Source organism: Panthera pardus, unplaced genomic scaffold (assembly GCF_024362965.1).
Source record: "Panthera pardus isolate Hobbes unplaced genomic scaffold, ASM2436296v1 HiC_scaffold_11, whole genome shotgun sequence".
Taxonomy (NCBI): Eukaryota; Metazoa; Chordata; class Mammalia; order Carnivora; family Felidae; genus Panthera; species Panthera pardus.
Genome location: NW_026526666.1, coordinates 101,172,109 through 102,168,851, shown reverse-complemented (window position 1 = coordinate 102,168,851; position 996,743 = coordinate 101,172,109). Strand labels below are relative to the sequence as shown.

At 49.6% G+C, this 996,743-nt stretch overlaps 4 protein-coding genes, 8 long non-coding RNA genes and 1 other non-coding gene across 21 annotated transcripts; 8 read left to right on the top strand and 5 right to left on the bottom strand.

The window, feature by feature from the left end:
• The first annotated feature begins 18,453 nt into the window (after positions 1-18,453).
• On the top strand, positions 18,454-23,935 carry LOC128775913 (uncharacterized). The gene is made up of 2 exons (XR_008420896.1): positions 18,454-18,825; positions 21,658-23,935. It is a non-coding gene; the product is annotated as an uncharacterized LOC128775913 (long non-coding RNA).
• Positions 20,096-21,438, top strand: LOC109274033 (uncharacterized). Of its 2 annotated transcripts, XR_002083392.2 has the most exons (3): positions 20,096-20,393; positions 20,930-21,045; positions 21,259-21,438. It is a non-coding gene; the product is annotated as an uncharacterized LOC109274033 (long non-coding RNA). The 2 variants fall into 2 exon arrangements; XR_002083390.2 differs by lacking the exon at positions 20,096-20,393 and having other exon boundaries at positions 20,747-21,045.
• Positions 23,936-36,563: 12,628 nt separating the features above from the next.
• Positions 36,564-888,493, top strand: CAMTA1 (calmodulin binding transcription activator 1). Of its 8 annotated transcripts, none has more exons than XM_053899026.1 (25): positions 36,564-36,847; positions 52,863-52,926; positions 65,640-65,709; positions 70,728-70,846; positions 323,887-323,954; positions 458,651-458,786; positions 640,505-640,576; positions 781,355-781,508; positions 796,446-796,586; positions 798,111-799,957; positions 804,264-804,390; positions 809,721-809,855; positions 857,645-857,796; positions 860,118-860,314; positions 860,691-860,769; positions 860,951-861,266; positions 861,703-862,226; positions 867,255-867,442; positions 867,915-868,161; positions 868,992-869,063; positions 870,844-870,864; positions 872,315-872,508; positions 873,286-873,360; positions 879,856-879,926; positions 885,184-888,493. In XM_053899026.1, exons 1-25 carry the CDS (start codon positions 36,579-36,581, stop codon positions 885,186-885,188), a joined length of 5,343 nt encoding a protein of 1,780 aa, XP_053755001.1. In that variant the 5' UTR covers positions 36,564-36,578; the 3' UTR covers positions 885,189-888,493. The 8 variants fall into 8 exon arrangements, with proteins under 8 accessions (XP_053755001.1, XP_053755003.1, XP_053755007.1 ...); XM_053899028.1 differs by lacking the exon at positions 879,856-879,926 and adding an exon at positions 875,910-875,940; XM_053899032.1 differs by lacking the exon at positions 879,856-879,926 and having other exon boundaries at positions 862,042-862,226.
• Positions 452,253-452,359, top strand: LOC128775951 (U6 spliceosomal RNA). The gene has a single exon (XR_008420929.1). It is a non-coding gene; the product is annotated as a U6 spliceosomal RNA (small nuclear RNA).
• On the bottom strand, positions 637,986-641,398 carry LOC128775914 (uncharacterized). The gene is made up of 2 exons (XR_008420897.1): positions 640,546-641,398; positions 637,986-638,330 (listed from the first exon to the last, which is right to left on the bottom strand). It is a non-coding gene; the product is annotated as an uncharacterized LOC128775914 (long non-coding RNA).
• Positions 662,623-666,227, bottom strand: LOC109274036 (uncharacterized). The gene is made up of 3 exons (XR_002083398.2): positions 665,258-666,227; positions 664,352-664,560; positions 662,623-664,256 (listed from the first exon to the last, which is right to left on the bottom strand). It is a non-coding gene; the product is annotated as an uncharacterized LOC109274036 (long non-coding RNA).
• Positions 666,917-674,155, bottom strand: LOC109274038 (uncharacterized). The gene is made up of 3 exons (XR_002083401.2): positions 674,047-674,155; positions 667,967-668,086; positions 666,917-667,239 (listed from the first exon to the last, which is right to left on the bottom strand). It is a non-coding gene; the product is annotated as an uncharacterized LOC109274038 (long non-coding RNA).
• LOC128775915 (uncharacterized) lies at positions 836,621-844,141 on the top strand. Its single transcript, XR_008420898.1, has 2 exons — positions 836,621-836,835; positions 838,763-844,141. It is a non-coding gene; the product is annotated as an uncharacterized LOC128775915 (long non-coding RNA).
• Positions 888,494-888,659: 166 nt separating the features above from the next.
• On the bottom strand, positions 888,660-890,127 carry LOC109274035 (uncharacterized). The gene is made up of 2 exons (XR_008420895.1): positions 889,977-890,127; positions 888,660-888,848 (listed from the first exon to the last, which is right to left on the bottom strand). It is a non-coding gene; the product is annotated as an uncharacterized LOC109274035 (long non-coding RNA).
• A 28-nt stretch (positions 890,128-890,155) lies between these two features.
• VAMP3 (vesicle associated membrane protein 3) lies at positions 890,156-899,404 on the top strand. Its single transcript, XM_019461263.2, has 5 exons — positions 890,156-890,283; positions 892,485-892,566; positions 895,515-895,673; positions 896,460-896,511; positions 897,571-899,404. Coding segments are annotated over exons 1-5 (315 nt in total). The 5' UTR covers positions 890,156-890,281; the 3' UTR covers positions 897,591-899,404.
• Positions 899,405-904,810: 5,406 nt separating this feature from the next.
• On the top strand, positions 904,811-964,623 carry PER3 (period circadian regulator 3). The gene is given in 24 exon segments (XM_053899025.1): positions 904,811-904,893; positions 905,125-905,509; positions 905,934-906,079; positions 907,410-907,525; positions 908,970-909,171; positions 913,727-913,775; positions 917,603-917,745; positions 919,554-919,632; positions 921,198-921,304; positions 921,558-921,714; positions 926,189-926,294; positions 927,251-927,379; positions 927,814-927,940; positions 938,859-938,991; positions 939,452-939,558; positions 939,780-939,953; positions 941,817-941,832; positions 945,453-945,667; positions 946,078-946,203; positions 946,206-946,717; positions 948,318-948,405; positions 959,381-959,564; positions 960,588-960,738; positions 962,112-964,623. Coding segments are annotated over 23 exon segments (3,330 nt in total). The 5' UTR covers positions 904,811-904,893; positions 905,125-905,330; the 3' UTR covers positions 962,196-964,623.
• A 795-nt stretch (positions 964,624-965,418) lies between these two features.
• UTS2 (urotensin 2) lies at positions 965,419-970,909 on the bottom strand. Its single transcript, XM_019461265.2, has 4 exons — positions 970,774-970,909; positions 968,066-968,173; positions 966,542-966,585; positions 965,419-965,691 (listed from the first exon to the last, which is right to left on the bottom strand). The coding sequence occupies exons 1-4, from the start codon at positions 970,871-970,873 to the stop codon at positions 965,572-965,574; spliced, it is 372 nt and encodes a 123-aa protein (XP_019316810.2). The 5' UTR covers positions 970,874-970,909; the 3' UTR covers positions 965,419-965,571.
• A 10,883-nt stretch (positions 970,910-981,792) lies between these two features.
• Positions 981,793-985,618, top strand: LOC109274041 (uncharacterized). The gene is made up of 2 exons (XR_002083403.2): positions 981,793-981,915; positions 983,658-985,618. It is a non-coding gene; the product is annotated as an uncharacterized LOC109274041 (long non-coding RNA).
• Positions 985,619-996,743: the final 11,125 nt, after the last annotated feature.

Here is a 996,743-nt window from a genome sequence, read left to right as displayed (position 1 = left end):
AATATTTCCATCTCACGCTGGCTCAGAGCATCCATTTCGAACGTGGTTTAAGCTTTGGGGACACTTCCCTCAGAGAAGGAGGAGTCTGGGGACTCTGAATCATTTCCTTCCTCTCCCTATCATCGCACCACAGGGTAATCACTTGCTCACCTGTCTTGTCCCCTCCCCCGAGGCCACACCGAGGTCCTTGAGAGGACCGGCCGCCCATAGCGTCCCCAAAGCCTGGCAGAGTGCTCGGCTTGGAGTTCTCGGTGCGTGTTGAATGAAGGAAGGGCTCTTTTCTTGTATGTCTCTCCTCTTAGCTGAAAAGTGCAGTTAAATCTAAGATCCTTGTTTGAAGCAGGACTCCTCTGGTTGTGAGAAAAACCTACTGAGCGAATAGAGGAGAAGAACGAGGAGGGCTGGCGAGGCTGGGCAATGCCGCCAGAGGCTGGACTGCCCTCAGGCCCTCGGGAGCAGGACTCTGTGGGCTTCACTCTGGGGCTCCGCCAGGCTACTCGGGTCCTCCGTTCCCCCACTCTCCTGCTTCTCACCTTTTGCTCAAGATCTCTACCCTATGGCTTCTGCTGGACCCGGATCTTGTTCATGATTTTGGTAGCACGAGACCCTCCGTGGCCTCCCTGACTTCTTTTCATGTTGTAATGTTTAAACTTCAGTTTTGAACATTAACTGGTCCTCCTTCTCTCTGAGTCCTATGGTTTCTTCCTTCAAATGCCCAGAGCAACAATCTGTTCTAATCCATCTTTCTATACAGGTCAATGTATAACCGGTCAGTTGTTGGTCCTCAGGTTGGGGCACCCGTGTCCCAAATAGATATGGCTCGAGGTCAATGTCATATGCTAGAGAACATGGCAGCTCATGACAGCTTTCACCAAGGAATGTGGGCAGGGCACTGGTGCGGTCGTGTGGATTTGTCTCTGCAACACCCAGCGCAGCAGCAAGGTGGTCTGGGGGCTGAGCTCAGCTGGATGGGGAGGGGGCTGTAGAGCCCCCTTTCTTGCTAGTTCTTGGTCAAAGAGTCCAAGGTTGGGTCGGTGCACGGCATGTTGTGCACAGTTGGGGGGGGCCCCGATGTGCAGCCATTCTTGCTTCCAACCTGAGGATGATGTCATTGCCCAAGAGGGCAGAACCCAGAGCAAGGCAGGGAAACTGAGTCACAGCCAGTGCATTAGGGACGTCCTGAAGCCCAAGCTTTCTCTTGACTCTCAGTCATGGCACCCCGTCCATTTCCTTGTTGCTTAAGCCAGTTTGCTTTGGGTGTTTGTACTTTGCAGCTGGAAGCACACGGCAGGGGGATGAGGGGGAGGGGGGCATGGGAGAAAATGGGTGGTACCTATGCCTCAAATGGTAAATTCTAAATCTCCGCAGGAGCAGGGCTACTTACACAGGCTGCTGACCCGGGCAGTCACAGAGCGTCCTGGGCTTGGCTTAATGTTCTGTGGTTGCCATCTTCAAACTCTTAAAAATTAAAAAAAAAAAATTTTTTTTAATGTTTACTCATTTTCATGGTACTTAACACATTCGCTCATCATCACTGATCCACATAAGTTTTTTAATTAATGTTTTTCTCTTTTTGAAATTTTAATGTTTATTTATTTTTAAGAGAGACAGAGACAGAGCATGAGCTGGGGAGGGGCAGAGAGAGAGGGAGACACAGCATCCGAAGCGGGCTCCAGGCTCCAATCTGTCAGCACAGAGCCCGACACGGGGCTCGAACTCACGAACCGCAAGATCATGACCTGAGCCGAAGTCGGACGTTTAACCGACTGAGCTACCCAGGTGCCCCAAAATTCCTAAAAATGTTTAAATGGGGCCTGTACCAGCCCCACAAATTATATTAGCCAGTTCTGGGCAGGCGATACAACGAATGGAAAAGGAGTTGTAAACTGGAAAGCACTATACAAAACATTCTTTTTATTATGTATGAGCCTCCTGTCCTTCCTCCCAGGGACAACAGCGACTGTGTGGACCTCCTAGGTCCAGTGACCGGTCTTCCTGCCAGGAAACCTCCTGTTCGACAACCCTACTCTCTGCTGCCAGGCCCCCGATCACCTGCAGGGGCGGTGGGTGGGCTCAGACCCTCTGGGCTCCCATGGGAATATGGAGAGAAAGGTCGGCAACGATTGCTGATAGAAATTTCTTTTCCATTTCTAGAAGTTTGGGGAAGCGTATGGCCAAACATGAACTGATTGTTTAGCTGCTAAACAAACAAGCAAACATATACACACATGCACACGTGCACAATTGCACACGCACGTGCACACACGCACACACGCACACACACATTAGCTTTGCTGGGCCTGCATTAAGTCACCTGCCCTGTGTACAATCTTCCCCCGCCCTTCGGTGACCTATGTTGAACCCACAGGCCGAACCGTCCTGTCCCACCCTCCGTGTGTGCACATACGTGTGTGTGCTCACGTGTCTGAGGTCAGAGGATTGGCTGACTGGCCCAGCCTGCCCTTTCATCCTGCTGATGTTGTTACTGAGCGAGTGTTACTTTGGAGATAATTAATGCGCCCCATTTTAGTGCAAAAATATACCTTGTCTCAGGTCACATGACAAATGTAACCATAAAAAGTTTAAAATGCTATTATTTAAAATTTATTTTCTCGTAAAAAAACGGTTCCTGAAATGATCATAATTTGAATAACTTACTCCATAGTTATGATCCATTACACCCTGGCCCGGGTCCAGGTTTGGTAATCCGGGAGCCGCGTGCGATCTCAAGGGCTGCGGCCACGGTCTCCATCATCAAGTCCTTCCTGGGAGGCTCAGTTCTGTGTCTGCCCCTTTTTGCATCAGCCTGAAACTCAAGCTGCACATCATCCATTTTATACTCTTTCCTCCCCACCCTAAAATGGCATTTCTTTGTGAAATTATTGTGGAGGTATAGAGATTTTTACAAAGTGGGCTTTAATCCTTAGGTGAAAGGAAAGTGCGTGATGCTGGCTGGAACCCTCAGGACTGAGGTCCTCTTTGCCCTTCATCTGTGATTCTAAAGCCTTCGCTTTGGGGATCCTTCTCCGCCAAGCTTGTCTGACCTCTAGGCATCGGAGGTGCTTGGAAGCAGGAAGTCCAGGGTCACCACTTAGTAATGACCTCCATGCTCCTGGCCAGGCTGGGGGTGGAACATGAGCGTCCCCCACCCCCACCAACAGCTGCAGCTGGCTGAGTGCCTGGCACCGTGCTAGGAGCTGCTTACGCAGTTTCGTGGATCTTTACAAACTTCCTGTGGAAAAGCGTATTTGTTTGCTATGATTTTACTGCATATTTGGTGGCCTAAAACAACACCAGGTTGTTGTCTTACAGTTCTGGAGGAAATGGGTTGTGTGGGGTTAAAATCAAGGTGTGGACAGACTTCTGTTCCTTCCTGAGGCCCTGGGGGCGGGGAGTGGGAGAGTCCATTTTCTTCCTTTTCCTTCCCTTTTCAGCTTCTAGAGCCTGCCTGCATCCCTTAGCTTGTGGGTCCTGTCTCCATCCTCCGAGCCAGGAGCATAGCACCTTCAAATCTCTCTCCCTGACCTCTACTGTCCTCACTGTGTCTTCTTGTCTGACTGAGCCTCCTGTCTCCCTCTTAAGACTGGGGATGACTTTGGAGCTACCTGGATAATCCAGGACCTTCTCCATAAGTCAAGGTTTATTTATTATTTTGAAAATGTTTATTTATTTTGAGAGAGAGGGAGAGCGAGCAAGCAAAGGAGAGGCAGAGAGACAGAGAGAGAGAGAGAGAGAGAGAATCCGAAGCAGGCTCCACACCATCAGCATGGAGCCCGATGTGGGACTCGAACCCACGAACTGTGAGATCATGACCTGAGCCAAAATCAAGAGTCGGATGTTTAGCCGACTGAGCCACCCAGGCGCCCCAAGCCACAGTCTTTAACCACAGCTGGGAACACCCTTTAGCCATGTAAGGTCCCACAGTCTCAGGTTCTGGGGATTAGGATACCTACTTCTTTGGGGGCCATTGTGCTGTCTACCACAGAAAGGTATCATTATTCGCCCCATCTTATTTTATTTTATTAAAAAAATATTTTTAGTCTTTATTTATTTTTGAGAGAGAGAGAGAGAGAGACGGAGTGAGAGCAGGGGATGAACAGAGAGAGAGGGAGACACAGAATCCGAAGCAGGCTCCAGGCTCCGAGCCGTCAGCACAGAGCCAGACGCGGGGCTCGAACCCACGAACCGTGAGATCGTGACCTGAGCCGAAGTCGGACGCTCAACCGACTGAGCCACCCAGGCGCCCCCCTCACCCCATTTTATAGATAAGGAAACTGAGGCTCAGAATGGCTTGCCCAGGGTCACGCAGCTGAGGTAGAACATCTGGGGCTTGAACCCCTCTGTCACACTCCTCGACTTTCCCATTCGGATCAGCATGTACCCTCTCTGCAGTGACACTCTTCCCCTAGTGGATAGTGGGTGCTTGCACCCTCCAAACCCACAGGGGTCCCGGGCAGTGCCTACGCCGAGGGAAATTCTCACATGTGCTGGATACAAAATCATGGGCCTTCGGCTCCAATGCCGACCTGCACGGACAAGGTCAGGATTTAGAAAACATTCACCTTCCAAAGCAGGAGCTCACCACACCTGAGTAACCCGCCGCCATTAGCTTCACCCCCCCCCCCCCCAACCTCGCCCCTGTTTGCTCTCTCTGCCTGGTGGCCGTTCGTTTCATTCTCGGTCCCTGAGCCAGCAGCGGCCGCATACCTGAGCACTTGTTAGAAGTCAGGATCTCTGGCCCCGCTCAGACCTGCTGAATCAGAGCTGCGTTTTAACCAGCTCCCCCCGCTGAACACAGGCAGACTGAAGTTTGAGAAGCGCGGGTCTCCAGGGCCAGACCCCTTTTGGGCCACCCCCTCACACACCTTCATTTCCTTCCCACCCACCCCCTGTGCAGGTGTCTGGGGCTTGGACTCCAGCAGCTTGGAGGAAGCATCGGGGAAACGTCTGTGTTGCTCTTTCTGTCTCAGCTTCACCGCCTGGCAGGGCTCAGCGAACCCTGCAGCTGGGTGGGAGCGGGGACTGCGGCCGGCATGCCAGTTGTGGGGGGCACTCGTCCTGCACCTCCTCTCTCCTGGGCAGTGGCTCCGGGCAGCTGGCTGGGGCAGCGCTGGGCGCCTGGTCCCTCCTCCTGCGCCCCAGCCTCTCGAGAGGCGAGGGGAAGGTGTGAAATGACTTTGACCTTGGTGTCTAGTCCTATCCCTCGCGCTCTGAAAGTGCCTCTTCTATGTGTTGGCCTGGTACGTTCTGAGCGCTGTGGAGTTTTGGCAGGGTGTCCGATAAGTATTTTTAGTTCCTTCCTCCTTAATGTTTGCCAGAAAACCACAGTCATTACTCATGAGCAGGAAAAATTTCTTCCCTCCAGGTCTCCAGAAGAGTTTGGGTCTGCCCTCCGATGCCCACGGAGGGTCCCCCCACCCTGGCTTCTAAAGCTGCCTCTGAGATCAGCATGAAGCTAACACCTAGCAGAAAGCACAACGCCGTGCTATTTTTTTTTTTTTTTTGCTAGAATGAGCCTTAACTTAACGTATTTTTGAAAATCGTAGTAAATATATGTAACGTAAAAATGACCATTCTAACCATTTTAAGTGTATGCAGTTGGCATGAAGTACATTCAGAATGTGGTGCAGTCATCACCACCGTCCGTCTCCGGAACTTTCTCACCCTCCCAAATTGAAACTCCGTTCCTGTGAAACGCTAACCCCCTGCCCCCGTCCCCCAGCCTCTGGCGCCCGCCCTTCTTCTCTCTGTGTCTGTGAGTCTGACTCCCCGAGGGACCCCACAGCGTGGATCCCACCGTATTTATCCTCCTGTGGCCGGCACTTTCCAGTGAGTAAGTGTTTTCAAGGTTCATCCACGTCCAGCATCCTAAGCTTTTAAATGAATCACTCATCTAATAAGATAATGCTAAATGAAAGCACAACTCCATTTTTTGTTTTAAGCAGTTTCTTTCTTTCTTTCTTTTTTTTTTACAATTATTTATTTTTGAGAAACAGAGAGACAAAGCGTGAGCGGGGGAGGGGCAGAGAGAGAAGGAGACACAGAATCCGAAGCAGGCTCCTGGCTCCAAGCAAGCGGTCAGCATAGAGCCCGATGTGAGGCCAGAACGCACGAACTGTGAGATCATGACCTGAGCCGAAGTCGGACGCTCAACCGACTGAGCCACCCGGGCGCCTCTAAGCAAATAGTTTCTGATCAGCCCTCAAGCGTGTCTGCTAACACAGGGCAGCTCTGCGTTTAGAAAAGGGATAGCAAACGAGGAGGATGCCAGACGCAGACCACCCTTGGGCTCCTTCGTGGGAATGGTCTGGGGAAAGCTGGCTTGGCCCCATCAAAGTCTACAGGATTAGGGCTCAGATCTTTCCACAAATGCCAGGATGCCAATTACCTCTGCCAAGGGGAAAGTGTCTGAATCCTCAGCGTCTTCAATTCTGGTTCCCTGTGTGGATCTTATTTTAATGGCAGTACCTTCCAGACCACAAGGGACAAGGCTCCCTCAGAAAAATCTCACCATTGGTGGAGGGATAATGGCCCTAAGGATCTAGTTCAGTAAACACAGGATTCTTTGTGATGCACTTTCCAAATGAAGCGCACACTTTGGGATTAATTAAACTCTTTTCTAGCTGCCTGCCAGGGTAACCTTTCTTTTATGCTTCTTAGGGGGGCACACGATGTAAAAAGTCAAATCTATTATGTTCATGACTCGGAGGGAAAGATCTGGGACAAAATTACCTTACACTCTGTTATGTTTTTTTTTTTTTTTTCCCGCCCCAGAGTGTGGGATCAAATGGAGAACTCTCTGAGCTGTGTGGTAGCTGAACAACAGGTTTGACCCAGAAGAAGAGTGACTTGGAATGAAAGCCATAGAGACCACCGGTGACAGTGTGAACCCCCAATTTGCTGGCACACTTGGGGGCTGTTCAAGAGATACGCAAAAGTGGAGCGCTAGCTGCTTGAGCCACAGCCACGTTCTTGTTCCAATCTGGCTGCGATTCTGATGCATGACATTTAATTAATTTTACAGTTAATTCTTTTCACTGTTCCTTCTTTGATGGTGTCACTCTCTGATCTCTCAGCTGGTTGGGAAAAGTGTGTATCAGTCATTACCCTTGCTGGAGCCCAGACAGGGTCATCTGGCCGCAGCGGGAGGCCGCAAGGAGCAACAGCAGGTGTGCAGCAGAGACAAGATTTCAGCACGAGGACGGTTCCTGGAAGAAGCTTGGTCCAGAAGCTCCACCTCCGTGTCCCATGAGTACCTTGCAAAGCTTCCCTTTCCCTGGCCTCGATCTCCAAGAGCTTTGAAAAAAAATGCTTGCATTTTTAAGATTTTTTTCTGTTGTGTCAAAATCACACACACACACGCACATGCACACAGCAACAAATAAGTAGAAAAGAGATAATGTGGCAAAGCAGCTTTCTTCTCCAACACTTCCCAGCCCTCTCCCAAAAGTGACTTTACATTCCTTGTTTTAATTCTTCCAGAGCTTCCTGTGCTGTGCTAGGGTCACACCTCTACTGTTTGATTTATCAATTTGGGGCTCTTACCTTTTGACTCCTAACTGGAAAGATAAGGCTTTAGTTCATCATTTTCCCTTTGCTGTCTTCTTTTTTTTTTTTTTTAAAGTTTATTTATTTTGAGAGAGAGAGAGAGAGAGAGAGCGAGCACATGAGCAGGTGTGCACACACACACACACACACACGCACGCACACAGGGGAGGGGCACAGAGAGAGAGGGACAACATCCCAAGCAGCTGACAGCACAGAGCCCGACATGGGACTCGACCTCACGAACCGAGAGATTAAGGCTTGAGCCAAAATCAAGAGCAGGACGCTTAACCGACTGAGCCACTCAGGTGCTCCCCCCTTCTGTCTTTTATGTTTATAACTGCTTTCTTGAGCTAGCATTCACATACCATAAAATTTACCCTGTTTAAGTGCGCAGTTGAGTGGATTCTTAGCGTGCTCACAAAGTTGTGCAACCACGTTTAAAGCCGGAACATTTTGTCCCCCGCGAAGAACCCCCATATCCATTAGCAGTCAGCCCTCATTCTTCCCTCCTCCCAGCCCCTGGCAACTGCTCATTTCTCCACATCCTCACCAACACAAGATATTTTTGTCTGTCTTTTTTCTCATGGTCATTCCAGTGGATGTGAAGTGGTTTGTGACTGTGGTTTTTGTCTTGTATTTTCCCTAATTACTAATGATTCCGAGTGTCTTTTCGTGAGTTTACTGGCCATTCATAGATCTTCTTTGAAGAAATGTCTATGCAAGTCTTTTGTCTTTTTAAATTGGATTACTTGTTTATTGTTGAGGTGGCAGAATTCCTTATGTATTCTGAGTAACTAGATCCTTATCAGATATATGATTTGCAAATATTTTTTTCCCTACTTTGCGGGTTGTCTTTTCACTTTCTTGATGGTGTCCTTTGAATCACAAATATTTTACATTTTCACAGTGACTGATGCATCTATTTTTTGTTGTTATTGTTCATATTTTTGGTGTCATATCTGAGAAATCATTGCCTAATCCAAGGTCAGGAAGACGTACTCCTACATTTTCTTCTAAGATTTTTATAGTCTCAGCTCTTGCGTTTAGGTCTGTGGGGGATTGTGTTGAATCTGTGGGCCGGTTTGGGGAGTTGCCATTTTCACGGTTAATTCTTCTAGTCCATAAACAAGGACTCCATCTTTTTCAGTCTTCCTTAATTTCTTGCAATAATATTCTGTGGCTTTCAGCTTTTGATGTCGTTGTGAGTGGAATTGTTAATTTCATTTTCAGATTGTTCATTGTTAGTGTATGAAAATATAATTGATTTTTATATATTGATTTTGTATCCTGCAGCCTTGTTGATCTTGTTTACTGGTTCTGATAGTGTGTGTGTGTGTGTGTGTGTGTGTGTGTGTGTGTATGTGTATGTGTGTGTTCCTTAGAATTTCCTATATATAAGAGCATAACATCTGTGAATTGTTTTACTTCTGTTTTCCCAAACTAGATGCTTTTTTTTTTTTTTTTTTTTTGCCTAATTGCCCTGCATAGAACTTTTCGTTCCATATTGAATAGAAATGGTGAGAATGGTCATCCTTGGGGCTCCTGGGTGGCTCAGTCGGTTAAGAGTCTGACTCTGGCTCAGGTCATGATCTCATGGTTCATGAGTTCGAGCCCCGCATGGGGCTCTGTGCCGATGGTGCAGAGCCTGCTTGGGATTCTCTCTTTCTCCCTCTATCTCTGCCCCTTCCCTCACTTGCTCTCTCTCTTTCAAAATAAATGAACCAAACCAATTCGACAATAAACTTCATATTAAAAAAATAATAAATGAACCAAAAAAAAAAAAAAAAAAGAGAAGAAGAAGAAGAAGAAAGAATAGCCACCCTTGTCTTATGCTGATCGTAGAGGGGAAGTGTTCAGTTTTTCATCATGAAGTATGCTGTTAACTGTGGGCTTTATATAGATACCTTCATCAGGTTGAGGAAGTTTCCTTCTTTTCCTAGTTTGTTAAGTGCTAGTAATGTGATGGAGTATTGAATTCGGTTAAGGCTTCTTCTGTGTCTATTGAAGTGATTATGTAGTTTTGTCCTTTACTCTATTTTTTTATTAAAAAATTTTTTTTAATGTTTTATTTGTTTTTGAGAGACAGAGAGAGACAGAGCATGAGCTGGGGAAGGGCAGAGAGAGAGGAAGACACAGGATCTGAAGCAGGCTCCAGGCTCTGAGCTGTCAGCACAGAGCCCAATGCAGGGCTCAAACTCAGGAACCATGAGATCATGACCTGAGCCAAAGTTGGACATTCAACCAACCGAGCCACCCAGGCACCCCTGTCCTTTACTCTGTTAACATGGTATATGACATTGGTTGATTTTCATATGTTAAACCAACAGTGCATTTCTGGGAGAAATCCCACATGGTCATATAATCCTTTTTATATGTTGCTGGATTTTATTTGTTAATATTTTGTCGAGGATTTTTGCATTTATCTTCGAAAAGGATGTTGGTATGTGATTTTGGGGGTGATACATTTACCCAGTTTTGGTATCAGGGAATGCTTGTCTCAGAATGGGTTGGGAACTCTTTCCCTCTTGCTTTATTTTTGGGAAGGGTTTGTGAAGGATTGGTATTAATTATTGTTTAAACATTTGGTGTAACTCACCAGTGAAGCCATGTAGGTCGGCTTGTAGGGGTGGTGGGGGGTAGTTTTTGATTACTAATTTAGTCTCTTATAGGTCTGTTCATATTTTCTATTTCTTCTTGAGTCCCTCCTTGAGTTTTCCCTCTTCTCTTAATGTTTGACATTTACATTACTATTAAATCTTCTAAAAGCCATTTTCCTAACTTTAAATAATGGGCTTATGTCTTGATTTCTTGTGTATCAACTGTCCATAATTTCGTTTGATCTTTCACTTTGTCAGGTAAGGATATTTATACCCACCCTTTCCTTCCTCCTTCCTTGTTACAACTATTAACTACATTTCACAACATCAAAGTTGGTAATATTTGCATTCTGACAACACAACCAAATCTTGGATGCTATGTCTACAGTTTGAATTGAAAGGCTAAAAGCCAATGAATGGCTTTACATTAAAACGACATCCCCGGGCATGTTTGATGCTAAGAGCAAACTCTGTGCCATTTTCCCAAATATTTAAAAAAAATCATATGTTATATTCCATGGACGACTTAAATTTATGACACATCTTGCTTGCTTCTTTTTCATACTTTCTGTTGTTTTTCCCTGAAGGTCTAATTGCCTGCCCTTCTCTCTTTCTTTCTTTCGAGTGTGTGACTTGTCTTCACCCTACTCTCAACTCCTTTTCAAGCTCTCAGTTATTCCATTTATTTTCACCAGAGATCTTCTTCCTGGAGCTCCCTGCTTTCCTGCTCCGAACCGGATGGTTGCTTGCTAGATTCCCAGCAGCTTTTGAAAGCAGTTTTCTGCTCCAGCCCTAACCATTTGGACCTCCTTCTCTTTGCCAGGTAATGTCAGCTCCTCTGATCTCTGCCTCTTCCCTCCTTCCTAGTTAAGCCCTTCCTGAATCATTTCTTCCTCTGATTTTTCATCCTGTCACCATGGAACTTTGCTCTAACTTGGTTTTCCTGTCTCTAAAAGGAAAAGTCTAGATCTTTCTAGAATATAACTTCAGCAGAATTTAGAAGAAGGAAATGAGCTCATATTGAAAATCTGCCTCAGAATGCCCAGGAGAAAGAGGCGTGACACAAAATCAAGGAATTGATTTCATTGTTAATTTCTTGTGACTTTTTCCCTGCTTTTGACTAATTATCCATCCTGCAGGCTAGATTAATTTTTGAATTTAATATCATTGTATAGCGTTCAATCAGAAAAAGGGATAATCAAGGTTAAAATTGTTATACAATTAAGTCATAGGTTTCCTTTCCTCCTAAAATGGAAATATTCAGAATTTACTTCTTTAACATTAAAATTAAGCCCGGTATTGATAAGTCTATCAGCAAGTTTTTGAGGAAGATCATTTAATGTATAATCCTTGCTGAGTACTTATTAAACATAAGACTGCCTACTTTACTGGGCAGAATTTGTATTTGAATCAGGTGCTTCACTGGAAATTTTTTGGCTAACTTCAACACGTTTTTTAAAAGGGAGAAACAAATTGGGTGTGCAACTCTTCTTTGTAAGAAGACGGAGAAATCATTTTATTATGAGCAGTACATCAAGAAATCAAGCTTACACCTATGAGCTGTAGGGGTAGGCTGAGTGGACACTCCAATTCTGACAGACCTCATGGTATCTCGCTTCATATTATAAAGCAAATGGCAGTGATTCAAGTTTTTCAGCTTGCATGAAAAATTCAGGCCCGAAACAAATTAAGGTAAACTGGAGAACATCAAAATCATATAGAAATTAAGATATTCGAGACCACATGGGACTTTCAAGATTTTTGCAAGGTACTTTTGCCTTCGTCAACACAAACCTTTGGGCAACCATTAGATCAGACGTGCAAGTATAAGGAAAATTGCCAACTCGTAAAATGTTTTCCTTGCGTGCCAATCCCTCACGTGGCAAACAAGGGGGCAAATCTTATCTTTTGCCACCTTCCCGGCCAAAACAGTTAAAAGTTCTAGGCAGGTGGGTCAGTTGCTGTTTGTGAAGCCGATTTGAACAGATGCCATCCCAGAGATAACGCAGGTCACTTAGGACTTGAAATTGACACAGTGTAGGTTTCCCCCCTTAATTTATAGTGCAATAAAAGCAGTGATAAATGTAGGTGCACTCCACCCTTGCAAAGAGTTACCATTTTTACGATTTTGACAAGTTCACACTCCTGGCTTTACCCTCACACTGTCCTAGGTTCAAGTATTTAATATTTAACCATCTGTATTCTATAAATAATAGATGTGCCTGTCTTCACAACTGAATATCAGCAGCAGATTTTATTGTTGACAAGAGTGATAATGTTCTTTCGCCTTCTTAACTTTCTATATTACCGTTAATTTTCCCTTTGTGGCACAGAGTTGAGGGAGGGGCTGGGTCATTCGGCAGGAAAATGAGCAGTTATAATGCAGTTGAAACTGAGCACCAGAGGAAGCTTGGATAACCCCACAGCCATTTCAGTGCTTTGACATCACAGACTCAAGCACGGGTCTCGTGGAAACGGAAGGCACCCCAGCCGTCATCCACCGCCTCCCCACTATAGGGAGGCAACCCAGAGTTTCATGTAACACATGCTGGGCTCAAGCTTACTAAGCGTAAAGAAGATTCTGTGGGACAGTCGACGGTGAAGGAATTTGGTCAAGGTCATATGGCTGATATTGGAAGAATGGATGAAATTCAGTTCACTTCAATAAATGGTTGGACACTATTGGGAACAAAATCTTGACTTTGCAGAAGTTTAGATCATATGATCTCCCCTGCTGAAAATCCTACAAATAGAGCTTCTACTACATATAGAATAAAACCCAAACTCCTCCTCAGGGGGCCCAACAAGTACACTTCAGTTCCGGCTCCCAAGCTCATTCTCTCCTCAGGGCAATTGCACAGACTATTCCGTGTGCCTGATATGCATTTCTTCCAGAGAGTCAAAGCTCCGGTCCATCCGCTGTCCTGCACACCCAGGGAGGTCTTCCCTGTCCCATTTCCCTGATTTGTTGACTTTCGGAGCACCTGTCACATAGCACACCACCTTGTTTTTTCTTTTGTTGTCCATCTTGCTCTGTAAGGGCAGGACATGGTCTCTGTCCTTTCCCACCGTACCCTTAGGGCCAAGAACAGTGCCCGAGCTCGCACAGAAACACAAATATTGTGGGGTCAATGAATGACAACACAGAGAGGCAACCTTTCTGAGAGCAATCACGATGCTGTGGGATGGTGATGCCCATTCAGCCTTCAAGGCCCATCTTGGTCAGCCCTCTCCTGTAAGGTGGCCCTGGGGTCCTCCATGGAGGTGATCTCTCCTTTGTTCTCCCCAGCACTTAGTGTGATATTCCTTGGAATACTTATGACGTAAAACCATTTGGCGACTTTGATAGTTAATTTTATGTGTCAGCTTGACTGGGCCAGGGTGTGCCCAGATTCTACATTATTTCTGGTAGTGTCTGGGGCGGGGGCAGGCGTATTTCCAAGTGACAAGAGCATTTGAATGGGAGGACTCAGGAACACAGGTTCATTCCTCAGTGTGGGTGTGAGCCATCATCCCTGGAAGGCTGGAATAGAATCAAAGGCAGAGCAGGGAGGCCTTCGCCCCTTTTTGCTTCCCACCTGCCTGCTTCAGTTGGGACTGCTGATTTCATCATTTCCATTGCTTGCACTGGGATTTAAACCATCAGATCCCTCATTCTCAGGCCTTTGGACTCAGTCTGAATTACACCACTGGCTTTCCTGAGTCACCAGCTTGTGGAAAGCAGATCATATGACTTCTCAGTTTCCAGAATCACATGAGCCAATTCCCATAATAAATCTCTGTCTTGGGGCACCTGGGTGGCTCAGTCAGTTAAGCGTCTGACTCTTAGTTTTGGCTCAGGTCATGATCTCATGTGCTTGAGTTCTAGCCCCGTGTAGGGCTCTTCACTGACAGCGTGGAGTCTGCTTGGAATTCTCTGTCTCCCTCTCTCTCCGCCCCTCCCCCATTCGCACTGTCTCTGTCGCTCTCAAAATAAATAAATAAATAAATAAATAAATAAATAAATAAATAAATTTAAAGAAAAATAAAGAAAGAAAATGACTGCCTGGACAGACACCCGCTGCAGATCTATAAGCAATAGAGAGCAGAGGGTAACTGTTGTGCCTTCCATTTGTATGAAATATCTAGCATTTTATTTTTTCATAATTTTTTTAATGTTTATTGATATGAGAGAGAGAGAGAGAGACAGAGTGTGAGCAGGAGAGGGGCAGAGAGAGAGGGAGACACAGAATCCGAAGCAGGCTCCAGGCTCTGAGCTGTCAGCACAGAACCTGACGCGGGGCTTGAACCCACGAACCGCGAGATCATGACCTGAGCCAGAGTCGGATGCTCAACGGACTGAGCCACCCGGGTGCCCCGGAAATATCTTGCATTTTAAAATAGAGTTTATTTTTAAGTAATCTCTATGCCCAACATGGGGCTCGAACTCACAATCCCGAGGTCAAGAGTCACATGCTCTACCAACTGAGCCAGTCAGGTGCCCCTGAAATAGCTTTCATTTTCCAAAGACCTTGTACAGATACTCTGTGACATTCACGACAGGTCACGGTGTGCCACAGTAGGCACCATGCACGTTTTCGGACGAGGAAACCGAAGCTCACAGAAGCCATGTGACTTGCCCAGTGCCGCTGTGTCATTTTGGCTGAGTCAGGCCATTGGTCCGGGCCCCTTTCTCGGATGCGCCCAAGTTGCAAAGCGGTGCTGGGAACAGTAAGGGAAACCAAGGACTTCTGTCGATACCCAATCCTGATGGCCCAAGAGGAGTTTGGAAGCAGACTCCCTCGAATTTTCTCTCCATTTCCTTTCCAGTCTTGCACATTTACTGCTAACTATGTGATGGTTTGAAGAATTGCACTTGGTGGAGGTTCCAGCCTGTCTTGTTAGATAATCCTCTGTAGCATTTCATGGTGTCTTTGGGGAGGCCCGGGTGCAAAGCGGGCAGGTGCTCTCGGCCAGGGTCGTGCAGGTGCAGGGCCGGTGTCTCTCTTGCTTCCCCCTCTTCCTGGGTCTGGCTTTGGGTGCCCTTTCGGCTCGCTGCTGGGGGCATGCTGGGAGGGACAACACTGTCCCCGAGCATCAACATTTTAGGCTCTGGGAGGCTCATCCACATCGCCCCTAGGTATGGGCGGAACCAGAACCGGGGCCAGCCTCAATTTGTCCCTTGATGAGGAAGAGCTCTGGCAGAGGCCTCCCCCCACCTCTTCCCAAAGCTGGTCATAACTCAGGACTGTTTTTACCTACAGAAAGTATTCGCTGAGGAATGGCATGGAAAACGAGGGAATTTTCCCCTTGCCTTTGACACAGACTTTCCGTGTGCGCTGGGACAGGCTGACTCTCCTTCCCATGCAGGGCTTCTGGCTCCGGAAGGTGGGAAATAATCCGGTGACTTGTCTCATCAGGCCGGTAGGAAAATATACACCAAATCAACGCTGACTCAGCACCTACTGCTCATATAAAATTCCTGGCATAGCTGTTTTCCTTCAAAACCCAAGAACGTATCAGCGAATGGTAAGACAGTCGTGTTAGATGGATGGGCCAGCAGACTGAGGGACTGTAAAAAGGGATAGGAACCCCACCCCACCCCCGCCGTGGTTCTGAACCTCTTTTTGGTAAACTTGGCGGGGTCTCCCGGATTGCTGTAAGGACTCAAACTTCTATTACAACGAAGAAATAGGACCATTTGTTATGCGTTGCAGACTGCAAGGTAGGCTGGGTTACCAGGGTTTCCCCTATACCCTATTTAGAAAGAGCGGTACATGAGAAGGTGCTAGCCAAAAGAACAGTTGGTTTTATCCCGATCACGCAAACATTGAACAAGTGAGCCTCATGTTTGACTAGTGTTTGAAAAACAACATCATTTGGCATTTTTACCACTGTTTTCCTCTGCAGAGAAACTTTGTAACTGGCAAAAGGTTTCAACATTGCCCCGCGTACAGGGAGGGATTGGAGAAGTCATCTGGTTGTGTTAGGCTTGCCAGAGCAACTGGGCACAGAGGTGTGCATGTGTGTGTGTGTGTGTGTGTGTGTGTGTGTGGTTGAGTGCCCATGACAAAATGCCTGGATGTGGTCCCCGCTGCTTACATGTGAGCATCTTAAATAAGCAGAGACCATCTATAAAGAAAACTCCAGATAGGGAACCCGGAAGCTAAAGGCATAAAGAAAAGTCTCTCTCTTCTCATTCCGACTTCCCGGTGTCTACCCCTCCCGAAGGCAGGGATTAAAGGGGGGGGGGTGTGGTCGTCTGGAAAATGCTTCTCAAGCCTCAGCTCCCCTCAGAATCATCTGGGGAAGGGGCACCTATGTGGCTCAGTCAGTGAAGCGTCCGCCTTTTGGTTTCGGCTCAGGTCATGATCTTGCTGTTTGTGGGTTTGAGCCTCACATTGGGCTCTGCATTGACAGCATAGAGCCTGCTTGGGATCCTCTGTCTCCTCTCTCTCTCTCTCTGCCCCTCCCCTGCTCGTGTGTTCCCTCTCTCTCTCAAAGTAAATAAATAAACTTTACAAAAATATATTTAAAAAAAATCACCTGTGGGGGGGTTTGTTAAGACACAGAGCACTGGGCTCCTCTTTTCTAGGACTTTCTGACTTTGTGGGTCTCGAATAGTACCCCAGGATCTGCATTTCTCCCAGTTTCCCAGAAAATTTTGGACGCAGCTTATCCAGGGACCCCCACCTTGAGGACCACGGGTCCAGAGGTGTGCCCTGCCAGAAAAGGGCGTGCATTACTCACTCGGGGACACACCCATTGCTAACACCCCTGACTTCTCAGTACTCTGAGGGTAGGCAGGTTTTTACAGAACCGTCCATGTTTAACAAAGAAACGTGGAAATCAATCTTTTACTCTCCTGACGCGTATGCCACATCGATGGTGACTCTGATAACCAAGAAATGACAGGGCTGTGATTTGGCTGCATTCTGGTTCTCTAAGAAAAGGAACGGGCTACCCGATCAGTCACATCTTATTCTTAAATTATTAACATTTGTAACAGGTTCATTCTCCACCTGGCAGAATAGATGGAAAGTAAACTCTGGGTTACGAGTTTTGCCACGTAGTAGAGAAACTCCAAGTTCACATGTCTTAGGTGGAGCGTTTGGGATGGTGTTGGGAAGGAGCTAGTGGGGCCAAAGTCCTAATGTTGGTAGCAAAGCCACACCGTCAGATCTGCTTGCTCACGTCTTTAAACTCTGAGCACATCTCCCACTGTTTTCCTGTGCTCACTCAAGTGCAACAGTTTACCCTCTTGTTCTTCCTCCAATCCACAAGGGAGGTGCCTGCCTCAGGGCCTTTGCACTGACTCTCCCTCCTGCCTGGGATGCTCTTCCCCCAGAGACCCACAGGGCTCTTCCTCACCTGCTTCGATTTTTGCTCAAATATCACCCTGAGGCTTGCTTTCCCCGATTGCCCTTTTGGAAATTGAAATTCCATTCCTCACTCGTGCTCTCTCTTTTCCCTGTTTCTGGACTTTTTTTTTTTTTCCTATAGCATTAACACTATCTCACATATATACTTAACTTTTAAACTTTGTTATCCGTCTCCCGCTGCAAGAATGTTAAAATCCACAAGCAGAAAGGCCCTTCCGTGCCTTGCTTCAGGGAATGCAACATGGCAGGTGCTAATGAACAATGTGTTGAGTGAATTCTGATGTCAAGTGTAAGGGTAGGTGGACCGTGGCACGGGAGCATCGGGAAGACCGCACGGGGGAGGAGGAGGGGATCGAACATAAGTCTGCGGAGGGGAGGTGCTAGAAAGCGCATTCCCCTTGTTGGTCTCAGCCAGTAAGGAGCCGCACGTGGGCTCGGACACCCCAGGAAACATGTGCACTGGTATGGTTTTCTCTTTCTCTGTATTTTCTCTTTTTCCCTCCCCTTCTTCAGGTAGGTAGCTGGCTGTGCATTTCATTGCCTCTGACAAGCTCTGGGACTGGCAGATTGTGGGGGGAGCTGCAAGATGCTGGCCCTTGTTTCTGAAAGCCTGAACCGTAAGAAAACTGAAGGGTGCTCACAACGGAGGGGAAGGGGAGGAGCAGGCTGGCTTGGAAGAGGCCAGAGGGTCCCTCGAAGTGGGCACGGACAGCCTCCCCCTCCTACCTCGGCACCAGCAGCGATCCTGGAGCCCAGGCCTGGCCAAGGGAGCAGAGAAGTCCAGGGAGGGCTGAGAATGCGCCCCCCACTCCTTAGCCGCCACCCCACCTTTCTGCCGCCTTCTATGGGCGCCTTGTCAGAGTCTTCCTGTCCTATGCTCTCTCATTTGGCTTCTGCCCTTTTGCCTTCCCAGACGCCGCGCGCGTCGAAATCCCTGGTGACTGCCAGGCTGGACTCACACCCATCCCGTAACTGGATGTTTTTGTTGCGGTGGCAAAACACATGTGACGTGAAATCTGCCATGTGAACCAGCAGTTCAGGGGACAAGTACATCCTCATTGCTGAGCAGCCGTCCCACCGTCCACCTGCAGAACTTTCTTTCTCACGTTTCCCAACTGGAACTGCCTCCGTGAAACACTAATGCCCCAGGCTCACCCCCCGCCTTGTATTTACACAACCTCTGTTCCACTTTCTGTCTCCGCGAACTCGACTACTCCAGGGGCCTCACGGAAGTGGAATCGTACCGTATTTGTTCTTGTGTGACTGGTTTATTTGAGACTTCGCATATCGTCTTCAAGATGCGTTCGTGCGGCAGCAAGGTCAGAACTTCCTTCCTTTTTAGAGCTGAATGACATCTCACTGCGCGAATACCACGGTTTGGTTATCCCTTCATCCAGGGATGGACATTTGGGTCGCTTTTACCTCTCGCTATTGTGAATGATGTTTCTACAAACGTGTGTGTACGAATACGCGAGTCTCTGCCTTGAGGTCTTCAGGGTGTATGCCTGAGTGTAGAAGCGCTGGGTCATATGGTCATTCTATGCTTCATTGTTTCAGGAATCGCCACACTGTTTCCCCAGCAAGAGCCATCCTCCAAGCCCCCTAGCAGCGCCCAGGGCTCCAATTCCTCTATCCCATCCTGACACTTGTTACTCTGTTGTATTTTATTTTGCTTTCGATGGTAGTCGTCCTAGTGGGTGTGAATTGGTTCTGACTTGGCTTCTCTGTGGCCTTCTTCGATTCCTCCTTCTCTTTTCTGCTTTTATGGTTGTTTTTTTCTTTCTTTCTTTCTTTTTTTTTTTTTTGCTCAGTCTCCAATCCAATCACTTCATCAATGTTAGCATTGCCCAGGGCTGCATCCAAGGTGTCTCACCCTGAATATTCACAAACTTCATATATTCATTACTCTATATATTCATGTACCCAAATACTCTGTATAACTCATATGGTTCATATAGCCACATATTCATGTAACTCACATAGTTCATATACTCATATACTCCACGTAACTCTGATGACTATCATCTGAAGAACGATAACGAATTAATTTAAAAATAGGAACTGTGGCTTTTAAAAACCATGCGTTTTACAAACAGGTACTCCATATATGTTTTGAAAAGTCAGGTCATACAGGAAGGTTCATGGTGAGAGGTCTCCTTCCCATCCCTGTCTCCCAGTCCCCCAGGTCTTTATCTCCGAGGTAACCCCGTCACGGGTTTCCTTGTATGACTCCAAAGTGTGCTTGGCATTCACGAGCATTTATAAATACCCACACGCCCCCTGCTTTTTTTTAAACAAATGGTAACACCTTGTTCTGCACCTGGATTTTTTCACTTGGTAATATATCTTGGCAATTGTTCCCTATCAGTGCCTGGAGAGCGGCCTCATACATCTTCATGGCATACTAGCAACTGCTCCAACACCCCCCGCCCCACCCCAGTACCCGGGACGACAGAAACACATAGGCAGCAGCAAGGACACATTTTATTTGAAATCTTCCTGTTTTATTTGCGTTTCATGCCACTTTTTTTGTTCTGCTTCCTAATGCATCTGTGCTTATTTTAATATAACGATCGTATTTTAAAACAGATGCTCTGGAAAGATGGACTTGTTTATTCTGAGATTTATACACCTCGGCAGGCACATGTAGCCGGTTGGACACATAAACATGACGCTGCGAGATCGTCACAGTGATACTGTGAGGCAGGCAGGGCAGGGACGATCGGGCCCCTCCTGCAGATGAGGGGGCCCTCAGCAACGTCGAGACACCTGCCAGGCAATAGTCTGCATGGGCAGAGCCAGGAGGCCACCGGCACCTGCTCACATAGCATGCTGCCTCTCAGGACGAAAGAAGAGAGGAAGGAAACCAGGATCTTAAAAGACAAAAGTACTTCAGGGTTTACACTGAAGGGATACTTGCATAACATGTTTTGGATGAAAGGCCTGGAGAATGTAGTCCCAGCTAACAGGGCAGGAAAGGAGACCAGCGCTCTTTTGCGTTAAGAAGCACCAACGTGTTGGGGACGCCTGGGTGACTCAGTCCGTGAAGTGTCCAACTGCGGCTCAGGTCATGGTCTTACAGTTCGTGAGTTCAAGCCCCATATCAGGGTTTTTGCTGTCAGCACAGAGCCCGTTTCAGATCCCCGCACCCTCTCTCTGTCCACCCCCTGCTGTGCTCTCTCTCTCTCTCTCAAATATCAATAGACATTTTAAAAAGTAAGTAAATAAAAAAAAAAAAGATTGGTACCTTGAAGCCCTAACCCTTGGTGCCTCAGCATGTGACTGTATTTGGAGACAGGACCTTGTAAAGGGTGGTTCTATTAAAATGAGCTCAACAGGGTGGGTCCTAATTGAGTAGGACCAGCTTCCTTCTAAGAAGTGGAAATTGGGACTCACAGAGACACCAAGAGTGCTTGTGTGCAGAGGGAAGATCTTGCAAGGGCACACTGGAGGAGACAGCCATCTGCAAACCAGAGAGAGAGGCCTCAGAGGCACCAAACCTGCCGACCCCTGCTCTGTGACATCCAGCCTCCAGAACTGTGAGAAAGTAACTTTCTGTTATGTAAGCCCCACCCTGTCGATGGCACAGGGTTATGGCTGCTGGAGCAGATTAGCACAGCATCCACTCAAGGGTTACCTTTCCTGCCTCTCTGTGTGAATTTCCTGCTCCCGAAACAATGTGGTTCCTCTGGATAGGGCTGGGCTATTCATTCATTCATTCACTCATTCTTCATTCATTATTTATTGCTCAGGTCCCTGAGCAACGGGATGTGACGAGCCCCTGTTATCCTGGACCTCCCCACTAGTCTCCCATCTCCAGAACAATCCGCGTTCCAGCTTCCTCCCCGGGTGAGACACTATGAACATGTACCAGGGAACAGGGGGAAGGAGGTGACATGAAAAGTAAAGGAAATGTCCCAGATGGATCCAAATGTTTGTTTGTTTGTGTTTGCGTTCCCGTGGAAGTGTCTCTTGTAGATTGCCTTGCTGAACATGGGTGTGGAGGACAAAGTGGCTGAGGTGGGATCACGGTTCGGCTTCTTCTCATTTCGAAAGTGGTTCAAAGCGCCCAGCTCGGCCAGTTTGGAGGCTGGGAGCCCTGACAACGCTCACAGCTATTAATTTCCTTGCGTGTGTTTGTGTGTCTCCAGAAACCACCCAGATTCAGAGAAGAGCTAGGATTCCCCCGGCACTGGTGAGGATCGTTTCGGCTGCTGGCGGAGGAGACGAGGGGTAAGACGGGACGGCCGACCTGTGGGTCAGCCTCTCTCGCCAACGGGGGTCCCACCAGCTTCCCAGGCCCTTTGTGCCACTGGGCGCCAGAAAGAGCTGGCGTCACTGCAAAGCCCGGCCGTGACTCATCCACCTCCCCAACTCCGCTCTTAAAATGCGCTCTCTGGACTTTTCCAGGAAAGCCTGAGTGGCTCATTGCAGACACCCATCATTAACGTGCCTTTCACGCTTCTTAATTCCCTCCCGGGCTCTAACCATCATTGCAAACACGAGCAGGGGATTCTTCTCAGAGAAAGACATTCATCATGACTGTACCCAACCTCCGTCTCCAATGCAGGAATTACGGCAATCGCCAGTGGGGAAAGGGAGCCAACAGGTATTTTTAAAGAGGCTCTATCCACTGGAGGATCGAAAAGAAAATATCCCCTTTGAGCATTTAGTCACACACATCAAAGGAAACAACACTTTCAATCTTCATTTGCATCGTACAGGCATTAGATGTGGTCCAGTTACACCGAGCTCCGCTTGGAAAGGCAGAAGTGCCAGTCCTTTCCAAGCCTTGACGGAGACAGAGAGAAAATGCAGCCAGGCAAATAATACATCACCCTGCCAAGGCATTTTCCATTTTTAAAAGGACAGAACAATTTTACATTATTTCTGGAGCCTCTTTGCAGCAAATATCCCTTGACATTTATTCTAGCACCCTGGCCGGCTGGCCTAAAAGCCTGGCTGCTCTCGGCCTGCTGTTCCTGTGTGCCGGGCACCGCATTCTGCCTCTTGGGCTTGAAGCTCCAGACGTGAGAAGGGCAAGTGGCCCGGGTTTTTGAGCACAGGCAGGAGGAGGTTGGCTCTGCAGGAGGGGCCTGCGAAGGCTCCAGCCTGGTGGCAAGATCATGGCGTTTCGGGTCACTCGAAGGCAGTGAATGGAGAACCAGCATTCAGGGCTCAGAGCCTCCGGGTTGAAACCCCACGAGGCAGGCTTGGGGTTTGTCACAGATAAAACAATGAAGTGTGCTTGCACTTGAGGGGGAGGCCCCTTGGGGAAGTGGAGAACGGCCACGAGCTCTAGAATAATTAGCACCAAATGACTTCTAGTTAGGGTGACAAATGAGCACATTTTCCAGATCCGGAGAATCAGGACTGGGCTATTTATTAGGTGAAATTTTCCCAACCGTTTTTCTCTTCAAAAAAAAAAAAAAAAAAAAACAAACTTTTTTTAACGTGTATTTATTTTTGAGAGAGTTGGAGCACAAGTGGGGGTGGGGCAGAGAGAGAGGGAGACACAGCATCCGAGGCTCCAGGCTCTGAGTTGTTAGCACAGAGCCCGACCTGGAGTCCGAACTCACAAACCGGCTCATGACCTGAGCTGAAGTCGGATGCCCAAACGACTGAGCCACCCAGGCGCCCCTGTTTTTCTTTTTTTAAAAAATTTTCTTACGTTTATTTTTATTTTTGAGAGAGAGACAGAGTGCAAGTGGGGGAGGGGCAGAGAGAGGAAGACACCAAATCCAAAGCAGGCTCCAGTCTTTGAGCTGTCAGCCCAGAGCCCGATGCAGGGCTCGAACTCACAAGCTGTGAGATCGTGACCCGAGCCGAAGTCAGACGCTCCACTGACTGAGCCCCCCAGACGCCCCCAAACTGTTGTTTTCTAAGGTGGTTTGTGGTCCACTCCTTGCCAAGTGTGAGGTCCTTTGTCAGAGGGCGAACTGTGGATTTTATTGTTTCGAATCCTCAGTCCCGGCTGGCCTGAAAAATCTCAGGGTGCTGAATGATTAATTCCAACCTGCCCTAGAAAACGTTAGTCAGCTGGCAAAAGGAAATAGCCCAACACGAAGGCAAAAAGAGCAAATTGACTTTATCTGTGAGTGATTATGTTTGACAAGATGAAAAAGAAAGAAATCTTTTGTCACAGAAGAAAATTGTGCTGTGAGAAATCTTTGCCCAGGTCTTGAGGCTCTGCTTTACAGTTTGAATTAAAATGGAAGTAATCCCAGCACCGCCCCCCACCCCCAACACCAACAGAGAACAGAGAAACAAAACTTCATTTTTCTACGTTTACTATCGCAGAGTTTTAGAAGCCACATCAGGAGTTCCGGGTCTACTCCAGAGCAGCACTTCCATTAACCAGCAAATTCTCTTTCGAGAAACCTATGTTTGAATTGCTATTTACTACTAAAAGTTTAATTTTTCCTCTAAGTATTTGTCACACATGCAGTCAAATTCTTTGTGGGTGGGAGAGCAAGGCAGATGGGACTCCTCTCCAATGAGAAAGAAGAGCCAATTTTCACTCTGAAAAGGGCGAAGAGATCAGGACTGTTAGAATCATCCTTCTGATTTAGCATTTATCTTGTACCCACGGCATCACAGTCTGCTTAGAATCGGAAAGAAGGCGTCGCCGGCAGGGAAACAAACTGTTTTGGCTCAATCTATGACTCAAATTTTACTGCTTACATTTTTTTCCTTCACTAATTAAAAACAAAATTAACCTTCTTTTTTAAAAATTCCAAATATGGGGCTCCTGGGTGGCTCAGTCGGTTGAGCGTCCGACTTTGGCTCAGGTCGTGATCTCTCACGGTTCACGGGTTGGAGTCCCGCGTCGGGCTCTGTGCTGACAGCTCAGAGACTGGAGCCTGCTTTGGATTCGGTGTCTTCCTCTCTCTGCCCCTTCCCTGCTCATGCTCTGTCTCTGTCTTTCAAAAATGAATAAACGTTAAAAAAATTTAAAAAAATTCCAAATGCTTTTTGTCTTTTAAGCAAACTTCTCCCTGATATCCATGAGGTTAACTACCTCAGCTCTTTCAACTCTTTGCCCAAATGTCAATTAAAAAAATTTTGTTAATGTTTATTTATTTTTGAGAGAGAGAGAAAGAGAGAGAGAGAGAGAGAGAGAGAGAGAGAGAGAGCGAGAGAGCAGGGGAGGGGCAGAGAGAGAGGGAGACACAGAATCCGAAGCAGGCTCTAGGCTCCGTGCTGTCAGCACAGAGCCCGATGCGGGGGCTCAAACTCACGGAGTGTGAGATCATGACCTGAGAGGAAGTCGGACACTAAAGTGACTGAGCCATCCAGGTGCCCCTGAATGTCAATTTTTAAAAATGTATGTATGTATGTATGTATGTATGTAATCTCTGCACCCAGCATGGGGCTCAAACCCATAACCCTGAGATCAAGAGTCCCATGCCCCGCCGACTGAGCCAGGCAGACTCCCCACTCGTCCTGCCAAGGTCAAGTTCACGATGATATCTACCCTGACTCTTTCTGTCAGCACCCTGATCTAACCTGCTGAGCTAATTGGCCTTTGACGCTTTCTGTCAGCACCCTGATCTAACCTGCTGAGCTAATTGGCCTTTGACCTGACCATTTCTATTTCAAACTACATCTCCCCAACTCTGGTCCTCCTGATCCCCTCTGACCTGCTCCACTTTTTTTTTTTTCTGTACCATTTATGGACTTCTCACATACTATAGATTTTCTTTATTATGTTTATTGCCTTCCCTAGAAGGTGAGCATCAGGAAAGCAGAAATATGTGTTTTCTGTTCAGTGATGTACTTTCATTGCACTGAATGGTGCCTGTCACTTAGTAGGTGCTCAATAAATGTGGAATCACAGGAACAGGAAAGGTTGTCCAAGATTTGGAAATGAGCAAGATTGTCCTTTTAGCAAAGCATTGGGCATTGCCTGGGGGCCCTCTGGGGAGGGTGTGATTCTACCGGAGTGAGCACCTTCATAAAAAAATGTTTATTTTGAGAGGGGGAGAGGGGCAGAGAGAGAGAGAGAGAGAGAGTCCCAAGCAGGCTCCCCACCATCAGCACAGAGCCCAGTGTGGGGTTCTATTCCACGAACCGTGAGATCATGACCTGAGGCTGAGATCAAGAGTCAGATACTTAACTGACTGAGCCACCCAGGCACCCCTGGAGTGAACACATTTAACTGCCTTTCTGTGGACCTGGTAGGAGCAGAAATCTGTGAAGAAATACAGAAGATTCTTACCCGTAGACACAACTGAGTTCTGCCCTCAGGAAAACATGCCACTTCATTGCGCCATAGGATATGAACCACTTTTGCATCTTGGACCACGCATTCCTGCTTGCCTATAAATATACTTCTCTTCTTCAAATTCTTCTTCCAACTGGTGTCAGTATCTTACTGGTCCCCCCCTAACCTAAGGAGCTAGAGACAATTCTCAACACGCACTCACTGTATCTTTGTGTGAGGGTCATAATTTTTTTTAAAGCTTATTTATTTTGAGAGAGAGAGAGAGAGAGAGAGAGAGAGAGAACTGGGGAAGCCAGAGAGAGAGGGAGACAGAGTATCCCAAGCAGGCTCAGCATTGTCAGCTCAGAGCCTGATGTGGGGCTCGATCTCACGGACCATGAGATCATGACCTGAGCTGAAACCAAGAGTTGAATGCTTAAGTGACTGAGCCGCCCAGGCGCCCAGAGAGTCATGATTTTTATAAGCTTTTTGAAAATGATGAGTAAGAGAGTAAATTAGACTCCCAATGCCCTAGGAAACCTTCATCAGTCCCATGGTCTTAGATGCCATTGAACGCTGATTGCCTCCCCGATTTGTATCTCCAGCCACAACCTCTCTGTGTCTCACGTGCATATATCCAGTCGCCTTCTTGATGTCTCCGCCTGGATATCTGATATGCATTCAGAATTAACATGTCCTAAATGGAATTCTGGATGCCTCTCCTAAACTTGCCTCTCCCCAATCTTTAAGTGGCAACACTTACCAACTCAATTGCTGAGGCCAATATCCTAGGAGCCAAACCTTGGCCCAAAGCACTTCTTTCCTTTATCCTTCACATCCTATGCTTTAGCAAAACCCAAGCAATATCTCTACCTTCAATACATATTCCAAATCCACCTCTCTCTTAAGTCCCCCATCTTGGTCTATGACCTGCCTCCTGTTTTTGTAAATAAAGTTCATTTGGAACATAGCCATGGCCATTTGTTTAGATATTGTCTGTAGTTGCTTTTGCATGGCCACAGCAGGTGTAACAGTTGAGTAGTTATGACAGAGATTACAGGGTTTGCAAAGCTTAAATATTTACTATCTGGTCCTTTATTGAAAAAAAATGTTTTTTTGCTAACCCTTGGACTGAACAATGGCCTCCAAAGATATCAGGTCATAATCCCTGGAACCTGTAAATGTTACCTTATTTCGAAAAAGGGTCTTTGCCAACATGGTTAAGGATCTTGAGATGGATGGGGTGCCTGGGTGGCCCAGTTGGTTAAGTGACCCACTCTTGATTTTGGTTCAGGTTATGATCTCATGGTTCGGGAGTTCAAGCCCTGCATTTGGCTCTGTTCTGACAGCATGGAGCCTGCTTGGGATTCTTTCCCTCTCTCCTCTCTCTCCCTCCTTTTCATGTTCTCTTTGTCTCTCAAAATAAACGAATAAACAAACAAACTTTACAAAAAGGATCTTAAGATGAGTGAGATGGTCCTGGATTATCTGGGTGGTCTCTAAATGCCATTATAACTGTCCTTTTAAGAGAGAGGCAGAGGGAGATTCTGTTTGTCTGTCTGTCTGTCTGTCTGTCTCTCTCTCACACACACACACACACACACACACACACACACACACGAGAACAATGTGGAGATGAGGCAGAGAGAGTTTTGAAGATGCTGGCCTTGAAGATTGGAGTGATGTGGCCATCAGCCAGTTAGAAGCTGGAAGAGGCAAGGAATGGATTTTCCCTGGAGCATTCAGAGGGAGCACAGCCCTGCCAACACCTTAAATTTGGCCCAATGTAACAGATTTTGGACTTTTGGCCTCCAGAATTGTAAAAGAATAAATTTCTGTTGTTCTAAATCACTAAGGTAATTTGTTACAGCAGCCACAGGAAACTAATACACCTTGTTTGAGCCACCATCAGATCCTGACTGTAATAATCGCCTGCTGAGTGTCTCTGCTTCCTCTCTTACGCCCTTAGAGCCTATTCACCTCATGTCAGAGTGATTTAGTTATTTAATTTTTTAAAAAATGTTTATTTTTGAGAGACAGAGCACGAGCGGGGGAGGGGCAGAGAGTGAGGGAGACAGAATCCGAAGCAGGCTCCAGGCTCCAAGCTGTGAGCACAGAGCCCAACGCAGGACTTGAACCCATGGGAGATCACGACCTGAGCCGAAGTCAGGACGCCCAACCGACTGAGCCACCCAGGTGCCCCAGAGTGATTTTTTTTAAAACACCACTGAAGTATACTCCCAGCTCAGTACCCTCCATAGACTTTGTAGGACCCTCAGAATAAAGTCCAAACCTTTTACCATGGATTCAAAGTCCTGTGGGATCTGGCCTCAGATTCCTCTTTGGATTCAAGTCCTGCACTCTTCCCGAATGGCCTCATTGCAGTCTCTGTGACACACCAGGCGTGCATTTGCCACAGGGCTTTTGCACCTTTGGTTTCTTCTGCCTGGGATGTTCTTCTACCTGGTAACTGCATGGCTCACTCTTACTTTCTTCAGGGACATCGCCCTGTCTAAAACAGCACCCTCTTGTCCTACTTCATTTTTCTGTAAGCATCTATCATTCTCTAACCTTTGATCATGTATTTGCTTATCATCTGTCTTTCCTCCCTCGGTGCCAGCTCCATGAAGGCAGGGATTTTGTCTGTTTTGTTCACTGCTGTACCCCCACACCTAGAATCAGTAGCTGGTATATCGTAGGCACCCAATAAATATTTGTTGGGTAGATGCACATGGTAAGAAAGACTTAAACCATATCAAATGAAGAGTAAGCCATATTTCTTTTTTCTGTTTTACTCGCAAAGGAAAATTTAGGTAGTATTTAGGTTTCTTGTTATCCTTCCAGAAATGTTTTCTGTACATGCTAGAATATGTGCAATATTCTGTGTACCATAGATGTTATGATTGTGTAGTATGAGAGCAGTATACATCATGCCCTGTGTCTTGCTTTGTTCCAATTCAACAGCTAAGCTGGAGAAACTTACATGGCAGCACCCTTTATTTATTTATTTATTTATTTATTTATTTATTTATTTAGAGAGAGCATGAGCACAAGCTGGGGAGAGGGGCAGAGGGAGACAGAGAAGAGAGACAGAGAGAATTCCAAGCAGGCTCCACGCTCAGCATGGCGTCCCCCACGGGGCTCGATCCCACGAAACTGGGATCATGATCTGATACAAAATCAAGAGTGGGACGTCCAACTGACTGAGCCACCCGTACACTGCTACCCCCATCTTTTTAATGGCTGCATAATATCCCACAGCTTAATACTTAAAGAAAAATAAATTGCTGACTTCATTTGAAAAATGGAGAAGTTCACGACAGTTAAATGCCTTTGAGTCCATGCTGTGTTTATGGGCTCTGGTAGATGGCAGCAGGCTGATTTTTCTTGGGTGCGCCTCAGTGCCCATCAGAGACAACAGTACTGATAGGTAATCAGCAGCTTTCTCCTTCAGGTGTTTTGACAGGTCACTTTATTTTCAACAACTAATTAAAGTTTCCTTGGAAGACTGAAAGGCAAAATAAATTACAATGGAAAGTGTTGAGGCAAATAAGAAAACAAACAAAACCTAGGAACCTTCCAGATACTCTCACCAGCCTTCAGTGGTGGCCAGAGGGTGATGAGCAGCCCTACTGTCTCTATTTGCCTCCTGGAACCATACAAATAGACAATGAATGTGTAAGTGGGGGTTGCAGGACAGATACTAAGTACTTTCGCCCCTCCCTCCAATTAGACTGCTGCCCACAAGTCCTTGCTCTACAGAGAGTCTGGGGGCCCCACTGATATCTCACTGGGTTCCAGAAAGCAGAGGTAGCTTCCTGGTCTCCTAAGTCTGTTAGCTTCTGAAGTCGTTAAGTTCTTTGCGTATGTACCCTTCTGAACCAGCAAAGCCTGTCTCTTTAACCATTTCCCTCTTTAAAAAAAAGTAGCCATTTCTTTGATCCTGAGTTCAAATTCAATAACAATGGATTAGGTTGTAATACCAGAAAGCTCAAGAAGGAGGGAAGAGACTTTAGTTTGAATGAATGAATGAATGAATGAATTTAGAAGATTTTATTTTTTACTTAAAAATTTTTTTTAATGTTTATTTTTGAGGGAGGGAAGGGGCAGAGAGAGAGAGGGAGACACAGAATCCGAAGCAGGCTCCAGCTGTCAGCACAGAGCCTGACTCGGGGCTCAAACTCATGAACCGTGAGATCATGACCTGAGCCGAAGTCAGATACTTAACCGACTGAACCACCCAGGCACCCCTAAAAGATTTTATTTTTAAGTAACGTCTACACCCAATGTGGGGCTCGAACGTACAACTGCAAGATCAAGAGTCACATGCTCCACCGACTGAGCCAGACAGGTGCCCTAAGACTCTCGTTTTAAAGGGAAAGTCCAGAAAAAACTGGATTGATTTTTTAAGTAGGGCATGAAGATGACAGACATCCTGTCAAAGGCACTTAGCTGTTAAGTCCAAGGAGGGTCCGTGGAGAGCGGGTGCACTCAGGCCTGTTTTATGCAATAGCTGGGTGATGTGGAAAGGTCCCCCCCTGCCCCCCGCCGCCAACTTTTATTTAAATTCTAGTTAGTTGTGGGAAGGTTTTACAATTAAAGCTGTCGTTTAGATAACATCTCTTGGAACCACTATCACAAGGATAATGTTCTATTCTGGGTTCTAATACTAAAAGGAAAACAAACCCACCAGAAGTGGTGTGGTTGGTCCTTAGCCTTAGAGATCCGGTCCCTGCTGACTTGGCTGCACTTTGGTAAAGGAAATAAAAAGAAAATGTTCAAAATTTCAACAGATTCTTTGTCCACAGAACAGGACTTTTATGTTCAAATTACATTTCAAATGAGCTGAAATTTAGCCCTACTAGGCCTAAAGAGCTCATTATGTGTGGACTGACAAGCCTGTACTTTGCTCACCGAGAGCAGACTTTTCGAGATGACAACGGCTGACATTCTGTGCGTGGAGGCAGGCAGGTTGTAGAAAGGAGGAAAGATGGGGGTTTGCAGGATTGGAAAAACGGGATATCTAGGGAAAGGTTTGTTCTGCTAAAGCTCACAAGTTTTCATTATGTTTTGTCTTAAAAAGGCAAGGGGGTACGGGATCTCTTGTATTTTTTCTTACAACTGCTTGCAAAGCTGTAGTGATCTCGAAATAAAAAAGAATAATTAAAGAGAAAGCAAGGGGAGAAACTTTTTTGGAAGTAGAACTTTAGGACAGTACTACTTTGAACAATGTAGCCCTTCCAAAGCTAAGGAGTCATGGGTAGAACAACTCAACTCTTCCTTGTCCTGGGTTGGGAAAGAGTGAGCAGGAGTCTTTAAGCCTCTGAAGTGGGTTCAGTATATGCTTTCCTGTGTCAAATCCAGTAACTTCCAGTTTAAGGAAGCAAGTCCTGCCACTCTTAGCATAATACATTCTAGTTCTATCCACATTGTTGCAAATGGCAAGATTTCATTCTTTTTGATTGCTGAGTAATACTCCATTGTGTGTGTGTGTATATATATATATATATACACACACACACACATATATATATACACACACATATATATACACACACACATATATATACATATATATATATATATACACACATATATATATGTGTGTATACACATATATACATACATACCATAACTGCTTTACCCATTCATCTGTCAATGGACATTTGGGCTCTTTCCATACATTGCCTATTGTCGATAGTGCTGCTATAAACATTGGGGTGCATGTGACCCTTCAAAACAGCACACCTGTATCCTTTAGATAAATAACAGTAGTGCAATTGCTGGGTCGTAGGGTAGTTCTATTTTTAATTTTTTGAGGAACCTCCATACTGTTTTCCAGAGTGGCTGCACCAGTTTGCATTCCCACCAGCGGTGCAAAAGAGATCCTCTTTCTCCCCATCCTCGCCAACATCTGTTGTTGCTTTAGTTGTTAATTTTAGCCATTCTGACTGGTGTGAGGTGGTATCTCATTGTGGTTTTGATTTGCCTTTCTGTGTTGATGAGTGATATTGAGCATCTTTTCACGTGTCCGTTAGCCATTTGAATGTCTTCTTTGGAAAAGAGTCTATTCATGCCTTTTGCCCATTTCTTCACTGTATGATTTTTTGGGTGTTGAGTTTGATAAGTTCTTTATAGATTTTGGATACTAATCCTTTATCTGATATGTCCTTTGAAAATATCTTCTCCCATTCTGTTGGTTGCCTTTTAGTTTTGCTGATTGTTTCCTTCACCGTGTGGAAGCTTTTAATTTTGATGAGGTCCCAGTAGTTCATTTTTGCTTTTGTTTCCCTTGCCTCTGGAGACGTGTTGAGTAAGAAGTTGCTGTGGCCGAGGTCAAAGAGGTTTTTGCCTGCTTTCTCCTCTAGGATTTTGATGGCTTCCTGTCTTACGTTTAGGTGTTTCATCCATTTTGAGTTTATTTTTATGCATGGTGTAAGAAAGTGGTCCAGTTTCAATCTTCTGCATGTCTCTGTCCAGGTTTCCCAACACCATTTGCTGAGGAGACTGTCTTTATTTCATTGGCTATTCTTCTCCTGCTTTGTTAAAGATTAGTTGGCCATATGTTTGTGGGTCCATTTCTGGGTTCTCTATTCAATTCCACTGATGTAAGTGTCTGTTTTTGTGCCAGTACCATACTGTCTTGATGATTACAACTTTGTAATACACCCTGAAGTCTGGAATTGTGATGCCTCCAGCTTTGGTTTTCTTTTTCAAGATTTCTTTGGCTATTCGGGGTCTTTTCTGGTTCCATACAAGTTTTAGGATTGTTTGTTGTGGCTCTATGGAGACTCCTGGTGTTATTTTGATAGGGATTGCATTGAATATGTAGATTGCTTTGGGCGTGTTGACATTTTGACAATACTTGTTCTTCCTATCCATGAGCATGGAATATTTTTCCATTTTTTAGTGTCTTCTTCAATTTCTTTCATAAGCTTTCTATAGTTTTCAGTGTATAGATTTTCCTCCTCTTTGGTTGGGTTTATTCCTAGGTATTTTATGGTTTTTGGTGCAATTGTAAATGGGATCGATTCCTTGATTTCTCTTTCTGCTGCTTCATTATTGGTGTATAGAAATGCAACCAATTTCTGTGCATTGATTTTATATCCCGAGACTTTGATGAATTTATGGATCTGTTCTAGCAGCTTTTCGGTGGACTCTTTTGGGTTTTCCATATAGAGTATCATGTTGTCTGCAAAGAGTGAAAGTTTGACTTCCTGCTTGCCAATTTGGATGTCTTTTATTTCTTTTTGTCGTCTGATTCCTGAGGCTAGGACTTCCAATACTATGTTCAAGTCCTGGCACTCTTATCTTCATCACCTGTCACGATACACAATCACTGTAATTATGCTGACCAGGAAAGAACACTCTTTTAGAATGTTTTTTGAGATGAGAAAGCGATCATTTAATATTCCCCTTATTTACCTATGTTCATCTGTTCCTGGACAGTAGAATTCTTTCCTTGAAGAACATTGGGGCCAAAATGGGCAAGGATTCATAGGGTAGGGTGTCCAGCATTTCTCCCGACTCCTCTCCTTTATAAATGGGCTCATTTAGCCACTTTCTAAATGACTTCCCAGACTGGAAATGCCCACCTCTTGGTAACCTCTCAAGCAAAGACAAACACCAGCTGTTATGGACTGAATATTTTTGTCCCTCCCCACCCCCCAGTTTGTATGTTGGAGCCTGCCAGTCATGTGATGGTATTAAGATGTGGGGCTTTGGGGAGATGATGAGGATTGGATGAAGCTATGAAGGTGGGGCCCCATGATAGCATTAGTGCCCTTTTAAGAGTCATGAGGGGACTTGCTTCCCCTCTCTGGTTTCCACAGTGGGAGGAGGCACCCTGATCTCAGACCTCTAATCTGTGGGAAATCAATTTCAGTTGTTACAAGCCACTGTTCCTGGTCCCTTGTTACAGCAGCCTGAAGTCACCTAGACAACAGCACAGCCAACCAGCCACAGCCTACCCCCGACATCTCATCCTCTGGGCCAGCCGTTCTCAAACCCATTGATCTCGGATCTCTTTACACTCTGAAACAAATTATTAAGGACCCCAAAGAGCTTTCTGTTTGTGATATGTTTATTTATCACGTATATACTCTACAGCAATTTAAAAAAAATTTATGAGCTCGTTAAAAAAAATAAACCATTACATGTGAACATACATATTTTTTAGTAACTAAGTTTTCCAAAATGAAAAAGTTAGTGATAAGAGCAGCATTGTTTTATGGTTCTGCAAATCTCTTTAATATGTCACTTAATAAGAGACAACTAGATTCTCCTAGCTGCTTCTGCCCTCAGTCTGTTTTGACGTCATGTATTATGTGACTTCTGGAAAACACTGTACGTGTGTAAGAGACTGACGTAGTATTGTTAGGAAGAAAGTTTTGACCTTGTCGACCCACAGAAAGAGTCCCGAGGATCCCCTCACTTCCCCAGGTTTCCAGGTTGCAGTTTGAAAACTGCCATTTCTGCCCGAGTCTAAGAAGCTTCCCCACAGGTGCTTTCTGCTATGACAGCCTTGCTTATTTCAAGTTCTGGTGACATTCATGACCTCCGTGTCGTCCCCACTGCAGCTTGACTTGTGACCTGTTGTTTGTGTTTGTTAGCCCCTGCTAGGCTGTGAGACCTGTGGAGGGAGACGCCCAACTTTATTCACCTTTACATCCTCAGAACCTAACAGTGTCTGGCCTCCATTAGGCACTGGATAAAATCCTGTTTTAATTTCAATACATGTTTCAATTATAAAAGCTGTATAGTTAGGACCATGTTATAGACAACAGAGACAATTAAAAAACAACCCCATTCCTCATCACCTGAATGTTATTTCTTTAGTGTATTTTGTATTAACCTTTTTACAAAATCCAGTTGTTTTTTTTTTTTTTTAACTAGAAACACATCATATGATAAATGAACAGTTTCCCCCTCACCTAGCAATGGGTAAGCTATTCTGAGGTCTGTGACTACCATAATGCTCCATTGTGCGGATATAAAACAATGTACTTACTACAAAATACCCAACATTATTAGCATGTTTAGGATGCTTCCAAGTTTTTGTTGTAATAAATACAGTGATCCTATGAAGAATACCTTCACACATATAGCTTTTTTGGCATTTAGTGTTATTTCCTTAGAATAGATTCCCAGAAGTAAGATTACTGGGTCAACAGATGCAGACGTTTTTTATGGCTTTTAATACGTACGGTAAAATTGCTTTTCAAAAGGGTTATACTAATTTTCAATGCCACCAGCACTTTTAAGGACGTTTCACTACTCAAATCGTCAACATAGGTACTATTAAGAATGCCGATCGATAAAATATTGCACCCTAGTTGTTAAATTTTTGCATTTTTTTGAGGTTCATAAAATTAAGGTTTGTTGAAGAACGAGTGTCTAATACAAAGCATTCTTTTGGGACATCTTTATTCCTGGCAAACTTAAATTTTTACTTGTGAACACTACAAGAACGCATGTTAGGCTTGGCACAGAATTCACTTTGGCAGTCAAATCCGAACGTCAAAATTCTCGAACGAGGACCTTTCGCTGATTCTGCTAGTCGTCTTCAACGGTAGGAAGGGGAAAAAAACCTAACATCTGAGGAATGAAATGTTCCCACTGCAAGCCACGCAAGATCCACACAGAGGGGTTGGAGCTCTGCTTTCCATTCAACTTTTCTTCCTTTTTCTCTTAAACTTGGAGGGCTCAGCCCTTTCTTTGTTTCCGGTATCACCTGCCCACGTGCGCCAGTGCCGATTTCCCTGGGAGGGGGCACTCCGGACCCCGCCACCCCCGGTGGCGCCGGTCCCCCGCGTGCGCACAGCCCTCCGGAGCGGCCGCGGCGGCGCGCGTGTCCCCCGCGGGGTGCTCCTGACCTGTTTCCAGGCTGGCCTCCCACCCCGCACGCAGCGCGGGCGCTGGAACATTCGCTGCGAAGAACCACGACCCTACACCCAGGACCGAAGGAAACTTGGCCTGCCTCGCCCTCCGGGCGGGCGCGCCGCGGCGTAGCGCTCCTCCAAGGTTTCCTTCGGCGGCCTCATCCTGGGACAGGCAGTTATGAGTCATCGGCTCTGTGGGTCACATGGCCAACGTGACCAAAATAAAGTTTCAGTATTTTAAGCCGCCAGAAAGGGGGACAACGGAGCGCACCGGGGGTGGGGAACGGAAGGCGGGCACCGGCGGGCACGGGCGGACCGGGCACCCGCGCGAGGGGCCGCGGCTGCGCGGGCGCCCGGGCGTGGGGGGGGGGGGGAGGGGCGGAGCGCCGGGGGGGGGGGAGGGGAAGGGGCGGGGTTTGGCGGGAGGCGCGCCCCTCCCCCACGGCCGGCAGCGACGCCCGGGCTCCCGGGCCGACCGGGCTCCGGAGCGCGGCGCCCGGCCGACCCCGGCCCCGAGGCCCCGGGCCGCGGTGTCCCCCGGCAGCGGCAGGCCGCGGGATTCCGGAGATCCCGCCGCGTCCTCCACTGCCACCGGGACCCCACGCGCCGGCAGCGGCTTCCCCGGGAACGTCCTTCAGCCCCGGGAGCACGCGGGAAAAGCCCCAGCGCGCCAATGAGAGAGCGCCTTCCTCCTGACGGTCACGCTCGGGGGCGGGGCTTCCCTTCGCCGCTCCCGAGTTCCGGGAACCCCCTTTGATTGGTCTGGACGGCCTGGGAAACACTGTAGTAACGCCCAATCAAAGCGCCACGTCTCGGCCTCGAGGAAATATTCGGTGTCGGCCGGGTCCTGACTGGGCAGTTCTTTCCGACTCTGACCACTGGGAAGCTTTGTTTAGGTCCGGAAGGCGGGCTTTCCTGGGAGTGGGTGGGGAGGGGGCGTTGATTCTTGACCAATCCTTTCATTCCGTTGGGTGGTGACCAGCCAATGGGCCGGGCGGATAGGACGCTCCTCCCGGAGAGTAGTGAGACCCCTGGTGCGGGGCGATTGGTGGCGGGCACTATGAGTGGCAGCCGCGCGGCCCAACGGGCGCAGTGCGTGGGCCGCGGGGCGGGGCCAGGGCGGGTGCGCGGCGGCGGCGGGGTGGCTGGGCCGGCGGCGGCGGCGGTACGAGGCGCGCGCTCGGGGTCCCGGTCGCGAGGAGGAGGAGGATGTGGCGCGCGGAGGGGAAATGGCTGCCGAAAACAAGCCGGAAGGTAAGAGCCGGCGCGTGAGGGGCCGGGGGCGGCGCGGCGGGCGGCGGGACCCGGCCCCGCCGGACATCCCGGGCATCGGCGGCGCCGGGCGGGAGCGCGGGGGCGCGGCGGCGGCGGGCGGGCGGGCGCCCCGGGCCGGGGAGGGGGCGGCGGGTGGGGGGGCGGAGCGCGGCCGGGTCCTGAGGTGACTCGCCGGGCGGCGGAGCGCGGCGCCGCACACCCCCACCCGGGGGCGGGCTGGGGCCGGAGGGGCGGGGGGCCGGCGGGCGGGGGCCGGGCCCAGCGAGGAGGAGGAGCCGGCGGAGGGAGGGCCGGCGCCTCCCCCACCCGGACCGGGCATCCCCGCCGCTCCCGGGCCCGCGGCGCGGCCCCCCGCCCCCCGCGCCGGGCCCGGTGGGGGCCGCGGGGCGGAAAGTTTATCCGCCTCGGGCCCCCTCCGGCCCCGCGCCCCGCTGCCCCGGGCCGGTCCCTGTCGGGGGCACGGTCGGCGCTCAGCCCCGCCGCCCCTGGCTCTCGGGCGGCAGGGCCAGGCGGACTCCGTCCAGCATCACCCTCGAGCCCCGTGGGCGCCTCCCAGAGCCGGCGGGGGTCCCCGTGCTTCTCCCCGCCAGGGGGACCCCCTCCTGCTGAGCGTCCCCGGGCCGAAGGGCCTCGTGTGACCCCTCCCCCTTCCCTTCGTGGGAAGGGGGCCTGCGCAGCATCCCCGCCCCTAGCAGTCGTTCCCATCCTACTCCTGCCCTTGCACCCCTCGCAGCCAGGAGGGTGGGGTCTCCGTTTCTATGGCAAGTGAGGATCTCCATACTCCCTTGCCCTTTACCTTCTGTGACCCTGATCCTTCTTTGGCAGAGGGGTCTGTCTCAACCTCTCATCTTCTCTGGAAGCTTTTGGGGCCTCTGCACACCGTCTAGTGACCCTTTTGCCAGGACAAGGGGACTCGGGCTCCCCATGTTCTTCTTCCCTCCTCACCCAGTGGGTAGTGGGGGCCTGTGCAAGCTCTGAAGTCATTTCTAAATAGGAAAGCAGATACTTCTTACAGATTATGCATACTCTCTGCTCACTTTCCTGGGTTAGGGTGAGCTCATTTCCTGAATACCCTTTGAGTTGCCCTCTTTTTCCTAGGGGAGAAACTGGACGTTCCAGAGCTCCTTTCCCCATTTGGCTGTCTCCCCTAGCGTGTTCTCTCTCCTCAGAGTTTCTTGTGTGGGTGTTGGTGGGGGCCCGGGATCAGATGTAGGGCAGGGCTTCCATTGTGCCTGGTACCTGAGTAAGAAGGGGTCACGGTGATTACTCCTCTGTGTCTGAGCAGAACCAGGTCTGTTTTTGCTTCCGGCTTACTCTTGCCTCCTAGGCGGGGGCAGCGTTCACCAGTTGACACCACCCCACCCGCAACATGGTCACGTGCCCTTGTTTTTTGGCGGTCCCATTACTATCTTCTGTGCAGTAAGAACCTGACTGTGCATTCTACGTTCAAGAGTTTTTGAACCTTCCCTGGAAATAAACTTCCCATTTCTTTTTCAGGAGAGCCCATATCCTTGCGGCTTCGGTTTCCCCGTCAGCCATATTTAGTGAGCCTGTTACCTTGACTTTTTCTGATTTTTCTTAAATTGTATTCATGTTGGCTGGGTAAGAAGAAGCCATATGCCTTCCCATCTAGAAAAGGGAGTGTAGACACTCATGTCGCCCACGTGCCATTCGGGAAGGGTTGCTAGTGTGCTTCTTGTTGTACTAGAACCTTCCTTTGGCCTCGTGTTGTCTCTCATGGGATCTGAACTTTTTTTTTTTTTTTTTTTGATCTTGTAGCTTTCAGGTGAAGGGGAAATTTGGATGCTTTCTATTTTTTTACTGCTCTGGTTCTCTTTTGGCGAAAAACATGATGCCATGCATTTTTTGTACGTACACACGTGTAGGTATGCATTCAGACAAAGTCACATCTGCTACGTGTACGCGGTAAGTTGGAAGGGTTAGATGGCTAGCTGTGCGTTCTGCGTGTAGGTGGGGACCTTGATGTGTACAGATAGGGACATAAGGTACTGTTGTCGGTGACTCTCTAACCTTAGAAGAATCAGAAAACTCACTGATAAATGGCCAGTTCTTACCACTCTTGCATCTGTCATTTGTACTGTATGGAGTAAGCAGAATGGCATCCTGAGCGTTCACCAGGTCCCCGAGTGCATGAAGTGTACAGTGCTTGCTGGTGCACACCAGAACTTGGGCGTTCTGCATTTAGGGGTAGTATCCTCTGCCTGATTCTTCGTAGGGTGAAAGGTTCTCATCTTGATCTCTTCACTGCTGTGTAGGGGAAAGAGATTTCGTGTATTTGGGGCATTGAGAGGAGGGGGTGAGAATATGTGTTTCTGTGACAGAACTAGGAATGAGCAGCCGTAAATATGTCGCTGTTTTATTTTGGCCATTTAAATAATTGAGAGAGGTTGTGCCCATTAGGAAAAGGTACCTTTGGGAAGGCCCGTGACACTTCATCATCGGGTGGGAGGGACTGTTGTCCATGTTTGTCCTGAGTATCACAGTCTGCCCATTTGGCTCTGGGGCAGGGCGATGGTGGAGCCGCCTCTGGGGCCCCCGGTCCCTTCCCTCCCTGAGCTGGGAATGGCTGCTGGCTGCTGTCACTCAGCAGCAAAGTCTCACTTTTTGACAGGCTTAGTGTGGAGCCTGATCCTCCCCAACAAGCTCTGTCAGACTCTGAGCATTTGGACCTTTAAGCGTTTTTCTCGCAAGGACACTCTCCCTGCCCGGGTTACTGAGGAAGGAGGCAGGGTGATCTGGAAGATTGGGCCAGCGCTAGGCTTTGGCTTCGAGACTTTGCCCTTCAGCTCACATGGAGTTACCCGGTGGGCACAATACCCGCTGCCCCAAAGTAGCACTTTTTACCTCCATTTCCAGTTTTTTAAAGAAGTTCTCATGCTGTTGTCATTCTGTCTGTATTTATACTCAGCTTGATGGAATTGTGTATTTTTAGGGTGTGGTATTAACGAGCCTTGGAAAGCGAGAGTTGAGTGCCTGCTGTAGATGTTGGGGTGTGCCCAGGAGAGTGAGCGTTCCCATCTCACTTCCAGTGGTGGGTCCCTTCCTGTCCTGCCTACCACCTGCCTTCCCAGGTCTCCTGCTAATCGGGGTGCTCCGTACTGCGGGCAGTGGAAGGAACACGGTAAGGGTTGGAGGAGCACACTTGAGGTTAGTGTGTAAAGTTGGGCTCTTTGAGTTCAAATGCAGTTGTGCTCTGTGTCGCTCGTCCCCTTAGATGATGGGGAATCCACTTTTCCCTTACTCTGCCAGCGGACAGTGTTCTCTTGCAGCTAGTCAGGCTAGATGGGTTCCCTGAAGGACTTTTCCTTCTCACATCTTCTTGTTAGAACATCCCTCTGTCCTCCCCCTCAGCCCTGCCCCCCAGCTCTTCGGACAAGGTTGGGTGGTTCATGGGACATCTCTTCCCTTGTCTTCCTGAAGACTTACCTTGCTGTTAAATGTCGGGTTTCTCCATCTCCTCATTCGGTGGATTTGGAGTGCGGGTGCGTGTATAGCATTCTCCGCTCAAGGTCAGATTGGTTCGGATTTTCCTTTCCAAAAGAGTAGGGTTGCTCTTGTGTGTTCCTGGAGATGTATTCAGACGTCCTGCTTACCTGTGTTTTTCCATCTTGTTAGTTTTAGGCTTTTTCTCTAAAATAGCCAGTTCTTTAGTGTCAGGTGGTGATATTTTAATTCTCTGTTTATGCTGGGTCTTGCCCATGTGCCTGGTGGGATTAGACTTTTTTTCTGATTTTGAGGGAGCCCATTTTGTAGGTTAACTTTTTTTTTTTTTTTTTTTTTAACTCTTCCTTCATTGCTTCGGGCCATTCTTCATTTCCCATTTCCCTAGGTTCCCTAGGTTCCGGGAAATACTCGTCGTGTGCAGTTGTACTTCTTCCTGATTTCCTTATGGAAAAAGCAACAGAAGGTGATTCTCCTGCTCTCTTTCTTTCCCCTCGTGGTTGTGTCTGTTGCCTCCTTTGTGGGACCTTTGAATTTGTCCTTTGCAGAGGAGTTGTTTTTGCATCCATGTTCCCATCACTGAGTGCGTGCATTCTGGAGACATTCACTGAGCTTCAGGGATCTGTGGGTTATGTGACTGTGCTTGAGACCTTTTAGTATGAATGACATTTCAATGAGTCTTGTGTTTATCTTTTTCTATATTCTTTCAAGGAATTCTTTTCTGGGTTTTCATTGTTTGGATTGTAGTCTTACAAAAATATACTCTGAATAGTGTACTATCCCCCAGAACTCTTACCCGCTCCCTGCAGGAGTGGGGGTGTGGGAGAGGGTGGAGGGCAGCTTTCCCTCAGACTGTGTGCAGGGTATGTGTGGAAAAAAGTGAGGCCAGTCTTCTTTTTAAATGGGTAGGCGTAACTTTTTGGTCACTTAGATACATGGTTGGTGGGAATGCTTGTTTAACACTTGAACAGCAGCCTACCCAGTATAGTATAGAACATACTAGGTCTTGTATAGTGCAGGAAATCAAATGCATCCTTTGTGGAAAGAAGGGGCAGAAAACTAATTTCCTCTTATGACTGACTGGTATCCTTCATGTCCTCAGATGGTAAGAACTGTATGAGATGCTGTTACACTTTTGCTGCCAGAACGTGTTCTATGTAAATTTAATGCTCAATCGTGGTGGCCATTCTTAGGCTAGATACCTGGTATAAATTACCAGGTTTGCTTGTTTTGCGACTTTCCTTGTTTGTTTCGTGACTTCGAATATTTTATACTTTTTTGAATAGTACTTTTATTTGTGTCTTGTCTTTAAAAAAATTTTTTTTTAATGTTTATTTTTGAGAGAGAGAGAGAGAGAGAGAGACAGAGCGTGAGCGGGGGAGGGGCAGAGAGAGAGGGAGACACAGAATCCGAAGCAGGCTCCAGGTTCTGAGCTGTCAGTACAGAGCTGGATGCAGGGCTCGAACCTACAAGCTGTGAGATCATGACCTGAGCTGAAGTGTGATGCCTAAACCGACTGAGCCACCCAGGTGCCCCTTTTGCGTAAATAGTAGTCTCTGATTGTTTTTGGATGTAGGTTTGGTATACAGAATGATGACAGTAATAACAAAGAAGTAACCTGACGTGCACTTTTTTTCCATTCTATATTAAATCAGATTTCCCCTTTACAATGTCTGTAGAAACCAGTTCTGCTGGTATTTCACTCTTAAGAACTCTTGTTTAGGGTTGTTGTGTGTGGTTTGGCAGTGTCCTTTATTCACGTGAATATGTGACTGAAGAATTTTTGAGGTGACAGGTGATGTGTGTTTCCATTATAACAGATCATTTTCTAAAGTGTTCTGTATCTTCTAGAATCACTTACCATGCCAGTTTTTGACGTTCTAGATGACCTAAGGCCTACCTCCCTTTCCTTCCCACGTGAAGAAGTTTCCTTATTGCCCTTGTCATTGTCATAAAGAGGTATTTGCAGATCTGCTGTATTTGTAGCCTTTCGGTTTTTAGTTAAGGGGGGCGCCCACCATTCCTCTCATCCTGTAGCGAGAGGCAGTATCCCTTCTGTCTCCCGAGGGACAGAGGGATAAAACGGGCTTCAGGCCACAAGGCTGGGGTGGTAGTAGTATTTGTAAGTGGAGACCGAGCCCGGGTGAAACACTGTGTCCTTCTGGCGTCTGGGACTCCTCACGTAGGATTTTGGAAGCTTGTTTTTGCTGCGTTTAGCCAGCTTCCTTCTGTCTCTTTGGCTTGGTAATGGTAACATTCTTTGGGCAGAGCCAACAAGTATACTACGTTTGGGACCTTCCTTCACAAGGCGGTGGGGTCTTCTCACGTTACTGTCATGCTGGCTATGGTCCTTGGTGTGTTGAGGGGTGAGAGTCGGAAGTGTTCTTGTGCTCTGCTTCCTTGGCCACGTAACACGAATCGGGCCGCGTGGTCATTCACTCTCTTTCCCAGGGTACAGTGTGTCATCTGTCATTCTCTTTCTTCTTCTTTTCTGTTTTCTTTTCCTTTTTTGCACCCCAGATCAGGTTCAGGATACAGGTTGACCAGACACTATCCAATCCCCGTATTTTGTGCCGTCCTCGGATGTAGTGCCCTTCTCCTGTGATTAAGATGCGTTGCCATTCTGTCAGACGCGTGCTCGTCTTCCATTCCGTGATATTTGTCCCGTATTGGTAAGGAGAGTGTTTTTCTGTATCTACTGAGAATGGACACCAGTCCCTGATTTTTCATATGGTGGGACAGAGTTAAAGGTGGTGTTGTTTTCCCCCCATCAGTATGCTGGCTGTGTATTTCTCAGGTTGCGTTGCATCTTTCTGCTTTGAGCGCCATTGCTTGTAGAAGGTCATGGGCCTCCTTGTGTAAAGATTGGTAATGCTTCCTGAGCGTTTTTTAGCTCATTACCCTGGACTAAAAAAGAAATATTATGTACCCCACTGCAAAGAGAAGCCAAGTGTCAGCCACATTACTTTCCACTTAAAAAAAAAAAATTCTTTTTTTTAGACGATTGTTTACTTTCAGCTGATGGACGTGTCATAAGATGGAATGACCGGAGGTGTTTTTTGAATAGTTCTTCTACATTCACCCCAGTATTTTGCTCCAGTAGAGTTGCATGTTCTCTTATACACGAGTCCTTTCCCCCTTTTTGGAAAAGTGCAGTCACATTTTATTTATTTTTTTTCCGATTTAGCCAAGCCCTGCAAGTCACATAATGTGTCCCTGCCTGAGACTTCGCAGAAAGGCTGGGGGGAGGATGCGCAGGAGTGGGGCTGTGTTCCTCGCTCTGCTGTGTGCAGTGTGGTCTTGTAGTTACCAGGGGACAGAGTAGCATACTTTGAAAGAGATGTTTGGATCTGAGTTCTTAATGGTTTTAAACTTCTTACTGCTTGGAGACTAATTGAGTAGCATTACTCTCACCACGAATTTCACTTCTAATGTCATCTGAAGTATCTCCCCCTACCTTCTCTGAAAAGAAAAAAAAAGTCCCCAAACAGCAATTATAACAAAACCCCAAAAGCGAACCGCGAAGGCGGGCTCCGACTGTCCCTATTCTGCAGTTCAGTCACCAGTTCGCACGTGTTGCTTAATTGATACTTTTTATGTGTACAGTATTCACTGGGGGGGACATGTGAAAAGCCTTTGGAACACATAGCATTCGGTCATCTAGCGGACCCCGCATCGTGTCTTTTCGTTTCTCCTTCTAGGTTACCACAAGGTAAGATTGTGTATTGAGTTTCTTAAAAACACTTGCAAAGTGGGTTGTTTTTCCTCCTTCGTTTCTATCTAACCATTGGAGTGAAAACTGGGGTTTGCTTCTCATAAGAATAGTAAGTTACCGTGTTCCTACTTTCATGTTCAGCATCTGCGAGAAAACGGGGAGTCAGCTCCCAGTAATGGCCGTGCGACTAGTCAGGACTCAGACTTTCTCTCTGTAGCCTGTACGTTATTGTGGAGGTGATTTATATACTTTAAGCTAAATCTGGTGTCTGTAACGCGTGATAAACCAGATGTTTAAGTTTATTTAATCTTTTTTACAGTATGCATTTAACAAGATGTATCTGTGTGTTTTATTAGAATTATACGCAGATACAACCAGAGGTAGTCCTGCAACTAAAAACAAAGAGAAAAACAAAGCCTTTCTTTCTAGTTTTGAAAAACAGGTGTTATCTGTTTTCCTTCATTGGGCTTGATTGAGATTGCCAGGACGCATTTCTGAAGATACAGTAATACGGTCCAGAATTAATATTTTTGAAATTTAGATTTGGTTTTTAATCCTTGTCTGAAAAGTTATTTCTGAGGATGTACGTGTACGTGCCCCATTGGTTGTCTGGGGCACTTGGACATCGAACCATTTGGAAGCCATAAAAAGAGATTGGTATGAAGTGTGAAATTATCAAGTAGAAAAAAGATGCAACAGTGAAGAAAATAGCCATTTATTATTGAAGCTAATCTAAAGTGGTGATTGGGAGTGTAAAGTCAGATAATCTGAGGAAGAATGGAATGCTGGTGGGGTTACCACGTTGAAAGTGGCTCACATAGCTATTGTCTAAAGGACACTCCCCAACATGGAGATGCTTGGAAGATAAAGAAGCCTATGGGATTGATTATTTTAAAATGTTAAGTGTTTCTTCTCTTTTTGAAAAGTAATTGGAATAAAATAACCCTTCTTAGTGAAGAAAATGTAAACTTTAATGGAAGTTCAGAATGAAATATTTAAAAAGTGAACATAAAAGATAAGGATTTTTTATTGCAAATCCACAAGGGGGTAGTGATGTTCTATCAAAGATATTTGTGGTGGAAATGTGAGATGATCTCTTCGAACGTTTTAGATTTACAGATAAAACCGGTATGTTTGCATTTTAACTTAATAAGATCTTCTTTTTAAAATGTTTATTGGCAAAATTGTTTATTGCTTAAATTAAAAAAAAAAAATCCCACTTTGGGTGAATGGCTATTTAAGCCGTATGAATGGTAAAGAAGAGACGATGTCCTTGTGTTGGGCTCTGGAGCAAGGTTACCAGGGATTCTGGGGGTCGCTGATTTTCTAAGGATGCAATAATCTTAAATTTCCTGGGAAGCATTGGGCATCTAGGAACCAGTTCCTTAAGTGTCCTTCGTGAAAGGATTTTAGGAAATTGTGTCTAAACTTTACAGAAGTTTGTATCGCGGGTTGTATTTTCAGCCCTGGCAAGAGATGAAAAATGTGAACAGTCCACACCACCAGCCGCTTTTAATAGTTCTAAGTAAATCAAATTTTTATAATCTCTTTTTTTATTAGTTTATATTACATCATTAGATAAAAGCATTTTTTTCCCCTTGCGCATAAAAACTCCAGTAGCTTGCCTGAGGTCCTTGAGTCCCACCCCATTGTATTCAGACTTGCTTAAAATTAGGTGGGGTATGTGTGGCAGTGCCAGGTCGTTTTCAGGAAGAACTAAAACTGTACTATGTGCTCTTTTTTTGAACGTGATGGCATGTGGTAGGAGGAAGATTGAAGGTGGGAATAGGACTATATGCTACTTATTTAGAGATGCACTAACTGTATCTTTAAAAAATACTGCTTTTAACGGTACCATGAAACAGTTCCATGGTTTAGGAGTTACGCTTGTTGGTGGCATACGCATCGTGTATTTTTCATTTTTGGTCTCAGGAAAAGGTTAATCCAGCCTCTTCTCTTTCTCTTTTTTTTTTTTCCACCCTCCCGGTTCTGAGCCAGGGCCTTTTTTCTGTTTTATCTCCTTTACTAAATGGCTGGCGATTTACCATCCCAAAAGCAACACTGTTTCTTCACCGACTACCCTGAGCTCTGCCGGGAGCTGAACTATGACGTCAGCACTTTCATTCATGAATTTGCTCTTCTATCTCTCTTTTCTCCTTCTGTATTCCTGAACTGACTTCTGGCACAGGCACAAATCAGTTTACCATTAGTCAGCCCATAAATCAGCGATAAAAGGTAAAACAAAAGATAAGATACTGGGGTTGTTTCGATGGAGCTCTAGTTGCTCACGCTGATTTGCATCAGTGTCGTTTGGACAGGGTTTCTGGCGAAACAGATTGAAACCTAAAAACAGTCCGTTTGATGACTTCATGATTTTGCCGACTGAGCGGTGTTGCACGCATATTGACGCCACGGCTTTGCTCCTCCGTGAAGTTCAGAGCCCTCTGCTGCAGTTCCTTTGTCATAAAGTCGCATTTTGGTTGCAGTTTGACTAAAGTGGAGGAGCTCCTGTAAATTTGGAGAGGTGAGGCCTGGCTATTAGGTTATGTTCCACACAAATTGCCTTTGGAACGCATTTGGATTTCTTTCTTTTTTGGGGGGGCGGGGCATTGTGTTGGCCTTGAAATATTTTCAATAACTGTTGCTTGAGACTTCTGTTTTCAGGAGGTGGTAGTTAACTGTCCTGTAAGGAGCGTGCTGCCCCCCCACTTGCTGCTGCCCGTGTCTGAGCAGGTTTTCTGTCCCTCCCTCCCCACCCCCCCCCCCCCCCCCCGCCCCTCAGCTGGGTGGCGCAGCCCCCTCCAGGGCCCTCTCTGTAGCCCTGAACACCCGTTTCTCCTGCAGGGAGGTCACTGCAGGGAGGTCACTGCTTGTAATTTAGTACTGCGTGAGAGCAGTTCTGGAAGAAATCTTATTTGGAGTTTTCCTCTGCAGGGCCGAGTTTGAGGCTGAGCCTCCGGCGTGTGGCATCTTTCAAGCCTCCCGTAGTTGATGAATGGTGAGCTTTAAAAAAGTTCATTTTCTCTGCTTTCTCGGGGGTGTGTTGACTTTCTAGATATTTAATTGCCAAGAAACATTTAGAGATAAAGTGTGTTATATTTAGAAATCATTTTAGCGCAGCTACAATTTATGATGAGAGTAGACGATTCGAACTGCAGCCATTTTGATTGATAGCCAGTGTTGCTCCTGAGATGACTTTTTAAACCTCCTGGCAACTCAGAGACACCGTCTCCTCCCGTCCTGAGTGAAACGAGAGCTTCGCGTTCCTTTCGTTCCCCAGAGAAGCGTGTGGTCTCTCACTTCGCTTTGCCCTCCAGCTGGGTGCTCTGTGAACAAAAATACGAGCAAGTAGATGTGAATAAGCATTGGAAGATGACTTATTGGAAGCATTGGACGATGATGTTTGTTATTTTCTCTAAGAACTAAGGCATTTTAAAATTGTTTAAACGTAACTTCTAGGAAGGAACCTAATTGTAAATACTACCGAAGAAAGGAATATTGAGTGGTGGAGGGTCTCTGTGAACATTTGCTCACTTTCAGAACTGTGTTCCACTTCAGATTTATGAAGAGTTACGGGTTTTGATCTCGGATGGCAAAACATTGGGAAGATTTGCTGTGGTTTTGTCATCTGACCCAAACAGTGTAATATTCGTCCTCTGGTCTTGAAGGCTTAGGTTTCCTACGTGGCTTTTAGCATAAGCCCACTGTGACCCCTGCTCCTGCTCCTCTCTCTTAGAGCCAGGAACCTGGCAGGTAGGACCCAAGGACTCCAGCTGGCGGTGTATTTGCTGCCGTCCTTGCTGCCATGTCTGTATGCCACGTGCTAGAAGCCTCTTCCCTGGGCCTCTGCAGCCTTCTCTTCTTACCAGATTCTTCTTCATCACTCTTGGTTCTGGCCCACTTCCCGTCCTGCTTTCCCTCGACTTTGGGTCTTGTGTACTGAGTTAGTTGGTGATAATTTTGAGATGATTCATGTGTTGGGTAAAGGGTTGTCCTAGTGATGACCTCTGAAGTTCCTTCGCATCCTCACTTAGGATGGACAGAAAGTGAAATTGAATGTATGGAATATGTTTTATGGCTCCTTTGCTGGTTTGCAGCTCTTCTGTGTAACTTCGTCTCTTCTTTTTGAGGTACTTGCTCCAGGTCAAGAATTAGTATTTTTGGCTCAAGCTGTGCAGGAGGAGTTTGAACTATAGTTACTGACGTCCTTCTTCCAGGTGTACGAAGAGGACTTAACTTTTTAGGTCTAACACCTGTCATGAGTATTTACTTTAAAAGATGTGAAACATTATTAAAGTTGTTAAAGATGCACAGCACAGAGATGTTCCCTGTGCCACGTTTCAGCTCTTTATTCTGATGTGGAGGAGAGCTCCCAGTGGTGGAGAAACAGACTGACATATTGTATGAGTACAGATGAAGATGTGGCTGCTAACCTCAGACTTTTTGTGTTTAAGGTAGTCTTACTTATATTCATTTAGTTGTGTTTTCTGGAGTTGGTTGATACAACGTTTGTGAGTATGTATAGATTGCTAGTAGTTCAGTAAATAGGACTCTTCCTATTAAACTCGTGGATTTGGGGTGCCTGGGTGGCTCAGTCAGTTAAGTGTCTGACTTGATTTCGGCTCGGGTTATGATCTCACAGTTCATGAGATCGAGCCCCACGTTGGGCTCTGCACTGACAGCACAGAGCCTGCTTGGGATTCTCTGTCTCCTTCTCTCTTTGCTTCTCCGCCCACTTATACTCTCTCTCTCTCTCACAAAATAAATAAATAAACATTAAACAAAAAACCTCGTGGATTGGGGAGTTAGTTTCACTAACTGATCATGTAGGATCTTCTCTTGGGCATGCTCCCCCATATGCTACAGATACGGCATTTGGAGAGGCCTTGAATGTAATTTGTATTTTAAACTTTTTTTCATATTCAAAGGTACTGAGGGGAACGTTCAAGTTTCTGGTCTTCTTGTCAACATTCTTTGCCCTATCCTTTCTGTCTCTGCTGTTAAGAAATGTGCTGGTCGGATCATTTGCTTTGACAGAGTTTCTGATGGAGGTTTCTTCCTGATTTAATTTTATCGATAGATGCCATTGTGCTTAAAGAGAAAGCTAACCATGAGCCGAAGGTGGTGCGTGGGCACCCAACATTTTTGAAGTACTTGTTTTTCTTCCTAGGGGTCCTCCAGAAATTGACCATAGATTGCTTGGCCAGATTCAAGGTCCAGAGATTTATTCCAGGCATCCTGGGAGGCAAGGCACATCAGTCTTTCTCCACTGAATCTGATTATTCTACATGTGACCCATTGCCGCCTGTCCAGGTGTCTTCTGATGCAAATCTGGTGATAGTGGCAACCTTTCTAACTGGCTGAGTATCCTTGACAGCTGTTATCTATCCTGTCCAGGTATTTTTAGTCTCTAGCCTCTGTGGCCACGTCTAGAGGAACCGAGGATGAATTTAGCTGCTCTGGGGCTGCTCCAAGCTGTTGGATGTTCTCGGCTACCTGCCTCACCAGCCTGCTCAGTACCACCTCAGTGAGGTTCTTTGCCCTTATCATTTGATGAAGGAGCATAAACAGAAATCACCTGTTTAAATTTTTTTTTTTCAACGTTTTTTATTTATTTTTGGGACAGAGAGAGACAGAGCATGAACGGGGGAGGGGCAGAGAGAGAGGGAGACACAGAATCGGAAACAGGCTCCAGGCTCCGAGCCATCAGCCCAGAGCCCGACGCGGGGCTCGAACTCACGGACCGCGAGATCGTGACCGGGCTGAAGTCAGACGCTTAACCGACTGTGCCACCCAGGCGCCCCAGAAATCACCTGTTTAATAAGAATGGAAAATTCCTGATTTTCAGGATGCTTTTCAAAATAAACAGTAGCGGGGTGCTTGGGTGGCTCCGCCGGTTAAGAGTGTGACTCTTGATTTCGGCTCAGGTTATGATCTCCTGGTTGGTGAGGTCGAGCCCCATGTTGGGCTCCGCACTGACAGCGATTGGGATTCTCTGTCTCCCTTGCCCTGTGCTCCTCCCCTCTGCGTGTGCATGCGCACGCTTTCTCTCTCAAAATAAATAAACTTGAAAACACCCAGACAGGGGTGCCTGGGTGGCTCAGTCGGTTGAACGTCTGACTTTGGCTCAGGTCATAATCTCACAGTTTGTGAGTTCGAGCCCCGTGGTGGGCTCTGTTGTCAGTGCAGAGCCCACTTCGGATCCTCTGTCTGCCCTTCTGCTCCTCCTCTCTCTCTCTCTCTCTCTCTCTCTCTCTCTCAAAAATAAATAAAAAACATTAAAAAAAAAAAAACCCCAAAATAAAAACAAACAACGGTGAGTGACGACGTCGTACAACAATGAATGTGCTTAATGCCCCATATCGTATACTCAAAGTTATTTGGTAAATTTTGTGTTCTGTATATTTTACCACACACTGCAGATGGATTCAAAACCTAATGGAAAGAGTAGCTATAAGGTCTTAATAAATATTTGACAATATTTTTATTACCCCAAGGTGAGAGATTGTGCCTTAAATAGTGTGTCAAAATCTCTCGCACGCAAACGTGCACCATAAATAAATGATGGTCGTCAGGCCCTGAGGTTTATTTCTATAAGAAAGTAGATGCTATGACACTTGAGGTCGGGGAGAGTAACAGGCCCTACTTTAGTGAGAGCAGTTTTTAAAAATTAAAAAAAAATTTTTTTTAATGTTTGTTTATTTTTGACAGTGCGCGAGAGAGACAGCATGAGTGGGGGAGGGTCAGAGAGAGGGAGACACAGAATCCGAAGCAGGCTCCAGGCTCTGAGCTGTCAGCGCAGAGCCCGACGCGGGGCTCGAACTCATGGACCGTGAGATCATGACCTGAGCTGAAGTCGGACGCTCGGCCGACTGAGCCACCCAGGCGCCCCTTAGTTAGAGCGGTTTTGATGGCAAGGGACACAAGCCATTCAGGTTGGTTCGGTGACGGTGGTTTATGTAGAAGAAGAGCTCGAAGCACTCTCCAGCCTCCCAGGACACACTGAAGTGCAGCTAGACGGTCTGGGAACTGCACCCGGAGACTCTGAGATAGTAGACTTTTCCTCTAGAGACGCCTTGGGCTGAGCTGGGGTCTCTTCTGTGACACCACATGTCCCAGCTCTGCTGTTACCTGTGTTTCTCCTTGCAGATGAGATTTCTTTACTGCTGTGTGGCTTCCTCGTTCCACCGTAGCCTGCCACGGCCCCCGGCGTGGCTCCTGTATATCCTCGCTCTGGTCCCGGTGCTCGCCATTGAATGGCTCTGGCCCCGAAGGCTCGTATTTAGAATACTCCAGACAATTGGACTGACTCCTCTCGGCCAGGTGTTCATCCTGGTCTAGTCGACAGCGAAGGAGGGTTGGTTACGGTCCATGGACCTGCTGACCGTTCAGAGGGGGCAGAGGGAATCGTGTGAGAAGGGTCCGGTAGCGTGGGGTCTTGGCATCTTATACTCTGCCTCCGATAGTGCGAGAGAAGGATTGACTCCACAGTGGACTTACGTTCGGTTGCTCTAGGGAGTAAACTGCAGAGGAAGTGTTCACTGTAGCTACAGGTAGGAGGCCAGGTGTCCTTGGCCGGCCAGCCTAGGTGTGCACAGAGTAAGTCAGCAGTGTGAATGAGTGACTGCCCCAGGGCTTGTGCTCTGAGCGTTGGTGATGCAGGCAGGACACGCTGGAACGAGATGGTCTCTGCAGTGTTTGCCGTGTGTGGTTCTCAGGTAGAAGAAGGCAGTTTGGGGATGCCGTTGGCATCTGAGGTTTTCCACAGTTAGGATACTTGGGTGGGTTTCCTTAATTTTCTTGTTGCTGTGGAACTTGGTAGGTTGGAAACACACATCCTAAGTAAGAAGAGGTGGTGTGCGGTGAAGAAAACAGCAGACAGCCTCTGTTGAAGTGCATGTGGCCATGGGTAGGCGCGTTGTTTGGCTTTTCCTTGGTATGTCCTTGCCTCTACTCTGGTTTTTCTTGATTTTACAGGGTAGGCAGGTGGAGGTAGGTGAAAGGCCAGTAGATTGGGGGTACTGTGTAAAGGGCTAATCGTCTGCACAATGAATTTTCTGAATACACAGCACTTTAGTGATTGATGTTTTGTAGTGGTGACCCTCGAGCATATGGAGAAAAGCAACATTTAGTGTGTTCTGCTTAACAAGAGAGTAAAGAATATAACAGTTTAAAGAAACACAACCAACCATCAAAGTGGTTTTTAGGAGTTAAAGCGATTAGATACATTAGATACATTTCTTTTGTAGTAACAGCTTTATTGAGATGTAATTCATATACCATAAAATTCAGCTTTTAAGATATACAATTCAGTGGCTTTTATTATATTCACACAGTTGTGCAACTCTCACTACTGTCTAATTCCAGAATGTCTTCCTCACTCCCAAAAGAAACCCCTACCCGTTAGTAGCCACTCTGTGTTCCTCCCTCCTCCCAGCTCTAGGCCATCAGTAATCTACTTTACGTATTTGCCTTTTCTGGACATTTCTTAGAAATGGAATCCTACGATGGGTGGCCTTTTGTGACAGGCTTCTTTCCCTAAGCAAAATGGTTTCAAGGTTCATCTGTATTGTAGTATGTATCAGAACTTTAGTCCTTTTATGGGGAGTAATCCTGTACTATATAGATACGCTACATTTTGTTTATGCATCAATTGATGGGCATTTGAGTTATTTCTACTTTTTGGCTATTGTGAATAATTTCGCTGTGAACATTTGTGTACAGGTTTTTGTGTGGACATGTTTTCAGTTTTCTTGGGTATATACCCAGGAGTGGAATTACAGGGTCATGTGGTAACTCTGTGTTTAACTTTTTCAGGAACTGCCAGACTGTTTTCCAAAGTGGCTGCATCATATTACATTGCCGCCAGCAATGTTTGAAGGTTCTAATTTCTTCACATTGTTGCTAATACTTGTTATTATCTGTCTTTTTGATTATAGCCATTCTTGTGGATGTGGAGTCGTATCTTACTGTGGTTTTGATTTGCATTTCCCTAATGACTGGTGATGCCGATCATCTTTTCCTGTGCTTAGTGGCCACTTGTGTGTCTGCCTTGGAGAAATGTCTGTTGAAGTCCTCTGTCCATTTTTGAATTATTTGTTGTTTGGCTGTTGGGTTGTAGCTGTTCTTTGTATATACTGGATATCAGTCCTTTATCAGATGTGCGATGTGCAGATGTTTTCTCCCATTCTATGGATTGTTTTTTCATTTTCTTGATAGTGGCCTTTGAAGCACAAAAGCTTTAAGTTTCAAGTTCAATTTATCTGTTTTTTGTTGCTTGTGCTTCTGCTGTCATAAGCAAGAAACTACTGCCTAATCCAAGGTCATGAAGATTTATACCTATGTTTTCTTAAAAAAATTTTTTTTAACATTTATTCATTTTTGAGAGTGAGAGAGACAGAGCGTGAGCAGGGGAGGGGCAGAGAGAGAGGGAGACACAGAATCAGAAGCAGGCTCCAGGCTCCGAGCTGTCAGCACAGGGCCCGACATGGGGCTCGACCTCACGGACTGCAAAATCATGACCTGAGCCGAAGTCGGATGCTCAACCGACTGAGCCACCCAGACGCCCTGTATACCTGTGTTTTCTTAAAAGAGGTTTGTAGTCTGAGCTCTTACATGTAGGTCTCTGATTCATTTTGAGTTAATTTTTGTAATTTTGTGACATATGTAGGCTGCCAACTTCACTCTTTTGTACGTGGATATCCAGTTGTCCCAGCCCCATTTGTTGAAAAGAGCATACTTTCTCCATTTTAGGTTTCTTGAGATCCTTGTCAAAAATCAATTTGCCATGAGTATGTGGGTTTAATTTTGGAGTCTCAATTCTGATCCATTGATGTGTATATCTCCCCTTACACCAATACCACACTGTCTTGAATACTGGGTAAGTTATAGTTAACTCTGCAGTTATGTTTTGAAATTGGGCAGTGTCTCTCTCCCAACCCTGTTCTTCTCTTTCAAAATGGTTCTGGCTGTTCTGAGTCCCTTGAATTTCCATATGAATATTAGGATTGGCTTGTCAGTTTCTACAAAAAAGGCAGTTTTGATATCAATAGGGATTATGTTAAATCTGTGGATCAACTTGGGGAGGTTAAATCCTTTTTATGAATCCGGATCTGCTGTTTGCTTTGGGAACGACTGGTAACTCAAGCAGCCAAGCATCTTACCTTAAAAGGAATATTGTTGTTTTAATTTATTAATATAGTAGGCTGCTTTGGTTGAAACACTGTAGTTCACTTTTAGGCTGGAATTGGACTTCCCAGGTTCCAAGAGAGCGAATAGCTATTCGTATATCCTGTAGTTTGGCTTGTGGTGTGTGTTCTTCTGACGTGAAAGTTTGCTGGTAGCATGCTGGTTTGCAAAACGTGATATTCTGCTTAACACTGGTTCTGATTAATAAAGAATTAACAGATTCCACGTATGAGTATTTAATTATCAAAGAGAATGCGTTACTATGAAATTGTGATGTTAAAATTCATGTAATTGTTATTGTCAGATGTGTCAGAAGAGAGTTTAGGGTCTTGTATTCCTGTGGGGGCCCTGTGACTACCAGTTATTGTTAATACCCTAAAGTCGGGTCATTTACGTGACAAGTAGTAATAAAGTGCCAGGCACAGAGAAGGACAGACGCTGCCCCTGTCCTCATGGAGCTGACTGGGAAACTGACAGTAAAAGTGCCACGTGCCACGCAGGGCTCTGTGTCGTGAAGGCGAGTTCGTGATGAAGGGATTGACTGACCCTGTGGGGCTGGGGGAGGCCTCTTGAGCTGAGCTCTGAAGCAAAGTGGGAATTAATGGAGAGAAGAGTGAGGAAAATGTTTCAGGTAATCGGATGAGCTGGTTAGTGAGATGTGCGGGGATGCTCTGGCTATAGTCTGGCTTTTTAAAGCTTCTGAGAAAAAGGATGTGAAGTGACGACTTCACATGGCTCTGGTCTTTACTCTGCCCCTTAAGTGCCCTGTGACTTTGCACACGTAACTTTTCTGAGCTTATTTACTTAATGTCTTTTAATCTTATGAAGCAGTGCATAACATTTTTACTTAGAGGTATTTCTATGAAAACGTAAATCTAGGCTTTTGATTGATTGTATTTATAGAATTCAAAAGGAATTACTTTTTCATGATCTCCCATGGTTGGTTACTTAGGAATGCAGTACTGGTAAACTGAATATTTTCCTGAACATTTTTCCTAGTCTTTGGAATTGGGATTCACTTCAGTTCATACACACCCCAGAAGCTTCCAGTCTACAGAGCAGCAGATATGGATGTGACTCATTCAAGGCAGGTCATAGAAAATGCTTTCAGCAGGCAGTGGGGGGACCTGAGAAGACTTCTTAAAGGAGGTGGAATTTGACCTGGCATCACTGGTTTGCAAACATGGTAGTTGGAGGAGAAATTCCAAGCAGAGGGAATGGAACAAAGAAAGGCGCAGAGCCAGGAGGGTACAAGGTGGCTGGAATTCTGGGCGCATGTGGGTAGATGAGCCTGGAGAAGTAGGTAGGGGTCAGGTTGCAAGGGGCTCGGAAAGTCAAGACCGAGGAGTCTGGATTTTATTTTGTCTGCTCTGGGACAGAGGCATTTAGAGCCTTATTATTTTTCCTTAGCATAGGAGTGGGATTGACTGGATAAAGTCACTTCTCCTTGAAGGTGCTAAGAAGGGCCACCTGCTTACGTCTCCAGCTTCTTCTCCATTCTCCAGCCGTGTTGAATTTTTCTAGATTCCGATTGGCAGGAGCACCATGCTTTCTCTTGGTTTTAGGCCTTGTACCTTGCCACTGCCTCCGCTTAGAAGGCGCACCTCCCTCTAGAACACATGCGTACATCCCCTTACGTGTGCTCTGCTTTACTGACGCTCCTTGTCCTCTGGGCTTCACTCTAAATGAGACTTGTCCAAGAAGCCTTGTTGACCTTGCCTCTCTTTTCAGACTGGAACGTATGCCCTTCCTGTGTGCACCCACAGCACTTTATGGTTTTCCACGTTCAGGCATATTTAAGTTTGTATGGGAGTTGCTTGTTTATTTCTTTTTCTCCCTCCATTAGGTGTACAATCTAGAGTCAGAGACTTGAGTACCTGGCGCTTAGGATGGGCTTAGTAAATGTTTGTTGGTTGAATGAGTGAATGAACGAAGATGAGGGACTGGAGTAGGGAGGAAAAAGCTTCTGGCAAGAATGTGTGTAGAAGTGGATTGGATAAAGGAGTGAGCGTGACTGAGTCTGTGTGTGTGAGAGAGAGACAGTGTCGTGGGCCTTGAAGGATGAGCATAGTTGAAGATGACTCCTAGCTTTTGAACCTCCACAGCTGAGGTTAGGGAAGGCTGCTAACCGGGATAGGCAGTCCAGGAGGATGTGTTTTGGAGACTGGATGCAAATGTGTCGGTTGTCTTTTAGACTTAATACCTGTACAATATGGCATTCCAAATATGGGTCAGAAATTAGGGGAGTCATTCTTGTCCCTGTGTTTTTTTCTTTTTCATTGGGCACTTTCAGAGGTCAAGTGGGCTGTGGTGATGGGAGTCCTTAGAGAGTAGCCTCGTTGGCACAGGGCAGGGTGGGAGCAGGGTAGTGAGTAGACCTGGAGGGGTAAATAGAGATACGTTTGCAGGGCCTCTGGTAGAGCATGCAAGCTTCATGAAAGTAGGGACCTTGTTTGTCTTGTTTATTGTTAATATCTCTGCCCAGAACAGTGCCAGTTGGTTGAATGAATGAATCAGCTCAAAAGAATTGGAAGACCTAGTAGTGAGTAAAATTGTCATGGGAGAAGAGAAGGGGCATGAGAATGGAAATGTGTCACCAGAGAGCAGAGGACCAGTGGACACTGAGAAAGAATGGTCAGGGGTAGTAGAATAAGAATATAAATGCAGAGGGTTGCAAGGAGGTTATCAGTTGTGATGCTGCAGAGAGTTTGGGCAGAATGAAGACTGAGAAGAAGCTATTGATTTTGTCAGTTTGGTAGTGAGTTGAGAGAATGAAAAAGAGGTGGTAGGAGGGCAGATAATTCCTTCAAGGACTGTGGTGATAAGTGCAGAGTGCTGGTGAACACGGTAGTGACATGATGATTGAAGTCTCTGCTGAGAAGAGAGGTCACTGGAACTGTGGGTGTGCTTGTTATGGGTTGCTGCTGTAACAGTTACCATGTACTTAGTGGCTTAGAACAGGATACTGTTATTATCTGATCCTGTGGGTCAGGAGTTTAGTTAGGGCTTTGCTAGGTTCTCTGCTTCAGGGCCTCACAAGCCTGCAGCCAAGGTGTTTAGCCAGGGCCGGGGTCTCATTTGAAGGCTCAACTGGGGAACGATATTCTTCCAAGCTCACGCAGTTCGAAGGAGTCACTTCTCTGTGGGTGGTTGGACTGAGGGCCTCAGTTCCCGGCCTCACGGGCCCCTCCAGCACGGCAGCCCGCGTCGTCACAGCCAGCAAGGGAGAGAGTCTGCGGGCAAGACAGAAGGCACGACCTGTATCACCTGATGATGGAAGTGACATCCTGTGACCTGTGCCATGTCCTGTAGGGCGGGAGCAGGTCACTAGGTCCGGCGCATACCCACGGGGAGGAGTTACACAAGGGTGTCTTAAGTGTTGACATCAAGAGATGGGGTCATGGAGCATCCACTCATAGAGTTTGTCTTCACAGAAGAGAGGGACGATGGCAGTGGAAGGCATAGGACTGTTCTTCAGAAAGAGACCCTGTAGGATGCAAATGACAGAATGGAAACTTTTAAAGAGGGAAGTTTTGGAGGTGAAGTTCCAGGTGAGGGTTCAGATCTAGTCGCGTTGGTGACATTTCTCAGGCAACCTTCCCTGGCCTCTTTCTTCGTCCCCTGACAAGGTGAGCAGGTGCCTCTTGAAGTGCTCATTCCTGTTAAACCAGTTAACAGACTGTATTATAATTGCCATTGACAAACCCTTCTGCCTTGCTAAAATTGAATTATGTACCAGCAAATTTTTGGTCAGTGGATATATCTGTCTTGTTTGCCTTAGGATGTTGGTGAGGACCCAATGAGGTAATTGCTGTGCAGGTATTTTTTTGAATGTAAACTGGTGTGCAAACAAAGGTATTAAATTGTATGTCCTCTCCCTTGCTCCCACGTTCAGTAGAAAATGTGGACTTTAATGTACATTTTACTTGTTAACGTGGGTTTATTATGTTGTACCTAAGTTGTTGAACTGGGCTTTATTTAATACGGTGCTATTTTTAGGGCCTTTTGAGTAGTGTTTGCTTTTATGATGAGTGACCCCAAACTGCTGCACCTTTCAAGCCCTTGTATCCAGTTTTTATTGTGTGTAAAAAAAAAAAAAAAAAAATCTGTTCTTGCTGTCCCTTGTCACTCTTGCTTCTCCCGACCTGTCAATTGCTAGCTGTCCTTTCTCCTTCTGATTTGTTTCTGATCTTCCGTGGGCTTGGCAACCTGATAATTAAGCTTATTAGAACTGTGAGTAGTTTAATAGTAATCAAGCTTAGGAATACGGATCAGAGAGTCCTCCTCACAGTGAAGTATGGGAGCTTTTGTGCGTGGACTTTGTAAAAAATCTGTTTTGGCCTCGGAGCATGTCTTGGCTTCCTTCCTGGCTCTGGCTGTGTGTGGATTAGGTGAGGTTCCCACATAGTCTGGTTCCATCCGGGGGAGTGCGGCTGCCATTTTCTTGGCCTATGCCTCATTGCTGTGTTACGAGACACGGTGTCATTCTCCCCTTTAGTTTTGATGAGGTTTTAGTCCTTGGGCAGTAGCAAGTAGTGACAGGTGATGGGTGGTCTGTAGTTCACGGACCAGAAAATGTTTGAGAAGCCCAGAAAATCTTCCCACCAGATCAACGTCTAGGCCTGTGTGGTAGCCTGGCAATATCCTTGTTAGCCTTTTCCTTCAGGATGCTGAGCTCCCAGCCCAGGTACTCGATATTCCTGGATCTCCCTCAGTGTCCGCACTTGCTTTGGCTTTTCTGTCAGACTGCCTTGTCTACTTGCTCTGCCGGAACTTCCGCGCTGTGTCTTCGTGGAGCAGTGTTCTGCCATCATCGGGGAGAGAGCCTTGGAGCTCTTCTGGAGACCGCATGGGCGTGTGTGGGAAGACCTGCTCCTGGGTCTTGCTCTGCTCCTTTTTGGCCAATGGCCTTGTCAAGCGTCTACCCGTGCTGTGGTGTCTCCCTTTCTAGAACAGGCGTCATGTCTGCTCTGCTACCTGCTGGGACCAAAATAGGATTTTAGGTATGAAAGTGCTTGTTACGTGTGCAGAGTATCAACTAGAATGCCTAGGGGCGCCTGGGTGGCTCAGTCGGGTAAGCGTCCGACTTCGGCTCAGGTCATGATCTCATGGTTCGTGAGTTAGAGCCCTGCATCGGGCTCCCTGTGTCAGCAAAGAGCCTGGAGCCTGCATCGGATTCTGTGCCTCCCGCTCTCTTTGCCCCTCCCCACTCGTGTTTTTGTCTCTCTTCCTCTCTCAAAAATAAACAAACGTTGAAAAAATAAAAAAACCCAAACAGAACGCCTAGTTTATCGGGCTGATTTTGTTGATATTTTATAGTGCTCTGTCTTTGAAGAGTTAAAAACCATTGTTATCATTAGTGCTAGTAATAAGTGCAAGGAAAACAATGTAATTTTAAATTTCATATAGTTTCTCTCCGGATGTGTTCTGCTAGAATCTATTTGTGCAAATGTGGACATTTAATAAGTGCTCTTTGATTATTTTCAGAATATTGAGTATACTGGCTTCCTAGCCAAATTAAATTTATGAAAATTCTAATGATACTGTGATTCATATCTAGAAAGAATAATTTTTTTTTCATTCTGAAATCACTTTAAATACGCTTTACATGAATCTCTGGTAATAGCGAATCAATTAATGTGATTTCTCAGGTCATAAATCAGGCTTGATATATTGTTCCTCTGTAAGCTTCTTAGGACTTCAGCTGTTTTGTGGTCTGTTTTAGCTAGTTGTTTGCTTTTGAACTCAATTCTGGGTGTTGAACTCAATTTGAGAGCCTAAAATGGTTTGTGCCCCAATTACCTTGGAGGTTACCACTTCACTTTTTTATTGAGCCTGCCTTGGTAGTAGGGAGTCAACCACCTATCAGCCGGTTTTCCTTTTAACTTGAGTACATACTTTAATTTTGTCTCTGTCCCATAGGAATGTTGGGAAGGTTATTATAGTAGTGCCTATGGTATATTTTAAACTTCTTGAAAAGAGGTAATATGTGAGCACAAAATATTTTTGTACTGTACCGCCTAATTTCTTTCTCCACTAACCTTTTGTGGTTCAGAAAGAAAAAGGATAAAGTTACTTGTGTTTAGGGGTACACTCTCAGAGATCATTAGCCCGATTTTACGGAGCGTCTCCAGAGCATGCCTTCGCCAGACCTCGTGTTCCTTTTTGTTCAGCAGTCCTGTGCTCTCGCCAGAAATGTTAGCATTGGGCCTCTTGGTGTCTTGTGAACGCTGTTGAGTATTTTTACCCCTTAGTTCTTCTGAGTTGGTCTAAAGTAGCTTTTGTCTTACTGCTTGCTTGTTATGGGACCAGAGGATGGGTGGCTACTCAGGGCAGCATTAGGGGAGGGAGAGAGGGTCTTAAAAAGGCCGATGGCCACAGTAGATCCCACCCACACCATCATAAGACATGGGGCCACTCTCTTTTCTTTTCCACAAGCTTCTGGGAATGTCATTCATCTGGGAATTCAACAGACATTTGCGCTTCTGTTGTGTGTTAGACATTAAGTATTAAGTACTGGAGATACCGGGACGAAGGAGCCTGACATCCCTTTAAGGATGCCCTTGAGATCATCTTGTTTTGAGTATGTTAGAAAAATATTTGTCAGAGAAGAAAAGCTACTAGATTGGTTTTAGATGCTGGATAGCCTTAGGGATTGAAGGTGGAGTTGTAGGTTAACAGAAGACATTTCTGAAAGGAGTGATTCTTCTGTAATTAAAAACACACACACACACAAATGGCATTGTTCAAGGGACTGGTAGCTGATCAAGAAATCCATCTCCTCTTCCTGGGCAGGTAGCCAGACCACATTTCCCAGCCTCTCTTGCAATTAGGCGTGGCTTTGTGGCCAAGTCTAGCCAATGGAACGAGAGCAGGGAAGTGTGCCACTTCCAGGCCTGGCCCGTAAAACCCTCCAGGCATGGTCATCCGGGCGCTTGCCCTCTTTGCTGGCTGAGGCAGAAGAGCCCAGTGACCTGGGAGGGCGCCTGCGGCGGGATGGAAGGAGCCCGGGTGCCAGAGCCGCTGCTGGTAGGGGAGCCCTCTACTGATCAGGAACACCCGTTTTGGACTTTACACCAGCAAGAAGTAAATATTTATAGTCTTTGAGCCATGGTACAGTTTGCTCTGAGTAGCCTCCCTAACTGATCTAGGCGTACTGCCTGGAACGCTAGGCAACACTGGTGAGTTGAGCAAAGGTGCTGAGAACTTCGGACTCCGCTTTCCTTTCCATTACTTGTATGTCATGTTATGTGAAATGACCAGCTAATTTGCAGAATTGATGTGAGTCATGCTAAAATATGTGGCAAAAGTTTTTTAATGTATCGTTTCTAATTGATGCAAGTGGTTTATTGCGTTCAGTGTGGCCTCTCTCCTTTGATTTAATGAGCTGTGTGGGGCCTCAGCTGGCTTTAAAGGGACTCTATGGAGACTTAAATATTCTGAGTCCTTATTTCAAAGAACTTTAAATACAGTTTTCATCATGCAACTTCTCTGTTCAAAAGCCTGTAATCACTTCTTATATAGCATTTTGCTTAATTTATTCCAGCATCCAAAAAGTATGTGTCACACCCTGACCTAGGTTCTCTCAAGGGAGCCCATGCCTCCAAAGACCTTGTGCTTGGTACACAGAGAGTTACTGAGTTTCTGTACTGCCACCATCTGCTCATTTTAGCCCTTAATAAATCATGTATTATTTTTTCATTACATTTTTTTAGCATCATCTGCAACTTGATAGAGTACTTTCTGAAGTCAGGGAGTACATTTTATAGAGCTTCTGTGTCTCCCCTCTTGGGTACTTCTGGAGATGCCGGACACTATCCCTGTAGTTTCTTTTAATTGTCTTGCTTGGATTTACTGGAATGGTTTTTTATTATAGTTTGTGTTAACAGACAGGCATGCTTTTTTAGTCTGTTGGGAATTCATAGAATTCTGGAGGAACGTTAGGACTGGAAGGATCTTTTCAAGCCAATTGCTGATCTTTTAGACCATCTGCTTCCTGATACTCAAGGTATGGCCCTGAATCATGGCATGGGCATTGCCTGGGGGCCTCTTAGAAGCACAGTGTCACAGGGCCACACTCAGACCTGTGAATCAGAACCTGCATTTTAACAAGGCCCTCAGGTGACCTGCGTGCACGTTAGAGTTGGAGATGCTCTGTTGAAGGTCAACCCCCTTTTTGCTCCTGAGGAAGCTGATTAAAGTAGCGAGTTGCCCAGAGTCACATTGCTGGTTTATCTCAGTGGTTCCCATCCTTGCATACATCTTGGGATCACTTGGGAACCTTCAGAAAATACTGATGCCTAGGTCCCAGCCCTACATGTTCCAACGTAACCTGGTCAGGGTTACAGCCTGTGTATCAGCATTCAGAAACTCTCCCTGGACTACCGACATGCAGTCATGCTAAGAGCCGCTCATCTGGTTGTTGAGAGAAGCCAGCTTTCTTGATGCTTCAGTCAAGGAGGCCTTGTACTCCACGTGTGGATGCACGTTCAGAAATGGTGTTTTCCCTACCTGATTTCTCACTGTAGCACACCATCCATTTTATACCCATGACATTTACCCCACTACCCCCCCTCCCCCCCCTTCCCCCACGGGCTGGTACCCCACAAGGGTAGGACCTTTGTCTTTGTCTGTCTTGTTCACTGCTAGGTCCCAGCTCCTAGGACCATGTCTGGTACACATTAGGTGCTCCTTTAATAATTGTAGAACAAGTAGAAGGAGTTACAGAGAGGGAAACGCGGGCTGCTCGGATGGCACCGGCAAGGCTGCCTAACTCGGTCATTGGAAGGCTTCTTGACGGTTGAGCTGGAGTCAGCCAGGAAGGGCAGCATGGAGACGGGCAGCTGAGGGCGGACTTGGACCCAGATCTGTCTGCCCTTGAACTTGTGGTTTTGCACGTAGAGCATTGTCCTGGGGACAGAGAGGCCAGCTGTTTGCGTTGGACCTCAGCAGTTTGTGGGACTGGGATACAGTCAGACCCTCAGACTGGTGCTCCTTCCTCCCAGAGCCACCTCTGGCTTTGTGCTGTGAACAGGCTTTAGAAATCCTTGTAAGGGTCCGTGGAATGAAAGTGCCTCGCCTGGAGTCTGGCCTGTGGGTCTTCAGTGTCAGGTAGCCATTGCTCATGGAAGTTTTCTTGTGATTTAGCTTCTTTCCCTTGAGCACCCAGCGTTTTTGAGGATAGAATGACTTGATTTCACTCTCAGTGTTTGTGAAGGAGTTTCTTTTCTGGTTAACTATTAAGACTTCATTATGCCAGTGCTGAGGAGAAATCATGGTTGACTGTTCGTGGTATTTCTGTTACTTTTTCCTTTTTTAGTGTTTAATTTTTCTTATTAGGTATTTGGTACATTTTACTGCTCATTTACCTATTGTCGAACTTTGAAGTTAGGTGCATGTAAAAGCCCTTTTTTATGAAGCCATTCATTAGTGCATCCCACTGTACGTTAGTAATTTTTGGGTCTTTTGACACTCAGACCGTTGTTAAGATGTCTTGTTAAGTGTAAACTTATACTATCTGTTTTTGGTAACAGGAAGCCAGAAAATGTTAAGCTTTGAATGTAAGGCATTCTTTTTAACATCATAAAATTTCAAGTTTCCGTTCTGAAACGACATTAAGATGAGAGGTTGTGTTATGTGGTTAGAAGGCTGTGGCTGGCGGCTCTTGCAGACGTTACTCGAAGTCAGACTGCTGCTGGCTTTTACATCAGCCACTCCTTATAATGCCCCGTAGTTCCACAGTCACAGTCACGGGAAGAGATGAATTTTGGTTTTTCCAAAGGATGCGTGAATTCTGAGCTTAGTTGATAGTGTATGGGGAGAATCCCTGTGTTACCACAGGTTGCTAATCAGTAGGTACCATTGTTGATTAAATCAAACAGAGGAAGGGACGGTAAAAGTCCTGGATCGAGAATTTTCTAGAAACAGTAAAGTAGGGAGCTGATACTTATTCTGTTTGCTAGCAGTCACACTGTGGAGAAAGACCTCATCTCTGGTGAAGCATTTGATCATTGGTATAAGGAGAGAAATTGAAAATTCATAGAGGTCAAGTTTAGTCAGATTTCAACGCTCTCTTTGGCCCCCCCACAATTCAGGCAACTGGTCAGTTCTTAGAAAGTGTTAACATTGTTACAGATTATTCTTACTAAACACAGAAACAATAGCGCTTCATATTTGTGTCGTAGTTTTGAATTTAAAGCACTTTTGTACGCATCACCCCGTGTAAGTTTCCCGGGCAACCCTGCGAGAGAGGTGAGAGGCTCCGTCACTGCCCTTTGTGATGAGGTCATGCAGATGTTAGTTTACTTTCCCAAGGGTAGCTGGTAAGTGAGAGAACTGAGCTTTTCACATTTTAAATATAAAATGTTAAGGGTGGTTGCTGAACTTATAAACTGTCCTTGGTTTTCTAAGTATATAAATATGTGGTTTATAATGCAGGATGAATAATCTAAAAACTTATTTAATACTGTAACTGAAGAAGGATATTTTTAGGGCCGAAATAATTGACTGGCAAGACTCACAGAAATTTTTTCCTTTTCAAAAAGTTACTGTTATATAGTTTTTCTTACATGAAAACTGTAATTTTATCTACATGAAGCAGCCTGAGAGCAGAGACCTGGTCTTCCAACTTCCTCCTGACTCACTGCACCTGCCACACTGTTAGTTGGACTCCTTAGGTCCTTCCAAATGAGTTGGGGGTCGGGCTCACTGTTGGGAGATGGTTCGCATTGTAGCTGCAAAACGAATATGGCATTGGTTCTTCTTAGCAAACGTTTCCTGTCTGTGCAGCACATATGGTCCCTATTAAAAAAATTATACACATAGTGTGTGCTCACCAGCCTGTATCTTTTTTTACACACGTGTAATTTAAATTTTGAAACACTCTTAAGCCTACAGAAAAATTGCAGGTGTAGTGCAAAAGAGCTCTTTTCCCCCTGAACTGTGTGAGAATAAGTTGCTGATGCGTTTCATCATCCTCAAATACTTGCTTCTGTATTTTCTGCAAATGAGCGCATTCTCCTCTGTAACCACTATGTAGTGATCAAAATCAGGAAATTAACACTGGGACATTTCTACCCTCTGATCCTCAGATGCTCCTGCAGCTGTGCCAGGTGACCCTGCAGTGACCTTTGTAGAGAAAGGTCCAGTCCGAACCCTGGTCCATACTGTGTTGTCTCCTCAGACCCCTTTGCTACAGAACAGTTCTCAGTCCTTTCTGACTCTATGACCTTGACACTCTTGAAGATTACAGGCCAGTCATTTTGTGGAATGTTCCTCAATTTGGATTTGTTTGATGTTTCCTCATGATTAGATTCAGGTTTTGCATCTTTGGCAGGAATATCACAGAAGAGCCAGTATATATCTTTTTCAAAGATTAGTTTTACATTTTATTTTCTGTTTCCTTAGAGCGTTTCCCAAAGTGTATTCTGCGGAACTAGCACCTACTGTGTTCTCAACACCGTGCCACCTCTAGAAGGTAGGATTCGAAAAGCTTTTGACTTACAGGAAGGGGTGGGCTTGGCAGTGAGAGTGATTCCATCCTCGTAGTGCAGTGGAAATAGCCTGTGACCAGGCCTCGGGAGACCTGGGTTCTGCCTTTAACTTGCTGTGTGATCTTAGATGAGTTACTTAATCCTTCTGGGGGTAGCAAAACAGTACTCCCTTCGTAAAGTTTCTGTGGGGGTTCAAAAAGGCAAAGGGTTTAATCACATGGGAAATTCAAAACACTCTGCAAATGTTAGATACTAATACAACAGTTTTAGAATTCTAGTGTCCATTTCCCGTGACTTCGAGTAGCCGTGTGCTACTGTGGGAAAAGCCACACTGAGTCACTTACTAGCTGCGGCTCCTGGGCAAGCTAATCTGAACCTCGGGTTCTTCATCTGGAAAATGGGAGTAATTATGCCCTGGTGGGTCATTGTGGAAATTAAATGAGAGAACACAATGTAAAATTCTTTCTGACGTAGAGTCCCACAAATGTTTACTTCTGAATAAATAGTAGAAAATAAGTTTATTTGATCACATGTAGCTCAAATTGAAATGAAATGAAATGGAATGGAATGAAGCAGGAGAGAATGCCCCAGAACCCAAATTGAAGCAGTCGATTGCAAACCTCCTGTGCTCCCACTTTATCGGCCTCCGTTCGCATATTTTTAAATGGAAAATGTAAATGCAGCTGAATAGTGAGAAGTTTATTGAACCCGAGTTAGGAGTTGACCTAAACCTGGACCAGAGATTTTGGTAGTGTGATTGACAGGGAGAGGGTAAATCTGGGCCGCCTAAAAAAAGAAAGGGTAAGATGTGATGATCACACACTCGAAGAAGAGGAATGGGGTTGTTAAATAGCAACATTAGGTATGTTTTCTTCAAAACAAAACAAAACAAAACAAAACAAAACAAAACTTTATTGTTCTTTTTCAACTTTAGAAAGTCTTTTGGATAATTACAACTGAGTTCAGTTCATTTTGGAGAATTTCTTTTAGAGAGATATCATACCGATGCTTGGCACATAATTAAGCACATTGGTGCTTAATTAATATTTATTTTGGATGAGTAATGATTTGAAGGTCTTAGGTTACTAACGGTGGTGAGCGCTGTGCTGACTTGAATATAACAATGTGTGCTTATGTTTTCCGGAATCAGTTCCTTTCCTACTAATTAAATCTAAGCACATAATAATTAGAGCAGAACAGAAACATTGTAGAGCTTCCTTTTAATTTTACCACTCCAAGTTGTTGATCAAATATATTCCCAATAAGATTTAGGAATTGGGTTCACTGTTATACCAACTAATTTTGAACAGTTTGGTCTAGAGGTTGAGAGATTAATCATAATCAACTTGATTGAATAACTGTTCATAATTATTCACCAGAATTATTTAATTTTTATTAATTATGAATCAAAATAACATGGATGTTATCATTTCCAGGTTAGAGTTAATGTAGTTACAATTTCCCTTGCAGAAGCCAAAATGTGTTCCAAGGAGAGAGTTCAAATACATATCTTTGGAAAGGATTTGGTGATGTGACTTTGAGCTTTTAGAAATAAAACATGAAAACAAGAATTCCACTTTTTGCCTAATTAAGCGAATGAGCATTTTCGCACATTTTAGAGAGTTTTAGTTAAATTATACTGTGCCTCTAAAATTATTGTTTGGAAAATATTTGAAGGTTGTCTGGAAAAGATGGTTCACTCTCTAGAATTATAGCTGTCAGCCAGGCACATCATCTGTCAATTTCAAGAGCTTCACTAGTTATTTTTATTGTGAAGTAGGTTAGAAAATTATTTTGCGAAGTCATATATCATACACGCATATTTTGCCAGATAATGATAATGAAATGTTGTACCGTATTTGGTTGACACTTCCATTTTGCAGTGTCAAAGTTTAACGATTTGGATTAAATGCTGAGATGGAGCTGAAACCGGTGTAAACCTTACTTTTACCGTTAACTCAAGATTCTGTTACAGTCTTAGTACTGACATGGAGATTTGAAAACTGGCACATGTATTTATCTAATTATTGTATCCTGCATAGGCATTCCAAACACACTAAAAAGCCGCTTTTAATTGAAAAACACAGTTATACAGTTTAGCCACGCGAGCAGTTCTTTTCCTGTAAAAGCAGTTACTCTTCATCACACTCTAACCGGAAAAAACGAAATTTGAAAATATGAGTTTCAAGATTCTGCCTATTTGAGTTCCTAATATTCTTTACCCAGTATTAAAATTGCCATCTTCATAATGCACAGTGGGAAAATTTACCCATTGTTGTGTTTCTAAAAAACATCCAATTTATATTCGGCATGAACCTAAAATTCTGGAAATAGCACAGTTTAAAAACTGATTAAGGGGAACCCATTGGCCTGTCATACTCCTCTTCCTTTTGAACCCATGGCTGCACATCCCCATAAAATGCTATATTTGGAATCATGATTGAGACAGTGCTTACACAGCCATTCTTCTTTTCCTCTTTAAAAGCCTTTGGGCCGATTCACCGCTGCCTGATTTGGTATCAGAGTGGAAGACAGAAGCGTCTTCTGTGGCAGTTAGTTGTGCTGTTGAGAAGAGTATCTCTTTTCTCTCATCCCACGTGTATGCACACACACGTGTGTATACCTATATGTGTGGATGGACACACATGGACACGCAGGCAGCAGCACACACCTGTCTGTGTGTACATGCATATGTATACACATAGGTAGGAGCGTGCACACACACACACACACACACTCATATGTTTTATAGCCACAGGACAGCTGAGTCCCTCAAGGAGACTTAAAAGAATAGATAAGTAACATCAGGTTGTGATCACAAACATAAAAATAGAAGCCGGGGTTTAATACTATGTTCATTATTGTTCAGAATTATCCTTTAAATAATAGTTTTCTCAGAGATACGACTAGTCCCATACAGTTCAGAGTAAGCCTGCTGATTGAGCACTGAGGGTAGTACTGTTTGCATAAAAGGCATCCGATAAATGGGGACTATTTGAATTGAGTATAGATTTTAGAATTTCACTTCTGCTTTCAGAATTGTACACATCATGGGAGATTTTTTTAGAAAACGAGAATAAAACCACTTTAGGGGAAGAGAGAAGGGAGGTGAAGGCTCATGTGATTTGGTATTCTGCGCTTTAAAGTTTTATGGCCCGTGGTGCCTCCCTCGGGAGGATGAAGTGCAGGGAGCATGCATAGCATTACACCGGTTTATAGTGGGTAATTAATACAGAACTTTCTATGAACATCCTCTCAGTCGAACACTTCGCTTTCTGATTTCATAGCAAGATTTTTTTAAAGTTTTATTTTGCTCTTAAAATTTTGGATTCTTAAAAGCCGTCAGCTTTTAAGTTTTTCAAGCTTTTATACTGCTTATAGAAATAGAGGATTGGGCATTATAATTCAATTGGTTGTGTAGTTCATGGACCAAAAAAGATTTAGCACGCTAAAATTCTCTTAAGTTCCTCCCTTTAAAATATTTCCATGTGATGTAGTAAATTTTTTCAAATTCTTTCTGTGCCCAATATTTTTCTGTTAAGATCTTTTCCTTGAGAAGAAATGTCTTAATCAGATGAAAAATGTTTGGAGAGGATCTTATTGTGACGGTGGAGAGTTTTTTATTCTTTTATGGTTTTGACGTGTTCAAAAAATAGGCTATGCTAAACAGAATTACGGGAAATGACTGGAAAAATATATTGTTGTATTTCACTTTTAATATTATTAACTAGTTCCTGTATGCCTATATAAAGTTTTTTAGTTGTAAGGCATTTAAATTTATTGAATGACAGTAAATTTCCTAGGGATTTATGCCTGGAGGAGAATTGGAGATTACTTAATTCTCCTTGATTTAGAAAACCGATGATATTAAGTAACTTACCCAAGGTCACACAATTAGAAAGTAGCAGAACTGGGTCAGAATTCTGGACTCTTGATTTGGAGTTCAGTTTATACCATTTAGTATCAGAATAAGTTATTTTAACTATGACTTTCTGGAGCAAATTCAGTCTTTAGTATTTTAATGTATTGCTCCTAGTACCTGGTTATGCATTGCACTCTTTGGATATTGGGGCTTCCATTTTGCATTAAAAAAACAAAAAACAAAAAACAGAAACCAGACTGGGTGATTTGAAACTTTGACCTAAATGTGCCAGAATGGGCAAGAAATTTTGAGCCAGGCGAAGAGACTTTTGTTACGGGAATGAAACAAGAAATGATCTGTGAATGAATGAATGAATGAATGAATGAAATAATACATAAAGGAAATGATCTCTTCTAAGTATCCGGGAGACTGATTATCAGATAGTCAGACATACCGTCTTGTCTGAAAGTAATGAACTTTTCTATCACTGATTTAGAAGAGTTACTTTTTGATGAAAGACATTAATTAAATAGATATGTATATGTAAATCAAGTTAATTAAGATGGTATGTTTCCAGATTTAGGCTAGAAGGACCAGCCTCTGTATTTACCTAGGTAGCTAACTGTAGCTTAGAGTGTTTATGTTGATAAGATTTGTAATTTGCTTTTGAAAGGATAAGTCTCATTTGTATTCAAGGGGATGAAGTAGTATTAGTTTATGAATAAAATAGTCATATTTTATTCTAATTCCTCTTCCCTAAAACACTTAAAACTTTTTCAACTGGTTAGTAGAGGTTTTCAGGGTTTTGTGAGGTTAACTCCTTTTGCAATTTGGATGTACTTCATGGAAACCTGGTGGGAGAACCTTTAAAAGTAATGTTCTGGTTATGGGCAGCTGCTGGGATATTCCCTGTTCTTCGCTTGTCACAGAGCAAAAGCTCGATCTTACGTTAGAGCCTCTTGACCAGATTCCTGCTGCCACCTATCTGATCAGTGTGTAAATGAGCGTTGCTAACCAAGAGGGATGGTGCTCTTGGTCTCACGGTGACCAAACTAAGCTGCCATTTCTGACCTTGCCAGTATACTTAAAAGGAGATTTTCTCTATTATTTTCTCTGAATCTATTGTTTTCTTCTTTATAGATGATCATGGGAACAGCAATAGTAGTCATGTAAAAATCTTTTTACCGAAAAAGCTGCTTGAATGTCTGCCGAAATGTTCAAGTTTACCCAAAGAGAGGCACCGTTGGAACACTAATGAGGTAGATAAATTTCTATTTTTAGGGGTATAATTATATTAAGGGCACAATTGTTAGGTCATTTTGCATAGTACTACTTTTTATTAGCTTTAAAATCAAAATACTGAACTAGGAAGTTGTAAATGAGAAGACTATTTTATCTGGGTTTAACAGAAACCAACATGTTTCTTGAACGGTCTCTAATCTGCTTGGCTTGTGTTGAAAAATACAACGTGCACGCTGACTTACTAAGTAAGGTAGCACGAGCTACTGTGTTTGTGTTTTCTTGCATTTTGGCGGCTTTTGCATTTGGTGGTTAACTCTGCTTGCATCTCAGTTAAACACTAGTTCTTATGTCGTCATGAGTTAATAAAGATACAGCCCCAGTGTTCCATGGAACATGCAGTGTCTTGACAATGTGAAGTTTCTGTGGGAAGGGCAGGTTTCTTATTAGCAAAACAGCTCCCAGTCCTCTGTGATGAAGGGTTTGCATGGAGAATTAATGGGTTTACCTTAATGATAGGAATTCTTATTGAGAACGGAGGCCGTATGGTAGATTGTATATTTGGCATCCAATTAGAAGATTTGGTAAAGGAGAATGAATGAAAGGATCTTCTCGGATGAGGTTTCTCTTTTTGGTGAATCTTGTCTGGGAGTCTTGATATTAGGCATGGATCCCTTTGTCATCTTTCTTATTTTGAAATCCGAGTATTTCAATTTAGGCAGGGTAATACCCATTCGTTGTTACTGGATGAGAGCTGGGTATGTGTCCGTCAGTTTGGGAATTCTGTTCCTTTGATTCAGATGGCTGTGATTACTCGTTTTCCAACCTTGTTCTAAGTCAGGTTGTGTTGCTGGTTCGGCGTTCACTTCCAAGTTAAGTTAAATACGCACCCTCTGTATTGGGCTCTCGGTTTTGTTAAAAGACATAAGACAAATAGTGCTGCCTGTTTACCTTATTTTTGCAAGATTATTTTGCTCTAACTTCTTGACCTAGAGTGCTTTTAGTTTTGAGTTTTAAGAGGTTCTGTGGGTGAGAGTCTCTCTACTTACTCCAGTTTACAGATTTAAATACTCGCTAGACCCTCATAGCTTTGTTTCCTTGTCTCCACTGATTTTAAATTTCTTTTGAGGTACGTATATTTTGATTATTTGCATAAATTATATTTCCCCCTTAGACAGAATACTGTTACCTTGACAAACATTAGCCAGTTTAGAGGCCTGTTGTTTTAACCAGTCATTGATTAACTATTGTAAACGTGAAAACGAAGTAAATATGCTGAAAATTAGTCTTAATCATAGATCATTACTCTCTAAACAAAATAGTATGATTTGGGAACTGTTCAGTAGGTCATAACTAGGTCATGAATTATTTAAAACCTCAGTATGTTTCTTAGTTTTCCCTGCAACATGGATCTGCTACCATGCCATTATACATTATCTCCAGTTTATTTAGAAATGAAATAAAACATGTAATCGGTATGTATTTCTTCCATATTATGTTTTACGTGAAATTGGCAATTTATTTTTAATTACGTTTTGAAATTATATTTGAAACCAGAGCCAGCAAGTGCTTAATTAAAATTCGTGGTCTTAAGGGTCTTCTGAAGGTGGAGTCACGGTAGTCGAAGCCCACTTGGTAGACTGGATCTGTGCACAGGCCTTCCCTTTCATGTTTATTTACCTCCGGTGGTTGACACATTCCACTCGACTCTTACTTCAGATCCGTTATAAAATACCTAACAAACAATTTTTGTCGAGGATGAGCTTAAAAGGAAAATACAGAGCTCTTCTGTATTTCCTTCTAGGACGCCGGCCCCCATTGCTCCTCGGAGACCACAGTGTTGTGAAAGTCCGCGTCTAGTGGGGAGACCATGGTCCCCTCTCTGGCGAAACATACACCTGGGGGCTCTGAGACCCGTGGATGGTTCACGCACGCTGTCACTGCTGCTGAAAACACCAGTGAACAAAGCGTGGTCCCAAGGGTGGCTGGAGGCAGCAGGGGTGGCTCAGCCCACAGGGGTCAAGGCGCGCACTCTCTTCCCTCGTGACCCATTGTTCTCTCAGTTCTGTGTCAGCTCAACACCGACAAACACTCTTACGAGAGAACGGACTGTAAAGGTTGGCCCATATTTCATTTCAATGCAGAGGACATTGGCTTTCTTTCTTGTTTATTTTTGGCTTTGGGAAAAATAGGGGAATCTTGGAGTGACAGCTGAAGTCTTAGGAGTCCTTGATTCTGCAGTGTTATGTGGGGATGGTAACCTGCCTTTTTTTTTTTTTTTTTAACTGGCTTAGCTGATAGGAACAAAACAGTCAGTACTAGTGTTAAAGCACTTCCTTCTTTGATTTAGCTGGGTACTGGCATTTCCCCATGCTCTTCAGCCTGCCAGCCTGCACGCTGACACTGGACCCGATGGAGGTGTACTTTGTGGACTTGACTCTCATTGGGGCTGTAGGCCCTGTGTACGGCAGAGGCACGCTTAGTCAGAATTGCCCGTGGGGCCTCTCGAGTCGCTCATAAAGTGTAGCCATCCTGCCATTAGCAGGGGCCCGTTTCCCTCTGGGGTTGGAATAGGTTGCTGTGTTTTGGTGGAGGACTCCGTGAAGAAGCTTGTATTTAGGAGTGGTATTGTACAAAAACTGCTTTAGATCCCCCTTGCCTGGGATGAAGCGCCCCCACTGGGAGAGGCTGGAGGGAGGGAGAGTGGCGGAGAGCATGGCCGATCCCTGTTTTCCAAGTCCCTGCGCGGCCCGTGTGCACGGCAGCCTGGTGGCCGGAGTTGCCTGTACCAGGTGTCTCTGTCGCCCGCGCTTGCTCTCTGCTGGGTGTGTGCAGTGCACGTCCTGGGCGTGATGGGACTCCTCCGTACTTTTGAGAGATTCCTTTACTCACGTCGGTGTTGCAATATTGGTGATTATTTGAGCAAACCCAACTTCTGTACTGTGTGCTGTGTATTTGTTGCGAGAGGGAGAGTAAGGTTGTGCCCATTCAGATGTTGCCATTTATCGAGCCTGTGTTTCCTTGCTGGTGGCTGGCACCGTGTGTAATTATTTCTAAGCCGTATGATAACATTACAAGATACGCAGTATTTCCTTTTACCGTTGAGGGTATGTTGGTAAAAAGTGGTTGACTAATTTGGTCAAGATAGCACACTTGCAAGGGCCCATCTCTCTCCGAGCTTAATTTCTTGTATATTGTTTACCAATTCGTAGGAATGTTCATTCTATTGTGTGTTGTCTTGGCTTTTAATCAAAGACCCATAACTCTTAACCACATTAGTGTACTTGGCAAATCCATTCTGTAATTTACTTTTGGAGTAAAAAGAGTTAACATAGGATTCATCTTGTGGGTTCATGTGCAAATATTTGTGAAGTGAAAGTCACTAAAAAGGAAGACTACCAGAAGGTAGGGAGGTCCAACTAAGCTACTTTAACCTTTCTTACTGCATTGGAATAGGTAAAAGCTCCTGCCCTTCTTGAATGTTACTTGCGATTGCAAATCAAATGTTGTGTCTAAAAGCAAATCCGTTTTGGACTATGCTTTCTCAGCCACACACACCCTTTGCTCAGGTTCTTGCAGGTGACAGAGGAGGGATGATGATGATGATGATGATGGTGGCAGTAATTATGGCAACCAGCATTGAGCCAGCATCTATCGTGTGCGAGGCACTGGCGGGTCCTTGATGTGAATCATCGCATTTACTCCTTGAATTCATCCTGTGAGGCAGGTTATGTGGTTATCCTTATGGTATCGATGAGGAGATTTGAGCCACAGAGACGTTAAGTAATGTGCCCAAGAGTGGTGGACTTGGGAATTTAACCTTGCAGCCTGCTTTCAGAGCCTGTTCTGTCTACAGTTGGGTCCCAAAGAATAATTTCAAATAGACTTTCTCAAGATCTTGCGAGCTGTTTAGTGACTTCTAATCTTCTTGTTTTATAAAATTGTTTGGCTTCTTTCTTTACTTACATCTTTAAGTATTATATATAAACTCAATGTGTGTTTGTATGAAGTTTTTTTTGTTTTTTTTTTAAATAGCACCCCTTTCCTAGGGAAGTAGTTTTGATTCTTTTTTTTTAAAATTTTTTTTTTCAACGTTTATTTATTTTTGGGACAGAGAGAGACAGAGCATGAATGGGGGAGGGACAGAGAGAGGGAGACACAGAATCGGAAACAGGCTCCAGGCTCTGAGCCATCAGCCCAGAGCCTGACGCGGGGCTCGAACTCACGGACCATGAGATCGTGACCTGGCTGAAGTCGGACGCTTAACCGACTGCGCCACCCAGGCGCCCCATGATTCTTAATGAATATTAATATGTAGGCTCCGGATAATGGAAAAAAATATTAGAAGTAGAAATTTTGAATCTGTGTGTAACTTGAGGGTTAGGTTTGATTTTTATATCCAGGGCAGGAGAGAAGGAATGCATTTAAACAGAGCAAATTTGTTAAAGAACCAGCTCTTTTTTCGTAATCAGTTTTGGTATTCACATCTTCATTAGGTGCGCTATTATAAGGTTTCTACATTTTAAGTTAATATTTTTAAGGCCCAGAGCCAGAAATAATTATGCTAATGTAACTTTCTGATCGCACAAATGACTATTCGTAATTACACATATTGGTACTCTGTGTATGTTGTCCAGACTGAAATTTCTTTTGTTTAGTCATTAATTAGCTGTTTGACTTAAAATATAACTACTGCATCCCCCCCCCACCCCGCCGCCCGTCGCTGGATCTGGATTTCAGATGGCATTCTTCCAAAGCCAAACTAATGCCACACCAACAAACCTTTTATAATGAGAATGTTCTCCTTAAATGTTCAAACCGCTTTTGCTTGCTACTATTTTTGAACTATTAATGCTCTTTCTTTTGTTTTTCCTCTAATGCAGAGTTTCTCTAGAGTAAGCAAAGTAGAGTTCTAGTTTGTACTGATCTTAAAGTTGCATCGAAGGTTTTTTAGTTGGTGGTAGCTTCAGAGATCTTCATATAAAATGCGTCTTCTTTAATCCTAAAATGTCTGTAGAGAGCCTATAGCTACAGACTGGTGCATTCTAACTCAGGCCAAGGAACCTGAGGGTCCCTTTATAGGGAGAGAGTGACACTTTTAAGTCCTGAGTATTTTTTGTTTCTTTCAATTTTTTATATTCAGGTCAGGAAAATGGGCTTTAAGACTGAGGTTTATGATCTTCTACTTCATTTCAGTTGTTTTGTTTTAATTAGAAGCCACCTTTTCAAAATTCCTTTGCTCATTTTTTTTGTGTTCGCATATATTCTTGAGTATTTTTTGTATTTTAATTTTTCTTTTGTATACCTTATAGAATCATACATTTAGGGCTGTAATTTTTGCAATGATTGGTTTTCCTAGTGAATATATATGTTGTCTTTTTGAAACATAGATCCACATTTTGGGGGGGGGGGATCATTGAGCACCCTTCAGACTTCCATGATGGGAGCTCAAAGGAAAAGCATTAGCCTTAGGAAAGTGAGTGAGGTATTGATCGATCAGAAAGCTAGTTAACCTGAGCTTGGCCTTTGTTTTGTGTAGCTTTTGGCTGTGAGAACAGTTCAAATGTTCTCAGGTTATTCTCTGAGGCCAGGCAGGGCCCTCCTGGTTAATATGCAGATAGGCAAGTGCAGATGTGACCATGACAGAGAGTGAAGTTTTAAGAGGGAAGCCATTGAATTTTGAATACAATGTATGGCATCAGATGTCAAATTAAATGTGACAATTTTGTAGCAGTTGGGCTAACTATAATTCCTCTGTTTAACTTAGTAGTATGAGGTGAGATGAATGGATACCAGAATCCAAATGAGCGTGCAAATCAGACAGCCTGTATCAGTTTAGCATTGGGAGTAGCAGAGGGAGATTGGATGTACTGAAATGCTGGGGGCAGATGTCCTTCCACATCGGTGGGGCACGACAGGTGAGGAGAGGTCAAAGCAGGCGGGTTTGGCTCTGAGGAACGGCAGGAGAAGCAGCTCTTCCATGCAGAGAGTTAGAGTAATGTTTATGATATTTGGACAAGATGTTAAAGAAGTTTTTTTTAAAGGAAGGAAATTCCTGCAGACCTACCTTAGTTTTCATCCAAATGATTTTATTATATAATATGATTTCAAAATGTAGCATTTAGGAGAATACTTGGCTCATAGTCTGTACAATAAATATTTGTTGAATGAATGAAATGGGTAGAAACGCAAAAAACTCAGTATAAATTTGTGAACTCTTGGAGTTCTTATGCAGATACAAAACTCATATATATACATATGTGTGTGTATATATATATACGTATATATATATATATATATATATATACGTATATATATACATATGTACACACACACACACAAAGTCTCTTGCAACATGAATGTAAGAGTGAGTGTTCTCAGGCAGGGTCTTTTGAATTTGGCACGTGGCACTATCATGTGCCCTGCAGTGACCCCATCCCTCTCTCCGTTGAACTATTTAGAAACTGATTTTTGCTCAGCAAGCATTTCTAGAAGTCTCTTGTTAGGCCTTGGTACAAATACATGATTTAGTCTGAAGTTCACTTCTGCTTTTTCTCATTAGCCTGAGAACATCTTAAATGGCTACCCAGGCAGTTGTAATCATAGACCACGAACTTGAGCAGTGGATCTGTGTGGTAGAAAGATTTTTTTTTTTTAATGTTTTATTTATTTTTGAGACAGAGAGAGACAGAGCATGAGCAGGGGAGGGGCAGAGAGAGGAGGAAACACAGAATCTGAAGCAGGCTCCAGGCTCTGAACTGTCAGCACAGAGCCCGACGCGGGACTTGAACTCGCAAACCGCAAGATCATGACCTGAGCCAAAGTCGGATGCTTAACCAACTGAGCCACCCAGGCGCCCCGAGATTTTTTTGGTAATGTTTCTTAATTTATTTTTGAGACAGAGAGAGACAAAGCGTGAGCAGGGGAGGGGCAGAGAGAGAGCGAGACACAGAATCGGAAGCAGGCTCCAGGCTCTGAGCTGTCAGCACAGCGCCCGATGTGGGGCTTGAACTCACAAACCGCGAGATCATGACCTGAGCCGAAGTCGGACGCTTAACCGACTGAGCCACCCAGGCGCCCCAGAAAAATTGGTTTTTAGGTTTTATTTTTTTCAGGTTATATTAAATTAAGATGTGGAATGAAAACTTTCGTAGTGAACTCAAGGACCACTGATACCTGGAAAGGGTACAGAACTGACAGTCAGGAACTGGTTCTATCTAGTCTAGTCTTGACTCTGCCACCTGTCAGCTGAGTGCTGGGTGAGCCACCTGCTTGGCCTCTATTCAGTCTTCACGAACGTGCTAAGTCACCTTCTAGGATATGTTGCAAGCCCAGTTCTCCAGTTTTGGAGGCTCAGTCACTGTTGCTTTCAGAGTTGTTTGGGAGTGGAGGACGTTTAAGGCAGGCTTGGGTCCAGCTGGGGTATGTGTTTATTTATTTTTTACTGTTAATCATCCTTTATTTTTAAAACATATGGTTCAGTGACTTTTACTTTTTTAACTTATTTTTTAAAATGTTTTGGGGCACCTGGGTGGCTCAGTTGGTTGGGTGTCCGGCTTCAGCTCGGGTCATGATCTCACAATCTGTGAGTTCGAGCCCCGTGTCGGGCTCTGTGCTGACGGCTCGGAGCCTGGAGCCTGCTGTGGATTCTGTGTCTCCCTCTCTGTCTGCCCCTCCCCTGCTCATGCTCTGTCTCTCTCTGTCTCAAAAATGAATAAAAAAACAAACAAACAAAAAAAAAACATTTAAAATGTTTTTATTTATTTTGAGAGGGAGAATGTGCACTTACGCACACACGTGCATGCACGCAAGCTGGGGAGGGGCAGAGAGAGGGAGAGAGAGAGAATGCCAAGCAGGTTCTGCGCTGTCAGCACAGAGACCAACACGGGGCTCCATCTCACAAACCCTGAGATCATGACCTGAGGCGAAATCAAGAGCCGGACACTTAACTGACTGAGCCACCCAGGCGCCCTGGTTCAGAGGTTTTTAGTATAGTATATACACAGTTGTGCAACAGTCACCACCATGTAATTCTGTAACATTTTCATCACCCCAACAGCTTAGGGGTTTTCCATCTCCCTGGACTTAGTGGAGTCGCACCCTCAAGGTTCTTCTTTGGTATCTCCTCCCAAGCTTTGATACCTGTCTGGCACTGGAGCTGAAATTTGAATAGATTGTCCTTTTGCACAGGTCTTAACACAGAGCTGTTTCCTGAGATTGTTTTTAGAATGTTCAAGTACCAGTGAGGATCCAGTTGGGGCCATGTTTTTCTGAGGGAAGAAGAGGGCTTGAGTAGAGTTTTCAGTTGCATTGAAACTCTGTATACTCTGTGCACTCCCAGCAGTGGGTCTCATGGGGATAAACTGCCCGGTGCTATGTAGTAATGGTGATGACTTCCCATAAGGGAAGCTGAGTCCTGCTGGAAAACCAGCTGAGATGGAAAAGGGAAGGATACATGGAGAGGTGGGCATTCTTTTTAGCTCCGTGGTATTCAAGCTGAGCTGGCATCAGAATCACCTGGGGGGCTTGTTAAAAACACAGATTGCTTGGCTCCACCCCCAGTTTCTGCTCCAGTAGGTTCGGGGTGGGGCTTAAGAATGTGCATTTCTAACAAGTTCAGGGTAGAAACTTAACCTAGATGAAGAATCTCAGCCCCCTAGAAGTGTATTCTGATTAATTTCACTTGCCTTGAGTCCCAGCTCTGCTGCCCTTATACCACTCAGATATATTTTGGTATACTTTGGCTTCATGGGATACAATTGAGCTTTCTAGAATCTTTTTCTCTTGTACCTAGAAGTAAGAGAATGCAGTTTGTGTTTTGGTATTTATCTAAAGCGTCTGTTAATATCTTCCTATATAACATAGGAAGCCCTTTTGAAGTACAGCTGGTCAGGGGGGCCTGAGGGGCTCCGTCGGTTAAACATCTGACTTTCGGTTAAGCATCTGACTTTGGCTCAGGTCATGACCTCGTGGTTGGTGGGTTCGAGCCCTGTACCGGGCTCTGTGTTGGTGGTATGGAGCCTACTTGGGATTCTCTGTCTCCCCCACTCTCTCTCTGCCCCTTCCCCACTTGCACTCTCTCTCAAAATAAACAAATAAACTAAAAAAAAAAAAAAAGTACGGGTGGCCGTAGGAGTTATGTGGAGGCATATTCTAATTTTTGTGACCTTGTTCTGAAGAGGTAGCTTGAAGGATCATCTCCACTCTCTTTCTTTCCCATCTCCATTTGGCCCAAATAGCTGGAAACAGCAGATCCCTAAAGCTGAATCTCATAACACCTACTTACCTACCTGTCTGTCCACCTTCCAGTCTTTTTAATACTACCTACCAAATGTTTCTAATGATAAATTCTGTATTCTTGGTGATTATGAAGTTCTGTTGAAGATTTTAAGAGAAGTTCCTAAAATATAACCTAAGTTTTCCAATTTTAATGCTTTTAGAAAGCTGGAAAAAAAGGAAAAAGAAAAAAACACACAAAGAAATCCTTTCTAGATGGCTGAGAAACCACAGATGGGCTGGGGTGGATGTGATGAAGATACATTTGTGTTTGGGAGAGTGTTTTCTCTGTAGGGGAGAGTATTATGGGCAGGATGTGTGGATTTCTTGAGGCTTTCTCATATGCTTTCGTGCTTGTGTGTTCTCTGGTCTGGTGAAGGGTGTAGAGTTGAAATAAATGTGAAACTCAACCAACCTGTTGTTTATACCTGGGGAGAAAGGAGGAGAGGGGAAAGGGGCTGCGGCTCTGGGGAGTTGGGCAGGACTGAGCAGGGGTGCGTGTGCACATCTAGGTGGAATTCTGAGTTCTTAACCTTGAGTTCATTCTTTTTGGATTCCCAAGGAGTTTCTGGGGAAAAAAAGAGAAGGTTCCATGTCCAAGAAAACAGGAAGCTGAGAGGTAGCTTGACCTGGTCTAGAAAGTAGAGCCTCTTGTGCTTGAAGTCAGAGGGAGCTTATGATGGAGGGCATGGCCACCAGAGATGTTGCAACAGGAGCCCTTGAACCCAGGCCACCCATTCTACCTTTTCTGTTATGAAAAAAAAATGTTTCTAAATTAAGGTTTAAATTTTTTTAGAGCAGTTTCAGGTTCATAGCAGATTGAGAGGAAGGCACAGGGAGTTTTCTCATGTAACAACCCCTGCCCGCAAACATGAATAGCCTCCCCAACTACCAGTGCCCCCCACCAGAGTGGTACCTCTCTTACAACTGACATACCATCATCACCCAGAGTCCCTCGTTCCCATTATGGTGCACTCTTGGTGTGAAAATGTCATTTCATGGCTTGGTAGCTCATTTCTTTTTAGTGATGACTAATATTCCAATGTCTGGTTGGACCATGGTTTGTCTGTTGATGTACTAAAGGCCATCTTAGTTGCTTCTAAGTTTTGGCAATTGTGAATAAAGCTGGTATAAACATCCGCAGGGTTTTGTGTGGACATAAGTTTTCAACTCCTTGGAGTGTGGTGGCTGGGTCCTATGGTAAGAGTATGATTAGTTTTATGAGAGACTGTCAAACTGTCTTCCAAAGTGCCTGTCCTGTTGGCCTTCCCAGCAACACTGAGAGCTCCTGTTGTTCTTTGTCTTTCCGGCATTTGGTGGTGTTGGTGTTCTGGATTTCGGCTGTTCTAATAGGTGTGTAAAGGTATCTCCTTGTTTTAATTTGCATTTCCCTGATGACTGATACATGGAGCATCTTTTCACATGCTTGTTTGTCATCTATATCTCTTCTTTGGTCTGTTAAAATCTTTAGCCCATTTTTTAATCAGGTTGTTTGCTTTCTTACTGTTGAGTGTTACGAATTCTCTGTATATTTCGGAGAGTTATCCTTTATGAGATGTGCTTTTGCAAATATTTTCTTCCAGTCGTTCTCTTGACTTTGTCTTTCACAGGACAAAGATTTCAATTTTTTTTAAGTCCAGCTTAACAGTTACTTCTTTCATGGGTCCTGGTGGATCGTGCCTTTGGTGTAGTAACGCTATGCCCAAGGGCATCAAGGTTTTCTCCTGTGTTATTTTCTAGGGGTTTTATAGTTTTGCATTTCACATTTAGGTCTGGAATCACTTTACTTGATTTTTTGTGAAGGATGTATGATCTAGATTCTTTTTTTTCCATTTGCCTTTTTAAAAAATTATTTATCTTTTATTTTTTTATTTTTAATTTAAATTCGTGTTAGTTAACATAGTGTAGTATTGGTTTCAGGAGTAGAATTAATGATTCATCTCTTACATATGACACCCAGTGCTCATCCCAATAAGTGCTCTCCTAATGCCCATCCGTCACCCATGTAGCCCACCTCCACCCGCCCCCCCTTTCCTCCGTCGACCCTCAGTTTGTCTCTGTAATTAAGAGCCTCTTTGGTTTGCCTCCCTCTCTTTTTTATCTTACTTTGTTTTTCCTTCCCTTCCCCTATGTTCATCTGTTTTGTTCCTTAAATTCCACCTACAAGCCAACACCATTTGTTGAAAAGACTATCTTTGCTCCATTGTATTGCTTTTGCTCTTTTGTCAAAGATGAGTTGACTGTATTCATGTGGGTCTATTTCTGGGTTCTCTGTTTACATTGATTTGTCTATTTTGGCAATACCACACTGTTTTTTGTGTTTTTTTTTTTTTTAAGTTTGTTTATTTTGAGAGAGACAGGATGAGCGGGTGAGAGGCAGAGAAAGAGAGGGAGAGGGAGAATCCTAAGCAGGCTCCTTGCTCTGAGTGCAGAGCCCAATGTGGGGCTTGATCTCACGAGATCATGACCTGAGCTAAAATCAAGAATCTGGACACTTAACCGTTGGAGCCACCCAGGCACCACCCACCCTGACTTTGATCTTGTCCTTCAGTATTGACTTGGCTATTCTGGGTCTTTTGCCTCTCTGTATAAACTTTAGAATCATTTTGTTGCTGGGATTTAGATTGGGATTACATTGGATCTGTAGATCAAGTTTAAAAGAATGGACATCTTGAAAACAAATCTCCGTATCTGTGTATATGGACTATGTCTCCGTTTATTTACATAATTATTTGATTTTATTCATCAGAGTTTTATAGTTTTTTTCATACAGACCTAGTATGTATTTTGTTGGATTCATGCATAGTTATTTCACTTTTGGGGGGAGGAGGTGCTAATATTGTATTTTAAAATTCAAATTCCTCTTGTTCATTACTGGTATATAGGAAGGTGGTGGACTTTGTATAATTGCTTACTAGTTCTAGGGTTTTTCAAAAGGCCTAACATCTGCAGAGCAGACACCTGTCCTGTTTACTGATGGATCCATAGAACTTAAAACAGTGGCACATAGTGGGTCTTCAGTGACCAAAAGCCTTTGGAAAAAGAGGGACCATTATTCTGTGTGTAACTCATGCGTGAAGTAGTTCCCTTTTAAAGAAAGGGTGGGTAGCACTTCAGGAAAGGGGGAAAGTCCCAACAGAAGGTTAAGGACAGAGTGAGAGAGGCCACACCCTCTTCACGTTCCTGGTCCCGGACAGGACGAATTCAGAGAAGCTGGCCAAGAAGAAAGCTATCCTGTTGGAAGCTGCATTCTTATTTAGAAAGGGCTTCAAAAGCTGCTTTCTCAGAAAGAGCAGGGGAAAAAACACTTAAATATATTTACCTTTTTAAACGTTAAGAAAGGTTTGAAAGGGACAGTGCCATTTGCTTCCCATTTCTGAGAAAGGATACATTAAAAAAGCTTGAAATTAAGCAGGATCTATAAAATTGAGGTCAGAGTAGAGTCATTTCCCATTTTTCCTGTGTTTAAACCATGTAGCGACAGCACACCTTTCCTGGCATCAGAAGACAGTTGTTAATGTGAATGCTAGAATGCTAGAATTTTACTTTATTTTTGTGCTGTTGAACAACATTTCGACTTCCTAATTCTAATTTTAAGAATTAGTTTTGTTAGATGCTTTAGTCATTATTAATTACAATTTTTGTATTTATGCATTTTCCCGTAATTTTTAACAATCAATTTCTCAAGCAATTCAGAGAACCTGCCGTGGGGTGATTATGTATTTTTTGTTTTGCGAATGAAGATGGTATGAGACCTAAGTGTTCTAGAATTAGCATGTAACATCGTCTCATAGACTGTATAATTCACTTCTTATTGTGTGTTGTCCGGCTGCCCCTGCTAGACTATAAGGTCTAGGTGGATGGGAGTCTTCCTCTGCCCTGTTTACTGGATCCAAAGAGTTTAAAACAGCGCGTGGCACATCGTGGGTGTTCAGTGACCAACTGACACGGTTTATACTTCGTCTCTGAACTATCCAGCCTGGGCTGCTATTGCTGATTGGTAGTGACAAACACATCCATGGGAGTTACCCCTGAAAAAGTTCTGACATGGAAGAGAAGAGCAGAAAGTGTGCTGCCTGTGTGCGAGCTCCAGTTCCCAAACCCATGGAAGGAAGGAGTAAGGCAGGCACACTCAGTTCTTTATCTCAAACTCAGCAGTGAGATAAGTCACTCCTGTCCAGGGTGGGAGCAGGGTTGAGGTGGGAAGCCAAGTCTCTGCTTTGTGGAGTCGCTCTTGCCTTATGGAAAATGAAACTGGAGAGAGGGACAACCCACTCACCACCACCTCCCTGCCGTCGGTTCCCACAGCACGTGGCACAGTTAGAGAGGTGGGCAGATCTCCCCAAAGTCTACCATCCGGAAGAAACAGTTGATTTTTGGGGGCACCTGGACGGCTCGGTCGGTTGAGCGTCCAACTTCGGCTCAGGTCATGATCTCGTGGTCCGTGAGCTTGAGCCCCACGTCAGGCTCACTGCTGTCAGCCTGTCAACGCACAGCCTGCTTCACATCCTCTGTCTTCCTCTCTCTGCCTCTCCCCTGCATGCACTTTCCCAATAAATAAATATTAAAAAAAAAAGAAAAGAAAAGAAACAGTTGACTTTTTGATAGATGTCTCCTCAGACATTTTTCTGTGCTGATGTAGCTGTATATTATATTTATTAACTCAGAATAGATATACTGTGTATGTAGTTTTGTAATCTGGCTTTTTCTTGCTATGTTGTATGTATCTTAGGACTTTGACAGTGATCCACAGCATCATATTTACTGACTGCATAGTAGTATTCCATTGCATTTTATGCTCTCATTTATGCTTAGCAATGTTTTTGAGGGCCTCATGTGTGCCATGCACTGGTTGAAGATGATGAGGATAACAGACAGATAAGTTAGTGTTCTCATGGAGTTTAGAAGGAAAGGCAATGCCCAAGTAGACAAGTAGATAAGAATTTCAGAGAGTGCCTAGAAGAAAATACAGCAGGATACTGAGGTATGAGTACTTTACTTGGGTGGTTTGACTTTCTTTCCCCCCTTTTTTTTTTTTTTTAATTTTTTTAAAGTTTATTTAATTTTGGGGGGGGGGGAGGGGCAGAAAGAGAGGGAGAGATAGAATCCCAAGCAGGCTTGCACTGTCAGCACAGAGCATGATGTGGGGCTTGAGCTCACGAACCGTGAGATCGTGACCTGAGCCGAAACCAAGAGTCAGACGCCCAGCCGACTGAGCCACCCAGGCTCCCCAGTGGCGGTTTGACTTTGTTAGGAAGTGACCTTTGAACTGAGACCCGAATGATAAAAGAGGGCTTGCTGCTTGAGGACCTAGGAGAAGAATGTTTTAGACACAGGGAGTAGCAAGGCCTGGAGGCAGAAATGCATTTGGTTTGAGGAACAATAAAAAAGACCTCCTGGCTGGAGCAGAGTGAGCCTCTGGAAGGTGAGATAGGGTAGGCAGGGGCTAGCTCTCAGTGTCTGGTAGGCAGAAAGACTTGGAATTTTATTTTAAGAGTAACAGTAAGTCACTGGAGGATAAGCTCTCGGGAAGTGAGTGACATAATATGGATTTTTTTTTATTTTCAAAGTGTTTCTCTGGCTGCCCTGTGGCCAACAGGGGAAGCAGAGAGACCAGTGAGGAGGCTGTCGTAATAACTGGTGATCTTGGGAAGAGGATAGGTTGAAAAGTGGGATGCGTTTTGGAGGTGGAGGTGTTAGGACTCATGGGACTGGACATAGGAGGTAGGAGAAAGGAGAAGTCGAGAACGATCGCCAGTGTGTGGCCTCAGCCACGACCTCCTTGCTGGTGTTCATAACAGAGACAAAGGAGACAAACAGAGACAAAGGAGACAAACAGAGACAAAGGTGAAGGGAGGGTAGGGCTGGACGCATTGATTCTGCGATGGCTGTCAGACCCTGAAGTGGCCTGTGTCTGGGAGTGAGAGAGAGGAGTCCTGTCTGGAGATACAAATTGGAGAGCCATTAGACTAGATGAGATCCCCCTGGGGGCAAACGATATTTAGGAGAAGGGATGAGATAAGCCCTGAGTGGAGCGGGAGGCAGCAGAGCCGGCGGAGTCGTGGTAAACCACACAAGTGTGCGGCGGAAGCCCCGGGAAGAATGGGTTTCAAGGAGGGTGTAGCAGTTTCCTTTTTGCTGCTGTAACAAATTACCACAAACTTGGCAGCTTAAAACAGCCCACCTTTATTATCTTAGAGTTCTGTAGGTCAGACGTTCGCCGCTGGGCTCACTGGGCTAAAATCGAGGTGGAGACAGGGTTGCGCTCCCTTCTGTAGGTGCTAGAGGAGAATCTGTTTCCTGGCCTGATCTACTTTCTAGAGGCCGCTCACATTCCTTGGCTGTGGCCCCTTCCTCCGTCTTCGGAGCCATCAACCTAGCGTGTCTCTGACCCTGCTTCCGTTGCCATGCGCCTCTCTCTGACTCTGACCTCCCCTGCGTCCTGCTTCCAGTTTTAGGGACTCTAATGATTACATTGGTTCCATCGGATAATTCAGGATAATCTCCCGGTTTTTAAGCTCAGCTGATTAGCAGTCTTAATTCTTAATTCCACCTGCAACTTTGCCATGTTCACACAACATATTTCCAGGTTCTGGGGATTAGGATGTGGCTATCTTTGCTGGACCACTAATCTTCCTACTGCAGAGGGTATAATCAGAGGCCACTGAGAAGTTGAGTAAAATGAGGATGAAGTCACCATTGGGTTTGGGCCCCTGGAGGCTCTTAGTAACCCCGACGAGTGGTTTCAGCAGCGTGGTGGGCACCGAGGCCCGATGGAATGGGAGGACTCAGGGCAAATGGGTGAGGATGTGGGGGCTGCAAGTGTTAGTGACTCTTGGTGGGAGTTTTGCTGCGAAGGAAAGGGAGTTGTGGTTCATTTTACAAGGCAAGCACAGAGCCCAGCGCCAGGAGAGTGAAGTGGGGGCCGTCTTCGGTGCAGAGATTCAGGGAAGACCTCTAAGGAAGGGGCCGAGTCTAGTGTCAGCTGGAATGGCTTCCCTGAGCCAGGAACCTAGAGCAAGACCAAGAAACAGTTTATAGAGTTGGAGATACCCAGAGAAAGAATTGACATGGTTATTTACAATAAAGCAGAGTGTACTGATGACTCATCTGGATGCCCCCAGGTCCGTGGACAGAACTTTTGCCAGCAGCCACTACAGGGTCCCCACCCACCACCTTGTCACATGCTGTCACCATCCTGTCGGTGGTTGGCCAGATCTCTGAAGTCCAGGTAGAACATCTGCCTTTTATTCCCTGGGGACCTGCTGTGGTCTGGCCACAACTCGGTGCCACGGTGGAGAGTGCGTCCTGCATACGGCACAGAGCTCAGCCCTTTCCTGCCTCGGTTTTTCCTTCACTTCATTGCGTTTTAAAACAGTCATACACAGCAGTATTTATGGAATGCTAGGATCTGGGCACAATAGGCATGAACCGAACGGATCCCTGCCTTGTGGAGCTCACGTTCTAGACGACCCATCTCATAACTGACAGGTGCATCCAAAGCTGTCATTTCCAGGAGGCAAGGCACTGAGTTTATGTGCTCCACTCTTCTGGGGCCCTCGGAGGTCACTTGCCAGCCAGCTGGTGGACCGTCCGTGGTCACTTGCCAGCGGGCCAGCATTTCCTGCCGTTGGCAGAGCTCCTCTCCTCACCCACAGCTGCCCACAGTTCCCCTCACTTCCCTAGCGTGTGACCTTCGTGCCGCTCACACGCCCTCCTCCGAGGGGCCTTCCCTGCACCTTATCTGCGTGTGTCCTCTTTTCCCTTCTTGTTTTCCCATCCAGCTCAAACTCCATACTCCATAGTCCATAGTCACTCTCCTACAGATGCCCTTAACTTTCCTGCCCTTCTCTCCTGCTATCACACCCAACTGGACAAATCCCTGTTCCCAGTGAACCCTACCTATCTCTTGGCTTGTGTGTGCCCACACCCAAGCAGCTCAGTGTTGCCAGAGAAAAACAGGATAAAGAATCAGACTTCTGTCTCTGTTAATTCTGATTACCAAGTGAGCACTTCTCACCACCCACAGTTTTCTAGGATTCTCCACCAGCCCAGCCTGTTCCGGCTTCATGACCACTTCATACTTTCTGCGTGTTTCTCACTAGACCAACACCCCCGCCTCTCAGCTGCTGAGCTGCTTCTCCGGATCTTTCCACCATTAAACCGTGTTTCCTTCCCTCTGTCAGAGGCCAGTCTGGTCACAGGAGGTCTGGACGCCAACCCCTCTCTCCTGCAAAGGGCTTGAGTCCGGCAGTCATCCTGCATTCTCCTGCATCCTTGGTCCCTCCATTTTACCAGATCGTCCAGATTAATGTCCACAAAATCCAGCTTCCCTTTCCATCAACAGCCCCGTTTTTAAATCCTCCACGTTAAAATTTCTCAAGCAAGCGATCCGCTTATTTCCTCTACATTCTGACTTTCCAGCTACTCTTCAGTTCCTGCCTACACCCTCCACCGCTGCTCCAGTGAAACTGCCCGTCTTTTCCAATATCATACAAGTCGCCAAACCCGGCAGACGCTCTGTAGCCTCTTAACAGCTTTCAACATCGGTGCCCTTCCTTCCCCAGACGCTTCTCTGTGCTCGCGATCGAGCGTCTTCTGGGGTGCACTTTCCTCTAGGGCCACTGCCTCTCAGCCCCCAGGCACCTCTTTCTTCTCATCCAGCCTGTCAAGGGTCAGCTTCCCCCAGGCTCTGCCCTGCAGTCTCTGTTCACACGCTGCGCTGTCTCATCTAGCGATGAGTATTCTCATCTAGCGATGCAGCTCAAGATACCACGTATGTCCCAAGTTATAGGCCCCGACTTTTCCTCAGACACCTACTCAGATGCTTATAGGCACCTCAGGCAACTTGTCCAGAGCCGAACTCTGGATCTTTCCCCAAATCTGCTGCCCCTGTAGTAGTCTTTATTTTTACTCGCTCTCACCCCCTGAGATCACCAGGCCTTACCGACTCACCCCCCGCCCAGGGGTTTCTTGGGGGTTTTTTTTGTAGCAGAGTAAAGAAGCCAGTGGATACTTTCTCAGAACGATGTTTTATTTTTATTTTTTTAAATGTTTATTTCTGAGAGAGAGAGAGAGTGCATGCGTGTGAGCGAGTGGGGGAGGGACAGAGGATCTGAAGCGGGCTCCATGCTGACAGCAGTGAGCCTGACATGGGACTCGAACTCACAAACCATGAGATCACGACCTGAGCTGAAGTTGGATGTTTAACTGACTGAGCCACCCAGGTGCCCCCTCAGAATGATGTTTTTAAAGCAAACCATTTCTGGGATTACAAAGGAAACCAATGTACTGAAATAGTTATCAAAGTCTTAATATATCACAGATGTGATTTGTGGCAGGACAACATATGTACTTCTTAAATGTTCTTAAATAACAAGATCTAGTGGTGGGTCGGTAACTACCATAAATTTGAAGAAATGATAAACCCAAGTGCTACTTTGGATCACGACATGGGTGATTGGGATGAAAACCATCTGCGATTTACAAGTCACAGGTGCAGCCTGTGTTGCTGAGGTTTGCTGCTCTTCTCACAGTTAGACACGATACTGCATTTCACTTGGAGTTTAGGGAAATGAGGATGTAGTTCTCTCATCCCAGCTCATGAGCCCGGTTCCGTCTTCACTGTGACCCTTCCGTTTTCCCAGCGCTGCCATCACCGCTGCTTTCCTGGACCCCACAGGAGCCTCCCGTGTGCCTCCCTTGCCTCTGTTTTGAATCTCCTCCGGTTCATTCTCCCCACAGCAGTCAGAGTTACCCTCTTAAAATAGAAAATGCGAATCGAATCATGTTTTTCCTAGCTTTACACTCTGCAGGGGCTTTCCACTGTGTTCTGGATAGAAATTTAAACACGTTAAGATGGCCGACCTGCTCCCTGCTCCCTGCTCCGCCTCGCCGCCCCCTCTCTCCAGCCTCATCTCAGGCCCGCATCCCCGCTTTGGTTGAGCTTCAGCCATGTTCTTCCAGCTCTTCGGTTGTGCCTTGCTCTTCTCACTGCAGGACCACGGAGTGTGCTGTTTCTGTCCTTTGTTTCACACTGTGTGTGACCATGTTACCATGCGCGTAGTGCCTTTAAACACCATACAGTTCCTGTCTCGTAGTTTTTGTGGGTCCACTGTCCGGGCAAGGCCTAGCCGGGGCCTCTGCTCTAAGGTCTCCTGAGGCTGCATTCAGGGTTTTGGTCAGGATTCTCATCTGAGGGCTTGATTGTGGAAGGATCCTCTTCCTGGCTAATGGGATTGTTGGCAGCATTCAGTTCCTGGTGAGCTGTTGGACTGCGGGCCTCAGTTTTTTGCTGGTTAGCAGCTAAAGACGGCTGTCGGCTCCTCGTTACTTGTGCCTTCCTAACATGGCTATTTGGCTCAAAGGCGGCAAGGGAGAGACCGTCCTAATGCTGTAGTCTTAACTGATGTTATCACACGTGTGATCAGCTGCGTCCCATCATGTGGTTGTGTTCTGTTGCTTAGAAGCAACTCTCGGGCCCCCAGGTGGGTCCTCCTGCCCACACTCAAAGGGAAGAAGTTTACAGTGGAGGCCAGGATGGCGGGAGCCATCCTAGAGCTCGCTGGTCACGCCGCTCCCACGTCACCCTCCAACCCCGGCATGTATCCTTGAAAGAAGAAACAAAATTTCCACGTGCCTCTCTCCAGAGGACTGCCTCTCAGACAGAATGCCCTGTGGTCACGGTGCACCATGCCACCCATGACGTGTCAGAGCTGAGTCTCCCTCTTTGCAAATGTAGACTCAGCTCCTGTGTGCCCTGTGTTTCTCAGTTGAATACTAGTACTTTGGGACGGGAAGGTCTGGCAGTTCTCAAACCTAAAAAATGTCTTTATAACAGCTGAACCATTTTTTTCAAACATAAACTTGTGGGGAACCTAAATGTAGAAAATAGACGAAAGTAGAGATGGTTTGGGTGAAGCTGGGCAGCAGGACTGCACTCTGCCTGGTCGGGCTTCTAGCCTCTACAGGCAGCTGCCACAGTGAGGCCTGGGAGCCCAGGGTGTCGGAAGCAAGTTAGAGCGTGTCGGACCAGACCCGTGGCTCAGGAAACTGATGCCCAGAGGGCTGGAGACCGAGTTAGCGCAGACCAGACACGTTCATTTTCTGGGCCAGTGGCCCTCACATGGGGCTGGCACTGACACTTTAAAGGGTATTTAGAAATAGGGGGGAGCGCTTTTTGGGTGTCATGGTGAGTGTATATGTGGGTCTTCTCTGCTTCTGTGCAAAATGGTAAAAATGCCCTCATGGAGAAGCTCAGACAAACTGGTCCCTGCTCTTTCTCCCAGTGCTCTTTATGGTGGTGGTTCTCACCCCTGGCTGAATATGAGAGTCATCTGGACAGCTTTTTAAATATATCAGGGCCTGGGTCCCCCCCCTCCCCCCCACTCCCCGTCCAATTAAATAGAGGTCTCTGGGATGAGCCCCAGGCTGGGGATTTTTAAAAGCTCCCTGGGAGAGTCTAAGTGCAGCCAGGGTTGAGAATCACCACCTCAACTGTACTGTTGACTGCTTTCAGAAGAAGCCTTCGTTGTAATTAAACACACTGTGGTTAAAAGTAAGCAGAAGGAAATCTGGAGGGGAACATTTGTAATAGTCAAGTGGACTTTATGAAATGTGCAATTACATTATTAGAACACAGATCATTGGGACCAGCTGACACTCCTGAATTTGGACTAAGACTCAAGCAGTGGATAACATTCAGAGTCTGGTATCTGTTTGGACAGAGGTGATCTGTTTCTGTTTTTCCTGTCGCCTTCTTTATCCTTTTTCTTTTCTGAATATTTTAGCCTAATGTGATGAAGCATTTGCTTGTAACAAATTATTCTTTCTACTTTTCTTCCCATAGCCCATCTCCATCAGTTAGCTACTGTTCTCTGTCTATACCGAAAGGCTCTTCAGTGTGCCATTTTCCATCTAATCCCAGAGCACTGTGACAGTGAGCCTTCCAGATAAAGTGCCCACCCAGCCAGTTTGGAAAGACACCATATTTTATAAGATGATCAGTTTTTGAGAAACTTCGATTGTCAGAAGACTGATGTTGTTGGCTTCGTCAGGGAAAGATCTGGAAAAAAGATCCAAGAGGTTAGTTCAAACCTTATGTAGGGAGTTCTCAGGGTAGGTACTACCTACTGATGGTCTCTCGTAATTGTTCCATTGCGGGCAGTCTTACTGGTATGAGAGTAAGTACAGCCATCTGCACTGTATATTTCCACATTTCCTTCACTGTACTGTTCATCTCTGACACTGACATAAGTGCACCATGACAACAAATTAGTATGGCTTTCAAAATACTTTACTAATATGTAGTGAAGATTAATCTCACTTGGCTTTCTTTTACCAAAATAGTTGTTTTCCTTCAAACCCACTCATTAATTTTCAGTTTTCTTACTGTTTGATTTTTTTTTTTTTTTTTTTTTTTTTTTTTGCATTATTCCTCTTTACCACTAAATTATCTACTTGTGATTTTCTGTGAATTGATGCTGGTGTTATTGGTTTAGCCCTGTATCTTCTCTTTCTTTCATGAGATTGCATTGGAAATACAATTTAGTCTTCAGCCAGGTTGACTTCTTTAGTTTTTGGAATGTGGACTGGAAACGTTATGTGTGTGTGAATAACTGTTACATGTATGTTATGTACGTGTATGTGTGTTCTGTGCACATGGGTATTATTACATATATGTGTATGGGTCAGTGTTTATGTCTGTGTATGTAGGTAAATGTTATATGTATGTGTACATGCCTGTGTTCTATTTATGTGGGTAAATTTTATAGGTCTGTGTGTATATATTCTGTGTATATGGATGAATGTTTACATGTATGTGCTATGTATGTGGGTAAATGTTAATAGGTGTGATGTATGCGTGTGTAACGTGTTCCCTGTGTGTGGCCGAATGTTATATGTGTGTGTGTGTATGTGTGTGTGCTATGTATGAGGATTAGGTATGGTTTGAAGAGCGCTCTTGGTACAAGTTGTTTATTATACGATGCTAAGGTTATACGAGGTGGCTGGATCTGGCAGCCTCCTCTTCTCCTGTTGAGTGCACCTCCAGCACCCTGTGCCTCCAGGATGATCCTACTTACTTTTTTTTTTCCAGGTTTTTTTTTTTTTTTTAATGTTTATTCATTTTTGAGAGACGGAGACACAGTGCGAGCGGGGGAGGGGCAGAGAGAGAGGGAGACCCGGAATCCGAAGCAGGCTCCAGGCTCTGAGCTGTCGGCACAGAGCCCGACGCAGGGCTCGAACCCACAGGCTGTGAGATCGTGACCTGAGCTGAAGTGGGGTGCTCGACCGACTCAGCCACCCAGGCTCCCTGTGATCCTACTTACTTTTTAAGAATGGTTTGGAGGATCCCAGGAGTTAACAGATAAAACAGCTAATAACATAATACGTTATAAAACATTAGTTCAGTTGCTTGTATGTAAAGTAAATAAATACTAAATAAAATACAAAAAGCACTTAACTTTATGTAAAATGAAAGGTTGAAATGTTGGATTACGTTGGAAGAACTGTTTATCAAAAGACACCAGCAAGTACATGAAAAGTCAGGCCATAGACTAGGGTTGGCCAACAGAGGCCTGTAATCAGAATATTTTGAGGAAAAGACTGACAAACCCAATAGAAAATGGGCCAGAGACTTGAACGGGCACTTCACAGATGGTCAGCATACATAGGTCCTCAACAGTCATTGGGGAAAAAGTAACTAAATCCGTGGCACCGTGCCATCATACGCCCAAATGACTAAGTTAAAAACAGCATCAGGTGCTGGGAGGGAACAGAGCAGTGGGAACTTTCGTACACTGATGAAGGTCATCTATGTTAGTGTTGGAAAACTAGAATTACCTATCAGAGTGCAAGACATGCACGCCACGTGTCTCGGCAGCTCTCCTGCTTATGCACATTCCCAGCCGAAACGCGCGTATGTATACCAAAGATACATACAAGAACGTTCTCAGGAGTGTGATTCCAGATTCCCCAAAACCAGAAATAGCCCAAATGCTCACCAACAACAGAATGGAAACATTAATTGTGTTATATTCATATAATGTAAAATTGTGCAGCAATGAAAATGAATGAGCTTATTCTATATTCAGGCAGTGGATAGCTCGCAAAGTATGGTATGAAGGAAACCAGACTCTCAGATTATATTGTATATATTGTATGCTTCTGGATACAAGTTCAAAACATTTCAGAAGCAGGAAAATGAACTTACAGGTTGGATGTCAGAAGTAGGTACCTTTGGAGAGTAGGGGAGCCAGTAATGTTCTGTTTTTGATTATGGATGTGATACGTGTACACGGACACATACAAATACACTTGTGATTTGTGTTTTTTTTTGTTTGTATATAATAGTTTGATAAAAAGTTTGTTGAAATGGCATATAGTATAAAATAGGTTATTAAAGAACAATGAGAAATGAGCAAAATACAGCTCCATGCGGTGGCAGGGAAGAATCTCAAAATGTAATGTTTGATTCTATTTGTGTGAAGTTTGAAAAGAGCCAGTGCTCAGCCAGTGTCAAGGAAGACACGTAACTCTGGGCGCCAGTCAGGGCAGCAGAAGCACCATGAGTGTTACGGAATAAGGGATTTATTTGTTGGAAGAATAGACTGTATGCACCTGTGGGAGAAGCTAGAGCAGGAAGAGCCCAGAGGGAGAATTAGGTTAGAGAAGCATCGAGAAGCCCCTCCTGAATCTCTGGGTTGGGGGTCAGGGGCAGCCTGCAGGGTGCTGGGAAGCCAGGCAGGAAATGCTGTCACCTCTGGCCAGCTGCTGCCTGGCATGTAGGGGTAGGTGGAGCCGGAGGGGGGGCCGGGAAGTTCAGGAGGCAGAGTGTCTTTTCTTGGTCATCAGGGCTAGCCATTGGGGAACAAAGCTAGTGTCAGAAGAGGAAGCACGTAGACAAGCTGGAATCCTCTGGCCCCCGTTTCTGTCTGCCCCCACTTTCTGAGAGCTGAGGCTGTTCCGCTTCCACCTTTTAAATCTCAGGCGGACTCAGAGAGGGATCCTGGGAAAGTCCAGCTTGACCAAATCAATAGAGGTTTGTACGGCCACAGCGATGTTTGCACAACCTTGTGAATATCCTAAAATACTCTTTATCGTATGTGAATGAATGATATCTCTGTAAAGCTGATATTTAAACAAAGACTGTGATAGGTTGGAAATCCCAAAGAAAAGCAAGGGAATAATGAGGCCAAAAATCAGGGTAGTAGTTACCTTTGGGAGAGAAAGGAGATTTTGGAGATTAGGAACTCTTTCTTGCTACGGGTGGGGCTTCCACAAGTGTTTGCTTCACGAGTGCTCAGTCTTCCGTGGGTACGTGTGGCAACACACACACACAGGAGACGGAAATTCACAGCCAAGTGCAGTAGGTGGGGAGTCTGCGGTTTATCAAGTTGTGGGGGCTCAGTGTGCTCTAGTCTTTGATTTCTAGCTTTTTAATGATTAGAAGATGTTAAGGTGGATGATTTAAATGTCCCGGCTTGGGATCTGGAAGTCTGAGGGTAGTCGTCCGCGTCCGTGTAACAGTGAGGCGTTATTCCCAGGGATGCAGGGGTGGGCATCGAGGCCTCCAGGGCTCCTGAAACATCCATGAGTAAGTTTTGAAAATAGGCTAATGGGATATTTCTATCACTTTTTACCGCATATGTTTGATTTTAAAATTTCAACTAATATTTCTTTGTACTTAAAGTAAGCATTCGTAACAAATCTGTTTTGATAATGAAAATCAAAACATTCTCATCATCTAAAACTTACTTTATCTACTTTTTCATTTTACATGGAGCCATTTTTTTTATTTGAATGTTTGTTATGGTTCTTTTTATCCTCTTTGTAATGAGGAAGCAATTGCCCAAATAAAGAAAGCTCTGCAGCTTTCCTGCCTGGGGCTGTAGTTGTACCAGAGTGAGGAAATGGGCGTGAAGGTTTTTACAGAAGTTCAGAAACAAAGAGTATCTTGTACCCTTCCTTTGTAAAGGCCAGATAATTTTCTGCTGTAGTTATGTAGACTTTTAGCTTTATGTTCTTTTGGTGTAAGGCATACATAGCCAGTTTTTTGGATGACCCATTTTAACTCCTTAACTAACAGAAGTCCCCTAACCATTATTTCTACGTGGGTTAAATTTCTTTCTTCTTCTTCTTTTTCTTTTAAAGTTTATTTATTTTGAGAGACAGAGATTTTGCGTGTGTGAACAGCAGGAGGGACAGAGAGAGGGGAGAGAATCCGAAGCAGGCTCCTTGCTGTCAGTGCGCAGCGCCCTGTGGGACTTAAACTCACAAACCGTGAGATTATGACCTGACCTGAAATCCAAGAGTCGGCCCGACGAAGCCACTCAGGTGCCCCTAAATTTCTAATATAGAACCTTGTTACTGTTACTTATAGTGCCTCTGGACTATCTGCAAAACTTCAGTGATACATTTGTTAAATAATGAGACTCTTAGGGTTTTATTTTGAATCAAATGTCACTCTATAGTTTTCCATTAAAGAAATAACATTTTTGGTGGGGGGCCTGGGTGGCTCAGTTGGTTGGCATCTGACTCGTGATCTCTGCGTAGGTCTTGATCTCAGGGTCATGAGTTTAAGTCCTGTGTTGGGCTCTGCCCTGGGTGTGGAGCCTACTTAAAAAACAACAACAACAGCAACACTTTGGGTAATTTCTCTAAGCTAGTTAGTTGAGCATTTTGTCTGTTAATCTGTTTGTTCAGCGATCATTTTGAGTGCCAGTTGTGTGCCCCAAACTCTGAGATAAGTCTAGCCATTTGGAAGGAAGGGAAAGGTGGTCACAGTCATGTAGAAAGACATCGATAAAAAGTAATTGCAGTATGGTGCAATAAAGCATATAATGAAATTATGAAGTATGTATGTACAAGGTAAATTTGAGGCATATAAATGGTGGCCGTTGTATAAAAAGTGCAGATGAAGTTTTGAAGATGATTAGGAGTTTGCTAGGCAACGAGAATCAGCAAGAAAACTTTCCAGGCAGAAGGAACTACTTGTGTAAAGGAGTGAAAGCAGGAGTGACGTGGGTGATCAGGAATGGCTGGCACAGGGTTTGAGGAGAGTGATGGAGGCGGTAAGGTTAGAGAGACTAGTGGCAGCCAGCTCACAGAAAGCCTCGTGTGACGCTGGGTTTACGTTTTTATCTCATAAGTAGTAGGGATCCACTGAGAGATTTTAATCAGAAAAGTAAAATGATCAGGTTTTCATTTTATACAGCCACTCCTTGGACAGTTTAGAGAATGGTTTGGAGGGAAGCTGGAAATCTGGGGAGGAATCCATACCAGGGATAATGAAGACCTATTTCTAGGCAATGGCAGTAGAGAAGGAACTGACCTAGAATCAGTAGGATTTGTCGTGATCTCTGAGATGTGACGGCGAAGCAGAGGAGAAGTGACTAAGACTGTAGTTTGAATGATAGTGGTACTGTAGATAATGGAATATGGAGAGAAGAGCAAGTTTCAAGACATTGAACTTAATATTTGTAGAGTTGTGCTTAGAGCATCTGTGGAACATCTAGATAAGAGATCCTAGAAGGCAGTTGTGTATAGGTCTGGGTGCTCGGGAGAGAGCTTGAAGAAACTGATGTTATAGGTGACACGTCCCAAGGAGAGTACGGAGAATCAGGAAAGGGGGGGGGTTTGAGAAATGAACCATTTTCCCTCATCCTGTCTGGAAAGTAAGAGAATGAGGGGAATAGGAAGGAAATTGAGCTTATGAAGGAGACTCAGAAGGAATAGCTGGAGAGGAAGGGAACTGGGAGGATCACAGAAAGCAAGGGAGGACAGCGTAGCAAGGAGAATGAGCAGGAGGGATCAGCAGTACCACACTGCAAAGAAAACTCGTATAAATATTAAGAAAATATTTTTTAATTTTTGTGTGATTGAGATATCATCTAGAGGAGGAAATGGAGGGTTATTTATGTAAATGGAATTTGGACAATTGGCTTACCAATTAAAAGATAGATAAGGTTAGGTCTGTCCCTTATACCTGATACAAAATGACTCTAAAAATTAGATGTAAAAAATAGAGATAATAAAAATACTAGCCCCCTGTTGGACTCCGTGCTGACAGCGCGGAGCCTGCTTGGGATTCTCTCTCTCCTTTCTCTCTGCTCCTCCTCCTGCATGCTCTGTCTCATCTCTCAAAATAAATAAACATTAAAAAGATAAAAATACTAGAAGAAAATATGGGTCCATATTTACACAGTGTTCAGTGTTCTTAATGACACCAAAATTAGGAAAAGGCTATAAATTGGACTGCATATAAATTCACCATTTCTGTGTGCTAAAAATACTGTAAAATTAAAATATAAATGGCAAACTGGGAGAAATATTTGCCACATATTTGACAGTGGTTTAATATCCTTAATATATAGAAGATCTGTTAATAAAATGAGTAACCAGAGATAACTGGTTAAGCAGTTAGTCATTCAAGTGGATTTATCTCTACTTCCTTCCAAAAGTTTGATAAAATGATAGAAGAGAATCACAAGAGGTATAAACTCCCAAAGATAGAAAATATGGGAGTGGAGAAATGGTAGATTAAGTGGTTTGACCCTCTTTCTTCCAAGTAGAAAAGCTGGACATAACTTACGAAGGTAATGGGGAGCTAGAAGATGGTGAAGATTTATTTGTGAGGCCAAGATCTGTGGGAGGAGGGCAGCTAATAGATATGCGACCAGATTTGAATCTATTTCTGCCCTAGAGGAACTTGCTAATTCAAGAAGAGGCAGGCAAACAAGAAGCTGAAAAACTGAACAGAAATTTTGATGGACTCAAGGGATTGGAGGGTGGAGGACAAAAATGATACTTTGAAACAGATCAGGGAGGAGGGACCCTGGAAAACTTCTTAGGCTGTGAGCCGAGGTCTCAAAGGCCTGCATGCTAGGAATAGCAGTCTCTCAGAAGTGCTGAAGTTTAACTTCAAATCCTCTTTTAATTTTTGACTGGATCAAGGTGATCTTGATAGAAATAAATGTAAATCCTTTCTGGAAGAAGATAACATTACCCAGAACCTCACATGATATCTGCATTTATTTACAACTGGCACTCATCCGATAGATGAGATTTTGACACTTTGGCTGAAACCAAGAGAAACAACAGACTGTGGAAGAGGAGCCACAGGGTTCCAGATAATGACATTTTAGAAAAGGGTGATATACATAATATGTTTAAAGAAATGAAAGACAAGGGGCGCCTGGGTAGCTCTGTTGGTTGAGCTTCCGACTTGGGCTCAGGTCATGATCTCGCTGTCTGTGAGTTCAAGCCCCGCGTTGGGCTCTGTGCTGACAGCTCGGAGTCTGGAGCCTGTTTCAGATTCTGTGTCTCCCTTTCTCTCTGCCCCTCTCCCACTCATGCTCTGTCTCTGTCAAAAATAAATAAACATTAAAAAAATAAAAATAAATAGAAATCAAAGACAAGATGAAGAATCAGGGAACAGGAAATTTTAAAAAAAGGAAAAAAAAAGATAGAACCAGATGTAAATTCTAGATTGAAGGATTATAACTGAATTGAAATTCAGAGGTTAATTGATGGACTTAACAGTAGATTAGTAGTAGCGATAAATTGAAAAGAAATATTCAGAACGATGAGAAATATGGAGAAAGATGGATAGGAAATACATCAGAGAATGTATGTATGATGCGAGTCAGTGAAAATGTTGAATGAGCACGTATTTGAAATCCAGTAAGAGAGGAAGGAGGAATGGTACAGAAGCAGCATTTGGAGAGAGAATGGCCGAGAATTGTCTATAACAGACAAAAGCATCGGATCACAAATTCAAGAAATACCGTAGACCCTAAGCTAGATAGATAAATTCAGATAAAATCTCGCTGAAACATAAGATTGCTGAAAACCAGAGATAACAAGAAAATCTTAAAAGTAGCCACAGAAAAATCACATATTACATTCAAAAGAGCAGTAAGACTGACAGCTAATTTCTCAAAAGCAGCAGAAGTCAAAGACGACGGAATATTTTAGAAATACAAACAAGAAGGTGAACTGCTGGCCTAGAATTCTATACCCAGCAAAAAACCTTTTAAAAGTGAAGACAAAATACCATCTTTTCTTTATCAACAAAAAATGGAAAGAAGTGATCCCACCAGACCTGCACTGGAGGAAGTAATAGTGAAGATTTTTCTTTAGGCAGAAAGAAAATGATCCTGCATGAGAGCTTTAAGGTGCAGGCAAAATGAAGAACAAAGCAAGGGTGGATGCAAATGAATCGATGTATAGGACAGCAGTAGTGTCTTGCATGGTTTATGATATACATAGAATTAAATATATATAGTAATGGCATATAAGTTGTGGGGATGTAAATAGTTAGCAGCGTGTGGTTGTGCATTGTCCAGGAGGTGGCAAAAATATTAATTTACTTAAGACTGATAAATCAAGGATGCATGTTGTAATCTCTAGATGTTCGTTAAAAGAATAGTAAGAGAATATATACCTACCAGACTGACAGAAGGGAAATAGAGAGGAGGAGGAGTTGTCATCAAGTAAAACTTGGTTAATCCAAAAGGAGGCAGGAAGACAGAAGAAGGAACATAGAACATTTGGGACAGACAGGGAGCAAACAGTAAGAAGGTAAATTTAAACCTGTGATATTAGTAATTATATGAAAGAAAAATGAACTAAAGTTTTCATTTAAAATACAAAAATTGACAGAGCAGTTTAAAAAATAAAGTGGAGCATAACTTCATGCTGCTTACAAGGATGCAGATAGGTAGAAAGTGAAATAGTAGAAGAGGATGTATCACTGAGACACTATCTGAAAGGAAGCTTGATTAGGTTAATAAAGTAGAACTTCAGGCAGAGAAGCATTGCTAGGGAGAAGGAGAGACATTTCATAATGATAAAATAGTTAGCTCAACAGATCTGCATCTGTATGTACCTGAAAATAAAGTCTCAACCAACATATGCAAGGCAAAAATTGACAAAATTAACAAAGAATAGACAAATCCAAAATCACAGTGGGAAATTTTAATGCTTTTTATTAACTGATAAAGAATCAGGGTATAAAATATCTCAATTACACAATTAAAAACTTGAGTTAATTGATCTTACTGGGTTTACCAGTAGATTACACCCGGTGGGACAGAGAACAAGTAATCTGAAATAATAAATATTAAAAGTGAATAAAATGAAATATGAAATAAATAGGACACTGCATCCAATATCTAGAAACTGTATGTATTTTTTATACAGTCATGGAACATTTATCAAAATTGCTGATCCCCAAAGTAATTCTTGACAGATTTCAAAAGGTTGAAATCAGACTTATAAAGATAGGCTTCCTGTTTGAAAAATCAGTATAAATCACCAAGTTAATAAAGTAAAGCAGAAAAATAATGTGATAATGTCAATAGATACAAAAATTGCTTTTGATAAAATTGAGCATCCATTTAAAATGAAATCCTAGAACACATCATGACTAAATTGTAACAGTCCTTAATTTGATAGAGATTATGTAGCAAACATCATGTTTAATAGTGAAATGTTGAAAATTTTCTTTCTGAGCCTGGGGAAGAAATTAAGTTACTTTTACTGTTACCATTTTTAATCATTATTTTACTAGAAGTCCTACTTAGTTTAATAAGACCAGAAAAATAAAAAGCACAAGTGTCTGAAGGTAAAGAATAAAACTGATTTTGTAGATGACATAATTGTGTACGAAGAAAATCCAGAATATTTCCTTATAAGTTAATTATGATTAATAAATAAGGTTGCAAGATTTAAGGTAATGCTGGACACAGTCTCAATTTTATATACCAACAACTAACAAAATGTAATAAAAATATCACTTGAAATAACAGCAAACTTTTCAGAATTAATCTGTAGAAACATGAGGTATCTATACAGAAAACAAATATTGAGAAAAGTTAAAGATCTAAATAGAGAGATATACCATGTTCATGGATTAGAAGACTCAATATTGTAAGATGTTGATTCTTCTCAAATTCATCTATGCATTAAATTTTTTTTTTTAGTTTTATTTATTATTTTTTAGGGGGGGGGGCGGCAGAGGGAGAGAGAGAATCCTAAGCAGGCTCCATGCTCTGTGTGGAGCCTGACAGGGGGCTCAATTCCATGACCTTGGGATCCTGACCTGAGCTGATACAGAGTCAGACACTTATCCAGCTGAGTCGCCCAGGTGCCCTCATCTATGCATTTAATATGATACCATTGAAAATGCCAGCAGTTTTTTTTTTTTTTTTTTTTTTTGGTGGAACTTGACAAACTGATGTTAAAGTATACATGGAAATGTAAACAGCAAGGAATCGCCAGAATAATTTTGAAGAACACCCTGAGCAGACTTACTGTCCTGAATAGTGGGACTGATTATCAAGCTATGGTAATGAAAAGAATGTTGTGTAGACAGGTAGATCAAATGACCAAACGAGTTCAGATACAGATCTGCTTGATCTGGAAATTTGATTTATTGCACAGGAGGCACTCCTGAATAGTAGAGAAAGGACAGTCTTTTGAATAGATGGTAATCTAGATATTCATGTGGGAAAGAAATGTGATGCCTGACCGTACAAACATACAAATTAATTCCAAATCCATATCAGTCTGGATCCAGTCAGGAAAGAGAAGTCAAACAGTAAGTTGAAAGAAAAAGTTTACTATGAAGAATTTTTAACTGTAACAGGGAATTGAAGTAACCAGAGATGGGCTAGCAAGAAGTAAAGAGAACTTGAAAGCTAAGAGTAGCAGATAGGTAGAGCTGCTGCTGCCTCTAGGGCTGAGAGAGAGAGCTCCCAGGGGAAAGGCCCCTGGCCCCCAGGAATGAGACCCGGACCTTGTCCTGAGGACACGCTGTGGCTTACCGCAAGGCCGAGAGGTGGCCGAGGTGGCTGTTGGCATCGTGCTGGTGGAGCTTGGTAGGAATCTATCCTCTGGGACTTGGCAGAAATGGCTCTCTAGTACATCCTAGGAAAGCTTTTTTGTGGGGAGCTGTCTTACTGGGGGTACCCTGCTGCAAATTCGCCCAAGGTGGCAGTGCCGGGGGAAGCTGCTGGCCGCCAGGCGTTGCTGGCCTCTGTGTGCCACATTGTCTGGAGGCCAGAGAAGCTGCTGGCTGGGTGCTGGGAACTGCACGTGCTGCAGGAACTGGATGTTGGAGAAGCCACCCGTGTTGCAGTGCTTAAGTGAAAACATCTGGAAGGCTGTATAGATCAAGATGCCAAGATGATGCCGGTGTTTTTTTCCCCTTGGCAAATAAGATTATGGTGTCTCCCCTTCTTTGTATGCGTTCAGCATTTATTTAATACATGTTGTTAACCATTCTCTCCATGCCAGACATAGAAATGTGCTTGTTACCAGATAGTTGAGTAGACAAAATAGACACTGAAGCCTAGTAGGATAGCTCGCCATTCTGTCAGGCAGGAGCTCCTCCTGAATCAGGCACTGCTCCAGTCCCTGGGGATGGGTGTATACAGTGGTGATAGAGACACCCTTTGCCTTCAAAGGGAAACAGCCATTTAAGCAAATAGTCATAAGAATATGCACATATTTACAAAGTCGAATAAAGGGGTAATGAAGGGAAAGTGCAGGCTGCCATAGGAGAGGAGGGTCTAATTTAGATTGGAAGCCGGGAAGACTTTCTTACGAAGTGATATTTTGTTCTTTTCATGACTTGAGACAGGAGAATGAGGAAGAGTTAGCTTGATGAGGTCAGTGATCAGAGAGGAGGTTCTGGACTGAGGGCAGAAGAGCCCTGGGGTGTGTGAAGAAGTGGGCAGGGAGGCAGGGAGTGGCTGGGGACGAGACAAGTTCGAGCCCCCAGGCCCCCAGGCCCCCAGGCCCCCAGGTCCCTAGGTGGAGTGCAGACCACAGCATACTGCAGCTCTGTAATTGCTGTAACTTGAAGCTTGGCTGTAAAGTGGAAGGTGGGGGTAGGGTGTAGAGCCGGGAACCTTGTGTTTTGTTTTACAGAGGTTGGGAGGGGGGGGGACAAGTGATTTGTGTTGGGAGGGAGAGACCATAGAGAGAAGGCAGTCAGGTAAACAAATATTGGAATGTCTTACACCAGGCAGTATTCTCCACTCTTGGAATACACATGAAACCAAAAAAGAAATCTGTCTTCAGGGGGCTTACATTCTAATGGAGAAGACTGAACGTAAACAAAGTAAGGTGCTAAATGTATTGTAAAAAGGAAAACAAATAGAACCTATTAACGGGGAGATATAGGAGCTGAGGTAGGGTGGGCAGTGGGATGTAATTTTAAGTGGTACGGGCAGCATTGATGGATTGGATGTCACTGGAATGCAGGATACACCAGGGCAGAGATTTTTGTTTTATTCACTGCTGTACCCCTAGAGGTTGGAGTGGTGCGCGGCGCATAGTAGGTGCTCAGTAAATGTGTGAACGATGAATGAGACAGGATCCTGGGGATCGGAAGGAAGGAGTTGCGGAAAAACTCAGTCCTCCTGTGTCCCCCTAAAATGCTCACACCCCGGCCATGCTCCTAGCGCTTCTGACACTGGATGTCGGAGGGGTTCTCTGCAGCACCAGCTGGGTGTCCTACAGTTGAACTCCATTCTGAAGCTGTGTACCTGGAGATAGCATCAGATACCTCCGGTTAAAGGCTCAGCCCCACGAGACCACTCCCATCTCCTCTGATGCCAGTGGCAAGTCCAGGTTCTCACCTGTACTTCTGATGGGCCACAGATCTGAGGTTCCCATGACCCCCTCCTCGGCTTTGATTAATTTGCTAGAGCGGTTCACAGAACTCAGGAGAGTTCTTGTAGAAAGGAAAACTTATGTCTATCAGTTTATTAAAGGACATGATAAGTTTTTTTTTTTTTTTAACCTTTATTTATTTTTGAGAGACAGAGAAACAGAGTGTGAGCAGGGGAGGGGCAGAGAGAGAGGGAGACGCAGAATCCGAAGGAGGCTTCAGGCTCTGAGCTGTCAGCACAGAGCCCGACACGGGGCTCAGACTCATGAACCACAAGTTCATGACCTGAGCCGAAATCGGATGCTCAATCGACTGAGCCCCCCGGGTTCCCCTATTAAAGGACACGCTAAAGGATACAGGTGAATCGCCAGATGAAGAGATACATAGGGCAAGGTCTGGGAGGGTCCGGAGCTTCTGTCCCTGTGGAGGTGGGGTAGGTCACCTGCCACGTATGGATGTATTTGCCAGCCTGGAAGCTCCCTGAACCCCATACTGTTGGGGATTTGTGGAGGCTTCCTCGTTATCAGTTGTTAACTCCATTTCCAGCCCCTGTTCCCTCTCTGGAGGGTGGGGTGGGGCTAAAAATTCCAAGCTTCTGATCGTGGCTTGGTTTTTCTGGTGACCAGCCACCTTTCAGGAACCATCCAGGAGGCAATGTGAAGTTGCCTCATAAGAACAAAAGGTGCTTCAAGTGCTCTTGTCGTTTAGGATAGACAAGGATTTTAGGAGCCCTGTGTCACAGATAGGGTTGAATACCAAATATCGGAACAAAAGAATCTTATCATTTAGGAAAATTATAAGGGTTTGGGAGCTTTGTGACATGCATGGGGCCAGAGACTAACATACATTTTCTATTATCTCACATTGAGGGGCCAAGACGAGATTAGTCGTGGATGAAGATACACTGTAGGGAGGGTCTGCATATTGTAGGGGTATTATTGCTGATACCCCCAGTTCAGATTCCAGCAGTCACCCCTTAACTGTGGTTTGCTGTTTGCGGTATCACCTAACACACAATCGGATGTGGTCTGGTAGCAGATGATCCTCCTCCTGACATTGTCAGAGGTCAGTAGTAGCCAAACGCTCTGTCATGGTGCCTATGTCGTTCCTCTCACTTTATGTCATGATGTCGGCATTTTGTCATCTTACATCGTCACAGCAAGAAGGGTGAGCACAGTACAGTAAGAGATTTTGAGAGAAAGGCCACATTCACGTAACTTTTATTGCAGTATATTGTTACAGTTCAATTTTATTAGTTATTAATCTCTTAACGTATATATTAAGCATTATCAGAGTACATATACATAGGAAAAAACACAGTCTGTAGAGGGCTCAGTTCTCTCTGTGGTTTCAGGCATCCACTGAGGGTGTTCCTCGCAGATAAGGGGGGACTACTGTAAATTATATTCGCTTTTAGAGGATTTAACTATATTTTTAGAGGGCTTAATTATATTTTGAATTCTTTGAGTTAACTTTGTTTCATGACATTAGTTTTGTCCACTGTGTGTTTCTCAGTTATATTAATAATAATTTACATATCTCCTCATCCTCCGGGGTATTACCCAGGTGAAAGGTGGCTGTTTCTAGTAATTTAAAAATCAAATTGGTAGTATATATTGATTTATATATTGAAATTCTTTTACAACCTGTCTTGCTCCCTTAAAGCGGTGGTGCTGGCGGTGTGTGTGTGTGTGTGTGTGTGTGTGTGTGTGTGCGCGTGTGTGCGGTGGCAGTTTTATGCCAGTTAAACCAGTTTAGCTAGAGTTCAACTGCAGCGCTTATGTATTGAGTTTAAAGTTACACTCCTTGCCGTTATTCTTCCGATCAGTTAACTGGACCCATCCTTCAGTGAGTGTTTCATGTAGCCTTTGCTAAGTTTCGCCTTGTGATGATCTTTTGTTTGCTTGAAATCGTATTGACAGACCATAGCGCCTTCTTCTCATTTAGGTATGCATGAAGATTGCCCTTTATTTGTCAAGTCTTAGGCTTTTTATTTGAAGATTCCAATGCCATATATAATGTTGTCGTAGCTCAAGAAGATGTAACTTCTGACTGATAAGTGTAGGGCATTCCTTTGTTGAAAAGAATTTGATACAGATGTTTTAAGACCATTCGGTCATAGCTGGAAGCTGGCTTATATTCAGAGGACTGTGAATGAGGAACAGGGAGCATACTAAATCGCCTACATCCTTTTTGCCATAGGTAATCTACCCCTCCCAATGAAATCACTTTATTAGATTTCTATTATAAATGTATACAAACATATATTTAATTACAAAGATAATCAGTGATCATTGGAAGCATGCTAACAACAAAGGAGTGTAGAGATTAAAAATTGAAACTTTTTCTTAAAATTTACACCTCAGGAGATAACCATTGTCAACAATTTGATTTATATCCTTCCCTGAACATTAAAGGTGCATATGTAAATCACGTATGAGTGTGTAATGAATATGTATACATATGTGTGTGTGTGTTTACGTGTATATGTATACGTGAGAACATACATCCCCCTTCTGCCTACACACACACAGGAGGAATCACGCATGCCTCTTGCCTGACCATTCTTTTGCCCATGCCACTGTCTCTTGTGCTCATTTCCCACGCCAGAGCCGTAGCCAGGGATGTTTTGTAAAAATTTAAAGCAATCCCTTATGGATTGTCCCAGCATTTGGCTCATGTAATCAGTGATGCACTTAACATTCTTGTTCTCATATTTTTGCACACTTCTCCAGTTATTTCCATAGGAGAGAGGCCTGCCAGTAGAGTTATTCATCCGAGAGTGTAAACATTTGTCATGTGCCCTCTAGAAAGGCTGTACCAATTTGTAATCTCAGTAGTTGAGTATGAGTGTCCATTTCTTCAAACCCTAACCAACACTTGGTTTTAAAATTCTTCTCTCAGGTGAAAAATTACATGTCTGTTAATTTGCATTTCTTTGTATGTTCCTAAGATTTGGCATGTTTTGGCTACTTGTATTACTTTTTTGACTTGTCTGATCATTCTTCTGCCCTTTTCTTCATCTTTTTCTTTCTGATTTCTTCGTTTTTCTGTAAACAAGTGTGTGTATCATTTTTCCGTGGCTAGTCACCTGTAATTCAGTCTTAATTTTCTGAACTCGTTATACATCCCCTGGCAGTCCTATGTGTCATGCACTCATGACTCTTTCTGGCCTTGATAGTGTGCCTGGGACAGTCTCCCCACCCCAGTTACGTAGTGTTTTCCCTAGATTTTCTTCCCTGTTTTGTGCTTTTATACTTAGATGTTTGATACAAATAAATGTATTCTGTAAATGGGTAGATAGGTTGAGGTAGATCGCTAATTTCATCCCCCCCATGCATGCTTATTATTGAATACCTGAGCCTTTCATACTGATTGAAATGTTGCCTGATTACCTTGTGCTAAGTTTCCACAAGCACGTGGTTCTTTATCTTGATGCCCCCTGTTCATTGATCTCTTTAGTGTGTCTTCATCAGAACCACACTGTGTGCTCTTCTTTCCTTACACACTTACTTAATTTTGATCAGTCTGATGTATCATGAATATTATTACTCGTATCTGTTCTGAGAGATCTTTCAGAAACTGGAGTGTGGCTTCATTGGCTTCTCTGAATGATCTGAACACCAGTTTCTGTAAGCTGAGGTCATAATCTCTTTTTGCTTTTGGCAGCAAATGTTGTGGGTTGATGAAGAAAATGAATTAAAGCGACTTTTCTTGCCCCTGAGAGTAGAATTGAAATGATCGCTAACCTTCATTTCTCTAGCTGTTGATTCCCAGCTTTCCTCCCATCTGGGAACACATCCAAAAATAATAGTATTTCCAGGGTATGCTGGGTTAGTGGTTGAGTTCTCTTGAGGTCACAGCCCACCGGGCAGGGCTCTGGGTGGCCTGGGCCCCTTGCAGAGCCTGAAGGGCTCAGTGCCTGTTACCCGTGTATCATGGGTGGCATGTCATGAGGGAGTGCTGACCTAGGTTAAGGTGTTCCAGCGTTAAGTAGTTTTCATCATAGGTCATCATAGCTTCATATGGATTCACCATTCTGAGAGCCAGACTTGTTTTTAAAACATTTTAATCATGGTAGATATATAGAACATAAGATGTATCATCTTAGCTCCATTTTTAAGTATACAGTTCTTTGGCATTACCTATATTCACATTGTTGTGTACCTGTCCCCAGCATCTAGCTCCTGAACTCTTTCCTCTTGTGGAACTGAAACTCTGTTCCCATTAAAAAAAAATTTTTTTTTTAAATGTTTTATTTATTTTTGAGACACAGCGTGAGCACGGGAGGGGCAGAGAGAGAGGGAGACACAGAATCCGAAGCAGACTCCAGGCTCTGAGCTGTCAGCACAGAGCCCGACGCGGGGCTCGAACTCACGAACCGTGAGATCATGACCTGAGCCAAAGTCGGACGCTTCACCGACTGAGCCACCCAGGCGCCCCCCTCTGTTCCCATTAAACAGTAACTCCCATTCTCTCCTGCCCCCCAGCCTCTAGCAAACCTCTGTTCCCCTCTCTGTCTCTGTGAATTTGACTACTAAGGTCTTCATAGAAGTGGAATGATGCAATATTTGTCTTTTTGTGTCCAGCTTGTTTCACTCAGTATAACGTTCTCAAGGTTCATCCATGTTGTAGCAGGTGTCAGAACGTCCTTCCTTTTTATAGGCTGAGTGATACTCTGTTACGTACACACTGCACCTAATTTCTCCATCCGTCCGCTGATGGACACCTGGCTTGCCTCCACCGTTGGGTGTTGTGATTATATTGCTGTGAACAGGGTGTGCAGATCTGAGAGCCAGACTTCTTAGAAGAGTTGTCTTTCCCCAACTTTTTGCCTCTGATTCAAATACTCCAGTCTGATTTTAGCTTCCATTATTCTGCTGAAACTTCTTTCTTAGATCACCAGTAATCTCAGAGTTGTTTAATATAAGGAGCATTTTTTGGGCTTATCCGATTAGGTTTCTCAGATGTAGTCAAGCAAGCTGAACACGCCTTTTCCCTTGGCCTCTGGGATGGTGTCTGCTCCTGGCTTTCCTCCCACGTGCTGGTTTTTGTTCTTGATCTCTACTCAGCATCTGAAGGTGGAATTTCCTTGGGGCTTGAAAGTAGACCTTTCCTGTGTGACTGTTAAGTGTGGATTATTTCTGGGAATCTGAGGGCCTTTACATCTTGATTTCCATTCTTTATCTCAGTGACACCTCCCTGCCTGCCCCCGCCTGTCCATTCCACAGATTCGGGCCCCTCCAGGCTCCTGTTTGGTTTTGAGCCCAGTGCTCTCTGCCGAGCTCCACGCCAGAGCTGCCTACCTGATGTCTCTGCTGGAGGGTCTGACGAGCTTCTGCTTCGTGTGTCTGAAAAAGAATTGATTGTCTTCCTCTCTGTCTCTCCTGTCTCAATAAAGGGCTCCAGTCAGACCTGGGGCAGGGGGGCAGTTTTAAAATAAACTTCTACAGTCTCACAATAGGTTTAGATGTGCAGAAAAGTTGCAAGAATATTTCAGAGGGTTTCTGTGTACCCCCTGCTCAGTTTCTCTCTTAACGTTACTTTGGTACACTGGTCCCATCCAATCTGTACTGATGCATTATTATAAACTAAACTCCACCCATTATCCAGATTACCTTGGTTTTCCCCTAAAGTCCGTTTCTGTTCCAGGACTCCATCCAGGATGCCACATTACATTCACTCAGGTCTCCGTAGGCTCCTCTGGACTGTGACAGCTTCTCAGACTTTCCTTGTTTTTGTTGTCCTTGACAGATCACATATTTTGTATGTCCTTCAGTTGGGTTTGTCTGCTCTTTTCCTCACCACTAGGCTGGGGTTATGGGTTTGGGGAAGGCAGACCCCAGAAGTACACTGCTATCCTCGTCACGTCCTATCAAGGGTGCCTGCTCTCAACATGACTCATCATTGACGGTGTTAACCTTGATCACCTAGCTGAGGTGGTGTTGATCAGGTTTCTCCTCTGTGCGTTACTATTTTTCCCCCTCAGAGGCCATTTTGCCTCCTCTTCCTCCTTTTACTCCACACTGAATCCATACCTACTGGTTCTGTTTGCAGGTAAATTTCCTTTCTGTCCAAATCACTTTTTATAGCCACCACTGCCATCTAAGCCACCATCACCTGGGCCCAGACTGCTTTGAGGGATCTCCTGGCTCCTGTCCCTGCTTGTACCCTTGCCTCCTCCCGACCCAGTCTCCACCCAGATACCAGAGTGGTCTTTTAAACATGCAGCAGGGTTACAGTACCCCTTTTCTCAGTCCTCTAGTTGATTTCCTGTTGTACTGGAGATGTCATCCCAACTACTCAACATGGTCTGTGAGGCCTGTGCGATCTGTCACCCTCCAGCCTCCGGCCAAGCCCCTCTCCCCTTGATTCCTGTTCCGTCCCCTGTTTCTTTTCCCTGAGTCCCTCCTTCTGCACTGTCAGCTGCTTCCTGCTCTGCTGCCTTTTACATGTCACTTCCGCTGCTTAAAAGATGGTTACTCTCCACCTTGTCCTTCGCATCTCTGCTGTATGTTATTTCCTTAGGGGAAACTTGCAGGCCCCCTTGAGAGCTGCAGGGACACCCCTGCAGGGGTCTGCACACGGCCTTGCACTCCTTCACTCTGCATGGTGCCCTGTGTGTGGGAGTCCTCACTCGCAGGCTGAGGCCTCTCTGCCCTTCACTGTGTGCCCCTGGCACCTCTTGTACTGAGCCTGCCCCAGAGTTAGGTACTCAGTAAGTATTTGTTGAATAAATGGATCTGTCTTCTATTAAAATTAAAAAAAAAATTTTTTTTTTTTATGTTTATTCATTTTTGAAAGACAGAGAGACAGAGCACAAGCAGGGGTGGGGTGGAGAGAGAGGGGCACACAGAATCTGAAGCAGGCTCCAGGCTCTGAGCTGTCAGCACAGAGTGCGATGTGGGGCTCGAACTCACGAACCGCGAGATCATGACCTGAGCCGAACTCAGACGCTCAACCAACTGAGCCACCCAGAAGCCCCTAAAAAAATTTTTTTTTACTGTTTATTTTTGACAGAGAGAGACCGAGTGTGAGCGGGGGAGGGGCAGAGAGAGACAGGGAGACACAGAATCCCAAGTAGGCTCCAGGCTCCAAGCTGTCTGGCCCAGAGCCAGACATGGGGCTCAAGCCCACGAACTGTGAGATCATGAGCTGATCCAAAGTTGTATGCTTAACCAACTGAGCCACCCAGGCACCCCAAGATCTGTCATTTATTTACAATAGTGGGTAGAACTGCAGAGTGGTTATGTTCCTTTTTTCAAACATGCAAATATGCAAATAAGGCTTTGAATTTAATGCTGTCATTCCACTGCTGTAAATCCTATCTGTATCCTTTAATATTTTTTAATGTTTATTTTTATTTGAGAGAGAGACAGAGACAGAGAGACAGTGCATGAGCTGGGGAGGAGCAGAGAGTGACCAGAATCTGATGCTGGCTCCAGGCTCTGAGCTGTCAACACAGAGCCCAATGCGGGGCTCGAACCTACTGGCCATGAAATATGACCTGATCTGAAGTTGGATGCTTAACCAACTGAGCCACCCGGGTGCCCCCCTACCTGTATCCTTTTGCATTTTGTAAGGTCCTGTGATGGGTACAGCAGTGGATCTGGAAGCATGTATTCACCTGAAGGACCTACCTATTCATTTATTGCCTTAACTAACATGTGCAGAGCCCTGGACAGGGTAGGGCCAGTGGGAACCTTCCATACCCTCTGGTGCTAAGTCATGGAGTAGGGCAGATCTGGACAGATTGTAGTTTGAATTCCAGCTCTACCTTTTTAAGGTCTATATCTTGAACTTAACCTTTTCCGCCTGCAGAAATGGGAACAGCATTGTAAACCTTGGAAAGAATGAGATAAGAAAAAGGATATAAGATGATCAGGATCATAATCGTTGCAATCACACAGCTAATGTTGATTGCTTTGTAGGTCCTAAGCACTATGCTAAGCAGTTCATATTACTTACTGTCATTCTCACAGTAACCCTATGAAGTGGGGGTGTCATTATCTTCGTGTTGTCAATGAAGAGAGTGAGACTCAGTGAAAATTTAAACAATTTGTCCAAGGTCATGGAAGTAGTAAGTGGTAGAACTGTTACTGGAAGCTAGAACCACGTGACCTGGTTTCAGAGCCCGGGAAGGACTGACTTCGCTGTGTCTTGTGAAGCCACCGACCTTTCAGTGTAGCTTCTTCATTCTTTTGGGTTTTAAAGACTTTTTAGGGATCAGTTGGCATTTTAAAAATGTTAATAGTTTTGGGAGGGAGGACTGCCTTAAAGCTGTTATCAGCTGGAATTTGTTCCTTGACTGTCCACTTTGGCAGCTCTGACATGGTGACTGACACCTGCCTGTAGGAGGCAGGTCATGTGTGGGGCTGGAGGGGGTGGTTGGACCTACCTGGGCCCTGTTTCTTACAGCGATGATTGTGACTGTTCTGGTCCGACTCTCCTGGTGCTTTTACCAAAACTGCAGTCTGTGTAGTTCCTTGTTTGATGCACTGGGTTGTAATCTCCCTGTGACAGGACTTGGGAAACCATTTTTACAAATGACTTGGTTTAAATAAATAAGACTTACTGAGTTTGAAGTCTGAGCATCAGTGAAAAGAGGAGAAGGCAAAGGTCGGAGTCTCAATGATCCTGATTATTGTGCAGGAAGCCATGGAGCAGTTAAAGGGAGCGCGGGCATGCGCGATCAGTAAACTGAGGAACAAGTAAGATACAAGTAAGGTACACAGTGGACCAGCCTGTTTCCCTTTTGTTTTATTTCTTATAAATTTGTATTTGGGGGAATTTGGCATATGTTGTGTTGCTCTTTTTCCCTAGTGGGATAGTATCAGAAAGGAATGGGTGTTGGCTACGGCAAGTTGACATAAATTTCAAATCTGAAGAAAAAAAATGTGAGAATATTTGGTGAATTTACGTGTCATTTGCAAAGCTAGGAGTATGTCTAAAGCTGATTTCATCATTTTGGAGAAACGGTCAGAGTTCTCTGATTTTCCATTTAGAAAATGTGGTTCTAGAGTTGGGGTCCAGCGGCTCAGCAATAAGTGGTTCCCCCACACTCCCCCTTGGCTCTCAGCCTTCTCTGCACGGGGGCCACAGCACGGCCATGTGGCTCAAAGGGTGTAGGGGTGGGCAGAGTCTCTGTCTTGCATGCCCCCCTCATTCTTAAGTGGCTTTTTCGAGGTTTAATTGGCATGTAATAAATGGCACGGACTTAAGTGTGCAGTGAAGGGTGTGCACGTGCCCACACCGCACGGCCCTGCTCCACCGTAATGAACATATTCATCACTCTGAAGAGTTCCTGGGGGCTCTTTGCTGTCCCTTCCTCCCACGCTCTTCATTCTTTCCTGAAACCTTTGAAGCCGTTGGGGGGGGAGGTGGGTGGGAATGACATTGTTGAGGGTAAAATCATAGGTAGAAAGTATTTTAACCTGTAGTTTTGGCTTTTATTTTCTTTCTGAGGACTAGTGGAAGTAAGGTGATGATCGTAGGCATCGGTTGCTCTGTCACTGATAGAAAGTTTGGAGAAAAAGACACACAAATCTCTTTGAACAGACTATCTTTGAGAAGCTTGGCAGAGCTGTATTTCCGGAGAAGTTGAAGAAATGGTAGAGATGGTGACTGTTGTCCGAAGGGCACAGAAGACCAAATGCTGTCTGTTCTCTTAGTTTCTCAATAGATGGTGTTTCTAACAAACCCTGTCATGGAAAGGCGGTAGGAATATAATCCCCTCTTAACTGAAGGATATACTTCGCTTAAGTGCATTTTATTTCAGTCTGTTTTATTGAATGACATGTGGGTGATTTATTTCCTTGTATTTATAGGTAAAGATTTGTTTTTTGTTTTTGTTTTGGCTCACACTGGAAACTTTTGGCTGGCCATTTCTCTTTTTCATCTCTGAACATACGTGCTGAGGTTAGTTTCTGTTGTAGAAAGCATTGTACTGTTGAGTTACTAGACATTTTGTAAAGCAGTAGTAAGATAGGGCTGTACTGTCATTTGTTGCCAGCTGTCTCCTAGCATCCTGACTCTGCATTTTCTTGGCTCTTTATTTTTCATTTCTTTTTGGTTCTTCCATGTGTTTTATTTTGTAAGTAATATGCTTGAGGTGAAAATGGCAGCATTTGTGTTATGATTTAATTAACCTCATTAGAAATGATGTTCTTTGTCCTGTGTTTATTTCGTTGAGAAACGAGCCAATTCTCTGTGCCTATAAATGCTGGCTGGTCCTTGGCAAAAATAAGTAAATAAGTAAAAATTAACTAGAATACAAAGTGTGTTGGAAAACATGTCCCTCTAAAAAGTGGTCCAGACATTGAGAGCTTAATTAATATGGGTGAGGGTTTCCCTGCAAAAAGTATTCTTCACCAGAACTCTGATGACCTGATGGTCTTATGAAAATGAAGCTTGGTGGTTTATTTATTTATTTTTTTTGATGTTATTACTCTGCACTATGGCAGCATAGTTTTCCAGTTTATGGATGTCTTTTTTTTTTTTTTTTTTTTTAAATATTTATTTATTTTTGAGAGTGAAAGAGACAGCACTAGCAGGGAAGGGGCAGATAGAGAAGGAGACACAGAGTCTGAAGCAGGCTCCAGGCTCCTGGCTGTCAGCACAGAGCCTGATGTGGGCCTCGAACTCACGAGCCGTGATATCATGACCTGAGCTGAAGTTGTCCGTTTAACTGACTGAGCACCCAGGCCCCCCGAGTTTTCCAGTTTAGATTGAGGATAGCGTACATGTTAGTTATACCCCTGAAGTTTTAGGAGGTAGTAGGATTTTTGAGCATTTGTTGTTGAATTCAGTTACTGGTAATCATTTTGGAAGGGAACTGTCTTGCAGTAGATGAGCCCTCTGTGTACCCTTTGGTGGAAAAATGCCAATTCTACCAACGAGAGATTTGTTTTGGGTTGAAGAAGCCCCCTTAGTCTTTGCATGCACCGGTTTCTATAAATTCAGTCCATTTGTTGTCAGCCAGTAAACGGCCTCAGGGAAGAAAAGGGGGTTCCTGGAGGAGATCTGAGGATGGTAATTGGTTCCCGAGCCACTCTGTCTGGGGTCCAGGAAGGGGGCTGGGAAAACCTTTCTATCCATCAGGTTTTGGCTTGGGCCAGTCCTTTGAACAAAAAATAAAAAGCTACTCGGGCCCCATAGCTTCTGGAATTCTGAGCCAACCTGTCGCTTCACCAGATTTCAGGTCCAGTAGACAATTGCCAGATTGTTTCTGTGGGAAAATGTCTGTGTGTTCCAGGTGCCTGTCTCAGCAAAGGGGCTCTGGTGACAATGTGTGCCCTGCCCCTGAGCCTTCCTTTTACCCATGAAAGTATGTTCCAGGACCCTTGGGTACTAGGGATGTGCTGACTCCTGGTGGCCTTTATTCTCCTCTACCCCAATTAAAATCATTTGAAAAACATTAGCTAAAGTCCTTCATAGATCTCTTGAATCACCCAGAATTTTATTTATTGGCACAAACTTATTCAGAGCCGCTTGTTTGTCAGAGCTTGCAAGTATTTAGCTGGGGAGAGTTCTGTTTGTGTTTGTTACTTAGGCTGTGATCGTATCTGTGGTATGATCTGTGGGAAAGTGCTTGGTTGTAGCGAGAGCAGTTCCTTGCTCCTGGGCGTCTGTCATGTTGGAATGGGTTGGTGTGTCTGCAGCTTTGGCAGGGCTTAAACTGGTAGAAAATTTGGGCTAACATATTTTTGTGAGTTGGTGAATTTTAGAAGTGATTTAGAAGACTTTAGAAAAAGTCTCTATAAGGACTCCATCCTCTAGTTTTAAGAGGAAATTAGTTAATAAATGCACGTGTCTTGGTGATGAAGGGTTAGATGCAGATACTTGATCAGAGTAGATACACTTTTTGTCACTTTATTTATTTAAAATATTTTTTTAACGTTTATTTTTATTTTTGAGACAGAGGGAGACAGAGCATGAATGGGGGAGGGTCAGAGAGAGAGGGAGACACAGCATCTGAAACAGGCTGCAGGCTCTGAGCTGTCAGCACAGAGCCCGATGCGGGGCTCGAACTCAGGGACCGCGAGATCATGACCTGAGCCGAAGTCGGACACTCAACCGACTGAGCCACCCAGGCGCCCCACTTTATTTATTTTTTATTTATTTATTTTTAGAGAGAGAGAGAGAGCAAGGGAGGGGCAGAGAGAGAGAAAGAGAGACTCCCAAGCACGCTTCGAGGTGTCAGCACAGAGTCCGACCCAGGGCTGGAGTTGAACGCTTGAACTGCGAGATCATGACCTGACCTGAGCCCCAGTTGGAAGCTTAACTGACTGAGCCACCCAAGCTCCCCACTTATTTTTGTCATTTTAATAGATCTTTTAGTAAAACAAACTTGACACCGCTGGCTTCTAGCCTTCTCCCGCAAACCTGAGCACCAGCCCCTGGAACAACACACGCCTGTGTTTGATAGGCTATCGATTCCTGCTGCAGGGCTCCCAGTCGCCTGCATGCCTCCCAGCAGCAAATACATATGTGACAGACTTTCCATGAGATGAGCATTCCAGAGAAATGAAATGCTAGTTTACTTTTCAGTAGCTATGGAACTTAAAAAAATCGTGTTTTTAGAATCGTGGCCTTAAGGCACTAACACACCGGTATCTGGTGCATGCGGCTCTCTGCACGTCCTTTGTAACAGAATCTAATCGGGGGAACCGAAATCTGATGTTTATGGCGTTTGTTTAGTTATTGATTGCTCTCAGCCATCAGAAAGCATAAGCCGTTCCTTTTGATAAAATCCTTTCGGGCAGTTGTCTGTATTTTAATACGTAAGTGTCTTTGGAATTTGATTTGAACAAGGTAAACTCAGAGTGTCAGATACTGTGGGGTGCAGTGCAACTAGGGGCCTGGAAGGAGGGCGGTGCTGACATCAGGCCCTTTGTGGCTCCCCACGGAGCCTGTCACTTACCCTGGAGCCACTGCTTGCACCGCCTGCTAGAGCCTGCTGTCCAGGAGGTGCTGTGGACTGTGGGTCCTGAAATCAGGGAGTGTTCCCTGTTAGAGAGCAGGCGATCTCGATCATGGTTGTGTTCGCTTCCTTCAGTAGCGACAGGAGTATGGGAATTACTCGCTGTAAGTGTTAATTGTCATGCTTGCTGTTGCCGCGAAGTAGGTTTGTGGTGACTCAGGTGGTAGCCGCGTGTTGCCAAACAGAACCTTAGCCCTTCCTGTCCTTTTTAAAGCCGATGGTTCTAATCTGTTAATGAGGAAGATGAGTAAATAATAACAAAAAATTGAAGCCTAACCTGTCAGGTACTTTTTTTTCACTGTCAGATACTTCTCTTGTCCAGCTTCTACTAATTCTGTGTAAATGCATTAGAACTAGCAAGTTATTTTGCCTAAAATGTGTTTTCTCCCCTCGGTGCAGTGAAAGTTGAATGTGAGAACAGATCTTAATAGATGGAGTTGCACAGTTTATTTCATCATGTATCACTTTATTGCTATCTTCTAGAACATTGTTACACTAAATGTTCCAATAATGGAAATTTTATGCAGCTACTTCAAATGAAACAAATTTGCAAAAACTCAATTTTGGAACTCATTCCTTGAGGAGAGGAAAAAACCTCACCACACTGCGACCAAATTAGATTTCCGATCTATTGGCAACTTCTCAAACACTGTAATTTCCAGAAAACAGGGCACGGGGTCCAGTGGAAATGTCGGTACTTCACAGTCACCTAGGATCGGAGATGGTTGGGGTTTTGATGTTACACGGTTAAATGTCTGCAAAAATTTTGTTGGTAACAGGTAATTGAAATTTGGTTTTGTGCCTACATAAAAATGGCTCTACACAGAATCAGGAATGACTTGTGTTCAATTACAGGGGAGTCTTCTTTTCAAGAACTTGATTTTAAATTCTCAGAGATACTAGTTTTACTTACTAGAGCTCCTTTGTTTTGCAGAGATCATGATGCAGCCGTCCTTTTGGATTTCTTTTTAATAATGTGTGACCCTTCACCTTTGATCCCCTGACCTGCATTACCTTGGTAACCATTTCATTTTTTAATTTAATTTCATTTTTTAATTTTGGTGTACAAGCTGTAACATTTCATCTCTCAAAGTGTAACACGCTGATTTCCTCAAATAGAGATACCCCTTTGAGCGATAAATTTGCAAAATGCTGTCTTCATTTTCTGTATTAAAATTCATTTCAGTTTTTAAAATAAAGTGTAATCTGTGTTTTCATCCTTTTAAAATTTAAGTTTAGTGAGTGCCTCTCCCCGTACAATATTATCTCCTTTTCTATTCATGTTTTGCAATAGCTAAGTTAACTCGGTGATCACACATAACTCACATACGCAGCAACCAGCCACCACCTCCTCGCTCCACATAACACCCCTTCCCCATCAGCACATACCCCACCCTTTGCAGATTACCTCCTCTGTCTTTCAGAAATAGTGGCGACTTGAATTTACTAGTCTTAGTTGCCACAGTCTACAACCTCAGATTACATTTTATGTTCTCAAGTATTATTGGGTCAGAAAATGAGCCCCTTAGTTCCATGTATGGGCTAGAAGATAAGAAAGTCGTCTTTTTCCCAAAATGTACCTTTCCCCTCCTTTAATACTTATGTCATTATTTGAGGCGTAAGTTGAGAACAAGCAACATTTTTAACATGATCAGAAATGTCCTTTTGTCTCTGCTGAAGCCTGGGTGGTCAGCTGCAGTGGTCTGTATACCTGATTGCTTTATGACATATGCTATTTGGTGACTGTTGTTCAGACATTTTTAACTGTATTCTGTTTTTCAGAAAATTCTTACTCAGAAGCAAAACAAACCAAAGTCTAAAAATAAAAGTCAAACTTGAGTTAATTCTTTGAACTGGCAGGATATTCCTAAGAAATCAAGTTCCAAAAAAAAAAAAAAAAAAAAAAAAATCATGTGAAATTTCTTAGCCTGGCCTGCTGAAACACAGATTATTTTTTAAGTGTCTCATTATTTTATTCTCTAACATTTAATGCTGATGCTTTAATTGCACACAGCTGAAGCTGCTAAATGAGCACTGAAATGGATTTAAGTCCTCTCTGAGCTTTGTTGATACCTATAAAAGTTTATGTCATTCATTAGAACCACAAATTAAAATTAGTTGTAGTGAGCTGTTCATTGGAGATTGGAACTCTCATGAACACTTCTTCAGGCTTACTGGCTTGGTTTTGTCTGTTATACTTACTTACATACCTGTAAAACTGCCTGTGACCTTGGCTGTCTTTTCACAGAATTGCAAAATACCAGAGCTGAGAAATATAAATCTTGTGATTACAAAGCCAGGAAGTGCATGGAATGAATGTCCCAATAGTTGTGAGCAACTTACTTGTCGCCTTGCATTTTAAGGTGGTGTTGTTGTTTTTAAATGAGAATGCTTTCAAAGTTGTGTAGGAATGTTTTCCAGATCCTACCCATTACTCGTTCCTCTGAGGTGACATCCTTCCCGCACCGCAGGAGTTGTGCCCGCCTGGAGTTTACCCCACGGAGACTCTCAGGGCTGAAAGGGGCCGTGTGGCCCTCACAGCCACCCAGCCCCTGTGGGGAGCGGGCTGCTGGTCCCCAGAGGGTCACATGCTCCCTGTTGACAGAATCAGGGCCTCTTGACCTCTTCCCCGTAGGCTGCCATGTCTCCTAGAGACAGTCGGATAGTTTATTCATAAGTCCAGTAGGAGCTGGAGAGGCATACGTAGGTGCCCAAGAGAAATGCTTTTATTGTGATATTTTGTTTTGCAATTAGGTCAGTTAGATTTTCTTTAAAGTTTTCTGCTAAGTGCATTTTAAGATAACTTAATTTTTCAAAGAGAGCTAGTGTATGGACATGTTTATGATTTATTTTTAATAAGCGCTTATTTGCTTAGTATTTAGGAATTCTAGTAAGTTATAAGCCGCACGGATGTGGTTTTTTAAAGCATGATTAGAGAAGACTCTAGTCTGGAAGTCAGAAAAACCTGCTTTTGACTAGCAGGGTATGTGGATGTGCCGTTCTTATCTTTTAAGGTAGTTCTCCAACACTAAAGAACGGGAGTAGAAAGACCTCAGAGACTTTGATGTGATGTTATTAAAAACAGTGAAATCAGTTGTTCGGCTTAACGGTGTAGGAGTTTCTGAAACATTCTGTGGATTCTACTTCAGTTTCCTTTTATGTGAAATGTAGATGTTGTTATGTCTCCTACTTGCTTTTTAGGGTTGTTGGCAGGATAAATGAAACACTGTATGCTGGCCGCACTGGGAATGCGGGAGGAAGGTGCTTTGAAGTTAAACTTCATCCTGTGGCTGTCCCGTTGGCCGCAGCCATCGTCATGCTGAGAGGCGGGTGGAGTGGATTCTGTACTGAGTGGCCGGGAGCACGGGCTCTGGGGCAACCCAGGTTGCCTTGGGTCCAGTGCCACTTCCCACCTGGGTCCCTTAGGGTGGTTTGACCTGTCTGTGCCTCAGTTTCCTCCTCTTTGAAATGGAGATGGTAGGAGTAGCTACCTACTCGGAGGGTCATGATGCATCTCTGGGGAGTCGATGTCTGCACAGTACTTAGAGCAGGGGTGGCGGGCAGGGTGGCAGTGGCTGTGGCGTCCAGGCCAGATTCTGCGCGCCAGGAGAACCCCAGGCAGGATGGGGTTTCAGTGACACGGAATTCTGAGGGGAGCACACACCTTGCAGGAAGCGAAGCTTCAGAGAGCTTCCCCGTTAGTCTTCTGACTGAGAGAGCTGGACGTGCTCCCAGGGAGGGGAGCCGGGACGGGCCACTTACGGTTATGAGGCGCCTCTAAAGCAGGTGCCGGTTCAGGTGCGTAAAGGTACCTCTGGGCCCCTGACCTTTAGGAAGAAAAGTTTAGATGATTCAGAGCACTTAAGCCTTTGTTGATAGGTCCCTTTGTGTTCGCGGTTTTTGGCTGTGGAGATGCAAGAAAAGAGACCCCTCATCTTTCACTTAGTTTGGCACGGATTCCTTCTCCTTTGGCTTCGACAAGCTGTCCGGTGTGCTCGCAAGGAGTCGGAAAGCCGTATGAGGCTTCAGTGCTTCCTTCTAAGTCGAAAAAGTGGAGGAAGTCACTGTTTGGGGGCGGCGGGGGGGGGGGTGTCACATGTATTTTCGGGTCATTTCCATGCATTTTAATCATCTACATTTTTCTGAGGTGGGTGATGGTTTGCACCAGAGAACACGGATGCTCAGGCGGTTGGATCCGCCTTCACGGGTCATCCTCCTTGGCAATCACAGAACAGGGACTTCAATCCAGGTGCTGTCCTTCTCCTGGCACCTGCTTCCTTGGGTTTCCTGGCAAACGTGGCTGCACCCTGACCGGAAATAGTTCCGCTGTTTGGTCACAGGGGACTCAGCAGTGTGCATTACTGTCCCTCAGCCATCAGCAGCCCTGCCTCCGCCAGGCCTCCGGTGACCTGCCTCCACCATTGCCAGGAAGGCTCCGTCATCTGTGTGGTCCTCACAGGGGCTCCCCAGCAGTGGCTTCCATTCCATCTTGGCTGCACATCCAGGATCACTCGTTAGCTTTGTAAAGTATGGAGCCCTGGCCGTGTCCCAGCCTCCGATCTGGCCTTTCTAGCCGAGAGCCATTGATCGCTGGGTTCAGCAAGCTAGGGAGTTTATGTTACAGACGGAAAATAATGTAAACTATTTGTGCACGTATAGACCCATGCTTCCAGAACAGGGCCCAGTGCTCTTCTATAGTTAGCTATTTTGTAAGTTAAATGGGCCTTTGTGGGCCAATTTAGTAATTCAGCCGTCTGTAATCAGCACCCTTTCTGTGGGAAAAGTCCCAGCCGTCCACTCCACAGACTGTAGTTTTCTGGAAGTGGGCGTCTGACCAGCCCCAAAACCAGGTTTGAAGTTAATCACGGAACTGAATGCAGTTAGGGGGCTCTGCCTTCTTCCTCTCTCACTTCTCCTTTTTTCTCCCATTTTGTATCTTTATTTTCCCCTCCTTTCCTCTGGCTCCCGACTCCTCCTCCTCCTGTCCTTCCTCTTTTTTTTTTTTCTTCTCCATCCATCGTCCACATGCCTCTGGGCGTTTCTGTCGTCAGACGGCAAAGCACTGGCAGTCGTCCAGGGGGCGTAGCACCAAGTAGGTGTTCACATCGACATTCCTTAATTTGTCTTCACATCGATCTTTCTGAGGAGTAGGCACTACCCTTCATTAGCCTGAACACGGTCAGCTTTTGTGATTCACCGAGTAGGACAGGATGTGGGATACTAGGATGGACTTGACCGTTGTCGAGGCACCGGTATCAGGCTTTCAGTGTATCTGCTGCATAGTTTCCAGAGCTGGACATGAGCGGATTCCACAGGCGGAGCGCTCTGAGGGCGAGCAGCGGGCCTCCTCGTGGCCCCCGTCCGGCCGCTGAGGAGCCGTTCTGATGGAGATTAGCCCTTCTCCAGGCATCGAGGAGGCCAGGGAACGCTTGGGACAAGGATGAGATGTTCCTGCCATTCCTCAGTGGCCGTTGGCCGCCGCCAGAGAGGGGCTAGTGAAAGAGAGGCGGTGGCGGTGCGGCTGCACCGTCAGGAAGTCACGGGAAACCTCTCCTGTTAGTTCTCGTCTGTGCTTCTGGTTTCCCTGCGAAACGGGCCACGGTTACCGTGGCTCCGTGTGACGTGCCTCGGAACCATAGGATTTAGAGCAGACTTGCCACTCTCCTCATGAATCTTTCCCCTGGGTCACCAGTACACGGCGTGAGGACGGACACATAGCACGTCCGCCCGCCTCAGGACTGCGGTGAGTCGGGGTCGATAGTCCAGTGCTTTTGCTCTCATCTGCGCTGATCCTTTTAAACACTTGACCCCTCTTCGCCCTTCACTTTTCCAAGGAGAATCCTGAGTGTTTCACTTCTCTCGTTATGGTGGCAAGGGGACGGGCGGGGAGGGCTGGAACTCTGGGCTGGGCCGTTTGACCCGGCACCCCCTGCCCGTGTGATGCCACAGCGTCCGGCCCCGGGGCTCGCGCATAGTAGACGCTCAGCAAACACTCACTCCTTCTGTTCTCATTAGCGCAGGTAATTAAGAGCAGGAGCTGATAGACTGCACGTATCTGTGCAGAGATATATCTGTAATTAAAGTTTTAATTAAAGAAACACCAGACCAGGCAGATGGTTCTTATGCCTGCATCCTGTAAACCAGGCAGTCATGGCTTTTCGATCTTGCAAACAAGCAAAGCAGAGACCCGCATCACTCGTGGACGGCACCGGAGGGGAGGGGTACTCTTCTTAACCAGCCATAATCTAATCTTGGCAGTACTCTGTGTGATGCCAAATCCAGGGATGATCGTTGCAGTTTGAAATGGAAATACAATACATCAAAGTTCTGTCCCTACCAAAGCTTTTAAGCCTCCAGTCAAGGGCATTACCACAGCCCAGCTGGTATATCACAAGGCATGTGGTTTTGTGCTAGATCACAAAAGCTGACAAAGGGTTATGTAGGATCGTCAGCTAAATACAGTATTAAATTAGAGTGCTATCATCCTGAGCTTTCGGGTTTTGCCACCGTATAGCAGTGCAGCATTGGGATACGGGACGTGTGCCTGCCTGGCTCGTGCAGGCCCTCTGTGTTGTTTATGTCACAGTGACCTTAATGGCCAAGTGCAGAATTTAAAAAGCACGACAGCCACTGGGGATAACCGAAAAAAACTTACCTCGGGTCTTATCACTTAGAAAAACCTCTGCCCAGGGAGCCCCATTCGTTTGTTCAGGTCGGGCCACTGTCAGTAGGAGGCCCGAGCAGTGCAGAGAAGAGGCTTTGGGAGGTCCATGCCAGTTCACCTTGACCTCTTGGGATGCATCCTCTTGTTAGCCCCCAGTTTCTTGCCCTTCCTCGTATCGTTCGCCCATAATGCTCGTCTGGCATTGCTGCGCTGCCCGTAGGGTTCTGCAGCTGAATTATATGCCAGCCGATAAAGGTGTGTTTTTACCGCCTACGTCTCCTCACGTTTGTCTGTTTGGTAGAACCACTGGCTGAAGATGTTTGCTTTCCATCTCGCGGTGAAACATGGTAGTTTTGAGGGTTAGGAGAGTTGTTTCTACTTTGCTTAACTATAGGTGACCTTATCCCTGTTTCTTTTACTTACTTATTATTTTTTTAATGTTTATTTATTTACAGAGAGAGCGAGAGTGTGCACGAGCAGGGGAGGGGCAGAGAGAGAGAGAGGGAAAGAGAGAAACCTAAGCAGGCTCTGTGCTCAGTGTAGAGCCTGACGGGGACTTGACGTCACGAACCATGAGATCATGGCCTGAACTGAAATCAAGAGTCGGAGGCTTAACCTGGTGAGCCACCCAGTCACTCCAACCCCTATTTCTTTGAAAGGAAGTAGGGCTCTCACCTGAAAAAATTCGTGTCATACTAGGATGTATAGGTATCTTCATATCAAAGACTGTGTCACAAAATAGTAGAAACCAGAACTACTTTATTTATTTATTTTTTTAACGTTTTATTTACTTATTTTGAGGGAGGGAGAGAGAGGGAGAGAGAGTGAGCAAGCAGGGGAGGGCAGAAAGAGAGGGAAAGAGAGAAAGGATCCCAAGCAGGCTCCATGCTACCAGCATAGAGCCCAACGTGGGGCTCAAACCCACAAACTGTGAGATCATGACCTGAGCTGAAACCAACTCAGCCACCCAGGCACCCCAACCCAGGAGTACTTTTTAACTCATCTTCATACCATCTGTAAATCAGAACTCAGTAATTCTAGCAGAAGTGCCAAATCCACGGACCTGTGATGCACGCTGTGAGTAGCGCATGTGTCTGACAGGTAGAGATGTTTTCACCACCTTTTTGCTTGGGGAAGACTTTCGCTATTTGGCAAGATAGTCTTTGTTTCTAGAAAAAGCCAGTTGGGGGCGCCTAGGTGGCTCAGTCGGTTAAGCGTCCGACTTCAGCTCAGGTCATGATCTCGAGGTTTGTGAGTTTGAGCCCCGCGTCAGGCTCTGTGCTGACAGCTCAGAGCCTGGAGCCTGCTTCGGATTCTCTGTCTCTGTCTCTCTCTCTCTCTCTCTCTCTGACTCTCCCTCTCTCTCTCTCTGTCCCTCCCCCACTTGTGCACTCACACGATCTCTCTCTCCAAAGTAAATAAATACACATTAAAGAAAAAATGAAGCCAGTTAAATGTAAGCTTTGAATAAATGGTCTTTGATGCTTGCGTCCAGGAATTCTCTTGGGACCTATATATATATATATATATATATATATATATATATATATATATATATATATATATATATATATATAGAACTGTGCTCCTAGGTAGTAAGGTGCCATTTCATATGCAGAGTTTGAACCTGACCGGCTGTGAAATCTGTTTATTGTCTCATTTGGCTGGAGATGTGAGCATGTAACCCAGGCGTATGCAGCACAGCGTGTAGGAGGCTTCCCGGGAGGTGACGTGTTGCTACCCCGAGGTCGGCAGGGGTGCCTTCCTTCGGGGTCTCGGTTGTTGTCTCCCCACTTCCTCAAACATACCCGCCTGGAGTAGGAGATTATCCATTTCATTCTGTGGTGGGTTTGAAGAGAGCTTTTGCTCTCCCTGGTTTCAGTGTATGGCTGGAGCAGGGGGTAGAGTGTTGTCTACCCTCAAATGACTTAAACTCAAACGCTCATTTGCTGAGTATATATTGTATTGAATGTCCGGTAGCAGATGCCGTCCTCGTCACCAGGAATAACCAGGAATAACCAGGAATAACCAGTAAACGAAAGAAGGCCATTTACCTCAAAAAGCTTATTTTCTGGTTGGAGGGAGCTGTCACAACCAATAAATAAACAAAAAAACAAGCAATGGGACACTTGGATGGCTCAGTCAGTTAAGGGTCTGACTCTTTGACTTCAGCTCAGTTCATGATCTCATGGTTTGTGGGATTGAACCCGTGTTGGGCTCTGCACTGACAGTGTGGAGCCTACTTGGGATTCTCTCTCTCCCTGTCTCTCTGCCCCTCCCCTGCTCGCGCTCTCTCTCCCCCTCTCTTTCAAAATAAATAAACGTGAAAAAATTTTAAATGGTGAAAATGGCAAATTAAAAAAAACAAGTACCAGTAATTGATTGATTATATGTACCTGTTATTACATTTATTGGCTATTTACTCCTCAGAACACCGAGGAAGTGGGTGCTCTTGTTATCCTCGTTTTGCAGGGGAGGAAACCGAGGTACAGAGTGGTGACTATAACCACCCAGTGTCACGTAGCAGGACGTGGTGCTGTGGGTCTTTCCCCCCAGGTAACCTGCCTGCTGGTTTCATGCTCTTACACACCCTGTGACTTTCTCTTTTAAAAAACGGCCTATTGTGTTTATTTCTACATAAACCATGGAAACGTTGATGACAGTAAGTGTGATGAGGAGCCGGGAAGCAAAGTAAACCATTTAGAGGGTTCCTGGATGTCGGCCCGGGTGGGTGCATGTGTGTGCTATTTAGCAAGTGTGACTTGAGCAGGTGTCTTTCTTGTACGGTGATTTGAAGGAAGTGACACAGTGATCCAGGTAGTATCTGGAGTAAGACTGTTCCAAACAGCAGAAGCAAAGGCCTGAAGGTGGATGTGAGTTCGGCAGGAGCAGGAGAGAAGCCGGGAGAATAGCGAGGAAGCCAGTGTGGTCACACTGAGGAGGGTTGGAGCAGAGGAAGACGAGGTAGCCAGGAGCTGGATCCCGCAGGGCCTGACAGGTCATGGTAATAAAGTCTTTTGATTTTAGTGAATGAGAAAGGAAGGCATCTGAGAATTTTGGAGCAGGGAGACGACCTGATGTAAAGGATCACTCTGAATGTAGCGCAGAGAACAGTCTAGGGCGGGGGTTGGCAAATGGCCACCCGCAGGCCAAATCCAGCCAGCCACCTGTTTTGTGCAGCCCGCAAAACTAAGATGCTTTTTACATTTCTAAATGGTTGAAAAAAATAAGGTGAATAATAATAATTTGTGATACATGAGCATTCTGTGTAATTCAAATTTCAGTGTCCATTTGAGTTCTAGTTTTACTGGAATCGAGCCACGCTCATTCGTTTGCATATTGTCTGAGTCTGCTTTTGAGCTGCAACAGCCAAGTTGAGTGGTTGCGACGGAGACCATCTGGCCCACAAAGCCTAAAATATTTACTATCTGGCCCTTTAAGAAAAAGTTTGCAGCTCCCTGGTTTAGGGTGGTAGGAATGGAAATAAGGAGACCAGTGAGACCGTCCAGGGCTGAGGGTGGCCTGGACGAGGGTGTTGAGAAGCGGTCAGATGCTGGATGTGTTTCAGAGGAAGAGCTGACAGGTTGTGTGCAAATATGAGGAGTCGGGGTTGATGCCAATGTTTTTGCACTGAGCAGCTGGAAGAATGCAGTTTCTCTTTGCTGAGATTGGGAAGCCCGTGGGAGCTGCAGGTTGGGGAGAAAGGGTGAGGAGAAAGCAAGAGTTGTGTTTTGGACGTGTTAATTCCAGGATGCCAAGTGGAGGTGTTGACTAGGGAGTCACATAGAGGAGTTGTAATCTAGAGGAGGAGAGGCCTAGGCTCAAGCCAGACTTTGCAGTCTTTGCAGCATATAGAAGGTTCTTACAGCTCTGGGACATGTGAAATCCTGAAGGGGGTATGGGTAGGGAGAGGTGTTCAAACACGGAGCGCTGGGGTGTTAAGAGGAGGAAAGAGAAGGAAGCAAAGGAGAATGGAAAGGAACAACCAGAGAAGGAAAACAGGAGAGTGGGGTCTCCTGGAAGAATGTGTTTCAAAGCAGAGTGATCATCGATGTCAGATGCTGCTAAAGGTCAGGTCAGATGCAGACTGAGAATTGACCGTGGCTCTAGCGGCATGGAGGTCATCGGTGACTTTGATCAGAGCTGGTGGAGTGAAGTGGGGAGACAAAAGCCCGATTCTAGCTGGCTGGAGCGAAAACGGGAAGGACAGGAAGCAGACAGAGCTGGTGCCTTCAAAGAGTTCTGCTTTCTGCTGCCTAGATGCAGGCTGTGAGAGGGCAGAAAGGAGGATTGAGCCCAGGGTTGGGATTTTGCCGGGGGAGTATCCTGGTGGGGAAGGGGCAAGGGGGCTGAGTGCTGGGGTGATGATGGACCCCGTGCTCTAAGCTAGGCGGGTAGCAGAAGGGAAGCAAGAGGGAAATGAGGGCAGCAGGAGGCCATGGCGTCAGTGGGATTCAAGGAGTAGGATCAGGAATGGTTGGAGTTGGGGCGCCTGGGTGGCTCAGTCGGTTAAGCGTCCGACTTCAGCTCAGGTCACGATCTCGTGGTCCGTGAGTTCGAGCCCCGCGTCGGGCTCTGGGCTGATGGCTCAGAGCCTGGAGCCTGCTTCCGATTCTGTGTCTCCCTCTCTCTCTGCCCCTCCCCCGTTCATGCTGTGTCTCTCTCTGTCTCAAAAATAAATAAACATAAAAAAAAAAATTTTAAAAAAGGAATGGTTGGAGTAGAGATAGTCAACTAGAGGGATGCTTGCATTTGATATGGAAGGGGTACAGTTTGGGTTAACATCAAGGCCTAGGGCAGTGCAGTCCAAGAGAAGTATAATGTGAGCCATGCGTGTAATTGTTAATGTTTTAGAAGCCATATTTGAAAAATAAAAAGAAATGAAATTAATTTCAGTGATACATATTTATATTATTTTTTATTTATATTTAATGAATATAAAACTTATTGAGATATTTTACATTTATTTTGTACTGAGTCTTTGAAATCCGATATGGATTTTATACTTCCAGCACCTCTTCATTCAGACCCGACACAATTTCAAGTGCTCGGTATCCACACCTGGCTCACGGCCACCATCTCGAACAGGTTGGGGATGACCTTGGGGAAGTACGGTTCAAGGTTATTAGACAGGAATGGGTCAAGGAACAGGCCAGTGTTTAGGAAGAAGGATTGTCTACATGGATCTGAAACTGCTTATGACTCCTGATGAGAGTAACAGAGGTTGGAGAGGCAGAAGGGGGGTGCTGTGGCTGTTACTAGAATCTGTACCTCAGTGGCCGCGGCTGTAACCTTCCCCCACCAAGGAGCATTTCCTGACCCTGATCCTGCCCTGCTTCTCAAAGCATCTGTGAGGTTCTGAGGGATCGTTCTTGCCTCATTTCGAATCCAGGTGGTACCTCCTTGGAATCAAGATTTCTGAGTCACAGTAAAATATCAGAACACAAAACCATAATTTTGACAAGTTCTTCCCAAAATGGCAGCTTTTCACTTGGTTTTTATTTTCATCCAGAAGGCTTTTCGTTGAGTCGCTAATGAAAATGTTAACTCCATGTGGGCAACTCATTACAGTCGTTTTTTTGCCCCCAGGAAAAAAGTATCCTTTGGAATTTTATCTTTATTTTGTCCTATCTTTTAGATTTCGATCTTTATTTTGGCATAAACCTCGACTACCTCAAATTCGGCTCATTTATACTTCATCCTAAATGTATTTGAATTCCTACAGAAGCCAGCATTTAGTAGCTTCGAGGCGGTCCCATGTGGTGCAGGGAGCAGCATACAAGCCCTGCCTGTCCTCACCCGATGCTTTTGAAAGGGTGGGCACGGTCAGCCTTTTACCACGCAGTAGATTTTTACATGTCTGGTCCCCGTGCACGCTCTTTGTCTTACCTGTATACACAGAATAACTTCTGCAGATAAGTTCGTATATTTGGCTTTGATCCACAGTGTGTCTTTAAAGATTAGTAAAAAGTGATGATGAGGTCAGAAGCTGTTTTTTTTTTTTTTTAGAATCAAACTAGTTTGAAAGGGTGAACAGGAATGCCTCCTGTGCTCACGTGCTCTTGCCGCTTTCCATACCCACAACGAGCCCCAGGGAAAGAGGTGCCCAGACTCCCTCAGTCTGGGCCTAAATGACTTCGGATCCAATTTTGTTTGTTTCCTCTTCTGTTAAGATTAACAACAGCAACAACAAAAATCCTACCAGTCCCCATATTCAGGAAGAGTCTGGAGCCATGTAGTTGTCAATTTCTTGTTCTTGGATGGCTTCTGTTTTGAAGGAGTAATTGCTTGTTCATTTCGTGTGAACTAATGTCAGGAGAATGTGGGCTGTAGTTAGTTAACATCCAGACTTTGGTAATCCCATAAGAGTGTCCTAGAGTCCACTTGGTCACTAACTGTGCACCCTCTTAAAAATAATGTCCTTTTGGCGCCATTGTGTTCATGTAAGAGAAAACTCAGTAAACACAATTTAGTGATAATGAAAGCTTCTTATGTAAGTTTTCTTAAACTCTCTTTATTCTAATTAAAATGTTTCCATCTAATGGGAAAGTGGGTGAATATCAAGAACTGGAAATTAAGCAAGAAATTTAAAGAACATTGATGGCTTTATTGCAATTTGTTTGGAGGTTTTGCTCTCCACTAAATGGTGTTTTGCCTATAAAGTCACTCCTTCACGTGTAAATCTTTATGACGAATGGCCTGGAATTTCAACAAAAGAAGAGCGATTTTATGATGCCACGTGTAAATGATAACACATGTTATATAAGAGAACCAAAGCGTTAGCTTTTAAAAAGCATTGTTAGTGTGATTACTTAATTCGGTCCACACACAATGTTGGGTTTCTTGGAAAGTGAAGGTCAGTGTGTCTAGGAGACTAGGAGACTGAGCATTTTGACATTTGTTCATTGTTTCTTACTTAGATCTGGGTCACTAGCATGCTCTTGTTATAATTCTTGCCTCAAAAAAACCCCAAAGCATAACATTTAAACTTGTACTTTATTCCTTCAGAAATTCACTGCTGTCACTGAAACTTGATCCAGTGTGGCCAGCATAACCCTAACGAAAGCAGATGCTTGGCCTGCAGTGGGCAAGCACTTGGCCTCCCTTGGCCTCCCTTGGCCTCCCTTGGCCTCAGGGTGCATAGAACTCCCATGCATGCCAGCTCTCTGTAGGCTTCTCTGTGTTGTCATTTGGATTTGCCTTTACTAATAAAGTATTCACGAACTGCAGACACCCATCTCTGCATGTCGCTGTAGGTGGAGGGAGGTATTCATGGGCGAATACAACCTGCCTCGCCGGCTCCCTGCCACCGTCCTCCTTCTCTGCTCCTCCCTTCCTGGTTTTGTGCCTGGCAGACAGGGTCTTTCTGGAGGCCAGCCTGGATGTCACTTCTCCATACACCCTTTCTGCATGGCCTGTCCTGCTGGCTTCCTTTTAATGAGCCCTTCTTTCCGTGTCTGTCTGAGGACCCTTGTCACAGCATATTGTAACTTGTCTCTTTATTGGTGTTTTGAATCCCCTAAACTGTGAGCTCTTCGGGGCAGGTGTGAGGCCTCACCTGTTTCTCTTTCCCCAGAGCCCAGCCCAGCCTGTGTGTGTGGCTGAGTAAAGGAATATGGGTGGATGAAAGGGGAGGGTTCAGTGAGGTAATGTACCTCCAAGCCAAAATGGTAAACTTAATCATTGTTTTTTGGGGAAGGGAATAAATATACTGTGTTGGTTTATATAGGTCTGAAGATTTAGGTAGCAGAAAGCACATGTGCACAGGTCAAGGAAGTCAGAAGCTGCGGTCTGATTCCACAGAGACAGTCCTGATTCATGTTAAAGAACGTAGTTTGCATTTGGTTTTTTTTTTTTAATTTTTTTTTTTTAATGTTTATTTATTTTTGAGACAGAGACAGAGCATGAATGGGGGAGGGTCAGAGAGAGAGGGAGACACAGAATCCGAAGCAGGCTCCAGGCTCTGAGCTGTCAGCACACAGCCCGACGCGGGGCTCGAACTCACGGACCAGGAGATCATGACCTGAGCCGAAGTCGGACGCTTAACCGACTGAGCCACCCAGGTGCCCCCGTAATTTGCATTTGATCGCCTCAAAACCTTCAGTTTGTTGTTCTGGTGTCTTAATTAACTGATTATTTAACTGAGTAACAACTAGGGAAGTAGATCATAAATGTGAGGACTTTCCTTGTAAGAAGCTCACTGCTCTTTTTTTCCATGATGTGTCCTTTCTAGCACCATCCTCTTGGCCCGTGAAGCCGACCTGCCTCTCTGCACTGGACACATGCTTGAGTATGTTGGCTCTTTCATAAGTACCTGGCTCCATGGGAATTCACTAGTTACGCTTCTACTCAGTCGATGAGAGGTTTGGTTTGGGAATCATCCCCAAAGTAGAAAAACAACGCAGCATCACAACCCTTCCCCTGCCACGGGCTCACACCTTGCCCTCAAAGACTCATTAGCATGGTGTTCAGTGTTTTACCCCAAATCACTCACTTTATGGTTCTTCCCCTCCAGTAGTACCTAAGCAAGGGGAGGGGAGTGAGATCAGAAAGAACAGACCTCCTGTGGCTTCCTTCGGCGTCAGTATGCGTTTGGTGGTTTCAGGGCCACTGTGGAAGTCACCTGTAGCTTATTAGGATCTTCCATAATTAAGGAAATGTTGGTTCTACTCCTCATTCAGTATCGCTTCGAAATACGGCATTCCTGTAGCACATGACGCCGTTTGAAAGTAACGAGTGTTGGTGCTGGGGATGAAATCCGAGGGGTCCACCTTCTCGGGCCTGTGCTTCACCGGATGGTGTCTAGCAGGGGAGCCTCTCGAAGCATTGTGTTCTGTTGCGTCAATGTGTACTTAGACACGCTAATCTGAATTAGAGAGCTGATTGTACATAATGACTCCTTGGGGATGCTATGTTAGAAAAAAAGAAAACAAAAACTTGAGTAGTTTACTGAATATGCATAGTCAGTAAAAAAATTCTTCTAAAATTAGTGTTAATTGAATCTCAACCTTGATCATTTTGAACCGTTAATTTTTAATTTGATCCTTTAAAAAACTCCTGTGGCCTCTTAAAGATACATCCTGCAACCGATAAAAGTTATGTTGTGAGGATTGTATAAAGGCTGATTGTAAAAGGCCCACTTTTGAGTTACCGTAGGGAAGTGAGTCACTTGTGTGTGTATGTATGTGGTACATTTATATGTGTCCACGTACATGCGGGCGTTGAATGTATCATGTAGTTTGGCTTTATTCAGATGTGTGTGCGTGTGTGGTGCATTTATATGTGTACATACACATACATTTTATGTATTGTAGTTTGTCCCAATTCAGCTGTGTGTGTGGGGTACATTTCTACATGTACACACACGTGTGTGTTTAGTGTATACTGTAGTTTGTCTTTATTCAGACGTCTCCTTCTCTCTCTGCCTCTGGAAATGGGGCACATTTTCTTCAGTTAAAAACAGAAATAGAAGCGATGGTCTTGACCCATTTTACACTTATTTATTTCAGGCTCTCGCCACACACTTGTTCATGGGCGCTGCAAGAGGAGGGACCCACAGAGCTGGAGCCGGGAGGGCTGGCACATTGGACCGAGGGCTGGCAGAACTCTTAGGGGGATCTTGCCATCCCACAACCCCATGTCTGGCTCCAGGAGAATTCCGTTAGTGAAGTGATTGCGCTTAAAACCCAAAATTAACTCGAACTGAATGTTACTGAAAATGAAATAGATTAAAGTGCCCCGCTCCTGCTTCATCCGCAGTCATTATGAAGGAGATCCACCGTCTGACCTAGCTTTGGGAGAGCGGGTCTGTATCCACATGCCCCCTGGTCACAGAGGTCTCCGTGATCATCCTCATGCCCAGATGCCACTCTCGATCCCCTTCACAAGCTTCTCTTTTTATAAGAGCACTCACCTCCAGAGCAGTGATACAGTTACGTGTTGGTCACTGTCTTGTCTCCTACGAGAATGGAAGCGCCACGAGGGCAGGACCTCCATCCTGTTCATCCTCGTGTTTCCAGGGCCTGGCACCGTGTACAGTCTAAATAAATGCTGCTGAGTGAATGAATGGATCAACTGGCATTGCATCCTTTCTGAATGTTTCCTTTTAATTTGTCTTTTACATATAACTTTTAAAAATGATAAACAGTGAAACTTGGTAAATGTAAAAAATTTGTTGTGATTGCAATGAGTGGCACAGCATGTTTATGAGATGCCAGAGAGAATCAGGACTTTAGAATTCGGAATTACACATTCATTCTCTGTTCCGGTATCCATGCCTCCTGATGAAGACGTAGAGGACAGAGGTGTAGGAGAGACGTGAGTCACATCTCTGGAATACAGTCACACCTCAGAGATCTTGCAGTTCTGGTTCCAGATCATTGCAATAAAACGAGTATCACAACAAAGCGGGTCCAATGAATGTTTCTGTTTCTGGTGCACATAAAAGTTAAGTTCACTCTATACTGTGGTCTCCTAAATGCATAATAGCCTTGTGTCTAAAAAAAAAACGTACGTGTCTTAATTACAGAATACTGCTGAAAAATGCTAACCATCATTTGAACTTGTAGCAAATCATAATCCCTTTGCTGGTCCTGGAGGGTCTTGCCTCGATGTCATGGCTGCTGACTGATCAGAGTGGTGGTTGCTGAAGGTTGGGGTGGCTGTGGCAATTTCTTAAGAAAACGGTGAAGTTTGCTGCGTTGATTAACTCTTTCTTTCATGACTGATTTTCTCTAGCATGTGATGCTGTTTGATAGCATTTTACCCACAGTAGAGCCTTTTTCACAAATAGAGTCAGTCCCCTCAAACTCTGCCACTGCTTTGTCGACTAAGTTTATGGAATGTTCTAGATCCTTTGTTGTCATTTCAACAGTCTTCACCAGGAGCAGATTCCATCTCAAGAGGCTCGTCTCTGAGAAGCAGCCCCGCATCTGTTCAGGTTGTATCCTGCGATGGCAGCCATTCAGTCCCATCTTCAGGCTCCACTTCCAATTCCAGTTCTCTTGCTGTTTCCACCACATCTGCAGTGACTTCCTGTACTGGAGTCTTGAACACCCACAGTCATCCATGAGGGTGGGAGTACGCTTCTTCCAGACTCTTGCTCACGTTGATATTTTGATTTCTTGTTCCAAGGAATCGTGAATGCTTTTTAATGACCTCTAGAAAGGTAAATCCTTTCCGGAGATTTTCAGTTTACTTTGCCCAGATCCATCAGAGGAATCACTGCTTATGGCAGTGATGGCCTTATGAAATGTATTTCTTAAATTACAAGTCTTGAAAGTCAAAATTACTCAGGATGGGCTGCAGGATGGATGTGGTGTTAGCAGGCATGGAAACAACATTAATCCCATCATCCCATCAGAGCTCTTGGGTGACCACGTGCATTGTCAACGAACAGTACTACTTAGAAAGGGATCTTTTTTCCCCCAGCAGTAGTTCTCAACAGGGAGCTTAAAATATTCAGCAAACCATGTTGTAAACAGATGTGCTGTCACCCAGGCTTTGTTGTTCCATTTATAGGGCACAGGCAGAGTAAATTTAGCAGAGTTCTTTGGGGCCCTGGAATTTTCACAATGGTAAATGAGCATTGGCTTCAACTTAAAATCACTAGCTGCGTTAGCCCTTAACAAGGGAGTCAGCCTGTCCTTTGAAGCTTTGAAGCCAGGCATTGACTTCTCCTCTCTAGCTATGAAAGCCCTTGACGACAGCCGCTGTTGCGTGTGGCCGCCTTCGTGAATTCTACATCGGCTCCTGTGGCTTCACCTTGTGTTTTCACGTCACGGAGACAGCTTTCCTTAAACTTCACGAACTAATCTCTGCCGGCCTCAGACTCTGCTTCTGCGGCTTCCTGGCGTCTCTCGGCCTTCAAGAATTGAAGAGAGTTGGGCTTGCTCCAGATTAGGCTTGGCTTAAGGGAATGTCGAGGCTGGTTTGATCTTCTATCCAGACCACTCAGACTTTCTCCATGTCGGCAAGAAGGCTGTCTGGCTCTCGTATCAGTCCTATGTTCACTGGAGAAGCACTTTTAATTTCCTTCGAGAACTCTCCTTTGAACTCACCACTTGGCTGTTTGGCGCAAGAGGCCTGGCTTTCGACCTGTCTCGGTTTCCAATGCGCTTTCCTCGCTGAGCTTGGTCGTTTCTGGCTTTTGATTTAAAGTGAGGGGTGTAGGACTCTTCCTGTCACTTGCACACTTAGAGGCCATCGTAGGGTTATTAGTTGGCCTCATTTCAATCCTGTCAGGTCTCCGGGGCCAGGGAAGCCTGAGGAGAGGGAGAGAGACGGGGCAGCGGCCGGTCAGTGGAGCAGTCAGGACACGCGCGACATTTATCAGTTAAGTCTGCCGTCTTACGTGGATGTGGTTCCTGGCGTCCCAAAGTAATGACAACCGTAACATCAAAGATCGCTGACCACAGATCACTATGAAAATATGCTAAGGGAAAAGTTGGAAATACGGTGAGAATGACCCAGATGTGACCCAGAGGCCTGAAGTGAGCAAATGGTGTTGGTGCCGACGGGCATGCTCGGCACAGGGTGGCCACAGACCTCCAGTTTGTAAAAACTCAGGTCCTGTGAATCACGGTAAAGCAATAAAACAAGCTCTCCTTTATTTTAATACCAAGATGTCTAGTGAGAGTCTAGAAAGAAGCATTGAGAAATAAAAAATAGAGAGTAGACATATTTAACTTTTCTTAATGTTTAATAATTTAAAATTGTAGATTTTGGCATCAAGTAAATAAGAGAAACCAAAATATTTCCTAGATCAGAGAGGCAGGAACGAAGGCATAGAGGGAGCTTGGAGGCAGTTATTCAGATGGTACTAACAAAAGTGCTTTTGTTCCAGAATACCTAGACGTCGCAGCTGCTCTGTCTTTGTTCCTTGTGTGCTGGCACAGTCCAGAATACCCACGTGTTCTTGAAACCTTGGAGGAGGATTGTTGGTTTTGTTTTTAACACAAAGGTCAAAAACAGAATCTGAAACGGATGTGACGTAGGCCGTGTGTCACGAGTTTACGGGGGCACTAACTTGTAACGAATTGTGTAAAGAACCAAAACTTCTCGGGGTGATGCATTGCGTTTGTCAACTTTTCTTCATCTCATTGGGAAGTTCAGTTATTTCTTGGACGCTGAAAGAATCCACTAAAACCAGGAAAACCAAAAACCCGGTCGAGCTGGAATTCTGTTTCACCTAGAGAAGCAACCAACGTTTCTGATCGAATCAGTAAATATGTTTCACTTCCTTTTAAATAAAGTGTGAAAAGCCAAGAGCAGATTTTTATGTACCACAAAGCAAAACAAAAAAACCTTTCAGGGCATAATGCATTTTCATTAAACTTCCCGCTGAACTATTTTGATTATGTCATGTCATCCTCCCCATGGAAGTATGAGAAGTGTGAATTCTGGGGTGAAGAAATAATTGCAGAAGGTGGTTAATGAGGCAGAACTCACAAATCTGCATTTATAGTTTTGTGGGCAAATAAATCATCAGTGGAGGATACAAATGTAAAGAAAAATTCTTGATTGCGTTCAAGAAATGCAAGGTTGAACTTTTTACGAAAATAGAATTTTGCAGCCTCTCAAAGGAATGTTGTAAGTATGAAATAAGTATAATGTGCTCAGAATAGCAACCCAGGGCACAGTGAGCCCAAGCAAATGTGTGCTCTTTATTTCTTAGAAGGATTTTAGTAAAAAAGACTAAATCATATTTGAATCATGCATAATAAACTGCTGTAATTTAATGTGGTGAATGTCCACTTTAACTCCGTCCAGAGCAGCTTTAAAAGCAAGGTGGATCCAGAGATGTTTTTCTTGGGGCTCTTGGGCGCGACGTGCATAAGCCGCCGGGATGGGTGACCCACACGACAGCCCCAGAGCCGAGAGAAGCAGGAGCAAGTGTGTAACTCTCACTTTTATTTTGAAATCTATTATTTTCATAAATCTGAAGATTTGGTTGACTTATTTTTTTTAGCACACCCTGTTGCCGTGTGTGTACCCCTAAGTTTTATGGAATTAAATGGAGATTTATGACAGGCGAATGCTCAAAGCCACTGTCCAAATTATATACCCAGCCCTTCATTGCTTTGAAATCCAGCTTTCGTTCAACATTCCTGCAGTTTAAAATGTGACCTAAGTGTTTCAAGAGTGATTCCATGAGTTAGTGCCCTCTGGTGGCACGCAGAGGACATCAGGCTGAGAGGGATGACCCGTGAGCCTTCAGATAGCTCTTGAGGAGGGGCCGCCTCGTAACTGCTTGTTTTCTTTCTTTTTTATTTTCAGTTATTTATGAGAGAGCGATATATATGTGAGAGTTATATATGAGAGAGAGAGAGAGAGCGAGCATGTGCGGGCAAGTGGGAGAGAGGCAGAGGGGGAGAGAGAGAATTTTAAGCGGGTTCCAGGCCCAGCACACAGCCCGACATGGGGCTCGAACTCACGAACCGTGAGACGATGACCAGAGCTGAAATCAGGAGTCGGATGCTTAACTGACGGAACCCCCCAGGTGCCCCGTAACTGGTTCTTTTCTGAGTGGGTTTTGAAAAGGCCCATGGTGGTTGGTTTGTGCCTGTCTGTCACTTACTGTTCACGTGTCGGGTGCTTGGCAGTGGCCTCCTCCGGTAAGGCGTGGCCCGGGGGGTTGACTGGGAACAGCTAAGTTTACACGGAGTCGTCTTTAGCAGCGTAGGTTATGATGCATTTCTGGGTGAGAGGACTTTCAGGCGAACTCACTGTGAGGTTTACCAACGTTGAGATTCTCCTAGGGGGATGCATCTCTTAATTTGCCTTTTGGAGAGGGGACCGTGTCACTTGGTGTTTTGCTGGCCTTTGGCTGACTCACTGGTACCACTCGAGACAAACCTGGCCGGTGGGTTAGAAGTCAGTGGGCCCTCCTCGTCCATTTTAATCCTCCCTAGAGGGCAGCCCCGCCTTTCCCACCTGGGTCCTTCGGCCACGCTGGGTTCCTCGTCGGGCGTTGGGGTCAGGCAGACCAGGTGTAGCATCCCACCTCCACCTCTGAAAAGCTGTGGGACCCTGGGACAGTGGCTCCATCTTTTAGGAGTTTCTTTAGCCGTGAAATAGTGCTGCTGCTGCTTCGAACCTACTGTCAGGAGATAGTTGTGGCGTGGAAATGAGTTTCTATGTGAGAAAGTCTTAAACTCTGTGCAGGTTGCTATCACGTAACATGTTCCTTTCTTTCTCTTCCCCCAAAGCAAGCTCCTTCCCTCCCTTTTAATGGAAAAGATAATTTAAAAGATAAACTTTTAATCTTGGAGTAATTTTAGAGTATCAGCTAAGTTGCAGAGGTGGCACAGAGGTCGCGTGTTCCCCGTATCTGGTTTCTCCTGCGAGCCTCGCTTTGACACTCTTGAGTTTTCCTGATAACTTTTCATATATGATCCCTGTGAACTTTGATCACATTTGGCTTGAAGTGCCAATTGAGCACGTGGCTAAGGCTGAGATGTTTGCCTCGAGTCTCTGAATTCCACTGTAGATGTGGCCTTTGCTTCTAGATCATCCTTCTGTTTTTACTTTGGTCCCTGTCTGTGGCCACTGGACACTAGAGTGGTCTTTGATCTTCCAGGATCTTAACACCTAAATAGTTCCCTGTTTAACGAGCTGTGCACCCACAGGGGAGAAGAGGCAGGCGGTTGGTGTCGGTATGTCACCGAGACGCGTTGACACTCTGAGCCACGTCTCCCACCGTCACAGTTTACATCAAGGTAGAGGCATGTCCATTTCCCAGAAGACTCCCAAATTCCAACAACTCTTCTTACATTTAGAAATACAGAAAGAACTGACTAGACTTTCTAATTAAAAGCCCACCGGCTGGTTTTAATATAGACACAGCCTATATTTAGCATATGAAAACTAGTAGCCGCTCACGTCATACAGGCCTTTACAGTTTAAGAAAATGATTTCACAGACACGTCTCATTTAGTTGCTTAACCACCCCGAGAGATAGGCAGGGAGGGCTTTGTCACTCCCTTTTCATGAAACTGGGTAAAGTCAGGGAGGCCAGGGGGGGACCTGACGGAGGCCACCTAGGAAGAGTGAGAACCCGAGGGCATTAGAGCCTTTCTGCAGGCTGCTGAACCCCTCTCGCCCAGACCCTCCCCCAGCACTCCTGCAGTAATGTGGCTTTGGAAATGCTTTTTTCCCTCCTTTATGTTGGCTAAATTCTACCCCAGTTAGCCTATTTGTGTTTCTAACACGCACAACGCTTTTTCTGATGCCTAATTGACAATTTTCATATTTTGCTTCAACCCAGATCCTTCCTGGATGTGATCAGATCAGCATTGTTAGGCTTGATTTAACAGAATCTCCCCATCCCGTGCCTTCAGGGGCAGTCCCTGTCTGTGCAGAGAGCGAGCATCCTCAGGCTCTGGTGTACCTGTAGCCCCCCTCTGAGGTGGCGTCCTGTTTGTGATCTTGGGGCTGCTTATCTTGCTGGAGGTAACCTTGGCATTCAAGACACATGGGACGTTTTTGTTTTTACAAGAGCCATGGAGATATTTGAGCAACAAGACGATATAGTTTGAAGCAGTAGTCAACGGACCAGGTTCTTGAAAAGCCAACAGTACATATTATTTAAACATTTAGATCTAATCAGAAAATAGAAATGAGTCTCCTAAGAAGAAAATTTGGCAGATATGGTGGGAGTAGATGCTTTTATATAAATTCTAATTTCTGTTTCTGTGGTATAAAATTTAATTTTGTTGTCATTTGGGTTTTGGTTAGGTCTCTATTTCTAACAGCACCTCGTTTAACCTCTCTGACGCCATGAGTTTAGAGGAACCCAGGTGCTGGTGGCTGTGGTGGCAGTCACTCCTGGGCAGTTAAGTCTCACCACTTTGGGGACTTTGGTGGGTAGTTTTTCTTTTGTGTTGTCGTTGTTTTAATCAATAACCGAGACCAAACTACAAAGCCAAAGTCAGATTAATTCTTACGAATTAAGATATATTTTAATCTTTTCAAGTTCTAAGAGTCTCATTAAAGAAGCGTCTTTGAGTGGTTGTGGTGCTCCCCTACAGCAGTTCCAGACGTCACGTGGGAGAAATCTTTGCTGTTGTTTTGGTTGTCCTCTTGAACTTGGCGCTTTTGAGGGCGTAGTAAGACAGATGGGGCTGTCCAGCTGGACAGAGAGCTTGGGTGATCCTCGATCTGAGGTCGTCGTCCCTGCTGATACGTTAGCAGGATTTAAGATGAAGTTTTAGCTTTGTGGGCACGTCGTGGGGGAGTGGACTGTCACACCCGGCCATGTCCCATCGGGGGAGTGCCGTGGGACCAGATCCCGAGAAGGTTAGACTGGGGGCTGCAGGGCTTTCCCCTGCTGATGGACTTGGCTGTGGGTCGCCCGAGATGCTTACCACTCATCCTTCTCTGTGAGTGGTGGGTCTGTAACCTGGGCCGCTGGTCTGAGAAGGGGACGTTTTGTGTTCACTCGTGGTTTTCTGACATTGACTAGAAAGAAGAGTGAGACTTTGGTTGTATAATTTACAATAATGACCAAAAACATTAAGCCCGCCCCCCACAAACCATCCCGTCATCCAAATATTTATTCTGATTATAAGTTTCTTTCAGCCATAGGGCACTTCTTTCCTTGTCTCTCTCCGTTCTCTTTTCTTTCCCCACCAGATAGATTTACAGTGAAAAATCAGACAGGCTCCCGTCTTTGCATGTTGAAAGTTAAGATCCGTGCCCAGAGGCACCTCATGCTAAACTCAGGGAAGGAAGTGGAGAACTGGGGCAGTTGTTTATTCGAAGGCTGTGGTTGCGACATACGAATGAGCCCATCTTTTTAATACCCACCCATCTGTCTGGGGCTGAAACTGCCATTTGGAGTAGGTTTTGTATCTTAAGTTCAATTTCCAGAACCACCCGTTCGCAGTGAATGCGAAGTTGCCGGGAAGTTTGTTTCAGAGATGATGCCACCCTCTATTTCTGTGAGCCCAATAAAAATAGCATGGAATAAAATTTAATTATGCTATACTGAATATTTCATGTGGAATTAAGGGGCAAGAGTTGCCTTTACAAAGCATTAAGTTTGGAAAGAATAAAGGCTTTGCAGGTTCTTAGGAAGATACTATAATTAAAAGATTTGCTCAAATGTATTTTTCCCTTTTTGAAGAGTTTAAAGAAATCCCTCCCTCCCTTCCTAAATTGATTACCTCTCAGACATCAGCCCAGCTTGGCAGTAAATGTGGGGAAGCCGCTGTTGCTCTGCTGATTTGACGGCTTCTTTCTGTTAAATGTGAAATAGGTTTTTAATCTTCTGATTTAGATGTTTAATAGAAAGTAAATGTTTGACTTGCTTTGGTTTTGGCTGAACCTGTATTTAAATCCACACAAACAGTTTGAATAAAGTGAAAACATCACTGGACTAGCTATTTTAAACATTTCAGGATGTAAGAATGCTAAATGGGGTTCCCTTTTAAAAATAGAAATGGCTGCTTGCATTTACATAATTACTGCTAACTAGCACAACATTTTAAATGGTGACAAACTCCGGGTAGAAAAAGTATCTGTTTAAAAAAGCCTGGTAAAAGGAAGCTGAAATGCTCTGTGAGCAGCTGCTTCAGATGGAGGGAGGGCCTTTGCAAAGCCAGGAAAATGAAACCTTTCAGTAGGGAGGGTGATGTCACGGGAGGAGGCAGGTAGCTCAGGCGGCCGCTTATAGACGCGCGTCAGCTGTCCCTTCGGCCGAACTTAACAGACCTTGCAGTCGGAAGCAGGGTTGTAAGTATTCGTCTCCAAATCGGCTTCCCAGTTTTAGAGAAGGTACAGTGTTCTCTGTCCACTGTAGTCTGGGGAGGTCGAAGTTCAGTGTCGGTGAAAAGAGCGTGGAAGGATATTTGTGAGAATAAAGACCAGTGATGCCTCGTACGAGTTGAGCAGTACATCAAGGCAGAAGCTCAGGCGTGTCCTTGATTCTGCCCTTTTTTCTCTGCCAGACGTGGAATCCACCTGTAAGTTCTTTCCTCCTTCTAAGGTGGATCCTGCTGTAGTCCTCTCTACAGGTACCTCCAGAGTCCAGGCTGCCCTCGTTTTCTTTGCCCGCACATCCATCACCCCTTCCTGTTTGGACTCCTGTCGCCAGTCTTGCTCCCTGTGCAGGGGCCAGGGTGATCTAGTAAAGAGATAACTGGGGTGAGCTCACTAGCTTGCTTAAAAACCCTACAGTGACCCTCTACCCATTTGGAGTACCCACATGGAGCGCCATGTGTTCTGCTCTCTGCCGTGCTCGGTCTCTACCGTTTGCTTTTCCTTCTGGACACATCGACCCTTCCCGTAGTTGGAACACACCAGGCGTGCTTCTTTGCATGAGCAGTTTCCTCTACGTGGAGTGCTGTCCCCTCCTACCCCACGTTTGTGTGCTGGCTTCTCCATGCCACTCAGGTCTTAACCTCAGACGTCGTCTCCTCGGGGAGGCCCTTCCCAGACAGCCAACCCCTAGTAGCTCTGTCACCTGGTTATTTACTTATTTTTTTCATAGCCTGTATTACGGTCTGAAATTTTCTGTTTCTTCCTTTCCCTTTTCCTGGTCTCCTCCCCGCCCTACTGGGATGTGAGCTCTTTTAGGGCAGGGACCTTGTCCGTCTCTCCAGCTGTAGTCTCAGCAGCTACAAGGGCCCGTGAACGTACAGATTGTCACTGATTGCAGGAGAGGAGCCCTGGAGAGCTCTCCTGTCCAAGGAGAAGGCCAGTCTGGTGGGACTGGGCACCTAGGAGGCCAGTCCTGACGTCCTTGTCCCCGGGTGGTTTTGGGAGCTGTTTGGGAAACACCTCTCTAAACCGTGCACTTTGTCATCGGAAGTTGACATTTGGGAGATTCAGAGAATGGCTGTATTTAAACAGAATCAGCCCGTGTCCCAAGACGTTCAGGGCCCTCACTCGCATGGCTCCCTGAGTGAGATGGAAAGTCATTGTCCCCAGTGTCCTTGGTTCAGTGGGAGCCCAGCAGTAATGGTTTTCCTCCTGGCCCGGGGAGGGGCACAGCACTGCCGGACTTTGCCAGAGACTGAATTTGAATTCCCCCACACCCGCTTGAGAACCAGACCTCATTTTCTGTGGTTGCTCCTGTGGCATCTTTCTTATGAGCACTTTCTATGTTCAACATTCATTCTGGGGTTAAGGACAGATCTCCTAAGGCACCAGTGTTTGCAGAAGTCTAGACTTTGGTGAGTAGCTTCTAGCTTGCTTGGTTTTCCTCTTGGCTGTACCTCAGATTTTTAGGAGGAAAATGTAGGGAGGCTACGGATACCTGGGAAGTTGATGAGAGAAGTAGTTCATTGAACCTTGCGTGTTCAGCTTTCTTAGAGAAGAAAAGAATCTCATTTCCAACTCGTGGCATCTCAGACATCATCTGCCACTGAAGCCGTCTGTCAGAGTATTTCCTTTGGTCTCAGATATGCCAGCTGGGGACTGGGTTGTAGACCTCGGGAGACCTGTCTGCTTAGCAAACGCTCCCCTGTGCAACTTTCCATTCTTGCCGCTGTCTTTACCGGGTCGTTATTACAGTGTTGGATTGTTGTAGTAAAAACACTAACTTCTCAGTGATTTTATCGTGAAATGGACCTTCTTACAACTGAGACCGAGGGACAGAGCGCTTGAGCTGGAGCTTTTACATTGCTTCTGATTGAGCATCAGCTCATTAGATTGGAATTAAGCGAATCCCTTCTTCTCGTGTGTGACTGGAGCGTAGTGCCACCCACACAAGGTACCTTGACGGCCTGGTCCCCCGCCTGCCTGGCTAGAGAACAGGCTTGAGCTGGAGGGAACAAACAGAATGAGGCCAGGCAGAGTCCAGAAAGGGCCTGGCCTGCTCAAGAGTGACATGTGTGAAATGGAGGTGGCAAGACAGGGCTGGAAAAGAGGTTTGGACCTGTTTACGGAGGGTCCCGTACGTAAGACGTGGGCAGCCACAGCAGGGCAACCACGGCACAACCCGTGCTGCCGAGCTGGTGGACCGGCGCATGCGTGGGAGAAGGTACCAGTCATTGGTTTCCTAGTTACTGCAACTCATAAGCCTGTCTTTGCTGGGAGCCATTTTCCTCCAGAACAGACCCTGTGAGAGGCTACCTCGTACCCCTGAATTGTATCACTTTTCTGATTGGGCCCTTTTGGTCGATTGCTTTTGAAGTTAAGGTGCTGGCTTAGTCAGCTGAATATTCTAAACATACTCCCATACATCTCTGGCTGCTAGTGGCCAGTGTTGCTGGTAAGTATTTGAAGAGTGGTGACTTTCCCACGTGAATTATTAGAAATCCGCGTGTGCAGCCACATGACAGTGTGCGTGACACCCACTCGGTGTAGATGGTGGTCGTTATTTAATTGTTTGGGAATGAAAGAGGGTGCCCCAGTCCAGCCCGGGGAAGCGAGGTTGCCCCTCTGGAAGGGCATCCTGTCTGTGCTTTACTGGCACCAGCGTGTCAGCAAGGGAAAAGCGCCCATTTACTATCGCTCCCGTCTCCTTTCCCAGCCTTAAAAAAGCAAGAAGGGTAACCTGCCCACAAACTGCTTGGTTTTCTTTTTCTGGTCTTTCTTTCACGGCCAAGGTATTTGCAGAAACTTCTGGCCAACAGGCTGTCCATAACTTCCCTCTGCATTGCAGACCATTGCTAGTGGTACCTGAAGAGCCCCACAAATCCAGTTGTTGCCCTGGGAAAGTTGAGATTCCAGTGGTTCACCCGCTGAAGCTCAGTTTTAAATTCCTTGCTGATGGTGTTGGACTCATTCAGTGTTTCGAGTTGGTTGAGAAACTTAAATATTTGTTAAATTTCATTGTGTCCTGACTTAGAGAAAACTAATTACTATGTATACTTTATAAGATTCACGTTTTGCCCCTTCCTTGGGTTGTAGTGATGGCAGGAGAGGCTTATACATTATGTCCTTTAGCAGACAAGTTAAAGCTTGTAGATGGTGAGAGAAGGCGCTAGGAGTTGGGAGTGGTCCCCCCCCCGGGTGGCACTGGGCTTGTGAGCCAGCCCCTCAGGATGGTACACACAGTCTCCAGGGAAGAGTGTGGGAAAGACACTGGAAAGGGATTTTCCTGACTCTCGTCTCAAGTGGAATCTCCTTTTTTGCTTCAGCTGGCCAAGCTTAGCTGGCTCAGCCGGCCTGATTCCCAGAAGGACTTCTAAGCCTCTCGTCACATAGCAGACCTCCAAATAGGCACCTGGTTGACATGGATCCCCTGGTTTGTTTGAACTGTCCTCTTTGTAATGGAGAAGCGGTTGACCTGGACCGGGCACCAAGGTCCTCCTGCCTTCCATCCCCTTCCTGTGCCTGGGTGCCCACAGCTTGCCCTCACCTGGATCTGTAGGGCCAACCGGGTAGTCCTATAGGGCCCGTGAGGTCATCGGCACCGTGGGTGCTTCTCCGGGGTCAGGGAGCGTTTGCTGTCACCACGGAAGGGTGCCCAGCGTGCATATCCATCTGCGACGCACCCCGGATGATGAATAATAATCACAGCAATATGATGGCTGAGAGGCAGACTCCAGCCAGCCTGTGCTGGGTTCTAGTGTTTTCCTGATGGATGGAGCCTATTCTGGGAAGCAGCTTATTGTCTCACGTGAACAGGCTTTCGAAAATAAATGACTGCTTTCTTAATATTTTGAATCATTTTCTTCAGCACATGTTTTGTAGCTGTGGTTTGAAAGCTTGCCAAATATATGCCTTCGCACAACTCCCTGTAGGGCTGGATATACAACCAGACCAAACAGTGTGATTTAAGGTTGAACATAATTGGGAACTCAGCAATCACTTGCCTTGCATTTGATAGAATGGCAGCAGAGTGCTCTGGAGTTATTTCTCCGTTAAAAAATTATATATATATATATAACACACACACACACACACACACACACACACACTCATATGTGGTTTCACCACCTCCTGATAAAGAAGTCGTGTCGGAAACCACTGGCCGGAAACAGTAGTGTGAAAATTTTTACTTGGCTTTTGTGATGGAGGCAGGAACAAGCTTCAAACTGATCCTAGCAGTCGATCCCACAGATGTGCCTGTGGACCTTAGTCAAATTACAGAAAGTTACGGGACGGAGAAAAATCAGATGGTGGCAGAAGTACATTTTATTTTTTTATTTTTTTTATTTTTTAATTTTTTTTTAATGTTTATTTATTTTTGAGACAGAGAGAGACAGAGCATGAGCGGGGGAGGGTCAGAGAGAGAGGGAGACACAGAATCTGAAGCAGGCTCCAGGCTCTGAGCTGTCAGCACAGAGTCCGACGTGGGGCTCGAACTCACGGACCGTGAGATCATGACCTGAGCTGAAGTCGGACGCTTAGCCGACCGAACTACCCAGGCGCCCCCAGAAGTACATTTTATTTTTTTATTTTTTATTATTATTATTTTTTTAATTTTAACGTTTATTTATTTTTGAGACAGAGAGAGACAGAGCATGAACAGGGGAGGGCAGAGAGAGAGGGAGACACAGAATCCGAAACAGGCTCCAGGCTCTGAGCTGTCAGCACAGAGCCCGACGTGGGGCTCGAACTCACGGACCGCGAGATCATGACCTGAGCTGAAGTCGGACGCTTAGCCGACCGAACTACCCAGGCGCCCCTTTTTAATTGTTTTAAATGTTTATTTTTGAGAGAGAGAGACAGACAGAGCACGAGCAGGGGAGGAGCAGAGAGGGAGGGAGACACAGAATCCGAAGCAGGCTCCAGGCTCCGAGCTGTCCGCACAGAGCCCGACGCGGGGCTCGAACTCAGGGACTGTGAGATCATGACCTGAGCCGAGGTCGGATGATTAACTGACGGAGCCACCCAGGCGCCCCCAGAAGTACATTTTAAACGCAAGCCCCTGTCAAGACTTTCATCAGGTGATCTGTTCCTTGTTTCTGTGTACTTCAGTAATTGAGCCATGAACTTGGAGAACTTGGTGCTGCCTCCCCGTTAAACCAGGGGCTTTGGGTGTTGCATTGCAGGCCCTGTTTCGTGTTTGGTATTGTCGGACTGTCGGTGTCCTGTAATTGAGACCTTTTCGTGTGCCTCTTGTGCGCCGGGAAAAATGCTATTTGCAGCCCCACTTCCCGGAGCTCTTTCAAAGACGGAATCGAGTACCCTTTGAAAAGTCACAGGTGGAACCCCAAGTCTGCTGACCAGGCCGGGAGAGGGCGTACTGGCAGCGGGCTGCGGGGACTCTCCGGATGACAGAGGGTGGAGACGCACGGGAAGGCCGCTTCCCTCCCTGGCCCACTGGCTCCTTCGGGCGAGCCGTCAGCCCTGGCGCCGTGCCGGAGGAGGTGTGTGGGGAGGGGAGCTGTGTCTGTCACTGCCTCTGTGGTCCCCTGATTGGGACTCCGCCACCCCTTGTAAGAGGGTATGAGGTCAAAATGCTGTCCTCTGAACTTGTGCAGTTAAAGGGAGTTTCTTGCAGGTTCCCCCCGACACCCCCCCTCCCCCCCTCCGAAAGTTTGGGCACTTTCTAATCATTGAAAGGCACCTATCTTCTAGAGTCTCAGTCAGGTTAACCTAACTCCAGAAGTTAACTTTTATTTGTAAACAGTATGATTATGAAAAAGATCCACCTATAAGAATATGTGAATTCAACAAGATACAAGATCCAGAGTCAACTGTATTTCTGTATAGGAGCAAAAGGCGGCATTAAAAAATTAGTGCCATCGGCAGTAGCTTTAGAAACACCCAGTACAAAACACCAAGAATGCGTGTCCGACTTCTGCCCCAAAAGCCGGCACGTGGGGCTGAGGGAAGCGAGAGATGCCCTGAGCGGATGGAGGCCGTACTGTGGCCTGAAAGACTCGCTGTTGTTAAGATGCCTGCCTGTTTTCCCGAAGTTGAAGTAGGGATGCGGCACCATCCTAGTCAAAATGTAGACAAGGTGATCGTAAGGTTTACGTGGAAATGCAGAGGACCTAGAATAAGCCAAATCGGTGTTAAAAAAGAAAAATACTACAAGATTTCATTGTCCGGTTTTCTTGGAAGTCAGAAAAGCTTCTTATAAAGCTACAAGAATCAGTCCGTGGGGTATTGCAAAGAGATAGACACACAGAGCAGTGGGGCAGAAGAGAGAGGCCAGAAATAGACCCACACGTACAGGGGTAGTTGATTTTTGACAAGGGCACAAGGCAATTCATTGGAGAAAGGACGGTCTTTTAAACAAATGGCAATCGGAACCACTGGACATCCGTGTAAACAACATGAACCTTGGCCCGTACCTGGTCCCATGTACAAAAATTAACTCAGAATGGAAGATAGATCTAAGTTTAGAGTCTAACACATTTATAAAACTTCTAGAAGAAAACACAGGAGAAAGTTTTTGTGACTCTGGAATAAGCAGAGATTATTTACATACTAAAAGCACAATCTATGAGAGAAAACATATTTTCGTACTTTATCAAAATTTTAAACGTTCTGTTCTTCTGGGGCGCCTGGGTGGCTCAGTCAGTCGAGCGTCCGACTTTGGCTCAGGTCATGATCTCTCGGCTGGTGAGTTTGAGCCCTGCGTCGGACTCTGTGCTGACAGCCTGGAGCCTGCTTCAGATTCTGTTTCGCCCTCGCTATCTGCCCCTCCCCTGCTCATGTGCACTCTCTCTCCCTCAAATATAAATAAACATTAAAAAAAATATAAAAAACACACAAAAGTTCTGTTCTTCCAAAGATACTGATAAGAGAATGATACTGTAGGCCACAGACGGGGAGGATGTGTATGCACGGCATATGTCTAATAAAGAACTCGCATCCTGAATGTATGAAGAACATTTAAAACTCAGTACCGTGAGTCCTTAAAATGGCCAACCTAAAAACCTGCAAGAGATTTGAGTCGACACGTTCAGATACACAGATGGCAGCTGAGCATGTGAAATACATTCCCCACCCGGCCTCCTGACTGGGGCTCCCGTTTGAGAAATGAAGGTAAAAGCTGCGGTGAGATACTAGTCTACACCTATTAGAATGTTTTCCAAACAACAGAAACCTTGGTAGTTCCAGCCCTCCTACCTTGCCGGTGGGAGTGCAGAACGATGCAGACGTTTTGGAAAGAAATTTGGTAGTTTTCTCTAAATCTGCACTTAGAAGTCTTCAATCCGTACTTCCAGTCTGACCCAGAAGTTTCACTTGGAGGCATTTACCTAAGAGAATGAGAGGCTGTGTCCTTACAAAAGCTTGTGTGTGAGCAGTGGCTTTATCCATGACACCCCAGAGTGGGAAACCCAGCGTCGCTCCACGGTCACAGTGCTCCATGAGCTCGATGGAGCACTACTCAGCAGTGGGAAGAAGCAAACTGACACGGGGTGGATGAATCCCGCTTGCCTAATGCTTAGTGAAAAGAAAGCGACTCAGAAGGCTGCATACCGCCTGATGCCGTGTATAGGACATTCTGGAAGAGGTACAAGTACGTGGAAAGAGAACAGCTCAGTGGTTGCTGGGGCTGGAAGTGGGGCCGAGTTGACTACGGACGGGCAAAGGGAACTTTCCTGTGTCTTGATGACATGGTCGTGGTTGCACAACTGTACATGTTTGTCAGAATATATAGACCGGGACTCTTAGAACGGGTCTTTCACGAGAGAAGGTCTATGAATGGCCGGTTAACATGTGGAGAGGTGCTCAACACCCCTGGCCTCGGAAGGGAGGCACAGATTCACACCGTTAGGTGCCATGTCGTACGTTGCTGGTGGGTGCATGACACGGCACAGCTTCTTTGGACACCCGTGTGGCATTTAGTATGAAATTGAACATCTGTGTTGTGAACCGGCAGTTCCGCCCTTGAGTATTTTTACCTTAGAGAAATGAAAATGCAGTAATCCTCCCTTACTCGAGGATTGCTTTCTGCAGTTTCAGTTACTGGGAACAGATGACCCTCGTCATCTGACGCTTACATCAGAGGGTCAGTAGTAGCCTAACACGTTGTCCCCTGCCCACACCATTCACCTCCTTCATCTCCCATCATCCCAGGAAGAAGGGGGAGTACAGTGAGAGGGAGACCACAGTCCCCTTTTATTACAGTATATTGTTATAATCGTTCTATTTTCTTAGTTATTGTTGTCAATCTCTTAGTGTGCCTGATGTACACACTTTATCACAGGTATGTATTTATAGGAAAAAACATAGTGTATGTCAGGTTCAGTACTGTCCATGGTTTCAGGCATCCACCGGGGATCTTGAAACGAATCTCCCGGGGATAAGGGGGTGCTTCCGGATATGTTCACAAAAAGACTTGTACAAGAATGTTTACATAAAGCCCCAAACTGGAAAGAGCCCCAGCACCCGTCTTCTGAAAAATGGATGAACACATTGTTATCACGGCGGAGTACTCCTGAACAGTAAAAAGAGTGAAGTGCTGATAACAACCGTATGGTTGGATCTCGAGAACAAAAGAAGTACGTACTTTATGAAACCAATCTGTGGTGATGGACAATAGTTCATGAGTGCACAGCGTGGGGGAAGGAACTGGAAAGAAAGCAAGGAAACTTTGTAGGGTGATGGAAGAACCCTAACCCCCAACGTAGGGTGTGATTGTGTGGGCACATGTAATCATTAAGACGTTAAACAGATTCAGATCCGTACATTTTATTGGATGTTAATTATACTGAATAAAATTCTCTAAACTCTGTTTTATAGACATGTTATTGAATCCTTTTTTTTTACACTACTGTTTCTGTTTGGTCATCATTGCGTGCATTTTGCATAGCACACATTTCTGTGTGGTCCGTGTTGTTGACATGATGTGGTATCCCGCTGGTGTGGGGGGAAAGGTTCAGCTTCCGACTGCATGGTTTGACAGGCTCAGAGCTTCAGAATGTCAAAGACACAGGTAAGTAACCCCATGTTTTTTGGCTCTGTGTCCTGCAGGATCTGCTTTTATTTACCAGCTCACCATTTATCGGCCCTCAGTGTGGAGGAGAACTTGAAGACTTCCCACGTGCCTTCCTCATAAGGAGCCCCGTCTGGAAGCTAATGTGGCTGGAATCACAGCCCTGTGGGCTGAGCTGGATGCGTGGAACTAGGGGTTGGAAAAGAGCTCTAGCTCGCTTCAGACATCGGGGCTCTTGCTTTGGTCTTTCTTCTCTTGTTCCACTCTCCGTGGGCAGTGTCGTCTGTGGGCATGGTTTCTACCATCACCAGTCTGTTGATAATTCCAAGATGACCTGTGGCTTGTGCTCTTCTTCCAGGGCAGAAGTATCTGAATATCCCTTTGTATTGTTCTCCTCTCTGCTCATAAATGTGCCGTTACTCACATTTTGTATAAAGTTTCTCTCAAGCCTTTCCTGCAACTCTTTCTGCGTTTCCCCTCCCACCTCTCGTCAACCACAGAAGTTGGGCACCCCCACCCCCATCCCGTTCAGTAGACTCTCATGTTGGGGTTCACCGAGGATGCTTATTACTAACTCCTGTGGCCAGGTTTCCATCTTCATCCTTCCTAGGATCAACATTCGTTGAAGTTGACTTTCTTTTTCTTCTTGGAAAAAAAGAAGCCTTTCTCTCCCTTGGCTGCGGACACATTTCTCTCCTGCTTTGCTGCCCAGCCCTTGCTGTCCTCCTGGCCATCTTTTGAGATTTCAGTGCCGCAGATTTGTGTCCTTGGCCCTCTTTTCCTCCGTAAAAGAACTCTGGCCTGTGTTGTGTTCCGATGGCTTAGATGTCCACTTCTACACCCATGGCAGGCACCACATCTGGGTCGTTAGGCCCTACCCCTCTCTTGAGTTTCACGTCACGTACCGAACACTTCAAAGTCACTGCATCCCAAGCCAGATCTATCATTTTACCCCTACTGATCCTTTGTTTTGGGGTGTCCCCTGAGACCACTGGCTCAGGCTCGTGGCTCTCGCATCTTCCTTGATGCCCGCTGGTGCTCCCTGGAATCTGAATGGCAGGTTCTGTCTGTCTTTTCTGTCTCTCCCAACCAACTACTGCCCCACGAGGTCATGGCCCTCATAACCCCTGGACTATTCCTGGGTCTCCCTGCCTTGATCTCCCTTTCCCTACAAACCACTTGTGCCTTCATCCGAAGGCAGTTACTGCTATTCTTCAGGATAAAGCCTCAGCTCCTTAGGATGACGTCATTCCTGCACCTGGGTAGTGGGAACATCCATAAGTTAAATTCTCCCTCCTCTCTGTATTGTCCCCGTACCTCAGCAGAATGACTCGTTCCCTCTTCTGGGTTTGTGTGGCGCTTCGCATATTTCTTTCTTAGTTTGTGAATGTGTCTGTCTCTCCACATTGGGGATCCTACCTGGATCTCTCACGTGTGTGCTCTGGTGCCAGACAGCCTTTCTATCCCTGCCCTGGACCTGTGGGCCCACACACTCTCCCTGCTCCTCCAGGTGCCCCAGGGGAGGCGGGGCTGAATGCCGACGCTCTGGCCACAGGAGCCCGTTCCCTGCTTGGGAGTGTGGGCCGAAATGGCCCACGGTTTCTTCGGACCGGCCAGGAGGGACCACTCTGTGATCTGGAAGCTGTCCAGTGCTGTGCCAAGAAGAGGGATTTCCTCTTCCATGTCCTGTCCAAATGGTTCTGGTGATCTGGCTCTCCCAGGGCTCTCCTGTTCCTGGGGAGGGGTGGGAGGAAGGCGGGGAGAAGCCTACGGCCTAGGGTCTTTCTACAGGAGACGGAGCTGCCGGGCGCCTAGTGGAGGACCGTGTCTGCCGTGCCGGATACGCGCGCTGTGTCTGGGCTGCTGATGCTGATTGTAGATGGCAAAAAGGCTGATCCAGCCTCCTCACTCCCAGCAGGGCTGTGGGTGGGCGGCGATCCCTCTGCTGACCTTAAATCAAGTGGCATGTGGACCCAGAGCAGAGGCTTTATTCTGGACCGGTTCTACCCCACTGACACAGAAAAAAAGGGTGGCGGCAGGTGCCGCAGGCGGGGCGGGAGACGTGCCAGGGACGGCGGCCATGGGGACGGCAGAGTTGGGCATCTTTAATTGATGCCTTTAATAATTACTGTTTAAGCAACAGAAGGCAAAGTGAGATTGCTTCAAAGGCAAATCACAGCAGCACGAGTTTTGGGAAGTTGGCTCAGAAATCCATGCATCCCGTCGCTGCTCTGTGGCTGTTATTTAAATATATTTTTTATTTAATTTTCCCTCCCCCTCACTTTGAGTGCAGCAGTCATTTCCCTAAAGGGAGTGAGAGAGGAAGGTGCTGTAGGAAATACTCTCCTGCAGTTGTTATTTGCCTGGGGCCAGTGCAAGTTTCTTCGGCAAATCAAAATACTCCTTTTAGCGGAGTTGAAAACCTTGCTGCCTGAGCCGCTGCGGGCAGCTGAGGACCCACCTGGGAGGCAGTTGCTGGTGCCGTCTGTGCCTGTGACACGGCCTTGCTGTTGTCCAGCAGGGTCCCTTGGGTCTGAAGAGGAAATGGAGATCCAGGGTCAAGATAGACTTCAGTTTCGGGCCTCGATATTTAAATATTTGTGATTTGTCTGTTCTAATTGCTTTTCAGTTTGTTTGCTTTTTAAAAATCCGGTGTGTGGTTTCCACTGTGTCCTTGAATTGGTGAGACAGTAAGAGTTCTAGGGTGTCCTGGAGCTCGAGCAGCATCGTCAACAGTCACTATTTGCTGAGTCGCCAGACATCTGGGCTCTGGGACAGATACAGGGACGTGGTCCCCGGCCTGCAGGGACTCTTGTTGTCAGGGCACACGACAGGCTGGCCCTGCAGGCTCGGCGGCCCCCTCGTACCTTCCCACATCCCCATGTTTCTGGGAGGGGTGCAGAGATTTCAAAGGACAAGAGTCCGTCTCGGCAGCGTGGTTAAGGAGCTCTTCCTGAGCAAGGCGGGGCCGCAGAAGGGAACTGAGGGGGTCCTGGCTTCCTTCCAAAGAGCCGCGCTGGGACCCTCATGCCAGGGCACCTTCCAGGGCTCACGCCTCCTGCTGTACAGCGAACTTGCACTGTCCCTGGGTTTGACAGTCCCTTCCTGGTGAGACACCGAAGGGTCTGTGAGGCCAGCCCAACAGGGCGGTGTGGGTAGCCACCCTAGGGGCTGGAGCCGTCCTTTTGTCTGGGCAGAGGGAGCTGGGAGTGTCCTCAACTGCCCCAGGGCTGCCCTCGGGCACGTGGGTCCTTGCTTGTCCAGCTCTCCTGGGGACAGGCTGAGCGGCCAGCCCCTCTGCTCAGACCCCGTCACGCTTCCAGTAAAGTCCAGAGACCGCCGGTAACCTCCAGGCCTCAGGTGGTCTGGCTCACAGCTCCCCCGTACCCCGTGCCTGTGTACTTCGTGTTCCTTCTCCCTGGAACCCCAGACTCTTCTCACCCGTTTCTCCCCTCAGCTGTGCTCAGATGCACCGTTCGCGTGGCTTCTGCCCCCACCCTCTCTGACGAGCACCCTCACTCTCTGCCTGCTGCTGCCGCCGTGTACCCTCTGTCTCCCCTGTGGCAGGAAGAAGGGGCTTTTGCCGTCTCCATTACTGTGGCCCCTGGCCCTCCAAGCCCGGTGCAGAGTGGGCACCCGTGCCCGCCGACGATGCCCCGCCGCCCTGGTTGGCGTGCAGACCAATGGCCAGGCCTTCTACCCACAGCTTATCTGTTTCCTGGCACAGGAGACGCTGTTCACTGCTCATTGCAGCTGCTAAGCTAGAATATTCAAGAAGCATATTTAAAGTAAAAGTTTAGTGTGTTTTTCCCAAGAAAAGGTTTTAGTGTCAGCAATTTGGCAACTGACTCACCTCCTGATTCTCCTCCATAAATCCAGGCCTCTCAGGACAGTGGCCCTGTCCCCCTGCTCCAGATTTGGCATGGGGTTCATAATTGTGAACCATAGTCCTCAGTCATTTCATTTTCTTGGGGTGGAGAATCGGAAGGTGGACATAAAATTTAAAAAAATACACTGATTCAACGTTGCCAAAATCCTGTTTATGAGGCGCTGGGGGTCCGGTATCGTGAGAGCAAACTGCACAGCTGGCTGGGGCCTGTGTGCCAAGGTGTCCCTTGCTTTGCAAGCCACCCGCCCCCGCACTGCTCAGTGGGACAGTCTTCGCCCGGCTCTGAGTGTGCAGTTTTTCACAGGAGTCGTTATTGATAGGTAAGTGTGCAATAGTAATTTAGCCAGATTCCGTCATTTTCAGAATCGCACATGAGCATTGAGAAATCATTACTGAAACTGCTCAATCAATTTAAATTTAATTAAAAGGCGTTGAATCAAAAAATAACATGGTAAAGTACAATAATAACCACAGGCATCCTGGTCATTTTAGATCATAATCCTTTTCCCATTTTTTCAATGGAGGCAGGTAGGATTAAGCAGGCTGACTCACCACATTCTTTTTTACTCCTCAGGAAAACAAAGATTGCCTTGCCTTAGGAGAAAACTCAATTTATTTGTCTGCTTTGGTCATCTGAAATGTTAGATGCAGACTGGAGAATTCTTGGGACTTTTAATAATTTAGAGGAAAGGGCACACGAAGTAAAGTCACCTAATATTCTGTATTTGGATAGAGTATTTCTGAATTAATTCAAAAAACACGTGAAAGGTCAGTTTCGCCTCCTGTTCTGGCTGCGTTTGGAAAAAAACCCTAGAGCTGTTCTTTCTAAGCAAAATCATAGTTGTTTCATTCCGGGGCACTCCCCAAAAAACAACACACAAGGAAATGCTCCTGGCCCCTTAGGGTGGGTTGGGAATAGGCATCATCTGGAAATTCGTAGCCAGAAAAAGGCCCATCTCCGGGCCGCTGGGTCTCGAGGGATCTCCAGCGGCGGGGTGTCGGGGGGTTTGTCAGGTGAATGGGGTCTCCACCCTGAGGTGAGCCCCAGAGCAGACCCTGGGGCTGGTTGACCTGTCTAAGGGGTTGGGCTCTACGTGGCAGAGGCGTACATGTGTGGGAGAGGGAGAGAGCCCGTGGGGTGGAGAAGGTTCTAGTCTAAAAAGCTGGTGAGGCTGGAGTGATCTCTGAGTATGAGCAGGTAAGCTTAATCCGTGTGCACAAAAAGACTTGTGAAAACCACCCCTCAGTGAACTTTCCAGGTCCTGTTTTTCAGGCTCAGCTCTTGAGAGGGTGGCACTAACCTAGCACCTTTCTCGTGCAAGCAGCCTAGACCAACCCCCGACCCATGGCCTCTCTCAGTGCGCCATGGTGGATTCTGCAGCGGTCCCATTTTGGCCTTTGGCCTTACCTGAACATTGATGAGATCGTGGGGTCCACAGGCCCTTGCTGCACACGTGCCTTGTGTTACCTGTTGGAGGGCCCAGGTGGTTGTGTAGTGGCTGAAGGGGTCACTTTGTTTATATTCCCTATGTGGGGTCATAAGTAAGTTTACAACCCAGATGGTTCCAAAGCTGCCATGGCTTTCCAGAGGTGACCTCTGGGTAGGAAAGAAGAGCTGCAATCTCAGAACTCCAGGATGGCAACTTTTCCCCCCTGGCTGCCTTCCAGCTTCTGCATGGGTCATCGCCTGGGTGGCCCAAAACCTGTGTGTGTCTCTTTTGAGCCAGGCCAGAGCATCACTCTGCAGGGTTAACCCTCTCTATGAAATGTTTCTGCAACATCCAAGGTTTGCAAGAAAAAGCAAGCTTTTTTTTTTTTTTTTTTTTTTTTTGCAATGCTGGGCTTGTTTTTTTGAAGGGAAAATGCTAATATGACTTGATGTGTGCTTGAGCTGTTGAAAACAGCTCTCTGCATGCCTTGTGTGCCTCCGACATGTCACGATTTGGGAAGGTCATCACGTCCTCACAGCCCATCTTGTGCCTTCTGTGTTTACAGAGCGCAGCAAACAGGGTCAGGAACCCCTGCTGAATGTCGAATGAGGAGATACTTAAAAGAGGGAGGTGGGTTCTCCTGTCACCTACTAGGTCTCTGTGTGGGAAACTGTGGTTGCCGAATCTGAGGTGCTCTGGGCCTGGCCCCTGGGCCGCCGGCCTTTCCAGCGCTGGCTTCCGGCTGCTCGGAACCTTCTGCTGGGAGCACTTTGTAATTGCCCAACAGTGAGGAAATTGAAGTGGCGGGCGAGGCGCGGACCTGAAGGGAGCTGTGTGTCCCCATTGCTGTCCTCCAGGATGTCATGCTAAATTGCTGTACATCTGCTAATGAGGAGACAAGGCGTTACCTTCCGTTTGGAGCAGCTGCATTAATTACATCCTCGCAGACATCCCCTGTGCCTACCACTCCTGGCCAGCTTCCTGTGCTTTAAATTAATAGACCAAATTAGAGGGAATTGGGGAGGGTGTCCCTGGAGGCCAGATGCCCTCTGCTCCCTGGATGTGGATGATGACTCCTGCTCAGGACCAGGACCTGCGGGCCAGCTCTGTGAGGCGGTCCTAGGAGGGAGTTGAGGAGCCCAGGAGGCCACTTTGTATGAAGGTGCCCTATTTGAGCTGGAGAGGACACTGCCTGTTGTCATTTCCTTTGACTTTTCATGCCAGTCGTCCTGCCCGTTGGCAATTCTTGTCCATCCGGAGAAGGAGACATGAGTAACAAGTCTAGAAACCAGAGAACAAAGGCCCTCTGCTCGGTGTCTTCACAGGTGTCCTGTTGTCTCCAGGTACCACAGGGGCGGCCAGGCCCCTCCCTTTGCTGTGCCCCTGCCTCCAGCGGCCGGGGGAGGCAGGTGAGTCCGTGGTCCTGAGCTGCTGAAGGCAGTTAACTTCCCTGAGCGTTTTCGTCTGGAAAGTGGGCACAGTGGCCCTGCCTCTTCGGTCTGTCGTGAACATAAATTCACAGCTTCATTATTTCCCTCCACTTCCTTGTTTGAGGTCTGCATGCTCCCTGCCCTGAGCTGGGCGTCAGGCTCATTCCTGGCACACACTGGGAGCCTGGTACATATTTGTTGAGCAAATGAATGAGGCAACGATTTGCACAATGATGGCTAAGGACATCCCATCCCCCGTCTTCCTCATTTCCTGCCCCCCACCGCCGATGGCCCAGATTTCAGAATGCCCGGGTTGGTGGGGGGCTGTACTGTGCCAGGCCTGGAGAGCTGAGCCGTATGAGCCTGGCTTAAGAAGAGTAAGGAAGGTTTTGCCTCCTTCAGCTCAACAGGTTGGCTCTCGATCCCAGATTAGCAGGTTTCGCAGGAGGCACCCAGAAGTCTTGCACTCTTGAGTTCATTGTGTCGTAGCCATAGCCCTGAAGGTCAAGTCCTTTCTGACTGGCTGCCTCAGGATACTTAGCAGGCCGGCAGGGTAAGCAGCAGTTGTGTCCCCATTTGTTTCTGAATGAGACATGATTCCCAAGAAGTCACCAAGTGTGAAAACGTGTGTTGTCTTGCTAATGGGACACTAATGAAATATTAAAGCGTGTCTCTCTTCCTGTCTCCTGGGGGCCACTCTGGCCTCTTGACTTTAGTTATCTTTACATAAAGAGCCCCCGGGAATTAACATTTCTTAGTACTTTTCAGAATAACCTTGGTATTTCTGCTGCCATAGGAGAGAAACTTATAATGTACATTCGATGAGTGGCTGCCCTGAGGCTCTCTCCCTCTGCATGGCTGTGGGGGCTCGGGGGCAGGGAGGGGGGGGGAGGGGGGATATCCCTGGGGAGGGTTCTTCTGGTGGTTCTACCAGGGGCTTGTCTCCCCCCACCCAGGCTGACCCCTTCTTTCACCTTCCATATATCCCACCTCTGCCTCCTTTTCTTTTTTCTTTTCTTTTCTTTTCTTTTCTTTTCTTTTCTTTTCTTTTCTTTTCTTTTCTTTTCTTTTCTTTTCTTTTCTTTTCTTTTCTTTTCAAGTTTATTTGTTTATTTTGAGAGAGTGAGAGTGGGAGAGGGGCAGAGAGACAGAGAATGGGATTCTGCTTGGGAGTGCAGAGCCCAACTTGGGGCTTGAACTCAGGAGCCGAGGGATCATGACCTGAGCTGAGATCAAGAGTCTCTTAACCGACTGAGCCACCCAGGTGCCCCCTGCCTCCTTTTCAATAGAAGACTCGACCCCAGTTCATGGGGGATACTCTGTCCTAGCTGCTCTGGACTGAACCAGGCCCACTGCTGGTCATCACGCGTGTGTCACAGAATCCTCCCAACTACCCAATTGGGCAGCTGGGGAGGTGTTTCTGTTCCCACTTTGCAGGGGAGCAAGTTTGGGTTCAGTGGGGTTGTGTGGTCTGTCTGTGGTACGGCCCTGGTAAATCACAGAGGCGGGATCTGAACCCAGCCCAAGTGCCATGAGTGCCAATGCCTGGGCTCAGAGCCACCTCCTGTCCCCAGCCACAGACCCGACCTCCCCGGGTGGCCATCAGTGCTGTGGCCTTGAGTGAGTCACCTTCAGGTGCCCTCTATGAAGGGACCCAGGTGCGGTCCTTCCTCTCATGTATGTGAACACTCCTGAGGACAAAGTGCACTGAGGACAAGGACAGGTTTCAGGGACTAGTTTCTCCCGTCGTGCTCTAGATCTGTGCTGTCACCTTTGCCGCGGCTGCCATTGCTTGGCCCCGCTCCCCCGCCTACCCTGCCCCCGGCCTGGGTGCCGGGAGGGTCGAATGAGCCACCCCGTGTGGCTGCGTGCTCCCCTCTCACACCCGTACTCCTGTGACTTCCACATGCCGGTCACCGGCTCCGTCAGGTGGTTCAGTGCTCTGCTGAGGGGCCTGTGGAGTCCTGCTTCTATGGTTGCCCATCCCTCCAGCTGCATTGGGGTGCCCTCCCCAGAAGAGTGCTGTCATAGCACGGGAGTCATCCTGCCTGGCCCCCGAGAGCTCTTGGCCAGGCCCTGACCCCTGCTTCGTGTACCTTGCTTCCCTCCCTCCCTCCCCCGACCTCAGCTTCTTCCACCCGAGACGCAGATGGGCTTCTTCCTGGAAGCTTTCTGGCAATCAGCTGGGTTTTTTTGCACTGAAGTTTGCACTCTTCTCTTCCCGAGTGTTTGTTCATGGCTGAGCATTTCTGTGCCGGGCCAGGCTGTGCACTCAGTGCCCGGGCCGGCAGAGGAGAGAGGTGGTGGGGAGAGGACCAGGGGGAGCTCACAAAGGAGCTGGTGTGGCGCTGGGCTCCGAAGGCGGAGTGGGCTGTTTGAGAGAGAGGGATGAGGGCCTCCCTGGTGGGAGAGGCAGCGCCAATGTGGGCATGGGAGCAGGCAAGGATGGATACGGAGGCACATGAATAGTCCATTTTGCCCGAGGCATGGGGCTCGTCGGCATTCTGAGAAGGAGGCAGAGAGGCCGTAGGAGGGCGAGGGTCTCTGCCCACATGGTCTCATACCGCTTTTGGGGTGCTAAGCATAAGAACATTTCTGAGGGGTTCAGAACTGCCTCCCCCAGTTGAATGTAGGTTGCACAAAGGGTCCACGTCTGACCTTCTCACTGACCTTCTCTCTGATGTTAAGACAGCGCCCGATATATATGCAGGTGCTGCATAGAAGCTCATGGATGAGTGGGTATGCGCGTGAGTGAAGGTGAAGTCGCACACACAGCTACACAACGCCCCAGCTGGTGGCTGCCCACGGCCATTGTGGCCCCTGAGCGGTGGGCAGGCTGTCTGGCCACTGTCTACCCTTTCTCAGGTTCTGGTCCCAGACAGGCCCGTGGGGGGCGCTGGCACACGGGTGCCGTTGGGTCACGGACCTTTCCCTCTTTGAGATGCAGCCAGCTTAGACTCGGCTGGAAGAGTTGGGGCTTTTAGCTCATCAGGTCTGAGGAAATGGGGAGCCCGTGGTGTCAGCGGCCACAAAGTCTGGGGCACGGTTCCGCCCTCTCTCCTCTCCCCAGGAACACATTCTTGTCTCCATCTCACCAGCTTTTTATCTTAATTTACGAGCCTGCTGTAGCACCAATGAAGACATACTGTACTGCTGAAAAAAACACAGTGGAATTCTAATTCTGTACGATGCAGAAGCATGCCTTTGGCTGGCCCTGCTTCAGAAATAAGAGAAGCAGGAGACACGGCCTTGCTCCCACTTTCTGGGCTTGTCAGGGGCTTCATCCTGGCGGCCTCTCATTGGCCTGGGGCTTAATTAAGGCTTCTGATTTCGTTTTCAATTCATTATTTTTTGAAAAAAGAAAAGCTGCTTTAATGGAAGCTTTTAAAATCCCAGAGCTTTGGATTTCTCTACTTTGTCAGGCAAAAGTGGATTCATTTAAGTAGTTTTGTAAAAAAAAAAAAAAGAAAGAAAATGCATATATTTATGAAGATTTCAAAAATTAGATGTTTTACTCCTTCCACTCCAGGAACCTTGGAAAATAATTTTTGCAATGGGGTATGTGCATTCACTCAGCCAAGAAATACAGCAATTTTATAAGATCTCTGAATTTCTGTTTCATCATTCGGTCTGTCCAGTCCTCGTGGGGACTTGGCCTTGAACTCCTTCCCCACCCGGCCTCCTGACTGGGGCTCCCCTTTGAGAAGTTTCACAGAGAGGTGAAGAAGAACAACCCAGTGGGAAGAGTTTTGGTAGAGCCAAATAAACCTTAATTTTCCAGATGGGAGAGACCAGTGCAGCCTGCAAGGAAAGGGAGGGGTCAGAGAAGTGGTCTAAAAGGAGAGGCTTGCTGGAGGAGGGTCTGCAGGGTGGAGCAGGGCCAGGGTCAGGGTCAGGAGGAGGCGCCCAGGAGGTCCACATGGTGAATCACGAGAGAAGCAGCAGCTGGCCTCTGGCCACCAGCTTCAGCGGCCATGGCGACCTGGCATGGTTGGAGCCACGGGTTTGAGAAGGAAGATGGAGTCAGTGATGTTCACGGTCGCTAAGAAAGGGAGCATCCAGCCCTGCTGCTGACCAAGCCTGGGGTCTGGAGGCAGGGATGGCCCCTGGCTACTCCCAGACCCTCTGCCCTACAACCGAAGGTCTGATCCCACCCTTAGGCCCGCTCCAGACGCTGGCACCGGACTGGTCGCTGGTCTGTGCGTTCCGACTCTTCGGGTGTGGGTCCTTCACGCTGGACGTGGGCAGTGGAGCCCCAGGGTCTCCAGGGCACGCCCCGTGAACACCTCCTCTCCCCAGATCCAGATGCCTCGGAGAGGTCAGGAGGGGAGCCAGGGCACACAATGTCTGTGTTCTTCCTCTGCGCTTCTCCCTGCCCCGGGGGGAATCCTCCTGGCTGGACCGCATCCGGTTCCCCCAGCTGTCAGCACAGAGCCTGGGCCTTCCCCAGACCTCACAGAGCAAAGAGCCCATCCATTTTCCAAGCAAGGACGCTAAGAGAGGTGGCCAAATTGAGTTAGGAGTGCCAGGAATCCAGATCTGCGCGCAGCGCCGAGTTCCTGTAAGGCCCGCCCTGCCCCTGAATTACAGCTGCTTTGGAGCGTCTGCAGGGAAGCCGGGCAGCTCTCACCCTGCCTTTCACAATGGCTTGATTTACAGGCCCGCATGTTGGCTGCACACTTCACATCAATTCTCTCTCCTTCTTTAAACTTTTAAGCCTTTGCCTTATGAACGAGGCCACTGGTTTTCTGGGTTCCCTGTGCTTTTATGAGGCTGTTTCCTTTCTTCTTTCCTGGTTTCTCCATAAACCTGTTCTGAACAGGTCTTGCTCTGTGCGAGACCATGGCAGGCTCCCCAGGGGTGCAGAGATAAAGTCGGGGAGGTTGCATTCTCAGGAGGGATGGGAAGAAGCCCAGTGGCCAGATAAGTTCTCTGCTCGGTGCAGCTGCTGAGAAGCTGTGTGACAGAATCTTACTCTATGCCGACGCCGTGGGAGGTGCTGGGGCCGCCGTGGGGACCGAGGCCGGCGTGGACCCTGAGCTCACCCTGGGGGGAAGGGAGAGCTGTGTCAAGAGGTAGGAGGGCAGGGTCACAGGCTGCTCCCGGAGCCCACAGCAGAGAACCACAGGTGTGGTTCGGGTTGGGTGCATCAGGGAAGTTTCTCTGAGCGAGTGACATTTAAGCTGACACTTGGGGGACAGCTTAGCCAGCTGAAGGGGGCTGAGAGAGGGAAGATTGTTCGAGGCAGGGGGAGCTGCCCCGTGAAGCTGTGTCCAGGGAGCACGGCGTGTCCAACAACTGCAGGAAGGCCGACGAGTGTGCGCCTTGGGGAGCGAGGGCGACGTCTGCCCGGGATGGGGCTGGGGCTGTCTGTAGGTGCCCGGGGGGTGCAGAGCCCGGTCAGCTGTGGTGGAGCGTTTACGTGACACGCCTAGGAAAGCCCTGGAGGGCCCAGGGGCGGCTGACAAGAGCCCTCGGAGGGAAGGCCAGGCTGGATGCATGGAGAGCTGTTTAGAGACTGTGAACTAGCTGTGATCAGGTGACCGTTGGGCCAAAATGGGGCAGTAGAGCTGGAGTGACAGGTCCGGAGGTTGTTAAGGAAAGGAATCTGTGGGAGCTGGTCATCGATTGGAAATGGTGGATGAGGCCAGAGAGGAGTCAGTGGCGGCTCCAGGGCTTCTGTGCTGGCCAGCTGGGCCGGAGGAGACCAGATTGGGCCGCGCAGGGCCCAGGGGAGTACAGAAGACTGCAGTCAGAGGCCCCCAGGAGACACCCGTGAACAGTGGGGTCTAAGAGCGTGAAACTCAGATGGGTCTGGAGAACATGGGTTTGGGAGTCCTCAGCGGCTGAAGCCCTGGAGATGGATGGAAACCCCAAGGGGGAAATGGAGCGAGAGGGAAGACAGCCTTGCAGAGCCCCAGAAGGCACAGCACTTAAAGGCAGTTCAGAGGCAGGGCCACAAAGTAGGATCAGGGAGGTCTTCATCAAGGAGACATTTGCACACCTTTGTGGTGTTGAACCATGGCGGTTCCTAGCGGGTGGAGACCATGGGCGGCTGGGGAAGACGGTCCTAGTCACTGGACTAGCACGCAAGGCACAGAAGGAGGGAAGCCTCTGTCGGCCTGGGACCTGGGCTACGTGGGGCCCCGCGTGCCGAGGCCTTGGGCCTTGCTCTCTTGGCTCTAACTTTCCTGCCGTGGCTCCCAGTGCCGAAGGCCTTCTTGGCTTCTGTTTGCTAAGTTAGGTGATTATTCTCAGCAGCCCTGACGCTGAAGAGCAAAAACACGTTGAAGAAGGAGAAAGCTTTCACCCAATCCCGAGCTGCTACTGGAGAGTACTGCGGAAGAATAATATTTTTTTAATCTAAGAGAACTTTACATTTATGCCTGACTGAAGCTCAGACCACATTTGTCCTGGGAGCCAATGGGAAGGCCGGGTTTGGGTAATCTATGCAAAGGCCCCTCAGCTGCCCTGCATCCATCATCCCAAGTGACAGAATTTACATCATTAATCATCGGCGGTAATAGAAAAGTCATTGGAATAGAATGTTGTCACAGGATAAATGTCTCCCAATTGCATAGAAATGTCTGGGCTTTACTGTACTGTTTGTGCTCAAGAAATACTGTGGCTTCACGACGGTATTTATCTGGCATCGGGAAACGATCAGCGCTCACCGGCCGTGCCCCGCAGCCTCTGCCGGGGAGGCCCAGGGGCATTGCACACACCCCTGTGCCCACACAGGGGCTGGGCGGAGGGCGGGGGCCGGGCTCTTGGGTGCCCTTTGGCGGACAGTGGGGGAAGCCAGATAGGCTCAGGTTCAGGGACCCCACCGTGTTACCCCACGAGGTTTCCCTGAGCTGCAGAGATCTCCACCCTCCTCCGTGGCCTCGGACTGCTTGCTGCAGAGGAGACAAGGCCGAGACTGTGGCCCAGCCTCGCCCCGGAGCTGTGGTGGCTCCAGAGGACCGCAGGCCGCAGGGAGGCCAGGTGAGACCCCGCGAGCCAGAAGCCAATGAACGAAACATTTCAGGCCGCTTCACCATTTTAGAAATGAAGTCCACAGCATTTTTTGGCTGGCGTCTTTCTGTTCCGTGACCTGAAAACACTCCGTTTTTGGAAAGTGCAGATCTGCTGACACCTTTTTCCGGAGGTTTGTTGTGTTTCTGTGGCGAGCTGCCCTGCCTCGGACGGGCCAGATGCTGCTGGAAGAGGCACTCGGCTCATGAAGCCAGGCGCTCCGTGCTGGGGTCTGGAGGGGTTGTTTCTGCCCGAGCCTCAAGCTCTCCACCTGCTCGGTGGCCCCGGGGCCTGGTGGGGCCCAGCAGGAGGAGTGGGTGACGGAAGTGGAAGCCGGGGCAGGCCAGCCCGAGGCTGGTGCCTTCGGGGACTGGTTTGCGGCAGCCTGTGAAGGACCTGTCACATGACCCACGAGCTGGGTGAAAGCAGAGCCAGGTGTCTGAGCTGATAAGCCCTGGCAGGGCTTTGTAGAGTGTGTCTGGTGTGAGAAGAGGTAGCTCCCTCTTCTCTGTAGGGAATTTCATAAATCACGGCCTATCAGATGCAGAAGTGATCTGAGGCCAGCTAGCCAGGTGGGTTCCCTGACGTTGGCCGTCCCAGACGGGTTCATATTTTAAAAACCTATAATTCGACCAGTGAGGCCATTAAAAGCCAATCACCAGCGACTCGATCTTCATTTCGTAGAAGGAAGAATATTTTAACACCACTAACAGAAGAAGGATGTGATTTCAGGATAAAGAATATTTCTTCGGATGGAATGAATTTTTACCTTTAGGAAGAATTTGTTCTACTGTACTTGTTCTTGGTTTTTTCTTCTTTTTTCTCTCTTTTTTTTAAAGGCTGACAAAAATCGGTTCCTGGTCCCCAATTCCCTCACTTCCGACGAGTAAGGCCCCACAGCCAGCGAGGTCTGTGTATCGTCCCAGCAGTCTGGTTTCATACCAGATCACAGATGAGGCAGAACCATCTCTTGTTATCACTTCCACCGGTTCTGCAGGCTGGCTGGGCGTCACCAGGTGGCTCTCGTTTGGGGTCTCGTGCCATAGTGTCGTTGCAGCCAGAGGGCAGCCAGGCGCCTCATCCCGGGTCTGGGAAGATGCAAATTGCTAGGCACACCAGTGGGGGCTCCTTGGGCTCCCCTCGCCAACCATGGTCTCCATGGCAACTTCTAGACAACCAGATCACACGTGGGCACCGGAGGTGCGTGTCCTGAGAGAACTAGGTGGACCCTTGCAAGAGCCATTATTTCAAGCAGAGGGGACTTACACTCCTGATGGGAGGGATCCAACGGCTTTGCAGACATGTTTTGAAAGCAGTGCATGGCTCCCCATCTCCCTGGAAAGCTGGGTTTTAATCTGGGGCGCTGGGATCTTGGGAGACCCCCTCCCCTTCTTTTAAAAAAAATCTTTTTTTAACGTTTATTTATTTTTTTGAGACAGAGACAGAGCATGAACGGGGGAGGGTCAGAGAGAGAGGGAGACACAGAATCTGAAGCAGGCTCCAGGCTCTGAGCGGTCAGCACAGAGCCCGACGCGGGGCTCAAACCCACGGACCGAGAGATCATGACCTGAGCCGAAGTCGGACGCTTAGCCGACTGAGCCACCCAGGTGCCCCCCCCCTCCCCTTCTTAACGTGTTTCCGGAACAAGTCAGGTGGAGGATAAAGCAGGTGGCTCTCTGGTGATGGGTGAGCGAGCTCTGCCTGCTGGTCCCTGCTTGTCCTTCCCTGGAGTAATAAATTCCATAGGTAAGGTAGATGCCATCAAATGAGTATCAATTAAGCTCTTTTATGATCATAACCAAGATGATGAATTAAAGTCAATCTAGAGAAATAACTGGTAAAGGAGACTTCAGGAATCAGGCGTGACCCCAAGCACGCACTCACTCTAAGAAGGCAGGCTTCGGGGCTGGTTGAGCACCTGCTGTGGGCAAAACACTGGACTAGTACGTGGGGGTCCAGTGGTGTGCCCAGGCGGGGCAAGTACAGTCCATGGTCAGATTGGGAATGTCCCTGCGTCACCCCATCAGCACCAGAGTGCAGGAGGGGCTCTGCTTGGTGTGGCTAGTGGGCTAGCTGGCTCACTCAGAGGTGCTCTGGAGTTCCCCCCTATTTCAGGAGGTTTAATGTAAGGGTCCTGAGAAGGGGAGGAGGGATAACAGGCCATCCCCACCAGCCACACCCCCCCCCCCGTGGGATGGCCCATGGCCCGGTCCTCAGCATGGCGCTGGGAGCCCTCACTGGTCTCTGTCACAAGGCCCGGACTGTTCGAGGTCGAAGGTGTGAAATGGGGCAGGGAAATAGGTTTCAACCAGCCTGGGAAGGGTCTCGTATGCAAGAAGTGGGCGACTACACGGTTGCTCCCCGTGGTGATGAGCTGGCCCCCTGGGGTGTGTGTAGGGTCAGCTGGGGCCGGAAGAAGAGTGGGAGCACATGCCAGTCATTGGCTTCCTGGTGACCGGAAACCAGGGGCCTCCCCGTGGGTCTGGCCCAGCATCCTGCCCCCATGGTGGTCCAGGCTTCCCTGCTGCCAGCTACCTTCTCTCCTCCTCTGGCCGCCCAGCTTCTGTGTGAAGCCTCCTTGAGCGTCCCTCACCTCCGCCCCACTGGCTGTGTCTGCCCCACATGCCTCCCTCCCTGTGTGGCAGAACCCTGGAGACTTTGATGCTTTGAAATGTCTGAGGGAAACTTCTGGTTCCCGCAGGGTGACAAGCCCCATCCCTGCGGGGCCTCCAGAGCTGGCCCTTCTCTGTATTTCCTGTGGTTCTTTGGGAAAATCGAGCAGGGAGGCTTTGCATTTCTGCTCTGCCCACAGCCCCTCTGAGAACATTCTTCTGGAGCAGTGGGTCGGCTACGGACCCTCAGGACCCCCAGGACCCCCTGGCCAGACACCCACCAGTGGCTCTGCTGCGGGTGCCCATTCATAGATAGTGATGGAGCACCTGTCATGTGCCAGTCACTCTTCTCTGTCCTAGGGACAGAGCAGTGGACAGCCACTCTTCCCTTCCCCATAGGACTGCCCAGAAGGACTGTTCCTTCTCTGAGTTGGCCAGATCTGCCGGGTTTGGTGGGTAATTGTTTTATGCCACAGCTGCTGCCAAAAGGAAGGGGGAAAATGAGTTCCCTAAGGTATAGAATTCATCAGAAACAGGGACTCTCTCCATTGTGACCAGACAGACTGGCCTGCAGCCTCTCAAATGAAGGGGTGACCTGCCCGCCTGTAATCGGTAACAGTGCTTCGAACACAGTCTAAGTCAGGCCTGGCCACACAGGCACAAACCTGTGCATCTGATCAATGTTGATTTATCATGTGCCAGGCCCCGTTCTGGGGATTGGGTGTGAGTAGTGGGCCCAGAGGGAGCTTTGCTTCCAGCTGGGGAGCTGGGGAGATGTGTGAAAAAGCCAGCTGCTGGGGAGGGGAGTGGGTCGGGGAGAGCTAAGTGACACTTAGCTAGAGAGCCTGGAGTCGGGGCCTGTCCCCCTCCAGAGCTGGGACACGGGCTCGACGGCGGTCACCTGCCCGCCACCCTGGCCCTCTGAAGTGCGGGAAGGTAGCTGGGGACCGCCCCTCCCGGGCTGGCTTCTCCCTCCTTCAGCACCTGGGTGTCGACTCTGTTTTTCTGATGTGGGTGCCTGTGAGAAGGGGATATATATTTAGGCTCTTCTGTACTTTCCGTGGTAACAGGCGCTTTATTCCTGGTGAAGAATGAGGAAAATAGGTCGGCTGTATTTACTAAGAAGCGCGTTCCAGCTTCTTTTCCGAGGCTATTTATAAACTTTAAAAAATGTGAGCTAAGTTTTTACATCTTATTGGAAGCCAGAGCGCCTATGAATACCCTTTCTATTACTATACCGGGGAGTCTAGCCCTTCGGAACTGAAATGATTCGAGCAGGGCAGATAGAAATCTTGCAAATAGTGATTCTGATGAACTCTGGCAGCCTGGGTTTGCTTCTTAGTCCAACTTCTCTGGGCGTTTTCTTCATGTAACACAGTCTAGCATGCTTGGGTGTGGTGGGGGCCCTGCACGGCACTGCAAATATCAGACCCAGGCCATGCTGGGCCCTTGGTGGCCACAGCCGGAGGGCAGGGTGGGCTCCCGAAGCCTGAGGACTTGGGGAAGCCATTTCGGAACCTGCTTCTTGCGTTCCTCTGTGGAACGGGGCCACTGGGCTGCTCCGAGGCAGGTCCTGCTGGCTCAGCCCACCGCTCCCTTTCTCCCTCATCCCTCACCTCCGATGCCTTGCCCGGTATGTCATGGGGTCACATGGTCACTCACATGTGCCTCTGTGCAGAGAACAGGTAGTTCTTTCTAAGTGGCCTGAGCTGGCTTGTGAGAGAGGAGGGTAGGGTCCTGGATTTGGGGTTCACTCTAGTGAGTTTACTCAAATGGCTTGCCGCAGCCCCTTGCGTTACTGTCTCTGCCTGGCTGTGTTGGGTCCACGTTCATTCTTTCTGAGTGTCTCTCAGAGGCTCCCTCTGTACCCTGGGGTATGGGGAGTGGTGTGTCCTTGGGACCTGGTAGGAGCTGAGGGCGAAGGTCCCTTCTGCAGGGAGCTGCACTGTTGAGCCCCAGGAGCACTGACTTTGGAGGAGGACTCCTCATAGGTCTTAATCTTCTCCAAAGGGGCCTTTCCATCCTGACCATCAGAGGCCTCGGCCTTTCTGCATCCTCTCAGCAAGGCATTCAGCTGTCCTTAGCTGATCTGTCCCCTCGGGGACGGTGCGTGGGGGAAGGGGCAGGCTGTGGACACTGCTCCCCTCACCAGCTGTATAGCCGTGGGGACCTTCCTTCCCCTCTGTGCCCCGCCTCCAACAGATGTCATGTTGACAATAAAAGTCATAAGAATATAATTGTGATGACAGTCGCCTCTGACTGACCACTCATTCTGTGGCAGGCCGTGGTCTGCACTTCTGCAGCCAGCCGGTCACTTAGTACAACACCTGATGTGTTCGGTGGCAATGACTACTCGTTATTGTCCATCCACCTGCTCTGTGTTGGGCCAGGTCACTCCCCCCACTCCCCGGAGCAGAAGTTCCCAAACTTTCTTGGTTCTTGGCCCCCCAAGTGCCTCAGTGTTTCCCTGGGCCGCAAGAAATAGCTCACAGTTCTGCTTATTAAGTAGTTAGATCCAAAAACCGTAATAAATATTTGTGTCCTTAACAACTTAATAGCTGCTTGAAAATATAGTACTCATAATTTTTTTATTTCATTCTTAAATAACCATATTAGTTACTAATGGAGTACGTGCCCATCGGGTGCTGGACAACTTCAGATCCTCGAATTGGACTGGGTGCCACCACCCTTGTTCTATACGGATTTTGTGAGGCACTTGCCTTTTTTTTTTTTTTTTTTAATTCATGCTAGTTAACATATAGGATAGTCTTGGCTTCAGGAGCAGGACCCAGTGATTTACCTCTTACATATGACACCCAGTGCTCATCCCAACAAGTGCCCTCCTTAATGCCCATCACCCATTTAGCCCATCCCCCCCCCCACCTCCCCTCCAGCAACCCTCAGTTTGTTCTCTGTATTTAAGAGTCTCTTATGGTTTGCCTCCCTCTCTGTTTTTATTGTATTTTTCCTTCCCTTCCCCTATGTTCATGTGTTGTGTTTCTTAAATTCCACATATGAGTGAAATCATATATTTGTCTTTCTCTGACTTATTTTGCTTAGCATAATACCCTCTAGTTCCATCCACATGGTTGCAAATGGCAAGGTTTCATTCTTCTCGATCGCCAAGTAGTCCATTATATCCATTGTGTATAAACCACACTTTCTTTATCCTTTCATCAGTCAGTGGACATCTGGGCTCTTTCCATACTTTGGCTATTGCTGATAGCATTGCTATAAACATTGGGGTGCATGTGCCCCTTCCAATCAGCATTTCTGTATCCTTTGGATAAATACCTAGCAGAGCAATTGCTGGCTCGTAGGGTAGCTCTATTTTTAATTTTTTGAGGAACCTCCATACTGTTTTCCAGAGTGGCTGCCCCAGTTTGCATTCCCACCAGGCTGTTGTCTCTGCAAGCACTGGAAACCCAGGTCTGCAATGAAATCACTTGCTCAAAAGGGATGTAGGGTGATCTGTGGGGGGAACTGGAAACCACCCCAAGCTATAGTTCCAACAGTGTCTGCCAGATACTTAGTATTGCCCAGTACCTGGAGATATCCTGTTGGCCTTCTGGGAGTTTACTGCGGCTCCCCAGGGTGCCTCGGTGCACACTTTGGGAACCACATTTCTAGAACCTGTGACTTTCTTCAGATCATTAGCCCTCAGGCCCTCAGAGTCCTACATACCTCTCTGGGGGTGGTGTGGAGAGAGGCTGAGGATGTCACGTCCCACCTTCTTCCTCTGCCTCCCCCCCCCCCCCCCCCCACCTCTCAGGATAGGCAGGGGTGGGTCCCACACTCTTGCTCCCTCTGCTCCTGTTCTCCTGCCTTGGGCAGCAGCTGTGGGGGGCGGGGGGGGGGGTGCGCTATGGAAAGGCATCGTCTCCATGCTCATGGAAGGACCTGATGATCTGCATCCTCCAGGATATGAATTCAGAAAACCCTCCCTCTCAACAAAATGCTTTCCAGTCTGTGGCCATGCTGCTGATACTAACAAAAACTACCCTTGCCATTCAGAGCCGACACTCGTTTTGGTGGGTACGTGGTCTCGGCCTGAAATACCGAAATCTGTTGCTTCAGTGGGCAGGGAGCCCCCCAAACTGCTAGATTTACAAACAGGGAGTCTGAAAACGTTTTTAAGTTGCTCTGCCCACTGTGCAAGTATCAGACCGGGAACCAGAGGTTCTTCAGCAGGCACCTGTGTCTTAGGTACAGACCGATTATAAACCCAGGTGGGCAGGGCCATGTTGTGGTAAACAGGTGCTTCACCCCAAGGCCTTTGTTTCTTCTCTTCTGGTCCTCACACAGCCTTCTTTTCTACCTTTGCTCTCCTCTGAACCCTCCTGAGGGAAGAGTTCATTACCTCTGTCTGCCCTGGGAAGATGCCTCTGGCTGTCTTGTTCCCAGACAGGCCTTTACCCGTGGTTCCAGCCGCGTGCCACTGCACTGTCTCTTCCTCACTGGCCCTCTGTCTGTCTGGTCTAAGATCTTACCCCAGGACCTTTGCACTTGCCACCCCCCCCTCCTCTCCCCACCCCTACCTGGGACCCTCTGTCTTTTGCCATTCCCATGGCTGGCCCCAGCTTATCTTCCAGGTCTCATTTCACACGTCACTTTTCAAAAAGGCCGTCCGTGAGGACCTTGTCTCAAGAAGACCCCCAGGCCAACTGTTTACTCCTACCAGCCTTTTGAACACGAGCTCTATGCAGGCATAGGCTCTGTCGGCACCTGTGTCTGTATTGTTCACTGTTGTTTTGTCCACACCACCTCTCGGGCCTGGCCCATCAGGGGCACCGAGCAGGCACATCTTGCTGAGTGAATGTTTTCACATAGCCGTGTATTTGTTTTTTTTAATGGGAGGGACTTACAGGATCACCCACTTTTAATTTTGCCAAGGAGGACTTAGAAAAAGTCTAGTGTGTATCATTAACATTTCCTGAAAGAAAAGTTGGAAGGATATATAGTCTCACAATAACGGACAGTTCTTTAACTGGAGTAAATTTAGCTTTTATTGACAGTGTGCTGCATTGTCCTTTTTCTCATCTCGTGGAGGATGGATGAAAACCCTCATGAAAGACGGAAGTCCATCAGTGAGCACCTGGGGGATGCCACGTCCACCCCTTGTGGACCTCAGCGACCACCCCCACGCTGCTTTCATCTAGCTCTCATGGCGTGTGTATCTCCTTCACCAAGTTGTAAACTCCCTGCTGGGTGAAACCACTTTTAGACTTAAGCTGACTTTGCACTTGCTTCAAATGCCCTCGTCGACCCCTGGAGACTTCCAGATTCTGCCCAGATGCTCTCTCCAGAAGGTTTGTGGGACAGGCCTCACTTTCTCTCGCTCCAGATACCCTGTGACGTTGTCCTCCTCTGTCTGCACACCTGTCTCCTGGGTGGGGGGCGAGCTCCCCAGGACAAGGTGCAGGTCTCCCTCCCTCTTGTAGCTGGGGCCTGGTGGACTGTGTTCCTCACTGTGTGTGCACTGATTTAGTACGTGGAAGGATGACCTGGCGGTGACCACATACAAGTGTGTAGCAGGGACTGACCTCAGGCCACAGTCCAGGGATCCGTGACACAGAGCTTTCTCCCTCTCCCTCTCCCTCCCCCCACCCTCTCTAACTGAATTTAATTGCTATTTCAATCCTTCATTCCACCAGGCCACAGGAACATAATCTCACTTAGTTCTGGGGGTTCTAAGTCAATTTAAAGCTTCCCTTAATCCATTACTGGGTCTGTTGGTATGAGAGGAGGGCATGCAGGCCACGGGGGCCTCAGTTGCCTCGGGTCCCTGGCTGGCACCCCACACGGATCGCTGCTGTGCCTCTGACCCCATGCAAGGCCTCTTTAGGGCCAGGTCCTTTTCAGCTTCTTCTGCACCCCTTTTGGGTGGGTGAGGAACCCTTGCCTGCCCTGTGCCTCCAGCAGCCATCTCTGTTCTTTGGGGCGCAGGGTGAATGCTGTCAGCTCCCCTTGAGGGAAGAGGCCCCTGTAGGAAGTGTGGGCCTCTGTGAGGTTCTTGCTTCACCCCTCACCAGGGCGGGGAGGAGGTGGGATCTGTGCCCCACATGTCCAGCCCTCACTGTCCCTCCAGCTTGGCTTTGGGCAGGAAGAGATCCCCGCAGTGGGGGGGGGGGGGTACCCTGCCCCTCTTATGCATATGTCTAGGCCTTGGCTTCTGAAACCCAGAAGTCGTGGCTTTGATTCTTTGATTCTCCGTTCCACATAGCAGCCCTTTCCCCGGGCATAGATGCCCTCAGTCTGGTCAGAGTAAAAGGCTGCAAGAAATGGGGGTGAAGAGAAGCCTGTAGTCCCACCTCCGACTGCTGCAGGTGAAGGTTCTGATCTGGGCTCTTGCATGTGTGTGGGAAGGGCTTCTAGGAGGCCTGAGGAAGGGGAGAGGGTGGGGGCTCAGAACCCACGGGGAGCTTGCCATTAAAGCGTGTCCCAGTAAATACGGCTTTCCAGCTTACTTGTTCATTTGTGTGTTTGTATTTACTCAAAACTTTCAGTTTTAGAGGGAATACAGGAGCAGTGAGGAAAAGTAAGGAAATAGAGAAAAGCAGATAGAGTCCGAGTCATTTATCTCAGCCCCCGGAGACCTCTTTATATCTCGGTGTATGTCTCTACAGATAGTGTAGTGATACAGGTAGAGATAATTCTAGCATGAAATGTGGCTCACGCTGACTGAGTGCTTACAATGTGCCAGGCAGCCTTCTAAGAATCTAAGAAGATGTAATTTTGTTAAATCATAACAACTCCTTGCAGTGGATGATACTATTATCCTTCTGTTACAGGTGAGGAAACCGAGGCACAGAGCACTCGTGTAATTTGCTCAGTCAGCTCAGTCAGCTGGGAGCCTGGCTGTGTGCTCACCTCGCACACCTGAACGGGTCTAGCTTATGGCTACGATAGAGAACAGCCAGGGTTCCCGTCCTAATTTCCTTCAGGAGAGTAACCCTATCTCTCTGTGTGTCCTCAGGGCTCGGAACACCCGTTTACTGAACGAGTGAGTGAATGAACGAATGAACGAACGAGACGGGATGTTTTGAATTCTAACGCAAGCTCTTTCACTAGTCAAGGGCAAATCACTGTTCCTTCTGTGGATGTGTTTTCTTTTCTCTCCTGGGCTCGTGGCACCTGCACATCCTGGGCCTCCTTGCACAGCCGCGGGGGCACCGTTCACATGCCGGTCTCTGTCTACAAGCAGTGTCATTGAGCCGTAATTGACATAGGCTACACTGTACATATTGAGGATGTTCAACTCGGTGGGTTTTGGCATCACCATCGCTAACTCAAGAGAGTCAGCGTGTCCGGCCCCGACTCTAGAAGTGTCTTCCGAGCTCCTTCGTAATCCCTCCCTCTGGGCCCGCCCCGCCTCCCGCCCCCAGGCAGCCGCTGTTCTGCTTTCTGTCACTAGCGTTAGTTTGCATTTTCGGGAGTTTTACATAATTGGAATCGTACAGTCTGTACTCTTTTTTTGGTCTGCCTCCTTTCACTCTGCACGATTACTTTGTGACTCATCCGTGTTGCGTGTGTCAGTTCATTTCTTTTTATTGCTGAGTAGTGTTCCACTGTGTGGATATGACAAAATTCGTCCATTCACCTGTTGATGGACTTTTGGGTTGTTTCCAGATTTTGACTGTTAAAAAGCTGCTATGAACATTTGTGTACAGATCTTTGTAAGGACATATGCTTTCTTTTCTCTTGAGTGAATACCTAGGAGTGGAATGGCCAGATCCTACAAAAGCTGCTAACCTGCTTTTCAGAGTGGTTGCCCCATTTTACATTCCCGCCGTCAGGGTCTGAGAGTTCCAGGTCCTCTGCGCTCTCCCCGGCCTTTTGCGTGGTCATTCATTTTAATTTTGGCCGTTCTGCTAGGTATGAGGTTGCACCTGGTTGTGGTTTCAATGTACATTTCCCTAATAACTAATGACCTCCATATACTTACTGGCCTCCTCTGTATCATCCTGGTGAAATGTCTGTTCAAATCCTTTGTCCCTTTCAAAAAAAAAATTGGGTTATTTGTGTTCTGATTATTGAGTTTTGACAGTGCTTTATATATGTTCCGGGTAGTCCTTTAGCAGACAAATGTTTCACAAAGATTTTCTTCCAGCCTGTGGCTTCTCTGCTCATTCTCTTAGCACTACCTTTTGAGGACCTGGAGTGAATTTTGATGAAGTGCAATTTGTATATACTTTTGTTTTGAAAGATGGTACTTTTGGTGTCATGTCTTTGCCTAATAGAGGGCCGTAAGTACTTTCCCTTATGTTTTCTTCCAAAGTGTTACAGGCTTTACACTTGGGTCTTTACCCCATTTTGAGTTAATTTTTGTATATGGCATGAGGTAGGAGGTAAGGCCCACTTTAATTTTTGTTGCCTGTAGATGGCTAGTCATTCCAGCACTATTTGTTGAAAAGCCTCCCCCTTTCTTCACTGAATTGCCTTTTGCTGCTTCATAAAAATCATTTGTCCGTATACATGAGGGTCTGTTTCTGGACTCTGTTCTGTTTTGTGGTTCCGGCTGTCTATCTCTACGCCAGCGCCGTGCTGTCTTGACTACTATAGCTTTATAACAAGTCTCGAAACCCTTTGAATCAAAGTAGAATCAGCTCTCTGACTTTATTCTTCTCTTTCAGATTGTTTTGGATACTCTGGGTCCTTGGCGTTCCCATATGGGTTTTAGAATTGGCTCTCCGATTTCTGAAACAAAGCCTGCTGGGATTGAGATTGGGATCCAGCCTCAGATTGTATTCTCTGTGGGTCCTCTGTTCTGGAGTTGTCACCTGGCAGCACCCCACACCAGGCAGCTGCGGGGTCGAACGGGTGACTGGATGAGAAGGCGCTCATAGTCAGTAAAAGGAGAGGATATTTGTATTTATAATTGGAGGCCCTTTGCATTGACCTTAGGGTGTTGGGATTTGGGTGTTTTTTTTTTGTTTTGTTTTGTTTTGTTTTTTGTTTTTTTGGCTGAGCCCAGGTCCCTGCTGAGGAAGGCAGAGCTGACAAATTCAAACATGCTTGTGGAAGTTTCCATTGCTCATGATCTTGGGTCAAGGCTTGGCAAGGAAGCTGCCCTTCCTTCAGGAAAGTGTGAGTGGAGCTCTTTTTCTTTATTCTGCCTGAGTCATCTGCCTTTGGCCTTAGGGCTTGAGGTTCTACAGGTGTGAACGCATGTTGACCCTGTGTGGAGCCTCAGGTGACCCTGATAGTGGGCACTGGGCAAGGCTTTCCTTTCCAGAACATTCCTTGGAGAAGGAAAGAGAAGAAGGCTTGGCTACTTGTGGCCCTGCCTGGGCTGGTCATGTGTCTGTGTGTGCTCCTGACCGTTAATGTGTGCCGTGGAGTCCCTCACCTCCTTCCAGGGGTGCTTTGTGGCTGGCAGGAGCCGTCTGAGACCCCACGGCAGGTGCCCTGGCTTCACCCAGACCTGCTTTTCAGTGAAGGTATTTTGCAAGAGATATGTTGTCAGAGAGGAAGGAAAGGCTCTGAAGAAACTCTGATGTGCCTTTTCAGTGGGCTTTTCTGAGGACCGCTCACTGGAGGCCGCCGCTGGGGAGAAGGGGCTGTTAAATTGTCAAAATAAAAAGTCAACCAAACTCCTTAGGCCAATCGAAAGCACTTAACTCAGACGACAGGCAACAAAGACACCAGATTTCCCTTCAGTGGGTTACAGGGGTGGGGTGGGGTGAGGGGAGAAGGCTATTGAGGAATTTGAAGAACGGAGGAAAAGTTTTTAAAATATGGGAATATACCTAGTCAATAATACATTAAATTTGGGATTCATAAAAAGAAATAGTGGTGAAAATCTCCCCAAATAAGTTTTTATTCTAGAATTTGATGACAAATCTCCTGGAGCACTGGTTATCCCGTAGGTGTGGTATTCTGAAATACAACCCGAGGCATATATATTGTCAAATAATAAAGTATTATGAAACCAATCAGCTGTGAGCTCCCCACTTGGCAGTTTGGAAGTAAAACCCTTTCTCCTTTACAAGGCCAAGTGACTCTTAATTCCTCCCGGGAGATTTCACGTTCAAATGTGTTCACTGCCAGCTGACAAAAGAGGCGAGTCCAGATTTATTACCCTGGCACCTGCAGCAAAAAAATGACGGATGATGAAAATATATTTAATTATCATTCCATGCCACATCCCTGCCTGCTCCAGTCGCGGGGCTGCAGCTGTTGGCACACACTTTATTTTAAAGTCAATGTGCTTATCTGGAGCGAAGGCTGCTCTCCCTGAGTAAATTGACTTGTGGGAGGAAGGGAATGGCGATCTCCTCTAGACCCAGCTGAACAAATGCAGATTTGTATTCCGCGTGCCTGCTTTAATTGTCTAATCCGCCCCACATCATATTAGCTTTGGGATTTGGCTTTTGTAAAGAAAACATTTGCAAGAAGTAAACTTTTCCGTGGCCTTTCTGAGCTGAAATGAATAATTTTCCTTCCTGGATTGCAAAATGCCACCTGACGGTGGACGCTCACGTTTCTGCCGTGGCCGTGGAAATCACCGTTGGTTGCATCTCAGAGGGGAAGGGCCCTAGATAGCCCCTCGCTGGGCCTTCTCTGTCACCAGGTGGGGACCCCGCAGACCCTAGAGGGCGGGCTCGGGGCCTCAGCGGTTCCTGGTGTGGAAGCCGCTGTGTTTTTGTGACCTGGGGCTGTGGGCCTTCTGGCCGCTCGGGGTGATGAGCGTCAGCCTGGAGGATGACCCCACAAAACTGCCCTCCTAGTTGTCTTGCATTAAAACCTTCTGGAAAGCAAAACCCTGGACAGAGCAGCGGCGCTCTGACTCGGCAGAGTGCATTGGATTTCGTGGAGTGAAGGCCGTGGGGAGTCTGCCCTGGCCGCTGGGAGTCTGTGCCGTCAGCTCGCGCCTAAGATGATGCAGTTTTCAACAAAAATAGCCCAGATAATAGGCAGTATCTAATGTGGCAATTTTCCTGCTGTATCTCTTCTTATCAGCAGAAGCCACTCGATGTTTTGTATACGGTGGGATTTAGTACAAAGTGATGGAATTTCCACTGCAAGTAAAATACAATAACTGGCTTAGCAGTTGGGATCCAGGGAGCGATGATGCTGAGTGTTTCTGAAGGTGCCGGGTGCTGCCGGTGGCCGGAGGCGGATGCCTGTGGATGGGGCGGAGGGGATGAGGTTTCTGTGAATGTGAGCTGGCACGGGGAGGGGCTCATTTCCTCTGACCTTCCCTTTGATGAATAAGGATGCACGATCGCATCTGCTGAGGCTGCAGGACCTGGGGCTTGGGGGAGGAAGGAGAGCTCTGGCTTACGGGTTGGGGCGGTGAGCAGAGCTCGCTGCAAGGTGTTGCCTGCAACCCAGAGAGAGGGCTCTGCCTCCATCACGGCCACCACGGTCTCCGCGATGGCATCGCCACATTCGTCATCACACCGGGCCCTTGGCTGAGTCCGCCGAAGTCATCCTCTCCTTTAATCACGCCCTGCCCCGCCCTCCCAACCCCCGGGTAGATATTATTCTGTCTGTTTTGCAGATGAGGAGACCCGAGTTCAGCGAGTGGCGGAGCTGGGCCCCGGAGCTCGCTCTCTCAGTCACACCTAATACGTGTACACATACATTTAATTTTGTAGGGGTAAAGGAAGGAGTGAGAAAGCCAACTCTGTTCTTACCCAGGAAACAGTTTGAGGATGTCAGCAGTCTCGAGTTTGAAGACTAGTACTCAGGGATTCCTCTTCTCAAGTGGCTGACACCCTCTCAACATCGGGGACCAGGGCCCCTGAGACGACCGAGAGCTTCAAGGGGTCCCAGACGATTTGCTGCAGGGTCCCGGCCGCGGGACCAGGGCAGGGTTGCAGCTGGCTGCAGGGTGCCTCCGGGGACGTGTGGCCTCTGCTCCGTCCTGGCAGCACTGGGGCCACTGCCACTGGGGTAGGATGGGGACGGGGCCTCGCAGGCTTCGCTGGCAGGCCTTGGGCACAGACACTCAGCCATGCCATCCTCCCAGGTCTCCTGAGAGGTCCCCCGCCACCCCTCACAACCAGTGTGGTCCTGACCTTTGTACTTCCGGTCTTTCGTGCCCTCCTCTGGCACCCAGCGGCCCACTGGGGCCCTAGGTTTGATGCCTGACTGTGGTGCCGGCTGGCCGGGGTTGCATGCAGCCACACACACTCCCCGCTCTGCCGCCACAGCCCCATACTCACGGCAGGATCTTGGGGCTTCCCCTGGCTCCCCGCGACCCCTGGGCCTGCCTGCTCTGAGTCTCTCAGTGAAGAGCTTTCAGCAAACAGTAACAAACAGAGTCTGCTGCATGCCAGGGAGCTGTGGTGGCCGGCCGCCGTGTGCACGCGTGTCATTACCAGACCCGGGGGCCATCAGGACTTGAGGTCACTGCCAGAGGAGCAGGTGTCTCCCACGTGGGTCATATCAAAGGTCGAGGTGATGAGCCACGTCACCACTAGCTTTTCAGGGAAACTATGGGCAAAGAAATTAATACCAATTTTATTTCCAAGTGAGGCTGATGACTCTCTTTCTGCATTAATTTTTATTAAGCATTTTACGTATTATTCCAAAGCCACAGAGTGTGCACAGACAGTTTAGAACACATTATGGGCTGTGCGTTTTGTAATTATCATATGGCCTTAGTCCAGAATGTAGAAGAGAAAATAAACACGATTGTTTCCCGATGGAAGGGAATCACCATGGTGATGTGTGTGTGGGTGTCGGAGCCAACAGCCGCAGGCTGGGCTCAGGACCCAGCGCCACCCCCCCCCCCCACCCCCCCGCAGGGAATGTGGAGCTAGCCCCCTCCTGGGGCAGTACCTGCCCCCTCCCAGCCCCCCGCCCCCGCCCCCGCGGGAAGGCCCTCCCGCCTGGCCCTCTGCTGTCTACGACTCTGATTCTCTGTCACTGGACACACTGTACTGGCTGCTCAGGCCTCCCCTCAGGGAAGCCTTGCTACCTGCCCAAAGCAGGGTAATCCTGCTCACTCTGGATCACTTCACCAGGTTTCGTTTTCAAACCTTGGCCCTCACGTACTCTCCGAGGGTTTTTCTTCGTACTTGTCTCCTCACTCGCACGTGGGCTCCAGGGGATCAGGAAGCTTACCTGCTCCTCCCAGGGTCTCTGACGAACAGTGCGCAGCGTGCAGCAGGCGTGCAACGAATATTTGTTGAGTGTGTGGGTGGATGGCGGAGTAAGTGTCTCCTCCCCTGAACCGTGAGTTCCTCAAGGGCAGGGAGCAGCCCCACATTGGCCATGTGGCCAGTGCCAAACATCCCGGTGGCTTCACCTACGTCTCTGTGGGGCCTTCGACATTCCAACCGGAAGGTGGGACAGAGGCCTGTTCGGGGCCTGTGCTGGCCTAGGGGCTGTGGTTGCTGAGTATAAAGAAGGGATGGGCTTTCTGGGGAGCCAAGGGTCCAGAACGAGTAACAATCCAAGGTCTCCAGAGGCAGTGGAACTCAGGGGTTTGACAGTAGGCTGTGGATCATGGCAGGGAGGACAGAGAAGGCCACAGCAGGTGTCCACTCTGCAAGTGTCACTATCGGTTTTGTCTCCCTCGTCAGTCACCGTCATCACTCCTGCCTGCCAGGGGCATCTGTGGGACATCCTGATGAGTGGGAGTGGTTTGTCTCACTCTCCTGCTGTGGGGCCTACTGGGCCAGTGAGTGCAGGGTGGGGAGAATTCCAGAGCCTTCTCCTGCATCCATCCCCTGCTGCCTCTCTGGGTGCATCCTTCCAGGGGGTGTCTCACAACTGTATGGGGGCTCCCAGGAGCCCCTCCCAAGCTGGCGTCCGTTGGTGTCCATGGACACTGGGCGCGGGTGTGTGTGAAGCCACAGGATGCCTTTGGGAGACCGTGGTGTCCCCACGAGAAAGATGCCTGCCAGCCCCTAGGCCCTCCCGGATTGCACACGTGCCCAGCTCTCCAGCAGCTCTTCCCTGACCCCCATCCCTCAGGGATCAGATGCTGGTGTCCATTCCATACCTGGAGAGAGTACAGGGACTTGGTGCCTTCATGTGGCTCCCCTCGAAGCTGACCCTGAGGCACAGATTTGGTGCTTTTTGGAAGGTGAGCAGGTATCATTGAGCTCAGAGATGGTGGGAGCACAGCACAGAGCAGCTCCAGTGGGGGGATGACAAAGCCAGGGCATTGGTCCACCAGCTCATGTCTCTCCTAGGCTGAGAGCCACTCCTAGGGCGTTAGTGGCCCGGCACTTGCGGGCAGGCCTGCAGGCCGACCGAGCCCAGTCTGAGAGCGGTGATCGGAGGCTCAGAGTGGTCTGTGGGTGACCCCCTGATGGGTGGAGGCAATCCTGGTGGGCCACATGGCTCTGTAACCTTGCCCAGCCAGGAGATGCCTGGGATGGGCCAGAAGCCAGGCGTGGCCATTCTGTACGTGGCCAGGGCTCTCTCCCAAGACTCCAGACGGAGAGCAGGGAGGCTTGCATCATGGTAAATTCATGCCACTAGAGAGCCTGAAGAGGCGGGAGGCATGCGAATGAGCGAGGGCAGAAGCCAGCCTCACGGCCACAGGGTGCAGATGGGGCCGTGCTGCCCTCCTGGGGGCCTTATCCACGCGGTTCAGCGTGTGAATCCGTGGCTGCACGGAAGTCTGCCTCTGTGCCCTGATTCTCTGTTCACCTGTGTGTGTGTGTGTGTGTGTGTGTGTGTGTGTGTGTGTGTGTTTTAAAGAAATCTCATTTTACAAATGGTCTTCTGCATATTACTGTGCAACTCACCGTGCTTACACCCTGTTTCATAATTGGCCCATACAATACACCCTGTTCAGAATTTTTAATCAATTCTGGCAAGTTGCCCCGGCAATTTAAATAAAAAGTATATAAATGAATTTAGTATTTTCATATTACAGTGACATTAGCCTTATATATGTACTTAGCGATTTCATGCAGTATTACAATTTTATAAAATATTCCTCCTCATTTGGCTGGTGGATAAACCTCAGAGTTAAAACCAGGGGCTCTTTGTGCAACCAGCAGAGAAGGGGGTGAGCTCAGAAGGCAGAGTGCAGTCTGTAGGCTGTACCGTCCCCAGAGGCCCAACGGCTGCCCCTTTCCCAGTGATGCCAGCCTGCCCACCTGGCGTGGGGCCGCAGGGGGCAGGTGCTGCGTGTGCTGGTAGGTGGACGACAACTGGGTGGTCTCGGGCCCGTCCTGCCTCAGAGTCACGCCGACGGCCAGACTCCACCAGGGACGCTGCCAGGAAGCACCTAAGCGGCCTGCTCCGCGCTGGCCGGGCCCGAGATGCGCCCCGCGGCAGACCGAGAACGTTAATGCAGGGGGCCCGGCCCTCCCACCTTCCGGTAATTTCCGCGGAGGCCCTCCGTGTGCTGGGCAATGTGCTGACCACTCTGCAGGTGTTAGTCCTTGTCAAGGTCACAGTGACCTGTCCGTGGCCGATGCAGTGGCTCGTCCACGTGTCACTTGACCCTCCAGAGCACTTGACACAGCTGATTCCTCCCTCCCCGCCGGAGTAGCAGCGGCCCTGCCTGGCCAGCAGGTTTCCTCTCGCCTTGCTGGCGGCCACTCCCTGGTCTCCTCTGGGGGCCTCAGGGCTCAGCTCTGGCCCCCTTCTCTCCCGCTGACTCCCTCTGGGCCGCCACACACTGAAACGTGGCTGCTCCCAAGGTGGAGGGAAAGAGGCCAGGGGACATCGAACGCAGGTGACACCTACCTGCGGAGGGCACCTCTTCAGACTCAGCCCGGCAGCCAGGGTGACTCTTTTGTTAACGTTGTGTTTAATTGTGGAAAAATACGTGTCATGTAAAAGTTACCATTTTAAGTGTGCAGCTCGGTGGCGTTGAGTACTTTCGCCTTGTTGTGCGGCCACCCCCGCCATCCGTCTTCAGAACTTTCCCATCTTGCAAAACTGGGGGGCTGCCGCCGTGGAACACTAAGTCCCCTCCCCTCCCCCAGCCTCCACACCCACTGTTCCACTTTCTGCCTCTGAATTTGACTCCTCTCTGTTCGTCATATAAGTAGGATCTCTCGGTGTTGGTCTTCTTGTGACTGGTTTATATCCCTGAGCGTAATAGTGTCCTCACTGTTCATCCATTTGTAGCAGGTGTGAGAATTTCCTTCCCCTTTAAGGCCAAATAACAGTCCATTGCATGGATCTACCACATCTGGCTTATCTATCAATGAACGCTTGGCTTGTTTCCACCATTTGGCTGTTGTGAATAATGTTCTGTGAACATGGGTTGTACAGATATGGAGTGATTCTTTTAAGACAAGTCAGACCATTGGGGCACCTGGGTGGCTCAGTTGGTTAAGCTTTGGACTCTTGGTTTCAGCTCAGGCCAGGATCTCACGGTGTCGTGAGTTTGAGCCCTGTGTCTGGCTCTGCACTGGCAGGGCGGAGCCTGCCTGGGATTCTCCGTCTCCCTCTCTTTGCCCTGCTTCTGCTCATACTATCTCTGTCTCTTTCAAAATAAATAAACTTAAAAAAAAACAACACAACGAAACAAGTCAGACCATGACAGTCCTCTGCTCAGCTGTGGCCTTCTAATTCTTGCTGAGGAGCCCATGCCCCATATATGAGGGCACGTGAGGACCCATCTGGCCTGCCTCTCTTACACCATCCTCTGTCCACGGTGGCCTGAAGCCACAATGAGCTCTCCTTTCTTCCTGAAACACACGGGCTCACTCCTGCCTTGTGGCCCAGGCACGGGCTGTTCTCTCTGTGCCCTCTGCCTAGGGCACTCTTCCCTGAGAGCTTCTTGGCTTCCTCGGGCATCTCCCTCAAGTCTTTGTTCCAATGACACACCCGCCCTGATCACCCTGCTTCATGTTGTGTCATACACCCCTCCTCTGCACTTCAGATCCTCCTGGCCCACATAAAATAGCATTTATCACCTTCTACCATACGACATGATTTACTTCATTATGTTAATTTTCTGTCTCCTACTCTCAGGGGAGAGGGATCTTTTCTGTTTTATTCACTGATGTTTCCTGAGCACCTAGAACAGTGCTTCGGACATCATAGGTACTCAATAAATACTTGTCGAATGAATACGTGCTTCCTTTTTTGGAAACAGCTTTATCGTGATATAATTCATATAGCACATGGCTCACTCATTAGTCATGGTTCAGTAGGTTTAGCATAGTCACACAGTGGTGTAACCACCAGCACTGCCGGTGTTTGGACACTTCCATCCAAAAGAAACCTCCAAAGAAACCCTTTAGCTGTCGCTCCCCAATCTCCCTGGCCCCATGTTCTATCTGTATAGATTATGCTATCCTGGACATGTCACAGAAATGGAGTCATATAACGTATGGTCTTCTGTGACAGGCTTCTTTCCCTTAGCATAATGTTTTCAAGGCTCATCCTTGTTGTATTATAGCCTGTTTCAATGCTTCATTCCTTCCTGTTGCTGGATATATCATATTTTGTTTATCATTCATCAGTTGTGGACGTTTGGGTTGTTTCCACTTTTTGACTATTATGAATAATGCTGCTGTGAGCATTCATGCACAATCTTGGTTTGTGTGGACATATGTTTTCATCTCTCTTGGGTATATAGCTAGGGGTGGAATTGCTGGGTCATGGGCAACTCTATGTTTAACCATTTGAGGAGCTGCCAGATTGCTTTACGTTCCTGCCAGCTGTATAAGAGAATTCCAGTTTCTCTACATCCTCACCAATGTTATCTTTCTTTGTGATTATAGTCATCCTGTTGGGTGTGCGGTTTTGATTTACATTTCTCTGATGATTAGTGATTTTGAACATCTTCCATTTGCATATTTGTATGTCTTACATTCGATTATCTTTTTTTTAAAGAACTGTCTATTCAGATCCTTTGCTCATTTTTAAAAAATCCATTTATTTTGAGAGACAGAGAGAGAGAGAACACGAGCATGAGTGGGGGAGGGGCAGAGAGAGAGGGAGAGAGGGGATCCTAAACAGGCTCTGTGCTGTTAGCGTGGAGCCCAGCATGGGGCTAGAACTCACAAACCATGAGATCATGACCCGAGCCCAACTCAAGAGTTGGACACTTAACCAAGTGAGCCACCCAAGCGCCCCTCCTTTGCTCATTTTTAATTTTAAATTTTCATTAAAATTTTAAATTTTAAATTAACTTATTTGTCTCGTATTACATTTAGGCCTTTGATCCATTTTGAGTTATTTTTGTATATGGTGTGAGGTAGGAGTCCAACTTCATTCTTTTGTGGATATCTGGTTGCCTTAGCACTATTTGTTGAAAAGACTATTCTTTCCCCATTGAATGATCTTGGCACCCGTGTTGAAAGTCAATTGACCATAAATGGGAGGGTTTGTTTCTGCACTCTCTGTTCTATTCCATTGATCTATCGATCTATCTTTCCGCCAGTACCACACTGTCGTGCTTACTATAGCTTTGTAGTAAATTTCCAAATTGGAAAGTATGATACTTCCAACTTCGTTCTTCTTTTTCAAGATTGTCTTGGCTATTCTGAATTCCTCTATTTCCATATGAATTTTAGAATCAGCTTGTTAATTTCTGCAAAGAAGCCACTTGGGATTTTGATACAAATTGTGTTGAATTTGTAGATCAGTTTGGGGGAATATTGTCATCTTAACACTGTTGAGTCTTCTGAGCCATGAGCATGGATGTCTGTTTATTTAGATCTTCTTTAATGCCTTTCAACAGTGTTCTGTAGTTTTCAGAGTATACATTTTGTACTACTTTTGTTGAATTTATTCGTAAGTATTTTATCCTTTTTGATGCTATCACAAATGGAACTGTGTTTTTAATTTCATTTTTGGACTTGTTCATTGCAAGTGTATAGAAATGCAATTGATTTTTGTATATTGATCCTGTGTCCTGCAACCTTGCTGAACTTGTTTATTAGTTCTATTGTTTTGTTTTTTTTCCCTGTATGTTGATTCCTTAGGATTTCCTATATCTGAGAGCATCTCATCTGCAAACAGAGATAGTTTTACTTCTCACTTTCCAATCTGGATGTCTTTTATTTTATTTTCTAGCCTAATTTCCCTGGCTAGAACCTCAGTAAAACATTGAATGGAAGGAATAAATGAATATTAATTAATGCTCACATCACTCCAGTATAGTAATGATAATGCTTATTCTCATTTGACAGATAGGCAAACTGAGGCTTTAGAGAGATTAAGAAAATTGAGGTTACACAGCTGACAAGTGATAGAGCTGTGGGACTGGCCCAGAATTGCTCCCTATAGTTCACTTGTTAGAGTCCTTTCTCATCCAGTTGTGTCATCCCTGTATATGGTGGCCACTTGGAGACAGACCAGGGCCAACCTGGCTGATGACATTCACATGGTTCAATAACAAGCTTCTCTCACTAAGCTCCTCTCTGTGTGCTGGGTACTCCCCATAGGTACCGGTATAGGCCAGACAGCAAAATGGAAACTGTAATATTTATACATCCTACTGAAGGCTTCCTCTTCTAGTATGTCACTTCAGTTTCTAGCTGCCCTGGTAGATAGCAGGGATGAGTCTTAGTGTTCCCGTTTTACTGATGAGACCTGGTACTCAGAAAGCTCGGGCGACTTGCCTGGGCCCTGGGAAATGTTGGTATGGTAGGGGTGGGGTGGGATGTCCTGTGGATTGAACATCTTCCATGTGCCGGACACTATGCTGAACGCTTTACATACAATGTTCTATTTAATCCTCACTCAATATCACTACTTGCTATTGCTCAGAAAATTGATGGTTACAGGGGCTAAGTGGCTCCGTGCACGCCTCTCATAAATAGCGGGATCTCCCCTCAAACCCAGGCGTTTGACCCCAGAAATTGTACCTGCTGTTTCTGCACCAGAAGACCTGAAATGATTAAGGAAATTCATTAAAGGGAAACAAACATGGAAAAAGCAGGATCCCCAGAAGGCCAGCCTTGCCAGGTTTCATCACTTCTGGAGACGCGGCCCCTTGCTGTGGCACCTTTTCTCCCCTCCCCCCTTTGGCCTAGCTGCTGTCGAGAGAGGCTGGATAATCTTGCAGGGAAAAGCAGAGACCTGTTCACACAAACTCCGGCCTTTTCTGAGAGAAGTCTGACTAATCCAGTCCCTGTGACTAATCCACTCCCCGACTTTATCTTTAGAACTGATGATTAACCGAAATGGGTTAAGTCCTTCCCATTTCAGCCCCGCACCTGGGTGTTTCCTGCAGGGGGCGGGTCGGGGTGCGGTGGGGATCTGTGACCCGTTGGGGTCCCAACGGTTCCGGCAGGCAGGGCTGGGGCTGGGTCCCATGTGGCACCACAGCCTCTTCTGCTGGCATCGCGGGTGATCCCTTCTGGATGCTCGGGGCAGTGCCAGCTACCATGGGGACAGGTGTATGGAGGGTGGTCCCCTCTGTAGAGACCTCGTGGACGGTGCTGTGGGTGGGAGTTCTGGGGAGAGGAGGCTGCCTCTTCGTGACTTTCCTTTCCCACTTTATTCCAAGAGGCAACCTTTTGCTCCCAGATCATAGAACTCCCTGAAGGGAGGGACAGAGTTGCCGAAGCCGGTAAGTGCTGTAGCGCAGTGAGGTGCCGCTGGCGGCCTCTCCAGCCCGCCCTGCAGACCCTGCTGTCTGGAGCCCTAGATCGGGGCGGGCAGAGCCTGGATGTTGCAGTCCGAGCCCTGACAGCCTGCTCTCTGTATGACCTCTAGCACATGATTTAGTATTTTCCATCCACAATTTTCTCATTTTAGAGCTCACTTAGTCCAAGCTCATTTTTCAAAAGAGGGCACTGAATTTTGGAATTATCCCCGAGGCCACACAGAGGGAAGGGCAGCGACGCGTGCCGATCGCATGTACATCAGGCATCTGGTTCTCACCACCAGCCTCTGAAAGGCTAGTGCGACCCTTTTCCACTTGACGGGCACAGTTCCTCTGCTGAGACCACATGGCAGAAACGTGGCAGAGCCGGACCGGAACCCATGTGTGCCTGACTCCAGGCCCCACAAAGCCAAAAAATGGATGAGTCCTTGGACCTTTCTGCTGGCTGGCTCTCAGCTTAGCCATGGGCCATTGCCTCTTGAATGCTGAGCCGGGGCCTCATCTGCGCAGGGGTGGGGGACAGCGTTGGCTGTGGGAGCCTAGGGAGGAGGAAGTGAGGAGGGGATGACCTTCTGCTCCCAGACTACCAGACTCCCTTTGCATATAAGCCTAATTGCTAAGAGGATTCTGGGGCCCGTGGAGGCTGTCAGCTCCTGTGACATCTTGGCAGCCTCCTATCTTGATGGGGTCTTATGTATTATATATTTAAGTTACAGGTAGTGAGGTATTTCCTTGGATTCCGAGGCTGAGAGCTTTGGGACTTTGAACAGTGAAAAAGGAACCCAGTGCCTCCCGAGCCAGGCTTTGTCCAAACTGCATATTGGAATAGACTGTGGGGACAGCGGCCCCCAAGTCTCAGTGACTTGAAACAGCAGCCGGTGACCTGGCACTTTTGCCTCCGGCTCGCTGCAGGTGGGCAGGGGCTGGGCTCGTCGGGGCCACTCTGGGGGTGCCGGCTGATGGAGCATTCCCTCCCTCAAGCATGTTGGTCACTATGCGGGAGGGAAAGCAAGAGCCTTGGGGTCCTAACCTGGGTATTAAATGTTTCGGCCAGAAGTGATGTGCTACCTCGAAGCTCACTGGCCACACAGAACCAGTCCCAGGGCCTGCGCTGCCCCGCCCCCCCCCCCGCCCACCAGGGTAGAACAGAGGGGCAGTCCTGCCACATGCTGCCAGGGGGGAGAGTGGGTCCCAGCAGCGATCACAGTGGAGGAGGGGAAGGTGGGGTCAGAGCTCTTCAAGGTGGAGGGAGGGGTTTCCTGCCGTGGGGTCGTCCAGCAAGCAGGGGCGTCTAGCGGTGCCCCCGAGGCCCGTGCTGACTCCTGCAGGCTCCGCGCTGCCTCCGCTGGGGGAGGGCCTACAAACAGGGACCTGGCCTTTATCCCGGAGCAGAAGGAAGAGGCTACAGAGCCATCTTCATCTTCTTTTGCCTTATGGCCGTGGGCTGGGAGTTGCAGACACTTTTTCTGGAGCTGGTTCGGGGTCCGGAGTCCTGATAGGGCCCAAGGACAAGGCCCCAGAGGAGGGAAGTGTGTTTGTTCCCATGTTTCTGTGGGGCCAAACAGGCGACGGGCTTGGGAGTCAGAATGTAAACAGGAGTGTGACAGCTGCCTGTAGCGGAGGCTGCAGGGCCCGGACCTGGATCAGACGGGCCCATCCGTCTGTCAGTCCATCCATCCATTACTGAAAGTTAACTTTGCATCTTACTAACTGTGTGCCTTTAGGTAAGTCACTTGACCTCTCTGAGCCTTGGCTTTCTCATCTCTACATTCTGGGGCCTATTCCCTACCTTGGAGGGGGATTGTGAGGATTCGGTGTGATATGCACAGAAATCCCCGAAATCGACCTGGCACACACTGGATGCAGTGGATTCCGGTTGAAGGAACAAATGTCAGTTTTCTGGCCTGTGAAATGGGTGTCATGAGAGGCGTCTTTACCTCACGGGACTGTTAGGAAGACCGAAAGAGACAATCTCTGCAAAGCCCCAGCCTGGTGTAGGCACTTGGGGGAACTTAATCTCCTCCAGAGCCCTCACTGGGCCTTCCTGGGCCCGTCCTTCCGAACTGTGGCCCCGGCAGAGAGTGTAGCCCCGTCCTGGGAACCGCCTCTTCCCCTGTTGCAAGCCTGGGAGGGTCCAGGGTGAGGGTGTCTTGCAAGCCGCGGAGTGCCAGTGGCGGTGGAACGATGTCATTGCCCGTGTCCAGGCTGGCTTCTCCCCCCCACCCCCCCCGCCCCCGTAGCACTCTGCTGCTCTCCTGAACCACCTGTCCAGCCTCTTTCCAGCGGACCCCCACTGCTGTGCGCACCCTCTGGTGCCTTCTGTCTGTGGGGACAGCTGTACAGAAAAGGAAAACCCGGGGCGTCGGAGTGGAGTGGCTCACTCAGTTAAATGTCTGACTCCTGAGCTCAGCTCAGGTCTTAATCTCAGGGTCATGAGTTCAAGCCCAGCACCGGGCTCCACGCTGGGAGTGAAGCCTACTTAAAAAAAGAAAAAGAAAAGGAAAACGTAGCATGGGGCTGTTTAGGTGTCTCTGGCATCAAATGGGATAAGATGGTGAGTTTTCTTTGGGAAGGAATATCATTTAAATATTTATTTTACCATAATCAAGCCCTATTAGAAAAATAATTATTCATGGCAGAGAATTTAGAAAATACAGAAAAGAATTTGGAGGAAAATGGGGGTCACCCCCAGATCTCCCCTCCCAGAGGCCACAACTGTTGACCTTAGGGTGTTTCCCTCCAGCCCCCTCCTGTCTAGACATGCATTTATTTCATCTCATAAAACTGGGGTCACATTTTTGGTAGCCTACTTTTTAATTGAACAACCTATTGCGAGCTTGTCCCCTAGTCATTAAATGTTCTTTGCAAACACGACTTTTAATGTTTGCCTAATAGCCCATCCTGTGGCCGCCCCATTGTTTTCTCTCTACATCGCTGTTCTAGCTTCTAGGAATTCAGCATACGTTCCCTATTTGGAGTTGCGCCTGTCTGAGAGGGAGAAAGATTCTAGAAACTGTCAAGAACGGTCTCCCTTTGCCATGCTTGTGGCTGGCCCTTAGGGGCTGTGCAGAGACCCGGAGAATGTGGAGGGGCCGGGGTCCAGCCTTGGGAATTTGGTCAAGACCTCAGCGGTCTATGTCACGTGTCCTCAGTCCCTGGCCCTGCACAGCAGCCTCTTCCTCAGGCAAGCCACTCTCTGCCCTGGCAGGGGCACCGTCACCATCACACCCGGAGGCTGTGGCTTCACAGACTACATGCCTGGAGAACCAGATCCCTCCCAGTGACAAGTCCTTCCTGGCTCAGGGCCCACTGCCTCATGGGGGACAGGCTCAGGACCTAAGCCTGTGCCCAACGGTGCCCACAGGGAGCCAGCTTGCTCTGGAATTTCCCATCTCCCTGACCTTGGAATCCACTTTTCTTACCTCCTTGTCACCTCCTTATGCCCAGAGTCTGCTTTGATTGAGGAACTCTCTAATACAAGATGGAAAAAACCCAAGGGTATGAAAGTCACTGCACTTTATAGCCTTTTAAGGGCCTTTTAAAAACAATGTTCATTCAATTTTTTTCTTTTTTTTTTTTTTTTTATGAGCTTTTTGGTACACACAGTGCATAATCCCACATAAAATGGCTGAGCATTATACTGGCATAAAAACCCAGCGCTGATGTGAAAGTCCGTGAAGATACGGGCTGGCTTCTGAGGGAGAAGCTCCGGTCCTCCGGTTCTGAGGATGTTCTGGATTTCAGGGCCGAGGCTTGCCCTCACTGACCTCGGCGGTTGGGGCCTTGGGGTGGGAGGCCCAGGCCCTTTCCTGGGGAATGACGCCGATGCGGCTTGAACCCTGACCTGCAGAGTCAGCCACACACACTGTATTTATCGTACTTGTCTATTTTCTCATCATTTCATGGAAAGTCAGCTAGCCAGGGAGAGCCAGTCTCATGTTGCAGCTTTTTGAATGTCAATTTGACGGCTGACCAGTGCATAGGCCGGAAAGGGGTGATGTCTGTCTGTAGAGGTGCTGGGCGCCATGTGGGTAGATGAGTACCGGCTTGGTCCCGGGCCCCAGATGGTCGTGGGTTGGAGGGCATTTACTTGGTGCCCAGTGCAGGGGAGAAGGGGTCTCCCACTCATGTCCAAGGTGGGATGTGGGTGGGGGGAGCCCCAGTGCTATTTGTCCTCAGACCCCTGACTCTCTATGTATTCTCATAAACCACAGCTCTGTCTTACCTGTGCCGACATTTCGTTACCCAAAGTGGATCCCCCACATCACCTCTCGAACCCCCCAGTGAGTATTTTGTGACAGGTATGTTGTTGGATTCTGAGGTCTGAGTTTTGCTTTGCAGAATAGGAACGGGAGTTCTGTTCATGGCAGGGCCGCTGTGTGCCCGGCCTGTATCTGGTACAGAGCAGCGGCCCGGCGGTGGGGACTCTACCAATGAGTCTGTGAGAAACAGAGACATTATGTCACTCGTCCAATGCCACACAGGTGACAGGCTCTGAGCTCGGCAGCCGAGCCCCTAAGGAACATGAGCCTCTTTCAAAGTCCAGCGGGGCCCCCAGGCAGCTGGGAGCTGGAACAGCACCAGCGGGCACCTGTTTCTGAGCACATGGGGCTGGGACTGTGCCACCTTCTGTCTCTTTGCCTGGAGCAGGGCGGTTCCTGGCTAGGGTGGGCTTCAGGGAGCAGGCTCCTGGGCTCCGACCCTGCCCTTTCTCCATCTGCACGTGCTTTCCTGGTCGCTGTTTCGATGCCTCTTCACTTCATGGTCTTTATTTTCCTCCGCTACAAGGGCTTTGTGTTTATTGATTGTTGTCTCCAGACCTTCAATTTTTCTCTGCGGCTCCGGCAATCTGGAAATGAGTCTTCCAGCCTCGTTAGCCACCGGATTCTGCAGAGCATCCGACCTTTCCCTAATCAGCTCCCACTAATCATGGCCAGTGGCTTTGAGTGAGCTGGGGTGGGGGGGGGGGCAGGGTGGACAGTACCCACGGGACCTCCCCAGGGGTAGATGACACCAGGCACCAGGCACTGCACATCTTTCCACCTCTTCTGTCATCTCCATGCCTCCTCTGACCTGGGGTCCAAAAGCACCTGTGCCTTCACATGTTGGGGGGGGCTGCCCTGGTTCAGAGTCAGACACGGGGGTGGGGAGAGAAGCTGTTGCTCATTGGCAGCCCCGGGCCAGGTCCAGATGGCACACGGGATGGGGCCGGGGCTTCGGGGTCAGCTAGATCTGGGTGGGGGCCTGGCCTTGTGGCCCCAGATGAGCCACTTAGTTTCTCTAGACCCTGGGGAGAGTCAGAGCCCCTGGAGGTGCTGCTGCTGTGGGGGTGGCCTTCAGGATTACATTCTTGTCACTGTGGTCATGCAGTGGGAACTGGCTTCTCCAAGGGCCCTGCCTGGACCACGTGTGTCTCCAACCCTTGTTCCACGTCGGGATCGTGCCTCCTTGAGCCCTTCCATGCTCTGATTGGGGCCTGAGGCTTCCTGTTTGGCTGCTTGTGGGGCAGAAGTGGTTTGGGTTGGGTGGAGCTTGGCTGCCAGGACTGTGGGCTCTCACCTCGGTGGCCAGAGGGAGAAGACCAGAGCACTCTGAAAGGTTTGCTCCAGGGGGGTCTTTCTGTGCAAATAATCTTGCGGGCAACAGCCAGGAGGGAAGCCACGCATCAGAGGAAGCAGGGTTCAGTGCTGCTTCTGTCGTTTCCCCCCCTCCCTGTGCAGCAGCATCTTCTGGTATTTCCTGTTTGAGAAGGTGCTGCAGCGGGGTCTCATTTGGGGACCCACAGCGCGTGTGGCTTGAGCACCCACTCCGTTCCAGGCACTCTACCTGGAGCTCCCCACCCCCCAAGTCCAGAACCATCCTGGGTCTTGCCGAGTTCTGGCTCTCACAGGCCTGCCAGTGCCCCAGACCTGGCAGGAATTTGGGAGGCAGGCGGGACTCCACCCCTCACCTCTGCCAGGTGCTCACTCAGGTGCACACCGCGGTCAACCTGAGGGCCTGCCGGGTCAGCGTGGGCTCTCCGGGGTCCCAGGTGACGTTCCTCCCTCTGCCTTGCCCGGTCCACAGTGTTTTAGCGCTCCCTTTGGCTGGCCCTCCTCCTGCTCTGTTTACCGTTCGCTGTTAACAGCAGTAATTACAGTACAGTTGTGAGATGAAAACATGACTAAATTATGACACTGCTTGTGTAACAATCTCTTAAAACTGACTCAGAAGGCAACAGCTGCACAATCAGGCCATAAATTCTCCTAAATGAACTTGTCGGTGGCAACGGTACCTGTGTGGCAGTGCTGTGCGCGAGATAACTAGGCTGTAATGGGCTTGGAGAGGGAGCACCAAGGATGGCCTCGTAAAGAAGGAAACTTTGTTCTTTGTCATGAACCACTTGTTCTCTTATAAAAACAAAGGGCCCAGTGTTGGCCCATTAACTCCCTCTGTGTCGGGGACCTGACGGCAGAGCATCCGCGTGACAGGCTGACGTCAGGGATCCTGTCCTGCCCGAGGCGTGGCCTTCTATGAGTCCAGGCGGGGGCAGCGCGCCAGGGGTGGGGTGGGGATTAAGTCATTAGTAAGTAGCGTCCAGTGAGGGTGGCCTTGGAGGGGCCCAGGGGTCCTTCTGCCGTCCTCCAGGGCGGGCCAGCACGGTCTGCCCCTCTTCAGCTCAACGCACGCAAAGACGAGATCCGAGGCAGGACACGGTGGGTGTGGGCCTGGGAAGCCTCGAAGCCACACGTGGCTGGGTGGAGTTGACAGAGGCTTGCTTCCAGCTCGCTCTCTGGAAGAAAACCAGAAGTGTACCAGAAGTCCCAGAAGAAGGACAGAGACTGGTAGGTAGGTTGTTAAATGTGTTTGCCACCTGCCCCGCTGTTGGCAGCCTGACGGGGTGACGCTTTCTCCGGGGGGCCCTGATGCCCCTCTGCAGACCAGCACTCAGCACTGTACTTCCTGCCTGTTGCTGCCAAAACAGATGACCACAGACTTGCGGCTTAAAACAACACGGGTGTATTATCTTACAGCTCCCAAGTCAGAAGTCTGACACCGGTCTCAGTGGGCTAACATCAAGGCGTGGGCAGGGCGGCTTCTAGGAAGGGCGTGGATTCCTTGCCTGCGGGCCCTTCTCCATGTTCAAGGCCAGCAATGGCCGGTGGAGTCCTTCTCACCTCATGGCTCTCTGACCCACTCTTCTGCCTTCTTTCTCTTCCATTCTTGAGGACTTGTGTGGATGACACTGGGCACATCCAGGTGGTCTTCCCGTCTCAGGATCAGCCGATCAGCAACCTTCACTGCATCTGTAGTCTTGCTTCCCTTTTGCCACGTGACATGACACATTCACAGGTTCTGAGGATTGGGACGTGGGCATCTTCAGATCTTCAGGGGGACGTTACTTGCCTGACCAGAGGCAGGTGAGGAGCAGGGTGGTGGGCAGGCCTGACCTTTGTCACCTCTGAGCGAGGCACAGGCGGGGCTCAGACTTGAGGAGGGATTGTTGAGCTGGTCCTACGGGAAACGAGAAAGAGAAGGAAGCCTGGCTGGATCGATAGCATGGCCTGTCCGGGCAGGTGACAAGCCCCACCCCGATGATGGGGCTTGTGGTTTCTAGGAACTCCAGATCAGAGACAGTGTGGACTTGTGGGAACAGAACCCGGGAGCAGACTGTTGGAATCTTCCTGAACGCAAATCACAGATGGGGGTTGTCAGCGCTAACCTGTCCCTCCTAGACCACCTCCCCAGAGGAGGTGCAAATCAGGAAGCTAGCCTTAAAAGACGGAGTTCAGTGCTAACAATTTTCAAAATAAATGAACAACACGCAAAACCCAGACATCGCACAGACCCTTTGGCAGGGGGCGCGCTAACGTTCTCCATTTGGGGACTGCAAAGCCTTTCACCCATAGCCCGGACCAACCGGCCGCCTCCACCCTTTCCCACTGCGGCCTGGATAGGAGGCAGCTGGAGTCCCTCTTCGACAGCTTTTTCGTGATGATTTGCAGGCATCTCCCTGGACCTGTCCGCACAACGGATTTTTGGAGCGCGTCCTCAGGGACCTCCAGCTCCAGGCCTATTACTGAAGTCCGTCACCCAGAAAATCTGTTGACGGAACCGTTCTCTCTGAACTGCAAGCAAATTGGGAAATTTGAATGTGATGCAATAAGCCTGCAATAAAACAGAGCCTCCAAGAAGTGCACGGAGTGTGTCCCCTCCCAGCCCCAGTCCACCGCGCCTCTGCCTCTTCCTGAGCTGTCATCCTCGAGGGTGGCCACATACAGTATTTATTTTTTTTAATTAAGCCGTGTTGCTGTGTGGCTCACCCTCCACAGATGCCTTATAAGTTGCTGGGAGTTTTTATTTTTTTTAAGCAGATAGTAAAATTAAGCAGTTATTAGTATTCACGAAAAATGCTCGTGGCAGGCTTTGCACACGTAATGAGAAGCCACCTGCAGTTCAAAGCAGTACTTGATAATGCTGTAATTAGATTTGAGATGCAAAAAAGCTCATTAAAATTAAATAACATATTTGTCACTGTTTTAAGAGGTACAGATTGCCTAGGACCATGCTGGTCTCTTGACCTTGAGTATTTTGGTGGAGTCCTTGCTGCCAACAATGGGAAAATAACATCAGCAATTCTGCAGAGAGTCCTGAAAACATGTTCATCCTTGGTTCGGTTTGTGCTGGAAAAAATTATATAGATATCCAGGGGAAATTACAGATTTGTACACAGTGTGTTCTGGGAGAAAAGGGTGACCAGAATCCCCTTCAAACAGGCATTTGAAGTAACGCTAAGGAGAGACGAGTGTGTGGGGCGGGTGGGGGGTCCCCACAGGACGTGGGGGCATTGTGACGGGGTCTGCAGACAGTGGGTGGGGGAAGGGGGGACCATCGGGCACTGCTGCTCACCTGTCGGGCCCCCCAGGGCTCTGAGAGCCAGACTCGTGGCGGTACGTACCAGTGAGATGTGCCCTGGACTCCAGCAGGTCACAGTCTGGTCTGGGAGGCAAGGCGCAGAAAAGTCAGGTGCCAGGAAAGGGAGCATAGGTAATAAAAGAAGCTAATGCTTACCGAGAGCGTCTCGCATACCAGGTATGAAGTGCGGGTTGTGCATTATCTTAGTAATCCTCTCCATTGGGCCCACTGTCGCCTAGATGCTGTTGTGAAAACCTCACGTCTCTGGGTCATTTCATCCCCACAGCAACTCTGTCATTCCATTTTATGGATGTGGCAACTGAGGCCTGAGAAATTAAATAACCAGCCCCAGGTCACCAGGTAGTTTGTGGCGGAGCTGGGATGAAGCTGTGGCCTTGACAGATACTCTGTGTTCCTTCTCTCTTGAAACCTGTAACGCATGCTGCGAAAGTAGGATGTGATTGAAAAGCAATCGTGATTATTGTCGTTCTCGGAGGAAGGAAATGCAAGTTGCATTCAAGACGTGGAGACTGGGGGAGTTCGCCTGGACAGAGCTCTTACCTGGAGGTGAGCGGACACCTGGACATGGGAAAAGACAGCAGTTTATACACAGAGGCCTGGCCCCGCATCCAGGGAGAGTCTGGGCTCTCACAGCCTGGGGGAGCCGAGGCCCTGTCTGTCCTTGTCCCGGGGGCAGGGAGCCTGTGGGAAGTCAGCCTGTGGCCGACTGCCCTTCCCCCGGTGGCTGGATTGATTTCCGAGGCCGATTCTCTTGGCACCCGGTCCAGATTTAGTTGTGTGGAGAGCTCGTCTTTCAAAGTCCAGCTCAAATGTCACCTCCTCTGCAAAGACTCCCCCAGCCCCTGAAGCAAAATTAATCACCCCTCCTCTGTGTTCCCACAGCACTGTGTTGATACCTCCAGAATAGTCTTATCACATCGGACTCGGATTTATGTGTTTATGGGTCTCTCTCCCCAGCTGACAGGGACTTCTGGAGGGCAGGTTCCCTGCCTCTCTGCCTTCGTGTCCTTGCACCTGGGGCAACGGGTGCATGCAGTGGGTGCTCGATAAATGATGAATGAGTAAATGACGGACTGTTAGGGGATTGCATTTGATTTAATTCAGCAGATACTTACAGAGCACTTATGACATGGAGGTCTTCCCTGGAGCCCTTCACATACCTAAATGAACACACTTAGTCTCCGTGACGGCCCTCTGAGATCTGTTATTACCTCCATTTTACAGGTGAGGAAACTGAGGCCCAGAGAAGTTTTGTAATTTCTCCATCTCATGCAGCTAGCAAGTGGTAGAGCCCGGATTTTAAATCCCGGGTAGTCAAGGGTGGACACAGCTGCAGAACGCAGCCTTACAGATAAGTCCATTCTGATTGTGAGTAGTGATTCTTACTAGGGGAATCTCTGGCATTAATTCTTTTTTCACTTTTTTTTTTTAACTTGTCTGAGTTTAGGAAGGTTTGGAAAAAGTGTTTGGGCTGTGATGCAGTGAAGTTTCCTTCGTTGTAAGCCCCAGAACCCAACTCTAGCTACATTAAGCAAAAGTGGATTGTACTGCAGCTTGCGGAGTGGACCCACTGGCCGGAAGAGCTCTGGGGAGCGGGGACCCAGGCAGCAGGAGCCAAAGGGCGGGCTTGCCGGTGCGCCTACCCATCTCTAGTCTTCCTGTCACCCCATCCCCCCCCCCCCCCCAGGTTCCTTGGCCCCGTGATCCATTGCCATCCTGACTGTGCAGTGAACAGGGCGAAGACCCACACAAAACGGGGGGCTGCTGAGACTGTGACTGAGGGTGGGTGCTGGTGGGCAAGAAGGTCTTCCAGACTTTGCCAGAAGCTGCCCGTTTGCTTGCTGCGAGTCGCTGCTCTTCAGGCACTTTCGGTCGCCTGGCCACCTACCCTCCCTCCCCCCCACGGTGCCCACTCCCTATGGTCATGGCGGCTGAGGAGCACGAGGGCTCCAGGCTCACAGGCATGTGTCCTTGAGACCTATTTCTGGAGTTGGGGGTGGGGTGAGCAGGATGATTCTTCCTGAAAGGAATATTCACTGGCAGTGACCTTTCTCAGGTTTTTAACATTTTGAGGGGATTGATTGAATTGATCCAAGCCCATTCATCCTGGGCCTCCAAGGGACAGGAGTACCACAGGCCAGCCCAGCTTGGAGGTTTGGACACAGGCATGAACTGGGGTTAAGACTGTCCCTCTCACTGGGATGGCACCAGACTCTAGAACAGGGACGTGGGGGCTGGCTGGGTGTCCCCGGAGAGAGGGGCAGGCAGAGAGGACCTTTCTCAAGGTCACTGTGGGTTGTTGCCCTGGTACAAGGCAGGGTGGGGGCCCTTCTTACTTGGCGGGGGTTGGGAGAGCAGGTGGCTGGGCATGGCTCCCCAGCAGCCAGTCCAGCGTCTTCCGGAATGGGAATCATCTTGCCTTTTTTGTTTTGTTTTGTTTTGTGAGATCCAAGCCCTCAGCCTCAGTTGGCCCTCTCCATTGTCCCACTGAGGCACCTCCCCCGGCCTGCCCTGGGCTCCGGGGTGTTTCTCTGCGGTGTCTGCTATACTGAGCGTCCGCTATACGGAGCATCAGCGTCTCCTGGTCTGATGGCCTCCACGCCTCTCCCAGGCACTCTTATGTATTCAGTACACAAATACGCTCACACAGGCGTTTGTCTGCTCGGTGTTGGGCACACAGCACAGTGGGAACAGGGCACACAGGGTCTCTGCTCGGACACAGCCGGGTGCCACCTTCTCCCCCATTGTCTGCCTGGCAGCCCCTCCCCAAACCCTCTTCTGAGGCCGCCTCACTTCGCTCGGCCAAGGTCAGCTCTCCCTGGCTGGTAGGTGGGCCTGGATGTGAGCGTCTTAGGTCCCAGGCCCAGGAGCGGGTACAGGGGCGCCTGCCCCCTCCCCGCCTGTGCGGTCCGCGCTTCTCCTCCCCTTCGGCCGGTCCGTCAGGGCCCGGCCCCTCCCTCCCTCTTTGCCCCGCCCCTTCTGTGGGGTCCTGCCCCCCCCCCCCCCCCCCCCCCCCGACCCTGCCGGGCCCCTCCCTCTCTCCGGCGCCGCCCCTCCCGCCCCCCTCCCCTCCGCCGGCGCCCCCATCACGCCCGCAGGAGACGGCGTGATTTATAAGGCAGCCTGAGCGGTGACCTATAAACCCTTTTCTTCAGAGGGTGCCTGTTCTCGGATTAAATGCCTCTGAAAGAAGCCTCTGCCTCAGAAGTGTCATGTAGAATGTTTCCGCTGACGGAGAACATGACCTTTAAAACCCCCAGTAAAGGAATCAGAGCTGCCAGGAGGAGAAGAATGGGGCAAGGGGGCGCTGTACTGGGCTCCACCTGCCCGCGGGGTTGAGGAGCCCCCGACCGGGTTGGGGGGGGTGCCGCGGACCCCGGCCGGGTGTAGGGGCCCCGGGGCGCCGGCGGGCCCTTTGGGGATGGGACGCAGCGACTTGTACCCTGACGGTCACCAGTCCCGGGTGGGGGTGGGGGAATCGAGCGAGCGGAAACGTGCCCACCGCGATCTGGGCCCCTGATGGCTTTAGTAGGGAGAGAGGGTCGCCCGGGGGACGGGGAGATGCTTGCAAAGGCGGGGTGCGGGAGACTGCCCCGGGTAGGGCGCGATGTCCCGATTCCCCGGGCGGGGGCACTGCATCTGCCCGTGCGGTGTGTTCCCCCTGCACGTCTCAGAGCCTGGAGCATCACTGTACCCACGTTTCATCAGAGACTTCAGGTCTGTGTTGCTTGGGCAGAAAACGTGGTGGTCCTGACCGCTTTTCCTCCCCTGTTGGCATCCCTGTACTCTTGGCAGTGGCCGCTCGTGGGTCCACAAAGGCAGTTTACACTAAGGAGGCTGCATTTTCTCATCTTGCTGCTCCCATTGGCAAAGGGTCATAAATAGGAAGGTGACCGACTCACCCACTCCTTTCTACATATTTGTAAGGCACCGTTTTGCTTTGGTCCCTGTGCAGTGCATGGAGGGGTGGCTGGATTCTTCTCTCCAAGGGACCCCTTGGTGGGAGCAGCCAGTGTGTCTTGCTTGTGGGATGCCACCAGGAATTCTCTGGAAGGAGGATTAGAAGGCTTCTGCAGAGATAAGTCCATTGTAGGACTGCAGGCCTTTGTGGCTGAAAGCAGGGGACGGCCTTCCATCATGTCATCTTGTGTCAGGGCTCTGGGAGGGGAGGCCGGGTCAGCTGGGGGAAGGAGTTGTCTCCTATTGGAGAGGTTTGAGGCCTCTTCCAAGGATCTCAGAGTGGCAGGTGGAGATTTATTTGTGTTCTCACACAGGGAGAGTTTTGGAGACCTGCCCACTCCTCTCTGACCTGGGTGCACGGTGCTGGGCTGGAAGAGAGGCAGACTTCATTCACCACCAAGGCACAGAAAGGCAGGGTCTAGCTGGGAGGGCCTGGCTGTGCCCTTTCCTGTGGGATGAATGTGACATTTAGTGCTTTGGGAAAAGCAGCATGATGTGTGTGTGGTGTGTGTGTGTGTGTGTCTGTGTGCATGCATGCCTACGTGTGTTCGAGTGCCCTTGTGTGCGTGCCCCTGTGTACTTGTGTGTGTGTGTGTGTGTGTTCATATGTCCTTGCATGAGAGTGTGTGTGTGTGTGTGTGTGTGTGTGTGTATGGCACGGAGCCACGTCTAACCCGGGGAACAGAGGTGTTCTGTTGTTATAAATAAGGCTGATTTTTATATTCCCACTTGAGCAGGGAGTGCAACCAGCAGACCAAAGGTAATGCATTTCAGCCGCCCGTTGGGGAAGGTAAATGTGGTTTATAAGCCCCTTTAGCTCAGAGGGGGCTGGGCAGTGGAGGCAGCTGAAGCAAGGCGCGCTCCAGATGGAGGGAGGGGACAGGTTGGCGATTGTGTGCCCTGGTTTCTCTAAAGGAAAAAAAATGACGTGCCGCCTGTTAGCTAATCAACAGTGAGGAGAAAGTCCTGACAACAAGTAAAGAAAACTTAGCTGGCAGTAAAATAAGGGACTTTTTATGGTGGTTTTTATGGGAACATTTTCACTTTGGGAGTTATTAGAGTTAGTGCCGGTTGTGACAAAAGCCGCATTTGCATATCGCCCGTGATGGAGGCTGGATGGAGCCTGAATGCGGCATTAACTGCATATCAGAGACCCTTTCAGAAGCCAAACAGGATGACATTTATTGCAAGCTCGATGCCGCGTGTCTGGCATTAGTTACTGCTTGTTGTGTCCTGTGGAATGTAGATTTTCCGTCTTGGGATCTTCCTGGGACTTGTCGCGGCAGCTTCCTGTGTCAAGAGCAAGCTAGAACTTTTGGAGTTGGGGAGGGTCGGGGCGGGGAGTGGGGCAGCCCCCAGAGAGGCTCTGCGGGGTCACCCTCTGCCTAGGCGCCTGTTGGAGGCTGACTTGGGGGACACTGCCATTCCAAGATTCAGGCCCCATTCCAGGAGAAACAGGAATTTCTCCCAAATGCTTTTTTTTTTTTTCTTTTTTAAATTGAGATTTAATTCACATACCATACGATTCAACTCCTTTAAAATGCACAACTCAAGGAGCACCTGGGTGGTTCAGTTGGTTGAGCCTCTGACTTTGGCTCAGGTCATGATTTCACAGTTTGTGGATTTGAGCCCCACGTGGGGCTCTGTGTTGACAGCTCAGAGCCTGGACCCTGCTTGAGTTCTGCGTCTCCCTCTCTCTCTGCCCCTCCCCTGCTCACACTCTGTCTCTATCTCTCAAAAATTAATAAACTTAAAAAAAATAAAAAAAAAAAGCACAACTCAATGGTTTTTAGTGTATTCACAAAATTGTGCTGCCATCACCACAGTTAATTGTGGAAGGTTTTCATCATCCCCAAAAGAAACCCTTCATTCCTTGGCCATCACCCCAAACCCCTGACCCCTTCCAGCCCTAAAAGACTGCTAACCCACCTTCTGTCTCTATGGATTTGCCTACTCTGGACATTTCATATCTATGGAGTCATACGCATGGCCTTTGTGTCTCATCTCTGTCACTCAGCATCATGTTCTCAAGGTGCATCCACATTGTAGCATGGCCGTGCATCTGTCACTCCTTCTTATGGCCAAGTAATATTCCGCTGTATGGGTGGAGCACATTTTGCTGGTTTTCATTAGTAGATTTCCTCCACGTTTAAAATCTCTTTTGGATCTCTATTGGAACAAACTCTTGAGTTTTCCTGATGGAAAATGGAGTTCTAGATGGAGGAAGAAGTGGAGGTTGTGAGGAGACCCTGGGTGGCAGGTCCTGTTGAAAAGACAGAGGTGATCCTTTGCCTTCTGGCCTGTTGAGGGGCTCACTCAGTGCGAGGTCAGTTGCCTCTGACCCGGAATTGATGTTGGGTCCCGGGGGCACTTCGCTGGTCTTCTTTCTGTATCCAAGGGGACCCTCGGCCTCTCGGAGGATTTTCTGAGGAACGTCAGTGTGGCGAGGGCTCTGGAGCAGCCTGGATTGGGGGCGTGGAATGATTATGTGTTCCTGCCTCCTCTCCACAGAGTCTAGCCATGCCGCACTGGGTAACCATCAATCTGAAGGTCTAGGCTGAGTCTGCTAAGAAGAGGCAGCGATTATGCACTTCAGAGATGGTCTGTCTTCTGCTGATGGCAGAGGGTGATTCCAGGGGAGGCACAGTGGGCTTCTGCTGGCCCAGAGTTAGTGGGGTGTCTCCCCCCACTAATCTTACAGAGATGCAGCGTGTAAGGGGTGGGGTCTTTGGTGTAAAGACAGAACGTCCTATTTTTTCCTCTCCCAGAAAGTCAGTGGGATCCCTCCGTGACTCAGCTCTGAGTCTTAATTATGCTGCTATGTAAATATTTCTGAGGTCTCTTGGTTTTCTCAGTTGGCATTATATCACCGTTAATAACTAGAGGGCACATTATAAATATGCAAACTCATAATAATGCATTAACTCGAAGAACATCGACGAATTGCCAAACTGAGCCTGAAGCACTGGGCAGCTTTCTGTCTTCACTGCTGAGACCACCCCCATCGCCTGAGTCATGGAGTCCAAGAATTCCCTTGGCTCACCCTGCCCCAGATGGCACCTTTAGGAGCGGCCCATTGCCTGCTTTGGGTGCTGAGCAAACTGCTTTCAGCCTGGCCCTGGACGTGTTCCCCCGGATCCCAAACTCTCCTGAGAGTGTCCTGGCTTACACCCTGCTTCCGTCTGTGCTGGGACAAGATTGGCTGAGAGACTGCCCTTGCCCTTCTCCCATCCTTGGCTAGGTTGGAAAGATCAAAGCCACTGCTTTGGTTCCCATCCCAGCTCCCCACTGGTGAACGTGGCCTTGGGAAGTCATGTCAGCTCCTTTGTCTGAAATTCATTAATTTGACAAGTATTTACTGCATACCTACTTCATGCCAGATGATGTGCTGGGCAGTGCAGATGGTCCTTGCCGTCCTGCAGCTGATGGTCTGCTGGGGTAGAGAGGCAAGCAGGCAGTGATAGGAATACGATCGACGTGTGGATTAGAAGCATAGGGGGTGACTACAGCACCTGTTTAGGATATTTAATCTAGTCCTGGTGGGTCAGGGAAAAGTCTCATGTGAAGGGCTAAGTCGAGACCTGAGGATGAGTTGTGGAGACACCCTGGCAAGGGGAGGTGGCGGATAGAGAGTAGAGATGGAGAGTGGGGTACAGGGAAGAGTGTGCGAGGCAGGGGGAACAGAATGTGAAGTGGCTTCGAGGAGAGAATGCAGGGTGTGAGTGTGGCCGCAGGATGGAGCAGGTGGCAGAGAGGTGTGGGAAGGTGGGCTATAGAGGCAAGCCAAGGTCAGCCTTCAAGGGCCTTGTCCATCTGCCCAGGTTGGGGGGGGATACATAAAGGATTTATTCCGAATGAGAGAGGAGCCACTGCGGAGGGCCGCCCTCTTGCCTTAGAGAAGCTCCTGGCTGTATGTCGGTGAGTGGGTCAAAGGGGACAAGAATGGGAGCTGAGATACATGGGGGTGGGGACAGGGGTCCTTGCTTGACCACCCTGAGCATTCACAGCGAGGGCTAAGCTAGTGGCTTCATCCACTGCCAAGTGCACCGTTCCCATTAACCTGCGCCACGCTAAATTAGGCAGCTTATGGACAGGATGCAGGTTACGGGCCGGAACTTGGAGTCTGGGCAGGAAGCAGGTGGTGTGTGTGGTGTTTGGAGGCAGCAGCCAGACGCATGTGACCTCGGGCTCGGCGCTGCAGAGGTGAGGTGGCCCGGTGGGGGGTGCGTCGGGCCTGGCAGGCAGAGTTCTGGATTCCGGGTGCTGTGTCGTGACTCCCCCCACCACCTGGCTGGGCTCCTCACCTGCAAACAAGGGTAATCACACCTGCTTTGTGACTGGGCTGGGGCCACGTGATGTGCTGGGCAGAAGCGGCCCCCGCCTGGGACAAGCTTTGGAGGGCCGACTGCGGACAGATGGGCTTGTTCTAGCTCTGGGCGCCCGTTCTGCCTCAGCGTGCTCAGCCATCACACGGCCACTTGCCTTCTGCGTTTCTTCGGGGGCCGACGCGGCAGGAGAGTGTGCGCTCTTTTGGTCTTCCTGTTTATGAGGCAAAGGTGGGACGGGTATTTATTGGCCTTAAAAACCACCCTAGGCCCACGGTTTCGGCTTCATCTGCATTTTTCCGCATTAGATGTGGACCATAGTTAGAGCTATTTTAAACTTTCTATTTTGAAATCATTATAAAATCACAGGAAGTTTTCAAGATGGCACAGAGAGGCCCCGTGTGCCTTTGGCCCAGCTGCCCCGGTGGCTGATGTCAGCCAGCTGTACCGCCAGGTCACAACGGTGGTACCGTGTGGGTATGTGGTCACTTTGCGGCACATGTATGGATCCGTGTGACCCCCACTGCGGTCAGGATCTGGACCTGGCTCCCCAACACAAAGCTCTCCCACCACCCTGCTCTGTCACTGCGCTCCCTGTCGTCTCAAACCCCAGGTGACCACTGGTTTGTGCTGCATCTCTGTAAGATTATTGTTATTATTTTGAAAAGTTTTTTCATTTATTTTGAGAGAGAGAAACAGAGAGAGAATTCCCAGCAGGGTCCAAGCTGTCAGCACAGAGCCCAATGTGGGGCTTGAACTCGTGAACCGTGAGATCATGACTTGAACCGAGATCAACAGTCGGATGCTTAACCGATGAGCCACTCAGGTGCCCCTAAGATTATTTTCAATTAAGTTATGAATTTATTTATTTGTGTTATAGTGATATATGATAATCTTCCAGAAATTTAGGAACATGAACAGAAAAATAGCCCCATTATTCTGCTGTGCTCAGACAGCCACCATCTCCATTTCACTGTACGTCCTCTGTGCCTGTTTTCAAACATACACAAATATTTAATATATTTGTAATCCTTTTCTGAAAGTTTATTTATTTATTTTGAGAGACAGAGAGAGAGAGAGAGAGAGAGAGAGCGCACATGTACTGAAGCAGGGGAGGGGCAGAGAGAGAGAGAGAGAGAGGGAGAAGGAGAGAGAATCCCAAGCAGGCTGTGCACTGTCAGCTCAGAGCCCCATGAGGACCTTGAACCCATGCACTGTGAGATCATGACCTGAGCTGAGATCAAGAGTTGGACGCTTAACTGACTGAAGCACCCAGGGGCCCCGACATACTTAGAATCCTAACATACGTGGGGTTCCATACCCTGCTTTTCTGCCTGACCCACCATGCACGTCCTCCATATGCATTGGACAGAGTGAGGTTGAGCCATATCCCAGGGAGTGGAATGGGGCAAGGCTGGGCAGGGAACCGGGCGTCAGTGATGAGGCTGTGGGGGCCTCCGCAGGCCTCCCTGCTGTCCTCGTGAGGGCCACAAAGCCCCTTTGCTTTCTAGGGCAGCCCAGCTGCCCGTCATCCGGGGGCTGACTCGCCTGTTCTAGGACTGTCACCGAACATAAAGCAGAAATGGAGAAAACCTTGAAAGTCATTAATAGAGCGGGCACATGAAGTTCCCGAAGAAGAAAAGCATGTAATGGGTCCTCTGTCTTTCCTCATCCTCCTGACTCTGTGAGTAATTCCGTGTGGGTGTCTGGGGTGGGAGGATTTATAGCAACGCCTCTTTTGCCGGAGTGTTGCGATTCCTCCTTTGTGGCATCGTGCTTATGAAAAGGTAATCAAATAGCAGAATGTGCGATCGTATCCACATCCACTTCGTATCTTTCTGCTGCAACTTTAATTAGGATTGCAAGTAAATAGAAAACACAAAACTTGAAATTGTAACATCCCGAAGAGTTTGTACGCGTGTCGGCGGTGGGTGGGTGGCGGTTCTCTTCCTTCCACTCTTACTACAGATTTTACGCTGTTGTCTGCTACGCTGCACGGCGGCAGGAGCACCTTCTGGGTAGATGTGTAACCGAGGAAGAGATCCACAGGCAGGCCTGTTCTTAAAAAGGTGTTTGATAACTTTTACATCTTTGCTGCATTAGAGCTGATTTGGTGCGGGATAATGGTGTTTGTGGCCAGGATGAAAACACCCATGACCATTCTCTGTCATTATGAGGTGAATGAGGGGCACTGATCTCCTGCTCTCTGAAGAAGAAAGGAAGAAAGGAGAGGACAGGACAGGGCTGCCTTGGAGAAGTAGGTGGGCTTGTCCGCGCGGGCTCCAGGGTGTCCTGATGGCACCATCGCTGCCACCCAGGCGTGACTCAGCCTGCTCTGCCATTAGTGCCGACTTGCCACCTGCTGCCCCCAGCTTCCTGGTGGAGCTGCTGGCTGCTCTTTCCAGGGGACACTTTTATATGTCCCGGATAGGCTGAGGGCAAGAGGCGGGTCCTCCTGGCGACGGGTGCAGAAGGGCAGGGCTCTGCAGAGACAGCTCTGATGCTGCCCCATTCCTTGCCTTGTCAAGAGGGAGAAAAGCAGGAGGGGCACAGTCAGGGCTCTGGGATGTGTGCAGTGAGGACTCCACGAGGAGCATAGTGAGGGCTCCATGAGGAGTACAGTGAGGGCTCCAGGAGGGGCACAGTGAGGGCTCCAGGAGGAACATAGTGAGGGCTTCCGGAGGAGCACAGTGAGGGCCTTAGGAGGAGCACAGTGAGGGCTCCAGGAGATGTGCAGTGAGGGTTCCAGGAGGAGCACAGTGAGGGCTCCAGGAAGAGCAGGGTGAGGGCTCCATGAGGAGCGGGGTGAGGGCTCCAGGAGGAGCCGGGTCAGGGCTCCGGGAGGAACATGGTGAGGACTCCAGGAGATGCACAGTGAGGGCTCCAGGAGGGGCACAGTGAGGGCTCCCGGAGGGGTACAGTGAGGGCTCCAGGAGGGACACAGTGAGGGCTTCAGGAGGGATGCAGTGAGGGCTTCAGGTGGGGTGCAGCGAGGGCTCCAGGAGGAGCAGAGTGAGGGGTCCAGGAGGAGCATTTTGCTGGATATCTCCTGTGCCTCCTCTGTACCTCTCGACAAGGACCATCTGTGGGGAGGACGTTTGCTAAGGTGGGGTCCTGTGCAGAGAAGGAGGTGACCGCTCCAGTGCTCTGATTTCTAGAATGTCTAAAGAGTGTAGGCTTCCGTAGATTGCAGGGAAGAATAATAAGCAATTTGAAAGAAAATCCTACGTGTACTCTTAGTGACACATCTGGTCATTTGTCTTTAATAAGGATAAAAAAGCCTTGTTTAAGACATTTACTCATGCCCTTGAGTAAATTAATATTGATTTGACGTTCGACAAGGGTTTGAATTTTTACTTTTCCTGCATTTGGAGCAAGGATCCATGGTTAGTAAGCACTTTCTTGTGCCAGCGTCTGCAACGAGCCTTTATTCATTCCATCTGATTCCTCTGGGTGCCCGCTGTGTGCCTGACTGCTCTTGTTGGAATTAGGGTGGCTAACCAGGTGGCCCTGCCTTCATCGAGCTGATATTCTGAGGCAAATGCTGTCAGGGGGAAGAGGGGAGTCCTGCCCAGCTGTCTTATGGGCTGGCGATTGGCCAGCGAAATTTTGATTAAAGGGCCTGCCTTAGTGCATTTGGGTTACTATAACAAAGTACCGTTGACTGAGTGGCTTGTAAACAACAGATGTTTATTTCTCACTATTCTAAAAGCTGGGAAGTTTCTCTCTGGGACCCCTTTATAAGGGCACTCATCCTGTTCATGAGGGCACTGCCCTCATGACCTAATCACTCCCAAAGCTCCCCCGCCCCCCTGCAATACAGTCACACCAGGGGTTAGGATTTCAACATGTGAATTTTGGGGGGACACAAACATTCAGACTATCACAGGGGCTGAAATTGGAGGGCAGAAGCGGGCAGGCTAGACTTCAATCTCTGTATCCTCACACAGTCTTGACATTGGGCACATTTCTTAGCCTGTCTGGTCTCCTCCCCTGCCGGACCACACCTAGCTTACAGCGTTGTGTTCTCAAACACTCAGTCATGTCTGGACCGTGGCAGTCACTTACGAGTGACGGCTGTTCCTGTGGCCGGAGTGAATGAGGATTCACTTCCTTTTACTTCTCCTGTGGCCGGTGGGAAGCCTGAGCTGGACATTCTGCCTGCCACACCTGGGACATCTGGCTGGGGAAGGAACTTCCCCTTTTCCAAAGCTCAGAGCTGAAATGAACTCCCCAGGTCTCGCTTGAAATCCGGTGGTCCCCAAATCCAGCTTGCAGCTGTGGTTGATTTTTGTGGGGTTCGCATTATTAAAACCTGGCCTAGAAATGGCATTCTGGTCCGAAGAAAGAAGCTGGAGCTAATGGGGTCCCCAGCATAGTACACAGAGCGACTCAGGACCCTGCGGCTTGGTTTGGGCTCTTCTGATGGGGAGCTCGTCTGTAATATATATTGTTCTTCATGCCAGGAGCCGCAAGCATCTCAGGTGGGGGACCAGGAGAAGAGGGGTCGGGTAACAGGAGGGGAACACAGGAGCCAAGAATCCAATTTTTCATATGGTAACAAAACAATACAGTTGTGTATTCCCATAATATCCCTTCAGTTTCTTGGGGTCTGAGTTGCATCTATTTTTAAAAACCCTTGGACCAATAATTCTGCTTTATGCAGACCAACTGGAGGGTCTCTGGCTTGGAGATTTAACGTAAAATAAACCCTAAATGGGGTGGTACACAGCACGGCGGCCAGCAGTTGTAGGCAAGTAATTTTTTTTAAAACAAGCTGAGAGAATGATGGAAATAGTCGCCGTGTTGGGTTTTGTCCCAGAGCGAAGGCTTTCTGGGAGCTGGGAGTTGGTCAGTGGCTGGGGAGATGGAAAGGGTAAACTTGTCTGATGTCCTCCTGTCTGCGCTCCGTGCCAGCAGACGTCTTGCTGGGGCTCTGGAAGGCAGGCGGCTCCCAGCGGGAAGACTTTGAGGAAGCTGGACTCCTTTCATGTGGCTGGATGTCTTGGAGAATACTCTAGGCATCAGAACTGTGGTTTCTTGGCACTTTGGAACTGGTCACAGAAGGCTGAAGTTTGGCAAAGAAGTGCTGTGTTTTGCAGATTTGTCTGAAGCAGGACTGGGGCTGATTGTGGAGCCACATCAGATTGGAATATTTTTCTGTGTCAATCTCTCGTGAGTTTAGAGCCCCACATTTTGCTGTCCACAACCTATATGGTTCTGGAAAAGCTGCTTTCACTGAGATCCATAGCCATCTGCCTAAACCCTGGCAACTGAAATGATGTGTCCCTGGGACCCCTGCCTACAGGGCTCCCAGCCATAGTCTGTCCTCAGGATCGTCTTAATCTTCTAAGAGTTCAATGTCATTAATCAGCAAGTCATTAGTGAGCGCCTTACCTTTTGTTCCAATAGCTCTGTTAAGAGTAGCAAGAATCTTGCTCATTCATTGATAATAGGGTATCCACTCTCTTCTGTTCCCAGCCTTTTTTCTTGAACATTCTATTAGAAGTTGGTCCCAAATCTGGAGTTCTCAGGGCTCCCCACTCTGGGGCGGTATGAGAGTCCAGAAGAGCCCCCTGTGCCTGGCTGCCATGGCTTGCCTAGGTCTGCCAAGGCCAGCAGAGGCCCCTGGGCGTTGGGTGGCCCCACACTTGGCCAAGACACAAGCCTTGTTTAGGCGTCTGGTGTTCACAGATATCTCCCCTCCGTCTGAAGTCCTGCTACCTCAGAGTTGCTGTGTCCCATCAAGCTCAGGTCCCTGCACCCTGAGACCCTCCACCTGTGTCCTCTTCAGACCATGGAAGAGCCAATGTCCCCGGGGCCAGGCCTGCTCTGAATAGCCCCCAGCTCTCTCCCATCTCAGGAGTCAGCTTAGAGACTTTAGAAATACAAAGCTCTCTGTCCCAGGATATTCCTTCAGGGCAACTTCTCCAGCCAACTTCTCCCAGCCCTGAAACATAAGAGAGTTATTAACTTCCCTGTGGGGGTAAGTAATAATTAAAAAAAAATCATCCATCCATCCAACAAATACCGAGTATGTGTTGGAATAAATAAAAGGCTTACCATCTTCTTGGGAGAAGGGGAAAATACCTTTCTTTCACTTCTGAGGAGTCTACAAGATACAAGTTGATTTTTCAACAGATTATCCTGATATTAAATTCTCAATAAATCAGCCTGCTGCACACGGCTCTCCTTGTGAAGGAGGCGCCATCACTGTTTTCCAGGGGACACTGTGGGACCGAGGTGAAGCGTCACACAGTCAATGGAGCTGGAAGTGGTCCCGGGTCTTCCAAAGCCAACTCCAGCACTCACTGCACCCACCACCCATCGTGTGACCTTTGGAGAAGTACAGAACATTGTCCCTGCCCTTGGGGGGCTTGGGGTCTTCTCAAGAGGAGCAAGGCTAACACCCGAAGAGTTTAGTAAGAAAATTAAGGAGCAAGAGAGTGGTATGGTTTGCATCACTACACTGTGATCGTCCTTTTGCTTGCTTTTCTGTTTGTTTGTTTTTCATTAGACTGCGGGGGCCTCGGGAGCAGGGACTGTATCTTGTTTGCTCCCGGATGCCCGGTAGTGCAAAGTCGTTTGTTGGATACTTGCACGAATGAATGAATGCTGTAGGAATTTGAGAAGCTGGACCTTGAGGGTGGGTATTCGTAGTTAGGCTGAAGGGAGTGACAAACACTGGCTCAGGCTGGTGGGCAGTATGGTGGGTGAGAAGGGAGGGGTCCTGATTGAGCGTAAAAACAGCTTTATTGAGATAGAATTCATACACGATATATTTCATCCATTTAGGGGGTACAACTCAGTGGTTTTCAATGTAGTCAGAGTTGTGCAGTCTTCACTGCCTTCAACCTTAGAACATATTCATCCCCCAAGAAGAAACCTACACACCTCACCTGTCATTCCAAAGCCCCCATTTTCCCGCAGCCCCTGGCAATATGGAACATTTCACGTAAGTGGAATCCTACAACGTGTGACCTTTCGTGCCTGGCTTCTTCCACTTAGCACAGTGTTTCCAAGGTGGGTCCATGTTGTAGCGTGCATCAGGGTTTCCTAACTCTGTTGCTGAATGACACTCCCTGGCGTGGATACGGACCGGAGCATCTGGAACGCAGCTCGCGTTAGGCTCCGGGATGTCTAAACTGAAGCTATTGGAGCAGGAGTTTGACCTAATCAAATGGGAGTTTTGAGAAGCTCAGTCGGACAGCAGAATCAGATGATACGGGGGTGTCTGGAGGCACAGATGAGCACGGAGCTTTTCTTGGGTTTCTTGGTAGGAGGTGAGGACAGTCAGGACCAGGGAACGAGAAAGAGAAGCATGTGTGGAAGGGACCTAGGAGGGAGATGTGCATTTTTGGCTGGGATGCTGGGGCCTGGGGCATGAACTGTGTGGTGTTGGATGAGAAAGGGAGAGGTGAGTCTCTACTTACACCCCACCTTTTGCAGATGGCATGGTGCAGGGTTCAGTTGGCTGGAGGGCTGTGGGAGGACCTGAGAGACAAAGGCTCCTCTTTTAAGGAAAATACCTTTGAGAGGACAGATGTGCCTGAAAGTCAGGTCCTTTGGCACAGGTAGCACAGGTGTGAATCGGGAGCCAAGCTCTCCCCGCGGGATGGATGGATGAGCCGTATACAGGCAGAGAAGAAAGAAGGGAATATCCAGATCCAAGCAGGCAAGTAGCAGGACAGGGGCACCGGATGGGAGAAAGGTAGTGCGGGTCTGGCCCTAGGTTGGCATCAGCAACCCGCAGAGAACATCGGAGAACAAGCCAGGCAGGCAGGTATCAACATGACAGAGGAGTACAGCCTATTCTATGCGCCGAGCACTGGGCTGACTTTTTTTATGTTACTCTTTACGACAACCCACAGACAGGTTTTATTCTTATTGCTACTTTACTAATATTTAGAAAAAATAAGAGTTTACCCTCAATCACACATCTGAAAAAGTTTTCATTTGGGCGGAAACAGAAGGAAGTAACAATTACAACATGTTTTAGACTGGACAGACGTATCGCATCACTCAACTTACTTCTAGAAATGAGATTTCAGTTCAACAAACACTAATGGAGGGCTGGGTGTTTGGGATACAAAGTCACGTAGGACACACCCCTGACCCCAGGAGTGTCCCTGACAAGCAGAGCACGGACACACTTACACACGCATGTCTGCCCGTGTCTCTCCGTGGCTCCGTCTTTCTGGAGCCGCTCGTTGAACTGGTGTATTCAATGCACTAGCAGGAGTTGACCTGGGACACACGTTCCCTCTCCCAGCTGGTGGGGTGGGCGTCTGAAAGCGTGGAGCGAGGCCCGGGACCCGGCGGTCCGGAGCATCTGGAGGAGGGTGTGCGGTAGGCAGGGTGGGGACAAGCAGGAAAAGAGCTAGAGTGTGATGGACTCACAACGTGGTAGGGCAGCATCTGTCTCCTCGGAGGAGGTTTCTGGAAAACTCCCTGCCTCCCCCCACCCCTGCGCCCCCAAAATGCCCCAGGCCACCTCCCCAGCTCCCAGCCTGCTTCTAGAGGGCAGGGCCATTCAATTCTGCGTGGAGGCGCTAAATGGGTTTCCAACAGCTCCAGAGAAAGAGATCCATTTAAACTGCGGGTCCTGGGGAGGAGGCTCAGGAAGAGGAGCCCTCATGGAGTTCCTGCATTTTGCAGCCTTCTGGAACAAGAGCAGCTTTTAGAATTTCAAGCCACAATTTGTATTCAAATGAAGGTCATTTGAAAGGTGTAACATAGTAAACAGCCATTATTTCATTTTGATGGTGGCACTAAAATTATAGTGTTGGTTGAATTATTTTAGTGTAGGACCATTACCATCTTCCTAAAACACTTAGAGGGGTTCTTAGAACGCTGCTCCAATCCTAAAATTAGAAGAAAATTAAAAATCACAAAGCTGTGGTGGTGGTGGTATAATTTGGGGGAGAGGACCCCTGGGGTGTGGGACACTTTCTCTGTCCTGCTCACACACCCACTGTGTGCTCCTGGCACAGCACAGCTGTGGGAAGGGTCCTCTAAGTGCCTGTGAAGAAGGGGGTGTTGTAGTGCTTTGAATTGTGGGCCATAAAGGAGCAGCCCTCTCCCCCCCCCCCCCCCCAGTCACTCAAGTCCTCAAAATCCCACTCCTGGGACTTTACTCCCTTGGGCTTTTCTTCCAGAGGAACACCCTTGATGTGATGGGAGCCCCTTGGAGAGGCAGCTTTTGAACCCCTTCTGCTGTCTTTCTGCCAGGAGCACTCGCTGGAGAAGGGCAGTCCCTTGGCTCACCTGCAGTGGTGCTGAGGGCTGGCCCATCAGGTGCCTGCAAGTTCAGGGTGGGATCCAGGGCGGCTGCTCTCTTCTCCGCTGATGGGCTGTCGCCATAGGCTGAAGAGATGGGTCCCTTTTGGAACTTGTTGCAGTGGCACCAGAAATCGGGAGTGTGTAGAAAGGCAGACCCAGGAGAGGGTTCGGGTCTTCCTACTTCATGGAGCACATCTAGAAACAGAGGCCCCAGAGTGATGTGACTCCCCTAAGATCCTCAGCCTGGAATCTTGGGCTTCCTCTGCTGTCACTGGCTGTGTGTTCCGAATTTCCGCTCCTCTATGCGAAACCCTTCAAGTCACTTGTTTGCAGAAATCAGGATCCTTTGGGTTCCGGGTGAATAATACAGTGCATATGGGGTGCCACCTCAGTGGCTTTGGGACAACACCTTACAAACAAACACATGGATAGTTCTGCAGCACAACATACGAATGTTCACACTAAGTGGGGTGAATAAGGACTAGAAGCTGTGTCAGCTCAGGTTAAGTCTTGCCACTACATGGTGCCAAATTTAAGAAAAACCCTTGGGATTTCCTAAGTCTTTTGGATTTGAGAAATTTCCAAGAACAGACAGGGCCATGTCTCCTAGCAATGCGTGCTCCTCGAGAAGAAGTTGAAAGGTTCAAAATAGTACCCTTAGAAGGAGATGGCGATTGCTCCCAATTTTACTGATTTGTAGACTTAAAAGAAGTTTATTTTATTAAGATAGAATTGATATGTAACATTATATTAGCTTCAGGTGTACAACATAATGATTCGATACTTGCACGTACTGCAAAATGATCACCACAGTTAAGTCTGGTTAACATTTGTCACTAGACAGAGTTGCAAAGCTTTTTTTCTTGTGGTGAGGACTTTTAAGATCTCTTAGCAACTTTCAGGGCACCTGGGTGGCTCAGTCGCTTGAGTGTTTAACTCTTGACTTGGGCTCAGATCATGATCTCGTTGTTTGTGGGTGTGAGCCCCGCGTCGGGCTCTGCGTTGACAATGCGGAGACTGCTTGGGATTTTCTCTCTCTTCCTCTCTCCCTGCCTTTCTCTCTCTCTCCCTCAATCAATCAATCAATCAATCAATCAATCAACGAACTTTAAAAAATAAGATCTCTTGGGGTGCCTGGGTGGCTCAGTCGGTTAAGTGACTTTGGCTCAGGTCATGATCTCACAGCTCGTGAGTTTGAACCCTGTGTTGGGCTCTGTGCTGACAGCTCAGAGCCTGGAGCCTGCTTCGGATTCTGTGTCTCCCTCTCTCTCTGCCCCTGCCCACTCATGCTCTGTCTGTCTCTGTCCATCTCTGTCTGTCTCTGTCTTTCAAAAATAAATAAACATTAAAAAAAATTTTAAAAAGATCTCTTAGCAACTTTCAAATATGCACTACGGTACCATTAACTGGAGTCACCATAGTGTACATGACATCCCTGTGACATCTATTTCATAGCTGGAAGTTTGTGCCCCGCGACCCCCTCCACCCATTTTGCCCACCCCTCACCCCCCCGCCCCCCACCACTGTCAGGAACCAACCAGCCTGCTCTCTGTCTCTGTGCGCTTGGTTGGCTGGTTGTTTGTTTTTTTTAGATTCCACATGGAACCAAGTTCTAGACTTTTGCCTGTGTATTTTCACATAGCTGGATTCTTCCTCTGTACAATTTTGTACTTTACTTTTCTCACTTCGTGTTACATAAGAAACACTTTTCTATGTTTCTGAACACTGAAGCCTTTTTGATGGTTACACAGTTGCTAGAAGCCCGTGTCTCAACTCTCAGCCTGGAGCTTTTCTCCCACCAGCACACGCTGCCTCTCCACCAGTCAGACTGTAAGCCACCCCCAGGGCCCCCCCAGCACCCGGGAGCCCCTGGGAATGGCTCCCGCCGAGACCTCCAGGAGCCTTGTGGGGCAGGGGGAGCAGTCTTCTGGGCAGAGCTGAGGGGCTGTTTCCAGGATGTTTCCTGTTCTGTGCGGGCCACAGGTCCCGGAGAGGTGACTGTGCGTTTGTCCACGCTGTGGAGGGCGGGAGAAGAGGCAGAGTGGGTGTCTGCATCAGAGCCCCCACGCGGGTGGGAGGCACAGCCCTTGAAGCAAGTATTTCCTGCCCGCACTTGACACTCAAGAGCCCCTTCTTTTGCTCCCTTAGTGTCCCAAGCTCCCATGACCCAGGGTCCCTGCTCAGAACTGCCACCAACATCACCCTGGCACCAGCTCCTTGTCCCCAGGAAGGTGACAGAGAGTGGCCCCAGGCTTTAGGTCCTTGAGGCCACTGGTGAGGTCCTCTGGCCACTCACCTTCACCCAAGGGACCTCCTTCAACTCTCTGGGCAGTGGCCCTGGGGCATGTGCTAGCCCTGGGAGTTGCTGGGGTGGGGAGAGACAGGGGCGGCCCCTGCCTCAGTGGTGCTCTGCCTCCCTCTCCTGCACAGATTTGCCTTCTGACTTGGGCTTGGTGGGAAGCAGGCCATTGGAGATGACCGATCCTGCTTTCAGGTTTCCTGTCACACTCCCATGAGATGGGGGCATGGGGTAGAGGTAGTGATTTTGGACTATGTGACCTTGAAGTCCTTTCTGGGTTGGGGGGGGGGGGCTCTGAGCTGCCCTGTTTATACTTTTCTAGATGGTTCTTGGGGTTTGGGAACAGCCACTAGGGCTTACCGAATGTACTGGGTGTGGGTCCTGTTTGCTGTCTTTATCCCATGTTACTGTCCCCGAGGAAGGTTGTGCAAGTGTGAGTTCCAGGAAGAAACCCAGAGTGTGTGTGGGGAACCTGCATTCCCAGAAACTCTTCCCATTGATGCTGTGTTCTTAGAACAATAATTGTTATCGTAAAGGGCTAGGTTTTGGGGCCTGTGTAACCCCTCAGCCTTGTCCCACCCTTCCCTCCACCACATTCCAGAATGCCGGCTGCCTTTCAGTTCCAAGTCCTCGGGTACATACTTCCTCTGTTTTCCCTGCCTCACCTGCTTGCTAACTCTTGCTAAGTCTCAGCTTAAGTCCCAACCCTCCAAACCTACCAGGCACCTCTGTCACTATCTGTCATCACACTCATGCTTTTCCTTTGTAATATTTATCACAACTTGTCTTTATAGATTTATTTTAGTGTTTTGTTTTATTTCATATTTATTTTCTCTACAAAGCTTCATGGAGACAAGTTCCACAACTAATTTGTTCAGTACTATAGCCAAGTGACTGGCATATGGTAGGCAGTCAATACATAGATCTGTTGGATGGGTGGATGAATGAATGGATGGGTGGATGGATGGATGAATAGGTGAATAGATGGGTAGAAGGGTGGATGGATGGATGGATGGATGGATGGATGGATGGATGGATAGATGGATGGGTAGATGGATAGATGAATAAGCGAATAGATGGGTGGAAGGATGGATGGATGGATGGATGGATGGATGGATGGATGGATGGATGGATAGATGGATGGGTAGGTGGATGGATGGGTAGATGGGTGGTTGAGTGAATGGATGGGTAGATGGGTGAGTAGTTGGATGAGAAGTTGGGTGGGGGGAACTACTTTTGGGGCATTCCATGAAAATTAAGCTAAGAATCTCAAAATGTCCCTAGGCTCACACTATATTAGCCAACTATATTCTGACTCTTTTGTCACAAGTATGGAAAAATTCAAGCCAGCTTGAGAAACAAGGGAAATTATTGTGAGGGTATAGGAATGTCTCATGGGGAAAACCAAGCTCAGGTAGCAACTGGAACAGGGAATGGGAAGGCCATCCAGACTCTTTGTCCAACTTGTGCCTCTCTGCCCATTGCACTGTTTTCTCTCGGCAGACTGGCTTGGTTCTGTCCTCCGTTGTGTGGTGGAACACTGGTGGCCTCAGTGCTGAGTTTACATGTTATCAGGTCAGCCACATGAAGAGGTGACTGGCAGGCCCTTCAATCCAATCCCAGATTCCTAGGGAAGAGAGTCCAGAGTCATTACTCCTGGGGGGACCAGGGTCACACATTTGGACTGCTTGGGCATACCCTGGTGATGTGTAGGTGTCAGTTCCCAGAGAAAGGGATCGTGGTACCTAACACACTGGTTTTACTTAGCCTATCCTGTGCATCTTGTTTCCAGTTTTGGCTGAAGGTCTCGTCCATCCATTTGACCAGCACCCGGTCCTATGCGTTAGGTCCTGGGCCTAGAATCCTGCACTGATTATAAGGCTCTCCCCTCAGCTGCCAGCCCAGGAAACTTGCCCATGTGGAGCTCTGAGCACAGGGGAGTGGGGCTCGCCTGCAGAGCTGAGATCAGCTCTGCCAGGCCTTCCTGGTTTGGGGGAGAGGATGGTCGCCATAGCTGTAGTGGCCCCCCAGTACAAGTGTCATGGGTTTTCCCAAGTGAGATGCTCCTGGGGTACATCAGACACCCACCACAAAACAGGAAGGAGCCAGCGTCTGAGCTCTTCAGATGAGTCCTGCTCTTCTCCCGCACTCCAGTTCTACAACAGGCAGCGTGCTGCCATTTCAGACTAGAAATTTTCTCCGTGAAAAGAAGGAAACCTCTTTATGCACTTTTGCGATGCAGAGTCTAATTTAGGTTTCAATAAGGGAAGGGACCATTATATCACCCTACTTCAGTGCTTCTTGTCATTACGTTATATTTTTAAAAATACTTTCATCGGGGGCCCTATATACACTTACAATCTCTCTGCATTTATTTTCCTTAAGAACACATATAATAAAACTCAAAGTTAATAGCATGAAAATAATTTCTACAATAACAGTTGTAGCAAATCTTAGAATTGCCAGGGTGAAGGTGGCTAGACAGAGTGAGGCAATTACGTCTATTATTAGCAGTGCACGGGAAGGATTGATGTACAGTGGGCTGCGTGTAAGCAGAAGCCTCCAGACGTGAACTACATTTTAATAGTGAAATTCTCATAGATTATAACTCCCTTCATTAACATTTTCACACATCGCTGACTAACAAATGAGGAGAGAGGCCTTCTGCATGCCCAGATTTATCACGCTCCGGATGCTCTCTGCACCTCTGTGTATGGGCAGGAGCTTCATCTTCTAACCTCTGACTACTGGAGGATTAACTCTTCCCGGGCCGACCTGTTTCCTTCAGGAATGGGAGAACATTCTGGAAACACAGGTTCTGCACTTTCGGACTTTGAAGAGGCTGGGCGTGGGTCCAGGCTTGCTGGGACTTTCTCTGCATCCCCTGGCAGCACCTGCAGGTGGCTGCTCGAGGGTGGAGGGTCTGAGGGGAACGGGCATCCTGCCGCGGACCACCTCTTAATAAACCAGCGCTGCTCAGGTTCTCGAGTCACCCCCCTGGGGTGGGGTGTGCTCTCCGCATGAGGGAACGGCCGGTGGGGAGAGTCTAGATCTCTTAGCAAGAGGGGTAAAGCGGCCTTCTGTCCCAGCCGAGGCGGAGCACGCAGTCCGAGATGTGACAGAGGGAGTTGAGGAGGGCTCACTGGGCAGAGCGGGTCTCAGAGAGGAAAGCGGACCCTTTGGGCACGGTCAGGGTGGACAGGCTGCCCGTGTGCACAGCCTTGCCCCGGGAGAGGCCGAATGTTTACAAAGGACTTGGACGCCACAGTGCCTCCTGATTTGAGAGAGACAATATGGAGGCAGGGACAGTGTTCTTAGGTTGCTCACCAACAGCCCTCCGCAGATGCGTACAAACCGAGGTGAGGGCTGGGGCATGCAGAGAAAGGCTGTGTGTGGTCACCCCGTGAACCGGGAGGCTTCCTGGAAGGGTCCGCAGGTACAGGGATCCCAGGAAGGTGGTCCCCTGCCTGGCACCAGGTAGGCTGGAAGAATGCCAGGGATGCAAATTCATGCACAGAGAACAGCTCCCCGCCGACAGAGCAGTGGGGGTGAGTTTTCAGCCCAACTTCCGGTGGAAGTACCCCTGCCGCTTTCTTTTGGGACATGAGCTCTTGGTGTCTCTGGTGCCAGTATTTATAAACTGGCTCTTGGGCCGATTTTGTGATTTGACTTGGCCCATGATGGCATCTGAGAGCCCTGGGGTCAGTTCGCTCCCAGTGTTCTTTTGTGTGTCTCTTGGGGTGAGTGTTTTGATAAACTTTTCAAAGATGATTTGACCAAGGCATTCTTGGCCCTGTCTGCACATCGTCCTCACCTAGGGGAACTTTGGAAAACTACTCGTGCCAGGGCCCATCCTCAGAGACTTTATTTTAAACGATCTGGGGAGGGGCTCAGTCTCCCTAAATGATTCTAAGGTGCAACCCAGATTGAGGACCCAGAGACCTTTCAGGCTGGAGACCTGGCCTCAGGTGATTTAGCTGGAAGAACACAGGTCCGATCAGAACAAACAAGTAAGCTGTGGACAAAAGGCCATCTGCCTGTAAAGGCCCTCACGCTTCCTTTCTCTCCTTTGACAACCTGCAGATATTCATGGCCGTGACGCAGCGCGGGGTGCACGGGACCAATTCCTCTAGGTCATTATGAAAAAGGCCCACCTAGCCCTTGGTGCCGGGAATCCAGGTTCCCCTCTTCCCGTCACTCCTTCCTTCCCGCTTGCGTTCTCAGCCTGTGCCACGTGGTACCCACCCCAGCCTCACGGTCCCTGGACGAGCGTCCTGTGGAGCAGGAGCTGGCTTCTGTGAGCTTTGATCTCCCCCCTGCAACTGTGGGGCTCAGCCGCCCTGCTTGAGTCCAGTGCTGCACCATCAGCAGGGGCTGCTCTGTCTCCCATCCCTCCTCTCTGGGAACATTATCCCTTAACTAAAATCAATAGGCCCAGGACATGCTTGGAATCTGGAAGCTAATCGCTCACAAGCTCCATTTTCCTGTCAGGGTGCTCCTAGCGGCCATCCTGGGCGGGGTGGTGGGGGCTCGGAGACCCTGCTGGGACAAGGGCCGGGGTGCTCTGAAGGCCGGTGCTGGGCTTCCTTCCCTGAACAGGGCTCCATCCTGCATCCTGGCTCCCCATCAAGTGTTAAGGAGCACAGGAGCCAAACCTAATGAAAACCCAGCCTCATTTTGCATAATCAGGCGCTACTGAAATGATCCTTTCAGTGCTGCACGTTGCAAATTAACAATCTGACTTATATACAATAAAAACCCGAGTATTGTACCAAGCGATACTTCTTAGGTGGTGGATACACAGATGGAAATTCATTTAATGAACTACAAGTCCCCAAATGGATCCTAAACTTCTTGTAATTACCCTGGAAAAAACCCCAGTAGAAACCGAAAAAAGCTTTTTGTGTTCCTCCACCCATGCTTCATGGCAGCCAGCATCCTCCAACTTTAAGGTGGCCTTGTAGGACACGAGTATCTTCGCGTGAAGAGTTCTCCGGGGCCTGGCCAGCAGTCGGGCTGGGCCGCATGCGAGTTAGCCGATTCCATGCCCCCCCCCACCTCCAGATTCTGAAAATAGCGTGATTTTCGAAGACTGTGGCGCGGAGCAAAATGTGACTCAAATGGTATTGTGAAAAGCTTCACCCACAACCCTCACGTCAGCCCCCGAACGGTCTGGCTGGCTGCCCGTAGGATCCGGGAGATCTGGTCTTTGAGGCAATGAGCTGAAAGGATCTGGCCATCCTAGGCGGGCGACCCAAACCTCGTGCTGGTAGTTTTCCTTGAAAGATGTTGTCTCAGCGTGGGAGGCCATCAGGAGCTTTCACTAGGCCACCAGTTGAGCCGGGAGGGGCAGGGGGACAGAGGGTTGGAGCCAAGGACCAGCCCTCCGGTGAGCCCTCCCCCACCTCCTGCCGGCAGAGGCTTGGTGCAGGGGGAGCCACGCAGGATGAGGGGCTTCTTCGGGGGGGGGGGGGGCTGGGAGCGGATGTGTCACCCACCAGGAGTGCCACACTCCATGAGTATCAGAACCTGTTCCATATTTATTATGGGCAACAATTTGACTAACGGAGAATTTAGATTAATAACATTCAGGCCGGAGAAGTAATTTCCTTTGAGAAAGCGATTTACATGCACTCTGCCAGAAAGAGCCGTCACTGCTCTCTTGTCGTGTCAGCTCAAATAATGAAGTTGAAAATAACACGGGGGGTTAATAGGTCCAGCTTATCTCCTTAGAACTGAAAAGGAAGATTTACAGTGTGGAGGCTGTTTTGCATATTTTCACTGGGAATTGAAAGGTTTTCTCCCCAAACAAGATTTATGAGAACCCGTGGCTCAAGGTATCTGCACTGTTACTGCTCCTAAGTGAGGCAGTAAACCTCTTCATTTCGGTGGGTGCCCTCCGGCTTGAAACAGAGCATCACGCTGGCCGGGGCTCCGCGTGGCGAGCGGGTGCCGCTGCGGGGTTTACTCCGAAAGCAGAGCCATCTGCCTTTGACTCTGGACTGCCGCGTCATGTGTTTGCCAGGAGGTCGAAGCGTTGAAAAATGTATTTTGTCATCGTTTGGTGGCCTGCCCTGGTCTGGAAGAACATAGGGGCACAGAGCGACGCAGGGGCGAAGCAGGGCGTGGGAGTCAGAGCGCAGTAGGACTGCAGGATTCCAGGCAGGAAGTGAACGGAGGAGGGCCGGCCAGCTCTGTGCCAGCTTCCCAACTGGCTTTGCCGGGAGGCCCACCTGGCCGCTCCTGGTGACGTCTCTTTGGCCACCTCGCTCTGCAGGGAGCGAGCGCTGGAAGGGGTCGTCTTTCACCCAGTACTCCCTTGCCCCTGGTAAAAACCCAGCCGTGCTGTTTAGGGACAAAGGGAGAAGGGGTATGGGTCTGCCACCATCAGTGTTTAGCACAAATGCTTGCTGCATTTATTTTGAATGCTTCTTGTTTTCTGTTAAATGCATCCGAGTGGTAAAATTCCCCTTAAGCGCTGCTGACACCGTATCCCACAATTGCTTTGCTTTTACCCCCGATGCCGTGTTGTGAAAAAGCAAACGTTGAAAGAATTGTTGCTAACATCCTTGTATCTGTCCCTTGGACATTTTGCCACGTTTGCTTCACCACAATATCTGTTCGTGTGCGTGTTCATCGGTCCATCTTAGGTTTTGGTGACTTTCATGGCAAATTGCAGAGAAGAGTGTGTTACCTTAAATAGTGCAGAATGCATATTGTGAGCTGTTTATTTACTTTTAAGGGAAAATTTGTATATAGTGAAATGCATAATTTTAAGAGTACCATGTAATAAGTTTTGACAAATGTGTACACTTAATGTAATCCAAATTCCTATTAAGATACATTTTTTTATTAAACATTTTTTCTTTAATGTTTATTTATTTTTGAGAGAGAGGGAGAGACAGAGCACAAGCAGGGGGAGGGCCAGAGAGAGAGGGGGACACAGAATCCCCAGCAGACTCCAGGCTCTGAGCTGTCAACACAGAGCCCGATGTGGGACTTGAACCCATGAACTGTGAGATATGACCCGAGCCGAAGTTGGACACTTAACTGACTGAGCCAGCCAGGCACCCCTAAGACACAGACATTTTAATCACCCCAGAAGCTTCCTTTTTGCCTCCTCCTAGCCAATGCCCCCCTCCCACCGACCACCCTTGTTGGGATTTTTCTCACCATACATTATTTCTGCTGGTTCTAGAACTGCACATAAATGAATCCATATATAATGTGTACTCTTTTGGGCAAGGCTTCCTTCAGTTGGCATGTTTTTGAGATTCATCTGTTGTTGCAAGTGTCAGTAGTTCCCCCCCCCCCCCCCCCTTTCTATTGATGAGTAGTATTCTATTGTATGAATGTACCAGAATTTGTTTATGCATTTGTTAATGGACATCTGGTGTGTTTCCAGTTTTTGGCTGTTATGAATAAAATTCCTGTGAATATTTTGTACAAGTCTTTTTTGGGGAAGTGTGTTTTTATATCTCTGGAATAAATGCCTAGGAGAGAATTGTTGGGTGCTATTTTTGTCTTTTAAGGGAAACCGACAGATTTTTTTCCTAAAGCGATCACACTATTTCACATTTCTGCCAACAATGTATGATGATTCTAGCTGCTTCACATACTCACCAACATTTAACATTGTCAGTCTTCCTAATTTTAGCCATCCTAGTGGGCGTGTAGTGAATCTCCCTGTGGTTTTAATTTACATTTCCCTGATGACTAATGGTTTTTTTTTCATGTGCTTATTGGCCATTCATGTATCTTCCTTGATGAAATGTCTGTTCCAGTCTTTTTCCCATTAAAAAATTTGGGTTTCCTTTTTATTATTGGCTTGTAGAAGTACTTTGTGTAGTCTGGATACAAGTCCTTTCTCAGCCATATGTTTTGAAAATATCTTCTCCTAGTTTGTGGCCTGGTTATTCATTTTTATAATGGCATCTTTTGGGGAGCAGAAGTTTTAAATTTTGCTGAAGTTTAATTTATCACTCCCCCCCCCCCCCCACTTTCATGGCTATTGCTGTCCTCTCTAAAAAACCTTTGCTTATTACTACCTTGTTGTGAAGATATTCTCCCGTTTCCTTTTGGAAGCTATTTTATAATTTTAGCTTGTAAATGGTCTGCTTTCCGTATTAAATTAATTTTGTGTATGGTGTAAGGCAGGAGACAATACTTCTGAATTTCTACATTGCTGTCCGGTCGTGCCAGCACTGTTGAAAAGACTTTCCTTTCCTCATTGGGTTGTTTTGGTACCTTTGCCCAGCCAATATCGGTTGAGTCCGTAAGAGTGGGTCTAATCTGTCTCTACGTTAGCACCTCACTGTCTTGATTGCTGTAGCCTTTTAGTGACTCTTAAAGGCAGTCGTCCGGCTGAATTGTTCTTCACAGTACCTTTGGCTCTTCTGTTTTCTTTGCATCTCCCACTTGAACTGTACAATCGGCTTGTCAATCTCTACAAAAAAAATATGCTGCAGGTATTTTCAATGGAAGAGTGTTAAAAGATATAGATCAATTTGGAGACAATTGCCATCTTTAAAATATTGACTCTTCCAATCTATAAATATGGAATATCTCTTCATTTAGGTCTTTAATTTTTCCCTCAGCAATGTTTTATAGTTTTTAGCGCAGAGGTTTTGCACATCATTTGTTAACGTGTTCCTAGGTATTTTATGGTTTTTGGACGCTATTGTTAAAATCTCCAATTCAGGTAATAGCTTTCTTTCTTTCTTTCTTTCTTTCTTTTCTTTCTTTCTTTTCTTTCTTTCAGTTTTGCTTCTTATTTTTAAAGTCCTGTTATCGAGCATATTCTTATTTATTTATTTATTTATTTATTATTTTATTTTTAGAGAGAAAGAGTGTGAGCAGGGAGGGGCAGAGGAAGAGAGAGAGAGAGAGAGAGAGACAGAGAGAGAGAGAATCTTTTTCTTTTTTTTAAATTTTATTGTTAACTTAACAGGTTGGTGTTCTTCCTGGTTTGCATTTTTATTTTCTTTTAACATTTTTATTTATTTTTGAGACAGAGAGAGAGACAGAGCATGAACAGGGGAGGGGCAGAGAGAGAGGGAGACACAGAATCCAAAGCAGGCTCCAGGCTCCGAGCTGTCAGCACAGAGCCCAACGTGGGGCTCGAACTCACGGACCGCAAGATCATGACCTGGGCCGAAGTCGGACGCCCAGCCGACTGAGCCACCCAGGCGCCCCTTGAGAGAGAATCTTAAATAGGTCCCATGCTCAGTGCAGAGACTGACTCAGGGCTCAATCTCATGACCCTGGGATCATGACCTGAGCTGAAAATCAAGAGTTGGACGTTGAACCGGCTGTTCACCCCGGGCTCCCCAGCATATTCCTATTTACGATTGTAATGTCTCCCAGATTAATTACCCCACTTATCATTATGGAATGTTCCAGTTTTGGTAACGCTCTTTATCTTGAAGACAACTTTATATACCCACTTCAGCTTTTTTATGCTGAGAATTTGCATGACATTTCTTTTCTCACGTATTACTTTCTTTGACTTTATATTTGAAGTATGCTTCACGTAGATAGCATATACGACTATTTTATAGACAGTTAGGTCTTGGTTTTTTAAACTATTCTGACAACATCTACTTTTTAATTGGAGTCTTTATTCTATTTACATTTAATGTAATTATGGATATGGTTGGATTTAGGTCTACCATGTTGATATTTGATTTCTGTTTTTTCATTTTTTTTTTTATTGCTCTTTGGGTTAATTAACTATTTTTAAGGAATTTCCATTTAATTTCCCTATTGGCTTTTTAGCTTTGCTCTTTGCATGTTTTGCATTTTTTGGTGGTTGCACTAGGGAATATAATATATATTTTGAACTTTTTATAGTCTACTTATAGTTAGTATTTGTACCACTTCATGTGAATTATAAAAACTTACAGCTATGTACCTTCACTTCTTCATGCTATACTTGTTATATGTATTATATCTATGTATGCTGCAAGCCCCATAATACTTTTTTTTTTTTTTTTTTTTGCTTTAAGCAGTCACATGTTACTTTGGAAAATAAGAGAATAAAATGATATCTTTTATAGTCATCCACATTCCTGAGGATCTTCATTCCTTTCTGAAATCAGAGTTCCCATTTATATCACTTCCCTTCAGCCTGAAGAATTTAATTTTTTTTCATAAGGAATACTTTTCTGCTGGTGAGTTTTCTTGTATTTTATTTTATGTTTTTAGAGTGAGAGAGAGCACGAGTGGGGGAGGAGGCAGGGAGAGAGAGAGAGAGAGAGAGAGAGAGAGAGAGAGAGAGAGAGAAAATGAATCTTAAGCAGGCCCCACACTCAGCATGGAGTCCCATGCAGGGCTCGATCCTATGACCCTGGATCATGACCTGAGCCGAACTCAAGAGTCAGATGCCCAGCCCAGATGAGCCACCCTGGCGCCCTGTATTTTATTTTTCTCAATGTGCCTTTATTTGTCTTTGATATTGGTGGATCTCTTCATTGTGTATAGAATTCTTGGCTGACAGTATTTCTTTTTAGCACATTAAAGTTGATGTTCTCTCTTCTGGTTGATTGTTTCGATAAGAAGTTATTCAGCATTTATTTATTTATCTACTTTATCTAATGTGTTGTTTGTATCTGGCTGTCTTCAGGATTTTCTCTTAATCTTTGGTGTTATTCACTTTGACCATGACGTGTCTAGGTATTTTTGACTATGTTTTGTTTATCTTGTTTGGTGTTTGCTGAGCTTCGTGAATCCGAAAATCTATGTCTTTCAACATACTTGGGAAAATGTTGTCCGTTATTCCTTCAAATATTTTTTCTGCCCTATTTTTATTCTCTTCTTCTGGGGCTCCAATTATATGTATATTTGACCTTGCATTATTTTCCCACTTTTTGAAACCATTTTTGTTTTTCAGATAGAACAGGATTATCAGTCTCGGCATGATTGACATTTGGGGCCAGATCGTTATTTGTTGCCTGTGGGAAAGGTTTCCTGTGCATGTAGGACATTAGCAGAGTATCCTTCACCTCTACCACTAGATGCCAGTGGCATAGCCTCCAATTTGTGACAATCCAAAGTGTCTGCAGACATTTCTAAATGTCCCTTGGGGGATGAAATCACCTCCAGTTGAAAATTAGGGAGATAAATCAGCAGAAATTGTCCAGTCTTCAGGTTCACTAACTCTTTCTTCTGTTATCTCCAATTTAGTGAATATATTTTGATATTTTGTTTTTCAGTTATAGAAATTTCATTTGGCTCTTTTTTTGTGGTTTTACCTTTCTACTGAGATGACCCATCTGTTTATTCATTACAAAGGCATTTTCCTTTCCTCACTTGAGCACAGCTATATTAGCCCCTTTAAAATCTCTGTCTTCTAATTTCAACAGTGTCTTAAAATGTAGGCCTTACTATTATTCAGGTATGGTGAGACCAACAGGTTGGAAAATGGTAGCCATTGAAAATGTAATTTGTTACTCATAGTTCTCAAGAACATGGGGTACAGCATGTCAGAGTGGGCCAAACAGGGAGGCACAGCGCTATTTTGGAGGCAGAAGGAATGAGGGGAAAATGTGGACAAGAGCCTTTACTGTGCTTTTTCAGGGAAGGACAAGGGAAGGCAGGGTAAGCAGGGATAAGATTGGCTAGTTTGGATAATTTCTGTGGGCTCTAGGGTGTAGGGACTGTCCCCAGGTGTCTAGTAGCTGGCCCTGGGGTGACTGGGGCACGGGGATCATGGTCTGTTTCTAAGAGGCTTGTGAGAGCCCAACAAAAGAGATGATTGGGACTTGGGCTTCAGGTTGGTTGGCTTGAATATGAAAGGTGCACTCCTTGTTGAAGCCGTTGTCTCCATTTAGGAATGAGATGTGTGTGTGTGGGGGGGGGGGGGGCGCAGTTTCTTCCAGTGTCACAAGGCCTCAAGATGTCAGAGCATCAGAATAAAAAGACTTGCTTTTTGTTTATCCAACATTTGTGTCATCTGAGAGTTAGTCCACACTGATTGTCTTTTCTCTTGAGTCTGGGCCCCATTTTCCTGCTCATATATTTTGTAATTTGGGATTGTATTCTGGATCTTGTGGATGATATGTTGGAGGGACTGGGATTCTGTTATGTTTTTCTTTTCTTTTTAAAAAATTTTTAAATCTTTATTTATTTTGGAGAGAGAGAGAGAGAGAGAGAGAGAGAGAGAGAGAGAGAGACAGAGTGTGAGCAGGGGAGGAACAGAGAGAGAGGGAGACATAGAATCCAAGGCAGGCTCCAGGCTCAGAGCTGTCAGCACAGAGCCTGACGCGGGGCTCAAACTCACGAACCACAAGATCATGACCTGAGCCGAAGGCAGACGCCCAACCGACTGAACCACCCAGGCGCCCCATGTTATGTTTTTCTAAACAACATTGAGCCTTTGTTTAGTACACTTTGCTGAATTCAAACTCCAAGCTGTCTCTGCTGTGTTGGGCGGCAGAGATCTCTGTCCAGGTCTTACAGCGTTAGTGGGGCTGCTGGGAGTCAGCTCCGTGCACATGAAATTCAGGGGTCTGCTGGAGATTTGGGCAGAATTTATACACAGAATTTGGAATGCTTGCTTTGTAGTTCTCTCCTTTTTGGGATTTCCTCTTTCATTTTCTAGCTACTGTGGTCACCTGCACTCTGTCCTCTGATTCTACAACCAATGAGACTGAAAGCTTCTCTCTGAATATTAACTGCTCTATGACAGGGGTCGGCCTCAAGCAAAAAGCTATAAAAAACAGAAATGCTCAGAAACTCACCCAGCGCCATCATCTTCTTCTAGGTGCCCAAACTTCTCCACTTTTTGCCTGCTTTTTGTCTTTGTCTGGTGTCTTCAGATTAAAAATATAGAGAGTTTAAAGGTGGAGGGTTGATCCAACGTGAGCTACTCCACCATTACCGGAAGTGGAATTTCTGGTATCCCATAAAATTTGACATATTGTGATTTTACTCAGTGTTCCAAGTATTTTAAATTTCGCCCACAATTTTTCCTTTAACAAGGAGCAACAGAATGTTTTTTACTTCCCAGGTGTTTGGATTTGCAATCAATCCTTTTATTAATATTTAACATTTTTATTATGTTATGGTCTCAAACATAGTATGTATAACATCGATTGTTTGGCCCTTCCTGAATCTTCCTTTCCAGACTAGTGCCTGTTTAACTTTTGGGAAGGATTTTTGTGTGCTCAGAAAGGATGTGTATTCTCTGCTGGGTGAGTTCTGAGTATATTTATTAGTTCAACTTTAATAAATCTCTTTATTTTTGTATATTGCTTTTCATGTGTCTGGGCCATCAATTTCCGAGAGGGGTGTGTTAAAGTCTCCAACCAAATCTCTTGCTTTATTTATTTCCCTTTGTAGCTCTGGTAGCTGTTACTCTGCATTTTTTTGAGGCCACATTCTTAGGTGTGTATCTTCTCACGATCATTATATCATCTTGAGTTATTGTTCCTTTCAGAAGCAGCTACTATTCCTCTCTCTCTCTTATCTGTCCTTTGGCACTCTGCGCATGCTTCTAGCGTGAGGTGTTTACGTCTCTCTTTAATTCGGGGAGGTTCTTGGTTATTAGTTCTTCATTAGTTTCCCCCCTCCGTTTATGTCTCTGCTCTTCTGGGGCTCTTAGAATGTGGATGTCGGCAGGTCTGCTTCTGCTCCTCATGTTGCCTATCACTTATCTACTCAAAAGATATTTCCCGGGGCGCCTGGGTGGCTCAGTCGGTTGAACATCCAACTCCTGATTTTGGCTCCGATCATGATCCCAGGGTCATGGGATTGAGCCCTGCATGGGGCTCTGTGCTGACAGCTCGGAGCGTGCTTGGGATTCTCTCTCTCTGCCCCTCTCCCCTGCTCTCTCTCTCTCAAGTAATAATAATAAAAATGTAGAACTGTCTTTATATAAAAAAACCATTTCCCATCTTTTTATCTGTTTTTGGTGCTTTCCAGGGAAGTTTCCTGATGTGATCTTCCAGCTCACAAAATGATTCTTTAGCTAGTTGTTGAATGTTTTATTTTGGGAATAAAATACGGCAAGCCTGACACTCTGACCACTTTCAGCCCCTCATTTGAATCCAGAGGTAGGGGTGGGGCTTTGAGTACTCTTGGCCCCGCCCCCAGCTCACCTGTGCCCTGGCCACCACTCTCCACCCTTTGTCGTCAGTCGACATGAGGAGCCTGGACTCCCAGGGCCCCTTCCCACCTTCCCGGTGTCCTCCCATCTTGTTTGGAGTCCACTCCCATCCTCTTCCCCTGTCACCACTTACTAGAAACTGCATTTTATTTCTTTATCTAATTTTGTGTCTCTCCTGCCAGAACGTAAGGGCCAGGCAGGTAGTGCCTTCTGTTTGTTTTGTGCTCTTGTATTTCCCCAGCATCCAGCACAGTGTCTGGCATGTAGTAGATGTTCAATAAACATTTGCTAAGTGAACCAATGATTACACTGTATTCTTATTTCGCCTATTATTAATATTGTTGTTACTTTGTAAGAGCTCCCTTTTATTGGACATCTTCTTTGTTCCAGAAACTGTGCTAGGATCTTTACATTCATGGTATTATTTAAATTAATTTATTTCTGTATGTTTTTATGGTGGTAAAATATACTTAATATAAAAGTTATTGTTTTAACCCTTCTAAAGTGGACAGTTCATTGACACAAAACCCTTGCAGGTTACTGTGCAGCCATCGCTAGCCTCCATCTCCAGACCTTTTTCATCTTCCTGAGCGGAAACTCTGTCCCCATTAAACTAAAGTTTTATGTGTTTCATACCCAGTGTTTCCAGTTGGTTCTTCTTTACAATTGCCTGTTCCTACTTTATATTCCCAATTATCTTCCCTTATCTCCTTGAAGATATTTTTTTGCTTACTTTGGATTCTTGTTGTGTTTTATCTATTAATTCTGTTTTATGGACAGATACAGGGTGTCTGTCGTCTTTCTTCAGCAGGGTGGCTGCTCTCCTGAGAAGTCTTGCTATTTTTCCCTGGGAGCCACAGCTGTCTTGACACCTGGGAGAAAGGTCATGCCCAGACCCACACTTGGGCTCTTCCTGGGGAGTTTTGGAGAATGGGCAGGGGCAGGGGTGCTTACAGGGTAGACAACTTGGATGTTAGTCTGGGCTTGATCATATCCTGATTTTAGGTGCCCCTGGCTTCCCCACTGGCCAGCCTGACTCTGACAGCTCTTTTGTGAGAGCTGTTAGCCTTTGCTGCAACCCCCTTGCCCATGGGGTGGAGTGCTTGGGGGCCCCCCCGGCCCGTTCCCATTGTCACAGCCTTCCCACCTTCTCCAGGTCCTGCCATCAAAGCTGGTACTGGGTGAGGGGCTGGTGCTTCTGCTCCTTGGCGGTTCTGACTCTAGTGACGGGGTGGGAAGGGACCATCCAGGGCAAGATGGAGTAGAGACACGGGCCACTGGAAAGTTCCCTTGCAGCCCTGCTTATTATGGAGCTGGCTCCTCTCCCACTGCCCAGTCCTGCAGATCCCTGCATGGGGATCTGCGTCTCTCTTTTCCTAAGAACTTCACAGTGTCTGCCTCTTGCTCGGGGACGTCTCCAAAGCATGGAGAGCCAGTACCTGTGTCAGCTCCCCTCTTGTGAGCTTCCTGTCTCTGCAGGTGCTTTGCTCTGACAGTTGCTGGGCAGGAATGTTGGCTTCAAGTGGCTGTGCTTGGGGGGCAGTTGCAGAGGAGGGACAGTGATGAATTGAGGAGCACGTTTTGTGGGGGAGGGACCCAGAGCAGGCCGGGCCTAAGGGGTTCAATCCTGCCAGAGAGCAGAGGGCTGGGCAGGTGCCTGGAGGCCCTTCCCTTGGGGCCTCTGCCCATGGGGACTTGAGGTTCTGGGTTATGTGGCTTCTCTTGGCTGTGACCTTGGGTGTGTCTGACCCGTTAACTACATGAGTTTACTTTCAAATTCGTTTCTTCTCTTTCGCACCCTTATCTGTTAACCTCCCCCATTCCTGCTCCTTCTGTTGCCTCGTGGGCTGCCAGAGACCCTGGTTCTCTGCTCGTGTTGTAAAGTGGTGAGGCTTGTTTCAGAAAGAGAGTGTGTGGGAAGCCACAGACATGTTTTTATAGAATTCCAGTGTCTTTGGGCAGGAAGGGACTTTGGAAGTGACAGGTCTCATTGATTTCAGATGATCTTATATTTGACTCACTAATGACCCATTTAAGGGACCCAGATCCCATGCCCATAGAAACCCCCACGCCCCCACTTTCTTTTAGCTGCACACTTAAATATTTAGTCATTTGTCGTTATATTTGTAGTTTCTTTTCTTTTTTTAACGTTAATTTATTTTTGAGAGAGAGAGAGTGTGAGCTGGGGAGGGGCGGAGAGAAAGGGGGACAGAGGATCTGAAGCAGCCTCTGCGTTGACAGCCGAGAGCCTAACGCAGGGCTGGAACTCATGAACTGCAAGAATATAACCTGAGTTGAAGTCGGATGCTTAACCGACTGAGCCACTGGGCACCCCACATTTGTAGTTTCTTTAAGAAAATATTTTTAATGTGTATTTAATTTTGAGAGAGAGACAGAGACAGAGGGCAAGTGGGGGAGGGGCAGAGAGAGAGAGAGAGGGAGACACAGAATCTGAAGCAGGCTTTAGGCTCTGAACTGTCAGCACAGAGCCTGACGCGGGGCTTGAACACACGAACCGTGAGATCATGACCTGCGCCTAAGTTGGATGCTTAACCAACTGAGCCACCCAGGTGCCCCAGTTTCTTTAAGTTTTAAGGACCTGAATATCGGAGGAATAGAGTAGGCAAAAAATTTGGCTGGAAGTCCTCAGTTGTGAAAGCCTCGTGTCTCTGCGGCACTGCCCACTGTCCCCTAATCGTGGACTCTCAACCCCACAAGTATGGGATTTTGTCTTTTGTTCACCGCTAGCTCCCCCAGCTCCTGGGACGGTGTTCTCGGTACGTATTTGCTGACTGAACAAATGACATAGTTAGTAACCCTACTCTGGACCTCTCCTCTGGGCTCCAACCTGAGCTTGAACACATTTGGAGCTGGAGAGCTCACCTCCGGGCAAGGTGACCTGCCTGCCATTTCTGAGTGGGATGCGTACTTAGAAAGTTCTTGTGTCTGTTGAGCTTAGATTATTCCCCCTGAATATACGTTCTTCTTGCTTCTGTCCTCTAGAACCACAGCGAATACCATGCATTCCTCTTGTCCGTGACAGTCCCTCTTCTGCCGTTGAAGACCGTCACGGTGGGCAGCCTGGGGCGCCTCTCACAAGTGTTCCCTGTTCTTCCCATCTTCTTCATAGGGCTTGACGTCGATACTCTCCTCCATCTTAATTGACCTCCACTGAGGGAGATCTTGTTTTCACGAGTGCTTGTAAATGCGGTAGCCAGACCAGCACTAAACCACGAGCGTGGCGGCTGATCAGAGCAGAGTAATGGTGCTGCTGCTTTCCTTGCAAGAGTGCAGCCAAATTAATACCTTTAAAGTTTGCTTAACTAAACCCCTTTTCCAACGGACTCTCTCCCTGGTTCTGGACTCTAGCCAGGAGAGGCTTTGAACCTAAGTGCAGGCTCAACCCCTCAGCAAGGTAGGGGATAAAAAGGAGCTGGGCTGGGACTCAGGGGACCCGCCCACACTATGGACTGGCGATCCAATGGTCACGATCCAATGAAACAGCCCAGTGTGAAAGTGCTTTAAAAACCATAAAGATGTCTAAGGCCCCCTGTTATTGTGCTGTAGCTGGCTTATTCTATTGAAAACCCATTGAAGTCTGTTTGAATTGTGCTCAGCCCTCCAGAATATCAGCATCCTTCTCTAAGTTGTTATTCACAGGATGTCCTAGGACCTTTCTACGACTTTGTGAAGCCATTGATAGAAATGTCGCACATGATAGGACTGAGGGCAAAGCCCGTCGCAAACCACTGGAGGCCTCTACCCACTGGATGATAGTAGCACTCACCTTCAGCTGTGACGACCAAAAAATGTTTCTAGACATTGCCAAATGCTCCTTGGGTAGGTGGCCAGGGGGAGTGCTCTGGTGAAAAACCATTGGTCTAACTAAAGGAGAGAAGGGCAGAAATATTTAGAACAGTGATACCTACCATCACCACCACCACCAGATTTTCTGAACTTAGCTTCAGTATATGTTTGCTGTTCTATTTGTATTTTGCAAAGATTTGTACTAAAATGAGTTCATATGCTTTGATTTTGCTCTGTCAGCATAGAGCAATGTGGTCTAAAAGCATGTTTGGTGCCTGAGTGTGAGCAGGGGCTGGGGGGAAAGCAGGTTGGGAATAATCCCTGGGGCTTAGATAGCTGGTAAGGGGTGGTCCGTGACAGAAAGTGCGGAATTAGACATGTGTCTTCGGGAAGACATCGATGGACTCCCAGATCTAGTCCACGCATGCCTGGAGCAGAGGTGCCTTGGGGCTTTATTACTGTGGTTGGGGGCAGCAAAACCAAACAGAGGGGGGTTTTCTAAGTTTCTTTGGTATTAAGTAATCACTCATACAGGTGGGTTGGCGGTCAGATGAGGCCACACAGGTACTTTGTTCAGAAGTTATTATTTCCATTTGAAAGGGTAATAATTTTCATACAGCAGTCAGAACAAACTCATGTTGCCACAGGTTGAGGAGAATAATGGAGACCCTCCAGTTTTACCAGAGTACCTGGTTTATGCCCTGGGAGGTAATAGCAGTTGAGAGCAGTTGAGAGAGGTGAGTCAGAGCCCGTCATTTCCTGTCAAACAAGAGATTATTCATCATTATTATTTTTATTTTGGAAATTAACTCCCCAAAGGGGCCAGGCTGTGCTATGCTTCTCTAAGGGATACTCCCACTTTAAAATGTAAGCTGTTTTGAGATGATCAGAGCACAAGAACGCATCCGGTTACAGAGAATGATTTCCCTAGCTTTTCCTGAAATAAAAAATAGCCCGACGTGCTTAGGAAATGGGAATTATGGTGGACACTACATTATTTTCTAGATGGATCACCTTATAAACTAAAGCCCCGTCATCCAGTTAATGGTGAAAAATTGTCTTTTTGAAGAGAATAATTGCCAAAGAGCAGAGAGGCCGAGTCTGATCTTTTCTTCAACAAGAGGGGTCTGACATCAATTGTATTTGGACTCTGTGTGAGGCAGCGGGACCTCAGCTGGAGAGCTCGGGTGGGGAATCCAAAACCGGGCTGGGAGGGAGAGGCAGCCGCCTTGCACGGACTTCTGGAATGGGACCTGAGGGCTTGGCCGGTCAGCTGGACAGAGCTCAGGTGGTCCCATCTTATGGCTAGGACGTGCTCATGAGCCCACGGAGCCTTCAGAGATGTTATTTGTGGGGCGCCTGAGTGGTTCAGTTGGTTAAGCGTCCGTCTCTTGATTTCAGCTCAGGTCATGATCTCACGGTTCATGAGTTCGAGCCCTGCGTCAGGCTCTGTGCTGACAGGGTGGAGCCTGCTTGGGATTCTGTCTCTCTTGCTCTCTGCTCCTCCCCCGCTTGCTCTCTCTCTCTCTCTCTCTCTCTCAAAATAAATAAAAATAGACTTAAGAAAAAAAAGAAATGTTGTTTGCTTTAAAAACTTTTTTTTATTAAATATAATTTATTGTCAAATTGGTTTCCATACAACACCCAGTGCTCATCCCAACAGGTGCCCTCTGCTTTAAAAAAATTTTTAAGTCTTTCTATTGTGATGTGAAGCACATCTACAAAAAAGTGACCTAAACAAAACGTTGCAGGTCAGTGAAAGTGTGAAAGCCGTCTGTTTCAGGAATATGACGTGCCAATGCCCCAGAAGCCCATTCCTCCACCCTCCCATCCTCAAAGACAATCACGATCCTGACTTCCAGCACTGTAACTTAGCTTTGCCTGTTTTCTCAGTTTTTGACTTCGAGAAGTTTAAACCTATATAGAAATTGCAAGAAGAGTCGTGGTCACCTGTCCACCCTTCACCTACACGGACCGATTGTAACCATTTTACCACGTCTCCCTTTTCTTACCTGAGAAATTGTTAGATACCAACCTCAGAGCCAGGCTTTTGGGTCAGATTCAGACTGGTTTGTATTCAGGCCAGTTTTCCAGATTACTCTATTACAGGTACCGCATTTGTCAAAACCTGACCAATGCGAAGTGCCCGTTGGAAGGCTCCTGGCCAAAGGAAGAGGGTGGGGTCTCTTTGGAGCCTCTGGGGGGCCAGGTTCAGTTATCTGGGAAAATGACCAATCAAGCCATCCATCAGTTAATTCGTTAAACTCTTCCTCTCTTTCTTTTTCTCCTTTCTTCTCCCTTTGAACAAATATTTTCTGAACTCTAGGATCATCTGTGCTAGGTGCTGGGGTACGCTGATTGGCAAATGGGTCTCTGGTCTTTGCCTTCACGGATCGTATCTGCTGGGTGTGAGGGAAAGCCTGGTCGATACGCAGATAATGACAAAAAGTGGTGTGTAGGAGGGACAGGATGGAGGGGAGGGCACAAACCCTGTCTCCGGGGGCCAGGGAAGCTTCCTACAGGCAGGGATCTCAAAACAGAAGGAGGAGACCCTGATGTGGACTGAATGGTGTCCCCCCAATTCAACGTTGAAGCTCTAATTGCCAGTATATCAGGGGGTGGGGCCTTTGGGAGGTGACCAGGGTTAGGTGGGGTCCTGAGGGTGGAGTCCTCACGAGGAGGACTTCTAAGAAGGGCAAGAGGCTGGAGTTTCCTCCTCTGCCACGTGAGGACACAGCGAGAGGGCAGCTGTCTGCAAGTCAGGAAGAGAGCTTCACCAGACCCTGAAACCTGCCGAACCTTGAGCTTGAATCTTCCAGTCTCCAGAACCGTGAGCAGTTTCTCTTGTTTGAGCTACTCAGTCTATGGTGTTTTGTTATAGCAGCCTGAGCAGTCTAAGCCTGACAGCGTCATGCAGGAAAGAAAGGGGGAAAAGATGTTTCCAGCGAGGGCTACCAAGAGTCCTATGTACGCAGGGTCCTGTTAGCCCACCGGGTGGGTTAAGCACACAACCATTCACAGAATCCATGCAACAGAGCACGGGGTCTGGAGGGGCGCAGCCCGGTGAGCAGCGGATGGTGCGGGACAGAGGGGGGCAGGGTGTGTGCTGCAGGAAGAGCTCAGGGGGACCCGGGGGACTGAGGGGGAACAGTGGCTGGTTGGCCGGCAGCATTTGGAAGGATGGGGAGTGGGGGTCATGCCAGGGCTGTGTTCTGGGCTTAGCTAGACTTGGAGAAGAACTGGGGACTGTTTCTTAGTCCAGGCCATGGTATTTGGGCTTGGAAACTCCCCAGATTTAAATCTAGTCTTGCCTCAGGCAGCGGGAGGTCTTCTGATTCTCCTGACTCTGTTCTTAAAACCTTGCATGGTGAGATCTAGTGAGCAAAGAGATCATTAAGAACAGAGTTTACTTGTTCTGGTTATAGGCTAACATATGCTTATTACAGAAAAGTCCAAGAGTTACGGAAAAGTAGAAAAGAGAAAGAAAATAAATGATGGTATTTTACCAGAGTGTAGTATTGGTTTTAGAAATTCTGTTGAATGGAAGGTGGCAGGCTTTATTACTTTTATTGTTTATCTGGTGAACTCAACAACAAAACCCTTTACTCCTTTCAGAATTATCCTGAGGTCCAGGCATCGAAAATTAGTTTAGTACTTACCAGGAAAATGATGATGCAGCAGCTCACCCAACCCTGAGGCAAACTTGGGAACGTAGTTGAGGGGGATGAGATAGTGGTGACCTTCTCCAAAGCTGGATGAGGCGTCCCTTGAGCCGCCACTGGTGCTGGGCAGCTGCCCATCACCTGTCACAGAGAGGGTCTGCACCTGACACGTCCGGGCTCACCTCCACAGCTGAGGGCAGGACTCGGTCTCCATCTGGGTCACAAGACCTCTCTTTCCTTCGTCACCTGCACGCACATTCCGTAATTTCTCATTTAACCTCTTCGTGAAGTCAAACTGGAAACACTGTACTAATTTTTAGGTTGTTTTCTTTTTCCTGGTTGGAGGACTTATCTATTTACAGATGGTCCCTGACTTCTGGTGGTTCCACTTTATGATGGTGTGAAAGTGATACGCATCTCCTAGAAACTGTACTTGGAAGTTTGAATCTTGAGCTTTTCCGGGGCTGGCGATACGCCTTACGATCCTCTCTCGTCATGCTGCCGGGTGGCGGCAGCGGGCTCCCAGTCAGCTGCACGGTCTGGAGGGTGAGCGGCCGATACACTGACAACCACCGCTTGTCAGTTTCAGTAGTGTGTCCAGTAAGTTACATGAGCGAGCCAACTCTGTATTATCAAATAGGCTTCGTGGTAGGTGATCTTGCCCAACTGTAGGCTGATGTAAGTGTTAGGAGCACGGTTGAGGGAGGCGGGGCTGAGCCCTGGTGTTCGCGAAGTTAGGTGTATTAAATGCATTCTCAACTTACAGTATTTTCAACTTATGATGGGTTTATTAGGATGTAATCCCGTTGTAAGTCAAAGATCTGTACTTTGGTTTACACCCTGTTTGCTTCCAGGAAGGATTTGTGATGGCTTATAGTAAAATTCACTTTTCCGACCAGGCTGCCAGATAGAAGTAAAAAAATTAAAAAAAAAAAAAACCCTCATATTCATAACATTATTAAAATAGGCTTTATACATTTAGCTACAAGAGCTTGGTAGTCAGGGGCAGGACGGCAAGTGGCTATTGGGGTGCGTAAGTATTTGTTTGGAAGGAAAAGACCAACTCTTAGATGAGGACCACTCTTTCGCTAAATCCTTCAAGGAGCTAATCGCACAGGATCTTACTTGGACATGGGTTAGAGAAAGGGCCTCGTTGTCCCAGTGGCCTCGGGCCCCCGTACTTAGGGCAGGTGACAGCAGTTAAAAGGCTTAGACATGTGAGCGCTTCCGCTCTTAATCCAATCTGAGTTCTAACAGAAGAGGACTCAAGAAGTGAGGGTCTGACGTGGGGACCCTGCTAGGGACGCCAGTCTACTGAGTGGCCCGTGGCCAGTGGCCGAGCTGACGCAGCTTCCTGTCTAGTCGGGGAGATGGAACATCACTCCTGGCTCCTTTCCTTGCCTCAACCCTCCCAAGGCTATTCCCACTTCCCACAGGAAATAGTTGAAACTCCTTAGGACTCCTTTCACGGTCCTAAAGATCTGGTCTCAGTTTACCTTCCTGCATTTAGCTCCAACCCACCTCCTCCCGCCCCACCCTTTACAGCTTCCTTCAGGCCACCTGCTGCTTCCCGAATTCCTGCTGCCTCGGGATGCCTGGCTCTGCCTGGTGACAGGTGCTGCCTCTTCCGGGAAGGCCCCTTGGGGCTCCCAGCATCCTGCCTCTTAGAGCACTGATCTCACCTGCCTACAGTTCTCTGAGATCATCTGCGGACCCTCCTTACAGGGTAACCAGCTCTGTGAAGGGAGAGAGACCAGTGGCTCATTTCACGTGCACCCCACCCTCCAAGGCCTTCGCGCGTAAGTACTTCATGCTTGTTGATTCAAGGAACTTACAAAACACCTAGCGTTTGTAAGACCTGGCCAACAGCATCCTGCGCAGTCAGTATACGTGGTCCTGTGTGCGGAAGGGCACCTAGAGCAGCAGAAGGCGGGCCTGGGGTGAGAACGCTTCCTCACTTGGGAGCGGGACAGGACAGCCGTGCAGGGAACATGTGCAGCTCTGCCTCCATCTTGGCAGTGGGATTCGGAGCGCAGGGGTGATTGGGGGCTGACTTTGTGGTCACTGCTGTCTGGGGCACTCTGCCGGGCAGAGAGGGATGTGGAAAGGGAGCCAACGTCTTAAGAAACCTTAATTCCTGTCTGGGGCCTCAGATTTGTTCTGGCGAGATGCTCCTAGAACCACACCTGGGGGTACAAGTGTGGGGTAAGTGACTCAGAGGAACCGTATGTGGCTAATGAGACAAGGCAGAGAGAACTCTGGGCAGCGGCTGTCAGCGGAGGTGTGAGTGGGCCCTCATGGTGACAGGAGTGTGATGGGGACAGAGGCAGTCATGGCGCCTTGCACACGGCATGTGCATCGAAGCTGCGTGGCTTGCTGGTTTCTTGTTCTCATCGACATGAACAGGCTACCAGGTGGGAGAATCTGGGAGAATCTGGGCAGGCCAGCCGTGAGTTTGGCTTTGCCAGAAGCTTTCTGGAGAAGGGAGGAGTTGGGTCTGGGCAGCTAGTGAGCCCAGGTGGCTGGGCCTCCAGCACCTTCTGCAGAGGACTCTTCCTGGGACCAGGGGAGCACTTCTCACCCCATGTCTATGCCAGATTGGTAGAACTTTTGCAAGTTGATGGCTTCATCTCGATTGTTAAATTTCACAAGACACCGGGACCCCTCACAAGCGGCTCTAAAGGAATTAGATTGCTAATAAATGCAAACTGTAAAATATTCATTTAAGATGATTATTTCATATTATTAGGTAGAATTAACTTTCTGCTCTCTTATGGTAGAATCCATAACTATCTGAGCTATTTAGTGAATGAAATATTTAACCTGATCTGTATGCTTTAAGTGACCTAAGGATAAATGTTATGTTTTTGGTGCTGGAGACAAAAACCAAGGGAAACAGATGCTTTAGGCCTCCTGCCAGCCTTCCTGGGTGAGGAGCCCTTGGGAGGCTCTGGCACTTTCCGCCCCTCCCCGTTGGGTCAGCAGGGGCTCTCATCCACTGGTCCTTGGCAAGGGAGCCCAGGGGCATGTCTCCTTCCTGTGTTTCTGCCTTTTCCCCAGTGGCAGCAGCTCCCGGGTGGCAGAGAATCGAGGGAGCCGGAAGGTTGCTTTTGAGCTATGTGACCTTGCTTGAGGTCACATTCCTGACCAGGTCTCAGCCTCCCCATCCACAGTGGGGCCGTGGAGATCCCTGGGTACAGTGTAGCCTGTGGAGTGCAGCACAGGAGGGGCAGCCCTTGGAATTCTCTGCCCCAGGACAGGGTCACAGGGGCCATTCCCGCGGAATTCAGAGCTCCCTGGACTCTCTGGGTGGCTCAGTTTCTCCTGCCTTTTTCTGGGCTGGCTTTGCTCTTTCCCCTTCTTTTCCCCTTTTCTTCCTTCCACCTGCCCCATCCCCTTCTGTCCCAGCTCTGCACCCAGCCCAAGGGAGGAGGCTTGGCCAGGACTGACTAAGGGAACTCTCCTGTGTCCCCTCCTCACCCTTGAGCTCTCAGAACCCAGACAGCTCTGGGATAGAGCCAGGTTGGTGTCCCCAGGGCCTGGTGGGAAGGAAGCTGGGCGGGGGGGGGGGGGGGGCTGGGGGGACTGGCCATGAGGAGCAAGGAAGCTCTGTGGCCTTTTTGGGGCAGGCTGCTCTGTCTGCAGGGACAGGCCAGAGCTCTGGCATCTGCATGTGCTCGTGCAGGGAGGGAGAGGGTGAGGGAGAAAGGAAATGACAGAAGCAAGCTTGCAGGTGACAAACTGGTCAACGGAACCTACCCTTCCCTTTCCCTGGGGTCCGTGAGCTCCGCCTTTCCTGTCATGGTACCAGCTGATTGTAGCAGAGTTACCTAGGTGGCTTGATGAAGCGGATTTGGGGGCCTTGCCCCTGGGGTTTGGATGCACAGCTCTAGTCGTAGGGCCTGGAGTTAGCACTGGCCCCAGCCCTCTGCCCCCAGGGGCTGGGGAGGGCACCTCTGTTTGCCTCTCAGTGCACTGCAGGCTCGTACCGGGACCCCTGGGCTCGTTCAGCCTCAGTGTTCGGGCTGGGAGGTGTCTCCTTCGGGTTTGAGGGGCAGCAGTTAGGATGGCTGCCTTTCTCGCCCGCTTCCCTCCTGTATGGACGGGTAGGAAACTTGGCACCCAAGTCCTCTTGGGGGCTATTTGGTTCCAAGACCGGGGTCCAGCCCGTGGCCTGAGGAAAGCCCCTGCCTGTCCCTCTCTGTGCTTCTGTGTCCCTGGCTGAGGGGCTCACTGACTGCTTCCCGCCTCTGCGTTTCGTTTTCTACACCGTCCACATGGTCCAGGCTGCCAGACACATTTTGCTGCCGGGCACCTGTCCCTGGAGGTGGCCGGCCGCAGCCTCAGGAAGGAGCAACCTTCATGCTGTGCTGGAGGCTCTGGAACCCGCCCCTCCAGGAAGCTGGGGGTGAGCCTGTCAGCTACACCTGCCCCCCGCTGCGCTGCACGGAGCCGGGACCCCTGATCCGGGCTGAGCTCACTCACGAGCTTGCCTCGAGGCTAAGACAGGGGCCACCACTCAGCTGGTTGGCGCAGACCCTCTGAGCCACCTCTGACTGACGGGTCTGCCTTTCACCCAGGGCTGAAGGTGTAGGTGCTGGGTGAGCTCTGGGACTTCTGCTTTCTCTGGGTCTGTCCCGGGGCAGACGTCCTCGGGTATAACCGTGAACCGCTGGCCTGCCCCTGGGAGGCTCTCAGGATCTTGGGAAAGCTGAGGTGCAGGTAACGGAGAGGATCTGGCTGCAGAGGCCGCCAGGGAGTGTGGGAATTAGGGCCCGCCTCTGGCTCCCTGGCCTGCGCAGGTCTTGCGTCCAAGCTCAGGCCCGTCAGCTCTTGCCTGCAGGTTGCCTGAGCTCCACTCTGCTTGGCAGACGTGGGCCCCGGGCACCACCTCCTCCAGGAGCCCCCTGGACACTCCCAGGTTGGGTGAGCCCTGAGGGTGCCAGGAAACCCTTTCTGGAAACAGCCTGCCTGCCTCCTGATTTTGTTAGCTTAGCTGTTTGACAAGTGGACCCTGGAGCGGGAAAGACCCAAGTTCAGATCTCGTCTCGCCTGCTTGCTACTGGGTGGCATGAGTCCCTGTTTCGTTGTCTCTAAAATGGAAAGTGATACTGGGCCCAAGAGTCCACGAGACAGCGCATGGAAGGCACAGATGATCTGTGGGTGTTCCTGGACCCCATGCCCACCAGCCTCCTTTCTACACCTTTCTGAGTGGTTAGAATTGTTGCTAACGGCGTCTTGCACTTGGCCTCCCAATCAGCTTCTCTTCCATTTCAGCCAAACCCTCTGGGTGGAGTGAGCAGTGGACAGAGCTCAGTGGCACCTGTGACGTGGTCAGTGGCTGGGCTCGGTCGTCATGTGGACGTCTGGGTCCAGGTGTAGGTGTTGTCCGATTCTGATTGTTGGGGCAAAAATTCTAACCCCAAACATCTCAACAGCTGTCCGTTTGGACACCTCCTGGTTTGGTACCACTGTGGTGTGTGGGAGCTCCTTCCTGATTTCTGCCTTGGCCCCGTCGCTTCAGAAGGAAGCCACCACAGACTTGGCGGCTCGTCTTACTAACGGTGTGGTTGCCTTGGGATTACATGTTCCAGTTTGGATTGGTTAGTTTGCTGTGAACTCTTCAGATGCTGCCATTGCCTGTAGAAGAAGCTTCTGGAGCTCCCCTCATGGCCTGCAGACCCCTTCCTGCCTTCCCAGCATCATCGCTGACCACTCCCATGGCTCTCTGCTCTGCAGGTACCTGGGCCTTCTCTCAGTACCGTGCACGTGCCTGGTTCCTTCCCATCACTCAGGTCTCCTCCTCAGGAGGTGACCCGGGCACTCACTTTTTTTTTAAGTAGGCTTTGTGCCGGCCCGGAGCCCAATGTGGAGCTCGAATTCACGACCCTGAGATCAAGACCGGGGCCAAGATCTACAGGCGGGCGCTTAACTGAGCCGCCCCACGACCTCTACGCTCTTTACGGAAGCCCCTCCCCCAGCTTGGAGCTGGCTTCCGTCCTTTATGACATTTATTGCAATTCGTAGCTCTTTTATTTTTTTTGTTCCTTTCCTATCTGGCCCACGTCCCCCACTGGAATGTAAGCTCTTTGAGGTCCTGTCCCTCGGCGGCTGGCAGGTGGAGACACTCATTAATACACGTTGTCTGTGACTTTGTCCTCACCGGTAGCGACACACCTCCGAGCTCCCTGGTGGCCCTGGGACTGCAGATCACTGATGCCCAGGGGCCTGTTCCCGTCCTCGTCCTTCCTCGCTCCCTCCCTCCTGGACTGTCACCAGTCCCTCTCCCGACCCAGGCCCCGTTCTCACTTCATCGCACTCCCTCGGTGAAATTGCAACCCCGGTTAAGTCAGCTCTCGGCCGTGGGGAGCTGCCGTGGGGCTGGAGAGGGAGCCGCCAGCGCCCGGGGCTCCACGGCCACGGTTCTGTGACCCCGCCCCACGGCCCTTGTGGTCCCCCGTCCGCTCTTCTCCCTCCTCGAGCCTCCGGCGCCGCCTGCCCTCCCTTGGCTGACGACCTTGCTAGGCAGAGATCGTAACAGAGAACTTCTCAGGCTCCTTCTGCCAAACGGTCCAGCTCCTGCACCTGTGCCCGTGAACGACCTTCTTTGCGGTTACCGGGAGGCCTTGGCTCTGTCCTCCGCGGCTGTTCCTGATCCCGGTCCCCCGCCTCCCCGAGCGTCTATTTCTCTCCCTTTCCCGGATCTTCCCGGCAGCATTCAGACACGCCACCACTTCTTCCGCCTTAAAAATATCCCTCTCGGTGTGGGGAGTCGGAGCCCTCGTGCACCGTTGGTGGGGATGTAAAATGGTACAGCTGCTGCGGAAAACAGCGTGACTGCTCCCCGGCAAATTAAAAATAGAATGACCATATGATCCCTCAGTTCCACTCCTGGGTTCACACCCGAGAGAGCTGAAAGCAACGTCTTGAGAGATACTTGCACACGCGTGTTCGCAGCGGCGCTGTTCACAATCGCCGGAGTCACCTGGGATGAACGGATAAGCCACACGTGGCCTAACCACACAGTGGAATATCACTCCGCCTTAAAAAGGAAGGAGATCCCAACCCGGACGAGCCTGGAGGACGTGATGCTAAGTGAGATAAGCCAGTCACAGAAAGACGGGAGCTGCCTGGGCTGCAGAGGAGTCAAGACCATAGGGCAGAAAGTACAACGATGTTGTGGGCGGCTGCCCGGGGGAAGGAGAGGGCGTTAGTGTTTCCCAGGGACAGAGTTTCCGTTGGGGGACGATGCGGAAGTCCCGGAGACGGGCGGCGGCGAGGTCGCACAGCGTTGCGAACGTCCTTCATGCCGCTCAAAAGGTGAACATGGTAGGTTGTGTTGTGCGTATTTTGCCACAATAAAAAACGTGAAAAGTAGTATCCAGAAATTCGGGAAGTTTAGAATGGTGTGAAGGAGAAGTAAGAGCCGCCCCTCCAGCCACCTGCCGGGAGGGCTGCCGAGACCGTCACCGTGCGCCCGGACTGTCACCCCGGCACCGGCCACCCACCGTCAGTCCTGACCTCCTGCCCCGCCCGGGCGCCCGGCTCCCCCTCCCTGCCGCGCCGGCCCGGCTTCCCTCCGCTACTGTTCTTGCGGTTTCCGCTGCCCGCTCTGCTCGCCCCCTGCTCCGAGTTTCCTGGCCCCAGCTCTGTCCGTGGGTTCCCTGTTTGCCGCTCACGCTTCTAAATGGAACCCCTGCCTAGGGGCCCGTGGCCCGGGCTTCCCTCCAGAGCCCCAGACTCGCCTTTCCAGCCACTCCTCTGATGCCTGCACGGGTCAGCGGCCCAAACCCAGCCAGCTGCTCTTGCCTCTCCCCAGACCCCAGCTTCTGACCCGCTTTCCTGCCACCTTCATCCTCCCGGCGTCTCAGGCCGGAAGCCTCATGATGGTCTTTGAGCCGCCCTTCCGTCTCCACGTAGCCCGTCAGTGCACACACCCTGTCCGCTCTCCCTTCGAAACATGGGCATCCCGCTGCCTCTAACGTGCCCGCCTCCCCAGCGCCCTCACGCACCTGCCCCTGCGCCGCTGCCCTGGCCTTCTCGCTTTCCCCACGCCAGCAGCCAGGGCGCTTCCGCAAGATGAGGGCCACTCCGTGCTCAGACCCTCCGTGGCTCCCGCGGCACCAAGAGCGAGAGGACACCCCCTTCCAGGAACCGCCCGCTGCCTCTCTGGGCCTGCGGCCCTGTTGCTCTCCTCCCCGCCCTCTGCTCCACCGAGGCTGCCGAGCCCCCTCTTCCTGCATGGGGGCACCCCCACACCCAGCGTGGCTATTTGCTTTGGCCACCCTTCCTTTTCTGGCTTCTGGAAATGCTCTTCCCCAACTCTCGCATTGCCAGCTCCCACTTTCCTTTAGTGGCTTAACAGGAGACCGTGTTTCATTATCTGCAGAATGAGAAAATACAGTCCGGTTCCACCAGACCGCACGTGGAAAACTCATAGGACAGGACCTGGCTGAGACTCGATGCTCTTCCCACGCGAGCTGGTCTCGATTGTTCCTCCCCATTGTCACCTCTTCAGGGAGCCGCCAGTGAGGGTTCCAGCCCCTCCCCTCACACACCTCCCATCCCCATCCCGCGTTCTCGGCACCATCACTGGGCACTGTCACTAAGAAACCACAGGTGGCAGGTGCTCACTTACCCGGCGTTATTTTCTTCCTCCCCATTAGAACGGAAGTTCCACGAGCACAGCGATCCTCGTTTTTTCGTCTTTTCCCGTCAGTGTGTCCCAGCACCTAGAGCACTGGCTTCCATGCACCAGGTGCTTGATGAACACTCGAATGCATTTACTGGGCTGTGAGCATCTGAGCAAAGGCATGGAAATAAGATAATATACAGTGTGGTTTAGGATCCAGCTGACATTTTGGTGGTTCCTGGAGGGCCCAGTTTTGAGGGGGAGACTAGAAATGCAGCCTTCAATCAGGTTGTCTTTTTTTTTTTTTAAGTTCTATTGTTTAAAAAAATATTTTTAAAATTTATTTTGAAAGAGAGAGGGGGAGAGAGAGCGCGTGGAGGAGGGGCAGAGAGAGAGACAGAGAATCCCAAGCAGGGTCCGCACTGTCAGCACAGAGCCCGATGCGGAGCTCGGTCTCACGAACCCTGAGATCATGACCTGAGCCGAAATCAAGAGTCGCACCCTTAACCGACTGAGCCACCCAGGCGCCCCTTTTGTAAAAAAAAGTTGTGGTAAAATGTACAAAACATTAAATCTCCCATTTTAACCATTTTCAAGTATACAGGTGGGTGGTATTAAGTACATTCACCACCATCCTTCCTCAGAACTTTATTACCCCAAACTGAAACTCTGTCCACACTAAGCGCTACTTGTCACGCCCCCCCGCCCCCCCACTGCCAGGCCCCAGTAATCGCTATTCTGCTTTCTGTGTCTATGAATTTGTCTATTCTAGGTACCTTTCTAAATGGAATCATAGAATATTCGTCTTTTTTTTTCCTGGTCTAGCCCGTTTCACTAAGCACAATGTCTTCAAGGTTCACCCACATTGTGGCTCGCGTCAGAATATCCTTCCTTTTTAAGGCCCAATAATATTTCATCGTATGGATATGTCGCTTTGTGTTTATCCATTTACATTCGTCTGTCCGTGGACCGTTTGGGTTTTTCCACCTTTTGTCTGTTGTGAATAATGCTTCTCTGAACGTTGCCTACAGATGTCTGCTTGGGTCCCTGCTTTCAGTTCTTTTGGGTTTATACCCAGAAGTAGGATTGCTGGGTCCTACGGTAGTTCTGTTTAGTTTTTCAGGGAAGAGTTGTACTGTTTTCCAGAGCGGCTGCACCATTTTACGTTCCTTCAGGCAACGTGCAAGGGTTCCCGTTGTTCCGCATCCTCACCAACACTTGTTACTTTCTGGGTTTTTTTGTTTGCTTGTTTGTTTTGATAATAACCACCCTAATGCATGTGAAGTGGTGTCTCACTGTGGTCTTGATTTGCATTTCCCTGATGCCTAGTGATGCCGAGCGTCTTTTCCTGTGCTTGCTGGCCATCTGTATCACACTGTGGAAATGACTATTCAAGTCCTTTGCCCAGTTTTGAATGGAGTTGTTTGTTTCGTCGTTGCTGAGTTGGAGGAAGTTTCGAATGAGCCTGGTCTGCCCGTGAGGCTAAGGAGCCGTGTTGTCTCCTGGGGAGCACGGAGAGATGTGGAAGGCTTCTGAGCAAGTGGGGCTTCTCGGGGTGGTAACATGGGGACGGAGTGGGCCAGGGAGATACTTGAGGGAGAGACGGTGTTGGATGGTGGGCAGGAGGGCCTGGCTGAGGGCGACGACGAAGGGAGCACCCCAGCTAGGGCCGCATCCCAGACAGCTCCGCCAGCCTGGGTGTGGCGTGGAGGAGGAGGCCAAGGGGAGGGCTTCCTGGAGCCCCCGGGGGCTTCCCCACCATCCGATGAGCCCCGGGGCATCCTGGGATGATAACAGAACTGCCTGCCCTCGAGTGAGTCACCGGGACTAAACAGCTCCATCGCTTCATCCCACTGGTGCACAACGACCCCGGGAGGTAGGCCCGGCCATCCTCACCTCAAGTGCAGGTGAGCGGTGTGGCCCAGAGGTGTTCCGCACCCGGCTGCGGATAACCCAGGTGCTCAGAGTTGGACTCTGGGCTCCCCGACTTGCCGCCTCCTCCGCGTGGACAGGGCCTTTCACATCTTGTTAGTTCTTTGTACGTTCTTGGCGGGAAGGGAGAGGATGTCCTTGCAATTCTCGGCTTCCAAGAGCTGGCAGAACTTTTGCCTCTACTCCTCCAGGCCCCAACCACCTCCTGATGCTGCTGTCCTCCTCCCCGAGACTCCTCTTATTTAAAGCCCAGACCGCAAACAGCCGGCTGAAAGCGACCTCCAAAGTCAGGCACAGGAGGCCTGGCAGGACGGCTGCTGCCGCCAGAGTCGAGGCCGTGACCTTGGAACATAGAAACCCAGCGCATTTGCTTGTCCTAAAAATACAGCTCTTAAAATAGACCCGTCCGCGTGGGAGCCGGGAGCCTGCCCAACACGCAGGTTCTGTGGGGCCGCCCTGCCCAGGGTACAGGGCCTGCCGGGCAGCTGCGCCCTCAGAAGGCTCCCGGGGCTGGCACCCTCGGCCCTGTCCCCACGGCGAGGCAGGCCCGGGTTTGGCTCCCAGATGCGCAAGTTCGGAGGTGCCCCCTCCGGCCCTTGTTCTTGAAACCCCAGCCTCTACCTGCTCCTAGGCGGCACAAGGAAATCTGAGTTGAAGTGGAGCCCGGGGCCTGGCCTTGGAAAAGCTGCAAACAACAGTTTGTGTTTTGGGTGTGAGGCTATAAATAGCCCAGGAGGCCTGAGGGGGTTGGAGATTGAGTCAACTGTGAACGAGCAGGAGACAGCCTCCTTTTCCCGGGAATCCCAACGCCCTCTAGAAATGTGAGCTCATCTTTGCTCCCTGCACCAGCTAGCCCCGCAGTGACAGAGCTGGTGGCTGTAGGGACCCGCCCTGCGGTAACTAAAGCCCGACAATGGCACCTAGAGATATCCCAGCTGCCCTTTTACTTATATCTATTTATTTATGTTTAATGTTTATTTATTTTTGAGAGAGACGGAGCGTGAGCGGAGGAGGGGTAGAGAGAAGGAGACATGGCATCCGAAGCGGGCTCCAGGCCCCGAGCTGTCAGCACAGAGCCCGGTGCGGGGCTCGAACTTACGAACGGCGAGATCACGACCTGAGCCCAAGTCAGATGCTTAACCCCCAGGCACCCCCAGCTGCCATTTTAATGCAGCAAGACAGTGTGTGAGCTCTGTTCCTTGTCCCCCAGCCTTGAATTACTTCTGGTCACTCAACATTTGACTCAGTTCTCAAAAGGAACCATGTTCTGTTCGATGCCATTTCCAGGATCCTTGGAATAGGTGGGACCGGGCCAGGTTGGGTGGGCTGGAGATCACACATTCTGTGTGAGACTCACGACCTGGGGAAGCCCGGGCCTTCGTGGTCGTGTCTGGGGCTCTTCACTTGGCACTTGTGGACAGTCTGAGGGCCCGGTGTGCCCAGGGTGGGGGTCAGGGAGTTTAGGGATGTCTGACGATCATTTGCATGATTAGGTCTCTTTGTCTTCCGGAGAAAGCATATGGATGGAGCTTTCCCTCAGATTCTTGAAGGCTCCCTGACCGAGCAACCGCACACTAAATGTACATTTTGTTCCCATCTCTGACCGCCTCTGATCCTGTTCTTCCAAGTGAAGACACTGTAAAAGTTCTAGGATAGAATTCTGTCTCAGCACAGACGCCAGGAATTTGGAAGTCTCCGTTCCTAGTGCCGCACTGGGTTTTGCTGGGTGGACCGGCACCTTGGAATGTGCAAGCCCGCAAAGAGGCTCTCATCTCCTATCCCCGTGAGTGCGTTGTCCTCACGGCATGATAACTGTTTCTCTGGACGGAGTGGAGGTGGTCAGACTCCAGGCCCTGGCTGGGTTTCTCACTGCATCTCCCCTGTCCCTCCTGCCACATTCCTCGCCGCCCGCAGAACCAGCCCCTTCCCGATGGTCTGCGACACAGCCCCACCCGGCACCTTTGCCTGGCTTGTTCTCTGCCTGAAAGGTTCCACTGGCCCCCCGGCCGCCGCCCCAATCCTGGCAGCCTTCAGTGTCTGATGAGATGTCCTCCCAGGGACCTGCAGCCTCTTCTCTGATGCACACGGTGTTCCTTGTTTTCAATTTAAAACATTTTTATATTATTTTTATTTTTTATTTGAGAGAGAGTGAGTAGGGGAAAGGGGCAGGGAGAGAGAGAGAGAGAGAGAGAGAGAGAACGAGTGAGAGAGAGAATCGCCAGCAGGCTCCATGCTTAGTGGAGCCCGACGCCGGGCTCGATCTCAGAAACCATGAGATCGTGACCTGAGCCGAAATAGATGTGCAACCGACTGAGCCACCCAGACAACACAAACTATTTTAGTTTTTTAAATGTTCATACTGTAAAATTGTGGGTTTTTTTGGGGGGGTATGCATTTCTATGAACTTTAGCAGATACATTAGGTACAGAACAGCTCCATCACCCAAAATACTCCCTGGTGTTGCCCCTTGGGCCCCTTCCTGCTCTCGCCTGACCCACACAGCCACTGAGCTGCTCTCCGACGCTGTGATCTGTCCTTCTCGAGAATGTTCCTTGAGCCTGGCTTCTTCACTCTGCCTAGTGCCTCTGACACTCATCCAAGTTGTGCACATCAGTAGCTGGTTCCTTCTGTTGCTGGTATGGATCCATTCCCACAGCGCTTTCTTTGCGTCCTGTCTCGGTGAACTTTACCTTCTTTTGTCCTATGTCACTGGAGCAGGATGGCAGGGTCAGTGCCTGGTTTGTTTTTATAACCTTCCAAGCGTGATGCAAACAGTAGGCATTCGGCCGTCCAGTGGTGGAATGAGCTGCAGGGAGTGACATGAATGTGAAATTGATTCTACAGAACTTTGGCATTTCCTCTGTCCTCAATAAATCTCTACTAAACATAACCGTCAGGTTCCTGAATTAAAGCAATTGATACCCCCTGCTTCCTGTTAGTAGGGAGATGGGAGAAAAGAAATCAGGGTAACCTGTGACCAGGATTTCCTCCTAGCTGTGCACCCACTTTTCCTGTCTCTCCTCGATACATACCCCCTAGGCTGTGACCAGGGTCCCCGTGCATCCTTTAGCAGTTCACACGTCGAGGGAAAATGCTGTACTCTCGGAAGGTCCCGAACAGGCCTGAGACCCCGTGGTTGGCTCTCTGACCCTCCCCGGGGCAGGTAGGCACAGCAACGGAATGAAGTGGGCTCGGCCCGGAAACGGGGATGATGTGCTATGGTCTCACCCTGCCATTCCCAGCTCTGTGACCTCACGGAGGTTGCCCCCACCTCTGGTCTTTCGTTTCTTCATTCTGAACACATCTGCTAAATGATGAAGCTGAAACACATGTTTCAGCTCTTCAACAATGTGACTTTGTGACCGGGTGATCTCGGTGCCCACGTTTCTGTGGATATACCAACACAAGCAGGGGGGCTTTCGTTTACTGTAAAATAGAAGTTCCCTGCTTATTAAAGTGCATAGGCTCCCCTAGCAAGTATTTATTAGGTGCCCCCATGTGTCACTTTGAACTTGAGAGTTTTAATGTTTGCAAGATTTGAAAACACTGTCTGATGTCTTCCTGTTTGTTCTTTAAATGAAGAGAGGGCAGGAAACAGTAGGTCTGTGTTGTCGTGACCCCGTCTAATTTCTATGGGTCATTCTTTTTTCTTCTGCCTCCTTTTCTGGGGTCACCAGATTCAGGCTGGTGTCCTACAGATGAATGTCCAAGTGCCCCAGAAACGTGGGCTAGCGTGGATGGCGCCCGGGGCCACCCCTGCCCGCCCTCCGCGCACTGTTCACTTTGCCCCCCAGCAGAAGGGCTGAGGGAGGAATTGCTTTCCTCCAGAAGGGATCTGGTACAGAGGTGGATGCAGCGAGGTCCCTCCCGGGAACCACTGGGCTTGCTCCTCCCGGCCTTGATCGCTGAGGCAGTCTCGGGACCACCCTCTGTTGAGGATTCCTACAATAGCCCCTCTTTTTTGCTCTGCCCTCAATGGTTCCTGAGGCCCCACATTCATCACTCTCTGGTCCTCCTGCCCCCCCCCCCCCCCCCGCTCCAGGCCCTGTCAGCTCACACAGGTGGTGGGTGGAGCTGGGCTGTTCTCAGCCAGCTCCCTGCTCCTAGATCAGAAAGCGCCTCCATTGAGCAAACTTTTTTAAGGCCTCAAGTGGGGTTAGCACAAAAGACGTCATGGAGGCAACGAATAAGACCCAACCGAAGCCAACAAGAGAGGCGTGGACCTGCCTCTGGTTAACGGTGCTTGTGGCATGGAGAGGACAGGCGTTTTTCTGTCCCTAGTGGGCTTGCCCTGAGGAGGGACAGCATTTTACCATTATCTTTATCCCAGAAAGAACAGGTAGGGATGAGATTCGTGTAGGACTCTCTTTTCCCCATCTGGAAAACTCCATGGCAATTTTACAAACGTTCTCTATCCTTCTAACCCTCCCCTCCCCACCCAAATTTATACTGCCAATTATACGAGACTAGCAAAAGGAAACTCTCTGCGGAAAATGCTGGTTTTATAGATACCTTCTCAATAGCTAACATATGGTCTCAATAACAAACAGTAGACCCCACCCCCTTCCAGCCCCGGAACCATGGTCATCACAGAGCATGCACATGCGAGGGAAGATTTATTTCCTGTCGTTGGGGTCAATACCATTTTTGGAGCCGTTTCTTGTTTTTAATGCCCATCCTTTTCCTGCCCAGTTCTTAAAGCTTCTAGTCTCTTCTGGCATCATTTTACCCTGACAGAAGCCAGCTCTCTGTCTTGACCCCGTGCTCTGGCTCTGTTGTCTGTGCTCAGCATCAGAGAGGCAGTCTGGGGACCCAGAAGAGAGGGCACTGGGGATGCGGAAAGACTGTCCCTCCTGGGACCAGAGCGTCTGTTCCAATTCTGGCTCTGTGGGCCGCCGCCCTGGCATGGAGGCTGTGGCGGGCTGAGCGGATGCTGGCATGCCTCTGGTGCCCTGGCCGTGAGGTGGGCCTGGTCCGGGAGCGGTCCGGTAACGCTTCAGAGCCGCTGACGTCTCATGTGACTTCAGCGCAGTCCTGCTCCTGTGCCAGGGCCCAGTTGGGTTCTCAGGAGTCAGCCTGCCTCGAGACAGAGACAGGTTGGACAAACCTCCTGAAGGGTCTTTCTGGTCCAAGCCTTTGCTGTCAACTTGGACAGTTTCTGTAAAGCCAGCTGGTGACATTTGGGAACAGTTCCCTCTGAACAACGGCCTGCTTGTTGGCTAGCAAGGCCTTCCAAAGGAGTGAATTCGGCCTGGGGGTGGGATTAGGCTTTGTGTGTAAATTGTACAAGGTACCCTGTGTGTGAGCGGAGAGTGGCCAGGGCAGCCATGCGGGGCAGGGTGGGGGACAAAGCCCCAAACTGAGGAGTGAAGTTTAGAGGGGAGCCCCTCTTGGAAGAACTCTGGATCCGCACCAGAAGCCCCCTCAGCTCCCCAGAGGGGATAGTGTCTCACAGTCAGGGATGCCGTAGGGCCCTCGGGGTACAAGACATCAGCCCCGTACATGGTAGACGGTAAGCCAGTCGGCTTGTTCTGCTACTATGTAAGCTCAGTAAAAATTTCCATCGAGATAGAACACGAGGGTGCAGAAGACTGTGGACCCTTTGCCTTTGGCCCTGAAACCAAGCTCTGTCTTGGAGAAACCCACTGATGTGTCCTTGCCCCTGCGGCCAGCCCCTTCTCTGCTGGCTCTGCTCCCCGGGACCCTCCCTAACTCCACTGTTTTGCAACAGTCTGAAAATCAACGGCTCCCTTTCCTCCGCTTTCCCAAGCATGGGGCTTGTGATTCCAGAAACAAATTAGGCCCAAACCCCAGAGTGGTGGGCGTTGATGGCTTCTCGTTCAGGGGACTCTTTGGGGGTTGGCGTGACTGGCTGCCAGCTATTTGAGGAGAGCCGTGATGGCAGGATCAGCTGCTGAATGACTTTCCGTCTTTCAGAGGAGGCAGTTCTGTTCTGAGTTCTGAAGGAGAGCGAGTTGGAGCCTGTTAGGGCTGGGAGTATATTCCAAAATGTATACGGGCAAAAACTAAGTAGATGAAGAAAAAATTTTCTATCACCGGGTGCCCAAGGCTTAGGAGTTAGGGCCCTCTAAGGGCACTGGGGTGTGCGCCCTGCATCTGTCGCAGTGCTGGGGCTTGGTCTTGAGCGGTGTCCTGAGGCAGCATGACGGTCCGGGCCAGACGCAGTGCCGTCGACAGGCGGGGCCGACCCAAGCAGCGGGCAGTGGCGGGGGCGTCCTCCCCTGTCGGGGCCTGAGCTTGGAGCTTGCTTTCACAGGCTGTCACACAGAGCTGGGTGGATCTCCTCCTTTGTGCTCAGCCCTCCCCTGTCCCTGCACCAGCTTCTTGGATTCTGGGCTCAGGCCATGGGTGTTGCATCCTGAGGAGGCGTGGGACGCCCGGGGCCTGGCCACCGTCCACTCTTACCCCTTCCCTGTGCTTAGGGCTCAAGAGCAAGCCCACGGACCGCCCAGATGCCAGCCGTCTTGGCCGACGCAGACCAGACGGTGTCGGCAATCAAGCCCTTGCCAGGTGGAATCACTCCGTGTTTACGGGGGTAGTTTCCGAACGTGGCCGTGATGAATTGTGCTGTAGCAGGGCCTTGACAATGAAAAATGGGGCCACGCGATGGGGCGCGACGGCGCGGGGTCCCCGCTGAGCTGCAGCCCCGCACCTGAGTGGGGCATCTTGAGCCACTGGGGGCAGTGGGTGCCTCCCTCGGCTCCCAGAGAGGAAGTGGACAGATGTGCACTTCTGTCCTCAGCTCCTCTCTTGTCTCTGTTCCTTGCACACACACGCTTTGTCTCAGTTTTTCCCTCTGTCTCTCCAGGCCATAACGTGGCCATCAAACACCTGCTCTCCTGCTCTCTTGTTTTCCCTGTGTGTGTGTGTGCTCTCTCCCCCTTCCTTTCCATTTCTCTTTCTGCTCCTTCCTTATTAGATTTTTGTGTCGTAATCCAACCCTACCTGTGGGACAGAGTGAGCAGGGACACGAGGGACCTTTTGGGGATGACGGATATGTTCTCTGTCTCGATTTGGTGACGGTTTCACAGGTGTAGACGTGCGTCAGAACTGATCAGTCGCACACCACGGTGCATGCAGTTTTACTGTATGTCAGTTCTACGTCAGTAAAGCTGTTTTTGAAAACCTCACTCATTTGCAGTGGGAGGGCAGTGAGGGTATGTTTTTGAATATTTGGCTTTTAGAAAAGCCTGTATTCTGTTTCCCTGTAAACTAGAAGGAAGCTAAAACCCAGCCTGGGGCAATTTATTTCTGCGGTTCGGGTGCTCTAACATCATTATTAGCAGCATCAACAACTGCTGTGTTTGGCAAACGGTTTAATTCTGCGTGACAAGGCTGAGAAATAGCTCTTGTGTTTGTCCCCAGAGACTCAGGGGAAGTGAAGTGACCCACCCGGGGCCACAAGGTCCATCGCAAGGTCCTGCATCACTCCAGGTCTCCAGAGTGTGACCTCTCCTTCACCACCAGTCATGGGATGGGACAAAAGTGCAACTTAGAACAATTACCAGAGGGTGTTGGAAATTGCCTGGCACCTACCCTTGAGATTTTTTTAAATTATTTAAATTCAAGTTAGTTAACTTGAATTTAATTCACGTGTAGTTAGTTTCAGGAGTGATTCATCCTTACATATGACACCCAGTGCTCATCCTAACCAGTGCCCTCCTTAATGCCCATCACCCGTCTAGCCCCTCCCCCCACAACACCCCACCAGCAACCCTCAGTTCATTCTCTGTATTTAAGAGTCTCTTATGGTTTGCCTCCCTCTCTGTTTTTATCTAATTTTTCCTTCCCTTCCCCTAGGTTCATGTGTTGTGTTTCTTAAAGTCCTCATATGAGTGAAGTCATATATTTGTCTTTCTCTGACTAATTTCGCTTAGCATAATACCCTCCAGTTCCATCCACATGGTTGCAAATGGCAAGGTTTCATTCTTTTTCATCGCTGAATAGTATTCCATTATATATATGTGTGTGTGTGTGTGTGTGTGTGTGTGTGTGTGTGTGTGTGTATATATATATATACACCACATCTTCTTTATCCATTCATCAGTCGATGGACATTTGGGCTCTTTCCATACTTTGGCTATTGCTGGTAGTGTTGCTATAAATATTGGGGTGCATGTGCCCCTTTGAATCAGCATTTTTGTATCCTTTGGGTAAATACCTAGCGGTGCAATTGCTGAGTCGTAGGGTAGTTCTATTTTTAATTTTTAAGGAACCTCCATACCGTTTTCCAGAGTGGCTGCACCAGTTTGCATTCCCACCAGCAGTGAAAGAGGGTTCCCCTTTCTCCACACCCTCGCCAACATCTGTCGTTGCCTGAGTTGTTAACGTGAGCCATTCTGACAGGTGTGAGGTGGTATCTCATCGTGGTTTTGATTTGTATTTCCCTGATGAGGAGTGACGTTGAGCATCTTTTCATGTGTTGGTTGGCCATCTGGATGTCTTCTTTGGAGAAGTATCTATTCATGTCTTTTGCCCATTTCTTCCCTGGATTATTGGTTTTTTGGGTGTTGAGTTTGATAAGTTCTTTATAGATTTTGGACACTAACCCTTGATCTGATGTCACCTACTCTTGAGATTTGGTTTGAGTTTAAAGAGAAGATGGTCCCCTTCTCTTGCTCACAGGTATCACCTGTTTGCCTCTCCCTGCCATGTCCCCATTTCCAGCAACGTGCCGTCTGTGCTAGGGGGCAGACTCCTTATTATCCTTTCTGTCCACTGACTGGCTGGCTGAGGCCTACAGAGAGGGCCTAGAATGGCCCTGATGAGCACGGGGGAGCCCCACTGTGTGGCTGGTTGTGGAACAAGGGGAGTGGGCCTTTTATCTTGATTTGACCTCCCTAATCGGTCTAGGGTGACACAAAACAGCCTCTCTTTAAAAAAGTCAGATCTGGTCAGATCTTGGTTTCCAGGTTTTTGGAACATCCAGGCAAAATTGTCTTGGCAGCTTCTGAAGTCCTAGGAATGTAAGTTGGCCCCAAATGCTGGGTGGCATTTTTTTTTTTTTTTTTGCCATTTTCTCTATCGGATTGGATGATACTTACTGGCCACATGCCTGAGGCATTTGAAGAAGGGCTAGCTAGGGTCTATGGTTTGGCATGTTCTTGGTGAATATTGGGCAAGAGTCTAGTCCCTCAGGGTGGAGGGATGCAGGTGACTTATAGTCAAGACAGACTGCCTCTGTGGGACTCGCCCCTCCAACTCTATTCTCAGATAAAGGTTGGGTTAGAAACCATTATAGCACAACAGCCTAATTCCAAGGAGAGATGGGGCAGTTTGTGGGTGCCAGCGATGAAGAGGAGATTTGGGCTTGGAGCTGAGTTTTCGGGGTTCTCACAGGTCCCAGGAAGATGGGGCTCCACCTCCTGCATGAAACTGGGGGCAAGAAGGGGCCGTCCTTTCTGTCAGTGAAAACTGGAAAGATTCTGCCCATCGGCCCAGGGGCATAGTGTGCCCCCACCCCCAAGCTACAGCTATTACCAGAGTCTCCTGCGAGATAGAGGGATACCAAGCCTACAGTGTATATAGATGTGAGAACAAATCGTGCACTGTCCGTGCAGGGCAGAAACGCTGAGCTGAGAACCTAACATAAAGTTTGGTCCAGACCTAGTGAGACCCTTGAGCTTTGTCAGGTGTGAATGTAAAACTGCCCTGTGGGGATTATTCCTCAGCATAGGGCAGGCATGAGACTCCCATGGAAGGAAGAATGGCGGGCTCCCAGTGAAGATAAGCTCTTAGACAAGGGTTATAAGGCAAAGAAGAAAATCTGCCGCCACAAGAGATAATCCACAGATGCCATGAAAGGAGGAGTCACGTGTCAGGAACCACAGATCACAGAGCAGTCTGAGAAGGATGTTAGACCACATATATTTAAAATGTTTGAAGAGATGGAGTAAGAAATAAAATCCACAAGAACTTGAATATGAGATAACGGGGGAATTTTCAAAAAAGAATCAATTAGATGTTCTAGAAATAAAAATATCTAGACTGAAAAAAAAGAGCCCTCCCCCAAAGAAACCAATTCCTGATAGGCAGGGCGAACAGATAGATACATGGCTAAAGAGAGAGCAAAGCATATTGTCACATCCTGAGGAGGTCATCCAGACGCTGGCTCAGGAAGGTTCAGATAGTGTCTGTGGATGACAAGGTCCAGCTTGTATCTAATGGGGTCTCAGAAGGAGAAGACAGAATGAGAGGGAGGTGTACGTGGGAGAAATATAGCTGGAGGAATAAGGAAAGACACAAACCCTCCTATTGAAAATGAACACGGGGTCCCCAGCGGAATAAATAAAAGCACAGATTCACATGTGGACAGATCATGGTGGAACGAGTGAACACCAGAGATTAAGGAGGTATTTCAACCCCCGCCCAGGAAAACAGCCACAGTAAGATCTCACTAATTTGGATAAATATAAAATGGGGAAACCGCAGGACAGGGGCTGCTTTCTAGGGAAATTACAGGGAAAAACGTGCTTCAAATGCTGGCCTTTGGAAGCAGAAGGGTCCTTGTGTGTCTGCGCCTGGTGCTCTGTGAGGTATTGTTTCCTGATGTGTTGCTGGTGTGGTGTCTGCCCCGTGAATACCTTTCGGGGAGAAACCTTCAAATCTGGGCTGTGGGCCTGGGATCCCCTTGACAGGTGCTGCCGAGAACGAAAATGTGATCATTCCAGGGTGCTTACCTCCTATTAATAAAGGAAAAAAAAGCAAACTAAATTAATCTTGGGAAGTAAAGTGCCATATGAATCAGCTTTCCTCACTCTGAAAATAACTTGCAAAGAATTTATAGATCCCCTAAGTTCTGCTGATTTTTTATATTGTTTACTTTCCCCTCCAAAATATCAAATAACTCACAGGTGGTGGGTATGGTGGCTACATGGATAATTTGCAATGAGAAATGGACAGCAAGAGAAATTTCCTTCTAGGGGGTCAGTGCTAGGGTGACTCCCTAAGACTAATGGTGTTGGATTAATAACCCGGGTCTGCTTCAATATTCATAGCCTGTTCCCTCTGAAGGCTGGGATATTTCCCACTTTTATGTCCTGCACAAAACTGTAAAGCAAAGATGGTTTCATTGCAGCTCTGTGCGTAATGAGATGCGCGAGAGCCGCTCCTGGCCATTAATCAGCGTTTGGGGGAGGCTTCTGGAAGCCTGACCTATTGCCGCGGCAGCTGATCTGAATGCAATGACTTTCCCCTGTGGGAGTCGATGCCGCAGGACCCGAGAGCTGGCTCCCGAGGCCCGGGGGTCCTGGCCGTGCTGTTGTGCTGACGTTCCAACCTTTAGCTGGCACAGGCGAATAGCGGGGGTCTCTTAAACCGAGGGACCACGGGGTGTTGTGCTAATGTGCAGTTTGCAGTATAGCCGCCTGCTTCTGGGGTCACCTCGTCAGCCCCTCTGGCCGCAGTGGGGTGGGGGTGTTCGAGGAGGAGGGGCACGGCTGCGTTTGCCAGGAATTGGAGCGTGTCTCCGTGCGGGGCTCTGGGCTAGGTGCTGGGGGGACACGTAAAGAATTAAGACATTGCCTCTGCCTTCAAGGTGCTCCCAGGGGAGTGGGAAGAGCAGACACCCAGACAGATGATTTCAGTGGAGCAGACTGGTGAAGTGATAGGGATCTGATCAACGCCCAGATGACCACTGCTTACCCGCCGTGAAACTCGGGGGTGGCAGAGGGGGACTGGCTTTGGGAAGGCTTCCTGGAGAAGTGGCATTGGAGCCAAATGGAAGGAGTAAGTGGGATTTGACCGGGGACGGGTGAGGGGGGGACCACGGGGGCAAAGGCCCAGAAGGGAGACATGCCGTCACAGCAAGCACGTGGCTGGTGGGGGCATATTCGTGCTACTCTCGTGTTTACATTTAGGCAGGCGTGTGTGGCACCACCAATGCGTGATTCCGGGGAATGGATCTTGGGGGACAGGAAACTGGATGGAGCGGGGACAGCAGTTCCAGGTTTCTTGCTGCCCTGAGGCTCCTCTTGCCAGAGTTCAGGTATAAGCGAGAACCAGATAATTAGTTTCGAAGGGTTTTAGGGACCTTCACGGGTGGTTTCCAATAACGGAGGAGGAGGGCATCTCTCCAACTTGTGACCCAGCAATTAAGGTTTGCTCGGGGTCCACCTTCTCTGCCACAGACCTTTCCCGGCCACCTCGATAGGTCTTATCCCTGTGCTGGTGGCTTTCTCTGAGAGGTAGCAGAACTGAGTTTGGGGTGGATCCTTGGTCTTGGGATTCCTTTGAGCTGTGGCTGGTGAAGGTTGGTGCTTTAGGAAGTTTCCAACTTCTGAAGCCTAGAAAAGGGGGTGGGGGGAAAACAGCCCAAGGGCAAGGCTGCAGCATTTTCTTTCCCAGCGCTTGGGGATAAAGTAAAAATCAAACAAAACCCCCCACCTCTCCTGTTTGTATTTGGACACACACACCTCACTCACTAGCTGCTGGGAGTCATGATAACATCGTGAATATCAGCATTAAGAGGCTGCTTTGAGGATCAATGGCAATACTCGTGCTGCATTTAAACACCAGCAATTAAGGCTGAAGACTGAAAGCACCACCCCAGGGAGCCCCACTGGACCTGGGGGAGGGGACGAGTTGAGCCTTTGTCATATATTTCAGTGGCCTGCAGATCCATATATGCCAGGTTACATTTTCTTGTCTGTTCTTTAAATCTCGGTGCTCGCATGGGCCCATATTTTCAGTGCACTCAGTCAGCCTGGTGTTTTTGGTGGCAGATGTGGTGACTCTGTGGCTTTTGATTTGTTCCCTTTGGTGGTAAGGCCTGGATGTACATTTCCCATCGACCAGAGATACTCTTTAGCCTTTCTCTTCCTGACACTTTTCTGGGTCCAGGTTTATGGCAGAAACGAAGCTGGAGAGAAGTGTGTAATGTGGGGCAGCAGCCAGGGACACGGCTGTCAGGCATTGCGGGGTCCTCCTTCTGGAATTGCCAGGATTGGTGCCCGCGGCGAGGTGGAGATGGGGGGTCCGGGTGGTGGGGCTGGTGGTCATAGTGAATCTTCGGCCGGAAATCGCGGCATGAGCCAGTGAGAGCCGCCAACCACACTGAGCCCTTTGCTCTTCCAACCTGAGACGCTGTCTGAGACACAACTGTCCCCTCCAGCCACATCCCATCCCTCTTCATTCCGGCTCCTGTCCAGGAATCTGAGTCCCACTCTTCAGGCCGTCCTTCCTTCCAGCGTTTCTATAGTCATCCTAACCCTTGGCCGTCATGCCTGGCTCCGGACAGCCTGGAGCACTTGTCCGTGGACATCCCCACGGGGCTCCAAGAGGCACTCAGGTACAGACATTCCTTGCTTTGTGTCCCCACCCATCCCTCCGCCCCCGGCTTGGAGGTCCATGGTCTTCTTGCCCTTTTGCGTCCAGGGCATCGCGTGCTAACTTTTGTGTGCTGAGTGAGTGTTTGGGCTGTTGGGGGTGAAGAAACGTGCGCTCATGTTCCTTCTGGCTTGGCCCTCAAAGTCCTGAAGGTAGGAGTTTTAATAGCTTTAAAGAACCCCGAACAAATTAAAGACTGAATGCCTAGCTCCCAATCTCTCCCCCTCCTAGGTCCGGCTGACAACCCGCACTCCACCCACGTTTCCCCAAAACTTAAAAAAAGGCCTCTGTCCTAAGATCTGGGGACTGAACACTAGCTCAAAGCCAGAGGACTTCTCCTGGAGCCTCAAGACTTGGAGGAAACAGCTATCTGGAGCTTGATCTCTCCTTGCATAACATGGCAGGGGGCGGGGGGCACATCCCTGCCCTTATCCACTGTATGCACACATCAAGCCCCATAGAATTTTTTTATGTAAAAATTGATGAGGGTGACAACAATGTCAGTGCAACCTGAGCACTAAGCACCGTGGATTACAGGGTGGGTTATTACCACGGTTATTCATTCTTTCACCCATTCGGCAAATACTTACTGGCTTTCTGCCATGATGTCCCAGGTTCTGCTCTAGATTTTGGGGTATGGGAGGACAGACCTAAACCTCACAATCTAATGGGGCAGAAAGAGACAATACATGAATGCTACGAGCCGTGTTCTTAGGCAAGTGTGGAGAAGGACAGTAGAACAGAGGAAAAGGACAGCAGATCATGGCCGTTTTCAGAGAAATTTGAATGTGGGAGGTGTTATTGGTTTGGAATCAGATCTAGATAAAAACCTGACTCCATCTTCTAGAGCAACTAATTTAACCCCCTGAAACCTCAGTCCCTGTGTCCATCACATGTGAAGGGTATTCATTTTCCAAGGCTGTTGTGTACCAAGGATTTCATTTTGAGGAAACGGCCCGCATGCAGTAGGACTTAATACACGGGAGCCTTCGTTGCTACTTTGATCATCATTACTGTTACTCTAAAATCAAGAGCTCTATTAATTGTCTGTGTTGAACAGTCTGTGGCTTAGCTTAGACTCTTCTAGTGATTTTGCAAACATTTAGAAACATCTTTTTTTTTGCATAGCCCACGACTGAGCAATCAACTTCTCTAGAGCAATGGCTCTTGAGCTTTTTGTTTTAGGAGGTCTTCACACTCTTAAGAGATTATTGAGGACCTCCAAAGTTATCTTTTGTTCATGGATGAAATCTATAATATTTAATGCATTAGAAAGAAAAACAAGTTATTAAAATCTGTATTCATTAAAACAACAATAATAAACTCATTTCATGTTCACATAAATAACATGTTATTTAATGAAAAGTAACTATATTTTCCAACACCAACAAAATTTAGTGAGAGGAATAACATTATTTTATAGTTTTGCAAATTTATTCCAGCTTCATGAAAGACTATTGAATTCTTATATCTTTTTCTGCGTTCAATCTGTTACATTTGAAATGTATGACGAGATTTAGCCTTATATAGATATGTAATTTAAAAGAGGAAGAAGTTTTTTAACTGCCTTTTCAGAGAATTGTGAATATTCTTCTTTGATACTATACCAAAACTTGACAAGTGGTACTTTTTAGATGTTAATTACAGAGTGGAATCTGAAACTCTATCACTGAATGATTTTTGTACTCTGCTACATTAAAATCCATTGGCCTATACTTTTTCTGAGGGGGGCTATCTTTTAATTTTTTAAAAATGTTTATTTATTTTTGAGAGAGAGAGAGAGAGAGAGAGAGAGAGAGAGAGAGAGAGAGAGAACGAATGGGGGAGGGGCAGAGAGAGAGACTCAGGCTCCAGGCTCTGGGCTGTCAGCACAGAGCCCAATGCTGGGCTGGAACTCACAAACTGTAGATCATGACCTGAACTGAAGTCGGATGCTTAACCAGCTGAGCCACCCAGGCAGAGGCGGGCTATCTTTTAACATGGGTCTTTGAAAAGATCGACCCAGGCATGGTTTTGTAAAATTACAGTGGTCATTCTGAAAATATTGTTTCACTGAGCTATGCAGATCTTCCAGAAGTTGGCGTAATTCATTATACAGTACACAAAAGTTTACCTTTGTTGATATCACTACTGATGGGGGTCATTAGCAAAGTCTTTGTTTTGCAAGCTGTCAAGTTCACAGTGGTGAATGCAAGTTTTCCCAGATTCTCATTTTTACTTGAAAATTCCAGTTTTGTCTTTGGCAGCATATATAGTGAGTAGAAGTGAGTCTTACTATGTTCATTTAAAAAAGTCTGTCAAATGCTTGTTTGTTGTTAATTTCTAATTTTTTCCCAATATGGTCAGAGAACATACTTGTAGGACTTAACTCATTAAATACTTTTGAATTTATCGAGACCTGTTGCATGGCTCAGAATATGATCTACCCTGGTATGTTCAGTGTGCGCTTGAAAGCAATGTGCATCCTGCTGTCGTTAGTGGGGATGTTCCACAAATGTGAACTGAGTCAGGCTGGTTGATAGTGTTGTGCAAGTCTTCTATATACTTACTGTTTTTATGTCTACTTGTTTTCCCAACTAAGGGAGGAGTATAGAAATCCCTAACTAAAATTGTGGATTTGTCCATTTCTCCTTTCATTTCTATTAGTTTTTGCTTCATAGATATGTGTTAAATCTCTCTTGTTTGGTGCCTAAACTTTATTTATTTATTTATTTATTTATTTATTTATTTATTTATTGGCTACTGGATGTTTTCATTTTATTTATTTAAAAATTTTTATTTGAGTATAGTTGACACACGATGTTAGAAGATATTTGCAAATGATCTGTCTCATCGGGGTTAATATCCAAAATATATAAAGAACTTATACAACAACATCAAAAAAACCAAAACTGAAACAACTCAATTAAAAAATGGGTTAAGGACCCGAATAGACATTTTTCCAAAGAAGGCAGGTAGATGCCCCTCAGACCCATGAAAAGGTGCCTAAACATTTATGACTATAATGTCCTTTTGATTAAATGATGCATTTATTATTGTGAAATGAGCCTTTATACCCCTGGTAGTATTTTTTGTTGTTGTTGTTCTGAAATACTTTGTGCGATAGTCAAACCAGATTTCTTTTGATTAGTGTTGGCGTGGTATGGCTCCTTCCATTCATTTGTTTTTAGTCTACTCTTCATCTTTATGTTTAAAGTGGGCACCTTGTAGACAGTATATAGTTGAATCTTGCTTTGAGACCCAGTCTTAAAATCTCTGTCTTTTATTGGAAGTATTTAGACTATTTATATTTAATGTGATTATCACTATGTTTGGGTTTCCACTTGATTTCTGTTTTTTCCATCTGCTGTTTATTTCCCTTTTCTTTTTTTCCTACCTTCTGTTGAATTAACTGAGAGTGTTTTTTCATTATTGCATCTCATTTGCCTTGTTGGCTTGTTAGCTATAACTCTTTGTTATTTTGGTGGTTGTTTTAGTGTTCTTAGTACACATCTTTCACTTACCACAGTGCACTAACCATGGCATATATAGTGTAAGGAGCATATGATAGTATAGTTCCATTTCTCCCTTCAATCCTTTTCCCATTCTTCTCATACATTTTCTTTAAATATCTTATAAACCCCCAAGTTCATTGTCATTATTTTTGCTTTAAATAGTTGATTGTCTTTTAAAGAGATTTAAGCAATATAAAGGCATTTATATTTATCCACATATTTACTGTTTCTGGTGTTCTCATTTCCTTCTGTAGATAGAGGTTTCTGTCTGGTATCATTTTCCTTCTGCCTGAATGGCTGCCCTCAACATTTCACGTTTGTGCATGTCTGCTGGTCATGGGTTCGTTCAGCTTTTGTAGCTCTGAGAAAAGTCTTTATTTTTGAACGACATTTTCTTTTTTTTTTTTTAATTTTTATTTATTTATTTAAAAAAAAAATTTTTTTTTAACATTTATTTATTTTTGAGACAGAGAGAGACAGAGCATGAACGGGGGAGGGGCAGAGAGAGAGGGAGACACAGAATCAGAAGCAGGCTCCAGGCTCTGAGCCATCAGCCCAGAGCCCGACGACGCGGGGCTCGAACCCACGGACCGTGAGATCGTGACCTGAGCTGAAGTCGGACGCTCAACCGACTGAGCCACCCAGGCGCCCCTTGAACGACATTTTCATTGGGGGAAGAATTCTAGGTTGATAGTTTTTCCTTTCAGAACTTTACAGTGGGTGCTCTATGCCTTCTGGCTCATTTGCCTTGTTTCTGGTGAAAGATCTGCAGGTCCCCATGTCTTTGTTTCTCCGTGTACAATGTGTCCTTTTTCTGTGGCTGTTTTTAAGATTTTATCTTTGTCACTAGTTTTAAGCAAGTTGATTATAATGTGCCTTGGTATAGTTTTCTTCTTTGGTGTGTGCGTGTGCTTGGGCTCATCAAGCTTCTTGGATCTGTGGATTTATAATTTTTAGTAAATTGTGATATTTTTGGCCATTATTTTTTCAAAATTCCTTCTGTACCTTCTCCTTTATGAACCTTATGCATATTAAACTGCTTGGAGTTGTCACTGATGCTCTGTTCATTTTTTCTTCTCTCTCTCATTTTGGATAATTTTTATTGTCACGTCTTTAAGTTCACTAATAACTTCTTTGGAGATATCTAATTTTCTGTGAATCCTGTCCAGTGTGTTTTTCATCTCATATTGCATCTTAGGTTTTCACTGTAGTTTTCTTCCTTAGAAGTTTTACTTGGGTCTGTTTAAAATCTCCATGCCTCTCCCTAATGTGTTCAATCTAATCTAATTTTTTCATTGTATAATTTTTGGTTTTGTTGTGGTTGATTTTTCTTTTCATTATGAGTAATGTTTTCTTGCTTCTTTACATGGTTGGAAAATTTCTGTTTGCTCCCAGACATATGAATTTCACCTTGTTGGGTAGTGCATACATTTTCATTTCTATAAATATTCTTGAGCTTTGCCTGGGAGCTTTGTTAGGCGATCCACAACAGCCTTGAGTCTAGGGCTAATTTTTCCCCATGCCTGAGGTAAAATTCTACTAAAGACTCTACTCCGTGCCCTAGATATTATGTTTTTCACTCTTGTTGGTGCGAATAGGCCTTTATCTAGGCCCAAGTGTGGATGATGGCAACTGTTATAATTCTTTTGGGTGCTTCATTACATGACCTCAGATAGTTTCCTCACATGTATGCACTGATCTATATTTATCTGAATACTTGTGGGGGGGAGCCTCTGTATAATTCTGGAGTTCTCTGTGTGGCTTCCTCTGGTACTCTGCCCCGTGACCTTCTCCTGCCTTGGCCTCCTTGGATTCCTAGTCCTTCTCTCCAACTCAGGGAAGTTGCCGGGCTCTGCCTGGGTCCCCTTCACGTGCTATGGCCTGTCGACTTTCTAGTAAGCAGCGTGAGCAGCCGCGGGTCTCCGTTTGCTTACTTCCCTTCTCTCAGGGATCGTTGTCCTTCATTGCCTGATGTCCAATGTCTAGAAAACTGGTGTCTCCTATATGTTGCCCAGCTTTGTCCCCGCAGGAGGGTATAGCCAACCACTGCTATTCCATCTTGGCCAGAAGAAGTCTTGCCAAATACGCAAGTTTGAATAACCGTGGTTTGTCAGTCATTGCTTCAAGTAAAAATGGAGTTCCATGGGACAAGTAGCTAGTTTAGCTCAACAATCACACATATCTTTTCTCCAAGACAGTCATCTTACATACTGTAGTTGGCAGCAGAAATACTTTAGGTATACTTCCATTTTGTCACACAGAATACTGGAAAGACATAAAACCAAAGACCGAGGTTTTGGAAGTAACCCAAGTGCTCATCAGTAGATGAATAAAGAAGATATTTCATATATATATGTGTGTGTGTGTGTGTGTGTATATATATATATATATATATATATGATGGAATATATGGAATATATGAAATATATGGATTTATATATATGTGTGTGTGTATGTGTATATATATATATATATATATATATATATATATATATATATATGATGGAATACTACTCAGCAATAAAAAAGAATGAGATCTTGTTATGGGCAACAATATGGATGGATCTAAAGGGTATTAGGCTAAGTGAAGTAAGTCAGACAGAGAAAGATAAATATCATACATATACCATGTTCCACTCATGTGGAATTTAACAAACAAAACAAATGAACAAGCAAAGAAAAAAGAGGCATATAAAAACCCAGATTTTCAAATACAGAAAATAAACTGGCGGTTGCCAGAGGGGAGGTGCATAGGGGGATGAGTGAGATCGATAAAGGGAATTAAGAGGTACAAACTTCTAGTTACAAAATAAATAAGTCACAGACATGGAAAGCCCAGCATAGGGAATATAGTCAATAAGATGGTAATAACATTAGTTGGTGACAGATACTTATCGTGGTTAGCACTGAGTAATGTATAGAAGTGTTGAATTATTATGTTGTACACCTGAAACTAATATAACACTGTATGTTAATTATACTTCAATGAAAAAAGAAAAAAGAAAACCCATCATTTTTTACTGTTTCATTAAGGAATTCTTAAGTAAAGCTGGGGTGTGTTTCAGCAAGTGCACGCTGATGAGGAATATGACTGCTAGTATAGTTCCTTGCTACTGCCTTTATCTGTACTGAGGCCCCAACAGTTTCACCCATTACTTTTGCTCTGGCAGTACAGATGTCAACACAGTGAAAAAACGCAAGTAAAGTTCTTAGTATTTGACCTCACAGTCCCCTAGAAGGGTCTTGGGGGTGTCCCAAGGGTCCACAGACTGTACTTTGAGAACTGTTACCTCTGCAGACAGTCTTGTACCTGTGTATGGAGATATACGTACGTACAAGAATGTTCTTTGTAGCCTTGTTGACACTAATACAAATTTGAAAACAGTTAAGTGGTCATGGGCGGTAGAATGGATGAATGGATTGTAGTATATTTACATCATGAAAACTATGTAGCAATTAGCATGAATAAACTGAATCTATATGTATCTATGTGTATAAAGATCAAAACAACTGAGTAGGAAAAGAAGACAGATTGCAGAAAGAGATGTCCTGTGTGATACCATTTATATAAACTTAAAATGTAATGTGTTCAGGGATACCTACATATGGTTTATAGGAAATAAAAACGAAGTGGAAACTCGTGGCTGCCTCTTGGAGGGAAGAGAGCGAGATGCGCTAGGTGGCCAGAACCCTAGTTATATCTCTAATTCTTAGTTTTCATTGCTAAGAAATAAATCTGATGTCAGACAGAGGACATCAGCAGGGCAGGAAAACTTGAAAGCGCGGTTGGTTGGCAGGGAGGTTTTTGTGATATTCTCTAGTTTGGGGAAAGTTTGAAATTCTTCAGTCATCATCGTCATCCTCCTCATGGAGAAACACACAAAGAGATGTGTCAACACATCTTGTTCCGTGGGAACAAGGCCCGGTGAGTGCTAGCTGGCAAAGTCACCATGGGGTTATCTTGGTGCCAGCAGCTGTCATTCACCAGGACTCGACCGAGCGTCACGTTCAGCTTCACGATCAGCTTCACGATCACCTATGAAATGGGATTATCGTCCTAATTCTGCAGCTGAGACCAGTGGCATTCTGAAATATGCAACTCACCCGAGGTCACGCGATTGGTCTGTTGTGAAGTCACGGTGGGAATCCAGGTCTTCTGGGTTCCAGGTCTACGCTTTGCCCCGTCTACAGATGGCTGAGGGGATTGGCATTTCACGCGAAGTTATTCTGTCTCTATTTCCCCTTAGGCTCTTCTTCTTCCAACCCCCTCCCCCCACCCCACACACATTTTTTTTTTTTTTGTAGTTTGTTATGTTTCTACTAAGTGAACCAGCTCGATCAATTACATTGTGTTTGTTGCTATAGCAACAATAATGCGGCAGTGTTATTGGGTATTATTACTGTTTGGTTGCGTTGTGAGATTCAGCCGGACTGGTGCCCTGCTATTTGCAGAGGGCTCTTTCCAGTGGCTGCAGCTTTCTTGTCTTTGAAGCTGACTGCATCACGGCTGTGCTTTGCTTGGTGATGAGGCCTTGGAAGTTTGGGGCCGGTACTGCTGCTGCCTGCTCTAGAAGCCTCGATCAATTTTGTGATGGGATCATTTGTAGTGTTTTCGGTGACAAAACAAAAGAAACTTTGGAGGTTGTTGACAGTAATATCCCACCGACACATCAAGCGTTGTCTAAAGATTTATTTGAGTTAATTGAGTCGATGATGGAAAGAGATGATATACATACTCGTGTACTTTCTTCCACTTGCGGCTGTCTGATCAAGAAAAACGGAGGCAGTATCCTTGAGATTACATTAATGCATCTGGGAAGACGGGTTGAGGATTTATAGAGTTTAAAAATACAAGTTTGAGCGTTTTGGAGGTGTGTTTACCTGCCAGCGTTTCTGCAGAAGCCGGAGAGGGTCTGTGCTGCAGAGAGGCGGTTACATTAGCACGGAGAGAATCCCGCGTGGAGGCTCCGCGTGAAGGTGGATCGTTACACCTTCCCCGGTGCCGCTGCGCTAATTAACGAGGCATTCATTCCCTGCCGAAGCCTTTGTGCTGCTTTCTCTGCGTGCTGGGGTCTTCGCATCTGTCTTCATGTATCTGGAAATATGGACAGCGTTTTCTTTACGTTTTAGATGAATTTGAAAACCACAACACAGTGGCTCTCAAACACTGTTGGTGGGGATATATGTTGGTTTGATCTTTTTGGCTATCACCTGTAAGCATGGTGGTGAAAAGTACCAGCTCTGGAGTCAGACTGCCGCTTTCTGGCTGTAGGTCCTTGGGCAAGTCATTTAATCTCTCTGTGCCTCAGTTTCCTCAACTGTAAAGTGAGGCTACATAATTGGTGATTAAGTACCTACTGAATGAGGTCATTGGGAGTTGGAGAGACGGTGCGTGGCAAGTGCTCACAACGGTGCCTGCAGAGAAACCTGCAGAGGTGTTAGCTCTCGTTGTTACACGGCAGAAGTGAAACGTGTGTTCTCTCTGACACAGCGACTCCACGTTTAGGAATTCATCCTATGGAAAAGCTGTCATGAGCATTCAGAGACATATTTACACGGACGTTCTCTACAGCACTGTCAGGTAACCTAAGTGTCCATCAGTGAGGGATCGGTTAGCCATAACGTGGAATCTCATGTAGCTGTTAAAAGGGATAAAGAGATTTGAAGGTATTTGCGTGGAAAGAGATTGAGGCCATCGTATTAAATTAAATTTCTTTTTGCCGCTTCAGTGTGAAAATCTTAAACAGCCAATAAAGTTGAAAGAACTTTGCAGTGAAAGCCATCTCCTCACCAGCTAGCTTCCACCGCGAACGCTGTACCCTGCTTGTTCCATCACGTATCCACTCCCCCAGTCAGCCAGCCTGCTTGACATTTCGATTCAGAGAAAGTTGCAGACATCAGGACACTGCCCTCCAAATACTTCAGCATGCGTGTACTGATTAGAGTCCGTTATTTGTTTACAGTTCTTTTGAAAAATTAGTTTTGTAACGAGGCAGGTAGTATATGAACGCGTTTATGCAGTCAACAAAGATGTTTCTATATGTGGGTCTACGTGGACTTAGCAAAGCACTTTTGGACTTAGCAAAGCACTTTTGCTGGTCATCTGTTAGCAGCAGCATTACTGAGCCGCGTACTCTGACTTACAGAGTTTGAACTCTACCATTTCACATAGCGCTGGAGCATGGCATTGTGGTTCCTCCTCCTCCTCCTCCTTCCTCCTCTGCTCCCCCCCTCCCCATCATCATCCTCCTCGTCAAACATAGTTATAGAAAGCTTCTCTTGTAAAGGTACAACATACTCAGGCAACCCCCACATTTCCTGCAACACAAGGAACAAAAAGGGGGGACTTTCCTCATTGTAGACACTTGTGTTGTCCTTAATGAAGTCTGGGGTCCTTTCTGGTACCTTCGTATGAGGACCCCGAATCAAAACTCGTCGCACTTCTGTAAACATCTGCACTGTCATGTAAGAGCCTGATTTTAATGAAATATTGAAACACAAATGGAGATTTGTGGAAGATGTGTGGGTATGTGGGGTGATTTATCTCAAGGGGCGTTTTCTTCTGTGAAAGGCGTGAAGCTAATTGGCATGTGTCACCTTGGCTAATGGGACTCGCTTTAAAGTCTGAAACCAAAGTTCTAAAAGGCAGAAAGATGAGGCTCTTAGTTAGATTTGTCGCAATTAGGTATCCAAGTGCTTAAACCCACTTGATAATTTTCTCTTCACGTCTGTGGGCTGTGGAGTGTGGGAGGAAAAATGGGGAACCATAGGGGAGTGGGGGGTGTGAATGCAGACCTATATATAATTTACTTTCCTGGAAAGATACATAGTCAAGTCATTTCAATCGCTTTTTTTCTGGGGGCGTGTATCCTAAAGATCCTGCTTGGATTTGGGTGGCGTCCATTAGAAGTGGCAAAAACATTTTTTTTTTTTTTTTATGGAGGAATTCAGGAATTTTTAGAGCTTTGCACTGCATGTTTTTCAATATGTTAAGTGCTATCAGAGGGTTTGGATACTTCAATCTTCTTTAAATAAATGGATTTTACAATTGCAAAGTGGTGACTTACTCTTTTTTTGGGTTGCAACTCACAATAGCTCTACCTTTTAAGTGAAATTTTAGACACGGTGGGTTCCAAAATGCTAACTGTGAATTTTTTTTGGCTTTTAGCATTTTGGAATAGAGTTTAAAGTTTCAGAAGCAGCCAGCATATTTCAATTTAATCTACTGCTGCTGTATTGTCTCTTGTTGATAGCATAATGCCAGGGCCACAGAGATGTTTTCACGATGTAAATAATTTGTGTATTATAAGTTGTCTAAACACGGCGTGTGTGTGATAGGCTGCCATAAAATTGCCTGGATATGGTTTTACATGACGGACTGTAATCGTTGCTTTAGACTCATTAGAGCCCGGTATGTAAATAATCCGCATTTAAAATTGTCTTCAATGTGCTTAGACAATGGATGTGACTCCCTCCTCCAGATTCGTTAATTCCATCACGAATTCACAGTTTACAGCTGCCGAAGCCGTCAGCCTGGTCTGTCTCACACTGGTCTTCAGCAGTCCGCTTTGCCCATCTCGCAGATGTGTTTGTGAATAGGTATCGGGGTTCGCCCTGTTGGGTCGGGAACACAGCCAGGTAGAGCGCAGATTAAAATCTGGACCCTGTGACTTTCTGCCTCTCCCTTCCATCTCTCTCCGTGTTTTATAAAGACAGGGACAAGTGGGAGCAGGGACATGGAGGTCCCTCATGTGGCGCCCCAGGGTTTGGAGGAGATGAGAGGAAGCTGAAAAAAGTATTCCTTACTTAAGAAGTTGCCCCTGACGCCTGGGTGGCTCAGTTGGTGACGCGCCGACTTCAGCTCAGGTCATGATCTCACGGTCCGTGAGTTCGAGCCCAGCGTCGGGCTCTGTGCTGACAGCTCGGAGCCTGGAGCCTGCTTCCCATTCTGTGTCTCCCTCTCTCTCTGCCCCTCCCCCGCTCATGCTCTGTCTCTGTCTCTCTCTCAAAAATAAATAAACATGAAAAAAAAAAAAAAAGAAAAGAGGTTGCCTCTGAGCCAGCACGGGCAATAGCATCTCAGATACTCTGCTCATTTTATGCACACACCCTGGCTGGATTGGGAGTTAGCTCTCTGACCACAGGCCGGCCTGTCTGCCTTCTTCTCTGCTTCCTTTCTGGATGAGTAGAGACTGTCTGGTTAGACTTGTGGAGGCCCCGGGGTGTGGGGGCTACCAGTCCGTGCCCATCTATTGTTTAGGAGGGCCGGTTAAGCTCTCTCTTTGCAACACACACACAACATAACATAAATCAGAGCCAGGATCTTTTAACATTTACAGTTTTAAATGAAATTCCTGTTGAGAGTCTCTTAAGCTAGATTTATATCTGATTTTGCATTGAACTGTGTCGTTATGTGGGGCTGAGAAACTCTTACGAAATTAAGCATAATGCGAAAACATGCTGAAAAGACAGTTCTGTAGAAATGTGAAGCATTATTATGTTATAGAATATTGGAGTGAAGAAATATGCATAAAGGCCCGATTACCATGGACATTTTCCTTTTAATGATCCTTGTACAATCCTTGGCAGAAAGGTTTGCTGACGTCTTCTTGCAGATAGAGGAAAATTGAGATAATATTGATATCCTACATCCCTTTTGAGTTCCAGAGAATACCAGGATAGCAGACCAGTCTGTTTTCATGTTCCGAACAGAGGCCCAGCCTGTCCAAACTGATGCTTGCAGGGAACTTGGGAGAATCTGTTGATTTGTGTTTGGGGATTTGGCTGAAACCTACACGCCATGGATGGACCAGGAGGTTGAAACAACATATGGCAAGGTGAACTTTTGGATGCTCTGACCTGGAAGCTTCTAGAGGCTACTAGATTGGATGACTCGGAGGTCGTTTGGTCCTCTTCTCTGAAGAGTTTTTAGGATTGCAAAGCATCTGTCTGGGGTGGTTATGGGTGGTTAATAGGAGACTCTTAGCTTGGGCTAAGGTTCCCTGCTCTCTAGCCAGGGGCAGGGCTGTATTCCACGTACCCACCATACTCCACCCACAGGGCGCCCTACTCAGCTTTGGTTCCGATGGAAGATTCCACCTGCCTCATCTCACCCCTCACCTGGGCTACCTTGGCCCCTTGGCAGAAGCCCAGTTCCCCATCTTGTTCCTGGCAGACCTTCTTTTGGCCGGTGACTCTGGTGGGGAAAGAGAGCAATGTTTCCCTTCCTCCCGGACTCAGTCCGCAGTCTCCGTCTGCTGGTAAGAGGCCCAGAGCAGCCGGAGCAGGGCTGGCTGGTGGCACTGAGGTCACAAGCCTTCTAGAAACCCTCCCTCCCTGTGGACCTGCTAGTAGTTCCCCTGGCAGGGTTGCAACTTTTCCAAAAATCCTTCCTGAGCCTGTGCCCTCTAAGCCTGGCGTTGAGATGCCACCTGCTGTGGGGGGAGGGGAACAGAGGCTGAGCCGCACCCGGGCTGGAGCTCAGGCACCTCTCGCATTTGTGCTGGGTTAGACTCAGGTGACAGCTCACACCTTCGGCGGGGCTGGCGGCAGCTCTCAACCCTCACTCCTCTTTCTCCTGCTCTTCTTGGAAGCTCTGAAAGCACCTCAAGGCGTTTGTTACTTGAAATTAAGCAATTGAAGTCTAATTTGGGCCTGCAATGCCCCATTCTTGGCCACCAGAGGTCACTGTAATAAGGTGGAAAGCAGGTGTTTTAGAGAGTCTTAAGTTAGTAGTTGGCTCAAAAAAAGAAAATGAGCCCAAACCAAACAAAATCCCCCCGGTTTTCTAACTGGCCCAGGCGTGCAGTGTGCTCTGGGGTGTGGACCTACAGCCCTGCTTTCTTTTCACCTGGTCCGCCCCCCTGCGAAGCCTGGCAGGACCAGGGCAGGCGGCTGCTTGGGGCGTGCTCGGCTCTCCTCCCGCCCCGTCCACCACACGTCCTGAGCTTCATCCTCCGAGTCCATTTCTTGCCGCAGTCTTGGGGTTAGGCTCCCTGAGGAGTGCGCGTGCGTGCACCTGCGCGTGTGCTTCCCCCTCTGTAACCTGGAGTCAGGAACAGCACTTCCTCCTAGGCTTGTTTGGCATCAAAAAGAGACGATGCAGAAAACTCAGCGCTCGGCTCACAGCTAGTGCTTGAAAAACGTCAGCCATAATAACACTCTTGTCGGGGCGGGGGACCACCCGTGGAAGCGTCTACACCCCAAAGCGCGGCTTCAACGGTGTGCCGGGGGGTCGTGGTTCTCCCCTCCCTGCCCTCTCTGGCCATCCTCTCTAGATGTTGATGTTGTCGGGCGAAAGTCAGAATCGCCTGCCTTTGTTGGCGGCGGGGTCTGAGTGTGCGTTCCAGGGTAGGTGTTTCGTGCCTGGTGGGCGGCTGGCAGGAGAACCTCAGAGCTTTCGGTGGGAGGTTGGGGGGCCCGCACTTGGCAGACACTTGGGTCCTCTGGCTGCAGGCTTTGTGAGGTTTCTCCTGCACTCGCTGCTTTTCCAGCTCCGATGCCCGAGTTGCCCGAACACAGTGAAATTAGAGATGCGTGTGGATCCCTGCAAGTAGCGAGGCAGCACGGGGGGAGGGCGGTTTTGGATGCAGGTGCTCACATTCCTCCCTGGGAACATTTGGAGGATATATGGGTCTTGGGGAAGGTGAATGCATTACCTGGGTCCTCTGGAGGGCCGTTTGGGCTGCCAGCGGAGGAGGTCAGGAGCAGTGATCTACAGGACATGCTGCTGCCATCCGCCTTCAGCAGTAATTTCCCCTGGATGTCTCTGCGGAGGTGCCACACGCACACACGCGCGCGCGCACACACACACACACCCACGGAAAATCACTAGGGCCGCAGAGCCTGCAAGCTGGCAGCACGGACGGTGGGGCTGCAGCTGCTGGGCCTGTGATCCCAAGCCCACGGACTGGCCACAGGGCCTTACCCTGCCTGGCCAGGAAGGCGGGGAGACCCAGAGAGACAGAGCAGTGCTGTTGGGGGACCCTGCTGTTGCAGCGTGTGCCTTCTGGCGTGACGGGTGGCACGAGCGTCATGGGCTTCAGCCGGCCCAGAGAGACCTGAAGCTGGAAAGGCACAGGCGTGATTCGCCAGTGGTGACGGGCCTCCCGTGCACAGGTGCTGCAGCGGGTTCTGAGAGAGGAGGGCGCTCGCCGACCTTGAAGACGTGCCATTTAGAGCCCGGAAGAGCTGGAGGCAGGCAGTTCTTGGCCCTCCCTCGGCTCCCTGGGTGACCTTCTAAAGCATCAGCCCTTTGCTCGCTTTGGAGAGGGCGCTTGACCCTGGGTGTCATCCTGTTACATCCCGCCTGGTGCGTCTTTCCTCCCAGTTGCTCCTCGTCTCTTCCCCCCCTCGCCCTCCCCTCCCCTCCCCTCCCCTCCCCTCCCCTCCCCTCCCCTGCGTCTTCTTTCCCCTTCCTGTCTGCCAGCCATATCTCCTGTCCCTGTGTCATCCTGCCATTTGGACTTAACAACAAAAGCCTCAGGGGCACCCGGGTGGCCCAGTTGGTTAAGCGTCCGACTCTTGGTTTCAGCTCAGGTCGTGGTCTCATGGTTCGTGGGTGTCAGCTCTGCTCAGGTCACCATCTCGCGGTTGGGGAGTTGGAGCCCCGCATTGGGCTCTGCACTGATGGCAGAGCCTGCTTGGGGTTCTCTCTCTGTCCCTCTCTCTCTGCCCCCCCCCACCCCCTCTCAAAATGAATAAAAAGGCAAAGCAAAGCAAAGCGAAAGCCCCCAAACCATACATGTGAGGACCGCCTACACAGGTCCTGGAGTTTCTGGAAGCAGCCCTCTTTGTAAGCCCAGTGAATAAATCTCTTCAATTGGTGATAACTCCTGCATGAGGAGACCTTGCAAAGTATAGCTCATGCCCCAAAACTCTGCACAGATGAGTCTATCCTGTTTTTAACTCTGTGCCAGACGCCGAGCAAATGTTTTATATGCTTATCTCTTTAATCCTCCTAAAACCCCAAGAAGCCAGTACTAATGCCATCCCCATTCTGTAGATGCAAAACAGAAGTTCAGAGCATTTAAAAGATAACTTGTCTGAGGTCACCCAGCTGGAAGGTGGCTGAACAGCGAAGCCTGTGCTCTCCACCCACTCGGACACGTTACCTCTGGGGACAGTGGCCAGCCTCTCCTGGGAAGGTCCGCGGCTGTCACCAGCCACACCTGCCTGTCTGACTCCCGTCTGCTGTAGTTGGAAACGTCTTTCCCGCTCCTGCTGCCCTCTGCTGAAACAGAAACAGCTGGTCTCCATCTTGCATGAAATCCCTTTCATGTATGTCTGACTAGTCATCACGTTACCTCCCCCTACCCCCCCCAGGCCAGCCTAGAACTCGTTAAACTTTTAAATATATATCTACATCTGAAAGACTGTTTTTATTCCATTAGAACCACTCCATGCTGACTCCAGATGCCCTTGAGGGAAGAGGGTTTCTGGAAAGGGAACTAGAATGTGACTGTTATTACTGAGTCCTGGTTCTTTCAATCCGAGGTATGAAATTGGCTTTTCGAGCACACGGTGCCCGTGGAGCTGAATAAAACGACGTGAGCGGATTCCAGGAGTCTCCTCTTTGAAGATGTCCTCTAAGATCTGCTCTTGGATTGTGTGGCTGATAAGGGCTGGGGGTTACCACGGCCCTACCTGCTACTACTAATCTCTTCCCATCAGAACATGTACATCCAGAGGCCTCAAATATGCCTGACTGAGACTTTTCCATACAGAAGACAGTGTTAATCAGGGCGTGTGGCAGTGATTTGCTGCTTTTAAACCTGAGTAAGAGAAGAGACAAGATTCAATGAATGGCTTAGATGCTTCTGTTCCTTCCCAAACTGCCTTTCCAGGTGCTCAGAACCCAGCTTCTCTGAAAGGCCTGGGTTCTTCCAGTGGGGCGCCTTGGTGGGGAGGAGACCCCTCGGTGAGGATCTCTGACCTCTGACCTCTCTTGGCAGAAGTACACAGAAAGTCCAATTTCAGATATGCTTCTGCATGTAAATAGCAGTATTACTTTTAAATTGAAAATTTCATTTTTCCTGCCTTGTGTGTAAGCAAATAATTGAAACCTAATTTACTTTATTTAATAAGCCAGCAGCCAATGTGGAAAAGCCCACACTGATAAAATCTTGGGGGCATTGTTTACAGCCTCCCAGATTTTTCTGGCTGGCTTGGTAGGGTCTGAGCATGTCCTGTAGCGACAGGAGGCCAGGCCAGGAGAGCCCCCCTGCCCCCGCCCCCACCCCAGTCCCCTGAGAACTCCCAGGTGGCCTCCCAGGTGCACGAGGCATCACTTACAAGGTTAGTGACCACCACACGGGAACTGTCCTCGCGTGGTTCTCAGCGTGGGAGCTGGTGGGGCTCCAGGAGCTCACGGGGAAGGGCCACAGAGTCCTGGAGCCGTACGGCTTCGCTCACGTGTCCCTGGCACGGAACTGATGTCCTCATTCTGCAGACATTCTTGAGTGCCTGCCTCTCTGCTGGCCAGATGGAGACGCACTGTTTTCCCCTCGAAGAGCTCATGGTCAAGTGGGAGAGACACTGGGAGACAGGAGAGAGTGACTGATTCCCTTTGAGAAGGAGTGTGGGATGGGGCAGGGCTGTGCATCTCGGACTCACACAGGACTGGTTTTGGAACACTGCTCTTTTCACTTAGTAGACCTGTGTCACCTTGGTAAATAACTTCTTGGAGCCTTGGTCTCCTCATCTGTGAAGAATGCACATAGCGATGCTTTTCTCCCCGGGGTTGGCATATGGAGCATCTGAAAAAGCAAACGCACAACCACCATGGGACGTTGCCCATCACAGCCCCTGGCCCGGGGTGGGAGTGCACGTCCCTCTCCCCTTTGAAGTTACGGGTGGCCTGGTTTTGGCGGGTGCCGGATGAGCAGAAGTGGCTTGTGTCTCTTCTGGGCAGAAGCTTCAAGAGCTAGTATGTGGTTTGCTACGTCCCCTTCCCCCTACTTGACAACAAGTTCACGTAAGGAAGTCCACGTAAGGTGGCACTTCTGTCTGCCTGGGTCCCTGAGTGGCCACAAGGCACAGAGCACCCCCGCCCCCGCCGCCCTTCCCCCACTGTGCTTTGGATGTGTGATGTGAGCGAGAAGCAGATCCTGTGTTTCAAGCCACTGAAATTTTAAGGTTGATCGTCACTGCAGGGTAACTTGGCACGGCCTGACTAAACGTTCGAGACGATCCATTTTCTCCCTTCAGTGAGAAGGTAAAGGTTACACTCAAGCCCGCTCTCCGGTCAGGACCCAGCACTTTCCAGGGGCACGAGGAGGAAAGGCAACTGCCCGTGGGGGACTCAGCACACCTGCAGGGCGGCGCCCCTGGCTCTGGAGAGCGGATGCCCATCTCCTCTGCGTGTTCCTCCTCTTCTCTCTTCCTTTCTTTCCCCTCTCTCGTTCTCCGCGCTCCACCCCTGTCTCCTCCCCTCCAGCATCTGCCTCCATTCTCTTCTCTTGCCAGGTGTCCCGGGGCTCAGTGACCCTGGGTCCCCAGCACGGTTGCCTGCCTTGGGACGTTGCAGGCTCACCTCTCCTGTGCCCCGAGCCTCTCACCACCGCCCCTCTCTCAGAGGTGACCAGGCTTAGAGAGGGAAGCACGGTCTGTGTGGGGATGGCAGGAAGGTGGCAGCCCACTGGGCAGGAGGCATGTTTGAGGGGTGTCCGCTCCGGGAACTGAGCTCTTGTGACCTGGGTAGATGCCATATACACCCTGGAATTTGCACTCCTGGGTGACTTTTGGTGGTTTTTGGTGACAGAGGTTTTAGGCTCTCCCTCACCCCTGCCGTCCAGTTCGTCCCTGGCTAGCAAGTTGGGGAATCCCGGGCTAAGTCACCCTGAGAGTGGGGAAGGTGGCCGGTCACGGCGGTACAGCTTGTCCGGGGCCGGGGACACAGAGAGGGTTTTTGGGGAGGGAGGGAGTCTTCCCGGCCTAGTGAGGATAAAGACTTTGGCTGGATGGCACGCAGAGCTGTGCTTTATTAAGAAAATAATACAATCACAGTAGGAGCGGAGCCTATTAATTATCATGACAAGGAGAAATTTTTGAGTGTGGGGAAAAGGGAAGAGAGAGAGTCACTCCAAGTAAAATAACACCGCACTTGGAAAGTCCAGGTAATTACTCGAGTGAGGCCAGCGCTAACTAGATAGTCACAGCGGGAGTCATTTGAAAAACAAAATACAATTAAAAGTTTAATATTTGATGGAATTAGTAAACTAAGACTTGCAGGAATGGGTCTTCTCGGGGGAGGGGAGAGTCTTCGGTGTGCTTCGGTGCAGCCTCGTGGCCAGGGCGTGGTGAGCCCTGCTCCTGCGTGGAGGGGCTCTTTCCAGGCCACCGGTGGGTTCTCACCGGCTTCGAGCTCTGTGAGGAAAGCAGTGATTCCCGCCCCCCACCCCCACCCCCCGGGCTCTCTGAGCGTCCCCCCAGCAAGTTCTTGCCTTCCTCTTGCCCTCTCAGCTGCTCCCGAGTCACAAGGCGGCCGGTTCGCTTGTCGCTGGGACGCTGGCTTGCCTCACGCACGGGCATATGTCCCGTGGGTGCGTGCACTTGCCGTCCTCGAACGGGCCCGTGTCTTCCTAGGGGTTTGGCCAGTTGAAGCTGAGCTTTGCGATAAGGCCTTCCCCAAATGCATTTGAAAGTGTTCACAGGACTTTTGAGACTTTGCGATGATCCATCAGCCTGTGTTGCAAATCTCCTCCAGCTTTAGGAATTAGCTTAAAATTAAAGTTACGGAGAGGCCAAATCTCCCTAGACCCGAGCTGACTCAGGAACGTGCAACGCGTGGCTTCATTTTAACCAGCGGCTCCCTGACATCGTACGCGAGGAGACTGTCCTCGAATGTCAGTTGGCTAATTTGACACCCCAAATCAGCCATCCTCCCGACTAGCAAGCACAGCACATTTGGAGTGTGTGTGTGTGTGGGGGGGGGGGGGGGGGCGGTCACACGTGCCCTGAGTGTTGGTTTCGAGTCTTGGCCTAAGCTGAAGATCCAGACGGGCTCAATGTCAACAGTCCAGAGGAAGGCTGTCTGGTCAGAAGGGCCAGTGTGCCATGAACCTGATGCTGAGGAGGCTGATTTAGGAAGGCCCGGCCCTCTGCTGGGTGCCCCCCAGCACCTCCACACAGGTCTTCGGTTCTGGGCCGTGTGATGACGCATCCCACAGTCACCCTTACACTCCATCTTTATTTCGTGTCCCTGGTTTTCAAAGAAACAGTTAACAGCCAATAAGATGCGATTGGCTTTTCAAAGTGTTTACTTATCTCATGAATGTTTATTAAGCACTTAGTGTGGGCCAGGTGCTGTCCTGGGCGCTGGGACACAGCCGTTAAAACAGTCACAGACCTTTGCCTTCCTGGAGTTTATATTCTAGCACGAGGAGGGGTTCAGGCAGTCGACAGGATGAGTAGGTGAGCTTGGGGATGTCTCAGAGGGTGGCCTGTGCCCTGAGAGGAGGTGAAGGGGTCGGGGGTACAGAGCATAGGAGAAGGGCAGCCGGGAAGGCTACATACTGTTTGGGGGGAGCCCCAGGAAGGGAGGGAGTGAGCCGGGCAGACATCTGGGGACTGACGGAGTAGCAGGTGCAGTGTCCCCGAGGGGGTCGTGCCTGGCAGCTTCAGAAGGGCAGCAGGGATTGGGAGGCTGGAGCTGGGTGAATGGGAGAGGGGAACGTGGAGGGACAACTGTGAGATCAGAGAAGGAACAGGATGGGCCGTGTGGGACTCTGGCTCCCTGGCGGTGGAGGAACGGGGTAGGACCGGAGCCTCCCTGTCTCATCTTACAGGGGAGATAGGACAGGACTCTGTCCCCCGGATCCTGATTTGGAAGCACAACCCCGTGGAGTTTGTCTTCAACTCAAAGACATAGTGGCCATGCTGCCCATGATTTGGGGGCATGATTTGGTTCCCTGTGCTCAAGAGACCGGCCCTCGAGTCAACTCTTTCTGTTTTGGTTGGTGAGGTGCTGGCACGAGGTGCCCAGAGACACGGAGAACAATGCCAGCGTGGGGATGGGACGGTTGGGTGGGAGGCCGATACTGCACCTTGGCTCCAAAAGTTTTCTCTGGTTGCCTATGAGCAGAAAATCTCAGAACTCAGAAGGGCGACTCCCCCTTCGTTCCGAACGCCGTGGGCTGGTGGGGAGTAGGCCAGGTGCTCTTGGTGATGGCACTGATGCAGGCTCGAAGGTGACCCGGTGAACCTCCAGCCCCAGAGAGAAGGGAGATCGCCCACCGTCCCTCCTGTCTCAGGGGACGCTTCCAAACCGATCCTTCTGCTCAATCCTGTGTCTGTGTGGGGCTGAAGGGCAGAGCTGGGGTTTGGCCCTCCTGCCCCGGGTCACTCCAAGCTGCAGGCTCACTTCAGGTGCCCAGCCTGGGGGTTCAAGGTGGTTGGTGATGAGCTTGGGGACTCAGTTGGTGTTTGCTCTTTGAGGGAATGTCCTTTCTGAGGAAGACTCGCCTTGCCAGGATGGACTCAGAACATTCCTGAAACAGAGGCTGCTCCCTTTGGGTCCCTCTTCATTCTAATAGGTGGCCCCTTGGTGCTCCCAAATTGCCCTCTGTCCCCAGACTCTGATCCCCACGCAGCTCGGTGCACCCCCTTTTCTGACCGCATGTCCCCACTCCCACACCTCCTGGAACTTTCTGCTGTGCTCTCCGGAACTTGCGAGCTCCCCACCGCTGGCGCCCCCTTCCCCCCTGTGGGGGCCTCTAGCTCTCTCTCGTCCTGCAGCAGCTGCACCTCCGTCCTCCATGCCTCTTCCACATCACTGCCCCTCCCCCACTCCGTCCTTAGATGGTCCTGTTCCCCAGCACGCCTGGGGGTCATCCGGGGTCACTCTACCCCCCACTCGGCAGTGCCAGGCCTCTCCCGTCGTCGTGTGGTGTTTTCACGTCTACCGGTGATGATGTCCTCCCTCCCCAGGGCTGCTCCTCCTCCTCCCTGACTCACTCCGGCGCGGGGATCTAGCATCCCTGACCGCCACCACCGTGACCGCCATGTTCCGCACGCCCGTTCTCCTCGCCCCCACCGTGCTCTGCCACGCCAGCTCTCCCCACCCAGGGGTCCTGGTCACCCCTGTCATGGCCTCACACTCCTCCTAACTCCGCTCAGATGCCCCTCCATCTGGTCCCTCAGCCTGTCCCACTCCTCTGCCCCTAAGGGAACCTCAGGGCCTTTAGTTCCTCACCACCAACCTCAAGTACATTCACGCTGCGGCCACCTCCTACGTGCTCCCCTCCCCCCCTCCTCCCCTCCCTTGCCCTTCCCACTCCTGCTCCCCCTCCCCTCCCCTCCCTTCCCCTTCCCACTCCTGCTCCCCCCTCCCCTCCCTACTCCTCTCCTCTCCTCCCCTCCCCTCTCCTCCAGCCTCCCTCCCTCCTGCCTGCCCCCTCACCAGGAGGGGAGGCATTCAGAACACTACCCACCCAGCTGCTCCCACTCCCAGAACTGAGGTGGTGGGGGTGTGGGGGGCAGTTTAGGGGCAGAGGAGTAGGGTGGGCCCAGAGCAGGAGGGGATTAGGTGTAAGGAGGCCCGGACCTTGGCCAAGCACGTCTGATGAGGTGACAGGCCGAGGGACTGGTTGGGGACGGCACAGAGTGATTTGCTGGGGCAGTTGGAAGGATGGGCTGGTCATGCTTTTCTCTGAGGACACCTTCACTGAACTCGACCCTGTTGTTCTGCCCTTGTCCTTCCTCCCTCCCACATGGCCGTGTCCTCTCCTGCCTTTCTTCTCCTTGCTTCCCCCTTCCCTGGTTCTTTGCCATCAGCACCCACATATGCTCCCATCATTAAAAAACACCCTCTAGACTCGTTTCTGCCTCCAGCTCTGACTCCATTTGTGCTGTCCCCTTTACATCAAACCTTCCGAGGGCCAAGTTCTATACTCACCGCCTCCAATTCTGCCGCCTCCTTGTGTTTACACACGAGAGCACGTGTCAGCAGCCTCTCACCAGCCTTTCTGTTGTGCGTCCGCCTGCTTGACCCCTGCTTTCCTCTAGTATGTTCTCAACACAGCTGTGCGAGGGATCTTGTTAGAACACATCCTTGCTCACAGCCTTCCCGTGGTCCCCTTCTCACTAGAGATGGACCGGTGTCTACTACAACCAAGGCCTGATGGGACCTTCCCACACATGTCCCTCTGAGCTCACCGCTCTCCTCTCCACCTTGCTCACTCCACTTCAGAGATGCAGGCCTCTTTGCCACTTCTCACCGCAGGGCCTTTGCACGGGCTGTTCTTGCCTGCAATGGTCTCCCCCCAACAAGTATCTGTGTAGCTCCCTCTCACTCCCACAGAGAGGGATTTCTATCTGTTTTGCTGTATCCCCAGCACCTACAATAGGGCCTGACAGATGGTTGGTGCTCAGTGCATATTTGTGGAATGAATGAATGAATGAATGAATGAATACTGCTGGCTCCTGATGGGATGGCTCTCAGCAATGCAGCATCTGGCACAGTCCCCTCCTGTGGGCCCTGCTAGCCTCTGTCCTCCCTGGCCTTGGAGAGGTCTTCCCTGCTGGCCATGTGTTCCCACCGCCTTGGCTGTGGGGAGTCCCTGGGGGGTCCCTGTGCTTGCTGTGTCGCCAGCTGTCCACCCTCCCCACTGAGTGAGTGACTGCTGGTGCACGACCTGCTTCCTTTCCTGCTCTTCTCACCCCAAGCTTATGCGGTGAGCTGGGGCTCTCCTGCTGATTCATAGATGGTGCCCACATGAGTCCTGTCCACCCCGCCAGGCAGAAGGGCGGGAGGGGAGGCCACTGACCTGCATCTCTTGGTTCCTACAGCAAAGAGTGCTCCTCCCCGGGTTTCTCTGAGTTTGAGGTCCACTGGCAAGACCGGTGGGCGATCTCGGGGCCAGATGACGTCACGTACACATTCGTCTTCTACTTCTTCCTTTCCCCTGATTTGTCAGAAGCAACCAATGGGGCCACATGGCAGCTTCTCTCCACTTGAAGACGGGCTGAGTTGGACCTGCGGTGGGGGGAGGGAGGGGTGGTGCCAGGCCTCTTGGAGAGCCCACCCCAGGCACAGGCCCAGCCCCTGCGTGGGCCCCAGGTCAGGCCAACGTAGACTCCAGTCCCTACGCTACCGGTTCCTAGTTCTGTGAGGCGGGAAAAGGCAGCCTCTCTGGCCTCCGTGTTCTCATCTGTCGAATGGGGTAGTGACAGCACCTAGCCTGTTGGGTGGTGTGAGAGTGGATGGGAATGTGTGATTAGTATTACCTCGTAGCTCTTCTTATTTTAGGCAAAGCCCTAGACTTAAGAACCAGACACTTCCCCTTACAATGGCGTTAGAAACCTCAAAGCCCTGGGACGGTTCTGCTCTGCCTTTCAGTGGCTCCGGCGGGACTCAGTGTCCCTGAGCACCCCCTTCCTCGGGGATGAAATGAGGCACAGATGAGAGAACAATCGAGAAGGGGCTCTGAACTCCAATACACCACACACACATTAGGGACTGTTGGTATCTATCACTACCTACCTGCACAGCACACATTCATCGTGCCCTTGTTTCGCATGCCGTGGGAGGTGGCGGCCACCCCACGTGGACACCTGCTGCGTGGTGGCCCACCGCCCCGTGACACCTGTATCCGGATGGCTCCATCTTTATCCAGGGGCTGCGGCGGCTTCACGGGGGAGGCCGGTGTCCCCCATTGGCAGACCCCAGGCCGCTCGCTTAGTCTGTTCCACCCTGGGCTTCACCTGCCTGGACCCACTCAGGCACTCAGAGGCTATGTGCTTTGGTCTCTGCCATCAGTCCTCATTGGAAGGATGTCGGGGCTCAACAACCCCAGTGGGGATCAACTTCTGGTCTGAGGTGCCTTCCTGGGGAGCCCTCCAACTCCGGTCATGTCCCTCCTCCTCACTCCATATAAGGGGGACCGTTTTCCTTTGCCCCCATGGTTCGTGTCCCTCCGGCCAATGTCTGCATGATCCCATGTGGATTCTGCACCTCCTACAAAGCTTCGGTGAGCGTCTGAGGTGAATATTAACACACAAAGATGCAGAGCTGGTCCCTGGGGCCCAGAGGCTGCCCAGGGGTGTCAGCTCAGGGGCCTTTGGGTCACATATCTTCAGTATCGTTCTTCACCTGGGGACAGCCAGGAAATGGCATTTCACAGACATGCAGGGTTTGGTGACCTCTTTTGATGTTACGGAGGTGCTTTTGAATATCTACATTTATGGTTTCGGTAATTTATTTTTAACCGCTCGAGTAACTGAACCTGCAATTAGAACGCACTGCCGCCAGGGGGGGAAGGGGAGTGTGATCTGACCTATTTGCTTGAGCTGTGTATGATTATCTGAAAGGCGTTGTGCAGGAATGTCTTTTCCAGCTTTTTAAATTTTTTTAAATAAAAAAAGTACTCTGTGAAAACAGCCAGCCACACACACGAAATACTGCAGAACACCAGACGTAAGCTCTCATGGGCGGCCGGACTGAGCCCACGTTTACTGAACGCCTTTCAAATGCAGGCCCTTCATCGGTGCTGGGGATGAAGCTGTGGGGTGGTGTGGCCTCTTTGCTGAGGGAGGAGCTCAGAGTCTGTGGACGGGGAGGCAGATCTCCGAGGAGCACCTGACAGGTGCTGGAAAGGAGGTGGGAGCAGGGGAGGGGCTTGGAGAAGGGCCTGCGGTGCCAGGAGAGGCCTGGGGAACCGGAGCCCTGTGATCTTTAGGGCAGTGGACCCCGGCAGGTGTGTGTCCTTCCCTCCCAAAGCTATAGGACCAGGAGAGCAAATCCTGCCCTTCTTGGAGGTTCCACGGCCGGGGGTGGTGGGAGTCTCAGTCTCTCTCCTTTTGCCCACCAGGCCGGAGACAGGCTCTGCGCTCTGGGCTCCTGACCCTCTTCTGCTCTTTGCAATTCAAGGTCCTTCTGGAAGTTCGCCTGTTGGGAAGATGAAGGCAATCCCCATTTTCGCCCTTGAGTTTCTCGGCTGGGAAATGGAAATGTGTGCCCGGGGCTCCCTGCCCCAGTTCCCTAGCATCTTGCACTGCGTGTAAACCCTCTCACACACTGGCTGCTTTAGCAGGAGTGGTCCTGGGGATCGATCTTTGAAAGAGCTTATATCTCTGCCAGAACAAAGTGTTTAGAAAGGCCAACTTTACAGGTATTTAAACACAGATTTCAAGTGGATTTTACGATACCTCTATGCAGCAGGCTCGGCAAATCTCGGGTTGGCGGGATGGCTCTGGCTGCATTCAGGCTGTGCTCTGCTTAGGCCACGTCTCCCCTCCTCCAGGAGAAGGGGCCAGGATTCCAGGGGCTGCCTTAGGTGCTTGGGAAGGCGTCCAGCTGCCACTGGACTAATCTGACCCGGGAGGGTGAGATCCCGTCCGGGTCAAGGGCAGGGCTGTAGTTTTGTTGACACTTGCATGAGGCTTTTCTTGAAACCATCTTGGCAGATTGTTCTGGTAACATCCCGACTGAAATACAGATGAGGGTTTAGTGTAGTGGGTCCCCCGACTCTGGTATAGTCACACTTGTCATTAGTCCTGCATTGAGGCCTCTACTCTGACCATAAAGCCTTCCCCTCTGAGTTGGAGCAGACCCAGTGACCTCTCAGAGCCGGGACTAGGTGGAGGGTTTCCTGCGGGAGGATATGCCTTCACTGGACCCCGGAGCCCGGAAGCCCAGCCAGGGCAGGCCGTTTGGTCGTGGCAGAAGTGGGAGGAACAAGGGCGGCTCTCCACTCCAGAGGCAGGGAGGGGACACTTCCAGCAAGATCAGGCTTTCTTGGAGGTGACCCCCTGCTGAGGTCGGCATCGTCCAGGGTATGATTCCATGAGCTTGGCTGATATTCCCTGTGGGGTGTCCCTGCAGGGGAGTGTCCCCCACCCCTCCCCCTCACACCGGGTGGAAACAGCCCTACAGTCACCCAGCTCTGCCTGCCTGGGCCGCTTCCTCTGGGATTGCCCCGTGTTGTGATCCCTCTGGAGTGGCCCAGAAGAGATGTCCCCCGACCCCGATCTGCAGCTCCCTGCCCTCTTGTCTCTGCGGCTGGGAGAGAGAGTTTCTGGCCTTGCTGATTTATTTCACACTCAGCCTGTGCTCCTTGGCCAGGGGTGGTCGGGGTTTTCTCGTTTCTGTCCCAGGCCTGATCTTTTGCCAGGAAAAGGGGAGGAAGACACCCAGGCATGGGCCCCTGGCCTGCCTGGACAGCCCCCCGCCCGGAAGGCTTGCTTCTGGGTGGGCAGAAGCTAAACAGAGATGGCCCTACTGCCTGGAGCGAGCTTGGAGATCACATGATCACGCGGTCCTTCTGCTAGTGGTGATGCCCGGCAGAGGTTTGTGGAGTAAATGAATAGGCAGAGGATGAGTGAGCGATGTTGAGCGAGTAGAGAGGTGACAGGTGCATCTGTGGTTGTTGGGGTGCTGCCGGTGACGGGACCCCTGGAACTGGGCTCTCCTTTTCAGATGTGACGTCTGGACAGATAGAATCACCCAAGTTCTAAGGGTCTGAAGGTAGAGGCTAGGGCTTATGAAAATCCCCTCTTTTCCTTAACTTAGTGTAATTCAGATGTCATCGTGGCTCCCTGGTAGGCTAAGAAGTATTTCCGGTAAATCAGACAGTTTCTAATGGCTAAAGCTATTGTAGAGAATGGCACGTGCTCTCCACCTCTTTCCTGTTGGGTGCTCCAGGCCATGTCTGGAGGCTCTGTAAGCTGTGTTCTTCTAGACTCAGGGCATGAGTTCACGGGCCGGGGAGTTACACACCTGGGTCCTCCCGGGCCTCCCTGGGCGTCCAGCATCGCCACTCTCTTCCTGTGCTCTCGTCGTCAGCGCCTGGACCTCCCCGGGTGCCCCCAGCATCCTCTCTGTCTCACCTGTCCCACCCCTGGAGGTGGCTCTCTCTAGACAGACTTGGGAGGGGCCCCGGTGAGCTCCTTGCTTCCTTACTGACCCCAGAGACTTGAGTGTGGTTCTGTTTAAGATGCCATCAAGTAGGTGGTGGGGTGGAAGGGGCGATGTTGGCAGACCCAGAAGAATTTAAGAAATCTTCTGGGTTGGTTAGCACCCTGACGCCCTGTGTTCACTCTTCCTCAAATGGCAGCTCGTTTCTTCCTGTTTTATTCTCAGGGGAACTTCTTCCCGGTCCTTATGCCTGATGCGATCCGAGTGGAATCGTGTGTGTTGAGGAGGACTGAAAACAGAATATAATGAGTGGACTTTATTGAGCTTTCCGTTGTTCTGGGCACTTATGCTTAGTGCTTTAAAAATGCGATTGGATCTAAATCTCTCAAAAACACTAAGAAGCAGATGCTATTATTACCCCTTTTAGACCAGCCGCCCGAGGCCCAGGTGACAGCAAATACACTGAAGAACCAGGGTTTGAATCTGAGTCATGGGCCCTCAGCCTGCAGCTGCCCCCAGACCAGGCTCCAGGGCCCCCCCGGACTGTTCGCATACCTCCCATGGGCATAGTCTGTGGTGCCCACGCATTTTCAGTGGAAAATTTGTGAGCCGGGAACCTTAAGATTGTGGATTCCCTTTCTAGGGGGCTGTGCTCGTCTGCTTGGACAGCCATAGCAAAGTACCCCAGACTGTGCGGCTTAACCCACAGAAGTTTATTTTCTGATAGACCCGGAGCCTGGAAATCTAAGGTCAGGTGCGGGCAGGTTGGGTCTCTCCTGAGGCCTCTCTCCTTGGCTCGCAGATGGCCGCTACTTGCCGGGTCGTCACGTGGTCTTTCCTCCCCACACACATCCCTGGTGTCTCTCTCTCCTGAGGACACCGGCCCAGTTGGATTGGAGCCCACGGATATGACCTTGTTTTACCTTAACCACCTGTTTGAAGGCCCCATCTCCAAATGCAGTTACACGCTGAGGTTCTGGGGGTCAAGACTTCAACATGTGAGTTTTGGGAGGACAGGGGCCTTCTGCTTCACATTGGCGGGGTCTCCTTGGGGTGACCACCTTTCTACCTGGGGTGCCCACCTTTCTACCTGGGGTGCCCACCTTTCTACCTGGGGTGCGCGTGTCTCCAGACGCCAGGGGAGACCAGCGAGCTGCAGGTCATGGGCACGCTGGAGGTGGTTACGGCCCCAAGCCCTCATGCCCCTCGATTTTATGTTCCATCCAAAACAGCATACATTTGCTCCAGACTGTGGAAAGTTTTGTGGCCTCTTGTATAATACAAGACAAGCCTTCTGCATTGAAATTGTTCGAGAATTGGGTTCCAATTTCCCAGGAGCACGTAAAGTGTTGCCAGAAAAGCAGAATTGTTGGAGATTTATGTCGGTTTTTCTGACATAAGGAAGATTTCCTTTTGTTTCTTGGAACTGACTGGAGTATGCTTGCCAAAAGAGCGGCCTCAGAAGGAGCAGATCATTTTCTCTTGTTCTTCCTTCTTCTTTTTTTATTCCCTCTCAATTTATTTTCAGGTCAGAGCTTCATGAGGTCGCTGAGGCTGTGAAATCTGACAGACTCACCATCTGAGCAAACAGACTGTCCAGGAACAGGTTTTATTTGGCTCACCGAGGCGATGTGACAGTCTGGGAAAATCCCCAGTCTTTCCATTTTGTCTTTGCCTGGAAGAGTTTGGTTCAGTTCAGCAAATATTAATTGAGTGACTCCTTTGTGCCAGGTATGATGTCAGGTGCCAAGGCTGTAAAACTGGGTAAAATCCAGTCCTGTCCTGAGCAGGGCAGACGTGTAAACACTCACATATTCTCAAGGTGCCTCCCACACGGCCCAGAATGTACTTTTGGCTCACAGGCTAGGAACCTATCGAAACAATTTTGTAACTATCGATAAAGAAGGTGCCACTCGAGCTCCCTGAGGGCCCCTGCTGCCCTGGCCTGTGTCCGTTCTGAGTAGTGGTGTCTGTGCCAGAGCATTTGGTAAATATTTTGAACGTCACCCTGTGGAGGGCACGTGGATAGGAGGGGTTGAGTTGAGTGCTAGGTGCTGGGAAAAGTGTTTTGGAGGAGGTGAAGGCTAGGTCAGATCTTGAGTAGAAGTGGAAAAGATAGGTTGGGGAGGGTAGGAGGAAGGCCATTCTAAGTAGGTGACATAGGCTGTGCAAAGGCTCTGAGGCAGTAAGTGGCATGGCGGGCTTTGCGTGGTGCTGACTGAGCGGGGGCGGGGCAGAGACAGAAGCACCGGTCTGGAGGGTGGGGATGGGGTGGGTGCAGCGCCGGGGCAGGGGGTGATAGTTGGGTAGAGGATAGCGCTGGGAGAAGGACCTGGAAAGAAGAGCCCCATCCAGATAACACAGGGGTTTGAATGTCATGCCACAGCACCAGGGGCCATGAGGATGAGTGAGGAAAGGGTTTATTGTGACGATTTATATGGTCCCATTATGTTTTCAGAAGTTTTTTGTTTTTCTTTATGTTTACTTATTTTGGGGGGGGGGCGCAGAGAGAGGGAGACACAGAATTTGAAGCAGTTTCCAGGTTCTGAGCTGTCAGCGTCAGAGCCCGACGTGGGGCTCGAACTCACGAGTCGTGAGATCATGACCTGAGCTGAAGTTGACGCTTAACCGACTGAGCCACCCAGGTGCCCGTTGCATTTTTAAAATGCATACATTTTAATATTCTACCTTGTTCCAGAAAGGATTTAGGTTCCTGACACCTAGCTAATGTTCAATAAATAGTTGTGTAACAGATTATATATCTAAGGTAAATGACAAAGAAACACATAATACAGTCAGTCAGTTAAACACTTTTGGTGCAAAAAGTGAGGAAAGGAAGAGAAGAGGCAGGACTAAATCGTGGAGTGCATGACACGAAACCGTCTATCAGATGCAGTGATAAGGTCTGCACATCCAGGGACAGGGGAGATGCCATGGTTGAGAGTCAAGTGAGGGTGTGTGGAAAGGACCAGGGAAGGCTGCAGGAGGAGGCTCATGCCCAGGCTGTGTGGTGGCAGGCGTGTCGGCCCAGGTGTGAAGGGCAGGCTCTGGAAAGCCCGGCACCTGTGCCCTGAGGCTGGCAGGTGTGTGAGTTTCTCATGGCTGCTCTAACCAATCCCATAAGCTGGGCAGCTTAAAGCAACAGACGTTCGTTCCCTCACACTTCCAGAGGCCGGGGTCCACAAGCAAGGTGCCCGCGGGGCCAGCACATGGAGACTTGCCTCTTCTTCCTCCTCAATCTTGGGGAAGGCGGCCGATTCTTAGCGTTCCCTCCCTGTAGCTGTGTCCCTCCGGTCTCTGCCTCCGCGGTCTCCTCCCCGTGCATCTGTCTTTACATGGCCGGACGTGTTGGGATAGCTGTCCCGTCTGGAGGGCCCACCCCACCCCATTACGACCTTGCCTTAACTTGATGACATCTGCAAAGACCCTGTTTCCAAATATGCTCATATTCCCAAGTACCAGGGCAGGACCTGAGCATATCTTTGGGGGGACATGATTCAAGCCTCAACAGATCTGGTCTGGAAGTGCCGGCAGAAAGAAAGTTAAAAGGACATCTGTACAGCAAGGCCTCTCAGACACGTCCGTGTGCTGAGGCACAGCCTCCCCAGGGGGGTATTATCTGGAGCATTTCACTAACTTGCTTGACCACAAGCACCTTTCCACCTGCCCGCACCCCCGCCCCATCCCCATCGCTCTCCCGTTATTTTGGGAGAACATCTGTGGAGAGCATGTTCTGGGGCGCGTACCTTCGAAGACGCTGGTTTAGCGCACGGCAGACCGGAGGCAGGGGCAGGCAGAACCTTCCCACTCTTGCAGTGAAAGACTTCCTCTGAAGAAATATCGCTGCATGACCCCCTCCTCCCTTTTTGTGGTTTTGAAGCTATTTTGGACCTGAAATGCATCCTGGCTCTAATTTGCATTTGCGTTTGGATTTAAAGCAGTAGACGTTTTCTTCTCATAAAGGACAGCAAGTTGTAGACGCAAACTGGGAGCCAGTGCAGCAGTCAAAGCTTTTGGGCTCCCGTGGTGTGTCTGGCCTCCTGCTACCGAGGGGCAGCAAACACGATGGTGGGTCCGCCAGGGACATTTTCTGCCTCTTTGCGGTTGGTATTGTAGTGACGGAGGGAGGAAAGTAAACCCGTGCATCAGTTAGCTCGGCTGCTGTAACAAATACCATGAAACAGGCAGCTTAGACGAGACGTGTATTTCTCCCAGTTCTCAAGGCCGGGAAGCCCAGGTTCAAGGTGCCGGCCAGTTTGGGTTTTGATGAGAGCCTGTGTGCTGGCCTGCCTGCCTTCCCGCTGTGTCCTCCCACGGCAGGGAGAGCTCTTATCAAGCCACGAATCCCATCATGAGGGAGACGCTTCAAGAGCTCACCTGACCCTCGTCACTTCCCAAACACCATCACAGGGGGAGCTAGGACTTCAACATGAACTTGTTGGGGATGCAGTTCAGCCCATAGCCATCAGTGAATAGAGAGAGTTAAGACCCTGTCCTTGGTGAGAAGTGCTGGGGAAGGGAGTAGCGGTCTGGGGAGGATGCTGTGGGGACCAGTCCCTGAGGAGCTGGGATGGGAAAGGGCTCTTTGTGGTCTGGGGCCTAGGGAGGGCTGGCTGCTGGAACCCTGAGATCCCAGAGGGGGAGGCGGTGCCACCAGGGGCGGGGTGGGAGGGGGGGAGTAGCGGGGATCGCTGAGACGTGGCAGGATGTGCTCAGGGGCAAGCAGGTGTTGAGCAGATGAGACCAGAGGGGCCTGGCAGTGGCCATGAGGGGCAGGGCACAGCTCTGAGACACCCCTTAGAGCGAGAACCAAAGAATTTGTGGGTTTTCAACTTGAGTAACCAGGCCATGAGCAGTGCAGTGTGTCAAGAGGGTGAAGCAGAGGAGAAACAGGTCTAAGGAGGCAAAACAAAGTGAGGCAAAACTATTTTCGACATGTGAAAAGTGAGATGTTTATTATACGTCCAAGGAGGCAGTTGGATACAGGAATCCAGAGCTCAGAAAGTAAGCTTCTCCATCAACAAGTAGCTGGCGTTCCCAGCCATGAGCCCGGCGAGGCTGCCCCGGGAGGGTGTGGGCGTGGGAGCGAGGAGGGCAGGCAGCGTCCTGCAGGGCTCGTCCCCCGGGTCGGGAGATGGGAGGAGATGGGGACAGCAGGGGTGAGGGGAAGGGCCGGCGGGCATGGGAACTTGGGTCAGCTCCATGCAAGGCCACTGGGAAGCTGACGTGGGAAAGAGGCCGCACTGGGTTTGGTGGTCTGCAGGTTGACCGTGGAGAAGTTTCGTGGTAATACGGAGGAGACAGAAGCAGTGGGAGTGGAATAAACCAGCCAAGAGGGTCGGAGGGAGGAGGGGAGGGGAATTTGGATCGATGGATGGTGCAGAAGGAAGAAAACTTGAGAAGGTGAGAGAAGATGAGGTGCAGGGCAGACTTGAGGGGCCCGACGTGCTTCGGGCACGGTGCTTGCCCGCGGCAACAAGAGGGAGGGCATCAGCTCATTGGGAGGGATCCAGGAGAGAGAGTGGGCTGGTGGTCACGTGGAAGTCCTAAGTCTGAATGTGGAAGAGACCAAGCAGGAAAATCTCTTCTCTTCCAACCTGGCGATGGCTTTTCCTCCTTTCAGAGAGCAGGTGGCCTCAGTCAGGCATGTTTTTGTGTCCACCCTCTGCTACACTGGAAAGTGTGGCAGTACTGAGATTGAGTAAGGAGCAGAGACGAACGTAGGATTTGCTCGACCTCGTCGAGGGTGTCTGCCCTGGCTGGAGCGACTCGGCGTCACGTGTCTTGGAGGAAGAAAGGAAGCCTGTAGCGCCCATCACAGGACAGGCTGGCGTTTGTGGGAGAGGCCGAGGCCACTGACCTTGACTTCACTCTGGTTCGGGTTGTACCTGCTGGCTTCCTGTCCAGCCCGTTTCTGGGCCCCACCGTTGCCTGGGGTCCTCTCTCTCTCTCTCTGGCCTTTTGCTGCGCCCCAAATGCATCCTTCTTCCCAGCTGGTCCCTCTTCACCCTGGGGGTGACAGCCTCACCAGCGTTGTCCTTGGCTCCACCCCCCGCGTCTCGTCTTGGGAGGGCTTCTGTGAGCCTCCCCGGGTGCTCCTGAACATGGAAGGCAGGTCTGTCTGTGTGTGCACACTCACTTTTTATTGAAAAACAGGGCATGTTACTGGAAATAGTTGGGACAGACTTTTCTGGTCTCTCAGCAACACTTTGACTCAGTTGTCTGTAGACCCGACTTTACTGCTTTCAAGGTAAACATGCGTACTTTTGGTACACAGCTCCAGTTACCTCTACAAACGCTTCCCACTGTCTGGTTGGTTGGGGTAGAATTAGCATCGGACTGCATGTGCAGGAAGTTGACCCTGAAGTCCTAGTTTAAAAAAAAAAAAAGAGCAAACGAGTTAAAGGTCCATTTGTCCACTTCAATAAACGGTTGCGTTCTTTGGAAATCTTGATGCTGACAACATCTGGGGCCACATGGCAGTCACCTTCCCAAATGGCCACGTTAGCCCGGCGAGGTCTCCGGGTGAACATCCGGGGCTGGGGTGCACCTGAATAATAGGTGAAATTAAGAGAAAGCAAGTTTTAGCTCCTTGCTGGACTGAATTGTCATCTGGGAAGTGACATGGGTTCACAGTTTAGGGGGACACATCAGTGTCCTTTACCTTCGTGATCGTATTTGCTGCCCTGATTCCCTGAGACCTGACGGGGGGTTTGAGTGTTCTCTATTCTACTTCCAGACAGTACCTTGATTACTTCCAGCATTCTTTCATTCCTTTATCAAATATTTGAGTGTCTGCTGCATGCCGGGCCCTGTGCAACTCACAAAGGAAACGGGAAGAACAACGTGGGCAAAGTCCCCTGCTTATGTGTGCGTATATTTTAGCTGCTTAATGCCAAACGTCGGTTTCACCAGGAGGGGCCACTCTTGATTGTTTGCTCACCAGCAGCCCCCTCTTCTTTCTTGCCAACAGGTGTCCGTGGCCAGATTCTTCTGGAGAGGCCAGGTCGGGAGTAAAACTGGGTCAGTCTAACCCATCAGGCCAAGTGGTTGGGTTAGGGGCATCGTGTGACTTAGTCATCGCCAGTGGGGTGTATAGGAGTGCCCGCAGAAATTTCCGACTCTTTCAGGGGGGAGTGAGAGTTCTCTCTTCTGGGGCACCTGGGTGTCTCAGTTGGTTGAGTGTTTGACTCTTGGTTTTGGCTCTGGTCATGATGTTACAGTTTGTGAGTTCTAGCCCCACATCAGACTCTATGCTGACAGCACAGAATCTGTTGGGATTTTCTCTCTCCCTCTCTCTTTGCCCCTCCCTTTCTCTCCCTCTCTCTCAAAAATTAATGAACAAACATCAAAAAAAAAAAAAAAAAAAAAGAATTCTCTCTTCTGGGTGTTGGGGATGTGAGGATTGGAGAGAGCTGCTGTGACCCCGAGGTCAGGGTGTCCGAGCCAAAAGAACAAACACTGGGTCCTGACGATGTCATTGATGTCACCTGTCCCTCTAACCTCTTGGGATGTGAGATAATACATTTTCCTTCTTGTTTAAGGCTGAGGTTCGATTTTCTGTAATCTTGCAGCCAGAAGTATCCTTGTTGATTCAGACCCTTCACTCCTCTCTCCACACACTGTCAACGTCAGCCGCGTTGTAACCCTTTCCAAGGTTCCCTGTGTGGTACTCAGTTTTGCGCACAAGCACTTTCTTCCCTAAACTGCCAGATGCTCGGGAGAATCTCTGCTTCTGTCTTCCATTTATTTGCTCTCTCCAGCATAGCACCCGCCTCGCCTAGTGTTCTGCATGGAGTAGGTTATCAGTAAGTGCTTATAGGGTTGAGTTGGAGGTTTGACGACAGGACTTTAAATTTAGTGAGTGCCCATGGGCTTCCGAGAAATGACGGAAAGCTGATCAGTGGCCTGAGGGGAGGATGGGCTGATCAAGGCAGGTACGACTGGGCCAGGCTGGTGGCAGTGGGGATGAAAGGGCCTCGAGGGACGTGCCGGCGAAAATCCATCATGCGTCCTCAGCTCTGTTTTTTATTGGAAAATCCATTTATAAATAATCTGGACAAATAAAGTAAAAGGCACTTTATTGGGATTCAGAGAAATTCATGGGTACGGAACATTGGTCCAAGGTGGCTCCCCAGTTCCTCTCCACCACAGGGGACCCTCCTGGCCGCCCCAGGCACTGCCCCGAGATGGAGTCTCTTATTTCGTAGCATGCTGGGCGTGACTGTCTTCTTCTTTTTACATACCTAGCATGTGTGGGGTGTTTTGGCTGAGTGGAATTATCGCCCTGTTTTCATGGAGATAACTCACGGCGAGGGAGGACAGACCCTCTGTGTTGTCCCTCATCGTTTTCTTGCCAGAGAACCCCTGGTGCTGTGGGCCTGCCCCCTGTACAGCCGTGAAGCAGGAAAGGCGGGTTTCAGACCCCCACTGTCCTCCCGGGGCCCTGCTGGGCCCCCAGCGTCCTATGGGTATCTTCCCATTTCATGTAACGTCTTTATTTTATGAGTGTTCCCTTGACCCAAAGGCACCTGGGGAAGGCTGTCAACATGAGCCCCGAAGGAGTGGTCGTCGTTTGCCAAGCGCCTGCTCTGTGCCACGCGCCGTGCAGAGGGCCTCCACGCTTCGTCTCCCCTCGGCCTCACGGAGACCCTCTGAGGACAGGAAGGAGACTCTGCGATGTTCAGGGGCTGCCCAGGGTCACCTAGCCTGGGAGCCATGGGGCCGGCATCAGAATCTGCGGTTTTCTTTTTTGGAGCCTCACTTCCTTCCACGGGGATCGCAGGGACCATATTTTCCAAACCAAAAATTGGATGCAGACTGCCTGGCACAGAGTAAGGAGGCAATAAATAGTTGTCGAAGGCGCAAACAAATGAACCGGCTCACGGGCCAGCCAGGAGGATAGATCGTGCACCGGTGGCCGGGGGGAGCAGCCAAGGAGAGCCTGGCCAGCAGTGTTGCTGGGGACGCGGGGAAAGGGGCCGGCGGCCGGGCACTCGCACCCGGCTGCCGGACCGGGTGGTTTTGCCAGGCCAGCCACGTCTGGAGCTGAGTGAGACTCCAGACTTACTCTGGGCCCAGCTTGGGAAGATATCACACGGTACAAAATAAAATTAAACAGTATTAACCACAGGCCCAAATTGCACCTATATTTTAAAAAGCATCGTGCAGCTGAGACTTATAAAGCCTCGCGCCAGCGTGAGGCCGTCTTGCTTAATGAGAGCCTCTGCCGCTTCCTGCTCGCTTCCCCGGCCTCCCCCGGTCTTGCTCGTTCATCCTCTTGTGACGCTCTTGCTCCTTGGGGCCGGAGCGCGGCTCCCTGGGAGGATGTGCCTTTTGCTCTCTGGAGGAAGAGGGCTGTGCTGCAGGCGGGGCCTGGAAGCGCCTGGAAGCATCTGGAACCTCCAGCTCCGGGGTGTGACAGCTTCAGGGGCTGCAGGCACACTGCTTCCTGTGTCAACAAAAAGGAAGAGCAGAATCAGTGCGGCTCACATGGGGGGATTCTCACGAAGGCTCCGCGGGCTCTCTGATGTCACGGCCAGGAAGCTTCTGGAAGGGAGATGTGTGTGTTGCGCCAGATTTTCTAGACTTTCGTGAAAGAGCACGGATATTAAGTAGCCACTCCTGGCCTTATTTCAGCTTCCTCTTTAAACCATGTTGGGTTCTGAAGTAAATAATTTTCGTTCAGTAACGTGGTTTCCCTCACTTGAGACATGGGTGTGAGTCCGGTCACTGCTGGCTCCCTGTTGCTCTAGAGGGAGCCTCTGGGGTCCTTCATTTCCCTTTCCTTGGGCTTTGCACAGCAGATGCCTTTTGAGAACCTGGCTTTATCTCTGATATTCAGATCACACCTAGTGTGCGCCAGGGCTGGCCACAAAAGCAGTGGTCAGCACAGACCCAGGCCTGGACCCAGACCCCTGTCTCTACGCTGGCCCCAGTGCATCCATCACTGGGCAGTGGCACTCTCTGTTGGTGGCAGGAGGGGGACAAGGAGAAGTGTCTTCCCCCTGTCGCCTCCACCCTCAGGCCATTTTGTACCCCAAACACAGAAATCGTCTGTGTCTGTGTGTGTTTTAATTCCAGAAAAATCACTCAGGCACGGTAGAGACTTGGTAAGTAACTTGCTTTGGTGCAAGAGAATGGGGAGCAGATGTGCTTTCTTTGGCTCTGAGCACCCAGGTGAGACGCACCTCAGAAGGGGAGGACTGCCCGGTGTGTGTGTCTCTGGACGAGAGGAGGTTTAGAGAGGGACAGTCCGAGCTCCAGGCTGTGGCCGGAGTGACTCGTGCTCCCACACAGAGGCACCTGGGCTGGCTGAGCACGAGAAGGGAGGGCACGTCAGTCAGAGCCCACAGGCCCATGGCTCGTGCAGGAGTGTGGGGTGGGATGGTGCCCCCCTTCCTTTCCCCTCTTCGAGCAAGGTCACCAATGACAGATGAACAGGAGTTGGCGAAGGTGGGTTGGGTGGGATTTGGACGTGTCTCTGCTGACCTTGATGGGGCCGTGTCCCTCCTATTTGTAATCTTGGGCTAGAACAACTGACAAATGGTCTGATAGGAAACAAAGCAAACAATAGACTCACTTGAAAGATACAGTGAATAGAATTTAATTGAATTTTTTTTTTTTTTTTGGTACAGACATTGATTTGACCCTGTAAGATGTAGAGAGTAAATCATTAGGAGAATTAGTATACATTAAAATGTGGTTTATTATCATGGAACTTTTATTGTGCTTGTAGTCGTGTTTTTAATTATTATTTTAATGACTTTCTGTATTTCAAATCGTGATGAATCTATTTTATTTTTAAAAATAAACGGACTGTAGTTTTACAAGGTGATGTGTAGTGTAGAGCTGTTGATGAGTCTTCCTCCTCCATTAATGAGAACGAACGTATTACAAAGACTGAAAATGGACCGATTTACACACTTAAAAAAAAGCCAATTAATATGTAACCATTAAACACAAATGCTGTAGATTGGTCTCACTATCTTATCTATTCTCTGGGCTCCTATTGGATTATGCAGAGATTGACTTTTTAAGCCCAATAAGTGACAGAAGCTCTAAAAGTGGAAGTGCCTAGGACCAATTAAAGCAAAGGATTTGGGACGTAATGTGGTGCAAATACCCTATACGTATCATCCTGCCTGGGGTTGTCATTAAATGAGCAGTGAGGTTGGAGGTGACGGTCAATGCAGTCTCTGGGGGATGAAACTGAGGCTTGTGGATCTGTTGGTAGGATCAGGGTTTTGGGCTGTTTCTCTGGTGGTAAAGATGGACTTGTGCTGGCCCATCTGCCTTGCACCTTCTGAGCTTTCTCGAGGTCAAGGGTAAATCCTTGTTACATGCTTGCCGGGACTTTGTATGCAGCCTGGTCTACCTGGGGATCAGCTCCCTGACCACTCTGTCAACACTGAACTCATCCACACTGCATTACACATCGCACGGTATGAATGTCATGATCACATGTCCTAAATTTTCTAGTACAAATCTCTTATTTCAAGTATTTGGTCCTATTAGCCACATGGGGGCTCACACCGACTTTCTCCCTGGCTGCATCCTGGTTGGATGTTTCTGACTTTGCAAGGTTGTCAGGCAACATGTCTTGGCAACCAGGGGCAGGAGAATGTGGATGGGATGTGTGTGGGCTCTGGAGACACAAGGTCAAGGTCTGAAACCTGCCGCCAGAATTTATTAGCCAGATGGCTTTGAACAGGCTTATTTGTTTGTTTGCTTGTTCATTCAATAAATATTTATTGAATCTGGGTCAAGCGTGTTCTAGGAGCTGTGATCAAAATGGAGAAAAATCTCTGCATTTGAGTGGGGGTGGTATTAAGGATCAGAGAGGGACAATGAAAAAGACAGTATAGTAGCATGCATAGTATATTGCAGAAGATCAGTTGGAATATATACCATGGGAAGAAGTCACGTGGGTGAGGAGGACAAGGAGTGCATAATGGGATGTTGCTATTTTATATAGTGATTAGGGAAGGCCTTACTGATGAGGGGACATTTGAGTTGAGACCCAGAGGAAATGAGGAAATGAACCCAGTGGAATTCTGAGAGAAGAGTCTCCTCTAGGTTCAGGGAAATGCAAATGCAAAGGCCCTGGGGCAGGAGCATGCTGATCTGTCCAGGAAGTAGTGAGGGAGCAGCATGGCTGCAGCAGAGTGGTAGGGAATAGATCAGAGAGGGAGTGGGGCCGGATCATGCAGCGCTGGTTGACTGATGTCAGGACCTTGGCTTTGTCTCTGAGTGAAGTGGGAGCCATCTTAAAGGAAGCCCTTCATTGGTATAAACCAAGATACCAACTAAGAGGCTATTGTTGTCCTCCGGTGGGAGGTGCTGGCAGCTGGAACCAAGGAAGGTGAGAGAAGTGTTGGTTTTTGGACATGTTTTGAAAGTAGAATGAACATTTGCACGTGGATTTGTGAGCAGAAGTGACAAGGAGGGCTCTCAGGTGTTTTTTCTGGAGCTGCTGGAAGAGATGGGGAAACTATGAGAGAAGGAAGTTTTTGTGTGGGTGGGGAGGGGCGTTCAAGAGTTCACATGTGAGGCATGTGAAGTTTAATACACCTAGCAGGTATTCAGGTGGAGTTATTTAATAGGAAGCTGGATATATGAGTCTGGAGTTCAGGGTAGAAGTCCAGACTGAAAGTATAAATTTTGGGATAGATAGTCAATGTGGAAATGATGTTTGGAGCTGAGTGACATCACCATCAGGTCACAGGGGCAGGGGGAGGGGGGAGATGGATGAGAGGTCCAGGGACTGAACTGTGGAGCATTTCAGCGTTTAGAGGGCAGGATGAAGAGGAACGGGTGAACAATATTGAGACTAAGAGCCAGAGAAGCAGAAGAAAGACCAAGAGAGAGAGAGAGAGAGATGTGGTCTGAGAGACTGAGTGAAGAGAGTGTTTCCACAAGGAAGGAGCTGATTGGGCAAGTGAGAAGGCTCAGAATTACCACTGGTTTGGGCAGGGTGGAAGCCATTGGTGATGAGTGTTGTCTTGGTAGAATGGTGGGCAGAAGACGTGATAGGAGCGGGCCTAAGAAAGGGTGAGAGGAGAGATGTGGGAAGCAGCTAGTCTGGGCACTCTTTAAAGAGAGTCTGCCCTGAAGGGAAGCATAGGATGAAACGGTAATGCTGCTTTTTAAAAATTTCAGCTTCCTTGTCTGTAAGAAGGGACAATGGTAATACCTGCATCATAGAGCTGTTGGGAAAGATTAAAGGAGGTGTTGTTGGACTCCCAGTGCTTGGCACGTGGTAGGGCTCCTAGATGTTTGCAAGTGCCATTACCAGGCCTCTGTGGCTGAGGTGTGGGCAGGGGGACTCTAGCTGGTGTGTCTGCATCTGAGATTGTTTCAGATAATCTCTGTTACTTTGCCCTCTTGGGGTTGGGTGGAAATCAAAAGTTCAGGTAAATTCCCCATTTTCAGCAGTTGTGAAGTGTCACAGGAAGATCATAAAGTCAGGAGCACCTTAGTCTTGCTAAGTGGTTGGCTTACCTGCGTGAAATGGAACGTGTTGCTTTGCTCACTCCTACATTGTTTTATCGCCTGCTTTGCAGAATGGCACATTTTAAGATGAAAGCCATTTGGACTCTGAGCTAGAGTCTCTGAAGTATAGGTTTTTCTTTTCTGATTATAAAAAACACATACTAATTGTAGAAAAAATTGGAAAGTTGAAGGAAATGTACAAAAGAGAATTTTATCTAAGACCTTACACCCAAATCCAACCGCTGTTAGCATTTTAGTAATTTTTCTTCCAATATTTTTATGAACTCTTTTAAAACATAATTGAGATTGTTATAGTGCTTAATGTGTAAAACACATCTGAAATTGTATACCGTTACATAGCTTTGTTCCTTGGTTTTTCTCCTCAATATTGTATTTTAGGCATTAAATTCTCATGCATGTTTTTAATGGCTGTGTAGTATGAAATCTTTGAGTTTACAACCTTAAACATATATCAAAGTAAGTGATAATAATAGTTAACCCTTATATTGAATTCCAGGCTTGGTTTTAAGTATTTGGCATAAATTAACTCATTCAATCCTCATTGCCACCTTCTGACACAGGTACAGCCATTGTTCCCAGTTTACAGTAAAGCCTTTAATGCTGAGCTAAAGCCTTTTGTCGAGTGTAAGGGCCACAGATGAGAGAGCTGACAGTGAAACAGCCAGTGTTGCTGTGTTCGCCATGCAGCTGCCTTCTTTTTGAAACCCCTGAAGTGTAGAGGTGGGAGACATGCCTTATACTTCAGCAATCCCAGCAATTTGGGTAACTCGTGTGAAAACATCAAAAGTCTTTCCCCTTCCTTTCCCTTCAAATCTCTTAGTACATTTTGGTCTTCTATTTCTTTCTTTCTCTTGATTTGCATCCTGTGTTCTTTCCTAACACTGCTTCTTAGTTGCAGCTTCCATCAGAATTCCTGGGAACAGGAGCTTCATGTTCAAGAATGGAAAGAAACAACTGTACCCTAGAGCAGTGATTTCCCAAGTTTGTCCTTGACATCCAGAAATACATTTCATGTCATGACCCAGAACACACACACACACATTCATTTGTGATGAAATGCCTGAACAGAAGTTTTAAGGAACAAAGCTACCTGTGGTATACTCTGATATTTTTCATTCCATTCCCCTCTACTCCACTCCATCCATTCCATTCTGCTGTACTCCATAGGATTCTATTCTACTTCACTCCATTCCACTCTACTTCATTCCATTCCATTCCATTCCATTCCATTCCATTCCATTCCATTCCATTCATTCCATTCCATTCCATCCATTCCATTCCATTCCATTCCATTCCATTCCATTCCATTCATTCCATTCATTCCATTCCATTCCATCCATTCCATTCCATTCCATTCCATTCCATTCATTCCATTCCATAGATTGATCTAGAACTCACTAATGGGTTAATGGTTTATGACATGCAATAAGACATTGCTGTCCTGAAACACAAGGTTGGTTCAGAACCAAGGACAGCAGCCCTTTACTCTCCTTTCCCTGCCATCCCATCTTGGTTTTTTATCCTGACTCCTCCAGCTTGCGTTGACTTGCCTCTTTCTGGACTTCCCATAGCCCACATTGGATCTTAGTGGTCTCAGTCCCACGCCACTTTCTGTGTCGGTTTCTAGACTTTCAAGATCATAAGCTTTTTTTGTTTGTTTAATGTTTTATTTATTTTTGAGAGAGAGAGAGAGAGAGAGAGAGAGAGAGAGAGAGAACGAACGAGCAGGGGAGGGGCAGAGAGAGAGGGAAACACAGAATCCATGAATCCACAAAGCAGGCTCCAGGCTCTGAGCTGTCAGCACAGAGCCTGATGTGGGACTCGAACCCGTGAACCACGAGATCATGACCTGAGCTGAAGTCAGACACTTAACCGACTAAGCCACCCAGGTGCCCCAAGATCATAAGCTTTTTGAAGAGAGGGCCTAGGTCTTCTCAATGGCTTCTACCCCCCATAATGACCGACCCAGATTTCCAAGGAATTAATGGAGCTCAACAAATGAAGATTAAAATATTGCATCAAGGCTGATCCCTTGGGGGTGCATCTGGCTTCAGACCCACTGGGAATGACTTTGTAGACCATTATCACATTGGACAGTGAAGGCCTCCCTTTACTGGAATCCTTTTCCTTTTCATGTGACCACAAAAAACGGCGATTTCAGTCCTTTTCCTGATATTGCCATATTATGACCCTTTGAAAAGTAAGCTCCCTTTTAATAAAACTTTGACATTATGTGCATCATCACATCACAAGCTCCTCAGAAAGATATATTTGATTGACCATGTTTTCTGCCCTACGGCTCATACTGCTCTTCAAATGACACAATATGATGCTTTTGGACTCCTTATCATTCGTCTTACTGCTTGATGTTATCAAGAAACAAGAGAAGGGGAAGATCTCTTTTTTCCTTCTAAAGCAATCTGAAGTTCTGAAGGTAGGGCCCACTTGGTCAAAGGGAAGCCTGATCCAGACTTGTCAGTGGTCAGTTTTTGGATTCCACTTCCATTTGTAGTTTTAATTAAGGCCTTATGTGGACCTATGCTCGTGCCTGTGGGAATAAAGTCTGCATGATTGATTGGTAATATCTGCAGGTCGGAGCCTGGTCCTGCTCTGCTTTCCCAAAGGGATTCCTGCTGAAGCAGCGTAGCAGTGGGCCTTTTGGGTTGAGTGTCAGCCAGGGAGGCTATGCTCATGCATGTATTAACGTCTTCCGAGACCAGACTCAACTGCTCTTCAAAGCAGAGTAGAACAATTACCTCTAGAAAATTCATGAATTCTCCTCCTGTTTACTCTTCAATTCCAAAAGCTCAAAGCTGGGGTGCTTGCTTGCCATGTGGGATTCATGATCACAGGTGTTAGCAAATGGAGGTGGTGACTAAGCTTAACTTCTTTTATGAAGGCGGGTTATGAAATCCAAACACTATTGAAATCCAAACACCTTTCATCTATTAATGGCCACCAGTGGCCTATAATCAAGTCACACTCTGTTAGCTACACAATTAACTTGTTTGTTTGAAGTGTGAATTAAGGATTTGAGGCATTTGCTAATTAATCTTACTTGTTCCCTCCTTTAGCTGAAATCCCTGTATTTTCCAAATTCAGGCGATTCTGGAGTTTAAGGACAGATATTTGTTGACTCAATTTGCTTCCTACATGAAATGAGCTTGTTTTGCTTTTGCACAGATGGAAAGAAGTAGGCTCTCAAGCCTTCCTTCCCCACTGGACTCTTCCTTAATTTCCTTCTCAGTTCTGTAACTTATGGCAAGTGCCTCCTCCTTGCTGCAGTTCTAATGGCTCTCTCAGCTTGAGTGTCATACCCCTCCTATGGGAGCAGAGGCGAGCGCTGGAGTCTCCCCCTTTGCCTGCCTCCTTTGATTCTCTCTTTGTTTGTGGCTCTCTTCTGGAACGAGTTTCCTTTGTAGATAATGGGATTCCATTATGGGGTGTTAGGGCTGCTCTGGAACTGTCGGCTGTGAGGGAAGATAGGAGGTTTTGATCAATGGTTTCTGCTTGTATCTTGGATGTGTTAATTTTAAGATGGCTTGCTTCTGTTTTTATTAGTTTTATTGGATTTGGGGTGGGGGAGGGGTTAGGATGAGTGTTAGTGTTTGTTCTGCAAGGAAATTTAGTTGTTCAGAGTTAAGTGGCTCTGCTTTGCTTGGAGGCAGAAAGGGCCAAGAACAAGTCAAAATGCTCACCTCTACTCTGTCCCTATAGGCACTGGAACCATTGTCTGCTACCTTCACATCCTTTTCTGACTCTTTTGAATGATTTAAGACCCACCCATTTCCAAAGGGCTCTGTTGGTTAATGTTGGAGCAGAGGTAGATATTTTAGTGCTGTGAGTAGGGTTATTTATTGGTAGGAAGAGAACACACACACGCACACACGCACATATACATACCCTGATATAAATTCCTGATTTTCATAGCTAGGGATTCAGAATTTATCTTAAAGAGAGGTGGCTACACAGAGACCAGCAGATGCAGGATATTTTTACATAGCTTGTCCCTTGTCCCTAGTTCTTAATGGGAGTTGGCAGTGTGTGGCTGTCAGTGACACTTTCTGTGCAGATAGAATCCTGCCAAGGTTGAAAAAGAAGCCAAATTCTTGCAACACTGCTTCTGTTTTATATTCAGGTTTATATCACTATTCTGGAAGGACTTATAACAACAATCTGTGCTCTTTTAGGCTCTTCTGATTCTTGAACTGAATCTGTCAGATCAGCAAGTCTATATCTTCATCCAAGGGTAGAAGTGTAGGGTGGGTGCTGTTAAAACAGAATCAGGATTCAGTTGTTCCCGGACATTATCTTTCCCTCCCACTTTTTGATATTGGAGAAAGCCCGGGTCCCCATAGCCTTTAGGTAATGTCTCTCTGAGGCAACAATGGTACCCTTGAAGTTTGAACCCTGTCTATGTCCTTTATTCAAAGATTGCTGCTATCTCAAAGAATAAAGTGAAAATCTAAAAATCTAAAAATTCATGGCAAGACTTTTGCTGCTGTCCATGATGGAGTAACTGGGAGCAGACTTGTCCTCTTGCCATAAACAATATAAAACTGGACAAAATACATGGAATCATATTTTCAGATGTTATGCAATAGTCAGGGTAGGACTTTGGTTCCCAAGAGGATATTATTAGTCCTACAACCGCTTGGTATTTCTGCTTGGAGGCATTTCAAATGTGATTTGAGGGAGGTTATCCCAAGCAGGGTATATGCATCTTTCTGAGTTGAGGAGACACATATCAGAGTTTGGGGAGATTGAGATGGCCAGATATCAGAAGGTAGAATGTCACAGAGGAGAAAAACCTTATGGAGAAAGTGCTCCAGAAATCTGCATGCGTCTTCTGGAAGTTTCTACTGGATATTGAACTGTTAGAATTCCACAAGGTTGAGCTAATAGCACCTAAGGCTATAAGATGAAAAATTCCCAGAGCTCACACAGGACTGGGAGGTGTTCAAATTCTGACCAGCCAAACTGGGCAAATGGGACATGTAGTACAGAAGGGAAAAAAATAATAGTGGGGCTAAGACATTTCTAGAATAAGAGGTACTGTAGACCCACCTAAGATTAAGAGTAAGTCTTCAGAGGATCAGGTTGATGTACAAGTAACTCAAATGCCTGTCAGAGCAAAGCCTAACACTCTTTAAAGATGTAACGGCTGACAGTTTTCCAAATTTGATGAAAATTATAAACCCAGTGATCCAAGAAGCTCAACACACCCCAAACAAGATAAATACAAAGAAAACCGCAGCAAGGCACACTGTAATCAAATTGCTTCAAATCAGTGATAAAGAGGAAATCTTAAAGTCAACCAGAGGCTGGGGGAAGACCCATTACAGTAGAGAAAAATAAGAATTTATGCAGATTTCTCATCAGAAACCATGCAAACCAGAAGACAGTGGAGTAAAATCTCTTATGTGCTGAAAGAGAAAAAGACCTGTCAGCCTGGAATGCTATATTCAGTGAAATTATCCTTAAAAAAAGAAAGTGAACTAAAGATGCTTTCCAGTAGACACACACACACACACACACACACACACACACACACACGGATGCACACACACACAGACTCAGACATATACACACAGACACACGCACATCAGAGAATTCATTGCTTGCAGACCTGTAAGAAATGTTAAAGGAAGGTCATGTGAGGAAGGATGACAGCAGGTGAACACTGGGAGCTATACAAAACAACATGGAATGCTAAAAATGGTAAACCGTATAGGTAAATATAAGATATTTTTCTTCACTATTAATTTCTTTGAAAGGTAACCAATTGCTTAAATCACTGCATTGGGGGTCTAGAACGTATCTGGAAGTAAAGTCTATGACAGCGGACAATACCAAGAATGAAAGAAGGGGCAAAGTGGAAGTACACTGTTTAGGTTTGCAATTTACGTGAGTATACCTAGTGTTATTTGAAGGCAGATTCTGTTAAGTTAAAGATGCATAACGTAAATCATCGAGCAACCACAAATGAAACAGAGGCAAACCTAATAAGACAATATGGAGATAAAATGGAATACTAAAAAAAAAAAAAAAAAAAAAATCAGTTAATCCAACAGAAGGCAAAAAAAAAAAAAAAAAAGAGGAAAAAGGAACAAAGAACAAATGGAACAAACAGGAAGCACATAGCATGGCTGTAAATTTAGCCCCAACCACATTGATAATTACACTAAATACAGTCTAAACATTCCCAAAAGAAAGCAGACAAGTTGGAGTAGACGCAGATTTCTTAAAGTGAGCAAGAAAAAAATGATAAATTGAACTACCCAAGTTAAAAACTTCTGCTCTTTGAAATATATCTTTAAGAAAATGAAAAAGTAGACCAGAGATGGGAAGAAAACACTCATAAACCTTATTATCAAACCTTATTATGAAGGACTCCTATCCAAAATACAAAATGAACCATTATAATTCAGCAATGAAAAGACACACAACCCTATTAAAAATTGGGCGAAAATTAGGGGCGCCTGGGTGGCTCAGTCGGTTAAACGTCCGACTTCAGCTCAGGTCACGATCTCGCGGTCCGTGAGTTCGAGCCCCGCGTCAGGCTCTGGGCTGATGGCTCAGAGCCTGGAGCTTGCTTCTGATTCTGTGTCTCCCTCTCTCTCTGCCCCTCCCCCGTTCATGCTGTGTCTCTCTCTGTCTCAAAAATAAAATAAACGTTAAAAAAAAATTAAAAAAAAATAAAAAATTGGGCGAAAATTAAAACAGACTTTCCAAAAGAAAATATACACAGGGTCAATAAGCACATGAAAAAAAAATGTTACATATCATTATTTATTGGGCAAAAGCAAGTTGAAACTGCACTGAGATAGCCATATATGCTCTCCAGTGGCTAAAATTGGAAACATGGACGGTGCCAAGTGTTGACACGGAGGTGCAGCAGCTTTAATTTGCACGCATTCCTGATGGAAATATAAAATAGAGCAACCCCTTCGGGAACCAGTTTGGCAGTTTCATACTTACCATATGACCAAGCAATTCCATGCCCTAAGTTTTTACCAAAGAGAAATGGAGACACATGCCCACACAAAGACTTGCGAACGAATATTAATTCCTTATGAATTTTTATTCATAACAGCTCACAAATGGGTACAACACAAATGTCCATCAACATTTGAATGAATAGGCAAATTATGACAAACCTATACAGTGGAATAATATTTTGCAATAAAAAGGAATGGATTACTACTGATACACACAACAGGAATCAATCTCAGGAACATTATCTCAAATGAAAGAAGCCAGACACAAAAAGAATACATACCGTATGATTTCATTTACATAGAATTCTAGAGCAGGCAAAACTAATCTCTAATGACAGAAGGCAGATCAATGGTTGCTTTGAGGCTGGAGGTATGATGGAGATGGACTGAAAAGGGGTATGAAAGAAATTTCATGGTGCCAGAAACATTTTCTATCTTAAATGTGGTGGGAGATACATAATATATTTGTTAGCATTTATTGAACCATACATTTAAAATGAATTGAAACGGTCTGATCATGAAATGGATGGAGGTCACCCAAATAGACATTTTTTTCAAAGAAAACATACCCATGACCAACAGTCACACGAAAAGATGCTCAACATCACTCATCATCAGGGAAACGCAAATCAAAACTGAAACGAGATGTTACCTCACACCGGTCAGAATGGCTAATATCAAAAAGAAAAGAAATAACAAATGTTGGCGAGGATGTGGACAAGAGAGAACCCTCATGCACCATTGGTGGGAATGAAAATTGGTGCAGCCGCTGTGGAAAATGCTATGGAACTTCCTCAAAAAGTTAAAAACAGAAGTACCCTATTACCCAGTCATTCCACTTTCGGGTATTGACCTGAGGAAAACAGAAAGACTGATAAGAAAAGATATATGCACCCCTACATTTATCACAGTACTATTTATAATAGCCAGGATATGGAAACAATCCAATAGCCAGGATATGTCCATCCATAGATGAAAGGATAAGGAAGAGGTGGTGAATATATATAGTGGAATATTACTCAGCCATAAAAAGAATGAAATACCACCATTTACAACCACATGGATGGACCTAGAGGTTACTATACTAAGTGAAATAAGTCAGAGAAAGACAAATACCATATGATTACACTTGTATATGGAATCTAAGAAACGAAACCAATGAAAAACAAACAAACAAACAAACAAACAAACAGAAACATACTCAAATCCAGAGAATAAACTCGTGGTTGCCAGAGGGGAGAGGTGTGGGGAGGATGGGCAAAGTGGATGAACGGGATTAAGAAGTAAGGACTTCCAGTTATGAAATAAATAAGTCACAGAGATGAAATGTTACAACATAGGGAGTATAGTCAATAATATTGTAATAACTTTAGATGGTAGGTGGTAACTATATAAACTTACCATGGTGAGCACTGCATAATGTATATAAATGTCGAATCGCTATACTCCATACCTGAAATTAATATAACATTGTATGTCAACTAAACTTCAATTAAAAAAATAAAATATATTGCCATAGAAAAACATCAGAAGGAATTTCTACAAAAATGAATGAATGAATGAATAAATAAGTTGCATTTTACTGTATGTAAATTATACCTCAGTGGAGCCGATTAAAGACCTTTTAGACCAGTGATCTACTGTGTACTTAGAGTCTGCATATATTACACCATGAAATGCAGTTGTGTTGTCCCATAGTTCAGGTGAGGAAATGTCAAGTCACTTGACCCAAATCACAAAGTCAGAGGGAGATGGAGAGCGACTTTTTCCCAGTCTGCAAGAAACTCTTATCTTCCGCAAAAGGCGGATGAGCTATTTTCACAACTTAAGGGCACACATCATTCCATTGCCTTTCAAACTACCGTGGGGCTGGAGTCTGGGAGACTTGGTACAGAGTTCTCACCGGGACTTGAATATGTCCCCCAACACATCCTTCTTCTCCTTTAGGTGTCTTTTCATTTCCCTATGCTTTTTAGTATGTCTTCTGTGATGACACAGCAGTGAGGTTATCAGTATCCTCAGGGAGGTGGATGATTCTTTTATCAGCCAGGGTCCAGTCAGGACATAGAAACCACATTAGTTATTCGAGCAGGGGACATTTAATAGAAAGAATTGTTAACTAGGAAAGGGTCGTTGACTACCAACAGGGATAAAGACAATTCTGAGGATTGTGGAAGTGCCAGGTGCTTCTGGGACAACGACCTGTGCGTTGAGGAAGAGTAGACCATAAAAAATCTAAGGACTAGAAGAGTTCCTTCCACCCCATGGGCTGAAATTCAGACCTTTTCAGAGCACCCGGCCGACGTAGGAACATGCTGGCTGCTAACGGTGTAGGCTGTAGCTGGTCTGCAGAGGTGGCTCGGTGTTGCTTGAGGGCTTTGGGAGGACCAGAGCGGCAGGCTGCCAGCAAGGGAAGGCGCTGTGGGGTGTCGCTGGGGCTCCTGGGCTCCTGCTGTGAATAATAGTGATGCTGACAATCATAGTGACAGAGGGCAGAGACCAGAAGGGAGACATCTTGCCACCGTCATCTTGCATGGTGGCTTCGTGCTCTCTACTGACGAAGCTGAACATTTCGCTAGGCTGGCCCAGGAGAAATGTTTACAGGGCCCATTGTCAGTGTCATAAAGCAGGACAAATAAGGGTGCAGTTGGAGCCAAAGGATAATCAATTGACAACTGGCACAATATTGAGATAGAAGGTGGGGCAACCTCGGGTCCAGATTAATCAGCAAATATTGTATTGAGGGGCAATGACTGCTCTAGCCAGCATATCTCTCTCCTAAAATCTATCGCTCGAAATGTATTTCTTTCTGGATAACCTAGATGATTTATGTCTCACAATCCACTTCATTTTCGATGCCAGAAACCTCCGAGCAGGAGGCCCAAAGTCATGTGCCTGCAAGGTCCGAGCAGATGTTGTGAGCGGAGAGAGCCAGCCAGGTGGGGAAGGCGGCCGTCTGAGAGCTCTCGCCCTTCCAAAGGGGCAGCTGCTCCTCAGCTCCAACCAGCGATGCTGCAGGAACGTGGCCCGGAGCAGCCAGATCTTATTTTTCAAGAGAAGCTGGCAATGGCCACCTCCCCATCCTGGAGTGCCAGCAAATATACCGAACGGGAACAAATTCCGTGGGCATCCACACCGGCGCTTCTCTCGGGGCTTCCTGTCCTTTGGAGACGCCCTCCCTGCCTTGTTTGCTCCAGCCAATTGGCTTTCAAGCCCACTTACTTCACTTCTGAAAACATTCAACTTCGCTCCACTTTTCCACTCCCGCATTGTAGTTCAGGGTCCCAGCCTGTCCTCTCTGCCACCGCACCGTCCGAGTGCTCTCCTTGTGCCTCCCCTGCGCACGAAGGCTCTTGACGGCTCCCCTGGCTCTTGTGGAGAAAACTCCGTTCACTGGTGGTCTTCATTCCCCCCCGGTCTGGTGCCTCCTTACCCTTCCAGCTTTGGGTTCTGTCACTCCCTGCGCCCTGCGGATTCTCCCTACTTCCCGTTAATCCAAGTTCCCCAAACACATGTGCTTCTCCCAGCTCCCTGCTCTCGCACTTGTGGTTTCCTTTCCCTCACGCCTTTACCATGTCCGCCCGGCAGCCCCCTACTCACTCTTCAAGACCCAGTTTACATGTTAGCTCCTTGGCGAAACCTCCATTTCTCTTCTCAGCATGGACACATGATCTGTGCTGCTCGTGTGGCCTCACCGTCTGTGTCGTGGGCACACAGTAGCCCTGGATCCTGCAGCCCCCCTGTCTTCCCAGCTGTATTTCTCAGGATCATTACTCCCATGTCTGTATCATTAGGGCACCACCTTGCGTGGTGCCTGGTGTATAGTAGGTGCTCAATGATTCACCAAATGATTGAACCAATGAGTGGACAATGAAACTAATCAAACACTCGGTGGCTTGCTTCTGCACCGAATCTCTCTCGGAATATTTTTGTGATGGCTCATTGTCTCTGCTCAGATTGGCACTTTTTAAAAATGTTTACTCATTTTTTGAGAGAGAGAGAGAGAGAGAGAGAGAGAGAGAGAGAGAGGCAGGGAGGGAGACACAGAATCTGAAGCAGGCTCCAGGCTCCGAGCTGTCACCATAGAGCCCGACGCGGGGCTCAAACCCGTGGACTGTGAGATCATGACCTAAGCTGAAGTCGGACACTTAACTGACTGAGTCACCCAGGTGCCCCTTGCATTGGCACTTTGATGGCCATAACCGGGCTTTACCACATCTAAATAAGGCAGCCAACTGGTCCAGGCTTTATTGCAGAAGTCTGGGATGTTAGGAATTTATCCTGAATTGCTACTTACCATTTTGTGGAAAGTCCTCCAGATGTCTTTGGATCCCTGAGATCTTAATCACCACCTTTCTCATAAAGTGTCAGTGTAGGGCTATGCTACCACTCATACATAAATATATATATATATATATATATATATATATATATATATATATATATATATACATACCATTATTCTATATGCTAGTTGTTTATAAGAGCTGGTCATTTTGAAAGCATGATTCAGGGTGGTGTTTTTGATTTGTGGGTAGGGACCCAGAGCATCCTGTAGAGGGAGTTGGCTTGGCCAGCTGGCTGCTTGGGAGGTACATCAGTGGATGGGGACAGGGATGTATGGAGAAAGGGCATTGCACTGTTGGACCCAGGGTCAGAATATTTGTCATGAAGAAGGAGACCCACCAGCTTTATGCATGGGGAGCCCTGCAGGTGAGAGATGCCCCTAGGAGGGGGTTACGGAATGGTTATTTATTTAAATTAAGGCCAATTATTTTTTGTGAAGTGCAGTGAGCAGTGGGTTCTGGGAAAATGTGCCTCCACTGTAAACATGTTGGTTAGAAGTCATTAATATGACATTCACACATCCCTAATAAAGTACATAACACAGAGATCTGGCACCATTGAAATACCCAGAGGACATTAAGTATGAGTCTTAAAACCAAGAGTATTGGAAACAAGATATTTTTACTTCTCGTTTGGGAGTAATATAATTGCATTTTGTGGCTCCAGCAGATGCTGGGGCCAGCTGCTAGGAGAGTCCTGGCTTCCCCTCCCCGCCCCCCCCCCCCAGCTTTGGTCCCTTACAGATAAAACCCTTGTGCAGAACTCTCATAAAAAACAAACTTTAAAAATTATCACTTGGTTGAAGATTCATTTTTTTGGTGTGCAAAATATCTGAGATTATGTAGACCACAGATATTTTTATTGCTTGGATTCGGGAGTATAAAAAAACCCACATCTCGATACAGTTTGTTGTTTTTGTCTATTTAATTTGTCCCAAGAGGCACCAAAGACCCCTTGAGACTGACCCTACTCTCTCCCAGACACTGTACCCGTGCCTTGAAGACAGATCGAGGGCGGACTGTCCCCGGGAGATCTGAGGGCAGCTTCACACGACATTGTTGAAGGGGAGGCCGGTTCCTCTGGGCTGGATGATTCTGTGGGGTCTCTGCAGCAGGAGGGAGGCTCCTTCTGGAGAGGGAATGGAAGTAACAGCCAGCTTGGGCTGAGAGAAGGAGTGAATTCAGCCTCTCAGAGAATCCCGCGTCGTCTCCCCAGCAGATGCGGCTTCCCCGCACGCCGGAGGCAGGACGCGGCTCCTCACCTCTGGGGTGGGCCTGTGGGGCCGAGCCCTGCTTCAGGAAAGTGTTTGCTGTGGCTGCCTCCGCATTCACGCCCGGGTTCCAGGTCTGGCTTTAGGAGGCATATTGTTTTTTGCAGATTCCTCTGATATCCGTATCCGGGGCAGCATGTCCAGTGTGGCAGCCGCACGTGGCCGTCAAGCGCTTGAAAGATGGTCGTTCCAAACTGAGCTGGGCCGTAGTGGAAAATGCACACCAGAGCTTGAGAACTCAGTATGAAAAAGAGTGCCAAGTAGCTCGTGACTACTTTCTCGAAATTGGCGAGATCATAATCATTTGGAGCTCCTGGGTTAAAATGGACAACGTGTTGACAAAATATATGATTAAAATTAATTTCTCCCGTTTGTTTCTGCTTTTTTGAAAACGTAGCCTCTGGGAATTTTGAAGTCGTGCCCATGGCTCGCTCGCCTTTGTGGCTCGTGTTCTGTTTCTAGCGGACAGGGCTGTTGGGGTGCTGGCGGCCTGGCCGGGGGCTGCCTCTCGGGCTGTGGTGCTCTGCGCTGAGCAGAACGTTTCTGTAGCGCCTCTGCACACAGGGCCCCCGAGCCTCCGTGGCACCTGTGCCTTTGTCCCTTCACCTCCACAACCTCCACGGCTCCGACGTGGGCTCTTTCTGTCTGCGTCCTTTAGAAGAAACTGGGCGTTCTTTCATCCCACCGCCGCCAGGTCTGCAGTTGGCTCTGGATACAGAATTGTTTGGGACCCTAAGGTGTGGTCAGAGCTGAGACTCAGACCCTCCCCAGATGCTGCAAAGCCGGGAAGAGAGAACCACCAGGGGCGAACATGCGAGCAGCAGCAGGGACTGTGTGCTGGGAGGCCAGGAGTGGTGAGCCATTACTGAGAAGGTCACGGAAGCTGGAGTTCATTGGAGTGAAGCAGCAGGGAGGACTCCCTGGAGGAGGTGGGCTGTGAACAGGGCCAGGCAGGTGGCACGGGGGCTGAGGTGGGAAGGGCGAGAAGAGCCAGTCTCAGGGAAGCCGCTGCGGGTGACCGCAGCCTGCTGGCCACAGAGAGGGGCTTTGTGGTCCTCCATCAGACCCCATCAGCCCCGGGGGGCAGGCAGGCCTGGCCTTGCCTGGTGATCGGACGGTGAGTGGTCAGCGTGCCTTCGGTGGTGGAGATTCACGACCCCACGGCGGGGACGAGGCAGCGTCGCCAAGTGCGGGGCTCTGCCACCCCTGGGCCCCGCCCTCGCTGCCCCCCCTGGAAGGGGCTGGGTCAGTGCTTAGGGGAGGGGCCCGCCCACCTTCCTGGTCTGCAGGGACGGGACCTGGTGCCGGGCAGACGCAGGGGCCCGTGGGACTCAATGGCAGCCTGTTCCCCGAGCCCCTGCCACACACGGACGCCACACCTTGGCGGCAGCTTTTGTTTGAACGTCCAAAGGACAAAGTGAACATTTAAAACCTGCAAGCTGGACAGTCTTTGCTTTGGAGCCTGCAGTGAGCTCCCTCATCTTGACAGCCGGCTCATTCTTCTCAGCGATGCTGCAGCACCGAGGCTCCAAGAAGAAGGTAACACCAAGGGAGCCAGGAGGCTGGAGAAAGCCTGTGGGTGCAAGTCCACGGCAGTGGTGCTGGCACCTTCTGCATTCCAGTGCCACACCTCGCTGGATGTCTGCACCTTCTTCTTGATCTTTTCTTTTTTTCAATTTTTTTAATGTTTATTTTTGAGAGAGAGAGAGAGAGACAGAGAGAGATAGAGAACATGAGTGGGGGAGGGGCAGAGAGCAAGAGGGAGTCACAGAACCCGAAACAGCTTCCAGGCTCTGAGTGGTCGGCAGAGCCCGACACAGGGCTCGAATTCACAATCCTCGAGATCATGACCTGGGCCGAAGTCGGACCGACTGAGCCACCAGGCACCCCTTGTTCTTTTTTTTTTTTTTAGCCCCTAGGCACTTAGTACATTCACAGTTTGGGGTAACCTTCACCACTATTTAGTTCTGGACAACTTTGTCCCCGCAAAAGGAAACTGCATACCCAGTAGCAGTCACCCCTCATTCTTCTCTTCGTCCAGCCCCTGGCAGCTGCCAATCCTATGGATCTGTCTGTCCTGAACATTTAACACCAATGGAATCCTACAATATGTGGCCTTTTCCCCTGGCTTCTTTCCCTCAGCAAGTTTTCAAGGTTCATCCGTGTATCAGACCTTTATTCCTTTTTATGACTGAACAGCCTTCTGCGGTGTGGACGTCTCACATTTTGTTTATCCATCCATATTGTGATGGACGCTGGGGTGCTCCCACCTTTTGGTGATCGTGCATAATGCTGCTTTGAACATTCATGTATACAATTTCATTTGAGCTCCTGTTTTCACTTCTCTGGGGCAAGCTCTCTTCTTGGTGAGTGCTCCGTGAATTTCCTGGGCCAGATTTGAGTTTGAGAGCCAACGAGACCATGCACGCACCGTGAGTGAGGAGCCCTGGTTCCCAGCTTGGCTCAGCCACAGATGTTGACCTTGGGGAAGTCCCTTCCCTTCTCTGTGCCTTAGTTTCCTGCTCTGTAACAATGAGGTAGACCGTATCTGTTTCCACTTGCCTAGGTTGATGGAGCTTTGAGGAAAGAGGGAAAGGCCAGATAGTTGGGCTGAAGATCTTTTTTTTTTAAACCTCTTTCCTCAGCTTTGAATGTCTCTCTTCTCGCCTGTTGGCTTTCTCTGCATTGTAAGATATTTTAAGTCAATAGTGTCTGAATATAAGGGATTCTCACTGTCAATGAAGTATAGATGGTCCCCTGAATCATACAAGGGTTTTGGGTGGAAATGAACCTGATCGTGCTGGAAGGAGAGAATCCCACTGATGGATGTTCAGCCTGGCTTCCCCTGGTCCTCCGAAGGGTGGTGGGGCTGTGAAGTGCCTTCAGGTCATTGGGGAGCAGGAGGCTGGAAACCATGTTGGAGAAAACGTGACTCTCCGCATGCAGGCTTCCTTTTTTCCTGAGCACATCGTAAGAAATTCAGAACAGCAGTGGAGAGTGTAGGCTCTGGAACCATTCCACATTGGTTTGGGTTCTCGTTCCACAGAGACTAGCCATGTGACCTCGGGCAAGCCACTTAACTGCTCGGTGCCTCAGTTTTCTGACCTATAAAATGGGTATGGTTCCTGCTTCATGGTTTGTTATGAAGGTTAAGTGAGGTTCTCCCCCACAAAGTCCTAGAGAAGTACCTGGCCTCAGACATCATTCTACTAACGTTAGCCATTGTGATGATAGTAACGATGCTGCTGACGAGAAGCCTCTGTTTCCCCCCCAAACCATCCCCTGCCCTGGACGAGCTGACTGTCCTTACTCTGAATTTTGATGGTTCTTTCTTTGCTCTACACTCTTTAGCACCTACTATTCTGTGCACTTCTTTGGCATATGCACATCCATTTCCCCAAGATGTTCTTAGCTTTGGGACAGTGAGTCTGCCCCCATGGTCTTCCCATTTGGTGATGAGGTGGACCAAGACCTGGGCCAGGGAAATGGGCTATGCCACTAGGCAGCATGGGACTGGGAGTAGACAGGTAACTCAGACACGCCCAGTCCAGCTGGAAGCCAGACAGCAACACGGTGACATTCGTTGGTGGCTGAGTTCAGCTCCAGTGCCTGGCCACTTGAGCACCACAGAGACAAGTACCTGGGTCTAGGCATTCAGTTTCCTTTGCTCAGAAAGGCTAACCTTAAGTGGGACGAATGCTCCACCAAGGGGCTCTGTGTGGGAGGTACTGTTGTCTTGGGGTGGAGGAAGCAGTGGCCTGTGCTCAAAGGTAGTTCATAAATCACTGTGACTTCCTATGGCTTGGCTTGCTTGCACAGCAGCTCAGTAGACCTGAGATGGTCTACACAGAGCCCCCGCTGGGTCTGGCTACAGACTTGACTGGACAGGTGACTCTGTAATGGTGCTGATGCTGCCCCATCATGTTGACTTATCTCTGTCATCTACCTGACCATGAGTTCTTCAAGAGTAGGCTTGAGGGGGCTCCCACGTGGCTCAGTCGGTTAAGCGTCCGACTGTTGATTTTGGCTCAGGTCGTGATCTCCTGGTTCATAGGATCAAGCCCCAACTTGGGTTCTGTGCTGATACTGCAGAGCCTACTTGGGATTCTCTCTCTCCCTGTCTCTCTGCCCCTCCTCAACTTGTGCTCTCTCTCTCTCTTTCAAAATAAATAAACAAATAAATAAATAAATATATTTTTTTTGAAGAGCAGGGTTCAGAGTGGTCTTGTTCACTGGTGCACAACAGATGCTCAGTAAATATTTGTAGAGTAAATGTTGAAGGCAATAAGTGGTCCAAGGAGTTTATTTCTTTGAAGGACAGTAGCAGTAGGGGCAGCCCTGCCAGATTGGGGTGAGTGTTGGCCAAGGGATGTTCACGAAGGTCTTCTTTGGGTGTCTGGATCTGTGGAACACTGTGGTAAGTCTCCAGGTGGTTGGGATGCACCGTGCCCCCATCCCTTCTGGGCCAGTAGGGGGCACTTAGCTCTCAGCATGATCCTGGGTAAGGACGTGGATCCCAGGGGTATTCCAGTTGGCGCAGGCTATTTTTCTAGATGCCAAGTTTTCTGAAATTCAGGTAGTTGGGCTGATGCTCATAAGCGGTTCAATTTATCCATTCATTGACTCCGGCCACTGTCTGCTCTCCGTGTTTTATGAAACCAAGTGGACACCCATAGATAAATGGAGGGGTCAGCTCCAACTAATTCTCAACAGTCCCTGTGATGCTATCATTCCTGCGGGCATAGGGGGTGGAGAAGGATGGAAGGTGTACATCGATGAAGGTAAGTCCAGCAGTGCTGGCAGCTTCCAAGCTGGACCATTTTGGTACCTGCTACCTCATCAGGGGCCTCTAGATGGGCAGCTCACATCATGTCGATCTTATGATGATAATAATGGTAGCTGTGGTTCTGGGGCATTGCTATATGCTAGTCAGTGTATTAAGAATTGTTGCTTCATGAGGTGGTATTACCTCAGTTTCATAGAAAACTGCTTCTACAGGGTAAGCAACGTTCTCAAGATCAGACAGCTAACAAGTGTCAGAGCCAGCACCCAAAGCCAGGTCTGTGTGCTTCCGTAGCTTAACTACAGCACACCTTCCTCCTGTGGCTTGCAGCTAATTAAAGCCAGGTAAAGGTTTACTTAGGAATTGCTGCGTTTTGCTGTTTTTAAGCTATCGCTTCACCTAGTAATAAACCCATACAGACACACAACACACTCAGAAGTTGTGCACACAGACACACGTCCTCACTTCTACATGCACGTTTATTTCCATCATGCCCCCCCCCTTTCTTCCTTCCCTCCCATCTCCCCACCCGTCCATCCATCTGCCTAATAAACGTTTGTCAGGACACTGTTAGGTCCTGGGGATACATCAGTGATGACATATTCCTTGCCCTTGAGGAGCTCATGATCCAGTGGGGGATGCTATTCAAGTAAACAAGTAATTAGGATGCCAAGCGATAAATCATATGCAATGGAGGATGGTGTGGTGCCATGGGAGAGCACGGGATGGGCAACCGACCCTGCCGTGAATAGTTAGGAGGGCCAAAGGGAGTGGTGTTTGCTCTGGTGAGGCCTCATAGGTGTTTTCTAAGGAGAGGAAGTGGAGCATGGAACAGAGCAGGCTCAGAGATGGGAGAGAAGCACGTGCTGGTTGGTCAGTGTCTTTAGCTGCCCTCAATGACAAGAACATGGGCAATGAGGCAGCTCTCTTTTGTCCATGGGTTTCCACTTCCCAGGTGCTTGGTGAAAGGTCCAGGTTTCCAGAGCGAGGTGGTGTGGACTCTGGTTCACCAGTCACTGGCCACCTGGTGGTAGTGGCTGATGTCCATGATCTATGAGACCCTGATCTCCACCTGAGTCTGTGGCCTTCAAACCGCATGCCGTGGGTGACGTTTTCTACTTTAACCTGCTCTGCTAACAGTTTTGTTGAGTCTTTTCTTTTTCTTCAAGGGTGGGTTCAGCATCTCTGGTCACAGGTGTCAGCCCCGTTATATCCAGGCCCAGAGGAGGCTAACTACAGAGGAAGGGTGCGAGCCTCTGGCTGGCTGGGCTGTTGCATCATCACGAGCCCTCTGGGAACCCTGGCTGCAGAGAAATTCGAGATGAAGACTCCCTCTCTGCATGTTTTCATTGTCGAGGGCCGCAGCTCCGTGCTGTCTCATCACCAAGATCAAGGGAAATGTGTACTAGTCCAGCCTTAATTTAACTTCCAATCCCTGCCAATTTCATGTTAGCAGATCTGTTTGGAGCTGGAAGTAATGGGCCATATCATGCCCCAGAGCCAGAGCAATGACTTATGTTGATGTCACCCACTGGCTTTTTATGGAAATTATTAATAAATCAGTAATTCTATCTGCAGTGATGTTGTTGTGTTTATAAATATTTAATTTACCTTTAGGTGCCCACATTTTCTCCATCTTTGCCTTAAACTCTGCTGACATAGCTCTTCTCTCTGAAGCGCGGCTCAATAGATTAAGTTATCAGTAGAGGGAAAGGTTAACCTCTCTCTCTCTTTCTCTGGCATATGGCTTTATCTTTTCTTTTTAATCTTTGTGTGATTTGGCTCGGGGCTGGGGGTGGGGGTGGGAATCAAGCTGAGAGAACCTGACGTCTCTCGTGACAATGATGAAAGATTAGTACGGCTTCGGAAGGAGGCAGACGAAACTTTCCAATGATGACCTTGTATGAGTGCAGACCTGTTGTTGGGCATGTGTTTGTCCCTCCTTCAAATTAATGACATTCAGTATCTGAAATGGTGTCTGATGTTTCGCTCCCACAGAGAAATATCTTTGTCCTTGTCACCGACTCATCTTTTGAAACCCAGTGCTTTGATTATTATTGTATGGCAGGTTGAATGGAAAGGGCTTAACGAAATCAAAATAGAAGCACCATCCGAGTCAAGTGTTTTCCAGCAGAGATGGGGGAGGGGGGGCAGCCTCGCCAGGGAGGCAGCAGCTGGGAAGCAACAAGAACTTTCTTACCTCTCAGGAGCCGATGTGAGCTAATTGTTGTTATTATTTTTTTATTCTTCTGTTGCAGGAAATTGCAGCTTATTTAATAACATTTGAGAAACACGAAGAATGGCTAACCACATCCCCTAAGACAAGGTAACGTCCCAGATCTTGCAGTTTTTCGACTATGTACAGTGAGTGGATTGATTTTCATTGATTACCTGGTTTGGCCAGTCAGTTCACGGGCAAGTTGAACATACCCCGTTGCCTTTGGTAGCTCGTGACACTGAGGTCTCGTTAATTGACCTAAGATCGTGGCAGTGGGACGCAACCGGCTAAAAGCACGGCTGCCGTCAGACAGAGTTGGAACTTTTAACCTGATGGCTGAACGCCGTGTCCCCCCAGCCGGCGGCTTTGAAGGCCTCGGCAGGCGGGAACATCAGGGGAAGTTTATTTTGGGAAAGTGCCCACCTGCCACCAGTGTTCTCTAGAAACTCGCTCTCTGAAAGGGAAACTACCTTAACTGTCCACTCTCATCTCAACGTGTCTTACAAACTGAGAGTCGAGCTATTCTTGGCGGTGGTAAGAAGATCTCCCAGATCAGAAGCAATGACTAGGTTTGCAGTGTGTTGCGTAGTAAATGTGCTTGAACCTACCGACTGCCACAGACGCCGAACTTCCTCGCCACTTGGGGACGGGGAATTGGTGGAGACTCAGCTGCTCTGTGTTCTGCAGCACAGGTGATAACTGCTTTGTGGAGAACAGTGAAGTTGGGGCGCCGGGTCTGTTTAAAAGGCAGGCTCTTCTTTCCTGCTCTCTCAGTTTTTCTTTTTGGTACGTTACAGTGTAGAGCTTTGGGAATATGTGGCCACCAGCTGCCACCCCTGGTCCATCAGCGGTGACGGGGCCAGGCGTTTGTCAGAGTGATGAGCGTTAGCCAGAGTGTGGCTCACACGGTGGCTGGGCTCTGGGTTCGGCTGAAGAGGCAGAAGACTCAGTCTGTTTCACTTTGGGCAGAAGCACCAGATTCTGCAGGAAAGTTAACAGACCAGGGAAAGGGGCAGAGGTGTGTCCTCTGTCCCCTCGGCCGGTTCCTTGATATTCTTGTTTCTGAGCCATGGAGGAAAGAGGGTCTTATCCTCTAGAACGTTTACTCATTCTAGAAGGTACTTTAAGCTATTACTTTATTAGGATTGGGTTTTACCGCTTAGCATCATTTAGATGAGGACAAAAATGCCCATTTCGGAGGAGGTTAGAGGATGCAGAGGGGAGAGGTTAGTTCTGAGATTCGTGTCTCCACAGGTGGGGTTAGAAGTTGGCTCTGACTTTTTTTTTCCTCACCTTTCAGCCTGAATCCCCCTGCAGGATGTCCTCAACTGCTCAGCTTTCTGGGGCTGTGATTTCCTTTGCTATAAAATTAAATGGTTTGCATCAGTCAGCTTTTGCTGGGATCATGCTATCTGAGAAATAATCTCCAAACTTAGTGACTTGGAACAACAGACTTTTTTTTTTTTTTTTTCCTACGTATGGGTCTGTGGGTTGGCTGTGGCCTTGGTTGGGTTTAGGACGGCTCCATGTGTTCTTCTGTTCCAGGCCCCGGGCTGAGGAAGCATCCGCAGTCTGGGACGTATGGTCATGGGGTGTGGCAGAGCCTTGAAAGCCTAAGGCAATCCATGCGGGCAGACTGACGATCTCTGTTGGGTGTGGTATCATACATCACGGATCCCTGAGCCGAGGCCATTCCCATGGCCAAGCCCGATAAGAACAGGGTCAGGGAGGACATCCTTGCATGGAGCGTGGGTGGGGGCAGAGAGGAGACTGAACGGGGCACAGTCTACTGTTTGGTGAGCATAGTCGTGTCCCCAGCTGTGGAAAGCTGGGAACGCTCATCTATCCTTTCTTCTGGGGGCATCTTTTGGGCAGACATTCCCAAACTTGAGAGGGCACCGGAATCAGCCGGAGAGCTTGCTAAAATCCATGCGCTAGGACCCAATCCCCAGTTTCTGACTCCATAGCCCTGGTGTGGGGCCTGGGGACCTGTTACTTGTAACAGGCTGCCAGGTGATGGGATGCAGCCAGTCTGGGGCCCCACTTTGAGAAGCACTGCCCTAGTTTCTTTGGCGCGGGGAAGGAAGCCTGTCCGATTTCTGTCTCCGCACCGTTTCCTGACCCCAAACAGTGCCCTCATCTCAAGCAGCCTGCAGCTTCCCTGCGCGCCCTTCATTCCTCAGCGAAACCCTCCTTGAACGTAAGTGGAAGGAAAGAAAGAGCTTCTCTTTAGCCAGAGAGTGAGATCCTCTGGAACGCGTCCCGGGCCAGACGTCTGATTTCAGATCCACAGACACGTGCTGTGCTTCAGAACACCCTGTGACGGCAGATCAGTAGAACATTTCAAGCAGGGAGTTTGCCTCGTGCTTCAGCCTTCGGAGTTTGGGTTTCAGTTGAGAAGTGACTGTCACTCACGGCCGTGCCTGACTCACTTGACTTTCTGGAGTATAAATAGAGCCAGGAGACTTCCCATCCCCAGGCACACGGGGCGTGCATGCTGCAGGGAGGGAATGTGGGTTTCAGTTATTGACAAATTCGGCTTTGAGTCCTGGCCCTATCACTCAGTCACTTGGTGACTTTTAGAAAGTCATTTTAGCCCCTCATTAAAAGCTCCACTTTCCTTCTTCACGTGCGAAATGGAGTCGATGGTGGTCCTGTCATCACTGGGCCATCACGAGGATCTCATGGGCTCATGTTCGTGATCCCGCCTGCCGTGAGCCTCAGTGTCGATGCACAGGGACATCACTGTCCCTCTTGTCTGCGAGGGGTGCTCCCCGGGCCTGCTGGAGGCCACAACTTCAGGAGACATCTGGCAGCATTTCTCCGGGCTTTGGAAAGATGAATTTATTTCCTAAAGGCAGAGGGTGCAGACAGAACGTTTCCTATTAGTATTATAATCTCCACTCCGTGTTTACACTTGAAAGCTTCTCGTCCCAGGAGGAGGAAGAGTTGCTGTGGTTGTTGGAGGACTTTCCTAAATTAGTTGTTGAGTTGAGTTTGGATCCCCCCCCTCCCATCTCCAGTATTGAAATTAATTGGTGCAGTTAACTGCTGAGTTCATACAAACCGGCCTCCTGGTACTGAGGAATTAATGACACCAATACTCCGCTGAATGAGAAGGCAATGCAACTTCTGTTTGCCACCGCGGCCGCCACTGCTAATTCCATTTTAGAAAATTAATAAAAATGAATTGCACCACTGACATTTATAGAGTTTCCTAATAAAATGATACATTGTTTGTGTGGAGGAATCCCTATTAAATTAATTGTTGTAATCAGTTCACATATAGATGTTGGTATAGGAGCTGCACGGGGACCCGCTCCCTGTCTCCGTGGCTCGCCGACGGCTGGGGGTTATAAATATAGCCCTTGCTTCGATCCTGCCCTAATTACAGAGAAGGTCCCAGGAGCCCCGCTCACCTGTTTCGTAATGAGGTGTGCTACAAGGAGGCTCCCAGGGTTGGGGGCCTCGGGGGTGGCAGCGGCACGGCGACAGGGTTGAGCGTTGAATGTTTAAACAGCCCATATTGTATTATCAGCAACTGGGACCTTCTGGAAATGGCAGTTTGAAAAATCACCCTTCAGGACGTCTTTATTTGGCACTTGCTGTGTGCTCAGCACTATAATAATTCCATTTGGAGGCCCCGGGGAACGCCGCACTCCCCACCCCACCAGGTGAATTCGGAGTCTTGGAGTGAAGAGCCTCCTCCCTCGGTCTAGAATGTTCTTCCAGCTCCTCCTTCTGGCCTTGATTTGGTGTCACTTTCTCTGTGAGGTCTCCCCTGAACACACTATTTAAAATCACACCCCTCCCATTCAGCCAGACCTCCTTTCCTTTCTTCTTGTTTTATGTCTCTCTAGAGCACTTACCACCATCTGACACACGATGTGTCTCACCTAGTTATTTGTTTAATTCATTTATCCGTGAACTGACCTCCTCTCGCCCAAAATGAAAATACCGCGATGTGCCGGTGTGTTCATGGGGTAGCCCTAGGGCCTGGAACAGCGCCAGACACACGGCAGGAGCTCAGCGAACATTTGTGGCGTGAACGAGAGAGGCAGAAGACGCATCTGAGCGTGTGAAGGAAGAGATCTGGGTGTTCTCTGTTCTATTTTTGTCTTCTGTGTCTCCCCAGGACCAGCTAATTGACCTAGTGCTGTGCTTTTAAGTCCTTTCGCAGCTCCGCCAGGCAGCGAGATGCAGAGAGGGTACGTGGGCTGTCCAAGGTGGCACAGCAAATGTTAGACCTGGAACTGGAGCCCAGGGTTATCGCACTGCAAAGCTCGTGATCTTGGCTTCTCTGCAGTACCGCCGTGTGGGTGTGGGGTTTGAAGAAGGTCCAGTAAATAGCTGTGCTACATCCTCCCACCTCCCATCTCCAAGAATCCTGAGCCACCTGGGAGAACCAGGCACCAGGCAAAGCCTTCTTTTGTTGGCGAGTGTGGTAAGGTGGTTCAGCCAGGTGTGTTTCTGTATTGCCCTCCTGAGTCGGATTTTGACTCCCCCCCCCACCCCCCCGCATAGTGCAGAGTGCAGAGTCGAGCAGGGCACAGGGAGGCAGGCTGCAAAATTTAGCAATCCCAAGAATTTATTGCTTTTCCCCCGGGAGGCATGCACCTTCCCTGGAAGCCGGGGACATGCAGATCTCAAGCTGGAATTGGAAGAATTCCCTCCCAGGAATCCTGTGTACACCAGTTAGAAGGAGGCTGGAAGATGCTATTAATTACCTAATTAATTAATTAGATTTATATAGATAGCACCTAACACTGAAGCACTAAAGGTCTAGTAATAGAATTTTCCTATAATGAGCACTAAATGCCTCTTGGTCAATAAGCAGTAAAACAGCCAAGTACGGAGGGCGTCTGGAAGGAAAGGCGAAGAAAAGCGAGACCTGAGTTTCGAGAGCATCCAAGTGACCCCAAGTGAGTCACCCCCACCCTCCCTCTCTGTTCTCTCTGGACCCTGCCTGTCCGGTGCTTCTTGTGTTCCTGGTGAAGGCTGGGCAGGAGGGGGACACCAGGTCCTCGGGGCTCTGTTCTTTCTCACCGCGTCCTCCCTCCCAGGACTCTTGTTCCCCGGATGGAATTAGCCAGTGACTCTGCCAGGATCCCAGACTGTAATCCGCGTCCTCATTCGCCCACGTTCAGCCCTCACCTCACCCCCGGTGTCACGCTTGGATTAGGGAGCCGCCCTCACTGCTCTTCCCTCTCTGGCTGGACCCCTTTCTCCGCACCAGCTGCCCTACGGTCACCTTTGTTGCATCACTGTGCCCCTCAAACACCCCAGAGACTTCCTCTGAGGTGAGTCCCTCTCCAGTGTCCCGTTTAAGGTCATTCTTGTACCTCAGCCCTTCTTCCTCAGTATTTCCCTTTGACTCCCACCTCGAAGAACCTACTACTGTTAGGGGGCTGCTTCCTGCTCTCCAAACACATCTTCCGTGTCCCCCTACTTTTGCCTTCAGTTCTCGAACCCTCCGTATCCCGCCCAGTCTGCCTGTCCTTCGTGTGTTACCTCTTTCCAGGAGCCCTCCCCAAACACACCAGCCTGTGGTGAGCCCTCTTTGCCATCAGCCTCCGTGGCCCACATTCACTGTTTCGTTGACTGTTGGACCGTTTAACTGTCCCCCGTATGTAAGTCTCGCCTCCCCATGACAGATGCGGCAACGTGGCTGACGCTTGAGGACACCTGCTCGCTGGAAAGCGCCAGTCACGGGAGGACAATATGGTGGGGTCCACGCTGCGGGGTCCCCCAGGGAGTCAGACTCAGACACAGAGAGAAGCCCCCACCGGGGGCTGGGGGCCGGGGGGGTGGGGACTTCGTGTTTCAGGGGGACAGAGTTTCAGTTTGGGAGGATGAACAAGTTCTGGAGACGACGGTGGTGATGGCTGCACGACACGGCGAGCGTACTTAATGCTGCTGCACCGCACCCTTAAAAGTGGTAAAAACGGTAAACTTTATGTTACTTGTATTTGACAACGATCAAACAAAAGATTCTCACGGCTACTTCTATAGGTCTTTCTGTGCCCAGTTGGGCAGAGCGGGGGTCAGGGATTGGCTCTGTGTGTGTGTGTGTGTGTGTGTGTGTGTGTGTGTGTGTGTGTAGGCAGTTCCACTGGAGGATGGAGTCTGAGAGGGCGGCCCTTCTACCTGCATCATTTCAAGGACTGTTCTTTGCAGCTGCAAAGAAAAAAATAAACCGGGTCAGCAGTCATTTCGATGTGGTGACCTTTGCATTCTGCTGAATTGGGGACCTGCTATCAAATTAACATAATGATGTGTCATGTTACATCCATCGCAGTATTTGCCTAACGTATTGAGCAAATCCTTGGCGAAGTGCAAACTCCCGTCATTAACCAAAGAGCAAGTATAGTGTGAGCGAGTTCGCGGGTGTGGCGTCTGCTGGCTGAGGACCCGTGAGCGGCCGCATCGCCCCTGGACCTTCCCCGGAAGGCATCTGCCTCGGGGTCCTGTAGTGTTGATACCTTTCCCAACGAGGCAGGGAGTTAGCCGTGACCTGGATCCCGACAAAGTGTCTGGTGTCTCGGCGGTGGTGGGGAAATCCCTAGCCTCCGTGTCGAGGCGGGTCTGCCCCAGATTCCAGTTCATTATCAAGGATCACAGATGGCAGAGGAGACGGTGCAGGAGGGGCCAGCCGACGCCACCTCTCTGGACTCGCCGTGTGTGTCCCCGTGCCCTCCCTGGGAGCTTTCCAGCGCTGCCCTCTCTGGGGGCGGGGGGGGTGGGGGCATGTGTCCTCATCTGTGCTTAGCAGCTTGTTGAAATGGCACCAGCAGCCAAGCCGGCTCGCATCAAGTCTCTCCTCACTTCAGGAACCAGGGGAGCAAGTCCTGGGCCTCCTCCGGGAGGAGCCGAGAGAGGGAGTGGACGTTTATGTCTCCCCGTCTCCCTGGGCCGTGCAGCTGCCAGCTCCTGGTTCCCGCCTCCACTTTCTTTCCCTAGTTTTATTTTTATCAAACATACCCGTGCGCATAGTTTAAGAAGTCAAACGGTCCTGAAGGGCTTGTGCGAAGAAACAGCAGACCTCTGCCCTGCAGCTCAACCCTGCGTCCCCGGAGTGATCACTTGAGATTCTTTCAGTTCTGAAATTTACCTCTGGACTCCTTGATGTGTTATTCTGCTGTTTCTTGCTTTGTCAAGTTTCGATGGTTATCTTTTGACTTCCTCGTATGCTCAACGAGGATTTAGTTCTCTCTCTGACGCTCTGGTTTTCCTTACCTGGAGGAAGGGCTTGGGCTGTGGGATTCTGAGATTCAGCATCTCTGGATGCCGACGTCTGGAGGTAACAGCCGGGTTCTCCCGGATGCTGCCTGGTGGTCTGAGCTGGCTTGGCTGCCAGTGATCTGGGAACCAGGCAGGGAAGGGGCTTGGAATGTCACTGTTAATTAGTTAATTCTCCTGGCTTACATCTTGTTTCCTGCCTTTCCTCTGCAGCCTTCAAGTGTGGAGTCTTTCAGGGTCTCTTTCTCCAGAGAATGAATGTGTCTCCACTAGGGGCAGAGGCCAGGTGGTTGCCTGGTCACTCGGGGTAGACGGAGGGTCCTGAGAGGGGCTGACTGCTCCCTGCACAGACCTCTCCTTGCCTCCCACCTCATTTCAAACCTCTGTCATGTCTGGCACCTAATTCTTACAATGTACCAGTCTTTCTGGGCTCTGCAGACAAGTGGACTTGTTCCCAGGGTCCCTCTGGGGCACGTGGCTTCTACTCTGCTGGAACGCGTTGACATCTCTGTTCGCTCCCATCTCTGCTCCTGTCACCCTGTCCTTGCGGGTCTGCCCCTGTTTGCCTTCCCCGCTGGTTGGCCCTGCATATCTACTGGCCCCATTTCTGCTGCTCTCGCTCACGCTGTCTTATGTGCTGTTTTTCTCTTTATCTCGTTTACAGGCAGAAAAGCCTTGCAATGCAGTTTTGAGGTTTCTAAACGCACAACCTGCTCAGGGCCCAGGAAATCCCATTCCCAAGATGCACACACCCCTTGTGTGCGAGGTTGCACCCCAAAGGCGTGCTGACACCACACCTCCAAGATTCACCTCCTCGCCTTCTTCAACATACCACCCTTGGTTTAGAGCCTTTCCTGGGCACAAGGGGCATGGCATGGCCTCTCCCTGGGCAGAGTTTCGAGGGCTTCGGGGACTGCTGGGGGGCCATCTGGTATGCCATGCATGTCACCTGACCATGTGTCTCGGTGCCTTCTACCTCTACATGGTTATGAAAGTGTCTTCCTTGGCTTGTGCAGAAGTCTTACAAGGCAGGTGCTGTCATCAGGGCCCCCGCGGTGCAAGCTGAGGTGCCGGGCCACCTGTGGGGACTGCCAGGAGGCTCCTGCCGGCGTGTCTAGGCAGGACGGCCGGGCAGCGGTGACGGTTTCAGTCTTGCTGGCATTGTGCTCACGCACACCGATGGCATCTCCGCTCCGTGTCGGTGCCCAGTTCCTGCGATCTTGTTTCGTTCCTGCTCCCGCCAGTTCTTTCTCACTGTCTTCATTCCCTTCCTGGATTTGGAAAATGAGGACTGTCTGGTATTTCTGTAATGGGCCCGGGCTGGTGTCTGTGGTGTTTCCTCCAGATCAATTCTGATCTAAGAAATCGTTGCTGGCTGCAGGGAAAGGGAGCTGCCCGCGCGCCTAGCGGCACCGCGAGGTGGGAAGGTATGTTCTCGGGAGAGGCCATTCTTTGCAATTCATGGTCTTTTGCACAATGAGTAATTCCCGAATTAGCCGGGTATTCTGGGCTGGAGATCCTTCCACTGTTCTCAGTCTGGTTAGGAGCTATTACTGTCTTTGCTGTTCTTAGATTTCCCACAGTCCTTTATTATGGGGCTTAAAAAAAATTGAAAATAACCAAAAACAAAGGGAGAAAAGTTTCCCTGGTTCTCCAGCTCTACTGAACATCCCACATTCCATGTGAGCTTTTGCTTTGTGTGGTGTGTGTGCTTACAGGCATGCACACGTGTACACGCACAGACATGGTACACACACGCACACCTGTAGGCACACGCACACGTATGCACATTCACAGGTGCAGGTACACACGCACGTACACATAATAACACATCTGTGGACATACATATAGACAGACACACACAGACATGTGTATGTACAGACACACGTCTACACGTGCACACCTGCAGAAACACACACACGTACTTATGCGTGCAACATATACAAATACACAACCCCCACCTACACGCAGGTACGTGTACAGACACACACACATGCACCCTGTCCTTCTCATTGTTCTCTTTTGTAAGAACAGTATTTCTGGGGAAAATTTCCTTCTTTTCATTCGATGATTTAATAAGATGGGACGAAATAAATAAAATTTCTCCTAAAAGAAGAAATAAATTTTTCTGTGGTGGCTGTCCTGACCTTGCCTGGTAGGGAACTTACATTGATTGAGCTGCTCAGTTTCAGGGGACACCGGGTGTGAAAGGGACACAGGCCCAGGGTGGGGGCAGTGGACAAGAGGTGGGGGCGGGGGTCCTGAATGAGCCGAGGGGGCAGCCCTCACCGCTGCCAGGCCATGTTGTGATTCGCATCAGCGGCCTAACGAGGTCTGTAGGAATTTGGGAGTAGGTGTTGGTGGGAATCCTTCAGGCACAGGAAACGTTTTGCCTGTGGCAGATCCGTGTGGATGGATTTGTGTGTAAAAGGGCAGTTGGCGCCTGGCTAGGGTGGAGGGAAGTCAGACCACTGCCAGGTTTAAGGGGAACGTTGTGGAGAAAGGCAGTGAAATTAGGGAAAAAACAAAACTGTGTGCAGTGACGTAGGAGAGAAACCAAATGAGGCACGTCCGCTTCTGTCTAGGAGCACAGCCCAGCCCGCCTGGAAATGTGCCCTTTCTATGTATTTCTCCACAGGCAGACCCGTGGCCCCCCTGCCCCCTTGTCACCGGCTCACTGTGATCAGTCCCGTCCACCAACTTTGGGGGGTGCTGCCCCCCGATCTGGGGCTTGAAGGGGCTCCACTGGAAGACACATGGTCTCCCGTGGAGCTACGAGTGAGCCCTTTTGCTCCTGAACCACACCACACCACACTACGTTGCCACCCCATGTCATTGTCGGTCTGCTTCTGTTCGTGTGTTTATTCGGTGAATACTTTTGGATCGCCCTCGGTGTGCCGGGCGCTGGGCTGGGCTCTGGGGATGTGGCAGTGGATAAGACAGATAACGTGAAAGGGTGGCAGTTTGGAGGAGCTACGAGGGACGAGTGTGGTGAAGGGCTGTCCCTTCAGGGTGGAGAGGTGATGAGTGGGCTGCCTTCCAGAAAGGCCAAACTTTGGGCAGAGACCGGATGGATGAGTGTGTGTGTGTGTGTGTGTGTGTGTGTGTGTGTGTGTGTGCGTGTTGGGGGTGGTGTTATGGGAGTGTGAGCCTGGACAGAAAGTCCTTGCCCCAGAGGTAGTGAGGGTGGGGAGAGCAGAGAGCCCAGTGGTGGTGCTGGAGGGGCAGGTGGGGCTGAGGTTGGGGAGGGCCGTGGAGACCAGGCAAAGATTTGGGGATAATGCGGGACCCTGCGGGAACTCCTGGGGGAGGGTTTTGAGCAGGGCAGGTAAATGAGCAGATACCATTAACAGCCTCACCCTGGTTGCCCTGGAAGTGGAGAATGAACGGGAAAGGCAAGAAAGGAAGTGCAGAGAAACGGCAGCTCTCACTTGCCTCTGAAAGTACCCATTTTAGTGATGGAAAGACCGTCTATCAGAAGGTGCCAGATCCTGTTAGCCATATCCACTTGGAAAGAGCAGTATGATCTGGTCTGACGAGTTTAGAGAGTCAGAAGGACCCTCAGCTGCTCTGAGTGAATTGGGGGCTCAGTAGCTCAGAGCCCAAAGCTTTGCTTCCCTTACAATATCTGTAGCTCAGCACCGGCTGCTGTCACAAACCCCCTTGTCCCTCGGTCCCCCTGCCTTCTGCGTTCCTCCTTACCTTCCTCCCTCCTCTTCAGATTGGGGTCCTGACTGAGGCTCCAGGGGAGGCCATGGGCTCCCGGGGCTTTGCTGGGTGTGATAGCTTCACGTTCGAAAAATATTGATGACAACGTGATAGTGACGATGACAGAGGGAGCACACGGGGAAATGTTCTCTTGAAACAGTTGCCAAACTTGGAGCTCTTTTTGGCTGTGGTAGAGAATTCCAAGCTGAGAAGGAGATCCACCCTTCAACTTTATGTGTAAGTGGTTTGGTTCTGCTCATTGTAGAAAACTTGCAGCCTTAACTCCTCTATCCTATTAGCTTATGTCTGGAATCATCCACAGTTCCCCCGTTTCTCCAGTGCCACAGGGTCTGCAAGGGAACGTCAGAGTTTTGCAGTTTATTAATTTTGCATTAAATAATTAATAGTAAAGTTAATTGATGAATTATTCAATTTTCAGGTAAAATGGGATGATAAATATTCATAACTTATTTTATTAAGGGAATTTCCATTTCATATGCCATTAAATCTAGATTAACGAAGGCTGATTTCAAACAAAGATTGAAAACAATTGTGCTTTGGAATTAATTTACTAAGTTAAGGTCATTGCTTAGTGAGTTTACCCCCTGCCAGAAAGTTAGGGCTTCATCACCTGGATAAGTGTCTGAATTCACAGAAGTAACACTGCCATTAGGTTAGGAACATTCCGCGGGTCCGCTGGGGATTTCTCCTACAGCATTACCAGTTTCTGATGGGCACAGAGAGGAGCGCAGTGAAGTGTGGGTGCAGAGAGAGCAGATCTGAGGTCCCTTCCAGGCAGCATCTGGCTGTTGCCGTGAGCTGTTTGTTGTTTGTTCAGGAACTACAGCACAGTTTAATATGAGCCCAAACCAAATGTGATGAAGGGTGTACATTCTGGTAAATGACTGGTAAACGCATGCATCTCGAAGTCGATTTTAGGAGAACTGGGTTTTCCCGTGGAGTCTTCAGAGGTTTGTGCTGTGACTTCTTATCTATTGATGCTCTCAACCAACGGTTGACTGCAGCTTCCGTTTTTATTTGTGTTTTCTAGCGATCTGATTTCTTGTAGACTTGGTTGGGGCCCACGCATGAAACTGCTTCGAGCATCGATTCACAGACCAGCACTGAAGGCTTCTCAGTACCTCATAGGCTGTCATAACTTCAAATTGGGGACCTCAAGCCTTGTGACAGCCCTGCAAAGTGGGGAGTGCCTGCAGGCTACAGATGGACAGAGCGAGGGAGAGAGGGACAGAAAAAACAGAGAGAAAGGGAAGGGGGGAGTGGGAAAGAGAGAGCACAAGTCCTTCTCTCTTTTGCCTTGTCACCTCCCCTCTGCTCAAGGTTGAGGAAACAGAGTCTTAGTGATTGTGGTACCCGCCCGGGGTCACTCGGCGTAAAGGCGCAGATGTGGAGACCATGGCCCGGGTCCTTCTGACTCAGATTTGAGTGCTTTTTTTCAACCTCAGCACCTTAGTACTGTAAAGTAATTTTTTTAACCACCCTGAGTAGTGGAGCACTTGGGAGTATTTTTAACCCGATGGAACAGTTTTCTCTGCATCACCAAGCGTTCATTATAATTTTCCAGCAAAACTTGTTTGCTCTGAAGAAGTTGATCCTACAGTAAGCCTTCATTTCAGAGGAGAGCATTTGATGTTACATCTCATGAACCTGCTGTCCTAAAAATTATCCCTAATTGGCTTGGAAAGTGGCTTCCAACAGGCAGATGGCTTAATATCTCTACTTTCTGGTTGTGGCTCTGGGAGGCTCCAGGGTTCTTTCTGGTTCGGGATAGTGGTCTTGTTAACTTGGTGGGTAAGATCCTATTGCTAACATGCGGGTTGAAGTCCTGCCTCAGGGAGATGGTGTGGAAACCGCCAGGGGCAGCCTGTCTCATCAGGGATGTTGGATGGCAGGTGGGGCAGGGCAGGGGTTGTTGAAATGCAATTCTACAATGTCTAGCATTCATCAACAAGCCTTTATTGAGTGCCCGCTGTGTGCATAGGTTTGTACTGGGCACTGTGTGGTTACAAAGGCAGTGGAAAACATGGCCTCTAATCCAATTGGAGAGATAAGTCATGCATATCTGAGATAACTGGAGAGTAATTCCCAGACGGCACACACAGGAGAGCCTCGTGTACGTGTGTGCGCGCACGCATGTGCTCATGCACCCACAGAGCTGTAGGAGGAATGCAAAACGGGGCCAAGATCAATTGGATTCAATTGATTTAATTGGGAAAAACAGCACAGCAACATTTGTAAGGGTGAATTTCAAGCAGAAAACCGTGAACTTTGGTGTGTGTGTTGGGGGGGGGGGATGGTGCACCCTGATGGTGGACAGGAGGACAACACTTGGACTTTGCTCATCCTGAAACCACGGAGAGAGCAGATTAATTGGTGGCTTTGGCATAAGTGATTGGAAGGCTCTAGAGGCCATGGAACGCACTCCGATGGAAGGAAAGCCCTGAAAGAATAGCTTCATGGAGGGAAGGGATGCCACTGAGATGTCTTCATTTGTGTTCAGTCTGTGGGAAGCTTGGTGGAGGCCGAATATGGAGGTGACGCTGCCCACAAAACTGAGGAGTTGCTCTGGAGGACACAGCCGCGCCCCCTTGATGGAGTGTCTGTGTGGGCACCGGGAGGTTAGAAGGCCTTCCCAAGCTGGGATTCACACCCATCTAAGTCGGAAGCCTCTGTTTTTTTCCTCTGCTCCCGCACAACCCACAGGACTGTGAGCTGAACCATTTGCAAGGTGACCCTGGTGGGCCACTGGGATCCCACCGGCTTCTTCATATACTTGAGAGCCGTTCTTATCAACTGGGGATGGTTTTGGCGTTCCTATTCCCCTTCCCCCTGGGAGTTTTGACAATACGTGGAGGTGTAAATATGTTACATATTGGTGGGCACAATGGGAGGAAGCATTGCTACTGGCATCTCCTGGTAGAGGCTGCTGACGCTGGTAGACATCCTGTAGTGTGCAGGGCAGTGCCTGCCAGCAGAGAATTATGTAGCCCTCCATGTCAGCAGTGCTGAGGTTGAGAAACCCCGACATCAGTGAAGAGAAGGCATGCTGAAGTGCGTGGTAGCCATGAGCCAGACTGGATCTGAATCCCAGTTCTGCCACTTATTAGCGGCAGGTCACCTACCCCCATGCCTCGGTTTTCTCATCCGTATGATGGGAATTATGACAGTACCTACTGTTGTGGGGAGTAACTGAGTGAAGCATGTAGGACACAGTGTTGGTGTCTTTAGTATGATTACCTTGCCAGGAATCTATTCACAACACAGTCCCATATGGCCCTGGGCTCTGTACACACATAGGCAAGTTGTTCCCTGCTTCTGTTTTTGTGCTTGCATGGAATGATTGCCTGAAGACTCCTGTCATTCTCAACTACCAATAACGATCCTTGGGATAGACAAGTTTCTGAGAGGAGAGAGTATTACTGGAGTTCATAGCACAACATTCAACAGAGAAGGGCATTTTAAATGGGAGGTGGTTGCCAGGAGAGTTAGAGTTACACAGGAGGCCAAACTCAGAGCCCCAAACTCATTGATTATTTGTGCAAAAGGTGTTTATTGAGCACTAAGGTAGTTACCTATTGCTGTGTAACAAATTACCTCAAACTTGGTGGCTGAAAATAATAAATATTTATCATTTCTGTGGGTCAGCAATGCAGGACAGCTTAGCTGTATGCCTCTGCCTCAGGGCCTCTCACAGGGCTGCAGCTGGGGTGTCAGTGGGGGCTGCAGACTCATCTGAAGACTCGAGTGTGGCAGGATTCACTTCCAAGCTCAGGCATATAGTTTTTGGAGGATTTGGTTTTTCATTGGCTTTGGGCCAAAGGCTCAGCTCCTCCTCGGCTATCAGCCAAAGCCACCCTAGTCCCTTGCTACATGGGACCAAAATGGCAAAGCTTCCAAAATGGCAGCATGCTTCATCAAGTAGAGCGGGTGAGCAAGACCAAAGCCAGAGTCTCTTTGGAATCTGATCTCATAAATGACATCCCATCACTTATGTTGAACTCTGCTTCTTAGAAGTGAGCTACTAGGTCCATTTCACTTGGGGGAAGGCATCACACAAGGGAATGAATTCCAGGAGGCAGGGATCACCAGGGACTAACTGAGATGCTGCCTACCACAATCACGTATCACACGGAGACCAATAAGAAAGGCGTAGTGTGACTAGGGAGCTAATCATGACCTTAACACTCAATTTCTGCGTGACCTTGGGAAAAGTGCTTTTGCCTCTCTGGGACCCAGTTTCCTTCTTCTTAAAATGGCTGAATTGGGTTCAGGGATGGCTAATATGTGTGATCCATCCTTGAATCCGATTCAGCTGTTTGAAGGAGCAGGGCAGGTATTACTAATCATGACTCCATATTCTTGAGAGCTAGATTTAGCCTCAGAAGCCTTCTTACCATGACCCTCATTTCGGCAGGCCACTACTAGTGATGGTGACGTCCATTGCCATCACCCAGTGATACAAAAAGGATACTCTGTGGTAATGGCACTGCAGACCGCCCGTCAAGATGTTGCAGTATTTTAAGCAGGGAAGTGGGCTTTCCTCCCATTAGCCAGAGTGAGGATGCTGACTGCTTAGTGTTTGGGAACAATGGGAGGCCCGGCCCCTCTGCTGCCCGGTCCTCCCTTCTCATGTGACACCCGGACTCCAGGTAAGGGATGCGGAGAGGACACCAGCTGAGGTGCCTTGGGGTCTGAGACCCAGGGTGGGGTTGGCTGGGCCCAGCCTTTTCATTGGTGTGGTGGGCGTCTGTGGCTCCTCGTGGGGGCAGATCTGGCCTCAGTGACTCTCATGCCTATGGTAGCCTGGAAAGGGAGCACAGGTCATTCTGGAAATGAGCTCGAGGTGGCCTGCGGTGTTTCTCCATTCAATTTATCTGACTTCCAAGTGATTCATTCTGTTCCTTCCTGGAACATGCTCCTGGGCTCCAGGTGTTGGCTTAATTTCCCTCTGAGATCTTGCTACCACCCATTCATTGCTTCCGGCAGCTGCTGGGGCATTCTGTTAACAAGGAGCAGAGCACATTTTCTGGGCCATGTAACCCTTTATCCCAACCCATTAGAATTTTCAGCCCCCCCCCCCGCCCCTTATTTTAAAGTTTCTTTTCCTGAAGGGCTGGAATGTTCAGAGGCAGTTTAATAGACATCGATTTGCAATGATTTTTAGGCACTGTGCTTCAGGAGAGCCGAGAAGCCAATAATTAATCCTTTCAACAGCTCATCCCTTTTGTTTTAAAATGACCTAATGGCGGCATTGCTTGAGCAGAGGCCGGGCCAGCCTGACCCAGTTCAGATCCGTGCCTTCTGCACCATTCAAATCAGCCCGCTATGAATTATTCAGCCCTTCTGCAGGGGCATGTGGGTCCTCTTGTTGTAATATTTAATCAGCAACCTGGAGACCAGTGCCGTTTTTACAGACAGCTGCTGCTCACTTGTGGCAGATGAATGGGTGTTCTTAGAAGGGCTGGACCCCCACCTTTTCAAGGAGGTTGGTTTGTCCTCTGATCCCAGAGGGACAGTGCTGATGATCCTTGGGGCCTCTCCGTGCTCCCACTGGGGTGGTCTTCCTTCCGCGCCAGCATGCAGCGACTCTGGGCCCCTCCCAACCTAGGGACTCTTGGGTGACCGCTGTCCCCACGCACATCCCTTCTGTAGTAGTGACCTATCGCCTCCAGAACAAATCACCACCATCTTGTGGCTTAAAACAACACATTCATCATCCCACAGTTCTGTAGGTCAGATGTGCAACACGGTCTCCCTGGGCTAAAACCCAGGTGTCAGCAAGGCTGTGCTCCTTCTGGAGGCCGCCCTGAGGGGAGTCTGTTTCCCCGCTTGCCCCGGCTGCTGGAGGCATCTGTGGGTATCTGCCAGCGGCCCTTTCCTCCATCTTAAGAGCCAGCCTTGTGGCAGCGCTCCGACCCTGTCTCTGCTCTCCTCTCTGCCTCCCTCTTCCACTTTTAAGGATCCCTGTGACTGCATATGGTCCACCCAGATGATCCAGGCAACTCACCCCCATCAAGGTCAGCAGACCAAGGTCAGGTTCCACCTGCAACCTTAACTCCCCCTTGCCACATAGCCCCATGCACTGACAGGTTTCTGGGATGGGGACATGGTCGTCTTTGAGGAACAGTGTTCTGCCTCCCACACCTACGTTGCCCTGACTCTATTGTTCCTGGCTTGCAGGAAATTTCTATTGCAAAGAAAGCCTCGAAGAGCTCCCCTGAGTAGGCAGGCTAGTGTGATTTCAAGAGTGGGGGCTTGGGAGACAGAGCTGGGGCCCATTTTAACTTTCCCATCTGTGAGCTAGAGAACAGTGTTGGACATGCGATAGCTAATGACCAGTGGACAAGCTGCTTCAGCTCTCTGAGCCCAGTTGTTTGTCCTGTAAAATGGGTTTATTTATGAAGACCCATCTGCAGGGTTATTGCAGAGGCTGAATGAGATAATATGAAAGGTGATCCGGAGATGGGGCCATTGCTGCCATCATCACAGCTATCTGTCTGTAGTCTGAGTGTGTGGGCACCTCTCTGCTGGGAGGTTTGTATCTTGTTAACGGCAGCCTGGACCCTGCATGGGGACGGCTGTGCGGGGTTGCTTGGGGGCGTCTGTATGACTCAGAGCGGGTGCGTCTACCATGCAGAACTGCCGGTTGCTGGCTCCCTTTGCCCGGCTCTCGAGTCTGGCTTCTTTCAGACCTTGTCTTACTTTTAGGATCTGGGGCCGTGTGTCCCTCCGGGCACTGATGGACTGGCCTTTTCTTTGTCTCTCTCAAGGTACCTGTCGATCATCTCGATAATGGCCACCTTTGCGTTTAGTTCTGTCGCACTCCTCACGGGCCCCTTGGTTGGTGCACTGACTTGGTCCCTCCTGCTTTTTCCACCGGACTCCCAGCTCACCCCAGGAAGGTGTAGCGTCAGCAAGAGAAGCTGCAACTTTCTGAAATGCAATGTGTGCAAATAAATTATTCAGTGAACCTCAGTCTAACTTTATTAAGGCCGGAGCCATCCTTTTCTGTCAGAAGCCACGGATGGGGGCAGGAGCCACGGGAAGCCCTGGCACTTGATGGCTTGGGGTGCCAGGGGGATGGCGCTGGCTGTGGGCTGAGCACCTGCGAGTGGGCTCCAGCTGGGGGTTCCTGGGGGGCCTCGTGCTCAAACGCTCCCCCGTGGCCCCTTTAACAAGCTGGGGCTGCCTGGGGGAGAGAGGAGCCGGACGAAGGGCAGTCCTGACCTGAACCTCTGGGTCTGGAGAAGAGAGGATCCGGGGCAGGGACGGCTTCAGGTCAGAGCATCAGGAGGACGGAGAGAGGAGGAGGGTTGCAGGCAGACGTCCAGCCCGGAGAGCACGGCAGCACGTGTGTGTTCGTGGTGTTTCGCGTCGTAATAAAGTTAGGGCGTCTGTGGCATTTTAAATGCTCTCCAGATTAATTCATATTCTAACATGGTAATGAGGAAGCAGCTTTTGTCCAAGAGGTGAGATATGCAAAAATAACCTTTAAGTTTCTCATAATTAACCTTTAATGATATTCTCTCGCTTTAGCAATATATTTTATGCTACAAAAATGTAATAGACAGAAAGAAGTGACTGCTTCTTGCATCCAGATGCCTGGCAGAAGTGAAGTCACGTAGATGTAGGAGTTTCTACTTCTCAGTACTTTTGCTCACGCTAGCTGGGAGGGTGAAATGGTGACATAAACAGAGGAGCCCTTTGCCTTGTGGCCAGATGGGCCTGTCTTTTGCCCAGTCCACGACACTGTTTCCGCTCTTCGCTTCTGGTTCTTCCTCCTTACAGCCTCTCTCACCGTGGCCGTAACCAACCAACATGCCCAGTGCAGGGACCTTTCCTCCGTCCTCATTCGCCTTGACTTACGCAGTATTTGACCCCATGGACTGATTGACCGTCTGTCAAAATCCTCTCTAGTTAATTCTGGGGAGCATCTAATGCATGCCAAGTGCTATGAATAAGGCTCTTATCAACCCTCGGATCTCAGATCTAGCGGGGGCGGCACACCCCCAGACCACAGTGACTGAGGGGCAGGACAGTGTGGTGATGGAGGTGAGCGGGAGGTGGGTGGGGAGAGTCCCAGAGGGGGTGGTCACAGAAGGCTCCTCTGCTCAGTGCCAATTGTTGTCTGTATCAGTCAGGGCTCTCCAGAGACAGAGCCAGTAGGGTGTGTGTGTGTGTGTGTGTGTGTGTGTGTGTGTGTAAAGAGATTTATTATAAGGAATTGGCTCATGTAACTATGGAGGCTGACAAGTTCCAAGACCCGTAGTCGGTGAGCTGGGGAGAGCAATGTGTTTTACTCAGTCTGCTGTTTCAAATGTTAATTTCAGCCAAACATGTCCTTGCGGACACGCTCAAAATATTGTGTGGACAGCCATCTGGGAGTGCCATGGCGCAGGCAAGTTTCATGTTCAGTTAACCTCTGTAGACCCTCCTCTCAGAGCACTCTTTCCCGTCACATTTGCTGGCCCTTCCCTCCGTATTTTGTTCCTTGTCTTCTGCTCCCATGTCTTCAACCATCGTCTCTGGCGACTGACTTCCAGGGCTTGGCTCCTGACCCAGCTGGGTTGAGTCATTAATCAGCTAATTCGTAAAAATTACTTAAAGGGAGGTATTGACTTACCAATCTTTTGACTTGGGGTCAAGGTGTTTTTGGCTTTCCCCAGTGAGGAGCCTGCTGTTTGTGGGTGAGTTCAATCGTCTTTGACAGATCACCTGCGATTTCCAGTTTAGATTTCTTCAGAGTGGAGGGGCGACTGAAGGACACATGTGAAGCAGTCTGGGTACAAAATCCTTCTAGAGTTTTCTGACCACCCCACCAATATCTTATAGCTGAATCGGTCCCCTCTAACTTGGCAGATTCTTCAAACAACTTACTTCTACTGAATCTTTCTAAGTTGACTTACTTTTCACAGAAAAAACCATCTTTCTTTTTATTCTCGTGTTTCGTTATTCTGCACGTGATGAAAAGTATAGTCAGCACGAACGGGCTTGGAAATAAACGTCGCTGACTCTCAGTACACATGCAGGGTCAACTGATGGGTCAGGAAATGCACGGCACCCCAGAGCATAGTTCCTTCCTGTGGGAAACGAGCCGACAGATGATCCGCGACTGGGGGCGGGGTGGGGTGGGGGGGTTGCTACCTTGTGACATCTGCCGATTTCCACTGGCATAAACACTCCCACCATGCTGGTCTCAGTGTGCAGGTGGTTTCACCTGCTAGATCAGAGCCCCCTGAAAGGTAGCGACTGGCTCTCCTGAGTGGGCACGAAATGACTTCACACACCGTCCACTGCCCTTCGGTCCTGGGCAGGCGATGGGTTTTAGGCATCGGGCCAATCAAGGGAGCTTTCACTGTGCCTAAAAATCAGCATATCTCAGCCCTTATCATCTTCACTCAGTCACCAGCCCCCACCTCGTGTTTATGACCCCCGGTTGCCCCCTTCTTCATGGTGGGCTCTCCTCTAGGCTCTTTGTGCCGCTGTTTTGTTTTCCATCACCCCTACTGGGCCCGCCCTCCTCAGATGGCCCTTCGCGCTTTCCTGCCTCTTTACTCTTCTGACAACACTCCTCTGTTCTGTGTCCCAGCCCCTGAGGGTCCTAGTAGGCAGTTGGCTGATTAATTTAACAGCATTTTCGGCCAAGGCGTTGGCTTAAAAAAGCTTGATGTACTTTCGGGCCTGGATGGCCGGCTGACTCACATAGGTGAGTCAGGCCCTGGGGCATCACTCAAATCTCCCTGTGCCAGCAAGTGTCTCCACTGATGGATACATCCATCTCTGATTGCTTGGAACCCATTTTCGGAATCTTTCCACTCTGCCTCCAGTCACATGGAAGGTCCTAGGGCTTCCTAGTTCAGGAACAGGATAGAGTCAGAATTAGACCTCAAATTCTTGACATCCCACTTAGGGCTCTGACGCTTTTGATTCTAATCAAAAGGTGGTTTTTGGAATCAGAAATGTTGATGCCTGTGTATCCACACATTGTTTGACAGTTTTTCTTGTGGGAAAAAATGCATGTTGCCGTGTGTTAGGTAAATGGCCCTTTATTCGCTTTTGCAAACGTGCACTAAACATCAGAAGTGGAGGCTTTGGTTTGGTCGCACCAGAACCATCTGTATGTCAGGGACGGAGGCGGGAGACCTTGACTGAAGAGCTAACGTGAGGGAGAACCTGCTATTCAGGCTTGCTGAATACAGGCCCATTTGTATAACAAGCTGTATTTGTTAGGAGATGAGCTGACTTCAGAAGCTGATTTTTATGCCGAAGAGCAGAGAGTGGCATGTGTAATGAACAGAGTTTATCTTTGTGTGGAATGAGAAATAATTTGCTAAGCCAGTAACTTCTGTATTTCCCAGATACCCATGCAGTTCACACACAGCCTGGGGTCTGGAGTGCAGGAGATCACCTTACCTGACAGAGCTCTTAAAGGATCCCTGATGTCAGTTCAAATTTCAGAAATTAAAGTGTTAAATGCTTTCTGTTTTCTCTATGTCCCCCACCCCCAAATCAGTCAAGAGCTGCCATGGCACTTCCCAAACCCCACCTTTAGGTCAAGCTTTTGTGTGGGACCCCAAGCTGGGACCCCGAGGAAGACCAGTGCGATGGGTACTGGAGGTGCCGTTCAGAGACAAACATGTACAGACCCACAGCACTAAACATGAGAGACAAACCACCAGAGCTCTGACCTCTTCACTCCTGCTCTCCTTTCCAGACCTAATCCTTGGAAGAGCATGGCAATTGACGGAGGCACCATTATTTATGTCCTGCCATGTTTGGGTCCTGGAAAGTTAACATGGTGAATCCCTGAGCGCAAAACATAGGAGAACATGCTTGCTATTGGCAAGAAATGTTGCTGTCATTACATCACCCCGAGGTCTGTCTTCTGGACTCATCGGTGGCTACGGTAGACAGTGGTTTCTGCAGCAGGAAGAAGGGGGCTCCGGAGAGGCCCCTTGATTGCCAGAGCTGACATTGTGAAGCTCCACCTTTGGAGAATGAGGGCATCCGATGTCATACACAACAGTAATGAAAGATAAAGCTGCTGTTCACTGGGTCCTGGCAGCCTTTCTTACCCGGGGTTCCATGAGAGGCTTAAGCCATACAGAAAATGATGTGTGCGGCTTTTTCTCAATTCTTTCAAGGACTGTACTAGCTAGTACCATTCTGATGCCCAGGCGGGAAGGAAATTTCTTATGCTCTGCAGGTGCCTGTGGGCACCAAGGCTTGACCCTTCAGGGAACCCTCATTGAGAATAGCTGACTTAAAGAATGCTAACCCCTTTTTATGCTTTGTCTCATTTCATCTTTATCGTCACCCGTTGAGATAGGTGTGATTTTCATTACCATTTTACAGGTGAAAAACTGAGGCTTGGTGACAGAGAGTAATGTACTTATCTGAGATCACAGATAGTAAATGGCAGACCAGGAATCAGAACCCAGATCTGTCTGACTCCGTGTCAGTTATCTGCTGCTGCGTCACGCATGACCACGCACGTAGCGGCTCACCAAAGCACACGCTAGTTTCTGTGAGCAACCGGAGAAAGGCATTGCTTAGCTGAGTCCTCTGCGCTGGGGTCTCTTGTGGGGCCACAGTCTCATATGGTGGCTCAGCCGGGGCCGGTCTGCTTCCAAGCTCGTGCCGTCGTTGTCAGGATTCAATTCCTCACAGGCTTGTGGGCAGAATCCCTCAGCTCCTTGACACTGGGCCACTCTGGGAGGGCTGCTGGCTTTGTCAGAGCATGACAGTTAGGAAAGAGTCTTCTGGCAAGACAGGGGTTGCGACTTTAGGTGAGTGAACCATCACCTTTGCTGTGTTAGGAGTTAGAGGCGAAGCACACCTCCTCACACTCAAGGGGAGGGGGTCACACGAGGGTGACCCCCCCACGAGGCAGGGGTAACTGGGGACATTGGAGACTCTGTCCACCACAGAGTCTAGAACCGTGCCCAGGCCCTGCCACCCGCTCTGTGGAGTGGAGAAGACCCGACTGGAGATAGTTTGGAGATGCCCCATCTGGGTCCAGAGATTTAATTGAACTGTCTGCTCTCAGGTGATATGGTTTCCATTGTTTTCTATCAGGAACAGAATTAAAATCTCAGAGCCACACTTTTGATTAATGTATGAGATGCAATATTGCACATTTCATAAAATTATCTTTCAAAGAAAGTGAATCTGCTTCCAGGAGAGATGTCAAGGGCATGGGTTGTTTTGCAGACACCCTCTTGCTTTTGGCAGCTGAGGAAAGCTGGCGATTCTGCCAGAAGTGTCAAGTTCCAGACGGCTCCTAAGGACCTCGTGTCCACAATTGGAGGGAAAAATCCTTCAAGAGAAGCCACGTCCATCACAGTGCCCGGAGAATCGGGTGCAGCGGAAGCAAAGGTCTGTGTGCATTTCTGTGCCACTGAGTCACTCTGGCTTTGTTCCTGGGGCTGGCCCAGGCCTGAGTTTAAGCGGAAAAGAGCAGGCTGAGCTACGTTTGTAAAGAGACCCACTGGGGACTCAGTAGGACATCCTGGCAGATACTGTAGAGAGACATGAAAAATAAGCAATGATTTCCCACACGCAGTTGGTGAATAAGGTGGGTTAAATAAAGTTCCAGCAATGTTAGAAATTAGATGTTCCCATTAATGGAATGTTCTGGTTACTAGAGATCAACATTTTCCCCACAGAAACGGTCAGTGTTGAATGAATTCAAAAACTCTTAGAGTCACGAGCATATTTCATGGGAGAAAATGTGCATGAGGGCCAGGATAATCGACCATTAATTCACTTCTTTCTGATAATTCACTGGCACTGGTGGGTATGTCCTTATTGCTGGATGATTTTGGAGTCTCCCAAAGTACTCTGCTGGGTTACTGGATTGTTAGGTCCAGTCGGTCCTGCAGGGGCCACAAGATTGAAGAACAAGACACAATCCTTCTCTTCCACTCTGCTGGCTGGGGTGGGGCAGTGTTGACAAAGCACCACAACTGAGCAGCTGACATGATGGGAATTCATTGTCTCACAGTTTGGAGGCCAGAAGTCTGGCTCCCTCCAAGGCTTTAAGGGGAATCCATTCCCTGCTTCTCTCCTGGCCACTGGTGCCCTCAGGCATTCCTTGGCTTCTCTCCATCCATCCATCCATCCGTCCATCCATCCATTTTTCCATCTGATGCTGATTGAGCCTCTCTCTGTGTTCTAGATGCCCAGAATGGACAGGATCTGTCCCTGTGACAGGAAAGGTCAGAGTGATTGAGCGTCAGCCAGATGGGGTGGGTTTCCCAGTGGAGATGGGAGGGCTGGTGTGTTCATTCTGGAAGCCCTTCTCAGGCAGACTTCCTGTATCTGGTTGTTGGTCCTCAAACTTGGCGAACAATCCACAGTGGAGGGCGGGGTGCATGTCAGCTCACTCTTTGGGAGTCACTCTGTGTCCCTGAGTCTTGGGGAATTTGATGGGGTGAGAGGCTCCATCTAGGAGGTGCTGCATTTGTCCTTGGTATCCTGCATGATGTCCGCCTTCTCCTTGGGGACAAGGCTTGTCCTCTAGCTTGTCAGGCACTTACCTCGCTCCTCAGGATGGCTCCAGGGAAGGACCTGTGGGAATGCCAGCTGGCGGAGCAGGAAGCTGTGGGAGACCATTTCAGGAAAGGCTATGGAGAGCGTTCTGGTCTCCAGAGTGGCCAAGGGGGTGTGGAAGGGAGGGCCTTTCTCTTTCTTCCTCTCCACCTAGCTCTCCTTATGGAGACGTCCCTCCCTTCCCCATGAAGGGCGTAGAAAGTTCCTTCTTGTTTCTGTCCAAGACAGGTTTCAGGAGGATATCTAAAGTGAACGGCTGGTAGAAGGTTTGGTTTCTTCTCTCAGAGGCTTTTGTTTGAGAATATCGTTTAGAGCTTGATGCTGAAAAGAAGACCACCCAGGTTGCCCCTTCTTCAGCCCCACCACCTTCCCCTTTGTGAAGCCAGAGCTTGGCACCATTTGGAGTGCCCTCCACCCTCCATCACTCCTGCCTCAACCCTCGTCCCAGCTGGTCTCCCTCCCCCCCTCCCCGCCCCATGCCAGCCACTGTCCCCAAGTTGCCAGGGCGATTCTGTAAAAGTGCAAGTCTGACCATTGCACTTTTTTGTCAAGACCCAGTGTGGCTGCCAGCTCTTCCCAGAGTGGAACTTGAGACCCCAGCAAGTCTCGTACAGCTCAGCCCTAGCCTGTTCCCCACCCCCGGCACTGTGTGATGGTTAGAGGCTGTGTTAGTTTCGTAGGGCAGTGTTGACAAAGCACCGCAACTGAGCTGCTGACACGATGGGAATTCATTGTCTCACAGTTTGGAGGCCAGAAGTCTGGCTCCCTCCAAGGCTTTAAGGGGAATCCATTCCCTGCTCCTCTCCTGGCCACTGGTGCCCTCAGGCATTCCTTGGCTTCTATCCATCCATCCATCCATCCATCCATCCGTCCATCCATCCATTTTTCCATCTGATGCTGATTGAGCCTCTCTCTGTGTTCTAGATGCCCAGAATGGACAGGATCTGTCCCTGTGACAGGAAAGGTCAGAGTGATTGAGCGTCAGCCAGATGGATACTGTATTCAAGGTTAGCATAGAGTCCCATGGTGGCACATATGGTGGCCACTTGCCCATCCCAGATGCCTTCCTAGAGCCGGTGACATCTAAGCTGAGATCCCAAGGAGGGGCAGGGAGTTGTCCAGGCTAGTGGGAAGGGGAGGAGGGTGAGGGGCATTTCAGGTGGGAAGTTGCATTGAAAGGTATAGGCGCTCGAGAGCCAGCCTGAGGTGACTGGGGGGCACGGGGTTCAGTAGGACCAGAAGATAGGGTTAGAGGGGGTAGAGGTTGAGAGAACAGGCCCTGGAAGGCCTCATATGTCACGCAAGCTAAGGAATTTCAGCTTCAGCCCAAACAGGTCACGTGGGAGAAGTTCCAGGCAACCCTCCTCCCCTCCCTCCCTCCCAAAGCCCGGCCAATCCACAGACGCTGGACAAATGCCTTCCTGTCTTGTGGCCAGCTGGTCTTGAGGCCAACTCAGCCTGGGAGGCCGGCACAGGTTTCCCCACCCACTCCTCCAGACCCCTCCCCAAGTTGATCTGCCACGGGCCTCTGTTCAGGCAGCTAATGACACAGAGTGGTGTTTAATTCTGAACTCTGCAAACTTAAAAGATTAAATAATGGATTTTGTGATCCGCTGAGCTCTTTCCCGGATAGAATGATAAGATGTCAATTGGAGAAATTTAAATATTGATGGGATTTAACTTTGTATTGATTGGGCAGTGACATATTTTGAATAATGATTCGCATTAAAAATACAAGGATTCATATTGATCATGCAGTATCTGGCTATATTAAAATAATTGAGTAATCCTTAGAACTTGGTATGCTTTAAAAAATTTGTTTCTTCTAATAGCTAAAGACCCAACCAATGCATAACTTTGCAACGAATATTTGAAATCCCCACCTCTCTCTTCTGTTGCCCTGCAGGGTTGCTATTTTCAAGGCTCTGGGCAGTCTGTGCTCTTGGAGGGCCCCGTATGCAGGAATGTAGGAGCCAGTGGATGTGGGAACCCCAGGGGAATTCTCAGACTGTTCAGCTTTTCCTAGGCGTCTGCATCTCTGGGGGTGAAGGAAAGGCCAGAGGGAGTTTGGGGTTATTCTGTTTTTCGTTTTTGTTGAGCTTGAATCTGTTCCCTTGGGATCTGAGATGGGTCTTCAACCGCTGGGCCCAGGGGCTTTGCTCATATTCCTTGAAATCACCCTCGCCCTTCTTGTTGTGACTTTGGCCATGGTGTCTTAAAATTCCCGGCCTGTCTTTTGTCTTTTGCTTGTGGTCCCTGATTCTGCCCCCCCCCCCCCCCCCCCCGCTTCCGCTTCCCGGGACTCTCACAGAGGCTCAAGAATCAAGCATTTAACAGAAGAGCACTACCATGTGCTGGTATTGATTACGTGCCCGTCACTTTGCTAGACTATGTTCATCCATTCTTCATTCATTCATTCAACACATATTTATTAAACTTGAACTCTGTGCCAAGCATGCCCTTACGGAACTTACAGCCCAAAGGGGAAACAGACATTGAACAAATTATTTACACAAATAGTTTACGCATGACTCAATTAGTTTGAGAGGCTGTGAAGGAAACAGGCACAGAGACTCAGCCTAGTGTGGGGTGGTGCGCAGGAAAGAGCTAGCTTAGTGAGCCCACTGGGCACCCTCAGACAGGCTTGCTTGCGGCGTTGGTTCTTGGCTGGTGTCTGGGAAGTGGATTGGGAAGCAGTTCTCTGTTCGGGCATAAAAATTACCTTAAATGGTAAGAGTGGCTCACTGTGCCTGAACCGTTTGTACAAACAGTGTGGTTCATGCTGAGCACCTGGTTTCCTTCCTGGGTCTGGGATTTTGATGTGTGTGAGGCAGAGGACCGGCCTCCGATGAAGCCTGGGTGCTGAGACTGCGATGAGCTTCCCTGGAGGACGACACTTTGATGTGTGGTTACAACCTGCCTCTGGAGGAGCTAAGTGTGTCCCGAGTGTGGAATTGAGTGTGGGCTCCACTGGGAGCGCACCCTTGGAAGCTTGTCCCTAGTTTTCCCCAGACTTCACCCCCACACACCTCTCCCTTTGCTGATTTTTCTTTGCATCTTTTTGTTGAAAGGAAGCTTAGCTGTGAATATGTTGGATCCTCTGAGCCCACAAACTCGGAGTGGTCTTAGAATCCCCGAACAGAGGGAGTCAGGGAAGACCTCCTGAAGAGGGGACATTTAGCAAAGACCTTGAGGAACAGTAGGGGTGAGACGGTGTGTTGGAAAGCACCGTGGGCAAACTCGAGGGCTTGTGCAAAGGCCCTGAGGTAGGAACTGAAACAGGTTAGTGTGGATAGAGGTGCTCCCTGGAGGATACAATGCGACACGGGCCCGGAGACGGACGTATAAAATCCTAGGTTATGGTGGACCTTTTAGCCACATTACAGAATTTGGACTTTACCCTATTTCTGATTCTACAGCAACCCTACAGAATAGAAAAGATTAGCCCCATTTTTAAAAGTTTATTTATTTTGAGAGAGAGAGCAGGGGAGGTGCAGGGAAAGAGAATCCTTGGGGGCTCAATCCCACGACCATGAGATCATGACCTAGGCTGAAATCAAGAGTCAGAGGCTTAACTGACTGAGCCGCCCAGGCTCAGTCCCATTTTATTTATTTTATTTTTATTTATTTTTATTTATTTTTTTTACTTTTTATTATTTATTTATTTATTTATTTATTTATTTATTTATTTATATAGTTTATTGTCAAATTGGTTTCCATACGACACCCAGTGCTCATCCCAACAGGTGGCCTCTTCAATGCCCATCACCCTCTTTCCCCTCTCTCCCACCCCCCATCAACCCTCAGTTTGTTCTCAGTATTTAAGAGTCTCTTATGGTTTGCCTGCCTCCCTCTCTGTAACTTCCCCCCCCTCCTCCCCCATGGTCTTCTATTAAGTTTCTCAGGATCCACATATGAGTGAAAACATACGGTATCTGTCTTTCTCTGCCTGACTTATTTCACTTAGCATAATAAATTCCATCCACATTGCTACAAAGGGTCAGATTTCATTCTTTCTCATTGCCAAGTAGTATTCCATTGTATATATAAACCGCATCTTCTTTATCCATTCGTCAGTTGATGGACATTTAGGCTCTTTCCATAAGTTGGCTATTGGTGAAAGTGCTGCTATAAACATTGGGGCACAAGTGCCCCTCTGCATCAGCACTCCTGGATCCCTTGGGTAAATTCCTAGCAGTGCTATTGCTGGGTCATAGGGTAGTTCTATTTTTAATTTTTTGAGGAACCCCCACACTGTTTTCCAGAGCGGCCGCACCAGTTTGCGTTCCCACCAACAGTGCAAGAGGGTTCCCATTTCTCCACATCCTCTCCAGCATCTATAGTCTCCTGATTTGTGCCTTTTAGCCACTCTGACCGGCGTGAGGTGGTATCTCAGTGTGGTTTTGATTTTTATTTCCCTGATGAGGAGTGATGTTGAGCATCTTTTCATGTGCCTGTTGGCCATCTGGATGTCTTCTTTGGAAAAGTGTCTATTCATGTATTTTGCCCATTTCTTCACTGGATTATTTGTTTTTCAGGTGTGGAGTTTGGTGAGTTCTTTATAGATTTTGGATACTAGCCCTTTATCTGATATGTCATTTGCAAATAACTTTTCCCATTCCACAGTCCCATTTTATAAAGGTAAAGAAGATAAGATCACTTGCCTGGCCTCCCACAGCCACTATATGACAGAGCATGTCATGAATTTAGGTCTGTCTGGCTTCTAGAAAGCTTGGGTTCTCTCTGTTGGATCTTGGTACAGACAAGGGCAGGCCTTGAGTCTTTCTGGGGAAAGTTACTGAGAACAGTTAAGCCAGATTTCTGTTTTCTCTCCTTTCCCTCTGGATCTACGGTATCTCTAGGGCTCATTGCTTTGGAAGAGTACTGTGCAAAGTCACCTTTGGGGTGGGGAAGAGATTTGGGACCAAGAAAGTCCTGTCCCCAATGTGATAGGGTGTCTATGCTGGAATGCCAACTGGGTAAGGCTTCTGCTTCATGCGATGTTCTTAATACCTTTGTGCCTCAGTTTCTGTATCTGCAAAATGGGGATAATAATAGTGCCTAATCAATAGGCTTGTTCATTTACAGTTCCACTGAAGTGTAATAGATAAACAACAAACTGTACATGTTTCAAGTACACAGTTGGATAAGTTTTGACATATGTATATACCATGTGAACATTACCACAGTCAATATAATGAAAATATCCACCACTCAGAAGGTTTCCTTGTGCCCTTTTATAATCAGTCTTTCCTGTCCCTTTCCTATCTCCGGACAAACATTTATATGTGTCACTAGATTAGTTTACATTTTCTAGAACTTTATATAAATTGTACTTTTTTAGATCTGGCTTCTTATGCTCAACAAAGTCGTTATTTTGGTATTCATTCATGTTGTTGCACGTATCAACATGCAGTATCATCGTTTCTATACTGCACACCTGAAGCTAATATATAACGCTGTATGTTAACTCTACTGGAATTAAGATGAAAACTTAATAAAAAAGTTATTGAGCTGTATCCTGTTTTATAGATGTACCACAATATTCTTCCTATCTCTTCACCTGTTGCTGTGCAGGTTTGTTTCTAACTTTTGGCTATTACAAATAAAATTGCTATGAACATTCATGCACAGGTTTTTGTGTGGACATACGCTTTTGTTTCTTTTGGGTAAATACCAGAAGCGGGGTGGTTGGATGGCATAGTAGACATGTGTTTAATGTCATAAGAAACCACCAAACTGGTTTCCAAAGTAGCTGTATCATTTCACATTCCCACCAGCAGTGTGTGAGTTCCACTTGGTCTGCATCCTTGCCAACCCTTGGTATGGTCAGCTTATTTATTTACTTAAACTTTTTTCCTTTCTTTTTATCTCATCTACTGGCTGTGTCGTTGCATCCCTAATGATGATGTTGATCCTCTTTTCACGCACCTAGTTGTCACCCAGACACTTTCTGTGTATATTCAGACGTTTTGCCCATTTACAATTAGATCGTGTTCCTATTATTGCGTTGCTGGAGTTCTTTATATATTGTAGATAACAAGTTATCTGTTGGATACACGTTTTACAAATATTTTTCTCTTAGCCTGTGACTTGCCTTTTTATTTTCATCACAGGATCATTTGAAGATACGAAGTTTTAAATTTAGATGAAATCAAATTTGTTGACCATTTTGTGGCTCTTGCTTTTGTGTTATATTTAAGAAATCTTCATCAAATCCAAGATCATTAAGATTTTCCTCTGTTTTCTTCTAGAAGTTTTATAGTTTACATCTCATGTTTATTTAGGTCTATCATCTTTTCCAGGTACTTTCGTATGTGGTGTGAGATGAGGGTAAACGTTCTTTTCTTTTTCCCCACTGTGGCCACCTGATTGTTTCAACACTACTTGTTGAAATGGTCATCCTTTTCTCTTTGAACTATGTTGGTCCCTTTGCTGAAAATCAGTTGACCATGTAGGGTCTTTTCCTAAACTTTCTATTCTGTTCCATTTTTTTCAAATGTCTGTATTTGTGTCAATACCATACTTTATTAATACGGCTCTACATGTATCTTCAAATCAGGTGGTATAAGTATTCCAATTTTGTTTATTTCCTAAGTTATTCTGGCTTTTCTGAGTAATTTTCATTTCCATGTACATTTTAGAATAAGTTTATCAAATTCTACAGAGAGCCTGCTAGGATTTTGATTAGAATTGCACTGAATGCGTAAATTTAGAAAGAATCAGCGACTTAATAATACCCCGTTTTCCTTTCCGTGAACATATCTCTCTGTTTATGTTTTCTTTGATTTCTTTGAGCAGTGTTTTATAGTTTTCACTGTACAGGTTTTGCACATATTTTGGTCATATTTATTCCTGTATTTAATATTTTTTGATGCTATTGTAAATGGAATTAAAAAAATTTAACTTTCTGTTGTTGATGCTAATGTATAGACATACAACTGATTTTTGCACACTCCCCTTGTATCCTGAAAACTTACTAGCCTTGTCTTTTAGCTCTGTTCGTTCTATTTTTTAATTGATTCCATAGTATTTTCTCCCTAAACAATCATTGTCTTCAGGGAGTTAAAACAAGTTTTATTTTTTCTTAATCCAATCTGTATGCCCTCAATTCTTTCTCTTGCCTTATTGCAATGGCTAGAAAATAAATATTGAAGCAGAAATCCCTGTGTCATTCTCCATACTGGCCAGGAAATCATGCAGTCTTTTATCACGTATATGAACGTCAGGTTGAGGCAGTTCCCTTCTATTTTAGTTTTCTGAGAGTATTTTGGGAGAGTAGATTGACTTATAATTTTGTTTCCCCTGCTTCTCACTTTCGTTCCCAGACCACTGTCATCCTGTCTTCCTTGCAAACTCTCCTTCCATGCTTCCAAGATCCTACCGTCCCATATCCTTCCTTCTTGGCAATCTGTACAGATCCCCTGAGTTGCTCTCTCTCTCATTCCTTGGAGATTCTGAAGCACATGGCTCACTGTCTCTTTCCAACACCACAGGCGTGATAATTCTTGGTGATTTTAATATCCATGTAGAGATCCTTTCAAAACCCAGGAGTATTAGCTACGGTAAGTAATGCTCTCTGCTCTTACAAACAAACCTCAACATCTCAGCGGCGTAATTTACCGGAAGACAATTTCTTGCTTATGCCACATCCCACACACCTCCCTGATACCCACCTTGTAAATCCAGCTTTGTGCCTTCTGGAGGCTTGTATCTAAGCAGCCCAGCGTGGCTGGAGAAGAACACACACCAGGGCTAACTGGTTTCATTTTGTATCTACGGTCCCTCCCCAGGCCTTAGTGCTCCCCGGAGATTCTGTACGTGACTCTGTTCGTACCTGTGCCCGACTGTGTCAGCTTCCTCCCCTCTCTCTCAGCACCCCTGCTTGCTCTTCAGTCTTTCCTCCTACTTCCCTGGAGAACAGAATGAATCAGACGTGCCCATCAGCCCATCCACCTGTGTCTGTGTCCAGCCTCCCTCCGGTCCCCTCCGACAACCCGTCTGTGCTCCTCCGGGTGGGCTGGATCCCATTCCTTCCCCCTGCTCAAGGGCCCTGTTCCTGTACTTGTTCCCTCTCTGTTGTTCAACCTGTTTTCCTCTGTCAGATCATTCCTATCACCCTGAAACTGTCTGTAGTATCTCTTAACTATTTTCCCTTTTTTGTTTAAAGTTTATTTATTTATTTAAAAGGGGAGGGACGGAGAGAGAGGGAGAGAGGGAATCCCAAGCAAGGCTCCGCACTGTCAGCGCAGAGCCCGACGCGGGGCTCGAGCCCACGGACCATGAGATCATGACCTGAGCTGAAACGAAGAGTCCAATGCTTAACCTAGAGCCCCATATAGTATCTTTTATTAAAACAAGTGCCTCCTTGCAGCCACTGTCTCTGGGCTCCCCCTGCAGCAGACAGCTTGCACTGCCTTCTCATCCGTTCCTTCCAGCTCCTCCCCTCTGCTTTCTTGTAAGCTCAGCCAGGCTTTTGTCTACTTGGCTCCACCCGAAAACCCCTTGTTAAGGACCCCACATCCAGGGGCACCTGGGGAACTCAGTCCGTTGAGCGTCCGACTTCGGCTCAGGTCACGATGTCACGGTTCTTGAGTTCCGGCCCCGCGTCGGGCTCTGTGCTGATGCCTCGGAGCCTGGAACCTACTTCGGATTCTGTGTCTTTCTCTCCCTCTGCCCCTCCCCCACTCACGCTCTCTCTCTGTCTCTCAAAAATAAACAAATGTTACAAAAAAATTTGAAGAAAAGGACACATCCAGCGGCCGAGTCTCCGTCCTCACCTTGCCGGCCTCTCAGGGGAACTGGACGTACCTGCTCAGCTCTTCCTCCAGAAACCACTCACTCCGGTGCCCCTGCGGCTCCTTTCCCATCTCCCTTGAGCGTCTCCGTGTCTCCGCAACCCCTGATGCCAGGGTGCCCAGCGCTCAGTTACCATATTCCCCGTTCCCTGCCCAAACGCTCCCTGGCGAGCCCCTCCAGGCCCTCAGCTTTATGTGCCATCCTCGTGCTGGTGACCCCAAATTTATCATTCTGGCCCCGACTCCACTCGTCACTTCCTAAAATGTTCACACCCTGAGACTTCCCACCTCCGGAAACGGCAACTCCAGTGTGCCTGGTGCGTGCGAGTCGCCCCGGACCCCTTTCTCTTCCTTTTCCCTCATCTAACCCATCAGCAGTCCTGCTGGCTCTGGATCCGGAGCCTAAGACATCTTCAGAGCCGTGACTCCTTTCGCTGTCGTCCACACCACCCTCACCTTCCTCCGGCACTACCACCGGAGCCCACTTCCAGGGCATCTGCTGCTGCTCTGAAGCCCCCCACCACGCCGCTGCTACTCAAGGGTCACCCAGTCCCGGCTGTCGCGGCCTCTGCGAACTCCTCTCCTTCGTGTCCTCTCTGCTGCGGCCTCGCTGCGTAAATGCCCCACGCGTGCCCCTGCCCCTGGGCTGCTGCTCGCTGTTTTCCCTGCTCGGGATGCTCTCCCCCCAGACGTCCTGGTAGCCCCCTCCCTCCCTTCCTCCACGTGTCTCCCAAGCGTCACCTTCTCAGGGCAGTTGTCCTTGACCACGCTACCTAAAATAGCACCCTCGTCCTTCCTCTCCTCTTCCTTCCCCGCCTACCGCCTGGCTCTGGATTTGCAGTACCGCCTGTGGCCCCTCGGAGAATCCAGGGGCAGGCGTTCTGACTCCTTGTTCAGTGCTCTGCCTCCTGGTGCCTCGAGAAGGGCCCACGCTGCCGTGGGAACCCCGTAGATCATTTCTAGAATGAATAAATTTCAACCCGTGTCCTCGATTAATAAACAAAAATTCCACGTCCTCCTTTAATATTAATTTAATTTTGGAAATTAAATGCAATGACTGAAAGGGAATAAAATCGCTCAAAATTTGAATCTGCATTTTTATCATTAATAACGATTATAAAAAATTTATGCAAATTTTAAAGATTCAAACTGTACAGAAATGCATAATAAAAAGTGAAAGAGGATCCCTTCCACATTTTCTCCCATTACTGTTTCTTCCCATAACACCTTCCCCAGTTCTACACCTCTGTCGACAGTTTTGTGTACATCGTGTGTCTGTGTGGATCACACGCACACACACACACGAACTTTTTTTTAACGGTATCTTGTCCTTACCATATAGCTTTTTTTTTTTCCACCTAAAAATGTACCAAAGATATTTTCCTTTGCTGATACCTCGAGACCTTCTGCGACTGTCTGACGCCCAGGGCTCTGTTTTTCCCCTTCCCTCCCTCCAGGGGCATGAACCACTTGTTAAGATTGCTGCTTATTCTTTCTGATTGCCAGGTAGTATTCCGTTGCATATATAATCCACATCTTCTTTATGAAATCCTGCCATCTGCAGCAACGTGGATGGAGCTGGAGGGTATTATGCAAAATGAAATAAGTCGGTTAGAGCAAGACAGATATCGTATGTTTTCACTCATGTGTGCAACTTGAGAAACTTAACAAAAGACCATGGGGCAGGGGAAGGAGAAAAAAACAGTTACAAACAGAGAGGGAGGGAGGGAGGGAGGCAAACCATAAGAGACTCTTAAATACAGAGAACGAACTGAGGGTTGAGTGGGTGGGGGCGCGGGGGGGAGAGGGGGAGAATGGGGGATGGGCATTGAGGAGGGCACCTGTTGGGATGAGCTCTGGGCGTTGTATGTAAGTGATGAATCATGGGAATCTACCCCCAAAACCAAGAGCACACTGTATACACTATATGTTAGCTAACTTGACAATAAACTATATTAAAAAAAAAAAAATCACTGTTGAAAAGTCCCTCCCTGGAAAGCCTGGAATCTCTGAATCGAGTGTGACATTTCCCACTTCAGGACCTTCCTGGCACTTTTCCCCATTGGTCTTCTGCCTATAGCGTGGCTACTTACTTCCCTGAGTCATTAGAGTACAAGTTCCCCGGGGACCAGGCAGCGGGTATTTTCTGTATTTTTGTATCTTCTGTAGCTATGGGCTCAGTAGACCATTGGATGGATGAATGGGTGGGGAAGTGGAAAATGAAAAAAGTAGCTTCTCTTCCATTTTTTTTTTTTTCCTGACTCAAATACACCTTGAAACGTTTCATAACACAAACCTTGCAGATTTGCTGGCTGGGCCATGAGCTCCCTTACTTTAGTCCATCAGGCTGAGACTGCTGGCGTGCTCAGCCATGGTGTGTGTAGCATTTTTAGAAACATACAGCAGTAACAATAACGGTAAAAAATTACTTTTACCACTTAATCGCGTGCTACTCTGTATGAGCACTGCGCTTAAATACTTTACGCACATTGTCATCTTTAATTTTCCACAGTCTCTATGAATTAGATACCATTATTATTTCCATTTTGTAGAATAGGCTCAGAAAGGTGAAGGCACCAGCTCAAGAATGCACAGCTCCCTGGTGACAGAGGCAGGATTCGAACCAGGGCTGTCTGAGCCACAGCCCAACCTTGCACCTCTCCGATGGAGAACCAGGTTTGCGTGGAATTGTTTCTTCCTGTTAGAGTGGATGGCCTCTCTGATTGCAGAGAACAACCCCCCTGTGATTTCTAGGTTACTCTGGCTACTTTTTTTCCCTGAGAAAGTAGTTCTTTGATGTGCACGTAAAACTAGTAGTGAAAAGGCTCCCCAGAAAAACCAACTCTACCCCCGCCTCCAAGAAAAAAATTCCCAGCGTGGCTCTAACAGTGTCAGCCTCAGCTCCCTGGCTACTTGATTTCCATGGCCACCTTTCTGCCTTAGCAAAGAGAAGATGAGCTGAGGAGTTAGACCCAGGAGAATAAACACTTAGGTCCCAAGTGGTTTGTTCTCTGAGCAGTAAACACTTTGGACAGCATCATCAACTGTTCGTCAGACTCTGGGTTCTACAAAGCTGAGTTTAAAAGGAAAAAAAAAAAGCTATCTGCAGAGATTTTGTTAAAGTTCCACTTGGTTAGCATGCTTGCAATTCACACTGTAACAAAGCTTTAATATAATTAAATTTTAAATTCCATGTAGAATCTAGTGGGTAGGCAGATGTACCGGTATGTTAAACTTTATGTCGCTTGAAAATGGTTTTCAAGTACATCAGAGGGAGACCATCCAGCTGTAAAATTATCTGCTTTATGATGCCACATCACAGCTCTGATCTTTTTCTTTTAATTAAAAATGCACCTTAAAGTTGAACCACCCCCACTCTCTGCTACCTTCTTGCCTCTTTCTTAAAATATAGCAACAGATGATGAAGTGGCACGAGCGTTCCGTGAACCTTTGGGGATGTTTACGCAGGAAATCACTTTTCCATTAAACATTAATTTTGTGGCTGTTGAGCTGGGCTCGGGCCCTCTCCGGGCCAGAGGGTAGCCTTCAGGTACCTGCTGTTGTCCAGCTGTGAGGCCTTTGGCTGATCACGCCTTCCAACCTCTGGTAGCAGTTCCATGAATGGAGAGAGTAATAGAACTTCCCGAAGGTCCTGAGCTTGCCAACGTGTGGACAGCCTTAGAAGGCGTCTACCCTCAGAGTGGCCTGTCAGGGTCCCTCATAGGACCCTTTGCTCGTGCTCCGCCCCCACCCCCCCCACCCCCCCAAAAAAAGCCTTTCTGTGACTTTCCGATGTCTGATTTTTTTCTGTGAAAAGTTATCCCTTTAATTTCAGAGATGTTAATTACATAGATGTTTCATTCTCTGTTAAAATACAGACCACCTACAGACAAGTGGTTGGTCATCAGCCATTGACCCCTTGATATGGCTAAAGCTCCCAGATCCTTCACAGAAGACCATAAAGATGGTGGACATTGGTACGTAGGTAATGGCCTTTGCAGGGAGAAAAGGACACAGAAGGGCAGACTGGGGGCCGGAATCCTCCCCAAGCCTGGTTCTGGTGGTAGCTAATTAACAGCTGTAAATACACTCAGTGTTACTTTTTAAATGAGATCAGTCTTATAACACACCTATGATAGAGCCTTGTACACTGCAAGCCCTGAATAAATATTGGCTATTATTGAGATTATGAATATTTTATTCTTCTAATTATAATCAGATCCTGGTAGGGCCTCTTAAGGATCCTTCTGGAACCTACCAACAGGCAGAAAGAAAGGAAACAAGCAATGCCTTGCATGGCCCGGGAGAGCTGTCAGCCATCAGACAGGGCTGGTAACAGAGGGGTCATCACGAGATCTCCTAGCCGAGAAGGCGCTGCCGTAGATGCACAGTGAGCGGAGGTGGAGATGGTTTCCTGGACCCTCCACCCCGTTCTCTCTGATAGCCTGGCTGCTTCCCTTCATTCCAGCTCGCTCTGTGTCAGCAAGGGCCCGGCTAAGCCTCAGGAGGTGGCTGTTCCTTGCAGCCCCTGCTAATTGCTGGGGTGGCTGCCCCGGTGCCCTTGCTGTCTTAGCCCTACTGACCGCCCTCCCAGACTGTAGGCAGAATGGCTGACCATACAGGGTCTCCTTGGATGTTAAAGAACCTTCTGGTTTGCAGGGGCCTCTCTGCTTTCTCACACCCCTACCGGGCATCTGTACCGTCCACACCCTGTTGCAAGACATGTGCTTCCTTCCCTTGCACTGGGATGTGGCTGTGACGATGCTCTCGGAGAGCAGCGGTCTGGGCGCCGCAGCCCTCTAGGCACCGGGGGTTTGTGGGAGGTTTTCTAAGAGGGGGTTGGACTTGGAAGAAAGGGATTCTGCTCAGAGCTCCGTGTGGAATGGCTTCCTCTGGGGGCACAGGAGAAGCCAGCTTCCCCTTCCTCCTGGGACTTTCAGTTGACTGGCCTGGGAAACAGCCCACATGCATATGAATCCGGGGTAGGTGGTGGGTGCATAATCCACAGCTCGGGCCGTAATGTCACAGATGCTTCCAGAAACAGCCAGGCTTCCTGGAAGACGTGGAACCTGAGACTGGGGAGGAGGAGGCCGGTGAGGCCCAGGTGGGGAGCCTCGCTGACTCAGTGTTGTGGGCCAGCCTCATGCACGGTGCTGAGTTTGGGGCTGGGGCGGCCACCGTTGGAGGAGAGAGTCGACACAAGGCCAGCTGATGTTGGTGACAGGCTCGTGTCTCCCTTTGACTGACAATGGACAGGATGGGACGTGGTGACCAGGCTACCTTGTAGCTCTTCTCACGCTTGCTGCCGTCTTGACCGAGGTGTCGTGTGGCTGCCCTTGTCGGGAGGTGGGTGACTTCAGGGTATAGTGACAGGAAGAGGGCCTGGCCCAGCGTGGCCTGCAGCTCTCTGATCACAGGCAAGTGACACCCCCTCCCTGGGCTTCAGGCTCCTTCCCTGGAAAATAAAGGGCTCAGACAGCTGTTTTCAAGGTCCCGTCAGGCCACACATTGTGGATTCTGATTTTGGTGTTTTCATTTTTGCACTGGACTCGGTTTCCCTGGTGTAAGATCCACATGGGAGGTGTGGGTCTAGATCCCTGTCTCTCAGGTGGCCGGAAAAGAAGATGGGCTGCTCATATGACAGTGTGTTGGCCCCTCCAGGGGCTGCGGGGAGGAGCGCCAGGCCAGAGCTCGTGGAACCTCGTAGCTTCCCTTCAGAGAAGGGCCTGGGTGTGGGCTCTGAGGCCCACAGCCCCCCCGGGAGGGGGTGTCAGTGGCAAGGTGATAGGGGCCGTGACCCAGATGCGTTCCAGGGAGGGATGCTGTTGAGAGCCACGCCCTTGGACTGTTGAGTAAGAGATGTCAGTCTCCACTCTAATCGTTATTACATAGTTTGAGTATCAGTCTCATCCTCGAGTGTTAGTCTCCATGAGAAGCAGAAACCTTCCTTGAGACGCTGCCAGATATTCCGCAGTTAGCATCGTTCGGAGCCCCTTCAGATGTGCGAAAGCAGAATCAATTACACTCCGCTCACCTCATCCAGCTCCTGAATGTCAACAGTTGGCTTCCTCCAACTGCTTCTCTGGACGGAACTGGATTTTCTGGTCTGATTATTTCGTTGGCGTGGGATTTCCTATTGGCTCCTTGGGGGGACCCTTTCCTGCGGCTACCTGTCAGCTCCCTTCCACGGCCACAGCCCCCATCGCCAGGCAACAGTGAGACTCTTTTCCTAAAGGAAGCAAGATGCCCTGGGTGTCAACTCGCCCAGTGTCGTCACCCTCTCCCGAGAAGTCCTCACGGAGCAATGACTGCACAGACCTGAAGAGGGGTAGCCCCAGCTGCGAGGCAGACACCCCCTTCCCAAAGATAAGACAAAAGGGTGTTTTTGGTCACCCTGAAATACTGACTCTTAGAGATGTAGATAAAGCAACTCAGATGTCGACGTACGTTACTTCCACTAAATTAGTTGTGTGAATATGTAGAAAATTATACGTATATGAACTAAGTTCTTTGTGGAAATGTGGCTTTTCCGTTCTTGAGTTGTGCGAAATGGTTTTTATTCACACTCTGCATGTGCATGTTACCTGATCTCCCTGAATGTGAGCCTTCTCATCTACACGGCAGATAGGACACGCTTCTGCTGTTTGAGGCACCCCGTGTTTTGAATCTAGGCACGGTGCTATCCTGGACACGTTATCCCGCCTGTCTGTGTCAGCTCAAGGCCATCACAACGTACCTCGGCCTGGGCATGGCCAACCACAGACACTTATTCCCTCACAGATCTGGAGGCTGGAAGTCCAAGATCAGGATGCTGGCAGGGTCAGGTGCCTCTCTTCCTGGCTTATAGATGGCTGCCTTCTTGCAACGTCCTTGGGAGAGAGATCTTGTGAGGCCACAGCCCCATTGGATTGGGACCCTACCCTGATGACCTCCCTTAACCTTACTTACCCCCTAAAAGCCCTACCTCCAAACACAGTCACGCTGGGGGCTTGGAGACTTTGACATGTGATTTTAGGGGGGGAAATAGTTTAGTCCACAGCGCCAGGCTGTGAGGCTGATAGATACAACATGAGGTGGGATTCTTACATTTGCCTTGTGGTTGCTGTGGTCTCTGTATTGTAAGGACTCACTCTTGTTGCAAGAGCTGTTCACAAGGCTCATTTGTACAGACGTTAGAGCTTGTAATTGTGAAGTCACATCACTCAGAGTAATTCCTAAAACTGTGATGCATTTGTTCGTTACCTTTTCCAGTTTCTACCAGTTCCATCTGATGACCTCTGTGAGCATCCCAAACTAGTATCGACTGAGGCCGCAGCAAATGTGTCTCCTCCAAATAGTACTTCCTTACTCAAAGCAGAGCAACCGTGAATGTCCCCTGTCATTTGAACAACTGGAAGTTGTCAGCTAGAAGTTGGTCACTTGTACCTCATGACAAACCACGAGGTGACCCCTCGCTTATTTGTCCCATTTCACAAATGTAGAGCGAGACGTGGGACGGCTGGGCCCCTGGTTACAGCTGTGCGGCTAGACTTGAACCTGGATGGATTCTCTTTCTGCCAGAGCCGTGTCCTTTTTGTCACATCCCTGGGCTCTCGGGGGCAAGTGATGGGAGGAGAGAGGGGGGTCCATGACATGGCTGAGACCTTCCAGGGGCTGAGTTTCAAAGACAGCCCTTTGTCAGGGCCCTTCTTGCCAAATCTCCTAAGAATCCACGTTTGCCCCCAGAGGCAAGGATGCGTCCTCCCCGCTGGGGCCAGCCCTGGACCAGCCCTGGGCCCCCTGCCTTTCCTTTCCTGGGCTCCAGGCAGGGAACGCCCCTTTCTCTGCTCCTCCGTGGCTTATGTGGGGCTCCGGGTCCTCCATCTTGCCTTAAGTAAGAATTTTAGTGGGCCGCCAGCTTTTTCCTCCACTGTGTTTATGGAAACCACTAAAAACTTCAAAAAAAGGTTTCATTCAATGTGAGATTCTGTCTTTGAAGAAATTTGTTTAATAGCGCAGGGAAAATTGGGCTCTCAATACGGGAGGAGCAGGTTTTCCCTGTGACTCAGACAGGCGGTGCGGCTGGAGAAGGGAGTGCTGGCTGGTGAAGCCGGCGGGGGTCGCAAGGAGGGCGATGGACACAGGGTGGGGCCGGGCCCAAGCGAAGGGCTCCCCAGGGAAGGCAGGGTGACAGGAAAGGACCGGCTCAGTGTCCGCTGAGCGTGGGGAGGAGGCTGGAGCCAGAGGCTGGGCCGCCAGGATGGGGTGGTAGTGATCCACGGGTTTGTGACCCCCAAGGGGTCAGGGATCTCAGTCACTGGGGCACCTGCAAGCCCTACACCTGCGTGCGGCCAGCCATCTGACGGTGGCTTCCTGGCTGGGTGTGTGACGTGTCTGATTAAGTAGAAGGAGATGCGGCTGTTAGGGGGAACTGGAGTGTGGTATGGTGCTTTGTGGTGTAGAGGAAAGAGCTCTGGATTAGCACAGTCCTGGGTTCAAATTCCCCTCTGCTGCTTTGGAGCTGTATGACCTGTGCCAGTTGCCTGATTGTCCTGACTGCCAGCCTCTGTCACGCAGAGGAGACAGTACCTACCCCTGGACTGATGCGTGCAGGGGTGTCGCTTCCATTTCCCGAGCTCATAGTGTGCGCGTGGCATGGCGCCATGTGCCTGAATCGGCTCCTTTTCTTTACATGAGATGTTTCTAAAGACCCTGCTGCTCAGTGAGGGCAGCCCCTTCTCCACCCCCAGGAGAACTGGCCGGCAGGTTATTCCAGAAGCAGCCCACGGGCCCGCCTCCCTTGTGGCTGTGCGGATCGCCCGGGGCCTGGGAATATTAGATGTTCACTTTCACAGCCGTGGCAGGGGAAGGCCCACGTGCAAAACGCGTGGACAGATAAGGACGAGTGGGAGGGTTATCTTTCAATTAAGAAGGGCGGTAATTCTTCCCGCCAGGAGTCTCGTCCGGGAATATCCGTTTCACTGGTTTGGTGAGGAGCTGTGTGGATGCCGCCTGGCAGGTTGCTGGCCTCCGTGGCCTTCCTTTCCCTCCAGGCTGGGCGCCCACAGCATTCTGAAGGTTCCTCCTGGAGCGAGCCCCAAGCAGGGCCCCGGGCATCTGTCCCTGGGTTCAGAGGCCTGTCCTGCGTCGTGGGGCTGGATCCCCCCTGGACTGCTAGAAGGAGGGGTGGCTGAGGTGTCAGGTGCTGGGGGAAGGGTGGGCATCCCCCCCCCCCCGCCAACCCCAGCAGGGACCCAGGGGGCTTCTTTTTCTCCAGATGTCAGTCCTACTTATTTTCCTTCCTTTTTAAAAATTAAAACTTTACTTCCTTAAAGCAGTTTTAGCTTCACAGTAAAAGTGAGGGAAGGTACAGGGAGTTTCCATATTCCGCCGCCCACCATACACAGCCTTCCGGGTTACCAACATCCCCACCAGAATGGGACTTTCCTTACAGCTGATGAACTTGTGTTGACACGGGGGCCACACTTGGTGTTGGACCTCCTGTGGCTTTGGGCGAATGTATAATTGGCAGGGACCCATCACTGTCGTGTCATGCAGAGTATTTGCACTGCCCTGAAGTTCCTCTGTGCTTGGCCTGTTCATTCCTCTCCCCCTCCCCCAAACTCCTGGCAACCACTGATCCTTTTACTGTCTCCATAGTTGTGCTTTTTCCAGAATGTCACACGGTTGGAATCCTATATACTAGGTGGCCTTTTCAGAGTGGCTCTTTTCACTTAGTAGTGAGCATATATGTTTCTTCCATGTCTTTTCATGGCTTGGTGGCTCATTTCTTGTTGGCCCTGGATCATCTTCCATTGTCTGGATGGACCACCGTTTATCTGTCACCTGCCGAAGCACATCTTGGTTTCTTCCAAGTTGGGAGATTATGAATGAAGCTGCCATCAACATCCATGTGCCAGTTTTTGTGCGGACACAGGGTTTCAACTCCTCGGAGTAAATACCAAGGAGTGTGATTGCCGGGTCGTATGGTAAGAGCATGTTTAGGCCTGAAAGAAACCACCTGTCTCCCACAGTGGCCGCACCATGGCACATCCCACCAGCCATGAGTGAGGGTTCCGGCTGTTCTGCATCGTCCCAGTGTTTGCTGTTGTCGGTGTTCTGGGTTTCGGCCGTTCTAATAGGTGCGTAGTGCTGTCTCGTTGTTGTTTTAATTTGCATTTTCCTGATGACACGTGACATGGAGCGTTTTCTGATACGCTTACTTGCCATCTGCGTGTCTTCTTTGATGAGGCACGTTCCCTGCCTCTTCCGCTCACCCCCTGTAGGCCTGGCATCTGCACTCACTACCAGGCATCCTGGCCTATCAGAGGCCGGAGTGGGTCCGATCCCAGCTTTGCCACCTTCCGGGTGTGCAGCCAGCCCGCCTGTTCAGTCCTGGGACACCCAGAAGTCCAGCATGTCACCTGGTCACCAGGTTCTAGCTCCTACCTCTAGGCCTCTGAGTGTGGCTGTCCCTGAGGTGGTCCCTACATAGCACAGAGCCGCAGACATGGCCGCACTTCTCTCTTGTCCAGCCCACTGTTGGGACATCTGGTCACTTGCTTCATTGCCCAGCTTGACTGTGGGTCCCCAAGGTCAGAGCCTGGCTTGCTGTGCCCAGGTCCCAGTGTCTGCTCAGGGCCAAGCACAGACAGGGACACAGAATTGTTTGTTGCCTTGTCCACAGATGTCAGAGGACATGTGTGCCCTGTGTGCACGTCTCTGAGGAACAGGAGGGACGGAAGTGGCCGGTGCTCTTGAGCACTTCTCCTGATGGCCTGGTACCTCCACATGTCACTGGCCCTGCCAGCTGCCCAGAGATTGGGATGGGGCAGGGGCTCCTCTGGGGACTTGGGGTGGGGCAAGGTGATGCATGGGTCCCTTCTTGCTGGTCCCCAGCCAAGCCACAGTTGGGCTGAGAGGTTCAGCTTTCCCTACAGGAAACTGGAGTCCCTGGTGCCTCTGGTCTGGGCTTGGAAGAGGCAGGGCCTCCTGGGGGAGGGAGTGTTTGCGTCTGAACACATTGGCCTTTGTTTCTGAGCAGCAGAAGGGCTCCCTGGCAGAGAGGACAGTGGCCAACAAGCTGGAACCTAGAAGTGTCTGACCCTGAAAACAGGCTCCTGGGGCAACATGGTCAGGGCCGGACACCTCCCACCGAGTGAATCTGTTCATTCTCCGCCTCCCTATTGCGATCAAATGTAGCAGGAGAAATGCTTTCCCCTCTGCAGCCCTTAGCTGTAGAAATACTTCAGCCCAGGGCGATAGTTTGGTCACTTCACCTCTGTGTGGTCTAGGGCCAGCTGCTTAACCTCTCTGGGCCTGGAATCATAATAACTGTCTCCTAGGTCTGTTTGGAATATCAAATGAGTTAATGTCCGTGAAGGCAGAGTGTCAGTAACATGGGTTATTTCTTCTTTGGGTCTGAATCCCAGGCTAGATTTCCCAGCTGGTCTCAGACCCAGTGGGTGCTTAGTTCTCAAGGGATGGCTGTTCCTGAGCTTTGGGGGGAAGGGACGCATCCAGGCTAATTCCCAGAATAACTTGTGCCTGGGCAGGTGGCCAGCAGGTCACAGCCAGGCCAGAGGTGCTGACGGTGCCCATGTGAGAGGAGGCGGGGAGACGGAGACGGATAGCAGGCAGCCCTTATGGGGCTAGAAATCTTGACAACAGTTCACCGGATAATGGTAGATCCTTCATTCCTTGGCTGTTCTCCAGGGCTTGTGATGCCAGGTGAGCTTCCGTATCGTTCATTTCATTGTTGGGAGAGGGATCGCCCATGAGTCAAACGGGGAAACCGAGACTCGAGACATTCACTTGAACCAGGAGATGGTGGTGCCAGACTCCGGCAGCCGGACGGTTCTTACCCAGCAGTGCGGCAGCCTCTCCAGAGAAGTCCTCCTTTGATGCTGTCAGGCGGGGGAGGGGGCGACCGTGAACTCCGAGCGCTGTCCAAGGTCCGCGAGGAGGAAGGAGATGTAGGCCGAGTGCTGGGGCCTCCCCCAGACCCCGGAAGCCGCCCGCCTCCTTCATGGCTGACCGCAGTCTTGCCTGGGAGGCCCTGGCTGGCTTTGCATGTTGGCCCAGACAGACAGGTGGACACGGCGCCCATGGGGACTGGCTGGAAGCGGTTCACTGGGCAGGAACAGAGAGGCTTATCCAAGTGGAGGATGGCAGAGGGGAAGTCATGTAGCCATAGCGCATAACGAAGGAACGAACATCCCTGCTTCCTGCATTGTAGGGGACCGCGTCAGATCAGGCAGCGGAGATGTGTTCCTCGAGGGCACGAAAACCCTGCACCTGAGCTCCTCAACCTTGGTGCCATGGGTGTCCTGGGTGGATAAGTCTTTGCAGTGGGGGCTGCCCTGTGCCCTGCAGGTATCTAGCAGCATCCTTGGTCCCTTCCCGCTAGATGCCAGTAGCACCCACCCTCATGCCTAGCTGGGACCCCCAAAAGTGTCCCAGACATTGCCCACTATCCCCTGTGGGGGGCGGGGGGGCGGGAGGGGAGAAACACTGCCCTACACAGTGCAAAGATCCAGATTCCTAGCATTTGGGGCACTGAATATTGGCATGTGCAAAAGTGTCGGATGTGGAGCCCAGATGCTGGGGTCGGGGTCATTCCTTTTGGATGCTCCGAGGGAAATGGCCTGGCTTGAGTCTTGGTGGGATGTGCAAGGGGGAAGTTTGTTTTCTTTCCGATATTGTCACTGCTATCTGGTGCTGCAGACAGGCTTGGAAAGGACTCTTTCGTTTCGCCCGAGCAAAGCAAGCAGGCATTGTGTGCTGTTCATATATTGATTGACTCATCAAATGATCTGCCTCAGCTGCCTGCATTTGTTTATAGGGTGAAAATTAATGCCACAGATGTTTACTGTATAATAGGATTTGAAATCTGTTGTGGGGAGCAACCGTTGAAACCATTGGGCCAAGAATGAGAAAAACGCTCCAGCATAAAGGAGGATTTGGTTCACTAAGTAACACACGGTTCTTGCTGTCAGATGCTAACGAGAAACACGGGCCTCCTCTCTCCCTTTTGGCCAGCACTGGCTGCCACGTCAGTCTCCTTGGCTTTCTTCTGCACCGTGCTTTGATGTGGCCCCTTCTAACGTGTTTCCATTATTGAGAGAGCTTCTCCCACAAGGGAGCACCCCAGCCTCATCATTCATCATTAGCACGGGTGCAGGCCTGGGCCCACCTGTTCTCTTTCTGTTCCTCTCTTTCCAATGGGCGGCGAGCAGCTCTTACTGCCCAACGGGGCTGTCTGGACCTTGGGTGTGTGAGGATCACCCTGGTGATGCCCCCTCTGGGCTCTGGCCATGTCCCTGCTCTGTGTTGTTTGAACCCAGATCTCTGGATATTACTGTCCTCTAAGATGTGAGCTCCTCTGTCTTACCAGAGCATCTAAACCGCAAAACAGAGAGAGCTATGGAGTTGCAGTCGATTTCAAGGGCTTTTGTCATGGATCAGGGCAGATGGGGACCCCAGTGCTTTCTTAGTGGACTTTCCCCCCTTCCTCCTCCGGCTTTGGGGAGAGTCTCCCAGCCCGGAACGTCGTGGGTTGCTGGTGCTGTGCGGGTGACCACTGGAGAAAGGGAACCTCCTTTCTGGAAAGGCTTCTTCACATGGGCTCAGGAGCACACACTTCATTTGTATTTTCCCTTATGTTTTTTCTCTTCAACTGGCTCTGATTGGATTCACTACAGATTAACATTTTCCATTATACGTTATAATGTGTTTTTTTAAAACCAAATCTCCCTGCACAGATTGCTGTCTTTATAATATAGGAATTATTTCTCAGTCACTTTAAAAGTCCTGCTTCATTAGCTTGGTGACTGTTTGGTAATTTGCAAAGTCACTTTCACAAGTTTTAATACTGCCCGGTTGAGAATCACAGTCATAAATGTATTAGATCTTAATAGTGTTATGATTCTGTCTGAAGTGAAAAAAAATTAGAATCAGTAATTAGCTCTGACCTCCACACGAGCCTACGCTGTGCGGGAGATGGTGTCCATTATGCCATCAAAGCGGCCAGAATCTTCCGGTGAGGCCTTGGAGCCCTTGGTCTGGGCTCTTTGCAGCAACACAAATGTGCATCTCCCCCTTCCTCCTTTGAGTGGCTCAGAGCCCTTCCTTCCATGTAAAGCATCTTCTAGACTCGGCCCTCCAGGGGAGTACGCAGGGGAAGTGTGGCTTCCAGCCTCCGGCCAACAGACACGTTGAAGCCCCCAAACTCAGGCTCCCGCTCCAGCTTTCATTTTTGACAGGTGGTGCTACCCACTGGGAGGATGGGTCCAGAGGCTTCCGTTTGGAATTTTGCTTTTGGTGTTGACACTTTTCTCCATCTTTCCATGTCGAGGCCACGCCTGAGTGGTGCTGAGAGAGGGGACAGTTGACGAGGGCGGTGATGTGGGTCCCTGCTCTGAGTTTCTGAGCCCCGGGCAGGGAGGTGGGGTGGGGTGCTCCGCGCCTGGGCAGGTCTTCTCTCTGCTTCAAGGTCAGCAGTGCCTCTGCCTACCTGGAGGTCTCTCGGGTCCCGGCTGGCTGCAAAGCCCGAGACCAGCTCCCGCTCAGGAGACAGGCTGGGTGGGTTGGGAGGAACTGAAGCCTCATGCTGCTTTGTCATGTTTCGTTTGCCCTGATTAATTTCTGTGCGAGCCAGAGGGAGTGGTGCTCACCCCCAGCCTCTCACAGATGTTGCAGGCCAAGGTTTTCTGGCCAAATCGATTTTGACATTTTGATAAGAACCCATTCGCCGCATTCTGTATTTTGAATCTTTGACTCTAAGCTGTTCTGAAAACCAGCTGTGAACCTAAATCTTGTTTGTAAAATCTGCATACTGCATCAGCAGCAGAAACTGCAAGAGCCCCGAGGTCATTTCATAGACACTTGAAGCGAGTTAGGCAGGATGGGTGATATTGGATCGAGGTAGTTTATCAGACTTCTGCCGCGGGAGGCACCGCGAGAGATGCATAATGAATGTCTCGAACCAACTTGTGTCTCTTGCGGTGTTTGGAATGCAAAAAAAAAAAAAAAAAAAAAAGAAAAAAAAAGTAGAGCTTTAATGGAAATATTTTGTATTCATGAAAAAGACAAAGTCCCTGCTCTTAGGAAACTTGGTTGCAGAGTAAAACTGGGCATTTGCACCAGGAGCCGGGAACCTTTCTCGCCTGGTTGAAGGAATAAAATGAAAAATGGGATTAGAAGCATGTTAGGCCACTGTTTGAAAGGCACACACCTTCCGTCCAGCTTGAGCTTCTCCTTCACAAGCGATATTTGAGCGAGAGAGAGAGGAGTGATTGGCCGCCATCGCCATCAGGGAGTGAGGCTCTGTCTCTCACTCCATCCTGGGTGACCCTTGGAGGAAATCACGTGACCTAAAGGAGGGAAGCAGTGTGCAAGGAGAAAGTCTTGGGCCAGGAGGGAGGGGAGGGGGCCGGAGGTGATGATGGACCAGCGCTCCTGTCTTCTCTCCCTTCTGGTAGACATTCCACGTGATGCATTTGATGGGTGGGAGGGAGTGAAGCCCCCCAGCTTCTATCCCCAGCCGGCCTCTTGCACAAGGGCACTGCTACTTCTTGGTCTTGGGCTCTATGACCATCTTCCTCTTCTCTTGGTTTGGGGTCCGCCCGTGTGAGAGGGAAGGATTCTGGGTCTGAGGTGCATTTCATGATTGGCAATGCATGTGCCACAGAAGGCTGGAGTTACAGGAAGCACCTAAGAAAGTGGTGTTGTGACATGTGACATGGCACTGGGAGCCACTGGCCCTGAGCTTCTGTAATGGCCCCACCACTGGCTTCCCATATGGCCCTGAGCACAGCAGATCCCTCCTGGGGGCATCACATGTCCCAGATGTGCCTGGAGGTGTTGGGCTAGAAGATTAGCAAGGGCGCTGGAGATTGCATTCACGAGCAAGTGAGCCCTTGCTTTCCCGCCACACAGACGTGCGTCGTCTTTATGTGGAGTGAGGTTGGGCTCATGGGAAGTCCTTTAAACCTCCTGTAGGAGAGAGCAGTGCAAAATGCAGGGACTGCGGGCATCCAGATCCACTTATGTAGTTTAGGGGCACCCTTTCCCGGAGTCAGAAGATGAACGGACCAAACCCAGGAGTAACCCCCCACCTGAAACTCCTGTTGGTGGGTGTTGCGGGTCCACAGCCTGGCGCTGCCCAGCTCCAGGCTGCACGTCTCCCTGGTCCAGTTTCCATTCATTTCTCCATTCATTCAGTTCCACAGGTATTAAGCACCACTTGTAGGTCTAGCTCTGTGCCAAAAAGGAGATGCAAAGATGAATAAGAGATTGTCTCTGTCTTTAAGGAGCTCACGGTCGAGAGGAGGAGGCAGATGCATCACTGGTTCTTTGTAAGATATTGTGGGAAGGAAGAAATATGTATGTGGGGATGGAGAGAAAGGTGCCCAGCTGGCTTGGGGCCAGAAAGGGCTTGTCGATAAGGAGGTGACAGCTGAGCCGAATTCCCTTTAGCCTGAGCATCCTTTGACCCACACTGAGCAGTAGCTGAACCACAGATAGCACAGGGCACCGGCCTTGTTTGTGAGAGGCTGAACCAGGCCCCACAGTGAATACAAAATAGCGTAAGGTGTTTTTCACAAGTTGCCCACAGCTTAGCCAAGCCCGATTGGGCTTTCTCGTCCCAAGACCAAGGCGATCTCAAAGTATCTGCACCAAGCGTAACTGCTGCCCTTTGGGTGGTTTTATGGCCAGTGTCTACTTTCATGGCAAGGAGAACTTTCACAATCTTCAGATTATCTGGACCAAGTCATATTTTCAACACCGTGAAGACAGCACTACCTCTATTGTCTGCATTATTCTTTCTTGGTGAGACCATGACTGCCATTCACTAGTTTCTCTTACTATTGCCATTGGCTTATGAACCTGCAGGAACCATGAGAGAGGAGAGAGGCGTTTAAAGCAAAAATTCTCAATCATCTCCTTCGTTTTTGAGAGAACCATGAGTCAGAAAGAATTGCTACACAGAAAAAAAGTATTTGATAAAAATTAACACAAATTAATGATAAAAACTTTAAGCAAGTTAGAGGTAGAAAAGTCCCTTTCTCAGTGAGATGAAAGGTAAGCATAACTGTCAGAAATTTATAGTCCAGGGGATGCAAATGAAAACCACAGGTATACAATGCACCAACCACCTGGTTAGCCTTAAAGAAAAATGAAGTTATCAAAACTTGGCGAGTTTGGGGAATAATAGGAAGGGTCATACATTGTTGGTGGGTATACAAAGTGGAATGGCCAACTCTAGAAGAAAATTGGCATGTTCTTACTAGCTAAACGAAATACATGTCTACCCTATAACTCAGCAACTCCTCTCTTGGATATTTACCAAAAGAAATGAAGATGTATGTTCACAAAAACACTTGCATAAGAATGTGGTTGGCAGTTTTGTTCATAATAACTCAAGACAGAAAGCAACTCAGGTGTCTACCAACACGTGAATGGATAAAGACAGGTGTATTCACACAGTGGAATGATACTTGGCAATAAAAAAGGACAAGTTGCTGATATATAGCACATCATGGATGAATCTCAAAAACATCATGCTGAGTGAAAGAAGACAGACACAAAAGAGTGTGTATTTATGTGTCATTTACACGAAGATGTAGATTGGGCAAAACTAACCTATGGTGAAAAAAAATTCACAGTAGTGGTTGCCTCTGTTGTGGGTGATGGTGTCTGCAGTTTTACTGGGAAGGGACATGGGAGAACTTTCTTGGGTTATAATAGTGTCCTATATGACAGATGTTTGGGTTACAAAGATAGGTGCATTTGTCAAAATTCATCCTGTGATGCAATGGCGATCTGTGCATTTATTTTACTCTGTAAATGTTCCCTGAAACAAAAACACAAAGAACACCTGCAAACAAATATTGAACTTTAGTTAATGACATACCTGAAGAAGGAGAGTAATGTCTGTATTACTTTGAAATGCATCAGAAAATAAAATAGATCGGGGTATGCATAGAAGGATGGCCTGATGGACATAGAAGGTGGAAAAACTATAGGAAAATGTTCATTGTAGGAGACAAGTGGTGAGAAAGAGGGTTTTCTTTGTGAAATTCTTTCAGCTTTTCTGTATGATAGTTTTCATACTAAAATGGCAGAACTAAGCCAAACTAAGCAAAGTATCTTTCATGGATTCATACATATCTGGTTAAATCAGATAAAAAATGAAGGGAGTTTTAAGCACAAACATCGGGATAGTGGTTGCCTTTCTGGTTGGGCTTTTGAGAATGGGCTGAAGGAAAGGGCCACCATGGCTTTGTGTGGAATGTTCTAGTTTTTAAGTTGGGGGTGAGGTGGGGGTGGGTTAATGGGTCTTTTACTTAAGCTTTGTAATTTACACATACATAACATATCCTTTTATGTGTTAAGGATTACATAACAAAATTTTTTAAAAATTTTGTAAGGCTCTGAAAAAAGTTTGTTTTTAAGGAAAATAGTGAAATCTTAGAGGCAGGTGAGTTCAGTTTTAAATTGGTTTTAAATAGTTTGGGTCCAAGAAGGGCTGCATTCACTTCCAGGGTGAGCGGGAGTTCAGGGGAAGGAAGTGTTTTATGATTATATAGCAGGAATCCCACATGGGGTACAAGGTGATGTTTCCACAATTTTAGAAAGTGGCTTTCAAATTTTGACTTTATTTGGTTGCAAAAATTCAAAGTGATGGGTATATTCAGTATGCTTATTATTTTTTAAAAATTTGAATCCTATGTTTGAATCCTATATTTGAATTCCTATGTTTAGTTAACATATAGTGTAATAATGATTTCAGGAATAGAAACCAGTGATTCATCATTTACTTATAATACCCAGTGCTCATCCCAACAAGTGTCCTCTTTAATACCCCTTGCCCGTTTAGCCCATCCCCCCCCCCACCTCCCCTCCACCAACCCTCAGTTTGGTCTCTGTATTTAAGAGTCTCTTATTATTTGCCTCCCTCTCTGTTTTTATCTTATTTTTGCTTCCCTTCCCCTATGTTCATCTGTTTTGTTTCTTAAATTCCACATATGACTGAAATCATACGATATTTGTCTTTATCTGACTGACTTATTTTGCTTAGCATAATATACTCCAGTTCTATTCACGTTGTTGCAAATGGCGAGATTTCACTTCTTTTGATTGCCAAGTAGTTTTCCATTGTGTATATATGTATATATATATATATATACACACATATGTATATATACATGTATACACACACCACATCTTCTTTATTCATTCATCAGTTGATGGAAATTTGGGCTCTTTCCATATTTTGGCTATTGTTGATAGTGTTTCTATAAACATTGGGGTGCCTGTGTCCTTTGAATCAGCACTCCTGTATCCTTTGGGTAAATACCTAGTAGTGCAATTGCTGGGTCGTAGGGTAGTTCTATTTTTGATTTTTTGAGAAACCTCCGTACTGTTTTACAGAGTGACTGCACCAGTTTGCATTCCCACCAACAGTGCAAGAGGGTTCCCATTTCTCTTCATCCTTGGCAACATCTATTGTTTCTGGAGTTGTTAATTTTAGTCATTCTGACAGGTGTGAGGTGGTATCTCATTGTGGTTTCATTTGTATTTCCCTGATGATGAGTAATGTTGAGCATCTTATCATGTGTCTGTTGGCCATCTGGATGTCTTCTTTGGAAAAGTGTCTATTCATGTCTTTTGCCTGTTTCTTCACTGGATTATTTGTTCTATGGGTGTTAAGTTTGATAAGTTCTTTTTAGATTTTGCGTACTAACCCTTTATCTGATATGTCATATACAAATATCTTCTCCCATTCCATCGGTTGCCTTTTAGTTTTGCTGATTGTTTCCTTTGCTGTGCAGAAGCTTTTTATCTTGATGAGGTCCCAGTAGTTCATTTTTGCTTTTGTTTCCCTTGCCTCTGGAGATGTGTCAAGTAAGAAGTTGCTGTGGCTGAGGTCAAAGAGGTTGTTGCCTGCTCTCTCCTCTAGGATTTTGATGGCTCCTTGTCTTACATTTAGGTCTTTCATCCATTTGGAGTTTATTTTATGGATGGTGGAAGAAAGTGGTCCAGGTTCATTCTTCTGCATGTCGCTGCCCGGTTTTCCCGACACCATTTGCTGAAGAGGTTGTCTTTTTACCATTGGCTATTCTTTTCCTGCTTTGTCAAAGATTAGTTGGCCATATGTTTGTGGATCCATTTCTGGGTTCTCTATTCTGTTCCATTGATCTATGTGTCTGTTTTTGTTTCAGTACCATGCTGTCTTGATGATTACAGTTTTGTAATACAGCTTGAAATCCAAGATTGTGATGCCTGCAGATTTGTTTTTCTTTTTCAACATTACTTTGGCTATCTGAGGTCTTTTCTGGTTCCATACAAAGTTTAGAATTGTTTGTTCTAGCTCTGTGAAGAATGCTGGTGTTATTTTGATAGGGATTGCAGTATGCTTATTTTTAAATGTTAGTGGAAAAATCTAGAAACCGATATAGCTGGGATTCAAACTCTGGTAAGTCAGACCTCAAATCCAATGACCTTTTCTCCTCACTCTCAGTAGGTGATCTCACTTCCTACTTCTCCAACCAAAACAGAAGACACGAATTAGTATTTTTATAATCTTTGGACAAATACTTAGGAGTGCAATTGCTGGGTGGTAGGGTCGTTCTATTTTTGACTTTTTGAGGAAGCTCCATACTGATCTCCAGAGCGGCTGAACCAGTTTGCACCCCCACCAACAGTGCACGAGGGTTCCCTTTTGTCCACATCCTCACCAACATCTGTTGTTTCCTGAGTTGTTAATTTTAGTCACTCTGACAGGTGTGAGGTTGTACCTCATCATGGGTTTGATTTGTGTTTCCCTGATAATCAATGATGTTGAGCACCTTTTCATGTGTCTGTTGGCCATCTGGATGTCTTCTTCTGGATAAATGTGGGGATGGCCTTGCCTCCCTGTGCCTCCTTCATGGTGTTGTTTCCTAAAGATGAAAAAGGTCTGTATTCCTATAGTGCTCAGAATGGTGCCTGGCACATGGCACAAATTGAGTAAATGTGAGCTATTACTTTTACTTTGCTGACTTAACTCTACCCATTATGCCTCCTTTCTATATCACCTATAAAATTTATATATAATCTCACCCTCCACTTCTGCCCCTCACCCAGGTGTCTTGAAGTCATTTCCCATCGGCTCTGTCTATCCTGTGGCCCCTGAAAGTGTTCCTACCAATGGCTTCCTGGTTTCTCAGTCCTCATATCTCGGGATACCTCTCTGAACCACATTTATTTCTTCAGATAGACGCCCTCTGGCTTCCCTCCTAACTCTCACTGCCTTCTCTCTTAATCTTATCTTATGCCTGCCTATCCCTTAAAGGTTGGTGGCCCTCAAGACTTGGCCCCACTCTCTGTTTTCCTTATTCAAAAAACTTTACTTGGGGAATTTCATCTGCGTTTGTGGCTTTGATTCCAGTGATGACAGCCAAGTCCTCATGCACAGCCCAGTAGCTCTCCTGGCTGTCAGAACACTGGTCAGTCTGTGGGACTGTGGACACTTCTGCCCGGATGCCCTGTGCTTGTTCCCCTGCCTGGGGAGGTACACTCACCCGAGTTCTGTCACAGGGTATGGTGCCACCCTTGAGTTCTTGTTTCTCAGCTCCCACATCCATCGGTCACCACTGGTGTCAGCTCTACCTGCTGATGCCTGGGGTGAGAGCTTTCTCTCTGTCCTTGCTGCACTCCTCCTGGTTCGGGCGTCCACCGTCTCCCTCCTGGAGGTAGGGAGCCTTATTCTTCTTCTCCCTGTTCCTTCTCTTGTCCTCCTTCAATCCATTCTCTCTACCCCAACCAGAAGAACTTCCTGAACCTCAATTTTGGTGATGGCAACCCCTACTTAAAACATCATAGGACCTCCCTGCTACTCCTTAACAAGATCCACAAGACAGTGCCTAGTCTGGTCCCAGGCTGCCATCCAGCCCCTTCTCCCACCGTCCCTTCTGTCGTTCAGGTCCTCGAACTGCCATGCACTCTTTCCCAGCAGACTTTCCATCTTGTTCTTTCTTCCTGAGACACTCCTTCTCTCCCTGTCCACTTGGATGCCTCCCCCATCCTCCAGTGCTCAGCTAAGCTGCCACTTCCCCTAGGAAGCCTCCTCTGATCTCTTGCCTTCATTCATGCAACAATACTCATTGAGTGCTTACTCCATCCAGGCGCTGAGGATGGAGTCCCAAGGAAGAGAGGCAAGGCTCTTACCCTCACAGAGCTGACCTCTCTTGGGGGGAAAGACAGTAAGTGAATACATGATCAATATTGTAGGTTCCAGCTGTGATAATGGCATTGAAGAATGTAGAACAGGTGATGCAATGCAAGGTCAGAAACATCAAAGGATCTGCTCCTGGTGACATATGGGATTTTACCTGAAGGAGTTGAAGAAAGCAGTCATGTGAAGGTCAGAGGGAAGGACAGCAGGCAGAAGAAACAAGTCAGGAGGCCCCAAGAGGGGGCCTCTCGATCTGTTTAAGGAGTAAAAAGAAGACCGGGGTTTCTGGGGCAGAGCGAGCCCCGGGGAGAGCGGGAAGGTATCAGGCCCCCGTGACTCACTGGGGGAAGACCACTCGTCTCTTGTAGGTCACAGGAAGGAGCTTGGATTTTATGTTTAGTGCAGTGGAAGCCATTGGAGGGTTTTAACCAAGGGAGTGATACAACCTGATACAGGTTTCAAAGAAAGTAACAACCACATTGAGACAATTCGCATGCAGTATAATCCGCCCATTTGAAGTGCACAAGTCAACGATTTTTAGTGTGCTCACAGAGTGGTACAGCTACCACTACAGTCAATTTTAGAACCATGATCAGTGTTCATTACCCTAAAAAGAAACCCTGTACCCATGAGCAGTCCCTCTCCATTTGCCCCCGACCCCTCCAGCCCAAGACAGTCAGGGACGTACTGTCTCTCTGTATAGACCTTTTCTGGGCATTTTAGATAAATTAAATGATACAGCCTGTAGTCTCTCGCGACTGGCCTCTTGCTCTTAGCATAGTGTTTTCAAGGTTACTAACATTGTAGCAGGTATCAGCATTTCATACCTTTTATGGCCAAATAATATTCCACTGTATGGATAGACCACACCGTGCTGGTCCATTGTCAGCTGATGGACGTTTGGGTTGTTTCCACTTTTGGCTTCTGTGAACGTTCAGTTCATGTACAGGCTTTTCCACGGACATATGTTTCCCGTTCTCTTGGGCACATACGTAGGAGTGAAATTGCTGGTTCGTGTGGCAAGTCTGCATCCAGTCTTTTGAGGAACTGTCGGACTGTTTTCTAGAGCGGCTGCACCATTTTCTTTCCACACCAGGGATTTAGTCTGAAAGGTTTAAAATGTTCAGTTCTGTCCCGCCGTGGAGAATGGGTTAGGGGAAAGAGTAGCCGCAGAAAGCCCTGTCGGGAGGTGGCTGCAGGACTCCGAGGGGGAAGAGCTGGTCCTCTGCTGTGGGGTTTTGTGCTGGAGACGCAGGCAGGTGGACAGGTCAGGGTGCATCTTGGAGGTGTTGCCGGGAGGGCCCCTGGGGCGATGTGTGCAGGGAGGGCGGGGTGGGTCAGGAGGGCTTTCCAAGGTAGGAGGGTGGGGGTGTGTGCCACCTGGCGAGGTCAGGGGGACTGGGATGTAAGCCAGGTGCCCTCCTGAGCATAAATTAAGTTTCAAACGCCTGCTGGGCTTTCCCAGAAGAGGCAGGGAGAAGGTATGGGTACAGGAGCACCCAGGCTAGGGCTGCAGAGTCACATTTGGGACCATCAGCTTAGAGATATATTTAAAGTCTGAGGATGTTACTTAACCTGCAGAGGGAGTGAAGGCAGAGAAGTGGGTCTAGGATTGAGCAGCGGAGTATTCCAGCATCCACTGCGGGAACCTGAAAATGACCTCCAGTGAGTGAGGAGAAACCTCAGGAGACCATGGAAGGTTTCATGAAGCAGAAGGGGGGTATTTCATGCTCTTGGAAGTCACGGTTGTTTGAAGGCTGAGAAGTGACCATTATGTGTGGCCCTGTAATTTGGGTGGTGTGGAGGGTCTGTTGAGGTGGCCTGAGGGCATGAGGGAGAGAAAGGGGGGCGGTGAGTTGCGACTGTGAAACCTCTCCAGTCAGTTTTGACTAGACTCTGACAATTTGGAGAAGAGAGGATTATCGGAGGAGAAAAGTCCTTGTGGGCAAGAGGGGCTAGACCAAGCCCAGGAGGAAAGTGGCCCCTGGTGGGAGTGCTGAGCAGGAAGGAAGGGAGGGAGGACAGGTGGTGCTTAGGCAGGACAGCGGATTGTGGAGGGAGAGTGGGGTTAGTTCATGACCGAGCATTCCTGTTTTCTCAGAGGAGTATAAAGAAAGTCATCATCTGGGCAGTGGGGGACAGGAGAGATGCTGGCTGTTTGAGGGGTGGGGACAGGTAACAGCCCTCCGAGTGTGGCTGAGTGGGCTTTCAGGGAAGGGAAGGATGGTGTGTGTTCATGAATTTCACCTGAGACTTGTCAGCTCAGTTGGCTGGGCCATTCCCAGAGTGGAGTTCGATAGTTGTTTCCTTCCCTCCCTCCCTCCTTCCTCCTTCTCTTCTTCCTCCCCTCCCTCCTCTCCTCCCTCTTTCCCTTCCTTCCTTCTTCCTTCTTTCCTCTGCTCCTCCCCTTTCCCTCCTTCCTTCCCTCTCTCCCCCCTCCCTCCTTCCTTCTGTCCTTCCTTCTGTCCTCCCTCCCCTTTCTCCCTCCTCCCTCCTTCCCTCCTGCCTTCCCTCTCTTTCCTTCCCTCCCTCCTTCCTTCCTCTTCCTTCTTTTCCTTTCCTTTCCTTTCCTTTCTTGTCTTTTCCTTTCCTTCCTTCCTTCCTTCCTTCCTTCCTTCCTCTCCTCCTCACTTTCTTCTTCTTCCTCTTCTCCTTCTTCCTCCTCTGCTTCCTTTTCCAGTCCAGTGCAGGGAAAGGGGCCAGGTGATCAGGGTGTCTAGGAGGGGATGTGACCACAGGCCCCACAACCCAGGTGAGGACAGCGGTGAGGCTGGGAGGGAGCAATGGAGAATGACAAAGCAGGGTGACTGGAAGTCATCTTTAACCTGAGAACGACTGGGTGTCAGCCCTTGTCCAGGAGAACTGGAGGGCTAGGAGGTGCTCCTGGTCAGAGAAGGGAAGTGTGCAATGGCAATTTCAGAGTGGAGGAGCAGGTGACCAGAATTGGGGGTGAGGGGAGGATGTTGAGGAGCTGAGGGGCCAGGGGGAGGGGTGGGTCATCACGTAGATGTTGAGGTCACCTGGAATGATGGCAGAGGCCAGATTGGAGAGGAAGAGAACGATCGGGTGTCACGGAGCAACACGAGGGACGACCGGGAGGTCTGTGATGGCAGAGATGAGAAGGAAAGGCCAGGTGGCAGAAGGTCGTGGCATCAGCTTTAAAGGAACTGTGGTTTGAAGGAGGAAGCAGGAAAAATATTTGGGGGCTGGCAATAGGGAATGAGAAGGGCACCAGCTTCCCCATTAGGCTCTGTGGTACTTGGAGTGTGAAAGAGTGGCATCTGGGGAGGCCTAAGGGAACACCCTCGGGGAGCACCCACAGTTTCATCTGGGGCCGGACCTGAAAACAGATCAGCGCCTTTGGCGTAACTGTGCCCCTTTGGACTGTGCGCTCTGTTTTACAGTCTTCGCCGTTCCCTGCTGTTTCTCCGGTTTCTGGCACAGGGCTTAGCACCTAGTAGGTGCGCGGGAATATTTCTTGACGGACTGAGAGACTGGTGGAGACTCTTCCTATCGTGCGGCTATGGTGCGGGCACAGCAGCCGGCTGAGGGCCCCGGAGGCAGGCCTGGGACATTGGAGGCTTTCCTGTCCCCGTCCCTGGGGTTCGTCCACATTCTGCCCCTCGTGTTGAAGTCAAGTCTGCCCTACATCCCGTCGCGGATTTTTTTTTGGCAAATAATAAGGCATAAGATACTGACTTAGAGCTACAAGGATCCCACAGGCCCTAGCTGGCCCCATTACTAGCTATTTGGAAGTTGAGGCAGACAGATTGGATTGGGTTGTTGAAGGAGTTGGCCAGTTTGTGGTGGGAATCGAGTTGGATTTATTATCATTTTTGCCAGCGGTGCTTTGCCAAATATTTGTTTAATCTGAGGATTCTAGAGAAGTGCTAGGGGTTTGATGGGCAGGCGGCTGGCTGCCAGCGTGGCCCGCGTTTGAGCTGGCATCCCTCACTCTGCCTGGCGCTTTATTAATTCCGAAGCTATGGAGGCTGCACCAGGTAGCAGCCGGAGTCCCGGCTCCCGTGCCCAGGACTGGCTCCGCACTGCCATGTGCTGAGATGGGCTTGAGGTCAGACCCCACAGGAAGTGCTGAACTCATCCCATTTGCACCTTGGGAAGCCAGCGAGAAATGGAAATGGACAGATTGCTTGAAAATTAAAATGACTTCCTGCTTGTTTTTCCAGCATTTCAGCCAGTGAGGTTTATTCCCCCTTTATAAAGGATAATTAATTGAGCTAAGAGAAGAGCTTTCCTCTGATTGGGTGTGAGCATACTTAGGGCGAAGGGCCCGGCAACGCCTGCGATTACTGTAATGCCAGGAGAGATGAGGCAGACAAGTATTTGTGCCCTCTTGGACAATCCAGTGGCAGAAACATCAGTAACGATGCTGTCCTTTTCGGGAGACAGTGGCTGTCCCTCCATCCCTTTTGGAACTGTCACTTTTTGAAAAAGTGTTGGAAGAGCTGCTTAAATATGAGACAGTTGAAACCACTGAAAGTATGATGTAATCACGCACACAGCACTGACTGAAAGAAAAATCTATTTTTAGAAGAGAAAATGAAATGAAATTCTGTCAAATCAGTTAAAATTGGTTAAGATGACAAAATCACCCGAGAATGGACAAAAGTTGCCAATGCGTAAACTAGTGGTCGGAGATCTCTGTTCAAAATGGACTATCAGCCGCTTCGTAATGTGATACCTACGGGCAAATAGAGACAAATAATGCAATTACATCTGTTTATGTACCACCCAGCTTTAGCAAATCTTGACCTTTGCCCCCGTTCGTCTGCTATTTTTGAGAAGACATAAAGCATAACATCCACATCCTGAGCCTACTTCCCTCCCTCCTGCCTCAGGCAGGGTATGTTTTATTCTCACGCACATTTCTTTTATACTTTTATCACATATTTACATCCTCATTAATAATACATAGCGTCGTTTTGTAGATTTTAAAACTTTATATAAATGAGACCATCTGATATCCTCTTACAAACATTGTCTTCAGTTTTATCCGTACTGATATACATATCGATCATTATATATTTATGTATATATGTATATTTATGTCATACATATACATATAGGATTCTAGTTCATTTATTTTAGCTGCTGTATAGGGTTTCATTGCGTTGGCATGTATGTGCTTGTGTTTCTCTAAGGTGCATGCGTGCACGTGTGTGTGTGTTTATTTAGATATTCTCATATTCCTAAAAGTGGGACGGCTTGCTGGTGGAGTATATACATCCCCAGCCTCACCAGATACTGTCATATTTCTCTCCAAAGTGACTGCCCTGACTTAGGCTCCCAGCGACCAGTATGTGAAAGTTCCCATTTCTCCACATTCCCAGTCCAGACTTTAACAGTTTTAGCACCTTGAAGACCATGAAGTATCCCATTATGTGCTTGCTAACAGTGAGGCTAAGCTTCATTTGTGTTATCTGATGTTTGGCAGAGAGAGGGAAAGAGAGAGGATCCCAAGTAGGTTCTGTGCTGACAGCACGGTGCCTGACGTGGGGCTCGAGCTCACGAACTGTGAGATCATGGCCTGAGCTGAAATCAAGAGTATGATGCTTAACTGACTGAGCCACTCAGGCGCCCCTATCGATCTTATTTTTTATGGTTCATGCCTTTTTATTCTTGTTTAATAAATCTTTCCCCATCCCAAATCATAAGTATTATCTTCTAAAAGTTTTATGTTTTTGGCTTTCATGTTTCAGTTTTAATCCATCTGGAATTCACTTTGCATAGGAAAGTTCTTATTTTTTTCTGTGTTGGAAATCAGTTGTTCCCATACCATTTACTGAGCAGTTCACCCTATGCCAGGATCTGCCCATACTGAGGCCCTGCATATGACTTCTTTCTTACACCAAGTAGTCCTTATGTGGGTGGTTGTGTTTCTAGGCTCTGAGTTCCACTGTGGTGGCCAGTTATTCCTGTCCCAGTACTCACTGTCTTTTTTTTTTTTTTAATGTTTATTTATTATTGAGAGACAGAGAGACAGAGCATGAGCAGGGGAGGGGCAGAGAGAGAGAGGGAGACACAGAATCTGAAGCAGGCTCCAGGCTCCAAGCTGTCAGCACAGAGCCCAACATGGGACTCGAACTCACAAACTGTGAGATCATGACCTGAGCCGAAGTCGGACGCTCAACCGACTGAGCCACCCAGGTGCCCCCTCACTGTCTTAATTGTGGAAGTTCACTATAACTTCACAGTGAGTCTTGGTAAGTGGAGGTTCTCCCCACCCCCCAACCCCATGTTCTGTGGGTCCCTCGGATGTGTCTTGCCTATTCTTAGCCTTTGCTATCCCATGAGCATTATGGAAGACAGTCTTCTCTAGATCATCAAATTCCTGTGGAGATTTGGATTGGAATCACAGTGAATCTTACTTATCAGTTTGGTAAGAATTGACCTTTTCATTGAGCCTTTTATCTTTGGACGTGGTGTACCTCTCTCCACATATGTAGTAGACCTTCTTTAATATATTTCTATAACGTTTTACGTTTTATGCATCAGTTTATTCTTAAGAACTTTATATATTTTTTAATTGCAATTATAAATGGAATCTTTTAAATTATATTTTCTGTTTGTTGTTGTTGTATAGAAAAGTGATTTTTTTGGTATGTTGACCTAATATCCAGCCACTCTGGTAAAATCTTTTATTAACTTAATACCTTGTCTGTAACATTCTTTTGGATTCTATGTAACATCATTTGAATGTTGAGCATTCTTTTTTACTTTCCAAACCTTACAGCTTCTATTTCTTGTTCTTGCATCACTGTGCGGATGAGGACTTCTAGAACAGTGTTGAGTGGAAATGGTAATGGTAGGAACACTCCTGCTTCCTGTCTGACACGAAAGGAAATTCTGCTACTGTTTCATGGTTAATAGTGATGTTTGCTGTAATTTACCTTTTATTTTATTTATTTATTTATTATTTATTTATTTATTTATTTTTATTTATAATATATTTATATTATTATATTATATAAATTAATATAATATAATAATATAATAAAAATATTATAAATTATAAATAAAAAATTATAAATAAAAATATAATAAAATAATATCATATAAAATATATTATATAAATAATTATATATATAATTATTATATTATATATAATTATATAGTATATATATAACATATATATAATACTTATATATATATAATTATATAGTATATATATATAACATATATATAATACTTATATATATATAATTATATAGTATATATATATAACATATATATAATACTTATACATATATAATTATATAGTATATATATAATATATATAATACTTATATATATATTTTATTTATTATTTATCATTTATTTTTATTTATTTTTTTTCCAATTCCAGTATAATTCAAATACAGTGTTATATTAGTTTCAGGTGTACAATATTCAACAGTTTCTATACATTACTCACTCAGTGCTCATCAGTATTTAAATAACTCTCATCACCTATTTCACTCATTCCCACCCCCCCACCTCCGCTCCTCTGGTTACCATCAGTTGGTTCTCGGTATTTAAAAGTCTATTTTTTGTCTCTCTCTCTCTCTTTTCCTTTGTTCATTTGTTTTGTTTCTTAAATTCCACATATGAGTGAAATCATATGGTATTTGTCTTTCTCTGACACTTATTTCACTTAGCATAATACCCTCCAGATCCATCCATGTTGTTGCAAATGCCCATTGTATATACACACCACATCTTCTATGTCCATTCATCTATCAGTGGACACTTGGGCTGCCTCCATAGTTTGGCTATTGTAAAGAATACTGCAAAACTATTAGGTCAAGTAAGTTTTCTTCTAGTCCTAGTGTACAAAGAGTTTTGATCACAGGTAGATGTTAAATATTATTGGCTGCTTTTATTTTATTTTTTTAACGTTTATTTATTTTTGAGATAGAGAGAGACGGAGCATGAATGGGGGAGGGTCAGAGAAAGGGAGACACAGAATCCGAAACAGGCTCCAGGCTCCAAGCTGTCAGCACAGAGCCCGACGCGGGGCTCGAACTCACAGACCGTGAGATCATGACCTGAGCTGAAGTTGGACGCTTAACCGACCGAGCCACCCAGGCGCCCCTATTGGCTGCTTTTAATGCAGCTATTAAGAACAATTATATAATTCTTTCCTATAATCTGTTAATATGATGAGCTGTATTTATTTATCTTATAATGTAAGCTAATTCTGTAATCCTAGAATAAATCCAACGTGTTCATGACGTATTATCATTTTTATACATTGCTGGATTTGGCTTTTTAAGATTTCATTTAGAAGTTTTGCATTTATGCCATGGTGATATCGGCCTCTACATTTCTTAAATTTTTTTAAATGTTTTATTTATTTTTGAGAGAGAGAGAGAGAGAGAGAGAGAGAGACATGAGTGTGAGTAGGGGAGGGTAGAGAGAGAGAGGAGAGAGAGAATTCCAAGCAGGCTCCACGCTGGTAGCACAGAGCCCGATGCGGGGCTCAAACTCACAAGCCAAAGTTGGATGTGTAAGATTGAAATTATTTGTTACCTGAATATTTAATGGAATGGGTTAAATGCTATAGCCATTGGGGCCTGGTGTTTTCCTCTACTGCTTGAAGTTTTCGTGTGTTTACAAGAATACTCACATTTATGTCTTCTTGAGGCCGTTTTGATACTTTTTTTTGGTCTTGTAGTTTGTCCATTTCATGTAAGTTTCCAATTTTATCATCAGGAGAGCACCATATAGCCTCTCAATAATGTTTTGATCTTTGAAACTTCCTGGTTCTGTTCTTTTCTCCTGATCCCAGGGTCCTTATCTATCCGGATTTTGTTAATGGAGTTGTTCTTTTCAAAGAACCAACTTTTCACTTTGCTGTTCATATCTTTTTCATATATGTTTCCTACCTTATTAATTTTTCTTTTATATTTATTTCCTCCTTTCTACATTCTTTGAATGTATTCTACTTTCCAGTGTTAGGTTGGCTCATTAACTTTGAGCCTTCCGTCTCTTCTAGATGAGCATTTGAATGTATAGATTCCCCTCTAACTATGTTTTAGCCATGCCCTGTACATCTTAATATGTAGTATTTTATTTATCATTCAGTTGTAAATATTTTATAACTTTTATTATGTCTTACATTTTGAGTTGTTTAGAGCTGGTTTACTAATTTCCAAACTTATAGGGATATTTCTAGCATCTTTTTGTTACTGATTTCTAATTGAATTTTCAGTGTCTACTAAAATTAATTGTTATTTGGAGAACATGATCTATATGATGCTAGTCCTTTTGAAATTTTTGAGACCCAGTATTGGTTCCAGTGAATGTGGAACATGCAATATGTATTTTCTCTTCAATGGGTGCAATGTTCCAAATATGTCTTTGGGTCAAGCTTGTTAATTGTGTCCTTCAAATTTTCTCTCTCCTTATGATTTTTGTTTTTATTTGATCTACAAATAACTAAGAAAACTGTGCTTAAAAACTTATATTTATAATGGTGGATTTGTCAGTTTCTCCTTGTCTTTCTGTCAAAGCCTTCTTTTATTGACTACCTCACTTCTCGATAAATTTGTTTTCAACTCGTTCTCCTGGAACCAGAGGAAAATACAGCTTGTTCCTCATTCCATTTGTCCAGTGACCAGTTCGAGGAAGGTTGGAAGCACATCTATCGTTTTCAGCAGCAGTGAGCTGTTACAAATACGTTCAGTTGTGCTAATTTAGAAACATGGCCACATGCATTCATGACTCTGTGCCTTCACTTGTGCTGTTCCCTCTGCCCAGAATGCCTGTCACCATCCCTTTTCTCCACCCTTTGATCCAGGGCGAACTTTGTATCTCCAAAACTATGGTCTGTTAGGCTTGCTTCCACTCCCATGTCCTCCATGGTCACCTATGTTAGACACAGGGCTGACAGTGAATAAGTGGGCAACAGGTATTGATTGTACTGAAATAATTTCCACCCTTAGGATCTCTTTCCTCTGAATGAGTCCCTCCTCCTCCAGTCAAATGCATCCCTTAAAATTTTTAATTGGGGTGAAATTCACATACCATAAAATTAACCATTTTAAATACAATTAAGTATAATTGATCACATTCACAATGTTGTACAACCATGTCTGTCTAGTTCTAACCATGTTCATCACTCCAAAATAAAAACCCCAGGCCCATGAACCAGTCACTTCCCATTCCCTCTCTCCCCAGGCCCTGGAGACCCTCATCTGATTTCTGTCTCCATGGATTTGCCTACTTTGGACATTTCGTGGAAATGGAATCACAGAATGTGTGACTTTAGGTCTGGCTTCTTCTACTTGGCATAATGTTTCAAATCATCCAGGTTGTACCATGTGGCAGAATATCATTCTGCTGACTAATATTCCATTGTATGGATGTGCTACCTTTTATTTACCTGTCCATCCCGTTGATGGGTATTTGGATTGGTACTTTTTCCTTTTCTCTCACTCTGCCTGCTCACCCAACGTTTTGCTTTTCACTGTCATGGGAGAGGTTCAGGTTGAAGCCAACGGAGGTGGATTTCTCTGTTGCATCTTAATCCAGACGAGCTTTTGGTGGGACAAGGGTATGGGGCATGTCAGCAGGCAGCATGACGGGTCTGTAGAAGGAGGAAGCCGCTGGACTCTGAATTATCGCAGAGCTCAGCATGGGAGGCCAGAGTACTGGGGGAGTTAATCAGCACACCAGAGCCTGGATTTCTGTGTGTGTGCTTCAGGTGAGGGGGAACCAGCTTTGGGATTTCTCCTTGGTCTCTAAACAACTGTCTCACCAGGCTGCCATGTCTTTGTCAGCCCGTGGCTTCATTCTCTCCAGGCCTTCCCTGGGCGGTGGCCGGACACTTGTACTCAGCAGCAGGAAGGACATTTGTTCCCTGGGACAGCACCCATGAGTGGCTGACATCCCTGGGGCCCTGGACAGTGAGGTGTGAGGGACGGTGGTGCAATCACGCCGACCCCTTACATCATGGGTCTTTGCAGACTCTCCGGCTGTGATCCCCTAGGTTGGGAACAGCCAAGTGTTTAATGATCTTCTTCTGCACTAGCAATTTCAGGGTCTGTGAGCTAAAATTAGATTCCTTCCCCAGTGCCTGGGGGAGGATGGGCCAGCTCTGTCCATCCATCCTGTGCCAAAGTGCGGCTGGTGACAGCCTGTGCGGGAGAGGACTCAGGGGCGAGACTCAGAATCACCAGCTTCAGGACGCTGCCCCTTCATTCCCTTCAGCTTCTGCTGTCCTTACAGGTGGCAGAAACAATACTTTCCTGCCCGGTGTCCTCCTGAGGGTCCGTGTCTGAATCCCGGTTACTCCCCTTCCCAGACCTGTGACCCTAGGCGCATTCGCCAAAACTGAAGAATTGAAATCCCTACATCGTGGAGTTGTGCAGATTAAATAAGATAAAAAGTGCCTGGCAATAGGTTCTCCATTAATGTCAGGCCCCTTTCATCTTCATGCCCGTGCAAGACAGCAGAGAATAAATTTTAAAATGTATTTGTCTCTGGACTTCTTTATGTGATCCTTCCTTTGGTAGGGAGGAAGGTAAGAGTAGACTTTCCTTCCTGCAAAACCCAGGAGGGCCCGGCAGAACCCAGCAGGACCCAGAGGGACCCAGCCTTACTATGAGTCACCTTGGTCACTGAAGTTTCCTCACTCCCACCCTCCAGGGTGCATCTGGGCGCTCTGTTTGTCCCTGGGTCCCTTTCCTTGTGATTGTGACCGTCAGACCCTCTAGTCAGTTGACAGGAGAGCCACTCTGCTTTTTTTCCTGGCTCCCCATCTCCTGCTACTGAGGATTCATGGGAAGGAGTCTGTCCAGGCCCTCTGTCCTCTGAAGGAGCTGTTCTGTACCGAGTAGTGAAAATGGTAGTACTATTATTCTTCTTCTGCAGAACTTCTTGGATTAGAAACTCAGTAGAAACAGCCCCAGCTGCAACCGCTGTACAAAGTCACTATCAACAAGGAAAATTTATGCCTTAAAAAAAAAAAAAGCTCAAGTGCATTAGTCAGTGTGGGGAAATGTTCACAAGAAGGGTTTGTTCTTCAAGAAAACAGCTACAGTGGAATTATAATCAAATTTCTTAATTATTTCCATAAATCCTGGGTACATAAAAACACACAAGACCCTTTTTCAAAAAGTCCCCGTTTACACGTGCCCTGGGTGAGGGAGGAGGTAACCTGGAGAGCCCTGCGTGTGACTGGAAGTTTCCAGAGGGAAAGCCACGAGCCGGTGCTGACGGCACACTGCCACCTCCCAGACCGGGAGCGTGAGGGGCACCTGGCCTGACGCTCGGGCCACCACTCCTGAGAGGACACCAAGAGAACTGGGGAAATGGGGAGCAGACCCGGGACCCCGGTTCGGATGATTCTGGCGGCTCCTGTGGGGGCCAAGCGGAAGGAGGCTGGTTCTCTGTGGCTTTTTCAGCGGAGCGTCTCCCTGTGTGCCGGGAAACGTGGGAGGGCATGAGTGGCTGGGAGTGCGGAGCCTGGGAGGGACCAATGTGGTGCTGGGGATGCTTTCCCCTGGCCCCCGGGGGGATCGGCGCACGGAGGGAGCCACGGGGGACATGCGAACAGCCTTGCGTCTGTGGCTCTCCGGCTCTCTCCAGAAAATCAGAAAGAATTTCACACATTGTAACTGTACAGTAATTTGGAAAAACTCCATTAATGATGCTGACGCTTCCTGGCGTGCGTGTGTGCGTGCGTGCGTGTGTCACAGGGAGGCAGGAGAGAGCGGGAAAGAGACCCACACTCTGGCCTGGGTGACGAAGCACATGCCTACATGTTGGCACCTGTCACGGGTCCAGGTGTTCCCTGTTATCCCTGTGGACACCCCAGGAAGACCAACAATAGGGTCGTTGACATCTGGCTGTGATGCTGGGAGTGGTTTTAGTGCCACAGAATGTGCGATGGGGACATTAGCTGCATGTCAGGAAAACAATGGCAGTGTTTTTCTCGGGGCATAAATGTCCTGTACCGGAATCACCAGTCCTCTGTTTTCTGTTCTCCCCCCGCTGCTTGGCTCTCCAAGAAAGCCAGAGAGAGCGTCTTGTTTGAACAGTTGGCCACACATGTGCGTGATAATCCAATTCCATTAAAATGTTCATACATTCAGCAGAAAGGCACCACGCCAAATGGTCTATGTGTCGTATTAAGCCGTAATCAGAATTAAAATGCGGAATCCCAGCCTTTCCAAAATGTGCTTTCCTTTAGAAGGCGGAGTGAATGGGGTACCCTGGGGGTTTGCCTGCTCTTCTCTCAGGCCCAGGAGGCTGCAGCAGAGCCCGGCTGCCAGGCTGGAGGACCCTGCCCCGGGGGCACCCGCTCCCAGGCTCAGTTTCCCTTTGTCCTCAGCACAGACCTGGGGGGAGGCACCGCTGTCTGGTCCAGGTGGAGGCTGAAGTCGCAGGGCTAGGATCCAGGTCTGGGCTGTATGTATGTGCATGTGTGTGTGTGTGTGTGTGTGCACGTGCACACTGCAGAGCCCTCCTCCGCTGTCCTAGATCTCCCTTCACTGGCCCCTACTGCCCCTTGGTGCCCTGCCGTTCTGGGTTCCTACAGGCGTCTCGTCCTGCATGTGGTGACATTTACTTGTCTGAGTTGTATTCAACTTAGTATTTTGGGAGCCCATCACGTAGTGGGTGCTTAATAAATGCTTGTCGATGGATGTATATTTGGAGGCACTGTGTCAGGGATATGACTATCTTAAATATGAAAACACCGAGGCCTGCCAAGGTAAAATGAGTTTCTCAAGCTCATGCTGCTACGTGGAAAAACAGGGCTTTGCCCAGATGTATCCTTGCCGCTAAATCCATGGATTTCAGTGGGCTCCGTGGCAGGACCCAAGCGCTGCTGGTGTTGCTCCGGGCAAGGGAGGGGTGGAGGGGTGACCCTGTACCTGCCTCAGTGTCACTCAGAGAGCCCCTCTTCTGTCTGGTGAGGTTTCCTTTGCAGAAGCAACTCTCTGCTGAGCCCAAAGCTGGAAGCCACTGTGATGTGTCACACAGCCACCCGTGTCCTGAGTCAGGCTCTGAGTTACGCCACGGTTGATGGGATGCCGCCTTAGTGCAAACCCTGTTTGCAAACCGACTAGGGTCCTCCAGTGCAGCTGGAAGCCATTGTAGCCAGTGTAGCCAGCTGACGGGAGCAAACAGGGTCCTCCATTTGCATGCTCTGGACTGGCAAGCTGTACTTAAATGCCGTCGTGGTTTCAGAAAGCTGGGCATCAGGGAAAGCTTTTTCTCACCGACAAACACTATGATTCCTAAACATATTACTTTCCTTTTTATTGGTCTTGTCAGTCCTTCCCCAGCACTTTGGTATTAGTTTCTCTGCTCCCTTCCTTGTGGGATTAATGATCTATGGGCAAACCCTGGGATGGACCCAGAGGGCCACTCCCTGAAGAGCTGCCCTTGGCCTGAGGGGACCTCGACCCTCCCTCCTGGGGCCATAGCTCCTGCCACCAGACCTTAGGTGTGCACACCCTCCTTTGTCTGTTCCGACCGACTTCAGATTCCCCCTCTCTGGACACAGGGGTAGGGTGGGGATTATGGAAAATTATGGAATCCTTTCATAATGTCAGCCACCCCTGCTGCATTTTATTAGATGAGATTTTTGCAGCAAGGATTCTCTTTTTTAAAAATTTCATCTTAAGCCTAGTATAGTTAACATGTGGTGTTATACAGTAAAACCTTGGATCGCGAGTAACTTGTTCTCAAGTGTTCGGCAAGATGAGCCAACATTTCTCATAAATTTTAACTTGATAAACGAACGATGTCTTGCAATACAAGTCGCACGTGACGCTGAATGTCACATGATCACAACTGAACCAGTGGTTCTTGAAATTCGCGTTGATAAACAAATGCTTTGGATTACAAGCATGTTTCTGGGATGAATTACGCTCGCAAACCAAGGTTCTACTGTATTAGTTTCAGGTGTACAATGTAGTGATTCAATGCTTCCATACATCACCTGGTGCTCATCACAAGTGCCCTCCTGAACCCCCATCCCCTCTTTGACCCATCCCCCCTGCCGCCTTCTCCTCTGGGAACCATCAGCTTGTTCTCCACAGTTAAGAGTCTGTCGGTTGGAGTGAGATGTGCCTGGCACGGGCGTTGTCTGCCACAGCAGGGGACAGGTGTGGGGGCAGAACCAAAGGGAAGAAAAACCCAAACCCAGGGGCATTTGGAGTTCTGTGGTAACAGAAGAACGCCCCTGGGGTCACCTAGAGGACCTTGGGAGCTGCAAAACCCCAGGGGGGTGCTGCAAAACCCCAGGGGGGTGCTGCTAACTCCTGCCCCTTGCTTGGAGTCTATGTGAGGGGCCTCTTTGGAGGGACTGGTGCTTTCATGCTCTGGATGAGCCAAGGTGGCTTCAGGAGATGCTTGCTCTAGAGTGCCTCAGAGAGCCTGCATGGTCATGTAGAGGCGTCCTTGGGCCTCAGGTCAGGGTGCACATGTGGGAGCCCAAGTGCCCTTGGAGTCCAGCCACTGTGGGTGCCTGTTCCAGCTACTTTTTTTTTTAATGTTCTTTATTTATGTTAGAGAGAGAGAGAGAGAGAGAGAGAGGAGAGGGAGAGAGCGAGCAGGGGAGAAGCAAAGAGAGAGCGAGAGAGAGAGAGAGAGAGACAGACAGACAGACAGACAGAGAGACAGAGAATCTGAAGCAGGCTCTGTGCTGGCAGCAGTGAGCCTGATGTGGGGCTCGAACCCACAAACCATGGGATCATGGCCTGAGCTGAAACCAAGAGTTGGACGGTTACCTGACTAAGCCACCCAGGTGCCCCTGTTCCAGCTACTTGAGTTGATAGCTTGTTTGCCCTTTTGCCTCATCGGCCTGGGTCAGGAGTGGGGACAAGCTGATCCTGAGGCTGACTATCCACAACCTGTCTCTGGGTGTCTGTTCTGGGCACTAGATCCTGGCATACATATTTAATAGAAAGCTTTGGGAGGACGGATGAACCGAGAAGTAGCATAGTATGGTGATAAAAATGTGAACTGGGGGCACCTGAGTGGCTCAGTTGGTTGAGTGTCCAACTCTTGATTTTGGCTCAGGTCATGATCTCATGGTTTGTGGTTTTGAGCCCCACATTGGGCTTCACATTGAGCGTGGCACCTGCTTGGGGTTCTCTCTCCCTCTGCCATTCTCCCGCACTCATGCACTCACGCTTTCTCTCTCTCTCTCTCTCTCTCTCTCTCTCTCTCTCTCTCTCTCTCAAAAGTAAGTTAAAAAAAAGAGTCTGTGAAAAAATAAGTGTGAACCGTAGAAACAGTCAGGTCACTTCGAGTCTCCCGTGAGGTACCCTGAACTCAGTTTCCTCACCTCTCAGGTGAAGATCATAAAAATCCCCACCTGAAATTGAAAACAGGAAATCCACAGAGACAATCGAAGAAATAAATGGTTCTTTGAGAAGATCAATAAAATTGATAAACCTTAGCTAGGCTAAGAAAGAAAGAAGATACCAATTACTAATACCAGAAAAGAAAGAGGGAACATCACTGCTGATCCCATGGAATCAAAAGGATAATAAAGGAATATTAGGAGCAGCTTTATGACCACAAATTTGATAATCTAGATGAAATGAACCAAATCCTTGAATGACACAATCTGATAAGACTCACACAAGAAGAAATCGGCACTCTGAATAGGCCTATTGCTATTAAAGAAATTGAATAAAAAATTAATAACCTTCCCAAACAGAAAACACCAGGCCCATATGGGTCCACTGGTGAATTCTACCAAACATTTAAGGAAGAAATTATACCAATTCGTTACAGTCTTTGTCAAAAGATAGAAACAGAGGGACCACTTCCTAACTCATTTTATAAAAATATTCACCTTAGTGCTGCTGAGGATTGAGTGAAATGTGCATGTTACATATTGAGCGTGCGTCTGATGACGATTGAAGACACAGTGAAACTTTTTAAACATAAACCTTGTTTTTTAGATCAGTTTCAGGTTTATGGAAAAGCTGTTGGGCTCATACAGTGAGTCACTGAATACCACTCTGCTTCCCCTGTTGTTAACATCCTACAACAGAATGGTGAATTTGTTATAACTGATGGACTGATACTGATACATTATCATTAGCTCAAGTTCATACTTTATCCAGATTTCCTTAGTAAAAATGTCCTTTCCCGTCCTAGGGTCCCATTCAGGACACCACGTTGCATTCACTCGTCTTGTCTCCGTAGGCTCTTAGCTGTGACAGTTTCTCAGAGTTTCCTTGGTTTTGATGACCTGGACTGTTTTGAGGAGGACTAGTCAGGGATCTTGTGAAACATCCCTCAGTTGGGATTTGCCGGCTATTTTCCCCCTGGTTACTAGGTGGACCGGTTTGGGGAGGAACCACAGGTACGGTGCCCTTCTCATCACATCATAGCAAGGGTGCCTGCTATCAATGTGACTCACCACTGCTGATGTGACCTCGGTCACCTGGCCGAGGTGGTGTTTGCCAGGTGTCTGTGCCGTAAGTTCCTCATTGTCACCTGCCCCCTCCATACTCTCCTCTTGGCGGCGGGGGAGTCACTCTGCAGCCTGTACTTAAGGCCCTGGGTCCTTTCTTCTGAAGGATTGGAGGCCCTACCCCTTCAGGCAGGAGTATTGACATAAATTATTTGGAATTCCTCGCATGGGAGATTTGTCTCCTTATTTATGTATTTATTTGTTTATCCACTCAGTCTCTTATTTGTATCCATGTGAACTTACAGATTTCCGTGTTATGCTTTGGGTACGTGGCATTCATTGCCACTTATTTTGTTGCTCACGTTGTTCCGTCCCCGGGCCGCCTTCCAGCTGTCTCCTGGGGCCACGCTGACGTATCCACGTCACTGAGGAATTTTCTTAGCACTTTCTTACTTAGTACTTCTTACTTCTGGGAGGCCCCAGCTCCTCTTGTGTCCTTGCTGCCCCAGCCCTAGAATCAGTCATTTCTCAGTGGGGCCCTGGTTCCTTTCACTGCAAAATGGTGTTAGGAACCCAGACTTGTTCACTCAGTCAATTTCTACCATCATGGTGACTGGACTATCACCACAACCCCTCTTGGGTGGACGATTGCATGTGTAACTGATTCGAGTGGTTTCTGCTCTGTCCAAGACTTTTTGTAAAGGGAACTTGCGTGAATAAGTGAATCCAGGTAGGTTAACTGTGGTAGCAACCGTCAAATCTCAGGGCCTTCATGTAATAAAACCTGTATCGTTTGTTCCTTAGTCCAGAGGCTAATACAGTTTTTCTGTAAAGGGCCAGGTAGTAAATATGTTCAGCTGTGTGGGCCGTAAGTTCTCTGCCTTTGTAGCGTGAAAGCGGCCATCGACAGTACATCGACAAATGCAGTGTTCCAGTAAAACATTGTTTACGAAACAGGTGGTGGGCCGGATCTGGCTTGCAGGCCGTGGTGTGCTGACCTCTGTCCTAGTCCAATGCAGTTGTTGGCGTGGGGGCGGCACCACGCAGTCACTGAGGCTCCTTCCACCTTATGGTGCCATTAAGTTCGGGGCCGAGCTCAACCTCATTGCAGGAGGGCAAATGAAGGTGGACAATCCACCAGGGAGAAATTGTTACCGACGAGGCCTAGAAGTGACATCCACCACTTAACAGCACGTTCTGTCGGCCAGAGGTCAGTCCGGTGAGTGCACAACTGCAAAGGGCTGGGAAGTACTGTTTGGCAGCCCAGGAAGAAGAAGGGGAAAACAGTGGTGAGTATCTGCACAATGGACACCTCGGACAGGCAAGGCAATAGGCTAGGCTCTACCCACACACAGACACCCCCGACCCCACAGAAGCTCCTCCCACACATAGAAGCTCCTCCCACACAGAGACTCCCTCCCCACAGAAGCTCCTCCCCTACACTGAGGCTCCTCCCCCACACTGACTCCCTTCTCTTCTTGTGAGGTCCCACCTGAGGAGTCTTGAACACTTCAAAAAACGAGAGTCTGTTCTCTCTCCAGTGGCTTTGCTCCTCTCTGTGCCCAGGCTTACTGAGCTGGTACAGAGTGTGGGTGGACAGGAAAGATCCTTCTCTCCACCCGTGCCCCTGGGTAGGCTGTATCTCCGCTAACATTTGTAAAAGGCTCTTTCGAAAGGTTGTGGACAGGTATCCCCTGTTTGTGTCTCTGCCCTGATTTCTATTCTAGTGACTATTAATTGCCTACCAAATGAAAGCTCAGCATTTGTAATTAGGCTGGAAAATTCTACATAACATTTTTGACTGTGTGCTGGGGCAAGGAGGGAGCATGTGTTAATGGCATTGAACTAAGCCACACCTCCTCCCCTAGCCTGCTGATTAACCCCAGGTTCACTTGGGGCTGTCTGGTACTCGGCTAATCAATGAAGTCGCTGGCTCTCTTTGCATTTACATCCTGACTTGACTCTTAGCCAAGGGCTGCTGGCTTTGGTTCCAAAATGCTTTCTGTGCTCAAAGAGGGTACCTCTCTGCTTTGCCACTTCTACAAAGAGAGATGGCTCCCTGAGTGGGCAGGGAGGGTGTTCCTTAAAGAGGCAAAGGGAAAGGGTCCTGCAGAGGAGCCAGGGTGCAGGGGGCTCCCTGCAGTTATTTTGGAGCACGCAGGAGGAAGCTCCTCTCGGTTTCCTCATAAGAAGTCTTGCCACAATTCAGCTCCACAGGTCATGGTGCTGTGTCAAGAATCCTAACCTTGGAGGTTTCTTTGGTTCGTGTTGTAGTAATCTTTTAAAAACACAATTGGACTGCAAGCATCCATTTTCAGCCCCAGTAGGTTGCTTGGCTTTGGCTGTGGAAGTGCTCTCCAGCATGCTGGCTGAGTGGACAGGTGTGACTAGACGACCAACCTTGAGTTCTTTCTAGAACAGTTGAGGAAAGAGTAAAGGAAGGTGCCCTAAGTGAGGAACACCTGTGCTGTAGCCTCAGGGTATCTTCATGACCAAGGCCAGGCATTTCTGTGTCCCTCTGTGGCCACTGCTCCCAGGTACGTGGAAGAAAAAATGACAGTATGGATATTACCTTGTGCATCGCAGGTGCTTAATTCACCCATCCAGGAAAAAGGGGGCTCATAACAATTCAAAATAGAGATATAACGGTTGTGAATATGCACGAAGTAACATAGAAACCATCACTATAAAGCAGAAAGTACAAAGAAACAAGGATATTTAGATAGAAACATGCTAATAATGGGAGATTTTAACATAACCACACTCAGCACAGTACAGATCACGTGAACAAAAACAACATAATTAATGAAGCAGATCTTATGGAGGTATGTATATATATGTGTGAGTTTATGCTATCGTGATATAGACTATACTTTTTTTCTTAAGTGCATATGGAACATCTGCAAACAATGTGTCATATATTAGGTTGCAAAGAAAACTTCAGTGCATCCTATAAAGTAGAATATCACAATACTTTGATCACAATGCACTAAAACTGGACATTAACAAAAAGCAAAACCTAAAGGCCCTTTCATCTGGAAGTTTTAAAAACTTTCTATTGAACAAGCAAGTGGGAAAACAATACATTGAAAATAAAAAAGAAATAATGATAATGAACAGACTACCTAGCAGAATTTATAGGATACGCTTAGATCAGATGAAAAGTCATATCCCCAAACACTTTTTTAATCAATAAAAAAGAGAAATGAACTGAATTCTCAGTTCAAAATCTAGGAAAAGAATCACAAAGTAAAGGAAAAAGAAAGCACAAGAAAGAAAATAATAAAGCACAGAACTGAGAAATAGTAGAGGTAATTAATAACTCAAAAATATAGTTGGAAATATTCACAAACTGGACAAAACAGTTGCCAACAATAAAAAATGGGGAGAAGGCACAAATGTACAAAATAAGAAACGACAAGGGGGGCATAGCATTGAAATAGAAGCAACTTGAGTCCATTATGAGACTTTTGCAGACCTCTATAAAAATAAATATGGAAACCTAGGTAAAGTACCAAAATTAGCTCTTTCTGTTCCATGAAGCTTAACTAAACCAATTTTCATAAAATATCCAGAGAGGATCACTCAAGAACTACTCCACCATAAAAATGCCAGACCTATATGGTCTCATAGGGGAATTCTACCAAACTTCCAAAAACTAGATATTCTCCATTCTTTTTGAATTGTTTCAGAGTATTGAAAATAAATGCATACATTCTAGGGATTTTTTTTGAAAGCAAGTATAACATTGATACTTAAATTTTTCAAAAGCAAGTAAAAAACATGAAATTACAGAACAGTATCACTTACGAATATAGACGCAAAAGTGCCAGACAAAGTGTTCATAAACTGAACCCCGTACAACATTAAGAAATCGATCCACCATGAACAAATGGTATTTCATTTTCAGGAATGCAAGGTTGGTTCAACACGAGGAAATCTATTGATACAATAATACACATAAGGGGAAAAATCATATGATTATCTCCATAGATGCTAAAAAACCTTTTATAGCATTCAACACCCGTTGCCTTATGTATCACTTAAGAAAACAAGGATAGATGGATACTTCTTAACAGGGTAAAATATTTTATAGACCTGAATTCGATAGTTGGCATCTTATTTGATGGGGAAACACTAGAAGCATTTCCACAAAGACCAGTATCAAGGCAAGGATGCCCATTATCTCCACTGCTATCACACAGTTGTACTGTAGGTATTAGAAATTGGATAAGAGGAACCAATTAGAGGCATGGGTTTTGGAAAGGAAGAATCAAAATTATTTTAGTTTGCACATAATATGATAATATACTGGGAAAGCCCTCTAGAGAGTCAGTAGTCAAAGTAAATCAAATGATAAAATCACTCAGGTAGCAGGATGAAAAGTTGACATATAGAAATCAATAGCTTTCTTATACGTAAATAAGAAGCAGTTAGAAGACACAATAGCAACAGAGAGGACAAAATAACTTAGAAATAAACTTAGCAAGAAGGGGCAAAGCCTCCATCAGGAACACTCTAAAACATTTTGGAAAGACACAAAAGTAGCTTTGAGCAAACAGAAAGGCATCCTGTGGACTTGGGTGCGATGACTTCACATCGTAAAAAAGCCAGTTTTTTCAAAGTTAATTTATGACTTGACCCAATCCCAGTGAAAACACCAATAAGCTTCTTTTTTATAGAGCTAGACAGTTGATGCTCCAGTTCATATGAAAAAGCAAACATGCAATACCCATGAAAATCTTGAAAAATAAAAGCTACTAGGGGGAATAGCTCTGCCACACATTAAAATGAACTATAAAGCCTCTGTAATTAAACTAGTGTGGTACTGTTGTGCGAGCAGGTGAAACAGTGGTAGAACTGAAAGCCGAGTCCAGAAGTAGAGCCCACAACACAGAGCAATTTAGTATTGGTAAAGGTGGCAACTCACATCACGGAAGCAGACAAAGTTCAGTGCATTGTGCTGGGACTACTGGCCAGCTCCTTGGAAAAAGAGAAGATTAGATGTCTGTCTCACACTGTACACAAGAACAAACTCCAAATGGGATCTGAGATCCAAATATAAACAATGAAATTGTGAAAGTACTGCAGGAAAACCTGAGCAAATTTCCCAATAACATGGGTTGGTAGGGAAAGGCTTTCTGACTACGGCTCAACTTCTAGATTTACTAGAAGAGATGGAAACATCTGATTATGTAAACCCGAATGCTTTTGACATGCCCCAACCCCCAAATCAGACCACCATCAGCACAGTCAAAATGTAAATGACAAAGTGCGAGAAAACATTTACAACATACATCAGATTGTATAGGGTTAATATCTTGACTATAGAAAGAGCTGTTACAACTGGGGAAAGGGGAACGAACGTGAGAGGAAAATGGGCAGGAGATGTGAAAAGATAATATCTCGTAGATACAGAGAGCTGATTCGTGGTTGTCAGAGGTGGGCGTGGGCGGCAGGGAAATGGGCGAACTGAGTTTCTGTGCGTTTTGTTGTTGTTCTAGTTTAAATTGAATTTTAAGAAATTGGAAAAAGATAATTCACACAAAAGAATGCAGGTGGCCTTGAAACATATGACAAGATGTTCAACTTCACTTATAATTAGAGAAATACAAATTAAACGGACTCCGAGAGACCATTTTTCACCCGTCAATTTGGCAAACGAGAAAAAACTCAACCACACATCTGTTGGCAAAGCTGTGGGGGAACGAGCCCTCACATGTATTGCTGTGGGGATGAAAATGGGTACAGCCCCGTCGAAGGGGAATTTGGCAGTATTTACACCACTACCCATGCATTTACATCTTGACCCAGACATCCTACTTCTTCTTTTAAATTATTATTATTATTTTTAATGTTTATTTATTTTTGAGAGAGAGAGAGCGCGAGAGACAGAGCGTAAGTGGGGGAGGGGCAGAGAGAGAGGGAGACACAGAATCAGAAGCAGGCTCCAGGCTCTGAGCTGTCAGCACAGAGCCCGACATGGGCCTCGAACTAACAAACTATGAGATCATGACTTGAGCCCAAGTCTCACGCTCAATCGACTGATCCACCCAAGTGCTCCGCAGACATCCTACTTCTAAGAGTTCACCCTGAAGATATACCTCAAAAGAATGAAAATACTCATGCATAAGATTATTCATTCCAGAATTATTTGTAACTGCAAGATACTGGCAGCAGTCTGCTGTCCAAACATGAAGGAGTGGTTGAATAATCATTGGTACGTACATACAATGGAGACTATGCACTTGTCAAAGGAAAGAGGAAGGTATCTGTGAACTGACTTGGGGGACTTCCAGGATATAGTGGTAAGTGATGAAACCAAGTGAGGAAGAGTGTCTTTATGAGGGGTGGGAGCAGGGATTGAATGCAGATGAACACAAGAGTACTTGTGTGGGGGGGTGATAGAGTGTTATGAAACTGGATGGTGGTGATAGTTGCACACTATATGCTTTTGTTAAAACTCACCAGACTGTACAACTACAGCGAGTGAATTTTATGGTATAAAAAATATACCTAAACAAAGCCACTAAAAGAACACTCTGCATATGCTACTACTGGGTAATGAAGGTCAAACAAGAAAATATATACATATCCGTGTGCTTTGGCAAAAAATAATTCTAGGAAGGGTGAACAAGAATCTGATGAGATTGATTACCTAGGCAGGTGGTTGGCCCGGGGTTGTAATGATAGGTGGATGGCAGAGGGACAGAAGGGAGGAGAGATGAGATTCTCAGAGATATATTTTATCTACTTGTGACATTGATAAACATGTCAATATTTCACATGGATAATAAACCATACTGAAGGTGAGGAAACTCCCCAAGTGACTTTTGGATTCAGTATTTTGACCAAACGCCCTGAGGCTAATAACAAAAAATAAATGTAAATAAGTATATTGTTACTCTAATTGGGAGGTTTGTTTCTTAAGGTCATGTGGATTAGTAATTCTGAAGTTATTTATATTTAAGATATAGGAACTATGTAAATGTATTGCGAGTAATGGGAGGCACTTTTCTCCAAGTCAGTGAAGGAGGTTACTCACATAGAAGGGTGGATGGCTACATTAGTCCTGTGGTGTTGGACTGGAATAGGACGGGTCCATATGCACATGTACATACATAGACAGAGCTACCTAACAATATGGATGGATGTAACGATGTAGCTGTCTGCTGAGAACCCCTAAAAGCAGTGACACCTCAGTAGCAAATCTAGCCCCCTGATCTGGTTTTCTGAATAACTTCTCTACTAAAAGATGCCAGAAATCTTTGGAAATATGGTTAATTCCAGTGCTGGGGCAGATAGTACACGATGAGCCTGAACAGTCTGGACCAGAAAGTAAGAAAGTGCTCAAAGAACGATGGAGATGTGGTAAAAGACATATGAGCCAGACTCTCAGGGGTCAAATCTGGGGCAAATGAGCAAATTATCATCAAATACATACAAGTAAAGAAGTGGAGAAGAAAGAAAAGTATTTCTTTATTGTAAATAGCTAGTGTAGAAGGAATTTATGAAGTCCCAACGTATCCATAAAATTCTCATTAATTTCAAAGGGAAAATTCTAATTTTACAGTGGAGAAATACAGCAGGCCCTACCTTAGTCAAGTGATCAAAGCTAACGTCACTAATAATGGGACAGTAGCCATCCTGTGGATGTCCTCTGGATATGATGCACTGAGGAGGACACAGCATCATTTCTGTGGTCTTTCTGCCAAAAAGGTACAACCTGGATCTTATGAGGAAATAGCAGGCAGACTGAAACCGAAGGACTTCTGCAGAATAATTGGACAGTACTCTAAAATGTCAAGGTCACAAAAGAAAAAACCCAGAGGAACTGATACAGATTAAAGAAGGACTAACAGAGATAAAAGTAGATGTTAGTGTGATACTGGACTGGATCCTGAACCAGATGAAGTTTTGTTCTTTTCTTTTGCTCTACAGGACATAGAGGACAGTTGACATTTGAAGGCCTGTAGATGAGATAATAGTTTTGGGCCAATGTTGATGTTCTGATTTCTAGGAAATACACAATAAAGTATTTAGAGGTAAAGGGGCATTGTGGCTTCATCTTACTCTCCCACAGTTCAGAAATTGTGCATGCGTGCGTGCGTGTGTGTGTGTGTGTGTGTGTGTGTCTGTGTGTGTCTACAAAGAGTGAGAGCGAGAGAGAGAGGGAAAGCAGATGAGGTATATGTTAACATTTTGGGTATCTGGGTAAAGGATAAACATGGATGTTCTATTTTTGCAAATTTTCTGTAGGTCTTAAAATGTTTCAAAGTAAACATCAATAAAAAGGTGTTCGAAATATGCCTTCCCTGCTAGTGATGGAGAATTAAATGAGATAATACATGTAAGTGATTACTGCTGGGCCTCAGACACAGAATCACCAAGGACATGTTAGCTCTTACTATCACGATGGCAGTGCTGCTCAGAGGCTGGCCTTTGTCACTGGCAGATGGCAGATAACAGCCTCACTTATGGCTCACCTCTGATACCCACCCACCGTGTGACTACAAGTTGGTAGTACCTACTTAAGCCATCATTTTGGGGGAGCTATCTTCCTGATAGACCTACTTTAGAATAAGGCTAAATCATTCATTATTTAATTTATTCACTGTAAACATCAATCATTGAAAATGAGGTAGCAGGCACCATTCCTTCACAACTTGGTACATATTTCCTGGTGGCCGTATTGAGAGTCTCCCTGTTGGGTATAATTTGGGATTATTCCTGGTGGGCGTCTTCAGAGTTTCCTTGGTGGGTATACTCAGAAGTCTCCCTGGTGGGTATATTTAGAGACTCCTTGGTGAGTATATTGCCAGTCTCCCTAATGGGTGTATTCAGGAGTCTTCCTGGTGGGGGTATTGAGAATCTCCCTGGTGGGGGTATTCAGGCATCTCCCTGGTGGGGGTATTCAGGCGTCTCCCTGCTGGAGGTATTCAGTTGTCTCCCTGGTGGGGGTATTCAGGTATCTCCCTTGTAGGGGTATTCATGAGTCTTCCTGGGGAGTTTATTCTAGTGGATCTGGGAGGAGGAATGGAGGTGCTCCCCTGGGAGAGAAGAATATAGGACAGTGGGTAGAGCTCTGCTTGGGACAGTTTGGGAGAGAAGCTGGAGCACCGAGTAGGAGGAGTGCAGGGAGGGAGGAGCGCTTGGGGCATTGGAGCTGACTTTGGAGACGACTCTGGGTTTTCAGGTGAGGAACGTGGGCTAAGGTGGGGGTCCCAAGTCTAGGAACCTGACAGTTGCCGGCCTCTGGAGAAGTTCACACTGGTCAATGGCAAAATGCAAGAAATTATGGCAACATGGTGTGTGACCAATGATATTGGGAATGGTTGCCAACTTCCCTTTCTTGGGAAGGACAGTCTTTTATGTTCAAGCTCATTTTTTAACATAAAATATGCCTTCTTTTGTGAATAATACTGAAAGCAGATGGCAATTGTTTTAGTGTCCTTACTCGGCAAAATAAAAAGTTGTCAGTCCTAGATTTGTATCTGCATTACATTTTAAAAAACTGGATCATAAAATTGAAACATCTGGGAACCTGGGCACCTAGATTTCCTAAATAAGGTTTCCTGGCACTTTCCAGTTTAAAAAATGTATTTATTATTGTTGTCATAAGATATTTTAAACATATAGAAAATTACAGAGAATAAGAGGAACATTGGTTCACCTGCCCTCTGGATTTCAGGAAAGCCCACATTCCTTTGTATCAGCAGTGTTTTTGGCATTTTTATTGTCATTGATGGTTTGTTTACCTGCTCCTTCCCTCCTACAATCCATTAATGTGATACACTCAAAGGCAGGGGTCTTCCAGATCTTATCCAGGCACGTGCCATTCGGTGCAGCTCTTTTCACAGCTCTTTGGGAGCTATTTTCTGAAGCGACCGTTTTGATGCAGGGATGTTTGGACCACACCTAAAATAAACCGTTACAGCTTTAAAACATTGTGGTAAAATCTGCATACCAAAACATTGCCGTCTTAACCATTTTCGCATGTACAATTCAGTGGCATTAAGTACATTCACATTACTGTGCAACCGTCACCAACATTTATCTACAGAATGGCCCCATCTTCCCCAGATGAAACTCTGTCCCCATTAAATGCTGCTGGGTCATTCCCCTGCCCCAGCCCCTGGCACTCACCCTCCTACTCTTCTTGTCTCTATGACTTTGGCTACTCTATGTGCCTCTTATAAGCAAGATCACACAGCATTTGTCATTTTGCGTCTGGCTTATTTCACTTAGCATAATGTCTTCAAGTTTCGTCCACGTTGTAGCATGTGCCAGAATTTCCTTCCTTTTTAAGGTTGATACTCCATTGTATGCACATAGCCTGTTTTGTTAACCCATTCATCTGTCTGTGGAAATCTGAGTTGTTTCTACCTTTTGGCTATTTTGAATAATGCTGCTGTGCACATGGGTGTGCAAATACTTCTTCAAGTGCCTCCTTTTAGTTTTGGGGGGGAGGTATACGCCCAGAAGTGGAATTCCTAGATCATATGATAATTCTACATTTACTTTTTTGAGGAACCACCGTACTCTTTTCCACAACAGGTGCACCATTTTACTTTCCCACCAACAGTGCCCAGGGGTTCCAATTTTTCCACTTGTTATGTTCCTGTTCTAATAGTGATAGCCAACCTAGTGGGTGTAAAGTGGTATCGAGCCAGTACACCTTAAACTTTATATTTTTATTACCAAATAATATGCAAAGCAGATGTCCACCTTCTGTCCCTGACTCTCGTCCTCTCAGGACCATCATCCTCCCCACCATCGCTCATTGTGGTTGTCTTGTGCTCAAGCCTGTACGTGAAAGAGTAGTCTTTGCGGTATGCGTCTTAGAGAGGAAATGCTGGAGAAACAGGAAACGCCCATTAGTAAAGGAAAGGTTAATATATGCCGCAAGCAAATCATGAACACCTATGCAGCAATGAAAAAGAATGAGTTGTATCTGCGAGTCTGACATAGAATGAGGTCTATGATGTATTGTTAAGGGACAAAAGCAAGCCAGAGGATAACATATGAAAAACGACACGTGTGAGTGGCTCCGTGTGGAAGTGTGTATGATTGTGTATATGTGTGTAAGATGCATTGTATGTAGTATAAATTATTCTTATATTTGTATCCATAAGTGACAGGTAATAGAAATATATATATGCCTTTTTTATGCACACACTTAGAAAGTTCTGGGGAGATATGTATGAGGTTGTTGACCATGATTACCTCTGGGAATTAGACTGAAGTTGGGGGGGGAGGATTTCGGATTTCAGACTTTACTTGTCATACTTCCAATTGTTTGAGTATCTTGCTTTCTTTTCTTTTTTTTTTTTTTATAAGAATGTATCACTTTTGTAATTTAAAATTAGGAAGAAAGGGAAAAAAAAACAAATACAGTGACCCTGAGGTGCAATTCATGAAGCACAAACCGTCAATCATGGTACTGCATATATTTAGGTCCACATAACGGTGAAGGTCAATGTTATTCACGTGCTTACTGAGCCAGGTTCCGTTCTGTGCAGTTAGATGCACTCACTCGTTTATCCTCACTGAGTCCTAGGATGAAGGTTGTGCATGTTTTCCACATGTGCATAGAAGCTCAGAGAGGTGAAATCACTTACCTAAAGTTGCATAGGTAGTGAGTGGCACCTAATTCTTTGATGACAAGACAATTTTCTCTAGATAGGTACACAGGTGATTTTTAAAAGTCTGGATTTTAACTTCTGATTTATCTTTTAAAGTAAGGAGATGCCACATATTGTCCTTGTAAGAGTCAAGAACCATTTGGGTCCACTTTTTGTTTGTTTGTTTTGTTTTGTTTTGTTTGTTTTTGTTTTTGCTTTAGCTTCATTCAAACACAGCTTTGTTCTTAAGAGCCTTTGATCATTTTAAGTTCAGTATGTAAAAAGGGTATCAGCAACTTGTCAGCAGCCTCCATCAGAAACCAAAGGTTCTGTGTTTCTATTTTAAATAAGAAGAATACTAGGTAGGACCACTCATACCTAACTGTGAGTAGATAGTTGACAGGTTATTTTAAAGTTACTAGTGAATGGGGCGCCTGGGTGGCTCAGTCAGTTGAGCATCCAACTCTTGATTTCAGCTCAGGTCATGATCCCACAGTCATGGGATCGAGCCTCGAGTCGGGCTCCACACTGAGCATGATTCTCTCTCTCTCTCTCTCTCTCTCTCTCTCTCTCTCTCTCTCTCTCTTTCTTCTTCTGCCCCTTTCCCACTGCCACCCTCTCTGTCTCTCTCTCTGTCTCTGTCTGTCTCTCTCTCATTACCAGTGAAGTCTCGAATTCTGGATAGAAGTGTCTCATTAGTTTACCTCTGCATAACCACCTTGTATAAACTATTCCTATAGCCTAAGTGGCGGGTCTAGCATCCCACCGTGCACTGTGTTATCAATAATTGTGCATTTTTGAGAAGCATTATTTTGCTATTTTAAAAATCATCCTTTTCTTTGAAGGAGGATTTCTTGGGTGGCATCATGCCTTCTGCACCTAAATGAGCAGCTTCCACAACAAAGATTTCCAAGTGCATCATTTTGTTAAACTCTTAAAACTGTTAAATTAATAAAATCAGCTTAACAGAACCCTGATTAGTTTAAAATTGCTTTAAATTTGGTCATTAAGTTTCAGGGAACATGTCATTTTCTCCACATCTGGTACAGCTGCAAGGCATGAGGGATGGGGACAGAAGTGGCAATAAGAAATGCAAAGGATGGCGAGAAACACTTTGTCATTGACGGTTTCTGCACCGCTAGTCTGCACCCCCCAGGAATATGCTTCCCTGTGAAACATTAGCCCCTGCATAATGTCTCCAGGAACATTCTCTTCCCGTGGTGAGGACGGCACAGAACAGCTGGGCATCAAGGAGCTGGGCTCACTTCCTGAGAACCCTGGGAATGTGCTCTGTCACCCTGGATGTGTGTTCCTGCTTCTCTGTGACTCGACATCCCCACCTGTGAAATGGGCCGATGCCCGTGGTGTCCGGTCCCCTCAGCATGTTTCAAGAGCTGGTGGGGTATTCGTGCCACTTTTTATTAGGAATTGTTAGAAAGATCTGAGGCTCATTAATTTGAATAATCACACGTCAATATGCATTTACTGTCGTCTGTGTTCAGGACCAGATACGTAAGACACACACCGATGTTGGACTAGTGTTAGCGGCTAGCCCCGTCGTCTGCATTTTTTGCCACCTTGGGGCTAGGCTTTCACCAACCTGGGAGCTCACTTCGTGCTGTGTGGTGTCTAACCTGGCCCAGGGCTTTGGCACTTGGCCTTCAGCTAAGAAGGCATCACTTTATTCACCGTTGGTGGCTGCAACCTCCAGAAGGTTTTATGTTTTCTCGAGGCACATGCGAGTCCTTTGGGGCAAATCCCAGTTTGAGAAGGGGGCTGAAACCGGACAGCCTGATGGGGGAAATATAGTCACTATAGGATGGAGTGCCTGGGATCACGCATTTGGGGATTCTTGAGTCAGAGCTGGCACCCGAGGCCACGGGCCGCTCAGATGGAACGTCGGTGCGTGTGACTGATGCTCACCCTTGAGGTGAGCGCCCTTCCCTGGACCGGTGGTATCTCTAGTAAAGACCTGGTCCTGAGTGCCTGCTCCCTGCCAGGCGTGGTGCGGGTGGCTCTCTGAGCATCGTGGCCCCTTCCCCACCTTCCAGCTGAGGCCCACGACTCCTCTTCTACAGGGAAGAAGCGAGGCTCGGTGGGGTTACGTGACGCGCCAGAAGTTGTACCCTGGGTCTCTGGCGGGCCTAGGGTTTGAACCTGGCGGTGGATAGGTAGTAAGTGTGGACTTCCCCACAGGAGCAAGAGCTGAGAATGTGAGCGCGATCTGCGCTGGGCGAGCAAGAGAGTGATGTCCTGAGTCACGCTCTGAGAGCTCCGTGCGAGCCACCCGATTTCATCACGCAGACAGAGCTTGGGTTCAGGCCACACCTGGGCAGGGCTCCGCTCGAGGCACCGGACCCCGGAGTCCGGCATCTCCCACTGGTCCTTTAAAAACAGTCGTTTGCTCTCTCAAGAGTGTGGCATTTTTCAAGTCCCACATCGCCCATGAAAGCCAAGCGCCTTCTGGAATTTATGGTACTTAAGTAGGTTACTGCAGCCCAATTGCAGCTGGTTCTTGGAAACCGTTGACGTTTCTGATAATGGTAGATAAGATGCGTGGGACTCCAGCTGCCGCAGGAGGGGACGGTCTGGGAGGAGAGGTGAAGGGCACAGACGCTGGAGACACGAATTCCACCCGTGGGTGCCCGTCCCGGGGGAGAGTGAGGCAGGAGCTTGGGCCAAGTGCGGAGAGCCGAGGCGGAGGGTCTTCTGAACGTGGTGCCACTTGACAGAATCGGAGCCCGGAATTCTGCAAGCGTGCAGCAGCAGAGGAGTGCGGGGCCTGGAAAATCATTTTCTCTGGGTACTCCTGCAGGTTTTCAGACAGATTTTCTAGAAGAGGCTCCTGGCTTGAAGTTGTCACCAGCTGTCAGATTTCCATTAGCGATTTCCACAATCTCTGATGCTGAACTGACAGGGCCCTTGAAGACGGCAACAGAGCATAGTGGTAACCTATATTTTACTGAAACTCTCTCATGCCCTCATCACCAAATCTCATCGATAGGTAGACAGATGCGCATGAACGGAAGCATTGTGTACATTTACATACGCGTATGTGCGCCTCAAGTGTGGAGGCTGCATTTTAAATACAGACTTGAACCTAACAATATGAAGTATTGTTAACTCCTGAAATGCGGGCTTTAGAAGTATGACATGAAAAAGAATAAAAGAGTATTTTTACTGAGTTCTCTCCTTCTGCAGTTGCCTTCTCTCTTCAAAATCCAGTGAAAATACAGCCGCTTTTCTGGTCACGTCAGTTTTAAAAAACAGCCCTGTCTTCTAAACGCATGGCAAAGTTTTCTCGCCGATGTGTTTTGATACTCTCTAGTATTCTTGGAGTTGTCTAGCTTTGAATGCAGTTGGAAGAGATCTGTGCAGAGGATATATTTGGACAGGTATTGAATATAATAAACTATATTTAAATATTTATACATGGAATTATTTTTTTTTTATAGTGCTGTTCTTTAAATCATTAAATAAGGCCCTATCATTTCTCCAAAAGATCTATGGACCCTGTCTTTCGGCATATAGATCATCTTTGCCTTTGAACGCCATCTCAACTTAAAAATGATTTCTAACCGATGATCTTTTACATACATTTGTTATTGTGGTGAACGTTACATCCTGCTGTGTTACAGCAGCACTTGGAGGATTTCTTCTGAAAACAGCCCTTTTTTCGTGCAAAACCGGAAGGGGAGAGGGCGAGGAGGATAACTCACTGTGTTTCGTCTACCTGGAGCCCCATAAGGAGAACTGGGGGTCTGAGCAGTGCGCCCCCACACCCCGAGCTCTTGTGAAAAGCATCTCCGCGCTATGAGGAGGGTTTGGCTTTTCTCTTTTGTGAAGAGTCTTAGAATCCTAGGATTTTTATTTTCCACTCACGCCTCCAAGACCTCCACCCCTCCCTCACTCCTTCTTCTTTGTCAATTTGAAGAGCTCTCTTTCTATTCCTAGTAGTTACCTAAATAACAACCATTTGTTTTTAAGATTGATTCTGATAAAGAGTGTGTTAGGCATCTCAAGGGCTACAGCGTGGCAAAGTGTCAGATTCTTCAGAGTAGAAAGATGCCTGCTGGCCAGGCAGAACGTTCCTGGTTTTATGGTGAACACACACGCGCACACATATGAGCGCACACACACACACATACACACACACACACACCAGCGATGGTCGCATCTAGCCCACACGAGGGAAGCTTCGGGTAGCATGGTCACCATCAGCCAGAAGCTGTCCACCTTCCGGGCATATATGATGGGCTTCCCCTTCCTCCGGGCTTTTGATGTTTGGGGTGACCATGTCACTTTCTTTGGCCGGTGACATGTGAGTAGAAATGACATGTGTCACTTCCAAGCACCAATTTGAAGATGCAGGGATGAGCCTCCATCAGCTTAGTTCCCTGGGTGAGGACCGCGTGCGGCCGAGCCCGGAACTGAGCCAGAACGGCTGTGTGGTGTGAGCAGGAGATAAGCCCTCATCATTCTTCCAGCACAGTCTAACCTGCCCTGGCTGGCACAGGTGGGGCCAAGCACACAGCCTCCATTGCACACAGCGTGCTCACACACGTCCACACGCTGTACCTCTTCCACAGCCAACTCTGATCCCGAGAGGAAGCTGGCTTGTCAACCCGCTGAAATGGAGCCAATCAGTGTCTGCAGACGAAGGTGAAGGAGCATCTGATGGAGTGTGTGTGTGTGTGTGTGTGTGTGTGTAGAAGACCTAAGTTTCTTTACACACCCATCTGCCTCCTCCGTGGGGCTTTCCTGGGGGCGGAGGAGAGGAGGACGTGCCTGTCCTCGTCCCTGGGAGAGAGGGCAGGCTGATGCTCAGTGCCGCTGGAGGAAAGCACTCGGACCAGGCTTCAGTGCGCCAGCAGATTTTGGAGTGATTTATACGAAAACAGTTTAAAGCATTTACTAGCTGTAAGAACTAATTTCCAATAAATCAGACAGGATTCCCTTTGGAACCAGAAATAAATGAGGGCAAAAGAAATTGCCAGGGGTTGTTGAGCAATAAAGAGATGGGTTCTAGATATCTCGAAATGATATTTAAATGGACAAAGTTGATTTAACTGTCTTTTTTTCACGTCTAGGAGTAAGATTTAAGTCTATAGTGTGTCATTATAACCAGGAATTATTCACCAGGAGATTCTCAGCATTTCATGCACATTCCACTGAATGGCAATTTTAATATTCCAGTTTCAGTCCTAAATTGTAATGAAAAGGCATTAATTGCTTGGTTCCCTGCAAAGTCCATGAAAAAAAAAGTGTTTCTAGAAGAAGTTCGAGTTTGGTCCATGAGGCAGAACTTTCATTATCAAATTCTAGTCATTTTTTCTAATTAAAAAATTTAAATGAATATATATTTTATTACCTTCAAGTCCATAAGTACCCATTATTCGCATACTGGTAGTCTGGCACTGTGCCATGAGCCTTGGAAAATGCAGAAAAAATAGAATATGTATGTGGTTCTTGAACTCCAGAAGTATGAAATTCATGGGAAAGTTAACCAGGGAAACCATCTGAGAACTGGAAGCCGCTCGTGGACCCTTGCCAAAATACGGGGACACGAGGTTGACCGAGGCTGGTGGGCGCAAACACGGCCTCGGAAAAGATGTGAGATGTGGGGTCCAGAAGCGCTGGCTAGATTTGGCTGAGGCAAGTCGGGGTCCACTGTCTGGGATAGGGGTTAGCTGCGTCCAGAACTGTGTGCAGGAAGGAATTTTCGGGGTTCCCAAAGACAGGTAGAGGCTTCCCAGTGGTGCAGGCTGCATTCTGGAGATGTCTGATTCCACTGGGTGTGGGCATTTTCACGCCAAGATTTAGCATCATTTCCCAAGATACCATGGGCTCCCAGCTCCTTGAGACTTGAGAGGTAGCTGGTCTTTTTAGGAACTAGAGCGTGGGATGTCCTTGGGGGAGAAGAAAGTAGGAAGGGGCAGAGAACGCTTGTGATAACCGCCCCTCTGTAGCAGGCCCTGTATGTGCTTAAACAAATTTTTTTTTTAATCTCCTTGACCTCTGTCAACAACCAGAGTATTTTTACTCCATTTTCATAGATGAGGAGACAGACTTCCAGAGGTTGGAAATCTTGCTTAAGGTCACTTAGCCAGAAGACTGACTGCAGGAGAGGTCTTTGACTCCTGGCCATGCCCCTTTTCAGGATACAGAAAGCGTTCCAAAGAATAGCAGGCCAAGGCCTAGCTTCTCAGTAAGTTCTAGAGTATCAAGGTGCCCCCCAGACCCAAGAATCCAGGCTCTTGTCTTGCATGAAAGGCAGATGCGTTCAAGCGTGTGGCTCTCCCCCCATGGGCCCTGCTCAGCGCTCTTAGCAGGGCCGAGACCCTCAGGTGCTGACCCTGTGTTCCAGGACCCCCAGAGGAGCACCTCCTGACAGTTTGCACCCTAGGTACCTCACCCCTGCACCCCCAGGGTGCAGAACCCTGACTTCTTACAGGAAGCAACACGATGAGAGGCAAATGAGAAGCCCATTTGCGAGGTCAGGTGCTGACCCAGCATGCACCCTGGTGGCCCCCTCAGACTGTGGTGGCTACAAACACTTGACAAGTCTTCAGAAACCTGTCACTTTGCTCTGAAGCCTCTAGCACTCCTCACGTAGCCTTGAGCAAACTCACAGCCGGCCAGGACCCCAGTGACCCAGCGGTCTCAACGTCATTCATGCTATTGGCCGTGTTGGCCACTGCTTCTGGGACCCAGCAAGAGGCAGAAGGCCGGCTTCTGCTTGGGTTCATGGTCCGGAACTGCCTTTCACCTTACCCACTGACTTCCTACCTATTTCTCGTTCCTCATCTTTGCTCTGAGGTCCCCAGGGAGGACAGAGGCTGCTATCAGTTTCCCCCACTTCTCTCTGAGAGCCTGGAGGACTGCATGGCTTGTGGTAGGTGCCCTCTCCATCTTGTTGGCTGGCTCTGCACTTGACATGTTGCTCAGAGGGCAGGTGGAGACCTGTCCCCAGCCCTGCTGTGGGGCTTGGGTTCCAGCTGGCACTCCCTCCTCTGCCAGTGCTGGCCTTCCTGCCCATACGGGCCTCCTCCAGCCCGACTGTCAGGGAAGCCAATGGAGGTCAGCAGTGTGCTCCCGGTCCAGAGGGCCATTTGTGATTCAGGCGGATGCCACTTCCTTTACCACCACAGTCCGGGCGTGGTGTGGTATTAGGGAGAACAGCGCCCTGCCGGCTCGGTATCTTTGGGAATGCCTGCTTCTGCAGTCAGCAGTGGGACCCCAGACTGCTCCCCAGACCTTGATGCACCTGCCAGCCTCCTCCCCGAGGCCAGGAAGCCATCTGCCCCTGTGGCTCCAAACACCCCCATTCCTGGTGCAGAGGCTTCCCCTCCCCTGTCCTGTGCAAAAGTTCCAGCTCCTTGCTGTCTGGTAAGCCGTCTTCCTTTCTGCTGCGGCGAATGACGTGTGTGTGAGGCTCTCTGTCCCGGGTCTCTTTCTCCAGGGAATCCCTCCCCTGTGTGCAGTAAGAATTTCTCGGTGCTATTGCAATACATCTGGGGGCAAGAGGGAACCGGCTGTGCTACGAGGCCCCGCATTGTCGGAGGCCGGGAGTGCTGGATGGGTGAAGGGAGAGGAGTGGGGTGTTTTTAATAAAAAAACTAGTATTCAATATTTTAGCTATACAAAAATATAAATAATAACTGCACGGTCCCACCCCACCGTTAGCTTGAGAAGCAAAACACAGCTTTTCTGTACACCGCGCCCTTTCTTAGAGCCACTGTCGTGAATGTTTCTGTACTCCTGCTCCGCATGTATGTGTTCTTGATGAGTAACTTCCTTCCACGTTTTGAAACTTTATATAAATCACTGCACGAACTGCAAACACTTTCCAAATTAAATTTTTGTACTTGAAATGAGTTTGAAAAGTTGCAAAACATAATACAAATGTCACTTGTGTATCATTCTCCAGATTCCACAGTTGTTAACATTTTAGTACATATGCGTAATCATTTCCCCTCTCTGGATATGCACGCAGACCCAACCCTCCCACACGCATGCGCGTGCGCACACACACACACACACACACACACACACACAGATCTGAAATTGTGTATATAGGTAACATTTTACTTTTCTCCTGGAACACCTGAGGTAAGTTGGAGATGCTCCTGTACCTCTAAATACTTGAGGGCATGTCTCCTAGGACCAGGGGTGTTCTTTTATGGGAGCAGAAGTATCAAAATGAGGAAATTAGCATTGATTCTGTGCTGTCATCTGGCCCTCAGACGCTATAGAAATTTCAGCGGTTGTGCCACTGATGTTCTTTGTGGCGGAAGCAAACCAAATGGGTTTTGGGTTTGGCCTGGGACCTGACGCGGGAGTGGCTCCATGTCATTGTCCCGACTCTTCTCTCTGTTCTCACCGGGAGCAGCTCCTCAGTCTGTTTTCTTTCGTTCTTGCGTGTGGCAGGTTTTCAAAGGACAGGCCTGGCAGTTTGCTGCTGCCCGTTCAGTTCTGGTTTGTCTGATGTTTCCTCATCGTTAGACTAAGATGCACGGTTTTGTCCGAAGCACGACAGAAGTGATGCTATGGCCTCCTCCAGGCATCTGATGGGAGCCACACGATGCCCGTCCGTCTCATTGCCAGTGGTGTTACCTGATCATATGGTTCAGGTGGGCTCTGCCCGGTTTCTTTTACAGGAGCGTAAGCTATTTTCCTTTTTGTAATTGATGAGTGTTTCATGAGGTGGCCCTTGGGACTGTGTGAAAATCTTGTTTCTCATCAAATTGAAAAAAATTTTTAGATGTCTAAAAACAGCTTTATTGAGATGCCTGGGTGGCTCAGTTGGTTAAGCATCCAGCTCTTGACATTGGCTCAGGTCATGGTCTCATGGTTCCTGAGTCTGAGCCCTGTGTCGGGCTCTCTGCTGTGTGCAGAGCCTGCTTCGGATCCTCTCTCTCTCCCTCTTTTTCTCTGGCTCTCAAAAATAAATAAACATTAAAAAAAATAAAAATAAGTAAAACCAGATTTATTATGATATAACTCACATACTATACAATTTACCCATTTCAAGTGTATAGTTCAATAGCTTTTACTATGGTCACACATATGTGCCACCATTAATTTTAAGCATATTGATCACCTCAAAGAATCCCCATATCATTTAGCTATAAATCCGTTGTCTCCTTCTCTCCTGTCCCTGCCCCCTTGGCCCCATGCAACCCATGGACCCACTTTCACGGTCTACAGATTTCTTTCTTCTGGACTCTCATGTGAACGAAATCACATAATACACGGACTTTCATGCCTGGCTCCTTTCACACATTCTAGTGTTTTCAGTGTTCATTCAAGTTGTTCATTCAAGTCAGTGCTTCATTCCTTTTGATGACCAGATAGTATTCCACCACACGTTTTGTTTACCCATTTGTCTGTTGATGGACGTTTGGGTTGTTTCTATTTGTGGTTATTATGTTATAAGGTTATTATGAATAAAGATGCTATAAACATTTGTGTACCATTTTTTTTTGTGTGTAGACATAGTTTTCATTTCTCTTGGGTGTATACCTAATAGTGGAATTCCTGGGTCATATGGTCACTCTAATCATTTGAGAAACTGCCAGAAACAGCCCATTTCCCAAAGGGGCAGCAACTTTTTACCTTCCCACCAGCAGTGGATGAAGGTTCCAGTTTCTCTGTCGACACTTGTTGCCATCTGACTTTTTGATTCTAGACATCACAGTGGATGGGAAGTGGTATCTCATTGTAGTTTTGATGTACATATTCCTGATGACTAATGTGTATGTTTGAATGTCTTCCATTTGCTTGGCTTTTTATTATTAGGTTGTAAGAGTTCTTTACGTATTCTACATACAAGTCCCTTACCAGATATGTCGTTTGCAAATATTTCCTCCCATTCTGTGGGTTGTCTCTTCACTTTTTTGATGGTGTCCTTTGAAGCACAAAAATGTTAAATTTTGATTAAGTCCAATTTATCTATTTTTTCTTTTGTTGCTCATGCTTTTGGTGTCCTATCCACAAATGCTTTGTGGACTTCTAGGTCATGAAGATGTACTTCTGTGTTTTATTCTAAGAACTTTACAGTTTTAGCACTTATGTTTAGTGCTCTGATTCACCAATTTTGGGTTAGTGTGTGTGTGTGTGTGTGTGTGTGTGTGTGTGTGTGTGTGTGGTGTGAGGTAAGGGTCCATTTTCATCCCTTTGTATGTAGCTGTCCAGTTGTCCCAGCACCATTTGTTGAAAACACTTTTCTTTCCTGATTGAATGGTCCTGGCACTTTTTTTGAACATCAACTGACAGTAGATGTATGGGTTTCTTTCTGACTCTCAATTCTATTCTCTTGAGCAATATGTCTGTCTTTATTCCAATACCACACTGTCTTGATTGCCATTGCTCTGTAGTGAATTTTGAATATGGGAGGTGTGGGTCCTCCTACTTTGTTCTTTTTAAAGGATTATTTTGGTCTATTCTGTGTCTCTTGTAAATTCCATATGAATTTTAGAATCAAGTTGTCAATATCTACAAAGAAGTCAGGTAGAATTCTTGTGTTGAATCTGTAGATTCAGTTTGGGGAGTATTGCTCTTAACGTTAAGACTTTGAACCCATGAACATTGATTTTTTTCCATTAATTTAGGTCTGTTTCTTACTGTTTCTTCCAACAGTGTTTTGTAGGTTTCACAGCGTAGTTTTGTACTTCTCTTGTTAAATTTATGTCTAAGTTTTTTATTCTTTTTGATGGCTTAGGGAATGGAATTGCTTTTTAAATTTTATTTTCAGATTGTTCATTGCCAAGTGTATACAAATACAATTGATTTTGTTTATTGACCTTGTATCCTGCAACTTTGTTGGACTTGTTCATTAGTTCTAATAGGTTTTCTTAGTGGATTCCTTAGGATTTTTTATATACAAGATCATCTCATCTGTGAACGGAGATATTTTTATTTCTTCCTTTCCAATCTGGATGTCTTATGTTTCTGTTTCTTGTCTAGCTAGCTTCCCTGTCTAGAACTTCCAGTGCAAATGTTGAATGGAAGTGGTGAGAGGTGACATCCTTATTTGTTCTTGATCTTAGGGGAAACATCTAGTCTTTCACCATTAATTATGATAATGTGAATCTTCTGTAGATGCTCTTTATCAGGTTAAGGAAATTCCCTTCTAATTTGTTGAGTTGTTTTTTTTTTTTTTTTATCATGAAAGGGTGTTGGATTTTATCAAAAGTTTGTTCTTTTTTTTTATTTTTTATTTTTTTAAATTTTTTTTCAACGTTTTTTATTTATTTTTGGGACAGAGAGAGACAGAGCATGAACGGGGGAGGGGCAGAGAGAGAGGGAGACACAGAATCGGAAACAGGCTCCAGGCTCCGAGCCATCAGCCCAGAGCCTGACGCGGGGCTCGAACTCACGGACCGCGAGATCGTGACCTGGCTGAAGTCGGAGGCTTAACCGACTGCGCCACCCACGCGCCCCTCAAAAGTTTGTTCTGTGTCTTTTGAGATGATCATGTGATTTTGTTTTTTGATCTATTTATATGATGTATTACTTTGTTGCTTTTCAGATGCTGAACAAATCTTAATTCCTGTTATAAATCTCACTTCGTCATAATGTACAATTCTTTTAATGTAGTAATCCTCACTTATCTATGGGGAATTTGTTCCAAGACCCCACTGGATACCTGAAACCATGAATAGTGTTGAATCCTATATATACTGTGTTTTTCCATATGTACATACCTATTATAAGTTTACTTTATCAATTAGGCATGGTAAAAGGTTAACAACAATAACTAATAGTAAAATAATCAATTGTACTATATATACTATATATATGTGTGTGTATATGTATATGTACTAAAAATACAATAATCTACTGTACTATAAGTTATGTGAGTATGGCCTTTCCCTCTCAAATACCTTATTGTGCTGTATTCATCTTTCTGGTGATGATGGGAGATGTTAAAATGCCTATGTGATGAAATGAAGACGAAATGAGGTGAATGGTGTGGGCATTGTAAGGTAGTTTTGGCTGCTTTTGACCTTCTGATGACATGTCAGGAGAAAGAACATCTGCTTCCATACCGTGGTTGACCACGGGTAGCTGAAACCATGGAAAGCAGACCACAGATAAGGGAGGACTACTGTTATGTTGGTGGATTCAGTTTGCTAGTATTTTGCTGAAAATTAAAAAAAAAACTTTTTAATACTTATTTCAGAGAGAGAGAGAGAGAGAGAGAGAGAGAGAGAAACAGAAGCAGGCTCCAGGCTCTAAGCTGTCAGCACAGAGCCCAATGTGGGGCTTGAACTCCCTAGCTGTGATATCATGACCCGAGTCGAAGTCAGATGCTTAACTGACTGAGCCACCCAGGCACCCCTATTTTGCTGAAGATTTTTGCATGCATATTCCTAGAAGTTATTGGCGAGTAGTTGCTTTTCTTGTTATGTCCTGGTCTGGTTTTGGTATCAGGGTAATACTGGTTTTATAAAATGAATTGAACGGTGTTCTCTCTCCTCTTACAGTTTTTGGAAGGGTTTGTGAAGAAAGAATTTTAAAGGATTAATTATTCTTTAAATGTCTGGTAGAATTCAGTGGTGAAGCCAACTCAGTCTGGGATTTTCATTGTGGGTAATTTATTACTAATTCAGTCTCTTTACTTGTCACAGGTATATTCAGATTGTCCATTTCTTCTTGTGTCTGTTTTGGTATTTTCTGTCTTTCTAGAAATTTCCTTATCTTATATAAGTTATCTAATTTGTTGGTTTACAGTTGCTTATAGGATTCCTTCCTAATCCTTTTACTTTCCATAGGGTCAGAGCAATGTCCTCTCTTTCATTTCTAGCTCTAGTAATTTGAATCTTCTCTTTTCTTCTTGGTCAATGTAACTAAAGATTTGTCAATTTTGTTGTTCTTTTCAAAGAGCCTGCTTTTTGTTTTATTGATTTTCTCTGTGTTTTTCAGTTCTCTATTAGGTTCCACTGTAACGTTTATTCCTTCCTTCCTCCTTCTTGTTTTAGGGTTTACTCTGCCCTTTTTTTTAAATTAATGTTTATTTATTTTTGAGAGAGAGAGTGAGAGAGCAAGCAGAGGAGGACAGAGAGGGAGGGAGACACAGAATCTGAAGCGGGCTCCAGGCTCTGAGCTGTCAGCCCAGAGACCAGCTGTCAGCACAGAGACCACGAGCTGTGAGATCATGACCCCAGCCGAAGTCGGATGCTTAACCAACTGAGCCACCCAGGTGACCCACTCTTCTTCCCCCCCCCCCCCCCCCGAATCTTAAGGTGGAAGGTTAGGTTTTTGACTTGAGATTTTTTTCTTTTATATTTTTCTCTCTAAGCACTGCTCTTGCTGTTTCCCATGTTTTAGTATCTTGTGTTTCCATTTTCATTTATCTCAATGTATTTTCTGATGTACCATTGAAATTATTTAGCCAATTGGTTATTTAGGAGTGCCTTGTATAATTTACACATAGTTATGAGTTTCCCCCAAGTTTTTTGTGCTATTGATGATTTCTAATTTCATTTCAATGTAATTAGAGAGCATGCTTTGTATCATTTCTATCCTTTTATGTGTACTGGGGTTTGTTTTATAGCCTAGCATGTGGTCTGTGTTAGAGAATGTGCCTGTGCCCTTGAGAGGAATGTACATTCTATTGTTGGGTGGAGTGTTCTAAAGATGTCTGGTAGGTAAACAGGCTTATAGTCTTCCAGGTCTTCCATTTCCTTGTTGATAGTCTACCTACTCATTCTATCCATTAGTGGAAGTAGGATATTGAAGTCTTTAAATATTGTGGAAGAATTGTCTATTTCTACCTTCACCTGTCAGTGTTTCTTTGGTGCATCTGTGCTTGTAATTGTTATATTTCTTGATGCATTGAGACCTTCATCATCATGAAATGTTCTTCTTTATCTTTGTTTAAAGTCTATTTTGTCTGATATTCACATAGTCACTCCAACTTTCTTGTGGTTGTTTGCATGATACATTTTGCCCATAATTTTATTTCCAGCCTATTTGTATCTTTGAATCTAAAGTGTGTCTCATGTGCAAAATGTTTTATTTTATATAGTCAGATTTATCAATCTTTTATTACATCTGTATTTTTGAATCATAGTAATAAAATATCTCCCTATACTCGGCTCATAAAGGAATTTACCCACATTTTCTTCTAATAATTCTGTGGCTTCATTTTCTATATTTACATCTTTGATACATTTGGAACTTTTTCTTATGTTTGATGTGAGATGGGGATATTTTATCTTTTTCCAAATTGTTAGCCAGTTGTCCCAGCAACACTTATTAAAAAAATCTTTCTTCCTTCAGTGATTTTAGAGGCCATCTTTAAATTTTTTTTAATGTTTATGTATTTATTTATTTATTTTGAGAGAGAGAGGCAGCCTGCAAGTGGGGGAGGGGCAGAGAGAAAGGGAGAGACTGAATCTGAAGCAGGCTCCAGGCTCTGAGCTGTCAGCACAGAGCCCGACACAGGGCTCGAACCCACGAACTCTGAGATCGTTACCTGAGCCGAAGTCGGACGCTCAACAGACTGAGCCACCCAAGCACCCCCAGAGGCCATCTTTAAAATATACAAAATTTCCAAATACAGCTGCATCTGTATCTGAACTTCCTCATCTACTTCATTTCTATGTCTGTTCTGCACACCAGCGCTACATTGTTTTAATTGTGGATACTTTGTAGTATTTTTAATGTCTGGTAGGGTTTACTTCCCTTTGAGGCTTTTCTTTCTCAGTGTTTTCCTGGCTATTCTCAAAGGTTTATTTTTTCATATGAACTTTAATATCAATTTGTCTAGCTCCATTAATATCATTAAACTTATAAATTAACTTAGGGAGAACTGATGTCTTTATGATATCAAATTGTCCTATCCGAGAAAAACTTGCATCTTCCCATTTGTTCAAGAAGGCTTTTGTGTTTTGTGTTAGTTTAAAAAGTTTCCTTATAGCAGTTTTGTATATCCCTTGCTAAGTTTATTCCTGCATATTTTATCTTGTTGCCATTTTGAATAGGATTTTCCCTCTGCTCTTGATTTCTGAATGTCAATTTCATATTCTACTACTGTATTGAATCCTTTTTTTGATTTGGGTTATAAATGTGGGGGTTTTCCCCAGCATATTTCTTTTTTTGAGATTCATCTGTGTGGATGCCTGTCATTCTAGCTTATTTATTTTCACTGCTGTATTCTGTTCCATTGTGTGAATATACCATGGGTAAATATTTATATGTTGGATGGACGTTTAGAGTGTTTCCTATTTGTCAGAATTGCCGAGTGGTTTTCCAAAGTTGTTCTATCACTTCTCACTCTCATCTCTAGTGTGTGAGTTTGTTGCTTCATGGTTTTGCCAGCATTAGCCATGGTCAATCCTTAAATTTGGCCAATCTGATGGGTAGCAAATGGCAGAGAAATATGGTTTTTAATGACTGTTCTTAAGCTCTTGGTTCTAAATTCTGACCCAAGATGATCCCTCCCGCGAGGACACAGACTGTGTGGGTTGCAGCCCTAATACCTCCTTCTCTCAGTGCCCTCCTGTCACTGAGAAGTGTTTAGCTCGATAAGAATTGGGAGCTATGATGACTCTTTCATACCTTTGAGGGAAAGGCACTTCTATAAAATTAAATGTACAATTCATTAGATGAGGACAGCCTCAGGTCAGGCCTCCGAGTGGAATTTCTTTGCTGAGTTCATTGTATTTATTAGTGCTATAAGATTATCAACAACCGGCTGAGTAACAGCCTGAATCTGGCCCTTTGCTAGGCTCTGTACAGGATTTAGTGATGAATTAGGCCCACTTCCCACCTTTAGGGGGCTTACAACCTAATTGGAAGAGAAGACATGTTTATTTTAGAAGATACCATAGATAACACCAATGAGACCCCCTGAGGATATTATGGGCCAGGTTGCTGATGCAGACAAAAAGGTTTGCATACAATGAATGTAAAAAGAAAAGGGCATATTTCTTTCTTTGCATCATATTACGAATTCAGTAGGAAAGGCTGTCATTGAATTTCTTTGTGCTTTAAACAGGCTAAATTCATCCTAGTAAAAATGCATACAACACCAAAGACACCTCCCCTGTCTTTCTAACCTGTACAATTATGGACAACTTAAATTTCACCTTAGAGGCCGGGTCACCTAGTGGAACTTCCATCTGAATTCCACCTACTTCCTGTCCAGCAGAATCAATCTTCCTCCTAAGCGGGCACATTTCAGGATCCTCTGTCATGAGATGCGGTGGCCGGTCCAGTTGTGACCTAGCACCAGCTGCCTCGCCTTTGTTTCTCATGACCAGACCACTGGCTCTGTGCTTCTCCCCATGCTGTAGTTTATGCTGAGCCCCTGGTGCCCCCCAGGGTTGGAGCCCTGCTCCAGTCTTTTCGGCCTTTCTGAGAGTGGCACTCTTGCTTTCCTCTTGGTGTCTGGGCCCTGCTACCTCTCCCGGACTTCTCAAAGCTGAGTGCCTACATACCCAGGTTCAGGTGTTTCCTTAATTAGCAATTCCCTCATTCTGCTGCCAGCCAGAACCGGGTGTGTGACTAAGCTTTGGTCATACCATATGGGTAAGAAGTTTCCATGCTCAACAGAGTGCCACCTCATCCACTTTACGTAAGGGTTACATGTCCCTTCAGAGTTGGAAGCGTCTTTCACTCTTGCCTGGTCCTGCCATGGCCCACAGCGCACCCTTGAGGCAGCTGGGCGGCACTGCAGGTGTAGACAGTTCATGCCAAGCAGTGCTGGAGGGGGAAGCCAGCCGGTCTGTGTGGACATCTCGTCCACAGCCTTACGAGGCCCACTTGCTAAGGCTATCAAGCACACTGGCCCAGTTCATCCTAGTTGGCTTTATTCTGTCATTTCACTTATTCATTCATTGATTTGTTAAACACATACTGTGGGCTTCACTAAAAGTTCTATAATTATCCCGTCAGCTGAAATACCCACCAGTGCAAAGAACTCCCCCGACCCCCGCCTCCTTACCCCACAGAGCAGTAGGTGTGTGAGCATATGAGAGCTTGTGGGGTTGTTGCCAGAACTTTTCTGTTTGTCTAGCCCAGTGCCTAGGTCAGGGGCATGACTTGTGAAACCGTGTGGTTCTTTGAGGGTGCAAATAGAGCCAGCCCACATGAAGTGATGGGTGAACCCGTGCCCCTCTGTGTTTTGCTGTCGTCGTTTGGACGAGAGGGGCTTGTAGTACTCAGTGTTCACTGAGGGCTGGTTTAGGACTGCTTCCTAAAACTTGAAGCCCTAAAGAATGGGTAAACTCTACACAGATTCTGGGGAACAACATCGTACTTGGGGAGAATAACCTGAGTGTGCTCAGAATGAGCATAGTGGGTTCTAGAGATATGGAAGAGACCAGCCTGATGATACATGATAGATGTTTCATGGGTCATCTCCTTGGGAACACTTACTCAATCCGATTGGCACTTGGGAGCTTTGTATAGGAAGCTGTGTCCTGGAGTGGCCAGCGCTGGGCAGAACTGGCTGGCGTGGGGCTGCGGTTGACCGTCTGCCCTGAGCAGGGCCACGGAGGTACCATAGCCTAGCCCTGGTATGGCCATGAGACAGAAATAGCCTTCTTCCATGAGTCAAGCCTCCCATCCTTCTCCTGTGTGACTGCTGTTTGAACACTTTTATTTTTCGTTGTTGTTCAAGCTGTAGGGTAATTACCCTTGTCCTTAATAATTGCATTAGTTTCCTTGATGAGCAGAGATGCTCTAGAGTGTGTGCTGTTAAAAAGAGGTTAGGATTAAGGTTTTCAACCTGCTGCTGGTGTGAGAAGGATATCTCCATGCCAATTACCGTCTCCTTGATAGGATTAGTCACTGTGTTAATTGCTACTCAGAAAAAACGCCAAGTTTGTTGTTTTAGACTTTGGCTTTTAAAATATTGCAGATGTCATCTTAAATGCAAATTGTATTTGGTATTAGAGATAACTGTTGATCTATTAACACTTTGGGGCTGATTGGTATCCGAGGCTGTGTGAGACAGAGGAGTCTTGCCCTTGGATTATTAATTGCATCTTTGATGGTGGTTCCAGAACCGGGAGGGGGAGGCAGCTGTCAAGCCTGTTCCTTGGCACTGTCTTTGAAAGAACTCACGGCTCCGTCAGCTACAGTCTGTTGGAAGCGGCCAGAACAATGTATAAAATGACCTCACTCCTCAACCCAAGAGCATTGCCTGTCTACTCTGCAGGTCACCTTGGTTGGGTGGCTTCTGGTTTGTACCTTGAACGTTGTGTCTCTTCAGTGAGTGTCAAATGACCATAGCAGCTCAGTCTTTAGAAATTTCTGAAGAGGTGGCTTCATTTCTTCATGTTGGCCCAGGAGAGACCAGTCAGAACCAGAGCAACCTCTGTTATATAGCATCTTCTTTTTAGTTTATATTTAAAAACTTTTCATTTTGAAATAATCTCAAAGTTTCAGAAAAGTTGTCAGAATAGTGCAAAGAAATCTATGCCCTGCACCCAGATTCCCCAACTATTGACATTTTTATCATTTTTGCTTTATCATTCTCTATGGGTGTGTGTGTACCTTTTTTTCTGAACCACTTGAAAGCAACTTTCAGACAAGATGCCCCATTAGTCCTAAACACTTTACTGCACATTTCCTAAGAGCTAGGACATTCTCCTGCATAACTCAGTACTGTGACCAAAATCAGGAAAACAGCACTGATAGGATACGATTATCCAATCTAGATTTCATTCCTGCAACCAGCTATATTCCAGTAGTGTCCTTTAGAGCGAAATGTAATCACCACCACCACCACCACCACCATCATCATCGCCATCACCATCATCTGGTCTAAGATCCCATCTAAAATCTCATATTTATTCCCGTGTCTTTAATCTCCAACAATCTGGAACAGTCCCTCCGTCCTTCTTTGTCTTTCACGACTCTGACATTTTTTGAAGAACACAGGCCAGGTAGTTATTTTGAACAGTGTCTTTCGACTTGGGTCTGTCTGATGTTTCTTCACTAGATTCAGGCCATGCATTTTTGGCAGGAAGACCAGAGATGTGATGTTGGGTCCTTCTCAGTGCATCACATTAAAAGGTACATGGTACTAGCTATCCCATCCCTGGAGCTGTTCCCTCTGATCCTGGGTTAAGGTGCTATCTGCTACATTTCTCTGGTGTGAAGTTATTGTTTTTTCCTTTGTAATTAATTAGTGTTTGTGAGGAGATATTTTATGTATGTGTAAATATCTTATTACTCATGGAACTTTTACCTACTTGCTTTAGCATCCACTGATGATGCTTGTCTGGATCAATTATTATTATAATCTTTGCCAGATGGTATTTTTTCCTAAATTTATTTATTGCTTAGTACTTTCTACTGTATTCAAGAGCTTTTGCTTTCTTACATTTATTTACTTATTTATTTATTTATAGCCATAACGTACTCATGTATTCCCATTTTAGTCAATGAGTTACGTTGACCAGGTTACATTCAGTGGGTAATATATTTGCCCAATAGTTTATAATCTAGTTATTTTGATGGTTAAATTGTCACAGATTTGGTCACTGGGAGCCTCTTCAATTTGGCTGCTGTGTCCTTGTGACACATTCTCATCATATGTTTTACATTTTATTATGAAAAATTTCAGACACACAGAAAGTTAAAAGATTTTTTTTTTGGTGAACACCCATGTACTTATCACCTGCATTCTTTAATTAACATTTTACTGTGCTTGCTTTATTATATATCTAACCATTATCCATCCAGCAATCCTTCTTCTTTTTACATTGCATTTCAAAGTAGTTGTAGCCATTACTACCCTTCATTCTTAAGCCTTTTGGCAGATGTGATATTGTCTAGAGTTCCAAATTTGTTTATAGTTCATTTTTTAGGTACTACTTACATACAGTGCAATGTACAAATATTAAGCGGACCACTTGATGAATTTTGATCAATACGTTCACCTAAGAGACTTAAACCCCTATCAAGACATAGAATACTGCTATCACCTCCCAAGAAGGTTTTTCAAGTATCTTTCCAGTCATTCCTTGAGCCCGTCTTCCTCAGGAGCTACCACTGTTCTAGCAACATAGATTAGATTCCATTCTAGAGTTTTATATAAATGGAGCATGTATGGTACATATTCTCTTGTGTGAGGGTAATTCTCACCATAGTGACTTTTCAGATTCATCCATGCCGTTGATTATATTGGCCATTCATTTGTCCCTCTTTGTTTTTTTCTTTTTAGCCCTTCCTTATTTTCTGGCACAACAAAATGTTCCTTCAAGGTTGCCTTATACTTTTCTCGCATAAGCCCTGGGATTAGCTCTCTCTTCAAGGATCCCTGGCTCCTTTTAGTAGAGAACAGTTTTTGAATTCCAGGTGCATTCATTGGTATTGATACTTTTATTCGCGCATGTGTCATTGCTTCCAGGTGCTCCCTCTCTTAATAGAAAAAGATAAGAAATATGTGTGAGTATACACTTATAAATACACAAACACATATATGTCTACATCTATTTCATATGTGTTCGTGTGTGTGTATGTATGTAAAACCACACGCTCATAATGATTCCAGTTCCAATCCAACACCACTGGGTATTGGATTCATTCATCTTTCCAAATATGAAACTTCCTTCCCCAATGTGGGAGAAATTTTTCTGAATATATTTATTCATTTTATGAATCCTAAAATGATATATAAGGTAGTTAAGTAAGAATTAACCTATACCATGGAAGAAAACAAATCTACTAAATAGGGTTCAATTTGTGCATAGCACTTTTTGTCTTTAGTTTGAGGGCATGTGGTTGAAATACTATGTTCAAGAGTCTTGGATTAGTCTCCCTCTCCCTACTTTCGGGTTTATATTTACTTTGGCTTGTATAATTTTGGGTTTGTGTTTCATTTGTGTTTGATTTTAGGGATCTTCTCCATCCTTGTTGATTTTCTTTTAATAGGTAAAACATTAACATGTAGCAAAAGGTAAAACCATGCAAAAGAGCCAACCCCAGAGAAATGTCACTGTCTCCATCCCTCTCATCAGGTAGGTAACCAGTCTGTTTTCTCTTTATCTGTCCTGTGTTTCTTTTGCTACAATAAGCAAGTACAGGTATATTTTCTTATTTTCTCCCTTTTTCTTACACAAAAGGAAAGTGTTACTTTTTAAAAATTAAACCTTTTATTTTGAGATACTTGTTGATTCATATACAATTGTAAGAAATAATTGAGAGATCCACATCCATGCACCCTTTAAACAGTTTCCCTAATAGTAACATCTTGAAAACTGTAGTACATTATTAGGAGCAAGATGTTGACACTGATACAGTCAAGGCAGAACGTTTCCATCACCACCCAGGATGCGGGGGTCCTGGCTGTTGCCCCTTTTAGCCACACCTATTTCCGTCTCATTCCTACCCCTCTTTAATTCTTTGCAACCAGTCTCATCTCTTCTCCATGCCTATAATATTATCATTTCAAGAATGTTACCTAAATGGAATCACACAGTAAGTAGACTTTGGGAATTGGCTGTTTTCTCAGAAAATAATTCTCTGGGGAGTCCTGTAGTTGTTGTGTGTATCAGTCTTTCCTTCCTCTGTATTGCTGAGTGGTCCGCGGGGTGGCTGGACCACGTTTGTTTAGCCATTTACCAATCAAAGGACATCCGCGTGTTTCCAGGTTTTTGGCTATTACGTATAAAGTTGCAATAAACATTTGTGTACAGATTTTTGTATGACCGTAAGTTTCTGTTCCTCTGGGATAAAGGCCCAGGAGTCCAGCTTCTGGGTGGTATGGTAGTTAGATGTTTAGCTTTCAAAGAATCTGCCAAAGTGTTTTTCAGAGTAGCTGGACTTAGCCTTCCCAAAAGAAATGGACAAGTGATCCCATTTCTCCATATCCTTGTCAGCATTTGGTGTTGTCACTAATTTTTATCTTAACCACCTTGATAGATGTGTACTGATAGTCTCCTTGGGATTTTAACGTGTATTTCTGTAATGGCTAATGAGGCAGAACATCTTTTCATGTGTTTGTTTGCCATTGAATATGCTCTTTGGTGAAGCATTTTCTACCTTTGTCCATTTGCTAACTGAATTATTTTATCATTATTTTTTTTTACTGCTGAGTTTTGAGGGTTCTTTGTATATTTTAGATACTAGTCCCTTGTCTGACATGTCGTTTGCAAGATTTCCCCCTGATCTGTATCTTGTCTTTTTGCCCTCTTAGCAGCGTCTTTGAACAAAGATTTTTAATTTTGATGACGTCCACTTAGTCATTTTTTCCTTTTATGGATTGTGCTTTTGGTATTAATTTTGAGAATTCTTTGGCTAGTCTTAGATCCCCAAGTTTTCCCTATGTAAAGTCCATCATTTATTTTGAGTTAATTTTTATAGGTGTAGAATGGAGTTAGGTTGAGCAAAGTCCTCCCTCCTTCTCTCCCTCGCTCCCTCTTTCCCTCTCTCCCTCTTTCCCTCTCTCCTATCTTCCTTCCTTCCTTCCTTCCTTCCTTCCTTCCTTCCTTCCTTCCTTCCACCTATGGATGTCCAATTACTCTAACACCAGTTGTTCAAGGCTAGTCTGCTTTCTTCCACTGACTTAATTTTACACATTTGTCATAAATCAGTTTGGCATATTTGTGTGGGTCTATTTTTGGATTCTCTATTCCTTTCCACCGATCATGTGCTTCTCTTCCTCTGCTAACAGCAGACAGTTTTGATAACTGAAGCTGGATGAGTCTTCTTCTGTCCTGATACTTCCTGCCCCTTTGTCACTCTTATTTTCCATATTTGTGCTTTCTCATTCTTTGGTTAAGTTCAGCTACTAGTTACCCTATTTTGTTGATTTTTTGGGGAAAAAATCCAGAATTTTGACTTTATTGGTTTAATCTACCTCATTAATTTCTTTTTTTCCCTAATTTTTTAATGTTCATTTATTTTTGAGAGAGAGAGAGAGAGAGAGAGAGAGCAAGCAGGGGAGGGACAGAGAGAGAGAGAGGGATACCCAGAATCTGAAGCAGGCCCCAGGTTCTGAGCTGTCAGCACAGAGCCCGATGTGGGGCTGGAACTTACAGACCCGGAGATCATAACCTGAGCTGAGATCAAGAGTCGGACGTTTAACCGACTGAGCCACCCAGGGGTCCCTACCTCATTATTTTCTACATGTAACTTTCTTTTTCCTTCCTTGTGCTTTTGTTGTTGTTGTTCTTCTAGGTTTTTGAGTTTGGCATTAAGACTTTTTAATTCCTCCATTTTTACTGAAATAAGTGTTGAAGGCTATGAATATTTTTACCTAATCACTGTTTTAAATATGTCCCATAAGCGCTGCTTTGAATATGTCCCATGTACTCTGATATGTTGTGTTTTAATCACATATATATATTTGGAATTTCTGTTATTTTAGTTTTAGGTTTTGAAAATTAATTTCTAGCTTTATCATACCATGATCAGAAACTATTCTTTGTCATCTTTCTACTTTATGAAACATTGATTAATTGTCACCTAATACATGATCAATTTTTGTGGATATTCTATGTATATTTAAGCACATTCTCCCATGTCAGATATGTAAATCTCTCTGTATGGCCTGTCTCGTTGATTATGGTGTTTAGGACACTGTGTGTGTTCTTACTTACTTTTTGTCTAACTGGTCTCTTTTGTGCTGAAAGTGGTATGTTATGGTGTCCTGTGTTAGTGTGTTTCCATCTGGATTTCTATCATTCTCTACAATTTCTACTTCAAATTGTAGTTGTAGTTTTGCTTGGTGCATTGACATTCAGTACTATTTGTTTTTACTGTGCAATGTGGGTTTTTTCCCATTTTTTTAGCATTAGGAAGTGTCTGTCACAAAGCTCTTTCCTCGAAGTCCACTTACTCTACTTTGTCCGATATCAAGATTGTAATACTTGTTTTGTTACTGTTTCCATCTGCCTCATATAGCTTTGCTTATCTCTTTATTTTTAGCCTTCCTGAATCCCTTTTAAAAAGTGTGCCTCAAGTGTCCAACATATAGTTGGATCTTGTTTTTTTAAGCCAATAGAAAGTCGGTTTCTTTTCAGAGGCTATTTAAGCCCGCTCACAGTTATTTATAGGTCCAATATTTATATGATTGTTATACTTGGTCTTAACATTTTCATAGTATTTTATATAATAAATACTATGTATTACGTCCTATTGGTTGTAATGATGACATTTTCTTTGATCATTTATTTATTTTGATTAATTTTCGTTTTTTTTGTTATGAATGTGATTTATTGTCAAATTGGCTTCCATACAACACCCAGTGCTCATCCCAACATGGTGCCCTCCTCAATGCCCATCATCCACTTTCCCCTCTCCCCCGCCACCCCCCCCACCCGCCCTTAGTTTATTCTCTGTATTTAAGAGTCTCTTGTGGTTTGCCTCCCTCCCTCTTTGTTTGTAACTATTTTTTCCCCTTCCCTTCCCCCATGGTCTTCTCTTAAGTTTCTCAAGATCCACAAAAGAGTGAAACCATATGGTATCTGTCTTTCTCTGCCTGATTTATTTCACTCAGCATAATACCCTCCAGTTCCATCCACATTGTTGCAAATGGCGGGATTTGATTCTTTCTCATTGCCAAGTACTATTCCGTTGTATATATAGACCACATAAGAAGTTTTCATTTTCGTTTGGATGGTTACCTTTGTCCTTACTGCCTTTTCACAATTCCCTCGGTCTCCCGGAGACTTGTACTGTTTGGTTTGTCAGTTGCAGATGGATCCTTTGAGCTCCTTGTACAGCCATCATTATGTCCAGTGTCCTCCACAGCCAGCATGGAGCTTATCCTGGCCTCCTCTTGCTGTCTACCATTTCATAGCGGCCTATGATATAACCTATATATGATATAACCTATATAACCTATATAACCTAACATGATATATGACCTAACATATAACATCTCCGTTATTCTTTTCCCTTACTGCCACATAACTTGGATCTGTCACTGAATATATTAAATGTTTCCCATATGTCCCTTTGCCAAAAAGAGTACCCCACTCCTCTCCTCAGTAGCTGAAGTGACTTCTCCGGTAGATTCCTTAAGAATGGCTCGTGGGTACATTCCTCCCTCAATTCTTACATGTTTAAGACTCTTTCCCTATAGCTCTGATTTTTGAAGGTTCTGCTTTGCTGGATCTACACCTTTCAGTTCACACCTTTCTTTCTTTGACTTTCGTGGAAATTCGGCTCCATCACTGCCCTGCCCTTCCAAAGCTGCTTTTGCAAAGTCCACTGAGGGTCTAAACCTCTTGTCCTCATAGCTTACCTGGTCTCTTGGTTCGCAGGCTGTGAGGATGGTTTCTCAAATGCTTCTTTGGGGTCTTTGATTACATTTGCAGTGCTCTGTTTCAGTTTCAGTGCTTTGTGCTTGTGTTTTTGGAGGAATTTTCATCGGCTGAAGTATTCGGATGTTCTCGTTTTTATTTTCCTTCCTGTAGCAGGCGCCTTTATATGGATGAGGCTGTTCACACCTCTGCGGTCCACCGGCTGGCTGGCTGGCTGCCTTGCGAGCCGTTGATGTGATTTCTGGTTCAACAGCCCCCTCTTCTGTCAGTGCAGCAGAGCACAGCCCCTTGAAAGGTTGGCTTTTGTGGCAGCGGCAGGTGGGCAGACAGGCGTGTGCCCTGAGATTTATTTTATTACTATTTTTGCTTCGCGGATTCCCAAGTGTCCACCTCTTGCTTCCCCCCCTTCCCTGCGGCTTCCGGAGTGGTGCCCACCCCGTTTCTCGCCGTCTCCTTCCCTTCCCGAGTGGCTTCTGGGGGCCCGTGCCCACCGTTAAGCCCCTGGCCTCTGGTCAATGTTTTGGTCTCTCTGCACCCTTCCTCAGCGTTTTCGCACTTGGGGTGCACCTCCTCTCTCCTCGGGTGACTTTAGTTTCCTCCTAAGCCCTAAGCCTTCTCTACCTGGGGGTTGTGTGTGGTTTTATAGCTTCTTCTTGTTGACCTGTGTCATTTTTGGAGCGGGTGTTGGGAGATTGGGATTTCTGTGGCTGTCATTACCTTGGCTGCCAGGAAGACCCCAATGTAGCATTTAAGACGTTGTGCAGTTAACTCAATTCTGAGTGCAATGGTAGCCCCAGCCCGTTATTAACATAGTATTTTCATGTTAATGGTACACAAATGAATCCTGAGGACATGCTTGAAGAAGTATGCTCTCTTAAGAAGGTTAAGCATCTCCCCGCTAAGTGTCACCCCATCTGTTGAGCCAGGCTGTTCTCACAGATACTGTGGGCGAGTATCGGGGAGCTAGGGGTTTCTGCACCAGGGGTCGGGCTCAGGGGGACTTTTACTGCTGGCATGACGCATCGAAGGGGGCATTGCCGTTCTGTTGCTGGAGGTGGGCATCAGCCAGTGGCTGTGATGTGCACATGTGTGCAGGTCTCTATCAAGGAGAGACTGCTCACCATCCCACCGTGTTCTTACAGGGGTTTTGTGCAAGGCCCCAAAGCAGAGTGTGATTCTGCTCTGCGTGGCTGGGGGAATGGGGGACTTAGCATGTTTCTGGAAGGAGCAAATTGAGTTATCTTTGTTCTGAAAATAGACCATTTCTGAGTTACTATACTAGAAAAACCCAGGCCTGCTCACAGGAGAGGGAAAGCTGGTAGGGGGCCCTATTCCTAGGCCCCAGAGGAGTGGTGGGGAGAGCTGGGGTGTGCTGAAAGGCTCCATTCACAAACCCACTTCTGAAGGGAGCTTCGCTGCGCTGCAGGCCGGGTCACCGTCTCACCCTCCCATGGGCACGTGGGTCCCAGCCTGCCTGTTGTCTCTTTGGATCAGTACCCTTCTTCCTGGCACAGCGAATGCTCCCAGGAGCACCGAGATCGCTGGGAACAGTTTCTGCCTACTCGGAGACCACTGATAGGTTTGGTCCTTTGAGGGCCTCAGGATGCTGCCCCATGTCTCCTCTTCTTCTTGGTGGGTTCCAGAAGAGGGGGCCACCTCAGCTCCATGCGGACCCCTCCCCAGGAGGCACCGGTACCTCAAGCAGCCTCTCTGAAAACACACCCCTTAAGCCTGAGCAACCTTTTCAAAATGGGAGGCGATGTGAAGCTGAGTTGGACAGGAAAGAAGGAGTTCTCCCTGAGGAGGGACCTGTGACTCCTGCCACCAGACGCTGGGTCGGGTAATGAATTTGTGTTCCAGTGTCCACATGGGTCCTTCCACCCCTCAGGCCTGACACCCCCGTTCCACCCCCAAACACCCAGGAGACGGGGGAACCAGTCAAGACTAGGAGGCCGTGTGATGGGGCAGGTCTCTGAGGAGGAGTTGTTTCTGTCCTTAAGGCCTCTGACTCAGCTTCCCCAGTCCTCCGACCAGACCAGCCCTCCTCTCTCATATCTTGCCAGTTGGCACCACAGTGAGCCCTGACCGGGTGGGAGAGCCAGAGGCGGGGGGCCCCGGGAGCCCTCATGGAGCAGCATGTGGTGATGGTACAGTTACTTGATGGTACGCTTTCCTCAGAATCCATCGTGTGGAACGTCGGAGGCAGCTGAGGAAGGTCTGTGCTCTCTGAGAAGCGGTAGGTGATACAGCAGGGTGACACTGTGGCTATTTCTCCCAGAGCCTTACTTTTAAAAAAATCTTTAGACAGAACTGTCATTCATGGTTCTTATTGTTTGTTTACTCGCTCGCTCGCTCACTCGCTCATTCACTCGCTCACTCGCTCATTCACTCGCTCACTCGCTCACACATTGACTGACCATCACATTCTCCTGCCTTATGCCCAGCACTGTGCTAGATGCTGAGAATCCAAGACGGGCTCAGAGCCCTTGCCTTCAGGAGCTGTGACAGGAGTGTGACTGGCGTCACTTTGGGGGATCAAGTCTTGCTAGCTTTGGAAGGAGGAAGCTCATCCATAATCAAACCTGTTCAGTTTTGCTAACTGAAAAAATTGTGAGTCTCTTCGGCTGTGGACTCTACGCTTCCATATGGTGGAACTGCCAGGGCCACGGACGTGCTGTGCACCACCACTCGGTGCTGTTGAGGGGGGCAACACCAGGGTCATGGTCAAGAGCATGGACTTGCGTGTAGACAGACCTGGGTCCGAATTCGGCTCTGCTGCTCTTAGCTAAGGGGTTGGGATAACATGAACCTCACTAGACTTTGGTTTTCTCACAAGCAGTTTGGGGATAATGATTCTTGGCTCTGTGGGAGGGTTTACATAAGGTAAAGGGATTGGTGAGGTTTACACCATGGTCGGGAAGGATGGTTATGGCTTTGTGTCATCTGGTAGCCCCTGCCCCCCTCTCCAAGGCACACACATGCACACAACAGGTGCGCACACACACACACACACACACACACACACACACACAACACAGGCTTTCCACAATCCTGGCCTGGGAGGCAGCAGGGACTTTGCCTTTTAGAAGTTGTCTGACCCGTCGGCCCCTCAGTCGGAGGTCGCAGGAGGCTGACTCACTCCACTGGGATACTATACTGGTTTGTTGCCAGGCGCGACGTGCGGGGCTCTTATAATGGCGGTTAGATCTGGGAAATGGACCAAGCATGATTTCCAGCTAAATGGAACACTTCGGGGCCATCAGCTAAATAGACGATGCTTCTCAGAAAGTCCCTTGAGTGTTATGTCAGACAGGCGCTGGGACCCTAGGAGCCATGGTGCGTGGCCGGGCCAGCTCCTCGGGTGCTGCTGGCTGTGAGGGCCTCCATGTCCTGTCTCACATGCAGCTTGCAGGGAGCAGAGATCTGACCCGTTTGGAACACCTGACCCTCTGCACTGCCCTCTCTTCCTCTCACTCTTGTCCCCTTTCTCCCTCCCTGTTGCCTGAAACTCTGGCAACTACATAATATCATTTAGAGAAGTCATATTGCCTCCCTAGCCCATTCTACTCCCTCTGTGAAACAGGGACTGTGCCTGGAGGGAGAAGGAGCTCGGGCTTTTGTGGAAAGGGAGGGGGTCATGCATCCTGGGCCCTCCCTAGAGAGCCTCGACACTTTGCTGTTTGCTGTGAGGGGCCTGGCCACCATCTCTGTTGCCCTCTGCAGAGAAACCTTACAGATAAGTCTTCATAGCACAGTCTCACAATAGACCAGGAAATGCCCCTTAGCCTTCCTGCATCATGGAGGGAGCTTATGTTAGGCTAGCTACATGGTCTCTGATCCTGGCTCCACCATGTGCTGGCTCTGCAGTGCCTAGGGTCCTGCAGCTCAGTGTCCTGCTGAGCCCAGTTTCCTTCTGCATGGGGGAAAAATACCTTCCTCCAACGTGGTGTGAGGAGGCATTCTGATGCTTATGAGGTGTCCAGTACCTGGCATGGCACAGAAGAAGGGATCAGAAAATATCGACTCACTTCCCGTGCCAAATATTTTATTTTCCTTAAGATCCGAGAGCCATTTCCTTCTAGATCTTCTTCCCTTGCTGACCAGCACCCTCACTCCTCCCTGCCCTTGCCGGTTGCCCACTCGGTACTTTTTATCATGGGCCACAGCTTAGGCTTTTCTACTATCTTTTCTTACCTATTCATCCATCCACCCATCTATCTACCCATCCACCCATTCATCCATACACCGATCCATCTACTCATCCTTCCACTCATCCACCCATCCACCCATTCACTTATCCATCCATCCATCCTTCCATCCATCCATCCATCCATCCATCCATCCATCCATCCATCCACTCTTCCTTCTACCCACCCACCCATCCACCCACCTACCCATTCATGCATGCATCCATGCACCTACCCACCCACCCAACCACTTATCTATGCACCCACCTACCCACCCATCTATCCATTATCCCATCCATCCATCCATCCATCCATCCATCCATCCATCCATCCACCCATCCATCCATTCATTTATCTATCCATCCACCCATTCATACACTTATCTACCTACCCCATCCATCCATTTTCCCTTTATCCATCCATCCATCCATCCATCCATCCATCCATCCATCCATCCTTCCACCCACTCTTCCTTCTACCTACCTACCCATCCACCCATCCATCCATTCATTTATCTATACATCCACCCATTCATACACTTATCTACCTACCCCATCCATCCATTTTCCCCTTATCCATCCATCCATCCATCCATCCATCCATCCATCCATCCATCCACTCTTCCTTCTACCCACCCAACCTTCCACCCACCTACCCATTCATGTATGCATCCATCCATCCACCCACCCACCCACCCAACCACTTATCTATGTACCCACCTACCCACCCATCTATCCATTATCCTCCCCCATCCATCCATCCATCTCTTATTCTACCCACACAGCCATCCATCCAGCTACCCATTCATCCACCCATCCGCCCGCCCACCCACCCACCTATCTATCCATTATCCCATCCATCCATCCATCCATCCATCCATCCATCCATCCATCCATCCATTTTTCCTTCTACCCACACAGCCATCCATCCAGCCAACCCTTCATCCACCCATCTACCCATCCACCCACCCATCCACATGCCGTTTCTTCTATGTAGATGCCAGACTGTAGGGAGTGAAGTGGATTAGCCTCCGCTTTCACTAAGCTTAAGTCCAGCAGAGGATAGAGACGTGAAATAGGTGTCTGTGCATGCATGAATGTGTGTGTGCACGTGTGTGTGCAAGTGGTGGGGCTGGGTACTAGGCAGGAAGAGTAAAGGCTGCTTGGGAAATGCATAGAAGGATCACCATACAGAGCCCAGCAGGGTCAGGAAGGCTTCATGGAGGAAGTGACTCTCCTTGACCATACATCAGCAACTTGGAGACAGGGGTTGTCCTAAGGTTGGACCTTAGAAAAGCAGCTGCATCAATAGGTTGAGTGCCTGTTATTTATATGAGGTACTGGGGTTACAAAGAGGGATGAAAATGCGAAATAAATAGTCATACAAAGTAATGGTTAATAAATTCTTGTTCAATGGATACATGGGTGAGTGTGCCTTTGCCAGCTTTATTTGCTAAGAAATGCTCCCAGCACAGGTTAAATCTGTGACTCCCTGTGAATAAGAAGCTTAAGAAGGGCTCATCTGAGTTTTCATCTGATTCATGAATATGTAAGCAAGCTTCCTTTTAATCTCAAATTTTATTTTATTAGATGTATTTTCATGTATTTATTAGACCTAAATTTTTCGTTTGGATATATGAGAAACTTAATGAAGGCACCATCCCATCTTCCATGAGATGAGTAGAGGGTAGATGATGAGGTGGTCAACCGAGCGATGTCCTGGCTTCAGCAAGATTCCCGAATACCTGATGCTCAGGAAGCTGAGTGCAGACTAGTCATAATTACAATCCCTACTGTGAATCATAAGTATTTCTGCGGTACCTTGACTTGTGCGCACCTTTCCATAAAGCCAGAGAGCTCAGACATTCTCGCTGCTCCCCGAGTGGGAGAGAAGCCGGCTCCCTGCCAGGTGGGGCCATAGGTCTTGCCGGCCTCATTTTCCAGCAGGAGAGACTGTGGGTTTGGTTGGAAATGTAATAGCTGCTCAAGGTCAGGCTGCAAGCCCGTGGCTGAGGCCCTTGATGAGTTTTCCGAGGGATGGCCTAAATTTGCATCAGTCTGCAGGCTCCCATCCCAGGGGCACCACCGGGGGTGGGGGGGGGGTGGCTCAGCTTCTACCTGGGGGGGAAGAAGGGAAACCAGCAGCTGGAGAATCCAGTGTGTTCACACTCCCAATGAAGTCCATGATAGAAATGCTTTTTAAAGCGATTTCCCACTTGCTAAAATTGATTTTTTCAGGAAATCTGTTGTATACTGGTTTATCTTTAGACATCATCATCATTCTGGACAGAACCACAAAACTATCAAGGTCTACTGCCCTCCTCTTCTGCCGCTCGAGTGGGCTCCTAAAGCCCCGTCAGCAGGTTGGAGGCATGGAGGGAAGGGTCCTCTCCCCCACTGTCAGGAGATTGTCCGGGGCAAGGCTCCAGGGCCAGTGAGGCACTGGATGAGGCTCCCTTGGGGCTCTTGTGTGGGAGTGTTTGGTAGACACATGTCCCCTGCTGGCCCTGCTGCCCAAGGCCTACCTGCTACTCCATGTCATCTGTACAGATGGATGGCACCCTGCCTGCCACATTGCAGGCTCATTTGCTGCCTGTCTACACAGGCTGCTGCTGCGATGAGTCCTGGTTTATACCACGTGCATTGCCATCAGCCTGTAGCCAGTGGAATGGCTAGAAGTGCCTTGGCCTGCCGCAGCCCACAGGGAGGTTGGAGGAGAGTCTAGAAGTGTCAGGAAGGAGCCCAAGGGTGCCAGGCAGATGGGGCACCTCAGACTGGTGCAGTGCCCACCAACAGCCAAGTCTCTGATTCCTCCTCAAAGCCCCTGCTCTCCCACTACCCTCTCCCCTCCCCCACCAGCAATTTCCCAAGAACTTCTCTGACCAGGAGTGGGAATTCATTTTCTAAGGCTCTGGATTTCTGGAGCTTGGAACAACTCAGGAAGTTGGGTCATGCAGAGGAGTGGCGAGGTTGGCACCCGTGTGACATGACGGGTGGCTGATAACTACCCAGAGAAATTCAGAGGATTCTCAGGATATTCAGCCCCATTTCTGGGGTTCACTTCTCTGTCTGGGTCTCTGGAAAAGGTCACAGTCAGATGCTCAGACTTACAGTGGGCTCTTGAGTCCTCCCCAGTGGAGAAGTCTGAGGTCCACTCTCCCGGAGGAATGCTCTGTTCCCTGCTAGATGGTAGCAGACGAGCCCCCCCACCCCCATTTTTGAGTGTTACCTTGCCCCTCACCTCCTGATGGGCTTTTGGGAATCCACCCCTTTCATATGTGAGGTTGCTCAAATGTGGGACCAGTGTCCCTGGGAACTTTCTCAGCTTCCTAAATTGGGAATTATAATCGCCTGTGACAAGGGGCACCATGAGGTGGCCGAGAAAACTTAGGGGTTCTCTCTTGCTTCAACAAGACTGTATGCTGCGTGAGGACAGGAGCTGCTGTTTGTGTCTAATCTGACCCTTGCCCCCTCAACAGGAGTCCTTGCTCAGCGTCCGCACATAGTGGGCCGAGGGCCACTGCGGGCTGCCAGGGAAGAAGGGCCCAAGGTAGGAGCCCCAAGATAGAGCTCTGCCTTAAGGTCATCGCTGGGCTTTTTACCTCGTGCTCTCAGCCACCTAGCTCCCCTGGCAGTGAAACATCGTTTTCTATTAAATGATGTGTCTGACATTTACCAAATTTTTATGTGACAATTTAGAAGGAACCAGTTGCATTAAACAGCCTTATTAATATTGCAGTAACATGATTAGGGGAACATCATGGCCGTTAGACCATAGGGCCAGATTTACGAGCTCTGGAGAGAGGAGGCAAAGAGGTCTCTATTGACCAAAACACCTTCAGCACAATCCACATTATAATTAATGAAAGTCAGAGACGAATCCCCCTGATAATGCAGCCCTGCAATGTGAAGAAAGACGGGATGGTGCATTTCCATCTGGGGAGCGTGCGTGTCTGACTTGCAGCATTTAGCACTGAGGGGTGTTTAGGCTGCTCAGAGAGCTACTTCTGGTCGGGTCCAAGGTAGACTAAATAGACCCTTTCCGATCACTCTGCTGGTTTTGGTGGCATTCTGAGTCTGTGTGCACGTTGTAACCATCTCCTGATGGCGGGGAGGGGGCAGCATAGGACAGGGGTCAAAACATGTGCCTGGAGTGAGACCCGCCCACACAGAATGCTGGTGTCACCCATAACTGCTGTGTGGGGCTTGGGCAAATTGTCTAGCCTCTGAACCTCGGTGGCCCCTTCTGAAAAGGAATGACCACATGACCTGCTGCACAGGGTCACTGCACATCAGATGGGCTCACACATGTAAGTCTCCAACACGGTGCCGAACCCTTACTTCCTGCTCAGTACCTGTTAGCTCCTACTGGCGTTTGAGGAGGTCTTTACAGATCACCTCTGCTCCCGGTCCTAGGTAGGAACCCAATGGAGATATTTTGGGAGACCCACCATAGTTAAGACCCCCTACTGGGTCTATAGGAGACATCAAATAAAGGGATATGGCTCCTTCCCAAGGGTTTCCAGTCTTCTGGGGAAGCAGACATGTGGAACTCACTGGAACCAAACAGGAATCGCTGCAGGGAGGGTCTAGATTGAGGGACCGGTGTTGTGCTATGGAAGGGTAGAGCAGGTGATACTTAATTTCATGGAAGGAGGTGGTAATGGTATCATTTGAGATAGGCCTTGAGGAACTCAACAGGATTTTGGCTTTGGCCAGGGGAGAAAGAAAGGGCTAAGGTGATACCCTGCACAGTGACACAGAGGCCCAAGGATACACGTTGTGCAGATGACCCACTGGCGCTGAGTCCCTGGTGTGTAAGGCTATGTGTGGAAAAGGGCAGCAAAGCAGGCTGAGCCCAGCTGGTGGAAGGCTCTGGTTGCCAGGCTAATTCACAGTGCACTAATGGGACTTGTGTCCCTGTGCATGGGGAAGGCCACCTTGGAGCAGGCGGGGCTGATGAGGTTCTGTCCCAGGGTGGGCATCTCTGAGGTCTGGAGCAGAAAAGGGAGGGCATGTAGAGGCAGGAGGTGAGAGCAGGGCGGGGGGAGTTGGGGGTGGTGATCAGTGATAGAGCATCATCTCCCTGTTTATGTCTCGGTCACCTGCGGAAGCCCGATGCTCTCAGAGTGGGGTTTTACGGAAGTCCACAGAGGTTGGTGACACATGGCCTCCATTCTCAAGGGCCCAAGAGGGCAAGACTAGGAGCACAAAACCCTTAAGTGCCAGAGGATGGGGCAGGGTGAGGAGCAGGGGCCGCGGGGGGCGGGGGGGGGGGAGGGTCCAGTGGGTGGGTGAAGAAGGGGAGAGGAGGGAAGGGGCAGGAGTGTGGACCTAGAGAGGTGCAGAGCCTATGCAAAGGTGGCAGGGAACAGCTTAAGCCTCCCCCCAAATTAAACTTCTCAATGACAAGAGTTTCCTTTTCTGTCTTACTGTAAAACAGTATGTGTTTACTGTAGACGAATTGGAAATAGAGGTAGGTAAGAGGAAGAAAACAGGCCACCACTAAGTGCTGATAAAGATGGGGGCACTGGTATTTGGCCTTGCTTTCATCCAAGTATTTCTCATGGGGCCTTTGAGCTGGTCGGGGCCCAAAGAATGGCCCTCTGAGGCCCCAGTAGATAATGCCCAGGGGCCCTTCAATTTCAGGGACTGGACCTGTGCAGCCAGGCGGGAAGGCGCCCGAGGTGTGAGCCTATGGAAGATTCTGGAGCTGGGTGCCCAGAAGGAGGGTGCCCTCCCTCCAACCTGGGGAAAGCATCACCTGGTACCCTTGTGCCCCCAGAACTCTGGTTTGGAGGTAGCAGTTTCATGATTCATGAACTTTTGGGCTTTGGTTGCAGAGCTTGGGAGACCACCCGGAGGAGCCCTGGCCAATTAAAGGGCGCTTCTGGGAAGCAGGAAAGAGGGTTAGGGGCAGGGATGCGGGGTGGTGGGGAGGAAGATATCTTTGAGGGAACCTAGCAGGTTCTACTCTGGCCCCAGACACTCGGGGATGCTTAGCATCCCTGTGTCCCCACTGACAGCTCCTCTGGGCCCACCCAGCTTCCCCGCAGCCCTCCCCGGGCTGGCCGTTGCTCATGGAAAAGTGCCTTCACTGCCTGTCTCCTGCCATCTGGAACATCCCCCTGAATCTCTCTGCCTCATCACCCCTCCATCTGCACCAAAGGTCATTTCCCTGATTCTGTTATTAATCCCAGCAGCGCTTACTGGGGTCTGTGGTCTTCTGTGTGGGAGAAAATCATCGTTTGTGTCGGGATGGAGGTGGCAGCCACAGGTCCTGGCCTTGGGTGGAGGTTATCACCCAGGCTTCTCTGCCTGGGAGCCTGAGCTGCAGAGACCGGGGACAAAGTCATCATTTCTCAGCCCAGGTGAAGGGCAGCTGAGATGATCTCGGGAGGCACCCGCAGCCCCTGGGCTCCACGTCAGTTGGGCACAGAGAGCTGGTGCCCGTGACTTCTTTAAGAGCCCAGGGCTATGGCCACGAAGGCCTGTCTCGTGGGCAGACAGCGTCTCTCCTTCTCGAAGTTTCCTCTCTGGGCTCAGAACGACTTGACTCCATGCCTACTTCTGGTGGGGCTTCAGCAACAGGACAGGAGGGGCCTTTTAGTGCCTGTCATGTGGCAGGCCGAATAGGAGCCAGCCCTGTGTCCCTAGGCACCTGCACTCAAAATGAAGAGGCAGATTTGGTCATGTGGCAGGGAGGGGCTCCCAACTCAGGGTGCCCTGGAGTCTGCTTTTGAGTGAGAGCCTCCAAGAGTGCCCCCTCTGGGCGGGTCAGGCAGCCTCAGCTCAGCCCTCTGGGGGATCTGAGCAGGCCACATCTCCACCCTGTGAGGGTGGGTTTGAAGTCGGGAGGTAGCAAAAGCTGTCTGGGCTGGGTCTGGAGAGGGAGGGCAGGCAGGAGAGAGGAAGACAGGGGGCCAGCCAGCTGGGTGGGGAGGGTCTCAGGCCTCATGGGCCCCCGGCGGTCATCACGCATTCAGCTGACGCAAGGGCAGTGTGCGGTTTTCGGTCAGGGTCAGCGGTGTGACTGCTGAGTGATGAGATGGGTCGGGGAGGCAGTGGTGGCTCCCCTCCGAATCTGACAGACCAGGGGCTGGCTAGGGTCACCAGCTGGCAGCTCTGTGACCTGGAGGCTTTTGTCACCTCTCAGATGTGGTCTCTTCCTTTGCAAAATGGGAAGCTAATGGCAGCTACCCGACAGGGTTGTGTGGGTGAAAGGAGCTGCTTCTGTAGCTCGAACAGACCAGCAGGACCCCCGCCCTCACGGAGGCTCCAGGAGCAGGGGCAGCTCAGCCTGCCAGGGGTCACAGTGGGTGACACACAGGGTGCTGGCAGAAGGTGTGTTCGGGCCGGCACTGTGAGGAGACAACTCCCCCGTGGTGGTTGGCCCCGCAGACAGAGCAGGGCCCGTTGAAGGCCTCTGGGTCTCAGTGCTGTTTCCCTTGACCCCCGCCTGCCGGCCAAAGTTGACCTGCACCTGTAGGGATGGTCTCCTCAGTTCCATTTGTGGCATCTGAGCCAGGGCACCTGGGACCCCGGTCCCTGGTCGCACCCGTGGTGGACGGTGCGGTTAGCCTGGGCAGGGCTGGCCCTGGGCTCCCTGGTTATTCCTGCCCGGCTCCCACTGGCAGGAAAAACCAGCCTTCACCCCGGCCATTCTGTTTGCTTTGGAGCCAGAAACATGATTTACTCTAGAGAGCATTTTTATGTTTTCCACCAAAGATTAAAAAAAAAAAGTTACTAGACAAAACAATTCTATTTTAATGCACAGCATTTCTATCTTGGGTTCTTTTCTGTAGAACACTTGTCTGTTATTAGTTTGTTTATTGATGGATTCCCTTGCTAGACTGTAAGCTCCCTGAGGACCAGGACATGCCTGCCAGTGGATCCTGAGAGCTGACAGCAGTCCCTGGCAGGAGGGAGCCCCAGGAAGCGTGTGGAGAGCAGGAGAGACCAGTGTTTACAGTGACCTCTTTGGATGTCCCTGGAAGGTGGCCCTGCCTGGTGTTTACACAGCTCCCCCTTGGCGGATCTTCTGTCTGCCCATCTTTCTCTTAATAGTTATGGATTATGGAAAAGAAGAACAAAGCCCATTAAGAGGTTCCCCTACATTTGATTTGAGGAAGTTTTCATCAGAACGGCTCCATTTATTGGCCTTTAGCGTACAGCCTTATTCCCTTCTCACAAAATGAATATTGCCTTGTCTCCTTGAGAAAAATTGATTTCACCCAGGAAGGAGAAGAGCAAACTCCCTCCTCCTGCTTTTCTTCTTTTTTTTTTCCTCCCACCGAGACAGAATTTATCTCCTAGGTAGGTGGGGGGGAAAAACAGGAATAATTGGACCAGAAGCTAATTCCCAGAGATTCATTGTCTCGAACGCTCCCACCAGAATGTGGGACGCTTGCCTTGAATTGCATGCTAATGATAAATGACAACTCTAACAGACCGTCACATTGAGATGTTTAGTCCTTCCTGCTAGGAGGTGACACATTAATTTTCTCTCAGATTTACATTGGATTATTAATAAAATATCGGTGTTGGAATGTGACAAGTGAGGGTCTGTAGAAGTGCCAGGCTCTATTTAGGGGCACGGATTTTAGCCAAATGAGATGTCAGTGGGGTCAAACATGACCCAGATGCCGGTGGCATTTGAGCGATAGTCTTTTTGCTTCACTGGGCTCAGGCTCCCGCAACCTGGGCTGCACCGGGTAGCAGGGATGGAAGGTTCTCTTTCTTTCCAGCAGTGTTGAACCCAAAGAAAGGTGACTCTGTATGTTCTGTCTTCCCTTTATCTTCTGCTTCGTCATTGACCCAACACTTGAAATGTAAGTGGTGCTTTCTGTGTGTTTTCAAGACAAAGGAGAAGACTTCCTTTGTTCTAGCCACTGAGTTCCTTGATTAACTCACTCGTTTGATGGAGCATTTACAGAGCGTTCACTCTTTACATGTCGCTGTGGCAGGTGGAGAAGGTAGAGGCGGTCCGGGTGAGCCTGGCACACCAAGGCCAAGTGATCACCCTGCTTCTCTGCTCAGAGCCCTTTCGTCGCTTCCCGTGCCTGCGAAGGTGAAGTTCAGAATTCTCAGAGGGGGTGGGGGCTGGGTTTGGGGCACCTCCCCGCCAACTGCCCCAACCTAGACGAAGCCTCCCTATGTGGGCCCTGTGCTGTTTCTTCGCTGTTTGCTGCGGCTGCGTTGATGGAGTTACTTTATGTTGTCTCATGCCTCGTGCCATGCTTGTGTGACCGTCCAGGCTCCTCCCTTCTTCGTTGCCATTGATGCCGTCCTACTACGTGCTTCATTTGTGTCTTTCATTCCCACTTAGAGCAAAATCCATGCTCCCTCGACCCAGGCCTGCCAGGCTCTTGGGCCTCACCCCCTGCCTGCACCCCCACCTACTCTCTGCCTGCCAGTATGCTTCTCAGGCCACTGACCTTGCTGCTGTCGCTTTCCCGGGAGCCTTCCTGGCTTTGCCCCGGCCTTCGCCTACGCTTCTGTTCAGATGCCACGTCTGGGAGAGAGGTCTCCGGGCTGGCCTGTCCCACATCACAGCCATCTGTTACAGGACGTGCTCGCATGTTGCCTTCTGTCCCGCCCACCGGAGCGTGGTCTTCTGAAGCCCCCAAGTGCCTCCTTCTACCTCCCCGACCGGACAGCAGGCCTTACACAGGCAGCACTTTGGACGCTTCTGTTCACAACAGCACCTACGGTGCCTTGCACCAATGCTTGGCCCGTAATAGCTGCTCAATAAATATTAATTGAATAAATCACTGAATGTCATAATGGAATTTCAAGCCCAGTGCCCTGGGAGCTCTAGGAAGGGAGCCATTAATGAGTCCCTGCAGACTTGCTGGGTAGTGATTCCTGGTCATATGGGCTGTATCTTTTCAGTGACCGCCAGCCTCAGCTGATACGAACAAACCTGTGGTTAGGAGGCTGCATTTAGTGAATTGGCTTCTGCCTCCGAGTTCTGGCAGCCTGAGCTGTCCCTCACCCTGCTTTCAGACTCCCACAGAGACGTCCTGGTCTGTGGACATGACAGTCCGGTGCCCATCCCCCGAGGTTGCCCTGGCCTGGCCCGTCCTCGGGTTTAGGGGGGCCTGCGGGAGACGGGTGGCACCCAGTACTCACTGCTGGGCAGTGCTGGTGCTGTTTCCGCCTTTATTCCGGAGAAGCACCCTCAAACGGAGGCCCTGGGGGTCTGCTCCTGTAGAACAGCACCAGCAGGTGCTGGCACTGACGCCCCGTGGCGGACGGGGGCTTCTGGGCACACGAATCTACCCAATCGTTTGTTTCTTGATAAGAAAGCCTCTTTTACGATTTTTCAATTTGCCCTTATTTTAATGAAAAGAAGCTGGGGTTGGACCGCCCAAGAAGGAGCTAATCAAATAAAGCAAATTGGTGTTACCTTCTCCCGGTCCCTATTATTTCTATGGCTCCAGCTGGAATTTATTATGAAAAGCAATTGGTTTTCATATCTGGCAGATAGCAGCCTGGGCCGGGCCTGACAGCCCTTTCTTCCCTATCATTCCATAAATGGCTTGCAGTGGCCAGGCTTGGGGAGGGGGGGGTACGGAGGAGGGGAGGACACGGAGTGCTCCCCACCAGCTTTCCTGCTCCTTGTCCCCCAAATCGTGCAGACCCTATAAACAAGTCAGAAGAAAACACCAGATTGAAAGTTAATAAAGCAGCTCCTGTCCGTGAGATTTGGGCTGTCGCCGTGGCTTCTTGGGGTTCCGTTTGGCATCCTATCAACCTTGCTGTGCTCCAGCCATCAATTACCACTCTCGCTGGGTCTGTGTGCAAGGGAGATAAGCAGGGGAGACATTCCTTTTCCAGATTCCTTTCCTCTCCTTGCAACAAAAGGAAGGGCTAAAGGAACATTTTAAATCAGGCTCAAATGATCCTCCCTTTATATGAAATGTTCTGCTGTGAGAGGAAACGTGGGCTCTGAAAGTGCCCTGGGTTGCTCCTAGAGAAGGAGAGAGGGTACACTGGGGCATGTGCCAGGGATTTGTAGCAAAATGCCAGGAAGGGGGGACAGTGGGCTGGTTCACTGGTTCTGTCCTTACCAGCTGTGTGACCTTGGGAAAGTTAATTCCCTTTTCTGTGTACTTCTCATTTGTAAGATGACAACAACAGTATTCGCCTACTACAGTTGTTGTGGGATTAAAATGAGAAGTGGGAGGGAAGGGCTTTGCCTGCATCTGACATTCGAAAATGCCAGAGAGGTGGCCGCTCTTGTCATAGCAGTTGTTGTCATGCTTATTATGGGCATTTTGAACTAGGCCATGCACTTTTTTTTTAAATAATTTTTTAAAATGTTTATTTATTTTTGAGACAGAGGGAGACAGAGCGTGAGTGGGGAAGGGACAGAGAGAGAGGGAGACACAGAATCCGAAACAGGCTCCAGGCTCTGAGCTGTCAGCACAGAGCCCAACGTGGGGCTCGAACCCATGAACCGTGGGATCATGACCCGAGCCGAAGTTGGATACTCAACTGACTGAGCCACCCAGGGGCCCCTAGGCCACACACTTCTAATGGTGCATTTCAATCAGGTCATTCTGGGTTGGAAAGATCAGAAGGAAAGTTGTGGGCACGCGTGTGTAAGCGGCAGTGAAGAGTGGTGTTTCTCTTTTCTTAACTGCCCACTGGAACGGAGATTCCACACTGGCCTCAGGAACAGCATTCCTGCTCTAGGACACTACACGTTGTGCCTTGCCACAGGAGCCCGTTTCACATTTGGGGTCAGGTTTGGAGGCCATTGGAACTGCAGGAATTGCATTTCCCTCCACCTGGGCCCTTCTCTGTGCCTCCTGGTGTGAGGGTTGGGACCAAGGGCAATGAATAGAAGGGGAGGAGAAAGGGGGAACCTACCCAGGTTTGGGTTCTAGCTGCAAAAAGGGACTCTCTGGAGATGCTCACTCTTTAGAAGCCATCCAGACACTGCTTATGGAGTCTTACTGGGAATGAGGACATCATCCATTCTCTTCTCCAAGGGAAGCCACAGGGACACATTGTATGACTTCAGTGGGACAGTAGACAGTCAGCCAGAACAGAGCTGACAGCACAAAGTCAGCTGCCACTAGGCCAGGCCAGAAAGGGGCTGACGAGAGACCTGAGGAAGCCCATGGATGCTGGGGTAGCGGGCTGGTTCTCAGTTGTCTGCATGGAATTTCAGGTGGCTGTCAAGGTCCTGGAAGTGATCTGTTAGTGATAGGGGAAGGGAGGGTTCTAGGAGGAGGGCCATGGACCTGAGCTGTTTAGGAGACACTGATTTCTAAAGTTAGACTCAAGCACTGGAAAGAGTATCTAGACCATTCCTTTTGTAGGATTAACCTAGCATTGGCTGCAGCCCCCTGTGGCTCCATAAATTCCTCTTTAATATCCACACACGAAACCTCTCAAGAACATATCCCCCCTCTGATCTTCATTTACTGATTGTCTTCAATGTACCTAATTTGAAAAATGTATTTTGCCTTAAAGTGGCGGACGAGTGTGTGTGCCTCAGTGCTTATAGACAGACAGCCTCTCCCCTGGGTGAATTTTCTAGCGCACCCTACAACGTGCCATTTCATTACACCCTAAATCCCTCCATCATTGTCCCTGGCAGAGGCCCCTACAAAAAGGGGCCACATTTGTTATTAGTCATGAAGAACACATATTACGTGGTGGGTGGCCGGGCACCTCTCATACATTATGTCAGCTACAACAGAGGGATCAAGTAATTTGTTCAAGGTCACACAGCTCATAAGGAGTTGAGCCAAGCTTTAAGATGTAACCTAGAGCTCACTTCAAATCCCGTGATCATCTTTTTTTTCTTTAACTTCCTATAATGGAAAATTTCAAACATCTACAAATATAGACAGGCTAGTGTAATAAACTCCTATATACTTATCATCCACTTTCAACTGTAGTCAACACATGGCCAGTCTTGTTTCATTCACGTTTCCTCCTCCCACCACACACATTGTCATGAAGCATGTTGTAGACACTATACAATTTCATCAGTAAATGTTTTAGTATATATCTTTAAAATATAAGGTCTCTTTTTAAAAACATACTCCTGCACTACAATTATCACTTAAAAATTAATAATTCTAGATATCGTTAAACATCCAATCACTGTTCCAGTTGTTTCACAAACGCTGTATTTTTGTTTGTTTGTTTTTTACAGATTGTGACTGGTTGACACATCTCTTGTCTCTTTTAATCTATATATTCCTACTCTAGCATTCTCTTACTCTCTTTTTCACTGAATTCATTGAAGAATCCAGGTCATCTATCTGCCCTGTGGTTTCCCATGGTCTGGATTTTGCTGACAGCATCCCCATGGTTCCCTTTACCATGTTCTTCTGTCCTCCATGGACCTTATAAAGTGGTAGATCAGGAGGTCTGAATAATTTTAAATTCCTTTTTAAAAAAATTTTTTTTCCCCTACAGCAAAGTATTCTTCTATCAGGGACACATTCTATCTGGTTGTTTCTCTTTTGTGATGTCAGTCATTAATTGATGATTCATTAATTATTAGGGGTTGCAAAATGGTGATGTTTTAATTCTCTCACTTCTTCATTTATTGCCGGGAATACTTTTATAGAGAAAGTCCTCTCTTTTGCAATTTGCTAACTCAAAGGAACAGTTTATACAGGAAAGGTAAGATAAATGCCTGATTCTTCCTCCTTATACTTCTTCAGTTTTCAAAATAATGTATTAGGTCAGGAGCCTCCTCCAACAACGATCAATTAGTTTTTTGTTTGTGTGCTTTAGGTTCATTATGAACTCATGGATTTAAACATATTTAACGTTTTTTAATTCAAAGCAGTTGCTATTCTTATTGATGCTTGAATTGGCTCATTTTTGGTCAGTAGGAGCTTCTTCAAGTTGATTCCCAAGTCTTTTTTTTTTTTTTTTTTTTAAGTAGGCTTCACACCTAGTGTGGAGCCCAACAGGGGGCTTGAACTCACAACTGTGAGATCAAGACCTGAGCTGAGATCAAGAGTCTGACACTTAACTGACTGAGCCACCCAGACCCCCTGCCCCCACCCCCCGTGTCCTTTTTATATGATTTAAAATCTTTGACACAGCTCACATCATACTTCATGGTGAAACTGGTTGTTTTCCTCCTAAGATGAGGAGCAACACAGGGTTGTTTATTCTCGCCATTTCTATTCAACATTGTACTGGAGGTTCTAGCCAGTGCAATAAGGGAAGAAAAAGAAAAGGCATCTAGAATGGAAAGGAGGAAGCAAAACTCTATTCATAGGTGACTTGATTATAAATGTAAAAGATCCTAAATAATCTGCAAAAAAATTTTACTAGAACTAATACATGAATTTATCAAGGTCACAGAATACAGGATCAGCGTACAAAAATCAACTGTGTATCTATATGTAAGTGGAAATGTGTAAATGAGCAATCTAAAAATGAAATTTAAAGTAAACAATTCCAGTGCTCACTTTGGCAGCACATATACTAAAATTGGAATGATACAGAGAAGATCAGCATGGCCCCTATGCAAGGATGACACACAAATTCGTGAAGCGTTCCATATTTAAACAAACAAAAACATTAAACAGTTCCATTTACAGTAGCATCAAAAAGGATAAAGGACTTAGATAATTTAATTTATAAAGTGTGAAACCTGTACTATGAAGTCTTATTGAGAGAAATTAAAGATTTATATAAATGGAGAAGCACTCCATGTTCTGTGATTGGAAGTGATTAGAAGACTTGATATTGTTAAGATGGCAGTTCTTTCCAAATATATTTTTAGACTCACTGCAACCTCTATCAAAATCCCAGCAGGCATTTTTATTGTTGTTCTTGTTGTTGGTATTGCAGAAATTGTCAAACTTACCTTAGAAGTTTTTATAGGAATACAAAGGACCTCGAATAGCCAAGATAGTTTTGGAAAATAAGGGCAAGGTTGGAAGACATATAGTTCCTGACTTCAGAATTTACTACAGAGCTGTAGCAATCAAGACAGTATAGTATTGGCATAAGGACAGAAAACAGAGAAAAATATGAAGTCCAGAAATAAAGTCTTATGTTTATGGTCAATTTATTTTAATCAAACATGCAAGCATACTTCAATGGGGAAAAGGATAGCCTTTTTTTTAAGCAACAACAAAAACAAACAAACAAACAAACAAACAAAAATAGTGCTGGGACAATTGGATATCCATGTGCCAAAAATCAACTTAGGCCCTTACCTCACACCATACACAAAAGCTAACTTAAAATGCACCGTAGACCTAAATGTGAAAGCTAAGACTGTGAAGCTCAGAAGAAAACACAAGAAAAGTTTTCTGTGACTTCAGGTTAGGTGAAAAATAATCCTAGATATGATACTGAAAGCATGATTCATAAAAGAAAAAAATTGATAAATTGGGACTTTACCAAAATTAAAACCTTTTGCTCTTTAAAAGAAACCCATAAAGAAAAGGAAAGCCATGGGCCAAGAGAAAACATTTGCAAATCCATTATCTGATAAAAGACTTCTATCCAGATTTTATCAAAATAGCTCTTACAACTCAAAAAGAAGAACACAACTCAATTAAAAATGGGCAAAAGATTCAAATAGACATTTCACCAAAGAACTTATATGAATGGCTAATGAGGACATGAAAAGATGCTCAATATCATTAATCATTAGGGAGATGCAAATTAAAACGCTGCCACACACCCAGTAGGATGGCCATAATCCAAGAGATGAGACAATGCCAAATGCTGGAAAGGATGTGATGTTGGAACTCTCGTTCATTTCTAGTCAGAAAGCAAAATGGTGCTGCCACGTTGGAGAACATGCTGCCAGTTTTACGTTTATGTTCCCTGTTGTACCTGTCTTTCACCTGTTGTTGCTGCGTCTTTAATCATGCTTAGGGAGTTTTCTCCACTTTCAGGTTATAGAGAAATTCACCTATGTTTTCTCCTATAGTAGTGTCTGATTTTATTTACAACATTTAAATCTCAGGTCCATTTGGAATTCATTCTGCTCTACAGTGTGGGGAATAGATCCAACTTTATCTTTTTCCATATGCCAGTATCACTTATTAAAAAGTCAGTCCCCTTCCTCCACTGATTTGTGATGTCTCCTTTAGAGCATATTAATTTGCGGGGTGCCTGGGTGGCTCAGTTGATTAAGTGTCTGACTTCGACTCAGGTCATGATCTCGCGGTTTTGTGTTCGAGCCCCACGTTGGGCTCTGTGCTGACAGCTTGGAGCCTGGAGCCTGCTTTGGATTCTGTGTCTCCCTCTCTCTCTGCCCCTCCCCTGCTCATGCTCTGTGTCTCTCTGTCTCTCAATAATAAATAAACATTAAAAAAATTATAAAGTATATTAATTTGCATGTGGAAGTGGGAATATTTCTGGATTTTCTCTTCTGTTCCCTTGGTCTTTCTATGTATTCACATGTCAATTCCATACTTCTTTAAATATAGAGGTTTTATAGAATGTGTTAATAACCTATAGGGCTAACCTCTACACTTTGGTTCTCTTCATTAAAGTTTTTCTGGCTATCACTGGTGTTTTTTCCTTCCTCATAAATTTTGTAATAAGATTCTCTAGATCCAGAAAAAAAAAAAACCCTAATGGGATTCTTGTTGTCATTACATTTTGTTTATAGATTAATTTTTGGAAGACTGACATTTTTATGATTTTTGCTTTTCCTAATCAAGAACATGTTATGTTTTTGCATTTACTGAAACCTATTTTGTCCTTTAGATTTTTATAGTTTTTCTCCTTGTGTTTTGGGAATGTCTTATTAAATTTATGCCTAAGTATTTAGTTTTCTTTTTTCTTGATAGCATTTACTGTATGATGTAAGACATACAGTATATATATGAAGAAGTCACCCATCATTCCTTCTGTCTCATTTGTGTGTGTGTGTGCAGTGTGTGAGTGTGTGTATATCACACACACACACAGACTGCACACACACACACACAAACTATTGATTATGTATCTTAACTTTATACTTGCTGGTTTACTTTTGTAATTTTCAGTAGCTTTTCCATTGATCCCATGATCTTTTCACCATATTGCATGAGTGTTACTGGTTTTGCCAGCCATTCGTATCTCAGATAAAAAGGTTATTTGGCTAGAAGCCTCCCTCTAGAAGCATCCCTAATGCTCACGGTTTTTTCTTGATATTTCTCTGGCTGCTGCCTTGGAGGTCTCAGATTTTTTCCCTGAGGATCTCTTAGATGGTCAGCTTCAGTCAGGTTCCCCCAGGGGACCCTGAGATAGATAGACTCCAGTACAGCTTATTTGAGAGGCAGTCTTGGGAAGCGCCAGAGGGGGCATGAAGGTGAGAGAGGAAGGGGAGGAATACAAATAAAGGGCTCATGGGTGCGTCTGGGTGGCTCAGTTGGTTAAGCTTTGGACTCTTGGTTTCAGATCAGGTCAGGATCTCACTGTTCATGAGTTCAAGCCCCACGTCAGGCTGTATGCTGACAGCATGAGCCTGCTTGGGATTCTCTCTGCCCCCTCTCTGCCCCTCTTCTGCTTGGTCACTCTCTCTCTCAAAATAAATAAATACATTTTTTAAAAATTAAAAAAATCCCACAACAAATAGAGGGCTCTTGTCCAGCGGGTCTCCATCTGGGCAACTGGCACTTAGGCTCTAGAAGATCATATAGAAAACCCAGAGTCATCCTGAGTGTGGGGTAAGGAGGCCTGGAATTGCCTCAGAGATATCCCAGTTGTGGAGTGAGGGGGCCAGGACTTCACCCATCAAATCCCCACCCCCTGGGTGAGGCGTGCTTTCAGGGTGTTAAATCACCCAGTCAGGGGAGCAAACCAGGACTGGCCCCACCCACAATCTATGCTAAACCAGTAGACTTGGGGGAGATACTGGAGTCACCCTGAGTCCGAGTGAATCCTGCTCAGACACTCTGTGGCTACAAGGCCTTGGTTTTCTCATCTGTTGGGAGTGATGATCTTACCTCATCATGTTGTGGTGAGAATGCAAACAGCCTGGATAAAGGCACAGATACAGGTGTAGCTACGGATGTCGACGTAGGTGCCGATGTCAGCATCGATACACACGTGTGGTTGCAGATGTAGATAGAGATGCAGACAGACATAGACGCAGGTACAGGTGTAGACCTACAGACAGAGACACAGGTGTAGACACAGGTGCAGACACACACGTGGCCTGCTCCTCCCACACCAGACACTGATTGGGACTTGGTGGGATCGTTAAGTGGAAGGACTTCCGTCCCTCTTACCTGACTCTCTGTTGCCACTGCTGTGTGTCCTCAGCTCCATTTCCATTTCCCTGCTCTTCTCAGGGGGGTGCTGCGTTTATGCTGCTGTGAGATGTAGTAAAGCCCTCCCCTGGCTGGACCCCTCTTGTGGGGCCTAGTCCACCCATCCCTCCTTCCCTGGACCCCTTCCCACCAGCTCCGACTTGTTCTTGATTATATTCTGGGTTGGCAGCTCAGCCTCATTTTCTTCACGTTGTGGGGCCCCTCTGCGGTCTGTTTTTCTCTTTGCCATTCTTAGGACCCGAGAACTATGGAGGGAGGGACCTACCCCCATCACACAGAGCAGAAGCAAGTTCTAATACAATCAGAGTGCTGGATTAAACACCATTAGGTTGCTCATTATTGCAAGTTAAAATGACGACTCCATTTATTAAGGCCATTTAAGTTGGCCACTTGGGCTCCCTGCGGGATTATGTCCAGCTCAAAGTGTCGGATGACAGGGCCATTCTCACATTCTCAGAATGCAAAGGGCAGGTCACCAGGGGAAGATGGGTTTCCTAAGGTGGGAACAGTTGTGGTTCTGACTGTGGACGTGACAGTATTCTGGGACGTTCACTCTCTTTGGGTCGTACCAGTCACGATCTGAGGACAGTTGGCCTGAACGCTCTGCTGAGGTTTGCCGATCATGTTTAGAAAGAGTGGGGCTGTGGAGCAGCTCTGCGTGTAGCTGTCTTGGCTCACGAGAAGCTGGACTGGATTAATGTTGTGTCTTCCTCAGCAGATGGGGTTCCTTGCACGCTCCCGTGGATGTCTTCATTCCTGCGTGGAGGGGGTGGGACAAATGCAGAACCATCTATTTGATCAGATGTGTTCCTTCACTTATTCCCGAGGCACTGGCCCTGAGCATAGTAGTTGGACTTTGGGGCCCTTCCAATGGTTTGGGTACGATGAGCAGGGCCGGAGTGGAGAGAGGCAGGCCCAGGTGGCCCCATATTCCAGCCTCCCTGCTATCTAGAAATGGATGAATACTGTAAGGTTTTCAGTGCGGACTCGTAAGTGCGAGACAAACGGTCAGGTGACAGCATTGTGACAAGCCTGTGAAGCTATTTCCCAATTGTTTTAGTCGGCCACACTCAGGGAGGAAACCAGCACTGACATAAACCAATTGCACCATGATCAGCAAACAATGAAGTGTTGGGAGTCGCTGTTGAAAGTCTATAATTTCCAATGGAATTGCTGTTCAGTCAGCTCGCTGCTGAATGACACAGCCCGTCTGGGTGGGAACTACAGTTAGCCTCTGTCACCCTGGCGTGACTCCCACCCCCTGCCCCAGACAATGTAGTAAGACGTCACTAGCCAGTGTTCTGTGCCTGACTGTGAAATGGCTCCTTGTTGGGGGAGGAGGAAGGAAAGACTGGGATACAGGCTCCTGCCCTAGGCCACGAGGAACCACTGTCGCAAAGACACAGACGCCCACTTGCATTGGAAGAAACCACCTCCTTTGCCTTGTATGTGTAAGGAGCTCTCACGCCAAGGCTAGGAGTGAGATGTGCCTGTGCTGGTCTGCTGGACACATAGACTCATTTGTGACCTCCCTGTGCTAAGGTCTCAGCCAGGGGTAGCATGGCCATGGGGAGCGAGTGATGTACTCTTTTCTTTTGGGGGGAACCTCAGTCTTCCTTGAAGGTTGAATCTCCCACACCTGCTGCTGCTTCACTCTGGAAGCGGCTTGCCACAGCACATGCTGCCAGAGGAATTTAGTTGTTTCTCTCCTTGGCGTTTCCAAACCAAAGTGTGTGCCCTCTGTAGCTGCAGAGGTGCGCGTGAACATCCTCTGCTCTCTTCGGTTGGTGTGTGACTTCTTTTAGGACAATTCACGCTTCTTTTCTGTTTGTTCTTTTGGAATGGCACAAGAGTGGCCATCCCCTCTCAGCGTTTAGCGAGCGGGAAGCCAACGATTTTCCTAAGGTACGGTGGTCGTGGACCAAATAGACAAATTTACCTGACAGAGCTGAGCCTTCTGACAGCCGAAGCCCAAATGTGAAAGAATCAGGTACTTAGCTGGCTTGAGAAGAAGCGCTATAGATGTTCCTCTGAATCTTGCAGTGATCTAAACGCGCGCAATGAATCAAGAGCGTTTGGCCTGGGCGACTAGTTCTTCCATTGGTCTGTTCTTAACATAGTCATCTAGCGTCTGCGTTAAACTTATTTATTTCCTAATGCTGGGTGATGGATTAAAAGATGTGTAGAAAATCTTTCTACAAGAGATAAGATATTGCAGTCTGCCACAACCCCCCCGGCTCTTTTTGCTTTCTCTTGCTGTTTTTCTACTTTTCAGCACAGAGCTCAGGCCCCCACATCGTATATCTTGATTAGATGGTGGATATTACTAAGGGGATGTTTTTTAAGCCTATCATTGACACATTTAATTCATTAGGTACCAAATCCACAAGCAAATTTTGGCTGGCCATAAAACATGGTTAATCCAGGGAGCTGCAATAAAAGGTGAAAAATTATGTTCCGGCAAATGTGGAATATTGCTTTTCTGTAGAGACTTTTCCTGGTCCACGATATCTTTCTTCATAAATTTTTCTTCTGCTTGGTTCTCTTGGTAACTTAACCATTTGTTGTTTCCAGACCACAGAATGGCTCAATGATCCTCTACAACAGGAAGAAGGTGAAATACAGGAAGGATGGGTATTGCTGGAAAAAGAGGAAAGACGGGAAAACGACCAGAGAGGACCACATGAAACTCAAGGTCCAGGGAGTGGAGGTAAAGGGCAGAAAGGCTCTCTTGTTCCACAAATGTTGTTTCTGGGCTGCAATGACACGGGATCGCTTTGGAGTAATTTGCTGCCAGTCACCTCTGTCGAAAGCATTTCTGTTTGCCAAGCCCCCGTTTGCTGGTTTTTTTTTTCTTCCTTCTTACCCAATAGCCTCCGTTCAAGTTTTCCGTAAAGCCAGATTTAACTAAAGCAGTCCTGTTTCTTGGGAGTCCTTGGTGCATAGACTGGGATTTGCAAGGTTCCTGCAGAACCCTGTGTTGTATCTATCACGGAGAAGGCTGCAGGTGCATTGAGAGTGTGCAGGTGTGAGGGAAGAAGGAGCCACGTAAAGTGTCTCCCCATCCAGGTGGCCTGGACCTGCCTTTGCTGAGTGGGTCCCTTGGGATCTGGTGATCTCCGACCAGAGCCTGGCTTTACTCCCTCTGCTGGCAGCCTCTTCCATTTCCTTCTGGGCATTTCAACCTCAGAGAGCTCGGAGGTGTTAAAGATGAACAGTTGGGGTTCTTGTGGCTGGGGTGGAGGTGGGCACTGCTGGGCACATCTTGGGATCTGTGCACCCTTCGGTTTGGATCCTGGGGGAAGGCAAGGTGCAGTGTGGTGGTTTTGCTATTGTTCTGAGACCACAGGCTCTGACTCTCGGGTGGCCATGGACACTTTCTCCTGGGGACCTTTCATTGTTGGAAGGCCTAAGCCGTGTGTCACAGCGGTAGAGGGAGAGGGTACGAATCGTGGTACATTCGTGGCTGCTAGTTAGCGAGCACACACTTCGTTGCATTGCTTGATCCTCGTAAAAGATCTTCCCGCGAGGATGGTGCTGTCTTGGGTCAGGAGCCGAGAAGGTAGCTTGTGATCCACCCGGCAATTCGCGCGGGTCAAAGAGAGAGATCCTGGAGTCCGCTGGTGTGTTGGGTCCCCTAGCATGCCAGGATTGATCACCTGGACGATAAGCCCTCTTGAGTTCAACGGCTCACACTCCAGGCCGACATTCTTCGTGACACACTTTATCATTATGACTTTTCCTGTATTAATCATGCGCTTTTATGGCTGTTAAAAATAGCATCCAGTGGCTTTTATTATATTACCCCACAGAGAGAGATAACTTCTGTTTTATGTTTTTGTGGTTGTTTTTTTTAAACACCCAATAACAATGCTTTATGATGATGAGCAAAGAAAAGCCCCAATATGAGAAATCCCACTTTTCCTATGTTCTCCTGTGTTCAGTGTTTGCACAGTGTGGCTTAATCAACTCACGAGACATTAAAATGCGGATCGCCCTGAATGCACTCCTATGGACCCCGGTCTAGGACCGATTGGTGATGGGGCCAGCAGATCAGCCCTCGAGGGGCCCGAGGGCACGGGGGCTGGGCTGGGTGGGCAGAAAGTGAGAAGCGTGGTTGCGACTGGCACAGGACTCTTCCCGGGACTACCAGGGTCTGTGGGAACTCACACCAGCGCTGCAGCAGACGGCCCCTGGGCCTGCAGCTCTCTGGCACAGTTCGTCTTCAATAACACGTAAATCAGGAACTTTGGGTTGTAAGTAGCAGTGGGGTGGAATTCTTCCTCAGCGGCAGCTCAAAAGCCTGGGGCAAAACAAAACAAAACAAAACAAAAATCCACAGTGCTCATTTTCTTCCCATGTTCTAAATTAGAATTGTCGCTGGATGGAGTCAGAATGATTGGTGGTTATTTGTAGACCATATTTGTGTTTGGAGTTCTTTGTGGCTCACGGGTGCAGACACCTGTATGGGGGAGATCGAGACCCTCGGGACGCAAGGGCAGGGAACGGGCCAGACAACGAGGGGTCTCCGAAACCTGCCGAGCATCAGTGGCGGTGGGGAGTGGGGATGGGAGACGGGCTTAGAGACCCTTGGTCAGCAACGCGAGGTGTGTGCTCTCCGGCTCTTGGAGAGTGAGGCCACCCCAGGCAGGCACGTGGTGTGGTGGCCTCTTCCACTCAGCTCGCAGGTTGTCCCATCGAGTCAGTCACTGAGCACTGACTGCGGCCCTACTCTGTGCAGGGCCCTGTAGTGTCCACAGGGAAAACAGAAGCCATGTTTTCTGCCTCAGAGACTCATGGTCAAATTAAAGAGGCGGACCTACCTGAAAGTCACTGGCGGCTGAGAAGAACAGAAGCCCGAGCCTTTAGGACAAGTGTCCAGAGGATCCCAAATGGACTGGGATGACCAGAGAGGCTTCCCAGTGAGGTGGACGATCAGCCAAGCTCTTGAAGTTGGGTAGGACTGTGTGCGTTACTTACATAGTCTATCTGGACTCCCCCTTTTCACTTAGCGTGGTGGTCTGAGCTCTGTCTCTGTTGACACTTACCCCTCATCCCTTTTAACTGCTCTATAGTTTTCCACTGCAGGAGCATTCGAGCCACGCCCTAGTCAGTGCCTTTTTAGACTCTGTCCAGCTTTTCAGCATCACAGTGCTTTCAGGAGACATGTTCATACAGGTCTGCTTATACACGTGTGCAGCCCAGGCCTGCCGGAATTGGTGGGTGTGAGGCCTTAGTGTCTTTCATTTTACTGGACACTGTGAAATTGCTCCCAAGTGGCTGTGCCAATTACATGCCCAGCAGCACTGAGAATTCCCATCTCTTCTGTGCCCCCCCTGTACACAGATGGATGAAAGACAGTGCCCTGTTCAGTCTGAATGGAGTCTGTCTTAATTGTTTGTGGGGATGAGCACATTCTCATGCGAGCAGGTGTCCTTCGTGATGGATTGTCTACCACAGGGCATGGTTTTCAAACAGCCCCAGAGAAAGACCTCTTTGGCAAGGGCTGCCCTCACCTCACTGCACATTTCCTGCATTTGCTCTGGTCTGGACCAATGGCCAGGAAGCCCAGAGGTCATGTGGGAACAGTGGGCAGGTGGTCCTTTCCAGCCAGGGAATTGCCATGCGACACACATGAAGCTTTGCATCTCACGGATCTTGGAGCTGTGATTTTCTACCACCTCAGCTGGTTTCCTCAGTTCAAGGGCATGATAAAGATATTTGGATCTACCGTTTAACATATCACTTGCTGTAAGCCTTCCCTCAGGCCAGGAAAACTGCCAGCCCTGTCCACGGAACCGCTCAGCAGTCCGGCTTCTTTTGTTCTCGGAGGCTGGGGCCCTAGGAACACACGGCAACTCAAAAGCTCATTGATTTTCTCAGCCAGGCACAGGATGGGGGCAGCCGCTTTTGAAGCTGACGAGCTGTTAAGTCCACGATTAGTTGTCTTGTCTGTAAGCCACGGAGAAGCCAGCTCGATAAGGTTTCCAGGGACGACAAAGGTTGGCAGGGAGGAAAAAGAAGGTGGTTGTGATGTGATGTCAGCGTTTCAGGAGATGAAATCTTAGCAGGCCTGAGGTTGGCTCTGCACCCCAGGGACATTCGTGCCTGCTTATCTGGAGCCTTGATGAGGGTGGGAGCTGTGGGGGTAGGAGACTCCCTGAGAGCAGAGGGGAAGATCTGACCTGTCCCCTGCCTCCAGTATTGCCACACCCCGGGTTAGGTGAGGTGGGTGGGGTCTTTGGGCCAAACTGGAAGAGTACACGTACTTTTCAAGATCCCAGAGCTGTCCTCTGGTCCCAGAAGCTTATGGTGCTGTCTTCTGCCTGGTGTTCACACCTCTCTCCTGAGAGTGCGGGTACAGAACCCAGGCCAGCGCTTGGCTGTCTACCCCCCGACTCCTTAGCTGCTAGGGTTCCACAACAGACAGGAGCCACACACGCTTAGTGTAGCAATGGCCGCTGGCTTATGAATCTCCTCCGTACACACCAGCTACACTATCTCATTCAACCCCCATCGAAACATCTGTCTAAAGTACGTATTATTATCCCCATATCATAGATGAAAAAATTGAGCCTCAGACAGAGTTGCTCCCTCCTCGTATCCTGCCACAAATCAGTGTGGAGGTGGGACTTGAGCCAAGGTTCCCCTGGTTCTGTGGCAAAAGTGCTTGCCCGGACATCAGTTGCTCCTGGGCATTCCTGGGGGGATTTGTGTTTTTTTCAGATCAAGTCAGCACAGACAGTCCATCTGTCAGCCAGCTGTCCGGTGCTTTCTCCCCCATTGTGACAGGTACTGAAGATGCAGTGACGTGAACATGAACATTCCCTATCTCACGGCAGGACACAAAATCAAGTGTGCTACTCTAACACCAGGTCACCAGGAGTGTGGTGGGGTTCCTTGTGTGGAACCTACGGGAAGGGCACCTGAGGCAGACTTGGTTGTAAAAAGGAGACATAAACATGGGGCACGAGGCACTGGTGGGAGCTAGATAGTAACAGGTTGGGGTGGGACATAGCAAGGGGCAGTGACAGGGTCTGTTGAAAAATAGCTAATGTGATTTAAAGCAACAGGTGGCCAGAATTGCGACATGTCAGAATCTCTCCCAGCCCTGTGCAGACCAGATGTTCGCCTCCCGGAGACCAGGCCTTCTCTGCTCTGATCACGAGGCACGCCTCGCCACAGACGTCCTGCCTTTGGAACCAGTGGGTGGCACTGCACAGAGGCCGTTGGCTCAACTGTGGGTAGCATGGACAAAGGCATCCTTCCCCACTGAGCCGGTGCTGTGGTGGACAGGAACCCCCGGCCTGGACCATCTGCCTGGCAGAAATGTCAGTCATCCCCTCTGATTGGAATTTTCGGCAGCGAACAGAAAGTTTAGTTTTGCTGACACGTTTGTACCATGTCCAAGAAGGAAGAGTTGCTTTGACTTCCCGACGAACTGCCTGGAAGCCGGAAGCCTGTTGTGAGCGCAGCAGAGGCGGTAACAAGGTTATGTTTTTGGACTCAGCCTCATTAGAAGTGATGTTCTTTATTTGGACACTTAGGCCACATATTAAAAAGAAAAAAAAAAAAAGCACCTCTTTCAGAAGTAGGAATGATATTGTAGTTACCGCATTAGGAATTAACAGGGCATGAGATAACGGGCTGCCTCATGGCGATGCCAGATCGTTCCAGCCCTGCTGGCAGCCTTAAGATAAATAGATATCTCGCTTGCAGCCGATGGAGTATATTTAAAATAGCCAGCCGCAAACATGTATGGAGCCCAGATCAAGTTTGGAAAGCAGCAGCGCAGAGACAAGGAGGAGGTCAGCTGGCTCATGAAACGGCCGAGCAGCTGAAGCTCTCAGGGGGCCAGGCGAGTCGGTGTGTTGCCGCCTTGTGTTTTTGAATAGAATCAATGCTTCTTGCTTTTCGTGGATGATCGTGTGGCTCTGGTGCGTGGACGTGCTGCCTCATTCCGCTCCCCCCCAGACTCGCCATGCGCCCGCCAGTCTGTACGGTGCGGCGTTCCTGGCTCAGAACCCACGTTCTCCCACATCGACGTTGAGGTCGTGGTAGCCTTGTAACTTCGGAAACTTCCAGGAGCGTCTTCCCTGGCCTCCCCCAGTCGGCAGTAGTCATTCCCTCCCTTTAATTTCTGTACCTTCCTTCAGGAAGCGTTCTCTCTGACTTTCCACTAGCCCTGTCCGGTTCGATAAACACGTATTAAGTATCCAGTATCTTCTAGATGCGAGAAGGTCTGTATCTGGTATCCAGGAACTCGATGGCCTCTTAAGGGCAGAATAGGGAGAGGCAGGTAGGACACAGCATCGTACTTGAGAAACTTACAGAAACACGTATCAGGTCATTTCAGTGAGATGTGGTAACCGGTAACCACAGAGGCTTTGGAGGGTTGGAATGGGCTTGTTTCCCTTCCGAGGACAGGGTCTGCACCGGCCACCCAGAGGGTCATGCCATGAGTGGTGGATATGCTGCACGAGCAGTTCCTTTCATGGGTGTCTCCTCATCTGAGCCCCACCCAACCCCGTGGTTCAGTCCTGTGAGTCGGGTGTGTTTATCCCCATGGGGACTCGCCCTCGGCTCTTCGATTTCCAAACCCGCCACCCCCTCTCTTGTGTCCGGCACTGGTGGTTGAGGTGTCCTGGTCTCATGATGCCTCCAGTGGAGCGAGCCAGCCTGTCCGGCGGCACCTTGGAGGATCTCCCCGAGCTCTCTTCTGACTTTTAATCATCTGAGTTTTTGTGCAGCGTTCTGCTGGCATGCTTGCACGTTAAAACTCAATTTCCTGTTACCTGGATGTGTTTTGGTAGAATCAATTCAGGAACTCAAATCCATAGTCTTTCTTTAATTTCTAATTACTTAGCATCCCTGGTGACATGTCCCTACCCAACTCGTATAATTAAATTTTAACTAATAAATAACATTAAACTAGCTACGCTTTGAAATGGCAATAGCCTCTGTTCACCTTCTGCTGAGCTCATGGAGGCCTGGCCACGGTGGCGGTTTTGTTTCTTTTTCTTAAGGCTCTGCCTTCCCTGACCAAAGGCAGTTAACAACAGCAATGACAGCTATGGCATCATTCATTGAACACCTACTGAATACCTGTTCCTGTCCCCATCGCTTTATGGGTACCATCTTGTCCAATGACTTGGCAACATTCCTATTTAGCAGGCCATGCCATTTTCCTCATTCTTGCAGAAGATGTACTTAATTTTTAGAAGATTAAGAAATATATCTAAGGATGCCCAGCTCGTCTGTAACAGAGTCAACACACTACCCTGGGTCTATCTGATTGCAAATCCCCAGTTTCCTCATCGCCATACCACATCGGCTCTCAGAACACCCGATACTCCGGAGATGTGTGCTTAGACCAGGGAGGTCTAGGAGCACGGGCTTCAAGATGCAGCACGGGGCACCCACGCACGAGTCTCAATTGAGATGGGGGGATGAGGAAGGTCTTTCGGTACAAGTGGTGGTCCCCTTCCAATCCCTGGGCCTCCCTTCTTTATAACCCCAGAGAGTCAAAAGACCAAGAGCCCCTCCCTGACTGTTCCCCAAGCCTAGGAACCTGGCGCCCTCGGGTCCCCGGGGACTTCAGGAAGAAGACGTGGGGGCCTTTTGCCATCCACTTCAGTGGGTGCGAGTTCGTCCTCCAACACTCTGAATGCCTACAGGGCCTGTTGTCACTCCTTGGCTCTCATTTCACCCAGGTCCTGTAGGAGCTTTTTCTATCCCCATGTCAACCTTAACTGAGAGACAACAAGTTGTGTTTATCCATCCCACTATGAATTGCCAGTTTCTATCCATCCCGAAGCTACAGCTCTCAAGCTTCCAGGACACATTGACTTTGGCACGAGGGGTCCGTGTGTTCACTCTCCCTATGCAGGGTTGCCAGATTTAGTGCACTCCCATGTAGGTACACACACACACACACACACACACACACACACACACACACGTGCACATAATGTCCTGTGAACTTTGAATGTCAGATAAGCAATACATAACTTTTCGGTACAAGTATGGCCCGTGTAATTATCTGGGACATACTTATGCTGAGGTCTTATTTGCTGCTTGTCTGAAACGCATATTGGGCTGAGTATCCCGTATTTTATCTGGCCACCCTCTGACCATCGGAGCAGTTTCCTTGGAGACTTTGCAGACAGAGATTTGGCTGCTTGGGTATTGGTCTCGTTGAGGACTTGAGGAAGTGAGTTGGTTTATCTCCAGACACATAATCGATGCAGGAACCATAAAAACCAGGAAGGACGCTGGCCACCGCTGAGAAGAGACGGCACTCCTGGCAGTGTGACAGCAAACCCAAGGGCCGCCGGGCCCGGGGACCCTCTTATTCTCTCTGAAAAAAGACTCTGGGGGGCCACTTGGACTGCTGGCAGCCCAGGCCTTGCCCTTCGAGGCTGCTCCCCCAAGGAAGCAGGACCCTGGCAGTGGTGAAGAGGTGCCAGGAAGATGTTGAAGGAAATGGGTTTGTAGTTTCTGCCTTCCTCACGTCTCTGGTAGATTACAGTCTGTAAAATATTTTGCAATTTCCTTTTTTAAACTTGATTTGAGCCTTATTGAGCTAGAAACTCCCTGTCGAAGGTAGAGCAGCAAGGCATCAACTTGGTATGCTGAACTTGTACTTAATTATTATCATAACAGTCCCTTAACATGATTGCAGATTAGCCCACAAGGACATGAATGGGAATTTTAGCATATTCAATTACAATGGAAACTCTTGAACACCACTGTCAAAATTCACCCCAGGGCCTTTCTATTTGGGCCCCAACATACAGCAGGCACAGAGTTAGATGTTACTCAAGACACATAACCTTGATTTTTGTAAGCATAATTTACGGCCTCATCCAGAAGCTGGGGATGCCTTTTAAGAACGTGATATATATTCCACCCACCTCGGTAAATGACCAGATACAGCTGCTTGGGTTGGGTAAAGAATATCTCTGGCCTTCACTTGACCGAATAGTAAATTATTGATCTTCTCCACATCTTTCAATGCCCTGACATTGCTGGGGAAATTTACTCCTGTCATCTGCAGCTGTGGCCTCTCTCCGTGTGGTGCTCTCCATGCTCAGAGGGCACGAATCTCCAGCCCATCCTAGGACAGTCACGCCTGACCCCTGTAGTTGACACAGGTTAGTCACTGACACGGGGAAGGCGTATGATTTGCAAACTAATGAGGCCCAAGTTTCTGTGTCTGTTTCCCACAGACCCGCAAAAATCACGGGGAAGACAGAGGCGTGACGGAGGGCTTCTGCACACCCAGTAGGAATGGCAGAGGAAGGCGTCGGTGCATAAAGGCAAGAAGGGAACAGCTCTTCCCACAGCACTAGGGCAGAGACCACTTTGGCGGTGGGCTGGCTCCGGTCTCCTTGTTTCTTCTGCACACGCGTTGGGGTTCTGGCTGCTAAGCCGCCCTCTGCCTGCCCTTCCTGGATGCAAACCCACACCATAGATGGAAAGCTGGTGATTTCCTGAAAGCACCTTTCTGGCTCTAGTTTTCCTCCAGGACAGGTGGAGTGACCTTCCATTTCCTCTTAGCGCTTCTGAATTCCAACACCTTGTAATGCTTTCTGCTCTTCAGGACGTGCCTGTACATTCGTATCTCACTCATGCAAAACCCGGGGGCCACGCGGGCACGTACACAGCCATGTTGCCACTTGCTACCTGCAGTGTGGCCCACTGGTCAGCCCGGTCAACCTCACCTGGGAGCTCACGAGGACGGCACACTCTCAGAACCCAACCCGATCTCCTGAATCAAGACCCGCCTTTTAGGAAGATACTAAAAGTATGGTAGGCACTGGAAGGGATTGACCCTCGCCATTCTCTTTTCTTCCCTTGGTCACTCAGCCGTAGGCTCGTGGGTGTTGTGTTTTTTAATCTTATGTTAAGAAAAATATCCAAAGGAAAATTTCACAAGTTGGTCTGGTAATTTATTACTTGACTCCCAGCACCTTTTGAAAACTTGTAGGTGAAATCTCTGATCAGACGGTTTGAGCCTACCACTCTTTATTCTGCCCTTGGCCGTGAAGGAGAGAGAAGAGCGGGTTTCTCTCCGACAGTGGAGCTCGCCCCCGGGTGCTGACTGAGCGGCTCCCTCGCCCTCTTCCCCGGGTGGACGAGCCCTGTTCCTGCTTTGTTTGTCTCCACCCAGCAGGGCACTTTCGTCCCCTGCCGAGCCCAGCACTTGGCATGGTACCTGGTGCATATTTGGTGCCCAATAAACATTTTTTGAGTGAATGGATAAGGTGATGGACTTCCACGAAGGGTCAGACAGTAAATAGTTTCAATTTTGCTGGCCAGATGTCTTGTCACACTGCTGCAGTATGAAAGCAACCGTAGACAATAGTTAAAGAACGGATGTGACTGTGTTCCAGTAAAACTTTATTTACAAAAATAGACTGAGGGCCGGATTTGGACTGGTCGATTCCTGTTCTCAATTATGGCAGCAGGTTCTAGAAGCATCAGGGTGCAATGGGAACCAGTGAGAGATTGATGGGGGATGATTAGGGACTTGCCTCTCACACGAGAGCACTGCCGTGTTTTTAGACTTACGTTTGCAGCCTGACAGCGTTCAGGCTCGGCTTATAATTCTGTAAGGAATCAACACTTAAAATTTTCTCTTTTTTTATTTTAGAGAGAGAGAAAGGTAGCATGAGCAGGGGAGAAGGGCAGAGGGAGAGGGAGAGATTCTTAAGCAGGCTCCATGCTCAGCACTGGGCTCTATGCAGGGTTTGCTCCCCTGACCCTCGGGATCATGACCTGAGCCAAAATCTAGAGTTGGACGCTCAACTGACTGAGCCACCCAGGTGCCCCAGGAATTAGCACTTCTGTTCATGACACACTGTCACATCAGACAGTGTTGTTCATCACAACGCTGTTCCGGTGGAGTTAGGATGTCTTCCTTCTCTTTCTTTGTAGTGGTAACGTGTCCATGTGGCATGGGTTTATTTGTTCTCAGTCTGAAGAAGCTAGGAGACGTCCTTGCAAGGGCAGTTGGGTCCCGTTTCTCCCACAAGCCGAGGACATTGCTCCATAGTGCTGTGGAGAGGGCAGAGCAGGTCCCCAGGATGCACTCTGAGCTCCAGGGATCTGTTCAGGGACAGCCGAGCCAAAGGAATATGACCTTGGTGTGACCGGGTGGGTCAAAGGATCAGGCTTTCATGGCAGGAGGGAAAGGCTGAACCCCATGCATCTTCAGGCCTGAAGTGCTTTGAAAGTAGCCTGGCCGTGTTTGATGTGACAACGTCCCCCTAGAATAGAGGCCGTAGGGAGGGTACAGATGTTATTCGTCCGTGTTTAAGTATTTACATGACAGCACGAGAAACCTGGGCACTTTCTCTTTCATCTTTGCTGCCACAATTTATGTACAGTTTTATGATGGATGCGAGAGGTAGACATTTATTACAAAAGTGTAAGAGATGTTGACTCTTCACGAATTGATTATTTAGAATTTATTTTATTAAATATTCTAGGTGGCGTGTGATAAACTGAACCTCTGCTGGTTTGCAGCTTAATGATTCATGTATCTGCGGCAGTGATAAGGAAATCAAGGACTGCGTTTGCCATTTCGGGGGAAGAATGCGGACTATTATTAAATCTGGAATGGGCCTCTCGAGAAGCCCTCCTTAAGGGAGCACACGTATCAATAATTTCTTCTCCATACGAGAATCCTAATGTTTCACTTATGGAAACATAAATTCTGAGCAAGTGGCTGTGGTTTTTCCCTCCCTTTGGCTCCTAATATCCTGTACTCATGGCTGACCAGCTCCTACTCCTCGGTTACTGTCTAGTGTCCAGAGTCCTTCAGTCTCTGTGTCTTCATCCTCCGATTTCTAGTTTTTCATGCTCTTACAAAGCTCTGCTGAGGTTGATGCATTTCAGCAACTGAGATGCTGGTGGAGACCAGGAGAGTGTCCCTTTTGCTTGAAATGTCCTGAAAGATTTGTTGAAGTTTCAGAGGAAACGACGAGTGACTGGGATATCTCAGAAGTCTGATGGAAGTGTGGTCAGCCCGTGTAGGATCTAGGCTGCTGCCCTGAACCCATTCGTGCGGCAAAGCCCGTCTGGTGAGTTGCGTCTGTACCGAGGACAGCGGATGGGAACACCCTGGAGCTGTGCCCATTCTCAGGGGACACAGAGCCCGGGAAACTTAGCAGGTGTGGCTGTCCTGTCACCTCGGGACAGAGGGCAGGCAGAGCTCCTGGGGGACATCTAATGAGAATGACAAATCTGCGTGCCTCATGGTGACATTTTGAAGGTATCAGCGTTGTCTGGTAGCTTGAGTTGCAAAATACTCCCTGACTTCTTTCTCTTTCCAAAACATTGGACAGGTGGCTAAATGCTGTAGTCTTTACTGTAGGAGTCTGTGGGAAGCTAGGTTGGGGAACCCCAAGACTTCCTGTTTCTCCCCAGGTTCCTTACTCATCCACGCGTGGAGCAGCCCAATCGCACGCTCAGTCCTTCCATGGTGTGATGCCCCGACACCGATATTGTACTTGAATCCCTCATTTTGTTGCGTACATGGAATTAGACCTACTTGTCAGCATCGTGCCATTTTAGGTTCCGTTTCCCCGAAGAATGCACACGGAACTGTTCACAGTTATTCCTCACAAGTGGGACCTGCTTGGCTCTTGTCAGGACAGGGAAGTCCAGGAGGAAGTGAGCTCGCTCCTGAGCTTTCGTTCTTTCGTGGCTCTGAGGTAGTTGTTAGAGTCTACACTGCAGTCCCCACATACAGGTGGGCATAAGAGCGGCTCCCTCAGCTGGTACAGGGTTGTGTTTGGTTTTTGTGCTCTCATGGAATTCATTGTCCCTTGACGGCCAGCTCTCAGAGCCCCCAGAGCAGGCAGTGGGTTTGGACACGCTCCCATTTTCTTGTTTGCTTGGTCCGCTTCTGTCTCACCAGCACTGAACACGGGAGGGACTCAGTTTCTGTTTGTGGGACGCCTGAACGAGTGTGTGGAGATCTGGCCCATCAGGGTTTCGAGTGCCTAATGGCAGGCCGGGTCCCGGGACCCTGGAGCGGAGCCGTGCAAGGCGTGTGTACTTGGACACCTGCCGTGACTGGGGCACAGCCCCCTCCTGTGTGCGGAGCCCCCTCGCTTGCCTTTTCCTGGGAGGCAGCTAAGTAAGCCTCATGGAAGCAGCTTCCTTTCCCAATTAATGAACACTCTCAGACATGATATGAAATGTTTGGAAACGAGATGCAGCACAGTATTTTGCCCGTATTTTTTTTTTTTTCGTTTCACAACACCTGGCAATAAAATTCCCGGGCTAAATACCAGATGAGTGTGCGCCTCATTATGTATAGTAACTTCGTCTATAACTTTTTTAAGCCCTCCAGATGGAAGCACGGTATAAATGTGGAGAGCTTGAGAGGGGAAATGAAAATAAATGCACTAAGAAATAAAGAATCTGTTTTTTATACTTTCTTTTGCAAATAGTGTTTGCAATGACATATTGTGAATGGACTGAATTATAACAAAAACGGAAATGAAACAGAGCTCGGGGGTAGAAAGAGCAATTGTTACACTCACTTTAACTGATATAATGCAGAGCAACGCTTTTTACACTCAATTAGTTTGTACATTGTGTTGGACACAAACCAGAATGTAGAACATTTTTGGGTTTTGTTTTTACATGATTAAGGGAGATGAGATGAAATAAATTCAGTGAATTACCCTGCGTTCCTTTTCGGTCGGAGATACTTTTGTTTTGTTTTTCCTCACCCCTGGTATTGAATGAGCGAGGCTGGTTCCTCCAGCGGCGACCTCTGTTCCCAAACAAGGTACTCCTCCCAGAGATCAATGGACCTTCGATAGAGTTCCTTTCTCTGCCTCGGGGCCATCTTTTGCTGCACAAACAAGGTTAGGAATCGGGGCTATTTACATTTGGTATTTGACCGTATCTTGTGCTTTGAATATCAGGAAAGGGTAGCAAGTGTGAGAGCAGCTCACAGATGTTTGCAAGCATTTAGGCAATGAAACTATTTCCAAGGCTGTGTATTTCAAGATCCTTATTTAATTTATTCTGCTTAATTATCCTTTCTTGCATTTTTAATGCTCCTAATATGATAATATTAAGAATTGCAGTGTGTGATTGCGTATTGCTCGTCTGAATACGTGCTAGATGTGAGAGGAAATGTGGGTTGACGCTGTGAGCCGGGACCCGGCCCCGTGCCCTCTCGTGTGCGGCTCTGTCTCCCGCAGGAGGGTCTGGGAAGGGACCGGGTCTTCACCATCCAGAGGATGGGGCATTTCTCAAACTTTACTGTGCGTGCAAAGCCCCCTGGGGCTGCCGACTCAGGGGGTCTGAGTGGAGCCTGAGCTGCTGCCTTCAGAGCGAGTGGCCGGGAGCTGCCGACGCTGCTTTGAGCAGTGCAGTCACTTTGATGCGCCCTGAAGAGTCAACACGGGAAACCACTAGCGAGTGGCAGTGACATCAGCTGGATCCCCCGGGGCTGTGTCAACTCACTAGTACCCCTCACCAGCCAAGAAGAGCCAACACCTGCTGACCAAGCCATGCCCGTGGTGCCTGGCACGTGCCCTTTCTTGCCGGAGCCGAGGTTGTGGTCAGGGGTCTGACGCTGGTCTGGTTGAAAAGATCATCCTCGTTTTCCTACGTGCAGAAGGCAAGCCACACCTGTGGTGCTCTCAGACGTCCTGTGTTTTCCGTTCAAAACCACAAATACTAATAAGAAAACCATGGGAGAAGCCTGTTAGGTATAATGCCCAATTACAATTATTTTTTACTCCAAAAGGCACGTCAAATAAATAATGCAGTTTATGTTACTTCTAGAAAATGCAGCAGCATTAGTTAATTTACATAAATTATACAACTCATTATCTTTGTTTATAAAAAGCCTTAGCAATATTTTGGCTTATGTTCCGAAAATGGAAAAAACCCCAGATTTCACTTCAGTGTAATTTTCCTTTCCTGCAGTCACCTTTTTATTTATTTACAGAAAGAGCGTCTGTTTGACAGATCCCCTTAGGATTACTGCCCTTTCCTCATGATGAATGGAATGCATTAAGTCTGACTTTTGTTTATAAAAAGCCAAATAAATACAAGTGAAGGAATCCAAGCACCCGGAGCTCTGAGCTGCCATGGCGGCTTCCCTGCCGGCTTTCCCTGCTGCCCGAGGTGGGCGCCAACGTGCGCAGGGTGGGGAAGAGGCTGCGGGGACCAGGAAACTGGTTTTTCCTCCCTCCCGTCTTCCATGCAAGTCCGCAGGCAGCTCGGGTTAGGTGCTGTGTTGTCTCGTCCTGACGCACCACCGGTAAGCAGACCGACTGGTCCCATGCTGTCCAAGACAGCGGCCGCGAGCCACGTGTCATTATGGAGCCCCGCATGGCGCCCACTCTGATTTGCGAGGTGCCAGAAGTGTAAAATACACACCGTGTTTCACAGCCCTACTAGGACAAAGAAGCCCTGTTAAATAACCCGTTAATATTTGTACTGATTACATGTTGAGATATTTTAAATACATAGGCTAAATAAAATAGATCATTAAAATCAGTCTCACCTGTTTCTTTTTCCTTCTTTACTGTCGCCGCTAGGAATTTTAAAATGTGGCTTCGTGTTATGCTTACACTGAGCAGCACTAGGACTCTACCACACGAACCAAGAGGCTGAAGGCCTGGATGACTTTTAGGCCCGTAATCCAGACTCTGATTCTAATTCCTCTACTGGCCCGGCATGAGGATCTGACTCGTAATCGGAAACTTAGGATGCAGCGCACTTGCAAGGGCAGGTCCTGTCTGATGCTGTGGTTGGAGATTTGAAGGGCCCGTAGGAGAATAACGCGGCATGAGAAAATGGAGCTCTTATCCCTCAATAGCGCTTGGCTGGTGCTTCCAGCTTGAATATTAAAGTCTGCCTATGAATGGCGAGGCCCAACTCCCGGGTTATTTCAGAGTGGAACCTGGTGAATCCTAAACTCTCCTTCATCATGTACCCATTTGAATGGCACGAGAAAAGCGCTGCCCCGTGGCAGGTCTGCAGAGCTGAGGTGTGCTTATTAGAGCAGGGAATGGTGGACATGATTCCTTTTGTAGGGAAACCTGTGCTCTGCCACGTGCCAGGGTATCTGGGCTTTTGATATCAATGTGTTCAAAATGGAAGCTAATGCCGGCAGGTCTTCTGTCTGGGTGGGCATAGCCTGAGACCCCAAACCCCCTGGGGTGCACCCCGGAAGGGAACACGGCCTTTACTCGTCAGTTCTGCTGGGTCCAGGTGGAGCTCTTTGCCCTCATGGCACTTGGCACGTTAGAGACAGTGATTTCTGTCACTCTTTAGTTGTCGATTAGTCATTTCTTTACTTCTCCCATCCATCCATCCGTCCATCCGTCCATCCATCCATCCATCCATTCATCCAAGAAACATTATGATGAGCTTACTGCATGCCAGGCACTTTGCTAGGCATTAGAGATACAGTGATGCACAAAGCAGATCCATTGTCTGCTCTCTTGAAACTCTCCACTGAGTGGGATGGGGACAGACAGGGATAAGCAGCAAGTGCCTGAGGACCTTTGAGAGAAGTGCTGAGGGTGACGAGCAAGGCACATGCCCAGACTGAGAACAATAGCCAGGCATTGGGCTTTGGTGCTCTAGGAGAGCCTGAACGAGGCAGGAACATTCTACCTGAGACTCCAAGGACGAAGATCTGGGATAGGCCATTCTCAGTAAACAGGACAGAGTGAGTCTTTCAGGCAGCAAGGATCTTGGTTTCTGCTGATGGAATGGGCCCAGTGTGCCTGGGAAGCAGGGACAAGGACAGGGTTGTGGGAGGTGTGGCTGGTAGGGCCTGGAGCCAGGTCATGTGGGGGCACAGATGGGGTAAGGATTTTGGATTCTCTTCTAAGGGATTTTAGGAAGGGTCTTAGGGATGGTGGAGAATGTTCTGGATGAGTAACTTGGCCCTGGGCCTATCGTTACTGGGCATGTCACTTAATCCCTTGGGGTGTTGGCTTCCTCATCTGTGAAGTAGAATGGCTGGGGGAGAGAAGCTAGCCAGAACGTTCTTCAAGGTTTTTTTTTTTTTTTTCTATGATTCAGAGAGAGTTCAGTGTCTTCTCCTTTTGGATCAGGTAACTTTCATGTCCCCTGAGGCTGGTTCTGGATGGCTTATAAGGCACTGGCATGTGAAGTCTTCAACCTTGATGTTTGTGAGTTCTTTGGCCTCATAAATTATGAGAAGACAGAGTGATCTTTGGCAGTGCATCAGAATCACTGTGAGCTGCTGGGGTTCTAAAGTGTATTCTGGGGTAGGACGTGGGCATCTGTAATTTTTTTAAAGAGCTCCCAGGTGATTAATTCTGTGTATTGGCTAGGTTGGAGATCCCCTGGGGATTGTGCCTTTATGAGGGGACAAGGATGGTCCTTGTAGCCAGAGGTTGTCTGTGTAATAGTATGTCAGATGCCTGAGGCACACAGGGTCCCCTGGGACCCTTCCAAGTCCAAATATGTAGGCCTCCCATTAGATCAAGGGTCTTCGTTCAGAAATTATGATTACCTCACTTTGCACAAAGGGATCTAGTACAACCCACAGAATAAATCCATGGTAGACTGAGGGGCTTTCTGGTAGGTTTTAGTTATACTGACAAATTATTTGCTCTGAAGGCAAAGGGATTGGTTGTCATGAGTGCCGCTAATGATCTTGGGTTTTGGGGGTTATGACACGGCTGGTGAGGAGCATTTCTGATGCACCTTCTTACCATCCCCCAGCCACCCTCCACTGCCATGAGTAAGCCAGTTGCGTATTTGCAAAAATCTTAAGAACCCAAGGACAGAGCGAAGTGCTAATCCCATTCCCTCTTGTACATCTCTAAAAATACCCAGAGACTCTCATAGCAATGACAAAGTAATTGGTAGCAAACTTAGCATTCCACCAAAACCTACTAGAACTCTGGAAAAAAATATGTGAAATGTCTGTTGTTAGTTGTTGGGCAACAGGCAGTGCAGGAATCTGATATCTGAGAAGAGTAAACAACAAGATGAGTTCTGGCTTTCAGGCTGGAGACTTCGTTCCAGTAGCATGGAGACGGGTAAGCAAAGAGAACATGGCAGTCTAGCTGAGCTGAGGAGATCTAGATCAGAGTTTGGGATGGCCAAGGCAATTGGAATTTATAGGGAAGAATACTGGAAAGAAGGGACATAAACAGAGGAAGAGATCCAGAAATCTGCATAGTAGGTCTCCTTGAGTCTTTGGCTAAATACTAAGCTGAGTGTGTATAAGGTGAAGCTCCATGAGGTTGGTCAAGGAAAACAACCACTGAGGGCTGTAACTAAAAATTCTCAGAACTCACACACAACTTGGAGATGTTCAAGTTTGGAAGCTAAGTTGTGTGAAGAGATATTACTGGACTCCGAGGGTATTTATTAGAGACCTCAGAAGGGCCATACCTTAAGAATAGGACTAAACTCAGAGCGCCTGGGTGGCTCAGTCATTTAGGCATCCCACTTCGGCTCAGATCATGATCTCATGGTTCATGAGTTCAAGCTCCGCATCGGGCTCTGTGCTACCTGCTCAGAGCCTTGAGCCTTCTCTGGATTCTGTGTCTCCCTCTCTCTCTGCCCCTCCCCTGCTTGCATTCTGTCTGTCTCCCTCTCAAAAATAAATAAATATTTTTAAATAATTTTTTAAAAAGAATAGGACTAAACTCTCCCTGGAGTAAAGATTAATCTAGACTCACCCTAGCAAAGCACAAAAACAAACCTCACAATGAGCAAGCTAATCTGAAAGTAATGCAAATGCCTGATATAACAAAATGCAACATTCTTTAAAGTAAGACAGCAAAAGTCTACACTCAACAATGTATCATGCACAGTACCCTGTATTCAAGAAAAAATAATGATTCATGTAAAAAAAAAAAAAAACGGAGAAGGAAATGTGACCTATATCCAGGATAAAAATCAGTTGGTAAAAATGGAGCCCCAGATAAAGTAGATATAAAATTAGAAGACAAAGACTTTAAAACAGCTATTATAAAATCTTCAGTGATTTAAAGGAAAAGATGAACAGTGCAAGGAGCGGATTATAAAAAAATAACCAAATAAAACTTTTAGAATTTCAAAATATGATATCTAAAGCGAAGATTTCACCAGAAGAGTATATTAGTCATCGACTGATATGTACAAAATTACCACAAATTTAGAGCTCTAAACAACATTTATTTATTAGCTCACAACTTCTGAGAGTTGGGAATCCATATGTGGTTTAGCTGGATCCTCTGTTTCAGGGTCTATCACGAGGCTGGTTCAATCAACATGTCAGCCAGGACTGATGGCTCATCTGAAAGCTCACCTGAAGAGAATCTACTTCCAAGCTTTCTTAGTTGCTGCAGGAATTCAGCTCCTTGAAAGATGCTGGGCTGAAGGCTTCAAGTTCCTACCTGGCTTTTAGCCAGAGGCTGCCTTCAGTTTCTTACCATATGGACCTCTCCAACATGGCAGCTTAATTCATCAAAGTATATAAGCCAAAAAGACAATAAAGAGTTTGCTAGAAAAGCAGAAGTCACAATCTCTTGGAACCTAATCATAGGTGTGATACCCCAACATCTTTAATGTACCCTATTGATTAGAAGCAAGTCACCAATGTGCCCATGAAAAAAAGAAGTGGAGATGACACAGGGTATGAATAATAGGAGGTCAAGGCCATTGGGGCCATCTTGGAGGCTAACTATCACAATGGGCATAATAGTGGGTTAGGCACTAGAAAAACAGGTCAATAAACTTGAAGATATAGCAATAGAAACAGCCCAAAATAAAGCACCCAGAGAAGGAAAGGTGAAAAAAATAACAGAAGAATAATAGAGACTCAGTAAACTTGAAACAATATCAAATGATTTGACATATATATAATTGGAGGCCCAGACCACGGTCAGGTGAGGATAGGAGCAGCAGAAAAATACTGAAGAAGTAATGGTCAAGATTATTCCAAATCTGATGAAAACTATAAAATCATAGCTCTAAAACACTCAGTGAATCTAAACATGGGGCAGGATAAATACATAGACAAGAACACAAAGAATTGTCATAATCAAATTGCTGAAAACCAGCAACAAAGAAGTAATCTTTTAATTAGACACAGGAAAAAAAAAAAAAGCACAAAGGTAAGAATTACTACTGATTTCTCATCATTAACACTGAAAGCTAGAAGACAATGAAGCCCCAACCTAGAATTCTTTATTAAAGGAACATATTCTTCAAAACATGAAGGTGAGCAATGCTTGGGTGGCTCAGTCAGGTGAGCGTCCGACTTCAGCTCAGGTCATGATCTTGCTGTCTGTGAGTTCGAGCCCCTCATTGGGCTCTGTGCTGACAGCTCAGAGCCTGGAGCCTCCTTCGGAATCTGTGTCTCCCTCTCTGCCCCTCCCCCACTCATGCTCTGTCTCTCTCTGTCAAAAATAAATAAACATTAAAAAAATTTTTAAAAAACCATGAAGGTGAAATAAAGACATTTTTAGGCATAAAAAAAAAGCTAAGATAATTTATTGCTGGCAGATATCTACTGTAGGACATATTAAAAGAAGTCCCTCAGGCTGAAGAAAAATGATACTAGACCAAGGCGCAAATTTACGTAAAAGAATGAGGAGCACCAGAAATGGTAAATATGTAGGTAAAAATAAAATACCCTCCTTCTTGTTTCTAAATGTTTTTGAAAGATAATTGACCAAAACTTATAAACTTATAACTCTTAATGCCTACAACAAAAAAAGAAGGAAGATGTAAAACAATAACCTAACATTCCAGCTCAGAAAATTAAAGAAAAGCAAATGGCACTTGGAGTGTGTAGAAGGAAGGAAATAACTTAAACAATCCACTTAAATGAAACAGAATAGAAAACTAATGGAAAAAATTGATAATACCAAAATTGGTTCTTTCAAATGATCAACAAAATTGTTGTACCTGTAGCTAGACTGACAAAGATAGATGATAGATAGGTAGATAGATAGATAGATAGATAGATAGATAGATAGATAGATAAAGATAGGTAGGTGGGTAGATGATATACAGATTGATAGAAGACCCAAGGGACTAAAATCAGGAATGGAGGGGACATCACTACTGAATTTATAGAAATAAAAACTATTATAAAAGAATACTATGAACACCTATATGCCAACAAATTAGATAATTTCAATTAAATGGGCAAATTCCTGGAAAGATATAATTACTGAAATTGACTCAAGAAGAAATTGAGAATCTGAATAGACCCTAAAACAAGTAGAGATATTAATTTAAAGATCTTCTGACAAAGGGGCTCCTGGGTGGCTCAGTCAGTTAAGCATCCAACTTTGGCTCAGGTCATGATCTCATGGTTTGTGAGTTTAAGCCCATATTGGGCTGTGTGCAGATGGCTCAGAGCCTGGAGCCTGCTTCGGATTCTGTGTCTCCCTCTCTCTCTGCCCCTCCCCAGCTCATGCTCTATCTCGCTCTCTCTCAAGAAGAAATAAACATTAAAAAAATTTAAAAAATATCTTCGACAAAGAAAAGCCAAGGGTCAGATAGATTCACTAGTGAACACTACCAAACATTTAAAGAATAGTTAACACAAGTCATTCACAAGATATTCCAGAATATAGAAGAGGAGAGAACACTTCAAAATACCAATTTTATCTCTATACACTAGCAATAAATAATTTGAAAATCAAATTAGGAAAAAATCAAATTAAGAAAACAATTCCAATTTATAATAGCATCAAAAGAATAAAATACTTAGGAAAAAATTTTAAAAAATTTTTCTAATGTTTATTTATTTTTGAGAGATAGAGACAGAGTGCCAATGGGGGAGGGGCAGAGAGAGAGAGACACAGAATTTGAAGCAGGCTCCAGGCTCTGAGCTGTCAGCACAGAGACCGACACAGGGCTCGAACCCACAAACATAAGATCATAACCTGAGCCGAAGTCAGACACTTAACCGACTGAGCCATTCAGGCGCCCCTTCGAAATAAATATTTTAAGAGAGGTACAAGACTTGTAAATTGAATAGTACAAACCATTTTAAACGAAATTAAAGAATACATAAATAAATGGAAAGACATTCCATGCTGATGCATCAGAAAACTTACTATTAAGGTGGCAACAATTCCCAAACTGATGTACAGAATCAATGCAATCCCTAACAAAACCTCAGCTAAGTGTTTTGGTTTTTTTTTTCAGAAATTGATAAACTGACCCTAAACAGAAATGCAAGGGACCCAGAGTAGTCAAAACAATGCTGAGAGAGAAGAACAAAGTTGGAGGACTCAAAATTCTCAATTTAAACACTTATTATATGGGGCGCCTGGGTGGCTCAGTCGGTTGAGTGTCCAGCTTTGGCTCAGGTCATGATCTCATGGCTCGTGAGTTCGAGCTCCATGTGCTGACAGCTCTGTGCTGACAGCTCAGAGCCTGGAGCCTGCTTTGGTTTCTGTGTCTCCCTCTCTCTCTCTGCCCCTCCCCTGCTTGTGCTCTGACTCTCTCTCTCTCTCAAAATAAATACAAATTTTTTTTTCAACGTTTTTTATTTATTTTTGGGACAGAGAGAGACAGAGCATGAACAGGGGAGGGGCAGAGAGAGAGGGAGACACAGAATCGGAAACAGGCTCCAGGCTCCGAGCCATCAGCCCAGAGCCTGACGCGGGGCTCGAACTCACGGACCGCGAGATCGTGACCTGGCTGAAGTCGGACGCTTAACCGACTGCGCCACCCAGGCGCCCCAATACAAATTTTTTAAAAAATTAAAAAAAAAACTTACGATAAAGCTACAGTAATCAAGTGTGGTTATGGCATAAGGATGGAATATAGATCAATGAAATAAAACCGAGAGTCCAGGGGCACCTGGGTGGCTCAGTTGGTCAGGTGTCCAACTTCAGCTCAGGTCATGATCTCACAGTGGGTGAGTTCAAGCGCTGTGTTGGGCTCTGTGCTGACAGCTCAGAGCCTGGAGCTTGCCTCAGATATGTTTCCCTCTCTCTCTGCCCCTCCCCTGCTTGTGCTTTGTCTCTCTCTCTCTCTCTCTCTCTCTCTCTCTCTCTCTCTCTCTCTCTCCTAAAAATAAATAAACACTAAAAAAAAATTATAAAAATTGAGAGTCCAGAAATAAACCTTAACAGTTTTGATCAATTGATTTTCAACAAAGGGGCCAAGACTATTTAATAAAGATAGAACAGTCTTTTTACTAAATGGTTATGGGACAACTGGATATACACAGCAAAAGGAGGAATATGGGCTCCATCCTTGTATTATACACAAAACTAGCTGAAAGTATAACATAGACCTAAATGTAAGAGCTAAAAATATCAAAGTCTTAGAAAAAAACATAGGAATAAATTTTAGTAATTTTAGGCTGGGAAATGATTTCTTAGTTATAATAACAAAAGCATAGGTGATTAAAGAGAGGATTGGTAGATTGGACTTCATTGAAATTAAAAGCTTTTGTGTTTCAAAAGGTTCTACTAAGAAGTCAAAAGGTATCCAACGGTATAGGAGAAAAATTTTTGCAAATTATAAAGCTGACTGGTATCTAGAATATGTGAAGTGTTCTTACAACTTAATAATGAAAAGAAAAATAACTCACTTAAAATGGGCAAAGAATTTGAATAGAAATTTTCTCCAAAAAAGATATATGACTATCCAATAGGCCCATGAAAAGATGTCCAACAAGATCATTAATCATCAGGGAAATCAAAGCCATGATGAGATACCAGTTCACACCTACTAGGATAAATATAATAGAAAAGACAGATAATAACAAATGTTGACAAGGATGTGGAAAAATTAGAACCCTCATACATTGCTGATGGGGCTGTAAATGGTGCTGCTGCTGTGGAAAACAGTTTGTCAGCTCCTTAAATGTTGAACATAGAATTACCATATGACCTAGCAATTCCACTCCTAAGTATATACCCAAAAGAAAGGAAAACATATGTTTATGGAAAAACTTGTATACAAGTGTTCATAGCAGCATTATTCATAATAGACAATAAATGGAAACAACTAAATGTCAATCAATTGATGAATGAATAAACAGAATGTGGTATATCCATGCAATGAAATATTACTGGTAAAAATAAATGAGGTACCAATACATGATACAACATGGATGAACCACTAAATATTATTCTTAATGAAAGAGGCCAGTACCAAAGACCACATATTACATGATACTGTTTATATGAAATGCTCAGAATAGGGCAATCTATAGAGACAGAGAGTAGATTAGTAGTTGCCTAGGGCTAAAGGCATGTGTGTTGGCTGGAGATGGGGAGTGACAGCTAATGGGTATAAGGTTTCTTTCTGGGATGATGAAAATGTTCTGAAATAATATTATGATGATGATCACACAAGACTGTAAATATACTAAAACTGTTGAGTGACACCTTAAATGTGGGAACTTTATGGTGTGTAAATTACATATCAATAAAATGTTAAAAACAAGATGATTGTCTAAAGCAAAAATAATAATATATAGAGGCAAAATGCATGACAATGGTAATACAAAGGAAAGCAGTGGGAAATGGAAATGCATTGTTGAAAGGTTCTTACAGTACTGATGAAGTGCTGTAATTATTTGAAGTTATAATACTGTGATTAAAGACACACATTGAAAATCCCAGAGCAACCACTGAAAGCTAAGAGAAATAGCCAGCAAGCCAATTGTGGAGATAAAGTGGAATACTGAAAAAAATGAAGCCAGGAAAAAAGGAAAATGAAACAGGACAAGTAGAAAACAAATAGCTAGCTGGTAGAGATAAACCCAACTATATACATTATTACATCAACTATAAATGGCTTAAACATTCCACTTAAAAGCTAGAGATTATCAGAGTGGACAAAAAAACAACACCCAACTATATGCTCTCTACAAGAAATACAATTTAATAATAATGACACAGATAAGTCTGAAGTAAAAAGATGGATAAAAGATATAGTGTGCAAACCATATCTGTATGTCTATATCTAAGCTATAGTGTACAAACTAAGATACAGTGTGCAAACTATGAGAAAGCTAAAGTGACTATTATCAAGCAAAGTAGACTTCAGGACAAGGACTGCTAATAAAAATATAGATGTTTCACAATGATAAAAGGGTCAGTCCATCAAGAAGACATAATGGTCCTAAATGTGTGCACACCTAATTACATGACTTCAAAATACAGGCCAAGTGACAGAACTGAAAGGAGGAGCAGAGAAATTCACAATTACAGTGGGACATGTCAACATTCCTTTCTCAGTAATGAATAAAATAGACAGGAATTCAGTAAGGACTTCAAACCTTGAATAATGCTATCAACCAACTTATCTAATTGACATTTTTGAAACAAAATAGAGGAAAATACATTTTTTACAACTGCACATAGAACATTTACTAGGCTAGGTGGTATGCTATAAAACAAGTCTCATTAAATTTAAAAGGATTACTATTTCTCTGGCAGTCACTGAATTAATTTAGAATTTCGGATGTAAGATATATATCTAAAGAATGTCCAAATATTTGGAAATTAAACAACACATCTCTAGGGATAAAAAGAAAAAATCATGAAGGAAACTAAAAGATATTTTTGAAATGAATAAAAATTAAAACACAACTTATAAAATTTGTGTTATGCACCTAAAGCAAATCTTAGAAGGACATTTATTCTTTTAAGTCTTATATTAAATGCTTATCTGGTATTTACATTTGAAACGAATAAATGCAATTCATATTAACAAAAGTTTACAAGATGGTCTAAGCTTTCACATTAAGAAGCTAGAAAATGGGGGCGCCTGGGTGGCTCAGTCGGTTAAGCGGCCGACTTCAGCTCAGGTCATGATCTCACGGTCCGTGAGTTCAAGCCCCGCATCAGGCTCTGTACTTACAGCTCAGAACCTGGAGCCTGTTTCAGATTCTGTGTCTCCCTCACTCTGACCCTCCCCCATTCATGCTCTGTCTCTCTCTGTCTCAAAAATAAATAAACGTTGAAAAAAATTTTTTTTAAATAAAAAAAAAAGAAGCTAGAAAATGAAGAGCCAATGAAAACCAAAGTAGAAAAAAGGTAATAGTAAAGATTAAAGCGAAATCAATAAAACAGAAAATAAGACAATTTGTAAATAGACAAAACAAAAACTGGCTCTTTGCAAAGATCAATAAAATGATAACCTATAGCTAGACTGATCAAGAAACAAATGAGAGAGAACACAAGTTATTAATATCATGAAGGAAAAAGGATTCATTACTCCAGATGCTACACACATTAAAGGTAAAACCAAGGAATATCATGAACAACTTTATAGTGATAAATTTGGCAACTTAGATGAAATGGACAAATTTCTTGAAAGACAAAAAGTATTAAAATTGACACAAAAAGAAATGGAAAATCTGAAGTGCTCTGTATTTGTTAAAAGAAGTTGAACTTGTAATTAAAAATCTTCCCATGGAGAAAACTCCTTCAAACTGTATTCTATCAAATGTTTAAGTGAAATATAATGCTAATCTTACCAAACATTTTCAGAACAGATGAGATTGGAACACTTTTCAGTTCATTTTATGATACCATAACTAGACAATGACATTACAAGGAAAGAAAACTGCAGACCATTATCTGTCATCAGCATAAATGTACAATGTAGAATATTTTAGCAAATTGAACACAGCTCTATGTAAAAAGGACAATATACCGTGATTAATGGGGTTAATTGCTGGTATGCAAGGTTGGTTTAACATTTGAAAATCAATCTGTGTAATTCACCATATCAAAATAGCAAAGGATATTAACCATATAATCATGTAATTCTCTCAACAGATACAGAAAAAGTATTAGATATAATTCAATATTCACTCATGATTTAAAAAAAAAAACTCTCGGCAAGGTAGGAATAGAAGGGAATTTCCTCAGTCTGATAAAGGGCATCTATAAAAAGCCTACACCTGATATCATACTTGATAGTATATTATTATACTTCCCCTTAAGATTGGAAAATGGCCAATATGTCCACTCTTACCACTTCTATTCTGGAGGTCTGAGACAGGACAATAAGGCAAGAAAAAGAAAGAAAAGGCAATGCAGATGGGAAAGAAAGAAGTAAAACTTTTTTTATTTGCCGACAACATACATATATTTTATATATATGTATATAAAATTATAAGGAATTTATGGGAAAAAACTATAGGAAATAATAAATAAATTTAAGAAGTCCACAGGGAACAAGATCATTATATGAAAAACAAGTGTCTTTCCATATATTAGCCATGGACAATTGGAAAACAAATTGAAGTTAAAGAAATGCACAAGTTAGGATAGCATAAAAAACTTGAAATATTTTAAGCTAAAATTAGCAAAGTATGTGGAAACTGAAATGTATAAAACATTTCAGTGAGAAATTAAAGAATACTTAAGTAAATGGAGAGATATGGTTTATGCATGAATTAAAGGATTCAGTGTTGTTCGTATGGCAATTTCCTCCAAATTGGTCTACAGCCCTGATGGAATCCCAATCAAAATCCCATCAGGCTTTTTTTTTTTTTTAAGAAATTGATAAGCTGATTCTAAAATTTATATAAAACACAAAATAGACCTCACATAGCTAAAAGAATTCATAAAAATAAAGCTTAAAAGTTGCACTCCTTGATTTTAATACTTAATCTAAAGCTACAGTAAGCAAGACAGTGTGGGATTGGTATCATTGGGTAGATTGATGTCTCAGACAGGCAGATTTCAGGTCTCAGTTTCTGGACTTTCCTTGGAGACAAACTGGAGAACTGACTTAATCTTCCCTGGCAATGATGGTGGGTGTGTTTGTGTGTGAGAGAGAGAAAGAGAGGGAGAGAGAGACAGAGACAGAGAGATGGTGTTTTGTATTCTTTTATGTAATGGTCAGTCTGGGGCGTCCACAAGAAGGGACACAGGAGAGGCTCAGGAAGAGAGAGTTGATTATACTCAGAGGTCCTAGGAACAGGGGATGTGACACACCACACAGGGTCACGAGAGGAGAAACCCGTGTGGTCACGTGACAGAAGAGGCCCTAATGAGGGGAGGAGAGATACCTAGGCCATGGCCTTTATTGGAATCTGCATAGGAAAGCAGGACTGGACAGGATAAACAGTTTAGGATTGGGTAGTTGGATAGTCCCTAGTGCCTGGCGCCAGGCCCTGGGATGATTAAGGTAGAGGAATATTGCCTCGTAGGATTAAGGGCCAGGCAGAGGTAAATCTCTGGGTTAGTTTGCATATCAAAGGCAAGCTCCTGGCTGAGCCCTTTGCTATCTCTGTAAATTGGCTAGCCCCAGAGGGCAGTCTCTCCCCAGTCAGAAAGGTTTTTGAGTTTCAGTAATGCAAGATAAGTAAATTCTGGAGATTTACAATAAAGCATCGTGCTTAGAGCCAACAATACTGTATTGTAGATTTAAAATTTGCTAAGAGGGTAGAGTTTATGTTGTGTTCTTACTACACACACATAATAATGATGAGGATGATGTTGATGACATGAATAGGACTAATACTGGGGGCGGGAGGAAGCCTTGAGAGGTGACGGATACGTGTATGGCTTTGATGGTGGTGATGTTTTCATGGGTATACGTTTATCTCCAAGCTCATTGAGTTGTGTTTATTAAATATGTACAGCTTTTTACATGTCAGTCACACCTCAATAAAGTAGTCTGAAAGTAGATGTCAGAACATCATAATATGCAGAAAATAAAAAATATATAAACAATACAGACTCCTTCCTGCACTGCCTCACAGTCTGACATCCCAAGAAGCCCCTCAAAGGCAGAGAGAATATGTCATTTTTTTCTTCTGTCTCCTCCTTCTCAAAATAAAACACCTTCTCCTTTTGTACAGTTTCAAAATGAATATATACCCACTGTAAAAATTAAAAAGAGTCAGGCAGTTTAGAAAAGCGGGTAAGAAATTAGATTCACCCTAAATCCCATTGATAAAACTGCCCATGATGTACATACACCCTTCTGAATGTTTTTCACACACATGCTTTTACCAAAATGGGGGATTATAGTATACACACTATTTTGCACTTGCTTTTTTCCACTTGATTCCACATTAAGTGATTTACATCATTTTTAACAGCTCTGTGTGGTACTGTTTATTTGACCTGTTCACTGCCATTGGACACTGAGAACATTACTACTGTTTGCCATTAGGAATCACACTGTGTCCTTGTGTTATTTGGGATTCCTTCCACAAATATTTGGGGACTTACTATGAGCCAGGCTTTTCACACTTTTCCAGTTGTTTTCTTGGGCATATTCCTAGAAATGGAATGTAATGCTAGGTCAAATGGTATATCCGCCTAAACATTTGATGCATATAGCTAGATGGTCCTTTGGCAAGATCGCGTTAACTTAGGAATACAGTGGCAGTGACCTCCAGGCCCTGCCTCTTAAACAAACGGGCCTGCCTCCCCGGGCTTGGCACAGGGAGGGCACACATTCCGTGCCTGCTATTATTAACGGAGTTAGTAATTATCGACAGATGGGAGAACCTTTTGTTTTGCAAACACCCTTTGTAGCACATCATTACAGGTGTGTGCGTCCTGGCTTCTTGTAGCTTAGAGAGGAAGGAAAGAGTCCATCCCATCCGTGTCGGTTCGGTGTGGACTCTACCTCTGCAGTGAGCTTTCCAACCCGCCATTCAGCCGTGTGATAACAACGATGAAAATAATGGGAGCTATCATGGATGATGCTGAGGGCTTTCCATACCTTGTCTTAATTCCACAACTCTGGATGTTTCACAGATGAGAAACCGAGGCTTGGTGAGGTTGAACAATGGCAGGGGCCCTCAGCTAGTGAGCCGCAGTGCCACTCAAGCTCAGACTCGAACTCCACTCATGGATTTTGGACTTGAACTTGTCTTTCTTTTCCTGATAGCTTTGGCTTTGGAGTTCATCCATTCCAGAAATATTTACTGAGCACCTTCCAAGGGCCAGGAGAGAATATAGTGGACAAGGTCTGGGCCCCCATGGAGCTTCCAGCCAGATAGAGGAGACATAATTTCATCACCTAATTGTGTGAAAGGCACTATGATCAGTGCCATGAAGGAAAAGCGAGGGACTTTCTAAGAGCTTCCGGAAGAGGCATCTGATCTACTCTGAAGATCCAGGAAGGCAGCTCTGAAGAAGTATGTTCCCCAGACATTGTTAGTGAGTAGGGCTGAAGAGCGCATCGAAGGCACTGAGGAGAAGCATTTCAGCAGAGTTGGAGCCTGTGCAAAGGCCCCGAGGCATGACGGAGGGCGGTGTGCTAGAGAAAAGGCATAAGGCCCGTTAGCGTACACAGAGCTCAGCGTCTGAAGGAGCAGCAGGGAGGAGAGTGGGAACCGAGCCTCGCAGAGTCTCCCGAGCTGTGTCAAGACGTTTAGAGTTCAGTATTGGATCAGTGGGAGCCACTGGAAGGTTAGAACCAGGGGAGTGGTGTCCTTTTACTGTTTTAAAAACATCGCGTAGGTGGTTATAATGGAGGGTTGACAGGGGCAGGGAGCAGGTTCAAACAGGAGGGACTTCTCTTTCCTCTGTTCCCAGCAGGAGGTCCAGCTGCTCTCTCTTTTTTTTTTTCTTTCTCCTTCTTCTTTTTCTGTTTTGATTAGTTTCTTCTCCCTTTTCCATTAGTTTCCCTCCCTTACCATTCTGGGCCTCAGGCTTCAGAAGTGAGAGGCTACAGATGGCTCGGGTCTTGGAGCAGTGGAGCCAGGGGACTGGCGGCCCCGAAAGCTGTCATATGTCACACAGGTCATCTTTCCAGAGCTGCAGCTACCTTCCCGGCAGAATGTCAAGCAGCTCGGTACGAGGAGCATCTGCTCTGAGCGGCTCTGAGCACTGTCGGAACACCATAAACAAAACGGTCAGGTTTCTGCAGATAGCCTCCTGGCCTCCACCACCACACTTCGCCGCGCTGTGGGCCGGCTTTCTCCGCCGGCATCTGTCTTCCGTACTTCCAAAGCCCACAGTGCAGGACTTTGGGACTGGGGCTTGGGGATGTTGTACAGTCTGCATGCTAAAATGCCAAGGCTGAGGCAGGAGCAGGACTCTGAGAGCCGCCCTCAGTGCGTCTGATCTCTGGAACGAGACGCAAGCTCAGTTACCACTGTGGGGCGGGGGGCAGGGGTCCCCCGGACCAGAGAGGAAGGATGTGCCCAGCGGGATCCTTATCCCAGAGTCCTCCAGGTAGGAAGGGAGAGCAGGCAGGCCCAGTGGGAGAAAGAGCACTGCATCCGGGAAGGAGCCCTTGGTTGCCATAGAAACCTTGCAGCATCTGTAAAGGCCACTCAGCCCTCCTTAGACACCTTTATTCCTGTAAATGTCAGAAATACCTGGCCTCAAAACAACACAAAACAACACAAAAAACAAAAACAAACAAAAAAACCCCCACGAAAACCAGCAACCATGGTCTTCCCAGCCTGATGCATATCCGTGTGTCTCTTGCCCACCCAGGTGCCTGGCCTCACTCAAATCTCCTCCACCCGCCTGGCTGGCCCGTCATCAGAAGGCCTCTGGTTTTCTGAATTGTGGTCACCAGCAAAGAACACTGAAGGATTCACCTACATAGCTTCACCTTGGCTCATGTGAGGGAGCATGGAATGGGTCCCAAGCGCCCCGCTTACGTGGTAAAACCCTCCCGCCAAGGATGAAAGTCTGTGACTCTCAGAAGGGCCTCCTGTGGAGACAGCCTCCTTGTGGATGCTTGGTGGCAGCCCACGAAGGGCAGGTCCTTGCTGCTCGTGGGCGTCCAGGAGAGCGATCAAGGGCGGGCTCTTCTCGGGGAGGCAGCATTCTAGTTGCCGAGTGGCCCGGCTCTGCGGTAACTGTTCAGGCAGCTGCCTTGTAACTGACTGCGTCACCTTCTTCCTGGTTAATAAATAGCATGAATAAAACCAACCTGCATGTGGTGGGATTGTAATTCAAATTCCATTGACTATGGCTGCACATTTTTCATTTAGCATCTAAAGGCAGTTTCTATGTAAATTATTTCCAAAGGTTCTCCGTGGACTAATGACATTAGTGTCTGGATGGATTGAAATTGTCTGAGTAATTGACACTACAACTGCGTGGGGCATCTTGGAGAAAGGAATTGTACACTTTTCTTTTATTATTATCATTATTAAAGCCAAATTAGGAGAGAGCTGAGAAGCTGAAACAAGTATTTCGTCAACAAGAATCCAAAACGTGACACATTTGTTTTGACTTAACGAGCCAAATTCTTTACAAACAGAATTAATGGTTCTATTGATAAACTTTCTGGCAAACACAGGGAATGCCCCCTTTCTCCTGAGCCTTTCAGCCAGTCCCCCTCCTAAGTTCGAGGCCCCTCTGCTTCCAGCCCCCCTACTGGCGGCAGAAATTCTATTGAAGACACTCATTCACTTTCGAAAACACAGACTCGTAACTTTTTGTATTTATAACTAGGCGGAATATTAATCCTGCAAACTAATTCAGGAGTCTCTTTTAAAAATGGCCTTCCGGGCTTGAAGTTTGTACGTAGATATTTCATAAATTGAAATGCTTTATGGCTAATTGTCAAAGGCCTGGTCTGCCACATGGAGAAAACAATTGTTGCAGAAACAAGAGTAAAACCTTGTTGCCAGGTAGGTAAATGTCCTGAAAAATTGGATTCCATCCCGTTGAGTATGAATCCCTTGCGAATTAAACATTCTGGCAAGGAGCCGTCAAAGAAGCAAAGCAGAAAAACAATCAAAAACTTGAAAACGAGTATGTTCTTAAAGGAAAGAATTAATCATGCTAAATTAGAAAAAGATTTAAAATAGTTTTAGATTAATGCAGGCTGTGAATATCAATATAATTGCAGCAACTTAATTTGGCATAAAAACATCTAATGAAATATTTTAATATCACTGTCCATTCAATTTACCAGCTTGAATTTCACGGGGGTGTTAAGTGGTTCTTAAATTCTCATTTTGCAAAACCTTCCAAATCCATGTGGAGCTTTTGTTGTTGTTGTTGTTTATGGAAGGAGTGAGAAATACGTGTGTGTGTGTGTGTGTGTGTTTATGGAGTCGAAACCCAAATTCCTACTTTGTAGCATTGGTGAGAACTGGTCCCTCATTCTTGTCAACTGTGCCCGGAATCAGCGTGTGTCCCTGTTGGGAGCCTTTGTCCCTGCGGGGCCAGAGCTCTGTGTCATCCTGAGAAATGCCCAGTTCAGCCATCCATGTCAGCCCTTTATTTTGCAATCGAGGCCGACGATGGCCCCATGGTTACAGGTAAGGAGTTTTAAGGAGGCTCACTTCCTGTGGCTTCTCTGACTCACAGAGCGAGATGGAAACAGCCAGTCCACTGGAGAGAGACTCCAGCTGGTGATGGCCTAAGCATGCTGCAGTCCCCACCCCTGTGTCTCCTGGCCCAGTACTTCTCTGGCTTTCGGGAGCTTGGAGGCCGGTCTGCTCCACACATACCGTAGGCTCTTGCCCTTGTGCTTGAGTGTGGCCATGTCTGTCCCTGTAAACATCCATCTCAGTCTCTATGGCTCTTGCCTCTCTGACACTGGCCCCAGGTCCACACGAGCAAATCCTCTGGGGCAGCAGGTGCACAGCGTCCTTCACTCCATTCAACTAGAGGGTGTTCATCCCGTGTCTTGGGAATCCTTGGTAGCATTTGATAACAGCTCATATCCGCCTCCATAAAACTCTTCTTTCTTGGCCTTCTTGGCCCAGAAATCCAGCCTTGGTGCCTCTCCATCACTGCTCCTTCCTCATTCAGGCTTTGGTCTGGGGCTTGAAAGCAGCTTGCTTGAAGGCCGAGTAAAGAAGGACGTGCAGGAAAGGAAGATCGGCTTGGCATTTAGATATCACAGGGGTGCAGAGAGATTTGGTTTGGTTGCCTCGGGCCACAGGGAACGAGTGAAGTTTTGAGCAGGAGAAAAATATGACAAGTGTCCACAAGATTTATGCACAACGATGCTCATTACAGCAGCATCGATAAGTGTGGGAATTGGAAGAACCTAACTCTCCAACCATAAGGAACTCGTTAAATAAATCACGGTGCTCTGTAAATATTTGTTGAATAAATGATTATATAGAAGAGCGTAAAGAAGAACAAAGGCAAAAATAAATCATCTCTAAGCCTCTCCCCTGATATCACCACTGGTAGGGGTTCTGTGTGCACCCCGCCCCCAGCCACCACACGAGACACATACACTGTCATCCCACCTGCATGATAGGCCACGTGTGCTTCTCCTGCAGCTTCTCCGCTGAACGGTATGTCGTGAGCAGGGTCTCCTGTCCTCGCCTATCCCTTGTGGTCCCGACTTGGAACGGATATATATCGCTCGGGGCTGTGGCGCTCCCTCGAGTGTGGACGGACACATTCCCTCCCCACTCCCCACTTTCTCCGAGGCCGGCTCCTCCATGTCTAACGACTCCATGAGCGCCCGCCCACAGGTGACTGGAACTTCTCCGCTTCCCCTGCCCCCCAGACCTCTTCTCTGAGCTTGAGCCAGGACAGTGAGCAGCCCGCCTTTGGCCTCTTCCGTCAGACCCAGCATGTCTAAACCATACTCTTGACCTTTGTCTTCATGTGTCTCTGTTTTAGTGAAGGGAAACACCAGCCAGCCCTCCAAGCCAAAAGGAGGAGTGATTCTCCACATACTCCTCTCTGCCAGTCCCTTCTCCAAATTAACTCGAATCCCTTTACCTCCTGAAGCTTATAAACCCATCCCTTTCTTGCCATCCCTTCAGCCATCGCACTGGCCCAAGATACCACCAGGTGGACTTAGCGTTATCCTTCCAAGTGGTCCTTCCGGGTGGGCTCTGACCCCCTGTGCATTCTCCGTGCCACCGCTGAGGCTCTCTCCACCGTGATAACCCTCCTTTGCTCTCAGGAGGAGATTTGGAGGTCCTGGTTGGAAACAGACTTTGGGTCTAGACTGCCCAGGTTGCCTCTCCGTCCTGCCTCCTGCTACCTGTGGGCTTTTTGTGTTTTATGTACATTGTCCCATGCTCATTTTCTCATCTTCTGTAAGGATTCGGTGAGCCAGTCACGGTGTTCCTAGTTGAGCCCTGGCACGGAGAAAGGCTATTTCAATATTTGCTGTTATTATTATTCTGCTGTTGTTGTCTGTAAAGGACTGTAGTAAGAAAGTTGTGAGCTAATATGGACGTGCTGACCACGGAATAAGCCCTTGGTTAACGTTAGTGGCTGTTATTGTGTCGCCAGCCTCCTCCTGTGCCGTGTGCTTCTTCCGGCCCTGCACCCCACACGGCTCCCGCCTTCAGTTCTTTGTGCCCACTCACCACAGGGCCTTTGCACACACCGTACTGCCCAGAACACTTCCCTCTCCTCTTCTCCTAATTAACGTATCCTCAGGCCTTAGCTTAACTGCTGCTTCCTGGACTCACTGACCAGACCATGTCTCCCTGATTTGGGGTACCCCTGCCTAGAGAATCCAGAGAATGTGTCTGAGGTGGGATGGCGTTGTGGACTAGAGCTCTCAGCGATCTAGTGCCCTGTGTGGGCGAAGATGCAACTCAAGCAGCCCTCTTGGGGGCCTGTTGCTCCCGTGAGTCTCTCCCAGAGTGTTCCAGTGGCCTCTGGTGGTGACTCGCCATCCCAGGGCTCCAACTGGCCAGGTGGCCCCAGAGAGAGCAGCCGTCCAACCTGAGCTGGAGAGAGCCACGGGTGTGCCCAGCAGACAACAGCTCACTTCCCCATCACCCCTGCCCCCGTAGGCGCAGCCGCTGGTGAGAAAATGGATCATGAGAATCAACGGAACTAGTTTCCTGCTGTTTGCTTTCTCTTAATGTGAGCGAAGGCAGACGGAACCTCGTCAGGGAATTACATCCCAGAGGGAAAGTGTTGGAACAGCTTTCCAGCCGAGGCCGTGCCTCACACCGCGTTCCGTGCTGGATCGTTCTGACACGTGTCCGGGTAGCTCTGTGACCTGCAGGCTGCCCCCGCCCGCCGTGTCACCTCTGGGAGTACCTGGCCTCTGGTGTTACTGACTTCTGACTCGAGGATCGTCCATGAGTCTCTGCAGCCCTGAGACGGGAGGCACCAGTGCCTTGACCCTCTGAAGGCAGTTCTTCCAAATGGACACCAAAGGCTTCTTTTCTCTTTCTGAAATACAGGCCACACATACTACGGCTTATGAACAGCTGAGCCATTTCAAGGATGACGGTGCAACGGGACTGTCTCACCTAAACGCCATGTACAGGGAAACCAGGGCTCAGGTGACCAACTCCCGGATCTGTGCCCCCCCCCCCACTTTAAAACCAGAGATTCACACGTGCTCCTTTTCGGGAGAAGGCAGGGTCCCCGGAAGGACCAGGCAGCCCCATCTGAAACTTGCTGACGAGCACCTGGCAGCGACTGTAATTAGGCCTCACTTGTTCCAAGCTGCCCTAACGGCTGAGATCCCTACGATGGAACGCTGGGGTCAGCAGGAGACTCGTGACGCAGGTGGCCACGGACATTTCTAAATGGTTTACAAATTCACGGGCCACGTGTGTCCTCTTCTCACAGTGGAAAGGCCAGGAAGGAGACCTGCTTCTTTCTCCAGCACGTGTTCCCCAAAGCGGCCCTTTCCGATGCTTCCACCATTGTGCTGAGAGAGCCCACCGTGTACCAGGAGCTATGCCACATGGTCTCTGCCCTCAGGGTGCCCACAGCCTGAGTGCTAACTGGGTGGGTGGGGGGGGGTCTGGGACAGGGGCAGGGAAGGCCTCACAGGGAGATTGGTGTTGGTTGGAGCCCCAAAGGGTGAGGAGGAGCGAATCAGGTAGATCCCAGCATCAGCCAGGGGTAACAATCTGGGTGTGGGGATAAACATGTGCAGCGTGCCACATGCTTTTAAAAGGGCGAGGGCAGTGATTCCAGATCTGGGATCTCAGGCTGATCACTGAAGATAGTCACGGGGGCTTCTGCTCTTTGCAGCATTTCAAGAACCCAGAGATCTTCCACGATAAGGTGTGTCTGTGGCCATCACGTCCAGTCTCTTCTCTTTGGCTGGAATTACATCCATGCAGAGTGGTTAACACTGCCAGTGCCCCGAGAAGCACTGATGGGTAATGGAAGTGACCGCCACATCAGTCGGCCTTTTGGTAGCCAACGTTTTTGTACGTGGGGTGGAGACTTTGGGAACGACCAGGCTAGAGTGCTGGCTCTCAAATATCAAAGTATGTCAGGCTCACGTGGTGAAGGGTCTTACATGACCTCGGATATTCCTGTATGACAGGCGACAAGTATTGGGGGAGCTCTGGAGGCTGAGTGCAAAGAGAATAGGCCTGAGTGAAAATCCCCGCTCCACACTGGCAAGCAGTGAGCCCTCAGGCATGTGAATTCACCTTTCTCAGCCTCAGTCTTCCCCTCTGAAAATGAGGACACAGGAGCTCCAAGGACTCCAGGTGGTGTGGCTGGTTTCACTCATTGTTACTACTCCTGCCCCCATTACTACAAGCGTCAGAAATTGCTGTGACTATCGCCGTGAGACACCCAAATCAGTATAAATTAACCCGACCTGATTCTTTCTAGCTGTGATCAGCCTGCCTGAGACCTTTGGGGGAGATCAGAGAAGGATGGGAAGCAAAGTTATTTTTATCACGAAACATTTGGCAAGGAGAACGGGCTTGGGGGTGGAGGGAGGGAGCTGCTACAGGGGGGCTTTGGGCCATGAGGAGCAGCTTGAGTGTGGTGAGCAACCAGTGAGAAGGAGTGGGCCCAGCATCCTGCTAAAGGTACCTGTGTCCGCTGAGTGCATGAATTGTGAGTAAGGCTGAACACAATCATCACCACTCGTTTGTTTCAGAACTCACATTGGGTCTTATCTCATTGTGATGGTGCGGACACAGCCACTGCTGTCATCAGAGGATGTCTAGTCTCATGAGATTGTTAACTTGTCTGTACAGACTGCTTTTAGGACTGGACTGGGCTACTCTGACCAAGGGCCTCCATCTTCTTTATCACGATCATAGCTAGTATTTTTATATGGTGTATTGGTCAGGATAGGCTAGGCCAAGCCCTGGTAACAAATAAACCCTACAATCCCAGGGGCTTAATATGATACAGTTTACTTCTCACGTTATAACCCTGGCAGGGTCAGATACCTCTCCAGAGTAGCTCTCTGGACAGTGACTCAGGGATCCCAGCTCCTTCCGTTTTATGGTTCTACTGTCGTAGAGTCTCTACCTCAGCTCTGAGGACAGAAAAGAGAGAGAAGGTGCTTTAGGAGCCAGGCCTGGGCTGGGAGCAGTATACATCACTTTTACCCTCATTTTATTGGCAAGAACTCTGTTACATGATCAATCTAAGTGCAAGGAAGGCCCGGAAATCTAGTCTCTCTTTGCCCGGGAGGAAGATGAACACTGGCTAGTCTCTACAATGTGTATATTATCTCGCTTAATTTTCCAGAAACCCGCCAAGACTTTGTACCCCATTTATATGTGTGGAACCTAAAATACAGAGAATACCTGACTTACCTTGGTAAGTGGTGGAACAAGGATTCAGGAATAGGAATGTGGGACTCTAAAGCCTACACTCTTACAGGAACACTCAACACAGTTCAAGCCCACACGAAGAGCTTAACATTTAGAGTGCTTTCCTGACAGAAAGGGGTTGCTTTTTGCCCTAAACCCCCAGAGCACCTTACCTCTATTTTACTTTGTACTTATTCAAGTGTCTTCCCTACTAGGTTTTAAGTTTTGGGATCAATGTCAGATATGCATCTCGGCCTTGTCCATAGCCTAACAGAAACTTAACAAGCACTAAATAGAGTCATTATCATGTGGGTCATTAAGTCAACAGAGAGTCTGGAGTCATGGGTGTGGAAGGGAAGGGGCAGGACCAGAAGAATGTGGATAAAGACCCAGAGGAAGGGCAAGGTTCTGAATGCAGGAAGGCCAAGGGTGGATCAAGGGTTGAGAAGGAGGAGTTGACGCACTGTGTTCGGCAAAAGCAAGAAGGGGAAGACATTGGAAGAGAACAGTAACCAAGGCGTCACTGGTGCCCTTGGAAAGCACAACAAATGATGGGCAGAAGCCAGGATGCCAAGGACTGAGTGAGAGTGGGAAGTGGTGAAGGCGGTGAGTTAGTACAGGCTGCTCTTGTGAGATGTTTGGTGTGAACAGGACAGATGGGCAGTACAGTCAAAGTCGGGCTGAGGTTGGCAGTCTTCCCCGTGTATCTGGGTGAGGGAAAATGAGCAGGAGGGGCATGAGTGAAGGAGAGTCAAGGAAGAGTGTTGGTTTTGAGATCCAGTCCCAGAGGACAGAGGAAGGCAAGAGGCGAAGAGCTGACCTTGGAGAGGAAGGAACATTCTTTCCTCTGAGACAGGTGACAAAGAGGAACAAGGGTCCAGGTTCCTCACCTACAAAACGAGGGTGCTCTTCTCCCTGTACCTCTCGCCTTCTTAGTTATCAGGAGCGTGTTGGGTTAAATAGTGTCCCCCAAAAGTTGTGTCCACTCAGAATCCCAGGATGTGATCTTATTTGGAAATAGGACTTTACAGATGTAATTAATCAAGTCAAGACGAGGTCATACTCGAATAGGGTGAGCCTCATCTAGTGATGCTTTTCCTTATAAGAGGGAAGCTTGGACACAGATACTCAGAGGAGAAGACCATGTGACACAGAGACGGAGACTGGGAGATGCAGCCACGAGCCAAGGAACGCCAAGGAATTTGGCAGCACCGAAGCGGGAGAGGCAAAGAAGCATCCTCCCCGGAGCCTTCAGAGGGAGCATGGCCCTGCCGACACCTTGACTTTGGACTTCTGGCCTCTGGGACAGAGGGGATAAATGTCTGTTGTTTTAGGACATGCGGGTGTAGTAATTTGTACAGGATCCCCGGGAAGCTGATACAGTGTGGAACATAGAGATGCATTCAAAAGTAGCAGGAGATGTACAATTGCCGTGAAATGTGCGGCATTTTCAGCAGAGTCATCATAAGAGGGAAGGTGGTGGACATGGCCTGGCAGAGGTGAGGGGGTGGATGGGAGAGAACTCGAAGTTTCCGCCTTGGAAAGTGCTTTCCCTTGGCTTGGAGGCTTTCTCCTGCATTATCCGCAGTCTCTCCGGATTTAGGTGATTAAAAAAACATGGTTTCTCCTTTTACTGGTTGCCTGCCATCTCAGTAGAACAGTTCACCCGCTTCAGTTTTAGACCAGGAAAGAGCCGTAGGTGGGGTGCTCTTTGCCTCCCTTCTGATTTTGGGGGTGGGAGGGGAGTGTGATGTCTGGGAGAGTGTGCCACACCCCCCAGCTGCGTCTAGGCCATTTTGCACGTCTAAAATGGATGTGTTGGAATTTCTACCACCCATGTATTGCTGCTTTAATCTTCCAGCTTGTATTGAAATAAATCTCACATATTTTCTCCACATTAAAGAAGGCTGTCTTCAGCCTTCTTGTGTCAACAGAAACCCTTCTCATCCATTATATTACTGTCCCTGTCATCATCATTGCTGTTGTCATCACCGTCGGTATCATTTCGGAGAACGAGTGCGGCGTCTCCCGCCTGCCCCTGTCTGACGGAAGAGAGCGGAGTGATGCTCTCAGTCACTGGAAAGCCCCCAACCGCTTTCAGTTGGTGCTTTTTTGCCGACATGTTCTTTGAGGTTCCTTTTGACTTCACTGTTCTGGAATCTCCCTTGATTTAGGAGATAAGGAAGCAGACTCACACGTGGAGTGACTCCTCCAGGATCGCCCAGCTCTCAAAAGCAGGGTGGGAACCAGCCCCCGGCTCATGGGTGCTGAATGCACGATACAGGTCCCCACGTCCGCCTTCATGTTCTTCTGAGTCTGCGGGAACCTAAGGGGGTCATGTGCCGGGGAATGGGGTGCTGAATGCAGGGTCTGCTTTCCTCGTGCTGCACCCGCTGAAAGCCCTGTGTGGGTCATCACTTAAGAAGCAGTCACAGTGGCCCAGGGCTGCGGGAGGTGGAGATGAGAGCAGGCTGAGAAGTGTAGGGACAGGTGCACTGGGGCAGGACCATCCCTCGTGCTGGAGCAGGGATTCAGCAGACCCGTGCCTGACAGGGAGAGTGCTGTGCTGGTAGGGAGCACCTGGGCTGTGGAGCCAGTGTGGCCTCATTCTGCCGTGGAGTCGTGATGCAACAACAATGGACCTCTCTGAACCTCAGTTTCCTCATCTAAAATGGACTCAATGATGCAAGACCCCTGGGAGTTGTTGAGAGGAGGTGCGTGTGAAGGCCCGTTCCCGGCGGGCCGACTGTTCCTCCAAGGGCACCCTCCCTACCACTCCTAGCAAATGGTCTGCTTGTCTTCTGGGCTCTGGGCATTTCCTAGCAATGAGTTAGCCGCTGCTGGAGGGACGCTCACTGGAGCTACTTCAGCTGCCTGGACAGCTCTAGCACACGCTGGGCTTTGTGCGTCACCCAAGCAGGGGTGACCAGCGTGGACGGGACGGCCAGCCTGGCTCCATTCCACTGGCGGCATTACCTTCAGACGTTTTTGCTCGTCACCCAAATTTGGCCTCTTAGTTGGAACTCTCGAGGTGCGTTCTTCTCCCCAACAACTGTCTGGAAGCAGAAAGCGGTGCAGGGAAGAGAGCCAGACGCCAGCCTCCCCCACTGTTTTGACTGGGCCCTGTAGATGGAAACATCAGAGAACGCCGTCCAAGGGCACACGTGCCCGTCTCAAAGCTGGCGCGTGCGTCGTGGGGAGGGTGTATGGTGCAAACACACTGTGGCGTTCGTATTGAATATTTTGGTCTGCCGAAATTCAAAATTAAATATACCTTCCACCTACACTAAGAGAAATCCATTTATAGAAACCAAATCAAATTGGAGATCTAAGGAGCGGTGGTCAGAAATGAAATATTTCAAAAATAAACTACATGGAGATCGAATTGCTGAGCGGTGGCTTGCTCTGGGGCTTCCCAGGATGTGAGCTGGGGGGGAGGCTTATTGGACAGAGCCTTCCCTGGGGATCAATTCCGAACTACTCTTACATCCTGGCAGTTTGAAAAGGAAAAAAAAAAAAAAAAAGGTCTTTGAAAGAACTTACTTAGCAGCCGAGCCAATATTCTGTGTTTTCTGGAAGCCACCTTGTTTTTCAGCTCTGGCGAATGTGTGTGTATCTCTCGTGGATCTTTGTGGGAATTGTTTGAACACTCTGGAGAGGCTGGGGGCTGCGTTAACGCCCCTCCCCCCCCCCCCCCCCCCATCCCCAGCCTCTGCTACCCCAGCCTTGCCGTTCATCCTGAGGACTTAATTATCCTCTGAAAGAGGATACATACTGGTACTGCTGCTTTCTGCTGCAACCCCCTCTCCGTCCTCTGGAGAGAGAAGCTCAAACTCCGCTCTGGCGTACATTTCTGAAGTGTTCCCCGATTGAATTCCTTCTGAAGAAACCTCTCCCCAGCCCTTTAAAACACTCGAGGGCTGCGGTCTCTGCCCCCCCCTGCTAGGGGCTCCCGCGACCTGGCGCGTGTTTGTGTGCTACACTGCGCCCATGGACGCATCTGAGCAAACTCAGCCACCTTGCCCGAGCGAGTTGATGTCGTTGCCCTTCATGTCCCCAGCTCCCTTCGAGAGGAAACTCCTAATTCCAAGCCAACTTGTTTTCTGCAGCCTTGGGTTCGTCTTTAGGAAATAGGCAACGGAATTCCTGCAGAGCGCTGCCCCCCCACCCCTGTCCCACCTCCCGTCTCCCAACAGACAGACATCGGGAGGGATCTCTTGGAAAGCCAGTCCTCCCCCGTTCTCCTGGGGAGCCGGGGGAAGAACCACGCTCAGAAGCAGCAAGCGCTTGGCAGGCTGTCCAACTCCCTACTGGGCTGCCGGGACTTGTAAAGCCCCGATAATTTCCATGTCGTTTTTCTGCTGCATCCCACCCGTTTACTGCTTTCCAGCAGACAGGGAAGAGACTGGGCTGGGGAAGCTGTGGGGCTGGCAAAGGATGGAGGGCTCATGCACAGCTCGTCCCGGCGATGAGAGACCCCATCTTCAGAAGCCGCAGCCGGAGGCCTGCGGTGCTGGGGATGACGTGTGCTGGCAGGCGGCCGGCCGCAGAGAATCATTCCCTCCTGCACCTGGAGGCCATTCCGGGGCTGGCGTTTCTCTGGCACTCAGTGCGAGCAGAGCCCATGTGGTCGTTTGTCAGCCAAGACAGAAGAGTCACGATGAGCCGATTTATAGAGCATACAGAGTGTTGTGGGGTGAAGGCCCAGATTGTTCTGTGATCCATGTGCGCACCTTCCTGTTTTGGTTGGTTTGTCATTTGCTTTCTTGCCATCCACCGGGAAACGTATTTATCACCCCTGCTTTCGGAATGCGGCGGTCTGGTTTCATCTGCTACGATGAGAATGCTCCTGTTTCAATGTGGTTGAAGCGGGGCGGCAGAAATGGACTGCGTCCCACTTAGGACTCTCCATGGAGGAGTCTAGACGTGAATTACCCCGGCTTAATGCCTCAGGGGACGCAGGTTCCCTTGTGGATGAGGACTGGGAGCGTCTTCCCCACTTCTTGTAATACTGCTGCCACCCGATGGCTGCCCAGGGTCCCGAGCTCTGCCATGCCCCCTGCCTCCCTCCAAAAACTCAGAAGCACCCCATGGGGCCTCTCTGGAGCCTGTTGGAGTATTTGGCTCTTGTAATTCTTTTTTTTTTTTTTTTTCTGCTCTATGCCAGCACTCTCCCACTTTCCACCTGTGAAAGCTTGCACAGATATCGTGGGCAGGCATTTCCCCAGGGGGAACACAGCTGAGCCCCAGGTCCAGAGTAATCCAGGCTTTCCTCGCTTCCGTGCAGAGGCCATCGGGTAATCCTGGGTGCCCGTGGGAGGAGGTGCCAGAGAAGGTCACCCCAGAACAAGCTCTCCCAGACGTACAAATGCCTACAGTGCTCAGGCGGAGGCAGGGAGAGGCAGGGAGAGGCAGGGAGAGGCAGGGAGAGGCAGGGAGAGGCAGGTGGAGGCCAGCGCCAGGTAACAGGAGGCTCCCTCGAGGCTTCGCGGTTGGGGCTGTTCTCTTCAGCCAGGTCTGACCCTTCTAAGGATTATACTGTTCACCGCTTGCTGAGGGTCAGTATCTGGGGCTACCCTGAGCTTCTTCCAAGAGCAGGCAACATGGGAAACTCAACAGCTCTAAACAGTAATTATGCAACTGCAGAGACATGCAGTCACCTTAAAAAGACAGTGGCTCTGAGATCCCCAGGACTGGACTGTACCTGATGGACGGTGTCCGTGGGACAAGGAAGAGTCTCGGAGAAGCAGCATTCAGGGGACAGGCAGCCTCGACCAGCAGCCAGCTCATACCTGGTCTCTGGTGAGGCCAGCCCCGAGGAGAAAGGGCTGCCTTGGCCACGTTGCCCACAACCTTGAACATGGAAACCACTCATCTATTCTCCTGGGGCTTCCCAGAGACAACGCTCTAACTCACACAACTTTCTGGTCCCTGGCACAGGGATTTCCTGCCAGACGCTAATAAATAGGCATTTTCATTTTATCCTTGTGCTTTATGAACTTGGTTGAGAGGAAGACGGTCAGTCTCAGACCCTGCAATCACACGAGGCCTCTGAACCTGCAGGTGAGGACCAGCCCTGCCCAGGGCACCATCACCGGGCAGCGACTCTTGCCAGAGTCCTTCCCCTGCTGGGCTGTGAGGCCATGGCCCTTGGTCGCAGGTCTTCCCCACAGCTTCCTGCCACACTGGATCTCGTCTCCAAGGTCATTCTGGCGTGGACTTCCCTGCCCGCAGACCCTGCCGCGCTGTGGAAGGAGCACTCGCCTCCTTCTTGCTGCCTGGCCAGTCGTCACCGGGTGGTCAGGGGCACCGGCTCACAGTCAGGTGTCAGGTGTTCCGATACCAGGTCCGGGCGGCAAGTGCGCCCTGACCGGGGTGGTGCCAGCGTGTCTGTGCTCAGCGTTGTCGGGACCCATTTCTGCCGCACCTCTCTGTGCGCCCGAGCAGTGTGGTCTTTCAGGCAGCGCCCCGGAAGGGGAATTACAGCGCTCGACTGGCCTCCGAGAGCTGAGTCCTCCCTTCGACTGGACTGTAACTCCTGGAGGGGCGGGAGTGCTGTGTGTGTTTCCTCTCTGTCTGCACAGAGGCTCCTAGCAGAGTTCTGGGCACGTGGTGGGGACCCGGGGAATAGCCGTTGGCTGATTGAGTGGTTGATGATACAGTGAGTCTGGGAGTGTAGATTAAGAAGTCCGTCCCAAATTACTTCCAGGTGCTCATCATTTCAGCATCACACAGCCACGCGGGAGAAGGCCCACTATGTGATATTTATTCATCTATTCAACAAATATTTATTGAGTGCTTTCTGTGGAACAGCTCTAATTCCTGGGGACTCAGAAATGAATCAGACAGATAATATCCATGCCCTCGCGTAGCTTGCCTGGCAGCAGGGGAGACTGACAAGGGACAGATACAACCCGGGAGATGATGAGTGCCACAAAGAAGGCAGGGTGGATTAGTTCTCTATCTCTGTGTAACAAATTACCCCCAAACGTGGCGTCTTATGGAACACACCTTTATTATCTAGCCATTTGTGTGGGCTGGGGACCTGGGCACAGCTTAGCTGGGCCCTCCAGCTCAGACCGTGTCACAAGACCAGTCGAGTGACAGCCAGGACTGTGGACGTCTCAAGGTCTGACCGGACCAAGACCCTCTCCCAAGCTCCCCCGTGTGGAGGAGCCTTGCCACGTGGGCCTCTCCAGGTATCTCACGGCACAGCCGTTGGCTTCATCAGAGAGAAGAGAGCCAGCCTGCCGGGGCTCTCGACTCACACAGCCGTTTGTGCTAGTCTTCTGAGTGATGTGGGTGCTATTAGGAACCCCACTTTACAGATGGGAAATGAGCCCAAGATTATGCAGCTGGCAAGTGGCAGAGCTAGCACCTGCTGTCCCACCTGCCACACGACACCACTGCTCTTTTTGTCTTCCAACGAGAGGAGATGGTGTGTCAGCTGCTTTTGCTGCAGCAGACGTGGTGAGATATGAGCTGACTTGGGATCCATGTTGGTAGGACTTCTCGACAAGTTGGAAGTGAGGATAAGGGGAGAAGAAAGACACGAAAGATGATTCCAAAGATGGGGCCTAAGAAGCCGGATGAAGGGTGGTGCCATTAGCTGGCTCAGAGAGTTACAGGAAGGCGTGGGTGTGGGGGAGAGCATCGAGAGTGATATTTTGACCATGGTAATGTGATGGCGGTATGGATGTCGAGGAGGCTACCGAGTATAGGAGTCCAGAGATCAAGGGAGTGGTCAGGTCAGAGATACAGACTTTTGTACGCATTGGCCCTGGGTGACTACCCGGGGAGAGAGAAGAGGAGACAAAACGGCCGAGGATGGAGACTCCGTGGTACCTGAAACGTTTAGCAGTCTGGCAGGAAAGGGAGAGCCAGCAAAGGAGATGGAGACAAAGGGACCCATGTGGCAGCAGGAAAGCCAGCAAAGTGTGGTGACCTGGAAGCCCAGTGGGGAGGGACTTGAAGAGGGAGGGAGTTGGGAGCTGTGCCAGATGCCTGGCGAGCGTTATTTGGGGGGGGTGGGGTGGGATGGGAATGCTGCAAAACTGTATGTTCAGAAAGACCCTACTTTGGTAAAGACAGCTTCTCTTCCTTGTGGGAAAAGCTCCTTTTCATTATGATTGTTAAATCTCTAGACCAATTTTAATCCATGAACATGGTATATTTAGATATTAGGGAAGATGGGTCTGGATTATTTTATTTTCAAACACCAGAAAAGGGTGTTGTGTTTTATTCTGACAGGGAGTTAAATTGCTGGAAGCTTCTCTTGGTCTGGTCAGACTTGGTTTTAATCTTTGTTTGGGCTCATCTGTTTTGGCTTTGCCCTTTGAGGTAGGTGTTGGTCCTTACTCAAGGGCATGGTTATTACTCTTAACACCTGGACTTTCTAGAGTCTTAAATGAATGCACCAGGCACTCAGCAAGGCTTCTCGCCTCTGGCCGGGCCAGATCTCAGAGGTCCCCCAGCCCTGCATGACCTCCAGTGTCTCTGAGTAGCTGTCCCCACCACAGCAGCCATGGAGTCTTGCCTTTTAACCCAGTACTTCCAGGGAACCCCCAAACAGAGTTCTGAGGCCTGCCTTCTGCCCATCTCCCTTCTCTCAGGAATCCAGACCTGCACATTCTGGCTGTTCTCTGGCTTTTGCCTTCTCCAGCCAGGGAGGCAGCCGTGTCCAGCCTGGACCCCACCTTCCTGTCCAATGGTCCAGAAAGCCAGGCAGACATAGGGCTCATCCTGTGGGTTTTTTTTCCCACAGGATCACAGCCCTGAACTGCCTGTTGTCCAGTGCCCAAAAAGAGTAGCCTCAGATATTTTTGTCTAGTTTTATGGCTGTTTGTAGCAGGAGGGCAGGTCCAGGGCTAGTCCCTTCTTTGTGGTTGGAAGCCAAGACTCCGATAGAAAGTTTATAGTTTCTTTCTATTCCCAGCACCAGACCATCACCCTTATTGGTGACAGTTTTATGTTTTATGTGATATGGAACAGTTCTTTTGGATGAAATAAAATCAAGTGAAACAATCTGTCATCTGAAATGAACAAAGACCATTGCAAAGACTGCAGTTACGCTTGTAGGGCTGGTGTCTGTAGGGAACTCCCAGGGAAGGGTTCCCTGGGAATGCTCAATAGGACATTCTTGGACAGAGAGCCATAGGACTGGGTATTGGAGTGGGCTTCCTGGGGGACGGGTGCAGGGCCAAGGACTAGGGGAAACATGGCAGGGGGGCCGGGGTGTAGCAATGGGGGCTGAATTCCTCTTCAACCTTCCCCAGAGATGCATGGTCCCCTCAGGGTATCCGGGTGTGGGACAACTCCCTTCTTCCTTCCATCAAAGATTCTTTTCTGCTCTAGAAAAGCCACTGACAGGTTCTGCCCAGCCCCTGGGGTCCCCAGGAATGTATTTTCTGCTTGAAGGGACAGTGATTATCTTTTCTCTGACGGCGAATTGAAATGGGGCCCTGAGCTCTCTCTGACCTGATGTATCTGGCCCTCTCTCCTGGGAGTCTGTTCACATAGGTACATTCCCCCATCCGCAGGCTTGGAACTCCTGTCACGTGCTAGAGGGGAAATTCTATAGTTTTATGCCTTAATTGCCCTGGGTTACCAAAGTCTATTGTTTCACTTCTGTCTGGGGGATTATTTATGTATTTATCAATTCATTCTATAACATATTTACTAAATTGTTTATGCAGCAAATTTTATTAAGCACCTAAGATATGCCAGGCATTGTGCTAGGTTCTGGAGCCTCTAAATTCCCAACCCAAGGCTTTGGAAATGCACGGAAGAGCCATTTCCGAGAGATGGTGGCCACCAAAATGTTCAGGACTGAGCACTCATAAGCAATGGGCCTTTTGGCCTCCCTTGCCCTCTCCTGCTTTGCTAGTCAGGCTCAGGGTTTCTGGATGCAAGGAGGTCATGGGCTTTAATGAATGGGGCTAATATAATAGGGTCAGATGTCTTGAGTTTGCACCTTGCCTCTCCACTGACTTGCTGTGTGACCTTAAGCAAGTGCCTTCCCCTTTCTGGGCCTGGTTCCTCCTCTTCAGAATATCTGAAAATTCTGGTTTAAAATATAAGCAGGAGGTGCAGAGACCTGGCCTGGCGCCTTCTGTGTTGCAGATTGGTCATCGGGAAGACGAGTAGTACAACTGCTCTTCAAGTTTCAAGCATATGAAGCAGTGACTTGATCTCTTTATATTAAAGGCACTTCGTGCATCTAGAAATATTATTAAAATCATTTTGGTTCCTGGTCAAGAGCTTCAGTTTTGTTTCTGCAACAGCGTCGTCAGCAATCTCTCCCCTCGTGAGCACCCTGCGTGTGACTCGACAGGGCTGGGGGCGGTGGTGGGGGGAAGAGGGGCGGTGGGGGGGTGTCTGGCCCACCCACTAATCCACAGTTTCTCCGGAATTCTCCCACTTGTTTCCAGTGTGGGCGATTTGCCTCCTGCTGCTGCATGACTCAGACTCAGAGAGCTTCCGACCTCGCCCTGAGCCAGCAGCTGGCCATTGTGTCTCAGTCTCCTGGAACCTTCAGATAAAGTCCTCCGTCCCCGTCTCCTCTCCGGTCACCTTCAGGCAGCAGCGGCCCCAGGGCCGCGTTCCTAGAGAGGCCTGGGACCTCAAGAGGTCACTGCCCCACGATGGGGCAGGATTTCCAGCCCCTCTTCTGGGTTTGTTTTGTTTTGCTTTGAAATCTAAGTTTATTTCTGATCAGGGGCAGATCCCAACTTTATGGGCTGAAGCCGATACTGTGGGGACCCCTGTATAGGAATAAACAACACAAAATAACGAACACAATATTAGGCCCGCATCTTAGAAGGGGTCCACACAACACAAGGGGTCCTAACGCCTAAACGCTGTTAGCCTCATGGTAAACCTGACCATTGTTCTGATTCACTTAAGATCCGGAATAACTGAGCCCTGCACCGTAAATAAATTTTAATTAGAATAAAAGAAGAGAATTGCTTGCTGCATATTTATTTTAGAATCCAGCCGCCACAATGAGCATTCTTTAAAAGTGAGCATTCTTTAAAAAAAAAAAACATTTCCTTCACATTAAAGCAACAGATTGAATGTCCAATGAGTCACAAATGCCCTTCTGAAAACAGCTGCATTAGAGGGGCTCACCCAGAAAACATCATTTTCTTTCTTCCAAGGCCGCCTTCAGCCCTCCAGCATCTCCCTCAGACCCTGGCACAGAATCACCTTACGCCTCCTCTTCTCTTCTTCCCCTCCTGCCCCATCCTGTTCAAGCAGCCAGCTCACCAGACACCTTCCACATTTAGTACGTCCCATCTAACACCAGTGTTTTTAACTACAGTAATTGTTTAGAAAATTGCATAGAAATCGATCGAACCAGAAAATGGAAAGATTGTAAGTAATTGGTGGGCAATAGGGGAAGCGAATTCAAATCCCGATGTCGGTCGGTGACATTTTCAGGCTCTCCTGGTTTAAAGTGATTCCAGAGCAACTTTATTTGAATAGTCTGTGTTGCACTCAAAGTAAATATTAATTCCATTATGCCATAAACTTGTATTTATCATGACAGCAAGTTATAAAGTTCTCTTACTAGAATACAGCTTCCAAATTGCATATCATAGATGAGATACAGCGCACACATTGGATGTTTGCAGAAATTACCACCATGCTTTATGCAAGTCGGTATTAAATGCACTTTCTAAATACGAGTCGCCGCCTGAGCTTATGCGGAAAATCTTCCATGGCTATTATCCAGGAGCCCAGAAATATGAGGAGAGGGTGACAGAGAAGTCACGGCGGGCAGGGGCCAGTCACCAGGATCAAAGTGCACCACGTCACCAGGCCGTAATTCATTTGAAGTGTTCTTTGCATATTATGGGTCTGACTTTTTAAATTACATAAATTGCTCATTAGAAGCGTCGTGTAATTGCTTTACTCTGTGGTATTGCGAGAAGTGTAGGTTTTAATTATTCTTTTTTGATTTGTAGTGTGGTTTGACTTGTTCAGGGCGATGGTTGGAAAATATGGATCTGCTTTAATTGTTGCACTAAGTGAAAATAGATGACTCTGTTTATCAAATTCCTTGACTTTGCATTTGGGGAGCACAAGGGGGTCTTATGGTTTCTCAGCCCTTGTTGGTAACCGTAGGGTGTTGGCCAGATGAGGTCTGGGGAGAATCCTTCTAAGCCTGTAGGTGGCACTTTGGGCTCTGCCTGACCCTTGGGTGACCTGAATGGAGCCTGGCAGAGCTTTGCCTGTGGATAGATTTCGTGACATCTGCCCGCAAGTCCGCACGTCTCTGGCTCACAGTGTGGCCGGGATGGGAAAAGCCAAAGCTCGCTTGTCGTCCTTGGCGAGCGGGGCGGGGACAACGGGTACTCCTGGGATGCCTGCTGCAAGGCCACCATTCTCTCCCGTCCCTTTTGCAAGGGCAGCCAGCACCATGGCGCCCAGCCAGCTCCACCTCCCGCAGCACCGAGGCCCCGGCCTTCCCAGCCCCACCCGCAGCTGAGCTGTTCTAGCCGCATAACAGGCTGCAGGCATTCCGGCCCCTGGGCCCGGCCCCTTGTCATCCAGCGCACGGAATTGATGAGTTGTGAGACCAGAGCCGTGGCTTCGGGGGTAAACTTCCAGGACCCGCTCTGGCTCATCTGCAGCCGCTGATGAATAAAAACTTGATTAGGACGCTGGTCTTTGAAAGGCAGCTATTTTAGGACTCACTTTTGGAAAGGCAGGGGATTTCTTTTTCCAAGATAAAATATGCATTTGTCAATACAGCAATAGCATCAACCGCTTCCTCTTGGGGGTCTCTCGCCTTAATTATTCTCCGTCAGAAAGCTTTTCTCTTTGAAGCCTGGCTGGCAGTGGGCTTCAATGTGTCTGGCTCATTGAGAGATGCCCACACGTCTCCTTTTTGGAGCAGCTCAGCTCTCAGAAACAACAGAGGGGACAGTCTTTGTGAGTCTAGTCACCAAGCCCCTGGCCCATTTCTCCTCCTGTGTCGCCCGCTTTATGCATGTGCCATTCCGTTCCAGGCCAGGTTCCCGTGACATGAAAAATATACTAAATACGGGCTGCCACGGTAACTGTCATTAACCAACCACTAGTTGTGCCTTTATAAATTTTTACACACCGCTAAATTATAAATATGCAGTACTGAGAGCCGTGTAACGTGTACCTATAACATCTGCAGTTTCGAGATCTGTGATTCTGTGTGCACACACCACAAGTTGCGAGGGGTTGGGTGATCACCTGTTCTCTGGGTAGAGCCCACAGTGGGCTTCTCCCCCTGGGAGGCCCTCTGGAGGGTCGTTCCTCCCCAGGGGAGCCCCTGTGGAGAAGACCTCTCAGGTGTTGGGCTTCCCTGCTTGGTGCCTTTTCCTTTGTTTGACGTTAATGTGGGTTCGGTAAACAGGTTCGGTAGCATCTGCCGTGTTTCAGAACTGTGCCAGACTCAAGATCCACATTTGAACTGGTCTTTGAAAACCTGCATCATCTGTCGGGGAGATGGACAGATTACCAAGTAATGACAGTCCTGGGTGAATGAGGTCCAGAGAGAGGGCTGGTTACCCAGGTGACTTGGGAGACTGGGATGACTTTGAACAAAGTCCGTGGCTCAGTTTCCTCCTGTGAGTGGAACATATCCCTGTTTCCCTCTTGTGTTGTTAGGGACATTATACAGGTTACTGCGCACAAAAGCATTTATTTAGAGCAGTTCCTGGTGCAAATTAAGCAAATGTTAATATTATAACCACCTTTATTATTACTTGATTTCTTGCTATCTTATGCCCAAAATTAGTGGCTGAGATCATGGCAAGGGCACTTTCTTCCTTGTTAAAGAGCATGGCCTTCAGCATTGCAAGGTTTGAATGAGGCATTGTATGTTCTCCAACACAGAAGTGTATTTATTATCTTTGTTTTGATATCAAAAGCAATCTGTTGTAAAAATGCAAACAGTAAAACTCTCCCCTAAATCCACTGCAAACACACACACATTTTTGCACACACATACAAAAGTATAATTTTTATTCTATTTTTATTTTATTTTTTAAAGAGATTTTTTAAAGTTTATTTATTTTGAAAGAGAGAGAGAGAGAGGGGGGGGGGCAGAGAGAAAGGGAGAGAGAGAATCCCAAGCGGGATCCATGCTGCCAGTGCAGAGCCCAACGTGGGGCTTGAACCCATGAACCACAAAAGCATGACCAGAATGGAAACCAAGAGCCAATCAACTGACTGAGCAACCCAGGCTCCCCCAAAAGTATCATTTTTAACCAGCACTCTACTCTGAGCTTTATTTAAATCAATACAAATTTTAAAAAATCAATACAAATAAATACCTTTTATGACCTGCATGGTAGTCTGTTGCAGGGACCTACTCTATTGTTAAATAGGTTGTTTCTAGACTGTTTTCCTATTCATACTTCTAGAAATATCCTTGAACATGGTTTTGTATGCTTGTCTGCTTATTGCCTTATGATAAATTTCTAGATTGGCATTGTGGATTAAAGGGCTTTCGTATTTTTAAAATTATGCATTTTTAAACTCTTTGCAAACTTTGAGGGAATAATACATGATAAATAATTCAAAAAGTGGAAAAAGATATACAGTAAAAAGTAAGTCTACCTCCCATTTCTCCTCCTCCACCCTTTGTCCCCAGAGGCCACCATATTAATGTTTTCTCATTGATCCTTCTAGAGGTGGACACTTCTTTTCTTTACCTTTGTGCAAATGCAGGATACTTCACACATGTATTGCACCTTGCTTTTTAAACTTAACACTATGACGTGTATATTGGCTTCTGTTAGTACATGTAGTGCTGCCTCATTCTTAGTAAGAAGTACCACGGAGCAGCTACTCTGTGTCCAGCATTTTTCTAGGTGTCAAAGACACAGGCGCCCTTGTTGACACACATTGTAGAGAGGGGAGATGGGCAGTAAATAATGAAAAAATACATGGCAGTGGGCATCAGTTAAGAAAAATAAAACAGAGAAAAGGCATGGGAAGCAGGTACAATTGTAAACTGGGAGGTCGGAGAAGACTCCATTGAGGAAGGGACGTGAGGGCCAAGAACTGAAGGGTCAGGGAGCCCCGGGGAAATCTGGGGGAGAAGCTTTCCTGTTATGATAGCAAGTGAAAGGGCTTGAGTTGGGAGTTGGTATTCAACAGAATGAATGTACCAAAGTTAATGGAATCGACACTCTGTTAATGGGTAGATGCTGAATTAAATTACATTCCAACCAACATTATATATCTGTTTCCTCACATCCTTGCCAAAACATCAAGTTATCATACTGTTTTGTGTGGCTCTTACATGTGTGAACGGTTATCTTGTGGTTGGACTTTGCACTTATCATACTGTTAAGAAGTTGAGCATTTTTTGTTATGAACTGCGTATTCACATATTTGTAAAATTGCGTATTAGATTATTGGTATTTTTCTTATTGGCTAGGAGAAGCTTTTTATATATTACAGAAATTGGCCTTTCTTCCATAATATATATCATAAATAATTTCTAAGTTTTTTGATTAAAATTTTTTTTCTACGTGTTCAAAAAAAGTTTTAAGTAGTGCAATTTAACAGTTGTTTCTTTTACGGTTCCCAACATGTGCGGCATAGTGAAAGAAGCCTTTTCTTCCTCCAAAATTATACAAAACCTCACCTTATCCTAGTACTTGAATGGTTTCATTCTGTTCTTAATTTAAATCTTTGACTGATCTGGAATTTATTAAAGTCAGCATATACTTTCCCCCTCCCCCAGATAGCTATTCAAATGCCTCCAAACTATTTATTGAATTAATCTGTCTTTTTTTTTTTTTATCTATTGATTGTCATGCACCTTCTCTATTGTATACTAAATTCCCAATTGTATTTTGATCTATTTTTGGCCATTCTATACTGTTTCCATGATTTGTCTGCTCACACTCTATTGCCACACTCTCTTTGTTATTGTATTTATAGAGAATACATTTCTGTACACGTGGAATGAGTCTCCTTTTATTACTCCTCTTTTCCAGAATGTTCTTAGCTACTCTTGCTTGTTCATTTTTCGAATGAACTTTAGAACAAGTGCCCAGACCTAAAAGTAAGCCCTGGCTGGTATTTTTATTGTAGTCACACTCTTACCCCACCCTGAAACTGGCAGCCACTGATCTGATCTCCATCCCCATGGTTTTGTTCTTTCCACAGTGTCTTATAAATGGAATCATACAGTGTGCAACCTTTGAGACTGGCTTCTTTCATTCAGCTGAATGCCTCTGTGATTCATCCAAGTTGTTATGCTCAGTAGTATTCCACTGTGTGGATATACTACCATTCACCTACTCGTTCACTGAATAAACTCATTTTTGGTGATTATGAGTAGAGCTGCTACAAACATTTGTGTATAGGTTTTGGTGTGAACATGAGTTTTTATTTCTCCATGGTAAATACTCAGGAGTGGGATTATTGTGTCATATGGTAAATATTTAATTAATCTTATTTTTTTTACTTTCTTTTTTGATGTTTTTAATGAACTATTCTGATAGATGTAGACTGGCATTTCATTGTGGTTTTAATTTGCATTTCTTTAATGGACAGTGATGTTTAACAACTTTTCATGTGCTTAGTTTCCATTCCTATATCTTCTTTAAGTGAAGTGTCTAGGGTTTTCTTTCCATTAAAATTTTTTTTTACTATTGAGTTGTAAATGCGATTTGCCAATATTTTTTCCCAGTCTATAGCTTGACTTTTCATTATCTTAAGGGTGACTTTCACAGAATGAAAATCCTTAAAATTTTGAGGCAGTCCAATTTATCAATTTGTAATGTTTATTTATATTTGAGAGAGAGAGAGAGAGAGAGTATGAGAGCAGGGAGGGGGCAGAAAGAGATGGAGACAGAATCCAAAGAAGGCTCCAGGCTCTGAGCTGTCAGCACAGAGCCTGATACAGGGCTCAAACTCAATGAGCTGTGAGATCATGACCTGAGCCAAAGTTGGACGCTCGAACGACTGAGCCACCCAGGCACCCCCAATTTATTAATTTTTAAAAAGGATCTTGCTTTTGGAGTTATGTCAAGGAAATCTTCTTAGCCCCAGGTCATGATTCTTTTCCCACTTCTTTCTAAAACTTGTATGATATTTTAAATTGCATTTAGATATATGATCTATTTTCAAGGTTTAGGTCAAGATTCTTTTTTTTTCCTTTTGTGTATATGGATGCCCAATTGTTACACCACCACTTGTTGAAAAAAAAACATGATCCTTTCTTTTTTAAATTGCCTTTGCACCTTTGTTGAATCATTGAGGGTCTATTTTTGGACTTTACATCCTGTCCATTGATCTATATGTCTATCACTTCACTAATACTACAGTGTCTTGATTACATGGTTTATAATAAGTCTTTGAATTATGTAATGAAATTTCTCCAACTTGTTTTCTTTTTCAGAATCATTTTGACTATCTTAGTTCCTTTGCTTTTTGATATGAATTTATGAATCAGCTTGTCTGTACCTACAAAAATTCCTGCTAGATTTTGACTGATATTGCATTAAAGCTATATATCACTTTGGAGAAAACTTTACTATGCCAAGTCTTCTAATCCATGACTGTGATAGATATCTTCATTTATTTAGGTCTGCTTTGATTTCTTTCACCAGTATTTTGTAGTTTTCAGTACACAGATCCTGTAAAAAAATGTTCAGATTTAGTCCTAAGTATTTCAAATTTTGGGATCTATTGTAAATGGTATTTAAACTTGTTTGTTTGCTTCTAATGGTTCATTGCTAGCATATAGAAATACAACTGATTTTTTGTGTTTGTTGACCTTGTACCTGTAACCTTGCTAAGCTCACCTGAGATCTAAGAGTGTTAATTTTGGGGGTAGATTTCTTGGAAATTTCTACATAGATGATCATGTTGTCTGAAAATAGTGACCATTTTACTTCTTCTTTTCCAATTTACATGACTTTTATTTCTTTTTCTTGTCTTATTGCATTGGCTAAGACTTCCATATAATGCTGAATAGGAGTTTTGAGAGTTGTGAGAGTCCTTGACCTGAACCAGTCTTAGAGGGAAAGCTTTCAGTCTGTCAACATTAAGGATAATGTTAGTTGTGGGTTTGCTTGTTTGTTTGTTTGTTTGTTTGTTTACAAGTGCCCTTCAGTTGGAGAGGAAGTTTCCTTCTATTCCTATTTGGCTGAGACTTGTTTTATGAATGGATGAAGAATTTTTTCAAATGTTCTTTCTTCATCAATTGATATAACCATATGGATTTGCTTCTTTAAACTGTTAATGTGGTGGATTACATTGATTCATGGATATTGAACGAGCTTTACATTCCCAGAATAACATCCATTGGGTCATAGTATATTACTCTACTTATATATTGCTGAATTTCATTTCATAATATTCTGTTGAGGGTTTTTGCATCCATATTCCAGAGGAAAACTGATCTGTAGTTTTCTTTTGTTACACTATCTTTGTCTGGTTTTGGTATCAAAGTAATGCTGGTCTCATAAAATGAATCCAGAAGAATGTTCTTTTCTCTTCTGTTTTCTAGAAACGATTGTGAAGAATCAGGTTTTTGTTTTTTGGGTTTTGTTTTTGTTTTTGTTTTTGTTTGTTTTGTTTTGTTTTGTTTTAACATTTAGTAGAATTTGCCAGTGAAACCATCTAGGCCTACAGAATTATTTTTTCAGAAGGTTTTAAATTACAAGTTCAACTTATTTGATGGTTATAGAACTATTCAGGTTACCTATTTCTTTTTGAGTTAATTTTGGTAGTTTGTAATTTTCAAGAAATTGGGTCATTTCATCCAACTTATTGAATTTATGTATGCAGAGTTGTTAGTTGTTTCCTTTATTGCTTTTTTCATGTCTGTAGGGTCTGTAGTGATAACTCTTCTCTCATTCCTGTGTCTTTTTTCTTTTTTCTTTGTTAATCATTGACCTTTCTTTTATTTATTTTTCAGTTAACCAGCTTTTGCTTTCATTTAGTTTCTCTCTTGTTTTCATGCTTATATTTATTATCTTTTTCTTTTGGCCTACTTTGGGCTTAATTTGCTCTCATTTTGCTGGTTTCTTAAGGTAGAGGCTTACATTACTGATTTGAGACCTTTCTCTTTTTTTCCTACTATAAGCATTTAATGCTATGAATTTATTTTTAAGTACTGCTTTAGCTGCATCCTACAAGTTTTAATATGCTATATTTTAATTGTTTATGTAGTTTAATGTATTTTATATTATATTATGAGCCTTCTTGAGACTTTCTTATTCACCTATAGGTTATTTAAAAGAGTTGTCTTTTAATTCCCAAGTATTTGCAGATGTTTCCATTATCTTTCTGTTATTGACTTCTGGTTTAAGTCCATTGTCATCAGGGAACATACTTCATATTATTTCAGTTATTTTACATTTTAAGATTTGTTTTATGACAAATTATAAGATCTTTGTTGTGAATGTTTCATGAACACTTAAAAAGAGTGCATTCTGCTGTTGGTGAGTGGAATGTTCTATAAATATCAATTAGATTTGGTTGGTTCATGGTGTAATTCAGTTTTGATTAATGTCCTTGCTGATTTTATGTCTACTTATTCTTTTATTACTGAGAGAAAAGTATTAAAGCCTCTAATGGAGTTGTGGGTTTTTGTGTTTTTCCCTTCATTTCTTTTGAGTTTTGCTTCATGTATTTTGAAGCTTTTTTGTTAGGTGCATACGCATTTAGGTTTGTCATGTCTTGGTTCTTCTTTATATTCTCTATTTATTTTCTGAGACTCTTTATGTTTACATTTTGAAAGAGTGTTTTACCTTTACTTCTTGGAATATCTTTTTATTTTAAAATTTTTTTAATCTTTATTTATTTTTAAATTATTATTTAAAAAAAATTTTTTTAACATTTATTTATTTTGAGGGAGAGAATGACAGAGTGTGAGGGAGGGAGTGGCAGAGAGAGACACACACACACACACAGAAGCCAAAGCAGGCTCCAGGCTCTGAGCTGTCGGCACAGAGCCCGATGCAGGGCTCGAACTCATGAACTGCAAGATCATGACCTGAGCCAAAGTTGGATGCTTAACCAACTGAGCCCCCCAGGTGCCCCTGGAATATTTTTATAATAATTGATTTTAAGTCTTGGTCAGGTAATTCCAACATTTATGTATCTTTTCCATGAAAGTTGAATTTTTTCTTGTTCTAGTCTCCCACATTCAGTTTTCTGGACCAGCCTGTGAGTCCTGACAGTTCTGTGCTATCTTTCTATGAATCCTGTTTCCATTTCCAAACACAAACTAGTAGGTTTTGTGCCTCAGGACATATGCTCTTTGCTGTGATGAGCTATGCTCTGCAGGCTTTGCCTGATATTCAGGTGTAGACATCCTCTTTGAGCATCTTCCCATACCCTGGTTAGATCTTACTGCATTCTTCAGACACTGTTTATAAGAGTAGAGAGATTTTTCTGGCTATCAAGCCTAGAGTTTGTATTTGTCTTGTTCTCTTGAGTGTTTGGGAGTGATTTCTGAGAATAGGAGTGAGTGACATCATATTTACTCTACTGTATTACAACCAGAGCTTGGGTAGGTTTATTTTGATACATATTATCAAAATATGTATCAATTTTTGATACATACTGTCAGATTGCCTTCAAGAATCTTAGATGTCCTTAAAATTGTGTTTACAAATTTAACTTGATATATACTAGGGAAGAAGGGTGTGTGGGAGACAATATATGAAAAAGCAGGAGGACAGGCTAGGAGGGTGAGCCAGTTCATTGTAGCCGTTCATCATCTTCAGGTAGGCAGTTAGAAAGCAGGGCAGAGGGTCACGTGAGGGCAGAAGGAGCTGTCAGAGGCACTACAGGGCCACTTAATTAAAGAATTCCATGTTTTGGGAGCTCCTGGGGGGCTCAGTCAATTAAGCGTCTGACTTTGGCTCAGGTTATGATCTTGCAGTTCGTGAGTTCGAGCCCCGTGTCGGGCTCTGTGCTGATGACTCAGAGCCTGGAGCCTGCTTCAGATTCTGTGTCTCCCTCTCTCTCTCTGCCGCTCTTCCTCTCACACTCTGTCTCTCTTTCAAAAATAAAATAAAAACATTAAAAAAATTTTAAAAAAAGAGTTCCATGTTATGAAGGCATTTTTGATGTCAGGAATCTGAACTCCCACTCAGGGCAAGCCGAGCAGCCCACCCCATTTTTCCCAAGAGGTGGTTGTTTGCAGTGAGTGGAAGCCCATTCCATTGAGAAGATCCACTCAAGGGCTGAACAGCTCAGTTCCTGGCAAGTTCTTACAGAGACCTGAAGTCAGCCTTCCAGCTACTTGTATCCCTTGGTGCTATTCTTTAGCTGGGAGCCCCATGAATCTTCCTTTCCCCAGGTGTGGCAGCTGTTCCACTACCAGGAGGTGTATCCTTCAACAGAAGGTTTTCCCAACAGCAGCTACTTGTGTGCCAGTTCTGGAGAAGACAGCCGTCTCTGGGGCTGTTTGTACACAACCCTGCCTGGGTCAAAAACTGTAGCTCCCACTGCCAGACAGGGATGGAGTCCTGGGGAGCTGGTCTGTGCCCAGCAGAAGTGTGTCTGTGGTGCTGTCCGTGGTCCTCAACCACTGTCTCCAGATGAGGCTTTGTTGCTTCTTTTAATTATGGAACCTCGGTGTCTTTTAAGTATTGGATCCCAATAATTCTCAAATGAATGTGTTAGTAGGCTGTGATGGGGGGAGAAAAGGAAAGCAGAGGAAGAGAGCTGTGCTTTTACATCATCATATAACAAATGGAATTGTGACTTAGATTTCACAATTTAGGTAACTGATTCCATGTGCCATTGATGAATCTTTCATGTTTCTGACAGTTATAGATTTCTGCCTCTGGAATATAACTCCCCTGCCCCCAATTCTATATTTATGTGGCTGAGCTTCAGGCAGAAAGCCTAAAGTACTTTGCTGTACATCTGAGATCTAATAGTAACAGCCTCTGACCCCCAGGGAACCTGCCCTCCTTCCAAGTCTCAGAGAGAATCCCCAAGTTTTAATCATCCTGAAACTCTCTGGCTGAAGGGCAGACACAACCCTGAGACATCCACAAGATGTATGATTAGATTCAGAGAAAGAGAGGCCAGGGGTGAGGATGTTGAAGGGGTTTTGGACCTGCAGGTCACTGATGGGTGTCAGCAAGCCCAGAGAGTGAATGAGAACATGCTCGAAGGTTCAATTTCATTGCTCCTTCTCCTGGAAAGCAATTGTCAGCTGTTGACTTTCAGAGCAGCGCTGGGGCTGAGGTTCATGTCGGATGTCTACCCACACACCTTAGGACTCTGAGCTTCCCAAGAGGGGGACATTCAGGGCTTGGAGCCGCAGACACATTATCACTGTTGTCAGTTCAAGACGTTTCTGTGTGTATGAAGTGTAGGGTTTGGCCTGGGCCCGTGTGTTGGGGAGGCAGAATTTGGGTCGGTTGCCTTTTCACTTCTTTCTGCCAGTGTAGATCAGTTCAACAGTTCAGAGTGGTTCTTGGGAAGCAGCCAGATCTGGCTTTGACCCTGGTTTGTCACTTACTAGCTGGGCAAACTTGGAAAACTAGGGAAAACCTTTCTGAACTTTGAATGTCTTCCCTGCCAGATGTGGGCATTCTACCCCTTAGGATGTGGTATTTATTTCCGAGGACTGCCATAACAAATTACCATGAACTGGGGGTTTTAAAACAACAGAAACTTATTCTCTTGCAGTTCCGGAGGCCAGAAGTCCAAATCAAGGTTCAACAGGACCATGCTCTTTGAAGGTTCTAGTTCAGGACCCTTTCTTGCCTTTTCCAGGTTGGCTTATAGACACATCACTCTACTCTCTGCCTTTGGCTTTTCCCTGTGTATTTCTCTCATTACATTGTCTCCTCCTCTGTGTCCTCACATGGCCTTCTTCTAATGACACTGCTCATTGGACTCTAGGCCCACCCTGCACTGACGAGACCTCAACTAATTACATCTACACGTACCGTATTTCCAAATAAGGTCACATTAGAAGTTCAGGGTGGACGTAAATTTGGGGGAGATGATGTTCAACCCAGTACACACACTTTAAAGATTAAATGAGATAACACATGTGAAGTTTTTAGCATAATGTCCGACACACAATAAGTGCTTAATAAATGGTATCTATTAATGTTGCTTATACCATTTATAGAGCACTTACTGAATGGCTTTACTATTACCTCTAGTATCAGTAACAATTCTGTTCATTCATTTAGTCGCAGATCTTTATATAGCAGACATTTGCTTGTTTGGCTGAAGGATGCAGAAATGAAAGACATGGCCTTCTGGCTGTTCAAAGAACAGGCCATGTTCCTCCCAACAAGGCAGGAAGCTCCCATTTCCAGAAGAGGTGCACACATGCCTATAGCAAGAACCGCAATGGATAAGGGTGTGCGCACCTGGAGGGCAGGGGAGAAGCCGCTCTCAGGCCCCCTCGGGGAATCGGGGAAATTCTCAGAGGCTGTGGCTTTTGAGATGAGACTTGGGGCGGAAGGGATTGTCCCAAAACAACTGAGGGAGCAGTAGTATGTGAAAGCTGGGAGAAGGGAAAGAGTCGTTTGTTCATTTGGCTGCAGCATGGGGCTCCAAGCCTGGCAGATTCTGTCCTGTTGCTGGGAGTACAAGGGGTGGAAGAGAAACACATGACAGATATGTGGACCCTGGTCCTGGGAGAACCTGCACCTTCCATGGGGAGCGTGGTCCTTCTTCTCCTTCCACCTGGGACCGAGCCTGTGGGAAGGAAAGCAGCCCCTTGCTGGGGGTACAGGGGCAGGGAGGCCTCAGATTGGGAAGGGATAGGAACAGGCATGCAGGAGTAGAAAGGAGATCCAGGTGGGCTCCTGAGGTGATGCTTGGCCCAAGGAAGCTGAGCTCAGAGCGTCTGTTCACCCTGCTCACCCTGCCTCAGCCTGGAGCCCAGAACCTTGGAGCTGCCTAGGTCAGCTTGGAAGGATGCATGATCTCTGATGGGTCTGTGTGACCTTTCAGAGGTTAGTTACCCTCTCTGTAGGAACCTGTCCACATCTGCACAATGGGAATGACGTGAGTATCAGCGCGAGGGTCATATACATGAAAACAGGTACGCCACTTAGAACGGTGCCTGGCACACACTGAACCTGTCCACAGCTTTGCTCATATTGCCATCTGGTAGACCGCCCAGTCAAAGGGGCCTTTAAGTGAGTTGAAAGAGCAGTTTGCCGGTGTCTCTTAATTGTGATTTCAAACCCAGGAGGTGGAGGAGACCTCAAAGGGCTGAAAGCATTGGAGCTGAATGGCATCCATGTGGCAGGTGTCACATCTGAGCCTGCTCTCTTGCTCGATGACAAGTTAGCTGGGAACCTCTCCTTGGTGGTCAACCGGTATATCCCGAATGGAGCACACCATTGCACAACTTAACCATGAGGCAGAGGGCAGCAGGGTTCACAACTCTTTCGGGGAATATTTATGAGAGACCCTGAACATAGGTTAAAGAAGAATGTCTTGTGACCAGAGCTAAGTTTTATTGATTTTTCTCTGTTTCTGCCCAATCTTGGACAGATCTGTTTTAAAGCCCTGAGTAGAGGCAAATGCTTTTCCTCATGGAGGCCTTTTCTTCAGGAGGCCCTGCTGGCTGCTGCACCACCTGCCTGGCATAGGGTGGGAGGAAGCTCTGGCAGATGAGCAGGTGTGTGGAGCTCGCATGCTTGAAAGGGAAAGGAAGCATGTGCACGGCAATGTCAGAGCTCAGTGCTCCCGGGAAGTGCCAAGGGGCCCCTTCCCTGGCTTGGAACATACTGCTGTTCAAAGAACAGACCATGTTCCTCCCAACAAGGCAGAAATTACATGGCAGTGATTCAGGGAAGCACAACACCTTCCTCACATTGAGTGGGTTGGTAGAGGCTTCACTGGGGGATGTGAACTTTGTCAGTGACATCCTCGCCAGGAGCCTCCCATGGGGGGTCATGGGTATACCCTGAATGAAACGCAACACTGGGCAAACTTATTGGGAGTTGGGCAGTGAGTTTCATGACCATTTTAGGGGGATATTTATGAGAGACACTTACTTTGGTTAAAGAAAAATGTAATGTGACCAGAGCTAAGTATTATTGATTTCTCTCCTCCATTTTGGTATTAAATGAATCACAGCTAGTGTGAGCTCTGACTGTATTAATGGGGTTTCCTTCGATGACTGCTCACCCGAGAGAGCTACCAAATTGGAATTCCGTGGGAGAGGATTATTGGACGTGACAAATAGGAGAGGAGGAATGTTTTTCCTCAGCTATTTTGGGGGTTACATGAAGTGTAAAAAGGGAGAACCCTTCTCTTCCCTGCTGTTCTGCTGTGACCCCGCCTGCTACCGATGAAGACCAGCCCTTGGGTACAGAGTGCCTTACCGCTGCATCCCTGGGTCCCAGCAAGCACCTGGCATAGGCAGGTGTCCCAGAATACATTGGCTGAGTGAGTGAGTGAATGAATGGTGACTGGTGAAGACTGGGAGGAAAACTGGGAGAGATGAGACAACACAAAGTCATGTGTGTTGTTGGATGGGTGGAAATGGGGGCTGAAGAGACTCAGGGGCACTATTGAATCTCAGACAAGTTTGATTCATTAAATTAGTCAGTCAAAGAATATGGTGGGGGGGCTCCTTGTACCCAGTACATTTCCTGTCCTCTTGGGATCTACGCTCCAGTGGGGAAGGCCGATGTTGAGCAGTTAGTAGTTCATTACTTAAGTACCATTGTGGGGGGGGGGGGCACTTGGAAAGAGAAGTTACAAACACATGACAACCTAATGTGGTGCAGGTTGAAGGAAGGTTTATCCAAGGAGGTGACACGAAGATCTATTAGACAGTAAAGAGGGAAAATATAATGGGCGTCACATACACATACTCATTCAGCGCATAATTATCGAGCGCCCATTGTGTCTCGGGCATGTTCCAAGTGCTGGGGACATTCACCAGTGAGCAAAATCAGATCCTTGTCTTAAATGAGATTAAAACAAACTGCAAAGTTTTGGGTATCTTTTGTCAGGCAGGTGATATTTTTGATGCTGCCCTGAATCTTATCTTTCAGAATTTTGTTTTGTGTGATTCTATGGCTGCTGACACAGACAAATGCAATTCATTTTTGTATATTGACTTTATTTATATCCGGCTAAACTCTTTCATTCAACCTAATAGCTAAAATGTAGAATCTTTTGCATTCTTTCATATGTGTACATAATCATGTCATCTGCAAATAATAAACGTTTTATCCCTTCCTTTCTGATCTTTATACCTTTGATTTTTTTTCCCCTGCCTTATTATGCTGGCTAGGACCTCCAGTATAATATCAAAGAGAAATGGTGATTGCAGACATCCTTGTCTTGCTGATATCAGAGGGAAATTTTTCAATAATTCATCTTTAATTATAATATTTGCTATAAAGTTTTGAAATACATTCTTTATCAGGTTAAGGAAGTTCCCCAGTTTGCTGAGAGATTTTGTTTGTTGTAAATGAATACTGTTATCTATTCCATGTGAATGAAAACCTCTTCTGGTCTTTTCTGATTGAGATAGAAAAGAACACAGTCACAAATTCAGTCACCCTATGCCATGTCTCTGAGGCCACAATAATCTGTTCTAGGAAAGGCATCTGAAATGATAGCTGTGGATCAGCTGGGGCTGCCACTCAGTTGAGTTTGCAGTAGCCTATGGTCATAGTTCAGGATCCATCTGGTTTCTGCAGGAGGTACACTACTGAATTAAGTAACGACATAAAGGTGGGGTGCCTGGGTGGCTCAGTCAGCTAAGTGTTCAACTTCGGTTCAGGTCATGATCTTGTGGTTTTTGAGTTTGAGCCCTGCATCGGGCTCAGGGTCTGGAGCCTGCTTCAGATTCTGTGTCTCCCTCTCCCTCTGCCCCTCCCTTGCTCATGCTCTGTATTTCTCTCTCTCTCTCTCTCTCTCTCTCAAGAATAAACATTAAAAATATATTTTAAAAAAAGTAACGACATAAAGGAGACAACCACCCCTGCTTCCTTTAGATCCTTAAGGATGATACTTGTCTCCGCCATCCCCCTAGGATGTTAATACTGCTCTTAGTTTGCTGTCTTAGCACGAGGAGGGAGATAGTTTCAGAGACTTCCACTTGGCCTCCCCCCATTGTACCTCATAGACCAAGAGCCCACTGTGGGGCTACACCAACTTCCAAGTAGGTTAATCTTGATTACACATTTGAGGATGGGGGAAACGACCATCAGATAGATCACAGACCCAGCAGACCCACTTTGGGTGGACTTTGAGCAGGAGTCTAATGAGGGGGGAACATAATGACACTTGGGGTCTCTGAGTCTCGATATTAACTCAGACTCTGTTTCCAGCAACAGTCCTCAAACTTCTGATTATACACAATGGGTGCACAGATAACCTTAAAAATGGCAGGAGGTGGGGCGCCTGGGTGGCTCAGTCAGTTAAGCGTCCGACTTCAGCTCAGGTCACGATCTCGCAGTCCGCGAGTTTGAGCCCCGCGTCGGGCTCTGGGCTGATGGCTCAGAGCCTGGAGCTTGCTTCCGATTCTGTGTCTCCCTCTCTCTCTGCCCCTCCCCCGTTCATGCTGTGTGTCTCTCTGTCTCAAAAATAAATAAACGTTAAAAAAAAAATGGCAGGAGGAAGGACTGAGGAGGATCATCCCAGTGTATATTCTTGCTGTGGAATGGCAGAGTCTGTTTTCTTGCATACCTGGCCATCTCTTCTTCTAGTGGGTTCCAGGTATAAAAACTAGCTCAGATCTACAGACTGGGTAAGGGATTATGACTTTTTATAGGGGTAATTGCCCTGCCTTCAGCTCCCCAGGCATCCATCACTGAGTTCTTCTGTTGAATAGCCTTGCCAGCCTCCCATCTTTCTTGCTCTGTGTTTTAGTGTCCTTCTCTGTAACGCTCTGCACATCTTTGGCTGTTCCTCTGATCTTCAATAATTGTGACCCCTGGCTTCTGGTGGTTGGGTGTTGCCACCTCTACTGCTTTGACATCCTATCACCCCATTGCTGTCAGCACGCCAAATTCTCTATCAGCCTCTCCTTCTTTCAGCCCCCAGTCCTGGTCTGCAAAGGAGACATGGCCACTACTGAACTTTGTAGTGATGCTGGACACCCTTCACTGGCACATTCCTTATGACCTTAGAGGACAGTGTGTCCTCTGGTCCTTCCCATGGAGCAGCCTCATCGGCATATGTTCTGGCCACAGGTGGTGGGTCCATTCTAGCATGCCTGCTTCCTGGGCCCTTTTATTCCTTCCTCTGCCATTGACCGGGGCATTCCTGGCATTTAGACTTTTCTTTCTTTTTGCATATTTTTAGAAGCCATTCCAGTAGAGAGTTTACACCATCTCCAAGGGTCTTTGCCAGTGTGTTAGATCTCAGAAGAGAGCCCCTAGGTCTGCATGCTCTTCATTCAACTTTATGGTCAGGCCTCTTTGAGCAAGCACCCTCATCAGAATCCATCCACCATGTCTTTCCTCCTTCCCTCCAGTACTTCTTGGCCAGGACTTGGAGTAAATTTGCGGTATAATCCCTGTCCTTCCTTATTCCCCTTGGCTTATGCCACTCCTAACCCTAGTCATAGGCCCAGTAGTAGGGAACATATCCTGAGTTGTGGGATTTGCATTGTTTTTCCAGCAACATGGGGGCACTGGCTCTACCTAGGGAAGGGTGGGCACTCCTACAGGCTTGGGAGATTCCGAGTTGTCTTGGAGAATCAAAATCTTTGGGGGCATCTCTCCAGATGCCTCCTTCCCATGTGTCAGAATTCCCAATTTTCTCAGCTTGGCCCCAGACCCTGGCATAACAAACATGCATTGGCTGGGCATCTAATCAGCTCTGTGGTTCAGTTACTTACTTATTAGATCCTAAGCTTGATCTGCCCTGCAGCCAGAAGACTGTCTGGCCTTCATACTTAGCTTTCAGTTGCCTGTTACTTGCCCTCAGCTTTTCGTTGTTTTCCTCTAAATCAGGGGTCAGCAAATTTTTTCTTAAAAATTTTAGTAAATTTTAGGCCTCTAGTAAATTTTTTAGTAAAAAATATTCAGTAAATATTTTAGGCTTCTGGGCCACACAGTGGGTCTCTGCTGCAGCTACTCAATTCCACTTTTGTGAAAGCAGCCATAAATGAATGGGCATGGCTGTGTGCCAATAAAACTTTATTTATAAAAACAAGTGGCTGCCTACAGGCACTTGTCTGCCCACCTCTGTTGCAGAGCACCTGTGGCAATAGCCATGCAATCCCTTGGTCCCGACTAGAACGCTTTGACCCTGCTGGGGGACATGTCACATGGTACAGCCACTTTGTGTTTCTTTCTGAGTCACACTCAGTTATTTGCATTTTTCTAGCCAATTCATCCATTTCACCCCAGTTTTCAAACTCGCTGGCATAAAGGTGTTTGCGGCATTCTCTGGTGTGCCTGTTTAGTTCCTAATATTGTTTAAATGTACTTTCCCTCTTTTCCTCTTGACAATTGCCAGAGGTTTGTCAAAGAATCACCTTTTGATTTCATCGATCCCCTCTATTGTATATTCATTTCCACATCATAAATCCTGGCTCTGCTTTGTAGTGTTTTCTTCTTTCTGCTTTCTTTGTGTTGATTTTTTTCCCTTTGTGTTCACTCTTTTCTCTCCTATTACTTAATACATTATTTTCACCCATTCTTCCTTTTTAAGAAAATAACCCTTAATGTATCTGGACTTTTTCCTCCAAGTGCTGTTTTAGGTGTACCCGCATGTTTTGATCAGTAAGAAACCTGTCTGCTGATATTTAATTCAGTGTATTTTATAATTTTCACTTTTATTTCTTCTGTAAGACTCATGGCTTGTTTGGAGTATTTTAAAGTCCCCAGATACATGGGGAGGGTGAAGATTCCTGTGATATTCTACCTGGAAAGCTCTTCCTCCAGAGATCCACATGGTTTGCTCCCCATCCCCTTCAGAGCTTTGCTCCACATTCCTCTTCTCAGGAATTGGTGTATATCCCCTTGAATTGAATCCTTCATTAATATGTAGTGATTCTCTTTCTTGCTAGTAATGATTTTGGCCTTAAAGTCTATTTTATCCATTTTGTTGATTAGTATTTGGTGGATATCTTTCTGTCTTTTTACTTTGAACAGTTCCCTCCCTTATGTTTTAGCTATGCCAGGTTTAAATAGCATTTCGCAAGATTTTATTTTTAATCCAGGCTGGCAGTCTCTTCTTTTAACTTGAAAATTGAGTCTATTTATATTGGCTGTAATTATTGATCAGTTTGAACTCATATTTACCATCTAGTACATTCCATTTGTTCTGGGGGTTTGTGTGTGTGTGTGTGTGTGTGTGTGTGCGTGCGTACGCGCTTCTTTTTATTCTCCTTCTTGCCGTGTTTTCAATTGATTGAGCTTTGTGTTTTTCCCTTTTCCATCCTTGAAAATTTTTCATGGTTGGAAGTCATATCCTCTATTTCTGTAATGGTTACCTTATAAATTTCACAGAGCTATTTGACCTACCTGAGTCTGAAGGTAATCAAGAGTTTGACCATCCTCCCAGACAACACAAGAAATGCAAGGAACTTGGCCATGACCAACCCCTACCCACACCCTCCTCATCCACCTGATATATTCTTGCTGTGAAGGTGGTGAGCATATCTCGATTATTTTATACCCTGCTAGATAGACATTATTATCATTATCATTTACACAGCTAACATTTTCATTCTTTGCTTCGACAGATGCGTATTGAACACTGTGTGCCAGGCACTGTTCTAGGCACTTGGGATACACAGTGGCTGGAGCAGAGGAAGGTTCCCACCCTGTGGGCTTTGCATTCCAGCCGGAGGGATGGCAGGTTGTAAACCGGGAACATAATCCATGTGATTTAATTATGTGAGAGGTTAGAAAGGAATAACTACCCTGGGAAAATGGAAGAACAGGACGCGGGAGAGAGAAGGGCAAAGCACAGGTGTCTAGGGTTGGGGTGGTCAGCGTTGGCCTCCGGGAGGCCGAGAGATCTGAGTGAAGGCTGAAGGGCCGAGGGAGGGAGATGTGCCCACCGGAGGAGGAACACGGAAGTGGTGAGGTGGGAGCACCCGTGGCATGTTCAATGTCAGCAGGGAGACCACTGGGGCTGGGCAGAGTGAGTGAGGAAAGCAGAGCAGAGAGAGAGGTGGAGGGCCAGGTCCCAGCAGGCTTTGTGGGCTGTGCAGGGCAGGGGCTTTGGCTTCTACCCTGAGTGCGGAGCCACTGGACGGGTCTGAGCCTACCGACAGTGGGGTCTGCCTTGTATTTGCCGCTATGTTGACTGCAGACTGTGCGGGGAGAAAGAAGGATGGGAACAGGGTGTCTTAGTTTGGGCTGCTATAACAAAGGGCCATAGATGGGATGGATTCTAAATTTTAAATTCCTCTCAGCTGTGGTGGCTGGAGGTCCGTGATCAGTATTATCATCATGGTCTGGTGAGACCACGGTCATTCTTGCAGTTTGCAGACTGCTGACTTTTTAATGTATCCTCACATGGTGGGAATGGTGAGGGGGCTCTCTGAGGCCCCTTTGTAAGGATACTTGTCCCGTTTGTGAGGGCTTGGCTGTTATGACCTAATCATCCCCCAGAGGCCCCATCTCTGACTACCATCAGATCAGGAGTGAGGATCCCAACATATGAACGGAGGGTACAAACAAACATTCACTCCACTGCATGGGGGCGGGGGCCCTTAGGAGGTGAGTGTAATAATCCAGGCAAGAGATGGCAGTGACCAGGGCCAGGGTGTAGCCAGGGAGATGGCAAGAAGGGGTCCAATACTGGGTTCAATCTGCAGATGGCATAAACAGGTTTCTTCAAGGATCAGGTGTGAGGGGAGTCAGGTATGTCTCAGAGGGTTTCGTCCTGAGCAGTTAGAAGATGGAATACCCATCCAGTGAGATGGGTAAGCTGTAAGAGGAGCAGGGGCAGGTGTGGGGGCGAGAATGGGAGTTTCATTTTATACATACTGAACTTGAGACATCTTGAAATTCAGCTAGGCAGTTGGATACCCAAGTCTGGGGTTTCAAAGGCAAAATCCAGGCATTTGTTGTTGGCCTGAAGCTTATACAATTTTAAGGGCCTTCTTTAAGAAGAAAATGCAAAAGTGTATCAAAAGCAGATACAAGAGAGGCCCAGAAACTTCCGCTCTAATTAAGTCTACAGAGGACTGCCTTTTTGGGAGCTGGCGGGGGGGCAAGTCCATGCTGGAGTTTTAAATGTGTATGTCATCAGCACAGAGGTGGTATTTCTAGTTGTGAAGTGTTCAAGTCCTAACCCCTAGTACCTGTGAACATGGTCTAATATGGAAATAAGGCCTTGTCCGATGTCGAGTTAAGATGAGGTCGTGGTGAAGTAAGATGGGCCCTGGAGCCAATATGACTGGTGTCCTTTCTAAGAAGAGGAAGGATGGACACACATGCAAAGAAGGGTGTGGGGTGATGAGAGGGAAGATTGGAGCGATGCTGTCAGGCCAGGGCGGCCAGGCTTTCCCAGCAAACACCGGGCACGGGGAAGAACCAGGAAGGACCCTTCCCTGGAGCCTTCATGGAGAACCCGGGCCCGCCAGCACCTCAGCTCAGCCGTCCGGCCTCCGGAGTCGAGAGAGGATACCTGTCTGTTGGCATAAGTCGTCCCACTGTGTGGTGCTTTGTTACGGCAAACCCAGGAACCCAGTTCAGTGAGGGACAGGGCGGGGGTGGGGAGGCGTGAGAGAAGAACCCCAGGATCCGCCCTGAGGCTCTTCGGGGAAGGCCGAGGTCTCCTTGAGGAGGCGAGGAGCGAAGGAGCCTTCCTCCCCTTTCCGTGGCACCTCTGGGCCCTTCCTTCTGGGCTCGTTATCCCTCGGCCTGAAGCCCATCCTCGAGGAGCCTCCTTAATAGAGTCTTGCCGGGAGTGAACCGACTCGGGTTTGGTTTGGTGTTTGTTTTGCTGCCGAAAATGTCTTCATTTCATCCTCCTCCTTGAAAGGCTTTTTTTGCCGGATGCACGATTTTACGTTGACAGCTATTCTCTCTCAGCACTTGCAAATATTGGGCCCGTGTCTCCTGGGACTTACTGTTGCAGTTGAGAGATCAGCCGTCGGGGTAATCGTAGTTTCTCCTCTTCTGCCACTGCTGCTGAGGCCCTCCCTTTCTCTCTGTGGTCCTTCTGAGTGTGCAAACGTCCTGGGGCGAGCTGGGCCCCCGCTGCCTCCTTCCCCTTCTCCCTCCTGAACTCAGACCCGGAGCCACCGTCCCCTCCCCACACCTCCGCCTCTGTATCCCCTTTCCCGGTATCTTTGTGACATCTTCTCATTTATCTTTCAGTTCGCCAAGTTTGTCTGTGACTGTCTGATATTTCCTTTACATTGACTTGTAAATGTTGATTATTGTGTTTTTGTTTCGAGACGTTCCGTTTCCCTTTTTCTTCAGATCTGCCTCATCAGTTTTGAGTTTCTCTGCTTCCCCCTCGTGCTTATATTTATTTCACCCCCCACCCCCCCGTCTCTTTCTGTGAGTGGACTAAACAAAGATAGTTTTGTATTCTGCTTCTGATCATCCCTGTGTCTGAGGCTTTGCAGTTTCGATTTTTAACTTGATTTTGTCCGCGCTGGGTTCTCGCTGGCAGAGGGTTGTTTCTTCTTGTGTTCGGTGGTTTTATTTTCTTAAAACCTCATGCTCCCGGAGTGGCACCAGCAATAACATCGAAAGGCAGTGACACCGCTTACTGTGTCCCCATCCTTCCTGCCTGTGCCCTTACGACCCCTAGCAGTGTGATGATCTTCCCTACACTCTGGGCTGCAGGGGCATCAAATCAAAGAAGTTAAAGTAACGTTTTGAAAAAAAAGAAAAAAGAAAAAAAAAACTCACAACAAAACCCGGAGCACTAAATTAATAATGTAATGTAATTTCTAATTATGTTGGGGTCTTAAAATCTCCTTCCCTAGATGAACATAAACTGTGACTAAATATTTTCTAAATAATTAAATTTAATATTTTTAATAATTAGGACATTGCAGTTGAATTCATAATTAATCATTTTTTCCCTTCATGTGAGACCTTTTTCATTAGTGGAAAGAGATTGCAGAATTTTAAACGAAACTTAGAGCCAAGCAATGCTTAGATTACCTTTGTAAAATGTTGCCACTTCCTGATGCCCAGTCGTCCCGCCTTTGACCAACACGTTTGGTTCCCCAGACTTTCATTTTCTGACTTGGGAAACTCCTTTGATTTGGCCCCGTGTCTATTCTCTCTGGAATCGCAGACCTGAGAGCTGGAGGGGCTTTGGGGGTCCATCGCTACCTAAAGCCGAAGCATCCAGAAAAAGTATTTTCCAACAAATACCCTGTATGTTTGTGGTGGTAATGGGACGGGGAAAGAGTCCCTTTGATAACAGAAGCGATGCACTGTGCTTCTATGTGTGAGCCCAAATTCATTGCTACTGAGGTTATGTAATGCCCAGTCTTGCAGAAATGTCACTTTAATAGACAATGAAACATATTCTCACTTAATGATGATTATCCCAATAGGAAGACAGGTTTTCCCTTTTTTATTATTATGAAAACGCTCATACAGCTGGTACAAATACATGCAGTACAGAAGGATATGCAATAAAAAGTCTCTCTCCCGGCGCCTCCTCCAGACCCGTGCTCAGAGGGAACGATGGTCACAAATGGCTTTCAGGCCGGTGGCGGGGAGTCCTCCCTCCCTCCTTCCCCACGCTTTCTCTTCTGGCGTCTAGGCAGGCAGCAGACACGGAGACAGGACTGGTGGTCGTGAGGTTCAGTGTTGGGCCATTTCTGCCGGAGGGAAGGGAGAATTCACACGAACTGAGCACCGACTGTTTCCCAGGCACGAGGCTGAGACTCTGCTCAAATCTCCTCTTCTCAGAGCTCTTCAGAGAGAGAGATCTATTATCTCTGTTTGACAGAGAAGGGACTGAGGATCCAAGACAGCAAATGGTCAGGCACAGCCATGTGGCAGGCGGTCATCAGAAGAGCCTCAGTCTCCGTGTCACGACCACTCCAGGAGGAGGGGCCTCGAGGTGCAGAGAGGTGGGTCCCTTCCCTGCCCCACGCTCCCTCAGTCGCTTAGCCCCTCCACCGTGGCTGGGAGACAGCGTGAGCTCTTCTGAGGATCCTTCAGGCCCAGAAGTGAGCTGGGACCAGAAGTGAAACCCGCAGTGCCTGCATGAGCCACGGGTGACCCCAGCAGGATCTGGGCGTTTGGCCCCATTAGATAGACCTTTCACTGCATGCCCAGTCTGATGTGCCTGAATTCTAAGGGAACACCTTAACCCAGGACAGTGGGTGTGCAGTAGAGAATATAAATACAAATATAAATGTAAATGTAAATATAAATGTAAATGTAAATATAAATATAAATATAAGTATAAATATAAATATGATCCAATCACACTTACTGGTACCAATTGGCTGTTGAGCTGTAAGAGGAAAGAGTGAATGCCAAGAGGCTCCCCTGCCCTTGTTCCCTCTTGGATGTGCTGGCTGTACAGACAAGGCTGGTTGCACAGGAGCTGCGTTCATCCCTCTGCCTGATGCTGGGGGAAGACGGTGGGGGGCGGCGCCTCTGGTGCCCACGAACAGCCCCCGGGGGCCGGCTGAGCTTGTCACAGGGATTTTGGAGGTAGGGTTGTGTTTGGCTCATCAGGCTAAAGTTAAAACTCAGTGAGGTCCCCCACGCGGGGTTCCGGGGAAGCATGAGCGCATGGGCACAGGTCTTGGGACTTCTCGACACTCTTAAAATTCAATGAGGATCTCAAGGCGCTTTGGGTTGTGGGGTCGCATCTCTCGATAGTCAACGTATTTGAGTTAAAACTGAAGGAATTTTGGAGGGCACTTGTCTTGGTGAGGACCAGGCGATGTGTGGGAGTGTTGAATCACTCCCTGTGCACCTGAAACGAATATAACACTGTATGTTAACTATACTGGAATTAACTTAAAACTTAATTTAAAAAAACTGAAGGACTTTTGAAACCTAAAATACACAAGCATTGCATACTCCACGAGCTGTCATCATCACGTCACAGAGCCTCTGGAAAACACCGCTATCCCCCAGAGGCGAATCACGTCTTAGGGTCATTACGAGGGCAGGGTGGGTGCCCAGACCACACTTGGAGAACCTCAGCCCAAGGCACACCCTGGAGAGCTAACCAGAGGGAGCTCTGGTCCACACCACAAGCCCGGCACGACCAGAGGCCACCTCACGCTGCGGTCGGCAGTCTCTCTGGGTCCTTTGCCCCTTTGGCTGTCTTATCAGCAGTAAATTGGGACAAGGAGAAGGTCGGCCATCGATGGCTGCCAACTTTATGCGAACAGCTTACCTGTCCCCAGTCTTCTCTTGTTCGGGCAGTTTTGCGGAACTCTCCGGCGACCTCCATGGTTTGGCAGCAAGGAGCACATTGCAAGCTCTTTGGGATTCGCGACTTACAGGCCTCTCCCTGGCTCATTTGTGCAGAAAGATCGGCTTTCCCCACATTGGAAATGTCCCTCCTGAAATGCTGTAACTCCATCCTGATTACACGGTTCAAGAAAGACTCTGGAATTGTGTTCTGCGGCTGCTGTTCGGGGAGCAAATGGCAGTGCAGCGTGAGGGCCTGGAACGGGGGCTGCTGGGCTGGGGTCTCGCAGTGGGGGGCCCCGCTCTGTCATCCCTCGTTCACTGTCAGGAGACTCTCATAAAGAAGCCTTCCAAGGACTGAGAACGCATGTTTATTTTATGAATGACTTCAGGGAAAGAGGAAAAAACATCATCCAGAATGTCATCCAGGAGGCTGTGTTCTTTTTATTATGTTTTGTCGGTAAACAAAAAAAATTGCCACATTTAATACTTACACCGGTCCTATGGGATTTCTCTGACTAATGTAAAATGACAGTTGTCGCAACATTCTATATAAATACAAGTCTGTTTGCAGGAGCCTGTTCTATTTTTAATGTAAACCACACCTAACTTGCTCTGAAGAATTGTACCCTTGGAATTTAGAGTCCTGTCTGTTGTCTATTCATGGTACTGCATTGTCCTAGGAGCCGCCTGGAAGAAACCAAAGGCATCCCAAACTTTTTAGTTTAATGTGAGAATTATTCACCTAATTTCCCTGCAGCGATTGTGTTACTTAATTTATTGTTGTGCGTAGCTGCGAGAGGATGTGGCTAATGAGTGACACAGTGTGTTTGGTGAGCCAATCTATAATTTAGGAGGCGGCTGATGATCTTTGTGCTGTCTGCAGTCTGAGCAAAGCAGGCAGTAAAAATAAAGAATACACTCGCAGATTATATAAATATGCGCAAATCCACAGATTCACGCACACAATACCTATTAGTTGGCTTGTGGCCCCGTCGGTTGCGCAAAACGTGGACTTAGCCTCCCGTGATGAATGGGGAGCGCTGTGCTTTGTAAGTTTCCGACAGACTCTTTGGCCAGCCCCTTCAGGGACCGTGAGCTTCTGGGGGGCAGGAGGGACCGGGGCCAGCATGCGGACCTTGACTCTCTGTTCCCTCTCATTTCTCAACCACTTCTTCCCGCACCGCTTTGAGGGACTCTGGCAGCAGGTTCCCCCTTGCTCTAGCAGCGGGGTTACTAGTTGGCATGGAGGAGCTGAACTTGAACCTATAAGAAACTTGAAGATGGCCCCCCCTCGTGGTTTTCAGACAGGGCTGGCAAACGCATGTCAGATTTTGACCCTAGCGGTGATGGGCTTCCCCCTGCGAGGCTGGACTCTTGGCAGTTACTACCGAGCCACGGGAATTGGCACCGGTGGGATCTACCTGTCACTCTTGAGCCGGAGGAAGAGACCTGTGGACGGCCCTCTGATCCAACACTGGACCCCCGGCCGAGGGAGAGCAACCAAATCGGGGCACCTTCATCCAAGGTCACACCTGGAAAAAAGCATCCTGAATGGGTGCGGATAGAACACGCCGTTCTTTCTGCTCTGAGACTCCCTTTTCATCGGGAGGTTTCCGGGCAGAGGTCCCATATCTTGTCAGTGAGAAACGTCCTGGGGCTCCTGCCGCGCACAGCCATGGGCATCAGGATCTTTGTGTCTGATTCAGACGGCTCACAAAGGGAAAGGCCACGCCTGCCTCTCTGCAGGGTGGCCCCCCGACACCACGTTGCAGATTTTCCAGTAAATACGTAGATTCTCCACAAACCCCTTAGAAACAGGGAGCCAGGCGTATTTACATGCTATGTACTCGGTTTAAAAGTCAACTTTAGATTTGGTTTGCCTTTTGCAGTCTCTTGAATAAAGCATTTTTGTAGCCTACTCAAAATCCTCTCTCTGTGTTTACATTTTAATGGGCATTCCAGTGAAATGGAGGAATTTTTTTATTGCTTTTACATTTATCAGGGGAGGAGGTGGGGATGGAAGCAGCCAAATGGTGGGGCTGCCTCCCTTTAGACCGCTGGCTTCTCTCTTCGTCAGTGGGCTACAGTCTGATGTAGGCTAAGCATGCAATTTAGCCGGGCAAGCAGCAAGGAGAGGAAAGGCTATTTTTATGTGGGTTTAAAATATCTATCCCTGAGAGTTTGTAGAATTTTAAAATAGTGCTTTAGATCTCAAACATCACTGAAAGAAATGAACATGTGTAAGGAGAATATTAAATCTCATTGACCTATGTGGAAAGTAAAATCTGTTTTATTTAAGAGAGGTACCATTCAAGAATTGTCCTTGCCGGAAAAGAGAAGGAGGGGAAAAAAATCAACCTCCCTGGCAGGGCAGAGAAGCCATTGACTGGTTGGTTCCTTGTCGCAGATGCTCTTGGCAAAGGAGGTCTGAGGTGACCTCAACTCCTTGGGGGGATTTCAGGGACAGATTTGGTTTCTGTGGCTGTGTAAGGGGAACCCCACTAGGGGTCTTGATGCACAAAAGCTACTTTCTGAAGGCAGTAGGTTCTTCAGAGTGTGGAAACAAATTTCTGCTTATGCCAGCATATAGCTGATGTTAAGACCCTCTTATGCAAAGAGCTCCCTTATCACCGTGGATCCTACAGTACAATAAAATTGGGCCAGGACAGCTTCCGGGACTTTGATTCAGTGGAACTGCCAATGTCTTAATAATCTTCCTCTGGGGAATGTCTCTCTCTTTCCTCCCCTGACATTCCCGGGAGATCCCTAATTAAAGCTACAGATATGGTTTAAAAGTACACTCACCAGATGTTAGTTTAAAATGACCTATAACTGGCAGCAGACATAGGAGAGGCTAACCGTGTCTGAGGCCTTCCGGTGTCTTTTCCTCCACTGTCATTCGGTATGCAAATGAAGCCCAGCAGAATCTCAAAGCCAGCCTTGCCAAACCATAAAACCAACTGCTTTGAAAGCAATGCATCAGTAATTCTTATCATCTGGCATCTGGAGTGCAGGAGCGCTCAGTTCCTAAGTAGAACATGTCATAGTGTGACTTAGGAGGAAGCTCGGGTTTTGCACTCCGCAGACAGTTTAGACTGATGGATCTGCTTGCTGAAGCCCATGCCGTTCCCTTTAGGACGGACCAATTTTTTTCTAAAAACCGAATCCAGGCTCCGAGAGGCGCCTGCCTTGGTTTGCCTGTACACAAACGCCATGGAGGAGAAGGCTCATCAGGTGCCCACAACACCAGAGACCAACATGGAGGCCTGGGCAGGTCGGACCCAGTGGCCACCCTTCTCGGGCTGTGCTTTGATTTTTCCATGAAAGTTCCTATTACGCTGTAAGTGAGTTAGGTCTCAGACTCTTAGTGGTCCTGGTTTGCCCTGCAAAGCCAAGGGTTGAGGAATGCAGTATTCGGGAATCAATATCGTGGGAACGAAGAGACTCTTTCCCGGAGGACTGAAATTTATAGGCAGCATGCTCCTATCGGCACATTTATCAGAGTAAACATATAGGTTAAATTACAGTTTACCCAGCAGCCACCTGTCGGTTTCTTGGGACACCTTCAGTCCCCGAGACACCCATCCGAACAGCCAAACACTCTCAGCTCCGATCATCGGCAGCTTCCCAGCCTGATGCCCTTGAGCTGAGGCTCCAGCTAGAGGCTTCCTGGTGCTCGGGATAAAAAGAAAAGATGATCTTGCACCTGAGAGTCATATCCATCTCACTCTGGGGAGAAAACCAAGGTCAGGCCTTCACACGGAGGCCGGGATTTGGATTCGGGACAGGCAAATAGCACCCACGTGCCTGCCCTCCTCACTGAGCGTGCCAGATTGAGTCCAGGGCAGGAATGTTGCCAGTCAGCAGAAGCAGATGTGTTCATAGATAGTGTCGAAAACAAGACCTCTGCAACCTTGGTGGTTCAGACACAGACTCCAGTTTATGTAATAAGTAAAATGTGGTTAAATAACCTGTGGGTGGCAGAGAAGAGAGCCTGTAAGGCAGACTGGGAGCTTCAAAGGCATAATTGTTTATCAGCTAATTAAAATGCAACCACTGGCTCCCCAACCCCAACAACTGGGCTGTCTTGCCCAAGAAGTAGCCCTTTGGTGAGCACCTACAATTTTTTTCCCGTTCATTAGCCCACAGGGACACACAACAAAAGCCCAGATTGGTCATCTGGAGTGGCCACTCCCACCATCTGCATGGCTATTACCTCCCTGGACTGGGTTCTGGACTGGAATACTTGGAATGGCCATCAAACTGGGGACTGGGGAGGGTGTGGGGGGCCAGTTGGCCTCCAATGAAACTGCACTGAGTTGAGTTGAGTTGAGTTGAGTTGAGTTGAGTTGAGTTGCCTTGCTGGCTTGCAGCCCAGGGGTGGGTATGGAAGAGTGCACATGTGGTTGTCTGGGCTGGAGGTCGAGGCCATTCACACAGCCCACAGTTGGGCACCTGGCTTGGGAAGCCAGCCTTGTTAGGAGGGGCACGTGGACCCAAGAAAAGCTAACTGACTCTCAGGCACAGACTTGTCTATTAAACTACTTGGGAATGTCAAAGAGGTTCAGAAAGCTCTTGTTGAAAAATGAAAGGCAGAGAGAGTGAGGTCGACGAGGCTAGGGCGACACACCACATATGTGGCTTTGGTTTATCACATTTCTTTTTTTTAATGTTTTTATTTATTTTTGAGACAGAGAGAGACAGAACATGAGCAGGGGAGGGGCAGAGAGAGAGGGAGACACAGAATCCGAAGCAGGCTCCAGGCTCGGAGATGTCAGCACAGAGCCTGACGCGGGGCTCAAACTCACAGACTGTGAGATCATGACCTGAGCTGAAGTCGGACGCTTAACCGACTGAGCCACCCAGCCTCCCTGGTTTATCACATTTCTATGTTTCACATCCTAAGGAATGCAGGATGGCTGAGAATATCCCTTCTAAGGCTTGGTGCTGGGCCTGGTTCACGAAGCTCCCAGAGCCAGCCCTGGGCCTAAGCCAGATCCTTCTCTCTTCCCATCCTCCTGAGTCCCCATGTGTGCCCCAAAGAACCTGAGGCCTCTATTCACATCTTGCTCCAAGTGATAGCTTCCATCCAGGAAGAAAGACGATGTTGGTAACAGGGCTCAGAAGCCAGTTTTCTGTTTGGCTTATGCTCCTGAGGCCACAGAGGCAACAACCAATGAATGACTAAGGATTTGACCTCTCTGGGGAGCGTCTTATGCAGATGGAGGCAGATCACTGAGCACAAAGCTGGTGAGTCCACAGTCACCCAGCTGTTCTGGGAGGCCTGGCCTACAGCTAGTTGATCAGTGTCTGTTGCCTCATGACAGGGTGGGCACTGGGGGCCTATGTCCTCTCTACAGCCCTTACCAGGTGTCTTCTCTGTCTGCCCCTTTGCCCTCTTCCTTTGCAAAGGGTGAAAAGGACTTGAAAAGTAGGGAAGGACATGTGCAGTTGGGAATTGTGATGGTGAATTTTATATGTCAACTTGGCTGGGCTATGGTGCCCAATTTTTGGTCAAACACCGGTTGCTGTGAAGGCATTTTGTAGACTTTGAGTGAAGTAGGTTAGCCTCCATCATGTGGGTGGGCCTCGTCCAGTCAGCTGAAGGCCTTCAGAGAAAAAGATGGAGGTTTCCCCGAAGAAGAAGGAATTCTGCCTGCCAGAGTTTCTGTCCTGCTGCCCTGTGGAATTCAGATGCAAGGCTGCAACTTTCACCTGAATTGGCAGCCTCCATAATCAAGTGAGGCAATTCCTTAAAAGAAAGCTCTCTCTCCCTGTATGTGGTTCTGTTTCTCTGGAGGATCCTCACCAATACAAGGATGGCGGTGCCACTCTTCCTCCAGAACTTTGGAGGTTCTGCTCTTGATTCTGCCACTCACCCTCCTGCTTGGCCGCCCACCCAGCCCCCAGCCCTCTGTTAGGTCCCACAAGGAAGGACCAGGAGCAATTACAAGGGCACACCACCTGCTGTGGAAACAAGTGTATGCAAATAACCACACTGCTTATAGATTTGTGCCAGGTGATGAGGGGTGAAGGACGCTCACAGGGGCCAGGGATGCCGCACAAAGGCATTGGTGCAATTCTGGTTGGTTTGGAACTGGCCGCCTTTATGTGGATACGGACTCTGCTCCTGGAACATCCCTGAGTCTTTATAGAAAGGATGCCCTGTACACAGTAATGGACTCAGCAGATTGACCAGCAGTCAGTCATTGATTTGAATATTTATTGAGCACCTGCTGTGTCCCTAATGTTCTTTCAAGTGTTGGGGACAAGCAGTGAACAAGACCGAGTCCTGCCCTCATGGAGCTTACAAGGGAAAGACATCTAATAAATAATAAAACATAAGCAATGATGTATTTTCAAGTGGACATAAGGCCACGAGAAACAAAATGAAGCATGAGAAACAGACAGATCCATGGTGGCAATAATTAGAAACAGTGGGAATGACAGGAAGGCTGGTGGCTCAGGTGGTTAGGCATCCAACTTTGGCTCAAGTCATGATCTTACAGTTTGTGAGTTTGAGCCCCGCGTCGGGCTCTGTGCTGACAGCTCAGAGCCTGGAGCCTGCTTTGGATTCTGTGTCTCCCTCTCTCTCTCTGACTGTTCCCCACTCACGCTCTCTCTCTCTCTCTGTCTCTCAAAAATAAATAAGTGTTGAAAAAAAAAAAGAAAACAGTGGGAATGTACTTAATGCCACTGAGCTGAACACTTAAAAATGGGCAAGATGGTACATTTGAGGTTAGGTGTAATTTCCCTCAATTTAAAAAATAGTTTTAAAATGTTCTAAAATTTCTGTGCTGATGATTGCACAAGTATATGCATAAACTACAAAGCTCTGAATTGTATGCTTTAAGTGGGTGAATTGCATGGCATATGAACTGTATCTCAGTAAAGCTATTTTTTAAAAAAGAAAGGTAGAGCCAGGTGAGGGCAGATCATTTCAGATCTAGAGGTCAGGGAAGACCTCGCTGAAAAGGTGACATCTGGTGGGAACTTCTGTCATCATTTTTCAGAGGGGTCTGAAGGAGGCCTAGTGACTTGCCCAGAGTGGCAGGTCTATGTGGCAAGAACGGGCCTGCCTGCCTCCAGATCCTGTCCTGCTCTGCGTGTCCTTTGGGGTTCTGCCTGCTTTTCCCCTTCTCAGACCACTTGCTTACTCCCCAGGTAACTCTCCCCTCTTCTAGGCATCCTTATTCTCTTTTTTTCCCTAGAAGACAGAAGCAGATGTTCAGGGTCTCACCGAGGGTCTCACAGCCAATGATAAGGCTCCAATACCCTGTCCTGGGAGTCAGCAGACTTGTAAGGGGCCAGTCAGTAAATAGTACAGACTCTGCGGTCTGTAGACCGCAATGTAGAGACCATATGGTCTCTGTCGCAATGCCTCAACTTTGCTGCGATAGCACAAAAGCAGACATAGATGCGTAAACAAGTGCATGTGGCTGTGTTCCAATAAAGCTTTACAGAAACAGGCAGCAGGCTGGATCTGGCCCAGGGAGCATCGTTTGCCAGCTCTGGCTCTGGCTGTCATTTTCTCTTCTCTGGAAGGACTTCCTGAAGAAGATGAGATTGGAGGGAGGCCTGGTGTTCTCTGTCTCTCTCTTCCATTTGTGTCCAGGAAAAGGTATGTGAGGTGTTTCACCCAGCTGGATTCCCCCAGAGCAACAAGATGAAGCAGGAGCCCTGTCCAACACACAGACACATCTCTGTGGAGAGGCCCAGGAAACTGTCCTCTCTGGATAGTTGCTTCTTCCCATGGGCCATTCATGAGGTGTCATCCTTTCATTGGTCTGTCTATCTTCCTATATCTGCATACATTCTTCCTTCTATCTGTCCGCCCATCCATCCATCCATCCATCCACTCATCTACCCACCCACCCACCCATCTATCCATCCATCCATCCATCTATCCACTCATCCATCCATCCATCCTTCCATCCATCCATCCACTCATCTATCCACCCATCCATCCACTCATCCATTCACTCATCTATCCATCCATCCATGCTTCCATCCACTCATCTACCCACCCACGCATATATCCATCCATCCATCCATCCATCCATCCATCCATCCATCCATCCATCTACTCATCTACCCACCCATCTATCCATCCATCCACTCATCTATCTATATCCATCCATGCATCCATCCATGCATCCATCCACTCATATATCCATCCATCCACCCACCTATCCATCCATCCATCCATCCATGCATCCATCCACTCATCTACCCATCCACCCATCTACCCACATCCATCCATCCATCCATCCACTCATCTATCCATCTATCCACCCACCTATCCATCCATCCATCCATCCATCCATCCATCCATCCATCCATCTCTGCCTCCATCCATCTAACCATATACACACACACATATATACATATCTACATTATTCCTTCTGTCTATCCACCCACCCATTTACTCCTCCCTCAACATATATACATACATACATACATACATACATACATACATACATACATGCATTCTTCCTTCCACCCACCCATCCATCCATCCATTTATTCATGCAGCGCTTCATTCACAAACATGTCCTCAGATCCTACTTTGCACCAGGCCATGAATTAGGCCACAGGGCTTCCATGGGGAACAGGACACAGTTTCTGCTCTCAAGTAACTCACTACATAAACAAACTTGCATAGTCTGTAAACCAGTCAAGTGAATGCCATGATAAAGATATGGCAGGCAGTAGCCTGGGGGGTTGGCCAGAGCCCTTATCACCCTGGAAGCCCTTCCTTCTCAGGCCAAGCCAAGACTCACTCTTGTCTGTAGCCTGTCACACTTTCTCAGGACACCAGCTCCTTGACCCCAAAGGATCTCTGAGGTCAAACTTTTCCTCCAGGGCTCTGGGCCAGCCTGCACCCTGAGCTCTGGATCATGCAGAGGCCTGCCTTTCGGCTCTGCGGGTCCTTGGCTGCCCTGAGACTTGGAGTGGGAAGGAGAGCTAGTTCCCAAGGACACACAGACTGTGCCGAGGAGTGTCTGGCAGTGGGGAGGGGGGGGTGGTCATGAGGAAGAGAAGCAAAGTCACCTCTGTCCTCTCACCCATGGAAACAGGTGACCAGCAAATGTCTGCTGAGCAGAATGGGACACCCTCTAGGAGGTGGGGAGCAGCTGTCGTCGTGTCCAGTGAAATGAAAATATTCCCTTTCTCTTTGTTATCTAGGAGCAAACAAAGTAGGCTGGAGATTGTTTTCGGGAACAAAGAATAGGCCGAGCTTTCTTGTCAGGGGAGTCCATTTCTCCCTCTGAATTGAGCTGTCGCCCAGTGTGGCGCTGGCTCCCCGCAAAGGACGCTGAAAGCGGCCCCGACTGGCATTTGCCAGCCTGGCTTTCCCGCGGCTGCCACCAGCCTAATGTCTGCGTGATTGTTCTGCTGTAAACATCATCTGTGTGTGCGTTATCTACAGACAGGCTGGGCTCGGCAGGCTGGCCAGGGTCCAGTGCTTTCTCTCCACAGAACTCAGATTCGTGACTGTCTCGTCCCCGTGGGATAAATGAGATGTGGTGTCTACACCCCAGGCGGGAAGCAGAATTAAAGGGGGAATTTGGGAAGGAGCACTGGGCTGGCCTCCTGGAGGTTGTGAGGGCGAGCAGGGCAGGCCAGCCCCTGTGTCCTCTGCTCCTGGCAACCCCAGAACCCACCGTGCTGGAGAGAGGGTAACCGGTACAACCGTTGTAGATATTGGCGGAAGCACATCCGTGATGGCGTGTTTGCGCTGTCCCAGGAGCTGTTTCACGCACAGTCCTCGTTTCTTCTTCACCCTAACCCTGTGAGCAAGGTGCCATGGGCAGCTCTGTTTTAAAATGAGGAAACTGAGGCATACGGCAGTTCCTCCCTCAGGAAAATGGGCCTGGGCTCCAAGTCTGCTCCCAGGTGCTATTGGAGCCACATTGGGGACCTCTCTGGAGTGGCCACAGGCCTCACACGGCCTGGTGTGGGGGGCAGGGTGCTGCAGCCGGGTGACCTCAGAGGACCTCTAGGCCCCGTGACCTGTCCAGAGGCAGCGAGGTGGATGCAAAGCCGGGGAGTCCTCTGGGCTTCTTGGGGTGGGGGGCAGTCTACCTTCCCAGCACCGACCCAGCCAGCTACTCCCCCTGCAGGCTCTGGACTCGCCCTGGTGAGTCATCCCAGTGTCAGGACGACAGAATTAGAGTTCTGTCCCTGCAGAACTGTCACCTGCATGGCCCTGCCTTGTAACCTGCTCAGTGTGTGCTTGGAGGAGCGAGGCTTGGGCCACGGGGAAGAGGTGGGGCTCGAGAGCTCTGAGGGCCAGGATGGGAAGAAATGACTCACCACGCTCATCGCCCGGGTGCCCCTGGTGACCCTGGAAGAATGTTCCTCATTTCTTACACACCTACAACACTTAGAATCCCACAACATAGGGCTGGAGCCACATTAGGAAGCAGCTAATTCAGCCTCTGTGTTGGAAACAGGAGGATATCAGGGAAGAAGGACCTGGAGAGGAGGGAAGATGCTGTCTGACTCACCCAGCGGGTCACTGGAGGGACTAGCCGCTCAGGTCACTTGAAGACAGAGCCGTCTCAGGCCCGAGCACTCCCGGCCCTGCTTGGCCAGTGGGCAGACCGTCCACCTCCCCGGCTGTTTCCACAAGCCCGTGCCTGTCTTTCAAGAGGCATCTCCCACATTCACTGGGACCATCCGTCAGACGCCGGTCCCCTCTCTCGGGTGAGGGTCCGGAGCGAGTGCCCTCCACGCTCTGTGGGCACCGGCTCCACGGCCGCGCCTCACACGGCTCGGGTCCTCGGTTGCTTCTCCCTGACCCCGCGCGCCGCTAAAATATTGTCCTGTGGATAGGAAATGAAAAGGGTACAACCTTATTTCTTCAATGATCGCCCAATCTAGCCCAGAGGTATCATAAAACCCCAAACTTTCCTTTCAGGAATCATCTTTTATAAGTAATATCTTTCCACGTTAAGTGTAGGCACACAATTGTGAAATAAAACACAAGGCTCCGTGACTCCAGGTGGCTCCGGGGTGCATGGCGAAGGGCTGCCTTTCGCGGTGGTGAGTTTCCAGTGAGCCAGCCTTCCTGGATTGGGGTGCATGGCACCTGGGGGTGACTGGTAACTTATGCTCTGTCACCCAAGGCTAGATCCCTGCCTGGGCCATCTTTGCCCTCCCCCTGTGGTCATGTAGGACTGGAGCCTTGGTTGTCTGTCTTAGTGGAGGATTTGCTTTTAAAGCAGAGGTGAATTCGAGTAACTGGGTTATTATCTTATTTCACGACATTGTTATCGTTTACTTTAGAGCATTTGTTTAACCACTGTGACAACGGATGCGTCTGCTTTTGTGCTCGGTGGGGGACACACCGTCTCTCCCCCACCTCTCCATCTCCCACAGATAATCATGTTCCTGAATTGTGCTTCTCTTTCCTTACCTGTTGTTTTAGTCTTATCACGATGTGTATCCCTTCATAACATGTGCGATAGCTTTGCCTGTTTGTATTTTTTTTAGTTTTGCCTGTTTTTGAACTTGGTGTCACCGAAGACCCGCTTATGTTGGTGCCTAGCTATGGCTCATACATTTTCGTAGCTGTATAATATTCTACCTGGAGTCTCTGCCTCAATTCGCTTCACTCTTCCCCTGCCCATGGGCATTAGTTGTTCTAGTTCAGCACTGCCCAGAGTGGCCATGTATGTGTCTGTGTGTCTCCTGGTATGCCTGGACAGGAGTTCTGGGCTGGGGGACCCTCTTTACTGCTGAGGCACAAACCACCCCACTGTCCCACACAGCCACGCTGTGCATGCTGCTCGCAGGGGTCAGAGGGGGTGGCTTGAGTGGTTGGGGCTGGCCTGCACCTCTGTCTCCCTGGAGTCCAGGACCTCTCCTCATGGGCTTCTCACCTTGCCGTCTCCCGGCAGGGGTTTTCCCCAGGTGCTGCCTATGGTCAGCCCCAGAGTCTCTGACAGGAATCCCACCACGTTGTATTGGGGGAGCAAGGCACTGGGTCAGCTGGGATACTCATCTTTGCAAATTAACCCAGGTTGTTTTCGGAAAGTGACTGTATCATCCACAGCCCCCCTAGCAATGCACAAGTGATTCCCAAGGTCTCCACCCTCTGCAGACCTTGTCAGATTCTTAGTTGGTGTCAGTTGAGTGGTTATAAGATGGGACCTGGCCATGACCTTATCTGCATTTCCCTGATCGCGAGCAAAGTGGGTCATCTCCTCATGCAATTATTGGCCATGTGTTTCTCCTCTTTCCTTTTCAAATCTTCTTCTCTTTTTTTCTATTCAGTTGTCCCTTTTTATTATAAGCATTAATTATATTTTATATGAATTCTTTTTCCTTACGTGTCGCAAATACCTTTTGTTTTCCGGTTTGTAGCTTTTTGGTTTCTTTGAGGTATCTTTTGATAAACAGAAGTCCTGGCTTTTGATACAGGCACATTTACCAATATTTTATTTTCTAGTTAACACTTTTTAATCTTCCTTAAGAAAGAAATCCTTTCCTATGTCAAAGTCAGAAAGATGTTCACCACAATTTTCCTTGCACTTTTGAAGTTTGGATGTTGACAGTTAATTCCTGGCCGCCGTCATCTGTATGCTGACCTTCAAGCATTGGCAGCAGGCGCTCTGACTATGCCGTTGTGACGGACGCCCCTGTCTTCTGCGCCCAAGCACATGCAGAAGAAGCCCACTGCGTGTGTGGAAAGTCGGGGGAGAGAGAATCATCAGGACCGCGGGGTCCTGAGCAGGCATGTAGGGCGTGCAGGGAGGTTCCCTGCTGGAGTCTTCCCCTCGTGGTCAGCCACGGTGAATGTGGGGCTGGCTTTTAGTGAGTTTCGCGGCCTTAGGGATTGAAAGCCTCTGTGGTGAGTCAGTCTGTCTTCTCCAAGCATCAGAACTGTTTCCCTGGAGCCGGGAATTGAGAAAAGAGCACTGAAGCCCTGGATTCTGGTCCCAGGTCCACCTCTCCTTGCTGTGTGACCTTAGGCCATTCTCCCTCTCTGATCTGCAAGTTACTTCCCTTTAGAATGGAGGGGGCCGTCCATGGCCTGGACAGTCTCTCGGGCCCTCCTCTTGCCGACGGTCTCCAGATCTTTGCCAGAAGCTGGTGTTTGCTGATGCTGTCCTGCATCCCACTGAGGACATGGAACCAGAGCAAGAAAAGCCCAAAAGTGGGCTTGAAATGTTAGCAGCTCAAAGCTTTTCTTCTTCTTCTCCTCCTTCTTCTTCTTTTCTTTTTTCTTTTTTTTTTCTTTTTTTGGTATTTATTTATTTATTTATTTATTTATTCTGAAAGGTGGGGAGGGGCAAAAAGAGGGAGGGGGAGAATCCCAAGCAGGTTCTACACTGTCAGCACAGAGCCCGACTCGGGGTTCAGAGTCACGAACCGTGAGACCGTGACCTGAGCTGAGATCAAGAGCCAGATGCTTAACCAGTGAGTGAGCCACCCAGGGGCCCCAACCCTGAAATCTTTTTTAAATGGGATTATGGAGGAAGACAGTGGCCAGTGAGGCGGGGGCCTGTGAGATGGAGGTGGGCTCACTCCGGGGAGACAGCTCCTCCTGCCCACTCCCTGCCTGGTGGGTGGCGGCTCTCTCAGAGCTCCGACTTCCCTCTGAGGACACCCAGACCCACGCCTCTTAGGGACCCAGGGGTTTTCCTGGGTGCCGCTGGGAGCGGCGTCCTGGTTCCGCTCCCGAGCTGTCACTCACGGAAGCACAGAGTGAATGGGGCAGGTGGCGTGGGCGTGTTCGCCCTCCACCTCCGTGGGGTGACCTGGCCTGTGCAGATCAGCCACACGGGGACGGCCCCTGAGTGGCCGCACGCACCCCTCTCCAACTTGGAGCGATCTGGGTGAGGAGATTCGGAGCTACTTCTGGCAGGAAATAGTCACTTCATCCCCCTGCTGAGTCTGGGTAACGCTCCTCCAAGAGGAGAGTGGCAATTGGTGCTAAAAAATAGCTTGGAATTTTTGTCCCCTGCAGCATTGGCCTGTCCCCATTCAGCCTTTTCCATAGAAATCTATGGTGAGGCCCAGACTGTTCTGCCAGGAAGGGGCTTCCAGGCTCATCCCCCATTTTCTAAGGCGGGAGCTGAGCCGCAGTGAGGGAAAGACCGCAGGGGGCATAGCATGCAGGCAGACCTGGGGCCCGGTCGCCCCGGTCTCTGCTGTCACACCCACCCTCTGGGTGTTGGCCAGAAACTTATGTTTTAAAAAAAGCATCCTTTTTGTTACGAGGAGCCACAACATGCTCAGACCGCTTGTATTCATCACAAACTGGATGATTTAAAACAACAGAAATTTTTTCTCTCTCAGTTTGAGGGGCCGGAAGTCCGCAATCAGGGTGCGGGAGGGGTTGGTTCCTTCCAGAAGCTCTGAGGAGAATCTGTTCCCTGCCTGTCTTCTGGCCTCTCTCCTCGCACCTGCCAGCAACATCTGGTGACCTGATGTCACCCGGTCTCTGCCTCCATCTTCCCCTGACTTCTCTGTGTCTCTAAGTGTCCTTTTCTGTCCCTTATAAGGACGTGCTCCTTGTATTGAGGAGCCATCCTAATGCAGCCTGTCATCTCAGTCCCTGCCTACGTCTGCAGAGACCCTCGTCCCAAGCAAGGTCACAGCCACAGAGTCTGAGAGTTAGGACACGGCCACCTTAGGAGGATCTCGCAGCCAGACAGCGGGACGGGGGCAGCATTGGCAGGGGCGGCCTCTCAGGGTCCCTGCGTCCACGGGGCAGGCCCGCTTCTCTGTCCTCTCACTGCCACCAGCCTCTGCGTTCCCTCCCAGTACTTCTCCTGCCTCCCGCTTCCTGCTCCTCGCCTGTCCTGGCCTCAGGCTGAGCAACTTCTCTGCCCCAGTTTGTCCTCCTAATTGCTTCCTCTTGTGCCTTTTCCCAGTCTGACCCTGAGGGAGGAAATCCTGCTGGGTGTGCCTGTCTTTCACATCAGCACAGGGCACGGGCCAGGCCGGCCTGCTGGCTGTGTGTCCCAGCCCATGTTCCCACTCTCGGGCCAGCGGCAGGAGGGGCTGGGGTCCCAAGCAAGGCCACCGCGGGCTGCCCTCAGAAGGGGTAGAGGGCGGGATGCCCACAGGGTGCAGAGTGGCCGCACGCTCGTGCAGGAGAACCCCCGGGGTACTGGGATCCACAAGGTGGGACTGTCCAACCGTCCGTTACCTGACACATTTTCAGTTTTACTCCCATCCGAGGGAGAGAGAAGTAGGTGACAGGAGCCTGAAAAAAGCAAGCACAGGGGATGTTCTAGCACCAGCCAGGGTGTCATTCATTCCTTAGATTCAGAACGGTGATTTCCAGGATTCCATGGTCCTCTAAGCATCCAAGAAAGGTGGAGCCGCATTCCCCGAGGGCAGGAAGGGGTGTCCGTGATTGAGGACAGACTCTCCAGCGACATCCCTGGGGCACCCATCAGTCGCCCACTCATTTCCTGCCTCTCGGGTCCTCTTTGGGCTTTCCCGGAGCCCCCTGTGCCGTCTCGGTGCCACGTGCAGCTGGGTGGCAGTGAGTCATTCTTCTTACCTCCAGTCCTACCGTTGTCTGCAAGAGACGCCGTCCCGGGGACTATCGTGTCCCTGTGCTGTGGGCTTAAGACGGCGAATCCGCGCTGATATAAACGTAAAAGTCATTACCATTCTCCTCGAGTGTATGTTAATGACACCACGGAATAGTGATAATTAGATGAAGCATCATTTCACACCATCACCAGCGTGCTTTACATTTATTTATCACCATTTCTTTCTCCAAAGTCAGCAAAATGGAGGCTGGCACAGTATCCCAAGGCATCCGACGAGAGGAGATTCCTGCGACTGTTAATTACTGCCTTATGAGCCCATCATTCCTGACATTCACCTCCAGCCTTCCTGGGATCTAAGGAAAACTCACCGTCCTGCCTGTCTCCTCCGTCCCTTCCCATCCCAGGACCCGTGCGACATTGGCGTGTGCCCTCGGAACAGCCGCTGAGAGTGGCTGTAGCGGCCTGCTCCGGCTGCCAGGGCACAGCACCACAGACCGTGGGGCTTAAACAGCGGAGATCGGTTTTCCCACCGTTCTGGAGGCGGATGTCTGAGATCAAGGTGTGTGTGTCAGGTGGGGGGTGGGGCCTTCTGGGGTCTCTGTCCCTGGCATTGCAGATGGCCGTCCTCTCCCAGTGCCTTCACACAGTCGTCCCTCTGTGTGTGTGCCTGTGTCCTGATCTCCTCTTCTAAAAGCACACCAGCCCTATTGGGTTAGGACTCGCCCACAGGACCTCGTTTTACCCTAATCACCCCTTTAAACACTCTGTCTCCAGGGGCGCCTGGGTGGCTCAGTCGGTTAAGCGGCCGACTTCGGCTCAGGTCATGATTTCGCGGTCCGTGAGTTCGAGCCCCGCGTCGGGCTCTGTGCTGACAGCTCAGAGCCTGGAGCCTGCTTCGGATTCTGTGTCTCCCTCTCTCTCTGCCCCTCCCCCGTTCATGCTCTGTCTCTCTCTGTCTCAAAAATAAATAAACGTTTAAACACCCTGTCTCCAAATCCAGTCACGCTATGTGGCACTGGGCTTTACGACTTCAACAGAGGAATTTGGGAGAACACAATTCAGCCCATCGCACACACCAAGTTCCCACGGGCCTGGTGGCAGCCTTTGCTGAGCAAGTGTGACTGTCTATGAGCTGCTTTGTTCTGGGGGCTCTGAACTCTCCAGCGGAGTCTGCAGACCCCCACCTAATGGCTGATCACGCCCCTGTTCATCTCAAAAGTATTTTATTTAGGCAGGACATCACATGGTCCCTCTTCTTCTGGGTGGTGTTTGTTCTCCATAGTTAAGAGTCTGGTTGTTGGTTTGTCTCTCTCTCTCTCTCTCTCTCTCTGCCTTTGCTTGTTTGTCTGTTGGCTCTTGCTTTAGTTTCCTGTGGCTGCCATAACAAAGCACCACAAACTCGGTGGCTTAAATGACGGGACTCTCTCGTCTCACCCTTGTGCAGGCCAGAGTCTGAAACCAAGGTTGTTAGGACGGTTCTTCTGGAGGCTGCAGGGGTGAATCTGTCCTAGGCTTCTCTCAGCTCCCGGTGGCCTCGGGCTCTTCTGGGCTAGTAGATGGGCTTCTGTCTGTGTCTTCACGTCATCTTTTTTCTGTACGTGTCTTCCTCTGTGTCTGGATTTCCCCTTTTTATAAGGACATCGATCGTAATGGAATACGGCCTAATGATCTGATCTTAACTAGATCATCTGCAGACTCTGTTTCTAACTAAGGTCACGATCACAGGTACCGGGGGCTACAAATTCCGCATCTTTTGGGGAGCACGGTGGACCCCAGAGTAGCACTGGAACGAGAGGCACATTCACCTCCACTTTCAAGTCGGCAACGGTGAGCCGTGTGCCTTCTGGGCCTCTCAGCCGTGGTCCGGCAGGCCCGCTCCTGGGCAGGACCTTTGGATGCCAGTGTCTGTACGCGTTGACCCTTCTGTACGACCCCTCTGTACGACGCTTTGGGTCAGAGGGAAGCGGTGTGGCATTTCAGTGTGGGCTTGCCCTGGAGTCCGCCTCGGGGGTGGGGGACACCTTTCCAAGCGAGTCCTTCAGAAGCTTGCCCTCCCCTTTGGCTGGTCCCGTGACCCTTGGCAAGGCCCCAGTGCAGCCTTCTGGGGAGGATGGGTGCTCTCTCCCACGTGCTCCCTGAGCCCCCACTGCCCGCTGCCCTAGCACCCTCCCTCCCCCTACCTGTCTCCCCACACGGCGTGCAACTCAGCGCCAGGAGCTGTGCGTTGCACACTCGGCCTGGAGCCCAGAGAGGGTGCCCGTGCTGGGTGTTAAATGCTGGTGCTGCTTTGCACACAGTCCCCCGACCGCCTGTTCCCCAGGCCTTGAGCCCCCGGGCTTCTCTGAGTCCCTATGAACACAGTCACGCGATCGCTGACCTGGGAGAGACCCGGAATCTCGTCTTTTATTTGATTCGTCGTACCCTCCCTTGTGCCAGGAAAGATCTAAGGTGGGAAAAGTGTACTCTAATCGGCTCTGTGACGTCACCAATAGGACGCTGGCGTCTGGCCTTTGTCTGAAAACCTCCTGTGATTGCTGCTCGTTACTCTCCACTGCAGCCTGTTCCTGCACTGGGCAGCCCCAGCTGTCAGAAAATGTCCTTTCTTCTCTTTATACGGGGCTAAAAATCCATTTCCCAGGATGCCAGCCTTCGTAGCAAACCACTGATATGGAATTGGGGGTGGGGGTGGGGCCCTACAAAGGAAATCCTATTGATGTGTGTGTGCACGCGTGCGAACGTGTGGGCGTGGGTGTGAGCACAGCACACGCGAGCGTTGTACAAGGCAGAGAACTTCTTGGAATCGCATCTCTGTCCCACCAGGTTCTGCCAGAGCCCGTTCTCTCCCTTGGGCGGAGTTGGGAGCTGCTGCCGTGGAAAGACACCCGGCTGGGTCCTCCGGGCCCGTGTGGGAAGGGCCCCTGCAGCCCCGCGGACCGTCCTAGGACCCCCAGGGACTGGGGGGCCGGGCAGCATGTCCTCCGGGACTCGACGCAGATGGGGCCACCTGCCAAAGGGAGCATTTTCTCAGGGACAGAGTCCAAGTGGCCCGGTGCTTTTCCCGAGCACCGTCCTGATGTCTGAAGGATTGCTTTCATTTGGGGAATGTGCAGAGCTGGTGAAGCGTTCTGCCTTCTAATCTTAGCGCTGCGCCAGGCGCTCAGGGAGCTGGAAACAGCCAGGTAGGAACTTCTAGCAGAACGAAGGCCAGACGTGCCTCCAGGCTCCCGACCCAGCTGAAATGCAGGCTGCGTGGACGAGGCTGCTCTGTTCAAAACGGCCATAGCACCTTCGAACTCAGAGGTCCCTCAGCAGAGAGGGAGCGAGTCCTGCCAGCCAGGAAAGTTTCCTCCTGCAGACATAGCCCGGGTGGCCTCTGCTTAGTCTGCGGTGGATGGGGATGCCCCGTGGCTGTGCCCTGAACCCACCTCCCAGGGCACGCAGGCTGATCGGGTCGTGGGGCTGGAAACTGACTGGGGGAGCGATCCTTCCGGTCAGCGAGTCACGCCCTTCTGCCCACCTGCCCACTCAGGGTGGGTCTGCCAGGGGGCTTTGAAGGGGCAGTAGTCATTTGGGAAGTCTTGTAACTCTGCATTTGGAGCTGTGCATAAATCCCAGAGTTGCAGGATAAGATTCGATTGCAGTATATTATTTGGGCTTGACATTTATGGCAAGTATAAACAGAGCGTTATTACTACCAAATCATGAGCCTCCGACCAAGGGGAAGGCAGTGAGCTGAGAGCGCACGCAAGCGAGAGGGAAGTTTTTATACAAAAGAGAACAAAGTGACGTGCTCCCGCTTTTAATACTACTGCTATAAAACAGGGAAGCGAAGAACAGAAAATTGAAACCATCAGGAAAGTGTCAGGTCCGGGGCAGCCAAGACAGAAGTCTGCGATGCTGATGAAATTAGTGAGCTGGCTCGGCTTCCGAGGGGTCGTTGGGTGCCAGGAGAGGGGAAAGGAGGAAGGATGGAGCAGAGAAGGAAGAGGAGAGGAGGGGAGGGGAAGAAGAAAAGCGGGGAAGGGGAAAGAGAAGGATGGAGAAAGTCAGAAGAGGCAGGAGGCAGAGGGATCACCGCGGAGGGAGGAGAGGAAAGGGTTTCATGTGGTCACTGCATTGATGTTTTTTCTGTGGTCACTACCCACCTGGCTTACTAGTTCCTTCCAGGGGAAGGGGACATCCCTTTTGTCACCTAGGAGGCTTGACCACGTGCATGTCCTGACACCTCCTATAAAGGACCATTGAAATGATTCCTCAGGCTGTGGGCTTCAAGAACCAGGTGCACTGTGGACATCACCAAGTGTGCTTGACCTCTGCCTGCACACCCCCCTGGATGCTGACCTCTGTTGGGACATTACCGGGGGCAGAGTAGCCAAGGCGATGCCCGTTCCCAGCTCCAGGGAGGTGGTGTTTATTTCAGAAGCCGTCCTTGCTGACTCCGTCTCCGAGAAGATTCCTTGGTCATTGACCAGTGGTCCCCTTCCCATGAAAGGAATTTTTAAATCAGGCATGGTGACACATATCTTCAGGGGTTCTTGGCCTCGGTCCAGCAGGATTGCTCCTGGGCAGGCCCTTTGCGGGCAGGCAGACCTTCTGGTTGGAGGGACGCGGTATGGGGTCTCAGCGTGGACTTGCCCTGAAGTCCAACTCAGGCGTGGGGGGACACTTTTCCAAATGCCTCACTCATGGATCCTTGGGGGACTGTACTTCCTTTCTGGTGGAACCATGACCTGCGGCAAGGCCCTGATCTTGAGAGAGAAAGCCAGGAAGCTGGTGTAAAGGTCTCTCTCCCCTCTGAGCCAACCGGCCTCTCCGAGGAAGAGAGAGGGGCGTCCAGGGCGACCCTGCCCCACCCCCCACCCCGGGTTAGCACAGTATGTCAAACTGGCCACAGGTGTTTGTGGAGCCTCAGTAGGTTCTAGGCACCGATGAGACACTCAGGGCCACCACCTTGCCCACCTGGGGAAAGGGATGGGCACAGGAAACTCAGTGACCATGAACTAGGGGGTCAGCCTGGGTCATGATATGACCTTAGTCCTTTTGAAGCTACGGTTTGTTACCTGTTCACCATTGCTAGCACTGTGTCTGGCCCAGTGATGCACCCAATGTCACCTGTGTGCTGCTACCCCCAGTTTACTTCTCCAGCTCCGACCTCTCTCCTGAACCCCAGGCTCCTACACCCGGTGCGTTTCCTCCTGGGCATCTAGCAGGCCCCTCAGACTTAATCCAACCAAACAGACTCTTTCAAAATTTCCACCAAACTCATTTCTTCTGGACCTTCCCCCATCCATCTGCCCATCCATTTTCTCCAAAAACCAAGGAGGCATCCTGGATTTCGACCTTCCCTCCTCTTCCCTGAAAAGTCTGTCCCCAGCCACCCCCTTCTTCCCACCGTGGCTGCCGAGTCTTCTGCCATCCATTCTCTACTCCGAGAGATCAGCTCATGACGCTTCCCTCTCAAAATGCTCTGGTGGCTCATGTGGCTAGAATGAAATCCAGACCCCTTCCTGTGACCTTCCTCCCTTCGCCGGTCAGCCCTGCGCTTCAGGCTCATCTCCCACCAGGCTGCCTCTTGCTCCCTTGGCCCCAGCCTTGCTGGTCCTCAGGGTTGACACGCTTAGCCACCCCCCAGGGCCTTTCCCTCTGCCTGGAACACTCTTACTCCGGATTTTGCGCAACTGGCTGCACTCATCCAGGGTGAGGTGTGAATGTCCCCGTCCTTCCCCCCACCCCGGGAGGATCTGAGGTGGCCTCACTGTGCAGGGCCCAGGACAGAAAGGTTCCCTCACCGTCCAGAAGGCTGGAGAGAGCTCAAGCAGAGACCACGAAATAATGGAGGCTCCATGTCAGGGCTGCTGTGGGAGGGATGGTTGGCCCCGTTTGGAAGCGATGGATGTCAAGGTCCGAGGGTACCTGACTTCAGCAGGCTTCTTCCTTCTAGTTGCGTTTCCTGCATGACTAAGAGTCATGCCTAGAAGAAGTGGATGCACCTTCCAGGCGGTTCCTGGGGCCTCCATGGAGGCTGTGGGCCAGGGCCCATGTGCCCTTCGGGGCCAGGCACAATAGTGCACCACACCTGCGCACCCACTGTGGAATTTTCTGGTGTCATTTTGGCTCCATGCTGAGTGGATCTTGAGTGAGACCCGCTTCTGGAAGCAAGTTCTCCTAGAGCCTCAGGGCCTCTTCCTCCTCAAGATACGTGTGAAACCTACAGATGGTTTGAGGGAGTCTGCAAACGTGCACGAACACCTACCATGTCTTCCTCAAAGCCCCAAAGTGAGGGCGAGCCCCAAACCTCTGGGCCACCAGGCAGGCTGCCTGTCCACAGGGGTCCCTCCCGCGTGCCAGGGCTCAGCCCTGCAGGTCCCCAGGCTGCCCCGTCCCTGGTGGCTGCTTTTATGGGGAAATGGCAAAACATTGGCTAGGAACAGGTCCTTGGGAGTCGTATAGCCCCAGGTTCAGATCCCGCCCTTTCGCTCACAAGATCAAGGACAAGTTAACCTGTCTGAGCCTTAGTCTCCTCCTCCGTGACGGGGTTGAAGCAGTGCCTGCCTCCTGGGGTAGGACGGGCCCCAAGTTCACATCACCTGCTGCTGTGGTCTTCCGCATTCTGCCCGTCTCCATCTTTGTGATGGCAATGCCCGCCAACATCCCCACCTCGGCCTCCAGCCAGTTGACAGTTGATGCAGGCTCCCTGGAGTCCATCTGTTCTGGCATCTTCTGGGTCCGGGTGAAGGATGTGGCTGTACACAGACCCTGTGTGCTTTGGTGGGTTTCTTGGCTCGTGGGGGATTTGGAGATAAAATGAAAGTCCCGTGATGTTGTCCAGGGTCATGGAGCATCCAGCCACGGAGGAGAGAACACATCTGTGGATTCTCCTGCCTCCCTTTCTTTCCACCCCGAATGCTGCAGGGGGCAGCAGCTCCCAGGAGCCCGAGACCCCACCTCCTTTCCCAAGCTTTGTCCCTTTGGTTCATGAGGGGCCATCCAGGGCTCCTGGTGAGAAGGAGGGGGTGGTCTGGTGGAGGGGAGCAGCACGAGAGAGAGGAACTCAGTTGCCTAGATGCTCAGGCTTGGCATTGCCCCTCGCTGCTGGGTGACCTCGGGCAAGTCACTTAACCTCTCTGGGCCCCAGTTCCCTTGTTTGTAAAGGGGGGGATAATGATTCCCACCCGGGGGATGTTCAGTCCTTTGGTTTCACACACATGAGAGGGTGGTGATGAGGCCCGGATGAGGGGGTCTAAGGGACATCTCCACCGTCCTGAAGCTCTCACCCCTTGTCCTGAGGCCTCGGGAAAGCCGGAGAGCTGTTTTGGTTTGTTTGTTTGTTTTCACTGTTTTTATGAATAGCGTCAGTCTGTGCTTCTGAGAGGCAGAATGAGACACATGCACAGCATTTAGCACAGGGCTCCTCCACACGCGGGAAGTGCTAGATGGTCCTAACTCCGACCATCGTGTTCATGGTATTGCTTGTGGTGGCACGAGTGGCCGGTCTTCGTGACTGGAGCTGCGAGCCCCATCTCAGCAACTCTGCTTCAGAGGAGATGTCTGTGTCTCTGGGGGCAGGCCCTTGGGCCACCTCTGCCCAGGGAACTGAGGTCTGAGGAGGTGCCTTGAATAGCGTTCAGTTGGGTCAGAGAGAGTGTGGGGGCTTCTCCGGGGTTGGGGGGTCCGGCGTGCCTGGTGGAGGGAGGGCATGAGGGTCCCAGGGTGACTCGGGCTCACGTGCTGCACGACGGCCCGGGCCTGCCCCAGTGCGGGGACCCATCTCTGGGCTCAGAAAACACGACCGGTCCTTTGCACAGTCACTGCGTCTCGATGTGGCCAGGTTACCAGTTTCGTGTAATCAACCTGAGAGCAGTTTGCGCTCCAAGGAAGGGAACTGAAATTTTATTTATTCCTTAGCTCTGCTGTTGGATTTTTAACAAAGTCGTTTTTAGTTCGAGGCCACCATTCTTCTTCGGCGTCTCCTGTTGCGTCCTGTCTGTCCTCCACTCACACTTCTTGTCCTTCTGGCTCCTTCCGGCAGGAAGCGTGGCTGGGACACCTGCCCGCCTCTGTGGCCATAGTTATCGGCCACACCACCGACCTGGGTCTTCTGTTTCTTTCTTTTCCTTCTTCTCTTTTTAATTGCTCTTTCCTTCCTTCTTTCTCCCTTCCCTTCTTTGACTCTCCCTCTGGTCTGTGTCTCCCTTCCTCTCCCCTTCTCGCCCCCTGTTCCCTCGCTGGCAGGGGTTAAGCACAGGTTCGAGCCAAGGAGATGCGAACTTGAGTACCAACTCTGCAGCCTATTGGCTGGGCTGGGTGACCTTGGGCCGATGACCAAACCCCTCCACCCCTGGGCTCCCACAGCCCACAAATGGGAGCAAGTGTCAGAATTCTTGCCTGCTGGACTCAGCAAGAAGACTGCGTGGAAAACATCTGGTGTCATTGCTTGCTCAGTAAATAGAAATGTTATTGTTCAGAAGTAGCTTCATGAGGCCTCTGTGCACCACTTCCATTTGTGACCGCTCTTGGGGGTCAAACCGAGAGTTACACTTCGTTTTGGATGACAGTAGATTGGGCAGGATGTCCCGGCCAGGAGACAGGGATACTGGCGAAGCCGTGCAGAGAGCCTTGTTCCGGCCACAGGATACCTCACCTTCCCTCCCTCCCCTCAAGAGTGGCTCTTACTTGAAATTCACGTGTTGCCTCCCAGGGTCTTGGGAGTTATGCTTCTGGACCTTTCTATGGACATGCTCCCTTTAATTTGGAGAAATCCCTGGGTAGGTTTTCATTCAGTGTCTAAGCGGGGTGCCTGCCCCTCAGGCTCCCGTCCCCACCCTGACACCAGCTGGGAGATCATCCATCATCTTCCCTGGAAGGCTGTTCTCATCTTGGTGCCTCTTTGGATGACCGCAAACAGGATCCACTATTTTCTGGGCTGTGCCGAGGCTGTTTGCGTGCTGGGGGTGATGAAGGAGTTTGGGGGCTCGTCTTCAGAGTGAAGGTCCAAGCCCAGATCTTTGGGGGGCTGATGGACACAGAAAACATCCCTCTTTCCAGGCTTCTCTGCAACCCTCTGTTTGCCACTAAAGGTGTCGGTAACACCGACTGGGCTGTGGTCGGTGGTCACGGGGAACAAGACAGCCCTCGTCCTGGTGTTTCTGTTCTCTGGTGGAGGAGGTGGGATCTCCGGTTGCTTTTCTGAATCTGTAGCTAAAAACTTTGACTTGATAAATGAGATGTGACCTTGAAGTAAATTTGCCTATTATCTAGAAGTCATGGAAGCAGATATTAAAAATGGACTCCATTTATTTTACGAGGAGTTGGAGCATGTCAAGCCTCTCATAATTAGTAATAAACTCATCTCTGCTTGATGACTTTTTACACTGTTTGTGTTTTTTATTGATGTAGTCACGCTCAGGTGGCCATCACTTACGGCAGGCTGTGATGGGGCTGCTTACGGTGCAGAGTTTTATTTCCCCCCAGGGTACCCGGTGGTCCCTCCGCACGCAGAGCCACCTTTCCCCACTTTCCCTCGTCTCCTTCTTCTTCGCCGCACTCAGACTCGCCTCTTCAGGCTTGGCTACCTCTGTGAGCTTGCAGAGAGAGAGATCCTAGGCGCTGGATAGAAATACATTCTCCTTCCTGTTGGCGTAGCTGGCCACCCTCCTGTGGCATGGTCGGCGCATGGTCAGGGGAAATACTGCCGTCGCCAGACCACAAGAGGCCTTGCCGCGGAACGTGCTGGTTACGGGCACGCGGGTCACCCTGGCTGTGTCTCTCCAGCCCCGTGGCGAGAGAGTGTCTCTGGCTGGAGTTAACAGCTGGGAAGGGGATAGAGTTGCTGTGAGCCCCGGGGACCTGTAGCCTGGCGGCTTTGGCCGTGAGATCTCACCCTTCAGCGACCTGAAAGGCACAGAGGGGAGCGGGGACCTGCCTGGAATGTTCTGGGAGGCCTGCCCTGCCCTTGGAGCCCGGGTGGGCACGCTCACTTGTATGCCAGAGGGGTGGTGTCTCTGGGCTTCTCTGCTCCTGCTCCACCTCTACAGCCCCGTTCCCGGTGGTGGGGCCAGGCGATCCCTTTCCGGTGAGACTCTGGGGTCGGGAGGTGGCCAGCCTTGCCTCATCCCTGTGCCGTGTGCGGGGGCATGGAAGGCACACACAGTAGGGGCCACAGTGAGTGCCAGGCTTCGGGGAGTTGCCGGGCAGCTACATAGCCCCATTCCCAGGAGGAGGAGGTAGTTGCTGGCCTCACCGAACTGCGTTCTGGAAGAGGCTGGAGAGCCCTGCGTTTCTGGTGCCCCCTCGGTCCTCCTCATGGGGACCCAGCCAACCAGGATGAGCCGGACGCAGGCAGCCCAGCCTTGCAGACTGAGTCGCAGAACCGTCTTCGTCCGTCTGCACGCAGCTCCCCCCTCCTTGCAGCCTTGGTCAAGTCCATTCCCTCCTTCCCTCTCCTGCTCTCCTTCTGCAGTCGGCTTCCAGCTCTCTTCTGTGGCAAGAAACGTTCTTGACCGTTGTCATTTGCAGAGACAAGGCATGTTGCAGATGGACCAGTGGGCCATGCCCAAAGGTAGCATTTTCTTTAGGGCTTCAGGGGACGTGGCCTGTTCTTGGAACGTAAGCCCCAGAAGGGAAGAGAGCAGGGTGTGTGCGTGACAAGCAGGGAAGAGAAAACACCCACTTTCAGAGGTGGGGTGTGGGTGGGCTTTCTCAGAGCAGGTGTCTCAGCTGGCCAGGGGTGCTGTGACAAAGCAGCACAGACAGAGGGGCTTAGACCCCACACATTTACCCTCTCCCAGCTCGGGAGGCTACAAGTCCAAGATCAAGGTGTTGGCAGGACTGGGTCCTTCTAAGGCCATGAGGGAGACTCTGTTCCAGGCTTTGCCTCAGCTTCTGGTAGTTTCCTGGCATTTTGGCTCATAGAAGCATCGTCCTGATCTCTGCCTTCCTCTTCACACGGCATTGTCCCAGCGGGCATGTCTGTGTCCAAATTTCCCATTTTTATAAGGACACCGGTCATACTGGATTCAGGCCCATCCTAATGACCTCATCTTACCTTGATTACTTCTGTAAAGACTCTGTCTCCAATTAGGCGAGATTCCAAGAAGCTGGGGGTTAGGGATCTAACATAAGAATTTGGGAGGGGATACAATCGAATCCGTAACAGCCGAAAAAGAGAAAATGCACCCTATTGACACGGAGGCTGGAATTCACCAAAGAGGCAGGCTCAGGAGGTGATTCCACTAAGGATGAGCCCAACAGGCCCCCTGTGCTCAGTCAGTGGAATATGTGGGGTGAAGGAGACAGGCTCATGTAAACCACACTTCAAGCCTCAGATCTACTCTTTACCAGCCTGTGACCTCCGTCAGGTGACATAACTCCTCCAAAGCTGTTTCTTGTTTGTAAACTGGGGATAACAACCCCCTTGCAGGGCTGACCTGGGGGCCGGCCGACATAACAGATAAAACATCTCTGTGCACCCACTCAGCCGGGGGCACGGCAGATGCTCACAGATTTTGTGCATGTTTCCCTCCCCCGACCCTGAGCGAATGGGCCTGGAGGGGCTTCCTTCTCTCCCTCCCATTCCCCCTTAGCCTCGTCCTCCCCGGGCCTGGCGATGTGGTCAGGCAGTGCTGGCCGGCGCAGGATCAGAGATCTGCAGCGAGGGAGGACGTGTGAGCGAAAGCCAAGAGGCCACCCCCTCCTGCCACGCCAGCCACCTTCTCTCCGCCAGATCTGTCCACAGCCACTTGGCAGTCAGGGCACACCACGGCTTGGTTGAAGGGAGTTTACTGCTGAACTTAATAGGGTCGTTTTCTGCAGCACATAAATCTGTCTGTGCTCGGCTGAAGTTCCCTGGCGGCTGGTGCCCAGCCATTGTTAATGGGACTTACCCTGGAAAACGGGGCTGTGGGTGTTAGCGCATCACCCTGGAGGTTTCCTTCTCGGGAGGGGTTATAGCTAATGGGGAGATTTAGCAATAGGAGCTCAGTTTGACCCCTTGGCTGCTGCCTACCACTGGGCCAAGGGGTTGCCTTTATCAGGAAAAAGGAGGGACACTGTGTTTGTTAAAATTCGTGGCCCCCCGTGGTAAGAAATTGCCACCGTTGGGTTGAACAGAAGGGGTGGTCGCATAGGCCTCTCTGAACATTCACTCATTCGTTTGTTCCACAAAACTCCTCTGAGCTCCTAGCTTGGGCCAGGCCTGTCCCCAGTGCTCGGGATACAAAGGTGAACAGGATAGATGTGGACTCCAGCTCCGCGGGACTAGAACAAAGCAGAGAAGCTCCAGGGGGTGGGGTGGCGGTTGCCTCCCCAGGGGAGGAAAAGCTTCTGTGACGAAGTGCCTTTTGGCTGATGCCTGATGGGTGAACCAGAACTGGCCAGTCCGAGATGGAAGGCTGCAGGACCCGAGACCCCTGAGGAATGGTGTTCTCTTGCTTCAAGGACTTCTGTGATTCTCACTGTTTACTTCACAGAAGGAACTGGAATATACAGGTCCTATGTACCCAGTCACCCAAGTGACTTTTCCACGGCGCGCCTCTTTAAAAAGTAAAGGTGAATCTCATTCCATGCAATAAATATTAACCTGGAAGGTTGGGGGTACATTAAACTTTTATACATCACGATCAATTTCTTATGCAAGAGAGAGCTTGCTACTAGTTAAAAGAACCCGGGGTACAAATTCCCCTGGTAGGAGTCATCCCACCCCTCTCCTCCGTCTCTGATACTCCATTCCCTTTCCTTGCTTTCTGTGGTTCTGACCTGATTCCCAATGCCCTGGGGCTGCCTTGTACCTTGGCTGTTCTTTGAGGAAGAGTCCCCAGTATCCACGAAGTAGGAGTTTAATATTCCTGAAACACATAGGCCATGATCCACCTGTCTCAGAAGATCAACCACAAAACTTTTCTCCATATTTGGGCAGGGCTCCGTGGCCCTTTGCAAATAGTCACATCTATTTCCAAATGGCCCAGTTTCCTCACAGGGTCATATACCTGTCCCCTATCTGCTTCATGCCCCAGTCACATAATGTTGTAGCTTCCACTCACTCTGTCTCATTAGCCTTCCTCTGATGGTTGGTGGGCATGAGTGGAGTTGGTGGGCATGGGTACTTGGGGCAGATGGTTGGTGGAACATGACACGAGGAACATGACTGCTTTTGCCAGCCTACCTAGACGAGGAAGGCTCTCCTAGAGGAGAAAACGGGCAGCAACCTCTTTGGCCTTGGCTTCAGTAATTTACTAGACATGTCTCTGGAGGCCGGGGAAACAAAAGCAAAAATGAACTACTGGGACCTCATCAAGATAAAAAGCTTCCGCACAGAGAAGGAAACAATCAACAAAACTAAAAGGCAACTAAAAGATGGAATGGGAGAAGATATTTGCAAATGACATATTGGATAAAGGGTTAGTATCCAAATTATCAAACTCAACACCCAAAAGACAAATAATCCAGTGAAGAAATGGACAGACGACATGAATAGACATTTTTCCCAAGAAGACATCCAGATGGCCAACAGACACGTGAAAAGATGCTCAGCATCACTCATCATCAGGGAAAAACAAATCAAAACCACGATGAGATACCACCTCACACCTGTCAGAATGGCTAAAATTAACAACTCAGGAAACAACAGATGTTGGTGAGGATGTGGAGAAAGGGGAACCCTCTTTCATTGCTGGTGGGAATGCAAACTGGTGCAGCCGCTCTGGAAAACGGTATGAAGGTTCCTCAAAAAATTAAAAATAGAACTACCCTATGACCCAGCAATTGCCCTACTATGATTTTATCCAAAGAATATAAAAAATGCTGATCTGAAGGGGCACATACACCCCAATATTTATAGCAGTGCTATCAACAACAGCCCAATTATAGAAAGAGCCCAAATTTCCATCAAATGATGAATAAAGATATAGTATATACATATACAATGGAGTATTACTCGGCAATCAAAAAGAATGAAATCTTGCCGCTTGCAACAACACGGAGGGAGCCAGAGTGTATTATGCTAAGCGAAATAAGTCAGTCGGAGAAAAACAAATATCACATGATTTCACTCCTCTGTAGAATTTAAGAAACACAACAGATGAACATAGGAAAAATAAGGTAAAAACAGAGAGGGAGGCAAACCATTAGAGACTCTTAAATACAGAGAACAAACTGAGGGTTGCTGGAGGGGGGGAGGGGGGAGGGGGGAGGGGCTAAATGGGCGATGGGCATTAAGGAGGGCACCTGTTGGGATGAGGACTGGGTGGTGTATGTAATTAACGAGTCACTGGGTTCCACTCCTGAAACTAACTACACTGTATGTTAACTAACTTGAATTTAAATAAATTAATTTTAAAAAAGAAGGCGGAGCGTTTTTAGGAAGTCTTTTAGTGCAGACATATGCCAAGTTGGAAACTTGTGGGATGTGTGTGGCATGCCACACGTTGTCTGACCCAAGGGCTAAATCAACAGGGATGTGGCTCACTCATCGTTCTCCTCGTGGACTTGGGCTGGGCTGTTTTCCTTACATTTCTTATGTCCATTTCACTTGGTGATTAATATCTTTTTTAATGTTCAGCTGCAATGAATTCTTAATAAATTATTTTGTAACACATTGAAATCACTTTGTAAGCTTTTTGTTAACACCTTTAAGAGGTCTGTGGCTATAAAATATTACTTCATCATTCTCCTGTGCCGGACATTTGATGTAATGCTCATGTCCGGGAGGTTGTTAGTAAGTAATGAATGGAGGAATGATCTGGGGGGTGACCTTTTGTAGAACATCATCTGTCAGCCGAACTTCACTTAATCCTTCCTTTCTTTCACGCTGTCTTCTGGCTTTCAGTGTACGGCAGTTTGTAGGTTAGGTGGTTCGGTTCCTGCTGGTGAATGGTATTCCCACAGGGTGGGTGATGCAACACTGGACAGTTGCCTTGTCCCTGGGACCAGAACGCGGTTCAGGCTCTGTGACAGCAGGTCTATTTGGGGCCAGCCAGTGTGAGAGGGAGGCAGTCTCGTGTCTGCCTACTCAAGGTGGGGACAAAGTCCCACCGACCCCAACAGGGGCTCTCTGTGTGGAGTATGGTGGCCCCACAGTCAGCCAGCCAGACGTGAGTGTCTCTCGAAGGAGCTTCCGTGAACAGGTGCTCTGCTCAATCTCTTATGCCTTGCTAGCCTTTCTCAAAGGCACAACAAGCCAGAACATCACAAGGACCAGGACACCTGGGGATAGAGCCCAGGGGAGAGTTGCAGAACTGTAAAGTCACTGAAGTTTAAAGCCAGAAAAATCCAAAATGTTCATGTAGTGCAGCCCCATCAGCTTAGAGTGGAGCTGTGGTTCAAAACAGCTGAGGGCCTTTCCCAAGGTCGTACGTGGGTCTAACTGATTTTCCACCTGAATCTTGAACTCTGGCTCCGTGATGAGATGGCTGTAGATTTATTTCACTCGTTCGCGAATGGTGTTCAAGTGCCGACTCGATGTAGTTGCGTCCTATGTGGCATCCCGGCGACCTCGGAGAGTGGAAGCCAGACCGGGGTGGGGGGGCCTGCCCTCCTGCTCTCCTGGAAGATAACTATTAAGCCGGGAGCAAATGGTGAGCATCATAGCTCTGGTGTGTGCTGTTAAGAGGAGCGGAGGCTGGTCTGACAGCACACATCAGGGAAAGGGCATGACAGAGGGGTTCCCTGAGCATGGGATGTCGAAGGTGAGACCTGAGACATCAGGAGGACATTCTGCGGGCTGTGGGAGAAGGGCCTCTTGCTGGCTTGTGCACCCAGGCTGCAGAGATGAGCTCACCCATCTGTGGTTCTTGGATTGCCCAGTGGAAACATCACTTCCAACATCTGCCAGAGTCCCTGGCACCAACCAGAGGCTCTGAAGGGATCTGTGGGATGTATGAATGAGCAAATGAACCTCCTACCAAATGGTGATTTCTCTGATCAGGCGGGCGCGGGATGCTGGTGGTGGGGGTGTCTATTTGGACCACCTCTGGTCTGGGCGTAGAGGATGCAGGACTGAGTTGTGCCAGAGGGTGACCTTCTCCAGGGCTCCAAGCTGAGGGGACAGTGGTGACATCCAGCTAGCCCACACTGGCTTTGAGGCAGAGCCCCACAAGGGCTGGCCCAGGGGAGGGGGCCGTGGTCCCCAGAGATCTCAGGGAAGGAGGCCCTTGGTGGACGCCACCTTCCCCACTGTCAGGAGGCTTGGCTTCGAGCACTTGGCTGCCCCCTCCTGTGGGGGAGTTTAATGGCCTGAACCTGTAACACCAATTCAGGCATCTGAAAATCACCCTAAAAATTATCTCTAGAGTTTTATTTCTTCAAATCCTGAATAGATCACATTTTATTGTTGAATACTGAAATCTCATTACTTTCGGAAGTGCTATTACGAGGCTATTACTTGAAAGGAATTCCTCTCTCCTGTTCTGATTAAAACCTCCCGTTCATATTTAAAAAATAATTTCAGGCCTTTCTATTTTTTTTTTATGCTTCTAGAAGTCTAAATGTGCAGAGAAGCTTCTCTCCCAGGGCCTGATGCCTGGGTACGTCCTCGTCTGGGTTAGGTGGGCAGGGGAAGCTCTACAGGGGCTGGGATGCCAGGCCTGCTGCTGATGCCCCTGCCTGGTGACGACGGTGCCCTGTTCTCCCTCTGCCTTGCTGGCTTCGCAAGACTGTAATCCTGTCCGGCAATTGGGCATAAGATTCTCATTGCAGTTCTGGCCCAAACGGCAGGCCCGCCCCCCCCCACCCCAACCCCTTGTCACTGGTTTGAGCCAGCTCTGGAGTGATTTGCCAGGAAGACAATTCTGGGAAAGCTAGCCGTAGACTCTGGAATTTGGCCTTTCCGATGACTGATGAACCCAGGGCAGCTGGCTCAGCCCCCTTGAGGGAAGTCAGGCCCTAGGGCAAGGGGGAGCCTTGGAAAATGCTCATCTTCTTTCTTGCAGAATCAGCATCAGCACCCAGGAAGCAGAGTGGGTTTGGGGAGGGATTCTTCCGAGGGGTGGCCTTAGGACCTCTTTGGGGCAGAGGCGATGTTTCCGGCACACGTGGGTCTCCCAGGCCAAACACATCCAGCTTGGTAAATTCCAGCACGCCTGCTATGCTCTGTTGTCTCCTTTTGTTCTTGGCTGGCTCCCCTGATCCCCCGGTCCAGACCTGGAGGTGTGCTTCCCAGCGGGTACAAATCCTAGGGATGCAGCCTATGGTAGAGACCTCGTGGCCAAGTCGGCCTGGGGGGTTACGGGTGGGGGAAGGAAATGCCTGTCCGTGGCTGGTGCGAGCCTGGTGGGAAAGCCTCCCCCTCCCCTTCGGGGGCTGCTGGAAAGCTCAGAATAGCCCTGTGGCCCCCACGTAGGCACTGCTCGGATGCACATGCGGCTGGAATTCTTTTCTGGATTCTCGGCAGATGGAATTATTTACAGCCACCAGGGCCGAGATTTCCCTGCTCCGCAGATGAGCTGCGGCGGTGAAGTCAATGCTGTCTCCCTGCAGAGGGCTAAGGCGACGCTCCCGCCCCCCACCCCCACCCCCACCCCCCCTCGTCCTCGGGGGTGTGGCCGTGGACACTTGTTTCCCGGGCTGGTTGGCATCCGAGCATTGCAGCGAATGCGCTCAGACCACGAGAGGCAGAGGCAGAGGCACCAGCCTCTTGTGCTGACTGAGGCCCGCCAGCCCGGCTGCCCGCGCGCCCTCGCAGCCTCCCTCCCTGCATCGGACTAGGGGCGGCACCCTATTTCTGATATGACCCATCCGTCTGGGTCACTGGTTCCAGAAGCTAGTTTTCCACGGAGCCCCGCAGTCATCTCGCTTCTGGCTATGCAGAACCTGACCTCTGTCCTCACGTCTGGGTCCCTTCCCTTCTCCTCACCCCCCACGCTGCCTGCTTCATCTCTGGGCCATTCTTCCCTCTGAAAAAAAATCCTGCTGACAGGAGCTTTCTTACTTGTCATTTTGGAGATCATCAACAAATTCTATAGAGAGGTGACCTCCATTATGAGAAAGAATCGGGGAGTTGGACGGGACCCAAGCCGAGGAGCTGGCACTCTCCTGACTGGCAAGGTGACATTGTGTGTCATATCAGCATTCATGGCCAGCGCTCTTCTCCTCGGAGAGTAATTATTTCTTTCAGAGCGAAAGGTCCAATTTGCTGTAAAGAACAGAGCCCCAGGTAAAACGGAAGAGCTTGCTCTAAGCTCCCTTGACATAAAGGGACCCGACTGCCCCCGTCCCAGATCCGCTTCAGACCCTACATCAGAATGACCGTTCGGCCAGATTTATTATGTTTATTTGTACTTCCTTCCCGTCATAGCACATTAGGGCAGCCGCACCGTCCTTTGGTGAGGCCAACCTGGCCGCTGGCATGGGCTCCTCCGGCCGCATGGCTGTGGGCAGGTGCCGAGATGGCACTTCGGGGGGACGCTGGGAGGCCCGTCTCGTGTTGTGCTCTGCTGCTGTCTCCCCCATCCCCGGCCAGTGCGGGGAGAATAGGCGGACCAAGTCTAGGGCCTCGGGCGCCAGCACCAAAGTGGACCCCATTCACTGAGCGCTCCGACCCAGCCCTCGGCACTCACTGTCACCTTGGGTCCAGACCACCGGCCCGTGAAGCAGCCTTCCAAGCCCATTCTATGGATGGCAACGCGAGGTGATAGCTGGCAAAACCTGGCGGCCCCCCAGCCCCCACGAGGACAGGGCCTCCTGCTGTGTGCTCTCGCACCACCTACCCGGGGCAGCACTTGTCACGTGAAGCCTTCACCTTGGCGCCCGACACCGCACCCAGCCCACACAGGCGCTCCGCGCACTTCTGTTGAGCGATTGGTTGAACGTGAAGTAAGACGACTTCTGGCTCAGAGGGGCCCAGCCGGTGAAACACAGGCCTGGGTTTGGCCTGAGCTGTCACACTGTCGAGCCCATGCCACAACCACTCCTTTTTCTTGGTTTCCCATCCCACCACAGCAGTCACGCTGCACCCGGACACGCCACCCCTCCGCCTCCTCTCAACTTGCCTCTGTTTTGGAGGTTCAGTCAAAGCTGACATGTTGCTCAAGACTACAGGTGCCCAAAGGGGCTCCACCAGGTCCCAGGTTGGGCGAGTTGCTTCTTGCCCCTCCTCCACCCCATCAAGGGGACCTAGATAGAAGACGTTGGGTGGTGTCTTTGATGAGCAGCCTGGGGCCCAGGAGCAGAGGGAGGACACCCATTTGTCATGCTGGGTGAAGCCAGGATGGTGTCTAAGTGCAGCTGGCCCACACCCCGCATGTAAGGCTGCCTGGCCGGCGAGGGTCAGAAAGACAGAGCTTGAACTTGGGACTCCTGATTGGTGCTCTTTCCACTATACCCCAACACCCACGTGTGAGAAGTAGGGGGACAGCCCAAGACCACCCTGACTCTGACACCGCCCGCAAGTTCTCCTCACTCGTACGTCGTCGCCCCTCTCCCTCGGGGCTCCCAGCAGCGACAGCCCCCACCCAGTCCTCGGTGGGGGGGGGGGGGCAGCAGGGACTGGTCCACACAGGAACCACATCACGATCCTCACCTCTGGCTGCGGCAACAACTTTATTTGATTTGATGTATATGAAAGAAATAAAACTCAGAAGCCAATTGACTTAAACATGGAACAAAGGCAGCTTGGTTATTATGGTGTATGCTAAATTTTAATGGCATTTAGAAAGCGTTTTGTGGGGTAGAAAATAGAAGCAAACCCATCAAACCTCAACTATGCTCCATGTTTTATAGCGCAGAACATTTTTCTGCTACAATCCAAAGACTTTAAAATGTAATAAGGTACATTTGAACCCAAGGGTTTTAAAATATACGTAAGAAACACGCGTACCCAGAAATGGAGTAAAATAATCCATTATGATCCAGGTCGGATTCGAGGGAAGACACACATTACTGGAAACGCTTTTAACATTTCATGTCCCGCAGACTGTTATTTATTGACACGTGTTACTGGGCGGGGATTAACATATTGCCGAGCGAGAAAGCAAAAGCGATGCCGGGGAGGGGCTTTCCCACCCCACATCGTTGGGCTTCTTGCTGTGTATTAATGTGTTTGCTCATATATGTTTAAAACCACATGCCACATAAATTAATGTATCAGTCGGGAAATTATGCCAATTTTCCATTCTCACGTTTCATCAAAAATTTATTCCGATTCCCGCATGGATCTTCAACGCGTGCGGTCCACACCCCGGCTCGGTTTTCCTTGCTCTGGGTGCTCTGTGTGTTTCACCACCCCATCTTGTCACGTCTCCTGGTCACCCTCACCAAACCCGCTCTAAAAGGACCTGGGGAAATCTCCAGGAATGGGCCCTGCCTCTGTTGTCAGTAAAGCTGTTACCTGCAGAAATCTGTTCGCATCTGAAATAGGAATCTGTTTCCATGGTCTTCAAATCTGGGGGCTGAAGAAACCCTAGACATCCTCTGAGTCAGCGGTTCCCCCCAGGGGAGTGATTTTGCCCCTAGGGACATCTGGCGATGTCAGAGACATTTTTGGCTGTCACGTCTGGAGTGAGGGCGGTGGGGGTGGGGGGGGGGGTGGCTCCTGGCACCTGGTGACATCCGAGGTGTGGGAAGCTTTTGTGTCTTCTTCGATCACACAACCAGCTAGTGGTCGAGACTGGCAAGACCATTCTGGAGTCCACCTGGTCCTTTCCACATCTTTGACCAGACCTCAGCTGCCAATCTGGGGAAGTCCCTGTCTCCTTTGTTGGGGCGGTGGGGCGGTGGGCTGCTCTGGTCTGTCCCCAGAATGCCTGCTGGTGGCGGTGTGGTTTGTTCCCATGGGATCAAGAAGAGCCCCAGGTCCACCAGGGCCAAGCCTGGGGTGGGGGGGCGCCACCGTCCTCTCTCAAGTCCCTCCCGCTCTCCCTGCATCTCTAACCACCGCCAGGGCCAATTGACGCCCTGGGCTGGCCTCTCCCCTGCTCCACTCCTGGTGCTGCCTCCGGGTGCAATCCTGGTGAGGCCACTGCAGACTCCTTCCTGGGCAGCAGGATCTGCTTGATCGCAGGCAAAAAAATCTGGATGAGACCAAACACTCGTTCTCACTCAAAAAATGTTGATGACTTTTTATGAACATTCCTGCTGCTGTGTTTATGTACCTTGTTTTTTTTTTTTTTTTTTATGTTATTAGCATGTGATTTCTTCTTCAAAAGACAGCAAATATCCAGGACCCTGCCTCCTAGCCCACCATCTAGTAACAGCAGGTGCCTATCTTTCCTGGTCGGGGTCTGTCACAGGCTCATTCCTGAGGAGTTAGAGATGTAACAGACCCACGATTTGGTGCCTCATTTTCTTACTTAGCCTTAAACACGAGCACGTCTCTGTGTCTCTCAGTCAACGCCATCATCGTCAGTGTTAATAATTATAACAGCCTACGGTTATTGAGCGCTGTTGTAAGTGCTTGCACGTAAGCTAATTCAGGGCCCACCAGCAGCCCTCTGCGGCAGATGCGTGCGGATTCCCCCCACCGTGTGGGAATGAAGCTCAGGGAGATTAAACGTGCAGCTTTAGGTCACAGAGCCGGTCAGCAGCAGGGCCGGAATCTGTGCCCAGAGATGCTGCCCAGAGCCCGTCTTCTCCGCCCCCACCCTCCAAGGCTTCTCAGAGGCCGTGCCCTCACCCTGCCGTACGGGCCCTGCCGAAATGGCCCCGGGCTGCGTGGTGGTTCTTCTGTCTGCTGTTAAGGCTCCAGAGTTTCGTAACCAGCCCAGGGGCCCAGGCGGACACTCCTCAGGCCCTTGCCGGCTTCTTGCAGCCCACGCTTAGCCGGCAGGGGAAAGGCAAGAGGGACGCGCGAATCCAGACTTTCTCAACCTTGGCCCTAGCGTTTTGGACCGGATCGTCCTGTGCTGTGGGGCTGTCCTGCGCATCATGGGATCCTTGGGAGCATCCCTGGATGCACGCACCAGAGTATCTCTACCCAGTGGCAACTCGCCCACCCCAAACTGTGACCACCAAGAAGGTCTCTCTGGGCCTTGCTGAATGGCCCTGAGGGTACAAAATCGCTGGGGTTGGGGAGGCCTGCAACATAAAGAAGACATTTGCCCAAGTGCCAGATTTGATGATCTGGGGTGTCCGTTCCCCTCACTACTCCATGACCCTGAGTTGACTGCCGCTGGCTGCAGTGAGGCCCAGGCATGGAGGCTGCACCCAGGCGGGCAGGTAGGAACGCTCTGCTTCCAGCCACCGTCCCTCCCCTGGGCTGTAACCCGCCCCTATTACAGGGAGGAGAGTGTTGCATCCAGACCCCACCAGAGCCCAGGAGAACAGAGGAGCCAAGAGATGGCAGGAAACCCCAAAAAACGATCACCTGCTTCCAGACAACTTTGCTTTTTTGCCTTGTGGGGAAACTTATAAATTATTTGGAGAGCAATATTAGTCTTTTTGCTTCTGGAAAAGGTTCTGCATCTTTAATAGAGCCTGGTTTTGAAACATAACTCACAGAGTTGTACAAATACCCCATCAATAGTGCAGTGGCTCATTTCATTGTCCTCAGCGCATGGAATCTTCATTATTTGCACTGTTGATAAAAGGCAGCATTTTCAGCAGATCTGCACTACTCCATTTAACTGAGAACAATGATTTATTCCTCCCTCACTATTGGACATCCTCAATTTCCTTGGGTAATAAAGAACGCTCCCACGGATGGGATGAACGGGGACAGCCGGCTGCTCTGAGCCGGGCAAAGTCAAGAAGAGCTGGAAGGGGTCCTGACCGGTGACACTGCGGAGGGAGAAGTCCCCAGCGTCTGCCTCCAGACCCGCGCCGGCCACGGCAGCCTCTGGCAGAAGCCCAGAGTTAGCACGTGTCATTGACAAATTGCTAGGAAGCAGCCGGGTCCCTGATGGAAAACCACCCATCTCAGCACAAGCAGCCGGCGAGCGCCCTGCCCGAACCTCTCCTTCCTCCGCAGAGACGAACGAACGTCTCCTAGAGCCTTGATGCAATCCCACAACCCAGGGACACGCAAAGTTGTGAATACGTGTGCATTTGCCTGTGCGTTGTCTTCTCCGTGTTAGAAAATTCACGGACTGCTGAGAGGGGAGATCAGAGTAATGGCCTCAAACCGGAAATGGAGGAACGTTCATACTGCACACAAAGGGGACGGTTGCAATGCTAGGACCCGCAGGGAGAGAGCCGGCTGCTCAGCAGGGGTGAAGGTGTGGAGAGAGAAGTTGGGGGGCCGCGGACACGGACGACGACAAAACAGTCCTGAAGAGTCGCTTCTCCTGAACACAGATGATGCAATTTGCTGTATCTCATCCTCGCTTGGGTGGAGGGGAAGAAGGTCCGAGGAGTCTTTCGGCAATCCCTGGGACGCAGGATAGCTCTAGAACACCATGCCAATTACTGGCAGGCCAGCTTTAGAAGTAGCTGGATGGCAGGGGAGGGGGTGGTGGGTTCCCATGCTCACCAGATGCCAGGGCGTTCGAGGGTCCTAGGAGGGAAGGGGAGGGCTCTGGCCCCAGGCACTCAGCCACTGTTCATGCTAAAAGAGCTGGCAGGTTGGGGCACCTGGGTGGCTCAGTAGGTTAAGCGTCTGACTTCGGCTCAGGTCATGATCTCGCGGTTCGTGGGTTTGAGCCCCGAGTCGGGCTCTGTGCTGACAGCTCTGAGCCTGGAGCCTGCTTTGGATTCCAGGTCTCCCTGGCTCTGCACCCCTCCCCTGCTCACGCTCTGTCTCTCTCCCTCTCAAAAATAAATAAACATTAAAAAAAATTTTTTTAAGTACCTGGCAGGTAGCTGTAGCCCAGCCGGTGGGCTAGAGATGGAACAATGCTTGGCAGAACTGTGTATTAGTGGAAGGTTCTGGAAGTAGACGACTAAGGAGTCTGTGGCCTGAGTCCTTTTCACTGGGCACTGAGAAAGCCAAGATGACCTTCTGTGAGAAAGGACACCTTGGGGCCCATTTAGAGGAGACACCAGTGCTGGCATGGCCATGATCCTGTCTCCAACAGACTACCAAGGGGTCACTCAGCCTGGTCCCGGGCAGCCCCGCGGCCTCCCCCCGCCATTGACCACACCATGTGGACCTCAGCCGGACACTCGGGCCGCCTTGCCCAGAGGAGGAAGCAAAATCCTGTTTCCAAGAGTACTTGCTGCTGGGGCAGCCTGGCTCTGACTTGCCCGTTGCTGCTGGGGGTCTGAGGCAGATGCACGTAATCGGCATGTTGGTGAAGGAAGGAAGCGGGCCCGCGGGGACAGGCGAGGTGTTGAGCGCCATGCCACATCTTCCCCCTGGGCGGCGGTGGGCAGGGTCTTTCCCCTCTGCAGGCCTGGCTTTGTGTCACCCTCCTAAACACTGGGGACCCGGTCCAGGCCAGAGACACGAGATCAGGTTTGTGTGTGAATTTGAAAATCGGGTGTTTCCCACCATAACGGCCTGTCCATTGATTAAGGCAAATATAAAAGCTTTACAGAGTCGGCTCCACATGCCCCTTTGTGGGCAAAGACGGGGGAGTGCCAGCAAAGACAGGAACCACCTTCTGCCATCCCATGTGGGCCCTCCCTGTGGGGAGCAGCCCTACCAAGGGGCCTCCCAGCTGCCTCACCCCCTTGCCGGCCTTGGACTAGCAGCCCGTGTGAGTCCTCAGCTTTGAAAGCGCTAATGAGGAGGTCAAATAAATATTTCAAGGTCACCCAAGGTGTCCCTCGGGTCTTGTTTACTTCCAGCGTCCCGGCCACCTCAGTCTAGAAATGCGTCAGATTGCAGAAGTATGCGTAGTAAGAACGCAGCTCTTTATTTATTTATTTGATTATGAATGTACATATTTTTGCTGCCTCCGCCACCTGGCCGGGTCTGGGCATAAGTGGGCAGCGAGAGGCTCCGCTCTGGCTGGTCCTGTGCTTGTCTGGTGTCGACAGCTGCCCGCCTGCTTGGGGAGCAGCTAAGTGGAAACCCTGCATTGCTTTCAGTGCTGGACGTGGAGAAGGAAGCCAGCTCGGTCCAGGGGACTCGGGAGGACGACGCACTACCGCCATATCTGAGCATGAGCCAAGCTGTGCTGTTGTCTGGGTGACCCTGGCCCAGAACCTGGGACTAGTCCACAAAAACAGTGCCCAATAGGGGCAGGCAGCATGCCCGAGTGACCCGGTCCTTCTGCAGCAGGGAGCTCGCGGGGACCCTTCCTCCTAGATGCCGCTGCCCTCCTACAACGTAGGAGTTAGTATACCTGCTTTGTAGTCCAGGCCAGAGGAGGAGAAAGTTGTAGCCCCAGGGCAGGTACCTGGGGGACCGTGGGAGGAGGGCTCGACTCCAGGTCCCCCTGACTGTAAACACCCCCTGCAGCCTCGACCTGGGACTGGTTTCGTCCTGGACGTGGGGGCGGATACCCTGTGTGCCCAATACCGGTTACCGTTTGTCCCTTCCCCTGCCCACGTGTGCAAAACCACCTCTCAGACGGGTGCTGCCCCCCCCCCCAGGGCTGCTTTGCCCTGAGCCCATGTCGGAAGGCTCTCATGAATGAGATCGCAGACTGGATCACAGATCTGGATCGATCTGGGGGTGCTGGCCCCCGCCGCATGGCCATTCTGAAGAGGACTCCTGTGACAGAACAGCACTTCCAGCAAGCCCCCAACCCCAATCCCAGCACATGGAGAGCACCGGGCTGGCGGGTTCACAGGGGAGCCTGAGCTGTTCTGGCTCCTTCATCTGTCCTTTCTGTACCCGCTACCCCAGGAGAGAGCTGAAAAACTCAAGAGTTCATTCATTTGGCAAATTTTTAAGGACTTAAAAAGTGCTAGGCATTAGGAATATGGCAGTTAACACAACCCTCGTGATGGGGAGACAGACAAGTAATAAATGTGTAAGGGTAATACATAGGTTAGGCAGTGAAACCCCAGAGAAAGAGGGACTTCAGGCATGGCCTGATCAAGATTCTGGCCCTCACTCTGTGATGCTTTTCATGCTTCCCTCCTCCGTGGGGTTTTCTTATCCTCAGCTGGCTTCCCTCATGTTAACAAAATGAGCGTAGGTGTTTCAGACCTTACAGACACAGAGTCCACTTGCCAAAAGAAGAGAGAACCTCTCATTTCCCGACCATTGAGCAAAAAGCCGTGGGCTGCACTCTGATTGGATCAGTGTGGGTCATCTGACCACGTGGAACTAAACACCGTGGCTGGGAGGATGCAGTTAGTTTTGACTAAGGGTGGACAAACCCCGGCCTATGGACCAAACCAGCCTGCTTCTGCTTTTGTAAATAAAGTTTTATCGAAACACGGCCTTACCCATGTGTTTACATATCCTGCACGACTGCAGAATCAAGAAGGCGAACAGACAGACTTTACTGCCTACAAAGCCAAGACACATGTGCTGTCTGAGCTTTTACGGAAAAAGTTTGCCAACCTTTGGCTTAAACACACCTGAGTCCATACTGGAAGTTGGTGGTACAGTAAATTCCCTCCACTTCTGCGAGTGTGACGTAATGGGGTTGGGGGGGGGGAACAAATGCGGGGAGGCATCCACGTTCGTGCCTCCTGTTCATTTATTCATTCTGCAGATGAAGCTTGGCCAGCTCAGGTGGGACTGACCCCCTTTGCCCTGCAGGAAGAGCCCAATTCAGAGGAAGAGAGCAAAGCCACGTTACATAATTAGAACAGCCAAAAGGTGGAAGCAACTCAAATGTCCCTCAACTGAAGAATGGATAAACAGAAGTGGTGTATCCAGAGAGCGGAACGTTACTCATTCGTAAAAGGGAATGAGCTACTGACGTGAGCTACAACGGGGATGAGCCTCAAGAGCATGAGTGAAAGAAGCCGGGCACAAAGGTCATGCTGCGTGATCCCGTATCTACGAGATATCCGGAACAGATAAATCCCCGGAGACAGAATGCAGACCGGAGGTTGCCAGGGGCTGGCGGGAAGGGGCACGGGGACCAACCTCTTCATACCTAAGTTCGGGGTTTCCTCTTGGGGCGACGGACAGACGTGCCTAGTGGTGACGGGGTGCTGATGCCATGGAACTGTACCCTTTAAAACGGTGGGTTTTAGGTGACGTGGATTGTATCTCGATTTAAAAAGATCAGAGCCTGAGTCAGCATTTAAACTGCACGGGAAGGCTTGTGGGCTCCGTAGGTGTTCAGAGGGGGACCCGCAGGGCCAAGGCCTGGTTTCCTGGCACAACTTTATTCTCGCTTTTCCTGAGCTCGTGTCTCACACAGGCTCCCCGCCGGCACCCCGTGTGCCCACGCAGCCCTTGCTCTCAGACCCGCAGAGGCGCGCCGAGAGAGGCCTGCATGCCTTGGGGGGCACCACGGGCGCCCCCCTCGCCCGGCTCTCTTTAGCACCCTGAAGGTGACGTGCCACATTGCATGACAGGGTTTATAAATTTGCCTGCAGGTTTGGCATTTATGTTTGCCACCTTTGTAAAAATATTATTTCCCATTGCTACCCGGTTTTTATAATGTCAGTATACTAAGATCTACCTCTCGGTATTATTACATTTTATACACAATGCCGCTTTCTTTATACCCTAGAGCACATGTGTTTTTCTAACCTGGCTTTCAAAAATAGTTGGTTTTCAAAGAGGTGTCACCGGAGACTTGCTGTTGGCAGAATGAAGTAAGTTTTGTGGGTTTTTGCTTTTGTTTTTGTTTTTGTTTTTATTGTGGTCTGGAGCAAAATGCGTGATGGAACGCTTCATTGAAATTCACCTTTAACATTCAAGTTATATTTTTATTACAATTTGAAATCTGTTGTGAGGGATCGTTATCTGCAGGGATTCGTTTCCTTTGGGATGTCTCGTCCTTGGTGGTGTAATTTAAATCCAGGGAGCCAGGAACAAACACCGATGTCAGAAAAGGCTGCTGGTGGCAGAAAAGGCTGCTGGTGTGGGTGCCCAGGAAACATAAAACAAAGCTCCATCTCTGTGGATCTTCTGGTTGGGGTCTCTTCAGGGCATTCTGGGACGCTTCTGTGCTCTTCCACTGGCAGAATTCTCCAGAAGGCAAGGGCAGTGGCCGCCTGGAATCAGCAGGCAGGATTGAAAGGGGATTGAACTCCTTTCTCTGCATCTGACTCCTCACTTTGATCTTTCAGTCTGCCCAACTGCCTCTCCACACCTCCGTCTTCCTAAGGAAACGTTTCCTTGTGTTTTCATTGTTCAAGCCCTACACCTTCGGGGGCCGGACAAAGCCCGTCCGCACCTGTGCGCCTGCATTCTCTAGCACAGACTCGGTGAGGCCAGGCTGAAATAGGACTGCCACAGTGACGGGGTGGGAAAGGCAATTCTTAATCAGCAGTCACCACTTTGGGAAATGTGATGGCAATTTAATTAATTGCCCAATGCCAGTGCTCAGGACAGTCTGCAAGAGCTTCTCTAGAATTTGAGGAAATTATTACCAATTGTGCATTCAACTCTTAGGATGAATACCAAAATCCAGACATCATATGTTTCGACATGTCTATTATTTATATGCAAATATGGCTCTTGCAAAAGGATTTCCCGAGAGACCCGTCGGGTTAGTTTTCCTGCAAGGCTCAGAAAGCAACTGTCCATCAGCCTGGTGTGTCCCTCTCCTTGGGTGTCCTCAAAACGGTTGTCTGGTTAGATCAGATCTCACCGCTTCTGGCCACTCTTCTGCTGGGGCTGCTGAGCTGAAAAATGTCTCCCTCTTTGTAGCATCATTCCATCATGCCGACGTCAGACTCTGGCATAAATAGGTGATTGGTGCAAATAGTTTGAAGACTCTTTCTGGAGACGAAATAACAGTCCTCCCTTCCTGCCAGGCAGGGGTGGGCACTCTGGGCTTTATGGAAACAGCCCTGCCCGCCCACCTAGTTGATCAGGTCATTTTGAATTCTAAGCAAAGCTGTCAGGGTGGCACATGTTTGCAAATAGCAGTGGCAGTAGCCACAGAGCGATGAAAACAGTGGCTAGTTAGCATTTATTGAGCATTCATCTGGACCAGGCACCGTGCCAAGGGCTCTATCGTAATGTCCTAAGGTCTTGGAAGGTTGATGAAGATAAGCTGCTTTCTGAAGAAAGCGGTTAAGAAAATGTGCTCTGGAGATGGATAGACTGTATCAGTTCGAATAGAATGCAAGTGACCAAAACCCCAAAACAGCAGGGGCTTAAATAGGATAGTTTGATTTCTCTGCTGTAGAAAAGATTGCTTAGGGGATCCAGAGCCAGCACGGCAGCTGGCAGCTGATCAGAGTCCCAGCTTGCCATCACGCAGGATCACTATTCTCAATTTATAGCTTCTACCTCATGGCACAAGATGGCTGCTTGCGCTCAAACCATAGTGCTTGCATTCTAGCAAGAAGAAGAGCGGGGGGGGGGGGGGGCGGACAACATTTCTGCCTATATCCAATATCCCATATCCCATTGGCCACATCAGTTATAGCCACATCTAACTGCAGAAGATGCTGAGAAATATAGCCTTTCTTTCGGGTGGCCACGTACCCAACTAGTACTCAAAGAAGAAGAGATTGGGTAAAGGCGTTCAGAAGCTATCTCTGCCATGGACACCTAAGTGTAAGCTAGTTGTTTGCCTTTGCTGAATTAGGATCTGCCTTCAGAATATCATGTCTTTTTCTGTAAAATCTATAAAACCAGGTACTCGAAGGACTGTTGTAGAGACTACATGAGACAGTCACTCTACAATGTGTAGTGTAGTGCCTGGAAAACAGCGGGGCCTGGAAGACAGTGAGAGTTACCAACACTCCCCAGGACAGGCACAACCCTTGGTTCCTCAGTCTGAGGCCAGGCTCCATCGCTAGGGGAATTGGTAAGTTCCTGTGGGGAACTGGTAAACTAGATCATTTGTTTTACACCGTGTAGTTTACACAACATGTCTTTACACTTTGCCACATTCGCATTCCGTATTATCCCAGTGTGTAGGTGTTCTTACCCCCACGGCAGTGAGGCCGGTCCAAGAACTCAGACCCATCGCTCAAGATGTCAAATCCAGTGCTCTTTTCATTTCTGCATACATTTATGCACCTTTCTGCACGTGGGAAAAATAACAGGAAACATTTGACATAAAGCATTAAGGGCATGCCACTTTGTTGCAGCGGTTTATTAGCTAAAACACACACGGGCGCGCACGCACACACACACACACACACACACACACACACACACAGACCTATGGGTAAACAGACAGGACACACAGACATAGGAATTTATACACACAAATATAAATAAATATATGCATAAATGGCTTAGATAGGAATATACATTATATATGTTATGTAATGGTGGAGTCTAAGAAATCGGAGGGGAACTGCGTCCCTTTCTGCTGTTAGTTCACTTATTTGTACAACCAGTAGCTATTTCCTAAGCGGCTCCTCCGTGCCAGCTACTGTGCTAAGCACTGGGAATATTGTGATGAACAAACAGACCACGTCTGTGCTTTTGTGGAGCTCAGGGTTCTGTGGGGGTCAGAAACGAGATGATCACATCATCACAAAACAAGGACACGCTCACTTATAAACGGCACGGCAGAAACAGCGTGGTGCCCGGAGAGTGTGGGTCCCAACCCCAATTCATCGACCAACTGAGATCTTTGCCACAGTAAATGAAGAAGGAGGGCCAAGACGGGTATTGTCGCCTAATGTAAATAGTGGGGGAAAGCCTCCTTTATTCCCTGGGGCTCCTTGACGGTCACTGAACATTCACCCGTGTGCGCATTCAACAAACACAGTGTGGTATAGTGATCTAGAACATGGACTCTGGAGATCGATTCAAACCGGTTAAAATCCTGGCTGTGTCTCTTACTAGCCTAGTAACTAACCTCTTTGTGCCTCAGTCTCCTAATCTGTAAAATGAGGGTAAATGATCGTAGGCCTACTTCATGGGGTTGTTGGGAGCAAGTTATTACATCCCAAGCACTTAGAACAACCTATGGCACAGGGCCAGCCCTATGTAAACGCTGGCTCAGGGGGACGGGGGTGTTAGTGATGCTGCTGCCGATGGCGTTGAGGAGGAGGAGGAGGGGAGGATAGTGGTGATGATGAAGATGATGACATTGATAATGAGGAGGATGGTGATGACGATGACAGTGATGGTGGGGAGGACAGTGATGAAGAGGAAGAGGACGGCGACATTGATGAGGAGGCTGGTGATCAGGAGGAGGAGGAGGAGGACGTTGGTGATGCTGGCCACTGCAGGGGATCGGTAAGTCCCCGCCCTGTGCCGGCCACTCCCCTGGTTCTGGGTGTGCAGAGAGGAGCGCGGAGAGCCTCTGCCTCCAGAGCAGGGGTCGCGCAGGCCCAGAGCCGGCCGCCGGGCAGCATGAGTGCAGCGGAGCCTGTGGGGCAGAGGAAGGCATGGCACTGTCTCCAGAGCTGCCCCCCACCCCCACTCGAGGCCACTCTGGGAAGGCAGAGGAGTCGTGGGGAGGCAGTAGCTTCCCTTTCAGGAAAGCTCCATGGGGAGGCTTCGATGCAGGGTGTGGGCACTCGGGACAATAGATAGAACGGAGGCCACAGCTCCATTCGGCCGGCTGGAAATGCCACCTGCAACACAGTTTGCACTCATTGCTTCTCACGGGGCTTTGGAAGTGGCCCGGGCCCTCGAGGGCCACGAACCTCCCCTGGGGCTAATCCCACATGCCCGGGGCCAGTTCCCCCCCCCTACGGTGCCGCCCAGCCCCGCAGACACCAGCACTGTATGTGATGACCCACACATGGACGTTCTGGCCTTCGAGAGCCTCCTCTGAATCCACTGCTAAATTTTTGGCAAAGGAGTAGCTCAAATGCCCGATATTTCCTTTTATTTCACTCAGAGTTAAAGGGAGTTTGTGCCCATCTAAGCAGCAAGGGCACACGTTAGATAAATCAGTAAATCTTTGCCATTTTGTCGCTCTTAATTTTTTGTTAATTTAATTAGGATAGAGATGGTCAAGTCTAGGTGTGCTAAATCACAGACCGTAAAAGTCTGTAAATCACTTCAGCCTGTCACTGGGTGTGCGGTGTGGTTGTTAATCAGGAGGGGCGGGGTGGTGGCTGTTCTGGCAGGGACCACACGTCGGCTTGTCCTCCAGTTCAGTTGGCTTGTTCTCCGGTTCCGGGAGGCACCCCCGGCCCCAGACACCCACCTCCCTCCCCAGACTGCAGCGTCCCTTAGAGCTGTTTGCCCCAGGGAGGTCTAGCGCCCCCTACTGCTTAGTGAGGGGATGCCCCCTTCTCAAGGCCATTCTGAAGACTTGAGCAGACCTGAGGCCAAGCTGCCTTTGTGTTGGGGGGGGGCTTCCTTCCCAGTGGGGGCCACACTTAACAGTACCCCTGCCTGACTCTTCCCTTGGAGGCTGCAGCCTTAATTTCCAACGTGAGGCCCCATGGGACCCCCGGGGCCTGGGTGTGAGGCAGGCTGCCCAGAAGGCTATTACGAGACTGTCAGAACCCGGGCAGCCCCTGGACATCGGCTGCTTGCTTGGTCCCAGGAGAGGTGGTTGGTGCTGGATCACACCCACAGGTGTCCTGTGTGTGTGTCCCACTGATGCCATCAGCCTCACGAATCACGGCCATCACGCAGCTGAGCTGCTCAGCACAGAGAGGGACCCAGTGTCTGAAGGCCCCAGTGCGAGCCCTGCCTCCTGGGAGGCTGCAGGCTCTGAGTCACCCCCGATGACGAGGCAGTGGCCATGCCAACGGTGCCGAGGGTCCCACAGCCCCGATGTGTGGTTTCCAGCTGTGGCCGGATCCTCAGCTCTGCTCCAGGAGCCTCTCCTCCTCTCCGATGGCTGCATCCATTTCCCAGCCCCCTCGCCTCTCCTGAAGACCCGAGAGGCCCCCTCCTGCTCAGTGACACCCCCCTCCTCCCCTTCTGCCTGAGAGGAACACGCTCTTTGACACAGGACAGCCATGCAACCTGCAGTAAGTAGCTTAATGCCAACTGACCTCACCCCTGCCTCACGGGAAGGGAACAGCCACGTTCCCTGCGGCACAGCGTTCAGGGGTCGAGATAATTGGTGGAAAACACCGTGCTCACTCCTGTGGCCCCTTCCTGCCGCTCGGACACTCACACGGGCCACCGAAAGGGCTCTGAGAAAGCCCCGATGCCAGGTCTGCTGGCTTCTCAGTCCTGCTGGTGTCTCTTTCCTGTGATGCCCGGTGATGCCACCTGCTCTCGTTGCCATGGTTTCTGTGATGCTATGTCTCAGGCCCCTCTGAGCTTACTAAACTTTTGGTTCCCAGGCTCCTTTGCTGGCTTCTGCTGCAGGTCACAATCCCCCAGAATCCCGCCCTCGGCCTCCTTGCTTCCCAGAGTGCCAGCTTTCTACCCTGGGTGGACCTCATCCCTTCTCAGCCTCCCCTCCCCGCACGCACGCCTCCCCCGTGCGTGCCTTCGGCCTCGCTCATCGAACTTGCTCAGGCCGGAGCCTCCCTGCCACCAGCCCCACCAGCACTGCCAAACGTCCAGCTTCTCTCCCTCCTGCAGTCACAGCAACATCGGCGTCCACACAGCCCCCACATCGGGAGGCCCCACGATCCGAATTTCTGCTTGCCCTCCGCATCCCCAGGCCCACCCCCTATTAAGCTCCATTCTCTTCTCCCAGTTGCTCTGTTTCTGCCAGAGTCAGGCCATGGGGTCTCTGAGCCCCGCGGCTGCAGCCACCTTTGCGGCAGGCAGGGTCCCCACTCCTCTGACCCAGCCCGGGGGCTTCCTCCTTCCCTGCGAGCCTGAGGCCTCACGTGCATCTCTGCTCGTCTTAAAGCTAGAGATGGCGTCCTCAACTAATGCTTGTAGAGAGAAAGCTGCAAAATAGATTTTAAATTGTGCATGGTATGAAAATGATAGCAGGAGATTGGACACAGACGGGTAGGAGGTTATGATGGAAAAGAATTTTGCTTAATCTTGGAATGAAAAATACTCTGATCCTGGCAGAGTCCAGTCAGAAGGAATTTCCAGCAAGATCTGTCTTCCTGCCACATTGTCTTCAACACAATTGATCTTTGCTTTTATTGCTTTTCTCCTCCCTTCCCCTCTCTTGGCTTTTTTTTTTTTTTTTTTTTTTTTTTTTGGTGCAGATGATGCACAGAGAGCCTTTTCTGTTGTTGGAGCTACCTCCCAGGCGTCCCCTGTCCCCTGGCCTGGTGCTGCCTCCTCCAACCCCCTCGGCTCGGGAGAGGAGCCTGTCTGTCTGTGACCTGCTGACTCGGGGTTCAACCCCAGCCTCGGGCAAACTGCCATTCTAAGGATCATTAACTCACCGGAAACGGGGCCGTAGTGCTGCTCTCACAGGGCTGCTTGGAAAACGCTCAGCATCAGGGGGCGCTTCTGTGGCCGTTTCCGTGGGCGCTTCCGTGGGTGCTTCCCATGGGTGCTTCCGTGGCCGCTTCCGTGGCCGCTTCCATGGGCACTGGCTCTCCTGTTGGTCCTGTCGCCCCCACCACCATGGCCACGACCGAGGGCAGAGCCGAGTACATGCCTCTGCCGCCTCCGCCCACTGGCCCTGTCACTAGGCTACTGCAGGGAGAGGAGGCAGAGACATCCTGTCCCTGGGGAGCCAGTCAAAGGGAGTGTCTCCTTGCGTTTGTCCAAGCTGCCTTCTGACCACGAGCCGTCGGGTGCTGTCGGATGCGCCCAGCAGGCGTGGCTAGGTGCACACCTCCAAGTCGCCTTCCTCGCTAATTTTGAGCATCCCTGCAATCACATGGGGAGTGCTTAACACCCTCTCTTCCTGGAGGGGGCAGCCGGAGGGCTGCCGTCAGAAGGCGGAAGGGGAGGCGGCCCGGCCTTGGAGCCCAGCCGTGGCTGGGGACACTGTTCTCGGGCCGTGGGCTTCTGAATCGAGGGGTTTGGGCCAACAGCCTGCCTCTCCCTGCCTCTCCCTGCCCAGCGCTGGGAGAGCCGCTCCCACTGAGGATGTGCCTCCTGGGAACGCTCTTTCCCTTCTGAGGCTGGGAGTCAGGTGAGCCTGTAGCTGCCATTGCCAACCCACAGAGCCCTGTGCTTTAGTCGGCCCAGATGTGGGACCCAGGCTGGGGGCCTCGGGCCTCAGCACTGCCCTCCAACCAGAGCAGGGGCTTCGGCCGCCTCTCCCCGGGTCGGGGTGGCCCTTTGCCTGTGCTGGCTGCTCTTTCTGCCTGGGCCTGTCTCCCTGCTGGATGGGCGTCACCAGGGCAGGGCCCCGACTGTCTCCTACTGTATCCCCAGGATCATGCACAGGACCTCGCAGGGCTAAGGAGGTGTGAAGTGAAAGGAGGGGAAGGAGAGAGGAAGGCAGGAAGGACCGAAGGAGGGGAGGGGCTCCGAGTGGCTGCTCGCCTTTGGTCCTCGGCTCTACTTGGCAGGAAGTTTCTCCGGTCTTCTCTGAGATGTGCTGGCCCCCAGCCCCACGCCCTCTCCCCTTGGCCTGTGGCTCCCAGCTCCATCCTTTCTAGCGCGTCCCACTGGGGCTGTTCATTGGTCCTGGGCTCTGCCACTGCTCGCTCCTGCAGCCCCTGCCAGGGCTCTTTGAGCACCAGACCTCTCACACATGCCCAGCGGGTTCCCTCAGCAGACCCAGATACAGGCTGAAAGGAGGGGCCTCCAGACCCGCCCGTCCCAGGCTTAGCAGGAAGGCAGGTTCCGTCAAAGGGCCTCTGGCCCAGCAGGCCCAGCTTCTCTGCTCATTTGCCCTGACTGGTTCCTTAAAAAGATCCTGGCAGCCAACTGGAGGCCAAACAAGCCTCCAGTGTGATGCTGGTGAGTGGACTGGGGGTGGGTAGTTGATCTTAGCGCTGGGGGTGTGAGATCCGGGGTGGGAAAGCCCTGTCTCTGGGACAAGAGCCCCTCGTGCTGCTCTAGGTGGGAAAGGATGGAGTCCCCAGGGGGGCAGGTGAGGCCGGGGGAGGGGGAGACACTGGTGGGGGAACCTCGTGGGCCTCTGAAGCATTGTCGAAGACAGAGTCAGCCCGGATGGGGGTGGGGGTGGTCGGGATGGGCTCAGTCGAGGCTGCAGTTGGGGGTCTAAGGGCTGCAGGGAGGCTTGCTCTCCAAGTCCAGGAACTAAGTTAGCACATGGGCACTTTTATCACTAGCCACTAGTTTAGCATCTGCAGTGTAACTTTTTATTTTAAGTTTATTTATTTATTTTGAGAGAGAGAGAGAGAGAGGGTGCACGAGCAGGGGAGGGGCAGAGGGAGAGGGAGAGAGAAGCCTAAGTAGGCCCCATGCTCAGCATGGAGCCTGATGTGGGGCTTGATCCCATGACCCTGGGATCATGACCTGAGCTGAAATCAAGAGTTGAATGGACCCTTGACTGACAGAGTCCCACAGGCATCCCTGCACAGGAACTTCTGTAAACTTACCTGCTGCCCAGCCTGCGGTCCTGAATCCGTGAGTAACCTTTACCCATTGGTTCCTGCGGTGCAGATCTGGGTGCAGGAGAGGAGGCTGAGCAGAGCCAGGAGCCCGAGCATGTTGAGGGCTGACCCGCTCCACTCCTGTCCTGGCACCCTGAGAACCCCGGAGAAACCCAGCTGAGGTCTGAGCCTCTGGGAGCTACTGGACTCCCACGTCTAAAGTCAGGGTTCACTGGGTAGGGCAGGAGGGTGACACAGGCTAACCCAGGTGCCTGCTTTCTCCAAGCATCCAGCACGATGCAGGGACCTACTGTGCTGGGGCTCATTCCAGGGGGGCACCCTAGCTCCGTGCTCCAGGCGAGCCTTCCCCGGAGCTCCACTTGGACCTGGGTGGTGGGGTCATTGCCTGTGTGACACCCCACATCTGTCCATGGGGCCGGCTGCAAGCGCCAATACCAGCTTTGGGAGGCAGACAGACCGCTGCTCCAAGAATGTCCCCGGGACTTACTAGCCCTGGGAGCCTGCATCTGATTTCTCCTCTCTGGGCCTATTTCACCTGCATGAAGTGGGGATGATAAGAGTCTCCATGCAGACACCATTTTAAAATGGGCCCAGGACCTTTCTTTCAGGGCGCCTGGGTGGCTCAGTCACTCAAGTGTCTGATTCTTGACTTCGGCTCAGGTCATGATCGCACGGTTCGTGAGTTCAAGCCCTGCGTCAGGCTCTTGGAGCCTGCTTGGGATTCTCTGTCTCCTCTCTCTCTACCCCTCCCCGATTCGTGTTCTCTCTCTCCTCGTTCTCTCTCAAAAATAAATAAACTTTAAAAAATAAAATAAAAACATAAAATGTACCCAGGACCCCTTTCAACCAGGTATGGTAAGTCACCAGACCTGCGAATGACTGTCATAGAGAAGCTTATGCGTGTGGATCCCTAGAATCAGGATGCCACGCAGGGCCACATGGGGAAGGAAGCAGGAGTCAGGCAGGAGGTGGAGAGAGCCAGACAAAAATGTGGGCAAGAGCCTTTATTGTGGTTTCCGTCGGAAGGAGTGGGCGAGGCAGGGTAAATGGGCTTAGGACTGGGCAGTTTCAATAATTTCATTGGACTCTGGAGGGTAGGGACTGTTCCATGCTGTTTATGCTGTCTGGTGTCGGGCCCTGGGATGATTAGGGCCAGGGGAGTATGCTTCCTGGGGTATAAGAGAGATGGAGTAGTGCTTCTGTGTGCGGGCTCTGGATTGGTTGGTTTGCGTACGAAAGGGATGCTCTCCGGTGAGTCGTTCGCCATCTCTAGGAACTAGCTAGCTAGAGGAGGGGGCAGAGGCTCCCAGGGCAGGTCAGCAAGACCTCAGATGCCAGGGCATCAAAAATACCAAAGAAAACAAAATACACTTAATACAGACACCCCATGTATGAGAAGCTCCTGGCCCCTATGGTAAGCACTCCATTCCACAGGAGGAACAAGGGATATGCCCCTGACGTCAACACGCCGCCTCTGAGAGCGTCTGCCTGGGCTTGGGGCAGCCATCTCCACACTGCCCGACGTGTCTCTCGAGCTGGTCATTTTTGCAGTCACTCCTGGGAAGGAGGTCACCTCTCTGTCAAAGGGGGTGGGTGGCGTGTCCAGCCGGGTCCCTAGTTCTGGGACAGTTTCCTGTGTCCAAATATCTGGGTGCCCCGTGTGACCCTTTACGTAGAGCCCAGAGGCACGCCTTCAGCTGATTCTCTGTAGTCTGTACAGTTTTTGTTATCCCCTTTGTACAGATCAAGGAACTGCTGCTCAGAGAGACTTGAGTCACCTGCCCCAGGTCACATGGCTAGTAGCTTCTTGGTCTCCAGCACTACTCGAGGTGCAATTAACACACAGTAAAACGCCCCCTTGTGCATCTGGTTCTGAGAGCCTTGGCAAAAGCATGGAGTCATGTGATCACCACCAGACTCAAGATACAGAACATTTTGGGGGTCAAAAGGTACAATCTTTCGGTTATAAAATAAATGAGTCATGGGGGTGTCATGTGCACCGTGGTGACTGTACTTAATAATACTCTACTGCATATGTGAAAGTTGCTAGGAGAGTAGATCCTAAATGTCCTCATCGCAGGGAAAAAAAGGTTTTTTTTTGTAACTGTGTACGGTGACAGATGTTAACTAGGGTTTAAAAAAAGCTAAAGAACATTTCCATCAGCTCAAAACATTTCCCTGTATTCCTTTGTCGTCGGGTCCTCCCCACACCCCAATCCCTGGCAACCCTGATCTGCTTCCAGTCCTCATAGCTTTGCCCTTTCCAGAATGTCATATAAGTGGGTCATACGGCATGGAACTTTTGAGTCTGCCTGCTTTCACTGAGCACAGTGATAGCGAGGTTCACCCACATTGTCCCATACAGCGAACATTCCTTCCTTTGTATTGGTGAATAGTATTCTGCTGTGGAGATACACTGCAGCTTGTATAACCATCCACCTGCTGAAGGACATCTGGGCCGTTACCAGTTTGGGGCTGTTATAAGTAAAGGACTATAAACATTCACGTACAGGTTTTTGTGTACGTGTGAGTTTTTATTTCTCTGGAAGAAGTTCCTAGGAGCAAAATTGCTGGGTTACCTGGTAAGTTTGTTTATGAGAAACAGCCGAAGTGGTTTCCAAAGAGACTGCGCCATTTTGCGCTTCCATCGACAATGTGAAGGACTTCTGATTGCCCCACATCACTGCCAGCGTTTGACATCGTCACTTTTAGGTCATCCTAATAGGTGTTCAGCAGCGTTCATGGCATTTGTAACTTGCATTTCCCTAATGACTAAGGCTGTTGAGCATCTTTTTTATGTGCTTATATGCCATCTGTATATCTGCTTTGGGGGAATGTCTGCTCAAATTGGTATTGCCTCTTTTCCATTGGCTGTTTGTTTTCTTGTTATTTCCTATTGTTGAGTTTTGAGAGTTCTTTATATATTCTAGCTACAAGCCCTTGATCATACCTGTGACTTCCAAATATTTTCTCCAAATGTATAGCCTCTTGTTTTATTCCCTTAATAGCCTCTTTCAGAGAACAGATGTTCTGATTTTGATGAAATCGGATTTCTCATTTGTTCTTTCATGAACATGCTTTTGATGTTGTCCCTAAGCAGTCTTTGCCTGACTCAAGATCACAAAGACTTACTATGCTTTTTCGAGATTTAGATTTTACATTTATGTCTGTGACCTGTTTTGTGTGAATATTTGTATGTGGCATGAGGCAGGGATCGAAGCTCTTTTTTTTACATATGGATATCCAATTTTTCCAGCACCGTTTATTGGAACGACTATCCTTTCCCCGTTGATTTGCCATTGCTCTCTTGTTGAATATCGATTGGCCATGTACATATGGTTCCATTTCTGGACTCTGTTTTATTGACATCCCCTCCTTTGCCAGCTCCATGCTGTCTCGATTGCCGTAGTTTTGTGCTAAGTCTCCAAATCTGTTAGTGCAAGTCTTCCAACTTTGTCTTTCTCTTTCAAAATTGTTTGCGCAATTCTACTTCTTTGCCCTTCCTTCTCAATTTTTTTTTAAGTTTATTTATTTACTGTGTGTGTGAGAGACAGAAAAAGAATCCCAAGCAGCCAGATGTGGGGCTTGATCCTGCGAACCATGAGACCGTGACCTAAGCCGACATCAAAAGTCAGAGGCTTAACGGACTGAGCCCCCCAGGCTCCCTTCCATATCAATTTTAGAATTAGTTTGTTGATTTCTCCAAAATAAAAATCCCGCTGGGATTTTGATTGGAATTGCATTAAATCTATAGCTCAGTTCGGGAGAATTAACAGCTTACCACTCCTGAGCTCATCAACGTGGCACATGCCTGTATTTAGGTCTTCCTTGATTTCTTTCATCGGTGTTTTATAGTTTCTAGCATACAGATCTTACACGTACTTTGTTAGATTTATTCCTAACATTTTTTGTAGTTTTTTGCTGCTATCACAAATGATACTTTTTTTTTTTTTCCATTTCCCATTGTGCACTGCAGTTACGGAGAAATAGGATTGATTTCTCTTGTGTATTGAGTGGAGTTCCGGGTCTTTTGCGCTCCACATCCAGCACCCCCTGTCCCGCCCTGCCCCCAGGCTGTCTCTCTGGCACCAGGAGCAGGGTCTTGGAACTGGGTTACCGGGTTATGGCCCCAGCACCTGACTCTGAGTCGCCAGCCTCTGGCTGTAGATTTTCTCTCTAACACAAGGATTGAGCCACCTCTCCTCCATGGCTCCCAGGAATGTTAAAGATGGGCAACGGGGGCAGCAAGGGCCTCAGCGCTCTGACATGAGTAGTTTGACATGGTTGAGATCCAGTCTTTTTTTTTTCCAATCCAGGGGTTCTCATTGGCATCTCTGGGAAAGTGGATGTGGGAGGATCGATGAGTTAGGAGACAGGTGCTCGCGCTCTGCAGGTCTCAGCTGCCGCCCACCACTCTCTCGCGCTGGCTCAGCAGACCCGGGGGGCTTCCCTTGCGTGCGCCCACCCCTGACCCGAGAGCACCTTCTCCTCTCACCTTTTCCTCCCACCCCTCGGGGAGACCCAGGTGAGCCTCCCGTCCTCGTCCTCTGCCACAGCACGCCATTGCCGTGTACCTGCCGTTACCCCCAAGGCAGTGACCGATGGTACCCTGTCCTCCCTGGGGTTGGTTTTCCGACCCATGCCCCATGCCGTGGGCATCAAATTCATTTCTGTGGCCCGTCGCTGCCCCAGTCACGGTGGGGGCTCAGTGATACTGAGCGATGCCTGGCCTCTCTCGGGGGTTCCAGCTTCTTTCTCTCTTCTTGTCGTGCTTTGCAGTCGCCTTGGGGGACACTTCCGTTGGGTTGGCAGCAAGCACCAGCAAGCAGAGCTAGCAGGGACCCTGGCAGGAGGAGGTGGCCAGCAGAAACTGGGGGAGGTGTGGAAGGGAAGTCCGGAGCTCAGCACATCAGCCTCAGGCGTGGCCCCCGCTCAGACAGCACCCTCGCCCGGACCCTGCCGGCTGGAAGTGTCCTCGTCCACCGTGGGGACGCAACAGGCCAACTGGCACCCATTCATTATTCTTTCATTCACAGAACAGTGCCGGTCCCGAGTCAGTGCTTGCAGAATATATGATGAATGAGTGAATGAATGAATGAATGAATGACCACGTTTATGTAGCAGGCTGGGTATCTGGCATACTGATGGGTGGGAAACAGTGTTGACCCTCAACAAGCACACAGCCTCGTGAGGGAAGCAGTCAGTGTGGGTAAGTCGAATGACAGTGATCTCTCCAGGTGTATGTAGGGAGCAGAGAGAGGAAGCTCCCAGGTGGCTTTCTGGAGGAGGGGGCACCAGGCTGTCAGGTGTTGGTCACCTGTCAGGAGCTGGTCAGGTGTTGGGGGAGGGGGAGGGAAGAAGGGAAGGGTAGAGCTCCAGCCCGGGCACAGGAGCGGCGTGGAGCTTTGGCCGAGCTACAGGCGAGTGGGCGAGGTCTGTCGGTGCCCGTCCCCTCGGTGGCCAAGGCCACCCACCAGCCACGTGACTGCGGGTCAGCACTACAGACTGGGGCAGTCAGTGGGACCTCCTTGGTTGTCCACGGAAGGGGCTATCGAGAGTCACCATGTCCAGCCTCTTTGTGGGGCGCCTGGGATGCTCCTCACTGAATCCTCCCCACACCCCCTGGGGCAGACACTGGCGTTATTCCACCGTACAGAGGTGGGGTGATTTCCCCAAGGTCCCTGGCTTCTCAGCGCTGACCCACTGTGGGGTCCTGTTTACTGGCTGTGCATTGTGTTGTGTGGGATCGCTGATCTCATTCAGTCCTCCCAAACCTGCTGGTAGCTGGTGCATCTGCACTGCACAGATGAAAACACTGAAGCTCAAAAGGTTACCTGCTGTCCTCAGGGTCGCAAGGCGGGATTTGTCCCCTGGGCCATGACCCCAGAGCTCCCGTCCTCACGTCATCTGGCCAGCCCTTTATGCTATCAGAGAGAAAGGCCTCTGGGGGCCGGTGACTGCCTGTGGTCACACGTGGCTTTGTGGCGATAGCAGGGCCAGGGGTCAGCACCGTCCAGGGGCTTCCACCAGGGCTGCTGCCCGGGCTGTGCCTCAGCTCTCACGGTAACTGAAACGTCGCACCCACATCCACGATGCTCTTTCTTCCCCATTCATGATGGTCCGGGCCCTCTGGGTCCCTCCTCAGCCCTGGGCCATTCCACTACTGACCCCTCCGCCTGGGTCGTGGCCACCCTGCTCCATCCACAGACCTGAGCAGCCCAGACCCGACTCTAGGCGCTGCTTTCACCAGGGCTCCCTCCAGCCACACCCACTGGGCTCCCAACCTCCCCAGAGAGCTGGCCACATTCAGCGGCCCCTCCCATTGCAGCACTGTGAGCCATACTGGCGTTTCTAAAGAGGGTCTGGGAAGGACCGCCCCATGGGCACCTTCTAGGCTGGGCCAGACTGTGAGTCACTCGGTATTGTCCCTAGCTGTCAGCAGGCCCTGCAGGCAGCCTTTCAAAAGCTGTATGGCTGAATGAAGTGCCATTTATAACTCTGCGGTCCACAAACTCACTTCTGGATTAACTCTGGCCCCACGTGCCAAGTGGCCTTGGGGTTTGAGAGCTGTTAATAGGACAAGATTGTTTCTGAGGACCAGTCTCCACCCAGGGGAGCTCTTAGCTAGGACCTTGCTCTTGACCTGGATGGTGAGGCTAGGGCATGCCAGCAAGCTGCGTACCTGGTCACCTTTGACCCCAGGATCTCTCACCGTCAGTGATGTCCCAAGTCAGACCAGCGGGACTAGCCAAAAAATGTCTTCCTGATGTTTTCAGTGCAATTTTTTAAAATTAGTAATCGTATTAGTTTCTTACTCCCGCCCTAACAGATTACCAAAAACCTAGTGGCTTAATACAACACACATTTGTTATCTTACAGACATCTGACGTGGGTCTCACTGCGCTAAAATCGAGGTGTGGGTAGGGCCGCGTCCCCTCTGCAGGCTCTAGGGGAGAATCCACTGCCTTACGTTCCCCAGCTTCTAGAGGCGCCTTGGCTTGTGGCCCGTCTTCCATCTTCAAAGCCAGCAATGTGGCATCTCTGACCTTCCTTCTACCGTCATATCGCCCTCTGACCATGGTCAGGGAAGGGCTTCTGCTTTTAGAGATGCATGTGCTTACCTTGGGCCCACCTGGACTGTCCAGAACAACCTTCCCACCTCAAGGCATGTGACCTAATCACGTCTGCAAAACCTCTTTGCTGGGAAAGACCACATAGTCACAGGCCACGATTCTGCCTAACACACTAATATGTTCTTTGAACACGGTTCAAAGAACAAGATGAAATTTTTAAGAGGTATCCTCACATTAAGTTCTTTTGCATTTTTCCAGTGTTGGTCCAAATGCCCGTACACGTTCACACTTTCCCCACTTTTCTTTACTGATGATTATGAACTTTTGCCTTTGTCATTCAGGGATGTGTCCCAGAAAGTGTTTACTTGAGTGGTATCTCAAGAATTTCCTTGTGCTTCTTTTCCCTTTCATTCCTTCTAATAGGCGTGATATTCCGCTGGGTAGTCGTACCGTAATTTATTATTGTTTCCAGTATTTTGCTCTGATGTCCATTCTCATGGGAGATAATTCTGTGTTGTCATTTAGTGCCTGTGAAAGTGTGTCTGTGGGATAAATTCCAGCAGTGAGCTCGCTGGGGCAGAGGGTAATTAGACATTTGTCATTTCTCTACTCAATGATGACGACTTATCTCGGTTAGGTCTTCTGCATCCTTCCGTAATTCTGTCCACTTTATCTGGGACAGAGAAAGGGAATGAAAAGCACCTATCGTTGGCCCGCTTCTATTTTTCCATCCATTCTCTTTTAACTTCTGCTTTATGAAGGCTGCTGTTAGTTATCCGGTCCCTAACAGTTTCCTGCACACTTTAGCATCATAAAGTGTCCTTTGGACTCATTGCTTTGCTTATTGACCCGAAGTCTACCTTATCTGATGTTGCAGTTGTGACCCCATCCCCAATGCCCCCAGTGCTCTTGTCCTACCTACGGCATCCCTGGCCCCATTTCTGAGCCCACCCTCGTGCGGTTCCCTACTCCCAGAAATCCCCTCCACCCTCGGTTTTCCCATGTGGGTCTCACTCTTCTACATGTGCCTCTCCCAACTCCCCTGCAATGGCTCCCACTGTACTTTGAACAGTTTCCACCTGTATTTAGAGACCGGCTCTCGATGTGCCCTGGCGTTGATCACTCTCTGGTTTCCCCGGAAAATGGTGGGTGCCCTAAGGTGGAGGCTGCCCTTCTGAGCCGCTCACCCGTGAGGTTAGCCTGTTGCCAAGCACGAGGCTGATGAAAAGCATGGGCTCCTGGGTCAGAGACCCGCGTCCTCAGTGTGGTCTGGTCAGTGGAGACCTCTGTGCCCCAGGACTCTCAGGGATCCCAACCTTAGCTTGAGCTGCAGGCTCGATGTCACCCCCTGGGCCCTGGCTCCCCACGGGCTCTCCCAGGAGTCTTATTAAGGGGGGGGGGCTGCCAAAAGGTAGGTTCAGAGACACGTAGGGAGCCCTCAGCTGCCAGACCCCTCCTACGAGACAGAGCAGACCTCCCTTCTTTTGACTGAAAAACAATTTAAAACACATTTTGAAAAAGTCAGCCCCTGCAGAACAAGGAGATTGATATAAGCAATTTCAGGTCTCTCTATAACCAAACTGGAGTATGAAGCCTCCCTAGTTAATGACCAGCATAAAATAAAGGTCTTTTTTAGTATAACAATAAGTTAACCGTTAATTTTACAGTTGAGCGGAGGTGAAAATGTCACGAATGTGGGGGCCACGTGAAACTTTCCACCTATCGTGAGAGGTGATGGTTGCTCCTGGGGGCTGGTCTCCAGGGGAGAAGGAGTTCTGGGGTCCTCCTTCTCACTCACCTGCCGCAGGTCAGTACAACGTGCCCTCCAGGAAGCTTCTACGTCAGCTGGCACCACCTCCTGACCCGACGGTGGACTCAGGTGTCCCTGGAAGGGTCCCAGACTTGGGGTCCACGGACGGGTCTCAAAGCCTGGTGCCTCACTTACAATAAGCTTTGGTGCTGCACATGTGACTGATGTTCGTGGAGCCTCAGTTTCCTGATCTATAAATGGGGACACCACCACACTCTGCGTGCGTGGCTTCCGTGAACAGTAGGACGATACTTAGTAGCCCGGGGAGGGCTGTGGAGCCTAACGCGTGTGGCTCCATGTTGAATGAGAAGTGGTGCTGACTGGGACAGCCCGCCCCACTGTGGGGGGCCAGAGGGAGCTCCATTCTCACATGGCCGCCCTGTTGTTGCTCTTGGGAGGTTTTGCCCTTGATGGTGATCTTTCTCGTTCCACTCCTGGTCCAGACCTGCGGTGGGTGGTTAGGAGAGCCGTCGGCCAGGTGCTCCCCTGTAAGGATGGAGGGTCCTGCCTGAGTGCGGAACTGGGGCTTCTGCAGCTGCACAGGCTTGGTGGGGTCTGTTCCTCCCGTGAGAAATAAATCCTGTCCAATCTCCAGGTTCCTTTGGACCAGGAGAACAGAAGGGGAACCCCAGGAGGGGTCCACACAGAGTCCCTGGGTGTGGTGGGGAGAGGGGTAAGGTGACCCAGGGAGCATGGACCAGCGTTCGCAGCACCTGAGCGTTAGAAGCCCCAAGCCCCAGACTCAGGCAAGGAAGGAGGAGGCAGTCTGCTAACTGGCAGTGAGGGTTCCTGAAAGACGGTACATGAGGCCAGCTGCCATGATGCAGGGCGATTCTCAAAGTCAGACACGCAGCCAGGAACGGGGAGAGTTTTGAAAAGGCCCTTTCTACAATGGACGCCAGGAGGATGTCCTTGACTTGCCAGAAGTGCCCTTGGCTTTGCCTTTTCCCTACATCTTACTGCTCACATGCACGTGCACATGGTCACACGCATGCAGAGGCACACACACACAGGGGACACATCCTGGCCTCCTGTGCCCGGGGCAGTGGCGGCTCTGCCCCGAAGGGACCGTGCCCTCGTGCCCCCGGCAGCCCTACTGCCCAAGCACTGGACGTAGTTATGTGGGCTTTTCAGGAAACCTCACTGAGTTTCTATCCGTTTTAGTTCTTACTTGTGCAGAAACTGCTCCCTTGGCAGGTGCGCCCCACCGAGATGGGGAAGTTTGGGCTGGATTAAATCAGAGGGAGGCCCTTGTCAGCTCCATATCTGCCCCCTGACTAGCCCGGCTTCAGTAACACTTTAAACCCAGTGCCTCCAGCCCAGCTGGACAAGCCTTTGCACTTGGCGAGACGGTTACTATATGGTTGGCTGAGCAAACCTGCTAAAGTGGGTTTTGGTGACACTTCTGCACAGTCCCATGCATGGGTTTTCAATACTCGCCCCTACCTAATTACCTTATAAACACCTGTCAGCGGGTAGGGTTGCTGGAGAGGCTGACTCGGGGGGCTTTGGGCTGCCAAGTAGTAACCTGGGGAGAGGTGAACGGATGCTGTCAGAGCTGGGCTTGGCCATGGGGGGTCTGATAGGCGGGCTGAGGCCCAGGTGCGTATCTGGACAGGACACTGGGGCCAGGGAAAGGGAGGGAGTCAAGACCGTCTTGATCAAAGTCCTATTTTTGCCTTGGGTCACCCCTGCATTCGGGACAGATGGTCATACCTCACAAGGAAGGACTTACCTTCATCTGTAGAGAACCCTGGACTTCCTGACACAGTGACGCCCGCAAGGAGCCGGCCAAAGCCCCTGGCCCTTAACGAAGGTCAGCAGGCCTGGTGCCCAGGCTGTGGGGCAGCTCCTCATAGAAACCACCCCACAGCCTGCTCTAAGGGGTGCTGCCCTGTCCAGGAGGCCAGCTGAGTGAGGGGTACAGCTCACACTCTCCTCTGGCCCATCTCGGGTCCCATTAAACCAGGCCGTAGCCAGCCGCCCACCATCCTGCTTTAGTTCTCTCTTGCCCTGGCCGCTGCCCACATCGGCAGTCCTCATGCTGTGTGCACCCCAGGGCCCCGCATGGGAGCCTCACAGGAGGGCACGCGGGGGTAGGGGAGGAGGAAGCTGCCTAGGCAGCACCCAGCTGGCATCTCCCCCGTGAGACAGCCCCACAGTCAGCTTTCACCTTCAGTGACGGGCCCGGGCGCGTATGTGCAGCCACAGCCTTCTGGGCGTTAATGTCTGAAGAGTGTCCTAGGGGACCGGCGGCCTTCCTGGCTCCCAGCCCTCTATGACTGCCCTGTGTCAGAGCCGGGAGCACTTAGTGACCGTCTAGTCTGCCTCTAGGAGTTGGCAGATGGGGAAACTGAGGCCCGGAGCTGCCCCCCCCCCCCCCCCCCCAGCAGCGCCTCTGCCGCAGCTCCTAGCCCCAGTGCCTGGAGTCCAGCTGCCTCCTTGCTCCTCCCAGCCCACGGAGGCAACGGGGGCCAGAGCCTGCCCTGGGATCATCCGTCTGGCTATTTCCCTGGCTCTCAGCGGAGAGTAATTAGGAACTCCTTTAAGGACTTGCCCGTGGCCTTTGCTCCAAGGCATTATGACGGTGGCCTGGGAAAAGTTGCTGAGCCCAGTGAGCCTGCCCTTGCAGCGACGAGCCACCTGGAGCAGCGGATCTGCTACCCGGAAGGAAGACGGGCCCGTCTACTGATGGGCTGCAGCCTGGGTTTGGCTCTGCACGTGCTGAGCATCCCCTGGCGGAGAGACAGATGACAGAGGGGACCACGGAGAGCTCGGAGGGAAAGACACGGCAGCTTGTTGTCTGGAGGCTTCCTTCTGTCTGGGGCCTGCCATCGATGCGAGACATCTGGAGATGCCTGACCTCGCTGTGCTTCTCTGGGAAAGGCTGCCAGCCCCAGCCCCGAAGCCACCAACCACTAGTCCCTCCGCCCCACAGGCTGGTAGAGGACCCAGCCAGGCTGCCCTTGAGTGAAAGGAAGGAGCAAGAGGGCCTCACCTGCTGAGGTCCAGGCGCCTCCCCGGCCATAGCAACGCTAAGGGCTGACACCCGGTGACCATGCCTCATGTCAGGCACTGTGCTTGGCACTTCTGCACAAGGACACCGACCCCTCCCAACAAGCCCACTAGGGAGGGTGATGGCCGTCTCCTTGGGAAGAAACAGGCTCAGGGAGGCTACCTCAGCACCCAAGGTCATGTGCTAGTGCATGAGGTTGGAAGTTAAGCCTTTTGACCAGGACCAGAGACAAATTCCTCATTTAGCTTTCAAATGAAAATAAGCTGTTTTTGTTCTCAGAGGGGAAACACCCAAGTTCCCCCACCCCTCCTTTCTCTCCAGGGTGCTTCGGGAAGGGGGAGTGACACCCAAGCTCTTTTGGTGTCAGAAAAATCTGCACACAGCATTTGGAGCTCAGGGAACCTTCCCCGTTGGCCCAAGGACCCAGGCCTGGCCCTGGCCATGAATGAGGGGTCAGGTGAGCCACCAAGCAGGAAGGAGCCCCTGCCCTGTGATTGTGGGCTCAGCCGCTGCCTTGGGACAAGGAGCTTTGAAGGGACGGTGACTAGAAGCTTTGTGCGTCAGCAAAGGGCAGAGGACGTGGAAGATCTGGCTGGAGCTCAGCATCTCTCTGCTCTGTCCTCGAAGGAGAGCAGAAAGCATCCGTTACCGTTGATGATTTTCAGGAAACAGGAAACACAGTAAACTTCCTCTGCCTGGCAGGACTGATTAAGGCCAGGACTGGGGTTTCGTTCCATACAGACCGGACCAAGGCAGCAGAGACAGCGTGGAGAAGGAAGAGCCGAGGTCCCCAGATGCAGCCCCTGGAAAACCTCTTGCCCGTGTGGCCGAACAGGGCTGCAACAGACGTGGTCACCGACAGCGGCTGAGTGAGGGTCTCGACCACCACAGCCCCCCGGCTCCAGCCTCTGGATGGTCAGGAGCCCACGGAGGCTGCAAAGTGACACTCAGAGTCAGGCAGATGGCTTGGTGTTAGAGCAGACTAAGCCACGGACCCTGACTCCACAACATCTTCAGAGATCTGCTAACCCTCAAAACTGTAACTCCCTAGGAAAACAACAACAGTGGCAACAACAACGTCACCCACGGAGGACAAGGAAGTCCTGGCAAATATGTGTGATCAGGGACCACGGGCTTCTGAACGTGCTTGCTTTGGCTCAGGTTGAGGAACTGACTGACCACCTGAGCATCCTGCCGCGGGGACCACTTGAGGACGTCCCCACTGCCCACACGGCAGGGCTGGGACACCCAGCCCTCAGATTGCAGGCTACACGACGTGTCGGAAAATAGATGCCGTGTCAAACCTGGGGTTTTCCAGACCCAGACAAAGTGATCTGCTGAGAGATACTTGCTGGCTGTGTCACACGCTTGGCTCAAACGAGGATTTCTCTAGGGCCCCGCAGGAGTTGTGGATCGCAGTGGGCACGGAGGGTGGGCGTGTGCGCGCGTGCGTGTGCGTCTTGGCGACTTTCGGGAGAATCAAGCAGATTGTCATATTCCCACCACTGCAAGCCTGGTTCCCCAGGAGGCAAAGCTCGTCCTCTTCCTCAGGGACGAGGGCCCAGCTGGTTTGGAACACAGCTGTCCACACCTTGCTCCTTGTGACCAATCAGTGTTGGGGAGGGGCTGTGTTGGGTCCTGGGACAGCTGTTTCAGCCACTTCAAAGCCACCCTGGCCCTCATTGCTCTGGCACACAAATGTGGGTTTCCTCTATGACACAGGGGCTTGAGTGGGTCTGAGAATTGGTGCAGGGATGGGTCTGGGCCTTCTCAGCCCTGACCCCATCTGTTCTGCACTCAGGAGGTCCACTCGAGCTCCGTTCCTTGGGCGACACGTCTCCACTGTGTTGTCGTCCGTGCCCTGGCCAACCGAGGCAGCTCACCGACTCTGTGGGAATCACTGACCTTTAAAGAATTAGAATCAGATTAAATTAAAGACCTGAAGCAACACCACCTGGAAGGGGACCTTTCTTTGGATGGTGATTCGGAAAGCTGAGGCCATCCTTGACAGTAGCTGATCTCACTGGTCTTTGATTAGTTAAGAGCATCTTGGCCCATTTGGGGACTCAACGAGTGTCGTTGAATGAGTGAACAATTGGCACAGAGTCAAGCCAGCTTTTTGCCATGCAAGACCTAGGCCCTTCCTCCTGTCCCAACCCCCAACCCCCTCGTCCCTTTTGTGGTTCCTCGGCCAGTCCTGGGAGCCTTGGCCCACGGACTTCTCTTGACCCTCTGTTGAGACGTGGTCTTCAGGACACCATCTTCCTGACCTTCCCCCCACCCCACGGGCTGCTCTTTCTCAAGATCCCCCCTCCCCAGTCTGAACCGTGTGTTCCCCTGGTCTTCTTCCTGCTCCGTTGACACTCACTTCCTGCTTGTCTTCTGCCCCACGACCCAGAATGCCGTCTCTCTGCCTCCCAGATTTTATGCCCCACTCGGACCTGTCTCCCACACGTCACATACGGTCATCCAGCTGTTCGCCTCACGTCTGCCCTTGGCTGTGTAATAAATGTCTCGCACGTTGTACGTCCTGACTTCTCCCTCCCCAAACCAACCTGCTCAGCCTTCGCCTTCCCAGCTCACTCGGTGGCAGCCCATCATTCCGGGAACCAGCCCAAGCACCTTGGAGCCATCCCTGGCGCCCCGCCCCCTTGTGCTCCCCTCTGCCCCCCAAGTCAGTAGGTCCTGTCGGCTTCTCACTTCCATCGGTGCCTGGCTCTGAGCCGCCATCTTCCTTTCTTGGACCCCCGCGGCAGCCCCCCAGCTGGTACAGGCGCCCCCACCTTTGCACCTCACATCAGTTCTCAGCCTGCAGCCAGACTGATCTTCAGACGGGTCAGATGGGGTCACAGTTCCGCTCGAAGCCCTGCAGCGGCTCCCATCTGTGGGTCACCGGCGGCCTCTGTATCTCCGAACTCAGAGCTCCGACTCCTTCTGATCTCTCACTGTCTGCAGGGCTCCACCCAGCTGGCACGGTCCTCACACTTCAAACGCCTCCTTCATCTGGTTCCCGAGACTCCACGATCTCTTGTCTGTCCTCCTGCCTTGCTGGCCACCCCTTCTCAGTCTCCTTGACTTGTTTCACCAAACTATTCCTGCCTTGTAAATATTCGAGTCCCCGAGCCTCCCTTCCTGGACCTCCTCTCTGTCTATGCACGCTTCCTCGGTGAGCTCAGTCTGTTTTGTGGTTCTAAACATCGTATGTAAGCTGGGGACCCCCAAGCCCATACTGAGGGCCTGGACTTCACCCCTGAAATCTAGACTCAGAAACCTACATGGGTGCTCAGTCTCCCCACTGGACGCTTACGAATCTGGCTCACATGGCGAACACTGAGTCCCCGCCTCCGCCCTGCCCCCCCTCCCCACCTATTATGTTCTTTCCCTCACAGCCTACAGAGTAGAGTCAGGAAATGGGGACTCTAGCCATTCGGTCACTGGGCCAGAAATGTGGGCATCGGCCCTGACCCCTCCCATCACCTCCAGGCCCTCAGCGTACCTGCTGGCCCTGCTTCAGGGGGCTTCACCCTTCCCTCTGCCACGTGACCTGTGTCACTCTGGCTCACCATGCTGCCATGTTTCTCTGGACTACCCTCCCAGCTCTGGCGCCCCTCGTCTATTTGTGACCCGGCAGCCATCAGCTCATGTCACTTCTCTGCTCAGAAGTCACCAGATGGCAGCTCAGGACAAGGGCCCTCCCCACGGTGGGGGACCCCACCGTCTTCTCCATGACCTCTCCGGGCACGCCCGCCCTTAGGGCCTTCACACTGGCCACGCTGTCTAACTGGAACACCTGTCCTGTTCTTCCCCTTCCCCTTCCTTCCTGTGTCTGCTCGGACGTCCCCGGCGGAGAGGCTTTCCCTGCTTCTGCACCAAACGAGCGACCGTCCTGGCCCAGCCACCCAACACGTCCCACCCCCTTGCCCATCTTACGCGTCTCTGGAATACCCTGTCTAGTCGTTTGTCTCTGTCTGCCTGTCCACAAGATCGGAGCTTCATGGGGTGTAGATACGTTCGTCACTGTAAGCCCAGGGCTACAGCGGCACCTGGCACTTAGGAAACAACGTCTCGCGAGCCAACGAGCGAGGACATGGGCCGGGGAGGGCTTCCCCTGCACTTGTGCCTGGCTTGCATGGACCCCAGAGCCCCCAGCCCGGCCTGCTTCTCCATGGATGCCGCGTTTGCTCTGTCAACAAGTCTCCTCTCCGTGCTCAGTCTCCTGGAAACCCATGCACATGACCTCACAGATCAAATATTAACAGTGTCCTGAGCCAGATCAGCGTATTCTTTGAGCCTCCGATTCGGTGGCGAAGCAGTCAGAACATTCAAGTACAAATCTATCTGCAGGGCCTCTGAGAAAAGCACCCGGCCAGGCGGGCAGCCAGCTCCCGAGGGCAGCCGTCCTGGCCACAGGTCCAAGCATCCCCCTGGCCTGGGCCAAAAGTTCTCCAGGGCCCCCGGGAGCACTTCGCAGGGGAAGTCAGGACACGCGTTCAAATGTGCCTCCCTGGGGACCAAGTCGCAACTGCCTTGTGCCCTCACCTGCGAAAACCAGCTTGTTCTTGTTCGTCCCTGCTTTCTGGCCTTCATCCAAGGGACTCTCAGTATCTCTCCCTTGGGATCGGGGCCGGGTGCCCAGATGTCGTGTGCGTGTTGGCTGAGTGTGTTTCGGCAGAGGGCGTGCGGCAGAGTGGCTGAGCAGGAGCGCTAGGGCTGTGCCTCATAGGTAGGGTCACTGGGCAAGTGACTTGGTGTCCCTGGGCCTCAGTTTCCCCATTGTGAACTGGAGATAACAGCACCCCCTGGTCTGCGGTGATGGAACACGGCAGGGCCCCAGGCACCAGAGCCTCTTGTCACTGTGCTGGTGGCACCAGGAAGTGGCGTCTTGGGGTGGAGGATGGGAAGGTGAGGACCAACGAGGCAGGAGGCTGCCCCGCAGGGCTGGGCGTCCGTGGTCACCTGGCACAGTGGGCCCTACGCTCGTGACCGAACAGGCCTCGCTCAGCACAGGACGCCTCCTCCTGTGACTTTGTTTACCATCCCACCTCCACGCTTAGAGATAGTGAGTCACGGCGCTCCCTCAGTGAGGGATGACTACGTCAGCGGACGGGCGCCCGGGTCTCCAGAGCGTTCCCGTCACCCTCCTCAAGGCCCCCAGATATGTGCAGTCAGCCGAGGGGAGACGCATATTGTGTGTCACAAGCCACGGCAGCGCAAAGTTGCCAAAATCCAGGTGCCAGCGGGCGGGGGAGTGAAGTACGGGGCGGGGCAGACAGCCGTGGGTCCTACACGCACGTGGGGGCCCCGCCTTCAACACACTCAGTTCCAAAGGGCAGCCACAGATATGCGGGCACATAATTGGGGCTCAAGGGGGACAGAGAGCCACACAGGAAGAGAGGGTCAAGGGAGGGTCAGGGGTTCCAAAGAGCGCCCGATCTTTGCTCCTGGTGGTGACAGGCAAGAGGGTCTCAGGACTGCTGCCCTAGAGGAGACATTGCATCTGGGCCTCTGTCTCTGCTCAGGCTGCACGACAGATGCCACCAACTGGGCGGCTTAACACGCTCTTATTTTCTCGTAGTTCTGGAGACTGGAAGTCCAAGATCAGGGTGCCGGCAGGGGTTCCGGTGAGGGCTCTCCTGGCAGACATCTGCCTTCTCACTGGGTCCTCACGTTGCGGCACAGGGGGCGGGGAGAGAGACAGAGAGACAGAGAGAGAGAGGGAGGTTGAGAGAGATAAGAAGAGAGAGATATAGAGAGAGGTAGTTGACAGATTGAGAGAGGAGAGAGAGAGGGAGATTGAAAGAGGGAGAGGGAGAGATAGGGAGAGGGAGACAGAGAGATTGGGAGACAGGGAGAGAGAGCACGCATGCTCTCCGGGGTCTCTTCTGTCAGGGCACTGACCCCAGCCTGGGGGCCCCACCTCGTGACCTCTTCTAAACCTAACTCTCTCCTGAAGGCCACGCCTCCAAGCACCATGCATTGAGGCTTAGAGCTTCGACATACAAATTTTTTGCTTTTAATTTTTTAAATACTGCTGGAAATGTTTGTCGCCTTGACTGTGGTGATGGTAAAATGAGATGTACAACGTGTCCAAAGTCACCAAATTGTGCCCACTAATTATACTTAAGCAATAAAGCTGGGGGGCGGGGAGAAGGGGCCCCTCCAGTCCCTCCTTCCAGCTCTCGGGGATGCAGACATCACCGCAGCAGCTCAAATGAACTCTCACTTGGGGAATCTTCTGTCGCATGCAGTCGAGTCTAATAGTAGCTGCTGAAATAGCGACTTCGGAATTTGCCGACAGCTTCCTGTGGTTCCTTCTGGTGCCAACGTGGGTTCTCCTAACACAACAACTCCCCACCTCTGAAATATAGGAATTCTGGAGGGATGCAGGCGTTCAGTCCATAATGGCCTCTGAGCTGGGACGGAAGGAGGACCAACCAGCCGACCTCCTCTGCCCCCGGGCCGTGCCGCTGTCCCAGCAGCCCAGCAGGGCACAAGGCGCCACAGAGAAGATGCACCTTTTTGACGATGGACTAAAAATATAAGAGTGAGAAAAACCAGTGTTTTAACGTCCCTCTTTTACAGATAAGGAAAGTGGGGGCTGGAGAGGGTAAGACCACAGCCGGGCCGGGCCCGGGGCCTGCCTCATCCCAAAGCACCAAGCTGAAGACAGACGTTCCCTCTGGCTCTCGGGGGCCGGTGGGCAGGCATGGGCGCCCCTCTGCAAGCCTTCCATGGACTGTGCCCGAAGGGCAATAAGCACTTTTCACAGGTTGCCCTCCAAGACTCATTTCCAGAACACAGATTAATGGAAGTGCATGTTTAAGTGCCTTGAAAATATTTTCGCTCTCCATCTCGATGGGAAGCCGATTACTACCAATAAGGCTAATGAAGATACAGCACGAGGGAGGCAGAGTCCCGGAGTCTCAGCCCCAGCCGGGGCCTGACCCGAGCAGTTCAGAAGCCGGGCACCGACAGCGCCCGCTGCACCCTCTCCTGGCTGGGCTCACTTCGCTGAAAACCACCTGGAAGTGTGGCTACGGGAGTGGGAGCAAGCCACACGCCCCCTCTCGGAGCACCCCGGCCATGAACACGCTGGGGGATCCCCTCAGCCCGTTCCTGTGGTTCTTAGACAATATGACGCTGCACATTGCACTTTCTTCCCTGTGTTTGCCGATGACCACGAATTCCGTGGTGGTCAAACCGTTTACTCTGCCTGCCTTAGTTTCCTTATCAATGAAATGGGCTGCTGCCCTCCTTGCCGGCCTCTTAGGGCTATTATTTGAGTCAGTTGTGATAATAGGGGTGAAGGCTTTATGAAGCCAGGTGTTTTATGCTTCCAGAGTTTTGTGGGGGCTTCTTCATTCATTTCTTCATCGGGCAAATCGCTCTAACACATCAGGTAGAGGAAGTGCTCTGGAGAAAAAAATACAGTCGGGGATGGGAGGAGAGAGTCACAGGGGTAGGAAGGGAAGGGACTCTGAACACTTTTCGTCTTTATCCACCAGGCGAACTTTTTTATTCATCCTTCAAATTTTTGCCCCAAACCACCTCCTCCTCAAGGCTTCAGGGAGCACCGTGTTTGGTAACACTCGCTGTCCCCCCCAGCACCAGGCGGTGACTTTTTGGGCTGAGCACCCCGCCCTCCTCACCTCCACACTCTTAGCGGAGTGGGGCTGCGGGAGTGGGGGCGCTGTGTCGGGGCATTGAAACAGCTGAGGCTTGAAAGCACAAGAGGGCAGGTCCCCCCACACTCTCCTCTAGGCTTGGGAGCACCCCCTGTGTGCCCGAGGACCTCCCGTGGGGCAGGGCCCTGCACACTTCGCTCAGCTGGGAGCACAAGCAGCAGGCAGGGCTCATGTAACTGGCCCACGTCCCAGGTGAGGACACGAGGGCCCACCTGGCCTTCGGGTCCCCCCTTGCACTCTGGACTCGGGCCTCACCGCAAAGTGAGAGGCACACAGTGTGGCTCCGGCCTCCCCATCTCCTCTGCCCCAGGCAGCTGTTGGTGGCCACAGTTCAGGCTTCCGTTCATTGAATATGCCATTTATTTACTGAGTGCCTATTCTGGCCAGGCCTGATGCCCGGGAGGAGGCCACAGTGACTATTAAGCCCTTCCTAACCTCAAGAACGGGTGAGCTCTGGGCCTGGGAAAACGTGGCAGGGTCAGGGGGCTCTCAGCATCTGTACGGTGCCTCCCACCTTCCCCCGGCCCCGGCATCCACACCCACCGCAAGCACTCATGAGTGGGTTACCTTTCTAGCGTGACATCTGAAAACTGGGGCGCCCGGATGGCTCAGTCGGTTGAGCGTCCGACTTCGGCTCAGGTCATGATCTCACGGTCCGTGAGTTCGAGCCCCGCGTCGGGCTCTGTGCTGCCAGCTCAGAGCCTGGAGCCTGCTTCGGATTCTGGGTCTCCCTCTCTCTCTGCCCCTCCCCCACTCATGCTCTGTGTCTCTGTCTCTGAAAAATGAATAAACCTTAAGAAAAAAATTTTTTTAAGCTGAATGAGGTGAAGGGCACCTCCTGCAGGCCTTGCATTCTAGCTATCTAGCCAGGCACCCAGCACGGAGCTCTGGCATCCTCCGTAGCATTCTCCATTCCTCAGTTTCCCTGGATACCTGCCTTTGGTGGTGGCTGGGGCCAGGAAGGGGCAGGCTGGCTGGGGGCAGCGTCGACTCCCGTCTTGATGCTAATAGAAGGCCGGCAAAAGCCATCTCCCCCAAGAACTGCCGACCTGGGGTTTCCAGCTTGCAGCCCATTATCTGCTAAATAACTGCATCGATTCAATTGATACTATTTGTTAGATAAAGCAGAGGGTCCTGGATGGGGCCAGGAAGGCCCGATCTGCATGGAGATCATTTAAAAGATTAACTTTAGTGAAAGCCTCAAGGTTTGGCAAATCCATAATTAATCAGCATGGCTCAGAGCTTCTGTAATTGGGGGCTGGAGACAACTCTGCAAAAAAAGAGCAAGGCTGGAAAAATGGGTAGAGAAAACTCCTTTGCTGGCCACATTCGGGGAGGAGGAGCCTGAGAGGTGGGGAAGTGCGGGTTCTGAATTGGATCATTTTTTGTGCTTCCATTCAGCATACTCCCTGCCTGTGACTTATAAATAAGGGCCATCGTAAAAGTTGCAAAGCCAGAGTTAGAAAGACCTGCACAGTTGTCCTCCTGGGAGACAGTGTGAGATTAAATTTGGTCCTTAAATCTGGCCTGTGTTTTTGGTAATTTGTCAGGGCACCACTAAGGCCTTTTTCCTTAGCGATGATGGCCTTTAGAATCGCATTTTCCTTACTCAACATCCCTGGGCGTCGTCCCTCTTAAGCTGTCCCGGATGAGTGTCCAGAACAGCGACTCAGAGGTTTGAAGAGGTGGTGTCCCCGTCCCTGGGGAACAGTGAGGATGCCGGCAGGTGGGGGACAGGAGGTGTCCGAGTCAAGAAGGGCTGCTTATTGCTGTCCTGAAAATGAGCTGGGCCATCTTGGGTAAAAAATTCATACCGAGGCAATGTCAACCTTTTGACTGCTTCCTGAGTGGCCCGTGAATGTCAGAAAAACTCCGTTCCTGTCTGCGTTGTGAATTCCAGCACACCGAGTCACCAGTCTGAAGGGATTAATGCTCAGCTGTTTGGGTGTGGGGAACACAAATGCGATATTTACAGGTTGACTGTGGGCGATCCCCCCTCGGTATTTCTACAGCAGTGGGTCTAGAAAGGCCTTCTCAAGCACTGGCCGATTGGCATGCTTGCCAGTGGCTTGGCCAACCTCCAGGAAGGTCTGCAGAGTCTAAATCAGAATGTGAAGATTTAGTACTGGCCTACACAATAATTTGCTTTAAGCTGTATAAATAGTATTTTATTTGGGAATTCCTCGAAAGGAAGTTTTGAAGGTCAAACCCTTCCCTGCATTGAGTGCATATGTATTTAATGTTCAATCTCTGGTCTCTTTTATAATCCTGAGTGGCTTGGCTTCAGATATATTTTTAGCGATGGGAAATTGAATGTCAATTTGAGAAAGACTTCCCCAGGATGGCCCCTCAGCCTTCTGCACACATCCCTTGGCCTCGAGAAGGGTTCTAATCCCAGAAGTTCCTCTGGGAGGGAGCGGGGTACTGCTGGCTGGTGATCCTCCCCGGCATGCTCCAGGATCAGCCTGGAGGTAGAACTAGCTCTGGGTTCCAGTGTGTTCTCCAGGGTCTTGCCATTCCTCCTTTCTTTGAAAGCTGCTCTCCTCGGGTGCTACAGAGATGAGCTAGGAGCTAGAGAAAGGACCCAAGGCAGAGGGAGGGAGCACGCGGTGACTGGTCATAGCCCACCCCCCACTCACCCAGCACGGCCTCCCCTTCCAACTCGCATGGACCTGAAACAAGTCAACATTGGAGTTGGTGTCTATGGAAAACATGATGTCTGTAAAAGGTTACGTCTAGCACACAGGTGTGCTGTCTGGGGAAAAGGTGAGGACAGTGAGGCCACTAGGCACCTGTCAGACCCTGGGCAGTTGTGGCGACATCCGTGCTGCTGGGAAGGATGGACTGGAGCAGGGCCTTGGTCAGGTGGTCTGTGCGTGGCAAGGTGGATCGCTAGAGAGCAGACCTTGAATGGCTTCTTCACCCTTCAACCCCAGCGCCTGGAGCAGTGCCCAGGGTGGATTAGGGAGGACATGTTAATGGGTGCTTTAAGGTGGAGTTCAGGAAGAGGGGAGGAGACAGAAGCCCGTTTGAGGCATAGTTAGCTGCCTCTAGGACTTTGCCAAGGGCCTGTCACAATTCAAGGACTGGGACCCTCTTCACCTTGCCCTGCTTAGTTGCCTTGGTTGTTTTTACATTCCTTGAAAGAGTCAGGTCCCCATCCCCTCCCCCTCGCACCCCTACCATGTAGCACAGGTCAGGGCTCTGCTGTGGAGCCACCAGGACCTCCCCACACATCCTCCTGAGAATCCTATTCTGAAGTCATCCGGAACTCTTGGCTATTCCTTTACTTTCCCACACTGCCTTCTCCACTGAGATGACTTCTTCCTGGCCCATATCCACCTGGGGAAATTGTATCTGTCCTTCAAAGTCAAGTTCAAGTGCCTCCTTTTTCATAAACACTGCCTCCCACTCCACCTCTACGCCAAATTAGAAGGATCCCTTTCATCCCGTGTCTTGTGTTGCATGGCCTTTGCGTACTGGATTTAGATGCTGGTTGTCTCTACACCTGATTCCTTCGGCTAGCCCCAGTGCCTGGCACACGGCAGAGACTGAGTGGGTGTTTATCAAGTGGACTTTCCTCTGGTCAGGTAACGGTGATGGCGTAAGCCATCTCTGCCCTGAGTTTATATACACTCAGCTCAAAGAAGATTCCTCGCCATCCTTAGATTGTTTGGAGTGCTTTCAGGTTTCATGAAAGCTTTTCCATTTGAGACAAGTGTTGTCAGAACTTAGAGCCAGAAGGATCCGGGTTCCATTTTAAGCTCCACACAGGGTGTGTCCTTGAGTGAGCTCTAAATCTCTTTGAACATCAGTGTCCATATGTGGTAAACTTAAGAGTAGCTCACACGAGGGGCGCCTGGGTGGCTCCGTAGGTTGAGCGTCCGACTTCAGCTCAGGTCATGATCTCGCAGCCTGTGAGTTCGAGCCCCGCGTCGGGCTCTATGCTGACAGCGCGGAGCCTGGAGCCTGCTTCCGATTCTGTGTCTCCCTCTCGCTCCGCCTCTCCCCCGCTCATGCTCTGTCTCTCTCTCTGTGCCAAAAGTAAATGAGCATTAAAAAAATTTAAAAAACAAGAGTAGTTCACGTGACTACCGTGAGGTTGAAATGTAGCAATTTATGCAAATCCCATAGGGTAGTGCACGGCACATCGTAAGTGCTCAACAAATGGAAACTGTTGGCATGGTGATGATGGTGGTGACGGTGATAGTGATGATGACGATGGTGATGATTATGTTGATGTCAATGGTGACGATACGGATGGCGGAGGTGGCGATGATGACAGATGATGACGGTGACGATGACAGTGGTGGTGAAGATGATAATGACGAGGATGGGGTTGAAGATGAGGAGGAGGAGGGTGGGGATGGGGAAGGTGATAATGGGAATAACGGAAACGATGGGCATGGAGACAACGGGGACAGGCGTAATGAAGATGATGCTGGGATGGTGGCGATGTTTCTGCTGGTTTGGGGCTCAGTGAACCTCCGTGGCCTTCAGGGCTTCGTAAACCTGTCTGATACGTGACACGCCAGGCCCCGATTAGGCAGGCAGACCGCCCTGCCCTCACCCCTCCCCTCCTCTGTGTGTTCACCCACAGGAAAGGCTGCTTTCGAGGCCTCTCTTTCTGTCCTGTGGGCTAGTAAAGGCACCGAGTCAAGCCTTTGCTAAATCCCTGCTCTTCCCGGGCCCATGAGCTGTTTCCTATTAGAGTTTCACACATCCCTTTGACATATTTTTATTGTCAGGTTAGAAGAAAATATTCCACTTGTTTGCAACATTCTCATTATATTCCCTTTATAACAATTTCTAAAAGAGAATAAATATAAAATATTTCTCTGTATTGTGGCAATATTTCAGCCTGACTTTAATATGCTGCATGGTTTTCCAACTCACAATTCTCCTAACCTTGTGATGACAGTTAAGAAATCTTCAGGCCTGGGAAAACATGTGGATCAATGAGTTAGTGGAAGCTCAGGACACTTTACGGGGATTCGGGGAGAGCAGCTTTCTGCCGACTCAGAGGTACCGTCTCAGCCTCCTGAGAGTACACCTCCCTGCACCTGAGGTCTCCTTCCCCTGGGCCGTTTCTGAGAACTCAGAGACGTCTCCTTCGGGACCGATCAGCAGCCAGGCACCTTAGGAGCCCGGCTGGGAAGCTTGGTCTGGAGTAGGGACACGGGGAGCCCTTGACCATGGCCTCTGACTGAGCCTGGCTACCTCTAGGTGGCCATCACGGCCTGCCCCAGAGGATAGTCACTTGGGCATGCAGATTTCCAGTTTCCACCTAGAGCAAAGCTCCTACTGTACCTTCAGTCTCAGACACGTGGTGGGCCTCGATCCCACCTGTCCCTGAAGTGGACTCAGTGCCACCCTGGGCAGCCCGCTGGGTAGATGGAGGAAGAGTTACTTGGACAGCTGGACAGACAGCCACGTTGGGGTGAAGGCTTTACTTCAGCCTGCCTCCATATCTCTCGAGTGGCCCCAGCCCATCTGCAGACTGGGACCCCTTGGGTGAATTCCTGCCCCTGCACCCTTGTTCAGGGCTCCCCCGTGCCCAGAATGCCCATCTCTCTCGTTCAGACTGCGCCCGTCCCTCCTGATCTTTGAGACCCAGCTCTGTAAAGTCTTTTCTGACACCTGAGCTCCTGGAGACACCCTCTCCTCCCCGACCCACCATGATGACTCCCCAGAGCCCTTCTGTCCGGGGGCTCTCCGCACATGCAGCCTCAGATGCGGTTCACCCCCCAGACTCTGGGACTCCAGAGGGCAGCCACTCTGTGTGTATGCTGGTTGCCCACCTCCCTCCAATGGCGGGATGGTGGAGGGCGCCCAGCGTGTAGCAGGCACTCAGGCAATTTGTGGATTTTGGTGCCGGGGGAACACCTGAGCCCTCAACCGGGCAAAGGTAGCTGGGTCTTCGTGAAGCCTATGGTCAGTTCTGGAGAACAAGGCCTAAACGTGGGGAAGTGACGGAACAGTCCTTATAAAGCAGCCTAGAGCCAGGCTGAGCAGTGGGGGAGCTGAGAGGACTCCAGACAGAGCTGGGGCCACAGGAACCATCGTTTGTTGAGCATGGGCTAGGTTATCTGTCTTTAGCCTCACGTCTACCTTGTGGACTAGGCATAACATCCCCGTTCAACAGAGGAGACATAGGCCCAGAGAGGGAGAGTGACCTCCCCAAGGTCACACAGCCAGCAAGTGTGGAAGCCATGATTTGGACCCGACTACAAATTGGGGTCCAGGTCTGGGGGTGTTCTGCGAGTAATGCGGAGGACGAGCAAAGGCTCTCACCTGGGGGCGGAGGCCTCCTGGCAGGGTCCATGGCTGGGCTGGGATGGCGGGAGCTGGTGGCATCATTCTGCCTCCATCTGGGCAAGGATGCCGGGCCAAGAACAGGGCTAGGCCTTGGGCACAGTGATAGCCCCCACCGAACACGGTCCTGGAAAAGGCAGCTGGCTCCTTCCCGTTAGCAGCCGACTTCTGTTGTCTGAGTTCCACACAGTCGAGCAAAATTTGCTGTCCCCCCTTGTGGCCCTGCACCTCCTGTTATCTCTATCCAGGGCCTCTCTGCCTTCCAGCTTCACCAGGAGGGAAGTATTTATGGCCTTGTTTACTTCTCTCTCAGCTGGAAATGCCTGGGCCGAGCCCCACCGGGAGACAGGTAGCAGTGAGTCTGGTGACCCAAACGGGGGCCAGGCCCAGGAGGGTCTCCAGACCCAATAGCCCCCCCAAAAGGAAACAGGAATCTTTCTCCAGTGGTTGGGCCCCCATGGCCCCTCAGACCACAGGCTGCCTGCCTCCTGGCTTCTGGGTCATGGGCCAGCCTCAGGCCCTAACAGGCTGGTGGTGGCTATCAGAAAAGGAAGTGGGGGGGTGGGTGGAGGAAAGGCTGTTCTGCCCACCTCCACCATCCACCTCTGTCTAAGCCTCCCTCCCAGCAACCGGGGCCAGATCCTCTTTCCTCCTGGGTGGGCTCTGTGACACCTCATTCCCTTTTCCTGGAGGCTCTTCAGAGGGGACGTTTGCATCCAGGGGCTTCTGAAAGCTACTTGGCCTGTGCAGTTGCCCGCTCGAGAGCCCAGGTCCACCCCTGCACCTGTGAGGTCTCCGAGAGGACCACGCAGCAGCTTCCTGATGTAGGGTCCCTCCAGGTGCCTCCTTCGCAGGGAAGGGCAGTCCCAGCACAGCCAGTGGCAAGCAGGGGCCAGTGGTAGGTAACTCACTGATAGGGGGGAAAAAGGGACAAACGCCAGCGTCTCCAGAGGAAGTCGCTGAGTGCAAAAGGCCAACTCCAAGGGCTGCATGCTCTACGATTCCCTTTCCATAACACTGTTGAAATGACACAATTACAGAAATGGAGAACAGATGAGTGGCTTCCAGTAGGTAGGAAGGGGGTAGGGCAGGAGGCAGGGAGGTGTGGCCTAAAAGGGCAGCAGCAGGGGCCCCTGTGGGCACAGAAAAGTTCTGTCTTGACTGTGTCCATGTCAACAGCCGGTTGTGAAGGAAAGGAGACCGTGCTAGTCCCAGGACAGCGGTGGCCCTGCTCTCAGCCCCAAAGATAGGGGTGTGGGCTCAGCCCTCCTCCTGCAGGGAACACGGGCCCTGGTGGAAGGGAAGTGGGGCAGCTGTGGGCCAGCCTTGAGCTCCACGCCTCGTGTGATCTCTTCCCTTTAGGGTCCCCGGGTGCCCTTGCCCTCAGCTCTCTCTCTCTCCTTTCCTTTCCAAGCTCGCTCTCAGAGAAGAGGAGGCCCGTCCTCCACAGCTCTGAGCATCTACAGTGCTTTCTACTCTTTCTCAAGGGATCAGCTCCCTGTGCCAGCCATGACCTTGTCCCCTTCAAGGTCTGTGGGAGTACAGGAGCCACAGGAGCAGGGCTAAGCCCAGATGCACGGCAGGGACATCGGTCTTCTCCACCTCAGCCAGGGGCAGAGTTGGGAGGAATGAACCATTCATTCATTCATTCATTCAGCAAATATCCCCAGATTCCCAATATGTTCTAGGGCCCTCCTTAGGTACCAGGTGTTCTGAAATGAGTCTGACATCAGCTTGCCTGCCCCATAAGCTCAGCCTTGTGCAGACAGCAGGCCCCAGGACTCCTCTGGCAGGGGCTAGCCGAGGCCAGGATTCTATAATGCTAAGACATGGTCCCTATTTGGGACCACAGTGTGTTTTATACGGGATCCTGGCCCTGCTGCCATTCGTATTTTAAAGCAGAACCTTACTGTTTTCCAGGAAGGCAGTCCTCGTGCCCAGGGAAAGCAGCCAACAATAGACCCTAGGCCTGCAGCATGCCCTGCCTGGCAGAGTGCAGAGGCCGCAAAGTGCACCCTCTGCCCTGGGGGTGCACCGTCCCACTGGTGCGAAGGCTGACCTGTGTGGCGTGGGGGTGGTCCGGGCAGCAGACCCTCCCAGATGACGTCTCCCAGGGGGATAGCACCCTTCCTCCTTCACTCTTGGCTTCCGATGGGGCCTGGAAGGAACAGGGCTAACAGCATTCAACCCGGGGTCCCCGCCATGCTGCACCCAGCAGAAGCTTCTTCCTCAGCCAGCAGAGGCTCCCGGGGAGCAGGAGAGGGAGCTGGGAAGCACCCCACCGCCCCCCACCACAGGAGACCTGCGGATTTGCAAGCAGGAGAGGGAAGCCCTGGCCTTCTTCGCCCAATATTTATTGAGTAGATTCTCAGCTTCCCAGCAGCTCAGCCCTCAGTCTGGTGTGAATACTGATTGGAGATGTGCCCTCCCCTTGTCCCTGAGGTCTGCGGCTGCCAGGGGGCTCTCTGAGCAGGGAAGGCAAGAGAGGAGCCAGGCAGGGGGAGACGATGCCCCAGCAGGAGAGCGCTTGAAGCCGGCAAGTCTCCCCGCACTGCTGTCCTCAGGACCAGATGGCACGCTGGCCTGGAGACTGGTTTTCTGTGTGCGTTGGTGAGGCGCCCTTCCCCCGGGGCCCACCGGGAGGAATCCCCCAGGATTCCTCAGTGCCTTTGATGAGTTCTGAAGTTGTGTCTCACGGGCCCAGCAAAGGGTTGGGCTGCAGACACTTCTTGTCAAGCCACAGGCTGGCATCCTCCTGGCCTCCCTCGCCTGCAGAACACAGGGCCTTCCTGGCCAGGCCTGGCCCTTTATCTCCTGCTTCCCACCCTGGACGGCCAGGCAGTTGATGGGATTCCTGGAACCTGTCCTTTCTGCCCACAGGCCTGCAGCATCAGAGTCGACTCCAGGGCAGTTGATTCTTATGAACTTGCAAGCCCCAACTTTAGACACGCGAAGGCTTTGGGGCTGGGTCCCTGTGGGCAGACAGTGGGGGTGGGGTGTGGAATGTGGCAGGCAGCTGAGGAACCTGCTGTCCCGCTGGGGGACCTAGAGAGGCTGGAGGCCTCCGTGCCAGGCACAGGGGAAGGGTGCGTGCAAACCTGGTCCCTGTCAGGGAAATGATAGGACAGATCTCATTCTAGAACCATCTGTCCAATCCCCAGTCTCCGCCTGTCTGGGCACAGGTGGAAGGCTTGGCAGGTGGAGTCAAGAACAGAAAAGAGAAGCAGGCCGTTGTAGGCAGAGGGGGCTGCCCAGCAGAGGCCCGTCCACACCCCAGTCCACCCCCTCACAGGTGCCTGGTCTGAGGCCCATCTCTGGAAGGCCAGCCGCCACTGGCCCGGCCCCTCCTTGGCCTGCAGCCTCTGGATATCATGGCATCCCCGTAAGGATGCATTCGCTCAGGCCGCCTGACAGAGCACCGTGGGCTGGGGGCTTCAACCGCCGTTCTCAAGGGACCTCTCCCAGCTCTGGAGGCTGGAAGTCCAAGATCAAGGTGTTGGCAGGCCTGGTTCCTCCTGAGGCCGTGAGGGAGAATCTGTTGTTACTTCGCCCCAGCTTCTGGTATTTTGCTGGCGGTCGTTGGCGTTCCTTGGCTTACAGATGCACCACCCCAACCCCTGCCTTTGTCTTCACACGGTATTCTCCCTGTGTGGGTCTGGGTCTAATTTTCCCTTTCCCTAAGAGACCTCAGTCTCTGCGTCTCAAGAGAGGACTATGGCTGTGGGCTGGCTGGAGGGCCCTGACAGGGTTCTCTGCATCCCCAGAGGGCCCCTGTAGGTAAGTCTGGGGCCAGCAGGATTTATTCATTCATTCGTTCACTCAACAAGCATTTACTGGCACCTGCTCCTTGGGGGCACTGTCCTTAGACTTGGGGTATAGTAGGGAGAAAAATGGGCAAGATTCTGCCACCTGGGCCTTACTTTCTAGGTGGACTTAGACCAAAAAAAGAAAAAGCAAATATAAAAAACTCATCCCAAGTGGGCATAAGAGCTACTAGGCATGAAATAAAATGGTAACATGAGAGAACATAACAAAAGAACAGAGGGCCTTGCTGAGAGACCCGTGTTTGAGCTGAAATCTGAATGAAGATTTGAAGAACCATGGGAAAAGTTACAGGTTTCGGACTGATAGATTCAAAGGCCAGAGGCAGAAGGGAGGATGAGGACTGGGGGAACAGGTGCCAGGTCTCATGGGTCATGGCCCTCGTGGCTCATCACTCCAGGCAGGCAGGCAGAGTCCGGGCCAGAGGCCTCCGGCCTTGTGTAAGGGGCAGCTGGACACTTCATGGCAGTGAGGCACTTTCTAAGGGGCATGTTTGCATGATGGAATCTCGGTGGAGAAAGACTTTGCTCCAGGGAAAGCCCTGCTAGAGCTTTATGTGCAGTCTTTCAGAACCTTCTGGAAAGAAGCGGAAGCAATGAATAAGCCAGGTGGCCAGGGAATAAGGAGCTGGGAGGGATGTGACGGGGAGATTGTCTCAGTCACTCTTGGCAACCATCTTTGCGGAGGCAGAGGGCTCCCCCCAAGGGCACGGGCTCAGTTATGAGTCCCCAACCTCACTCCAAGGACTGAAGCCTGGCCCCTGGGTCCCGGGGGTGGGGGGGGGGGCAGGGGAGGCAGCCAGGGCCCCCTCGCACAAGACCTGTCTTCTCACTGGGCGCTTCAGCTGCAACCACAGCCCCACCTGCAAAGGGGCCAGAGACAGGCAGAGGCGGGGGAGCGGGCTCCTTCCTGGCACATGATGCCACCCTGAATCAGATGGACTTTAGAATGGAGAGGGCTGCAGATGTCCTGGCGGGCAGAAGGAACATGGACTTTGGAGGCAGGAAGGCCTGGCCTAGTATGACAGACCAGGGTCTGATGCGAGACAACTGATGGCCTGTCCTCCGCCTCAGCTTTCTGATCTGTGAGCCGCACGGCCGCCTCGGTTTCCATAAGGGCCGGACGGGGACACTTAGCTCAGGGCCTGCAGGTGACAAGTGTCTGAGAAGCCTCTCTGCCTCACCAGGGCTGTTCAGTCTATCGGGTGCTGGTGAGGAGGCCTTGGTGCTGGGATCTGCAGAGCTTGGCCAGCCGTCCCGCAGAGCCTCCCGACTCCAGAGCCCATTCCTGGACGTCTAGAGAGGGGAGGCCCCCGGGGTGCAGGTGTGGGTGGGAGAGGAAGGGAGAGGGCTGAGTGCCCACCCTGACAGGAGGGAACCCTGGTGGCCAGGGCTTTCAGGCCGCAGGGCGTGGAGCACCTGGCCCACGTGCACTCTGTGACACACATGGGCAAAGCTGCTTGGCCCTTTGGCCTTGGCTTCCCCATTTGCGAAACAAGGAGGCCTGAGTTCCCTTCGTGGGAAACCTCTGGAATTCCGTGAAGCCGTGTGGTGGGAGGCCCAGTGGGCCTGTCTCGGTGGCACAGGAGGGAGGCTGCTCCTGGGAAAACGGGAAGACCCCACAGACACCTGCCCCAGACATCGCACCTGCCCCACATACCCAGTGCCTCAGCCCATGGCATAGACGTCATTGTTCCCATTGCACCGGAGGAAACAGGGGCTCCGGACCCCTCACACAGGCACTCAGGCTCTCTGTGCCCACCACCTGGCGGGGAGAGGTTTCCAGGTCAAGGCCGGAGGCACGCGCAGCCCTGAGTGCTCTAAGGAGTAGGGAGCAGGGAGCCAACGTGGCTGCAATTCTGACTTTGCAGCCGCTCCCGATGAGTAAGCAAACGGGAAGCGGCCTCCCAGTCCTCAGGGGCGCCTGGGGAGGCCAAGGCACAAGCCTCCAGGGGGCAGAGCCACGACAGCCCCAGGGGAAAGGAGGCCTGGGCAGGGCTGGACTGTGGCCCGGGAAGGAGCCGGCATGTTGCCAGGAGAGCCCAGAGCGCGGGGCGCATCTGCATCTGGAGGCCCTGATTGATCGTGCCGCTCAGAGTGGATATATTTTTTAATAATCTGTTTCCAAAATTAGCCTTCCTCTGTATAGCAGCGATCACAAACAGCATGAGACGCATTTTTTTTTTAACCTGTCCGTGGTAGACATTTGCTTGCCTTCAAGGGAGAAGCAGATGAAGGTGCTGGTCCCCGGACCCCCGCAGCCTGGGGGCTGGGGAGCGCCTGGCCCCCCCTCGAGCCCAGAGCTCATGAACCAGAGGAGATGCAGGGAGGCCACGCCCACCTGACTCAGGGCTCCTCCCTCCCTCTCCCCCCTCTGCCATCACCTCTCTGCACCTTGGTGTCCTTGGCCATGAGATGGCGGTGGTTGTGGGTTTTTTATGTGGGGTTAAAATAAATGTGGAGTTAAACATAGTAGATGCTCATTAAACATTCAGGGAACACTAGCTTCATCCCCCCGTCTTTGTCCTCCTGGTGGCTTTGGAGCACTGATTCCTTCGTGGTTTTACAGGCCCTGCTGGTGCCAGATTGTAAATGCTCATTTTTAACTCAGGCCCCCTTTGGAAGCAGGTGACCAGTGGGCCCCCTTCTGCTCTTGCTGGTGCCTTCTTCGGGGAGCTCCCGGCTCTTTCTACCAGTCAGGGTGTTTCGCTGCTGGGTGTTCCGTTTCCGCTTTTCTTAATTCAAAACAGTAGCTTCTCCCTGCATTCCCTGGATAGAAACGGTGTCGGGGCGGATACGCTCGCCTTGATCTGCTCCTCCAAGGGCACGTACCCTTGACCCCTACTGGAAGACGGCCAGTGAGCGCCCGTGTCTCGATGGCTCGCATGTAAAAGCTGCTGGTGTTACACTAAGTGCCTGCTGCGTGCCCTGCCCCGTGCTGGGCTGGGCGAGAACAGTGTCAGGGCGGCCCCGGCCCCCCGCCACCCGCCCCGAGAGCCCCTCTCTGGAGGAGGAAGGGACTGAGGGGAAAACACAGGCCATAGTGCAATGGCCGCTGGTGTGGGGCGGGCTGCAGCAGGGGCCATAGGAGCTTGGGAAAGGAAAGACGTAGTTAGTATCGGCTCTCTGGAAGACAGGGTCCCGAGCTGAGCCTCAAAAGATGACAGAGTTGGGACTGGCTGAGAGGAAGGGACAGGAGTCACCACCTGAAGCGAGGCCTCCAGATGGGGCTGAGCTGGGCAGCCAGCGGCAAACGGCTCCGAGCCCTTGCTTGCCTCGTTCGGGAATCAGGCATTAAGTCCCTGGGGTGCTGCGGTGTGGCTGGCGGGACCCCCCTGGCTGAGGCGCGGCGGCCGGTCACCCCTGCTTCTCCCTGCTCCTGGGCCAAGGCGGGCTCCGCCTGAGCCCGCCTGCTCTCATCGGGGTAGCCCTGGCCTCTGTGCAGAACCGGGGCCAGGAGGCCTTGATTCCGGAAGTTTCAGAGGACCGTTCCATGACTGAGCCAGCCAGCAGCCCTCTCTCAAGAGCCCCCGCCGCCGGCTTCCGGGGACCCCCCAGGACTTTCCCAGCACGGCCCTCATCCCTCGCGTTTCCAGGGAGTAGTGCTGACTGGTTGGTTTCCACTCTCATTTCTTTCTGGAATTCATCTACATCAAAGCGAGATCCCTTATGCTCAGCGCTCAACAAGGCTGTGGTGATTAAGCACTTAAATTGATTAATCAAATTTCCTGTGATGAGAAGTACTGTCATTCATTAATCTGAGCGGGATTATAAATAAGAGACGGCAGATACAGGAGACGAACGTGTTGACAGATGGAGGCGACGGCCTGAATCACAAGCAGGCGCCTGCTTCCTGAGGGCTCGAGCTGCAGGCAGCCCGGGGACAGAGCTTCCCTAAAGACAAAATTAGACCGAGATTAAAGTATCCCCATTTTAATAAAGAAATATGCATAGATGAGCGGGCGGCCGGGGAGGGGAGGGTGCAGGTTTGCATACCAATGGCCAGACTGTGTTCAGGGACGCGGTGACAGGGCTGCTGGAGGGACGCGGCTCGGCCCGGAGCAGACCCCACAGCCTTGCACACCAGTTGAGAACATGGGTTTTGGAGTCAGACCAGGCCGGGTTCAGATCCCGCCTCCACGGCTCAGTCGCCGTGTGACTCGGCTGAGGTTCTTACTCTCTCTTGAGCCTCTGTCCCCCGCTGGTGAGATGCAGGTGACATGTACCCTCCTCAGGGCGTCGTTAGGATTAGATGAGGCGGTATCTGTGAGGCACTGTTTACGCATACCACGAATATTGATTGAGCGCCGACTGGATGCCCGTACCGTGCCGCCATTTAGAGATTTACAAGGAAAAGGATGAACGTGGTCCCGCCCCTCTTAGGGCTGGCGTTCCTGCAGAGAACAGATATGACACACGGACCCCGCTTCACGGCTCCATTCCGGTGGCGGCGAGGGCCACGGAGGAGCGCAGGGTCGGGGAGGGCGGGTAGTAACGGGGGAGCCTGACCTCTCTCGGGGCACGGCGACCACCTTGAGGAAGGAGCAACAGGGCTGAGCTCTGAGCAGGGCCTAGGGCTGCGGTGTGAAGAGGTGGGGCGTGGGGAGAGGCCACAGAACCGTTCCCCGGGGAGAGAAGGGTGTGAGAGGGGGCCCTGGCAACAGGAAGGGGTAGGCCCAGAGGGGCGCCGTCCAGGGCCCGGGGGGGGGGGGGGGGGGCAGATGCACAGCAAGCCAGGAGGGCGGCAGCCGTGGGTAAGGCAGATCACGGGCAACCAGTACCCAGAGCTTCGGGCCGTGTTGAGGATTCGGGTTTTAGGCATCAGTACCCCCCAGGTGGAGGCTTTGTGAGGGGCTTGGGGGAGGCGGCGGGGTCTCCCCACCAAGGTGCAGAAGGGAGCGGCCAGCCACCACCCTGGACTCCCCAGGTGCCAGGTTCTCGGTTGACCTCGTGGACCCACACGTCCCCTGGTCTACCCACGTGTGGTTCCTGCCCCCCGGGGACACTGTCCCTGACTCATGGCCACACTGATGCTAATGGAACTTCAGTTCCCAGCTCAAGTATGTGGCTTTCCCAAGAGGTCAAAGCCCAGGGACAGCGCTCCCACCCCGAGCGTTGAGGCCTCTTGTTGGTGACCCAGTCTCAGATTTGACCCACCCCTCATATGTGCCTGACGCCTGTGGCCCGGCTCACGCCATCAGTCGGCACCAGGACGCAGGGACCACAGCGGCTCTGGTCCCCAGCGCGTCATCAGAACATGCGGGGGCCTGCCACATCAGCATATGCGCGTGGAGTCCACAGATGCTGAGTCGGGGTGGCCTTGGAAGCATCACAGAGATGGTGGTGGCCATGCCAGGGAGAGCAGGCAGAGTAGAGAACCGCCCAGCCCTGACATGCACATCAGCATCTTCTGGGTATCCAGGCCCGGACCACGTCAGCACAATGACATTTACTGAGCTCCTGCTTGGGGTATGGCCCCGCTGAGGCACTGGGAACCCGTTCTTGCCTTCCAGGAACATTGAGTAGGACAGGGGAGGTGGGCCAGTGAAGAGATAATCGCGATGCACTGAGGTTAGGGTCCCACAGAGGGAAGCCCAGGACAGGGGAAGGGGACTTTCTAGGATGGGCGGATGCCAGGGCTGGGATTCGTCAGAGATGTAGGAAGTGGGAGAAGAAGTGCAAATGGGGGTTCGAGGCAGACGGGTGGACACAGGCCAAGTGCCACGGCCCCTCTAGTCCTGGCACCCTTTTCTGTCTGTTTTTATCTCCTGACGTCCCGGTCAGAGTCTCCAGGCAGCCCCTGCAGGGGCCCCGGCTCCTCAGGCCCCAGGAGGCCCGGTCTCACCTGCTCCTCTGCCCCGACACAAGGACCTGGAAAGGTCATTCTCAGGCTGCTGGGCTCACGCACTGCGATCAACCAGCAAGCCCTGTGAGCCCTCCCTGGGGCCCCTGGGAAGAATCTGCAAGAGTTTGAGGGGGTGGGGAGACGGGAGAAGCCGAACTCCCTCGCTTGTAGGAAACCCACTGGTGCTCAGTGAGATGAAAACTATCACTCCTGGCTGAATTGGCCCCTTCCACTGTTTCGCTAAATAATTAAAGACTCCTTATTAAAAGAGTTACCGTCTTAAAGATGTCAGCCCTTCATCTCTCATGTCCCGCCTCTGGAGTGTGGCCTCGGGGCCGTGTGCAAGCACCTCTGCCGAGGATAACCTTTGCCCTGGAACCCAAGAGCATCTCAAGTAGCTTTTGAAGACCCACTGTGTGCCTGGCACCGTGAGGTGCGTAGACGTCTGTCAGCTCAGCCTGGGCCTCTCCTGCCACAGTGGCTTCTACAGTATAACTTAGGGCTGGCACAGGCCTTAACGGGTCTCAGAATACAAGGGGGAGACGGCAGGGTGGGCTCCCGTCCATCTTCCATGACAGACTTTCTTTGTGCAGCCCAAGCCTACGTGCTGCTTCCCTCCTCCCCGGGCACCAGGCTGGCGGGGGCAGGCAAGCTACGGAGGGCGCCGTTTCTGCCATTGAGGTGTGCCCACCGGGGGAGGGAGGGGGCTGGGAAGCAGAGGAAGGACCACCCAGCGCTGCCGGGGAGAGTCAGAGCCTGGATCAGAGGAGCAGTGAGTGTTCGCACGGCACCCTGAGGGACAAATGCAAGTTCACGGAGCCTGGAAACAGGGCTTTCCCCAACACTTCAAAAACAAAGCACGGCAGATGAAAGACAGAGAGAGGTCTGAAAGTGTGTGGCACGCTCAGGGATTCATTCCACAAACAAACGAGCGCCTACTGTCTGCCAGAAACGATGCCAGGTGCTGAGAATACAGAAGTGAGTGTGACAGGAACCCACCCCACATGCGGTTTGCAGGCTGGCGGGGGGGGGGGGGGGGCGGGCTAGAAGCAGCCTCTGATGCTTCGTGAAATGTGCTCCAATGAAAGCATCCTCTAGCCACCTCTGTAGCACCAAGGAAGGAGTGATTACCTCGATGGCTTCCAGGAGGAGGTGTGTCCAGGCAGGTTGGGAGGGAGACTCAGAATTCGCTCAGATGCAGGTGGCCTGAACAGATGGGGCACGGAGGGAGGTGTCGACGGATGAGACCAAGGAAGGACTGAGGAGCAGAGGGGAGAGGCGGGGGTCTCCCGTGTGGGAGATCCGGAGTGCTGGGAAGGGAGAGGAGGAGAGATTGCAGAAAATCTCACAGAAAGGAGGTGGCGGCAGAGTTGGAAAGAGCGGCGAGCCCACGGGAACCATGGTTTGAGCAGAGTCTAAACAGATGGTCAGCAGGGTGGCCCGCGAGGAGCTGGGAAGCGGGGCTGGGGGTCCTGCAAGGTGTGAGCGCCCGGCCACAGCAGAAGTGCCTTCCCGGGGTGACCCTGGACCCAGGCGAGTCTCCCCCGGGGGTTGTCTCGAGACCCCTCACAAGCTGGAAGGACTCTGTTGACCTCAGAACTGGAAGGCCCAGGCTACCTGATGCCGGAGGAATCCGGGGGCAGGACAAGGACTTGACCTCCATCGGGGGCTCCACCTTCATCACATCTACCCTCACGTTAGTAGAGTCTTGGCGCTTGGTTGGAATTTTTCTTCTGAGAAGATCTGTGGTCACCTCCTAAGTGGTGAAAATCTCAATTTGCACAATTTGCAATTAGTAATGGCCGGAGGTGACAGGACCCAGGCTTGGAAGTGTCACCTGATGTGAGTCCTGCTGGGTGGAGGCTGGACCTTGACTTGGGCATTCAGGAGTCCAGATGGTGTCATGGATGGACCAGGGCTGCCGACGCCCCTAGGAGCGACCTGACTTTCTTCATTTCCATTTCCTAGAAAATGAGGGACTGAGGCTGGTGTGCAGATGATCCCTTTCAGCTCCAAACAGTTTCCAACTCGATGCATCTCCCACCCACCCGCTCACCTTGCTGTTGGCAAGAGTTAAGTTTTAATGAGAAAAGAATTTCTCTCCGGAATATTGAGTATAATTAAAACTCTGCTGTGGAAAAAAAAAAAAATTAAAAATTAAAAGAAAAAAAAAGTCCAGCAAACACGGAGAGTACTAGAGGAAGTGAAAATGTTAAAACACAACCCCCATTTCCCTCTCCCTACGACATGGATTATTAAGTCAGGTTTGAAAAAGTTCCTATTAAATATTTAAATATTGCATTAAATATTCATCATCTCAAAAATTGCTTCCTAACCGATCCTTAGGTAAATATAACAATATTTGATCACAAAAGCTGCACAGCCTGACAGGCTCAGAGAGGGTGAGAATCTGTCTGCGGCTGGGTTCCCACGGGCGCGGGGAATCCCGCTCAGCGGGGGAGGCCGGGAGGGCAGGACGGAGGAGAGCCTCAGGGCTGCGGAGGTGCCGCTGAGACCTGAGCCCGCTGGCGGGGCTCCCCTCCGGGGCTGCCTCCCCCCTAGGGCCGGGTGAGGGGTGTTTCTCCAGGGTCCCCCCCCTCCCCAGACCGTGCACATGGCTCTGCCCTTCCTTGTGTGGGCAACTGGTCTACCGAAGACCAGTATAACCAGCCGTCTGCGGGCAGCACCGGTAGAGGGCCCCCCACTGCAGCCTCCCAGGTGTAGGGGTTCAGTCGGCAGAGGCCCTACAGCAGCGCTCCCCCACCTCAGTGTTGTTCACTGGATCACCGTTTCTGGCACTGCAGGTGCACCGCCCGGCCTCCACTGCAGTGCCACGCCCGTGTGAAATGGCCCCCGACGCCTCGCAGTGTCCTCTGGGTGCAAAACCACCCCCCGTTGAGAACTCCGCTCTCAGGAAAGGCAGTAAATACCTGCTGGGTGCTGGCTGGAGGGAGGGGAAGTCAAGCCAGGAGTGGTACGGGGCCAGTTTCGCACTGGTGTGGGTGCGGCGGCTGGGGACTGCTGAGCCCCGGCCACGAGCAGCCACGGGGCCAGCTCGCAGTTCCCACGTGGCACCTTCCCCGAAGGCCTCAGAGCTGGTGGCCTCCATCCATCTGCTGCCCCATTCCGGACCTCCCCCACTGGGGCCCCAACCTCATCTCCACAGAGCCCCTCCCGCATCCAGCTGCAAGACAGCCTCCTCCCTCGAGGCCCACCCTGGGCCTCCTTCTGCACCCAGGCTCCCCGGCCTCCTGTAGCCCCTTCCCAGCCCTGCCCTCTCCGGGCCCCCTCGGCTGCCTTCCCACACTCGAGGGGCAATGAGGTGACCAGCCCACCAATTGCCCGGATCACTGTCGCCGGTAGGTGAGCAGACCCCCACCTCTGCCACCAGCTCTCCTTGCCCCCCTCGCGCCAGTCCTGGGTGTCGGCAGAGCAGAAAGTCCGGTGCCACAGCCTCCCCCACCTCCATCCTCCTTCCCTGGGCAGGTCCCGGGGTGGGGAGGAGGCCACCAGTGTTGAGGGGCTCCCCCCACCAGCAGCCGGCATGGGGGCGAGGGCTCTCCTGGGCAGAATTCCGATGACTGACTGTCAGCGCTAGCTCCCTGGGTTGGCAGACAGGAGGGTGTGAAACCCCACACTTCAGTGCATCTGGAATGTTCTTAGAGGGAGGACTGTGTGCCAGGAGAGAGTCTGCTGTCCCATTGGACGGGCACCTCCCCACCCCATTTGGTCTGCCGCAGAGGCTCAGGCTGTTTTGCACACAAAGATAGAAGGGCGTTCCAAGGTGGAGAAGTGGAACATTTCCCACAATGATCAGTAATCTCCTGTGAGTAGTGATCCTAACATGGCCTGTCGGGGCACTTTGGGGTGAGAGGTGGCAGGGAGAGTGAGCCAGAGGCTCAGAGCGGCTAGGAGCCACTGCTGAGTAGGAAAGGTGGCCGGCTGACACATCTTTAATGAAGACAGCAGAGGCCGAACCCAGGAGTATGGGGCATGCCCTGGATGGGCCACAGAGCTGCTGAGCCGGTGGGACGCCAGCCTGGACCCCTCTGCAGGGTGGGTCCGGGGTTTCCTAACCCGCAGCTGTCCCCAGGGTAGGGCACAGGGACCCCCTGGCATTTTCCTGAGATGAGGCCCCCGAGGACAGGCGTGGCCACCCCCTCCCCCCACCCCCCCAGTCTGAGGTCCTGAACCCACCTTCATGGCCACGGCCTCAGCGTCTTCTCCTAGAAGACAGGCCAACGTAAATGCTGACTCTTCTCTCTTCTCAAAGCAGCATCCCAGTGAGAAAGCCTTGGCTCAACAGAACAGTGGGTCTGGGTTCGAGTTCTGACCCTGCCATCACATTACCCTGACGGCTCAGTGTCCTGTGTGGGGAGGTGGGACAAAGTGTGAGGTCCTGAGGACAGAGGGAGGATGCGTGCCAGGCAGCCAGGGTGCGGCCACACGTCCGTAGACAACTTTGGCCAGACGCACGGAAAAGCCCGGGGAGGCGACCCAGGTAGCCGAGCTTCCTGCAGACATGGGACATGTGGCGTCACACAGGAGGTCTCTGTTAGCAGCCGCGGCCAGGGGCAAAGCAGGGCCCTCAAGGCCGCGGCCCACCTCTGGTGAGCAGGTGCAAGGGGGGGAGGCATGGAACCGCAGCGCGCGCTGGCCTCGTAAGCGGCACAGATGCAGACCCCGAGACGGGTGGGACCGAATTTTCCACGGGCGCCCGGGGCCGTGAGCTGCCACTTTGCCACGCCGCCTGCAAGATCCAATACCGCCTCTTGCAGGTTAGCAGCGTGTTGGATTCCGACGACTCGTATTTTAAGGCTCCCGAATAGTTGCAGGCGACAGAAAACCTGTTTCTTTCCCATTTTATACATCCAGGAAATTTGTACCACATGCAGCCGGCATGTCATTACACACTTCAAAAGACTGCATTCTCTCTTTCCAGAACCTGCGGATCTACCGCAAGGCGGATAGAATGCGGGGCTGAGGGTGAGAGCCCTTCCGCCGGGGCCCGGGAAAGCAGCTAAGTGGAGGGTGCCTGCCTCTTGGCATTAAGAATCCAGCCCACCGCCTCCACCCCCGGGGAGGCGCATCTCCTGGCGGCTGCAGGACAATCTGTTATTTCCCCAGGGAGGCTGGGGAACGTGCTCGCGGGGGAGAAGCGGGTGTAATTACAGAGGCCCAGGCAGGGCACTGCTTTAATGGATGTAGGGTCCGCTGCTTGACTTAAGTACACCTTGCTGAGCCCCGAGACTGCGCCCTGCACTCTCACTGTGCCCAAGCTCCTGGTCCGGGGAGACCGCCCCCCACCTCGTCCCCCTCACCTGCCTCCCCCACCTGGACCCCCCCCCCCACCTGGCCCTGTTAGTGTGGAACCAGCCCCTTCTCCAGTTGAGAACCATTTGTGTTATGATCTCCTTTGCAGATGGCACGTCTCAGGACCTATGGGGGTGGGTTTTGGAAAGTGGGTTTCTGGAACTTCAGATCTCAGCATGCAGAGCGGCTACAGTTGCCTAGATGGCAGTGAGCAGCTCAGGCTCTGGTCCCCGCCCTGCACAGGGCCTCCCTTCCTGCCTGCTCTGGGGATACAGAGCCCAGTAAACTGGAAACTCAGGCTCCGTCTCTCCTGTGCTAACTTTCCTCCTTTGGCCCCACTAGCTTTTCCAGAACGTTCAGTGCCAGGGGAGACACAGAGGAACATGGGTCCAAACCTCCTTGAGAAGCTTTTCAATGGGGAGGGAGGCCCTCTTTCCTTTCTTCCTCCTCAGTGTAGGCTCCTTGCAAGGCCTGGGGTAGACCATTGAGTGTGGGCAGAGCCTCTGCCCACAAAGCTCTGACAGCACAAGTCATTGCCAGCCCACTCAGATGGCCCTTCGGCCCGCTGCCCTTGGCAATCCCGCCTTCTTCTGCTGGGTCCCAACACCATGCCATTCCCAAATACCTCCTCTGGGCTGGGCCTTGTGCAGACCTGGGGTTGAGGGGGGATGTCAGCAGAGGGAAAGGGTCAAGCCCATGCCCATGGGGAGTGGACAGGCTCACTGAGAAGATAAGACCCTCAGAAAAGTGCACGGAGCGTGGTTGCCAAGAGTCAGGGCAGCTCCTCCTTAAGGGCTGAGATTTAGACAGCAGGTGCACTAGGCGGGAAGCCCGGCAAGGAGGGTGGGTCAGCCCTGCCCTGAGATGTGAGCCCCTGAGGCCAGGGTCAGCTTTGTCTGGTTCCCTATCAAAGTGCCAGCATCTTGAAAGGGCCTACCGCATGACAGGTGCTCAGCAGGTGTACCTCAGCTGAATAGGTGGGCTTGTAGATGGGTGTCTGTCTCCTGGGTCCTTTCGAGTTCCTGGAGCTGAGGTAGCTTCTCCAGGGACTGGGGGCAGCGGGACCCCTGTCCCTGGTTTGTGCCTGGGCCACAGTTTTGTTTTGTTTTGTTTTTAGTTGAGGTGAAGTTCACATAACATAAAATTAACCCTTTTAAAGCGAGCAATTCACCGGTTTCTGGAACATTCACAAGGTTGTGCAACCATCACCTTTATCTCCTTCCAAAACCTTTCCATCCCCCACAAAAGAAACCCTGTTCTACTACACAGCTCCTCCCTTCCCCCCCCCCCCCCCCGCCTCCGCCCCAAGTAAATCTGCTTTCTGACTCTGTGCATTTGCTTACTCTGGACGTTTCATATACAGGAATCACACAATACGTGGCCTTTCGGGTCCGGCTTCTTTCACTCCGTGGAGTGTTTTCAAGGTTCACACACGTTGGAGTGTGTGTCGTGTCTCATTCCTTCTTCTGGCCCAACAATGTCCCATTATGTGGCTGTGGCTCATTCTGTTTACCCATCCGGCCGTTGACGGCCGTGTGGGCCGCTTCTGTCTTTTGTGAAGAGCTGAGCGCGTGCGGGTGTGCAAGCCGCTTTGAGGGGCTGTTTTTCATTCTTTGGGAGTTGCTAGGTCATATGGTAATTCTGTGTTTAACTTTCGGAGGGATGGGCCAACAGCTTCTCCAAAGGTTCAAAAGAGATTTTTGAATAGGCTTCTAAGCTCTGAGGAAGCAGAGGCCCCCACCATTCAGGGGAGGGAGGTTGGAGGGGGCACTGCATGTGTTGGGGAGCAGGAGAGGGAGTGGGAGCAGGAGAGGGAGTGGGGCAGAGAGCTCGCACCCCAGCCCTGGGGACGGGATCTGTGGTAGAGAAGGGGTGTCCTCACTGGAGGGTGGGGAGCACCATCCTCCTATGCTGGGAGCAGGGTGTATCTGGGGAAACTGAGGAAGCACGTGTTAATGGAAGACGGTCTGTGCTCTGGTCATAGAAACCATGTGGGCGTTTCATCTTCCTTCGATCTAACAAACCTGCAAGTTCTAGGGCATCAGCTCCCCGCCCTCCGCTAATAAGGACGTTGAGGTTCAAGGAGACCAAGCTCCCCCGCATACACGACCTTCCCAGTCCTTAGTGCTTTAAAGTGCCCGTGAGTTTCCAGCTCAGGCCTGGATCCAGTGCCCACATGCTGGCCGCAGGGGCAGATCAGGAAGGGCAGGGAGGGGCTCTGCCCCCCCAACTCAGTTCTCCTCCAGAGGTGCCCGGGCCTGGACACAAACGCTCTGTCTGAGGGCCTGGCTCCTTGGGGACATTCTCGCCTCCCCCTGCTCTCCCACGGGGCCAGCATCCCTCACGCCCTATATTCAAAGGAAGGGAGGCCTCTCGTACAAGGTCATGGAGACCTCCGAGTGCCAGCCCTTCCTGCTGCAAACTCCTGGTACCTCCTTGGGTGGCCATTACCGTTCAAGCCTCACTCCTGTTACTATCATCGCTATTTCCATTCTACAGATGAAGACGTAAGACACCGAAGCTCAGGGCCCTGAGTGACTTTGGTTCATGTCCCTAAGTGTCAGCAGGCTCACGGGGGCGTCCGATGTGCTCAGGCAGTTGGAGGCACCGAGAGCAGGGCCTGGTGAGGGTGGGACGTCCCCACGTGTTTCCAGCACATTTGTTTCTAGGGGAAGGGGTGCGGCTCAGTACTTCCTGAGGTTCCCAAGACAGCCAGACTTGCCACCCACCGGCATCTCTCTGTGGCCTGAGCCGGCCAGCGGCATGATCCCGTTTGGGTGTGTTTCTGACACAGGCCCCCAGATCGATCGCCTGCCGCCGGGGACGCTCCCTTCACCGGAGGGCTCTTCCCTGCTGCCCTCTCTCTTCGTGGTGATGTTTTTGTGAACTTGAGAAAAAATCAGGAAAAGGCCGATTCCCTCTGTCCAGCCCATTAATTCTGCATGCTCAGGCCCAAATTAACCTTGGCAAGGCTTCGAGAGGAGAGAGTAATTCTAACCTTAAAAATCTGCTGATTAAAGCTGGTTTCAGGAATTCGATTCCACTTAATGTCTTGGCAGGGAGCCCAGCCTCACATTAACACGGCCACAGACTCGGGTCCTGGCATTTCCCTCCGCCTTCTTAATAAACAAAACCCCGTTGCCTGTTTGAAGCGAGAATTCCTTTCCCGGACTCCCTTGCTACACGAAGCTGTGTGTGTGCCTTGCAGAGCACCGTGGGTACCTGGGTGGTGTCACAGATGCCCGGGAGGGGCGGCGCTGAGAGCTGGGCTCCAGCAGGCCCTGAAACAGAGCAATAATTACAGCAGAAATGCCGGGCCCTCGGGCCCCAAGCGTACCGAGCAGGGCAGGCGTCAGAGCAGGGGCTCCTTTCTGGGCAGCCCTCTGCCTTCCGTGCCGCCTACAATGGCCTCTGGGGACTTGAGGAGCCCGAGTCCCAGTGTTTGCACATCTACCAAGCCCCTGCACCTTCTGGGAACAGGGACCAAGGGTGGGTCATGAGTAAAGACAAGGGCCAGCTACCTGGGACATACACCGAAAACCCTCAGCGCCAAAAGACACAGCCGCTGGCCTCCTATAGAGACTCCATGTTCCCCACTAGCAGTCACTTTGGCCAAAATGTGCAAAGCGTTGCTAAGACGTGTCAGCCTCAACAGGCCACCTGGCAAGGGGAGCACCAGAGCAAGAGCTGCTCGTGGGAGTCCACTTTCCCCCTCAGAGACCATAGGTCAGGGCTGTCTGGTACACAGCAGAGGGCTGAGCGGCTGTTGGTGGAAGGAGGGGAGGAGGGGAGGAGGGGAGGAGGGGAGGCCATGACCAGCAGAAGCCACTTTCTAGATCAGTTCCAGCCCCTTGGCAGGGCACTAAGAAACAGGTCTCAGCAATACACTTTGATGAGAGAAAGGAAATTTCACTTTACTTATTTATTATTTGTGTCCGGTACTTTTAGGAAGTATTTGAGATAGAAACAGCCCAGATGGGGCGCCTGGGTGGCGCAGTCGGTTAAGCGTCCGACTTCAGCCAGGTCATGATCTCACGGTCCGTGAGTTCGAGCCCCGCGTCAGGCTCTGGGCTGATGGCTCAGAGCCTGGAGCCTGTTTCCGATTCTGTGTCTCCCTCTCTCTCTGTCCCTCCCCCGTTCATGCTCTGTCTCTCTCTGTCCCACAAATAAATAAAAAAAAAAAAAAAAAGAAAAAAAGAAACAGCCCAGATATGTTGCAATAGGCTCAAAGAACAAGAATGCGAGTGTGGGGAGAGAGCTGAGTCAGGGGACGTGGGTATGTACACAGAGGGACAGAGATAGAGAGACGGAGGGAGGGAGAGACAGAAGGAGAGAGGATAGTTTCCCCGCCCAGCACACCCGGAGAGGAGGGGCAGGGTGGGATGGACCCCCTCCGAGGGCCCTGGGGGACCAAGTGCCCCAAGGGATTTCCGAGCCGTGGAAATGCCCCCGGAGGCCTGGCTTCTGCAGCTGTTTGGCAAGCGTGGGGGATGGGCAGGAGCCCACACCCACCAGGCTGAGGGTGGCAAGGGTGGGAAGGTGGGCAGGTATGGGCCACCAGGTGCCTGGACTGGACCCCTGGCAGGAGCCCAGAACAGGGCCCTCAGGCCAAGCAGGATGACTGCAGAGTTAAGCCCACGGCCCCCACTCCTGCCCCGCCTGCTCTGCGGGAGAGCCCGGGCTCGGATCCCCTCCTTCCCTAAATCTAAATTTACCTCATTATCAATTTTTAGCTGTTGCTCCATTTTATACCCACTAATTTATTAATCCTGGAAACCCCCAAAAACAATAAAACTGAAGCTCCAGGGATTTTTATCTATATCTTTAAACATGATTTTTATGCCTTTTTATCTAGAAATTCATTTAATCTTTATTGCTGTCCTCACTCATGTCATGGTTAGGCTGCGGCAGCTCTGCTCGGATGTGCTGTCCTGGAGACGCTGTCCCTTGGCGGGGGGGGGGGGGGGGGTGGTGGCCCAGGTGAGCAGAGGCGGGGCGGGGGGGGCACAGGGGTGCCAGCGCGAGGCCATACCTGGCGGGGCCTGATGTTCTACAGTGGCCCTGGGGCAGGACGTCACCTCCCTGGTCCCTGGAAAAGGCTGGCGGTGAGAGGCATCTCGTTGCTCATGCTGTCCCCTGATCTCTGCCCTTTAGTTCCCCTTCGGGTCCTTTTTCCAGAGACCTAAAGGGCCCATGTGCTATAAAGATGGTCTAGAATTTTCTATGGAGATGTTGGGGAGCCTCCAGCATGAGGCCCCCTCTCTTGACCCACCCATAGCACCTCTTAGCGCTTCTCCCCACTCCTCATCCAGACCCAGAGGCACTGAAGGCCTCCCAGGGACACCAGAAACCCCTCCTGGAGAGTCTCTTTGGCTCTCTCTGCCTGCCCAAGGTGCCGCTACCCCTGCGCACCCCCTCCCCCAAGCTCCTGCCGATGCCGGTCCCCAGGGTCTGGGGGTGCACAGGACTGTCTGCAGGGCAGTGGGGTGGGGAGCACATGTGTCCTAGGCCTGCCAGGCTCTGCCCCATTCTGGCTCTGTCCCTTGCACACCGCTGGTCTGTGGGGACGGGGCAGAGAGCTGCCAGCCTTCCATAGTTTGCTGCCCCATCCCTTTCTCTCTGCCCCTCAATTCTTCCGGCTCTGGGGACCTGACCTCCACAGCCAAGCTAGGCCACCTGGTCCCCAGTGTCCCTTTGGTGTGTGCACCACAACTTCTGCCCATAAGCTGGGGGTGAATTCCCAGAGCTCAGATTCCAGCTTTAACGTGTCCCTGTGACCTTGGGTTAGACACTACTGTCTCTGAGCCCCAGCTCCCACATCTGAGAGAGGGCATCATACCACCCTCTTCCGGGATAATGGAGAGGACCCCGGTCTCTTCCCCATCTCCTGGGTCACCTGTGGCACCAAGCACAGGGGAGACACCCGATTAATTGGCAGAAAGACCAGTTATTTTAATGTCCTGGAAAAGCAGGCCACCAGGATGCCAGGCCTGGAGGTAGCCAGTCTCAGGGAGGGCGAGTTCCTTGAGGTTCTGGAGAATGAATCTTTGGGAGCCTGCCCACCCCAGCCCAGAGAGGCCCCCCGCAAGAAAATACAGGCCCAGGCCAGTCCCCTTGCTCTCTAGCCTCAGTCCCCCACTGTGGCAAGCCTGGGCTGCGTTGGGAGATGCCTTTGCTGATTGTCTTAGGAGACAGGCCAGGATGGAGACCCGGTCAATGATGATCTAATATTCCAGATCTCTCCTGTCACCCAACCCAGAGGCCAGATCAGACTGCAATCCATTTAGCTCAAACTAATTTTAAAGCAATTCACTATTTAACAAGTTCTGAGGCCCAGTGCTTTTGCAGGCAGCATGCGAATTGAATCATTTGGTCTAATCTTAGATTAATACGAACCAAATCCTTCAGTGAGGACGGTCCTGGGAGCAGCCTGGGACTTCACCCCTTTGTCTTTGCCGCAGGCAGGCCCTGCAGAAAGCCTGACCCTCAGCCACTGGCCTGGACGCCTGAGTGATGCTGCCAGGGGCTGGCCCGCTGGGCAGGGTCAGACGGGGTGGGTCTGAGTTCCCCTCTGCCTCTTCCTAGCCCAGGTGGCCTTGGACAAACTGCTAGCTTGTCCAGCCTCAGCCTTCCCCAGGATGTCTCTGTGCGGGGCAACGTAGAGCTAGAGACAAGAGAAAGTCCACGTCACCCCACCAGTGCCCCTACGCGAGACCCTCTAGTGCCTCTGGGGATGTGCTCCGGCTTCCGGGGGGCCCCAGGGAGCATCAGGCTGTGTACCATGTGGCAGCAGCTGCTGGTCTGAGGAGATCTGGAAGGTGCTTGTGGGTTTTCCCTTCACTTGCTCCTTGGAGAGCACCTGCTTCTCCCAGGATGTCAAAGCTTTGGCAGCAAAGGAACCGTGTTTACCCCCTTCCATGAGCCCTGCAGCTCTGTCTGCCCAGGTGTCTTCCTGCCCGCCCCCCCCTCCCAGGAGTCCCAGGGCCGGCTCACAGCTCAGGCAGGCGAGACACTTTGGTGCCTCTGGGGTCACCCTGGAAGGATGGGGCTCTCATGGGAGAGAAGAAAGCACCAGGAAGACATACGGCAACGAGAGGCGGAGACAGCGGCTGGGAGGGAAAGCTGGGGGGATCAGATCCAAAGTTCTGATTCTGCACCTGCACTTGTTCCTCAAATCCCCAGAGCCCCCCCCCCCCCCAGTCCTTCCAGGAAACCTGCTTCAACAAGCAGGGTCTGGACCAGTGCCGCAGGGCAGAGCCATAAGAACCACAGGGCCTTTGCTTCCATGCAAGGCCGTCCGCCGACTGCTCATCACTGGTCTCATGGGGGTTCAGCAGAACGTTCTGTGGGTTCACAGACTCGGCCACCCAACATCAGGACCAATCCTCTGTGGTCCCTTGCAGAGGATTCAGATGGGAAAGCTGGGAAGAAGGCGACATCCTTGCCCATGCCCATCCTTCTGCCTAGAAACTTCTCTTGTCCACCTGACCTGATCTTTTCCACCTGTTGTCCCCTGGCCCGCTGCTCCTCAACACAAATGTCACTTCCTCTTCAGCACGGCAAAGACTCTTCCCTCCCCCGGCCTCCCTTGCACTTAGCATCAGCCCTGTTTCGATCTGGTTTTGTTGGTTTGCTTGTCTCTTTCTCCCACAGGGGAGACTGGGGGATCACAGAAGACTGGGGCTAGGGACAGGCACGGAGTCGACAACAGTGAGAACTTTTTTACCACAGAGCCAGGGCCCAGCCCGGCCCCAGGTGCCCTTTTTCAGAGGGGGTGGCTGTCACTCCATCCGCTAGGGGAAGGGCCTCTCACCTGCCCCTGCCCAGGATCTTCTGAACAAGTGGCCCCTTACCCCTTCATCACTTCAGGGCAGGATTAAATTGTCATCTTCTGGGTGGATTCTCCCTTCCCTTCTATTATCTCCTTGTCTTCTGTCTCCTTTACACCAGAACGCATTTTTTAAACTATTCATCTTTGTCATGTAAACATCAGATTCAAGTGTGTGAGAGAAACTAGGCCTCTAAAAATCTACTTTCACTCTGATTACTGCTGTGCGGACGGTCACTTTTCCGATGGGAGGGTGGTGAGGCCGGGCCACAGGGAGAGCACAGGGGCCGCCGCCAGAGGCCTAACCCAGCTCTCAGGGTTCTAAGCGGAGATGTGCCATAAACACCCTAGTCTGAGGATAGAGCAGGTATCGTCCCTGCATTGGAGAAGGCTTTGAGCGTGGGGAGAGGCAGGGAGTGGGCTTTCTGTCACAGCACAGGGGGCTCTGGGAGACACTGGCTGACTGATTCAAGATGTGGAATGACACGTACCAACCTGCAGGCATACCAGCTTCTCGGAGTGGAGCCAACGTCCAAAAGTCCAGCCTCCGTGTTCTGTCTTGCCCCAAACGCTGGTTCCCCCAAATCCCAGCTATTGGGGTTTTAGGATCCAAGAGTCTCAGCCAAACACCTCTACCCTGGGTGTCCACTCTCGTCGTTTAGGCCACAGTGTCCAATTGGAGCTTTCTGTGATGATGGAATGTTCCATCCCATCAAACCCAGGAGCCACCAACTACCAGCTGTTGAACGCTGGAAGTGAGGCTAGTAGACTGGGGAACCGAAGTTTCGATTTTATTTCATTCTACTAAATTTGAATTTGAACAGCCACACGTGGCTGGTAGCTGCCATGTTGGAAACCGCCACTCCGGAGAGGCCTGGGCAATGCACTTTCCAGCAATCCGTGGAGTGAGAGGCCGGGCTCACACTTTCCCAGAGATGAAGGTCAACAGCAAACCTTGGCTTTGCAGGTTGTGGGAGGTGGCCCCAGGAAACAGAATGAAATGTTGGCTCCAGAGAAGCGATTTCACTGGCAGCCGAGGCCGTAGAGGTGTTTTGTTCCTCTAAAGGAAAGGGCCAAAGCACCTATACATCCCCAATACCACACTGGCTGCTTTTAGCTTTCTGTACCTTACATCACTGAATGCTGCTCGGTTAATAAATAAGGTGCTTGACCGGTAGAGGAAGCCATGTGTTCATTGAGTACCTACCACATGCCAAGAAGCCCTCTGGTCCAAGTACCGGGCCCGAGTGTTGGCTAATCTCACGAGAGGCATCGAGGGTGACGTGCAACGTACTCGGGCCCAGAAAACAAACACCCGGAATTAAGTCCAATTGGAAAGACATCAGAGCCCTGTGAAAGCTTCCATGGACAGGATGGAAGCTGTGATCTGTTCGATACTGTCCTGTGTCACGCGCATTTGTTAAATGAGCGAACTGTTGCTCCCACGCGTGTAGGCCTGTGCTGCTCCTGCTTTGGCCTGCTTAGATACTCGCATCACGTGGAAGTCAAGCACAGTTTCCTGAGCACCTGCTCTGTGGAAAGCACCGTGGGGAATTTTACAAAGGACAATACAATTCACGTTCTTGCCCATCTGATGAGACTTGTGCCCATAAGCTGGGGGTGAATTCCCAGAGCTCAGATTCCAGCTTTAACGCGTCCCTGTGACCTTGGGTTAGACACTACTGTCTCTGAGCCCCGGCTCCCACATCTGCAGAGAGGGCATCGTACCACCCTCTTCCGGGATAATGGAGAGGACTCCCGTCTCTTCCCCATCCCCTGGGTCACCTGTGGCACCAAGCACAGGGGAGACACTCGATTAGCCAGGACTGTGGGCAAACTATGCCCACAGGCTGGATGTGGCCCACCACCTAGTTTTGTACAAGCTGAGCTCAGATGGTGTTTACATTTTTTAACGGTTGGTTGGGGGAAAAAAATCAATAGAAGAAGAATGTTCATGACACGTGAAATTCTGCCCAATTCAAGCGACAAAATCCACGAATGAGGTTTTGTTGGGACACGGCCACACCCATTTGTTTACCTATGGTCCAAAGCTACTTCTGCCCTATAAAGTCAGGGTTGAGCAGTTGTAACAGTGACCGTCTGACCCACAGGCTGAGAATATTTACTCTCTGGCCCTTTACAGAAAGTGCCAGCCCCTGTGAGACAGGAGGCAGGAGTGTAGATGTGCGAAGCCTACATGATGGTGGTGGTGAATAGCGTGCCTGAGGCAGAATCCACACCCTCGTGGCTGCCCTTGACCCTGGGAGGCCCTTTCCGGGGACCGCTTCCACCGGCCGGGTCAGGAAGGGCTTCCTGGGAGACGGAGGCCCTGGATGGACTCGGGCTGAGTGGGGTTTGCACTGGCAGTGGGACCCCACGAGGGGAATTGTAGAAACAGGAACCACAAGGCCTGCCTGGGGACAGTGAGCCGGCCGTGTTCTGTAGCCCTAGCTAAAAGGGGAAAACAGAGGGTTGGGCTTTTGGTGGGGGGCAGGGAAGGGAAGGAAAGTGGGGAAGGGACACAGAGGCAGGGAAGGAGGGAGGAAGGGAGGAAGAGGGGGAAAGAGACGAGGGAGGTAGGGAGGGAGAGGTGGAGAGAGAGGTGGAGAATCAGCTGGTCACAGAAGCCATCGAGGGCTGGACAGAAAGGAGAGGCACCTGGTGATGTCCCAATATCACAACCAGTAAACTTGGCTCATCACACAGAGATGTCCCCCTCTTTCATCCACTGAAGCCATCGGGTGTTGAGCCTTGGCAGACGGTCTGGCAGGTGGGGGACCTCCCTCCCCCGGCGGCTGAGTCTGTGGGGAGAAATCCACTGGAGGAGATTTGCAGCCAAGGTGCCCTCTCTTTGTAGGAAGAGTTTATCTTGACTTGAAGGCAGCTCCCGTTTACTATTGGTTTCCCTGTAAATTTATCTTTCCTTTTTATTTAAGAAGGGGGAGAAAAGCCCCATAGTGTCATATAAGCAATTTTGAGTATTTAAGAAAAACTCCTTCCCTGCTCAGCTGTCATGTTCACAGAAAGCTGTCAGGCCTTAATTCCGCAAATATAACGATTTTGAAAGTTGCTTCCAGCTAGGGGTGAGGTTCTCCCGAATTTCCTATAAATAGCTAGTTGCTTTCTCTTCTTCCTTCTTTGTACACACACATCAACCAGGGACTCACGGCACGCTTTCCCCCACACCCCCCTGCACGCGTGTGCACGTGCACCTCACGCTTACGTGCACACGCACACAGCTGCGTCCACCAGCTCTGGAAGACGACTCTCCCCCCAACTGCATCATGGCTCCTAGACGAAAAACTCAACCCACGGAGCCCCCAGGGGAGCCCCAAGCCTGATCAAAAAGCACCAGGAGTTTGTAAAACACAGATCGCCACCGACAGACTTGATTGCTTTTTTGATTAGTGAAAGAATGGATTTGATACACTGCCTCGTCCGATAACGTGCAGTTAATCCCCAGTTGTCATATGGGCTAGAAGTGGGCCAAGAGCTGCCAGGTGATGACGTGGCGACAAAGGCAGCCGGGAAGAGAGGGTGGCACCGGGGCTGTGGGCTGGCTGGGGGTGCCCTGTGAACGGAAGGGGAGAGGACCAGGGCGTGGAGCACGTGGCGAGGCAGGCCGGTCACATGCTGAGCCTCATCAGGTTCACGCCTGCTCCATCCGCCTGCAGGCTGGGCTGCGTGTTGCAAAAGCCAGCCTGAGGGGACACTCACTCCCGGGCATCTCTGTTTCCTTCCCACGCCATCCCTGTGCCCAGCTTGCGGTTTCCAGCCCAGACTGAGCACCATTCTGTGCATTCTGTGTCTCTACTCGCTTGTCTTCCAAACTCCTTGAACTCGCCAGGTAGAAATCTGAAACCAGCCTCTCCCCCAGCAGGCTGCTGCACCCCCAGGGTTTTCTGTCCCGGTGCCTGGGACCCCTTGTCCCCCCACGCTTGTCTGCACAGGTGCACGGGCGTCGTCCTCGCACCTGGCGAGCGTGGCCACTTCTCCACACCTGCACGGCCGCCACCATCCAGTGCCAGGGTGGCTCCCGACTCACAGGGCTGGCCCCAGTGCCCTCACCTCCCTTGGCTGTCTTCCCTGGCCACACTGTGCCGCGGTGAGCTTCCGAAAGGCAGACCTGGTCATGACATCCGAGGGCAAAGTCAAGCTCCTGGCTGTGGCCCCCATGGCTTGTTGTCACCTGACCCACTTTGTCTCCCCCACCTGGACCCTCGTCATGCTTGGCCTTGCATCCAGGGTCCTATGGTTCCTCAAGCCAGCCTCTGCCTCACCTCCTGTCCCCACCTGCTTTTCCTGCTTCTGGGATGATGATCCGCCCCCCCCCCCCCACTCTTCCCTCAGCCACGCAGTCCCTCCAATGCCCTCTCCCACTGTCCTCTGGGACTGTCCTGGGCATCAGTTCTTGACCCTCACAGCCACCCAGGAGACAGGAGGAGGAAGGTGCCCATGTCACAGCCTAGAAGGACAAGGACCCTCCTAGCAGTTCTCATACCCCAAGCAGGACCCGTCTCTCCAGAAGCCCCTCTTTGCTGACTCCAGCTCACCAAGGGTGGATTCCGGGAAGCCTCTTCCCCCACAGGGACAGTAAACCAGCTACTCAACATGAGTCAGATTTCCCTGAAACTGAAGCTGAGCGCTTTAAGCATTCAATGTGGAGCCATTTTCCAAGATGGTTTTCTAGTATGTAGTTTAAAGTCCTGAGCCTTTGGAATACCACAAGCAAAAATGAACCATTTATTGCCTTCAGGTCCTGTACCCTGTACTGGGCTGTGGAGACCGGTGGGACACCTGTTGGCCACCGTCATTCAGAGGGTCTGAGGCTCCCTGCCTCACCCTGGAGCTTCCAGTCCCGGGAGTACAGATGGGCAGTGAGCCATGGGAGGGACCCAGCGTGCTGGGCAAGGCAACACGGGGAGGGGGGCATGCCCTTGGGCTCCTTGAGTCCTTGGGGTTCTAGAGGGGGCTTCCCTTCCTCCCTCGATGCTACTTGACATGGTTCGCTCTCGTCAGGGGTCCGCTGTCCCTCTCTCCAGCCTTCATCGATGATGCCTCTCATCTGTGGAGACCAGAGACATCAGATCACCAGGGTGGTTAGGGTAATATCTAAAAATAGAGTAACTAGGTTCTGAGTGAGGCCCCGAGGGTTCCTCTGATTAAAATGCATGAGCCTTGATGTAGAAACGGCGATTTTTCTTTTTAACATCATCCTGCTCATTGGATGGTTCTGGGCACTTCTGGGCAGGTGAGGTTGCCCACGGGTGCTGGGGAGGCTCAGGGGAGAGCGGGGGGAGCGTGCTTTCCACTTCCTGTGGACTCTCAGAAGGGACACGCAGTAGGTGTTGGAGTCCCAGGGAGTCCTCGTGTGTAGTTCAAAGATGCTGCAGCCCGGCCCACACAGATCAGCAGTGAACTTGAGGGAGGGCGGGGAATGGAGGCGCAAATCAACCACATTCTTTTCAAGTTCGAGAGAAAGCAGTGGAAGGAGAAGGAGACAGGTGAAGGGGGGAAGTCTGCAAACCCTCAAGAGGAATGAACAGTGAGAAAAAGCGGATGCGTGGCCTTTTATTTCAAAGAGACAGGAGAGAGTTCTTCTCTCAACAATTTATGTCTCTCTCCATTTGGCTCATTACGTGAGCCAAAGTAATGAAACTTCCCACGAGAATATGCAAACTCCAAAGGAAAAGAACTGATAAAAGTCGCAGGGTGGGCTGCTCGTTCGTGGCAAACGAGAGCTCACAGGAAATGTCCAAACAGGCGCCTCTCTCGGCAAGAAGGAGTGAGTTATCAAAAATAACAGTAAAAAAAGAAACACGGCGTATTAAAAAACAGAAGAGTCAGGAAAGTATATTGCCTTCTTAATAATAAATACGTTTCGTGGGCAAGAATTGCAAGGGAATCGTTTAAATTAATTTCCGCTTTGTTTGGTTGGTTTATACAGGGTTTGGTCCCAGCTGACAGCAATCTGTAAAAGTTCTAACGTATTGGAAATCTGATTTTCTTACAGCCAGAGTCCCGTAGTCCAAACTGATTTCTCTTTCAACTCTGCTAATCAGACAGGGCTCAAATGGATTCCTGGTAGAACCGAATCGCACTTGGTCTTTTGGGGGTATATTAAAAAATACCTGGTGTAAGCTTTAAATGCAGAGAGAGCTGCTGGCCAGTTGTCACTGCAGTGTGGTGTGAGGGGCAGTGGGGGGCGGGGGGTGGCTATGGCTGTGGCTCGGATGAGCAACGAGGAGCCCAGGGAAGACCTTGCCCATCCCCGGCCTGCAAGGCTCTGGTGCCCTGCCTTCTCTTTCTGCCCCACCGATTGTGGAGCAGGTGTTTGGGAAGCCGGGGAAACACGGCAGGAGAGGGAAGGAGAGAGTTCTGGTTTGAAGGCAAAACCCTGGCCACCCCGAGACTCGCATAATTGGGTTCTGAGAGGACCCTAGAGGACTGTCCTCCTCACCAGGCCCCGCTCTCCCCCTCCGCCTGCAAGCCCGTCCCCACTGCTGGCCCTGACTGTCCCCTGTCTCCGGGTCCTAGCGTCCCTCCTCACTGTCCGCCCCCCAAACCAAATCCGTCTGCGACAGATGCAGGCTTAACCTTAGAACAAACACAAATGTGATTGAACAGACTAAATAGAAGCCAGCAAGTGGGGTATGCACGAGGGGCCTCTCGGTTTCTGGAGGTCAGTCCTAGGAAGTGCCACCCCCAGCCTCAGAGGTCCTGCCATCCAGGGCTGCCCCGCTCGCCCGGTCTGATACCCTTGACCAGGAAAGGTCTGGAGACTGTGTGTGTGTGTGTGTGTGTGTGTGTGTGTGTGTGTGTCTGAATCAATCCCACACACGTTCAGCCCCTCCCCGTACACCAAGGGGTCTTAACCTCGGCTCTGTGAATGAACTTCAGGGTAACCCCCAGCCCCTACAATTATGGGCAAAACACACACGAATGTGCATTCCCAGGTCCCCAGCTCTTCTGGGTTCTCACGTGCCTCCATGGCCCCTAAAAGGGAAAGCACCCAGCTGTCCGCCCAGGTTTGCCTGCTGCCTTGCCCACTGTGCTTCTTAGATTCCGACCCGGACCTCGGTCCCGGCCCCGGAGCCAGGCGCACGGGCACCGGCCCTCAGCCTCCCAGGGTGCCGGTGGCGTCCGCGGCCCTTTCTCGCTCCTTCTCTGTTGCGCCGTCTCTCTCTCTCGCTTCCTTCCCTCTTTCCAACTGAATTCTCGTTTTTCCTCTCTCCCTAGTGCTTGTACGGCTGCTATGTCCATTCCTCCATCATCCCCACCTTCCACCGGAGGTGCTACTGGCTCCTTCAGGTAGGTGGCTGGGACTGGATTCTTCTTCCGTCTCCGGTGCTGCGGAAGGTCTGTGGAGGGAGTTGCGTGGGCGTGGGGTCCGGCGTGCGGCGGCTTCGGGCGGGGGTGCCCCGGCCAGAGCTCCTAGGGGCATTGGCGTGTGGTGCTGAGGCCAGGTGTGTGGCCGGCCTGGTGTGCTGTGCGATGCCAGGAAGGGGAGAGGCCTGGGGTGGGGGGTGGGGGGGGGCCGTCCTTCCGCCCCATGAGAGTAAAGCCCCGCCGGGTGCTTCCAGGGTGTCTCGGTTTCCTCTTGATGAGGACGGAAAGAAGGCTGAGCGTCCGGCCGACTGCAGAATGCCCGTTGGCCGAAAGCTGTGCGTTCATATTCTCTTGTGGGTTAGTCAGTCGTCGGCACTCGTGGAAAATCGGCTCTCAGAGGCATGCCAGCGGCAGCCGGATTGATCGGAAGGGTTGTTGGGAGAGCGGGGGCCCACGGCTCAGCGGGAAGGAGCCCAGGAATCGATCTGTGATGTCTGCCATGCAGGGGGACGGAGAAAGGGGCGGAGGAGCCCCCCGGCCACCCTCGCTCCACAAGGGTGACCTGGCTCCCAGCTCTGTGTCCATGGTGCCCGTGCACAGCCTCACGGAGTCGGGCCTGGCTCGGGGCCGCGGCCGCCCAGCCTCTTGCCTGTTGGCGGTCAGTGGCGGTCACCCTGCCCGGCAGAGGGTGCCGCCGTGTGAGTGGGAGGGTCCGAGGGACCCATCAGTGAGGCTCGACCTGGTCCTTTGCAAAGCTTGTCCCCCGATCGGCAGCCGCTCTCTGTGGGCCCAGGCATTGCTGCCTCTGACCTTTCCCACTGTGGTTCTAACCATCTGCATCCACAGCGGTTCAAGTGAGCCCTCCCCTGGCCCCGGCGGCCGGAGAAGCTCCCTGGCTTGGGGAGTACGGTCAGGAGGGGTCTGGCAGATTAGGAAGCAAGCCCCTGTCACCATGGTGTGTATTCAGACAGCTGAGGCCTCACGTGCCAGAGCGCAGAGGGGCCCCTGGTCCCAGGGAAGGTGGCCTGGAAAGCATCTGCGGGGCCCAGAGCCGTCTTGGTGTGGACACCAAGGCTCTGCCCGGACAAGGCTCTCGGTCTGTCGGCTCTGCCCAGCCCCTGCCTCCTTGCCCTTCTCCCTCAGTTCCAGAAATAATTGTCTGCGGTTCAGCAAGTTCATTAGCAGATGACGCCTGAGACTGTCCAAGGATGTGCTGATTTGCAAAGACACGGCTTCCCTGACATCTTGCCCTGTTGTCATTTTTCGGGTTCCTCTCCCTGGGAGGCTGGGCTGGTGGCAGTGGGGGTTTCTAACTGCTCGGCCCTGCTTCCTTGTGAAAGGGGCCTCCAGCGTGGTCATGGGATGATACTTCTCGTCTTGTTAACGCAAAAGGTTTTCTTTTCCACCTGGCGGAGGAGTGGAGTGTGGGACCCCCACCTCGAGAGCAGGGATCTGGTACAGCGGGGGCCATGTCCTTGTGCCCCAGGGTCACGCTCTGGCTGCTGAGAGGTATTTTCACCTTGAGCAGCCTGTGGCCCTGTGAACTCCTCCCTGGCCTCTGAAGGCCCCGGGGCCTGTTTTGGCTTTTTTCCTTTTCAGTTTCATGCCCCATCCAAACGCCTCTTGAGCACGCTCTCCCGATTCCAGGCCTGACCACTGGCCTGTTGGAGCAGCGCCCCGGAAGTCGGCTTCCTGCCAGCCAGGCGCTCCTGCACCCACGCCATCGCCTGTCTCCTCTTGTCCCATCACATGCTTGTGGCTCTTTGATTCCACTAAGTTTACTTTCCTAGACTCAGACACCATCGGGCAGCCATGGCGGGGGAGGGGGGGGGGCGGGGGGGGAGGGGGGGGGGCGGGGGGGAGGGGGTGAGCTTATCAGCCTCCCAGACTGGATTCTGCTCACTCAGATTTGGCTCCTCCTGCCTTGTTCCAGGCGAGAAGTGGGAGGGCTCCGCTGTCCCAGCCCTCCCCACCCCTGAGCTTCTGTCCTGGCCACGGTGGGCCGGAAACATATGTGGAGTGATTCGTGTCTGCCTGGGGTGGTCACTTCTAGCTGGCGGGGGAGCCCATTCTCCCCCCCCCCCAAGGTCCAGTGTCACAGGAACTGGTTTCTTAAGGGCAGATCTGGGCCCCTTTATCTTCTCCTCCCAGCCCACAGTCTTCCCTCCACCCGCTATCCACTGCGTCCTGGAGCATCACCCTTGTTTCCGTGAGCAGGTGATGGGGGGGACGCATGCAGGGGCAGGGGTTCCCACTCCCCAGTGTGTGCTGGGCAGGAGCAGGTTAAGGAGCCAAGGCCAAAGCAATTAGCGCGGTGCACGTCCCGCACGAGCCCGAGAGCCACCGCGGCAGCCGGCACCGCTCAGGGCAATTTGTTCCGGTACTAATTACAACACCAGGATAACGACGGTGTGGCCAGGCTTAATTTCTCTGATATTAAATAGGAAAGAAGCCATGAGACACCGGCCCAGATGGAAATTGGCCCAGGTCGGTCTCTGACACCAATTATCAGGAAAAAGGATTGGGTGGGAGAGAAGGTGTCAGGGTGGCGACTGAGGCAAGAGCCGAGGAAGGAGGCAGCTCCCACGGCCACCAGTCACCACTGGCTCCCCAGGGAAGCCAGCCTGGTGGTCCCTGGAAGTCCCCAGTGGCTGTCGGCCACCCCCCTTACAGCAGAGAGGTGCCAGGGGCTGGGGGACAAGGGGAGCCTTGCTGAAAGGAAAGGGGCAGGGAGGAAAGGAGGGCTTCTGGATAAAGGAGAGTTCATTCCAGCAGTGGCCCCACCGCCCCCACCCACTGCAGAGCGTGGCCGGCCGTGGTGGCCACTGGGGTCCCAAACTGATGCCACTCGCCCCAAGGCCACTTAGCACAGCAGGAACCTCTGCCCGCGCAGGCCTGGTTTTCCCAAGCGCCCAGACTGTAAGGTCCCTGGGCCGGGGAGTGGGGGGGGAGCTGCGCCCCTCTGTCTCTCCCAGCACAGAGCCTCAGCCGGACAGGGAGGGGCCGGCCTGCCCTGAAGGCCTCAGCTCTGCTCAGAGGGCCTGCCGCCCCAGGACAGGGAGGGAGAGAGGGTGTCAGACCTGGGGGAGGAGGTCAGCACCCCTTCCAGAAGCGGAGGGTCAGGGAGAGGAGGGGGACCGGAACTGACACAGCACTTAAAAGTTCCCAAGTGACCTGATTTTCAGGGGAGGGAGCGACCCTGCCCCCTCTCTGTTGCTACTAAATGTTTTATTAGGATGTGAGCAGGGAGACAAGTGAGGAGCCAGAGCCTTTCCCGGGAGTGGAGGGGACTGAAGCCCCAAGTGCATAAGGGCATCGTCATGACCAGTGTGCACCCCATGAAGCCATCTGCCCAGCTGGGTCAGGGCCTTCGGGGGATCTGTCCTGGGACTTGAGAAGCCACCACCACTGGCTGGCACACGTACTCCCCCGTCACATCATCTGCACGTCGGGGCCTCCATGTGTCACAGCTGGCAGGGCCCTTGGGCTCCACAAAACTCAGCTGCTGCATTTCCTGGATAGACGCTGAAGCCCAGAGGGGACAGGGCCAGACCCAGGGTCACCCAGCCAGTCAGCGATGGCACCCTTGCCTCTGCCTCCCAGGGCCCGAGCGTGGGTGTCACTGCAGCCACCTTGGCCCTGAGCCTTGCTGGGGGCGGGAGGGGGTGTGGCCAGTCCTGCCGCTGGGCTGCTCCACGGGTGAGCCAGACCCCAGGGGCCTCACCCTCCGTCCTGCTGCCACAGCCTCTCCTGCTTGGGATTTTCTGGTGCTCAGGCTCAGGGCCTCCCTGCTGCCCTCTGCATCCCCGTCCCGGGCCCCCACATTCCGTCCTGTGGGGCCCTTCTCCCAATAAGCCCAAAGAGAACAGGCCCCCATTTCAGGCCAGACTTTCCAGCAGCTTCTGTATGGCGCATTTGGAAACTATTTCTGCTTCTAATGAGTGTTTTTCTTTGTGCCCTTGTCCTCTAAAATGCTTAATGAATGTTTTCTGTGCTCGAGCGAAGCGGGGGGTGTGTCCCTGTGTGTCTGCCACCGCCATGCGGGGGGCTGTTAGGCTGCTGGGGCGGAGACAGCCAGGAGCTCCTTTCCGACCCACAGAGGCCCGTGGGCTCACAAGCACTGCCGAGCAGACACGGGGACCCCGCGGCTTTGGGGGTAACCCGGGCCTGGGGGCTCCTGACGGCTGGAGGATGGCAGGTGTTTGGGCTCCACGGAAGAGGCAGGTTCTAGCCCTTCCCTGGCAACCCTGAGCATCGGAAGCTGTGACTGTACAGCCAGCCACCACGGGCACTGAGTCCTGGCCAGACGGTGCCCTGGACCCTCACCACAGGCCCCGTGTCCCCCAAGAGAAGACCAGGCTCTCAGGAGGCCCATGGTCACCCGGCCAGTGGAGGGCACCCCCTTGTGGCCCCATCTGCCTCCCGGAGGCACCAGTGTCACCTGCTCTTATAGGGAGGGGCTACCTGGTTCCAGATCTTAGGGCAGAGAGGGGGCACTCCGGGCCTTTCACCCCACACTCTCTCCTTCCTGCCTGCCCCTGAGCTCAGCTGGTCCCGCCCCCCCCCCCCAGAAGTAGGGTGCTTTCTGCACCAAGTACCACGGCAAAGAGACCTTCACAGAGCCAGCCCAGAGGGGGGCAGGGCGTCGGGGGCTAGTTCTAGGCTGCCCCGGCCCCACTAAAGCCCCCAGCCCAGGAGCAGAGGGAGGCCTCAACCACACGTCTCCCTGCCTTGTAGGAAAGGGGGGAGACCCCCGTCTTTGCTTGGGCAGAGCTCCAGTCTGCCCTCGCAAGTGCTCCTGGGAACCGTGTTTGCCTACCCGGTTGGTAAGGCCTGGGGTGGAGCTGAAGCCTTACATCCCTCCGTCGGGTTGTGGGCCCACAGCTGGCGTCGCATCCTCAAGAGAGCGTCTCTCCTGCCAGGAGGAGCCGCCGAGGAGAGGTGGGGAGCCAGCAGCCAGCGTCCCCACGCTGACCCAGGGCTCTGCAGCCTTGCAGACGGGGCCCCAGAGAGGCACCTGTGCTCACATTCTGGGGACATCCCAGTGAACAGCTCCATTTCAGCTTCTACACCAGACACAGGCCTCGACCCCAGTGTGTCCCGAGGGAGCCCGGCCTCCTTCCTCCGGGGCCTCTTTACTCAGAGCAAGCGGGGTGGGGGCTGTACAGAGTCCCAGGCCTCCCCAGCCGGCCAGGGGGGGAGCAGGCCGTGAGGGGGACGGGCCTCCTCACCCAGCACTCAGACTGTGGCACCCCTGGGGGCATCTCTCTGCGCTGCCTCTGGCTCTCCAGGAAGGGTCCTCGGAGCTCACGGCTACCCTGAAGTGGCAAAGTCGGGCACGGTTGGGTCAGGTGGAGGCATCCTGCGGGCTCGTGGACCGCTTGTTCCTGGCATATCGCCCGGAAGGCTGCCCTTTGGGGCACCCACTTGGCCCAGAGTGGGTGAGTGAGCACCGCGGGCCCTCTGGGATGGTGTTTATTTCAACCCCTTAAAATAGTAAGGTTGGGTCACCCTGGGGAGCACCTTTTAGCGGTTCGCCTCTGGGCAGTTTACCGAATTTCTCGGAGCCTCGGTGTCTTCATCAGTAAATGGTGACAATAATAGGGTCACTGCACAGGGCTGCCTTTGGGAATGAATCTAAACGTGACATGGTGCGTGCACAAACACTGTCTTCACTATAGACACCCTCCCCGCCCTGCCCCCACAAAAGACTTGAAATGATCACTTCTTTTGCAATTTGCAACCCAAGTGCCCCCCTACCTGACATCCACTCACTCTTTCTGGAAGCAAGGACCCACCTGGGACCATGCCCCCAGCCCTCAGGGTCGCCCTGTAGGTGAGCTAGGTCACAGAAGGGACCAGAAGCCCCAGCGTGGCTACAGGAGCACCTCCACACTCACCCCTCCGTCCTCAGGCTCGTCCTAGTGGTGGGGACATCTCTACTCGGAGTGAGCCGGATCCCCCCAGATCCCAAGAGGCAGGAGACAGTCCACCACTGCCAGGCCTCCCTCCCTCCCTCCCTCCCTCCCTCCCCCCTTTCCTTCCCTCTTTCCTTCCTTCCCTTTCCTCCCTTTCTTCCCTCCCTCTTCCTTCCTTCTCTCCTTCCCTCTTTCCTTCTTTCCCTCCCTCCTTCCTTCTTCCTTCCTTCCTTCCTCCCTCCCTCCCTCCCCCCTTTCCTTCTCTCTTTCCTTCCTTCCTCCCTTCCTTCCTTCCCTCTTTCCTCCCTTTCTTCCCTCCCTCTTCCTTCCTTCTCTCCTTCCCTCTTTCCTTCTTTCTGTCCCTCCTTCCTTTTTCCTTCCTTCCCCCCTCCCTTCCTTCCTTCCTTCCTTCCTTCCTTCCTTCCTTCCTTCCTTCCCTCTTTCCACCTCCTCTCTCTTTCATCTTTTTTAAGTGGAAGATATTATAGCTTCATAAAAAATACTCCAGGCTTCTTGCTCAGTAACCGTTTTTATGTTTCACTGGGGTGAAATAGAAGCGGCTGGGAAATAAAGCGTTGAGGAGCCTGCTCTGTATGTGGGCCCTTGAACAGTGTCCTGCATTACTCAGACGGAGATGCCATGGGGCTTGCCATGAAAGGAGGCTTTGATGGGGCTTAGAGCAACAGGAGGCATTGTCATCAGGCTGACTCTCTCCCAAAGGGGGCATTTTTTAAAGTTTATTTATTTTGAGAGAAGCAGGGGGGGAGGAGCAGAGAGAGAGAAAGAGAGAGAGAGAGAATCCCAAGCAGCTTCGTGATGTCAGCACAGAGCCTGACATGGGGCTTGAACCCACAAACTGAGATTATGACTTGAGCCCAAGTCAAGAGTCAGATGCTTATAACCGACTGAGCCACCCAGGCGTCCCCCAAAAGGGACATTTTGACCCACATGCTTCAAGGAAGAGAAATGAGTTGGTGCCTCAGGATCCCTGTCCCCCCCAGGCCTGGGTTGGCGGGGAGCCGAGGGTGCCTCAGGGAAGCCAGACCCTCTGGGCACATCCCACGGGCACTAGGTCGTGAAAGCCAGGAGCACAGCCCAGCCCTGGTGTCCCACCCTCAGCCACAGGGAGTGGAGGACGGGCCAGACACCAGGTACGGGCTGAGTGGGGCAGAGGGACCTCTGACAGTGCACGTGGCCCACAGATGCCACAGCCCCAGTGCCAGGTGGCCCCCAGCACTTGGTGGGGACCAGTGTCTTTGGTTCTCACAGCTGCCCTTGCAGGGAGCCAGGGCTGGGTGAATTCTCCCTGATTTTCACAGACAAAGAAACTGAAGGTCCAGGGGAATAAGGGGGCCCCAGAGACCGAGCAGACAGGGATGAGTCCAGGCTCCTGAGGCCAGGAGCAACACGGGGACAAGAACAGCTGGGCCCCAAGTGTTCGGAGAGGGCTCCTGTGTGAAGAGACAGGTGAAGGACCCCACGGCATCACAGTCACTTTTCCAACCCTGAATTTCCACGCCCAGGGTAGCTTGCTGGCCTAGTGGGTGCACCTGAAGCCAGTCGATGAGATGAATCCAGAGAAGGGGCCATAGAGTGGGCTGGGTGGTCAGGGGAAGCTTCCTGGAAGAGGAGGCGAGCTCAGGATGGAAGGCAGTAGGATGTTCTTCCCTGCCCTTTGTGACATGTGGCAGCCGTGGGCCACGGAGCACAGCGACAGGAAGGACCAACAAGGCCGCGTGGGGTCCCAGCTCCACCGGCTTCAGTCTCACAGACCAGGCACCCACAGTCTGGGGAGCCCTCAGGACAAGTGTCCCAGGCCCTGGTGTCAGTCAAGTGACTTGGAGGGAGTGTGTGGGAGCCCCCCTGCCATGTGGGCTTGGGGCTGGGAGAGGAGAGCAGGAGAGAAGGGGCCTGCCCACCAGAGGTTACAGGTTCGATGCTGCCGTGGGGTCTCCTCCAGGCTGTCAAAGGTGGTTATCATCGTCGGTATCGGTAAGAGTAACAGTAGCCATCGTAGGTTGTGGGCTCCCATGCCCCGTGCGTGCCCGTGAGGCCGGTACTTTGTCACCCCCAGGTAGAAATGCGGCTGGGGCACCCGGGGAACATGCTTCAGGGAGGCCCGTCAGGAAAGAGGAGCTCCCGGCAAATGGCCCTGTTGGTAGCTCATTGCAGCGGCCGACAGAGTCTGGAAAGAAGCGCCAGGTCTGTGGGGAATAGGACAGGGCTGCGGAAGGGGTCGGCGCTGAAGGAGAAGTGAGTGGAGGGAGCCGCACGAAGCAGGGGTGGCGTAGGGAAGGAGAGGAGAGGGCAGCAGTGCTTAAGGAGCAGGCACCCCCACAGGAGAGGCTGCGGGTCAGGGTAATAGAACAAAGCCCCGTCTTACAAGCTACCCGGGTGGGCGGGCGGGCGTTTCCTCTGCGGGAGCACAGCAGAGACCAGCGCCCCGGGGAAGGAGCAGGTGCAGAGAAGGCAGCTAAGGCTGAACCGCGGGATCAGAGGGATCACTCCCGAGCCGCCTCCTCGTGCCGGTTCTATCCCGACCAGCAGCTTCCACTTCGTCCTCCATTAATGTGCCTTGAATAACATGATGAGAAGATAAGGTAGACACTAGGAATTTACGGTGCTATGCAAAAAATTGCTCAATTCCATTAAGATTTCAGGATCTTTGCCAGGCTGCACAGCAGCCCCGGTATTATTTCCTTCTTAGACATCTTTGCTTGATTGCAATTTATGATGCCGAGGCCCCTGCTGCACCCACCTAAAGCCTCCAGAAAAATATGGCCATCCCCCCAAAGCAGCCATTATTCTCTCTGAGGAAAGTCACTGGGTATTTTCCAGAAGATTCCCTCATCCTGATCTCCTTCTCTGGGGGCAACGGGGAGCAACCTGTAATCAGGTCTCCGCTGCTGGACCTTCACCTTGCAAATTTCAGCGGCCAGGGCAGCCGGAGTCCTCGGGGGAGGCAGGACCCTCTACCCCCACCTTGTGGACGAGGAGGGTGTTGAGCTGAGTGGGGAGACCCCCTCCCCGGGCCCACGGTTTAAATTCAGCTCCGCACTTTCCGAGCCATGGACTCTGGCCAAGTGAATGACCCTCTTTGGATCTCATCCCTTCCTCTGTCTGCGAAATAGGCCCGCAGGACGTCTCTCCTGAGGTCACTGGGAGGAAGAACTGAGCTAAGGCCCACAAAGGTGCTCGTGTCCTGCTTGGCCATGGTGGCTCTGTTCATTACCTGCCACGACAACGTGTGGCAGCTCCTGCTCTACGGGATTGTGTGTGTGGCTGTCGTCGGGGAGGGGGCCTCTGAGAGGGTCTCATCCGGACCACCTTTCATGTGGCAAAATGCTGTCCCTCCCATGTGCCTGTGTGGCAACCGGCCCCGTTTGCTAATTCACCTGCAGCGTGGCGCTCACTTAGTGAGATGGAACTTTCACATCCCAGCCATCGTAGGCTGCTCGCTCCCCCGCCACCGTGTCCCCTCGGCCCCCTGCCCTGCTGCGACCGGCCAGCGCCTACCCTGGCCTGTCCTGCAAAGCCTCCTGTGTCCTCCCGCCCTCAGAGGACTGAACTGCCTGGACCAGACTGGAAGGCAGAGCAGGAAGGAGGCTGCCGCTCCTTGGAGATGGAAATTATTAATTAGCCTTATTATCCAGGACTTGTCAGTCTCTTAATCCTTCCGTCTGCAGAGGGTTTATGCCTCCGCAGTGTGCGTTGTCAGCTTGGCTAAGCAATTGCTTTTAATAGAAAGGCAGAACAATGGACGATACAGTTTGGTTACTATCTTTATTTATCGAGCCAAACAATCCCTGCTCCCCTTCCACAGAACATCCTTCAAAGACGGGAAGGAGGCAAAAGCTGCTTAATTTCCCCTCTAGATGGCTTCTAATGCGGGGCCTCTGTTTAATTAGCCTTCTCATGTAATCTTCAGTGGACACCCTGTCCTCAATATCCTAATCTCCTCTGGAGCAAAGGGGAAAAGGGGGTTTCCAAAGCGAAAGACAAAAGTTTGCCTGAAGGAAACACTTTTCCATCTTGCTTCTGAAGAAGACTCAAAGGGCCAAGAGTGAAACGCAGACGTCATTTGATAGAGTCGATGGGCAAGTCTTCGGTGACGAGCTCCATGTGTGAAGGTCAGGGGCTCGCTCGGGGCCCCAGGCGGGACCCCAGCTTGCGAAGCTGGCCGGCTCCGGCATGGGTCACACTCTGGTCCACGACAGGCCATCGTGGCTGCTTTTATCACCGTTAAGAGTGCAGTGGCCCTCAGGAGAGAGCGATTCCCACGCAAGACAGTACACACTCCAGACTCAGGGGGGTGCACAGGCGAGCACACGCCTCCCTGCTCCTCACTCCTCCCTTCCCGGCTCTCCTGCTCTCCTCCCTGTAAAGGGCTCTGGGAAGCCCAAAGGAGACTTCTCGCCATCCCCACCACCACTCCCACACTGGGCAGGACATCCTGGGGGCTTTCCGCTCCCCTGTTCCAGAGTCCTCCCTGGTGACGGGGAGTATTAACAGGGACCGTACCTTCCCGGCCACATGGCTACCGGGGGATGACGGCCGTGCGCCTGCTCCTGCCTAACGCAGGTCCTCATCGGGCCCGAAGCGAGAGGCACAGCGTGGCAGGGTGGCCCCTGTGGAAGTCTCTGGCACCGGCTGGCCTCACACAGTCCTTGTCCTCAGCAGTCCCGTCTGTGTCTTTCTTTGCTTGTCCTGCGGCCCTGCCCCCTTACTTCTCCCCCGCCCCTGTCTGCCCCATTGGGTCATCCCCGTCAACTGCTGGCACAAAATGCTGCAGGAGTCCTCAGATACGCGCCCCACCCGCTCTCCCCTTGCCCTGCCCCTCCTGCTCTTCCTCCCTCCCGTGCCACGTGCCACACCGAGGCCAGCTGGGGCTCACCCACGGCCTCCGAAATGCGAAATCCAAAGGTCGTGTCGCCGCATCCTCTTTCCTGACCCCCCAACGGCAACTACCACGTTGGCCACTGACTCCTTCCGGAATGTTCTCCCCTCCTGCCGCAGAGGCCCTCCCTGGCCGTCTCCCCCGCTGCCTGTTCCCCGCAGACTCCTCCCCTCCGCTTCCACCCCTCGATGTTAGCAGGCCCCTGATCCATCCACACTGCCTCCCTGAGTCTTCTCACCCACTCTCACGGCCTCACACGCCAGCTCCAGGCTAAAGACGCCCACACTGGCACCTGCACCCTGACCTCACCGCGAAGCACCGGACTTTCACATCCAGCCGTCCGCTCGGCATCCCGCCCAAATGCGGAATCAGCACCTCAGCCTCCCCGCAGCCAAAGCGGAATCTGATCTCTTGCGCTCACCTTCCTGCCGCAGCGCTGCTCCCCGGGACTCGAGCCCACCATTCTCAACCCCACTTTTCCCCGCTGCCCTCCTCCCGTCAAAAATATGTCTCAGCTGTATCCCCGTCTCCCTCTCTGCTGCTGCTACCGAGTTAGAGCCACAACTTTCTCCTGCACCAGTGTGAGTCGCTCCTGCACGTGTGGTCCATTCTCCACAAAGGAACACAAAGGGCCGCTCCCATCCCAAACCTCACCAAGGCTCATGCTTTCAACCAGCTTAGTAAGGCGCATGGCACTTAAAGTAATGGCCAAACCCTTACCAGGCCACCGAGGGCCTGTACCCCTGACCTTTACCCTCCTCTCCCACGGCGCTCTCTCCGGCCTCGCCGACTTCTTCCTGCCCCTCACCTGAGCCAAGCTTGCTGGCCCCAGGACGTTTGCACCTGCTCTTCATGCTGCCTGGAGGCCACCCTGGGCTTCCATAGTTGACGCTAAGATTCAGGTCTCTGCTCATCCGTCAGCTCCCGAGTGGGGTCCTCCTGACACACCATCTAACTTTCCCTGGCTCTCTGGCAAACCGCTCTGTTCCCATCACCAACATTGTATCATGAAATATTAAGATATACAGAAAAGTTGAGGGAATTTTACAAGCACCCTAGACCTGCCACCCAGATTCTACCGTTAACATGTTATGTTGTTCTTTCAGTTCAAGTCCTTCCATCCATCTGATGCATTTTCCATGCATTTCAAACTAAGTTGCAGACGGTGGTAACACAAGCATGTCAGCACAGGTATCGTTATCATTCGCCCGAGTTCGGTGTACCTACAGTTCTCCTCTTATTTTTGAGGTAAAATTCGCACACAACGAAGCAACTGAATGCACAAATGTCGAAGTCCTAGTTGAGGAGTTGTGATCAATGCGTGAACAGAACCCAAGCCCGCAGCAAGCTTTAGAATGTTACTGTCACCCCAGGAACTCCCCCCATGTGCCCTCCCAGCCGGCTCCCACACCATGGGCTAGGGTCACCACTGTCCCGACGACCGTCTCCCAGGGACTCGTCTTTCCTGCTCGAGAACTTCATATAAATGGACTCCTACCGCAAGTCCTCTTAGGCGAGGTTTCTTTCACTCAGCAAAATCTCTTGTAATTCACGCACGTTGTTACAACCCCAGCGTTAGTCATTTCTTGTGTCTCATCCACCCCCGCCCTCCCACCCCCGGCCCCATCCTTCGGAAGCGAGCGCCGTAAGAGCAGGGACACCGAATTGTGCCTGTCGCTAACTCTTCAGCGTCTAGAACCGTGCCTGGCACGTGGGTCTGTATCTGTTGGGTGGGTGTGAAGGGTGTGGATCCCCAGCCAGAAGGCAGGCTTCCTGGGGATGCTCCCCCGCTCTCCCGCAGCCGTGCTGGGGCCCGGCTGCGCCCCGCAGGAACAGGCATCAGCACTGGGTAAAGACAGCGGGATGGACTCGCTCTTCAACGGCCCACCCCTCCTCCCTTCCCGCCTTCCTCCGTCCTCCCCGCCGAAGAGGGAGCACGTTTGCTCTTCAGAAATGCAATTCAACTGGCCATGGTATGGGGAGAGGATGTGAGCCCCTGACTCACTGACTCACCCAGCAGAGGTGATTCTGGGGACGTGAGGCTCGATGGGGACGTGAGGCTTGAGACTTGTCCGTGAGGTTAGCTTGGAGGATTGAGAAGGAAATCCAGAGTAGAAAGGTTTGGCGATCCCAACCTGCTAAACGATTTCTTAATTTGGAGACAAAGTTCTCAGAAAGACGCTGTCAGTTCCAAAGATGTGGGGCCCCGTGGGTCTCGGCCTGCTCTGTTTCTCTCCGCTCTCCCATTTCTCTGCTGGAAGGAGGGAGAGGTTCAGGAAGCTCCTGTGCAAAGTCCCCAGCCCAGGTTCAAATCCAAGGACAGGTAGCAGGACACAGGTGCTCCGGGAGCCCACGTCCCCCTGTCATGTGGGGAGATCTACACTATGAATGGGCACCTGCAGTCACCCTGGGGCAACTTTGGGCACCGGTGGAGCCCTCACTGGCCTTGGGGGGCCCACCTGACAGCCTGACGGGGCCTCATCGCTCTGAGACAGGAGATAGAACCATGCCCATAGCAGCTACAGGCGGCCATCGCACACAGTCACTCTGATGGCAAAAGCTCGGCTCCACTCGGTGTGGTCTGGCACCTCGTATGTAGTGAGTATTCAGTTGGGGGCTGAAATCCCAGACCCCAGCCCTTTCTGCAGTGTGACCAAGCGGAAGAGATAATAAAGCCCAGTCACTCGCGGACCCTGGCCTCAGTGTACCAGGGCCATCGCCAGCTCCCCTGTCCATGCTGCCCCCACGTCCCCAGTCCTGGGCCAGGTCGTGTGGGTGAGCACCAGGCATCGTGGGTGCCGGCCTCAGGGCCCATCCCTCTGCCCCGTCAAGAGGACCTGGAGAGGCCCTTCACTCAGGAAAGGGTCACCAGGCTCGCTCAAACCGGCCCACAGTCCCAGGAGGCAGAGAGCCTCTGCCCCAGGGAGGCCTGGAAAGGGCCGGGAACATCCCATGGTGAGCATGAACCCGGGTTCTGCCAGCGTCCTCAGCTGGGGGTGCCAGGAGCAGAGGCTAGGCCGAGGCTGTGCAGGAGACTCTGGGGATGGTCCCAGGTGGGAAGGACCCACGACCAGGGCCTGTGGGGCCCAGCCCTGGGTTTGTGACGGCACGACAGTCATGATAACGATTATCATGACACAATCCCCTGAGCGCATGCCTGGGTCAGACCCGATGCAAAACACTTTAAAATCTCCTTGAATGCTTGCCACATCACTGTACCACTTTATGACTGAGGAAACTGAGCCCCAGGTATGGGTTCATTAGCTCAGGGTGACAAGCTGCTTTAGAAATTAGAACCCAGATTAGGGGCGCCTGGGTGGCTCAGTCTGTTAAGCATCCGACTTCAGCTCAGGTCATGATCTCACAGCTCATGAGTTCGAGCCCCGCGTCAGGCTCTGTGCTGACAGCTCAGAGCCTGGAGCCTGCTTCGGATTCTGTGTCTCCCTCTTGCTCTCTTCCCCTCCTCCACTCATGTTCTGTCTCTCTCTCAAAAATAAATAAACAGTAAAAAAATTAAAAAAAAAAAAAAAAAAGAAACAGGATTAGAACCCAGATCAGTAGAACCACTCAGACCCCAACAGCACCACCCACTCCCAGCTGGGCCCTGCAGAGCCCCGGTCATGGGTCCTTCCCCCCAGCCCCCAGCCCCCAGCCATCCCCAGAGTCTCCTGCTGTGCCTCGGCCAAGCCTCTGCTTCTGACAGTCACAGCCGAAGAGGCTGGCCAGGCCTGGGTGCATGCCTACCAGAGGACACGCCTGGCCCCGCTGACTCCAGCAAAGTCCCCAGGGCCACCCAGACTCGAACAGGCTCTTTCTGTTGCCTCCAATAAGCTAGCGTTTAGAAATTCTGCCCCAAGTTCTCACCCACCTGTTCCCTGAGCTCAAGGCCACCCCACGGCCCCACCCTCTCCTGACCCGTGCCCTTCTGCACTGCTGACCTCTCACCAAAAGCGCCACCCCTGTGGGCACGCGTCAGGCAACTGCAGCCTGTGTGTCACCCGTGTCTCCGTCACACCCCTCTCTCCAGGGTGTCGAGCAGTCAGCTCCACTGCCCCAGGGGAGAGGGGGAAGGAGGCCTGTCTCCGCCAGCCCTCCTGGCAGGCATCACCGTGCTGACAGCCGCCGTGATGCTCCCTGACGCACGGCTGCTCTCTGCTTCCCGGGAGCAGCTGGGGAGGAGATGGGCGAGCCGGGCCCACGAATGGCATGGCGCCTCTTCAGACCCCTAAGCCTATAAGGTTCAGTTGTTCGGGCAGAGAGCTGCCGTCGAGGGAGGGTCCCCGGGGGCTGTGGGGCTGGCCAGGTTCTGCTGTTTCTGGTCCGTGTCACTGGCAGGCTCCTCGTTGCTGGGACCCTCCGAGGCTCTGGGTTGAGAGAGATCCAGAGGAGTCCCCCTGCTGAGTCCGGGATCCCCCCACCCCACCCCAACCAGCCCCAGCCCCAGCCCTGCTTGATTTGGCAGATTCAGCTTCATTGGCAAAAGAGCCTGAAGGGACCCTGGCCCAACCCCCCGTTTGCACAGGGAAGCTGTCACCCAGGGAGTTGAGTGGCTTTCCTGGGGTCCCTGAGTTACAGGAAGAGCTGGGCTTGAATCCTTCTTCCTGATGGCCAGGCGGCCTTGGGGGACCCCCTTGGCAGTGGAGCCCGTGGGCGGTGGAGCCTCCCCGGCCTCCCAGCGCGCAGCTCAGCACAGCCCTGGTGTGCGATCAGAGTGCAGGCTCACATCGGCCCCGGGTCGGGCTTAATTAGATCAAAGACGACTCTGCCGCCAGAGACAGAGCGTGTGTTCAGCCCCAGAAACAACGCTGAATTTAGCCGCTGCCGGGGTGCTGATCGCCTCTTTGTGGAAGAGCCACGCCATCGCCCGTCCACTGCTGTGGCCGCTTGAGACGTGGCCAGGCTTTTGTAGGTGTGAAGACATTGTCTGCGACAGGGCGGCGGGCTGGTAAATGCTTAGCATCGAGGAAAAGCCAAACCACCTGGTGGGTAGCGGCCGCCAGTTCCCGTGGTGTAAATAATTCCCACCTTAGCTGGTTCCAAGAGGCTGATTTGACGTCGGTTGGCTCGCCGCATTCCCGAATAGTTAACCAGTGGCCCTCACGAGCCAGGACAAGCCGGCTCCCACGCACCCCTGCTTTATAGTTTCAGCGAGCACAGACATGGTAGCTGAAGTTGCAGGACTTGTCTGGGCCTTTCCACTCCTCGCCCAAGACTGAGGCTCCTGCAGGGAGTAAGCTGCCACCATGGAGCTTTCTAAGACCAACTGGGGCCTGCTTTGGGCATCTGAGACCTGACCTCCAAGGCGGTCTCTGTCCCCTTTATGAGTCTGTCACCCAACTGTCCTACAGCAGCTGATGAGCTCAGCACCCCCAGACTTTTCAGGGTCATGCCAAATGAACCCAGTCCTCCCCGCCATCTCCTCCGGCCCAGGGCAGCACCTTCCCAAGGCAAGGTCCTGCCTCTGAAAATCCTATCACTGGTCTCACCTGAGGGGGGAGCTGGGCCTTCCAGGCCCGCCTTCCCAGCACACCCAAGCTGGGGCTGTGAATCCCAGCTCTGTCCTCACTCCCTTGGGGAGTAACTTAACCTCTCCCTCAGGGCATTGTTGAGAGGAACAAAGACCCTAAGACTTGGGAGACACTCAGCACAGTGTGTGGCACCTAGTAGGTGCTCAATAAACGGGAGCTCGTAGAAAAGGCTGTATCGCGACCCACAGCCACTGTACCTCCGGTGTTCCTCACTTCCTGTAGTGCGTGCGTGTGCACCGAGGCTCCTCAGCAATTATTGGCTGTTCGTCAGCTCCAGGCCACGCCAAGCCACAGCAGAGCCTTCAGGCAAAAGGAGAAATCGGTGATACTGCTCTTGTCTTTCTTTAAAATTCTGATATTTGGTTCATCGTGGGTTTTTGCCTTAATTGTGATTTTTTTCAAAGTTGGCATTACAATAGCGTTTGTCTTGTTGGCGGAGAGTCTGGGTGCCCCTTTCCATTGCCACCCGGGGTGGGTGCCCGTGGTCTCACCTTCATCCCAGTCCCGTCTGGGACGTGCACTGAGGGCCAGCCTGTGCTCACAAGCATCCCTAATAGGATGATTCAAGAAAACTCAGGAGAAGAAACCGAATTCAGATACTGGAGCTCGAGTGGCCCAGAGGATGCATGAGGACGGGATCTTCCATCCAGGCACAGGGCCTGGCCCAGAGTGGGTCTCCACCCCGTGAGTAAGGAGCTCTGGGGTGCTCATAGCTACGCCCCAGAGGACGGGCCCAGGCCCTGGCCTGTCCCTGGTCCTGACGCTGGCCTCCTGCGTGCCGCCCGTCCCTGCTCTCTGCTCCGTCTCAGCCAGCACCTTCGCAGCGGCCTGCACGTCCCATTTTCACACCCAGACCCGGCTTAGTGGTCTCAAAGCCATTTCCTCGAGCTGTGATCACTTCCCATTACCTCCCACACCTCCCCCAGGGAAATAAAACCCTGACAGCCTATGAAAAGAGAGTTTTCCCTTTTCTCTGGGACTCCCCCATCCACCTCTGACTCTGGATGCTCATCATTCAGCCCGGGGGCCCACTCAGGTGACCAGGGGCTTCCCACAGTCAGATCTGGAGGTCAGCCGCTCCCAGCAGGCTGGGTCCACGTGCTGGCTGTGACCTGGCAGGATGGGGCCGGGGGGCCTGCAGAGGCCGAGGGGGGACCTGGTCCAGCTCTTCACCCTCCAAAGAACCTACATCACCCTACACTTCCTTCCTCAAGCCTCCAGGACCAAAGAGACGTGAGGCGAGGTTTGAACCAGGGCCTGCACCTTGGCCTTGTCCACCCAGCCTTTTCCTCCTGCCCATTTCATCACACACACACACACACACACACACACACACACAGACATATACAGACACACACACAGACACACATACATACATGGACACACAGACAGACACGCACATATACAGACAGTCACATACAGGTACAGACACATGCACACGCAGAGACACAAACACAGACACAGACACATATAGACGCACACACTTACAGATACACCCTGCCCCCCAGCGGAGCCTGACACCCCTGCAGAAGGCCCCAGCCACAGGACACTGCGTCTCATCTCCACGGAGATGAGGGGAGGGGAAGAGGCCCAGGGAAGTCCCGCCTCAGAGATGAAAACACCCCACGGAACGAGTGCCTCCTCTCTGAGATTTGCATGCATTATTTATCAACACCTAGGCTGCGCGTTTCTCAGAACTAGCAAGAAAGGCCAACACGAGAGGAGAGGTTGCCGGTTCTGAAGGGAGAGCTGCCGCTAAGTGGTTCCCGAAAGCCCGGCTCCATCCCCGCCCCCCCTCCGCCGGCTCTCCCTGGTTCCACACCACCCACACCCGGGGTTTTGGTCCCGACCAACAACCCACCGCCTGCTGCGGGGAGGAGGCCGGCCGTGAACACGAGCGAACCGGACGGAGCAAACGGGCTGCTGCTTCGGTACTCTGACAACCAGCAAGACACAATCCTTCCTAGGGCGGAAAACATGCTTCTGAAGGCTCAAAATCAGGCCCGGCTCCGCAAAGTCAAGCGGAAGGTTTGAGTATCTAGAGCGGACAACATTCACGGGGGACCGGGCAGCCCCAGAGAGGAAGCTGGTCCCATCTGAGAGCGCCGAGGTCCCCACTCAGCTCTCGGGCTCCGTGGCTGGCGCGAAGGACGAGGTCGATGGGAGGTGTGGGGCCTGCAGGGAAGCCTCCGGCTTGCTCGCCCCCAGGAGCACCCGTGGAAATCTCCGGCAGGAGTCACAAGCTTTCCAGAGGTGGTGAGAGGCGACCGGGAAGACACAAGAAAACCCCTCTCCTCCCGCGGCCCCCGGAGCACAGGGATGCCCTTCTGTGGTGGACGATGGAGCCCCGAGGGGCTGGGCCCGCCGGGAGTGCACAGCCTCTCCTCCACGGCCGGGCAGAGCCTGGACCGCATGCCTGCTTCCCCGTGCAGCGCCCCATCCTGAAGGCCAGCCACCTTTGCCGGGTCCTGTTTGCTCTCCAGCGTCCAGTGAAGTCCTCGGCCTCCTCTCCGGAAGAAGCAGGGAAACGGAAAGGCTGCCAGGACTCTGCCCTCGGCCTGGCCTGGGCCTCCCTGATTGCCTTTGTTTTCCTAGGCCGCCTCCTCCTCTCCATCCTGCCACGAACGGCTCCCAACCTGCTCCTGCCGAGGCCTTTACAGAAACCAGAAAATGGTTCCCCGTCGAACACGAGTTCCCGGTCCGCAAACCCGAGAGCTCCCGTGTGCACGTCAGGGCTAGTTTCCCCTGAGTAGCGGCTCTCAGCCGCCACATTTACAGCCCGAAGGCCAGACACCGTGGAGCCCCAGGGTGGGGGCCTGCCCGGTGGCCATATGATACTGCTGTCCCCTCCGTGACACCCAGCCTCAGAAGGAATGTGTCCAGGTGACAAAAGGGACCCCGGCAAGGCTTGGTCCTGGAGAGTTGATCACGCACGTGACCAGCTCTCCTGTCTGACAGTTGCTGGAAATCAGGCCCAGGTGGACCCTGGAGACCTCTTAGTGGGTGTGGGGATTCCCTGTATGCAAAGCTCTGGGCTTGAGGAATAAAGTCACGCCAGCAGAAGGGCCAGAATGGGCTCCAGCTTTCCTGAGGCTCCGGGCTGGCGGTCTTCTGCCCTCGCGCATTCACTCGTCTGTTCATTCGCTCGTTCGGCGGGAGTACCTGTTATCTTGCGTTCCTGCAGTCAGCTCACCGTGCGCCTGCCTGGCCGCCCACGCTGTAGATGTGCTCCGCGCGGGCCCCGGGGGGTGCACACGGTGCTGGCCTCCCCACTGTGTGCAGGCTGGGGGATCGAGTGAAGGAGCTGCTGTCCATCTCCTGGGGGCCGGAAAGGGAAGGTGCGGCAGTGTGCAGTTCGGACACCAGGCCACCGGCTGCTTCCTGACCTTTTTCCACCGTCGACCTCCTTCCTTTGTCACCCAAGCCATGTGGCTTTGGGCATGTTTCTTAATCTCTTGGATCTTTGGCTTCCCTGTCTACAAAGGCGTGACGCAGGGACCTTAGAATTCATGAACTCGCTCCCATAGAGCTCGGCACACAGTAAATGTTGGGTTCCTTTTTCCTCTGTCTGCCTGAACTTGGGGAAGCCTCTCCCCTTCTCTGGGCCTCAGTTTCCTCATCTGAGAAAAAAAAAATATGGATCCAAAGCAGTGTAAACCTGGGGCACCTGGGTGACTCAGTCAGTTGAGAGTCCGATTTGGGCTCAGGTCATGATCTCACATTTCGTGAGTTCGAGCCCCACGTCGGGCTCTGTGCTGACAGCTCAGAGCCTGGAGCCTGCTTCAGATTCAGAATCTTCAGATTCAAGGAGCCTGCTCCTTGTCTCTGTCTTCCCCTTCCTGCTCACGCTCTGTCTCTCTCTCCTTCAAAAATAAATAAACATTAAAAGCAGCGTAAGCCTGACCCCCCTCAGTTCTGAAGTCTGAAGGCCTGCCTCCCTCGTCTTCCTCTTCTGTGCCAAGTTCTGCCCCCACCTCCCCAAGCTGCCAAATCTGCCCTCTCTGTCCTTGTAGGAACAGCCCATGGGCTCCCGTGCACACAGGAGAAGCCTATTGGCTGGGCCCCCTCAGTGATGGGGCCGGCCTGGGGGTGGGCAGTGACACCCTGCTGTCCCCAAGGCATGCTCCTGTTTGTTCTGTTCAGCTCTTCAGATGGCATGTTATACAGCGCTTTCCAGAAGGGTTCAGATAGACTCACAGGTCTTTCATGGGGGCTTTGTAGGGAAGGAAAGAGCCGGTGGGCCTGGTGGGACTGGTTTGAGGCAGCTCTCCAGCACAAAGCTGCAGCTAGAGGATGCACAGGCCAGTCCCTCGCATGGTGGTGAGGCGCCCCAGGGGCTCTGAGATCCTGTGTGAAATGTGCTAGAGAACCCCACCTTTGGCATCAGCATTGGTGCAAATACAAGGGGTCAGGCCCTGGGCCAGGTGCTGGAGATGCAGAGAGGGACCAGGCAGGTGGTGGCCCTGCCCTGGGGGGTGCTTACAGCATACACTCTCATGGGGGCCCAGAACGGAGCTCTTTGCAGAAACAATTGCCCTGGAGTTTTCCATTTTACACATATAGACTGTCGTGTAGAGGGACTCTGAATCAGCACGCGGCTTTCTAAGGCTGTTGTGGCAGAGGGCGACCCCCCGCCCTGCCAGTCCAGCCGTGCACACCCCACGGGGCTGGAGCCCCTGCCGAGCAGGGCGGCTCCCATGCCTGTGCCCCTCAGCTGACATCCCGTAACCTAGAAGAGGTGGGGACCCATCCCCGCACACAGCCCAAGCCCGATCCCCTGAGTGGGAGGGACGTCAGGCACTGGCGTCATCAGCTTGCTCCCGGCTGCTCAGCACACGGGGGGACTGTCAGTGGGTACAGGAGGGCACGCGGGTCCCCGTGAAAAGTCCACACCGGCGGGTGCCAAGCCTCACAGGCCAGCCCCGCTGTGCATCTGAAGGTGACGCCCACCGCAGGTGACTGTTCTCATCTAGAGGTGCCCCGGGCTTTCTGGGAAATGTCAGAGTGTGCCGGGAGCACATCGCTCTTCCCCCAGACCCCGAAACGCACTGTCCTCATAGAAGATCTGAGGCCACGCTTCCCTTACCGCATTTCCTCGCATCATATCCACTCTTGGGGCAGTTTTCGGGGCTTGGTTTTGTGCGTGCTAAGAGTGGGCAGTCACTATCTCGGGTGGTCCTCCAGGAAGCACATCAGTTAGCCCCCAGTGACACCAGGACCAAAGGTTCCGTGCCAAAGCAGATCCATTTCCTGCTGGGGTCGTACAGGAAGCCACTGGCCTCAGGTGCTGCTGATCTAGTCCTGAGCACCAAGTACCCGCTTCCCGAGCCGGGTCCTCAGACGTGGAGGTGGCCTCCTTGGACACTGCAGCCTGGACAAGCCGCCCCCCCCGGGTGAGACGCTCACCCCGGGGAGACCCTGAGCCCTCTGGGCAGCGCTGTGACCCGAGAGCAAGTCAGGCCTTCTTGGTTTTAGTAGCAAAGACACTTTGTTCCCTCTGTGCACGTGCCTCTGACCTGACCGAGTGAGAACCCATCCATTCAGCCTCCTTCAAGCAACCCAGGCTTCCCTTCTGGGAAGTCATTTATTTTGGGGTTTTTTGTTTGTTTGCAAATAACCTAATGAAAACTCCTTTTTTTTTTCTTTCCAAAACAAAAAAGGAGACTGTAACACATGTCCCACCTACACATCTGAAATCCTTCAAGCATTTCTTTTACATACTGAGCTTCTGTCTGCACGGCACCCTGAGAGATTGCCCTGGCCACCCCCGCCTTTGCCTGCACCGCTCTGCACTTGACCGGCCCCAGGAAGAGGCAGACTGACTCTGTCCGCCATCTTTCCTGTTCATAAAGACATTTCGAGGAGGGTCTCCCAGTGCCTGTTCATCTTAAGGGCAAAGGTGAGCTCCCACTCGAGCTCGGGACTTTCACAGACACAAAGCAACAGAGGTGAAGGACGTCTCGGGCCCTTGCTGGGAACTGCCGAAAATAGGCCTCGATCTCCCGTGTTTGGGCTTGGAGCGGACACGGGGAGAAAACGGCCCCTGGCGTGTGCTCTACTGAACGCTCCATTCCGCTGTTTGAAATAGGACCTGCATGTGCGTTGTTTTGGTCATTAGTTAACGTATCTGGGTGTGGAGAAAGCGAAAGAGCTAAATAATTACAAACACTTCAGAGATGTGTTTTTTTTTTTTCCCCCACTGACTAAGGTTAAAATGAATAGTGTTGATCCGTTGCCCAGGCAGTAGGCTTGTTAAAGGAAATGGTATTTAAAATGATTTTTGAGCCAAAGCAATTTGGCTGCTCCGAGGCGTCCTTTATCTTTTGCTTTCAAGAGGATAATAATGTTTAAAAACGAAGTCACTCATACCATTTCCTGTCGGGAAGCCAGCTCAGTGATGGGCAGCTCTTCCTCGGGTTTGTTTACTTGCTCCATGATGGAAAATGCAAACTTAATGGGCTTCCTTCTGGAGAGCCCTCGGTGTTCCGACAAAACATAGACCAACGCTGTGGTTGAATCTGTGTCTTCCGCTGAAGTCTCTTTCCTACATTGTTGCTGTGGGACCTCCCCCCAGCTTGGTTTGAGCTTGCGAGCTGGAGGCTCATGGCCACTAGCCGGTTCCGGGGATTGAGTGGAGGGCTCTGTCTGGATGGAGCACTCTCCCATTTGGCTATGGGGCTCCCTCCCCAAAGAGAACATGGTGGGTCACCCCCATCGAAAGGTGCTAAGCAAGTCTTCTTGGGTAGGGGTATTTCCCGTGTATCACTGGATTGGGTACAGCTGGAGCATAGGCACAGATAAGCTGACTTCGCCATGAGCTTGGGTAAAGGGAAGGAGATGTTCCAGTAGACCCGCTCTGCCCTGGGCTGGGCTGGGCAGGGCTTAAGTGGGTAGTGTGGCTTCTGAAGTCCCAGGATTCTCTGCTCAGGTGTGCACATGACCAGGTGCAGTCTGCCCGCCTGCCTCTGGCTCACAGAAGCCTAAGGCAGCTCGGGAGGCAGGAAATGGGACGGAAAGAACTTTCCACGGCAGTAAAATGGGGAGGAAAACACCTGCTCCTCGGTGTTGCCCAGCGCCTGGCACACGACAGCGGATCTATTGTTCGAAGTCATTCTCTGACCTTTGTTTTATTACTGGAAAGCGTAGCCTCCGTTCTCCAAGGAATGGCTGGGGAAGAGTTTATCCTCTTGGCCACTTCCTGATCTAAGTCTGGCTACAGAAGGAGCCCGTAAAATGTAGGAATGTGATGTGAGGATGTTTTGGGGAGTCTCCGGTCTTGTTGTGTGTGCTCTTTGCTCAGCTTTGGGGTCACGTGGCATCTGAATGGGGGAGGGTTGCTGCTGAGGCCACGGCCGTGGCGGGTGGGCCAGTGGAGACACGTGGCTTCGCCCCCGTGCCTTTGCACAGCACCTACCGGCCTCTCCTTCTCTGTCTCATAGGGATCCTGGCAACCTCTACCATCCTCAGGCTGAGTGGGGTAATTTAGGACGGCCGCTGCTCCCTTGGTGCATTTTAAACACACTTCCAAACTCTGTTCATTTTGCCTTTGATGGGGAGGTGGCCTTCTGGGTTTTTCTTTCAAGAGATGCAGATTTAATGGACTGTGATTTTTCTCCAGATCTGCTGTTTAAAAAAAAAAAAAAAAAAAAAAAAAGGCAGCATTAAAAAAGCAACTCAGAATTTCTATTTACTCAGGGAAAAAAAAAAACCCTGCTTGCTATTCAGGCCCTAGATTTTCCTGGGAGATTAGTGTACTTGCCTGCCAAGATGTTAGCTAAAGGAAAACACATTTGCTATAGATCAGAAATATTTATCCTTTTCTGGGCAGGAGATCCGAAGAACTTCATCTGAATGTATAGCACCTGGAAATATGAATGAATTCAATCTCCTGAGCTGTGGGCATCCTCCAGAAAGGCCAGTCACTGAGCAGGGGTGTGGAGGGGGAACAGGCAGTCTGTGGGAAGTTGAAGCCATGAGAGGGGTCGAGCCAAGCTGCTGGGCTGGGGGAGGGGTGAGGTCAAGGGTCGAGAGGCCCCAGTCCCAGATGAGAGGTGGGGGACTCAGCTAGAAGGACAGCGGTGAGGATCCCAGAGCCTGGCAGCCTTGACTGGCCAGCTTGCTTCGTCCTGGGACAGAGGGCGTTGAGCCTGCCCTGCTTTGTATTTTCTTGGAGAGGGGTTGGGGGCCAAGGTTGGTAGGTGACTTGGGCCAATCCCACTCTTGCTTCTTGACAAGAGAGAAGGAACCCCAGCTTCTGTTGAGCTCCGTGCTGTCTCCCCAAAAAGGAAAGCCCCCATCCTTCAAAGTCTTCTAAACCTACCAGATTCTTCTTTGGTTGCTGCGGAAGAGTGAGAGACATGAGCTCATCAATGATAAAAAATCAAATCATTATTTCCACCCAGACAGCAAGCCTCCTGGTGAGAGACGGGGGACAGAAGTGCGCCCACAGACTGTCAGTTAGCAAGTTTTCACCTCTGGCTCTCTCACTCGTTGGTCCTTATGATTCGGATTCATTTGACTCCTGCAGCTGTGCTCTGGGTTCTTCGAGGGGAGGGTCAAGTTCAGGGTGTGGGGGCAGGGAGGAGCAACAAATCCCCTGTGATGTCAGAGTCCCTTCTAAGATCTTTGGTGTTTGGGACCCCGTTTTCCATTCCTAGAAGTGACTTGCCCTGACCACCAGCCATTATCCACCCTGCTTGAGCACAGCAGGGCTTGAGTCCAAGGCTGTAGGGCCCTGGACACGTGGCCTGTCACTCCAAGGGCCGGCAAGGTCTGGCGGCAGGGCAGGGGTGGATCGTTGGCCCCTTCCAGGCAGAGAAGGATCCTCTCTGGTCTCCAGGGGCCCCTGGCCAGGCGGGGAGGAAAGATTCGAGGATCTGCGCTGGGGGGTTTCTGCTAACAAGCGGTCTGTTAACCAGAAGCCCATAGCCTTTCACACGGAGCCCCTAGATCTCTTTCAAACAGAATTACTCCCAGAGCTTCTCAAGGATAAAGCAGTCCAGGAAAGACTGCAAATCCTGGGAATTTATAGTAGGGCTGCATGTTTTCAGTTATCTAGTCTGGTCCTGTTCAGAGGTGCCTCCTGGCTATAATTTAATCTCAGGTAGATGAAAGCTCTTTTCCTCTCCCTCCAAACGAGGAGCGACTTCCTCCCTCTCTCGTGGGCCGGGGCCAGCTCTCTGAGACTCCCCAGGAGTCAGCGGGGCGTGGCCCGAGCAGAGCTGGCCATCCGGACCTGCGGGGACAACTCAGAGCAAACGCGTGGTCCTCGTCTTTGTTCAAGGTCGGCCTCAGACAGCTTGCCTGAATAGTCTGGGGCGTCTTTGTACTTGAAAAGCAGCCCCACGTATGGAAAGGTCCACCGGAGAGAGAAAGAGGTGTGTGTGAGCCAGTGTCGGGCTCCCTGTAGAACAGGGCCGTATGCGGGACACGAGAGCTTGTGTGCGTGACTTTCTGGGTGTGGAGCAGCCTGCAGACAGGAGCTCTGAGTGGAGGTGAGGGCATGGGTGTGAGTGTGTCAGCCCAAAGAGTGCACGGAAGGAAGGTGTGGCATACGTCAACTGGGACCGTGAGCCCAGCACAGCCTGTACCGGCTGCTGCATTTGGTTCCACGTGTGTTGACACACGTGTCCGGTCTCCCTGCAGCAGACAGGGCGGACGTGGGCGCAGTGATGCAACACCCACTTGATACCCCAGTGGTGGCCACCCGGCTGAGTGTCGCAACCGCCGCGACATTTCCCTGGAGACCGGCCACCAGCGTCTCGTTCGTCTAGTATCAGCCGTAATTAAAAAGTAGTGGCTCGGGGCGCCTGGCTGGCTCGGTCGATTATGCGTCCGACTCTTGGTTACAGTTCAGGTCGTGATCTCACGGTTCGTGGGATCGAGCCCCGCGTCAGGCTCCACGCTAAGCACAGACCTGCTTGGGATTCTCTCTCTCTGCCCCTCCCCTACTCGCTCTATCTCGCTCTCCATCAAAATAAAGAAATAAACACTAAAAAAAAAAAAAAAAAAAAGTAGGTGGCTCCGAAAATAAAGGTGGAGAGAGAGAGTGGCATCCTCTCCCCAACCTGTCGTCTCCTTTAGAGGAAGATGCTGGGGGCGGGAGGCGGGGCGGTGGTCATGCCATCCATCCTTCGGCCTCTCAGAGCCTGTGGTCCAGCTTTCCCACGAGCATGTTGACCCCGGCCCCACCTCCCAAGGCTGCTGGTCGCCTACATGGCCAGGCTGGTGCCCTCGACGTGGATGCAGTCCAGGACTCTCCATGCTGGGGATTTGCAGAAACAGTCTCTTCCTGGGTACGGCCTGAGGAGAGAAGTCATACTGGGCACCACCCCCGGGGCATCTAGGGCCAGGACATATAGCCAAGCCCACCAAGGCCACTCTCCTTCATTGCACTGAACAGTAAATGCGTTGCCTAAGGTATTCATAAAGAAGAGTGCCGGCAGGCTTGCCCGAGGCAACTCACCTGAAGGGCTCCCCGTAGGGCTTATCTGGCTGGAGTAGCTGCTGGGGCCCCTGCCCCCTGGAGGATGGAGCCCCTTCAGGCGGCTCTCCCCACCCCATCAGCCCTGATGCTGGCCATGGGCGCTGTCCTGTCGATGAACGACGTCTGGAGCTGGGAGCCACCACCCCACTGCTTGTCAACAGTGCACGCAGGGACAAGAGCCCAGCCCCGTCTGCCCCGATTCTGAACCATTACTCTGCCCCTCACTCATCAGGGAAGCTCAGACGGTCATAGCCCATCCCTCAGAGTGAGAAGGACAGCCCTGTCCTTCCATGACCGTCCACGGTGCCGTGCCCACCGATAACCTTCTGTGGGTTCACCCCGGCACGTTGCTGGTATGATGCTGGAGCCGTCACCTCCCACCTCGTGCGGGCCTGCCATTCACACTTCTATTTCGTGAACATCATCACGTGCGTTTTCTCACTGCACCTTATCCCAAGGGGCTTATCTCTCTGGGGACACAACCACGCAAAGTCAGAGCCCAGAAGGGAAATATGTTCCACTCGTTACTGGGGGTATACTTACACTGAACGTGGAATTTCTATCTGAGATTCCGCCTTAGCTGGTGTCGTGGTCTTTTCTGGGAAGCTCTCTGCTGTGGGCTCTGCTTCTGTGCCTCTTCTTGCTTTTCCATCTGTTTCGGCACTGAGTACGAGTTTGGCGATTATGTGATGAGTGAACACCCAGTAGAACCCAAATGCCTCAGCTGCCCGTAGCTCCGTGGGGGTCCCCGTGTCCTGCAGAATCTTCCCTGAGGCCCTCGGGCCTCCAGCTCAGGGCCTCCTGTGCTGGCAGCCAGCCTGTGCCTCTGGAGGCTGCAGAGAGGCCTGGGAGGAAGCCAAGTGATCCCAAGCCCCTGGGGAGGAGACTGCCGGGCCCGGTGGGTTTCAGCTCTGGGTGAGGACACGGGGAGAGACTGCAGGTTACTAGGACAAGTCCAAGGTCAATAGAAGCCTCAGAGGGAGGCTGCTAGGATTCACACAGCAGTCTCCATCCTCCCCATTGCCAGATGGAAGGAAAAAGCCTGGCCCCCTAGAGCCCTAGCTCTCGGCTTCCCTCTGGCCCCCAGCCAAGGACAAGCCCAAGCCCGCCTCTGTGCAAAGAAGTGGCCTTTGAGAAAGTGTGTCCTCTGCCCTGGGAAGGAACATTTGCAGTCAAGTCTGTGCATGGAATTTTTATTCCTCTAATACAGCCTGGGCAGGATTTAGTACACAAGTTCTCCAGAGGAAATGCATTCAATAAAAATTTGATGGGCTCCGGCAGCTCAGCAGAATCTCCTTACGAATTCCAAGTGTTTGTTTGGTCCCTGGCTTAGGCAAGAGCCCCGCTACGGCCTGCAAATGGCCTCTTTAGATGGGGGCCCTTGGAGCAGGACATGCCCCCAGTGCCTTGCTTCCCCAGTCTCTCCGAGAAGGAGCTAAGCCCCAGGGCTCTGGGAGCTCAGGGAATTGCTCACCAGGAGATGAGGGCCTTGGACACTCGCTGGGGGCCTGATGCAGATGGGAGCCTCAAGTCGGCTAAGGAATAGAAATGAATTGCTGCGAATAGTTGGGGGAGTGTGGTAACTGTTCATTTATTGTCTTCTGACACTTCTCATGGCTCAGCTGAAGGCTAAAGGGCTGAAGACAGGTGCGTGTGGTCCCTGCCCGGGTGTCCCGTGGGAAATGTGTGCTGGAAGCCAAGCTTGCTGAGGGCGACATGGGGTTCGACCCACCTCTGTATTCTCGGCTCTTAGCCTAGGGCCTGGCACAGAGGGTGAGGCCAGCGAGTGCCAGGTGGCGTTGGAGAGAGGCCGGCCGCACCGTGGGCCCTCAGATATGGGGGAGTCTGCTGGTCACCCTCTAGAAAACTCCAACCACAACCCCGTACACCTTCGTCCTGGCGAAACGGGGCCGGGTCACTGGAAAAGTGCCCCCAGGCTCAGCAGCCACTGCAGGGACCAGAGCAAACGCCCACGGCGCGGAGGGCCTTCCTGCCTGGGCCTCTGCTGCAGAAAATGTAGCTGGAGACAGGGAAGTAGCAAGCCAGAGAGTGTGCTTGCAAAGTGGCTCTCAGGCCTCGGTGCAGAGTGATTCCCCTGCAGTGCCCAGCGTCGTGTCCTGGAGAATACAACCAGCCCAGGTAGCGGCCAGGAGGGTTGGCCTTCGTGTGCCCCTTGGCCCAGCCCCGGCCGCCGCCCTCACCCACGGCTCCCAGAGGGCGGACCCTGGGGGCAGCTCGTGGCAAGGACACAGAAGTAGGGTCTAATCTCAGATCCGGCATTTACAGGGCAGCTCCCGGCAAAGAACTTGACTCCCCTTAGCCCATCTACACATCTGTGCACATCCTGGGGGACCACATTTGCCAAGACTTAGCTCGGAGCCCTGTTTTTAAGCCATACTGGGTGGTAAGCAGAACCCAAATCCATAGGCCGTCCCCGGCTTTCCTTCTGGTCTGGGGAGCCATGCCAGCTTTTCCTCTCGTGGTGGTTTCCCCTCTCTCCCAGGGTCCCATGTGGCTCCCGGTCACTTAGGCATGCAGCCATCAGAAGGCGGGGGAGGCTCACCACCCCCCCCCCCGTCTGCAGTTTGAATCACCCCGGCAACACCTTCGTCCTCGTGCCCTGCAGATGTGACACATCCAGGCCTTTTCAGGCTCCATCCCCAAAGCCGCCTCCGTCTGCTCCTCTTTGTGTCTGGGGCGCAGAGCCGTGGAGGGGGCAGTCGTGTTAGCTGTGGCAGGAGGGGCTGAGAGGAGGCCGGAGCCCGGAGGCCCATGAAGGAAAACACCAGGTGACGTGATGGTGACATGGGAGGGATCTGCCTGACCCCAGAGGGCTTGAGGATTTCCAGGCACAGCCAGAGGGGGTCTCCTGGGCAGAAGAGGACTGTCCCCACTGCCCACGTCAGTCATGACCGCTCAACCCGAACCCGGAGGAAGGAACCCGTGTCCCCACCCAGACTTCAGGTAGCAACATGCACTGCTGCCAGGGCCCCACGCACGGGGACACCAGCACGGGTGGAGTGAGGGGGTCCGCTTCCCGGGGTCCGCAGGGCTCTGCCGCCCAGGAGGCCTCAGCTGAAGTAGGATCCTGTGGCCACAGCTTCTCTGGCCCGAGGAACCCCCAGGTGTAGTTCCTGGACACCCACGTGCAGGGGGTGCACCGCTTCCAGCCCTCCTGCCCCCTGTTACCCGGGCTTGACCTCCACCTTCACTGCTGCACGGGGCTCTGGCTTCCCTCTGGCATCCAGGTAACGAGATGAGCCGGGCAGACCTGGGTCAGGGAGGAAGGGGACCCAGATCGGACCGCTCAGCCTCCGTCAGACAGTACGGGCCCCACAGGCCCCTGCGTGCAGTTTCTTTCCGAAATTTACCTGGTCTCTCTGCTAGCTAACTCCAGCATCCAGACCCTCGGGCTCCCAGAAGTGTTGGCAAGACAACCTGGGAATGTCCTTGGGGCCATAGAGGGGGGATCCCACAGCTTGCCAAGCCGCTCCCTGCCCTTCCCAGCCTGGGGCCAGTTCCGTCCACCAGGCCCCTACCTACATCCATTCCTGGGGGTCCAAATAGGCCGGAGGCACATCCCACTCCCTCTGCCATGGTGCTCAGGGTCCCCTGGGTCGACAGAAGGCAGGGTACGTGTAAGGTGGTGACGGGCATGTGAAGGGCAGCAGTGAGTGCTGGCTGAGGTCCTGCCAGGCACACCAGGCCCTGTGGGCACTTCCCCTGCATGACCCCCTCTGACCCTCCCCACCCAGTGAGGATTCTCAGGTGACAGGATCTGCCAGCCGCCTGCCTAGCCTCCATGCTCCAGAGTAGAGGAAGGGCGGGCGGGCAGGGCCAGGTCAGGTCATGTGGGGGGGGGGGGGAGAAGGAGGAAAACCACAGAAGAGAAAACTCCATTAGACGCCTGTGGCCTCCCTGGCCTTCACGGTCAGGATTTGGGGCAGGAATGGAATGAACGTTCCTGAAACCAAAGATAATACTCCCAGGGCTTTGAGGGAGAGTGGGGGTGGGGGCCGAGTCCCTGGTGAATAGGGTCCTGAGCCAGCGTCAGCCCGCCCTGAGTGCCCGGCTCCCCACTGGGGTCCCCGAGACACACACTCACACCCGCTCACCCTACGCACGCACACGCGCACAGACACACGCACACCCACCCCCGCGGTCACGTGCTACTCCCACACCGGCACGCATTGCCTTTCACACTCGCGCTTGTGTGCGCACACACAGTCTCACACACGCGCGCGTTTTAGTTGCCTTCGCACTCACATCCACACACCCATTGCCTTCCACATGCCCGTGCACACACTCACACGCGCTCCCAAGCCCTCAGGCCCCTGCTCTCCTGAGCAGCTCCTGCACAGTGCCCGAGGGCCCGGCTCTGGGTCTGGCGAAGCCAGTGGCTCCTCTAAGCAGCACTTAGCTCTACTTCCTTTTTCTCTCTCCTTTGGCGCCTGGAAAACCCCAAACATTCCCACGAGGGAAAACAGGCGCTTTATTACCTCGCGGGCTCAGAACACCGCATCGCAGTAATTGAAAGTGGCTTGACTCAAATTGCATTTTCTGAGGAGCCGTGAGAGACAGGCATGCGGGAGGGAGGGAGGTGGGGGTGGAGGGCTACTTGGAAGGCTGGCACTGAGCGGGCACGGAGTTCTGCGCCCGGGCCCCAAAGGCCTCCCCCGGGCCGCCACCCCCACACCAGGCCAGAGCGCACCCCACAAATGGGATCCAAGCTCTGGGAGGGCAGACACGCCTGCCGCCTGCACCGGCCTCCAAACAAGCCTCGCCCTGGGAAGGGGCCTCGTGATCTCCCTGCAGGTCACCCGATGGCACCCAGCAGCCATTCGGCAAGAGTTTGTTGACCGAGTGGCCCCCTGGACCCCCGCGGACCCCTGTCCTGGCTGTGGTAGCCCCTGGTGGGTGCCAGCAGCGGGGAGAGAGCCCTCCTTCTCTGTGAGTCCTCTGGAAGCGGGGATGGGGGCTGCTGTGGTCTGAAAAAGCATCCGCAAGGCGTCCGTGACTTTGACTTGGTGTTCGTCGTTACGGTGACTTCAAAATTGCACGTGGCATTTAAGAAGAATAGGCCAAAGGGGCTTAACATGGGTGGGAAATGCTGCTTCAATGCCTCTATTCATCCACAAGCATGACTCCCCGCAAAACCTACACTCCCTGAGTCATCCGCGTGTCCCCGGCAGCCAGCACTGAGCCCAGCTCGTGGCAGATGCTTGCCGAATGGAATTAATGAATGAGGAAGGAAGGAAGGAAAGTTGGGACGTTGGGAGGGAGAGTCCCAGGACCCGAGGGAGTAGGAATGTCAGAGAACATCCATCCCCAGCCCTTGAGGAAGGGAGGAGGCTGCCACAGTGTGGTGATCCCCAGGGCCCCTGTCTCTATCCTGATTTCTGCACCGTGCTCAGCCAATGAGTAAGAAAGCGAGGGCCCTTGCAAAGGATCAGGAGAGTCCTGGAAAACATGTGGATAGACGGCCTTGGCCTGAGACAGGAGCCAAGTGCTGGCTGGGATGGGGTGGGGGAGGGCGGGCAGGGACCAAGCAGGACTGTCCTTTACTCGGCCCATCACAGGCTCCTGGATGTCCTGCTACGGGGCCCTCCCAGGCAGGACAGAGGAGAGAGGCCTGCGAGTGAGGCTTGTCCAGGGGCTGCTGAGCCCAGCTGAATGGGTGACCCCACAACCATTTAGTGATAAACTCGCGCCTCTGGTGAGCAAGCAGTTTACTCCCCGTGGCACTATTTCAGTTTACACGGGAGTGCGTTGGAACCTTCTTACACACACGTCTGTCCCATCAAACCAAATGGGGGGCACTTTCTTCCCACCCATTCCGCTCTATCCAGGCCTCACACTAAAACTCGGCCGGAAGACAAACAGAGTGGCATCCGGCCAGAGGACAGGGCCACACGCCTCCTCCGGGGCTGGGTGTCACTTGGGGTGGGGGGGGGGGGGGCACCAGGATTCAGGGTAGAGACCAAACATTGTGACACTGATTTGATTTCTGAACCGCTGGCCTCAACAGACTTTATAGTCTGCGGACACTTGTACCATTTTTTCTCCTCCTGGTTTACTCTGTTTCTGGATTATTGTCTGTAAGTTTCAAAATGGCCCAGGATCCCTGAGTGGTTTATAAATTAGGGCTGTATCCTGGGAGCACCCAGTAGTGCTGATATATTTTAGGTGGTGTCAGAGTTTCTATTATAAACCCCATTTCTCAGAGGTTTACAACTTGGCCATAAAAATGCACAGAGGCCGGAGGCTGATGCTGCTGCCTGAGTCCCTTCCAGGTCCCCAGCAGGGACATCCAGCAGGTGGGCCACAGAACAAAGGCTGGGGTGGGAGGGCTCCACACCCAGGGCATGAAGGGATGTGAAGACCGGGCCTCCCTCCTGCTGGCCCACAAGCTGTGAGCTCCATCCAAACAGCTTCACAGAAAGGAATGTCACAAGCTAGCAAGGCCAGTCCTGAGGGCAGGAGGGCCACCGATGGGGAAAAACGTGTGTCTGCCGGTGAGTCTCTCTTACAGTCTCTGACTGTCCTTCTTAGGTCACTCTGCCCCTCTGGGGCCATTGGGTTCCCTTTCAGCAAGCCCACTGACCCAGAGACCTGATACACACCTTTCCGACCGATTTCCACACTAGGAAGCGTCTCCACGCTCCGTACCTTAGGGCTTGATGTGATGCTCCCATTTTCAGTAAAGTGCTGGTGATCGGGTCGCCCGTTTTGGAGAGCGGAGGAATAAAGACCGGCAGTTCTTAGGCCCAGGGAGCTTGTGAAAGAATGCCAGCGCCTGCTCCCCACCCCAGGAATTGATTGGCTGGGTATGGGGCTGCACAAACAGTCACCAGTCCTCAGGCCAAGTCCCGGGCTGGTGGCAGGGAAAGGCCCAGCCCTGGAGTCAGACCCCGAAAGTCTGATGATGTTTCCACAAGCCTCTATCCCCAGAACCTGGCCAGGCCCCTTCTTGTCACTGGGGCCCTGGGCACCTGGGATGTATACTGAGACTGGGAGCCCGGCGGCTGTCCCAGTCCCAGAGCACAGCTTCACAGAGGGAGCCCCTTCTAAGCCTTCTCCCCGGAGCCACAGGGACAGAGCCCAGGCTGCAGGGAGCCCCTCTTGTTTTCTCCAATTTCTTCCGAGGCTCTGGGATTTCTGGCCCAGACTTGGGAGTCACAGGCTTGCCTGGGTAAGCAGAACCACATCCCAGGGTTGCCCAGCTCTGGGCCCGGCTGCTACGCAGGGACTCCTGCCTGCAAAGAGCCAAGGTCTTTCCTTGGTGGAATGCCAGCTGTCAACCCATGAGCACGCTTTTCATTCATTCATTCACTCAAAAATGCTCACTGAGCACCTGTTGCCTGTGATTGCTGTCCTGGGGCATCTGGAATGTGCTGGAGACCATAGCAGACCAAGGGCCCTGCCCTCCTGGGCTTAACCTCCAAGCAAGGGAGAGGACACAAAACAATAGACATGATAAGTGAATTAAATTATGTAGATAGCCAGTGCTGTGGGAAAGAAACAGCAATGTGGAATAAGGAAGCTATGAGGGGTGTCCAGAAGGAAGACACGTTGTGAGGTCCCATGGGTGGCGAGGACAGAGAGTCAGTCAGCTTTGCTGCAGTGCTGCTGTGTGACAAACATCCCGGGAGTCTCGGGGGCTGGCAGGAACAGATGCTCATTCCTCACTTCCATCGTAGTGGCTGTGGTGGCTCTGCCCAGGCTGAGGGGCATGTTCTGTGGCCCTTCCTCCGGGCCCTGGCCCAAGTGGTGGCTTACTGGGGAGTCACGTCTGCTCCTGCTGCACTGGCCAGAACAGGTCCCACAGTGGGGACAGCAGCAGTGGAGGGGGAAATGGAGAGGGGAGAGGGGGATTTTTGCTGAACAAAAGTGCAATCTCCCCATCGCAACATGACAACGAGCCACTCAGGGGAGGCTTCTCCACGTGAACAAAGCCTGGGAGGCCAAGAGGGAGGGGCCAGCGGACACGGGAAGAGCACGCAGGAAAAGGGAACAGACTGTGCCAAGGCCTCAAGGGTGCCTGGCCTCTTCATGGCAGTGAGCAGCACCACAGGGTGGGAGGAAGGTTCTAGAAGGGAAGATGGTGGCAGCCCCGTGAGCCCCATTGCTGAGAGAGATGGGACTACTGTGGGCTTTGAGTGACTTACACTCTAACACCACCCACTGGTCTCTTCATCAGAGGGAGACTGGGGGACAAGGATACGGACACAGGAGGCCAGCTCAGGGGCACTTTCAATGACCCAAGCGTGAGAAAATGACGGGTCTGAGGTGGAGCTGTGGGGTAGAGAGAAGGGGCCAGATTCCAGACGGATTCCGAGGCGGAGCCGTGGGGCCCACTGGCCAACCAGATGTGGGGTTAGAGATGGAGAAGCTTCCAGCTGCGTGTAGGGGTCTTGCCAGCCATGATGGAGGCTGTGAGGGCCAGGGGTGCCTCTAGGACGCAAGGTGCAGAAGCCTGTAGTCGTGTGTATTAGCTCCCTGGGCCTGCTGTCACAGAACCACAGACTGGTCGGCCGGAACAATGGGGAGTTGTGCCCTCACAGTGCTGGAGGCTGGACACCAAGATGGAGGTGACCGTGGGGCTGGTTCCACCTGCGGACTGTGAGGGAGAGACTGCTCCAGGCGTCTCTCTAGCTTCTGGTGCTTCGCTGACCATCTCTGGTGTCCCTCGGCTTGTGAAAGATCACCTCGACCTCCGTCCCCATCTTCCCCGGCCCTCTCCTTGCGTGCATCTGTGCCCAGATTTCTCCTTTTATGAAGACACATCGGGTCAGGGGCCCATCCTAGTCTAGTATGACTTCATCTTCACTCAATCGGTGACCTCTGCAGTGACCCTATTTCCTAATAAGGTCATGCCGTGGACTGAATGATGGTGTCTCCCCCAAATTCCTATATTGAAGCCCTAATGTGATGGTATTTGGAGGTGGGGCCTCCGGGGTGGGGGGGTAATTAGGGTTCAATGACGTCAGGAGGGTGGGCCCCCATGATGGGATTAGTGCCCTTAGAAGAAGAGGAAGAGCCACAAGATCTCTCTCCACCGTGTGGGGTCCTCACCAGGAACCCGATTTTGCCAGCCCCCATCTGGGACACCCAGCTTTCAGAACTGTGAGAAATGCACGTCTGCTGTTTAGACCCCCAGCCTGCGGTGTGTTGTTACAGCAGCCTGAGCTACCAAGTGAGTCCCATCCTGAGGTACTGGTGACTTTGACATATGGTTTGGGGGGTGGGGCACATCCAAATGAGTCACATCTGGCTCCCGTCCCCAGGCCCGGGGGGCCTCTTCCCAGCTCCCTGGGCAAGGGAGGGGGCTGGGGAATCTCCTTGGACTGGACGCTCACTCTTCAAGCCAGCCCCCAGCCCCCAGCCCCCGGAAGGAGCACCACAGGCAGGCGGGCGGCTCTGGAAAGGACGTGCACTGGGTAGAGGCCGCTATTCTCCTGTTGTTTCGTTCGGCACTGAACACCTGCTGTGTGCCTTGCACCCCGGAGAATTTGAGGGTGCATCAGAGAGAGCCCTAGGGTCTAGGAAAAGGCTGGAGGGTGGCCGCTGGAAAGACTTTGAAGGAAAGACGGATTGTGGGGCAGGGCAAAGGGGAAAAGAGGATGGGGGTAAAAAAGGGCCCTTTGCTTAGAAACAAGGGTTTGGGGAGCACAAGTGGGCAGAGCCCTGGTGCACAAGCTGCATGGCACAGCCCCCAGGGGGCAAAGAGCTGTCACCAGAGACGGGGCTGCAAAGGGACACTAGGTAGAAGGCAGCCGTTGTCCCACAGGGGCACCCAAGTGATCCAACAGGGTCTGGGGCCGAGTCCTGGGGCTTCTGGAGCTGTTCCACGCGGGACTCTGGGGTTCACCAGTTGAGGTGCATGACTGAGATTCAAGATAATCTTGGAGGAAAGTCCGAAAGACATGACATCTGTTGCTTTCTGCTTGACTTGGAGAGCCCAGACGGGTCCTCTCAGGGTCCCTGCGCCAGAGACCGCGTCTCCTATGGCATCACTCACGGGTGTTTTGTGTCTAGCTCTGCGGTTCCTTGCTCTTGTGAGGAGGGATTCTTTACGACATTAGAGAAAGCAGGCCATGAGGAGCAGCATCTAAAGCACAGACTGTGGCACCAGGAGGCCCGAGCTTCAGCTGGGCACTGCCGCTTTCCTGCTGCGTGACTTTGGGTGAGACACTTAGCCTCTCTGTGCCGCCGTGTCCTCCTGGGTTACATATGTGAGCACAGAGCACAGAACCGGGCACCTATCTCCAGGGCTCCGACGGGGCTCTGCGCTCCAGGGCCCTTGCCGGTAGGTCATACTGCCCCTTAGCAAGGGTGACTTCTGTGTGCCCAGTTCCACACCAACCAACTCATCTTTTTTTTCTTTTTTATTTATGTTGAGAGAGTGCACAAGTCGGGGAGGGGCAGAGAGAGAGGGAGAGAGAATCCCAAGAAGGCTCCGTGCTGCTATCACAGAGCCCGATGCGGGGCTCGATCTCACGAACCGTGAGATCATGACATGACCTAAGCCAAAACCAAGAGTCAGACACTTAACCGACTTGAGCCACCCAGGCACGCCCCGCCCCTCAGCCAGCTCATTCTGAAGTGAGAGGCACGAGTGGGTGACAAGGAACTGCCAAGTGACTCCTCCTTCGCCCCCTGCCCAGCTGCCCCTCGTGGGAACCTCAGACAGGCCTCGCTTCACTTTTGCCCGGGATCTGCAGGTCTGCTAAGTGACCCCAGGCTCTATTCCTTGAGACTTAACGGGCCCAGAGAGCAGCAGGTCGGAGGAGCACAGGCCCCAGCTCACTGTCTGCCTGATCCCAGCCTCTGGGTGGGAACAGCCCGCGTGGAGAGATGGCAAGGCCCGGAGGCTCAGACCCAGGGGCTCAGCCTCCCCACGGGAGCCCCTGCCTCTAGAGGCCTGGAAAACCCCCTCGCTCTGCCTCCCGGTACACGGGGAGTGTGTCTGCCACTTAACACAGAGTTGCCGTCGTCCCCACAGAGGGGTTTTGTTTGGATCTTAAAACACTTGCTCAAATTAATGACCAAAAATGTCAGATGTGTCCACAGCTAATTATTCATTAGATGCTTAATTAGTGTGGGATGATCATGACATTTTAATGTTATTAATTTTTATACTGTAATAGGATTTAAATTGTTCTGCTGTCCTGAAACCTCCTGTTAGCATCACCCTGGAATTGGGGGCTGGGAGGAGGTAGGGGCCGTGAGGGCAGCCAGTGGTGGCCAGTGGTGCCCTGGGCAGCATCCAGAGCCCGCATACACCTCTTCGGGCCTTGGAGAAGCTTCCTCCGGTCTGCAGCGCAGCCTCTCCAGAGCTGGATCCTTCTGATGGTCGGGCTGGCAGTGGAAGCTGCTGGAATGGGGAGAAAGGGTAAACCAGATGGCTCCCCGATGCTCCTTCCTGCTCAGATGTTTCCAGAGCCTGTGTTCCTCCTTCCGTCACCCTGAGACAGAAGGGGATCCAGGGAGAGGGAAAGTGACCAAGGCTGTCTCACCCCCAGGGGCAGCAGAGGACCCGTCGGTCCTCAGTCGGTCACAGACCTGCTGCCATCCTCCAAGGTCCAGAGAATGGGGCCCACTTGAAGGAGATGTTGTGTATTTCAGACAAATTAAAAGAGGCCCTCTCTGCCGCTGAAGGGCGTCCCTGTGCGGGACACTCAGTGGTCTCTTCTTGGTAGCGGGGACACGGCTCTACTATTAGCTTTTAATTACGAAAATTTTCTGTGCCCGTGCTTTAAAATCCAACAATGGGAGGGCCGCCTGGGTGGCTCAGTCAGTTGAGTCTCTGACTTTTTTTTTTTAATTTTTTTTTTTTATTTATTTTTGAGACAGGGAGAGACAGAGCATGAACAGGGGAGGGTCAGAGAGAGGGAGACACAGAATCTGAAACAGGCTCCAGGCTCTGAGCTGTCAGCACAGAGCCCGACGCGGGGCTCGAACTCACGGACCGCGAGATCATGACCTGAGCCGAAGCCGGCCGCTTAACCGACTCAGCCACCCAGGCGCCCCGAGTCTCTGACTTTTGATTTTGGCTCAGGTCATGATCCCAGGGTTGTGGGATCGAGCCCCATGTCAGGCTTCATACTGAGCATGGAACTGCTTAAGATTCTGTCTCTCCCTTTGCACAACACCCCCCACACATGCGCACTCTCTCTCTCTCTAAAAGAAAAAGTAAATTAATTAATTCCTTTTTAAAAACCCAACAATAGTGAAAGTAAAAAACTAATAGAAATTATATGAAATCCCACCGTGTGGGATGGTGGTATAATAAATCATAATATTTTTTGCATATGAACTTGCAAGCTCTTTTCAGGCACATAACTGTGTGGACTTTTACAAGAAATATACTCGTATTATATCGTGCTGTCTTGTCATCTGCTCTGTCCCCCCACTAAACAACATCTCGTGAGCATCTTGCCAGGCTAATAATGGATACAGATCTGCATGAAACTTTTTAGTGGCCACGTTATATACCAATCCACAAATACGCCATGATTTCTTTAATGGGTCTCTGGTAGTGGGCCATTTCATCATATGCAATCATTTGTAATTTCTCAAATTTAACTACCAGGGCTCCTACGAGAATGCTTTCTCTGTTGGTCTGGCTGTACCCTCGGGACGGATTCCTAGAGGTAAAATCAATGGGTCCCAGTGGTACTTCTAGATGGTAGGAAAAGCTTTGAGTTCATGTCTTCCTATGACCTGACCAAGTGTTTTCATTTCCCCGAAGCTGTTCTCCCACCTGTAAAATGGGTACAATAATACTGTTCTGAGTTGTGGTGAAGGACCCAGCACAGGGCCTGGTGCTTAGTAGGTGCTGCTAAAGATTAGCTTTTATTCTGCAGTCCTTAATGCACCGACTCTCGGTTTACAAAACACCGAAGTGTATATTACCTCTTCGAATCGAATTATCTGAAGGGAAGTATAAGGCGGGCTTGGCTAAGTTTGGGCTGGTAGGGAGAACAGGTGATGTCTGGGGTTTGCCCTTAAGCTTTCAAGGTCAGAGGTGCCTACGGGGACCGGTGCATGTTCCCATCTGCCAGATCTATCCCGCCCCCAGTCAGAGAGGGATATGGTATCCATTCACTCCTGAGTCCTGCTTTGTATTGATGAGACCCATCATGAAATGGATAGGAGAGTCCAAGCAGAGGCTTAAGCCAAGATCCTATGAAAAGACATCAGCCGTGGAAGGTTGTGGTCCCCCAAGGTGGCCTGGAAGACCTTCCTGCACCCAGCTCTGAGTGCCCCCGTGGCTCTGGTCTGAAACCGGGGCCATTCTGTGGTTGAGCCCCTTCGAGATACTCTCGATGTCTGGCCCAGAGCAGAGGGCTGGGGTGCAGAGAAGCTTCTCTGGGGGCAGGAGAAGGCATCGGGAGGCCACAGGGAGTCAGGCGATACTTAGAAAGATCATGTCAGCCATGGGGGACCATCAGCAATTCCCAGGGCCGGGTATAGACTCTTATGCAATTTGAAAAAAAAATACATGGCAAAATGAAGCTGGCAGTAAGACCCCCCACCCCAGGCCTCCAGGAGCCCCCTCCAGAGGTGTGGCTGGACCGCCTAGAGGCTGAGTCATCCCCCTGCCTCAAATGCTTCGTCCCTCTTTTCCATGGGCCTCTCTATTCTGGGCCTGAACTTCGCCCCTGTCAGCCTGGATTAGGAGCCCAAATGACCGCCCCAGTGTCAGTGATGAGGTACAAGGACGGAGAGATCCACGTAGGTGAAGTCCCCTCAGGGCAGCTGCCTGTGAGAGAGGCACGCCTGGCCCACCCCGTAGAAGTCAGCCCAATAAATGGAGCATGAGGTCAGGCAGCCTGGTGGGTAGGGAGCCAGGTCCCTCTCACCCGCCCTTAGGGAGACGGGCCTTCGCCCAGCGAGAGCTGATTCTGCAGAAGGGGCCAGGCTGACGGAGCCTAGTGAGGACGGCCTGCCTGACAGCTCCCTTCAGTTGACTCTTCCGGAAAAGGAGAGTACCTCCATGGGCACAGGGAGCCTGGTGAATACTAATCTCCCTTCTGAGGTTGAATACCCCAATTAAGTACTCCAACATAATAGCCCGTGATGCCCGCATGCCTGCCAGCCTGTGTGCATGGGGATGCCCAGGTGCTGGGGGGAGGGGCCCTGGCCCGGTGCCAGGAATGAAGTGCCCCCCCACCCCAGAGAGGAAGGAGGTCCCCGAGGAGATCTCTCGGCTTTCCTCCCACCCACCACTGCAGACAGCCTGTTGCAGAAGAAGGGAAAGACCGAAGAAGAAATGTTAATATGCAGTTGAAGCTAAGATAATAAACAGATGCTCTAATTAGAAGTCTTCTCAAATCATCAAAAGCTCATTTACAAGGGGAGATGGCAGAGGGATTCTGGTGCCAGGGTGGAGCTCCGTGCTGGTGAGGTGTCTGCAGGGGATCCTCACCTGTCATCTGGTGACGTTGGCAGGTGGGCAGGGGGCAGGAGAGGCGGGAGGGGTGGGAGCCATCCTCAGGGAGGGCAGCCCCTGCTCATGGCGCTCCACAGGTGGCTCTCCTGCACAGCCACCACCCGGGGCTTCTTGGCAGAGAAAGCTCTCCACACCTGGAGCCCTCGTGTGCAGGTGGCAGCCCAGAACCGCCCCTCCCCCCCTTCCAGAATCCTTGGAGCCAGAGACAGGGTTTCTGCCTGCTTCGTGAGTCCCCCTCCCACATTCCTCAGCCAGGACCTTCCCCGTTCCCCCCCCCCCACCCCGCCCCCATGCATCAGTCTGAGCCTGCTGTACCACTTCCGGAACCTGGGCCCCTGATGCCCAGGCCTTTGTCTCCAGCCTCGAGCCACCCCTGGGCTGCAGAACTACGTATCTGCAGACATTTGCTAGGGCACCCACAGACCTTAGACAGCCCTGTGGTCCCACCTTGCTCCCCCCTCGGCCCCCTCGCTCACCCCACCACGGACACCTCAGATGTGTCAGTTCTATCCCAAACCTTTCCCCAGTCTGCCCCTGCCTCTCTACCTGCGTGGCCAGGCCCTCCCCAGCTTTTTCACCTCCGCCCTTGACTTTGGCACCATCTTTGCTCATCTTGGGGACATCAGCTGTCATTTGCTACTCCGTGGGCCACAGTGCCATGGGTGGTAATCTCATCCCCCATCCAAAAGTCTTCAAAGGCCCTTGTTCGGGAGGATAAAACGCACCCCACACACAGAGCTCCCTCTGCCCTTCGTGGACTCCGGCACCCGGCTCTGTCTCTAGGAGCAATGGACTTTGCTCCTTCTCCTTTTCCCATTCCTCCTTTGTCAAGAAACACCTCAAAACCAAAAGACAGCCCACTGTGGGCAGGCACCCTGAACCTGCTTCCCCCGGGCTCCTGTGGGGTCCACGCTCCACTGTATCAGAAGCACTTGGGGCTCATTAAAAAGACTGAGCCCCGAGCCCACCAAGGTCATATGGGATCAGAGCCTCTGCAGGTAGTGGCCAGAATCAGCCCTTCCTATAGGTATCCCCACTGCGTTCGGAAATCCCCATCCTACGCAATCATTGGGTGTTAATGAACTATAAGTTTATTTAGGGCCAGGAAGGTGGTCTTTGTCCTCCGTGTCTCAGCATTGAATGCAGGTTGTGTTCATTGTGTTTAACCTTCTTTAAGGGCTTACAGTCTCCTACACCGTGCTAACCTCTTTGCCCCAATGAAATCATGTCATTTTCAAGACCCTAGGTGGCAGTGCTGTCGGCCTCTTGGTTTCACAGATAAGGAAACAAGGCCCTGAGAGGTTGAGTGACTTCCTCAATTCACAGCCAGGAATCCAGTGTGGGTCTGGGATTCCAACCCAGTGCTGTTCACCACTCTGAGGGATTCCCTTCCGGTGCCTGGGACGTAGTGGATGCTGAGGGGTGGAGGGTTGAATTCACAGGGGGCCACTTGCCCGGATGAAGGAGCACTGTGCTTAGGAAATGCGCTCAGCTCTAGCTTCTGAGCCAAAGTGCGGTCACCCCTCCAAGATGGCTGCTTTGTTTGGGAACCCGGGCGGCAGGCACCTTGCTGGCCGAGGACACCTCGGTCCCGTTCACCGTCATCGTGCCTGCCCATCAATGCACCTGAGGACAGTGAGTGCGGGGCCTTGGCCACACAACAGTCCCCTCAAGGAAAGTCCCGGTGAAGGCATGCCCTGTATTCAGGGTGGGCTGGAGTCTGTCAGCATACCTCCAGCAGACACAGGCTGACGGTGGCCTTCACCAGGGACCCTCCTCTATAAAGCTCTGCTAACACAGTTCCTGGAGCTGGCTGGGCATCATCTGATTCCTGGCCAAAGGGGATAACCTAGAGCTGAAAGTTAGCCAGTCAGTGGCCAGGCACTGGGAAGTGCTGAGTGCGAGCTTCCTGGCAGGGAGGTGGGGCAAGCCGGGCACAGCACGGGTTCCAGTCTCAGGAGTCATCAGTCACTGGTGTCACCGGGCAGACGTGGATCCACCCCAGGGAAGGGCCGGCTGGAAGGGATCCCGCTCCCCGCAGCTAGAGAGAAGCACATGGGGACAGGTGTCCTGCCTGCCGGCCTTGCTGGGGCCAGCACTCAAGAGGACTACAGGGCATGTCACCGGGCACCATGCTGGGCAGCACTCCACCCCTGCCATCCGGGCTCCCAGGCTGGGAACCCAAAGAGCCACATAACCTTCTGCATCTTGCTGCAGACCGTGGCAAGACGGCGCTGCCGCAGGTGGGCGCACACACACGCACCGCCTTCCAAATAGTATCTGACGAGCCGATACTTAGTATCAGTGGTTCCCAAATGCTCGTCTTCAGTATTTTGTAGCTTAGGATGAAGTTCTTATCGGTCCATAAGAATGAGACAAATACGAAAAATGTGGCGAGCTTCTCATAAGCCAAATGTTCATTTGGAAAGGACTATCTTTTATTCTGAGGCTGTGGCCTTTCTGCTTTTTTTTTTATGCTTAAAACATCCTTTCTCTTAGGATGGTGACAGTAAAAGAGGTGATTGTTTTTTAAGGACTTATCTGGCAACATCCCTGTCGGTTCCCCCATCTTTAAAATTTTTACAAAGATGATTACAGATTCATATGCGTTTGTTAAGAAATGACACAGAGAGGTCTCATACCCTTTACCTAGTTTCCTCCGATGGTAACATTTTGCAAAGTGCTGGTACAATACCATGGGAGAATAGTGACATTGTTACAATCTGCCAATCTTAGTTTTCTGCAGTTTTACTTTTTCTTATTTGCATGTGTGTGTGTTCTGTACAATTTCATCACGTGTGTACATTAGTAGACCTACCACCACAATCAGGATATTGACTGGAAATTCATCCACGTTGTGGTAATAGCAACAGTTCACTCTTGTTCATTGCTGAGTAGCATTCTCTGGTACCGAGGTAACAAACAGGCTTGCTCAACCATGCACCACTGAAGGGCATCTGGGTGTTTCCAGCTTGGAGCTACATACAAGAGTTGTTGTGAACATCACGTGCAGGTGTTTATGTGAATGTAAGTATTTCTTTGGGATGAATGTCCAAGAGTGTGATTGCTGGTCCACATGGTAACTCGTGGTCAGCTTCACAAGCAACTGCCAAACTTTTCCAGAGGGGCTGTTGACTCTTGCGAGTTTCCACCGGCAGAGTCCGAGAGACCCTCTGTCTCCACTTCCTCACCAGCTTTCGATGTTGTCGATACTTTTTATGTGAGCCACTCGGATGGGTATGTAGTAATGTCTCACTACAGTTTTAATTTACGTTTCTTTGGAACTAATGATGGTGCACATCTTTTTATGGGCGTACTTGCCGCCTGTATATCATCGTCAGTGAAATGTCGACTCACGTCTTTTGCCTGTTTTCTATCTAGATTACTCGATGGCTTTTACTGCTGAATTTTGAGAGTGTCTTTACACATTCCGGATAGTACTCCCATGTGGGACGTGTGGTTTGCAAATACCGTCTCCCAGCCCGGAGTGTCTTTTCAAGTAGGCTTTTCAAGCCTCTTCAAGTAGGCTTTTGCAGAATACAAGTTTTTAATTTGGAGGAGGTCCACTTCATTCATTTTTCCTCTTTTGAGCCATGTTTTTAGTATCCACTTGAAGAACTGTTTGCCTAGCTGTCAATCCCAAATATTTTCTCTTGTGTATGCGTGTGTGTGTGTGTGTTTTTTTTTTCTGAAAGTTTTATAGTTGTACATTTTACGGTGAAGCCCATGCTCCACTATTGGTGAATTTCTGTATAAAGTGTGAGACTTCATTCAAGGTTTTTGTTTGTTTGTTGTGGCCAATGGGATGTCCGACTGCACCAGCATCACGTGTTGGAAAGATCACCCTTCCTCTGTTTGATCGCTTTTATGCCATTGTCAAAGAACAATTACGTATGTTTGCACGGGGCTTTTTCTGGGTTCTGTGTTATGTTCTATTGACCTGCGTGTCTATCCTTCCTTCAACGTTATACTGTCTTGATTTTTTAATGTGTATTTATAGTATATGTATAGTATATACGTGTGGGTGTGGGTGTGTATACATCTATATAGTTGACCCTCAGTATCAGGCAGAGTGATTCCTCCTACTTTATCCTTTGTCAAGATTGTGTTAGCTATTCTAGGACCCATGCCTTTCCATATAAATTATAGAATACATTTGTCTATGACAATAAAAATATTGCAGGGCACTGGGTGGCTCAGTCAGTTCAGCACCCGGCTCCTCATTTCCGCTCGGGTCATGATCTCACAGTTCATGGGATCGAGCCCTGCACTGGGCTCTGTGCCGACAGCAAGGAGCCTGCTTGGGATTCTCTCTCTCCCTCTCTCTCTGCCCCTCCCCTGTGTGCGCTCGCTCTCTCAAAACAAATAAACAACTCTAAAATATTGCTACAATTTTAGTAGGGGTTGTGTTAAACCTATAGATAAATTTTGAGAGAATAGGCGTGTTCACGATGGTGAGTCTTCCAACCTGTGAGCGAGGTATGCATCTTCACTCATTAGATCTTTGATTTTGTTTCTCAGCGTTTTGTAATTTTCAACATCTAGATCTTGTACATGTTTTGTGAAACACATGCTTAAGAATTTTTCTTGGAGCTATTGTAAATGGTATTGTGTTTTTAATTTCGGTTTCCATAGGTTCATTATTAGTTTGTAGAAATGTGATTGCTTTCTCTGCATTGATCTTGTATCCCATGACTTTAGTGCACTCACTTATTAGTTCTAGGAGCTTTTTGTTTTTCTTTGGTAGATTTTAAAGATTCCTATATAGGAATTATATTTTCTTTACAGACACTCATGTCATCTGCCAACAGAGACCATTTTATTTCCTTCTGGCCAATCTATATGCCTTGTATTTCTCTTTCTGGCCTTATTGCCATAGAACCTCCTGTACTATGTTAGGGAAGTTCCTCTTCAGGATTGTTCATAATCTAGGGGCAGAGCATTCAGTCTAACCATTAAATATCATGCAGGCTGTGGGCTCTCTGTAGATGCATTTTACCGAGTTGAGATCATTTCCTTGTATTCCCAGTTCGCCAAGAGCGTTCCTCCACTTGTTAAGCTCTGCTGTCCTTCAAATCGGAAACCTTGGGAACCCCCAGTCTGTACCAAGCACGTGCTGTACCTCCCAGCCGGTCTCTCCTTCCACTTCAGGGGCTCACAGTGGCAGGTGAGGGTCCAGGGCTCTCGCTCAGCTTTTGACTCTAAATCCTGTGTTTTACCCCATCTGTTCCTGTCTCCTCTACCAAGGCCCCTCTTCTGGTGCCGTGTTCCCAGCCAGAGGGGGGCCACCCACTCACTTCATCTCCTCACCCCTCATTCATTCAGCAAGTCCCGACCCCCCAGACCCCAGACCCTGGGGTACAGGAATGAAGGGGTGCATACTGGGCCCTTGAGAAACTCAGTCTAACACATGACGTCCATTTCCTCCACTTGGCTCCTAACACTCTCTGTATGATTAGCCATCTCCTTGCTCCCCTGGGGTTGGCCAAGGCTGTGGCTCCACTGGTTTCCCTCTGCCATTTTCTTTTTCCGGGAAGCACATAACCCAAACAGCCCCGCGAAGCCTGACTCCCCTTCCCCCAGCTGCCCTGCCCCTGACTGGGAGCAGCCAGCTGGCCATTGCCCCTCACCCCTTTGCCACCCACTCCTGCACAACCAGAGCCTCCAGACCCCAGCAGGCCGAGGACAGACCAGCCTTCTGGTGCCTTCCCAGCTGCTGACACTGGAAACTTCTGCAGAGATATGGGCTGCCTTACTCCCCATAGTCAGTGGATGATGTACAATTGATGCTCTTGTTGTTTTTTTTTTTTTTTTTAATCAAGGGAACAATTTCTCTATATGCAAATCTCTTCAATAATAATAATAATGTTATTATCAGTGTGGCCTCAGGCAGAGTCTGGCTGAATTGGAGAGTAGCTGAGTTTATGGTTTTTAGCATTATCATGCTAGCTCCTGGGAGCAGGAGGAGGCTCATTTCCCCTTGAACAGTCCCAGCCAGGAAGATATCAAGTATCAAGAGATACCTGGCTATTACGTTCTCATTTGAATATCTGAGAAATCGCCCTTCCCTGCTCTCCACACTGCCCCTCCTCTGCCTCAGGCCATGACCAAGGTTAGGGCAGCCCAGAGCCTGGCCCTCCCTCCCTGAGCATTTACTGAGCACCCACTAACCATAAGCCAATTGCTGCCCAGGCCAGGTGGGCAGAGGTGGGGATGATGGCAGCTCACAGTCTGAAAGGGGAGGCTGGCGGGACAGCGCAGGATCCACGGCCAGTCCCACAGCCCCACAAGCCCAGCGCCTGTGGGAGCCCGCAACCCAGACTTGGGAGGCCCGGCAAGGCCAGGACAATGGTGAGAGAGGGAGGCGCTCCCCTTGGGCACAAAATTCAATAGTTCTAAAAGTCAAAATGAATGCAAAAAATCCACGATAGACAAAATATCAAAATTGTAAAATAAAGACAGGAAACCCACTGGAAGGCTCTCCAGAGAGGGGATGTCTTCAATGCATGCGGAAGAAATACAAACAGGACAAGAGAAACACGGGGAAAGGGAGCAGTGGGAGGAGCCCGGGGCCGGCCACCCGCACCCCACGCTGGCATGACCAGAGCTGACCCACGCCATGTGCCCTGAGCCCGTCCTGCTGAGGAGCCCCCCGCCCACTTCTGCCGTGTCCACTCACGAGCTGTCCATACACGAACCTCCCTCAGCCTGGGCTTCCTCCTCTGTTCAATGGGGTGAACAACATCTGCTTCCCAAGGTCATAGAGAGGTGACATGAGATTCTTTTTTTTTAATGTTTATTTATTTAGAGAGAGAGAGAACACGAGTGTGAGCGGTGGGGGCGGGGTGGGGGGGAGGAGTGTGCAGAGAGAGAGGGAAAGAGAGAGAATCCTAAGCAGGTTCTGAGCTGTCAGTGCGGATCCCAATGCGGGGCTGGATCCCACAGACTGTGCGATCATGACCTGAGCTGAAATCGGGAGTCCGAGGCTTAACCGACTGAGCCACCCAGTGGCCCTCTCTCAGTGACATGAGATTCTGCACACGACGGGGCCCAGCAGAGGGCCTGGCACACAGTAGGTGTGTTTAGCCAACAGTAATGAGCGTGAGGATGATATTCTGACACACTGTGAGCCGCCTTCCCTGTCCCTGCTCCACCATCCCAGCTCCGTCCCTGGGTCACCCGAGATGGGGTGTTAGTCTCCGATGCCACCAGCGTTGCTGTGACAAAGTCACTGGCTCATTGGTAGTGGCCAACACCGCCATCGGAACAGCCCAGGGTCAAAGTGGCTAATGCCGCCAGGTCCCTCGGCTTCCGACCATGCGCTGCCTATCGGGAAACAGCCTGCATGAGCTTCCCGTGGCTGCTCTAACAAATCACCACAAGTTGTGTGGCTTAGAACAACACAGATTTATTATCTTGCAGCTCTGGAGGTCAGACGTCCAAAACGGGTCTCTGCAAGCTAAAATCAAGATGTGAGCAGGGCCTCAGTCCTTCTAGAGGCTCTAGGGAAGAATCTGTTCCCTCTCCTTTCCAGCTTCTAGAAACTGCTTTCATTCCTTGTCTTGGGGCCTCACATCATTCCGGCCTCACTGTCAAATCACCTTCTCCAACTCTGACCCTCCGGCCTCCCTCTTACAGGGACCCCTGTGTTTCCATTGAGCCCACCAGGATAATCCAGAATAACCTCCCCATCTCAAGGTCCTTAACTTAACCACATCTGTGATGTCTCTTTTACCATGTGAGGTCACAGTCAGAGATACGAGAGATTAGGACGGGGACTTTTGGAGGGGGAGCATTATATGGTCCATCGCTCTACCCCACCTTCCACGTGGTCACCTCCCTGACACCTCTAGCTCCCGGGCCGGGTGCTCTGGGAGCCCCAGCTAGTTGAGGCAGGGAGGGGAGGGTGCTCTGAAATAAAGAGCCTTCTTCCTTTAATTGATTGGGGCATAAAGCTACAGCTGGAGCCTCAGCAGCCTGGCTCTGGGGAAAGACACCTTCTTCTAGTGACTTCTAAGAGGAAGTGTACCAGACAAGATAAGATGAGGCGGGACAAGCCGGCAAGTAACCACTGGGGTATGGGGTCGGGGGGAGGCAGTTTCCACCTGGGCTGGCTATCCGGGCACGATTCGCAGCAGCGAGGACCCCCGTACCTCCCGGCAAGGCAGGATAGGATCTGCCCCTTGCTTGGAGAATACCAGCCTGGTTCTGGAAGTAAGCCATCTGGCCATCCTCAGGGCCTCCCAGGGCCGGGCCAGGACTGCCCAGAAGGCCCAGCTGAAACGGGGGCGGAGGGCATATCTGTCCCATCCTCGAGCTCCAGCAGCATGATGGAGCTGGACCCTAGCCCCTGCCGAGCCTGGCCACCTCCAGGAGCTCTGGATAATCAACCCTGTTTGCATCACTGGGCATCAAACCACTTTCCTCCTTGCTCAGCTGCTGGGGCCTGTGTTTCCCAGAAACGAGCCTTTCAAAAAGGGGCTTCGAGTGCCAGGAATGTCTGCCCACCCCCAGGGCTGTCATCAGGCTCTGGCAGGCCTGCCTTCTCCTGCCTCCAGCCAGCTGGCTCTCACCCCTGCTAGGAGCAATGTCCCAGGCCTGCCGACTCCACATCACTGACCCCGGCCCCCGCGTCAGCCTGGCAGATGATGATCTTTGTGAGTCTCACGATGTCCCCCTGAAGGAGATGTGACTGTTTTCAGAGGGGGAAACTGAGGCTCAGAATGTCATTGGCCTAACTTGCCTGTGAGGGAGGGGTGGGGATCTGAATGGAGTCATGCTTTCAAGCCATGAGCCATCATCCCCTGTCGGTGCACGAGACTCTTCCTCAAGCAGGAAGATGGGCGACCCTGGGTCAACCTCTGGCCTCAAAACACAGAGAAGCTTCCCGAGTTAGTTCACTGGAACACTGAGACACCTGAACTCACTCCTAGAATAGGAGAGCTTTACAGCCTGCTGGGACCAGAGCCAAGGGCATGGCACAGAGCCTGGGGCCTGACCTTGAAGAGGTGTTCTGGACGGAGAAGGTCAAAGGAGGTAGCAGGGAAAAATAACACCATTTTGTGGTGAGGCCCTCTTTTTGGGTATGAAAAAAGGCCAAAACTCTGATCTGGGACAGCCCAGGCACTTCCTTTTGGAAGTCACTAGAAGGTGCTGCACCCAGAACCAGAGCTCTGAGTGTCCAGCCCTGAGCTTCATGCCCCAATCAGTTAAGGAGAGAGGGCTGTTCCTGAGAGCCCCACTACTGGCTGGGGTTCTCAGGCCCCACACATTTACTTTACAGACAAAGTGCTTGTCTGCCCCACGCAGATCCCTCTCCTCCAGACCCCTCTCTTTCTGAAAGTGGCCAGAGATTAGGGCAAACAGCAACACCAGTACCGTAGACATGGCTCGCACAGGATGGGGAAGCTTTGCAGGGCACAGACAGCAGGGGCCTTGGAGGGAAGGGTGCCCACACCCACTGCCCCCTGCCGCACGGGCCCATGCATCCCACACCCTGGACAAACAGCCCACACCTGCACCCTCCTTCAGCAACACCACCACGGAGCTTCCCCGGGGACTGTGCACCCTGTCCGCTGCAGGGCAGAAAGCAAGTCTGCTCACCTTCCCGGAGCCAAGGACTCCCCACCCGCTCCAGGAAAACCTGACCTGAGTCTCTCCAAGCCCTCCCTAGGCCTCACCGTGGAAGGTGTGGAACTTAACGGCCATGGGCAGCGCCCAAACCTCCCAGCTGCAGATCCTGGCCAGGCAGGAGAGCTGGAAGACCAGCCCTCCCGGGATTTCCTGCTGGAGACTATCTGGGTCATTAGCATTTCCACCTGCTCCCTCTTCCTTTTTCAGCAACAGGGGGGAAAAAAAAACCAAGTCAGGACTCAAGACTTAGCCCTCAAGGAAAATGGCCTGGGGGGGTTCAGTTTCAGTCCCTTGATTATCTTTTTTTTTTTTTTTTTTTAATGACACTGGAAATCCTTGTTCCTTGATGAAATTTTAACAACTACAGATAGACAGACAGGACTGGGGGTGCCTGGGGGGACTCAGTTGGTTAAGCGTCCAAGTTCGGCTCAGGTTATGATCTCAGCTTGTGAGTTCGAGCCCCGCATCGGGCCCTGTGCTGACAGCTCAGAGCCTGGAACCTGCTTCCAGTTGTGTCTCCCTCTCTCTCTGCCCCTCCCCTGCTTGTGCTCTCTCTGTCTCTGTCTCTCAAAACTAAATAAACATTAAAAAAAAATTTTTTTTTTTTAAACCAGACAGGACTAATTTTAAACTAGCTTCAAAGCCTGACGCTCAAAGATAACCGCAGTTAATATTTTAGTAAAAGTTGTTTCCTTGTAAAGAAAAGTATAACTAGGGATCTCCTTTATGGCCCCAGCGAGCTAGCCTCCTTTCCAAGAGCTCGGGTCACTCTCCCCTGAGTCAGATTTGTATTTGACATCTTGCCATCAAGTGCCTGCCTGGATCCAGGCAAGGAGCTTACCTATGGGGCATGGCCTGTGCCCTCACAGTGGTCCTGGAAGGGGTGGTCCCATACCCCTTCTAGGTCGAAGTGGAACACGTTACAGGGATCCCGGGTAATTCTTGGGGTGCAGAGGACCAGGGGCAGCATGAATCAGTGGGCCGGTGGGTATTGCCCCATGCTGGGGAGGCACCGGGGCAGAGACAGGCAGAGACAGGTTTGCCCCAGGTCACCATGACTTTGGATGTGCCTACACCTGCCTCCCAGTGTGGGTGGGCTCCATCTGGATCCTTCTTCCTCCTTCTACGTGAGCTGGGGCCCAACAGCCCCCTGCCCCTCCCTGTGTGGAGATGTGGAGTGATAAGGTAGAGAAAGTGTGCAGACAGATGGGACTCTGGGCAGGACCGTAATGGCTCACCCTGACCTCATGCCAACTTTGTTTAGACACTGTCAACCTAGTCCACATAGCACCCTTCGAGGCAGATGCCATTATTGCCGCTCCCATTTTACAGATGAGGGACTTGGGGCACAGAGTGCTTTAGTAACTCACCTGAGGTCACACGGCGAGTACGTAAAAAGGCTGGGATTTGAACGGTGCAGTCAGGCCTGGAGTCCGTGCTCCTCACTGCTCTGACATACTTCCTCTGTGCAAACAGATGTTCACTTATGGGTCCTACTGGCCTGGATGTAAGCCCCAGATCTCTAGATATGACCTGTTAGCCTTGCATAAGCTACCTCAATTTCTGTATCTGTAAATTGGGGAGAACAGTCCCTTCATAAAGACGCTGTTAGGTTTTTTTAATGGAACGGCAAAGCATAAAGCCCAGCACGCAGTAGACATTCAATAAATGGCAGCCTTGGTTAGGATGGACCCCAGAAGCAAGCTGTCCTGGGGCCACATGCTGGGAATGTGTCCAGAACAGGCTGGGCGTGAAGTCTGAAGCACAGAGGGCATCCGCCAGGGTGAACCCTCCTGCCTGCGGCCACTGCCCACAGAACGGTCCTGGCTTGCCCTGCTCTGCCCATGCACAGCCTGGGCATGCCCATGCCCTGGCCTCTCGGGTCCCAGCTCATCCCTCTCCCTCCTTGTTCCACACTGAACCAGAGCTTTATGAAAGGAGCCGGGGCTAATAATTTAAGAAGTAATTTGTTATTAGCGTGGCACTGATGGATTGAGCTGACCGAAGTGCCTTTCAGCGGATTATTATTAAATATTAAGTCTATTGATTCGGTGCGGAGGGGCGCTCTGGTTGGTCCCTAGCAGCCAGGGACATGCGTTTGTTTCCGTGATTTATGGTAACCAAGCCCCCTCCAGGGAGCTCTGCAGTCTCACAAATGGTACCAACCTAAGTCCCCTCCCCGCAGCACTCGGAGGTGCGTTCCAGATGTATTCCCTGTGTGGGTGCCATTAGGCAGATGAGGATCTGGGAGTCGGAGAAATTAAGAAACTTGCCCAACGCCACACGGCTAGTAGGTGGGAAAACCAGAATTTAAACTTGCGTCTGAGTCTAGTGTCTGCCACTTCGAAGCTGAGTCTCAGGCACACGGTAGGGACTGATTAAATGTGCATTACTATTTCCTCCCAAATGTAAGCTGTGTATCCATGAGAACACGACATGGATTTTTAAAAAAATGTTTATTTATTTTTGAGAGAGAGATCATGAGCAGGGGAGGGGCAGAGAGAGAGGGAAACAGAATCCCAAGTAGGCTCCACATTGTTAGTTAGCATAGAGCCCAACGTGGGGCTCAAACTCACAAACTGTGAGATCACGACCTGAGCCAAAAATCAAGAGGCAGCTGCTTGAATGACTGAACCATCAAGGTGCCCCAGGACATGGATTTTTTTTTATTATTATTATTCCCTAAAGTATCTCCAGCAGAGTCTGAATTTTTAACACGTTCAATGAATGCTGAGATGAAAGGATGGATGGGTGGAAGGAAGGAAGGAAGGAAGGAAGGAAGGAAGGAAGGAAGGAAAGAAGGAAGGAAAGAAGGAAGGAAGGAAAGAAGGAAGGAAGAAAGGAAGGAAGGAAGGAAGGAAGGAAGGAAGGAAGAAAGGATGGGTGAGTGGATGGGTGGATGGATGGGTGGGTGGAAGGAAGGAAGGAAGGAAGGATGGAAGGACAGAAGGAAGGAAGGAAGGAAGGAAGGAAGGAAGGAAGGAAGGAAGAGTGGAAGGAAGGATGGGTGAGTGGGTGGGTGGGTGGATGGGTGGGTGGAAGGAAGGAAGGATGGAAGGAAGGATGGGTGAGTGGGTGGGTGGATGGATGGGTGGGTGGAAGGAAGGAAGGAAGAAAGGAAGGATGGAAGGAAGGATGGAAGGAAGGAAGGAAGGAAGGAAGGAAGGAAGGAAGGAAGGAAGGAAGGGTGAGTGGGTGGGTGGATGGATGGGTGGGTGGAAGGAAGGAAGGATGGATGAATGGATGGATGGATGGAAGGAAGGAAGGATGGAAGGAAGGATGGAAGGAAGGATGGGTGAGTGGGTGGGTGGATGGATGGGTGGGTGGAAGGAAGGAAGGATGGATGGATAGATGGAAGGATGGATGGAAGGATGGAAGGAAGGAAGGATAGAAGGAAGGATGGAAGGAAGGAAGGAAGGAAGGAAGGAAGGAAGGAAGGAAGGACAGAAGGATGGTAGGAAGGAAGGAAGGATGGAAGGAAGGAAAGGAGGTCCTGGTCAAAGTACCCAGCAGAGTGGTAGTTTTGATGCATAGTAGCATCAAGTTATCTATAAATTATCTATAAAATGGGGTGAGGAATCATAGCACTCACCTCATAGGGTCTCTGGAAGGACTAAATGAGCTAATGCACGTAGATACACCTAGTGCAGCCACAGAATGGCCATTGGTATTATGCCGCAAGTCCGCACAGAGGTTTGAGGTTCCGGGGGCCCCAGGAGAGGAACCACAGGTCTAGCAGGAGGTGAACCCTGGCCCGCCAGAGCTCCAGACCAGAAGCAGGCCCGGGAGAGGTGTGCCCAGGTCCCCTGAGCTAGGGGGAAGGGAGAAGAGGGGCTCCCTCTGGCCTGGCCCCAGGACACAGACTGATCAGGGCTTGTCTGCCTCTTTGCTCCTGACAGTTTTGAGGCTGAGCTGCCTCAGAGCAAAGGATTTCTTAGAACAGCACCCCAGGACAAGCAAGGACTTCCGTGCTGTTCCTGCAGGCAGCGGGGCCCCAAGATTCAGGGGACTCTGACGGGTGGGTCACCCTGTGAGCTGAGCGTCTATCTGGAGCCACAGAAACTTTGAGCGGGACGCTGACTTCAGAGTGGACGCAAAGGTTTTTGTGATCCACCTACAAAATGCCCCCAAACTCCTGGCACTTCTGTGGCTTCTAATGACGCTAGTGTCTTAGGTGTCTGATGTCAGCGGAGACATGGGAGCAGTGGAAGGGAAGAAGGGGCACGAAGGGAGCAGAGGAAGAGGGGTCAGGTGCCCACCAGCAATGGAAGCTCTGAGGGGAGGGGGGCCCTCTGAGGCTCTGGGGAGCCGGCTGGTGGGGAGCCTTCAGCCCTAGGCAGCGTCCCGAGGGGCCAGCAAGGGCGGCTCCCTCCTTTTCGTGCCGCTTCAGAATCTCAGTGGGGAGGCCTGCTTGCACACTCGTGTCGCCCCCAACGAGACTGCCCGAGACACCCCATTCCGGCCCACCTTCTCAGCGTCTTTCTCAGACCATTGCTCAGTTGGCAAGGCTCGGCCAGTGTCAAAACCTGCCAACTCGCATGAGGCTCGGTAACTTCACCTTCTTGCTGGGGTTCTGGAAGGCAGCACCTCCCCCTCCCCTCCCCAGCTGCCCAGCTAGCCTAGCACGGACTGGGGATAGTGGGCGCCATCGACACCTGGAGAGTGAGCGAGGAATGAACAGACGTGTGATACATGTTGGAGAAGAAAGGACAGCATGACGGAAAGAGAAAGTAGCCTGCAGCACGGAGGGAACAGGGTAAAGCTGACTCAGACCCCAGGAATCCTGCGGGGCCAGGATGGGCGGCTCTTTAGGGCAGGAGGGAGTGCGTCTGGAACTCCCATGGGAGGCTGGGGATAACCAGCCCCCGTTCTCCCCTCTGAACCCCTTGGTTGAAACAAAAAAACAAGGCAGGTAGTGATGCCCACCTGGCTTTATTCCTGACAGGGCTGTTGTGCCCAGGTGTGGGGCAGCAGTAGGCGGGTGGGGGTACCCTTCATGCACCTGCACTGCCCTCACACGCCTGAGTCCGGAGACTCCCTCCTAGGCTGTGAGTGAGCCAAGGACCTCGAGGGGGGCCAGAGGTCTCTCTCATCCCCTATAGCTTCCTCCTCAAGGAAGGAGAGCAGGAGGGGAGCCAGGGCCCCCAAAAGGCATGCACAGGTGGCAGGAACCCCTGAGTCCAGCCCTGTCCCAGTCGGTGAGGCCAGGTTGGGGTGTGTGTGAACAGACGGGGACAGAGGGTCCCTGGACCTTGCCAGCTGTCTGAGGCGTTAGGGAACGTCCACACCACACTCCCCTGAAGCGGGAGGGCCTTTCCAGAGGCCTGGTGGCCAAGCCCAGGGGAGCCTAACTGCACTGGGCCTCCAGCTTCGTGCTGACCTGGTGCCCCCGCCCCTCTCACCCCCTCCCTGCCCTCCCTTGGCTGGAGCCCCAGGAGCCCCCTGGACCCCTCAGCCACACAGAGGCCCTGAGGACCCCGCCCCACTGACCATCCCCCGCCTCACCCCGCCCTCCACAGCCTCATATCTGCCAATACAAAGCCATACATCTTGGTGTGTGACAAATCACTTTTTAATTGCCTCAAGGAAGAAACCCATTAGTCTTTCCTTTACGTGAGAGTCATCGTAATATTGGGCAAAGCCCTGCTGGCTGGAGGCCGAGGCTGGGGGCCGCGGGGCTATTTTTGGTTTGCACCGACATCCTACTCCAACATTCATTCTAGAGAGGGAGGAATTAAATCTTCCCTGACACCCCAGTGCCTCTCTGCCCACACCAGGAGAGCTCGCTACCCACCCAAGAGGGGGAGGCCGGCAAGCAAGAGCAGCAGCTTAAAATGGTGTGTTATTTGTCCAAATAAATTTTTGTCACGTTTCACGCAAAATCCATTTCCCCTTAAACAAGTTCCAGTCACCAGCCTCCCAAGCACTGAGCAGACCTGAGGCAAGACCCTGTGGGGTGCTGCCCGCCCCGCCCCCACCACCCACACCCGCCATCTTCTTTCTGTGGCGGCCCAGTGGCCGCAGCCCCAGCGGGGCCTCCTCCCTCCCTCCCTTCCTCCTCCCACCCCCCTCCCAGACCCCAGAATGCCACAGGTGGCTGAGCCAGGGCCTGGGAGGCCTATCTGGGGCTCCAGCAGCCCTCAGCTTTGGAGAGAGGTCAGCAGAAAGCATTATTTATGGCTCATCCTGGGGGTTGCCTCAGGGACGTATAAAGCAGGCCTGACTTTGCCCATTACAGACTACTCTGCCTTCGTTTCGGAAGAGATAAAGAAAGAAAAGCAAGGAGGAGAGAGACAGAGAGAGAGAGAGAGAGAGAGAGAGAGAAAGGGAAGGAAGTGGAGGTGGCTGCTGTAGCTACAGGCCAGCCCCCCGCCCCCTCTAAGGGCCAACGACCCACAGGCCTTTGACACAACCAAAGCCGCCAGTCCATGCCAGCGACTGGGGCTGGGGCCAAAGGGGGCGCTCCGTGAATTTTAATACATCGATTAAAACTAATGAGTGTGGTACACTGGGCTCTGATTGGCTGGCACAAGGCACCCCAGCCCCTTGTAAGATGATGCCTGCTGAGGGGTCCCTCTGAGGGCTGGGGTCACAGGAAGGGTGCCCCTGGTTCTCACAGGCCAGTCTTGTCTCCACAGAAGCTTGCTGCTTTGCAACAGCAGCTGACTTTTGAGTCGGGGGTGGCTCAGTCACCCAGTAGAGGTGAGCAAAGCCTCCAAGGTACAGGACTGGAGAGGACTCACCATGTGAAAGTTGAAGTCCTCGGGATGTATTCCTGATGTGAACAAACTCAGTGCCTGGGGAAGCGGACCCTGCAGGTTAGACAAACAGCCACCTCCCTCTGGCCACAGCCCCGGAGCCCAGGAGGTGACGCCCCAGCCAGCCAGCCACTGGTTCTTTGAGACCCAGGGGCATCATGCAAAGAGGTGCTACCCTACGAGAGAACCCAGTCACTGGCGGGTGTGGAAATGCCAGGTCTCGGCAAGGGCGGTTCTCATGTGCTCTGGGCGCCAGTTTTTTTAATCAGAACAAAGAGCGCTTCACGCTCCTTTCTGTGCATGGTGCAAGGTTCCCGAGTTTAGGTTACACCTGATGCTAATAACCTTAATTGTAAATCCTTTATTTATAGACTTGGCCTATAACAACCTCCGCCTGGCTTTAAACTGAACGCTGACTAAGGGAGAGGTGGGCTGAACATCCCTGGCGGCCCCAGAGCTCAGATTCCAGCCCCCAACGACTCTGTGTATTAAGTGACAGGGCTCATAAAACCCCACGGCTCCCTCCCCACCGCTGTCTGGCTCCCAGGGGGCAGATAGTTGGAGATTCTCATGCAAAATAAATTGCACTGCATTTTCATTAAAAAACAACTCCACCTGACTCAGCACTTCGGGGGTGGACAGTGAGGAGGGGGGCTTTGCAGCAGGATCCAAGGACAAGAGGAGGCGTCAAGGCCCCTGCGTGCACTCTGACCCCCCCCCCCCCCCAACACACACACACACACATAGCTGGCTGGCTCCTGGCCTCTGCTCCGGCCCTGGCTCCCGGGCTCTATAGCTCACACTCTGTCAGAGGCCATCGGGTGTCCTGAGAGAGGCAGCTAGAGGTCACAGAATTAGGATCTGGTTTTACTGGAGCTGGGCAGTCCTTGGGAGGGGGATCCCAGCCTTCCCGGAGGGCAGGGTTGTTAGGGGCAGGGCCAGTGCTGGGATGTAGCTCCTGGCCCCTCCAGCCTCACTCTTCTGCGGCCAAGCATTTGAAGGGCTGTCTCTGTGGGACATGAGGGCAGGTTCGTGTCTGGATCTCTGGGCAGATGCTCACAGGGACACAGATTTCTGGGCATCGGCTGAATGCTCTTTCTAAATAGCAGGTCCGCTCAAGGCCTAGACTAGTCCCCCAGGGGCTGCCCGTCAACCCACAGCTTGAAACCCTAACCCCTAAAGGGCCCTGAGCTCCGGTCAGAGCCTCACTTACTGCTAGGTCTCAGCTCCTCAATGCTCTCCTCCCCCCTCCTCTGCCTGTTGAGTCCCTCCCGGTCCCTCTTGGACACACTGCCCCCTGCTCCTTGGCATCCAGCCGGTGGACCTCAGCCCCAGCCTCCCTCCCTGCGGCCTCACAGCGTGGGCGCAAGCTCCTGGTCCAGCCGCTGTAGCTGGGGCCCGGGAACACGCAGGGGTGACATTCCGCAGCAGCGGCAGGCTGCACGCCTCCTCCCCTCCCCCCTCCCCCCTTCCCCCTCCGCCAACAAACGCAGCGACCACAGAGCCGAGGCATATGGCCTAACCAGGAGGGACGCGTTGCCCCACGGTTTATGGGGCGAAGCGTGATTAAGTGGATGGGACGTCAGGGCTGTCTTTGAAGAGCACGCTCTTCCCGTGACCCTTTGCCTGTTGGGTAGCAGGTCCCAACCAGCTGAGCCCCAGCGCCGGTGGTGAGCAGAGCGCCGCCCACCCTCCCCTGAAGGACGCTTTGACCCCTAAACCCCTGGACTCCCACCACCTCAGAGAGTAGCCAGCAGACATGTGGAGCCCGGCTTCCGAGGGACCCCGGCGAGCACAGAGAGGCCCCTCCCCGGCGGCGCACAGCACAGCCCTGGCTACGGACAGAAATCCCGACAGCCCTTTTCCTAAAGCGCCTGCGTGCGCCAGGGTGGCATTTCTGCTCTCCAGCCCAAGCTCGGCTTCCGCCATCCCGAATGGGTCAGGGCTGAGCCCGGGAGGCTGTCGCCAAGCCCAGGGACACATCCGGGTGCGCTGGCACCCGGCCCAGCTTCCTGGGCGGTGCCCACCCCCCCCACCCCCCGCTCCGCTGAAGGCCATCGGGACACGGGGAGCCCCAGCAGCGCTTTCCCCAGGAGCTTCTCAGCCTGTCCCAGCAGATGAATCTCTCCCCTGAAAATGAATTTCACTCCTTTAGTCCCAGACAAATAGACACACTCTCCAGCCCCTTGAAAGAAATGAGATTTTAATTTGGGATGATTTTATTCAGCAAATGCCCCCAAACCATGCGCTTTTCAAAGGGAAACTCCGGGTTCCATGGAGCCTTTTGGGAATCAAAGAAGGACTTTTCTCTCTCACTCTGTCTCCCGCCTCCACCACCCCCCCCCCCCAGCTCAAACGGAGAAGGGAAAACCTTTTCTTCTCAGAAGGATCTTTTCCTATTTTCTTCTATTGTAGGGGGGGAAAAATCTTCCTCTTTTTTTGATAGCATCGCCCTGGTGTTTTTTTCCCCCCTTCACCCTACAGTGGATTCCTGCCTAATAAATACCTATGGTCAGAGGCAGATTTACCATCATGCGTACCAGCCTTAAGCCCCTCATTTGGACTTGGTGGGCTGGCAAATGTTGACCACTATGGCTCGCTGTGGGGGGAGGCCTGCCTTGTACCACTGGCCGGTTTTCATGGAGTAAATACTCCCATCATGGCCCATTTCAAGCTAACAACCTCATGTCTCTGAGTGCAGTTAGGAAGAAGCACGTATAATTGGCTCTCGTGAGTAGGTACAAGCCACGTCCAGCACCACCGTACGGACTCTCTCTCACCTGCATCATGTGCTCTCTGTCCTAACAAAGGCCTCCCAGGTTGTGTAAACCTCAGACCCCAACGCGCGGAGTCTGCCCCTCATGATGATGGAGAGGAGCGGTCTCTCGAAAAGGTAGCGTGAGAGGCCAGGGATGGCTGTGTGCCAGGCTGTGCTCACATCACGGAGACCACATCACGGAGACCACATCACATCACCACACATCACGGAGCTGGCAGGTGAGGGTTCTACTCTGACACTGGGGACGACGGGGTTCCCAGGCCGCCAGTCTTTTGAGCCTCCCGAAGATGTACCGACCGAAGCCCTGAAAAGCCACACTTCTTAGCAAGTCCCACTTAGAAGGGTCTGAACCCTGGGTCCCCAGCCTGCTTTATACCCTGCCAGCCTCCTCACTGCTCATGCATAAGCCTGTCTCCTCCAGGGCCGGGGTTGCAAACCTGGAGCCCTCCGGCCTCCCACTGTGTTTGGCTTACCCGATGTTTTATAAAGGCTTGAGCCAACATTTGCAAATCTGGGGATTTCACACAAAAACTTTCTGACTTTTCTTGAACCCCCCCAGAAGACCTAGCCTTGTTGGCCCAGATTCCCTAAGGGCTGAGCAGCCTGAGAGACAGGATGGGGACAGGCCACACCCTCCACGCTGTCCCCTTCCCAGCCCCCCACGCCTGGGCCGACAAGCAGCTGCCATTTCTTAGGGCATCCGCCCTATGGTTTTCCTCAGAGAAATATTTCCCTCTACCCAGGTTTCTTTCAAAAGTGGGAAATGAAAGATAGAACAAACTGTCCATGCATTTCAAGAGAAATGTGTACGGCATATTTCTTTGTGGGAGAGAAGAATATTCCTCTTGGGGCCTTTGCCCTGCACCATCCAGGGGACACAGTCACATCGAAACTTGTGGGAATGGCGCCCCCTGGTTGTGCACCACGCAGCCTACACAGCCAGTGATTAACGTGCAAAGTGGAATGGTGTCGAAATTATTCTGCTTCTGATGCCGTTGTTCTTGCACATAGTTGGCCTACTTCACTCATGCGTGTGTCTTCATGGCAGAGCGGGCCCTCCAAGTTCTCATGGAAATTCTGGCAAGGCACGGTGAGAGCAGGCATGGGAGAGCAGGGACCAGAGACCGGTAGCTCCAGTGTGGAAGTTCCCTGCCCCAGTGACCTGAGAAAGGCCTGGAAGGCAAGAGAGAGCCGAGGTTCCAGGAAGGGGGCCAAGCAGCCCCCTCCGCAAGGTGCATCCTTGCCCAGCAATCTTCTGTGCCTCCTGTGGAAGCCAGCGAGGATGTTGCCTCCCCTGGGAAGCATGACCTTCCAATCATGCCCTCCTTGGGGCTGCCTCTGAATCCTGTATATGCCCAACAAACACTGTAGGCTCCTCTGTGTGCTTCGATTCCGTTGACATGATCTGGCTCACTGTTTTCTTCATGTGCCTGGTCCAGGATTATGTCCCCAGTGCCTAGGACATAGGCTGGTACATAGTTGGGATTCAGTGAATAATTGTTAATCGGATGGATGGGTGAGTGGATGGATGGATGGATGGATGGGTGGATGGATGGAAGGAAGGATGGATGGGACGGATGGATAGAGAACACATAGGAACCCCAGGCCTGGAGGCTCAGGCCAGGGCCTGGCATTGGAACTGGATTATGCGGGGCTTAGGTAGGTTCATTTCTGGAACAAGATTTTACCAGAAGAGTGACTAACTCTGAGTCTTGCCACTAACTCTATGAGTTCTTAGCCGAGAGTTCTTGTATGCTAACCCCCCACCCGCCCACCCAAAACAGTGGCGCCAGCTTGGAGGTAGCGGTCCTGCTTCCCAGACATCCGCTCTGCTCTCTGGCCATGTGTTCAGACGATTTCTATTCTCAGGGACACGTATAATTGGTGCGGGCAGTACGATGCGGCTTTATCTTTGCAAGACAGCTGCATTAGGCCATTCCCTCCCGCCTCTGTTTCTCACACACGCCAACCTAGACACTCGGGTCTAATTGCGGGGCCTTCTTAGTGTGCAGGTGGGAACTCGCAGGCCAGCTGAAGATGAAAAAAAAATGCAGGAAGTTAAAGGCTTCTGAGGGATAGTTACACAGTCAAAGAAAGGTCAAGAAAACTATTGCTAAGATCCAAACACCAAGTGAAACTCTGGTCCTTGATTAATTGACTAAATCATAGAGGCTTTGACCTACCTCTCTGAAGTTTAATGAATTAGTTGATGAGTTGCACAAAGTTGCTTCGCTGCCCGGAGGAGGGACTAGGTCACTGGTCTTCGGCTAATGGCATGCCCCATTGAGTTGCTCCCAACCGCCCTGCAGCATTGACCCGGAGACCTGCAGGTGCCGGGCCCTCCCGCACTCCGCTGCTCACCAGCAAAGATGCAGGGGCTGTGCCGCGCAGGACAAGGTGACCTGCCTTTGCTGCCCTAGTTGTTTGCGGCCCAGATTTCCTGCTCTTCTTCCTCCCCCCTTCTTCCCTCCTTCTGCTTGTCCCGTCACTTGCCTCCTCCCTCCCTCCCTTTCTTGCCTCTTCCCTGTGCAGCTCTGTTCGGAACCTGCTTCCCGACCCCCTGCCTCCCCCTCCCCAGCTCCCCGAAGGGAGAAGGGAAACTGATACCCCCCAGATAGATCTCATCATCGGTGCCGTCGGGCTCCGGGGAAAGAATCACCACCTTTGTCATGATTATTGATGTGGACTGGATTCGCTGAGTTAGAGGATGGGAGAAAGGTTGGTATTATGGGCACAGGACTTGCTTTGGTCAATAAAGCAAATTGGTTTAGGTGAAAATAAAGCAGCGTGTGCAAGTGTATTAAAAGAATAAAGTAATTACTGTCCAAGGTGCACAGAATATAAATCTGTGTGCTTGAAATTATTACAATGTGGTATTGATTACCTAGAGCCTGCCATTGCTTTTTAAGTTATAGCTTATTAAAGGGCGATATGCCTAACAAATAACTTCCCCGGCGTGTACTCTTGAAGCACACAGGAGTCCCATGGGCTCCTTGTCCCCTAGCCCGCCGGTGACCGCAGGCTCGCCCCTCCAGGCTCAGCGTGCCAGCACCTACGCCTGCCTTCCAGGGCTCCCGCTCCACTCTGGGATCTCCCTGGACCCCGGGCAGAGGTCCGTGGAAAGCCCCAGAGTGCATTTTGCCTCACCAATGAGATGATAATCCCATGGAGTCAGATATTGTCTGTCCTTCTAAACGCTTCCTCTGCATTCCTCCAGAACCAAGCATCACGCCAGGACAGAGTTCGCATTCCATTAATACCGGTTGGATGGGAATGAATGGCCTTGTTTTAAACTTTACTCTTTATTAAGTTTTTTTAATTACAAAAGCAAACAGTCTCGCTATAACAAATGAATAAATTATTTTTAAATATTTACAAATATTTTTCTAATTATAAAAATTAGATAGGCTCCTGGTAGAACATTTATAAGATATGGAAAGGTATTAAAAAGATAATAAACATCACCTATAATCCCGTCACCTAGAGATAACCTTTGTTCACACGTTGGTAGCATTCTTGTCAGTCTTTATATACTTTATATATATAGTCTATATATACTCACATATATCAATTGTTATAAAATTTGTAATGTGATATATGTGCAGTTTCACATTTTATACTTCCCCATTTGTGATTATATCAACAGGATCTTCCCGTCATGCAATATTCCTTAAAACATTGTTTTCTTTTTTCTAATTTTTTAATGCTCATTTATTTTTGAGAGAGAGAGACAGGGTACAAGTGGGGGAGGGGCAGAGAGAGAGAGGGAGACACAAAATCTGAAGCAGGCTCCAGGCTCTGAGCTGTCAGCACAGAGCCCGACGCGGGGCTTGAACCCACGAACCGCGAGATCATGACCCGAGCCGAAGTTGGGCGCTTAACCAACTGAGTCACCCAGGTGCCCCCTTAAAACATTGTTTTTAATGGTTGCATAATATTCCATCTTACGGACATAATGTAATCTGTTAGTCATTGTCTTTGGCTGGACATTCATGATGCTTCCAGTGTTGAGCGTTATAAATAATACTCTGATGCACATTCTTATTTATAAGAATTTTATATATAAATAAGAAACATAATATAAAGAAGAAATATAATATAAATAAGAAATTTATATCTTTCATCTCATGCCTGAGTTTTACAAAAGGTCAAGCTCTTAATGCAACAGCCAGTGGTGAATGTTCCTGAAAGAGCCAGTTGGGACGTGTGCCCCACACTTGGTTTGTTGAATGCTCTGCTGTCACATCTTTGAAATTCTTAACAATTTTTCAGCAAGGGACCCCACGTTTTCATTTTGCACCGGGCTCCACAAATGATGGAGCCAATCCCGGCGATGGAACATTGTTTCCCGCTGAGGTCGAGGAGTCAGGGCCATCTCTAACCATCCAGGGCCTTTGTGCAGTCTCGCCTTTCGTTTCAGTGAAAGCCAAAGGTCAGTGTGCGATCTCCTCATGGGCCCAGCTTTACCCGAGACTGACCACTGCTGCATCAGAACTTTCCATAGAGCTGACATTTACCCTTCAAACACCAAAATGTACATGTCACTGTGGTTGTTTGTGTCTCGTTGTATCTTGCTTTTTATTTGAACCATAAGTTGCCCATGAGGTATTTTGTTTGTGTTCTTTGAGATTTCTACTTGTCCTTTCTTAAATTGTCTCGAAACCATCACAAACTGACTAAAAAGTTGAAAGGACCGTTCAAAGAGTTTTTTTCTGAGCTAGTTGAAGGTTGTCAACCAGATGCCCCGTCACCTGAGAACACTCCTGTGTATGTTCCTCCCCCGCCCAAATAAAAACATTCTCCTACATAACCATAGCAGAGCTCTCAAAATCAGAAATGAACATATATCGCACTACTGCCTAATCCTCAGTAATCTTACCAGTTGTCCCGACGATGTCAGCATCACAGGTCTTAGCACATTAGTGGTCATGTCCTGCAGTCTGGAGCAGTCCTTCCTTCTGTCCCTGACTTCCGTGATCTTGCCACTATGGGAGAATACAGACCAGTTCTTTGTAGACCGATTCTCAGTCCGGGTTTGTCTGACGTTTCCTCGTGAGTAGATTCAGGTTGTACATCTTTGGCAGGAATCTCCCGGAAGGGATACTGCGATCTGTCAGGTGGTCCAGGATTTCTGTTTGCCTCGTCCTCATGTTCACTCAGATCACTTGAGTAAAGTGGTTTCTGCAAGGCTTCCCCACTGCAAAGCTACTTTTTTCCCCTTTGTAATTAAGAAGTATTTTGTGGGGAGGTACATCAAGCCTACCATAGATACACTATTCCTCTTCAAACTTTTAGTGTATTCGTTTATTTATCTACAATTTCATAGACTCATAATTTCATTATTCCATGGGTCCTATCATTATTTATTTTGATGGTTGGTGGATGCCCAGTCAGGCTGGCTCTGGTGTCATTTCACATAAGAATGGCATCCTCTGAGCACTTCCTTGCGTTCTGAACAAGACGTTTCAGGCACATCTTGGTATCTCCTGGAATCAGCATCTCTCCAAAGAAGGCTGGTTCCTTCTAGTGGGAGATGGTATTTAGAAGCGAAGATCTGGGTCTAAGTGTGCTCATTGTTATTGGGATGTCACTGCTCCCAAGCCCTCTCAGTGGATAGTGCCGGGGAATATATGTCATCATGTGAATATATGCACACATTTACATCTATATTTCTACATAGGGAGGTAGATATTTTGAAAACCATTAGTTTACTCTGGCATAGCAATTCCAGTATGCCACCAGGGAATTCATTCTTACTTTCTCCCTTTTGACATATTTAGCTATCTCCTCCAACAGTAAGATACCTGTCTCCTATTATCCTTAAATATGCTTACACATTTGGTCCATCTCCCTGAATACAACCAGTCTCACATCTCTGCCACCATCTCCTCCCCAACATGGACACTCTCCTCTCCCGTCGATACGCCCTTAATGCTGTTGTAAGAAGGACTCTGAAGCTTCCAGGGAAGTTTGTAGGCTCAGGGGAAAGAGTGATGTCATTGATGATATTAATCAGGTGATCATACGATTTTGAGAGAGAAGTAATAATAATCGCAGTTAATAAAAATTGATAATGACACTGGGCAGCGGGTATCAGCCAAGTCGTCCGGTCATCCTATGTATTGGATGTACTAGGAAAGCACAGTTCTGAGTCTGCTCTTGTGATCTTTGACCTTCTTTGTCAGGGTCACACTTAAACTCTATAGGTCACACTGTGGCACCCTCACCGGTTTCTTTCCAGCTCTCTGCCCCTCTTGTGTAGACTGAGAAGGTCCCTGACAAGGCTTGTTAAGAGCGAAGGTGACCCTGCCAGGTTGCTGTGTCTTCTACCCTCTCTCATCCGGACCCTTCCTTCCCAGGCCCATCAACTGCAGGTGGAGCTCTTGTCTCACCCAGAAGGAACCGGACCCTTTCCGCTCCCCTCCCTGTGATGAATCTTCTTTGGCTTCCTTCACAGGGTCTGAAGGAAGGAAAACATCTTCCTGCTAAAGGAGCCCACAGGGCGGAGCACCGTCAGTTCATTTAGTGGGTTCTTGTCAAATTACTGATTGGAACAGGTGCAAGCCCTGTCTGTGCCTGGGTGTTTCACTGAACATTCTGGAAAAGAGCAGACTGACCTGGCAAGGCCAGATGTGACTTTCACCCTCACACAGAGAGACACATCTGGATTCCCTCCCCTTCTCTCTACCCCAGGCCGTCCTGCCTCCCTCGCCAGACACCCCCACCCCGACAGAAGGGGAAAAGGCGGAAGGGGAAAAGGTGGTCATCACATTCTGAAGCCAAGCTGGGACAGAGGCTGCAGGGCGTGTGCACCCGTGTGTGTGAGTGTGTGTGTGTGCATGTGTTGTGTTTTTGTGTGGTGTGTGTGAGTGTATGTGAGTATGTGCATGCGTGTGTGTGCATGTGTCTGCCTATGTGGTATGTGTGGGGTGTGTACCCGTGTGCACGCGCACGTGTGTTGGTGGGGGAGGGACAGGCACCCAGGCCCTGAGTAACCCTCCGTTCACCACAGGACGTGCCGAAGCAGCACCCAGCACCTTCCCCGTAACTGTTGGGTGGGCCCTCAGCCCAGGTTCCCAGCGGCCCCTCCCCTACTTGGAGGCCTCAGGCTCTGGAAGCCTCCTGACCCTCTAGAGGGGGAGTTACAGCAGTCCGAACAGCATCCCAGGGCCTCCTCCCTCACAGCCTCGGCCACATCCCCAGCACAGGCCCTGCTTCCAGCCCAGCTCCCAGACCTGCTGAATGCAGCCAGCTGGTCTCTTCTCAGGGGGTGGGACCACCTCTTAGGCTTCTGGGTAGGCCCGGCAGCCCACACATGGAACCGAGCTCGGGAAAAACCCTGAGGAAGGAGAGTCACACAGGCCTGGGATTCCGGTGTAGACCCTGGCAGTCCTCACCCCAATCCTGGAAGTAGGACCGTCTTCCATGCGTGGGGTAGGAATAGCTCAGAGAGGTTTGAAGACTAGCCAGGGGTCACCCAGCCTGGAGATGATGCAGCTTGGATTTAAACCCTGACCCCAGCGCGTGCCCTTCAACAGAGCAGGGCCGATGGCCGGAAGCACGGCCCTGACTCTTAGCACGGAGCCTTCCCAAGGCTGTCACGGGGCCCTGGGGCCTCCAGCCTAGCTTTGGAGCCAAGGGAAGGATGCTTTTGCCACCTGAGACAACATCTCTGGACTCCTGACCCCCGACCTCACTCAACCTTCTTCGAAGTTTGGCCAAACATGCAGAGCACCGGGCAAAGGGCCAGGCAAATGACAGCTCCATATCTCGATCCTCTGAAGTGCAGTTGCTAGTGTTGTGTTCTTGGAACAGTGGCCGCACAAGCCCTGGCCAGACCCCAGGAGGGAAGCGGTGTTGGATGACCATCCTATGTGCACTGGGCACCTGGGGCAGGGCTGCAGCCGAGCATTGGCCTGCAGGAGGGGCCACGGGAGGAGGTTCAATAGCTGGCCACCCCCCTGGCCCGGTCCTCTGAGTCCCATCCGCCCTGGGTTATCATCCATACAGTCCAGTGGGTTTCTCATTTAAACAGAGCAGGTCAGGTCTGGCCCTCCTGCTTCTGTTCAAAGTCTCTGGCTTCTGGAAAAGGCTGCTGGCTCCCCAGTGATGCAATGCACAAAACGGGAGTGGGGTGACGGAGGAAGGACCGGCGGGGCCCCCATGATAGGCCTCCAACGTGGAACCACACAGCCAAAGAGGAGCCAGGAGGTGGCGGTCCAGTGAATGCGGAGGGTGCCAGGGCCTCTGGGCCGTCATAGGACGGAGGGGCCACGTGGGCTGGGGTGGACCGGCCAGTCTAGCCCTTATCAGAGCGGCGAGCTGCTCAGGAGCAGAGCCAGCACACGGGAAGGGCTTGCAGAAAGGCGCAGGTGAACGAGTGGATGTGTGAAGTCCAGGTCCCGTGGTGGATGAGAAGGGCATGGTGGCAGGGAGGGACAGGGACCAAAGGTATCCATTCAGGGCAGCCGTCCATCCTGAGTGCCGCTGTGCCCAGCGCCGACCACCCAGGGGCTCTCGCACCAGCGGGGGCTTGCAGCTGGTCCACAGAAGGGTGAAGGTGGGAGAGGGCCAAAGCTCTATGCCCCGGCTCTGTCCGCTGCCCTCTGAGCCCCTTCGTGTCCCCCATCCCTGCAAAAAGCCTGGCTCAGGGCTGGCTCTCCAGGAGCTTCTTGGAAGCCCAGAAGCTGGGAGAAACTTCTTCCCTTGTTTAAGCCTCAGGAAAAGGAAAGGCAGCTCCCAGGAGAATCCAGGGAAAGTGTCAGGACCCTGGAGAGAAAGAGATTCTGCAATAAGGAGCTTGGCGTGCGTTCCGAGGAGAAGGGAGGGCCCTTTCTGCAGTGAGTGGGAGTAGGTCTGAGCCAGCGCCTCAGCAGTGGGGGCAGAAGTGACAAAGGACAGAAGTAGGCCTGTGCCTGCCGAGCTCTGGGACTGGGGAGCGTGTCCTCAGGTCCTCCAGTCTGGCACACGGTGACCAGTTCTGTGCTCTGAATCCCCGGGACGTGTCCTCTGTTTCGGGAGTCTGCAAAGAGAGAGAGGGACGTGAGCTTCGAGGATGCGTGCCCTGGGTGGTCGTACCCCAAAAACACTCAACAAAAAGGAAGGGCCAGGTGGCCTTCCTGGGTGCCCTTTGCTCTGACAGGACCGTGTCCCCCATGCTGGCCTGGAGCTTAGGAACCCCCCAGATGTGGTCTGTCCCCTCGGGCTCCACCCTGTGGCACTCAGTCGGTCATTGGTGGATGTCTGCAGAGACCTGCAATTCGCCAGCGCTGCTCTAGCTGTAAGGCAGACAGGCCTGCCCCAGTGAGCTTCCAGCGAGCCCAGCATTTCCTTCAGGTAGCTTCTGCCACTTGAGCCCCACATTCCAGGGGCCACCTAAAAGGACATGCTGGAAGGCAGCACCACTGCCTCCTGTCCCCATTCGGAACCACTTGCCTTAAAGCCAGAGACAACAAATCTGCTGGCCGTCGCCTTCCCCTCCCGTGCCCTGGGCAGACATTACTAATGGATCCCATCACTGTTTCCCCGCTCAGCCTGCGTGCAGTCTCAGAATCCCTCTCAACCTGACCCCGCGGAGGTTGCTAGAAGCTGGGAATGAGATGGAAGCAATTGGCTCTCCCTGCTCCCACGCCCTCCTGTCACTGTCACCAGCCCTCTGATCTCTGGCCCCTTGCTCTGTCTCCTGTCTCCAGCCTCACTGGAGCTGTCCCTCCCAAGTCTCCCTGGCAGCCCCCTTTCACCACCACTTGGGGCTGGGGGCAGTGGGGGGTAGGGGGGGAGGGACAGAGAGAGAGAGAGAGAGAGAGAGAGAGAGAGAGAGAGAGTGTGTGTGTGTGTGTGTGTGTGTGTGTGTGTGTGTGTCCTCCTCCTCCCCTGGGACTTCAGCTTCCATGACCTCTGGACTCACCCCAGCTCCCAGGACCCCTTTCCTTGTCTCGCTCCAACCCCAAGAACAGGAGCCACACCTCTTTTGGGACAGAAACAGAACCCAGCTGATTTCCCGAGGCAGATGGTGGGGACTCACATCTGAGAGCTGAATTTTTCAGATTTTTTGTTCAAGCAATCTGCTAATGGAGGCGAGAACAAGGCTCGCAGAGTCCTCAGATGCCTCTGTCAACATTGGGTAATGATGTGCGAAAGCTGGCACCCCACAGTAAACTGTGAACCTCCAGATATTCCCAAGCACGTGCAGCCGGGTCGCCCTCCGGCGAAGGGGGCCGAGCCCCGGCCGCGCCCCGAGAGCCCTGCAGCGGGGCGGGGCTGCTCCGAGAGCTGGATGGGACCGCAGCTTTGGAAATCTATTTATGGGCCCCGCAAAGCTCTCCCTTATTTAGAACCGCAGAAAACTGACAGCTTCGACTGACAGAAAGCACCACAAAAAGCAAGGAAGCGTTTGTTTCCATTTTTAAAGCAGTGACGCTTTTCGGGGAGTGCACGTGGGCAGGACCCTGGAGGGCAGCTGGGACCAGAGCCTCTCCGGGCCTCTCTGTCCCTCCTCCTTCCCCGGGGGCCAGCGCAGCCTCTCAGACCACCACCCAGCTGTGACCCCCTGCAGGCAGACGCTGCCATACCCCCCCCCCCGACATCTTGGCCAAACCCCGGACATGTCCCCCCAAACCTGGCCTGAACCCCCGAAGTCTGCCATTCCCCTTTCACTCTCTGCACCAGCTCACCACCAGGTCGGTCCATCTACCGCCGCCCCCCCCCCACCTTAAGCTCCAATCGAGCCGCTTTCGGCACTGCCCTGCCAGCCCCAATCCAAGCTGCCATGACCCTTCTGTTTTCCAATGTAGATTTTATTAATATTCGGGTGTGGTGAGGCATGTGGAGACGCTTGCCGTCGAAAAGAGTTTGTTACCCACAGTTCCCAAGGGGGTCAGGACACGCGGGGGCCGAGGGAGGATGTACCGGGGTGGCTCAGGAGGCAGAGGGAGTGAGGGGAATGTGGGCCAGTCTTTAGTGTGGTTTTTGTGGGAAGAACAGGCGAGGCAGGGTAAGAATTGGCTGATTTGAAAATTGTCAGTGGGTTCTGGGGCATAGAGGCTCCTTTGTTGTCTGTATCTGGTGCTGGGCCGTATCCGGCAAGGTCGCTGGCCCTAACTAGGACAGGGGAATGGCGGCCCAGAGTGTGACAGCTGATAGAGGAGGTGCTGGGGTGTGGGCTCTCCACTGGTTTCCTATGACACATGGGCCCCAAGTTAGTCATCTGCCACCTCTAGGATTGGCTGGCCCTGGGAGGAATGGTCTCTCCAGGGTCGGCAGGGCCCCCGATGTCAGAGCATCAGAAACACAGAAAGGAAACAGGCCTGACAGGAACACCTTCACCTGGGCCCTCGCCAAGATCTGACCCTTCCAAACTTCTCTACACAATAACCAACAATGGAAGAAACACTAACCCAAGCATTTCGGGCACACACACACATACACGTGCACATACCCCCTTGCTGATTAAGAACCTTCCCTTTGTTCTAAGGTTAAAGACTATCGTGACTCTTCCTGCTTTCTAGCCTCGTCTCCGACCATGCACCCCCTCCCCACTCCCCAAACAGCCCAGCCTCTCACAGGGTCTCCAGTGTGCTCCGTGGGGATGTGCACACGCACGTGCTCCCTGGACAAGTGCTCCATCGGCCCGGGCCTCGCCCCCACCCGTCAGCCTGCTCACACCTGCTCAGCCTTCTAATCCCTGCAGAATGATGCTCAGAGACCCAGGCTCCCTGTGCCTTGGTGTGGGCCTACATCCCAGGTCCCCACCAGACTGTGCACCCCCAGGGCACCCCAGCATCTATCACAGGGCACGGCTCACAGCAGATACGTGCAAAAGGGCTTTCTAAACCTGTTGTCGACCCTAAGGGATAGGTATTCCTGCTTCTCCCCATTCTTCAGATGAGCAGTTGAGTCCTGGGAGATTTAATGGTTTCCAGGTCATGTGGTTAGAAAGGGATAGAGTCTGGGTTCCAGGTGAGGCTGCTGGTACTTCAAAGCCCCTGACCTTTCTATGTGCCGCCTCACTGCTCTCACCCCCAGGAGTTATCCTTTTGGGGGACAATCAAGGCCCATCCCCCCCGGGGAGACCAGGCGGTGCCCTGAACCCACCTGCTAGGCTCCTGTATTCTGTTTTGGGCAATGGAAAAACCAGCATCAGCAGGTGGGGTGGCAGGATCTGACAGACTGGCTTTTTCCTGCCAAATGTTGGTAGCAAGTGTATTAGTGACCTTAGGCTGCTGTAGTGAAGTTCCACAAACTAGGGGGCTTAAAACAATGGAAACATCTCCTCACAGTTCTGGGGGCTGCAAGTTCGAGCTCGAGGCCCCAGCAGCGGCCACGCTCCCTCTGAAGGCTCTAGGGAAGGTCCTTCCTTCCTTCTTCCAGCTCCTGGTGGCTGTAGGAGGTCCTTGCTTTGTAGACACGTCTCTGCCTCCCTCATCAGGCCTTTTCCCTGTGTGTCTCAGGGCCCACCCTAGTCCGGTATCGCCTCATCTTAATTTGCGGATTAGATCCGCGAAGACCCTTTAACCAAGTCAGTTCATGTTCTGAGGTTCTGAGTGGACGTGAATTTGGGGGCGGACACAGTCCACCCCAGGCCAGGGGGATTTTCTTTTTTTCCTGTCCTGTCTTCTGAATGCGCCCCCAGGACCTGGGGGACCAAATGGCCTTGACCTGAGCCCCATCAGATCCCGCCATGCCCCAAACGGGCAGGTGATAGCACCTAAAGGCCTTCGCTGGGGGTCTGGAGCCCTGCCAAGCAGCAGAACCAGCCCCCACCCCCACCCCCACCACCGCCCTGGCAGACAGTGAAGATTGAACTAGGCATTTTCCCCAGCTGTGATGTTCTAGGGTCCGGAATGATCCATAGCCTCTTTCTTCATAAGTCTTTCGAGAAAAGCAAATGAAAGATAGCGTTGCCATTGCTTTAAAAACTCCCTAGGTGCCTGGGTGGCTCAGTAGGTTGAGCATCTGACTCGATTTTGGCTCAGGTCGTGATCCCAGGGTTGTGGGATGGAGCCCCGCGTCAGGCTCTGAGTGTGGAGCCTGCTTGAGATTCTCTCTCTCTCCCTCTCTGTCTGTCTAAAATATTTTTTTTTTTAACAAATCCCCAGTGCAGTGATACACATTCAGGGTTAAGATGGTACGAGCCAAGTGGGAAGGCCCATTTCTCACCGTGGCTCCTTCCGATCAGTCATTCGGTCGCCACGTATTTCTTGAGCACCTGCGTGCGGCTTCTGGCCTAGACACAGGAGGAGGGGTGAATGAGACAGATGCTGTCCCTGCCCTCAGGGCGCTTGCAGCCACAGCTCCTCATGTTCTTGTCGGGGGAAGCCATAGCAAGGCACTGCCGCTCAGGGAGGGCCTCCTCTGTGAGCATCTGGAGGGGGAACAGGCCAGGAGAGCTGCCCGGGGCGCAGCGGTGGGCGGCTGGGAGGAGGGGGTGCATGAGCCTGAAGAGCTGCTCTGTGAGTGTTTCTCCCCTGGAGTCACCGCGCCACTGGGGGCCTCCAGGCCTCAGACACTCTCTGCCTGTCTTTCTGGGGAGTCCTGAGGCTAAGTGATAACCGGGACTCCTGCATGCTTGGCTCCCCCGGCCGCCCTCCTGAGACTCAGATCTCCAGGCCCACAGCTGCCTCTTATCTCCTGCTTCCCAGAGCCCCGCCCCCCCACCCCCACCCCCACCAACCTGCCTCCCTCTCCCTCGGCCCAGGCCTGCAGCCTCTGTTCCGGGAATGGCTGGCACTTCCGACTGGCCTCGGCAGGAAGAGTGGGATCAAAACCCCAGGGGTTGAAGAGGGGGACCGGCAGGAGCCCCTCTGTACAGGGCTCTCCACATGGAGGCCCTGGGGGCCCAGGAGGGAGCACTCAAGCCCCCTCCGTCCACCCAGAGCAGGAGACCCTGCAGGGTCTAGGCCTCTGCACCCCTGGCCCGGAGCAGAGAGGAGGGAACTCTTTCCCTCGGTGGAAAATTATTTAAACACATTTAGGTGCCCACCGTTGTCCCTTCCAAAGTTGCCTCACAGCCAGCAGGGCTGACAGGCAATGACGATGGTCCCCGAGATGGAAGGGGAAGGGGTGCCCCAGCTCCAGGACACGCGGGGCTCAGCTCCTGTGTGGAGGCTGGGGGGCAGGGGAAAGCAGGGGCTCCCAGGTTAGCCCCCTGCCCGCCCTGTGTCTGCAGGCCATTCGGCCCCCTCTCCAGAGAAGCCCCATCCTGCCGCTGTGGCAGGAGGCCACCCGAATTAGAGAAGGATTTCGGCAGCTGTAGTCATTAAGATAAAAGTCGCGCTAATGACTCGAGTGTTATTCAGTTCTGATATCTTAATTTAATTGGATTTTTTTAATTAAGAAAAAGACCCATAATCCTGCCAGCACCGGGCTGGTGCTGCCTTTTCACAAGTTAACCTTGGGGGCTGGGCCCCAGAACCTCCGTCCCTCCTGGCTGAGGCCAGGGTCACTTTGGGGAGAGGGACCAGGGCCTGAGGGTCTGGGCCAGGAAGGAAGTGAGAGGTGGCTCAGAGACAAAGGCTGGCGTTTACTCCGATGTGTGCAGCTCAGAAAAGAGGCGGTAGCTGACGTTGGTGGCACTTTCGCCCGCGAGGCCGGACACGAGCATTGCCGTCACCCTGCTGACACGGGCCCTGAGAGGTGGCTCTCGGGAGCCGTGGGCCATCCTCCGCCCCCAGACAAGGGCTTTCTGCCTTCCGTCTGTCCCCCAGCAGCTCTGTCCTTCTCAAGGTCATACCAGCCATCAGGAGCCCAGGGCTCTGCCCTGGGGAGGGGGCTTGTAGCCCTGGCCCCCTGCCCTCCCTGCTACCCTCCCCCGCTGGGCTGCCGAAGCCAGAGGCTGCTTGGTGACGGTGATTGATGGTTTACCAATAGGAGTGGAATGAAGTTTTAATAGTCTCAGATTAAAGGATCAGGGAGCAGGGAGCCTGGCTGCGGCATTCCTATCTTCTGAGCAGAGCCTAGAGCTGAGCAGAGGGCCTGTTAAAGTCACAGGCTGGTCCAGCAGGCAGGGGCTCTGCGTTGGAGGGTTCCTGAGCCGTCTCTGGCACATGGGAGGTGTGGGGGGGCGCCCCCAGCCCCCTGGGGGTCCAGGGGCAGAGCCCCATGAGCTTGGCGCCCTCTCTGAAGCACGAGCACCCGCACATGGGTCTAGGCTGAACATCCAGCCTTTGGGAGGACACAGAGACTCAGAAGAGAGTTCCAGAAGGAAGCACAGGTCAGACTCCAGTGAGTTTCAGAACATGTCTAGGTTCTTGGATGAGAGCTTAGTTCTCTGCTCTTCATAGGAAAATGCAGTTTTTCTGTCATTCAGAGGATTTTTTGTAAAATAAATGCACATTCCCTCCGAAATCATCCGTGACTGTGGGAGCCGAGGCCCAGGCTGACAGTGGATCTCAATGGGACCTGACGTCCAGCTGCACCGGGTACTTTCTCTCTTCTGCCTTCTGTGGGGCTCTCGTTCACACCCTGGTCCCTGAGCCCCAGGGAGAGGGTAGGGAGCAGGGCCTGGGTCCCTGCATGGGGACCTGCCACCATGCCCATGCACCCCCACTGCCCCTTATGTCCCTTCACGTCCCCTGACAGAGGGGCACTGGGGACACGTGTGCAGACACCCTGCAGCCCGGGCCCCCAGCGCTGAGCCCACAGGGGTGAGAGGCCCGGCAGAGCCTTACAGTGACCTGCGGCTCACCCACGTCGTGTGGCAGGGAGCCAGGGTCCAGGACACGAGGTATCCTTGTCCCCTCTGACTTTCAGCCCCCTCTTCTGTGAATGAGCCGGTGCGCGAGACGGAGTTGGCCGTGTCTCCATCAGGCCCCAAGGAGACCCTGCCATCTGGGCTACAAGAGAGGCCCGGACTTCCAAGAGCAGCCATTAAGGTCGGATGGGGCCGGCTGGTCGGGCGGCGTGAGCCAGAGCGTGATCCGATGATTAGTTTTAAGGTCACCAAGCGGATATGCATTTCAGCTGGTTTAAGACAGTGTCACCCACCATCAGCTCGCTAATGGAACCGCTGGGGTTGCTCCGGCCGGCCGGCCCGGCAGTGCCCTCGGCAGAGAGCGGCCGGAGCCTGGCGCCCGGGCTGGGTGGGGGCGGGCAGGGCCGGAGGTTGCCGGAAGGAGAGGTGGGGTGCTGACCTCACTACGGCCGCCCAAGAGGCCCCGGGTCAGGAGTAGCAACTATGGCCAACGCAAGCCGTGAAGGACAGGGTGTGCACCGCAAATCCCTACCCTCTGCTCTCGGGGCCGAGCAAGGCATTTCCTACCTGCTAAGGTCCCTCTTCTTTGTACACATCCCAGGCGCAGCCAGGTGCTGGCTGAGGGGGACAGGTGGGCAGGCAAAGGGCTCCCCTCCCCACCAGCCCCAGCAGCACCTGAAGGTTGCCCTCCTCAGGCCCCTCTGCCATCTACGCAGCCACTGGGGCTGGGGTCAGCCCTCCTAGAGGAGGCTCCAGAGGCCGTGGAGGCGATGGGCGAACAGAGGGACAGGCGTTGGCGGTGGGGGGGGGGGGAGGGGGGCTCCTCTTAGGGCTCCCAGACCCCACGGGGCACACACCGCCTGCAGGAACACACTCTGCATCTTGCAAGATGAGCAGAACCTTCCCTGAGAGTTCACCCCAGACCCGGGGAGGGAGGGAATGGGGAGAGGAGAGGAGACAGTGGCGGGGGGGGCTCCCTCCCCCGCACAGAGCACTGGAAGGCAGAGCTGGCTCCCCGCGCGGGACCCCTCATATGCCGCTGCCCATCCCTTCCCAGGACCCCGAGGCCGCAGTCCTAGAATGACTCCTCCCTAGTTCCCAGAGGCAGAAATGGCTTGTGGATCGGGGAGACTGAGCCTAAGCCCTGCTCGCGCCCTGGCCTGACAGGGGAAGCCGGCATCAGTGCGGCCGTCACAAGCATCGGTCACCAGACACCCAGCTTCTGAGGTTCCATCGCTTCTGTGGTCTGCCTGGGGCTGTGTCCTGGCTCAGAAGGGCAGGCCAAGTCTCTGGAGAGAGCGCTAGGGGAGGGTTATTCAGATTTTCCCCCATCCAAGCCTGCGTCCCGGATGGTGGCTCAGAGATGGGACTCAGATGAAGCTCTCGTGCCCGAGGAGTGGGTGCCCGAGGCCCCCCTGCAGGCCCCTGTTTGTGCCGAGAGGCCGGGCCGCAGCTGTCCCCACACACCCAGGGCTTCAGCCCCTCCAGAACCTGCTACTGTAGCCACAAAAATAAACTTTCAGGAATGTGCGTTAGACAACTGTTACTCAGCATATTTTATGGTGTTTGCCTCGGCTTGAATATGTAAAGGCACTAAGCTGTTTAATTCAGCATTTTCCTGCAGAGTTTAGAGGCATAACTCAGTTTGATGTCAGCGGCTTGGAGCAGCAGACGGGGAAGGCCAGGCACATCGGGTAATTTAAGCTTTGTTTGCCCCGGCGCTGGAACTTCTGCTCCCCCTCTGCGTCCTTCCCAGTTGGCCGAACCGCTGTGCGGGGAGCCCCTCCCGCGCCCCCTCACAGCTACCTGGACCCCCTGACAGGTTGTCGTAACTCTGCTGTCACGCTACCTGCACTTCCCAGAAATGTTATCTCCTCTTTTTCGGAGATGTCACCCACTGCCGTTTGAAAAGACACCTGAGTTGTTGCAGGATGTTGCTCTGATGGTTCATCCAACTCAGGCTGGCTCCTGGAGAAGGTCTGGTTTCCTGCATCTCGTGTTAACCCTCGCGAAGCCGGCCAGTGGGCTGCCCGGCCCTGTTTTCTGCTCCCTATGACCACGTCCAAGGGAGGCAACCGCTGGCCCTTTAAGCCCCAGCACACCTACCTGCAGACCACAGTCACCTGCTTCCCCAAATCTCCTCCGTGCCTCCTGCTCCAGATTTAGCCAGGCCTCACGGGCCACCCACTCAGCTGGGCTTTATCCTATATATATATAATTTGTTGTCAAATTGGTTTCCATACAACACCCAGTGCTCATCCCAACAGGTGCCCTCCTCAATGCCCATCACCCTCTTTCCCCTCTCCCCCACCCCCCATCAACCCTCAGTTTGTTCTCAGTATTTAAGAGTCTCTTATGGTTTGCCTCCTTCCCTCTCTGTAACTTTTTTCCCCCTTCCCCTCCCCCATGGTCTTCTGTTAAGTTTCTCAGGATCCACATATGAGTGAAAACATACGGTATCTGTCTTTCTCTGTATGACTTATTTCACTTAGCATAACACTCTCCAGTCCCAACCATGTTGCTACAAAAGGCCAGATTTCATTCTTTCTCATTGCCAAGTAGTATTCCATTGTATAGATAAACCACAACTTCTTTATCCATTCGTCAGTTGATGGATATTTAGGCTCTTTCCATAATTTGGCTATTGTTGAGGGTGCTGCTATAAACATTGGGGTACACGTGCCCCTATGCATCAGTACTCCTGTATCCCTTGGGTAAATTCCTAGTAGTGCTATTGCTGGGTCATAGGGTAGATCTATTTTTAATTTTTTGAGGAACCTCCACACTTTTCCAGAGCGGCTGCACCAGTTTGCATTCCCACCAACAGTGCAAGAGGGTTCCCGTGTCTCCACATACTCTCCAGCATCTATAGTCTCCTGATTTGTTCATTTTAGCCACTCTGACCGGCGTGAGGTGGTATCTCAGTGTGGTTTTGATTTTTATTTCCCTGATGAGGAGTGACGTTGAGCATCTTTTCATGTGCCTGTTGGCCATCTGGATGTCTTCTTTGGAAAAGTGTCTATTCATGTCTTCTGCCCATTTCTTCACTGGATTATTTGTTTTTCGGGTGTGGAGTTTGGTGAGTTCTTTATAGATTTTGGATTCTAACCCTTCGTCCGATATGTCATTTGCAAATATCTTTTCCCATTCCATCGGCTGCCTTTTAGTTTTGTTGATTGTTTCCTTTGTAGTGCAGAAGCTTTTTATCTTGATGAGGTCCCAATAGTTCATTTTTGCTTTTAATTCCCTTGCCTTTGGGGATGTGTTAAATAAGAAATTTCTGAGGCTGAGGTCAGAGAGTTTTTTTCCTGCTTTCTCCTCCAGGGTTTTGATGGTTTCCTGTCTCACATTCAGTTCCTTCATCCATTTTGAGTTTATTTTTGTGAATGGTGTAAGAAAGTGGTCTAGTTTCATTCTTCTGCATGTTGCTGTCCAGTTCTCCCAGCACCATTTGCTGAAGAGACTGTCTTCTTTCCATTGGATATTCTTGCCTGCTTTGTCAAAGATTAGTTGGCCATACATTTGTGGGTCTAATTCTGGAGTCTCTAATCTATTCCATTGGTCTATGTGTCTGTTTTTGTGCCAAGACCATTCTGTCTTGATGATTACAACTTTGTAGTAGAGGCTAAAGTCTGGGATTGTGATGCCTCCTGCTTTGATTTTCTTCTTCAGTATTACTTTGGCTATCCGGGGTCTTTTGTGGTTCCATACAAATTTTAGGATTGCTTGTTCTAGCTTCAAGAAGAATGCTGGTGCAATTTTGATTGGGATTGCATTGAATGTGTAGATTGCTTTGGGTAGTATTGACATTTTAACAATATTTATTCTTCCAATCCATGAACATGGAATGTTTTTCCATTTCTTTGTATCTTCTTCAATTTCCTTCATAAGCTTCCTATAGTTTTCAGCATACAGATCTTTTACATCTTTGGTTAGGTTTATTCCTAGGTATTTTATGATTCTTGGTGCAATTGTGAATGGGATCACCCAACAAACTCCACCAAAAGTCTCCTAGAACTAACACAAGAATTCAGCAAAGTTGCAAGATACAAAATTAATGTGCAGAAATCAGTTGCATTGTTATACACCAACAATGAAGCAACAGAAAGAGAAATAAAGAAACTGATCCCATTTACAGTTGCATCAGCTGGGCTTTAAATCCTGATAAGGTCTGGGGTTACCAGGCCCACTACAGAAACGTTTTCGGTGCCCCCTCCCTGCCTTCCAGAAAGACCTCTCTCGACTGTCCTGCTGAGGCCCCTGAAAACATCCTGTCCCACCCCCACACTCCAGTGTGGCCTCAGCCCCAAACTGGTATGTCCCGATCACCTCTCCAAGGACATCGTCGCCCCCAGGCCACCGTCCCCATTCCCTCCTGGACGGTGGCCAGAATCAGCATGGAGCCTCGACCCAGCCAAACCAGCAGCTCCTAAGTCCACGTGAGGGTCTCTTGCAGGGCCCGCTGCCCAGTGAACCCGTTCTCAGCCCGGCCCAACTCTCTACCAAGGCACAGGGGTCAGAGGCTACGTCTTGGAGCCAGGCTGCATTTACAGGTGGCTGTTTCAGGGGACAGGCAAGACTGAGGCCTGCATGGTGGCCGACCTGACTCTCCTTGGGCCCCCCGCCCCCACCCAGACCCAGCTCCAGTGTCATGTCCAGGCCCACGCTCAGTCCCCCAACGTGGGGAGGAGATTTGCTCCTGTGCCCGTAGCGAGTTTTGTCTTCAGGAAAGTGGGTCAGGGTATCAGAAGCCCTTGGTTTGGGTTTGGGTCAAAATGCCATCCTGAGACTGGACGGCAGATAGTGAGCCACACGTGGTTCACAAGGTCCAAGTTGAAGGGCTGGCCGCGATGCTCATACATTTGGAGTGACCACAGCATCCTGGGACCAAATCTATTTTTATTATGCCCATCAGGGAGACCAAGACCTTGGGAGATTCAGGGACTTGCTGAGCAAGAAGAGGCCTCATTCACTCTCTCGACAAACAGTTATTTTGTGCCTACTGTGTGCCGGCAGTTAGAGCAAAGCAGACCCTGCCCCACAGAGCTGACGTCCTAGAGAAAGATGCTTGAGGAAGCAGAGAAGTGGGCAGAAAGTGCCCGATATAGTGAGAGCCCGTAAAGTAAGGTGGAGGACAGGTCGGCAGTGTCTGAGGGTGGAGGCTGGGCTTTCAGATGGAGGAGGTGGGCTACATAATTTTCCATTCTGAGAATTCAGATGAGGAGAACCAAACCTAAGTTAATCCTGCCCTACAGAAATGCCGTTCTGTCTGATGGGCCTGTGGGACAGCTGGATCCCGCAGCTTGTCAGGGTGGCCAGGACCCACTGCCCCATGGGCACCCCAGCCTGCCCTTGGGTCATCCCGGGCCTTCCTGGCGAGGAACCTCTGCTTGAGGCCGGGGGGGGGGGGGGGGGGGGTGGGGGGGGGGGAGGGGCGCGGCAGGGGGGGAACTAGCCCTTGTCACTCCCCTGTGGGGCGGGCCTGCCTCTGAGGCAAAGGCCCTCCCTGGAAGGAGAGGCTGGCTCGGCTGTAATGGGCCCGTCCCGGAAATGGCACCCTGCGCGGACTATGGCTGCTGATGTGCGAGGACAGCGGAGGCCGCGGCGGGGACAGCCGCCTCAGGCTGGGCTTACGGCAGGCTCTGCCCGAGAGCATCCCCCTCGCCTTCCATTTCCCAGGATGGCCGGTGCACCAAGTACAAGGTGGAACAGATTCGCGAGTCGTGGGTATGCGTGCATGCACGTGTGCGTGTGGTCTCCCCAGGCCAGAATGCCCTCCCGACCCTCCGCCCCCCATGTCTCATGTGGGGAGAAGAGCTCAAGGACAAATCTTGGCAGGTCTGCAGGGGGTGGGGGTGGGGGGCGAAGGGGAACAGTGCACAAAGAAAACCGGTGTGAACGAAACACAGAGGTGGGGGAGAGAGAGAAAGGAGCCGAGCTGGAGATAGAGTGATGATCAGAAGTGGCAGAGGGGGGGAGGCATAGGGAAGGGAGGAGAGGAAAGGAAGCAGGGGAAGGAGGGGCTGGTGGGCACCAGCAGGAAGACAGGGAGCCAAGGCCCCCAGGTAGCGTGAGTCCCCAAAGCAGGAAGCAGCCGCTGCTCCAGTCAGGTGACCCTGTGCTTCCTGGGCCCGCCCCTGACCCTTCACTTATAGGGAGACCCTGGGGCAAAAGGTGGGGACATCTTGTTATTTGTCTTGGTTCCCCCACAGAACCCAGAGTGAGGCCCTGGGCCAGGGTGCAGGTCTGGGGACGCACAAGGGGGCCCTGTCTTAGACAACCTGGCCCCCAGACCACCTTACAGAGTCAAGAGGCCAGAGCAGAGGGCTGGGCTGGGCATCCACATCAGGAGCTGGATCTGCCCCAGCGGATGCCTAGCTGGGCACAGAAATGCCATCCTGCCAGGGACAGGGCAGGCCGGCAGAGCCCGGGACCCACCTTCTCCCTCTGTCACTGTTTGGATGCACCTGGCAGAGACCCCAGCGGCCCCGGAGGCTGCCGGGACCTTAGCCATTCTGTGAAGCTCCTCCAGTAAAAGAATTCCTGGGTGTTTTCTGTGGGCTGTTTTGCCCTTGAGGCCACTTTTAAAGAAAGACGGAGGCTTTCTGCACTCCCTCAAGACTGGAGACAGGGGCTCTGGGCCAAGCTGGTCTGGGCCCCTGTGTGACCGTGGGTACTCTCTGCCCCTCTCTGGGCCTTCCCCTCCATTTATAAACCACAAGGAGTCCACCCTACCTCCAGAGGATACTGCAAGAGATAATTAAGTTTCTCTCTAAGTATGTAAACTGGTCTTTAGAGACAGGCCTGCTGTAAACAAGGTTGGTTTTGTCAACAGTAAACGTTTGTTAAGCACCCACCAAGTTCCAGGCATGGCACAATATAGCAAAGAAACGCTGGCCCAGCTCCTGCCAAATTTCCCGTCTGCCCCCTTCTTGCCTCCCTGCCTCCCTGTAGCTGAGACCAGGGCCTCAGCAACAAACAGGCAGGCACAGCTCCAAGATCTCATGGCCACGGCTCTGCACACCTGGCTGGAACAGATGTGACACCCAGACCTCAGCCCAGCCAGGCCATGGAGCCTTCCACAGGGCCGGAGACCTGCCTCCTCTTGGACCGAGTCACGCTTGGTCTCTTCCCTCTCAGCCTCGGTCCCTCGCAGACAGGAGGGAAGGGTTGTTAAGATGCTCACCTGTCCTTCCATGTCCAGGAGGCCCTGTTATGGGTGGGAACAGGGACGGGTAAGACCAGTCCAAGCCTCAAATCTGCAGAGTTGGTACAGGGAGGGCTTCATATGCTCTGTCATTCCCCAGACAGACTTCCCCAGGGCCCCTCTGAGCCCACACAAGGCTTCTGCTGCAGATACATAAGTGGCCATGTCTTCGTGAGCCTTCCATGCCAGTGGGAAAGACCAAAAACAAGCAAGTGATAGCAGATCCATGCAAACGGGCTCCGTGTGGTTCCCTGCATGTCCCAGCACCTGTGATGGAGGACGCATTGAGCAAAGAGCTGCTTATAGGTAAATGAGGCCGGCCTAGTGGCCATGTGTGATGGGGACCATGAGGGGAAAGAATAAGTTAGGGGACAGGAGCTTGCTCGCAATAGGGTGGTCCAGGAAGGCCCCTTGTGACATTTCAAGTGACCTGATGGAGAAGGAACGAGCCAGTGTCAACTGGGGAAGGGCATTCACACTGGAAGCATCAGGGCCACACTGTGAGGTCAGGAAGGCTGACGGCTTTCCAGAAACCAGACAGTCACAGCCACATGGAAAGTGGCTGTGATGTGGATGGAGGGTGGGCAGGGCCAGTGATGGGGAGCCTGCAGGCTTGTGGACAGCAAGAGGCTGGGGGTAGAGGTCACCCACAGAAGGATTACTTAACCAGACGTGCAGGTTCAGAAACTCACTCTGGCTACTGAGTGGCAGGCAGAGGCTGTGACAGGGGACCAGATCCTAGGATTCAGGAGCTCCCGGCAAAGCTACTGCAGTGGGACAAAAGGAGAGGGTCAACACAGATGGTGACTGGCGAGAGGGGAAAGCATGAATGGACGGGAGGTGTGCCTTGGAGATAGACCAATAGGCTCCCGGTCCCCCGTGCGAACATGACTTCCTGGTAGTTGTTGGCACCGGTGCTTGCCCACCGAGGTCCTGGGTTGGCTGCATCGGAATCACATAAGGAGCTTCTGAAGAATGCACATCCCCAGGTTCCAGTGCAGAGAGACTGGCAGGAGCTCTGGAGTCTGTATTCTCACCAGCTACTTGGGGGATTACCATGGGCATCTGGGTCTGTGAGCCTCGAGGCTGTGTATGCATTTACCCTGGCCTCCATCGTCATCCACCGAAAGGTGAAAAGGAGCAATCCGGTCCCACACAAAATGTCTAGGATCACAGCTGAACTCTGCCACCGTTACCTAGGTGGCCTCGGGTATGGTGCCTAACCTCTCAACTAAATTGGAGATAATACTATTACCTTCCTAATAGGGTTGTTGCAAGGATGAAGTGAGTTAATATATGAAACCTTCTTCAAATATCGCCTGAGAGATCTAAAGTGGTCAGTAAATGCTGATGATTCTCACTGCCACCATCATCACCATCACCATCACCATCGTCATCATGGCACCATCTAGGTGCAGACAATGTGCCCCAGATCCCAGACCCCGGAGCCATAATGCCCAGGTCCCCTCAGTCAGGAAACACTCCCAGGATGAGCTTGCCACTCAGCTAACTACCCTGCTTCATCCTTTTAACTCAGTGGAAAAGTTTCTAAAATCGTGTGTCCGTTGCTCTACTTTGATTAAAGGCAATGTATTGATTAAAAATGACTTTTACTTTGATAATTCGGCATCCTGGGAGACACCAGAGCCACCTTGTTTAATGCCACTAAGAACTCTGATGGGAGAACAGAGCTCTCCAGGTGGGCACGGTGTGGCTTCTGAGGCTCTCTGCAGGACCCAGTGCCCCTCACTCTACCTCCTTCCTCTGACCCAGTTCTGAAATTCATCCAGGAGAGCTTCTTTGCCCCAGCTCCTGGCTGTGGTTTTAGATGAGATGTAACCCTCCTTGACAGGACTCCCACTTTCTACTGTGGATCATTTGCACTGTGGTATCAGTTAGGGCCCTTTTGCAGAGATCGGGGAGAGCTTAGTATTTAGGGAATGTGGAGGTGGAGAGAGGAAGCACAGGGGTGGGGGTGGGGAAAGTTGGGGGCTCACTCTTGCCCATCTGTGCCAAGTGTCCAGGGCTAGCCTGAGACATCAGCCGTCAACGGCAGGGTGGGAGTTTGGCTGCACGTGACCTCAGCCCGGGACCTGGACACTGTTCTGATATTAGTGTTTAATTAAGGAGATTTGTTTAGCACCATTAAGCTTTGTCCTGAGAGTGGGAGTAGGGAGGCACCTTGATGATCAGTTAATCAGGTCTGTGCTCTGAGCCTGGCTCTGCCCTATTCACCAAGGCCAAGTACGGGTGGGGTCTGCTGGGTCAACACAGCCCCTGCCCGGGAAGCCCACTTCCCCAGGCCCAGCCCTGGCAGGTTTGATGGGCCATGCCACTGCTTTCCACCCCTCCCAGTCTGAGAGAGAAAATAACGTTGTCGGGGTCCACAGAGTGGAGAGAGCCTGGGAGTCCCAAGGGAGGATTCAACCCAGCTCCCCCATGAAGTGGGTGGGTGAGGTCAGGAGACCCCTTTACCTGTCTGAGCCTCAGTTTCCTCAACTGCAGAACAGGGGTGGTCTTTCCGGCCTCACTAGTGGTGTGCCTTAGTCCGCTCGGGGTGCCGTAACCAAATACCATAGACTGGGGGACTTCAGCCACAGATATGTATTTCTTCCGGCTCTGGAGTCGGGGGAGGTGGGGGACAAAAACGTCCAGTTCACGGCGTGTCGTGAGAATTCAGTGAGGCAGAAGACGGGCAGTGTCCCTCCCAGAGCCAGGCCTGTGGCTCACCCCCTCCACCATCTCCCCGCCTCACCCCTTCCACCATCTCCAAAGGGAAGGGAGTTTACCAAAGACAGAAGGGAAAGGAAAGACAAAATCAAAGGCCATGGGGGGCCAAGGGCTCAGTCTGACGAGAAAGCAAGTCTGTGCTCCAGCTATCTGTGCAGATGCCTCCCTCCCGGCCCCAGCTCTTCTGGCGAACAAGGCAGCTGGTGCCTGAACTCATCACTGCCTGACTCCTGGCCCATGTTCTGCTAGGAAGCAACGTCTTAATTTTAAGGCGTATTCGTGTTTCTGTTTCTGAGGGTCCCTCCCTGGGCCAGGCCTCAAATCCTGGCATCAGAGAAGAGCCTAGTGGAGTAGCATGCAGGAACGGGGGTTAGTGTCCTGCAGGCAGATGGAAACTGAACAGGAAAGTCGGCCAGGCGCCCCGCTGACCCCTCAGAGTTCGGGCCCACCCACCTACCCCCCTTCCTACTGCCAGTGCCCTTCAAGTTGGGCTGCACAGCAGACTTGACCAAAGCACTTTCACTGGGACAGGCAAGGCCCTCCATAAGAACAGATTATTGTTCCCATTTTAGGGTCAGGGAAACCGAGGCTTTGAGAGTAAACCGTCTCATCAGCTGCAACTTGGGGCAGGGCCGGGGTGGGGAGCGGTTCTGCCTTTGTTCCAGGGCCATGATGGCTTCCCTGCCATCCTGGCATGGGCTTTGGGGAGTTTCCAAGAGGGGGACTTTGACCCCAGCTGCCATAACAAAGTACCACGGATGGGGCAGAGGGTGGGGATTGAAAACAGCAGAAACGTATTGCCTCCCAGGGGAGGAGGCCAGAGGTGTGGAGTCAAGGTATTGGCAGGTGGTTTCCTTCTGGAGGCTCTGAGAGAATGCTTCCCAGCCCCGCTCCATCTTCCGGTGGCTCTGGCAATCCCTGGCGCCCCCTGGCTTCTCACTGCACCTCTACGCCTTGAAGGCCTTCTCCTTGTCTGTCTCTGCTCTTCTAAGGACACCGGCCACTGGATCTAAGCCTCACCCTAATCGAGTATGACTTCACCTTAACTAATTACATCAGCAAAGACCCTACTCCAAAATAAGGTCACATTCTGAGGTTCCGGGTAGACGTGAATTTTGTGGGGACGCTGTTCAACCCCACACACCATATGCATCGCTGTCGGTGAGGGCCCCAAGGGAAGACGAAAGCTGAAGGAACTCGGCTTGGATTTTCTGCACCTGCCAGGGAGGTGCTGCACAAAGGACGGGAACCCGGGTTGTGCCCAGTGTCCTCAGGAGATGAGCCACCGGTGTGGTCTTCACCCCTATCCCCACGGCCTGGGAGCCCACCCGGGGCCAGAGGCCGGGTCTGACCACTGCCAGGACCCAGAGAGGACTCAGGGCACACAGATGCCCACCCAACACCAGGAGCAGGGCCACCTAGGTAATGATGGGAGGGGACACAATGTCGCATGCTGAGCTCTGAGCCTTGGGCTGGGGCCTGCGAGCTGGTCTCGTAAACCTATGAAACAGGCCTTCAAAGCAGGCTTTTCCCAGAGTTAGTAATTACCAAGGAACCCGGTGCGGTATCTGAACAGGACAGAACGGCAGCCCCCACCCACTCCCAGGGTTCAGGCACCTGGTGAGTGAGCCACAGTGTTGGGGACACGCAGGCCTCATTTGCACAGCCCTGGATGTGCCGGGGATGCTCCCCGGCCAGCTGAGTGGAAAAATAAATTACCTGAGGGGCTGACTCAAGCCAGTCATTTTGCCAATGAAGCTCTGATAAGTCGCGCTGGACACGGCCCCCGATCGATAACGCCTCTATTTTTAACTCTGGGATCAGCAGGGTCATTTTCCAGAAAGGGAGGGCTGTTTACTCAGCTCCCTGTCCATGCGATGGGACTCCCTGGCCAGCTCTGGCCCTCACCCCAGCCACCCCCCTGCCTCGACCCTCTCCACCTTCCTGGGAAAGGTTGCTGGATTTCAGGGCTCAGCAGAAAGGGGCCAGGGATGAGACTGGCAGAGATGGGGCATGGTTTCCAGCTTCCCCCAGCTCTGCTTTGCCAAGTACAGTCAACTTGGTGTCCAGCTGCCAGCGTCATTTCTGTCTCCAGATCCCCAGCTCTTGGCTTACTCTGAGGCCAGTGCTTAGGGGCCCCTGGGAAGGACCTAAGAACAGACCCAACTCTTAGTACCGATCTCAGCAGCACTCACATGTTTGCTCTCTGGGCTGCTGCTTCATGCACATTCCCTGCTTCTCCATGCACGTATTCTCTGACCCATCAAATTCTGTGCCTCTGCGGTCTCGTCTGTAAAATGGGTTCATACTATCGCCTCAGAGGGCAGGGGGAAGCACATGAAATACCTCACGTGGAGGGTTCGGCTCTCTGTTCCTGGCCGGTGGTAGGTGCTTAATAAATGTCAGCTGACATCTTTTGAGTACTCGTTGCTAAGCCTTACAACCCCGGGAGCTGGGCTTCAAGCCCAAGGTGGGATGTAAGCCTGACTCGGTAGCTGGGCTGTGGTTCTGTCTGCATTTCACTCCTCCATCCCATGCTGCCCCAGTGAGCCCCTCCGGAGAGATGCCTCCTTATTTTTAGTGCATTAGAATCATACCCACCAAGCAGACAAGTAGGTGGGTTGGGCCTCATCCCAGGAGCACGGACTCCTTACAGGGCTAAGCCCCTCCCACTTGTTTGAGGCAGGATCCTATTGACAGAACATAGATCCAGAGTTTGCAGATGGCCTGTGGTGTGCAGAGCACTGGGCCAGGAGGAGGGAGAAGAGAGATCTAAGCCTGGCTCTGCCTCAAGTGGCCATGTGATCTTGGGCCAGTCACTTCCCCTCCCCAGGCCTCAGTTTCCACCCCAGCGAAACAACGGCAAATCGGGTTTTAATATCACTTTTAATAACATTCGTCCAAGAGAGTCTGAGTTCTGGCTCAGACAGAAAGAGTGCTGTGATCAATTAGCAATGTCTGGCACAGGCATAGGCAGGGGAAGACGAGTGTACTTACTGCATAATTGTCATGACCATTCTCCACGGTTGCTAAGGGCCCTGCTGGTTCCTGCCTCCCCGGGTGCATCAGGGAGGGAGGTGACAGAGGAGAGTGATCAAGGCAGTGGAGCAGGCAGATGGGCCTGACTGCAGGGAGCCCCCGCACTGGGGGACGGGGCAATATGAAGCACCTCAATGTGCAGCATGGGGCCGTGCTATTTATGGAGAGCGGTTTAGAGGAGCAGCACTGGGGAGCCAGCGACAATCCCTGAGAAGGGGCGTGACACGAAAAGTCATATTTTAGAGATTAGTCTAGCAGGGGTGTATAGAGACCACCAGAGCAGGGAGGTGGGAGGATGAGGGACCGTCAGTTGCGAATATTGGGCACATGCTGACAAGGGTCTGACTCAGAGCCCTGAAAGCAGACAGTGGGGCCAAATGTAAGGGTAGTAAGAATGCAACAGTCCCGGGACTGATCAACGTGAAGACTCAACGAGGCCGGCACCCTGCGTCCTCTACTGGGAGATTAGAGGCCTGGTGGGGATGGTCCTCAGAGCCCTGTCACCTCCCGCCGTCCAGGACCGTGGCCTCCCCAGGTGCTCCAGAAGCACATCAGGCGTGTAGAGCGTGGCATGTCCAAGGGCTCAGAAGTCCCCCACCCCCGGTGGTGTTTATTATTTATTCTAAGATTAACGAGCTTGGAGGAGAAACCCCAGCCTCTCCCAGCCGGTGCTTATGCTTCACCAGCCTGCCTCACCCACAGGGAAACAGGGCTGTGGCACCACAGCTCCTTGTCACCAACACAAGCCAGGGCGCCCCCTAATGCCTGGCTGTGACAAGGCAGGGATTTGGCCGGCTCTGGCCACTCTTTCGGCCCACTGGACGCCTGAGCCCAGACACAAGCTCGGGAATACGAGATGCATTGTTTTTAGCATCAGATTTCCTTCCTCACTGGAAATGCTTCTGGCGGTATACAAGTGGATTGATAGTCTTTATACCCACACAGCCTGCATTTCTTTAAAACGGTCTCCTAAGGCCTTGGTCTAAAGCAAAGGTCAGCAAACTTCTTAAAAGGTGAAACAGTCAGTCTCTTCTGCTTCACGATCTCTATCACCACTACCCTGCTCTGCTTTGTATCAGGAAAGCTGAGGCAAACAGTACGAGCGGGAACGAATGGGCTGGCTGTGTTGCGATAAAACTTTATACACCAAAGCAGGTGCTGGGCTGGATGTGGCCTCTGGGCTACCGTTTGCCAGCCCCTGGACTAGAGCATCATTTCCAAAGCTGTACTGCAAGGTCACTCTTATTTGCTGTTCCATAAAGACAGGGCTCCCTGATCAGGTGACTTTGGGAAACATTGGATAGAGCAGTTTGTCAGGTTTTCCCAGAAATCTGTTAACATCACACTGAGAATCCCCAAGTGGGGTAAGAGACATGCTCCCCACACTCATCTGACTGTGGATCTTTGTTTCTTCTTTTCTGACACACATCTGGTAACATCTGTCTTGACACAGTTGAGGGAAGATGGGTACAGGAGTGGAAGGTCCCATCACACCCGACACGCCCGGCTCTGGGGACGAGGGAACGTGACCTGCTGCAGAGCTCTTTCTCACAAGGAGAAAGCTAAGGCCCTGGGCCCTCCAAGGACCGGGAGCACCAAGGACTGAACTGAGTGTGCCTGCCCCGCCCCGTGTCCCCAGCCCCAAGCTCTCCCAGTGAGCTGTGTCAGGAAGGCTCCTTGCCCCGAAATCTGGGTCTCCCAGCCACTGCTGGGGCAAGGCCGGCCCACCCGCCCTCATCCATCGCTGACAAGGTGCCCAGCACACAGACACGTGGACACCAGTTGCTCCCGTTTCCATGGCAACAGATGGCCATGCCCCCACGAAGGAGGGCCCCTGTGGTAGGGGCTTTTCCACCACCCACCCTGCCCCCCCAGGAGTGCAGCCAGCAGGTTTTGCCCAAGCTTCTGACTAGGGTGAGCACAGAGCCTCAGCTCAACGAAGCGTGGCAGGAAAAGGGAGGGAGGGGACCGCGGTGGCTGAGGTGGGAATTGTGAAGGCCCTTGCCCAGGGGTAACTGGACCTATTCTGGGGGCACCTGAGCTGGCACAGGACAGGGAAAGGGCAGCCGGCCCTGATTACGGACCGTCAGACTCGACGGGTACATGGCTGATAATCCCTCACCTGGCCTGGAGAAACCCTAACAGCTTCCAGAAAGAAAGCGGAGCCAGGCCACCCCAACACAACAGTCTTCAGGCAGTGGGGTCAATGGGGCCTGGACTTCACAGAGTGCGCTGGCACGGCCTCTCAATAGCCCTGGAGGAGGTGCAATTATTTCCTGCCATTGTATACCAGGAAAGCCAGGGTGGAGTCTCAGGAATCTTCCAAGCTCCGGGCACTCAGAGGCAGCAGAGCAAAGATCCCCATTTTGGTTGGTTTGCCTCCAGAGTCCTTTTTTTAAACAATTTCTGGACAGAGCCCTGGAAAAATACAGACTTCTTTGTCATCACTGGCCTTGGTGCAGTTGTTGGGGCCTGGGACGTGGCACCCAGGCAGTGCCATTTACTCTGAGAGGCGGCGACACCATAGATTCTGGGCTGCTTAGCCACCTCTCCCCATGCAGCTAGCTCGCAGGCCGACCTCTGAGCCAAGCACTGGCCGGGAACTGGGGCTTCCTGGGCCAGAAGAGTCTGTCCCTCCCCTGGGGGGAGTGGGATGGGGGTGGGGCTGGAAATCCAAGAGAGGAGACAGGGGGTGCAAGCTCAGGCAGCAGAAGTTTCTGGAAGAAGGATGTCTATTACGACTGGATGGGCTGCCCGAGTGGTGTCAACCTGGAGGTGACATCTGGGCTTTGGGAGCTTTACAGGGGGCGAGTGGAGAAGAGGGAAGAGCCTTCCAGACAGGGAGCCTTGTGGAGGTGGGGGAGTCTGGGGAAAGGAGGTGCGGCAAGGCAGCAAAGGGGCTCGTAGGGGCTAAGCTCCAGGCGAGGGGGGCCATGGTGAGGTCACAGAGACAGCAGACACCATGAGGGCCACAGAGACACAGGGGCCAGGGGGACACCCACACATGGAGCCGCCGCTGACAAGTGTGGACCCCGTGTGGGTCACACAGGTGGCCGGTGAGGGACACATTTGGGAATCACACGGGCTCCCCTTGGACTGCAGAAATCCCCGGGTGCGGAGATATGTGGGGAGCAGACCGTGTGACCAAAAGTGGGAATGAGGAGAGGAAGGGTTCGGGGGAAGGAGGCGGCAGGGCGGAGGTGGGGGGCCCCGGAGTGCCAGGCGAGGGAGCTGGGATTTGTGTCTTGACCCTGCTTTTGGCCTCATTCATCATGGACCCAACAGCCTCCAAAGTGCCTTCCTTACAGGCACTTTGTCCGGGCAGGGCAGGACACAGGCTCACGCCAGCTCTAGGGTGGTCTTGTCAGAGATCCATAATATCACTTATTCTTGGTGACGCCAAAGGCTACCACGCCTACGGGTCAAATATCCCCAGCACCTCGGCCTGAGGACTGACTCTGGACCAGGCACAGAACCCCTCTCACGCTTCGTCTCCCTCAGTTAGGCTGCCGGTTGGAGGTAAATGTGGGATTTGGTTCTTTGCCTTGGGACAGTCTGGGCAACCCCTCCCCAACCAAGATCCGCCCCAACCCCGTGCTTCTGGCAAGACTTCTACACAGAGACCCTAAAATACCATGTTCTGACCATGTGACCATGGAAAGCCACAAAACTTTGCCAGGCCTCAGTTTCCTCATCCATAAAATGGGGATAATAATAGAAACTACCTCGAAAGGTGATTGAGGAAAGGGGATGTGCGGCGCTTATAAAATGCAGTGATACAGAATGTAATTCTCGATGCCTTAGTGCCCAGGGTGCTAGGGAGACATGGGAGGTGTGGGAGCAGAAGTCAGGGGCCTGAAGCGGTTCACTGTGTTTCCATACACAGGACTGAGGGTGCGGGCACCATGGCAGGGCAGGGCTGGGCTGGGGTTTCTAGGCCCATGGAAAGCAGGCACCCGCTTTCTCTATAAGGCATCAGGCAGCCCAAGAAGGTCACAGGGGCCTCCCCTGAGCGTCATCGGTGCCGATGTGGGGACTCAGCACTGCCCTGCCTGTCTGTCCAAGGGGGCTCCCGCTCCACCTTGCTGGGTGCCGTGAGGCAAGGTGATGGGTCTGCAGGGATTTCTCCTGGAAACAGCCCTCCTTCCTTGGCTCCGGTTGTTGGGCCGGGAGAATGTAAGTTTGGTTGTCATTCTAATACGGCTCAAACCCGGGCAACTTTTGTAGCCTTTATGGCTGCCTCCAAGAGCCTGCAGTAATGTTCTTTGAATTGCTAAGCAACGCAGCCCTTTCTCTCACATGGAGAAAATTGAAACATTGATTTATCTATTTGTTTTGCAACTGGCACTAGCGGCTTCATTACTCCGTTCCCCGGGGACACCCTCCCACACACTCGAATTGAAAATTAACTCTTTTTACCTAGGAAGGGGCAGCAATGGGTTTTTAATTTGGAGAAAGTACAGGAACAATGGCTGGGCCAGGCGCCAGAAAACAGGAGGCAGGGCCGACCCGAGGCGGGTGCCGGGGAGAGACGCGGAAAGGGCCACTCGCCCTCTGCCAGCCCCTGGGGAGAGGGGACAGTCTGAGAGCAGCCAGGGCCTCCTCTGGACGAGCCCCCCGCGGGCCACGCCCCGTCTGTGGGCCTCTGCCTCCATCGCAGCTCCGGCACTAGGAGCGTATCGGCATCCTCTTGCTGATTTTGTCTCAGGCCTGATTCCCAACTCAGTATTGGGGTTTGGAGCAGCTCCTTTAAGCCGTGCCTCGGTTTCCTCATCTGCCGCAAGAGGACAGGAATCCCCCCCCCCCCCCGGCCCCCCTGAGCTTCTCACAGTGTTGCCGGGCCTAAGCAAAGCCGCAGAGCCCAGGACGGCAGTTTGGCACTTAGAACAGTCCAGCGGGCTTCCTGCCAGTCTTGGACTTTGTGTTACAGCTGGCTTTCTGGGGATGCTCTCTCCCGGAGGGCGAAGGCTCCATTTGTTGCTTCTGTGACTCTCAGCAACAGGGTGGAGCTGGCTCTGGTCCCCAAAAGTAGGAGTCTGCATTGGGGAAAGCAGAGAACTCTGCTAGGAAGTGGCCAGTCCCATAAAGGATCGACCACGCTCCCGTCTGTTTGCTGTGGGCTCTCTGTCCTTCCGATAATGCAGAGTTTGAACTGGCGTGAGTTCTTAATTCCCCTCCCCCTGGAGCCCCTAAGGGCCTCACCTCCCTGACCTTCACCAGCCTCCTGCCTGGCACCCTTGGGCGATTGATTATCTCCAGCAGAAAGTTCTGCTCAGGCTCTGGACTTGTTGGGTTCCATTCAGTTGCTGAGTGGCAGAAAATGTAGGCTAACAGAGGCTCAGATGCTAAAGGTTCATTTCTCTGTAAACAAGAGTCAGTCAAGGTCTCGTATGGTAGCCACAATTTCCAAGCGACCCAGGCTCCTTCTATCTTGTTGCTCTGCACTCCATTCCAGAGGCTTCTGGTCCAACATGGCTGCTCTAACTCCAGCCATCGTGTCTGTATCCCAGCTGTCATGAAGAATACTTCCTGGAACTTGCACACACCCCTTTCACTTACACCCCCTCGGCCAGAGCTTAGTCACGTGATCATGCCTAGCTGCACAGGAAGCTGGGAAAAGTCATTTGAGTCCAGGAGGCTGTGCACTGAGAGGAAGTAGGAAATGGACACTGGGGACAACCATGGCCTCTGTCACGGACTCCTTGTCTATGTCCCAGACAGAGCCACCTTTACCCCCACCCACCCCTATGCACCCAGTATCACCTGCTTGTGGGCCCCCATCTGCTGGATGTTAAAAAGCCCCACCCAGGCTTTGAACTCATACTCTCCAGAACCTTCCAGTGGAAATCATCTAAGAAGGAATCTGAAGGTGAGGCCAAGGATCAAGCACCTACTTGGTGGAGAGTGGCTGGGCTTTGTCTTTAGCAAGAAGTCTGGTCTCTTCTGAAGTGGGTCTCCTCCCACACCCACCCAAGGCCCTGGGGGAACAGGGATCGACTCCATGTTGTGGGGGAGTGTGGGGGCTAAATAGAAGCCTCAGATGAAAGAAAGGTAACCTCCCCTGGAGAGTGAAAGGAGTCCTGTTAATGCAGAGACTAAAACTGGGACCCTCCTGGGAAAACCAAAAATATCGGTGGCCCCGTATGGATGTGAAATGAGGGGGCCTGAGAACTCCAGAAACATTGTTGTGGGCAGGGAGCATTGGTCTGGGTGCCCCAGGAGGGGATGAGCTCCCCATCACCGGGGGTAAGTCAGCAGAGGCTGAACTATCACTGGACAGAGATGCCTGTAGGACTCAGTAACCTTTCGCACCTGAGCACTTTTTATCGGGACAAAAACCAGAGACCGCAGCTTGCCAAGGGCCCCTCTCCCTGACCCTCACTCCCTCCTCAACCTGTCCGTGATCACACTGGTGATCTGCAGGCTCTGGCTCCTCACAAGTCAGCAAGGCCTGATCCACAAGGCCTTTCCGTAGCCCAAACCTGTTCCAGGTACACAAGAAGATAAAGGGAAGTCGACTCTGTACAGTAAATGGGTATATAGCCCTTTAAAGGCACTGTCTCTCAAGATGTGGGCAAGGGTCATTGTCCCCACTCTAGAGATCAATGGCTTGAGGCCAGCAATGTCCAGACTTCTCGGGGGCGGTGGGGTCAAGTGCAGGAGCTGGGCACCCCCCGGGGGGCCCAACCCTTAGGGGTACTACTGCACCCCTGGTGACGAGCCAGGGGGGAAGGTGGGTTGTCTACTGCACCTGCTGGGGGGTGGGGTTGGGGGTGCACATCTGAAAGGCGTTCTGATAAACCTGTGAGATGGACCCCAGAAGGACCATAGAATCCTTTCTTCCTTTATGCGACAATTATTTATTAAATGCCAACCCTGCAACAGACACCCCTCTAGGTACTGGGAATACTTCAGAGCACAGAACGAATCTAATTTCTGTCCCCATGGTATTCACATCCCATAAAAGTAAGCACATAGGACAGGGGTCCACCCCTCACCCGAAAGCCCTAAGGCCAGACATACTGCAGCCGACAGTCCTCAACTGGGGCAGTTCGGCAATGTCCAGAGAGATTTTTGTTTGTCACAGCTGGAGGGACAGCTACTGGCACGCAGAGGGTAGAGGCCAGCGTTGCTGCCCAGAACCCTCCAGTGTACAGGACCATCCTCTGGAGCGAAGAATTACCAACCCCCCACAGCCAGCAGTCCTGAGGTTTAGGAACCTGGTTTTGGCATTCAGACTTTGCATTTTCGAAACGTAATACGGTGCACAGACCGTATATTATGTAACGTCCCCAGCGGGGTGTGGAGTAACACCCCGTAATCAAACGCATTAATATTTCTGCAGCAAAATGTATGAATATTCACACTAAGAGGGATGAACCAAGACTATAAATAGCCTCACGTCAGTTCGGATCACGTTTTGCCACCAAATGAGTTATGAACAAGCTTTTGGTTTTCAGAGCTTTATGGATTTTGGAATTGGATTGTGGGCCTGTAATATAATTTCAGATCGTGATAAATGCTATAACAAAAACAAAGGAGAAGCAAGGGAAGGGGTAACGCAGGGCTTTAGATAGAGCAGCCGAGAAGAGACTCTGTGGAGGTGACATTTGAACAGAGGCTTGAGGAAATGGACCGTGAGTGAGTCCGGGGGAAAAGCGCTCCCAGCAGAGAGGCTCTCACGTGTTGGGGAGCTTGGACGGTCTGAGGACCAGCCAGGAGGCCAGCGCACCCCCAGTGGATGAGCAGGGAGGAGACGAGTGGGCAGCGAGGCTGCAGGGGTGACCACAGAGCAGGTGGGCTCAGCTCGCTGCCTTGGAAGGAGTTGGGGTTTCGCTGTAAGTGAGGAGGGAAGCCCGGGACAGAGTGAATGTGGGTCCCTGCAGGCTGCGGGGTGGATGATGGGCTGCAGGAGGGTGGGAGCAGACCTCACGGGACAAACAGGATGGCCAGGACCCAGAACACCCCAGCTCGTGCATCCTGGGTGGGGAGCACGCTTCAGATCGATACTCTGGACCTGAGACAGGCCAGCAGACACAGCTCATCAGTCCCGAACCCACCGGGACTTTGCTCAAGTCAGCCCCCGACTAGCCCACCCTGTCAGCTCAGCCTTACAACCAGCCCAGCCCATGTGTCTGTCCCATCTGGGGATATACGTGTGTCTGGTTCTGCAGCCGGGCCCCACGGCCTGGAGGGCCAGGCCGAGCCTTCAACGTCTGTGTCTCCCAGTACTCCAGGCACAGAACTCCCGGAGGAGCTCACGGAGACAGGGAACAGGGTTCACACCAGATATCCCTAAAGACATTTAGAAAAGGCAAGGTGGTCAGAGAAGTTCCAGCAAAAGGCAGCGGGGACCAGGGAGAAGGAGCCAGAACGAGGACAGAAGATGTTTGCAAAAGTAAAGGGGAAGTTCAGGAAGGGTCTCCTGTCTCCAGCCTGGGCCCTCTTCTGCCATAGGCATGTTTTGTGTCCTTCCCTCAGACCCCGGGCCCCCAGCAGCGTGGACAGTGCCTTCCTGCAGCTGCACCTCAGGGCCAGGTCATGGGTTCCAGCAGCTTGCAGTAGGGCATGTGATGGCGGTGGACACACTCTGAAGATGAGCCCCCAGAAATTAGCGAAGTGTCCTTGGTTCAAACCCAAGTCCTCCCCTTTACTGGAAAAAGATCTTTATCTGGACTCCCCTGGGCCCGAGACAGAGCCTGTGCAGCCCCGAGGGCCACCCAGGGCCCTGTGTAGCCTCCAGGCTGCAGTTCTAAACCCTGGGTCCACGTTAAAGCCACCTGGGAGCTTTCAAACGTTACCAGCACCGCCTGAGAACCCAGGAGAGGCCCAGGCACAGACTGAGTATTTCTGAAAGCCCCAGACAGATCAGGCAGCGGCTCCGAACCCCTGCCCCAAGCCCCGGCCCTAACTGGCCCCTCGCCAGTACCTGTTGGCCCCGAAGCCTGCCTCCCATGTCGCCGCTCTGCCCTGGGCTTGTCAGGCCGAAACACCCGGGAAGGAGAGAAGGCTGCCCCCTCCTGGTCACGCTGGCCGGCACTGTCTCCTTGGGGGAACGTCCCACTCAATCCTCACATCACTGAGGTATCTCAGCGCCCCCAGCGTTACAGAGAAGGCCACACCGGCTCAGAGGGGCTCAGTGCTGTGGCCAGCAGGTGGCTGAGCCAGGAATAAGTATTCTGCCGCCTGGGCTCCCTGGTGGGTGGAGAAGAGCAAGATTAATGCAGGCTGGGGTTTCCTCCCATCCTGCCGTTGGGGGAGGGGGACGCATCGCTCCAGGAGGTGGCCCAGATATTTCAGGTAGGGACCTGTGATGTCCCTGAGATACCCCCATCGTAGTTCACCTTGTGTCGCTACCCACACACCCAGCTCCGCGAAGAGCCCCACGCAGCCACCACCAGCTCCCGGGAGAGGGGCACGAATGCCAGGAATGGTTCCTGTCCCCGGGCCACTCTGCCTGCACGCCTCCCTCCTCCCAGCCCCCCAGATCCAGGTGAGAAAGAAGAGGCTTCCGCAGCAGGACCAGGGGAGAGGAGCCCGGGGCGGGGCCGGGAGGGGGGTTCAGAGCCTGCAGCCGGCACAGGCCACGCCTGTCCAGCACCTAGCCTGACTCCTGCAGGCAGGCCTGCTGTGCCCCGCAGAGGCCCCGGGCGGGCTCTGGTCAGGAGGAGGCCCCTCCGGGTCCCCCTTCTGGCACGGGTGAGCCTCTCCTCCCTGGAGCGCCCCCCCCCCCCCCGCCCGAGGATGCATCTGAATCTGATTACTCCAGGAGCGGAGTGCGCGTCTGCAGGGGGCTTTGCCGAACACCCTGAGCTCTAACCGCCTGTGATCTCAGAGCTGAATATCTTTCAGAGTTATTTAAGAGGTTCTTCCCTTTTTTCCCATTTTGATGATATGTTTCTAAATTATACATTAAACTTATCAGGGTGAGTAATACCTCACAGCTTCCCCGTGTCAGGCCTAATGTTACTTACTCGTCTGCCGCTCCGTGTTTACATGGTTGAGGGGGAAATGCTCCTTTCGGATCCATTTATCTTCACATTAAGTGTTTAGAGATGAGAACCTCAGACAGGTTCGAGACACCTGGCTCCCCAGGCGCTTGGCTTCCGCGCAAACCTCTCCAGCTTCAGCGTGCTGGGGCCAGGGTCCCGTTGCCAGGCAGGCCGGGACCTGGAGGCGCCCCCTCCCCAGGGAAGGGTCCCAGGGGCAGAGAAGCCCCCAGAGGGAGCAGTGATGGGAGTGAGGCTCAGAGATTGTCCTGGAAGGGAAGGGCCACCAGGGAACTTAATAGGCACCAGCACCTCTAGGCTCCTCCCTTGTCCCAGGCACCTGCAGCTTCTGGGGGGACAGACCCTCAATCCTCTGTTCATGCCTGTCTCTCGATTCATTCATTCATTCATTCATGCACACGTGCATGTGTTCAAGTAGTTGTGGCAGCCTCCGCCGTGCTGAGTAGGCACTGGGCTACGGGTCACTACCCTGGGTCCCCTGGGTATTGGGAGGCCCCCTTGAGGCTGGGGCCCAGTGGAAAGGCACAGCCTCAGCCCATTCAGGGGTCTGCTGGCAAGAGACCTTCTTGTCCTCCCAGCCAGGAGAAACCCTACTCCTAGCACCAGCCCCAAATCAGCCACAGGCCGGGAGGCCGGGCAGGGAGGGCAGCCCCCACCCCAGTCCTGCCACCCCCTAACACACATAGCTGCCACCAGCCTGCGGTGGGACTCAGGCCCTGCCAGGCTTGGGGGCAGGGGCCTCCGCCGTCTGGAGCACGCAGCTCTCTGCACAGAAGGTCTGGGCTGAGGACTGGAAGGGGGAGATGGTTCCCCGGGGCCAGGGGGAGCTGAAGCCTCTGTAGTCTTCATGGCTTTCCGGGGATTGAGTGCTTCAGCCACACTAACGGCTTTGCAGGGTCGTTTTATGTAACCCTCGCGACCACCTTCACTACCTGGCGTGTCCACGATCACCTAGGAGAGCGAGGGGTGGGGCAGGGGTTTGAACCCAGGCCCCGGGAGACCCAGGCCGTGGACTCTCAAACCCCACGCAGCACAGACGGGGAGATCTGAGCACACCCTGGCCAAAACGACCCTGTAGTTCGTTCCCTGTGAGGTAACCCAGGGCCTGAACCCAGGGCTCAGATGGGCCACTGGGTGCCCCCCCCCCAGCCCCCAGAGCCAGGCCAACAGCCTCCAGGCAGGAGATTCACCCAAAGGGAAGTGTCGGGACCATTTATCATATCAATAAACTTGCTTAAGGCGCTCTCTGTCTTCCCATAATGAAATGGGGATGCGATCCCACCATGTTATTGGGCACCAGGGCAAGTCCGCATCAGACGCTTATTATTTTCTGCCACTATCAGGGAAGACTGATCGTGCTTGGGGAAGTGCAGCTTAAAATTGAAAACCAAGCAATTTACCTTCAATCGCTTCTCAGAATTTTGTGCAGCCAGAGACAGTTAAGGAGAAATAGACTCCCTTTCCATTTTAAGTGTTTGCCATTAACATTTGTTTCCTCCCTGAGATTGGGTTTGGTGGGGGGAGGGGGTGGCATCTCGCTCCTGCCTCCTCCAGGAGATTGCCTTCGGGCGCCTCTTTTTGGGTTAAGGGTGTTGGGGTCACCTCCCTCCCTCCTGGCAAGGCTGTCTTCTGCGTTAATTCTGCCCATCCTCGCGTCACCGGGTCGCTCACTCAGCCGGGCACTGGGCAGAGCACGTGTGTGCCTGCAGAGGTGAAGCCCTCAGGTGTGGCAGAGAGAGGGTGCCCACACAGGGGAGGGCCGTGCCCTCTTCCTGGGGGGTCTGCACCCCTCTGCCCTCCAGGCCGGGCTCCCTGCGTTCCTCCCCCCACATTCGTTCAGTCTTTCAGGCACAGGTGTTCTCAAGCCAATCTCCTAGGGTATTTATGTCTCCTTCCCAACTGAGGAACAGAGGTTGACTTTGGGACGTGTGGCCTATGAGAAGGCAGAGCCCCTTGGTGAGTGCAGAGTCTGGGCTTGTGGCGTTGACGGTGGAGAGCTGTCTGTGACAGCTGTGACAGCTGTTTGTGTGTCCTTGTGCAGGCCACGTGCAGGCCGCTGACTCCTGGCTGGTGATGGGTCTCTGCACCCAGCTCCCAAGCCCTTCCTGCCCACTCCCTACCCCCTCCCCTCACCCCAGGACCTCTGCCACACAGCTTCTGCAGGGAGAGTCCTTGGAGGCTTTGCTCAAAATTCCAGGAAAGAAATCCTTGCTCTGGTGGTGTTGACAATGGGACGGCAGAGCAAGGCCTTGGGACGGACCCCCCAAAGCCCTTGCCTGCCTTCTTTTATTCCAGGGATAATAAGAGGAGCTTTTGCTGAGATGTAAATGGCTCCCTGCTTGTAAATTTAAGTTACCTCCCGAGGCCCCTCCATCAATGTGGCAAGACAAACTATTGTGATAGTCTCAAACCCCAGCTGCCCTCCTGGCTGTGTGGCTTCAGCCCCGGCCTCATCTTGTTTGATCAGCCTCCCCGGTTGCTGGCTGCATAAGCCGGGCTGTGTGCAAATGGGATTTGCCAGCCCTGTGCACACCTCGGGCTTGGCACGATCACGCTGAGCGCGCTCTGGAAACAGGAACTTGTAGGCCAAACCCCGAGTTAGACGCTGGTCCTGGAAGTCTCCACCCTGAACCCTGAGGTCCCTAGTGGCCCCTTGCAGACCATCCACCTCCCAGGGGTGTGAGCGAGTGGTGGGGGTGGGGGTCACTGGAACAGAAGCCACCATCACCGCCCTGAAAACTAAAACGCTGCTGGCAGGATTTGCACACGTCCCGGGGTCACACAGCCTTGCTGGGTGCTGGGCCGGGGCTGCCTTGGGCCACTTACGTGGGAGTGCTGTGCTGAGAAGGAAAGTTCCAGGCACCCAGAGCAGCACATTCCACAGAGGCAGAGCAGGGGTTTAGGCACAAGCTGAGGCCACTTGGATGGATGCTGGGGCTCCCACCTCCCACCCCCAGTATTGCCAGAGAAGTCTGGTTCTCGAGAACTAAGGTCAAGGGTGGCCAGGACCCTGCAGGAGCCCCCCTACTCTGGCTTCTCTGCACGCAGGCCCATGATTTGGGGCAGTCTGGCCTCGACACTCACATCTTGGAGGTGGCTCATGAGGGCTTCATGAGGAGGTGTCCTCCCACAGCTCCCCCAACAGCCCCCACACTCTCTCCCCCTCTACCAGTCAGGACTAATTTTGGAGGGGACCCAAAGGAGTCCCAAGCATGGCTCCAGTTACTTGATGGTCCTGCTTTCAAAGTGACCAGCACTTCTGCACACCCCCCAGGGCGTGACATTGGGTATCAGCTTCTGGAGGCATCAGGGAGGAGGGCTGCCTCTATCCAGACCACTTAGCACACATTCTGGGGCTCCCTCAGGAAGCAGTCTGAGAATCAAGGTCACGAGACGCAGACTCTCTAAGCTTTTTACATAGTTTTACTTTTCTTTTTTCTTGTCATACGTACTGGAGATACAGGAAAACATACATATGAGGAGCTGGAAAAATCATCGTAAGGCATGTGACCACAAGGCGGGACAAGAAAAAGAACACTATTCATGTAGGTTGGTTCTCTGAGGCCTCCCCCTCCCCGTAACGGAGAGAGTAACCTGGAACCAGGACCCCCACCCCCAAAATGCAATGTTTCCGGGCCCTTCTGGGGCCATGCAGCAAACCTTGTGCTCACCATGGATTCTGTCCCCTGCCTAGCCCCCGAAAGGGCTGCTCCAAAGATGACAGGATTCAAGAGAGATTAATTTGTTATTTTAGACTTTTAGAAAGTGCACTTGCGCAGAAACGGAGTCCCTGGGTCGTAAGGAAGTTCAGATCAATTAAAACAATTTACTTTGCTGCTAATGATTTCAGACCATTGTAATTTATTGGTAAGTAAATGACTTCAAAAGCACATTCCTTTGGTGGCTGCACAGAGGGAATTTTAACAAGTTCTTGGATAAATTAAGTCTGGAATTTGTTAACAGACCATTATTGTAAAACATTGAAAGTAGGCCTTTCACACCGCTCCAAGGCCTTAAAGTTTCCAGAAACAATTAAAACTTCTAATCAGTTCTTCACTGTTTAAGCAAATCAAATGGCAAGAAAGGGCTCCTGATAACAGGTGGGAAACCCAGGCCCCACCACGACATCCAAAGGCCCCCCGACCCCACCACTAGAGTCCCTTCAGTGACGCCTGCTCTCAGAGATAAATCCAAATTCCCAGTCTGCCCAAGATACGCCCTGCACTGTGGGGTTTCCACCTGCCCCCCAGCCACGTCTCCTGCTTCTCTGCCTTCAGTCGGCCCCAGCCGTAGCTGCAGCTGTGGTCTCCTGAGTTGACCTCTCTTGCATAACCCCCCGGCCAGCACAGCCCCCGGGCTCAGCATCTGCATTCACCAGCACCTTGCAGCAGAGGGCCCTGCTCCTAATGGGAATATGTGTGATTGCGCTGTGACCACTCCAGGCATGTGATGTGGGTTGTGTCCCCCCTGGAATGAAAGGGATGCCCAGAGGAGGGACTCAAGGACACAGGGTTATGTGGGAGGCCTGGCAGTCCTCTGAGCTGCCCGCCAGTGCAGGACGAAGTGGTGGGCATCCAGGCATCGCCGTGCAGACTGCCTCTGGGGTCTTTGGATCAGGTCAGAAGGACGCTCAGGGGCGCCTGCATGGCTCAGTCAGCTATCTGAGCATCCGACTTTGGCTCAGGTCATGATCTCACGGTTGGTGGGTTCAAGCCCCACATCAGGCTCTGTGCCAACAGCTCAGAGCCTGGAGCCTGCTTTGGACTCTATGTCTCCTTCTCTCTCTGCCCCTCCCCCGCTCACACGCTGTCTCACTTTGTCTCTCAAAGATAAATAAATGTAAAAAAAAAAAAAAATTAAAAAAAAAAAGCATGCTTGTCTGTGCCCAGATCCCTAAAGGCCAGCAGGGATCTCCTATGGCCTTGTCCTTGGAAAATGAGGATTCTCCATGACTTCTTCCCAACCCCCAAGCCCCTGGGCTCTTGTCAATGGGAGCAGTATGAATGACAGCTGCAGCTATTTGTGAAGCATGTGGGCAGGAAGAGGCTCCGCCCACCAGAGAAACAAGGCCGTGAGGTAGGGATTGCCCTGCCGAGGGCCAGACCAATGCTTGGAAGTTAAGGAACCTGGACTTCAGATGCCTGTGTTCTAAAATCCATCCATGCCTTGTCACGATGCTTAATGCCACTCTCACTGTAGGACCAGCGACTCCTCAGCCAGGCCCACTATCATGAGCGAGCCACCAGGCAGGTCCTGTCAGGATCCCACTAGGTGGACCAGGTGGTGACCAGACGCTCACTGCCTGGTCCATTGCAGGCAGGTGGGGGATAGCCTGGGACCCTTCCTACTTCTTATTTTTTCATTGATCAGGATATATTTATTCAAGGGTGTGTGTTGGGCCCAGGTACTTGGAGTCCTGGGGTCCCCGCTCCCACAGAGGGGGCGGGGGGTCCTATGGGAGGAAACAGAGACAGTGAGCAAATGAACAAGAAAATGTTGAATGTGTAGAAGGTCTAGGGTCTTACTGATCCGGGGTCAGCAAGGAGGGGACACTTGAGCTCTGACAGAGTAATACAGAAAAATGTTCCAGGCAGAGGGACCTGCCAGTGCAAAGGCACTGAGGCTGAGAAGATGGAAAAAGACAGCATGGGTGGTAGCGAGGAGGACGGAACAGGAGGGCTGCCACAGGTGGCCGGGACGACCTCCAGGCCCTGGACAAAGGGTAGAGTGTGGATCTCACTCAGGACAGGGGCAGGGGCAGGTTTGGGGCATTTTAGGCAGGGCACTGACATGATCTGATTGATGCGTTTTAAGAGCTTCCTGTGGTTGCTAAAGGCAAAATGGATGTTTGTACAGAGGCGAGAGTGGAGCTTCCAGACCAGCCAGAAGGCTCTGGCGGGGGCCCCATGAGGGGAAGGTGGCATAAACCAAAGTGGAAGGGTGAGGAGGGAGAGAAGGACAGAGGTCTGGGATCCACCTTGAGGTGAGGCTGACAACACTGGCTAATGGTTCGGATGTGAGGCCGAGGCACAGACAGGAAGCAGGGTGATGGATGGATTCAGAGCTGGAAAACCTGTATGGGTGGCCGTGCCATGTACTCAGAAGAGAAGACCCCTCTGGGAGCACTGTGCTTCTCTGACCATTTTGCGATCAAGGTGCCTGTGGACGCCCCGATAGGTTTCTTGTCCTGGTCAGCCGGGGCTGCCATCACAAGGTATCACAGACCGGGGGACTTGGACAAGGGACATGTGTTTCTCACAGCTCTGGAGGCTGGACATCCCTGATCAAGGCACTGGCAGATCTGGTGTCTGGTGAGGCCCTGCATCCCGGTTCATAGAAAGCTGTCCCCTGCCTGTGTCTTCACGTGGCAGAGAGAGAGAGAGACCTCTGGTTTCATCATGTTCATAGAAGGACACCAATCCCATCGTGGAGGCCCCACCCTCATGACCCCATCGAACCCTAATTACCTCCCAAAGGCCCCACCTCCTAATACCATCACACTGGGGTCAGAGCTTCCACACGTGGATTCTGGGGGAGACAGACATTCAGTCCAAAGCACGTGCCAATCGGCAGCAGGTGCTGTTGGTTTGGAACTGGGTGGAGAAGTCATGACCCTAGTCAGGAATTAGGAACCAGAGTGGGAGGCTGGAGGTCGAACCCAGAGACACCCAACACTTACAGTCATGGGAGGGGGCAGAGCAGAGGGTGCCGGGAGAGAACTGTCCTGGGTGGGTCCCATCCTCTAAGAAGAGAGTGTTTCAGGAAGGATCCCATGGGGGCCAAGGCAGGTCTGCAAAAAAAGACGCCCTTCCATGAGGTTCTAGATCATCTCACTGGGCAAAATGAGCGCCTGTGTTTCAGATCCAATGTGATCCGTTTTTAGATGATTGGAGGCAAGTTGGCAAACCCTTTCGGAGCCAATGTAGACTACATGTTCATAATTTTCATAGTATTTTTGGCAGCCGCAGAAACTCCAAGGCACGGCAGAGAACCTTTCAATGGAGCATTGAAACGCAGTTTTTAAAAATACCTTTTAGAAAGCTATTTAAATTCTCCTGTCTGCAGCAAAGCTAATGTATAAACTTAGCGCTTTAATTTGGCTCTTCTTTAAACAAAAGAGGTGGGAAGCTGTTTCCTCCCCCGGTTCTGCTGAATCTGGAGGCTGGTTCTCACTGTCTCTGAGCCCGGACACTTCCCCGGCCGCCCTGGCAGAGGCAGGCCCAGCCTGTGCCTTAATCACTAATTCTTCACAACAGTGTTGTGAGGGGAGACCGGTGAGATGAATTCTCCCATTTCAGAAGTGGGGAAGCCGAGGCCCAAACTGGCTAATAAGCTGAGGAGGTTTGGCCTTGTTTTAGAGGTGAGGCAATGAAGGAAGCTTGCCCGAGATGCCAGGGCTCAGGGGCACCAGGCGAGGCCCTAATGGGCTGCACGCTGAAAGCTCGGCAGGTCACCTCCTTGGAGCTTCCCCACCCGCTGGGCACCACAGGCACCTGGCGCCTCCCCACGTCGGTGGGAGGGGGTGCAGCCTGGTTTGGAGCCACCGCAAGAGCCTGGCTACAGTGATTCTCCCCATCAGCCCCCCCCCAGAGTGCCCAGTAAGTGCGAGAGCTCCCCAAGTTACTGGGGGTTCATGGTGCTTCCAGGGTGATTCTGACACTCAGCAAAGTTTGAGGCACCCTGCCCCTAGCTCTCCTGCCCCCCAAAAGGTGCCATCCCATGTCCAAAGAATCTGGGGGAGGCCATCACCCCTCTCTCCGCAGATGAGGAATCTGACGCCGAGAGGAGGAACTTCCCCACTCACAGTTCTGCAGAACCCAGGCTCCTGAACTCCCCTGGCAGGGTCTTCTCCTCACAGACACCCCTCCCTGGCCCTGGCCAGCCTCCAGTCAGCCTTCCAGAGAGGCAAACTGCCCCAAAAAGGTGTTGTTTGCGGAGAAAAAGAGGAGATTGGTGTCCTGGTGAACCGTGGCTGAAGGCCTGGCTACCCTCTGGTGGTGCTCTCCCTGGCTTCCCAGGTCCCCAGCCCAGCAGTTTCACCTGAACTCTCCCAGCACCTCCCGGTATCCTTGTGGGCCACTGTGGGCCACTGAAGAAGTGACAAGGCCTGGAGGCCTGGAGGTGGGGTGAAGGGGACAGAGCTCAGTGGTCTGTGCAGGTGGGCTGACAGCATTTAGGAGCCACCTGGGCGGGGAGGCAGGAGGACTCTCTGGGTCCACGGAGGCTGGTGGCCTGCTGTCTGTCCCGCCAACTGCAGCCCAAGATGGGCCTAGAGCAGCACACTGTATCCTCAGTGCAGCTTGGAGGGGCTGGTCTGCCCGTTCAGGCTGTGTAACCAGAGGCAGGTGTAAACGGATGAGGGTTCAGACACGGTGGTTCCGTGCCAGGTGCTAGCTGGATCTTGGGAACAAGGGTTCATCTCTCAGGGAGATATAGTTTGATCTAGAACAAACCTCATCACGGCTCTTGGGTCCTCAGCCCAGAATTTTCCTCGCCTCTCCCCAAGCCCCATGCCTGGTCATACATACCCACACGTGTGTCATGAGCTGACCATACGCACCCACCTCTCATCCGTAAGATTCGTGTCCACCTGTAGCTATATGCCATGGCCTGTCCTCCCCTGGGGCCATGGCTGGGACCCGCTCCCGCACAGACCGACAAGGGCCCATTCTTCGGATGAGCAGTGAGGCCAGGTTTCTCGGGGTCATTCTCTTCCTGGCCACTTGACTGCAACTTCTATTTTACTCTGTGGTTGAATTGGCCATCACCTTCCAGGGACAGCCAGATCTGTCAAGTCCCACACCACTTGCTTTTATAGGTTCTCCTGTCTTTATTGCCTTTCTTGGAGCAGTGAGGGGCAGCCAGCTGCTAAAGAATCATTCAGGATGACATAGCTTTTTAGATTTCATTTCCCCGCTGCCCGCCCCCACCCATGTCTCCATCTGTGGGAGAGAGTGACAAGGTGATGGCACTTAGAACTCCCGACACGAGCCAAAGTAATGCTCCCCGGGCTCCCCAATAAATACCAGGACCAGAACCCATCTCACGGGCAAGGGCCTTAGATGAAGCTAGATTCAAGTCTGGGCTCTACCAACTACTGGCTGTGCTTGACCTTGGGCAAGATGCTGGACCTCTCTGACCATCCATTTCCTCTGCTTCCAGATGGGAGTGATGATAGTACTTACCTCCCAGGGTTGGGGTACAAACGCAGGTTAATGTTTGGCATAGAACAAATCCTCAATAAGGAGCAGGAAGCATTGTGATTTTCTCTTATCGTGGACTGGTTGATTGATTGTTAACTCTGGCCCCAAGACCTGCACAGGAAGGAAGAGCTAGACTGGCCTGAGCTGGGCAGCCTCTAAGAATCTGATGGGGTTGATGGAGTAGAGCATGAGCTTCCTGGGTGGGGGGTTTCCAGAGAAACATTACCAATAGGAGTGTGTGTGTGTGTGTGTGTGTGTGTGTACATACATCCAAAGAGAGAGAGACACACACACAGAGATTGATTTTAAGGAATTGGCTCACTCACAATTGTGGAGCTGGCAAGTCCAAATTCTACAGGGCAGACTAGCAGCCTGGAGATCGGGGAAGAGTTGATGTTGCAGTCCTGAGTCCAAAGTCAGTCTCTAGGCAGAATTTCTTCTTCCTTTCCTTGGGTAACCTGGGTTTTCCTCTTAAGACCTTCAACTGGTTGGATGAAGCCCATTAACATTATGCAGGGTACTCTGTTTACCCAAAATCTACTGACTTAAATGTTAACTTTATCTTAAAAAAATACCTTCACAGCCACATCTAGACTGGTCTTTGACCTCATATCTGGGTACACATGAGATTAACCTGGTCAAGTTGACACACGAGATTCACCATCACAGGGAGGAACAACCAAGTGCCCTCGGCCATCCTCTGCCGACACCATTGGTCCTTTGGACGTGGTGGCCCTACCCCTGCCTGGTCTGCATCTCTCCCACCCCTGATCTCACACTTTTGGGAGGTAGCTTGTGGGAGGGCTTCAGCAAAGGACAGGTTCCACACCAGAAGGCCAGTGCCCTCTGAATCATGTGGCCCAGGCAAGGTCCCTCGGCAGAGAATAAGGAGGTTGCCCTGGTTGGTTTGGGAGGAGAGAAGCCAGTAGGCAATGGGACAGGCCTCCGAGTGGTGGTTCTAAATTAAGATCTCACTCAGGTCCAGAGCCCCAGGCCCCTGCAACCAGGCTGAGGCTGACCAGTTCCTCTGTGGGACCCTTAGGAAGCAGAAAAAGGATGCCAGGCAACCACAACCTCTCCAGAGGAGTGTTGGGGGAAGAGCCTGAGACCCAACAGCTGCCTTCCAGAACACAATCCAGGCCAGGAAATGGCTCCTTTAAGACCGAACTTGGATGCCAGCAATACACGGCACTTCCACAATAGAGACTCAGATCAATTCTCTTTTATCTTTTCTGGAGGCTCAGCATGATGAAAAGTGGCCTATATCTATGGCTGATAAATAACTAGAAACTTGCTGTATCTGCTTTCATTTGATTTTCTTGAACAATTACCGCTAGCGTGCCTTACATTCAGAGGCTGAAATTTTAAGTGGCCAAAAGAACTTCCCAACTGAGCCCGCCAGGGACTCATTTGAAATGTTCTTTGGTGCATCGAAAAGCGACCAGACAATGATCTATGAAGGAGCTTGGAAGAGTGTTTCAGGTTAATGGCACAAACATTTCCTCCTCTCCAGGGGATGAAACGTGGGAAGACATTCCCACCCCCAGTTCCAGGAGAGACTGCCCTGACAGACCCTCTGCACTGAAGGACCACCCACAGGCTCAGGCCTGGCCTGTTCACACAGAGTCTAGAGCAGACAGCTTCCAGCACAGTTGTAGGCACTGAGCTTGAACAGGATGGTGTCTAGACTGGGAGTCATCTAGAGAAGGTTGATAAGGATGAGGAGGGCTCTGGAGTCCTCAGGATTATCAGAGGAGGCAAGTGGGCATGCTGGGCTACAGACATCTTCCATGCTAGTTTCATTGCTCTCATCTAGCACTCATGTCATAGTGTGATTCTGGTTACATGTCTGCCTCAGCACCAGGAGAATAAGCTCCAGGAGGCCAGAAACTGCATCTCTCAATACCCAGAGTGGTGTCAGCATTTAACAGGTCCTCAGTACATGTTAAATAGAAGGGTGGATGGGTAGATGGTTAGATGAATCGGTGACTAGATGGACGGAAGATGGGTAGATTAGTAGCTGGTTGTGAATGGATAGTTGAGTGGATGGATGGATGCATGGATGGATGAGTGAATGGGTGGATGGAAGGAAGGAAGGATGGATGGATGGATGAGTGAATGGGTGGTTAGAAGGAAGGAAGGATACAAGGATGGAAGGATGGAAGGATGGAAGGATGGATGGATGGATGGGCAGATGGATGAGTGAATGGGTGGGTGGATGGATGGATGGATGGATGGCATGAATCTGTCTTCACATCTTTGAAGGACTATCACAGTCCTGAAGAGTAGAGTCCTGTTTTCTATGGATCCAGAAGATAAAATCATAGCAGATTCTTTAGGGTAGCAGATTTGGCTTCAGGTTAAGAAAGAAAGACTCAAACTGCTTTTGGTGGCATAGAGGGTTAGGGAGGGAGCAAGCCCCCATCCTGGGAAGTGTTTAAGAGGAGGGACTGGTCAGTATAGTAGAAGGTGTTCTTGTGCCAGTGGGAGACAGGGCTGGTTGACCTCAGAGGGTCTTTCCAGCTCTGAGCTGTGTGAGTCCTCTTGAGCCCATGCCCTCAGCTGGGTCAGGGACCTAATTTCTCTGGGTCGGGCCTTGGCCTCTGTGGGGGCCCTGTACTCTGCCTTTGCTGCTGCTGGCCCATGGCTGGGCACTGTCTCCTGGCTGCAGACCCTCCCATGCCTCAGGTACTGCACTGGAGCTTGCCCCAGCAGGCCTGGTTGAAAGTGATCTGCAGAGAGAACAGAAAGCATGTGGTGACCATGCAGGCTGGCCTCTGATAGACAGGGGTATGGGAGACAGGGGGGAGCTGCTGGAAAGGTCCCTGCAGGGATGGGGGAAACGGACCCAGGACTAAGGCAAGTCTTAGTGTCTGGAGGTCCCTCTTCTGGGGGCAGGCATGTGTCTCTATCACCTCGTTCATAAGAACCAGTGGGAGAAGACCTAGTGGGACCCACGAATGAGGACTCGTCCCTTCAGGGATGGGCATCAGGGCTCCATGAGAGGCTGGTGGCAGGGAAGGGGGCCAGCACCCCACCCCCAGCGGCACATCCCCTTTGGCCTGTGTCCAACCCCTCAGCCTCCCTTTCTCTTTAGAAAATCTAATTGCTTGTAGCTTCCACTCTGGCCGTCAATTTGATCTGCACTCAAGGGTGCGGCCGAGGTTCACCTTGTTCTGCTTAAATAATGCAGGTAGTGAGGCTATTGACAACCTGTCATTGGCTAGAAAGCGGCTGCGACATGGCCAGGCGTGTAGGGGGCCCGGGGCCTTGGCCAGCCACAGGTCCAGCCAGGGGAGCGGGAGGGCGGCATGGTCCAGGGTGGACAGACAGGAGCTGGAGGCCTCCGTGGCCTTTTCCAGAAGGCCGATCTGTTGGGAAATTCTATGAGAAAACAAGGGCAGGAGCTCTTTGGCTGAGAGGAGGTTCACGGTGCAGCCTGGGCCCGTGCGGGGCTGGGGGCAATGCTGAGTCACTTCCTGCCAGAGAACTGTCCTGCTTCCCCGCCTCCTGGCCCCTCCGCCCGATGAGGGTTTGCGATGAGTCTGCTGCTCTCCCTGAGCCTGGGTTGGTTTTTTTTTTTTTTCTAATGTTTAAAAATTCCCAGCAGCTTGGCAGGTGCCCGGCTGCTGGGTCACCCCGTCGGCTGTGGTGCCATCAGACATCATGTTTACCCGTCAGACACTGTTTCCCTGACACCCAACACTCAAAATAATGATCTAGTTGGAGTACCTTCATGAATGATTCATGAGACTCCGCTCAACTTTGGGTGTTAACAGCAAATCAAAGCCCCTCTGAGTGAGAGCCTGGCGGCAGCAGGAAGGGAGCCCTGACCCTGGCCTCCAGCCCCCACAGGATCCCCAGGGGTCCCCGGCCCACCCTCAAACCTCCTTTCCCCCAGCCCCAGCCCAGCCCTGCAGAAGGCCACGTGCAAATGGGGAGAGGAGTAGGGTTCTAGGAGCAGAGCACGGGGTGGGTCCCCATGGTCACCTGGTGGCCCCGTAACCCTGCTGAGAATGTCAGAGCTCAAGGCCCAGCTGGATGGCTACCACGGATAGGCCATGTGACCTTGAGCAGGTCACTTGGCTTCTCCAAGCTTCCCTTTCCTGCCTGTGAAGCCAGGGGAGGGCTGTCTCTCCCACAGGGCAGCAGGGAACAGGAATGAGCTCCTGGGTGCTGTTCCCAGCGTGTGGGAACAGTCAAAACCACGGTAACTGTGATTATTCACTACTTCGGCCTTGCCTCCCCCAGCCTTTCCTTTGTCATCTTCCCATCTGTAAAACGAGAGGGTTGAGCTCGGTGCCCCCAAGCCTCCTCGCCCGGAGCACAGCACGGCTCTCTACAGTTCTGAGAGTGAGCTGCAGGAAGGAGCCGAGTGCCCTCTGCCTGGCAAGCAGGTTCTTGGGGGGCATTTCTTAACAAAACACTGGGATGCGGAACCTCAGGGACACTGACCCAGCCCCACCTTCCCAGAGTGCACAGTCCAGCAAGGGATTGTATACGCGCACACAGACACGCGCACATGCACACATACACGTGCACGTGCACACACAGGGGCACATGCACACATACACACATGCACACCCACATATACATGCACATGCACATACACAGAGGCACATGCACACATACACATGTGGGCATGCACATACACAGAAGCATATGCACACACGTGTGCACATGCATACATACACAGGCACATACACACATGCACATGCACACACAGAGGCACATGCACATACACAGAGGCACATCACACACATGTGCACTGTACACATACACATGTGCACATGCACATATGTGTGCATATGCACACAGGCAAATACACACACATGCATATGCACACACAGAGGCACATGCACACATACACGCATGCACACGCACATATACATGCATGCACATGCACATACACAGAGGCACATGCACACATACACATGTGGGCATGCACATACACAAAGGCATATGCACACACGTGTGCACATGCATACATACACAGGCACATACACACATGCACATGCACACACAGAGGCACATGCACATACACAGAGGCACATCACACACATGTGCACTGTACACATACACATGTGCACATGCACATATGTGTGCATATGCACACAGGCAAATACACACACATGCATATGCACACACAGAGGCACATGCACACATACACGCATGCACACGCACATATACATGCATGCACATGCACATACACAGAGGCACATGCACACATACACATGTGGGCATGCACATACACAAAGGCATATGCACACACGTGTGCACATGCATACATACACAGGCACATACACACATGCACATGCACACACAGAGGCACATGCACATACACAGAGGCACATCACACACATGTGCACTGTACACATACACATGTGCACATGCACATATGTGTGCATATGCACACAGGCAAATACACACACATGCATATGCACACACAGAGGCACATGCACACATACACACATGCACACGCACATATACATGCATGCACATGCACACACACAGAGGCACATGCACACATACACACGTGGGCATGCACATATGTGTGCACGTGCACGCAGGCACATACACACATGTGCATATGCACACACAGAGGCACATGCACGTGTACATGCGCACATATGTGCACATGCACACATACACACATGCACACACAGAGGCACACGCTCACAGATGCACGCACATGCACACACACGGAGGCACATGCACATGCACGCACGCACACATACACAAAGAGCAGCAACAGACAGGCATGAGCACTTCTTGAATACCCACATAGCTAGTTCAGCACAGTGACTCCAAGGGAGGAGAGGACGTATCTGGGTTCTGTTCCTTCCCCACTCGGCCCATCTTCCCTTCCCCACAGTCAGCTCTCTGTGGGAAGAGCAGGGTCCGCCTCGATCACCACTCCCTCCACGTCCTACTCATGTACACACAGTGCCACACACCAAATTTATGGTTAATAAATATTGGTCAAATGAAGGGAATTTATAGATATATATTGCGTACTGGGGACCCAGCAGTGAACAAGATCGATTTGGTACAATTAGCCATGACCTTCCACCCCGCCCTAGTTTCTCCTGTAGAACGAAGGCAGTAGACCAGAGAGTTATATCTCCAACACTTCAAGTGGTCTGTTTTCTGTCATTCAAAGCGATGGAGAGTGACCCCTCCCGCAAAGTCTGCCAGCAATGGCTGCAAGAGGGCAGGGGGACAAAAGAGCCCATGCATCACTCTGACCTGGAGGAAAGAAGGTACTGGAGCCATACCTAGACCCTGCATGAACCAGAGCTGATCTCTGCCCCTCCTCAGAAGCAAGATTCAGTCCCGGCTGGGAAAGCCTGCCGTGTCAATGCCTACGAGCAGAATGCCAGAAAGGTGCATAGTCTCACTGCTGACCCGAGTCTCCAGGAGAAGAGGAAGGTTCCCCAGCCCAGGGCCTTCAGCCCGGGGACAGTGCTATAACAGAACATGAGGCCAGCTGTGCCCCACATTGGAACAAGACAGAAGGCCCCGGGGTGGCCTGGCCGCAGCAGAGCCCAATTCACTAATGAGAGTCTGACAAGAGCTGCATGTGGCTGAAGGCTCATCCCGTCCCCACTTGCCAGATGCCCTTTCCCAGCTGCACTGGTGTTCAGGGGCAGGGCGAGGACTGCTGTTGCCTCAGGCTTCCCCCCGCCCCTGCCTCGCCCCTGTGGCCTGCCCTGGCATGGCCACTGGTCCTCACAACCCTGTGCCTTGCCTGTGCCCTGCCTGGGCCTGTGACCGTGATAGCCCCACCAGCTCAGAGCTCACCGGGGGCGTATGGAGGGGTGCCTGCCAGGCAGAGCCATTCTGACATTTTGGGAGACCGTGGACTGTGCAGAGGCCAGACTCTAAGCACGGCCAGTGCTCAAAGGGCTGGAGCTGCCCTGCAGGGGCCCGTGGAGGACGTGACTGCCCTTTGCAAGTTAATAAGGCATTTATTAAGAGGGAGCGTGCACATTGGGCAGTTGTGTCCAATCCATGGGCAACCCGGGGCTGGACACGAAATGGGGGTCTGGCCACATAGTCATTTTCACCTTAGAAGTGTGAGGCAGAGCCAAGCCCCAAGTCCCAGCAGGTCCCCCGCCAAGTGCTACCATGCAACTGCTCATTTCTTCAGGACCCACTGTGTGCCCCATGCTGTGCCGGGACGAGCAGACAAGGAGGGAAGAGGGTCCTGAGAAGTGGGTGCCACGATGTTCGGCCCAGGCTGGTCCCAGCGCACACGGGAGGGGCCCCAGCCTGGCCAGGGTGGTTCCTAGGAGGCGGTCAGCCGTTGCTGAGGCGTGGGGAACAGGCAGTGGTTTGCCCTGCTGGAAGGAAGGGAGAGGATGCATGGGGGAAAAGGAGCAGCAGCGGCCAGCCTTTTGGGGAACCGCAGAAGCAAATATGATATGGTCCTTGCCCACGAGGAGGTGGTGACAAATTGGGGACAAGCTAAATAGAACAAGATTTAAGCCCCGTTGCCAAGTGGGGATGGGAGAGCGGTGGCAGGGGAAAGCACGTGATTAAGTGCCAGATGAATCACACCCACTGCACTGGCTCTGGGTCAGAGCAGAGTGATGGGTGGCGGTGGCAGGCTGGGCTCTGGGGGGTGGACAGGCAGGGAGGGGACTTTAGCAGGAGAAATGGCTGTGTGAGCAAAAGCCTGGGGCCCAAAGCTGCAAACTGCATCTGGGGAACAGTCTGAGGAGCAGATGAATTGGGGTCAAAGGTGGGTGAAGGGGTGCCTCTCTGGTCCTGAGTGGCCCATCTATCCCCCTTCCCTCCGTGAGGGCTCATCCCACATCCCTCTCTGCCTTTGTAGCTCTGACGTGGAATGTCCCGTTCCAGCCTGAGCCCCCTATTTACGTCCATCTTCTGCTCACACAAAACCAGACCCCAGAGACAAACAGGGAGACATAAAACGGAGAGAAGATGAAGATTCATTGACGCCAGAACCGACTCCATTCTGGAAAATTGAAATATTTTGTACATAATGACAATCGAGTCACCGGGCGACCTTCCCAGAATAACTTCCCAGATATATGACAGCGACAACAGCAGCCCCATTGGCACTGACACGCTGAAGGCTCCCCAAAGCCACCATTTAAAAAATGCCTCCTGTGTTATTAACATTCCTCACTTGGAGATATTTATGGCTCGTCACTGTTATCAACAGTAACAAATTTCAAGAACCTATAAATGACACCACCCCCAGAGACAGAGCCTGGAACAACCCGCCATCAGTTTGCCCGGCCCCAGCTAGACTGTGCACGTAAAATCAGGCTTATCTGATGGACCCCCGTGCCACCTTCCCCCCGAGTTTTCCACTGCCCTCACTCACCTTGAACCCTGGAAGCTCTGGGCCCAGCTGCCTGCGCTTCACCTTGGCCATCAGGGGCTGTCAGCACTGCAGAAGGGAGGCTGCAAGGGGGGTGAGCCAGGGCAGGTGTTACATTTCAGGGCCGCTGCTGTCCTTCTGCTGCATTGCCCCCCTCTGCACACCTGCAGAGTCAGGACTCTTCCTCATCCATTCATTTATGCATCCATTCATGCAACAGCATGTTGCGTCAATGACTGGGCCATGTGTGGGGTACAGCACAGTGACTTCCCATCCTGAAGGGCATCATGCCAGGCAAGGGGGCAGCCTCAGGACCTGGTCCCACTCCAGGAACTGCCCAAGGGAGGGAAAGAGCCTGGCCGGTCACAGGAAGGGCAAGGCAGGCTGCCTAAGCCACCCAAGTCCCCCCACCATGACCGATGCTAAAAACTGCCCTCAAAGAGAAACAGGAAGTGCGTGGCGTGGTGATGGGGGAGCTCAGGCTTTGGAGGAGGCTGCCTAAGTGTGGATATTGCCTTAACACTGACTAGCTATAATCTTGTGAACATCAGTTTTCTCAGCTATAAAAGGGAACTAAAACCATTCTCAGAGTTGTTAAGAAGGTCAGACAAAACAGCACACATCAGGGATATAGCACACTTCTTGGCACAAAGTAAATGTTCCATAGATGAAGACTTGCTAATTTTAGGGATTTTCTCCCTTTGCTTTGGGTTGTAATTCCCCTAAACAGGCAGAAGTCCCAGTGAGGAGTTCAAGTGGCACCTCCATGTACAGAAACCCTCTGGTGGTTGCTGGCAGACACGGAAGGGGCACAAGTCAGGACGCAGCCTGCTAGAAAACGTGGCTGGCATGGCTACCTCCCGGCCTTGGCCCACCTTGCACAGCTCTGCCACCTTGGAGTGACCTTGGGCCAGTCACTTACACACCCTCAGCCTCAGTTTCTCCATGGGTCAAGCAGGCTTCCTCAGCCTCGCCATTCATATCTAGCACCTACAATAGCTATTTGTGGAACATTCTGTGCAGGATTGCTGTGAAAATCTAACAAGATAATGAATGTGAGCGGGCTTTGAAAATACCCAGTGTTTTGTAAATGTAAGAGATTATTATTCCCATTTACCACCCTTTTAAAAGGATGTTTTCCCTCAATTCAGCCAAATTTAACTTGGATGATGAAGAACCAAGCCCGGGAGTCCCCAGCTATAATTTTCCTGCTTCCTTGTGCCTCTGAATATTAAAACACAAAGACTCCCATTGCCGAGGGAAACCAAAACAGCAGCACATTAGAGGCGCGACTGCACAAACAGAATTCAAAGTGATATTTCAAGCGGGGTGTTCTGTTTATATAAACCTGGAGAGCCCTCGAATGTCAGCAGAACTTTGAAATTAAAATGGCTTCTTTCTTCATGCACTTGCCAGTCTGTAATGGAGCCTGTGTCTTGGGGTTGCAGAAGGTCAGAAACCACTTGGGGTTTACTTTGTAGTGTTGAAATGCTAAGAGATGAGGCAGGGAGGCAGCTAAGGCGGCTCCATAGAAGTCAGGCCAGCCCAAGCCTGTCAAGAGGACAATGCCGGGTGCTGTCCGGGGTGCTGAAAAAGAGAGACAGGCCCTGGGAAGTGACTGGAGGGTGTTTGGTTGAGGGGCCCTTCCCCACTGGCACATTCCTGTTGCTCCCTAGAATCCTAGAGGAAGGGAGGAGGACCCTGGGGAGACCAAGCCCCTTAGCTAGTGGGGGTGGGGCACTAGAAGGCAGAAGGAAAATCGTGAAAGGGAGGGGAGACAGGGCCCACCAGAGTGACAGCTGCACTGGAAATGAGAAGAGAGAGGTGAGCACAGAAGCGAGAGGAACTGGAAAATAAAGTAATAAAATAGAGAGATATACCAGGTGACAGCGGGGAGATAAATGGCACAAGTTATATGAAGGGCTCATTTTTGTGCAAATATTTGGGGCTCTATAAAATAAGGCTGTTTATTATAAATCTGTCGCCTGAATAAGTCTTGCCATCCCACAGGTGTCCCCTGCAGTGGAATTTTCTCTCTCAGACATGGAGGGTTGAGCTCTTGGGGTGAAGTATGGCCAAAACTGCTCCTTCTGTTTTATAAATAGCCCTTCCCACAGGGGAAGTGTGGCTGCTAGGAGTCAAGAGAAGGAGCTGGGCATGAGGCCAGGGCCTCCTCTGGTCTCAGCTATGGGCTGCTGTTGTGGCCTTGAGCTTCGTCTCCAGCCAACAGACTACTGGGGCTCTTTGGCCTGCATCCAGGTGACTGAGATACCTGGGTCATGGAAGGTCCACCCTTGGCTGGGAGTCACTCGATTCTGTCTTTAAATATCAGGAGAACATGCCTGCTGGGCCTCTCCCCACCTCCAGTGGGGGAGAAGTTACCAGAGCACAAAAACATAGCAGCAATCAGGCGAGACATGAGGGAAACTTCAGGGGCTTATCAACCACCCCCTCCTCCCTGTACGGACTTTTGAAACTGTGAACATTCGTCTGCCTGAAGTGACTCATGTCAATCCTGCCTAGGACCAAGGGAAGGATTGGAAGACTTTGGGACCTTGAGGAAATTCCCAGAAGGACCTGAGTCCTCTACCCTCAGGTTGTCAGGCCAGCATATCAGCAGAGCAAATATGGGCTCCAAGCTGACTGGTACTCAGATCTTGGGGTGGCCTCTTGCTCTGCTAATCAGACACCCAGATACCCAGAAAGACACAGGCAGGAATGGTGAATGTCCCACTTGGAGAATTCACCTTGAAGATGTTGGTCAGCATACACACACACACATACACACACACACACACACACACACACACACACACACACAATTAATGTCTAAGGCACTATTTCCCCAGGACCAGGATTTATTTCCTCAAAGGAATTTGTTCTCATATGTCAATTTTTTTCAATGGTGAAGCAATCCAACAAATAAAGAATCAAGAATCTCAACCGTTCATACAGCCAGTGTTGGAGCCAGGCTGGTCAGAACGAAATGAGATTGCTCAGGGTTCTAGTGCAGGAAACTCTAACAGGAAACTGTGACCAGAAACAGGTTCTCTCACTGCTCAGAGCCCATTTCCTCAGCTCTAAAGTGGAATTAATCCTAATAATAGTGCCTGATAAGATTCTTGGGAAGATTCAGTGCAGGAAGTCACGTAAAGCCTGCAGCCAGGGACCATCTAGCACAGATAAACACTAGCTTTCATTTACCATTGACTGGGCAGGAACTCAGCCCTTCTGCAAGCACAGAGTAGGTGCTCCCAAATTGCTCAGATGGACTTAAGTCTGCTTCTGAGATGCGGTGCTCCCCAAGCAGCCCAGGTATTACTCCATTGTGGCCATCACCACTATCATTCCTGATTGTCATCTCGGCTGACCTTGATTCCATCAGACTGTATGTTTAACACATCGCCTGTCTGTCCCACTGGGATGGCGTGGACAGGGACTTGCTCTCCCATCGCCATACCTCCAGTGCCTGGCACATAGGAACTCAAGAAAGTGTTCACTGAGTGGTAAATGGAAAGAGTGCGTCTCTGCCCAAGTTGCCTCTTGAGCCAGTACCAAGCCTGAGCACATCCCCACAGGAGAGGACCACTTTCTAGGAGGGGGCAGCCCTCCCCATTCTGCAGCCTCCTGCCATCTTGCTTTGTGTGTGGCTCCAGAATTGCTGCTCTGCACCTTTAGAAGCAACATCCTGCTTTCTCCCCTGGCCGGGGAGCCTCCACCCCTGGAACTGGCTTAATGCTGTTTATGTCTCCCTCATTTTCAAGGCTTTTGGCTAGAAATTTGGCTTCTTGTGGTTGATCCCAGTCGGTTTTGATGATATTTTACAGCGCCTTCCTAATTTACTGCCCTTTTATGACTATAGTAAAAGGCCACACGTCAGGGAACGCCATCAAACAGGAAGGAGCGTCTCCTCTCCTTGTCAACTCAAGTTGAGCGTTGTAATTTACAGGGAAACCTTGTGGCTTAGGGTGTTTACCTCCCACAGAACCAGTTTCTTCTTCCATTATGAGAACGAGATAATTAAAATACTTCCCTGTTCCTTTGATATTGAATTAGGTTCGCTCAGCCCAATTGCAAATGCCAGTTTGAAAGCTGTTATGTTATTTGGGTTTCAATTTAGAGCCATCCGTTTCTTCCAGAAAGGGCTTTTTTTTTCCTCTCTCTCTCTCTCCCCCTCTCTTCACCTGATCTTGGATTAGACATCAGGAAGGGAAATAAGGGATTTATTCAAATGTAGTTAGGAAATTTGCATCTCAAACTGATGCATATCTTGGGAGATTTTAGGGAGGCTGGGGTGGAGGGAGACACTGAAGCTATGCAGCCTCCCCTCAACACAGCAGACCTCGCAGCTTGGTCAACAGGAGAGAGCATGAAGAGGTGGACCAAGAGATCTGGTTTTTTAGGAGGAAAGTCACAATCTAGCTTCTCTCCCCCACAAAAACCTTTTCCATCTTTAACAAATGATTCCGTGGCCAGATATTCCTGTCCCAGAGAACTATGAGGAAAGTCAAAGGGAGCACAGGCTGAGGCTAGAGAGTTCAGAGGCTTGGCCATGTCACCAAGGACCTAGGTTCTTTCCAACTCTTTGCTCAGCCATCTTCAATGGTGGCTTCATGTTCTTGCTGAGAGTAAGGTGGCAGCAGCAAGTCCAAGGTCACACCCACACAAACCATGTTAGGAGGAAGATGAAGGTCTTACCAATGGGAAACCCTCTTGTGGAAGCTCACACTTCTCTTGCCTCATTAGCCAGAACTGTGTCATAGATTCATTCTTGAGTAATCCTCATGGAAGGGGATGGGAGAACGCTTGGCCAGTCGGGGCCCGCCTTACCCACCCATCCCCACACAAGCTCCTGGCTGCATGGGGGTGGGGGGAGGGATTATTATGGGGATCAAATGCTAGTAGAAAATCCAACAACATCCACCATAAAGCTATGTAACATCTCAGTAAACAGTGAACCCAAAGGAATGTATATGTAAGAAACCAAAGTAATGATAAAATGAACCCCAGAATCGACCAGAACTAGCCTCGGCACCTTTAAGCTCCCTCCAAGGACAGTCTTACTCTCCTCATCCCTTTTGAAATCTCAAAAGTTGAACAGCATGGTACCTGGAGAGTAAGTGGAACCTGGGGTCATTGTGTAGCCCAGTGGTTCTCAACTGAGGCAGATTTGGCTTCCCAGGGGACATTTGACAATGTCTAGAGACATTTTTGGTTGTCATCATTCTAAGATGTTACTGGCATTTAATATTAGAGACCACGGATGCTTCTAAATATTCCACAATGCACAGGGAAGCCTCCATAACAAAGAAATACCCAACCCCAAATGTTTGCAGTTGTGAGGTTGAGAAGCTTTGTTTAAGCTTGGCTTGAATCCAGGATATTCCCATGGTGCTTTGCTCCCAGGGGGGAGGGGAGAGAGGAGGATGGCTTCCCAACTAGATGTGACTGGAAGCTGGAAAACACAGGACCAGGCATTGCCTCTTCTTCCCTTCTCCCACAGAACCTTCCTCTGTCTTTGTGGAAGAATAAATATTTTACTCTGCCATGTTCCACATGTGTGCTCCCAGGAGACTGTAAGCATTTGGGGAGCAGACTCCTGTATATCTGTCCCTATCTCCATGCCAGCACTCACATAGTAGGTACTCCACAAACATGGGCTGGAAGGAGGGAGGAAAAGGAGAGACAGGTGGGAGGGAATGTCTGGGACTGAGTAGAGAGGAGAGGATTTAGAAGCCAAGGTCCTCAAGGCAAACCTTGGCTGGTGCCGAGATCAGCCGGTTCTTCACTAGGGTACAAAGACATTCGAGAGCTGGTCAGAGAGATTCAAAGGTTTTGCTGGAGAAATTGAACCTGACTGTTCTGACTAAGCCAAAGAGTCCCCTGACGAGAGAAGGTGGGAAGGAGAGATGAGCAGGTGAGAAGGTCAGAGGAGGCGGCTCCAAGGACAGGGGCAAGATGAACGGGGCTGGAGCAGTTGGAGTGAGGGGGAGAGGGAAAGAACCAAGGAAAGTCACAGAGTCAGAAATGGGGCCTGTCAAAGTTTCATCTCGCGATGGAAGGAACAGGGCCAGGAGTGGAGAGAGGCAGAAGCCCAGGGGAGGCAACAGAGCCCTGATTGGAGGCTGGAGAATGGAGGGAGCAGGGCAGGGACCAACTGGAGGAAAGCGGGCCTCTCATGGGGGCAGCCAGAGGGAGGTGGCCACAAGAAGAGGGGCCGCAGGTCTGAGGGCAGAGCCCACCGTGACAGGTGCAGGAGAGCCCCAGGACCCCTCCATTTCATGGCATCAGAACACAGCAGGAATGTCTTGTCACTGCCACCTGTCAGCACCAGCAGAATTGTCACTGGGGGCCATGGTCTCAGATGCCGAGATTTTCTGTTCCCTCCTGAGACATTTGCTAAGCCGGGGACCAGCATGAGAAGGTGGCAAGAGAGGCTGTGCGTCATGCTTTGCTGCCAATCTCCAATATTAAAATTGCTGGGAGCCCTGGTCAAGCCTGTCCTGGTGGCGTTGCTCAATAGAGACACTCCGTGCAAAGTTAATAAGAAGCTAAGAAATTAATTTCCTGTCAGGTGCCTCCGCCCGGCAGTGACAGCTCAACGCTCTCCATCATCTGGGGCGTATTTAAGTAGCAAGGAGAGTGGGATGGGGGGGTGCTGAGTGCTATGCTGGCCCTTCTGGAAGTTTACTGGGTAAGGGATGGAAAAGTCTGTGCAATCCTGAGCAGGGCAGGGGAGCCCTGCGACACAGCCTGGCCTGTGGGACCATCACTTCCGGGAAGGTCACATTGATTTTTCACCTGGCCTTGGCTTGTTGCAAAATTCCAGGCACCAGCTCAGGTCCACCGCGTCTTGGCTCCCCTACGCCTCTCGAGAGACTGCTGCGAACAAAGCAAGGCAACTTCTTACGGGTGACCTTGACATTGAAGTCAAACCTTTGGTTTTGGAGAAACAACAGTCAAATCGGGAGTTACTTGCCTCCGAAGGCACAGCAGAACTGACCTGTTTCCGTTCATGACCCTGGAGGCATGAAGGGCAGAAGGCACAGAGATTTGGATTTGTTTGTGAGTTCACTAACCAATGGCTGCGTGCCTACTGCTTGCCGGGAACTGCATTGGGGGCCCGTTGCTGTTTTCTGACTTGACCCCCACAGTAGCCCTGTCAGGTGGGCGTGATGACCCTCGTTTTAGAGGTGAGGGGATAAGAGGCCAAGAGGGGTTGAGTAACTTGGCCAAGATCACACAGCCTTTGAAGTGGCCCAGGTGGGGCCTGAGCCAAGGTCCGATTCCACGTCCAAGTTCTTCCCATCATCTGGCTGCAGGCGAGATAACAGATTGGTGCACTTTTTCTGTCTCCTTTTAGTTCCAAAGTTAGTACCCGCTACTGAACACAGCTGACGTAATTATAACCCATCTTTCATGCCTTCGTTCAACAAATGGCCAACAAAACAGATTGTTTTTTCAGAACAAACCTTAAACAAGTTAAACTTTGCTAACTTTCTCACGGATGGGTAAAACTGTGTATTTCATCTTGTGCTGTATCTTGGCTGCCAGTAGAGCCTTCCCCAGTGATTTCGTCTTACAAAGGGCGGGTTTCCTTCCACGGAGAGATTGAGTCTTGGGTTCAAGGCGGAGGTTCATTTAACACTGACGCATTCCTGGGCTGTTTTGCGTGTTTATCAGATACTGACCCAGCCCGGCTCTGGGCCAGACACTGGGCTGATGCTGGACCAAAAGACAGATGCAGAACCCCTGCCATGGAAGGTGGCCCTCATCAGCCCCGGTGTTCTCTCAGGCGGAACCTCCATTCCTTCAGCTCATGGCTTTTTTCCGGAATGTTCCCTGGGGGGCCCAAGGCTGCCCTAAGCGCTTCCTTCACATCTGCCTGTGCCTGAACCCTTCCTTCCCCCAGATCTTCCCCGGCCTGGATTCTTACTTCAGACTCACCTGAAGGTCCCCTCCTCAGGGATTTTCCCCGGCTTCCCTGGCTAAACTCCCTCTCACCCCACCCTTGGTCACCTGTCACCTATCTCTCTATGCTCATAACACCTAGCCCTTCCAAAATCACCTTTTACTTGCTGCAAATATGCCCCGTTTGTCTTTTCTGTGCTCTTTGAGAACAACTTCGTCTTGCCCACTGTAGACTCTGAACCCAGACCAGTCCCTGGCATGTCATGGCTATGGGTAGATAGCTGGTGAATGAATGAGTGAGTGAGTGAGTGAATGAGCACCCTGTGAAGTGAGTTCTACAGTTATCCCCACGTTGTAGAGGGGAAACTGTTCCTCTAAGAGGCTGGGCATTTTACCCAGGAACACCCAGCTAGGGAGCAGGTGAGCTGGGACCCCCCCCCCACGCCCCTCTCTCAGGTCAACTAAGAGAAAAGAAAGCTTTGAGCACATCCAGCCTTTCTCCTAGACAGCGAGGGAAGTGTAAGGATAGAGCTAAGAAAGTCACCTTGCTCCCGTGTGTCTAAAACCCTCAATCAGAAGAGGTATTTTTTCAACTTTTACCTTTCAGCGTCCCCGTTCCCATCGGCTTTGTCCAAAAGGAGCTGCCTGCTCATTTTACCAGCAGCCACTAGAATTAATTGCCGACCCTGGGTAGCTAACTTCTCTTAACAGCTCCATGGCAACAGTGGTTCGCAAATGCCAGCAAGTGTCTTTCTGAAGGGACTCTGCCCCTTACACAAAATAGAACATTTTGAGCGAAATTTAAACACAGTTTTTGAACGGCGCTGTTCTGATTTCTTCACACTTCACAAATGCTTTCTTTGCAAACATGGGCGTCCCAGTTACCCTGGGCTGATGCCAAGGCCCTCGGCCCAGCGTCTGTCTTCTCAGTTTGAAGGCAGCCATGGTGGGACCTGAAAACAAACAAGGAGAGAGAGAGCTTCGAGCCTCACAGCTGAGGGGTGTGTGTGTGTGTGTGTGTGCATGTGTGTGCGCACAAGCTCACGCGCACGGAAAGTCCAATCAGCTCAGATGCAGAAGCACCCAGAAAGGCCTGTGCAGCTTCATTCACTCTACCTTGGCGATGGCAGGAGAGAGGAAAGGAGAGGGTGCCGGGCAGATGGAGGTTACATGAGCCACCAACTGGCCGGCAAGCTCGCTTTCCTCCAAAGGCATAGCCCAGCCCCCAGCGACCAGCCCAGGCTGGGTGTCCCACTTCACCACCACCCCAAAGGCAGATGTGGTCAACCAGCCATTGATTCGACCAGTACTTGTTGGCCGCCTACCGGGGAATGAATTTCCTTCTGATGTAGACTCTGCTGTCGGGAAGCCTGGGGTGTAAAGGAGGAATGTAGACCTGAGCCCAAAGATCAGTGAAAGAAGACAGGACCGGCCAAGTGGTGCAAGGGAGTTCAGGAGGCTGCCCAGGGATGTGAGGAGGGTACGTGGAGGTGTCGTCGGCAGGGATCTGGCCCATCGTGGAAGACTTTGGTATCAGGAGCAGGTTGCATTCATGGGAAGTGAGGACTTGTGGAAGGTCGGCAGCAGGTGGCACATTGGGTGCTGGGACCTGGGAAAATGGGCCTGAGAGTCAGATGGGACCCGTCAGAAGGCTGATGCCAGGTTGCATGTGTGAGACGGTGGGGACCAGACTGGGGCAGTGGCCTCGAGGACAGAGAGAAAGCCTCACGGATGCCACGTTTCGACCCTCCTTCCGCTCTGTGGCACTAGCCATGCCTTAGATTTGAGTGCCACGAGAGCCGCGGCCACACGAGCCCTCTGGAATTTCCCAGGCCTGTGGCTCAGTTCTGCCCCCACTGGCAGGTGTGGGTCTTGCTGTCCAAGCAAGAAGCTTGGAGATTCTGCCCCAGGGGGTTGGGGGGGCACTGGAGGAGGCCCCGTCTCTCTGTCACACCACCTGAAGAGGAGTGGGGTCATCCGTTCCTTGCGGCCACAGCACCCCCACGCACCCCACTGGGGCCTTTGGCATCTGCCAGGAGAGGGGGACCTTTCCAGGAGGCATCAGGGTCGGTGAGCTCACTCTCCTCTGCCATTTGCACGCACCCGGCGCTCAGCTCCAGGCCGTGGTTCAGTACGAAGCGGCAGAGACCAGGCCTTGACCGGTGTTGGTATTCAGGATGTCAAGCGCCACCGGTTTGGGGGACAAGTCGGCACTGCCTGCAAGGGCACGGGCTCTGGGGAAGGGGTGGGCCTGCCGCAGCAGCTCTGCAGAGGAGGCGGCCCCCGGATTTGCCTGTGTCATTAGTACGGCCGGTTCCCTTATTACCCGAGGAGGCTTACAGGTTATCAGCTGGCTCCAGGAGCCACTGGAGAAAGGAGGAAGATAAAGAGGGATTTAAAAAGAAAATAACAAAAAGAAAAACTGTAATTTCTAATCCAAACCTCGCCCTGCAGTGGCTTTGTTAACCCCCAGTCACTCTTTCAAGACATAAACTGTTGAGTGCCACAATTACTTCAGTGATTACGCTTTATCTTGTCCTACCAAGGTATTAAAGAGGAACTGGGGAACACATTAAAAAAACATACAGCCCAATTTAATCATGATTCCCTCTAAAACAATTGCTAGAATCTCACCGTTACAGTTGCCAGAGCATAAAAATCCTATAGATGCTTCGTGGGCCGGGCACAATTCATCCTCCGCTGCCTCCACCGTCGGCCCGTTTGTCAGTCAGGGGAGAGCCTCAGGGTTTATGTCTTTCACGGGATTTAGTCGAGGGGCTCCCCAGATGCTCCCCCAGAGCAGAGGGAGGGTGGCCCAGGCTCCAGCCACCCAGACTTCCCTGCTCAGAACACCTGCCCCACCAGGAAGAGGCTGAACGGAAAACATGATCTCTGAGAGCTAAGCACAGCGCCCCCCGTCCAGCCCACTGGGGATCTTGGGAGCCCATTCACAGTCAAGGTTGCAACGTAGAGCATTGGCCTGGAAGCCGGCCTCACGGTGAATGCCACACCGGGTGAACGTCACCCGGCTCTGCCCTTCGGTAGCTTCTCCCTGCAAAGCAAGGGAAATGTAATCACTGCTTTGGGGTGGTTCCGAACCCCAGGAGGGGGCAAAACTAGGAAGCCAGCAGGGGGTGGGAAGTTGGGTTTGGCTCCCTGACCTCGCTCTCTCCCTGTCCGCTGGGTGACATTAGAAGTCACAGCCTCTCTTGGTTCAGTGTTCCCACCTGGAAGTGAAAGGCGATGGATAAGTTGGCCTGGACAACCCCTAAGTTTCTTCCCACCTCAAGCATCTCCGTTCCGAGAGAAATACACAGAAGAGTCCAGGAGGCCCTTAAGGATCTTTCGTGCACAAATGAAAGTGTATAAAGCATCCAGATGAAGAGTTGCGCAATAATTATCAGAGAAGAGTTTGAAAGACCTGAGGTCATCTGGCATGGGTTTTATCTGGCTGAGGTCTAGAGATGACCCCCGTGGCCAAGGAGAATCCCATAGATTCTGACCGTGTGACAGGATGTGGGTGGGGTGGGTATCTCTTTGAATTCATGGGCACTTAAATCACAGGATGTTTCTTGAGAAATGTAGATTCATTTTCTTCCAGCACTTGGAAGATAGTCATGATTGGACAAGAATGACCCGGGTTTCGCTCATCAAAACCCCTCCAGAGGCTTGAGTGCCCCCTGGTGCTTAATGATGCCTCCTCAGGGTCTGAGAAGAATTTCCTAACTTTGCCTCGATGGGCAAATGTCACAATCCGTTTGGTCCTGCTCCACCTGCAAGCTCTGTGAGATCTTGGGGAAAGTTTGTAGCCATACCGAGAGACGAAGGCATGCTGGCTTAAGAGGTCATCATGACCATACCTGGCAGTTTGGACCAGCCAGCTGTTAATTCAAATGCCTTCTCTTTCACTCTGTGCAGCAACCTCATGGGGTGGGTGCATTACCGCCTTCCCCCCCTTTTATAGGTGAGAAAACTGAGGCACAGAGATGGGCTTGCCCAAGGTCCACAGCTAGGAAGTAGCTGAGCCCAGACTTAAACCCAGGCAGGCACGATCAGAGCACACCTCTGGGTCGCCCCGCCTCACCATCACCTTCAGCATCAGATAGACCTGGGTTCAAGGCGGTGCTTTGGCGGGAAACCTAATTATTTTCAGTTCATGTTCCTTGTGTGTAGAGATCGTGACAGCTAGTCCTTGCCTCGGGGGGTTGTGGGGAGGATCAAGTGAGTTAAGGCTAAGTTTTGAAGCACTTAGCACCCGGCGCCTGAACATACGCAGTGTTGAATAAATGGTGGCTCTTGGCAATCATAGTGATGGCTGTTGCTATAGTAACCAGAGGACAGTCTGAACTGTATAATGCAGAGAGGCGTGGCTTAGCAAAAGGAAGGCGTATCTGTCTAGGAGTTAAGGTTCTTGGTTGATGCAATGGAAAATTCAGTTTGAACTGGCTTCGGGATGAAAGAAAATTTGGGGGTTTGAGTTACTGAAAAGTCTTGAGGTGTGCTGGCTTCAGGCATGACTTGATCAAGGAGCCCAATCAATAACATGGAGGTTTGGTGCCTCCTTCCCTCAGCTCTGCCTCCACATCAGCTTTCTTCTTGGCCTCCACGCGCTGGCAGCAAGAGATGGCTTCCAGGAGCGCGAGGCTTCATTATCCCAGGCTCGGGTCCAGCAGGAAAGAGCAGCCCTGCCCCCTAGAGGCTCCAGCCAAGTCCAGGGATCAGCTTGATCGCCTCTTGTTGGGACTCCTGGACAGGCCTCATGACCCAGAGAGTGCAGGGCTCCAGCTGGCCAGCCCCCGTCACATGTTCCATCCCTGGACTGAGTCAGAGTGAGGTGGTTTGTTCCCTAAAGAACATTTGGATACTTTTATCGCAAGAACACCAAAGCAGTAGAGTTCTATTCAGCTCTGCCTCCCATTAGCCGTGTAGCTCTGATCAGATCATGTGGCACCTCTCCGTCAGAAGGGGCTCATGTGGCCAGTGGGGATGGTGTCACATGTCCAGCGTCCTCCAGAGCCATTGTGGAGAGCAGATGGACAGGAAAGGCTCCAGAGCACGTCACATGCCTGGACGATTGTTTGGTGCCATTGTCATCTGATGGGGTTGACTCACTGCCTAATGGGGCACGGTTCTGAGCAGACACACCAGCCCTGGGAGCAAGACTGAGGCACGTGTCCTTGGAGAGGAAGGGACAGAGAGGGGAGGGCAGCGGGTTTGGCTTCCAAGTCTTCCAGGAGCACATGGCCAAGTCTCAGCCAGAGGCTGGTGAGAAGGGGATCGTGTGGCTCCAGTGAGCAGGAAGCTGTGTGGCCCGTGGATATGGCTTCTGGGAGGGGAGAAGTGTGAGGGGTGGGGACGGCAGCCCTCGAGACCTGAGCACCAGGCATCCATGCCACCGGCCCCCCTGCTTCCCCCGCGGGCCCCGCTGGAACCAGGGCCACAAACCCCGAGCAGGACCCCTGTCCTAGAGTTCTGTGTCCCAGCAAAACGTCCCAGGCATCTTACCTCAGGGCCGGCTAGAGGGAATCTTGCTGTGACTTTAATAAATCAAAAATGAGTTCAAGGTGAGAGCAAGAGAAAAACCAGCGATCTCATTCAAGCTCGGGCTGTGCCAACGGCAGTGTGACAGCTGCCTGCATCCCTGGCAAGTGTGAACTGACCGGCACATTGAGCACTCCACTGACACTCTCAGCCCTGGACACACCTGGTGGGTGCCCCCTGGGTCTGGGTCCCAGAGAGACGACCCCCAACGTTCGGGTCTCCTGCCATAACCCACCCAGGAGCTAATATCGCCCGTTTAAAAAAAGTCTATTTCTACTTTTCAGCCCATGTCCCCCTTGGGATAATGAGTCTCATCCGTTAACTGCCCGCTGTGCAGAGTTTGTGCTAAAATTACCTTCCTGAGCTCCAGGGGGAACCCTTATTCTTAGCGTTTGGGGATCTGGTGAAAAAAAAACACACAATCCACACATTTACCTTCTCCCCTTTCTGACCTAAAAGATTGAAACCGCATGTCCTCTTGGCTCTTGTCTTTCTGGCCAGAAAAATCCTCACCTTTGTTTTCCTGTGGCCACTGCTCTTCCTCCCTCGCCCCTGCACCCACTGTTCCAGATCACGAAGAGCCTTTGCTGCTCCTGCTCCTGCTCCGCAGTGCGTCCAGCTCACCAGGCTTGGTCATTTTGTCCCAGCAATGACTTTGGACAGTGGCGTCCGTGAACCCCAGGGGTCTCCCTGGGTTTGCCGAGGGCACTCGAGCCCGCCAGCCTCCACGGACGATTTGTTTTACTCTTCCCGAGCTCATGGCTTTGCACTTCAGCCACAGCGGACTCCCATCTGTCACTCTGCACCCACTAATACAACCTCGCAAGATCCTCTCAGGACCGATCACAAACTTGGGGTACTTTACGGGCACTTGGTCACCCATAAAGGCTTAGTGTCGTCTGCCGATGAGATTTTGTTGGGCGCTCCTTCCCTCAAGTCATTTGTAACGACTTTAAATAAGGCAAGGCCGGGCCCCCAGCTAGTGTGAATCTCGTGGCTTCCACGCGTCCAGAAACCTGCCCACACACCCCACCGCACGGGTACAGTCAGCAGCCAGGTCTTGCTGCACAATAGAATGTTCTCCACGGCAGCGGCCAGCCAGGATGGCTGGACCTTCTAGGGGCCTGTGGGCGAACCTTCTCAGAAGCTTCCGGAAAGTCAGGGCAGGTGGCATCCCTGGCGCCTCTCGAAGCACACACACACACACACACACACATCTTTATCTGCCCCCGGGGAGAATGGGAAGTCGTCTCCCTGTCCGAGTCCCCCACGTGTTCAGGATGTGGCCAGGACCGTGCCAGGCCCGCGTTCCCACCCACGGTGTGTTTCCTCTACGTCACCTGCAGACTGAAGGGGGCAGCACAGGCCGGCCCCTCAGCCAGTGTGGTTCCAGGAACTGCGCACCAGGTGGAAATTGTTTAAGTCTATTCCCACGACTGGAAAATTCTGGTAATTGTGTAATAACAACAGCAGCAGCAGCAGCACTCAGCAATTACCCAGGGTTTTTCATCTTCAGATCACTTTACCCACATTAACTAATTAAGTCTCCCAGCCTCCCTCCGAAGCAGGGAAGGGCTGCGGCCGCAGACTCCCCCCGGTGCGCGCGCTGGCTTAATGAGGGCAGCCTAGCTGAAGGGGCGCGGGGCTCCCCCAGGGCCGCCGGCCTCTGCCCCCACTTGGAGCAGGATCCGAGGCCCCACGTGGGCCCTCCTCGCTGGGCATCACCCCAGGTCCCCCCGCCCTGCCGAGCCCTAGCAAGGAAGCAGAGAGCTCGGCTGTGTCCACCCCCCCCTCCCCCGCCGACGCAGCGCTGATGCGGGGCCTGGCCCCCCCGGAAGTGCAGCCGACAGTTGGTTTCACCTGTTCCTGGGCACCAAGGCCCCTCTCTCTGTTCCTACTCCCCCAGCTTTCTCGGTGTTTGTGTCTTCAGCCACCCCCAACTTTGGGGACCTGCGTCTTCCCCCAGTCACCAAGTGCTCAGCTCCTTACCGTCCCCCTGCCCCACCTCTCACCTCTGCCTGAATACGGTGCGTGTGCTGCGGAGGCTCTTGATGTGCAGACAGGGACTCTGCTGCCCTGGCCCTGCCCTGAGAAGCTCACAGACCAGCTCAGGAGCTAGGACTTCCAGCCTCACCCCGGTTCCCACCAGCTCCCGGCACCCTGCATGACCCAGTCAGGCTCCCTGGACTCGTGTGTGCTCTATCGTGGACAATGAGCGGGCAGCTCCCGCCCGGGGCACTGAGGCTGTATGCACAGCCCTCCACACACACACCCCCCACCCCGCCTCTGGCCAGTCCCCTTGGAGCCCAGGGGCCAGGCTGAGAGGGGGCGTAGGACTCAGGGCTCGGTTGAGCTACAGCATCCTGAGCAGTGACCGTCTGCATCCGTGGGTTGTTGAAGGATCACCTCAACCGTGGGGCTTGAAGCTGGGGTCCCACACACAGCTGACGCTCCGAAAGCCATCTTTACAAACAGAGGTGCCCACTGGGCGGTGTGTGCTTGGGGGTACGGGCACGTTCCCGCCTCCCGAGGAGCAGAGATGATGTAAAATGTAGCAGTTCTGCACACGAGGGTTCTCTGCAGCAGGGAGGAGAGAACCGGAAGGGAGGGAGCAGCCGGCAGGAGACCCCGGCAGCCAGGGCCCGCCCACCCTGGCCCTTTCTTGGGGAGCACACTTAGTGCGCGTCTTCCAGACGGCATGGCCCTCACCCCGCATGCTGGCAGCCCTCAGCGGGGAACGGAGAGGGTAGGACAGGAGCCCGCCCAGGGCCCCATGACTGGCCTCCCTTCTGATGGGGACACGGCTTTATCCAGAGCAGAGGACAGGTGCCAGGCTGCCCAGGGCTGCCGGAGCACAGGCGAGAGAGGATTTTTCTCTGCCTTGCGGTGTGGTGACACCCCCAGCCCTGAGCTGCCTGGCGTCATCATTTATTCATTCCCTGATAAATCCTGCCCTTCTTTCTGCCGGCTTTGCACTCCTGTTTTATGGGCATCTACCCTCGTTCACTAAGCACCCAGGTACAGGGAAGGCTCTGCCTCTTAAGAGCAGGCTCGTGGGGCTCTCCGAACCCGCCTAGACGGTGCTAACATGACAGACGCAGCCCTAGAACGGGCTTGTGGCGCGCACGGTGCTGATTTACTCTCTGCCCCCGCCCCAGGGCGGCAGCGCGCGGGTCCACCCCCCGAGCACCAGCGGCAAGTGGGGAGGTGTGTGGCACTATTACATGCTATTATGACTTTCTGGGTAATGTACACATTTTCACTATCACACAGCCTCTCTCCTTCATTTTTCATGAGAACTGGCACGAGATTAATGACTGAGCCACAGAAGAAACGGAATGCCATGCCACTCTGATTTATCGACCACTTAGCGTTGATGAAGCTGCAAACAAGAGTCAAACAGATGTTGCGGCTGCATTTTTCCTTATCAAAACCAACAGCTTTTTGCATTTTTAACCACTTCTTACGCTGCCGTCCTGCTTACTCCACAGAAGGGGGTGCTGGCTCCGGGCCTCCCCCTTCCCATGGAGGTGGAGGAGCCCGGGCGGGAGCTGGGGGGGGGGCCTCCTGGCACCCGACAGTGGATAGAGTCCAGCGGTGGCCGAGAGGAGGACAGGAGACCCCCCCTGGGGCTCTGGCTCTGGGCAGCGTGGGGCCCCGAGGTGGGCCTCTGGCGGAAAGCTCATCGCTGCCCCTTCAGCCCATTCCAGGGCCTGTCATACAAACGGGGGGCTCCGCGTGCAGCAGAGGCAGCTCAGCTTCCCCCTGCAGACGGGACCCCACCTCCATCCTAAGCCCGGAGCAGATTACTGAACCCCCTCACCACCCGCCCCCTTCAAATCGGCAATGTCGGTGTCCTTGCATGTGAACACTGGCTGTGGGTCAGGCCCATCCTGAGCTCCTTAGGGCCTCACCTCTCTTGACCAACAAGGTCAAGTCCAGTCACACTCCTCCCCCATCCTAAAGGGCAGACACAGAGGTTCAGCCAGGTCAAGTGCTGGCCCATGCTGGACACCCATCCCTGTACCCTACCTTGTACCTCTCAGAAGCCAGAAGCCACAGCAGCCGTGGGGCTCTGGCTCCAGGTTGGGTGTGGGAGCTCTCTGAGGACTGGGAGAAAGTTTGGCACCCCTCCCCAGTCGCTGCACCACCCCACCCACCCGTGGCTGCCACCAGCTTGGGCCTCCCACGTGTCTGCTGTGCCTCCTGGTCTGTTTTTCTCTTTCCCTCTTCCTCCCCTCCTCTGCCTCTCCCTCCTGCCTCCAGCCCTGGCCTGAGGTCCAGTCCTCCACGGCGGGGAAGTCGGCTTCTCCCTGGCAGAGTCTCCACTAGGGAAGCCTGTGGGTGTCATCAATGAGGCATGGCCCACCTCCACCTGCTCGCCCCGGGGAATGAGGGTCCAGAAAGCTGTAGTTGCCGCAGGGGCTGCTGCAGATTAATCTGGATCACAAGGGTCACTGCTGGCACCCTGCTGAATAGCGGCCACCCGCACAGGGGGAGCGGGGACGCTTTCTTGTCCAAAGCGGTCTCCCTCCCTCAAATCCCATCACCAGGCATTAAGAAGATTAAACGGGCGGTCATGCTTTCTCCCCACTGCCCGTCCAGCATCTCCCGCCTGCCTCTCCCCCCAGGACGCCAGTGGCCCAGTGGCCCAGGTCAGGAGGGATCGAGCCCACGTTTGAAGGGGACACACAATCTCCCACCCTGGCCCCCCTTCTGCCCCAGTCTTTCCAAAAGGAGGCCCCACCCCGGGTTGAGAGAAGAACTCTTTGGCCATGGTGACTGGGCGGGGGGAGAGCTACACACACAGGGTGCCAAATCGGGGCCGGGATTCGTCAGTAACTCGGTGGTCAGGTGAAAGCAGTTCAAATACCAGATGGGCCTAGGGCCAGGCCAGGGATGGCACCCAGGGGCAAGGGGGCAGTTCTTGGGCGTCTGAAGCCCCAGTGCCCCAGAGACTCAAGCAACTGGGGGCTGAGGCACTGTCTTCAGTAGCTGCTGACAGTCATTTCCTCTGGGTTTGAACTCTATCAGTGGCTCCCCAACAGCGTTCCTGAGAGCACTAGGGTCCCAAGAGGGGCCCAGGCCGATGCTCAGATAAGCTTGGAAAGCCTGTTTACTGCAACACCTATGAGGCTCTTCTACTCAGGGTGCTGTAAAGACTCTGACAAGTCCTGCAGTAAAGAAACCTGTGTGACTTTGCCAAAGCTTTCCCTTTTCAGAACATTTTCAGATAAAAACAGGAGTGGCACTGGGTCCAGAGGCCAAGGGCTCCTGGGCCCCCTCAGGTGCTGCCATCCCACTTCCAAGAGGGCGGACTCCTCCTCCTCCTCATCCCCAAACTCCTCCTCCTCCTCTTCCTCCTCCCCCTCCTTCTGTGTGTCCCTCAGGAAGACACGCATGGGGGTCTCCTGGGTGGGTCCCAAATGCTGAGTCACCAAGGAAGAGACAGCTGCCCTCTGAGCCCCGGGGGCAGTTCAGCTGCCCCGCACCCTCAGCACACGGCAGGTAGTGCCAGAGCACCTGCTGATTGCCAGCCCCACTCCGGGCTCGTTCATGCCAGCCACGAACGAGGGAGCCCGGCCAGCAGAGCTCACCCATCAGGCCAAGCCATCGTTGCTCAGAGATGAGACATGGGGGTGGTCACTGAGCAAGAGGTGGAAGTGGTGAGCGTGCCGAGACAGTGGGGGTGGGGCACTCGTTTGATGGGGTCGCAGAGTAAGGTGTCCGCGAGGAGGTGGCGTTGAGACTTCCAGGACGTGAGGCACGGACCGGGGGGAGAAGAGCCGGGGCGAGAATAGGCCATCTGGGGAGTGTGCGGCCGGGACTCGTGCTGTAACCATGTCAGGGACATGGGCTTCCTTCACTGGGCCAGGGAGCTGCCTGGATTACAGGAGCATGGCTACTGGCGTCAGAGAGCGGGTGGGGAGGGAGGCCAGAGGGGGAGTGAGGAGGCCTGGGAGGGCCCACGTGGCCGGGGGAGCAGGGTGGGTGGGAGAAGTGACAGAGCTCGCTGACCCGCCAGCTGTGGAGGGGGGAGGAGGTAAGGAGAAAGAATGATCCCCCGGGGTTTCCACCTGCACCACTGCGGGAGGGCAGGGCCCGAGTGGGCCAGGTGTGGCCCGTGGATGTGGGGTTCTGCCACGTGAGCCGGGGGTGTTTTGGAAGCCCCGACAGGGCAGTCGGACAGGCGGGCCCGGAACCGAGCAGAGAGGCGGGACTGGGGAGAGAAATCCAGAATCCTCGAAATACGACGCTTGTGGGGCCGTGAAGCAGGAAGAGGTCACTAAGAAGGGAGGGGACAAGGACCCCGCTGGGAGGCCCGTGGAGGAAGGGGAGTCCCCATGCACCAAGAGGAAAATGAGGACAGAGGGGGCTGCCACAGAGAAGACGTGCGTTTTAAGTGGACAGATGCCTGCAGCGGCACTCTGGTCAACTCTGCCGGGAGATGTCACAGTTTGGTTCGGTGTGGGGTCTCCTCTGGCGGCCCTTGGTAGTTAGCAGAGCAGGACTTCCGTCCGCCCAAATGGGACTTCAAACCTCTCCGAGGCCCCTGTGGGGGCTCGGCAGCAGCCGGGCCGGCAGGGCAGGGGCACTGTTTCCACGTGCAGGTGAGGAGCTCGAGGCATCCCCAGGAAGGGATGGGCTCACCTAGTCCACTGCACTTTCCGAAAGCTTCTGGAACTTCTCTGAGACTCTTACTTATCCTCAGCTTTCCCCTCCACAGCCACAGACCACACCCATAGGGCTGCCTTCCCCAGGCCTCTGACATTTGGGAAGGGAGGGCATCTTCAGGGTCATGCTCTCTCTGGGGGGGACCGGCCTCAAGCACCCTCATGGGAGTTCTGTAGCCCAGGGAGGAGCCTCTGGACAGGACCCCCGACCCACACGACCTGACCTGGGTGGTAAACCCCAAGGAAACATGCATGCAGCCCAGTAAGACAAAGGCAGGCTGGCTCCACATCGGTCCGGAACCCAGAGTCCTGGGGGGGGGGTGGGTCCCAGAGCCAGGGTGTGTCCTCGGCGGGCCCCCCACCCCGAGCCGGGCATGGCTGAGCGCTTCTCCAGCCTACCCTGCGTGGCCAGCGAACAGCTCTCGGCCAGGATCTGACACTGTTATGAGCACTCCATGAAGCTGATGCGCTGGGACTCTATGGCTAATATATTTTTCTGCCAAAAACGCCCAATAAAATGTACAACTAATGAATAAAATCGCAGTGTTGCCAAGAAGCGATGTGTGCCCCAAATTTCCAAAAATACTTCAATCACTCTCTGTCTTAAACCCAGCCCACGCCAGGAAGTCGTCACTTAGAATTCAGGGCAGCAGTTTCGGGAGCAGGAACCCCAGGCCCTAGGACAGAATCTGTGCTGAATACGCAGACGGTAATGCTGCCTGCTTCCCGTCCCCTACTCCCAAACCCAGAGCCTTGAACCTTCAGGGGCTGGTACTTTCTCCCCAGCTGTATCAGGGCCACTGAGAAGCACAGGCCCAGAGCAAAGGCTCCCAGGAAGGGGACCTACACGTTGGGCATATTCCTTGATCCAACGGGAGCCATGGTGGATCTAGAATCCCTACGCCGGTAGTTACAGATGTGGGGTGCAAGGACCACTGGCTCTGCGAACCCCCGAAATGCAGGGTTGATGTGCCTTGGGCAGTGTTTGAAGCTGGAAGTGGAATGTCCACAGCCTTCATCAAATTCTCCAAGAGGTCGGGGCGCCTGGGGGCTCAGTCGTCTGAGCGTCCGACTTCGGCTCAGGTCATGATCTCACGGTTCGTGGGTTCGAGCCCCGCGTCGGGCTCTGTGCTGACAGCTCGGAGCCTGAAGCCTGTTTCATATTCTGTGTCTCCTTCTCTCCCTGCCCCTCCCCTGCCAGCGCTCTGCCTCTCTCTCTCTCTCTCTCTCAAAAATAAACTTTGGGGAAAACAATTTTTCTTTTTTGTAATTCTCAAAGAGGCCTCAGACCCAGGAAAAGGGAAGGACCAGTCTTGCCTCTTAGCCTCCTCGGAGTGCATTTTGGGAAAGACTTCTCTGCCCTTTGTAGACCCAGGAAACTGGAGCCAGATGTCGATGGGACACAAGTCTGGGAAGACTGTCCCAGGACAGCCTGATTCAATTCTACAAATGTTAAATGAACACCAGTCATTGCCGGATATTATCTGTGTGGTTGGGGAGATGAAGGAGGGGGCAGGGGCACACAGATCATGAAGGCACAAACCTCTATCTGTAGAGGTACAGAGGGCAAGGTATCAGGGAGTGCTTCCTGGAGGAGGAGGTGATCCTCGTGCCCGTCCTCAGAGAACAGATGGAAGCTGGTTTTGCAGAAAGGCAGCTGGGGCCTGAAGAAGAGACAGAGATTCCTGAAAGTGGAGAGTCCCAGGCAGTCTAGCACCCAAGCTTGGGCTTTGGATGCAGGGTGAGAGCCGCCCTTTGTTCCCCAAGCCCCTGCCTGCCTGCCCTCCCACCGCCTGGGCCCCCCACGGCCTCCCCCAGGCACCCAGGCTGAGCTCAGCGGGGCTGTGGGGCAGGAAGCCGCGGCCCTTTCATCTCGCAGGTGGCTGGCATCCTGGCTCCCTCCTGTGGGGACCAGCTCCTGTTCCAGGGCTGGGATCAGAGGAGGCCCTGGGTGGCCTGCCGACCCCTGCAGACTTTTGATCCTTCCCCTTTTGCTCAGAGGCGGGAGCTGCCACCTGGCCAGGCACAGGCTCAGGCAGCAGCCCCTCGTCCAGACACGACCGTGGGGAGCCAGTGTGTTGATAGGAAGAACACAGGGCAGGGACTTGAGTGTATCACCCCGTTTCTCCTTGGCTACCCCATTCCGGTGATAAGCATAACATATCTACCCAACCCACCCACCTCGTGGGCGTATGGCAAGCATAAAGTGAAATATGAAATGGGAAAGCACTTAGCCCAGGCAAAAAAGAGGCCACCAGATGTCTTGGCAGGACCTGATTTTGGAGTCAGAGCCCTGGCTTCCAGCCCGGGCTCTGTCCCTCGCCAAGCGCAGGGCTTTGGGCAAGTCACAACTTTGCTCCAGTCTGCTCATTGTAGACGGAGGGCGCCCTGCCCAGCCTTGCCCAGCCCAGCCCGGCGGGCCAGCCTCCCCGGCTAGCACGGGCACCAAATGAGATAATGGCTGGAAAGTGCTCTGAAAAGAATAAAGTGCCGTGCCGATGTCAGGGATTATCATTATTATTAAGGAGCATGATTACCGCAATCCAGAAAAGCTGCCATTAACGAGAAGGCTCCTGTTCGTGTTGATTTAATTTCCTGGTTAACTGAGCGTTGGCAAGAAAAAAACTCTATGTTTCAACCCTTATTGAAAATCTTTTTAAATTATGCCAGTCTATTCTGTTGCCCTGGTCATGGTGCAGTCTTGGGTCTTTATTTATGAATGCATTGATTGAGTCACACATTTATTACTCTCTCTGACCATATCCCAAAAGGCAGCCACAGACCCAGCCCCCTCCGTGCCTGGGGTCCCAGGACTTGTGGTCGGGTATCCCTCGGAAAAGAGCAGAGGAGACAGGTCTGGGGAAAAGCATGGGATGGAACCTTCCACGTGGCTTTTTCCCTGGTTCCCTGGGGCATCTTAATATATTGTCATAGATTTCCTTACGGTTTAAGCGATACTTTCTGATTGGGGTAGAAGGAGTTTCTGGATTTATCCAGATGCATTACAAAGTGATATGATTGGGTTATTCTTTTCTTTTCTTTTCTTTTCTTTTTCTTTTCTTTTCTTTTCAACAAAACTGTCAGGCCTGATGTGCCCAAATAAATGGCCTTGCCTTCTGGAAGGCCACAGAAAGCCATGGAAGGCACATGCTCTTTGCAGAGAAGTTGCTGTCCCCACCAAGTCTCCTCAGTGTGTCACTATCGGAGTCAGTGGTGGGCAGAAAGGGACCGAGGGCGTTTTGAATAGACTCTCACGGGAAGAGGCTGACCCATTTCCATAGAACCATCTGGGGACAAAGTGAGCCCTTCACACGCAGAGTTCTTTCTGTCCTTAAGGCTTCACAGGAGGAGTTTCCAGAGGCTCTCCTGGTGCCCAGAAGTAATGTGCTGAGGGGGCTTCTCGTCCAGGGAGAAGCCCACAGGCTGAAGGGCACAGGGGCGTCTGGGAACTCTGTTTCCCCCAGGAGGAAGGGGGTAATGATGCCTGTTGGGGTGGACGTCCAGCACGCTGTGATGAGGAGATGCGTGTAAAGCACAGAACAGGGGTCAGTGCTCCTGGGCAGCTGTTGGCATAAAGTCCCAGATGTCAGATGAGAGATATGTGTGGCCTTGTGTGTGGTCCTTGGTTACACACAAATCAGCCCGTGTGGTTCTCATTGGGGGTGGTTTTGTCCCTCAGGGGGCAATGGGTCATGTCTGGAGGCACGTGTAGTTGTCACAACTGGAGAGGGGGCAGGGTTTAAAAGCATCCAGTGGGTGGAAGCCAGTGCATAGGACAGCCCCACCCCAGAGAATGATCCGGTTCCAAATGTCAGCAGTGCCCAGGTTGAGAAAGCCTGGTGTGGTGTCGGGAGGCTCAGCCTGTCTGCACCTGCTGGGGGGCACCCTTGGATGGGCTCCATGCCTCCTTCATGCTGCCAGTCTCTGTGCTCTCCCCGCAGAACCCCGACATCGTCCTGGTGCACTATCTGAACGTCCCAGCCATCGAGGACTGCGGGAAGCCGTGTGGCCCCATCCTCTGCTCCATCAACACCGACAAGAAGGAGTGGGCGAAATGGACGAAAGAGGAGCTCATTGGGCAGCTGAAACCCATGTGTGAGTAGCTGTGACCCACCTGGCCCAGGGTCCTGCGCTGGAGGCCAGGCCAGCACCCAGCAGGTGGGACAGAGGTCCCCGGGGGCCGTCCTGCTCGGACGACAGCGAACGCAGCTTTTCATAAGCGTCACCCCCACCCTACTCTCGCTTGATCCTCTAAGCCCCCTACACGGTGGCCAGGGCACAGAAGGTCAGCCCCACGTTGCAGATGACAAAAGTGAGGTTCAGAGGCACAAGGCCACGTAAGCAGGGAACAGAGCCACGAGAGCCCTGCACTGCGGCCTCTTGGGCCACAGATGGGGGAGCAGTGGCTGTCCGGGGACAGACAGAGGAGGGGCTGGCCAGAGCTGGCCTGCCTCCAGCCCCCAGCCCATCTGCTCCTGGACACGGCGAGGCTCCGGCCCCAGCTCCCAGACTCGGTGGCATGCAGATGACCGGAATTAGCTGGGTTTCATTTTGTCAGCAAAGTGATGTTCTCTGAAGCATCTGTCAGGTGCAGATCACTGAATGCAGAACACCAAGTGAGTCTGGAGAGCTGGGCAGTGGCTGCTGTCTCGTTTCCATGGGCAGCCGCTGGGGGCTCTCGCTGGCCTCTCCTGCCGCCTGGACTCAGGAAGCACAGACACAGGTCTGCCAGACCCGAGAAGGGCCGTCCAGAGCACAGGGCCCAGGGCTCTGGGACACCGACCTCTGAGGCTCAACGCAAAGATGTGTCATCATACGGGACCTCAGAGAAGGGGTCACCAGGTCCCTCAGAATCTGTGCTACCCTTGGAAGGGGGGCTGCAGGGAAGAAGCCGATGGACACCATACACAGAGAGCAACTGAGGTGTCCTTTGCTGGGGGGCCGTGAGTGTCCCATCACTAGGAGTATCCGAGCTGAGGCACGATGGCGTCCGCAGTGACCAGCTAACCCTGAGAGTCCCTCGGCGCTCAGATTGGGGGGTTACCCCCCATTCTCAAAGTGGGCCAGAGACAGGAGATAAAGGGAAGGGAGACCCCCAACAGGCCGACGGCCCAGCCGCCCAGGCCCTGCTCCCTGCTGCCAGGAATCTAGAACTAGGAGGCCCAGGGGCTTCCAGGGCTCAGGCTGCATCCCATGGAACCCTCCGGAACCGCAGGTGTAACACACCCGTCTTGTTTAAACCTCCCGGTGTCCCCAGGGTGGGGGGCTCTCCCCACCTTCCTCTGCTCACCCCACCTTATCTGCATGCAGTCAGCATACACGTCGCCTCTTCCGCAGGCCCTGCCCCCCACTACTGGCCCGGCCTCACACCCCACCCCCACCACCCAGCTTCCTCGGGACCTCCCGGAAGACATCAGACTGAAGTCAGCCTCCCACGCTTAACCAGAAGGGGCCGCTCTAGCCCCTTCAGTATTCTGCACAACACCCAGAAACTTGAAGGACACAGCAGCTAATCCCCAGGAATCGTTCCTGTTCTCACCATCCCTCCGGGCCCTGCACAGCGCCGGGCACGTGAAAGGCCCCCTGTAAATATTTGTGGGATGGTTGAGTGGAAAGTGTCTGGGCCCAGCTTTGGGCCACTCCCCACAGGGACCTGAGCAATGGACAGAGGCCCCCCAGTGTCCAGGCCTGGGGAGCCAGAGCTGTTCCCAGATGCCCTCCAAGGCCAGCCTGGGGGCCCGGGGAGTCAGGGCAATGGCACCAGGGGTCCTCGCCTCAGACCGGCCTGTCCACCCCTTCCAATTCAATACTGAGGTGATGTCTACATGTGCTTGTACTTAACATTGGGTTTCCTCTCCCAGGGCCCATTCACGCCTCCTCTTTGACAGAGAATCGGCGGGGCCTGAGCAAAGTCTCCGGTAACAGTGGGCACCAGTGCCACCTGGGCAGGGCAGTGCGGTCCTAGCCGGGGAACCGGGAGGTAGACAGGTCCTCATTCTGTGACGGCTTCACTATGGGACCTCAGTGAAGTTAAGTCAGTCAGTTAAGTGGGGAGCCCGTCACCCTCCGCACCCCAGTCCCTTCTATAAAGTGGGAGAAAAAATCCAGAGTCTCTGCACCAAGATCCACAGTACCCAGCCTGCTCCGCCGGGCCCAGCTCAGCTCCTGGGCCTCTGCAGGCTGGGGCCACTGTCTCCTACCGGTTCCCGGGAGGTTCCGGAGACTACCTTAGCCAGAGGGCAGCCAAGGGCACGTTCCCGGGGAAACAGATGCCATTCAAGGTGGCCAGCACAGTCAGAACCTCTGACCTGGGTTCTCCCAAATGCCTCTTAGCACACGCAGACGGTCCTTCTCCTGGAAGCCACCCCACTGCCACTGTCCCCCTTCTCCTATTCCGTCTGCTCCCTTTTTCTCTCCTCATTGCCTCGACCTGCCCCGCAACACCCCCCATACAGGAGCCTGCCCGTGTCAGACAGGAACACCACGTCCCTAGGGGCAAAGGGATTAAGCTCCATGAACTCCAGGGGGTGCAAAGCAGACCCGAGTCAGCCTCTGATGCTTAACTGGAGGGAGCCATGGATGCCTGCTTGAAAGTCTGCAGTGCATCGAGAAAATTATGTAAAACTACAACAAACTCCCCATAAATCTAATAACACTTGGCTCGCTGGTGTGTCTGGGGGCGGGGAGCAGAGCCGCGCGCAATTACCGAGCGTGCATGTATGTGCGTGGCTGTGGTTACAGATGCACACGGCCTGGAAACACAGCCCTGGAAGTCAGGCTCCAACCGAAGCCTTGCACGCGATGAGTCTTGGAACACACGTAGGGCACCGCGTTCAGGGGGAGCAGTGGTGCGTGGGGAGCCAAGAAGGCATCAGATTCGACTCCAAAATCAGGCGTGCCACCCGACGCTGGAGCCAAACACATTAGCTTCATCACATTTTCACATAAATCACATTCCTTCAAAGACTTCACAGTTTGATTTCCTGATGTTTCCAAATTTCTCTGCCCTGCGGCAGAACTGTCAGTGGTTTAATCAAAATGTTGTGCTTCTCGGTGGTAAAGGGAAACTCTGATCCGCAGCCTTCGCCTCACCTGTTGCAAGACGGGGGGCTCATTGTTCCCGGACCCCGGGAACCTCACAGATGCTGGCCTCTAAGCCAGACTGATGGCTGGGAACCCTACCTGGATTCTTGCAATTGTGCCATTTGGTCTCATGGGGGCTTTTCCCATCCATCTGCCAGATGAGGGATGCCTCTTACAGAATTAAAGAAAAAGGAAAAAAAAAAAGAAGAAGAAGAAGAAGACAGGGGTGGGGGCGAAAATTAAGGTATCTGATAGGAATTCCCAGTATGTTTCCCGTCTTTTGCAATCCCTCCTGTGGCAATTAGAATATGGGTGCCGCCATGACAAAGACCAAAAGAACGGTGGCGTAAACAAAAGAGAAGGCTATTTCACGTGCACATAGCAGTTCAAGGTAGGTATGGCAACGATGCAGTGTTGGGGATCAGCCACCTGGGCTCCCTACGGCCAGTTGCTCTGCCAACCAGGTGTTGCCCTCTTTTTCATGGTCCAAGATGGCTGCTCCAGCTCCTGCCATTGCAACTGCGTCCCGACCAGTGGGAAGCAGAGAAGACAAAGTCGAGGGCAAGCTTCTTCCTTTCAAGAACAGGGCCCAGAGGTTGCACACAATACTCCCACTCATATGTCATGGGTCAGAATTCGGTCATACGGTTACCCTTGGTTGCAAAGGAGTCTGGGAAGTGTAGTCTCTTGCTAAGCGCTACCATCCTAACATACTTTGGGGAACAGGGTTCTGCGCGTGAGTCATTCGGAGCTGAGTGGAGCTGAGCTCAGCCTGAGGTGTCCCTGCAGGGCCTCAACCGAGAATCGCTTATCTTAGGTCAAGGCCCGGGAATGATTGCCTCGGGTCCCGTCTGAGGGTTGGCGTTTATAGAAGTCTAGTGAACATGACCTAAAGCTCAGCATGTCTCCTCCTGGAAATTCTGGGGTCTGTTCCAGTGCAGCTGGTCTGAGGGAGCACCAGCTTGGGACCGGCAATCTGCCACAGTGTGAGCAAAGGGCCGGGCAGGTGGAAGTCTGTCCTCCCGGATCAACTTGGAGTGGAGAAGAACGGGCACTCTGTGCCACAGTCCCGCCAAGCCAGTCCTGCTCGGTGATCCTTGGCCGCCCAGAACCACAGGGGTTCTGAACCGCTGTGCCCTGGACCTTCCACTCCTGGCTCTACTTGAGCTGCAGGGAGTCAGATGGGGCCCTTGGAGGGGTCCTCTCCTCGGAGCATCGGTGGCTCTCTGCCTGGTCCCACTCCTTGGCAGCCTGGGAGGGGACAGGCCTGCCGGCCACTTCCCAGCTAGCAGTAGATGAGGTTATGCCATCCAGAGTGAGGGATGAGGGCCTGAGTTTTAAGCCACACTCACAGCCCTACCCTAAGAGGGATCGTGCCCCAGCTGTCCCGTGCAGGCGAGCACCCTGGCCGGCCAGGTGGCCCTGCATCACCAAGCAAGGCTCGGGCCTTCCTGCAGACCTCCATGGCCTCAGGGATCATCAGGCGACTCCGCCAGCCACCTCTGGGTCTGGCTCTACTCGGACTGCCTTCCCAGGGTCCCAAGACCTCTGGGTGGGCAAGAGGAGGGCTAGCTGGGGAGCCTGCATAGCCCCAGGGCCCGCACCCACACGACGTGTGTGGCAAGTCCCCAGGACCCAGCGAAGGCAAGAGTGGCTGGAGACAGGGAACCCCATACCGCTGAGGAGTAGCTGATCCGGAAGAGAGGCTGGAGGGCAGTGGGCTCATTAGCAGGCACCCACCTCTCCCAGGGACTCCTCACCCCCACCCCCACTTGAAGCCGACAGAACCCTCAATGTCCAGACACCCCCGCCCCCCCCCCCGCCACCCCTTTCCCCACCTGTCCGAGTGGCTCTGCTGTTTCAACACCCAAGCCTTGGTTGCAGAATCAGTGCATCTGTTGTTTTCTCATAATTTTCCAGACAAAGACCAAAGATCCAGTAAGAGGGGCGGTGTTTATTTGTTTTGCTTTTTTGCTTAGATTGTAATCCTGGTGATTATAGAATATCAAGAAGTAAAATCAACAAAGGCTTTCCTTTCCTGGCCCTGCACGGATCCCCTTTCCTGGTCGATTAGCGCCACCTGGTGGCCCACGGTAGCAGAGCGGCTCAGAGATGTGAGTCCTCTGCAGTAGCCAGACCCACCCACCCCCCTCCCCGCACGCAGCAGGTGTCAGGCGCCTGGGGACGTGGGGGCACTGTGCCGCCCTGCCTGTGGACCTAGTGTCTGGGATGTGATGGGAGGCCATCTGGGGCCTGCTCCGGGATCCAGGAGCGCTGGGCTCTGGATGAGGCTGGAGCGAGCAGAAGGGGCCCCAGGGAGAAGCACATCGACTGCCTTTCCTCTCTGACTCAGTCTATCCTGATGAGACATCACCAGCTGGAGCAAGACCAAAGGGCTGGAAGCTTCTCCCTGACAAGGGAGGCATCCCCCAAGTCTTGGCCAGAGTCTGTGGGTGTTGAGTCAGTTAGCAAAGTAAGTCACATAGGTGCTGCCCCCACGTAGCTGCAGGCAGGGGCACCGAGATGGGAGAGGGGCAGGGGAACAGCCAGGGGAAGGGGGGTCTGTTGCAAGAAAGGGTTGGAGGATTTCTTTCTGGTGAGAAATGTTCGTTTGGAAGCACTTTTGTCCCTGCTCTAAAGTTACGCTCTCAGGATAGGAGCGCGGGACCAGGAGTCCGGAATGAGCTTGGGCACGGCCAGGCTGACCGCCGCTGGGGCTCAGGGGAGCCAGAGCTGCATGGCTCCCCACCCGATGCTCCAAGGCCCGCAAAGCCTGCGCAGAGATGTTGGCTCGGTGCCGGGAGCAGCGGTCGACATCGAGACTACCTGGGCAGATTGATCAAAGGCAGGCTCCTGTCCTACCCCCCACCCCAGCCCCTCGGACTTTCCGATTCCACAGGTCTGGATAAGATTCTCATGCTTTTTGAGAGATCCTAAAGCAGGCTCCAGCGAGAGGCCCACCGAGGATCCTTGTTGTGGAGATCAGGGTCAGACCCCTGCTGGGGTCGTGGCCTTCTTTGAGCATTAGTTGGTTCTCCAATCCTTGTGGGAGGGAAGCGGGCGGTGGAGACAGCGCCTGTCTTGAACTTGCACAAAGGATTGGGTGTAAGTAGTCCTGTGAAGTCTTCCCATAGACTCTTGGTCGAGATATGCTACCCTAGAAGTTTCCTTGGGTTGAATTTCATGTCGGAGCCAGGTACATAATGGGGTCTTGCCAGACGTTCATGGACTTGAACTCATGAGACACGTGGGGATGCCATGAATGGAAGCACATCTGTGTCCCCATGGCAGGCCCAGGGCCTAGGATGGCAGTTCTGTCCCTAAGAGCAGGGACCCTCATCGGTGGATGGAACTGTGAGATCTGGAAGGTTCTGCCCTGCTCCCTGCCTCTGTCCACAGGATTTGGAGTCACTGGGGGAGGTGAAGACAGTACAGAAAGGCCTGGAGAAGATTTTCCTGCCCATTTTGCTTGTCCCTTTGGTTAGGAGCCAAACTCCTCAGGCACGGGGAGTGGGCAGAGTGGGTCCCCTTATGTCCCCAGCTCCTGCCAGCGCGCCTTCCTGGCACCTCCCACCCCGAGGCAGAGGAGAGCAGACAGGGGGCATCAAAGGCAAGTGGGTTTGGGTTTGCTTCCTTTCCTTGCTCTGCTCAGAGGATCCGGGCTTGGTTTGCAAACGTGCCTCTCTCCCTCAGGCTAAATTGTGTTTAGCTGATCTGGCCCCCAAGTAGGAAAACTGAAAGAGAAATACTTCTTTTGATTTCCTGTCTCTCCCTGGCTGCTTGGGCACCTCACACCCCCTGCTGCTGCAGAATCCTGGCTCTGTCCTCACCAGCCCCTAATTCCGCGTGCGCGGATGGAGTGTATCCTGTGCCCCTGTTGAGGACACAGCAGCCCCACCCACATCCCGCGGCTGGCTGCCACCCTGAGCTGACAGAGCCTTGCTCAGGGCCGGGGGCTGGTTTTGTGAAACTTAGAATTCACTGCCAATATTAAAATCTCCAGATTTTCAGCTTCTCTTTGAATCTCGAAGGTTCTGGTCCACCCAGTCGGGAGCCAAGAGGCAGCTACCCTTTTAGCGGCACCTGCCGTCCTGCGAGCAGGCACCACCTCCGGACGTGAGGAGGAGGCATGTGATGCCAGGATTCCTACAAGCCCAGGGTCTCGAAAGCCGCGAGACGGAAGCTGTCTGGAATCCCACGTGGTCCCCGCCCCCACTGCCAGCGGCCTGGAGGAGGCGCTGCTGGGCCGGTCACTCCTACCATCTCTGCCACTGAGTGGGGCCTTGGGAGATGGTCTGCTGTTACCCCTGAACAGGGGGAGAGAAGGTTCCAGAGCCCACTTGGCTCCCTGGATGTGGGAAAACAGCTGGAGCTTCTCTCCTGGCCAGCTGGGCTTCGACATCGCTACACAACCAGGGCAGCGGGCACGTTCACCTCTTAGCGGGGCGCAGACTTCCCGGCCTCGGCAACAATGGCACTTAGCAAATCGGGAGTCTGAGAGCCTCCCGCCAGCTCCTCAATGCCACCTCCTGGACCCGCTTAGCAAGGAAACACTCGGCCCGGGCTGCTTTTTGGGACACGGGGGCCCCTAGGAGATCAGAGGTCGCCCGGGAGGCTAAGGGCTCAGGAGCCCGTCCCTATGTGGCCTGGACAGCTCAGACCGGCTCCCGGTCCCTCCCACCCAGAAGAAGCGGTACGTTCTCAGGCCCCCTGCCCTTCTCCACGGCGTGTCTACGGTCGGAACAAGGTGCCCCCCACCATAGAAGATGAAAGAGGAGGGGTCTTGAAGCCCCACGTCCCCAGACTTCCAGAACCAGGAATTACAAGCTCCCTGGGGACTCAGCACTTGCGTCCCTGCGTGTGCACGCCGTCCTGCCCCCGCGCAGCCCCTGCACTCCTCCCAGTGAGATTCTGGAAATGTCCTCAGGCCCAGTAGGAGAAGACAGTTGAGGGTGAAATGGGGCAAGGGAACAGCATGTGTGTGTCTGGATATGAGACGTTAAATCTAATGAAGATTTTATCCAGTTGAACCCAGGAATCAGAAGGAGGGCCTTTATTCCCGTCAATAAGAACGCAGTCAAGACGAAACTCTCAGAGCCTGCTAGTTCCCATTGACCTTGTTGCCATGGAAACAGCCTTAGTGTCAACAACTTGCAGGAATCCTAACGGGCTCATTCACGCAAGAGGCACGTGGCCTTGGCCAGCTCCCTCCCGCCCCGGCCTCGATCACGTGGTTCCTAAGTATGGTGACCATACGTCCAGGGTTGCCTGGGAACAGGCCGGTTTATACCATTGTGCAGCCAGATGATCCCAGCACCCCGTCAAGCCTCCAAGGTGACCGGCCTGGACAGCAGGCTAAATGGCCACCCTATTTATGGATGTTTACTGAGTGTTGAGTACCTGGGCAGGAGTAGGGGATGAGCCCAGACTGATGGGGAAGGAGGAAGGAACAACCCCCCCCCCACCACCACCACCACCAGGCCTCTGTTTGGTGAGGGGGGGGGGGCAGGTGTGGTTATCTTTGTCACCAACATTCCACTTGTCACCTGTATGTCATATACCAAGAAATCTCCTCCCGTGCAGAGAAGGCCAAATGTGGGCTCCAGCAGGCACTGTCTGTGGAGTTGCTGTAGTGACCCAAGCTCCAGCCAGAGTGCCCTGTCACACCTGTAGACGTTTCTGCCCCACAGAGCAAACAGGGACAGGCGGCTAGCTCTCACCAGCTCCCGGAGTCACTATGGGATTAAGGGGGGGAGGGGGGCGGGGCTTTCCATGTTCTCGTTTCTGACTCTGTCCAGCTCCTCTCTGAAGTGTTCCAGGCTTGATGTTTCAGAGCAGAAAGGAGGTCTCAGAGCCCTCCGCCCTGGCCCGCCTCAGAGCTTCTAATGACACCGTCGAATCAGAATCCTGGGTGTGGGTCTCACGTATCTGTCTCTGAAGTCCCTTGGGGACAGTGACGGGCAGTCAGGTAAAGCATACCTCTTACACGTGAGGAAACTGAGGCCATGAGAAATCAAAGATCCTCCCAAGGCCACACGTATGTGAGGAAAGCAGCTGGAGCCCCTGCCCCCCAGGCCAGCATGTCCCAGCCTGTCCCCACAGGCTCTTCTTTCTATACAGCTAGCTGGGACATTGAGCTCAATGGTTCGCTCTGCCCTTACCCGAAGTTTCACGGCTGCTTAGGGTAGCCATATCAGGAATGGACGTTTGTGGTTTCTGTAGGTACCCCTGGGACCCCCGGTCAGTGAGTCCCCTCCCACCCCACCCCCAGTGACTGGAAAGCCAGGTGAGGAACCCCTGTCTCAGACCCAATCACTGTCCTCACAAATACCTCATTCTCCGGGAGGAGTGTTTCTTTGAATTCCTGTCTCTTGTAGAAACGTCCCCTAAACGCACCCCAGTGTGCCAAGAGAACCCAGGCCAAGCAAGCTCCTGGGGACCCTGGCAGCCCAGGTGTAGATGCAGGGATGGGCTCCTCACACAGGACCCCCTCCCTCTCTTGCTGACATCCGTTCCAAGAGCAGGTCCATGGCAAGCCCCACCTCCCACTTCCTGCCCCGGGTTGATGGCCCTGCCCGGGTGCCCACCTGGCCCCCTCCACGGTCAGGGTGGGCAGCGGGCTGGGGGACCACACCTGGCCCAGTCACAGGTCCCAGGGTCTCCTGCATGGTCACCACCTGGAGAATTGGACACCCTGTCCCTCAGAAATGAGTCCAGCTGTGATTGGAAGGGAAGTTCAGTTTCCTAAGGAGTAGCTCTCTCTCCTCCAGTCACTAATTAACCTTCCTGCCGTTCTTTGGTCCCCAGAGGGTTGCAGGCTCGGGAGGCCCTGGGAGGCAGGTGGCTTAATGGGAAGAGCTAGACACGGCAACCGCTCCCCACCCCCACTTATCTGCTGTGTGACCTTGGACAGGTCATGTGACTTTCCTGTCTTGGTCTTCATGTTAATGAAATGGGACGAGAATTCTGCCTCAAAGGATTGTTGAGGGATTAGAGACATAACCTCTAGACCAGTGGGTCTCAAACTTGAGCCACCGTCGAATCCCTGGGGGGCTTGTTAAGACCCAGACCTAAGTCCCATCAGCAGAATTTCTTATTCGATAGGTCTGGGTAGGGCCTGGGGATGAGCATTTCTAACAGGATCCCAGGTGGTCAGACTGCTTCTGGGACCACAGCCTGAGACCCGCTGCCCAATGCCCTGTCCACATTAATGCTCCGGAGGGGACGGATAATATTGTTACTCGTGTCCTTTTGCAACGTAGTCAACATATAAAGAGCCTAGCGCAGTGCCGGGTTCTGGAAAGTCCCTGATCTCAGGGCCTCTTGAACGTGCACACACGTATACACACACTAAGTGTGCAGTGTGCACAAGGCAGGATTGGGTCTCTCCTGGGGCTTCTAGGGCTCCCGCCAGTAAGCTCTTGGGGCTTCCACAACAGAACACCACAGACTGGGGCATTTCGGCCATGGAAATTAATTTCCTCGCAGTTTGGAAGCTAAAGTCCAAGATCAAGGTGTCAGTGGGGTTGATTTGTGGTGAGGCCTCTCTTCCTGGCTTGCAGACGGCTGTCCCTCACCGTGCCCTCACATGGCCTCCGCGATATGCACACACATTCCTGGCGTCTCTCTTCTTCTTACAAGGACATGAGTCCTATCAGGTCAGGTCCCCACCCTTATGACCTCATTTCACCTCAGTGACCTCCTGAAAGGCCCTATCTCCAAACACAGTCGGATTGTGGTTAGGGCTTCAACTTAAGAATTTGGGGGCACGCGATTCTGTCCTTACAGGGCGTGACAGGCCTAGCCTGCCTCGCCAAAGCTCCGCCCCACCCCCCACCTCCAAGGCTGGACCGGAGCAACCATAACCCACGAGGCCATGGCTAGCCGCCAGCACCACGTGGCCGTGAGCCCCCTCCCCGTCCCCAGCCCCCTCTCCTAGATCCCAATGACTCTCTTCCCAGTGGTTGGCCGCCTCTTGGGTAAATTGTTCATCAGAAGATACTCTCCAAAGCATGGCCACATGCTGCTGTCATTGATTTCATTTTGATTATTCATATTAGTGGGATTGTAGCTGCCTAGCCATGGGTGGTAATTAGGGTAAGTGTTGAATACAGGCCAGGTCGGCACCAGAGTGGGCTGGGGGTTCCTGTGACAGCCACCCCGGCCCCTGTTCTGCAGGCCAGTCTTCATGCAGGATATGCTGCGGGCAGCCCGGCCAGAGCCATGGCTGGTCCCACGGCAGCAGCGGGACCCCTGCAGGGGGAGGGGGGTGGCACAGGAGCACCCCGAATACCCCAGTTTCCAGTGGAAAGTGGGGCCCTCCTGGCCACTCCAGGCTTGGCCCACCCATACCTGCCTTCTCCCCCAGTGGTACCCTCCCCTGCCCAGCCTTCCAGGGGCCACCCCCCAGGGTTGTGCATGGGAGACCCCCCTCCCTGGGATTCTGTACAAGCTGCACTCCTCCCACTTGAGGTGGCCGCAGATGGATGGGGGGCTGATGGCTGGGGAACTGGGAGCCCGGTGCCCTCCACCAAGACTTAGCAAACAGAGGGGACAGACGTGACCCAGAGCCACCAGGAGGTTATTTTGCTGGGAATTCCCTTTTCTCCCCTGCCCGCCTCCCTCCCCACCCCCCCAGGTCATGACCTTACATTTAATCAAGTGTATTTTAAATGCAGTTTCCATTTTGCTGCTTTTGCAAAGAGGGAAGGGCTGGAGACAGAAGGCCAGCGCACGTGTTCATTAACCTTCCCTCCATAAAACGCTCTTTTCCCATAGAAATCTCCTTCCCCACTGATTCATTACGTGTCGGGAAGCAGAGCATATGACATGTTAAAAGCCGTCTTGATAGTATTTGATATTCAGTACTAACAACTCACCAGCTCCGAGGAGGGGGCTTCTCTCCCAGCCCCCACTGGAGGGGGAGGGACGCAATCTGCATATTGAATGTGCCAAGACAGTAGGCAATTTGCATTAAGCATCCAGAAATTCTCCGCTTGCAATCTGTCACCCTTCACTGGGTTTTCATTTTATAACCTTAACAACAGAAGGAGGAGAGCAAGAGGCAGAAAGAACGCTGTAAGTGTGCCCGCATGGCAGGGCTGGAGAGGAAGCCTGGGACAAGCCGGCCGCTGTCAGCGCAGAGCGGGGCTCAGAAATGCCAGAAGACTCCAGCAGGGGTGCCTGCCACTCACTCGAGGGATAAAACAGCCCACCCCACCCCACCCCCAGACCCACAACTGGGCTGCCTGTAGGATGCCCTACAGTTCCTCTCTCCAGAGAGCCAAGTTCAGACCCAGGTGGGATTTTTCCTGAGAACACCTTGGTCTGCCTTTGCAGTGAGCATCTGCTCTGAGTCCTTCCCAGAGGTAGGAGAGGCCATGCTGTTTCTGGAAGGTCTTCTGCTCTCTCCCAGACTTGCAGGTAAAAATTCAGGCTGAGGACAGAGCTGTGTGTTCCCCATCCTGACTGCCCGTGAGGAACTCCTGGGAGCTTTAAAAAAACAAAACAAAACAAAACAAAAACCTGGCAGGGCACCTGGGTGGCTCAATTAGTTCAGTGTCCAACTTCGGCTCAGGTCATGACCTCAAGGTCCGTGGGTTCGAGTTCTGTGTCGGGCTCTATGCTGACAGCTCGGAGCCTGGAGCTTGCTTCGGATGCTGTGTCTCCCTTCCTCTGCCCCTCCCCTGTTTGCACTCTGTCTCTCTGTCTCTCTCTCTCAAAATTAAATTTAAAAATGTTAAAAAAAAATTTTTTTAATTAAAAAAAAAAGCCTGGCACCACCCCAGACCAAGGATATCATAATCTCTGGGCTGGGGCAGGGGTGGGGACATGCTCTGCCCACCCCCCACCCCAGCCTCTGCTTTCCTCTCTATAAAATGAGGAGTCTAGAAAAGATCCTCAGCCAAGAGGTCCCAGGCACGAGGCCAGGCCAGTGGACCCTGGCCTTCACTCCTGCCTTGACCAGGCTCCTTCTGCTATTATCTGTCTTCCATATTGGATTTCCAGGCAGAGGTTTATTTGAGAAAAGGGTCCCACAGCTGTAATGAGGTCTGCAAAGCCCTGGCCTGGGCCTTCCCTTTCAGCTGCCGGGGACAAGCTGGGGCCTGAGCCAGCAGGATCACAGACCTCCTGGGGCTGCCGAAGAGCTCCCCAAGGGATCCCAAGGCAGCAAAAAGTAGGCCGGAAACCCCAGCACTGCCCCCAGCTCCACATGCCCATCACGCAGCACTCTGAACAGGCACCCAGGACCGCGACTCCAGGCAGCTCAGCTGGCTCAGGGACAGAAGCCACTCAGCAAGCCCCCATCCCCTCGTGATGACCCACCAGAATGCAGGGCCCTCTGGCAGCAGGGCCATGGGCCTCATCAGAACCAGACAAATACCTGGGGCAGGTGCACGGACAAGGAAAGCAGCACCTGGCGGGATTCCCAGCACATCAGAACCCACACACGAGGGGTTTTCTCTGAAAAACGACTGGAGCCCTACATACAGGTGCTGACAAGGAACGGCAGCCATGGAGCTCTCTGCAGGGTGTTCCAAGGCAGAGCCACCGGCGGCTGTCACAGCAAGCAGCTTCCTCCCCCAAGCCCAGTTCCGACGGGCATCAGCCAGGCCGTGGAACGAGGCCAGCATTATCGTCATTAACGGTCAGCACAACAGTACCGGGCAGGTGGATGCACTTTCCTCCTGGCCGCCCCATGAGGCACACACTAGTCTATTCCCATTTTACAGGTGAGGAAACTGAGGATCAGACAGGTTTAGAGACTTGCCCAAATTCACACAGCAAGACTGCAACCTGGACTCAAATCCAGATCTGAATCTGACCCAGCTCCTACTCTCTGTGTAGACCCTCTGCCTCCTGGAGCCTCACAGAGCCAGGGCAGACACTGGGCATTGTGACCGTTCTTCCCCTGGACTCCGTGTGAGAGGAGCTCCGCCAGGGGAGAAAGGAAGTTGTCTTTGCGTTGGCAAAGCCACTGGCCTCTGCCTAGCATGACCCTGCCCTGCTCCTCTTCCCGGACCACCTGCTCCCACTCGCCCCATTTCACAGCGAGCCGGGTCCCTTTGAGAGCCCTGGGCACTGGCTCCAACCCCAGGGCTATGGATTCCCTGCCTCTGGAACCTGGCCCACCAGCAGCCACCAGAGAGAGCCGGGCTGTGCCCTGTACCCGACACACCACCTCTCGGCCGGGTCTGCTCCTGCTGAGACCACGGAGCAGTGGGTGTGAAATCCATCAGTCCGCAGGCCCAGGTGGCAAGTCAGTTTATTTTAGACCGTCGGCCCCTCTCCTGCCAGGCAGGCGTGCTCAGGGTGGGCTCTACCCTCAGTCATTCTGTGGACCCACCCCGATGGCAGGGACAACACAGTTCTAGGGCTGGCCATCCAGGCGGCTGGTCATCGGTGGGCATCCACTGTCCGGGTCATGTGGGCCCTTCAGTCCTGCCCCCTGTGCCCCCACAGCCTGGCCTACAGCCCCTGAGGCCGAGAAGTCCTGTGAGAAGAATCGGAAGCACCCCTCCAGGGGGGGGTGGGGTATCCAGCCCAGCATGTAGCCTCCATATCCTCCGCAAATCTCCACTACCTGCAGCTGGGGGTGGGGGAGGGCCCTCAGAGGCCCAGCCCTCCCTCCCTTGAAGAACCGCTTTGGTGCACTTGGACTTCGGGAAAACAGAAGCAAATCTCTAGGTCGTCCGCTCCCCAGGGTGCACCGTAGGGAAGGGAGGAGGGGAGGCAGAGGAAGAGCACAGAGCTCCCAGTGGGAGTGGGGGGTCTCATGGGGCAGCCTGGCCCTCCCTCCTCCATCCTCCCTCCTCCCCCCCCCCCCCCCGTGTATATCACTTCACCCCTAGAGCCAGCCTCCCAGCAGAGAGGGGGCTATGCTCTGGGAGGGCCCTGCCCCTGCACCCCGTGACCTCTGACCGCCCCCCTGCCCCTCTCTGTCCACAGTCCACGGCATCAAGTGGACCTGCAGCAACGGAAACAGCAGCTCAGGCTTCTCCGTGGAGCAGCTGGTGCAGCAGATTCTCGACAGTCACCAGACCAAGCCGCAGCCTCGGACCCACAACTGCCTCTGCACCGGCAGCTTGGGTGAGCGGGGCTCCCAGGGGCAGGGGGCAGGGGGCAGGGGGGGCAGCGGGGGCAGCTGGGGCAGCTGGGGCAGCTGGGCAGGGGGCGCTCTGCAGGCAGCAGGTGAGGCTCTCCTCCTCAGGGGTGGCCTGGATGTCCAGTGGGCGGGGCGGGGTCAGCCAGGAGCCAGGGGACAGCGCAGGACGGCACCCAGGACTGACTCACCCTCGTCCTGCCCACTTGGGGCAGGAGAGAGCAGTTTCCAGAGCGGCAGGTCCCTCTAGGAATGGGGGCAGCAGAGTTGGGGAGTGCAAGGCTTTGGGGCTCCAGGCCTCATGGACACACAGCAGGTACCCTCCGGGCCCCCCCATCTTGGGTATCGTCGTCAGGAAGCCCAGGGGCCCGGGCACAGGGCTGAGACGGGCTTTTCCGGGAGGTCAGCCCTGAGTCAATGGGACCACTCGAGCTGAACCTCTTTCCTTAACCTCTGTCCCCTCCAAGGATATAAAGCGTCCCGCACTCCCTGTCCTAATGTGCCTGTTTTTCTGATAATGATATTTGCTCTTAGGAATGTGCATTCTCCATTTCCTTCTCTGCCTTAATTAGATATTTCCATTAGAGGGTCATGTCACTTCCCTGAGAAGTCTTTGCGCACTTAGGAATAATGGTGGTGAGGCTGTAATAGGCGCAGGGGAGAAGTCACCCTTTTATCAAAAGCGAGGTGACCCTTATCAGCTGGAATGAAAATAATGGCAGAGGGGAGAGAAGAGAGAAGAGCCGACCTGGCCACTGCGTGCAGAGCCCTGGGGAGACTGGCCAGAGTCCAGAGACCCTCGGCCTAGAGCTTCTCCCTCTCTGCCACTGAGCTGGGGGGGGGGGGGGGGGGGGTAGCTAAGGCATTGCCTTTGCTTGGGTCTTAGAGGGATTTTGACCCACGAAGAGCTGAGGACACAACCCAGGCTGGCCAAATGAGGCAGGGGGGCAGATACCTTTCTGCCTCTGGAGCAAAGTCCAGAACCCTCTTTGGTCCTGGGGCCCGAGAGCGAATGCAGAGAGAGTGCATTTGCTCTCTGCAAAGAAACACTGCGCAGCCTGAACAGGCAAGCCCGGTTTGGGGCAGGGGAGAGGGACGCGGCCTCGGTTCTGGGCTGAACCGCCCACCCTGGCCGGCAAGAGCTGTTTCGGTAAATGGTGTCTGTCTCTGAAGGCGGCAAGGGTTTTCCTGGAGGATGACAGACTCTCCCCCTTGTCCTTCCCAACCGCCTATGTCCTGAGGTGCTATCACTAGCATTGGAAAAGCGCATCAAGGAAAAAGCCCCGCCCCCCCCCCCCGAGGGCGGTTCCATAGGGCGCGTGAGAGACCCCGCGACCCTGCGCGTGGGTGACGCGCCAGCCCCAGGGGTCAGTGGCCTGCCTGGGCCCCCAGCCGCTCAGGGGCACGATCGACCGGGGCCCCGGCTCTGACTCTCTGTTTGCACGTGCGTGCGTGGACGTGTGTGTGCGTGTGCGCGCGCATGCGTGTGTCGTGTGCCTCTCGTTCCGCAGGAGCGGGCAGCAGCGCTCACCACAAGTGCAACAGTGCCAAACACCGGATCATCTCGCCGAAGGTAGAGCCGCGGACAGGGGGGTACGGGAGCCACTCGGAGGTGCAGCACAATGACGTGTCCGAGGGCAAGCACGAGCACAGCCACAGCAAGGGCCCGAGCCGCGAGAAGAGGAACGGCAAGGTGGCCAAGCCCGTGCTGCTGCACCAAAACAGCACGGAGGTCTCGTCCACCAACCAGGTGGAGGTCCCCGACACCACCCAGAGCTCCCCCGTGTCCATCAGCAGCGGGCTCAACAGCGACCCGGACATGGCGGACAGCCCTGCGGTCACGGGCGTGTCCAGCATGGCCGTGGCCTCCGTGATGGGGAGCTTGTCCCAGAGCGCCACGGTGTTCATGTCTGAGGTCACCAACGAAGCCGTGTACACCATGTCCCCCACCACCGGCCCCAACCACCACCTCCTCTCGCCCGACGCCTCTCAGGGCCTCGTCCTGGCCGTGAGCTCCGACGGCCACAAGTTCGCCTTCCCCACCGCGGGCGGCTCGGAAAGCCTGTCGATGCTGCCCACCAACGTGTCCGAAGAGCTGGTCCTCTCCACCACCCTCGACGGTGGCCGGAAGATCCCAGAAACCACCATGAACTTCGACCCTGACTGCTTCCTCAATAACCCAAAGCAGGGCCAGACGTACGGGGGCGGAGGCCTGAAAGCGGAGATGGTCAGCACCAACGTGCGGCACTCGCCACCAGTGGAGAGGGGCTTCAGCTTCACCACCGTCCTCGCCAAGGAGATTAAGACCGAGGACACGTCCTTCGAGCAGCAGATGGCCAAAGAGGCGTACTCCTCCTCGGCGGCAGCCGCGGCCTCCAGCTCCCTCACCCTGAGCGCCGGCTCCAGCCTCCTGCCGTCGGGCGGCGGCCTGAGCCCCAGCACCACCCTGGAGCAGATGGATTTCAGCGCAATCGACTCCAACAAGGACTACGCGTCCGGCTTCAGCCAGACGGGCCGCAGCCCCCACGTCCACCAGACCCCTTCCCCGAGCTTCTTCCTGCAGGACGCCAGCAAGCCCCTCCCCGTCGAGCAGAACGCCCACAGCAGCCTGAGCGAGTCCGGGGGCGCTTTTGTGATGCCCACGGTGAAAACGGAGGCCTCGTCACAAACCAGCTCCTGCGGCGGCCACGTGGAGACACGGATAGAGTCTGCTTCCTCCCTCCACCTCATGCAGTTCCAGGCCAACTTCCAGGCCATGGCTGCGGAAGGGGAGGTCACCATGGAGACCTCGCAGGTGGCCGAAGGGGGCGAGGGCCTCATCAAGTCTGGGGAGCTGCAGGCCTGTAGCTCCGAACACTACCTGCAGCCCGAGACCACCGGGGTGATCCGCAGCGCCGGCGGGGTCCCCATGCTCCCGGGCGGCGTGGTGCAGGGACTCTACCCGGTGGCGCAGCCGGGCCTCGCCAACGCCTCCAGCATGGAACTCAGCCTGGACCACTTTGACATCTCCTTCAGCGGCCAGTTCTCCGACCTGATCAACGACTTCATCTCCGTGGAGGGGGGCAGCGGCACCATCTATGGGCACCAGCTGGTGTCGGGGGACGGCGCGGCGCTCTCCCAGTCGGAAGACGGGGCCCGCGCCCCCTTCGCCCAGGCGGAGATGTGCATGCCCTGCTGTAGCCCCCAGCAGGGGAGCCTGCAGCTGACCAGTGCCGAGGGCGGGGCTGGCACCATGGCCTACATGCACGTGGCTGAGGTGGTCTCCACCACCCCAGCGCAGGGCACCCTGGGGATGCTGCAGCACAGCGGACGGGTGTTCATGGTGACCGACTACTCCCCGGAGTGGTCTTACCCAGAGGTAAGCTGGGGCCGCCCGCGGCCTCCCCCACCCGCCCACCGGCGCCCTCGCTCGGCTCAGGGAGGCTCATTTGCATGCGGCTGCCCTTTGGAGGAAGCTGTGGACCATACAAAGCTGTCCCCTTCCTCTGTCCCCGTGGCCTTTGTCCAGCACCGGCTCTCAGACTCCACTTGAAGGCCAAGTGTCTCCTGGGGGCCAGGTGGCCCTCCCGCTCCCGCCAGGATGAGAGTCTGCTGTTAACCTGGCTTGCGGGTTAGGATTCCACCGACAGCTTTGCTTTGCTTTATGACTGTTTTGAAAAAATGTCCTAGGGCTGCAAAAACAAAACAAAGCAAATTCAGAAAGCACCACCATAGATCATCCCTGCCCATTACTCCCGATTTGCTTCGCTAAACAAAACAAAACATAAACAAATCCCCATCAGATTGAGGAGAAGGGTATAGTCCCGTAAAGCCAGCCGTGAAACGTTCTCGGGTAAATCGGGCCTCTACGACATCAAAGGCATGTCACATGACCCGGGATCTCCCACCACCTGTGGCCTCCCCCGCCCAGCCCCGGCCTACTGCCCCCCCCACCTCAGTTCCTTCAGGCTGACCTCTGACATTGAGCATCACTGCTCCAAAGCCCAGGACCGCCGGAAACCCGCCCCACCCCCCCCCCCAGAAAACCCAGGTCTTGCCACAGTGGCACAGTGTTTAAGGAAGAAACCTTGGCTTTCTCTCTGAGATAGAATGGCATAGGAAGGGGACAGAGAGTGGCCTGAGCTTTCCCGAATGCCCTGCTGCACACTGGGGCACACTCCCTGACTCCTCCCAGCCCGCCTGCCAGGTGCTTGGGGAGCGGCCCAGTCACCACGGGGCCCAGGTCGGCACTTTCTCCCAGGAAGGTGGCTGCCCACAGCTCCTTGGTCCCACTGCCACATCCCCTGGGCACCAGGGTCAGGGGCTGCTGTCCACTACACCGAGAGGAGGGCGCTCCTGAAAGACTGTGACTCTCATGGGGCATCAAGGCAGGAATGCAGATGCCACAGAAGGTTCTCCAGGTACGAGCGGTGCAGGGACGCTGGCCAGAACCTGTGCACGTTACAGACCCACGTGCTTGAGGGGCTCCCCGGGGTGATGCCTGAGTCAGGACCAGACTAAGGGGTTCCTGGGTCCGGGTCCAGATGGCATGTGCCCCACACTTACTAGCCAGTGGCCTTGGGCAAGGTGGCTGCCTTTCTTGTCTCTAAACCGGGCCATGGTGGCTCTTACCTCACTGGGTTGTTGTTAAGGACCGAGTAAAAGACTCAGGCAGCACCTGCCTCTTCCGTCCACCTCCATTTGCCCCTCCCCCAAGAAGGAGAATCCGGAAGATTCTGACCAGGCCTCCTCTTGGTTTGGCTCAGTTTGACCCTGTCAGCGATGCTGAGCTCAGTGGCACCACGTGTCACCCCCACCCCGGGTGAAAGATCAGCTCTGCCCAGCAGCCTGCCCCCCACAGGGCTTAAGAAAGCGACTCGGGGGACAGGGAGGAGATGTCACAAGGGGTCAGCTGGGCGACCTGGCTGCCTGGGCCTCAGTTTCCTCTTCTGCAAATGGCCGAGAAGGGTAGCCTGGAGGCCCTGCAGGTCTTAGGCCTGGGAGGTTTGGCCCTCAGGACCCTGAAAGGCTGCCTGGAGCCTGAGTCCTACAGGGACCTGTCAGAGGAGAGAGGAACCCTCTTTCCCCAGCCTCGACCTGCGCACGCCGGCCCCCAGCATGTGTGCAGGCCCGCAGTCCGGCCTCCATGGACCTGGGGGCACTAGTGAGGGGCTATTAGCAGACCTGGTCCCCTGTTCTGCACCCCAGTACCAGCAGGTGCCCACATTGTACCTCAGGGAAAATCAGTTCAGCAGCCTGCCACGCGAGGGCAGCACGGGAGCGGGAAAGAATGTGGGTCCCGTCACTCCCGAGAAGGAACGTCCAGCCCTGGTTTTCCAGAAGCCCTCGAGGCTTCCAGGAAACAAAAGCAACTCAAATTCAATTTGATCTGGAAAATGCACAGATGCCCCCCAGCTGGTCCCTTTGGAACCCAGTGGCCACACGGCGAGGCCTCTGCAGAGGCCCCAGTGGCTGTCGGCTCGGGCGCGCTTCCTAGGCTGTGTGAGCTCGAGCTCAACAGCCTCTGGGCACCCTGGCCCAGCTCTAAAATCCACTCTGCAGGAAGGCTAAGGCCAGGCCACCTTGCCGTCTCTTCCGGGAGTGCTCCTCCCTGCCACCTCCCACATCCACCTCTTCCCCTGCAGCCACAGCTGGTCACCAACACACACACACACACACACACACACACACAGACTGGAGGCGCCCCTGGGCCCCAGGATCTGCCCTGGGTGCATCTGAAGTCTGGGTCCTTTATCTCAGGACTCCCAGGGCACAGAGACCTCAGATGGCATTTGCTGCCCGCCCCTCCCCCAAGCCCTCTGCGTCACGTTCCTCCATTGGCTGCACCAGGCAGAGGAAGCTGCAATTAGAGCCTTCAGGTGCCTGCGTCACGGCAGATCGAGTGCAGCCAGGCGAGCGTTGCCATGGGAACCACCCCCTGAACTGATGGACACAGAGCCCATCCTACAGCGGTTTCCATGGAGAAGGTCCCGATGTTCTCCAGTAATTTCTACAGTTCTTTGTTCCTCACAGCGGCCCTAGCTTCACGCCAGGAGCTATTGATTGGGGTTATTTTTTTTTTCCCTTTTTTCTCACATGGTAACGGTGGCTTTTTGAAGCCACTGCTCTTCCGCTTCCTAGGATCCAAGGAGGATCCTGCCCTGGGCTGGCCCGCTGTTCTACCTGTGCCGTGTGGCACACCTCCCGGCCGGCACCCAGCCCCCAGCCCGTGAGCCCGAGAATGCCACCTGACAGCTCCAGATCTCCCTATGGAGCCATATATCAGAACCGAGGAACGTTAAGTCCGGAAGGGCCACCAGAGAGGTTGGGCCACTTGGCTGAGGACACACAGCTACTGAGGGGCAGGGGCAGGCCTCCTGCTTTTGGGCTCCGGGCCTGAGCTATCTCCACTGCCCCCAGCCTTTGGTGGCCCAGCATTAATGTGACTTCTCCAAAACCATCCCAGCCCATCCCGGGGCACAGGTGGAATACCTGCCCATCCAGGACCGCCCCTTCTGCGCTGGGCTGAGGGAGAGACACCCTCACCTCATCCCTGGAAACACCCCCTCCTGCTGCTGATGCCCAAGGCCAGCCCTGGGCCAGGTCTGGGTTCCAGGAGCATTGTGGGTAGCCCACGGGGAAGCCTTGTGTTGATGCTGGGGGTCCCTCCGGGGCGGGGATGGGCCAGTGCCCAGGAGAGTCCACGCAAGAACTGGTGACTGCACGGCAGTGTCTCACTGGCAGGGGCCAGAAGTGGGAGAGCTGGGATCTGGCCTCTTTGACCTGGGGAGGTGGGGGAAATGGGGCCTCAGGCCTGCACCCAGCACCCCCTCCACTGCCAGTCTCAAGTAGGTATGCTGCTCAGTCTTCTGCAGCCTGGACACCAGGTGGCGCTCTCAACCCTGTCCTGCGACGTTCCCGGCCCCCTGCTGGGAAAAGTGGCCAAAGCCTGGGGCGGCCCACCCAGGGAGAGCCAGAGAGGCCAGCATCCCCAGCCTCCAGCGCTAAGCCCCTCTCTGGCTCAGGGCAGTCTCTGAGCTCCTCCGACTCTGAGCCCTCCTCCCCCATTTTTCTATCTCTGCAGCCGTTCTCATTCATGTCCCCGACCTCCCATCCCTGCCCCGCCCCCCCATCCCTGGGGATCCTGAGATTTCCTTGTTTCCCCACCAGAACTCCCTGTCCCTGGGGTGACACTAACATGCTCCGGCCTGTTTTCGAAACTCGGGGCTCCAGAAACCTGTCCACAAGTAAATGACAGAAAAAGCCCTCCCTCCGCTGCCCTCCGGGGCTCCCCGCCTGCCTGGCCACTTCTCAGATGCATCCTACACTGAAAATGTTTGAAAAACTCTGTGCTCCCTTCTGCCTAGAACAGAAAGTCACGTGGGAGAGGGTCAGGGGTCAGAACTGCTGGCCCCCATGCTGGATGCCAGCTGAGGAAGGCAAGGAGCATCCAGAGGTCCCCTCCGCCCCCGCCCCGAGAGGCTTCCTCCTCCCGCTGCCATCCTGACACAGTGGTTCCCAAAAAGCCGGGCATGCCGGAATCCAGAATCTGCATGTTCACCAAACACGTGGGGCGGGGGGGCACAGACCACCCTCTGCCCCCAGGAGCAGCGCAGCCTGGAAGGCCTGCGTCCCCGTCCTTTCCTCCGGCTGACGCTCCTTTCTGCTCCTCTCTGTTCCCTCAGGGAGGAGTGAAGGTTCTCATCACAGGCCCATGGCAAGAAGCCAGCAATAACTACAGCTGCCTGTTTGACCAGATCTCAGTGCCTGCGTCCTTGATTCAGCCCGGGGTCCTACGCTGCTACTGCCCAGGTGAGGAGGCGGTGCCCCTACCGAGGGGGTGGGCCCCCCTCCCCGAGCGCCAGGTGCAGGGGCAGCCTGGGAGCGACGCTGGACAAGTCACGTCACTACTCTGGGCCTCGCTTTCCTCCGCGTGATGAAGGGGTCCCGGATCCACTAGTCTAATGTCATCGGTTGAGGATCAAAGGGGTATGAAGCCTGCTCAGCTGGGATTTTGAAGTTCATGAACATGATGGGGGTTGTTGGGACAACCAATGAGCTGGGTTGACACACCCAGGACTGGGCACAGTAGGAGACCAGAGCCACCCTCAGCCTGAAAGTTTCCAGGACCTGGTGGTAAGAGCCGGGCAGGTGGAGGGGCCTGACTGGGGCCACACCCGAGGTCAGAGCAGCCAGGCAGCTCTCTCTCCTCTGGCCCGTGCCTCCCGAAGCTCCCGCCAACCAGAAGCCACAAGAATGAGAGAGCCCAGGCTGTGTGGTCCACACGGCCAGTCCCGCAGGGCGCTGAGCAGATCAGAGAGGGATGGAGAAGGCCTGTCAAACTGATAATAATCTGCACGGACTCCCTTGAGAAAGTGAAGCCATCTGCCCTGCCCCCGGAAAAAGGTGCAGGCACAGAATTTTCTTCCGGTTTCAGGGGCAGGAGCGCCTCTGCCCTCCCTGTGGCTCTGACCTTCTCCGTCCGTCACTCGGCTTCATCGTCATCTACTGGGCTTGACGTCCCTGTCTGGTCAACTTCTTGACCTCTGGCCATTGCTATCTCCCCGCTGGCCCGCCAGCTCCATTTGTCAGGGTCTGTCTGTGTCTTTCCTGGTCACCGTGTGGCCCCAGGGCCTACAAGTGTCTGACATGTCACAAGAAGGAGATCAGTATTTGTGAAGGAATCCGTTTCTAGAGCTCCTGTTTTCTGACCTCTGTGCTGGTTCTGGGAAGACCCGTTGGCTGACATGAGCTCGGGGATGGCCTGTCCAGGTTGCCCAGGCAGTGAATGGAGAGAGAGACCATGTTATCTGAAGCCAAGGGACCTACAGAAGGACAGAGTGCTCCCTGTGGAGGCCCAAGGTTAGAGAGAGAAGTGAGGACAGGGGCCTTGGGCCACCCCAGCTGTCTATCTCCCCCCACACCATCCCCCAGCCTGGAGCTTCTGTGTCCACATGGAACATTCTTTCTTCTCTCTCTCCATTCCCTGTGCAGCCAGCCAGGGCAGAATGCTCCAGGACTGGGTTCACATGCTCGGCCCTCCCCTACCCCACTCCCTGAACCCAGCACCTCCTTCACCACAAATGTCCCAGGGAGCCAGGGATGCTGTCCAAGTTGGCCTGCCCCCGTTGGCCCTGCTCCAGGGGACCCATTCAGCCCCCTTTGCTCCCAGCAGCCTTGCTTGTTCTGGAGCACAGCCATCAGGATGCCAGCCCAGACTGGGTCAGCCTATCACAGCTCAGTGCTACACGGCTAATGCAGCCGTCACTCCCCGCCCCCCCGCCCAACCTCTACCCCGGGGTGGGGGTGGGTAGGGGGACAGGGCAGCGTGTTATTACACGGTCCACTTACCACCTGCTGCTGGAACAGGACTTGCCCGGCCTCTAAATAGAAGCCACTTCCTGTACCTGGCTCTTGCCTGGCTGAGGACCCAGACCTTGCCTGTCCTAGGTTATCTGACCCCTCCGCAGAAAAGGCTGGCCTTTGCACGCCCTCTGGCTACTGTCCCAGGCCACGACCTGGCGAATCCCGGGTGCTGGATCCGTCACACCACAGCACATCCCGGATCAGCCAGTTACCACTTGGTGACTTTAGCTCTCAGTCCTTGACCTCTCTGGGCCTCGGCTTCTACATCTGAAAAACCAGCTGCCAGATGGGTAAGAGCAGAGTTGAAGGACGGTCCATAAAGCACTTGGTTCACAGTCTCAATTCACGAAGGGGCTCCACTAGCGAAGCCTTAGCTCTTTCTGCTTCGAGGGGAAGAGGGGATCCACTCTGTTCCATCTCTCAGCAGGCGGCTGTCCTGGTCCCTGAGCATTCCTAGGTCCCGAAAGCTGGCAGCTACCGTGTCTCCCAGTGGTTCAGGATCCTCTAACATAGCACATCTTGGACCCAGGGGTGAGAAGCCACAGGTTCAGGCAGAGACTGGGAGCCAAGGCCTCGCTGCTAGAGCACCGACTTGGCCTGCAGCTGACCGCAAAGAGAGGGTCCCCCTTGAACATGTCTGCTTTAAGGCCCAAATTAAAACCCGTCACCCTGTAAGACGGTGCTGGATGTACGCATGCATTCCTTCACGCACCGAATCGTTCACCAGGCACTGGTACACATCTAGAATGGAGCAAAGCTCAAGACTCAGCCCCTTGGCCCAACTCCGTCCCCAAGGGGCAATCAGTCCAGGGAGGAGTCAGTCACACAAACAAGCCACTGCCCTGGGGGGTGATACTGGCTGCTCGGAGACCTCTTCCCTGAGTCTTCAAGGGAGCAGGGAAATGAGCTGATCTGGAAGAAGGGACACCTAAAGGCAGAGCCAAGCTGGCCTCACCCAAAACAAGGGCCCAGAGGCCTGTGAGCACAAGCCAAGCGACCTCAGGAGCTGGGAATGACATGGGAAGAAGGGACACAGGGAGTGCATGTGGCCACTAGTCACCAGCCTGACACCCGACGAGGAGACTGGACCCTGACCAGGAGCACGGTCCCCCACTGTCACTGGCCACAGATGACACACAGCACAGAGTCTGTCTCCTACAAGATGGCAGTCGTGCTCCAAGAGCGGGAGAGAGACAACCAAGTCAGGGCACTGAGCCCAGGGTGAAGGGGTGGTGAAGGGGACTTCAGGAAAGCTCCTCCCCACCCCCACCCCACCTTGGGCTCAGGAGGAGACAGCAGTAGCCACCAACCAGAAGACTTGTTTTGGCCACAGCCCCACCCCGGGTTCCTGGGCAGTCACCAAAGGCAAAGGGTGAAATTCAAAATGAGGTGGGCAAGGGCACTGAGATTTGAAGCAATTCATTCAACAAACGGTTGAGTGGCCACCCCATGCATGCCAGGTACTGACCTTGGCCCCGGGCATGAAGACGTGATCAGGACAGACCTGTGCCCCACTCTCACGGAGCTTACATTTTACTGCCGGAGACAGAAAGAAACAAGGAGGCAAAGAAATAGCTGGGCAAGTTGGGGGGGATATGGGTGAGGGTGGGAGAATTGAACATGGCAGGGTTGGAGAAGAGGGCAGGGACCAACCATGTTCGTCCTTCTAAGTCATGGGAAGGAGTTTGATTTGGTTTTATGTGCAATAGGAAGCCATTAGTTTTAAGGAGGGAAGCGAAGTGATCTAAATTATGTCTTTCAAAGATGATTCTGGGTGTGGGAGAACAGATTGTAGGGAGGAAGAACAGAAACAGGGAAACCGGAGGAAGCGGGCAGAGGGGTGATCTTTCCTGACTTAAGGAGGAGAGCTCCCTGGGCAACATATTCCCATCAGTTTCGCGTAGGAGCTTTGGAACGTGGCCCCCCAACCCCATCCCAGCAGGAAACAGGTAGGTCTCTAGTACACTGTGCTTGCCCTCAGCAGGTGGTAATGCAGGAGTCTAGGCGAGAGATGATGGCAGCTTGGACCACAGTGGTGGCAGTGGAGACAGAGAAGTGGAGGGACCGGGACTCGCCGATAGACTCAAGGAGGGGGAGGGAGAAGGCCAAGGAAGTGTCCCTGTGTGCACCACGCTGCTGGTCTGGGACCCATGAGACTATGCAAGGTCCCCTCTGTCTGTCTCTCTGGGGAAGGATGGGATGCTTTCAATCAGCCACATTCCAGCATCACTGCAGGCTGTACAAGTGCTGGGAGGTGCTGGACAAGAGGGGCACCCTCGGCCCAGAACACGTGTCACAGAGCAGCCTTGGGCTCCCCAGCGCCAGCCGAGGCCAGGTGGCTTGCTACCGAGCGCAGAGCTGAGCGGGCTCGGATGGGATGTGTGCTGACTGTCCTTTCTTCCTGTTGGTAAACCAGGCAAATCTCTAGGGGAGATGAGTGACCATGAACTTGGAAGTCGGCCTGGGGACACTATCAAGGCCTCAGGAGGTTCTGGACTTGGCTGGGAACCCCTTGTCCAGAGAGACACCACAGGAGGTCCCCTGGAACCCCCACCCTCCATGGAGCCAGTTGTCTCAGCTTGTAGTCTGGAGCTGAGAGACCACCCCAGGGTGGAAGCAGAGGGGAAAAACCCACTTATCACCCTTGGGCAGTGACTTCCTGGAGACCCTCGCTCTGGGGACAGTGGCATAATACATACCTGGGATGAACAGAGGCCACAGGTCAATGACTTGGTTTTCCCCTAGGAAGTAAGGTCTGCATTTACTCTGCCCTGGGGAGCAGCTGACTTGGACAGCTTTCTCGAGTCTGTAAGCTTCTGAAAGCCAAGAGCCCAAACAGTAACACGATCCCTATGTGCGTCCTCCCTGGAAATCTGTCCTGGGGAGGCCCTGGGCACTGGTATCTGGTGTTCCAAAAAAGCAGGGCAGGGAGCACACAACCCTGATGTCTACTGGGGGACGAGACCTGGTGGGGGAGAGCAGACCGCATACCTACTCTGACCCCCGGGACCATCAGCCCCCCATATTTCAACAGGAGCCACACAAAGCCTTAACCCCAGACATGAAGCAGGTTTCTGCCGGGGGTGGGCTCTCTTCTTGCTGACGGTACAAATGTCCCAGTCGTTATACATCCAATAAATACATTGAGCCCTGTTTTGGGGACAGAGCAGTGAATGAGACCCACAGGGGCCTGTCTTCCCAAAGCCCACTGTCTAGGTATTGGAGGGGAGGTGCAGGCTTCAGGCTGGCACTCCCAGCTTGGCACCCGTGGGCCCAGAGTCACAGGCACAGATGAACCTCCTGCTCTCATCAGGGAGGCGGAGGAAGTTCTGAAAATACTTGGAAGGCCATGCTAAGTGCCTCAGGACAAGCTTGTAGGATAAGATGAAAGGGGGAAATAAAAATACAAAGACTCCAAAGCAAATGCTTTCCCGGGATCCCATCTAGGGTGGATGAGATGGGGGAGAAGTCAGGCAGCCATGGGACAGGGTTGGGGACCATTCATTCATTCACTCAGCAAATCTGCACTGAGTTCCCGGTACCTGCCCTCGCCGGGTGCAGGAGTGATCGCGGGGCTCCTGGCTGAGTCTGGAGTCTAGAGAAGGTTCCTGGAAGAAGAAGCACTACATCTAGGCCTTGAGGATGAGCAGGCGGAGGCTGGGGTTACCCCGTGAAGGGGAGTGGGGAGGGGGCACTCCAGGTTCTTGTGTGGTACGTCAAGTTGAAGGGCGCCCATCCCCGCCCCTCGCCCTGACCGCTCTTTCTTTTGCTTTCAGCCCATGACACTGGTCTTGTGACCCTACAAGTTGCCTTCAACAACCAGATCATCTCCAACTCAGTGGTGTTTGAGTACAAAGCCCGGGCCCTGCCCACGCTCCCTTCCTCCCAGCATGACTGGCTGTCATTGGACGGTAAGAACAGCGCTCGGGTCACCTTGCCAGGTGCTAAGGAAGAGGGGCACTTGGGGACGCTGTGCACAGGGTGTGAAAAAGGAGGAAGCATTTGGATTCCCTTACTTTTGCTTGGAGTGAAAGTCTCCACCACGGAAGGACCCACTGAGTCCCTGCCCTTAACCTTGATCTCTCCCCTGGCACAGAATGAAGTTTGTGAGTTTGGGCCTTCGGCTGTCACTCCTGCCAGGGGATCTGAGTGGCCAGACAAGCCCCCGAGTTGCTAAGAGGTTCCTCTCTGGACAGACCTCGAGCAGCGGGGTCTGTCCATCCTCTGCCGCCGCCCCCCCCCCCCAAGCCAATTTCTAGGATGTCCTTGAAGAGAGAGCCCCCAGAGACCGTCACCAAGCCCCGAGCCACTAAGAGATGAAAGCAATGTGGGAAGCTGGGTGGAGGGAGCTCTGGCTTGGCTCCTTTCGTGATCTAAGGCCTGGATAGGACGGCTTGGCGGGGGCGGGGGCGGGGGGGGGGGGGTTGGGAGAGGGTGCTGTGTATTAAGTGCTTTTGCTTTTTATGGGTAACAAACCAAACCTCATGGAAAGCCCTCAAACACCTGTCACCCCCTGCTTCTAGGCTGTTTTTACTTTAGCCTGTGCCCTGTAGAGCATCTGAAACAAGCCCAGGATCATCCTCGTGGCTGAGGGTGGAGGGCCAGAGGGCCCCAAAAGGCTCAAATGGAGGAGACAGGACCTGCTGTCCAAGCACGGCTCTCTGAGAGCCACCGGCCTTGAACATGAGTGAGTGTTGGTACCAGAGCCTCTGCAGAGAAGAGCTGCCAAAGACAGGTGGGGGGTGCTAAGGTCAGAGGCTGCCCTTCCCAGCCTGGGCATGCCCAGCAGAAGCCCCGGAAGTGGCGTGGGGAGCCGAACTGGCAGTCTGCTCTCTGCCCCCAGACGGAGCGGGGGGAATGGCTGCACACGCATCAGTATCAGGGCGGCTGGCGGAAGGGCCTGCCCGTGGGGTGCTGGCCAAAGACCTCCATCAGCCTGCGGTGTGGGCCTTGCCCAAGCTGATCCTGGGCCCTCTGTAAGCACCTCTCTCCTGTGCACAGCAGCCCTTGGCCTTCTCACCTCCCAGACTTCCCCTTGGGGCTGGCTGCCGGGGGATTTCTGGGCTTGGGCACGTGCCCTGGGCAGCTTTCCTGAACCCAGTGTGCAAACATCAGCCTCATCCCAGCCCGGCTCCAGCAATGACAGGGTGCCTGGCGGCCACCCTGGCCACCGAACCCTCTGAGCTGTTCCCAGAGGTGGCCTTGGGTCAGCAGGCATCTGCACCCTGGCAGTAGCTGTGTGGGAGCACCGGGCTGGCCTTGGCAGCCACCCTGGGCAAGACTGGAGCCAGCCAGAGCTGTGATGATGTCCTGCAGGATGTAACAGAGAAGGGCAGGGTGACCAGGGGCTCCCGTTCAGGAAATCCGGTTTCAGCCTTGGAGAACAAATGGGAAACGGAACAGGCTAGTCTGCAGAGTCCTGGCTCTCCCTGAGTGACCAGGTCACCTCGCCAGGACAGGCTGAAGGATACTGGGACCAGCGCAGGACCTGCCTGGAAGCTGGAGCCCTTCAGAGAGCCAAGTCTCAGCCAGGCGGTACCTCCGAGCGCAGGAAACATCAGCCAGCCCCCCAGAAGCCAGAGAGCAAGCTGTAGCAGGGAGGCTGTGAGGCAGACCATGGGCAAGGAGAATCATCTTTGTGTCATTACAGACACACTTCTGAGCCCTTCGCCACACCAGGTCCCTTGGGCGATGAGCCTGCTACCAAGCTGGACACCTGCTCCCCAGCAGCCCCCTCCAGAGGGGACCTAGAGCTCTGACCTCCACAGGCCTCCAGTTGAGATAAGCATCCTTCAGGCCCTGGAGAGATGACAGGAGTTGGGGGAAGGACGTGGCAGGCCCACCCCGACCCAGAGAACAGATCAGGGCCCCCGCAAGACCTCAGGAATCCCTCTCCCTTTGTCTCGACCAGGTGTCCTTTCAAGTAATAGGAAGGGAGGGGTGGCCACTGCAGAGGAACCGTAAGACCCCTTCCCTAAACGAGTACAAGTGCCTTATCCACGGAAGGAAAATTTTCCCAGCATTTCACCAGCCTGATAAATAATAACCGTGCGGGGAGGTGGAGGTGGGGGGGGGGGGGAGAGCAGAACCGCAGCCGCAGCGCGAGGGCTTAATCTGCCCAGTGCAAAGGGGACAGCTGGGACAGCCCCGAGGGTAGCGGTCTCCGGGGCCTCTGGCCGACCCCGCGGCCTGGCAGAGAACTTGGTGTGGGGGAAGATGCTGCAGGGGCCAGGCTGGCGGAAGCCTTCCCCTCCGCGCCCCTCCCCTCCCGCCCCCGCGGTTACCGGGCAGATTCGCCCCGGGAGCTGCTGGGAGGTGGGGACGCGCGCGCCGCGGCGGCGAGGGGGAGGAGAGGCGGTGCAAAGGGGAGGGGGCGAAGGACCGCAGCGCCGAGCAAACTGGGGCGCGGCGGCCGGGCGGCGCGCGTGCACACACACGCGCGCACGCCCACGCACGCACACGCGCGCACGCCTGTCCGCCCGCCCGCCCGCCCCGCCGGCCCTCCGCAATGCAGGGGCGCTTCGCCGGCCGGCCGCCCTCGCCTCCCCTCGCGCCCGCCGGGACTGCGGCAAGGCCCCGCGCCTCTCCCCAGCCCTGCGGGACCCGCGAGGCGCGGGGAGCCCCGCGGCTGCGCCCGCGCGCGGTTGTTTTCCCCGCACGCGTCGCCCTGCTCCCGATCGTGGGGGCGCGCTTTGCCCCCTCCCCCATCCAAGTGGGGGAGAAATGTTTGGGAAGAGGACTTGTGCCTTCATTTCATTTTTAAAATGGATTTGTTTTGCCAGACGAAAGGCCGCGTGGGGGCCCGAGCGTGGAGCGCAGCGAACCCGCACGCGCGGGCGGCGGCGGCGATGGCGCAGCCTTTGTCTGAGCCGCCCGGCCCGGGTCGGGGGCGATCGTCTCCGAGGTGCTTGGGCACCTAGTCCCCAAAATCCCAGCTGAGCGCAGCCCTCACCCGACGCGGAGATCGCGGAAGGAGGGAGAAGAAGGGGGGGGGGTGCGCGCTGTCGCCGCCACTTAGCTGGCTCGGGGCAGACTTTAGGAAAACGCATCACGTGGGTCCCAGGAGCTGCAGCTCCTCCCCCAGATCTAGGGGGCTTCTCCTTCCTTACCCACCCCCGCAGCCGGGTCTGCCTGGACCCCCACTGCCTAGCGCGGGCTGGCAGGTTGCAGGCCGCAGTATGTAATTGTGCTCTAAACTCATGTGTGAGTAAATGAGTGCCCACCGGACACATCAAAAGAGTTTAATCCAGCCCAGTGGTCAGGAAGGCTTCCCAGACCTAAGACCTCAAATCTGAGCAGGCATCCGCTAAGCCGAGAGGGATGAAAAGGAGTATCTTGGGGCGGGGCGCAGCGAGCGCTGAGGGGATGAATGACACCGTGGCTGCCTCCGGCCAGGCTGCTCTGGGAGCTACCATTTTCACCATTTCACGCCAAAGGTGCAAATCCAGAGCAGATTTCCCCATGCCTGACCCCAGGCCGCTTGCAAGGAGACCCCAGAGTGGTCTGGGGCAAGCCAGCTGTGTATTTGGGAAGACAATGGCACCTCTTCCAGGCTAGAGACAGTGAGGCAGTGAGTTTACCCTGGAGACATTTTGGGAGGGGCTCTGGGAAATGTCTCCTCTGCCCGCTGCGGGTCCTGGAGATACACACAGCCAGGGCTCTGCCGTGCGCGGGGGGGATGTGCAGTCCGTTCAGATGGTCTGGCCTGTGCCTGTGTTTGCGAAGAGAATAAACCCAGTCCACTTGACACTGCGGCTCTGGAGCTGGGGGGGTGGGGCTCACAGCTAACCAAGGGCACTGGGACACCTTTAAGTGACTCCTGTCCCTGGAAGAGGAGATGAGTAGAACTTCTGGGTGCCCTGTTCTTTCTCTTGCCCTGTTCTTCCTCCCCAAGGCCAGGTCGAGAAGCCCCCGCGGTCCCTCCGGCCCCACGGCAACCCCAGCGGCCCCCTTCTTGGAAGCCCACTAAGCTGCTTATACATAGACTCTATTTTCAGTTGCTCCTCAGGCAGCTGAGCCTCTGCCTGGGCAAGAGGATTGGGGGGAGGCCGGGATGCAGCTTTCTGGGGCTCATCAGCTGGCCATCTGGGCAGGCCTCCTGCTGACCCTCGGGGGCAGGAGAGGGACCCTGTCCTCTCCAGCAGGGTGGGAAGCAGGGGCTAGAGCTGTCTTTATCATCTTCCTGCATAGGAAGACTCGGGGCAAGGTGGACACTCCCCAGGGCCCAGGGGGCCGTCCAGGAGGCTGACCCCCAGGGCAGCCTGCTTCGGGTCAGATGTCTGGGACGACTGAGAGCAGTAGGGAGAGGTCCTCCCTACTGAGGAGGTGGAGAGAAGGAAAAGTGAGATTTGATCTCGGGGTTTGGCTTTCTGCTCTGACCAAACCCTCTATGCTAACAGACGGAAGAAGGAAGACGCGTGGCTGGGGTGGTCCCAAGCCCTGCCTCCCACCTCTAGGCTGCCTGTCCCTCACATGTGGCCATGGTCCTGCCAGCCTTTCCCCTGAGAGCCGGTTTCTAAAGGCAGCCTCCCCCTACCAGGAGCCAGAGGCCATACACTGACCTAGAGACCACGGGGCGGGGGGGGGGGGTAGCCCAGTGGCAACAGGCCGGCCATTCCAGTTGCGAGACTGCCCCCCCCTCAAGCCTCTGGATGTTTTTTTCCCTCCCCTAGTGATACTCCAGGGTGTCAGCTGCTCCTGGCCCCACTCCCTCCCTCCTGGAGACTCACAGCCCACCTCCCAGTCACCCTCTCCTGTGCCTATTGTGTGACGCTGAACTGTCCACATGAGAGAACATGCCCAGAGCCAAACCATTATTTAAATAAGTAATTTGGGTGTAAATAATTGAAAATATCACAGTTTTACTAAATGTAAGTTTTACTAAAAATTTTATGGAGTAGGATACAAAATTCACGTGCGTTTTTAAGCTATGACATAGAGCGAGAGTGAATTGTCTTAAGCTGGGAGAGCTGCCTTGAATTCCATCCATAGCCAGCGCCGAGGGCCCACCCGCACCTGCCTCTGGGAGGACTTGGGAGGAGAAGCTTGAGGAGCTAGGACATAGGACATAGGAGCTAGGAGCTAGGACTTGTTACCACAAGTAACAGTGGGTGCTACCAGGAGACTCTGGCATTCTTCTGGCATGGGTTAGCTCATGGTTCTCTGGTGCTTCTTTGCCGGAGCTAACCTGCTTCGTGTGCCCCAGGCTCCACTCCAGAGACAAGGTGACTGTAGACAAAGCTGGTTTGACCCAGTCTTCTACTTGGGACTTGAAGCTGAGTGGCAGGGATACCCCCTTCTCTGAGTTGCAGCCTGCCCAGCCAGTGCCTTGCATCAAAGCATGAGGGCCCTTCCCATAATCGGTCTCTGCAGGGTCCGTGTCATTACAGACTGGGGATGGGTGTCGGTCCTTAGCTCTCCTTATTCAGGGGCCAAGGGGCCTGGTCCTCAGATGCCTCCTGGAGAAGTGAACTTCTGGCGTTAGCAGCTGGGGCCACACCGTGTCACCATATAGATGAGTGTAGAGCTCCTCTGTGTGGCAGGGAATAGGTCACCTTGGAGCTGGGCCTCACCACCTCCGTGCGGCAGTGACAAATGGGGCCCAGCAGAGAAATGGCACTGAGGAGCCCAGCCTCTGCCGAGGCCAAGGAGGCAGCCTCGGCAAGTTCATCCTGGCTGTTGGGGTAGGAAATAAAGTAAAGTCCATGGTGTGGGGCAGGGAGGCTCCAGGGCTTGGGCAGATGTGGGTGTTTTTGAAGCATCAGCTTCCCAAGCCGTCCAGTGGTCAGTATCAACCCAGTTGTCCTTGACCATTGCATTAGTTTCCTTGGCCCAACGTAACAAACAACGTAGATGCAGAGGCTTAGAACAGAAATGTATTCTTAGGATGCCTGGGTGGCTCAGTCGGTTAGGCATCTGACTTCAGCTCAGGTCATTATCTTGCGTTTCGTGAATTCGAGCCCCACGTCAGGCTCTGTGCTGACGGCTCAGAGCCTGGAGCCTGCTTCGGATTCTGTGTCTCCCTCTCTGTCTTTCTCTCTCTCTCTCAAAAATAAATGGATATTCAAAAAATTTCTTTAAAAAACAGAAATGTATTCTCTTGCAGTTCTAGAGGTGGGAAGTTCAAAATCAAAGTGTCAGCAGGGCCATTCTCCCTCTGAAAGCAATAGAGGAGCATCCTTTTTGCCTCTTTTAACTTCTAGTGGCTGCTGACAATCCTTGACGTTCCTTGGCTAGTGGTAACATGACTCCAATCTCTGCCTCCGTTGTCACGTGGCACTTTGTCTCCGTGTGTATCTCTGTGTCCCCATTTTCTCTTCTTAGAAGGCTGCCCATCATTGGATTAGGGCCCGCTCATCCAGTATAAATTCGTTATAACTGCTTATCTCTTTAATTAACTAATTACAAAGACTTTATTTCCAAATAAGGTCATATTCTGAGACAGAGGGAGAAGAGAGTGCCCCAGGATAAAGCAGGCTACACGGACATTAACAGAAGGTTCCAGAAGGAGCCCATGATAGAGACTGAGAAGGAGCAGTCAGGGGAGCTGGCAGAACCAGGAGAGGATGGAGTCTTAGAGCCTAGAGTCGAGAGGGCTTCACAGGAGGGTGGGGCAGTCAATGGGGTCAGAGTTGCCAAGGGCCCACAAGTTGAATGACAGTGAGCAGACGATGGGGTGCTCTCTCCTGGGCCACTCTCTTCTCCCTGAGGGTTTGTCCTTACCCAGGGCGCCCTTTATGGTATATAAAGGTAAAGGTGCAGTGCCTCCTCCTTTGTGCCCCTTCTCAGATCCAGAACCATCCATTAACTGCCCCACCCCCACCCCCGGACAGCTCTGCTCAGATTTCTCTTGGGCAAAGTCAACACGTCGCAAAAGTTACTCACTACTGTTCTTTTGTTGCCCCACCCGCACCTCCATCTCCTATAACATCCCCCATCCTAGTGGGCAGTCCAACCACAGGAAGCCAGGAGTCACCCCGAGACCTCCCGCTCACCCCCTCCCCGCACCCCCTCACCAAAAACCTAGTGCTTTTCTCCCCCTGGTTTCTCTCGCTTCCCCACATCCCCTGTCCGCCACCTTCATGCAGCCCAGCATGACCTCACACGTGCAAACCAGTCTTCCCGCCTCTCCTCTTGCCTCCTTCCCCTGGGACCGTTGGTTCTTCATCTGCTGGGCACCAAATACTGCTCTAGGCTCGTGGAGTTTATATTCCAGTGGGAGAGAAAGACAATGAACAGATCACAAAGGGACACATCGGGGCACTTAAAAGGGGTGGCCTGGTAGAGGGTGCCAGGGTGGCTACTGTAGGCTGGGGGGGGGGGTCAGAGGAGGCCTCTATGGGAAGACAGTATGACAGGAAAGGAGCCAGCCACAGTAAGCGCAGGGGAAGAACCTTCCACACTGAGGGAATATCAAGAACAAGATCCTCAGAGAAAGAACAAACAAGCCTGGCGTGTCGGGGGAGCCGAGGAGATTTCTGTGGTTGAGCAGAGCAAGGGAAGGTGCTAGGGAACGAGATGGGTCCAGGGAGGTCAGGGGGGGCCAGGCCACGTGCAGCCCGTCAGCCAAGGCAGAGAGCTGGAGTTTTATCCTGAGGACAGTGGGGGCCACGGGAGGGTTTTATGCAGGTGAGCCGACGCCCTCGGGTTTATGTTTTGAGACACCCCCAGCTGCCGCGTGGAGACTGGACCGTGTCTCCACTTGCAAGGACGCCACCTGACACTTGCATCAGTGCAGTCAAGAGATGATGGGGGCCCAGACGGGGCTGGTAACGATGCAGCCCAGGAGACACAGGTTGGGGTGTGGAGTAGAGTCAAGGCTTCTGCGGATGATTTGAACGTGAGGATGAGAGAGAATGACGGGTCGTCCCCAGGCTTGGGGCTTGAACAACCGGGGTACCGTGGATCGTTCCCTGAGATGGAAGGGTTTGAAGAAGAAGCAGCAGGTGTGGGAGATGGGGAGTGAGAGTTTGGCCTCGGTCACGTTATGACTTGTTACTGCCTTGTTAGAGTTGCCCAGTGTGCACTTGAAAGTCTGCAGGCCGCGGAGAGACCCAGAACGGAGATAACATTTAGGCATCATGGGCTCATGGATGGAATTGAAAGTCATGGGTCTAAATGCCGCTGTTCCGTGAAAAAGTGTAGATGGGGGGGTGGCGCAGGGTCCACCATGGGCTCCCCCAGACATCCGGATGTCAAACAGAAAGGAGCTGGCAAAGAGGCTGGGAGGAAGCAGCCAGGGAGTCAGGAAGAAGTTGAGAGGAGGTGATCCTCTCAAGGAAAAGGACATGGGCCGCCGTGTCACCTGCCAGGTGAAAGGTGGGGCGGAGCATTCCGGGCAGAGGAAGCCTCAGGTAGGAAGACCCTCAGGGGAGAGGGAACAGCGTGAGTTTAAAGAACCCAGACAAGGGCTGAAAGTTCTGGATAAGATGGTGTCAAACCTGTCTCTGAGCTCAGAGCCATGGCCTTCCCCAGTCCAGGGCAAAAGAGGAAGGCCCAGGAGCCTCTCAGACTCCTACCTGGCCTAGGAGATCTTGCGCTTTCCATACCTCCCACACCTCCACCCACAGGCCTACGGGCCCTCAGGAACTCAGCTTCGCTGACCCTGGGCCCAGGGAGACATCCTGAACCCGCTCTGAGTCCCTGGGACAAACTCTCTCCCGCTTGTTCCCCATTGGGGTGCAGGGGTCGGGGGCAAGCGTCAATGCACAAACTGTGACTTACCATCAAAAGGCGTGTGGAAGTGGGTTTCTCAGCCCTGACCCCTGGTTGTTGCCAGAATGCAGGAATCCTCTAGATTCCAAAGACTGCCTGGCAGGCCCGCTCGGGCAACTGTACCGCCAGCTCCTCAGTTGATTGTATTGGGCTCCCATTATCCTACCGCATCAGTAGAGTGTGGGTCAGCTGTGCTCCAGAAGCCGTAGCCTCAAAGAAAGCCCTCTTGGCAAACCTGGGACCCCAAAGAGACCGGCAAGCCTGGGGATACAGATGGTCAAGGCAGCATTTTGCGGCTTCCTCGGCCTTTCCTAGCAACTGGCTTCCAGAATCCATCTCCCTGGAAAAGAACGAAGATGTAGATCTTTTTAGCCAGCAGTGGGGAGCAGTGATCCTAAGACTTTGACACTCAGAGCGTCATCAGCAAGGAGAAAGACGGCAAGGGCAGCACAGGAGCTGCTGTGGCCTCCTGGAGGAACTGAGTCCTGCAGGTCCCAGAGCAGGGTGAGGGGAGACACCTCCCTCCACTCCAGTCCCCCGCACAAGACTGAGAAGGCAAAACAGCCTCTGGCTGGGGCTGAGAGCAAGGCCTCTCCTTTGAAAAGCTCCTAAAAATACACACACTTCTGATCCGTCTGAGCAGCCCGGCCGACCTTGTCCCCCGCCTGTGACAACAAGCCATTGAGAACAGTCTGACGGGCCGAAGACCAGCTTCCTCCCCTGCAGTAACCTGCTGACGCTCCACACTTGTGAACCCGAAGTCCTTTGTTTGAGAACAAAAAGTGACAGGCAGGGATGTGTCTGATGTTCTATCCTTAATAAGAATCACAGGAGACGTTTTAAAAATCAGTGGCAGAGCGGAGAAACAAACTTAGAATCTTCGGGAGTTAGAACCTGAAGGAAGCCCGGCCAACCACGTGGTCCAACCTGCTCGTCTTTCTGGAAGGAATCTGGGCCCAGAGAAGAGCTGTGATTTGCCCCAAACCCTTGCTGAAGCAGGACCAGACCCTGAACAGCCAGACCCACCCAGGCCCTGGGAGCCAGGACGCTCCCAGAGGGGAGCGGAGGGTCGGAGGGGAAATGAGCTGGCCCGAAGCCATGGGTGGCGTGGCGGATTGCGGTATCTTTGCCTTGGTCGGTGTTTGCTCAGGTGTCCCGGCTGAACGGGCTGGTGCTCTTTCCCACGATTCGCACCAACAAGAGAGAGGGACTAGCCCCCTGCACCCACCGTCGGCTCCAAGCCCCTCCTGCTGAGGGACTGCTTCTGACATCAGCACATGAGGGGGGTCCCCCAAGTGTCCTTTCTCCCGCCTAGTCCGAGATGCGCTGGAGAGGGGAGCAGAGAACTCGCCCCCACCCCCGCCACCCCATTCAGCAGCACCCGTGTTTAGAAGAGCTGGTGACAACTTGTGTCACTTCAATGACATTAAGCTGCATCCATTGGTCCGGACACACCTGGGAGAGCTGGCTCTTTCTGCAAAACCTGCCTTTCAGCACAGAGCTGCCCACCCAGGGGTTACAGCAGTGACATCTGAGTGGCCACCACCTGCCAGGCCTGCCCAGGAAGGGTTTACATGTTACTCACCGAACTTGCCAGCAGCCTCGGAGACACAGACACAGCAGCAGGCCAGTGATGCAGAGAGAATCATCCACAGGTGATCTGACTCCGCCCACCTGCTCTTGACTTCCCTACAGCGACAGCCTTCCTCTGAGTCTCTTCCTACTTCAGTCCTGCTGCTTCTGACCTGGCGTCCAGAGCTAGAAGTATCCCTTGTCCCTGCTCCTCCCTTCCCACAATCCTCTCCCCCGCCAGCCAAGCCGTTGACAACTTAGGACCTTCAAACCCACAGGGCTTCCTCCCCCTGGATCTATCACTCTCCTATCTTAGGTTTTTCCCATCCCATACGTAGGGCAGGGCCTCCCAGCAGCCCTCCGCTTCTTTCCCTTCCCATCCATGCTATGTGCCACCATTACATTCAGAAGGGACGGACGGAGCACCCGCTGTGCGCCTGGCACCGTGCGAGGTGCTGTCCCCTGGGAGACAGACAAGAAAACCGGCGAACATAACCCCGTGTAGTGAGATCTGTTAGGGAGACAGGCAGGGGCTGGGGGCGGGGGGCACCTGTTGGGAGGGTGTGGTCATCTGCTCCTTAGGAAGGTCTGGATAAACTCACTCTCCAGCATGGGACACAAACCCTTTGTGAGCTGACCCCAGCCTGGCTTCTCAGCTCATCAGCCCTCCCTCTCCCCTGCGTCATGCTTCACCCCTGCACTGCTCTACTGCAATACTCAGATTTCCACACACATGGTGTGCTATTTCCCGCCTCTGGATCTTCCCGCGTGCTTTCTGTCTGATCTCGCGGGTCTTTCCCTGTGGTCAGTGTGGAGAATGCCCGCTCTATTGAAAACTTCTATTCTAACGCCCTTCTGCTATAAAAGCCAATTCCGCACCTCGTCCCTTTACCCCCCCATGCCGGACACCTTTTTACTTCACCTTCCCGTCGCACTTACAAATTCCTCCATTGGCCACTCTTTGGAATCATTTATTCACTAACCGTTCGGTGCCAGGCACTGGGCCGAGTGCTGGAATCCAAACAACTGGACAAAACCAGATGAGGTTCCTGCGCTCACTCAGCTTACCATCGAGTGCAGGAAAAATCAGACCCGACCACCATGCCTTCCCACAAACAAGAGCTTGGGGAACTTGTAAGAGGGGTGGGGGACACCTCCTCACGAGGTCTGGGAGGGATTTCTGCTCCAAGAAATGAGCCTTGAGTTGAGATTGGAAGAAGGAGAGGTTAACTCCATGAAGAGGGGAGGCAAGAATATTCAAGAATATTCCAGGCAGAGGGGACAGCATGTACAGAGAGCTGTGCAGTGGGAAGGAGCCTCGTGGTGTAACGGAGCATGTGAAGGCTGATGAGGTGGAAAGGGAAGCAAGGATCAGGCCAGAAAGGCCAGCGAGGTACTCAAGTACAGGGCTGTGTGGGCCAGGCTGAGGAGAGCTTACTTTATCCCCAAGGAGAGGGCAGGCACTGAGGGTTTGAGAGGCAGTGACATGAGCAGGTGTGCATTTCAAGAAGGGCTCTTGGCTGCTGTTTGGAGTACGATGGAAGGAGGGTCAGAGCTGGTGAGGGTAGACTAGTTACTCCTCCAGTCTGGAGACCATGCTGGACTTGGTGGTTCTGGAGAGAAGGGACACAGTCAAGAGACATTCGGGAGGTGGCATCAGTATGAACTGCAGGTGGCTTGGATATGAGCGCTCTGTGTCATTTAGCCTGGAGAGGACCAGTCACAAGTTGGGCTGAGTGTGAAGGGCCTTTGGGACATCGTGTGAAAAATCAATCGCGAGTGAGTGGATGTTGGCTCCAGAGCTCAAAGAAGCAGATGGGCAGGAGAGAGAAGTCTGTGACATGTCTGCATGGAGGTGGGCCAAGGGGTTTGGATGACATTGACAAAGGTGAGAATAGCCAAGGACTTTTTGTCTTAATTATCATCATGCCCCAAGAGGCTGGGAACACAGTAGGTGCTCAATAAATGTTTCTTCGAAGGAACGGACAGATGGACGGGTGCATGGTTGGATGAGCAGATACATGGACAGATGGACAGCCAGTGGTGTTTTGTGAGCATCATCCTCACTGCTGATTAACCTTAGCTCTAGGCTGTAGCATCCCTGATGTCCTCCCTGATGTCAGAGCCAGGCTGGGGAGGGGGTACAGGACTGACCAGGCGCCATCGCCTCCTGAGAGGCACTCTGCTGGACGCAGGGTTTTACAAGTCAATTGTGCATGCGCCTGCCTCTGGGGGCTCACGGCCCAAGACAAGGCAAACCAGAGAACACAGTCGGTGTGATGAGTGCTCCATAGAGGCAGGTTCTGAGTGTTACGGGAGCATATGACAGAGCCAGGGGTATCCCTCTGTGCCCCCATCAGGAAGGGAATGTGTTTGACAGAGGCTGATCCTGTATGAAAACCGTAATATTTGTCTGCAGCAGTCTTCTTCGTATGTAGAAAGAAAGGGAGAGCATTAACCAACCATGAGGTCAGAGGGCACACAATCCATACAAGACCACCCTCAGCTCTGATACTAACTGCAAGTTCGGGGGTTCCCAAGTCCATGCTCAGGTTCGCTAATGCACTGAAAGGATTCACAGAACCCACAAAAGCCGTTATACTCAGCTACAGCTTATTACGTCAAAAGGATGCAGATGAATGGGGCTCCTGGGTGGCTCAGCATGTTAAGCATCTGACTCTTGATCTCAGCTCCGGTCTTGATCTCGGGGTCATGGGTCCACACCAGCATGGAGCCCACTTAAAAAAAAGAAAAAAAGGATACATATTAAAACCAGCCAAGAGAAGAAATGCAAAGGACGGAGACGAGGAGGCCACCAAAAAACCGGCTTCTGTTGTCTTCTCCGTGTGGACTTGTGGACAGTGCTACTCGCCCGGCATCAATGTGTGACCGTACTCATGGAGTATCACCAACCAGGGATGCTCACTGGAGCCTTGGTGCCCAGAGCTTTTATCCGGGCTCCATCACGTGGACATGAGCAGTCGCCCACCCAGCTGACCTGTCCCCTGCCTCTCTAGAGTTGGCTGATACTGTGTGACCACAGGCCTCCATCCTAAATCACACTGTTGGTCCCTTTAGTGTTCAGGGTGGCCAACCCCACCCTACAAACGTCCCATGACCCACACTCGCCTTAAATCATATTTTTAGTCTATCCAATGACAAAGACACTCCCGCGAGGCATAACATCCCAAGGGCTTACAGACCACCTTTCAAAGGCGAGGATGAAGGCCAGACTTCTTTTTGACCAAGGTTAGATTATGTTACTGAGCAGAACAACACCTCCTCCTCCTCCGTTCCCACCTGCCCTCCCCTGCCTCCCCTGCGCCTCCCCCCAGTTTCTTTGTGTCTTTGCTGAGAGAGGAAACGGTGAGCGTCCAGTGTGTTTTCGGTAGTTTCTGCTGCTGTTGTTTTTAAAGCAGTGCCCCCACACAGATCCCGGGGAGTCCTCAGCAATCCTTTGGGACTGAAGAACGCATTTTATTAGGACAAAATGGTTTGGGTGGAGACTTTGTCTTCTGCAGAGAGGGTTGCCCAAGGTTCCAGGTTGCCTGGGCAGAAGATGCGGAAGTAAGTAGATCGCAGATCAGTACACCTACTTGTGGATTAAGTGAGAAATCCTAGGAGCCTCTGATGGCTAAGCTTATTATTCTAATGTATTATTTCAATTACCTCTTTAAATTACTCACTTGTGCCACAACCTGTGCTGCTCTCTAAATGAACCCGCAGCCCATTTCCATCCTGCAGACGGCAGCCCGGCCCTAGCCGTGTTCTCTTCTCGCTCAAGTGTTCTCCAGATGGCTCCATTTGTTGCTGCAGGGTTATGAGCGGCTCCATTTGGAGCCGCCTGACCTCCCCTCCCCCCCCCCCCCCCCCCCGCTGCCGTGATGGGACCTGGGAGCCACAGAACCAGCACCCCTCTTCCCACACTGCTCCTTTTCCTTCTGCCAACACTGATGGGAATAGATCTGACCTTGCAAATGGGGACCCGCTGGGTGCAGATGGGGACTCCAGAGCCAGGGTGGGGACCTAGGCAAGAGCATTCCTGTTCAGTAATACACCTCTGAGAGAAAGGGAAGACACAGGTTCAGCCTTCGGCCACCCGCTAGGATATTAACAATTCAGTGTGATTCTTAAGGCATAAGAAATGCATCAGTGCTCTAATTTTATAAGCTCAGTGATTATGACACGGGAAGGCCTGGCCTGGGTCATTCGGGAGCAGTAAATGCCCGTGGAGCTCCCTCAAGTAGTCCCAACACGGGAGGTCCCGCACGGAGGCGCTACGGGGCCAAGCCAGAACCATTGCAAGCACAGCCCCATGAGGCTGGGCCCCATGCATTCGAAGCCCCCTGTTCTCTGGAACGTGGAAATGGCTAACGCATTCATCTCGAGTCTTTGGGCTCCTCACTTGAAAAGCAGCAGGAGAGAACAAGCTGTGAGCAGAAAGCAGATGTGCGGCAGGAAGTCTGACTCCAGGGCCTGACTGCACCTAAAGACATCATTCCTCCCCCTGACATTCCTGTGTTTGACACCCAGTAAGAAAGTGAGTGGGTGCACGTTGTACATTTCCTACATTACTTAAAAGTGAGTTAAAGCCAGGACGATCACTGAGTGGGGCTGCAGGCATTCAGGGCATTTCTCTTCGGAAATGGGTAGACGGTGCTCCTCAGGCCCGTGGGTAGCAGGGCCAAGCAAGGGACTGACCCACCTTGCTGATCCTGAAGGAGCTGGTGAGTGGCCGGACTGTGTGGGGTGGTGGCCACACCACGAGGAGCCACAGCAGAAACGTGACCCGGGGTGTCAAAGAGAGATGGGCTAGGGGTGGGGGTACACATGTGTGCGTGGGGGTACACCTCTGTGCTTTTCCCCGGTCACGTTTTTGTTTTTGTTTCTCTCGCTTTAACACCTAAGGAATCTAAAACTCTCCCCGAATCAATGTGTCAGTTCCACTTCCCTGAGATGCGCCAGATTTAAAACGCACTTGCCTCTAATCGTGCCTTCCCTTTTGACTGCCTTTTTTTCTTCTTTTGGTAACTCAGAACACGACGTGACGCGACAGCATCACCTGTGCCATCCTGACCTCAGTAATTAGTATTCCCAGGCAGTAACTAGTTGCTTCCTTAAAAGGAGAACTTTCTAGCTCTTGTCTTCTCTGGTGCATGAGCTTCGGGTTTGGGTAGGCAGCAACCGTCAGGATGCCGATGTCAAAGTGGTTTTCACCATGAATACACTGTATGGGTCTTCTGACTCAATTGTTGCCTGTAAGAGAATATTCTTTTCTCTTTAATCAGATTTCCACGTTAAAAAAGCACAGTGTTGACTTCGGGAGAAAGCACACTGTGGCAGTTTTAATAAGTGCATTCTGAGTATAGCTTTAGGGGAAACAGCGCCTTTCACACCCACTGGACAGTGGGTACCCGGAAGCCTCTTCTGGAGGGTCTCTAGTTCTCCTGCCTCAAGGAGAGGCCAGCGGCAGCAGCCCAGGGGGGCACCTGTGGAGCTCTCTCAGACTCTGAGGACTCGAGCTTCCTGAGCTCCTCTCCACAAGGATCCTGGGGGCTTGGGCCCCGATTTGGCAAGAGCAGCCTTGAAGGGGACCACGAACTCTGCACATGAGGGTCTGTAAGCCCTCAGGCAGGCAAAGAGATACAGGGAGGGGCGGAGGACTGTGCGTAGAAGAGAGAGCTTGTATCAGCTCAGGCAGCCATAACATAATACCACAGACTGGGCGGCTTAAAGCACAGAAATGTATTTTCTCACAGTTCTGGAGGCTGGAAGTCTGAGCTCAGGCTGTCGGCGGGTTTGGTCTCTGCTGAGGGCTCTCTCCTTGGCTTGCGGATGGCCGCCTTCTCACTGCGTCCTCACAGGCTCTTTCCTGTACATGTTTGCATCCCCGGTATCTTTCTGTATCCTAATTTCCCCTGTTAAGGAAAGGACTCCGGATGGATTAGATGAGAGCCTACCCTAGCAGCCTCATCTTAACTTAACCACCTCTTTAAAGGCTCTGTCTCCAAATGCAGTCACGTTCTGAGGTATCGGGGGTCAGGGCGTCAACAAGTGAATTTGAGGGTGACACGATGCAGCCCCTTACAGAGTTATTCTCCAAAATGGGAAGTTCTGCCTGAAGGGGATTTCATCACTGCCATGAGGGCTCTTCTAAGGCCCCAGACCCACCCTCTGAGACCTCACAGGGGGCCAGTGACTCAGACCCCAGGGCTCATGCTGGAGTTTTCTGACTATGTTGGCCAGGGCGTGGACTGGTTACCTTGCTCTATTGTTTAGCTAAGACAAAATGACAACACCTTTTGGGCACCAGGCTATGAGCTATATCTCACTGAGTCCTTACGATGACCCTGTGCCCCACTATTATCATCCCCATTTTATAGATGAGCACACTGAGGTCTGGAGAACAGACCCTTTCCAAGGTGTCAGAGCTGGCAAATAGGCGTGCCCAGGTCCTTCTGACTCCTGAACGGAGGACTCACTGCTTGGAAGCTCTGCCTTCTAGCGGTTTTAGGCTTCTGGTTCAAATAAAGCCCAGGCCCAGACTGGCCTGACTGGCCCAGCTTAGAGGGCTCACAGCTCAGATGTGACCCTGCCTCTCTGAGCATCCCACCCCACCACCAGCACCAAAAGGTGGCCGTTGAGTTGACTGGCATGGCTTCAGGAAGGGTGCTTGGGGGTTGGGGGTGCAGCAGCTCCGTCAGCCAAGCGGCCAAGACTGTCTTTTGATCAAGGAGGGGCCGTCACTCCCTGTCCTTGCCTCCTTGTTCCACCTGGTTGTACCTGTCCCTATTGCTGGCCCTCTGGCTCCCTGTGAGGCCCAACAGAGAAGCAGCTAAGAGCTCCAGCTCCAGAGTGTGGGATTTCAGGGGGCTCTGCTCCTCACTAGTGCACAGTCTGGGGCAATTTACATAACCCTGCTGTGCCTCAGTTTCCTCCTGTGTAAGCTGTGATAATAGTAGCACCTACTTCCCAGGCTTGGTATAAACATGGGAAGAATGAATGTGGGTAAGGAGTGCAGTTGGGGTCAGTGACTGTCATCCTGATGATGACGACGATGATGATGAAGACAATGACGATGATGATGATGAAGACAATGACGATGACGATGATGAAGACGACGACGCTGATGATGATGATGATGAAGACGATGACGGTGACAATGATGAAGACAATGACGATGACGATGATGATGATGACGATGATGAAGATGATGATGAAGACGATGATGGTGACAATGATGAAGACGATAACAATGACGAAGATGATGAAGAGGATGACGAAGATGATGACGATGACGATGATGACCATGACAATGATGATGGTGACGACAATAATAACGATGATCATGACAATGATGACGATGATGATGATGATGATGTCGATGATGACAACGACAATGACTGTGACCATGACGACCATGATGATGACTATGACGATGATGGTGATGGTGACGATGGCAGCTTCCGCCCCAAGAGGAAGAGTAAGCCTCTCCACTCCCCGGGTGGCATCTGCTCACTGGGCTCCCATCACCCTTCAGACTCACAGCGCTGTGCCACTTTTCCATAAGGACCATGTTGCCCAGAGACCTAGAACAGGTGGGACTCTGCTGAAGTGAAAGGAGGTGCATACTCAGGATGGCCTGGGAAGGACCCTCCAGCTACGCTGGCATGTGCTAAGGGGTCTGGATCATCTTGTCTTAGTTCCTCCTGAATGACTACGAAATAGGACTGGGCGAGAATCTCTCTTCTCCCTCTGTGTGTGACTACTGGCCATGCCTAAGGCATCCAGGCCAGCTCCCTCACCCAGCTACCGTGTGCTTAGGAAGGCAAGCTCATTTTAACAGCAGAGGGAGTAAATCACAGTGGGAAAGAATCCACCATTTCAAAAGATCCTAGAGTGTATCGCGAAGATAGTCCTAGTCCCCAAGCTCTCCTTGGGTGCCCACCAGGCTCCAGGTTATCCACTTTCCATTAATTATCCAATTTCATCCTCTCCGTGCTTTCAGGAGGTGTTCCTATCCCCATTGTACTGAAGAGGAACCTGAATCTCAGAGGGGTCAGGTGGCTTCTCCGATGGCACACAGCTAGGGATTCAGACTCTGGGCTGTCAGACACTAAAGCATGTTGAGTGCTTTATCACCACATACTCCCACTTCCTGAATGCATGTTGGATTATCCACCTTTTTGACACTCTGTGCCCCTTAGAGCAAAGCATGTCTCTGCTGTGCCCCACCCTCACGGAGAGACTAGCCATGTATTTCATCATCTGGCATGCGTATAGTATACAGGGGGGAAGGGAGGGAACAGATGGGCCTGTTTAAGCCTCTAGGCAGAAGGAGTTGGTGTTTTCACCCAGATTCTTTGGATTCTCTTTCTGGATTATGTCCTTTAAGAGAAATCCCCAAGTTCTCAGGCTGATGGTTAATGCATCTCCTCCACTTTCCGGATTAGATCTGACAGACTTCCCAGGCTGATTTAAATCGTGGTAGCATGGTTTACCCTAGCAGAAAACACCTTTTCTCCCCACCGTCCCCTACAGTTATCTACTACTGCATAACAAACCACCCCAAAGCTTAGTGGCTGAAAACAACCAGCGTGAATTAGTTCTCATGATGCTGTGGGTTGCCTGGGCTCATGCGTGCAGCCGCATTCATAGGACTGGTGGTTTCAAATCCAGAATCCCTGCAGCTGGAGCACGGGTGATTGCTGTGACGGGTCAGGTCAAGCTGGGCATACACCAGCACCACATCTACATGGTCTTTGACCTCATTTTGCAAAATAGGAAATCAAGGCACAGGAAGAGAAAAGAGTTTGCCACACAAGAAGTTAGTGGTGCAGGTGGAACCAGAGCCCAGGCTGCTGACCCCAGGCCTGAGCCCTTCCCCCTACCCTCAGCATTTCCCTCATATGGAAGGCTCAGGGGCCCTGACAAGGACATTTATAGTTCAGCTGGAGATGTTTGAGGCTCTCTGCAAAGCTTACCTTCACCCCTGAATCAGCCAACCATTGTGATGGAGAACCCCAACACACCAGGGAGTTCTTCAAAGGGAACCCCAAGTTCAGGACGCTATTCTCTCCAGGATCCTGAGCTGGTAAGGAGGCAATCACAGCAGGCAAGAATTTGACAGACTCAGCCCTGGCTCTTTTACAGCCCTTCAGAAGCACAATTAGAAATGGTCCCTCTTCTGACCTCCTTTTGCTCCTGGGTGTCACCATCGCTGATTCAGTGCCTCCCCTTTGTCTGTCTTGTCTCCTCACTGAGCAGTCACCTGGCAGGGCCTCTCTGTGTGGATTCCCTACCTACATGTGTCCCACACTGGGCTGGACACAGGAGGCTTGGTGAGCAAGGGTGGATGGACTGTCTCTGAGGATAGGCCATCAGGCCCCCTGACCTTGGTCTTCCCCTTCGTATCTGTTAACTTCTTTTCCAAAGCTAATCCACTGATCCTTTTCTATATTTCATTCTTTTTCTCCTCTTATTGCGGGTGTTTTACAACTATGATTAACACACCATACAATTCATCTATTTGAAGTGTACAATTCAAAAGTGTTTTAGTAGACTCACAGCGTTGTGCAGACATCACTACAGTCTAATTTTTGAACATGTTCATTCCTCCAGAAAAGAAAGCCCATACCCATTAGCAGTCATGCCCCATTCTCCCCAGCAAGCTCAAGGCAACTCTTCATCTCCTTCCAATCTCTATCATTTTGCCTATTCAGGACGTTTCATATAAATGGAATCATATAATATGTGGCCTTTCGGGGCTGGCTTCTTTCATTTAGCATGTCTTCAAGATCCATCCATGGTATAACATGTGTCAGTGCTCCATTCCGTTCTTATTGCCAAATGAATGTCCATGTGTACGGACATATGTTTTCATTTCTCACGGACATACCTAGGACTGGAACTGTGGAGTCATGTAGTAACTCTATGATTAACCTTTTGAAGAATTGCCAGACTGTTTACTAAAGCAGCTGTATGTTCCATGCCCGTCAACAGGGGATGAGGGTTTCAAGTGCTTCCCATCTTCACCAGCACTTATTATCCATCCTGCTTATTACATCCGTCCCAGTGGGTGTGAGGTAGTGTTTCACTGGGGTTTTGATTTTCATTTGCCCAATGCCTAATGATGTTGAGCGTCCTTTCATACGCTATTGGCTATTTGTTTATCTTCTTGGGAGAACTATCTATTCAGATCCTTTGCCCACTTCTTAAAAAGTAGGCTATTTTTTTTTATTCTTTTAACATTTATTTATTTTTGAGAGAGCATGAGAGGAGCAGAGGCAGAGGAAGAAGGAGACAGAGGATCCAAGGCGGGCTCTGCACTGACAGCAGAAAGCCCAACGCGGGGCTTAAACCCACAAACCACAAGATCATGAACTGAGCCAAAGTTGGACGCTTAACTGAGCCACCCAGGCACCACAAAAGTAGGCTATTAAAAACTATATATTTGTAATTATTCTTTTTATGCTCTAGATACAAGTCCCTTATGACATACATGAGTTGCATTCAGTGAACTATATTTTTCACTTTCTTGATGGTGTCCTTTGAAGCACAGAAATTTTAAATCTGATGAAGCCCAATTTATCTATCACCACCCCCCTTGTGTCACACACACACACACACACACACACACACACACACACAACCTTGGTTGCTTCTGCTTCTGATGTCAGATCTAAGAAACCATTGCCAAATCCAAGGACATGAAGATTCACCTCTATGTTTTCTTCTATGCATTTTGTAGTTTTAGCTCTTACATTTAGATCTTCGATCCATTTCGAGTTAATGTTTATATATGGTGTGAGGTAGGGGTCCAACTTCATTCTTTTGCATGGGGATATCCAGTTGTCCTAGCCTTATTTGTTGAAAAGACTCTTCTTTCTCCACCATGTCTTAGTGCCTTAAAGATACACTGAATATGCGTCTTACACTTATTTTTAAATTGTCATCTAGTTTGAGAAGACTCCCATTTGGCTATTTTTTATTGGAAATAATACATCTGCTATATTTAGAAACAGATTTTATGTCTTAGGAGATAGTCGAGACACAGTTATGCTGCACTAACAAACTACCCAATCTTAGTGCTTTATTTCTCACTTGTGCCCAAGTCCAATGTCAGTTGGTAGGGCAAGGTCTCATCATCACAGTTACTCAGGGACCTGGCTGGGTAGAGTCTACATCTCTACATAAACAGGCCTTCACAGTTGCCAGGGCTGGGGAGAAGAATGTGGTGGTTCTTAGAAACCTCCCAGGCTGCTTCTTAAACAAATGGTACCTAAATGGCAGCAAGAGATTTGAGGTATGTGGAGAACTATCAGAGAGAAGCAAAATGAATACGGGCTCAGAACCTAAAACCCTGATCTGCCGCTTACCATCTGTATGCCTTTAAGCAATTTCTCGGACTTCTTAAGGCCTTTATTTTTCCCTCTATACAATAGCCAACTTGCAGGAGAAAAAATGGCAGTGCCTGTGAGTGGCCAGCATAATGGCAGGCTGAGAATGGGGATCCAACAAACGGTAGTTCCTGTCTTCCTCCTCTGCACCCGGATGCACCCCCTTGGTTCACCATGAGATCCTCCGCAGAGGTTAGGGCTGAGATCCCTGCTTCAAGGGGCAATGACTGCACTTGGTCCCTGCCAAGGGACCACATCACTGAGCAAAGTTTTCTTTTTCCCTATTTTCAAAGACAACCCAGATGTACTCAAAGCCCCATAAAAGTCTAGTGTGATATTTTGCCTTAAGCACACGCATGCCTTACCCTGTCATTTCCTAACCTGCTAGAAAGGAACATGAATACCCACAAGGGAAGACAGCCTGTGGGTACTTGGTTCTAGCATGCTATCAGAGGTCTGGACTTGTTTCAGAAGCATCCAGCATACCCCACCCAGCGCCGTCTGACTTTCCACTAATGGGCCCAAAGAGGGCACTTGCTCATGTGGCCTCCATCCTGAGACAGAAGTGCTGTGAGGAGTCAGAGTGACAGATCTTCCAGGAGAGTAATGGGCCCAGCAGAGGAATAGGGAAGGGACTTAGCTACCGCAGAAATGTCACTTCGGGAGCTCTCCTGAAAGGAGAGCTCCAGGCTGCTGACCCCAGCTGTATCACCAGGGCACCGCCGATGTGCTGAAGCATCGATGACTACGTCAGGTAGTCAGGACTTGGGGCTCCTGGAGGAAGGGTGAAGGGTCACGGGTTCCACCGATGCCCCTCCTCAGGCAACTGGGATGTCTAGGGCCGAACCTCTGCCTTTTTGAAACAAACCCAAGAAAAAATACCCCTGCCTGAAAGACAGAGAAGACTGGAGGCATCTTCTCTTTAGCAGGGTCCAAGTGCCTGAGCCTGGATCCTGGTTACACTGGGGTCACTGGGCATTGTAGAGTTGAAGGGCAGGCATTGCCCCTCGTGGTCCCACCTCCCTGTTCTCTTGCTCACGGTCCATTCAGAGCAATTCAGCGACTATCACCTGACTACTTACAGTGTGCCCGGCGTTGCATAAGGTGCCAGGATAAGCTTAAGACTTTGTTCCTGGTCTCCAGGAGATTAGAACTGTCTCGGTCTCAGCTAGTAACAACCAGCTTTTTGAAAGCGCTTCTTATTAATGTATAATATATGGGGTGCCTGGGTGGCTCAGTCTGTTAGGTGGAGGACTTTTGGTTTCAGCTCAGGTCATGATTTCACGGCTCGTGGCTTGGAGCCCCGCGTCGGGCTCCTTCCTGACAGTACTGACAGCCGGAGAGTCTCTCTCCCTCTCTCTGCCCCTCCCCTGCTCGTATTCTCCGTCTCTCTCTCTCAAAAATAAATAAGCTTATTCATGTATAATATACATATGGAAAAGTGCACATTATCCTAAGTATGTGAAACTCAGCTCATCCAGTTTTCACAAACCAAAACTAGTGCCCACGTCAAGAATAGAACGTTATCAGAAGCCCAGAAGCCCTCCCCTCCCCTTTCCAGTCACTCACTACTCACCACCCTAAGATAACCTGACTTCTAGTAGCAGCCAAATAGTATTGAGTGTGCCTTATGCACCAGGCGCTGGTATAAGCACATCGACTGGCTCATTTAACTCTCACCCATGGATACGAAGGGACCACAAGTGGAGCACACAGCTAGCAGTTGGGAGAGTCTAACTTTGAACCCAGATGGTTTGTCTCCAGAGCCCTCTTCCTTGACTACTGGCCCTGACATTGCCTCTCCTGGAAGCAAGCAGATCCCACCCAGGAAGCGCTGCGATAGCAATGCTGGGGATGAGGGGGCTGGAGCCAGGCCTTAAGGAATGCATAGGGGTGCCCCTAGCAGATAAAGGGAGTAGGGAAGCAGAGTCAGGAAGGGCAGGGGTCCTGTGCGGTGAAAGCAGGGTGAATGGAGGCAGGTGAGGGCGGGCACACGAAAGGCTTGTTGGAGGATTCCGAACAGCATCGGGTGTTGTGACTTTGCCAGGGCAGGGAGGGACTTGCTGCAGACAGGGTCAGCCCCCAGGAGTCAGGCTGCACACGACCTGCTTGCTTCCTTGGCTCAGAAGCGTGGCGCAGAATAGGACCCAGACTCACCAGGAGCGTCCTGGGCTTGGCCTCTAGCCAGTTATGCATTTTTGATTGTAGAAGCTTAAGGGCTATGCATAATATTGTGGTTGTTTTCGCGCGTGTTTGGATAGGATTAAAAAAAAGAAAAAAGTCCGTCCCCACGTTTTGAGATTCTTTTTAACCCAGATGTCAGGAAAGGGAAATAATCAATCTCAAAGATAATTGACAACATGGGGGATAAAAAGAGAAGATAGCCTCACGGAAAGTCTGCGTGGGTCAAGCGCTCTCCATGTGCAAGACCGTAGGTGGGTGCGGGGGCGGCAGCACTCGAATAGCAGCAGCAGGGCGACCAATGTAGGGAAAGGAGAAGGGGTGGTGGTGTCCACTTGGGATGCCTAGGAAGGCTGCTAGGAGACGCTGAGCCTTGATGGAGAGGTGCGACTCGGACATGGGGCAGGAGGCGAGGCGAGAGGTCGTTAGGCAGAAGTATCCAAGTGAGAAAGCCAAGCCGCAGCCAGAACTTTTGGACACCAGGGTTAGACCCCGAGGAGTGGGCGGAGGCCCTGGAACTCCAGCTAAAGAGGTGGGGCCCTGCGCCGCCGGCAAGGGAGTCCCGGACGCTCCTGAACTCCCAGGGGGCCCGCCATCCACCATCCCTAGCAGACATCCGCGGCCGAGCCCCGGCCGACGCCCGTGCACCTCTGCACTGCCGCCCGAGGACTTGCCCCGCGCCCTCGCGGCCTGGGCGGGCTCGCCGCGCCCCGCGCCCCTCCTTCCCGCCCAGCCTTCCGCGCTCCCCCGCTCGCCGCTCAGCGCAGCGCCGGCTCCTCCCGCGGCTGCATTGCAGACGCCGCCGCCGCAGGGCGCGCCGGGGCCGCGCCGGGAGCCGAGCCCGGGTAAGCTGGGCCCCTGGGCGCGGGTCCCGCGCGCGGACCCGACGGCGCCGCGCGGCCGGGAGTCGGCGTGCCGGCCGCGCGGCGGCTCCGCCGGGCCTTGCAAGCGCGGCCCGATCGCCCCCCGCCGCGCGGGTCCCGGAGGAAGCCTCTCGGGGCCGTGGGCCCGGGGGAGCGGGCGCGGCCGTCGGGCTCGGGGCCGTCCCTGCCTTCGAGGGGACCGCGGCCCACCCCCTAGCGGACCTCCCCGACTCAGGGCGCGGAGCAGGCGGCGGCGTCGCGAGGGGCCGTGGCCCGCCAGGGCCCCGAGTGCGGGCGCCCGGGGCCGCGGGGCCGCGCTCCGCCCGCACCCTCCGGGCCCGGCCGCCCGCCGTCCAGCGCGGCGCCGCGCGGCTCCGGCGCAGTTCCGGCGCAGTCCCCGCGCCGAGCGGCTCCGCGCCCCACACCTGCCTCTGCCCGGCTCCGGGTGACGTGGCGCCCTCCGATTGGCGCGCGCGGCCTGGCGGGCGGGGCCGCGGCCGGTGAGCTCACCGCCGCGCCCCGCCATTGGCCCGGGCGGCGCACTCGGGCTGTGGCGGGGAGACAGCGGTACCCGGAGCCCGAGTCGTTCCAGCTGCGGCGTGTGGAGCTGAGCGGGTCGGGGCCGGGCTAGGCTGTCGGGGCCGGGCCGGGCGGGGCCGCGCGGGAGAGGAGGAGGAACGCAGAGGCGGCTCGGCGCCAGCGCGACCGAGCGGTGGCCGTGCTCTCCAAGTCCGAGTGAGTGTGCGTGCGGCCGAGGGGAGAGTCGGCCGGGCGCGTGCGGGGCGAGGGCGGCGGCCGGCGGGGGCGCGCGGGGCGGCGGGGGGCGCGCGGGGGCGGGGCCGGGGGCGGGCGCGCGCGGCGGCCGGGGCGTGGGGGGCGCGCGTGTTCGCGTGAGGGGGCGCGGGGCGTGTGAGGGCAGCGGGTGCGAGGACACGCGCGGCGGCGGAGGGGGAGGGAGCGCGAGGGGCGCGCGAGCGGGCAGTGTTTTGGCGCGTGAGTGTGCGTGGGTCCCGCGTGTGTTTACGGCGCGGGTGCGAGGGCGGGGGTGTTTGGCCGAGCGTGAGCGGCGCGTGTTGATGGAGCGGGGTGTGCGAACACGCGCGTCTGCGGAGCGAGTGGGGAGGAAGCGCTCGTGGGGATGGAGAGCGCGAGGGGACCGGGCGTGTTTGGACGCGTGAGTGCGCGGGGCCGGCGTGGGAGCGAGCGTGTCCGTGAGGAGGTGGGTTGGGGAGTGGGCGTGAGATCACGCGTGTTCCTGGGGCGCGTGGGGGTGTGGGGGAACGTGAGGAGCGAGGCCGAGCGCGCGCGTGTCGATGCGAGGCAGCGAGGGCGGGAGCGGGTGTGAGGACACGCGTGTGTGCGCGAGGGAGTGGAGTGTTTGGGTGAGTGGCGGTCTGGGGGCGCGCGTGCGGGGAGTGGCCGCGGCGGGCGGGGGCGGCGGGGCGCGAGCCGCGCGGGCGCCCACGGGGCCGCCGACTGGTTTTTGTCTGCGAGGCGCAGCTCGGCGGCGGGCTTTTCGGATCCAGAGCCCTCTCCCGCGGCTGGGCGCGGGGAGAGGGCGGGGGATAGGGGCCCCTCGGCGGGAAGTTGGGGGGGGGGCAGACAGGTGTCCCTCGGCAGGGAGAGGGCGGGGGACAGGTGCCCCTTGGCGGCGGGGGAGGGCAGGTGCCCCCTCTGCGAGTAGCGGGGACAGGTGCTCGCCCCCTCGGCGGGGAAAGGGGGCACAGGTGCCCCTCGGCGGGGAGGAGGGGGAGACAGGTGCCCACTCAGCGGGGCGCGAGGAGAAGGCGGAGAACAGGTGCTCCTTGGCGGGGACTGTGGGGCACTGGTCACCCCTCGGCGGGGAGAGTTGGGGCAGGTGCCCCCTCGGCAGGGAGAGAGGCGGGGAAAGGGGACGGGATAGGTTCCGTTTCTGCGGGGGGTGGGGAGGGAAGGGAGAGGGCCCAAGACTGGTGTCCCCTCCGCGGGAAGAGAAGATCCGGAAAGGAGCCCCTTTCGCGGGGAGAGGAGAGAAGGGTCGGGACGTGTGCCCCTTCCGCGGGGCGCTGGGAAAGGGGCCGGGACAGCACCGAGCTCGGCCCCAGGCGCCTCTGCGGGACTAGGCGGTTGGAGGCTGCCTTTCCTAAGCAAGCCAATGGAGTGAATGAACGTCTTATTAATCTGTGCGTAGAACCGGCGGGGAAAGTTGGTTGAGTTCAGAGACTAAGAGGTTTGGAAGAACTCGCGAGTTTGGCTTAACCTGCAGACCAGGACAGGAGAGGCACAGTGACCCTTGCTTCCACCAGCCACTCTCAGATGGGCTGGAATACAGACTCCGTGTGGCCTTCTTGCACTTAGAGGATCTCCCGTGGTTTGATTTAGGTAGTGCACAACTTTAAGAGGTGGCTGTGATGACATTCAAATGTTGAGACTTTTTCAATCTCCATAGGTCTCTGTAGGCATCAAAACAAATTTCCGAAACTGCAGTGCTCTTGCAAAGCGTCTTCTTAAATCAACTCGTTCACCAGGGAATGATGACAATTTTAGTCTATTTTATATTTTGTCCACTATTGCTTGGTATGATTTCTGCTGATTAACCTGAAGTGTCTAATTAGCAAAGCAGATTCAGTGAACGTGAGAAGTGCTCTTAAATATCACAGAAGAGCCTCACGTATTTGTTTGGTTGTGTGCATTCTGTTTCTTTCACCAGTGAAACCAAACCCTGAAATTTTAAAATTGTGCTCCCCCCCCCCACCCAAATTTTGTCATATGTGGTCAGGTGGCTCGCTGTGTGTAAAGGAGTTCTTTTTTCTTTCTGCATGAAGGAATTTTACAGAGTTTTCCTAGAGAAACTGTGTTGTATGGAGAAACTACTGCCTGGGAACGTGATAGAAATACATGAAGCGGTAGCATTTTTCATGGCGTGTGTTTATGGGAAAATATTATTTTAAGACCAACGTTAGACAATAGCAAATAAGCTTATGTGTATTCTTTTCCTTGTATAGATTTAGGGAGTAATAATGTTTAATGTTCTAGAAAATAACACTTATTTACAGGATATGTGTTTCCCAAATAAATTTAGCCTAGGAGTGAAAAAGGGAAGGAGCGCTGGTGTGAATATCTAAGGGGCCTCTGTTCAGTCATCCTGATTAATTACTAATTCCCTTGCAAACAATCAAAGTGGAAACACAGTATTTAATGCAGTGGTGAATAACAACAGTGTACTATTTAAAGAGTTGTTTAAATCAACTTTTCTGCTTCTGCCAGGCACACACATGGATACATGGTTGTTTTCTCTAGGACTCTGCTGGGCCATCTTGTCCGTATTAGCAGCTGTCACTGCTGCAGTGTATTCATGTTGGACTGTTCTAGAGAGCATAGGCATAGAGAGCAGGTGGAACTGAGGATTTTTTTTTTTTTTTTTACTTCGTGTCAGATAGCGATGTTAAAGAATCCGCTGACGTTGAGCACCTCCCCCCGCCCTCCACCCCAGTGAAAGCTGTGAAGCCCATAGTGACGGCTAAGGTTCGGGTGCTCTCTCAAAGCCCTCATCTGGCAGCGCAGGGAATGTGCCTTTAGGGGATCTAGAGTTAACTCTGGGCACCATCATAATTTTGCTGCTGTCTTAATCATTGCTGTTGGGAACTTCCGAAGCTGCAGAAATGTGCTTGTAGGCCGCCGTTTTTAAACGTTTAAGGCAGAATGGTTAGTACATTTATTTAAAACACAACTTTAGGAATCACCCAGAAAGGTCAGTAAAGACCATTTTGTTAAACTTGGCACAGTGCTCTAGCTGGTGCGGTGGTTTCTGGAAGTCCTTTATTCTTATTTCCCGCCCCTCTTCCAACTGTTCATTGTGTATCCGTCATGTCTTCTCAAATTTAAAGGGCATTGCTTTCTCTGGCTTCCAGTGGCTGAATATTTGTATACCATCGATCTTTTCAAAAAGACTCTCTTAGTGGTGCCAAGTTTTCATTGTTAAATACCAACCACGGTATCCTGTCGCGGTACATAAGCCGACGATTTGGGAACGTATTTCAGTTATGTATCGCTTTGCCAACATGTGATGCAGTTTGTGTAAACCTCACCTGTTTTTTTTTTTCTTTTAAGTGATTTAAGGGAGCTTACAGAGATGCAGGCATACCTCGCTCTGTTGTGCTGCTCTGTGTCACACGTCACTGATCAGGCACGTTTTACAAAGTGAAGGTTTGCGGCCACCCTGCTCAGGAAGGAGGGAGTCGTCAGCACCATTTTCCCCACAGCATTTGGTCCCTTCATGTCTCTGTCACGTTTTGGTAATTCTTGCAATTAAAACTTTTTTTTTTATCATTATTCTATTTGTTAATGGTGACCTGTGATCCGTGATTATGACTGGCTGAACGCTTAACTGATGGTTACCATTTTTTAGCAGCGATTTTTAATTAAGGTATGTAGTTTTTTTAGACGTAATGCTATCGCACACTTAATAGACTATAGTGTGAAAATAAGTTCTATGTGCAGTGAGTTTATCTGACTCGTTTGATGGCGATATTCACTTTATCGTGATGGTCTACAACCAGACCCACAATACCTCCAAGGTATGGCTGTCTATATTACACAGTGAAGCAAGATAAAAATGGATGAAATAAAGGAGGATGAGGCAGAAAGAAAGCGAGGCTCCAGGAAAGCGAAATGTGAAATGGGGGTTCTAATGAGGTTAGTAACATTCACTGCATCAAATCTCATGTACTTTCTGGAGGCAGGCCGTAAAGTGCATTCTGGGCTTTCTGGCAAGCACAGACATGATGTAGGGCTCACTTTGTCTTTCTCACACCTGACATGGATTTTCTTAAATTCCATGTAAGATCTGACAGCCCACCAAGACTTTTCTGCGGTGACGGGAGAAGCCCAGCCGGGATGCACTGAATGACATTGAAGGCCGCGTGTCCCTATTAGTCACGTTTAACAAGTGCCGGGGAGCCTGCTGTGGGTGTCAGCACCTAATAGCATGAAGATTGGAGATAGCTCATGATCGTGAAGACCATCACAGACGGTCTTGTCCCCATCCTGCGTGGATTGCCCTGAAGTCAAAGTCAAATGACGATCTTCCTTTGCTTTTCTCTGACACTGTCTGGGCAGGGGTTAACGCACAGCAGGCAGGCAAGGAGATGCCTTTACTGTCAGGAAATAGTTACGCTCCCCCACCCCCGCCCCAAGCAGTGTAGCACAGAGGCTTGTTATAACCATGGTACCATACTTGGTAAATAGTGTCTTTGCCTTTTTTTTTTTTTTTTAAACCATTGGGAGTGAGTGCGTTAACAATGCCTGTATGATTTTCCTTGATGCTTTATTTCAGGAAAGCTCCTTTCGTGTGCTAACACGTTTTACTTTTGAAAATACCATGGTTCCTATAAATGGTTTAATTTTACATTGTCTTGTCAAGCACCGAACATAGAGCATAGCTTTAGACGTGTGACATATAGGAAGATCGATCAGTGAACACATTTTTTTAAAGTACCAGTTGTATGTCAACTGTTAAGCAAATTATAACATTACTTTGAAGAAGGTAAAGTATGGAAGGAATTTAATCAGAGTACATGTTCATAGGAGTTAAGCTAGTGATGCTAAACTTCTGTAACATTTTTGTAATATTGAAAGTAATGGGAAATAACCTGAGTTCTTCCAAATACATTAAATTAACATTCATCAGCTGCCAGGACTAACTAGTCTCTCCGTATCTGTCCCCTTTCTTCTGCCTGCCATTGACCAGCCTCCGAATCTGGCCCCACTCTCTTAGCCAGCCTTCCCGTGTGCCCTGACAACAACTCAATATTCTAAATTCTCTGAGCCTAACTCAAGTCTTGTCTCATCAGACGCCTTTTCCCTCACCTCCCAGCTTAGATTATCGGCTCCTTGTGGGGGCAGGGAGGCACGTCAACTCTTCCCTTCCCTGCTCCACCTAGCGTAACGAAGCCTGGGAGCTGGAGTTTCGTAACCACTGCCCGCTGACAAGCTGACACGCGTAGTGTGACTTATTGGATACGGCAGGGGGGATGTGATGAGGGTGTGTTTCCTCAGGCCGAGAGCAAACCTGACCGTCACCCTGCTTCTCGCGCCAGTTTAGTCTTGTCTGCTAGTCATTTGGACACAGATGCCACAGGATCTCCCAGGCAGAGCCGTTCAGAGTCCCTAGGGGATTGGGGTTTTCACGTAAGGGGTCTCGGAGAGTCCTGGCCTGTCCCCGTGTAAAATAGCTAGGTCTGACACCTGCATCATCTTTCCGGCTTTCTTACGATTGGCCAGAAGCTTGCCATCTAGGAATGGGTATCGGTAACAGCTGTTTGCTTTAATATAATACAGTAGGATGAGTACCAGGGTGTTTTGTTTTGTTTTTTCCAGCTCTACCACTCAGTAAGTGAGAAATCTCAGGGAAGTCACCTTGTATCTCTGCATCAGGGCCTTACCTGTTTTCTAAATCTATGAGGAGTGATTCAGGAAATTAATGTAGTGGTCAGCATCCTCACTTTTTAAAATCAGAGTACCTGGTATGGGATTTGGGAAGTTTTTGTTTCAGGGGCACATGCACACATGCGTGTATGGGTGTGTGTGTGTGTGTGTGTGTGTGTGTGTGTGTACTGGGTTCTGATTCTTTCTCTGGGACACAGGCAAAAACTACTGAAAGCCCCTGAACCAGAGAATTCCTGAGTTCTCTTTAAATCTTAGTGTTCTACAGCCATTCTCTTCCATGGGATGTGTCTGTTACAACAGTTGATTTGGCAGTAACCTAAGGCTGCACGAGCGTAGATAACCGCCGTGGGTACAGAATTCAACGGCAGATGGTCTCCAGCGAGACTGGAGTGCAGAATTGTCTTTTTCTGATTTCTTCAGGTAATCAAAATGTTTCAAAAAAGCATGACGGCTTATTTCCATCACAACTTTCCCCATGTTTTACAGAGAGATTCCAATGATACTTTGGCACTACTGAGGTACAGGTGATTAATATTTGACTATTTTTTTGTTTGTAAATGGGAGCAGACTTTCCCAGTATTCATTTAGTGAAAGGATCCACATTTCAATTAGTAGAGTCACCTTACAGTCCTCTGCAAGTAACAGAACTCCAACTCAGACGGGCTAAAGCATAAAAGGGAATTTATTGACTTTTAGGAGATCTGGTTTTGGAGTTATCTTCAGGCACAACTGGTTCCAGATGCTCAAGTGATATCCTTAGGGACCCATCTCCCCCTCTGTTGACTCTACTCTCTTCTATGTTGATTTGACTCTCATTTCCACAGCATAGCGGGATGGACTCCTCAAAGCTCCAGGTTTATATTTTGCCAATTTAGCAAACGTATCCGGGAAAACAGCGCGTCTCTGTCAGTTGTTCCAGGAAATGTTCTGTTCTTGGCTCAGCTGGACTCATGTGTCCAATCACCGGAATAGGAGGAGGCCGTACTCTCGTTAGCAAGGCCTGACTCTCCCTCCCTGGGAACAAGTGTTGGGGTCAGCACCACCTGAACTCTGCAGAGGACAGGAGCATCTCCCAAAGGAGAAACAAGGGAGGCTAGCCAGGCATCTGGGAGGAAGCCGGTACTTTGTGATGTTCAGCCTCGATGGTCACGTTCCTAAAGAAAGCACCATTCATCCTGAAACCACAGAAACTCGTCATCAGGCGGAGTCCGTGATTTTATCCTCATGGTCTCATCTTAAAGAAGACACCAGAACCCTCACCTTTTATTAGGTGCTGACTAACAGTTCCTAGGACCATTTTCAGAAAATGTGATTCAAGTCCTTAATATACTATACACTGTGGTTTGGATTAATCCATAAAGAATTCATTTAAATATCCTTTTGTTTTTTCTAATGAAAGAAACCATTCATTCTACTCCAGCCAGAATCCATCCCCTGGCGTGTGTGTGTGTGTGTGTGTGTGTGTGTGTGTGTGAGTGAAAGATGTTTTATCTAATAGTGTAAAAAAATAGGAAGTGCCCAGACTGAAACTGATGGTGTTCTAAAAACTTACAAGTCAATTGAATAATATTTCCCGGATAAACAGTACAACAAATGGTAAGTATGTTCCCAGGCTTGCCTGAGAAGGGAAACGTTTTGAACCCATGATAGATACTCAGCATTTATAGGAGAAAAATATTAAAATAATACAAGTGCATGTATGTATCACATTATATACTGTAAAACACTGAACTGTATAATCTACATAATATATAGCCTACACTTACATGTTCCAAAATAGATGAGTGAACTTGATATTTTCATATTAAATGATGTCACTCAAATATACATGTAAAATAACTTCAGTAAATAGAACTTTTTTGCGAAGTTTTTTTTCTTAATTTTTCAAGTTTATGTACGTATTTTGAGAGAGCGTGTGAACAGGGAGGGGGCAGAGAGAGAGGGAGAGAGGGAATCCCAAGCAGGCTCCACTCTGTCAGCACAGAGCCTGACATAGGGCTTGAACTCACAAACCGTGAGATCATGACCTGAGCCGAAATCAAGAATCGATGCTTAACCGACTGAGCCACCCAGGCTCCCCTTTGGTGAAGATTCTTAATTTTTTTTTAATATTTATTATTTGAGAAAGACACAGAGAGCAAGCAGGGAAGGAGCGAGAGGGAGGGAGACACAGAATCTGAAGCAGGCTCCAGGCTCCGAGCTGCCAGCACAGAGCCCGACGCGGGGCTCAAACCCACAGACTGCGAGATCATGACCTGAGCCGAAGTCGGCCGCCCAGCTGACTAAGCCACCCAGGCGCCCCAGTGAAGATTCTTAATTCATAGGGTAGAACTCAGAATGGTCCTCTGAAATTACAAAGACTAGGTCTCCAACTTTTTGGAAGAAAGAAATTTAAGTTTCTTGATAACATAACCCTAACGTTATTCTTATTATCAATTGTAATTGAAATCTTATTTTTACTCTCAAATGGCACAAAGAGAAGAGAGAGTTGAGAGAAGCCCTTCTGAGGTATCTTGAAGGCTGGAACAGCGGGAGGGACGGACGGTGTGGGTTGGGGAGGTGGTTGTGTGTGACAGAACGAACCATCAGAGGAACCATCAGACCAGCTCCTGGGTGACGCTCCCCCTTGACCCACATAACTTTATCCAGGTCCGTGGCCGGTTGGCGTGGCGCCTGTGCCCTGCCTGGTGAGTGAAGAAGGAAGATGAAGCGTGTGGTCCAGGGACTTCCTCACCAGGGACCGACCGTACCGGGGTGCTCTTTAGGACTAGTGTCAGTCCCTAACCTCTTCTGTGGGAACATGGGTTACAGGAAATGCTTATAATAAGCTCTCCTCGCCCCATGCCGGAAGGTTCAGATACGTTTAGGAAGCATGCCTACTGGCTCTCCGCCAGCAATTTCTAGCTCCTGTAAGCATGTTAGGGTTCAGAAAAAGTCCTACATTAACAAAATGCACATGTATTTAGTTGTGTTTAACCTAGGAATCCCAAAACCTCCTGACACGGCATTTTGTCGCTGTGGTCTCCTGAGTGACCTCTCGTGGAAAGTGTTCCACAGCACGCAGTTTGGGAAACGCTTCAGTGGACCATCCCCACAGCACCGTCCTGAGCCTGGAACCCACGCCCCCGCCCCGTGGGTCTGGGAGTCCCCTGATACTGAATGTACACTTTTGTGCATGTGTACTTTTCTAGGAAAGGGTTTGTAGCTTTCATCACTGAGAGCCCGTGAACAAGAAGGGTAGGAACCATTGTTTCGGGTTCTTTTCTAACAAGGGAGGTCCAGCTTCTGTACGTTTCGTGTCAGCCTAGGGACGTTACTCAGCAGGCACGGTGGGCACTCAGAGGTGGCTCAGGGACGCCGAGGGTGTCGACTGGTAAGCAGGCGGCCGACTAGTCAATTATTAGGCTTATTGTCGAGTAGGTTTAAACACTGGCAGCTACTCCCTTTCCCACGAGAATTGTGGAAAGAAATTACTTTTGCAGAGCACAGCCTTATCATTACACTCCGGATTATTCCCAAACGAGACGACGTATTATTTCATTAGAGTAAAAAGGGTTTTTTGTTTTTTGTTTTTTGTTTTTTTTTTAAAGTTAAGAGCCACTGACCTGTAGAAGAGAAATCCGTTTAGAGCTCCTTAATGATAAACTACTAAAAACCAAATAAATGCAGAAAGCTTTTCCTTTAGGAAATTGAAAACCATCAACTCACCTACTTTTAGATGTAAAAATCAGGATCATAAAATACTGTTCAGGGAAGAGTGAGCAGTAAGTAAGAGACATGCATGGAATAGTTGATGGAATTTCCCCTTGACTTAAATCATCAGAGAGCTGTGAAGTCAGACCACATTGGATCTTTGCAGAAGTGCTTCTGTGAAACAGTGTTTTGGTGTCTGTTAATACTAAATGGCAATAAACAATCCTTTCAAACCCAGTTGACTTTATTACAAGGATGTTGAAGTCTGTCCCATCACCTGCTATCCAAAACGACCGACGGGGATCTCGAAACTGCCTCCTGTCTAGTTTCATTTGCCGCATTCAGCCAAATTTGGGACGCACAATTAAGCATTTTGGAGAATCTCATATGTGTTTTCTGTACAATAGCTTTGTGTGAGTTTTACTTTTTGTGAACCTTGGTCTTAATCTGTTATTAATCGTAAGTATTTTTGTCAGCCACCTCAAACAGGCATACCTGGATCCAGGATTGATAGCAGTTAGGGGAGAACAGGGGAGGAAATAAAGACGTTGAGGAGGAATGGATTGAGACGGAAGGGAGATCGGGAAAATAAGGAAGAGGGGAGACCAGGAGATTGTAGGGATGTGTTAGGGGTTTGTGAGGGATACTCCCCACGTTTAGCACCTGCTGTCCTTTGAGTTGGTTATTAATCTTTCTTCCATTACTTAACTGCTCCCTGAATCTTTCGACCAACTATGCTCTGAGTGGGGTGATTAAAGAAGCCTGCTTTGGGGCTTCTGTGAGGACAGTCAGGCAAGGCAACCCCCTCAGCTCTGTGAAATCATGTTGCATCCCCGTTTCGTGGAAAGCACCATACCTCGTTAGCCTTCCCACCTAATCCAAGGGGTGTTGGGATACTGGCCTCAATAATACATTCGTTTAGGCCTCACTGATTGGGAATTTGCAGAAATTTGAAGGTTACTCTGGTCCAGGGGGTAGAGTGTTAACAGGAGGTGTAGCGCACAAGTTACCACCTCCCAAACTCAAAACGTCACGAGTGAGTGGCATAATACAGACACGGGAGAGCAGACGGTGGCACATCCTCGTGTGATGTGTAGGCAGACGACCCTGCAGGGATCATGACGCTTCCAAAGAGGAGCTTACTGGTTAAAATTTTTCCAACCCTTAGGTTTCCTCCCTCAGAGAAATACTTTCATTTCTGAATAAGATGTTTAAAATATTGTAACTTGAATTTTTTAAAATGCTTTATTTTCTATTGTCAGGCCTATGATAAATTGCAAAACAGTATTCTTAAATCATTTTGTCTATCAAGATCTACTTTGTAATGTGTCCAGTATTTTAAAGTAATACAGCTATTTCCTTTAAAATATATACATTTCCTTTAAATTTTAAAATACATACATACTTAAAATATATGCATAAAATATATACATTTCCTTTAAAATATATACATTTCCGTCTGGTAACCTGGAAAGGATGTCTTCACCTGTATTTGTTCCAGATTTTTACAAAATCTCACGGCATTATGAAAAAGTGTTATCGGAGTTAATAAACTTTCAAGTTCTAGAACTGAAGTCTCTATGGAGAATCCAGTGTTTACAAAAAAATACGTATGTTTGGAACATCCTGGGCTTGAACTCTCACGAGTAGGCAAGACAGTTGGGAACGTCTGTGCAGATGGCATTCCTGCAGTTCTGAGAGCAAAGCATCGCCAGCAGCAGGCGTCTAAATAATGTATGGAGGAGTTGGAAACAGAGAAGGACTCTTCCAGCTAGAATCCCAAATTCATGGCTTTTCAGATACTGAAAACCACCAGGAACTCAGGGCAAATAACCTCTATTATGATTAGTAGTATTAGCTAGAAACAGCCAGGATTGTTTCTTCTTTTCTCTAGGTACCAGGTAGCACATCTTACTAGCAAAATTTTTCTTTTTCTTTTTTTTTTTTTAGGATTTTAATTTTTTTTTAAGTCATCTCTACACCCCCAGTGTGGGGCTCGAACTCATGATCCCAAGATCAAGAGTTACATGCTCTACCAACTGAGCCAGCCAGGTGCCCCCCCAAAGTTTTCTTTTTTATGGAGTTTTCAATTCCCCTCCTTTCCCCCTTCTCCCCCCCCCCCCCCCCGCCCCCCATCCCACCCCCGCCGCCAACAATGTCTCCACCTGACCTCGTTCTGGGATGCTACTTCTGAGGTGAAAACTGCCAAATGTAAGAGTTATTGCTGTATACCAGTCTCAATTAGATATTTTGCCTGTTTTCGATTGCCTGGTCCCCGATACATTTGATGGGATTGATTAGGTAAAAGCCCCGTGAGAAGGGAAAGGACCACTTTTAATAACTTGGCTGGAGAAAAGTGCATCATAGAAATGACTAATGGAAACATATTTTGCTCTGCATGCTGCCCTTCGCCTTGTCCTTCTTAAAACTCACATTCCATATTTCTAACAGATGAAATTAAGTCACTTATTCAGTAAATCCACGTTGAGAACCTCCTGTGTGCCGGCCATCCCGCTAGGCCTCGGGAGTATCGCAGTGAACAGAACGAGTGTAGCTTCGTAGAGCTCACACGATTTCTCCTTACTTTTCTGTCCGACTGAGCTTCTGGAGGTAGAGGCTCACACCTTACTGGTTTTTGTATCCCCGGCGGCCGCCACAACGTCTTGAGTTTTCTTGTTCGCTGTTACCTCTGCAGCACCGTAGCAGACCAGTGCCATAGTGGAGCCTTGGCGAGTAGACCTTTGCGAACGACTCTGCTGTTCCGTAGCTCTTCCCAAAGGATTTTAGGTGTTGGGGGGTTTTTGTCGCTAAAGCCGAGCACCACAGATCAACCTGCTGGTGGCTAATTAAAGTATTCTTGCCTCCTGACACTTCCTGTGCATTTTCTGCGCTGTCAGCTCTTAGGTGTTAGGGTTGTCATTTCCCGTTTTCCCGTATGTATGCACTTAAATGCCATTCCACTGTCACACCTTTGTCGCGTCCAGGTGAGGGACATTGTCGCTTGTCCCCGAGTCTCATTACGGCACTTTTTCTTTAAAAACCTCCTTAGTCTGAGTGGTGATATGCTCCCCAGGTCTCCATCCACTCTCCTCTTACTGCTTTAGAACATCTCCTCTGTGCTTGTGAGATTTCTTCTTTCCACTGTGTGCTGGAACTGTTGAGGCAGTGTCCTCCAAATATGTGGCTTTTTGAAGTCAGCAAGCCTGAAATGTTCTTCTCTTTCGTAGGCTGTGAAGGTAGGTGTCGAATTTGCGTCAGAGGTCCTGATTTCCTTTGCTCTGGCACCAACCAGCTGCAGTTTTACTACGTCGAACTCCAGCTGGATTTGCTGCTTTTCTGACCACACAGTCGGCTCCTGCATGATTTGGGGTGCTCTCGCGTGCTTCCCGCGTGTTGTGATATAGCTGAGCTCCTAGGGCATTCCGCTCAGCCTTAGTGTCCTTGGAGAATAGGTTTGACATCTCTGCCCTCCTGCGCCTCAAGCTCTGGCATTGAAAGAGCTCAAGGGAGAAATCATGACGGGTTTGCTATGCCCCCTTGTAACATTCCGTTTCCTAATCGCTGTTGTTTTAGCAGCATCCTAAACCATTTTCCTTGGCGCTTCCACGACTGAATAGCGTGAAACACAGACCGTGGAGAGGAACGACGAATCCAAAGTCAATGCAAATGAAGAAAGTCTAAGAAGAATTGCTAATTTCCCTTTGTCTTGGCATATAGAGTTGGGGAGTTTTTAAAAAGTGGAGTACGCAGGGTGGTGTTTTTTTTTTTCCCCTAAGGCTAAATTTAGCCATTGCTTTGGAAAATCAGAGTGGTACAGCCTGTGCCTTATCTCTGTCCGGCCCTTACCCTTCCCTTTGCACTTGGACATCTTAAATGGCTTGCTGGAGAGGACAGCTTAATGTGCTCTGGTGGCCCCATTTATTCTGGGAAGGAATTAAGTGACTTCATTTTCCCTGCCTTTCCGAGCTTCCTGAAAAATTTAGGAGACTTCCTAAGCAGCAGTCCCTACAGAAATAGTTCAAGTCATACCTCCTTTTGCTTCATGAGCTTCTCCTGCCAGCGTGGCCAAGAGCTGCAAATGGAATGAGAGACAGTCTCTCGTTCCCAATCCAAATAGCAACAGGAGGGCACATGTGCACTTGAGCTACAAATAACGCGTTTTAAAATAGCAGGTGGTATTTGATGATTGCTCCTTCATTCATTTACCTGCCAAGGCAAAACTTTCTCTTCTACTCTGGCAACAAGGTGACTCCAATCGAGCAATTGCGGCAACAGGTTCTCGTGTTTGCAGGTATTATTTGTTAGCTGATTTTCAGGTGTTCAGGTCCATGCATACCTCACAAGGCTGTTCTAGAAAGTGTTTGTTTTTTTTTTTTAAGACACTAAAAATGTCCTGTTTATACAACAACCCAACCTGACAAACTTGGGAAGTGCTTTTGTTACAAACTACAGACACTCCTTCCACAAGATGTGCGCCCAGCCCGTTGTGTCCCAGAGATCCCATTTGGCCAGGGGAAGGTAGGCACATATGAAAGAAGGGGGGGGAGGGTCTGTATTTTTAACGTGAAGCTCAGTGGATAACGAGTGACGTTGCTATGAAACCACAGTTTGTGTCTGTAAAGAAGTCAGCTGTGTCTCAGCTCTTCTGCCAGAGTCTCGCACCAACACACTGCAGTGACGTCACTTCCTCACCTGAGCTGAAAGGAAGCAGCAGCCAGCCAAGGAGACTCCTAGAGCTTTCTCGCGTGCTTTCAAGTCAGTTCCATTGGGTTGTGATCATTCTGACCAGTCTGTCCACCGGACCAAGTGGTAGATTACTGATGGGTCCACAGCCACCTGGAGTCCACTGGGGCTGACAGAGGTGGCTCAGAGCCCTTGCCCCAGAGTTTGGATGACATCAGTAAGTCAGCTTCCAGAAGAAGCTTGCATTAGAAAATAACAATTCTTTTCCACTGATGGAGCACCCACTCTGTATCTGGTGCCAGGGATCCAAGCAAGCTCCCTGCTTTCAGAAAGCTCCCTCTGGTAGAAATGGCCCATACAGGAAAACAACTCGGCATTCGTTTGCTAAGTACCATTAGGACCCAGGGCAAGAGAGGAAGGTTCACCGGGCACAGTGGAAAGAGCATGGATCTGGAGTCCTGCCTGTGTTCAAATCCCTGCCCTGATACTTACAAGCAGCATGACCTTGGGCAAGCAACACATGGCCGAGCTTCAGCTTCTTCGTCTGTAGAATGAAGAGGAAAAGCTTTCTTTCATTTTTTTTTTTTTTTGAGGACTAGAAACAATACATTTGCAACGGCCCACTGTAGATGTTCAGTAATAATACTGAAGTGATGTGTAAGCCACACTCTGAAGAACAGACAGCTCACCAGGTGGACACGGGAAGAAGTCGGCATGCCCAAAGGTCTAAAGGTACATCAAACTCACGGTGGACTGAAGAAGAGTGAGTGATGAGAGAGTCCCTGAAAAGTAACCCGAGACAGTCGGTAAAGAGTATTCTTTGCCATGCCAAAGATCTTCAATCTTATTTTGTAGGTCGAAGGGGCGGGATTTAAGTTTTTAAAACTAGATTATCGACCTCATGTCAGAAACTTGCCCTAGGGTGTATTGCTCAATGCGGCCCAGAAAATGCGTTAGCTTCCAAGACTTACAGAGAGGGAATCTAGAGGAAACAGTAGGTACAGCTGAGTGCTAAGAGCCTGGGAAGTCTGGCCAGTAGCTGCTTTCCTGAAGTAGACACTTTCTTACATCAGATCCTCAAATACTTGGGATCCTGCACTTTTATAGAAGCAAGTGCCAAACTTTTCTAAACTTAGAACACACTGTGGGAAGTCCGACTTCATCAAAGTTTCTCTGTCTTTAAAATTTCGGTATTGTTTCGGAACGTTTCATTCTTAGGGAAATATTAATTTGGGACATTTTAAAACGGGTCCCTTTGAGGGTTGGGAATCCCTGTCAAAGAAAGATGAAAAGATGACCCGTGACTGCTGCTGTGCTGTGTGACACGGGAGGCTGGGACACGGTGAGCCCAGCATGGGAAAAGGGGATATGAAGCCTCAGCAAACCATTCAGTGACCCTCGGGCCGGTGACTGGCTGGAAATGTTCCTTCATCTTGACCTTTGTAATACTCAGAGCTGTTCTGGGATTATGAGTATTTTTTCTGTATGTTTTGTAATATTGTTGGGAAGCTCTAAGAACTGGAGTGTAACAGTAGTCGTCGAATAAACTACTGTGATAGGTTCTGAACCTGTATTTTTGAGTTGCAGAAATCAGGCCTACAGGTTTCTTTTTTGTAGTTTAATACATCAGTAAAGATTTCAGTATTTAATACACGGGTTTATTATATCTAAGTAACCCCTAGTTATCTTACCTACATTTAAAGTACCCCCCAGAAGGCTAGAATGGGCACCGCAGTGCTCCGTTAGAGGTAGGGATGTCCGTATGGACTCACATTTATTTTATTCCAGCGTTATTATAGATAGATTCAGAACAATTGTAGATGTGTGTGCATACATGGGTTGTACTTACGTGTGTTGCCTTGCTCTTTCTGCTGGGAGGGCCTAGCAGCGGTGAGACGCCCCAGGAGCAGCGAGCACACCCAGCAGCCAGACCTTGGCCTCTAAATGCCATCCTCCAATAAAAGAAACCAGGGCTCCTTAGAGAGATTGCTGACTCTAGGGCTGGGACAGGGAAAATAAAAGAGGAGTCCGGGCATCTTATAATGCCAGAAAGCAAGGAAGTACTCGAAAAAGAAGGGAAGAGGCTGGGGGTATGTCAGAGGGACACAGAAGCCAGCCTGAAAGATCTCCCAGTGGCCAAAGCCGGGACAGTTTGAGCAATAAGCTAACCTAGTATTGGATTGTGACCAAAGTGTAAAGTGTTTGTGGATATAAATAAATGGCTTATATGGATACAAACAAACTCAGAAAGACAGATCTTCCTTATAGGAGCACTCCAAATAATATATGTGGATACTCCCACCCACATCCACAAGGTAGAGCTTTATTCCCTTTTCCTTGAGTGTGGGCTGGACTCACTGACGTACTTCCAAACAATGGAGTATGGAAACAGAAGAATTGTGACTTTATCAAAGCAAACCTGGCAGACCCTACCTTCACCAAAGATCAGGGTCCGCATCAGCAGGACGTCAGACACTACCCGTGTCATATGACGAGCCCTTGCCTCTGTGATATTCTTCCTGAAAATTCATGACTCCCGTCCGATCATTAGAAAACACATCAGACTACCTGAATAGAGGGACATCTACAAAGCACGTGTCCGGTGTTCCTCAAAACCACGGACGCTGTGAAAATAAGGGCCGTAGAGAAGATCGCCACAGCCGAGGAGAGGAAGGGCGTGGAACAGCCAGAGGTGGCGTGGCGCCTGCAGCTGGATCCCAGAGCTGGAAAGGGACGTTAACTGTCACGGCAAGTCTGTTTCAAGTCTGTAGCTGAGTTCGTCGTGACGTACCAGTGAGTGTCTGAGTTTTGACGGGTGCACTGTGGATCCGTGAGATGTCGGTGTTAAGGGAAACCAGACAAAGGGTTTATGGGAGGCCTACTACTGCAACTCATCTGTAAATCTAAAAGTATCCAAAATTTTCAAAAATGCATTTTTTAGGGGCTCCTGGCAGGCTTGACCAGTGGAGCATGCAACTCTTGATCTTGGGGGTGTGATTTCAAGTGCCACGTTGGGTGTGGAGGTTACTTAAAAATCTTTAAGATGCCTTTAAAAACAAGGGGGGGTCCCATCGGTATAACTGGGTAAAGAAAGCCTTGCCGCTTTAAAAAATGTCCTATAGTAGTTTATCCCATCCCCACGAGGAACAAAAGGATGGTGATGTCTCCTCTTTCCACGAGAGAAAATTGAGGTGCAGCGTGGTCATTATTTGAAAGTCACGCGGCCACAGGACTAACCCTGCAGCTCTCGGCTCTGTCCCGTGTTCCTTGCAGCCTGTCACAGCTGCCCGGTCTAAAAATGCCGCTTCTGCTAAAAGGGGTGCGGGACGGGCTCGTGAAGAGGCTGAATGAATCACGAGCCAGACTGTCGCTGCAGAGCCATCGGAACTCTTTACTTCCTGTCTGGGGCGCAGGCGTGCGTGTGCGTGTGTCTTGAATGTCGTGGGAAGGACCTGTGTGGCGCCGCAGAGTCCTCGTTCCCCGAAACCATGCAGGTAAACGGGCCGCTTTAGAGACCCGCAGGGCGCAGAGGCAGACCCGTGGGAAGACACCCCAGCTCGTCAGCCGGGAGAAGAAGAAAGCAGCAAGCAGCGAGGAGGTAAGATTCGACGGGCGCGACAAAGTGGTGTCTGCTTCGTTGCGGAGAGCGGCGCAGGTGGGCAGATTTTGAATAGTTTTCAAGTTCAGCCGGGTCGGACTCGGCTGTGCGCGTGAGAAGGGAGCGTGCGGCCCGGGGTTGCCGACACAGCTCGTGCGGCCAGGCCTGGCGTCGTTCGCAGGAGCTAATGTCTCGTGCGGCCGGGCACGCAGGTGCACGGAGGGCTCGTTCTCGAGGAAGGAGGTGGGGGCTCAGAGCGGCGGCTCCCGAGGGTGGCCCCGGACCAGAAGCCTCAGCGTCACCTGGGAACATGCTAGACGCACAGCCCGGCCTTCGAAGCAAAACAGACTCTGGGAACAGGGCCCACCCTTCTGTTTGAAGAAGCCCTCCTGGGGATTCTGATGGCACCTCGGGTGTGGGAACCGCTGGATGGGCGGAAGCCTCCTGTGGGGCGGCATCCGCAGCGAGGGACCAGCACCGTGGGCAGCGCGCACACCCTCCCCCACGGAGGGGACGCCCGCGCCACCCGGAGCTTCTCCCCCCCCCGGGGAGGAGGGAGCTGCTGTGCGGACCTCGCCTTGCCCCAGTCTTCAGAGCCACGGGTTGTAACGTGACTTGTCCACACTTCTCCAAGGGGTAGGGGGAAGAGTGGGAGAGCCTTCTGTGTAAGCAGCAGCTTGTTCTTTGGGCGAGGCAGACAGAGCCCTGACACTTCTAGACAAGAACTCCCAGCCGGGGGGCCGACCAGGCGGGAGCTCGTGGAACAGCCGGCTTTCCTCACCGGGACCCCCAGAGTCCACAGTGCTCGGGAAACAGGTGCTCTTGGCGTGCTGTCCCCGCAGCCTTGGGCTCACGGAGGACTAGCGGGGTCGCTTCGCTCAAACTGTCCTAAGGACAAGGGGCTGGGAATCCCTCAAAGCTGAGTCACTGCTGGCTTTGTTTGAAACTTCGTGGGAGAGAGCTGAGGCCAGCTTCATCAGCCCGCTAGAGCTACACATGTTTTGTTTTCTCTCTTCTCACCCCTCCCTCCCACACGTTCGTTTAAAAATCCAGTCTATTCAGATTGTGGAAATTACTCGTTGGCCAACAAACGAGGGCACGGGTGTGTTCACTAATGTTCAACGTCACCCCCAGTGCTTGGTACGTGGTAGGTGCTCAGTAAATGTTCGTGCGCGTAAGTGAATCCCAAATCTACTTTTTTACTCTAACCTAATCAGAACTTTTTTTTTTTTTGCCTCTAAGTAATTCTATTCCCCTTCTGCTGTGATCAATCATAATATACACTCCAGGCCATACGTATAGCTCTGCATTTGCCAAGTATCTTACAATACGGTTTCCACGCCACCCCAAAACTGTGCCACCAAAGCAAGCACAAAGTCGTTGCTTTTGACTTGCCAGTAATGGACCCGCGAAGGCCATCACTTCATCCACCGGGTAAGCTCTGTGGATGGAGCTGGGCGCTGGCCCTGCTCAGAGGAAAGGAAGTGTGATCAGAAGGTCTCTTCTGAGTCTCGGTCAACACAGTACAATCAGGTCTGTGCTCTACGGGCTGCCGGCTCAATCAATCATTTCCATTCGAGGCTGTTTCTTATTATTAATTATCACTGCCTTCCCCCTTTGGAGTTGAGAGGCTCAGAGATGCCATTATGTATGGTATAATTTTGTTAAGAGGCAAATAATTGCTTCTGAGTATCTTCACCAAGTGCTTCTTGGAGCAGCTTAATAACGTGAACGAGCTAACTGCATGGGGATGGCGCTGAACACAGCCCAGATCAAAAGCACACAGGAACCTTGGTGGCGGTCACAAAGTCACGGTGACTGTTAGTGTTCTGATCTGGAGACGCCGTGGTCTGTGTTCCGTGACCTCAGGGAGGGTCTGTCTCTGCAGGCTCCGTGCTGGGCAGGAGACGGGCGGGCACGAGAGGCTGACCTCACTGTGGCACTGCGGCCACCACGACGGAGCCACCTCCATGGGGCCAGGTGGCCGGGCGAGCACCCCGCCAGGGCGGCCCACAGCTGGGCGCTGCTCCCTGTGCCCTTCTGCCCCTCTGCGTGACATGGCAGGTTGTTGTTGGCCACCAGGCTCCAAACAAGTGCTCGAAACAAGTGAAATGGATTCTGAACACGCCTTTAACAGGTGCAAGTTATGTGGGCTTGCAGAAGAAACTGTCGGGAGGCGGCTATAGACGCTTCCCCCGTTTCGGTGGGACGCCGAAGGATCTGCAGGTGGTTGAATGGATGGCACGGCGGGGAATGTGCAGGGAGAGCTGATGCGAGCTCCACAAGGAAAATGCGCTGTTCTCCTTGGAGTCCAGCTAATTGAAGGGGAAGATTCCTCATCCCCTTCATTTGGAAGGGCTCCAAATAAGAGAGTCCCTCATTCTGCAAAGTGTCCCTCTTCTAACGGAGAGGGCAGGCTGTTAGGACTCAGTCCCACCCCTGAAGGCATCTCGTGTCTTCCGTTAGGGTCACAGGATGGCAACGACTGTGCAAGCGCATGACGTGCCCACTTGGGGTCCCTGCCTGTTGGTGACCGGGCCACCGAGATGCTCAGCAGCAGGGGCCTTGGTGTTTGTGGATCGTGTGTGTGTGTGTGAGTGCACACTTGGCACAAAGACGTCTGTCACTTTTAAAGGGGAAGGATTTTTCCTTTAGTGTTGTTCCCGGAAATAGCTTTATTAAAAAATAATGTCACGATTTTTTGAACAGCAGTCTTCCCCTTCTGGCTTTGTGGTTTAGTAAAGTGGAACCAGTTTGACACCCGGTCCTGAAAATTTTCCTGTGAAACACGTATCTACTGCCTTGTTACTGCAAGAAAATGTTCTCTTCCCAGGGGTGAACCTGACTCCTGTGTCTCTTCTCTTCCCACAAGGTCTCATACTCGTGTCATATAGTGGTTAAGCTCCAGGCCCCTGAGCCGGAGAGCCCCCCTCCCCGCCGCCTCAGTTTTCCCTTCTGTGAAAAGAGGGTAAGAACAGTACCGACCTCACGATTACTGTAGAGAGTAAATGGGTTAATATTTGTAGAGTGATGGAAACGGTGGCTGGCACTCTGTAAGTGTTAGTCCGCCTGCTGTTTTATTTCTTGTAGGATCAGTAAGCATCATTCACCGGTGTCGGGTTGTATAGTGAGGACGGCCAGGCACGCTGACCGAACACTTCTGGATTCTTCCTTTTCACGATTCGGATGGTTGTATTTTGGAAAACAGTTACGCCTTTAACAATTTGGGGGACAAATAGGTTGTCACAGATGCTCAGTCAATTCCTAGAGAATTCATTTGCCCGAAGATGATGATGATGATGGCTAACACATGTATCTGGAACTTATATGTTCTGAGCATTGGCAAATATTCATTTCATCCTCACGACAAGCCTTCAGGTAAGTACAGTTACCATCCCCAGTTGAGAGGTGAGGAAACTGAGGCACTTAAGGTCTTGTTCAAAGTTGTACACTTCCTCTGTCAGGGTTCTTAAGTACATACTGTCTGGTCCTGGCCCCCCTCTTCGACTTCACCTTCTGCTCTCCTCTCTGTGGTGGTCCAGCCACTGGCTTCGGTTCCTTGAATGCCCTGCCTCAGGGCCTTTGCATTTGCTAGTAACTCACTCCAGTTCTTGCAGACCTGGCTCCTTCTATTCTGGTGAAACTCAAGTGGCCCCTTTCCAGACTCATATAAATTGTAGTCCCGCCCTATGGTTCCTCTTCACATTATCCTGTTTGCTTCCCCTGCTAGAGCAGGAAGAGGCCTTTTTCTGACCGGTTTACTACTATCTGGCACAGCATTATTTAAAATTTGTTGAATAAATTTCGGTGCTAATGAGTTTCATAATGGTCTTAGCTCCTTCTCGCGTGTTTGCATGCAGCCCAAATCGTGTGTCTGCGTGTGTGCACACAGGTGGGTATAAATGCGTGAATGGGGAGGGAGAGAGAGATTCTCATCTCAGTACCGTGGTACAGAATCACAGGCCTCTCTGAGTTACAGTCCTAGCTCCGACGGTGACGGCCTGATGTTTTTCTTAGGGGTGAAGCACCTAGTTGCACTGGGCTCTGAGAAGACTGTCACGCGTTAAAGGACATGTGTAAGGGTCTCAGCCAGCAAATGATCAACAGATGAAATCTTTTTTTTTTTTTAATTTGGGTAAAACAGATACTACTCTAAAAAGTACATATATTTACATACGTGTATCTTTTATACACACACATCTCCCTCTCTTCCACTGATTTAAATCGTATTCATTTCATTTATTTGTTCTAGGGGCCTCCCTATCAGATCTCTCCAAGGCTTCCGTTGGGGAATTTGGCAAAGAGATGGGGTGCCAGGAACCGGAAACCAGGACTTTGACAAAAAGGGATTTTCTGTTCCTTTAGCTGAGAGCTTTGGGCCACCGTAGATGCCCCAGGTCTTGGGTGAGGTGTGAGATTCACTGCCACGTTGGAGAAATCTGGCCTGGACGGACCTGTGTAGTTTGGTTAGGCTGATGATGGTGTTTCGGATGCCGGTCCTGCAGCTTGACGAGGCCACGTGTTAACTGCTCTTCTGGAACACGACCTCACTATCACCTGTTCTGCCCTAGATAACCAGTTCAGGATGTCCATCCTAGAACGTCTGGAGCAGATGGAGAGGAGGATGGCGGAGATGACGGGGTCCCAGCAGCACAAACAGGGGAGCGGAGGAGGCAGCAGCGGAGGGGGAAACGGGAGCGGGAACGGAGGAAGCCAGGCTCAGGTACGGGCGTGCACTGACCATCACCTTTCACTCTGTGCTTTATTGATCACAAGTCCCTTGTCTGGTGCTGGTGTCATTCCTGGATTAGTCCCAGGGAGTGCTTTATAATCCCGTGCCCCTAAATTTTGAAATCTGTGTAATAACAGAAGCCTTGAACGGTGGGGCTTCTCGGTTGTTGACCTCCCTGAGCCTTAAATCATTGCTGCTGATCCCAGAATTCAGTGCTGCTGCCTGGCGGTGTGGCTCGAGGACATCCACTTAGAAAACAGGCCCAGTGTCGACTCAGAGTTCGGTTGGACTCTATTTTGTATTGTGGATTCCATATCTATTTTAAATATAAATATAAAGCATGATCCAACTCGGCCATTCATAAAGCCTTTTATAAAGTCAAGAAGATCAATATCAGAAGCTCCCAGAGAAGCCGTTTCTGGAATTACTTGGTGTCGGACCACATTAGCCCTGCTATCCTGTTTCACATCTGCTTTCTCATAAATTCCAGGAAGAATTGGCCAAATGCAGGGACGTCACTACATATTTTTTTAGAGTCCCATTAGTCTTGAAGGCTTTATATAAGTTTTATTTACGGGTCTCATTTTGAGAAATGGCCTGGGCAGAAATTATTTTTCAGGAGACCCTAGAGACAAATTTTCAAAGGATGGATAGCATTCCCCTCTCTCTCTCTCCTACTGAGTTATTATTCCCTGCAAACCCCGAGCACTTTCCCCTCTTTCTTCAAGATTAATGATGATTTCCTGTGAACAATTGCATTTTTAAGTGAAACGTGTGAGTTTTATGTTCCTTGTAAATATCAAGTGTTAATAATGTTTTAATACCAAATGTTAATATTTTGAAACCGAAGCGTTTTATGGACCACACCCCAAAACCAAACAACCCCTTCTTCCCCAAATGTTCTTATTTCTTACCTGCCTTCAGAAGTCCAAGGGAAGACTTGGTGCACAGTAAAATATTATTAAGGCCACAACAGGCTTCTTGTTCACCTAGACTCCTACATTTTAGAAAAGAAGTAATCGTTGTTTGTTGTATCTCATGGCTCAAATCAGGGATTCCCATGAAAACCTTCTGTCACCAGAGTTTGCATCAAGGGAATGGAATATACTGTCCTTTTACAGCTCAACCATTCGGTAACTGGCCTACTACAACCTGATCCCATGTTAACTGCTATTGAAGACTCTTCTGTCAATTTAAGGTGGCCTCGATACATATCTGGGTCCACCTTTCGTGATAAAAATGCAGCTCTTTTTGTGAATGCAAAAAAATTTCCCTCCCTGCTCACTAACCCGTAATTTTCACGTGCTCATGAATATGTCTGTCTGATGCATCGGGAGCAGCTCTTGCCTGTCCTTTCCGAGTCAAGGTCGTCCTTCCGCACGTTGGGATCACCCACCTTTAAGATGTTTTGACAGCTCTGGCGAGGATGACAGTGTATCGGTCACCCACCTTTTTATTTTTGCAAGGTGTTTTTCCAGACTGAAAAGAAGGAACAACAGTACTTCCATAGTAATTGAATTTTGTGGACTTTATTGCTGGAAAAAAAAGACTTTCTAAATAATACCAGAAATAAGAATCAGGCTAGAAGTATCCTTTATTTGGGGAGGATGTTAAACACAGAACTGCCGATAAATGAATGTAGTTGAGGTTACTACATTCGATTTTATGTTTCTTGCTTTACAACTGAATCGAGAGAAGAAAGCCATAGTTAAAATTAGTGAATTTCTCTTCCCCGTGTGCCTCTATCGTTATTAATATCACTTAGATTTGAAGGTCCCTAAAGCTTTCCCCAAAGGATGGGATTGTCACTAGACTTTTTAAAGTGCTTCTTTGCGGGGCGGGGGGGAGAAAAGATCCCCATCTAAGTGACTTAATTCTCCTTCGGGAGGAGCAGGGAGGCAGAGGTCTGGGTGTGTCCCCAGATGCCAGAATTGGGACAGCCACCCTGCTTTTCTCTCCTAGTAGTCTACGGTCCACAACGTGTACTTCAGCTGGAGGCTAGTGGCACTTTTTTAGCGGTGTATGCTTTCCCCGAAACGGATCAGCATGATGCTCATAATCCGCGTGTCAGCTGTAGTTGACTCCGGTGTTCTCAGCATTACGGAAGGTCACCCCGTGCCACACGCGTGGATGCGTGCCGCCGAGCTGAACCTCGCGAACTCTAGTCTGTTTCGCGATGCCCCTTTGTGCACGGTTTTGTGTTTCCTGTTCTGAGCGGCTAATCGTAAAGCATTTTGTTTCTCCTACGTGAAAAGGTTGACTTGGCGGAGGGCCCTGGGTCCGCGGTGGTAACACACACTTCCTCCTCCTAGTGTGCCTCTGGCCCCGGGACGCTGGGCAGCTGCTTCGAGAGCCGTGTGGTTGTCGTGTGTGAGAAGATGATGAGCCGCGCCTGCTGGGCCAAGTCCAAGCACTTGATCCACTCAAAGACTTTCCGGGGAATGACCCTCTTGCACCTGGCTGCTGCCCAGGGCTACGCCACCCTCATCCAGACCCTCATCAAATGGCGGTAAGGCCGCGGTGCGGACGGCTAGTGGGCACCCTTGCCCGTCAGCTCGCACCTTCCTCTTGGGCGATTCCACTGGTGGAGAGAAATCTGGCCATTCAGTGAGCTTGACAGCCTGTGAGCAAAGGGCTTTCTCGGAGGACAGTTCCCAAGGGAATCTTACACGAACTTCTGCCCAAGAAATGGCGAGCGAGACGTTGCACTCTGCTTTCCTCGGGGCTCGTAATCCGAACCGCCCTGTGAAATCAGGGACTCTATCTTCTTCACATCAGGGATGTTGGATGCCCACTTTGGTTTCATCTTTGTGGGTTTGATAACATTCTAGTATTTCTTGGACGTTGATTAACTGTGCGGTAATTTCTGGTACCATCCCTTACAGCACAAAGCACGCAGACAGCATCGATTTGGAACTGGAAGTTGACCCCTTGAATGTGGACCACTTCTCCTGTACTCCTCTGGTAAGGCATGGGTTCATTTAATCCCTGAGCCGTTTTTCTAAACTGGCATGGGGATGCGGTAAGGTCTTATGGCCCCATGGAGATGGTCAGCAAGGACCAACTTGTCCATTGGCGGGAATAGCAAAAGCGGAGGATGTTTTTTAACTTGTGCTGAGAAAGCTTGCTGTTTTCCTTGTTTTAGATGTGGGCGTGTGCTCTCGGGCACTTAGAGGCTGCTGTCGTGCTGTACAAGTGGGACCGTCGGGCCATCTCCATTCCGGACTCTCTAGGAAGGCTGCCCTTGGGGATCGCCAGGTCGAGGGGTCATGTGAAATTAGCGGAGTGTCTGGAGCACTTGCAGAGAGATGAGCAGGCTCAGCTTGGACAGAACCCCAGAATCCACTGTCCTCCGAGCGAAGAGCCCAATACAGATAGCTGGATGACCCAGTGGCACGGTGAAGCCATCCACTCACCGGAAGTACCCAAAGGAGTCACCGTCATTGCAAGTACCAATCCAGGTAAAAATGCAAAATGATTACATCTCGGAACTTGGCACATTTCCCATTTGCTTTCGTGCAGCAACCCTCAGAAAAGTCCGCAGGATATTCACATACGTTTAAGGGTTTGGTTTTTGGGGTTTTTGGGATTTTTTTTTTTTTATGTTTCCGATTTTTCTTTTAGCTGTAAGAATGCCTACTGCTTCCCCCCTACCCCTCCCAGAAATAAATGCAGAAAGTAGAAAAAAAAAATCTGTGTCCATTTAAGAAAGAAACACAGATTTTGGAGGACTGACTGAATACAGTATATGCTGCTGGGGAATATTTAAATGTTAGGGGCGCATCTTGAGTTCCCGCTTTGCACTTTGTGTCTCTCAGGCAATAGAGAAAGTGTTAATTCTTTAGGGTTCCTAACTTTATCGCCTGTCCTGACTGTCCTTTCTACTGTACTTTTCAGAGCTGAGAAGACCTCGTTCTGAACCCTCTAATTACTACAGCAGTGAGAGCCACAAAGATTATCCAGCTCCCAAAAAGCATAAATTGAACCCTGAGTCCTTCCAGGCAAGGCAGCAGAAACTGCTCTCCACTGCACTGAGTCTGGAACAGCCAAATATCAGGAAGCAGAGCCCTAGTTCTAAGCAGTGTGTCCCTGAGACAATCAGCCCCAGTGAAGGAGTGAGGGACCGCGTCCGGGAAACCTCCCCTCCCGTTCCAGAGACTGCACGACTCCAAGCCTCTGGATCTCAGCCCGTAGTAAAGTGGAGTCCCAAAGATCTTTACATTGGTGTGTCTACAGTACAGGTGACTGGAAATCCGAAGGGGACCAGTGTAGGAAAGGATGCCGCACCTTCACAGGTGCGTCCACGGGAACCAATGAGTGTCCTGATGATGGCTAACAGAGAGGTGGTGAATACAGACATGGGGCCCTACCGTGATAGTGCAGAGAGCGAGGAGTGCACACAGCCCATGGATGACATCCAGGTAAGCACGGACCAGGTAAGCCCGCAGAGGCCGGGGTGGCCGTCAGAGCGCCCCCCCCCCCCCCCCACGTCTTTACAGCCGGTTCCCGCAGGTCGTGTGATTTGCTCACCAGCAGACGTTTGGAAGTGTGTTCTGACTCATGAGAGTGTTGGGGTGTCTCCTCTGCTCGGGCCACGTTTTCATTCAGAGGATCCAACGTCGTAAATGGGGCCTGAACGCCAGGGACCTGGCTCTCTGCAGAGCCCTCCCCTCCTCCCACCAGCTCCTCAGAGCTCACCCGGGGCCCTCCAGTCATCTTCCGCTTCCCTCTGCATCCGGGGAGACTGGTTTCCTATTTAAGTACCGGTTTAATAGAGTCACAGCCCAGGAACGTCTAGAACAGGAGGCCTGTGGATAGGATTCTTAAATGACCTAAGTGACATGAGGACAGCTGTCATCTGGCTGTGGTAAAAGCATATGTGGCGTGAGGTGCAGCAAAACAGCCCTAGAGCCAATAATTGGCCGTCCTTGTGTTAAGCCTAGAAACGCCAGGATCCCTGGGGCCCCTGGGTGGCTCAGTCGGTTAAGCGTCCGACTTCGGCTCCTGTCGTGATCTCACAGTTCGTGAGTTCAAGCCCCACGTCGGGCTCTCTGCCATCAGCACAGAGCCCGCTTCGGATCCTCTGTTTCCCTCTCTCTGCCCACAGCCCCCTCAAAAATAAATAAACAAACAAACAAAAAAATAACACCTCCAGAATCCTCTTGGGGCATCAAGCTTGCAATAAATTAAGAGAATATTTACTGAAGTAAACTTGAGGTTAAGCTATTAAGCAAGCTAATGCCCCTAAATAAAGTATTCCTTCTGTATTTTAGGAGAGGACCAAATGAGCAGCCTGAGTGGGAGTTTGGCCTCCTCTCTTTCCAAGTTCCTCTAGAACCCGAAACAAATGTCACAGGGAAAAACCCCCACGAGAAATTCAATAGGGCACCAGGCCTGTCGAAATGCCAGAGGAGGGAGGGGTCTGGAGGTCCCCCGTCCTGGCCAGCGTTCCTGGGGAGACGTCCGGCTGCTGAGCAGCTCCCCTCTGTCCTGCTTTGAGCACAGTGAAGAGCCCGTGTGCTCCCGTTCCTCATGGGTGGGCCGGGGGTTCCACCACCGACCTGCCGACCCCTACAGGCGTGGGAGGCTGCCTGAGAAATCAAAGAATTTTTTAGGTAAGGGGTTGGCAGAGTTTTCCCGTAAGAGTTTTACCATTGGCCAAATGGTAAATATTCTAGGCTTTGTGGACCCTCTAGACTGTCGTGACTATTTAATCTGCTTTTAGAGCACAAAGGCAGCCTTAGATAATATCAGAGTGTTGGGCGCCTGGGTGGCTCAGTCAGTTGAGCGTCTGACTCTTCTGCTCAGGTCATATCTCACGGCTCCTGAGTTCCAGGCCCGCTTTGGGCTCTGTGCTGACGGTGCAGAGCCTGCTTGGGATTCTCTCGCTCTCTCCCTCTGGTTCTGCCCCCTTTCCTCCACCCCCTCAAAGTAAATAAATAAACTTTAAATAAATAAATAAGAGTCAGTGTGGCTATGTGCCAATAAAACTTTATTTACACAACCAGCTGCTGGCTCTGGCTATACCGTGTATCAGTACTAAGCAGTCTAGGATAGTATTTATAAACATAAATGTAAACATAATAATAAATCAGCAGACAGTGAAAATTGGCAGCTCAACGTGTTGAGCATCTAGAATAGTGCTGTTCACTGGAACTTTCTGCGGTAATGAAACGTTCTGTGTCTGTATGTCCCGTTACAGCAGCCCCTGGCCGGTTTGGTACCTAGTGCTGAAAACGTAGCTGGTGTGACTCAGGAGCTGGATTTCTGATTTTACATCATTTTAATGAACTTAAGTTTAATAGCCTTTGGGTACCAGAGCTCCTTGTGGCAGCTGGCCTTTGCTAAAACAGAATTGATGCAGGAAATACAAAATAACCCGAGAAATTCTACTTTACATTTTCACTGAGTCTTGAGAGAATGATATTCCGCTAAATCAAGAGCATGTATCTACGAAAAAGCAACAGCCTCAAGAAGTATTCCGACCAAATGAAAAAATACCATTGAAAAATAATGAAGTAATTCAAGAAATGGCAAGGCGGAGTTCACGGAGGACTGAAAAATAAAACCAGTTAAAACTGATCAGTCTGAGTACTTAGCGATAACGTGACTGTGTGTACAAGGCACTTGTTAAGAAGGGATTCTTTACATAGAGGAAGAGTCATATTTTAAAACTAACCTATAACTAATACTCTGATTATTTTAACAACACCAGAGAGGTGGGGTGAAGGGTGTTGTAGCAGCTGTCTTGTTTAGGGAGGATCACAGATTTCGTTCCACTCGTGTCATTGATAGGTAAGTGGAGGCTGAAATTCGCTTGTCAGGAACGTCAGCTTCCTAACATCAGCTAGACTGCATAAAAACAAGTGACAGAATTTCTAAGTTATTGGAAGGGGGGAAAAAAGGAAAGTGTGACCCACTTGGGGAAAAGTTCAGGAAAAACTGCAACAACAGAAATAAGCAGAAAACATAAAATTACAGGAGTATTTTCAAACGCGATTCATTCCTCACTTTGCCAACTGACAATTCTATTAAAAGATTCTCAGTTTGGGTTAAAAAAAAAAAAGAAGGCGGCAGAATATACTCTACTGTATGCTGTTTGTAAAAGACAGAACTACAATGAAATCACACAGGAAGATCATGAAAACAAAGCCATAAAGCCCAGAAGCCACTGACAAAGATATAAAAGACAAATGAGTACAAAAGGAAAAAAGACACAAAGCACAATTCAAGGTCCACAGTATGGAGGTACCTTTTGTTGGAGAAGATAAAACCCTTATGGTGGTGGACTGCTGTGTAACTAAGCACACAGCTTCTAGATGTTAAAGCAAAAACCAATAAATACAAAGACATGTGGAAGCCTACCCGTAATCCTAAGGTGCCACTGACCTTTGCCTCAGAATGTGTCAGATTAAGTAGATACAGAAATGATGTAAAAACACGGAACTACACAATTAGAAAGCTGGCTTTCATACATAGATTTAATATATATGATAGATTTCATGCAGGATATGCTTGCATGTAATTATGCAGATGTATGTAATTAATAAACATAGCAAACATATATATGTGTATATATAATTGTTCTTTTTACATATCCCAGACACATTTGTGAAAATGGCTCATACGCTAGACCACAGCGAGAATTTGAGCAAAAACCCAAAGCTGCGCATTTAAAGGCTATCTTTGACCACAGTACGAGAAAAGTGGAATTGGATGACATGACTTTTTGGGTCCCGCTGCTTAGCACGTTATTATTTTGCTTAAAGTTATTTAAGTTTCCTTGCTTTTTGCAGCCCTCACGATAAAAAAAAAAACGTGCCATGTGGCATCCCAGAGCGTGGCAGTCGTGGTGATGCTAAGATGTTCTTACACTGATAGGTGTTTATAAAATGAAGGATTGTTGGGGGCCGTGACTACATGTAAAGTTATAACTTTGAGTCTCCAGAAATTCCACTTTGCTCGTAATAAAATACTCGAATACTTTCACGGAAAACGAATCAAGGTGGGACTTCTGGTGCTCAAGTCGCAAATGAAAGGCCAACATGGAAGGAAAGGAAAGGCAGTGATAGTTTTTCATTTTTATTCCTATCACAAGAATTATTCTTGTTTATTGAAAACTTGGGAAATTACCCACGTTTTTAACTCAAGATCCCATAAAATCCGCCCCCTCTAAGTGCCCCGTGTGGCGAATCCGGCCCCATGTAGAGTACCTCCGTCACACCCAGAAAGTTTCCCGTGCCCATTGGCGGTCACCTCTGCTCCCCTCCCAGCCCCAAGCAACCATTGATCTGATTTCTATCCCCAGAGCTTTGCTTTTTCTGGAAATCTCATGTCAATGGCATCATAAAATATGCAGGCTTCGGTGTGTGGCTTCTTGCACTTAGCGTACTGATTTTGAGGTTCATTCAGGTTGTCAGATAAGCATTTTATCACCTTTGTATGGGTCCCTGGAGAACACCTTAAAATCGCTTAAAACCTTAAACGGCTGTCTTCAATTTCCATTTTCAAGAGACGTGCAAGGAAATTTTTAAAAACAAGGCCATATCTCCAAGTCTGATCAGATACGTGGCAGCGCAGACTCTCAGTGAGGAGCCCTAATTGTATCTATTAGGAATGTATTTGGGGTGCGAGTATCAGCAGCCTAATGATTTATTTTTCTCACATGACAAGAAATGCACAGGTTCATTTGCTCGGTGACGCCATCAGGGACCGAGATTTTCCCCCGAGCGCTCTGTCCTTTTTGGCGAAATTCCTCCTGGCGCGTGTTGTTTCACGGTTACGACGTGGGTGCTGGAGCTTGTCTGTAGTCAAGGCAGGAAGAGGAGGGGACGAGCCCAGGGTGTTGATACTGTTCATCAGGAAAGCAGAAGCTTTGCCCCAAGCCCCGCAGCAGATGTCTGGAGAGGCTCGTTGTCCAGAAGCGGGTCCCATGTCCTCCCTTCCGTTCACAGGAAGGTGGGAAATCAAGCAGAGGATCATCTAACTGGCTTAGGTCAGCCATGAACTGTCCCCTCGGGTTGGCTCGGCGCTGCCCTCTAGAGGACTGGGGGTCTCTAGGCAAGGCCTTGCTGGGGGGGGGGGGCGGAGGGGGCATCCTTTAGGTTACCCATAGAGTCATCACGATAACATGTACCCAGGGACAGTTCCATTAAGTGGTTGATCCTAGATGCGAGCGGAGAGTAGGCACAAGGCAGAAGTCCCCTAAGATTTGACTAAAGGTTTCAGGCCAAACTATGATTTGGAGAGAATCAGGCGTCCGCACACTTGGGTGAGTTGTGTAAAACCTTACAGTGATACCGGGGTCCAGCGGATGGAGGTGGAGGCCCGCCCTCCCTTCGTTTCTCTTCCCATGGGTGGGCAGGGTCGGCGGGGGGCGGGGGGGGGGTGCTGGATAACGTCTGGGGTTCTCTTTTAACGTGAGTGTTTCTGTGACTTCCGGATTCCAGGTAAACATGATGACCTTGGCAGAGCACATCATCGAAGCCACGCCTGATCGAATCAAGCAGGAGAGTTTTGTGCCCACGGAGCCCTCGGCTTTGGAAAGAACAGACACTGCCACCATCAGCAGTACCATGAGCTGGCTGGCCAGTTACCTGGCCGATGTCGATCGTCTGCCAAGCGCTGCCCAGATCAGGTCCGTGGAAGTCCGCGGGCCACTGACCAGCGTGAACTCCCGGGCTCAGAGAAGGGCATGGGAGGCTCATTCAGTCTGATGAATGCTGTGTGATACGAGACCTCCCGATGGAAGGAAGGAAACTTTCAGGTCCCTCTTCCCCACCTCTTCCGTGACTTCTCTCCCCTTGTGCATGTGAGATCATGTCCCACGATGTTTCTCTCCCCCCAGTTCAATTGAAGTTTCGTCAAGGGCAGGAAAATGTCTTCAGTGGGCTTAGTATTTAGCATCGTGCTAAACTCGTAGCAGGTACTCGGTAGGAACTCACTCACTGAAGGACAGTTACAAGTACAGAGGATGTTTAGCAACTCGCTGCGCTGAAGGAAGGCATATTCTTGCTGGTGCGCAGTGGCTCTTGTCTCTTTACTCAGTATGTAATGGGTCATGCAGATCAGTCACCAGTCTCTCTCCCTTGTGTCTCCTCTTGTTTCAGAAGTGCGTATAACGAGCCTCTAACCCCTTCTTCTAATACCAGCTTGAGCCCTGTCGGCTCCCCAGTCAGTGAAATAGCTTTCGAGAAACCCAGCCTCCCCTCAGCAGCAGATTGGTCTGAATTCCTGAGCGCGTCTACCAGTGAGAAGGTTGAGAATGAATTTGCTCAGCTGACTCTGTCTGATCACGAGCAGAGAGAACTCTATGAAGCTGCCAGGCTTGTCCAGACCGCTTTCCGGAAATACAAGGTAGAGTAGAAGAGCGCTCTGATGTTGTGACGTTTCGTAAGGTGGGGGAGAATAGACGAAAGTCAGAATCATCCAAACTAAAACCTGATGCCATTTTTTTCTCCCACTATATATTCTATAGAATTGTTATTTGGACTTACTATGTCACAGGAAATTATTAATAATTTTCAGAAGCCTCAGTGAAATAAAACCGATCAGTAGTGCGATGTCAGCATCTCAGTTTATTCTTGGCAGTGATAATGGATATTTATCCTTTAGTTAACATTGAGTAAGTTGACACCTCCACCACAAGGAATTTATGACCCAAAGCAGGGATTTCTAACTGGATGGAGGCCTGGGACTGACCGTAGGTGGCCCGTGAACTCCTAAAATTTTATGGTGAAGCTTGTGTGCGTGCATTTTTGGTGGGACAGGGTCCGTGGCCTTCCATATTCTCAAAGGAGCCTTTGACCACCCTGAATAGGTGTTAAAAGCCAATCATCATCGATCCCACAGTAGAGCAGCCCGGGTTAGGTTAGGAACGATGACGGAGATCTGGCAGAGCGCATAAGGACAAATAGTACAATACCTGACTCGTTAAATACCTGGCAAATGAAGACTTTTAGGCCTCCTAACATCCAACTATTGTAGTTCTATTTAGAAGCAGGAATGGGAGATCTATTCTGTAAATTCATTTTTTTCCTGATTTGTGCTTCTAAATGATTATCACTGTATTTTGGTAAACCTGGGGTCTCGGAGAAAGTTACATGTGAGTAACAGTTCTATGTAAGTCTTAAAAAAGTTGAAATTTCTTACACTAAATCGTGGTTTTGCTTCACTTTACCCTTAAGGGCCGACCCTTGCGAGAACAGCAAGAAGTGGCTGCTGCCGTCATTCAGCGTTGTTACAGGAAATACAAACAGGTAAACCACGGCTTTGGGTCACAGTGGGAAGTGCGCCTTGTCCAAACAACAGGCCCCTGAGGATGTTAGCATGTGGTTTGGCCTAAGAGTACTATGTCCAGTGCCCGATTCAAAGACCAACTTTGAATTATGTTGACTAAAAAAACAAAACAAAACAAAAAACAAAGGAAAATATTCCAGTGGGGGAAGGAAAAAACTACCCCCAAAAAACATTTGCAGTTAAACTTATCCCACAGGGTAATTTTTGTTCATATGGTTGGCCTTCCGGTATGATCACCCAGCTGAGATGCTGATCTGGCACAAAGGAAGTTATCTGCATCTGAAGGGAGGATCTGTGTTCTAGTAATTTTGCCTACAGCCTCCGTAGCCATTAACTCCACTAGGGAGTTTGATGTGGTGGTCAGAGAAGGTGAACGGTGGCAGTTATCTTTGACCTTGAGTTGTATAAATTATATACTGTCCAGCCACTTTTCTTTTACACTTCCTCCCATCCGTTTTCACACGAAGACTTGTAAAATTCTGAAGAAGCTCAGAACATCTTAAACTGCTTTCGCATTCCTCAGTTAAGACGTGCAGGAAGAATTTCTAAGTGTTCTTTACACAGGGTTGCTGTTTCCAGAACAACCTGTAAGCTTACCTAACTGCCATCCCTTGGGAAAGGGAACTAACTAATGTGTACGGGGCCCCTAGGATGTACGAGATCTTTTGGGCACATCATCCCATCACGTGTGCTCTCTACAGTGATTGGAAGTAAATAACTTTATTTCTATTTTTCAACAAAGAAGCTGAGGCTCAGAGAAACTAAGTAAATATCAGACTTTCCTAACCACCTGGGTGGTTGGAAACCATACAAACTTGCCTAATTCAGTTTTGACTGGTCCATAGGATAAAGTTCAGGCCTGTCAGTAGGTTCTAGAACCTTCAATGAGACTATGCCATACGGAGGTTTTAAATGCTTATGTAAGGAATAGTGAATGCTGAGAAGTGGAAGTGTGGTACTATGTTCTCTTGCTACGATCCAGGGTTCACTTTGATTTCTGATATGGGTTGCCATTTTCTTGAGTTTCTCTAGGATTAGTGAAAGGGGGTGGGCTGGGAGGAGTCCTCGACTTATAGCCAATTGAGTTCATGATCCCAGAAAATGAAGGTTTATTGTGTAAACGCTGACACCACAGTACCTGGAGCTCTGCAGCAGGGAGCCATGCTCACATTAGAACAGATGCCACACAGAATCCACGTGTCAGGTCTGTGATTAAAACAGGTGTTTATTCCAAACATGAGTTCTGTTTTTGTTTTTTAAAACGCCCTCCCAGGGGCGCCTGGGTGGCTCAGTCGGTTGAGCATCCGACTTCGGCTCAGGTCACGATCTCACGGTTCGTGGGCTCGAGCCCTGCGTCGGGCTCTGTGCTGACAGCTCGGAGCCTGGAGCCCGCTTCGGATTCTGTGTCTTCCTCTCTCTCTGCCCCTCCCCTGCTCACGCCCTCTCTTTTTCAAAAATAAGTTAAAAACAAAACAAAAACCAAACCAAACAAGCAAAAAACTCTCCCAAAGAAGTATTGTCTACAACCAGGAAGACAGAAGGCAATATTTTTTGAAATACTGGCAAGTAGAAGACAAATATTTTGGAAGACAGAAGGCATTAAGATAGCCAGATTGCCTTTTTCTTTTTTCTTTTTTTTTTTTTTTTTTTTTCCGGTTGGGAGTTTTATTAGTTCTGGTTTTTTATTTCATTCTATTCAGCAGTCTAACATTAATCTTGTATTTTCTGTTTCTCCCCAAGCTGACATGGATAGCCTTGAAGGTAATGACACCCAAGTCCCTCTCACAAACCATTTCACCAGAGTCACAAACGCCACACCCATCACCAGCGATAAGAAGGGGCCATTAAGACGGCAGGGTCTTGAAATAGGCATACTCCCCTTGCCAGGCCGCCGAAGTACGGTGCATCTCTGGGGACCATGTGGCTATTCCGTTGCAGTGGGTTTTGGCATTAACAGTCATTGGACACTTTCTTGGCCACGTCCGTCTAGAGAATCCATCCGAGCCAATTACCGTGAGCCCCACGAGCCCCAAAATGCACCACCCTGCTGCCCAGCGTGCTTCCCTGGGTTCCAGTAATTTCTGCATGTGCAGTATGCACAGGCCGAGTGGACGAAGGCCATAGGAGCCCTGCAGCATGCAGCGTTCTTGTCTTAGGAGATTTGGGGGCAAATGAAAATGGAAGGCAGGTCAGACAAGACCTGAGAGGATTCTTGCACAAGGGTCCTGTGTCTTGAACATTCTTGAGAGGTCAGTCTGTTCCCTGCCCTCAGTCCAGCTCATACAGGCAGGGATGTCCTCAGGCACAGGGATTTTTCTCAAGAGTATTTTCCCCCAGGATGGTAAGTTGCCTTCTTGTAAGCAAAGTGCTTCCTTGTGACTTCTTGACCCCAGAGCCCTCCTCTTCTATGTCTCATTAGAAGTTCGAACATCGCATTTTTGAAGTATGGAGAGCTCTGGGTTTTTAGTGCCTAGAGACCGAAATGGAAGAGAACTCCTTCTCCTGTGTGTAGTTCTGCAGCCGGCTGGGCGGAGGGTCACTGCTCCTGGCTTCTGGGGAAGTCCCTGGTTCCGTGACACTTTTCCAGGTTCCATGGCATTACCCCTGTGTCGGTCCTATGAGTGTTAATCTCTTGCAGGTTAAATGTCTTAAAGGTGTCAGCGTTTCATGATAAGCCTTGTATTTGGGACCTTGCAACTCAGACATGTGTCGTATGGAACGATAGTCAGGAATCGGAGGCTGACCGCTCCAAGTGGGCGTGTGTATGGTGGTGATTGGGATGCGTAAAAAAGGTTCTCTTAAAATGGGACAGTAGATGTTAATCTTAAGCATGTGAATTATACTTTCTAAATGTGTTCTCCTTATTCCTAAATGTCTAAGTGTATTGCTATCAAATGTGTTTCCAAGCAGGGCAAAATATTTGATACTGGGGGGGAAAAGCACATTTGAAGCAACGTGTTGTCTGAAGGCAACCCTTAAACTAATATTTTGCATTTGGGAAAGGTAGGTGAAGAGGTTCCTAGTTTGCGTCCTTCATAATTGAACCCAAACCAGAGAATAGCAATAATAACAATGATAATAGTGATAGTAATAGTAATAATCACAGTAAAGGGTCAAAGCATTTTCCTGCTGTCCCTTCCCCAGCAAACCCAAAGGACACACAGACTCGGTGGCTACTGTTACTCTCCTGCTTATTCTTGTCTCCCTGCAGTATGCACTTTATAAAAAGATGACACAGGCTGCCATCCTAATCCAGAGTAAATTCCGAAGTTACTACGAACAAAAGAAATTTCAGCAGAGCCGGCGTGCCGCTGTGCTGATCCAGAAGTATTACCGGAGTTATAAGAAATGTGGCAAAAGACGGCAGGCTCGCCGAACAGCTGTAATTGTACAACAGAAACTCAGGTGGGTTGAGATTTCGTGGAGGGAAAGCTGTCTGGGGAAGAGAAGCTTTTGGCGTCGCCCAAAGAACGGCCCTGCCTGGACGTCGGGGGCCGAACGCGCGCGTTGCAGTGACTTTCTTTAAGGGCCATTCTAGATGCTGTGACTCTACGTAGCGGTACCGGAGCCGTTCACCGACCTTTGTATCTCTTTAGCCCCTCTCTCCACCCCGCCCCCACCCCCACCCAGTTATCGTGATGCTTGGATGGGAATTTGGCAGGCCCGAAGTTTCCTACTCAGGAGAGGGGCGCCCCCCACCCAAAGTGTGGCGTCGCTGCAGGGGAGACCTGGGGAGGCTAGCTAGAGGTGAGCTATAGTCCGTCTTAGAGTAATGAAGACGGAGCACAGTAAAATCTGCCGATGGAAGTTCAGAACCCAACAGCCCGGAAGAGTAGCAGACTCGGGCAAACCAGCCGCTAAACTAAGCCTGTCTAGTGCCGGAAGGTCTTCTTCCGCAAAATGAGCTCATGAAGACTCGTGAGAGAACAGCCCGGTGTCACCGCATTTTCCATCTCGGCCCTGCTCCCCGCCCCCCCACCCCCACCCCTTACGGCCGGCCGGAGTGCCATCCGCGGCCTCCCCCCTTCTCTGCCGGCGACGCCCGCACCCCGTGTGCCGAAGGCCGTACTGCGGGTGCGGTCGGGTTCGCCACGTCCTCTGTCCCCGCTCACCCGTTTTCAGCTTTTGCGCCTTAAGCCTGGCGGTACCCTTCCCGTGACAGTGATGTTCCGGCTTTTTCAGGAGCAGTTTGCTAACCAAAAAGCAGGACCAAGCTGCTCGAAAAATAATGAGGTTTCTACGCCGCTGCCGCCACAGGTAACATTAAGCCTCATCTAGACGGTTTACTCATCGAGAGCAATGAAACGACCCTGACCCTCCTAACCACTCATGAACTCCTGCGTAAAGCCAGTTCCCCGAAATTCATCAGAGTAAACGTCCCAAGTTGCAGTAGGAGAGCCAGTCTCTAAGTAGGGACCGAGTTGCTGCACCGGGAGCACCGGAACTGCCTCACGGCACGTTGTAATGTTGAGCGGCGGAGATTCCTGCCGGGTCTCCTGTCTCAGTTTGGGTGTGAGGACGGCCTAGTGGGACTGGCTGTTGCTGCCTGTTTTCTCTTCAACCTCTTACTTGTACGCCACCCTGCAGCGTGCTTTCCACTCCGAGCCCCTCCTGTGCCAGCTTGTGTCCAGAGAACGAACAGAGTTCCTGTCCTCAGGGAAGGGGTAGAAAACCACCGACTCCGGGCAGGGTTTCCCACGGAGACTTTCTGCCACGTCGCGGGCGCCCCCTGCTGTGCAGCCGAGGGAAGCCATCTGCGCGGAGACGTGCGTTTTCCATCGGGGGGAAAACGGGCCCCCCAAGACAAGGGCGGCTTCCCACCAGACCAGCTAGAGGGGTTCCTCTTTGTTCCTTCAAATCTGAGGTTCCTTTGTGGACAGCAGGCTCTTTCCTTAGATTTGGGGACAGCCGGGGAGATTGTTTTGTTTTCCTGATGAGGTTAGGGTTCTGGGCTGACATCTGTGACGGTGGCCTTCGGGGCTGCGTTTCGGTGACCCTGTGTGGTTTTGTCGCTTCCCTGTGCATCAGGAGCTGTGATCTCCAGCCAGAAACTAGCTCTCTAGTGTCTTCTTGCCTCTTCTTTCACTGCACCAAAACCCCGAGCGTCTAGGTTCAGTTCGATTCCTCAGACGGTTCCTTTCACTTCAGTTTTTCTTACTCCTAAAACTTGCCAACTTCGAGAACGTTTGCGACTTGGAGACTTAATAGGGGTCAACGGCCATCTGCGCTTTTCCTTCTGTTAACAAAAGAATTCTTTTCCAGCATGTTGAGAGGAAGTGTGCTCAGAGCCACACGTTAATCGTAATAAAAATTTTAAAGAGAACATCCTTTAGGCTGTATTTGGCATTCTCTAGCTGCGATGCTATTGGAAAGAGGCTGGTGCACACTTACTAGACCTCCGCAGCCCATCTGCCCTCTACCCTGCAGCAACTGGGGTCTCCTTCCCCGTGACCAGCTGGCCGATGAGATACCCGTATCGATACTCAAATGGGAAGTCTTGTTAGGAAATGCGTATCAAAACATGAAGCGCCTGTGACATAATTACGTTAGTTCTAGAATCCCTGCTGAGGTCGGTCTCTCTTCTCTCCCCCCTGGGCCGTACCTTTGGCAACGTGAGATTCTCTTTGTTTGGTCGACATGATCAGGGACTTCCCTCCGCCCTTTTCTGGACGTGCTCACCTGTGCTCGCACTCCCTCCTTCCTTCGTCCCCTCCAGTTTGTCTACCCCAGCCCTGCTGAGACTGTGGTTAACACTCTCACAACAGATTTTCTTTTCAAGGAAATTAGCTTTACGGGGCTCTTCTTTGGAGCCAGAATGTTTGCAAGTTGAATTTTCCTTGTTTCTCCTAGTCTTTGCCTCAAACTTTGAAAATACGTGCGGGTAATGCGACCTTGGTCATTATGAGCAAACTCACATCAAGTCCCTTGCTCCTTCTCTGTCTTTCTCGTCCAAAGCCATGCCCTATGTCTACGTTGGGTGAGTTGAGAGGTTAAGACAGTTAGGCAAAACATCCGTGCCTAAAAGGCCGGCTCCCAGAGTAAGCTGAACAAAGGAACACTCTTATTCTTGTTTTCAAAGCTCTCTCTTTATAAGCTAGTTGAGAAGAATTTCATGAAGATTTCACCTTTCTTAAGTTCGTGTTTTAACTAGTAATAACCTCCTGAGGGTGGCAAGAAGGTTTGTTGCGAGGAGAACATCAGATTGTGGACTTGGAATTCCTATTCATTCTTTGGGATTAAATAAAGACCCCTAGTGGCTCTTTTCCTGACTTGCCCCATAATGGTTTAGACGTTAGAAAAAAATGAGCAGGCAAATTTTAATAACTTTTGCATACCGACTGTATTCTCTTCCCATCCCTGTATCCTGAAAATCGGTAGAACTGAAAGCTCATGTTTTCCCTCGGATGAACGTAACCCTCTTTCCACGCTGGGGTATTGAGTCTTATTTTAAGAGAAACTGTCATGTGTCTTGTCCCTGCGAAGTATTAAAATAGAAAACCTCATATAACACCCTTTCAGAAAAGGTAGGTAGGTAATGGCTTCAGGAATCAATAAGGGTCCTGTCTCTTAAGAATTTTGCCAAGTCATGTGACGCCAACATTTTTAGACCTCACGATGAATTGGTGAATTTTCTACCTGCTCATTTCACATACCCCATCACCACTCTCCTTTTCTTTCTTTCCAAAAAAAAAAAAGGGGGAACCACTTTTTACTCTTTTTTTGTTGTTGAAATAAAGCTGTGTATAAGGTTTCTGTTGTGACCCTCACGTGCTAATAGCTCTTTGGTGTTGTTTTACTGTCTAAAGCCCCCTGGTGGACCATAGGCTGTACAAAAGGGTGAGTTTAGCTGCCTGCTAGCCAGTGTTTACCTTTATCTTCCATTTTCAATATTTTGCTTTTTGCTTGCTTGCATGGGGCTGCAGCCTAGGTATGCCAGTAAGTTTCACATCCATTTTGAATGAAATAAGACAAAATGAAAACTAACCCTAATTACTAACACTGCTACTTTATACAACATGAAAAACAGTCACATACAGCAGATGTACAAATGCATGAGTAAGCGAGAGGGAGGCCCTTCTGAAGCCGCCACAGGGCATGCTTAGAACTCGGTGGAGTTGGAACAAGGCTGCACTGGAAGAAAACGTCAAGCAGGTGGTTATTTGTGACTCAGATCATTGGCCACAATGCAATTCTCTCAACTACCGCTGTGTCCAAATTTCTAAAGCAAAAAAGCTCACCAGGTGATACTGGCTTTTTTTTTTTTTTTTTTTTTAACGAATCGATTTCTTGTTTAGAGTTGCTATTTCCCCCATCACCCTGTTCCTGTAGTTTCGTTTTGTAAATCTCCCTTTCCCTGGTGCCATGAGGTAAGTCAGCACATGAAGCTGCCCTTTCAGAACCAATGCAGCGCATTCATTATTAAAGAGCGAGCAAACCCGACTTCCAGAATTTAATGGCAATGCTGAATAAAGACGATGGGGTGGAAGGTGTGTTAAATCTGCATATTTTATATAGCAGTTAAGAGTGGACATTCCAATAGAATTTGTATTTTAAAGAAATGATGATGAAGAGGTAGGGTAGCCGATGGACACTGTTGGTGTCCTTGAGGTTTTAGACTATGATGCTGGTTTGTAGGTATACACAAGGGGCAGAAGTCTCTGTCAGAGGCGACTGCCACATGCGTGAAGGTAGAGGAAAGGATTTAGTGTCAGGAAATTGATTTAAAAGACAGGGATATAATTCACCCAAAGCAGATTCGAATGTAGATTAATTTGACACCTTTTATCCGATGGACTTAAGAGAAGATGCCCTTAAGCAAATAACAGGGGAGCAGGGGAGCCCCCACCCGTCAACTCCACTCCATTCGACACCCTCCCTTTTTAACCCCGACTTGAGTCATTTGTAAGATTTCTGAGAAGAGATTATAATTCAAAAATTCTAAAACTAATGTTTCTGAAGCTAGTATTTTTCATCTAAGTGCCTTTATGTCGATGCTGGTATTTATTCATTGTATTTTAAGTCAAAGATCATCTAACTTCTTCTTAAAAGGCTTTCAAAAGATAGTAAATATCTTAGGCTTTGTGGGCCACACAGTCTCTGTCACACCTATTCAGCTCTGCCATTGCAGCATGCGAACAACAGTAGGTAATATATAAATGAACGGTTATGGCTGTGTTCCAATAAAACTTTATTTACACAGATATTCATTGGGCTAGATGTGGCCCCTGGACTGCAGTTTGCTGACTTATTCTGATAGGAGAATTGAGTTTTTATAAGTTCTTCCTAAAATAAGACCCAACCCCTATAGCAGATTTAAAGTCTCACATGGTTAAAACCATGGGCAGTCACTGAAAGAAAATGTATGTAAAACAGAATAAAGCAGTTCCGCTGGTCTGTAAATTTACTAGCTAGTCCTCTTGAGAATTAAGCAGCTGTTCACAGTTGTCCCATGTGGTAGAACTGGCTCAGAGATGTCTGTGTTTGAAATTTTAAAAAGGGGACAAAAATCCCCACTTCTTTCTCTTTCCATTCCCTTTCACTCTCTGCATACATAAACAATATTTGTTTCCACTTAAAAAAAAAAAAAAAAACCCCGCAAAAGAGCAAATGCAGGCCCTAAGACTCAGTTTAACAAAACAGTTGTAGTATCTTGCATGTGATGTGCAATTAACACGATCCCTGCAAGGAGCCAACATTTAACAAAAGTGGTTGCCTACGCACTTCGGAAGCTTGTTAGCTTCTGGTACGTCAGTGATCGTTTTTAAGAGAACGTTTTCCAAAGGTGCTTTTCAATGTGAGAGTCCCTACCATAACTTCTTTAGCACCTGCTGCATCCATCAACACAGGCTCCTAAAACTCCTCCTCGGGCACGGAAAGTTGGAATTTCCTGACACCCCTGTGCCTCCCGGGCTTCAGGGACTTTGAGAGAGAGCAGCTGAGAAGCTCAGATTCCTTCTAGTATGGTCCTGTCTCTCTCCCTGTGTGGATGGAGGGCTAGCTTATCTGTGGCTTTGTCTAGTTACCGGTAAGATCTCGACCCCTCTTGGTTCGGTCAAGAGACCAGAGCAGAGACGTCCCACAGTGGCACTTCCTCCAACAGTCCCCAAGCTGAAATGACTCGTGGGGAGGGAGGGCATTCTCTGAGGGGAGTTCTTACTGGTGGAATTTGTGTCAAACGACTTAGCATACTTTTTTTTTTATTAATGTACATACCATACTTAAGACATTTAAGCTTTCTGCATCAAAAGATGATATTTGATAACTTGAACTCAATTTTGTGGCGCGGTTTGTCAAACACCATTCAGCCGCACGTCCTCAATGGGTGAAGCAGAAGGGTATGTAGAAAGGCAGACGAGGTCAGTCATCGGAATTAAGGCACAGTACACCAATCTTCGCTTGGGGTTGGCTAAGAAAAAGCCCCCCGGTGCTCTCGGCCGAGAGTCCTCGTGTCTTCATGCAGCCTTCCCTCCAGGCTTAGCCCCTAATTCATCCAGGCTCTTAAAGTGGAGTTTCCAAATTCTCCAGCTTCTCCTAGGGATTTGATTTGTCTTGGGCACAACTACTTCCCTTTTAGGAGAAAACTTTTGTTGTGCACAGAGAGATATTTAAATCGGCAATCTTAATTATTTCTCTGAGTTAACTTAGGTGTTGTATACTACTTTCCAAACAATGAGGATTGCTGAGGTTGAAGAGGTTTTTGAAGGGCACGTACTGAAAACCTGACTCTCCGGCTGGGTTCCGATTAAATTGACCAGGATGTAATGTAGTGTCCTAGCAGAAACCCAAGATACCTCATACGTAAAGAAATAACAAATAACTGAATTACGTGACAGATTCATCCTCCGGGTATTGAGACTAAAGAGGACAATGCCTCTTTCTCCAGTTAGAAAATGGTTTTCCCACTTCCCTCTTCAAGATATTTGGGGGTTTGTGGGTATCAGGAAGTGTTCTCATAGATTAGAGAGACTATTCTCTGAAGAGTGATTCCTGGACAAATCCTTTTTTCCCCTGAGATGTTATTTCTGTGACGGGGCATTATGACCTGTAACAGTCACTACAGGTATTATCAGAAACAGCGGGAATTCTGGTTTTCAAATAACCTATTTTTGGAAGTTGTTGGCCTAGTCCCCGTGTTCAGTAAAGGTGGGTGAAGCTATCCTCCTGGCATAAAAGAACCCTAATTGGGGGGAAGAAGAGGTAACTCTTTCTGGTGACAAATGTTTAAGCAACAGATTTTCTCTCTGACAACTGGTTTTCTAAACACTGAACTTTACCAGATGCTGCCAGTTTTCTTGGTAAGTAGCGATTTCAGCACTGACTCTGGACAGCAGTCCTGTGAGACACCTTCAGGGGGTCGTTGTCAAGTTCTGCGGGTTCCGTTCATACTTCGTGTTCTGTTGTATATACTTTAATCCGAGGGACAGTTCTCTAACGATGCCCAAAAGTATGTTGCTTGATTGAGAAGAGTGGACGGTGCTCTAGGTCAACAACGGTGCCATCACACTTTAGTTAAATTTGACACGAGGTGTAATTCCCAGGTGGCCTGATACACTTGGTGAGGAGTAGGAAATGAATGTGTGGGATGTGTCATCATGGATGTAATTCAAATATCCAAAGTAATTTTGTCTTACTTGCCTCTTTTAGGAAATGAATATTTTTGGCACACAGTGGTGTGTGTTAAATTGCAGACAACATGCTCTGTGTCATTCTTATTGGGCCTCTCTGTCTTTTTTGTTTTGCAATCCAAATGAGATTTCTGGAAAATGGCAAGATCTCTCTTTTCCTAAATTCCCCACAAGCTATTGCAGCTCTCAGAGCAACAGGTAACTAATCAGAAAGCCGCATCTGGCTGCCCTGTATATTTTTGACGTCCAGCATTGCAAGAATATATCTGCTGAAATCCACTGACTCATGAAACATTTCTCTGGCTGAGCGTTACCAAGTAGATGTAATGAAGCGGCTTTGCCTTATGCTTTACCCATGGAGCCATTGTTTGCTACAAGTTTCGGAAGCAGGCCTACCTCATTTATTCGTGAATTCTCATTGGACGTCTGATGGAAATAAACCCTGTGTGGGCTTCTGCTGGCTTTCAGTGCTGTTGCTTTCCTACATCACTTCAGTACATTAGAATGCAACATTCGTTTTTATGTTTTCTCGTTTCTTTTTTTTCTTTCCTTCTTTCTTTCTTTCTTTCTTTCTTTTTTTTTTTTTTTTTTTTTTTTTTTTTTGTTGTTGTTGTTGTCGTTGAGACCGCAGCAATACCCCAAAGTGGGGATTATCTTCAGCCTAGAACGCTTGGGCAAATCCCGGGGTTGTCTTCCATTTTCATAGCGGAATGGCTGCAGGGGAAAGTCGCCCTGCCCTGATTGCCTCCCCTCCCAGCCAGTCCCTGGAGGGCCCTTTCCCGAGGTACCGACTGGACTGACGCGCGCAGCTCAGAAATGTGCTCCCGGCGGCTCTCCTTGCGGCCGCGACAGCCTCGTAGCCACAGAAGCTGTGGTTTCTGCCCCGGGTCAATGGTCTTCAGAGCCCCAAGGAAGACTGCTTTGCCTGTCTTCTGTGCAGTGGAATTCAGAAGCAAGCATACACACTGTATACGGGGTTTGTTTTTAGGTGACCAGGACATCCTCAGGTTAGGCTGTTTCTTGGCCCTGAATGAATGCAGCAGGTGTAATTCCTTTAGAGAACCAAAGCCTCAGTAACCAGTAGCTGAGTTGGGACAGCACGTACAACGCAACGAGAGTTGATGGAACGCCTGTCTGTATTCTAAGTTCCGCAAATACGACCACTGGATTTTCCAACGTAATTCCAACTTCAAACAAACCCGGCCCACATTTACCAAGTTTGTGTGCCAAAAAAATAGGCTTAAAACACAGGTAATGCCAGTGACACCAGTTCAAACAATTGATGTTGGTTTTGGACTATAGAATCAGTTTCTTTCTCCACTGAATTTTTCACTTGGTTTTTTGTGTCATGCGAGCCATAACGGATGGTGGGATGTAGTCATAACGGATGGATAGGAAAACATAAACTTTTTTTTCAACCTGGAGAATGATGAGCAGAAATAATTATTATGAAAGAAGTACACTCCTTGTAGCACATTTTGGAAATACAAATAAGCAAGGAGAAAAACCCAGAGGTAATTAACGACTAAACTTTCATTGTGACCCCTCTCGTGCTAAGATGTGTGTTGACATGTGCCTGTTAGTGGCTGTTCATGTCCTAAGACAAGGCAACACCAAATTTCTGTAACTGTTGAAACTCTGATCTGAAACGTCTGGTTTTTTAGAATTGGCTAACAAAAATTCTAGTGTCAAATGCTCGAAAACTACTTTGGTGATACAGTGAATTGTTTTGCGTTTCTCTAGAGGCAGTATAACATTCAAACGTTACTTTTTGTCCAATTGACGTTTGACGTAAAACAAAAAGAAAATTAGGTACCCCTAGCCCATCCTAATAATCTGCCCTCAAGTGACTTAGAACTCGATTTACGGCTTCAGTAGGGCAGATTGTGAAAGTCTCTCAATTTCATCTCAACTTTGAGAGGTTAATTAACATCCACACAGTCTGCCAGTTGGAAATTGGAGGAGGCTAAAAATCTTCCACTTCCTTGATTCTTATTCCCACTTCTTTCACTTCTCAGATCTATTTTATAAAGTTGGTAGGTACATTTTATACGGAGGAAATTTTGTTCTGCAGAACACTGTAATGAAAGCAACATAAGGTCTTATAAGGGACAGCATCTCAGAGCTGAGGAAATACAGTTGTTAGAAATACAGTTGTGAATTGTTACCAGGTTTCAACAATACACTCGTCTCGCACCATGGAGATGTTTCCAGAGGCCTTTGGAGAAACCAATACAGTAATTGTTGTTCTTTTTGTTGATTTATTTATTTTGAGAGAGAGCACCAGCAGGGGAGGAGGAGGAAAGAGAGAGAGAGAGAGAGAGAGAGAGAGAGAGAGAGAGAGAGAGAGAATCCCAAGCAGGCTCTACACTGTCAGCATGGAACCCGGCAAGAAGCTCGATCCCATGAACCGAACCTTGAGACCATGACCTACCTGAGCCAAAACCGAGTCGGACGCTTAACCGACTGAGCCACCCAGGCGCCCCCAGTAATCGTTTTTTTAATTGTTTTGTTGTCCTGAGGTATATCGGAGGCAGCAGGGTGGGGAGGCGAAAGGCAGACAGGCCTGGGCCCAAATCCCTGCTTGTTACCTGTATTGTCTGGGGCAGGTCGCTTCATTGGTGTAAAAATCTCAGGTTCTGCATTTACAAACTGGAGATGATGGTGATGTGTCTGGAGGCCTAAACAAGGTAACAAATACTAAGTAGCCTGTACAGCTGTTGAAACAGAAGGCCTCTCTTCCTCTTTCCCTAAATCCTCCTTGAGCGACTTTCTGTAAAAAAAAAAAAAAAAAAAAAAAAAAAAGCCTATGCCGTTGAAGCCATTCTGGTATCATTTATAATGCTAACGTTCTGTAAAACCTTCATCATGGAACTAAGAACTGAGCTCTCCACTGTAGCTCAGAAGCGATGCAAGCCTAGAAGACGTATCTTGAGATTGGGGCGTCTCCTTTTTCCAGCACAGATGATCATCGTCACCTCTGTGTGTATGGACGTGTATCTCTCCTTCACCCAGAGCCGCGCGAGGCTACCGCCACTTCATAGCAGAGCATTTACATGGTGACCTTAAAACCTTATGGGAATTTAGTAGACTCTTTCGTTAATTTCAAGAGAAATTACAAAAAAAAAAAAAAAAACCTACAAAAACAAACGTGACCATTATAATGAAAAGAAAAACGTTTAAGGTACAGGCCCCATGACCAGCTGATTACAGCTTCTTCGGTATGAGACTGTAGAAAACGTTTCTGGTTTATAGTTCACCCTCCTTTTTCTCTCAGTGATGAACGTGATATTTTTATAGCGTTCGTCTTCACTCTAGAAGAACTGTGGATGGATATCTGTGTTTATGCTGTCAGATTTTGAGTTCGGAATTCTTCAGATTCTAGAAAGCTCATCAGTGATGGAGTCACTGTTGCATATTTGTGAATGAGTTCTGTACTAGTGCAGAAACAAGATGTCGCATGTGAAGCAGCACGCACACTTCGCGGTGACTCAGCCACTAGGTCTGCACAAGTACAGACACTTTGCATGCCCGGAGCAAAGGGGGCATCAGTGCATGCCTGGCATTTTTCCAGCCAAAGGGCTGTTAGTATAGATACTGCATGTTTAAAAATTGAACACACGACACGGCATGTTTCAATTTTTAAAAAGCCATTTCTTTATCAAGTATGCATGTCCAAAATTAGGGACCTATGATGATGCACACTTCTGTACTGTGATATGATCCAAATTACCCTAAAATTTAATAATCCGTGGTATATTTAATTATAAAATTGAAAACTGATACCGAGATCCAGTTAGGAACACAGCAATGCGTTCTAAACGTGCCTGTTAAGAAAGAAAGTTGACCGTTCTGAAGAGACCGTTTGATCAAGCTGGACCTGGTGTATTTAGTAAATATATCAGACAAATCAGGTTTCCGAACATGGTAATTCTTTTTAGTATTAATGATGATGGTAATAAAGCTTTTTTTCTGAGAGAGAGCAACTTCTCTCTGAAGAGATTGCATCAACTTGGCAGAATATTCAGAAACGATTCTGCTTGGAGGTGGTAAATATCCTGTTTTCTTAAATTGCTGTAATAGCGTGCGTGCAGGCCACTGAGTCCGAGCCTGTGCGATACAGCAGTAACTCACTACTTGTTTTCAAAATGTTTTCTCCCCCGAGTGTTAACAAGAATCTATTTAGAAAGTAAACTGGCATTCGTTTTAGAATAGAATGTAAACACACTGCTATCACTTAATAGGAGACGCTTTATTCTTAGAGAATCAGAAAAGTGCGTTTGGGAATTCCCTCTGTAGATAGAGGCCCATATGAGCGACAGCCAATCAGACTTTTCCTTGTCGTGCTGCTGAGACATAGGGCATACGCATCCTGAGAAACGGCCGCTTCTGTTCGGCTAAACTCCTTCTCCCGCCCCCATTTTTGGGAAACACAGGTTATGATGTGGTACGTTACGTAGAGCTGCCAGCTGGGTGCCATATACAGCACATGCTGACTTTACTAGTAGACCCCGAAGTCACACTTGGCGTTGGATCTTTTTGCTCTTAAGGCAAGATCTGAATTCTTTTTCAATGAAACAAATAACCCTCCAACTTACAACCTGCTTCCCGGCACCCCATCCACATCGGGGGGTCGTATTCAAACCCCACGGCAAACAAATAATCTGATGCGGACTTTCCATGACTGTTGATAACCATTTCATTGAAATTTGTTGACTGCAACACGTTTGATAAATAGAACAGAGTACCTTACTGGTATGCATCTGGGAGCTGTTGCTGTCCATCTGGGAGCACTGGGGGAAGTGACCTGAGCATCTTTTAAAGTTACGGTGTGGAATGGGAGGAAGGTAAGGAATTAACGAAAATCAGAAAGACTCCACGATACGTGAGCGCAGTAGCCCGGCTGTGCAGGTGCAAGGTCGGCTTCAAGATCTCCAACAATCTGGAGTCTGTGAGCAAAGCGGTTCAGTCCCTGGGTGTATCCGAAGCTAAGTAGAGGCGTGTGCAGTTTCCCTAACTTGCCTCATGTGGAATTAATTGCAGGGCGTCACTGATGGTCCCAACAGGCTTCGAAGAAAGCTATGTGAAGAGTCAACCCTTTCTAAGATTGAGCACGTTCCTGTCACACGGGACTGAATGCAGCCAACTTCGGTTTTGCTTTGTGTTGAGAGCACTTGATACTGAGCAGTTTCAGGAAGGGCCGTGTCTTCCTCCTTGAATATCTCCCCCAGCAGTTTAGCAGGAGTTTCTTTTGCCATCAGTCCTCCAAAGGGTTTTTGTCTTGGTTTTTTGTTGTTGTTGTTGTTTTTTGTTTTGTTTTTTGGGGTTTTTTTTTTTGGTTTGTTTGTTTTTTTTTTGTTTTTGCTTCAGAGGGATCGGTAATGCCCTTCCCTCCGTTTGGCCACAGTTTCACTAAACAGCTATCACCTGGTGTTCTGTTCTGTTTCTCTTCCAGAGTGAAAGAGTTGAGAAAGGCCAAGGAACTTGAAGACATACAGCAGCATCCCTTAGCAATGTGACATTGCTTTTCAGACTGTTTTCATTTCTGTTTTTAGCAGAGACATGCAAAACTACGACACACACACGCACGCACACACGCACACACACGCACACAATCCCTCTGCAGTTTTGGGGAGATCAGCTGCAGGATTTTAACAGGAATGTGTTGGTCATTGCATTTGCACTTTCATGGACAACTTTTCATTTGATCAGCAAGACATCTTGGAACTCAATCTTCTGTTGGATCATGGGAAAAACAAGACACCACGAGGAATCGAAAGAGGCTTCCTTTCCTTAGGAAGCAGCCGGTTTCCTTCTCATATAGGGCTGTATTCAAACATCGTGTGGAACTGTACAAATATTTATACCAAAAATATAGATAAGCAAAGGTGGGGATGCGCTAGCAACAAAAGAGAATGCTGCTCCTGCACCTGTCAGTTACTTCCAAGAAGCTGAATCTTTGGGATTGACTCTCAGTGGAGGGCTTAGACCATACAAATCTTCATTGGGTCCGTGTGTTCGCGTTTCCTTCACTGGTTTTATTTTCTTTGAATCCGTGTTTGTTTTAATCTCTACAGCACACTTAATGCAACTTTTGAAATCTGCAGGTTTTTAATGTCTTGTGGAAATTTGCAGAGGGGCGGGTGTGTGGTAAACGGGGAATGCATGGGAATTAATGAGAAACAGCTCACAGAGTTTAACTTTATTTTCTTGTCCCCACCACCTCCCAGGAACCTGCGAGTGTAGTGACCATCTCGTCCCTTTTGTCATGCTCAGCACTTTCATTTGTGGGCCTTACTTTCATGTGCAATGAGATTTACTTAGAGAATTGGTACAGCATGTAGCTTTTCTTAGTAACCTTGGAAACTGTAGTCATTCTAAGGAATCATAAACCTTGCCTGGACATTTGCCACCTAAAAGATCAGTGTGGTGCTGCGTTCTGGCCAGTAAATTCCATATTTTTGGCTATAATCTCATCCAAACTGAGCAGTTTCTGTGTATATATAGAAGGTAGAAACGGAAAGCGAGAAAATATTTGAAAGGGATTATATTAATTGCTAAATATTTTATTCACAAAGGTCGATAACATGGCGAGATAAAATTATTTGTATAGTTTTGTCTGAATGAGCGAGAAAAATGTGGATGTATTGTTTGTATATATTGTATATATTAAAACAAAGAGATATGTGCATGAAATCAAGAAAAAAGAAATGAACAAAAGCAAAGCATTAGTGGCTATGGTCTGTAAAATGAAACAAAAAAAAACTTTATTTCACTATAAGAGTACTTTATTTTAAATGTTCTTTAGAAGAACATTTTGCTAAAGCATGACTAAACTGGAAAAAAAAAGAGCTACTGTATTTAGACTTAGGATAAAAGGCAGAGTAACATTACTTAAAAAAAAAAAAAAGGATATGTTTACATTTAATTTTGGCTACCAGGAGTTTATTTTATTTAATTTAAAATTTTTTTGCCAATGGTGCCAAGTAATGTGAATGCTAATATTGCTTAAGAAAATTAAGTTACTTTCGCTAAACAGATAATCATAAGATGAATCCGTATATAGCTTAACACCATCCACTCACTCCAACAAAGAACACTTAGAACGATCAAAACCTGACAAAAGAAATAGTACGAAAGGTTGAAAAATGTCTCGCGTTTTCATATCTCCTGCTGGAAATCAGAAAATGTAACAAAAATTGCACACACAAAAAAAGACTAAAACTTTAAAAGAGGCAAACTGGTCTTGTAAGGTTGTCATGGTCTATTACTCTTTCTATATAATGAGGAGCCAAAGAAATCTGATGCTTTTAAAAATTAAACTACTAACGTTAAATTGAGAGAATAAAGTTCGCATTTGCTGATGCCAGTTTAAAACTCCCAGGTTAAGTTTCAGGATCAGTTGGTGTAAAGCTGAGATTAAATAGTTTTGGTTTTTTTCTTCTTCTTCTTGGTTCTGGCTGCCAACTGTACGTTAAAACTCAAGGCTTGTTGTGAAGCCTAAAAATATTCACAAATAAGCTTTTAAACTGGCGTCTTTAGAAGGAGGATAGAAACAAACAGATTGTGGTAAAAACTGGGGTCAGTGCTCTTGGTGCCTTTTCTATAATTGTACTTGTTTTTTAATTACTTCCTTTCACTGCCAACCTCGGATTACTGTAAAGTATATGTCTTACCGCTTGTGATCAGCTTTGACAACGGTTTCAGCCCCACAACTAGTAGCCACCTGTACATTTGTAAACTGACCTGGCTCCATTTTGTTTTTAAATGTGTGGGTTATGTTGCAGCTGTTGCACACACACCCCCCCCCCCAACCCCCAGATACCTATTATTTTACACGATTTGATCTACAGGAGGACACTGAGTAATTTACAAACACGCAACTGTATTCATGAATGGAAACAGAAGGTGAAAGCCAGCTCTTTCAGAATATCCTATGTTAGTACTGAATTGAGATCGGTTTATTCCATTTCTTATGGTACAAATAAGTGATCTTTCGACAAGAGTAATGACCTCAGTGGATTTGCTTGAATCCTCACATTTATGTATTCATTTATTTTTTTTTTTTTAATGTCTCCCATGCTACATTATTAGCTGAGTAAGTTAGAAACTTCTGGAAGATAAGGACTTACATAGAATTAGGAGGGTTCTTCTGGAGGGGATAGGAAGTAGGTTCAAAACCTACCAGTGTAGCCTACCAGTACAACTGTGAATCCTGGGTGAGGTACAAATGCACTTCCACTGAAACGAAGCATTTCTGACCGCTTTTTCTTGGTTGTGAATCTTAATTTTGAATATAAGATGATAGGTAAGCGCAGCTTTCTTGGATAATCTGAATTCCCAAGTGCCAGGAGTAGGATTTCATTATAAAATTAATAGCTAATCTTATTCTGTCTCCTGAAGATTTAATTGCTATTCTTGTTACCCATTTGAAATCAGCTGTACTGTGTGAACGAAATAAAGACAATAACTCGAACCCCTCTCTGGCTGCACGGGTCGCTTATGGCAGTTCCACACAGTAGTTGGCGCCCAATGGGGGGTCCCTGAGACTTGCATGTAAAACTAGTCTAGATGTCTTCTTTTTTGTAAGTTTTATTTTTGTAATTGTGCATGTAAAGCATCATTGAATCAATGGATCTGTTGAAGAACTCAGCTGCTGGAAACCATGCAAAATGTTTTGAATTGCCCTTAAAATATGGAAAATGTTTTCTGAATGCTTTATATTCTTTCTGCTGTAAATTAAAAATGAAGAAAATTTCCCCATACTATGTGTGTGCTTTGCTTTAACTTTACCTGCTATTGAGACCCAGGGTGACCCAGTATGTTTCAAACCATACATTTTTCACGTGTTTCCTTAGATCTAGAGACAGTGTTGTGGCATCGACTATTACATAGTTTGGGACGTGTCCGTGAAAAAGAAAAAAAAATTAATATTTATTTATTTAGAGAGGGAGAGCACGAGTGGGGTAAGGGCAGAGAGAGAGGGAGACAAAGAATCCCAAGCAGGCTCCACACTGTCAGCATAGAGCCCGATGTGGGGCTCGAACTCCCGAACCATGAGATCCTGACCTGAGCTGAAATCGAGTAGGACATTTAACCGACTGAGCCACCCAGGTGTCCCTGAAAGAAAAACTTCACTGTAAGCCACCGTCCCTAGAACCCTTGCTTTCCAACTGTTTTCTCAGGTGCCTCTCAACTGGCATACTGGTTACCTGAAACATAAAGACACCAATTTAAATTCACCTCTGCAGCTAAAATCCTCTGGTTTTCAAAAGGCATTTTCCAACTGACTACTACTATCTGTCTTCTTTTCTGAGAATTCTGTCATCCTCTCCTTCCCTTTCACTGCAGAGTGTCACCTTGTCTCCCTGGTAGTCCCTCTCCCACGGAGTCCATTGCGGTGCTCCTGCCAGACCACGTCTGCAGGGTTATCTCCCAGCTCCCCCAGGCCCCAGTGGTTTCTAGACCCAACTGCATTTAAACGACATTTTCCTTTCTCGTTTATCCTCACTGTCTTATTGTCTTATTTCACCTGTGACCCAACCTGCCCCTTCTGTTGGTTGGTGCAAACCTGTGCAAACCATTTCCATTTCCACGGTTGTCTTTGTTCATGTTTGTTCATCCCTTGCCTGGGAATTCTCTTCTTAGCTACTTACCCAACTCAAATCGCACCTCCTCTGGGACACTCTTCTTTATCCTAATACACATTAACATTTCCCTTTTCAAATTATTACACTGACAGAAAAGACAGTTCAGTATTTCAGTGTTTTATTTTTCCTTTCTCATCCGATCTCCAGGCGACCTGGCAGTGTTTTTCAGAGTTTTGTTTGTTTAAGGGAGGCGTCGTCTACGTTGGTAGGAATATTTTCAATAACCGCTTTAAGTTCATTGCAGAGTAACTCTCCACCTGCAGCCTATCAAAAGCTGAGGACCTTCTCTGCCAGGGCCCGGGGAATACAGAAACGTAGACACTAAACAGTGCCTGATGCCCAGGCTCCCGTCATGGTCTGTGCGGTGACAAATAAATATTTGAGTCACAAATGAACACGGAGAAAGGAGTCTAACCCAATCAACGCCCATGATAAATACCCCAAACGGACTCCCTGTCTCATGTTAACAAATCTTCGGGGGGAAGCGTGGTGTCTCCAGGACCACTGGGTTAACGGGAGACGTCACGCAGAAGCGCGCAGTCAACCCCCAGGACTGTCAAGGCCAAAGAATAACGTACCCGGGCCCAAAATAACGTACCACGCCACGGCTCTTATTCACCTACACAGTCCCTTTCAGCGTCCTGCGGCGTCACAAGGTTGGCGGCGGGCAGAGAGCTTGCAGCGCGACAGAGCCCAGCGCATCACGCCGCCCGCGTGGTCACCCCGCGCCGGCCGCCCAGCCCTTTCGGGTGGCCCCGCCCCCGTGACGCCCCGCCCCCTTCCGGCGCGCCCCTTCGCGGCCGCGGCCGGTGACGTCATCGGCCCCGCGCCTCCGCCCCGCCCGGCTCCCCGGCCTCCCGTCCCGCTGCGCCGCTCTGCCGACCGTCGCCCGCCGCCGCCAAAATGTGAGTGACGCGGCGGGACGCGGGGCGGCCTCGGGTCCCGGAGGGCGGCGGCCCGCGGCTGGGACCCTCCCCCGGCACGGTTCCCGCCGGCCGCCGCTCGGGCGTGAGCTTGCGCGGAAGCTCCCGAGGCCTAGGGGTGGGCGGCGGCCCCTGGGGTGCTGGCTGCAGGCGGGCCGACAGCCTCGCGGCCGTCGGACGATCGCGGAAGGGACAGGGCGGGGTGGGGAAGCCAGGGGCTTCCCGGAGGTAGGAAACGCCCCCACCCCCGCCCCTACCGCAACCCCACCCCTTCTCCTCTTGCCTCACCCCCCGGCCCAAGGTGCCAGAGGGGATCGGTGGCCACTGCCTTACACCTGGAGCGCCTGCTCGCTGCCTGGTGCTGGGCTGGGCTCCGGAAGTTGCAAGGGAAGAGACCTCGGCCCCGTCTAGAGGCACCTATGATCAGAATGGACTCAGGGGCAGACCTGTGGACCTTCTCTGTTTAAGCAGAAGCCGTCTTGTTGTAGTGGCCCTTGAAAACGTGGAGTTTACCGTGGTAACATTGAGAGAAAACCGTCAAGAGTCACGAGGACCCTCTGTCCCCCTCCAACCTGTTCGTTGCTCACCTACAGAGGAGCAAGGAATGGGTGCTTTCCCTGGGTTCCTTGTAGGAACTAAGGATCACCACAGGAGTGTACCTGGCTGAGGCTGCTGGGCCAGTAAATTACAGTGGTGAAGATCTAGATCCATAGAATTCTGTGGAACCTGGTCTAAAGACAGACTCCACCGCAGCCAGCTGCGTTGACTTTCGTAACCCCGCTTTATGCATCTGTAAAATGGGGTTAATAGTACTACCTCCCTCAAAGAGTCGTGAGAATTAAATGAGAAAACTCTTGGAGAAAATGTACCAGTACATGGCCCTTTGCGATTATCTATCAGACGAAACGATAAATAAATAAACTGTAAGGGCAGGCACGGCATCTACTGCATCCCTGGTCTTTGACACCTGGTAGGTATAAATAACTTGAATCAATGGATGCATCAGTAGCTCTTGTATGCGAGACATGTGCCAGGTGCTGTCTTGGACACAGGGACGAGACCTCTAAGGCACAGGAGTCCGTGATCTATTAGGAGAGCAAGACATTACTGATCACCTTTGAACAACATGGGTTTGAACTATACAGGTCCACTTACAGGTAGATTTTTCTCTGATAAATACAGTACGTGCTGTAACTGTATTTTCTCTTATGAGTTTCTTAACATTTTTTCTCTAGCTGACTTTATTATAAGAATACAGTATATGAGACACCTAACAAACAAAATATGTATTAATCAACCGTTTATGTTTTTGGTAAGGCCCCTGGTCAACAGCAGGCTGTTAGTAGTTAAACGTTTGGAGGAGTCAAAAGTTGCATGCAGATTTTCAACTGTGGAGGGGGCAGAAGAGGTCGGCGTCCCTTACCCCCACCTTGTTCAAGGGTCAACCGTGTGTGTGTGTGTGTGTGTGTGTGTGTGTGTGTGTGTGTGTGAGAGAGAGAGAGAGAGAGAGAGAGAGAAAGAGAAATCAAAGTGTGACCAACCTAATAACAGAAGCAATGAGGAACTTCAAAGCCACAGTGGTCAAGAAAGATCTGGCTGGGGAGAAGTAAGGCATTCAGCAAGGATTTTAAGAGAGGAGTACCTTTTAAGAGAGGAAGCACCACTTCACCTCATCTTTCCCACTCGCGCCACCCCTCCTACCTGCACCTCGCTGTTCCTGACCCTGTTTGTGTAAATACATTTCTCTGTACTGGAAAAGTGGCATTCTGTAACTGTTTATAACTTTGAAAACCATTCTTACCACAGTGAGAGAGCAGACGAGTACCGGCTGCATTTAAGTGGATGTGTGCCTTTAAACAATTGGAAAAAAAAAAAAAAATTGGGAGGTTGAATTTCCCTATTGTAGGATCCCTGATCTTAAGATCAGGTGCTTCAGTGATGCAGAGTAGATCTTATTAAACCTGCACTTTAGACCCCGGTCACTTTTAATATATGGATGAATCTTGAAGATTATAGGGGAATTAGAAGATACGTCATTTAAACCTTTGTTTATTACTGTAGGAAGGATTTCTCTTTCTGCTTTAGTTCTACCAGTGAGGGTCTTGGAGTAATGTCTTCATACGTACAACAATGTAATATTTGGAATAATAATTTACTCACGCTTGTGCCTTTACACATTTCAGGTCTACAGGTGCACCTGCAGGTTCGAGTGCTGCCTCTGGCAGTAACCGAAGACTTCAGCAGACACAAAATCAAGTGGATGAGGTATTGTTCTAACATGTTGCCCACAGTGACTTTTAAACCAGCATGGGAACACTGGAAATAATTCTGTTTAGAAAAAGTATCAGAAAAGCATGAATGTAAAGGAAACTTTGACCGTCTCATAAATGTAACAAAAATGTGTCCCCTCCTATTCTGAAAGCTCTGAGCCAAGCTTCTGAGAAGTTAGTCTCCAGATGTCATGCTGGTTTCCCTGTGACTGAACCACATATCTGAACCACAAACACTCCTCCTGAGAACATTCCTCCAGGAACCACCTTAAAGATATCTTTTGCTGCAATTAAAAAAAAAAAAAAAAAAAAAGGAAAAAGAAAGAACTACTTTATAAAATAGGGTAATAGAGTTTTAGATTGTTCAAGCCAAGACCAATCCCTCTTAGCAGATTTTTCATCAAAATGCTTCTTACGGTAGCCTGACTAATTCGTTCCCAAGCTTGAGCAAGCCTCAAATTCAGTTCCGGTTGTCACCCATTCGTGTACAGAAGGCAGGTGCTAGCAACCTGCTCTAGCCCGACAAATCTGTATTTGTGGGCGTCTCAAGTCCGAGGACCCTCAGAGCACCTTTTGTTCTGCTCTGCGTTTGCAGACCCACAATGGAAGACTGTGTGAGATTCAGACTAGTATTTATGTGGCAATTCTGTATTTAGCTTTTTGAAAAAAAATTTTTTTTAACGTTTATTTATTTTTGAGACGGAGAGAGACAGAGCATGAACAGGGGAGGGGCAGAGAGAGAGGGAGACACAGAATCTGAAACAGGCTCCAGGCTCCGAGCTGTTAGCACAGAGCCCGACGCGGGGCTCGAACTCATGGACCGCGAGATCATGACCTGAGCCGAAGTCGGCCGCTTTACCGACTGAGCCACCCAGGCGCCCCTGTATTTAGCTTTTTGAGGAACTACCAAACTTTCCACAGTAGCTGTACCATTTTGCATTCTCAACAGCGACGTCCAGGGGTTCCTGCTTCTCCACATCCTCACCAACACTTGTTGTTTTCTGTTTTCTTGGAGTGTAGCTGTGCTAGTTAGTGAATATGGAAGTATTGCATTGTGATTTTGGTTTTCATTTCCTTAATGACCAGTGATGTTGAATATCTTTTTTATGTGCTCGTTGGCCATTTGTACACATTCTTTGTAGAAATGTCTATTCAAGTCTATGGCCTGTTTTCTGATTGGGTAGTTTCTCGTTTTGTTGCTGGGTGGTAAGTGCTCTTCATATATTCTGGATATTACACCCTCTTTAGGTTAAAAATCATTTTAGGGTTAAATGATTTGCAAATATTTTCTTCCATTCTGTAGATTGTCTTTTCACAGCCTTGATAATGTCTTTTGATGCATAAAAGGTTTTAATTATTATTAAGTTCAGTTTATTTATTTTTGTTGTCGTTCTTGACTGGGTGTCAAATCTATAGCTAAATCTAAAGTTATGACGGGGGCGCCTGGGTGGCTCAGTCGGTTGAGCGTCTGACTTCGGCTCAGGTCATGATCTCGCGGTCTGTGAGTTCAAGCCCCGCGTCGGGCTCTGCTGACAGCTCAGAGCCTGGAGCCTCCTTCAGGTGTATCTCCTTCTCTGTCTGCCCCCACCCCTCCACTCTTTGTCTCTGTCTCTGTCTCTCTCTCTCTGAAAAATAAATAAACATTCTTAAAAAATAATAAAGTTATGACGATTTGCTCTTAGGTTTTCTTCTAAAAGTTTTATAGTTTTTAGCTCTCATATGTAGGTCATTCATCCATTTTGAGTTAATTTTTACATATAGGGTGAGGTATAGGGGTCCAACCTCATTGTTTTGCCTGTGGCTGTCCCATTGTCCTAGTACCATTTGCTGAAGAGACAGTCCTTTTCCTCACTGAATGCTCTTGACAGCCTTGTCAAAAATCAATCAGCTGTAGATGTTTGGGTTGATTTCTGGATTCTCAGTTCTGTTCCATTGGTGTGCATGTCTGTCTTTATGCCAGAGGCACACACTTTGATTACTGTAACTTTGTTGTAAGGTTTTGAAATTGGAAAGTCGGAGTCCTCCAACATTTTCTTTTCAGTATTGTTTTCAGCTATTCCAGTCCCTTGCAATTCCATAAAAATTTAAGGATCGGCTTTTCCATTTCTGGGAGGAGGTTGTAGGGGGAAGAAGGACAGTGGAATTTTCATACAGATTGTGTTGAATCTGTCTGCCTGTACATTGCTTTGAGGCATCTTGCCATCTTAACAATATTAAGTGTTCCTATCTATGAACATGGAATGTCTTCCCTTATAATTAGGTCTTTAATTTCTTTCAGCGGTGTCACAGTTTTCATTGTGCAGAGCTTTTGCCTCCTCGGTTTGATTTATACCCTAGGTATTTTATTCTTTTGGATGCTATTGTTTATGGAATTATTTTTTTAATTTCCTTTTTCTTTCTAGTATATGGACACATTCTGATTTCTGGGTGTTGATCTTGTAACCTGAACACTTACCGAATGTGTTTATTAACTCTAGCAGTGTGTAGATGCTTTGGGATTTTCTGTATGTGAAATCGTCTGCAAATACAGATTTTATTTATTTCTTTCCAATTTGGTTGTCTTTTTTTTCTTTTCTTGCCTAATTACTTTGGCCAGAACTTCCAGTACAGTGTTGAACAGCATTAGTGAAAGTGGGCATCCTTATCTTGTTTCGATCTTAGGGACAAACTCTGTCTTTCACTTTCATGTTGAGCATGGATATTCATTGTGGGTTTTTCCATAAATGCCCTTTCTCTTGTTAGGGAAGTTCCCTTCTATTCCTAGTTTGCTGAGTGTTTTTGTCATGAAAGAATGAGCACCGCCCCCCTCCCATTTATAAATGGAAGTTTGGCCCAAAGTAATAAAGTGCTGACCTGAAGGAAAACGTGCTGTTTACTTCACTGAGCCTTGTGTTTGTTCTTCCCTTCCTCTGTGTGTAACTCGGTGTGATCACGTTCGTTCAGGTGGTGGACATCATGAGAGTCAACGTGGATAAGGTGTTGGAAAGAGATCAGAAGCTCTCGGAATTAGATGATCGTGCAGACGCGCTGCAGGCTGGAGCTTCCCAATTTGAAACAAGTGCCGCCAAGCTGAAGAGAAAATACTGGTGGAAGAATTGCAAGGTAACTTTCTTTTCACTGGTTTTTGCATTAAGTCACCCTCTGCAGTCTCAGAGGGGCAACTAAGGCTCCAAGTATGGGACTTCTGTGAATGTTGGAGGTGAGTTGGACGTCCCGTACATGGAAATTTGGATTGACTCTGAGTCTAAGGCACTGACTGCCTGCCCTTTCCCTAGCCCCTCAGCTAGGAATTCTTCAGGTTCTGTGGCTGACCTTAACAAGCACATAGAACGGGAATGTCCAAAACCAATCATAAACAGAAGCCGCTTTCAACCCCTCACCCCCGCATCGCCCTGAACACAGACTGGCCAGAGAGGGCTGGGGTCGGTGGTCAGTTGGCATGTGGTTGAGTGCATGGCTCCAGCGTGACGAGAAAGGGCAGCTGGCGAGCCAGTGTGCCCCACAGGAGCACGGAGAGCAGCCCCGCAAGGAGTGTAGCCCAGAGCAGATGTTCTGCAGCTACCAGGGCCCGGGTGGACCCCACCCCCTTCCTGGGACAAAAGCAACGCTTCCGGACACACAGGACAAGTTAGCAGCCCTTCCTTACGTGAAGAACTTGTGTGCACAAAATAGATGCCTTTCTGGGGACCGCAGGCCATCTGACCGTCTTACAAAAAGCAGATAAATACCTTCATGCCCCGAATGAGAACAGGAAACTTAGGCTTTAAAAATTGTGAATCATTTCAAATTGTAGTGCACCTTAATTCCTCTGCCAGTGACTAGAATGCGATGCTCCTCAGTGAGCACGTTGACCTCTGTGTTTGAAATGTGAAATGGTCTGTTTCACAGATGTGGGCGATAGGGATTGTCGTCGTGGTCATCATCATCATCATCATCATCGGTGAGTTCTCTGGCCTCAGCTCCTCGTTCGGGTCTTCTCTGTATGTTCACAGCTGACCTCACGTACAAGAACTCAGAGTAAAAGTTCCCTCAGAGCTGGTAGTTTACTCCACAGATTTTCGTTTTCTTCAGTAAACGTTTTAAACACTTGAGTGTTGTTTCGTCAAAGTCCCCAAGATTTTTTATATAAACATTGATCCTTTGAAGTTAGAGAAAATGCATTCATTGTCACTGAGCCACCCTGTAGGTCAGTGGTGTCCTGTACCTCTGAGTACATTTTCTTTTTTTAATGTTTTATTTATTTTTGAGAGAGAGCGCGCGCGTGCGCACGCGTGAGCAGGGGAGGGGCCCAGAGAGAGGGGACAGGATCCCAAGCGGCTCCCGCGCTGACAGCAGCGAGCTGAGATGGTGACCTGAGCTGAAGTCGAACGCTCGGCCGCCTGAGCGCCCCCAGGGGCCCTCACCGAGTACCTTTTCGTCTGATCCTTCCTTTTACGAGAAACAGTGTGGTCTGCTGATGAAAAGCGTGACTGCCTGTTCCCCGCCATGGCTCCACTGCCATCAGCCGTGCGGCCTTAGACAAATCGCTGAACGTCTCGGAACCTCCGTCTCCTCATTTGTAGAGTGGGGACGATAATAGCACCTGCCCCACGTGTCTGTTGCGAGGACACAACTGGCCGATCCGTAACAAGCGAATAGGGTGGCGTCTGGCGTTTAGTGGTGCCAGCCGTGTAAGTAAATAAATCCGTAGACACACCCGCGCGCCCACAGAAGTATTACTAACTGGCATTGCTGTTGCTACTGTCGTATCTCCTCCTGGAACAAGCCGTCGGGGTTTTTAGCCCCACCCGTGGGAACCATTTGCAAAAGCAATTCCTGCCATCCTTTCCTTTCACGGTGGCCTCGGGGCCTCGGCACAGTTGTGGAGGGGCCCCCAGTACGCAATCGGCCAGATTGATGTTCGCGTTTAGACCGCGACATGCAGGGTCAGCTCTGGGTTCGCCCCGAAACACTAAACTGCTGTTTCCTCTGCTCTTTTTCCGTCTCCCCTGCTTGTTAGTGTGGAACGTGTCCCCGTGAAGAAACAGTGAAGCTCCGGCCTGCTGTTCGAGAAACCTCTTCAAGACGTTTGACTTAGAACCTGCTATACTCTCGAGCTCGCCTACTGTTCTGTCTAAAGTGAATATCTTCTGTTTGTTACTGTCAAGTTTAATTTCTGGGAAACGTGCCTTTGTGATCGTAAGCACTCCAAACTTGAAGTGCGGCCACCCGGCCCACACTTGGCCCGGCGCCTTCAGACTGCCGCGTGGCTGAGGAAGCGGACTGGAGTTCCAGAGTGTCGTAACCTGGAAGTCCCGCTGCGTGATTAATTGCCATTAATTTCAGTTAAGGGGATTCGTTCCCAGAGGCTCCCCCTGTCACACGGCATCTTCAGAACCACATTTTAAACCTTTAGGTAATCAGAATTCCAGTTTGTGCCTTCCAGAAAGAACACTACTGCCTAACACAAATCTGTAACCGTAACAGGTTGTGCCTTACTTTGCTATTTTTCTGATCCCCTGTAAGAGAACTCTGTACTGTTTGTAAGCACTACTGACCCTTGCGCCGTATTTAAAAATAAGATTCTGACCGAGAGTTTTTGCTCTTACCGTAGATACGAAGATGTTTACTTTCCTGTTACTGTTTTGTATCACTTGCTAAAAATGTTATTTTCATCGGAAATAATCGCCTCTCGAAAACATTTTTACAGAGCTAAGGCCATGACCAAAGTTTCTATTTTGCCAAAAAGTTAAATGCCAGTACAGCGTCCTCAAGTCTGTTCCCGACGGATAAATTCAGAAAAGTGACAAATGGAACTTAAGGTGCCCTTCAGAATTCAAATGATAATATTACAGTGAACCTTCTACATCCTATCAGGCCCTTCTTGCCTTTGAGATGCTGTATGTGGTGCAGCTCCCGCCTGCACCCCGCGCCCCCGCCCTGATTGAGCATTTCTCCCAGGGGTTAGAGAAGGTCTAAGCTAGACTCCAACCATCTCCTACCCAGACGCCGATCTCTGTCTACCCAGAGGTTTGCAGATTGTCGGCTCTGGACTCCAGTAGGTTTCTAATAATTACGTGAGCAGCAACTTTATAGCCTTCGAGTGAGACCCATCTGTGAACTGGTCATTAGGTGGCCCCGTCCCCACAGACGATGGCTTTTTGGAGTTTGTTTCCTATTTTTATCCATATTCCACTTCCTAAGTCTGTCTTCTAAATTACGCTTTCAGCGAGGCATCGGTCAAGGGTGGATGACTCTTCTCACGGAGAATAGCTAACCAGAGACACTTTCTTTTTTCGATGTCATAGACTGTGTGCACAAGATGCTGCTTTGGAAATAGCGTTGTCATCTGAGAGACTTGTGTATGTGAGACTCTCGTCATCAGGGTGTGTGGCTTAAGGATGGGAATTTAGGTAGGAATGACAACAGGCAAGGAGGCGCTGAGGGAGAAATACAGAGGGATCAACACTCTGCCCGCTGTCACGGAGGATTCTAAAATTCCTGTTCACGTGCTAGCATGTGACTTACAAAGCAACAACAGTTGAGGTGTGCAGGAACACGGGCTCCATTTGTTTAAGATCTGTTCCCCTGACATCACTGAAGTGATGCAGTGTCGAGGACACCCCGGCTGGGAGAAGGAAGCAGCGGTCAGCGTCGGGACATTAGCTCGCCCTCGGCTCAGGGTCCCTGGCCGTGTCTGACTCTGAAACCTTGGTGCTCCCTCCTTGCCTGACGCCCAGTCCCATGTAACCCGCCGGCTCCTGCATTAACCCAGGGGCACCTCGCTTGTATCTGTGCATTTGGCTGGGAACTTGCCCACTATTATGAGCTGAATAAACTGTTTATAAACTTGATTCTGGTACCTGTGTGCTTGTAGGATAGCTGCGTCCTGGTCCAGGTCTTCCCAGCGGCGTTCCTTGCTGCCGCCCCCACCTCTCACCTCCTGGTCCCCAGCCCTTCCCCGTCCCCTAGTGCACAGAAGCGAACCCCTCCCCTCGTGAGCAGTATAGGACGTGAGTGAGGAACTGACTTTTCCACGGTTACCGAAATGGTCAGGATCCGGCTTTTGGGTTTCTTAAATCTGTCATCTTTAAAGAGTGATGTGCAGGGCGCCTGGGTGGCTCGGTCGGTCAAGCATCTGACTCTTGATTTCAGCTCAGGTCACGATCTCACGGTTCGTGAGTTCGAGCCCCGAGTCAGCCTCCACACTGACAGCTCAGCGCCTGCTTGGGATTCTGTCTCTCCCACTCTCTCTATCCTTCCTGCATGCATGCTCTCTCTCTTTCAAAAATAAATAAATAAACTTAAAAAAAAAATAGTGATATCCAGGCTGGCCGTGTATATGGGAGAATAGATAGCCACCTATAGGGCACAGGGGTAGCTAGTACTCAGATGGGTGACAGACTTCTCCAGACACGTGGCTCGTTTTGACTCTGCATATCCTTCCCCTTGAAAACACTTTCACTCTCAATCTACAATCCCTAGGGAACAATATAAAACGGGTGGAAGTAGCCTTTGCTTATGTTTACAATAAAATGCCAGTTTCCGATGAAATCCTATTGAGAGAGAAGACATTGACTTCTTCCCAATGCCTTGGATAGATGGTCACTGCTTTTCTTGTCTGACCTACTATTATGTCCCAGGAAAGCACTAACAATAGAATTGTGCTGTTTGTTCAGGACCTTTATATAATGAAATCTGTATGAATTTGGGTGCCATTTTCAAGATTTTGAAGGAAAACCTACCATCAATGGGCCCTTCTCTACCCCTCCCTTAATGTCAGGATTCCTTAGCCAGCTGGATCCCCCTCAGCCAACTTCTCTCTCCATCCTACTTCTCTCCCTGGGCAATCTTACCTATTCCCACATCTCTATCCATTAGTGTCCTGATGATTCCTGGCCTGGTACACACAGGCCTCTCAAACTCAAGGTGGACCAGACAGAATCAAGCATTCCCCTGCCTCACGCCCCTCTTCTTGCCATTAACGTGTCTGTTCCAGAGAATGGCACCACTGTCCTTCCAGGGTCCACACTAGACAAGTCCACTGGACTTGCTGATATATATAAATATATATATATACGTGTATATATATGTATATACGTATATATATATTTGAGAGAGAGAGCGTGAGCAGGGGAAGAGCAGAGAGAATGGGGGACAGAGGATCCCAAGCAAGCTCCGTGCTGACAGCTTAAAGCCCAACGCGGGGCCTCGAACTCACGAACTGGGAGATCACGACATTGAGCCGAAGTCAGGCGCTCAACTGACCGAGCCACCCAGGTGCCCCTGGACTTGCTGATATTTTCCATCACCACACAGGTCACTCAGAATGTGCTGCAGGTGTGCTGTATAATAAACATTATAGATAAAAATCTCAACGGCTTAGAGTTCTTTCCTCACTCAGGGTACACGTCCAATGCCAGGCAGCAGGAAGCCCCTATCATCAGTGGCTCGGGGAGGAGCTTCCCGTAAACATTCTTTTCTGGTTCACTGTGTATCGCTGCGGCAGGAAGGGAACATCAGGGATTGCGCACTGGCTCTCCAAGCCTCTGTCTGGAAGTGGGGCTGACAGCTCTGCTCACATTTTACTGGCCGGAGCAGGTCACATGACCATGCCTAACCTCAGAGGGGGCAGAGAACACGTGTCACCGGAAGGATAAATGCAACGTGTTTATGAACATTTGCCTTCCTGGTGGCAATTGATTTCAGTCAAAGAATGGAGCAAACTCCTCTTGTCTCATAACAATTTTCTAATGAGTGATGAATCCTACACGATAAAGTCTGTATTTGCATCACTAACAAAATGTTTCTTAAAGTATGGTGACTTTTTTTTTTAATTGGTTTTGAGTGAGGATTGTTGCTTTAAAATTAACCAAACTGTTTTTGTGCATTTAAAAATAGCATCCTTGGGGCGCCTGGCTGGCTCAGTCGGTGGAGCGTGTGACTTGATCTCGGGGTTGTGAGGTCAAGCCCCACAATGGGTGTAGAGATTACTTTAAAAAAAATTTAAAAATGAAAAAATAGCATCCTTATTTGCAACTGAGCTGCTTTTCAGGCAGGCAGAAAATTCAATCTGCTAAACTACAATGCACTAGATAAACCAATTATGGCATAGTTATTGGAAAATAACCGATTTTTTTCTCATCCTCTTTTTAAAATATAATTTATTGACAAATTGGTTTCCACACAATACCCAGTGCTCATCCCAACAGGTGCCCTCCTCAGTGCCCATCGCCCACGTTCCCCTCTCCACCACCCTCCCTCAACCCGCAGTTTGTTCTCATCCTTTAAATAGCAAGCTAAGTGCATTTCAAAATCTACTTGTCTCTATGCCAACAAGACCATGGACAATCCCCTTAACGCAGGTGCCTGCTTGTGGATTCCGAGCCTAAAGGAAGCCTCCCCTCCAGCAATTCCCTGTTGTCTGCAGCTTTCTCCTGCTTCTTCCCTTCTCGCTCCTAACCGAATAGCCCTGTCAGCCCCTAATTGTGATCCCCACATCCCTCCCTTCGAACAACACTTGTCTATAGCCCCACACAGCAAAATCCCTCCCCACGGCTCCCTGTTGTCACTGCCTCACACTGTCCTTTTCCTCCAGCCAACGCTACTGAGACATCTTTAACCAAGGTCACCGACTTGGTGAAACACAACAGGAAATCCTCAGCCCTTGTCTTACTGAGTCACGAGCATTTGATACAGTTGATAGCTCTCTCCCTGAAATAGTTTATCTAGTGTCCACGACCCAACATTCTTCTGCTTTTCTTCCAACCCCATCTATGGCTCCTTGTTCTTCGCTTGGCGCTCTCTCTCTCTCTCTCTTTTTTTTTAACTTTTTTTAAGTTTGTTTATTTTCGAGAGAGAGACACACAGAGAGAATCCCAAGCAGGCTTTGCGCTGTCAGCGCAGAGCCTGACACGGGGCTCCAACTCACAAACCATGAGATCATGACCTGAGCCGAAATCAAGAGTCAGGAGTCAGACGCTCAACCGACTGAGCCACCCAGATGTCCCTTCACTTGGTGTTCTGCTCGGCCTCTGAATCTCCATGTGCCCCCGGTCTCGGCCATTGGCCCTTTTCTTTCTGTCTGCACTGTAATGTCAACACCATTTCCCACGTGACTGTAAACACCATAGGGCTCTTGCCTCTCCCAAATCTCCATCCTCGCTTTTCCCTTAAGTTCCAGGCTGGGAGATCCACTCGCCCATCTGACAATCCCACCTGCCTGTGTCATGTACATCTCAGACATAACATGTGGGAAACGAGTCTCCATTCTCCCTTCATCAAAACGTGCCATCCCCAGACTTGTCCATCTAAGTCGATGACCCACGAAACACAGCACTGCTTACACCAAAGACCCAGGAGCCACCCTGGATCACGCTCTCTTCTCACAACATACATTCAACTCCTTGGCAAGTTTCCGTGCCCTAAACGCACCCCACGTCCAGTGGCTCCTGTCACCATCCCTGCTGGTGCCACCCCAGTCTGAGCCGTCCTCAGCCTCTTCTCGTGATTAACAGCTTCCTGTTACCTGCTTCCTGTGTGGCATTCTGGTTGATACAGATCACTGTTTTGCTTAAAATCCTCCCCTTCCCACTACCATTAGAAGAAAATCCAAGTTGTGTTCCCGAACTATAATCCGGCTCTTCCTAACTGGCTGACCTCCCCTCACACCATTCCTCCTCCCTCTGTCTATTCTCCAGGCAAACTATATTGCCTTTCTGTTCCTTAACAGCACGCGTGCTGTCAGGGCTTCAGCAGGTGCGTTCTGCTCCCTCCTCCTCCCCCATACACAAACTCAGGTTTCAGTTCACCTTCTCAGAGAGGCTTCCCTAGTCACCAGGATAATGTGTCTCTTGCCTCCTTCACCCTCCATCCCTGTCCCAGCCACACTTCGTCCCATTAGCTTGTTTCCTGTTCTACACAGTATTTTCCACTTTCTGACCCCCATGGACTTGCTCCTGTTTTACGCCTTCATAAAATGTAGGCGCCCTGAATGGCAGGGACTTGTGCCACCAGGCGTTCTCGGGGACCGGAATCATCCCCGCCTAAAGAATCCACTCAATAAATGTGCTTTCGAAAGCAGTTTGACAAAAACACAAGAGGACAGTGAGATCTGCCATCATCTGGGAAAATGAGGTGGATTATCCAATACATGATATAAACAATTGCCACACTTCACTCCCCGCCCCCGTTTCTATACAATTCCTTTCATTCATCCAATAAACACTGAAGATTTTTGATGTGCCAGGCACTGGAGAGGGGCGGAGCTCTGCCCTTGGGCTGAGTTAACACACGTTCTAAAAAAACCATCAGACTGGCATTTTTAAAAAGGGTTTCTCTGCACCTTCCTTTTCTGAGTGTTTTTTACATACACTTGTCCTCCCCCAGTTGCCAAATCAACCTGTCACTCAAAGAAGACCGGGGCAACGTGTGAAGTCCGTCGTCAAAATTCCGATTCTGAAAAACGGCTTTGATCTTCCGGAGGGCTGCTTTACCGCCCGGGTCCTCCAAGCCTCAAGAGCTGAAGGGCGAGAAAGCAGGAAGGCTGAGCAAAACGCAAATAAGGGAACCCGAGAAGGCGCGAAAAAGGCTCGGACGACGAGAGCCTTCTACCCGCGCCCGGGTGGGGGAGGGGGTGGGGGTGGGGGTAGGGCCCGGGGGCGGGGGTAGGGCCCGGGGGTGGGGCCCGCCCCGCCCCCCAGGACTGTCCCCGATCCGGGCCCGCGCCGCCTCGGCCACCTGCGCGCCCGACCGCCTGCCGGAACACCCGCCCCTCACGTGGAGGCCGGCCCACCCCGCCCGGGTCCCGCCCTCTCGTGATTGGCGGCTCCAGCGCCCTATCCCTGCCGCGCTGGCTCCAGCCGCCCCGCTGTTCTTTCCCTCCCACCTCACCTCCCCGCCCCGGTGCCGTGAAAGGGGCGGAGCGCTCGGCTCTCCCGGCCCGGGCTCCACCCTCTGAGGGCCCCTCCCCCACTGCCTACGCTCCCGCTTTCCGGATTGGCCGAGCACCGCCCACCACCCGAACACCCGCGTTACGTAAAGGGCGTCGGCGTCTTTTCCCCGCCCACTCGCCTCGGGTTATGTAACCCGGGCGCCCCGGCCGAGGCCCCGCCCCCGGGCCAATGGAGGCCCGCACAGCTGGCCGCGGCGGCCAATCGCGCGGCTGGGGGGCGGGGCCTCGTCACGTGGCGCGCAGGGGGCGCGGCGCCGGCGGCCACCCGGCACGCGGCGGGCTTCGGGACGGTTCGCGGCCCGAAGCCACCCGGCACGCGGCGGGCTTCGGGACGGTTCGCGGCCCGGCCTCGCGCCGGGCGAGCGGTGGCGGCAGCGGCTGCGGCAGCGGGTGAGTGCTCTGCCGGGGCCGGGAGGTCTCCCCCGAGGCCGCCCTGTGCCGTTGGGCCGGCGGCCGGGCGGTGCCGGGCCGGGAACCTGGGGGTCCGCAACTTTGTGCGGGAAGTTTCCCTGCCGGGGTCCGGTTTCTGCGGAGCCGTCGGCGCCGAGGGGCCTCCTGCAGTCCGGCTCCCGCAGCAGGCCGCCCGTTTCCCTGGACACTCGTGCCCTGTGTCGCCCCCAGGCTGCCTCCTGGAGCGGGGCCGTCGGAGACTGCATGGAGACCCCGCAGAGAAGACTTCCTCCAGGTGAGCGGGGTCGGTGGCCGCCGGCTCCCGGTGACTTGGAGCTTTCCCTGCGGCGACCGCACGCGCAGAAATGAGGAATCCAGGTCTGCCGCTGCCCGCAGAGTGAGCGGCAGGCAACGGACTGAGGGCCGCCCCGCAAAAGATGGACCCCTGTGAAGATCTGGAAAGGTCCAGCCATAAGTCTCTGGACTCCAGGGAGACCGGGCCTCCGGAACTTGAAGGACCACGGGCCTGCGACCCTGAGGCCCTGGGGAAAGGACACGAGGAGATGTGGAGCCAGAAGTACCACCTACAGAGCCCACGCGCGGAGAGCAGCAACAGGTGACACACCGTGATTCTTGCGTCGTTGTTCCTCGGGGAAGGAGGGCTGAAACCCTTGTATTCCTTTGTTTGTGAGCCTAGGAGAAGCTTTAGGGGGATACTGGACGACTCCGGATGAAATAAGTTGGGAAACTGAAGAATTCCCGAAGAGAACCACACGTACGGAAGGAGTGGTTAAGGATTTAGCTGGAGTGGGGGCTCAAGTGGGAATGAGAAAGAACAGAGAATGTTTGATGATCACCCCTTGTTTCTTGGGCTGGGATCCCACACCTGTCAAACCAGAAACAGACCCATGAACTAAATGAGTTGATCCGTGGTGAGCGCTTAGAAAGTTGCTGGGCACCTCGCATGCTGTGCAGTGGACTAACTTTGGCTGTTCTTGTCACCCAAAGCGTGAGTCGAGTTTTGTTTTTTAATCTTCCAGTGAACGGCAAGATCGAAACAGAGTTTCCGAAGAGCTTATGATGGTTGTCCAAGAAATGAAAAAATATTTCCCATCAGAGAGACCCAATAAGCCGAGCACTCTAGACGCCCTCAACTATGCCCTTCGTTGTGTACACAGTGTGCAAGGTAAAACGAGCCGGACGGAAAGTCCAGTGGTGCAAGTACATCATTTTGCTCGTAAACCTCAGCCGAGCAGGAAGAGTTGTCAGTGTGGTTCTAGTCCCTGAAATGTTTTGAGCTTTTTATGGTGCTGGATGGGTGAGGAGGAAGTCTACACTGATTCTAGGAGTGTGGTAGGTGTGCAAATTAGGAACATCAGGAGAAGGAACCTTTTTTGTGTAATGGTTTAGGAACTGCTGTTTAGTGCTCGTGCCATATTTTGTGATTTGCTGCAGGAGAGTACACTTGGGCACATTTTAAAGACTCACTTTAAAAAAGAGGTTTTTTAATGTTAATTTATTTTTGAGAGAATGAGAGAGACAGAGCATGAGCAGGGGAGGGGCAGAGAGGGAGACACACAGCATCGGAAGCCGGCTCCAGGCTCCGAGCTGTCAGCACAGAGCCTGATGTGGGGCTCGAACCCCCAAACCGTGAAACCATGACCGAAGTCGGACGCTGAACCGACTGAGCCACCCAGGCGCCCCTGAAGACTCACTTTTTAAAGAATCATTGTCTTCTGGGCTGCCTGGGTGGCTCAGTCGGTCCAGCATCTGACTTCGGCTCAGGTCATGCTCTCGCCGTTTGTGGGTTTGAGCCCCGCGTCAGGCTCTGTCTGTGCTGATAGCTCGGAGCCTGGAGCCTGCTTCAGATTCTGTGTCTCCCCCCCTTTCTGCCCCTCCCATGCTCATGCTCTCTCTCTGTCTCTCGATAATAAATAAAAGTTAAAACTACTTTCTGTGAAACATTAAAAAAAAAAAATCATTGTCTTCTAAGGTTATTGGGGAAAATACATTTGAGAAAATGCAATTCCCCATTCGCTGTCATCCACATACTGTTCCGGTGCCTTGATGATATATCAGGAATCTACCAAATTAAAAATGAACAATTACAAACACCTTTTCCTTTTTATCTCTGACTTTTCATTTCCAGGGATTTCTAAAGTACACATTTTCATTAGCATAAATCTCTGCGACTTCGTGTAGGACACACAGTTCTTGAGTACTGAAGTAATGTTTCTGCCATAAACATGTCACGTGTATGTGTTCGAAATTTTTGGTTTTAGTGTCTTCAGTGGGTCCTGCTCCTCGCAATGTGGAACATCAAAAAATCCTGAAACTCCAAGGCTTAGGTTTGTACAACTGTCAGTATTTTAGGTGCAAGATGATGCTGTGGTTTTGAGGAAAACACGCTGAGTGTCCTCATCCTGAAAAACGAGCCCACTTGAACGGTAGTGAAACTTCCTTCCTGAAGATACTGTTGTCACTGGACTCCCTCTTTATTTTCTTGTGTTTCTTAGCAAACAGTGAGTTTTTCCAGATTCTGCGTCCGGATGGAGCACCTCGAGCAGATGTGACCACGTACAGTCTTGAGGAACTGAGCACGGTTGCTTCAGAACACGCCTCCAAAAACACAGTAAGGATTCCCAAGTTTTGCCGTATCAACCAGGGTGATTTTTCCTAACGACTTTATCCAGGTGTAGATTTTTAAACCTAATAACTTGGGAGTTGCAGAAACCACGATTTGAGGCTAGAAGCAAATTACCATGGAGGTGTTGTGTAGTATGATGGCCCTCGCCAGAGCACGGACCTAAAACCAGGAGGCAGCACGCGAGCGGTGGTTCTCTGTGCTTTGGTTCTCAGGTGCCCCAACATCCCGAGCTTCCCTGAGTTTTCTGGAATTAAGAGGAAAAAAAATAAACTGCAGAGCGGTTGCCGTCATTTTATTCTAAGCCCCGAATTGTTAATTTGTATTTATAACATTCTTAGTTCCAGTACCTACTACTTGAAGTTGTTAACAGCTGGATTTTATAGAACAGGTGAGTTGATATGCTGTCATTTTTTGGGTAACGTTTTGGAAGAGACATTTAGTGTATCTGTTTTGAATCTCTTCATGTTGACTGAGTAATTCAACCGCACCCTTTACTGACGCGATGGAGATTACTTAATTTTTTTTTTTTTAATTTTTTCAACGTTTTTTTATTTATTTTTGGGACAGAGAGAGACAGAGCATGAACGGAGGAGGGGCAGAGAGAGAGGGAGACACAGAATCGGAAACAGGCTCCAGGCTCCGAGCCATCAGCCCAGAGCCTGACGCGGGGCTCGAACTCACAGACCGCGAGATCGTGACCTGGCTGAAGTCGGACGCTTAACCGACTGCGCCACCCAGGCGCCCCGAGATTACTTAATTTTTAATTCAAGTCATGTTTAGACTTCAGCGTGATTGTAACGTAACGATTTTGTCCTGTCAGAACATGAGCTGTGCTAAAACCACAGTAGCTTTTGTTTCACTGACCGAGGTGTTTATGGTACTGCTGCGGGTGTGGCCGAGATGTGAGACACACTGAAAAGTTTAAGAAAACATTTCCCCTTTAAGATCTCCAAAATAAAGCCAGACAGGAAGGCATGCCGGTGCTGGAATCGCAGACACAAACCGTGGCCTGTTATGAACGTTCCACATGTCCGATGGGACAAATCAGAAGTTATTCTTCTGTACTGACGGTGTCTCAGGGAGGGGAGTCTCGAGCCTGGTCCTAAAGCCTAGAGTTCTCCGTTGGTGAAGAGAGGACAGTCCCCCTAGTTTGCAAACGAGAAGGAATCAGAAGCAGACGTGCCACATGCATGCTTATAGATATGGGAGGAGCTGGTGTATCCTTTGGTATAGAAATCAGACCTTCAGGAGGTAAAATGCAGGTTCTACGGTGATGGTTAAGCTGTATATTGGAGAATTACACGTTCATTGTGGGACATGTGTGCGTGTTTTAAGCTTTTGATCACGTTAGAAGTCTAGAAGTTTACCTTTCAGGGAATATTGCCGTAAGGATCTCAGTGTTGGCATTCATCCCCAATGTTTGTTATAGGATACCTTTGTGCCAGTGTTTTCATTTCTGTCTGGAAGGTTAGTGCACGTTTCTGAACAGGCCACTTCGATCCTGAACTGTAAGAAGGGTTTCTTGGAGTCCTCGCACTTTGTTGAACTGCTCGCCCCTCAAGATGTGAGGGTGTTCTGTGCACACACTGTCCACTCTCAGCTTCCCTTCTGGAACAGCTGGACCCGAAGAGGTAACGGGACCGATGCTCAGATGTTTATCTTGCCTCGTAAAGATCAGTTTCATTCTTTGAGAGATAGGACCAAAATTGACACATTATTTTGAATCTGCAAACTGTATGGTTTTTCTTACCTCTTTATGTTAAAAAGTCAGAATGTGGAGTGCCTGGCTGACTCTGTCAGAGGAGCACACAACTCTTAATCTCAGGGTCATGAGTTCAAGGCCCACGTTAGGCATAGGGATTACTAAAAATAAGTAAAACTTAAAAAAAAATTAAAAAGTAAATAAAAAGTCAACGTGACGAAAACAGCACTTTAAATGCTTCTCTTGACAAAAAGTTCCAATCAATATGCTGTCATTTAGTCAAGTTGATCAACTACGTAGGTTACATATCATACACATGGTGTGATAGCCTGCGTAACTCAATACCAGGTTATTGTTATGAAGACTCTGTTCCCTCTAAGTTAATAAAATTAAATTTTTTTTCTCTTAAATTGACTTCATTATTTCTTTGCTTTGTTTGGAGATAAACTTCTCATGGTCGGCTCCCATTCTAGCTTTGCTTCCCCCTAAAAGTTCACAAATCTCATTGCTTTGTTTTCCTTCTCAAATGCTTATTTTCCTGAACCTGGGATGCCTGTTCACAGTTTTCTCTGTGGCATTCAGTCCTGTGTGCTTTTTAAAATAAGTCGTTACTTCTTTTTACAGCCACCCGTTATTACTTATTTCATATCCTTTGTTAGTGTATCTCAAAGAGCGTGGTATATAGATCAACTTTTTCCTCTTGATTCCAAGCCTTTTTCTCTATTTTTTAAATTTAAATTTGATTTATCATGGTAAAAAAAAATAACAAAATTTACCATCTTACCATTTTTAAGTGTACAGTTTCATGGCATTAGGTATGTTGGCATGGTTGTGAAACTCACCTCCAGAACATTCTCATCTTGCAAATCTAGGACTCTGTGCCCATTCCGATTTTTTAGTGCATACGTGGTCTAATGGAAAACAGTCTTGCACTTACAGGCTCCTTTTTCCAGTGACAGACCTTTGCCCCATCTTTTGTGTACAGTTTGTATAAGCTTCAGGACGCACACCTGTCTTCCTCATTTCCTGTCACTCGAAAATGTGGATTTCATTTCTGTTCCTCTTTCGTGAACACGTATTTTCAACCTTTAATTGTCCACCTTTGTTTCTCTCCTTTTATTGGTCATTGACCCACTCCGCGAACATGTATTCAACAAACACTGTGGGCCGGGAGGATGCAGGGTGTTGACACACAGCTGTGAACAGAGCAGGTGTAGGGCACTGTGTGCCAGTCCTCCCGCTTACCCGATGCCGCTCCTCCAACTGGCCTGTCCAGTCTCTGTTCTTTTCAACCGTGTTATCTTTGCATAATACTTGCTGCTGTGATATTTCCCCTCCGTGTGAAAACATAAATATGCCCTGAAATCGTCTTTTGGATCTAAAAGTTGGCTTCCTCCATGGAGAGACGGTGCCCATCTCAGTGACGAGCCACACGGTGCTTTGCCTCACACACCCCAGCGATTCCAACCCTTCTTGAGCCATTTCCGGGCTGGGCCTGTGTTGCCGCCTCCTGTCCCCTCCTCTGATCTCCTGGAACGTTAAGCGGACAGAGGAAGCTATCAACTCAGCCATCGTCCGCTTTTGGCCTGGCCTCTGAGCACATACCCACTTTGGTTTGTCGCGCGGCCCTCACAGAAGGCTCTGACCACTGTTCCTTCAGCGCACGCTTCCAAAAGCAAGAATTCACTGTGACAGCCGAGGTGTGGAAGTGATAACGGGCTCACATCTACTACCTGAGATCCTACAGTCGGGCTGTGTCCTACGTGACCCCTAGAGAATGCGGTTACGTTCAGGTGCCTGGTGTTCCATATACGTAGTGCAAACGAGTCTGCCCTCCGGTAGGGTTCCAGTATTTCCCGTGTGTAAAGAATTTTAAGCAAAGAATCCGAGGTCTGAGCTTTAAATCGAGTCCTGTCCCTTCGTGAACTGTGGAGGCCGGCTAGCTTCTCCCCGTGAAATGCTAGTTTCCTGGCAGCCTGTTAACTGACGCAGACGTGAGCTCGCCCATGGTGGGGGAGGCAGCAGGTATTTGGAATGTTCCGCAGCATGAGGGGATCATCCTCATTGCTACCATCTATGGAAAGGGACTCTTCTTCTTCATGTTTCAGTGGGTTAACTAATTTAATCTCCACAAAAACCTTATGAGGTGTAGACAAGGTCATGGTCTTCACTTGACAGGTAAGCTAACTGTGTGTGTTTGGGTCTGCTGGAAAGCAAACGTCAGGGCGGGGTCAGCTGTGTAAGAGACTCGCTGGGGGAGGGCGTGGGAGGAGGGGAGCGCTGCCCTCAGCCCACAGCGCTCCTCTGACGCGCGTGGAAAGAGCGGGAACAAGGACTGGGGAGGAGGAGGCTTGGCCAGGCAGTCAAAGGCAAGTCCAGGCCACAGGCACACGCCAGAGGAGCCGTGCGTCTCCGTGGACTGGTCCTGCCTCGGTCTCGCTCTGTGTGCAGGCGCTGGCTGGGAGCGGACATCGGATACGGGGCCCCGGGGACAGCAGCTGTGGCCTGTGGTCAGTTCTGTCCCCTGACGCCGGGAGCTGCTCCCCTTCTTGGCCACTACGGTCATTGAGGCACAGAGCTAAGTGACTCACCTGAGGTCACCCTGCCAGTAAGCGTGGGGCCACGTTTCTCCTTGGCGGTGTGAATCCAGAGTCCGTGCTCTGAACCACTGCCCCTCCTGACTGCCGAGTCCCTGTGGCTGTAACTTTATTTATTTATTTTTTTAATTTTTTTTTTTAACGTTTATTTATTTTTGAGACAGAGACAGAGCATGAATGGGGGAGGGGCAGAGAGAGAGGGAGACACAGAATCGGAAGCAGGCTCCAGGCTCTGAGCCATCAACCCAGAGCCTGACGCGGGGCTCGAACTCACGGACCGTGAGATCGTGACCTGAGCTGAAGTCGGACGCTTAACCGACTGAGCCACCCAGGCGCCCCTCATCTGTGCCTTTTTAAAAGGAGTTTGTGTGTGTGTGTGTATTTTTAATCAAGTACATTTTCATTGATCATTCAAAAGCCCATTTTCTGACTCTTCCTATATTCTTCTGCTCAGAAGTGCAAAGATCTGGACCATTTTCCGTATTTTGGTTTCCTCTCTCTCTCTTTTTTCGAGAAGAGAGAAGGAGCACAAGGGGAGAAGAGGGAGAGGGAAAGAGAGAGAATCCTAAGCAGGCTCTACACTCAGCACGGAGCCCAGCGCAGGGCTGGAACCCACGACCCCGGGATCACAACCTGAGCCGAAATCAAGAGTTGAATGCTCAACCGACCGAGCCACCCAGGAGTCCCAGTATTTTGGTTCTTTAGAGCTCTCACTGTGTGTGCTCCTTCAGTGTATCTTTTTTTTTTTTTTTTCAACTTTTTTTTTTTATTTATTTTTGGGATAGAGAGAGACAGAGCATGAACGGGGGAGGGGCAGAGAGAGAGGGAGACACAGAATTGGAAGCAGGCTCCAGTCTCTGAGCCATCAGCCCAGAGCCCGACGCGGGGCTCGAACTCACAGACCGCGAGATCGTGACCTGAGCTGAAGTCGGAGGCTTAACCGACTGAGCCACCCAGGCGCCCCAGGACTTTTCACCCCAGTGAGCGAATGTCCAAAAGATAAATTTAAGGAGCTGTAAGCAGAGGAGACGTAAATAGTCAGCAAACACCGGGGAGAAGGTTCAGTCCCCCGATCGAGGCAAACTTAAACGCTGCTGCACTACCACTTCACAAACCAATAAAATTCATGCAGAAAGCAATAAAATTGTGTACTGTCAGTGGGACAGTACACAGTGAGAGGCAGATAATCGTACCACTTGGCCCAGGGCCCCGACTTTGGGGACTTTATTCCAGGCAAGAAACAAGTGAAAGACATGTATGTGTCATACACCTAAATGCCGGAAGTTGTCGACGTCGACAATCCGTGAGGTGTGTCCAGACTATTCCAGTGAAATAGAGTTTTATCACCAAAGTAAATGTGTCACCGGATTATTGCAGTGATATCGGAGAGATGAGCACGGGCAGTTTCAGCGATAGAGGATGGACCACGGGAAGCAGTAAGGGACAGACCTCAGTCCAGTGCCCTCGGTCTGAGAGCCACTGCTAGAATAGGAAAGCCCCTGGAAGATCCTGGATGTGACTACATCTCAAGAGTAGCTCCTCCTTTGTTGTTTTTTTTTTTTATAATGTTTATTTATTTTTGAGAGAGGGAAAGAGCGTGCGTGAACATGGGAGGGGCAGAGGGAGAGGGGGACAGAGGATCCAAAGCAGGCTCTGCACTGAGAGCAGTGAGCCGGATGCGGGGCTCGAACTCACAAACTCTGAAATCACAACCTCAGCTGAAGTCGGACACTCAATCAACTGAGCCACCAGGAGCCCCAAGAGTATCTCCTTTGAAAGAATCATTTATTGTCTGGGGATAGTTCAAGTTTGTCTCACCGAGGAGGGGCTGCTCTGCCCTGTTGCTCTGGGAGGGGGTGAGTAACACTTTGTCTTTATTTCCCGCAGCATCTCAGTACGAATTCGCTCCGGTGAAATCCTTTTTCTGCAGGATCCGGTAAGTCTCGGGGCTTGTGGGGGCCGGGAATGGTGGGTTATGTTCTGATTTTATTTGGTACTTTTTAGATTCTTCCGGATTCATCTAGGAGTCCGATCTTGCCATCAGAAGTTTGTATTTTGTTTATTTTTTTAGTGTGAGAGAGAGAGAGCAAGTGGGGGAGAGGGAGAGAGAGAGAATCCTAACTCAGCAGGCTCCATGCCAAGCACAGAACTCAACACGGGGCTCGATCTCACAACCCTGAGATCATGACCGGAGCCAAAATCAAGAGTCAGATGCTTAACCAGCTGAGCTATCCAGGCACCCCAAGAAGTTTGTATTTTGATTGGGAAGAGACATACATTCACAAAATGCCTACCTACATAAAAATGCAATCAGGAAAAAGGGCAAAGAGATTCTTGTTAGCCAGTGATGCAGGGAGGGGCATTGTCTCTCTCTCTCTCTCTCTCTCTCTCTCTCTCTCTCAACCACTGGATGGTAAGTTAACTGTCAAATGGCCATTGTTTTAGGTTCTTTTGTTTTTTGTTTTTGATTTTGTTTTGTTTTGTTGCTTTTTGTCCTTTGGTCACATTTAAAATTAATTTTTGAAATTTCTGTGCCTCATGTAGGGCTTGAACTCACAACCCTGGGATCAAGAGTCACATGCTGTACCGACTGAGCCAGTCAGGCGCCCCGAGTTTTTGAAATTTTCAATAACTTTAAAGGAAGTAAGATAGATCTGTTCAAGGGAAGGATTTAAAAGGTCCAGACATAGTGAACCAGAAGAAAACAGACCAAAATTTTAATCGTAGTTGATTTCTGGTAGGAGTCATTGGTGACTTTTACTATAATTTGTTCATGTTACTTTGTCAATAAAAAGAAAACGTGTTTCAACGATGTTATGATTCCCAGTATTAGTACTAAAGTTCCTAAATGCTCCAGATGTGTGGAAAACTAAAGAGAACACGCCTTGTAATGGATTAGTCGGCTGCTCCGTGGGGTTGGGGGAACTTGAGCTAATCGTATTCCAGTACTTGGGGGAGTGATACCCCGGGGAAGGTGTGCAGGAGGGAGGGCTGTGTTGGTTCATTCAGGCCTTTACAGAGGAGTTCTTATGAAGAGCTTAGAACAGTGCTTACCACGTAGTAAGTGCTGTTTGTGTTTGTTTTGTTAGTAAACATACCCGTGTGCCTTCTCTGAGCCAGGCGAGGCTACAGGTACAAAGTTCTTGCCCTCATGGACCTTACATTCTGTGTGTGGGGGTACCAGTAATAAACAGGTACATGTGTATGTGTCAGCTGGCGGTAAATTCCGTGTAGAACAGTGCAAGAGAGTAAGGGAATTCTGGGCAGTGCAGAGATTACTAGTGTTCTCAGGGGGGTCAAGGAATCTTCTCTAACAAGAAGCCTGATTGGAGCCAGAGCCTGAAGGAGGTGAGAGAGTGAGCCACACCTCTCTGAGAGAAGGGTGTTCCAGATAAGTGCAAAGGCCCTGGGGTGGAGCATGCTTGGCCTGTGGGCAGAGTGACAAGGAAGCGAATGCTGCTGGAGCACAGGAGGGGGTGAGCAGGAAGGACAGGAAGAAACAGGGAGCTTTGACTTCTGAAGGAAACGTTTTGTTCAGGTTTATCATTTATTTGAAAACTTTAGTTTTGGAATTTGCAAAATAAAGGGAAGTAGAGGAGAAAGGACGGTGGACTGGTACGCACTTACCATTCCGCCTCGATAACTTTAACCCACGGCCAGTGGTCTGTCACCTCTGCCACCACCTGCTCCTCAGCCCGCCCTCCCCATGATTCTGAAGCAGAATCTCAGATCGTGCATCATTTCCTCCATTGGCATCTCAGAACGGGATCTAAAAGATAAGGTTCCCATTAATGTCTGTGATGCTCAAATTGTCCCGTCTGTGGCCAGCCGGAGCCCCTTCGGGTTAGCTCTGGGGCCGTGTGAGGGCGCCCCTGTGGTCGGTGACAGCCTCCTTGGCTTCAGGGATGATGTCCCACCCAGCCTCTTCCCAGACATTTCCTGCCTCAGACATGGAGTCAGTTGTTTCTCCAAGGATCCCTCACTCCTCGTGCTGGGAAGTGGCATCACCATCCGGAGGCCAACTCTGCACGGTGGGGGGCGGGGAGGTTGCTAGGCTTATCATGGCTTCTAGGCATTCTCAGTTTCATCTTCCAGAAGGATGGCAATTGGTAATTGGTGTTAAAAAAGGGCCGCGTTGGGCGCTGTGCTGGGGATGGCGTGGGCGCGACAGGCAGCAGGTGCACAGGGGGAGGGGATGCGGAAGTGTCTTGGATATCGTGGATGGATTTGTATGCGAGAGTTACTGGAGTTTATCCACGGACGAGGTTGGGGTGTGAAATAGAGGCTGAGTCGAGGTGGCGCAAGAGTCTTTGGCTCCAGTCGCCGTGTGCGGGGGCAGAGGAGACTAGGAAGGCAGCTTCCTGGAGCAGAGGGCAAGAGTACAAGTTAGGTTCGCCTTACCTGTTGGGAACCTACTCGTGGTGTTGAGCAGGTGTGGGTCCGTGAGTCTGGAGTTGCAGGAGAATTCCGGGCTGGAGACAGGGACTCGGGTCGCCTGCGCACACAGGGCATCGCAAACCCCACGGCGGGGTGGGCCTGGGAGATGCACACACAGAAGTCGGAGGGAGCGGGAGACACAGGCTCAGCTCGTGGCTCAGGGTCCAGGGAAGGCCACCCTCTTCTCAGTGGCGGAAGCGGGTTCGTGGTGGAGAGTGGGGCCACTGGTGGAGGTGCCGGAGTCTGCAGAGAGGCGAGTGAGCGAGGTGGGGGTGGGAGTGCGTGTGCACGTGGCCACGGACGGACGTGGAGCTTCTAGGCCACTACAGACCGTTTGACACCTATGTCAATGACGGTGGGAGAGGGGATGTGACTGGTAGAAACAAGGGAGTATGAACTCAGTTGTGGGCACATGGACACTAAGGGGACCATCGTATCCAAGGAGAAGTGTCCTCTGGGCAGCTGGAGCTGTGAAACAGGGTGACAGTCTTGGAGTCGAGCCGCCCGACCCAGGGAGGTGTCCTGCAGCGGGGGCTGGGGCTTGGCCAGCAGGTTGCAGCCCTGCTTTCCGGCTCAGGCAGGCACGTAAGGAGTGTTCAATCGCACACAGGGCCCTGCGCCCATCAGGTGTGGCTGAAACAGTAAGACTGAGTCAGTCCCCTGAGAGATAGAGGAAGGGACGGTGAAGAACTGGCTTTGGGGGCACGATCACAAGAGCCCCGTTTTCTGTCATGTGGTACTTGGTTTAGACGCATGAGGTAAGATAGGTAGTTACACCTGTCCCTCTTGGAAGAAGCAGAAAGTCACATTGGAAAGTTAGGGTTTGGCGGTCAGAGGGAAAGTCGCAGGATGGCTGGTTCGTTTTAACTCACTAAGCTGGTTCTCCATAAAGCCTCTTTTTTTTATATATAAGTTTATTTTATTTTGAGAGAAAGAGAGCTGGGGAGGGGCAGAGAGAGAAGAGAGAGAGAGAGACAGAGGTGCCACACTGTCAGTGCAGAACCTGATGTGGGGCTCGAACTCAACAAACCACGAGATCATGACCTGAGCTAAAACCAAAAGTCAGATGCTTAACCCACTGAGCCACCCAGGCGGGCAGCTTTCCATAAGACCTCTTTATCTCTGAATAATGAATAAGTATAATTGCCTTTGGGTATTGAAAATATAAACTAATGTTTCTCTTCTCTTTAAAATAAACACGTTTAAACATTTTAGACTTGATCTGTCTCTCTCAGAAATTACCAATAGGACATTTCTCCTGCCTGGTTTCACGTTGGGCTAATTGAATGCATGAGGACAGGCACTCATCATTTTTATTCTTTTCAGTGGAGGCGAAGTCAGAGAGCAAGAGAAGCGTTACTACCCATTCCGGATTATTCCCTATTTGATGCGCGTACATGTCTCTACCCAGCGGGAACCTGAGTCGTGCTGTCTCACCCTGGTGGAGAAAGTTCGCTCTGGTTATGAAGGTGAGTCCGGAGTCTCTGCTTTTAGATCAGACCTAACCTGTCAGCACATCAGGTGGGAACACATGAAAGCCTGTTTACTGAGCTGTGGAACCAGAAAAGAGCTCTCAAGGCTTCAGCTTGGCCCCGAACTCTGTGGGCATCTGTAGCATATAGCAGATCTTCCCTGATGTGTATTCACTACCCTTGACTTCTTGCGTGCTTGTCTCCTTCAAGGCAGCAGCACGGCCCAAGGGTCTAAGCACAGACTTGGCCACAGATACGTGATCCTCTGACCCTTTCTGTACTGGGGACTGTCCTATGGCCTTTTGCTTCTGCCCTGTGTGAAATAGCATAGAAAGTGTGGCACAGAAACATCACAAAAACGAATTTGTGTTTTTTAAGTGTTTTGAAATCCCTTGAGTAAAAACTATAGTTTATATCTTCTGATGGCAGAACTACATTTCTAAATTCATGCATTAGTACGGAAGTAACTTACGTTTATTATCTGCAATTACAGTCCGTTCTGCTGTAACCTGACATCTGCTTCCTTAAAAATTACTGTCCTGTGCAAAATAAACCCCAAACACACACGCACAAAACCACAGGGCTTATGGGAAAAATGGGTTTTAGGGGCACAACACTCAAAACACTTAACTGCACATTAAAAAGACACGAATCTAATAAAAACAGTAATGGTTTTACACATTAAATGGTTAAGAAATACACAGTCGCTGCAGTAAATATGGCACCTCACCCTGAAAAAGCCCCTCGGTGGCTTGTGGCTGTGGGTGTTGGCACCTGCCGTGGCTCCTAGTTGCTGTGGAAGGAGGGGGGTGGAAGGAAGGTTGTCTGAAGTCGGACGTGGACGGGCATGGCTCGTAACACGCAGCGCACAGAGGTAGCCAGAGGTGTTTGCGGGGTGTGCGTGTGTTTGTGTATTCGTGGGTGACTCCGTTCACCTCTCGTGTCTTGCAAATGAAATTGTGCGTGATTTCAAATCACTCCACTTGCAAAATGAATTACAGCAGAATTGGCCACACCAATTATATTACATAGATTTGAAATCTCCGAATCACGCCGACACCAAATCCAGGGTGCTCAGTTACACACAACCACCAAATACAACCACGCTTTCTAGTCCTGACCTTTAATTTCCCCTTGCTTTGACTGTTGGATTCTTTGTGGTGAGTAAGCTTTTCATGTACACAAATTACTTAAAATTAACTTTAGGAGGGCGCCTGGGTGGCTCAGTCAGTTGAGCATTCAACTTGGGCTCAGATCCTGATCTCACGGTTTGTGCGTTTAAGCCCCGCGTCGGGCTCTGTGCTGACAGCTCAGAGCCTGGAGCCTGCTTCGGATTCTGTGTCTCCCTCGCTCTCTGCCCCTCCCCCACTCATGCTCTGTCTCTCAAAAATGAATAAACATTAAAAAAAATAAAAAATTAAATTAACTTTAGGGGCACCTGAGTGGCTCAGTCAGTTAAGCTTCTGATTCTTCATCTCAGCTCAGGTTTTGATCTCAGGGTCATGAGTTTGAGCCCTGCATTGGGCTCTGCACTGGGTGGGAAGCCTTAAAAAAAAAAAAAAAAAAAGAAAAGAAAGAAAGAAAATTAAATTAACTTTATTAGGCATTGCATTTTGACTTAATTAAAATGGAGTTAATGAAAATTATAATTTAACCATAGCTTTGGCTACTTGAAAGCCAGGCGCCCTAAGTGACATTTCTATCATTTCATATAGAGATATTGTTTCCTTTTTAATGTAAGTGCTTAGTTAAGTAAATGACTAATTAGATATTTGCCTTTAGGTGAGTCTTTCTGTTTTTCATAGCTCCTCGAATCCCGATGGATAAAAGAATTTTTACCACAACACACACCCCAGGGTGTGTTTTTCTTGAAATAGACGAAAGGTAAGTACTTCTTTAGGCCTGAAAGACATTTGTTTCTGAAAATAGAGAAAAATGTGAGAACGTTTACATTATGTTTACATACTTCTGCATTATGTAACAGACATCTATCCATTTGCCCATTTGATTTCTGTTAGTTTGCAGTTTATTTTTAATATAAGTAGTTTGCATATTCTACTTCTCAGATTTAAATTTGATTTCAGATTTATGTTTGATTTCACAATAGTCTGCTTTAGGTAAGTCAGGACTTAATTATTGTTCTATTTCACACAAGAGGACAATGAACCTGGCCACCTAGTATGTGATGTGTTTGAAATGGGACCAAAACTCTGGCCTCCTACTTCCTGTGCCAAAGTGATTTCCACCAGACAAGGGCTTCCCCAACCAGGCTTTGATGAAATGTTTATTAGTCTGAAGTGAGGGGGGAAACAAAGGAAAAATAAGAACAGGTGTTTTGTTTTTTGTGGTTTTTTTTTGGTAAAGGTAAGTTTATTTAATTTAAAACATTATTACTTATTTTGAACTTACGTCCTTTCTACTTTTTTGGTATTAAAAGAGTCTTAAAGAAGAGTGATAGTAGATAGTAGTTGTTCCTTATTATTGTTTTTTAAATAAATTGATTTGGAAAAATAAGCATTGTTATCCCCTGATGAGTACCCTCTGTTTTCCCCCACATTTATTTTTAAATTTTACTTATTCATGAAATGTGAAAATCTGGGGATCGGTGCACCACGGCACACGTAAGCGTAGAGCAAAAGAGTCAGAAAAGCTGGCACGGTTATGATAGTTATTCGTTTTGATTTTTAAAAAATCTTAACATCTGAAAATAGGCTTATTTAATAGTAGACAGCCTGAAACTAAACAATAACAGTGAAATACTCTGTATAATGTCATCTGTAGAAAGTAAGAACATTTAGCTGGAGATATTTAACGGTTTACATTTATTTCATGAGAAAGTATTTGTGCATTCGTACACATAGAAAACATTTATGGGGTTGGGTCTTCCTAAGTCATCCTGAAGACTTTGAATTCACAGCTTTCTCATGAACCTGCATCCCGCCCATGTTTCTGCGTGCCGGTTGTCTGTTTGTCATCACCTTCTAGGCAACATTGCTTATGTACAGTCTTAACCATGCCGTGTAAATTTGTAGCCCCCCCATTCATTTGACATCATAAACATTTTTCTGCATTATGGTGTGATCTTTGTAAACTTTTTTTAAGTAGGGGGGCATCAGAGACCCCCGAGGAACTTGCTAAAAATGCAGATTCCTGGTCTTACCCCAGCAGCCCTGACTTAGCCTGTGGTGAGCCTGTGAATCGTCTTGTAGCAAGTTCCGCGGGTGATTTTGATGCACTCTGTCCGATGACCAGCATTTCTTAGATTGTGTAACCATTTCCCCAGTGTGGGCACTCGGGTGGTTTGCTCTTATAAATGCGGTAATGACATCTTCCGTGTACCTGTTTTTTCTTTTATTTAGAATTAAGTAAAAAAGTATTTTTAAAAGCGTATAAAGTATGAAAATTGCTTGCTGCGTGTAACATGCTGCCCGTGCTGTGTGTGTCCCCAGAGCGGTGTCTCTGCTGGGTTACCTACCTCAGGATCTGCTGGGGACATCCATCTTGGCGTATGTGCACCCCGAAGACCGTTCTCTCATGGTTGCCATACACCAAAAAGGTGAGGGCCTGCTTCTTTACAGGAGCAACCGCTCATCTGCTCCGACTCTCCATTTCATTTCATGTTAGAGCTCCTCTTAAGGTCTAATCACTACAGCTCACCCTTCAACAGGTAAGCAGTGTGTTGAAGCTGCCAAAACAGTTTCTTCTCTATTTGGACATTTCTGAAAACCTTACTAAATGCCTGGGAACAGCCATTTGCAATAAATACCTGCATTAAATAAATTCTAATCTCGTCGTATTATCTTATTTAGTCTTGAAGTATGCAGGTCACCCTCCCTTTGAACACTCACCCATTCGATTCCGTACCCAAAATGGAGATTACATCATATTGGACTGCAGCTGGTCCAGCTTCGTGAACCTGTGGAGCCAGAAGGTTTCTTTCATCATCGGTCGGCATAAAGTTCGAACGTAAGTCCATCAGTGTTGGTGTTTTATAGAAGGCCTTTTTTTTTTTACCAAATAATATTCTTCTACCCACTGACACCCTTTGAATCAATTGACACATAAACCGAATAAAGCACAGAATGTTTTTAAAGTGCTTTTGGAATACAGTGTGGCAGTACGCGTCAAGAGCCTTGAAAGATTTCTACCACTTTGACCTCATGATTCCCTTATGGGAACAGTCTAAGGGAACATGCCTAAATACAGAAAAGCTTTATAAAGAAAAGACATCTTTTGCACCATTGTTCAATCATAATGACAGACTTCGAGCAGCTTATATGCCCATCATTAAGAAAGTTCTGGGGGCGCCTGGGTGGCTCAGTCGGTTGAGCATCCGACTTCAGCCCAGGTCATGATCTCGCGTTCCGTGAGTTCGAGCCCCGCGTCGGGCTCTGTGCTGACAGCTCGGAGCCCGGAGCCTGTTTCGGATTCTGTGTCTCCCTCTCTCTCTGCCCCTCCCCTGTTCATGCTCTGTCTCTCTCTGTCTCAAAAATAAATAAACATTAAAAAAAAAAAAAAAGAAAGTTCTGGAATATTTGACATGTTGTATTATTGGTCAATACAAATTTTTGCAAAGATTATGTAACATGAGAAATTGATAATAGATTAGACTTAAAAAGCAGCATACAAAATTGCTTATGCCATATGGTCATAACATGTTCAAAAGACACACAAACATTGTAAAACAGGAAAAAGAAGAAGAAAGGTAATACATTAAAGTGCAGATTTTGGCTGTGTGTAAGGTAATGGGGAGATAAGGGGTTTGGTTTTTTTTCTCTTCTGAATTTTAAAGTTCTCTTTACTGAGTGTGTAAAACTTTTTGTATCAGCTTCTGCTGTCAAATTCCACTTATTTGTGTCCATTTTATCAAATCTTTATTTTTTTTAAGTTTATTTATTTTAAGAGAGAGAGTGTGTGTGTGGGAGGGGCAGAGAGAGAGAGAGGGGGAGACAGAGGATCCCAAGCAGGCTCTGCACTGTCAGCACAGAGCCTGATGTGGGGCTTGAACTCACGAACCGCGAGATCATGACTTGAGCCTAAATCAAGAGTCAGACGCTTAACCCACTGAGCCACACTGGCGCCCCTCAAATCTTTATTTTTTTAAAAATTAGATGCTTTTTAGTTTTTATTTTCTTGCCCAGCACGGCTGACTCAAGCCTCTTTGATGGCTGCCGCCAGTCCGTGTGACAGGACCTTGTGAAATGGACCTGAAACAACCTGGCCCGCCATTCCTGTCCCCTAAAATACTCCGAGCCCCTTGACTTTTTGGTTTAAAATTTAAAACTGACCTGCAAGTTTCTCAGCTGGGCCGTAGGCTCTTCACAAAGACTGTGAAGTCTTTGTTTTTGGAACACGGAAATTATACTAAACTCTTCAGGATCCTGCTGAGATTGAGAAATTAATTCTGTCTTCTGTGATTTGTTGTACAGCTTTGTGCACATGAGCGCAAAACTGGGAGCAGTAGGTCTGCCGGTAAGACTTACTTTGGCATGTCTTCATACTGTAATAGAGGGCACCTAGCCGCGGCGGGAAGAGGTCCCAAGGTCCTCCTGTGTCGGTGTACGTCTGGGTTCGGCCCTCAGCGGAGCAGATCTGGAACCCTAAGCAGAGAAGTGGGCTCCATGCCGCCCTAACTCATGAGACCAAATTTGTGCTAGGGAACTAGTGTAATAATTAGGATAAGAAATATGACTTCCCAGGAAGTGTTATTCACGTTGGTCAGAAAGGACATTTTTTTTCCGGTAGGAAAACCTGCAGGAAAATGAAAATAAGCAGGTGGCTGCTTAGTATGACTGTGAGGAACCCCAGGGCAGGTATGATTGCTTTCATGAGACGTCTGTCTGTCTACTGGTCTGCGTACCCTCCCTGTCAGTGCCAGAGCCACGTCCCAGATGCCCCAAGTGTCCTTTCAGTTTTTTTTATTATTAACTGATATCCAAGTGCTCCCCACGTCTGCAGATTTAAAAAAAAAAATTATACCTGTGTCTGCATCTCAGTTTTCAGAATTATGTAAGAGAAGTATTCAGAGTCTAGTAAGTATTAATCTTGTAATATAATTGTAAGGTAATTGTCCATAGTGTTTATAAAATGATTTTAACAAGTGCTTAGGGATCCCTGGCTGTGTCAGACATCATGCTAGACCCTGAGAACGAGATGGTAAACCAGACAGACGTCCCCTCTCCCATCACAGGGCCCCTAGCGTAGCAGGAGAGCCAGGACATGGAGGTGGCACGGTCACCTGTGAGCAGAGCTTTGGAGAGTGTGGCAGTTGAAGCAGGAAGTGGATAGTTAGCAGGGACCCTAACTGTCTGTGGGCAGGCAGGTTACATGCTGTTTCCTCTCATTCTACACTTAAAATCCGTGTTCGGCGAAAGAATAACCCTGGCAGAGGTCACTGAGGGGAGGAAGTTGCAAAGTGCAGACGAGAACCAGGTTTTCTCCCTGACTCCTCGTGCGCCTTCCTTCCGTCCCTGGTGCTGCCCGGCATTTGCCGCTGCCCCACAAAGGCCCTGTCTCTGCAGCCTCCACATTAATCGTCTTGAGTTACATGATTAGTGATTGAACATACAACTTCCCTTTGTAGAAAGTTTCACCAACAGGAATATGTAAATCTCATAATACAAAGCAGTCTGCCCTATTTCCATTTCGGAATTTCACTTGAAAAATAAAACCCGAACATTTTTGGAAGGTATTCAAGCTCACAGTGGACAGATGCGTTGATCACAAATCAGATGTACTTTATTCAACCAGCCTGCCCCTTCACTGACGTATTCCTGCTTGTACGTGCCAGGCACTGTTGGAGGCACTGGAGAGGTGAACAAATTCGACCAGAGAGCCTCACCCCACAGTGCTCGTGTGGCAGTGGGAGGCACAGGCAACAGACCAATGGAGTGTCGCATACAGTGCGCCAGGCTGTGCGTTCCAGTATGGTTTGCCATTTACGTACCACACGCGCGATGCTGTGCTGATAGGCATTGGTTGGCACCATCCACGGTCTGTGCACCGAGGGAGTCGACGTTGCCGGGGCGGGGGGGGGGGGGGGGCGGGTCTGGACAAAGAGGGAGGTGGTCTCCGGAGGCAGAGCTCTTCCTGACTGACGCTGCCGACATCCTGTGGTTTGTGGATAATTACTTCTGTCTTTGGGACAGTGTCTCAGTTTTTAGGGAATTGGGCTGTATGTTTAAGTTTCAAGAAACAGTGGCTATGGCAGAATGGAAAAAGGAACGCGTTGACTTTGGAGTCAGGCATGTCGATTGGAACCCTGACTACTGCTTCTGAGTCAGGTGACTCGGCAAGGGTCCAGACCTCTCTGGCATCATGATGATTCCTGCTTTGTAGGGTTTGGAGGACTCAGGAGATACATGCCTGACTCAGTACAGTGGTACCTTAGTTACTCAGGTACCGAGAGGCAGTATACCACCATAGCAAACGTGCACTCTGGAGCCCAGGCTCTGGTCCCTTTGTGAACACCTGCTTAGACTTCACCAGCTAGGTGACCTCGGGCAAGTTTTCAACTCTGGTGAAGGACGTAATACTTGCTAGAGCATCTGGAACGGTGCCTGGCGCGTCGGAAGGGCTTAGAAAATGTTATTCTTGCTGTGTGTTATAAAAGATACATAGAAGTCAGTTCCTGCATAGAAGTCAGTTCCTTCCCTTCTTCGCGATGATTTCTGCTGGCATTTCTGCCCCTGGCTGTGTTCAGGTAGTAGTTTTAAAAGGCTCTACTATAAACAAGACTAAGGGTACCATGACAGCCACGTTTTCACCAATAGGTGGGTGGCAGAACCACCTTTATAACATAACTGAAGTGCTTGGGTACGTTAAACATTAAATGTTGTTTGGCAGACCTAGGGTCTTAAAATTCCTAGTGTAGGTTATTCAGTTAACGTTGAATTTTGAAACCAGTAGCTGGTGAAGATACTTTGGTAGGTAGAGAGGTTACTCGTCACTGATTTTAGGTTTCTACAAATTCAGTGCTGACACAATTGCGGAAAGAAAGATTAGAGCTCTAGACAAGCCAGGGAAGCCTCTTAATGTCTCATTTGTTTCTTAGTATTTTCTCTGCCTCCATAAATGGAATTTTAGCTTTATATTTTCTGTTTGAAGTCAGAGAGTTGCTTTGTGTAAGTACAGATTTATTATTTGAACATTCTGTTTAAAGGTCACCGTAGACATGGGGTGCCTGGGTAGCTTAGTTGGTGGAGTATCCAGCTTCTGCTCAGGTCATGATCTCACGGTTCGTGGGTTCGAGCCCCACAACGGGCTCTGTGCTGACAGCTCGGAGCCTGGAGCCTGCTTCCATTCTGTCTCCCTCTCTCTCTGCCCCTGAAAACGTTAAAAAATTTTTCTTAATTTTAAAAATTAAAAAAAAATCACCTTAGACTTTATTGTAAATTCATTTTGAATTGCTTGACTCCATCTTTCACTTGGCACCTTGTAGGAGTCCGCTGAATGAGGATGTTTTCGCGACCCGAATAAAAAAGACGAACCATAATGACAAAGATGTAACAGAATTGCAAGAACAAATTCACAAACTTCTCTTGCAGGTAAAGAGAGATTTTAAAAAGCAAACACAAAATTTCCATAGTCGTGTTTTATTTTAACATTTGCTCATAGTGAAGTCACTTCACAAAGGTACACCGCAAGGAGAGAGAAATCTTTACCGTCTGCGTTCCAGGAGTTTTTGTTTTCCTGGTTGTTTTTTAAATTCAGTTTTATTAATCTTGTTCCTGACTGAAACGCACAGAACATTCTTTTAAGATCCCATTCTAAGCAAATCGAGTCATAGTAGGCAGGTAAGACAAGGAAGCTATTTCTAAATGAGAACATCCTTCTTGTATTTCCAACACTAGCCATGGGCTCAACTTCTGGGATTTGCCGTATTTTTTTAAACAATAATTCTAATCCTAAAGGATGGGGGCAGAGGGATGGCAGGTCTCAGCATCTCTGGTTACTCCCAAACAAACGTGGCAAAAACTACTTCTTGAAAGCAGATGCCAAAAATGATTTCTATTGGAGACCCAACTAATAAGCTTGCGAAGCGTTTACTGATGGTGTCACACAGAAAACCGTGCGCCCGGTAGCTTCCAAACCGTCTTTTGTAAAGTCTCTAGGGTTCGTGAAGGAAGTTCGTGGAAAAAAGTATGGTATTTAATTTGTTCCGTCTGTTTCAAACTCAGCATAAAGAACTACTAGAGTTCACTGTCCTATTTTGTGACCTCTCTTATAACCATGTGGCTTTCTAAAGACTTGTTGTTCTAGAAGCGTCCACCGGGCTAGAAAACTAGACTTTGCCCTTGAGAATTATCGAGCGAGAGAGGAATGTCTTTTTTGTCAGCCTCGGGCCGGAAGCATGGAGCTTCACCCACCGCACGTAGGATTTCGGAAGCGTTCACCTTCGCGTTCGGTGATCTCAGACACACTCTCGGGTGCCAGCCGCTGTGCCTGTCCCCTGGCGGCCCGCACCCCGTAACGCTGACACCCGGCCCCCTTTTCCCTTCAGCCGGTTCACACGAGCGCCTCCGGCAGCTACGGGAGCCCGGGCGGCAGCACCTCGCAGGAGCAGCGCGTCGGGAGCGCGTCGTCTAGTGAGGCCGGCGGGCCCCGCGCCGCGCACGCGCATCGGGAGCCGGTACGTGCGCCACACCGCGTCTGCGCAGGCGCGCCCTCCACCCTCTGCGTCCTCGGAGCGCGTGTGCGCCGCTCCTGCACCTGAGCGCCTGTGACTTCCTGTGAGAGATTCTGGACCTTACTCGATCGCAGACGCCCTGCTTACCCCATTTTGGTTTGAAACAATGGCTGTTAAAAGAAAATACCAGCTTTGGAAGGTGATATTTGGGTTTATTGTACGATTTCTAAAGATTACCGTATTGCGAATAGACGTGTGTAAAGTCTCATTTGTACTGGCCGTGCCGAGGCTCGGGGAGGAAAGTGAGTTAACGTGGTCAGTGTGTTCTCAGCCGCCATGTCCTCAGAGAACCGGAAGTTACGTGTGTTTTGTTCGTGTGTCTTTTAATGTACATGTTTATAATTTCTGAAGCACCTTCTCTCATTCTTTTCCCTCAGCTGACTTTGCAGCAGGTCTCCGTCCGTCTAAACAAAATTAAGAATCTCCGTCAGCAGCTCTACATTGAGTCAATGGCCAAGTCACCAGATAAGCAAGTGACGGCGATGCGCGCAGGACGGCTTGGCGGTGAGTCAGCGGGGCAGCGCCCAGACCTCCTCCCACGGCTCTGCCCTTTCCTGGGGTGACGTGGGCGTGTGAGCAGAAAGCCACAGGCCAGTGCTGTCACCTTTCACCTTTCCTTGCCCGGGTGATGAGAGCAATAATGATAATGGCAGCAGCAAATACTGCTCGGGAAGCTAAATGGTATTAGAGTGTATCTGTGTATTTCCACTAAAGAATTAATGTTTTTGGTAACACCAGCAGATTCATAGATTCTTCCGAATAAGGTATCTATAAATCAAAAAAGTTAATTAAAATTTTTTTAATTTTTTTTTGGGGGGGGGAGAGAAACAGAGCGCAAGTGGGGGAGGGGCAGAGAAAGGGAGACCAAGAATCTGGGAAGCCAGCTTCGGGATCTGAGCTGTCAGCACAGAGCCGGAAGCAGGGCTCCAACTCAGAACTGTGAGATCATGACCTGAGCCGAAGTCCCACCTTAACAGACTGAGCCACCCTGATGCCCCAAAAGAGTTAATTTTAGAGTATGTTTCAGATTTTAAAAAGCACATTAACATAATAATTCTGTCATTTAGAACAAATGAAGAATATTTATGACCTCAACTGAATGTAAAATTGGGGATTTTTTTTTAAATACATGTTTATGAGGTAAGGAATGTTCCTAAGGAATTGGATCAATCATGATGATTGACATTGTGTAGAAAAGTTAACCTACTGGCATTACATAGCAGAGGAAGGATCTATGATATAACGTAGAGACCAAGTTATATTAACTTTTTTAGTTTAGTTAGCTTTCCCTTCACTTGTCTTCCTGAACGTTAATATAACTTTGGAAGTCATCATAGGTTTGGTCACCAGAATATTATTAATGGTCTCTATCATTGTCAGATGTGGGTATTTACACAGTAGGGGTGAAATTTCTTCTCTAAAGTCAATAAGAATAAAAAATAATAATAGCTATATTCTTCAGTACTTGCCATGATTTACACAACAGAAACATCCAACCACTGCTCTTTCAGGTGGTATCACAGGGAGCCCTGAGGCTGCCCTCCCAATACAGCATGCCCAGTCCGTGGGTTTTTCTTGTTGCCTTGGTAGGAGGTTTAGCACTCTGCTTGTTTCTTTTGCTGTAGCTGTAAGGGCACGAGACAGAAACAACTTTTTTTGTCCCTTGAAACTATCAGATTTCCTATCTTAAGTATCTGACTTGCTGTATGTTATTATCCCGTGTCCTAGCATTGGGACTTCTTCAGGGAGATTTGACGGCTAAAATTTGTACACTTTTTCTTTATTTAAAGAAAGTGGGCCACTTTGTGCTGCTCACTGCTGCTTAGGCCTAGGACCTCATGTTAGGGCCACAGTTTTTTGTCCTGACCTCTATATTTCTTGTCAGAGTGGAAATCCTTTCTTACCTTCTGCTTTGTTCAGTTTCGTATCACCCACCATTGGCCTGGAAGTGCCATCACTATGATGGTTTAAAGGCTGTATTCAAGTTGTAGCTAATTCTGTGCATTTATGATGCTATTCTAGAAATTGACATTATCCTACTACTTAGCTATATGCTGTATTTGACTCTAACACACATAGGACGTGTCTTTTGGGTGAGAGGGAAGATCTGCCATTTGATAGAGCTTCGGAGAACTAATGTTACTTGGACATCTTGATTTTATTAACATCTCAAGACCTACAAGTTTAAAGAGCTAGTAAAAAAAATCTTTATTACAACTTACTCAAAAGAAACAAGTATGCAGCTTCAAGATAATCTTATAATTTAAATATTAGAAATTGAGTAAAAATAAGTCCAATCAAAAGGAAAATAGTAAGTAGTCATTGTGTACATAGCTTATGTACAGGGTGCCAGAGCCAACAAGAAGATAAGGTTTTAAGTTTATATTTTTACCTTTCTTATGAGGGCAGATTAGGCTTTGAAATAGAGGAAGATGGGAAATTTTCAAAAGTTAATATGGAAAGCCAAGGACTAACAAAGATATAAAGCCCTTTCATCAGCTTTATATACTGATACCAGCTGCTAGAAGCAGCTAGAGAAATTGGGGAAAATGTTCCACTTCTGGGGTGGTAGTGCTTGAGGGAGAGATATAGATCGATGAACTGAACTCATTCGGGGTGAGCATGCTTTGGTTTCTGCTCAGGGAGAGATGGAAAGAGCATCATTCCAAACTGAGAAGGAAAAAAGCCATATGGCAGCAAATTCATGAGCTTTCTTGAACATGTCAGAGTACTCAGGCTACGTGGCAACCAACAGGCCTAAAATCTAAGGGAGAAACGTGCTTGCAGGGAGAAGTGAGATCAAGCCCTGAATACTGATGCACTAGCTGACGGAACTGGTAACTCGCAAGAGACAGGCCTCCAAGGCATAGTACCAGGGGAAGACCACAGGCTGCAAGTGGAGCAGATATAGGAAAAAACCCAAAGCTCTCTAGCGCACCAGCCACCACGTAAGTACAAAATGTCACTAGAGGAATTGGAAAGCTATACCGATGTTGAATGAAACCATAGCAACGGCAGACCTTAGGCCTGGCCAACAAATTAGGTTAACTCGAACACAGACCCAGCAGAAGGAAAGGCATGCTAGTCTCCACTGTCCTACACAAGATACTCAGTTTTCAACATATGAAGAGGCAAGGAAAAAAACTCCCAAGAGATAAAGCAGCCATCCGAACAAGAGACGGATAGGACACAGATGTTGGAACTACCCGACAGGGAATTTAATACATTAAAATCTATGGGACAGTGAGCAGCATGCAAAACCACATGGGTATCATAGCATAGAGATGGGATATAAAAGAAAGGATCAAAAAGAAATACTAGAGTTGTAAATATGTCTTGGATGGGTACTCAACACACCCAAAAAAGGAATCCATAAACTTGAAGATCGACACATATAGGTTATGTCAACTGAAACACAAAGAAACATGTAGAATAGAGCCTCTAAGAACCTTGAGACACTATCAAATGATCTAACATAAGACTAATGGAATCCCAGAAGAAATACTGGAAATAATGACCAAGAATTTTCCACAGATAAGAAGAACACCAATTAGCATAGATACAAAAAATAACCAAATAAAAACCAATCACAAGATAAAAACACCACATACTTGGGAAAAAAATACACCATGTACTTGGAAATATCATATTCCAATTGCCAGAAACAAAAGCAAAGAGGATATCTTGAAGGTAGCCAGAGGAACATAGACTACATACAGAAAAACAAGGATAAGAATTACAATAGGCATTTTTTTTTAGATGCTGGGGACACTAGAAAACAAAATGTCTTAAGACAAAAAAATTGTTAGTGCAGAATTCCCTACGTGGTGGAAAGTATCTTTCAGAAATGAAGGAAATTGAAAGATTTCTTAAAAACTAGGCGGGGAGTGTATTGCCAGCAGATCTAGTCTATAAGAAACGCTAAGGGAATTTCTAAAGGGGGAAGGAATATGGTACTGGACATAAAACTTGGATCTACACAAAGAAATGGCAAGCACTGGAAATGGAGTTAATGAAGAAGTTTTATTTTTTACTTATTTTTAATTGCCCTGGAAGGTAACCAACTAACGCAAAAATACTCTTCTGCTTTCGTGGTCTATGTTAAAATACTGCAAAGGATTGGGGGAGGCACTGGAAATGTGCTGCTGTGGAGGCCTTACATCAGAAGCAATATATTATTTGGAGGTAGAAACTGATTTCTAAAAGATGTATGTTGTGAAATTTAGAACAGCTATCAGAACTAGTTTCTAAAGAAGCAATAAATGTCATTTGACGAGATAAAGTGGAACTTAAAACATTTAAAGCAAAATGAGGCAGAAAAGAAACAAAAACCCAGATGGAACAAGTGGAAAACAGCTAGCAAAGTGGTACACTTTAATTCAACTATATCCATAATCACATGAAATGTGAATGGTCTCAATATACCAGCTAGAAGACTGACATTGTCAGTGGGTGAAAAAACAAGAGGCATCTGCGTAGTATCTACAAGAACCCATTTTGCAAATAAAAATATAGGTTAAGAGCAAAAGGTTACAAAAGATTCACATGCTAACAGGAATAAAAAGAAAGCCAAAAAGCTGTATTAATATCAACTAATGTAGACTTTAGGATCATGAACTTTATCAGGGAGGGTTTCAGAGGGATATTGCATGACAACAAAGTGGTTGATTCTCTGAGAGCATGTAACAGTCCTAAAAGGTTATGCACCTAACATCAGAGCTTCAAAATACATGAAGCAAAAACTGATAAAAGCTTTGAGAAATAAACAAATCCTCAGTGGTAGAGACTGTAACAAACCTCTCTCTAATTGATAAAACAAGTGGACAGAAATTTAGCAAAAGTATAGAAGATCTGAACAACACCATCAACAAGATTGGCTTGAACATGTATGGAACATTCCAACCAACAACAACATACTTATTTTTCTGAAGGGCACATGGACCATTCATCAAGATAGACCTTATTCTAGGCCATAATACAAACCTTAACAATTTAAAAAATATATAAATCATACCAAGTATATTCTCTGACTTGATTAAACTAGAAATCAGTCACTGAAAGGTTTATCTAGAAAATTCCCAAATGTTTGACAATTAGAGAACACATATCTGAGTAACCTACAGGTCAAGGTCTTAAAGGGAAGTAAAATCATTTTGAAAGGAATGAATTGAAAAGACAACAAAAAAAAATTGTGGAATGAAGCTAAAGCAGCGCTTAAAGGGAAATTGATATAGCATTGATTGTATAAGAAAAAGAAAAAAGGTCTCCATCAGTAATCTAAGCTTTCTCCTAAGAAACAAGAGCAAGAAGAGCAAATTAAATCCAAGGTAAGCAGAAAGAAGGAAATCTTTAAAACCAGGTATCGATGGAATTGAAAATAGAAATAAGAGAAAATTAATGAAATCAAAAGCTGATAAAAATAAAATTAACAATCTTTTGGCCATACTTAATAAGAAAAGAAGACAGAAGTGGCCAGTATTGGGAATGAAAGATCACACAGATGTTAAAGTGACTACGAACAACTCTATCCCCCCAACTATGGTCTGTTATTTGAAAGAAACAAGCTATCAGAACTCAGTGAAAATGGGGCACCTGGGTGGCTCAGTTGGTTAAGCATTCGACTTCAGCTCAGGTCATGATCTCACGGTTCATGGGTTCGAGCTCCGCATCTGCTCTGTGCAGACAGCTCAGAGCCTGAAGCCTGCTTTGGATTCTGTGTGTGTCTCTCTCCTCCCTCCCTGACTCGTGCTCTCTGGCTCTCTCAAAAATAAATAAACATTAAAAAAAAAAAAAAAAGAACTCAGTGTAAAAGTAATAGGTAACTAGAATAGACTTCTGTCGACTATAGATACTGAATTCGAAATTGAAAACCTTACAAAAAGAAAACTAGGCCCAGTTGCTTTCACTGGAGAGTTCTGTCACACATTCAAGGAAGTAATAATTCCAGTCTGTACATAATCTTTTTGTCAGAAAATTGAAGATGGAAAAAAAATAGAAGAAGGAAGTTTGGAAAGGAAACTCCCAAACTCATTTTATGAGCCCATTAGTACTGTAATACTGAAACAAGATAAAGACAATTCAAGAAAAGAAGATTGTAGACCAGGATCCCTCATTAACATATTTGCAAAATCATCAAATCAAACTCAGCAAAGTATAAAAAAGACAAATACATCACAATCAAATATGATTTATTCTAGGAATGCAAGGTTGGTTCAATATGTGAAAGTCAAGCACTTTAATTCATCATGTTAACAATAAAAAAGACAAACCATCAGATTATTTTAGTAGATGGAGAAAAAGCATGTGACAAAATTCAACATCTACATATGATAAATATTCAAAAATGAGAAATAGAAAAAGAATTTCATTAACCTGACAAAAAGACATCTATAAACACCTACAGCTAACATTATGCTTGATGGGAAGGGAATGCTTTTACCCTAACCTAGAGAACAAGCCAAGGGTATCCACTTACCATGTCTTAATATTAGACTGGAAGTCCTGTCCAATGTAGTAGGCAAGAGAAAGAAATAAAAGACATACAGATTGGAAAGGAAGAAATAAAACACTTTCCATTCACAGATGACATGACTATCTACATAGAAAAATTCTAAAGGATCTACAAAAAAAAACCTACTGATTTTAGCAAGGTTACAAAATACACAGTCCATGTGGAAGATCAGTTAAATTTCTGTGTACTAACAAGGAACAATTGGAAACAAATTTTTAAAAACTATGCAAAACTGAAATACTTAGATACAAAATCTAACAGAAGATATGAAATAATCCATATACAGAAAACTATAAAACATTGATGAAAGAAAAACTTAAAAGTACTAGGTGAATGAAAAGATATATCAAATTCATGATTTAGAATACTCAATATTGTTAAGATGTCAGTTCTCTCCAGGTTGGTCTGTACATTCAATGTAATTCCAGTTAAACTCTCAGCAGGATTTTTTTTTTTAGATATCATCAAGAGGATCCCCAAACTTATATGAAAAAATAAACTAAAATAGCCGAAACAGTTTTGAAAAAGAAAAGCAATGTTGGAGGACTTACTCTACGTGATTTCAAAACTTACTAATTAAGGGGCGCCTGGGTGGCTCAGTCGGTTGGGCGTCCGACTTCGGCTCAGGTCATGATCTCGCGGTCTGTGAGTTCGAGCCCCGCGTCGGGCTCTGTGCTGACAGCTCAGAGCCTGGAGCCTGTCTCAGATCCTGTGTCTCCCTCTCTCTCAGACCTTCCCCCGTTCATGCTCTGTCTCTCTCTGTCTCAAAAATGAATAAATGTTAAAAAAAATAATAAAAAAAACTTACTAATTAAGACAGTGTGATATTGGTGAAAAGATCAGTGGGACAGATTAGAGACAAAACAGACTTACACAAATGCAGTTTTTGACAGAGGTGCAAGGTCAAGTCAATGGACAAAGGATAGTCTTTCCAACAGATGGTACTGAATGATTAGACATCCACATATATTAAAAAACTGAACCTCAGCACATAGCTCACATGCTATACAAAAGCTAATTCAAACTTGATTATAGACCTAAATGTAAAACTTAAAACTATAAACTTCTAGAAGAAATCTTAGGAGAAAATTTTTGTGATCTTGGGTTTGGCAAATAGGTTTTAGATACAATATCAAAAGCATGACCCATAAAAGAAAAAATCGATGAGATAGGCTGTATCAAAATTAAAAACTTCTCCTTGAAGGACATTAGTAAGACAATGAAAAGACAGTATTTGCAAATTATAGGTACAATAAAAAAATTCATATCCACAACACATAAAAAACTGTCAAAATTCGACAATAGGAAGATAAACAATCCAATCAGAAAATGGTCAGTGGGTGCCTGGGTGGCTCAGTTGGTTGAGCCTCCGACTCTTGATTTCGGCTCAGGTCATGATCTCACGGTTCGTGAGATTGAACCCTTTGTTGGGCTCTGCACTGATGGCACAGAGCCTGCTTGGGATTCTCTCTCCCTCTCTCTCAGCCCTTCACCTGTGCACATGGCATGCACACTCTCACTCTCTCTCAAAATAAATAAATAAACTTTTTTTTTTAGTGGTCAAGAGATCTGACACTTTCCCAGTGAAGTACACCCAGATGGCAAATAGCATAGGAAACCATGCTCAATCTCAGTCATAAGGAAATGAAAACCACATGAGATACCATCACACACCAATTAGAATGGCTAAAAAGTAAAAGACAAAGTACTGACTATACCGAGTTGTGGCAAGAATGCAGAGTAACTGGAGCTCTCAGTGCTGAAGGTGATGTCAAATTGTACAGCACTTTTGAGAAGGTTGGCAGTTTCTTACACACTAAACATTCTCTCTTTTGCTATATGACCCAGCAATTCCATTCTTATTTACTCAAACAAAAGAAAAACTCGAGTTCACACGTAAACTTGTCTATGTGTTTATCACACTTCATTCACGCTCATCAAAAATTGGAAACAACATAAGATGTCATTCACCATTTAGGTAAATGGTTAAACCGGTCCATCCACACAATGGAGTATTACTCAGCAGTAAAAGGGAAGGGACTTGATTCCTACAGCAACATATATGGATCTAAAATGCATTTTACCAAGTGGAAGAAGTCAAAATCAAAAGGTTACATATTCTACAATTCCATTCTAGAAAAGCATTCTTTCTGCATTGACCACAAAGGGACAGCTGAAGGGAAATTTCTGAGTGATGGAAACATTCTGTTTGTTACTCTGGTGGTAGAAACACAACTTTGTGTGCATTTGCTAAAAGTCATGGATCTGCCTACCTCATCCCACCCAGAATGTAGAGGAAACCCAAAGTGATAGGAAGCCTGTGACAAATGAATCTAACTGCATCACAAATAAATGGCATTAAAATACTGAGGGTGTAAGGAAGAAAGGAGCTAAGTAACTTTGGAAATCAGTGTGTTAACTGGATACCCAAGGACTAAATACAAAATGCAAATGGACACGAACACTGTAATCAAGTTGATAAACTTGTTTCTTACCTGAGTATGGGTTAGCAATTCCAAAGGTAATTTAGACGTAGGGAGGGTTGAACAAACAGGTGTGTATGTTATAGGTAACAATAGATTCCTCACTATGAGAGAAGGAACTTACAGATCAGCAAAGAGGGAATGTTAGACTCGACTCTTGGTGCTGGGTTGGAGTTGAAGGTGTCAGCATGAACTCGTGCCTTTCTATTTAATGGATGCACGGACAGATGGATAGACAAGGGTTAGCATACATGCATTATATTTACTGGTTTTCCCCATTGAAAGGATTTACAAGGAAGTCCTTGTAGAAATAGCAAATTGCTATCAGTGGTCATTATGCTGTACACCTTAAACTTACACATTGCTGTATGTCAGCTATATCTCAATAAATCTGAAAGGGGAAAAAACATTCACAGTAATAACTGCTGTGGGGAATATCCTCCAGTGAAAGCTGAAATTAATTGAAATATTTTTTAATTGTGGTATATATATATGTATGTACATATATATACATATACATATGTATATATATATATTTTCACCATTTTAAAATTTTGGTGGGGGGGTCCTGGGTGGCTCAGTCGGTTAAGCATCTGACTTCAGCTCAGGTTGTGATCTCACAGTTCGTGGGTTCGAGCCCCGCATCGGGCTCTGTGCTGACAGCTTAGAGCTTGAAGCCTGCTTTGGATTCTGTGTCTCCCTCTCTCTCTGCCCCTCTCCTGCTCACAGGCTCCCTCTGTCTCTCAAAAATAAATAAAAATGTTAAAAATCTTTTTTAACATTTTTATTTATTTTTTAAGTTATTTCAGGGGGAGAGAGAAAGAGAGAGCAGGTAAGGGGCAGCGATGGAGAGAGAGAGAATCCCAAGCAGGCTCTGTGCCATCAGCACAGAGCCCAATGTGGGGCTCAAACTCATGAACCGTGAGATCATGACCTGAGCCAAAATCAAGAGTTGGAAGCTTAACCACCTGAGCCACCCAGGTGCCCCTTAACCATTTTTAAATGTGCAGTTTGGTGGCATTAAGTCCATTCAGGGACTTTTCCAGGGAGAACTCTGGCAGACAGCAGCTTAACCAGTGATGAAGGCTGACAACACCCACATCAAAATATGTCAAGGTCATGTATCCCTGTGGTGTGGGGCACGGGGAAGGGCACAGCACCTCTGCAGGAACCCTCCCCAAGATGCATAACCTCAGCCTCATCATAGAGAACATCAGGGAAACTCACATCAAGGGGCAGATCAGGAGAGACCAGGAGAGACTGAGACATTGACACTTGAGATCACTGTGAATCTCAGGTTGGATCCTGGAGCAGAAAATGACAGTTCATGGTGCAGCAGGTGAAGTCCAAATAGGCTGTGGTTGGTTGGCAGTGTGCCACTGTGAATTCCTTAGTTTTGTTCATCCTGTTACAGTTCTGCAAGATGTTACATTAGTGGGTGCTGGGTAGAGGGTATTTGGGAACTCTACTATTTTTGTAGCCCTCTTTGAGTTTAAAATTATTAAAGAATTAAAAGTATAAAGGTTCATAAGTGAAAGTTAACGAGTCATCTTTCAGTTAATTCCCTCCAGAAATTGAGTGGTCTCTTCCACGCAGCTCAGATGACCTTCGTTAATAACAACAACAACCGTGGCTAACCCAGCCCCTCAGCAGTACTGAACATAGTTACTCGTTCCTTGAACCAGTTTACCTTCTGGGTCTCTGTGACGCCATATTTGGCGGGCTCTCTCTTACCTGTCTCCATGCTCTTCTTCCATCTCCATTATTAGCTCATTGCTCTCTACATAAGGTTGAAGTTCTTCAGTGCTCCAGCCTGAGGCCGTGTGTCTTCCCTCTGTACCTCTGCTATCCAGTACGGCAGCTACTAGCCACGTTGGCAATCTAAATTCAAATTCTTTACAAATAAATAAAACTTAAAATTTAGTTCCTCAGTTGCTGTGGCCACATTTCACATGCTTAATTGTCGCATGAGGTGTCAGTGGCTACCATATTGGACAGTACAGATGAGGAACAGTTCTGTCATTGCAGAAAGTTCTGTTGGACACAGCATCTGCCTGGCAGCCCCTTACACTTCACATTGTGTCTGGTTGCCCCCGTCCCGGTGAGGCCAGGATCAACCAGTCGGCAGGTAGTGTCAGCTCAGTATTGTAGAGTCTCCATCAGCTTTTTACCTAATAGTTTTATTCCTCGATAGTCTTTGCTGAAACATTTGTTTCACCTCTTTTTTGTAAAAAACAAAAGACAAATGTGATCATTTTGCATGGATGCCTTTCTGTATCAGTGCATTTTTTTTTTTTAGATCTGAGCTTGTTTTTAATAGCTATAGAATGTTCTACTGAATGTACACATGCTAAAGGACCTGATCTAATTTTGTGGGGTAAGTTCATAGGTATATAATATTTTTAATTACACATCCTTTCCGTTTCAGATGAGCAGAAGGTCTCTTCTGCCTTCCTGACGTTGAAAGACAATAGCATGCACGTGGAGTCTAGTGAAGATTGGAGAAAAGACCAGCATAGCCCATCTTATCAGCAAATAAACTGCATTAACAGTGTTATCAGGTGTGAGACACAAGTTTTGAGAACATGCCAGTTTTTCCAAAAGCATACGTTGTCTCTGTAAGCACACACCTTCCATCGTACTTAATACCTATTGTCTTGATTGTTCACTATAAGTCAGTAAGTATTTATGGAGTACCTACCTACAGTTTATAATAAATTGAACATTTCAAGGGATGCAAAAAAGGAAGATTGGTCCCTTCTTTGAGGGAGCCGTGGCACAGTTGAGAAGACAAGACCTTGATGATAAAAATTAAACGAGCCAAGGTTTGGAGATCAATTCCAGGCCACAGTAAAAGAGATGTGACACTCCAGTGATTCAGGCTGGGACAGTCAGGGAAGACCTCATCAAAGCAAAGTGTAGGGCATACCCACGCAAAAGTGCCGTGAGAAGAGCAGAAATGTGGGAAGTGGCAAAATTAGGGGCCAGGGAGGCACACATGACCTAGTTACGTTGTTGCAGATACCTGAGGAGCTGCGACGTTCCGGCTTTGAAAAGGAAGAGCGCGTCCTCTTCATCCTCGGAAGACAGACAGAACCACAAGGCAAATGATGCCCAGACCTTGCACGGTAACGCGAGTGCCCTCCTAGCCAGCCAGAGGATGGGCACAGAGCCATCCCTTTCTGGTTTTCCTTCAAGGTTTGGTCTCTACTTATTTCGTGAATCACCAACAATCCTGGTTTCCTATTGCTCCTTAATGGCCAGTTACAAACACCTACAAACTTGGTCTTTAACATAAATTTCCTTTGAGGATTTTTCTTTTCACTGTCGGTTTCTCTCATGCCCCCAGCTGCGCCTCAGACCCCAGCCACAGCTCACTTGGAGATGTCTACTGCCAGGCGGTCCGCAGACGCTGCAGGACGCGCCCCCAGGAGCCTGTCCCCGGCGGCGCTGAGCCTGGGCTCTGGCACGAGCCAGTGTAGCTACGGCAGCACCGTTGTCCACGCCCCGCCGCCAGAGTCAGGTGCCACGTTTACCTCCTGCTCTAAACACTCCTATGAAATTCGGGGTCGTGAGAAAACACATCGTTAATATCAGTTACTTAAGAATGACTTCTGGATTATAATTATGTCGTCCTTTCTTTAAAGCAGCCCGTAGTTTTAGAAATACCACCTTTGTATCGGTTACATAGTTTGGACCGTATTTCTAAATCATTGTCACTTGTTGATCACATCAGCTGACACGTGGAAGGCACTTAGAACTAACAGAACCCAGTGACGTAGCAGTAAGTCCTCAGCAAGTGTTAACTATCACTAATGAGGTTGTTTATGAGGCTGCCTTAGGTCACTTTGTTGTTGCCCTTGAGAGAAGGTGTTCTTGTCAGACTGACATTGGCCGTGACCAGATGGACCGTATACACATCCAGATTTTTATATTGGCCTGATAACAATGAGGAGAGTGTGTTCAAAACTCTCTTCCTTTTGGGTGCCTGTGAGGAGTTGGGGATGCCTGTCCCTTCTCCTTCGGACTCCACTGCCCACCCCCCAGGCTGGATGCCACGCCATGCCACAGTTCTTCTGGACGTTGGAAGGGGGCTACCCAGCGGCCATCGGGCGAGGTGTGCATGTGTGCATATGAGTGTGCCCCTTGTTCTCAGTTGGGGGGGTGTGGGGAAGGTGGGAAACCCCTGAGGGCCTGTGGGGTGTTAAAAAGGGTTTTTAAGAAAACAAAGGAAAAAAATATCTCTTCCTTTTAGCAACATAATGACTTGGTAAATTCTTCTGATGTCTACTTTTTGTTCCTTTTTACTGTCTCCTACCCTTTGACTTTGTCCTTACGACAATTTGGTGGCTGAAGTAGTGGTGACAAAGGTGTTAAATCAGGTTTTTGGGTTATCTAACTTCTTGTTGCTGGTCTTCAGTGGCCCATCAGGAAACGTGTTGAGCTCTTAACGGTGTGCAGCCATCTGTCCTTAGTCTTTCATAAGAATTAACTCATCTAATCTTGACACTGACCCTTGGAGACAGAGAGTACAGTATTGACAGGCGGGCTGGGGTTCGGTGGGAAGAGACCAGAGACACAACCTTTGGAGCTTAGATTATGTTTCTAATGAACTGAAAATAGAGTTTTATTGGAGCTGAGCCAGTCCCCCGGGAAAGAGCAGCTGCACAATTTTTTAGTATACCTTTTCTTAATACTTTCGATTCCAGTGTGGACATAATAGCTGCTGGTGACTCAGCCCATACAAGGTGGGGTCTCATCCAATGGGGAAAGATTTTGTGGTCATGCCACTATACTTTTTGTAATCTGGTGTGTATTACCATTTTGAAAGATTGATAGTAAAGCCTGTAAGCTCTCACTGAAGGGAATTTATTGATAATTGTTTGTTCTGATCTTAAACCAATCTCAGCATCTGTGGGACCACATGTTTCTTCCAAGGAGAAGAAACAGAAGCACGGTCTCTGTAAAGTATCTGTATGTCTTTTGCTCTCTGAAAAGCCTAATTCGTGCAGTTTACACCCTGACTCTAATTAAACGATTGGGTCTGAGGACCATGACTCCAAATGCATTTCCCTGCAAGCTATGGCCTCCATTTCGTATACACAACAGTTAAGGCACAAAGGAGTTAAGTGACTTGCGCAAAGTTATGTAGCAAATGAGTGGCAGAGAAGGGAATCAGACATTAATAAGCAGTCTCCAGAAACCATTGCCGTTAACATATTTTTAAATCCATAACAGGGTCAAGATGGCCTGTGAAATAAAGCCAAGAGATAAGTTACAGTGTAATTTTAAGAAACACACAAATGATCCAAAAGAAGGGCAGAAAAGGAGGAATAGAGCAACAACCACCATCACCAGAGGGAACATGTCAAACCCATAATAATAGCTCTAAATCTAACTGTGTCCCCTCCACTTAAAAGGCAGAAATTGTCAGAACAGATTAAAAAAAAAATCAAGACCCAGCTATGTACTGGCTGGAAAGTACAGTTTAAATATAATCCACGAAGGGATTGAGGATAAATGAATGAGAAAAGAGGCACAACGCAGATGATGAGCACAGGAGGACTGGCGTGCCAGTGGTGATAAACTAGAGTTCAAGACAGAGTCTTCCTAGAGATGGTTCATAGTGGTGAGCAGTTCACCAGGGAGACACAACAATCATAATACATTATGTATATTTGCTAATAGCAGAGTTTCCAAGGTAGGAAGTAAAAATGCAAAGAGTTAGAAAAAAATAGACTTTCCGTAACCATTGAAGAATGTAACACTGCTTCTGTGCAGTTAATAAAACATCTAGTTAAAAAAAAACGAGTAAAGCAGCAGATGATCTGAGCAATGCTGTCATTTGCATTCAGAGAACATAGCACCCAGTATCTGCACAATACGAGTTCTTTTCAAGCCTACGCCATGCATTCATTGAGGTATAAAATATGTTGGGCTGTACTACGTCTCAAAGTTAAAATAACGTTGTACATACTATGCTCTCTGGCGAGAGCTAATTCAGTTAGAAATCAGTGAAGCCATCTGGGGTTAGAGTTTTCTTGGCAAAGTTTTTAACTACAGATTCAGGGCTGTTCAGGTTTTCTACTTGTTGAGTGAACTTTGTTATTGCCTGCCTTTCAAAGACTTGGTCTGTTTTGTCTACAGTGTCAAATTTATTGGAATAAACATGTGCATAATGTTCTCTTATTCTTCTTTTGACACCAGTAAGATCTCTAATGATGTTCCGTCTGTCATTTCGGAGGTTGTCACCTTCATGTCTTCTCCTTTTTCTCTGATCAGTCTGGCTGGAGTTGATCGATTAGATTGGTCTTCTCAAAGCACCAGCTTACAGTTGCACTGGCTTGGTTTATTGTTTTCATGTTTTCTATGTCACTGATTCCTCCTCTGATTTTTACTGTTTCCTTTCTTCCACTTTCGTTTTATCTTGCTCTTCTCTTTCCAGTCTCTCGACGTGGAAGCCGAATTGATTTTGGACATATTTCTTTCCTAATGGATTAAAAAAAGTTTTTTTTAAGTTTATTTATCTTGAGAAAGAGAACGAGGAGGGGAGGGGCAGAGAGAGAGGGGGAGAGAGAGAGAATCTCAAGTAGGCTCCACACTATCAGAGCAGAACCTGATGTTGGAGCCCAAACTCATGAATTGTGAGACCATAACCTGAGCCAAAACCAAGAGTCGGGTGCTTAACCAACTGAGCCACCCAGGTGCCCCTCCTAATGGATTTTAATACAAATTTTCTTTTTTACCTCTAGCTGCGTTACACACATTTGGCTGTATTGTGTCATTTTCATTGTGTTCAAACACCGACTACTATCCCTAACCACCTCCTTTGAAATCACTTATGTCATCATGTATCTATATTTGCTATCTCACATTACTTCAGTACCACATATTTGGAGGCTTTCCACAGTTCTTTCTGTTACTGATTTCTAATTTAATCCCCTTGTGGTCCAAGAAAATACGAAACTCGAATTCTTCTGTATTTGTTGAGCCTTGTTTTATGGTCTGTGATGTGTTCTACCTTGATGGCTGTTCTTTGTGCACTGGGAAAGAAGGTTTATTCTGCTGTTGGTTGAATATTTTCTCAGTGGAAACCAGGTCAGGTTGGTTGATACTGTTGTTCAGGTCTTGTCTGTCCTAACTAGTCCTCTCAGTATTTGTTCTGCTTCGCAAGGAGTCCTGAAATCTCTGACCGTAATTATGCATTTGTCCATTTCTCCTTGTGGTAAAACTGGTTTTTGCTTCACGTGTTTTGAAAGAACTTTTTATTTTGTGCATAAATGTTTAGCCTTCTTCTGAATTGGCCCTTTTATCATTGTGAAATGATCTTCTTTATCCCTTGTATAGTCTTGACTCTAAAATACACTCTGTCTCATATTAATATATTCACTCTAGCATTTTTTTAAATCAGTATTAGCCTGTTCTATCTTTTCTGCCTTTTTGCTTTTAACCCAGGTATGTTTATGTTTGGAGTGAGCTTCACTTTCATGGCTGCTTAGGGACTTAGGGTATACATGTTCAATTGTTCACTGTCTACCTTCTGGAAATACTGTATCACTTCAGGTATAGCATAAAAATCCAAGAATAGTGTACTTCTGCTTCCCCCTTCTGGCCTTTGTCTGTTGGCATATGTCTTACTTCTACATATGTTATAAATCTCACCCCACGCTGCTGTTGCTCACGTGTAGGTACTGGTTATCTCTTCAACTATTTACCCATGTGGTTGCCTCTTCCAGTGCTCGTGGGGCTCGAACTCATAACTCCAAGATCAAGAGTCACACGCTCCTCTGCCTGAGCCAGCCAGGTGCCCCAGTACTATCAATTTTAAATCTAAAAAGACAACTCCAAGTCTGTCTACAGGTGTTTACTACAATAAGTTGTGGTATACACATAAAATGAAAGACTGTGATATGTAGAAAATGTACAATGGCTGTTTTCGTGCTGGTAAAAGGGATGCTCCTGGGGCACCTGGGTGGCTCAGTCAGTTAAGTGTCCGACTCTTGATTTCAGCTCAGGCCATGATCTTACGGTCATGATTTCAAGCCGTGCATCGGGCTCTGTGGAGGCATGGAGCCTGCTTGGGGTTCTTTCTCTCCCTCTGCCTCTGCCTTTCCCCTGTGTGTACACATTCTCTCTCTCTCAAAAAAAAAAAAAAAGGTGGGGAGGGGATGTTGTTAAGTGAAAACTGTAGAGAGTGTACATATTATATGCCTTTTGAGTAAAAATCGGGGTGGGGAATATGAGTCTGTATTCATGCTTATTTATAGGTGCATAAAGAATCTGGACTGATATAGAAGGCAATAAAAGAAATGGAGTTTCTGTGGGGGAAATAAATGAGAACTAGATACATAGTAGACAGGAATGGGGAGAATTTACTAACTACCTGTTTAATGCTTCTTGATTTTTGAACCACATGAATATACTACAGATTTTTATTTTTATTTTTTTTTTCAACGTTTTTTATTTATTTTTGGGACAGAGAGAGACAGAGCATGAACAGGGGAGGGGCAGAGAGAGAGGGAGACACAGAATCGGAAACAGGCTGCAGGCTCCGAGCCATCAGCCCAGAGCCTGACGCGGGGCTCGAACTCACGGACCGCGAGATCGTGACCTGGCTGAAGTCGGATGCTTAACCGACTGCGCCACCCAGGCGCCCCTATACTACAGATTTTTAAAATTAATTCAAAGATAAAACATATCTGAAGAATTTAAGAAGATAAAATACTTACAATAAGAAGATATTAGTAAATGTGTATATGCACATTGAGTGTTACAACTCTGCAAAATGTATATGCGAGTGTACAAAGAGTTTAAAGAAAGGTAGAAAAAAATAAAACAACTTATTTGCTAGGTTGATGAAGTTTCTTATATTCCAGCCATTGTAGTAATGATTGTAAAAATTTATTGAAAAGCAATTAGATTAGTGAAAATAAAATAAATGCAAATGATTGATAGCAATTAAAATTAAATCTGTCCCCTTCCACCTCAGCAGAAGCGACTCTGGCAGAGGATGCTGTCCCAGCGTGTGTGAGCCCTGGACCCCGTGCTCACACCCAGGTCCGTGTACCTCAGAAGAATTTCAACAAGTAGGGCTCACAAAAGCCATGCTGTCGGCCCACGCACAGAAGGAGGAACAGAATTATGTTGATAAATTCCGAGAAAAGCTCCTGTCATCGCCCTACAGAGCCTGTCTTCCGCAAGAAAGCAGAAGCAAAGCTAAACATTTGTACGTCCAAGGTAGTTACGTTTTAAAAACCGTGCCTCGTTTATCAATTCCATAAATATGTGTAAGTACTGGGAGAGAGGAAGTGAAGAATTGGGGGGTTGTTTTTAAGAAACAGATGGGAGAGATGCTGAACGAAATTCCTGCCGACAGTTTGTTGTCTGGGATAACGATTTCTTAGATGCTGGATCTGAGAAGCTGATTTGATAAGAAAGTGATTGAGAGATTCTGAAGTAAGTTTATTTTCTAGCAGCAGCTTTTATCTGGGCTCTTGCTCGTCTTTTTAGTAGCCGTGGTAGTGGACGCGGTTCCTGTTGGCAGGTGTCGTGTCTTCTTCATCTGCTTACAGTTACCTGTGAATGAATGGCGTTCTTCTCTTTTTTGGGTCTAGTTTCCATAATATGCGCCCCCTTCATCCTTTCAGGAGGCTCCGCTTCCAAGCAGAGCAGCGCGGCCGGCGGCAAGAAGGGGAAGCACAAGGGGAAGAAGCTGCCACAGCTGCCGGGCAGCAGTGGTACTAAGGACGCCTTCTGTCCCCACTTGCGAGGGACGTCCAGGACACACAGCCCTGGGGCCCCTCCCTCGCCTCCTCTCCGTGGGCCTCCGTCCTGTCGTGCCCGGCTCCTTCCCCCGTCCCAGCCCTGCCCCGTGGCAGCAGTGGCTCCGTTCGAATGTCTGTCTGAGCCACGTTTGCCCAACTGCTTGCAGTCTTTTCCTGCCCCCCCCCCCCCCACTTAGATACTTTGATGACCATTTTCCTGCACGAACCCCCTGTCTGTCCCCTTTTGTCACCATCCTTCCCCCCATATCCGTTCTTGGGAGCACCAGACTCTTGCGAAATTCCACCCTCAGCATCAGCAGTGGCTGCCAGCCTGGAACCCCCGTGGTCGGTCCTCAGCCGAAGGCGAGCTGAGGGGAAATGGGAGACGCCGCGTGAAGAGCACGCACTCACTACCTCGAGGAGCAGCTCACCACTGTGGCTCAACTTACTGCAGGAAGACACGCTCAGATCCCGCGAATCTTCAGATCAGATGAGAAGGGGCATTTGCCCAGAAGCCGAGGATGTAAGTGACACTAACTTCTAGCATGTGAGTGAGAACATAAATGAGCGTCCTCTTATTAAAATTAAGGCGCTCGCACCGGGGCCCGACGCTGAAGGCCGAGCAGGTAATCAGCATCATAGCTGTGGCTGAGACTGTGCTTTGTGATTTGCACTGTATCCCCCTGACTCCATGTAACAAGCAAGAACTAAGGAGCCTGCTGAGTCCTGGTTCCTTAGATACTTGGTAGTATTTCCCAAAGTCCTGTCTTTCACATTTTCTATGTGAACCGGGCTCCCCGCCTTTAAATTTTTTTTTTTTTTTAACATCTGTTTATTTTTGAGAGACAGAGCGAGACAGAGCATGAGTGAGGGAGGCGCAGAGAGGTGGGTACACAGAATCCAAAGCAGGCTCCAGGCTCCGAGCTGTCAGAGCCCGATGCGGGGCTTTAACCCACGAACCGCGAGATCATGATGTGAGCCGACGTCAGATGCTCAGCCGACTGAGCCACCCAGGCGCCCCTCCCCCACCTTTAAAATGTGATATCCAGTCATTTAATTTGACATAGTCATTGCCTACAAAATGTATTTTCTTCTTTACAACTGGGGTTGTGTTCTGGTAAGTTGGGAGTAAACCATACTGACAAGACCCGAACTGAGTGAGTGTGCCCTTGCAGGCGTGGTTGAGGGACCGAGGTGAGGTGTGTATGGAGAAGGGAGGGGCCGCTGTTTGTCATTGACTTATCACTAGAGTAGGCAGTTTTTGTTGGATACTTACACACATCGTTTTCAAAACCAAAAATTGTGTGGGTCATTTTCCCTTAACTGTTTATCTCTTTACCTAAAAAGCCATTCTCAGATATATTTATCTGGCTAAACTTTGGAATCTGATGTTCCTATACTTAGGTGTAGGAATCAAGACAAGTGTCAGTATTTACAATTTTCTTTGGTCTTCCTTTCAAGATATGATACCATTGTTGGATAAATGCTCAAAATATGATGATCCAGATAGAGAAAATGTGCTCAATTTGGAAAGCCTGATATTAGTGCACTTGCTAGAATCTCATGCAAGGCAGTGTATCCTAGTGAGCAGAGCCGGGCTGTGGAATAAGACGCGGAGTCAGACGCTCTGTCACTTGATCAGCCGGTTCGCTGAACCAAGTCAGTCAGCCTTCCTTTGCCTTTGTTCCTGACTTGAAAAATGAAGAGACGGAACCTTCATAGCTTATTCTGAGGATTAAGTGAAGTAATATTCATGTAGTCCTTCTTCCCATGCAATATAAGCTCAGGGTAGCTGCAACTTTGTTTCATTCACTGTAATACTCGTTTTGGGAATAGTGCTAAGAACTGGCAAAACGGTCGGGACATCCGGGATGACAAAGCAGCAGAATTAAAGCGTACGACCGTATGGCGCCTCCCGTGCAGCAGGTGCAAACCCAGCCATATATGTCATGTTCCGTGCAAAGGGACTTTGACCACAGTGTTGGGACAGGCTGAACTGTTTGCTTGCCGGTTATGTATGTGCTTCATTCTGTGTAACGTGTGAACTTCAAGATCTGCCAGTTATTTTGTAATATGATGCCTGAGATGTTAAAAATCTCTTCTTGTGGCCTTCCCTTCTGCAGCGTGTCGTGGGCAACAGCGGGAATAAGCACAGTTACACGGCATTACTTCACGAGGAGTCTCCTTCCAGAACAGGTTCTGCAGCATCAGGTAGTGGATCAAAATGATGAATTCTCCAAACTCTGTTGCCAGGAGATCACTGTGTAATGGGCCATCTGGTTTGGGCCCTGGTGCGGGAGTAATTTGTCTTTGTTTATAAGGTTTATTGGGGTGCGTTTACATACAATAGAATTCACCGGTTCTGACAAATGTATGCATTTGTGTAACCGGCACCACAGTGACCGTACAGAGCATTTCCATCGCCTGGAAAAGTTCTTCTGTGACCCTTTATAGTCAGTCTCTGCCCTGATATTCCAGCTCCTGGCAACCGCTGATCTGTTCTCTGTCACTGTAGTTCTGACTTTTTATAATTTTATGTGAATTGAATCATCCAGTATACAGTCTTTTGTGTAGGGATTCTTTCAGGTAAGCCAGTGCTACTGAGATTGATCCTTACTGGTGTTCCTTCCTATTACCAAGTACAATTAAATTGTGCGGGCATCCGTTCACCAGTTGATGGTTATTCAGTTGCATTATGAATAATGCTGCTATGAACATTGAGTGTGAGTCTTTGTACACATATGTTTTCATTTCTCTTTGGTAAATACATAGGAATGAAATTGCTAGGTCATGCGGTAAATGAATGATTAGCTTTATTTATTTTTATTATTAAACTATTATTGATATACGTTATATTAGTTTCCAGTGTACAACATAGTGATTCAGCAATTCTATACATTATGTGCTGCTCACCATGAGGTGTAGTTACCATCTCTCACCGTGTATTATGACAGTATTATTGATTGTATTCCCTGTGTGGTGCTTTTCATCTCCATTAACTTATTTGTCTATACCTGGAAGTTTGTACCTCTTAAGCCCTTCACCTATTTTGCCTAAACCCATCCCCTCCCCTCTGGCAACCAACCATCAGCATGTTCTTCATATTTATGAGTCTGTTTCTGGTTCATTTGTTCTTTTGTTTTTTAGATTCTCCTTGTAAGCAAAATCATATGGTATTTGTCTTCTTCTGTCTGACGTATTTCACTTAACAGAATACCCTCTAGGTTCATCCATGTTGTTGCAAATGACAAGGTCTCATTCTTTTTTAAGTAGTCCGGTGTGTGTGTGTGTGTGTGTGTGTGTGTGTGTGTATCACATCTTTTTTTTAGGTTTTTTATCTTAGTTCTAGTGTAGTTAACGGACAGTTTTAGATTTGTTTCCTGTACAATACGGTGACTCAGCAATTCTGTACATCGTTCAGTACTCATCATAAGTGTACTCTTTGATCCCCACCCCCTATTTCCCCTATCCTCCTCTGCTCTGGTAACCATTAGTTCTCTAGAGTTAAGGGTCTGTTTCTTGGTTTGTCTTTCTCTCTTTTTTCTCCCCTTTGTTCATTTGTTTTGTTTCTTAAATTCCACATATGTATGAAATCATACAGTGTTTGTCTTTCACTGTTTCACTTAGCATGCACTCTAACTCCAGCCATGCTATCACAAATGGCGAGATTTCATTCCTTTTTATGGCTGAGTAATAGTCCATTGTGTGTGTGTGTGTGTGTGTGTGTGTGTGTGTGTGTATACACGCACATATATACATGTATATGTAAATATATATACGTGTGTATATATATTTGTATACGTATATATACATACCACATTTTCTTTATCCATCCATTCATCCATCCATTTATGGACACAGGTTACTTCCATGTTTTGGCTATTGTAAATAATTGTGCTGTAACCATAGGGATGCATATATCTTTTTGTATTTGTATTTTTGTTTTCTTTGTATAAATGTCCAGTAGTAGAATTATTGGATCACGTGGAATTTTGTTTTTAATTTTTTTAGGGAGGTGCGTATTTTTTTTCACAGTGGTTGCACTAGTTTACGTTTCCACCAACAGCGCACAAGGATTCCCTTTTCTCCACATCCTCGCCAATACCTGTTGTTTCTTGTGTCATTGATTTTAGCCATTCTGACGGGTGTTAGGTGGTATCTCATTGTGGTTTTGATTTTAATTTCCCTGATGATGAGTGATGTTGAGCATGTTCTCATGTGTCTGTTGGTCATCTCTGTGTCTTCCGTGGAAAAATGTCTGTTCGGGTGCTCTGCCCATTTTTTTCATCAGATTGGTTTTTTGGTGTTGAGTTGTGTGAGTTCTGTATGTATTTTGTGTCCTAGTCCTTTATCAGATACATCCTTTGCAAATATTTTCTCACGTTCAGTAATTTGTCTTTTATTTTTTTTTAATGTTTATTTTTGACAGAGATAGAATCCCAAGCGGGCTCCGCGCTGTCAGTGTAAAGCCTGACATAGGGCTCCATCTCACAAACTGCAGGATCATGACCTGCGCCGAAATCAAGTTGGACACTTAACCGATTGAGTCATCCAGGCACCCCTGCCTTTTCTTTTTTTGATGGCTTCCATTATTGTACACAAACTTTTTATTTTGGTGTAGTCCCGGTAGTTTGCTTTTGCTTTTGTTTCTCTTGCTTGAGTGGACATATCCTTAAATATGTTGTTAAGGCCAATGTCAAAAAAGATGACTACCTTTTCTTCTAGAAGTTTTATGAATTCACATCTCAAATTTAGGTCTTTAATCCATTTTACGTTTATTTTAGTGGCATCAGAAAGTGGTCCAGTTTTTCATCCTTTTGCATGTTGCTGTCCAATTTTTCTAATCCCATTTATTGAGGATCCTGTCTTTTCCTCCTTTTACATTCTTCATCATAGATTAATTGACTATACGCGCATGGATTTCTTTCTGGACTCTATTCTGTTCCATTGATCTATGTGTTGGTTTTTGTACCAGTACCATACCATTTGGATTACTGTAGCCTTGTAGTATATATTAAAATCTGGGATTATGATACCTCCAGCTTTGTTCTTCATTTTCCAATTTGCTTTGGGTATTCAGAGTCTTTTGTAGTTCATACAGATTTTAGGATTATTTGTTCCACTCCTGTGAAAAATACTTTTGGTATTTTGCTAGGTATTACATTGAATCTTTAGATTGTTTTGGGTAGTATGGACATTTTAATGATTAATTCTTCCCATTCATGAGCACTAAATATCTTTCCATTTGTTTGTGTCTTCAGTTTTTTTCATTAGTGTCCTACAGTTTTCGGAATATAGGTCTTTTATCCCTTCGGTTAAGTTTATTCCTAAGTACTTTTTTTCCCCTCATCAAAATTATTTATTAATATGTGCTGATAACACTTAGAAAAATATTTGGAATTTGGGTGACAAAATGGAATTATAGATCATAATTTTGACTATAGACAAGACAGTGAGAAGTAACGTGACTAACATGCATTGTTTAACTTTTTTTTTTTTTTTAATATTCAAGTTAGTTAACATATAGTGTAATCTTGGCTTCAGGAGCAGAACCCAGTGATTCATCTCTTACATATGACACCCAGTGCTCATCCCAACAAGTGCCCTCCTTAATGCCCAACACCCATTTAGCCCATCCCCCCACCACCTCCCCTCCAGCAACCCTCAGTTTGTTCTTTGTACTTAAGAGTCTCTTATGGTTTACCTCCCTGTTTTTATCTTATTTTCCCTTCCCTTCCCCTGTGTTCATCAGTTGAGTTTCTCAAATTCTATGTATGAGTGAAATCATATGATATGTCTTTCTCTGTATGACTTATTTCGCTTAGCATAATATGCTCTAGTTTCATCCACGTTGTTGCAAATGGCAAGATTTCATTCTTTTTCATCACCGAGTAGTGTTCCATTGTATATATACCACATCTTCTTTATCCATTCATCAGTCAGTGGACATTTGGGCTCTTTTCATAATTTGGCTATTGTTGATAGTGCTACTGTAAACATCAGGGTACATATGCCCCTTCAAATCAGCACTCCTGTATCCTTCGGATAAATTCCTAGTAGTGCAATTGCTGGGTCGTAGGGTAGTTCTATTTTTAATTTTTTGAGGAACCTCCATACTGTTTTCCAGACTGGCTGCACCAGTTTGCATTCCCACCGACAGTGCAAAAGTGTTCCCTTTTCTCCACATCCTCACCAACATCTATTGTTTCCTGAGTTGTTAATTTTAGTCATTCTGACCGGTGTGAGGTAGTATTTCATTGTGGTCTTGATTTGTATTTCCCTGATGATGAGTGACATTGAGCATCTTTTCATGTATCTGTTTGCCACCTGGTTGTCTTCTATGGAAAGTGTCTATTCATGTCTTCTGACCATTTCTTCACTGCGTTATTTGCTTTTTCGATGTTAGTTTGGTAAGTTCCTTATTGATTTTGGATACTAGCCCTTTATCCGATATGTCATTTGCAAATATCTTCTGCCATTCTGTCAGTTGCCTTTTAGTTTTGTTGTTTCTTTTGCTGTGCAGAAGCTTTTATCTTGATGAAGTCCTAATAGTTCATTTTTTGCTTTCACTTCCTTTGCCCTGGAGACATGTCTACTAATAAGTTGTTGTAGCCAAGGTCAAAGAGGTTGCTTTGTGTTTTCCTCTGTAAGATTTTGATGGTTTCCTGTCTCACATTTAGATCTTGTATCCATTTTGAATTTATTTTTGTGAATGGTATTAGAAAGTGGTCCAGGTTCATTCTGGATGTTGCTGTCCAGTTCTCCCAGCACCATTTGCTAAAGAGACTGTATTTTTTCCATTGGATACTCTTTCCTGCTTTGTCAAAGATTAGTTGGCCATATATTTGTGGGTCCATTTCTGGGTTTTCTATTCTTTCCATTGATCTGTGTGTCTGTTTTTGTGCCAGTACCATACTGTCTTGATGATTACAGCTTGTAATACAGGTTGAAGTCTGGGATTGTGATGCCTCCAGCTTTGGTTTTCTTCTTCAACATTACTTTGGCTATTGGGGGTCTTTTGTGGTTCCATACAAATTTTAGGATTGTTTGTTCTAGCTCTGTGAAGAATGCTGGTGTTATTTAGATAGGGATTGCATTGGATATGTAGATTGATTTGGGTAGTATCAACATTGTAAAAAATATTTGTTTTTCTAATCCATGAACATGGAATATTTTTCCATTTCTTTGTGTCTTCTTCAATTTCTTCCATAAGCTTTTTATAGTTTTCAGTGTAGAGATCTTTTACCTCTTTGGTTGGGTTTATTCCTAGGTATTTTGTGGGTTTTGGTGCCATTTTAAGTGGGATCGATTCCTTGATATCTTTTTCTGTTGCTTCATCATTGGTGTATAGAAATGCAACTGACTTCTGTACATTGATTTTATATCCTGCAACTTTGCTGAATTCGTGTATCTGCTTTAGCAGTTTTTTTGGTGGAGTCTTTCCAGTTTTCTATGTAGAGTATCATGTAATCTGCAAAGAGTGAAAGTTTGACTTCTTTGCCAGTTTGGATGCCTTTTATTTCATTTTGTTGTCTGATTGCTGAGGCTAGGACTTCAAACACTATATTGAATAACAGTGGTGAGAATGGACGTCCTGTGGCATTCTGATCATAGTGGGAGAGCTCTCAGTTTTTCCCCACTGAGGATGATATTAGCTGTGGGCCTTTCATATATGGCTTTTATGGTGTTAAGGCATGTTCCATCTGTCCCAACTTTCTTGAGGGTTTTTATCAAAAGATGCTGTATTTTGTCAAATGCTTTTTCTGCATCTATTGACAGGATCATATGGTTCTTATCCTTCCTTCTACTAATGTGGTATATAATGTTAATTGATTTGTGAATATTGAACCAGCCCTGCAGCCAAGGAATGAATCCCACTTGATCGTGATGGGTAATTCTTTTAAGGTACTGTTGAATTCCATTTGCTTGTGTTTTGTTGAGAATTTTGGCATCTGTGTTCATTAGGGATATTGGCCGGTAATTCTCCTTCTTAGTGGGTTCTTTGTCTGGTTTTGAATCAAGGTAATGCTGGCTTCATAGAATGAATTTGGAAGCTTTCCTTCCATTTCTATTTTTCGGAACTGTTTGAGAAGAATAGGTATTAACGTTGCTTTAAATGTCTGGTAGAATTCCCCTGGGAAGCCATTGGCCCAGGACTCTTATTTTTTTGGGAGATTTTTGATAACCCATTCAATTTTTTTGCTGGTTGTGAGTCTGTTCAAATTTTCTGTTTCTTCCATTTGAGTTTTGGTAGTCTGTGAGTGTCTAGGAATTTGTCCATTTCTTCCAGATTGTCCAGTTTGTTGGAATATTATTTCTCATAGTATATTCTCTTATAATTGTTTGTATTTTTGTGGTGTTAGTTATGATCTCTCCTCTTTGGTTTTTTATTTTATCTATTTGGGTCCTCTTTTTGGGAAGTCAGGCTAGGGGGTTATTAATTTGTTTATTCTTTCAAAAAACCAGCTCTTAGTTTCATTGATCTGTTCTGGGTTCTTTTTTTTTTTTAATTCTATATTGTTTATTTCTGTTCTCATCTTTATTATTTCCCTTCTGCTGGCTTTGGGCTTTATTTGCTGCTGCTTTTCCAGCTCCTTTATGTGTAAGGTATGGTTGTGTATTTGGGAACTTTCTCGCTTCTTGAGATAGGCCTGAATTGCAATGTATTTTCCTCTTAGGACTGCCTTTGCTGCATCCCAAAGGGTTTGGACTGTTGTGCTTTCATTTTCATTTGCTTCCATATATTTTTAAATTTTTTCTTTCATTTCCTGGTTGACCCATTCATTCTTTCGTAGGATGTTCTTTAACCTCCATGTATTTGGGGGCTTTCCACATTTTTTCTTGGAGTTGGTTTCAAGTTTCATAGTGTTGTGATCTGAAAATATGCATGGTGTATCAGTCTTTTTGTACCTGTTGAGTACTGTTTTGTGACCCAAAATGTGATCTGTTTTGGAGAACGTTCCATGTGCACCTGAGAAGAATGTGTATTCTGCTGCTTTAGGATGAAATGTTCTGAATATATCTGTTAAGTCCATCTGGTCCAGAGTGTCATTCCGAACTGTTGTTTCCTTATTGATTTTCTTCTTGGATGATCTGTCCATGTTGTAAGTGGAGTATTTTATTAAAGACTACTACAGTTATGGTATAATTATCAATAAGTTTGCTTATGTTTGTGATGAATTGATTTATATATTTGGGTGCTTTCATGTTGGGGGCATCAGTATTTATAAGTGTTGGCTCTTCTTGATGGATAGACCCCTTAATTATGATATAATACCCTTCTTCATCTCTTGTTTCAGTATTTGTTTTAAAATCTAATTTGTCTTATATATAAGTGTGGCTACTCCAGCTTTCTTTTGATGTCCATTAGCATGATAGATGGTTCTCCATCCCCTCACTTACAGTCTGCAGGTAGCATCTGGTCTAAAATGAGTCTCTTGTAGGCAGCATATAGATGGATCTTGTTTTTTTATCCATTCTGATACCCTAGGTCTTTTGATTGGGGCATTTAGCCCATTTATTTTCAGAGTGATTATTGAAAGATACAAATTTAAAATGTGTCATTGTGTTATCTGTAGATTTCATGTTTGTTGTGATGTCTCTGGTCCTTTGTAGTTTTTGCTGCTTTCCACTCACAGAGTCCCACTTAGGATCTCTTGCAGGGCTGGTTTAGTGGTTACAAACTCCTTTAGTTTTTGTTTGTCTGGGAAAGTCTTTATCTCTCCTTCTATTCTGAATGACAGCATTACTGGATAAAGTATTCTTGGCTGCATATTTTTCCTATTCATCACATTGAATATTTCCTGCCACTCCCTTCTGGCCTGCCAAGTTTCAGGTCTGCTACTAACCTTACGTGTCTACCCTTGTAGGTTAAGGACCTTTTGTCCCTAGCTGCTTTCAGAACTCTATCTTTATCTTTGTATTTTGCCGGTTTTGCTATAATACGTGATGGTGTTGACCTGTTTTTGTTGATTTAGAAGGGAGATCTCTGTGCCTCTTGGACTTGGATGCCTGTTTCCTTCCCCAGATTAGGGAAGTTCTCAGCTATAATTTGTTCAAGTAAGTCCTCTGCCCCTTTCTGTCTTCTTCTCCTGGAACTCCTATGGTACGGATATTATTTTGTTTCATTGAATCACTTAGGTCTCTCGTTCTCCCCTCATGGTCTAGTAATTTCCTTTCCCTCTTTTTTTCCACTTTATCATTTTACATAATCATAATTTTATCTTCTATTTCAGCTATTCTCTTCTCTGCTTCTTCCATCCTTGCTGTCACTGTATCTGGTTTATTTTGTATCTGAGTTATAGCATTTTTTAATTCATTGTGACTAGTTCTTAGATCTTTGATCTCTGCAGCAAGAGATTCTCTGGTGTCTTATGCGCTTTTCTCAAGCCCAGCTATTAGTCTTATGACTGTTACTCTAAATTCTTCTTCAGACATACTGTTTGTACCTGTTGTGAGCAATTATCTGGTTGTGATTTCTTCCTAAACTTTCTTTTGGGGATAATTCCTCCGTTTTGTCATTTTGGCTAAGTTTCTGTCTTTTGCGTGTTTTAAAAGCTTGTTATAGGTCCTGCATCTGCAAGAACTACTATAGTAAAAAGGGGTCATGCACTGTCCAGGGCCTTGCACTTCAGGAAGTATTTCTGGTGTCTGCTGTGTGCATGCTGTTCTTGTGTTTTGGCCGCTGTGTCCCACTGGTCAGCCCTCTGCAGAGCTCCTTCTTGCTCATAGTGGTGGAGTGTTTGGACCTTCAACCAGGTGTGCTTTGATTTGTTTACTGAAGTGACCCTGGGGAAAAAAAAAGGAAAGGGGGGTGGGGAAGCCTGGTCCCATAAAAAGAGAAAAATGAAAGAAGACCAGAGAATCAAAAACCATAAGGCTAAATCCAGAGAAAGAGAAAGGAAGATAAAGAAGAAGAAACAGGGCGCCTGGGTGGCGCAGTCGGTTAAGCGTCCGACTTCAGCCAGGTCACGATCTCGCGGTCCGTGAGTTCGAGCCCCGCGTCGGGCTCTGGGCTGATGGCTCAGAGCCTGGAGCCTGTTTCCGATTCTGTGTCTCCCTCTCTCTCTGCCCCTCCCCCGTTCATGCTCTGTCTCTCTCTGTCCCAAAAAAAAAAAAAAAAAAAAAAAAGCTTTAAATGAAGAAGAAACAGAAAAGGTATAAAAAGAATAGAATGAAAATGCCTAATCAAACATATATATATGTGTATGTGTGTGTGTGTGTGTATACACACACACACACACACACACACACACACATACACATATATATACAAATCAGAAACTATGAGCCCAATTCCAAAAGAAAAAAAGAAGAGGGTAGAAAGAAAAGAAAAAAAAACAGTTGCCTGTTGGTGCCTGGGACCAGCGGCTGTGCTGGTTTGGGGGAGGGGCCGTCTGGTTTGCTCAGTGTCAGTCCCACTCCTGTAGATAAGCAGTTACCAGTCATGGAGGGGTGGGTTTTGGTGTAAGCAGGTCCCACTTCCACTGGGGGCCACTGTGCTGCTTCCTGAACCCCCACCCTGTTGATGATGGGGAGAAAAATGGCAACACCCTAGTCTCTGCTCCCCGGACCAGGTGTCTCAAACCATGCTATTCAAGCGGCCCTCACAGAGTAGCGTGGGCAGCAGGCTTGTCCTGCTCCACAGTCTCCCATGCCTTCTAGGCCTTCGAGTGTCTTCAAGGATCCTGCACTGCCCAGACCCTGTTCTGGAATAGCGCCACCCCGCCCCGCAGATAAAAGGCCTTTGGCTGGTACCTTCAGGGTCTTTTGTCCTTGGGGAGGCAATAATCCCTTTTCTCCAAGTATTCCAGGAAGGGGACCGTTCTCTCCCAGTGCGCCCCTGAGATCGCTACACCGCACTCTGCACTCCGGCCGGCTTCCTACCTCCTGGGAGCATGGTCCATGGCTCCCAGCTTTGCTCCAGAGAAAGTCACATACTTCCAAACCTCCGAGTTTCAGCGCCTAAGACTGTTTGCAAAACAGAAATCGGCACTCTCCGTATTTCTCGTTCCCCAGTCCGTGATCCAGAGACTTTTTCTTCTTGTAGTAACTTGAGGCTGACTTTTACAACTCCCCTTTCTCTCCCTTTTATCTCTGCACAGAAGGGATTCCCTCCCCTCTGTGCCTATGCCATTTTGTCTCCCCCGATTCACATACACACACCTCAATCCTGCCAAACTGTCCCCCTCCAACTGTGGAGACCCTTCTGCCACTCTGCAGCTCCATTTCCTGGGTGTTCCAAGTGCTCTGACCTCAATACAGTTGTTTTGAGGGATGAGGAAAATCCCGGTCCTCCCACTTCTCCACCATCTTCGCCCACGTACTTACTCTTTAAAAAATTAGGGAGGTACTTTTGTTTGCTTTGTTTTTGTTTTTTGGGGGGTCTTCTGGGTTTTTGTTTCAAAGTTGACGAGAAGGATCTAGAAGAGTCGATGCGAGTTAGGAAAGGAATGATTTGCAAGGCTCCATAGCAGCCATAAAGGAATGGGCCTTGGGATGGGTGGATACCTCTCTGTTGTAACAGGAGGAGGTGAGGAGAGAGTGCAGATATGAGTAAGCTTGTGTTTAGTGTCAGTAATGACGTTTTCAATAGGTGAGAGTCAGGGAACGGAGACGTGGAGAACAGTCATTGCCAGGATGGGCTGGCCAGAGACTGTAGCAGGATTACCCAGCTTTGTATGATCCTTGTGGTGATGATGGATCGGTGTACCCAATGATAAATGACTTTATCCCTATCTTTGGTTACTTGGGTTTACATAAGAACAGAACTGTCGGCTTTATGAGAATTGACATTTTGATAGTGTGAAAAATGAGAGGGAAAAAGAAATCTCAGGTGTGGTAAAGAGCGTGACTGAATGACGGACTGTGGGCTGAAGGGTCGGGGCACTTTGTAGTTGGCGCACTTGAACAAGCAGACGGGCAAGCAAGCTGAGCAAGTGATTTTGGAGCTGACCTGGAGCATCTCCAGGTGATGAGAAGAAGTGAGGTGTGGCCTTGAGCGTGGACAGCTCGGGAGGAGTGAGAGGGACATCTAGGGAAGGCGGAGGAACCAAGGGGGTCACCTGGGACCACTGCTGGGTGATGGCGAAGACCGTCAGCTGGTTGCCACAGCGGGAAGAATGAGTTTGGCAAATCTGCCCCTAACAGTGTCTCCTAATCTATAATTGTTGTTGATGTTCGATAGGAAGCAGTGACCACAGTATATACTCCACCAGTGGTGATTATTCTTCTGAAATCACCTCAGAGGGACAGCAGTCTCAGGATGTACAGAAGAAAGAAACATTTCCCAATTTTGCTGAAGAGTCCATGTGGAGAATGATAAAACAGACATCTGAGTACATTCTAATGACATATCAGGTACCTGAGAGGTAAGAAAGCACTTTAAAAGACCCACTTTTATTTAAAGTTTATTTAGAGAGAGAGAGAGAGACAGAGCATGATCAGGGGAGGGGCAGAGAGAGGGGCACAGAGAATCCCAAGCAGGCTCTGCGCTTACAGGAACTCAGTCTCACGATCTGTGAGATTATGACCTGAACCAGAGCCAACAGTCGGACGCTTAACCGACTGAGCCACCCAGGTGCCCTCAAGGACCCCCCTTTTAAATGGGGTTTTTTAAAGAAACTTTTATGGTTTTTTAAGTGTATTGTTTAATACAAAGTGATTTTTATTTTATTTTATTTTTTTTAACGTTTATTTATTTTTCAGACAGAGAGAGAGAGACAGCATGAACGGGGGAGGGGCAGAGAGAGAGGGAAACACAGAATCGGAAGCAGGCCCCAGGCTCCGAGCCATCAGCCCAGAGCCCGACGTGGGGCTCGAACCCGCGGACCGCGAGATCGTGACCTGAGCCGAAGTCGGACGCTCAACCGACTGAGCCACCCAGGCGCCCCACAAAGTGATTTTTAACTTCAGTTTTTATAGATGTTCCTACAGAAATGTATTTTCACATTCATTCGTTTGAAGTTAAATGATGAATGATCCCGGAACAGTGGCTGTAGTGTCAATGCCGTGCACACTCAGATCCACACCGCACCAACGTGTGCATCATGAGACCAGAAAACAAAGACAGCACCGCTTCCCCAGATGGCACACACATACAAGAACTTTTCTCTTTAGACGCTGAATTTTTCGCATTCTGAGAGAAGAGAGGAGCTGAGGGAAAGCTGTGTCTTGCGTCTGCCCCATTCAGGTGCTGGTACAGATGCTTTCTCCAAGAGAAAGAGCTCTCGCTTCACCAGCTTGACAAAGAGCTGATTCAGTTCTTTGTTTAATGGGCACGTTGTATATTAGCAAGAGATAGAAAGTATATCACAGACCCAAACAGAGCTGTTCATGGATCACACGAGAACCCTGTGCCTTATTCAGGACTGAGGTCGCTTGTCTGTCCACAGGGTGAAAGAGACCGTGCTGAAAGGGGACCTGGAGAGGCTGGCGGGCATGCGGCCGCGGCAACCCCAGTTTTCATGCGCGCAGAGGGAGGAGCTGGCCAAGGTGCACTCTTGGTTTCAGAGTCAGACTGTCCCTCGAGAAATAGACATCCAGGTAAGCACAGTGACAACAGCTGTCATTCCTGGATGTTTTTCTGTGCCAGGTAGTGCTCGAGGCACTTAATACTCATTGCACGATCCCACCAAAAATTACAACCCTCACAGCTACTTTTGCAGTAGCTTTACTATCCCTGCTTTACCAACAAACAACACAGTCATGTATACAGATGTTGGACACTTTATATATGGCTGACAGTCCCTCTGATTTTGAATACAGGTCTCTTTGACTGCAGGTGTTTTTACCAGTTGGAATGTTCTGGGACACCTGCATGATACATGATTGGCAAGGGAGGAGAGGACCAAGGGATTTGCATTTCATATATGCAGGTATGTTTGAACAGAGTTAAAACTCAAGGTGTAAGATTCACACCAGAGGTAGTCTTCATACCTGGCAGGAATTTCCGTGAGCCCCAGGTGCTCTTTTGTTGTTGCGAGATCTTCTCAGTGAGATCATAGTGAGCGGCCTAGACAGTGGAGTTTTGACTTGCTCGTGGTCCTGATGGTGGCTCCGTGGAATGATTGTGACAGTTGTAATGAGCTCTGTATTCCCACAAGTGTTGAGATGCAGGAGGTGATAATGTGTGAAGTTAAAAATTATGGTAAGATAAAAAAAAAAAATTTTTTTAAAGGGCTCTGCACTAATAGCGTGGATCCTACTTGGGATTTTCTCTCTCTCTCTCTCTCTCTCTCTCTCTGCCCTTCCCCCACTCATTCATTTTCTCTCTTTCTCTCTCTCTCTCAAAATAAATAAACATCAGAAAAACTTAATTTAAAAACTATGATAAGAGGAGAAAGCTAAGCACTCAAAACACTGTGGTATTAGGGCTTCTGAAGTAAGCAAGTGCCGGAAGCCTCCCCACCGCCCGTTTTTAAAGAAAGGAATGAGCGCCTGCAAAGTAAGGAAAGTTAGATACAGTAGTGCCAACAGCAGGAGCTGAGCTGGGCACTCCACGTGTCTTCATTCGTAAGACAATTTGTGGGTTCGAGCCCCGGGTTGGGCTCTGCGCTGACAGTGTGGAAGCCTTCTTGAGATTTTATCTCTCTCTCTCTCTCCCTCTTTCTCTCTGCCCCTCCCCTGCTCATGTGTGCATGCGCTCTCTCTCCCTCTCTCTCAAGTAAACTTTAAAAACTAAAATACTATTTGTGTGCTTTTGTACGAGTATACGGATGAGCTTCAAAATAAGCAAAAGTAGGTAAACAACTGTCATTTACCTTTTAATAATAAGGAACGACCTGTAATACAGACGATTCTTAGGCATGAATTGAATAAATTGGGGAATGAGATGGGTGCTTGGCCAGCATTTTACTGATTGTAAGACTTTCCAGACGACATCATGTCCTCTTGCCTGCTCTTGTTCTCTCTTGGAGGGCTGTGTCACCTGCGAAAGCAAAGACTCCCTTGGTGACGCCGCAGAGTCCTGTGGTCAAGCTCCAGCAGCAAACGGCAGTTGAGTGGCCACAGAGATGGCACCTGCCGGACAAGCAGACCTCTTGGTGTGTCTCTTTAACCCCTGACTCCTACATGGCCATGAAGCTATCGGTGAATGTGAAGGTTTTCCCTTCTGGACTTTTTAACAGGCATCATTTTTCTGAAACAGACGTTGTATATACCGTCTTTCATTCCTGTGTTCCTGGTGTATTAAAGCTGTCAGTCAGCTTCTCTTTCTGGTTGGCCATCCTCTGAGCAGATTGGATGGCCTCTAGAGAGGTGCGTGCACAGCGACACTTGACTTCGGGTGTCACCCAAAATGGATGGTAGTTAGAAGTATGGCTAGAAGTAGCCCCGAACGTTAGCCTTGTTTATTTCGTTCTGTTGTTACGTGGATCATTTTCCTGTGGGAGGACGTAGGACGTCCCACCTGCAGGCCGTATACTGTTCGGAATGGTTTCCGTAAGTTGCGTACTTTCATGCGGCCTGTGCACAACTTGGTGCTTCCCCCCGAGATTAAGAGGAGACGTTCCGCTTCCTCACGAGGCCAGGTCACTTCAGTATTTACCAGTGTTAGAAAATACCGCCCATCGGTACACTGGGAATAGCTGGCTTTTAGGTTTGGATTCTGAGCTTTATTCCTATAGATGCCTTTCCTTTTAATTTTCCACCTTCCACTGAAATTCCCAAAGTCTTATCTTAAAAACCAGTCTACTTACAATGAGCTTATTTCTTGGGGTTAAGTTAGCTTTTGCATGTGTAACATTAAAACAAAAAGAGCTCTTCACTCAACCAGTGGCATTCTCCTTTTAAAGGTTCTGGTTTTTAAAATAACGATTGTGAAGAGTTTCAGAAGTGACGTAAGAAATAATGCTCTTCCTTTATGCCTATGTGTTTGAACGTTGTCTCACCAAAACTAACACTTAACTCTTTCTTTCCAACCAATTTACACACAAGAGGTCTGTCCGTCTTTGCCAGAGGTCTGTAAGTGCCGTGGTGGCTTCCCGGTGACAGCCGCGGTTCACGGGAGCTCCGTGGTCCTCACGGGGGTGCAGCGTGGCCGCAGATCAGTGCTTCCTACTCCGGCCCAGATGGTGTTTGTGAAGAAGTGAGTGGGTTGTTTACTTGCTAAGTCCCTGTTCTCGAGAGAAATCTGTGATTCCTGCCCAGACTTGGAGGGACTCATGCGGTTCACACCCACACAGATCAGAAAGGAATAGAAGCAAAGGAGCAGGACCTTCTATCTTTTATATAACAGACTGACTGATCTTTCGTGTTTTGTTGCTTTGTTTCAAGCAAACTCTCTTCCTCCCTCCAAGTTTGATACCTTTTGTAAAGTACATATAACTGATAATAATTAGGAGACTCGACCTCTTCATCCGTGAGGACTGCGGAGCCCTGATTCTCAATTCCCGTAGCTCAGGTGTCCTTTCTAAAGTAGAGTTTTCTGGAGGGTGAGTCCATCTTAAGGTGTCAGAACCATTTTCAGATGCTAAGCAGTTCCATGCAAATATGGAACTGTCATTTTCTACTCCATCCTGATCATTCAGTGATTTCTGAAGTCCTCGTCATCTTGGTCAAGTTGTGTGGCATTTTTACCCTTGGTGAAAAATCAACTTTAGAAAAACTAACCAGCCTGGGTACTGTCCATCAGTGTAGTCATTGCGACCTTCTGTAGGGATAAAAGTTTTAATTTGTACAAATCAAAACTGATGTGTGGCTCTCAGGGGCCACTCTGCTTCATGCAGCCCGTTTGAAACCTTACGTTCTCTAATAATGGAAGCGCCTTTGTCTGGATGTTCGTTTTACCTGCGTTTGCTGATTTCTTTACCTTCGTACACATCTTATAGCACAAATATTATGCCAGATTTGGTATGAAACCGGTGCTTGTTGTAGGCAGATCTGTAGTAGCGCTGAGTTTATAATTTTCATATGTTGACAAGTAGACTAGTTGGCGTATTCAGAGATTGTACCGCGAAGCTCGCACTGCTGGAGGGGAGAGGGCACGCTCAGCAGTGACACTGCTGCCCCCCAGGGGTGCTCTACCAACCTTTATATATACTTCATTGTTGGGGTTTATTAACTTTTTGTATGAATAACTACAGAAATTGGTAATACGTGTCTGTACTATAGGCTTCGATGTTTACAAAAATGTTACCCAGAAGGTGATTATTTTCTTGGATATGAGGTCAAGATTTTTGAAAAACACAATGCTGTGGGAATGGAGTCATTTTGCAATTAAGTAAAAACTTCGTTATAACTCACAAGGTAAATTTAATCCAAATTGAAATTTTGTTTCAGGTGAACTTACAATTAATTGTGTGAATTTACTTGTTTTTAATGGTTATTAATATTTCAATCAGGTATCTTTTTTAAGGAAAAACATAAACTGTACATGCAGAACTGGAGACGTTTTTTTGCACTGTGTCAGTAAACCTTTGTACACACGCATTCACAGAGTGTAAGTTGGTGTGTGCACACACACATTAGCGGGTTTTAAAAATTAACAAACGGGCTCTTCCTTCCATTCTGTGATCCTAAACCCGCCTCAGCCTCCTTCCCTGTATAGGAGACGATCCCCGAGTCAGCGAGCTGCACATCTGCAGCTCACAGGAACCGAGAGCAAGCATGTGTCTCTGTTAAGAGTTTAAAGCTCAGGGACAGGGGATTTGAGCACGTGAACCCACCCCATCAGAAACTGAGGAGAATTCAGACCGCTCCCAGCCCGCATCTACACATCCTTCACTGTAGAGACTTTTCCACGACAAGATGTGGTTTTTTTAAGTGATGATACCGTATGTCGTCATTTTTAAGGGTTGAGGGGACACGCAGGAAAGGTAATGTTTAAGTGAGTTGTAGTTTAACGGTTTCAACTAAATTGCATTTTTGTGACTTTTCTGCTTAGTATTTGCTTCTGTTAATTTTATTAGCTTTACTTTTCAATTTTCAGAGAGTTCTTTATAAATTCACGAAGGGGTGCTGGGGTGGCTTAGTTGGCTAAGCGTCTAACTCTTGATTTCGACTCCAGTTATGATCTCATAGTTTGTGGGATCGAGCCCCATGTTGGACTCTGGGCTGACAGTGTGGAGCCTGCTTTCTCTCTCTCTCCTTCTTTCTCTGCCCCTCCACTATTCATGCACACTCTCTGTCTCAAAAATGAATAAATATTTTTTAAAAATAAATCGATGGAAAGAAAAATTATAAATGTTCAGGGCCTGTTTATAAATAAAATGACCACTCATGGTATTTGCAAAACATAGAGGATTTATTTTTCCAAATAGTCATGAATGGGGTGTAGTTCGCTTAGTTTTTTTCTATGCTGTTTTCAAGTCAGACATTTTTATTTTTAACTTTCTAAGGTGGTTGTTTCTGAGTTGACTAATAGATGTTCATTTTACTTCAGACACAGTATTTCCAGAAGCATTCAGAGGGAGATCCACGTTTCTTATATTGCTTCCTGATTCTGGCCAAAAGATGACTCAGGAAAATGTTAGGATCTTGTCCAAAGAAAGCTTGAAACTAAAACAATACACAAAAACAAAAAACATAGGTTATCAATGAATTAAGATCGCTGCAAGAAAAAGGAACTGTAGTTAAGACATAGGACCTTTGAAAATCGTTTGCCATTGTAATTGCAGTATGAACCCAGAGTATGGCTCTGGAAGGGCTCCCTGTGCCCAGCCAGGGGTCCACCAAGTCTGTGTAGCCCTCTGATGGCCATGAAGTTTCCTAAGCCCTCACTGACCTCTTTCTGTTTAAATAATGTCAGTAACATGTTCTGTACAGTTACCATCTTGTGTGTAAAATAGGGCTTGTATTTCCCCTGAAATTTACCTATTTAAGCATGGACCCTTCGGTTTGTTTTTATTGTAGAATTTCATGAGCAAATCCTCCTAATTACCTTTGTGATTTTAGAGTCTTTAACCATAATCCTTCCACTCATAAACATCTGAATGATAACTTTTAGTCACATGCAGAAGCTACACCAGCCCCTTCTGGGGGGGTTCATCCCTGTTGGGACCTCAGGTGGTGAACACCATCTCCAGGATCGAGTGTTTCCAGTGTATTTTTATAAGGATGTTACTGGGCACTAAGCCAAAAAACAAAACAAAACAACAACAACAACAAAAACGGTCTCTGGTCAAATGTTTGGGGAGAGCTTGGTTAAAGTTGAGCACTGAATAAGGTCTGTTAGGCACATTTTATACACATCAAAACTTAGAAAAAACATGCTCCAAGATAACACTGATTGGCCAGTTACTTGAAGGCGTGATTTCTACCCCGAACGCTACCCAGTTCAAGAATGTAGGATCCTCTAAAGTCAAGGTGTAAAATGCCTCACCCAGCTCTCCTAAATATGGTCACTTACCTGTCTCATACCTCCTCGCGGGTTAGCAGTGCCAGTACCGAGACCTGGAAAACAGTGTTTGAAAACCATTCATCATCAGATCTGTGGTTTCTATTTAATGCTTGTCTTATTTAAAACACACAAAATAGAGTATTACTGAGTCGTGCCTAGTTTCTGATCTCCCTGTTTTCACTCTGCAGCAATATTTACCTGAAGGCTGCTGGGCAAGTACCCTTGTGCTTGTCTCTGATGGAGTTCACAGAGGGCGCTGTGTTCTCCCCAGTAGTCCACTCAAAACATTTTACATGAATGAACTTCTATTAAACAGTGTCTATTAAAGGCTCCATTTTGTTTCCAAAATGTTTTGAGCCTTGGTGTCATTGCTCAGTGGAATCCAGTTGGAGAAACTAGTAAGAGCTAACATTTTGTCGATAACTGCGTGTGATTGCGGTGAGCATTTCACTTGCATTTTCTCATTGACTTCACAAGAGCCCCATGAGGTGGATATTTGTATGAATCCTGTTTACTGGTGATGAAACTGAGGTACCAGAAGATTAAGTAATTTGCATAAGATTTTAACAAGTAGAAACCCAGAATTTAAATTTGCATTTATTGGGCCCCACATCAGGCTCTGCGCTGACAGCACGGAGTCTGCTTAGGATTCTCTTTTTCCTCCCCTTCGCTCTGTCCCTCCCTTGCGTGCACATGCGCGCTCTCTCTCTCTCTCTCTCTCTCTCTCTCTCTCTCTCTCTCTTAAAATAAATAAACATTTTAGGGGCGCCTGGGTGGCTCAGTCGGTTGAGCGTCCGACTTCGGCTCAGGTCATGATCTCACGGTCCTTGAGTTCGAGCCCCGCGTCGGGCTCTGCGCTGACAGCTCAGAGCCTGGAGCCTGCTTAGGATTCTGTGTCTCCCTCTCTCTCTGACGCTCCCCATTCATGCTCTCTCTCTGTCTAAAAAATAAACATTAAATAAATGAACAAACAAACAAACATTTTTAAAAAAATAAATAGGGGCGCCTGGGTGGCTCAGTCAGTTAAGCATCCGACTTCGGCTCAGGTCATGATCTCACGGTCTGTGAGTTTGAGCCCCACGTTGGGCTCTGTGCTGACAGCTCAGAGCCTGGAGCCTGGTTCAGATTCTGTGTCTCCCTCTCTTTCTGCCCCTCCCCTGCTCATGCTCTGTCTCTCTCTGTCTCAAAAATAAATTAACATTAAAAAAATTAAAAAAAAATAAAATTGCACTTATTGGGAATGGATAACACCCTCCTTCCTCTCCAAAATAAATGTGTACAGAAAAAAAATGTAGATATGCTGAGGTACCAAGGAGAGCATGATGCTTGCAAGGAGTTGGTGAGAAAGAGAAAACACCAAATTGCAGAGGAGTCTTTACACCAGAAGCGGAGAGTGTTGGGCAGTTGATTAGCATGTTTTATAGAACATCTTTCTATTCCAAAACAGGTTTTTACCTCACATAGTGGATGAGAATAGAGAGTAATTCAGTAGCAATAAAATCAGACAGCCTGTACACGCATGAATTATTTTACCTGCTTTCCTAAGACTGTCGCCTCTCTCTGCCCCTAACGTCTCCAGCATTTGCAGGAGGGACACTCTTTCCAGTTCATCCAAGGTTGATCTTGCGTCTCCATCAGGTGCTACACAGAGTAATAGAAGAGGTTAGTAGCTTGGTTCGTCAATTATTTCTGTTCCCTGTTGTCTTTTGGGGGCTCGAGGACAGAGAGAGAACACTAGAAATTCCCCAAATGCTAAGTTCGTGATTTGTCAGTGGTGTTTTAACAAAGAGGTGGAAATGCTGTGATCCGATTCGCAAGCTGGCAGGCCAGACAGTCAAGAGGAGTGGATCTAATTCTGACTCTCTTCTGCCTTGTGTGATTTTGCCAAGCCGCTCGGCTGCCTTGAATAGGAGAGTGGAGCTGAGCCACAGGACCAGTTAACATTTCCACCGGGGTGCCAGGGTGGCTCAGTTGGTTAAGCATCTGACTTGGGCTCAGGTCATGATCTTGCAGTTCATGGGATCAAGCCCTGCGTTGGGCATTGTGCTGACAGCTCAGAGCCTGGAGCCTGCTTTGGATTCTGTGTCTCCCTCTCTCTGCCACCCCCCCCCCCACTTGTGCTCTATCTTAAAAATAAACATTAAGAAAAATTTTTTTAATTTGAAGAATTTGTTAAAAAAGAGTTTCCACTTGAAAAAGTAGTTCTTTTTTGTTCCTATTTATCTACTGCCTATTGCCGCAATTATTGAATTATTATTATTATTGAATATAATAATAAGAAAAAACCTTAAAATACTCTTTAAATACTTTGATAGTAATAACATTTTTAATGTGAAATGTCAGTCTAATGGCATGTAAGAGGTGCGGTATGTGTGTATAAGATGCGTAGGAATGTGCGTGCACGGCGTGCGGAATGAGTGTGGAAGGTGGGAGGCGTACTAAGCGGGCACTTGGCTCCCGGAAGGCTCTCTTGGCCAGCAGCCGCACTCTGAGATCAGAGGCTCCGGGAGTCCTGGAATACCCGCCTGCTGGCCGCTTCCAGATGCTCAGCTACAACCTTGACTGGAAGACAACGCACTGAAACCATCATGACGGCGTCTGAGCACATTCACAGCATTTCTGAAGATTATTCATGAAAATCTATAAAATTTGACCACGTGTAACTGTGTGTGTAATGAAGGCTCATTTATGTCAAAACAAATACATTAGAAAAGTTTAGGCAAGAACTTGAAGGCAGGCTGCCACCTGTTTGGAATTTGAATACGATGCTACACTGACCTACATTTTAAAAAATCAGAATAGGGGCTCCTGGATGGCTCAGTCGGTTAAGCGTCTGACTTTGACTCAGGTCATGATCTCACGTTTCGTGGGTTCGAGCCCCGCATTGGGCTCTGTGCGGACAGCTCAGAGCCTGGAGCCTCTGTCAGATACTGTGTTTCCCTCTCTGTCTCTGCCCCTCCCCATACTGTGTCTCTGTCTCTCAAAAATAAATGTTAAGTTTGTTTTTAAAAAATCATAATACATTTTTTAAATGTATGATTTTAAAAAATCTTAATACAGAGTACATTTTTGAAGGGGACAGAACTCTCTGAATAGTCCATCTTGATTTCATCCTGTGCTTGCTTTCCAATGTTCTTTTTAAATAGCAGAGATTCAGTAAAGTCAACGCCTGTTTTTTATTTTTATTTTTATTTATTTTTTTTAGAACGTGAACAGGGCAGAGGGGCGGAAGGAGAGAGAGAATCTCTAGGCAGGCTCCACACTCAGCACAGAGCCCAACACGGGGCCTGATCCCACGACCCTGAGATCAAGACCTGAGCCGAAATCAAGAGTCAGACACTCAACCAACTAAGCCTCCCAGGTGCCTCTCAATGCCTGTTTTTGACCATCGATGTGACTGACAGGAGGTCACGGGCTGTGCCAGCTCATGGACACAGATGACTGACCAACAAGGCTTTTGCTGATTGTCAAAAAGCCTCTTGGGAGAAACCTTAGAGACAAGAAATTATAAAATCAATGGTCCAGAAGGGTTTTCCTCTGCACTTAAAATTTTAAGTCTAAAAGTACCCCAAATGAAAGGCAAGATAAAATCCAGTTAAAGTTTTAGTGGAAACTAATAACCAAGCATCAGCCTTTTCATTTCTGAAACTAAATTAAGAGGAAATAGCAAAATAAGTATCTGCTTGACTGATTTTTTTAAAAAATTCGACTTACACTCGATCTGAATGGAACATAAATCAAAAGGACAAGATACTTGTACCTGGAAATTGGTGTCATCCCGAGCTTTGGATTGTCATTTTTGTATTTTTTAATAAATATTTTTGCTTCATATAACACATGCCAGGTGATTACTTTTTAACTTAATATAGAATAGTTTTAATCTACAATTGGAACAACCAAATTCTACATCCAACCAGTTCGTTTAAAATAGAAACTAAGAGTAATGATGTTTTCAATGTAGTACAGTTTTTAAAATTGGAAAAAAAAACAACCAAAACAACGTTTTTGGGTTACAGAAGTGACATGAATTAAGCAAAGCCACCCCTTCGACCCCTATGTTTTAAAAAGAAAGTAAAAAACCTACAATGTGCCGTAAGGATCCTCTAGTATTCTATCCATAGCTAAGACTTAATTTAGCAAGACTCCTTCAAGAAAGAATTCCCGTCCTTATCTCCAACTTTGCATATGAGACCCTCAAAGACTCTTCCATGACTAACATAAAGGGGATAAATCCATCTTACCTGAGAGCTTCAGAGCCTCTTCCCTGGAGTCAGGGATGGGCAGAGAGAAGAGAGGTTGTAAGCATCCTATGAAAAGCAGACAAGAAACCAGCTTGTGCATGCTTGGCAAGAGACAGAAGTCTTCCTTCTTGGCTTCTGTTGCTCAGAACTTTCAACTTGCTCCTCATTCTGTGATCGGCGATTATATATATGATCCTATGACTCATATCACCCCCCTCCAAAAAATTAAATTTATTGGCTATGGAGGCTAAAAGGCAATCACTTTGCATTGATGTAATTTTTCAAGGTTAACAACTCATAGACAATAAATTTGCTGTCATTGCCTAGTGTACAAAGTAGGCATTATATAAAGACAGAACAGTTAGGTTTATAAATCTGGCCAAAAGAGTAACTGAGAGCAATAAATCATAAATTCAAGGAAGGGTAGCATCGGGGTTGAAGTGGCCAAGGTGAAGACATGGGTTGATGAGTCCCAGCAGGCATGATTCAGGCGTGACCTGGAATATGTTGCTCTCCCTTTTTGTAACCTCTCAAGAATGATAGATGAACTGTCTTGTTGTGTCGGGGGCTTCCATGCCCAAAGAATGACAACGTCCAGATTGAAACTTAAAATCAGTTCTTTAGTGAAGATAAGTTAAAATGCACAGCAAACATTTGGGCCCAAAGCAGCCTTAAATTACAATATTCTCCATCAAGGAGGGATAGAGCACAAACCTGAAACCCTCGCTGATCAATATTCCCCACGTCTGACTGTTGCCTTGCACTCCCACTCTGCCCCACCGGCATCCACACAGCACAGGGGTGCCTCTCACACACAAGTGTGATCATGTCAGGTCCTTGCTCAAAACCCTCGATGGACCTGAAATAAAAGCTAAAACTACAGAATGACTAGGGGAAAAAAAACAAAAAACAAAAAACAACCCATGAGCCCCTCCACAACCTTGGGGTAGACAGACATTTCTTAGCCGAGACACCAACCACATAAGCAAGAAATGGATAGACCCGACTGCACCGGGATTAGAAACATCTGCTCTTTGCCAGATGCTGGTAAGAAAATGAAACGACCAGCCACTGCTGCAAGAAAATAGTCACAAAACAGGTCCCTGATGCAAGACTTCTCTGTAGGTACAAAATGTGTATAAAGAATTGCAACTCAATAAGCCAATAACCCAAGTAAAGGAGTGAACACCTACTCCACAGCTGTAAGTAGTATATAGAAGGTGTATGAGGACATGAGGAAATCATTGGAATCAGCATTGATTCCATCAGAGAAATGCAAATGAAGATCACAGTGAGGGGCTACCATGCACCCACCACAGCAGCTGCAGCCAAGAAGACCGACAATCCCAGGTGTTGGCGAAGGCGCAGGGCCCGTGGGGAAACAAAACAGCACAACCGGCAGGCTTGGGTGGTTCAGTCAGTTGAGCATCCGGCTCTTGATTTTGGCTCAGGTCACGATCTCCCAGCTTGTGAGTTCCAGCCCCGCGCTGGGCTCTGCGCTTGGAAGTGTGGAACTTGCATAGGATTACTTCTCTCTCTCTCTCTCTCTCTCTCTCTCTCTCTCTCTCTCTCTCTTCCTCCCCTGCTAGTGCTCTCTCTCTCCCTCTCAAAATAAGTAAACTTAAAAAAACAAAAAACAAAAAAAAAAACGGCACAACCTCCCTGTTTGTAACTTTCTTGTAAAGTTAAACATACATTAAAGTGTGCAACCCAGAAAGCCCGCCGCTAGACTATGCTAGGTCTACAGATGCTCAAGCAAAATGAATACATAGACCCGAGGAACGCTTCTATGCAAACACTCACAGCAGCTTTGTTCATAATAGCAGAAAACTGCAAACAACGCAGTGTCCATCCACAGATGCATGGACGAATAAACCGTGCTAAATCCTATGAGGAGGATTCTGCTTAACAACACAAGGGAACTGCTGATAAACACGACATGATGATAAAAACACAAAAATTTTATGCTGAGCAAACTAAGCCAGACCTCGGAAAGCACATGCGGCATGATTCCACATAAATGAAGTTCTAGAACTTGCACCACACTCCAGTGGGAGGCAGAGGGTTGACTGTGCAGAGACTAGGGCACCCACTGGGGTAATGAAAATGTTCTATCTTGACCAAGGCAACAGGTACATAGTTATATATACATTGACCAAAACTCAGACTATATACTTAACGTGGGTGCATTTGATTGTATGTAAATGATACCTGAATAAGGGTGACTGCGTTTGAAATCTCCCTTGGCTCCAGGTTCATGTTTCACGTCTTCCAACACCACTCTCCCCTACAGCTAAACTCTACTGCTTCCTGAACACATCCCTGCCACAGGACCTTTGCAGTGACTGCTGCCGACCTGAAACGGTCTTTGTTCCGACATGTGCCTGGCTCTCTTCCTCACCTCCTTCACGTGTTTGCTAGAACGCTACCTCCTACGTGAGTCCCTCCCTGACCCTGCTGCTTAAAAATTGCAACAAAGCTGCCCACGACCTTAACCATCTCCCGCCTCGCTCTATTTGTCCCATTGCACTAAGCGCCTTCCAGCACGGTTACATATTTTAGGTCGTTATTTGTACGTGGTAGGCACTCAGTAAATACCTGTGAAATCAACGTGTGGGGCGCCAAAGTGTCAGGCCTTGTTTCAGGGGAAGGATGGTAAGTTTCTACTCTTGTGAACTTTCTAACTGGAGGTAACAGACAACAAAATGAATATTTGCCATGATAGTTTTTTGTTGCTATGATGAGGAGTAAAGCATAGTGGTGGCACCTGGGTGGCTCAGTTGGTTAAACGTCTGACTCTTGATTTCGGTTCAGGTCATGATCACACGGTTCGTGAGTTCAAGCCCCACATTGGGCTCTGTGCTGGCAGTGTAGAGCCTGCTTGGGATTCTGTCTCTCCCTCCCTCCCTCCCTCCCTCCCTCCCTCTCTGCCCCTTTCCAGCTCATGCTGTCTCTGTCTCTGAAAATAAATAAAAACTTAAAAAAAAAAAAAAAAAAGAATAAAGCATAGCAGGGAGACCATGCAGTGAGACAGGCAGTCAGGGAAGATGTTAGTTCAGACAGGACAGTCGGGTGGCCTCCGGGAAGGGGACATTTGAGCAGAGACCCAGACGGCATCAGGGAGCCATACATTTGGAGGACCTCCCAGCGGACGCAGAGGAGCACCTGGGGAAGGGGGTGGGGTGCTAACAGAAGAGTCCCAGCACCAGCCAGGGAGGGGAGCGTTCCACTAATGGGCAGGTATCGTGCAGCACGGACCCCTGGGATGGGCAGCATGGGGGTCATCAGTGCCTCAACAGGGACAGGGACAGTCGGGGCAATTTCACACGCTCCCAGGTCTGGTAGGGTGGAGGGTGGTCACCTTACTGCAGATTCATCTATGTATTCAGACATCTCAGCACCTACAATGTGCCTGCACTGCCAGGTGGGGCACACAGCCGTGGACCGAGAAGACAGAAAGCGGCTCCCAAGAACCTGATGGCCAAGTTGGCGCCCACAGAAACCACTGAGCTCCAGCTTAAGAAAACAAGTGCATTGGAACGACACAGGATAGCTTCTAGAATACAAGGGGCTGTGCGGTAGTAAGTAGCAGAACCAGAAACCCACCAGGACCTAGAGTGACAAGAATTCCTGCTCCTTTGACCTCTGCCCTTTAGTGACTTGACTCACACTTAGTCCCTCCCTCCTTCTCTCTCTCTGTCTCTCTCTCTGTCTCTCTCTCTCTCTCTGGTTCTACATTTCCTTGCCTTGACATCTTTCTGTCCATTTTATCTCCTTCTTTCTCTTTGCAGAACTGATTTCTTTTCTTTTCCACGTGTGTTTGACCAAACATAAAGCCCACTGCCCAAAACATGCCTTTCTTCAGTTTAAGATCAACCCAGGGGCACCTGGGTGGCTCAGTCTGTTGAGCCTCCGGGTTCAGCTCGGGCCATGATCTCACAGTTCATGAGTTCAAGCCCCAAAAGGGGGTGTCATTAAAGAGCCTGCTTGGGATCCTCAGTTCCCCTCTCTCTACCCCTCTCCCACTTACACTCTCTCAAAAATAAACATTAAAAAAAAAAAAAAAAAAGATCAGCTCAAACACATTATCTTTACGTCCAGTTTGCAAATTCCTAGGAGAGAGGGTTTGGCCCAGTGCAGCAGGGCGTTTGCTGAACAGCCCAGCGCGAGGGTGCCTGGGGCAGCTATTGCACGAGAGAGGACATCCCAAATGGAATACAGTATGGCAGGAGCCAAAATATACTTACACCCGATAAGCCTGCTTTCAGAAATCTACCCTACAGAAATAAAACAACAGAAGCAAAACATCCCCTGTAGTCATCTGCATCCTTGTCTGTGGAGGCAAAGGCATTAAATCAAAGGCTGCAGACTGAACTGCCTACAGAAATCAAGGAGTGATCGTGTAAATGAGCGAGGCTGGCTTGGCGAATGCATTAGGGAGTGGTGGGGACTGTGGCAAAGTGGAGAGCTTACGTTCTTTCTAGAGGTAGACTCCTGCTGCTAGTTGCCAACTTTTGATGTTAGAAATCTGAATTTTAAGGGCTATCCATGATTTGGCAACTAATTCAAATTAGAAAACAAGAATGATTGGGGAGCCCGGGTAGCTCGGTCAGTTGAGCATCCAGCTCTTGATTTCTGCTCAGGTCATGATCCCAGGATCCTGGGATTAAGCCCCGAGCCGGGCTCTGAGCTGAGCATAGAATCTGTTTAAGATTCTCTCTCTCCCTCTGCCCCTTTCCTGCTCATGTGCACGCACATGCTCTTTCTCTCTAAAAAAAAAATAAATAAATAAAAAACAAGAATGACAAAAAATGCACTGTAAGACCACTCTTTGTCAAATAGTATACACCCACAAAGAGCTGTAATTCAACCTACAGGCACCAGGTTCTGGCCTAAATGCCCAAAATAAGTGTGTAAGTTAGAAGATCATAGAGCGTAGCAACACATAATTTTAGTAATCATTCAAATGATAACTAAAAGATTACAGAAACTTGGAAAATAAAATAACGTTAAGGAATTAGGATACAAGGTGATTGACACTATGTAATAAAAGGGGAGTATGTGGACAAGAACTGGTACGTAATGCTGCAAAATTGAAAATACTGTGTAGGGTGAAGGGTTGTTTTTAAGTGCTATTTTATTTAAAAATATTTTTGGGGCGCCTGGGTGGCTCAGTCGGTTAAGCGTCCGACTTCAGCTCAGGTCAGATCTCACGGTCCGTGAGTTCAAGCCCCGCGTCGGGCTCTGGGCTGATGGCTCAGAGCCTGGAACCTGCTTCCGATTCTGTGTCTCCCTCTCTCTCTGCCCCTCCCCCATTCATGCTCTGTCTCTCTCTGTCTCAAAAATAAATAAACGTTACCAAAAAAATTAAAAAAAAAATATTTTTAACATTCAGTTTTGAGAGACAGAGCACGAGTGGGGGAGGGGCAGAGAGAGAGGGAAACACAGAATCGGAAGCAGGCTCCAGGCTCTGAGCTATCAGCACAGAGCCCCATGCGGGACTCAAACTCACAAACCACAAGATCATGACCTGAGCCAAAGTCGGATGCTTAACCAACTGACACACCCAGGTGCCCTTATTTTGTTATATATCACATACCTATGTGTTACATATATATATTACACGTGTATATGTAAAGCACTCCTGAAGGAAAGTCCTGCCGTGAGGTCGGGAAGCAGGCAGGCTGAGATTGGGGGACTGTTGGTGCCCCTTGAGGACATTTCTGAGAGGTGGGGTGAACTTTAGATGCTCCTCTCTATGGAAGAGGCTGTCTGCCAAGCTTTGTCATCCTCTGGTGACTCAGGGGCACTTCTGACAGTTATTAGTGATGATTTTACAGCATGGCCTAATTAAGTTACTACTACAGGCTTAAGCTTAAAAGAAAATTAGCTTCTTTCCTTCCACAGACCCTCAATGACAATGTCACCTTGTCCCAGAAATGTACTGACACATCATTCAATCCTCACGGTCCTTGGTAGGCAGAGCAGCTTCGTGTCTATGGCAGAACAGGTGTGAATGAGGACCACGTTTCCTAAGAGGTGGGGGTCCCTTTCGTTAGTTGCAAATTACCTTCTTAAACCAGAGGGGCGTTTTTTTTGTGTGTCTTGAAGAAGCAAAGAGTTAATATGACGTATTTGGGGTGACTCGTGCCCATGGAGCACCAGCATCCACTGGCTAAATAGAAAAGTCACAAATCTCTTTTTGGTCTGTTCTGAAACAACTGTCTACTCTTGTGTCATATGGGCAGAGTCCTCAGTTGGGAGGGCTCCCTAAGGAGAAGTTGATAGGGGTGACTTTGCCCAGTGTCTCAAGCCTGTTTAGGACTTTCTGAGGACTAATTGTCATAATCCAGGATGACCTATCAGGAGTGCGTTTGTGCTCCTCAGACACTGTCTCAGAAATGCAGTGTCTACACCATTTCTGACACAGACCCGGGTCCCTGAAACCAGCACAGCTCACATTCAGATGACATCTCAGACATCATAGGGGTCCACTCTTATTTCTATTAGTGTAAAATCACAGGTTATAGACTCTCAGATGTAGAGTTAATGTAGATTAATGAAAAACTTAATCTGTATTTGTTATAGGTTTAGTTTAGATTAATTTATATCTCAGATAACCATTTCGTGTAAATGGCCAGTGAATGCCGTCCTTGTCAACTGCACGATGGCAATAACTCTTGGGCATCGTAGCCCCACCTCACCCCCCAGGAGAATCGGGGGGCTTCTCGGGAGAGGTGAATGGGGACCAGGTGAGAAAACAGCCTGAACCAAAGCCCAGAGGATGCGCTCAGTGTGTTTGCGAAAGGCTGGGCACAGCTTGCTAAGACCAGAGACGTATGTGGGACTAGATCATATCACCAAGGTAAGGAATTTGGATTTGTGTCCTTTAATGGCAAAGAGGTGAGGCAATGAAGGGTTTTAAACAAGGGTTTTTAACGTGTCATTCACATCTGGGTATCAGGTGGCGATAAATGCCATGAAGAACTAGACTTAGGAAGGTGATGGGATGGAGAGGCTATTTTAGGTAGGAGATCAGTATAGAAGGAAAGGAGGAGAGTGTTGTGTGGCTCTCTGTGAAAAAAAGCATTCCAGGCAAAGGGGATAGCAACTGCCAAGCCCCTGGGGTAGGACTGAGTCTTGCCTGCTTTCAGCAACACCCTGGGGGTCAGCCTGGCTCCAGGAGAGTTGATCAAGGGGGAGGACAGTGCAGGTTGCAGAGAGAGAGACGGTAGAGGGACAGATCTAGGTTCTTGATGGCTATTTTAGGGACCTGGAGTTTTAAAGTGAGTAGGTTAGGAAGCCTGTGTGGAGCACAGGTATGGCAGAATGTGAATGGTGTTTTTAAAGGCTCACTCTGGCCACTGTGTGGGGAGGAGACTGCAAGGGGTGGGGCGTGGACAAGGCAGAAGAGGAGAGACTGCCCTCTAAAGGCTGGAACTGGGGGTGGTGATAATGGCTGGATATTGCACTTATTGTGGGTTTTTTAAAGTTTATTTATTTTGAGAGAGTGAAAGAAAGGGAGTGAGCATGAGCAGGGAGGGGCAGAGAGAGAGGATCCCAAGCAGGCTCCACACTGTCAACACAGAACCCAATGTGGGGCTTGATCTCACAGTTCATGACCTGAGCTGAAATCAAGAGTCCGATGCTCAACTGACTAAGCCACCCAGGCACCCCTGCAGCTATCTTGAAGGACAAACCACTAGGATTTTCTGGTGAATTGCCTCAAGAGAATGGCATTCAAGAGAATTGCCTCAAGAGAATTGCCCAACGTTCCTGACCTGAGAACCTGGAAGGTCTCCATCACCTGGAAGAAAATGTGGACATCCGTGGGTAGAGCAGGTTTGCAGGGGGATTGTCAAGAGTGGTTTGGACATGTTGGTTGGAGACCTGCCAGGCAGAGGTCAAGAAGGAGCTGGAGTCACTCGAGATCAGGCAGAAGTCCTGGGCTATCGATTAAACCTGAAGTCAGCAGATGGTGTGCAAAGGCATAGGGCTGCATGGGTCACCAAGGACTCGGGGACGGACAGGAAAGGAGAGCAGAGGAGATGAGGGCCCAGGAGGCCCACGGAGTCTTTGGCAAGAGCGGTTTGGTGGCATCGAGGGTTGAGAGGCTGATTAGAATGAGCTCTAGAAAGAATGGAGGAAAGCCTACGAGGCCGGGCGCTTCCTCTATCAGTGGAATAATAACGATGATGTCCATGCAGGTGTCCCAGGCTCGGCATGTTGTGGGCACACGTACCGGAGTGTCCATGGGGAGGGACAGAGCTAGGGCAACATCCCTGCTTTTCAGATGCTGGAAGGGAGGCTGCACGAAGTCCAGAAGCCTGCCAAGTTCCTGCAGCTTGTGAGCGCTGGGCCTGCTACAGGGACACATACCTGGCTGGGCTGATGGTTTCCCCGTCCTTGATATCCTTCATGTGACCTGGCAGCGTTGGAAGGTGGGAGCCCTGCCACCAGCCGCGGGTGCTTAGGGGCCCTTCCACAGCAGGGGTGCCTGAGAGGAGCCACGTTGTGGAACTGGATGAGTATGGCCCTGTCCACAACTCCCCGGAAGGGAGGTGACCACCTGAGAAAATGACAACGTGACTAGTGATAACAGCCTTACTCAATGGGCCTAGATTTTTATAAAATACTTTTAAAAAGAGGTCTATCCATTGGCCTTAAAAATGCTGCCTTTCAGTGGAACCTTGTGGGCAGCCACAGATGGGCCGGATCTTCACTGCCAGGCATTATTTTTCCAGCAGAGGCGTCCATCCCCACCCCGGTGACCCAGAAGGCCACTTTTCAAAGAAGGATGAGCTGCCAAAGCAATGACACTCCAGGTCTGGACTTCATGCATCGGGGGATGCGTCACGCCTTGTGGATGACGAGGAGGGGGGCGGGGAGGGGGGATGCCGGGTAAACATCCACTCTCTTTATTGATCTGATTCATCCAATTACACGGGAGCCTCATCTAGGCAACGTTCAAGGGATGACTCAAATGTCACCTGAATGATGCCCGAATGGCTTCGGCCAGGACTTTTCATCTTTCTGATGTCACAGAAGGCTTTTAGTTACAGAGAATATTAATTGCAACCGAGGGCTGGGCACAGAGTTAAAGGGAAATGAAAAGTCCCAACTTGGCTGTGTCACCACGATGTATTTACCAGGAGGACGGGCACCGGGCCAAGCTGAGCCAGCTGGGTGACTTTATCGTGATTGTCATTTCTATGTCTCTTCCTTAACTCGTACGTGATGGAAGGCAGCCTGTATCCTTGATACTTCTTTGCCAATTCAGATCTAATCGTCAAAACTCAATTGTACCCAGTGCGTGGGAGTCCCTGACTCACAGAGGTATTTGATATTTCAAGTGAGAAGACCCAGTTGTCCCCTGAAACGGTATCTAAGCTTCCAAAGTTCCCCTGTATTTCTCGCAGGCCCTTTTTAAGATCGGAACTTAGCTTACCTGAATCCTCCAGTGTAAAGATGGAGAGGGTCTCTCAGGTTTCTAAACATTTAGAATATCAAACTGTTGTTTCTGTTAAAATCGTTTCACTTTTGGGGCGCCTGGGTTGCTCAGTCGGTTAAGTGTCCGACTTCGGCTCAGGTCACGATCTTGTGGCTCGCGAGTTCGAGCTCCGCTTCGGGCTCTGTGCTGACAGCTTGGAGCCTGGAGCCTGCTTCCGATTCTGTGTCTCCCTCTCTCTCTGACCCTCCCCCCATTCATGCTCTGTCTCTCTCTGTCTCAAAAATAAATAAAGTTAAAAAAATTTTTTAAAAATCATTTCACTTTTATTACTTCTTTTTTGTAATGTCTGCTAGCCAAAAAAAAAAAAAAACAAAAAAAAACAAAAAAAAAAAAACAAGGACACACCCAGAGCCAAACAAACAAAGTTGGGTTTTTTGATGCGTTTCATAAAAACATGCATCATGGGGGACCATGTGGCGTCCCAGGAAGGAGGTACTGTAAAGGACCTTAAGGAGTTGGGGTGGGTGATCTGGTGGAGTGGGGGCTCCAAGAAGCAGGGCTGTGCTCTGGCTTGACTGCTGTCAGGAAGCAGAGATGATTCCACTCCTGGATCTCAATAATTGTTATCCAGGAAGCAGGACAAACCATATGAGATTAAAGCAGTGACTGGGAGAGAAGACGCCGTCTCTCGAGTTAGCCAGGATAGGGGATGTTAGATCGTTTTTGTGGTTCAAATGCGCTCCTGTTTTTGTCTGAGCAGACCTGATTACCAGCGCCGTTGTTTTTTCTTGGTCCAGCGCAGACACAGGGTGACCTGGCCTGATGGTTCAGTGAAACCAGTGTTCGGTAGGGCCAGCTGCGAGGGCCAGGCAGCCCCACCTGCGCTCTTCTCCCCATTCATCCATGTGCTTTTTTCTCAAACACATAATACAGTGTGCTGTCTCTGTGACGGACACTCAGTGATTTACAAGCCCAAGTTCATTTAATCAGATGCCACCCTAGAACCCTCCCTCACCTCAGGTGCCGTGTCACCCTTGTCCTTGCTTCTCTCCGCAGCCTCCTGCGGGCTGGTATCTGTGTGCTCCGTGAGGACAGGGCCTTCTGTTTTTTTGGCTGCGGTATCCTCATTGCCTGGAACCTAGCAGGTGCTCAAAAACTTTGTTGATGATGCTGACGTTTAATTAAAGAATGTGTTGTCTGTATGATACATACATGCCCGGCCAAATCGCACCTGGTCTCTTCCAGTAGAAATTTTCCAAAGCTCTGATTCCCAGGGCCACTGTTCTAAAAGACAATTAGCGGTACTCCCATCCACCCCACCCCCCATTATCCATCCATCCATCCTTTCATCCACTTGCCCATCCATCCACCTGACCACCCATGCATCCATCCATCCACCCACCATCTATCCACACATCCACCTGCACTAGTTTTTATTGGTTTGTGGGTACCGCGAGCCGCACCAGCCACCGCCGCGACTACAGGGCAGGGAGGGGGCGGTACCTGGAGGGAGTGATGGGGCGGGGCTGGGGCTGGGGCTGGGCAGGGCCCGGCAAGGGGTGACGTGACTGACGTGGCGCAGCGAGAGGGCACAGGCGGGAGGGGCGTGGCCAATGTGGGTGAGGGGCGGGGCTAGGCGGCCTGTAGTTGAGACTGGGCGAGGCCTCCGAGGATAGCGCGGGTGGAGCCAGGTGAGTGAGGAAGTCGCGAGGGACGTGACCTGGAACGACAAAAAGGGGCGTGTAGGACCGAGCCCGGGAGGTGGGAGGGATTCGGAGCCCGGGGCTGAGGGTGGGGACAGAACCCGAAGCGGGTAGTTTTTGGCACTTGGATTGTTGGACTTGATCCCTATAAGCATTCCTATAATCAAGCCATCTGGTCTCGCGGACCCTTCGGGAGTCACCTTGTCCGCACCTGTTCCGAGTTATAAGGCATCCCAGGTGTCCACGTGTAAATTTCTGTACCGACCTGCGCGCTACCCGCACTCCCGGACGACGACATGGGGAAGGTCTGACACAAACTGTCCGGCTGTCGCCGAGACTTTGGGGCCTCAGGGGCTCCCAGGCCTCTGGCCCTTTCCTGCCTTCTGGATTGCTGGCTCCACCCATCTCCGCCCAGGCTGCGGGAACAGATGACAATTTGCCCCCAGTGACCCAAGTGATTAATATTTATTTACTGACACAAAGAAAGTACCACTTCCAGATAGCCCTATTCAGCTCACACAGGGATGCTTAAGATAGTGATCAAGCTAGTGTTAATTTGAAACACATATAAAAGAAATTATTTTTAATGTTAATTCATAGGACTCAAACCCATGCTAGATCTGTCGGGGTATATCAGATTTAAGGCTGTGAACTGCCCTGTCACTTATTGGGATACCCGAAACAAAAGGAATTGGTTTTATAGGGTATCCCTGTATCAGATTTTAAACTCCACACTTTTATCATAAACTTCTTAAAGAAATTAAATCAGTATTATTTAGCAAATTCTGAGGCCCATTTCTGGATTTTATAATAGAAGTTACGTGTTGTCATAATTGTACTCTATGGCACATAATCAAAAGTAAATGAAAATGGATGAATTTCACAGAACTACAGGGGGATATATTTTTGCCTTATTAAGGATTTTTATACTTGATATTTAGTTGTATTTTTGCACATCATTAATGTTTTTGAGTCATCACCTGGGAATAAAAAATTATTTTGAGAAATTGCTAAAAAAATGTGTCTGGTTTTGCTTTTTGGTAAAGGGCACTGTTGTACTGTATTGTAAGAATACATAACTTACAGAACATTCCCACTTACAAAATGCTGAAAAATATTTGTTCTTAATGTTCTGTACCATTCGATGGACTTTTGGCCACAGCTGCAAGTCAGTTAATGTTCATCCCTGTTGGGAAGACTTACATACACAATATTTCCCTGAATAAATGCACATCGATCTAATCTACAGCTTCTGGATTAAAAAAAAAAAAAAAAAAAAAAAAAGACAGTCTAACAATAGTGTGGGAATCAAAGAACAAAACTCAAATACACTTTGATGTGATTGTCATTGTGATTGTGCTGAAGATAGAGTTGTCTGACGCTGTAGAAATCACTGCTGCACTGGACCTACACTTTATATTTTTATTTCAAGCACAGGGAAGGAATGCAGGGATTTCAGTAGCTCTCTTGGAATAAAAGGAAACCAAGGGGAAGAATCCAAAGATGGGTGCGTTCTGGAGAAAGAAATCGATTATGTACATGATTATGTACAAGGAAGACGGATATTGCCTTATTGAGCTTTCCAATATTTTTCTTCCGAAGAGAAATGTCCTCTGACTTAAAAAAAAAAAAAAACAAAAAAAAAAACCTATTGACTGTTGTTGGCCATATCGTCGTTTTTATAACATGATGCAACACATTTATTTCCCTTCTTTATTCTATTTTATCAGACTAAAGCAACAATGACAAAAGCGAATTTCCTCCAGTGTCCTTGATGTCAAAGTCTGCAATTCTACCATGTTTTGAGCTGGACTGGTAGCTCAGATTGGACTCAGATGAGGACTGTGGATTTCATTGTGGTTTTTTTTTTTTAACATTTTTTATTTAATTTTAACTTAATCATGCAAGGAAATGTACACTTTTTGCTAAACAGTGATAATCATATAACCACCACCATAATCAAGATGCAGAATAATTCCGTTCACCCCCCAAAATTCCCTCATGCTGACCCTTTGTGGTCTGTGCCTCCCCCTACACCCCTACACACATCCCTGGCGATGCCCCCTCCATCCCTAAAGTTTTGTCTTTGCATGAATATCATACAAATGGAATCATCATACAGTGTGTAACCTTTTGAGGCTGGCTTCTTTCATTTAGCATAATGCATTTGAAATTTACCTGAATCAATATTTCAGTTCTTTTTATTCTTTATATTCCATTTAGTGGTGTGTCACAATTTATCCATTCACCATTTGAAGGGCAGTCTCTGGCAATTATGAGTAATGCTGCGATACATGCCAGCATACAGATTCTGTATCACTTAAAAATTTTTTTCATTTGGTGGCACAAGAACAGACACTCAGATCAGTGGAACAGAATAGAGAACCCAGAAATGAACCCACAAACGTATGATCAACTCATCTTTGACGAAGCAGGAAGGAATATCCAATGGAATAAGGACAGTCTCTTCAGCAAGTGGTGCTGAGAAAACTGGACAGCGACATGCAGAAAAATGAACCTGGACCACTTTGTTACACCAGACACAAAAATAAACTCAAAATGGATAAAAAAAAGTTTCACTTGGGAGTAGGATTATGGGTTTTGGTGCTATTAGAAATGGTCCTGTCTGTAATTCCTTTTTTTTTTAAATTTATTTATTAATTTTGAGAGAGCAGGAGGGGCAGAAAGAGGGAGAGACAGACAGTCCCAAGCAGGTTCCACACTGTCAGCATGGAGCCCAATGCGGACTTGATCTCATGAACCGTGAAATTGTGACCTGAGCCAAAATCAAGAGTCAGATGCCCAATTGACTAAGCCACCCGGGTGCACCTGTAATTCCTATTTTTAATTGTTCACTGCTAGTACATAAAGATACACTTAATTTTTGTATACTACTTCATATTCTATGACCTAGCTAAATTTACTTCTTAGTTCTAGAAACTATCTTGTAGATTCCTTCTAAGCACTGCTTTACCTGGAATCCACAAACTTTAATGTGTTCTATATTTTATCATTCAGTTCAAAATATTTTCTGATTTTTCTCATGACTTCTTTGACTCATAGGTTATTTAGAAGTGTCCTTTCTTATTTCACAATGTTTTGGTATATTCCAGATACCTTACTGTAATTGATTATTAGTTTCATTTCATTATAATTAGGAAATGTACTTTGCAAAATTTTAGTTATTTCAAGTTTGTTGATGTTTGTTTTATGATCCCCCAAAATGGCCTATTTTGATGAATGTCCCATGTGCACCTAAAAAGATTGTGTATTCTGTTGTTTTGGATGGAATGTTTTCCAAATCTCAATTAGATGAAGTTGATTTATAATGTTCAGGTTTTGTATATTTTGCTGATTTTCTGCACTAGAAATTATTGATTATTGAGAGAAGACTGCTGACATCTCCAGGAATAATTGTGAATTTTCTTCTTAATTCCATCATGATTTGCTCCATGGATTTTGAAGCTCTTTTGTTGTGCATACACATTCAGGATTTGTATATCTTCTTGGTAAATTGATTCTTTTATTATAATGTCCTTTTGGATCCCCTTTTTATTGTTTCTTTTTCTGAAATCTACTTTGTCTATATTAATATAGCCCCTCCAGTTTCTTTTGACTAGTATTTTCATAGTGTATCTCTTTTTATTTTTTTGCTCTTAACCTAAGTCATTATATTTGTTTAAATATAGAATATTTTTGGGTCTTGTGTTTTTAATCTAATCTGACAGTCTCTCTTTTAATCAGTGTGTTTAGACCATTTACATTTAGTGTAGTTATTGATATGGTTGACTTTAGGCCTCCCATTTTATATATATATTTTTTTCTGTTCTCACTGGTTTTTTTTTTTTTTTTGTTCCTCTGTTCCCCCTTTCGTACATTCTTTTAAATTATTTTAATGTTTGTAGTACTTCATTTAAATTTATCTATTGGTGTGTTTTTTGTTCATTTCTCTTTGTATTATCTTATAGTGGTTGCTCTAGGGATTATGATATACATACCTAACTTCTCATGGTCTACTTAGATTAATATTTTACCAATTCAAGTAAAATATACACACCTTGTAAGCATCTATGTCCTTTTAACACCCTCTTTTATATTGTAGTTGTCCTATGTATTATACCTATATTCACTTAAAATTGTACCAGACAATGCTCTATTTTTTTTCCTTTCAGCAGTATACGTATTTTAAAGAACTTAAGAAAATAGTCTATTATATTTAGTCAGATACATACCATTTCTATTGTTCTTTTTTCATTCCTAAAGGAACTCCTGAAGTACCACGTTTCCTTGTGGCATCACTTGCCTTCAGCCTACAGAACCTCATTTTAGTATTTGTTTGTAAGCAGTTGTGCTGGCAACAAATTCTCTTAGTCTTCCTTCATCTGAGAATGTCTTTGTTTTGCTGTCATTCCTAAAGAATATCTGCACTGAGTGTAGAATGTTGATCTGCTGTCTTTTGTCTTCCATAGGTTCTGATGAAGAATTCACGGTAATTCCTATTGTTCTCTGTACAAGGTGTCACTTTTCTCTGGCTGCTGTCAAGATCTTTCGTTTAACTTTGGTTTTCACCAGTTTATTATGCCTAATGTTCCTTAAGTATATACCCTGTTTGATGGCTCTTGAATCTGTAGATTTATATCTTTCACCAAACTTGTGAAGTTTTTGGTCATTATTTCTTCAAATATTTTTCCATACCAATATCTTTCTCTTCTCTTTCTGGACTTCCAATGGCACAAATATTAGATGTTTTGATGTTTGATGTTTCCAGAGGCTCTGTTCAATTGTTTTTAATTATCTTTCTGTTTTTCAAGTTAAATAATTTCCTTTAATTTATCTTCAAGTTTACTTCTTCCTCTGTCATCCACATTCTGTTTCCTTTCAGACATTGTAGTTTTCAATTCTAAAGTTTCCATTTCTGTTATATAGTGTATTTTTTCTTTTAAGTTTATTAATTTATTTTGAGAGAGAGAGAGAGAGATAGCAAACAGGGAAGGGGCAGAGAGAGGGAGAGAGAGAAACCCAAGCAGGCTCTGCTCTGTCAGCACAGAGCCCGATGCAGGGCTCAAACTCACAAATGGCAAGATCATGACCTGAGCTGAAACCAAGAGTCAGACACTCAACCGACTGAGCTACCCAGGCACCCCTGTATAGTTTTTTTATTTTTCTGCTGAGAGCTTCTATCTTTCCATTCATTTGAAGTGTATTTACCTTTACCCCATGGAGCATAGTTATAATACATTAAAGCCTTTGTTAAATCCATTATCAGGGTCAACTCAGGATTTGTATCTGTTGATTTCTTTTCTCTTGAGAATTGTTTACATTTTCCTGGATCTTCATATGCCGAACAGTGTTTGATTTTGATGCTTTTGTTGTGAGACTCTGTGTCCTGCTGAAATCCTCTGGAGAACACTGACTTGTTTAGCATACAGTTACCTGGCTAGGTTCCTACCACAAGTTCTATTTTGCCTTCTGTGAATGGTGGTTCCAATGTCACTTAAGTTTTTAAAACCTTTGCTGTGTTCCTTAGTGTCTGTTTCATGCAGGTAGCACTCAGAGATTAGCCTGGGGTGTAGGCAGCTGTTTATGTTTGTAGTTCAATTCTCAAAGTCTGCTATGTGGCTCTGAGTCTCTCCTGCACATGCACAGCCCAAGGGCAAGCTGCAGACCTGTGCCCATTCATATGTAGAATTAAGGGATCTCCTTTACCAGCTCCCTCCTCTCTGTAATTCCCGGAACACTCTCTGGCTCCCAGGGGCTCCTTTCTCAGTCCTATGGCCAGAAATCCAGACTTTCTCTCTGACTTTGTTATGCTGTCTGCCACCTTGTAGATATAAGACTGGGGTTGCTTTCAGGGCAAGGCCTGGAAAGAGAAAAGAGAGAGAGAAAAAAACAGATTCTCCCATACTCTCTGGTTTGTGAGGATTGCTTTTCCTGTTTCTCTGACCCAAAAAAACAGAGCTGCAGAGTTTTATGACCAGGGCTGCCCTCAGGTCAAAGGCAGGAAAGAAAAGAGGAAAAACAATGAGAAACTTACCACTCCCCCCTCCATTTTCAAGTTTGATTTCCTTACCAGTCCACCTCCTTGTTTGCTCTTCACATTTCTCAAGTAGTCGCTATTTGTACTTTGATTTCCTCCCTTCAAGATGGGTCATTTGTTAGGAGGACTTAATAGTCACGGGAGTGGAGGCTCTATCTGAATAATCGTGTTGGGCTGGAAATTGCTTTTTCTTCCCCTTTTCTTCATGATGTCTCCATGTCACGTTTTGTGCAGATTCTCAAATAATAGCTTTTGCATTCAGAACACAAATGAATAAACCACACGTATACTCACCTCTTTTGCCTAGTTTGTAGACCAGATTAAGCTTCCTAGGAGGGGGTGCTCAAGAAGACACGTCCTCTGCACAAAAATTCATCTGTCGTGTACTTACCTTTATCCCACGGAGCATAGTTATAATACCCGCATTAAAGCCTCTGGAGAAAGCATCTGTTGTTCTTTTCACCTTTGTGAGGTCTCATGTTTATTTTGCATTCTGCACCTCCCTGTCTTGCTCGCCTACATAGAGCAGGATAACTTAATCGGTGAACATCAAAATGCATTTTAGAAAACAATATTTGCCTGCGTTAGAATATAATTACACTACAACAGGAGATCCCTTTCCAGTAAATACAACTCCTGGGTTTACGTGAGGCCCGTATTAGTCTTTGTAGTGCCTTAGGGTTGGAGGGTCATTCCTGACTTCTTCCTGTATGCAGCCAGTTGTGTTAATTGTTTTTTAGAAGGTAAAATAGAGTCACTGGTTTAAAAATAAGAAATGTCGGGATATAGCTGAAGGATTCAGTGGTTTCTTTCCTGGTCATTGAGCCTGTAAGTTTCTAAGTATGAGTAGGTCTTACAGTCCAATCAAAGAATATCCCCCACCTTTACCTATGTCAGCATTTTTGTGCACACCTTTTATTTAAGATGCTCTAAAATTGACTCTGTTGTGCCTTATTCTCTTTCATCTCCTTTCCCACTTAATAATATGGCACCTATTAATAAAATATCATTATAACTAACCTAAGAAACATTATGTATTTAAATGTTACTTCTTTCTAAGAATCCTGATGTTGGTTTTGTTTGGATTGAGAATATAGAATTCAATATAGAATCACAGCACGAGTGCAGACTCTGAGGTCTGATGACTCTTGTGAATGGGTGGGTGGTCCCACTCACCCACTAGGCAACACGCACAATTTCTTAATCTCTCTGTGCCACAGCCTGCTCATTTGCCAAAGGGGAATTGTAGTCATCCTTCTCACTGCAAGGATTAAGACAGATGGTGTGAAAATGTGCTTGGCATGGTGCATGGTGTCGGCTCTTACTGTTGTCCTGTAGGTATGGAGACCGTCAACATCACCACTGTTGACTGACAGGCAGTGCTCTGGATGTGCTGGATGCTGGCGCCAACGTGCAGAATAAGACACACTCCCCACAGCGCTCCTGATGGGGAAGACAGACACACAAACAGATCTTCACCATGCAGGGTAGCGAGTACAGTAAGAGAGAAATTCTCCCGGGAGTCCCAGGCAGCAGTGGGTTCATAGCCTTTGCTCGCTGGGTGTATTTTTGGGAATGGTGGATTCCTGGCCTAGGACATAAAGGCTGAATAGGAGTTAGTTCCCTACTAAGGGGAAATTGGAGAAGAGGTAGGGACCAGCATGGGAATGGCATGATCAAAGATGAGATCAAGCACAATATGTTCAGTGAAGCTACTTGAGAGAAACTCTGGGGAAAGAGATCATATTATTAATAAAGTAAATGGTGGCCAGTTTCATCAAGAAGTCTCTTTTCTTTGACCAAGTAGAGACCCATGATTCTTCACACATGCTACTGTTTTGACATTAAGAAGAACAAATAACGAGGGGCACCTGGGTGGCTCAGTTGGTTAAGCATCTGACTCTTGATTTCAGCTCAGATCATTATCTCACAGTTGTGGGACTGAGCCCCGTGTCAGGCTCTGCACTGAATGTGGAGCCTCTTTGGGCCTCTCTCTTCCTCTCTCTGTGCCCCCCTCCCCCATGCTCTCTCTCTCTCTCTCTCTCTCTCTCTAAAAGAAAAAAAAAAGAACAAATAATGAAAGCAGGCTTTGCTGTAAAGCCTCCACAGAGCACTTAGTTTTTTTATGGGGTCTGTGGGGAGCAAAATAATTCTTTATTGTTCCCTTAAGAATTAGGACAGTTTTAAAACATGTCCACAAATTCTTGTATACTTTCCCATTGATAAATGGAGTATATGTGGCCTTCCCTCAAATCTGGCCTGGCCCTGTGTATTTATCATCTATGGCTGAGTAGCAAGTTATCCTAACACTTAGCAGCTTAAAACTACAGACATTTATTATCTCAGTCTCTGATCATCAGGATTCTGGGAATGGCCTAAGTGGGTAGTTCTGCCTCAGGGTCTCAGGTTACAGTCATCAGCTGAAGCCTTGATCTCTGCTATATAGACTGAATGTTTGTGTCTCCCCAAAATTCATGTACTGAAATCTAATCCCCAGAGTGATGGTATTTGGAGGTAGAGCCTGGAGGTGATTAAGTTATGAGGATGAAACCCCCATGAATGGGATTAGAGACAAATCAAGAGACCTCTCTTGCCCTTCTGCCAGGTGAGGACACAGCAAGAAGATGGCCATCTCTGAAGAAACCAGACACCAAATCCACCAACACCTTGTTCTTGGACTTCCTAGCCTTCAGAACTGTGACAAATAAATGTTTGTTGTTCAAGCCACCCACTGTGTGGTCTTTTTGTTTTAGCAGCCCAAACAAACCAAGACAAGCCATGTCCAAGGTAGCTGGCTCACGTGGCTATTGGCAGGTGACCTCAGTTCCTTACCATGTGGATCTGTCCATAGGGCTGCCAAAGGGTCATCATGACATGGCAGCTGGCTTCAAGAATGGGGGTCGGTGGGTGTGGAAGGAGCTGCAGTGCCTCTTATTACCTAGTCTTGGAGGTCACATATCTTCACTTCTGCCATGTTCTATTCATGTGTCATATGATAGTGATATATGTGATACGTGTGTCACTAAGTGCAGAGGAGGAGAATTGGGTTGCACCCTTGGAAGGGAGAATCAAAGAATTTGTAGGCATTTTTAAAAACCCCTACACCCTGTGACTTGGAACAAATATAATGCAAGGAATGGTACCGTGTGATATCTGAGGCTAGGTCCTAAAAGGTGATGCAGCTTCTTAATTGTTCATCGGGACACTCACCTTTGGAGACGTGAGTCACCATGCTGGAAGTTGACCACCCTGAAGTCACCATGTTATGAGGAATCCCGGGGCACTTGGGAGGCCATGTGGACGTGTTCTGGCTGACAGCCCAGCTGGGTCTCCACTGGCTGCCAGCATCAATTGCCAGACGTGTGAGTGAAGAAGCCTCCAGATGAGCCCAGCTCCCAGGTAGCATATTAACTTCCAGCCATGGAATCTCCTAGGTAAAGGGCCAGGCTTGGTGGGGCAGAGACAAATCATCCCCGTCTGGATTTTTGATCCACAGAATCCATCCATAATCCTATTAAAATGACTGTCTTATGCCATGACATTTTGGGGTTGTTACACAACATTAGTAACCATAACATGGGCTAGTTTTCAGTCCATACAGACTCACCCTCGGATGCGTGCCTAGAGGTTCCCTTTCCTATAGATTCTCTCCAGCTCTTTATCTGGTCCTTATTTCTTTGTCCTCTTGGATATCTCTAGAAAAGCATCTAAAATGATGACTGCAATAACTTCTACAATCCCTAAAAAGGAAATCTCACAAAAGCTGAGTTGTTGTTCTACGTATAACAGGCTCAGAATGAATATTGCTGTCAGGCTCAAGTTTTATTAGATTCAGAAGTGGTTAAAAACTAACTATACTCGGGGCGCCTGGGTGGCGCAGTCGGTTAAGCGTCCGACTTCAGCCAGGTCACGATCTCGCGGTCCGTGAGTTCGAGCCCCGCGTCAGGCTCTGGGCTGATGGCTTGGAGCCTGGAGCCTGTTTCCGATTCTGTGTCTCCCTCTCTCTCTGCCCCTCCCCCGTCAGGCTCTGTCTCTCTCTGTCCCAAAAATAAATAAAAAACGTTGAAAAAAAAATTAAAAAAAAAAACAAACTAACTATACTCATCATCAGGGAAATGCAAATCAAAACCACAATGAGATAACACCTCACACCTGTCAAAATGGCTAAAATAAAAAACACAAACAAGTGTTGGCAAGGATGTGGAGAAAAAGGAACCCTTGCACGCAATTGATGGGGATGCACACTGGTGCAGCCGCTGTGGAAGACAGTATGGAGGTTCTTCAAAAAATTAAAAATAGATGGGCGCCTGGGTGGCTCAGTCGGTTAAGCGTCCGACTTCAGCTCAGGTCGCGATCTCACAGTTCACGAATTCAAGCCCCATGTCAGGCTCTGTGCTGACAGCTCAGAGCCTGGAGCCCGCTTTGGATTCTGTGTCTCCCTCTCTCTCTGCCCCTCTCCCACTCACGCTCTGTCTCACTCTGTCTCTCAAAAATAAATAAATGTAATTTAAAAAATTAAAAAAAAATAGGGGTGCCTGGGTGGCTCAGTCCGTTGAGCATCCAACTTCGGCTCAGGTCATAATCTCGTGGTTCGTGAGTTCGAGCCCCACATCAGGCTCACTGCTATCAGCGCACAGCCTGCTTCAGATCCTCTGTCTCCCTCTTTCTTTCTGCCCCTCTCCACTCGTGCTCTTTCTCTCAAAAATAAACGTTAAAAAAAATTAGAAGTACCTTATGATCCTGTAATTACACTGCTGGGTATGCACCCAAAGAATATGCGAACGCTAATTTGAAAGGATACATGCACCCCTATGTTTATTGCAGAATTATTTTCCTAACCATAGGGAACAAACTGATGGTTCCTGGAGGGCCATCTGTGGGTGGGTGAGGGGGTGGGTGAGATAGGTAAAGGGGATTGAGTGCACCTGTTATGATGGGCACTGAGTAGTATATGGAAGTGTTGAATCACTATATTGTACACTTGAAACTTAACACTGTATGTTTATTAACTACACTGGAATAAAATTAAGAAGGTAAGATAATAAGAACCAGTAGATAACCAGTAGAAAACTTAAGAAAACTTTAACCAGTAGATAAAACTACTTAACCAGAACAGTTTTCATTTCTTTCCATTAGCAAACCCACACGCCACCCCCAGGAGTCCCAAACCCACCTATAACTATCATGTAGGGGAGAACTTAAGGAAACCAATTTGTAGCCACGGTGGGCTGGTCCCACCCTGAACACAGTTCTAACACGGCTGTTGAACATTCTACCTTCCAAGAAGGAGAAGCGGTAGTGTTTGCTTTCCTAAAGGTATGGAACGATCAATAGCCATCATAGAGTTACATGTTCTCATTAAAAGACGGGGCTCACTGACAAGCTGAGGGGAGCAGGTCCTGCCAGGTGGCAGAAGAAACCGATGCCTCACAAAAGAGCTATTAGCAGTTGCCAGATAATCAATGAAGTGTTGGCATTAACCCTGAAGCAGAATTTCTCTTCCCCTTCAGTCCTGTTCTCCCTTCAGCCTCAGTTCTTAAGTCCATGCAGCCATTACATTACACACTGATTCCTTTGTGAGGTTTTTTTAATTGTCAGAAAAAAAATGGCAAAAATAAGTTCTCCTTTGGCCGTTCTTGTAGGCTGTCAGCCTTTCTCTCTAGGTTGTCCCCTTTACTGCCAAGTAGCACGTGGTAGGATTTTGTCGGCATGACGTAAATCACTTGGCTCTTTTTCCCAGTTCTTAAGAGGCTCCATTATGGCATGAAGTGCCTGGACTTTTCCATTTGGGCCTCTCCCTGCAGACAGCACCCCTCAGTGAGCCTCTCTCCCACATAGCAGGGTGTTGGGATCCAGACGAACTCCTACGTTACCTTCGGACTCGGGCACATTTGTGTGATCCACAGGCAAAGGCAGACATCAAGGAAGCAGGATGAGTTCTTCTTTCTAATACTGGAGGCGATCGCACACAGATCAAGTTTAGATCTTTATCACACACAGATCAAGGTTAAATCTTTATCTGCAACAATGAATCCATTATTAAAAAAAAAAAAATACCGAAAATGTAAAAACAGATTAGAAGTGAATTGAGATACTCATGAGTGATTGTTCTTTAAAAATGAAGTCAGCCGGGTTGATACTGTATGGCATTGACTTTCAGCTAAGCTCAGAGGGCAAAAACGACCTACCACAGGAGCAGTTGGGTTCTCTTTCCAAAGCCCAAAACGCATCTGTGGAAGTTGTTAAGAATTCTGGTCCCGACTCTGGCAGAAGTAGGCTAAGATTCTGGGGAATCGTGCTAGGACACGAGCGCATTAAAGGAATTCAAGGGCACCTGGCTGGCCCAGTCGGTGAAGCGTGTGACTCTCGATCTCGGGGTTGTAAGTTCAAGCCCCATGTTGGGTGAAGAGATTACTTAAAATCTTATTTAAAAAAAAAATGAATTCAAAGGTTCAACCCTTGGGTTCCCCCATCAACTGAAGACACTGAACACCCCCAGCTCCTGCATCCAGGCAGTGCTTTGTCCAGCCCTACTTACAGTTGATCTTGAACCTTTATATCTGTGTTAATGATCCACATCTGTCTCTCTGACCCCCTTTTCCATTCTGTGGAATGGAAAACTGTGTCCCAGCCACACGACTCATTTTCACGTACGTGGCACTTTGCCCTGAAGTGCAACAATTCTAAAAGAGTACTTAGCAGCCTCAGCCTTCTCGGCCCAATCCGACAGTCCGGCTCTGCCCGGCGGCCCTCACCCCCACACCAGCCTCAACCCCTCTGATGCATCATCTGTGAGTCACCGTTCTCCTTTATGGCCACTGTTCCTTCAATGACAAGGTCCGGGTAGCTTTTCCCACAAAGCGTCTGCACCCTTCTCATCATCCCTTCTTCATTTTCAGTGCCGTGTCCGCTTCAGGATCTCCATTGTCTGCAGAAGCCAACGCAGGGATCTGGCTGCCGAAAATCCTCTGGGCATCTCATCCAAGACAGTGTCTAAGGTGAAAGTGCTGTGCTCCTGCCTCCTCGGACCACATGTAATGTTTGAGATTTCCACCTAACTTGTTTTTTTTTTTAATGTTTATCTTTGAGAGAGAGAGAGAGAGAAGGAGCAGGGGAGAGGCAGAGAGAGAAGGAGACAGAGAGAATCCCCAGCAGGCTCTGTGCCGTCAGCACAGAGCCCGACGTGGGTCTCCATCTCACGAACCTCGAGATCATGACCTGAGCCCAAACCAAGAGTCGGACACTTAACCGACTGAGCCACCCAGGCTCCCTCCACTTAACTTCTGATAAACCGAATTGTGTGCCGGCGGTGACTAGGTGTCTGGAAACCATCTCGCCGAGGCAACTGTGAAGGTTGGAGGGACATAGGGGCTGTCTGCTAACATTCTGGGGGTTGTCCTGTGGATACGGGCTAGGTCCATGAAGCTCTGGGGAGACTTCTGGAGTGGGAACCCCGCCCTCCCTCTGGCCAGCTGTGGGACCTTGGCCAAATTCTTTCTGCTTCTCAGTTCCCTTGTCGGCAGACTGGGGATAATGACAGCACTCACCTGCACGTGGGGATCAAAGGTGTTAGTAAGGTGAGGCATTCAACAAGTGTTAGTTATGATAATGATGGTGGGGGCAATGGGGTTTTAGATGGTGGGGATGATGGTGGGGGCCATGGGTCCAGTTCGTGAAATGTATAGGACGAGAGACTTCAACTCAGTGTAAGATGATCCTTTCAGTACAGCCTTTAAAAATAGAGCCCAACTCCCCAACCTCCCCACCATTTAAGAGTTCAATGAAAATACCAACAAAAACCAACCACAAGACCACCTCTTTTAGGAAGCACCCTGAAAATCTGCCCCACATCTTTTTGGATCTCAGCTTCTTCACATACCTAGCCCTTTCACTCTCCCACCTTGCCTGACTCCGGCCAATTGGAACTGGGTTTTCTTTTCAAGTAGACATCTGAATGTCCACCATTGTCCCAAGGGCCATGCAGGCAGAGGAGCACCAATACCAGGCCAGAAGCTCTTCTGTCCTCATGATAAAATCTGGGAATATGGCTCCAAACTAGATCATGTTTCATGTGGTAATACCACCTCAAAGAATACATCCCAAGGAGATAATCAGAAAATATGCAAATATGTAGTTGCAACGATGATTCTGGAAGCATTCAAATGATGAGGTATATTATTGACAGAGAAAGATACTCACAACATATTGTCAAAAGAGTAGATGCTGCTTAAAAAACACATGTATACCTTAAAAAGTTACACGTACACCTGCCCTGTGATCCAGCCATTCTGTTTGTAGGTGTTTACTCAAAAGAAAACATATGTCCACAGAAGGACTTGTACACAAATGTTCACAGTAGCTTTATTTGTAATAACCAAAGGCCGGGAAACACCCCAATGTCCGTTAACAGGAGGACAGAGAAATGGCGGTATATTGATACAATGGGGTACTGTCCAGCCAGATAGAGGAAGGGACTATTGATAGATGTGGGAACATGGATGAAGCTCCAAATCTTTGCGCTGAGTGGAAGAAGGCAGGCAAAAAAAAAAAAAGAAGAAGAAGAAGAAGAAGAATACATATTATATTGTTCTGTTTATATAAATTCTAGAAAATTCAGACTACTCTAAGTGACAGCGAGTAGGTCAGTGGTTGCCCAGGGATGGGGTGGTGGTGGAGGAGGGTGAACTACAGAGGAATTCAGGGAACCCTCTGGAGTGACGGATGATATGTCCGTGGACCAGGTTACGACGGTGGCTCCACGTGCACGTACCCTGCCAGC

Coding starts and splice junctions, on each gene's coding strand:
- CAMTA1 (XM_053899026.1), top strand. CDS start 36,579: ATGGGCCGGGCGGATAGGACGCTCCTCCCGGAGAGTAGTGAGACCCCT. Junction 862,227..867,254: donor AGCCCATGGATGACATCCAG/GTAAGCACGGAC, acceptor TCCGGATTCCAG/GTAAACATGATGACCTTGGC. Junction 868,162..868,991: donor CCGCTTTCCGGAAATACAAG/GTAGAGTAGAAG, acceptor TTTACCCTTAAG/GGCCGACCCTTGCGAGAACA.
- VAMP3 (XM_019461263.2), top strand. Junction 892,567..895,514: donor CACAAAATCAAGTGGATGAG/GTATTGTTCTAA, acceptor ACGTTCGTTCAG/GTGGTGGACATCATGAGAGT. Junction 895,674..896,459: donor ACTGGTGGAAGAATTGCAAG/GTAACTTTCTTT, acceptor TCTGTTTCACAG/ATGTGGGCGATAGGGATTGT.
- UTS2 (XM_019461265.2), bottom strand. CDS start 970,873: ATGCACAAGCTGGTTTCTTGTCTGCTTTTCATAGGATGCTTACAACCT. Junction 968,174..970,773: donor AGAGGCTCTGAAGCTCTCAG/GTAAGATGGATT, acceptor TACTCTGTGTAG/CACCTGATGGAGACGCAAGA. Junction 966,586..968,065: donor CGACAGTCTTAGGAAAGCAG/GTAAAATAATTC, acceptor ACTGTTTTCCAG/GTCTCGGTACTGGCACTGCT.